Below are 1,098,180 nucleotides of genomic sequence, written 5' to 3' on the forward strand. Positions count from 1 at the left end.
TGTGGTTCGCTACATTCTATTAAAATTACACGGGCAAGGAAGCCACACCCATCTGTTTTTGCTACCATTCAATTGTGCATTGTTTAGGACGTTGCAATTTCTTAATGAAAAAAGTAAAAAAAAGCTACAATGGTTTAAAATGAGAATTAGTGAGTGGAGTACTGGAAGGCCTTTACTACATCAAGAATGTTCCTTTGGCAGTATTCTCTTAACAGGCTTTTTTTTCATAGACATGAGGACAATGTTGATGAAAATCGTGATACATGTAATAATTTCCAGCATGTTCTCAATAAAACAGTGCTCTTTCTCTGGAAAACCACTTCCTAGAACTCTGGAACTGCTTCATAGGAAATGAAAAAGGTAATGTAGCACCAAGACTCAATCAAATGGTGCCAAATCCTTCAATCTTTAATGTAAAAAAGTAACGAGGAGGCTTGCAATACAGATCATCTCGCTCTGCTTCAAAGAAGATAAAAGAGGTTTTATCCCCCCTTTCATCCATGTCAATTCACAGCAATTATTCTGCTAAAAACACACACTAAAGATCAGTGAGAAACACAGGCCCATACAGCACTTTTGACGCCACTGCAATGTCATAGCGCCATCACCTGGCCAGATCTCTGCAAACCTTAAGAGAGAAAAATACACCATTAAACTCATGAGATTCATAGAAGCATCGAATGATACAATACAGAAGGAAGCTATTAGGCCTATCGTGTCTGTTTTGACTCTAATTGGTCCCACTCCCCTACTCTTTCCCCGTAGACCATTAAACCTTTGCCCCTACAATTATCTGTCCAATTCCCTTGTGAGAGCTATTATTGAATCTCCTTCCACTACCTTTTAAGGCACTGTGTTCCAGATTATAATAACGCATGTTGCAAAAAAAAGTATTCCTATATTACCTCCGGGTATGTTGCCAATTGCCTTAGATCTTTATCCTCCGGTAACTAAGCATTTTAGCATCAAAAGCAGTTTCCCCTTATTTACTCTATCAAAACCCTTCTTGATTTTAACACCTCCAACAAACCCTTCCTTAAAATGTCTCTGATCTGAGGAGAAACATTAGTTTCTGTAGTCTTTCAGTGTAGCTGGTGTTCTCCATTTCTGGCATCATTCTCCTTAATGAACTCTATAAAGCCATGATGAAAGTGAGGAACCCACAACTGGCCACAATACTCCAACTGAGGCCTAACCACTATTTTATAAAAGTTTAACATAACTTCCTTACTATGCCTCTATTTATAAAGTCAAGGATCACAAATGCCTTTTTTAGCGAACATCTCAACTTGCTCCATCCCTTTCAAAGACTTGTAAGTACATACCCTAAGGAGATGTTATGTTGAGAGTGATGTTATGTTCCTGTTCTATGTCTTCTCAGCCTCCAGCACCCTGCGATGGTGTTGCCATGCATCTCTTGCTCTGCACCCCACAGCTCTTCCCTGACACTGACCTTCCCTTCCTGAATTCCTGCATTTAGATACGGGCAGCTGCTTTCCCAGCCACAATACTCACAGGAAGAGAACTGTGAGACTGATGAACAAACACTATCACTGGAGCTGGTCCTTGCAGCCACCAGCTCAGACACTGGAACTGCATATACCCTAGATGCTGGTAGAGTTGGGATCAGCATGTGGTACATCACCAGGATCCTCGTGTAACTAAGCTTTAGGGAAAGGAGGAAATAAAGCACTGGATAAACTTAGCAGGTCTGGCAGCGCAAGAGGAGAGAGAAACAGAGTTAAGGTTTTGCGTCCATATGACATCTTCAGAATTAAAGAAAGAGGGAAGAGATGGTTTGTTTGCCAGGGTGAGGTCACAGATAAATTCTGCTGCATGAATGGGGACTTCAATTGGGTGGCATGCAGAGGAGTGTACACATCGATACAATGACTGTCCTGTCAGATACAGATTCTTGATCAACAGGGGAGTCAGGGGTTACGGTGGGGAAAGCAGGCAAGGAAGTGGAGATAAGGCCACAATCAGATCAGCCATGATCTTATTGAATGGAGGAAGAGGCTCAATGGGCCAAATGGCCTATTCCTGCTGTAAATTCTGATATGATCTTATGGATTCAGAGGCAATTTCCTATCACAATCAAGGAGGATGAAAGACTCTGGCTGCAAGCTGGCAGAGGGCATCTCACAGAGTTTTTCCTCACCACAGTCTGTACTCTGTCTGCCTGTCATAGTGTAGAGCCAAAGGCAATTCCATTGCTGTCCCCTTACCTGTTGCAACCTTTGTGTGCACAGGATACCCACTCCTCTGCCCACTTCAGTGCTGTGGCACGATGGCCTAGTGGTTAGCACTGTTACCTCACAGCGCCAGGGACCCTGGTTCAATTCCAGTCTTGAATCACTGTCTGTGTGGAATTCGCACATTCTCTGTGTGGGTTTCCTCCGGGTGCTCCGGTTTCCTCTCACACTCCAAAGATGTGTGCATTAGGTTGACTGGCCATGCTAAATTGACCCTTCGAGTCAGGGAGATTAGCAGGGTAAATATATGGAGTCACAGGGGTCGAGCTTGGGTGGAATTGTTGTCAGTGCAGGCTTGATGAGCTGAATGGCCTCCTTCTGCACTGTAGAAATTCTATGATTTTCCCACCAACAAATCTAGAAATTCAACACAAGAGATTTCCAGAGATCATCCAGAAACACTGCATTAGAACAAAATTGCCAGAAATGACTGTGTCTACAATTTATGGTGCTTGGCCCTTTAAGGAAGCCAGTGCATGAGCTCAGCCTGCAGCCTCATGTTGGGATCTTTACAAAGTTGGTCAACACAAGGCCTGGATGAATGTTGCCAAAATTTGAGATCCTGGCATCGCACTAGCTGATTAGGCTATGGTCAGAGGTCGCACAACCCCAGAAAGCAGGGCAGGGCTTTCGCTTCCCCTGTGTTTCAAAACCAACTCAGGCCTTCCTTTGGCGCCTAGTTTGGGGGTGTTTAAGAGATCCGTGGATAGGTTTATGGATGGAAAGGGATTGGTTTAGGTTAGAGGGTCATTGCTTTTTTAATTGGTCAGCGCAACATCGTGGGCCGAAGGGCCTGTTCTGCTCTGTAATGTTCTATGTTCTATGTTCTAACTCAGTCTTGGAACATCAAACATCCATGACTTCTTAACTCTCATTGAAAACTTGGAATGCTAAAAAGGAATATGCATATATTTGGTGATTGAGCTTTGATTGCAATTGTTGACCATTCTGTATTACTGGTTTTGTGCGTTTTTATTCTGCTGATTATGGTTTATTTTTCAAAGCAGGCCTTCGTTTCTACAGACCTGAAGCCTCAATATAGTTGCTGGTAGCAGTTGCAAGCTTGAGTTCTATCCTGACATGCTGAGCATGCATATCCCATCAGGCCTTCCTTTGGTTGTGAGTGGTCTGGAGGAGTAAGGAGGAACTGAGATAGTGGGTAAAGGCCAGGTACTGTCCTCCTCAGCATCTGGAACCCATTTGGCATCACCCAAGAATCAAGCATTCAGACATACTTAGGTGTACCTGAAGAGACTTGCTTTCATCACTTTGGCTTCACAAGGTAGGCTGTATCAATATCCTAGTGGCCCAGGGTGTGGACGAAATATGTAATACCTTGTACTCACAGTTTCACTTTTTACTAACCCATTGATTGAGCATTTTGAGCCCAATTGGCCAATGTTCCTGAAATTTCAAGCTCATGCTGATTGACCTCTGACTTGGGCTCTGGGAACATTCAATCTCAGATGGTAAAGCAGAGAAAAAGGGTCAAAATCCTATAACATGGGTCTTCAAGTGCTTCATGTTGTTTTAGGATTTTCCTTTGTGCGTCTAGGGAGTGCTTGTGCTAAGCCACTTGGGACAGAGTAACATTACATCATCTGGAATATTAGCAGAGTTGATTGAAGCAAACCAGTAGATGTGGTTTATTTAGACTTTCAAAAGGTTCTCAACAAGGTCTCACATAACAGACTACTATGTAAAGTTAAAGCACATGGGATTGCAGAAAGTGTCTTGAGATGGATAGGAAGCTGGTTAATAAATAGGAAACAAAGAGTTGGCATAAATGAGTCTTTTTCTGATTGGTAATCAGAGACTAGTGGGGTTCTGAAGGGATCTGTGCTGGACTGCGATCGGGCTGACAGAGAGGGGCCACTGCGTACGCACAGAGTTCCGGAACTGTCAGACTTTGGTTTGAATAGATCCTGCCCTCCCAAACTTTTAATGATTTTCACAATTATTACCTCTGTGTGGGAGGTACGAGTCTGAATTCCCATTGAAAAAACAATCGTGAATTACTTCATTGTTCCCATGAATTCAGCACTTCAATAATAGCCTGAGCAGAATCTCAGTGAAATGTTTAAGTGGCTCACTCACCTCCTGGCAAATGGGTTTTGTGCTCACCATCCATCCTGTCTCAGATACAACTGTAAGTGTGGGTGGGTTTGAGACTTATTTGTAAAAGTTTAAAGTTTATTTATTAGTGTCACAAGTTGGCTTACATTCACACTACAATGAGGTTACTGTGAAAATTCCATAGTTGCCACACTCCGGCACCTGTTTGGGTTCACTGAGGGGCAATTTAGAATGGCCAATACACCTAACCAGCACATCCTTCAGACTGTGGGAGGAAACTGGAGCACCCAAAGGAAACTCAGGCAGATACAGGGAGAATGTGCTAATGGTCTAAGTTTGTGATTCTAAATGTTTTTTTTTATTTGCCTGTTCCAACTTTTGGGGAAATTAGAACTCCCTTCTTTGCCTTCCAGTTGTCATGTGCTCCTATGTATGAAATAGAAATCTGATTTACACATAGTAATGTGGCTCTCACCTGCTTCATGCAATCATCACTAATGTTCTTTAGGGAAGGAAATCTGCTGCCCTTACCTGGTCTGGCCAACATGTGACTGCAGACCCACAACAATGTGGTTGACTCTCAATTGTCCTCTGAAATGGCCTAGCAAGCCATTCAGTTCAAAGACAACTAGGGATGGGCAATAAATGCTGGCCAGCCAGCAACGCTCATGTTCCATAAATGAGTAAAGAATCTTCAGAGTTGCCCATCAGGAAGACTCAGTACATATGGCAGAGGAGAAACTAGAACAAACTTCACCATTGGTCCAAGTTAAAATTGGCCCTTAAGTCCCTAGGCTCCTCCATGAAGGTATGTTCCCATAAAGATACTGAAGATTAGCTGGTGCCCATGGAATTGTACTACAACAAGAGCATGAGAGAGAAAAGAAAATTATTCAAGACGGGAAAAAGAAGTGCTTCTCACTGACACTGTAGTTCTTCTAAATGCTGTGTCACATAGCCATCATTATAACTGTTGCCTATTGTGTCATTCTGATGTAGGTAAAGTGCTGTTGTCCTTGTTGTTCTTCCTATCTGGAATAAAAACTGCACTGTTTATAGTCCCTTAAACTGAGCTGTGCAATCCTCGAAAAGGCCACCTTCCTGCTGTTCTCTAAATCACCAGCAGTGGGTGCAACATCCCCAAGATATCTGAAAAGACACAATTGGAGAGGTAAACCTAATGGTTCAATTCATCAAAACAATCCCTATTTTAAATGAAAAATTTGCAGAATGAAGATTGTGTGAAATATTAGGATTGTACCCATTTTTTGAAATGTAATTAATTTTAGCAACACATATGTGTGAAATGAAAGCTGTTCAATACGTACATTTCAGCCTGTCCCGTGAAGATGAGGATCCCCACCCTCAAGGCTACCCAGTACTGGCATTTAATTTAACTCCTTATATCAGTCAAGAAGCTGGATATTCTCCTGAGGGTTCACAGTGATGTTCGAATACACAGCCTATTATTAGAAAGTTCTGTGGCAAAGGCACAGCTATTAAGCAATGTTATTATATTTATATAGACATCAGAACACTGCCAGCAATTATCATAAACAGTGCAACTCCAACACTATTGAAATAACTTGGCTAGACTGATGAAAACAGGCTCACGTTCTGCTCTCTTCTCCATTTGTTTTGCAGCAGAGTGTATTTCTGTCATATTGCATTGTACTCAGCACCAGGTAACTTTATAGATAGATCATTGACAGTAATGGAGCAGGGTTTTCCCACATGTTTCCAAGCACACACATGGTTATTCTCTCTCTCAAACACAAACAGACTCATACACACTACCAGCTCTCTCCCCACACACCCACCTCTCTCTCTCGCCATCATTCACACTTCTATCTCACTCCCTCACACACACTCCCACTATTCTCTCACACGCATACACCCATCTATCTCCCTCTCCATCATTCACGCACCTCTTTCATTCTCTCATGCACACACTCCCATCTCTTCTTTCACACACACCTACATCTCTCCCTCTCCATCATCCATATTTCTGTCTCACTCTCTCTTACACACACCCATCTCGGTCTCTCTCTCAATCATCCACACTCCTACCTCCCTCAAACACACACTCTGAACTCACACACACACACACACACACACACACACACACACACACACACACACACACACACACACACACACACACACACACACACACACACACACACACACACACACACACACACTCCAAGCTCTCTCTCATATATACACTCCCACCTCTCTCTCATACACACACATTCCCATCTCTCATTCACACACACACTCCCACCTCTCTGTCTCACACACACACACAGACACACACACACACTCCTACCTCTCTCTCACTCACACATACACTCCCACTTCTCTCTCTCACACACACACATTCCACCTTTCACTCACACAAACATTCCCACCTCTCTCTCTCACACACACACTCCCTCCTCTTGTTCTCTCACACACACTCCCACCTCTCCCTCTCACTGACACACTCCCATCTCTCACTCATTCACAGACATACTTCCACCTCTCTCGCTCTCACATACATATTCCCATCTCTCTCTCTCTCACACACACACTCCCAGCTCTCTCTCTCAAACACACACACTCCCACCTCTCTCTCTCATACACACACACTCCCACCTCTCTCTCTCATACACACACACTCCCACCTCTCTCTCTCATACACACACTCCCACCTCTCTCTCTCACGTACACACTCCTGCCTCTTTCTCTCTTACACGCACTCATGTCTCTCTCTCATTCACCCATTCATGGTCCACCTGTCTCACTCACATACTCACCCTCCTACCTCTCCCTCTCTTTCCCACCCACCCTTCCACCTCTCTCTCTCTTTCGCTCACTCACCCTCACACCTCTCCTTCTCTCTCCCATCCACCCTCACATGTCCCTCACCCTCCCTCTCATTCACCCACACACATCTCCCTTTCTCTCTCTCACTCACCCTCACACTTCTCCCTCTCTCTCCCACTCACACTCACACCCCTCCCTGTCTCTTTTACTCATTCTCACATCTCTCACTCTCTCTCCCACTGTCACACCCCTTCCTCTCTCTCTCACACACACACTTATCTTCACACCTCTCCTTCTATTGCCCACTCATCTTTATACCTCTCCTCTTTCTCTCACCTACCCTCACACCTCTCTCTCTCTGTCTCCGTCTCTCTCACCCCCCTCACACCTCTCCTTCTCTCTCACTCACGCTCACACCTCTCCCTCTCCCTCTCACCTACCGTGATACATCTCCCTCTCTCATACACATCCTCACACATTGTCCCTCAGTGCATTTGGTTCACAGTCTTTGAATTTTTCTCTAAATTCCTCCATGACCTTGGCCAACCATACATTTGCAATCTCACCCAGTCCTGTGTCCACTCCATTTTTTCTACTCTGGCCTTCAGTATATCCTCTTCCTGTCACACAAACATTAGCTGCCATGACCCTCATCTTTATATCCATCCTCAAAACCTCTTTTCCTCTTTATCTCTCTCTTAACATGCAGAACATCCACATGAATCATTTATTTTAACCATGATTTTGGTCATCCTTTCTTAGACCTCTCTTCTTTTGCTACCCATTTTCCTTATGCTTGGGCTTGCAAAATCCTACTAACTGTCCTGGATTGAGACAATTCATACCCCTTTAACCTGTGATTATTCCTCTCTCCACTTGTACTGTCTGTACCTATAGAAACTTAATTACCTGAAAAGACTTGCATTCCAACCATTATCTTGTAATTGTGTCTTTGTCGATATATGCCACGTAGTAAAAACTATCTCGCCACTCACCTGATGAAGGAGCAGCACTCCGAAACCTCATGATGCCAAACAAACCTGTTGAACTCTAACCCGGTGTTGTGAGACTTCCTACTGTGCCCAACCCAGTCTAATGTCAACTCCTCTACATCACATTTTCCTTATGGATTGATGTTAAGTTCTTTGAGACATTTCTTCACTTTGAAGATATTATATTAATGTAAGCTGTTGTTGCTGTTGGTAGCATTCTTCCCTTTAAATCACAAAATCTTGACTTTAAATCCAAATACAGAGTTAGTGAAAGGCTAACACTTTACTGCAGTGCTCAGTGGCTGCTGCATCATCAGGTCTGCCCTTTGTCAAGCAGTATGTTGAACTGGAGCCCAACCATTTGCTCTCAGGTGGATGGAAAATATCCCATGACATTATTTGAAGAAAAGCAGGAAGTTCCCCCAGTATCCTGGTCAACATTCCTCAACTAAAAGCAACTCAGTTATCACCTTGAAAGCAAAATCCTATAGATACTAGAGATCTGAAATAAAAACAGTAAGCACTGGCAAAACTCATCAAGTTGGGAGACATCGGTGGAGAGAGAAAGAGAGCTAATGGTTCGAGTCTAATATGACACTTCTTCAAAACTGGTGCCTGCAGCAGAAAGGAAGATTAATTGAGAGGAAGACTTGCCATTGGAGAATGGGTCCAATGAGCTGTTTTGTTAAAAACAATGTAAAAATCTTTCTGTTTTCTTACGCAGTGGCATAGGAGAGCTGAAGTATAAATGTGAGATATTAGCCTGTTTATATAGATAAAAGCTTTTCAGGATTATTAGTGAGTGCTGTAAGGAGAGTTGTTTCTTTTATTTGCTCAGACGATGTGGATATCACTGGTTGTTCCTCATTTATTGCCCATCTCTAATTGCCTTCGAACTGAATGGTTTGTCATGCCATTTAAGAGGGCAGTTAATATTAACCACTTTGGAGTCACATGTAGGCCAGACTGGGTAAGGACAGCAGATTTCCTTCCCTAAAGGACATTAGTGAACCAGATGGATTTTTTATTTAAACAATCAACAATGGTTTCATGATAATTCTAGATTTTTTCATTGAACTCAAATTTCACCATCTGCCATGGCAGGATTCGAACCTGGGTCCTCAGGACATTACCTGAGGGCTCTGGAATAGTAGTCCAGGGACAACACCACTATGCCATCATCTCCTCTACCAGACCAGAGTGCAAACACTTGAATTGCAACTTCACTCAACCAGAATACATGTGAAGGGACAATCATGTATGTGCTTCTTTAAGAGGATGAAGAGTGTGCTCAGGAAATGAAAAGGGCAGTGTCCAGTGGTTACCATGCCTGGCCTGGAGAGGTTGATAAATATCTTGCTGGTAATTGTTCCCACATGCTACATTCCCCATAAAGTATTGCATTTGTTTGGGAAACTCCCTGGCAAGGAATATGGTACCTAAAGGGTTAAATGTTTGATGAAGTAGCTGATGTTTGAACTATTCGAATGCTCAGACAAAAACAAACCATGACTGAAACAAATCTTGACAAGAAGCAACTGTAATCTGTTATGTTGGAATAAGAACATTGTTTGCTGTTTCAATGAGACTGGGAACATAGGAATGTTGTTCTTAGAAAGGATAATTGATCTATATTGGGTTACTATCTCATCAGATATATGGTTGTATTTTTTATACCTGTAGAGTATTTGCTATGGATTTTTAATATTTGAAATAAGAATGATGATTATTTTTGCCATACACTGAATTTAGCAACACAGAAACAGGCCACTCCATCCGCCAGCTCAATGTTCCAACAAACCTCCCCCCAACTTGCTTCATCTCACTCTATCAATACATCCTTCTTTCCTTTCTCCTTTACGTGCTTATCTAATGTCCCTTCAAGTCTATCTTTTATTTGCCTCAACCACTCCATGTGATAATGGGTTCTGTAATCCCATCATTCAAATAAAGAAGCTTGTTCTCAAATACTCACTGGATTTATTAGCAAATATCTGTATTTATAGCCCCCTAGTTTTGGACTCCCCACGGATGGAAAAATCTGCTCTAAAACCACCCTTTCAAACCCTGTCATAATTTTGAAACATCAATGAGGACGATGTAGAAATGGTTGAGAACTTCAGGTTTTTAGGTGTCCAGATCACCAACAACCTGTTCAGGTCCCCCCATGCTAATGCCATAGTTAATAAAGTCCACCTACCCCTCTACTTTCTCAGAAAACTAAGGAAATTTGGTATGTCCACAATGACTCTCACCAACTTTTACAGATGCACCATAGGAAGCATTCTTTATGATTCTCTCAGAGCTTGGACTTGTATTCCAGAGCCCCAGGCTAATGTCCTGAGGACCCAGGTTCGAATCCTGCCATGGCAGATGGTGAAATTTGAGTTCAATGAAAAAATCTGGAATCATCATAAAACCATTGTTGACTGTTTAAATAAAAAACCCATCTGGTTCATGAATGTCCTTTAGGGAAGGAAATCTGCTGTCTTGTCAGCTGTCCTGGCCAAGACCACAAGAAACTACAGAGTCATGAACGGAGTCCATCTCTCAAACCTATCCATTGACACTGTCTATACTTCCCGTATGGAGTATACTCGGAAAAGTAACCAGCATAATCAAGGACCCCATGTACCCTGGACATTCTGTCTTTCACCTTCTTCCATCGGGAAAAAGATACAAAAGTCTGAGGACACGTACCAATCGACTCAAGAACAGCTTCTTCCCTGTTGCCATCAGACTTTTGAATGGTCCTACCTCACATTAAGTTTATCTTTCTCTACACCCTAGGCATGACTGTAACACTACATTCTGCACTCTCTATTTTCCTTCTCTATGAACAGTATGCTTTGTCTGTATAGTGCACAAGAAAACAGTAATTTTCACTGTACATCAATAAATGTGACAATAATAAATCAAATCAATGACCTCTACTAGTCTTCTTGAGAGAAAAGAGCCCAAGTTTGTTCAGATTTTTCTGATAGTTGTATGATCTCAGTTATGGCATCGTCTATGTAAATATATTTCTGTGTTTTCACTGTGTTGAAGTATCCACCACTTTAAAGCACAAGGTTGCATTAAAATCAGAGGGCAGATTGTTGTAAGTGGAACAATTATTAGCACCTCTGGTCTTAATTTCTGCAAAGGCAACATTAGGCTGGTCCACTTACTGGATTCACCGTTCGACATTAGGAGCAGAAAACAGAAGTAAGGTAGACTTGCAATTATACAGCACTATTCACATTGGCAGGGCTTTCCAAAGCAATGAAGGGAGGTTGTAATGAAATAAACCCCTCAGCCAGTTTGGACTCAGCAATCTCCCACAAACAGCAATATGATAATGACCAGATAATCTGTTTGAGTAATGTTGATTGAGAGATTAACATTGACACTGTGAATAAGTCCATTCCTATTCTTTAAAGGAGTGCCATGGGATCTTTCACATTCACCTGAGAGAGCCTCAGTTTTATGCCTCTACTACTGGCACATCCAATAGCACAGCACTTCCTCTTTTGCCACTCATGTGCACTTACTTTTATAGCACGAATATAATGTTGTATTGCAGGAAATACAATGGGCATGGTCAACATACATGCAACACACTCCCACAAACAGCAATATGATAATAACCAGGTGATTTATTTTTTGTGATCTTGACTAACACTTTGGATAACTACCCTGCTCTTCATCAAAATAGTGCCATGGAATCTTTTACATCCACTCCACCAGACAGGTGGGGTCTCAGTTTAATTTCTCATGTGAAAGGCAGCACTCCCGACAGTACAGCACTCCCTCAGTGCTACAAAACTAACACAAATGGAGTATCAGCCTTCAGTTTTGTACTCACGTGGGACTTGAACCGAGAACATTGTGACTCAGGCAAGGAGCAATCGAGCCATAATTTTATTAGTTATAGAGAGAAAATAGGGTGCCACATTAACTAGATGATTGATTCGTGCACTAGTTCATGCCATAAACCAAATTTGGCATCCAACTTTCCTTATTTGAAAGGAAGTGCTGAGTTGCAGCAACCAAATGCATGTCCCAATTTATTTAACCAGTCGGGGCCAAGTTAGTTAGAAAAATTAAATTGCAAGGGATATGAGATTAAGTACTCGTATGGATTAAGGATTAGTTAACAGTTCAATTCCTGGTTTGGGCCATTGTCTGCGCAGAGTTTACATGTTCTCCCTTTATCTGTGTGAGTTTCCTCCAGTACTCTGGTATCCTCCCACAGTTCGAAAAACATGCTGGTTAGGTGCATTGGCCATGCTACATTCACCCTCAGTGTACCTGAACAGGTGCCAGAATGTGGCAACTTGGTGATTTTTCACAGTAACTTATTTGCAGTGTTAATGTAAGCCTACTTGTGACACCAATAAATTAACTGTAAGAAGCAAAGGATAACAATAAATGACCATTCTCACTTTGGCAGGTTGTAACTCGTGGAGCACTGCAATGATCAGGACTTGGACCCCAGCTATTTACAATATATCTATGATTTGGATGTGGGGACCAATTATAATATTTCCAAGTTTGTGTATGACACAAAGCTAAGTGACAATGTGTGTTGTGAGGAAGATGTAAAGCATCTTCAAGAGGATTTGGACAGAGTTGCTTAGTGCACAAGAACAAAGAAGATGGAATATGATGTGGAAAATATGAGGTTGGTGAGAGGAAAAGATGTGCAGGGTATTTTTTATATGGTGAGAGAATAGGAAATGTAGAATTGGAGATGTACAGAGGGACTTGGAGGTCTATGGGAGGGATTCTCTGGCCTCCCTGCCATATGTTTCTCATAGCGCAAGATGGTGCACCACTAGCTGGGGGCAGGATCTTCCTGCCCACCATTGTCAATGGGATTTCCCATTGATTCCACCCTAGGCCATCAGAAAACATATGATGGGGTGCACCATTAGCAGGCATGGAGGTTCCCCCACCAGTATTGAACACCAGCCTTTGTCAGTAAGTCGCTGAAAGCTAAATAAAGGTGCCGCAAGCAATTAGGAAGGTAATGCTTTGTTAGCCTTTATCACAAGAGGAATTGAGTACAGGAGCAGTGAGTTCTTGGTTCAGTTATATAGAATCTTGGTTAGACCACACCTGGTGTACTTTGTACAGTTTTGGCCCCCTTACTGAGATAGTGGGATTGTCTTATGAAGGGAGATTGGGCAAACTGGGCCTGTATTCTCTAGAGCTTTGAAGAATAAGAGATGATCTCATTGAATTCTACAAAATATTTGAACAGCAATAGACAGGGTGGATGCAGGTAAGGTGCACATATTGCATCCAATGACTGGGGAGACTAGAACCAAGGAACACAATTTCAAAATAATGGGAAGCTACTTAGGACTGAGATGAGGAGAAATCTTTTACTTGGAAGTTGTGGATCTTTGGAATTTTCTTACCCAGAAAACTGTGGGAGTTCAGTTATTGAGTTTATTTAAAATAGAGATGAACAGATTTCTAAATACCAATGACATAAAGGGATATGAGGATAATGTTGGAAAAAGGCATTGAAGTGGATGACCAGCCTTGATGGTATTGAATGGCAGAGCAGACTCATTGGACTGAGTGGCTTATTCTTGCTCCAATTTTCTTATTACCTTATGAGTTACAAACAGTTCTGAGACCAAGTTGGCCAAAAGGTAAGTCCTGGGATGGTTGTGAGAGTGGGGTTGGTGTAAGTGGAAGGCAGCAAGTCAGCAGGGCTCGAGTATTTTATAGATTTGAGAGGAGCACTCCTGGTCTTTTGATGATCTTGTTTAAGCAGTTGCTAGAGGTCCCTTGAAGTAAGCTCCACCCATTTGTACCTGAACTTTGCATCAGGGTCCTACAACTAGTGTAGCAGTTGAATATATATCAAGGAGCTTTGTGCCCATTTCAGTTGAGTGGCCTGCTTGAGCATTTACAGGCCTACAAGAATATAGCATCAATTAGGTGCCATGCCTGCACCCTGTATTGACCCCTCAAATACTCAATCTGTTTCTCAGGAACATAATAGGAAGTGATACGTTAACTTTCTTTCCCAAAGCGACTATTCTTAAAAGCTTATTAGTCTGTAAACTTTAACTCTGTAGTATCAGGTATTATGATGCTACGATTGCCACTTTGCTCCCAAAATGGCCTCTGTGGTGGGAACCATGATGGAAACCATTAGTATATGTAGTGGAAGGGTAATGCTTTTTTAATAGTGTCATTTTAGAGCTCAAGGCTTCACCTAATGTCAGCTTTCAAACGTACGACACAGTGGCACAGTGGTTAACACTGCTGCCTCACAGTGCCAGAGAGCCAGATTCAATCCCTGGCTGGGGTCACTGCCTGTGTGGAGTTTGCATGTTCTCCCTGTGCCTGCGTGGGTTTCCTCCCACAGTCCAGAGATGTGCGGTTTAGGTGTACTGGCCATGCTAAATTGCCCCTTAGTGTCAGGGGGACTAGCTATGGTAAATGCATGGGGTTATGGGATAGGGCCTGAGTGGGATTGTGGTCAGTACAGACTCAATGGGCCGAATAGCCTACTTCTGCACTTATCAGATGGTTATGTTTTAAACTGTCTTTTTAAATTTCAAGTAATCATACTGAAATCTGCCCAGAGACAAGCCCATGTGATTTTGTAGCCATGGGGACAGAGAACCTATAAAACTCATCAGATACGCTAGTGTTAGTGCTAGTTTTCACACCTTGAAACAAAAGAGGGACAGCTGGTCTTGTTGAACGCAACCTTGTAGTCTCAGTCAGACAAAAAGAATTGAAGAGGAAGATCAAAAGCAATGGCTGCTGTGTCAAACTTAGGGAGAGGCCATTTTTATGTTAATCATCAAGCACAATGCTGATGAGAATATGTTCCTTGTTGAAAGAGATGAGACCTGAGGAGATTTAAATATCCACGAATCACCAGAGAGTGCTTTGCTGTGGAAATCAATTTGATTATATTTAAGGGTATTGAGTGAAAGCACTATTAAAAGGATATCAGAAGACACTTCCCAGTGGGGCAGGCGGAATCGAGTCTGTTGAGTAATCTGGAAGAATTTGGGACTTTCACAGAAGGCTACATATCTGTTGAGAGTGTGATATAAAGTGTTAAGTGTAAATGTGGAATGGGGTTTCAGTTATGCTAATTAATGAGGAAAATACCTTGTCTGTATTTTAATATATTGGTTGCCTATCAAGTAATATTTAGTTCATGTTGACTTGAATTTGTTTGTTACAGTAAAAGTCTTAAAAGTTAGGAATTCTATCCACACTTTGGGAAACATATGAAGCATTGGAGAAAGGGCAGAAAAGATTCATGAAAATAGTTCCAGAGATGGAGAACATCAGTCACATAGATAGATTGGAAAAATTGAGAATTTTTTGAAGAAGAAAAGGTTGAGAGGAGATTTAATAGAGGTTTTCAAAATCACAAAGGGTCTGGACAGAGTAGATAGGGAGAAACTGTTCCCATTGTGGAAGAATTGAAAACATGAGGGCACAGATTTAAGATAATTGGCAAAAGAAGCAATGAAGGCATGAGGAAAAACATTCTCATGAGACAAGTAGTTGGGATGCGGCATGTACCTCCTGAGACAGTTGTGGAGACAAGTTCAATCAAGGCATTCAAAAGGCAATAATTGGATTATTATTTGAAAAGGAAGGCCAGTAGTGGCACTAGGTAAATTGCTCCTTCAGAGAGCCAGCACAGACACGATGGACCAAAAGATCTCCTGTGTGCTGTAACCAATCTGGATTCTATGAACTTGAAATCTTCTTATGTAATCCTTTGTGGTGGTCACCGCAAAATTCATATCTCTTTTTAAAAGTCATCTGTCTCTATGGCAATCATAACAAGGTAGCGAGACAGATGCTGACGGACTTTGTCCTGATTTGAAGTTCCCAGACTTGCATGCAGTACAAGACACCTACCTTGGACTACAGCATAAACACAGAGAATGGGCAGAAGTGAATACAGAGCAAAACAAGCAGAGGACTGAGGTGAGGAGAAATTTCTTCACCTAAAGATTGGTGAATGTGTGGCATTCACTACCACAGAAAGTAGTTAAGGCCAAAACACTGAGTGATTTCAAGAAGAAATTAGATACAGCTCTTGGGGCCATCAAGGGATTTTGGGGAAAGGGATATCAGAATATTGAATTTGATGATTTGCCATAATCAAAATGATTGATGGAGCAGATCGAAGGGCTGAATGACCTACTCTGCTTCTCGTTTCTCTGTTTAAAACCAACTTCACTCTCTAAATGGGCAGTGTGTATGTGACCACACACAGCTTATCATGCAGGTCAATGCCATATCCTGGTTACATTCTGCAGAAGCCAGCTGGATCACCTACATTTGAGCCACCAGCACAAACATGAGGGTGGCTGCCATTATAAACATCCATTCACTGACCTCAACCACTTGTGAGAGATCGTTGAATTTCTTGTGGCACTGCATCCAAGTTCTCGGGCTAAATACCTTGTATGGACTCTTGTGGCTATCTGAATTCACTGTATTCACCCAGTTTGTCTGGAGTATTTCTGCCTCTTGTGAATAGATGATTTTGTTCCTCCTTTCCAGCTCCAACACCAAGGCCTCTGGTGCAGCATTGGAAAATCTGGGAGCCTGATCTCTGCCCTCGTCGGCCATTCTTGTGCCTTTTCCAAGTCAGCATTATTTATAGAGTGGCTTCCAGCATCCACACACATCTAAGTGCACTTTAGGAGGTGCAAAGTGGCTTTAAGTACAGCAAGCTAATCTGCTGCCCTTTCACGGTGCAGCCTCTCAACAGTGCACTTAGCACTGACTGTACATTACACTCATTGAAATGAGCAGGCAGAACACAGTTGGCACTGCCAGACATGGGTTAATCACACATTACAATCTCTACACATATCACCTTGCACCACCATTTTTGGGGGTGATTGAGAATCGTGGCCTCAGTTTTTCCCCTACTTCTGTGCCTTAAGATATGAAAGGATCAATCACTAGATTTTTTGATGAGCTTTTCATTGAGTTCTGTCAGTAATAGTGCATACGTCAGAACTCAAACTGCTCCCACTCCCTGCCACTCCTGTATCCCACACTCTGCTTTTGGATTTGGTACACTATGGACTGGCATTATTCCAATCTGTTACTATGGGCAGGTTCTAGATACACTGCATAAATAAATTTCACTGCTGCAGGGTTCCAGCCCCTATTATTATACATTATGACAAATTTATTCCATTAAGCACACGCCCATGATAGCACTCAAACAGTCCACTCCTATAAAAACTTTCAAAGGCATTGACTCAAACAATCCAATGTGCTGTACTTTAAAAGCATAAAGAAAAGCAAGTAAAAGCAGAACGATCTTCAGTAGCTACATGAGTAAGTAAAACGGATTTTCTTTTTAGAAGACACTGTTATAAGAGGCTTATCTGTTGAAATCTTACTGAAGTAAAGACATCACTGAACTTCAGAAATCATTTGTTGTGTGAACTGTTTTGAGGTGAGAAGATGCTGAGCAATTATTCAATTACTGTGCTACATTATTGGATCATAAGAAAATCTTCAGTGATATGTACGACCCTGTGGTGGCCATATGCCAATATGCAAACAAATGCAAGCACTTTCCTGCAATGGAAGGGCAAGTGTGTCCTTGAGATTTGGGTAAGGGCATTTTATTGGGGGCAGGTTGTGCTCAAAGCCTACAGCACATTGGCACAGTGGTTAACACTGCTGTCTCGCAGGGCCAGGGATCCAGGATCAATTCATGTCTTGGGTGTCTGTACGCGCTTTCTAGTTCTCCCTGTATCTGTGTGTGTTTCCAAAGATGTGTAGTTTAGGTGGATTGGCCATGGTAAATATGTGGGGCTGTGGGGATAGAAGGGAGGGTCTAAATGGGATGCTGTTTCGGAGAGTCGGTGTAAACTCGATGGGTCAGGTGGTCCCCTTCTGTACTGTAGGCATTCTATGATGCTATGATAATGCCTGCAACAGAGAAATTTCATCCCCCAGTAGCTAAATCCATCACCTCAGTGAGCACAAAACCTCCAAGCACCAAGTGTCATCGCAAATCTTCAAAGCAGGACTTATGTGTGGTACCTAATGTGATCAGCCACACACACACTCAGTTCAGGTAATGTGCATTACTTTGTGATACCAGGTTTGGATAGCAGCCTGGCAGTGTTTACTTCGCTCCACAGGCAGTTAGCTGTTTGAGTGCTACAATGAGTCAGGATGTGGAAAAATCAACTTGCTCAATGACCCTCCGATATAAAATGTGTGATTTCAGGTGGGGTTTTCTGGCCGCACTCGCCCCAAAGGCCAAAAATCCTGACCGAGGTCAATGGACTTTACATGGCACCACCGCCCCCCCACCCCACCTACTATGATTCCTGTGGCAGACGGGAAAATTCACTCCTTAATATCAGAGGAGACAGCAATTGGAATACTGTAGGAAGGCTCACACTTTCCAAATTTTACTCCAGTAGTAAAGAAGGAAAATTTGGTGTGGGGTGGGGTGGTATGGAGGAGGAAGAAATAGAAATGGACAGAACAAAACCAAAGCACAGTAAAGATGGTTATAATTCTTTTGTAACTTTGTGATTATTGATAGTGAGTCTCCTTTAACAAACCACACAGTTTTGCTTTCTTGTCATAAAATTGAGAAAGGATTAATTTCGTAACAACAGCATGTGTCAGACACATCATATTAAAGCACCTGTAGATGACACCAATCTACCGAGAGCCCATCCTTCCCTTCTCTGTGACTCCCAAGGCTTCAGGTCCACCCTCCCAATAGGGAGCTATGATCTCAGCCCTGACAAAACGTTGTTGTCAGCAGATTCTCCTGTTGCAAAAGCTCTAACCTGCGATAAGGTAGGTGGTAAAGGCTGAGACCATTCAGCTAGCATCTGGTTTGAGGTGTGGAAACTCAACACTGAAATCATCACAGTATTAAAATAAAATGCTGCGGATGCTGGAATCTGAAACAAAAACAGAAAATGCTGGAAAATCTCAGCAGGTCTGACAGCATCTGTGGAGGGAGAACTGTAAAGTTAAAGTTTATTTATTATCACAAGTAGGCTTACATTAACACTGCAATGAAGTTACTGTGAAAATCCCCTAGTCGCCACACTGTTCGGTACACTGAGGGGAAATTTAGCACAGCCAATGCACCTAACTAGCACATCTTTGAACTGTGGAAGGAAACCGGAGCACCCAGAGGAAACCCACACAGACATGGGGAGAACATGCAGACTCCACACAGACAGTGACTCAAGCCGAGAATTGAACCCAGGTCCCTGGCACTGTGAGACAGCAATGCTAAAGCCAATGTTTCAAGTCTGGGTGACTCTTTGTCGCTCGGACTCAAAGGCTCTGATGAAGGGTCATCCAGACCAGCTGAGATTTTCCAGCATTTTCTGCTTTTGTGACTGAAACCATCCCTACAGTTGCCTGAGTTTCCCTGGATATCCTCACGGGACTGCTGTGACCACTTGGGCAGGACAAGTGCTGCTTCAGGTTTCTGAATACAGTAATTGCCACCAGAGTTGCAACCAATAGAGTCTTGGCTCCTCAATCCTGTTGTTACAGCTCCCAGTGAGTTAGTGCAGCTTAGTGCACCAGAGGAGACGGCTTTGCTTGATGTGGCTGCCAATAATGTTGTCATTGGGATTTCCAATCCTTGTGGATTGCCCTTGACCCTTCAGGAACCTTCTGCTGCATCCAGTGACAAAAATCTTAGAGGCAATAAATTATGCATTTTCCATTTGCACTGAATCCATTTATAAGTTGTGAACATATTAGACATCGAGAAAAGTTGTTTGGCTGACTGTCAAGGATCACATAGTAAAAAGTCTGACAACACCAGGTTTTAGTCCAACAACACATAGCCAAACAAGGATCACACAGCCAAACAATAAACGCTCTCTTCGCTTTCCAAATACTGTGGATAAGTACTGTGCAGTGAGGATGGATGTGTTCAGCACGTAATGGTATAAGCATGAGGGTGGGACAGTGGAAACTGAAGTTCATGTTCAGGCACTGATGAACAGAATAACTTAACCTGCTGAAACAGGCCTTGGAAGCAGTTTCAAACTTACTGCTCCTCAGATTTGTTCCTTCTATTCAAACCATCACTTAAAAGATCTGCACGCACATGTATAGTCATTGTTTTACATTAGAATCAATTTAGTGTATAAACCACTGCCCCAACATAAACAGGATGGCTCTTCATTAACCAATAGGTAGAGTGACAGAAGCCACTCGTGAAAGGGTTTTGCAGCATGATCACATGGACTTGACTGGAAAGTAATGTTTCATTCTTTAAATCTTTTGAAAATAAATCGTTGCTGTAAATCAACAATCTCATTCTGAATGCCTTGAACTTTAGGAAATTTGCAAATCTTGTGCTGCCTGAACTAGTCTGAAATTTGATTCCTTGCGTTTTGGAATTCATTCACAGAATATTGATATCCGTAGAAAGACCAGCATTTATTTTCCTTCCTTAATTTTCATTGAAAAACAGGTGAGCAACCTCTTAAATTGTTGCAGTCCATGAGACGTAGATATACCCACAGCGTTATCAGGGAAGAGGAACTTTGCAGCAACAATGAAGAAACAGTAATATACTTCCAAATCAATGATTTCAATGGCAACTTGATGGTCTTCACATGAACTTGCTGCCCTTGTTTTTCTCGGCGGTAGAGATTGCAGGTTTTGCAGATGCTATCAATAAATCATAGAATCCTCATAGTGCAGAAGGAGGCCATTCAGCCCATCGAGTCTGCACCAACCACAATCCCACCCAGGTCATATTCCCGTAACCCCATATATTTATCCTGCTAATCCCCCTGACACTAAGGGTCAATTGAGCATGACCAATTAACCTAACCCGCACATCTTTGGACTGTGGGAAGAAACCGGAACACACAGAGGAAACTCACGCAGACATGGAGAGAATGTGCAAACTCCACACAGACAGTGACCCAAAGTCGGACTTGAACCCGGGTCCCAGCCGCTGTGAGGCAGCAGTGCTAACCACTGTGCCACCATGCTGCCCAAGTAGCCTTGTTAAATTGTTGCAGAGCATCTTGTAGACGGTAAGCCAGAGATGGAGGGAGTGAATGTTTAAGCTGATGTTCAATCAACTGTGTTGCTTTGTTCTTAATATGTTGAATTCCTTTAGCATTCACCCAGGCAAATAGAAAATATTGCTGGTGACAATTCTGCAAGATTAACAGCATTTAATGAGTAGCAGATCAGCATACCTCCAAGTACATGTTCAAATGTCGTACTCAGTAAACCTCATAATGGGTGTAATCTCTCAAAATAATGCGATAACAAGTGTTAAAACCCAGGCCAGAAACTTCAAGGTGTTTTGTGACATTTTAAATTTGATTTTGACATTGGTGAGAATAAGGTGTTTCACTCCTGGTATGATTCAAGTGATCCACTAGGAAACTTTTATCAAACAAAGTTTCTTAAGAACACAGTTAGAATATAAGAAAAATAATTAGCATAATCTTTACCAATTACAAGACTTAAACATGACACAGTATAATTCTTAATGACTAGCTATCTCTGTTGTTCCAATTTAAAGCACTACATCAGAAATATAGCCTCCTTCAGAATTAGTTAGCACAAAAAAGATATGTTCATATGATGCTGGATTTTCAGGCTTTTTACATTTTTGGACAAAAATCCAGACAGTAGTGTACAGAGAAAAATATATCCTCAAAACAGCAAACATCAGAGGGGTAAACTTTGTCTCTGATAGCTTTAAATCTTAAAGATTAAGATTCCACTGCTTACACAGATCTAAGGATGTGCTATTAACAGTTTTTCAAAATTACAAAAGTTAGCTGTAGTGACACAAAAATCAAACAACATTTGCAAGAAGAGATGATCCTGAGACTAAAGATTTGGAAGCAGCACTTTGGCTGCAGTCAAGATTATAAACCCTACAGCCACCAACTTCAATTAAAAATAGAGGCACCCTCATACAAATATTGTTGAATGCATATTCCCCATGACCTGATGTATGCAATTCCATGCCTACCATTATCCTACACCAACGTCAGCTGAGTGTGTTCTTATACATTCATCTTTGGTATTGAAACCTATAGTGAAATTGAACTTTAAACTAGAAACACAATTCAAATTATTTATTACCCAAGCAATGGTTGATTAGCACCTCCTTCCCTCACTGCTCCCTGGATATGGCAACAGGCTGATGGGCTTCACCAAGTATTTCTTGGAGTGGGGGTGACTCTGTACCTCCTTATGTTGGGCTGCAATGTGGCCCTTCAACTGTTGACAACCATATTTGATACCAGTTTTTCTCAACTCATTTCCTGCTTCAGCCTTGCAGGGAGACACAGCCTTCTCTTCTGTGCCAGCTTCTGCTTCTGCTATAGTGGTGCCTGGCACTCCCTCAGCATTAGAACAGATCACAGCGTTGCAATGTGGTACTGTCTACCCAATCTCCAGCATGGTGAACTCAGACAGGACAGAATTCATTGACACTGGAGCCTATAAAATCAGTTCTGAATTTCTCAAGAAAACTCAAGAACTGTAATTTATTAGGAGAAACACTGCAGATGATTCTGGGTGAGCCATACTCACCAGGGTGGAATATCATTCTGCAATGCAATCAGATATCATTCTACAGGTATGCCGAGTGGATACCTTGTTGTAACCATATACACTGTTCTTTTGTATATTAGTCATTGATAATACTAATCCTAGAATTTAGCAATGGAAGGTGACCTTGAGTTGTCCTTCCAGGTTGTTGCTATACAGCTAATCCAATTAGTTTACCTTTATCATGCTTTGTGCTTCACCTAACACTCCCATTTAAAGTCTAAAACAGAATCCCTTGGAGTAGATGCTTGTGATGGTGGAATGAATGCCACTGTGTGCTGCAAAGAGTAGGATTCACACTCTCAGAAGTTGCAGCTGATGGCCCCTTGGAGCTGCTTGTAAACACATGAGGAACACAAATCCAACAACGCACTGCATTTAAGTTTAAATTTATTTGTTAGTGTCACAAGTAGGCTTGCATTAACACTGCAATGAAGTTACTGTGAAAATCCCTTAGTTGCCACACTTTGGTGCCTGTTCAGGTACATTAAGGGAGAATTTAGCATGGCCAATGTTTTGGCCTGTGGAAGGAAACCAGAGCATTCGGAGGAAACCCACACAGACAGGGGAAGAACGTACAGACTCCACACAGTAAGTGATCCAAGCTAGGAATCAAACCCGGGTCCTTGGTGCTGTGAGGCAGCAGTGCTAACAACTGTGCCACTGTACCACTGTACATTTATGAAATGCAGCTTGGCATGTTATTACATAGTAGCATGCCTTTATATCTTGACAATGTCATAGTGCCCAAGCATCTGAAAAATTAGGGATGAAAAGATTATATTGATGGATACTCACCCAGGGATTGACAAGTTGCCCTGATGATTCTCTCCAATTGGCTCTACCAATTCAGGGCAATTATTTGTATTTCCTTAAAGTTGGTGGAGCTTCAGATTGAGGGGGAGGGAGTACACCAAGTGTTGTCCTTTCTATCATGAGCTTCTTTTTCATCTAAGCATAAATGGATTGGGAAGTGACATGCAAGTGGTCACCAAGCATAGTAAAACATGTGAGTCGAAAAGCATGCATCTGGCAAGCGACTGATGATAGAAACATTTTTCATCCTAGATTTTCTAATAAGTCAGTCAAATCATTGGAAGGATTCCTTCAGCAGCTGTATGGTGCTCCAGAAGGTTTATTACGGGATGCCTTGTGATTGTGTGAGGGCAATTTTCCCAAAAGAATTCTAAGTGCCAAACAAGTTTCAGGCTAACTTCTTTATAATGTCTAAATTTTTTCCTCATTTGTGCAGATAGTCTGCACCACCTAGCAGGAAACACAAAGGAACACTATTACGTCCCAGTTACTCACCAGCTCTTCATTCTTGGACATATATCATTCTCGGACATACATCACCATTCTTTCATGTCCAATTCAGTATGGTGCATGAGTTGGAGATATACTACATATAAATTTGCCTAGGGTAGCAGGGTCATTAGGAAGCTCAAGGGGTGATCATCCCTGCACTTTTGTGAGGTGCCCCAGGCCCAGGTAAAAGTTCCAGGCTCGGGGTGATAGCCCATGGCCAACAGTAGGACCAATTAATTTTCAGTGGTGATGGCGGAAGTGCTAGAACCTCAAAGGTCAACAGCTGCTTACAGGCATATGGTCCTTTGGAAAGAATGGTTCCTTTAAGCATATATGAGAAAGACAACCACCTCATATATTCTTTGCCCTAATCGTATTGCTCACTGAAATTAAAAATGAGAAGCTTGTATGAGCAACACAAGAGGAAAACATGAGACCATGAGATATGGAGAAATGAGCAGGGGACCTGTCTTTTAGCAGATGATTACCACATAGGTATACTGCAGATATACACAAAATATATGCACACACATTTATAAGATTATACAGTGAGTGTATTGATATGCATACAGTGTCTATATGATATAAACCCAGCATATAGTAGTAGATAGTTAATTTAGATTTAAAATGATTTTGACTATTGATAAGGGGTGGTCACTAAAAGTCTCAATACCTGATTTTGGGTTAGATTTTGAGGTGATTGCCTACAAAGTACTAATGAGTTCTGAAACAAGAAATTGCCCTTCCTCAATTGAATCTTTTGTTAAGTAAATTCAACTTCAAGGCATCCAGCAGCTGTCATGTCATCAAACGGCTAATCACAGTCAAGTATTCTCACAGACAGCAAACAAGGAAATCACTGAATCCCTTCATTTTTCTTTATAAAAATTTTACAGATAGTGAAATAAATAATTGGGACATGCACATAGAATTAAGATAGATGTTACAATATTGTAATCAAACTTTAAAGATCTATTTTGTTTAAACAATTCATATAGTATAGCCTGTGGCCATCCTAGTCTGAAAAAGCCCAATCTCATCTGAACTCGGAAGCTAAGCAGACTCAGGCCTGGTTGGCACTTATATGAGCGGCACGGTGGCACAGTGGTTAGCACTGCTGCCTCACCATGCTAGAGACCTGAGTTCAATTCCTGGTTTGGGTCACTCTCTGTTTGGAGTTTGCACATTGTCCCTGTGTCTGCATGGGTTTCCTCCGGGTGCTCTGGTTTCCTCCCATTGTCTGAAAGACAAGCTGGTTAGGTGCATTGACCAGAACAGGTGCTGGAGTGTGGTGACTAGGGGAATTTCACAGTAACTTCATTGCTGTGTTTATGTTACTTGTGACTAATAAATAAAGTTTTTGTTTACTTTTAATATAGTAGAAAAACTTGATTGTCAACAAATATAAAATGACTCTTTCTGGGCCAGTGACAGCTATAATTATGAGTTGAATCTACCATTAAAAATCCAGTTACACCTCATTCAATAAAGGTGTAACTTTTTAGGGATTTTGACAGGAGACTCCAAAGTGTAAGTGAAGATGTTCTCACCTATTCAGTGATTTTGAATTGATTGTGTTTATTGGGCGAACCTCTAGAAAAACATAGAATTAGTGATAGCAACTTCTTGATCTATGTGTCTGGCTGTGCATTTGTGGCGTCAAGTGGAGGAATGACAGCAATGAATTTTCCTATCAGCACTGCTGCAAGTCAGAGTGGGTATCTTGAGTTCCTTTGTGTGAACTGCAACTTGCATTTCCAGGAGGAAAGGATGATGCCAGGACATGGGGTTCTTTCCCATGGTGACTCTCCAGACTCTTGTTCATCGCCCTTCAATGGGGTTGTACACAGCAGTGTTCCTGATTTATTTCCCATCACCCCAATCACTTTGTTCATTTATCCCATCAACACTGCTTGCTTTTAACATGGTTTTCTCAAGGAGCTGTCAAGAGCATTCTACTTCCCAGGTACAAATTGTAAAATCGGGGGGATCAGCTATGAGAGAACACTGATGAGCCTTCTGCTGTAGAATTCAGAGACATGTCAGGAATGAAACACATTGCTTTTCAAGCAGGTGATATTGGTTAGAACTCCACTGGTCAGTAGAGGAAGTCTGAAAGCAATTTATTTACTGAAGTAAAAAGGACAGTTTTAATTAAAATGCTTCCTTCCGTCTAAAACATTTACAGATTTAGTTTCGTGGTCTATCTTGTTACATGCTATTTCATTTGCTATCTGACAAATTAACTGTTTCTCAGCTCCGGCACACTTCATAAAACAATTATAAGATGCTTTATTTTCAGATGGCACAGCTGCTTTTTTTAACGACAAAGACAACGGTGCAATGCCATAAAAATTCTGTGTGATTTATTTTCCATTAGATGGTTGAATAGCTTCCCACTGAGCATGAAGCTTAGGCTGCAAGGGCATGAGTTCCCTTTGGCATGGAAAGCAGAAAGATGCAAAGCAGGCATTGTACAGCAAAAATGTAGGATTAGACGATATTTTGCAATTTAATTACTCGAATCAAAGGCTATGGGCTGAGGGGAATTCTTCAATAGCAGCTGGCTGCCTGATTCCACGGAATCAAGGCCAGTCTTCCAGCAGCGCTACCCAAATCGATTTTTTCCCTGTAGTCTTTGTTGGCCAGCCACAATCTCCATAACTGTCCCAGCCAGGATATCGCTGTGCTACTTGTATTCTATCCCAAACCAAACTCTATTCACCCACCTAAAGAAACAGGACTGAAAATTACTATATTTATATACTGTAGTACTGTAGATTGGCCAAAGTTTGCTTGAGAAATAACAGCATGTTAAGTGTTATTAAATTGCAAATTGTCCAGCAATATCATGGGATTAAGAGATATGCCATGAGTTACAAATCTCTAGATTTTACTGGCTGATCTCACCCCAAAGGGATCTCACCCTTAACCTGCCTGCTAATTTTTAAAACATGATGGATTTGAACATTAATTACCCATTAAACCTGCTGGAGAAAGCTAAGAATTAAGAGCATAAAGATCTTATAAAGATCTGATTATTGTTAATTGAATATTAATTAGCTTCACTAGTCAAGAAAGAGAATAGTTTAAACTGTGGCGAACCACCCAGCATGAAGTAAAGTCTTCTTAAGAGAATTTGAAAATCTAACATTTTTTTCTTACTTTTCCCTTCCATCTCTTTCTTGCTGTCTGAATTAAATCTTCCTTTCCGTTTAGGTATTTCCCTGTCTGTACCTGGTTTGTCTCATTGTATAATTCACCCACTCTCACTAACCCTCCTTCTCTGTTGTTCCTCTGCTTCTTTCTCAATCTCTTAAGTCTCATTGCTTAAGAAGATACACTGATGACCTTCATCAGCTCGCACCCCCAGCAAATTACAATGTACTAGAACATTCAGAAAAAGGTTGAATGGTGCCAAAATGTCTAACTCTGGCACATGCCACAAGATTCTCAGCTCCAGCCAGATTTGTCCAGTGAAGCTGTCGTGTTGTAAACACCTAGTAATGGAATTAGTCCAAAGCTATTCTGTAGTGAGGTATGTTGTACAATGATTTAAATACAAACTCACCATTTTGGGACACAAACTATAGAATAACAGCAATCCCAACTCAATCAGGATGGGGTAAACTTGAAGTTGTAGCAGGCCCATTATCAAAACATTCGAGGTCAAAATAAGAGAAAAAGCTAAAGGTTATTTATACAGATGAAAACAGGCTCTTTCAGTAAGGGACTGCCCAATTTCATTCACAAGTTTTCTCCTGGATAATTAGTTGTACTTATGTTTGTGAGCAATATTAAATACACTATTGAAATTCTTGGCCTTTTGCCTGAGATCAAGCATCAGATCAAGACCACGATCAGGTACAATGCCTTCTCTTGTCAACTAGGATCTTGCATGTCACTCTTGTGGAGATTCAATTTGAATTTGATTTTTGGTGCAGGCAAAGAGATGAATTTGGGCTTTCCCAGTCCACTCTGTGCATTACTTTGTAACTTTAAGAATGGAGTAAAAATAAAATGAAAAATGCTACTGAAATATGTCTTTTGAAGTAGCTATCATGCTTTGTAAGGTTAACAGGAATCACAGAAACTAATTTGCCTTTTTTTTTAACCATGAGCACAATGGCATTATTGGGGTTATAATAACAGAATCGTGGCACTCATTTTACAAAGTTTTTGAGACACTTATAAAATGTAGACTTTCGTATGGAAAAGTCCACTGGGTAAACAATTGTTATTAATTGATGTGCAGGTTAGGTTGATTAATCATGATAAATTGTCCTTTGGTGTCAGGGGGACTAGGAGGGTAAATGTGTGGGGTTATGGAGATAGAGCCTGGGTGGGATTATTGTTGGTGCAGGCTCAATGGGCCAGATGGCCTCATAAGAACATAAGAACATAAGAAATAGGAGCAGGAGTAGGCCATCCAGCCCTTCGAGCCTGCCCTGCCATTCAATAAGATCATGGCTGATCTGTCGTGGCTCAGTTCCACTTTCCCGCCCTCTCCCCATAACCCTTAATCCCCTCTCTTATCAAGAACCCATCAACCCGCTTCTTAAAAATATTTAGCGAGGCAGCCTCCACCACTTCAACGGGCAGAGAATTCCAGAGATTCACCACCCTTTGAGTGAAGAAGTTCCTCCTCAACTCCGTTCTAAACCGCCTCCCCTTTATCTTGAGGCTGTGCCCCCTAGTCCTACTGTCTTTTTTGAGCGGGAAGAGTCTCTCCACCTCTATCCTATCCATCCCATTCATCATCTTATACGTCTCAATGAGATCTCCCCTCATTCTTCTAAACTCTAACGAGTACAAGCCTAGTTTATTCAGCCTCTCCTCATAGCTCAACCCCCTCAACTCTGGTATCAGCCTAGTAAACCTCCTCTGCACTCCCTCCAAGGCCAAAATATCCTTGCGCAGGTGCGACGCCCAAAACTGCACACAGTACTCCAGCTGCGGCCTCACCAATGCCCTATACAGCTGCAGCAAGACCTCCCTACTTTTATATTCAATCCCCCTCGCTATGAAGGCCAGCATCCCATTCGCCTTCCTGACCACCTGCTGCACCTGCAAGCTGGGTTTTGCCTCCTCCTGCACTGTAGATTCTATGATAATTGTTATTGTAATTAAACGATTCGAGGATTTATTATTACACAATTTGTTGCTCAGAATAAATGCAATCAATGAAGCAGGAGGTAAGCATAATTGTAAAGCTCCACAAAAGACCACAAGATCAAATGCCACCATATGCCCAACACTACTGAAAAGGGTGATGGTAATACCTGAAACATCACCCAAGAGCCGAGATTCTGTATTCCTTAGTAGCTGACAGCTAATTGTGTCATTCATTTCCCACAGAGGATGACAAAATAAAGGTAACTGCCCACTTCTGCCATAAAAGGCAAAATAAAGATAGAATAGAGGAGAGTGTAAAAAAAAAGTTGTCTGTAAGAATACTAGAGTGGAAACAATAGCATTCCAAATTATTCCCAAAGCAATAAGAAAATAGAAATGATGGAAGATATAAACATACTACTATATCCTATCAAGATTATTCCAGTGATCATTCCAGTGTGAAAAATCAAAGTATAAAACGAAAGTGGCAGAGAGATATTCTCCGTAATGGAATTAAATCAATGACATTCCCCAAGTGTCCCCAGAGTAAAAAGACAATAGATATGATAAAAGTCAAACAAAAAAATCAGAGGCCAAACTATTCCAACAGAAAGAAGGCGAATAAGAGGGGGTCTTTTTTTCAGTGTATCTTCACACTCACACTTTGGAAATAGTGGGACAAGGATTATCAGCCCACTGAACCAATAAACTCCTTCCACGGTCAAGAAGTCCTGGTGATGGACTCGAAGCCAGAACTTCTGGTCCAGTGGTAGGGATACTACCATTCTGTCACAAGACCAAGAAAGGATCATAGGGCATCTTAGGATACTAAGAATAATGGAAGACACTAATCCAGAACATTTTTTTCAAATTAAACCAGAAGGATAAGCAATTATCGATACAAACTGGTAAATGGCAAGTTTAAGACTAATCTGAGAAGTGATTCTCCATATTGGAATAATCACTAGAATAATGTTTTTAGGATATAGTAGTAGGGAGGAAAATTCAAGATTCAAAAGGCAATTAGACTCTGTGATGGAAGATGGAGATTGTAGACTTATTTCCATGGAAGAATGAATTGGATGAGTAAATCTATACTGATCTTTCAGTTCAACACTAATTATCATTGCATGTTATGAGAGAACCTACAGAGTATTTGGTACAAATTAATCACAGTTCCATTGTTTGGTTAGAAGATCTTGCAATACTATCATCTCTCTTTTTCTTGTCTTTGATCATTTCTATTTTCTTGTTATTTTTGGTATTAATTTGGAATACCATCCTTTCCATCCTATTGTCCTCTCGACTGCATTTTCCTTTTGTACTTTATGGTAGAAGCCTGAATTTTGCCTTGTAACTTTGTCCTCTAATGATGAGGATCAGGGTCACCATCTTTCTCTGCACCAGTTCCAAGGCTTGGATATTTTCTTTGTGTCTTGACTACCAGAGTAAAACCTGTAATCTAAACAGAAATCTATAAACATACAAACATACAAATTCAGAGCAGGAATGGTCCATTCAGCCCCTTGAGCATGCTCCACCATTCGACAAGATCATGGCTGGTCTGATTGTGGCCTCAACAGCACTTTACTTCCAAACCTCGATACTCCAAGTAAGTGTACGATTTAGGGCTTTGACATTTCAGCTTCAGAAAAATTGAGCAATATATTCGGTATTCTATTTGTTCTGTTAACTTCTGTTCTGCTCTGCAATAATTTGAGATACTTTGCACTGATAAAAGACCATCATCACCTCTTTCCTCAAAAAACTATCCCTTGGCCCCACTGTCCTTGCAACTATTCCATCTTCAAACTCCCTTTTCTCTCCAAGTTCTTGAATATGTTGTCGCCTCCCAAATCTGATCTCATTTTTCCCACAATTCCATGTTTTATCCCTAAAATCAGGTTTTGGCCCATCAGCTCTTATTAAAGTCAAAAATAATATCCTATGTGGTCGTGACAAAACTGCTCATCTTCTTCATTTTTGACCTATTGGCCAGCCAGGGGCTGGGGCGGGGGGCACTGCTCCTGGGTGGGGTGCCTGCATTGCAGAGGCAGGGGGAGGGTCAGGGCTGCTGGTGAGGGAGGAGGGTGGAAACTGGGAGATTGGGACTCCCGGGGGGCCGGAGGGGTAGAGTTCAAGGCTGGTGGTGGGAACAGTGGCGGAGGGTTGGGGGGGCTGGCCGAGACATACAGGAGGCCAGTGATCAGGGTATGGGAGGGGAGGGGGGGTGGTCCATCAGAGGGGTCACGGGGCTGGCCAGCAGTTGGGAGGTCGGCAATGCAGAGTCAGTGCACATGCGCCAATCTCCACTCTGACAGATCGGTGCTTGCAGTTAACACTCAGCAGTGCTGCCGGATTCTCAAGTGGGAATCAGACCCAACCACTGATTTTTAGTGTGATTCAGTGCTCAGAGTGTGGGAGATTCATTTTGAATTTCACACTGAAAAAGAAACAGTTTTTATGCAAGTTGGTACTTAGAATTTTTTTGGGAGAATCCCGGACTAAATTTTTATACCAGTGTGAACATTGCAAATAAGGGCTTTGGTTTGAGGTGTGCGTGAAAGACGGTACCTTGAATCACTGAGTGCCGCACCAAGTGTCTAGATCATGTACTCAAATCCTGAAGTGGGACTTGAACTCAACCTCTGATTTGGAGGAGATAGTGCTGTCAACTGAGTGAAGTTGACAATTAGCAAAGGACAACTGTGGTTCTATTAGGGAGGGCACACAGCTCCACTCTCCTGCTGATCACAAAGTATAGAAAGAGGAGGCAATGGCTGAACAACCGCAGGGTTGAATTTACTGCTTGACCATCTCCAGTTCTCTCTCTGCCTAGTTCAACAACAATCTTTAAGTATATTCCCATTTGTATTCTTATTAATTTAAGATTTTGATTATAGGATACATGTTAAGACACAAGTGTATTGCACTATATGTTTTCTTTCCCAAGTCCTGACTTATGCATTTTGTTATCTCCAACAACCATTCATTCTTTCCAGCTGAAATTTAGCTGGTTTCGATGTACTGTAAGAAGTCTCACAACACCAGACTAAATTCCAACAGGTTTATTTGGTAGCACAAGCCACTAGCTTTCAGAGCGCTGCCCCTTCATCAGGTGAGTGGGAGTTCTGTTCACAAATAGGGCATACAAAGATACAAATTCAATTTACAAAATAATGAAAATATTGGCCAGTGCAGACCTGTGTTTCCCCAAAGTTCCATCTTGAGCTGGTCCTTAGCAACAGCACAATATCCCCTGATTCCACACTACAGTGCACACAGGTCTTTCAAGATGTGACTCCCAACATATGCCTGGTATTCACCTGGCAACTGTTCTTGTGCTTTATTCACTCATTTTACTGCACTTTCCAGAATGTTACCTTTTACCTCATGGTTCCCAATACTCACTTAATACCTTTTGTATCAATATCTCTTGTATCAGTTCTCACCTGACATATGGCCAGGTTAGCCACCCTCCACCTCCCCATCCTTACCTCATCTGCCTGTCAGTTTGGGTAAAGGCTCTTTTCATCAGTACAATCCCACCTCTCCATCTCACTGTCCTTTTGTCCTGATTGTTTATTCTTATTTTGTAAAATACTTGCTTTTTTTTACACTTCTTCACAGGGTTTGGGCTCTTAAAGAAAAAGAAAAGCTCGTATTTATAGAGCAACTTTCACAACCTTGGGACATTTCAAAGCACTTTACAGCCAACTCTACACCTGCAGTGTGGTCACTGCTTTTGTGTCCAATAATCTGCTTTAATGATAATGGCTGAAAGATATTTTTATTTTGCAAGAATATACTTTATTTGTTAAATATCTGAAAGAACATTACAAATGTTTTTGATAGACATTTTGATACTCAAGACATCAATGTTTTTGATAGAGATTTCTGATAGACAAGGGAATTAAGGGTTATGGGGAGCAGGCAGGAAAGTGGAACTGATCCACTTCAGATCAGCCATGATCTTATTGAATGGCGGGGCAGGCTCAAAGGGCTAGATGGCCTATTCTTGTTCCTATTTCTTATGTTCTTAAACATTTCAAAGTGGTCATCACACAAATTGCAATAATATTCAACATTTCTACATAGATCATGTTGCACCTTGAGGTGCTTCAGTGCAGTCAAATAAATATTAGAGATTTTTCCCAGGACTAAGCCACCATCAATCACCTCGAATGGGAGGACATCCAAGCTGGCTCTGATTGTGGCAAGAATTAGCTAAGGCTGACCATCATTAAATGCCAGTGATTTCCAAGTGCCAGCCTGTCATTGTTGGGAGGGTGGACCATATGCCTTTGCTCAATTCTGACCCGAACTATGTAAATGAAGAATAAGACACTTCTGCTCCCTTCCTTACTCAGGGGAAAAATGCTTTGCAGAAACATGATTATACAGGACAAAATTATTAATAAGCCACGAAAGAAGGTGTGTTCAAAATTAAAGTATATAAAATTAAACAAAATGTTGAGGATACGAACAGGACAAGAAGGAAAAAAAAAGAGCGCTGGAGTGAGGCGACTTCTTGCGAGTTGTCCCCAGCATATTGTCTAATTCCATTCTTTACTCTTGTTCTGTGCTCTCTTCACCCTACCTGTGACTGCAACACTATTGGCGAGATTCTCTGGCCTCCCAGTCGTGTGTTTGCCGTCAGCAGGAATGGCGTGTTGTTTGCTAGCTGCAGGATACTCCAGCCCTGCTGCTGTCAATAGGAATTCCCATTGACATTACCCCACGCAGGTGGGGGTGTGCTGCCGGTGGGATAGGAGAATCCTGCCAGTGTGAACAGATGGTTAGCACAGCTGCCTCACAGCGCTAGGGACCTGGATTCAATTCCCAGACTCAGATTACTGTCTGTGTGGAGTTTGCACATTCACCCCATGTCTGTGTGGGTTTCCCCCGGGTGCTCTGGTTCCCTCTCACACTCCAAACATGTGCAGGTTAGGTTGATTGGCTACGCTAAATTGACTCGTGTCAGGGGAATTAGCAGGGTAAATATTGGGGTTACGGGAATAGGACCTGAGTGGGATTGTGGTCAGGCAGACTCAATGGCCTCCTTGTGCACTGATTCTATAACAACCAGAGAACTCCAGTCTACAATCTGAACCCTCTCCTGTCCTTCACTCCTATGTACTCCATGCACGGTATGTATCGAGCGCATTAAACAAGACTTTTCACTGTGTCCCTATACATGTGACAATAATAAAGCAAATCAGAAAGAATGATTTTAGTCTGCTCCCCACTCACTCACTCCGGAAAGGCAACCAGCATAAGGGAATATCCCTAAATTTTGAACACCATTTTGTCATTTAATGCAATGGGAGCAGGAGAGAACCTGAATGTGAGAAAGCTGTATGCTGGAAAACCCTCTGTGGGTCAGTCAGAGAGAGAGAGCCAGGGAAAGATTGCCAGTGCCAGAGCAGCCACCTCGCGCTGTGTCTCCACCAGGAGGCTGACTCACCTGAGGGAAGGTGGTTGGGCGGGAAGGTGGGGCCGCGGTTTGGAGGGTGCGGCTCGACTCCAGCCCCTCTGGATTTCCTGCCGTCGGCTCCGCCTCGCCCACAAGCAGCTTTAAGGTGGCAAGGCAGCGGCGGGGATCACTTCAGTGCCCCTCAGTCCGTGGACTGATCTCTCACACATATTTATACATACACACTGAGAACACTCCGGACAGCTTCCTCGCCGAACAAGGAATTGTAAAGATGAACGTGACGCAGGAGAATTATTTCCTCAAGTCCGCCTTGCCCACGGACGCCCCGGTCTCCACCCTGGCCATGCCCTCGGACCTGGAGCTGGACCACAGGAAGGAGTACCAGCAGCGGGCACAGCACCAGAGCATGAGGGTACAGGAGCAGGTCCGCACCATGCTCCAGAGCGGCGGCAGCCGGGCCAGCGGCTCGGCGCGCGGGGATTCCCTCACTGCAGGTAAAACTAAAACTTATCTTAAATCAAACCCACATTATCTAGTGCGTGTGTGTCCCTAAACTTGTGTGGGGAATTTTCTCCGCCGTGAAGTACTCGTTTTCCAGCCACCTCTTTTCCACTTTAAAATCAGTCCAAAGGAAAGTCCTTCCAATATGATACCCTGTCTCCCAAGGTGTGTTATACAGGATTCTCCTTCCAATCTGTTTCAATCCTGAAGTAAAAAGTGGGTTCAATCGGCTCCTTTTTTTTTGAGTGCAGGAATTTGCTGGGACACACTTTGTTTGGAACCGTGGATAATGTGTGCAGTGTGACAGGACAACTTTGGGTGTGGTCTTGCTGTGTAAAAGTTAGGGGTTATGGGCTGATCCTATCTTGCATGTCAATAGCAGGTTACAGAGCCAGTCCTGAAACATTCTGGGCAGCCCAGATCCAGATTCTGTGGGGTAGTTTGGAGTTCCTATAGTGATGAAATTACATTTTCTTCCTTGCCTGAATTATCATCATCTGAACCATGTTTTGTGACCCTTACTTTACATACAAGCAACTGAAGAATATGAACATGAATATTAACTGAACATAAGGCACAAAAAGGCTATCCATATTTGTGTAGATCAGCCTCACTTGCCTACCTGTCTTCCTGTCACAGTGTACATACAACCACGTTCGAAACAAAATCTGTCCCAGCGATTTCCTGCAGTCAAAAGTGAAGCAGATATAATCCATTTTCTACCTGCAGTTCGGAAGGAGAATCTTGCTCAGCGCATGTATTACACACCAGGGAGAGAGAACTCCGTTCCTTCTGTTACAGAAATGTTTTTAGTTGCCTCTGCCAGACATTGATACACGTCAGTTCAATAGACTCGAATTTGCCTGGTTCATTTCTGTCGAGCCCCTTCATAATGGTGAAAATAACAGGTCACTTTGTAGTTACATCTCATCCAAAGATCAAATCCCCTCACCTTTGCTCACAATTTATAAAACTCAGTACAGACTGCAAAATACAAATCAGTTTACCTTTACAAAATCAAACAATCTTCCCATAAAATTTGTGGGAACTTTGAAAATGATATAGTGTGATTTTTGATCAAAGACATTGTGGAGTTCAGCTAAATTTCTTGCTTTTGAATTATGCTGTTCTATTTATGATGTCACCTGAAACTCTTTATGGTGTTTAAGACATTTGGGTATTTAAAGTATAGAAAATGGTTTTTCTCAAAATTCCTTTGGAATTCAACAAGTATGTCAAGCTTTTGATGCATTTCTTGCGTAACTGCATTCAGTAGTTCTTGTCTTTACACAATATCTTGTAATTTTCAGTATGAAACAGCTTTCTTGTCAATGTTGACAGGCCATTCTCATTAAATTACCCACATATCTCCATTACAGAAGAGGGTATTGTAAAAAAAAAGTCAAATTCCCTAAGCATCTGATGTATTAAGAGCTTCACATTGGATTTTCATAGGATATATTGTGTTCATATCTTTATCAGTTAACAGCAGGGTTGTTTGCACAAATATTTTCATTGCTATTACCAGATGTGGCATCTTTTCAGCAATGCAAGGTCAGTGGGGCTATGATGTTCAGAATGTAAACTTTAGATGGATGAGATTTCCAAAGTTACTTTTTGCAAGAATGTTTAGCTTCACTTTTTCCAATGATAAGACAGCCATATGTCCAATTTGTTAAAGTATGATCTAAAGCATGGCTGAGAAAAAAATCTTCCCTTTTTCAGCCTCTGCAAATTTGCTGCTTAGTTTATCCACTATCAAATTTAGTGCCACCTTTTATAGAAGTATTTGATGCTAAACTATAAGCTCTCACATTACTGCTCCTTTCAGTTTTACTTTCCATCATTAGAGCAAAAAGATCTCATTACACTTCATTAACAGTGAAGCTCCTGCACACTTTGAGAGCTGTATACTTCAAGAAACATTCCGAGCTTTATAGCTTTGTATTAATTCCCTAACTCATAACCCTGCTGGATTTTGAGTTCTCTCATTCAGATTTTTCTGCTGTGTAGAATTCCCAGTTTGGCTTCACTGCAAATATCCTGAGATCCGTAATAATTAGTGTTTTGAGATCTCTCGCATGTATGTCAGCAGTTGTTAATTGTCCTATCCTTATTATGTGAGGTTATATTTACTTTGTTTGCATTCTTTAAAAAAGCTTTAAAAAGTACTCTGGTCATTCATTATAAAAAAGGTTTGAACTGCAATTTTGAAGCAAAAGATAAATATTCTATCAGCAACAGAAGAATATTTGCCTTGGCCTAATATTTTGACTCATGACTAGTGACCAATTAACTTTTGAAGCAAGGTCCATGATCGCGAGTGTTGTTTTGTTTTTTCAGGATTGTTTAACATCACTAAAAAGCATTTTGCAATTTTGAAGCTCTACTATTATTCAGTTTCTATCAGTTAGTCAAAGTGTAAAAGGTTATTAACTCTGAGACAACATAAAATGGGATACAATTTCTTACTGTTTATAGGCAATGGAAAAAGCTCTGGGTTACCCACTTCAATTGTTCTTCATCAATGTAAAGCTCAAATTTGTCCTGAATATCAATAATGTTTTCTTATCTGGGGAAGCATCTGGGATCTCACTAGTATTCGTGAGTGGAAGATAGAAAGAAATCTTCTCAACTAATATTAGATCCATCTATCCAATTTAGCTTCCATTTACTCTGATGTCCAGTACAAGTGGAGATGTTTTTCCCGGCCCCCTCTTTCCTCCTTGGAGTGCAGTACATTAGGTTATATACCTTTTTCTTCACGCTAAGTCATTACCTTATTTAACTCGATCCTCTCCCCTTCCAATTCTAACACATTATTTTCTGGCAAATACAAACTGTTCTTATTTCCCTTTCTCCAATGATCTGCTTGCTTTGAAAAGCTAAGTGTGACATAATCTGATATTTCTATTTATCTAGTCTGATGTTTTTGGATTGCATGGTAACAGTGTCACATAATGTATGCATAGAATTTCTAATTTAGAGGGGTTAAATTCTCAGGACAAGTCTTTTATATGAGTAGATTAGCTCAAACTGTGGAATAGCAACCATATTTTTACACCTATTACTCCTACAACAACTCTTTTCATTTAAACTCAACAAGGATTGTTGTCAAGTGTAATCGTGAAATCACATACCCATTGCTATAAAGGAAATCTATTTGCTAGCTTGGATTTTCTTTCAAAATATGTAAGTTTTCTTGGGTTCCTCTTCCTCATTTGAATCACAATCATCCTTACTTCCTTGCTTATTTGCTTTTGCTTCAGATAGTTCTTGGAATCATTCCTGGCCCCTCATAAGACTTCTTGTTTATACAAATAGCAGGTAGTAAAATGTGAACAAATAAAACTATGATCTTTATATAGGAAAGTATAGTTAAGGAAAAGATGTCCCATGATGATAGCTTAGAAGGCAAATGAATTTTTGGTAAAGTTGACATACCAGCATCACGTGACTGTGTGTTGTACACAGTCATGCTATCACATTGTGTTTCCATAAATTGTTATGAATATTCAACATCATTTGGAACTAAGTACTAAAGATTTAGATTGGCCACAATTATTTAAGTGAAGATAAAATATTGAAGACTGATATGGCATTGTGAGCACTCAGCTAAAATACCTTGAGCGGAATTGTCCAGTACCATCAGTGGGAAGCTTGGCATATGGGGGACCTTAATTTGGTATGAAACCAGAAATCAGTTTTCCAATTGGGGGAGATAAACTTTAACAATTATGGTCCCAGGATTTTAAAGACAGGTAGAACTTCTGGACAAACAATGCGTGTTCGTTAAGAGTCCAGCTCACCTGAATTAAGTTTTCCCCTCCAAATTCCCCACCAGTGAGAAATTACCATGTTCACATTCACGGCTATCTATAAATAATGTGAGGGAGACTTCTTCTGTGATTAACTGGTGAGTTGCCTCTACATTGTTCTCTTAGGCTGGCACTTACAGATGCACCCCAATGTTTCAGACTGAGTGGTGACAGTGCAGGTTTTAAGGAAGTGAGGAAGGGTTTGTGGAGAAGGGTGGATCGGTGGCTGGGAAAAAGTGGAAGGGACAGTACAGATTGTCTGGATGCCCTTCAATTACGGCACTAGGCCTTCAACCGCATGACATAATGCTGGGATAGTGACTTTCTGCTCGCCCCACCATGATATTCACCATGCTCCTCCCATTGCATAGATAATGAGCTGAACTGTGCATGGCCAACTGTCTCTTGCACTCTTTTTCACCTCTCCACCCCACCCCCAGTGGATTCACTCCCATATCATCTGCCACCAAGCCTAGACTCCAGATATTTATTTTTATCAGCAGTATTTCCTTGGTCTTTGTCCATATGTCAGTGCAATGATCTCTGTTGTCCTTTGAATCATTTCTAATATTGCTACATCTTTTTGTAATTATGACAACCATAACTTGATGCCTGTACTTAACAAAAACTACAGATCACTTCCTTGGACTTAATTTTTACGGATCTGCATCCAATCCACATTGTGCTGTGCTAGTTTATCGTAGAATGCTACTGAATTCTTTAAATGGTTAATAATTCATTGTCTATAACTTTTTTGTTTCACTTTTTTTCTTTTAGTTTTTAGTGAGGGGTTGCAAGGAGGAATAGTTTACTCAGTAGCAAATGTTTTTAACCTCCTGAGATGGTATAGCACTGAGACTTACAGACAGGTAGATCTTGGCCTGTGCTGGAATAGTTAATGTCAGTCAGGTGAACTGCCCCTAGCGTGAGGAGAAAATGAGCGTGTGTTTCTGCTTCTGATTGCTGGTCTGACATTGCTGTTGCACAACATGTTGACATGGGTCACCAGTGGATTCTAACTGTCACGAAGCAATGTTTCTAGGATGGCCAACCTGGCAAGCTTTGTGGGAGCCTCTGATAGTCCTCATTACAGAATGGTTCATTGATGTTTAAACATTGAATTTCTACAAGGCTTTCACAATCTGCCATCATGTATTTACAGATAGAAAATCTTAGCAGGTCTGGAAGCATCAGTGGGGAGAGAGATGGAGTGAATGGATGGGATTTTTTGGCAGTGCCCACTGCCGGGACTGTCCAGTCCCGCTGAAAATCAATGGACGCTTGGTTGGGTTGTCAAATCTCTCGTGGTAGTTTCCACCATGATTGGGCCAACATTTCAAGTCCCATTCAGAATTGAGTTTTTCCAGCACTTCCTGTTTTTGTTTCAAATCTCATGCATTGGCAGTATTGTGCTTTTACTTTTGTTAATTTGCAGATGATCTGTGGCAACCTCAGAATAAGCAGCAATTTAGATCACTACTGCCAACGTTATGACAGGAGATTGGGACCATCACTCAAGATTACTGGCCTCAATGTCTAGTCTCCTTGTTGTCATATCAGTGAGGTATCAAAGGCCTTCCCTGGGTATTGTAACAAAAACCCAGGCAAAGTAAGCACATTTGGGCGAGGGGTAAGAAATTGGGAAATTTTCATGTTTCCAATTAATCTTTTGCCTTTTTTTATATTATAATTCAATCCTTAGGAATGATGAGATATCATACGTCAACCATGCCAAGCTTCAGCTCCAAGTCTCACACTTTTTTGGCAGATAAAAAGTACTCGGTGAGTATATATGGCCTTCTGTGATGTTTATTTTCTGATGTGGAGATACCGGCATTGGACTGGGGTAAACACAGTAAGAAATCTCACCGCACCAGGTTAAAATCCAATAGGTTTATTTGGTAGCAAAAGCCACTAGTTTTCAGAGCGCTGCCCCTTTGTCAGGTGAGTGGGAATTCTATTCACAAACGGGGCATATAAAGACACAAACTCAGTTTACAAAATACTGATTGAAATGTGAGTCTTTACAGGTAATCAAGTCTTAATGGTACAGACAATGTGACTGGAGAGAGTGTTAAGCACAGGTTAAAGAGATGTGTATTGTCTCCAGACAGGACAGTTAGTGAGATTTTGCAAGCCCAGGCAAGTCGTGGGGGTTACAGATAGTGTGACATGAACCCAAGATCCCGGTTGAGGCCGTCCTCGTGTGCGGAACTTGGCTATCAGTCTCCGCTCAGCGACTCTGCGCTGTCGTGTGTCGTGAAGGCCGCCTTGGAGAACGTTTACCCGAAGATCAGAGGCCGAATGCCCATGACCGCTGAAGTGTTCCCCAACGGGAAGAGAACACTCTTGCCTGGTGATAGTCGAGCGGTGTGTATTTTCTACCAGCCATGCCCTTACTTTCATGAGCAGATTCGCAGATCAAACTTAATCGTGATCGCAGCTGAGTTACCATTTGAATTCTGCGTTGCTTGATGAGGCAGAGGAGAAAGCAGCAGGCATACCTCCTGCTTTTCGGGATAGAATTTTATTTAGAGCAGCAGAATGTAACATATTGACTGTAAGGACGAAGGCCTTTGAGTAAAAGGGTTCTAAACACCGCCCGTCAAACATATGGAGACGAGAAACTGCTGTCCCTTCAGGGATTACAACATGTAAGTACAATGCCTTTTGGCTAAGATCAAGTGTAGTATCAACATGCTGCACTTGGTTGAAGTCATTAGGTTACATTTCAGCTTCATTTGAAGCAATTTTTTAAAGCGGCATCTCGGCCATTTGGCTAAGATGCAAATAAGATCAAGCCCTGGAGGAGGAGCTACACCTACTCCAGTCAGCTTGGATCATGTAGATCAAGCCCAAGACAGGAGGTGAGAGCCCTGTCTTGTCAGCTTGGATCGGGAATGTCCCAACTTGTTGGGACTCTGAATTGGGTTTAATTTGACTTGATTGGATTGGAATAAAGTTTAAAAAAAACATGCAAGTACAATGCAAATTCCTGCATACAACACATTTGCATATAATTTTATGTTTGTTATGCATGAAAGATGTTGAATTATTCAGCTATTTGAATTGAGCAGCTTTCAGCTCAGAAAAGCCAGTATCCCATTTCTATTACAGAAACTGTTTCATTGCAGAATATCGTAGCATTCTTAATGAATTTGATTTGCTTCATTCACATTGTAGGGTGGATTCCAGAAGCATGGAAAGAGGAGACCTGTGCAATTTTTCAGCAGTTGTAAATCTGACCGCACAGCTGACCTAGTCATATTGATGACTTTCCTAATCTGGAATTCTCTACCCGCAGTTGAGGCTAAAACATTGTATGTTCTTAAGAAAGAGTTAGATATACCTCTTGAGATAAAAGGGATCAAAGGATGTGGGGTGGGGGGAAAGAGGGATCAGGATATTCAGCTGGATGATCAACCATGATCATAATAAGTAGTGAAGCAGGCTTGAAGGGGCGAACGGCCTATTCCTCTTTCTAGACCATGAATGTTTCACAATGAAGTGGTCATGTTAAGGTTGTAGGCACTATTGCTGAAGATCTCTAATGTGATCCATGTTTATTAAGCTGACCTCAGTCAATGGAATAACTAGGTTTTTTGTAATTGTCCTTAGCACTCCTTAGTTGAGGAGGAGGAAAAGGCAAAAGCTAAAGTTCCCACTGCTTCAGACATAGGCTCCAATTGGAACACCTAACCTGTTTTCCCTGATCAGACTGGACTTTTCAAGACCAAGACATACATATAAGGGATAGGGAGCAAAGGAAAATGGAGTTGAGGTGTAGATCAACCATCTAATTGAAATGTGGAATGGGCTCAAGGAACTGAATGATTTGATCTTGTTCCTATGCTTCATAATTGGTCACTTGCAGCAAGGAGCAATGCCCTGAGTGGACAGATTGGGAAATCATGGGCTTGAAGTAACAAACTTTCTCCAAGAAGGCTTACCAGCCCAGTCTCCTGTTTCTTGATTAAAGGGGCAGTTCTAGGGATCAGCACTATGGTATGTGATTTTATCCACCCAAAACTGGAAGGATGTAAAAACAACAGGAAAAGTATAGTGAAAAATCACTGAACTTTTTCCAGGGATGAATGAAACTTAAAGTAACTAAGATTAAAAAGCAAATGACTGCAGATGCTGAAATCTGAAACTGAAACAGAAAACATTGGAAAATTTCAGCAGGTCTGACAGCATCTGTGGAGAGGGAACAAAGCTAATGTTTCAAGTCTGGATGATTCTTTTCTGAGCTATGATATTGTCTGACCTACTGAGATTTACCAGCATTTTCAGTTAATTTTCAAGCAATAAAAACAATCCTTTTTCATTAAAGCTAGGAAAACGAAAGAGTGATCTGGCACTTGTAGTAAAGATTAGTGATCTCACTGGTTGGCAAAGGTGACAGATTTATGACAAAGAATCTTGTACACATTTTGGGTAACAGATTTTGTTTGAACCATCCTCTGTAAATCTTCTGCAATGAGCTATTGATAAAAGGAAATGAAATCCATAGCTTGGGAAAGAGAAATATTAAAGAATATGGAGGACTAGCAGATCATAGGCCATAGAACTCCTACAATACAGGAGGAGGCCATTTGGTCCATTGAGTCTGTACAGACCACAATACCACCTGGGCCCTATTCCCATAATCCCACAAGTTTACCCTGCTAATCCCCCTGACACCAGGGTCAATTTAGCATGGCCAATCAACCTAACACGGGAGGAAACCGGAATACCTAGAGGAAACCCACACAAATACGGGAGAATGTGCAACCTCCACGCAGATAGTGGCCCAAGGCCAGAATTGAACCTGAGCCCCTGGTGCTATGAGGCAGCAGTGCTAATCACTGTGCAGTGAATGGGATGATGAATTGGATAATACTAGATGGTTTATGGAGAATCAATTAGCATAGATATAATTGGCAAAGGTGTGTGGCTGGAATTTTATGTTCCCATTTGCAGTGGGTGTCAATGGTCATGGGAGCACAAAATATTGCGTGAGGCCCAAATCACGTTTTATGCTGATGTGACTGTCCCTGCCCCCGTCTATGACATCATGTAAATCCCGACATTCGCCATTGGGAAACCCATTACAATAAATTTACATCCAATTATTGGGCCCCTATGCCTGAAAAACACCCCCACTATTAAATACAGCAGCTTCCATGTTTCCTCCCACTCTGTAAAAATTGGAAAATCCCCCCACACTGTTTCTGTGGCTATAGCAAATGATTTTTACTTGCTGTCCAATGTCCCATGCAGCCCTGAGTTAAGAACTGCGCAAAGCTGCTCTATGAAGTCCACCACAGTCAAATAGCCTGCCAATGTCACTGTCTGTGCTCACCCATGAGGAATCACTTCCTGGGCAAGATACTGTATAGTTCCCAACAACTGCAAAAACAAAGCCCAGCATAAGTCAGTACTTTTCAAGAGAGTGAAGTGGGAAAGTGAACTAATCACCAAACTATTATAAACTTGGGAGAATTTTATTGCTCTGATTTTGTTGTGCTGTGCTTAATAAGAGGTGTTTCAGAGTTATTATATTTTTCCACAGACTGTCCAGCCATTTGTATACAATCAGGGGAGCAAACAAAATTGGTCATCTCGCTCGGCTGTGGGGGATTACTCCTTTAAAGGGAAAACTGCAGCAAGTCAATATAGCAGACAGGGAGAGGAGGTTATGACTCAGTACAGGCCTGTTTCAGTATATCAGACTTCCTCCTCCAGACCTCTGTCTTTTCACCAGTCCACCAGTTACAGATATGTCAACCCAGCACCGATGGATCCGGAGGACGTCGATAACTTATCCCTACGCTCAATGCAGTTGCCTGGAAAATATGCTCAAAGCATGAGGAAAAAATCTTGGTCTGGAGGTCAAATGAATGGACAAGTCATGTACCAAAGAGCAGATGATGGTGAGATGAGCTTGACTTCGGATCAGGTTGATGATGGCTATTCTGGGGGTAATGGCTATAGCAGCAGCACTTACGGTAGGACCTACACGATTAGCCAATCCTCAGGCAAGCGACTGAATAGCACAAACATGGCAGGCTCCGTGAAAAGCCTGCCAAGGTCATTAAGTGGCACAATGGGCATAACTAGTTATGCAGTGGAAGGGGTAGAAGAGATGCCTGCACGTCGACAAATCAGACCCCCAGCCCAGCGCACACTGCAGAGAGTCCAGCAAACCAGCAAATTAACTCGAGGAAGAACAGTTTCAGGTTACGCAGTAGCACCTGACGTGGCGCAAATGTCACGCGCTCCATCCCTTCGGAGCTTGGGCAGAGCAGATGTTGGTGTCCAAGAATTGGGAGAGCTACATTCACAAGATTTTCAAGCAGGGAATCTTGACACGGTACAAATCACACAGTAAGTCTGAGATTGATCTTGTGATTGGAGATGTACAGGTACAGTGTCACAAAACCAGCAAGCTCGGGATTGAGTCCATTGGCAAAATCTGAAATCTGCCAGCTTTCAATTTAAAAAAAACCTTAATTCAATTAGTGGGAGACAAATGAAATTAAGTACATAAGTTTCTTTTTAGTAAAGTTTGAAAAACAAATATGAAGAAATAATGTTTGCAAAGAAAAGTACAATGTTAAGCAAGGCTGGCTTGCATTCTGTGCAGGATTCAAAGTACAGACATGAGAGTGAAGTCAGGTTGTGTGGGGTCAAGTGTTACTAGACCAGTTGGGAGCATGGGAACAGGCCAATGTGTGAAGCTGATGAGTAGTCCAGCTTACTGTCGCATAATTGCAGCACCTAGCTGAATTATCTCAGTCAGTTATTTCACTCAATACCAATTAAAGTTGACGCAGAGCTGCTTGTAAAAATGTCCGATAGCCAGATTTGAGGCACTGTACCTGTATTAGTAAGATGGTCAATTTACTGTTGGTGTCGAAAGAATGAATGAGGCATTTTTAACCTTTCCTTCCTAATGGCTTGTATTCCTGAAATAAATGCAAAATGCTGGAAAAACCTCAGCACTTCAAGCCAGCAGATGATATTTCATAAGAACAAATTTTCTTTTGACTGAATGGATTTATCATTTGCAAGTTAGGGACTGTGGGATGGGTGTCTATTATTTTGCATTCTCTCCAATTTTCTAAACATCTTTTCATTTGTATTGAAGCATTTGCATGGCATTTTGATCTTTAACCTGCCTTTAAAACAAACTTTCTTGTTTAACATTTGACACTGCCTCCATTGATATGTATCATTAGCCTGTAAAACTATTCCATTTATCACTGGTTCTCTTTGCCAGCAACAAGGACTATTCCGCATTTTAATATTCCAAGATTCTAAACATCAGTATAAGAGGAAAAAAAGAAGTAGCTTTTTTTTAATGGATCCTTTGTGGATTCTCTTTGAAAAGCTGGGTAATAACCTGCGCAGTTCTGTTTTCTAAATTTATTTATCCAGTCTGCCGATAAGCTTGAACAAGTCCATGGTTCTTAACAATAATTTGCTGCAAAGTGTCTGCCTCAACTGAAAAGAGATAACAAGATGGAAGAGATGCGTGGAAAGCATGTAGAAAATAGGAGCAGGAGGAGGCCCATTGAGTCCGCTCTTATATCGTGGCTGAACATCCAATTCAATAAGTTGATCCTGCCTTCCCCAATGTATAGTGTTGGATGCAACATCATGCTATATAATTCATTCAGTCTGTTCAGCATTCTCCAGGGTTTTATTTGCCAGATAGAGATTGCCTTTTCTCCCATTTTGTTTCCAAAGCCTGCCATCTTGTGATGCTATCCATTTCCTAGCCCAGCCTCTGTTACAGTATTGCTATTTTAGCATATGTGTATGCAGTGTCATAATGATTGAGAAGCCACTTGGCACTCTCAAACTGAACGTTAATGAAATAGCTTCATAGAAACCTAGCACTCCTGGCTTCAGATGATGGTCAATGCTGAGCTAAATGATCTCTTGTCCAGGGAGCTTTTGGAGACCTGCAAGCAGCCAAGGTGCCATAGTCAATGAACGGTCTGCCCCGGATCGTTGATAGGAACTGTATATTGGACGGCACGGTGGCACAATGGTTGGCACTGCTGCTTCACGGCTCCAGGATCCTGGGTTCGCTTCCCAGCTCGAGTTACTGTCTGTGTGGAGTTTGCACATTCTCCTCGTGGCTGCATGGGTTTCCTCTGGGTGCTCCGGTTTCCTCCCACAGTCCGAAGATGTGCGGGTTAGGTTGATTGGCCATGCTAAGAAATTGCCCCTTAGTGTCCAGGGATGCATACGTGAGAGGGATTAGTGGGTATAATAAGTCGGGATATGGGGGTAGGGCCTGGGTGGGATTGTGTTTGTGCAGGCTCGATGGGCCGAAGGGCCTCTTTCTACACTGTAGGATTCTATGATCTATAAAAAATACACTTGTGTGAATTTGCAAGGGGAACTGAATCTAGGTCCACTGTGATGTCCTCTACCATATAATAGCCTGGTAATTTGCTACTGCTTTGACTCACTCAAAGAATGGTCATTTGGTTACCAGCATCTGTGGAACCAAATATCAGCATTGTTTAGTGCCCTAGGTAAGGAATAACATTTGGGAAAACAAACCGATAAATAATTCTTTTGTACTCCTAGGGGCAGAATGTTATGGTTTCATCATGTGGGGGTGGGGTGAGCCTTGAAAATGTGGTGAGCCATGTAATAATCCTGGGGCTGGAAAATCCCACCTGTGGGAGGGGCTGGGGCTGGAAAATCCCACCTGTGGGAGGGGCTGCAAAGTTCCACCCTGGATGTGGCACTCTGAGTTTTGGGAATACACTCAACGCATCTTGCAGAACTACCCCGCCCACCCCATTAACTTTTAATGAACTGAAAATCTTCAAGTCCAATGATGCCCTATGGTCCACTCTGCATCCCTTGAGCACAGCTTCAGCAAATCTGGCCTAAGGTTTCCCCCTTTGAGAATAACATGCTTTTGCAGATACACCGAAGAATGTGAGCTCTTGATACTGTTCTCTCTCTCGCTAGGAATGATGAGTTGGACCTGCCAACAGCTGTCAGTCTTCTGAGCAACATTGACCCTAATATTCAAGTGATTGGAGCTGGGCACATTCAACATAAATGCTACCATGACGCGGATGCCAAAAAGCATGTAAGAGAATTGGGGAATATGAAGGGTGGATAGGAGAGACAGAAGTGATGAAATCATTCCACAATTTTCCTTAAGTTCACTGATTATCCTGATAGATTAGTTATCCAAGCATTTGTTTTAAATTCAAGTTTTGCTGGAGATGTTTGCTTGTATGTCACTGTAAGCCTACACTATATTCAGTGATAAAATGGTGTGACCCAGGGGGCACTTTTCCTAGCTAAATATTGGGAAGACTAATGACATGGGCTTTGGACCCCATCCCATACTCCCTTGCTCCTGACTCTGTGTGTCTCTCCCTGGCAAATGTTATATTTAATCTTGGAATGAGTTTCGGACCCAATATCCGACTATCACTACAACCGTTTCCATCTCTATAACACCACCTGACTCTACCCTGTCTCCACTCATCTGCTGCTGAATCCCTCACTCCTGCTTTTGTATTCCAACACACTCCAGTCCAGCCTCCAACCTTACCTTTTTACACCTTACGCTTGAAGCCACTCAGAACTCTGACGATGTCCTAACTTGCAATCACGTCTTTTTCACCCACAACCCCTGTACTTCCTGGCCTGCACTGGATCTCCGATCAGCAAAGCCTCTGTTTACACAACTCTCATCCTCATTTTCAGGTCTCTCCCATGACTTCACCCGTCCCTACCTCTGCAGTTGGCACAAGGCCTGCAATCTTCCAAGGTATTGGTACCCCTCTAATTCTGGCCCCTAGAATATCGCTGATAAGCCATGCCTGGCATTTCCTGCCTTAACCCTCATCATTTTTTACCACTCCTTAAAGACAGCCAAGCATTTGTTTTAAATTCAAGTTTTGCTGGAGATATTTGCTTGTACAACTGTGTTGAATTCCGACAGTGCAGAAGGAAGCCGTCTGGTCTGTTGAGCCTGCATTGACCACAATCCACTCAGGCCTGTTCTCGTAACCCCACATATTTTACCCTGCTAATCCCCTAAAAGTAGGGTCAATTCAGCATGCCCAATCAACCTAACCTGCGCATCTTTGGAGTGTGGGAGGAAACCGGAGCACCCAGAGGAAACTTACACAGACGCAGGGAGAATGCAAACACCACGTGGACATGACCCAAACTGGGAATCAAACCTGAATCCCTGGCGCTGTGATGCAGCAGTGCTGACCACTGTGCGGCTATGATATGGGTCCCTTGGAATATTTTGTTATACTAAAAGCACTAATTGTTGGGCGTAACAATCATATCCTCTCATTATTTGAAGTGGATGTTTGTGACTTCCACACAATACCTCGTCAAAGGTGTGTTAAAAGAAATCCAGAAACAAATTGTTACACTGCTTTATTCCACACCTAATGAACTAGCAGAGCAACAGTTCTGATTAAACTCAGTTAATTACAATAGTATAACAGCTTAGTCATAAAAAAGGAGTAATGACCACCATGTCATCAAATTTGTAGGAAATGGAATAACTCTTATCTCCTCTTCTGTTTGCTAAATTCCTGAGACTGGCCAACTAAACTTTTTTTTAAAGACCAAACTGACACTGTAACCTTTGCTAGTCTTGAGCGACTGTCTCTGCCTTTTGGTTTTAATCATAAGACCATAAGATATACGGGCAGAATTAAGCCATTTGGCCTGCCGAGTCTGCATCATCACTCAGTCATGGCTGATAAGTTTCTCAACCCCATTCTCTAACTTTTCCCATAACCTTTAATCGCTTTACCAATCAAGAACCTATCTATTTCTGTCTTAAATATGCTCAATGACTGAGCCTCTACAGCCTTCTACGGCAATGAATTCCACAAATTCACCACCCTCTGACTGAATAAATTCCTCCTTATCTCAGTTCTAAAGAGTCATCCCCTTTCTCTGAGGCCATATCCACAGATCCTAGTCTTCCCTGTAAACATCTTATGTCCAGAAAGGTGGGATGACCTACTGAGCATTCAGGACCAAATAATTCCCTGCACAAGTGTGATGTGCTTGATTGCAGAGATGGGTTAACAAATTGTTTAGTGTTGATAATCAACACCACTAAAGCTTACCTTGTCAGCATTTTAACTTTTTTTAAAAACTGTATGCGAATACCTTTTACTTTAAAGTTTAATTATTAGCACAACAAGTAAGCTTACTTTAATACTGAAAATCGCTTAGGCACCACACTCTGGCACCTGTTAGGATACACTGAGGAAGAATTTTGCTTGGCCAATGCACCTAACCCTCAGCATGTCTTTTGGACTGTGGGAGCACCCAGAGGAAACCCACACACAGGGAGAATTTGCAGACTCCGCACAGTCACCCAAGCTGGGAATCGAACCCAGGTCCCTGGCACTGAGGCAGCAGTGCTAACCACTATGCCACCGTGTTGCCCAATGTAAAACTGCTGTATACTTTCCCTATGCAAAAATGAAGGAGGTAACCTTGCACAATACTGAGCATAAATATTGCAGCCAATCCTGGAAATTTGTACCAAAAAAATGCTAGAAATACTCGACAGGTCAGGCACCAGCTGTGGAGAGAGAACAATGTTTGAATTTGATGACCTTTCACCAGACCCAAAAAACTGTGTTTTGGCGATATACTAGCTGGAATTCTGCTGTTGGAAGTTCTAGTCCAATTTACTGGGCAAAGCTTAAAATATGAAGAAAGCAAAGCTCCCCGTTGTGAAATGAATTTATAAAATGGGGCTTAATTCCAACAGGCTGTGAGCATGTAGTACTTGCTTACTGTACCAGTGACTCAGCATTTGTCATTTAATCTGAGGTGATTGAAATTGGGCAGAGCTGATGAAGATTTCATAAATGTTGTGTTTAATAGCCTTGAATTTTACAAAGTTGGGTGAGAGTTCTGATTACCGAGCTCCGTACTGCAGTTACTAAGATTAGAAATTTCCCTCCCATTAGGCCTATAAGTTGAAGGCCATCACCAAGCTCGTGAACCTCTTCAACCACGATTCCGTGGAAGTGCAGCGGAGTGCCACAGCAGCGATGCGTAACCTGATCTACAACAATACTTTAAACAAAGAGGAGCTGGTAAAGCAGAATGGGATCCCCAAGATGATGCAGGCAATCAAAAGCATTGACACAGAACTGAAGGGAAACATCACTGGTACGTTCAACTCTTTCCTAGCTTCTCCCGGACTAAAAGAGTAGTAACTTGTCAAAGGCATTGAAACAAGAATCAAAGTACAAATACATCTTGCAACTGAACCTGTTGACGGTCTGCATAAGCATGACTGGAATAACACCAAAGAAATTTTTAATTGCTGCTCTTTAGAATTACTGAACAAGCCCAAGGACTGAAAGGGGTTAAAAATCCTAGGATATTTCTTGTGTGTAATTGGTGTCCCTGGCTGTGGTGCAGCAACATTTATCACATTCCCATTCAAACAAATTAATGAGTAATTAATTTAACATATTATCTCGTGGTCCTTCTGTGCCAATTTTCATGCGCATTGACCAGCCTAATTTATTGCTGTTTATAGAATTACATTCCATATTTTATCTGGCTTCAAATAAAAGGATTGAAATGCTGAAACTGGAGCGAAATCTCCTTCTGTTAGATTGTTGTGAGCACTCGCTTCGCTTCAGTGAATGAAACTCACACTGTCTCCACCTTCTTGTCTCAAATGCGCAACCATGTCATCAGCAAGCCCCTCTGCCCTCTATAACTATACCACCACCAACCTTCCATCCTCTATAGTCCTGTAGCTGCATCTTTACCAACCCCTTTCTTTCCAGATTAGAACAATACTGCATCAGTGTTCCTCAGCTAGCATTAACTACATCACCTATCATCAACTTCACCCATCCCCTCTGTCTAGCCTATTTCCATAATGTGGAGACGCTGGCATTGGACTGTGGTAAGCACAGTTAGACGTCTCTCAACACCAGGTGCTCACCTGATAAGAAGCTTGAGGCTCCAAAAGCTAGTACTGCCAAATTAACCAGTTGGACTTTAACCTGGTGTTGTGAGACTTCTTACTAACCTATTTCCTTCAGCCCTTTATCCTCCATCCTCCTTTAGTCTATAATACATTCCACCAATCCCTCTCCTCTCTAACTGTAATGATACCTCCACAATTACCCCATCACTCTAGCCTTTAACTATGCCCATCAAATCTGACTACGCCCCTGCCAAATGTTTTCTTTCTTGTTTGTAACTATAGCCCACAATCTCCCCTTATCTCAAGCCTGTTACATCACTGTCAATCTCCTCACTAATATATAGCTACAGTCCAATTATCTCCTCTTCCCGTCAGCTTATGCAACACTTTAGCATTCTCTCTCTCTCTCATTTTCTTTATGTAACATGACCTGAATCACCTTAATTGTAATGATCGTAACAGCAGTATTCAGTATCATATTGTTAGAGGAGAACCTTTTACCAAAAGTAGATCACATTTCTCCAAAGGTGAAATAACCCTGCTCTATGCGTCTGACAAAATAACCTGGGTTCAATGGTAATTGTGCCTCAGGCAGGAGTTGTACAGGGTAGGATCTGAGCTTTCACTGGTCGGATTGCCTTTAGGAAATGGTCTCTCACCTCAGTGCTTTAGTGTTGTAGCTAGTCACATGAGTTATACTGCTGCTTCTGCATAGAGGCACATCAATGCCTCTTGAATTGTCCAGTCAGTCTGCTGGGATTTTTTTTGTGGACGTTGAGGAGGTAGATTCAAAGAAAACAGATGGAAGTAGCCAAGATTCCTGCTGCAAAACATTGCAGTCAGAACACAGCAACCCTTTCTCAAGGTCATGCAATATATTAGATAATGGATTGAGAGGGTGGGTGTATTTAGCTTCAGGCCAACCAATGCAGAAATACCTCGGATATGTTTTGGTTTCTAAAATTCGTGAATGAGTACGTTGCTGCAACTTGCAACAAGAATCCAGGATTAATTAACTTTGAAGGAGAACGTTAAAAGTCCCAGAATGTAATGTAAGAAATCCTCAGTTTGAATAGCAACGTTCCAGTCATTCTTCATTCACCCAAAGTTGTCAGTCATTTCATAAACTTGTTTATGAAATTAAGCTGTCCCAATGTACTTTAATTTTAAAAAAAGTACTGGGTTAGAACATTGGGTCAGAACAACTAATCTGAGTCTGAGTCTGGCAGAAGTTCGTATGTTACAATTGGTCAGTGTCTCACATGTAAGCAGGAGCAGTTTTTGGAGACGCAGACAGCGATAGCGTCTGCATCAGTTGCGCAGGACACTGCAAACTTGCAGCTGCTGAACCACTGGGGTCAGCCCCAAAGAAGACAATTCTGGAGCAGCAGCAGAAAATATGTGAGGTCCTGTTGTTGTTTCCAGAGGCACTTGGTGTGTCCTTAGATTGGGGGAGTCGATCTCAAACATTGAGTGCCTTGACATCTCAAGCCTTTCTGCTGATGGCCACCTCAGAGGAGACAAACGGATGAGTGCATGTTTGCCCTGAACCAGTGACCTGCACAAGATGGAGGAAAGTGTCATCATGGCTGTTTAGCACCTCGCTGAAATGCAGCAAAATGTTTTCCTCTTCTTGGTTGGCAAGGAACTGTCGATGGGCAATGAGTGGGAAGATGGAGAAAGGGCACTTGAAGGTGGGAACTCTGCTTAACAACCTTCTTGTTCCTATCCCCATGTGCAGCCCCCTGCCTCAGCGGCTGAGTCTGCCCTTTGTGTACTGTTTGGGGCCTCATGAGCTAAAAAACCCCAGAGGACGTCTGCCAGGGGCCTCACCGCTATCAAAGCAAGGGAATAAGCAGCCTGTCTCTAGCTGAAGTCAAAGAGGTAGCACCAAATAGAAAGAAAAGAGAGATTTTTTAGTTGCACTTGGATGATAAGATTATCACTGTATCAATGTACTGGGAAATGTAAATCAATTATGCACTATATTTCCAGTCCAGTCATGGCCATTACTGTCTTCCCTCTTCTATTGGGACAGGAGAAAAATGGCATAATCAGAGAGGAAGATGAGCAAAGGTTATAGATGGGATTATTGATTGCGGGCAGGTTCCTGACTATTTTTTTTAACGCAGTGGCATTTAGTTTATGGGGGTGGGGTACTGCTTAACCCCCCCCATTGTTTAAACTCAAACCTCCCCTTGCCCTTGCCAGTTAAAATTCTGCTTCTAGTGTCCTATCTTGTGTCTTAAATATGCCTTCTTGCTCAACTGACCAGTTGTTAGTCATATCGACCTGATGCAATGTCTAGGCCAGAGAGGGCACTGATAATAAAGCAATGCCTGGAGAAATTCAGATAAGCCAACTGTAGGAGTGAGATTCCAAAATATTGAATGCAATCAGGAATGTGTCTGTCATATTGAAAGTTGTAATAGTACATTTATCTTGTGTTCTTCAGTGCTTTAGATTTTGTTACAGCCAGGATGGGGGGGGTGAAATGGGGGGGATGGCGCTTTGAATTGTTCCATGAGAGCAAATCAATAGACTTTATACACGCAGCAGTGGAAGCTGCATTCAGTCCCTTAATCACTGGGTGGGGCGTGCGTTGAACATGAGTCAGGGAAATTGCTTTCAATCTCCTTTTTTTTATTACAGCTAGGTGAGTCAACATGGTAATCTCAGGCTGTACCTCAGAGAGATAAATGTGTGATTGTTTTGTCCTCGTTCTGAGATCCACACAGACTCAGTCTCGATCTCACTGTGCAAACTATAATGCCCATCTTCTTATTTTTATTGCTTTGAAAGCTAAAATGAGAAATTGTGTAAAGCAGAACAAGGCACCTTGAAGGCTCAGATTTCAAGAACACAATCTAATCTTAAGATTGAATTTTTTTTTGAAACTGCTAAAGTTTCCCTGTTCTGGTTTATGTCCTGGCTAACTTACATTACTGCTTTGTAATCGCTTCTCTTTTTAGGAGCCTGCCTCTGAAGCAGTTGGATCTTTTCACCCCCTATTCTTTCCGTAGCCACTGCTCCACATCCCTGGCCATCACCATCTATAGTTTTGCCTCAATAGGTTATAAATAGCAGCCCCACTGCTGATAAATTTTATTGTGAATTGGTATTCCAAAAAACACAAAGAATGCAGCTTAGAACTGGATGACTTGACCCTTCCTCTTATCTCTTCCCAGCTCAAAGTGTTTGCATCTTTTGACGGCTAGCATTCTGTTTGACCGACAGTTGGGTTCCACACACGCCAGTCACAGTACAATTTTTGTTGTCTTCGCCTTATTCTGAAATATAGGCTTTGTCTGTCTGCCGTAGCCACTCTGCTTTCTGCCGTAATGTCTCTTACCCTGTGCATAAAAGGAATTCTTCCCCTTCTTGTACTGATCAACATTGTAGGGCTGGTGTCTACGCCCCACTGCTAATAAAGGCTGACTCTACAACAGACCATGTATCAAAGTTGGGTCATTTACAGTGTGCTGGGTTTGTTGCCATCCTCTGTAGTCCTTGCTCACTGAGACATGACGAACACTTGTAGGTAGTCGCTTTCATTGTACGAATGAGGTGAAAGGTATGTTTTTATAAATCTTACATTGCAAAACCAATAAGAATGGCATGGCATCAGGTTTAATTATGGAGTCTGTAAATTGCCCGCCCCTTTTTTGGTGTTGGTCAAGCTGTTTTCATTCAAACATTAAGGTCCAAGTTTTCATGTCAAAGGTGGGAATTGGGAAGTGGGACTAAACACACTTCTATTATCAGGCTGCCTGGAAATGGGATTTTCCCAGTGGAAAGCTCACTTCATGCACAAGGTGGGTGTGCTATCTCAATCAGCCAAGCTGAGGTGGGAACTTGTGACATGAGTCTAGTGAAGAGCTTGCTTTGACCACCATTTGTTTGTGGGTTTTGATGAACTCCTCCAAGATGCCTGCCCAAAATTAGGCTCTTCAATGAAATTGTCCCCCTGCCTCTCTCCGCCTCCTCTACTAATCTACCTCATCCTCATTGGCTGCTTCCAATGTCACCTTAAAGCCCCTAAAAATCCCCTAGCTTACCTTTCAAAATGTTTCCTCTTAAATAGGAGACCCATTATTATTAAACGGTGTCCCCAGTTCTATTCTCTCCCACAAGGGGTAACATCCTTTCAGTATCCACCCTGACAAGTCTCCTCAGGATCTTCTACCACCTCTCAATTGTTTAAACTTCAATGGATGCAGGCCAAGCCTGTTTAACCTTTGCTGGTAAGATAGCCCTCTCCTCGTGTATCCCAGGATGGTGTATATCCTCCAAGCTGGGGATGGTTGATAATGGACACTGTGATGTTATGGTGCACAAGCATTCTGCCACATTAACAGTAGCTGTAATGTGATGATGCAAACATGGAGCTGCTACTCTAAAGTAGTATCTACTACCAAAGGAGATGGCTTTGTCCTAAACCTTCAAATCGAAATCTCTCTCAAGGATAGCAGGTGGTCTCGAGCTTCTGAAGCATTATGCTTACTTAGCATAGGCCACTGAAACAGCTCAGTCCCAGGAGATGGTAGCTATATGCAGCAGCATTTTACAAAATACTTGAAGTGCCGTAACCTGCAGGGAGATACAGACCAGTTGGAAAGTTGTGTTAGGCTAGTTAGCTCTTTTCCAGCCTGCACAGACACGATAGGAACAGCACAGTGGTTAGCACTGCTGCCTCACAGCTCCAGGAACCTGGGTTCAATTCCAGGCTTGGGTCACTGTCTGTGGAGTTTGCACATTCTCCCTGTATCTGTGTGCATTTCTTCTGGATACTCCAGTTTCCTCCCACAGTCCAAAAATGTGCTGGTTAGATTGATTGATTGGCCATGCTAAATTGCATTTCAGTGTCAGGGGACTAGCAGGGTAAAGATGTGAGGTTACGGGGCAAGGGCCTGGGTAGAATTGTTGTCCCGCCTGTGTCTGCACTGTAGGGATTCTGTCTTGGGCCAAATGAGCTGCTGTGTTATAAATGTTTCACATTTCAATGTTGCAGATTGATTTTGTGAGCTATGCAGACAAAACATACTGTTCATAAAGTAAATAGGAGAGAAATATAATATTGCAGATAGATAGGGTGAGGAGAAAGATCAGCTTAATATGAAGTTTATTGCAGAATTAATTGGTGTTAAGATCCACCCTGCAGTATAAGGGGCTGTTGAAATGTGCTGCACAGGTCTTCAATTTTCTATTAATTCTAGCATAAGTGTTGTTCAACGTTTCTCTGCCACATTGTGCTTGTGGATTTTCTTTGTGCTGTACAAATTCTGGGATACAGATACCAACATTGATCATCTACAATTAGACAGCAGATGCCAATGTTCTATCTGTTGATAGTTTTCTTATTCTTGTTGTGCTTGCAAATTGATCTAACTAGTTATAATGGTCCATTTGTGGATAGAATGGTATTTCAGGAGCCAATTAAAAATCTGTCTGAGCCACTTAACAGGTTGAGGTATAAATCAAATTGCTGTGTCTGTTACTCTGGAAAGGGAGCATGTGGTGTCCACTGATACAATTGAGTTTTTTGCAACAGGTGGATACCGGGAAGGGATTGGAGTGCAGAAATTACATTTTAATTTATAAACTTTTCTTTAAAAGTTTTTTGTTTTTGTTTAAATCCTATTTTGAGCAACCAATTAATTTTTATATTAAGGGACAAATTAAAACTGCAGCTCCTTAATTAGATACTGCATCAAACAGAACCAAATTGCAAAGGAACCTTAAAACATCAAAGCAAAAGGTAATTAAAGAGTTTTAGTTTCATTATGGAGTGGTGGTGTCCCATTCAAATGGGTGTAATTGGTTGCAAGTTACACAAAAGAACAGGAGCCTAGATATCTCAGTACAGGAATATCGGACTTTTAGTCATAGCACTCATGTTCAGGTGCTGCTTATAAAATTTGAATTCTCAATTCTCATGAAATTTATGCAATGACAAGAAACATGAGCAATTTATGCAAATCTCTATTCGATACTTTAAACAAAAGAGGTAATAACTGAACTGCCCATTAGAAAACAGAAGTTCTACTTGTATTGCACAGAAGAAAGATCTATGTTATTTAAACAAGAGAATCTTCCCATAAAATGACAAAGTTGCTCCATAATTGATTTAGATACCTTTAGATGAAACCACATTTAGTACATGTTCTTAAATCAGAAATGCTGTGCCATCCGTCTTAATTCACCTATCTCAAAAGACTTTGCAGCACCTTCCAGTGATCCTTAAATACGTCTGTGCGTTTGCATCCTTCTGCTGTATCGTTCTTTGATTCTATCTGAAATTTCTACACGCCCAATGTTGTATGAAGAATATCTGGATATTAGAACTTAATTTTGGGCTGGTGATCTTTCAGAAATGGGCATTTCTGAATTCCTCCCCAAACACAGTCCAGCCAAGTTGGAAGTTTTTATAGAATGGCCTGCAAATGATTGGAAAAGACTATTTGACTGGATGCAGCATTCATTGATGTTAGTTAAGCAAATGCTATGAAACTTTGCAGGACAGTAGATCATGAAGTGAAGAGTTGTAGACTTCAGGATGGAAAAATAGGTAGAAGCACGGCAGATGGAGTTCAATGTAGGCAAGTGTGAAATGAGGCATTTTGGAGGATTAACATGCCGAACTTAATATTTCTCTGTTTAGGAATCCTGTGGAATCTGTCTTCCAGTGAGAATCTGAAGAACACTCTAGCCTGCGATACATTAGAGGAAATTACAGAACAAATCCTTGCCCCCTCCTCAGGTTGGAGTAGTAGTGTGAATGACCTGGAGTCCAAGGGTGACGTTTTCTATAATACCACTGGCTACCTTCGGTACTGTTTCATGAGACTTGTATTCTTGTTTGAAATTATCTATAACTTAATTGCTGCTTTCACCAATACCATAAGCATTTTTATATGTAACTCGAGCACTTAAATTTGTACATTCTCACATCACTCACTGCAATTGAAATGAAAAATTTAAGTATTTCACAAAATTCTATGCCTCTTCAGATTTCCATCCAATTTCCCCACTCGTAAAGGAGAGGCAACAATCTCTTTGTTTCCTTTCCTAGCCGCAGCAGAATTTATTTCCTACTATCTACCTTCCTCTGAGGAAATGTATTCTGACTATTTAAGGTTACCTGACTATTGGAACCAAGTTTGATGATAGCAGACAGGAATCTGGAGGACATCAATCTCTTGACCGCCAACCCACTGCCAAAATTGTCGTTCAATTTTTTTTTAAATAAAATATATTTGCAGGAGTTTTCGTAGCTGAGCTAAACAATTTTTAGCCTGGTGGTGGACTGCAACACGTGATAGATTGTGGGCAAATAGTGAAATTAATCAGTGGATGAATTATAAACTTAAGGAACTAAACTTGAACAGGCTGGTCCTGTGGAATGTGCGGTTTGTCAATCAATGCTGGGAATACCGTTGACAACTGGCTAAAGAGAAATGGAAATTATAATTTGCCTGCCCCAATTAGACTCGCTGTTTTGAATGAAGTTTTTTGGATTGCAGTAAGGAAGATGAGTTACTGAGCGAACATGTGATACCTGGAAATACTGTGACAGTCATGTCCATCCGAGGGACAGTTATTTATTCAGTGCTCCCCTCTCAATATTTTCTGTTTCTCAGTCTTAGCTTCTGTGTGAACAATAATCCTTCCATATTTTGTACAGAAACCTGAGCTCGGCAAAAGAGGAAACGCGTCAGAAAATGCGAGATTGTAAAGGCTTAGTGGATTCGCTAGTTTACTTTATCCAACACTCTCTCGATAACAACAATGGAGCTGATAAGGTCAGGAGTCTCTATTATGTTAGCACAAAAATGCATTAACGGGGAGTACGATCCATCTTTGGGTTGTATCTGATTTGCAACTAAACTTCAAGGCACCCCCATGTGTCACCATAACCCCAGTCCATTTTTGTACTTTTAAGCGTTTCTATATTTCTCATGTCTGTGGTTTTTGTTTTATAAAGTATATGCATTTTTGAAGTTTTCAGTTTTGAAAATACTTTTTTTTTGTGCAGTAAACCACTTTGCCATTTAAACTTTGACTCCCTGCCATTGTTGTGTCAGACCCTTATTACTGCTGATTGCAGCAAATCTATGGACATCCCTTATATCCAGCATTGTTCTTTGCCTCATTTGATTGGGATCGTAGTTCATCAGCACCTTTTGTGATGCAAAAAAGGGATGGCTATAATGCTAGTCCTACAGTTACTAAGAGGTATTTTGGCTAAATACCATGCCTGGAAACAAAATGTAACAAGAAATTATAAGTACAATACATTCCAAGTGTTACAGTGCCTCCCCATTGACGAGGTGCATTACTTTTTTTCATTCTGTGATATATAACATGTAACACATTGCACTTGCGTGGATTTCTGTGTATTGCATTGAAGAATGTATATTTGTCATTCACTGGCATGATCTGTGGTATTCTCATTTCCACTGTGACCATCTAGAATCTAATGAACGCTATGTGATTGACAGCTAGTTGTTCTCGGGAATACATCCTTTGGCTAATTGGCCAGATAGAGGCAATCCCTAGGCCTAGTCTCCAATTTTTTTCATCAATCAGTAACCAGGTTATGGAATTTAAAAGATATGTTTTTAAAAATGTGCAAGCGTACAAGTCAGTTCTTATGAGCTAGGTTTTTTACTTGTAACGTTTGGTGAAATTTCTAGGATCTATTTGTAGCCATGAATTCTTCAGAAATATATCCCAAATCAATTAGCTGTGTAGGGCAAGGAGTAAAATGCTAGCTGTCAAATGTTATAAGCTCCAATTTATTTGAGAACTAAATAGCTGTATCCTTTAACCTTGGTGCATGATGGATCCTGTGTTGATCAGTTTTTTTCAAAATTGCAAACATTATCTTTGTCAGAAAGCTTTGTTTTAATCTGATTCGCAATGAAATTGTTTCTTCCAGTCTGGCAATGACACACTGGACAAAAAAATACAGAATGTTGGGAGATATCTGGGTTTGTCTTGAGGGTTTTAGTTTTAAAAAAATTAAATGGGTTTCATTCCTCCATATTGTACTTGAAACCACAGTTGGTAATGTTAACAGAGTTCCGCATATACCCACATCATGAGTGATGTCACGAGTTGTTTTTTTAAATCTATTGAAAGGAGAAATGATGCATTCTCTTATAATGAAGTTGAGGAAGTTGCTAGTGGAAGAATACCAATAAGAAGTGAGAATACAGTATGGGGGTGGCGCAGTGGTTAGCACTGCTGCCTCACAGCACCAAGGACCCAGGTTCGATTGCTGGCCTGGGTGCAGAACCTGCACATTCTCTCTGTGTCTTTGTGGGTTTCCTTCGGTGCTCCGGTTTCCTCCCACAGTCCAAAAGATGTGCTGGTTAGGTGCATTGACCATGCTAAGTTCCCCCTCAGTGTACCCAAACCGGTGCTGGAGGTGTGGCAACTAGGGGATTTTCATAGTAATTTAATTGCAGTGTTAACGTAAGACTGTGACATTAATAAATGAACTTTAAAACTTGAAAAAAACCTAAGTTTTAGCTTGGAGTGGAAGACATTTAGTTTCATTCCAGTTTATCTCGTGGGTGAGCCCATTCATTTGAAACCTGGCTGCTGATGTGGTGAGATTTTGTCATTTCTCTTGTTGAATTTTCATGCCGGAATCCTGAGATCTTACCCCATTTCGTGGAAGGTAACGATCACAAAGACATGCCTCGCTATGGGCGAGGCAGCTAATGGCTTGCTGACCTAGAATGTTTCGGTTATCTCTAGAAGACAGTGATTGTCTTCAGACAGGGAGCTAATAATGTTAGGGAAGACCTTTCCCTCCCATTTGTAAACATAGATAACCAGCTGAGGTACTGAGAAAAAACAGATGTTCACCGTACAACAGGCAGCATTGTTTCCGCCCCTTCAGAGTACGTTGTATTTGTCTGGAGGCACATTTCTTAAAGGTGTATCCCCTACAGACATCAGCTCAGTTTACTTAATTTTGTGTTCCTTCTTCTCCCATTTTGATAGAGCGTAGAGAATTCAGCCTGTATCCTGCGCAACTTGTCCTATCGCCTTTACGAAGAAATACCATTATATTATCAGAATCGATTGGAGGGCCCCGGCAGAAATGATAGAAGTATGAAGAAAGATGATGTTATGGGATGTTTCACTCCTCAGAGCAGGAAAGTTAAAGAGGTGAGGTGTTTCCAATATTCTGGAGGTCAACAGAAGCCATCCCTGTGTGTATAATCTTTTACGAAAGCTAATTCAATATGCTTTCCACAGAAATGTAACTGCTCCTGACAGGATGTAGTGATAGGGGAAGGCAGTGTTTTTTTTTCCCCCATTGGTGTCTGGTGTAAAAAAACATTAACAGGTCTATCAAAAATATTTTGTTACATATAACACGGCAAAAGAATCTTCGCCCATGAAGTTTTATATGAGCAGGGAGTTATCATCATTTGGTTTTATTTATAAACAGAAGCAGGTTTTTTCAATGTAATTCTTGCTAAGTTTTATTACTATGGTAAAAAATGTAATTAATTTCCTTCTGGCTAAGTATTAGATTAAACATGCACACTGTTACATGTGTACTATGTAATCTTGTTCTGTTAGATCAATACAGACTCAGCAATATTTTCAGAAGTGTCAAAGGATCCTAAAGGAATCGAGTGGCTGTGGAACCCAGCTATAGTGAAATTGTACAGCCGGCTCTTGGACAAGAGTGAGGCCAATCAGCAGACCACTGAAGCTGCCTTGGGGGCACTACAAAATATTACAGCAGGAGACTTCCGGGTAAGGTAGCACCCAGAGTGTTCTCCTTTGTTCCATTTAACAGCTAACTTTCAATTGTGAGATATGAGCATTACTGGCATGGCCAGCGTTTATTGCCTACTTCTCATTGTGCTATCTTCTTGAACTGCTTTAGTTTTCATGGTGTAGGCATACCCACAATGTTGGCAAAGGAGTCCCAGGTTCTTTGACCCAGTGACAGGGAAGGAACAGTGATTGTAGCTCCAAGTGAGGATGCTGTATGATTTGGAGGTGATGTGTTCTTGCACATCTTCTGCTCTTGCTCTTTGAGGTGGTAGAGACTGAGTTTGAAAGGTGCTGCCCAAAGAGCCTGAGCAAGTTGGTGCCATGCATTTTGTAAAATTATGCACTGATGGTGGAAGGAATGAATGTTTAAGGTAGTGGATTTCTGATCAAGCAGGGTACATTTGTCATGGATGGTGTGTTGTTGAAACTTCACTCACTCATCCAAGTGGAGAGATTTCCTTACAGTCCTGACTTGTGCCTTGTAGATGGTAATTAGAATTTGCAGAGTGAGAAAGTGAGATGTAAACTGCAAAATTGCCAGCCTCTGACCTACTTATAGAGCCACCTATTCCTATGGCTATTTCTCAATATCATGTGGAGTGATTCGAATTGGCTGAAGGCTGGAACCTCAAATGCTGAGAGCTTGGAAGATGAAATGGATCATCATCTCAGCACCTCTGGCTGAAGATGGTTGCAATTACTCCAACCTTGTCTTTTGCAATAATGTGCTAGGTTCCCATTAATGGGGATGAAGAATTTTGTGGAGCCTCTGCCTCTTCCAGTTAGTTTAAACTGTGTCCAGCACCATTCCTGTGGCAGGGCTCCAAAACTTTAATCTGATTTGCTGCATCTGGGATTGCTTAAATCTGCTGTAACATGTTGTAACTGCTGGTGGGCATACATGTAGTCCTGCATTTTAGCTTTATTAGAACCTCATACAATCATAGAAAGTTAAGGACATTGTTCGGCCCATCACGTCTATGTTGACTGATAAAGATCTACCCAGCCTAATCTCACCTTCCTGCACTTGGTCTGTAACTCTACAGGTCTCATCATTTCACACAGATATCCAAGTAACCATGGTTAGTATTCCCACCCTCACCATCCTTTGGAAATCTCTACCTCAGAAGGATAAAGATGGGCTGTTCTGATAGGCAGAAGAGTGGCAAATGGAATTCAAACCTGCAAAGTGTGAGATTATTTATTTTGGGAGGACTAACAAGGCAAGGGAATACACAATGAAGGGTAGGACATTAGGAAGTATAGAGGATCAAAAGGATCTTGGGATCTGCATCCCAAGATCCCTGAAGGCAGCAGGACAAGTAGATAGGTGGTTAAGAATTGGATAGTTGCCTTTAGAGTATAAGTGTAGGGACCTTTCATAAAACGCTCATTAGGCCACAGCAAGTGTATTGTGTACAGTTTTGGTCATCACACTATAGGAACGATGTGATTGCATTAGAAAGGGTGCAGGAGAGATTCCATAGAATCCCCTACAGTGTAAAAAGAGCCATCTGGCCCATCAAGTCTGTGTCTGCTCTCCAAAAGAGCATCTCTCCAATGTCCAAGCCCTCTCCGCCCTATCTCTGTAACCCTGCACATTTACCATGGCCACTCCACTGAGCCTGCACATCTTTGGACATTAAGGAGCAATTTAGCACGGCCAATCCAGCTAACCTGCACATCTTTATGATTGTGGGAGGAAACTGGAAAACACAAAGGAAACCTGTGCAGACACGGTGAGAACATGCAAACGCCACACAGTCACTCAAGGCCGGAATCAAACCTGGGTCCTTGGCTATTTGAGCAACAGTGGTAACCACTGTGCCACCCAGGATGTTGCCTGGGCTGAAGCATTTTGAGTATGAAGAGAGGCTTGTTAGGCTGGCATTGTTTTCCTTGGAGCAAAGAAGGCTGAGGTGGGGTGTGGGGGTGGGGGTGGGGGCGCGGGTAGTGAGGCAGAAAGAAGAACCTAATCAAGGTATACAGAATTAAGGGACATAGATAGGAAGGAACTTTCTCCTTTGTACAGAGGTCAATAACCCTGTCATTGGATTATAAATTTAAAGGGACATAGATTTAAGATAGAGAGCAGGAGATGAAGTGGATTTGAGGGAAAAACCTTTTTCATTCAGACAATGGTATGAACTTGGAACTCACTGCTTAAAAAGAATAGTAGAGATAAGAATTTTCACAACATTTCAGAAGCATTTAAATGAGCACTTGAAACACCATAGTATATAAGGCTATGGATCAAGTGCTGGAACATGGGATTAAAATTGATAGGTCCTGATGGCTGGCACAGACACAATGGGTTGAAGGGCCTCTTGACTCATAAGGCTTGGAAGCTCAGTCATTGAGCATGTTCAAGACCAAAATCAATAAATTTCTGCCTCCTAATAACATCACGAGTATGGGGGTAATGGGGGAAACATGGTGTAAGAGGTAGATTATAATCATGATGTGTTTGAATAGCAGAGTAGTCTCGATGGGCTGAATGGCCGATTCCTTCTGTTTCCTATGTTCCTTTCAGGCAGTGAGTTCCTGGTTCCTGGTCCCTAACACTGTATTGGTGACAAAAACATTACCTCATCTCTCCTCTAATGTTTCTACCAGTTAATTTACGGCACGGTAGCACGATGGTTAGCACTGCTGCTTCACAGCTCCAGAGTTCTGGGTTCGATTCCCAGCTCAAGTCACTGTCTGTGTGGAGTTTGCACGTTCTCCTCGTGTCTGTGTGGGTTTCCTCCCACAGTCCAAAGATGTGCAGGTTAGGTTGATTGGCCATACTAAGAAATTGCCCCTTAGTATCCAGGGATGCATAGGATAGAGGGATTAGTGGGTATCATTTGTAGGAATATGGGGGTAGGGCCTGGGTGGGATTGTGTTCGGTGCAGACTCGATGGGCTGAAGGGCCTCTTTCTACACTATGGGGTTCTATGATTCTATCTTTCTAAGTCACCCTTCAGTCTTCTGATTTCCAAGAAGAATCCAGTCTATCCAATTTCTCATAATCAGGTCAGATTTTCCAGAATGGCAACTTCCTTTTGTACACTCTCCAGTACACTTGCATCTTCCCCTTAGTATAGTGACCAGAAGTGTATGCAGTACTCGAGCTGTGTTTTACACGATTCTAGCATTACTTCCTGCTCTTGTATTCTATGCCTTGACTGATGAAGGGAAGCATGCCATGTGACTTCTTGATGACCTTCTCGACCTGTTGTCCTATCTTCAAGGAGCTGTAAATATATACTGTGAGGTCCCTCTGTCCCTCCATGGTACTCTACATCCTCTCTCTTTTTGTGTTTTCTTGTCTTGCTGCATATGCCAAAATGCAGTAGCTCACATTTTTCCAAATTGAATTCCATTTTCCATCTTTCTGCCCAGTTGACCAGGCCGCTTGTACCTTGCTGCAGTCCTGACCAGGCCGCCTGTACCTTGCTGCAGTTTGAAGCTTGTTTCTTCCCTGTCAATCATGTGACCAACTTTTGTACCATCCACAAGCTTCTTTATCATGCCCCCCTTTTTAATTATTAATAAAAACTACGAAGAACAGGTGACCAAGTAATGAGTCCTTTGGAATGCCGTTAGTATCAGCCTTTCAATTGCAAAAATCATTTTCAGTTATTACCCTTTGCTTCCTACCAATGAGTCCATTTTGGGTCCAATTTACCACTTTCCCTTGGATCCCAAGGGCTTTCACTTTTTATGATCAGACTGCCTAGAGGAACCTTGTCATAAACCTTTGCTAAAATCTATAGATGGCATCCACTTCCCTTACCAGCTACTGGATACATCTTCTAAAAAGATACAATCGTGTTTGTGTGACACAATCTGCCTTTAATCAAGGAAAGTCAGCTTTGATTTCTCAAATAAAGGGTTATGCAATCCTTTAGCAATGATTCACTAATTTGCTCGAAGCTGGAGCCAAGCTAACTGACCTGGAATTATTCAGATCATCTTTTCCTCCCTTCTTAAAGAATGGTATAACGTTGGCAGTCCTCCAATAATCTGGCACCACTCCTATAGTCAGGGAGGCTTGAAACACAATACATGAATATCATTTTTTTTGGCATGCCTGATGTTGCTCTTGTAAAACAACCTGCTGTTTGTGCTAGAGTCTTGGGTATCTAACAATTCTGTTTGTGTACAGTGTTATGGTTGGCTGTTGTATCTATTGGAGTCTAGCCGATGGGAATATTCCATTCTAAATGAATCATGACAATTGCCTGTGGTGCTCCATCAGGTGGGATTTTAGGCTGGGGACAGGGGGTGGCAACAGGGAAACGTGACGTTGAAGAGGTGGGATTCCCTCTGGATTCCCGCCTACCCTGACTGCACCGTGACTTTTTTTCATTTGTGAGAGGCAAAGCATCAGATGAAAAGCCCAACCTTGCCCCAATTAGGCCCTTAAGTGACCAGTTAATGGTGTGCCTCTCTCTCTCTCTCTGAAGTTGTGCTTATAAATGCACACTGCCGGACAAAGAATGTACGTAATCCCTTGGCCGAAAGCTTCCGTTCACATTCGGGGTTGGGATTCTCTGGTGCTGTTGAAAGTGAATGGAGTTTTGTCCAGAACACCAAATTCTCAGATCTCGCTTGCAGCAGGGGTGGGCTCAGACGAGATTGGAAAATCCCACCTCTTATGTTTTTGTTTAGTGCATGTGGCTACTTGTGTTTCTTTTGAAGAAACAAAAAAAATTGACATTTGTTGTGTGAAATGCAAGTTTTCTACAAAATGTAGTTTGAGAGAGAGAATATTTTCTCTGCTTTTACTCTAAAATAACTTTTTTTGTTCAACTAATACTAATTTGAGCATTCATGTATACCAGGTACAGATTTTACATAGCTTATAAGGCTCATTCATCCTTTATCTACTGTATTTTCTCAAGATGCAGAGCTCTATTTTCTTCTCTGTGATCCCTCTGCCTCCCCTCGGCTCCTGCATCCAGGCTAAGTCTAACGTATCACTGAAGGCTCACTTACTGCTAGGTCTTTGGGAGCCATCTGTGACTTTCCTTCTCTTTGTAGCTCTCTTTACTTCCTCCTCGTAGTTACACTGACAGCTTGTTTAAAAGTTTATTTATTAGTCACAAGTAAGGCTTACATTAACACTGCAAAGAAGTTACTATGACATTCCCTATGCCTTTACCATAAGTCTTAGCTATGTAATACAGGATCAGAAAGATTCCGCTCTGAGTCTGGAGATTCCTTTGTGCTTGATTCAAATGGATGTAGATCTCTGCTCTTAACCTCTGATTACATCTGTACTACTTTTTTTTAGTGGGCCTCTGTAATGAGTCGATTGACAATGGACCAAGACCGAACATGGTACACCCTCATGGGCTATCTAAAGAGCAATAATGATAATATACTAAAGTCGTTGACAGGCCTACTTCGAAATCTTACACTCCATGCAAGGAACAAGGAAGATGTTGGTAAGTAACCAGATAACCTTGATGGAAGCCATTGTTTGTCTGCATCAATAAGAGGATTTGATGATGTATCCAATAGCTCCAATTTTGCAATGCAAGGCATTGGCCTGAATTCCCAAGTTTGAACATTAGCAGGATGGTGAATGTTTGCTGAGATCAAATTGGAGGGTGCAGGAGAAGAGGGAGAAACCTATCACAGCTTCTCCAGGTACACGGAAGCCAGTCTGAAAGAAATCTGATGGATGTGTCCGCCAACTGAACCTCTTCCTGATTGGAGACACAATATGGTGGATCCCCATGTGGAAGATCCTATGCTAAGGAAACTTCTAAGAACGTTAAAGGTTAAATCCTATTGTGTTGTATTGTAATGCTGTCTCTCTAATCAGATGTTGTTCCGACTCAGTATTGCACAGGGAATTTTTTAACTGCTCAGTAATCCAAGTTACTGTATGAGTAAACAGTCCATTATGGCTAACTCTTCAGATATGTGGGCAAAACATCCCTTATTATTTATAGAACCAGCATAAGCAAATGCCTTCAGGAAAATAAATGAATGGAGAGGGAGAAAAGTGGAAAAAAAAGGAAAAGTGCGTGTGATCAGTTGTAAAGAGACTCTGAGACACAGTACTAGCAGCTAGTACTCTAGCTATAGGAAACAGTTATGAGGTAGTAATCTTCATATGAACCAGTGTGTTATCACTTAGTCATAAAAAAATTGTCTGTCATTAAATGACTCTTCATAGCAACTATTATCAAAAATCATTGCAAAATTGCTGACCTAGTTTTAATCTTTCTCTGCACTTTCAAAAAAAACGCAAATGAAGCACGCAAGCTCTCTGCCTCAATGTGTTTTAAATGTGATATATGCTTGCAGTAGAAGTACTATCTTGCGCTATACAAATGTGGTACATCATTGCAATTATAAATTAGTCTTAAGAAATAACTTGTAACAATGCCTTTTCCTCTCCATAGCAATCAAAGCCATTGGTCCCCTCTTGCAAAACTTACCAGCGGAGAGCAACTCCTGTTCACCATCGAATGAGGTGGCTGCCAACATCTGCTCGATACTTAACAATCTGGTCGTGGAGACCTGTGAAGCTCCCAGACAAATTGTAAATCATAATGGATTAAAAAAACTCATGAACGTTAAACACAGGAGGGATAGGTGAGTGGGTCAAGTATATTTGCAGTAATAGTGTGATGAATATATACAAATACAGGAATTATGATCGGAGTAGGCCATTTGGCCCCTTGAGCCTGCTCCACCATTCAGTATGATCATGGCTGACCTGATTGTGGCCTCCACTCCACTCCTCCACATTCTGTCTTCCTCCAACAACCTTTGAATACAAGATCATTCCTAATTGAGTGGAACAGAAGAGTAGTAAGGCCTGTGACAATTATATAGGGTATTGATGAGGCCATACCTGAAGTACAATTTTGCTCTGCTTACCCAAGGAAGGACATGCTTTCCTCAGAGGACATTTCTGGGAAGAGGGGATTGTCCTAGGTGTCGAGATTGAGTAGACTAGGCATACATTCCCTTCAGCTTAGAAGAATGGAAGGTGATCTGAAATTCTTAAGGCATTTGACAGGGTAGATGCTGAGAGACAATGCCCCCGGTTGGGGAGTCTAGACCATTGGGTCAAACTTTCTGAATAAGGGGTTGGCCATTTAAAACTGAGATGAGGAGAAATTTCTTCGCTTTTTTAATCTTTGGAATTCTGTATCCTAGAGTTGTGAACACTCAAGTCATTGAGTTTATTCAAGATTTGATTTTTGGGTGCTGAGGAACATGGTATGGGATAGTGTGGCAGGGTGAAGCTGAGGTAGAAGATCAGCCATGATGGTGTTGAATAGCGGAACAGTCTCAAGGGACCCCGAGTGGCCTACTCCAGCTCCTATTTCTCATGTTCTTGCAACCATTAAAAACACCAAATTCAGTACAATATTTTAATTTTTCTTACTGGTGAATCAACCTTGAAATCAGATCATCAAGATCTGTTGCAGCTCAAAAAATATGCAGCTTTAAGCTTCTGAATCCCATTTAAGCGGAGCCCAGTTATCTTTCCCTGAATTTCAAGGTGTTGAAATTTCCCATTATTTGCACTTGAATGACCCACAAAGATTTAAAAAACTTGGACACTACTTTTAGTTTAACGTGAAAGGAGTTTGTCTGCATGTACCAATACAGCTACTTGTTGACTTAATTTGGGTAGCCAGAATCACACTCTTGATTGACAAGTATAAACTGAAGTTTTGTTGATGCTGGATTCTGAGGTGAGATTTGATTGAAAGGATATTCTGTAATCAGCATTTTTGTTTGAGCGCTTGGCCAATATTAACTTTCATGATGGTAAAAGTGGTGTATTTTTCCAAAACAAGTCCGAGAATGAATAAAAGTGGGTTTTGTTTGGTGCTGCTCATGCCTGGTTGCTTTTTGTTTTCAGCGAAGCTGAGAAAGCTGTGAAAGCTGCCTCCAGTCTTTTGGGAAATATGTGGTATTACAAGTCCATGCATCGTGAGTACAGATCAGTAAGTATTCAGTGCAATTAAAGTAACAGGTACACCCAGACTGGTTTTACTAGTTTTGTCACTTCAGCATGTTGGCCAAAGTATTTGGTAACAGCAACAAATCAGCAAGTTAACAGCAGAGGCAGAGTTGCCCCAAAAGTTCTAAGTGTTGAATTCAGGTAAAAACTGCAGTAATTCACGCTGTTTATTTCAGTAAGAATTCAGAGAATAATCTCCCACACTTATGCAATGCCGAGGCCACCAGTGTGATTATCATCAAATTTCAAAGGGTGGGGGCTATTCCCGCTGGAGAGGCTCAAATACGCACTGAGCAGACTATGGCACATGTGTCGATTTTGTCAGTGCTGAGATCGGCACATGCGCAGTGGCCCTGCACCGATTTGTGGGCCAGCCCCCTGACCATTCCCAGGCTTAGCTCCCACCCCAGCCTGCTGCAATCTCCAGCTCCCCCAGCTGGCTGACTGCACCCATCTCTGTTATGTCCTGGGCATTGGCACTTTGGGCAGTGCCAGGGTCCCAGGCTGGCACTACCAAGGTGCCAGTGACCAGGGGGCACCAAATTCTTCCCTTCACTCCAGTGGGATCAGGCTGCTAGCTTCCCAAAAGTGAGGAGCAAGTGTAAACCCTGCTGGAGTGAAACACTCTGGCGAGGTGGAAGACACTAGCGGGCCTGGAGACTTCAATCCCGGGCCCACTAATGATATTGAAGTAATATTAAAATGACCGTTTAAATGGTCTATGCGTCCCCCTGCCATGGAGCAGAAATTGGGCATTAGGATATGCAAGCAGGACGCTAACGCTAACGCTCATGCAAATCCTGCGAACAGACCACTGCGAGATTCTCCTGGCCCATTGCCCTAAAAAATTAATGCAGCAGGATAGGAGAATCATGGCCTAGATCTTTGCTTTCTGCATTAGTGTCATATATTTTTGCACACTAGTGGGGAATTTTAATTTTCCATGACTCTTAAAGAGACTGATACAGTTTTTCACAGGTCCTGTTTCTATGTCTTTCAATAGTGTCTGATATCTTTGCCTGAATCTGGCCCCTCCTTCAACCCTCCAGGAACTCCTTGTTCCATCAGTCCTGGCCTTTTGTGCATTCTCCACTCCTTTACACTACTATTGGTCTTGTAACTGTCTGAGCTCTAACTACCTATCTAAACTTCTCCAACGTCTCTTTCCTTTTTTTTAAGAACCTCCTTAAAACTTCCCTCTTTGCTGAAGCTTATAGTAATTTCTCCTAATATTCCATTCCTTGCCTTGGTATCAATTTTTGTCTGATTCTTTCCTTGTGGAGTACTTGTGATATTTTACTGTTTAACTTGTACTCATACAGCAACTTTAAAAGTTTAATTATTTTCTCAGAGTTGCAAAGCCAATGCACAGAGTAGATGTAGCCCTTAATCCATCTCCTTAGTTACTCCCGAATCAATTCAAATTGAATTCAATTCATAGTCTCCACAAGAAAGACATACGAGGTCCAAACTGATAAGAACAGACATTACACCTGATCTGCTGCTTGACCTTTGCCAAAAGGCCGATTTAAACATTGTTTAGATGGTCATGCACTTTTCTTTAGAGCAGTGTTGGTTTTGAGACGACTGCTTTGTTTTCCAGGAAAGAGTCTTGAATTGCACCTTTTGGTTTTACAGTTCTGACTACATGAAGGAAGGCTTTGTTGTAACCAGAAGTACAAATTTAAGAGCCATTGCTTCCAACTAACCTGATAATGGTCTAGCACCAATGATCCTCTGAGCAAATTAAAATAAATGTGTGTATTAAATTTAAATGTTCAGCAGCCCTTTTGTAGCTCTCTGCTTTTCGAGGAAAGGTTTGCTGCATTGTATGCAACTTCTTGGGGATGCATCCTAAAAGATTTATTCTTTTTTATTGCTCATCTGTCCTGATGTAAATCTCTACACAATATACTCTTACTGGATAAGGGAGATGCTATTTCAAGTCTAGGAGCAAGGTTCATTCAGATATTAACTCTTTCCTCTGGATCTTGATATGGCTCAGTGAGGAAATGATGTAACACTGAAACATACACACTACTCAGGCCTCAGGGTTTTCTCATCGCTTCTGCTGTCTGTCATAAGATGATGAATGGGATGGATAGGATAGAGATGGAGAGACTCTTCCAGCTCAGAAAGGACAGTAGGACTAGGGGGCACAGCCTCAAGATAAAGGGGGGGGTGGTTTAGAACGGAGTTGAGGAGGAACTTCTTCACTCAAAGGGTGATGAATCTCTGGAATTCTCTGCCCGTTGAGGTGGTCGAGGCTGCCTCGCTAAATATTTTTAAGACGCGGGTTGATGGGTTTTTGATAAGCGAGGGGATTAAGGGTTATGGGGAGAGGGCGGGAATGTGGAACTGAGACACGACAGATCAGCCATGATCTTATTGAATGGCGGAGCAGGCTCGAAGGGCTAGATGGCCTACTCCTGCTCCTATTTCTTATGTTCTTAAAATGAATTATATTAGCTGCGGGGGCAGGTGGTGGGGGGGTGTTGTTGCTACGGATTGCCTTGATGGCAAGCCGGAAAGAGAAACTGAGCCGGAGTTCCGGATCTTGTTCTTGTTGGAAGCTTCTATGTTCAAGTGTCACGTATGTCAGGATGAGGCTTGAATTCTCAGGCCCTGGAGCTCAAAGAGCCGAATGACACTCACTGTTCAGCTACGGACATGGAAATAAGCAAAGCCTCAGGGTGGCAATTCATACTCCAGCACAACTCGTGAGAGGAATAAAGGAGAAAAGATTGATGGGGATGAGGGAAGAATAAATTTTGGTTCAAATGCTGTTTACTTACAGCAAAAAAGAGGAATAGCAGCAATATTTGTTTAAATAATTCAAGAGATATTATTAAATTATGAATCCACACGTTATCAAAATAACTGGCAAAGAGGGAGCATCTGAGAAATGCAGCAAGAAGTGTGCATTTCTCAGATGCTCATTTGGAATGGTGAACAATGTGATCTTCCCCCACAGAATGGGTGCTAGACAACACCACAAAGGCTGGGGAAGAAAAGGAGGAAGGTAAACCCTGTCATATCTCACTGTGGTGAGCTAGAGGTTGCCAGCCAATTCCATTAACCCAAGAAGACCTCATGCACAGTGTTTGAGTAGGGCATTTAAATATTTCTGAATGTGCAACCTTTTGATTTCAAAACTGAAGCCTACTTTTCTCTAATTAATTTCGAGATCTAAATTGCCTGCAGACTTGAAGTTCAGTTACTAAGGTTTGCAAATTTAAAAACTGAGAACTTTGGAATTCCAACCATGCTCCTGAATCCTATTGTGTCCTTAGACTGCCTCCTGAAGGTTTTTAGACTTGACGTAATGTAACTGCCCCACTCTCATTTGAGATGGAGATGTTAATTTTAAAAGCTTAGTATGAGTTTTCTCCATGCTCTAGAGGGTTTGAACAGTCTGTCACATCAATTGATCCACAGGCTGATATCCATATAATCAAGGTTATACAGCGAACAGCTACCAAAAAATGTCTTCCTTTTTTGTTTTGAACTCTCTTTACTGATACAAAATGAAAAAAGTCTGGGTCACTTAGCTTCCTCCACCTTCCCAGATATTTGGATTTTATCTGATGGATAAACAATCTCTTGCTTTTTGCCTGAAGGCATTTTTACTTCAGTGACGTTGAAGAGTCAGGGGAGTGGTTCTGTTATTTAAGCTTTTTGTCAACTACCTGAAAGGTGGCACAGTGGTTAGCACTGCTGCCTTACAACGCCAGGGACCCAAGTTCTATTCTGGTCTCGGGTCACTGTGTGGAGTTTGTGCATACTCCCCATGTCTGTGTGGCTTTCCTCCAACAGTCCAAAGATATGTGGGTTAGGTTGATTGGCTGTGCTACATTCACCCTAGTATCAGGGGATTAGCGGGGTAAGAATGAGGGGTTACGGGAATAAGGCCTCGGTTGGATTGTGGTTGGTGCAGACTCAGTGGGCTGAATGGCCTTCTGCACTGTAGGGATTCTAGTATAGGAGTGCTTATCAACATAAATACAAACATACAAATAAGGAGCAGGACCATTTGCCCCTCAAGCCTGCTGCACCATTCAGTATGATCGTGACTGATCTGACCATAGCCTCAATTCTACATTTTGCCTCCACAATAACCTTTTTTAATCCAAAATCCATCCACCTCTACAAACAAGTTACTGTTGTACTGAAGACCTACAATCAGGGATCCATTGCCCACTAGAGGTTCGTGAGAAGGGGTTTGCTTTTCCTATTGCTGTTGTTATGAAGATAGATAAAGTATGTTGTATAGTAATAATCTGCAACTTTAAAATAGGAAATACAGTAACTATATATGCCTGTCAAATATTCCTTCCCAATTAAATATTTAAATCCCTTTACTTTGATTGTCTCAGTGATTAAAGTAGGATCCCTTTTTTCAGATCTGAAAGCTTAAACCACCAAACCAGTTGTACAGGACATCTCAACATTCCTAAAGACGGCATATGAACAAATGTCTAGTTAAATGGTTGCGATATTTATTCATTGTGATATGAATGTTGACCAAGACACCAGAGGAACTTCAAAGCTTCAAACCCCCACCTCAAATAGTTCATTTTATTTTTGCACTGTCCTGAATAGTTATCAAATATTAATCTTGAACTCCCTCATCCTTGAGCAACATGATTTCTTCCTTAACCCAAACTAGATTATTTGGGTTGAGGGAAGAGTTAGAGTATTTTTTTTAAAAATATGAATCCTAATCCGAGCCAGTTCATTTTTGCTTTTAAAAATTTGGGGTATGCTGTCAATTGTCTCTCGGGCAACTTAAATATATTCTAAAGAAGATGCACACACCACACTTATCCAGTATTTCAAATTTAACTCCGGCCAGCTGTGTTTTCTGAGCTTCAGGAAACCTAGCAGCTAAAAGAAGGTGAAGACCATTGGGCATATTGCACCTGCCTTGCTAGCATCCTTCAACACAGCTGGCCTATTCCAATTTCCTGCAACAACCTCTCCAGTGTTCTCCACCTGACTGAAAGTCTTGGCTGTTTTGTTCTTCCCCGCTACTACCCCTCTGGAAGATAAATAGAATAGGACTTCATAGGATCTGTACAGTGGAAGGAGACCATTCAGCCCATTGAGTCTGTACTGACCACAATCTCACCCTGGCCCTATTCCCGTAACCCCATGCATTTACGCTGCTATTCCTCCTGACACTAAGGTCAATTTAGCATGGCCAATGCACCTAACCTGCACATCTTTGGACTATGGGAGGAAAGAAGGGCACCTGGAGGAAACCCATGCAGACATGGGGAGAAAGTGCAAACTCCACACAGAGACCTGAGGCTAGAATTGAACCTGGGATCCTGGCACTGTGAGGCAGTGGTGCTAACCACTCTGTCACCATGCCGCCCTGGGAATTTGAGAGTTGGCGAGGTCAGATCTCCCCCACTGAATCATTCTTATTCTTCCTTGCAATTTAGGAAAATTTAACATTTTATTTGTCTTTGCGTGAGCATGTAGAACATAGAACAGTACAGCACAGGAACAAGTCCTTTATCCCACAATGTTGAGCCAAACATGACACCAAATTAAACGAATCCCTTCTGCCAGCCATTGTTACAGATCTCTCTATTCCTTGCATATTCATGTGTTTATCTAAAAGCCCCTTAGATGCCTCTATCATATCTGCTCCCACCACCAAACCTGGCAGCACATTCCAGACACCTACCACTTTTTAAAAAAAAACTTGCCCCTCACATCTCCTTTTGAACTTTTCCCCTTTAGACTTCTACCAGGTCTCCCCTCAGCCTCTGCTACTCCAGAGAAAACAACACCCATTTGTCCAGCCTCTCCTTACAGCTCACACCCTCTAACAAGCCTGAACTTCTACCAGATTCTTTACTAACAGCAAAAAAAGGTTTGCTGCAAAACAAGTTTTTGCAACTTAGCTTAAAATTTGGCAGTATTTTGGTTGGAACGCCTCTTTTGAAAGAGTTTCACCTTCCTTAATGAGCTGATTTGGACTAGGGAAGAGAATAGAAATGCTCTGAAAAATCTGTTGAAATCCTGCATGTGAAAACTTGCTGTTTGAAATTTGGAAACGGTTAAACATTCTTGATATATGCAGTAGGGCGGCACAGCACAAAAGTATGTCATTTTGAACTACAAGTTGAACAGAGTGTGGTGAACAGTCCGCCATGGTCAGTTCAATTCAATTCAACTTTATTAGCCCGCAAATACAAAAACAATGAAAAGTGAACTTGCAGACTTTCAAGATACAAAGAAAAAAAGCAAATGCAAGTAATCATTATAAAATAGTGCCAATAGTCATCAAGTGTATACATACATATTGCACAATGCCCATTGCCTGGGAATATGTTAAAGGATGGAGTTCAGCTGGGTGACAGCTCTGGGGAAGAAGCTGTTCCCGTGCTTGGTCGTATGGGCTCAAATGCATCTATAGCATCTCTCAGATGGCAGGAAGGCGAACGGTCTATGGCTGGGATGTGTGGGATTTTAGTAATGGTGAGAGATCTCCACAGACAGTGTTTGTGATAAACGTCCTAGCTGGATGCCGATGATGTGTTGGGCAGTTTTGACTAACTGCTGCAGAGCTTTCCGGTTAGAAATGGAGCAACTGCCGTGCACACCGTAATGGAGTTTGACAAGATGCTGTCTGTGCACTGGTAGAAGTTTGAGAGAAGCTGGGGGGACAAGTTAGCTCTCTTTAGCATCCTCAGGAAGTATACGCATTGCTGAGCCTTCTTCAAAGACAAAGGAATAGGCCAAAGTCTCTAGTGCAGATTCTGGTCTTCTGGTCTTGAAATGTTAGCCCTCCCACCCTCTGCTTTCCCGTTAACTTTTGCTTCATCCAGAATCATACTGCCTACTTGCTTTCATGTAGCCAGTTGCTCTCAGCCATTACCCCCTTTGTTCATGGTGTCCCAGTGCCTCAGATTTTAATTTGCAACATCTTTTGTGTGTGTGTGTCTCTCTCTCTCTCTCTTCCTCCTCTGTGCCCAGAAATCTGCATTGCTCTCATGCTGCCTTCTTGTGCATCCACCCCACCATTGTCACGTTGTGAAATTCAATTATTAAAGCCCCCTCTGCTTTTCCTTTAAAGGCCCTCCTTTAAAATATGTCCTGTTTAGCCAGGTGTCCATTTTAATCCGATTATGCCATTGCAGAGTGCTTTGTGATGTTCCTAAAAGCTGTATTAATGCGAGTTGTTGTCATTGTTGTTTGTTTGTTTTGTTTTCAAAAATTCAAAGCGCTTCCTTCATAGATTCCAATCTGTCGATTTCAGTGTGATTTTCTTTTCTTTCTGCAGAAAGGTTACCAAAAATATGATTTTATATCCAACTGAGGTCTAATCTGATGCCACATGCTTCAATCAAAGCAGCAGAGAAGTAGATCCTACTGGATGCGCCTCCCCAAAAAGAGGATAAAGTAAAACAGAATCTATTTCCTTTTCCTTTGTAATTATTGCAAACTGCTCTCCTGTTAACAACAGAAACCTGCCCGCCGATGCCTGAATCTACCATAAGTACATTGGGACTGAACATCTCCACAAGCAGCATCGAGGTGCAGTGATGGTGTAAACTTGTATATATTTATCAAAATGTTTATGTATGTATGACAAGCCTATTCCTTTTTGGAGTATCTGAATAAGATTTGTCTGTGCTGACCTTCAAAACGTGTCAGCAAATTGAGGTTTTAACTTTAGTTCATTTTCAAAGTAGTAGTGCACCAAAAATGATTTTAATACTTTTTCGGTGAAATCTCAAAGTCCTGTTTTGATTGGTGGCAGTCAAACACTCAATCCAGCAAGCTGAGTTGGGTTAACGGGCACTAAAGCATTTTAAGTGATGGGTCAAGTTGTTTAGCAATCTAATTGAAATAAGTGCCATTTTTTGTGAAGAGGTATAAAATCTTCGTAGCTTCCAAGGTGCCCCAACTTATGTACGTTACACTGGTTATACAGTTGTCCACTTGACAATGCAATGTTTAAATCTTGCAAAAATATTTACTACGTTCTCTTCCTCACACCTATTAGATTTCTGATCTATCTTTTATCTCTGTAAGTAATTGAGTGGTACGGGTTGGCCCCTAATTAAATCGATAAACTAGGGTTACTGAGATGAAGCAGTATTAGAATGGCTAAAAAACCAGTTTTGGAAATGTCCATGTGTTAGTGTCATGAAGGCTTAAGGCAAATCCTTGGGGCAGTGTAAATACATTTATTACGTCAGGAGGGAGTATTCATTCCAGAGTGTGAGTTTAAGATATTGGGGGCTGAAACGGTACAACCACATGGAAGGACACAGAAGCAAAGATGTATGTTTAGGAACTCCCGGAAGGCCAGGACATTTGGTGGTGGTTGTCAGATTAGAATTGTACAGGTAATATTTAGAGATATAACATTTCGGGAAATGGGATTTTAAATATAATTGGATTTGTTATCCTTTTCAACTAAAATAAATCACTGAAAAGCTTTTTTAAACAAAAAGCTTTTCAGGAGTAAATTAAAGTGAGTGCTGTACTTTGCATGTATGTCCATACAATAATGTTTCCTCCCCATTGCCTCCTAAAATGTCCACGGTAAACTTGCTAGATTTTTCTTTGTATTTGACAAATTACAGCAGGAACTTGAATGACGTAATCCCAGAGTAACTATTTTAGTTTAACAGTATTTCAAACAGACCGACTGGATGGAGCAGATGAGAAACTGGGAAGTTGGCAGGCAGATGCCAAGAACAAATTTACATGCAAGAGTGGGTGAGAGTCTGGTCACACCAGAACCAAGTACCGAAGGGAATGGACATGAGTGGGGATTGAATCTGACTGGAAAACCAGAGAATGAGGATTTGACCAGTCGAGAGAAATGCTTACAGTTTAACTGGCCAGATATTGTCTGGCTGTGGAGTGGAAGAACAGAGTGTGCCTATTGTAATTGTGACCAGTCAAATGATTTGTAAGGACCAAGAAAAATTACCAGCAGAAAGCCTAATTGGTCATGTGCATCTCATTGGTCAGTGAGGTTGCTGGAAAATCTCAGTCTGAATGAGAGAAGGTTATGATCAGAAAACCGGGAATTTGAACATATTAACGTATTAATACTGTAGATAATTGGGTGAATAATTAGATTGTCTGTCTGTAAATGTGTGGATTTTTATAAGGAAACTTTGGCTGTCTGGATATAAACTGTAAAATGTTAGCTGCCTTTGCTTTTTATAAAGCTGTATTTTATGCTTGCATTATTACTTGCTCAAAAAAACTTAAATTAAAAAAAAAAGCTTTTTTTAAAATCTATCTGGAATTCCTCTTTTTATTTGTCCAGGGGGAAGTGGGTGTCGCTGGCCAAGCCAACCTATTATTGTCAAATAACATGTGGTGCAAGTACTCTCAAATTACTGTTTGAGAAAGAGTTCCAAGATTTGGACAGGGGGCCTGATTTTACCATTTTGATTCTAAGTGCTGAAACCAGGAGTGTTTCAGATCCAGCTGTTCTCAGGCTGCATATACGCTCTGCCTGAAAAAATATTAGCGATTCTGAATTGCACTGCAGAAGTCTGTGGGTGGGGCTTAATACACCCAAAACACTGCAGCTCCAATCAGAGCTTTCAACCGCGCATATGCAATTTAAAAAAAAGACAAATGCCCCCCTGCCATATCGCTCCTGGGCCCTGATAATGCCATCGGCCCCCACAGATATTGTCCCACCCCAACAACATAACTGACCCCCTTATCCCCCACCACCCAGAACGATCACACGCAGAGTGGCAGGCCCCCCCACCGATCGCACACAGAGTGGCAGCAGACCACCCCACCTCCCAGAGAGCCATCTGATATGCCTCCCACCTGCTGCCCCTTACCACCACCACCACCACGCCCCCCCCCCACCCATCCAAAACACCAATCTGAGTTAGAGAGCTGCCAGAACCTATGAACTTACCTCCTCAGAAGCTGGAGTGGCCGAATCGGACCTTTGAAGACCATGTCTGTTTCACGCCAAATCTGGACCAGCGAACACGGGGATAAAGGGGGAAGTGCTAGTAAGTTAAGGGTGCAGCCCATTAAGTATTATTGAGCAAATGCATTTAAATTGATGTCGCATCTGTTTTGGGCATGGTCCCGTCGGTGGCCATTTTAGGCCCCTGGTAAAGGAACAGACATAAAGTTGATCACGGATCATGCTACTTGCCTCATGCCTGACTTTACCAAGTTTTCACATCCAAAAATGGGTGCAATTTGATGGTAAAATCAAGCCCTGTGACACTGAAGGAACAGCGATAGAAGATTGAAATTTCAGAGTCTAAAAATGGTGGATAGGTCTGGATTCCAAGATCCCTAATCTTATTCCCAGACTATCTGATTTTCAGAAGTGCCTTAAAAGGGTGCCAGCTGCTTCATGTCATGTCCCGACCTAGCTTGCTCCAATGCACAGATGGGCATGTTGGCAATTTTCATGTCTGCTCAATGTTTTTAAAGAGTCTCCATCAAAGGAGTTGTGGACACTAGTCGACATGAAGTGACTGTTAAGTTTCAAGGTCCTCCTTATGGCATTTCATCCACCATACCCCCATCCCCATACTCACGCCAGGGATGCATCTCATTCAATAAAAGTTGTTTGGCTGAGAGTACAGGCACCCAGTATTCATAAAATCCCCACCGTACAGAAGGAAGCCATTTGGTCCATAGAGCCTGTACTGATCACAATCTCATCCAGGCCCTATTCCTGTAACCCACACTTACCCTGCTAATCCCTTGACACTGGGGTCAATTTAGCATAGCCAATCAACCTAATTCGCACATTTTTGTGTGAGGAAACCCACACAGACATGGAGAGAAAGTGCAAACTCCATAGAGGTAGTGACCAGAGACTGGAATTGAATGTGGGTCCCCGGCACTGAAAGCAGCAGTGCTAACCACTACACCACCAAGCTGTTGAGTCAGCTGAGCCTCAAAACATTTCTTTACTAAGAGCTTTTTAAAAATTCACTTAAGGGATGTGGGCAAGGTGAACGTTTATTGCTCATCCCCTGTTGCCCTTCAGTAGGTGGTGATGAGCTGCCTTCTTGAACCACTTCAGCCCCTGAGGTGTAGGTACACCCACAGTGCTGTAGGAAGGGAGCTCCAGGATTTTGACCCAGTGACAGTGAAGGAATGGCAATATATTTCCAAGTCAGGATGGTGAGTGGCTTGGAGGGGAACCTACACGTGGTGGTGTACCTGGAATCTGCTGTCCTTGTCCTTCTGGATGGTAGTGGCCATGTTCGGCAGGTGCTGCCTGAGGAACTTTGGTGAGTTTCTCCAGTGCATCTTGTAGATGATACACACTGCTGACGTTGTTCAATTAGCGCTCTGAAGTCTGTCTTCAATGTCCCAATGTTTGCTTACACAATGTTTAGTGGTTTCAAGGGCCTGTGAGTTTCTAATATTGATCCTTTAAATGATAACACTTGTATTGTCTATAGTGAAATGAGTTTAAAAGAGAAGAAAATAATAAATTAATGACTTTTTAAAATTGTTTTACCCATCCCACAGTCATCATCGGGCTTATTGGTTCTATACGTTGTATAGTAGTAGTTCAGCAGCCATGGAAATGCCATAATTTGGCACAAGGGGTATGAGAGGCCATGGAGATTGGGTGGAGGGGCATAGTGTGGCATGAAGCACCATGGGCATGTAGGTGATGTGCCATCACTTGGTATAGTGGACATAGCAACCATAGGGTGTGGGGAAGCATAGCCTGGCATAGCAACATGAAATGGCATGGATGAGACTTTGTGAGGGGTGAAGGCAGGAAGATCCCTAAGTTTTTATTTTAAGTGTGACAAAGTCCCACCAGGTGTGCCAGACTAGTTGGATTCCCTCTTGTTGGAGATGGTGATTGCCTGGCATTTGACCTGGGGCTGAGAGGATTGGCCTTCAACAACAACAACTATAGCTACCTTCCTTTGTGTTGAGTAAGAGCAGCATTGTCTTGCTTTTGTGGGTGAGGTACACCTGACCACTGTTCCACAGTGTCAGGTTGATGGCAGATGCTTTGCTGGAACAGTTGGCTAGGGGCATGGCTTGTTCTGGAGCTGCTAGCAGTCATAGCTGGGATGTTAGTGACATCCTGGTCTTTGATGTCCAACAGGTCCACCTTGATAGCACATGGAGTCCATATTGACTGAAGACTGGCATCTGTGATGCTGGGCACTTTGGGAGGAGACCAAGATGGATCATTCACTCCGCACTTCTGAATGAAGAAATTTTCAAGCATTTCAGACATAATTTGCACTGACAAGCTGGATTCTCCAAACATTGAGGATGGGGATGGAATTTCCTCACTTAGTCCTTCATTTGTCCACGATCCTTCATAACTGGATGGGCAGGGCTAAAGAGCTTTGATCTGATCCATTGCTTGTGGGATCACTTAGCTTTGACTTCAGCATGCCATTTCTGCTATTTAGAACATCTGTGTTGCAATTTCACCAGTTGGTAGTTTTGTTTTAGGTATGTTCTGTTTTAGGTAGGCATACCTAAAACAAAACTACCAACTGGTGAAATTGCTCCTAGTATGCTCTCCTATATTCATTGGCTTGAGGGTAATACTAGTGTGGAATATGCTGGTCTGTGATTCTCAAATACAATTCTACTGCATGAGGACTACAGCTCCTCATGTTTTGAGCTGCTAGATTTGTTCTGCATCTATTCCATTTAGCACAGCATGATGGGTGGTATCCTCAGTATGAAGATGAGACTTGATCAAAGCCAGGATAGTGTGTAACTTAGAGGCAATGTTGTTTTCATTCTGTCTTTGTCCTTGTAGATTGTGCATTTGGAGGATGCTGTTGAAGTTTAACAAGTAAAATGTTGACAATGTTTGTAATGGGATAATTATTTCTATTTTATCCGTGGGGCTTTCCAACATCTCCACTAGATTTATCATGTGGTAGGTAAATTCCAAATGTGGTAATAGTCTGCCAGACAATATGTTTCAATTTTAATGGTGCTACTACGGTTCTGCTTTATCTATTTGGTCTAGATCTAATTATGTTTCACTAAAGGAACACTATGAATGTGCTCCTATCTTTTAGCTCCCATGTCCTGGAAATTAATTATATCTAGTATCCTAACTTGCAGCAGGTCCCATTCACCATCACCACAATGCTTGCTGACCTTCAGTGTACCTGGGCTGGTTTCAATTTGCTTCAATTTTGAAATTGTCATTCTAGTTTTCAAATCCCTCTATGCCCCCACCTATTCCATGTCTCCTTTACCTCCTTCAGTTCTATAACTTGGAAGATCTCTGTGCTCCTTCAATTCATTGTTGGCTGGACTTTCAGCTGATTTGCAGTCTCTCTCTGCCCTGTGACAGTGACACGTAACACATGCCTGTAACAGATGCTGCAGTTGCACACATAGCAATGACTCAAGGGTGTGCATTGCCCATGTCTACACCCTGACCTGCATAATCTGTGCCAGCATTTGTCATGATGGGAATCTCACACAACCCTAATCGGGTCATGCATGGCACCATGGATTGTGTGGGGTTGCCAGCTTCCACAAGCCAGGATGCTGGCCCAAGTGAAGGATTGGGCTGGTGCTGGGTCTATGCAGCCAATGATAATAATCCCTCATTCAACGCTCTTTCCAAACCCCACTGTGCAGATGGATCACGATTTACTCAGTCTGGAGCTGGCCATTATGGTGGCAGCAGGGGCAGAGGAGGAGGAGAAGCAGGCAGCTCAGGAGGTGGTGGGCGTGGAGAGACCACTGCAGGAGCAGCCACCACCAGACCCTCAGGAAGGAGGGCAGGGGGCTGCTGCTGAAGGCCAGGAGGTGGGTGAGCAGGTTCCCGAGAGGGTGCACAGAAGGCAGAGGGTGCCGAGGGCAAAGTGGTACAGGCCCCACAATTCCTTCGAGGCCCTCTCGGAGAAGATGTGCCGTCGACGGCTGCGGCTCTCCAAGACCACAGTGGGCACCTTTGTGAGGTGCTCTCATACCTGGCACCTCAGGGGAGAGGCAGTTACCCGCTCACTCCTGTGGAAGTGAAGGTGACAGCTGCCCTGAATTTCTCTGCCTCCAGATCATTCCAGGCTCCCAGTGGCAACCAAGCTGGGATCTTCTAGGCCTTCGTGCATAGATGTGTGCGGCAGGTCACAGACGCACACTACTCTTGGCAGGGCAGTTCATTAATTTCGATGTGGGCCATGCACTGCAGGAGGCCTGGGCACTCAGCTTCGCTTCCATTGCCGAGATTTCCAATGTGCAGGGCGCAGTGGATGGCATGCATATCACCTTGCAGGCCCTCCTGTGCAGGGCCACAGCAAGTTTTAAACCGGAAGGGGTTCCACTCCCTGAATGTTCAAATCATCTGCAACCATCAAATGAAGATGATGCAGGTCACCTAGGGCGTGCCCAGTTCAGCTTTGTGCTCAGACAGTTGGACATCCCTGGGCTCTTTGAAGTCCAGCCCAAGCTCCTGGGTTGGCTACTGGGTGACAAAGGTTACCTGCTAAGGTTATGGCTGATGACAACTGTGCAGGAGCCCCAGACCAAGGCAGAGACCTGCAAGAACAAGGCCCATGCAGCCACCCACTCTGTCGTTGAGTGATGCATCAGCCTGCTGAAGATGTGGTTCTACTGCTTGGACCGCTTTTGTGGGGGAGGGGTCCTCCAGTATGACCTTGTTGTGCTTCACGCATCATCATCATCATTTGCTGCACTCTGCACAATATCGCCCAGCAGTGGGGAGACCAGCTGGAGCAGGAAAAGGAGGAGCGGCGGCGGGGGGCGGTGGTGGTGCGAGGGGGCACCCACCACATGGACAGCTGGTGAAAAGACAGCGGGTGGTTGTAGCAGGTGTCCGGCAGGGAAGGGCAGTGAGAGATGCCTTGATTGCAGCCTGCTTCACCGAGCTGGTTCTGTGCAGTGAGGGGGCTGCAACCAACACACATCCACCACACCCCAGGAGCAAGTGCAGCTGCTATCCCCCCTCCAAACTGACCTGGGCCCCTCAAACCACCACATCACCCTTCCCCTCCTCCTGTCAGCCCACCAATCTATCCCCAGAAACATCCAAACCTGTTAATGTGCCTGGGCTGGCAATGGTTGTGAGCCTTGTTTGAAGGCTGAAGGACGATGACGACTCGCTGTTGTGTACACTGGGATTCTGCCCCTGGTGCCACTCAAGTCTGACTCCTACCTGTACCCCAAATGTACACTGCCACCCTGGCCCATGTAACTGAAAGGGGACACATGTTTGTTGGTCGGGGGTTGGGGGGGGTTGTTGGTTGTGGGCACTTGCACCAAGGGTCTGGTGGATGTTGGGAAAGATAGGGTAGGCACTCTGTACCATGTGGCTGAATCTCCAAGGCACAACAGACAGCACCTCTATATCTGGGAGTTGGGAACACTGAACTGTGAAGGTTGGAGGGGGAGGAGAATCAGGGACACATTAGTCACAGCATGATGTGCAATTAACAGCTTATTGTGCTCTTAACATAACTGATTACCACACTCTGACTAATGATGACCTTCACCCGTGCCTTCTTAGTGAATTACAACTTTCTAACTTTGTGCTGTCTACTGCTTCTTTTAGGTGCTACCCCAGGATGTACATTGGAGGTGGAGGTGTCCAGCTGTGATGCACACCCCGTTGCCTGTGATGAGCTTGGCAAGCGTCCACTGGGTGACCGGGACCTGGAGGGCACCTGTTCATCTCGCTGACCCAGTGATGCCCCAATGTGAGGAAGGGGGAAATCAGAAGGTCTCTGGACATCCGGGATCTGCTGGGTAGAAGGCCCCGGCATGGGCTTGAGCCCTTCCTCCTCCCTTGGAGGCCAGAGCCCCCAGGGTCACTCCATAGGATGCCAGAATAGCTGGACTGATCTCCAGAAGCTCTGGTACCACTTGGCTCAGCCCAGATGCGCCTGCCCCATGATGCGTGATCCCTAAGCCCTGACTCTCTGAGACTGGGCCAAGCTCCAGATCCCCTCCGCTACAGCATTCTGTGAGCGAGCCAGGCTCTGGAGTCCCTCAGCAGTAGCCCTCTGACCCTGGACTAAATTGTCGAGGCTCACAGCCAAGGCCTGCAGTGTCTCCAGAATGCCGGCGAGAGCCCCAGCCATGGCCAGCAATGTCTCCTACATGCTCCCACTCACGGCCATTGAATGCTGTGCCTCCTGGATGCCAGAAACATATCCGCCTGTGGCCCATTGTGTCTTCATGAGGACAGATCCCTGAGCCAGACTTTCCATTGTGGTCACCACCCTTGCGGACACAGCATGAGGCCTGGGTCTCATGCTGTGTCCGCACAACCTCCTTCAACAGCACTCTGTTGGACTCCCCTAAACAGCCTTGCAGTCACAGGTTAGTTGCTGACAGCCCTTGCACAACTCCCCGGGTTTCCTGATGCATCTCCACCAGCCTTGGGAGGAACAAACCCAGAGGCCCAGCAGCTGACTTGGGGACAGCTGAATCCAGGCCTCCGGCAGACCTCCGTGGGTCTGAGTTCTCAGATATGCCCGCCTCCATCCGATGTGCATAAGCAGCTGTGATGCGCTCACCAGATTGTGACCCAGAGGCCTCAGCACTAAAGGTACCCACCATGTCTCTATGTTGATGGGTTGTGTGGTGCATGCTGTCGTCGCTTCTGTGGCGCTGCCCTCGCAGGATTCCTCAGCGCCTCCCTCCGAGGTGTCATCCAGGGGTCGTGGGCAGTTTGCTCCAGAGTGGCAGAGGTGACGGCAACACCCGAAGGGCCGGTTTCCTCAGGGTCCAAAGCCGGAAAAAAATAATACGCATTAGGGGGAGGGAGGCAAAACATTTCGTGCGGCATTGCACTTACTTAGAGGAGGACTAATGTTGAGGGTGCACTTCTCCTCACTTGCATGCCGTACCCTGACCTTGGGATTCCCATCAGCCCCTGCCAGCTCCATGGCTCCTCCATGCTGGCCAACCGGCTCAGGTCAGATACACCCCCACCGGTCTGTGTCGTTTCCCGTGCTTTTTGGATTTTCTTTTCCTGTGGGAATATAAGATGGATAGCAAGCATCCATATATTGCAGTGCGTGGTGCGCAATGCGTGCCTGTGTCTTGGGCATTGTGCTGACAGTTTCGGGGAAAGCGGTCACCACTGAAGGGTGCTCGTTGTTGGGGTGAGGGGAAGAGGTTAGATTCTGTTCCTGGCGGATGGGTCACTTGTTGCATGCCCTTCAGGCATCTAAGCAGGGTTTGAGATCCGTGCCAAGCTTGTACATATTCCAAAAGGGATGCTCACTCACCCTTTCTGCTGGAGAAGGTTGTTAATTTTTTTTGTGACACTGCCTGCCAGAGCATGGTGTCAGGCTCTTGGCATTCACCGCTTCTGCCACAATGCCATGGCAGATGCATCTTTTGGGTTGGGGCCCTGGCTGGGGAAGATCTGTTCACACCTCTCCTCCACGACATCCAACAGGTGCTCCTTGTCTGCGTCTGAAAACCTAGGAACCGGTTTACGAGCAGCCATCTTTGTGGCATGGCTGGCTGGACATCCATTCCTGCAGCTTATATACAGCTCTGGCTTATTAGGGGAGTGCCGGTGCAGTGAATGTGGCCAGACACGGGCCCGTTGGCAACAAATACTTGTGAGAAATTTTGAAGGCTGCATTCAGTTGAGTGTCATGCATCCCTTGGGGTTCTGATTGGCTGCCACTCAATAGGCTGCTGTGTCCAGGCGGGGTGCAATACTCAAGGGTCTCATGTTATGAGAGGGAATGATGGGGTTGTGCATGTCAGCACACCAGCACAATGTTAGTTGTGCTAGGACAGCAGTGAGGACTGTATGTTCAAGGGATGGAGGGATTGCATTCCCACATTATCTAGGTCCATGGGGGCATAAGATGAGCAGGCAGCCATGTCTGTGGGGGTGTTGTGAGGGCCAGCGATGTGTGTGGGGACACTGTGGGGGCCAGCGATGTGTGTGAGGGCATTGTGGGGGCCAGCGATGTGTGTGGGGGCCAGCGATGTGTGTGGGGGCATTGTGGGGGCCAGCGATGTGTGTGGGGGCATTATGGGGGCCAGCGATGTGTGTGAGGGCATTGTTGGGGCCAGCGATGTGTGTGGGGGCATTGTGGGGGCCAGCGATGTGTGTGAGGGCATTGTGGGGGCCAGCGATGTGTGTGAGGGCATTGTGGGGGCCAGCAATGTATGTGGGGGCATTGTGGGGGCCAGCGATGTATTTGGGGGCATTGTGGGGGCCAGTGATGTGTGTGAGGGCATTGTAGGGGCCAGTGATGTGTGTGGGGACATTGTGGGGGCCAGTGATGTGTGTGAGGGCATTGTGGGGGCCAGTGATGTGTGTGGGGGCATTGTGGGGGCCAGTGATGTGTGTGGGAGGGTTGGAGGGGCCAGCGATGAGTGTGGGGGGTTGTGGGGAGCAGCAATGAGGCCAGTGATGTGTGTTGGGCGGGTTGTGGGGCCCAGCAATGTGTATTGGGCAGGTTGTGGGGGTCAGCGATGAGGCCAGCGATGTCTGTGGGGGTTGTGGGGGTCAGTGATGAGGTCAGCGATGTCTGTGGCGGTTGGGTGGCAGTATTTGTGTGCTGGGAGGTCTTTTCCACGATCTCCCAATGATGTGTGCAGTGTGTGTTCCTGCTTATCATGCCAATTTCAGACTCTTTGGCCCCGCCCCTGGGTTTTAAATGATATTCAGGACTGGGTTCTCTGCAGTGCACAGAGTGTGGAGATTCAGGTGAGAAACTGAACTGAGAAAACAGTCGGAATTTAGAACAGTTTTCCCGCCAATTCAGCATTTTTGGGAGAATCGCCCCCAACATTTCAGATTGCTGGCAGGGTAGGGAGAACGAAATTAAAGTTTCTGTGATAAGGGTACCAGCAATTAAATGACTAGTTTTTCTCTTATAGAGGATAAAAGGAGCAGAGAAGCAAAAAATATGTCCAAGTGTGGAATGAATGGCTGCAGCAATTATCTGAATGCAGCATGAAGGAATGAAGAAAGAAATGAGACCAAACTGAACTGCGTAAAGAAAAGCAGCACAACACAAAGGCAGAGATTATAATCGAAAATTGGTGAGCTGAGTTGAGTCAACAATGAATTCAACAATTTTAGATCACAACCTCTGCCTCCATCTTGTTCTGTGCTTTTCTTCATCGGTTTGGTTTTGTTTAGTTTCTTCATGTTGCATTCAGATGGCGCCATTTGCACCTCATCTGGACACATCCTTTGTTTCTTTATCTGCCCCATAACCCCTCCCTTCAGCTTTTGCACCATATAACCTTCTAATCTCTCCCACCCTCCATCCTGTCACGGACACTCCCTTTTGTTCTCCCTGCCCCCTCTTCCCTGCCTGCTGCATTTCTATCCTTCCTCAGTCCTAATGAAGGATCATCGATCTGAAACAAAACTCATGTTTCTCTCCACTCATGATGCCCGACTTGCTGACTGTTTCCTGTTTTTATTTTGGGTTTGCAGCATCTGCAGTATGTACATAACTTCCCATTTTAGAGCAAGCAGACTGGGCCTGAAAGCCACTCATATTAGTGTTTTATTTCCAGTGATGACACATTGGTTAGCACTGCTGCATCACAGTACCAGGGGTTTGGGTCACTGTCTGTATGGAGTTTGCACATTCTCCTTGTGTCTGCAAGGGTTTCCTCCTGTTGGTCTGGTTTCCTCTCACAGTCCAAAAGATTTGCAGGTTAGGTTGATTGGCCATGCTATATTTGCCACTCAGTATTGGGGGACTAGCAGAGAAAATACGTGGAGTTATGGAGTTAGGGGCTAAGTGGGATTGTGGTCAGTGCAGACTTGCTGGGCCAAATGACCCCTTCCTGCACTGTTGGGATTCTATGATTCTGACTCTTGCAACAGTGGACAATTCCACAGGAGCAAGGTCACAAACCATAACTTTCATGATGTCATTCTTCCTGATGGGCCAAATGGCCTCCTTTTGCACTGTAGGGATTCTATGATTTTATAATCATATCCTGAGTTAGTATTGCCTCCTTGTTTTTTCTAGGTCTTGCATCAACTGTGCTTGTCTTGAAGGCAATTTTTTGACACCTTTACAGCATCGTACCTTTCCATTGAGTTTAATATTTCCAGCTCTGCAAATTTGTTTTTAATGTTTACACATTTATTCTTTCAGCCGAAGAATCTTTGGATCTTCCTATCTTCTAGTCTTTCGCCCTTATTCGCTGCACTGTATTTATTATTACCCCTCCTTCACCTCCATTTTTAAGCTCACAGCCACATCGTTATATAGTTTTGGTGCCAGAATATTAACCCTGGTTAAGTTCAGGTGGAGATTTGTTTTATTTAGGCTCACTTTATTCCAGGACTGGTGCCAACTTGTTACACATTTGAAACCACATATTCAACGACCTATTTCAGATCCTTAATCCTTCCATTCTTATCCAGTTTAGCATCTGGAATAGTTAATATTCCGGAGACTTTTTTTTAGTTGCCTTCTTAGCTCTTTCCCTTGTCCTGCCTGGATTGCTTGTTGCAACGTGAACTATTGCAACTGTATGTTCTCCCAGCGCCAAAAAAAACCTGTTGCACAGGTTGGACTCCAAGTTGCTGTCATAAACAGACCTGCCTAATCCTTGATTACATTGTCTCCCAGGACTACCGCTTACTTCTTTCCAATCTCTTGTGTGCAGAGCCATGGTTAACATTCTTGAACAATCTTCTCTCTTTCTTCAGTGGCAACCTCTACAGACTCCATATAATCCACCTAACCTCCACAGACTTCTACTCATTCACTTTGTTGCTAGAAAATTGTTGGCTAATTTCAACTACACTCTGACTGTTTGTCTCCTGGCTATATCTTCTGGCTTCCTTTCTTCTACCATTCACCTGTAAACGACTCCACCTTCAAACCAAAACATATTGTATCCTCTATCTACTTGTTTCCCAGTAGCATGATCTCCAATCAAATATACCAAGTCAATGACTGCATGACCCATAGGATCCCCACAGTGCAGAAGAAGGCCATTCGGCCCATCAATTCGGCACTGACTCTCCAAAAAAGCATTTTACCAACCAGTTACTCGACACATTTACCATGGCTAATCCACTTAATCTTTACATATTTGGATAATAAGGGACATTTTACATGGCCGATCCACCTAACCTACATGTCTTTGTTTATTTCATTATTATTGTCACAAGTCGGCTTACATTAACACTGCAATAAAGTTATCATGAAAATCCCCAAGTCGCCACACTCCAGCGCCTGTTCAGGTACACTGAGAGATAATTTAGCATGGTCAATGCACCTAACCAGCACATCTTCGGACTGATCATTATGTGTCCGGCTCATGTTTTCAATTAACACATTCTCAAGTCTTGCCATTGAAGATAAGATAGATTTTTTTTTCTGTTATCATTTTTGACTGAGTCATCATTGAATTTAAAGCTGTTTTGTTATACAAACTGAGGAACAGGGAGTGCTCAGGAGAATTCCCAACATAAAGCCAAGTCTCAAATCCAGATGTTGCACTGAGCCTTAGAATATTCTCACTGGTTGTACAATAGATCACTGCTTGTGAATTATCAACAACTTTTCTGTCAGACATTAAACCTCTCTGATCACCAACTGCGTGTGAGGTTGTGTCCATCTCTATATTCATCTCCCTTTCTCCCACAGATCCACACATTGCCTGATGAGTCTCAGACCTAAATGAAATGTAGATCTTCTGCATAATGAGCAGTTCTGAATTGGTAACAAGTGGACACATTCAAGAATACTATTGGAAGAATAAAGAGGACGATTAAGCACTAGATATGAAGACTGCAAAATGTGAAAACTCCCAAAAATACATGGGGATTGCAATGTGTAATGTTACTTCCTCTGTAGCTTCCAATGCAAGATCCATGCAAAGTTCATTCTTCTTGCTAATTTAAATGTTTGCGCAATGCAGCCAAAGTTAAACAAGCTGTTCTCTAGTGGCAAGCTTGATTAAACGATGCAAAGTTATGAAGCTAACATGAATCCAAGGTAACGTGTTTAAAGCCAGCACGTGTCTCTTGACTGTGAGAAGAGATAACCAGCTGTAGTTATCGAAGGAAATAAAGGAGAGTATTAAGTTAAAAGCTGATGCGTTCAGAGCGGCTAAAAATAGTGGGCGATTAGAAGATTGGGAAGGATTTAAAAAACAGCAAAGAATGACTTAGAAAGCGATAAAGAAAGGAAAGATAGAGTTTGAAGCTAAACTAGCTCTAAATATAAAAAATGATAGTAAAAGTTTTTATAAATACATAAAGAAGAAGAGACTGGCTAGAGTGAATGTTGGACCCTTGGAGGACGAGAGGGGGGATTTAGCGGTGGGTGATGAGGAAATGGCTGAGACTTTAAATAGGTTTTTTGTGTCGGTTTTCACAGAGGAGGGCACAAATAGCTTGCCGAATATTAAAGATAGAAGGATGGTAGGAGATGAGGTCCTTAATGCAATTACTGTCACTAGAGAAGTAGTGCTTGATAGACTAACGGGACTGAAGGTAGACAAGTCCCCGGGACCGGATGGAATGTATCCCAGGATTCTGAAAGAAATGGCAGAAGTGATAGCGGATGCATTAGTAATTATTTATCAAAATTCGCTGGACTCTGGGAAGCTAATGTTACGCCGCTGTTTAAGCAAGGTAGCAGACAAAAGGCAGGGAATTATAGGCCGGTTAGTTTAACGTCCGTAGTTGGAAAAATGCTAGAATCCGTCATCAAAGAAGAAATAGCGAGGCACCTAGAAAAGAATGGTTTGATCAAGCAGACGCAGCACGAATTCGTGAAGGGGAAGTCGTGTTTAACGAATTTATTGGATTTCTATGAGGATGTGACTACTGTGGTAGACAGAGGGGAACCGGTGGATGTGGTGTTTTTAGATTTCCAGAAGGCATTTGATAAGGTGCCTCACAAAAGGTTGCTGCAAAACGTTAGAGTGCACGGAGTTAGGGGTGAGGTGTTAGCGTGGATAGAGGATTGGTTGTCTAATAGGAGGCGGAGAGTTGGAATCAATAGGTGCTATTCTGGTTGGCAGTTGGTGACTAGTGGAGTGCCGCAGGGATCGGTGCTAGGGCCTCAACTGTTCACCATAGATGATCTGGAGGAGAGGGCTGAGTGTAGGGCAATGAAATTTGCTGATGACACAAAGATGAGTGGAAAAGCAAATTGCATGGAAGGCACGGAAAGTCTGCAGAGAGATCTGGATAGCCTGAGTGAGTGGGCGAGGACCTGGCAGATGGAGTATAATGTCAGCAAATGTGAGGTTATCCATTCTGGTAGAAATAATAGTAGGAAGGAATATTATTTAAAGGGTGAAAAGCTGCAGCATGCTACGGTGCAGAGGGACCTGGGGGTCCTTGTGCATGAATCGCAAAAACCCAGTCTGCAGGTGCAGCAGGTGATCAAGAAGGCAAATGGAATGCTGGCCTTTATAGCGAGGGGGATAGAATATAAAAGCAGGGAGGTCTTGCTGCAACTGTACAGGGCACTGGTGAGGCCGCAACTGGAGTACTGTGTGCAGTTTTGGTCACCGCATTTGCGAAAGGATATATTGGCCTTGGAGGGAGTGCAGAGAAGGTTCACTAGGCTGATACCGGAGATGGGGGGGCTAGCCTATGAGGAAAGATTGAATAGACTGGGTCTGTACTCGTTGGAGTTTAGAAGGCTGAGGGGGGATCTTATAGAGACATATAAGATAATGAAGGGGCTAGATAGGGTAGAGGTAGAGAGATTCTTCCCGCTTAGAAAGGATAGCAGAACTAGAGCACATAGCCTCAAAAAAAGGGGGGGCCAGATTAGATCGGGGTTGAGGAGGAACTTCATCACTCAAAGGGTGGTGAGTCTCTGGAATTCTCTGCCTATTGAAGTGGTGGAGGCTACCTCGCTAAATATATTTTAGACACGGGTAGATAGGTTTCTAGACAAGGGAATTAAGGGTAATGGGGAGCAGGCAGGAAAGTGGAACTGATCCACTTCAGATCAGCCATGATCTTGTTGAATGGCGGGGCAGGCTCGAAGGGCTAGATGGCCTACTCCTGATCCTATTTCTTATGTTCATATGTTCTTGAGGGGAAGTGTATTTCAACTGGCACAGGTACTGGATGTCATTTTAAGAGTGATTTTGACCTAAAGAATGACACACAGGGCAGACAGCCAGCTCCAAGATTTCCTGCATTGGAGGCCTCGGTAAAGGAGATGAAGATCAAGAGAGATGTCAACAAAACACAGGGAGGCAGTGCCACAAGAAGTTCAATGACCTTATGTATGTGCTCAAGGTCCATGAATGCTAAATGTTATATCCTACCAACTGCACCATTATCCAGGCGCACTATTCAGTGCACCACATCCTCGACGCTCACTGATCAACATTCTCCATAGAGAACCATAACTCAAGTATATAGCTTCACCTCACCATCATACATTTAGCATTGCTGCAAGCTATATCCCCACAATCTACAGATTGTTTACATACTGACAGCTAGTCAACTTGACAACCAGATTAATCAAGCCCATTGCACCACACCCTCTGAAACACATCCGTCTTTAGGTTATTGAGTTGGAAGATCATGATCGTAATGAATGCTGGACCAGGCTCAAAGGGCTAAATGACCTCCTCCTGCTCCTATCTTCTATGTTTCTATGCTTCTTACAGGACGTAACTGGAGGCAGCAACAGTTAAGGGACAGGGACAGTCACAGCCCATGTAGAAGCCACCCAACATCTAATAGAAGCTCAGACTAAAGACAATCAAGTTCATACAAGTTCACAGGCCACAAATTCAGCCTGATGTCACTCAACTCAAACTTCTCTCATACAATTTCTTACTGCAAGCATGGATACAGATACCAGTGTTCAAAAGGGCTTGTAATTGGTCTGGAAAAATGTCGTCCAGTATATTGTTAGGATTGTTGCATTGCTTATACTGTCCCCACTTGCAGCTCTCCTGCTTGTTTACTGTAACACAGTCAGCTCAGAACATTTGTCGAACGGTGTAAATCTTAAAAAGCAGTAAATCGATAATAATATACTTCTCATATTTTTTGCAACTGCTCATTTTATTAATTGTTAACCTTCTGCATGGTGGCGCAGCAGTTAGCACTGCTGCTTCACAGCGTCAGGGACTCGGATTCAGTTCTGGCCTCGGGTGACTGAATGTGCAGAGTTTGCACATATCCCCATGTCTGCATGGGTTTCCTCCAGATGCTATGGTTTCCTCTCACGCTCCAAAGATGTGCCAGTTAGGTTGCTTGGCCATGCTAAATTGGGGAGGGGGGGTGGATTAGCAGGGTTAATGTGTGGGGTAACGGGAATAGGACCTGGGTGGAATTGTTGTTGATACAGGCTCAGTAGGCCAAATGGCCTCTTTTGGCAATGTCAGGATTCTATGACTCTGCCTCATTGCAACAATGGACAATTCCACAGGAGCAAGGTCACAAACCATAACTTTCATGATGTCATTCTTGTTGACGTTGTTCACGTTTTGGAAAGAAGGTATTTTAAATGGAAACTTGCAAGTGTTATTTGAGCCAAACACAATTTGTTGTGGAAACAAGTTATGATACTTACACATAGTGATATATTTAAGAGGTGTGGCAGGATAGGCATATGTTTGATACAAGATTGATAAATGCATAAATAGAGTCACAGAGGTTTACAGCATGGAACAAGGCCCTTCGGTCCAACCTGTCCATGCCACCCTGTTTTTAACCACTAACCTAGTCCCATTTGCTTGCATTTGGCCCAAATCCTTCTATACCCATCTTATCCATGTAACCGTCTAAAAGCTTTTTAAAAGTCAAGATTGTACCTGTCTTTACTACTATCTCTGGCAACTTATTCCAGACATGCACCATTCTCTGAGTGAAAAAAATTGTCCCTCTGGACCCTTTTGTATCTCTCCCCTCGCACCTCAAACCTATCGCTTCTGGTTTTACACTCCCCTACTTTTGGGAAATGATGTTGGCTGTCCAACTGATCTATGCCTCTCATTATTTTGTAGCCCTCTGTAAGATCACCCCTAAGTCTCCTACGCTCAAGGGAAAAGAATCCCAATCCGTCCAGCTTCTCTTTATAACTCAAACAATCAAATCCTGGTAGCATCTTGGTAAATCTTTTTCTGCAATCTTTCTAGCTTAATAATATCCCTTCTATAATAGAGTGACCAGAACTGTACACACTACTCCAAGTGTGACCTCACCAATGTCTTGTCCAACTTCAACAAGACATCCCAACTCCTAATGAAACCAAGCATGCCGAATGCCTTCTTCACCATTCTGTCCACCTGTGACTCCACTTTCAACGAGCCATGAACATGTACCCTGACACGGTGGCACAGTGGTTAGCACTGCTGCCTCAAAGTGCCAAGGACCCACATTCAATTCTGGCCTTGGGCTTGTGTCTGTGTGGAGTTTGCACATACTCCCTATGTCTGCGTAGGTGTGGTCCGGTTTCCTCCCACAGTCTAAAGATGTACAAATTAGGTTGATTGGCCATGCTAAATTTTCCCTAGTGTCATGGGGGTTAGCAAGGTAAATATGTCGAGTTATGGGAATCGGACCTGGATTGGATTGTGGTTGGTGCAGACTCAATGAGCCGAATGGCCTCCTTCTGCACTAGTGGGATTCTATGATTCTAAATATGCCTGTGAAATTTCCCTTCTTTCCTTGCCATTTCCAAACTATGTGAAAAACTAAACATTTCTTACAAAAGACAGCCCAAAAACTAATAACAGTTCTTCATTTTCCAAGCTATGCTTCCACTGGGTTGATATTTTTAACTGGGCAACAGGTAGAAAAATGCACCCATTTACCATCCATGATTGTTAATTTTCCTGTGCACAAAGGCTTGGTAAGGCATGTTACATCTGGTAAAGCAAATTTAAACATTCTGCAACCATTGCTCTTTATAAATATCCAATGCAGACTTCCAAAGGCAACAGCATTCATCAGGGTCACTTGATCCTTATGTAACCTGGCTGTTTTCACTAAGAATTTAGGAGCAACTCCCTTTTTGCATTGCTGACCTTAAGCAAAGCAAACATTAAGCTGATGTCTGAGGCAACATATTAAGTTAACAGAAATCTCTTGTTCTGACTGTGTGCCAGCGTTCTGTCTCCATAGCTGCTTTCTTTGCTGTGTGGATTGCGGCTTTAAAGAATTGGTCTGAACTTAAGGATAAATATTATGTTTTTTATTGTGATGATTGCATTCCTCACTGTGCCCAGCCAAAGCTGAACTCTATGTATAAGTATTGACACGACCTTATATCTAATAGTGTGCAGGAAATCCATTTGACTTTCACAAGATGCATGCCAATGGATCATCAACTTATTTTTTCGTTCTGAAGTACCTTTTTCTGTTTAAGACCGCAAGATGTAGGCGCAGAGGTCTACTCCAGCATTCAGTGAGATCACGATTGAACTGAAAGGATCCTTAACTTCACTTTCCTGCTTCATCTCCATAACCCTTGATTCCCTTCCTGACTAACAATCTATTTATCTCAGCCTTGAACGTACTTAACGATGCAGTCTTAACAGCTCTCTGTGGTAAAGAATTCTGAGAGAAGAAATTCCTCCTCATCTCTGTCTTAAATAGGCATTCCTTTTACTCTGACACATTACCTTCTGCTCCTGGACTCTTCCACAAGGGGAAGCATCTACCCTGTGAAGCCCCCTGAGAATCTTATACATCCCAATAAGGTCGCCTCTTATCTATCTAAACTCCAATAAGTTCAGGGTCAACCTCTCCTTCATAGGAAAAGCCTTCCATACTTGGGATCAACCTAGTGAACCTTCTCAGACTGCCTCGCATGCCAGTTTGTCTTTCCTTAGATAAGGGGACCAAAACTGTTCACAGTATTCCAGCTGTGGTCTAACTAGTGCCTTGTACAGTTTTAGCAAGACTTCCCTCTTTTCATACTCCATTCCCAATTTTGGCCCCAGCATTGATTTCTGTGGTACTCAGCTAGTTAGAGATTGTCATACTGAAAATATCCCTCCTATCTCAAATCTGTTTTTTCTATCATTTAGCCAATCCTCTATCCATGCTAGTACAATACCCTCAACACCATGGGCCCTAATGTTATTAAGTAACCTTTTATGACGTATCTTATTGAATGCTTTTTGGAAATCCAAGTATATTACATCCATCGGTTGCCACATATCTATCCTGCTCATTACCACCTCAAAAGAATTCTGACGGATTTGGCAGGCGTGATTTTCCCTTTATGAAGCTTTGCTGACGTTGCTTGATCCTATTAAGTATTTCTAAACGCTCTACTATTACGTCCTTTATAGTTTCCCAATAACAGAAGTTGAGCCAACTGTTGTATAGTTACCTGTTTCTTGTCTCTCTCCCTTTTAGCATAAGAATGTTGCATTGACAGTTTTCCAATCCTCTGGGACTTTTTCATAATTTATGGATTCTTGGAAGATTACTACCAGTGTATCCACTATCTCTGAAGCTACTTCCCTTCCTTCCTGTCTGTCCTTATGAAAGGTCAAATATCCCTGAATGTTTAGGTCCCAACTTTGATCTCCTTGTAACCTCATTTCTGTAATGGCTGTAAGATCATATCCATTAATCTCGACTTGTGCCATTAACTGATTTATTTTGTGCTATTACTAGGTGTGTTTAAGTAAACAGCAATTCATTTTGCCTAGTCACCAGTTCCTCTTTTGACCATATTTGTTGATTTATTTTGTGTTTATACACTCTGTCCCTTCCTGTCGCACTCTGGGTATCGTTACCTAAATAGCTGCGTGGCAATGCTGCCACATCCTTTTGCATTGTAAGCCTACATATCCTCTCTCCAGAATCATTCCCCCCACCCTGTTTAGTTTAAAGTGCTCTCTGCTTCCCTAGTTAGGCAGTTTGCAAGAACACTGGTCCCAGCATGGTTCAGATGTCACACCAGCTTCAAAGGTCAGTGGTTGTCTTGAGTGGTATTTTTTACAGTGTTGTAATTTGAGATGCACTAGATCATTTGGAAACCATCAGATCATCCTTGTGACAAGCTAGTCATCTAATCCTCAGCAGAAAAAGCTTCTGGTTGATTGGAACGCCTTTCACCTCTAGTCTGGTCTGTGCAAAGAATATCAACTGTCTTCCTGCTCCCAACTCCCATGTAGCTGATATTAGGATTGGCAAGAAAATGAAATACAAATACAATCACGTGAAGTGCTCAAACATGGAATCAGCCCCTATATTTGAAGGTCAGCTTAATCCATAATTGAAAAAATTTCAGCTGTCCAGGGATTAAAAAGTGTTGCACCCAAACACAGCTGGAGAAACTAAAATGGGAAAGAAAATGGCTGAGGGCCAGTGTAAGGAGCTGCCGTGCAAAAAAATGAAATAATGTTACTTTATAAATTATGTTGGAATTATCCATAGTACTCTATTGTTCTTGGACAATGCAATAGTTCGATAATTCAATGTGTACTGGCTGCAATGATACTTCAGACTTTTTTCTTCATATCATGAAGCACATGTCTGAATTATAGTTTATGATGGTCTTCATTCATATATTCCTAGAGCAGTAAGTTTCTTATAAACCAAATGTAAATCTATATTATTACATGATTTTTAAAAAACCAACTTGTAATCCTTATTCTAAATCTTTGGATTTTTAAAAGCTTATCTCCTGCTCTATCTTGATTAATATTTAACTTTTTTTTAGTTGTTTGATAATACAGAACTTGAGTATTGCTGAAAAAAGAGACATGCTGTTGAAGCTTTTAGTCTTGCACTCATCAGACTCAATGGGCCTAACAGTCTCTTTCTATGTTCTAATATCAGCTGCAAAATGAACAACAATTCATACTGCATGAGAAGAGTGTTGGCAAGTGGCCTCTGATTGGCAGAAGTGGTGCCTTAGAGAATGTACCAGGCAACAATTAACTGACAAGCATTTGTTTAAATTCAAATCAGGCAAGCTGACTCTGATTGCTGAAGTTATTGGAGAATGAACCAAGGAAAGGCTGCCCCGAAAGCTTTTGTTTAATTGCAAAAGGAACATTGCATGGACATGCTCTTTCTGTTTGTAAAAGACAGGACCCTCTGTAGCCTTTAGCTTGTGTAAATTAGCCACATTGCGAGTCCAACTAATTGGTTGTCAGCATAATTTTTAAAATCAATTTTAAACATCTTACAAAAGGAGCAAGACTCTGAGTGGCAGATTTTCTGTCCATCAGCTCCCACAGTACACATCATCATGAGGAAACTCCAGCAAGCGAGAATAAGGACCAAGTCAGTGAGCCAAACTGCTTTCCCTTCCATTCCTAGAACTGAAAAGAAAATCAGGAAAGTTTCATTTCCTGCTTGCGATCTTCCCATCCACATTTCTACGTGTGGCTTTGCCCAGACGCCTGGAGGATCAAGAATGAAGTTTTCCCAGTTTAAACCTCTGTAAAGAGATTGCATGGTCTCTAAGAGGTTACATGGATCATTCTTAAGACAAAGATGATTGAAAGGCAGAAAACTCATGACTTCTTGTGCACGTTCTGTGTGGATCCCTCAAATGTGGGAACATTTTGGAAGGAATTCAAGACTCTACCTCAGAAATAACTGAGAAAACAAAACCTCCAAGCCCCTCCCACGTAATGATAGGCCATTCAGTGTGACACATCTTCCCTACATCTGGGCCAGCTGGTTTTTACTCTTTCTGTTTAACTCAAAGTACACTTCAGGCACTGGATAAAGTGATCCGCCTGCCTGCCCACTAGTAAGGAAAGTATTTCATTGACATAAAAGCATGTATTTGCAAAATAGTCAGAACTGTTGCATAATCATTTTTTATATATTAGTTCTTGTCACTGCTTAGGTCAGCAATTGAAGAACAAAGAACAAAGAAAATTACAGCACAGGAACAGGCCCTTCAGCTCGCCAAGCCTGCACCAACTCTGCTGTCTGTCTGAATTAAAACCCCCTACCCTTCCGGGGATCATATCTCTCTATTCTCATCATGTATTAAAAGTCACAATCGTATCTGCTTCCACTACCTCCCCCCGCAGTGAGTTCCAGACCTCCCGCCACTCTCTGCGTAAGAAAACTTGCCTCGTACATCTCCTAAAGAACAAAGAAAATTACAAAAATTACTTTGTTGTCCATCTGTTATGGGGGGGTAGTTTGTTTTCAGAGACTAGGTATTGCCAAAACTTCAGCTAATGCAAAGACTCGCAAAGTCAGAATCCTGGTTAAAGATGTATCTTTATTTGACCAACAATCGCTGGGAGAGATAGTATTGGTCAGTCCAACACCTCTCTGAAGGCCCTGGGCATTCCAATATCAGTCTGAAGTTACAATACATCAGACAGGACAATTATAAGTTCAAGGTTGTGAAGGTGAAAATCTACCCCAGAGAGAATCTACCACAAACAATGGATCAGATCTAAGCTCTGCAGTCCTATCATATCCAGTCGTGAATGGTGGTGGACAATTAAATAACTCCAAAACTATCCTTATCCTCAATGATGGAGGATCCCTGCACATCAGTGCAAAAAATAAGGCTGAATCATTCGCAACAATCTTCAGCCAGAAGTGCCGAGTGGATGATTCACCTCGGCCCCCTCTAGAGGTCCACTGCATTACAGATGTCAGTTTTCAGCCAATAGAATTCACTTAATATCACGACAAGAAGTGGCTGAAGGCATTGGATACTGCAAAGGTAATGGGCCTTGATAACATTCCGGCAACAGTACTGAAGACTTGTGCTCCAGAACTTGCTGAACCCCTAGCTAAACTGTTCCAATACTGGCATCTTCCCAGCAATGTGGAAATTTGTTGAGGTATGTCCTGTACACAAGAAACAGATAAATCCAACCAGCCAGTAATCACCCCATCAGTCAACTCACAGATGCTAAGTTTGCATTCTGCCAGAATCACTCAGCTCCTGACCTCATTATGGCCTTAGTTCGAACATGGACAAAAGAGTTGAATGCAGAGATGAGGTGAGAGTGACTGCTCTTGACATTAAGGCAGCATTTAACCTGGTATGGCAACAAGGAGCCCGAGCAAAACCAGAGTCAGTGGAAATCAGGGGAAAACCCTTCACTGGTTGGAATCATACCTGGAACAAAGGAGGGTCAATCATCTCAGCTCCAGGACACCTCTGCAGGAGTCCGTCAGGGTAGTGATATAGGGCCAACAATCTTCAGCTGCTTTATCAAAAATCTTCCCTCCATCGTAAGGTCAGAAATGGGGGATGTTCGCCGATGATTACACAAAGTTCAGCACCATTCGCGACTCCTCAGATACTGAAGTAGTCCATATCCAAATGCAACAAGACCCAGACAATATTGAAGTTTGGGCTTACAAGTAGAAAGTAACATTTGCGCTATACAAATGCCAGGCAATGACCATCTCTAACAAGATAGGCTCTAACAATTGCTCCTTGGCATTACTATTGCTGAATCCTCCACTATCAACATCCTGAGAGTTACTGTTGACAAGAAACTGAACTGAACTACCCTATAAATACTGCAGCTACCAGAACAGGTCAAAAGCTAGGAATCTTGTGGTGAGTATCTCAGTTCCTGACTCCCCAGACCTCCTCACTATCTACAGGACACTTGTCAGGAATGAAATAGAATACTCTCCACTTGCCTGGATAGGTGCAGTTCCAACAACACTCAAGAAGCTTGACACCATCTAGGACAAAGAAGCCTGTTTGATTCACAAACACTCAATCTCTCCACCACCAACAAACAGTGGCAGCAGTGTGTACTGTATACAAGATGCACTGCAGGAACTCACCAAGGTTCCTCAGACAGCACCTTCCAAATCCACAACCTCTACCATCTCAAGAAGTAGTGGCAATCTAGGCTAATGAGCGAGCCTCATAAAACAACTAAACATTGTGTAAGTAAACATTGACAAATAATTTCCAATCAGTGGTGGTGGAAAGCTATGGCCAGCCAGAAATAACTCTCCTGATGGGAGCAGCAGCCTTTGGCCTTCAGTGAAGCCATCTGCACAGGCTTCAGTGCAATGCAGGAGGACCCTAACCATGCCCCCTCATGACGCAGCCAGACTGGAAATGTCCATTGAGGTCCAGCTTGGGAATAGATGTTTTGCTTTGAAAACAGAGAAGGATTTCCCTGCTGTTACAAAAGGTATGTTGAAGCTTTTTAAAATCTTTTTTTTGCTATTTATCTTAAGTAGTTAATGCTATTGTTGTTGGTTCATTTAAAATGTAATTTCTTTTTTTATGATTGAAGATATGTATTATTTAACGCATATAGATTTATTATGTTCTAAATTTGTGGAACTTTGATTTAAATCTGTATATTATTATATATTTTTACATGTGACTTGCTTGTAAGTGTTTGTATGTTTTAATTTAGAACGTTAACTGAAAATGTGATTGGGAAGATGAGAGATCAGAACTTCGTGGACAATGATTTAGATAACTGCATGAAGTTGAGCAAAGAAGAGTTCACATTTGGGGCCGTGGAGAATCTAAACGTGTTTACCATTAGTACTCTTCTGCCTTGCTTACTTCATTACAATTCTCTTATTTATCTGTTCTGTATATTTCAATAAAGCATTTGTGTAGTATTATATTTAAATGTTTTGTTTTGTTTTGATAAAACATTTGTAGAATTTTGTAGATTATTAATACATTGATGTTATAAACTTAAAAATACAAAACCATGTCAACATTTAACTAAAAATTTTACTTCAGCAGCTGCGCTATATTTTGTTTAATTGCCACATCTTTTCAAATTTCTTACAAAATATATTTTTTCTCTAACACCAATCAATAAAATATTTTTATACAGCACCACAACAGCTCTGTTACTTCTAAACAGGAAGGTAAGGGATATGAGGAGGGCTAGGGAGCGGACGGGGAGGGAAGGACTGGGAACAATGTGAGGGAAGGGGATGGAGAGAAGGAATGGGGAAAGAGGAAGGGAAGGGGAAGGATGAAGGGGGGAGGGGAAAGGAAGGAGGTGGAAAGGGGGAGCAGGTTGGGATTTTACATGTAACTTCTGTGCCTATGACAAAGCCTCCAAAAAACTTCAGTCAACCTAAAAACATGATGTAAAGTTAAAGTTTATTTATTAGTCGCAGGTAAGGCTTACATTAACACTGCGATGAAGTTACTGTGAAATTCCCCAAGTTGCCACAGTCCGGCACCTGTTCGGGTCAATGAACCTAACCAGCACATTTCAGAATGTGGGAGGAAACCGGAGCATCCTGAGGAAACCCTCGCAGAAAACATGCAAATTCCATACAGACAGTGACCCAAGCTGGGAATCGAATTGTGCTACCATGCCACCCAGTACCCACTGATGTACCAGTCGTGGTGGACCATGATTCCAGATTTTCAATCTGCATTGGATTCTGCAATACCTATCAGACAGATAGTTCACATCAGCTTAAAGGAGACTTACATAAAGCATTTGAACTAGCCAAGTTACATAAGGATCAACATTGCATCAGGGAGATTCTTAAAATTGGAATAAATACTGCTTAAAATACATAACAAAATCCAAATGGACTTCAGCCGAAATTTCTTTCATCCACCTTTTATACATGAATCCACATTTTTACTGGAATTAGTTGTCACAAAAAAGTTGTAATTTAAAAAAAACTTTCATTTTCTGTGTATTACATGTATATTAAACATCTTTTTAAAACATTTACAAAAACAATTAACCCACCTAAAGAATGTCTACTGCCTCTACATGCTGTGGTTAGGCCAAAGATTAAGTGTGCAAATAAATAAGGGTAAAAACTCATTTATCATCAGCATAAGTAATGAAACTTAGGGCAAGATTACAGCTCAGCGCTTCAATATCAGCAACTTTCCAAACATGCGCCAGGACTTCCATGTTGTCCTGACATGCATGTGTGGGGCACAATCGTTTCAAGTCAATGTTCTTGAAGTTTTTGGTCATTCTAATGTTGACAGCAGAGATTAGAGAGCCAGGTGAACAAGGCAGCAGTGTACCATTTATAATGTTCACTGCAGGAGCACAGCAAGGTTCTTTAGGCAGCACCTTCCAAACCCATTATCACTATCATCTAGAAGAACAAAACAGCAGATACCTGCAAATACTAATACCTCGAAGTTCCCTTCCAAATCACTCAGCATCTTGTCTTGGAAATATATCGCTATTCCTTCACAGTCGCTGGATCAAAATCCTAGAATTCCCTCCCTAACAGTTCTGTGGGTTTACTTACACCTCAGAGACTGCAGCAGTTCAAGGAGGCAGCTCACCACTACTTTCTCAAAGGCAACTAGGGATGTGCAGTAAATGTTGGCCAAGTCACTAACGCACATATTCTTTAAATTAAGTTTTACCAAATAATAGAAAGACTTGCATTTTGATTGTTCCCTTCACAACCTCAGCATGTTCCAAAGAGCTTTCAGGATAATGAAGGATGTTGGAAAGTTAGTTATTGTTGTAATGTAATGTAGGAAATGCAGCAGCAAATTCACAAGAATCAATGTGATAATGATCAGATAATTAATTTTTAATTATGTTAGTTGAGGTATACATATTATCAGGATATCAGGAAAATGCCCCCTTGACAGGTTAGATGGGGCCTCAAACATTACATTGGACACTTTGCTCAGCATCCACATTCTGCAGAAAGTACACACATTCAGAAACAACAGAAGTAAATGTGCGAACCAATGTTTTATTAGCCAAGTTGGGCATTTTCAAAAGGCTGATTTGCTTTTTTAAGGAACACTACAATCATTTCTCTCAGAAAAAAAGCGGATTATAGCAATATTGGCCAATTTAGATATTAATTTGCACAGTGCCACACTTTATCAGTTGGAGCCTTGCTTTAACTTCTCGCCTGAAAGACAGCACCTCAGACAATGCAGCCTAAATAAGAACATAAGAACATAAGAAATAGGAGCAGGAGTAGGCCATCTAGCCCTTCGAGCCTGCCCCGCCATTCAATAAGATCATGGCTGATCTGTCGTGGCTCAGTTCCACTTTCCCGCTTTCTCCCCATAACCCTTAATCCCCTTGCCTATCAAAAACCTGTCTACCTGCGTCTTAAATATATTTAGCGAGGCAGCCTCCACCACTTCAACGGGCAGAGAATTCCAGAGATTCACCACCCTTTGAGTGAAGAAGTTCCTCCTCAACTCCTAAACACTGGAGAACCTATCTAGATTTTTGTACAAACGCATACAAAGTACTCTATTACTTTCAATCAATTTTACTCATCTTTATCATTAATTCAGCACCCAAAGAAACGTATTCACTGCAATTTCTGTTAAAGTGTGATATTGCATGAATTAATTATGGAACAGAAGATGCATTCACTGACCTTGACTTGACCTTGAGGTCATGAGATTTTTTGCAGCACTGAATCATAGAATCATAGAATCCCACAGTGCAGAAGGAGGCCATTTGGCCCATTGACTCTGCACCGAACGCAATCTCACCCAGGCCCTATCTCCATAATCCCATGTATTTGCCCTAACTAGTCACCCTGACACTAAGGGGCAATTTAGGTGCTGCCAGATTTTCAGGCCCACACTCCAGGATTTGACTTCCCTGGCCACTTACTCCCATTCCCTTCTGAGGATGTTGTTTGAAAACCTCTTGGTCCACCCCGGTATCTTTCCACCACTAAGGCCTCCAGAACCACATCCATGAACCTTGGAGTCTATTCTCTTCCCTGATGCTCCATATGTGCTCTTCCCACATTTAACCCATGTCAGAACATGCAGAAAGCAGCACCTTGCTACCACTGAATGCAGTTTCCCTTTCTGAGGTTTGAGTGCTTAGGCAGTCAGCAGACCATTCTCAGACCAATGCTACAAACAGGATGTGTACTATCTAGATCCATGGTAACGGGCACAAGCTGGTCATGAATTGTGATTCCTCTTCCTCCACCCCCCATTCCCTCCAAAACTGGCCCCTGTCCCCAATAAGACAGCACATATCAATCTTTAGCCCCTGACAGTGTGACCAGGATCATGTTAAGGTCACGCCTGGAGGATCAAGAATGAAGTTTTCCCAGTTTAAACATCTGTAAAGAGATTGCATGGTCTCTAAGAGATTACATGGGTCACTCTTAAGACAAAGATGTTTGAAAGGCAGAAAACTCATGAGTTCTTGTGCACGTTCTGTGTGGATCCCTCAAACGTGGGAACATTTTGGAAGGAATTCAAGACTCTACCTCAGAAATAACTGAGAAAACAAAACCTCCAAGCCCCTCCCACGTAATGATAGGCCATTCAGTGTGACACATCTTCCCTACATCTGGGCCAGCTGGTTTTTACTCTTTCTGTTTAACTCAAAGTACATTTCAGGCACTGGATAAAGTGATCCGCCTGCCTGCCCACTAGTAAGGAAAGTATTTCATTGACATAAAAGCATGTATTTGCAAAATAGTCAGAACTGTTGCATAATCATTTTTTATATATTAGTTCTTGTCACTGCTTAGGTCAGCAATTGAAGAACAAAGAACAAAGAAAATTACAGCACAGGAACAGGCCCTTCGGCTCGCCAAGCCTGCACCAACTCTGCTGTCTGTCTGAATTAAAACCCCCTACCCTTCCGGGGATCATATCTCTCTATTCTCATCATGTATTAAAAGTCACAATCGTATCTGCTTCCACTACCTCCCTCCGCAGCGAGTTCCAGGCCTCCCGCCACTCTCTGTGTAAGAAAACTTGCCTCGTACATCTCCTAAAGAACAAAGAAAATTACAAAAATTACTTTGTTGTCCATCTGTTATGGGGGGGTAGTTTGTTTTCAGAGACTAGGTATTGCCAAAACTTCAGCTAATGCAAAGACTCGCAAAGTCAGAATCCTGGTTAAAGATGTATCTTTATTTGACCAACAATCGCTGGGAGAGATAGTATTGGTCAGTCCAACACCTCTCTGAAGGCCCTGGGCATTCCAATATCAGTTTGAAGTTGCAATACATCAGACAGGACAATTATACATTTCTCAAGTTCGCTCTTCCCGCTTTCCTGTCAGTTATGAACCAGTCATCATTAGTACAAATTAATAATTGTTAAAGGTTGTCATATACCCTAGCCAATTACATTCTACCCTCTGACATCATGGGATTTCATTGGTTCATGGAATCTGGATGCTTTTTCGCCCTGTCACTTAGCAACCCCTGACACCTAGCAATAGAGTTCAAAGGTACTGTTCTCACTAACTCTCAGTTACGTCAATAGTCAAGTCAGACAGTTGAAATTCCCATGTCTAAGAAGCACTGTCTTATCAGCACAAATTGATACCATGCCTTTGGGAACCCATATTATCTGTAACTTATGCTGATAAGTATATACACATTCTATGGTTTCATTGTTCCAAAGAATGTGGTTCATCTCACACAGTCTTCATCCCATCATGCCCTTGGAACAGCCTGCCTTTGGCTAATGAGCATTGACCATTTTAGAAAGTACATCTGAAATACATTTTAAAATCCAAAATACTTGTTCAAATCTCTTTCTTGTTTAAATCTCTTACTGTGATTAAATCTCTTTCTTATTTAAATCTCTTACTGTGTCTTTATGCAGACAGTACCACTGCTAGTCTGTAAGTCTGACCTGAAGTCATTTCACTTAGTGTTGGTGGTTTTATTAGTGCCTTAAATCCCTGATTATTTGAAATTTCTCTAACACCATCTTGAAGAGTTCAATTAGGAAAGCAGTTCCAGGATTTTGATCCAGTGACAATGTAGGAATGGAAATCTAATTCCAAGTGAGGATAGTCCAGCTAGTTGATAAACAAAATGGTAATGTCTAGAATGTTGATGTTGGAAGATAAGTGATTGTGTGGCCATTGAAAGTGAGGGGGAGATGCTTAGGTTACCTCTTGTTTATCATTACCTGGCACCAGTATGATTGAATGTTATACATCACTTATCAGTTCCAGCATGCTGTATTCAGGACCAGAATGCTTCAGTATCTGAGGAACCACAAATGGTGCTGAACATTGTGTAACTATCAGCAAACATCCCCACTCCTGACCTTAAGATGGGGATGGTCATTGATGAAGCAGCTAAAGATGGTTGGGTCAAGGACAGTACCCTGAGAAACTCCTGCAGTGATGTTCTGGGCTGAGTAGATTGGTATCCGAAAACCACAACTGTCTTCCTTTGTACCAGGTATGACTCCAATCTTTTCCAAGTAAAATACTGTGGATGTTGGAATCTGAAACAAAACCAGAAAATGCTGGAAAATCTCAGCATCTGTGAAGAGAGAATACAGCCAAAGTTTCAAGTCTATATGACTTTGTCAGATCTAGGAGCAAAGTTGGGCCAAAGGGCCTGTTTCCATGCTGTAAAACTCTATGACTCTCGGAAAATCAGAAAGGATTTATACTTTGAGGGTGGGGGTGGGAGGTGGCAGGGGATTGGACAAAGGAAATGTAAATGACGATGAAGAAGGTTGAGAAAGGTGCTATAAGAGTCCATTAAGCGATCAGAATGTGTGAGTGGCAGAACAGAGGTACAGATCGTTAAGGGACTGCCTGAGGAATGTGGCAGTTGCCCCTGACAGGCTGGGGGGAGGGGGAAGGCGGTGGAAGGCAAGAAGGAGAGAGGGAATGGAGAAGTGGAAAAATGAAGAACCTTCACCCTGTTTCCATTTATTTTGTTTCATTTAGTTTCATCTCATTCATCCATTTTTATCACCTTTCACTCTCACTTCCATTTTTCCACTTTTCCATTCCCAATCTCCATTTTGCCCCCAAACTGGCATCCCCGCCTCGCCTCTCCACCCCACCCCCTTCCAGGGCAACTGCCACATTCCTCAGGCAGTCTTTTACACAACTAACAAAGGTCGCTTTTATTTTATTTTTAATTGGGATTATGGGACAGGTCTCTTCGTCAGTTTCCGATGATTGAATCTGATTCCTACACGCTCACAGCAGAAGCCTAGATCCATGACGATCTGGGTCTCTGATTCTGCCATTGACTTATGAGAGAGACAGCTAGTGGAATGCGGTCTGTTAGCTTCGGTAAATCTGGGATGAGATAGCACCAGGATAATGATAGGTTTATGTGTGGGTTTGAGGACAGCACAGGATCAGTGATCAGTCGAGCTAGGGAGGAGGTGTACTGCTTATTGAATTCTGTCCCCGGTAAGTGAACATACCATCGTCATATTTAGTTGGCCTGCTATTGAGTAATACAGTAAAGTCTAGTCTTTTGTACTTCAGCAGACTGTCCATCAGACATCCGCAGACTTGCTCATGCAGCTCTGTTTGAAGCTCATCTGCCACTCCCACAGCTACTAGAATAATCCATCTGTTTGTTATCACGCTGAAACTCCTTTTTGTTGCCATAGTCCCCACCCACATGCCCCTGAGGGATAAGATTCAACAAAATTCTTCAAGTTACAAATGAACAGAAGTAGGTGAACAGAACTTCTTCAGTCCCAATTCACTAGGTGGGGGGGGGGGAGGGCACCGGGGGGGGGCGGGGGGGGGGGGGGGATTTGATCTTTATATTAAAAGGATTATTTTGTGTTTTGCTCATTTCAGTCACATAGAAAAATGGAAAGGTAAACTAGCCAGCTGCTGGCGTCAATTATTCCTGTTTAACTTTACAACACACAGTTCTGAGGACGGGGTTGCAAATGCCTCTTTTTAGCATTGATTGTCCAGTGCAATTAAATTGTTTCCTGAGGAACAACCAATCCGGGCCATCGTCACATCTTTCCAGATCTGCCTTGTCAGTCTGCCCTGCCCTTTGAAATAGCAACATCACTGAAAGAAGGGAAGTTCACACAGGAACATCTGCTTCTATTTAAATAATTAACTACTATACAGGCACCACCCAATGAAAATGCAAGTGTCCTGAACTCTCTGTGGAGTGTTTGCTGCCTTTCCACTGGCTGCTGCGAGCTCACCATAGCAACCATTGCCAGCTTACAATTCAAATTCCACAGGTAAACTCCTGAACGCACACGTGGGTTGTTGCCAATGCTTTATGACATTTAAATACAGAGGGTGCTGCCATTACGCAATCGGTCATGTCCCAGCTGAACAATTTGAGGTGTAAATGCAAATTAATTATTGTCGGTTTTCAATGAAAATAGAGGAAACCACATAAAGGTGAGTCATACAGGCTTGCAACATTAACTCTATGCTCTCTCTGCACAGACCTGTAGAGTTTTCCCAGCATTCTTTTGTTTTTTTGAAAGGACACAGCTACAGGCTTGTAAAAGAACGTCTTGCTGCCCATTCTTTCCACAAATTCTTCCAATAGCCACGTATCAAACTTTTCAGGGCAGGATGTTCCCAACTGCTTCTGGAGGTAAGGTAAGTATGGAGACTTTTGAAGATGATGGCAGTCACTATACACTATAGCCCCACCACCTATCCAAGACGGAACTCTAAATTTCCCTTCCAGATCCATAGAGAATAAATAAATCTTTGTTTGGATTCATTTGTGGCATGTGGGTGTTGCTGGCTAGACCAGGATTTATTAAGAACATAAGAACATAAGAAGTAGGAGCAGGAGTAGGCTAACTAGCCCTTCGAGCCTGCCCCGCCATTCAATAAGATCATGGCTGATCTGTCGTGGCTCAGTTCCACATTCTCACCCTCTCCCCATAACCCTTAATCCCCTCTCTTATCAAAAACCCATCAACCCGCGTCGTAAAAATATTTAGCGAGGCAGCCTCCACCACTTCAACGGGCAGAGAATTCCAGAGATTCACCACCCTTTGAGTGAAGAAGTTCCTCCTCAACTCCGTTCTAAACCGTCCCCCTTTTATCTTGAGGCTGTGCCCCCTCGTCCTACTGTCCTTTCTGAGCGGGAAGAGCCTCTCCACCTCTATCCTATCCATCCCATTCATCATCTAATACGTCTCAATGAGATCTCCCCTCATTCTTCTAAACTCTAACGAGTACAAGCCTAATTTATTCAGCCTCTCCTCATAGCTCAACCCCCTCAACTCCGGCATCATCCTAGTAAATTATAAATTATAAATTAACGTATATTAGACATAGTCTAATATATGTTAATCCCAGCATAACACACCTGTTCAGTCTGATTTGCCAAAGGATTCAATATAATAGCACTCTTTTTTTTTCCAAATTACTACAGTTTAATCAATCAGTCTAATGAGATTGTGATAATAGTGCAATTAATATACTTACTTATTTTAAGTTTAAGATGAATGTTTTTAAACATTCAACTTTATGTTACAAGCAGTCGATATGTCTAATAGGAATGCAGCTCAGATTTTGGGAGAGAGTGCAGGATAATACTCATTTCAGCCTTGCAAGTATTTAAGTAGAGCTAATGGACTTCAGTTTACTTAAGTTCCCCAGGGATTTCCAATCAGAGCGACTGACAGTGCCACGTGATGTAAGTGCAGAGCTGGGTCTGTGGCAGAAAGCAAAAAGCTTTTGCAGGGAACAGTTAGTTCGAGCTGTCCATTCCCAGTTGCCCTTGAAAAGGTGATGAATATAAAATCATAGAACCTTTTCAGTGTAGAAGGAGACTATTTGGCTCATTGGGTCTACACTGACCACAATCCCACCAAGGCCCTATTCCCACATATTTTCCCTGCTAATCCCCATGACACTAGAATCAGTTTAATCCGGTCAATCAACCTAACCTGCACATCTTTTGATTGTGGGAGGAAACCAGAATAACCGGAGGAAACCCATGCAGATACAGGGACAATGTACAAACTTCACACAGTGACCTGAGGCCGGAATTGAACCCAGATCCATGGCACTGTGAGGCAGCAATGTTAACCACTGTGCCACCATGTAGGTGTACCTCTACCTCAGGGATTGCCTTCTTGAACAACTGAAGTCCCTGAGATGTAGGTATACCACATTGCTGTCAGGGACAGTAAGTAGTCTCATAACACCAGGTTAAAGTCCAACGGGTTTATATGGTAGCATGAGCTTTCAGAGCACTGCCCCTTCATCAAATAAACCTGTTGGACTTTAACCTGGCGTTATGAGACTACTCACCTGACCTGACCACCCACTCACTCATTCCCCATTCATCCACTTATTCACTCATCTACTTACCAATTCATCCATTCCTCACTCATCCACTCAGCTATCTATCCATTCCCACACTCATCCACAGATGAGTGTCTATGCAGAGCTCTGTGTAAAGGATGAGTGTCTATGGAGAGCTCTATGTAGAGGATGAGTGTCAGTGGTGGGCTCTGGGTAGAGAATTAGCGTCTATGGAAATCTCTGTGTACAGGATGTGTATCAACAGTTGGCTCTGTGTAAAGGATGAGTGTCTATGGGGAGCTGTGCATAGAGGGTGAGTGTCCATGGAGGGCACTGTGTAGAGGATGAGTGTCTACGGGGAGCTCTGTGTCGAGGACGAGTGTCCACGGGGAGCTCTGTGTCGAGGATGAGTGTCCACGGAGAGCTCTGTGTCGAGGATGAGTGTCCACGGGGGGCTCTGTGTCGAGGATGAGTGTCCACGGGGAGCTCTGTGTCGAGGATGAGTGTCCACGGGGAGCTCTGTGTCGAGGATGAGTGTCCACGGGGAGCTCTGTGTCGAGGATGAGTGTCCACGGGGAGCTCTGTGTCGAGGATGAGTGTCCACGGGGAGCTCTGTGTCGAGGATGAGTGTCCACGGGGAGCTCTGTGTCGAGGATGAGTGTCCACGGGGAGCTCTGTGTCGAGGATGAGTGTCCACGGGGAGCTCTGTGTCGAGGATGAGTGTCCACGGGGAGCTCTGTGTCGAGGATGAGTGTCCACGGGGAGCTCTGTGTCGAGGATGAGTGTCCACGGGGAGCTCTGTGTCGAGGATGAGTGTCTACGGGGAGCTCTGTGTAGAGCATGAGTGTCTACGGGGAGCTCTGTGTACAGCATGAGTGTCCACGGGGAGCTCTGTGTAGAGGATGAGTGTCTACGGGGAGCTCTGTGTAGAGGATGAGTGTCTACGGGGAGCTCTGTGTAGAGCATGAGTGTCTACGGGGAGCTCTGTGTACAGCATGAGTGTCTACGGGGAGCTCTGTGCAGAGCATGAGTGTCTACGGGGAGCTCTGTGCAGAGCATGAGTGTCTACGGGGAGCTCTGTGCAGAGCATGAGTGTCTACGGGGAGCTCTGTGCAGAGCATGAGTGTCTACGGGGAGCTCTGTGCAGAGCATGAGTGTCTACGGGGAGCTCTGTGTAGAGCATGAGTGTCTACGGGGAGCTCTGTGTAGAGCATGAGTGTCTACGGGGAGCTCTGTGTAGAGCATGAGTGTCTACGGGGAGCTCTGTGTAGAGCATGAATGTCTACGGGGAGCTCTGTGTGAAGGACGAACATAGAGCATTACAGCGCAGTATAAGCCCTTTGCCTTCGATGTTGCGTCAACCTGTGAAACCAATCTAAAGCCCATCTAACCTACACTATTCCAATATCATCCATGTTTATTCAATGACCATTTAAATGCCCTTAATGTTGGCGAGTCCACTAGTGTTACAAGCAAGGCATTCCAGGCACTTACTACTCTCTGAGTAAAGAACTACCTCTGACATCTGTCCTATATCTATCACCCCTCAATTTAAAGCTATGCCTCCTCATGCTAGCCATCTCCATCTGAGGAAAAAGGCTCTCACTGTCCATCCTATCTAATCCTCTGATCATCTTATATGGCTATATTAAGTCACCTCTTAACCTTCTTCTCTCTAATGAAAACAGCCTCAAATCCCTAGCCTTTCTTCATAAGACCTTCCCACCATAACAGGCAACATCCTGGTAAATCTCCTCTGCAGCCTTTCCAATGCTTCCACATTCTTCCTATAATGCGGTGACCAGAACTGTACGCAATACTCCAAATGCGGCCACACCAGAGGTTTGTACAGCTGCAACATGGTTCTGAAACTCAATCCCTCTACCAATAAAAGCTAACACACCGTATGCCTTCTTAACAACCCTATCAACCTGGGTGCTAACTTTCAGGAATCTATGCACATAGACATCAAGATCGCTTTGCTCTTCCACACTACCAAGTATCTTACCATTAGCCCAGTACTCTATTCCTGTTACCCCTTCCAAAGTGAATTTTTTTTGCATTAAACTCCATTTGATACCTCTCAGCCCAGCTCTGCAGCTTATCTATGTCCCTCTGCAACCTGCAACATCCTTCCGCACTGTCCACAACTCCACCAACTTTAGTGTCATCAGCAAATTTACTAACCCATTCTTCTATGCCCTCATCTAGGCCATTTATAAAAATGACAAACAGCAGTAACCCCAAAACAGATCCTTGCAGTACACCACTAGTAACTGAACTCCGGAATGAATACGTCCCATCAATCACCACCTTCTTTCTTCTTACAGCTAGCCAAATTCTGATCCATACTGCTAAATCACCCTCAATCCCATGCCACTGTATCTTCTGCAATAGCTTACCATGGGGAACCTGATCAACTCTTTGCTAAAATCCATATACACCACATCAACTTCTTTACCCTCATCTACCTCTTTGGTCACCTTCTCAAAGAACTCTCTAAGGTTTGTGAGGCATGACCTACTCTTCACAAAACCATGTTGACTATCCCTAATCAAATTATTCCTTTCTGGATGATTATAAATCCTATCACTTATAACCCTTTCCAAAACTTTGTCCACAACAAAAGTAAGGCTCACTGGTCTACAATTACCAGGGTTGTCTCTACTCCCCTTCTTGAACAAGGGGACAACATTTGCTATCCTCCAGTCTTCTGCACTATTCCTGTAGACAATGACGACCTAAAGATCAAAGGCTCTGCAATCTCCTCCCTAGCATCTCAGAGAATCGTAGGATAAATCCCATCCGGCCCAGGGGACTTATCTATTTTCATACTTTCTAGAATTGCAAATACCTCCTCCTTATGAACCTCAATCTTATCTAGTCTAATAGCCTGTATCTCAGTATTCTCCTCAACAATATTATCTTTTTCCTGTGTGAACGTTGACAAAAAATATTTATTTAGCCTCTCTCCTATCTCTTCGGACTCCATTCACAACTTCCCACTACCGTCCTTGACTGGCCCTGATCTTACGCTAGTCATTATTTTACTCCTGACATACCTATAGATGAGTGTCTATGGTGAGCTCTGTGTAGAGGATGTGTCTATGGGGAGCTCTGTGTAGAGGATGGGTGTCTCTGCAGGGTTCTATGTAGAGGATGAGTAGCTATGGAGAGCTCTGTGTAGAGGATGAGTGTGCATGGAGAGTTCCGTGTAGAGGATGAGTGTATATGGAGAGCTCTGTGTAGAGTATGAGTGTCTGTTTGGAGATGTGGCTGTGGAGGGCTCTGTGTTGAGGATGAGTGTCTATGGGGAGCTCTATGTAGAGAACGAGTGTGCATGGAGAGTTCCGTGTAGAGGATGAGTGTATATGGAGAGCTCTGTGTAGTGGATGAATGTCTATGGGGACATCTCTGTGGAGGAAGAGTCCATGGGGAGCTCTATATAGAGGATGAGTTTCCATGGGGAGCTCTGTGAGAGGATGAGTGTCTCTGAAGGGCTCTGTGAAAAGGATAAGTGTCTATGGGGAGTTCTGTATAGAGGATGAGTGTCTACAGAGGACTCTCTGTAGAGAATGAGTATCTATGCAGAGCTCTGTGTTGGGAATGAGTGTCTGTGGAGAGCTCTATTTAGTGGATGAGTATCTATGGGAAGCTCTGTGTAGAGAATGAGTGTTTATGTGGAAATCTGCGTAGAGATGAGTATCTACGTGGAGCTCTGTGTAGAGGATGTGTTTTTATGGGGAGCTCTGTGAGAGGATGAGTGTCTCTGGAGGGCTGTGTGTAGAGGATGAGTGTCTTTGGAGGGCTCTGTGTTGAGGATGAGTGTCTTTGGAGGGCTCTGTGTTGAGGATGAGTGTCTTTGGAGGGCTCTGTGTTGAGGATGAGTGTCTTTGGAGGGCTCTGTGTGGAGGATGAGTGTCAATAGGGAGCTCTGTGTAGAAGGTGAGTGCCTATGGAGAGCTCTGTATATAGGATGAGTGTCTGTGTAGTGGGTGAGTGTCTATGGAGAGCTGTGTGTGGATTAATTGTATCTGTGGGGAAATCCATGCACAGGATGAGTCTGGATGAAAATCTGAATGCGTAGCAAAGATCACTGAGTGGCAAAAGCCCACTGATACAATAGGAGGAGATTCTCAAGATGGAGAACCCAATGAGAGATTCATGATAGCGCGTTGACCTAATTAAGAAAAGCAGGATATAGAAGTGGTTTGGGTGGAGATGATAAATCATAATGGCAAAAAGTCAGATGTGAGGTTGGTGTACAGGCTCCAAAGAATATCCACATAGTAGGATGAGGTATAATGGAAGAAATAATGGGAGATTGTCAGAAAGGTATGACAATAAAAATTGGGGATTTCAATCTACACATAGGCTGGAAAAATCAGATGGGCAAAGACAAACTAGATATGGAATTCCTTCAACACTTTTGGGATGGTTACTCATAAAAGCTCATTCCGTTGCTAACCAGAGAGCATAGTATACTGGACCTGATATTGTATGATGAGATAAGATTAATTAATGGTGAAGACATCCTCAGGTAACAATAATGATAACGTAATTGAATTTTACATTCAGTTTGAGGGAGAGAAGTGTAGGCCTAAGGCTCATCTTCTAATTTGAAATTAGGGCAATTAAGTTTGTTACAATCTTTAACTGCAGATGGAATGTTTCAGTCTTATTGGAATGCATCTATTCGATGAAGTGGGCTGACTGAGGTTAAGGGTAGGCCAATGGAGGTTCAATGGCAGACATTTAAAAGAATATTGCAGAATACATAGAATAAACTTCCAGGAAGCATTTGATAAAATGCCACCTCAGAGATTATTTCAGAAAGTAAAAGCTCAGGGTATGGGGGCTATTGGCATGGATTAAAGAACAGTTGGCTAACAGGAAACAGAATAGGCATAAATGCATCATTTTCTGCTAATGAATGCTACGCCAAATAGGATTAGTGCTGGAGCCCCAACTTTTTGCAATTTATACAAATGACTAGGATGAAGGGAACAAAGGTATAGCTGCTAAATTTGCTGATGACACAAAGCATAATAAAATAAATTGTGAAAAGGATGTATGGAAACCAAAAAGGATATAGATCGTATAAATGAGTGAGCAAAGATTGCAAATGAAGTATACTGTGGGGAAAATATGTGATTGTCCATTTTGGTAGCCAGAACAAAAAAGAAGCATATTGTCTATATGGCGAGAAATTGCAGAGCTCTGAGGTACAGAGGGATCAGGGTGCCCAAGTGCATGAGTCACAAAAGGCTCAGATGCAGATACAGCAAGTAATTATGAAAGCTAACAATGTTATTGTTATAGGAGGAGAATTGAATATAAAGGAGAAGGGCTTTTGCCTTAGTTTACATGGCATTGGTGAGACAACATCTGAAATACTGCCACAGTATTTCAGATGTGGGTTTCCTTATTTAAGGAAGGATGTAAGTATGTTGGAAATAGTTCAGAGAAGGTTTATAAGAACATAAGAACATAAGAAAGAGGAGCAGGAGTAGGCCATCTAGCCCTTTGAGCCTGCCCCGCCATTCAATAAGATCTACCTGGAATAGGTGGTTTGTTTCATGAGGAGAGGTTAACAGGATGGGCTTGTGTTTAGAAGCATAACATTGATAATTTGATAAGATACAAGTCTTAAAAGAAGGTATTGAGGGGGTTTAACAATATAGCTGTGGAAAGGATGTCATCTCTTGTGGGAGAATTTAGAACCAGGGGTTTATAAACAAGGGGTTGCTCATTTAAGACACAAATGAGAAAACTTTTTTTTCTCTTAGAGCTTCATGAGTCTTTCTTTGGAATCTTCAAAATGAAGTGAAAGCAGAGTTTTTGAACTCTTTAAGGCAGAAGTAGTAGATCCTTGATAAATCCAAAGTTACCTGGGAGGGGGGGATGAGAATGTAGAGTTGACATTCCAATCAAGTCAACCGTGATCTTATTGAAAGGTGGAGCAGGCTTAAGGGGTCTATATGCCTATTTTGTTATGTTTGCGTGTTCGAATGAGCAAGTGAGTCAGGAGAGATAGTTCTGAAAGCAGCTGGCAGCAGAATAAAGCTAATCCCTGAGCAAGCATCTGAAAGCTCGGCAACCATCCCAGTGAAACCTGACTTTGGACATGAGCATGACTATAAACGCACAATAGAGTGAAAGAGAACTAGGTTCAAAGTTCTCAGTGCTATGTGTCTGACCTCAATGGCAAAGTCATTATTGTTTTACTTCGCAGAAATAAAAACTACTAAGCATAATGCTGTACTGCAAATAGTTTTTTAGAGTCTGAAGGGACAAAGTCCAGGTTAGAAATTAGGAGCTGAAGAATGATGTTTAAGTTGTAAGAAAATATGACAGTGTCTTTAATATATTACACTGTTGTAGATGTGAGCAGGAGCTTTAATTGTAAAGTGGACTAAGACAAAGCAGACTCACATATCTGTGAATAAAGTTTTGACTGGAACATTATTAATGTGTGGTTCCTCAGTAACTATGAGAGAATAAGGTTAAGGGTTTTGTTAACTCTAACTATCAAGTGTTGCAGTTCTGTTGCATTCTTTTCAAACATGTACTGGCATGAGTGGATTATACAACTAAGGATCTTTATCATACTTAATAGTTACACTGGCCATTTTGTCCAATGCTCTCCTTCACGCCAATGTAAAAGTGGTGTATGTGGCATTATTGTGTTGCTGCTGAGCACCATGTTATGAGTTTGTTAGTGGTATCTGATTCATGAGATCCTGAGACTTGTATGTTTAAACATGAATTATTTATTGCTGTCTCTGTGAAGGTTCCTTTCAAAGTGTTCTCTCTGAGTCTATTATCATGTGAAGCTTGTCATGGTTCATGTCAGAAACTCCAACGTATCTTATGAAGCCTGCCTGGGTCATACATCTTGCATCTTGAATTTGCCTACGATAAGCACAAGATATTTCATAGAATCATAGAACCCTACAGTGCAGAAAGAGGCCCTTCGGCCCATCGAGTCTGCACTGAACACAATCCCACCCAGACCCTACCCCCATATCCCACATATTATACCCACTAATCCCTCTAACCTACGTATCACTGGACACTAAGGGGCAATTTCTTAGCATGGCCAATCAACCTAACCTGCACGTCTTTGGACTGTGGGAGGAAACCAGAGTACCCGGAGGAAATCCACGCAGACACGAGGAGAATGTGCAAACTCCACGCAGACAGTGACCCAAGCCGGGAATCGAATCCAGGACCCTGGAGCTGTGAAGCAGCAGTGCTAACCACTATGCTAACGTGCCGCCCCGTGCAGCTTTTATCAAACCAAGATTATTTAAGAATATAGTTAATAAGAGATTAAAAAATTAGCAAGAACTTTTATCAATTACAAACAAAACAACCACTATAATATGGGAAATGAAGGGAAAAATAGAGTATGAAAGTATGCTAGCGGGGAACGTAAAACTGACTGTAAAATTTTCTATAGCTATGTAAAGAGAAAAAGATTGACAAAAACAAATGTAGGCATCTTACAGTCAGAAACAGGAGAATTTATAACAGGGAATAAAGAAATGGCTCAGGAATTAAATTTGTACTTTGCTTCAGTCTTCACAAAGGAAGACTTGAATGATGTGCCCGAAGTACCAAGCGAAACATGTTTTAGTGAGAAGCTGAAAAAAATCAGCGTTAGAGAAATTATTTTGCAGAAATTGATTAATTGAAGGTGGATAAATCTCCAAGTCCTGATAATCTTCATCCCAGAGTACTTAAGGAAGTGGCCCTGGAAATAGTAGATCCATTGGTGGTTATTTTCCAAAATTCTTTGGACTCTGGAATAGTTCCTACAGATTGGAGGATAGCTAATGTAAGCCCACTATTCAAAAAAGGAGGTAGAGAGGAAACAGAATTTAAGACCAGTGAGCCTAACGTTGGTACTGGAGCCATTTCTAAAATCTATTATCAAGGATTTCATAACTCGGCATTTGGAAGGCAATGGTAAAATCAAACAAAGTCAACAAGGGAAATCCTGCCTGATGAATCTATTGGAATTTTTTGAGGATGTAACTAGTAGAGTTGACAGAGGAGAACCAGTGGATGTGGTTTATTTGGACTTTTAGAAGGCTTTCAACAAGGTGTCATATAACAGACTACTACGTAAAGTTAAAACACATGGGATTGCATTAATGTCTTGAGATGGATAGAAAGCTAGTTGGCAGATAGGAAGCAAAGAGTTGTCATAAATTACTCTTTTTCTGATTGGCAGTCAGTGACTAGTGGGGTTTCATAGGGATCTGTGCTAGTATTCCCAATTGTTCACATTATATATTAAGGATTCAGAAGAGGGAACTGAATGTATTATCTCCAAATTTGCAGAAGGTACAAAGTTGGGTAGGAGAGTGAGCTGCGACCAAGATGCAGAGATGCTTCAACATGATTTGGACAGGCTGAGTGTGTAGGTATATGCATGGTAGATATAGTATAATGTGGATAAATATCAGGTTATCCACTTTGGTAGCAATAATAGGAACACTGATTGTTATTTGAATGGGTATAAATTGAGAATAGTGGATACTCAGCAAGATCTTGGAATCCTTGAGCATCAGTCACTGAAAGCATGCAGGTACAGAAGGCAGTAAAAAAGGCAAATGGTATATAGGCCTTCATAGCAAGAGGATTTGAGTATAAGGACAGGAGTGTTTTGCTACAATTATAATATCTGGAGTACTCTGTGCAGTTTTGGTGTCTTTATCTGAGGAAAGATGTCCTCGCTATAGAGGGACTACAGCGAAGGTTTCCTGGGATTGCAGGTCTGTCATATGAGGAAAAACTAAGTCAGTTAGGATTATATTCACTGGAGATTAAAAGAGTGAGGGGGATCTCATAGGAACTTATAAAATTCTAATGGGGTTAGACAGAGTAGATTCAGAAAGAATGTTCCCAATAGTGGTCATAGTTTGCGCATAAGGGATACACATTTTAAAACTGAGGTGAGGAGAAATTTCTTTACCCAGAGGATGGTGAATGTGTAGAATTCACTACCAGAATATAGTTGAGGCCAAAACGTTGACTGATTTCAAGAAGAAATTAGATATAGCATAGGGCCTAAAGAGATCAAGGGATGGGGGAAGGGAAAATCAGGATACTGAATTCGATGATCAGCCATGATCGAAATAAATGGCAAAGCAGCCTCGAATGGCCGAATGGTCTACTCTTGCTTCTAGTTTCTATGTTTCTATATCTAGAATGTTTCAATCAAAATCAATAGACAAAACTCATTAAATAAGTTCAATGCAGAAAAGACTAATGCTCCTGTGATACAGGAAATTGTATCCTTTGGTTGAAGTCTGCAGTCCATTGAATTCATTCAGAAAAAGTTGAAGTTAAAACAGCTTCTCAGAACCCCAGGGAGAGACTTCCTGGTCAAGCCACCAACTGCAGAATCATTACTGCAGGGAGTAAGTCCTTTCTTTCAGATAACTAACAGAGTTTCCAAAACAATAGAGAGAGAGGGAAAATACTTATTTTTAGCTTGCTGTGGCTTCCAAAAACTAAACCTCAGAACTGCAGCTCCAGATTGAAAATGAAAATAAACTCCTGTCACCTAACCTGCCAACCAATTTTTCTCTTAACAATGCAGTCATAAACATCCCAGTAAAAACAAACAAATCCCCATTTAGGCAGCAATAAAAAAGACTCTCATCGATAGCCCAGCAACAATGAGAAAAACAAACAGAAAATGTTTGCTTACAATTGCAGAGTACATGATTAAAAAATGCACTTCTTAAAGGTTCGCTTACGTCACAGTCTACATATCAGACTATGGGTGGAGCTATTCCAGTTCCACATCAACTGTTGCTCTGGTGTGCACCTTTTCGTTACAATGACAGACAGGTATATAATACAATATCTTTCTTAATTCTCAGTAGATAAATTTCTTTCCTTTCAACAAAAGTGGGTTTCCTCCAGGTGCTCTGGTTTTCTCTAAAGATACGCGAGTTAGGTTGATTGGCCATGCTAAATTGCCCCTTAGTCAGGGAGATTAAAAGGGTAAATATGTGGGGTTACGGGAATAGGGCTTGGATGAGATTGTGGTCAGTGCAGACTTGATGGGCTGAATGGCCTCCTTCTGTATTGTAGGGCTTCTGTGATTAAGTGTAACTAATGCAATACAAGCTTTGTTTGCTATCCTTTCACCCCATCCGAAGTCTTGGACTTCATTAATTCTGACGAGCTACAGTCTTGATAATTCTCCCACATATTGGTCTGTCACATGGAGGAATGGTAGCAGTACTCTGTGAGTTTCTGGTTCTTTGCTGTTGCCATTTGATTCACTTCTCACACTCCTTTGAGTTGTATTTCCCTTTATTAACATTTTGTCTGTGGACTTATGTTGTTCCTTCCTTGGAGAATGCACAATCCTAGAGTGGACTTGAATTTTCTTTTTCCATTGGGTTTACTATGTTCTTGCTGCACTTGTATGTTTCACAAATGGAATCTTTCTTTCTATTGTTTCACAGTTTTAGCCAAATATTTGTTTGCTGTTTTATTCTCACGTTATTTTGCAAGCTGATGGATCTTTTTGTTCAGCTCAGTGGTTTTCAGTGTGCCATAAGGCATCCAGGATTTTTCTCCTCCCAGTGTTCCAGGCTTAGATTTACAGTTTCCAATCTGTGACAGTCCCACTCCCCTCACATAAAATTAAAAATCAATATTGGTTTTACGGGTATTCATGTGATTTATATCTGTGGTCAGAGACCAGTTGCTCACTAAAAACGTTATAATGTTGGCAATAGGCATTTGGAGTCTGTATGCTTCCCATCCCAGAAAAATAGCATTTACTTTAGCAAAACCTGCTATCAAAATAACTACAGGGCTCTTTTATGCTATTGGCTGGTTTCCACAAAGGATTTGTCCTAGTGTAGAAGGCATCTATATCAGTCACCTGTTTGATGCATCCACATATTGTTGGTTTAGAGATTTGATAGTTATTCCCTCTTGCAAGGACCTAGTAGCATAAAAGTTCAAGCTAGTTGATCAGAATGAGAGTCACTGACAATGCTCCCAGTCTGGAACTTACGGTTTAACATGAAGAGAGTAGAAATTGGTCTTGCGTTCTAAAGCAAAATGGGAGCATTGTAGTGTCTGTCTTATACACCCCACCCAATAATTAGTTCCACTTTTTTAGCAACACTGAGTAACAAGTGGGGTGATTAACAGATGGCAATAATGATACTGCCCAAACCTTCCAACCAGATATTTCAACTACTTAATTCCTCTAAAGTCAATCTCCCCATACCCTAGATATGTCAAGGTAGGTGTGTCTACACATGGGTGTGTAAGGATGGGTGTGAAATGACTGCCTGAGGTATAAACACACCCCTCACCTCATCAAAGCTGGGAAATATAGTGATATACATCCAGGGGAATCTCCATGGCCATAAGTGGAACATCGCTGTATAAACCTGTGCTGGGGAAACAGCTCCAGATGATAAATAGAGGTTTAAGTAAACAGCAAAACATTGCTTTGATAGAAAGAATGGAAACAATAGATTAAAAAGTTATCATAAACTACCAATCTTTTTTCCCTTACCTATGCAAAACAATACCTTAAAATCCAAGTGCTGAACTAGCTGTAGAGCTGGCACAGCAAGATGCTGAAAGATAGTTGCATTCTCCCAGGATTATAAAAAGGATGTCCGATTTAAATATTCTTTGTGTGCTTGATGAAGGGGTGGCAGGCTGCCAGAACTCAGTTTCCTGTATTCCTTGTGTTGTCACTTCAGTTTAAAGAGTGTTCAGTGCCTCAGCAAGCAGTTGGATTAATAGTTTGTGCGACCAATGTTGCGGACTCGGCTTGTACAATCACACAGCCAGCTCTGCAACAATGCTCCAGAGAATTGGCCTGACTCAGAAATGCAAAGTATGGGCAGTTGGTTTCAATAATATCACAGTACATAGGATTTAACGCACAGATAGAGACCCCATGTCAATTGTGGTCTGCAGGAGCATCCTTCAACGATAATTTGTCCAGAGCTATCAGCATACCCTTCTATTTCTTTCTCCCCCATCTTCTTATCTACAGCTTCCCCTTAAATATATCTATGTTGTTGGAGTGAAATCAAAGTAAATGACACAAAATGGTTACCTGGCACACAAAATGGACTCTGGGAAGGGACATTAAGAGGCACTGACTTTGGGCACAGACATTACACAAAGAGTTAAAACCTGTAGTGTTTAAATTACTGCAGGAAACAGGTCAGACCTTGAGGCACCTTAAACTTGAGATAAAAGCAGACCCAGAACAATGAGTCTGATAACGAGATCAGCCACTGATCGGGGCATAAATGCATAAATGTATCTACTCTATGTACAATGATGTGATAACTGTCAATGTCCGTACTTGTCTGTATATAGCGATATGATAACTGTCGATGTCCGTACTGTCTACTCAACTTGTAATGATGCGCTAACGGCTAACGTCTGTACTATCTATTATCTAAAAAGTATAAAAGATGCTCAACTACCATTGTCTGTACTGCGGAATGCCAGCGCTTCTCCCAAAGCTTTGACCAAATAAAACTGTTTGTTGAACTTCCAAGTCTGACTCTGAAGTGGTGAATTTCCCACAACAAATTGGCGTAGTCGGGCAGGATCTCACTACTGGTGGTAAGTTCAATCGATTGGCCACAATCGGCAAACTGGGGTAGAGATAATTGAATCTGTGGGAGTCAGATGGAGTCAACAATACAGTTTAAAAGGGGTAAAAAATAAGGGGTATTATAGAGATAAGTACTGATTGTTGATGATATAGTAATAAGTATTGATTGACTGTCCACAAACCGGACAACTGGATTAACCCCTTATGAACTAATGACAGGAAGGCGATGCAATTACCAGAAAGCATCATAACAGGTGGGACTGATGTGGGTCCACTAAAAGATAAAATCAAAAGTTGGATTTTGGAACTAAGTGGCCAACCAAAAGGGATACGTAAATTAGTAAAAGATAATCAGGAAGAAAGAGACGCACAGAGAGAGAGCTTGAAATGCTCTTTGACATCCCAACAGCAGGAAGTCCTAGTAAAAGCATAACTTGAAAAACCAGGGTTTGCATCAAAATAGAATGGGCCATATGAAGTTATAATTAGTGGAGACACCTGTGCCTGTCTAGACATAAGAGGGAAAGGTGTATGGAAACATTGGATCCAGCTGAAATTACACAAAGAAATGAATTAATGAATTAAAGTGACCAGATTTCTTTCCCCAAAACAGATGATGATACAAGCAAGAGTAACTGACGTGTTCAGGTTGGCAATATAACTTTTGGAAAATTGTTAACTTAAAGTAATAAGATTGATACTTGCTTGTTGCGGACGTGTATAAGATTGCACATGTAATTGTATTACTTTGTGTTGTTGCGACTGTAAACTTGACTGGGCTAGAGGATAACCTATTCTACAAGGCTCATATACATTTACATGGGAATCAAACTGTATGTTACCCGTTAGCCCAATCTGTCGAAGCCCTATTTGTGGCCACCCCTGCAAGATACAAGGCCTTGAAGTTTAATGACTGGTCCCAAGGGAGATCCCTCATTTTGTCATGATTCCCGATGGGATATCCCCAAATCATTACACTCCCTGTGAGGAGGGATGAATTAACCCTCTTTTTTTTTATTCAATGTCCTTGGTTGGTCGCAGCAAGGTTAATTTAGAAAGGATCTCTTCCCTCGTGAATACAGTCCGAATGTATTTATGTTTAAGAGGAGCCAATTTAATCAGTCTTTCTAGAATTAAAGAAGGAATGAGTTTATTGGTTCCTAAAATATGAGAAAAATATTGAAAATTGATAAGCATACACACAGGTTAGAAATGAAAAGTCAATGCAAAAATAAGTTAGTAAAGATATATGAATCAATCTTTGGCTTGCTCATGAGGACTAGATGGTGAACTGTTGCAGCTGTGAAGTTGGTTGATTCCAGTAATGATGAGTTTGTAGTTGAGAATTTTGTTTGGAAATTTTTGGTTTTGCAGGTTAGTCAAAAAGGATTGTCCTGTTTCCTTTTGAACTGTGGCTTAGCTGACTTGATTCCAGCAGTAAGAAGTCTGACAACGCCAGGTTTAAGTCCAACCAATCTACTTGATAGTAAACTCACAAACTTTTGGGGTTTGCCCTTCATCAGGTGAATGGAGAGTTCTGGCCTCAGACAGAGCATATAACAGCACAGACAGTTTACAGATTACTGATTAGGATGTGAGTCTTTACAACTAACCTGCCATTCAAATTTAAAGATGCTGACAATGTGAGTGGAAAGAGCATTATGCATAGGTTAAAGAGATGTGTATTGTCTCCAGACAGTACAGTAAGTGAGGTTTTGCAAACCCAGGCAAGTCACGGGGGTTACAGATAGTGCGACATGAACCCAAGATCCCTGTTGAGACCGTCCTTATGTGTGCGGAACTTGGCTATCAGTCTCTGCTCAGCGACTCTGCGCTGTCGTGTGTCGTGAAGGCCGCCTTGGAGAACGCTTACCCGAAGGTCAGAAGCCCAATGCCCGTGACCGCTAAAGTGTGAAACTCTGTCACCGAAAGCTTGTGAATTTACTATCAATTAGATTGGTTGGACTTAAACCTGGTGTTGCCAGACTTCTTACTGTGTTTACCCCAGTCCAACGCCAGCAGCTCCACATCTTGATTCCAGCAATCAGAGAGAAAGAGACCAAGATATTTTACCTGTAAGCCAAATGGGTGTCCTTCAGTTCTGATCCTCATAGCACACACAGTGGAATGAGAACAGCAGACTAGCACACCGAGACTAGAGTTGCCATAAATTTTTAACCCCTTTTATTGTGTATTCCTGGAAGGGAAAAATACACAAAGATGTCTGGAATGTAACTCACAGGAGATGGTTTCAACTAAAATGGTAATCAGATTCCATTATCTCTACAGGAGATTATGGTTCAGTTTTGGCATTGCATTTTTTCATTTGAAATGCCTCCGTTTGAAAAAAGGTGTAATATTCCATTGTCTCTCTCAGGATTGGATGTAATCCACAAGTGGTTACTTTGCTGTCTCAGCCAGTTTTTGCTTGTATGTCATTTAAAAAAGCCTGATTTAAAATTTCAATATTCTTATACTCAATTTAGGTCTATGATCCATTGTCATGATACTTCTGAGAGCAACAAATGAAATGAGATTCATTTCCATTTCTTTATAAAAGGAGAAAAATAATGAAATATTAAACAGCAAGCACACTCATACACACATTCATTCTCCTAGCCTTAATCAATTCTATCTTTTTAATTCTAACCTGGTCTCTTCATGTCTATGATGGGGAGATGCTGGGATTGGACTGCGATGGGCACAGTAAGAAGTCTCACAACATCAGGTTAAAGTCAGATTTATTTGGAATCACGAGCTTTTGGAGTGACTCACCTGATGAAGGAGTAGTGCTCCGAAAGCTCGTGATTCCAAATAAAACCTGTTGGACTTTAGTCTGGCATTGTGAAACTTCTTACTGTCTTCATATCTAGAAAGGGCACTTGCAAACCCATTTGATTCCCCGGCAATGTGGGTGATTTTTAAGTGGTATGGTTAGAGAAACAAACTCCAACAGAATAACTACGCATTCTGTGTCCTAAACATTTCCACAAAATTTAACGGGTTGTGTTCAGTAGAGACTATGATCTTTCTGAATCAATTTCAGATATACATCTCAGTGTTTGAGAGACTGTAGTGAATTGAGGACTTCTTTTTCCACAGTGGAGTATCTTTTCTGATGCTTGTTTCATTTTTTGGCGAAGTACCCAATCGGATTCTCTATCCTGAAAGAGGACAAGGCAGTATGCTGCTATCACTTGCGTCGGTGGCTACTTCAAATTCTCGGCTAAGTTTGGAGCTGTAACCACGGACTGGCCTGTTAAAATACCCTACAACTTATTTGAAACTGTCTGGCATTTCAGTCCTTGTTACGTTTATTCTTTTCTGTAGTGGATCTGTCAGTGGGGCAGTTACTGTGCTGAGATTTGGGACTAACTTGATCCTCAAGAACCTTCTGATTTCCCATTTTGTTATGGGAATGGAGAACTGGGCCATAGCATGTCCCTTTGCAGCACTGGGCAGAACTTGTACTTGACCCACCATGTGTCTGAGATAGGTCACTTCAGCCTCAGCAAACTCACTCGTTGTGAGACTGACCATAAGGTCAGTTGACTTTATTTTCAGAAGGAGGGTTTCCAGTTGCTCTAAGTGCATTTCCCAGGTGTCACTATGTACTAGGATGTCATAATACAATTAGATAAACCTGCCAATATCTGCTTCATCAATCTTTGAAAAGTGGCTTTTGGAGTCCAAATAGCATGACTTAACAGCTGTCTAACCCATCCGGAGTTATAAAGGCAGAGGTTTCCTTCACACGGGCAGTCAAGGAAACCTGCCATTATCCATTAAGTTAATCTGTCTTTGTAATACCTGCTCTATTTATGCAGTTTTCCAGCTAGGATATCAGGTAGGTTTTGACTCTGTTCCCTGGGTTTTTTCTTTAACTTTTCAGTAATAAATGTTGAACCTCTGGAGCCTCCAACTTAGGCACAAGCACAAATGGGTGAGCTCTGTTTATTGCTGATAAGCTTTAATTTAAGCCTTGATCTGATTGTATCTCGATGGTCAGACCATACCTGGTAAAGGATTGGGTCAATTCCCTCACCACTGCTTTTAGAAATCATAGAAACAGAATCGTAGAAACCCTACAGCACAGAAAGAGGCCATTCGGCCCATCGAGTCTGCACCGACCACAATCCTACCCAGGCCCTACCCCCATATCCCTACATATTTACCCACTAATCCCTCTAACCTACGCATCTCAGGACACTAAGGGCAATTTTTTTAGCATGGCCAATCAACCTAACCCACACATCTTTGGACTGTGGGAAGAAACCAGAGCACCTGGAGGAAACCCATGCAGACATAAGGAGAATGTGCAAACTCCACACAGACAGTGACCAAGCCAGGAATCAAACCCAGGTCCCTGGAGCTGTGAAGCAGCAGTGCTAACCACTGTGCTACCCTGCCACCCCCTGATATGGTTTTACTGATATGGTTTTTGGGGAACAACCCCTGGGGAATGGGTATATCCATGCCACGATGGTAAGGATATATTCTCTAGTCCCCTTTTTGTTTTGGGCAGGGACCCTGCACGGTCCATTAACACCATGCTGAATGGTTCCCCAAAAGCTGGCATGTGAATTATAAGCGCAGTTTTATTGCAAATTGTGGTTTGCCCACAAACTGGCGGGTGTGGCAAGTTCTGCAAAACCATCCCCATGGAGGTAAAAATGCTGGCTAATGCAGGCTTGGGTTTTGCATATACCAAAATGTCTAGCCAACAGAATTTTGTGAACTAGCCGCAGTACTTCCCTACACTACCTTAGTGGTGCAACCACGTGGTGGATGACTGTCCACTTCTCATTATGTGGAGATGCCAGCGTTGGACTGGGGTAAACACAATAAGAAGTCTCTCAACACCCGGTTAGAGTCCAACAGGGTTATTTGGTAGCAAAAGCCACTAGTTTTCAGAGCGCTGCTCCTTCATCAGGTGAGTGGGATTTCAGTTCACAAACAGGGCATATAAAGACACAAACTCAATTTACAAAATAATGGTTGGAATGCGAGTCTTTATAAGCAATCAAGTCTTAAACATACAGACAATGTGAGTGGAGAGAGGGTTAAGCACAGGTTATAGAGATGTGTATTGTCTCCAGCCAGAACAGTTTGTGAGATTAGTGCACTTCTGATTGGCAGGTCTGCGCAGAGGTCACCTTTTCTTCATTTCAAGTCCTTTGACTCTTTGGCCAGAATTTTACCACCCCACCTGCCACAGAATCAGAGTGGGTGAGGGGCAGACAGTGGAGTTTTACAGTTTCAGGATGAGTGAGTCTATAAAATCCCACCCATAGTCAGAATTGAAGTTGGGGAGAATGTGATGGAACTAAATTCACTGATCATGTTCTGCTTTGTCAAGTAGTTTGCGGTTCTCTACAATATCTAATGTGCCTAAAAAGTAGATCTTCAGGAATGCACTATTGGTGTTTAATTTAGTCTACAGAGCATTCTGTGATACTGAAACATGCCTTTGTAACAAAAACTGCAAGATAGCAACTTCGCTCCATCTGAAGATAGCTCTGGCATATTGAGCTTCATGAAGATTATGGAGGAATGAAATGATGCCAATAATTCTTGGATTATAGGAACATAACGCTTGTCTGGAATAATTGCTTTGTTAATTACACTAAGGGTGTCACCTAAACTAGATAAAAGCAAATTACTGCAGATATTGGAATCTGAAACCAAAAGAGAAAATGCCTCTTTGACAAAGGATCATCTAGACTTTCGCTCTTTTCTCTCCTTACAGATGCTGCCAGACCTGCTGAGATTTTCCAGCATTTTCTCTTTTGGTGACAAATAAACTATTTGCTCAACAACTCTACCATTTCCTCATTCCCCATGGTAATTCGCTTGTCTCTGCCTCTAAGAAACAAAAGTTTATTTAGCTATACTTTTTTGTGCACTTGCTTTTACAATCCATTTTCATACTCCAGGATTGTTTGGTCTCCTCTGCTAGTTTGTCCCTTTTTATCAAACCTCTTGTGGTCTCTAAAATATTCTAATCCTCGAAGGTACTCAGTGTCTGGTCGAGAGATTCAACTTTGGGGAGACAGAGCTTGTTCAAAGGCAATGCTGCTACCCATTCTGTGGGCCCCAGTACCCCCCCTCCCCTGTGATCCCGTAATTCACATCCTGCTATCCTGCAGCCTCAGAGGGGAGCCATACTGGCAGCTGCTGGCTTCTGATTGGTCAGAAGCTCTCAGCGGGTGAAACTTTGACCCAGTATCCTTGATCCTGGGAAAGGCCCACTGCTGCTCAGGTGTCTGCCCCACAACAGTCACCAGCTAACACAAAAAGAATAAGGAACTCCTTGGGACCGAGCTACAATAAAGGCTGCAAGCCTATGGAGAACACAGTAAAAAGTCTGACAACACCAGGTTTTAGTCCAACCAGTTTATTTGATAATAGACTCACAAGATTTCGGGGTTAGTCCCTTCCCAAAAGCTTGTGAGTCTATTATCAAATAAATCGGTTGGACTAAAACCTGGTGTTGACAGACTTTTTACTGTGTTTACGCCAGTCCAACGCCCACATACCCACATCAAGCCTATGGAGAGCCAGGGAGGTTGGGGGCGGGCCTGGGGAAATCCAAATCACAATTTGTGGAGTTGACCTTTGGGGCTGCATATTTACACCACTGTGTAAATATTCAAATTTCTTATCTCCAGACTCTGTGGGAAGGCAACACAAACGATACTTTGCCTGGAATGTGTAATTTGATCCAGCCTGCAATGTGGAGTTCTGCACTATGTAATTTGATTCAGTCATTGTTGGGAAGGCTAGAGAGTTCAGAGATTCCAAAATGCTCCACAGTCCAGAGAAAACACAGGATTACCACGATCAAATTCAGAGATCTCACAGTGCTAACATGCTGGATTTGCGATGCAAAAATGTAAACATTTTGTTGTTCTGAAAACAAAGAGCACTCAAGCTCAGAGAATGCACAGTGCTGGAGTTCAGAATACACGCAGCACTAAAGCTACCGGGTTCAGAGTACACTGTGCTAACACTACTAAGTCCAGAAAACAACACTAGCAGCCTCAGATAAAACACAATACTAACAATATCTGATTCAGAGAATAGACAGCACTAACACAGAACACGATTCATCCATTTGCACTCTGCTGCTCATGGGAGCACTTAAAATGGGAGTTAGTAGCAGCTATGAGGTGGGATTCACCCACCTTAACCATTTGAATTTATGCAGAGGTGGAACATCCCGCCTACTCAGAGATCAGGTCGTCTTTCTTAAAGCCTCCCTGCTCTTATATTCTATTCCTTGACTAATAACTCACCTTATTACTTTTTAACTACCTTTGCTATCTGTGCAACCCTTGTACCTCGAGTTAAATGGGTTACTACTGATGTTAAAACAAAAGAATTGCAAAATCCCATTTATTGTTGAATAGAAACTCAGCACTTCCGTAAGATAGTGAATGATTTTTCAGGAGTGAATTTTGATGGAAGCTTTTTGGCATGTGAGTGTGTAAACTGTACACCTACAGAGAAAATGAAGCACAGAGGAACATATTCAAAACAGCAGGTTGCACAAAGAAGATATTTCTGGAATGATCTTGCCTGTTTAAGATCATCTAGTTTAAGTTCACACGTCTCCTGTAGCTGAATATCAAATTTGTGCGGATTAACAGATAAAGACCAGTGGATCCTTTGGTATAATTTTCCAACTGGCACAAAGGCCATGCTCCAATGACACAGAAGGAGGAGTGCGGGGCTGGGCTGATCTTCAAGCAGGAGGATTTATCATGTCTTGGCAAAATGCTCGTCACACATAAACTTATGTTTCCACTTTGCACCTGATTAGTTGGAATCATTTTTCAAGAGCAACAAATCGCTGCTAAATAGGAATTTTTCAAGTCAAATGTGAAGAGCAACACAGGCTAATGTAAGCAATCAATCAAACCTGAGTAGTCAGCAAAATCAACCAATCAATAGAAGAGAAAGGCAGCCAATAGAATGACTCCAAACGTGTTTATTGAAATTCTTTCAGTTGCCATGTTGGCTTGTCCATCTTGTTGGAGGTTTAATCAGTATAGATGGAGTGCGCAGCATTCTAAATACAAAAAAAGTCACAAAATTTACCAGGAATTTGTTACACTTATGGGTACAACAACATCTGCATTACAGGCAATGACCATTTCCAACAAGATGGGGCAGCATGATGGCACAGTGCTGCCTCACAGCACCAGGGGCCCGGGTTCAATTCCTGTCTTGAGGTGACTGTGTGTGTGGAGTTCTCCCCATGTCTGCATGAGTTTCCTCTGGATGCTCTGGTTTTGTCCCACAATCCAAAGGTATGCAGGTTAGGTGGATTGGCCATACTAAATTGCCCCTTATCCTGAGATACTGAGTAGATTTTTTTTTTCATCAGTCGATGCATTTATTTTACAGATGTTTGGTGTGTAAGAAGAACAAATTCATTTATACAAAAGCTGAAATAAAGACAGAAAATGCTGGAAATCCTCAGCGGATTAGACAGCATTAGGAGAGAGACAAAGTTATGTAGTGTAAAACAAAGTTTCTCTGTGTGAATAGTGACATGACATGCTGTGACGACATGAGAGGCATTCACAGGTTTTTATTTTCTCTTTCATGTTGGACTTCAATCTGGTAACTGCTCTTAAATAAATTTGCATTGAGTTGGTTCAAAACCCAGATTGTGGCACCTTTTCATCTTTTGTCTTGTTAGTACTACCAGTCAAAACATCTAATATATAACAGACAGAGTTGGCATTTCAAACTGTTGACTTTTTATCAAAGTTCTGATCACCAACTTGAAATTTTCCACATTTTCTGTGATTTATTTATTGCTGTCATCAGTGGAGCATTATGAGAAATTTTACTTGCTGTGGAATTGCCCAGGAATGAATCAGCACACTGATGGAACTGGAGGGATTACCTCAGTTTCATGATCCTTTGGCAGAATTCAAATGTTCAACTATCTCATTCAGAGCTGTCCCACAGGATGTATCTAGTTGAAGGTGAGAAACAAGCTCTGGTGTCAACTCACAGAAGAGAATTCCGTACAGTATTGAAGTGTGCTGTCACCTCCCTTGCCAAAATCAATGAACAGACTTCATGGCTTCTCCACATGCTTCTACCTCCAAAGTAATGAAGGCCAATCTTCTCCATCCATCAGGTGGTTGTCTGAATTTTAGCATGACAATGGGCAAGGAGCCCAAGCCCACTTGAATATAAGCAGCAAGCATACTGTACCTCCTGGGGAACATACCTCAGTTAAAGTTCATTGTTAGATATAGCGCTCACGTACTGTGTGCCAGGCTAAACTATGTTAAAGTTTAAGTTTATTTATTAGTTTCACAAGTAGGTTTACATTAATACTACATTAAGTTACTGTGAAAATCCCCTAGTTGCCACACTCCGGCACTCGGATACACTGAGGGAGAATTTTAGCATGGCCAATGCACCCAACCAGCGTGTCTTTTGGGTTGTGGGAGGAAACCCATACACCTGGGGGAAACCCACGCAGACACGGGGGGATATGCAAACTCCACACAGACAGTGACCCAAGATCGAACCCAAATCCCTGGTACTATGAGGCAGCAGAGCTAACCACTGTACCACCATGTTGCCCATATGTAAGCTGATCGATCCATTTCAGTACTGGCCAGAGGAACTGTTATATTATTCATGGTTCAATTCATGTTGTTTCTCTTTAATGTGCAATCTACTCTTTAAAAAAGAGACTTGATTTCAGTAATTCAAATACCAGCTTGATGCTGCTGAGCTAACTACATTTGGAAGTTCCTTTGATGACTTACCTGATCTCAACCAGAGAAGCATTGGAGATGCCACAAAGCTGCCTACAGAAGATTGCAACATGTTTTGTATCATATATAGTTCAATATTTAACGTTTGATTGCCGTTAGCTTACTTTCTGCAAATAAACCGCTCTGTGCTATAAAAGACCATTTCCGGAGCAACATTTCAAAGTAAAGCTTCCTTCACCACACCTTTCTCCTAACCCTGAAGTATATCAAATACAACATAAATGGGCGGTAGCCTCACTTCTGAAGCTGAGGGAACAATTTCTTTAAGAAATAAAGAATCTGCATTTATATGCCTCATTGCTTCAGGCATTCCAAAGAGTTTCACAACCATCAATTACCTTTGAAACTTAGTCTGTATGTTGTAAAGCACAGTACAAGCTGTGAATGAATGACCTGACAACAGGGCTTTGGTTGTGCTGTTTGAGGGAGACTGTCGACAGGACACTAGATAATTTTGCTGCTCTACTTTTGAATCATGCTGGAAGGTAGATTGTGGCCACGCGGAAAGGCAGATGCCCCTGGTTTAATGTCACCTCTGACAATGCAAGTCTCTCGGTGGTGCAGTGAAGTGCTGACCTAGTTAATGATCTCACTCCAGTTTTGCAACTTGTACCCCCTACATCCTGACTCAGCGAAGTGGACTTAGCTGACACAAGCTGATAAACTTGTTTCCACTCAGTTGAATGGAATGACTTGCTTCCACTGTGGAAAATATATTTCAACTATATACAGTAAAATGGGTGTTGCTGACTAATCAAAAATGCCAGTTAACAAAGAGTATATTACTTGTATCATGAACTAATATGCAATATGGGGGAGGCAGTGGTGTTTTGGCATTATTACTCTACTAGTAATCCAGAAACCCAGGGTCTGCTTTGGGGACCCAGGTTTGAATCCCACCATGACAAATGGTGAAATTTGAATTCAATAAAAAATCTGGAATTTAAAGTCTAATGATGACCATGAAACCATTGTTTTGGTTCACTAAAGCCCTTTAGGGGAGGAAATCTGCCATCCTTACCTGATCTGGCCTACATGTGACTCCAGACCTACAGCCATGTGATTGAACCTGAAAAAGCCACTCAGTTTGAGGGCAATTAGTGATGGGCAACAAATGCTGGCTTTGCCAGCAGTGCCCACATCCCAAGAGAATAAAGAAAGGAAATACTCAGGAATTATTTTGACCTCTAATCTTCAACAGCACATTAAAATAGAAATTGAAGTATGAAAGAGTTGTCACCACAGTCCCAGAGGACCATAGGCTGCTTTCCCCTTTGATAGAGAGTTAACTGGTGATAACTTAACCTGAAGATCACCACACCTCAAGCAAGGGGCAAGGTTAAGACAGCAACCTTCATGAATAACCTCAGCCGCTCCAGGAATTGAGCCTGCGCTGTTGGTGTTGCTCTGCATCACAAACCACCTATCCAACCAAGTAAGCCTCTGCCCCAGCTTTCATATTATTGCAAGAGTTAATATTCTCTAACTCCCTTTTAGGTTCTGAAAAGATTTGTAGAATGCTATATCATGTACTATTGCTTATTTTAAATTTAACAGACCTGTTCCGATGTTTATCGTCTAAATCATAGCTTAAGAGACTATTTCTTTTTTATAATTCTAATAACTAGGAGATTGTGAAAGGTCTCATGATACGTCCAATGGATATTATCTTGGGAAAATGATTCAGAGCAGATATTGTTGAATAGGGCAGCACCTTGTTTCATGACAAATCAGGGCTTATTTCAGGCATGACCCTTGCCAAGGAACACAAAAGAAGTTTCTAAGTAATGTTCAAAACCATGCAATAAGAAGTTCAGGTTGTTGATGCTAGAAACTGTCTCTTTTCTGGTGTGAAGACTTAGAGTGTCATGTGAAGGAAGTCCAGAAGCATAAGGACAACATGATCTTCTTGAATAAAGCTGATCTCTTGACACATGAGCAGCGAAAATCAGAGATTTCTGATCACCACCCACTGAACTAAGGTGGGGAAGTGTGTAGTGATGATGGAATCAATCTCGGTTGAGTTATTGTTACAAATGCTTGCTGCCAACATTTTTTTTTTGTGTCCATTCTCAACACAGCTTCCATAGGGTAGACTTTCATTACCTATGATATAAAACTTAACTATATACTTCACAACATATACCAGTGCAACGAGGATTTTTCAAGATAACAGTACAGGTTACCTAATGGATTCTCTTAATACTTTCACTAAGTGACTTGATGGCCCTTACGCACCATACATCATGATCTCCAGCGAGTTCTGACTGACTGCAGAGATGTAGAAGCATGTTTGAAACAAGAAAACTGACTCTAAAAGTTAAAAAGTTACATGAAGGACTGAAATAAAGATACCTGCCCTTGGCAAATTCTTACATTTCAGATCAAGAACGGACCTCATCACAATTGACAGAAGTATGGAGGAAATCTTAATAGAATAGAATAGAATCTCTACAGTGCAGAAGGAGGCCATTTGGCCCATCAAGACTGCACTGACAACAATCCCAGCCAGGCTGTATGCCCATATTGGGTGGCATAATGCTTAGCAGCGCTGACTCACAGTGCCAGGGTCCCAGGTTCGAATCCTGGCTTGGGTCACTGTCTGTGTGGGGTTTGCACATTCTCCCCGTGTCTGAGTGGGTTTCCTCCAGGTGCTCCGGTTTCCTCCCACAGTCAAAGATGTGTGGGCTAGGTGGATTGGCCATGCTAAATTGCCTCTTAGTGTTGGGGGGGCTAGCTAGGGTAAATGCATGGTGTTGTAGGGGTTGTGGTCAGTGCAGACTCGATGGGCCAAATGGCCTCCTTCTGCATGTAGGACTCTGAGTCTATAACCCCACATATTTACCCTATTAATCGCCAACATTAAGGGTCAAATTAGTATGGCCAATCATCATAACCTGCACGTCCTTAGACTGTGGGAGGAAACTGGAACTGGACACCCGGCGAAAACCCTCACAGACATGGAGAGAATGTGTAAACTCAGCACAGAACTGAACCCAGGTCCCTGGCACTGTGAGACAGCAATGCTAACCATCGTGCCACCAACATCCCAACAGTCAATATTAATCATTTATTTGGATGGGTGAGAAGTGCAAGACAAAGATTTCTCTCATCTTTTAGAGAGAATAGAAGAACAAAGCTGAAGCAACAAACTTGATGATGTTGGCATGTTTTATTAAAGGCAACCATACCATGAACAATCTTAGATTGGTGCTAATATTCTGGAAAATTAGTGCTCAGGGGAACTCACAAAAACTCAGAATATCAACCTCACATTTCCAATTGTCAGTTAGAAAAGGTAAAAGGCTGATGTTTAAATATCAGTCTACTAATAAAGCTGAAAAAGCGAACATTTAAAATCTCTTTCAAAACAGAAATGATACAAAGCAAGGGAGAGTATTGGAAAAATATTGGAGATATTAGAAATAAAGATACATGAGCAAATATAATACATAGACATATCTATTTTATAAATTATCTTTAAAATCCTATTTTACATTACTTGATTTGAATTAACTGTTTTCCTTCTCTATAGTTTTGTTCACTTTAAAACAGGGGCAAGTGAAATATTATAGATAACACCACTTAATTGATAGCCAAATTATTCTCTCTTTTCTTCAATCACAATAACAACTTTCCAAGGTACTTCATGGAAATGTGTTTAGACCAAAACTGACAGAACCAAGGAAGGAGATACTAGGGCAAGTGTAGGTCTTAATGAACGCCTTAAAAAGAGAAAGGGTGGGATTTTCCACCTTGTTCGCCCTGAAACTGGAAAATCCCACTCAAGGTCAACAGACGTTTCCATAGTCCGCTCTCTGCTCGCTCCAATTCCCGTGGCTAGTGGGATGGTAAAATTCCAGCCAAAGAGTCGGGAATATGGAGAATTTTAAGAATGTAACTTCAGACCTGAAGGTCTAGACAGCTGAAGGCACAGTCACTTATCACAGGCAATTGAAAATGTAAAAGAATTGGAGAAATGCAGAGTTTATATATGGACTTGTGTTCTTATCCATATATCCTGTCATCTCTGTGTCATCCTACAATTTAAAGATAAGATACTCTGCAATTGATAGTGTGCAGCAGGTCTGCTGTGCTTCTGTTACTATTGAGAGATAATATAAAAGGAGATGTGTAATATCCAATGCCTGATTGCTCTGAGGTCTCAAGGACAGCCAAGGGACAATGAAAAATGCAGAGCTTTTTTCTTCTCATGTTATACGCAACCGTGATAGCAACTACTGTGAATACATTGCTAAAAGCAAATATTTGATGACCCAAAATGTGCTCAGGGAGAGAGAGATACAGGGATGTAACCAACTGGGACTACAAGATATATGGATAAGAATGCAAGTTGCATATTGCTGGTCCCACAACAAATAAATCATAGTCTCAGGATGGTTAGGACATTCTTGAGACTTGAGCATCAGTAGCAAAGCCAGCATTTGTTGCCCTTTCCTCATTACTCTTTAAGGAGTGGTGATGCACCTTTTCTTGTACCCTGGGAGTCCCTTTGGTAAACTTATTCCTATAATGTGGTTAGGCAGAGAGTAAAGTGACTCAGTAACAGTGAAGGCATGGCAAAATGTGTCCAACTCGGAAGGGTGTGTACCTTGGAGGAGAACCAGGAGATGATACCGTTCCCATACACTTGCTGCCCATGTCCCTCTGAATGGTTGCGGTCAGGGATTTGGGAGATTTGTCCCACTTGTGTATTTTCTGACACTTTCGGCATCCATGAAAGGCAATTCAAATTTCAAACAGTTCCTTAAAGCTGGAGGGCTTTAGTGAATCAATCCACATAAATTCATTCCCGTGAAAGCCACACCTATAAACTGTCATGCAGGTCAGTTTCATACACACCCTGTGTAAAATGTGACATTGATATCTGTGTGTGTCATTGTTGAACCCACCCTTAGAGCCAATTGCTCACAACTAAGACCAATTTCTTGGCCAATTATGGCTTAAAATTAATCTTAGTTTCTGGTTAATCCTAGTACTTTTGAGGTTACAGAGGCAGGTAAAGGCTCAAACAAAGCTTGACTTGTGGTTACCAAGGCAGCTATGTTCATTCTGGCAACACTATTTGAGTAAATAATTAATTAGGGAGAAAAAACCAATTTTAATTTCTGTTCAACAATATGTAAGAATCATTCCAGACAAATGCTGAGAAAATAATGAAGAGGGAATGGACCAAAACCAGGATATTCATAGATGATCAGCAATAAAATGATTCTTTATTGTTTAGAACATGACTAGCATTCAAGAAAACAAGGAAAGGACTAATTCAAAACACAGAATAATTTACACAATTCAGGAATACCATTTTGGTGGCCCTTAATGGAAATTCCAGAGGGTGCAGGAGAAAATGTCTTTTGAGAAACAAGTGCAAATGGAAAATGTTTTACATCAAAAAAAGTAAAATATCAAGCACATAAAACATTTATTTAACAGCATAGGAATTTGAGTAGGGGCCACTTAGTTCCTCGAGACTGTTCCATTCAATAAAATCATGGCTGATTTTCTGACCACCACTTTTTATCTTAATGATTTAAAAACATTGGTCAAAATTCTCTGGCCATTCACGCCAGCAGGATTCCCCTGTCCCACTGCAGTGAATGGAGATTTGGCTGAACACCAAATTCTCTGTCCCTGCTTACAGTAGCGGCAGGGTGTGAACAGACGGAGACTGTATTGTGTATGTTTAAAGCAGAGATTGATAGATTACTAATGAACAATAACGTAAAAGGTTATGTGGGTAATGGATGTAAAAGGCACTGAAGTATCCGATCAGCCATGATCGTATTAAATGGTGGAGCAGTCTCAACAGACTGTGTGGACTATTCCTGTTCCTATATTTCTATGCACTTGCTCAGTTTACTGTGGACTGTCTCTGGGTGGAATATGTCCCAACAATTACTTATGCCGAAATGAGGCGGGTAGAATTAGGGACCTTGTGGTGAAGGATCCTCTTGGGGAGAGTGATCATTGTATGGTGGAGTTTCTGGTGCAGATGGAGGAGGAGAAAGTGGGTTCCCGGAAACGCGTCCTTTGTTTGAACAGAGGGGAGTACGGTAGGATGAGAGAAGAATTGGCGAATGTGGACTGGGGGAGCGCATTGGAAGGTAGGTCTGCTGAGGAGCAGTGGAGGATCTTTAAGGAGATCTTTCTTGGTGCTCAGCGGAAATTTATTCCGATGGTCAAAAAGGACAGTAGGAGGAGAGGTAATAAGCCGTGGATAACGAAGGAGATGAAGGAAAGTGTTAAATTAAAAGCGGAGGCGTTTAGAGTAGCTAAGAGTAGTGGGCGAGAAGAGGATTGGGAGAGGTTTAAATGTCAACAAAGATTGACAAAGAAGATGATAAAGAAGGGTAGGAGAAACTATGAAGCTGGGCTAGCGCTTAATATAAGAAAGGATAGCAAGAGTTTTTATAAATATATAAAAAGGAAGAGGCTGGCTAGGGTGAACGTTGGACCCTTAGAGGATGAGAGGGGGGACTTAATGGTAGGGGATGGGGAAATGGCTGAGGTCTTGAATAACTTTTTTGTTTCGGTCTTCACGGAGGAGGACGTGAATAATTTGCCGGGTGTTAGCGATGGAAAGATGGTAGGACTGGAGGGTCTCAATGACATTATTGTTACTAGAGAGGCGGTGCTCGACAGACTGGTGGGACTGGTTGTGGACAAGTCCCCAGGACCGGATGGAATGCATCCGAGGGTTCTGAAAGAAATGGCGGAGGTGATAGTGGATGCCTTGGTGGTTATTTTCCAGATGTCGCTGGATTCCGGGGAAGTGCCAGAAGATTGGAAAACGGCTAATGTTACGCCGTTGTTTAAGAAGGGTGGCAGGCAAAAGGCAGGGAATTATAAGCCGGTTAGTTTAACGTCTGTCATAGGTAAAATGTTAGAATCCGTCATCAAGGAGGAAATAGCGAGGCATCTTGAGGGGAATTGCTTGATAGAGCAGACGCAGCACAGTTTCGTTAAGGGGAAGTCGTGTCTGACAAATTTATTGGAGTTCTATGAGGATGTGTCTAGGGCGGTGGATAGAGGAGAGCTGGTGGATGTGGTCTTTCTTGATTTTCAGAAGGTGTTTGACAAGGTACCTCACAAGAGGTTATTGCAGAAGGTCAGGGGGCATGGAGTTGGGGGTAGGGTGTTAGCATGGATAGAGGATTGGTTGTCAAATAGGAGGCAGAGAGTGGGGGTTAATGGGTGCTATTCGGATTGGTGGTTGGTGACTAGTGGAGTGCCCCAGGGGTCGGTGCTGGGGCCTCATCTTTTTACCATTTATATAGATGATCTGGAGGAGGGAACCGAGTGTATGGTGTCGAAATTTGCTGTTGACACCAAGATTGGTGGAACGGCAAATTGCGCGAAGGGTATGGAGAGTCTGCGGAAGGATCTAGATAGGCTGGGCGAATGGGCCAGGAACTGGCAAATGGAATTTAATGTTGGCAAGTGCGAGGTGGTCCACTTTGGTAGGAATAATGGTAGGAAGGACTATTACTTACGTGGCGAAAAACTGCAGCAGGCGACAGTGCAGAGGGACCTCGGGGTCCTTGTGCATGAGTCGCAAAAACCCAGCTTGCAGGTGCAGCAGGTGGTCAGGAAGGCGAATGGGATGCTGGCCTTCATAGCGAGGGGGATTGAATATAAAAGTAGGGAGGTCTTGCTGCAGCTGTATAGGGCACTGGTGAGGCCGCAGCTGGAGTACTGTGTGCAGTTTTGGTCGCCGCACTTACGCAAGGATATTTTGGCCTTGGAGGGAGTGCAGAGGAGGTTTACTAGGCTGATGCCGGAGTTGAGGGGGTTGAGCTATGAGGAGAGGCTGAATAAACTAGGCTTGTACTCGTTAGAGTTTAGAAGAATGAGGGGAGATCTCATTGAGACATATAAGATGATGAAAGGGATGGATAGGATAGAGGTGGAGAGACTCTTCCCGCTCAGAAAGGACAGTAGGACTAGGGGGCACAGCCTCAAGGTAAAGGGGTTGCGGTTTAGAACGGAGTTGAGGAGGAACTTCTTCACTCAAAGGGTGGTGAATCTCTGGAATTCTCTGCCCGTTGAAGTGGTGGAGGCTGCCTCGCTAAATATTTTTAAGACGCGGGTTGATGGGTTTTTGTTAAGAGAGGGGATTAAGGGTTATGGGGAGAGGGCGGGAATGTGGAACTGAGCCACGACAGATCAGCCATGATCTTATTGAATGGCGGGGCAGGCTCGAAGGGCTAGATGGCCTACTCCTGCTCCTATTTCTTATGTTCTTATGTTTCAGCCATTCACACTGGCCCCACTTCAGTAAACAGAGATTTGGCTGAGCACCAAATTCCCCACCCTCGCTGGCAGTGGTGGTGAAGTGTGAACAGCTGGAAAGTTCTGACCAGCCTCTCATCCATTGACTCTGTCTACTCTTCCTGCTGCCTTGGCAAAGCAGCCAGCATAATTAAGGACCCCACGCACCCTAGATATTCTCTCTTCTACCTTCTTCTTTCGGGAAAAAGACACAAAAGTCTGAGGTCACATACCAACCAACTCAAGAACAGCTTCTTCCCTCCTGCCATTAGACTTTTGATTGGACCTACTTTGCACTAAGTCGATCTTTCTCTACGCCCTAGCTATGACTGTAACACTACATTCTGCACTCTCTCCTTTCCTTCTCTATGAATGGTATATTTTGTCTGTATAGTGCACAAGAAACAATACTTTTCATTGCACACTTATACATGTGACAATAATAAATCAAAAATTTGACTGTCATTTTGGGTGAAAAATCTAATGTGATTCACGTCAGCATGCCTGGTGTGAATCAGATCACGATTTTTACATACTTAGTCATTTTTTGGGAGTGAGGCGAATTTTGCATTGGTCCTGAGAAAGGCTGCCTAAACACACCGGCAAGCCCAGCTTCACAGAGATCAGGCACCATTTCATCACCCCATCGTGTCTCTTCCTCTTCAGGACCCCCTTCGTGACCCCTTCGGGTTCCACCCCATTGACATTGCCCCCAGCACCCTGGCTCTGCCCATCTGGCATCACAGCAGTACCCACTGGGCACTGCCAGAATGCCATTTGGCACTGACAGGTTGGCGTCATCATGATGCTAGGTGGTGCTGCCAGGTTGGCACTGCCTGATGGACACTGCCCAGCCATGTCCCTGACTGCTCATGGCCATCATTGCCTAGTCTCAGTTGGTAAAGGTTAACAGTAATTCTCGCTGGCTACGTTTGAAAGTCAGAGAGTCCCGGGAGAGGGAGAATCTGGCCTCAAACAGATGAGGCGTATTTACGTCTGGGAGAATTATATTGGTGCTGAATGTGTTAGACCCCTCAGCCATGATTCTTCAACCCTGCACCATCCCAATGCGGTCTGCACTGGAGGCAACACAGCCGGAAAATCACAACCTCTGTTTCATCTCATTAATTTCGCTCATACTAATATTTAAAATCTTACACAGCTTTTCTACTGTCCAAACTATTACATTGAACTTGATCATATTATGATCACTATTTTCTAAATGTTCATGCATGTTTTGGTTACTAATTAAATCTGGCTGATAACTCATTACTAAATCGAACATAGCTTGCTCCTGCACTGGGGCCTTTTGGTTCTTGGACATTTTGGTGCAGAGAGCTATCTTGGATACACTCAATAAATTTATTACTTGCTTGATATGTAAATGCACCCCTGCCAAATTACACTGTCTTTGCCATACACTTGTCTACATGTTTGTTGTGAACATCTCACAGCTTCTGCCAGAGGGTCTACATACAACTCCCACTGCAGTCTTAAATCCTTGTCTGTTTCTTAACTGTACCCACAAGGTCTCCATTGCCTGCTAACCTCTCTTTTTTCAATTTTTCTTTTGTTCTGTATTGTCTGAAGAACAATTTCAGACTGTTACCATTCCCTTTGCCTTTTTGGTTGTTTTAGGATTTATATATAGAATTCCATAAGTTTTCTATATTTTCATGAATGAAATGTAATGGGATTTTCAGATTTTAAAAATCCCATTTGATCAAAATAGATCAGGGTTTAGTGGTAGGGGATGATTCACCCCTACAAAAACTAAATGCCGAATGGGTGGGGAAATGAGAGATTTTCCCACTCATATTTTGGGTGTACTTAGTTGAATGAATCTCTGGCAGTTTGTGCATCACTGCAGGGGGATTCTTCCATTAGGGAGGGCAGCATCAGCACATTGAAGGGGTGAATATGTGCTGATTTGTCGTTATGGAGATCGGCACATAAGCACTGGCCACTCCATAGTTTGCCTCGCAATTGCCAGCCTCCATGACCCCCTCGCTCTCATGTCCAGCCCAACCCCCCCCGGTTACCAGCCCGACCCCCCCCGAAATTCCAGCCCTGATCACCCCCTTCCTTCCAACCCCACCAATTCCCACTGCTGTACCACCACCAATCAGCTCCGCTCCCCAATAGGGCCCATCCTTTCAGACCACGGCCCTTGGCACTACTGGTGGGCAATGCCAAAGTGCCAGGTTGGCACTACCACGGTACCAGGCTGGCAGTGCCAGGCATTGGAAACATTGGCAAGGCCAAGAATACTGTTCCTGGCTCACTAATCATATTGAAATAGTAATTTCAATGTGGTAATCAGCCTCGCACTGATTTCTGGCGCGAAACTGATTATATTAAAAAAAATGGTCTCAGAGATTCGCAATTGGCTGATGCTGGTTGCAAGTCCCACTACAGGTCCCAGATGATATCTTCCAGCCTGCTGCAAAACTCGAGCAGAGCAGCAGGCTGGGAGAATCACTCCCAACATTTTAAGAGCTTATTTTAATGAGTATTTTCTGAAGTAAAACTTAAAATAAAAATGCTTATGCAATTCTTAACAAAAATTAAGAGCAATTGAGGCTTCAGATTTTCGCTGATGTTCAAGGATCCCACAATGTTCACACAATGGCCTAGAAATTTATTGAATGGGGCAATGGTGTAAATTGGTTATTTTTCTCACCTGGAAATGTTAGCTAGTACTTATTATAATGTGGTGCTGTTTGCTGCCACTATATGTTGTATTATTGATTATTTAAGATGTCTCAATGAGGAGATCTTGGGGCACGTATTTATGAACTGCTTATTGGTAGTCTTTTATTTTCAAATCCAAAGTATTAAGGGTAATAATGGTACTAGATGACTTAGTGGTATTATCACTAGACTATTAATCCAGAAAATCAGATAATGTTCTGGGGACCCAGGTTTGAATCCCACTATGGAAGTTGGTGGAATTTGAATTCAATGAAAAATATCTGGAATTAAGAATATACTAATGACCATGAAATCATTGTTGGAAAAGCCCATCTCATTCACTAATGTCCTTTAAGGAAGGAAACCTGCTATCCTTACCTGGTCTGGCCTACATATGACCCTAGAGTCTGTGGAATATGGTGATTCAACTGCCTTCCAAGGGTAATTAGGAATGGGCAATAAATGTTGGCCAGCCAACGATAGACATATCCCACAAATGAAAAAAAGAAACTGTTCCATGCAGGAAGGGTGCTTGCTTATGAAGTTATGTTTCGAGATTGTCCCCTTCCTCCAAGTTTATTTTATCATGTGACTCTATACATCATACCATGGTTGCTGCTATTCTCCAGTTCCACATAACACTTGCTCTGCTGAATACCTTCACATTACATTGGCATGCATGTACACATCACAACAATTCCAGGGTCAGCACTCTCGAAGGGGCACCTGAGACCTCAAGTTTGCTGTGCCCAATAGCTTGTCTTCTTAAACAAATAAATTTAAGGAAACAGCAAGAAACACAATGAACATGGGGTGAATGTTAGAGATGGAAATAGGGTGAATTAGAGTCCAATTGGATACGGAAAAGTAAATAAGCACAACAAAAAAATATTGGATTCAGATAGGAAAAGTAAGAAAAAAATTAAGCAAAATTAATTAAATTAAAAATTTAAATCCTTTAGGATTAATTTATTGCCTTCAAGAATGATACTGAATACCATCAATTGTTCCCTTTCTAAGTTTCCAAGATTAAGTTTCGGATCAAGCTCATAAATCACATGAATTACCAGCCCTATACAGCTACCCTGAGATTAATTTAAATTAATGATGTAAACCTAGCTACTTCTTAATGCACAGGTAAGCTCATGAAAAGATGATGATGATTTTTTTTTGCCCATGTTGCAGAGGCCAACAGGAAATTAGCCATGCTTTGTGAATCAAAACTTTTGTCATATCTCTTCTTTGGCACAAATTGCTGAATGTACAGTAATATCAGCTGTGAACTCACATTTACTCTGCCAACAATTTCTGGGCCCTTGTGTTAGTGACACGGTCACAGATGCTGCAACATGACACGTGGATCAAAATGTGCATCAGGTGCAGCATCTAATTCATGAAAACGGTGGCAGGAATGTGATTCCCACACATTCTTGAAGTCTTCAGGGAGGAATTATTTTTCAGGAGGGAACAAAGAGCAAAGAACAACACAGCACGGGAAACAGGCCCTTCAGCCCAACGAGCCCGTGCCACCATTTTAACATTGTGAGTGCCCTCTTCTACCTATGACCTTTGTCTACGCCTATTGGGGAAGATTGAGGGAAGACTAATTTAGGGACAATTTGTTTCACCAATCAGCCTAAGAGCACATTTTTGGGGTGTGGGAGGAAACCAGAGCACCCAGAGAAAACCCATGCAATCACGGTGAGAATGTGCAAACTCCCGCAGACGCTGGTCCAAATCCATGTATCTGCACAGCAAACAGTGATAGTCACTGAGCTGTCATGTTCCCCATCAGATGGTCCAGTTTAAGCGTACACTAACGACGTGAAGCACTAGGCAACTCTCGAAGCAACATCCAAGAGCAGCCCTCGCACGACCCACCGCATGTATGCCCCTTGTTGGACAACAAGGCGGACCGAATCACCTGTGAAGTAAAAGAAAAGACATCAATAAACATGCAAAACTTAGACAGACATTTACGGAATCCCCAGAAGCTCAGAAGTAAGACATGAAATAAGTTGGAAGGTCCGTAGGGATCAATTGATTCCCAGGGATGCCCCAAAGCTCTTGATCTTTATTCAGAAAAGTCACCTATATCCCTCCATCTCTAGTCCGCACATGTGCCTGTCTAAATAAGCCTTAAACAACTCTAGCGTGCCTGCCTCCACCACCCTACTTGGCAGTGCATTCCAGGCCCACACCACCCTCTGTGTGAAAAACCTCCCTCTAACATCCGAATTATACTTCGCCCCCCTCACCCCAAGCCCGTGCCCCTCGTAATTTTTGTATCCAACCGAGGAAAAAGCTTACCTCTGTTCACTCTATTTATACCCTTCGTAATCTTATGCACCTCTATTAGATCTCCCCTCATTCTCTGTCTATCTAAGGAGAACAGCCCCAATTTGCCCAATCTCTCCTCATAACTCAGTCCTTCCATACCAGACAGCATCCTGGTAAACCTCCTCTGCACTCTCTCCAGGGTCTCCACGTCCTTCCGGTAGTAAGGCAACCAGAACTGGATGCAGGACTCCAAATGCGGGCGAACCAACGTTCTATACAACTGCAACATTAGCCGCCAGCTTTTATACTCTATACCCCTCCCTATAAAGGCAAGCATACCATAGGCCTTCTTTGCCACCTTCTCCACCTGTACTGCCACCTTCAAGGACTTGTGTACTTGCACCCCCAGGGTCCCTCTGCTTTTCTATACTCTTAATAGGCCTACCATTTATCATATAACTCCCCCCTACATTATTTCTTCCAACATGCATCACCTTGCATTTATCTGGATTAAATTCCATCTGCCATTTCTCTGCCCAATATACCAGCCTATCTATATCCTGCTGTATTGCCTGACGCTGCTCCTCACTATTAGCACGTTCAGCCATCTTTATGTCATCTGCAAACTTGCTGATCACACCACTTACTCCCTCTTCCAAGTCATTTATGTATATTACAAATAGCAAAGTGGTACGGCACACCACTAGTTACAGACCTCCAGCTAGAAAAGGACCCTTCCACTACTACTCGCTATCTCCTGTTACCAAGCCAGTTCTCAATCCATCTTGACACCTGTCCTTGTATCCCATGAGCCTTAACCTTTTCCACCAATCTACCATGAGGGACTTCGTCAAACGCCTTACTGAAATCCATCTTCGTCGGCCGTTTTTGTCACCTCCTCAAAAAATTCTACCAGATTTGTAAGGCACGACCTCCCCTTTACAAAGCCATGCCGCCTATCACTAATCAAATTGCCACACTCTAAATGCATATACATCCTATCCCGAAGAATCCTTTCCAACAACTTCCCTACCACTGACGTCAAACTCACTGGCCTATAATTACCCGGGCTATCCCTACTACCCTTTTTAAACAACGATACCACGGTCGCTATCCTCAAGTCCTCTGGGACCTCACCTGTGCCCAAAGAAGAGACAAAGATTTGCGTCAGAGGCCCAGCAATTTCATCTCTTGTCTCCCTAAGCAGCCTAGGATAAATGCCATCAGGCCCCGGAGATTTATCAGTTTTAATACTACCTAAAAACCCTAACACTTCCTCCCTCGTAATAGATATTTCCTCCAACGGGTCTACAACTCCCTCCAAGACAGTACTGGACAACAAGTCCCTCTCCTTCATGAATACTGACGCAAAGTATTCATTCAGGATCTCCCCCATTCCCTCGGACTCTAAGCATAGTTCCCCTCCTCTGTCCCTAAGAGGACCGATTTTTCCTCTAACCACCCTTTTGTTCCTAACATAGGAGTAAAATGCCTTTGCATTTTCCTTAATTAATGCCAAGACCATTTCATGTCCCCTTTTCGCCCTTCTAACTCCCTGTTTGAGCTCCCTCCTACTCTCTCTGTATTCCTCCAAGGCTCTCTCCGTTCCCAGTTGCTTAGACCTAACATACGCATCTCTTTTCTTCCTGACCAAGTCGTCAATCTCCCTAGCTTTCCACGGCTCTCTAATCCTACCTTTCCCATCCTTCCTCTTAACCGGCACATGTCTTTCCTGCAACCTTTTCAGTTGTCTCTTAAAAGACTCCCACACGCCGAACGTGGACTTACCCTCAAACAACCTCTCCCAATCAGTATCTATAAGTTCCTGCCTAATCCGGCTGTATCTAGCCTTCCCCCAATTTAGCATCCTCCCCTTCAGACAGCACTCATCTTTTTCCTTTAGTATCCTGAAGTAGACAGAATTGTGGTCACTGTTTGCCACATGTTCCCCTACTGCAACCTTGACCACCTGACCAGGCTCATTTCCCAGAACTAAATCCAGTATAGCCTCCTCTCTAGTGGGCTATCTACATACTGCTGCAAGGAACTTTCCAGTACACATTTTACAAATTCCTCTCCGTCCGGACCCCCAGTCCTAGGCACCTTCCAATTAGCCCCAGGGAGATTGAAGTCTCCCACTTCAACAACCCTATTTTTTCTACACCTATCCAGAATTTCTTCACATATACTGTCTTCCACTTCCCACTGGCTATTGGGTGGCCTATAGTATACTCCTAGCATAGTGATTGCTCCCTTCCTATTCCTGAACTCCACCCACAGCCACTCATTTCCCGACTCCTCTAAATTATCCTCCCTCTGCACCGCTGTAATATGCTCCCTAACTAACAATGCCACTCCCCCTCCTTTTTTTGACCCTCCTCTGTCACACCTGAAACACTTATACCCAGGAATTTTTAGCTGCCAGTCCTGTCCTTCTTTTAACCACGTCTCTGTCACTGCCACCACATCTAAATTCCTTGCAAACATTAAGGCCTTAAGTTCATCCGTTTTACCCGTTACGCTCCTCACATTAAAACAGATGCACTCCAGACCTCCAGGCCCACTTGGATCCTCCTTCTCCCAGGTGATTTTCCTCTCGTCTAATCTTACCCTGTCACCCAACTCGCTCCCAATCCCAGTGCCTACTGAGCTATCGGTTTCATCCCCACCTCCCCCCCCACATCAGTTTAAACCCTGCCGAAACACTCCAGCGAACCTCCCAGCTAAGATATTCGTGCCCTTCCCATTTAAGTGTTCCCCATCCCTCCTATACAGGTGCCCTTCTCTCATGAATAGTTCAGCCACGCATTCAGTTGAAGGATCTCAGTATTCCTAGCCCCACCGTCACCAGGCACTGGTAGCAGTCCAGAGAATGCCACCCTGGACGCCCTGCTCTTCAACCTAGCACCCAACTCCCTAAACTGCCTACGTATTTCCCCCCTGCTCTTCCTTCCTACGTCCTTTTCACCTATATGCACAATTATGTCAGCTTGGTTCCTTTTGCCCTTCAATATTCCTTCTACCCTTGCTGAAACATCCTGTACCCCTGCTCCAGGGAGGCAGACTACCATCCTGGAGTCTCGCTTTTGCCCACAGAACTGCTTATCTATTCCTTTAACCCTCCCATCCCCCACCACTATCTCAGTTCTAGTCCCCTTCCTTCCCTCTAAGGTGTTCCGGTCCTCCTGTCTTCCCTCTGGAAGATCACCTCTCCCATTTGTTGCCCTTCCCTTGATGTTTTGGGAGACTACCACTGGGGTAGCCTTTGGACCATGACTCTTCTTCTTTTTCCCCTTCCTAACGGTTACCCACCTGTCCCCTGCCTTAGGCCCTGGTATTCCCACTTGACTATGGTCCCTATCCATTATTGCTTCATTCCCCCTTACTAAAAATACATCCTCAAGCTGCAGCTCTATCTCCCTGACCCAGTCCCTCAGATGCTGCAGCACCCAACACTTAACGCAGATGTGGACTTTCGGGAGATGTGTTGTCTCCAGAAACTCCCACATATGACACTGAATGCAGTTAATTCATCTCCCAGTTGAATTTGCCATTTATCTGAGTACCTTTGGGGATCAAAACACAAAAAGGGAAAAGAGGAAAAACAACAACAGAAACACCCACCTTGCCTACGCCTGCTCTCGCCTAAGCCCAGTGAGCCAAAGCCCTTACAGCTCTCACTCTGCTCCCAGCTCACTCTGCTGTCAGCTCCCGACGCTGCCCGCTGTCTACTATTACCTTTTTATATTCCGCGCTACCTTGGATGTTCGTTGTGTTTCTTTCTGTTTCCTTAAATTTATTTATTTAAGAAGGTAAGCTATTGGACACAGTGATCTTGAGGTGTCAGATGCCCCTTCAAGAATGCCGACTCTAGTATTGTTATAATGCGTGCGTGCATGCCATTGTAATGTAAAGGCACTCGGCGGAGCAAGTGTTAATATGGAACTGGAGAATAGCAGCAAACACAGTAAGATGTATACAGTCACATGGTAAAATAAACTGGGGGGACAGTCTAGAAACAGGACTTCATAGGCAAGCATCTTACCTGCATGGATAGTTTCATGAATAGCTATACATTGGATCTGTAAATAGTTAAAGACTACCAATAAACGGTTCATGAATCCTGTATGTTTATCAATGACTTGGAAGAGGGGGCTGAAGGGTGGGTTAGTAAAATTGCTGATGACACCAGGATTGGTAGAGTAGTGGATAAGGTGGAGGGCTCTTGCAGGCTGCAAAGAGACATTGATAGAATGCAGAGCTGGGCCGTAAAATGGCAGATGGAATTTAACCCTGATAAGTGCGAGGTGTGATTCATTTTAGTAGGACAAACTTGAATGCGGATTACAGGGTCAATGGCAGGGTTCTGAGGAATGTGGAGGAGCAGAGAGATCTTGGGGTTCATATCCACAGATCTCTGAAGGTTGCCACTCAAGTGGATAGAGCCGTGAAGAAGGCTTATAGTGTGTTAGCATTTATTAACAGGGGGTTTGAGTTTAAGAGCCATGGGGTGATGCTGCAACTATACCGGACATTGGTGAGACCACATTTGGAATATTGTGTTCAGTTCCGGTCACCTCACTATAAGAAGGATGTGGAAGCATTGGAGAGAGTGCAGAGGCGATTTACCAGGATGCTGCCTGGTTTGGAGGGTAGGTCTTATGAAGAAAGGTTGAGGGAGCTGGGACTTTTCTCTTTGGAGTGGAGGAGGATGAGAGGTGACTTAATAGAGGTTTATAAGATGATGAAGGGGATTGATAGAGTGGACATGAAGTGACTATTTCTTCAGGTGGATGTAGCTGTTACTAGGGGGCATGACTATAAGGTTCATGGTGGGAGATATAGGAGGGATGTCCGAGGTAGATTCTTCACTCAGAGAGTGGTTGGGGTGTGGAATAGACTGCCTGTTGTGATAGTAGAGTCGGACACTTTAGGAACTTTCAAGCGGTTATTGGATAGGCATATGGAGCACACCAGAATTATAGGGAGTGGGATAGCTTAATCTTGGGATTAGACACAGCTCGGCACAACATTGAGGGCCGAAGGGCCTGTACTGTGCTGTTATATTCTATGTATGAGTTCCCTGGTTACTGGGACTGTAGTCTTTCCAGGGGTGCCTTTTTTTTGGGCTCGGCTTTTTTGCTAAGAATAACTGGAAAATGCTGCATGGATTAGGGCAAGAGGTAGCAGAGTGTAGACTGGAACACCTTTTGCACTGAGTAAAGTCAGAGCAGGCTACACAGATCAGGATTTGAAAACCTTCCCATCTGTTATGTTACAATGATGTAATACCTGGGGCTTATTTACTTTTTAAATTCTGTACAAGACAAAATGCACCAATTGCCCAAAGGAGATTGTGTAAACTTATTGTGGATACTATTACCAAGACTAGGTACATGAGAACAGATGAGCAGGTCTTGTGATATAATGAGTAATATCCCTGCCTCTGAGGCAGAAGTTCTGTGTTCAAGTCCCACCTTAGGACTGGATGGTCAAAGAAAGTGCATTCATAATGTGGCAGCAGGTTCAGTATCAATCTGCAAAATGCTTCCAACACACCAATGGCAGGCAGTAAGAACAGGAGAGACTCCTGGTCAGCTATGCTTGATATGAAGTTGGGCTTTTCAAGCTGTAAGTCTCTGACGACAGGCTTGTGACCCGATCTAGGAAAGTCCTTGCTATGAAAATCTACCTTGTGCACCACTAGGTACAGGAAGGGAAACAATGACATGAGAACAACCATACATAGGTAGAATCTTGATGACAGTTGAGCTGTCTGTATGTGCTCTGCTCGAAACAAAAGTAGAACTGAGACATAACACATGCTAGTGATGCTGACCCTTAAGATCATATTGTTCATCTCCAAGTATGCAGAAAAAAAACAGCTTAAACATGGGATGAATGCTGGAGATGGAAATAGGGCGAACTGAAGCTAACTTTGATTCAGGAGAGAAATAAATATATCAAAAGAAAGACTTGGTTGAGACAAAAAGAAAAAGTAAGAAAAAAATAGGAAATGTTGAATTTAAATTTCAAATCCCATTCTTTCATTCATTCAATGTTCATCCTATTTTTTCTGTATCATTGAGATAAGCATGTTACAACATGACTAAGAGACATCAGCATGACATGTGAAGTGTGAGTTTGGCAGTGTAAAATTTTGGGTTTGGGAGTCACAGAAACCTCAGATAGACAGTTGAGTAGTCATAAATAATTTTAAGGTTATTTATTAAGAAGTAAAATTTTAGGTCTGACGCATGAGCTAAATAGACGTGAAAAGTGTGTATGACCTGTGGCAATTAAGAATGGTTCATTGATCTCAGAGACCAGACAATTGGCACACAGGGCCCAATTTTACCATTTGGAGTCTAAGGACCGGATCCGGGCGTAATACAGATCTGCGCCTGGAATCCTCTTTGCAGCATGCCCATAAGCTTTTTGCCGGCTCTGGTCCCATTCACGCTGTGGGTGGGGCTTAGCGCTGCCAGAATGATCAGAGCTCTGAACTGCGCATGCGCAGTTAGAAAAAAATTGGAAAAAGCGCACCCGTGTCAGATCGCTCCTGAGCCGCAGAAAGTGGAGAAAGCAGCCCAGGAGTGACAAGCGGGAACGAGGGTGTATCTTGAGAAGGGGGAGATAATTGCTTCACTCAAGCTGCCTAATGGCCACATTTCCCTTAATCACTTAACATTTCCTTTCTTCAATTGTTTAGCCACAGTACAACAGTGATGGCACTTCAAAATTATTTAGTTTGATGTGAAATGAGATGTCTTGATGTTTGAAAAGCCATTACATAGGTGCCAGTTCAAATTTCCTCTTGAGTATGGGGATTGTCTACACATTTCAGCAACCATTAGTGCCAATGTATTCCATTGTAATATTCCTTTTATGTGAAGGAAATTCTTTTGATCTCCCACTTTGTGCTTCCGGAGCTAATGCAAAAACCTTGTTATCCATTTATTGACCAACGAAAATATTCTTTAAATCTTGCCATGACTAATCATAACTCTATCTTCTTACTCTGTATCAAAATTGGCATTATGGTAGCCAATTTTCCAGCTGCAAAGTTCCAAAGACAGCAATGTCCATATAATCAGCTTCTCGGTGACATTGATCGATGGATAAATATTGTCCAGGATTTCAAGGTGAACCCCTAATCTCTTCGAATAGTATCTGTGGTGTTAGTGTCTTTAAGGGCAATGCAGCAGAGTTAAGGGTCACCTGACCTGGTTGACCGGTCAGGACTCAGAGTGGGGAATCACTCCAGGGGAAGGAGTACTGCTCGGCCGAGCTATTTTCAAACTAGCTGCAAGCGTGCTTCTGCTTTTGGAGATCATTAAATAAATCCTTTTTTTCACAATTGAAAGGCAAAATTTCCTGATATTTCAGTTTTCATAGGGTACATCGTTCTGTGCAAGAATACATAACCCCCACATTGCTCCATGGGTACAGAGTACACCCCTTTCCCCCTCCAACACATGCACCAGGACACCACCGACCCCCTATCGTCTCCCCCCCCCCCCCCCCCCTTGGATAAAGGGAACACCCTACACAAGCAGCAGGGAACCCATCCCCACATAAGTGTGAGGACAAACCCCCACAAAAGCACCAGGGCAAACCTCCTCCCCTACATAAGCACCACAGCAATACCACCTTCAACAGCCCCACCATTCTCACTCTCCCCATTCCCCCACTCTTCCCATCACACACACACACAAGTACTGAGGCAATCCCTCCCTCACACACATAATTGGAACTGCCCCCCTCGTCCCCGCCCCCCCACCCCCCTCTCCAAAGGAGCTCCCCAAAAGGGCCCTGTCCAGGGTTGTCTCCCTCCCCCTGGGGGCTACACTTACCTGTGTAACCCTGGAGGGTTCCCTTCACAACCACTTCACATTTTTAAACACCTGTTGTAAACCTTGCCTATGTGGGGGAGGAGGGGTGGCAGGAGGAGACAATTGGTGGGGGACCTGCTAATCAAATTAAAATTTATTAAAATGTATCAAAATGACATTTCCAATGGGAACCTTGTTACATCTTGGTGAGGGGTGAGAAACTCCAGGAAACAAGATCCAGCTGGCAACAATTTAATTTTCCAATGCTCATGGGATTTTGCCATGTTGCCAGTTGTGTTCCTGGTGACACGGGCACAAAATCGCTCCTAAAATCTCTGAAAGTGCATCATTACAGTGTCATGGGATCTTTCACAGACAATAAAATGAAGCAAAGAATTGAAACACAGTGTGGAACTGAGGAGCCTCATGCACTTTAAGGCAGGTTAGTTCAGTGAAACATTACGTACTATTATACGAGGAATTGAAGATGCAAAGACATTTCCGACAGCAAAGTCTATAATGTATCCCGTTAAGTATAATACTTCACATCCATCACTGGCTGTACAGTCCTTTGGGAAGTCCCAAGTTTGTGAGAAGTGCTAAGTAAATGCAAGTCTTTCTTTTTCATTTGAAACATTCAAATATGCAAAATGTCAGCCTGGTTCAGTGGTCACACTCTCACCTCTGAATCTACAAGGTCATAAGTTCAAATCCCACTCTTGAGAACATATAGACTGGCAGTGTGTCCTGAAATTAAATGTTAGACTGCTGATTTAGTTCAAAGATCTAATGGCAGTATTTGAGGAGATTTGCTTTGGTGTCTTAGTTAATTTCTAATTCTCAAGGAACGCTGCCAAAACCATGAGTCATTTATCTCATTAATGATTTTGCTGAAATTGGCCTTCTCATTTGCCTGATAATAACAGTGACTCAAAGGCAGTGCATAAGGAGGCCATTCGGCCCAACAAGTCTACACTGACCACAATCTCACCCAGGCCCAATTCTTGTAACCCCACATATTTGCCTGGTATTAATCTGCTTGACACTAGGGGCAATTTATCATGGCCAATCAACCTAACCCGCATGTCTTTGGTCTGTGGAAGGAAACCGGAGCACCCAGAGGAAACCCATGTAGACACGGGGAGAATGTGCAAACTCCACACAGGCATGACCCAAGGCTGGAATTGAACGCAGGTTCCTGGTGCTGTGAGACAACAGTGCTAACCACTTGCCACCATGCCTAGTTGATAAACTTTTTCAGAAGTTCTAAGGATGTGTAAGATGCTACATGGGAACATACGGCAAGGAATAAGCAATTCAACTTCTCAAACCTTCCATCAAATCATGATGAGAGGTCACATGACACCAGGTTATAGTCCAACAGATTTAATTGAAATAACTTCAAATAAATCTGTTGGAATATAAGCTGGTGTTGTGTGACCTAACATTTTGTCCACCCCTGTCCAACACCATCTCCACGTCATGACCAGTATCAGAATGAATTCAGCTTACCCACCTTTGTTTGATATCCACAGATGCCATGATTCTAACAAAAAAAATCTATTGATCTCGGTGTTGAACATTTCAATTTTGGCAACATCTGACTTTTGGAGGAGAACATTTCAAATACCCACAGCCCTTTGAAATGACTCAGCTTTCGTTTTAAGATTATGCCCTCTTTTTCTGTACAAACTCCTCCTCAATACCACAGAAGAAATAGTTTCTCTCTCTCAAACTTATAGTGAATCCATTTGTCATTTTAAATACATTATTGCCAGCTCCCTCTTCCAGTGACCTCATTGAGAGACTCCGCAGGGTTGTGGGAAACTCAAGTTGGTATTAAATTTTAACAGGGAACATAAATAAACAGTCATGAGGCTTCAGAATGTCGACAGTTTGTGTAAAACACAGGTGGCTGACACCTATGCAGTTTGTTGTGTACAATTATCAAGGTTATTCATGTTATGCAAAGCACTTTGAGACATTCAAACAGAAAATAATAATAATTACAAGTCTTTTTTAGGTAACATCAAACTTCACAAAATCTCCAATCTGAGTGCACTTGTGAACTATTTGAGATCAATCTGAGTGCACTTGGGAGCTATCTGGTCAAATTATCTATCACCCAGTCACCACAGTGCTTACTCAGGAATAATTGCCACTTCTGTGAGTTACCAAAGGACCCAGCTCCCATGCCTCAACATGCCTCAACAGTCAATGCCAATAGGCAAGATAGGAGGAAATTGTCTGGGTCAAGGACCCAAAACCTTTGCTCAAAGAAAGGGAAAGGTAATTACCCCACATTATCCATAGCGTGTACCAATGGTGTCCTCCAACTAGACAGTAAGTAACTTATGTTCAATTGAGATGTGAGAGTCGTGCGAATTTTAACCCTTTTCCTGATTGCTTCTTCTTTGTCCAGCTTGCTAATTTGTTTGGAATTGGAAAACCTGCCCTCTAAGTGCTATCTCTGTGTGTATGATTCATCAGACTGCAATTTGAACTTACGATTGCCAGACTGTAAGATATTGCACAATGTATATTTTCCTATCTGTGTGTGTGCTGTGACATAAAGACACACCTGAATCGGGCTGCTCTTGCCACTATCACAATGAGTGAAAGTAACCTCCTGTAACATACAGCTTGCACAATCACTAGCTTGGTGAAAAAGAAAGAACAATACACAAGCAGGAAGGGACTTTCTTAGTCGATGTGAAGTATTCACAAGCTCTTTTCAGCTGCATTCCAATGAGTAGACTCATTGCGTTCATCCTGTCAGCACTGGTCTGTGCTCAGTACTGGGAACAAAAGCCTTAACTATCTGATGCTTACAGCTCTTCAGTCTCAGTTGTGTACCCCTCATGTAACTGAGGATCACACTGACTCTGAACATTCATGAACTCGCTCCTTTTTCTGTGTTACAATTCAACTCACAATACTTTCATCATGTTCACTAAAGGTTAGAAAGCTATTAGAAAGCAAAATCTCTTACAACCCAAAAGCCCTGTCCTTCTATGTATAATGAATTAATTTCCAAATAACAATTAACATTTCATTAAAGTAAATATAGCACCATGTCAAAGAACCATCAAGCTCTGGTAGTAACTCCAAAATGCCAACTTCTAGATCATTCCTTTAGGCTAAAACTAAAATGATTTACACTGAAGTTCATAGAATCCCTACAGTGCAGAACGAGGCCATTTGGCCCATCGAGTCTGCACCGACCGCAATCCCACCCAGGCCCTATACCCATAACCACACACCTACCCAACTAATCCCCATGACACTCTGGGGCAATTAAGTATGGCCAATCTTTGGAGTTAAGTTAAATAGATAAATAGAAGCAGCGAGACAAATTAGATTGCGATTGTGCAAATGTTTGTGAACAATGAATCCAGAAGAGCTCATATGATCTTTTTTAGACATATTCCTTCCACATTCTGATAATCAGAAGATTTTGGAGGAAATGGATTTTCATGACTTTCTAATCAATATTTGTTGAAAAGTAAGGAAATATTCCCCTCACACAGAATCAAGTCCCAGTTCTAAACGAGTTCCATCCTCCATCTCTATTGGCACAGTGAAAGAACTATTAATCACACTAGTTCCTTGCGTTTGATGTAAACTTTCTCCTTTTTGAAATTAAAAGCATTTCCTTTGAAATTGTTCTGAGAAAGAATTTAACATTGCAGTTAATAATGAGATGATGGATCAAGACAGTGGTTTCTGCCATTCTTACAAATGGACCAACCCATACACAGCAACTTATAAGTTGCTAAGATAGACTGGAGGGAGAAGGCCGGGAAGAAATTTGATAGAGGGATTCGAAATCATGAGGGGTCTAGACAGGGGAAATAGGGAGAAACTGTTCCCACTTGTGAAAGTATCAAGACCAATAGGGTGCAGATTTAAGGTAATTGGTGAAAGAAGCAATGGCAACCTCTCCCGCCATTGTGTTTGAGGATACCGCGATTGCAATGTTATCGCATGCCACATGATAAAGATCTGGAAAGCAGTGTCTGAGAGAGTGGAGGTAGGTTCAATTAATGTATTCAAATGGGAATTAGATTCCTATCCTAAAAGGAAGGCTGTGTGGGGATAAGGGGAGAAGATAGGGGAATGGCGGTAGGTGAATTCAGAGAGATGGTGCAGACAAGATGGGCCAAATGGCTTCCTTTTGTGTAAGAATCCTGTGATTCTGTGATGTCTATATACAGCCTTTCAAAATATTCCAAGGTTCTTCACAGAAGCATTATGTTTTAAGAAGTACTTCAAATGAGAGATGTGAGGTAGAGAAGCCAAGAGATGCAGGGAGAAGTTCCAAAGCTTTGGGCTGGAGCTTTTGAAAGCATGGTCAACATTGGATGGATGTGTGGTTAGAGGTCCATTAACTCACTCTTAGGTCTGCCTGTAACTTACAGGTTTTCCAGTAGAAAGAGTTGTCCTCAGCTAAGTGTTGCAGACTGGCACATTCCAAGGTTCAGGACTGAGGGATACACGAAAGGTTGGGGGAGCAGAGGCACAATGGGGAAAGGTCATTATCGAAGGACTTTCAGCCACTGTGAGGCTGGAACCTATGGGTCCTATTTTACCATTTTGATTCAAACTGGGTGGACTTGTTTTGTGGGAGTGTTTCAGATCCAACTTTTAGATCCATTCTCAGGTGCCCCCATATGTACTCTGCCTGAAAAAATAGCAGTGATTCTGAATCATGCTGTAGAAGCCTGTGGGCAGGACTTAACTCCTGTAGGTCTGATCGGCGCCTCCAACTGCACATGCACAGTAAGAAAAAATAGAGAAGCGCTCCCCTACCACATTGCCCCCGGGCTGGATAATGCCTCCCCCTGCCCCCTACAGACATTCCCTCATAGGCACAATATTAATGACTCCCTTATACCCCCACATCCCTGCTACCCAGACCAATCATGGCTCCGTGCCCTACTTCTCCCACACCGATCACACACTCAGTGGCTGATGACACCCCTGCCCACCCCCCCCCCCCACCGCCCACCACCTGTCCCTCCACCCACCCACCCCTGCTCCTCCCCCACTGATCTGTGTAGAACCATCTGACCTCCCCGCCCCCGACCCCACCACCAACCTGTGTGGAGCCATCTGACCCACCTCCCTCTACTACCGCCCCCCCCCCCCCCCCAATCCACCCACCCCCCAACTGCTCTGAGTGGAGCCATGTTGCCCATCTCCCTCCCTCCTCCTCAACCCTCCCCACCAATCTGAGTGGAGCCATCTGACCCACCTCCCTCACACCCACCACCCCCCCATCCCATCTCGCCCACCCCTCCCACCGATCTGAGTTCGAGAGTCACTGGAAGCTCTGAACTTGCCTGCTCAGAAGCTGGAGCGCCCGAATCAGACCTTTGCAGACCATGTCTGTTTTGTGCCAAATCTGGACGGGCAAACACAGTGGTAAAAGGGGAAATGCTGGTAAGTTTGGGTTTGCAGCCCATTCAGCCAATTTAAATGCATGCAAATGCATTTCGGGTGTGGTCCCAACAGCAGCCATTTTCGGCCCTTTGTAAAGGGGAGACCGGTGCGGAGGTGGTCACGGATCATGCTACTCGGCTCATGTCCAACTTTACCACAACTTGATGGTAAAATCCAGGCCTGTGTGCAGAACTCCTTAGGTTGTATGTCTGATATGGAATCTACATTGTGAATATAAAAACTATCAAGAGGATGTCTAGAAATGGAACATGGTGTATAAAAGAAAGTTGAGTTTTATTACACTTTCTGTAATAGTCAATTTGAAATATTTTGTCATGTGCTTTTAAAATTTTATGAACAATTTTGGAACAAAAAAGGAAAAAAGGATGATGTGCTCACCACAATGAGGATTGAGAAAAGAACCCAGTCAGATCTGAATACTCCACAGAAACATCAACGTGCAGTTTCAATCAATGGGAAGCGGAAATTTAGACAGGGTTGTTCTCACTCTGCAGTCCTGCTCATGTGAAGTATCTAACTTCTTGTGGAGTCCATCAGGATGGATGGGGCAGGCAGTGGAGACACTCATGGTTAAAGTCTCCCTGTACATGGGTGACATTATTGCCTCCTGCTTGGATTCGCTGTCAGTACACATACTAATGAATATCGGGGATTGGTTTGAACTGGCTTTGAGAGTCAAAGTAAATCATGACTAGAGTGCAGTCATGTTCTTTCGGGTCTGGGCCAACTGATCTTTACTCTCCCTCACCGTCAGGTCAGCTCCCTTGAAGATACTTTGGGAGGCTATTTCAGGGTGTGTACACTGGAAAGAACAAGTAGCACGGTAAAAGAAAAAATGGGCATATGGGAGTGACAGTTCCTCTCTATTGCCAGTAAGAACTTGGCCATTGGGTGTGAGGCACTCTTTGTGTTGTTCTGTGGGGCAGGGTTTGGCCCATACTGCCCTCCTGTCTCGTGGCAATCGCACAGGAAAACGTTTGCTTTGTCTAGAGACCCAAAATAGCCTGTGTCCTCAGGGGCATGAAGTACACATTTCCAGACAAGAGGGGGTGGTAGTGGGTTAGCACACCCAATATTGCCCTCATCTGATGGCCACCTTTGTGTGTAGCTGCTTCAATATTGTGCATTGACTTTAGGAATGAAATCAGCATGTGTCACGATATGTCCCTAGTGTTATGAGAGATGGATCTGGCTTCATTGCTGCAGAATATTTCAATAGTTGGATTTCGCTGTACCACCTGTCCTTAGTTTTTTATGCAGAAAAACACTTCTATAGTTTAAAATATATTTATTATTGTCACAAGTAGGCTTTCATTAACACTGCAGCAAAGTTACTGTGAAAATTCCCTAGTTACCACACTCTGGCGCCTGCTCGGGTACACTGAGGGAGCATTTAGTATGACCAATGCATCTAACCAGTAAGTCTTACAGACTGTGTGAGGAAACCGGAGCAATCGGAGGAAACCCACGCAAACACGAGGAGAAAGGACAAACTCCACAAGCCGGGAATCAAACCCAGGTCCCAGGCACCGTGAGGCAGCAGTGGCAGCAACCAAAGTTTTACCACAGTTTATCACATTTCATCAGGCACATAATATGCTTGAGGCCCTACAGGAGAAAGAGATGGTGGAGCCTAAGCAGAATGTCAAAGTTATTTGTCAGAACACCTTTTCACCAGAACTTTCAAACAAGCGCCAAGATATAACTTGGCCAGTGATGAGGTAGGAACACCTCATCAGATTCTTCTTTCACAGCCAGAGTCTCATCTGTCCACACATTGCCCTCAAGGATACTGCGATTGACAGGGGGCTGTCACTCACCTCTTTCTGGAAGGTACCTTTACAAAGAAAGTCTGGAAAGAGCTGCAGTAGTTTTGTTGAGGCTCATCCCAAGTGGCTCCATGAGGCAGGACTCTGGACTCTTTGGGCTGTACTTAGGAATGCACTCTGAGACAAACATTAACTACTGCTGGAGTGCCATCAACTCAGTGAAAGACACCCTTTGGTCTATCCAAAACCTATTTATTGATTTTACCATGCAAAGAATTGACTGAGTGTTGCAAGCTAGTGCATCCCAATATCCAGGACCATGTGCTGAGGGATGCACTAAAGCTTAGGGCAGTGGGGCAAGGACACTGTTGGAAGTCCTCCTGCCAGAGTATACTGAGGGACTGGAACTATGTAAGACCCCAATGCAATTGTATTGAGGCATCAATTGTATTGAATAAGGTGAGAGGGTCAAAGGAAGAGAATGTGTAGTGGTCAAGATATGATTTGATTTTCGTTCCATTTAATACACAACCTTTCGAAGAAAGTGAGCTAGTTATATTAAGTCAGGATAAACTATCTGGTGCCCAGTATGTTATTTTATGTAAAGGTTTTTATTAAGGGTTTTCCATTTTGCATTTTATCACAAGATGCAGCAAATCCCCCAAATCTGGTATAGCACATAGTGACCATTATTCCACATATATACACAGAAAGGACCAACAAATACTCATACAAATGGTTCAGATTATCAATTGCTATAGTGTGCACCTCCTTTCATATGGATAACAAAAGGATACCAGGAAGAGTGGGGGAATCTCAGGATAACAGGATAAAGCCATGGCACCATGGTGTACAACCTCCTCCATAGGATAACAAAGACACTACTACACAATATATTGGATCCGTTATGGGCTAAAACCAATCAGGACTTAACTCAGCATCCCAAGGCCTCCAAGCAATGACAGGATACCCTAGAAAAAGGGGAACATCAGGATTCCATCTTTGTTGTATTTAATGCCAGAAGGTTTCTCTTTTCTTGTTGTGAGGTGAATTCTATCTCTCCCTGAGATATCCCGTTGATGGGTTGACAATTTCTCTTCTCCTTGTCGGTAGGGTTTCCTTGGTGGAAGATGGTTGAAAGTTTCTATTGATGGTGGAACCTGAATGCTGTATCTGATATGGCTGGAGAGGAGTGAGGTCTGTTGTGTGTCGAGTCTTGGCGTGGTGTGTGAAACTTTTGCTTACTGGCTCCTGTATAAGAATACACTGCCACATCTTATGTGATGTGGTAGTGTTCAATGTAAGACCAGTATTGAGGTCTCTGACCAATCCCAAGCCTCGAAGGCCAGATATGACGTGCTCCATCAAAATCAATGCCCAGCCTTCAAACTGACATTGTGAAAACATGACAACCATTTCTCATTCGGTTGGGATTTAACCTCTGCTTCCCTCAGTAGACTGTGGGCACAGATACTCCTTCTCTGGCCCCATCTCCCCGAACCAAACAGGATGTTCAATATAACATTAGTAAGACTTCCAAGGACGGAAGGTGAGTCCCCATCAAGAAAATGCCTTCTTGACTGACTGGATTCTCTTCTCCAGTTCATCCATTCTCTTTAGGATATGAGTTCACCAATAATCTGTGCCAGGGATCATCTTCTACAACTTCTCTCACATTGCAAACCATCATCTCAATGCTTACGGCACTGCCGAAGTATAGACTGCTCACCAGCGAGACATCCACCGCCAACTCCGCCACCTTCAGCTGTCTCAATCAAACAACAATTTTCTTAAGGTAACATGGCTCCTGATTACCAAATCTTAGCCAGGCTCTTCCAGGAACACAGCATGAATTATACATATCAGGATCAATAATTTTGGGCCGTGCATCACGATTAAAACAAAGGTTTGAAAAACAAGTATCACCAGAGCTTGTGAAAACGCATTCGTTCCCGTGCTTACATCATGTGACCACCCCCAGTAAGCTAATTTAAGAATGAATAACCATGGTTTTCTCAATCCGTGACAGAATCAATGGATGAATGCACCCCAAAAGCTGACAGGAGAATTTGATTTGAAAAGTCTGTTTCTATCTCACAGCGTAATTATACAGGTGAAAAATCCACAAATCTGTCACTTTGTTGTCAGGCCAATGACAATAACATATACCACAAACACCCAGGCAATCAACAAGAGCTTGTTCCATTACGTCAAGTTTATCTTATAGGAAGGGTGGGACAGGATGTTTCAGTCAATATTTTTAAACGTAAATTTTCACTTGCACGTCAGAACCTCACAACTTTGATTAGTTCTTGCCTAAGGATCTGTCCTCCCTCCCAGCCACCCCAATGTTCAGTACTGCGAAACAACCACATTTGTAACCTATTGTCACTGGGGCATTCCCATCAATTTGCAGAGGCACTTGGGAGGGAGGGAGGCAATGGGGCAGAAAGGTGAGCAGAACAATGTGTTCAGTTTGTGCTCATTTTACAATGGGAGAACGTATCTCTGCAAGTTAATCAGTTAACAGAAAGATGGAAAAAACATGCACTTATAAAATATTTAATATTCTTCTTTATTGTCATAAAATGCTTTCGAATCAATCATTTACTCTTAAAAGTGTAGTCATGGCTATGATACAAGCAAACGGCATAGCACTCAACTTGCACACAGTAAAGCAAACTCATGACTATCCGTGCAATCAACCTTTACTGATATTGGCTGAGGGGCAATGCTGATCAGAAACAAAGAACTCCTTGTTCATCTTTGCATACTACAATGGGATATTTTGGGAATATGCTCCAAACAAATGAGGACGTGACTGAACATATCTCTGCAGCATTCTCTCAGCACTGCACTGACTTGTCAGTATAGTCCTTAAAGTTTTAAAGTTTATTAATTAGTGTCACAAGTAGACTTTTATTAACACTGTAATGGAGTTACTGTGAAAATCCTCAATTCACCACACTCCAGCGCCTGTTCGAGTACACTGAGAGAGAATTTAGCATGGGTAATGTACCTAACCAACACGTCTTTTGTGACTGTGGGAGGAAACCAGAGCACCCGGAGGAAACCCATACAGATATGAAGAGAATGTCCAGACTCCACACAGATAATCACCTAATCTGGGAATTGAACCTGGGTCCCTGGTGCTGTGAAGCAGCAGTGCTAACCACTGTGCTACAGTGTTGCCCATGATTATGTGCCTAAATATAGCTCCTCTGCCAGGTACCATGGACTTCCATCAGATTGATCTATTACGTTCAGCTAAGAACTGCAGTGGTTAACCATTTCCTTCTGCAGTCTGGCTGACCCGGGGAATCTCAAACTCGGTTATATTCATAGGATTTACAGGTTGATAGTAACCTATTTAGTCACAGCCATCACATCTTGAAGTGGGAATGTGAACCAGGAGCTTCTAGCCAAGAGATAAAGGACTTTACCACTGCGCTGTGAGACCTCTTGCTCAGACACACACTAGGGCATAACCACAGCCGAAGAGTCACAACTCAGTCACCTTGGCAGATACTATTTTTTATTAATTTGTGGGTGTCACCAGTTGGCAGCATTTATTGTCCATTCCTAGTTGCTCTCGGACTGCAGTTGAGAGTCAATCACATTGCTCTGGATCTGGAGTCACATGTAGGCCAGACTGAGTAAGAAAAGCAGATTTCCTTCCCTAAAGGATATTAATGACCAGATAGGTTTTTCCGACAATCTGTAATGGTTTCATGGTTATCAGTAGATTCTTTAATTCCAGATTTTTTTATATTGAATTCAAATTACACCGTCTGCTGTGGTGGGATTCGAACCTGTATCCTTAACACATTCGCTGAGTTTCCCGAATAATAGTTTAGTGATAATATCATGAGGCCGTCACCTCCTCTATGTTGGATTAGACTCACTGTCCTGTGGCTATCTCAGGTGGAACCATTGCCTCATTCCCCACTCACAATCCTGTCATTACCTCAGATTTAGAACGTAATTATTTCCAAGAATTCCATCACTCCCACAGATCCTAGAATACAATTACAATTTCATTAATCATTCACATACAGAGCCTAAGACACAACCTATCACCACCACAGATTCTAGATAATAATCAGGCCTGATACGTCCTCAAATACCAAGGCATAATTGTAACTCCATTATCCACACAGGCACTGGTCTATAGTTGTTTCATCATGTCAGTTATCAGATTACTGTGCCACTCCATGGCCATGTTATTGCCTCTCCAAGGTACTCCCGACCTGTAAGAGAACCATGGGTAGCATAGTGGAGGGAACAATGCCATGATTACTAATGGAGTACACTTGTGTCACTGTTGATTCCTCCGAATGTTACAACTTCAGTATTTTTTTTTAGATTTTATATCCTGACCAATATTTACCCCTCATTTGACATGTTAAAACACATTTGCTACTGTCATTATCACATTGCTGTTTGTGGGAGCTTGCTGTGAGCAAATTGGTTGCCACCCTGGCTACACTGTAACAGCAACTACACAACAAAACTGCTTCATCAGCAGTAAAGCACTTCCGGACATGCTGAGGTTGAGAAAGCTGCTCTGTAAATAGAAATCCATTTTTTAAAAATCTTACGTTGCTCAGATTTACGTGTGAATTTTGTCTGGCAATCAATCAGCTGCAGTTCCTGTTTAGGGAGAGTCCCCCTTTCATTCAGCAAGTTAGAATCCCTATGCTCATTTAGAATTGGCAGAGCATTATAAATTACATGCAACATCTGTTAATCTTTGGGTGCAAAGTTTAATTGTAAGATAGTTATGAGTCGTTGGAACTGTTGTATTAAAGATCTAAGCAGCTCAGTGGCACACCCTGCTGCTGCTTTAATGTAATGGCTTATGGAGCTCCCTTCCACTCCCATAAACCTCAACGAGGCCAGATCCTCCTCTGCATCCAAACCATGTGATGAAATGACATAGCATAGGAAAATGATGTTGTTGGGGGGGAGCGGGGAGGGGGCATGAGGAGAAGAGGGTGGGGCGAATGCAGGAAATCAAGGATATCAGTAGAACTCTGGATCCAAGTGGTTTTAAACAAATGTGCACGAACTGCATCGAGAAGGTGCTAGCAAGCTGCCTTCTGCCTTTGCAGCAATTACTTTGAAAAACAGCTGGCTTAGGGCATTAAGAGTCAACTATGTAATGTAGGATTAGTGTTACAAATGGACCAGGACGGGTAGGGGTAACAAGTTCCTATTCCCTAAGAACATGAATGAACCAACTTCAAATGACAAAAATTATTGCATTGACCTTGCTACATTTTTCATAACTTCAAGGGGCTGGCACAAAGGCACAGTGGTTAGCACAGTAAGAAGTCTCACAACACCAGCTTAAAGTCCAACAGGTGTTGTGAGACTTCTTACTGTGTTTACCCCAGTCCAACACCAGCATCTCCACATAGTGGTTAGCATCAGGGAGCCAGGTTCAATTTCAGCCTTAGGTGAAGGGTTTACACTTTCTCCCCGTTTCTGCGTGAGTTTCCTCCAGGTGCTCCGTATTCCTCCCACAGTCCAAAGATGTGCAGATTAGGTTGATTAGCCATGTTAAATTGACTCTTATTGTCAGGGGGATTACTACTTTAAATATGTGGGGTTACAGGGATAGGACCTTGGTGGGAATTTTGTTGGTGCAGGCTCGATGGGCCTCCTTCTGCCCTGTAGATTCTATGACACCAGCCCAGCACCATAGGCATTGCTTTATTATATTGTGCTGTTTGGTCTGTGGGCTGTGCCAATGCATTCTGAGAGTATGTGATCATTGGCAGTGTAGCTTGTACATCATGGAGCAATGCAACAAAATCATTGGAATTTTTATGATGTTGTAAATATTATTGGTATTTATATATCTTATTTATACTTCCCCTTCAAATCTGTTTCTACATTTTTCTTGTCCTTAGTCCTTCTTCCCTCGTCGAAAGAACATCCATGCAGTAGGAAGATTACCTCCTCAAAGTCCGCCCTTTCCTGTTAAATCAAGGCCATTCCTTTGGGTCACTATCCTGGATCTAACACCAAGGCAGCAGCACCATGTACACAAGGATAGCAGCAGGCCGAGGAGAAGGCCCATCATCACTTTTCCAGGGAACGTAGGGATAAGCAATATGCATGCTCCTGCCAGGATCACCCACATGCTAAAAACAAATTGTTACAAATGTTAGCATCAATTATTTAAGAGATTTGAATATTTACCCTCCATATGCTGATGGTGCTGAAGCCTTGATGCTCAAGAGCCCCACTCTCTGGTACATCATTCAACCAGTATAAGCAGCTGAGTTGGTTAGCTCAGTTGGTTGGGCATCTGGCTCATGATGCAGAGCAGTGCCGACAGCACAGATTCAATTCCCACATTCCCTGAGGTTATACCTTGCCTCCTTGCATGAGGTGTGGTGATTCTCAGGTTAAATCACCACCAGGACTTTACTCATAAGTGGCTGGGTTTACTCAATCTCAGGGCACATTGGTACTGAGGCGCACACTGGTCTCTCTCTCTATTTCAATTGGTGGAAGCAATCAAGCACTGAATTTTTCCTCTCCAGCTGGAGATACACTAGAGCCAATGGAAGTGCCAATTAATTCAACGCATTCAACTAAAGATGGAAGTTCCTATTCTGGGAGCAGGGTGGCACTGCCTGATCATGTCCTGACCACTCGGGATGGTATCCAAATCCCCTAGGGTGGCCATGGTGCCTAGTCTGCGCTAGTGGAGACCAGTAGTGATTTGCACTGGAGTGATGTTTTGCAGGGGAAGTAGGGAGCATCCAGGAGGGGGAAGCATGCATACCAAACTCCCTAATTGTGTGAAAATCCAGTCAATCTGAAACTAATAAGCTTCGCACCCTATCTGGGCACAAAGTGGTTCGCACCATAAAAAAGGGGCTGGGAAGTTAGCAAGCCACTTGGCTCTGGGCACGAATAGTATTTTTAATCTCCCACACTATTTTCAAATGACGGGCGCAGTGAGCTGGTAAAATCCCACCCATCATCATTCATTCATCTGTGCTATATCAAAATGCCGGAATTCTGTTCCCAACAGCACTGCAGGAATTCTGTCACCACATGGACTGTAGTGCTTCAGGGGGCACTTGCTTAAGGACAATTAAAAATGCATATAATTGATGCTGGGTTCACTAGCAACACCCACGCACCATAAATAAATCAAGCAAAAAATGTTGTCATTTAGTTATAATGGAGATTTAATGGAGGGTTCCAGTTTATGAAATGTTTTAACAAGTTGACTAAAGGGGACTATTTCCTTCAGCTGAAGAATCAGTGATGAGAAGTCATCAGTTTAACTCTATTACTATGTGAGCTGGAGAGAGAGAGGGAGCGATTCTTGCATTCAGAAAGCTCATTGAGCATGGAATAATTTACCACAGGGCATAATTAAGGCAGGGCCCATTATATCCTTTGTGCAGAAATTGGTTACATGTTTGAAGCAATGGTAGTTACAGATCCACAAGGAAAGAGCAAATTAACTTCGGATTATTTTACCAAAGTAAAATACAGCAATAGAAAGGTACAAGCAGTCACCATTTGTGCTCGAAACCTGTGATGGTTCACATCCATCATATGATTATTCTGAGAGGTTAATCCTGTCCTCAAGTGGAGGTTAAAGTATTGCCTTATACTCCTAACTTGTGCCTTGTAGGTGGTGGATGGGCTTTGGGGAGCCAAGAGATGAGTTCTGCAAGGTGTTGACATAAATGCTAGTCTTTCCCTATTAATGTTTAAATTTGCCTGGGTATGTTACTAAATGACAGCCAGCGTGGATTTGAGATAAGCAAGTCATGTATGACAGATTGAATGTCATTTTTGGAGTAGTAAGTGAATGGATAGATAAAGAGACTGTAAAATCTGTAGCATCTACACATTTCCAGATGACATTTAATGAAAATATCTTAGAAAATTTCAGTAATATGCTAGAAAATATAATATTCAGCAGATAGAAAATTGATTGATAGAGATAAGAAAGAGATAGGGCTCAAATTGGAAGAGATGTACCATGGTGGTCAGTGCTAGTTCCTTTTCTGTCCTTGGCACAAATTAACAAATTGGAGTTGGGAACAAAGAATATAATCTTAAAATCTGCTGCTGACATCTATAGTGTGTTAAACAGCAAGAAGGAGCGCAGAGGGCTTCAGGATATAGATGGATTATTGGAATGTACGGAAGCTGGGAGATTCAATTTCACACATGAAGTAACATACTTTGAGAGTAAACAAGCAGTGAGAATGTATACTTAATGGTAAGACACTGAAGGGAATGGATGAACAGGGAGGGATTCAAATCTAACTCTTTGAAATTGCACGCACAGGTAGCTCAAGCTAAAAAATAAGTCAATAACGTTTTTTAAATTTCTCAGTATGGATGCTGAGCACAAGAGTAAAGAAATTTGTACGAGGAATTGATTGGACCACAGCTGGAGTACTGTGCACAGTTTAGACAGCAGAGGGAAGAATAAGAGAGGATTTAATGCAGCTTTCAAATTTATGAAACATTCTAAAAGGTTGACTAGGGAGGCCTATTTCCTTCACTTGGAGAAACACTGATGAGAAATCATCAATTTAACTTTCTCACTATGTGAGCTGGAGGGAGAGTGGGAGAATTTTTTTCATTTGGAAGGCTCATTGAGCATGGAGTATTTTACTACAGGGGCCATTATATCCTTTGAGCAGGATCGATATATGTTTGAAGCAGTGGTAGTGCAGGTCCATGTGGAAAGGGCAAATTATTTTGGATTAGTCAAGAAAAACAAAATACAGCAGTAGACATACCGGGTCAAACAGTCACCGTTTGTGCTATTAACCTTTGATGGTTCATAATTGTTATATGATAATCTGCACTATTTCTATTATCTATTGAAACATAAATATACCAAAAGTAATGAGGGAATTGAGAAATCTTGTGGCACACATTTAAAATCTACAAGTACATCTATAAAAAGTCAGGCTGCAGATGTGAAAGGGCACATGGGATTTTGGGCTTTCTGTATGTGTGAACACAAGAACAAGGAGTGGATCAATCTGGGGCGCCAAGGTGGCTCACTGGTTAGCACTGCTGCCTCACAGTGCCAGGGACCCAGGTTCGATTCTCGACTTGGGTCACAGTCTGTGTGGAGTTTGTACATTCGCTTTGTGTCTGTGTGGGTTTCTCTGGGTGTTCCAGTTTCCTCCCATTGTCCAGAGATGTGTGGATTAGATTGATTGGCCCTGCTAAATTGCCCCTTAGTGTCAGTGGGACTGGCAGGGTAAATATGCAGTGTTACAGGGATACAGCTTGGGTGGGATTATTGTTGGCGCAGCCTCGATGGGCCTAATGGCCTCCATCTGCCCTGTAGGGATTCTATGATTCTACAAATCATTAGGACAGTAAAAGTATTGTGTGCACTTTGGGAGCTTTATTTGAAGAACAGATATTGAAGCAAGCAGCAACATGTACCTTTAGCATGGATAAATGGTTTCACAGGATGGATTAGGTACAATACCGAGCTACATAAGGAGCTATTAGGACAGTTGACTGAAAGATTGGTCAAAGAGATGGATCTCAACAAACACCTTGTAGGAGAGAGACATTGAAAGATGGAATTGTTTAGGAGGGATTTGCAGGATATACAGCTAGCCAGCTGAAGATACTGTTGGCAGTGGGCAGTAAAGTAAACGGGGCTGTGCAAATAAGCCAAAATTGGAGAAGTGCAGAGATCCCTGATGGTTGTCAGTCTGATGAAGGTTATCCAGGTAAAGGAGGTTTATTTATTAGCTCATAATAGGCTTACATTAACATTACAATTAGGTTATTTTAAAAATCCCCTCATTGCCACAGTCCAGCACCTATTCAGGTACACTGAGGGAGAAGTTGGAATGGCCAATGCACCTAACCAGCATGACTTTCTTACCGTGAGAGGAAATCGGAGCACCTGGAGGAACTCATGCAGACATGGGGAGAACATGCAGATTTTGTACAGACAATGACCCAAGCTGGAAATCAAACCCAGGTCCCTGGCGCTGTGAGGCAGCAGTGCTAACCACTGTGCCGCGGTGGGGGAATGGTGGGGGGGGGGGGGATGGGGATGGGAAGACAGGATTTGAGTTTTAAAATCAGACTTTTCTGGAGCAGGAGCCCATCCAGATCAGTGAGCAGGTGAACCAGACTTGGTGCAAATTAGGGTATAGGCAGCGGTGATTCATATAAGCATACAGAGAATGGGAGATGGGAGGCTAATGGAAGAGAAACGGGAGATGAGCTGAGGCAGGGGAGGAAACAGGGGATCGTGTTGAAATAAACATCCCAGCTGAGAATCTGTGGCATCATTTCAGAATTTCCAGATGATTTGAGAAATGTACTTTGTAACAATGAGAATGGTAAGGGAAATCAGGGAGACATCATGATGAGACTGGCATTCACATGGCAGATTAAAATTTCACACCAAGAACTGTGATGTGAAATGTTTTAGAACAAAGAAAATTACAGTGCAGGAACAGGCCCTTCAGCCCTCCAAGCCTGCACTGACCATGCTGCCTGACTTAACTAAAACCCCCTATCCTTAGGGGGACCATATCCCTCTATTCCCATCCTATTCATGTACGTGTCAAGACACCCTTCAAAAGTCACTACTATATCCGCTTCCACTACTTCCCCCAGCAATGAGTTCCAGCCCCCCACTACTCTCTGTGTAAAAAATCTGCCTCGTACAACTCCTTTAAACCTTGCTCCTCACACTTTAAACCTATGCCCCGAATCTAAATCTAATTTAAACCTAGTCTAAATAAATAATGCAAAATACAAGCTGACTGCGACAACTTTAAAGTGGGTGCAGTAACACCAGCGCCTGGGGCATGTGTACACAAAGTGGTAGAACAAGTTGAGAAGGCAGTTTAAAAACATAATGAATATTTGCCTTTAGTAATAGAGGAATGAGTAGTCTGGCCTGGATTTCCGATGCGGACCGGGAGGAACAATAGCAAGACCAAAAGTAACAGGAGCAACAGTAGCAGCTATCTACTCCTCAGCCATCTGCCACTCCACAGGGCGGAGGGAATGGATCATCACAGCACCAACATTCCCATAGTCAGAAATCCCTCGCTCTCATTCCCACCCTTTCTCCAGCTTCCACTTTGGCCATTCTCTGCAAGGACATTTGGAAGGCAGGAGGTAACAACAACCATGACTGAAGTAAGGGGACTTCTAGATGAAGTGCATGATTTATTTACTACCATCGATTGTTGTAAAAACCCATTCGGTTTACAAATGAAGGAAATCTGCCGTCCTTACCTGATCCGACCTACCCGTGACTCCAGGCCCACAGCAACGTGCTTAACTCTTAACTGCCCTCTAAAAAGGCAAAGCAAGCCAATCATTTCAAGGGCAATTAGGGATAGGCACATCTCATGAAAGAATAAAGAAATACTTTGACTTGGTGACATTTCTATATATCATTGGAAGATTCCTCTGTGCAAATGAAAAGTCTTTTGTTTCCTTTTCCTTATCCATGGTGCCATCACTTTGGCTTCGGCAGAGCTAGAGACAGGCTGTTGGTTTCCCTGCCCTGAGATCCTCTCTGTTTCGGGGCCTGGGAGCATCTTTGAGAAAGACCTGCACCCGTACAGGGGCAGACTCCCTCGTCGGGGCAGGGGGCAGCATATGAGCTCTGACTGATAGACAGGGGGACAATGGATGGGAGGTGGGACTGAATTTATACAGTACCCTTATAAATAAAGATTAAAAGTTTAATATTGTAGTTTAAAAATTGCACCTTAAACGATTCTATAAAACAAGGTCGCAATGCGACAGCATTCAGCCATTCAGTCGGTTAGCAGTAGTCCTCAAGTGGGAGCTATGATTGTCGGGAGCAGAGTTCCCTAATCCACGTGCACTATGTCCAGCTTCCCTCTCATGACCCACCCGTACATCCCTACCAGTCAAGAGCTGGGGAACATTTTCCTGCACTTCACTGGGGCATTGACTGGCCAAGGTGAGATTTCCCTCTATCCTGTTTAGAGTGGTCGACGAAATGGGCAAGCTGATGGTGAAGACCAGCATTCTATTGGTTAACTGATGAGTCTGCTGTCAGGTGGCCACTCTTTCCATGGAGGTGGCCACCAGCACAGCTATCAGTGACAGCACGGCAGCCCTGTTTGAGGCAGACTGTTCGAATCTCTTCTCCAACGCTGTGCAGACCTTAACCCTGACACAACCTCACACACTTTTGTTACTGCTTCAAAATTGTCCTCAATGTAGTTTCCCCTTCCCCCAGGTTTAGCATCTGCAATGAGATGAGCAGAGTTTGTAGAGTCCTGTACCCTCCGACAGGGACTATCCTCTGTGACCAATACCTGTTCCTGTTCGTTTGTGATGTGTGTTATTATTATTGTTCGCTGGTGAGAGTCTGCCAAGCGTCCAAAGGTGGCTGATGAGGCTGGTTCTAGATCCACAGACCATATGGCATGGACGGCATTGTTGTCCTGTGGGATGTCTGGTGAAGTTTTATCATTTTGGTCATGGTGTGTTCTTTCTGTTGCTTTCTTTTTCCCTCTTCAATATATCTTTGTTGGGTCTCAAACTGCTGGGATCCTTATCTGCGCTGGTGGGGGCTGCACAGGAGGTGTGTGACAGTGCTTCCTTAAGCACTTTGAGCACTCCTCAACTTCCTGCCACTCCAGCTCCTGTATCATGCTTGAGAGGAAAGACAAGATTTATAAATGACATGGGGAAAACATTTTTAAAAATCACCACAGTATCGATATTCACATTTTAATCAGCAGTGAGAGCAAATCAACATTAGTCATTGTTATGTGCCAGGTGGCAATGCAATTTCTCATTCTATACCAGGGCATCTGAGTGAGCCATCACCAGACAGAGTATCTCCACCACCAACAGCCAGGAACTCTGGCCAATCTCTAAATCCACACCTTTATAGCCAACTGGGGACTATGACAAGAGTGTTGACCCTGAATCCCTGTATTTCCCTGGAATTCTGCAATCCCTTCTTCCATAAGGAAAGAGAGCAGGGAGTTAGGAATGTGAAAATTGGATGTGTGGAGGGGATGTAATGACAATATTTGTGATAGCAGCTCAGACAGGAATGTGAGGAGAAGCCCTGAGAGAGAGAGGGAGAGAGGAATGAATAGAGCTACAAGGTGTGTAGGTCTGAGGAGTGCAATGCAGGAGAATGCTGGGGAAGTTAGGAATGTTGGGGTTGGGATCGGAAAGCGGGAAGGCGCTCATCACTCCCTGCGGCTGTGAACATCTTGGGGCTCGGAATCCAGGTTTGAGGGACCACATTCCTGCTGCTGATTGTGTTTGTCACTTTCATCCGTGTCAGTTTTGTCGGGAAACTTCTTTTTTCCTTCTGTCTGTGAGAAACACTTCTCTGTTTGATTTTGATTTGATCTGGTTTATTATTGTCAAATGTGTTAGTTTACTGTGAACAGTATTGTTTCTTGCGCACTATACAGCCAAAGCATACCATACATAAGGCCCGATTTAACCAACAATTTGCGCCCGTTTTCAGGCACAAAATCATGGTAAAATCGGGTGTGAGGCCTTTATCGCGATCTGCACCTGAATCTGAGCAGATCCCGACTTTACTGAGACCCGCGAATGGTGCGGATCCGTTCTGTGCCCAAATCGGGCGCAACAACAATTTAAGTGCATTTGAATGCATTTAAAATGGAATTAATGAACTGCCTGCCCAACTCTATCAGCATTTCCTCTTTACCGCCATGTTCGCCAATCCAGGACCGCGCTGTTACTGACCTGCAAAATAAAACTCTGAGTCGGGTGCTCCAGCCTCTGAAGAGCGCGTTGTGTTTGCAATGGCTCTCTGACTCAGATCAGTGGTGGGGGGGAGGAGGGAGATGGGTCAGATCATTCTCTGCTTGGAGCGGGGAGGAGGGGCGTGAGGTCAGATGGATCTCTGGTGGGAGGCGGGCGGGCGGGGGGGGGGGGGTTCTGCTGCCACTCTGCATGCGATCGGTGGGGGCGGGAGGGGGTCAGGAGTGGTGATCAGTCTGGGTAGTGGGGAGGTGGATGAAGGGGGCAGTGATGTGTGTGTGTGTGTGTGTGTGTGTGTGTGTCCGCCTTATCCTTTCCCCCCCACAACCCACACACATCACTGCCCCCCTTATCCACCCCCAGACCAATCACCACTCCTGCCTCCTTCCCCCCCACCGATCGCCCGCAGAGTAGCAGTAGACCCCCTTGCCCCCCCCCCACAAGAGATCCATCTGCCGCCCCCACCCACGATACATCTTAACTGCCTCCCCTCGCCTCCCCTCCCCCCCCCAACCCCCGAGATATACCCTCGCCCCCTCTTTTCGCTCCCAGGCTGCTTTCTCTGCTTTCTGCAGCTCGGGAGCAATCTGGCACGGGCACGCTTTTTCAAATTTTTTTCTAATTGAGCATGCGCAGTTCAGCACTCCAATCGTTCCCACAGCGCTAAGCCCCACCCACAGCACAAATTGGACTGCAGGTGGCTGACAGCGTATAGGGACGCCTGAAAGCGGATTTCTGAGTTGGATCTGTACTATGCCCAGAATTGGCACTTAGAATGAAAATGGTAAAATTGGGCCCATAAGTGTTAGATACAAGAATTAACTGACAGTTTGTGATAAATCGCAAGAGTTTATTAGTTCATTCAAGATGTACACCAGCTTTTCAGTATCACTCATCCGCTCTTTTTCTCTCTCTGTTCCACAAGATGTCTTCACTCTCTTTCTAGTCTCTGTTTTTTACTGTTCTTGCAGAGTATTATTATTTATTACTCCAGAAAATGCCCATTACATTTATTGGTTAATTAAACACATCTACAAAGGGTGGCTGACACTAATTGGTTCTGACCTCAGATCATGCATTGTGCACATGTTAAGGGTCTACTAAGGTCAGCTGATTCACACATGGTAAGTATGTGATGAGCAGCAATATTGTAACATGATCCTACACATGTTAGGGTCTATCCCATGTGAAAACCAAAGCGTCAATAGGGTTTTCCCCATGTGAAAATATTAATGCAAATACATTGTAGAAAATGTTATACAAATGTTAGACCTAAAAAAAGTAAAATAAAAGTGTGGCTTCCTACAATAGAGAAGGAAAGGAGAGGGTGCAGAATGCAGTGTTACAGTCATAGCTAGGGTGTAGAGAAAAATTAGCTTAATATATTGCAAGTCCATTCAAAAGTCATGATGGTAACAGGGAAGAAGCTATTCTTGAGGCGGTTGGTATGTGCCCTCAGACCTTTGTATCTTTTTCCCAACAGAGGAAGGTGGAAAAGAGTGTGGGGTCCTTAATTATGCTGGCCATTTTGCCGAGGCAGCGGGAAGTGTAGACAGAGTCAATGGATGAGAGTCTGATATGCGTGATGGACTGGGCTGTGTTCAAAACCCTTTGTAATTTCTTGCAGTCTTGGTCAGAGCAGGAGCCATACCAAGCTGTGATACGTTCAGGAAGGATGCTTTCTCTGGTGCATCTGTAAATGTTGGTGAGATTTGTAGTGGACTTGCTGAATTTCCTTAGCCTCCTGAGAAAGTAGAGGCCTTGATGCGCTTTCTTAATGATAGCCTTGGCATGGAGGGACCAGTACAGATTGTCACTTGACGCTCTTGACAATTTCCATGTCAGCCTCATCGACGTAGACAGGGGCACGCCATCCACTATGCTTCCTGAAGTTGATGACTATCTCCCTCATTTTGTTAACATTGAGGGACAGATGGTCATTGCACCATTCCTGTTCTGTACTCTGTCTCTTCATTGTTTGAGATCTGACCCACTACAATGGTGTCATCAGCAAACTTGAAAATCAAGTTAGAGGGGAACTTGGCCACACAGTCATAGGTGTACAATGAGTATAGTAAGGAGCTGAGGACACTGGTGGGGACCAGTGTTGAGGATGATTGTGGAGGAGGTGTTATTGCTTATCTTTACTGATTGTGGTCTGTGCATTAGGAAGTCTAGGATCCAGTTGCAGTGGGGGGGAGCTGAGCCCTTGGCCATAGCGTTTGGAGATGAGTTTTTTGGGCTCTTCAGACTCTGGCAGGACATGCAGGGAAGAACTTTCTTACATTGTGCATCCATTCTTTTGCTTCCTGAAGACCAAGGAATCAATCCGGAAGGCAGCCATTTTGATCTCTGCTGGGAGTCAGTATAAATCCTTCCAACCGAGGGGAATTTGACAGTAATTACATTAACACTTCATTGCAGTGTTAATGTAAGGCCTACTTGTGACTGATAAATAAATTTTAAACTTTAAATCACTGGCAAAAGTGGAGTGAAGTCCTGTCTGCATTCTGTGACAGGAAAAGATGGAAGTGAGATACTATTGATGCAAATGATGCTAAGTTAAAGAGCCAGGCGAAATCCTGTTGATCTAACAATGAGTTCCTGGTTTGCTGCTGGCTCGCCCCGCTCCCCGCCCCCCTGGCTGTGAACAGTTTGGTTTGGTAAAGATTGCAGCCTAGATTTCTGCAACATCACCATCTGGTGGACAAGCAAAGCAATTACATATACTTTTAACCATATCACAGAGCACAATATCAGAGCGGGCTGCAATTCCTGTGAAGGTAAAGAATTCCCCTCATGAAAAACTAGAGATTGTAAAATTGGAAGATGCATGTTTTCCTTGTAATAATTAAAGCTGGCTTCTTCAAAATCATACTTCAAACCTGTGCATTTCTGCAAGTTTATTTGTGGGCTGAAAAATATGAAGTAAGACACACACACGCTTCTCAGTTAAAGCAAAATGCCTCCCCTTTCAAAGTGTTCTTGTTGGAAGTACAGCTCCTGACAGTTCTCTAAGGAGGCAAAGGCAAAATTAAATAATTATAAGACAGTATTGTGGAATCCAGATCAACAATAAATATGCTCTTTGCTCTCACTGTTCAATGAGATTGTCTGTACTCTCACTAAATATCTGGTTGCTTATTAGTTTTGTTTTATTCATTCATGGAATGTGGGCTTCGTTCGCTGGGCCAGTGTTTATTTCCCATCATTGATTACTCTCGAGAAGGCGGTGGTGAGCTGCCTTCTTGAACCGCTGCAGTCCCTGAGGTGTAGAAATACCTCCTGTACTGTTAGGAAGCAAGTTCCAGGATTTTGACCCAGTAACAGTGAAGGAATGCTGAAATAGTTCCAAGTCACGATGGTGTGTGACTTGGAGGGGATCTTGCAGGTGATGGTATTCCCAAGCATCTGTCGCTTTTGTCCTTCTAGGTGCCAGAGGTTGTGGGTTTGGAGGGTGTTCTTGAAGAAGATTTGGTAAGCTCCTGCAGTGCGCCTTGTAGATTGTCCACACTGCAGCCACTGTGCATTGGTGGTGGAGGAAGTGAATGTTGAAGGTGGTGGATGGGAATGCTAATCAAGCAGGCTGCTTTGTCCTAGATAGTACCAAGTGACGTTGGAGCTGCACCCATCCAGGCAAGTGAAGAATATTCCATCACATCCTTTACTTGTGCCTTGTAAATGGTGGACAGGCTTTTAGGAAGTCAAGAAGTGACTTACCATCCACAGAATTCCAGTTTCTGACTTGCTGTTGCAGCCATGGTATTTATATAGATGAGCCTGTCAGTTTCTGGGGGTTACCATTGAGGTATCAAAGGCTTCCTTTTAAATCTATAAAATTTCCACTCATATACATCCTGTTTTAACTGGTTGTACAAAATGTCCCAGTGCTTCAACATAGATGATGCATAAACTTACAAATATAATGTCAGGTCTATCTTTTGGAATTACAAAGAAACCCCATAATAATGTCCTTTTAACTCTCTCAAGAATTTTGAGAATTTCTACTATTTTTATTGGATGGATAAGGGATGCCATGAATGCTATGGGCAACCTGAATATCAAAGATGAAGATAAATTTAGGCCCCTGCTCTAATGGAGCTTAGTCTCAATATTGAACGTCCTGAAGTAATCTGTGCCAGACCCTCAAGGAAAAAAGTTATCTTGTAATACGCTTTTGCATTGTTCTCCTATTACACAATAATGCATTCCCTTATTTATCAATACAAATAGTGTCACAAGTTGTTGAAATGTGATGGTTTGTGCATTTTGTGGAACACTTTGAGTTTACAATTTACATTATGGAACAATCTCAACACATAATACTGATGCAAAAACAGAAAATTCTGGAAAATCTCAGCAGGTTTGACAGCATTATGTAGACAGAATAGAATGAGCGTTTCAAGTCTCATTTTCTGTTTTAGATTCCAGAAACCCATGCAGACATGGGAAGAATGTGCAAACCCCACACAGTCTCCCGAGGCCAGAATTGAACCTGGGTCCCTAGTGCTATGAGGCAGCAGTGCTAACCACTGTGCCACCCACTGGCCACCTCCCAGCGGCCTGGTAAATATTTATTAGCTGCTGTGGTGTTCTATATTACAACAGAAGTTTCAAGAATACTTCACTGGCTGTGAAACACTTTGGGATGTCATGATAGTGTGAGGTGTTCATCAAGAAGATGATGATCTCATTGAGATGGAGATCTCATTGAGACGTATAAGATGATGAATGGGATGGATAGGATAGAGGTGGAGAGGCTCTTCCCGCTCAGAAAGGACAGTAGGTCTAGAGGGCACAGTCTCAAGATAAGGGGGGACGCAGTTTAGAACGGAGTTGAGGAGGAACTTCTTCACTCAAAGGGTGATGAATCTCTGGAATTCTCTGCCCGTTGAAGTGGTGGAGGCTGCCTCGCTAAACATTTTTAAGACGTGGGTAGATAGGTTTTTGATAGGCAAGGGGATTAAGGGTTATGGGGAGAAGGCGGGAAAGTGGAACTGAGCCATGACAGATCAGCCATGATCTTATTGAATGGCGGGGCAGGCTCGAAGGGCTAGATGGCCTACTCCTGCTCCTATTTCTTATGTTCTTATGTTCTTAAGAAACCCCCCCTTTCAATCTCCGCTGTTCGCAATGTCTGAGCAATGCTTTGGCAGCACTCAAAGCATTGGTGAAGAGGTTAAATATTTCCCTTTTACTCTTGGGAGTCTTTGGTTTGGGACTGACCGAAATGGAGAAGGTTCGTTTGGGAAGGCACTGAACACATCAAAAGCTTCATCGGGAACACACAGAGGCAAAATCGTGGTATCAAGGTAAGTCTAGAAATCTCCAAACACCTTGCCTGTCTGACCTTCTCAGCACCACCTGCCCCACATGTGACAGAATTGCACATAAGAACATAAAGAACATAAGAAACAGGAGCAGGAGTAGGCCATATAGCCCTTCGAGCCCGCCCCGCCATTCAATAAGATCATGGCTGATCTGAAGTGGCTCAGTTCCACTTTCCCGCCCTCTCCCCATAACCCTTAATCCCCTTGCCTACCAAAAGCCTATCTACCCGCATCTTAAATATATTTAGCAAGGTAGCCTCAACCACGGGCAGAGAATTCCAGAGATTCACCACCCTTTGAGTGAAGAAGTTCCTCCTCAACTCCGTTCTAAACTGCCCACCCCCTTGTCTTGAGGCTGTGCCCTCTAGTCCTGCTGCCCTTTCTGAGAGGGAAGAACCTCTCCACCTCTACCCTATCCATCCCTTTCATCATCTTATACGTCTCAATGAGATCTCCCCTCATCCTTCTAAACTCCAACGAGTACAAGCCCAGGCTATTCAGCCTCTCCTCATAGCTCAACCCCCTCAACTCCGGTATCAGCCTAGTGAACCTCCTCTGCACTCCCTCCAAGGCCAAAATATCCTTGCGCAGGTGCGGCGACCAAAACTGCACACAGTACTCCAGCTGCGGCTTCACCAGTGCCCTGTACAGTTGCAGCAAGACCCCCCTACTTTTATATTCAATCCCCCTCGCTATGAAGGCCAGCATCCCATTTGCCTTCCTGACCACCTGCTGCATCTGTAGGCTGGGTTTTTGCGACTCATGCACAAGGTCTCCCAGGTCCCTCTGCACTGTAGCATGCTGCAGCTTTTCGCCCTGTACGTAGTAGTCCTTCCTACCATTCTTCCTACCAAAGTGGACAACCTCACACTTGCCAACATTGTATTCCATCTGCCAGGTCCTCGCCCACTCACTCAGCCTATCTAGATCCCTCTGCAGACTTTTCACACCCTCCACACAATTTGCCGTTCCACCTATCTTTGTGTCATCAGCAAATTTCGACACCTTACACTCGGTTCCCTCCTCCAGATCATCTATATAAATGGTAAATAGCTGAGGCCCCAGCACCGATCCCTGGGGCACTCCACTAGTCACCAACCGCCAATCCGAATAGCACCCATTGACACCCACTCTCTGCCTCCTATTTGACAGCCAATCCCCTAACCACGCTAACACCCTACCCCCAACTCCATGCCCCCTAACCTTCTGTAACAACTTTTTGTGCGGCACCTTATCAAACGCCTTCTGAAAATCAAGAAACACTACATCCACCGGTTCCCCTCTATCCACCGCACTAGACACATCCTCATAGAATTCCAATAAATTCATCAGACACGACTTCCCCTTAACGAAACCGTGCTGCTTCTGCTCTATCAAACAATTCTTCTCAAGATGCCTCGCTATTTTCTCGTTGATTACGGATTCAAGCATTTTTCCTACAACAGACGTTAAACTAACCGGCCTATAATTTCCTGCCTTTTGCCTGCTACCCTTTTTAAACAGCGGCGTAACATTAGCTGTTTTCCAATTTTCAGGCACTTCCCCGGAATCCAGTGAGGTTTGGAAAATAATCACCAAGGCATCCACTATCACCTCCGCCATTTCCTTCAGAACCCTTGGATGCATTCCATCCGATCCTGGGGACTTGTCCACCATCAGTCCCTCTAGTCTGTCGAGCACTGCCTCTCTAGTAACAATGATCTCATTCAGGCCCTCCACTCCTACCATCTTTCCATCGTTAACACCCGGCAAACTATTCGCGTCCTCCTCCGTGAAGACCGAAGCAAAAAAGTTATTCAAGGCCTCAGCCATTTCCTCATCCCCCACCACTAAATCCCCCCTCTCATCCTCTAAGGGTCCAACATTCACCCTAGCCAGCCTTCTCCTTTTTATATATTTATAAAAACTCTTACTATCCTTTTTTATATTTAGCGCTAGCCTAGCTTCATAGTTTATCCTTCCTTTCTTTATCAACTTCTTCGTCATTCTTTGTTGATATTTAAACCTCTCCCAATCCTCTTCTCGCCCACTACTCTTAGCCACCCTAAACGCATCAGCTTTTAATTTAATACTCTCCTTTACCTCCTTCATTATCCACGGCTGATTATCTCTCCTCCTACGATCCTTTTTTACCATCGGAATAAATTTCTGCTGAGCACCAAGAAAGATCTCCTTAAAGATCCTCCACTGTTCCTCAGCAGACCTACCTCCCAATCTGCTCCCCCAATCAACATTCGCCAATTCCTCTCTCATCTTATCGTACTCCCCTCTGTTCAAACAAAGGACACACATCCGGGAACCCACTTTCTCCTCCTCCATCTGCATCAGAAACTCCACCATACAGTGATCACTCTTCCCAGGAGGATCCTTCACCACAAGGTCCCTAATTCTACTCGCCTCATTACATGACACCAGATCTAAGATAGCTCGCTCCCTTGTCGGCTCCAACACACAGTGTTCAAGGAAACTATCCCGGCAGAATTCCAAGAACTCTTCCTCAAGCCCACCGCATCCAACATGGGTCAACCAATCAATATGTAGATTGAAATTCCCCATAATTATCGCCGTTCCATTCCTGCACGCTGCATTTATTTAGGTGTTTATAGCCCACCCCACCTCCAGGTCATTATTTGGGGGCCTATAAACGACACCCACCAGCATCTTCCTCCCCTTGCTGTTCCTAATCTCCACCCACAACGATTCTACATTCTGCTCTTTGGCGCCCATATCTTCCCTTACTACCACCCTGATACTATCCTTAATCAGCAGAGCTACCACCCCCCCCCACTTTTTCCTCCCGCCTATCCTTCCTAAACACTTGATACCCCTGGACATTCAGCTCCCAGTCCCTGTCACCTTGCAACCACGTCTCTGTAATGGCAACCAGATCATATCCATTTGTGCTGATCTGTGCCACCAGCTCATTCACTTTGTTCCGAATGCTTCGTGCATTCAGATAAAGAATCTTCATCCCAGCCTTCACCTGGACCCTATTTGAAAGAACGCTACCAACCTTACTCATGGCCCCCTACTCCCTTTATTATTGGGACATCCTTGGCCTCTTCCTGTACCTGTACCCTCTCCTTCACCTTAGACCCGGTAATTTCACCTACCCTCGCACCCTCCCCCCCCCCTAATTAGTTTAAAGCCCTATCCACAGTCCTATTTACACGATTTGCCAGGACTCTGGACCCAGCACGGTTCAGACCAACACCATCCCACCTGAACAGATCCCACCTACCCCAATACTGATGCCAATGCCCCATAAGTTCAAACCCCATTCCTCCCACACCAATCCCTGAGCCACCCATTCATCTCTTTAATCCTATCTACCCTACGCCCATCTGCACACGGTTCAGGCAGTAATCCAGAGATAACCACCTTGTCGGTTCTGCTTTTTAATTCCATTCCCAGCTTTTCATACTCCCTCTCCAGATCCTCAGTTCACATTTTGCCTATGTCGTTGGCAACCACATGTACCACAACGACTGGATTCTCATCACCCGGTTGATGTATCAGGCGTCTCAGAACCCATTGAAACTGGAGTGGAAACAATTCGATTGTGAATGGCAGCCTAGGCAGAAGGAGGAAAGTTACTCTGGGAGTTAACCAGTAATGGAAAGCTTAAATTAGTATCAATCATTAGCATCCAAATTACACAGTCACCATTGTACCAGACCTCATTATCTGTTAGCTTAGTCAGGCTACCAGCCTTCCTCTGAGTCTTATCTGTGCTTGAGTGGCCCTGGTGAGGGAGCCCTTGGTGCCCCATGAAAACACTTGAGACCTTCTGTGACCAGTGAGCACTGCAGGGACTGGAGTGTGTCGTCACCGCCTGAAATAATATTATTTAATTTTCTATATTTCCTATGTTTTATAGTTCAGTTTCTTATTAGTCATACCCCTCTAAAAAGGAGTTACATTTGTCTGGTTTCAGTTGAGAAAAGAATTAGCTGTTATTGAACCAGGGCACGGGAAAGAAAAAAAACGCTGAACAACAACTGACTGGTTAATAATTAGAACCCACTGACGTTAGAGAGATTTAAATCTGATGAACATACAATTGTGTTTGTCTTGGCAGCTGCTGCTGTTCAGTCTGTACTCTTTACACTGCAGCTTCCTGAGCACTGGCACCAACACAAACAATGTAAAAGTCAGAACTGTGACTTGCAATTCCTCACCATTGGGGTTAAGATCAGCTCAGGCCAGCAGTGGGGTGGGGTGGCGGAGGGGGAGGGGGAAACCATTTTTATTTGGATTTAAATATTTAGACTTAGAATATTTGGATTTAGAATACTGTGTGCAGTTTTGGTCTCCTTTTCTGAGGAAGGATGTTCTTGCTCTTGGGGGAGTGCAGTGACGGTTTACCAGGCTGACCCTGGGGATGGTGGGACTGATGCATGAGGAAAGATTGATTAGGTTAGGATTGTTTTCACTGGAGTTCAGATGAATGAGTGGGGTAATCTCATAGCGACGTATAAAATTCTAACAGGACTAGACAGGGTAGATGCAGGGAGGATGTTCCCGATTGTGGGGGAGTCCAGAACCAGGGGTCACAGACTGAGGATTCGGGGTAGACCATTTAGGACAGAGGTAAGGAGACATTTCTTAACCCAAAGAGTGTGAGCCTATGGAATTCATTACCACAGGAAGTAGCTGATGCCATAATATTGAATGTTTTCAAGAAGTAGCTGATTATAGCACTTGGGGCAAATGGGATCAAAGGTTATGGGGAGAAAACCAGATTAAGCTATTGAGGTGGAAGAAAAGCCATGATCGTGATGAATGGTGGAACAGGCTCAAAGGGCCAAATGGACACCTCCTGCTCTATCTTCTATGTTTCTACATTTCTATATGTTTCTATGTTAAAGCAAGGTTTCAGTCCACCTCTGGAGTCTCTTGTAATGCCGGTAGCAGATAGTTTTAGACTAGCAAAAGTTATTTTGAATAATCTCCTCCCCTTACTCTGTTGAAGACTCTGACTCCCAGTGTTCTACCAGGCACCAGCAGGCCTCTGATAGTTAAAATGATCATTTGTTGCCTGAGAACCAAGACTGCTTCAGCATTGAGAGTTTCTTTATTCCTGCAGATAATACTGTAGTCTGACTCTCTCCTCACCCACTTTTCTAGCAGGGGTCACTGTTACATTCATCAGGAATACTATATCTCACCTATTTCCATCTCCATAACTGCAGTGCTGAGGCTGATTTTCCCACCAAGGCTGGGGCCAGGTGCTGAACCTGGAACCAATTAGTCTGTACATCTCGGCAGTGTGTGGATTGACCTTCAATTCCTGAAGAGATTGCCAGCCTTCCCATCCTACTGCCAACTGAGGACCTTTGGTGATGAATAATTAATTGCCTCAGCCTGATATTAATCCAGCTGCAGACAGGTCTGTCGACATGCAGCATACATGAAAGCTCTGGGGAGGGAGTCTCTCAGTCAAAAGCACTCAGTGGCTGATTGAGGGTCTAAATAGCGGGAAGGATTCCTTGAGAGCCCCTGTTCCCTGCCTCCCCTCCTTACCCCCTGCTGACATCCCTGCACCCCCTCCCCATATTACTTACTCATGGCCTGGATCACTCTGCCATCTGGGGACTCCGGTGCTTGTCCTTCCTGCAGCAACCACAGCCTTTCCTGTGGCGCTGATTGGCTGGTAGCTCTCAGCAGATGGGTCCCACATCCATCCTCTGGTGTGTGGACTCCATGGGAATGCCCATCACCAGCCTCACCACTGCCCGAGTATCACCGAGCTCAAGAAGGCTTCCCGAAAAGAGGCACCTTGTGGTTCTTGCTAGCTTTCCAGCCAGTGGGAAAGACTCCCAATGCCGCAACATCATTCTGTCTGACAATATAGTGTCTTTAAGAAACATACTTGAGTCATATATCTTGTGCAAGATTTTTTTTAAGAAGTCTCTTCCGACTCGTGCCACTGTGTCGATAACCCGAGAATCCTCTATTTGATTTGATTCATTATTGTCACATATATTGGCATACAGTGAAAAATATTGTTTCTTGCTTGCTGTACAGACAAAGCATACCATTCAGAGAGAAGGAAATGAGAGAGTGCAGAAAGTAGTGTTACAGTCATAACTAGGGTGTAGAGAAAGATCAACTTAATGTGAGGTATGTCCATTCAAAAGTCTGAAGGCAGCTGTTCTTGAGTCAGTTGGTATAATGACCTCTGATTTTTGTATCCTTTTCCTGACAGAAGAAGGTGAGAGAATGTCTAGGGTCCTTAATTATGCTGGCTGCTTTGCCAAGGCAGCTGAAAGTGTAGACAGAATCAATGGTTGGGAAGCTGGTTTACATGATGTATTGGGCTTTTTGTAGTTTCTTGTGGTCTTGGGCAGAGCAGGAGCCATACCAAGCTGTGATACAACCAGAAATAATGTTTTCTATAGTGCATCTGTAAAAGTTGGTGAGAGTCGTAGCTGACATGCCAAATTTCTCTAGTCTTCTGAGAAAATAGAGGCATTGGTAGGCTTTCCTATCTATAGTCTCAGCATGGGGGGGGTGGGGGGTGGTGGGGTGGTGTGTGTGGTTGGTGGGGGTAACCAGAACAGGTTATTGGTACTCTAGACACCTAAAACCTTGAAGCTCTCGACCCTTTCTACTTCTTCTCCGTCAATGTAGATGAGGCATGTTGTCTTCTATGCTTCCTGAAGTCGATGACCATCTCCTTCATTTTGTTGATATTGAGGGAGACATTATTGTTGCCACACCAGTTCACCAGATTCTCAATCTCATTCCTGTACTCAGTCTCATCATTGTTTGAGAGCCGACCCACTATGGTGGTGTTATCGGCAAGCTTCAAAATTAAATTGGAGGAGAATTTGGCTACACAGTCACAAGTGTATAAGGAGTATTGCAGGGCTCTGAGAACACAGCCATGTGGGACACCGGTGTTGAAGATGATCGTGTAGGAAGTGTTGTTGTCTATTCTTACTGATTGTAGTCTGTGAGTTAGGAAGTTCAGGATCCAATCACAGAGGGAGGAGCCGAGGCCCAGGCAGTGGAATTCGGAGATGAGCTTTGTGGGAATAATGGTGTTGAAGGCTGAGCTGTAGGCAATAAATAGTAGTGTGACATGGGTGTCTTTGTTATCTATTGTTACTACATCAGTACATTTGCTAGAATGTTTGTATTAACCTTGACTAATGTTGTTTTGGTGTTTTTTCAGTGTTGCCCTGGGATTTTGCAGAGTGGGGCTTGATTAGCTTGATTGACAGAAAAGCCATGTGACTGGGTGGAACTAGGCTTGCACAGAGAATTCAAGATTAGATGCTGTTTGGAGTTGTGAGACAGCAGTTCCCCTCTTTTCCCCATTCTGAAGTCTGGAGACTGGGAACTACTCTGAAGTTCTGTTGTTTGAGAACATATCCTTCTCTGGAAACTGCTGTCTGGATCTTTGTCCAGAAGTGTTAAAAGGCTGGAAATCTAGCAACAAGCGAGCATACTTGCTTTTTTGTGTGAACTAATTCTGAACAAGGGTGTATATCTTTGAGGATATTGCTTTAAATTGGAACAATAGCGATAGCTAACTATTAAGAATTATACTTTGTCATGTTTACGTATTTCAATTGGTAAAAGTTATGCCAATTCTTTTTGTTACATTCCAACTGTGTTTTTAAATAACGCTTATTTTGATAAAAGTTTCCGCAAGTGTTAATTGCATCATACTGGAGTGAAACACCTTGTGCTCACCCTAATGCCAAAATCAAATGCAAAAGCAGGGGCTCGGCCTAACTTCATAATATATTTTGAAATTTCTGGTTTGATCCCTCACATGTCCAATGTGTCTCACTGGTGTTTTACTAGCCCCTCCTCTGCACGGGGACTGGTAACATGTCACCTATTCAGTTGTTTTGCTGAATGGAAATTGACTTGAATGACCTTTGTGGACATTATTATTGACTGTGTATTCCTGGGATTAAGAACGGTGCAGGTTTAAAACAGCAAAGCACAACCCGGGGTTATTGAAGTTGTCCCAAAATCTCTGGCGTGAACTCAGAGTTCTGGTGCCACATGCTGGCCAGTTCAGGTATCTGCAACTTGTAAAGGAAGATCTGAAGTAATGCCTGGGAAGAGTAAAAGAATGCAAAGAACATAGGCAAAAATGTTTGTAACATCGGAGTATGGTCACAGTAGTGAAGATAGTGACAACACCATTGAACTAATAATTCAGAGAATGAGAGTTCAACTCCCACTACGGGCCGTTTGAGTATTTGAATTTGATTTAGAATTTAAAGCTTGATGTAATCAGGCAGTTGCCAAAGGGCAGTTGATTTCTTGTCCAGAAAATCATTCTATTGAAAAAGTTTTAAAACAAGACAGCTGGGATTAGTATCAGAATATCTCAGCTGGATTCTACAGAGGTGCTGGGAGTCTCATCCTGCCAGTCAGAACACAAGTAGGGAAACCCCCACTGCACAGTTCAGGTTGCCAGTGTTGCAATGCCACTGAGAGCTACAGGCTTACCAGCTACTTGTTGCTGCCAGTGCCAAGGGAGCAGTGATTGTGGCATTCACCAGAGGCCCAGGAATGGGTGAAGGGTGGAGTGATGGTGCAGGAATCATAGGATGTTTGGGGGGGGGGGGCAACAAGGAGTTAAAAGGCAAAGGATGACTTTCAGCAGATCATACTCATTCTTGGTGCTGGGTCCCCTGCTCAGATTCTCCCCCACATGAAGCAATTGGCAAACCTATTGTGAGGCAGCCTTGCAAGTGTGCAGGAAAGCTCCTTTTGAATCACTGAGGCCTCCAATGGCTGTCAATTGGCTTATTAATGAATCTGATTGATATCCTGCCATCAGTGATCAGTGAATCCAGTGCAAAAGGAGCCATTCGACCCATTGAGCCTGCACTGACCACAATCCCATCCAGGCCCTGTGACCACCCTAAGGGAAACTGTCGCGGGGCCTCTCCTGCATAACTTTAGTGGTTCCTGCTGTCAGAAGTGTCATTATATGCAGCACACTAAATCTGACACAGAGGGTAGATTTGGACTACAATTCTCCTCGAGAAATCTCCCCAGAAGTGGAAAAATCGGTGTGTTTCCCACTGACTCTGACATTGGAAATAAAACCCCATTCAGCATAATCGTAAAGAGCCAACTCACACCCCCTCCAATGGGAATCACGCTGGACTAATTCCATCCCCCTCCTCTATGTGATTGGGTGGGATTGGGCATCAGCTGAAGCACCATTTAAATGCTGCCTACAGCACCGGCCATCATGTCAGCCAAGAAGATGGCTGCTAGAAGAGCAGCACCATGTTTCCTTGACTTAGACATAGAATGGATGTTGTCACAGTGGAAGAGAGGAGGTCACTTTCTTCTCTACAGTTGGCAGAAGACCTCCTTCAGTGTCATGAATGCAGCTGGGGTACGGTTGCAGAGGCTGTCCTCCACTGCACCTTTATCCAGGTGACTTGTCTCATGTGAACATCTCATCTCCCATTGCCTTGTTATTTCAAATAAGAGAAATATGTGCCTTTGCTGGAAAACAGCCCAGATAAAAAGAGCATTTGTAGAAGAAAAAGTCACAGGATCTTTTTTGGTTTGGCAAGCAAGATAAACGTCATTGTGTTTAAAAAGCAGTATTAAAAAGCATTTTTACTTTCTAGGAAGGGTCAAAAAAAAACTATAGTGTTAAGAAAGTGGGATCAGACAAAACAGGTATAGTGAAGAGAAAGCATTTCAGGTTTAATGGAGCATGAACTGATCATATCAACAATGAACTCTTTGATCTGCCCTGGAGCTGTCAGTTAAAAAAGCGTCTAGCAGCTGATGGACCATCTATTCCAAGCAAACCTTGGCTTATCTCCTCTTTGAGCTGCTCTGGGACTGTCAATCAAAGCAGTTTGTGAGCAAAAGAAATGAATACTCTAGTGAGTGAAAACAGCTCTAAGAGGTTTCAGAGCAGCTGGGACTTATGAAACAAAACAAAAGGGTCTCCCTAGGTGATAACAGCTGTCAGAGAGGTCTGGTAACACCTGGGGCTTCTGAAAACAACCAAGAGTAATCCCTAGTTTCGAATGGAGTGCTGATGTGATTTTGAAGGCTTCCATGTGTTCAGACACGTGGATTTTAATGACACCAGGTCACTTCAGGTTTTACAGAACACAGACAATAATAAAGATTTTTCACCAGAAATGCACCTGAAATCAACATCCGAAGAGTGATCTCCATGTTTTCAGGGCAACAAGAAGTCCAGTCATGTGAATCCCATCCTGATAGAGACTCCCGAGGTTAACCACTTTCCCCCAGCCCAAGCCCACCCAACACCTAGGTCCCTTAAGTGTTCCCCCCTTCTGCAATAGCAGAAGAACCCAAGGGCACAGTTGCAAGAAGTACTTACTTTATTCCCACCCACTGGAATCCACAATGCCTGGTCTTAGTTTATCAGGATCAGGATTAATGGGCATTAATGGGACTTCCCACTGATGGGATGGGAGCGTCCCATGAGCCCATTGAATCAGGCTTCCAGCCCTCTAATTGTGTCCAAACGTTTTAATCGGCTTCTCATTGCTCTGGATGAGAACCTGACCTGGCCAGGCGCAGTGAAGCAAGAGACTCAATGGGTTTGATGCTCAGCAAGTATCCCAATTTAGCCCTCACTCCTGATTCAACATGCCATCGGGAATCCAGACTGGGGCTACTGGCTCAGACAAACGCCCCCAGGTTTGAATTTTCATTCATACCCATGTCATTTCAGATTGCTCTCAACCCGGGATGGTACGATGGCACAGTAATTATTACTGCTGCTTCACAGCGCCAGGGACCTGGATTTAATTCCAGTCTTGGGTAACTGTCTCTGTGGAGTTTGCACGGTCTCCCTGTGTCTGCGTGGGTTTCCTCCAGGTGCTCCAGTTTCCTCCCACAGTCCAAAGATGTGCTGGTTATGTTGACTGACCATGATAAATTGCCCCTTAGTAACAGGGTGGGGGGGTTGCGGCGAGGAGGGTAAATATGTGGAGTTATGGAGATGAGATCCGAGTGAGATTGTTGATGGTCAGGCTCGATGGACTAAATGGCCTCCTTCTGCATTATAGATTCTAAAGTTCTAATCCAAGATAATCATCTCTTAATTTCCCCAATAACAATGGTGAGTAACTTTACTTCTCCAAACTGAGAATTAAAATAGTGAATTCACCGCAGTATTGTAAACATGTTTACTCAACATAAAAAGGCAAGATGTTGGATAAGAGAGACACTAGCATGTCACCTCTAAATAAATTTTCAAGTCGGAAGATGAAATGGAGAGATAGTGTGGATGCAGAGTTGGAAAATTGGAGCTGAAATCTTGATATAGGACTGGGAGAGATTGCAGCGGGAGGAAGGAAGTAAGCCACTCACAGATTGGTGGGCAAGACATAACATGTTGAGGACAGAGAGAGAAAGCAGGCGAGCAACTGAGGCTTGGAGTCCGGATAAACAAGGATTTGTAACCTAGCTTACACGGCTGGATTCAGCCTAAATGAGCAAATGGAAGAGGAGGTGAATAGAATCGAGGTTTTCGTTATTTTGCGGTGAAAGAACAGGATAGTTTTGACTTTTAACCTCAGCAATGTTAAATTAAAGACAGTTCTGACTGATCCACAACTTGCCAGACAAGCACAGTGATAGCCGAGGAACCGACTATGGTGGCAGAGTTTGTGAGGAACTGGCTGTGGCGGAAGGGTTTGGGAATAGCTGAGGAACCGGTTATGGTGGCAGGGTTTGGGAGTAGCTGAGGAATAGTTGTGGTGGCAGAATTTGAGGTTGAATATCATCAGGATGCATGTGGAAGCTTAGACTATCCTGACTGATGATGTCACTAAAGGACAGCAGATTGATCTCAAAAACAACCCATGATGAGGGACAGGCCACATGGTCCTGAAGAGTCACCTCCACAATCCACAATTCTGAACCTCCTGGTCATGTGAGGAGAATTTTTTGGATTACCTGGAGGCTCCTCTTTGTCCACCGCAGAACCATTTGATCCGTTTTGTGTGGTGGTTAAGTCATGCCAGCTTTCCTGTTCAGAGCCCAGTTAAAATGCCATTGGATTTCTGACTGATACTGCCCAATTTGCAGAACATCAGGAGGCTGGTAAGGATCGCGTTCCAACGAGTATTAACCCACCTGTCTGGTTTCCGTCAGATAAATAGGGCTAAAGTCAACCTGTTTGGTATAGAGTCTGGCTTCACACCACCAGCTCAGTGTGCAGAACCTGGGTACAAGTTGGTAGTGTTAAACCCAAGGGACTGATTGCTATATGCCAGGGCATTCCTGTTATTTAACCCACTAGACAGCAGTTGACTACTATAGAGCTGCTTGACCAGGCAGAACCACCCCATCTGTAAAGGAGTCAGTTTTTGGGGTTAACTAGAGCCATGTGCAAAAATTAATTCCAGCTTCCTGTAAGAGGCTCCTCGCCAGCTTTCATAAGTTGGCTAGACTGGATAGCCAATTATCAACAATAACCTAGTGTATTGCAGGCCTGTGTAACCAGGTATCAGAATACCAAGTCTGGCATAGAACATTGTCTTGGTTCTGCATTGCATTTGCAGATGTGCCATCTCAAAGCCCTCTTGACTTCAAAGGGGAAAGGGGGGTGCTGGTAAGGAGGGGAAATGGTCACCAACTGATGTGCTGAATCAGAAGAAAGGCATAAACAGTGAGTTTGTAAAAGGAATGTTTGCTTTTCAATTTTATTCAAAACTAGTTCCACATACACAGACCACCCAATGAAAACCAATTTTAGTGTCCTACCAACGCTCGACTATAATCAGCACCTAGGAGCATCATAACCTGGTTGGTGCTCATCAACCAAGTGAATGGGGAAGCCCAATAATATTTCTTAGACTACCTGTCAGCCATTTTAAAACATAAAGACTAAAAGGGAAAGACTTTCTTTTCAGACATAACATGGGTTATGCAACCAGATCGCAGTTTATCACCGATTATTCACCAGTGACAGAAGACAATGTTTCAAATATTTTACCAATTCAATTGGAGAGCTGTCAACTGAATAAATAATGATTTTAAAAAGAATCTTCATTGAGAATACTTAATTAAAAAGCAAATGCTGCTTCTTGGAGTATTTTTTTGTAAACAATAAAGCCTCCTGATGATGATACCAAACAGCAACATTCCTAGCTAGCAGTGTGGATTAAAACTGAATTTGCATTTTATAAGCACATCATTCTAAGAACATCCTAAAAGGTTTCACCGATTCTCAAGACAACTAGAGTAACATTTAGACTCAATGGTTTCATTTTAAATATTAAGAATTAAAATTCAATTCCATAAATTAGTTCTGAAAAAACTCACCTTCCCTTCAGAACCACCATTCCCCCACTCAGGGGTTGAATTTAAGAAAAAAAAATAAGACAAAGTTGCTTTCTGTGAGCTCGATCATTGTCAAGTGAGGTGATGCTTCATGGAAGAAGCGACAATGCTGTCTTTAAAGTCACCAAGCAGAACTGATCCAGCTTTTGTCAAAAAGTCCTTGGTATCAGTCTTCATTTGAGTTTAGTCTTTCTTTGCATGTCACAACAGATGACAGCTCAATGGGTATGATTACCATTAGGTGCTTTCAGTGACATGAATCTGTGTCCTTTTTGGGGGGCTGAAAATTCAGTGTTGTTTCTAGGCTGCTGTTTTGTAATAACCAAAATGGTGATTTCTCTCCAGACCAGGCCCTCCCTCAGAATAAGGCTTCTTCAGGTTAGACTTGAAATCGCCAGCTTTACTGAGTTCATGCACTGTCTTTAAACTATAGTATCTGCATAAATCAATGGACAATGCATCTAAATTAGCCCCAGAAAGCTGGGCAGTTTGTGTCACTGTTCCATGAGGGAACATTTGCAGAAAGTTTGGTCCAGTAAGTAGAAACACGAGTGTGTATATGTGGTCTGTATGCGATGTGAGTGTGACGTTTGTGTGTGTCTGTATGTGAGGTTTGTGTATGCGTGTGTGTGTATGTGATGTGGATGTGACATTTGTGTACGTGTACGTACAAGATTTGTGTCTGCATATATACCTGTGTGTGTGTGTGTGTGTGTGTGTGTGTGCACGTGTGTTCTTTTTATTTGGTGAGCTTATACTCAAAGGCCAGTGTTGGTTTTTGGGCTGAAGAGGGACACCATATATGTAGAGAACTCCAGCTCATAAAATCTTAATCCAATACATTATTCACCAAAATAAAATCCTGGGCAGAAAAATTAATACTACAGAATGTACAAAACTTTGTGAGGGTTGCAACCAATCAGAAAAAAACAGCAGCAATTGACTGGGTCACGGAGCTTTAAGAAGATGGCTGCAAGCTCTTAGGAAGAGGGGCAACAAGATGTTAAAGAGGTGATTACTATTTCCTGAATGTCTCAATTGGTAAAAACTCCAATATATGGACTCAGGTCCTTGCTTTAAGCCTTCCTGGCTTCGGTCAAGTTCTTTTGTAGTTGAATACTAAACAGTAACAAAATCACAAGATTTCTGAAAATGCTGAGGAGAGAAAAACATGGATTTAGAGAAATTCCACTGTGGTTAGAATATGAGAAACATTTCTTCAAAAGGGACCCTTTCCCATGTGGCTCGATAATTGGCTAGATTGCCTATGGAGCATGCGTCTGCTGGTTTATGTTCTTTTCTTTAAAGTGCATAGAGAAAGTTTCAACCCTCATTCGGTTCTTTTGTTGTTTTCTTGACCTGAGAATCCCACATCCCTCGCTTGGAGTGAAAGTAATGGTAGAAGTTCCTGAGGCGCAATCGTTCTACCTCAAGGCCGCTCTGGAGAACCCTAGGAGATGAAAACAAAGCTTTACAAAATCTATTCAAAATGAATTCACAGCCAAATAAATACAACGTCTAATCTCAAAGCAATTACAATTCTTTTAAATCACACTGCTCCATAAAATGTCTTCTTCTCTGGGTCAATCCTGGCCCATACTCACTCTCTCTCTGGGTTTCAACACTGGCCCACACTTGCTCTCTCAGTCAAAGTTGGCCCACACTCTCTCTCTCTCTCTATCAATTCTAGCCCACACTCAGTTAATGCTGGTCCACACTCGCTCTCTTGGTCAACGCTGGTCCACAATCTCTCTCTCAGTCAATGCTGCTCCACACTCAGTCAATGTTGACCCACAGAGTCTCTCTCAGTCAACGCTGGTCCACACTCAGTCAATGCTGGCCCACAGTCACACTCTCAGTCAATGTTGGCCCACAGTCACCCTCTCGGTCAGCGCTGGCCCACACTCGCTCTCTCGGTCAGTGCTGGCCCACACTCGCTCTCTCGGTCAGTGCTGGCCCACACTCGCTCTCTCGGTCAGCGCTGGCCCACACTCGCTCTCTCAGTGCTGGCCCACACTCGCTCTCTCGGTCAACGCTTGCCCACACTCGCTCTCTTGGTCAATGCTGGCCCACACTCGCTCTCTTGGTCAACGCTGGCCCACACACTGTCAGTCAACGCTGGCCACACTCACTCTCTCAGTTAATGCTGGCCCACTCTAGCTCTCTCGGTTAACGCTAGTCTACACTCTCTCTCAGTCAGTGCTGGCCCACACTCGCGCTCTCTCTCGGTCAGTGCTAACCCACACTCTCTCGGTCAATGCAGGCCCTCTCTCGCTCTCTTGGTCAATATTGCCCAAGCTCACTCTCTCGGTCAATGCTGGCCCACTCGCTCAATATGGCCCACACTCACTCACTCGGTCAATGCTAGTCCGCATTCTCTCTTGGTCAAGGCTGGCCCACACTTGCTCTCTCGGTCAGTGCTGGCCCACACTCACTCTCTCGGTCAAGGCTGGCCCACACTCGCTCTCTCGGTCAGTGCTGGCCCACACTTGCTCTCTCTCGGTGAGTGCTAACCCAAACTCACTCTCTTGGTCAATGCAGGCCCTCTCTCGCTCTCTCGGTCAATATGGCCCACATTCACTCTCTCGGTCAATGCTGGCCCACTCGCTCTCTCGGTCAATATGGCCCACACTCACTCTCTTGGTCAATGCGAGCCCGCATTCTCTCTTGGTCAATGCTCGCCCACACACGCTCTCTCGGTCAATGCTGGCCCACACTCGCTCTCGGTCAATACTAGTCCACACTCAGTAAATGCTAGCCCACACACTCTCTCAGTCAATACTAGCCCACACTCGCTCTCTTGGTCAATACTAGCCCACACTCAGTAAATGCTAGCCCACACTCTCTCTCGATCAACGCTGGCCCACACAATCTCTCTAGGTCAATGCCGGCCCACACACACTCTCTCGGTCAATGTTGCCCACACTCTCTCTCTCAGTCAATGCTGCCCACACTGTCTCTCTAGGTCAACGCTAGCCCTCTCTCTCTTGGTCAATGCTAGCCCACACTCTCTCCCTCGGTCAACACTGGCCCATACTCTCTCTCTCTCAGTCAATGCTGGCCCACACTCATTCTCTCGGTCAATGCTGGCCAACACTCACACTGTCAGTCAATGCTAGCCCACACTTGCACTTTCGGTCAATGCTGGCCCACACTTGCGCTTTTGGTCAATGCTAGCCCACACTGTCTCTCTCTTGGTCAATGCCGGCCCACACTCGCTCTGTTGGTTAATGCTGGTCCACACTCAGTTTCTCGATCAATGCTAGCCCACACTCACTCAGTCAATGCTAGCCCACATTCGCTCTCTTGATCAATGCTGGCCCACACTCATTCGCAGTCAATACTAGCCAACACTCTTAGTCAATGCTAGCCCACACTCGCTCTCTCGGTCACTGCTGGTCCACACTTACTCGTGGTCAATGCTAGCCCTTACTCTCTTGGTCAATGCTAGCCCACACTTTCTTTCTCTCCGTCAATGCTGGCCACACTCTCTCTCTCTCTCGGTCAATACTAGCCCACACTCTGTTGGTCAATGCTAGCCCACACTCGCTCTCTCGGTCAATGCTAGCCCACACTCTCTCAGTCAACGCTGGATCACACATGCTCTCTCAATCAATGCTGGCCCACACTCTCTCTCAGTCAATGCTAGCCCACACTCTCTCTCAGTCAATGCTAGTCCACACTCTCTCTCAGTCAATGCTAGTCCACACTCTCTTGGGCAATGCTATTCCACACTCTCTTGGGCAATGCTAGCCCATACTCTCTTGGGCAATGCTAGCCCACACTCTCTCTTAGTCAATGCTAGCCCACACTCGCTCTCTCGGTCACTGCTGGTCCACACTTACTCGTGGTCAATACTAGCCCTTACTCTCTTGGTCAATGCTAGCCCACACTTTCTTTCTCTCCGTCAATGCTGGCTACACTCTCTCTCTCTCTCGGTCAATACTAGCCCACACTCTCTTGGTCAATGCTAGCCCACACTCGCTCTCTCGGTCAATGCTAGCCCACACTCTCTCAGTCAACGCTGGCTCACCCTCGCCCTCTTGGTCAATGCTGGCCCACACTCTCTCAGTCAACACTGGCTCACACTCGCTCTCTTGGTCAATGCTGGCCCACACTCTCTCAGTCAACGCTGGATCACACATGCTCTCTCGATCAATGCTGGCCCACACCTGTTCTCTTGATCAATGCTGGCTCGTTCTCTCAGTCAATGCTAGCCCACACTCTCTCTCATCAATGCTAGCCCACACTCTCAGTCAATGCTAGCCCACACTCTCTTGGTCAATGCTAGCCTATATTCTCTCTCTCAGTCAATGCTAGCTCACACTCCTCTCTCATCAATGCTAGCCCACACTCTCTCTCAGTCAATGCTAACCCACACTCAAAGAATGAAGAATAAAGAAAATTACAGCACATGAACAGGTCCTTCAGCCCTTCAAGTCTGCATTGACCATGCTACCCAACTTAACTAAAACCCCCTACGCTTCCGGGACCATATCCCTCTATTCCCATCCTATTCATGTACTTGTCAAGATGCCCCTTAAAGGTCAGTACTGTATCTGCTGCCAGTACCTCCCCCAGCAACAAGTTCCAGGCACCCACTACTCTCTGTGTAAAACATCTGCCTCATACATCTCCTTTAAACCTTGCCCCTTGCACCTTAAACTTATGCCCCCTAGTAATTGACTCTTCCACCCTAGGAAAAAGCTTCTGACTGTCCACTCTGTCCATGCCTCTCATAATCTTCTATCAGGTCTCCCCTCAATATTCGTTGCTCTAGTGAGAACAAACCAAGTTTCTCCAACCTCTCCTCATAGCTAATGCCCTCCATACCAGGCAACATCCTGGTAAATCTTTTCTTTAGCCTCTCCAAAGCCTCCACATCCTTCTAGTAGTGTGGTGCCCAGAATTGAACACTATATTCCAAGTGCGGCCTAAATAAAGTTCTATAAAGCTGCAACATGACTTGCCAATTTTTCAACTCAATACCCCGGCTGATGAAGGCAAACATGCTGTATGCCTTCTTGACTACCTTCTCCACTTGCATTGCCACTTTCAGTGACCTGTGTGCCTGCAACCCAGATCCCTTTGCTTGTCAATACTCTTAAGAGTTCTGCCATTTACTGTATATTTCCTATCTGCATTAGACCTTCCAAAATGCATTACGTCTCTTGGTCAATACTAGCCCGCACTCAGTCCCTCGGTCCATTCTAGCCCACACTCTCTTGGTCCATTCTAGCCCACACTCTCTTGGTCAATGCTTGTCCACACTGTCTTGGTCAATGCTAGCCCACACTCTCTCTCTCGGTCAATGCTGGCCCACACTCATTCTTTCAGAGTCACTGTTGTTCCTTCATCTCTCATAGTCCATCTTCTCCTTCCCTGTGGATGCTACTGGTTCCCTCCTCTCTCTCTGGGCACTATTATCTCAGTCCCCGCTTTCCCTCTCTAGACACCACTGACACAATCTCTCTCTGGGCACTATTTCCCCTCCCCACTAGATGCTGCTGCATCTAGATGCTGCACTAGATGCCCCACCCCTTTTGTCTCTCTCTCTTCCTTTTGACAGTGCTGACCTACCTTCCCCCCCCCCTCTTTCGGGACACTATTGGCTGAGTATCTCACTCCATTAGTCCACTGACTTTCTGGAGCTGCTTGCTCTCTGAACACTGCTGCCTCTCTTTCTCCCCCTCCCCCACCGCCCCCTTATCTATTTCTCTCACTCAAGACTGTTTTCCCATTCTTTCTCCCTGTCCTCTCTCATCACATCACCAAATAACAAGGTTAGCATCCCTGGTCTATTTGCAGTGATATAAAGATAACACCAGAGAAAACAAGAGCAAACAGTTTTTGCCTTCAAGCCTTCTCTAATGCCTTTACTGAGATTATGGCTGATCTGCGAGTTAACTCTATATACCTGCCTTTGCCTCATATTCCCTCATATTTTTGGTTAACAAAAGTCTATCCATCTCAAATTTTAAAATTAACAATTGCCTATCCCGCCACAGCATCAACTGCCATTTGCAGCAGCAAATCCAAACTTCTACCAGACTCTGCATGAGGAATCATTTCCTAATTTCACTCTTGGCTGAGTTGCCTCTAACTTTTGTGCAATGCGGCTTAATCTAAGAGCGGCTGACCATCGGAAATAGCCTCAATCTAATTTTATCACTATCTCCACAATATGGAGAAAACTTTGATCAGTTCACCTCATAGTTTTCCAATTTGAAGAAAATACAACCCTAGTTTGTTTAATCACTCCTCATAAGTTAGCCCTTGGAACCCATTTAGAGTTCTAGCAAATTCTAAGCTGCATTCCCTCCAATGGCAGTTGTTGTGTGCAGAACTAAATGTTGTACTCCAGGTTTAGGACTTTATATAACTGCAGCATAATTCCTACCTCCTTGTATTCTAATCCTCTCGTTGCAAAGGCCAGCATTCCATTAACCTTATTTTCTGTAGCTGTCCATGACATTTTAACAAGTTATGTAAATGTATTCCATTGTTTATTTAGATCTCTACTTTTACTAGTTCTTTGCCATTCAGGACCTACCCTTTCTATCCTTTTTAGGTCTGAAGTGTATGGCCTCATACTTACCTATACTGAAATCCTTTTGCCACATTTTGACCCATCATTCACTTAATTTATCAATATCTTTGCAATTTTATGCTTCCACATACACTGCTTACATTGCATGCATTTTTCTGTTGTTGGTAAACTTGGCTATGTAGCTTTATATCCCTTCATCTAATTAATTAACAAATACACTGAAAAGTTGAGCCTCTAACACAATCTTTGCGGGACACTGCTAAGGCACATCCTGCCAGTGAGATTGTCTACTTTTTCGAAACTCTATCTCCTGCCTTTCAGCCAGTTTCCTAACCAGGTCAGTAACTTTACAGAACCACAGGTCAGAATGTTTCAGTTCCGACTGCAGCAGAAATGGAAATTCCCACCTTAAGTCAATGGATCTTTGGCTCCAAATTTTCCAATCCCACCCATGCAGGAAAATACCAGCCACAGAATTGTTACAATGCAGAAGGAGATCATTTGGCCCATCATGTCTGCACCAGCTCTCCAAAGGAACAATTTACTGAGTGCCATTCTTCTGTCTTTTCACTATAATCCTATAATTTGTTCCTTTTCAAATAAATCTAATTTCCTTTCAAATGCCTTGATTGAACCTGTCTCCACCACACTGTCAGGCAGTGCTTTCCAGTCCCTAACCTTCCACTGTGTGTATAAATATCCCTCTGGTCACTTTTGCTTCTTTTACTAGTCATTTTAAATTCTTGTTCTTGATCTTTCATGAGGGGGAAGAGTTTCTCCATATCTATTCCATCCAGACCCCTCATGATTTTGAATACTTCTATCAAATCTCCTCTTAGCCTTCTTCTCTCTGAGGAAAACAATTCTAACCTCTCCAATCTATCTTAAGAACTGAAGTTCTTCGTCCCTGGAACCATTCTCGTGAATCTTTTCTGTGCTCTCTCTAATGCCTTCACATCCAGAACTGAACACAATACTCTTGCTGAGATTGAACTTGCAGGATACTGCAAGTAATATTCTTGCCACACAAGTGCCAGATAATAACCATCTCCAACAAGAGAGAATCTAACCATAGCCCTTGACATTCAATGGCATTACTATCGCTGAATCGCCCATTATCAACAACCTAAGAGTTACCATTGATTAGAAACTGAACTGGACTAGCCATATAAATATGGTAGCTACCAAAGTAGGTCAAAGGCTACAAATCATGTGGTGAGTAACTCATCTTCTGACCACCCAAAGCTTATACACCACCAACAAGGCTAAAGTCAGGAGTCAGCACTTGCTTGGATGCGTACAGCTCCAACAACACTCAAGAAGCTCTACACTATCCAGGACACTATATCTTTCAAAAACATTCAATCCCTCCATCACCAATGAATAGTGGCAATCATGTGTACCATCTACAAAATTCACTGCAGGAGTTCACCAAGAAAGCTCACTTTCTTTAGCAGCACCCTCCAAACCCACAACCATTACCGTGTAGAAGGACAAGAGCAGCAGTCACCTGGGAACACCACCACCTGGAGGTTCCCCTTCAAGTCCCTTACCATCCTGACTTTAAATATATCGTCATTCCTTCACTGTCAATGGTCAAAATCCTGAAATTCCTTCCCTAATAGCACTGTAGATGTACCTATATTTCAGGGACTGCAGTGGTTCAAGAAGGAAGCTCACCACCACCTTCTGAAGGACAACTAGAGATGGGCAATAAATGCTAGTCTAGCCAGCAATGTCCACATCCTGTGAATGAATTTTTAAAAACTGTATTCTCTTTAAACTGCTCTCTCAGCCTGTCCTACCTTCAATGGCTTATGCACATCTGCACCCAGGTCTCTCTGCTCCTGTACTCCCTTTAGAGTTGAACCTTTCATTTTATATTGTCTCTCCCTGTTCTTCCGACCAAAATGAATCACTTCAGATATCTCCATGTGGAACGTCATCTGCTACTTGTCTGTTTAGCCCATCAACTTGTTCCTGTCCTTTTGAAGTTCTACATTATCCTTCTCATAGCTCACAATGCTTTCATATCCTTGACAAATTTTGAAATTGTCTTATACATGGTCATTAATACATGTCAGGAAAAGCAACTGTCGCCAACATAGACCCCTGAGGAACTCCATAACAGAACTTCCTCCAGTCCAAAAAACAGCCGTTAACCACTGCTCTCTGTTTCCTGTCACTCACCCAATTTCATACTCATGTTGCTACTGTCCCTTTTATTCCATGAGCTATAACCTTGCTCACAAGTCTATTGTGTGGCAGGTATCAAATGCCTTTTAGAAGTCCATGTACACCACATCAACCATATTGCTCTCATCAACCCTCATTGTTACCTCTTCACAAAAGTTCTAGCAAGTTAGACATGATAATCTGCTGTCAAATCCATGAGCTTCAACTTGAATTAACAGTCTTTTATGAGGGACTTTATTGGCTGCCTTCTTGACATCCATTTAGAAATATATCCACAGACATTCTTCTGTTCATTACAGGCTGTGAAAAAACCTTTCATGATCAGTAATGTGGCTATTGAAGGTTATGCCTCAAACTCTTTGCTGTCTTTAGGGTTAATCCTTCAGAAAATTACATTTGTTCTTGTTTCATTCAAAATACAATGGCATAAATGAACCTAAACTGAAAAATGTCAAAGGAAAGTACAAAAATAGAAAGGAGGTAAACTCATTTTCTTTGCTGACATTACCTGTCTAGTAGCTCCCAATCCTCTCCACCCCATCGATCCCGGAATTCCTCAGTATTCATTCCTCCGATCTTGTCAAAATCGCTTTTAAAGATACCAAAAAGTCCAAACCCATTTACTTCCCAGTACCCTTGATTAGAAGAAGAAGAGAAATCAGTGCTTGGAACATTCACCTTTGTGTGCATGAACTGCTGAAAGAGAAACCATGGATTAATTATAACTGGCTTACAGATAGCACTATGCTTTAGGTGTGGCTGGTAATGGTCAGTGTCTAGCTGAACCAGATGGTCTGGCTGAAAGGAAAGTGCCACAAAGCCGTTATCCCTGGGTTTGGATGTGGTTCTTCCATTTTCTATTTTTTTTTCCCAGTTTTTTCTTTAAGGAGTTTATATCTCATTCTACATGTGCCATTAACCCTCTAACATGTCACTCAATTGGCCACTCCTCATGTGTGAGCTTCGGCACGAAGGATAAATGAACCCTGGCACAGTGGGAATGCCATTGGACTGGTAATTTAGAGGCCCACATTAATGTTCTTGAGGCTACGGTTCATATTCCACCAAGGCAGCTGGTGGAATTTAAATTCAATGAATAAAGCTGGAATCAAAAACCTAGGGGGCAATTCTCCCAAAAAAAATTCTAAGCGTTGAATTTGCATAAAAACTGGAATAAATCATGTTGCTTTTTTCAGTGGAAGTTAGAAAAAGAATCTCCCACACTCTGTGCACTGCAGAATGCCCAAGCATAAATCCTGTTGAAAAGCTATGGGCGAGACCTATTCCCGCTGGAGAAGCCGACAGCATAGTGCTGAGCAAGCAACTGCGCATGTGCCAATCTGTCAGCGTCAAGATTAGTGCATACGCAATGGCCCCTGTCTGCCTGCCTCCTGATTGCTGGCCAGCCCCATGATCCCTGCATCGCTGGCTATGCAATCCCCTCATGGCCTGACCGCTGGTCTCTCCTCGCAACTGGCAGTCCCAAATCATGGCCCTCGCCCCTGCAGGGCTGATCCCCTCCCCCACAGTCCTGACACCGCACCCCGCCCACCCCCCCCAGTCTCAGTAATGGCAACCACAAAACCATCATCAATTGTCACGATCTGCTTCACTAACATCCGGTATGAAAGAAAATTGGCCATCCTTGCCTAGTCTGGTCTATGTGTGACTCCAGACCCACAGCAATGTGGTTAACTCTTAACTGCCCTCTAAAGTGGTGTGGCAAGCTCTTGTGTTCAATGGCAAATAGAGATGGACAACAAGTGCTGGCCTCGTCACTGACATCCCTATCCCACGAAAGAATAAAAAAAGCGGAGTATGTCCTCAACTAGCATCCATATGAGCACCTTCAAACAAGGGTCATCAGATGGCCATTACCACAAATACTTTTTATCATTTCCTCCCCCATCACTAGCCTAGCAAATCAACCTGGAACCATCCAGTCTAACTTGCAACAAGGTACAAATGCTGGAAGATCCCAGCAGTTCTGACAGCATCTGTGGAGAGAGAACAGAACTAATGTTTCGAGTCTGGATGACCTTTCGTCAGAGCTGAAGACAAAGAATAAAGCTTGGATTCACATGGCTGGGTTTCACACTGGGCTTTTCACACTTAGTCATGGGATGGATGAGCAATCTCAAATCTCATTTCTAGTGAGTGTATTTCAAGCTTTGAAAATAAATTAACTGATACCATCCGCTCATATCTTTATTAGTTAGCAATAACATAAAGATTAGATGGCACCAAATTGAGAACAGGAAGTTGACAGCTTAATAAAATCACTCCATTTGCAGCAAGTACATTAACTGAAAAAGTAACTGGAGAAATTCTCCCCACCAATTGTATCTATTCTGTATCTAAGTTTGTGATAATGAAACAGCTTCAGAGAAATGGGTTTTTCACTTTCTCAGTGTATTCAGAAAACCTGCAATTACAACCACAAGGAGATTCCTTATCTGCCTGTCATGAAATTCTAGAGCCACAGGCTACAAGAGAAAAATGAGGAAGGTGCAGGACAATAAATCACTCGTCCTGTAAAACTGTTTCCTCGCTGTAATGTGTAATATTACGATTCTGCACCTGAAATAAACACGGAATTAGAAATTGGCAGGTTGAAGGCTCACCAATCCCCAAACAGCATTAGCTGTTGAGCAAGACTCCTGCTTTAGCAGAAAGAAAATCCAAATTTGAAACACCACTCAAATGCATCAATATAATACATGGGTTGGAGGCATCCTCGAGCTAGTTTGCAGCATTAACCCTCAACAGCTGATGTGCCCAGGAGACTTGGCCATCTCCATGCATTCTGCTTCTCTGCAGATAAGATCCTGAATTAATCCAGGAGTGCATACATTTTTTGTCTTGTTTACAAGGCAGCAGAAGAATTGTTACAAGGATTCTCCTGTAACCATCAGGCAAAGTCAGAAGCTGAGAAGACTTCCACCAGCAAGGGAGTAGCTGAAGGTCTTGATAGATAAGTTGGTTGACTGTGAGTGTGGCCACCACAATTAGTCCCAGTGTATTGCTGGGCTGGGATCTTACAATATAGGAAAGTAGACTCAAATAATGGCTGAACTAAAGTAAGCTTTGCCTTCCAGCCATGTGACGATAATCATGTACTCTGTGAAGATGGAAGTTGGGCTGCCAAAATCACTTACCATCAGGCTCACTAGGGGAACTGCCGCAGCCCAGTCTCATCACGATAGGGGCATATGCCAATTTCCCTTCTATACAATGCTTTCTTATATTATCTATGATGCTGATGGGGAAGTGGATGTGCAGGTCGCATAGGAATAAAATAGTGTGGCTGTCCTGAAAGAAAAGAGGCAGAAACAATGTCATGTTATTTATAATAAAAGAAACAAAAATCTCTTTTGATCTCAGTGGAGAAAGGGAATATCCTTGACTAGCACATAACTGAGGTTAAAAAGATAGGCTGGGGAAAGAAAAATTCACTCTACTCATTGAATCTGTTCCTTCCAACTGACCAAGTACTTAAGATTATGGAGTCTTCATCAGCTCTAAGCAGCCATTCACAACCATAGCACAACTGAGTTGACAAACTGATAGCTTCATCTTTCAGTAAGCGGATAAAGGAGTCAGCCAAGGCTCACTGATGGCACTCTCACCTCTAAGTTAAAAGCTTGTGGGTTCAACTCTCACTCCTGAGGATTCAACATAAAATCCAGGCTGATGTTTCTGTGCAGCGCTGAGGGAATGCTGTACAGTTAGAAGGTTTGCTCCCAATGTCCTCGCTGAAACAGGTGATCTGGTCATTAATCTTGTTGCTGTTTGCAGGAGCTTGCTATGCACAAATGGGCGGCTGTGTTCTCTACATTATTATACCTCAAAAATACTTCACTGGCTGTGAAGTGATTTGAGACATGCTGCAGTAATAAAGGGTTCTATATAAATGTGTGTCTCTCCTTTAAAGTAAAGAGAGAAGGTGGTGAAACTAGTTAGTTATAGTAGAGGTGAAACTGCATTAGGAAATAAATGATTTTCATAGCAGAATGAAATGATTGTGCCTCTTCCGCTGACTCAAAAAAATCCTCATTTGTTACCAACTCCTCCCTCATGGACATTCTACAGTTGTATATACTGGCCTTGAGGGTGCTGGGGCTGGTACCATAGGGTAATAACTTACACAAAAACAGAATGGCAGCACTCTTCACAGCTTCAGGGAACATCATGTAAAGATAGACCACATTCTCAGCAAATATCATGCACTCTCAATCAATCAGGGTCTCTAACGTTGTCAGAACTCAAACTGTTGTTGTTGTCCAACAAGAGGCATACATGCGATGGGTCATACGAGGGCTGCTCTTGGATGTTTCGAGAGTAGCCTAGTGCTTCATGTCATTAGTGTACACTTAAACTAGACTAGGTGCTGGGCAACATGACAGCTCAGTGACTATCACTGTTTGCTGTACAGATACATGGATTTGGGCCAGTATCTGTGGGAGTTTGCGCATTCTCCCCGTGGTTGCGTGGGTTTCCTCTGGATGCTCTGGTTTCCTCCCACACCCCAAACATGTGCTCTTAGGCTGCTTGGTGTAACAAATTGTCCCTAAATTAGTCTCCCCTCAATCTGGTTTCCAATGTGGAATGCCATAAACATAGACAAGGGTCATGGGTGGAGAGGGGACTCACAACATTGAAATGGTGGCACAGGCTCATTGGGCCGAAAGGACTGTTTCCCGTGCTGTGTTGTTCTTTGTTCTTTGATTTTTCTCCCCTCACGTGCCCAGGGTTGCAAACTCAATTTCAGTTAACTCATCACCAGCTCAGGAATTGAATCTTCAGGTTTATGATTTGATGACTGCACTGTGGTGGTGGTTTTATCCACCAAACATCTAAAGAGTTGAGGGTTGGGGTGATGGTGCTATATTTTTGGCTTTTACAGGTATTAAACCAATTCTACTGTACAGCAATCGATGGCGAAGGTAAAGCTTAATTATTAGTCATAAGTAAGGCTTACATTAATAAGATTTATGAAGTTATGTGAAATTCCCTTAGTTGCCACAGTATAGTGCCTGTTTGGGCCAATGCATCTAACCAAGATGTCTTTCAGAGTGTGGGAGGAAACCGGAGCACCCAAAGGAAATCCATGCAGACACAGAGAGAACGTGCAAATTCTACACAGACAGTGATCCAAGCTGGGAATTGAACCCAGGTCCCTGGCACGGTGGCAGCACTGCTAACACTGTGCCACCGTGCCACCCAACTGACAAATTCCAACTAATTAATCTAGAACTAACATACACTGCTGCCATTACAAATTGCAGCCTATCCATAACTTTTTCTTTGTCTCTGTTAACTTTTAAGTCCATTCCATATATTTTCTACGTGAGCAACTTCTTGATGTTTGCCTTTTGCCAGTTTGCACTTCCTGTCCTGGCTCAGTCTAAAAGAGCACTCTGAATTTTTTATGCGGCTCTACAAGATTATCTCCTTTCTAAACCAAAGTAAAAGGTAAACACAAAGTCCCAGACAAGCACAGAGGCTGCAGTATTACCGAAAGGAACTGGTTCCAGAAGGTGCAAATGTTAAAGGAATTTATCAAAGTAATCCAGTGCTGGCAGCCGCTTATTTTTCTACAGTGACACATTCTTCTCTTTGAGGGAAAGAGAGAGATTGAGAGAACGAGATACAAAGAGATATGGGCACACAATGAGTGAGATGTGATTAACGCATTTTAGTTCATTTCCTGAACCACTATGTTTGAAACACTCTTTGATGCCGTACTGCTTGTAAATGAGAAGACAGAAAGAAATGTTTAAATAAATGTACACCTTCCTTTGCAGTATTAATAGGTAGAGAAAAAATAGTAAATTTCCAGTGGTGACTAGAAGAGCAAATGGATTATTTCACAATGTAGGATAGTGTGTGCCCACCATTATTTGATAGAGACACCCGCTCTACAATGCAATTACGATTCATAACAAAAGAACCTAGTGAACAATAAGATCAGTTTATAATCAATGTTTTTAAGTTGAAATGTATCAAAAATATATGAAAATAATACTTAGATGGAGAGATTGACCTCAGAGTCAGTCCATGGATGGAGAGACTGACCGCAGAGTCAGTCTATGGATGGAGGGACTGACCACAGAGTCAGTACATGGATGGAGAGACTGACTGCAGAGTCAGTCCATGGATGGAGAGACTGACCACAGAGTCAGTCTATGGATGGACAGACTGACCGCAGAGTCAGTCTATGAATAGAGATATTGACTGCAGTCAGTCCATGGATGGAGAGACTGACCACAGAGTCAATCCATGGATAGCGTGATTGACCAGAGACTATCTGCAAATGTAGGGATATAGACCGCAGTGTAAACACCCATCAGTACGTACTGTAGTAGGGATATAGACAGCGGTGTAAACACCTGTCAGTACGCACTGTAATAGGGATAAACACTGCAGTGTACACACCCGTCAGTGTGCACTGTAATAGGGATAGAGACAGCGGTGTAAACACCCATCAGTATGCACTGTAATAGGGATATAGACCACAGTGTAAACTCCTGTCAGTGCGCACTGTGATAGGGATATAGACAGCGGTATAAACACCCATCAGTACGCAATGTAATAGGGATATAGACCACGGTGTAAACACCCATCAGTACGCACTGTAATAGGGATATAGACCACGGTGTAAACACCCATCAGTACGCACTGTAATAGGGATATAAATCGCAGTGTAAACACCTGTCGCTGAAGCTGACCACCAGAGATATTTTGACAGTGAAAAATAAAAGTGACTACTGTCTTGGATTGTGTTGGCTAGTGGTCGCAGAGCTGGGTCACAGACTCAGGTGAAGCAACTAGCTTCAGAGTTTTGACGAAAGCAATGTCATTAAAGTTTGCATTTAAATGACTTTCGTGGCTTTTTTGTTACAGGAAAGAGTCAGATGTCAGAAAGTGAACACACAAAATGGACACATCAAAGAGGGATCAACTAATGATTAGCACTGGCAATAAGAGCTGTTTTGTATGGAGTGACATTAACTGGTCTTTCTATCAGATTAAAACCATGGGATTTAATATTTCACCATTGTCCATTTATTGTTTAATCCAATGCACAGCAGATCTCCTCACTAAGTAGAAGAAATATGAGCCCCTCTTCTTTTGAGAAATGAATGTGAAGATATTCTATGTGTGGTAATGGATCTCAAATGAACCCTGAAGAGATTTATCATTAAGATTATAACGTGACTCCCTCTGCCTCCCAATAACCACACTGAATACTGAATTCACAAAGAGCTTTGCTGGAAGAGAAATAAATCTAAATGGAAATATATATCTTTTAGTGTTGTTTGATTTTTGCTCCCCAGCACCATTCATCAACCATGTAGAGAAACGTATTCCAGAACAATCTTCAATCAGAACAGAAAGGACTTGAGCCCATTATCCGGGACATTTCTTTCAATATTCAATGGATCATGTCAAAGAATATTTTACAGCACAGATGCAGGCCATTTGGCCCATCATGCTTGTGCTGGTTCTTTGAAAGAGCTATTCCACCCAGGATATGAGAGGGGCAGGTGAGGATAAATGAGCTCTCAATAGCTCACACAGCAGCCACCCAGCAGCCTTACTCAGTGATCCATGCAGAACCCAAGACGTTTCCCAATTTCATTCCTGAAAATTCCAGATCTATTTGTTGGATTATGCCCCTAATCCTACACTCCCCAAATAATGGGAATTGTTTCTCCTATCCTTTATATCTTGAAACCTTTGGTGAAAGCACCTTTTAACCTTTTAAATTCCCGAGAATACAACTTTAGAGTTTTTTCATTTTTCCTCACAATGTAACCCTTGGAATCCAGGCATAATCTAGGAACATTAGGCCACACTCTTTCAAGGTCAATATATTCCTCCTAAAGTGTGGCGACCAGAACCATGTACTTCAGGTGTGGTATAACTAGGGCTTTATGTTGCCAAAGCACAACTTCTGTTCTAGTCCCCCAGAGATAAAAGTCATTATTTCGTTTGAATTTTTTCTGTACCAGTTCATGACATTTTAATGATCTGTGTACCTGGACCCCAGGTTTCCTTGAACTCTCACCTCTTGGGTTTTGCAAGCAAAATGGAACATCTACTGCTCGATGGGATTCTGTGATTGGATAGAACTTGCTGGAGAATCCTGACTGTGCTAATAGCTACACCAACAGACAATTTAAGATAATCAGTCGAGCTTGTAACATGGTTCAATTATATTTGCGGAGGTGACAAACATTCATACACAGGAACCCATTCTCTACAAGTGAAAGGAATATGACCAAGCCTTGGACCTTTGTGGAGTACCCAGAAGCCTGGGGAGCTTATAATAAGTACCCTGTTGCTTTCTCCATGGCAACACCTTGACCAGAGTTGATTGGCCAACCAATCCTCACCCTTTTCACCTGTGGCATAAATCATTGTAACCTTTTGAAATTTGGCATTCTTGTAAGAAGAGTGCAATGTGAAAATCTTTAGAAACACATCTCTCTTTTCAACAATGGTTAATTTGCTGTGGCATCTGAGGATAACAAATAGTGAAAAAAATCATACCCCAGTGAGGATTCACACTCTGGGGAGGAAGGAAAAATCAGAAACTGGAAATGTATTTCTTAAGAATCACCCGAAATATTCCAACTCTCTTGACACCAAGTGGCACGGTGGCACAGTGGTTAGCACTGCTGCCTCACAGCGCCAGGGACCCAGGTTCAATTCCTAGCTAGGGTCCCTGTTTGTGCGGAGTCTGCACATTCTTCCCATGTCTGCATATGTTTTTTCCGGGTGCTCTGGTTTCCTCCCACAATCCAAAAGGTGTGCTGATTAGGTGCATTGGCATTGCTAAATTCTCTCTCAGTGTACCCAATCAGGTGTGACGACTAGGGGATTTTCATTGTAGTGTTAACGTAAGCCTACTTATGACAATAAATAAACCCTAAAAACACTATTGGATTGCCATACATCTGTATTCGGCAATATATTTTTAGATACCAGAAATTTGCAATAAGCTGACAGGTTTCTGACAGATAGTCATACCTCTACATTATTAATCATTTTGTTATCTTGGGTGAAGAAATGCCTGAAACATGGGCTAATAATAGAACCAAGTGTTGAACATGAAAACCCAGCATTTCTTTGTTCACCTTCTAAATAACAGCATGTCTGACCACATTCTTACTCCAAGTTCTTCCAGCACAATACTTGCAATGCCATATATCACCAGAGTTGAGAAATGGCTGGCGTTCCCACGCTAAAAGTTATTATTGCTGTTTCAGCTTCCCTGAACAGATATCACTAATGGAATGTGCTTCTTTACTGCACAACCAGGGTAGTGTTTTGCTCAGGCTGCTCATTCTTAACCCCATCTATTTAGATTTAGAAAATCATAACAAGGTTTCTTCACAAGAGTGATCTGCTGCAGACCACTGTTGAACATTTGACAAGAGGAATTGAGACAGAACATGGACAATTAATTTACTGATTTTCACCAAAGAATGATGCTCAGTGCAAAAGATTAGTAGAAGTGATATTAACAGGAGGCCATCTTCACAGAATAAAGTAGTTAGCAAGCCTTCAGGGTGTGGGCAGGTGAAGTGCGGTGTTCGAATGATACAATGAAAGCTATATCGTGACAGCCCCACTTTTAAAACTGAAAGAGACAGATCGGTCGAAGGGGCAGAAACAAAGAGTCTGTTTTATGGGTGACATCAAAAGTTGCAAGCTCTATTTTAAAATTTAGGAACCAATGTCAAGGGGCAAGACTTAAGAATGTCGGGTTTGAAAGCAGGACTAGCATCGTATCAGGGTAATGCAAAAAAAAAGGATAATGTCACACTGGATTTTAAAAGCCTTTAGATTCTAACTGAGGGAAGTAATGAGGCCCAGCGAGAATGAATTACAAAAGGAGGCTCCATCACTTTTTCCATTTAGACATTTCTTATTAAAGCTCAAATGGTTCACCAAATTTCTGATTAGTAAGTACATCTTTAGTTACTTTCCCCTCATTCATTTATGTTAACTTCTCAGGATTTTTTTTGGTTTAATAAACATTGCTAATCTCACTAGGAGCTCAAAATAGAGTCACTGAGCCCAAAGAACATGAATACGTTGAATCATTATCAGTAGCAATCTAGTCATTAACCCAGGAGTGCATCAGCAATTCAGCTGTGTACATGTTAACATTTGTTTCTCCGCACCATTAAGCTCAACATCCCTTCTGAATCAATTTAGTCAGTGGAACCAGCAATCTTTGTTCAAAGGAACACTGACTTCATGACAGCAGGCAAACCTTTAACCGTAGCCACCAGAAGTCTCCGATTTATTTTGTGACAACAATACTGCATACAAGTGATGAAACACTGCACCCAATGAAGGATGCATCACTCTAACTTTGCATTGGCAAAATGGAAATGGTGCATATATTCAGGAGCCACCAGGGGGAGCACTTTTCTATGATTCCATTCAAATGTTAACTGAGCTCTTAAAAGAGATTTTTAAAAAATTGAGCGGGCCATTTCCCTCCCCAGGTTAAAGCTGATTTGTATCTATTTGTAAGATTGAAATATGCATTGTAATGATCCATTTCACTGCCTTGTAGATGTTTGTACTCAAGGTTCTATGTTACCTTCTTTCAGTCTCATTCAATTTCATGCTCACTCTGCCTTTTTATTGAATCAAATTACTTTCTCCATTCTCTCAAGGCTAGAAAGAATTAGATTTATATTGGGTGATGGGGATTCATTTACCACTCGGCATTGGCAAGATGGCTGTACAAGGTTAAGACATATTCTAAAGCAAACTCATGTTACTAGCTGACTTTGAACTGAGTTTGTGACCCCTTAATCCTCTCCAATAACAAGACTGCTTACTCAACTCATCCATGCCTTTCATTATCTCTAGACATTATTATTTCAGTGCTGTCCTGGCATTGCATTCTCTGTAAACTTTCCAAACCGCTTTTAGCCTTGCTCGCACCAGGTCTTGTTCACCCACCATGCTTGTATTTGCTGACCTACACTGACTCCCAATCTAGCAACATCTCAACTTTAACTCCTTATCCTTTTCAAATCCCTCTGTGGCTTGATCCTCCCTAGCTCTCAAATAGGACGGAATTCTCCCAGCCAGCCTGCAGCAGTTTGAGGGTGGGCAAGAGCAGTGAAATTGGTTAGAGCCAAAAGGTCAGAAATGCGCCAGGGTAAACTGCAATTCTCCCAATGGTGGGTTGGTTCTCCTGCTGGCTGGTGGCGCAAATGGCATTTGCATTTGCATGTCTTTCAAAAATGCTCCTTAAAACAGCTACGCGCCAGAATCCATCAGGCCTTCTAATCTTGCATCACACAAGCGAGAAATCACATCAGTGTCAAACCCGATTGTGAAAGGGTAGCGTACAGTCCTCAGTTCAGTACAGACTTTCGAGTGAGTGCACCAACTTTCTGCCATAGTGCTGTGCTGCTCCTGATGTGCTCTCCAGCACACTGCTGAGGCTGACCGGTTCCTGCCTTCATCACCATGCTAAACTGATCTTCATGTACAGTATCATGCTGCTAGACTCATGGACTCTCCTGTGTCACCATCTCAGATCAGTACTGTGCTTGGGTTTAAGGAGTACAGGGTTCTCCTTGCTCCTGCCACCACACATCAGTGTCTGCCTGGACAGCACTATGCAGCAGGACTCACGCAGCCACCGCAACAAAGGTCAAAAGTTCGACCAGGGGCATTTTCCCTCTGGGCTGTTGACATGCTGCACAGTCTGGTGAAGACAGGCAGACTGGAGACAATGATACGAGTGTGCTGGACCACTGCTCAAATATAGTGCCATGACCTTCAAACCTTCAGCTGGCTACAGATGACAGGAGAGTCAGGGGAACATGCTTGTACATAATTAATAAGCTTCCATGTGCAGAATCTGGTGTGAGATCTTACTGTTGTGTCTGGTTGGCCGGACAGGTGCCGCCGGTGCCACCTACTACCACACTTCATCTCAAATCAGCAGAATTCCGCTCATAATTTCAATGTGGTGAGGTGGTGCCTTTTGATAGGCAAAATAAGCAGACTGCATCCTCCTTGGAAAACAAGGGCCTAAATGGGATGGAAGAGCTAAGATATTTCGAGGCATAAATCACTAAATGTGATGATACAAGTAAATAAAGCCAAATAAAGAGTGAACAAAGTATTGGAGCTCATTTCTAGAGGGACAGAATTGAAAAGCAGCAAAGTTATGGTAAGCATATATAAAACCTTGATTAGCTGATAGATAAGTCGAGTTTCCATATTGTAAAAGGCACTGGAGGAGGTGCAAGACAAAATTTACAAGAGTGATAGCAGAACTCTGAGGCTGCTCCTATCAGGAAACTTCATGCAGGCTGAAGATCTTTTCTCTAGAAAAGAGAAATATGAGGGGTGACCTAATAGAGATCTTTAACAATATGCAAGTGTTTAATAGAATATACGCATGAGAGAAACCAAAACTAGGCTCTTAGATATAACATAGTTACTATTAAATCCAACAAAATATTCAGGAGTGATTAGAATGTGTAACTTGCTGCCATTTTTGTTATGGTGAATAATACAAATGGGTGGCATGGTGTCACAGTGGTTAGCACTGCTGCTTCACAGTGCCAGGGACCCTGGCTCAATTCCCACTTGGGTCACTGTGCAGAGTCTACACGATCCCCCTGTTTTTCTCCAGGTGCTCTGGTTTCCTCACAGTCCAAAAGATGTGCTGGTTAGGTTCTATTGGCCGTGCTAAATTCTCCCTCAGTGTACCCAAACAGGCACCGGAGTGTGGCAAATAGGAGACTTTCACAGTAAGTTCATTGCAGTATTAATGTAAGCTTAACTGTGACATTCACAAATAGATATTAAAACTTTAAATGCATTTAAGGGAAGTTAGATAAACTCATAATTGAGAAAGGAATAGAAAGTTATGCTGAGAGATTAGATGAAGAGGGGTGTTTAGTAATAGATGACTAGCTCACAGCTAAGAATACATAATGAGGCTTGTCTGAGAGCCCAGATATCCATTAGCCAGTTGAAATGGCTGAGTTGCAATGAAAATATTTCTTCATTGCAGTTCTGGCTCAGTCAATTTCACAATATTTATATATAAAAGATAGAGGGTTCAAGTGCTTGCAGTTTCTGCTACTGATACTTTAAAGGGTCCGGATGAATATCACTTTTACTGGAAAAAAAGCTATCTTTATGAATGAATGGCTTTTTGAAAAAACTTTTTCTATTACACATCTTATTGTCACTATGGGATTCATTATTTCTACAGAGTATAAAATGAATGAATGGCATGGAGGTGCCACGGCTCAGCATGCAGGCATGAGAGTTGAATGGTGGCATGTTTTGGTGTGGAGGCATGAGCAGGACCTTTTGAACTTGCCTTTTGAATAGTTCCCTCATGCAGGCTATGGTTTATGACATCTCTAAGCTGCCATGAACCACAAGTCTTTGAAATGATTCCACAACTTCAGGGATATTGCAGAGGATTAGGATATGCCAGGGGAATTAGGTCTAGGCTGGGAAGACAGGGTTTGGGCTTTTGCCAGCTTGCACCCTTAGAAGGACTCCTGGGAATTGGAAATCCTAGGAATGGGGTCAGGAATCGGGACACACCTGCCATTTTAAAAGGGCTCCCAAGTCATCCTGACTGGGTGAAATATAGGTTGATGTAATTGTCTGTGTGAAGCACAGTGCATGGGGTCAGTGGCATCGTGTATATTGTATTGCACTCTGCACAGTGAGGTTTACTTAGTTCTTTCTTTATTCCACATTAAGAAGCAGAAGTAACCGTCAGGTAGTGTCAGAGCAGATAGTTTATTCCATTGCTCGCTGTCACTAGGTTTCCATTATTAGTGCAGAGCATCAGTAGAGCAGGGAATTGTAAATGTAACTTATTCAGCTTAGGAAATTACAGTTCACACAGGCTGGTCTTGGCATTGTTTTTGGTTAGGCAATTTGCAATGAGTTAGAGAAAACAGAATTCTCCAGTTCCGTTACAGTCCATTACCTTAGTTATTAGATTACACTGATTGTATCTTTTATCTGAGATGAATATAGAAATTGATTTTCATTCAAATGTAATCCAATACAACTTAATTTTGATGGAGTTTTTGGATGGTATACATTCATAAAACAAACATGTAAAGTTGCAGGCTAGTGGAGCAGTATGCTGGTAAAGTAATGGGTAGTGCCAATGATAGGCTATAGGTTAATCATGGTTAAAAACAGAATGTGCAGGTCTGGAAGCATCAGTGGAGAGAGAAATAGATTTAATATTTCACATCCAATATGAGTCTTCTTTGAATCTGGTGAACCGCTAACCTGGATCACATTATTACAGAAGCTCCAAAGAGAAAAATAAGCTACCTCCAGCAAAAAAGGAAGATGTTTTAGGTAATCCCATTCTTCTCAGCAGAAATTAAACTGTAAAGTAGCAAAGCCTAGAATTGGGGGACGGAAGGAAATAAGGCGGAAACCTAGATATAGACAAGGAGATTGTGAGTCAGACACTTGGTGATGTAGGGAAGATTTCTTAGCATCTTAATGTCAGATTGTCGCACACTGGTACTGAAACTGGGTCCTCAGCCCCCAGAGATGGGCAAAAGGACTCTGGTGGGATTCCACTGGCCATGACTGATTTAAGAATCAACCATCAGGGACCGCCATCCAAATCAAATTAAATAGAGCAGCCCGCTGTACAAGATGCTGACCAAATCAGAGGGCTGGCAGCTTGGCAGTCTTGGAAAAGTCACTGCTGCGGCTACAGGAGGAAGAGGGCACCTCCATGTTGAGGCACTCTCAAAAGCCATGTATATTTTTTTCACTGTGCTGAGGCTAGGCAGGCAGGACCCAGTGATCAAGAGGGTAAATCCTCCAGTGGTAGCGTCAGGGCTGTGATGGGGTGGGCATTGATGTTGGAGGTGCATGCAGGGATGGGGGGCAGAGAGACTCTTGATGGGCTATGAATTGGCCATTTAGGAATGGCGGACCTGGTAGTCTCCCAACGTAGCAGGGTCTGACCTGATGTCAATAAAATGCCAGCAGGGATAGGAAAATGCCCATGAATTGGCCATTCACTGATTTAATTGGCTGCCAGTCTCTGGTTTTCTCACTTCTCCAACACTGAGTACATGCTGTGCCTGCAGAAAGGGGACAAGCTCCCCACCAACATCATTTTACAAGGCCTTCCCACCCATCTCCAGGGGCTTGGTGAAATCCAGGCCGAAGAGGGATGGGGGAAGGGCATGGCTGAAGATGGAAGGGAAAGAATCAGGAAGATGCTTAGATATTGCAAGTATGAGAAAGAGACAAAGACCCAGAAAGGAGGGACGTATACAGAAAAGAAAATAAATTGTCAAGAACACATGACATATAAAAGTACGTGATCTAGAAAGTACAGGGAAAAGGACCAACAGCTGCAAACACATTTCCATTATTCCTTGACAGTTGAAATTTCCAGGCATTCCAGCTAGTAACTGGAATAAATCAAACAAAACAGCATGCGGAAGAAAGTGATCTGCATTCACTGAGTGCCTCATCTGGTTAGCTCTTTGCTCGAAGTTCCTTATTTTGCGATCTAGACCATTTATATATTAATAATAGCTGAGGAACTTTGATGCTAAACATAATACAACAATACCAGAACCAACAGACTGGAAATTTCCACATCTATCTGTACTGAAAGAGGACAGTGCTCTGCCAAGGAAGTGATTTGCTTCACCTTTGTGACAGTGGCTCACAGCTCTAAGGAAGCAGAGACAGCAGTGAGAGAATTGCCTTAAAGGGACACAGCCTTGATGAAAAAGAACTTGCCATATGCATGCGAGGGAGAAGGAGTAGGTGAACCGTACATCACTCTCATCACAAGAATGGCATTCACAAGTGATACAGTTGTGGATTGCAACGTTATTCGTGTCATGTGTTTATAGATGAAAGCCATTTTTTCAGATGAGGACAGAATATTTTGTGAATATAACGCTTCTTCAAAAGGGCACTTAACCCACACACCAACCGATGTCCTCTGGTGAGCAAGTTGTCCGGACTGCCTTTGTATTAAAATTTAGTTCAAAATGTAGAAAAGAGGGTGACTGGGCAAGTGAGCTATTTCCAGGTTTCTGCATCCAGGGTGCACTAAAAGCTACAAGTAAATATCCCTTCAATTTCCATTTGCTGTCTGGGAGGACTTGGCTGCCCAATTGCAACTAGTTCCAAGACTTAGCAGAGATCCAAGATGTGTGCTGCCTGAGCAACTGTATCCAGGAAACTATATCCTAATACTCCAAGATTCAATCAGTCAAAATGCTGACAACCAAGTCACTTTTCTGCCTTGATCATATTAATCACACAAACCAGTTAGGGTGTAACGTGAGACTTTGTAATGGATGTGTTGACAATCCATTAAAGCTCCCAGCTCAAGTATTCAACATGTTGTTTTGTTCTGTATTCAGTTTGTGAAAGAGTTGACATTAGATAAAGGAAAGCTTTCGTTTTTTTGTGTGGTGTCTGCAAAGAGATACAGTGCTGAAACTATGCCAATAGGATGGAACGTAGGAACTGGAGTAGGCTAATCAGCTTCTTGAACCTGCCCCACCATTCAACTAAATCATTACCTGTGTCTTAGCTCCAAAATCCCTGATACCAGGGAACAAATTAACTCTCTTTGAGGGCTCCTTTTTGAGATTTTCTCAACGGTCGCCTTTTTAAATTTCGGGCGGTGGGGGGGGCGGTCACCATTGGTGTTTAGGGGCCTCTTTGGGGGTAAAGCAAATCTAAAGATTTAAGTTAGAAACCAAACTGCTCTGTTGAAGCAGAGATTTGCAAACTCACTTCTTGCCTTCAGTAAAGTATATTTAAGAAACGAGAGACTTGGTGCTGGGCCAGCAGCCAGGAGTCCAACAAGAATTAAACAGTTTTCCTTCAGTCACATTCCTCCGTCACATCCACACCACCCCCATCCCACCCCACCTCTCCTGTGATCACCCCCATCCTGCAGTTGTTATTAAAGCAAATTCATGGCCTGAAAGATTGGGATCTTCTGAATTGATTGGGCTCCCAAACTTTTTCCACACATTAAAATTTTTTTGAAAAATAAAACATACACACGAGAGGCAAATTAAATTTGTATACAGTCAGACATGTCTACAGTGGAAGCCATTTCTATATTTCAAGTAAAATCTAAGGGGAGCAAGAAACAACCTGGATTTTCTGCACAATATTTTTTCTCCCTGTACCTCAGGTTTTTCTTCTTTAAACTTTAGTCACAAAATAATTTATTGGACAAATATGAAAAAGAAACAACTCCATTGAAAAGATGTAAGTTTTTCTTTCTTGTTTCTTTTGCATGTAAACTTAAAAGCCAGGCCCAGAAGGAGGGTTTTAGAAGTAAAGACTAAGTTTTTTTTAAAAAAAGTTGAGGAATTATATATACAAACAAAATAATTTATAAATATGAAAGTCAACAATGCTGCCTGCTTTCCATACTCTCTCCCTCTTGTATCGAGAGTCTTCTTTCTCTCCTCCCATCCTTCCCAACCCAATCCAATCTCTCCTTTCTCAGTGGTCAGAATTTCCCGACCCCTCTGAGGCAGGTTTTCTGGTGGTGGAGGCAACACCATTGCTCATTAGCAGGATCTTCCAGTCGGCATTTCTTGCTGGCTGCCGGGCAACCCAGCAGCCCGTGGCAACCCTCCTCTGCCCCTGTAAAATCTGCTGCAACAGGGGAGCAGAAAATCCCAGCCAATGCCTTTCTCTTCTTCCATTCTCTCTCTCTCCAGAGTCACATGTAGGCCAGGCCAGGTAAAGACGGCAGACTTATTTACCTAAAAGCTGTATTTTTACAACAACTGATATTAATTATCATAATTGCCATTAATGAGAGGGGCTTTCCTGATTCATTATTGCAATTCAAATTCCACCAGGTTTGAAGCCATGTCCCCAGACCACTAACCTGGTTCTCTGGATTACAATTCCAGTGACATTACTAATATGCTGTCATCTCCCCATTGGAGCTAAGAGTTCCCCACCTGTATTCCTCCTTTCATACAAAATTACTGCATTGTGCACACACTGCAGAAGGTAATTTCAGGTATACCATATATTTGACAGACATGTACCATTTTTGACCAGCTGACATATGCTTATTTTTACGACAATATGTTTTATAACATCTACCATAAACTACAGCATATCTAATGGGGAAAGAAACACAGACAACTAAAAGAGGTTTCCATTAATATATGCCATCATCAAAGCCTAGGATACCTGTTCAAAATAATGAGGTTGTCATGGAAAAATGCATCTGAAATTCCATTTCATTGAATCTCATTATCAGTTTAATATGCGCACTCACCTCTATAGCATCTGCTCCTGCCTGAAGCCCTGCCGAGCGCTCAAAATTCCCTGTTCGTTTCAAATATTGATATCTGAAAAGGAGTTGAGAAACCAAGGTTATAAGATAGTTCACACCAAGGAATCCTCTTCACTTGAAACCACTCTACAGCATGGGGTCCTATCTTTCAACTTTTGAAACTCACAAGTTAAATTTTGACTGCATTCTGGAGGGAAAAGGTGTGTTTTACCTGATCAGCAGCAGTAGCTAACTTCAGTTCAAATCAATAGATACAGATAAATTAATAAGAAGAGGAGCCTTTACATACCTGCCATTCTTTCTGCATTCTGCATTTACATCTAAAACTGGCCAGTTTGGTTGCTTGGTGCATATGCATGTACCTGCTTCACACCGTATGATATTGTAATAATTGGAACAACGTGCAAATGAGAAATTTAATGGCTTGGTAGAAAACATAATCCTCAGTTAGTAGGTCATGTCTTCCAGCCCTACTCCAGGACTGATGTGGAATGACGATGGATTCAAATTCAGTGCTAGCAGGCGTTATCTATGAAGGCCGCACATTCTCCATCTTCCCCTCGCCTGAGGTGCGCTGACCCTCAGGATTAAATCTGCTCATCATCATATCTATTGGCGCTCTCTCTCAAAGGGGAGAGCAGCCTATTGCAATGATACTGTGCCTTTAAGAAATGTATTTTAATATTTATTTCTATTTCATAGAAAATCCCAGCCAATGCCTTTCTCTTCTTCCATTCTCTCTCTCTCCAGAGTCACATGTAGGCCAGGCCAGGTAAGGATGGCAGACTTATTTACCTAAAAGCTGTGTTTTTACAACAACTGATATTAATTATCATAATTGCCATTAATGAGAAGGGCTTTCCTGATTCATTATTGCAATTCAAATTCCACCAGGTTTGAAGCCATGTCCCCAGACCACTAACCTGGTTCTCTGGATTACAATTCCAGTGACATTACTAATATGCTGTCATCTCCCCATTGGAGCTAACAGTTCCCCACCTGTATTCCTCCTTTCATACAAAATTACTGCATTGTGCACACACTGCAGAAGGTGCAGTGTGCATCTTTAGCTATCTAAAGATGTTTTAGGAACAATATAAATGCAAGTTATTTTCCTTTATTCCTTTTGAACCATTTTTAATCAGAATTTTGGATCGACTAAGAAATAGATAGATGTCGGCTCTGAAACGACAAAAACACTTCGTCTTAGACTGAAATGATGGTTCCATTTCCATTTCGGACAGCCCGGTTTCACCATATAACATACGAAGGAAATTTACACAGACAACATTGCAACTTGTACTATGGGGAGGGATGAACTTAAGGTTGCACCCCTTCCATGCCACTGTCAGGCGTGAATCCTTTCACTCTGTCCCAAACTTCAATCCTCTTCAGTAGTAACTGTGCTCCTATACATTCCTTAGGCACAGATAATGCAATGTTCTCACCAAACAGCTCTGCTTGAAGGATGGCAGAACTGACGTATAAGGAAAGATTGAGTTGGTTCGGATTATATTCGCTGCAGTTTAGAAGAATAAAGGCTAGACAGGGTAGATGCAGAAGGGATATTCCTGAGGGTGGGGGAAGCACAGTAAGAAATCTCATGCCACCAGGTTAAAGTCCAACAGGTTTATTTGGCAGCAAAAGCCACTAGCTTTTAGGGAATCCAGACCAGAGGGTCACCATCTAAAATTAAGGGGAAAACCTTCTGGGGCTGAGATGAGGGTAAATTCCCTCACCCAGAGTGGTGGGCCTGTGGAATTCTCCACCAGTGGAAAGCAGTTGAGGCCAAAACATTGTATGTTTTCAAGGAGGAATTATGTATAGCTCTTGGAGTTAAAGGGATTAAAAGATTGTGGGGGGGGAGGGGAGTGGGAACTGAGTTGGATGATCAGACATGATCATAATAAATGGCAGAGCAGGCTCAAAGGGCCGAATGGTCTACTACTCTTATTTTTTGTGTTTCCCTGACAGCTTTGCTGTTCTTTATTTTACCAAACAAAACGAGTGTCACTTTTCTGAACTTAGCTAAATAAACTCTTTATAGAATCCCCACAGTGCAGGAGGAAGCCATTCATCCCATAAAGCCCACACCAACAACAACTGCACCCAGGCCCTATCCCCATCACTCTGTGTATTTACTCTTCTAATTCCCCCTGATACTAAGGTGCAATTTAGCATGGCAAATCCACCTAACCTGCACATCTTTGGAGTGTGAGAGGAAACCTGAACACCTGGAGGAAACCCATGCAGACACGGGGAGACTGTGCAAACGCCACAGTGACCTGAGGCTGGAACTGAACCTGGATCCCTGCCACTGTGAGGCAGCAGTGCTAACTACTGTGCCACCGTGCTGCCCATATTTTTCAAATAAGGAAAATGACAGAGACCCCCCTGCTTGCAAAAAATGTGTTGTACAATCAACCAGAATGAAAGTTATTCCATCATGTAGCAATGAAACTGCAGACACAAGCTTCAATGCATTAAAAAGTAGCAACATGAACTATTCACATATTCTCCAAACAACAAGTGTCACATATACCCTTTTAGTGATTTAGTGCTGAGATCATGTGCAATTCAGCATTGAAAGAGGGGATACTGTATCCACTCCATTGGCGACAGACTGACAAGTCACCGTGAAGACCACAGTGGGCCAAGAACTATTAGCTTGCTAACTTGAGTGACCTTTGATTCAATATTTACACTCCATTGTAGAAAGATATAAGGGAACTTTTCTATCTGGCTCTGTCACTTCTGGTGTGTGATTTATTACTCCTTTTGAAGCTGAGAAGATATATCAGAACATATTCAGGCATTTTTGGGTTTAATTAGACTATTGGAGGAAGAGACATATGAAAAACAAAGGAAAAAATGACAATCAACAACCCACTTGCAAAAATGGACAACAGTTTCAGACAGTACCATCTATCTTCATCAGGAACTAGTACCAGCATTTTCCCACTGCTATTCTCACTCCATCCTCACCAAGTTGATTTCTTTATATTTATCAGATATTTTCTGATTCATCCCCACAGCTAGCCTCCTTATTCCCTCTCTAAATGATGTTAATTCTAGGAATCCAGCTGTTTGACAAACCATGGTTGATCCAGGGTGAGGTCTACTAATTGGGTAATTAGTAGGGTAAATATGTGCAGTAATGGGGATAGAGGCTGGCTGGGATTGTTGTTGGTGCAGGCTCACTGGGCCAAATGGCCTCTTTCTACACTGTAGGGATTCTATTAATTCTATTTTCATGCTAGTTTGATATCTTTCGCATTAATTCTATAGGTACATTTCAGTTTCCTGGATTTGGTTTTGCCTTTTGACTATTTCTTCCTGGGATTTTGAGACCAAGCGTTTGACAATTCTGAGAGGTAACTAGGATCATGTGCTCAAAAAATTCAGACAAGCAGACTGAAGTCAAAAACAGGGCACAGAACAACTTTAATAATATATTAATACATCCTGAAAGAATTTCTTTACCAATCACAAAACTCTCTTTTACAGCACACTGTACATCTATAAACTAAAAACCAAAAAAAGCTGGCCGTATTCTCTCTGTTTTCCTTATGTAAATACTCACTTGGCACTTGTAGAATATAATTTGTTTCACAGTAATTGACCCAATATTTACACATTCAGGTCATTGAATATAATATGCAGTACACAGACTGAATAATGAATCAGCTTTGTTTCCTTGTGGTAGTCTCAAGGAAAACTTAGCTCTAGTCTACAGGGCATGACTTATAACTCCTATCACAATGAATGATTTTGAAACAAGTCGCCACATGGAGGTTGAATGCAGTTCAAGTGCCCAAATAGGGTAATACAGCTCGCATGGGAGGCTTTATGGCACACAAGGTATAGTGACCCTTCCTCAGAGCCAGAAGCTCTGGATTCAAGCCCCACTCCAGGACGTGATGGCCAAAGAAGATGTGTTTATAACGTGGCCAGCAGTTTGAGTATCAAAACTGCAAGATCCTTCAACACACACCTATGGCTGGCAGTAAGAATGGGAGAGACTCCTGGCCAGCTATGCATGATGTGAAGTGGTGCTTCTCAAGCTGTCCCAGGAAAGACCTCGCAATGGGAGCAGATGAAAGTCTACTTTGCTCATTGTGGAGCTGTCAACTCTTATCAGACCCTGCCCTGCAGAAGGATAGCACAAAACACAACCCCTGCGTTGTTTCTGACAAAATGTCAGAAGATTTGGAATGAAAACCTGGCTGTGCTTCTGGGGAAAAACATGCTGATTTTCAGTCAGAATCTGACACTTTTTTTCTGTCAGATTCTGCCTGATATAAATGCTGTTCTGACACTTTGTCAAAAAAAATCAGGTGGCTGTGTTTTGCACTATCATTCTGGCAGGGCAGGGTCTGATAGACCCAACAAGATCAGCTTCACAATGAACCAAGTAGTCTTTCATCAGGGAAGAGAACAACAATGTGTGGGATCTTTTAAAAATCAACAAGAAAAATTCTGATTTGAGAGAGAGTGGAGAGATGCAGGTCCTTCTTGGATCAATGTTAACACTTTCTTTTGATGCTTCAACATGCTGCACCATATGTTTGAATTTACAATTTGTTACATGATTAATTCCTAACTGCAGCACATTGCCAATAAAGGCCAAGCAGTCTCCCACTGATTACACAGCAACACTCTCCCAGGGCTCAAAATCACTGAACCCTTTAACTCTCTCTGGTTTTCTTCCTCTGACATACCTTAAACATTTAAAAGCCCAGCTCTCTAATACCTGAATATTGCAGTTCAATGTAACCAATCTCTTATACTCCCTCTGACTTTATTGCACTATGCTCTTTCCCTAAGTTTACCAATTTAAACAAGCACCCTGACAGATACCTGGGACCAGGAGATCTTCCTGGCACCTTAATAGAAGAGTGGTGTGCAGAATGGGGAGACCTTGCCAAGGAGGGAAAAATTAGAAAACAAACTACACATTTATTTCTCCACTCTGCAGACCTCGCAGAATGAATAAAGTATTGGACTTAGTTCTGCCATCATACAAAGTTAAATAGGCTGCTGGCATTTATTATGTAGGCTCAGTCAAAAAGGACTGAATACTTCAGTGACTACTGGAATGGGTAGCTAGTGCTTAGGGAAGAGTATCTCAGCATAAGGCAACACCTTCATAAGAGAAGGGGAGGAAATTGGCAGTAAGGAGGAGGAAAGATGTGAGAAGAAACAATTGAAAACATAATGCATATACAATCACAGTCAACCCACAAATTACTTTAACCTTGTCAATGTTCCTATTCCGGCAATACATTTTTCTCCCTCTTTTTACTCCCAGTCATGCAGCAAATTGATACCCTCCCTCAGGCATGACTGGTGTTTTACATTCAATACTAATGAGTAAGTGATACTTAACACAGGGACACAGAGCAAAAAGATAGATTATGTCTAGTCTGGGCTTGAAGGCAGCAAAACCATCTTGGCAACTAAAATGTGTTTCTGTTGCTTTGTCTAGTACTGCAGTGCTGAGATGTGCAATCCAACAATCCATTGAGGTAACGTGCTCTGACAGTCATAGACAATGCAACATCAATTCCAAGTGAACAATAAATGATAGTCCCTGCATGTGCAAACATGTCGCAGTGATCTGTCTGATACCCTGACTGTCACTTTCAGTTTCAATCACATTTAAGATCACAAAGATAGTCATTGGCTGATGAATAGCATGAGAGAAATCGTTCCACACTGGAGTCCCGTCAATAGCATACAATCAAAAAAACCCATCAGCTTTGATGTTACTGCGGGGGAGAAGATTGGATTGCATTGATGGCGTTATAATTGGTTCAGGCTTTAATAAAAATCCTATAAGAATGACTGCACACTACATATCTTCAGAAATCAACCACACCTCAATCTGTACTGAAACTGACCAGCAAAAGCTATACCACATTTGAGAAGATTAAATCTGCACTAAGGAAGCCGTAACAATGTCAAGTTGATTTGGTAAGGGGGAAAGCAACAACAGCAATTATATCAGGCAGAATTTTACAAAAAAAAGTCAGGTTCTAACTGAAAACCTATGTGTTTCTCCTCAGAAACACAGCTAGGTTTTCACCCCAAATCTTCTGACACTGTCAAAAAAAAAGGAATGCTGCATGTTTTGCGCTGTCATTCTGACGGGGCAGGGCCTGATAGAGCTGACAAGACAAGCTCCATAATAATTGGATTGCCCTTTTTAAAGGATACCCTATCTCAAAGTCAAGTTAAAGGCTCCCTCCCATGGACATTTGTACACCTAGCAGACAAGGGGAACACCCCAACCCTCAAATGTAGAGAGCCAACTGCCTGCTGCCCTACAACTGAATTGTTGGGTCACCATATCCTGTAATCCCTGCCGGCAGGAGGGAACATCTGTCATGGCCTAAAGCAATGATGTAAAGCCATTTAATCATTTTAAATGTATTCTAATTTATGAAAATCAGGTTTATGCCCTTGCTGGAAGTGAACCTGATTACATCATTGGGGAGGGTCCGAGGACATCGCGCTTGGTAATCGCGCCTGTCAAACCCCATTATGGGCCTTCTCATGAGACTTAGTGGCCATAATGGGAATTGCGCACATGGCTAATTGACTCGTAATCACATCCATTGTGCAGAAAAGAAATCCCAAGATATTTGTTGAGGTATAATCAGAAAAAATTCAAAAATTGACAGGTGTTGCTAAATACATTTTTATAGAAATAAAGACAAGAATGTTATCTAGTAAATACCCAATTAAAAAGAGATGTTTTAAGAGCTACATTTCATCATTGGTGCTTAATTGGTAGAGTGCTCTTGTACTCTGCTTAGTACATTCATATTATTGCATCCCCCTGCATTTACATCAGAGACTTACATGTGTTCAAATATCAAGGCTACAGCCTTTGATGTTCAGAATTTATAACAACTATATCCCAAAAGAAACTTAATTAGTAACTGGATCATCATTGTATTTTTGTATAAGTGTTGTATTCTCCCTCTTTCTATCAACATAAATGTTAAGAATTTGATGTATGCCGCACAATTCTTACGTCACAATTTTTCAGTGAAGTTTTTATGTAAACATATGAAATAGGGAAATCCCATCTTAACATTTCTTTGCACATTATAACCACAAACCTCTGATCACTGAATACATTGTCCAGTTTGCATATCACTTTGTTTTTAAATCCAATTCTTCTATTTTTGTTTTGTCCATTTTCAGTTGTTTGCAAACCAATTTTATTTTAATTTCAGAATTCTCCCAACCCACCCAGAGCTGTTTGAATCTCATTTTGGAGCTTAAATTATATGGTCCCCATTTTCCATTTGCCCTATTTCCATCCCAGGGTGTTTGTCAGCTGGCTTTGTATTTAATCATCAGCCATACCCCCTTAATCAAATTCTGGCCAACAGATAGATTCGGCAATTGAGAATAGGTCTGGCAAAAAGAGAAAATTGTGGGAAAGGGAAGGTTGTCAATTTTGACAGGACAAATAAAAAAGCACATTATCTAAACAATGAGAAATTATAGAGCTCTGAAATGCAGAGGGATCTGGGTGTCCTAGAGTGTAAATTATTAAAAGTTGGTATGCAGGTGCGGCAAGAAAATAGCAAAGCTACTGGAATTTTATTGTTTATTGTGAGGGGAATTTAGTACAAGAGTAGAAAGGTTGTGCTTCAGTAATACAGAGTAAGAAGTCTCACAACACCAGGTTAAAGTCCAACAAGTGCCAACACTCACCTGATGAAGGGGCAGCGCTTTGAAAGCCCGTGCTACCAAATAAACCTGTTGGACTTTAACCTGTTGTGAGATTTCTTACTGTGCCCACTCCCGTCCAACACTGGCATCTCTACATCATTTAGTTATACTGGGTATTGGTGAGACCACATTCGGAGTCCTGTGTACAGTTTTGGTCTCCTTATTCAACAAAAGATGTAAATGTACTGGAAACAGTTCAGAGGAGATTTGCCAAATTAATACCTGTAAAGGCCAGGTTCTCTTAGGAGGAAAAATTAGAAAGGCTGTGTTTGTATCCGCTGGAATTTAGAAGAATAAGAGGTGACTTGATTGAAACATACAAAATCCTGAGAGGACTTGATCTAGGAGAAGTTGAAAGTATGTTCCTTTCTGTGGGAGAATCTAGAACTAGGGGCCAGCATTTAAAAATAAGGGGTTGTCCATTTAAGACAAAGATGAGGAAAATAATTTTCTCCCAGAAGGTTGACAGACTTTGGAATTGTTTCCCTCAAAAGGAGGTTGAAGTAGAATCTTTGAATATCTTTAAGGCAAAAGTAGATAGATTCTTGATAAAGCAAGGGGGTGAAAGGTTATTGGGAGTAGGCAGGAATATGAAGTTGAGGTTAAACTATTTCAGCCATGACCTTTATTGAATGGCGGAGTATGTTTGAGGAACCAAATGGCTCTCTGCTGTTCTTAATTTGTACATATATTCATTTATAGAGTGACACTGGGGCCAAACTTTACCTTCCCTCCAAATTGGGCCAGTACTTACTTACTCCAACAATGGAACCAACTGTTATAACCCCAGCATCTTGGTTTCATACTGTTATAATGGTGGCCAGACCTTAAGGTTACCACATCTGGTATCACACCACACAACATCATGATCCCCAACTTTCCTCGCCTCCCAACTTACTTGCAACCTGCCCTCATGCAGACTAAACCAGCACTGGACAATTCGCAAGCACTTAGTGATTGTACAATACAAGCGTATAGTTCAATTATTTTCCTGTCATAACAAAGTAAGCATCTGTTTTCACTTCAATTTCCCCTTTGCGCAGGATTCTCTGACCTCCCCGTGGCATGTTTCTCAGCAGTGGAAGGTGGCCCACTGTTGGCCGATGGTGGGATCTTTTGGGAAGTTTCCCATTGATTCCATCCATGCTGCTGTGAAACACGCGGTGGGGGTTTTGCTGTAGGCAGAACTAGAAGATCCCGCTGGCATGAGGAGCTGGAAAATCTCACCGTATGTTTCAGTATGGGTTCTACACGAAATCACAGGGGCTCATACCAAAAAACCACATACCCATCTTGTGTCTTTAATACAAGTGCATTACAGAAATGTAATTAAAAAATAGGACCGAAGATAAAGATTTTAGAAAAGGCGGGCAAAAAGCTTGGCCTAAAATGTGAGTTTTAAGGAAAGCTCCATGGAGGGGAAGGAGTTTGAGAGGTGGAGGTCTTTAAGGGGGATATTTCAGAGTATGTGTCCTATTACTGGAATCAAAGGTGGGAAGGATGCGCACATTGATAGAGGCAGAAAGATCAAAGAGTTGGGAAGAATTGTGGGGTTGTGGAATATTCAGAAATTGGGGTGAAGGGTCTGGAGATGGAATGAGAGACAGGGTAAGAAGTCAGGAATGGTGGCAAGAGTTGCAGGAAAAAAAGGATGTGAAGAATAACAGAACGAACAAGAAGAGACAAAGGCGTAGTGAGGGGAGGAAAAGAGGAGTAGAAAATAAGGAAAAGGATAAAAATGAGAAGGCAAATGGTACTGCAATGAGGGAATTCCATTGAAAAGGAAAGCACGAGAAGATGTGTGGTGTGCTATTAACTTACCATTCTTTGAGAGTAGAGGTTGGGGACTCCAAGTCATGACAGAGTTTCCATGCATGTACAGACAAAATGAGCTGCACATGCATAGTTCTGTACTTTTAAGCTCTTTGGGCCCAGTGCATAAAGGAAAATGCTGTGAAAATCAGTGCACCATTACAGAAAAGTCCCAAGCAGGAGACAGGGCAAGGAGACAGGGAAAGGTCCCTAAGGAAGTAGCAGGGAAAGGACAAAGACAGAGAACAGAAACAGGTCCCAGTTAAATTATGAAAAACAACAGGAGCAGAGGAACAGAATCCAAGTGGGAAAGTGGCTGTGGTTATTAGACTTTAAGATATGAGGGCTGAGGGGAAGCCATGGCAATTGAAGAGAGCAGCAGAAGTTGTTGCACCATAACTTCCTTGGAGTAACAATCAGAACTGGATTAACACTCCACACCCATGTACCTGCACTAAAATTCTTAAGCGCCTGTCTGACTGGACCTTCCCGACTCAGGCTGGGTGAGATTTGGGCAGCACAGTGGGTCCTCGGCTCAGTGTTGAAGTTTAACCGAAGCATAGCCCCTTGTTCATGACACTAGCTCCTATAAACCCATGAGTTTAAATGTTCCATTGAAATTACCAGGCCACAGAGCAGGTAGATGTCTAATTAAATGGAAGGGATGTGGGAGATGTGGGGGTTTGGATATGGGGGTTAGGGATTTGGAGATGGGGTGTTGGGGACTCAGGCATGTGGAGGGAGGGGGACTCAGCCTTCGGGTGCTGGTGCATAGGTTAGTCGTCTGGGGGAGATAGTTGAACGTTGGGGGTGGGTGGTTGGAAATTAGGGGTGGGGGATTTCAGATATGGTGGAGGATTGGATCAGGTTGGGGCTGAGATGGGATCAGGAGGGATGGGGTCAGGTCAGTTCAGGGCCATGGAGGTTGGGTCAGGTTAGATCGGGGCACGGAGGTCAGGTTGGGATGGGGGTTCGGTCGGGGAGGTCCCCTGGGAATTCAGGACAGTGGGGGAAGAAGAGTTGTCCTATGCAGGGCTTGGTCTGGGTGTTTAAATTAGTTACACTGAATTTAGAAGTGTTTTTATTTTTTCTAACTCCTTCAGAATAACAATTGGTGTCAAGCTAGCAGAACCATCCAAAGTTAGCACTTTAAATTGTTTTGTTAGATGGTTCTCAGCACGGCGCAGTTCCCCGGCTGAAGCTGGCACTTCTGGACAATTGCCACGTGAACCCTTACTTGGGAACTTCCAAGAGGGATTCTCTTGCGGGTATTCCTCAAAGTCAATGCTGGAGGGCCAGGAAGTTACTCGCTGGTGACTGCAGGCCACTGGGGTGAAGATATCCCTTTGGGGCAATAATGTTCTGCTCAGTACAGTTGAAGAGCTGAAGTTGGGCTTGTGAGTTAGTGCTTAAGTGCACACTCGGAATCCAGGGAACAAAATCTCGACTGAAACCCGACGAGCTGGGGCATCATTGATGTAATCTGGGTTGGAAGGACTTTTGGAGAGAATTCCCAGGTTAGATCTTTGAAGGTGAGGAATGGACTCCCTCATGAGAGACACAAAGTTTCAAAAGGACTGTTTGACTCAGTCTTTACTGACATCTGGGTGGGTTGTTGACAATTCTGTGTCCTTGTGTAATAAAATTCAATTTTGTTTGTTCAAAACCATTGAAACCTTGTGGCTTTATTCTCTTAGCAAATATCTTGAATCTCTCATAAATTTATTGGTCTCTAACCAGAGCTTACCAAAACCCTAAGGGGACTGGTCTAGGATCATAACAGGTGATGGGCAAGACGGAAAAGAAGAGGAAGGAAGGAAGGGAATAAAAGATGAGGAAAACAACTGATGCTGTACCACACTGCCCAACATGCCAAATAAAAGAGAAGCAGAAGAGGAGAGGAAAGAAAGGGAAAGAGAAACGTAATTAAATTAAGAAAGAAGCAACATGAACAACCAAGTAACAGATAGACCAAATGTTCTGAGCCAATGTAAGCAATGCCAAAGGAAATTCCCTACTTTATACCACAGCACTCTATTAACTATTTTTATCTAGCACCAGACCCCTACTTTACCTACATCATTCCCATATTTTTGTCCGTCAGATGCCTCTTATTTTCTTGTCTCAGTGTTAACAAGCTACTGTTGTTCTTCATTGTTGACAAATTTTTACTGAAGTCACTTTATAGAAGGAGAAGCATTGCAAAACAAAACACAAATGGTCACCTGGCATAATTCTTGTCTACAAACTTGCAGGCTGGTACAAGTTCAGCTTGTGAACTTATATATCCTTTCCGTCATTGTTCATATGCTTGCATTTGTATTAACTTGTACCAATTCTTGCTCCTCCATTTGCTAATCAACTTCCAGAGTTGCAAGATAAAATTCATATCCTCATATTTAAAACACTCAATGGCCTTCTTTTTGTCCATCCTCCAACTTAATAATCCTACAAGAGGTCTACATTTATCCTTCCTTCCACCATCAGCAACCATGCCTTGAATCACCCATGCCCTAAGCACTGGAATTTCCCCCTAAACCTCACCAACTCTTTGTCACTCCTTTTGGCATCTCCTCTTTTCACTTCAAGGTCAACCTTTGTCTATTTGTGCTTATGTAAACATCTTGGGAACTTTTTCTATGTTAACAGCGCAATCTAAATGCAAGCACGTGTTCCTATTTCAGCCTCAGGATGTATGTGTGTGTTAGATTGTAACACAATTCTGAACCACAAATAAAGGATTTGCTTATATTCTTCCTCGGAGAGGGACCTGCATGATCTCTTTCTATGAATGAACCAGGTTCGATCAATGCAGCTCTCAACAGAATAAAGGTTGGCTGATTGCATCCCACTGAGTCCTTTGTTGATTTTTCCCTCATCTTATTTTATATAGTATAATAATTTGATTGTGTATTTCAGATGCAGAAGGATTTAGGAATAATTGTGCTGAGATTATCTTCAATTAAATATGCTGACTGCCTACTGGTGTGAGTAAGATTAAACTTACTCCTTTGAGCAGAGAATAGAAAGGACTGGGGAACCCTCTGGTAAGGAACACATTTCAGGAAATCACAGGCATATTTTCCGTTCTCCATCTATTAAAAGTCCCATGATGTGAGAGCACATTGATAAAGTCAGACCTAAAAGTGTCAAACAAGGAATGTGCATGTTAACATTACATGGATTCACTGAAAGATTTTACTGTATTAGGGAAACTGTGCTCGGAACATTTGATAAGAGTTTTCCCTGGAAAAATAAATTACGCAGAATGTGCAGATTTTGCTCTACATTTAAGTTTCCTCAATCAGTGAGGATAAGATCAAATTATTTCCTGTAGTGGAGAGGCCCAGAACAAGCACCCAGAGATAGAAGCTTAAAAAGATTGAAAGATAAAGCAGCAGGAACTTAAACGAAAAGTTGTGTGACTGGATGTGGAATTTACTTCCAGAGTTAGTGATTGAGGCAGAAACTATAGCAATGTTCAATTAGATTGGATAGGTAGTTGAGGTGAAAGTGGATTGAAGATACATGGAGACAAGGTTGAAGAATGTGGAGGGCAAGCGCTGACACAATCTGGTTTTCCGAATGGCATATTGTAACGTCTTTGCATTTGTATGTATCAAGTATATTCCATAAAACTTCCAGCTGTCTCAATACTATTCATGAAAACAGTCTTAGCATATGTAATGTACAATGTAATGTTGCAACACTTCTCAAACATAAACCATTATCACCGAGAAAACAAAGGCAGCTGATGCATAGAACATCATCATCTTCAGGTTTCTTGCAACTCACCCACCATTTTGGCTTGCATATACATTGTCATTCTGACCTCTTGGTTGGGTTAAAATCCTGCATTTATGCAAATCCTGAAGATTAATTTTGAAATGTCATGTGACACAAGCTCACAAGCATGGTAGCACGGCAGTGCTTGGCATTAGCACCCTGAGCTAGCCTGTGCCTGGCCTGCAGTGATACTTAAATCCACAAGGCGGCCCTGGGTGTGCTGAAGGTTTTTCTGCAGAATGTAATCAGGGGTGTGGTCATTTATATCATGCAAGAGGGTGTCTCGTATCAATGAAGCTGCAATGTCACACTCTCTGTAGACTTGGTAGTCTAACAACTCAACCCTTTTTTAGAATGTACAAAACAAAGGTTCAAAAGAAATGGAGTTGCTGAGAATTGTGTTTGATAAGGCATTTGATGATATAGATTGAATTGGGGTCATCCACGGGTCCTCTGCCTCTGCACATATTAGTACTTCTTTGTCAAGAATGAGGAGATTACATATAAACCTGCAGGTTTTTGCTGATACAGGCTACTGTGGAACCAATAATGAACCCAGCAGGCATTTTAACTTCCTATTCAAGCCAACTCAGTTAGATCTGCCAACAATCACAACTCACAAGGATGAAATTAAAATGGATGTTATGTGCTACTGAAAGAAATTTAAGGGCTATGTTACGTCATCGCTGACATTCTTGTCCTAAGGCTGCAGCAATTATATAGTTAAATTGTTAAACCTTCAATGTGGAAGCTATCACACATTAATAAAGAAAGGTAGACTTGAGATAGAACTTCATCATTAATCATATTAAGTGACAATATAGGCTTGCAGGACAAACAGTCTATGCCTGCTCCTATTTCTTACATTTTTGGATTTTGTCTTATAACTTGAAGTAATTTCTATGAATTTTGAAACAAATGTAATTCATAAAATTAGAACATACATTTCATCACCTGGATGTATGCCCCTCCATATTGACAGTAGAATGGTCAGAAGGGAGAAGATGACAAGGCTGACCAAAGAAGACCTGGGGTGAAGTACATTAAAGGAGGACCCTCAAGTGCAAATCACTGCCTGGGCTGGAGTAAATGAGGTTGTAATGGACAGAGGGCAGTGGCAGAGTCTTACTGTGTATTGTCTCACATGGAACTAAAGGAACTAAATCTAAGTAAGAGAGAAGTCTCAGAGCTAAAGCTTCAAGGAGTTGTTACACAATTCACGGCCTTTCCCAAATTCTTGCCCAGAGTATTATTATTACACAATATCATAGTTGCTTTGCTAGCTATTTTGAGTCAGAAAAGTCAGGGCCTATATCCAAAATCACTGTAGCAACAAAACTGAATAAATTAAATAAATTACAGCAGAAAATAAATTAAAACCAACATGACATTATACACTCTTACAAACCCAGCAAGGCCTTACACTGGTAACATAACCTTAGCATTGCTTATACCAAAATGCACCTCATATTAATCTACGTTACTCATCCATCAAACTTAGTAAAGATAACAGACAAAGTCCAGTTTACGTCATAGCTGCCCATTACTGGTGACTGGTTTAAATAGTGCCAAAGCTCATTTCACTTTGGATACATTGTTATCTCATAAAATTCCACACATACCAATTTAAGATTTGTGCTATGACATAAACTGCATTTATAAAGAGCACTATCAAGCTATTTATCCAGGTTGCCATCAAGACTGCATCTCTTTCTCATTAATTAAATTAAATGCATAAACAAGAACCAAGACGGTCCCAGTTTAATTCACCAGTACAAATCTTAGTCTATAGCATTTACTGTACCTAGGCAGTTTGCTGTTCCTCAAGGTTTGCTCCACATCCATGTCACTACTGTCAAAGTCAATGATGATAATGTTGAAGTTTTCATCCTTTGTTGCTTTGTAGAGATCTTCCATATCTATAATGAACTGCTGCACCCATCGGGCCTGATTCTTAACTGTACAGTCAAAAACAAAGGTAGAGTATTATTGAAGTAACTTTACCATTTCTCACCAGTCTTCACTGGAGATCATAAGTCTAGAAAGAAACTGGCTCATCTGAGCTGATACTTCCCAAAAAGCATCTCTTTTGCTTGAGTGTTTTTACCTGTAACCATCCCAGCGTCTCATTCAATGTGCTGACCACTTCTTATGACCATTCTTATAAATATTCCTTTCGCTACTTAAACGCAAGCCCTCTATTACTCATCCCATGGTTGGATTTTAGGTAGTGTTAACGTTTCACCTTTCTTCATAATGTTTTATATTCTGCTAACATATCACTTCTTTCTAAGGCTATGAAGCACCAGATTCTCCAATTATTTCTCAATATTCAACTGACACTGGGACACATCTTAATGCTATTCTCTGCATCACCTCCATGAGTTCAATATCTCCTCTGATTCTTTCTCTGATGTGTAGCAGAGAATGATTAAACAGGGAGAGCTGAAGTGAGGAGACACGTTGCTTTGCATCCGACTCAAGCAATACCAGAAGCAGGAATACTTTATTCTAAGACAGGTAAAAAATGTGCCCTTAGCTTATGATAATGCAAAATATTAAAAACACGTTAATGGTTGTGATAACAGTTCCATATTGGTATGCAGTGGGTTTGTATAGCACTGGATATTTATACAGTGATTTAAAGCGCAGATCTTCCTGTGAGTGATGAAGTGGAGGGTGTACGCCACTCGCCACATCTGAAAGTGTGTTGTTACCTTTTAATGTTGGAGGAGGTAGGATTTTCTCTCCTTGTCCTAGTACAAAGGAATCATCAAAATAACACAGTATTGAGGCAAAGATACGGCAAAGATACCTGCTCTGAGGTCATTGGAGGAAGCATGCCACTTTAGGTCCAGCTGTGCTCCAGCGTTCTGGGAGGTGCTGTGTTTGAGTCTGGATTTTTATAGAGTTAGTCATGGAGACTGTTCGAGGACTTCAAAATACTCTGGGATTTAAAGCACTATAGACTATTAGATCAGAGTGGATTAGCTTAGGATAAGAATCACAGACTGTTTTATATGTTTTTTTTAGAGGTACTGTCCTTATAGGAACATATAAAACCACAGTTAGATAATTTAAACATATATTTCTGAAAAGTGTGTTAGTGAAGAAGCATAAAGCTTGTCTAATGGCACAGGGTTCTAAGGCATCATGGAAAATAGGCTGGTAAAGTGAACCAGATTCCTTATAACAATACACTTATATAAGCAGAGCCCTTATAAGCATGAGTACCAGACAGCTCAGTGGATGAGACATTCATTGAACAAGGACACTAGACAGCTAATGAATAGGCTAAGTAGACTAATAAATAAGAGTTTAGGGCAGGTGGCCATGAGTAATTCAGGCAGAAACCATTAGAATTTACTATTCCCATGCTGTCAGAGAATATCTGTAATTGGCCAAGGTATATGATATTTACTAATGATGACCGACTGGTACTAATGATGATTATGTTCATCTCCAACTGGGAGGAGCCAATGAGCCTGAAAGATGATTTTTGGAAACTGTATAATTATATTGCTGATGTGACTCTTCAGAGAAGAGTGGGATTGCCTAGTGCTTCTGTCCCAGCGTGTGTTAGCCAATAAAGAGTCGTCTTTCACCAGGATACTGTGTTGCGAGTCTTTCTATTAGCTAAAGTTAAGGTTAATACTTAGTCTCTGAAAAAACTCCTACAGGGACTCTGCACCTTACTCCAAACAATACCAGGACCCCCAGATCCAGAAGTCTTTCCCCAATTCCCCACAGGTCCTATTTTTGCTGGTGGGGGAAAATTGGCAGCATGTGATTCACACATGGGGGAATCATGAACTGAACGCATCAGGGCCCTTTCAACTCAATGCTGCGTGGACCATTTCCCACAGTGTATGATTAATTTTTTTAAGAGGAGATGTGAATGCTGATAAAAGGCAGATAGGACTTGTGAAGCTGTCAAACTATCAAGTTATTTAAATCCCCTGCCCATTAAATTGTGAAGCAAGCAAGGCTGCTGTGTTTATGAGTTAAACAAAAGGTTGCATCCAGTTTCAACAGTTATTTGTTGACATAACCACAGGTGCTATCACTATAGTATTATAACTACTTGACTGTTTCCACAACTATCATAATTGCAGCATAGAGGTGGGGATGAAGGCAGCATACATTTACTTTTTTTGACAGTCCCAAGAGTTTATTAAATGATTAGCTATCTTCGACGTGGGATTGTGAATACAAATGTTTGGTGTTTATAAGGGATTAAGTACTGGAGGGTGGGGGAGGCAGGGGGGACTTAAATGTATTCAATAGGTTATCAATGAAAGGAGTGAGGTCGATATACGGTATGATATAGTGAGGTCTGTATTAGGTATGTAGGGTAGAATTATAGAGCCCTGTGGTGACAGAGGCAGGGCTGTAAATGCGATGAGCTATTTAAAAGTCCATTGACTTTGGTGGAACCAGAAACTCCCACCGGCAGGAGGGGCCTAAAATTTCATCATTAGAACTTTATTTTGTTTAATCTCAGCATGACTCATGAGCTCTGTCCATGGTAGATACTGGGTGAGTTTGCATGGGGGTATATAAGGGAAAAGGGTGATTGGTTGGGGGGCATGTGTTAGCATTAAGTTGCCATGGGGGCCATAGGAATTATAGAGATATATAGTTATGGGGTATATAGGAGGGTCATAGGTTGGCATAAACTGGCTCTAAATAGGCTATGAGGGACTGTGGGGAGCATGTATAAGCAGAGGTGGTATGAGGTTGGCATAGCAACTGTAAGGGGCCATGGGGGATGAGTTGCTGCCAGAGAATGAGCAGATCCAAGGATGCTGGAATGCTTTGACACTCTTCCTGTATTAAAGTGCTAAGCTGCTGAACAAGCTCTCCATCTACAAGGAGCGGACCAAAATAAACCAGTGCCAATAACATGCTTGGTAGCAGGCAAATAGCCCAAGTGCACACACAAATGTAAACAGGCATCTAGGCAGGACCATTAACACGTTCTGGGTTTAGCATGATTTGTTCCCCACCTCTGCACCTTGTGGTTATGTTCAGCCCTCAATGGTGACAAGCACCTCTATGTTCAACCCAACTAGTGATAGAAGATACCACTGCAGCTGTAATATTGCAACAACATAAGAACATAAGAAATAGGAGCAGGAGTAGGCCATCCAGCCCTTCGAGCCTGCCCCGCCATTCAATAAGATCATGGCTGATCTGTCGCTGCTCAGTTCCACTTTCCCGCCCTCTCCCCATAACCCTTAATCCCCTCTCCTATCAAAAACCCATCAACCCGCGTCTTAAAAATATTTAGCAAGGCAGCCTCCACCACTTCAACGGGCAGAGAATTCCAGAGATTCACCACCCTTTGAGTGAAGAAGTTCCTCCTCAACTCCATTCTAAACCGCCCCCCCCCTTTATCTTGAGGCTGTGCCCCCTAGTCCTACTGTCTTTTTTGAGCGGGAAGAGTCTTTCCACCTCTATCCTATCCATCCCATTCATCATCTTATACGTCTCAATGAGATCTCCCCTCATTCTTCTGTACTCTAGCGAGTACAAGCCCAGTTTATTCAGCCTCTCCTCATAGTTCAACCCCCTCAACTCCGGTATCAGCCTAGTAAGCCTCCTCTGCACTCCCTCCAAGGCCAAAATATCCTTGCATAAGTGCGGCGACCAAAACTGCACACAGTACTCCAGCTGCGGCCTCACCAATGCCCTATACAGCCGCAGCAAGACCTCCCTACTTTTATATTCAATCCCCCTCACTATGAAGGCCAGCATCCCATTCGCCTTCCTGACCACCTGCTGCACCTGCAAGCTGGGTTTTTGCGACTCATGCACAAGGACCCCGAGGTCCCTCTATACCGTCGCCTGCTGCAGTTTTTCGCCACGTAAGAAATAGTCCTTCCTACCATTATTCCTACCAAAGTGGACCACCTCGCACTTGCCAACATTAAATTCCATTTGCCATTTCCTGGCCCATTCGCCCAGCCTATCTAGATCCTTCTGCAGACTCTCCACACCCTCCGCGCAATTTGCCGTTCCACCAATCTTGGTGTCATCAGCAAATTTCGACACCCTACACTCGGTTCCCTCCTCCAGATCATCTATATAAATGGTAAATAGCTGAGGCTCCAGCACCGACCCCTGGGGCACTCCACTAGTCACCAGCCGCCAATCCGAATAGCACCCATTAACCCCCACTCTCTGCGTCCTATTTGACAACCAGTCCTCTATCCACGCTAACACCCTACCCCCAACTCCATGCTCCCTTACCTTCTGCAATAACCTCTTGTGAGGTACCTTGTCAAACGCCTTCTGAAAATCAAGAAAAACCACATCCACCGGCTCTCCTCTATCCACCGCCCTAGACACATCCTCATAGAACTCCAACAAATTTGTCAGACACGACTTCCCCTTAACGAAACCATGCTGCGTCTGCTCTAACAAGCAATTCTCCTCAAGATGCCTCGCTATTTCCTCCTTGATGATGGATTCTAACATTTTACCTACAACAGACGTTAAACTAACCGGCCTATAATTCCCTGCCTTTTGCCTGGCACCCTTCTTAAACAACGGCGTAACATTAGCCGCTTTCCAATCTTCCGGCACTTCCCCGGAATCCAGCGACGTCTGGAAAATAACCACCAAGGCATCCGCTATCACCTCCGCCATTTCTTTTAGAACCCTCGGATGCATTCCATCCAGTCCTGGGGACTTGTCCACAATCAGTCCCTCCAGTCTGTCGAGCACCTCCTCTCTAGTGACAACAATGTCATTGAGACCCTCCAGTCCTACCACCTTTCCATCGCTAACACCTGGCAAATTATTCACGTCTTCCTCCGTGAAGACCGAAACAAAAAAGTTATTCAAGACCTCAGCCATTTCCCCATCCCCTACCACTAAGTCCCCCCTCTCATCCTCTAAGGGTCCAACGTTCACCCTAGCCAGCCTCTTCCTTTTTATATATTTATAAAAACTCTTGCTATCCTTTTTTATATTAAGCGCTAGCCCAGCTTCATAGTTTCTCCTACCCTTCTTTATCAACTTCTTTGTCAATATTTGTTGACATTTAAACCTCTCCCAATCCTCTTCTCGCCCACTACTCTTAGCTACTCTAAACGCCTCCGCTTTTAATTTAACACTTTCCTTCACCTCCTTCGTTATCCACGGCTTATTGCCTCCTCCTCCAATCCTTTTTAACCAAGGGAATAAATTTCTGCTGAGCACCAAGAAAGATCTCCTTAAAGATCCTCCACTGCTCCTCAGCAGACCTACCTTCCAATGCGCTCCCCCAGTCCACATTCGCCAATTCTTCCCTCATCCTACCGTACTCCCCTCTGTTCAAACAAAGTACGCGTGTCCGGGAACCCACTTTCTCCTCCTCCATCTGCACCAGAAACTCCACCATACAATGATCACTCTCCCCAAGAGGATCCTTCACCACAAGGTCCCTAATTCTACCCACCTCATTACATAACACCAGATCCAAGATAGCTCGCTCCCTTGTCAGCTCCAACACACACTGTTCAAGGAAACTATCCCAGCAGCATCCCAAGAACTCCTCCTCGAGCCCACCGCTTCCAACATGGGTCGACCAATCAATATGCAGATTGAAATCTCCCATAATTACGGCCGTTCCATTCCTGCACGCCGCACTTATTTGCGCGTTAACAGCCCGCCCCACCTCCAGATCATTATTCGGGGGCCTATAGACGACATGTTGCTGATAACTCAGCATTTTGTCCACTCAGAGCTTAAAGATGCTGGCAAGGAAATATTTTTTAATTAAGAACATAAGAAATAGGAGCAGAAGTAGGCCATCTAGCCCTTCGAGCCTGCCCCGCCATTCAATAAGATCATGGCTGATCTGTCGCTGCTCAGTTCCACTTTCCCCCCCTCTCCCCATAACCCTTAATCCCCTCTCTTATCAAAAACCCATCAACCCGCGTCTTAAAAATATTTAGCGAGGCAGCCTCCACCACTTCAACGGGCAGAGAATTCCAGAGATTCACCACCCTTTGAGTGAAGAAGTTCCTCCTCAACTCCATTCTAAACCGCCCCCCTTTTATCTTGAGGCTGTGCCCCCTAGTCCTACTGTCTTTTTTGAGCGGGAAGAGTCTCTCCACCTCTATCCTATCCATCCCATTCATCATCTTACACGTCTCAATGAGATCTCCCCTCATTCTTCTAAACTCTAACGAGTACAAGCCTAGTTTATTCAGCCTCTCCTCATAGCTCAACCCCCTCAACTCCGGAATCAGCCTAGTAAACCTCCTCTGCACTCCCTCCAAGGCCAAAATATCTTTGCGCAGGTGTGGCACCCAAAACTGCACACAGTACTCCAGCTGCGGCCTCATCAATGCCCTATACAGCTGCAGCAAGACCTCCCTACTTTTATATTCAATCCCCCTCGCTATGAAGGCCAGCATCCCATTCGCCTTCCTGACCACCTGCTGCATCTGCAAGCTGGGTTTTTGCGACTCATGCACAAGGACCCCGAGGTCCCTCTGCACCGTCGCCTGCTGCAGTTTTTCGCCCCGTAAGTAATAGTCCTTCCTACCATTCTTCCTACCAAAGTGGACCACCTCACACTTGCCAACATTAAATTCCATTTGCCATTTCCTGGCCCATTCGCCCAGCCTATCTAGATCCTTCTGCAGACTCTCCACACCCTCCGCACAATTTGCCGTTCCCCCAATCTTGGTGTCATCAGCAAATTTCGACACCCTACACTCGGTTCCCTCCTCCAAATCATCTATATAAATGGTAAAAAGCTGAGGCCCCAGCACCGACCCCTGGGGCATTCCACTAGTCACCATCCGCCAATCCGAATAGCACCCGTTGACCCCCACTCTCTGCCTACTATTTGACAACCAATCCTCTATCCACGCTAACACCCTACAATTAAAAATGCTCTGAATTGATTTCATTTATAGTGGAACACAAGACACGTTTAGGCTTTTTATCCAGAGCCCGAGGGAAAGGCTCCCAGCGAGGTTGAGTGCAGAATTCTGTATAACCAGAGAGATTAATGTGGAAGGCTGACAGACTGGAAGCTAGCTTCCTTAGAGGAATAGAAAGAGGAGCAGAGGTTGAAATTAAAAGTGAACACAGAAAGCAAATAAAAACAGACGGACAATAAAGAAAATAATTAATCTTTCCACTTGTGAGATTAAGGGAGATTTGTATGGCACCAAAGGCTGGGACAGGGAAAGTGAGCAGAATTTTTATGTGAGGCAGAGACATGTTTTGTGAGAGGCGCCAGTACGAGGTTGAAAGAGACTGGCATGCAAACTTAGCCACATGAGGCTAAGAGGTGAACGTGCAAGACTTTGGGCTTCATTGGAAAGCAACTGCGACATAGATCACAAACCCACTGCAAAGCAGAAAATTTAGCTCATAATTTTACATTATACAAATCTAGTAACTGAATTCAGAACAAATGACAGTTGTTCAACTTCCTCAACTGCGCATAAGTGCAGCTGTACATTCTATTTTTACAAAATTTCATACTATGGCATTATCATTGTTATGAATATAAGCTTGTTGTTTTCATGGTTAGATGGATGTTGCGAAACAGGGACTACAAATTAAAAGGTAAAAATAAATGTAAATGAGCTCCATTTGGTTCACTAATTAAGAATTGATTCCAATTCTTCTAAAAGTTGTTCACTGATAAAAATGATGTATTCCAATTACTTAACAGCACTCGCAAACCCTTCCACCTTTCTCAGATGGTATGCTATTTTAAAGGGATATGGTGCTTTATTGTGTAAAGCACACTGTGTGTGTGTTATTCTGATGTCAAAGTAGACCTATGATGCTTTACAGTCCCAATATCTGCATATTAAGTAAACTCAGCCACACGTCAATGAGAGATTACCTGCTGCAGGCAGACTGGATTCCAGGCTTCAAGTGAAGAGCTGGCTTTGCGTTTCATAAAGAGATTGCTTTGCAAGAAATGTTTTGTCAGCAGGGTGGAAGATGTGCGCTAAATGTAATTCTAATACATATAACACAGGGTTCTTCCATTTTTATTCTGGAAATTTTATGTGTTTTGGGAATTGAATTCTGCAGCTCTGTTCATTATTCTATGGAAGACGCATATAAATGGATTTGATGTTACATATATTCTGTGACCAATATGTGCTACGAGCTGAGAATACACAAAGAGATATGGAAGCTGTGTCAATTGGAGGTAGCTATTGGAATTTAGCAGCACTGGGGATGGATGGGGTTTGGGGTTTAGCTGCCCTTGGAGCGATGTGGTGATTTGATAGTTCCGTTTTCCCCAGTGGCATTAGCATACCCACAGAAAAGTAATTAGAGAAATTAGACATTGAAGATTATCTAAAGAAAATATTTTTAAAAACGGAGGTCGCAGAGAGCTGAGAAAGAAAGTTATTCCTGATTTGGATGTCTGAAGCCTGTTTACAGGCAAAAGCAAAATCATTGTTATAATGTTGCAAATGCAGCAGCCAATTTGTGCCCTGTAAACTCTCATAACAGCAATGTGATAATGACCAGGTCATTTGTTGTATCATGTTGACTGAGGGATAATATTTGGCAAGGATGCCAGGGATAATTCTTTTGCTCTTTTTCATCCCAGCTACAATAAAAAACAGGATGACCCTCCAACCACCAGCCTGCACACTTAATCACTACCGACTGCACACTCCTCATATCTCATCCACGCCACTTCATTTCCCCAACAACCCTCTATGGGCCCTCATGTCCCCATGCCACGCTGTGGTACTTCCATATCAATTCACCCTCAAAGGGGAGTTATTGAAAGGTAAGTTAAGAACATAAGAACATAAGAAATAGGAGCAGGAGTAGGCCATCTAGCCCTTCGAGCCTGCCCCGCCATTCAATAAGATCATGGCTGATCTGTCGCTGCTCAGTTCCACTTTCCCGCTTTCTCCCCATAACCCTTAATCCCCTCTCTTATCAAAAACCCATCAACCCGCGTCTTAAAAATATTTAGCGAGGCAGCCTCCACCACTTCAACGGGCAGAGAATTCCAGAGATTCACCACCCTTTGAATGAAGAAGTTCCTCCTCAACTCCGTTCTAAACCGCCCCCCTTTTATCTTGAGGCTGTGCCCCCTAGTCCTACTGTCTTTTTTGAGCGGGAAGAGTCTCTCCACCTCTATCCTATCCATCCCATTCATCATCTTACACGTCTCAATGAGATCTCCCCTCATTCTTCTAAACTCTAACGAGTACAAGCCCAGTTTATTCAGCCTCTCCTCATAGCTCAACCCCCTCAACTCCGGAATCAGCCTAGTAAACCTCCTCTGCACTCCCTCCAAGGCCAAAATATCTTTGCGCAGGTGTGGCACCCAAAACTGCACACAGTACTCCAGCTGCGGCCTCACCAATGCCCTATACAGCTGCAGCAAGACCTCCCTACTTTTATATTCAATCCCCCTCGCTATGAAGGCCAGCATCCCATTCGCCTTCCTGACCACCTGCTGTACCTGCAAGCTGGGTTTTTGCGACTCATGCACAAGGACCCCGAGGTCCCTCTGCACTGTCGCCTGCTGCAGTTTTTCGCCCCGTAAGTAATAGTCCTTCCTACCATTCTTCCTACCAAAGTGGACCACCTCACACTTGCCAACATTAAATTCCATTTGCCATTTCCTGGCCCATTCGCCCAGCCTATCTAGATCCTTCTTCAGACTCTCCACACCCTCCGCACAATTTGCCATTCCCCCAATCTTGGTGTCATCAGCAAATTTCGACACCATACACTCGGTTCCCTCCTCCAGATCATCTATATAAATGGTAAAAAGCTGAGGCCCCAGCACCGACCCCTGGGGCACTCTACTAGTCACCATCCGCCAATCCAAATAGCACCCGTTGACCCCCACTCTCTGCCTCCTATTTGACAACCAATCCTCTATCCACGCTAACACCCTACCCCCAACTCCATGTCCCTCGACCTTCTGCAATAAGCTCTTGTGAGGTACTTTGTCAAACGCCTTCTGAAAATCTAGAAAGACCACATCCACCGGCTCTCCTCTATCCACCGCCCTAGACACATCCTCATAGAACTCCAGTAAATTTGTCAGACACGACTTCCCTTTAATGAAACCGTGCTGCGTCTGCTCTATCAAGCAATTCTCCTCAAGATGCCTCGCAATTTCCTCCTTAATGACAGATTCTAACATTTTACCTACCACAGACGTTAAACTAACCGGCCTATAATTCCCCGCCTTTTGCCTGGCACCCTTCTTAAACAACGGCGTAACATTAGCCGTTTTCCAATCATCCGGCACTTCCCTGGAATCCAGCGACGTCTGGAAAATAACCACCAAGGCATCCACTATCACCTCCGCCATTTCTTTCAGAACCCTCGGATGCATTCCATCCGGTCCTGGGGACTTGTCCACAATCAGCCCTTCCAGTCTGTCGAGCACCGCCTCTCTAGTAACAGTAATGTCATTAAGACCCTCCAGTCCTACCACCTTTCCATTGCTAACACCCGGCAAATTATTCACGTTTTCCTCCGTGAAGACAGAAACAAAAAAGTTATTCAATACCTTAGTCATATCCCCATCCCCTACCACTAGGTCCCCTTTCTCATCCTCTAAAGGACCAACATTCACCCTAGCCAGTCTCTTCCTTTTTATATATTTATAAAAACTCTTGCTATCCTTTTTTATATTAAGCGCTAGCCCAGCTTCATAGTTTCTCCTACCCTTCTTTATCAACTTCTTTGTCAATATTTGTTGACATTTAAACCTCTCCCAATCCTCTTCTCGCCCACTACTCTTAGCTACTCTAAATTCCTCCGCTTTTAGTTTAACACTTTCCTTCACCTCCTTCGTTATCCACAGCTTATTACCTAGTTCAAAAGATCTTCCTCAGGCCAAGGCATGGATATGCCCCAAACCATCCCCTATACTCTATAAAGAACCCTATATGGTTGGTAGGATACAGCTCAGAAACCTGTTGGAGTGTTGAAATCCTGAGCTCTTTGCTATCAATTTCATGATATTTACCTATAGAAGAAGTGGTTTTGAATACTTGCAGTTTCAGCTGTTGAACATTTAAAGGATTGGGATGATTGACACTTTTATTGCCCTGTGGAAAATGGAAAGGGATCAAAGCTTTATTTTTACACAGCCTTCTGTCACTATAGGATTTATTGTTTCAACGTACTGTAAAATGAGTGAATGGGCATAGAAGTGGCATTGCTGGCATAGGGCATGAGGCACCATAGGAGATGTTTTGGGGCATTCTTTGGCATGGGATCCTCAGGAAGACTGTTTGAATTTATCTTTCAAAATCACCCCTCTGAGGTGCCGTGAACTATTGATAGCATAGCACAATTCCATGAACATTATGGAGGACTAGGACATTTTTAACTGCACAGTGGAGCTGGTCGGGTTGGGAATACAAGGTGCAGGCTTTTGACCCAAGCCAGCCTGGAAACTTTAAAAGGCATTCCCAAAAATCAGAAACCCGGAAATGGGGCTCAGAAACCCAGAATTGGGTACTGGTGGCCATTATAAAAGGGCTCCTGAGTCATCCAAACTTTGTGTAAATCCGGGCTCATGTTTGTGAACAGACCCACATTGGTGAGCTTGAACCTTGACAATGAGAACTGAGATGAAAATCGTTTCATCCTGAGTATGTGTGAAGAACACATGCATTATTCTACTGTGTAGCCATGGTTTTGGATTTCCAGGTCATTCCAGGTGACAAGATTTGTTTATATGACCAAAACTATCTTTAGATTATGAATTGTATTTAGGTCAAGACACAGGGAGAAATTCAGGCGACATTGATTACCAGCTACAGAACATCAACTGCGGAAAATCAGTAGACTCACATCTTTTTAAACTCAGAGACTGTAATATCTTAAAAAAAACCTCTCAGCTTGATTTCCATTTCAAATCCATCTGTGAAGAAACCTGATCTCTTGTTAAAATGAAACAATAAGTGATTCAATTCACAACCTGCTGATTTCCCAGAGGGAATCCAACAACCATTCCAGATATACAACTACATTGAAACCACCTCAACCATATTTTTGGAGTGAAAGTATTGTCTTTGCTGGGCCTGCAGAAACTGTGTGCCCTACGATAAGCCAAACACATGAACTATCATTTTGCTTACAACTTGCAGAAGTGCACTATTCTCTTGTACTGTATCTTTCTCATGATTGTGTGCATGATTGTTGAAGGCTGTAATTTTCTGCCTCTGCCGTGGCAGAACCCACTATGGAGAATGCAGTGGGCCAACTAAAGGTCCACTGACTTTCAGAAGGTCCAGAACATCCCGGTGGCGGGCAGGGCAAGAAAATCCGAGCCATAGATTTAGTCTCTCATGGTGGGAGGCTTGAATAAATAATCCTCTTTATTTAACTTCAGAAAACCCCACTGCTGTCAATTACATTGGCTGTACGCACTCTAAGGGCTAAGGAATGTACACACCTTCCCCTGCAAAGATCCTCTGACTATAGGCAGCAAGGAACAGGGTACAAATATTTCAGTTCTCTCCTGACCCTTCTGTAACAAAAGTTACATTGTATGATGATGCATCCAAACTCGCATTCACCTTCCAGTGGGTTTCCTCTGGGTGGGGATCTGGATAGGCTGAGCGAGTGGGTGAGGACCTGGCAGATGGAGTATAATGTTAGCAAGTGTGAGGTTATCCACTTTGGCAGAAATAATAGTAGGAGGGATTACTATTTAAAGGACGAAAAGCTGCATCATGCTACGGTGCAGAGGGACCTGGGGGTCCTTGTGCATGAGTCGCAAAAACCCAGCCTGCAGGTGCAGCAGGTGATCAAGAAGGCAAATGGAATGCTGGCCTTTATAGCGAGGGGGATTGAATATAAAAGCAGGGAGGTCTTGCTGCAACTGTACAGGGTACTGGTGAGGCCGCAGCTGGAGTACTGTGTGCACTTTTGGTCACCGCACTTGCGCAAGGCCTTGGAGGGAGTGCAGAGGGGGTTCACTAGGCTGATACCGGAGATGAGGGGGTTGGACTATGAAGAGAGACTAAATAGACTGGGTCTGTAGTCGTTGGAGTTTAGAAGGATGAGGGGGGATCTTATAGAGACATATAAGATAATGAAGGGGATGGATAGGGTAGAGGTAGAGAGATTTTTCCCACATAGAAAGGATAGCAGGACTAGAGGGCACAGCCTCAAGATAAGGGGGGGGGCGCAGTTTAGATCGGAGTTGAGGAGGAACTTCTTCACTCAAAGGGTAGTGAATCTCTGGAATTCTCTGCCCGATGAAGTGGTGGAGGCTATCTCGCTAAATATATTTAAGTCACGGGATATATTTAAGACAAGGGAATTAAGGGTTATGGGGAGAAAGCGGGAAAGTGGAACTGATCCACTTCAGATCAGCCATGATCTTATTGAATGGCGGAGCAGGCTCGAAGGGCTAGATGGCCTACTCCTGCTCCTATTTCTTATGTTCTTATGGGTGCTCTCGTTCCCTTCCACAGTCCAAAGATGAACAGGTAAGGTGGACTGGCCAAATTGTCCCTTAAAGATGTGTAAAAGGTAGGTGGATTTGCAATGGTAAAATGATGGGGTTACAGGGTTAGGAATGGGGTGGAGGGTGCAGGGCATGGGTTTGGATAAGACGTTCTTTTAGAGAGTCAGTGCAGAGTCAAATTGCCTCCTTTTGCACTGTCGGGATTCTATGGTTCCCATGACTTTACTGATTTCAACGCCGAAGATGTTTTATCTGCATTTTAGTTTGGACTGAAATTGGGAGCATAGGATTTTCTAAATCCTAAACAACTCAAATATGCATCAGACATTCATTTCAAAATCTTCAGTTTGCCCTACTATTAGATTAAAATCACAGACATTTAAGTTTTTCTGATTTTTAGTTGAGCATTGATTGGCTTATTCAGCTGGAAGAAAACTCAACACACTTTGTTTCTCGGGGCCTGTTTTCAGTTTCCCAGCAAAAAAAAACCAGAAAAGATTAGAGCCATTAAGAATGGGGAAATAACTGTCCCCAATGTTGTAAATGCTATGTTTACATATATCCAGCCCTTCCTCACCTGGAACCACAAAATGTACCATGACATCCGATCTGATATGCAACCCTACTGGTTGGCATAGGAGAGGCTTGGAATACGGAACGTTCATCTGAGTGGGTTCTTTATTTTGCAAATGTGTTGTTACTTCAATTCCATCATCTTGTTTGGTTCTGTGCAGCAAGAGGTAGATGTAATCTGTCAAACGGACCACCCTCCTTCCCTTCTCCATTAACTCCAGTTCAATGAGGTATCTGTTACCACGAGCAGAATCCCTCCGTTTCTCCACATTGATGATCCGCAGAAGAGTATAAATGCTGTTGAAAATGGCAAAAAAACATGGCATCAGATATAGAGAAAACATTTTCACTTGTAGGGGAATCCAAACTTGTGGTTCCAATTATGAAATGATCACTAATAATTCCGATAGGAGAAACTTGTTTCCTCAAAGTGATTGGAATGTTGAACTTGAAACTGCATGGAATAGTTGAAATGAACACCATAAATACATTTATAAGAGTGAGCTACATGAGTACATGACAGAGAAAAGAAAACCATGCTAATATGGTAAGAGGAAATAGAATGAAGGAGGTTTGGGTGGAGCATGAACACTCATATCAACCAGCTGGGCTGAATGGCTTGCTTCAGTAGTATAAATGCTATGTAATTCTATGTACAGTTTAAAATGGACTCTCCAAATGTATCAAAATATTACGTCCAATTGGCTAGTAATCAAAGTCCCTCAACAAGGGTGGACTAAACCAAAAAAAGCAGTGTTTTGTTTTTATTTTTCTAGTGTGTGTAGCAGGTAACTTCTTTAAATATGAAATCTAAGTAAAAGTTCAAGGTCTATAGTGTCAAGCACAAGCAAGGTAAAAAAATTGATTTGTCAAGAAGTAGCGCAAAATATACATGTTGAATGGAAGTAAAAAGGGGAATTTGAGGAAGATCAAATGCTGCACAGTTTTGAGGCTTTGTGAACAAATAGTATAGAGCTATTATTGATTGAATCAGCTGTCCATTTCACATCACTCTTCAGCTTCTTTCCATTGAAATCAATCCATCATGTATCATCTCCTCTGGAGCCACCACTTCCAAATCCCTTGCTGGGGTCAATATTGACCAGAAGATGAATGGGACTTGAGGGGTATAAACATTGTAGCTCCAATCGCAGGGAGGACTGAATATTCAACAACAAATAGTTCAACTAGAGAGAGAGAGAGACAGGGTGAGCAAAAGAGAGGGGGGAGAGAGAGGGGGAAGGACAGGGGGAGAGAGAGGGGGAGGGACAGGGGAAGAAAAAGGGGGAGGGACTAGTCCAAAGATATGCAGGTTACGTGGATTGGCTGTGCAAGATTGCACAAACATATGTGGATCTGGGTGTTTACAGGGATGGGACCTGAGTAAGCTCTACCAGAGAGTTGGTGCATGCTCCTTGGACTGAATGGCCCCCTTCAGCACAATTGGGATTCTATGATTTAAACTCTCTCTACTATCTACCAGGCTCAAGCAGGACTGTAATGAAAAGTACTCATCAGCTGCTTGGATGGGTGCAGCTACAACACTTAAGCTGAACAATATATAGGACAGGCTGCTTCATTGCTACTCCTGGGATCAATATTCACTCTCTCATCACTGGTGAACAGCATGTATGATTGAAATACTGCAACAAATCATTAAATGCTATATTAACAGTGTTATGAAGGTTTTATTAAATAATTATGTTTTAAACTGTCTCTGTTAATTCTAGGTAAAGTGGACTAGAAGATTTACTGACTTAGAAACCCTGAACAGGGAGAGAGTGAGAGAGAGGGAGTGAGCAAGAGAAGGGGGGAGAGAGGGGGCACAGAAGCAGGAAGGGAGGGAGGAGTGGAAGGGAGGAGTGGGAGGGAGATGGAGCGGGAGGACAGGCGAGGGGGAGGGAGAGGGAGAGAGAGGGAGAGAGGGGGAGGGGAAGAGAGGGGGGGAGAGGGGGGAGAGATGGAGGGGGGGGGAGAGAAGGGGAGGGGAGAGAAGGGGGAGCGATGCGGGAGGGATGGGGGGAGACATGGGGGGAGGATTTGGGGAAGAGATGGAGGAGAGAGGGAGAGAGGGGAAAGGGGTGAAAGAGGGAGGGAGAGTGGGGGAGAAAGGAGGGGAGGGGGGAAAGGAGGGAGGGAGGGGGAGAGACGGGGAGAGAGGGAGGGGGAAAGGGGGTTAGAGAGATGGGGGGGAGAGAGATGAAGGAGAGAGATGTGGGGAGAGAGATGGGGGAGAGAGGTGGGGAGATGGGGGAGACAGGGGAGAGAGGAGTGGGGGAGGGGTGAGAGGGAAAGAGGGAGGGGAAGGCCGGGGCGGGGAGGGAGGGGAAGGGGAGGAGGGGGGAGGAGGGCGGAGGGGGGACGGGGGGAGGGGGTCAGAAAGAGGGGGGAGAGAAAAGGGGGAGGGGGAGGGAGAGAGAGGAGGGAGGGGGAGAGGCAGAAGGGGGAGCGAGAGAGGGAGAGAGCGAGAGGGCAAGAGAGAGAGAGAGGGAGAGAGCGAAAGGGCGAGAGAGAGAGAGAGGGGGAGAGAGCGAGAGGGCAAGAGAGAGAGACAGAGGGAGAGAACGGGAGGGAGGGAGGGAGGGAGAGAGCGGGAGGGGGAGGGGGAGAGAGGGAGGGGGAGAGATGGGGGTAGAGAGGAGGGAGAGAGGGAGGAAAGAGGGGGGAGATAGAGGAGAGAGGGGGAAGGGGGAGGGAGGAGTGGGGGTAGAGAGATGGGGGAGAGAGATGAGGGAGAGAGATGTGGGGAGGGAGATGGGGGAGAGAGACAGGGGAGAGAGGAAAGGGGGAGGGGTGAGAGGGGAAGAGGGAGGAGGGAGGGGAGGGATGGGGCGGGGAAGGAAGGGAAGGGGAGGAGGGCAGGGGGGGACTGGGGAAGGGGGGAGGGGGAAGAGAAAGAGGGGAGAGAGGGGGAGAAAAAGGGGGGAGAGGGGGGAGGGAGACAGAGGGAGAGAGCGAGAGGGTGAGAGAGAGGGAGGGAGAGAGAGGGAGGGAGAGAGCAGGAGGGGGAGAGAGCAGGAGGGAGAGGGAGGGAGAGGGAGAGAAGGAGAGGGAGTGAAAGGGAGGAAAAGAGGGAGGGAAAGGGGAAGGGAAGAGGGAGGGAAAGAGGAAGGGAAAGAGGGAGGGAAAGAGAGGGAGGGAGAGAGGGAGGGTGGAGGGAGAGGGAGAGGAGAGGGAGGGAGAGAGGGGGAAGGCGAGAGAGTGGGGAGGGAGAGGGAAGGGGAGGGGAGGGATGAGAGGGGGAGATGGGGAGGAAGGGAGAGGGAGAGTGAGAGAGAGTGAGGGAGAAAGGGAGGGGGAGGGAGGAGGAGGAAGAAAAGGGGCAGGAGTGAGAAAGGGGGCAGGAGGAGAAAGGAGGTGGGAGGAAAAAGGGGACGGGAGAGAGAAAGGGGATGGGAGAGAGTAGATGGGAGGGAGAGAGTGGGCGGGAGGAGGAGGGAGAGTGGGGGAGAGTTAGTGAGTGAGAATGGGGGAGGGTGGGGGGGGGAGGTTGGGGGAGAATGATGGGGAGAGAGGGAGAGAGAGAAAGGGAGAGAGACAGAGAGAGAGAGCAGCTGTTGTGAATGGTAGAGGATGCTGGATGCTGATGGGAGGGCATTCCCTGGATGAAGCGACAGATTCTGTGGAGATTTAAGGATACTGGAAGATTTGTCCTGGCATGGCCGTGAGGAGGAGTTGTGGGGATGGGACTTTCTGCTGGAAGTCAGTTCAGAGATTCTCAGATGACTGAGGGAAATGATTTTTGACTGACACCAAACATCACAGTTCAGTGAAATGGGGAGAAATGAGCCTACTGGAACTTTGAACTGGTTCCTGTAAAGACTACAATTCTGTGGAGAGTGCAGTGCAATGCATAAACATGGGGTGTTCCGTCCTGTCAGGAAATCAGAGGGGATATCTTTTCTGAAGTTTAGTGCACTAGCTGCCTACTAAGTAATGTTTATTCAACATTGATTTTAGCTTTTTTTTGTTATGGCAGGAGTCTTAAAGTGTGATCTTTGAGTTAGTCAAATCAAATCAAAAGTTGAAAAGTTGTCAGGCTCTACAGGGATCGTCCTAAATTGGGGCTCATTTGGGATACAAATTCAGAGACTGAAATGAGTACACTAGAATTTGCCAATTGAGGCTATCTCATTGAATGATTTTAAGGCAAGGATAGATGAATTTTTGAACAGGAATTAAGGGTTATGGTGAGCGGGTGGCTAAGCAGATCTGAGTCCACAAAAAGATCAGCCATGATCTTATTGAATGGTAGAGCAGGCTCGAGGGGCCAGATGGCCTACTCCTGCTCCTAGTTCTTACGTTCTTAAATGAACAGGATTTCACATTTACTTTTGCTGTATTCATTGAAAAATCGGCATGGCCATTTCCATTGCTTAAACCTTTCTTGAAAGAGAAAACTTAACTGCAAATGTCTTGCAACAACCAACAAAGGTTAATTTGAAGGCAGCAGCCGAGGACCAAAAATAAGCAGAGATTACTGAAATTGGCTCAATGCCTGAACCTTGAGGAAGAAAAGCGTGATTCCAATAGCATTCAGGTCAAGTTAGCCAGCGTTCAACTGTAAATGAGAAAACCTCAGTTGGAAAGACAAGTGAAAAGATTAAAGGAGACAATTTAAAACATAACTGTTTTACAAAGTCTCACATTAATAATACTGTCAATATGATATTTGAGTTCCAAAAAGTATAAGAACAGGAAAACACAAATTTCAAAGACAGAAAGAGAAACTAGAATGAAAAAAAATTAGAATGAAAACTTGAACTCAGTAAAGAAAACTTAGGAAACCTGACCAGGGGGTCACAGGTAAACTTAATGAAGATTTAGATCTAACCACTGGCTTGATTTTTGATTTGATTTGATTATTGTCACATGTATTGGTGTACAGTGAAAAGTATTGTTTCTTGTATGCCACGTAGGCAAAGCATATCATACATAGGGAAGGAAAGGAGAGAATGCAGATGCAATGTCACAGTCATAGTTAGGGTATAGAGAAAGATCAACTTAATGTGAGGTAGGTCCATTCAAAAGTCTGATAGCAGCAGGGAAGAAGTTGTTTTTGAGTCAGTTTATAAGTGATCTCAGACTTTTGTATCTTTTTCCCGACAGAAGAAGGTAGAAGAGAATATGTCCAGGTTGCATGGAGTCCTTCATTATGCTGGTTGTTTTTCTGAGGCAGTGGGAAGTGTGGACAGAGTCAAAGGATGAGAAGCTGGTTTGAATGATGGATTGGGCTTTGTAGTTTCTTGTGGTCTTGGACAGAGCAGGACCAATACCAAGCTGTGATACAACCAGAAAGAACGCTTGCTATAGTGCATCTGTAGAAGTTGGTGAGAGTTGTAGTGGACATGTCAAATCTTGTCTCCTGAGAAAGTAGAGGCATTGATGGAATTTCTTAACTGTAGCATCTGCCTGGAGGGACCAGGACAGGTTGCTGGTAATCTGGACACCGAAAAACTTGGTAAGAAAAATTCACTTAGCACCAAAATTCAGTGTTGAAATACTGAGTCATTTGAGAAAACTGCTACAACATTGTCATGGTTGAAATTAAATGGCATAGTTTAATTGCAGAACATAATTTTGGAGAAGACGCTAGAAATGTGGTTTGTCTATCTTACAGTCTGCTGATTATGATACAGTAAAACTGCAGTCAGGGCCAGAGGTGTATAGACAAAAATTTAGAAATCAAGGAAGAAACAGAATCTGACATTTGTGGAATATTCCCGAGAAAAGGAAATTACATTTGATAAATAGTAACAGTCTATGAAGATTGAACAAGATTTTGAAAATTTTGGACAGGTGATGTTAATGGAATAATTTTAAAATAGTGTCGTTTTAAGAATAAGGTTTCACCTGGAAGGCCATAAAGTTTCTAAAATAAGAGCAGCTGTGCTAGGCTAACAATGTAAGAAGTCTCACACATCAGGTTAAAGTCCAACAAGTTTATTTATAGCAAACGCCATATATAACCTGTTGGACTTTAATCTGGTGTTGTGAGACTTCTTACTGTGTTTATTCCAGTCCAATACCGGCATCTCCACATCTAGCTAACAATCACAGATTGTCTCATGAGCATATGAGTAGCAATAAGTCTTTGTTTGCAAACCTACACAGAAACTGAAGAAATAAGTCTGATACTGAATATGTTACAATGAGAAAGACAGCATAGGGCAGCAGGTGTGAAAGTGAAATAGTTAAGTTGGAGGAGATGAGGAAGGATTGAGGCCCAAACACCCTGCTGTGTGTGACCTTCAGCCTTGCCAATGCAATGCTATCTGTCCTTTCTCTGCCAATGATTTTCACTGGTGGCTTCCTCCAGTGATATCAGAGTTTGTGGCCTGGCAGGATTTCTTTATGTTCTTGTACTTTTTCCTCTCTTTGTGCCAGCTTCTCCTGCCAGAATAGTGGCAATAGTCTTTGGGTTGTCCTACTGAAGGGCTTTAAAGATGTTTATGAGACAGCTCAGCATTGTGCATATGATGAGAAAGACAAGCCGTGGGTGTGGGGGACATTGCTTTGAGGGCAGTAGCCGGTGTTTAGTGTACAAGCAGATGGATTGTTGTGAAGTGTCCCATTGTTGTTGGAGGAGTGGCACTGGAATTGTCAGAATGGGAGGGTTGATACTGTTAGAATGAAAATGCTGTCAGGAATCACAGAATTGCTGCATTGTAGAAAGTGACTTTTTAGCCCATTGTGGCTACACCAGCTCTCCAGATGAGTGATTTTCTCAGAGTCCTCCTCACCTTCTCTCCATAACCCTGCACATTCTTCTTTTTCAGATAACAGTCTAATTCCCCTTTGAATGCTTTGATTGAACCTGCCTCCACTGCACAGGCAGTGCAATCCAGACCTGAAGTACTCGCTGTGTGAAAAAGCTTTTTCTCCTATCGCTTATGTCTGTCAATTATTTTAAATCTGTGTCCTCGTGTTCATGGTCCTTTCATGCATTACTCTCTATCTACTCTGTCCAGTCCACTTATGATTTTGAATATCTTGATCTGCCTTTATCTCTTCTCTGCCTTGTTTTCTCAAAGGAAACTGTCTTAGCTTCTGCAATCGATCTTCGTAGCTGAAATTCCTCAACCCTGGAACCATTCTTGTGAATCTATTCTGCACTCTTTCCAATGCCTTCACATCCTGCCTAAAGTGCAGTGCCCAGAACAGGGTGTAATACTCCAGCTGAGGCCAAACAAGTGTCTTATTCAAGTTCAACGTAACCTCATTGCTCTTGTACTCTTTGCCCTTATTAATAAAGTCTAGGATACTGTATGCTTTATGAACCACACCCTCAATCTTACCCCCTTCAATGAATTATGTATTGATACATTCAGGTCCCTCTGCTCTTGCACCCCCTTCAGAGTTATTCCCTAGAGTTTATATTTGGGGGGAATCTCCAGGCCCGTGAGCTAGTCAGGAATCCTGATGGCCCATTCATCAGGCACCAGGGCCAAATCTGGATTCCTGCTGGGCACCAAGCCTTTTGCCAGTCTCCCAGCTCGCCCCGTTGGCCCTGGTCAGGTTTCTGCCCTTATGTATGTTTATCAATTTGACTGCAATTAACAAGCTTGAAGCCTGATTCAAATCACTCCCGCAACTCACCCATCTCTGGAGTAAGGAGAAATATGAAGACATCAGGCAGATAATTGGACGAATAAACTGGAAGGAGGCATTCTTGGGGAAAAGTACAGAAGGAAGGTGGTGGATATTCAAGGAATGTTTGACTGGAGCTCTGCACGATAACGTTCCGATGAGACAAGGAGGTTTTGGCAGGGCGCGGGAACCGTGGTGCACGAAGGTTGTGGTGAACCTAGTCAGGAAGAAAGGGAAGGTGTATAAAAGGTTCAGGGAGCTAGGAGATGTTAAGGATCTAGAGGAGTATAAGGCTTGTAGGAAGGTGCTTAAAAAGGAAATTAGGAGAGGCAGAAGGGGTCATGAGAAGGCCTTGGCAGGTAAGATTAAGGAGAATCCCAAGGCCTTCTACAAATATGTGAAAAGTAAAAGGATGAGAAGAGAAGGGATAGGACCTATAAAAGGTGAAGGGGGAAAAGTCTGTGTGGAACCGGAAGAAATGGCAGAGGTGCTTAATGAGTACTTTGCCTCGGTATTCACGGTGGAAAGTGATCTGGGAGGTTGTACTACAGGTTTGTGGCAGTCTGAAAAGATTGAGTATGTGGATGTTAAGGAAGAGGAAGTGTTAGAACTTTTAAACTCTATCAAGATAGACAAGTCGCCGGGACCGGATGGGATGTACCCCAGGTTACTGTGGGAGGTGAGGGAAGTGATTGCAGAGCCCCTAGCGATGATCTTTGCATCATCGATGGAGACAGGAGAGGTTCTGGAGGATTGCGGATGTGGTTCCTATTTTCAAGAAAGGGAACAGGGATAGCCCGGGAAATTACCGACCGCTGACTCTGACCTCAGTGGTTGGTAAGTTGATGGAGAGGCTTCTGAGGGACAAGATTTATGAGCATTTGGAGAAGATTAGAATGATCAGAAATAGTCAACATGGTTTTGTCAAGGGCAGACCGTGCCTTACGAGCCTAGTTGAGTTCTTTGAGAATGTGACTGAGCACATTGACGAAGGAAGAACAGTAGACGTGGTTTACATGGACTTCAGCAAGGAGTTTGATAAGGTCCCCCATGCAAGACTTCTTGAGAAGGTGAGAGGGCATGGGATCCAGGGGGCTTTGGCCTTGTGGATCCAGAACTGGCTTGCCTGCAGAAGGCAGAGAGTGGTTGTGGGTGGGTCTTTTTCTGCTTGGAGGTCGGTCACCAGTGGAGTGCCCCAGGGATCTGTTCTAGGACCCTTGCTGTTTGTCATTTTCATAAATGACCTAGATGAGGAAGTGGAGGGATGGGTTAGTAAGTTCGTAGATGATACGAAGGTTGGTGATGTTGTGGATGGTCTGGAGGGATGTCAGAAGTTGCAGTGGGACACAGATAGGATGCAAGACTGGGCGGAGAAGTGGCAGATGGACTTCAACGCAGATAAATGTGTAGTGGTCCATTCTGGCAGGACCAGTGGGATGAAGGAATACAATATCAAGGGTAGGAGTCTTAGCTGTGTTGAAGAGCTGAGGGATCTTGGGGTCTGGGTCCATAGGACTCTTAAATTAGCCTCGCAGGTGGAGGATGTGGTCAAGAGGGTGTATGGGGTACTAGCCTTCATTAATCGAGGGATTGAGTTTAGGAGTCGGGAGGTAATGCTGCAACTTTATAAGACTCTTGTCAGGCCTCATTTGGAGTACTGTGCGCAGTTCTGGTCGCCTCACTACAGGAAGGATGTGGGAGCTATTGAAAGGGTGCAGAGGAGATTTACAAGGATGTTGCCTGGATTGGGAGGCATGCCTTATGAAGATAGGTTGAGGAAGCTGGGACTCTTCTCCCTGGAGAGACGAAGGTTGAGAGGCAACCTGATAGAAGTTTATAAGATGTTGAGAGGAATAGATAGGGTGGATTCTCAGAGGCTATTTCCCAAGGCTGAAATGGTCGCTACGAGAGGACACAGATTTAAGGTGCAGGGAAGCAAGTACAGAGGAGATGTTAAGGGTAAGTTTTTCACTCAGAGGGTGGTGAGTGAATGGAATCGGCTGCCGTCAGTGGTGGTGGAGGCAAACTCACTGGGGTCTTTTAAAAGACTTCTGGATGAGTATATGGGATCTAATGGGATTGGGGGTTATAGATAGGTCTATGGCTTAGTAGGTATAGAAGTGATCGGCGCAGCTAGTGGGCCGAAGGGCCTGTTTGTGCTGTAGTGTTCTATGTTCTATCTCGCCGGCAGGATCTGTACTGGGTGCAGGTCCAGACAATCTAGATCAACCTGGTGTTGGGGGGAGGAGGGGGGTGCAGTGCCCATGTGCCCTCTGCCGTTGCCAGGCTGTAGAGGGAGGCCACAAGGACCCTGGGGGCTGGGGGCAGGGGGCTTAGGCTGGGGACAAGGGGTTGACCTCAACAATGTCCCCTGAGATGAGGGTTTAGTGTCCAGACAGCCCCTTCCAGCCCTGGGAAACCTGGACATCATTCCTGGCATGGTGCTTTCAGGTATCCGTCTGATCAAAATTTTCATTCTGGTCTGTGTACTATGAAAACCTTTAATCTCCTGATCACTTTAATCTCCATGACCTGGACACCCAGTAGCTTCCAAATCCCAGCAGCACTCCATTCTGCAGAAGGGATTCTCCTTTCTCTAAGAAGCTACAATTTTGAGAAAATCACTTTCATGTTCACTGACTGACAGAAATTAGTCACTTTGAGGGAGGGGGGTGAGTCCCCTTTTCCACAGCTGCTCACTTAGCCCCAGACTTTTATATTTGGCAGATGCTGAAGGCAACTTCAAAGTAGCTAAGTGCTTTCCAGTTCCTTGCCTGTATAAAAATTACAGTTTGGAGCAATGGGGATGGGGGTGGGGGTGGCAGTAACATTTGAGATGCATTCAACCTTGAAGAGAAAGGTACACAAATAGACCTGACTGCATGCTGACCACTTAATGGACACTTTTAGCACCTCTCTCACCCTTCTTCATCCTCATCTACATTCTTTTCGTCCAATGACAGCTCCCCCCCCACCCCCACTCTCATAGTACAAATCTTTTCAGATTTTCTTTGTTCTTAGTTCAGATGAAAGGTCATCCACACTCAAAATGTTGGCTCTCTTCTCTCTCCATGGATGCTCTGTGAACTGCTGAGATTTTCAAGCATTTTCTGTTTTTGTTTCAGATCCCAGAACTGCAGTATTTTGCTTTTGCCTGACTTCCTGCCGTGTGACAGCTGGCAAGCTGGCAATCAAAGGCGAGTTTAAAGTACTCTGCTGAAATTAAGTGGAAACATGGCTTTTCAAAGAGTTTGAAGGTATTTCAAAGATGTTCAGCTTTCTATGAAGGCTCAGAAATTTGAAATAAATGCTGTGTTAAAAGAAAAAGGCTAAGTGAGCAGCAGTGAGAAAGAGAATTCCTCCCCTTCCCAGTGAAAGCGTCTGACTTCAGTCAGTCAGAGGGTTTGAAAGGTATCTTCTCAAACCTACAGCTTTTTAGAGAGAGAAAGGGGAATCCCTTCTACAGAATGGAATGTTGCTGGGATTTGGAAATCTGCAAAATGTCCTAGGAGCATGGAGATTAAAGTTTTCATAGCCCACAGAGCAGAATGAAGACTTTGACCAGTGGATTGCCAGGAGCAATGTTCATGAATCCCAGGGCTAGAAGGGGTTATCTAGGTATTAATCATCCACTTTGGGGGAGAGTGCCAAGATTAACCCACCTTCCCCTAGCCTGAGCTCACCCAATCCCCATACCCTTCAGGGGACCCTCCCTCTGCAGCCTGGTAGTGGCAGAAGGCACATGGGTACTGCAATTACCTCGTTGACCCTCAGTTTCAATTTCTAATTGTTTCTTACATGACAGGCCAGGGTGTCACTGCCAAGGTGGGGTGGACCCTCAGGTGTGCCTGGGAGGTTTGTTGGGTGGGAGTTGAGAGAGGGAGAGCCTGAAGGGGACGGGGGGGAGTCACCCTCATGGCTGCATGGTGTGGGGCAGGTGGGGTGTCCTCTTATTTGTGTTAGGTGGAGAATGCCCCTCTTTCCTGAGGGATTGGTGGTGCTTCCTTTGTCAGTCAGGGAGGTCACCATTCCCATGATGGGAGTAGGGGGCCTCTGTCAGAATGCAGAGATCAGGACACCCTTTAAAAAGGACTCCCCAATCTCAGTGAAGGGGGACTATGTCTCCTATTATGCATAGTTTTGCATTCAAAGATGGATGAATCCCACCTGGGAGATGCTTGTCAGTGCCAGCAGGAAACACTCCAGTTTTCCAACTGGTGTGGACACTTAGTTTTATTCAAGATAATATGGACATGTTCTTCCTACCACGTTAACCAGACATTTGAAAGAACAAAATGAGAGGAGATATGATTCTCCAAGCTTTTCATTGGGAAGGTGAGTATACAATGCAACAATTGCTGGTGGCATTATCACAGGGAGGTTGAGCAGAGCCAGTTCGAAAATGTTACACCATTTAGTGTGAGCTATCTGGACAAATATACACAGTTAACTTTGACACTGTCTCAAGCTAGTATTTTTATCATTGTTAATGTTTAAAGAAAGTGATCTAATATCATCGACACATTCCAGCTAAACTGCAGGTTAGCATCCATCTGCTATCAAATATTAGGGGGGCGATTTTCCCAAAAAAATTCGAAGTGCCGAATTTGCGGAAAAACTGGAGTAATTCATGCTGTTTTTATCAGTGGGAGTTCAGAAAAGAGTCTCCTACACTCTATGCAATGCAGAGGTTATCAGCGTGAATATTATTAGAATTTCAGGGGGCAGGGCCTATACACGCTGCACAGGCTGAAATCTGCAGGCTCTGTGCATGCACTCTGTCAGCTTGCAGATTGCTAGCCAGCTCGATCACTGGGCAGCCCGGGACCCCAGTATTGCTGCCCCCAACAACCCCCCATGGCCTGATTGTGGCCCCCAGTCCATTCATGGGCCAGCTCCAAACACCCCTGCCCCATCCCAGCCTGTCCTGATCTCCGGCGCCTCTCCAGCAGTGACGATTGCCCCCCACTCCCTGCAGGCAGATCTGCTCTGCCCCATCCCCCAGGAAGGCAGACCCCAGCCTGCCCCGATCACTGGCCTCTTTCCAACCCGACCAGATCCCAATGCAGAGTGGCAGTGGGAACTCCCATCCCCACCAATCCCCCCTAGGCACCGTCCCCTAGGCCCTTATCCCTTGGCACTGCCACACGCCTGGTGGGCAGTGCTAAGATGTTCTCTGGGCATGGACATTTTGCCCCTTGGGCAGTGCCAGGGGAACAGGCTGGCACTGCCAGGGACCCCATCCCCAGGGGGGCACCCCCCCACTGCCCAATACCCTGGGGGGCCCCGATTGCCCCCCTTCACTCCAGCAGGATAGTCCCAATAGTTCCCCGAAAGAGGAGAGCTATAGTAATCCCCGCTGGAGTGAACCACTCTGCCAGGGTAGGAGATACTAGCAGGCTTGGAGAATTCAGCCCTGAGCCAGCTAATAGTTCTGCCCCACTAGCTGATTTCTGGAAATTCGGGCCTGAGAGATACAAGCACAGTGAGAACACTTGTAGTTATCCCACGAATCAATTGATGCGCGATTCTCCTGGCCCACTGCGCTGAAGACTTGGCACAGTGGTATGGGAGAATCACATTCCCCCCACCTCCAAGAGTGTCCACAGGACTTTGTTTAAGATAAACATACTGATTTATTTTGTTGTTTGACGTGGGTTCCTACAAATGAAATGGCTTCCTGTGCAGAATCAGATTGCTACTCTTCTGTGTGGCCAGCTGACCTATCATCCCCGAGGCTGAAATGTACACCCAGTACACAACACACGAGAGTGCATTTCCTCAGGTCTTCTCCTGCTAATCACCAATAGATATGCTAACACACCATAAGAACTGTGGCAGCAGAGAAGAATCCTGGAAGGAACTTACCTCATGGGAAGAAGTTCTTCTCTTTCACCTCTCCATCCTGAATATCATTATACTCCTTTACTAGTGCTTTAGAATCAGGCTCATCTAGTGATCAGATAATGTATTACTTGGTGTTGCAGGCTGTTGGAAAAGAGCTGGGAAAGGGGCAGGCACTGATGGAAATGGTGGATTCGTAGATGGAAGCTCAGGTTCACTCCCCCTTACAACAACACTGGTAGAAGAGAAGGTCCTTTCCACTTCTGCACATAACACAAACAATCCAACAGGATTTGGAGTAAATTGACAATGTGCCCTTTCACCTCTCAGAGACTGTAAACAATATAAGACTGACACAGACATGATGGGCCAAAGGGTCTCCTTCTGTGCTGTAAAGGTCTATGACTCTGTGATATCTTATTCCCTATTCCTAGAGCATTTATCCATGGGTACACAATTGCCTCAACAGCTGGATCATTACACTGCTGTGTTTAGAGACCAGAGAAAGACTGGAAAATGAACATGACCAGGATTATTGTTCACTTTTAGCAACATCACCAGCTTAGCTCCAAATTAATTTGAAAATCTTAAAATGGGTTGATGCAAGGAGAAAGAAAGGCTCAGGCCAGGATTTACCAGTCCCACCATCGCGAAACCGACCACGGGAGATTCAGCAACCCCACCAAAAGTCAATGACTTTCGACACGCCCAGATGATCTGGGCAGGAGGCAGAGCTGGAAAATCCCATCCTTACTTTCTGAAACAAAATAATTACACAGGAATGTAGTCTGAAGGTATTTACCCTTGATTTTTCTCATTCAGCTTCTCCATGTACTGCGCTAGAATATCCACCACCTCATTCTCGCTCAGCTGCAGGTTTCCTGAAACATTACACCTGAGGTCATTCCAGTCCGACCGCAAGAGCTCAAAGTCCATGGAGCTGACACTGAATGTCCGTTGCCAGTTGATGGACTCTTCTATCCAACCTCTCTGCAGCTCAGTATCCTCGTAACTGTAATCGGACAGTCCATCATCAGTAACCTCAAACTGGTCCATGTAGGTTTGCTGGGATTCACTCAAATCATCCGTTTTCCAGTATGGCATCTCTTCGGCATCATTTCCAGCAGCAACACCTGTTGATTTAAAATCCTTTTCTTCTCTGTGCAGTGTGGCTTCCTCCTTACCCAAAATGGCCTCCCTCGTAAGGTGAACGTGAGGTGTTACAGTAATGGTATATCTGTTTTTGTCACCCCTATACTGGTCCAAATTTCTGTGCAGTGGCTTCCAATTCCTACTCGCCTTCTGAGAAGTCCTACGAAAAGCATCATCGTTGATCTCTTGCATTTCTCCCTCCTGTGAGGTGTTGTTATTTAACCAAAACATTTTATTTGTGAGGTACAGTGTTGTTGATTTCCCCTTTGTAATAGAAGCCATGTTCCTCTCTTCATTTTTTGGGCCCTGGTCTTGCAGTTCAGCATTCTTTGTGTTGCTATGGAGATACATTCCAGGGAACGAATCCTTGGCCTTCTCTACATGCAGTATTTTTTTCTTCTTTTCCTGGGGTCTTGTCACATAGATTTTGTTCTGCAGCTTCCTGGGCTCACTGAGTCTTTTTTTATGGATTCCAGCATGAGCAGAGTTACTTAAAAGTTGTTTGGTTTTGCTGGGAATTAGTGGAATAGAAATCTGTGGCTGCAAGTTGAACAAGCTGCTTCTACCAGGCTTGGACAGGGCTGTCTGGTTGGCTGGCTTTTTATTCGGCTCTTCTGGGGTGAACTTAGCCCAGGTAAGGGATCTGCTTTGCCTATTGTTCAGCTTGTGAAAGAGGTCAATTTCCTGATCCTCATAGGTAGCAGTTGATAGGGGCATATTATCTCCCTGAGGAATTGGATCTAAGGCCTTTCTTTGCGATTTCACAATGTGGTGCTTATCTGAAATGGACTTTCTCTTGTGGCTGAATGAATAGTCATCAAGGTCATTCTTGTTGTCCACCACTGATGGCTGAAGTCTCCTCTTTGCAGCTGCCAGGTCTTGGGTTAGGCTGTTATTTTCATGCTGTTTAACGTTGCTCTTGCTCCATGTCACCTGACTTTTGCTTAGTATGGATTCGGTGTCCACTCCTTCTGATTCTTCTGGGAAATCTGTACGGCCCAAAACATGGGAAGAAAAGTAAAGAATAACTGTTTGTAAGTCATAGAGCAATGAAGCAATAGAAAAGAGCTGGTCTAAAAATTCATGTGCATTTGTTTTCAGCCAAGGGAGATGTTATTTGCAATCATGCTGTTTCCTTATAGATGGCATATGGTCATGTTTCTGCAGGAAGCCAGGGATCCATGAAGGAACACCTTCAGGAGGGAATGGGAGCAAGTGGAAGTGAACCCCAGGAGTATGGGCCCGAGGATCAAGCTAGAAGTTTAATAATCTTACTAAGGTCAATTGTCAAAGGACATCTCAAATTTACCACACCTCCAACCTCTTAGGCTGCTTAACCTAGCACGCCCCCATCACTCACCCATCAGTTCCGGGATGAGCAAGGCCAAAAAATCCCACCCTATGACTATGACTTCCAATAATGCCAGCCTCACAAACACCTCTTGCTGTCTCCACATGCATCAGACAATGAGGTATGGCACCCAACTATCATGCTACACAATCATGACATTCCGTCCTCTCTCTAGCAGGGCTAGGTTCACAAAATGGGAGAAAACAAAGGTGGACTGACAAGCACCAGGCACACCTCCATCCCCTAAGCTTCTCTGCATCATAGGGTCAGCTATGCCAGAGCCCAAACTATCCAGCATCGGTGATAGTATTGATGATGGTGGCATGTGCCTGTCTTGCAGTATCACTCAACTCCCAACTCACCCCAATCCTGCTATCTTGCATGATTAGCAAGCTGCAGATCATGTGACCATGGATTTCATGCTTCACACTCCAATCCCACCTCCTTCACTCCAACTTATTTTCTACTTTCAGAATCACAAGAACGGTATCCTGCCCAGCCACAGGAGGAGGGTAGAGAACTACCTCACACAAGTGATGAAGGATCACTGTCACATGATCTATATCATTTGCAGTCCAGACCTTACTTCAGAGTTTAAACTTCAGAGTTTAAAAGTTATTATTTATTAGTCATAAGTAGGCTTACATTCACACTGTAATAAAATTACTGTGAAAAATCCCCTAAGTTAGCCTAGGGTCAGGATCTGCATATAGTGAGTCACCAGGTACACGTGGGCTGCAGTCTAGGGGGAAAGGATTATGCCCGTCAACCTGCCAGCGTAGATTGCTGTAGCATCACCGAGGCATCTGCAGTCTCCCCTGGTGAAAGTCAGCAGCCTTTCTCCAGTTGTGCTGCAGCCAATAGGCAACTCAAACATAGGCAAGGGCAGTCACAAAACAAGCACTAAGAGACCACGTAAATGTAAATAGATCATTTCTATTTTATTAATTCACATGTTTTGGGATAAAAATGTTGTAGAATGCTTGCCGTTGGTGACCTTTATTGTGGGATCTTGACCAAGAGGATGCTGTAATGGGGTATCCCAGTTGGATGGTGAGATGAGGATCAATGCCAAGCCATGGTGGTAAAGGACCCAAACTAGATGGCCACTCTCTCTTTAAAGTTTTAAATCCTAGAGAACTTTGCCATCCAATTGCATCTCAAAACACTGGGCTTTCAGGAACGCCATGTTAGGAGCAAATGGTGATCCCAAGCCCACCCCTGCTGGCAGTTAACCCAGTGTGGCATTCTCTTGGAGGCGCTGAAGGCAGCCTTTGCACTCGCCATTCTATTAAAAATGGTGACTGAATTCATAATGCTGCCCGTACCTGATCAAGAGGCCAGCCAGCTCTAGAGCCTCAGCAGCTCCACCAGTAGTGGTGGGCATTGCTGGGACAAATAGGAGATTTCAAGGGTGTCACAGAATGCAGGCACCCTTATTTATTCGTATTATTTTTTCTCACCTATTTCTTTTGTTGATTGTAAGGCAGAAAAGAAAAAAATCCTTTGAATCAGAGAACACTTTGAAATTCATTGTATTCTGTGAATATATTAAGCCATTACGGGCAGCATGGTGACAGAGTGGCTAGCACTGCTTCCTCACAGCGCCAGCGTTCAATTCCCAGCTTGGGTCACTGCCTGTGTGTAGTTTGCACATTTTCCCCATGTCTGCATGGGTTTCCTCTGGGTGCTCCGGTTTCCTCCTGTAGCCCAAAGATGTGCGGGTTAGGTGGATTGGCCATGTTAAATTGTCCCTTAGTGTCAGGGGGGCTAACTAGGGTAAATCAATAGGGTTATGGGGAGAGCCTGCATAGGATTGTGGTCGATGCAGACTTGATGGGCCGAATGGCCTCCTTCTACACTGTAGGATTCTATGATTCTATGACTATAATTTTGAAGGGCTGAGTTACAAGGATGTTGAGGATGCTTTTGTTTGTTCATAAATAGTGAGGCATTGCTAACAAATGTTGGTGAGAGTGTGGTATCACCATGATACCAATTTGTCATGAAACATTTGCTTTCAACGTTTGTTATTTATTTTCCCTTTGTGGTAGATTTTGGAGCTTTTACAAATGAGATTTTTTTTAAAGCTAATCATTAAATATTTTCCATTAAGTCACAGAATCATAAAATGGTTACAGCACAGGAGAAACTCACCCTGTCCCAGTTGTTCTATGGAACTTTACAATTGTTTCTCTTTAGGTGTTTATACAATTCCCCTTTGAAAGTCACAATTAAATCTGCCTTCCATCACACCTTCAGCTGGTGCATTCCAGACCTTAATTACTCACTGTGAAATGAAGAACTTCCTCATGATGCTATTACTAATTATGTTTTAATTGATGTCCTCTGGTTCTCTATCTTTCTACCAACGATCTCTCTGTATTTATTCTGTCAATATCCTTCATGAGTTGAACACTTCTATCAATCCCTGCTCAGCCTTCTCTTCTGTCAGGGGAACAGCCCCAGCTTCTCTACTCTACCCTTACAACGCAAGTCCCCTCGTTGCTGGAACCATTTCCGTAAACCTTTTCTGCACCCTCCCTACAGTGCGGTGCCCAGAATTGGGCACAGTCTTACAGCTGAAGCAGAACCAGAGTTTGATAAAGATTCAACATGACTTCCTTGCTTTTGCATTCTATGCCTCTATTTATAAAGCCCTGGATTCCATAAGCCTTTTCCAGCCACTTTCTCAACATGTCCTATCACTTGCAATTTAATTTTGAGATGCTTCACAAATGGTTGATGGGATTTGCAAATGTTTCTTTAGTGCAAGCACTTGGTCTTCAGACCTGAGGCACATTGTCGGGACATTGCAGAGGGCATTGTAGAGGGCCCTCTTTTCTGCATCTTTCTCATGCTGGACCTGGTTGGAACAGGCATGATGTTGATATAAGTTGCCAGCAAAAGAAATGAGTTTCCCTTGTCAATGTGTTAATAAACTCAAAATTTGTCTCTGCTCAGGGAGTAGACCAAAGAGGCATGTCTCGCATTCCTTGTTTTTATTTCTATATTAGCTAGATAAGCTAAAACAATGAGGGAGAAAGGAACAGTAGGATACGTGGATAGGGTGTGAAGAAGTGGGTTGGGAGGAAACTTGTGAGGCTCATAAACACCAGCATGTGCTTTTTGGGCTGAACGGCTCATTTCTTTTCTACTTTATTCTATATCACTGAATAAACTGATTGACTGACTAGCGTTCTTACCTTCTGGGTTATCGAACAAGAAGGGCTTGCTCTCCTCTTCATCCATCTTCATGTACTTGTAGAAGCCAAACCTGGTGGGACAGAAAGGACAGATATTTCAGTCAAAACTGTGGATGTGAGTTGAGTTATAAAGCTTTAGTGGTTTGTTACTGATATTCAATTAGGGAAAAAAAATATTCAAGGAACTGAAAGGTACTGAAAGAAGTGTTATTTGATGGATAAGTGTGAAGAATGTTTGATAAGAGGAGAGATATTCCATTTTACTCTCTCATCTCTCTCCTCCACAATATACCCACATAGCTTCATTTATTCCCAGAACCTGTCATTATGTTATATCAGAGCTATTACTATGTTGTTGAGAAAATTACACTCGGCGAATAGAACAAGTACAATTATAGCTGGGACACAAATTCATCCACCATGTTTCAAAAGTCTAATACTATCTAATTCTTTATCTTGACACTGCTGATTATTAATAAGACTGTAATGCTAATCATATACAGGTGAGAAAACGGGAGATATGCAAACATATTCACATCAATCTGAAAATCTCACACGTCTGTAAAATTTAATCTGCATGATCTTAATCTGCAGATTTTTAAAAACTTCAATCATGGGAATTGGGCATAGGCTGGCCAGCATTTATCCCTAGTAACTCTTGAAACTGAATGGCTTGCTAGGCCATTTCAGAGGGCATTTGAGTGTCAACATATTGCTATGGCTCTGGAGGCATATGGAGGCCAGACCAGGTAAGGATGGCAGATTTCCTCTCTAAAGGACATTAGTGAACCAGACGAGTTTTTCTGACAATTGACAATGGTTTCATGGTCATCAATTGATTCTTAATTTCAGATATTTTTTATTGAATTCAAATTGTACCATCTGCCATGGTGGGACTCAAACTTGGGACCCCAGACAATTAGTTGAGTTTCTGGAGTAATAGTCTAGCGAAAATACCATTAGGCCATTGCCTCCCTTCCAAGTTTAAATTATGTTCTGCGTCCTCGTCAAGACTCAATGTTTTTAGCTGCATGGTTTTAAGTAAAGGTGATACTTTGATGTCATGTTATTCAGAAAATTGTGTAACGTGAGCCCCTCAATATGCGTTATGCATTTGGTATGTATATGTTTACTATGTAGACCATAGGTAAACAGACCTGGCTGTCACTGTTTGCAAAGTCTGTTAGGGATAGGAACACTCAGAGCATTATTGCTTGCATTGAAAACCAACACTTGTACATCATAATACAAAGAAGTCACTGCAGGGAAAATATTGGTATTTAAAAACAGACAGATTTATAGGCCTTGGTTTTCTAACATGTCCTCCAAATCCCACCAACTTCTCATCAGATCCAGACAGGGAATAGATAGGAAACAGGGAATGTGCTCCACAGCAACCAAACCTTCCTGTTGTTTTCTTAGGATCAAATTTATTAGGAAAGAAAGTTATGTGTGCTAAATTCATGCAAATGAAGAAAACATGGATGCCACTGTACTTACTCTATTCTCACTGTTTGAACCAGGCAACCAGGGTTCTATGGTGAATGAAGGAAGGGGCATAACTAAAACATCACAATGCAGTCACAGTCTTCACAAACCGGTCAGGAGGGATATTTTTGTAGAGGAGGGAAGACACTCCTGGCGATATGCCCTATGGTGGGAGAGGTCAGGAGCTGGCCGAGGAGGTAGACGACTGTGAAGTTTATGTTACATTTTAAAATCTACTCACAGCTCAATTAGAAAACAAAGATCCCAAAGTGAATTTATAAAATCATTTTTTAAATTTATTCAAGGGTATCAAATTGGCAGGATTTGCAGTGCAGAAACAGTCCTGCTAAGATATTGCATACAAAATATATAAAGCGAGGCAGCTTGAAGTTACTATCAACATAAAGTCCAGTCCAGGCGATTAATCTTCAACTTTGTAACTAGTGGTATGCCACAGAATTCAGTCCTCAGGCCCAATTATTTGCAATCTATATTAATGGATTGAATGCAAGGATAGTATGTACCATAGCCAAATTTGCAGATGACACTAAAATTAGTGAGATAGTAAATGGATGGATATGGGTAAGTTAAGTAACTAGGACAAAATTTGGCAGATGTTGTTTAACATTGGTAAGTGTGAGGTTATACATTTTGGTAGGAAAAATACAAAGGCAAATTATCTAATTGGAGAGAAACTTTGGAATGATTCAGTACAGAGAGATCTGGGTGTTCTTGTGCATGAATCAAAGAAAATTAAGATGCAGGTACAGCACATAATAAGGAAGGCAAAAGGAATCTTGACATTTATTACCATAGGAGTGGAATAAAGAAGTAGTGAAGTGTAGCTGCTACTGTACAAGGCATCAGTGAGACTGCACTTAGAATACAATATATAGTTTTGGTCCCCTTACTTGAGGAGGGGTGTAATTGCATTAGAGGCGCTTCAAAGGGGGTTCACTAGATTGATTCCATAGATGAGAGATTTGTCTTACGAAGAGAGATTTGGCAGATTAGGCTTATTTTGAAGACACAGTTGATACGTACAAGATGATAAGGGGGGGTTGACAGAGTAGACCTAGAGCAGATATTCCTCTTATAAGACAAGCTAGAACAAGGAATCATAGTTTTAGGATAAGGGATGGCAGATTTAAAACAGAGATGAGGAGAAATTATTTCTCTCAAAGGGTCGTGAATCTGTGGAATTCAGTACCCCAGAGCAGGATTTTAATTAGTAATGGTTTAAAGGGCTAGTGAATGGACAGGAAAGAGGAGTTGAGGCCGAATTGAGATTAGCCATGATCGTGTTAAATTTTCACATAACTTCATTGCAGTGTTAAGGTAAGCCTACTTGTGACAACAATAAATAAACTTTGAACTTTAATAAACTACGCTTTAAATGGCAGAGCAGACCGGAGGGGATAAATTGCCTGCTCCTAGTTCTTATGATTCAATCTGTGGCCTATGATATTTTATTTTTAAACTCATGGATTCTTACTTTTCCAAATACAAAGGGCTCTCCCGGTAGAAACACTTATTTTCCGTTTCCATATGAGTGAGCCTGGTGAAGTCATTTGGGTAGACGAAGGACAAATAGACCTGTAAGAGCACACAAACAACATGGTAAGAAATATACTGACTCCGAGCTGGGATCAGTCCTGAAAGTGATTCCTTCAAATTACACACATTGTTAAAAGTGATGTTCTGCCTTTGAAAATGTGCTGGCTGTGAAAATCTGCATGGTCCTCCTGCAGTAATGCTGGTAGAGTCTTCCTTGATATTAGTAGTTGTTTTGGTTATATTAGGTCTCTGATGGTCTTTCACCATTCTTACAGTAAGACTAGAAGAACCTATGGGAAATTTCAGGGTTATTTTCTCTTCTGAGGACACGTATAATCAGTGTGCTCTTCTAATTGATGTCACTGTCAGAAATTAAAGATATTTTCCCTCAACTTTCTTGCCCCTTCCCTGTTCCCAAAGATCCACCTTAACATCAGCAATAGCAATGTCCCATTACATAGAGGAAAGGAGTGCAGTTCTGTCATACTTTTCACAACCTGATGATGTCCGAAAATAATGAAATCATAACCAAGTAATCTGTTCTTAATGATGTGGGTAAATATTGGCCAGGACACTGGAGAGAACATCCTTAATTTTCTTTGATTAGAGCTCTGGGATCTTTTACATTCATCAGTATACAGATAGTGCCTCAATTCTACATCATATTCAAAAAGCAGTACCTCTGACAGTGCTGCACTCCCTTGATATTGTATTGAAATGTCAGCCTAGATTACTTGCTTCAGAGTGGAACTTGAACCCGCAATTCTCTGATTTAGAGGCAAGAAATGTACTATTGCCACTTTTGAAATATTACGTTAAAGGGCTTCCCTTAATATTTCACACAAATTGACAATTTTGACTCTAGAATCTGAAGAGTTAGAGCTTCATTTCTCATCTCATTCACACTGACTGCCATGAATCTTCGCATGAAAGAGTCACTTGAGAATTTACGGCTATTCCTTTTCACTTGAATTGAAAGTTGAAGTCTTCAAGACCATGAAAGGTTACAATATAGATAAATAGTGATAGATTGCCTACGAAGTAGCAATAAGGAGCACAACTGAACACTATTACAAATTGGATTCAACAGAAAGATGGAAAATAAACAATTATATAGATGTTATTGTGTAAATTCCATAAATTATTTTAAAAAGGAATTAAATGCTTTCTTGAAAAAAGATAAATATTACAGGGCATGGAAGTGAATAGGAGGCTGGAAGTTAGGTCAAATGAAGTTGTGACATAATATTTTATGATTCTTACTCACAGACACATCCATTACAAAAGCAAGACCTAGATTTTTGCCATGATGGAAAGCTTATCTATCCTGGTGAAAAATCATGGAAAAGGCCAAACCCAGCATTTCCCACCTTTGCAGAGGCAGGACTAGAATTGGGCTGGGGTTTGCACATGTACAGTTTGTGGAGGCAGCTGGCAATTCAAATCACCTAACTGCCTCCACTGAAGTAGGATTTGGAGAGACAGGAGTGTGGAGTCTGTAGTGTGCAGTTTAGAAAAGTTAAGAAGAAGTCTGAACTTGGTGGTTGAACTTGGATAGCCAGGGTACTCCATTGAAAAGATAAGATAACCCTTTGGATAGGCTCACAAAACTCACTGGAACCATCTGTCTGTAAAGAAACTGTCCAACTGTCAAAACTGTCCAAGAAGCATCAATGCTGTTAAGGAATTGTGTCATGATACTAGGTAAGTTAGCATGGACGGGCTAAGGGCAAAAGGTGATAGATGGAGGCATATGTTGGCATGAGTCAGCACCAAGTTGGCATTAGGTTAAGGGGAAATGGGGTGGGTAGAGAGGCACATAATTGACATAAGGGGTATGGGAAATGGGGGTGGGTGGAGGGCAATGAGTTGAAATGATGGTATGAATGCCAAAAGGGGGGGATGGGAGGCGTGGGTTGGCATGCTTGGGCATAATTGAAGGAGTCATGGGGGGAAGGCCAGAAGAATGTTTTTTGTTTTTTTAAGGTTTAAACACAATATTGAAGCACAGAGGCAGGCCTAGCACTCAACCAGCCTTTGTGCCCAGCCAACCACTGTACCCAGCCAGCCTTGGTACTCATTCCAGGGTTGCCCGTCACCCTTCCCAACTGAAAATCTAACCTGAAGATGGGCATTTTTAAAGGCTGGGTTTGCTAAGCTGAGAAATCTCTGAACTCTGCGAACTTGACCTGGCGTGAAAATCTGGGCCCAACTCTGTTTCTGTCAAAATTTCTCATAATCTTACTTGGATCATTCTTTAATACCTATCAAACTCTGGACCAAAGGAAAAGAAGCACTTTTCAAATTATTATTTCTGTCTTGTTAGAGGAGTAATATATGGGGGCCACAGTTTTATGGTACCAGTTCAGATCTGCTTTAAGATATCCACTAGAGTTCAGTGTTATGGCAGCACGGTTCCATAGTGGTTAGCACTGCTGCCTCACAGCAACACGACCTGGGTTCAATTCTGGCCTTGGGTGACTGTCTGTGTCGAGTTTGCACATTCTCTCTGTCCCTCTGTGTTTCCTCCAGGTGCTCTGGTTTCCTCCCACAGACCAAAGATGTGCAGGTTCAATGGATTGGCCATGCTAAATTGCCCTTTAGTGTCCAAAGGTGCATAGGTTAGGTGGATTAGCTATGGTAAATGTGTGGGCTTATGGGGATAGGGTGCAGGGACAGACTGGATGAAATGTTCTTTCAGACTTGGGCAGACTCGAATGGCCATATGGCCTCCTTCTGCACTGTAGAGATTCGATGACTCTCTGGTTGTTTGTTGCTTCTTTAAATGATCCGGTTATCTGATTCTTCACAAGTTCCCTGTATCTGCCACTGTGGGGGTGAGACACAAGTGGGACAATGAAACTCCTTTGTAATTGGGACTGGGGCGTCACACCTTTAAGTTCTCTCAGACAAAATGAGTTAGTGCTAGATGAGGTCTCTAATTCACAGTTTGAGGGCTGAATTGCCAACATCTGTGCCGAAAATCTTCTACCTCATTCACGGCTGGGATTCTCCAGTGCCACTCAAAGTGAACTGAGTTTTGGCTGGAATGCCAAATTTTCCATTCTCACTAGAATGGGATATGCACAGCCAAAATCAAAAAAATCCCACTCTTGTTCTTGTGTACCTTCCTATGTTTCTAGAAGATAATATTAAGCTGATACAAGAACACGGTGTACCTTCCATCTGCAGCCGCCTTGAATCACTGGGCATCACCCCATCTGCCACCTCCTATTAAGGTCCAGTAAACACAGGAAATCCCTTTGCCCTAGCCTCACCAACACCCCAATCCCACACTGTCCACCACCTGTGGCACCCCCTTATCCTCTTCTCTGTGAGGGCCCCAAAACTTATCTTTTCCTGAAAATCTGGGACTGAATGTCTGAAGATGGTATACGATCCCAGTCTTGTCACTGCAGCTACTGGCACTGCACGGCCAATTAGATGATCCGGCAGCTCTCTGAGGCAGGAATTTCTTCCCACTGAGAGGTTTCACCTCCAGTTAATTAGTGTTCATTTTAGAATGACATCGTAATGGAACAAACAGTTCCAGCAGGGATGTGCTTCCCACCAATTATTCAGATGGTGGGAAGGGAAACTCCCACCACCCTAAAAATCCTGACCAATCAGCCCATTGAGTCTGCACCAAGTTTCTGCCAAGAGTATCTTACCCAGGCCTTTCCCCCTGCCCTATTCCCATAACCCCATATATTTACCATGGCTAATCAATCTAACCCACATGATGTAACAGGACATACTGGGAATGACGTTGAGTGCTTTTAAGAACTTTCCTTTCTTATTCCTAGTATGTGCCAGTACAGACTTTTCTTGCCTCTACAAATCCACTCTATTGAAACAAAAACCCATTGCACCATTTCCTTCTATTCTTTTCCAGGCCCTTGAGTGCCCTCAGTCTTTGTAGACAATCCCTCCAGATGGAGGACGACTTGCTTCCATTCCAGTCAGTGTGCTCTGAGATGACTGATAAATCGAATCTATGATCCACAGACTCTGCCACATGCAGGGCAGGTAGTGCCTGAAGAGTCAGACAGATGAACTGTTTGGAGACTTGTGCACTGCCTCCAACTTTACCTCTGCAAGCTCCTGATGAAGTCTCTTGATGTAGTTAATGCCTTCCTGAGTGAACCTTCTCCATTTTAAATCAGGCTCTAAAGTGAAAGCAAATTACTGCAGATGCTGGAATTTTCTGTTTTTGTTACAAGCAGAGACTCCCCTGATTTTCCAGGCATGTTTGATTTCTCCATCTCTAAATCCCTAAGAACATCCTTTCAAATCCCCCCTCCCTCTTACAAGGATTAATTGTTAAATAGTGCAACTGAACTATTAACTCCCTGTTTGGACTCTCTCTTTTACTATATTTTAACCTTGGTGGCATTAAGGGATGTCTATCTCAGACTGCTCAGGTCTCCACAGGAGCAGCTGCTGTTGTGCTATAATACGACTGCAATCACTGTAAGAATTCAGAACCCCAGGTCTGATTACTTTTAATGATTCAGCATTAAGCATTGCCATGATTTTGAAAAGGTTGCTTTAATTATGAGGGATCATTTGGCTTCATTACCCTTTTTAACAGTACACTAACAGAGTGGGGCAGTGATGAACTGTAACATGGAGAATTAATTGGTTGCGGCTTCAATGGTAATGAACACCTCACCAACTGCAGTGATTATTCCTCCCGGGCTTTGCAGCAAAACTCCAGCACTCCGTCACCGTTTAAAAGAAGATAAAATTATTAGTTAAATGGAAGTACTCAAAAATGTGAATACATTAGAAAACATTGAGTTGCTGCTGTTGTACCAGCTAGTTCCCACAAAGCTGCAGGGAGGAGAGGGACATAACACTTTCTTTTCAGCTTCATCTGCTTTTGCTATCTGATCTAAAAGGAACAGCATGATTGAATAAATTATGAGTGACACATCTCAATAAGGTTTGTTCAATTTATAGTGAACAGATTCAGGAAATTTCAGCACAAACCCCCTTTATGAAACAGTAAATGTTATGCATGCTGTGAGATATCATTTATCTATGGCACACAATTGTTCTTTAAAGGTGAATGTTCATTTCAGGAATAAAGATAAGAGCTCTATTGCTGGCCTGGTCTAAAACCTCACATATGGGGGAAAGCTAAATGCTATAAAATCACACATGCAAAAAACCCTAGTACACAAGTTTTAAACCACAGATATAAAAAAAAATGACATTCTCACAGTTCAAACTTCAGTGCAATACTGATGGAGTGCTGCACTGTCAGAGGTGCTGAAATCAGGGTGGACAAGGCTTACAGAACGGCATTTCCCGTTGGCCTCGTGTGCGATCTTACGAGCCTCGGGCAGCCGTGGCGGTAAAATCAGGGCCTGAGACTCTGGCCCCTCAGGTGGACATGAAGATCCAATAGAAGCATTTCAAAGTTGGGCAGGGGAATTCTTCCCCGTTTCTTGATCAGTCGCTATCCTCTATTATCTACGCCATTAAACCATCCGGTCATTACTGCTTATGGGATCATGCTATGCACAAATGCCATGTTTTATATAACAATGATGACAAAAATACTTAATGTAAAGGCTGTAAAGCTGTTTGGGCATGTTGAGGGCATGCAAGATGCTGTATAAATCCAAGTCCTTCTTGTTTAAGACTATGGACCATTGAGTGCCATTCAGTGGGTGTAATGTTGTGAAGTGAGTGGCTGCGTCTCTATTCCACACAGTGAGTTAAATAGGTTGTGAGAAAGCACTTACAGTGCCAAAAACTCTACACCAGGTATGTGCAGGCCATCGTATAGCTATCAAACTATGTCCTAACTGTAGTCACCGAGTGCTCACTCAAAACGGGCTTCTTGATAAACCCCTTCAGCCAAAAATGAACATTTCACAGATGTTAAATACATGAGATTGGAAAGTGATGGTGGCAGGCAGATCATTTCATGAGCCTCTTACAGCAGACACGGTCATGGGTACATTGCAACATTCATGTAAATGCCATAGTCTTTTTTGCTTAAACTATAATAATGAGCTGCGAAACCCCACAAAATTCACCCCAGCCCTCATCTACACATACAGTTACCGACTTATATAAACACAATAATATTTTATACAATAATGGTAATGTTGTGGTATTCAATCACAAAGCACAAGGAGTAGTCCCAGAATGATAGCTGATGTTAATAGATTTGATTATTATGTCACTATCAATCAGTAACTCTGATGTTATGCTCTATATTGCTTAAATGGCTGTTCGCTCTAAAGAAGACAATGGGTGAATTTCTCCAGCTTTTCCCACTGCCAGAATCTTCTGGTCCCACCAAAGTCAACCCCCACTCTGAGTTCCCAATGGCAGCCTGGGTGAAGAATGTAAATCGCCACCAATCTCAGAGGGACTCGAAGATCTCACCAGCAACCAAAATGAGCTGCCTCCACCATGGGAAATCTCACCATGGGGGAGAGGGGGTTCAGGGATTCTGTGTCACGATGATGGAGAAATATAACAGAATGTCTATGCATGTGCTTTATCATTTCACATATTTATTCGTTAATAAACCTGTCTTTAACTGAACAAAAACCTGGTTAAATTGGCTCATTTTAAATTGTAAATATTGGACTGGGCAAAGGTATCTGCAAAGGAAGGAATCTTTTTTTGCATTAACCTTTTTGCGACCAACCAAGGATGTTGACTAAAGCCAGTTCATCTTTCCCCTCACCTGGGGACAATACAATTTGGAGGCATCCCTACGCAAGTTAACAAATTGAGGATTAACTCACAACAAACACAATCTCCCTCACACACAGACACATACACAAACTCCCTCGCTCTCACACACACAAACACTCTCTCACACACACACACAAGCTCCCTCGCTCTCACACACAAGCTCCCTCGCTCTCACACACACAAACTCCCTCGCTCTCACACACACAAACTCCCTCGCTCTCACACACACACACAAACTCCCTCGCTCTCACACACACACACACAAACTCCCTCGCTCTCACACACACACACACACACACACACAAACTCCCTCGCTCTGACACACACAAACTCCCTCGCTCTGACACACACACACAAACTCCCTCGCTCTGACACACACACACAAACTCCCTCGCTCTGACACACACAAACTCCCTCGCTCTCACACACACACACAAACTCCCTCGCTCTCACACACACACACACACACACACACAAACTCCCTCGCTCTGACACACACAAACTCCCTCGCTCTGACACACACACACAAACTCCCTCGCTCTGACACACACACACAAACTCCCTCGCTCTGACACACACAAACTCCCTCGCTCTGACACACACACACAAACTCCCTCGCTCTGACACACACACACAAACTCCCTCGCTCTGACACACACAAACTCCCTCGCTCTGACACACACACACAAACTCCCTCGCTCTCACACACACACAAACTCCCTCGCTCTCACACACACACAAACTCCCTCGCTCTCACACACACACACACACACAAACTCCCTCACTCTGACACACACACACAAACTCCCTCGCTCTGACACACACAAACTCCCTCGCTCTGACACACACAAACTCCCTCGCTCTGACACACACAAACTCCCTCGCTCTGACACACACACACAAACTCCCTCGTTTTCACACACACACACACACAAACTCCCTCGCTTTCTCACACACACACACAAACTCCCTCGCTCTCACACACACACACACACACACAAACTCCCTCACTCTGACACACACACACAAACTCCCTCGCTCTGACACACACAAACTCCCTCGCTCTGACACACACAAACTCCCTCGCTCTGACACACACAAACTCCCTCGCTCTGACACACACACACAAACTCCCTCGTTTTCACACACACACACACACAAGCTCCCTCGCTTTCTCACACACACACACAAACTCCCTCGCTCTCACACACACACACAAACTCCGTCACTCTGACACACACACACACAAACTCCCTCGCTCTCACACACACACACAAACTCCCTCGCTCTTACACACACACACTCTCACTCACACACACTCTCGCTCTCACACGCAGACACAAACTCTCGCTCACACACACACTCACTCTCACATACTCTCACTCTCACATGCACACACACACTCGCGCTCTCACACACTCTTGCTCTCACACGCAAACACACTCTCGCTCTCACATGCACACACACACTCGCTCTTATGCTCTCACACACTGTTGCTCTCACACTCTTGCTCTCACACACACACACTCTCGCTCTCACACACACACTCACATACTGTCGCTCACACACACACTCACATACTCTCGCTCTCACATACCCTCGCGCTCACACACAAACTCTCTCGCTCACACACACAAACTCTCTCGCTCTCACACATTCTCGTTCTCACACACTCGCTCTCACATACAAACTCTCTCACTCACACACAAACTCTCACGCTCTCATACACTCTCAAACTCTCACTCTCACACACACAAACTCTCTCACTCTCTGCCACACACAAACTCTCTCATTCTCTCACATGCACACAAACCCTCTCACTCTCTCAAATGCACACAAACTCCCACACCCACACAATCTCACTCTCTCAAATGCACACAAACTCCCGCGCGCACACAATCTCACACTCTCACCCGCGCGCACACAATCTCACACTCTCACCCGCGCGCACACAATCTCACACTCTCACCCGCGCGCACACAATCTCACACTCTCACCCGCGCGCACACAATCTCACACTCTCACATGCGCGCACACAATCTCACTCTCTCACATGCGCGCACACAATCTCACTCTCTCACATGCGCGCACACAATCTCACTCTCTCGCCCGCGCGCACACAATCTCACTCTCTCGCCCGCGCGCACACAATCTCACTCTCTCGCCCGCGCGCACACAATCTCACTCTCTCGCCCGCGCGCACACAATCTCACTCTCTCGCCCGCGCGCACACAATCTCACTCTCTCGCCCGCGCGCACACAATCTCACTCTCGCCCGCACACACAATCTCACACTCTCACCCGCGCGCACACAATCTCACACTCTCACCCGCGCGCACACAATCTCACTCTCGCCCGCGCACACAATCTCACTCTTGCCCGTGCACACAATCTCACTCTCGCCCGCGCACACAATCTCACTCTCGCCCGCGCACACAATCTCACTCTCGCCCGCGCACACAATCTCACTCTCGCCCGCGCACACAATCTCACTCTCGCGCATGCGCACACAATCTCACTCTCTCCCGCGCACACAATCTCACTCTCTCACACGCATACAATCTCACTCTCGCCCGCGCACACAATCTCACTCTCTCACACGCATACAATCTCGCTCTCTCACCCGCACACACAATCTCACTCTCTCACACACATACAATCTTGCTCTCACCCGCACACACAATCTCACTCTCGCGCACACAATCTCACTCTCACATGCACGCAATCTCACTCTCACTCTCTTACAAATGCACAAAGTCTCTTACACATACAAATAAATTCTCTCCTAAACATCAAACCTGCTCTCTCTCTCACACACACACACATACACACACACAGATGTAATTATTCTGACATTAATTTTCAGCTGTCAGATTGGTTTCAAAGCCAGACCATTCATGCCAGCTTAAACTGAAAGCAACAGGCTGTTTTAGAAAGTCGGGATTTTCTGAGGAATAATAATTTACAGCTAATGTGTGAAAATGTACTATCAGATCCATGTTGCATAAACTAAAGCACACACTCTAGGTACATATTGTAACCAGTAATTTTTCAAAATAAGGCTTTAAATATCATTATTATGCACATGATCTTTCCATGTTTCCTTCATGGATAATTAAATAAAATGCAAGTTTTAATCAAAGCTGCAATTCTCATTTATTTCAAGGGTGGCACCTACAATATCAAATAAGTGATTTCTACCATCTGTTTAAGATGCAGCTGTTTGTAATGAAAACCAAGAAATATAAAGTTGAGGAAAAGATGGAATTAATTTGTATTTTTCTACCTTGCTTTGCCAATACTTCTGACATAGTACTTATTCTTTCCAAAATCTTCAATCCAACTAAATATATTCAAATTCTGCACACATATTCAGAACCCCATATCACTCTAAACTTGCATAATGCAACAGGGCTTCCAGAATGTTTCAAATTAGTATATTTGCTAAAGAAGAAAACTCTTCTTATGTGTAATCTTTTACATTGATTCTCTGCAAAGGCTGCCTCAAATAGTACACCCACTGTATTGTTTTGATGATGGGATACAAAACAAACTAAATTCAAATTGTCCTAAATGATTGCAAGTGGCTTTAACTGGAAGGCTTGAAGTGTGTTAAAGACATTGTAGACATCTTGAAAATGTTAAAAGAATTGATCATTGGGAAACTTGAGATGCAGACAAATTATTCTTACATATTAATGTCACCAGGTGTTTAAAGTTAACAGTGGTATATTAAACAGAGATTAACCCTAAAATTCTGAACCAATAGACCATCAAATGCGTGACTGTGCTTGGATAGTTAAGATGAACAAACTAAGATGAATACCCAAAATTGAACAACACCTTGGAAGTCGGTCCATGTGACTGGATTCTTCTGGCTGAGTTTTTCCAACAGTGTTGGGAACATTTCCAGATTCCAACTCCACTTGAGGTTATTGCACTACATCCAACAGAACCTAGCAGGACACACCTTTGAGATCACTGTGCGATAAGGGATCGTGGAGATGTTCAGAAGTTGGAAGGTTGACATGGTTGGTCCCATTTAGAGGGTAGCCATCAACGTGTCTGCAGAATGTATTGTGTATTGTTGCAGAATGTGCAACGGAGGAAGACAGCAACATGGCAGGCCATTGTGGAAGGGCAGCCCAACATTTCAACACCTCCCTAGAAGATCTAATTCAGTCTTTGAGAGGCCAGAGAAAAGTGTTATTTCCAGAGAGCGGCTGAAGGAGGCCTGCCAGTTACTCAGCAGGCATCGCTGGATGTCATACGAGAAGTTAGCGACTGCATTCTACTGAACAGGGCATAGATCAGTGCAGGAAGCATTTCAATAACTTTCTGAAGTCTGGCAAGATGAATAACATGCAATGCCTAGCTGGAAGACATAAAGTAAAAATATCCAGAGTCCATCTCTGAGCAGACATTTTCCAGGAAACTTAGAACGTGTGCACGACCAGGTCAATTCCTCACTTGAGGGAAGGTTCTGCAGGACTTTAACTCCTACAGGGTTTTGAGATAAACCCACAGAGAGTAAATTGCCATGATCCATACATGCAAATGTGTCTCAGGATGATCTGAGTGGAAGTAGCACAATCTTAACATTTTTGGTGTGCTGCCTGCAGGAATAACAAGCCCACATTGCTGGTGAGAGGAGTCATTCCGGGGGATGGGGTAGAATGGCCCACCTAGCAGGGCAGTATTGACAATGTTAGAGGAGAAGGCCCTTAATTGACAGATTGGCTACAGGAGGGGGCCACCATTGAGGACAAGATGGGAATCTGTTAGGGAGGGGATGAAAGCTTCTTGCCCTGTACATGCAACCGGCTAATTCGTGTTATCATACTCATCTGATTATGAAATTTATGGCTACCTGTCAGAGCTTTCTGAGACAGTGCGGACCATTAGCCAATGAAATGTAGGAGACCGTCCATGACATGAGCACTGCAATACAAGTGCAGGAACTCCTTCATTTAAAGACTGGACAACCCCATGGAGAATCATAAGTTGCAGTCCATGGCATGGTCCAAGAGCAGTGGACTGGCATGAACTGAATGTACAAAGCATTCTGCAGCATTGACTGCTATGTTATAGATGTGACATTAGGATGAAATGGTGATCCTTAGGACCCTTACATGTGTCATATTGGGACATAAGAATAGTCGCAGTATGTACTGCCTCTGTGAGAAAACCTGAATGGATAGGGCAATGTTTGGATGTTGGGGACATACTGAAAGAATTCTCCTAGGCACCTGGAAATTTCTATGTGGCTTTAGACTAGTGACAGAAAAAGTGCTGAGGGTAATATCGACATGAAACAAATTCATTTCAGCATCTACCAACTTCAGGAGAAGCATCCCTGGAACACAGCAGCATAGACATCCCTACCATCCTGGTCAATGTGATTCCCCCTCAAAATGTGGTTGCAATGCAGCCAAATAGTCCTCATCCGACCATGATGCGGCAGATGACTTTCAGACATGCTCCAATTTCAGTGGTTCTCCCTGCAGGGCTAAGTTGTGCAGACCATTGCAACATCACATTCTGGAGAGTCGAACTGACCAGTCACATCAGCAGGACCACATCTTTAGGTGCCTATTTAATGGTGCCTTTGTGGAAAGATAGCAGTGGTGAGGTTGTGTATTGCGGTCATCAGCCATCTCTTCAAAGGATGTCCTTTAATTGTCAGTCAAGGTCGATTCACGGAGGTGGCATGAACAGCTGGAGCATGTGCTGAGGAAGAATGAACCATGACAGTTGATCTATGTTCACATAAAGGAACTGTCTGTGATGTTCATACACCAGCCAAACATGAAGTAAATGGAATCCCTTCCTGTTGATAATAACACTGCACTTTAGGGGTACTGATGGCCACATGGATATGGTTTATCATGCCCTAAACCTGATAGAGTTCTACCATGAAGGCAACTTCTACTGATCTCTGTGCCTCACTGGTTGCACCTGAGATGAGGTTTGTTGACCTCTCATCAAAGCACTGGTCACTTGAATAATGGTGATATGGGTAGCCACTTGCACTATCCCACGCAGCTCTGTTGATAACTTTGCAAATAATCTTGATGCTAGAGAATTCAAGGCAACTGTTGCCTTGACAGTTATTGACAGTGATGTTGTCTACCATTCTTTGTAGTCTAAGGTTCTCATCCTGGAGGGCATAGAGGGCATACCTCTGTAGGCAACATTGCTGTTCAGGAAGTCGATTCTTTCTCATGAAGCTTTTTTCTCCCAACAACCCTGTGACCTGCACCTCTACTTTCTGGTGCACTGAGGGGCTACTTTGCTGCTCACCAATGTTCCAATCCAACTCTGAGTAAGTGTTCCGCATGTCCAGAGACACCCTTACTTCAAGTGCCAAATTTCCCTTGCACCTTTTTAGGGTGATCCACAATGAACTGTTCTCCAAAATCCACCCTATCAGCACTCCCAACATGAGAGCTCTGCTTTCATTACAACATGATGTGGAGACACCCACCTGATGAAGGAGCAGCGCTCCGAAAACTAGTGGCTTGTGCTACCAAATGTATCTATTGGACTTTAACCTGATGTTGTGAGACTTCTTATTTCCTTACAGCAGTCAGTGCTGTGCATGAGTTCTTCTTCACTAATTCCCTTTTTTATACAAAGGATCTCATGGCTGCCAAAGGTTTCCTGCTGTGCAGCCACCTCATCTATTTGGACAATGTAATTACTGCATGGGGCAATAATTGCACAGCGTGGGGCCTCGGCGTCTGTTAAAATTGCAGCACTGCGTCAAAAAACCTCTCAAGTGCCTGTATCATCACCCCCATCAGCTGTCTGCCATGACAATTGGGTGACCTTACTCCCCAGGAAGCCACCTTCAGAAAGTTGAGTAGAGGCAGCAACACTTTGGGCAATTGGCACACCATCCCCAACATTGCCAGCAATGCCAGCACCAAATCCTTGTCATCTCCCAAACAACATTCAACTCAAAGACTTAACTCAGAAAAACATCAAATTTTCTTACCATCTTCTTGGCAGTATTTAAGACAATGCTTGGCCTGTCAAAGTGGTTTAGAGATAGTGACTGGCTGCAATTAACAAAGTTAATGAAGTTGTAAAGAAGCAGGCCTTTTAAGAGCAGAGAAAACATTCAAATGGAAGTTGGAAGGCTAAGGAAGTTAAGTGCTTAATTTAATTATTATTACAAAATATCTTGCAGTTGATAGATCAATAGCTTGAGCACAGAGTGAGAGAGCACAGTATAACTGTATAGGGAAATAACATATTAGAAAGAATTTACATTTCCACAGCACCTTGTCATGCCTTCAGGCTCTCCCAAAGTGTATTACAACCAATTCATTGCGTTACAAAACGCAGTGACTCCCACAACAGAGGCAAACATATCAGACAATTTGGAGATAGCAAAGTTACACAAACAATAATAAAATCAGCAATCAGTTAGTCTGGTTTTGGTGATGTTGGTAAAGGGATTAAGAACATCAGTCAAGGCATGAGGAGGATCAGCGCCATGGGACCTTACAAATTTTATCTAGAGGGCAGATATGATCTCAGCTGAATACATCCAAAAGAACATGTTGGACTGTACCTGTACCTATCAGAATTTGCAATCCAGGTGGAGTTGTCATACTCCCAGATGACCATTGGCTGCTCTCCCCTTTGAGGGGAAGGGCTGACAATAGTGATTTAACCTGAAGATCACCACACCTCAGGAGGGGGTCAAAGTTGAGAAGACTTCATGAATAACCTCAGCCAGTATGGGAATTGAACCCGCACTGTTGGTGGCACTCTGTGCCATGAGCCAGCCATCCAGCCAGCTAAGCTAACAGATCCCCAAATCTGCAATAGGGTTCAGCCATATCTTTGCTTTCCCTCACTATGCTGACCCAAGTGCCTCAGAATCCCATTGCCCTGCCAAACCCCCTCTCATGTCACATTGCTGAAATCTTTTCACCAGAATTCTGGGAGGTTGCACTGCATGGACATTGATTTTTCTGCCCCAGTGACTCATCAGAAGGGCACCTCTGACACTACAGCACTCACTAGGCAAAAGTGTAAGCTTAAATTAAATGCTCAATTTCATAGTATGTCTTAAACCCAAAACAAGCTGACTAAGGGAGGCAGTTTGGGAGCTGGTGGGGAGGTATTCTAAGTTAGAATAAGATGAAAATGAAGACTGTAGGAGGTAGTGACTACTATGATTGGCACACTGCCCCAGAAATGAGGCCCACAAAACCCAGAAGAAGACAGGCCATCCAATATCACCTAGGTCAATCGACCATAATGAAAGAGGTTGTATATCTTGTGTGCATTTTGCAAGGCATCACCTCAATGAAAGAATATGTCAGTGCTGAACACAAGCTGTAAATTTCACTTGGCTACATTTGTCCTGTAATCTTAAGTCTGACATAGTGACTAACACTGAGCAACCCAATAATTTGCGATATTGTGATCTGGAACAGGATCATTTATGTTCCTCTGATCAATATTAAAGCCTGACTCTTCCCAGTGGCGTGATTCAAGCACCACCAATAGCCGAATTAAAATAAGTGGGTTAGTGCTGTCAATAAAACAATGCTGGGCAGAAAGCTCAGGCTTGAGTTTAACTTGCAGAAATCCTTACTACTTAATCTCAAGATAGTATTAATCGTATTATCATAGATAAAGTAGCGCTGGTTGATACACCTCTAGATTCAATTCCATTGAGTCTAGCAAGCAGAAGAAAAGTTTAATTTCAGTTAGTCCTGCTGTGATTAGTTTGGCTTGGTTACTTAGTGATATTGTTTATTTTGAGTATTGTAAACAGTCTAACGGTGAGTATATTCAGACATTAATCAAGAAAACACTAGACGTTATTGGTAGAGCCTAAACTAATCATCTGACATGTACTCACGTGCCAGCTGTGGCTCGGGTAATATTACTTAAGTGTCTGCGTCTCAATGTCCCAGATTCAAGCAAGGAGCATAATGATCAAGGCCGGCATTGAGTGGAGTATTGAGGAGTGCTGCATTGGTGGCGGTACTACCTTTCAGATGGGATGTTAAACTGAGACCTTGTCTGCCAGCTCGGTGGATGTAAATATCCCATTGCTCAGTGGGCAGGAGAATTATCCCCAGTGTTCTGGCCAATATTTATCTTCAAATCAACATCGCAAAAAAGTCGACAGATTACCTGGTCATTATCACATTGCTATTTTTGAGAGTTTGCTGTGTGCAAATTGGCTTTTTCCTATATTCCAACAGTGACTCCATTTCAGAAGTTCTTTTATTGGCTACAAAGTGCTTTGAGACATCTGGTGGTCATGAAAAGTGCTATATAATGCAAATGTGAATATTCACATATCAACGAAGATTCAATGGATGCATGGCCTGATACAGATTGCACGTTGGAATTGCAGACACAATGGAGGTGATTTTCTTTAAGGACGGCTCTCCACCTTGGGACAGAGCAGAAAAAAATAGTCCTCCATTGAATATAATTGCCACAGCATCCTTCTGTGGAATGGGCTACAGGTACAGGTCACAAAATCTCAGGACATCCATTTGTATTGCTCCCACCCACTTCCCCCAGAACATTGCTGAGGTCTAGCTCATTATTCTGCCTCTCAGTAACACTGCGTCAATCAGTAAGTAGCAGGGATGGATGAAGACCACCAATTCTGAAGTTCTAAATGACAGTGGCCCAGACTTTGCTGTCAAAGTAAGTGAGGCCTAGGCACCAAATTGTATCAGGTTACATGACACCTTATACTGTTTAGCACTGAGTGCAACTAACATGTCCAGGAAGGAAACAGAACCTTATTAAGGTCCAATTACCTTGTTATGTGGTGAGATAAATATTGACGAGACTGCAACAGAAATGAGACTGTTCCCAGCTGGGATGCCAGAGGAAGAATTCTCTTGGCTATATAACCTTAGTGACCGCACTAGTCTACCTGAAACAGACAATGGTGACATAGATGAGATGGTGGCGGATGCAATACAAGTCCCAATGAAGAGGAGAAACGAGATGGTGAAGATGTCAAGGCAATTCCGACTGACATTCACTTTGTAGTTCCCACGCTGCATGCAGCCTGCTGTGGTGCACCAATCCTAAATAAAACTAGACCGGGACATCCTCAAATAGGTCAACGTGGTTTGCTGCTCATACTGCCAATTCAGGCTCAGGTCCCAGAGTACTTTGGTGGAATTATCTAGGACAGCTGTCATGTAAGTTTCTGATCAATTACGTAATTTTTAATGCAGGACTAATCATTTTTTCCAACATTGAATATTATCTAATATATGTATTTGACATATTAACAAATGTGGTCTAAATTAAGCTAATTGCATTCTATACAATCTTGTTTACTTTATTCATTTGTGATTTGTTGCAGTCTTTTTCAATACTAATAGCACAACTCCTTTAGACTGCCTAATGTGTATAGCAAGCAGGTTATGGTGGCACCAACACATCTCCTAAAAGTGATGCCAGTCATATTGAGCATTCCACACAATTAATTATTCTTCAAAATGTTTTACTGGGGATGCACATCCCCATGGCTCACATCAAAACAGCATAAAAGATGAACTTAAATGTTTTATGAAGTAATTTTAGATATGAAGGGTTCTTTATAGATATAATTTATGTTTATTAATCTCTCTCCTTAATCATCAGGCACCTTATTCTTACTCACACTTCCACACCTCCTTTGGGGCAGCATGATGGCATGGTGGTTAGCATTGCTGCCTCTGCACCAGGGACCCCGTTCAATACCAGCCTTGTGTGGAGTTTGCGTGCTCTCCTTGTATCTACGAGGGTTTTCTCTGGGTGTTCCAGTTTCCTCTCACACTCCAAAGATGTGTGGGTTAGGTTGATTAGATATGCTAAATTGCCCCTTAGTTTCAGAGAGAATGGCAGGGTAAATATGGGGTTAAGGCCTAGGTGGGACTGTTGTCGGTGCAGGCTCGATGGGCTGAATGGCTTCCTTCTGCACTGTAGGGATTCTGTGATTCTACAAAAGTGCTTCACTCTACAGTTTTTCCAAAACACTGTCCTGCCCTACTGACAACCTGCTGACTATCGCTGCTGCCAAGACTGGCACCTTGAAATTAACATGATGCCTGGTGGCAGTATTTTCAGGATCACTGCCTCCATTTCTACTGCTGTGGGTTCCAAAAGTCAGCCTCAAGCTAACCTGGCCAAACTGGCTAATGCCAGTTCTGCTAACTATTCCTGATTAACCAGGCTGCTTCCTTCAAGGTCAGTTTGATAATACTTTGCTCTTTTCTACATCCTGAGGAGGAATATTTTGTCAATAGTTGTTGTAAATCCAGTATTGATTCTTCCGATCATTCATTCGCTGACTGTTCAATAAATAACTCCAGTGGTTAAACCTGATCCTCTGATAATGTTTATTCTTCAGCTTGTCATGTTCCTGTTCAGGATGAAGAGGAGATAAGTTCCTGCTTGATCCCTCAGCTCACCATAATTATCCAATATTGGTGCAAAGGTCTGTTCTGCTTCATAAAAGCTCTGTGATATTGAACCCAAGGAGCAAAGCTAGTGTAAAATCCCAAAGATAGTCAATAAAAATGAGTGAGAAATAGTACTGGGGTGAAAGAAGGTACGACAATCAAAGCCAACAGTTTACAGTGTTCTTGGATAAAATTGCAGCAATTGATCTCCAAAGCACAATAAAAAGAATTCACAATACAAGAAAAACAAAATTTGACTGAATAAATCACCATTAGTAAGTCACTCTGATAATAATGTGCATAAGATAGCATTCCTTCAGTAAAATGACATATCCCTGACTCATTACATGGATTTATTGTGGATGGTTTGAGAGAAAAGGATCTCCCAATTCATCATCAGCATTCCCTCAATTCGAGGATAGCATCTACTAACGTTTGACTTCCTGCTGTGGGTCTTTGCGTGACTGAACAGGGTAATTTTTGAGCTGCAGATCTTTGGGCATGTAGAGCAGAACATCCCACTAGGTGTGGGAATGTGGAGGACTTGCTTATTTTTCTTTCTTTCCCTGCTGTCACTCTGCCTCGTCAGTAAGGTGTTGGAACTCGAGGAATGATACAGTTTGATGGATATGTTTCCATCTGCATTCTGAGTAATTGGTAGCAAACTCTCCAAAAACAGCACCACCATCAGCATTTATGTCCCCACCTTTGACTCTGATGAAGATGTCAAGGATGAGTTCTACTCTGATCTCGATGAAGCCAAGAAGAAAAAAAAACTTTCTTCTGGGGGACTTCAAATTGTGATTTCAACCACCCATGAGGAATGGTGTGAACAGTAACATTTATCACAACTGAACGATGGGGTGTGTGCACCCAGCTCCAGCAATGTTTGTGGTGTGCCATTTATACAGAAAATAGTTCCAAAGTGCTTAATCGAAGCGTAATTAGGAAAATTCAACTCTGAGCCAAAGAAGGAAATATTAGGAGGGATGGCAAAAAGCTTGGGGGAATGTTAAAGGAGGAGAGAGAGCTGGAGAAGCAAAGAGATTTAAGGAGGAAATTCCAGAACACAGGGCTGAGGCAGCTGAAGGCACAGCCACCAATGACCAAGTGAAGGCAGTAGGGGTGATTATCCAGTCAGCGTCGGAGGAACAGGGTTCTCAGAGGATGGTATCTTGCATCAAAGAGGTATAAACAGAAAGGGCGAAACCTGACCATGTGTTACGCTGTGCCACTTTCTTGTATCTCTGGGTGCCCTGCTTAAGTTCTGGATCAGCAGAGGATTGGGTATGTATTCCCCACATAGAATACTTTTGCTTAAAAAGGATACTGAACAGGGCACAGTGTAATTATTACAAAGATTTCAAAGTCCACTCTGTCCCTCATATCCCAGAACCTAGCTAATTGTGTTGGTCCTTCCTTGATTACTGCATACCTTAGGAAGGGAGTGTAAAAGGTTGCTTCTAGTATTGAACAGCATTTTCTTGTGCATTTGAAGACAGCATTCTCTGTGAGTGGCAGATTGCTCTATATATCAAGCAAACTCTCGACTATTGTCTGGTCAGTCAATGAAATACAAGGAAATCAATTACATAAACAATTCATCAAATGACCCTGACTTTAAAGGCATGTCATGTTATATTGTATAAATATTTATTCATCAGAATAAAGTAAACTTCCTGATAACTCAGACCTCAATGGCTGATCGATGAATGGAGCAGGGAGGGAAGGCAACAGGTCCACTGATCAATGCAGTGAGTGCTATAAAGAGGAGTTGCAAAAGGACACTGATGTCTTAAGGCACAGTTAAACATGATGTAGGACCTGGATATTTAATCTGTTTTGCTCATGCCTGACCAAATTCAGTTGTTCATCAGTCATGAGTTGACAAAATACTTTCATTTACCATTGCTTAACAGCAGAATTAATCAAAGCAAATAGCTATTACACTACTTGAATGTGCCTTTCAAGTGCTGACATTGTCATCAGCATTCTAGTGCTCTCACGGTTATTAGCCTCTATCCATCATTAACTTCAACAGAAAACAGATGGATTTCAAATAAGTGTGTAAGAATGACTAAAACAGTATACATATAAATTCCCATCTTTGCTCTAATGACCTTTATTATTTCCATTAACAGCATTTCACACTCTGTACCTTCCATCCAGCTGGATGAAATGTAAGCTTACTCAAAGCCGATTTTTGCTTTTCAGAGATGAACTTTCTGAACCTTCATTCTCAATGCCGTGCATCACCAATGCCACAAGGTTTGGCAAGATAATAGATAGCAGCAATATAAGCCAAATGGATGTGTTGTTGTTTTTGTACCTTCGTACTCTTCCCTTGGGGAATAATGTGAAGCTGTAGAAGGATTCGTAGGTTGATTAACAGTCTGATGGACTGTGACATGACCATTCTTCTAGGAGAATTTGTAAGATAGATAAAATGTACTGAGTCATTCTTATCAACTGACAAACTATGATATGAGTCAAATGATGAACAACAGAAGTGATTTAATGACCACATACACATCTTCTGATTATCGCACAAATACCATCATCGAACCCTTTCATTGCATTGAAATACATCAATATGTGCCGATGATATAATTTGGTGTGGTGGTGTTGTGTTTATATCTTCACATTGGACAATAGAGAATAGTGTGAAGCAGTGAAAGAACTCACACTCTGATAGCACTCTTTTACTTAGGCTGGTGTGGTATGCTATCCCTCTGAGTTCTCACACATGAGACATGTGTAACATCATAACCTTAGCAATAAGGTTTATTGCCCCCAACATCTCTCATTGGGTATTGAGGAGGCTAACACTAATCAAATACCCAGGACACACATGGCTTGTCATAGGGGTTTACAATATGGAAACAGGTCCTTTGGCCCAACTTATTCATGTCACCCAGTTTTTACCACTAAGCTGGTCCGAATTGCTTGCATTTACCCATTTATGCTAAATGCTTTTTAAAAGACAAAATTGCACCTGCCTCTACTACTACCTCTGGCAGCTCATTCCAGACACTCACCACCCTCTGTGTGAAAACATTGCTGTTCTGGACCCTTTTGTATCTCTCCCCTCAAATAAGTAAGTAGTCATTTAACTTTACAACATCGTGTTAACAAATCAAAAAGATACTCCTACTGTGGCCATGACCATCTTTGTATCAACTATTAGGTTAGTTAACTGTTCTGAGAGATTTCCTCTTTGCCGATGACTGCGCCCTGTATGCTAGCTCAGAGCCAGAGATGCAAGTCAGTATGGACAAATTTTCCACGGCTTGTGACAACTTTGGACTCACCATCAACATTAAAAAGACAGAAGTCATGTACCTGCCTGCCCCTCATGCACTGTACACAGAACCCACAATCACAATCAAAGGGCAGAAACTACAGGCAGTGGATCAGTTCACTTATCTTGGCAGCACCCTCCCCAAAGCAGTGACTATAGATACAGAAGTTAATTGCAGAGCAGCAAAGACAAGATCTGCTTTCAGTAGACTGCGCTCCATTGTATGGGAATGTCGAGGAATCAGCCCAGCAACAAAACTGAAGGTCTACTGTGCCGTGGTACTCATTAGCCTCCTGTATACCTGTGAAATGTGGATTGTGTATCAAAGGCATGCAAGACAGCTCAATTATTTCCACATGACTTGTCTTCACAGAATATTACGCATCCGATGGCAAGACAAAGTACCAGGCACTGAAGTTCTCTCTAGAGCAAGTCTACCGTCAGTCCATACACTGCTGATGAGAGCAGCAGGTCATGTCATCCGTCAGTCCACACACTGCTGATGAGAGCAGCAGGTCATGTCATCCGTATATCTGACGAGTGCATACCCAAGCAGCTCCTTTTTGGGGAACTCTCTCTGGAAGACTGTCACTTGGAGGGCAGAAGAAACGTTTCAAAGACACACTGAAGGCCTCCCTGAAGTTGCTTGACATAGACATGACCACCTGGGAAACGCTGGCACAAAACCACCCTACCTGCCACTGCCTCATCCACAAAGGCTGTCAAGGTCACGAAGCAAAGTGTATTGCTAAAGCACAACTTAAGCGCGAGCTGCGCAAGTCCAGAGCCACCAGAGCAACAACTACAGTGTCTACACAAGTCTGGCCAATATGTGCCCGGACATTCCGTGCCCGTTTTGGTCTGATCAGTCATCTTCGGACACACTGCAATGGGCCTCAAAATGACTAATGGTGTCGAGGTCCTCATCGATGATGATGGACGAACAATAACAACAGAGGTTAGTTAGTTACGGGGTAGACAGAATGTGGAGTTCAAGCTATAATCATATTAGCTATGACCTGACTGAATAGCAGAGCACGCTTGAGGAACCAAGGCCTACTCCTGCTCCTAATATGTTTGCACGTTCATGGTGACAGGAGTTTGTTTTTGGCTCCCATGACTGAGGATGTGGCAACTAATGGATGTAAGTATCTTGCTGGATGTCATGCTGCCAGCATTCAATGCCAATGTTCCAGACATCAGGGGTATCTGGACAGGAGTTCAAGCCCTTCTCCTTCTGACTAAAACATGAATATTACCAACAAACCAAAGGGCTGTTCTAAGTCAGTAGTTATTTACCTTTCAGGACATGGCATAGGCAACATTCTGATGGATATACTGGTGAATAGATAATTGAAGCCACCAGCATAGTGCACATCAACAGCAGGGAGAGAGCAACTCAGACAGTTGGATGTGGAGCCGAACAATACAACACAAACCTCAGAAAGTGAGTCAAATTTGAACCATAATGTTGCTCTATCCTTGCTTACAGTACTGTGTATAATTCTGATCATTATGTCATAAAACATGGTGAGGATGCAGCAAAAGGTAACTGAACTGAAAGTCAGGATACGGGTAGAGCTATGGAAGCTGAAAATGTTTAGTTTGAAGGAGAAAAGATTTGAGATGATCTTCAGTGGGAGTAGTCCTAAAGGGTGTCAACAAGATAAATGTTAATATATTTAAAACAATTACAGATTTTACAATAAGTTGACATAGCTTTGAACTTAGGAACGAAATTAAATGGCCAGAATGTTACAACCGTACACATCAGCGGGACTTTCCCATCCCGCTGCAGTTTTGATAGGATACCAAATTCTCCCACCTTACTGCAGCCCAAGTGGGGTATGAACAGCCGGTAAGATCGCACCCAGTAACTTTAGATGGAAAATTATGAATAGATGGAATCAGAGGCTGTCGGGAAGGTGAACAGCGTTCTTGAAGAAGCCTTCAAAGTCTTCAGTAGGCTAACCGTAAGTCTTTATTAACAAGTAGAACTATTTACACATGGATAGTAAAGGGCACAGGCTAGAGCCTATCTCCATATTTAAGCCTTAAACAGTCTCTGCTCAAAATCACACTAATCCCTGGGTGTAGATCATTCCTCTTCTTACATAACTCTGTGGGCAGTACTGTACTCAGCCCCAGAATGTGCCAACTGAAGTAATTAAAAGAAGACAGTTGTTATAGAATCTGATTGTAATGTTATTGCAGAGATGTATAAATATCAGAATCAGACTGGTTACAGCAAGAAGGAAACCATTCAGCCCATTGTGTCTGCTCTCCAAATGAGCATTCTGACTTTGTATTATTCTCCTGCCTTTTCTCCATGACCCTGCATATTGTTTTTATTCAATCATCTAATGCCCTCTTGAATGTCTCGATTGAACCCGCCTTTACCATACCTCCAGGCAGTGCATTCCAGACCCGAACCATTCGCTGTGTGAAAAAGTTTTTTCTCATGTCACACTTGTTTCTTTTACAAATCATTTTAAATCTGTGCCCTCCCATTCTCGGTCCTTTTATGAGTGGAAATAGTTTCTTGCTACCTACTCTGTCCAGCTCCCTCATGATTTTGAACATCTCTATTAAATCTCCTCTCAGCCTTCTTCGCTCTAAGGAGAACAGTCCCAACCTCTCCAGTCTACCTTCACAACTGAAGTCTCTCATTCCTGGAACCATTTTTGTTAATCTCTTTCTGCAATCTCTATCTTAAAAACAGTCAATGACCTGGCCTCCACAGCCTTCTGCTGCAAAGAGTTCCACAGATTCACCATTCTTTGCCTCAAGAAATTCCTCCTCATCTCTGTTTTAAAGGGTTGTCCCTTTAGCCTGAGGTTGTGCCCTCTGGTTCCAGTTTTTCCTACTAGTGGAAACATCCCCTCCACATCCACTCTATCCAGGCCTCGCAGTATCCTCTAAGTTTCAATAAGATACCCACTCATCCTTCTAAACCCTAACAAGTACAGACCCAAGAGTCCTCAACTGTTACAAGAAAGACATGGATGGTCCATTGAAAATACTGAGAATCAATAAAAATGTTTTCAAATTGCCCATATGACATGGTGAATAGTTCCCAGCTCAATCTAAATGCTAGTTCTCTTATCTATGTTTATTTTATCTGTAACCCGAAGGCTTTATCTATTCTCTACAATATTCTTGTGGATACTGCATTTATTTTCTTTCTATTTTCCATTCCCAATGTAAATATTAATCCTCTCTAGATCCGCATAAAATTTTGGCATCATGGTCCCACGTGTGAACTTCAAACTAGGGTTGAGGAGTCTTGAATAAATCACAGAATCATAGAATGATACAGTGCAGATGGAAGGCTATTTAACCCATTTGAAATATCAGTTTAGCCCCATTGCTCCCCATGGCCATGTAAACTTTTCCACTTCAAATATTTATTCAATTCCATTCTGAAAATTAATTACTTTTGGGTGGTGCATGTCAGATCATAGAATAACTGCTGTCGTATGCTCAATAGGTTTTATGAAGAGGTTCTGCGTCTTGTATGGTTGAATATTAAGAACCGGATTCTCCGTTTTTGACACTAAGTGTGGAGGCTGGTGGTTCTGGTGGCGCCAGACTCTGTGCTGGGAAACTTTGTAGTTATTAGAATGCACAGGTACATTCTCCGAATGACCTGGCTAGCCAGCAACTACTCATTCACTCGCCATCAGCTGACAGATACAAAGGCCCCAGTGCCATATACAAATACCAGTCCAACATACTCATAGGGGCAGCATGGTGGCACAATGGTTAGTACTGCTGCCTCACAGTGCTAGGGATCCGAGTTCAATTCCCAGCTTGTATCACTGTCTGTGTGAAATGTGCATGTTCATCCTGTATCTCCATGGTTTCTTCCAGAACACCCTGGACTGTGGGTGTTCCAGTTTCCTCCCACAGTCCAAAAGACATGCTAGTTAGGAGCATTGGTCGTGCTAAATTCTCCCTCAGTGTACCTGAACAGGTGCCGGAGTGTGGCGACTAGGGGATTTTCACAGTAACTTCATTGCACTGTTAATGTAAGCCTATTTGTGACACTAATAAATAAACTCATATCACTCTTTCCAACCCACCCGTTTTCAGCGGACTTTGCAGGATGTCCAGAAGCCAGAAGCAAAAGTCGAGTAGCCTCAAGAAGCAGGACTAGCATTCACCACCCAGCCTCTTAGTGCTTATCAGAGGAGTCTGAGCCCACCAGGATGTACAGGAATGGCTCAAAGAGTCATACCAACCTCACTTCTCCATTCTGGGAGGCCATTTCCAGGAGATCAGTGTAGCTGCCACCCACTTGAGAAGTACCATCCAATACAGAAAGCAGATAAATGATCTCATCCACTTCGCCAGGATAAGCCCTTCTCAGCTTCCTTCACTATCAAACTCTCAGCATGGCAATATGCACTCAAATGGCTACTCTCATCAAGAATCTCACATATTCAGTCATAGGGGCACGTATCAACACTTACTCTCTCAACAAGGATACAGGAACCGTCTTCTCAATGATGGTACAACTATTCCCTCAGAAGTCATCAAGTGGCTTAGAGGGCTGGATGACATGTCTCCTGATGATTGGATTTCGTTTTATTCCTCCTGGAACCTTTCAGCTACGTGGGTATTAGGGTCATGCCTCCCACTTCTCCTCTCCTCCATGATATCAGCACATTCACGTTGTCCCTCAGCGTCCCCCAGGCTTCCTACATCTCCTCATTTTCACCTTCTGTAGATGACTTCACTTTATCCAGTTCACCCTCTGGCAGGCCTCACCTTTATCTACATAGCCAGACTGAAGGGTACAGCAAACTGTGACCATGCAGCAAAACCTTTCTGATGCATACTGCAGATATGAGCGCCCCAGGCATCTGAATCGCATCTTCAGAGATCCTATGATCTACTCTATTAGGGAGCATATGGTGGCGTGGGCAGCATTGCACTTTTTCTCATCTGGAGTTCGAGGGTGACACAGCTAGTTTTTAAGTGGGTTTGGAGGTTTATTCTCCATCAACCATACCTGCAGATCTTCTGACTGCTTGGAGATCCCAAGCACCTAGGGGTGTTTGAAGATGTAGGAGTCATGGCAACTCCCAGGGAACCACCCACAAATGTGAAGGACTTCCTTTTGATCACCAACTGCACATTGGTGAAATAGAAGCCCTCGTGGTTGATGAAAATCAAGGGCTGCCACCAGAGAGCCCAGAGAGCCATAAGAGTGCAGCCTATTGCTCTCTGCATGCTTAGGAAGCCAGAAATAGCTGTGCAGCTCAAGAATCTCTGAGTTTGGCTATTCTTGTCCAGAACAAAGGTTATGTAATGATGGGCCCTCCTACAAGGGGTATTGGTCATCTCTTGAAAGCAACAATGTGTTGCTGAATGAAAAATGCCACAGAGGTCCCCAGTTGCTCCCTGGAAATACCTAGAGACAAATAAATTGAATACTGCTATCACATTTAAGGCTGTTGGCAGGGGGAAGCCTCCAAACCACATGACATCAGGTCTTCTCAGAGCATGCGATATGTATGGCGGATCAGATCAGTGGACAATTGCAGCCTTGCCTTGCACTACCTCTCACTCATTTGTGGAAAGGAGACTTGTGGATATAGACCTTTGGCGTGGTATTTATGCTCAGGGTCCCCCTGGCAACCTTCCCTATGCAGTCCTCCTGCTGGAGCTGTGCACACCGACTCCTTTCCCTTCTTCGTTTCCTGCATCAAATGAGGATTCTGAGATAAGTTTCTTGGACCACTGGATCATTTAGAACTTTAACATCATCTTTGAAAAGATATACTGAAGACCGGAATGGTTAAAAGATGCTGAAATCTATGGGAGAGATTGGGCAGCTAAGCTTTGGCAGATTAGATTGCATGGTCCCTCATGCAATCTTATCCTTGGGACACACAGACACACACAGACAGGCACACACAGAGACACACTCACAGACACACACACAGGCACCCCCACAGAAAAACACAACACACAGCAACACACACACAGAAAGAGAGACATACACAGACAGACACACACAGAGAGACACACACAAACAGACACAGACAGACAGGTACACACAGACAGACACACGTGAGCAGCATTCCATTCCATAGATGTGACATCTGAAGTCGTATGGTGGTTGAGAACCTGCGAACCTCATCATTGAACCACTCTGGCTCTGACCTCCACTCTTTGACTTGGTATAACTATCATTTACTCACGGTGAATAAATGGAATCAGTTTGACCCCTGAGGAGTGGCATTAATTGTTAACCCGTGACTCCCCTTGGGATGGCAGAATTGATGTAGCTGTTCCCCCTTCACTATAGTATCGCTGTCCAAGGTTACATTTCTGTCTTCCATTATGTAGCTTTTCAAATTATATCGTGAGGCTATTGAGTTGTCTCTAACCCTTTAAAAGCACAAAATTAGAAATCTGGCTTGCTCTTGCTTCCTGGTTAACAGGGTCTGAGTCCTGTGTAACTGATTTGGATTTGATCCGATAGCAGAACCAACAGGTTAGTATGGATCCCAAGATGCAGCCCCACAGCCTAGCTTAGCTATCCTCCCACACTTAATCATACCCCTCCCACACATCACAAATATAGTTCTGATTTTGGAAGATCCCATTTTACCTGTGTTGAAATGATGATGAAGACTTTTATTATAGGACAAAGTTTGACCCTCCCTCTTGCACTGTCCACATGCCAACAATTTACCTGGAGCCTCACAATGTGCAGGTAGGCATGCCACCTATTTTTCTCCAACCTCCCCCACAAATACTAGATTCTGTCATTGTGTTAACATAAGAACATAGCATAAGAAATAGGAACAGGAGTAGGCCAACTAGCCCTTCGAGCCTGCCCCGCCATTCAATAAGATCATGGCTGATCTGTCGTGGCTTAGTTCCACATTCCCGCCCTCTCCCCATAGCCCTTAATCCCCTCTCTCATCAAAAACCCATCAACCTGCGTCTTAAAAATATTTAGCAAGGCAGCCTCCACCACTTCAACGGGCAGAGAATTCCAGAGATTCACCACCCTTTGAGTGAAGAAGTTCCTCCTCAACTCCGTTCTAAACCACCCCCCTTTATCTTGAGGCTGTGCCCCCTAGTCCTACTGTCCTTTCTGAGCGGGAAGAGTCTTTCCACCTCTATCCTATCCATCCCATTCATCATCTTATACGTCTCAATGAGATCTCCCCTCATTCTTCTAAACTCTAACGAGTACAAGCCTAGTTTATTCAGCCTCTCCTCATAGCTCAACCCCCTCAACTCCGGTATCAGCCTAGTAAACCTCCTCTGCACTCCCTCCAAGGCCAAAATATCCTTGCGTAAGTACGGCGCCCAAAACTGTTGGTGGACATTGTTGCACATCCCCTGAGCCTATCACCTGCCAATACCTCATGGGATATGTGCTCATCCCCTCTGGAGGCCTGTGCACGGTTACTTACCGGGGTTCCCTCCTCCCCCATGAGAGCTCCGCATACTGTATTATTCAATACTATTATTCTATATATTACGTGTTCCCTAACTACAAGCTGCACATGCCTTCTGTGACCATCATCATTTCCCCTGCAGCCTAAAACAGAGTCTTCAATCCCAGGGATGGCAACTGTAGAATAGCCCTGCACTTCAACGTGTGCATTTTTCCTGTGGAGCACACAGCTCTAACCCCTCCCTGCCACTGAGCTACACCATGCTTCCAATGATTGCTCTTGTCCATTGGCTGCTGCTCTTCTGCACCAGCTTGTCTCTCTGACTTCAGGTTGTGAGGTCTACCTAGCCTTGTCATCTGTGACTCCTTTCCGTTTCACAGCAGGAATATCTGCATCACTCACTCCTGTCTGCCAACCCTTAAACATAAACACGAGCCTTGAGATGGTTCCCATTTCCCATGAGCATTATGGACAACAGTGACCTTCAAAAGGCACTGCAGCCCCGACCTGTGTTTATGCAGCCCATCCCTAATACTAACAGACATCCACCTGTGGAGTCTGTGCAACACCTTCCTGCAATGCATGTGCTTGCCCTTAGACCCTCTTGTTTGTCTGTGTTTTATACAGCTTGTCAGTGTTCAGCTTCCCTCCTCTCAGTCTTCTCTCTGCTTTCTATTGTTTGTTCTTTTCATCAACCTCTTTGCTTATCTGCATGCAGTTGTGAACCCTCATTTCCCCCCCCTCCCCTTCTGGCATAGCCCTCCTTCCATATTGCCCCCCTTGCCTTTATCAGGCCACTCGTGCCCTCCTCACCAGCCTTACCTCACACCCTGCACCGAACCGATACAGTGACAGAGGATGGTCCATAAGTTCAGCAGCACGGTGCTGTCCATGAGGACCAACTCAGCATGGAGATGGAGGACAGAGTGGTGAACAGCACATCAGGAGCAGCATGATAAGCTTTGTTGCACTCAGGTTGAAGGCTCTGGTGAACTAAGGATTGCCTTGAGCATGCCACTCTTTATCAATCAGACTTTAGACCGATGTAATTTCATGCTGGTGTGACTCAAGGTTGGAAGACCTGATGGGATGCCGGCAGGCAGCTGTTTCAAAGAGCGTTCATGATTTGCAAATGAATGCCAATGGTGTCTATACAATCAACCAGCAGGAAGACTAACCTGCCACTAACCCACCATTGGGAGAATGGCAACCTAATTTTACATCAGCAATTTTCCACTTTTCTTGTTCCCATTAGATTCTCCACTCCCACCCAACACCAAACCTGCCGCAGGTGGGATTCCGCCTTAAGCGTTTATTGATAAAATATAACTATGTCATCTATATAGAGGATAGTCCAAGTTATCAGTTAACTCCATGCTTTCTTCTACACAGGTCTCTGTCCAATCCATAACTGACCCTAGTCTCAGATAGTAGGTGGGATTTTCTGGCTGTGTTTGGCCCAAACTCGGAAAATCCCACCCAACAGGCCTTTGCCTGGTTCACCCCGCCTCTTTGTCTGCTTTTGAAGTAGGTGGGATGGGAAATTTCTCCCCCCACCCCCCGCACCTTCCATGTGTCTCTTTACATCACATTGTGGGCGGTACTGTTTCTTAGCCCCACATTAACCCTTACTATGCCAGATACCCTTACACTACAATTGCTGCATTTTTCCCCTCATTTTGCCAATTCCCTTAATCTGTGCATTCTGAATGCAGACTCATCTGCCAAAGATAATAGTTTTCTCCTTATTTACCCAATCAAAATCCATCATAATTTTTGAACACCTCTGTTGAATAGTAAACCTTAACTTTCTCTGCAGTAAGAAGAATAATTCCAGTTTCTTTGATCTCTCCACCTCTTTTAACTAATTCATTCCATAAATTTCCAGCATCATCTAAAAGGTCCTGACACCCTTCTTGAAGTGTGCTGTCCACAATTGGCCACAATAGCGTAGCTGGGGCTTAACCGGATTTTATACCGGTTTAGCATAACTTCTTTACTTTTGTACTATTAATCTCAACCTGTCCTGTCATTTTCAAAGGCTTGCGTACATATATCCTCAAATCTCTCTGTTCCTGCATCACATTTAAAATGATAGTTTAGTTTAAATTTCCTTAAATCTCCTTACTCTTCCTACTAAAGTGAATTACTTCACAATTCTCTGCATTAAATTTCATTTTCCATGTATTTGCCAATTTCAATATTCTCCATAATACTGAAGTTTGTTACTTCACCTTTCAATGTTTACTACATTGCAGAGTTTTGTGTCATCTGCAAACATTGATATTGTGCCCTCTATTCCCAAGTTCAGGTTATTGATATATACCAAAAAGAGCAACTCCAACACCACTGTATGATTCTCTCCAGTATGAAAAATTAGCATTCACCAGTACAGTCTGCTTTCTGCCCCTCAGCCAATTTCATATCAAGGCAGCTAATGCCCCACAGGTTGACATTTTGTTAACAAGTCTATTATGTAGAAACCTATCAAACACCTTCTGCAGTGAGTTACACTTGAAAAGCATATGTTTGACAGATGTGATTTCAAATTTCCCAGGGCGAAGAGCATACACAGAAAATCTACTGATCTTTTTACTGGAAATCTTCTCTCTGTAAATAGCGTAATGCTTTGCGAACATTATGAATGCATGGTATTATTGAATGAGCTGGACTTCCCACTGCAATAAGAATGCAGCAGTGGTCTTACAAGATCTTCTGATATTTTTTATACCAGTCAATCACCCTAGAAATGTCCATCCTGTAGTTTTCCAATGACTTGGAAAGTTCATCCAGTGAATAGCTTAGCGGCACAGAGCAGAAAGACTTCATTCAGATGCTTAGCTGGATTGTTAACTGGACTAGGGGGCACTACAATGAGTTTCAATGTCCCTGGGTTAGATAGAGGTCAAATCAGTCAAAGATTTCCACTCCGGCCTGCTACCCACAATTCTCTGGTGCACTGCTGTGGACATTGGGAGAGGACAGAAGAAGATTGGCCTGGAAATTGCTCTATAGACTACAAAGACCTCAAAATGAAAAGCCAGAAGTGTACGTGCCTGTCTAGCAAAAAGCGTACAATCCATCTTCCTGAATTTCGGCCAACAAGCTGTTTTCTTTATGAAAGTTATTGCATATGACAATAAAGGCATTCAATTTGCAAACCAGTGACTGTGATACCCAACACCACCTAAAATAATGAACATATGAGTAATGGCCACTTGGGTGTTGTAGTGCAATATCAGAAATTGTGTTTTTTATATTTTAATTCATATGTCCATTCATATTTTATTTAATTTCAGTATAATACATGCAGGGCTACATAGAGCAAGCCCAGAGAGCTAGGCCTCACCAGAGGGAAGGAAAGATTAATGCAGACAGCTGGAGGCCTGCTCTGCCAACAGACAACGATTAACATACGCTATCAACTCCTGATTTGCAGGAGATTTCTCCGAATTATCACGATAAAGGGAGAACCAGCATTCAGATAGGCAGGCTCCATGTAGTCTAGGGAGGGCATAGCCTCCAATAAATACAATCATCTACCAGGGAGGAACAATGATTAACACATCAGTGCAAATTGGTTGGGCAAATACAACGCCTTTGACATTATAATTGGGTAAATGGAACTGCCCAAGAAACTGATTAACGAAGTTGTACTGAACAATGCAGTCTGCGTAACAAGATTAAAAGAACCATTTTTTATCCAACTTGAGGAATTAAAATTCTAATATAAACCTTTGTGACTCAAAACAGTAAATAACCTGTACCAATCTACCAGAGGCAGAGAGGACTCACAGGCAACCTAAGATTTCAGGCCCGTGTTAGCTCTCCTTCATGCACGTGGAATAAAAATTTTTCTCGAAGTCTGACACGGTGTCTAAGGCTTGACTCGTTTTATTTACCTCCTACATTGGGCAATCTGGAGCCATGGAACTGCACCCTATTAAGGAGTTAACGTGTTAGATCCTGGACCAGAACTCCAAGTTACATTAGGATGCTAGACTAGACCCCAACAATTTTTCTATTTTGGCATAAATTTGAGGAAAGGATACTTCCTTCTAGAAATGATTCCACTGGCAAAGTAGGGATCTTTTATAGTAAAACAAACTTTATTTAATAACACAATTTAACTGTAACAAATTAAGCAACTTAACTACTAAAGAATATTATGAAATGAAAAAGAGTTCTAACTTATAGAGTCTCTACAGTGCAAAAGCAGGCCATTTGGCCCATTAGGATCTGCACCTACTCTCTGACAGAGCATCTTACCCACACCCTTTCCTCTACTCTATCCCCAAATCACCATGATTAATCCTCCTAACCTACAAATCTTGGGACACTAAGGGGCAATTTAGCATGGTCAATCCACCTAACTTGCACAATCCTAAGTTACATCAAGGAAGAATCAACTTTCCGTGATCTTTAATGCTGATTCAAAAATCACTATCCTCAAATTCTATCCTGCCCACACTCCTATGTCAAAATACTTTGGATGGCAGCTTCCATTGATTGCATGTATTTAAGGAAGGCCATTCAAATTGAGCTGTGTTTACTATGTTTGCTGAGCTATGTTAGCTATGTGCAAAGGCACTCATTGGCAAGCAGGGTTTTAAAGACTTTACATACAAAAAAATGCTAAGAAACATGCTAAGAAACTTACTGGTGTACACCAACAGAACCATCAAGAGGTCGAATATAGCTGTTTTAAGTAATTTTCAGTGATTTTAAGTCAGGCCACTCACAAATGGAGAACCAAACACCAAATAAAAATGCTCATTCCCAAGATCAGCCCATTTTGACATGCAAAAATTAAACTGTATTAATTAAACTATCACTCTTAAATAAATCCAGGGCTATTCCAATGTTATGAAGAAATATTAAGGATAATGTTCTATTAAGCTGACCATTCATCTTGGCTTATGGTTGGTGACTATGGACATGATTTTGCGGAAACACTGAACTGTGATTGCACCAGAACAATTGTAAGCACAATTTTCTCCCAATTTAAAGCAGAATCTCTTCCCATTACTTATTCCTGCTGAACATTTTCTAATGTGACTGGGATGCAAGGTTGCGCCTGCAGTGCGATTCACCTCTGGAGTTTCATCCTACTTTTTCTAGTATGTTAGGATTGGCATTCACAATTTCAACCTGAATTGTTCCAACTCTAAATAACATGGGCAGTGAAGGTTCATTTCCTAAATATTCATTCTCACTTTTCTTTAAGAGAAAAAAAATTAAATTCCTTGAAACCAATGCTGGGAAGAAGCAATTGCAGCACGGCTACTTTTGGATGGATATAAAGGTAGAAGTGATAGATGTGAATATTTAGCTTTCTAGCACTAGAACAACATTTTAATATAGTATTGAGGGAGTGCTACCACGTGGAGATGCCATTACTCAGACAGTGTGGGTGAAATTTATCTTCAGAGGAATGCAAAATGGGAAACAGCGAACTGGAAGCATTTTATACTTCACAATAGAAAGAATATTATTAACCAAGCTGCAGACCATTGTCCATTATGCACTCCCATCCAAAACAAATTTCATTCCATTAAGCTGAGTAGGTGTCTGCCTGTTTTGGAGATATAAAACTTGTAAATATTGTAAATTGTGCAGAGGTTAGCGATGAACATTAAGAGGCGTAGGCTGGTGGAATTACCAGATACATGGTCAGCAAAGTAATGGCTTTTAAATAGAAATACAGGAGATAGGAGCAGGAGGAGACCAGTCTGCTCTTTGGGCCTGCTCTGCCATTCATCGCAATCATGGCTGATCATCCAACTCAATAGCCTAATCCTGCTTTCTCCCCATAACCCTTTAGCAGAAAGAATGAGGAGAGGCAATATAAACTAAGAGATACAATTCTAAGCAGGTGCAGGAACAGAGGGACTTGGGGATGTATACGCACAAATCGTTCAAGGTGACTGAACAGTTTGAGAGTGCGGTTAAAAATAAATCAGGATCTTGGGCTTTATAAATTGAGGCATAGAGTAGAAAAACAAGGTGGTTATAATAAACCTTTATAAAATACTGCTTTGATCTCAATTGGAGTATCATGTCCAATTCTGGCCACCACACTTCAGAAAGGATGTAAAGGCTTTGGCAAGTGCACAGTAAAGATTTTATGAGAATGGTTGTAGGGATGATTTCGGTCACAAGGGTGGATTGGAGAAACTGGGCTTAAGAGATGAGAAAATTGAGAGGAGAGTTGATTGAAGTGTTCAAAATCTGGAGGGGTCTTGACAGAGTAGCTAAAGACTAACTGTTCCTTTGGCAAGAACCAGAAGGCACTACTATTAGGTGATTGGCGAAACAACTAAATGTGGCATAAGAAAACTTGTATTTTCAGCAGACAGTGGTTAGGATCTGGAATGCACACCTGGTGAGTTGGCTAGCATTTCTCCCTCTCCAATACCAAAACAGGCTAATTGGTTCATTGCATTGTTACTTTCTGGAACTTCCTGTCTTAAAATGGCTGCTTCAAATCACCACCATAACAGCAAAATTCTAAATCAATGTTGTTGGAGAATCTGAAGAATTTATGAAGTACCTGATAAAGCTCTATATTAATGCAAGATTTTACTTTAGAAAATTGATCAGGAATAAATTTAAGACCAGGTATTTTCCACACTCAACCTCATTTTTTCTTTTTACCAGAAAATGCCAAGGACAGTTTTAGTAGAAAAAGAGCAGTGAAGGACGGGGTTAGGAAAGGTGGTTAGATAGCCAGTGTGGACTTTTGCAACGTACACAACACAGGAAATGAGCAAATCCTGCAGGCCTTATTCCAGTCTCATAAAAGGAGTTCAGCAGCTTTATTTAATCTTGCTTAACAACCTGCCACTCAAAGCAAGACCTGTATAACAGCAATAGGAGTGCAATCAGACAATCAATCATATTGATAAATAGCTTCCATAATCATCAATAGCTGTGTGCATACAGAAATATATTGGGGCGGGGGAAAGAAATTATGAATCTACATTCCACAGGAATTATTACAATTCCCTTCAAATGTGACAACAGGATTAGGTTTCAATCAGCAAAACAGGTTCTAGCAGATTTTCAAGTTCAATCTTTAAAACACTAGATTAATCTTTGCTTGAACTGGAACAAAAAAAACACAGAAAATGAACCAGAAACTTACAAACTGCAGTCCTTGGTAGCGAGCGATGGGAAAATCCTTCACTATGTAAGTTGGCGAGTACACACAGGATGGAAGAACGTGTTGCACCCGGGATGGATCTATTGGTGGAGCTAGAGAGGGAAAGAAAGCCCCACCTCTATTAGAAAGTACCATAAAGACCTGCAACGTCACTGGTAAAGATGGTATAGATCACTCCCCACCCCTCATTTGAACGTGCCATGCAAGTCAAATTAAGGGTTTAGTATCCTGCATCAACATTGCCCAATGTGGGTAACTGCATTTCCGATAAATCAAATTTAAGTACTAGACATTGCTGTCATGCATGATCTCAGTCCAAATGCTCATTAGACACTGCACATATACTTTAACTTATATCTAAGTTCATTGTTAAAAGGGTAAATGGGAAGCAGAGCATATGAATGTATATTGATCAGTGTGTGCGCTTTTTTACCTTGCTCACAGCTTATTGTTTATGGTGTGTAACACAGGTGATAATGTTGGGTATCCGCACCATAGAATCACCAGTAATCGTAAGAAAAGGGGAATTGTCAGCAGGATCTGTTCAACCAATTGGATATAATCACTCCAAAGCCAGCTGAGGAAAACAAACTGACAGTGATGGGTGGCTCCAACAGGCTACGTAAAGGCAAAGGGTAAGCAGTGTCCAGCTACATGTTGGATGGAGAGCAGTGACATTTTGGATATGACTTGTCTGAGCCAATATTCTCAGTGACCTGTTGGACAAAGTTGATAAGTACTGGACAGAAACCAAAAAGCTGCACTAGTGTTGTGCCATGTCCGGTGAATGTGTGTCAAGGTTCCAAAATTCAGTGAAAAAGAAAAACTGCAAGATACTGCACTAAATGTTGGGAGAAGTTAAGTGAACATCCAGATGAAGCACATTTACCTGTATTGTATGTACACTGGTTCCTAAGGCTTGAATCCTGCCATGGCAGATGGTGGAATTTGAATTCGATAAAAATATATCTGGAATTAAGAATCTATTGATGACTATGAAATCATTGTCGATTGTTGGAAAAACCCATCCAGTTCACTAATGTCCTTTAGGGAAGGAAATCTGCCATCCTTACCTGGTCTGGCCTACATGTGACTCCAGAGTCACAGCAATGTGGTTGTTCTTGGGAACTAGAGATGGCCATAAATGCTGGCCAGCCAGTGATGCCCTTATCCCATGAATGAATTAAAAAAAATTGAACTAGTGCATGTCACCATAACTACACCTTTGACTAATCTGCGATTTCTATTGAGGATCATGCCCTGAATAGACATTTCCCTCTACAGATAAAGTTTAACAAGAACATAATGTGTAAATTTGGAGTTGATTTCAACTCATTGTGTGCAGCAACAGCAGAAACAAATGAAAGTTGTCCTCTGGCAGTAATTTCCAATGAATCAATGAAGAGGTTTACAAGGAAAGATCAACCTTCCTGCACTTACATGTGCAGAATGCATATGAAGACAAAATCAATGTGATTCCAATCCTGATTCTCCAGATCCTCTTCAGGAATATTAACGCACATTTCTAGGGCACTGGAGCGTTACACATGCTATACCCTTGTTCAAAAAAAGGGGAAAGGGAACAGCGCAGTCACTTCAGTTTAGTGTCAGTGTGGAGGGCACTGTGGAGGTCGGAAACCACACTGTTAACTCACGGGGTCAGAAGTGTGAGACATACACAGGGACAGAGTGTATGCCATTGGACAGGCATACACTCCTGAAATCTAACATCATTCATCTGGCTGTGCAAGTGCCTGCTGCTTTTGAATAATGTCTCAGCACAAACAATGAGGGGCCCCAGGTTTCAGCAACTTCTCCCACCATTCAGTGCAGCACTTTGCAGCTTTTCCTTTTCACTACATTTTGGAACCTAATCACAAATTTTTCAGGCACGGCACAAATTTAGTGCAACTTTTCGGTTTCTGCCCAGTACTCATGAGCTTTGTCGAAAAGGTCTAACAGCACTCCCCTGCAGGTTCTTCCCCAGGTTGTGGGGAGATCCTGTTTCCCAGTGATGGCAGCAGGAGATCCCTCCCTGTTTCAGTTTCAGGAGAATCCATGTACAAGGGAGGGTAAATGAGCTGTCATTGCCCTGGATGCTCTTACAGGAGTTTGCTATGAATTGATGTGATCCTCAATCCTTCCGTCTACCTGCAAGACAAAAAACAGTGTGTTCTAAGACTGCTAATGGCCTCCCTGATCTCTGATTACTGATCTCTGCAGAGGATGAAGCAGTCAACCTGGTTGAGAACAGGGCAGATGCCCAGTTCTGGACAGTGAGGCTACAGAGTTGACATTACAGTGTAAGAATGTCTCCAATCTGATGTTGAGAACTGGGCATAAAGGTCACGTATGCTTCTGCACAGGGAAAAGTGATTGTGCATTAACTAGCTATTTCTCTCTGTGCTCCATGACAGGTCCTTGTAGTCAGAAGAGAACCTACAGTCAGGAGCATGTCAAAAAAATCACCTCTGAGGATGATGGCATGGAATACTCAAGAGGATGCATCATCACATCATTGTCCCGCATCCTCCACCAGCACAGAGACAGTGGGGATGCTTTCATAATTAGGCTCAGGGTCACAATGTGGTGAACACATCAGATGTGTCAGGGGGAAGAGGAGTAGCTGATGGGAGAACAGGACAGCCAAGGTCCCTGACAGTCAGAGAGCAGCTGGAGACCAGGCCTATTGCTGAGTGCTATGCTAATAACACATCTCTGGGAATGGCCATTAAAAACCTGATGAAGATGAAGAGACCGTCAGAGGCTTTGTGCAACCTTGAGCAAAAGGTGGAGGAATCCATCCAAGTCACGAATTCAGCCATAGCTCCACCTGATGAGTACATGGATTCCTCTGTGAAGAGCCAGGTGCAATAGAACACTGAGTTACTGTCAGATGTGGGGTTGGACTTGCATTTTGTTGCTCTGACCATGGAATCTATACACCTTTGGTTAGGTGAGGGGGGAATGAGGCCTCTTTTCCTTCTGGAGTTAAGTAGGTGCTATCATGTATCGACAGGGAAAAAGTGTCCCATAAATGCTCCTCATGGGGATTATGTCTGTGTGTTGCAAGAGTGAGCTACTTCTCCACCCCAATGCCAATGACCTGAGTACTCCAGTTGGATACACCTTCACCTGCACAGGAGACCCTCAGTAGGCTCTGGCCCCCTAGGCCTCGGATAACCAGAGCTGAGCTGCCAAGGTCACCTCAATCAATCGGCATAGTGCATAGCAGGTTACTTCCATCTCAGCTATGAATATTGAGGTCATATAGTGGTTGAGAAACTTTGTCATGGTGCAAGGTTGGTATCAGTGTCCAATCATTCTAAGAAATTGCAAATTTGTATGGAAATCGAGGCCCACAACTTCCTGGCTCCCCAGTGTCAGATCTGAGAAGTACCCTAAAGTTGTGTTGGGGAATCTCTCTCGGAGGTTACCAGGGAAGGCTTTGTGCAGCAACTGTCCGGAAGGGCCAACTTCCCCAGGACAATTGCCCTGTGCCGGAACCAAGCGACAAAGCAATTTAAATTGCAAACTTGGGATTAATCTGCCAGTTTTATACATATAGTTATTCTGAGAGAATCAGAAGGAATAAAAACACCTTGAGCTTCAGAGTAGCTATTTTAAAGATTCAGGCAGGACCCCCCACAAAACCCAAATGAAGCACCCCAACTCCATGGCATTCCACAGTCCCCTAACCCTACCTGTACAGGGAACCCCATAGCCTGAGGTCTGAACTCTCCACCCTCACATCCCTTCCACTTATCTTGGACACTTACCTGCTTCTGGCCTGCCTGTTATTTCCAATGGGACCTTTAAACCTGCGGCTTTACAGCAACTAACGCCATTAACAACGGGGCGTGTCCTCCTTCACTGTGCTTCATTTACACTTCGCCCCTGGAACCAGCGACCTGTTTCACTGTCTGAGTCTCATCCAGCCTGAGTCAGCAAAGTTGATCAAGACAGGTGCTTTAGAATTTACGTGCAAGTAAGTTGCAATGGAGTGGCAATCTGTTGCTGATTGCCGCTCTGAGGAAGTTAAGACACAAATAGTTTTGAGCATTTATTCATGTGTGTGTTGAATGGCCATATTGTTGGGATTTTGCAGCTGGATTGCTGTAAAGCTATACTGGAGGAGCACAGGCACTGGAACCTCATCTTCAGCAGTCCAATTGTTTGCTCTATTGTTGGCCTTCTTTGGACATGGGAGGCACTGTATCCCTCCTCTGCTGGGCACTGTGGATTCCACAGAAGTGTCATGAGACAGGTTTCCTGAGGATGCCCTCTAACACCCAGGAGTAGATGCCCAGCAGGAATAAACAGCTGTCACACCTGAAAATAAATGAGGATGTAAGAACCTTGAGAGCTCATTGGGAAATGAACACATGCCAACAGGATTCATTCTCAGTGGTCACAAACCAGTGCACACTAATGGAATTAAAACCTTTGCGGCTTATGAATGCTGCTGCCTATTACCAGAGAGCTCCCAGTGCCACATGTGGAAATCTACTGATGGAGCAGAATCCAGCAGCTCTTGCTGCATGGCCCTCAAGGTCGATGGTGAACTGCACAGAATTATCGGCCCTTTTGAACATGGCATTGATCACCTCCATTAAGCATCTGTGAGTAGCTAACTGACAATTTTAAAGGTGACTCAAGAAGAGAGAGATCTGAAGGTATTTGGGCACAATCTTTGAAAATGGGAGAACAGATTCATAATGCACATGGGATCCTATAATGCACATGGAAAAAACAAAGGACTAACTGGATTGTTCTTTGAAAGGACTAGCACAGACTCAATGGACCGAACGGTCCCTGCTATGCTATTCTATGAATCTATGAGCGCTAATGAATTCAATTGATTTATTATTGTCACATGTATTGGGATAGGGTGAAAAGTATTGGCTCTTGCGTGTTGTTACAGACAAACATACCAATCATAGAGTACACGGGCAGAAGGAAAGGACTGGATACAGATTACACAGAAACTTTAATATTTAATATTATATAACTAAAATATTTTTAAGAAGCGGGTTGATGGGTTCTTGATAAGAGAGGGGATTAAGGGTTATGGGGAGAGGGCGGGAAAGTGGAACTGAGCCACGACAGATCAGCCATGATCTTATTGAATGGCGGGGCAGGCTCGAAGGGCTAGATGGCCTACTCCTGCTCCTATTTCTTATGTTCTTATGTTCTTAAGATAAAGGACATTTTTGATTTGAAATCCCATTAGCCAGGATTTTACAGAAATGCCGTTTGATGTTGCTTCCCCGATAGAAGTAGTGAGCCATTTAAATCTCCATTTAGTTTGGTCGGACAGTAATATCCTGGCAGGAAGGTGGCTGAGTGGGTGGGTGATTGGAATGTTTTGTCTGTAACAGCTCATAAGAGACAATACTTTTCACTCTATCCCAATACATGTGACAATAATAAATCAAATGGTAAAAGTGCCCACTATATTTCAAACTCTATCAAGTTATCTTCTCCAACCTGCATTGCACTTGCGACTGAAATTAATCATGTGGGAGATATAAAAGTGTGTTATACTGAGCAGTGTAGGAGAAATGATAAAATATTTAAATGAGCAGTGTGGGAGATCTTAGAGTGTTACACTGAACAGAGTAGGACATATTGGTGCATATCAGAGTGAGTAGTCTGAGATATATTAGAGACTGTTACAATGGACATTAAGCTGCATATTATAAAGTTACAATGAGCAGTGTAAGGCAATAGAGGACACTACAGTAAGGAATACAAGATATGCTAAGAAGTGTTATAATGAGTAGTGTAGGATACTTTTTTTTCGCTCATTCTTGGAATGTGGGCTTTGTTCAACATGCCACCATTTATTACTCACTTCTAATTATCCTTGAGAAGATGGTGCTGAGCCACTTCTGAACCGTTGTAATCCCTGTGGTTATAGATGCAACTACAGTGCTATTAAGGACGGAGTTGCAAGTTTTTGAAACAGCAACATTTGAAGAATGGCAACAAAGGTTTCATTTCAACCAGTGGGGAGTTATCCCCCAGTTCCCATTGACTTCATTTTTACTAGGGCTTCTTGATGTCATAGTCAGTCAAATGTTGCCTTGATGTCAAGGACAGTCACTCTCATCTCACCTCTCGAGTTCAGCTATTTTTTTTCCAGGTTTGGACCAAGGCTGGAATGAGTTCTGGACCTGAGTAGCCCTGGCAGAACCAAATTTGAGCATTAGTGAACAGTTTTTTGTTGAATAAGTGCCGCTTGATAACACTATCAGTGACACTTTCCGTCACTTTGCTGCTGATTGAAAGTAAACTGATGGGCAGTAATTGTCAATATTAGATATGTCTTACCTTTTGTGGACAGAACATACCTAGGTAGAGTAGATGTATATGTACTGTGAAAGGCTTGGCTAGGCCGCAGGTAGTTCTGGAGCACAATTCTTCATTAGTAAAGCTAGGATGTCACCAGGACTGATTGCTTTTACTGCATCAAGTGCTTTCAGAAGGTTTCCTGGCATGATGAGGAGTGAATCGAATTGTCTAAAGTCTGGCATTTATGATGGAGGGGACTTCAGAATGAGGTTGAGATGGACCGTCCATTTGGCACTTCTGGCTGAAGATGGTTGCAAATGCCTCAGCCTTGTCTTTTACTTATTTGACTATTACTTACGGGGCGAAAAACTGCAGCAGGCGACGGTGCAGAGGGACCTCGGGGTCCTTGTGCATGAGTCGCAAAAACCCAGCTTGCAGGTGCAGCAGGTGATCAGGAAGGCGAATGGGATGCTGGCCTTCATAGCGAGGGGGATTGAATATAAAAGTAGGGAGGTCTTGCTGCAGCTGTATAGGGCATTGGTGAGGCCGCAACTGGAGTACTGTGTGCAGTTTTGGGCGCCGCACCTGCGCAAAGATATTTTGGCCTTGGAGGGAGTGCAGAGGAGGTTTACTAGGCTGATACCGGAGTTGAGGGGGTTGAGCTATGAGGAGAGGCTGAATAAACTGGGCTTGTACTCGTTAGAGTTTAGAAGAATGAGAGGAGATCTCATTGAGACGTATAAGATGATGAATGGGATGGATAGGATAGAGGTGGAAAGACTCTTCCCGCTCAAAAAAGACAATAGGACTAGGGGGCACAGCCTCAAGATAAAAGGGGGGCGGTTTAGAACGGAGTTGAGGAGGAACTTCTTCACTCAAAGGGTGGTGAATCTCTGGAATTCTCTGCCCGTTGAAGTGGTGGAGGCTGCCTCGCTAAATATTTTTAAGACGCGGGTTGATGGGTTTTTGATAGGAGAGGGGATTAAGGGTTATGGGGAGAGGGCGGGAAAGTGGAACTGAGCCACGACAGATCAGCCATGATCTTATTGAATGGCGGGGCAGGCTCGAAGGGCTGGATGGCCTACTCCTGCTCCTATTTCTTATGTTCTTTTGCACAGATGTGCTGGACTCCTCCAACATTGGTGAAGGGAATATTTGTGGAGCCTGTCCCTCTGCTAAGTTGCTTAATTGCCCCCATCATTCATGACTGGATGTGGCAGGATTGTAAACTTTTAGTGTGATCTATTGGTTTGCACATGAGTCATCCTACATTATAGTTCTTTCAGTTTGGTATGCTATTTTTTGTTTGTGTAGTGCTGCTCCTGGCATGCTTTCCTGCAATCCTCCTTGAAACATAGTTGATTCCCCTTGTTTGACAGTAGAGAGAAGGATATGCTGGTCATGAAGTTACAGATTGTGTTTAAAGCAATTCTACTCTGTTGCCCATGGCCCACAGAAGCTCATGGATGTCAGGTTTTGGGCTGTTCTGAACCTATTCAATTTAGCACAATGGCAATGCCACACAAAATGATAGAAAATATCTTTAGCATTAAGGTGGGGCTTTGTGTCCACAAACACTGTGTAGTGGTCACTCCTAACAGCACTGTCATGGACAGCTGCATCAATGACAGGTAGATTGGTGAGCACAAGATCAAGTAGGTTTCTCCTTCTTATTGATTCCCTCACCACTGATCCAGCAGATATGCCATTCAACAGACTGCCCACCTGTTAGGTAGTGATGCTACTGCACCACATTGAAGTCCTCCACCAGGAGTTCATTCGGTGCCCTAACCACCCTCAGTGCTTCTTGCCAATAATGTTCTTTATGAAGAAGTGACTTACTCACTGAGAGATCGCAGTAGGTGATGATCAGCAAGTTTCCTTACTTGTCTGATCCTACAAAACTTCATGGGGCCCAGGGCTACATCCTCTTGACTGTATATAACATTGTGCTTGGCACCTGTGGTGGGTTTGTTCTGCCAGTTAGACAAGACATACCCAGAAATGGTGATGGAGGAGTATTGGACATTGGCTGTAAGGTTTGAGTACAGCTACATCAGGCTGTTGTTGCTTGATGATGTGGGTATGCCGGCGTTGGACTGGCGTAAACACAGTGAAAAGTCTGACAACACCAGGTTTTAGTCCAACCTATTTATTTGATAATATACTCACAAGCTTTCGGGTTAGTCCCTTCGTCAGGTGAATGGAGAGTTCTGGCCTCAGACAGAGCATATAAAGCACAGACAGTTTAGAGATTACTGATTAGAATGCGAATCCTTACACCTAACCTGCTGTTCAAGACCTGAAGTGGCTGATAATGTGAGTGGAAGGAGCACTGATCACAGTTTAAAGAGATGTGTATTGTCTCCAGACAGTACAGTAAGTGAGGTTTTGCAAACCCAGGCAAGTCACGGGGGTTACAGATAGTGCGACATGAACCCAAGATCCCTGTTGAGTTCCGCACACGAGGACGGTCTCAACAGGGATCTTGGGTTCATGTCACACTATCTTGCCTGGGTTTGCAAAACCTCACTTACTGTACTGTCTGGAGACAATACACATCTCTTTAAACTGTGATCAGTGCTCCTTCCACTCACATTATCAGCCACTTCAGGTCTTGAACAGCAGGTTAGGTGTAAGGATTCGCATTCTAATCAGTAATCTCTAAACTGTCTGTGCTTTATATGCTCTGTCTGAGGCCAGAACTCTCCATTCACCTGACGAAGGGACTAACCCGAAAGCTTGTGAGTATATTATCAAATAAATAGGTTGGACTAAAACCTGGTGTTGTCAGACTTTTCACATTGCTTGATGAGCCAGTGGGACAGCTCTCCCAATTTTGGCACAAGTTCACATATGTTGGTGAGGAGGACTTTGCAGGGTTGACTGGACAGGGTGTGCCAGTGTTATTTCCAGTTCCTAGATTGATGCCATTTAGTCCATCCAGTTTTATTCATCTTTTGACTTCTCTACGGTGGTTTGGTAGAACTGAGTGTCATGATGGACCATTTCAGAGTCAACCACATTGCTTTGGACCAGGTTTCCTCCCCTGAATGATATTAGTGAACCAAGTGGGTTTTTACAACAATTGGGTAATTTCATGATAATTATTAAGAAGACCAGTCTTTCATTCAAGTTTTATTTTTTAATTTAAATTCACTCAGCCAAAGGGGTTTGAATATTACTTGTCTAGTAACATTACCACTACATTGCTGTTCCCATATGCCAGAGAATATTATGGTGAAGGCTGAGAATTAATCGTTATTACAGGTCAGGAATATAGGTTATGTCAGACACTATTGCAGTGATGGGGGTCAGGTATGTCAGACAGTGTTATAGTGAGCTGTGTGGAGTATGCCAGAGAGTGTTATAGTGACATGAGTAAAGGTATGTTGTAGTAAGCATGGTTGATCTGTCAGAGACTGCTGTTGGAAGCAGTGCAGGATATGTCAGGGTATGTGACGTTCAGAGAACTGAACAGGGTCAGCACATTCTGAAAGAAAACTCACTTTTTAGAAGTGTAGACTTCCTCATTCTATAGATTCAGTGGATTCTGTTTCCTTTAATATGATTCTTTTTGACAGACAAAATATCACTCTGATTATATATGAAATATTTACAGCCAGAGTATTTTGTAATCTAGTAATCTTATTAGGGCTATTTGTGGCTGTGCTGGTGTCATTATGTATAACATAAAACAAGTGTGGCCTTGCTAGCAGTTTAATTACCATAACATCTCCAGCAAGCTCATCTCTATCTGCTACATCTCATTAGAAAACTGAGGCAGTGTGCAGCTTTTTGACAGTTAACAGGTGTAAAGTTTGTGTGGTTTTGGTGGGTTTAAAGAGCGACAGAGCATTTGTCCATGCTCAACAATTACGTAGTCTTTTAAATGCACATTTTTCTCCACTTCAAACCACTTATAATGGGAGAATTTTTTTTTTAAATAACAAAAAATAACTGCATGGTTGTCCAAACCGAACATGGGGAATGCACGACTCTGTGTGGAAAAATCTCTCCTCTAAGTGCAGCATGTTAGTGCTGGGAAAATGAAGCAGTTTCTGCATTGGATGCCCAGGGTTAACGCAACGAGTCTTGTTTATTTAATGCTAGATATTCCCTCAGGTTCAGCTTTCGTATTCAAAGGGTCATCAGCTGATATTGAGGCAGTGCCAAGTCCCCTAATAAAACTTTCAAAAGATGCTAAGAGAAGGCAAAGAGGGAGGCTGTTGGCTTATTTAAGTGGGGTCAAGCCTGGGGCAGTGGCAAAAGAGTTGGCAATTTGAGGAGTGCTAAAGTGTTGGGATAGCAAATTGGGAAGGCAGAATATCTAAGATGGGACAAAATGAAAGGAGGCATAATGACGAGAGAGAAGGATTTAGGTGGAGAAAATTAATAAAAAAAAGAATAATATTAAAGTGGGAATGGATGTGTTGGTCTCAGGTCTGACTAGCAGCCAAAGTGTGCAAAGGATTAGTCACAGCGAAAGCTTATATTGGCCAATTTATTTGGCATTAATCAGCATCATAGAGTCATGGGACCAAGAGTTTTGGGCCCAGATGTTGGTTTATGTGGCCTGAGTTCTCAATACCTCATTGATTGGCTGTGAAATATCAACAACTTACAGCAATCAAGAAAGGAAGTTCAACAACTTTCATCTTTGCAGCGGTCCTCTCAAAGGGAGATGTTCCAAGCATGTTGGCACTCACCAAGCAGAAATGACTTCGCTGGCTTGGGCATGTTCACAGGATGTAAATCAGCCACATATCCAACAACACTCAAGAAGCTCAACACCATCCAGGACAAAGCAGTCACCTAATCATCCATCTTAAACCACTGATGCACAGTGGCAGCAATATGTATCATTCACAAAATGCACTGCAGCAACTCAACAATTCTCCTTCAACACAATTTTACAATCCTTGAGCTCTAACACCTAGAAGGACAAAGGCAGCAGACACAGGAACACCACCAACTGCAAGTTCTGCTCCATATCACAAACTTTACTAATGTGAAACTAATTTATTGTTCCTCCTCTGTCACCAAGTCAAAAACCTGGTGCTCCCTCTCTAACAGCTGGGTGTACTGGCACACATGGACTGCTGCAGTTCATGAAGGCAGCTCACCACCACTTTCTCAAGGGCAATTAAGGATGAAAAATAAATTCTGGCCTAGCCAGTGACGCTCACATCTATGAATGAATATTTTTTAAAAAGTCATCCTCCATGAGGATGGACAAATAGTGACACCTAACTGACAGCCAAAGCCAACGACACTGCTATGCTGCCAGCTCAAAGAAGCTAATCCTAGGCCTATAGATCCTGTGCACAAGGTAACACCTCCTTCTGCATGCAACCCCTTAACCATCTGCTCTGCTGCTTGCAGATGTTGTTGCCTGTGATGGATGATGCAGCTGCTGGTCCTCTGGTGGTTGATGCACCTGTCACTGTAAATAGCGAGTTGCAGAGCGCTGCAACTCCTCCTCAGTGGACCATGCCAGTTCAGAGTAGATGGTTTCTGTACAAGACCCAGTTTTGTTCAATGCCGCACTCTATCTCTTGAAATGGCATAAGTAAAATGGCACCAAAGCGCGCTCAGAATATCAAAACCCTCAAAATAATTGCTTCAATGAGGTACTCCTGTCAGCATTTGCCTTTACCCATGGCTGGCCTATTTACTCCCTTTATAGCTTGGGTCCTCTAGTTGCAATGAAGGCAGCTTGTTGTGTCAATGCCTTCTTGCTATGCACTCACCTTCCTTATCAGGCCAGATTGATGATACTTAATAGGGTGTGACCTCTATGCCTTTGAAAAAAACCACTGCATCTATAAAATGGATCTTTATTGGTGTTTTAATTGCTTCAGCAGACTGCACATTTCGCCCACAGTGCTTACGAACTAGCAACCCACCCTCGGTAAATCAAAGGAAGGCGGGAAGGTTTGGCTTACTGGCCAATGTCTATCTCCATGATTCTGTCAGCCTGCCAGACACTTGTCCCATCTCCAACTGCTTGGTGAAATTCCACCCACCCTTCCGAAGTAATCTGGATACTGATGGGTGATAATCGTTTGAGTAATTTTAAACAATGCATTGAGTCAGCAAAATGGGAGGGATATTATAATAATCAAAAACTTGTTATGAAGATCTATCAGAAGCAGAGAGCCGGAAGCAAATGCAGATTCCAATCTATATTTTCTGAGACTGAATGAAAATCTAAACAAAACTCACTCAGGAAGAAGGTGTCCCTGGGATCTGGTTTGAGCATGTCTGCAGCATGCAACTCTCTGCGTAACATTTTGTGACCTCCTGCATGACTTGCAAGGGTTTGTGGGATATGATCAACGTTGTTCATCTTCAGTGACGATTCTTCTACGGTTAAGACATAAATTTTCACACTCAATACCCAAAACAGGAAACATAATTTCTAAAGTAGGATTAAAGACACAGAAAGTGCATGTTATATGCCACCAGAGAGTGCAAGCTATTCAGTCATACTCTATTATGTGCATGCTCTTAGCTTGCCTATCACACAGACAGATACTGGGGACTTAGTTCTGTCCTTTGAGTACTTGCTACACCCAGAGAACTGACAAAGCTACTTGTTTTGTCTCTGTTTAACTTGCACATTAAGTTCTAACTGATGTATAATTCCTTCCCTTCTTGTCTCTTGAGCACAATGACAATGCAGTACAATTCCATAGGTCAAACAGCCTCTTTGTCATCTTGCGCATATAGCCAACAACATAGTGACTTTAGACATCGAGTGTTTACAAACATACTACTGCAGGAGGGTACTACAGCTACACTAGTCAATCAAAGTGAACTTTAGAGTCACTGGATAGTTATCAGATGAGGGAACTTGGACTAACATTTTGGATCCTGATACTGAACAAAATGGACGTTCAATGTGGTGACAGGTGAGTAGGAGAGGGAAGTTATGGATAGGAAATTGCAGGATGCTTTAAATACTTCTCCAGGTACTCTACCCAACAGCCAATCCAACTGACAGAAAGACATGGAAGAGGGAGCAATCCTGGTGGAAGCTAGAGTATGTTCAAAGAGGTCAATTGCTCTTAATTGCTGGATTTCCCAATTAAGGTTAACATCTGTGAGATAAATTTGCATGCTCACATGGAGAAACACAGTCTTCATAAAATCATTCACTGATCAGCCTGTCACTGCCTGAGAACAAATTAAATCTATTAAAACTGGAAATGGATAGGTTGAAGGCAGGTTGGGTTCTCATTTGAAGTTTAAACATCATTAATTTAAAGTTGAAGTTTTAAAGTTTATTTATTAGTGTCACAAGTAGGTTTACATTAACACTGCAATGAAGTTACTGTAAAAATCCCCTCGTCACTACACTCCGGCACCTGTTCAGGTACACCGAGGGAGAATTTAGCATGGCCGATGCAACTAACCCGCATGTCTTTCGGACTGTGGGGGAAAACCGAAGTGCCCGGAGGAAACTCAAGCAGACATGGGGAGAAAGTGCAAACTCCACAGAGATAGTGTCCAAAGCTGGGAATTGAACCCAGGTCCCTGGTGCTGTGAGGCAGCAGTGCTAACCACTCCGTCACTGTGCCACCTTACACAATTTCCCAACCCACACAAACCCATCGTTTTTTGGAGGTTAAAATTACCTTTCCTAACTTGGTAGCTCATAGTGTCCCCTACAGCCTGAAATCATTCACCTCAACATAGAGTGGAAATTGAACACTGAATCTCAGGGTCTCTATGGATGAATACCACACACTGTTTTTCTTTGCCGTATACCCTCAATAGAGTCTGACTGGCCTTTAGTGATAGCAAAAGGTGGGAACAGGCAGAAAAAAGTCCATCAAGACTTTTACAGCTGACAAAATTATTAACAGTTACAATGATGGATGGCATTTTAAATTTAATCTTTCAACGTCACTAAGACAGGGAAATATTACTTTTTTCTGCAGTCATATATATAACTGCATGTTGAAATGTCAGCTGAGCTATTGTGTGAGCTGCAGTCTGCAAGATGCAATTTGAAAGATTACATTCCCCAATTGGACAAGAACTAACTCATTTCTGAAATAAAAACCTTTCAGGAATAGTTCTAGTCAGCCCTCCAAACATACTTTCCTTGGATTTCCTGATTACCAGTGCTAAAGCCATCATTCAAGAAAGCATAATGTCATAATGTGTTATTACAAACATAACATAATACAATCCATGATTTAGACTGTACACCTGTACATATAGCATGATTTTAAAATATATGTGGAGTCAAAAAATCAAACATTAGAATTCTTGTTAATCTATGAATGAATTTGCAGTGAAAAATTATTAAAATCAATACTGACCCATTTTCTTGGGCACAAAATGCTAATTTGAAGAGATATTCCAAACTTACACAAGAAAGTACAAAAACAAATATACAATTAGTGTAAAGCACTCAGCTTAGTGTAATTTGTAAGTGAATTATAATCATGCCAAATCATGAACTGAGGCATAATGTTATATTCCAGAAAACCAGTCAGTGAAGCCTGAGTAATCTCAACATGCTTTTAAAAGCATTTATTTACAGAGATACACCTCCTAACTTAGCACCCACAATTTTGGTCTGTTTGTTTTCATAGGAATATAAGTAGACAATAATTAATATACAATTATCAAATTCCTTTCTCCAATTAAAAAATGTTTATATGTACCTACCAAATTTCAAAACAAATTAAATCATTGGTCTCTATATTCTGCGCAAGTCATTGCACTTTGAGATGCTTCTGTTCTTGGAGCCCTAGAAATTTCTTTCAGCATGCACTTCAATTTGTCAAACAATCTGAAGGTTGATGATTCGCATCAGCACATATAATATTTGAGATTTTCTTTCTCTCGAGCATTTGTCTCAAGTCAGGAAGGTCAATCTGTAACCTTTTCTTGTTCACAGATTTCATGCAGTGTACATTAGATTATGAAACCAACTGCATTAGAATACCCAACAGGAAGACTAATGTGAAGCATTGCTATAAATGACTAGCTTATACTTTAGGTCCATAAGGATAGTCACTTACGAATATGTTTATTCACATTTAACTTGCTTGATATTTAATTTTCCCTTAAAACATTCTCTATTTTAAGATGTTTCATCATAGTACTTAATTCCAACACATTAAAACTAGTACAAAAACAGAAAAATGTTGGAAAATCTCAGCAGTTCTGACAGCATCTGTGGAGAGAGCGTAGAGCCAATATTTTAAGTCTCGATAAGCCTTCGTCAGAGCATCTCTGACTCTCCATGTTTTCACCCATTTCATGGATCCCACCATCAACCTGACCATATGGAGTAATTTACACTTACCTGGAGCCTTTCCTGCACATCCCACAATTATCAAATCCCTCTGGAATACACGTTACCAGTCAACTCATTCTGAACAAATGGGAAGGGATTCTCCCAGCCCGCTTGAGTTGCGCAGTGGGCTGGGAGACATCAGCGGGGGACCGGTAGCAAAACTCGGGACCAATATCTGGCCAATCACGAGTCTCCCAAGCTATATTTAGACATAATCAGTCCCGTGCCTAAAATCAGAGTGAGGTTGATTACCAATTGACATTTCCATATGATTAGTGAGCATGAGACCGTAGTCTTCAGCCCACTCGTGTCTCCCCCCACTGCTGGGAGAAGTTCCCACCAGCGGGGATTACAACTGATCCCCATCAACAGGGGCCAGGCGTGCTCACCCTGCTGATGGGGACAGAGGCCACTGATGCTCTCCCGGGAGGTTGGGGGCACCGGGCATCGCCATTGTGCCCCTCGGGCAGCGCCAAGGGTCATTGCCTCTTACCCCTGACCTCCTGGGGAGCCTCCATGGCCTCCCTTCACTCCAGCGGGATTGGGCCAACAGCTCCCCATTAGTGAGGAGCTGCTGTAAACCCGCTGGAGTGAACCACTCCTGGCAGGGGTTGGGGGGTTGGCTGTGGAGAAAGACTAGCGGGCCCTGAGACTTAAGTCCTAGGCCTGCTGATAAGATCTGAATTAGAATTTTAATATTCAAATCAGTTCTGTGCCGATTTCCGGCGCAAAGCAGATGTCACTGGAAGTCCAGCAGCCAGAACGTGCAGAGGTAATAGCAGCCAGTGGATGCCCACAAAATGGCCTCTGACTGGGAGGTTCACCTCCGTTGAATTTGTTGCAGGTCAAAGGTTTCTTTGGAATGGAGAGTGTTTCAAAGATTTCAGCTTGCTAGGAAGCCTCAGTAACATCAAATTAAAGCTGTGCACATACACTGGGTCTGAGTGCACAGCTGGGCAGGACGGAAACCTCGCCCCAGGTGAAATTAACATTTTGGGCAGAATTTTATGAGCGGCTGTGGGTGGGGCTGAACTTGCTAGGCAGCCTGTAGAGGGAGGTATTGCACACATGCAGATCTCAGTTGCTGCACATGTACATTATCAGTAGCAGGGGTCTGACAGACAAAGCGAGCTGTCCGGCCCCTGCTACTATAGGCAGCTTCATTTAGCTCCCCACCCTGCAATTGCAGGGGCCCACAGCCCGGGATGCAGCCCCCACCGATCCCCCCTTCGCTCAAATCAATTGCTGCCTCGCCGCCCAGACAAATCGTACATCCTTCTCCCTCCCCCACTGATTGTGGCCCCTTCCCTCTCTCCCTCCCCCACTGATCGTAGCTCTTCCTCCCACCGGCACCCCCCCCCCCAAATGTGGCCTCTTCCCTCCACCTCCCACCAATCCCAGCCCCCTCCTTCCATCCCTCCCTCTCTCCCTCCCTCACCGATTGTAGCCCCCTCCCTCACTCTTTCCCTCCCACACCAATTGCGGCTCCCTCCCTCCCCCACTGCCGCAGTTCCCTCCCTCCACCAGAATGGCAGCGGGCCCCCCACAGGCCCTGCCCTCAATGACCCCTTCCCCGCAGTCTTCAACCCTATTGGCCTTGCCCGCTGGTGCTGTTCCCACCAGCTCTGCACCCCCATTGGCTCTAACCCCTGGCACTATCACCCACAGGCATCGCCCAATGGGCACTGCCCAGGTGCCAGTTTGCCACTGCCCAAGGGGCACCCACGCCTTGCACTTGGCAATTCCAAAGGCGAGGCCAACACGACTATTCCCCATTCATGGGGAGCAGGATTTTTTCCTCACTGGAGAAAACCTAGCCCGGCGAGGCTATAAAGGAAAGTGAGCCCAGGTGATTGAGCACCTGGCTCGCTAAACACAAGTTAAATAAATTTCAACAATTTAATGAGCTTCTCGCTGATTAATGCAAGAGGCTGGCCACGTGGATTCCGGATACGATAAAATCACACTAGCCACTTTACACCCGATTTTATGGCATTTTTTGCTACAAAATAGGCATAAAACGGCAGTAAAATTCCACCCCACCTCTCTGTCAGAGGACTCCAAAGGGCTTTGCTCTGACATGGAGAAAGGAAAATCTCTGCTGCAGAATGGAGTGCTGCAATGATTTAAAATCCCGCTAGGTGACCGGGGGGACATGAAGATTAATGTGACGTGACCATTTCAGAATATTCACAGCTGACAGGCAGGAATGCAAAAGTTGATCAGAGGGCTGCCTGAAGTCACCATGCCAGAGGAGATCTTCAGGTCTGCCAGGGCTAGAAGGGACAGCCCACCACAACGGTCCCATCCCAGCAGGAAGTGACAAAATCAACGCCTTGCCCCCAGCCTGAGCCCATCCAACCCCCAGAACCTCGAAGAGAACTTTCCTCTGCAGCCTGGCAGCAGCACAGGGGCAAATGCCCAGTGGACCTGCCTCTTCGAGCCTCCTCACAACTCAAGTGCCAGACTAGGGTGTCAGTGCCAGGAGATAGTGTATTGCTGGCACTGCCAAGGTGCGTGCCTGTAGGGAGGCTAAGTGGGGAGTCTGAGGGGGGCTCAGCGGTGGGATCGGTAAAGGAAGGGGGGTCTGTGTGGGAGTCCAAGGGGAAAGGGAGCTGAGGGGGGCCAAGTTACCCTCATGTCTGTGTGGTTTGAGGGGGGAGTGGGGGGAGGTGAGGTAGTCTATGAGTTGAGTGGTGCGGGGGCAGGAGGTTGCTCCTCTTTTCTGATGAGTTGCTGGTGCTCCCCTGTATCCTTGAGATCCAAATGTCATTTCCCTGTTTATTTATGAGTAGCAACTGCAAAGCCTGCCTGGTGCCGTTCCCACTGGCAAGTTGGGTGAATGGTGGGAGGTTGGTGAATTGGCTGTCAAACCTGCTAATGCCTTCAAATTAGCGGGTTTGCATAACTAATGGGTTGCTGCCTGCTCTGGTGGGAATCTGATCTGGGCTGGTGGGGCAGGTGAATCCCGAGAGCCATCATACCTGTTGGGAACCCGGATTTTTGGTCGACACCCCATTTCCGGGGTATCAGGATTCTCACCGGCTGTCTGAGGAGGTCAGAGAATCACCCCCATAGTCTCCACTCCTCTCTCCCTCAAACTGAATGTAAGTTATAGGTGCTGTTACCTAGAGGTGCCTTCACTATGAAACCGTTAATTAATCTTGTTGCACAATACAAGGTCTAGTATAGGCTGCTCTCTGGCTGACTCCAGAATGTGCTGTTCAAAGGAACTTTCCTGAAAACATTCAATAAACTCCTCAACAAGGCTACCTTTGCCCATCTGACTTTTCCAGTCTATGTGTGAATTAAAATCTTTTATGATTGTCACTTTCTGACAAGTTCTCATTATTTTTCCCTTTATGCTACCATGTGGTTATGATTAGGGGGCCTGTACATGACACTTGCCAGTGACTTGTTACCTTTACCATTTCTCATAGCTATCAAAAAGGAGGAGACATTGGGGGTCTTGAGAAACATTAAGGTAGACAAGTACCCAGAGCCTGATGGGATATACCCCAGAATACTGAGAGAGGAAAGGGAAGAAATTGCCGGGGCCTTGAGAGAAATCTTTGTATCCTCACTGGCTACATTGAAGAATAGCTAATGTTGTTCTTTTGTTTAAGAAGGGTGGCAAGGATAATCCAGGTAATTACAAGCCTGTGAGCCTTACGTCATAGGTAAGGAAATTATCGGTAAGGATTCTCCAAGACAGAGTATATTTCCACTTGGAAATAAACGGACGTATTAGTGAGAGGCAACATGCTTTGTGAAGGGGAGGTCATGTCTCACTAACTTGATCAAGTTTTTTGAGGAAGTGATGAAGGTGACTGATGAGGGTAGAGCAGTTGATGTTGTCTACATGGACTTCAGTAAGGCCTTTGACAAGGTCCCGCTTGGCACACTGGTACAGAAGATGAAGTTGCATTGGATCAGAGGTGAGCTGGCAAGATGGATACAGAACTGGCTTGGTCACAGAAGATAGACAGTAGCAGTGCAAGGGTGTGTTTCTGAATGGAGGGCTGTGACAAGGAGTGTTCCTCAGGGATCAGTGCTGGGACCTTCGCTCTTTGTAATATATATAAATGATTTAGAGGAAAATGTAACTGGTTTGATTAGTAAGCTTGCGGACAATACAAAGGTTGATGGATTTGCAGATAGTGATGAGGACTGTCAGAGGATACAGCAGGATATAGATCGGTTGAAGACTTGGGCAGAGTTTAATCAGGACAAATGTGAGATAATGCATTTTGGAAGGTCTAATAAAGACAGGAAATGTACAGTAAATAGCAGAACCCTGAAGGGTACTCACAGGGAGAGGGAGCTGGGTGTACAGGTACTCAGGTCACTGAAAGTGGCCATGCAGGTGGAGAAGGTGGTCAAGAAGGCATGCGGCATGCTTGCCTTCATCAGCCAGGGCAATGAGCTTAAAAATTGGCATGTCATGTTGCAGCTTTATAGAACCTTAGTTAGGCCGCACTGGAATATAATGTTCAATTCTGGTCGCCACACTAACAGAAGGATGTGGAGACTTTGGAGAGAGTACAGAAAAGATTTACCAGGATGTTGCCTGGTATGGAGAACATTAGCTATGAGGAGAGGTTGGAAAAATCTTGATTTGTTCTCACCTGAACGATAGAGGTTGAGGGGAGACCTGATAGAAGTCTACAAGATTATGGGAGGCATGGACAGGTTGGATAATCAGAAGCTTTTTCCCAGGGTGGAAGAATCAATTACTAGGGAGCATAAGTGAGGGGCAAGGTTTAAAGGAGATGCACGAGGCAAGTTCCTTTACACAGAGGATGGTAGGTACATGGAATGCACTGCCAGCGGAGATATTGGAAGCAGATATGATAGTGACTTTAAGGGGCATCTGGACAAATACACGAATAGGATGGGAATAGAGGGATATGGTTCCCGGAAAGGTAGTGGGTTTAGTTCAGTCAGGCAGTATGATCGGTGCAGGCTTGGAGGGCTGAAGGGCTTGTTCCTATCCTGTAATTTTCTTTGTTCTCTATCCAAATTGTTTCAACATCCTGATTTCCTGAACTTAGGACATTCCTCGCTATTGTGCTAATACCATAATTAACTAACAGAGCCACCCCGTCACCTTTTCGTCGCTTCCTGTCCTCCCTAAATATCCTGTACCCTTCAATATTCAGGCCACAATCCGTGTCCACCTGCAGCCATGTCCCTGTAACAGCTATCAAATCATATTTCTATGTGTTCTCTCTGTTCATCTGTTCTGTTTTGAATGCTGCACATGTTTAGGTAGAGTTTATAGTTTCATCCTTTCATTCTTGTCACAACCTTTAGTCTCATCTATAGAGTTACTGTTAGATTTGTACTCTATCCTTTCCTGTCATAGTCAGTTTTACATTTTCTGGAATAAAACCTCTCTCGTTTGTTTTGTCTCTCCTCTTTAATTTACAACATCTTCTCAAATTTGATCCCTTTCCCTCATTATTTAATTTCAAACCCTCTCCACTTCCCGAATTATGCAGCTCACAAGAACATCCATCCCTGCACAATTCAGGTGTAGACCGTCTCAATGGCACAGATTCTACTTTCCCTACTACTAGTGCTCCATGAACCAAAACCCACTTCTCCCATGTCAGTCTTTGAGCACGGCATTCATCTCTCCAGTCATATTTGTCCTGTGCCAATTTATGTGTGGCATGAGTAATAATCCACAGATGAATCTTTGAGACACTGATTCTTAATTTAGTGCCAAGCTCCTCATGCCGACTATGCAGAAGCTCCTGCTTTGTCCTGTCCATGTCATTGGTACCTACATGGACCATGAAGACTGGGTCCTCCCCATCCCACTGCACGTTCCTCTCCGACACAAGTAGATATCCCGAACCCTGGAACTAGGCAGGCAACAGCCTTCTGAACTCACATTCTCTGCTGCAGAAAGCAGTGTCAATCCCTCTGATCATATTATGCTCTACTAGCACCACATTCCTTTTTGCTTCCCCCATTTGAATAACTTCTTGTACTATGGTGCCATGGCCAATTAGTTCATTCATCCTGAGGTACCTACTCTCATTCAAACAAGCTGAAAAAAATCAAACCTGTTGAATAAAAGGCTGAGGTTCCTGCCCTCTGGGTACCCCTATTGCCTTACTCACGGTCACACTCTCCTGTCCCTGACTGCTGACCAAATCAGAAGACCCTATCCTAAGTAGTGTGGCTGCCTTCTGGTACAAAGAATCCAGATAACTTTCCTCTTCCTTGGTGCATCATAGTGTCTGCAGTTCAGCCTCTTATCTAAACTGAGAGGCTGGAATGCCAAACACTTGCTGCAGACATAATTTCCCTCAATCAAACTGCCATCTAGATGCTCCCACATGTTGCAAACATCACCTGTCCTGTCTTCCTTAATATATAATTAACTATTGCATTATTTTATTCAATTATATATTTCACTTTCATATATTTTATTACCTTTGTGACCAATTGCTAGACCACATTGAATCTTGGAATAGGCTAAACTTAGTCACTTAACAGACACTGTCCAAATAACTAGCCTACCTCATATTAAGTTGATTTTTCTCTGCACCCTAGCTATGACTGTAACACTACATTCTGCACTCTCTCCTTTCCTTCCCTAAGTACAGTATGGTTTGCCTGTATAGCACGCAAGAAACAATACTTTTCACTCTATACTAATATATGTGACAATAATAAATCAAATCAAATCTCCTGTAGCAGAGAAAGACCACTTCCTGAAGGCTCAGGAAGTTAGAAAACTGACAGCAATTTCTCCTCTTTCCCTTCCTTCCTTTGTAATTTTATTTACCCAACACCCAGCACTCTATTCTAAGTCACATGTCTTGCAGAAACCTGACCTGAAGTACCTTTTTCCCTTCTATGAACGAAATTCCAAATGTACTCACTCGGTCTCTGTCTCACTCAGGTTAAGGTCTCCTCCCTCACTGCTTGTGGGCCTCTTACAGATTGTGTACTTTTAAAAGTGCATGTTCTCATATAGATAAATGATGAATCACTCAATTAGCTTAGCTTCCTGCGATTGTAATCAACATCTATTCAGACAAAAGCTTTCTCCAGGTTAACAGTTAACTACCACCAAGACACCTGCCTGTTTAACAAGGCTATTTAACTCCTTAACGGCTGTTAAGTCATACGTTAGAATCTGACTCTTGTTCTAAAATTGAACTTAAAAAAGATTTGCAAATTGAATTTCTACTTTAAACATAAATTCCACATCAAATCCAAAATGCACCTGACGCAAACATATCCTGGTGTGATCATCCTTTAGTATATTGTTGGCAATAGGCCTCATGAGAACCTTGTATTGATAATGTTTGAGTTGGAAAATGCCATTTGAAACCTAGAAATGTTTACATATCCTACCTCAATTTTAAAATTCTCAACCTTCTTTTCAAATCCCTCTGTGGCCTTGCCCTTTCTTCTCTCTCATCTCCTACAAACTTCTGTGATCTCTGCACTCCTCCAATTTTAACCTTGTGAGCATACCTGATTTTAGTTATTCCATCATCCCTGATTATGCCTCCAGTGCCTAGGTCCGATACTCTGGATTTCATCCCTAAACCTCTCTGTCTCTCCCTCTCTCCCTCCCTTCTTCCTCTTTTAAGCTGTTTTAAACTGCTTTTTTTTTGGCCAGGACAGTGTCTAGTTGTCAACCTCTTGATTACTCCAATTGCCTCTGGCAATATTTTATTGTAGAAACGAAGGAAATAAAATGCCTACATGCAATATAAATAGCAGTTGGTGTTGTAACTCTGGTGGCTGCAGTGTTAAGATTTGCTGCCTCCTGCAAATTTGTTTGTGAGGGACACGGTGCATAGCTTGAGGTCACAATAATTGGTTTTATCTGATGATAAAAATTAATTGGAAACATAATCAGCTACTTCTTCCATAACGCAGGACATTGAATACACTTATATTTTAAAAATTGCAATCTAATAGTCCAGTTTAAGTTGCAATCGACTAGTGACAACCCTGTGATTTATTGACCAATGTAACCAATACTTAAGGCCACTAATGAATTTACATAAGAACTGTATAGAATTTTGGAAAACAAATATAGAATTCACTGGTGAAAATGCTACGTAAATAAAGCAGACTTAATTCATTCAGCTTTCTGGGTTCATTTTGATTCGGTAAAACTTTTACAATTGAATTCATATAAGATGCATGAACCAATGCACAGATCTAAATAAATAGGTATGATCAGATACTATTATAGACTACAAAGTGACCAGAGCTGGGAACTGAATATTCAAGAGATTTGACATGTGATGACCCATGTTATTTGTCATTTATTTTAATGATTTGGATGAGAATATAGGCGGCATGGTTAGTAAGTTTGCAGATGACACCAAGATTGGTGGCAAAGTGGACAGTGAAGAAAGTTATCTCCAATTGCAACAGGATCTTGATCAATTGGGCCAGTGGGCTGACGAATGGCAGATGGAATTTAATTTAGACAAATGCGAGATGATACATTTTGGTAGATTGAACCAGGGCAGGACTTAGTCAGTTAATGGTAGGGTATTGGGGAGAGTTACAGAACGAAGAGATCTAGGGGTGCATGTTCATAGCTTCTTGAAAGTGGAGTCACAGGTGGACAGAGTAATGAAGAAGGCATTTGGCATGCTTGGTTTCATTGATCAGAAAATTGAATACAGGTGTTGCAATGTCTTGAAGTTATACAAGGCCTTGGTAAGGCCACACTTGGAATACTGTGTGCAATTCTGGTCACCCTATTATAGAAAGTATTTTATTAAACTAGAAAGAGTGCAGAAAAGATTTACTAGGATGCTACCGGGACTTGATGGATTGAGTAATAAGGAGAGGCTGGAAAGACTGGGACTTTTTTCTCTGGAGTATAAGAGGCTTGGGGTGATCTTATAGAGGTCTACAAAATGATGAGGGGCACAGATCAGCTAGATAGTCAATATCTTCTCCCAAAGGTAGGCGAGTCTAAAACTAGAGGACATAGGTTTAAGGTGAGAGGGGAGAGGTACAAAAGTGTCCAAAAGAGCAATTTTTTTCACACAGAGGGTGGTGAGTGTCTGGAACAAACTGCCAGAGGTAGTGGTAGAAGCAGTTACAATTTTGTCCTTTAAAAGCATTTAGATTGTTACATGGATAAAATGGGTATAGAGGGATATGGGTCAAGTGCAGACAATTGGGATTAGCCTCGGAGTTTAAAAAAAAAGGCGACATGGACAAGTTGGGGCGAAGGGCCTGTTTCCATGCTGTAAACCTCTATGACTATGACTATATACTCAGTTGGTCTCTATCTTAGGCCAAAGTGTCCCCTCATTGCTCATCCACCTCTTACTGATCTGAAGAAGGGCTGTGTGTTTTGCGGGTCAGTGGCCTTGATTTTGTGGTTGGCTCTTGCGTTATCTGCACTGTGCAGGGAGCACGATTGACAAAACCTGCTGAAGTGCCCTTGCTTGTGACAGTGGAAATATTTAACAATCGTGACTGAACATTGGTCCTTCCTGTGGGTGTGTTTCACCCTGCAGCCCAGATACAGTCACTCAGCAGGATGGGTAAGGGTAGACTTGGACAGTCTCTACACTTTTGTGGCCGCATGTGATGGACCGAGATGTGGTTTCCACCTCATGCGGTGCTCTCACCATGAGGAACGGTGCGACTTTGGTCACTGACTAGTTGAATGGCCTTGTTAAGAGTGAGGTAATCCTTGGCTTGGAGGAGATGGAAGAGCATATTGTCCACAACATGAAGCATAATTCTGTCTCAGATGAGTTCTGATTTCAGATCTCTGCTTTTGCATTCTTGTATCATGCAGTAGAAGTTGTTGGTTAAGTATTCAACAGACTTCCCCAGCTGCTGCACCACCCTGTTAAATTTGGCAAGGTCCAAGATCTGGTTGGATTGCGGTTTGAAAAATGATCAAAAGATTTTAAAACAGTTCTAAACTTATCAGATGATTTGACTCATCTATGGCTTGTGTGGTAATGATATCATCTGCAATCGACCCAATTAAATAAAGTAATGTGCTAACTTGTTCTGCCTCTGACTTTTTGTTCAATCCTGCTACATATGAGGAAACATTTTTGCCAATAGCTCCAACTGTGGTGTTGGTGTGGGCCAGAGGTAAGGCACATTGGGGGTGGTACGAATTGTGATCCATGATTGAAAATTTTTAAAGTGTGGGTGTCCCTTTAAGAGAACGGAAGATTTCAAAATGGAACTGCCATTATTATTGAGGAGAGAATTTTCACACCTGTTTCGGACTTTTGACACAACTGTTAAAATGGTGATGACAGTCTTTGATGAGGAAGGATCCTCAAAATGCCACCATGTGACCATGGGCCATAGAATTGCATCACCGTCTTACCACAGATCAGGTCCAGGCTGGGAGAGGTCTTGCTGGCAAAAGGTGGTCTAAAATTTGAGGCACTTGGGCTTTTGATTAAATGGGGATTGCCCCATACTCAACAATTTTTGCTTTTATTGTTCCTTTGGTGTGCTTTGGACTCAGAGGGGCAGGGTGATGGGTTGGAGAACAGTGTGGGCAAATGGGGGTGGTGTTGAGCCTGACGTTGGGCTAGCGATGAAAATGGACCTACATTTTCTGCCTGGCTGATTTTGAAAGGAACTGTTCACAGGACTGGCTTTCCTGGAACTTTAAAAGAATTTGATCTCACCATGCAGGCTGCTGGCACTGCTGAGTAAAAACTGCTTCCATAAGGATTCATAGCAACCTTTAGCTTGAGCTTCACTTGCACCTTTAACTCTGCTGCCAGAATCTTGTCTGTGGGGTTCTTCAGGTGGGTTTTCTCAGCTTGCTTCTTGAGTGAGGAATTCATTGCTGGTGTACTTTTCTTGATTACTTTAATATTTTTACAGAGAATTTCTTGTTTTATCCCCATTACTCACTATGGTGTATTGGGTTGCCACTACCCATACAATGCACTGCTTATATACCATTAAGATGTGCTTATTAACATTAGCACTGAGGTGAGGAGACATTTCTTCACCCAGAGAGTGGTGAGCCACGGAGGTAGTTGATGCCAAAACATTGAATGTAGTCAAGAGGCAGCTGGATGTAGCACTTGGGGCAAATGGGATCAAAGGTTATGAGGAGAAAGCAGGATTAGGCTATTGAGTTGGGTGATCAGACATGATTGTAATAACTGGCAGAGCAGGCTTGAAGGGCCAAACAGCCTCCTCCTATCTTCTATATTTCTATTACTAAACTATGTGTATATTTACAGTAGAGGGCACAGGTATGGAGAGGACACCATGGCATGCCTTGTATGTTGCTACCTAGCCTCAGGTCCTGTACTCAAACCCAGATTAACCCTTAATGCACCAGACTCTTCCACTACGATGATCATGCACATTAAGGCTACCTTGTCCTTGATCCATCATATCCTGTTACTTAAAGCCTTCATTACATCAATATTTGAGGTACAAGATGCCTTGCTACTCCTATCAGCTGTTTGGAGTATGAGGTTTTGGGCAGTGCCAAGGTGCCCCCTAGACATTACCACTTTGCCCCTTGGGCAGTGCCGAGGGCCAGGCTGGCACTACCAAGCTGCCAATCCCCAGGGGGCACTCCCCTGACTCCTGAGGGGGCCTCTATTGGCCCTCATTTGAATCCAGCAGATTGGAGAGGGGGAGGATGCAAGAGGATGCATAGACTTCAGTCCCAAGCTCACTGATGATAGGAAAATACGCATTTAAATAATTTATTCAGCTCCATGTCGATTTCTGGTGGGGAGCTGATGATGCCAGAAATCCGGCTGCCGAGATGTGTGGAGGTCATGCTGCCCAACAGGAAGCCTGCTAAATGGCCTTTGCTTAAGGCTCCTGGCCTGCTGCACTTCTAGAGCTGTAAACTGAAAATACTTCTGTCTTTGTCCCATACCTTCAAATCAGTGACATCTAGCTCATTAAAATTACTGAAATGTTTGCTATTGAATGTAGAAGCATCCTCTAATTATCTTTTTTTAAACAGAACTCACAATTTTCACTTTCTCTTCCATTAGTCCCATCCACATTTCATCAATCATATTTGCATAGTTTATCAGGATTTTTAACCATTGACAAGCAGGGTAAACAAATTGTCTATGTAACTTTAAGATAGGTTAGTCTTTTTTCTTTTTTATTAACATTAAATGATGTCATAAACACTTGTCAAATACTCCACTGAGAAACATCAGACTTCGTTAAAAGGATAAACTGCAAATCAGGTCACTTTGCAAAAATTATCACATTATGCTTCAAGTCAGTATTACTTTGTGCATTTTTCATAGATTTACTTAACAGCATATGCACTTCATTAAATACTACATCAATATTTGACTTATTTTATATGGAATCAGAATCCTTTTCAGTGGCCCCAGTGTGTTGACATTACTAAATCTAAAAAGCATATATACTTATTCCTAACCTTGCATTGACCTTCACTACTTAATAAATCAAAATAACGTTTCAATCAATCTGTCCCATGTATTTTTGAAGTGCAAATACTATCGAATCCTGCACAATTAAAGGAGTCAGTAGCTAAAATATCCATAAAGGATAAAACTCCTTATGACAAGTACAATTAGTTTTCATTCACCATTATCTTCCTCACAATTTTCTTCATCATGTGGCATTTAGGGGTGGTGGAGAAGAGAGGGAAAAATCAGCAAAATTCCTCTCCAGCCCACCTCCTTAAGCGATTGAAACTAGTCCAAGACACCAACTTACAGGAACAGAGGAATACAGAAGCAAATGACTTAAGAGCAGGAGTAGGCCATTTAGCCCTTTGAGCCTGTTCAGTCATTCAAAAAGATCACTGCAGATCTCATTGTGGTCTCAGCTTCACTTTGCCACCTAACATCTGCCCCCACCACCCCCCATCCCCATAACACCGTACTCCCTTATCTATCAAAACTCTGTTTAGCTCTGCTTTGAGTAAATTTAATGGCCCAGCCTCCACTGCTTTCTGGGGAAGAGAATGTTATATACCAACAAACCTTTGAGAGAAAGAGTTCTCCTAATTTCTGACTCAATTGTTAGACCTCTTATTCTTAAGTTGTACCCCTGGTTCTAATCTCTCCCACAAGTGGAAACACACTCCCAGAATTCACCCTATCACATACTTTCAGAACCGTATGTGTTTCTATAAGATCACCTCTCAACCTTCCAAACTCCAACGGGGTATAGGCCCAATCTATTTAACCTCAATTCTCACAGGAATGAGATGAGTGAACTTTCTCTGAACTGCTTTAAATGCAATTGCACCCTTTTTCAAATATGGAGAGCAGAACTGTATTCCGTATTCTAGATGTGGTCTCACCAAGACCCTGTACAGCTGCAGTAAAACATCCCTATTTTATATCCCATTCCTCTTGCAATAAATGCCAACATTCCACTTGCCTTTGTAGAAGATGCCAATTAAAAGTTGTGTCAGGTCAAATTCCCACAGCTGACCCAACTTGAAAATCTGTGCACTCTTACTCAGAAACAATGGGTTACATATTAAGATGGTGCTATATATGAAATATTAACTGAATAATTGTAAATTAGATATTTACTTAAGTAAAAGAGCACTTCAATTATAAACATAAGGGTGTCAGCCTTGGTTTAGTGACAATATGTTCATTTTTGCGTCAGAAGGTTGCATGTTTAAGTCCCACTCAGAATCACAAACTTGTCATTATTATGAACGAGGCCATTCAGCCCACTGTGTCTGCACCAGCTCTCTGAAAGAGTATTTTATTTAGTGGTATTCTTCTGCCTTCTTCCTGTAACCTGCACGTTCTTCCTTTTCAAATAACCATCTAATTCTTTACTGAATGCTTCAATTAAATCTGCCTCTCTCACACTCTCAGGCGGTGCATTCTAGACCCTAACCACCTGCTGTGCAAAAAAATGTTTTCTCACATTGCCATTGTTTTTTTGCCAATAATTTTAAATCTGTGTCCCCTTGTCCTTGATCATTTCATAAGTTGGAACAGTTTCTCCACAATTACTCTATCTAGATCCCACATGATTATGAGCACTCCAGAGAGCTGAACACATAATGGGGGCTGATACTCCAATGCAGCACTGATGGATTGTTAGAGCTACATTCTGATGAGTGTTGGGATAAGATGTTTAACTGAGGTCCTCTCTATCCTCTGAATGTCAAAGGTCCCATGGCAGTCATAGAAATAAAGCAGGAGTGTCTCCTTCTGATGACCTGACCAATATTTACCTACAACAGAAAACCCGTTATCTTATCATTATTGCTGTTTCTGGTACCTTGCTTTCTGTGAATTGGCTACCACGTATTCTTATATCACGTGTGCCAAGAGAATTTTCAGATTAGTGGAAATGAAATTGCTACAAGGTAACATTTCAATAAAGAATCAGTGACTTGTGTAGATCCACAGCTTTGATGGATGACATACTTATTCATGAGGAACTCTTTCCCATGACAAATTATTGACTTCCTTTGATCTCTGTCCCATGGTAGTTTTGATGGTCAGAATAATGCAAACGATACGACTGAATCTCCCACCAGATGGCAGCAACATGCAAACCAGGCAACATTACAAATAATTGTTGAACTCATGCATGTCTAGTAATTGCTGTTTTTGCTGTGCTAAATTTGAGTTGATGTCTTTAGCAATACCTGTTTTTCCTCTTAGTTTGTATAGCAGAACTGGATTAGGCTGTTCTGTAGCCTATCCCTTGGATGCTTCTGTCCACCAAACTCTTTCATTTCAGATGTGCAGAACAACCAATGTATATCCATAAAGCATGAAATCACCATTATTGTGAAATTAAGCATATGTGATGTCAATGTTTGTACTGTAGGTGAGATTCGAGTACATTTAAGCAAGTGTGGCATCAAGGAATCTGAGAAAACTGCAGTTAATGGGAATCAGGGGGGAATATCTCTCTACTGGTTGGAGTCATATTTGGCACAAAGAATTATGATTGTGGTTGTTGGGGGTCAGTAATCTCTGCTCCAGGGTATCATTGTAGGAGCTTCTCTGGGTAATTTTCATGGCCCAACTATCTTCAGCTGCTTTATCAATGACCTTCTTTCCATCCTAAGGTCAGAAGTGGGGATGTTTGCTGATAACTGCACAATGTTCAACACCATTCACAACTTCTCTGATACTGAAGGAGACCATGTCAAAATGCAACAAGACCTGGACAATATCCAGGTTTGGGTTGACAAGTGGAAAGTAACATTTGCATTACATAAATGTCAGGCAATGGCCATCTCCAACAAGAGAGAATCTAACCATTGTCCTTTGACATTCAGTGGCACTATCATCACTGAATTCCCTCACTATCAACATTCTGGGGGTCACCATTGACCAGAAACTCGGCTGGACTTGTCATATAAATAGTGTGACAACACTAGCAGGTCAGAGGTGATGAATTCAGGAATGAGTAATCCACCTTCTGACTCCCTAAAGCCTGTCCTCAATCTACAAAGCCAGAAGTGTGATGGAACAGTCTTCTCTTGTCTGGATGAATACAGCTCCAACAACACTCAAGAAGCAGTCCACTTGACTAGTATCCCTTCCACAAACATTCACTCCCGCCACCATCAAGGCACAGTGGCAGCAGTGTATATAATCTACAACATGCACTGCAGGAACTCACCAAAGTTCCTTAGACAGCACCTTCCAAACCCAGAATCACTACCATCTGGATAAGGGCAGCAGAAACATGGAAATATCACCAGCTGGAAGGTCCCATCCAAGCCACTCACCACTAACCTGCCAGACCCCAGGAAACACTAAACCTGACCACCCAAACTGCTTCAACAGCTCACTAGAAAGGTAGACCTATGACTAGAAACATAGGTAGCCATACAAGCCAATGCTATAATTGACTATGGATTTAGCTTTGTTAGACTCCAGCAGCATCCCTGCTCACAATTGGAGGCCCCCTAAATCTTGATTCTATCACCCACAATGTTCTGGACTTACATAAACAATATGCGTCCCAGTGGAGGGTATTCCAAATGGATATTTGGAATCTACCTTTGCATATTTCTTAGTAGCTTGGTTTGTGACACTATTACCTGCAGTAATTGACAGTATAAGACACTACTAACTAAAAATAAGTCCCTGCATTCCAAACTCCCTTGTGAAAACCAGTATTGTTCACCAATTTTGACTTGATTTAGCTCGAAGCCCAATATTTTTTGAATACAAGCTGGTGAGTCACCAGTAATGAGCTGTTTTCTCAGTGCAGTTGAAGTTTGATGCGGCCTCAGTACCACAGTGGATTAGGGAACTTTGCTTTGATGACTGTGTTCTGATTTGAATCCAATCCAAACTGATGCAAAGAAAGCCAACTCTCTGTCACCTGTCAGAATTGTACTTGAAATGAGACATGGCCCAGTTTCGATGGTGCATGATTCTACAGCACAGAACTACCCATCATTTGGGCCATTACTGACAATCACACTCAGACAGGTGACAAAGATGGATGATGAAATGGATGAAAAAAATTACACTGACACTCTGCTGAGAATGTCGTGGACAATTCACTTTGCATCTGCACAAGTCCCTGTTAGCATCAATGGTAAGCTGGCTAAAGCATTCCAAAACACTAAAATCTCTTACATTGGTGGGTACTTTAAAAAAAAAGGGGTGGAAGCTCTACAAAATAATATGATGATTCAAAATATTGATGGAGGAAGGAAATATTATTCAGGTCATAGAACATAGAACATAGAACATAACAGCGCAGAACAGGCCCTTCGGCCCACGATGTTGCGCCGACCAATTAAAAAAGCAATGACCCTCTAACCTAAACCAATCCCTTTCCATCCATAAACCTATCCACGGATCTCTTAAACGCCCCCAAACTAGGCGCATCTACAACTGCAGCAGGCAGGGCATTCCAATCCCTCACCACCCTCTGGGTAAAGAACCTACCTCTGACATCCGTCCTATATCTACCACCCCTTAATTTAAAGCTATGCCCCCTCGTGCTAGCTTTCTCCATCCGAGGAAAAAGGCTATCACTGTCCACCCTATCTAAACCTCTAATCATCTTATATGTTTCAATAAGGTCCCCTCTTAGCTGCCTTCTTTCTAATGAAAACAACCCCAAATCCCTCAGTCTCTCCTCATAGGACCTTCCCTCCATACCAGGCAACATCCTGGTAAACCTCCTCTGCACCCTCTCCCATGCCTCCACATCCTTCCTATAATGTGGGGGCCAGAACTGCACACAATACTCCAAGTGCAGACGCACCAGAGTTTTGTACAGTTGCAACATGACGTTGCGGCTCCTAAATTCAATCCCCCTACCAATAAACGCCAAGACACCGTATGCCTTCCTAACTACCTTATCTACTTGATTCCCAATTTTCAGGGATCTATGTACACATACACCTAGATCCTCTGTTCATCAACACTATTCAGAGTCCTACCGTTAGCCCTATACTCTACACATCTCTTATTCCTGCCAAAGTGAATTACCTCACACTTTTCCGCATTAAACTCCATCCGCCACCTCTCGGCCCAGCTCTGCAACTTGTCCAAGTCTCTCTGTAAACTATGACACCCCTCTTCACTACCTACCACACCTCCGACTTTGGTGTCATCAGCAAATTTACTGATCCACCCAACTATACCCTCATCCAGATCATTTATAAAAATTACAAACAGCAGTGGCCCCAAAACAGATCCCTGAGGCACACCACTTGTAACGGAACTCCATGACGAATACTTTCCATCAACCACCACCCTCTGTCTCCTATCTGCTAGCCAATTCCTGATCCAATTAACTAAATCACCCCCAATCCCATACATCTGCATTTTCTGCAGAAGCCTTCCATGGTGAACCTTATCAAACGCCTTACTGAAGTCCATATATACCACATCAACTGCCTTACCCCCATCCACCTCTTCGGTCACTTTCTCAAAAAACTCAATAAGGTTAGTAAGGCACGACCTACCCTTCACAAAACCGTGCTGACTATCTCCAATCAATACATTACTCTCTAAATAACTATAAATCCTATCCCTAATAATTTTTTCTAAAACTTTGCCCGCAACAGAAGTAAGACGCACCAGTCTATAATTCCCAGGGAAGTCTCTGTTCCCCTTCTTAAACAATGGGACAACATTCGCTACTCCATATTAATATTTCTTCAGTAATATGTACTCGCTACACACGGGCAAAAGAAGTGATTTGACATGGCGGTGAGTTCTTAATACTGGAGGAAGGGGCCAATTCCAATTGGGCATTTTCCAGGAAATTTCACTGTATGACCTTTCATCTCCAAATGTCCTGCCCAATCAAGCAGCTTTTTGCCCATCTCCAATATTTTGCTGACCAGCAAACGAAAGGGATCAATGAAAAAAAAATTTTGCTTTTAATGTTCACTGAGATTTTTCCCCCATGTTTCTTTCAGCAGTATCCAATCTTTAAATCTTGCAGACTCCAGTTCAATCCTGGAGAACTGACGACTCTAAGAATCAAGCAGAGGATTTCCATATGGTGAAATACAGTGATCCACCGCCCACCCAATAGTTAGCTGGGCAGAAACAACTGCTCATTAATTTGAACTTAATTACCATTTGAATGAAAAGCCCAATCTATAATACTCACCTTTTATTGATATTCCAGACACTGACTGCATCTCTGATCATTTCTGTTTATTTCAGATTTTGAGCAATCACTGTTTTTTTTCCAAATCTAAAGGTTAATTACTTCTACTCATCGCCATGGCAACTGCTAACATGTGCGGTTGATTAAACACGCGCTTCTTGCACAATTCTCCAATAGTGCTCCCAGGCATGGGTGAAAGTTCATAAATGACTAGATTCAAGAATAGAATCCAATCATGAAAAATAATAAATGCGAGCCACTTTTAGTGTCGGGTGATAGCCACTGATGGGTAACTTGTGTGGAGTAAGCTTGGAAATGTTAAAGTCCTCAGTCCAAATAGAACAAGCACTTAGATAGTTACCACCAGGTAGCAAGTATTTTGTACTTAAATATGTCTCTGGTGTTATTAGTTACAGGCTCACTCTGGGATCAATATCTTGCCTACTACATTTCTAGCGACTGCATGTACTTTTCCAGCTCCTATCAATAATGGACTCTGACACAAGCAGAGGATTGTTAATTACAAACATCTTGTCTATTGAGCGCCGACCTGAGAACTCCAAGGAAAAACTATTAATCATAACACCATCAACTGCTGTGTTTAAATAATAGATCTATAGTATTAATTGAAGCCCACATTATTAGAGAAGGGCGACATGATAGACTGTCAGGATTCATAATTTAACACTAAGTAGATGAATCATCATAAATTATATTACCACATTACTCGGTAATATAAATGGCCAGTTCTCTCAGCAAGGGCTTCAGAGCATTAAAAATAGAGCTTACGTTTTAGAAGACTCTCAGCACAAACTCCCCCTGTGGCTTGGTGAGTAAATGCATTGCTCAATATGGAACCAGGTCAGATAGATCAGCAAGATCCTAGGTTCTGTGTCTAACCTGACTAAACTGACCTCAGCTGGTGTGGTATTAGAGGGAGTCCATGTGGGCTTATATGGCTGGATTTTGCCAAACTGGTGGCAAACCTGAGTTGGAAAATCTCTTGGCTTGGCAGACTCGTCCCCATGGAAAGAACCCGTGTAAGCATGATTTTTCTCTTCAGGGGGCATGAGCTTATCATTTCTAGAGGCAGTTCTGAAGTAGTTGTGTAGACAGGTGACTACTGATGCAGACTGGTTGGAAGGCCTGCCTTGGTTCTCTGAGAGTTTGGCATGGTTTTGCAAAAGGCTGCCTTTCTGCCCAACTCCTCACATGTCCTTTCACGTTCAGGTGCCTTCATGTCACCCCTGAAAGTCTCAGTGTATTCCCCATAAACTTCGATAGTGCTGACCAGTAGTGACTCGTGCCAGTGTGACATCCTGCTTGACAGGTGGGAAGCATCTTGGAGACGGGAAGTATGCGTGACCAGTGTGCTAATGAAATACAGTCAATCTCAGGCTAATGAGCTTGAAGTGGTTTGTATCGCCTGGAAGGAGCCAGGGAGATTGGATTTTGCCCCAGGTGCATATCGGTTTTTTAGCTCGCATATTATTTTCCCAGCTTGCTGCACTGATCATGGGTGCAGCCCGGTGGTAACATTGCACCCATTATATCAGCCTACAATGCTATATCTGTTGTCCATCACACCATCTAGCCAACATTCTTTACTCATGTCTGTGTTTTCCAATTCAGTAAAAAGTCTGACAACACCAGGTTTTAGTCCAACCAATTTATAAAACCTGGTGTTGTCAGACTTTTTACTGTGTTTACGCCAGTCCAACGCCGGCATACCCACATCATTTTTCAATTCATCCAGGGAACAACAACTAAAATAGCTTATCTTGTGGATCAAATCATTTTTTTCAAACTACATCATATTTTATGATAATCAGCAAAATTAATCTCCCTTATTCCTGGACATTTTCATGAAACAGTCCCTTGTCCTGTTGTACCCCTATTTAATAACAGTGACTTCTTCTAAAGTATTTTATTGGCTGCTGTGTTTTCAGGTGTCCTGAGAATTTGGAAGAAATGGGGAGAGAGATCTTACCAAAAAAATTCTAAGTGCCGAGCAAATGTGAAATTGGGAGAAAATTGCGCCCTTTTTCTGGGCAAACTCCCAGACGCAGTCAGACAGCACTTAGAATAAAAATGAGGCATAACTTGATTTGCAGCAATTAATGGAGTGGGTGGAGCCTACTCATGTCAGGGAGCTGTAGGGACGCTGCTGCACACGTACCTGATCTCCCAGTGCACTGTGTACAAGTGTAGACAGTGCATTGGGAGATCTGCACACCCTCCCCTACCTTCCCATATATCCAACCCCCTGCCCAGTCACCCTCTTCCCCCGCCCCACCCCCCACCCCCACCGACTGCTGACCACAATCAGCCTCCCAACACCCAGCTGATCAATGGTTCCACCGCTGCCAGCAGATCACTGCTCCAGCTAATTCCTGATTTCACCATCCCGTATCCCCGTCATGGCCCTGCCCCTCCCCTTAGGTCCTGCCCCCTTGACACTGCCTGGTGTCTGTTGAGCAATGTCAAAGAGTTGTGGACAGTACCAGGGTGCCAGGCTGGCACTGTCCAAGAGTCACTGCCCGGCCTTGTCCCTGACCACCTGGAGGGCTTCAATGTTCTCCAGTCTCCTTGGTGAGGTCATCATGTCAGGTCTCTGTTGGTGGAGAACAATATGTGATCCTCAGTTCCACTGTCAAAGTCATTAAGGCAAGTGAGGATCAATGAGATATCCTGCAGTATTTGAGTATTCCAGGTCAGAGAGATATCCCACAACTTAACAGTGTTCTGAATCAGAGTGATATCCTGCAATTTAACAGATCTGAATCAGAGAGATAGCCCACAATTTAACAGTGATATCCTGGAATTTAACAGTGTTCCAGATCAGTGAGATATCCTGCAATTTAACAGTATTCTGGATCAGAGATATCCTGCAATTTAGCAGTGTTCTGGATCAGAGAGATATCCTGCAATTTAGCAGTGTTCTGGATCAGAGCGATATCCTGCAATATAACACACTTTAGGATCAGTGGGATATCTTACAATACAGCACAGTTATAACTCACTGGTTAGGCCTCAGCTGCAATATGCTGGATAATTTTGGGCAACACACTTCAAGAATGATGTGCAGAGGAGTTTTACCAGAATGAGACAAGGGCTGATGGACTTCAGTTCTGAAGAGAGCTTTGAAAGTTAGAGCTGTTCTCTTTGGAACGCAGAAGGCCAAGAGATAGCCTGATAGAGATATTCAAGATAATGAGAGGTTTCGATCAGAGCAAATAGAAAAAAACTACTCCCCCTGGTCAGTGGGTCAAAAACCAAACATTAGAGAATTAAAGTTGGGGAAATGAAGAAGAATTATTTTAACTCAGACAGTAGTCAGAATCTGGAACTGTAAAGGTGGTGGAAGCTAAATTCATAAATAATTTTAAAAGGGTGTTTGACAGGTACTTGAGAGGGATGAATGTAGAAGTTTACAAACTAAATATGCAAATGTTGATCTAATCACCAGTAGTAGAACAGACACATTGGGCCCAATGGGCTCCTCTGTGCTGCAAATTTCTATAATTTGATGATTGTAGAATATGGCATCACTGGGACAGCTTTACACAAATTGGAATTACTCCAAAGCACCAAAAACATATAGAGTGGTAGAGGTTTACAGCATGAAAACAGGTCCTTCGGCCCAACCTGTCCATGCCACCTTGTTTTCAACCACTAAGCTAGTCGCAATTGCTCACATTTGGCCCATATCCCTCTATATCCATTTCATACATGGAATTATCTTTTTAAAAAACAAAATTGTACCCACCTTTACTACTGCCTCTGGCAGCTCGTTCGAGACATTTACCATCCCATGTGTGAAAAAAAACCCCTCTGACCCTTTTGTATCTCTCCCCTCTCACCTTAAACCTATCTATCTTGTCTATGGCCCTCATTATTTTATAGCCCTTTGTAAGATCACCCCTAAGCCTTCTATGCTCCAGGGAAAAAAGTCAAGTCTATTCAGCCTCTCCTTATAACTCAAACCAACAAATCCTGATAGCATCCTAGTAAATCTGTTCTGCACTCTTTCTAGTTTAATAATATCCTTTCTATAATAGGGTGACCAGAACTATACACAGTATTCCAAATGTGGTCATACCAATCTCTTGTACAACTTCAACAAGACATCCCAACTCTGATATTCAATGTTCTGGCCAATGAAACCAAGCATGCCAAATGCCTTCTTCACCACCTTGTCCACTTGCGACTCCACTTTCAAGGAACAATGAACCTGTACTTCTAGATCTCTTTGTTCTATAACTCTCCCCAGTGCCCTCCCATTAACTGAGTAAGTCCTGCCCAAGTTTGATCTATCAAAATGCATCATTTCATATTTATCTAAATTAAACTCCATCTGCCATTCAGCAGCCCACTAGTCCAATTGATCAAGATCCCATTGCAATCCTAGATAACATCCTTCACTGTCCACTATGCCATCAATCTTCGTGTGATCTGCAAACTTACTAACCATGCCTCCTAAATTTTCATTCAACTCATTAATATAAATGACAAAGCACCAATCCCTGAGGCACACCAGTGGTCACAGGCCTCCAGTTTGAAAAAAAAACCCTCTACAACCACTCTCTGTCCTTTGTCATCAAGCTAATTTTGTATCCAATTGGCTACCTCACCCTAGATCGTGTGAGATTTAACCTTGTGCAACAACCTACCATGCAGTACCTTGTCAAAGGGCTTGCTAAAGTTCACGTAGACAATGTCTTCTGTCCTGCCATCTACCTTTTTGGTTACCTCTTTAAAAAACTTAATCAAATTTGTGAGACATGATTTTCCATTCACAAAGCCATGCTGATTGTACATCAATTCTTGCCTCTCTAAATGTCTGTGCTTGCTGTCTCTCAAAATATGTTCCAACAATTTACCCATTCCAGATGTTAGGCTCACCGGCCTGTAGTTCCCAGGCTTTTCCCTGCAGCCCTTCTTAAACAAATGGACATTTGCCACCCTCCAACCTTCAGGCACCTCACCTGTGACTGTCGATGATACAAGATCTCTGCTAGAGAAACCGCAATTTCCCCTCTAGCCCCCCACAATGTCCTGGGATACACTTCATCAGGCCCCGAGGATGTATCTATCTTGATGCACCTTAAGACTTCCAGTTCCTCCTTCTCTGTAATATGTACACTCCTCAAGACATCACTATTTATTTTCCCAAATTCCCTAACGTCCATGCCTTTCTCAACAGGAAATACTTACTTCGGAAAAGAATATAAAACAGCCCTGATCCCTCGCAGAAAGAAATGCCATATCAGCTGAGGAGAGCCAGCTAACTCTCTGAACAGAGAAGCAAAGTCCAGGCAAGGAAATCTGACAGTAATTGAATAAAGTGCTGGTGAATAATTCAACAAGAGCAATGGTTTCACCCTTGGGTTTAATTGCCCTCCACCACACACACAACACACATCAGTCATTTGTGAGGCTCGCATTTGATTTTTCATTCTGAAACTGCCCACTGGCATTCAAATCAAATTCACCTGTACGTTATTAAACTGTGCAAAAAATGTATTTTCTCCTGGCAGAGAGGTGATCTGTGAAAATATTTGGTTTCCTTTATTAATTTCGTTCAGGTTCACACTTCTGAACAGGCGCCCTTGAGGCAGCAGTTAAATTCATTCAAAGAGGGTTCATAAAGAGATAGACCTAAGGGTTTACAAATTTACATTTCTCTCAAACCCTATAGAGTAATTTATCTTCTACATATTCAGGACCTTAAGGCTCCACATTAACAATTAGCTGAAGCACTGATGCATTAAGGAACAGTGATGGCCCCACTTCTTGAATGGACTGAAAGTTAAGACTTCTTCTGAAATACCAGTGAGTTTTTCTTCAGCAGCAGTGGTTTTTGAAATGTTTTCCATTCTTAAAGCCCTTTCAGATCAATGCTCTTTACTCTGAAATGAGTAAACAACTGCCCACCACTGCAATCCGTCTGACCAGAGATAATTTGCTCAGTAAACCTCAGGTGAAAGAAACTATATTTTAGACTTGTCAAATCTAGATGCAAAACTACAGTCAGTAGAAGGCTGGGAGGAAGGAGGACTATGGTGGGGTGGGTGGGTAGTGACACAATGGCTGAATGGCACAGATTAAAAGATAAAATAAATCCCAAATGAGTAGTTAGCTGACACCAAGTTGGATATTTTTAAAAATTAAAAAATATTGTAGAAGGAAGATAATAATATGAAAGTCGGCTGTGCCAACAATTTCATATCCTGGGCAAGATTGTGACTAAATTTTGATATCAATGCAGTGCGCAATTGTAGACAAGAAGCATGGAGATGAGGAGTCCGAAGATGTGCAGGTTAGGTTGATGGGCCATGATAAATTGCCCCTTGTGTCAGGGGATTAGCAGGGTAAATAGCTGGGGTTACGGGAATAGGACCTGGGTGGGACTGTAGTTGGTGCAGACTCTGTGGGTCGAATGGCCTTCTTTTGTATTGTAGGATTTCTATGATTTGAAACTTTGGAGTTAAGCTAGTTCAGGGGATGCAGTGATAAGATAAAGATAAGAAAGTTTGTAGCAAAGATAAAATATGTAAGGCAGCATTTCAGCGGAAGCAAAGAATATTTGGTTGACTTGCTTCCAGATATTGAAGGCTCCTTCTGGTTCTGTAAAGTCAGTTCATCCGTCAATCTCTGGTAACCAGGAATGCTGTTCCCAGTCCCAGTGCAGAAGCAGTGCGTGGCTTATAGGCTGTAAACCCTCACAGAAGTAGCATAGGACTGCACACACAGGATCATGTGGCTCAGGGGCCCATAGCATATCCAATCCCAGAATTTGGGAGCTATGAGAGAAGGGTCCGTCTAAAGAATTTTCTTAATACCTTGCAATAGTTTTCAACATTACAACACCTTTGGTAGGCTTGTGGAAGTTTAAGAATAGGGCATAGAGAAATTTGTATGGTCACAAGGGTCAGGCATGGTTAGAGAACCAAATTACATATTTTGTAAAAAGTGGTAATTAATGAGTGGAATATGTAATATTAGAACTCTTTTTGTATGACAATGGGGGTCTAGTAATGTGCTAATGGCATGGCTTGGATTAAGATGCAATGGTTAGCCGTGATAACTGTTTTTTCCTATTTGTTCAAGGATTGTGGGTGTCACCAGCATTTATTGAATTGAATCGTTTGGCCATTTCAGTGGGCATTCTTTTTAAAAAACAGTCAACCACATTGCTGTGAATTAGGAGTCACATATAGAACAGACTAAATAAGGGTGGCAGATTTCCTTCATTAAAGGACATTAATGTACAAGATGGGTTTTTAAGACCATCAATAATGGTTTCATGGTCATCATTGGGCTTTTAATTCTAGATTTTTATGGAATTCAATCTTCTCCACCTGCCATGACAGGATTCAAACCTGAGTCCCCAGAGTATTATCCTCGGTCTCTAGATTAGCAGTCCAGCAACAATACCACTACACCACGGCCTCCCCTACTTAGGAATGTCATCCCTATCTTCATACTCACCCATCACCCTCATTCCATCTGACCTGTCACCCCCATGTCCCCCCACACTGTCACCCCCCCCCCTCCCTACACTATCACCTTCATCTCTCCTGACCCCGTCACTCTGAGCTATCCCTCCACTCATCACCCTCAGATCATCACCCCATCACCCCCAGCTCCCTGGCCTCTAGCTCCCCCCCACCCAGTCACCCACAGCTCCCTCACCCCATCACCCCCACTTACCCTTCACCTCATCATCCATATTTCCCCTCCCCCTACGCGTCACCCCATGCCCTTGACCCTGTATCCCATCTCCCCCAGCTCCCGTCCATTCCAAGCATCCTGATCTCATCACTTCGAGCTCCCTGGTCTTGCTACCCCCTTCTCCCCCCACTCGTCATCCCCCTGCTCTCCCCATCCCCAGCTCCCTGCCACCCATCATCCCCATCTCCACAACCTTGTCACCTTCTAGTTTCCCCCTCAACCCATCACCCCCATTGCATACCCAACCCTTTCACCCCCATCTCTCCCACCTCAAGACCATCATCGTCCTACCACCGCCTTACCCCGAGCTCAGCTCCCACCCATACTCTCACACAAAGCTCCTGGCCCAAGCACTCATCCCAAGCTCCTCCCCCCATAAGGCAGGACTAAGGATGTGCTGAGAGGGAGGGTTTGGGGTGGGGAACAATGAGCACAGTGGGGGAAGGTAGGAGAGTCAGGGGTGTGGGGCGAAGGCTGCTGACTTCACCAGTGTGTTTTAACATTCCTGATGGTTCAAGGCTGCTGGGCTTCAGTTTAGGCTATAAGGCCACTGTGAGCAGACTGAAATATTGAAATAACTGCAAGGCAATCAGCCCAGGTTTTCACACTAACAATTCCCAGCAGTATTCTGGCACACCACAACCTCTGGATATGAGTATAAACAGGCTGCCCAGAAGTTGCTGTTACTGTGGCTCTCAATAGTGACATATTTTTCAATGTTCACCATGCCTGAGAACATAGGATCCGTATCATTATATCCTCCATCTTCATGTGTACCTCACAGTGGCATTCTGCTGCTGAACTGCTGAGCCTAAGAAATGGAAGTAGGGAATCTACCAATAAACAGAGCTGCCACCTTGACCCTTGGCTTTGATGTTGGAAGAAGTGGGACTAGCAAAGTAAGAGAGTGTCATGACAGCTCCCTGCATACATGACAGCATATGCAAGATGCTGAGTCTGTTGTGGCAAAGGCTTTAGGGAATGGCAGACCCCAGAACAAGGCTCCTGGGAAATACTATGGAAAGTACCTTGATGTGTAGGTTATGCTGGATAAATAGTGCCGAGGTTGTCTGGAGAATAACCAGGCTGCTCCTTCTGTTGTTTGTCTTCCTGCAGTGTACAGATCTGATAAGGTGAGATTCTCTTTGGGAAATCAATTCTGTAATCCTTAGGTTCCAATTCACTAACTGCCTAAAATGCTTTAAGAATAATGCAGAATACAAAGGGAAGATTTTTGAATGCAAGAGGAATACAGAATCTTTGGGATCTTTATTTCTAATGCGTTCGAATTATTGTGCTTGTAATTAACATTCCACTTCATGACAAAATAAATGCATTTTTTATGATCTGACAACAAGTACACAAAGTTTTGAAATTTATCTTTGATATTAACAATTATTAAAATGATATCTGGGACTGTACGTAAATAAACGATCCTCTCACTCTGAAAGCCTGTGTTCTAATCCAGCAGACTGATGACATCAAATTATTTTCCAGGGCAGAATATTACACTCTCCCCAAGGTGGGTGGGTTCTGAGGTGGCAGGGGAGGGGGTGGGAGGTGTAAAATTGAATGAACTGGATTTCATGCTGGGGCGAGCAGGGTCTTGGGTGGGAATCCCAACCTTTCACCTGTTAAGGTCCTCCAGTGGCAATTTCCCTGTGTCAATTTTTCGGCTGATGGGAACAGGTACGAGTAGAGTGGGAAACTAACAAATCTTTTCCCAATCTTAGGTGAGAAGCAGGGTGGCACCACATTCTGAAGAGCCCCTCAGAGTTGAGGTGCCTCCCTTCTCCAGCCTATACCCTGGACGCCATGAAAATATTCCCCCTTCCCCACCTCACAGGGCATCCCCTAACCTCCCACCCCCAGGGCTTACCTTTCCAATAGCCCAGGGACTTAGTTCCAGGCAGTACATTGCAATATCACTTCTGGCCATTCACAGCTGTGCTGAGTTGGAGAGTTGTCAGATGCCGATAGCTCTCATTGGTGGGGCCTCCTTCCAAGGACTGAGGGATGTCCCACCCACTGCAAATCAACACTCAAGTCAGCGTTTAACAGTAGTGGACTTGGAGAGTTGATAGTTGCGTATTCGGAACTAACCCTCGTGATGGCAAGTACCAATTGCTTTCCATCCTTAAAATTCTACCCCAGGTGTTCCTCTTAATTGGAGATACATGACAGAAAGGGGGGGAGAGAGAGAGAGAGACAGAGAGAGAGATAGAGGGAGATAGAGAGACCGAGAGAGAAAGAGAGAGCAGAGAGAGAGAGAAAGACAGAGAAAGAGAGACAGACAGAGAGACACAGAGAGAGGGAGAGAAAGGGACAGAGAGATCACAGGATAGATGGCATGGAGAAAAATGAAATAATTTTCAGGCATTAGGCAGATTAGAGGATTTGTCCCTCTGACCTGACAAATAAATCTAGATTACATGAGGGAATGTTATAGATGAAAGAGGCGGAGAGAATGATGGAAAGCTAGAGGGAAGAAAGAGCAGGGAGGACAATGTGACAGGTGTGGGTTAATTGTGTAATCTGTGATCTGCACGCCCATCTTTGGAGGTCAGCCCATTCCCCAATTCCCTGGCCTTCTCTGGCAGGACAGGAGGGTCTCAATGACATTATTGTTACTAGAGAGGCGGTGCTCGACAGACTGGGGGGAACTGATTGTGGGCAAGTCCCCAGGACCAGATGGAATGCATCCAAGGGTTCTGAAAGAAATGGCGGAGGTGATAGTGGATGCCTTGGTGGTTATTTTCCAAACGTCGTGGATTCTGGGAAGTGCTGGTAGATTGGAAAACAGCTAATGTTACACCGTTGTTTAAGAAGGGTGGCAGGCAAAAGGCAGGGAATTATAGGCCAGTTAGTTTCACGTCTGTTGTAGGTAAAATGTTAGAATCTGTCATCAAGGAGGAAATAGCGAGGCATCTTGAGGGGAATTGCTTGATAGAGCAGACGCAGCACGGTTTCGTTAAGGGGAAGTCGTGTCTGACAAATTTATTGGAGTTCTATGAGGATGTGTCTAGGGCGGTGGATAGAGGAGAGCCGGTGGATGTGGTCTTTCTTGATTTTCAGAAGGCGTTTGACAAGGTACCTCACAAGAGGTTATTGCAGAAGGTAAGGGGGCATGGAGTTCGGGGTAGGGTGTTAGCGTGGATAGAGGATTGGTTGTCAAATAGGAGGCAGAGAGTGGGGGTCAACGGGTGCTATTCGGATTGGCGGTTGGTGACGAGTGGAGTGCCTTAGGGGTCGGTGCTGGGGCCTCAGCTATTTACCATTTATATAGATGATCTGGAGGAGGGAACCGAGTGTATGGTGTCGACATTTGCTGATGACACCAAGATTGGTGGAACGGCAAATTGCACGGAGGGTGTGGAGAGTCTGCAGCAGGATCTAGATAGGCTGGGCGAATGGGCCAGGAAATGGCAAATGGAATTTAATGTTGGCAAGTGCGAGGTGGTCCGCTTTGGTAGGAATAATGGTAGGAAGGCCTATTACTTACGGGGCGAAAAACTGCAGCAGGCGACGGTGCAGAGGGACCTCGGAGTCCTTGTGCATGAGTCGCAAAAACCCAGCCTGCAGGTGCAGCAGGTGGTCAGGAAGGCGAATGGGATGCTGGCCTTCATAGCGAGGGAGATTGAATATAAAAGTAGGGAGGTCTTGCTGCAGCTGTATAGGGCACTGGTGAGGCCGCAGCTGGAGTACTGTGTGCAGTTTTGGTCGCCGCACTTACGCAAGGATATTTTGGCCTTAGAGGGAGTGCAGAGGAGGTTTACTAGGCTGATATCGGAGTTGAGGGGGTTGAGCTATGAGGAGAGGCTGAATAAACTAGGCTTGTACTCGTTAGAGTTTAGAAGAATGAGGGGAGATCTCATTGAGACATATAAGATTATGAATGGGATGAATAGGATAGAGGTGGAGAGACTCTTCCCGCTCAGAAAGGACAGTAGGACTAGGGGGCACAGCCTCGAGATAAAGAAGGGGCGGTTTAGAACGGAATTGAGGAGGAATTTCTTCACTCAAAGGGTGGTGAATCTCTGGAATTCTCTGCCCGTTGAAGTGGTGGAGGCTGCCTCGCTAAATATTTTTAAGAAGCGGGTTGATGGGTTCTTGATAAGAGAGGGGATTAAGGGTTATGGGGAGAGGGCGGGAAAGTGGAACTGAGCCACGACAGATCAGCCATGATCTTATTGAATGGTGGGGCAGGCTCGAAGGGCTAGATGGCCTACTCCTGCTCCTATTTCTTACGTTCTTATGTTCTCTAACCCATGAAGTGAATTCCACAGCCTCATAACTGAATGTGCAGGAGGTTCTCTTGTCATCTGTTGTAAATCTTACATTTAATTTGTGTCTCTTATCCTTCATTCTAGATTACTTTACAGGAAAGTCTGCTTCCAGCTATCTTGTCCTATAATTTTCCTAATTTAAGACGTTTTGAACATATTGCACTATAATTAGCAATGTTCCAGTGAACATAAATTCTTTACATTTTGTTTGTATTATCTCATACCAGGCAACCATCCATGTTGCATCCTTCCTAAAAACCTAATATTGCAGACAGTACTCTAACTGAAGCCTTATCAGAATGTCATACAATCTTATCATTACCTTGAGCCTTTAATACTCTTTGCCTTGAGATGAAACCTAGATGTTTAGCTTTTCTTACAACCTGACCTGCTGCATTTAATATCCAGTAAGCCTGCACCCACAAATGATCTTCTACATTACCCATCCTACTTCAATCCAGACAATAATTGCTGCATTATTTTTGCCAAAATGCACCACTTCCCACTTACCGAATTTTATCTGCGATTTTTTAAACACATTCCTCCATCTTATCAGTAATCCCTTCACAGTTTCTTTAGGTCTTCGAAATAATTAACTACTGCATATTTTGGTATCATCTGTACATATTGCCACCACCCCCTCTAGGCCTACATCCAAATCATTGATGTGCGTAATGAACAGAAGTGGCTCCAGAACCGTACCTGTATCCACTTCCAATCACCCTGGAAAACCTGCGTATGACACATCTGTTTCAATTTCTTCCTTCTATCCAATGTCTTAATTCTATTTGCTGTTCTCCTCTGCATTACCTTGAGCCTGAATGTTCATATAGACTGAAACATCTGATCATGATGTAGGGGTATTGCAACCATTACAGGCGTTTCAAATTCCCAATGAATACAAAGTGTTCAGAAAATCAATCATTAGGTTAGACTGGGACTTAAACAACAGACACAAAAAAATGTATAATCCTCCAATAGCAATAACCAGGGAAACTATCAGGCTGATTTTTTAAATGTACATGGGATAATAATTGTTTTCAGAGCATTAACTCCTATGTCACTAATCATGTGATTTATTGCCTGACTGGTGCATCTGGGGAGAGGATTTTAAGTTGGAAATTGGCCAAACGTGCTAATCTTTTTATGACTGCAATTATTACTGTTATGTCTATTTGTAATGCATTTCTATTCAGGAGGGGTGGTGGTGGGAAGGAAGCTACTAAACAACAATTCCGCAAACGGTTGAATACTAATTAAACTTAAAAGATATGCAGTGGAACATGGTGAATTGCTCCACTCCCTGTACTGACAGCACGCGCAACCTCTTAATCACTCAAAACTGTGCAGAGGAGAAATAAGATGCATCACATTAGTCGTGGCAGTACTTGATTAATTCATAGCAAACACCATGGTTGAAAGCAATAGTAATTTCATTTAAAAAATGCTTAGGATATATGACAGGGACACACACATACGAAAAGAAAGGTTTGACAAATACTTTTTTTCAAAGTCAGTGTGGTTAAATTTAACCCCTCAAAACAGATGGATTTGGGTCAAATGAGAAATAAAATTGTTAAAACTTTCAGATAAAATACAAATTTGCCTCAAACACATCTACTTCTATTTGTAATGGAGAAAGGACAAGGGCTGGTAACTATCCAACTCCCAGGGGCAGGTTGATCATTGAATTCTTTTAAAGAATTTGTATGTCTTCATTTTAACAGGGTTTCTATGATGAACATGCATTGGACAGATTTTGTGGGCCTCAGGAAACCCAGTGGGTAACAGAAGGAGATAAGGGTTGAATCATTAGTGTAACTGTCTTTATTGCACTATTTATGGTTCAAGAGGAGCAGGAGAGTTTCTTCCAGACTCAACAAGCTGATCCTATAAGCACACCATCTTATCTTTATGATCTGATCTCTCATTAGTGACCAATACCTAGAACTCTCATGAACCCTTAATCACTAACTGCCTGGATCTCCCACCGACAATCACCAAATCTCTACCCATGGCCTCCTCTTTAACATACCTCCATGACCTGTCAGCTTTCCTGATACACCCCCATGACCAATCTTGATTGCACTGCAATCTTTCCTCCCATCATCTCTGCTCCTTGCCTGCACCATTTTTCAAAGACTTCCTCACCCAACAGACTGCCGGGCTTGTTGGCTTTTGGGTGGGGAACCTAGGGGAAAACAATGACACTCATCCTAGAGTTAAAACTCTATGCATTCAGGGAAACCTACACTTTCTCAATCATAATCCCAGTCCATCCTGCTCGGAAATTCTGCCCCAATAAATATGATGGACAAAATCGCCTTTAAAAACAGAATAGAGATCAGCGTCAGAGGCGGATGACAAACAAGGTGAAGAAGAACGGGTGTTAGCACCATAGAGCTTGTGAGCAATAAATTCAGATGAACAGATGACAGTGGGCAGAGGTGAGTGGTAACTGAAAACACAGAGTAGGCAGAAGTAGTGACAGTGACAGATGCACAGAGTAAGCAGAAAGGGGGAACTGTAAGAAATACACAGCATTGCGCAAAGCAGAGACAAGTACACTGTATTAATATTTAATAGCCAGCCTATAAAAGGCTGTTAAATATGGCCAACACCATCCCCCCCTACCCCCTACCAATCCCAAAAGAGTGATTGCTGTTATCTTGAATAGCAAAGCTGTTTCTTACAATGGAAGAAGTAAGGATTCAGTCTTCATCTCATCCAATGCATTCCTCAGGAGAGGAAAAATATTTACAGCTATTTTTATTTTTAGATACCTATAATCATTTCAACTTACCTCCAGAACTAGAAGCTCAGTACCAGAGGTCCTAACTGTCCTTGAAGTCAATGTTTCAGTGAAAATAACATTTTGGTTTTGTGTACTTTCACTGAAACCAGAAAGTGCTGAAAATGTGCAACACTGAGACAGTTTGGATAGACACCACATGCAATATTATTTTTCTTTTTGATCTGGATGGACCTATTGTGCATTGCCATCATTTTCCGTGAAATTTACACCGTTCATATTGTTACCTTTCACCTTTTTTATTCTTTCACTGCACTTGCTATATACCAGAAAGGAAAATATAAGAGTAGTGTTCCAATAAATACCATGGGAAGGATCTGGAAGGCCTTTGAGTGGGACCATTGTTAGCAACTGGTAATGTTAGTGGTCATCAAAATCTACCCAAGCCTTAAACACAAAGAATCCATGTAAAAGAAATGGAATTGGGAAAAAGGAATTGGATATACTTACCTGTGTATAGAGAGATGTGTGGAGAATCGATTATTTCAAATTTCACTCCAGGGAGAAATGGCCGCCACTAGAAGAGAAACAAACAAACAGTGAACAGGTAGCTGTTGTGAGATATTCTCCATTGTGTCAATCACGAAGTTAGATTCCAGATGTTAACACAACTAATGATAGCAGATTAAGTCTCTCTGCAGAAGAAGTCAAGGAACCTTTTATTAAAAATTATTTTATCTTTCTTCAATGTTGATTTAGTACTCTGCAGTATAATTGGCATGTACTTTCTTCTCATGCAATGTTTCCCCTTTTGCCCCTTTCACCCAAACTCATTCTAGGGTTAGATAAGTTGCTGAAGCCCTCTGGGCATCTCATCCCAGTGGCCATTTTTCAGGTACGATCATAGGCTAGCTGCAATGTTAACCTGTGGAGAATCCCAGATCATCCCACCACTGTCCTGATCCTACGTTCAGCTACTCACACTTTCTAATAGGGGTTCAGAGGATAACCATCAGTATTTTGTTGCATGGTTGGCATCCTGATGATGATTTTGGGTATTGTCTATTCTTCTAAAGCATGGGGAGGCTGTAGTTTCTTAAAATCGTTACTCTTTACTTACAGAAAATATTTACACATTTGGATCTCTGCATGAGGTTGGAGCTTCTCCTCCTTCCTGATCCTTCTTACTTCAGTCATGTGATCTGGTATTATTATACATCAGCATAATGTACACACCAAATCTTTTCCCATGCCCAGGACTTTAGTCCTATCATGTTAACATCCTTCCACATCTTCCCCAAAGTCTCAAACTTCGCAGTCTGACCCAAGTTTCCGCTGGGGTCCTCTGGCTGTTTACAGCACAAGTAAAACAGTTAGGAATAATTTCTTCCAAAGAATGAGTAATACCAGGCCTCCAGACTGATTGTTGTGCGTTTATTCATTTTGTTATTCCTAGATGACCTTGGTGAAAACTTTGAAGATGATTAAGCCAAAGCACTCTCAATCTGATAGTGGCTCACTGAAGGCTAGGAAGTCTTCAATGATAGTGAGATGCTTGTGATGTTGAAAGTATTGTTGTAGTATCGGATTGGTGTGCATATTGCGTGGAATTTTCCCTTCAGAGACCAAGTCCCAAAGCAGATGGGAAAGGGGAATGTTTCCTGCCACAGAGGCCGTCAGGAATTCATGCTGTATCCCATCATACTGCCATCATTAATTCTGCAGTTGGAGATTTCCTGACATGTTTTGTGGTGGGTGGACTGGATGGTACACTCCCTGCCATCATATCCAGTCCTCATATTTAAAAGATGCCTAGAAAGCAACATACCCACTATGCTGATTGTGGAGATGATCAGGAGCTCTAATGCCCAAGTTCAGCAATGCCTCCCCAGGCATCCTCCTCGATCAAGTGAAGGCCAGGTGGGATGTCCTCTTTCCAACGAGTAGGAAGAGTAGGCTGCCAAGGAGACGAACCCTGCACCGGAGGAAGTCTCCATGGCAGTCAGTGCCCAGGGCCTCCAGCAAGGGACTGTGCTGCATAGCTAAAAAAGGATGAATTACCTCATCCACGCCACCAGGGTAAGTGAACCCTCAACTGCTCACACTCACCTCACTGAATGGTAGAGGGGGCATGGGCCTCAGTTGTACCATGAGAAAACGATGCCTCAAGGCCCCACTGCAGTCTATTTGGTCTGTAGGTGGCGAGGCCACTGTGGGTCCCTCATCCTTTCACACAAAGATTACATGTGTTGCCTGGGAGGTGGGGGTGGGGATGTGGGGGGAAGTAGGGAAAAGGGCTCAGGAGTTGAGGGCATGTGGTTTTCCTGGCTCCCTGAGGCTTTTCCTTATTTATGTGGAGGCTCACTGATCTGGAGGGTGCCGTCCCCAGGACCTTCTGACAACCAATCCAGTGAGTTATTTTCAAGTATGGAACCATGAGAAAGACACATATTAGTTCTCAATTCTATTTTCTGTCCTGGCACAAGAGAAGGAGAATATGAGAGGGGCTAGCCACAATTTCAAGAACTTTGAGGAGTTGACAGTATGCTTGGCATGGGTGGAATAGCATAGATCCATCAAAGACAGAGATTGGCTTGTGGTTACCATCCAGAGAGGATCCATGAATGTCACGGAAACCTCAGAGTCAAGGGTAATTCTAAGTTAGAGGCAGATCACGTAGTCACTCGATCTCTCCTCCCAAAGAGGGCTGAGGAGGAAGAATGTGCACCTGTGGAGACATCACCACAGACACCCGTTCCCTCCACCAGCTCAGAGACTCACAGAATAGTAGGTACTGGTTCTTGTTTAGAAAGGTCTCACATTCTGATGGTCATTGCTCAGACATGTGTTCACCACATGAGAAGCAAGCCCACCGGCACTTGGAGGTGTGCTGGGGAAGAGGCATCTGCAAAGAATGAGTCTGATGATGGGTCTCTTGAATCGGCTTTCCAAGAAATATTGGAAAGGCATCAAGAGATCAGGGAAAGTCAGGCAGAGATGTTGGAGGCCCTGAACAGATTGGCACGCAAGACAGAGAAGTCCATCCACCTGCTAGTTAATGAAGTGATGCCAACCTTTACGCATTTGGTGGTCTCCATGGGGAGGGTGGCAGGCATCATGGAGAACATAATCCAGCAGGTTCTGCCTGAGATGCACTTAATCTATTGCTGTAGCTATGCAGTGGCTATGTGAGAGGGATATGGGGCACCTCCATCTTCCTCCAGCTGCTCCTTCCCCTCCAGGTGTCAGGCAGGAGCCTTCTGGAACCTAAGGGAGGAGCAGCAGCAGTTGGACTACCCTGGGACTTCCAATCAGAATTCCCTGAGAGTGTCAGACCCTTCCAAATTTCCCTTTCAGCTCATCCTCTGTAAACTATTGAAGGAGCAGTTCCCCACAGCAGTTGAAATAAGCTGGGGCCTTCCAGGACTCAGGTCTCCAGGATATGGTCACAATGTGACCTCAGAAAGCAGAGCCAATGTGTCAGCAGGCTGCCTACATCTTTGTGTGGATGTTGGAAGATCACCTGGAAGTAATGCGAGGGAAGAAAAGTTAAGTTCACAAATGGTTGCATAGGCGAATTACGGCCGTAGGACTTATCACACTTTTGAAAATATAGTTCATTTGCACCCCATCATCTTCTGTGGGATATCTCATGTTCCTTAGAAATAGCTATGTGCAAAAAGGCAAAGTTCTTTGTCAGGGCCTTGACAGACATGTGCAAGAAGTCTCCCACACGCACTGAAACTTGGCACTTCTCATTCTCCTCTGACCCAAAACCCTAGCATGGGAATCACTACATGCTGGGGTTCCCCTTCAGTTGTCCAGTTGAGCTGGCCTGCATCTCCACCCAACTTCCATGCAACATCTCGAGGTCACCACCTCAAGGCCCTGGACAGTTGCAACCAGCCATGTGGTAGTAAAATTTTAGTAGTGTTTTAACCATTGACCCCTGCCCCCCCAGGAATCATCTCAAACTTCCCACTGTATCCCTGCAATTTCCCCCATTAGATTCCATCCCATGCAGGTAAATGTAGAAGTCTCTTAGTGCCTCTTCACCCGATATACTTTCACTCTCCCCACATTACTGACTCCCACTGCACCCTTTAACCATCACCATCCCATCCTACTTTCTGTACTCTTAGTATGCCCCCCCTCCAAATCCCCAGGAATCCACCACTGACCCCCACTTCTGAACACTCCTCATGCTTGTCTATACCTTTTCACAAGCCCCCCTTTCCCTTCACACCTGCACAAGCCACCCCCTCTCCCATGTGCAATCCTCCCATAGATACCAGCTTACAGGTTCCAACACTCCTGTTGATTCTCTCTCTTATCCTTTCTAGGCCTGCACACCTATCCCACCTCTTTATTCCTCTCCTCCCTGCCTTTCCTCTCCCCCAGTGCAGAACCTCATTGTCCCGCAATGCCTCCTATAGCCTTTCACCTGCAGCTTGATGATCTGATTCCTGGAAGAGGTTGCTGGTTGAAGACCCAATCCCTGGAACAGGTTGCTGGTTGAAGGCCCAATCCCTGGAAGAGGTTGCTGGTTGAAGGCCCAATCCCTGGAAGAGGTTGCTGGTTGAAGACCCAATCCCTGGAACAGGTTGCTGGTTGAAGGCCCAATCCCTGGAAGAGGTTGCTGGTTGAAGACTCAATCCCTGGAAGAGCTTGCTGGTTGAAGACCCAATCCCTGGAACAGGTTGCTGGTTGAAGACCCAATCCCTGGAACAGGTTGTTGGTTGAAGACTGAATCCCTGAAAAAGGTTGCTGGTTGAAGACCCAATCCCTGGAACAGGTTGCTGGTTGAAGGCTCAATCCCTGGAACAGGTTGCTGGTTGAAGACTCAATCCCTGGAAGAGGTTGCTGGTTGAAGACTCAATCCCTGGAAGAGCTTGCTGGTTGAAGACCCAATCCCTAGAACAGGTTGATGGTTGAAGACCCAATCCCTGGAAGAGGTTGCTGGTTGAAGACCCAATCCCTGGAAGAGGTTGCTGGTTGAAGACCCAATCCCTGGAAGAGGTTGCTGGTTGAAGGCTCAATCCCTGGAAGAGGTTGCTGGTTGAAGACCCAATCCCTGGAAGAGGTTGCTGGTTGAAGGCTCAATCCCTGAAAGAGGTTGCTGGTTGAAGACCCAATCCCTGGAAGAGGTTGCTGCACCAAGAACAACCATCCCCTTGATGTATGTGCAGAGAAGGTCCACATGGTAGATGCTCCACCCACCCAGTGCTGCATGTGGTGTTTCAGGGTCCAGTCTCTGGAGGCCTCCATCTTCTCACCTTTATGAGCTACACCGGGCTTTCTTGAGGTAACTGCCAATTTTCACACACCTCACAGTTCCAGACATGTTCTAGATTGGTGTGATTTCCCATTGGAGTAGTGTGGACAAGTGAGCAGGGGGGGCAGACGATTTCATTTGGGCCTTCATCTGCATCACATTAACATCGATGCAAATCGGTTTCACTCCTGCCTCTGGAACAGTATGTGCTCCAGAAATACACGACTCCATGAGAGAAGAGTATGACCACTGAGTCAGAGCGGTCCTCAGAGTCTTACAGGATGCAGACCTCACATCGAGTGAAAAATGTGAGTTTGCCAAACCTATGATCAAGTTTTTCAGGTACAGATGTCAAGCCACTGGAATCATAATACACATTACAACGCCAAATTACCAAGCGTAGTAGCAGCAGATGCATCATCAAAAAGATCTAGGAGCAGTTTTATTTAAAATGCAAAGGTACTGCAAGCATAAACCAGTCTACTGTGACCCTAGGTCACAAACACAAACAGATTAATGAAGCGCCACAATAGGAAAAGAAGTATTAGCTGTAAGGTGCAATAAAGTTTTGTATTATGGGATTGCACTTCAAAATCAAAACAGACCATAAGCCACGAGTCATCCTTCTGAAAATGAAAGAAATTGTGAAGATGTTGTCCTGAATCTAGGCTTTTAGATTGAGATCGATGAGATATGATTCCATCACACAATATACACAAGGGAAGCATCAAACAACGGCATACATGAATACCATTAGAAAGAACCAAATAAGAGGATTTACACTTCAGCGAAGGTGTTTAAGCATATACATCCTCCATTACTCAGCACTTAACAACTACTGCAAAATAAAGGAAAAAATAGAGCAAGCCTAGTAACCAGATGAAGAATGTCTCCAAATCCGAGAATATTGTCTGGAAAAGTGGGCCAGACAATGGGCAGAATTTCCAGTTTCCCTGTGGCGGGTTTAATGGTGGATTGGTGATGGTGATGGTGATGGTGGTGGGGGGGGGTGCAATGTGGAGGGAACTCAGACATTTGGTTTCCCACTGGCATAAAATGCCAACGGAATCTTCCACTCCCGTCCGCCGTGGTGGGTGTCATTTTCTGCCAGAGGCAGGAATGTCATTATAAATGTGATCAGCAATCTGGATTATTTGTGTAGAAGAACTGCCAAAATCCACTGCTCACAGCCAATTTGGTAAATAAAGTAATCTGGGCTAATTTGGCAAAGTCTCATCCACAAGGTCATTGGGTGAATTTCACTTTCCATTGATTTGTTTAACATCCACTGATTTGTTTTTTATTCATTCATTTAGGCTAGCATTTATTGCCCATCCCTAATTACCTTTGAACTGAGTGGCTTGCTTGGCCATTTCAGAGAACATTTTAAGAATCAACCACATAGCTGTGGGTTCACAGTCACAAAGAGGACCAGGTAAGAACAGCAGATTTCCTTTCCTAAAGGGACATTAGTGAACCAGATGGGTTTTTACAACAATCAACAATGGCTTCATGGTTATCATTAGACTTTTAATTCTAGATTGTTATTCAATTCAAATTTTACCACATACCGTGGTATCATTATACTGAGTCATTGGATTACTCATCCAGTGGCAATATCACTACACCATCATCTTGTTGAGTTAAATCCACACAGATTCTTATCGAGCCATTGGCTTTGGGATCATAACCATTCCTGAACATCATTTTGTTGCTATGGTTACTGCTTCAATAATCCCTTGCCGTTGCATCTTTTCAATTACACTCTAGACTTTGTCCAAGAGTCAGTGAGGGACTTTCCTTGATGTGAAGGGACAAATTGGTTTAGCGTCAGTTTGTAGGATGGTTTAATACTCCATCTTTAACTTCTCTGGGTCCGTAAACAACATTGGAAATTCATTCCAAAATGTACTGCTGTAGTTCTCATCTGCAACTTCATGCACTTTATAGATTCATTTCCATTTTAGACATGCCTTTCTGCTTAATGTAGAGCACTCTTCATTCTGAATAACATGGAGACATTTAAGGATTTCTTGGTCTTTCTGTTTCAGCTTTGCTATGCATTGGCCATTGACTCTTAAAGTTGTCCCACCAGAACTTTATAATTTAATAGATGACAATCGGTTGCAATATAAAATGTTTGAGCCATTTAGCTTTGTCTGATAGAAACTCTTTAGTCAGGACTTTTCGGTACCCTGTGATGGGAGTTTTCATGGTGGAAGTGGTTCACCATTGGCTGTTGGCAGGAGCAGGAAGAGCTGAAAAATCCCACTCTCTGGTTGCCTATCTACTTGTAGTTTAACACTCTAATATTTGTTTTCAGTATCATTTCCTTCCCCCAGGAAGGTTAATTGCTTTACCTTGTATGTGGCTATGTATTAAATTTCCCTCCTCTTTCCGTAGGTGTCGGTGGTTATAAGAAACTGACTGGTTTTGAAGTGGCCTATTTTTCCACAGTTATGTACTCTGCATCATTATCAGCAATTTTATGCTTTGGCAATTCCAATGTCAAGCTAATTGTGTTGTTAAAGACAGGGGTTGATCATTGGCTCAACCTCCAACCTCCCAAAGAGTATAAATGGATGCCGCTGGAACAATTGAGTGTGAGGGTATAGTAGGAGACTGTCATTATGCTGGTTCAGAACTTGCTAATGGTAGAAGGCAAGCTCCAAACATATTCCTTCACAACATGCTGTTATTGGAATTAGCACTCTGCCCCACCCTCCAGACCTGCTGGACATATTTCTTGATTGTGCAGTTTGTTGCAGCCACACCAAAATTGTGGTTGGTGTGCTTTTCCCTGGCTTTAGCTTTGGGGCACATTCCTTCTTATGGCCTACAAACTTAATGGTCTCACTCAATCTTCCCCATAGGGCCTCTCCTTCTCTATCAACAAATGCTGATTCTGTTTGCCCCACAATCTGCATTGCTTTTACTATGTTAAATCTCCTGTCTGTATAAGATCTGATGATGTTTTGTCTAGGACCGATTATGATTCTGTTGCAAATCAGCTCACTCTTTTACATTCCACAATTGCAATTCCCTAGCAGCCTACAAAGTTTGTTGATGAACAAATCCATGCTTTCACCTGGTCTTTCTTCTTTCTATTAAATTTTACCCTCAATAATTCAATTCCAAAGGATGCAGAAATAAAATCGAAAGCTTTCAGGATTAAGTTGAAGCCTCATCAATCCACTTGCCTTGCTACCACATTGTTAGTGATCATAGAATCCCAAGAGTGCAGAAGAAGTCCCGTTGGCCCATTGAGTCTGCACTGATTCTCTGATGAGCATCTTGCCTGTGTCCATCCCTACCTTATCCCTCTAACTCTGTATTTACTACAGCTAATTCACCTAACCAATATATATTTGGACACAAAGGGAGAATTTAGCATAGCCAATCCACCTAATCTGCACACCAATGGACTGTGGAAGGAAACTGGAGCACCCAGACGAACCCACACAGACATGGGGAGAACATGCAAACTTCACACAGACAGTCACCCAAGACTGGAATTGAATCTCGATCGCTGGTGCTGTGAGGCAGCATCCAACTGTATGAAATAGTGTACTAACTGGGCCTTTTTGACATTATTGTACCTTGTGAACATTTTTCTTGAATTGTTCTAGTTCTAAATCTGTTGTGAGCTTTCTGCAAGTGATCGTGCAGGTTCCACATCTTTGCTAAGCCCTGGAATTGTTCCTGCTTTCTGCGCTGCTGCTTTGCACCTGTGATCTCTGCTGTCCAATCTCTGGATCTGTCATTGTCCCCATGATCTTGATGAGTCTTTTTTGTCTTTCTTTTGAGTATCCCTTTGCCTGTCAGCCATTTCTTTTTTGGTGGGGGTAGGGGTGTCTTTTACTCACTGCCACTGGTTGGGGTTCAGATAGGTGTTTTAGGGATTCTCCCAATGCATGCCACTCGAGTCTGCAGTTCCTTAAACAGTGGCACAGTAGTCAGCACCGCTGCCTCACAGCACCAGGGAACTGGGTTGAAATCCAGCCTCAAGTCACTGTCTGTGTGGAGTTTGCACGTTCTCCCTGTGTCTACGTGGGTTTCTTCTGGGTTCTCTGGTTTCCTCCCACAATCCAAACATGTGCAAGTTAGGTTGATTGGCTATGCTAAATAAACCCTATTGTCAGGAGGATTAGCAGGGATTATAGGAATAGAACCTGGGTGGGATTGTGGTCGGTGCTAATTCGATGGGCCAAATGGCCTCCTTCTGCACAATAGGGATTCTATGATATTACTCTCGATTTACAGCAAGTATTTACACATTTGGACCTCTGCATTAGATTGGAGCTTCTCCTTCCAGATTTCCTTCTCTTCTGTCATGTGATCTGACATTATTATAACAGCAGCATTGTGTGATTCTGACTGTATGGGGACCCTGGCTAGGGCACAGGAGCCAATGTGGAAATGGGTGAGATTGCTAACTCTGTCCAAGATCAGAGATCAAAAGAGCAATCAAAACCCTCAACATATTAGTTCATTAATTTTACCTAATTAAAACATTCACTCTTAAGAGTGAAATATCAGCAGGTTTAAAAATCAGATCAGGTCTCATGTACATCACACTGACAAAATGACAAAACTAGCTGGTTATTTTGTTGAAGTAGAAAATCTGCAAGAATGATTACAATTTAAAGGGTTTACTTTGCAAGTACACTAAAAGAATCACAATTGGAATATAAATAATGATTAGATTTATGACATTTCATCATATTAAAATGTTTCAAGTGCTTAAAACTTGAAGAATTACTCTTGAAGTGTAGTTACTAGTGTTATGCCGACAACTGCAGCAATCAATATCCCACTAATAGCAATGAGATAAATTGATCATGTCAAATGAGGGAGGAATGTGGTCAGACCGCTGGGTGAACTGCGACCATAAGAAATGGGAACAGGAATAGGACGTTTGGCCCTTCAAGCCTGCTCCACCATTCTGACATTCTTCACTTCCACTTTCCTGTAAATCTCGATTCCCTGACTGATCAGAAATCTATCTATCCTAGCCTTAAATATATACAAGGATTCTGCCCCTCTGTGGTGAAGAGTTCCAAAGACTCTCAACCCTCACAAGAAGAAATTCCTCCTCATCTCAGTTTAAATTTCTGTCCCTTTATTCTGAGACTATGCCCTCTGGTCTTCCCATGAGGTGAAATATCTTCTCAGCATTCACCCTGTCAAACCCTTAAGAATCCTATATGATTCAATGAGATCACCTCTTATTCTTCTAAATTCAATGAGCAAAGTCCAACCTGTTCCACCTTTCCTAATAGGACTAACCCTGCTGGCAGGGTTAGTTGCAGATATCTTTAACCTCCCCTTACACTAATCTGAAGTCTCTAGATGCTTCAAGAAGACGACCATCATTCCTGCAGCAAAGAAAAATCAGGAAGGGTGCCTTAATGACCATCATTTGGTGGCTCTGCATCCATTATGAAGTGCTTCAAAAGGTTAGTCATGGCACAAATTAATTTCTGCCCCCCAGATTGCTGGACCCACTACAGTTCATCTATTGCCACAACAGTTCCACAGCAGACATCATCTCCCTGGCCCTACATTCAACCCTGGAAGACTGGATAACAAAGACACTAGTGTCAGACTCCTATTTATGGGCCACAGCTCAGCCTTCAACACCATTATTCCTACAAAACACATTTCCAATTCTGTAACCTGGGGCTTGCCTCCTCCCTCTGCAACTGGATCCTAGACTTCTTACCCACAGACCACAGTCAGTAAGGACAGACAACAACACCTCTTCCACAATCACCCTCAACGCCAGTATACTCCTTATACATCTATGACTGTGGGACCAAATTCTCCTCCAATCCAATTTTCAAGTTTGCTGACGACACCATCGTAGTGGGTTGGATCTCAAACAGTGATGACATGGAGTACAGGAAAGAGATAAGAATCTGATGAACTAGTGCGATGACAATAATCTCTCCGTCAATGTCAGTAAAATGAAGGACGTAGTCATTGGCTTCAGAAAGCATAGTGGAAAGCATGCCCCTGTCTATGTCAATGAGGATGAAGTGGAAATGGTTGTGAGCTTCAAGTTTCTAGGTGTTCAAATCACCAAGAACCTGTCCTGGTCCCTCCATGCTGACACTACAGGAAAGCCCACCAACACCTCTACTTTCTCAGAAGGCTAAGGAAATTTGCATGTCCACTACGACTCTCACCAACTTTTACTGATGCACCATAGAAAGCATTATTTCTGGTTGTATCGCAGCTTGGTATGGCTCCTGCTCTGTCCAAGACTGCAAAAAATTATAAAGGGTCGTGAATGAAGCCCAGTCCATCACACAAACCAGCCTCCCATCACTTGATACTGTCTACATTTCCCACTGCCTTGGAAAAATAGCCAGCATAATCAAGGGCCCCATGCACCATGGACATAATGTCTCTTCTATTTTCTTCCATCAAGAAAAAGATACAGAAGTCTGAGGTCACATACCAACCGATTGAAGAACAGCTTCTTCCCTGCTGCCATCAGACTTTTGAATGGAACGACCTCATGAAGTTGATCTTTCTCCACATCCTAGCTATGACTAACACTATTTCTTGCACCCTCTCCTTTCCTTCTCTATGTACAGTATGCTTTGTCTGTATGGCGTGCAAGAAACAATACTTTCCACTGTATCCCAATACATGTGACAATAATAAATCAAATCATTCTAGGTGAACCTTCTCAGAACTGCTCCCAATGAAATAATATATTTCCTTACATATGGGGACGAAAACTGTTCTCAGTACTCCAGATATGGTTTCACAACTACCTTGTACAGTAGCAGTAATCCCATTGAAATATGGTCAACATTCTATTAGCCTTCCTGATTATTGCTGCGCCTATGTGCAAGATTTCTGTGTTTCATGCAGATAGTCTCACTGTGTTGCAGTTTTGTGCAGTTTTACTCAATGTAAATACTTTGTTCTTTTGTTCTTCCAAAATGAACAACTTCACATTTTCCCACATAATACTCCATTCATCTGCAAATATGGCCGCAATACATTTGCTTCTTTCTTCCAAGTCACTAAGTCACATATTGTAAAAAGTTGTGGTCTCAGCATTGATCTCTGTGGGATCCCACTGGTTCCAAATTGCCAACCTGGAAAAGAACCCCTTATCCCCACTCGCTGTTTCCTGCCTATTAGGCAATTGTCTGTCGATGCCAATATACTACCTTCAACGCCAGGCTATCCTTTTGTGAGGCACCTTGTTAAATGCCTTCTGGAAATCCAAATAAAACACATCTACTGGTTCCCCTCTATCCACTCTGGTAGAGACATCCTTAAAAAACTCTAATAAATTAGTCAAAGAATAAATTCAAAGAACAACACAGCACGGGAAACAGACCCTTCGGCCCAATGAGCCCATGCCACCATTTCAACATTGTGAATCCCCTCTCCACCCATGACCCTTGTCATACAAGATTTCCCTTGCATGAAGCCATGTTGATTCTGTTTGATTAGATTATGATTTTCCAAATGTGCTGCTAATACTTCCTTAGTAATTGATTCCAACAGCTTTCCAATAATAGATGTTAGACTCATCATAGATGCAGTGGAATGTGAACTTAATGGGTAATTCTGAACTGAGAAGTAATGTTGACAATGTCACAGGTTCTCAGGCTAAACAGATCAGCGTACGAAAGCAAAATACAGCAGATGTTGAAAACCTGAAATAAAAATAATTGGCATGGTGACACAGTGGTTAGCACTGCTGCCTCACAGTTCCAGGGACCTGGGTTCGATACCCAGCTTGGATCACTTGCTGTCTGTGTGGAGTTTGCATATTCTCCCTACGTCTGCGTGGATTTCCTCCCACAGTCCAAAGATGTGCAGGTTAGGTGCACTGACCATGCTAAATTGCCCCTTAGTGTCCAAGGGTGTGTAGGTTAAAGGGATTAGCAGGGCAAATATGTGGGATTACAGGAATAGGGCCTGGGTGGGATTGTTGCTGGTGCAGACTCGATGAGCTAAATGGCCTCCTTCTGCACTGTAGGGTCTAAAGAAAACCAGGTAATGCTGGGAACTCCTCAGCAGGTCTGGCAGCACTTGTGTTTCAGATCAATGGCCTTTCATCAGAACTGGAGAAAATTAGCAATGTAATGGGTTTTAAGTCTGTCAAATGGGGGAAGGTGGACACAAACAAAAGGGAAGGTAGATGACAGGGCAGATAGTGGGAGACATTTAATGACAGAAGAGTTGGTGGAGCAGATTCAAAAGGGAGTAGAAATGAGACAATTGAAGAAACAAATAAAAAATGTAACCAGGGGAGGTGTAAATGGCAGGACAATGAACAGCTGCAGTCCAATAGCAAAGAACAAGGGAAAACAAGATTGAGGCTAGAACATGCAAAAAAATGGAGCAGATGTTACAGTTTGAAATTGCTGAGCTCAAATGTTGAGTTTGGAAGGCTGCATGAAGTGTCAAATGGAAAGATGAGGTGCTCATCCTCAAGCTTATAATGAGCTTCACTGGAAGAGTACAACAGGCTGAGGATACTAAGTAAGGTGGGGAATTAAAATGACAGATAACTGAAGTTCAGGGTCATGCTTGCAGACTGAAAGGAATGCTTCAACTAACCCCATTGTTTAGTTCTTTCATGCTTTCACATCAAAAGGACTTGGTTGTGAAGCTCTTAGAGATATTCATAAGGTTATGAGAGGCACTTAATAAATGCTAGTTCATTCATATACACCAGATTGTGGAGTGATGACCCACTTCTCAGCCTTCACTGATGTTGCTGGAAAACAGAAGGAGTTCCAATTCACCTTATGTCCCAGTGCCAACCACCTGATAGGGGACTGTCTGCCCTCTGCTTAATACTTGCCCACAATGATGGGACACCACAAGTTTGTGCCTATTGGCACCACCTTTCTTCAAACATCGTACGTGCTATTTACCTTGTTTGCAATCTGCCTTCAGATCGTACTCTTTATAGCCGTGAATACATTCAAAGAGCAACAGAGACCAAGTCCAACAGCAACACAAACATAGCGCCACACGTTCAACATCGTAGAAGTAACTCCCGTTTAAATGAAGTCTCCCTTTGAAAGACTACTCATACATTCCAAACAACTGTTTAGAAATTCTGAACCCCAGAAAGGCTTTCATTATGAAGAGAAAGAATTTTTGCAAACATTACAGTGCCAGACTTCCTATCAAGAGGGATTTCAATCAGATGTGTTGGGTACCAGGTTTCATTAGATTTAACTCTTTGCGTTCTGCTGTATTATTTAAACATAACAACTTTCTCAGTGTATAACAGCTTATCTGGAACTGATATCTCGATGAATTGTGCAGTCTCTGGTGGCATCAAGAATTCAATAGCAAACACTCTTTTTATAGCTGTGAAACAAACACCTTCTCAAATGTGCGCTTTGACTTGAGTTCTAATCAGAAAGCACAAACTATTTTTGAATTTGCCATGACCATAGTTGGGAGAAACCACAAATCCAGCAGAGAGGTAGAGCAGAACACTCCAAAAAGAATGAGAAGAGTGATGGCTAAAATTTAAATATCTTCATCTTTGAGAGAAAGAAAAACTGGCTGCATGCTATTTTTCCTAGGTTATATTTCAGCTCATTTTCACCAATATTTTTCATTGCTTTAAATAATACAGTTTGGACCATTTTGTATCTAAAAATGGCAAGCTCTGAGCGTACATTTTGGAATAAATTGTGAACGTTGCATGTGACGTTGCTGTCTCTTAGAGAAAGGTTTTTTTAAATCATGATTTCTACAGTTCTCAGTTTCAATGGTTTCTTAGCTCACAGCTTCAGTGATGTCATCTTTGCCAAATTGACTGAAATTGTCCTTTTTATTGCTTCTTAAGTGGCTTAAATGGAGTTGTTTGTGTTTACTTTTGGATTAGTTTTATGATCCTGCATTATTAAGAGAAAGGGTTATGTATTTTTCGACAGTTTCTTTCATTTTAGTTTTGAGAGTTCTAAGGCTGCAGTTTAGTTTTAGCAGGGACCTCAAGCAGGAAAGAAACTGAAATCTCTGTCTCCCAGTTCTATTTGGAAATTCTGCTGGTTATCAAGGCAATGTTTTGCTTTCCGGAAAGAAAGTGCAAGCTTTGAAAAGACACAATTCCAGTCAAGTGAGATTGTAATCTATGTTGTGTTAAGCCTGTGAAAAGGGTTTTGTGTATGATTGGTTTGTGTTTGGTTTGTTGTAACAGCTTTAATATTCAATTAAGGGTTAATACATTATTGCAGTTGTTTTCTTTGTTTTTTTGTTTGTAATTGATAAAAGGTATTGCTAATTTTCTTTCTATACGTGTTAACTGTACTCTTAAATAAACTTTGATTAAAAACTCTGTAATGGATTGTTGAATTTGTGAAGTGAAACACATCATGCTCATCCTGGCCAAATTCAAGTTGCAAAACTTACAGTTTGGGTGGTCTCCATAAAGTACTCGGGAGTTTCTAACCTGATCTATAACACCGTGCTAATTAGTCAGTGACGACAGTATTTTGTAATTTCATCCTTTGCCAAATTTATTAAAGGCACCACATATTCATCTAGATTACTATATATTGGTCCTGAGACTTGTAAAAGGGAACAAAACTTCACAATATCACTAAAGAATAACATCAATTCGATGGGCCTGACTTTAATGTCATGTAAGCGAATGGGTTTTGAGTGAATTAAAGGGTTTTAATTTGTGTGGAGTTCAAATGACTCCAGAGCCATTTAAAAAGGGTGGGCAGGACCCTGGGATTTCCAATGTCCCAACCTTCGCAGGTGCTATGTGGTTAATCCCCTTGTACTCCCAACTCCAGCCTGGCTCTGTTGTGGAGGTAGACATCTCCTTGCCCCCATCTCAATTTTTGTGGAGTGAAGCCAGCTTTTCTAAGGTTTGCAGTTTATGGTCCCTCAGAGGAGTCTTGAATGGTAGCCTGAAATCAGGAACTTTGAAAGGAAGGTTCAAAAGGCCTATGCCCCTTCCATGCCTTCTTGATTCCAACTCAGTGCCAACTCATGTCCACCACCCATCCCAATGACTCCTTATAGCTCCCATGCCAACTTATGCATCTTCCATGCTCATTCACTCAGTTTACACAATGTAAGGACAAATGGGCCCACAGTAATAGTAGCGTGTGTGAAGCTGCTTAGTAACACCAATTCATAAAACTTGCTTTGAAAAAACACCACTGTGCTTACAACCACATAAAAGTGTAATTCAGGCTGATTACTAAAGTATCAAATACAAAGACTTCAAATACCTCACACCACTTAATCTTGTGCAAATAAATACTGACAAAAGAGATCACAGAAAGAACAACATATTAATCCAAGCTGACAGTTCTCTCTAGTTGTCAAAAAAATTATGCAGCTAAGCTTGCATAATGAAGACCAAGTAAGAACTCCACCAGTAAAACTGGGTGGCAACTGTTTGGACAACTGGAGAGAACAGTGAGCATCAGCAGTGGTGGGATAGGCAGTTAAACGGTCATTAATTGTCTACTTTGCAAAATCTACGTATAAAAGATTTGTATTTGCCATTCTTCAGGCGCTAAAATTCAGACATTGTACTTCAATGACAGAGAGAAAAATCAGCCATTTCACGATGGTGTTTCTGATAAGGATTTGTAGCTACCTGTCCATCTGGAGAGAACCATGACCCTTCAGTTGACCTTGTCATGCCTGTATTCATAGAAATTGGACATTCTAGCCTGAAACAGTCTCCTATAGCAGTAGAATATATTCTCCAATATACAGTACAAAGCAATTTTTGCTGACTAACTGTGGATATTTGATAATTTATCTACCAATATTTCATCTGTGGGTAGCTTTGGGAATGGTCTTTTAAAAATGGTGAAAAATACTGAGAGAAGGAAACATATGAGCATCAGCATCTCTGCTTACACATAGATTGCAGCTACATCTGTATCCAGTCCTCAGTTATCTGTCAAGTTGTTTATCCAAAGTTCCCACCTGCACTGTTTACCCAACGACAAATGCTAGTTAAGTGCAACTGCTGATTTGGTTTAACAGAAGTTCTATTATCATACATCCATCAGCAAATACCCAGCCATTTGTAAACTCGTGGAAGCAATTAGATGATGAAAGAGGCAGATGTTTTATCAGGGGAGGGAGAAGGATAATTAAAAGCACGAGCTTAGGTTGAGATTTGTGTCAGAAAATTCAGGACTTGCAAATGTCATGTTTAGATTCAGAATTAGGGCCCCCAAATCAGATCCATTAAATCCACAATCCATTTCTCAAAATTAACCGTAAACTCTATCCAGAAAGCTTTCAGCTTTTGAAGCTTCTTCTATGTCATCTTAAGATTTTACTCCAGACTTTGGAAGTGGTAGAGCATCACATCAATCTCAAGTTTAAGTTTATTTAGTGTCACAAGTAGGCTTACATTAGCACTGCAATGAAGTTACTGTGAAAATCCCCTAGTCGCCATACTCAAGTGTCAGTTCGGGTACACTGTAGGAGAATTTAACATGGCCAATGCACCTAACCAGCTTGTCTTTGGACTGAGAGGAAACCGGAGCACCTGGAGGAAATCCATGCAGACACAGGGAGAGGCAATTGGTTCTCTCCAGTTGTCCACACTGATAGTGACCCAAGCCAGGAACAAAGAACAATACAGCACAGGAACAGGCCCTTCAGCCCTCCAAGCCTGCGTCGCTCATGCGCCCAACTAGACCATTCATTTGTATCCCTCTATTCCCAGTATGTTCATGTGGCTATCCAGATAAGTCTTAAACGATCCCAGCATGTCCGCCTCAACCACCTTGCTTGGCAGTGCATTCCAGGCCCCCACCACTCTCTGTGTAAAATACGTCTCCCTGGCATCTGTGTTGAACCTTGCCCCCCTCACCTTGAACTTGTGACCCTTGTGTTCATCACCTCCGACCTGGGAGAAAGCTTCCCACTGTTCACCCTGTCTATGCCCTTCATAATTTTATACACCTTTATTAGGTCGCTCCCCATCCTCCATCTTTCCAGGGAGAACAACCCCAGTTTACCCAATTTCTCCTCATAGCTAAGACCCTCCATATCAGGCAACATCCTGGTAAACCTTTTCTGCACTCTCTCTAATGCCTCCACGTCCTTCTGGTAGTGTGGTGACCAGAACTGGACGCAGTATTCCAAATGTGGTCAAACCAACGTTGTATATAGCTGCAACATCATATGCCAACTTTTATACTCTATGCCCCATCCAATAAAAGCAAGTATGCCATATGGCGGAGGTGATAGTGGATGCCTTGGTGGTTATTTTCCAGACGTTGCTGGATTCCGGGGAAGTGCCAGAAGATTGGAAAGCGGCTAATGTTACGCCGTTGTTTAAGAAGGGTGCCAGGCAAAAGGCAGGGAATTATAGGCCGGTTAGTTTAACGTCTGCTGTAGGTAAAATGTTAGAATCCGTCATCAAGGAGGAAATAGCGAGGCATCTTGAGGGGAATTGCTTGATAGAGCAGACGCAGCACGGTTTCGTTAAGGGGAAGTCGTGTCTGACAAATTTACTTGAGTTCTATGAGTATGTGTCTAGGGCGGTGGATAGAGGAGAGCCAGTGGATGTGGTCTTTCTTGATTTTCAGAAGGCGTTTGACAAGGTACCTCACAAGAGGTTATTGCAGAAGGTCAGGGGACATGGAGTTGGGGGTGGGGGGTTAGTGTGGATAGAGGATTGGTTGTCAAATAGGAGGCAGAGAGTGGGGGTCAATGGGTGCTATTCGGATTGGCGGTTGGTGACTAGTGGAGTGCCTCAGGGGTCGGTGCTGGGGCCTCAGCTATTTACCATTTATATAGATGATCTGGAGGAGGGAACCGAGTGTATGGTGTCGACATTTGCTGATGACACCAAGATTGGTGGAAAGGCAAATTGTACGGAGGGTGTGGAGAGTCTGCGGAAGGATCCAGATAGGCTGGGCGAATGGGCCAGGAACTGGCAAATGGAATTTAATGTTGGCAAGTGCGAGGTGGTACACTTTGGTAGGAATAATGGTAGGAAGGATTATTACTTACGTGGAGAAAAACTGCAGCAGGCGACGGTGCAGAGGGACCTCGGGGTCCTTGTGCATGAGTCACAAAAACCCAGCTTGCAGGTGCAGCAGGTGGTCAGGAAGGCGAATGGGATGCTGGCCTTCATAGCGAGGGGGATTGAATATAAAAGTAGGGAGGTCTTGCTGCGGCTGTATAGGGCATTGGTGAGGCCGCAGCTGGAGTACTGTGTGCAGTTTTGGGCGCCGTACTTACGCAAGGATATTTTGGCCTTAGAGGGAGTGCAGAGGAGGTTTACTAGGCTGATGCCGGAGTTGAGGGGGTTGAGCTATGAGGAGAGGCTGAATAAACTAGGCTTGTACTCATTAGAGTTTAGAAGAATGAGGGGAGATCTCATTGAGACGTATAAGATGATGAATGGGATGGATAGGATAGAGGTGGAGAGACTCTTCCCGCTCAGAAAGGACAGTAGGACTAGGGGGCACAGCCTCAAGATAAAGGGGGGGCGGTTTAGAACAGAGTTGAGGAAGAACTTCTTCACTCAAAGGGTGGTGAATCTCTGGAATTGTCTGCCCGTTGAAGTGGTGGAGGCTACCTCGCTAAATATTTTTAAGAAGCGGGTTGATGGGTTTTTGATAAGAGAGGGGATTAAGGGTTATGGGGAGAGGGCGGGAATGTGGAACTGAGCCACGACAGATCAGCCATGATCTTATTGAATGGCGGGGCAGGCTCGAAGGGCCAGATGGCCTACTCCTGCTCCTATTTCTTATGTTCTTATATGCCTTCTTCACCACCCTCTCCACCTGTGCTGCCAACTTTAAGGACCTGTGGACTTGCACACCCAGGTCCCTCTGTGTGTCTATACTCCTGATGGTTCTGCCATTGATTGTATAGCTTCCCCCTGCATTAAATCTACCAAAATGCATCACTTCACATTTATCTGGATTAAATCCCACCTGCCATTCCTCTGCCCGATTTTCCGGCCTATCTATATCCTGCTGTATTCTCTGACAACGTTCATCACTATCCGCAACTCCAGCAATCTTTGTGTCGTCCGCAAACTTACTAATCAGGCCAGCTATATCTTCTTCCAAATCATTTACATATATCACAAACAGCAGAGGCCCAGTACAGAGCCCTGCAGAACACCACTCATCACAAACCTCCAACCGGAAAAAGACCCCTCCACTCCACTTGGCCATAGAAGACAGACCCCTCCGTCTGTCTTCTATGGCCAAGCCAGTTCTGAATCCATCTAGCCAGTTCATCTTTGATCCATGAGATTCAACCTTTTGCATCAGTCTGCCACGAGGGACCTTGTCAAATGCTTTACTAAAATCCATGTAGACGACATCCACTGCCCTTCCCTCGTCAATCATTTTTGTCACCTCCTCAAAAACCTCAACCAAATTTGTGAGGCAGGACCTCCCTTGTACAAAACCATGTTGTCTATCGCTAATGAGAATATTCAGTTCTAAATGTGTATAGATCCTATCTCTAAGAATCTTCTCCAACAATTTCCCGACCACGCACGTCAAGCTCACTAGCCTATAATTACCCGGGTTATCCTTGCTACCCTCTTAAATAACTGGACCACGTTTGCTCTCCTCCAATTCTCTGGGACCTCACCTGTGTCCAGTGAAGAGACAAAGCTTTCTGTTAGAGGCCCAGCAAGGGGGAAAGCCACGGGGGTATTCTCTGGTACATGACCTTTACCCTTCCCAACCGTGACCCATGTGTCTTCCTCCCGTGGCCCCAGTGTGACTAGCTGCTTGTAACTTCTCTCTATTAATTCCTCATTCTCCCTGCCTAAACTATGGTCATTGAACTGCAGCTCCAGTTCCCTAACGCGGTCCCTCAGGAGCTGCAGTTCAACGCACCTGGTGCAGATATGGACTTCCGGGAGGCTAGGCGACTCTATGAACTCCCACATCCGACACCGAAAGCAGCAAACTGGCCTCTCACTCACAATTATCCCTTTCTTTAAATTACTGGAAGAACGAAGAACAGAACCTACCCTGCCTCTGCCTGTTTACGCTGAAGCCTGTTGAGCCAAAGCCCTTCAGCCTTCACTCTGCTCCCTCCCGCTCCGCGCCCGCTCTCAACACTGCCTGCTGTATAGAGTGGCCTGCTCTTTATAGCTCCCGTTCACCACTGGCTGGTGTCAGGTGCCTGCACAGTTTTCCCAGTAAAAAAACTTTTGCAAAGGGAAAAAGCCTGGGGAAAAACCTACAGATAAATAAATAAATAAATAACCAAACACTAGCTGCCTTACCTTCAGCACAAATCTCTCCCTCTCAATCTTGCTCTGGTCGCACAATGAGGTTGATTCCCCACGTAAGTAACTTTTATATTAAAATAAAAAACTCAAATTCCCAGAGTACCCCACAGTCCACTTCCGCTTTCCCAGTAAAAAAAGACTTCTGTAAAGGAAAAAAGCCCGCAAAAAAATTTAACGGATAAATAAATAAATAACTAAACACTAGCTGCCTTACCCTCAGCACAAATCTTTCCCTCTCAATCTTGCTCTGGTCGCATAATCGAACCTGTGACTCTAGAGCTGTGAGGCAGCAGTGCTAACCACTGTGCCACCCAAAACAATGAGTAAGCGCAAAATATCAGTGACAATATAATTGTATCTTCACAGTGGAATGTTCACAAACTAACTCATTCAGTTAATGCATTTCACTGTGCATCTCCGTATTTCCAGGAAGAACTTTATAGTACAGTTCATCCCAGGAGATGAACCACTGTTGCAGATTAGCTGCCATGCATTATTCAGTTGGGTGTGGATAAATGTCATATTTGGACAAACAGCATCTATTTCAATGCATCGCAACTCTGATGCACAGAGCAAACAGACTGCCAGAGATTAAATGTGTAACCCCTTCACCTCTGTGCAACTAATTCACCCGGCAACTAAAGCCACCCTCGGCGTAAGCACCATAATTTATTTAAAGGGCCAAGGTCAACGATAGGGGAGTCTCTGCAGAGTCCTTGAAATGTGTTTTTCAAGGAATGCAGCTTGCTTTGAATACTCTATTGCAACTTTGTCACATTGGATACAGTACCATTAACAATTTAATGTTGTCCAAGATTCGACATCTCTTGGAACACTGCTTCACTTGTCTGTGTCACTGGTGTATAGAATCATTCAGAAGCAAAGATGAAATGTGTTAAGTGAAGAAGTTAGATTGTGAACATTCTATTTGTGAAGGTATAGGACAAATCCAAAGGCTGAAAGCAAGTTCTAGGCAGGTTTACTGTTAATTTCCCAGACCAGTTACTGTAAGTTTCCCTAGATCTCGAGTCAAGGACAGACACTGCAGTCTCACCCATGAAAGTGAACTAAGAGAACCAAAGTGTTCTAGAATAAGGAAGATAGAAACACCCAAAACTTATCACATGGGCCACAAGCTTACTTCATTAAAAGTAAGAAATTATTTTTGGCCAAATGAACAACTTTTGAATACCACTGAAGGAGAGGAAAATTTTGCATTTATATAGGAACCCTGCATGTCTTCAGAATATCCAAAAATGATGTGCAGCCGAAGAATAATTTTTAAACTTTGGTTTAGTGGACAAATATGGAAACTATTTCACAAGGTCCTATGAGCAGCAAATAAATGCTCAATATTGATGATTTTGGTTGAGGGATGAACGCTGGTTGAGATATCCTGTGTACTCCGTGCTTGGAATCTTTTATAACAACATGAACACACAGATTGAGCCAGGGCTAAAGTGAGAAAAATATAGATTGCTTTACATAGTGCCATTCACATTCTGAAATTCTGAGTGCATTTATTTTCAAATGCTTTTACCATTGGCCTATAGACAAACAAGGTAGCTACGTTGTGCACAACAAACTCACACAAATAAGGAATGAGATTAACAACCAAAGAATCTGTTTTTCTAGAGGGATTGATATTGACCAGGAACTGGAGCTGCAGTTCAATGACCTTAGTTTAGGCAGGGAGAATGAGGAATTAATAGAGAGAAGTTACAGGCAGCTAGTCACACTGGGGCCACAGGAGGAAGACACATGGGTCACGGTTAGGAAGGGTAAAGGTCACGTACCAGAGAATACCCCGGTGGCTTTCCCCCTTGCTGGGCCCCTAACAGAAATCTTTGTCTCTTCACTGGAGAACTCCCTGCTCTTCTTCAGTGTCAAAGGTTCTTTTTTAAAAAATAATGTGTAGGGGCTGTGGGCATCACTGGCTGGGCCAGCATTTATTGCCCATCCCTAATTGCCCTTGAACTAAATGGATTAAGTGGATCGTTAGGCCATTTGAGAGGGTATTTACAAGTCAACCACATAGCTGTGATCTGGAGTCACATATAGGCCAGACCAGGCAAGGACAGCAAATTTCCCAGAAGGATTTTAAAGAACCAGATGGTTTTTATGACAATTGACAATGGTTTCATGATCATCATTAGACTTTGAATTTATTGAATTCAAATTTCACCATTTGCTATGGCAAACCTGATTCTCCAGAGCTTTACCCTGGGTCTTTGAATTACTAGTCCAGTGACAACACCATTATGCCAGTGCCTCCAGTTTTATAAGAAACTGAATAGGCAGGTGGCGCCTTAACAATGTCATCCAAAAGTGACCTCTGATAACAGTACTCACTCTTCTGCACTGAAAATCACTGGCTCAATTTTATTTAGGAAAATTAAATGCGAACATTTTAAATTGGATTCCTTCAACAAGTTTCTGATTAAAGTTCTGGGTTGTTTCAGGCACCAAGAGTTGTTTTTAAAAAAGTTTATACAAACACAACAATAATATTTTTAACAGTAATAGTTCACTTAACCTGCAGGGTTGATCCTGGATCTCAATAAGATTGAAGGTTAAGATAGATAGGCCCCAGTTAAACATAATTGGAGATGCCTGTTTTAGAAGGTCACTTCTTTACAAGTGTGAAGAACACAAGATTCTCCTGCTACTTAAATCTCTTAATGAGGGTAAATTCTCAACCTTAAAAAAAGTACTTTCAGTGAACCGTTTTCTGAAATATAGAACTTGATGTGAACAATCTTTTTTTCCTCAGAGACTAAATCAACTTCAAGTTTAACAATATGCTGGTAGGTTAATGGCATTTTGATATGAAGGTGATGGTGACACTGTGTGATAGCAACATCTACTGAGCCAATTAGTGGGCATGACAACACAAATGTTCCAAACTCTGCCAGGAAAACTTAACTGCAACTCAGTACTATATACAGTAACACACGCACACACACCCACTCACAAGACATACTCCCACACACACAATCCAGAGACAACTCAGGTAGTTACCTACATGACAGATTGTAGTGACAGACACAAGACAGAACAAATAAACTCAGAGCTAGACCTGCCTTGATATTGAGGTACATACAGGTTTTTACTGGACACGGTTGATAGCAAAGCACACTTCTGCACTGTAGGAGTGCTTTAGTCTATTAGCAGTACAGTCTAAAAAACATTAGTTCTCCAAATAGGCCACATTCTGAGCACTTCATAGGAAACAAAAATAAAAATCAGCTCTCTGATGATCAACAAGCCTGCTACAGAAAACTAAAATTGATACAATTTTCCACACTTTTGCTGAGGGCATTCTCTGTGTTTCTTTGAAGAATATCGCTCACATCTATCATGAACTGAAGATTTGTAAAGTATTAAATGTGTGTAGAAGTTGTCAGACAAAACAATGATGGCCTCACCCTTCTCATTTAGAAGGAAAACTGGAAAACAAAGCACTGGAGTGATCCCTTATGAATGTCAATAGTGGGACTGGCAAAGGTCTCAGGGCATATTTCCTGCTGGTTAAGTATATACTCCACGTTGTAGAGAGACTATGAAAAATATTATAACATTTTATCAAGTCTCACAACTTTTTAACTCTGATAAGTTTGGGTTATTCTTGCATTCACAATATGAGCCATTTTTCCTTTAAAATCCTCAATGACTTATCTTTGTAACTTCCACTGTCTTTTCCTTCTTGAAAACCTACCTTTAATAACCTCATCTATGACCATGTTTTTGGCCAATTCTGCTCATTGTAAATCAATTGGATGTTAATTGTAATCAGTTGATGGATATTAACTGGGGACTCATTGTGCTTTTATCTATTAGAACAGGCTAAAATGAGGGTTCTTTCTGTTAGACAAACATTAGTTTAATGTGTGTTACAGTAAATAAAAGCTTGTCGCTTAATAAAAACTAGGCTCCAGTATTCTATCCTTGACCACCTGACTATCCACATTTCATGATGTGGGTATGCCGGCGTTGGACTGGCGTAAACACAGTAAAAAGTCTGACAACACCAGGTTTTAGTCCAACCTATTTATTTGATAATATACTCACAAGCTTTCGGGGTTAGCCCCTTCGTCAGGTGAATGGAGAGTTCTGGCCTCAGACAGAGCATATAAAGCACAGACAGTTTAGAGATTACTGATTAGAATGCGAATCCTTACACCTAACCTGCTGTTCAAGACCTGAAGTGGCTGATAATGTGAGTGGAAGGAGCACTGATCACAGTTAAAAGAGATGTGTATTGTCTCCAGACAGTACAGTAAGTGAGGTTTTGCAAACCCAGGCAAGTCACGGGGGTTACAGATAGTGCGACATGAACCCAAGATCCCTGTTGAGACCGTCCTCGTGTGCGGAACTTGGCTATCAGTCTCTGTTCAGTGACTCTGCGCTGTCGTGTGCCGTGAAGGTCAGCCTCTGACCTTCGGGTAAGCATTCTCCAAGGCGGCCTTCACGACACACGACAGCGCAGAGTCACTGAACAGAGACTGATAGCCAAGTTCCGCACACGAGGACGGTCTCAACAGGGATCTTGGGTTCATGTCGCACTATCTGTAACCCCCGTGACTTGCCTGGGTTTGCAAAACCTCACTTACTGTACTGTCTGGAGACAATACACATCTCTTTAAACTGTGATCAGTGCTCCTTCCACTCACATTATCAGCCACTTCAGGTCTTGAACAGCAGGTTAGGTGTAAGGATTTGCATTCTAATCAGTAATCTCTAAACTGTCTGTGCTTTATATGCTCTGTCTGAGGCCAGAACTTTCCATTCACCTGACGAAGGGGCTAACCCCGAAAGCTTGTGAGTATATTATCAAATAAATAGGTTGGACTAAAACCTGGTGTTGTCAGACTTTTTACTGTGTATCCACATTTCAACAGCCCCTATTCAATTTCATTTTCTTTAGGTGGCCATTCATTTTCCTAATGCTTATGTAACTTCCTCTTGCCCTGGAATCTCTCAAACTATCCACTGTTCTGACTCCAGTTTCTTCAGTATTCTTCTCTCCATTCATTCTGCCACTGCTGTAGTACAAGGATATTTGGGTTGGTAAGGGTTAATTTGGGATTGGGGAAATAGTACCACCACATTATAATGTAGAAAGTCACATGAGGCTAAATTGTGTGGCGAGAGAATCTGAGAGAAGTTGACATCTTGTTAAGACTGTACTTTGATGATATGTATATAGTTACCTGTTTCTCACTGCTCATCTTCAACCACACAAGCCTTCAGACTGTTTGTAAGACACCAAACAGCCTTAGAACATGGTGAAAGACAGTGAAATATCCCCAAAATCCTCAGCAGCAGAAGGACATTGAAATCCCAAGGCATAAAGAAACAATTTTTGAAAATTGTAGTCTGACCTGAGTAAAGAGCATTTAAATCAAAAGCACAGCTGAAGTAATCTTAAAAAGGCTCCTTCATAGATTTAGAGGCAGAAGAAAAATCTACTGTACAGCAGAAAGGGACCTGATCAAACGCAGGGTCAAAGAACCTAGACAGATCACAAAAATAGTGAGCAAAATTCACTAAATGGCTGAACAAAATCTTTAGAAATGGTCAGGGCTAATCAGGCAGAGCATACCAATTTTTTAACCAGCACAACTAGAAGAACACTATGTTCGAGCCTGGAGTTGGCACAATACCACGTGGTGGCTAAGCCTGACAGAATGCGAAGAAAAATAAAACAGATGGTAAAACAAAAAGAAAAAATTGCATTCAAATTGATTTTCGAAGCTTAAAGAAGCAAAATGCTGGCTAAGGCTGTAATCCTTCAAGGAACCTTTTCAACTAACAAAGTGTTAAAGATGGCTCCAAGTTCCAAGGTAGTCTACCAAGGCCTGACAAGCAAGTGAAGAATAGAAAGAAAATGCTTACTGTGGTTTCATCTTGAAAAATAATTAAAGCTGCAACTGACCACTATGAAAAGCAGCCATCGATAGTAAACTAAAATCACCGGATGAATTTGTGCTCAAATAAATGCCAAGATACCAGATGCAAAGTGATGTCATGGAGAAGAAAATGTTTCGATTACAGGAGTATCTCAGGTTTAAGCAGGAAATCTGAGGAAGTACAAGATAATACATTCTTGTACTTACTTGGTGAAATTGCTGACAAGGTAATCATAAGACAAAGTACAGATAAATTCCAAGTCAACATAATGGAGTACGTGCGTCAAAGATTTTGTGTAGCAGCCGGAAGAGGCTGAGAGTCAGCTGTAAGGCTCAAAAATAGAGCTTTTTGAAAATGCTCGCAGTACCAAAATGGCAATAGTGTGGAGCAAGCAAGTGGTTGAGAACGAATGCAAGTTGTCTAATGTGATCCAAGAGCAACCAAACTTGCAAAGAGAAAATGAAGCTATTCCACAGGGAAACATTTGTATCAAAGCTGAGTAGCAAGCACTCAACCAGAAGTACAGCCAGACACAACAACAGGTACTCAAAGAAGTTGCTGCTCTGAAAGACGGTGAAGCATCCCTAAAGTCCCTACATATGTTGGCACTGAAATCCCAACATATGAGGAAGTAATTTTTAAAAACTGCACTCTGACCAGAGTAGAGAGCACCTAAATCAAAGGCACAGCTGAGATCATCTAGTGAGGTTCTTTAACTCTGCGTTTGATCAAGTCTTTTCAGCTACACAGAGGATTTTCTTCTCTGGCCTTCAGCCTCCAAATCTATAAAGGAGCTTTTGAAGGATCAAAACATCAAAGTTGCAATGGAACTATCAGCACTGACAAAGCAATGTCTGAAGCACAGAGTGAGATGACAAGAACTGGACAAGAAACTAAACAGCTGAAAGAAAAGCTAATTGTATTTAAGGGATCAAATAAAGAAAAAAGGAGTATATAACTCTTTAGTAACATGAAGAAATGAAATTTGTCTTGAACAATAGGGAGAACAGCAGGACAAAGTCAAGGAGACTCTGTTAAATTACAAGAAAACTCAAGGTAAAGCAATTGAACTTTGTAAAAAAGGGAAACCTGTTGAAGGATCTTCACTATAAAGATCCCTCAGGTCAAACTGTGCTCACCTGGAAGATTATGAAGAGAGGCAAAATTAACTTAATGTCACTCTGGAAGAACTGAAAAACCTATTGGCAGAGAAGACTTAGGAATGTTCAATATTCCAAGAAAGAGAGCACAAAGCTGAAAAATACTTAATTTTTCATGATACACAATGGTTGGACACTTGGAAAAAACTTGGAAAAACATTAACTTCCAAAGATACATACAAAAATTGGAAGGCAAGTTTGTTAATGTTATTTGTGAAAAGGACAACAGTGGAAAAAATGAAGTAGACAGAGGTTGAATTCATAGAATCTCTATAATGCAGAGGAGACCATTTGGCCCATCATGTCTCCATAACCTTTCTTACCTAGGCCTTCTCCCCTGCCTTTCCCCAAAATGAAAAGTTACAGCAGGAAAATGAAAATATGAAGAATTCTTGTGTACAGGAACAAAATAAAGTCAAAAACTTGCAGCTCCAATTCAAAGTTAGAGAAAGAGATATTTGTCATTTTTGCAATACATCCAATCGAAAGAAGATGAACATGGATATTGTTAGGCTGAAGAATCAGCTGAATGGAAAGGGGGAAGCCATAGAACGTTCCAAGCTGGAAGCAGATACTGATGAGTAGCTCAATTGCAAAAACTATAGTTCCTATGTTTGGGTGGCAGGATTGGAGATAAGGCACATTTCAGATGCAGGTGGGCTTTTAAATCATGAGCTGACTCCAGGTTTTGTTGGGCCAGGAGTGTGAAACTTGAACTATGTAGATTAGGTAAAAGCAGGCCTGTACTTTGTGTATTCGTTTGAACAGCCATGTCAAAGTATTACTGATCAAAGTATGGCAATTACCTCGTTAAGAGAATTGTCAGTAAAACCTGTGACACTGGGCCAGAAATAGAAACATTGCAACACTTTGCTGGTTGAGCTCCTTGTAGGCCAGCAGCTCTGACAAAGAGGCTTACCATAAAATAGCTTGAACCTTAAGGCCATTACCACTCACTGTAAGCAACAAGCCAGGGTATCACTTTGGAAAGGTGAGGTATCTCTTTCTATTTAGTCCTCGACCACTTTTGGGGTAGATCAGATGCCCTTTAGTTAAAAGTAGGTATAAATATTTGCAAAAAGTGCATAAACTCATTACTGTTAATCTCTCTGGAGCTGTCAATAGATTTGTCAAAATTATCAAAAGCACCTGTCAAAATCTACTGTCAAAACTGTCAGAAACACTTATCAAAACTGTTAGCAGCACCAGTTAAAGGGACCTATCAAAGGGAGCTGTCAAGGCTTTTAAAAGTTCTGCCATTCAAATGTTTGAAAAAGTCAGGAATGTTTAAAAAAATCATTAGATTGAAATAACAAGCATTGACATAAGTCTAAGTATTCCCATTACTGAATTAGTGCTGCATGACTGGTATCACAACCATGATTACAGTAAGGTGCCTGCCATTTCACATTTGATTGGCTGGTACAAGCGGTAATAGACTCTTTGATACAGAACAACAAATTGCTTGTTGTTATAAGGGATTGTGCACTTGAATTAAATGTTTGTTGATATAAGGTTCTATTTAGTTGAAGGAATGTAAATGCAGTAAATTGATTTTTAGTGTTTTCTTGAACATAGTGAAGCCTGCACTTGACACTTAGAACTTCATTTTTTTGAACTTTATTTTTTCTCAACATGGGTCCCAAGGTCTGTCCATGGTGGATACTAGGTGCAAGGACAAAGGATGGTTGGTGGGGGCACAGATTGGCTTAAGTTGGCATTGAGGCTACAAAGATCAATGGGGGCGGGTGGAGGGATACGAGTTGGCATGGAAGGTATGAGGGGCCTTGGGGGATGGATATTATGACATAGGTTAGCATGAACGATAAGTTGTGGAACATAGGTTGGCAAAAGGAAGATAATGAGGGGTATTCTTGGACAAGGAGGGTACAAGGAGATATGGGGGTGAAGTCTGAAGAGCTGTTTCATATTTTAATCTTTATTTTTACACTTCAGATATGGTGCCAAAGCCGTGGGACAAGCCTTCTGCCCAGGCCACCTCTATACTTGGCGCCCTCCTTAGTTCTTCCTAGGCAGCCCACATTTCTAATATAGCCCAATCGACAGCCAATTTTAAAGTTTGAGATCATGGAGTGAGGAAATCCCCTGTCTCTATGCACCCGACCTGACATTGAAAATCTGGGTCTGAATTTTTGGACCAATTGGCCACTTGTGGTTGTGCCTATGTATTGGTTGCTGGGAATGCATGTGTTGCAGCAGGAGTAAACCCCACTTTGGCTGAAAATTCTACAAATAGATTTTCATGAGCCGTATTACCTATCTTTACATATCTTATTCTCTGCCAAGGTATACATTGCAACCTCAAATATATCCACATACTGGATCATCAGTTAAAAGCAAGCCTTCTAAGGAAAATTAGAATTAGTCTATTGTCTTTTCTATCACAACCCTTCCCTTTTTAAAAACATCCAAATGCAGGACTCCATATCTGCTATGTCCCTCCTTTTGCAAAAACTGACCATATAGATCTTGCCTGTCCATGACAGGATGGGGAAAAGCTGGAAGAATTGCATTAGTAACTGAATATTTCAGCTGGATTGCTATGATTGCTCAGGTTCCCTTTGCCCAACTCACAGCTAAACCACAGAGAGATGGCACTGATCGGATATGTTGGAGAGTGGGTCTGAAATTGTAACAATGTGCAGCTCCCAGTGATATCAAATGCACACATTAAAACACTGTAAGGGGAGGCTTGGTGAGTGGGCTGCAACAATAAAACCAATTAATAAAGTTGTATGAGAAATAGTATGTTTGAAATAGCAAGAAGAGCTGATAGGGATCCAACATGAGATCCTGTTGTGCCTACGGATCTGCCTTAAGAACTTGAGCTTGTAAAGCACTTGAGGTAACGTATCTTTCCTTCGTGCAGTGGACTTGTAGCAAACAGGTTTGCTCGATCCTACCAGATATTAACACATTTTGCTAATTGTACTTGGAATTTTTAAAAAATGAATCAAAGACCTCAGCTAGGCGACAGTCTCAGTTACTGGCAGACAGGTCAACTAAGACATAACCAAAACAAACTTTTAATCGAAGTGACCATGGGGTAATATCTGGGATACACCGCCTATATCACTTGGAATGAATGGCTATCAGGATAATAGATGGGCTTCCCAGATTTATAATTCTTCACAGTTGAGTACTTTTCTTTGCAAACAATGTCTCATAGCTTTGGGAGGCTGTCTATGGCTTTCCTCTGGGTCCTCCAGTTTCCTCCCACAGTCCAAAGATGTGTAGCTTAGGTAGATTAGCCATGTAAATGCACAGGGTTATGGGGATAAGGCGACGGAAGGGCTTGGATAGGATGCTCTCTGAGGGTCAGTGCAGACTCAATGGGCCAAATGGCCTTTTTCTGCTCTGTAGGGATTCCATGGTTGGCCCCTTGAGATTTCTATATGTTACAGTTCTAATTATTTAATGATCTGTGGGGCAAAACAATATTGGAGGATGTATTATCAGAGGGGTGCGGACTCCCTTAAATGTCACTGCTTTCAACTCAGAGATTCCTGATGGACACTATGATTAATAACCTCTTTCAGCTGAGTGGAGCTTATACTTGTGTATTAGAAAATAATACAAACAATCTGCTAATCAGCCAACTGCTACATGCTGTGATTCTAACTATTTTTATTGTCATTGGCATTTAGTTTTCATTATGTATCCAGTAACTGTTCCACTTTAATGATTAGATGATAAATGTGCCAGTTGTTATTATTTATTAGGCTCTGGATAGAGAATATGGGAAGAAGTAAAGGCCAATTTTTCATCCCTTCATCTTGCTCCAGCTTCAGATCCAATCTAACCTCTATTTATTTTTTTTTGAACCTCCAACCCTTGTTGTGAATTCACCAACTGATGCTAATGATCTTTCATTATTTTGAGTTTTGAAAATCTTCTATGGGATTATCCCTTCACCCTGCTGGTTCTTGCAAAGGAAAACATCAAAGTCTTCCTGCATGACTAAAATCTATTAATCCTGATGTAACTCAAGTGAATCTTCATTGCAACTCCTCTATATCTTCATTGTCATTCCAGCAAAACTTTATTTTTTTTTTGTCAGGTATTTTCTGGAGTTCAGCATCACCAGCCACTCCTATGAGCAGACTCACGATGGGAATACACCTTTCGCCACTCACCATCTCATGAACCAACTGCAGGACCCAGAAGTGCAACAGAGAAACCTTGTCCTGTTTACCACCTATTGAAATCTCCCATTCTGTCATGGGATGAAGACACAGTTTTAACCAAAAACTGGTTAATTTTACCTCACATATGTGGATGAACTCTTGCTGATAACCTCCGACCTCAGTTATGACTGGATTCTCCGGTGCTGCTACAAGTGAATGGAGTTTTGGTTGGAACACCAACTTCTCCATCCTCAACTGCAGCAGAGCAGGCATGTATGAGATTGGAGAATCCATTCTACATATAAATTTCACAATCTAAACAATCAATTTTTTATATTCCTTATTTTTTAAACAACTAATAAAAATATCAGTCTGGTGTGTCTTTAGGAAAATGCCAATCTTATTTTAGAGAAGCTACTGCAAACATGAGAAGGCTTTGTGGCACAGTGGGTGGCACTGGGAGTCATGGCAGGTAAGCCCAGATAGTGCAGAGGCTGCCTGATTCAGAGGTGGGCTGTAGGGGGCACTATGTGGAAGCCTTTTTCAAAAAAACAGCCCTCACCCCTCAGAACTCTCATGTTGTCTCGGTGCACCCCCATTGTCCGCCATGCCAACCTATGTTATTATAATCATGGGCTTTTATAGCTCTATGCCAAACTCTTCCCTCCACATAGCCCCCATTGCTTTTATAGCCCATGTGCAGGTCAACTTATATGAACCCATGAGCTTCACCCAACACCCTTTGTCCATAAACCTCCCTCCACATGCCAACTCAATAGCCAGTCCTCAGGACCTGTATTGAGATAAAACAAATTTAGGGACCAAATATTCATTAAATAAACATTCCTTCAACTATATAATTTCTTATAACAAAAAAAATTCAAGTGCTTAATCACATATAAAAATAACACTGGAAATCAAAGAGCCTATAATCACTTGTAGCAGTCAATCAAACTACAAACTGACAGGCACAGTACTGTGACAATGGAGGTTTTGAAACCAGTCATTCAGCAACAATCCAGTAATGGTAAACTTCCGGCTGATTTCAAGGATAGAATGGAATTGGAATTGCAAACAATTATTAGTTTCAACATTCCAGTTTTTGCAAAGATTTAAAGAGGAGGACTTTTAAATACCTTGACAACTGGATACTTACTTTTGATAGAACCACTTGACAGTTCCTTTTGACAGCTCTCTTGAAAGTTCTTACGCATTTATGCACTTTCTACACACATCCATGTCCAGTTTGAACAATCCCAAAGGATAGCTTACCTTTCCCAAAGGACAAGTGACTTCCTCCGCAGGTGTTGCAGGAAAAAATATAAAGAGGTACTCTACCCCTCCACAAGGGTATCTCCCCTCTCCAAAGTTTAGACCTGCTCCTAAACGGTCTAATCTGCACATGCTGGACACAACTTTCCGGCCATGTCATGCCCAGCACAGATTGCGTTGGGGCAGTGAGGGGTCGGAGAAGTGGTCAAGTGCCAGTGCGTAAGTCGTCTAGTGCCAGTGCAAAATCCCACTGCAATCCTCCCAGCCACTACACCTAGACATAATCTGGTTCCTGCCCATTGAGGACAGAAACCAGATTAGCATAATTAAAAACTATTTTTAAGATGCCTTGTCTGTTTGAGGCCACATTCTCTGGCCTTCTGTCAGAGCAGAAACGTGGCAAAAATCACGCCTGGTTTCCACAAATGGAGACCATGCATGGTGGCCATGCTGGGAGCTCAGAGGCCATTGAAGCACCCAGATAGTCAGGGACATGTGTGGGCATCTGGAAATGCCAACCTAGTAGTGCCAACTAGCACCCAGCCAAGAGGGTGCTTGTGAAGAGGATGGGGTCTGAGGCATTGAAGGGTAGCAGGAGGAAGGTTATAAAGGTAACAGGGAGCATGAAAGAGGACCCACTGGGAAGGCTCAAATGCCCCAAAGTCAGCAATGTATGTTGGGGAGGGTGGGTGGGGAAACATGCCTCTAATGAAGGTGTGTGTCCTGATGTCCATGGGGGGAGAGCAGGAGTTCTGTATTTTCACTCTTGAGATCAGGGCACCATTTAAACTTGGTCTTGCCGGCATGTTTAGGCTCATTCCTCTTAGACCCAGTGCAAAACTCACTCCTTTCCCAAAAAATGACAAGTGTCAGAAAATTGGGATTTAATTTGCACCACACATGCTCACCCAAAATGACACTTCAGGCTGGATCCTCCAATCTTGTCCACAGCTGGGATTCTCTGGTCCCACTGCAGTGAATGGAGATTTGGCTGAGCGCCAATTTCTCCCTTCTGGGAGCTTTGGATCTTAGTCTCCTCTGCAATGATGGCGGAATGGGGGACTTGGCTTTCTTTCATGGGTTGTGGGCATCACTGACAAAGTCAGCATTTGCTGCCCATCCCTAATCACCCCCTGAACTGAGTGTCTCAATTTCAGAGGGCATTTAAGAATCAACCACATTACTGTGGGTCTGGAGTCCCATTTAGGCCAGACCGGGTAAGGATGGCAGATTTTCTTCCCTAAAAAGCATTAGTGAACCAGATGGGATTTTACGAGAGTTGACAATGGTTTCATGGTCATCGTTAGACTTTTAATTCCAGATTGTTTTATTGAATTCAAATTTCACCATCTGTCATGCCAGTATTTGAACCCAGGTACTCAGGGGATTATCCTAGGTCTCTGGAATACAAATCCAGTGATAATACCACAATGCCACCGCCTTCTTGCTGGAATGGGAGGGGGAAGGGGGGGGAATGGCTTAATGGCTTATCACAGCTCCATCTAAAGGTTTATCAAGTATTGCCGATAGACGTTGACACTTTGATAATGAGGTTTTCCAAAGAACCAGGTTGATATCAGAGTTTTGAAAGCATTTTGTAATGAAATGTTATGACCTACCTACTAGTAATACATAACACATGCGACAAGGTTTAGTTCTTTAATCTCTCTGCAGTTCATCAGTTTTGAGTACTTCATGCTCCATTACTGATTAATTTTTGCTTTTTTAATCCATTATTCTAATTGTCATTGCATTACAGCTCAAAACACTAATATGTCAAAAAGAAACTACACAGCGCATCTACTGACATAATAAATTGGCACTGAATAATGAGACATTGGAAAATCTAGCTCAGTTATTAAATCTGGTACAAACTCATTTTTCAACGCTCAGCTTTGCTTGATTTATAATATAAATTTAATTGGTGCAGTCATAGTAATTTGACTTGAAATAGAAGCTGCAGCTGAGATAATAAAATTTAAGATGTGATTAAATGTTCTTGGAGAGTTAGCCTAAAGTCTGTAATGCAATTCAAAGAGGAGGGACAGCTTAATTACATTGTGAACTTCAAGTGTGACTCACCACAAGTCAGAGATCCGAAACCAGCACCCTCAGTGCAAATATTAATTAATGTGAGGTTGTAGTTTCAGAACATTCAATCAAATAGAAGATATTTTACTTTACTCATGTCGCTTGAAGGGTATATATCATAGAATATGTAGTACCTTATTTTTCAATCACTAGCATCGAGGTACAATATCTGATTTTCACATTAAATACCAAACCAACTTTCCTCATATGTTTCAGAAGAGACATGGGTCTGGGTGCTATTGTCCTGCCACCTCTTTCAACTGACACCAAATATCTTCCTGATTGATGGGATGGAAGTCTCTTTCCAGTGACGGACAGGCTGCTGTGCCTGAACTGGGAGCCTCTGACACCAACAAAAGCTGTTCCATGCCCAACACAGACCTTTCTCACATTAATTAACTCAAGTTTCACCCAAAAACACTTATTAAAAAATAAACATACTCATGACACCACATTCTCAAAGAAAGGTACTGACTCTTAACAGAGAAATAGGTGACAACCAAACTTGAAAAAAATAATTTGCATGTAGTATGGATGGAGGCCTTTGTACATTTTTTACTGACAACGGTGAGACTACTAATGTCTGGTCTCTATTGTGTCTCACAGACCTTACAGACTGCTAGTCTGGTCATTGCTGTTCTTGATCTTTACTTCCTCACTCTTTATTTCCTCAGCCTTTATAGCCTTTCTTTCCTTCCAACTGTTGCAAAATCCTCCTTACAAAGTGAACAATTGGCTACTCTCATTGTTTGTGACAGGGGTTAACAACTTAATTATTAATACTTGATTGGAGTCTACTGGAAAATGGAAAGGGTGAGGTTCAGTTTGCCAGGCTGACATGGGCTCAAATTCAAGGTTAACTGCTGATTTCACTTCGATACAAAGCCAAAAGGATTCAAAATTCACGTCTCTCCCCAGTTTTTTCAGGTGGTGGTGGCAGTGGTAGTGGGTCCTTTTCTTGGACCACTGCAGTTCCTGTGTCCAGAACTTCTTCAATCAGTCTGACATGGAGTCAGAAAGTCTACATACGCAAGGCAGTTGGTTTTCCCTTTATTGTCATGTTTGAAATATTGCATGCAGGTTCAGTTAGTTTGAATCTGGACCCCCTGTCCCCATGGTAACCATCATGTGCCCTGTTGCAGACCAAGTTGGCAGGAAGTGACAAATCCTTTACCGTTATGTTATTTTATTTTGAATTTAAAGAGACAGTCCAAAATATAATTATCTCACAAGAACCTTGCATTCGTAAAACCTGCTGCCTCCCTGCTCCCCCCACCCCCACAATGATGAATAATTATTTCTGAAGTAACAATTTTGTACAACACTACCAAAGCATAATGTTGGAAACACCTCATCAACTAGTCTGCAACATACAGCATAAGTAATTTTCTTTCCCTTGTCAAATTTTATCATTAAACAGTCTGTCTTGGCAGTCTTATAAGACTTAACTCGTTACACTTGATCTCATGTGACAATCAGCTTTTAAAGTTCAGCTTGCACAAGTTCTTGGCATTCCAACTTTCTTCCACACGCAAGTCCATTTTACTTCTGGTGGATTTAGTAGCAAATCTCCTTCCTCACTTTTGTAGGTTTTGCAGCATTGCCATATCCTAGGTTACAAAATTGTAAACTTGGTTTGGTCTGGTTAACTTTGTCAACAACAACATTGCTGATTTCTATGATCCCTCAGCCTTCTGGTATTGGCAGGCATGAATCATAAACCCAGAAGATGCTTCTTACCCTCAGGGTTCAGCAATTCCTTTAGTTCTTCTTTAAAGCCAGATGCTACACTGTCACCAGAGTGTTGATCTTTTTAACAGGCTTAGAACCACCTGGTTGAGGTTTTAATTCCACATCTGAATTCTTTTTCACAGATGTAGGTTTTTCAATCTCCAAGTCTGTGAAAGCAGTCTTAGCTAGCCAGACAATTGAATTGCCCTCCTCTTGTTTAAATGGTGGATCTCTGTTCTCCTTAAGTTCATTCCCATGATTTAAACTTTGTGTATTCCTCCAGGAGATGGAGATTTGACACTGCCTCCTGCTATGCAAGCAATTCATTCTTTTGCTAAATAAAATCCTCCTTAGTTGCTTTAAGAACCTCATTGTCGTTATGTCAGGTAAGGGTGTTATATGTAGAAACAAACATGAACACCAGCCAATTTCCTACAACATGGCACAAAGGGTTACAAAGTCAAGCATAATCTGCAGGTGAAGTACGGTTAGAGGGTGCGAATAATTGCATCTAGGAGAACAAAAGTAAGTCACCCACAATTTTTTAACCAAATGTTGTGTTTTTAAATTTATATAATACATGGGTTGGTATTATTTAAAAATAAATGGGAAAAGGTATAGCAATTTGAAAAGCAGATTTATTTTCAGTATGGGATTTATCGTGCCTCCAAAACTGGCAGATGACAAACTGAGGCACTACACTGGCACCATTGGCAGAAGGCTATACTTACCATATTTACTTCATTTTGTTTACTCAGTTTTCATTACAAATTATACAGAAAATACAGTTTGCAAGAAATAAAAACAAAACACTGCTGAAAAAAGTGATGAAACATTAATGAGTAGCGTTCACTGCAGGGAGGTAGCTGACTTGGGGTAAAGTTTGCAGGTATGGCCCAACAAGTCCTCACAGCTGGTGAGAAAACCCCCCTTAGAACTACTGGTGTCACGTAGTCTTTTTCTATATTATCTTTATTTTAGGGTCAAAGAATCTCTGACGGACTCTTGTAAAGATGCAGAATGAGCACATATCCTGGGAAAAGGCATTATTGTGTATCAATGGAGCCCGTGGTGTAGCTAGAGATGGGGAAGTATGCTTTGGTGCGCAACTAAGCAAGGCTCGAGAATCTTTGGCGAAAGGGCCTTTTCTATATGTTACTGCTTGCATGATTACTTTAACAGCCAGTCACATGATTTGATGGTGATGTTATTTAGGTGTTTCACAGATCCTGCCTTAGTTTCATTTTCTACTCTGGTCAGTCAACAGCTCCGAAATAAACCTGTTGTTGTTATTTTGCATCTACATGTGCAAATGGCATCATTTTCTTTGTGTTTAAAACCCGCAATCCCTAACGTAGGACATTATGGACCCAATTTTGCCAAAACTTCGCGCTCATTTTCGGGCGCGAAATCACAGTAAATTTGGGCGTCGGGCCTGCAACGCGATCTGCACCCAAAATCGAGCAGATTGCGCCTTTACCGACATCCGATTTGGGCACGGACCTGGTCAGGCGGCCCGATGATTTAAATGCATTAACGTGCATTTAAATTGATTTAATGAACCGCGCGCCCAACTTTACCGCCAAACCCCATTTTACCGTCTTCAGATCTGTTCCGGATCCGTGCTGTTACCAACCTGCAAAATAAAAATCCGAAGCGGATTCCTATTCTGCAGGGGAACCTCCAAATCCCATCCTCCTCAAACACCCTTCACAGACCCCCTGCTGACCACCCTGGCAGACCCGCCCCTCCCATGATCCAAACCCTCTAGGAGGCAGACCACCCTGGCAAACCCCCACCCAGTGATTGGACCCTCCCCCGCGATCCAGCCCCCCTGGGAGGCAGACCTGTCCCCACCCCCCACTAAGTGATCCATCCCCCCTGGAAGGCAGGCCCCCCGGCAGACCCCCACCCCCACGGTCAGACCCCTCCGGGAGGCAGGTGGACCCCACCCCCCACCCCGGGGAAGCAGGCCACCCCCCTTGGCAGAGCACACTCCCTACCTACCTCGATTGCTGCTGTCCCTCCACCATCCTTCCGACCTGCACTCGTTGATGTGGAGTTGTTGGTGTTAGACTGGGGTGCACACAGTAAGAAGTCTCACAACACCAGGTTAAAGTCCTGTTGGAATTTAATCTGGTGTTGTGAGACTTCTTACTGCACTCGTTGGAGAGCCTGCAGCACCTTCCTGGCCTTCCGCTGGCGTCTGCCGGAGGAGGGGGTGGACTCAGATGGATCTCTGGTTGGGGGGTGGGGGGTGGTGGAGATGCTCCCAAGTTCATCCTCCCCCGTCCTCCACCAACGCCCCCCCCCCACCCCCAACGAACGCAGTAAGAAGTCTCACAACACCAGGTTAAAGTCCAAGAGGACTTTAACCTGGTGTTGTGAGATTTCTTACTGTGTTCATCCCAGACCAAAGCCGACATCTCTACATCATCGAGTGCAGGTCAGAAGGATGCTGGAGGGACAGCGGCAATCGAGGTAGGTTGGGGGTGTTCTCTGCCGAGGTGGGGTGCCTGCTTCCCAGGCAGGAGGGAGGGGGGAAGGTAGGTCTGATTGCGGGGGGCAGTGTCTGACAGTGGGGAGGGGGGTGTCTGCTGCGGGGGGCGAGGGGGGTGGATCACAGGTATGGGCTGCCTCCAGGGCTCGGGGGGGGGGAGGCATGCAAGTATATGGGCGTGCTGGAACGGGATTCTAGGCTCGGATCCGTTTTATGTCCGGATCCGGCCCTTAGCCTCCAACTGGTAAAATCTGGCCCCTTGTGTGTCAATATCCTACATTCCCCTGGATTGAATGTATACAGACAGTTATTACATTATAAATCCTGGAAATTATGTGGCATTGTCTCTGCCATCCTGTAAGTGATGGTGTGCACCATTATGCCAATGTACTCACGGCTTTATCGCATAATCCAGCTTTCCCCCAATCTCTGAAACAACCTTTCATTGTTTGTATATTTGGAGACACCATTTGTAGTGGTTAATGAATAATCTGGACTAATTGCATGCTCTCTTGTCTCTTTCTGTATGTATATGTGGAAAAATTACTTTGTTGTACTGTACCAATCTTTGAGGGTTTGTTACGTTGTTTGTAACATAAAAATATATTTAAAAAACTGGGATCATTTCCTATTGAATGAAGGTCACCTTTTAACTGCCTTCCCCAGCATCCTCCTGCCTCCGTTTCCAACTTCGGTCTTCTTACAGCAAGTAATTAAAAAGGCAAATGGAATTTGGCCTTTGTTGCAAGGAAATGGAATATAATAAACTGTACGAAGCTCACTCCTGGAGTAGTGTGTATGGTTTTGGTCTCCTTATGTCAGGAGGTATTGTAGAAGGTTAGAGAAGGTTCACTCGGCTGATTCCTGGAATGAAGGGATTGTCTTATGAGGAAAGGTTGGGCATGCACTGTACTAATTAGAGTTTATGAGCTGTAACCTAATTTGAACATATATAAATCTGAGTGGGCTTGATAGGGTAGTTGCTGAGAGGATGCTTCTCCTCATGAGGGAACCTAGAACTAGGGGCACAGATTAAAGATAAGGCTCACTTCATTCAGTTTAGTATCCTGTAGGTCCTGCTCACATTGTAGTATCCACTACACTGGGGAAACCTAATGTAGATTGGGTGACTGCTTTGTGGAGCACCTCCCTTCATTCCACAAGCAAGGCCCTAAACTTCTGAACACTGAGCCATTCCCATCTGATGTCTCTGTTTTTGGTCTCCTCCTGATGAGCTCCATCAGCGCTCACTGTAAGTTCTAGGTCCAGCACATCATCTTTCACTTAAACATTTTTACATGACCTTCTGCATTCAGAGCTGAGATCAAATGTTTCAGATTATAACATCTACCTCCATTTCTTTAGATAGCAACTTTTGACAATAAATCTGATATTTTCTATTTATATGTCCTGGAGGCCCAACTTTTGTTTTGATATTTTTCCAAGTACAATCTCCTTTTGTTTTGTCCCAGCATTCCTTTTATCATTTAATCTTTCTGTCTTCTACCCTATTTCGGACTTTCTCTTTTGTTCATAGACTCTGCACTTGTTTAAAACCTGTTGCAACAAAGGATCATCAATTCAAAATATTGCCTTGGTTTCTCTTTTCACTGAGGCTGCCTGAGCTGCTGGGCATTACCATAATCCTGTCCTTACAATTCATATTCCCAGCAACTGCAGTGCTTTATTATTTGCATCTTTTGAAATGGTGCTGGGACTTGGTATGTCCCTTTGTCGTGTCTCGTAGATGAGTGGCTTTCTCTGAGCTTCTCTCTCAGATTGGCCATCTGCAGATATATTCTAATGTCTATGGGGATTGGTTTCATTCAGACACCTCCAAGAATGGGAGTCCAAACTACTTTATATTCTTACAGTCACAGAAGGGGACTTTAGTTGATATATTTCCCACAGGTCCTTCCTGTGTAGGATGCTGGAATTTTGCCAAAAGGAAGTTTTCATTAGCAATGAAACCTGCAGGTTACAATTGCTCCATGATTCTTGAAAGCAACCCCTGTAAGCATGTGGCTGGATTACAATGATCATAGGGCTGGTAGTGGCCTTGTTGATATCTTGGATTGGGTCCCAAAATAACCGCATTTGCAAACATAACTCCATTCACACTACTGTTTTCTTTCTCTCTGTGTCTATTAATATTTCCTAACATTGAGGATGAAAACATCTCTACCAAATCCACACTCAATTCACTTTTGTGCTCAGTATTAACAGGGTACAACATGTTCACTGACATTGATTGGGCTCATCAATATAGAACTTGGGTCTGACAACTTGGTGACAGATTGTTCCCATAGCAATGCACAGAGCCAACTCACTTACAGACCTTTCTGTCAATGATTAGCTGGCAGGTCACACATGTAAAGTGGTTAATATATGAAGTGTGACACTCACACAACACAGAAAACTGGGCCATGTTAAGAGAGGCATAAATTGATGACAATTTCACCGCCAATCTTAGAATCATCGAAGCCCTACAGTGCAGAAGGAAGGCACTCAGCGCATTGGGTCTGCGCTGAAAACAATCACACCTAGGCCTTATCCTCACTGCCCCATTTACCCACTAATCCCTCTAACCTACACATCCCAGGACACAAAGGGGCAATTTTGCATTGCCAATCAACCTAACCTGCACATCTTTGGGCTATGGGAGGAAACCGGAGCACCCGGAGGGCAGAATCTACAAACTTCACACAGACAGTGACCCAGCCGGGAATCAAACCCAGGTCCTTGGAGCTGTGAGGCAGCAATGCCACTGGACTGCCCAATCGGTACTCAGTTTTAAGTCTTAAAACACTACTCATTAGAATGTTAATCGTTTACTTTAAATAGTAATCTTGGTAACCAAACACTTAATTGACAGAGCACTGAAATAATCTAGGCAGATGCAATTGATCAATTTGATACTGGCATGTTGGTGATTACCTTGCCAATGAGTTCCCATGCAAGAGAGTTACCATGTTAATATCACTTACCCCAACTTCTACGTGATCAGATCCCTTATCATCCTGCTTGTGAAGAACCTCAAAGTAGTATCTTCTTGCAGAAATAACACTGTGGAGAAAGGAAGAGCACCGATGACTTTTTTTTTAAAGTATGAGTCAGACCCTTTGCTACTGTGTTGGGTCGCTCAAGTCCAGAAATGTCCTGACTGGGCAGCCCAACTCGGTTTAAAGGATCCTGTCAGAACTAATTTTTGCTGCGAGGAGGCGGGGCCAGATAGCGTCAGGCACACTGACCCTGGAAGCAGATCATAGAAGTGGGCAAATGCCAAGGCTGGCTGGTTAGATAGCCTTCTTCGGTTCTCAGGGATCTGTCACAATTTGTTTTAGAAATTATTATGCCCTCTAGCCCTCACACCCCTCATGCACCCTTGTTCCCCATGGCATCACCTGATGATGACTTCATAATCACTGTTAGTAGACACAATGGGCAGATCTCAGGAGTCACATGGAGATGAAAAAATAAACTTCTAACTCCCTCATTCATCTCTCAATCACACACATACTTGATTGTGAAAATAACTCCCATTCATGAACCCCATTAAAAATTTTAAAATCTCACGTGGTTAATCTCTTATAAAAACAAACCTCCATTTTTACCCCACATGAAAGACAGTTAACCCATTAATCCCTCTTTAAACAGTCAATGAAACTGTTAACCTAGAAGCCCTGAAAATTGCATACTTTGAAACTTAGCCAAATACTCATAATGACATAAACATTGCCCTTTTGAAATGACAACAAAAGCCAATATTAAAACTTCTCAACCAGCAGATAACTTTTTTTTTAACCAACAAAAGATGGCCTATCCATCAAAACAGTCCAGCAGACAGTGTTTTTTAAATTCTCATTGACAGTTTCAGCATGTTCTTTTCATGCTTAAAGAACAGTGGATTTTTTAAAAACTTCAAATCATGAGACTTAAACAGTATCATGCCCTTCAAGAACATTTACATCTGCTTTAGCAATTTGTGAGTCCCACACTGTGGTTTATGGCACTTGGCAATTGCACTCAGGATAAATTCAGAACCTAGTTCAAATTGCCACTCGGGTGAGCTCAGGATTGTGCTTGATTTGACTCCTTTCTCAGTGGAGCAACCTGTCCAGAATCATACATGAAAATAATTGCCATTTCTTTGAGATATCACCTTTGGAACTGTGGTGGCACAGTGGTTAGCACTGCTGCCTCACAATGCCAGGGACCTAGGTTCAATTCTGGCTTCGGGTCACTGTCTGTATGGAGTTTGCATATTCTTCCCATGTCTGGGGGGGGATTCCTTTGGGTGCTCCAGTTTCCTCCCACTGTCCAAGAATGTGCAGGTTAGGTTGATTGGCCATGCTGAATTGGCCCTCGTGTTCGGGGGATTAGCAGGGTCACAGGGTAAATGAGGGTAACAGGAATAGTGTCTGAGGGGATTGCAGTCAGTAGAACTCTATGGGCCGAATGGCCTCTTCTGTACTGTAGGGATTCTAATCTGTGAGTACCCCAATAGGAGCTCTTACCTTTACTGAGAAGGTAATAAAATCAGTGGGGTGACACAGTGATTGGCACTGGTGCCTCACAGCACCAGAGATCCGGATTCAATTCTTGTCCTGGGTGACTGTCTGTATGGAGTTTGCATGTTCTCCCGTGTCTGTGTGGGTTTCCTCCGAGTGCTCTGGTTTCCTCCCACAGCCTAAAGATGTGCAGGTTAGGTTGATTAGCCATGTCCAAAAATGTGCAGGATTGGGGTTTTAGCAAGTTAAGTACATGGGGTTACAGGGATGGGGGTCTAACTTGGATGTTCTGTCAAAGAGTTGGTGCAAATGGGCTGAATGGCCCCGTTCTGAACTAGTGACTCTATGATTCTAGAGTGGTAGAGGATTGGGTGGTGAAAAGAGAGGATTTAAGAAATCAAAAAATTCCATAGTTTTTGAATCAGATTTAACAAAACATCACCCAGTTACCCCCAGAACAATATATGACCTAACTGTAGTTGGGTGGCAACTTTGAACATTTTATCTGGGTAATCTTAGGGATTGCACTGGGAAAATAACTTGAAATTTGAAAGCCATTGGGAATGTCATGTGAATATAACCATAACCTTTAAGAGCATGACATTTGAAACAAAATCGATTACAATTTGTATAACTGCAACACACGGCTGCACTGAAGAGTCTGTTGAGCTCTGATAGTATTGGGCTGGAGCTGCCAGCCAATCCATACTATTGCAAAGGCCAACCAGCATCAGGCTTTTAAACAAAAAGCCACTTTCAAAGCAGCAGTTTCTCGAAGACTATCAACACCAAAGCTGGTTACTGATTGAAGTTTGAAGCTTATGGTCAATAAATCTGTTCCTATTAGACATCTTTCTGGCAAAGGGACAAGGCTGATTTCTGCTGTGCTCGCGCTCTCACTCAGCTCTATGTTAGTGCGTGTGCCAGCTTCAGATTAAAATTGCTTATTATGTGCATCACTGCAATTGAATTTGAGCTATAGTACTGAAAACCATTTGACTGGGAACATCTCAAATTCCCTGGACACAGTTCTTTAACTCTGGACTTAATTGTGTTTGATGGCGAGAGAAATTAAAATGTAATAAACAGATGTAGCTTAATCAATGCGTAATGCCTTTTAAACTAGCCTTTCCATTAGAATGAAGCAAAATGTAAACTAATAAAGCCATTAAAGCTATGCTGCATATCTGTAGATGAACTGGTGGTGCGATGGGTTAACATTTGTCCCATTCTACTTCTACATTTTAGATTTGAATCAGGCCAGACTGATGGAATAAAAATATTTTTGACATCGGCTGTCATAAATGAAAAGGGCTTGAATGGTTGCAAAACATCAGCAGAACCAAAGCCAAAAATAACTACCTGCTGATCAACAATACAGTGATGTCCTTACACCATCAGAGGCTAGAAGGCAAAGGCAGGCGTGCAAAGTTGGCAAAAAAGTGCTTGTTCCCTGAGGTTTGGGTTGAAGCAGTTCGCTAGATCAAACAAAAGGGAGCTTCACTCTGTTCAATTCATAAAATACCTGACCTGGACTTGGAAATGATTTAAATTGTTACATTATGAGGATAGTTTGTGTAAGCATGGCTTATTTTCCCTTGAGCTCAGAAAATTGAGGCATGATTTGATTGGTAATTTTAAAATATTAGAAGGATTCAATGGGGAGATTCAGAGAAATTGGCTGAAATTCTCCAGTCTTGCACTTCCTACTAATGCTGCCCGTGAGAATGGAGAATTTAGTGCCCAGCCAAATCTCCATCCACTGCAGCAGGACTAGAGACAGTGTTGGAGAATTCCAGCCACTATTTCCTCTGGTGAGGGAGTCAAGAACAAGGGAACAATCTTAAAATTAAAGCTCCGCGAAAATCAGATGGCACTTTTTCAAGCAAAAAGCAGTAGAAATATGGAACTCTCTCCCCCAAAACGGCTGTAAATACTGGAACATCATACGGTGACACGGTGGTTAGCACTGCTACCTCACAGCGCCAAGGACCCAGGTTCAATTCCTGGTTTGGGTCATGTCTGTGTGGGGTCTGCGCATTCTCCCTGTGTCTGCTTGCATTTCCTCCCAGTGTTCCGGTTCCCTCCCACAGTCTGAAAGATGTACTGGAAAGGTGGATTGGCCATGTTAAATTCTCCCTCAGCATATCCAAACAGGTGCCGATGTCTGGCGACTTGGGGATTTTCACAGCAACTTCATTGCAATGTTAATGCAAGCCTAGCTGTGACACTAATAAATTTAAAACTTAAACTAATTTGGAGCTACACAGGCTGAGATTGACATAATTTTATTGGAAAATTGTTTGACATCAACATTCTCTTACTGTCCAAAAAGTATAATTGGATTCCTCATCATAACTGGCATAAAAATCTCACTAATCTCTCTCCTTAAAATTTATTGTATTGCGGTGCTCCCTTTAAAGACATTGTTTAAAATAACAGATGGTAACGTTCAGCAGGGTTCATTATATCTACAGCTTCTAAAACTGTGAAATAAAGGACACAGAGCGTTGAACATTTTCCTGTGATGCTGCTCATTGGGTATCCCAGGATTTAGAAGTGTTGTTTTCTGTATAGTAGAATCCCACAACATCTTAAACATGACAGTGACAGATTAATGGCTGTAATGCAGTAATATGCTGAGGTGATTTATTTTATCACTGACACAACGTAAAAATATTACAAAGGAAAAGGCCATACAGTTAACTTTTCCTGCCATTTTGAAACAGCTACTTCATGCATAAGTTGTTCTACCTGCTTTAAAATCACTTGGTCTCAAGTTAATAATATTTGTCAGTTGCTCTAAATTTACACACAGATTTAGCTCAAATATCAGGGATTTTTTTAATGGTGGGAAGGCAATGGGACAGAATTTTTCATCTGCTGCTAAAAAGCTATTGTAATCCTCATCTACTTTTCTGGATTGGATTCATTTGTCACATGGCGTGAGCTTTCCCAATACCAAAAAGGAGTGCACTGTTGTCAGGAAGGGAAACCCTGGTATTAATCCAATGGGTACAGCTGCATGGCAGAAAAGCCCAAAATGTCATGTAAATTTCTTTTCACTGAAGGCCTCAGTTGAGGTGGAGTCCCCCAGCAGGAGGTGGATCTGATTGTAATGGAAAGAGAAGAGGTTGTTAGGCCTTCACCTTCCATCACGTGCCTCACTATTGCTAGTCCAGGAACCACTTTTATGCCACACATGGTGATTGCAGAGGATGGGGCTGATCAGTGAGACGTGGAAACTTGGTTTCAGACTTTCAATTGTCCGCAGTGCCTGGATCAAGTGCGGGTGCATTTTAAATCTGACATTCCTCAAGGTCGTCTCAGGGTCTCAATGCTGCTGAGGTACATCATTATTTTCAAGTAGAGGGCTAAGTTTGTTTACCTACAATTAGCAGTCCATTAAGCTCCAAAGAAAGTTGTAAACCAGGCAGAGAGGGCGAGAAGGGATTTTCAAAGGTCAATTAGGCAAACCTAAAAAAGGCTGCTACATATAGCTGTCAGGTTCATTGTGGGCAGAAGTGAAAGCTTGTTATTAATAATTGAAGACTGACAGTTCTTGGGGCATCTGCATCAGATAGAGCAGATTATTGTCTGGTGGCTCTGACATCCATCATTATAAGTGCTTTGAAAGGTTAGTCATGGCATAAATCAATTCCAGCCTCTTGGATTGCCTGGATCCACTATAGTTTGCCTACCGCCGCAACAGGTTCACAGCAGGTGCCATCTCCTTGGCCCTGCACTCAACCTGGAACACCTAGATAACAAAGACAACTATGTCAGACACCTATTAATTGACAATAGCTCAGCCTTCAAATCCATTATTCCTCCAAAACTCACCTTTAAACTCCATGGCCTGGTCCTGTATGAAAGGTATGCTTTGTATGATACACAAGAAGCAATACTTTTCACTATATACTAATAAATGTGATAATAATAAATCAAATCAAATCAAAACATTACTTTTAAATTGACTGTATGGTAAGGCCACTTTTCCTTGCCTTAATGTTGCTGACCTTCTATTTGGCAAAGCATTGGCATGCCCTAACAGGGCTGATATCTGCTTTTGGGGCTGGTATCCTGCCAGCAGCTCCAGCATCTGGAGATGCCTGGCATCATAAATTGTATGCCAAGCTTGCATCTTGCTCCATTAGTGAATTTAGCATTTCAAAATAGTATCACTTAAGCGAGAGCCAGACTTCAGCTGGGCTTCAAGTTCCAAGACCCTCGGTTTTGCCTGTCTCATCAGCACTTTTATCCTGTGGTCAGGCAAGCAACAAGCTGGCAGGGTTAGGAAAAGGCAAATTGAGAAAAAAGGTCAAAATCAGACAGTGGTAGAGTGTTCACTGACTGATTTTATTCTGTTTTCCACTTTTGTTCAATATAAGGTAGGACACAAGAGAAAAAATGCAACCCAAGGACTTTATTTGCTTATTTATTTCCTTACTTTCCCAAAAATTTTCTTCTTTTCCTCAATTACTACATGAACAAAAATATCTCCTTCTTACTACCCCAGTAAAGATGTAATGCACCAAAATTTATTTGTCTTTGTGTTAGCAGTAGTTGATGAAGCTGTCTTCAGTTGCATCTCTCTTCTAATTCCATCATCAACAAAACAATTGACCCCACCATCCTTGCAAACCAGCACCTCAGCTCCAAGCTCCTTTTCCTCTTCAAGCTCCTTTTCCTCGCCAAAGTTCTTTAATGCGTCATTGCCTTCCAAATCCACGTCCAAGTTTTCCAGAACTCCATGGGCTGGATTTTATGTCCCCTGGGGGAAGGAAGGGGAAGGGGGGTATAAAATTGGGCAACATGGCAACACTGCCAGGCCCCATAGATATTCAATATGCAATATGGGGGGTGTTGGGCAGTTAGCATGCCCAAGAGTCAATTAGGCCTTTAACTGGCCAAATACTGGGACAAGGGGCGTCCACACAAGTGTCCTGGCCAGGCTGGGCAACTGTTCAGCTATCCAATGCCAAGTGGAAGCCTCCCCCTACAGAATACCTCTGTATGTATTCCTTTCCCCTTGGGCTTCCATTCTATCAACCCAAGCCTCGAGAGCCCTTCATTGAGGCCTGTCAGCCTGGCTTTGGCTAGATCCTGCTGACAGTTTGCCCTCCATCAGCATCTCCACTCGTCCTGGTGGCACTTCTGGGCCAAGACAGCTGCCACTTGGTTAGCTAGCAGCTCTTAGAGGTGGAGTGTCTCTCTGTTGGGGCTAGATGCCCCTTTGCAAGCCAGTTGAAGGCCTAACAAATGTTATTGCAGGGTGAGTTGCCAAGTAACTTTTGCAAGGGGCAGCAACACCACCCTCATACAAAACTCAGCCCCATGTTTGAATCCAACTATCAGCTTTCCATCCTTGCCAAGTGTTACCATAACAGGTCTTATCAAAGTCACAAATGAAATCCTATGCAATTGTGACAAAAGTAAACTATCCCTCTTCATGATTCTTGGCGTATCAACTTTGACACAATTGACCACACCATCCTCCGCCAATGTCTCTCCACTGTCGTTAGCCATGTGGGAATACGCTTAGCTCATTCTATTCTTGTCCCTGTAATCGTAGCCAGCAAGCACTTGCAATGGTTTCCCTTCCTGTATCTCTGATTTTCCCCTAAAGATCTATCCTTTTGATTTGATTTATTATTGTCATATGTATTGGGATACAGAGAAAAGTATTGTTCCTTGCGCACTATCCAGACAAAGCATACCGTACACAGAGAAGGAAAGGAGTGAGTGCAGAAAGTAATGTTACAGTCATAGCTAGGGTATTGAGAAAGATCAACTTAATATAAAGAAGGTCCACTCAAAAGTCTGATAGCAGCAGAGAAGAAGCTGCTCTTGAGTCGTTTGATACGTGTCCTCAGACTTTTGTATCTTTTCCTGACAGAACGTGGTGGAAGGGAGAATATCTTGGATGCATGGGGTCCTTGATTATTTTGGCTGCTTTTCTGAGGCAGTGTCAATGGATGGGAGGCTGGGCTTCGTTCATGACCCTTTGTAGTAACTTGCAGTCTTGGACAGAACAGGAGCCATATCAAGCTGTGATACAACCAGAAAGAATGCTTTCTATGGTGCATTTGCTGAGAGTCGTAGTGGACATGCCAAATTTCCTTAGCCTCCTGAGAAAGTAGAGGCATTGGTGGGCTTTCTTAACTATAGCGTCAGCATGGGGGGAAATAGAACAGGTTGTTGGTGATCTGGATACCTAGAAATTTGATGCTTTCAACTATTTCCACTTCGTCCCCATTGATGTAGACAGGAGCACGTCCTCCACTATGTTTCCTTAAGTCAATGGCTGTTTCCTTCCTTTTGTTGATATTGAGAGAGAGATTATTGTTTCCACAACAGTTCACTAGTTTCTCTATCTCTTTCCTGCACTCTGTTCATCACTGTTTGAGATCTACCCACTACGATGATGTCAACAGCAAACTTGAAAATCGCACTGGAGGGGACTTTGTCCGCAAGTCATAGGTGTATAAGGAGTATACACTAAGGGGCCTTAAATGGAATCATACCATGTTAAATTCCTTGCAAAAAGATTAAGTTTTGAGGTGGTGAGGCAAATAGGACTAGCAAGTTCAAGTAAAAACAAAAATTATATTCATTAAAAATGCAACTGAAAGGTTTAAGTCCCTGTTCATGAATAATAATATTAACAAGAACTTCTCAATGCAAATTTTGCTTGATGCTGCTCTGAGTCAAAATCACTATCTGTCTGCAAGTTCAAGGCTATACCAGCCAGCTGTAAATTGTGGAATTATTTCATATGATTCAGCAACTGACAGAGACACACAATGGTAAATTAGCATAAAATTAACACTGAATAGAACAGGATCCCTTAATAGCTGAACAATTATCAAACAGGGCAACAAGACATAATTTAGGCCTTAAACTCCTTTAAAACATGTCCCATCGTTCATGGAGGAGAACATTGAAAGGGCAAGGAGATTTATGGTTCTCGACATCTGTATTAAACTGTTGCACCATGTTATACTAAACGATGGTCTGGGAATAAAGGTTGGAAAACTGGGCTCTCAGAGTCATGTCCTAAACTGATTCAGGATCATTTCCCTGCAGTTCACTCCACATTTTGCGCTCTCCTTAATCTTTCAACTCTTCAAAAAATTATTCCCTTCTCTAAATAGTTTGACTTTAAAAATTGCAGAAGCAGCAGGTGACAACACTTAACTCCAGTCTGGGCTGTAATACAAGGGCAGATTCCAATCCAGGGATGAAACAATCCAGGGATAAAACTCTAAAATACCAAAGAAATATTGCGGATGCTGGAAATCTGAAATTAAAACAGAAAATGCTAGAAAACTGGGGGCAGAACCTGAAGCCCAGAGTGTGGGCTGTAGAAGCACGGGAGACCAGAAACCTGAGAGAGACAGAAAGAGAGAGAGAAACAGGAGAGCAGAGAAGCAGCAAGAAGCAGGAGCTGAAATCCAACTCTGTTGAGTCACAGCATCAAGGACGTCAATAGGGCAGCCCAAAGCCTCCGATGGTGGCAGTGGAGCAGGTGAACAGGTGTGGAACAACTAGGCTTAGCGCCTGGATACCATAAATAGAACAAAAATAGTGATGTTAGAAATCTGAAATAAAAATAGAAAATGCTGGATAGACCATAAGAAATTAGAGCAGAAGTAGGCCATTTGGCCTATCGAGTCTGCTCCACCATAAAGTGAGATCATGACTGATCTGATGTGATAATCCTCAACAATACTCTCCTGACACTTCATCCCCATATCCCTTGATTCCCTTACTGATTATATATTTGTACAAGATAAACATGGTAGGTCTGGCAGCATTTGTGTCATATGAGCTCAAAATGTTTTCTCGCTCTACAGATGTTGCCAGATCTGCTGAATTTATCCAACATTTTCTGTTTTTATTACACCTGGATGCTACCCCCGACTTCGAGAAGATACTAGAAATGGTGAAATCCCCTTCAAGTATGGGAGTCGAGGTAATCTGGGTAACGTGATCGTGGGAAGTTAGGAGTCGGAGCTCCTTCAACTGAACTCTACTACCCAATTGATTAGAGATCAGGAGTTAATCACTCGCCGTTATACTATTGGATTGAAGCACCAGCCATGAAAAGCCATTGTCAATAGTTGGTCCCTCCAAGTTAAGCTTTTCCATTAATGTCCACGAAGATTTGATGCCAGTGGAATAAGAACCCCTGTTAAAATCTTACAGCAGTTTGTGTGCTTGAATCTCATGTAATTGTGGGGTAATTACTGTTCTCCCCCAACCCGTTCTTGTACTTTTGAACCTTACAACATTTGAAATTGCCAACATCTTTTGCAGCTCCCACCACAAAGGTTGGCAGTCCTCTAGCTCACCGTGCAGACTCACAAAATAAGATCCATCAGGAATTCAGTATGATTTTCAGAATATGTAACGTGTTTTGAGAAAACATTGCAGTTCAGTTTTTTTCTCAAAGATTCACACCTCCGATCTAGTTCTGTCCCAGCCCTGCAAACTTCACTTAGTTCCTCCCCTGTATGGCCCCAGACTACATTCATGCACTCCATTTAATCCAACCTGCCCAATCTCAATGATACCCAATGGCTGACTGCACATAGCCCTGTGGCCCAGTGTTTAGCTTTCACTAAATCCTCTTTCTGTCCGTCGTTTGGAATTGAAGACATTTTTTGCATTCTCATTATAGCCCGTCCAAGAAATGTCGTTGTGATGAGCATGGGAAGTCTTGGTGCAAATTTATCTGTCCGAATGAGAAATCAATCTGGATGACATTTATGTGATAACACTTCCTGTCACTGTAGGATTCATTTGTCAATTTAGAGTGGTTGTTTTTATTGATAAACTAATGAATTCTGAAGAACAAGAAGTCTTTCTGATTGTATTTCAATATGTATAGAAATTAATCCCAGTAATATTAACTTAATGAAATATATCTGCATTAACTCAATTGCTTCCCAAACAATTCTATAGGTCATCCATTTAAAGGAACAGATAATTTCTTGTCAGGAGTTGTTGGCAGTAATCATAATTTATATGAAAAACTGTGCATAATTTTAAGTAACTTATGTTGCTGTCAAACTTTAAAGAATGACTATATCAGCCTTTCTCCTTGAGAGAAAGTCAAGGCCAACAGAAAACAGCAGTAAAGCTAACCGAATGTAAAAGCTATTGAGGGCGGTATAGGAGTTTAAGGACACAACCCAAAGGGATGGGTAACGTCAACAGCTACAACTTGCGTTTATTTAGTGCCTATAATGTAGTTAAATGTGTCAAGGTGCCAAATAGAAGTAAACAAAGTAAGCGTTGAGAAGAGCAACAAGTTCTTATTTCCTCCATCATCCTCAACATCCATACCCTTCTCATGACACCTTCCCATGTAATCACAGGTCGAGTAAACCTGCTCCTTTATCTCCTCCTTCCTCATTGGCCAAGGCCACAAACAGTCCTCTTGAGTAAAGCAGCGACTTACTGGCACTTCTTTTCATTTAGTTTAGATTCCCTACTTCCAATGCAGTCTTCCCTACATCGGGGAGGCCAAACATAGACTGGGTGACCACTTTGCAGAACGCCTTCCTTAAGTCCACAAGCATGATCCTGACCCTCTGGTTGCTTGCCATTTCAATTCACAATTTGTTCTTATTTCTGTCCTTGGCCTGCTGCTCCAATGAAGCCCAAAAAAGCTGCAGGAACAGCCTCTCATCTTCTGGACTCAACATTGAGTTCAACAATACTAACCACAGATTCTGTTCTCCATTTTGATTGCTTTTTTCCTAAGTGCCAATCTATATCTTTCAGACACTCTGAACATTGCAGAGTACCATAGCTCTGGTTAGTGGGCAAGGCGTATTCCCACCCAAAAGGCTGGTAGCATAGTATTGACTGGGGCACATGCAGCGATCCGTCAGTGCGGTGATCAGTGCACGTGCACTGCCTCCCACCCCCCTCCCCGTTCCTATCCAATGCCAGTCTCCTGATCGCTGGCCAGCCCTGCAACCCTCCTCCAATCACTGGCCAGCCCCATAACCCCCTGATCACTGGCCTTCCAATGCCCTACCCAATTGCTGGCATACCTGGCATTCCCAGGCCAGCCCTGATGTGTCACACCCGCCCCAGGCCTGACCCACCCCTTACCTCCATGGCCAGCACCAATCATCTCCTCCTCCACTGATCCCAATTGCAGAGTGGCAGTGTTCCCCCCCCCGCAACCAATTGCCCCCCCCCACCCCACAGTAAACCCATGTATGCCCCACCTCTCGGTGTTTGGTGGGCAGTGCCAAGGTGCCTTGTGGGTAGTGCCAGTGTGCCCTTGGGCACTACCATAGTGGCACTGCCCAAGAAGCACACTGCCCTTACCCCTGACCTGCCGGGGGACCTCAATGGCCCTTGTTCCCTCCAGCAGAGTGAGGACACCTGTTTTGCGTTGGTGGGGAGCAGTCATAAACCCCACTGGAGGGAACCACTACCAGTGGATGGGGAGACGGTAGCAGGCCCAGAGAATACTGTCCTGGGCTCGGTCAGCTCTGTGCCAATTTCCGGCGCAAAGCTGATTGCGCTATAAAAAGTGCTTGGGAAACTCGCGACTGGCATTACAACCTCGCAAAAGGGCCCCAGATGGTGTCTCCTACCTGCTGCACTGCTTAATCCTGACCATTATGTTTCTACTTCTCTCCCGTGCAAAGAAAGGTCATGTTGGACTCAAAAATGTTGACTCAGTTTCTCTCTCCACAGATGCTGCCAGATCAGCTGAATTTTCCAGCACTTACTGTTTTCATTTAAGTTCTTAATGACCACCGGTGGTGAGAATAAAACTGTTCAGTCATAGAAACATAAAATGAGGAGGGTTAGGCCATTTGGCCCTTCAAGCCTGCACCGCCATTCAATATACTTTCATGGCTAATCTTCCATTTCAATGCCACAGTCCTGTGCACTCCCCAAACCCCTTGACACCTCTCGAGTTTAGAAATCTATTTCCTTCTTACGTATACTCAGTGATGTGGCCTCCACAGCCATCTGAGGTATAGAATTCCACAGGTTTACCACTCTCTGAGTAAAGAAGTTACTTCTCATCTCAGTCCTAAATGGCCTTTCCATACCCTGAGACTGTGACCCTTTGTTCTAGGTTCCCCAGCCAGAGTAGACAACATCCCTGCATTCAGTCTGTCCAGCTCTGTTGGAATTTTACACATTTCAGTGAGACCCCCAGTGAATACAAGCCTAGTTGACCCAAATTCTCCTCAGATATCAATCCCTCCATCCCAGAAATCAATCTGGGTGAATCTTCCCTGACTCCCTGTAGGACAAGTAGACACTTTCTTAAATACGGATACCAAAGCTGCACACAATACTTCATGGGCCCGATTTTACCATTTTGATTCTTAGTGCTGAATCTGGGAGTGTTTCAGATCCGACTTTTAGCCCCATTCTCCAGCGCCTCCACACACACGCTGCCTGAAAAAAAGCAACAATTCCGAATCATGCTGTAGAAGTGTGTGGGCGGAGCTTATTGCGCCCAAAACCCTGCAGCTCCGATCAGACCCTTCAACTGCGCATATGCAGTAAAAAAAGTAGAAAAACGCTCCTCTGCCACAACACTTCTGGGCCCGATATTTCCTCCCCCTGGCCCCCAGAGACATTGCCCCCCCCACCATATAAGTGACCTCCTTATCCTACCCAACCCCCACTTGCCAGACCAATCGCAGCCCCCGCCCCCATCCCCAGCCCACCGATTGTACGCAGAGTGGCAGGGAATCCCCCTTCGCCGCCACCAATCGCCACAGAGTGGCAGTGGACCCCCACCAGACAGCTATCTGACCCACTTCCCTCACCCCCCCACCAGACAGCTATCTGACCCACTTCCCTCACCCCCCACCAGACAGCTATCTGACCCACTTCCCTCACCCCCCCACCAGACAGCTATCTGACCCACTTCCCTCAACCCCCCACCAGAAAGCCACTTGACCTGCCTTCCTCCTCTCCCCCGACCAAACAGCAATCTGACCCTCCTCCCTACCTCCTACCAGAGAGCCATCAGACCTGCCTCCCTCCTTCCCCCCACCAGAGAGCCTTCTGACCAGCCTCCCTCACCCCCTCCCCGCATTAGACAGACATCTGACCCACCTCTCTCCTTCCCCGCCCCACAACCCCACCGCCAATCTGAGTTAGAGAGCGGCTGGAACCTCTGAACTTACCTCCTCAGAAGCTGGAGCATCTGAATCAGACCTTTGCAAACCATGTCTGTTTCGCATCAAATCTGGTCTGGCGAACACAGTGGTAAAGGGGGAAATGCCAGTAAGTTTGGGTGTCCAGCCCATTAAGTCAATTTAAATGCATGCAAATACATTTAAATTGATGTTTTCGGTCATGGTGTCAACAGCAGCCATTTTAGGCCCTTGGTATAGCGAGAACGGGAGCGGAGGCAGTCGCAGATCGCGCTAGTCACTTCACGCCTGACTTTACCAAATTTTTACGCCCAAAAATGGGTGCAACTTGATGGTAAAATCGGGCCCAACGTGTGGTCTAACCAAGGCCCAGTAAGACATCCTTGCTTATGTATGCAAATCCTCTTGGGGAAAAAAGGCCAACAAACAATTTGCTTTCCTAACTGCTTGCTGCACCTATATGCTTGTTTTAGTGTTTAGTGTACTGGAATACCCAGATCCCTTTGTACGTCAACATTTCCCCTGAAAAGGATACCTGTAATTTTTGAGACCAACAACCACTGGCAACTGTATATCGTTAAGAAAATGTAGAACAGTGAGTCAGGTGCATTCTGTAGCACAATGGCTATTCAAAAGATTGAACAGAGACATGGGTTCAAATCCCACCACAGTAGCTGAGGAATTTAAATTCAATAATGGTGACTGGATTGTTTAAAAACCCATCTGGTTAATGAATATCACTCAGGGAAGGAAATCTGCTGTCCTGACCTGGTCCGAGCAAGGCTCACAACAATGTGATTAACTCTTCACTGGCCTCTGAATCAGCCCACTTAATGCACTCAGCATTAACCCAGGCACCGGACACATACTGTGGTTGTGCATGTAACACATTGACCGCTGGAATTCAATAATACAGTTCATCACCACCTTCTCAAAGGCAATTAGGGATGAGCAATAAATATTGGCTCACTTCCCATGAAGGAATGAAGCAAAAAGTGGATAGGATCATCCTGACCCATTTTATCCATCCTGGGGCAATGGATCGATGACTAAAGGAAAACTGCTCATATTCTGGCAGTCCTTCACTAGGAGCTAGACAGGAATGACTGGGCATGAATTGGAGCATAACCCCTCGAGTTAGGAAGCATCCAGTTCACTAGGAGTAGCTGACGAAGAGTGGGAGCATCAAGGCCTTGGGACTAACAGGAAAACCCTGCGAGTGTTGGTCAGGAAGGATAGGGAGGCCAATTGGCTAAAATATATTTTATTCAAGTAGAGGAAGCTTCACACTACATCTGCCTCTGAGCTCAGAGCGTTGCTCCAGAGTCCCAACTGCTCGAATAGTATCCAACCAGCTGGTTGATCAACATAAACATTCACCCAAAGGCACTTTGCACACACGTGTTGGACAAAACTCTTCTGCAGAGTAGAAAGGAAATGCAGTTCTGGTAAACATGTGATAAAATTTGAAGTTTTGTTGTCCTATAGTGTCTCAGTTGTACAGCTAAAGCTGGTGGCTACTCTCATCTTCAGTAAAGTGCCTCTTGAACTGCTTAATTTGAAGAAGTCCCTGTCCAAAACCTTCAATTGGAAGGAGAACGACTCGGGTAAAAGGCTAAAAGCAGAAGGAAAATGCTGGAGAAGTTCATGAAGACAATCAGTGGAACAGTTGCAGGCACTACACGCTGCATTATTCATATTGATAACTTCAGACCTTTGACAGCAGAAAGAAATGAAACTGCAAACCTTCTGATAACATCAATACGACAGCAGTTGCTGTAATACTCGGGTAAGGCAGCTGCTCCCAGGCACCGATAATGAAGTGAAGAATGCTACATGCCCTTTGCCTGTCCGACTGACAGCTGACATTAAAAGAAAGTTTTTTTTTTGACATTAACAGACAAGAGAGGACAGCTGCCACACCAGAAAAGCCACTTTGCTCAGCCCCAGTTCCGAATGCCAGAGGCGGACAGCCATCTGATGAATAAACAATCCATTGAGAAATGAACTTTTGTTTCATCAGAGAATGTTAGCCATTGCCAGGGGCAATAGACTCTTTGGGAGGGGAAAGACAAGGGTGAGGAAATAATCAACGCACAAACTAATTCCAAATTGCCTGAAAGAAGTAATTCAAACTTGTGAATAAAATAATACTGTGCAAAAGATACTTAGCAACATACAGAGCACAAAATACTTCCAAATTACAAGTCACCATTCCCTTGCCTTTGACCCCGTTATATTGGCAGGACTAACCGACCATCTCATCAGGACATGACTAACTGCCTCCCAACCCCACAACCAAACCTGATTATCCACAAACACAACCCAACTACTGGGTAAATGGGTGATCATGGGGATAGACAAATGATTTTGGACGTGCAGAGACTATTTCCTTGGGTGGATGTAGCTGTTACTAGGGGGCATAACTTTAAGGATCATGGTGGGAGATATAGGAGGGATGTCTGAGGTAGATTCTTTACTCAGAGAGTGGTTGGGGTGTGGAATGCACTGCCTGCTCTGATAATAGAGTTGGACACTTTAGGAACTTTCAAGCGGTTATTGGATAGGCCCTTGGAGCACACCAGAATGCTAGGGAGTGGGGTAGGTTGATCTTGGGTTTGGACATAGCTCGGCATAACATCGAGGGCCGAAGGGCCTGTACTGTGCTGTACTTTTCTATCTTTCTATGATATGACTGCCCTCCCCACCAACTCCCCCCCTGCCGCCCCACCAACTTCTTGGATAGAGTACCATCAATTACCACCCCCACCCCCAAACCCCCCTGTCAATTGGGTGTTCAGGAAGTCTTCAAGCAAATTGGGGGTGCAAGGTGGTGGAGGGGGACCATGAGGTACAGGGGTGTAGTCAGTTGGCAGAGGGGTTGTTGTAGCACCATGAGAGAGGGAAGTGGTCACTGATTGAGAGATTGGCTGTGGAGCTACCCAGGCGTTAGATGAAGTTTTAAACTAACATTTCCTGGACAATTATCCAGGTAAGTACCACAAATATGTCCTAGCTGTCCAACTGTAACTCGGAATTGGGGGCCTTACAAACAGATAAAAGAGAGTAGGCAGTTCTCAGAGGCATACGACTGTTCAGGATAAGAGTTAACTGCCTTTTAATAAAGTTAAAAGCCAACTGAATGAATAGTGGGCCTGCATTAGGTGCTGTGTGTGCCAGAGAAAGAGTTAGTTTTAAGGGATTTTATTTGTATGAGTAAACATTAGAAATAAAGTATAGGTTTAGGTAGGTTTAATTTAATGTTTCTGTGCTCAGTTTTCAGGCTGAACAAATATTTATCTGTGTAGGGATTTCATTTCAATATTCAGCTGAGACACTATCGTGCTTTAGAGTTTCGGAACGCAAACTGCTGAATTGCCTAGCAACTAGAGTTTGGAATGGAAGGAGCAAGTCGTTTCCTTTGTTCTGGAATCTGTAGCAAAAGCTAGTTAGTTCAGTTGAAGACTGGAAGAGACAAAGAATGAGTCTCTCAGGTCTGCATGAAGCTGTAACATTATAATGGAGTAATGGTTCAAACAGCCAGCTAGAGTTCCATGGGGAACAACTGGTAAGGAATTCGTGGAAGTCCAAAGATCCAGAGAGCTGTAACAAGAAGTTTCTGAACATCTGAAACTCAGTGACCAGAGACTATTGGAGATCAGACTTCTGTTTCAGAGAACCAGACAAAACTAAAAGAGATAAATATAAAATACTATTGATGCCGGAATCTGAAATAAAAACAGAAAATGCTGGAAAATCTCAGCAGGTCTGACAACTTCTGCGGAGAGAGAATAGAGCCAAAGTTTCGAGTCAGGGTGACCCTTTGGTAGAGCTAAAAGAGATTTGTTGATGAGAAATATTAGAAAAATGGTTTTCTACTGGGAATTCTGATGTTTGAAATGTTCTATTACTCTTTGTCATCAAGACCTAAAAGGTAGTGAAAAGTGTGATTTTATTAAGAATGTGGCAGGGGCAAAGATTTAGTTCAAAATCCTGGCAAGGATTCGCTGTTAAAGGTGGAGTGGAAGCCCTGATCAATTGGGTCTTCGGAAAACGTGCACTACATTTTGGAATGCAGATCGCTAAGTGAATGTTTTGCTACGAGAGAAAATTTTAAAGCCTATTTCTGGGAATGGAGGCGCTCTCGTATTACAATCATCTGTGGGGGCGGGGTGGGGGGGCGGGTCCGGTTGGATTCAAAGGAGAAATCCACAAATATTGACTTTGTGTGCTGATGTGACGATCATAGCTTCACATGTATTTGTCATCTGTATTTATCTTAAATCTATGTGCAAGTGTTAATCTAAAGGAGGAGTAGAGGTGTATTGTATTCCAATCCATTTCTAGTGTTTGATAATTTTATGTTGTTAATAATTAATTAGCGGTCCTGTGACTCAGTTTCCCCCACGCTTGATAAAAACAAAAAATTAAAGTAACTGTTATGATCTGAGCTATGGTTCCATTCTAGGATCATCCTGTCCAGTTACAACAACAACTGGGATCATAACATATTTGGAATTGAATTCAGTAATTACTGATGAGGGATGGTTGGTGTCCTTTGTCAAATGTAGGCCTCTACCCATAATAAGCAGGGACAGAGTAAGTGGTGGGAACTGTACTGGAACTAATTTTCCCCTTGAATTGAATCAGATGTTCAAAGTTGAGATATTCTAAACCAACATGCCATTATACCAGGCTAATTAGCCCTCTCATTGCCTCTGGCTGTGTTAGAACCAAAGCGCAAAAGATACACAGTGCACCATTAAACCCATTATTTTTTAACCTCTTTACTTAATTAATTTTTAATATGAGGCATAAATGGAGTTCATTATAAAGAACCATGGGGACTAATTTATATCCAATCCATAGCAATATCTCACATAATACAGAGGTGTCAAGTCAGGCCACTCTCGAGACTAAATATAAGTCCATTGATCTTTATAATGGGTGGGCTATTAATTTCCTTCCAATTTTATTTTATAATGTTAAGTCATTTCCTCATGACAACCTCCTGTGTATTAGGCATTTGTGGGAACTAAGAGATTGCATAATGTGGGGAGGTAACTCTATGGGTGAAGAGCTTTACAGTTAAATCTTTAATTACAACATTACTCATTAACTGAAATTCTGCTTATATCTTAGACCATTTTTGTTCGTGGTGTTTATTATTACAGTCCAGAACAGTGACAGTGACATAGGAACAGAAGGATTGGCTCTTGGAGTAAAGCGCATGAGCCCTTGAGTCTGCTCAAACATTTAATAAAGATGATCCTCAATCACAACTCAACTTCCCCGCCTGAACACCATATCCTTGATTCTTCCAAAATCCAAAAGTCTAATGATCGTAACCTTGAACAACTGAGCATCCATAGCCCTCTGGCATAGTGAATTTCAAAGGTTCACAACTGTCTGAGTGTAGACATTTCTCCACATCTCATTTAAATGACTCCTAGTTTCAGATTCTCCAATCAGGTTGTGGTGATTGCTTCTTTAAGGCCAACACCAGCCATTTGACTCTTATTCTGCTCTGTTGACCTTAAAGGGACAATCATCACTGATTGGGCCTTTAAGGCTAACATAGGTGAAACAGCCTCTCAGCATTTATCTTGTCAAGATCTCTCAAAATCATATGTTTCAATGAACTCATCCCTCATTTTCCTAAACTACAGAGTAAATGCCTATTTCTGCTCAGTCTCTCAGTGGAGAAATTGTATTTGTGAACCTCTGTTGTCCCTCTCTAAGCTGAGTATATCATTCTGCCAGTACTGCTACCAAAACTATGAAGGGGCTTCCCTTCACGCAATCCGAAGAGTCAGCAGGGACACATCCTCACAGACTCCGAGTCTCAGTAACTATTTCACGCTTGAACGCACATCAGTTGGCTGCAGGAGGGATTTCCACCCTTCATTCAGGAGGAAGTCTTACCTTACTGAACTGCCAGCCAATCTGATTGGTCAACAGCTCTCCAGTCCCTATAGTGACAAAGAGCTAGTGTGGACTGAACAGAAAGTATATCAACATACCAGAGCCTAAGTTCCGTGACTGGAGGGCAAGGTAAGTTTAAGGGGTCCCAGGGTGCAGTGCAGGGAGAGCACAAAAGATCTGCAGGGCAATTGGAATGTTAGGAGAGAGGCTTGGACGGAGATGGAAGCGAAGTCCAACATCCACTGGACCTTAAGGAGGGGGGAAATGGGGGGATACTACAGTCAGAAGGCAGCTTCTGATGGAAGCACCCCCTCCCCACCACCTTTCTGCCTGAGACTTAAGCCCATTCCTGTTTGAGCTTTCCCTGCAATAGGCAAACCCTCCTGCTAGCTTAAAAATTGAGACTGGATGAGAAACTGTCTTGGCCTTTAAGATCCATACCTACTGGGGTATGGGTTCCACGCACAGGGACTCTCACTGGGGTACGGGTTCATAAAATCATGCAACCACTACAGAGCAGAACGAGACCTTTCAGTCCATTGAATCTGCAACAATTCTCCAAGAGATAATGTTACACAGGCCCAAGCCCCCTGGCCCTATCCCCATAACCCTACACATTTACCATCCACCTAACCTATACATCTTTGGACTATGGGGGGAAGCCGGAGCACTGTGACTGGCATGTAATGAGAAAGCTGGGTAGAGTTTTGACCAGTTAGTTACAGGGTTGTCCCGGTTCAGTTCAAAAATCAGGGACACATCTATAGGCAACTTTCCCTTATTCACAGATATGGGCTCTCAGAATCCTGGAGTCAGGGATATGCACTTCACCTTGCTCTGCCTGTCTGTAGGTGTGTAAAAGATGCCAGGTGCACAGGGAATTTTTTTTTTCATTTTATATTCAATTCAATCCAATCAAGTCCAATTCAAAGTCTCAGCAAGTGAGACATTACTGATCCAAGCTGACAGGCCAGCCTCTTCCTGTCCTGGGCTTGATCTACATGATCCAAGCTGATTGGAGCAGGCATTGCACCACCATCAAGGCTTGATCACATCTGCATCTTAGCCAAATGTGCAGGATGCACTTGGTCTTAACCAAAAGGCCAAGATGCAACAGGATTTTTTTTTGTTTATATCCAATTCAATCCAAAGTCTAATTCAAAGTCTCAGCAAGTGAGACATTCCCGATCCAAGCTGACAAGACAGGCTGGCCACTCCTGTCCTGGGCCTGATCTATATGCTCCAAGCTGATTGGAGCAGGCATTGCACCTCCTCCAAGACTTGATCTCATTTGCATCTTAGCCAAAACACCGAGATGCCACTTTAAAAAATTGTTTCAAATGAAGCCTCATTGTAACCTTATGACTTCAACCAAGTGTAGCACAGCAAAACTACACTTGACCTTAACCAAAAGGTCAAGAAGTGACAGGGATTTTTTTTCAAAAATATACTTTATTCATATACTCTGAAACAAACCATTATGGAAACAACATTTCCAATCATTACAACCAGTGCAAAACACAATCATATTTACAATTTCCTTAACTTGAACATTTTACAGTGCTTAGTTCCAAGACATTGCATGCATTACAGTTCAGCTTTTCAGCAAACTATATACATTCCTCACATATCACTGCTTGCTGTTTTTACAGAGTCGCACACAGATACATAGTCCAAGGGTTTGAAGCGACAGGGAATTTTTTTTGCATATACATCCAATTCAATCCAATCAAAGTCCAATTCAATCCAAAGTCTAATTCACAGTCTCAACAAGTGAGACATTCCCGATCCAAGCTGATGAGACAGGCCAGCCGCTTCCTATCTTGGGTTTGATTTACAAGATCCAAGCTGATTGGAGCAGGCACTGCGCCACCTCCAAGACTTGATCCCCATTTGCATCTTAGCCAAAAGGCCAAGATGCCACTATTAAAAATTGCTTCAAATGAAGCCTCAGTGTGACCTCATGACTTTTTTTTAAACTTTATTCCAATCCAATCAAGTCAAATTAAACCCAATTCAGAGTCCCAACAAGTTGGGACATTCCCGATCCAAGCTGACAAGACAGGGCTCTCACCTCCTGTCTTGGGCTTGATCTACATGATCCAAGCTGACTGGAGTAGGTGTAGCTCCTCCTCCAGGGCTTGATCTTATTTGCATCTTAGCCAAATGGCCGAGATGCCACTTTAAAAAATTGCTTCAAATGAAGCTGAAATGTAACCCAATGACTTCAACCAAGTGTAGCATGTCGATACTACACTTGATCTTAGCCAAAAGGCCGTGTGACCTCATGACTGCTGCAGTCAAAGGTTTCCCCAATGACTGTGGAATTAACACAATTCAGTGGTGAGCATGCTGCTGGTGGGGAAATGTACTGCCCATTTTTATGGCTCTGACTGACGCAATTTTCAAAATTGCCCAGAAACCTCCCTGTTATTCAGCACTTTGCCAAACAAACTGCCTGAAAACAGCAATCATGCTGAGAAGCAAATTGCTTGTTAAGCCATCAATCCTGATCTAAAAATGACACTTCACTTTAAAAGTATGGCACAGTCAAATCATGCACTGGAAAGGAAAAGATCCAGAGAGCGATGCCTTGCATATGTGGCAAGGAACAGTAAATGTCACAGCAAATAAAATCACTGCCGTGCCTTTCAACATGTGAAATGAGTATTTACAGTTTAAAACTGAAGCAATATTAATTGTGCCTGAAACCATGATAGTAGCACCACCAGACGAAAGCAGAGAACTTCAGGATTTAAAAAGTACACAAAAGAGAATAATTCTGCAATCACAGAACAGGAGCTGACAGTTATATTACCTGCAACAGTGAGTCAATTTTTAAACTTTTAACAGTTAATTTCATCCAATGTAGTTTCAACCTGAAACACGGTTTCTCATCTCGCTGTGATGTTAAAAGATATGTTCGAGAGGGCAGCAAAGGCTAGGCCAGAGCACACTGCAACATCAAAACAAAAACAGGGAAGAGAAACAAACGCAAGTGTCTTATCACATTTCCTACCATATATCCACCTGCTCAGATACACAGCTAATTGAAGCCGTCCGGCTCCCAGCATCTTGCTTTCTGCTACACAGTACACCTCGGGGAGGTTTTAGATAGCTGGTGCTTTCCAATATTAACCCACTATCCAAATAGAGTATTGTACAATTAATCTCAGGAATCTCTTGCTTCATAGAACAAAGAAAATTACAGCACAAGAACAGGCCCTTTGGCCCTCCAAGCCTGCATTGACCATGCTGCCCAACTTAACTAAAACCCCTACTCTTCCAGGGACCATATCCCGTTGTTCCCATCCTGTTCATGTACTTGTCAAGATGCCCCTTAAAAGTCACTAATGTATCCGCTGCCAGTACCTCCCCTGACAACGAGTTCCAGGCACCCACTACTCTCTGTGTAAAAAATCTGCCTCGTACACCTTCTTTAAACCTTGTCCCTCACACCTTAAACCTCTGCCTCCTAATAACTGATTCTTCCACCCTGGGAAAAAGCTTCTGACTATCCACTCTGTCCATGCCTCTCATAATCTCATAGACTTCTATCAGGACTCCCCTCAATCACCGTTGCTCCAGTGAGAACAAACCAAGTTTCTCCAACCTCTCCTCATAGCTAATGCTCTCCATACCAGGCAACATCCTGATAATTTTTTTTTGTACCATCTTCAAAGCCTCCACATCCTTCTGGTCGTGTGGCAACCAGAATTGAACATTATATAATGTGGCCTAACTACGGTTCTATAATGCTGCAACATGACTTGCCCATTTTTAAACTCAATGCCCCGGCCAATGAAAGCAAGCATGCCATATGCCTTCTTGACTACGTTCTCCACCTGCATTGCCACTTTCAGTGACCTGTGTACCTGTACACCCAGATCCCTTTGCCTATCAATACTCAGAAGGGCTCTGCCATTTACTATATTTCTTATGTGTATTAGACCTTCCAAAATGCATTATCTCACATATTAAACTCCATCTACCATCTCTCTGCCCAGTCTCCATCTGATCTAAATCCTGCTGTATCCTCTGATGGCCCTCATTGCAATTCACAAATCCAGCAACCTTTGTGTCATCTGCAAACTTACTAATCAACCCAGTTACATTTTCCTCCAAATCATTTATATATATTACAAACAGCAAAGGTCCCTGAGGAACACCACTTGTCATAGCCCTCCATTAGAAACGCAACCTTCCACTGCTACCCTCTGTCTTCTTTGACCGAGTCAGTTTTGTATCCATCTTGCCAGCTCACCTCTGATCCCATGCGACTTCCTTCACCTTCTGCACCAGTCTGCCATGAGAGACCTTATCAAAGGCCTTACTGAAGTCCACGTAGGCAACATCCACTGCCCTAGCCTCATCAATCATCTTCGTCACTCCCTTGAAAAGTTCGATCAAGTTCATGAGACATGACCTCCCCTTCACAAAACCATTTTGCTTCTCACCAATACGTCCACTTATTTCCAAGTTTCATTGGGAAATTAAGTCTAAGGATATCACAGAACAACTTATAGGGGCAAAAGGAACAAATAGCTATGCCCAATGGCAGAAATTATAGGAATTATGTATTAAAACAAAAACACATTCAAAGAGGTGGCCATTTAAGAAGTAATCCAATGTGTTTGTTTGTTGATTGGCACATACATAGGATCACAATACCAACTACATTGAGGCAAAAATATCAAACTTTAATGCAACCATGGAACATCAGCACAACACAATGAGATAAGATGGCAACACCAACAAGGGAACGCTAGACTTCCAGCTACCAGAAGCCATATCCATAGTAGTGTGACCGCTTTAGAGTCATAGATCACAGAAACAGGCCCTTCGGTTCACCATGTTGGCCATCAAATATCAACCTATACTAATTCCTCTTAAACTTCCTTTCTCACCTGTGCAGCTCGTATACATATTGTGATAACAAAGTCCCAAAAGAAAATGAGATTAACACGAGTAAACAATGTGCTTGATCAAAATTACAAGTGAACATTTATGGCCAGAGAATGCAACATTGTAAACTTAAGATCTAAAACGTCTTTGTAAAGAGCAGTCCACATACGGCCATAGGAATTCCAACAAATTATGTGCATACTGGGCACACTCAGGGGTGGGCTTTTTTCAGCACTCGAATACCAGCATCAATCTAGAAGTATGAAATCTACTAAATAGTTTGAGGGGAGCGAAGGCATCTCTGATGAGTGAAGCTTCTTAAAGCAGGCGCCAATGAAACAGAGCTGGTGGCAGCTATAAATGGCTGGTTAGGAATGCTAAAAGGCAGTGCTATGGGATCAAGAGCCTGAACTGGCTGTGTAGGCATTAAGGCTGTGGCCTGCATCAGATATCAGTGTGTAAACATCAGAGTGGCAGCTCAGTGATTCACCCTTGAGGCAGTGATTTAGACAGGACTGTGGTATCTATCATAGGGGTTTATGTGGTTGACCCAAGAGTGGAACTCCTTTATTCTTACAGTCTCTGTTGGAGCATGGAAAAACAAATTGCCGATCCTGAGAGTCATGTTAATTGTTGCAGTGATCTTGTAGTTCAGCAAGTCCATTTTAAGAAAAGCAAAATGATGTAATGGACCAAAGGATCTTCTTCTGCGCTGTAGACTTCTACGTCTCTCTCTCTATAAATCTAATGATGTTTTGATAGATACAGGTTTGACTTCTTTTCATGTCTTTTTGACATAAGAGTCTTGAGGAGTTTACCACAATGTCATCAACGAATGTTCGGTGAACAGTGGAAGCTGAGGTCAGGGGTATGAGGAACAGACTTAGCACATGGAGTCCTCACAATCATGTGCACAGCAGCTTGCAAAACCCAAAGAGGTGTTCTCAGATGGTCTGACATGGGCATTGTGTCGACTGACCGAGTGAAGATAGGTAGTGACACAGGAACTGGTAGAATCTTCTCCACTGCATAACTTCTCGGAGGCCAATGCAGAAGGTTTGTTGTATGTGAGGGCACAAAGATGGTGGCTGGATTGCACATATGTGACTTGATGATTACGCCATTTGCCACTGAAAACAAAAGCTGGAAAGTTTGAGTCTGTTGCCACAGGTTACATACAGGATGGATGTGACGTCATGTTTCTTAATAGTGCCATCTGTGGCAACCCATAGCTGATCATTAGAAAGGGGAAGAGTAACAGTTTTAGTGGATGGAAGTGTGGACTGAGTCAAGTGAAAGCCACTGCAGTCCACTGATCTTTTCAATGGACTGTTAATGATAGTAATAGAATCTAAGAGGTAAGGAAAGACTTTTGAAAGCATCCTGTAGGCATCAACAAGCAATCTTGTGCAAGAAATTTTCTCTGGTGGAGAGTAGGTTGAGATGCTGGAGACACAATGTGGACTAACTTGAAATGTGTCAGCCAAAGCCATCCTAGAATGGTCGATTCTTACAGCAGATGATAGTTTTAAAGGCAGAGAGACATGGATCACATCGTGAACGAGCATGTAGTACATGTTGCCAGTTTTGAGAAGTTCTTCAGGATCCGTACCACCACAGTAGAAGATCACCTGCAGGTTTAACCTCCATTAACAGATCACCTAGTACTCAGCATGTCAATTCCTTAAAAGGTGGTTTCAGATTCAGGCATGCCCATGTCAGATTGCGTGTATATGCCAACACCTTTGTAGGGTGTGACAACTCCACAGTGTGTCATGGACATTCATGCTAATGGCTTCCGATAAAAGGCATTGGTTAGCTCTGTTGATATGATCTGTTTCAACTGGACAAGTTGCATAAGGTTTAAACAACGTCTGATATGAATGAAGTTTGTGACTTACATCAGCATCCAACATCAGCAGATGCTCTGACAAGTCATAAATCTGTATTGACCACTTCACAAGAAATGATAGATTAAGGTATCCTACAGTGATCTCCACATCTTCAGGCCAACAGCAGACTCCAAGATTTTCAAGTTTATCAAATCTTTGTTGTTAGTCAACAAGTTTGTCTCTGGCATACTTGGGGAGGCACCCAGGTTGTACAGGTCTCATGCTGACATTAGCTTTGAAATATCCAGTCTTGCCACTGTAACCTGGAAATGCTGGATTGAAGACATCAGCATAATCCTGGAGGAATGTAGGGAATGTGTGTGCTGAGGCAAGGTGTGATCTAGATCCACCAGAACGGATTCTGAAAACAACTGATGAAGCTTGAATTTTGCATTGCTTGGTAAGCAACTGTGCCACATTGTCCTGAGAAGGCAGAGAACCTTGGTTGCTGGGGTTGAAGACACGTCGTATCCAAGCAAAATTCTCATTGTAAGACAGGACCTGAGGTTTAATGGAGAGGTTCAAGGTGGGAATTTTGTCAGCAATCAGCAAAAAGTATGCAATAGAGGCCATTTGTTGTGTGGCTTGCTGCACTTCGGTCCTGAAGGAAGAGGGGACAATGCAGTGGCAAATTTTGTGAAGTCTGCAAGATCGTAGGCTTATCTTGATGAAAGCTGCTGGCAGATTGTTGTTGATCTTGAGGGAGTGTGAAGTACATGTTCAAGAAGAAGCAAGGAGTTGTGGTGCGCACATATAGGTAGTGGAGTCTACTAGCACTAGATACTTCATCAGTTGAATTGGCATCATTAGTTTGCATAATGGGGTGCCTGCAAGTATCTCAACATCAAGATTCTCCATCACTAGGCCTTCAAAGATAAGATTGTGATGATCACTGGACAGGGAGAAATGTGTTTCATCAACAACATGTTAAAGTGATGAACCATCAGTCTGGTGAGCAGATTCGGATGCCCCTTTGGGACACCAAGTTTCATAGCTGTGGATACACAGACCATTGGCTCCACTGTCAATGATTACTCAAATAGCATAGTGCTCCAAGATTGTGTCTTATTAAGGTGATTAACAGATCTGTACACCGAATGCAGCAGATTCCAACAAGACGTTAAGTTCCTCATCTCCTTTGTCTAAACAAGCATCCACCATACTATCATTAAGACTGGCATCCAAGACGGCAGCGATCTTATGAGTTTTATTGGCAGTCTTGATCTGACGGAAAATTACATTTGCTGAGAAAGTATTTACCTGGTTGTTTACATAATAGAAGGACACTTGTCACGTACATGAAGGAGTTTAGATTTATCAAGTGAAGTTGAAATGATCCAATACTCTTGGAAGGAAGAAGCAGCAGTGCAAAGAGCCTTAGCATTAACAGACATTCAAATCTCATCTAGCAGTGAACCTAGTGCTTGGGAGATCTTTAGTTTGATAGAAGCAAAGGTGCACGTCCAGAGCTCGCTGCCATACCTCTGCTTCGCTAAACATGGTTGGCTAGCGTGAATGCACTGAAGCCAACATAGACCAATGTTCTCCAGTGAGGGCAATGATTCCTTATCATCATCAGGAGGTTGGCCATGATGATAGAAACCATCTTTTTGCAAGAGGTTATTCTTCAAAAAGACTGGCAGATTTCAGGACAGGTCCTCATGCCTCTCATCTGATTAAAATATGAAATCAGCCAATATAAGAGATGGTTCTGTAGTCTGGAAGCCATAATATAGATGAATAGTCTGCCATATCAAAGAGAATGATACAGATCTGTTAGCTATGAAGATGCATGACATAACAAAGCAGTAATTTGCTGTCTTCTCCAGCATCAGATTTAATACCTACATTTTTTGTTGAGTCCTAAAGCAGTTCTATAACTTTATGTGTCTCTGTGATTCACAAGGATAGGTTTGCTCCTCTTCTCTCACATGAAACCGTTACCGAGGAAAAGGGCAAAGTTAGAATCAAATGTAAATTAGGTTCGGATACCAATGCTTAAATGAATTGACTGTCTTGATCCTTCCTAATCTCCACTGTTTCAGTGCCCAATGCCTGGCTGCCAGTTTCCACTATTACGGAACAGTAATATTTTAGGCTAAATTGAGGTCAAAATCTGTGGAACAGTGCCATATAAACTCATCAATGTACTTTGAAGAGGGGCATTAAAATGTTTTGACACTGCCAGCATGCTGGTAGGTTGTGTTTGCTTGCGGATTGGTACATATTCAGGATCACAATACCAACTATATTGAGGTGAAAACATTGAACTTTAATGGAGCCATGAAACAACGAGACAAGACAGACCCAAGGAAACCTGGGCTCCAAGCCATCAAAGGACAATGACCTAAAGTAGCACAAAGCAAAAGGGATTAGGAATAGTAGCAGTGTATATGTTCTCCACCTTAAGTCATGCTTCTACATCGCCTCCCTCCCAGTTGGAGAAGGTACAGGGGCTGAGAAATAAACAAGTGTCAGAGAAGCAGAGGATACACGGGCAGATACCTTGCTAATGAAGAAAGTTGAGGTAAGATGGACTAAGACTAAGAGATATATACAGATTACACTCACATTTGAAATGACACATGCATATTGCAGGGTAAAGATGTATTGCATATTCCTGCTGTTGCAATCAAAACAGTAAATGTTTCCAACCTTTCATTTATTGCAAGAGAGATGTGATTTGTCAGTAACATTAAGTCCCTCTCATGATCTCAGTTTCCTAGGGGAACACATTTTCTATTTGTACAAATAAGAATAATCGCTTTTGGGTCAGAGAATTCCTGGGAAATATTTATTTAACGTATGGAGGCACCACTTTAAATTGATAATTTGGGAACCATGTTAAAGCTATCCCACGAATTGATCGCGGGAGGGAAGTAGGGCGGGGGATGGACAGAAGATGCTTTGTTCTGAGGGAGCAGTGGTCACTCTTTTTGGGAGATGGAGATTGAGAAAAACTACAACAAATGGATGACTGGGGTCTGTTATGCCAGCATAAAGTGAAAGGTTATGGATAATGAGTGTTTGCTGGAAGAGAGCAGTAGTTCATGAAGCATGCGCTCTGGGAGTAGCAATAATTTGTAGAGTTATTTATTAGGATTATGCTCAGCTTTAGCCCAGTATAGTTGTAACATTGCAGAACTAACCATTTCAATATCCTCTAAAGTGGGAGAGTTTGTGGACTTTAATGCTGGAATAATCTAATTTTACAGTACATCAGACAACAGCCTAAGACTGCTATACACATTCCAGTAGCAAATTTTATCTTTTTATATAGCTTTCTATTACTAAGATAGTTTGTATTGATAGAAATGGAACACCACTTATAATATTTTTATGTAATGCACAGTCTGGAGACTCAGAGGGTGGAACCTTGTGACAGTAACAGAAGCCTTGGCTGCTGGCTGGAGAGCTGGCAAGATCCCTGCATTGTTACTTTTCAAGTGGCCCACTGCCACTCAGGCCAAAAATCAAGGACTCTGGTGACTGACGTCCCATCCACCAAGAGCCACCATCCAATCAGATGTCAGCACCATTTTGTAATTGGCAGTGCCACTATGGAGGACGTGGTTGCTGCTGGCACAACTGAGTGATGATGGAAAGGGCATCCCAGGGAGGGGTTTGTGGGGGAGGGAGAGAGGTGCATCGGCAGCAAGGACAGGAGGGTGGCTTTCAGCACGCTTCATTCTCCTTTCAACCCCCCATCAGGCACTACTGAGTGCTTTTGAATGAAAGACACCCTAGGAGTCGGCAAGCAAATGTTCACTGCATGGGACCTTCCGCCACTGACTTAATTGTAGTGGAGGTGGTGTCCTCTAGCCTGATTAAATGCCCTCATGGCACCAAACTCACCAGGGACAGGGCACAAAATACCACCCAATAACCCTGAAGATTGAGCTTGCCTTGAGTCTTGTCATCAGGTCTCCATATGTGGTGCTTTGCTTTTCTCACAACAGGAGAAATGCTGTTTGGTCTTCACTGAGAGCCTTGTTCTTTCTTTTCTCTTTATGTTAACAATTAACTAAGGATCGCTCCTTAAGCTAGAAGAAGTTAGGTTTTATTCCAGCTTTAAAATAGAAGTCTACAGCCCCTCTGTGAGAAGCTGCAGCTAGTTAGCTTAAACTGGTTTTAAGAAGCTTTAGGCGGTTGTTTTTCAGAAAGCGTGGATTTCAGCAAGGCCTTTGACAAGGTCCCCCATGGGACGTTAGTTCAGTCACTAGGTATACATGGGGAGGTTGTAAATTGGATTAGACACTGGCTTAATGGAAGAAGCCAGAGAGTGGTTGTGGAAGATTGCTTCTCTGAGTGGAGGCCTGTGACTAGTGGAGTGCCGCAGGGATCGGTGTTGGGTCCATCGCTGTTTGTCATCTATATCAATGATCTGGATGATAATATGGTAAATTGGATCAGCAAATTTGCTGATGATACAAAGATGGGAGGTGCAGTGGACAGTGAGGAAGGTTTTCAAAGCTTGCAGAGGGATTTGGACCAACTAGAAAAATGGGCTGAAAAATGGCAAATGGAATTTAACACAGACATGTGTGAGGTATTGCACTTTGGAAGGACAAACCAAAGTAGACCGTACAGGCTAAATGGTTGGACTCTGAAGAGTGCAGTTGAACAGAGGGATCTGGAATACAAGTACAGAATTCCCTAAAGGTGATGTCACAGGTGGATAGAGTCGTAAAGAATGCTTTTGGTACAGTGGCCTTTATAAATCGGAGTATCGAATATAAAAGTTGGAGTGTTATGGTAAGGTTATATAAGGCATTGGTGAGGCCGAATTTAGAGTATTGTGTACAGTTTTGGTCACCTAGTTACAGAAAGGATGTAACTAAGGTTGAAAGAGTGCAGAGAAGGTTCACAAGGATGTTGCCAGGACTTGAGAAGCTGAGTTACAGAGAGAGATTGAAGAGGTTAGGACTTTATTCTCTGGAGCATAGAAGAATGAGGGGAGATTTGATAGAGGTGTATAAGTTTTTGATGGGTACCGAAGAGTAAATGCAAGCAGGCTTTTTCCACTGAGGCTAGGGGAGAAAAAATCCAGAGGGCATGGGTTAAGGGTGAAAGGAGAAAAGTTTAAAGGGAATATTAGGGGGGGCTCCTTCATGCAGACAGTGGTGGGAGTGTGGAATGAGCTGCCAGATAAAGTGGTAAATGCGGGGTCACTTTTAACATTTAAGAAAAACTTGGACGGGTTCATGGATGAGAGGGATATGGAGGAATATGGTTCAAGTGCAGGTCAGTGGGACTAGGCAAAAAATGGTTTGGCACAGACAAGAAGGGCCAAAGGTCTGTTTCTGAGCTGTAATTTTCTGCGGTTCTATGAATACAGGCTTTCCTTGGTGTTGCTTTGAAATCATGGATTGTAAAATTGGAGTTTGGTGAAGAGGGGAAATAGCCGGCTTTCATTTTGCTACGGGGGAAGAAGCTGATTGGTGAGTAACTGTAAAGGATAATTTATCTTATGAAAGCACTTTCAGGGAAGAGTGACCATAATAAGATGGAATTCTATACGATGTTTAAAAATGAGGTAATTCAATCTGAAGCCAGAGTGTTAAATTTGAACAAAGGAAATTATGAAGGTGTGAGGCATTAATGGAAGAATACATTAAAAGCTCTGACAATGGATTATCTTTAAAGGATTCCTTCAAAGCACAAAAACCCAAAAAGAAAAGTCATTCAACTGTGGCTGACACAAGAAGTCAAAGATTGTGTAAGATTAAAAGGAAACATTAAGTTGCTAGAAATAATAGTAAACCTGAGGATTGGGAGGACTTTGAATACAGCAAAGAAGGATAAAGAGAGGGAGAATAGGATGAATGTAAGCTAGCAAAGAAACATGAAACGGACCATAAACCTTCTATAGAGATATAAAAAGGAAATGTTTGGCTGCAGCAAATGTGTGTTCATTACAGGTAGAAACAGGCGAATTTCTAATACGGAACAGAGAAATGGCAGAGAGGCGAAACTATTCGTCTACCTTCACTGAGGAAGATAAAAAAAACTCCCATAATTAGAGATTCAAAGGACGAGGGAAAATGAGGAATTGAAGGAAATTAATATTAGTAAGAAGGTTATATTGGAGAAATTAGTAGGACTGAAGGTTAATATGTCTCCTGCACCTGATCTTCTACATCCTAGAGTGTTAAAGATAAAGATAGTGATTATCTTCCAAAATTCCGTCAATTTTGAAATGGTTCCTGCAGATTGAAAGAAAGCTAATGTCATCTCACTATTTAAAAGGGGAAAGAGAAGACGAAGATCTACAGACCTGTTAGCCTTATATCAACGTACGGAAAATGCTAGAATCTGTTCCAAAGAATGTGATAAATAGACACATAGGGGAGGCAGTCACCTCCATTATGGTATCGTTACTGGACTAATAATCCAGGATAATGCTCCAGGGACCTGGGTTCAAATCTAACCATGGCAGATGGTGAAATTTGAATTCAATAAAAATCTGGAATTAAAAGTCAAACCTTGACTATGACACCATTGTCAACTGTCGTAAAACCTATCCGGTTCACTAATGTCCTTTAGGGAAGGAAATCTGCCTATCAAACCCCATCTGGCCTACATGTGACTCCTGATCCACAGCAATGTGGATGACTCTCAAATGCCCTTGGAAATGGAGAGCAGTTAGGGATGGGCAATATATGTCGACCCAGCCAGCAATGCCCATATCCCATGAAAGATTTTTTTAAAAACTTGGCTAATAATGATCTGATTGGGCATAATCAACATGGATTTACAAATGGTTTGATGAATCTGTTGGGAGATTTTTGAGGATGTTACTAATAGAATGATGAAGGGGAGTTGTTGAATGTGGTATACTTGGATTTTCAGAAAGCTTATGATAAAGTCCTCCACAGGGAGATTGGTTTGCAAAATTAAAGCACATGGGATAGAAGGTAATATACTGGCATTAATTCAAGATTGGTTAACAGGCAGAAGAAACATATGGGTCATTCTCATGTTGGCAGGGGTACTGCTAGGGTCAGTACTTGTGGCCTTAGCTGTTCACAATATATATCAATGATTTAGGTGTGGGGACCAAATTTAAAATGTCCAAGTGTGCAGGTGAAAAAATTAGGTGGGAATATGTGCAGTGAGGAAGGTGCAAAGCAGCTTCAGACTTATTTCCAGGATGGCAGGGCTGTGCATGAAGAGAGATTGAAGGGACTGGCCCTGTACTCTCTCAAGTTTTAAAAATGAGAGAGTACTTATTCAAACTTAGAAAATACTTAAAGGGATAGATAGGGTAAATGCAGGAAAATGTTTCCCATGGTCAGTGAGTGTGGAACAATTTATCACAATTTCAAAATCAGGAGGAAGTCACTTAGGATGGGTGGCTTGAGAAGAGAATTTGTCTTTACTCACTGTTGTATCTTTGGAATTCTCTACCCCCGATTGAACGTGTTTAAAGCAGAGATTGACAGATTTCTAAATATCAGTGACATAAAGAGATAAAGGGATTATGGAGATAGTGTGGGGGGGGGGGGGGGAAGGAGGCATTAAAATGGATGATCATCCATGATTATATTGAATGGTGGAGCAGGCCCCATGGGCTGGATGGCTTTCTCCATTCCTGTATTTACACTGAAAAATGTACTGTATCTCAGCAATAGAATCATGGGTTCACAACAGAGTAAGGAAAACAGTTTATGCATCGTTCCTCTAGTTTCTCATTGCTTAGAGGTCAGTCTCCAATGACCAAAACTGCAGAACTAACAAATATAAAGGCATAGACTCTATTCCATCCCTTAAAGGAATTTTAATTGCCTTAATTTGGAATGGAAGCAGGAAGAAAAATGAAATGGTAAAGGGGTTTGCACGGAGATTTTTGAGCACCACTCTCTCCAGGTCTGTTTTATATTTGGAAGTAAACTTCATGTGATTTGGTAGAGATTAAATAAACACTAATGAGGTTTATAAACTAACTGCTGATCTACATTGGTTTATTTTTGAGAAAAACAGCAGCTTGTGATTTTATATGAATCTCTCAATTTTTATGTTTCCTGATTTGAGATGGCTGGGTTGGTTTTACTCAGTGTCATTCAATGCACAGCCATTGGCAATGATTGAGTACTTGAGCAGCTTAATACATCGGAAAATTAATCCTACACAACATACTGACCAGACCAGGGCAGTCCACCTCCAAATGTACAATGATGGACGGGAGATGGTTCAGAGAAATTAATTGCAAGCCATGAGGATGGGCTGATAGAATTGAACTTGTCCTTGATGTGGAAAATAACTTTCGGAGATTGCTCTTAAAATGCTGAAATGTCACAGATGACATAGCCCAGCTGGGTATTTGATTAAAACACATTTTGAGCTGTAGAAGCATGTAGTAAGAAATTAACAAGACCAAAATGAAACTAGAAATGAGAAAATTACCCTTCACCATGTCGCAGATATTTGAAAGAGATTCCCAGCAGAGGCAACTCTGTATTCCAAATAGACAGAAGCCTTTTGTATAGATGTGAACAAAATGTTCAGCAGTCACCCCACATACAGGTTTGAGAATTGCTCACCATTAGCAGACTGCTTGAAAAGACCATTTATCTCTAGTTGAATAACTGCAAACTTCTTTTTGTTGAACAATGATTTAAAGATCTTTCTTACAACTATATAACAATGAGTTACATAACCATACATAAATTGTCACTGCTTCCATATGCCTACTTTCTCGTCCTTGAATCAAAGGTTGTTCTTAACGATGGAACTGCTTACCATTCCTCATCCCTTTACGCCTAGATGTAGCTAAGGACTTGTAAATGACAATCACCATCTTCCACTTCTAGACATAAAATAGTATATAAAATACACTTGTCACAAACTGTGGTTGCTTCTCCAAGAAATAAACTCAATACCAGACAATACTTGCCTGAGTGGCATTTGTTCACCTATCATCTGTACTATCCTTTCAACTGGTTTGAAATCCACTGATGCCAAAGTGCATTTTAAAATGCGGTTAAAATTAAAAACTGACCCAAAGGCTGCCTGCGCACCCTCATCTGACCTGTCCCAAGGCGGTTTTCCCACAGTGCATGTGACAAGTAACTGGCTGCCAGAGGAATCTTCCAGTCTTGCCAATGTCTGTCTAGAGGCATTTGCATGGCTCGCCCACCCTGCTGCTGGGAAGCACACTGCGAGGGGCCAATGCTGGTGGGACCGGAAGGACCAGAAAATACCGCCCAAAGTACGTTACTGCATCTGGGACATAACTGAATGGTGACTCAGCTGGCAGGGAAAGTTGGTAACTTTTATGGCTCAGCCTAATTAACATATCAATCGCTGACTTTGCGACAAAAATGAGCTCTCCAATTGTTACAGTTAGGCGACTCGGGATCACAAAGTTCCAGGCTGAAATCCCTCTCCAGGACTTGAGCATAAAAATTAAAGTTATTTGATGCTTTATTTAAACCTCACAGCACGGTGGCACAGTGGTTAGCATTCCCGCTTGGGTCACTGTCTGTATGGAGTTTGTACATTCTTCCCGTGTTTGCATGGGGCGAATGTACAAACTCCTCCTGGTGCTCCGGTTTCCTCCCACAGTCCAAAGATGAACTGGTTAGGTAGATTGGCCATGCTAAATTGCTGCTTAGTGTCAGAGAGATTAGCAGGGTAAAACATGTAAGGTTGCAGGGATAGGACTTGGGCGGGATTTTTGTCGGTATATATGCAATGTGCTAAGTGGCCTTTTTCTACACTATAGGGATTCTATGATGCAGTAGTACTTAGGGAGTGCTGCACTGTCAGAGGTGCAATATCTTTCAAATGATAGAGAACCCTGTTAATTGTAGAAATTAAGGTCAAATGGATAAAGGTGGAGGGAGCAGTCATTGGATAGTGACTATAAAGACATACTTATTGACTGGTTAGGGGTGTAGAGTAAGGAGCTTGTAATGTCCCACTTTGTGAAAAAATCAAGAATGAGTAAAGATTAAGGAACATCCTGTTGTTACCAGGCCACAAGGAAACCTGTCACAAATGTAAAATGCACACTTACCTGGATGCATTTGTGCCCTGAATGTGGATCCTGAGTGTCTGATATTGATATATCAAAATGAAAACTGTATGACATGTAAAAACAGCATTCAAGTCCAGATGGTGAGACTAAAGCTAATTTAAGAAGGCCCACCTTGCTTGGAGCAGGGTACCTCACCACCTGCAGTCTAAAACTGCCCTAGGCCCAATTGGGAAGAAGTAGCCTTGCACTGGCCTTCACCCCATTTCAGCGCATTCTGCCCAGTTTCTGATAGGTGGACAAAAATGCTGTCCTGACAGATGGAACTTTTCTTTTCTCCCTAAACACACTTTTTTTTTTCTAATTTTAATAAATCCTAATTAATTTTACAGGAACACAAGAATAAGACATTCTCGGGGCTACAAAGTTCTATCGGTAAAATCAGAAAATAGGGGTTTGTTGGGGGAGTAAGCAGAAGGATTGCATCTTCCATTTTCCTTCCACTTAATCTTCTCAGCTGAAGACACAGCATAAACAATCATTCCCATCAGTCATCTGCTCTTTGTCCCTTTGAATGTGGCTTCCTCAGTGTATTAATAACATATTTTTTTAAATATACTAACATAGATTCTTTACACACGGTTGCCTAGAACCACACAAACTCCATAAGTCACAGCCAAGCAGCCTCCTTGGGCTGAGGTTTGTGATTTCATTTTCTGATGTAGCAAAAAAAACTGCCTCCAGCAATCCATTATCACACATTTATGTCAGGAGCACAGTTAATACACAAGTCTGGTGTTTACAATAAACTCTTTTCCTGTGGAAGATTGATTGCCTATCAACAGGGAGATGAAGTGCTGAGAAAGTATTCAATACTGGCAGGTAATGTTTCATCTGCTCAAACACAAGAACTTGATGTATCTCTTATATTGCTGAACCAAATTATTTTCTCTTATACCACAGACTGCTGTTTTAGAATGCTTCCATTACTTGTAACAATATACTTCACAGAGTAAAGAGAATACTGTGTAGATTTCAAAGTCATTGTAATCTCTAACCGTCATTGTAGTCAAACATCTTTAACAGAATTTTTTTAAAAATAGGAGACATGTATTTATATCTCTCAAGCACACAGCATGCATTGAATTATTTTGAAATTTAATAACTGTACTTTAGGGTTAAAAAGAGCTATTTGGAACATAGCAAGATCCCATAAACTCAAATGAGATGAATGACCCATTAAACTACTGTTTGGTGTTATTTGAATGTTGACTGATGCACTGGGAGCATTTCTGTACTTGTGATGCATCTTATGATCTTTGACATCCATTTCCCAAGTCATTGGAAAGAGCAAGGAGAAATTTAGCTTCACAGCTCATTGGAAGGAATGCGCTTCAAACAATGGAGCACTTTCACAGTATTGCACTGAAATGTCAGGTGCTTAAGTGGGGTTGCAGGGATGGGGGGGGGTCACACGAGTTCTGAGACTACTCATTTTTTAATCTTTTTTTAAATCACAGCACAAAATAATTAATTTTGGGAAGTACACTTCCATGCTACATTCCTGGAAGATTCTGTCTAAATTTTTGGTGAATGGACTTGGGCAAAGTCAAGAACTTGGGCAAAATTGAAAAAATCCTCATTTGATCAGGGCTGTCGAAGACAGCCAGATGAGACCTTGCTTGCAATTTCTCAGTGTTGTTGGCATTGCGATGAAGGCTGCCATTGTGAGCAAAGTTGTGGAGAAGGATAACCTCAGCTCCCTGGCATAGATCATTGGTGCCCACATTAATGAATTGCAAAATACCCAAGAGAAAATGGATGAAGCGAATAAAAAACCTGTTGAGAGGGCAGTTTCCATGAAGGAAGCTCACATTCGGTCCTTGGATATGCTATTGCATGGTATGTCGAACATCCTGGTTTAATTTGGAGATGGGGCCAGAGATTGAAGCTCTGTACACCTGGTCTCCCGAGAGTAGCTATGGATGAATTCTTGGCTTAATATGAGAACTGGCTGCCCAGCTTTTTCAGGCACGTTGCAGCCGTTCTTCAAGGCCTGGGATCGATCAAAGACCCCATTGTTGATCTCATGTTTTGTTTTGACCTTGACATTTGTCAAGGGCTGTTGGCGCCAGACGTGACAAAACCTCACCACCTGCCGGGTCTAGGTCTCTCTCTACTGGAACTTCTGGGCAATGACACAGCGGAGGTGCAGAGGCTTTGGTGAACTTCTGGATGGATCCTTGATATTGCTTGACAATCCTCTTGTGGCTTTGGCCTTTTCGTGCTCCATGGATGGCTGTATTATCCTGCTGTTTATCATTAATCCTAAACTTATATTCCTTGTGATTGTACTCTTGATTTTATGATGTTGCCTTTTATCCTGACAACAATGTGTAACATATGAGCACTGAGCACTGAGGCATACATCACCTGTTATCCTGTGAAAATCAGGAACGTTCATTTATTTATGATGGAATTTATTGACTAGTATGCTCTGGTGATGGAGCAAGAGAAATCTTAATTTAGAGCATGATATCTTTTGTATTCAATTTTGGTCTGGATATGTGGTATTAGGGGTTCAGATTGGGTAAGGGAATCTGCCCATCTTGCTTCTGACCCAATGTCAAATTCAAATCCTTGGGACTGAATGTTTGCAATCCAGAGATATTTTCATGTTTATGGCCTGATAATGGGTCTGCTCCGTTCTACTGGGGAGCGTGCTGGTTGTATAACATTACCTTCGCATGATATTTAGTCACTTTTTTTCTAGTGCTGTAATCCTTGCAATTGCAATGAAGGAGTCATTCTGGGTAACCTTTACTTCTTTATGGGTAAGATGAGTAGAGCCACAGCAGGGTGGTGGGCAGGTGGTAGGAGTCCTCATTCATAATGGGTGAATATTCCTATTCTATCTGTCTTTTTATCATGCCATTTAGTTTAGTTAGGTAAATTAGGATTACTATGATTATCCAGGTTAGGTGGACAATATACTGGTCAATAGAGTAGATTGCTGTCCCCTTTTGGGACAGGAATGAAGGGTTTGTCATATGAGGAGCGGTGAGGCGTCTCGGCCTATACTTAATGGAGTTTAGAAGGATGAGGGGGGATCTAATTGAAACTTACAAAATACTCAGAGGCCTAGGTAGGATGAACATGGAGAGGATGTTTCCATTAGTGGGAGAGACTAGAACTTGAATGCATAACCTCAGAGTGAAGGGATGTTTCTTTAAAACCTTTAGAGGGTGGCGAATCTGTGGGAATTCATTGCCACAGAGGGCTGTGGAGGCCAGGTCATTGAGTATCTTTAAGACAGAGATAGATGGGTTCTTGATCAATAAGGGATCAAGGGTTAAGGAGAGAAGGCAGGAGAATGGGGATGAGAATCATATCAGACATAATTGAATGGTGAAGCAGACTCAATGGACTAAATGGCTTAATGCTGCTCCTGTATCGTATGGTCTTCTGCACAATTCTCGTCGCTGAGGCTCAGGTTGCCCTGGAAGGGGGTGTCTGTGGTGACCGAGTGTGAGAAGGACACCGTTTCCCATCTAGAGGTTTTGATGCTCTGTTCATGATATCTTGCCTGTGAGGATATACACTGTTAATCTCGCGTCTGAGTCTATCCTGGTGTTTTATTTTCTCTCCAGGATTTCTTCTCTATCTGGATAAGTAGGGTGCTGATATAGATTCTAACCTAGTATAATTAAGATCTTTCCCCAAGATATTCTTTAAGTGGATGTCCTGATGATTCTTTCTCTCCCTGTTGATAGGATCTCCTTGGTAGGAAAACGGATTAAATTCTTCCAGCTGATGGTGAGGTTTGAACAACAGCTCTGCCATGGCTGGAGATGAGTGAGATTTGTTGTTTTGTGAGCTCAAGCGTGGTGAGAGAATCCTTAGTTTATTGGCTCTTCCTTTGTCTGTGTTAACAGTCCTTGCTGTCTTTCGGTGTCAGTAGGGGCAACAGCTAATTTTGAAAATTCATACTTGGGAGGTGTGGAGACTATATTACATTGGAAAGGGAATCGTCTGTCCACCCCTGGAGACCCTGCTTTCTGGAGGACATCTGGTCAGGTACTCTTCCTGAGGTTTAGTGGAAATTATCCTGTTTTCTGTAAGATCTGGGGGTGAGAGAGGCAACGTAGCTCTGCTCCACTTATCCTGTATACAAGATTGTACACTATCAAGCCATGTTTTGTGCCTATGGTTGTATCTTGATATTCCCCCTTTTTCTAGGGTATCCTTTTACAGTTCAGAGGTCTTAAGGTGCTGATTTATGTTTTGTTTGCTTGTATCTGACTCCGTAAGGGATCATGTATGTTATAGAGATCTGGCTTTGTTAACCTGTGGGTGAATATATGCATCACTGGCCCATGTGCTTGTGGCTTTAACCAGTTTTCCTGGTATCTTTGTAATATCCATTCAATATTCGTGTGAAAGGAGTTGGCAATTACAATGAATTGTGATTTATAATTTGAACAATTGTATCAGTATTTGCTGGTCTTTATAAGTATAAATGGAATGATAATTAATGCATTGTCTTGAAATCAACACTTCTATATGCGATGGAGGTTTCAAAAATACAGTCCAGGCAGTCACTTATAGACCATTGTGTCTCTGCTGGTCCTTGAAAGAATCTTGCATTTTGTCCCACAATCCCTTTCATTGTCCTTCAAACCTTTCCTTTTCAAGGTCTTCTATTCGCTTGAAAAATTAACTCTTAATCTGCTTCCACCAATTTTGTCAATGCATTCTAGATCATAGTAACTCGAGGTGTAACATTAATGTTTTCCTCATTTGGTTCTGCGACTTCTGGTTACCAACTTATCCACCAGTATCTCCTTCCTTGTTCTATCAAAACCTCTTATTACGTTGAACATCTTTTATTAAGTCAGAGATGGTTTGGGGCACAAATGGGCTCAGTGATGGCGAGCACTTGCCTGATCCATGCAGCTGTCCTCTGTTCCCTTAAACTGCTGAGATTAAAGATGGAAGAATGATAAAACATGAGGAATACAACCTCATTTAAACATTTAAATAACCAGTCTCCTGGGCTTTTGTTAAAACTGGAAGTGGATTGAATTTTAGTTGGATGTTTAAAAGACATTGGCATTCACCAAACCCCAACCCACACCATTTTCTTAGTTATAGAATAGAATCATTGAAACCCTACAGTGCAGAAAGACGCCATTTGGCCCATCGAATCTGCACTGACCACAATCCCACCCAGGCCCTATCCCCATATCGCTACACATTTACCCGCTAATCCCTCTTACATATGCATCTTAGGACACTGAGGGGCAATTTTTAGCATGGCCAATCAATCTAACCTGCACATCTTTGGACTGTGGGAGGAAACCAAAGCACCTGGCGGAAACCCACATAGACATGAGGAGAATGTGCATACTCAACACAGACAGTGATCCGAGGAATCGAACCCAGATCCCTGGGGCTGTGAAGCAGCAGTGCTAACCACCGTGCTACCATGCCGCCCACTAGAATAAGTTAGAATAAATCCTGGGTAAATTTCAACATAATCAAGATCTGGGAAGTAGGTTGTGCAGAGAGCTGCTCAAATTTACTGCTCCTTTTTTATTTCAATGAGGCTGCATCTTTCCAAAACAGTATGGAATCTGGCAACATTCAAAGAGATGCTTTGCTGCAAAACTAGTATCCACACTGGATTCGCTTCCAAATGAAATGATCCATGCAAATAAAACAAAGGGAAGCTGTTAATGAGAGAAGCATGACAGCTCCTCTATCATACACAAGTGCATTTACCTCGCAGCAGTTGACACATCAATCTAGGTTGTCCCTCTGCATCTCTGCAAATGGTTAGTATGATCCTACTGTCACAGTAGCTATGGAAACAACACTGATTTGGTGCCTCCCAAGGTTTCAGTGTTGCTTTGCAGTTTTAGGGTCTTATTGAAGATCCAAGTTATTTAATCAGTATTTGAATTCCAAATAGCTCTTCTAAAGACAAAGTAAGCAAAAGTACAAAAGGCTTTGCCATTTTTAAAAAAACCTTAAAGTGACCTACTATGCAATCATCGGTTAATACCAGACAATGGTGAGAGGTAATTTTGTTAGAATATTGGCAATATCCTGAGACATGTATGATTAGTCATGGTTCATTCTGAGGACAAGCAATAGGCTATCCCAAGATCCTCTGCTGCTATACCAGAATTATCCCATCTTATTACAGGAACACCACTCCATCTTGAGAACAATGTATTCCATTTTCTGCCAGATTAATTTTACTTACTGGAGAAAGCCACATTCTTACTAACAGTCAGTAAAAGGAGAAGACATGTTAATTTTTGTTATGATCATGTAGCGACCAATAACATCCCAAAAAACATTTGAATTTCTAGTGATTGACTGGAAGGATCACATGACAAGATAAAGGCTCCAAGACTTTTACTGTAATAAACAAACTAAAAGCGACATTGTCTAAACTATATTTTGGAGGTAACATACACAACTGCAGAAAAGATTCCCCATTTAACATTTAAAACAACCAAAACTCACCCTCCATGGTTGTACTTTAGGTGGACACTTAATTATCCAGGAACCAATTTAAAGTCATTCTCAGCTCTGACTGCTTGTTTCCCTTTTCCAGCTATATAATCCCTGAATTGACTTTTACAGTGAGGATTACTGAAATGTTTTGACATTTATAAACAACAAAGAATACAAACATCTGCTTCTGAACTCAGTTCCCCTTGAAAAACCAAGAAGTCCCTTTCATTCCTTTCAAAATAAGAATACCATCCGGCACTATTTATTGGCTTTATTTTTTAATAGCACTTACTTTTAACTTAAATGTTATTTTAGGAAAGTATGTAAACTGCAGGCACAAACATCACAGTTATCCTGAGGATTCCTCCCTCCAGCCAAAGCTTGGTGCATTTTCCAGCTTTGTTTAAATCCACTCGACTTTGGTCTCTTCAAGCCAAGTTTGAATTCCCATTGTATTCTGTTGGTGAACAATAGAGACTGGCTGCCTCTATCTGTCTCTGATTCTTGCAAACTGAACCTGGACTGAAAGAAAGGTTCAGGGATTTCTTAAGAAAATCTGAAGTATCATACCACAATGCTTTCCTGAGTACTTTTGCCCTCCCAAAGCTCATCTCTAGGGCAACAAAATTACACGGGCCTTTATACAGACAGAAGTACTAATTAACCACCTTCTAAAATCTTAACTCCATTCTATCTCAGAATTAAAAAGGCAGTTTAAAATATATAAAGCTAACACCTCCCTGTGAGACCAATGGCTGGGTTTTTGCACAACTAGGAAGATTTTGCTGACCATAAAATTCACAGATCAAGCTTCGCCAGTGGGGGGAAGAAGGTAAATTGGGAATCTCACAAGTGAGAAATACGAAGGGTCATTTAAACTGAGTGCAGAAATCAAACAGACCCCTTTTTGGCTGTTGTCTTGCAATGCAGGATTCGATGCAAACGCTCATGAAAGGCATATAAGGTCTGTACAAGTGTCATGGTCTAGGTTTTTACAATTACTCACTCTTTAAACTTTATAAACACAGGCTGCTACCACTACTGTCAGTGAGGGCTAAATAAAACCCTCACCTGAACTGCTTTGATTGTAAGGCTATCTGGTGCAAGTTAGAAAAAAAAGCACCAATTTGTGCAGTTTCATTAGTTTGTTGACATTTCCCCGATACTTATTTCAGTGTAAATGTTTGACAGAGTTCTAAAACCAACAATTATCTTAGCAGGGGGTTCCAAATTCCATTAAATCAACAGTTTAAATAAGCTATTAAAGGATTAGCTGTCTTTAATTTGGGGTCTGACTAAAGGTTTCTTTTATAAGAGATTAACCACTTTGAGAGATTGAGAAGCCAAGAGTGTATTTCATGAATGAAAGCTTCTTTACTATCAAGTGGGAGCAGTATTAGGTTTTTATATTTTTTTCCATCCACAAGTTTCCTGAGGTCTGCAAGCAATGAATACTGCATGATTGGATATGAAGATGTCATGGAGGACATGAAAGGGGTGAGTGGGGGACATGAGTTGGCATTAAGATAGTCATTCTCAAAACATAAACTTACAATTGAAATTGTTACAAATACAAAATTTACAAGGCCAACTTTTGGCGGATGGGGAATGGTAGGAGTTAGAAATTAACTTGCTGCTCAAAAGCGGAGACCTGGGGTATTCACTACTTGGCTCCATTCCAATATCATTGGTCAATTTTATGAAAGATGTCAGGTAAGTGGTGGAATTGGCTTCACTTAATTATGGTCACTGCAATCAGATGAAATAAGGGATGTGGGGAATGATCCAAGTACTGCTTCACAAGGAAAGTTGAGAAAATTATAAAAATACCCTTTTGGGCCTTCTTTGGCTTCACTCTTCACTTCCAGCCACTTGGCAGGAAACTGACTGGTGCAGATGGTGATGATGTCCTTGAGGCAAAATATTTCCATGTTAAATAAGATCCTGCTGCCTTTGGGCCAGTATCACTTCCGCCTTCTCAAAAAAATCAGGTAGAATTCCAAATAAGTCAGCTCCCTGCAGTTCCAGGGTGCATAAGTAACTTGGGTGACTTTAACTGCCCATCTGCCAAGTCTCTGCCAGTTGGGTGAGGATATATTCGTACCCACCATTTCAAAGATCTTAAATTCGATATCTTTATAAAAGAACATTTGCTTAGAGGCACATGATCAGTTCATCAGATATTTAGAACAACAGGGCACCAGACAAACAATTTTCTCCCTAAATTTGAAAGAAGTATCTTTGATTTAAGTCAGTGATGCTTTAAGATTCTGGTATAATAGCTTTCTGCTTTGTCTGTGCAGTACCTTTGCATAGACAGAGTTGTCATTACCATTAATCCATGCAGATTACTTAACATATGTGCACACAAACCCACTGATGAAGCAGCATCTGGTGTTAGCATGAAATAACCACAGACAGACCTTTATGCTCCAAGCTATCTTCTGCCAGGAACTACCAACAAGAACCAAATGAATAGGCCCAGGTCTTGAATTCACTCATTAAAGGTTTTGTGCGTGACAACACACATCCACTCGCATGTATCCAGTGCCTGATCACACAACTCCATAATGGAAATACCATAGGGACTTGCAAGCATTCCCAAGCCAAAGAGCAACTATCTTGAATTTCAGTCAGGGCATTTATCATGTCATATGGTCTACTGGATAAACAAGGTGAAGAACAAGGTAGATTCAAACAATGAATTTAGCAAAAATTTGGTAGAGGAATTGAAGCTGATTCAAAGAACAGCTACCAGGAGGATTGTTTTCATTTGATTGCATGTTAGAACTCATTAAGAAGACAGTCAGACATTTTGGTGAATAGCACTTTACCTAATGCTCTCTCCCAATAGTGAGCAGCTGATTAGGAGTAAACTAGTTATTGTTGAGGATTTTGAACAGTGCTTGAAGTTCGACTTTTACTTTTCACTTTCTGCTGGAGATTTGAACAGGACTTTTGAGACACTTCAGAAGATTTTCTAGGATATTTTATCAGGACTTAACCAACTAGATGGCCATTCATCAGTCTTATATAGGACAACAGTCAAGTCACTGTCTGGCATCAGATGGTTTTATGTCTAGTATTTGTGCCTTAGAGTGCTAAGTGCTCATTCCTTTCCCTGTTTACAACAGTCTCAAAGTGACTGGGCACAGAAAACTGAAGTTAGTTTTCATATTTTCCTGTCATCTCTCTCTCACTGACAATTGGACTTTCTCCATTTTGAACTGTGATGGATTTTCACACACGGTGACATCCTCCCATTGCAAGATAATGCCTAGAGTTTTCTGGAGATGACAAAACTCAATGGACTTGTGATTGGTTCTCCAGATTTTCTGTTCCCAATCTCGATGGGTTCCACCCATGTCATCACCATTTGTTATAATATATTAGTGGCTTCTGGCATTAGCTGCAATATGATCAACATTTATTCTGGAAATTCTCTGAGGACTTCACTTAAAAAAAGTAGGTATAAAGGTACTGCACCTTACAGAAGCCACCAGGGAAAAGGGAGTGATTAGTCAGGAGCAGGGTTCCCTGCTTTGTCTATAGGAGGAGGCCAAAAAGGGCAGAACCAACAGCTGCAGAAGAGGGGGACAGTAGGACAAGTAACCAAATTTTAGACTGCAAACAGCACATCCCTTCAATTCACATCTCACACCACCAGCAGCTCATGTGCCATGTGCAAGAACTCTCTCTTAATCCATGAGCTTTCCTAAAACCGCCAATCATGTGTCAGTTGACCCACTCCACAGCTTTAGTGGAAGTGGATGTGAGGAGCCCTACATGGTGCTCCACGAAATTTGGATCCAAATCAGCATTTGTGTGCTGAACCTGCAAGTAGCTATTTTAGCAACCACACCCCAGGCAACAAAAACTACAGTAATCAGCATTTAGATCCAAAACTGAGGGTTAAAACCAGACTTTCAAATGACTGGTATTATTAACATAGCATTCATTTAGTGCCTTAGTTTTCACTGCACGTTACATGACTCCACCGTCAAGCTCAGAATTATATGGAATTTACAAAAAAGGCCATTCGGCTCAACTGGCCTATGCTAATGTTTATGCTCCACATGAGCCTTCCACCACCTTATACTATTTATCTAAATCTCTCTGCATTTCCTTCTATTCCTTTCTCCCTCATGTACCTATCAAGCTTCCCTTCAATGCTGCTCAACTCAACTTCTCCCTATGATGATGAGTTCCACATTCAAATTCTCCTGAATTTGTTTTTTTGATGCCTTTTGGAGGGTTTGGGGCTGAAGGGAACAGAAAGAAAGGGATAAGTAGAGTACAGCCTACGTGAGCCAGATTGTCTGTCGTCTGAGAGTGCAAGCTGGGATGATTGTGTTCCATGACTTGTGTTAAAATATTCAAAACCTTCAGTACTAACATCTTTTAAGACTCCAAAAAACAAATTCCATTCATTGGAGTTCTGTTGACACCATCTGTCTTTGAAAACTCTATCCTTTAAATACGTATAAAAGTGGGATATAAATTGAGTCTTGACCTCCTCTGCAAGTGAATCACTTAACAATTGAACCTGACCAGAAGCTTTTCCGTAAATACTTAAGTGAGGTCATGGGGTGAGATCTATAACTTCCCCGCAGTGTGATTCTTGTGACAGAAGGTGACGCATCATTCCTGGGATTTTCCATTGAATTCACTTTACACCAGCGGGAAACCTGAAGATCCCACCAGTGTGAATAGCCAGTGAGTTTCAGCCATCAAGTTCAAATGTGAATCACTGCTGTACATAGCTAACCCTCCAAGGCTTAGCATTACTTAATCAGTGTGTCCACCATCTATACAAATGCTTGATTAGGATACCAAGGCATTGTGCAAGATCTGCACTCAGTGCCACATTCCTCCTACACCTTGTTGCAGCAACTTGTTTGTATAGTGCACACTCTGGACACTTTGGTTCTTGCCTACTGAACAGCACCTCCAAGTATATCTAGGTGTATCTTCAGCATGTCGATGTTTGATCACACAGTTGGTCGTATTGCATTCGTTGTAGAGCTGTTGGATATTATTAGTCTGCTACATTTGTGAGTATTCCTCATCTCCCAGTAACCACCCCTTACTGCAATTTATATCCAAAGACAACAAAGAGGTTGGACTGCCAAAGGGTGAAAGCCTGTCTCCTGAAAGGATGATACAAAAGTCAATTGCAATATTGCTTCAATTGAGCAATTAGCAACATGAAAGTAGATGGCCTGTCTCTCCAGAAAGGGTTACTAACAAGTAGCCCAATGCACTCAGTTAAATGCAGAAGTTAGTGGGTGAGAGCTGGCTTCCCAACATACACTCATTTTTCACTGTTTTCACCCCATGTTGAGCAGCACTTGGAGGAAACACTGAAGGTGGCAAGTGCACAGAATGTATTCTGGGTGGGGTGTTCAATGTCTATCACCAAAAGCGACTTAGCAGAACCATCACAGACCAAGCTGGACTGAGCCCACGGCAGGTGGTAAGGGAACTGACATAACTGACCTAATCCTCATCAACCTGCCTGGCGCAGATGCATCTACTCGTGTCAGTATTGGTGGGAGTGACCATCACACAGTGATTGAGAAACAAAGTGCCACCTTCACAATAAAGATACCCTCCATTATGTTGTGTGGTTCTATTACCATGCTAAATAGGATAGACTTCAAACAGATCTAGCAACTCAAGACTGGGCACCTATGTGGCCATCAGCAGCAGTGGAACTCAACCTCAATCTATAACCTTATGGCACTACATATTGTCATTCTACCATTACCAGTAAGCCAAGGCAGCAATCCTGGTTCAATTAAAAGTGCAGGACGGCATGCTAGGAGCAACACCAGGCATACTTAAAAATGAGATTTCTGGTGAAGCTACAACACAAGGCTACCTACGTGCCAAGCAGCAAGTAGAAACTTAGAATCCTTACAGTGCAGAAGGAGGCCATTCAACCCATTGAACTTACAACAACAACAATCCCACCCAGGCCCTAACCCAGAACCCCCACGTATTTACCCTCTAATCTCCCTGACATTAATGGGCAATTTAGCATGGACAATCCACTTAACCTGCACATCTTTGGACTGTGGGAGGAAACCGGAGCACCAGAGGAAACCCACAAAGACAGGGGGAGAATCTGCAAACTCCACAGTGATCGAGGCTGGAATTGAACCCAGGTTCCTGTCGCTGGATTTAGACATGGATTGCTTCAGTATCTGAGAAGTCATGAATGGTGCTGAACATTGTGCAGTCATCAGTGAACATCCCCTCTTCTGACCTTATAATGGAAGGAATGTCATTGATGAAGCAGCTGAAGATGGTTGGGTCTAGCAGTGCTGTCCAGTAATAGACAGATAAGCAATTCCACATGCAACAAATCAGACCCAAGCTCGGCAGTCCTGCCACATCCAGCAATTTAACAACACACTGGAGGAGGAAGCTCCACAAATATTCCCATCCTCAATGATGGAAGAGCCCAGCACCTCAGTGCAAAAGATAAGGCTGAAGCATTCACAACAATCTTCAGCCAGAAATTTCAAGTGGATGATTTTCCTCTGCCTCCCCTGGGGGCCCCTAGCATCACAGATATCAGCCTTCATCCAATTGGATTCATCCCACATGATATCAAGAAATGGTTGAAGGCTCTGGATTCTGCAAAGGCTGTGGGCCCTGACAATAATCCAGCAGCAGTCCTGAAGACTTGAGCCCCAGAACTTACTGCATCCCGAGCTAAGCTGTTCTAGTATAGCTACAACACTGGCAACTACCCGGCAATGTGGAAAATTTCCTAGGTATGTTAAGTACATCAGAAACAGGACAAATCCAACCAGGTCAATTACCACCCCATCAGTCTACTCTCAATCATCAGTAAAGTGATGGAAGGGGTTATTAACAGTGCTATTAAGTGGCACCTACTCAGCAATAACCTCGTCATGGACATTCAGCTTGGGTCCTATCAGGGTCACTCAGTGCCTGACCTCATTACAGCCTTGGATAAAAGAGCTGACTTCCAGAGGTGATGTGAAAGTGACTTCCCTTGACATCAAGGCAGCATTTGCCTGAATATGGCATGAAGGATTTTGAGTAAAACTCGAGTCAATGGGAATCAGGAGGAAAGTTAGTCATACCTGGCACAAAGGAAGATGGTTGTGGTTGTTGGAGGTCAATCATCTCAGTTCCATCACTGCAGGAGCTCCTTAGGTTGGTGTCATAGACCCAACCATCTTCAGCTGCTTCATCAATGACATTCCTTCCATCGTAAGGTCAGAAGTGGGGATGCTCATTGATGAATGTTCAGCACCATTCATGACTCCTCAGATACTGAAGCAGTTCATGTCTAAATCCAGCAAGACCTGAACAATATCCAGGCTTGGACTGACAGGCGGCAAGTAACATCTGCACCACACAATGCCAGAGAATGATGATCTCTAACTAGAGAGGATCTAACCATCACACCTTGACATTCAATTCCATTACCACTGCTGAATCCTTCACTATCAACAGCCTGGGGGTTACTATTGACCAGAAACTGAACTGGACCAGCCATATAAATACAGTGGCTACAAGAGCAGGTCAGAGACTAAGAATCCTGTAATGAGTAACATGCCTCCTGGCCCCAAAGCCGACCCATCATCTACAAGGCACAAGTCAGGAGCGTGATGGAAATCTCTCCACTTGCCTGGATGAGTGCAGCTCCAACAACATTCAAGAGGCTCAACAACACCCAGAACAAAGCAGCTGGCTTGATTGGTACCCCAATCATGAACATTCAATCCCCCATCACCAACGAACAGTGGCAGCTGTGTGTACCATCTACACAATACACTGCAGGAACTTACCCAGGTTCCTTAAGCAGCACCTTCCAAACCTGTGACTGCCACCATCTAGAAGGGCAAGAGTAGCAGATACCTAGGAACACCGCCAGCTGGAACTTCGTCTTCATTCACCACCCTGATTTTGAAATATATCGCCATTGCTTCACTGTTGTTGGGTCAAAATCCTGGAACTACCTCTCTAACAGCACTGTGGGTGTAACTACACTTTGGGGATTGCAGTATTCCAAGAAGGCAGCTCACAACCACCTTCTCAAGTGCAACTAGGAATGAGCACTAAATGCTGGCCCATCCAGTGATACCCACATCCCAAAAATGAATTAAAAAAGAACCCCTACCTGTGGGGGTCCTGTGTCCTGTGATCCGATCCTTAATCATAAATCTAGTTTCTGAACTGTGTTTTGCTGAATAGAATGAAAGACACGCATTTCTGTAGTGTCTTTCACAACAGCATTCATAACATCAATGAAAGGGAAGTGTAATCACTGTTGTTGGAGATGTGGCAGCTAATATGCAACTAGCCAGACCCCACAAGCAAACGTGTGATGATCAAATTTCTGTTTTATTGGGTTTGGTTGAGGGATAGATTTTAGTCAGGACACTTCTGTAATGTTATCTAGGTGGAGAGAATACTTACTGACAGATAAAATGCCTATAAAGTCAATCAGGGTGATTTTTAGCTATAGCACACTGAAGCTTTGCTATTATTGACTGAAGTAACAAACTGTAAGGTTCACAAATGCTCACAACAGTCCTCAGTTGCTGACAATAGCACACAGACAAAATCATTTGTAGGGATTTAGTTAGCAGGCCAAATTCAACAAAATCTAAGAGAGACTCTGACTGAGACAGACAGACATACATTGGAAAAATGGATACAGACAGAAATGAAAAAGAAAGCAGACAAATCAGTTAAGAAATAAAAGTGATGGAAAAGAAGCCAAGACAGTAAAGAGGGAGAACAACAGAAATGAGCATTGTTGAAGAACGATAGAGAGATCAAGAGAAAAAGAGAATGGAAAAAAAATTGGGCCAAAAGGGGGCTTATGAGGCCAAGGAAAGCTGTAGACTCAAGGTAGAAAGAACATTTAACAGAGAAATTGGGACGGATTTTGGGATAGAATGAAAAATAGCAAAAGAGATGGATGATTGAATGAAGCAAGGATTTTTTGTGTTTAGGAGTGTGCAGAAGAAAGAATGCACTCTATAGAATACAGTCAAAGTTGATGGATAGGGTCAGAGATTATTTAGGGCTGGAAGAAATATTCCTGAGCAAATTTTAGCTGCTAACAAACTGTTTTAGACTTTTCTACAGCACTCAGAAAGAAAGGGGGGGGTGTCAAAAATTCCTCATTCTAAGTACAAAGCCAAGCCAATCTGGTGTACTGATTCAATGAGAATCAGTACACCAGATGTCTGATGGCTAAAGGGGCATTATTTCCATGAAAAGATCTTTAACAAATCTTTTTTGTTTGGTGAATCATTCAATAGGACGTATTCATTTTTAATTCCCTAGTATCATTTGTATTGGCTATTTCTTCTCTAATCTTGTGGATTATTGCCCTGGCAAGTAGGTCCACTGCATACTCATTTTTGTCTAAATTATTATGTTTACAATCTGTCTTTACCTGTCAGTTTGGTTAAATAAAGCAAGTGCTGTGGAGTTAATTAGTTTGAAGTCCAAGAGGCTTGAAGAGTCTGAAGCCTCCGCCCTCAGCTATCAATATGTACAGAAAAGTTCAATTTTAAAAAAAAGTTTCCCCTTGTATTTTTCAGGGAGAATATTAGTGGCTTAAAATATTGTTCCCAAAATATTAGGATGCTAATGGAAGAGAAAGTAAAATATCATCTTGAGGCTTAAAGGTTTTAAATAGCTCACATATTCTAACTGCCATTGTAATTGTTTTTTGGGTTTAATTAATCTATTTTCCCCTGGCAATTTGAAGGAAAATCTTCAGCCCACGTAGACCATAATCATTTTATTAATGCCCTTGACTCCTTGACTGTCATATAATTTTTTAGCTGATGACAGTAATGCATCTCAAACAGGCTATGTTGTCATATAAAAAGAATGCAAATCTTTCTTCAATGTAGGCTAAAGTATAAATATATACATATACATATTTCTAAACCTAATATACTCTCTCATTTTCTTACAGTCTCATTGTTTACAAAGAAAATCACAATCCTCTCTGAAGCAAATTAATGTACTCGTTGGCATATGAAAATACAGAGGGAAGAAGATTCTAATTGACTCAAAATCCATTCACTTGCACAGATTTAAGATTGTGCCCATAAAGTAGGTTACAAACACGCCACTTGCTTTATCAAAATTCACAGGCACACACAAAGATGAATAGAAATGATTACGTTCATGCTTCAGTGTCTACAATGGGATGAACTCTCTTATATGACGCTTAACTCCCCACTTAGGGCTGTACTTTATCTGCCTCTACTGGGCATGTTTTTGGCAGCGGGGGGACCACATAAAAAACCCATTTCATCACCTGTTCACCCACTGACTTCCATTTTCAAACAGGTAATCAAGGATCAATTACCAAGCCACTTGACTCTGATAATACACTGCCAATGTACAAAATGTGACGGGATGGCAGTGGTCAGCCTGATTTTCCAACTGCAATGCATTAAGATCAAAACCCCACTTTCTTCCCTACCCTCTCCCAAACCCTTAAACACATTACACTCCCTTGCCTCTCAGACTTATTGGCCTTGGAGATCCATGAGCCTTCTTATTCTTGTTGTCCCAGCAGCAGCAAATAATACACGCAGGGTGCTTGGCACTGCCAGGACTGATAGAGTGCTGGTAAACCTAATTGGATGGCAGTCCCAGAGGGTGAGATTTCCTCCCCAGTGAGGGACAGAAATCCTACACTAATCGAGTTAAGCCCACATGCAGCACATTATGGCTGCAGGGTGGGCAGAATGGAGTGGGTTGACTCCATACCAACTTTACTTCCAGCAAATGTTGGGGGGAGAGGGTGGGGGGGGTAGTGTCTAAGTTACTGAACTAGAAACCCAGCACATGAGCTTAAGTTTCACCGCAGCAGCTGGGGGAATTTAAATTGAAGTAATGAATAAATCTGGAAGAAGCAACTAATTTCAGTAATAATGATTATAGAACTACTGGATTGTTTTAAAACTCCATCTGATTCACTACTGTATTTCAGGGAAGGAAATCTGTAGCCGGTCTGGCCTACACTTGAGTCCAGCTCAACAATGTATTTAAAGTGTAACTGTCCTCTGAAATGGTCTACCAAGCTACTCAGTTGCTTCAAACTGTTATAGGATGGCTGAATTAGAATAAAAGTGATGAACTGCCTGGCTTTGACCTAGGCACTCCAAATGACAAAGGCATACCTCCTCCTGTAGACTCTGAAGTCACTATCAGGCAGGACTAATATCAAAATTAGGACATTTGTCAAACAAACTGGTCAAGCAACCATAACAGTCTCACATATTCATAGCCACCAAATCATACCCATAGTCAATGTCCAAACCTTTTTTGTTACAATCCCTGCATATGTCCTGTTCTTCAGACACCCTCCATCATGTTGTATGACGCTATGACCATACTAAATAAGATAGCTTCAGAACAGATCTAGCAACTCTGAAATGGATATACACGAGGTACTGTGGGCCATCAGTGGCAACAGAGTTGCACCCAATCACAACATGTAACCTCTTGCCTGACATATTTCTCACTCTGACATTACCATCAAGCCAAGTGAATAACCCTGGTTCAATGGAAAGTGCAGGAGGGCAAGCCAGGAGCAGCACTACGCAAATCTAAAATGAAGTGGCGACATGATGAAGCTGCGATAAGACAGAGCTAAAGTGATCCCATAAGGTTTATTTATTAGCGTCACAAGTAGGCTTACATTAACATTGCAATGAAGTTATGTGAAAATCCTCTCGTTGCCACACTGCAGCACCTGTTCAGGGACATTGGGGGAGAATTTAACATGGCCAATGCACCTAACCAGCATGTCTTTCAGACTGTGGGAGGAAACCGGAGCATCCGAAGGAAACCCACGCAGACATCTCTGGGCTACTGCCTGAACCGAGTGCAGACGGGCGTAGGGTTGACAGGATTAAGGAAGTGAATGGGTGGCTCAGGGATTGGTGTGGGAGGAATGGGTTTGAATTTATGGGGCATTGGCACCAGTATTGGGGTAGGTGGGACCTGTTCGGGCGGGATGGGGTTGGTCTGAACCGTGCTGGGACCAGAGTGCTGGCGCATCGAGTAAAGAGGACTGTAGGCAGGGCTTTAAACTAATTAGTGGGGGGGAGGGTGCGAGGGTAGGTGATGTTACGAGGTCTAAAGTTAAGGAGAGGGTACAGGTAAGGGAAGAGGCCGAGGATGTCCCAATAATAGAGGGAGTAGGGGGCGTGAGTATGGTTGGTGGCGTTACGGCAAATAGGGTCCAGGTGAAGGCTGGGATGAAAGCGCTTTATCTGAATGCACGAAGCATTCGGAATAAAGTGGATGAGCTGGTGGTGCAGATCGACACAAATGGATATGATCTGGTGGCCATTACAGAGACGTGGCTGCAGGGTGACAGGGACTGGGAGCCGAATGTACAGGGCTATCAAGTGTTTAGGAAGGATAGGCAGGAGGGAAAAGGAGGGGGGCGTAGCTCTGCTGATTAAGGATAGCATCACAGTGGTAGCAAGGGATGATATTGGAGCCAAGGAGCAGAACGTGGAATCGTTGTGGGTAGAGATTAGGAACAGCAAAGGGAGGAAGACGCTGGTGGGTGTCGTCTATAGGCCCCCAAATAATGATCTGGAGGTGGGGCGGGCTGTTAACGCGCAAATAAGTGCGGCGTGCAGGAATGGGACGGCTGTCGTTATGGGGGATTTCAATCTGCATATTGATTGGTCGACCCATGTTGGACGCGGTGGGCTTGAGGAGGAGTTCTTGGAATGCTGCCGGGATAGTTTCCTGGAACAGTGTGTGTTGGAGCCGACGAGGGAGCGAGCTATCTTGGATCTGGTGCTATGTAATGAGGTGGGTAGAATTAGGGACCTTGCGGTGAAGGATCCTCTTGGGGAGAGTGATCATTGTATGGTGGAGTTTCTGGTGCAGATGGAGGAGGAGAAAGTGGGTTCCCGGACACGCGTACTTTGTTTGAACAGAGGGGAGTACGGTAGGATGAGAGAAGAATTGGCGAATGTGGACTGGGGGAGCGCGTTGGAGGGAGGGTCTGCTGAGGAGCAGTGGAGGATCTTTAGGAGATCTTTCTTGGTGCTCAGCGGAAATTTATTCCGATGGTCAAAAAGGACCGTAGGAGGAGAGGTAATAAGCCGTGGATAACGAAGGAGGTGAAGGAAAGTGTTAAATTAAAAGTGGAGAAATTTAGAGTAGCTAAGAGTAGTGGGCGAGAAGAGGATTGGGAGAGGTTTAAATGTCAACAAAGATTGACAAAGAAGTTGATAAAGAAGGGTAGGAGAAACTATGAAGCTGGGCTAGCGCTTAATATAAAAAAGGATAGCAAGAGTTTTTATAAATATATAAAAAGGAAGAGGCTGGCTAGGGTGAACGTTGGTCCTTTAGAGGATGAGAAAGGGGACCGAGTGGTAGGGGATGGGGATATGGCTAAGGTATTGAATAACGTTTTTGTTTCTGTCTTCACGGAGGAGGACGTGAATAATTTGCCGGGTGTTAGCGATGGAAAGGTGGTAGGACTGGAGGGTCTTAATGACATTACTGTTACTAGAGAGGCGGTGCTCGACAGACTGGAGGGGCTGATTGTGGACAAGTCCCCAGGACCGGATGGAATGCATCCGAGGGTTCTGAAAGAAATGGCGGAGGTGATAGTGGATGCCTTGGTGGTTATTTTCCAGACATCGCTGGATTCTGGGGAAGTGCCGGATGATTGGAAAACGGCTAATGTTACGCCGTTGTTTAAGAAGGGTGCCAGGCAAAAGGCGGGGAATTATAGGCCGGTTAGTTTAACGTCTGTGGTAGGTAAAATGTTAGAATCCGTCATTAAGGAGGAAATTGCGAGGCATCTTGAAGGGAGTTGCTTGATAGAGCAGACGCAGCACGGTTTCATTAAAGGGAAGTCGTGTCTGACAAATTTACTGGAGTTCTATGAGGATGTGTCTAGGGCAGTGGATAGAGGAGAGCCGGTGGATGTGGTCTTTCTAGATTTTCAGAAGGCGTTTGACAAAGTACCTCACAAGAGGTTATTGCAGAAGGTAAGGGGGCATGGAGTTGGGGGTAGGGTGTTAGCGTGGATAGAGGACTGGTTGTCAAATAGGAGGCAGAGAGTGGGGGTCAACGGGTGCTATTCGGATTGGCGGATGGTGACTAGTGGAATGCCCCAGGGGTCGGTGCTGGGGCCTCAGCTTTTTACCATTTATATAGATGATCTGGAGGAGGGAACCGAGTGTAGGGTGTCGAAATTTGCTGATGACACCAAGATTGGGGGAACGGCAAATTGTGCGGAGGGTGTGGAAAGTCTGCAGAGGGATCTAGATAGGCTGGGCGAATGGGCCAGGAAATGGCAAATGGAATTTAATGTTGGCAAGTGTGAGGTGGTCCACTTTGGTAGGAATAATGGTAGGAAGGATTATTACTTACGGGGCGAAAAACTGCAGCAGGCGACGGTGCAGAGGGACCTAGGGGTCCTTGTGCATGAGTCGCAAAAACCCAGCTTGCAGGTGCAGCAGGTGGTCAGGAAGGCGAATGGGATGCTGGCCTTCATAGCGAGGGGATTGAATATAAAAGTAGGGAGATCTTGCTGCGGCTGTATAGGGCATTGGTGAGGCCGCAGCTGGAGTACTGTGTGCATTTTTGGGCGCCGCACCTGCGCAAAGATATTTTGGCCTTGGAGGGAGTGCAGAGGAGGTTTACTAGGCTGATACCGGAGTTGAGGGGGTTGAGCTATGAGGAGAGGCTGAATAAACTAGGCTTGTACTCGTTAGAGTTTAGAAGAATGAGGGGAGATCTCATTGAGACGTATAAGATGATGAATGGGATGGATACGATAGAGGTGGAGAGACTCTTCCCGCTCAGAAAGGACAGTAGGACTAGGGGGCACAGCCTCAAGATAAAAGGGGGGCAGTTTAGAACGGAGTTGAGGAGGAACTTCTTCACTCAAAGGGTGGTGAATCTCTGGAATTCTCTGCCCGTTGAAGTGGTGGAGGCTGCCTCGCTAAATATTTTTAAGACGCGGGTTGATGGGTTTTTGATAAGAGAGGGGATTAAGGGTTATGGGGAGAGGGCAGGAAAGTGGAACTGAGCCAAGACAGATCAGCCATGATCTTATTGAATGGCGGGGCAGGCTCGAAGGGCTGGATGGCCTACTCCTGCTCCTATTTCTTATATTCTTATGTTCTTATGGAGAGAATATGTAGACTCCGCACAGACATTGACCCAAGCTGGGAATCGAACCCGGTCCCTGGATCTATGAGGCAGCAGTGCTAATCATTATGCCACCGTGCTGCCTCGATGAATCAAATCAAAGCTCTGCAGTCCTGCCATATCCACTTGTGAAAGATGGTGGACAATTAAACAGTTGACTGGAGGTGGAGGTTCGCCAAGTATCCCCATTATCGATGAATGGGGTAACCCACACATCAGCGTAAAAGATAAGGCTGAAGTATTAACAGCCAGCTTTAGCCGGATTGGGAGTCAATTTCAGTTGATGAGCCAACTTGGATTCCTCCTGAGACCTGCAGCAACACAGATGTCAGGATGTTTTGCCTATTTTAAACAGCTGAAAGTTTGTGTGTATATTTTATATATATTATAAATATTCACTTATAAACAAAAGGGATAAGGCCAGACATTGCATCTTCTTTGAACTAAACCAAAGTAGGGGAACAATAGGTCCCTGGTACATTCATCATGACAATGCCTCGACCACTCAGAGCCGACTTGTCAATCTGAAATAAAACTAGCCCATAATCAAACTACTTGTTGCAGATGCGTGGCCATATTGTGCAGTGGTCGCTACCAATCGTTTTGCATACTGGAAACAACATTCACACTGAGGACAACCTTCGCTCTATTGTGTGACAGACACTACCACTGTGCGAAATGGCATTAATTCAGAACAGATGCAGCTGCTCAAAATTGGGCAACAATGAGATATTGCCAGCCACCAGTTGCAGCAGAATCAACTCCAATTTGAAACCTCATGGGCTGGCACATTCCCCCCTCTACCATTACCACCAAGCCAAGGCCCTATTCTAGTTCAATGAGGAATATAGGAGGGCATGCCAGGAACAGCCTAAGTCATACCTAAAAATTATACTAACCTGGTGAGGCTACAACACAGGTCTACAAATTTGCTAAACAGTAGACAGAGCATGCTGCAGACAGAGCAACAGCCAACAGATCAGATCAAAGCTCTGCAGTCCTGATGGATCCAATTGTGACTGTTGGTATCAATTAAACGACTAATAAGAGGAGGTTTCATGAATATCCCCATCTTAAGTGATCGCTATGCTAAGCACACCAGTGCAAAAGACGTGGAAACTATAAAATGGCTGGTACTAACCTGAACTGCAGTTGTACTTAAGGTATTCAAGATCATAAAAAGTATGGACCAGTGTCACTCATCTCCCCAGTTTTATTTATTTTTGCTTCTGGGCCTGCTGCAGATTTTCAGCATTTTGTTTCTTATTTCGGATTATCAAAGCCGTGATTCAGGGACCACATAATGCTAAATCTGCCAACCATTAGCACAGGTTTAAAACCCCCAGGTAATGCTGCTATCTACTGACATTTCATAACCCGATTACAGTGCAAGCATTCTTCTTGCATGTCTCTGCCAGAGAGAATTGGATCAGCTGGATGACACTGTCACCATATAAAGCCTGCTGAGATGCAGGTTTTAACCTTGCTCAGAGACAGAAGTCAAGGTCGGATGGGACTGAGCTGATCTGGATTAATTCACTTCACATAAGCTCTTCTTGCATTAATGACGCACTAGCTCAATAAAAGTCACGAGTTCAACTTCAAAGTACTGTGTGAACATGAATGTTTATGAAGGGAAATAGTATTTCTTTAAAAAACAGCAGCGGTAAATATGTAAACTTCAGAGATGTGGATTGTACAGATCCAGTAGGTGGGGAGTAGACCATGATGAGAGAGTAAGAAACACGCTGAGAGTAAACTTCAAAACTAGTTATCGACAGGCAAAGCTGACAGTATATATACCTCATGCTGACTGGTAGAAAAATGTCACTATTAATATAATTATGTTGCTATTACTTTCAAAATTAACTTGCATAGAACTTAGTTTTGCCATGGTTCTCACCATGAAATTAATAGTTAACAATAGCCTTTGACAAGGTACTGCATGGTAGGTTGTTGCATAAACTTGTTGCATAAAGTTAAATCTCATGGGATCCAGGGTGAGGTATCTAAATGGATGCAAAATTGACTTCTTGACAGAAGCCAGAGGGTGTTTTTTTCCAACTGGAGGTCTGTGACCAGCGGTGTGCCTCAGAGATCGGTGCTGGGCCCACTGTTATTTGTCATTTACATCAATGATTTGGATGAGAATATAGGGGACATGGTTAGTAACTTTGCACATGACACCAAGATTGGTGGCGTAGTGGACAATGAAGAAAGTTATCTCCAATTGCAATGGGATCTTGATCAGTTGGGCCAATGGGCTGACGAATGGCAGATGGAGTTTAATTTAGACAACTGCAAGGTGATGCATTTTGGTAGATTGAACCAGGATGTGGATGTGCCGGCGTTGGACTGGGGTAAACACAGTAAAAAGTCTGACAACACCAGGTTTTAGTCCAACCGATTTATTTGATAGTAAATGCACAAGCTTTCGAGGTTTCCCTCTTCGTCAGGTGAATGGAGAGTTCTGGCCTCAGACAGAGCATATAAAGCACAGACAGTTTAAAGATTACTGATTAGAATGCGAATCTTTACACCTAACCTGCTGTTCAAGTCCTAAAGTGGCCGACAATGTGAGTGGAAGGAGCACTGATCACAGGTTAAAGAGATGTGTATTGTCCCCAGACAGCACAGTGAGTGAGGTTTTGCAAACCCAGGCAAGTCACGGGGGTTACAGATAGTGCGACATGAACCCAAGATCCCTGTTGAGACCGTCCTCATGTGTGTGGAACTTGGCTATCAGTCTCTGCTCAGCGACTCTGCGCTGTCGTGTGTCGTGAAGGCCGCCTTGGAGAACGCTTACCCGAAGGTCAGAGGCTGAATGCCCGTGACCACTGAAGTGTTCGCCAACAGGAAGGGAACAGTCTTGCCTGGTGATTGTCGAGCGATGTTCATTCATCCGTTGTCGTAGCGTCTGCATGGTCTCCCCAATGTACCATGCTTCAGGACATCCTTTCTTGCAACGTATCAGGTAGACAATGTTGGCTGAGTTGCAAGAGTATTTACCATGTACCTGGTGGATGGTATTCTCACGTGTGATGATGGTATCCACGTCGATGATCCGGCATGTCTTGCAGAGGTTGCTGTGGCAAGGTTGTGTGGTGTTGTGGTCACTGTTCTCCTGAAGACTGGGTAGTTTGCTGCGAACAATGGTCTGTTTGAGGTTGTGTGGTTGTCTGAAGGCAAGAAGTGGGGGTGTGGGGATGGCCCTGGCGAGATGTTTGTCTTCATCAATGATATGTTGAAGACTCCGGAGAAGATGTCGTAGCTTCTCCGCTCCAGGGAAGTACTGGACGGCGAAGGGTACTCTGTCCACTGTGTCCCGTGTTTGTCTTCTGAGAAGATAGGTGCGGTTTTTCGCTGTGGCACATCAGAACTGTCGATCTCGACTCATAGAAGACGAGGCACTTTGAATTACCTGTTTGATCTCAGATCCAAACATTCTTTCCTCACCGTCATTCTGCAAGGGCTAATGCCAGAATAGGTGAGAGCTATCCTATCTAGAAAGTGAAAGTTGAAAGACAGACTCAGTGACAGAAGAAAGAAGCAAATGAGGAGTGAACTGAACTATACGGCAGCATAGTGGCTACGTCACTGTGTTAGGAATCCAGAGGTCTGGATTAATGCTCTGGAGTGGTAGTTGGGGATTTTAATTTCAGTTCAATTATGCATCCTAGAATAAAAAGTTAGTTTTAGCAATGGTGGTCATGAAATGAAAAATCCATCCATTTCATTAATGTCCTTTCGGGAAGGATGTCTGCCATAAAACAGACTGGTTAAGGAAGGCAATATTGTTGACTCTCAATTGCCCTCTGAAATGACTTACAAGCCATTGTATCAAATTGTTATGACAAAGAAGAATGAAGCTGGACAGACAACCAGATATTGGCCCAGGCACTAGTCATACCAAAGGGTCAATTAGCTCTGTCTACATTGAAAGATTCCTCCTCACTAACATCTGGGGACTTACTCCAAAATGAAGGAGAGATGTTCCACAGACTTATCAACAACCAACCTGACATAATGGCCAGAACTCTACCACCTTGCCCGCCACAGAATCAGCAGGGGCGAGGTCCAACAATGGAAATCTCTGTTGATCGTGTGTGGGAATTTTTGGTCTCACCTGCGAGAGACTGTAAAATCCCACCATTCAGGCTCTCAGACTCATACATTTCAGCCAACCACCTAGACTCCTCCATCACCATCCCTACTTATATCCTGTCCAACAACAGGACAGACTCTCCAGAGGATCAGTAGAATACAAATTAGAGGATGTGGTGCTAGAAATCCTTACTTTTGGCCCCAGGCCCCTTGAGATCTCATAATATCCATCACCAAGAGTGGCTAGTAGTAACATCACTATTGATCAAGCTGGCTGAGTCCTTAAGGATATAACTACCAGTTTGGATCAATGGCAAGATGAGGGACAAACCTACTTGATCTCATCCTCACCAATCCACCTGTTGCAGATGCATCAAAGTTCTATCTTCACAATGAGGACATCCTCAATATTACTGCACTAAATGTTATTTAAAAAAACACTAATCACATTGGATGCAGCAAAGACTATAGCACTCATAGCATCTCAGCTGTAGTGCTAAAAACAAATGCTGTAGAACTAGCAGGTTCCAAATGAAGCTGTTCCAGGAGACTGCAACATTGGTAGAATACATAGACTCCCTACATAGGGTGCAGAAAGAAGCCATTCAGCCTATCAAGGCTGCATCAACAACAGTCCCACCCAGGCTCTATCCCCATAGCCCCATGTATTTACCTTGCAAATCTGCCTAACACTAACAGGCAATTTAGCATGGCCAATCAAACTAACCCGCACATCCTTGGATTGTGGGAGGAAACTGCCTGGAGGAAACCCACACAGACACAGGGAGAACATGCAAACTTGACACAGTCACCCAATGCCAGAACTGAACCTAGGTTCCTGATACTGTGAGGCAGCAATGCTTACCAGAATCTACCCAACAAAATGGAAAATTGTCGATGTACATGTCATGTACATAAAAAATAGGACAGATGCAATTCAGTCAAATATTGCCACTTTAACCTGTTCCATCTGCCAAATTGATGGAAGGTGTCATCAACAGTGCTAACTGCTTGCTAAAGCTCAGTCTGCGTGCCCCCAGGATTACATGGCTCCATGTCTTGGTTTAAACATGGAAAGAAGAGCTGAATTCCAGAGCTGACTTGTAATGGGAGTGATTGTCTGACATCAAGAACTATAGAAAGGTTACGACACAGCAAGAAGCCATGCAGCCCATTGTGTCTGCGCCCGCTGAGAAGAAAACTAGTCACTCAGTCTGAGCCTACCTTCCAGCACCTGATCCATCACCTTGCACGTTACAGACGCAGGGCCAGGAACCTTTTCAATGAGTTGAGCATTTCAGCCTCCGCCACCAATTTGGGTACTGATTTCCAGATACCTACCACCTTCCTAATATCCTTTTTAATCCTTCTATCATTCATCTTAACTCTGTGCTCCTGGTAACTGACCTTTCATTAGTGGAAACAGGTCTTTCCTGTCTACTCAGTATAGGCCCCTCATAATTGTGTGCACCTGAGTCAAGTCATGCCTCAGCTTCGTCTGTTCTAAGAAAAACAACCTTAACCTATCCAATCATCCCTCAGACCTGCATTTTTGCAGCCCATCAGCATGTTTGTAAATCTCTTCCGTACTTTCTCCAGAGCAATTATATACTTCCTATTATGTGGTGACCAGAACTGTACAAAAAACTTCAGCTGTGGCCCAACCAGCATATTATGCAGTTCCAGGATTACATCCTCACTTCCTTTACTACTTTCAATATCATCCTGTTTATTTGTAATTCCTTTGACTTATTTACCCTTCCACAATGCATTATCTCATACTTTTCCAGATTGAACTCTATTTGCCACTTTTCTGTTCACCCAACTAAACCATTGATACAATTCTAGAGTCCACAGCTATCCTCTTTACTATCAACTACATAGCCAATGTTTGTATCGTCTTCAAATTTTCCAATCATGACTCCCACGTTTAAGTCCAAATTATTAATATATATCACAAATATAAGGTGACCTAACATTGAGCCTTATGGAACAGCACTGGAAACCACTTTCAATTTCTGAAACATCTATTGATCACTACACTTTATTTCCTGTCACTGAGCCAATTTTACATCCAACCCGTCACATTTCCTTGTATTCCACGGGCTATTACTTTTCTCACTAGTGTGCCATGTGGGCCCTTGTCAGACGCCTTATTAAAAACCCATGCACATCTACCCTGATGTTCCTCAAAAACTCAATATTTTGTAAGGCACAACTTTCCCTTTACAAAAACATGCTGACTGTTCCTGATTAATACTTGTCTTCTGAGGTGACAGTTTCTCCTGGCTCTCAGAATATATTGCAATAATCTGTCCACCACTGCAGTCAAACCAACTGCCTATACTTTTCTGACCAATTCCTCGCACCCTTTTTAAACAATGCTACAACATTCACAGGTACCTCACTTATATCTAGAAAAGATTGAAACATGATCCTTAGACCATCTACTACTTCCTACATGGCTTCCTTTATCTGCCTGGAATACAATTCATCCGGCCCTGGTGATTTATCCACCTTTGAGGCTGTCAGTCCCTCTGGTACTTATTTGACTCAGTGATGCTTCAAGGAGCCCTAGTAAAACTTTAGTCAATCGGAATCAGGGGGAGCATTCTCCACTGATTGAAGTCATACCTAGCACAAAGTTAGATGGTTATGATTGTCAAGCTCAATTATCTCAACTCCAGCACAATGCTGTAGGAGAGTCCTACCATAGTGTCCTTGGCCCAGCTGTCTTCAGCTACTTTCTCAATGATCTTTCCTCTGACATATGGCCAGAAGTGGGGATGTTCACTGATGTTCAGTGTACTGTGTTACATTCACAATCCTTTAGATACTGAAGCAAACCTGGGCAAGGTCCAGATTTATGAAAAGTGGAAAGTAACATTCATGTTATGCTAATACCAGGCAATGATCACCTTCAGTAAGAGACAGTATAACTGCCTCCCTTTGATTTTCAACAAGATTGTTATCTTTGAATTTCTTCATCATCATAACTGATCAGAAACTAAACTGGACCAGCCACATAAGTGGTATGGCTATCAGAACGGGGCAGAAGCTAGGTTCTGTGGAATGTACTTCACCTCCTGACTCTTCAAAATCTTTTTTACTATCTACATTTAAGTTATGAAAAGAGGTTGAGTAGGCTTTAGTTATTTTCATTGCTGCTGAGGGATAATCTGATTGAGGTGTACAAGATTATGAAGGACATGGCCAGAGTGGATAAGGAAGGGTCAGTCATGAGGGGATATGGGTTCAAGTTGAGGGGCAGGAGATGTGAGGGAAAAACACTCACATGCCTCCTAAATGGCAATGGTCTAGAATGCACTGTTAGGGAGGGTGGTAGAAGTGGGTTGCCTCACATTGTTTAAAGAGTACCTGATGAGCATTTGGCAAGTCACAACATTCAGGGCTATGGGCCAAATGTTGACAGATGGGATTTCAGGTGTTTCTATTGTGTCAGTGCAGACTTGATGGGTCGACAGGCCTCTTTTGCGTGATGATTTTAAGGCACAAAATAGGGTGTATGATGGAATATTCTCTACTTGCGTAGAGGAATGCAGCTCCAACACTCAAGAAACTCTACACTAACCAAGGCAAAGGAGCCCATTTGATTGGCACTTCACCCAGCGCCTTAAAACATTTATTCTCTCAACACCAGCGCACAGTGGCAGCAGGTCTGCAGCAATTCTCCAAGGCTTCTTAGACAGCACCTTTGAAATTTGAGCAGTCTACCACCTAGAAAGACAGTGCCATAAATACATGAGAATAGCATGATTTGAAAGTTGCCTCCAAATCATGCATCATCTTAATTTGAAAATATTCCTTCCTGGGCAAAAACCTTGGAACTGTTTGGATGGAATTATAACAAATAAAAATACCATCTGCCATTAGGTTATGAGTTAATTAAATATAGAGACATAAAAAATGCTGTTCAAGTTGCAAATAACAAAGACTGCACGTTGAAGTTCACAAGATATAAGAAGCTAGTATAATGCGCCAAGATTTTATAACAGTTGTTCTTGGATGGAACCTGATCTTATTAACAATGCTGGCTTATTGCTTTACCAAGAAAATATTCTGGAATAACGTAATTTCAACTCATCCTGGTGAAATAACTTTTAATTATGCTGTTTAAAATTAATTGTCCCTTAAGCAGATATTTAGCTACAACAAACGAATAATACTCCCTCCACAAGACTGCCACACAACCACAAGGAACATTACTCCAGGCAATACTCCCTAATAAAGCCTCAGACTTTATAAAAAATAGATATACAGATTCTTTATTTTTGACTCCACACAACAGCAGAATGTGGTATAGAAAATTCTGTTCCCCCAGGGCAGATAACTTAGAATTGAAAATGTTCCTGCAACTCAATCCAGATCAAAAATTGTCATTGAAAAAGTAGTGTCTTATCTCTGGACTAACTCCAGGGTTGAGTGAACAACTTTACTCCAAATATACAGCAGAGAAACAAACCATCTTTGCACAAAACATTTTGAATTTTGTTTAATTTATGGTGCCAAGTGCTGTGACAGGATCAGACTCTACAATATGAATGGGACTGTACACACATCAATGACAATACAAACAGCTGCCTTATTAATGTTGCTGTTTGGGCAGGAAGAGTTCTGAAAACCAATTCAGTTTCATGAGAGCTAGATGAAAACTTGCTTCCATGTATGGATTCTCTCATTGATGTTACAGTGGAATAAAGAAGCTTCTATTTTTTGACATTTTTTTTCAGCAGGTTAACAGTACCATTAATAGAATGTTATTTTACAGTGAGGAAGTGGGTATCTACTTGCTTATCAAGTATGGTCTTCATCGTGATTAGATTCCATCCTTCCAGGTCTCAACGGTTTTCTCTTCTCTTTGCAAAATTTGCCTTTCAAGAGGCAAAAGTTAACTCCTGTTCACTGTATCCCCCTTTTCTATTAGTGATTTTTTCAATCCACGTCAGACGTTCTTCACTGACGTGCATAAGGGATCCATTTCTTGCTGTTCAAAAAACAATTTCTGAATGGGATGCTTCTCACAGGCATTTGACCTTGCTTTGCTTGTGGGAAGGAAAGTGTATTTGTATCTGGGTTCAAGTCATATTTACCCCTGAGCAATTCTTTAGAGTGTTTGAATCAAACAATAGACTTGCAAGTGATACTGTCAAGATTTTGCTGTGTCAATGATGGCAAAAAGGTCAGTGTTTTCCTTCCATAATTACTCTACCAACACTGACAGCAACTTTGAAAGTTGGAACATGTACAAAATATCGCATCCAGGCAGTCAATGCTCCACTATAGGGTGCACGGCAGAGGTCCCCACATATTGCTATTTCCCTTTCGTGAACGAATATGAGTTTTCACTCAACACAGTCTCGCTGCAAACAACTTGGAAAATGTTACACATTGGTGAATGGTGTGTAACTGAATTTTGACTGCATAATTACTGCTAAACACCCTTAATAGTCCTGAAAAGCTAAACTTATATTTATGTAATGTTAAATTTCTCAACAATGATTAAAAATTCCATATTCTTTATTTAAGCTCTGTTTATCTATATTCTGGCTTCTATTTTAATATTATTGTATTTTGCTGCCTGATGGCCTACTCCTGCTCCTATTTCTTATGTTCTTACATATTAAAAATGCATCTGATTTCTCGCTTTGCTGTATGTGTGTACTCCAATTGATTGGTTGTCAAGCCATCCCCTTAATTTCAACCAAGATTTAAACTTCTGTGGGGAAAGAAATATTCTTGCCGCAGAGATCACTAGATGTTTACAGTTATCTTTAAGAAAGGGTGACATAGTAGCACAGTGGTTAGCATTGCTGTCTCAGAGTACCAGGGATCTGGGTTTGATTCCCAGCTTGAGTCACTATCTGTGTGGAGTTTGCACAATCTCCACGTACCTGTGTGGGTTTCCTTTGAGTGCCCCAGTTTCCTCCCACACTCTAAAGATGTGTGGGTTAGGTGGATTAGTCATGTTAAATTGCCCCTTAATATCAGGGGCACTGGCAAGGGTAAATGCATGGGATTATGGAGCTGGGGCCTGGGTAGGGTTGTGGTCATAAGAACATAAGAAATAGGAGCAGGAGTAGGCCATCTAGCCCTTCGAGCCTACCCCGCCATTCAATAAGATCATGGCTGATCTGAAGTGGATCAGTTCCACTTTCCTGCCTTCTCCACATAACCCTTAATTCCCTTGTCTATCAGAAATCTATCTATCCATGACTTAAATATATTCAACGGGGTAGCCTCCACCACTTCAATGGGCAGAGAATTCCAGAAATTCACCACCCTTTCAATGAAGAAGTTCCTCCTCAACTCTGTTCTAAACTGCAGCGCCCCCCCCTTATTTTGAGGCTGTGCCCTCTAGTTCTGGTTTCCTTTCTAAGCGGAAAGAATCTCTCTACCTCTACCCTATCTAGCCCCTTCATTATCTTGTAAGTCTCTATAAGGTCCCCCCTCAGCCTTATAAACTGCAACGAGTACAGGCCCAGTCTATTCAATCTCTAACCCCTTCATCTCCAGTATCAGCCTGGTGAACCTTCTCTGTACTCCCTCCAAGGCTAATATATCCTTTCGCAAATAACGGGACCAAAACTGCACACAGTACTCCAGCTGCAGCCTCACCAGTGCCTTGTACAGTTGCAACAAGACCTCCCTGCTTTTATATTCTATCCCCCTCACGATGAAGGCCAACATCCCATTCGCCTTCTTGATCACCTGCTGTACCTGCAGACTGAGTTTTTGCAATTCATGCACAAGGACCCCCAGGTCCCACTGCACAGTAGCATGCTGCAACTTTTCACCCTTTAAATAATATTCCTTCCTACTATTATTTCTACCAAAGTGGATAACCTCACATTTGCTAACGTTATACTCCATCTGCCAGGCCCTTGCTCACTCACTCAGCCTATCCAGATCTCTCTGCAGACTTTCCAAGTCCTCCACGCAATTCGCTTTTCCACTCTTCTTCGTGTCAGCAGCAAATTTTGTTACACTACACTCAGCCCCCTCCTCCAGATCGTTGCAGACTCGATGGGCTCAATAGCCTCCTTCTGCATTGTAGGATTCTATGATTCTATCTATGGCCGATGAGGACCTTTGCTATGCTGCAAAATGCAAAATCCAGATCGTAGATTCTATAACTGGTATTAACTAACACAAAACTAAGATCTACTCAAATTTATCATAAAATAAAAGCAAAATAATTACATATATAGTAACATTTTTCTACCAACATGCACTGTCAGATATGACTATCTGCCTGAAGTGTAATTGTGGCTGGGTCAAAATCGTGGAACTCCCTAATAGCACTGTGGTGGCACCTATCCCACATGGACTGCAACAATTCAAGGAGGTCGCTGACTACCAACTTCTCTCGTGCAATAAATGTAAGCCTAGTCGATGATGCCCACACCTCTTCAAGAGTAAAAAAAGCTGATATGCTCAGTTGCAGAAATTTTTGTTAAAACACACTGGGGGAAAACTGTTTGCGCAGCCTTACATTGTAAAGGCTTGCCACATCTCTCTGCTGACTCTTAGCTGAACACAAATAGGACACATGAGAACTTAAAGGCAAGACACTTTAACTTTAGCTGGCTGAGGGAATATTTCCTCAAGTCAGTTAGCTGATGATCTTCTGTGTCTTAGGCTGCATTATCAGCCAACAAGGTTTGCTCAAAAACAATAAGCATTGCTAAAGTTGTATGTTTGCTGCCCACGATAAGAAAAAAGTACACAAGCTTAAAATGGATTGGATGTTTCTTTGTAGCGTGCTAGTGTTTGAGACTGGAGGGTGCATTTGCTTGATAGATGGACTGTCAGTCCCTATCTCAGGCATTCCTACTTTTGAGGCTCGTTAATAATAGTGGACAGATTCTCAGTGTCACGTAACCATGAATGTGCGTGTATATATAAAAGAAATATGAAGTTCAGTAGTCTGGGCCACATTTAAATTGACTTGCAAAGGAACCAGAGGTGAGATTGAAACAACTAGCTATTACGATCTGAGATACACTGCCTCCTCCTGTACGCTGTAAGATTCCATAACTCTATGATCTATCTTTGTGAAGCTGCCTTGCATCCACATCCAATATAACTCAAACTTCAAGGCAAGGTCAGATGGCTGACAGATAGATGTTAAAAAAGGAATGAATGTGGTGTGTTTTGACTGCAGCATGCTAAGAAAGGTCTATACTAGATTGCGCTGTCTAGCTGGCACTACCAAGGAAGTGGCACAGGACAAAATTCATCCCCTGCTATTTGGAAAATTATAGCTAAGAATGGTGTGTCTCCAAACCAAATTGTGCCTTTTCCTAGGGTTGCAGCCATTCTGCAGCTCAGGTTTTAAAATCTAAACAGAATCATCATTGAATTGTTGCTACACATGTCCTGGCACAAAATGAAATAATTTGCTGTCAATGAGTGAGCCACACACAAAGGTAAATGTAAAAAATAAGATAATTTACTCCAAAACTTTAGGATTTTGCACCATTATATGTCCACCCACAAATATCTAGAAGACAGAGGGTAGCAGTGGAAGGATGCATTTCTGAACAGAGGGCTGTGACAAATGGTGTTGCTCAGGGATCAGTGCTGGGACCTTTGCTGTTTGTAATATATAAATGATTTGGAGGAAAATGTAACTGGATTGATTAGTAAGTTTGTGGACGATACAATGGTTGGTGGACTTGCGGTTAGCGATGAGGACCATCAGAGGATACAGCAGTATATGGATCAGTTGGAGACTTGGGTGGAGAGATGGCAGATGGAGTTTAATCCGGACATATGTGAAGGAATGCATTTGGAAGGTCTAATATAGATAGGGAATAATACAGATAGTAAATGGCAGAATCCTTAGGAGTGCTGATAGGCAAAGGGATCTGGGTGTACAGGTATACAGGTCACCGAAAGTGGCAATGCAGATGGAGAAGGTAGTCAAGAAAGCATAGGGCATGCTTGTCTTCATCACCTAAGGTATTGAGTTTAAAAATTGGCAAGTCATATTGATGCTTATAGAACCTTAGTGAGGCCATATTTGGAATATGGTGTTCAATTCTGGTTGCCACACTACCAGAAGGATGTGGAGGCTTTGGAGAGGGCACAGAAATGAATTACCAGGATGTTGCCTGGTATGAAGGGCATTAGCTATGAGGAGAGGTTGGAGAAATGGTTTGTTCTCATGGAGTGATGGAGGTTGAGGGGAGACCTGATAGAAGCCTGCAAGTTTATGAGAGGCATGGATAGACTGGATAGTCAGAAGCTTTTTCCCAGGGTGGAAGAGTTAATAACTAGGGGGCGTAGATTTAAGGTGCAAGGGGCAAGTTTTAAAAGAGATGTATGAGGCAGATTTTTTACACAGAGAGTGGATTCTCTATTAAAAACCAATGTTGCAATTACCATCAAAAGTGTTTGGTTCGTCAGTAAACCTTTCTATAATTTTTAAAATATGTGGTCTCTTGTTGAGGAGAGGTGCCCATCTCTTACAATATCGGGGTTTTTATAATCTAGCTGAAATGTGTTGGAAAAGCTATCTGGAGGATGGTAATATTCTCTGGTGGTTCCTTTCCTGCATGGAGAGTTAGATCAGTTCTTCAGACTCATTTAATTATCTGTGAGGCCCACCTTGGGACTCGTTGCCGGGGGAGGTAGTGGAAGCGGATACGTAATGACTTTTAAGGGGCTCTTGACAAGTACATGAATGAGATGGGAATAAAGGGATATGGTCCCTGGAAGCGTAGGGGGTTTTAGTTAAGTCAGGCAGCATGGTTGGTACAGGCTTGGAGGGCTGAAGGGCCTGTTACTATGTTGTAATTTTCTTTTGTTGTTCTTTTGTTGTTTCATTCATGCATCTGCTGAATCAACACAGTTCTGACATCAGTTTCAATGTCATACTCAAATTATCCCTTTATTAATAGGAAAACACTTCCATTCTGCATATTCCCATTGAATGACATTAATACCTTCTGTAAATCCACTCCATCCACTAGCAATGATGAATGGGTACAGTGCCAGCAGTAATCAACTCCCTAAATTAATTGCCTCATCAACAATACCCAACAAGAAAATTATAAATATCTAAATTACTTAAATGGTTCGAGTTTGCCTCAAACACCCAATGATATGTCTCATAAAAATACAATTGACCACGAATTCATGTTAGGAATCAACAGAAATTAACCATGAAATATAAGTGTTTCAGTCTGATTTCATTACCATAGTTATCCCAAATTATGAATGAAATAATGTGCTTACTGGACTGGATTGGAAGCTTGAGATCGGAACTTAGTGAACTCGCCCGGAGCAGCCCATTCTGTTCCCAGCTGAAATATAATCATGAGAAGGATTAATTACTTTACTGACTTGGACTAGCTGTGAAGGTGAGTATGGAGTAGAAATGGTAAGAAAAAAAACAGATGCTTTTCAGAAGTTCTTCTATTCGATTTTAACCATTGCAGTTGGCCAAAAAAATCTTTTGGAAATGGAGACAGTGGGTGGAATTCTCCCATGGCCCCTCCAGGATATTCTGTGGCAGGTTTTGGGTGGGGGAGGGGTGGATTTGGTGGGGGAGTACAGGAATCGGTTTCATGCTAACATGCATTTCCCCACAGTATCTACCACTGCTGCCCACCTTGGCGGACTGGAAACCCACTGGAGGCTGGTGTAAAATTGATTTGCGTCCTACTAATGAGATGCAAATGAAGGCCTGACTGGAATCTTCCACCCAGGCCTGATTCTCCAAGATGCCAGCAGGGAAACATGCCAGTCCAGAACACATCTGGAACAACATGGCATGCAGATTTCGACACTCACCTGAACAATGTCAGGGGCTGCCTCCGGAGTTTGGAATGGGTGCCATCAACAACCCTGGATCCCTGAGCACCAGAGCAGTAGGCGGAGAGAGCATCTACATGTGGATCTTCCAGATTCAATGTCATCCAGCCTCATAGTGTTCCCAGAGTTCCACTTTCATTTTCAGGAGGCCCATCTTCTATCTTCAACGGTGGGTCAGTGACATTGCCCACTTCTTCATTATGGCACTCAACTATGACAGTGGAGTAGGCAACATCAGGCTTGGCCCGCTATGGGTAGGGTGCATAATTAATGAAGTCCAGGCCAGAATATATCATCATTGATGTAGTTTTGTGCCAAGACATGTATAGCAGCAACTCAATGATGATTCTGGTTATATTTTAAAACCTGGGTTGAGAATATATGGTTTCCTGTCTTCATAGCAGGAAACACTCCATGTCTCCACCAAGGGAATTAGCCCCCAAATGGCAGAATTTCACCCAGAATTTTAAACACAGCTTTCTAACAAAATTATTTTCCTATTTTCCCCCTCTTCACATTTGAAGAAGGCAATGCATGTTGAGCGGTTTGCATTCCACAGGCACTAGTCAGCACTCAGAACCCAGGGAATGGCAGCATTGTGCTGATGTCACTGGACAGGTAACCCGAAGGCCAGACTAATGATTCAGAAAGATTAGCTCAAGTCCTTTCACGACATGTGGGTGGAATTTACAGTCATTTAATTAATAAATCTGGCATAAAGTAATGGTGACCTCAATGAGCAGATTGCTAAATGTCCATCTGGTTCACTAATGTCCTTCATGGAAGGAAATCTGCTGTCCTTACTCAGTCTGGCCGATGGTTGACATGGTGATGGAAGACATACAGCAATATGGTCATAGCTGCTTTCTTAAATGTCTTAGCAAGCCACTCAATTATATAAAACTGCCACAGAAAAGTCAATTAAGAAGAAAATTGGATATTGGAGATGGTGTGCCTAAGCCCTCCATTCTAACATCTGTGCCTTGTGCCAAAATTGTTAGAGCAGTATCACAGACTTGAGCAACACCCTGACAAGGTCATATGCACTGAATCATACTTTCAGTCCCAGACTTTTTCATCAACACACAGAACATGTCCTGTCCCACCAGCAGGACAGACTCATCAGAGTGTGGTGGCACAGTAGTATACAGGATAGATTTGCCAATCTGAGCTTCTAATAATTGGTGAGGGAATGAACCACAGGAAATAAATTCTATTTCACCTTGCCCTCACCAACCTACTATCACAGATGCATCTATCCATGACAGATGAAATTGAAAATTTGTGTTTCAGAACTAATTGCAGCTCTCACCAAGCTGTTCTACTATAGTTACAAAAGTGGCATATAGAGCCTTAGAATCGTAGAACTCTAGCGCGCTGGCCATCAACAATCTATGCATTCTAATCTCATTTTACAGCACTTGGTCCATGGCTTTGTATGCTATGGCATTTCAAGTGCTCATCTAAATACGTCTTAAATGTTGTGAGGGTTCTCGCCTCTACCACTCTTTCATGCATTGAGTTCCAGATTCCCATCACCCTCAGGATGAAAATGTTTTCAAGCACAACCTGTTCCTGTCCTCAGCCTGATATCTGCACAACAGAATTGATATTTGCTGTCTTTTCCTGGGATGGTCAAAACACCAACAGTGTGACAGGTTCCATTTTGAAGGGCACCTATTGCCAACTGTCCAAAGCATCACCTGTTTCAGAAAATTGGCCCCTTTTCAACATAGAAGTCAGGATCCTATGATGTAAGAAGTATCCAGATTGCCAGTCAATTGTCCAGGTGTCAAATTAAATTCCATACATTTTCTAGAAGGCTGGCAATTAGAAATAATCGCATTGGTTGAAATCTCTCCTCCTCAGGCTTAAACCTCTGAGGCCATGCATTCTCCCAGCTGCTGTCTTGCCTAGGTACATTAAATGTACACACTGTCAGTTGTTCAATACAGACAACTGATACTAATGATTTTTAACATTATATTAGAAGGTTAACAAGATACATTAATACATGACAGGATTTTTCTCCTGAGAGAAATATAATTTGTCAAATATTTTAAAAGGAACATTACTTGCTTTATAAGATATGGCTTCAGTACAAAGGCATTCTGGTGCTGAGTTCTGATTTTATCTCTTGATTTCTATGCCGACTTCATGCTCACACGCAGACAGCGCCCATCAATAAAAAAAATCAGCCAGATTCCCCGACGACATTTCAATGCAGCGAGTATGAAAAGCCTCGAATGGCTGTCAAACAAGATAAGTGAGACTCAGCTAACATTCTGTACCTTGCCTACATGCATCAGCAGTCTGGCGTTTGCAGGACTTTCATCAGAACTGAGCCAAAACTCGGAATTATCATCTGACGCAATCGCAAACTGGAAATCACCTGGGAAAATAGAAACAAGAATCAATAAAGCTGGAAATATTGTTACGATCTGGTTAGGGAAGCTTAACACTTAAAGAATAAATCTGAATTCCATCAATTAGCCAAAAGAACTATGTTACAAGATTTCCCATTTTTAAACAAAAACAAACTTGGATGTATATCAAAAAGAATTAAGTGAAGTAAGCTCTATTACTTTAATACTAGAGCTTATAAAGATATTCGTTATAAACTCAGTTCTTTTTACTTTCCTGCCCAGAGTTCCCTTACCTTACAAAATCTTAAAATTTAGTTCATTTTTCTAGCACCAAACTAAAGGTATGTCACCACTCTCCAGAGCTCACTCTAATTTCTCTTCAGTGTTAAAAGTATTCACTACTGGGGGTCCTTCCATTGGCTTTGGATAAGTCACCCTCAATTTCTTTTCCAGTTTCTTGACTGGATTTCACAGCTCAAAAATGAGCCTCTCTGTGACTCTTGCAGAGTAACTTAAAACATCAGAAAACACGCTTGAGGCAGGATTTGCAACGGTGGAGACAGCCCGCCATTGCCCAGCAGTAGGATCTTCTGGTCCTGCCATTGTCAAGGGGATTTCCCATTGAATGCAACCCTCACCACCAGCAAACGCACAGCATCGGTGGCCTTTTGACAGGACCTGAAGATCCCACTGGCTTGAACATCAGAAAATTCTGGCCTTGCTCATTGCTATGGTTTCATACTACAACCTATCTAATTCCACAACTTCAATGCCTTCAAGATTAATTGCCTTTTAGGCAGTTAAAGAGGAAACCTTAACTTACAGCTAAACAGATTTTCCAGTTTATTTTCTCCTTTCCAACTTTGTCTCAATCTGAATACCAGTTTCCAATCACAGACTGCATCATGGATGACAGGTCGAGTATTTACCCTACTTCAGGTGTAAGTCTGGCTTTCTTTCCTGACTTCTGTGGAGCTACAAGCTACATAAGACCAAAAGCTAACACAGTCTCTTAGCTGCTTTTCCAAACATTAACCAGTCTTGCCTGCTGAGCTATGCCCTAACTGAATTCATAGGGAAAAAATTCAACAGCAAAGAATCTCAATAAGCTCCATGCATCTCCATGACAGTGTGACACATACAGCTTGTTCCCAGGCAGGAATGCAAATTAAGTACCTTTTCATTCCAAAGCTTTCCTTAAATCACATAAATAATGGAACAGCAAACATCATATCTCCAGTTCTTTAGCTAAGTAAGCCCAACTTCTGATTTACGATCTTACCTTTCTAGCTGTTAATCTCTTAAAGTCAACATGGTTCCAACCTTTTTAAGTATAACACACTTTCAAACTTGTTTGAATTGCATTTACTTCTGGGTTGCTTTCAACCAACTTCTCAACCAGAGTTAAAACTTGAATTCTTAAAGTTATATTATAAAATATATGAACAAAACATATACATATTGATAATCATCTCAGGGGCCACTATGCCTGTAGATAGAACACAGCGGAATTGCATGAGAGCCTGGGCAAAGGAAAAGCAAATTTTGAGGTGCTTTCACATTCATCGAACTATAATTTGCTGTCAAAATAATGACAAGGCTTATGGTACTAAGTTGTTTACCTGTTAATCCTACAACTTCATACAAGGGCACTTGGAAAATATGGAAATCCAAAAGTTGCTGTCTGAGATTGTTACTCTGCTATTAGTTTCCTGAAAATGTAATCTCCCTACCTAGTTCACCATCAAAAGTCATTGAACTTCATGAAACTGCTGTATTTAAATGTTAAATATGAATTAAACTCACCATAGAAACTCAAATCAAGTCTTTTCAGTCAACTTACTCTTTTATCAACATGATAAATTTAAGTTACTGCCAAATAACCACAATGGCACTGAAAATTAACAATTACAAATGTTGAACCACATTCCTTCAGGCTTCAGTTGTTGTTGGAGATTTCAAGAGTGTAAAAATAAAATGTTTAAAAATCATTTTATTTGTTCTCTTTGATCTCCCTCTTAATCTTGGGGTAAATTTTCAAGTCCCACCCACTACAAGAATTGTCACAGGAAGGACAGACAATTTGACTTGACCATTTAAAGATGCGTTGATCTTGGGTGGGAACATCTGATCTTGTGATGGCCCTAATCCTTCTTCTCGTGCCGGAATTTTCTGATCTCACATGCGGATGGGATTCTCCAGTCCCGCTACAGTGAATAGAGTTTTGACTGAGTACCAAATTCTCTGTTCCTGCTAGCAGCAGTGATGGGGTGTACGACATTGGAGAATCACGCCTTTATTTCTCTTTCTGTACCTGATGTGTGATTGAATACACCCACTTTAACCTAAATTTTCTATCCTAGCTATATTAAATTCACAATCCTTAAATCTGATTGATTAAAGCGATATGCAGTTGATTCTCCAATTCACTCTGGTCTCAGATGTCTGCTTTCCTTCACTTTGCCATTGTCAATTTGCCACTATTGTGCCAGGCAATCTTCTTTAACAGTTGCTTTAAGTTTTTTGCACAGTAACTTGAAGGGCCCGTTGTTTGACCAAAATGATGACCAAGAGTTTCCTGGATAAGCAGCATCAAGGAATGTGCAAACCTGAGTTACCAGGAGCTAGTGAGGACAGCTTACAGTACAAATAAGTGGCGCTACATTGCACCCAACTCTTGCAAAAGGGGTTAAAAAAAAACTTAAAGGGGCTGATTTATGTTTGACCTGACTGGGAAATTCTAGATGCTACACAGCTATGCAGCTAAGAGGCAACATTTCTTGCTGCAGAAAAAAATACAACCTAAAGGTGCAAAGGCAAGTCTACCTAATGGCAGACAGCATTAGATTCACTCCTGCAGTAAATTATAATTCATCATGTTGAACTACAAGGTCCCCTTCAAATGCTTGCTGAAGCACATAACTTTTACAACATCTGAGAGAAAAGTGATGAATGATAAAAAAAAATAATTTGTCCTGTATTTCATAGCTAGTGGAAGAATTTTAACATGGCATACTCAAAGTTGGATCAAACATAAATTAGGACAAAATCTCTTATTCGTCATTTTATCCTCAACAATGTTATAATGGGAATATCAATGTCCTATGAAGTGATCAAGCAAGCTATTCAATTGTGAGGGGAATTAGAGTCGGACAATATATACAGCCTCTTCAATCTCCTGAATGAATTCAAATGAAGAAGCATAGTCATTATCCTTGATACACTCTGTAACTTGTCAGTCATTAGAATGCATATCCATCTGGCTTTCACAGAGAGTGGAAGATGATCTTGGAGGCAAATGAGATTGAGCAGTCAGAATTAAAGAAAGGGTTTCATGATGCAAATCCTTAGGTTAAAGTGCATCCTAATTATAGGTGAAATGTTGATAATGCATGGAAACAATCAGTAATGCTAAATCTGAAGAAATATGTCTTGCAAAGTCTAAGGACTGTAACATAAATGTATATTGGGTCAGGCTAGATGGCAGGTTTCCTCTTCTGAAGGACACTGATAACAACACAGTAATCTGGTAATTCATAGATTTAACAAACTAAATTCACAACTTACCACCACTGAATTTCCACTTACAACTTCAGATTTGCTAGTTCAGTTCCAGAACCAGTACGCAGGTATATCAGCAAAACAAGATGCACAAGATCTGTGTAAACTAAAACTGCAATATTTACAGAGATGACCTTTATGGACACTAAAATTACTTCCTGACATGATTCAACACATCACTGACAAAGTTATCAGAAAGGATTGATGACTGGGCAATTTTGCCTCACATGTGTACTCGATCTCTCAAAAGAGAGGAGATTTACTGAACACTACACTGACTGAGGATCCACATGAGCTTCCAGCTTCGTTTTGACGGCTACATGAGACACCAGATTGAAAGCATCACAAAAATCAATGACATACATTGTAACTGTATTCCCCCGCGTCTGACAATCCAGAACAATCTTGTACAAAGTCACAACTACACCACATACTTCTCACAAAAGCAAACTTCAGCCTGTTCCGTTTGTTCTATCTGCTTCCAAAGTATCCAATATTTACCCTGCAATATCCTGACAAAGGATTTTCATTTCCCACTAATCTGCAGAAATATACAATTGTGGACTAATTCATTCTTCATCATTTAATAGATTCCTAAAACCGGAGAGTCCATACATCAAAGCATTCACTTCATTTATTCTTGCTTCAAAATATTAATCATTTTACATAACACACAGGATAGTATATATCTAATACCGTAACTAAAAACATCTGCACAGGGGACTTCTTGGGTTATCTAAACCTAACGATGTACTTGGCCTTGTCAGAAAAACAACATTCATAGTGAATCAAATGCTGAATTTTTTTTTATGCCATTTTCTGCTCCCTGCTGGATATTATCCTGTTATGTGCTTTGTGCACATCCTTCCCCCCACCACCACATTGTCAGATAGTGATGAGAGACCTCATGTCTTTTCATGCCATTTTGTTTCTTCCCTATTATTGCTTTTCCTGAGCCATAATTTTATCCTATAAAACCTTTGACGTATTCTCTCGGGTGACATTGCCACTTTATATTATAGCAATCTCTGTTTCTACTCGCCCCTTCTGTGGTCTATGTTTTAATCCTGAAAACTTTAGTCCACATTATCTAACTAACTTCTTTATTTTATATTCTACATTTGCATATCCTTACAGTACAATTTATTCAGCCTGAAATTCATCCTTCTCAATGTTATTATGGTATAGGGCTGACCAAGCTCTCCAATAGCACAATGTTTCTGAAGCTCAATGTTAACTGTAGCTTCTGGCAACTTCCACTAGACAAGAAGTTCAGATTGCTGACTACTTTTGACAGATTCTGTTTCAACCGCTTGCCCTTCGACATTACCTTGGCAACTGAGATTTTTCAACTCACAATGCCTGCCACCTTACAGGGCCTGGAGGGAATGATCTGTCATCTGGATGATGTTTTGGTGCCTGATTCGACCACTAAGGAACATGAGAGGTGTTTCATGGCTACTTTACAGCACTTGCAGTGTTGACACTGAATGGGAAATGTGAATTCTCCAAGACCTCTATTCTGTTCTTAAGATATATCGTGAGTAGCTGAAGCATTATGGTAGACCAATACAAAATGAAGACTATCAGTAAATTCCCAACCCATCATCTATTTCAGACAAAGAACAAAGAAAATTACAGCACAGGAACAGGCCCTTCGGCCCTCAAAGCCTGCATCAACCATGCTGCCCAAATTAACTAAAACCCCCTCTGCTTCTGGGGACCATATCCCTCTATTTCCATCTCATTCATGTACTTGTCAAGGTGCCCCTTAGAAATCACTACTGTATCCGCTTCCACACCACGCCCCCCCCCCCCCCCCCCCCCCCCCCCCCGGCAACGAGTTTCAGGCACCCACCACTTCATTGACCAATGAAACTGATGTCAGAACTGTGTTAATTCAGCAGATGCATGAATGAAACAAAAGAACAAACAAAGAAAATTACAACACAGTAACAGGCCCTTCAGCCCTCCAAGCCTGTACCAACCATGCTGCTTGACTTAACTAAACCCTCCCACGCTTACAGAGACCATATCCCTTTATTCCCATCTCATTCATGTACTTGTCAAGGCACCCCTTAAAAGTCATTACGTATGCTCTTCCACTACCTCCCCCAGCAACAAGTTCCAGGCAACCACCACTCTTTCTGTAAAAAATCTGCCTCTTACATCTCTTTTAAAACTTGCCCCTCACACCTTAAACCTATGCCCCCTAGTTATTGACTCTTCCACCCTGGGAAAAAGCTTCTGACTATCCACTATGTCCATGCCTCTCATAATCTTGCAGATTTCTATCAGGTCTCCCCTCAACCTCGTTGCTCCAGTGAGAACAAACCAAGTTTCTCCAACCTGTCCTCGTAGCTAATGCTCTCCATACCAGGCAACATCCTGGTAAATCTTTTCTGTACCCTCTCCAAAGCCTCCACATTCTTCTGGTAGTGTGCGACCAGAATTGAACACTATATTCCAAGTGCAGCCTCACTAAGGTTATATAAGCATCAACATGACTTGCCAATTTTTAAACTCAATATCCTGGCCGATGAAGGCAAGCACATTGTATGCCTTCTTGACTACCTTCTCCACCTGTATTGCCACTTTCAGTGACCTGTGTACCTGTACTCCCAGATCCCTTTGCCTATCAATACTCCTAAGAGTTCTGCCGTTTACTGCACATTTCCTAAAAATATTAGACTTCCAAAATGCGTTACTTCACATTTGTCCAGATTAAACTCCATTTGCCATCTCTCCACCCAAGTCTCCAACTGATCTATATCCTGTTGTATCCTCTGATGGTCCTCATCACTATCCGCAAATCCACCAACTTTTGTGTCGTCCGCAAACTTATTAATCAATCCAGTTACATTTTCCTCCAAATCATTTATATATATTACAAACAGCAAAGTTCCCAGCACTGATCGCTGAGGAACACCGCTTGTCACAGCCTTCCATTCAGAAATGCACCCTTCCACTGCTATCCTCTGTCTTCTTTTTACCGAGCCACTTTTGTACCCACCTTGCCAGCTCACCTCTGATCCCATGCGACTTCACCTTCTGCACCAGTCTGCCATGAGGGACCTTGTCAAAGGCCTTACTGAACTCCATGTAGACAACATCCACTGCCCTCCAAAGATTCTTAACCACAGTGAACCAGTGGCAAAATTTCTGCCCAACCTGGTGCAGGTCACAAAGTCCCTTCTCAAAAAGGGGCCAGGTGTGGTGCTGAGGTGCACACTAATAACAAGCATACTGTCACATAAAATACATTCTGCTCCCTCCTGAAATTCTGACTCACTACAACCCATTCCTGCCTACTACAATAATTGCAGATGCCTTTTCCACAGGCTTAGGGGCAGTTTTATTCCTGGAGTAACGAGATGGATGTTGCTGACCAGTATATTACACATATAGAGGATTGTCAAAGCACAGTATGCTGTTACCGAAGCTCTCTCAGTTATGTGGGCTTGCAGAAGTTCTCCAACTACGTATAAACCTGAAATGTACCATCGGTGTTCCATTGTTTGCTGGAGCAGATGAGTGAGGGAGCAGAGAGACAGATAAGAAATTACCAGTTAAAAACCTGTTTAAATAAGTTTAAAGCACTTTTGTAGTAAGAACTTACCTTGCAGAACTGTTTAAATCATTTAAAAGCATTTTTGTGGGCTTTTTATATTTACCGCTTTAAGAATTCTAAGGGGGTGGATAGCAGGGAGTTGTGGGGGAGCAGGCTTTAAAACAGCGCCAGGTTTAAAAGGAGGCCTGGTATAGACAGCTGGCAGCGTCGGAGCGGGCAGCAGAGTGAGTGGGAAGCAGAGTGAGCTACTAGGGCTTAAGATCAACAGGGCTTGAGAGAAAAAGGGCCAGGTAAGTTTGTGTGGAAATTTTCAATATTACTACAGTGAATAATGGAGGGGCATGTGATGTGTTGTTTCTGTATGATGTGGGAACTGGTGGACCCCAGGGTCCTTCCCAGTGACCATGTCTGCAGTAAATGCAGGTTGCTGGAGGAGCTCCAGCTCAAGGTAGATGAGCTGGCCTCTGAGCTACAGACACTGAGGCTCATCAGGGGGAGAGAGGGTGCCACTGTCAATGGGGTGCAAGTGACATCCAACCCCCCTAGACTGGCTAACTCTAAGGGTCAGGAACAAGAGGGGGCTGTTGAGCGGAGGAAGGGGGGTGGGGAGCGGAGGAAGGGGGGATGGGGAGCGGATGCCTCAGCCTCTCAATCTGCATGACAGGTTTGAGGTTCTTGCTTCCAGTCTGGACGAGAACGAGGGAGGTGAGGTTGGTGAGCAAACTGCACACGGTACAGTGATGCAGCAGGACATAGGCAAAGAGAAGGTGAAAAGGAACGTAGTAGTAATTGGGGATAGTGGGGTTAAGGACACTGTCCTTTGTCACAATGACAAAGTGCACAGAAGGGTGTGTTGTCTGCCTGGTGCTCGGGTCCAGGATGTCGCATCTGGGCTGCAGAGGAACCTGGAATGGGAGGGTGAGAATCCGGTCGTTGTGGTACATGTGGGTGCCAACGACGTAGGCAAAATGCGAACTGAGGATCTGGGGAGGGAGTATGAAAACCTGGGAATGGAATTAAAAAGTAGAACCGACAAGGTGGTTATCTCTGGACTACTGCCTGAACCGAGTGCAGACGGGCGTAAGGTTGATAAGATTAGGGAAGTGAATGGGTGGCTCAGGGATTGGTGTGGGAGGAATGGGTTTGAATTTATGGGGCATTGGCATCAGTATTGGAGTAGGTGGGACCTGTTCGGGCGGGATGGGGTTGGTCTGAACCGTGCTGGGATCAGAGTCCTGGCAAATCGTGTAAATAGAACTGTAGATAGGGCTTTAAACTAATTAGTGGGGGGGGTGCGTGCGAGGGTAGGTGACATTACGGGGGCTAAAGTTAAGGAGAGGGTACAGGTAAGGGAAGAGGCCGAGAATGTCCCAATAATAAAGGGAGTAGGGGGCGTGAGTATGGTTGGTGGCGTTAAAGCAAATAGGGTCCAGGTGAAGGCTGGGATGAAGGCACTTTATCTGAATGCACGAAGCATTCGGAATAAAGTGGATGAGCTGGTGGCGCAGATCAGCACAAATGGATATGATCTGGTGGCCATTACAGAGACGTGGCTGCAAGGTGACAGGGACTGGGAGATGAATGTCCAGGGGTATCAAGTGTTTAGGAAGGATAGGCGGGAGGAAAAAGTGCGGGGGGGGGTGCATAGCTCTGCTGATTAAGGATAGCATCAGGGTGGTAGCAAGGGATGATATAGGAACCAAAGAGCAGAACGTGGAATCGTTGTGGGTGGAGATTAGGAACAGCAAAGGGAGGAAGACGCTGGTGGGTGTCGTCTATAGGCCCCCGAATAATGATCTGGAGGTGGGGCGGGCTGTTAACATGCAAATAAGTGTGGCGTGCAGGAATGGGACGGCCGTAATTATGGGAGATTTCAATCTGCATATTGATTGGTCGACCCATGTTGGACGCGGTGGGCTCGATGGGTTCTTGGAATGCTGCCGGGATAGTTTTCTTGAACAGTGTGTGTTGGAGCCGACGAGGGAGCGAGCTATCTTGGATCTGGTGTTATGTAATGAGGCGAGTAGAATTAGGGACCTTGTGGTGAAGGATCCCCTTGGGGAGAGTGATCATTGTATGATGGAGTTTCTGGTGCAGATGGAGGAGGAGAAAGTGGGTTCCCGGACACGCGTCCTTTGTTTGAACAGAGGGGAGTACGGTAGGATGAGAGAAGAATTGGCGAATGTGGACTGGGGGAGCGCGTTGGAAGGTAGGTCTGCTGAGGAGCAGTGGATGATCTTTAAGGAGATCTTTCTTGGCGCTCAGCAGAAATTTATTCCGATGGTTAAAAAGGACCATAGGAGGAGAGGTAATAAGCCGTGGATAACGAAGGAGGTGAAGCAAAGTGTTAAATTAAAAGCGGAGGCGTTTAGAGTAGCTAAGAGTAGTGGGCGAGAAGAGGATTGGGAGAGGTTTAAATGTCAACAGAGATTGACAAAGAAGTCGATAAAGAAGGGTAGGAGAAACTATGAAGCTGGGCTAGCACTTAATATAAAAAAGGATAGCAAGAGTTTTTATAAATATATAAAAAGAGGTTGGCTAGGGTGAACGTTGGACCCTTAGAGGATGAGAGGGGGGACTTAGTGGTAGGGGATGGGGAAATGGCTGAGGTCTTGAATAACTTTTTTATTTCGGTCTTCACGGAGGAAGACGTGAATAATTTGCCGGGTGTTAGCGATGGAAAGGTGGTAGGACTGAAGGGTATCGATGACATTATTGTTACTAGAGAGGCGGTGCTCAACAGACTGGAGGGACTGATTGTGGACAAGTCACCAGGACCGGATGGAATGCATCCGAGGGTTCTGAAAGAAATGGCGGAGGTGATAGCGGATGCCTTGGTGGTTATTTTCCAGATGTCGCTGGATTCCGGGGAAGTGCCAGAAGATTGGAAAGCGGCTAATGTTACGCCGTTGTTTAAGGAGGGTGGCAGGCAAAAGGCAGGGAGTTATAGGCCGGTTAGTTTAACGTCTGTTGTAGGTAAAATGTTAGAATCCGTCATCAAGGAGGAAATAGCGAGGCATCTTGAGGGGAATTGCTTGATAGAGCAGACGCAGCACGGTTTCGTTAAGGGGAAGTCGTGTCTGACAAATTTATTGGAGTTCTATGAGGATGTGTCTAGGGCGGTGGATAGAGGAGAGCCGGCGGATGTGGTCTTTCTTGATTTTCAGAAGGCGTTTGACAAGGTACCTCACAAGAGGTTATTGCAGAAGGTAAGGGGGCATGGAGTTGGGGGTAGGGTGTTAGCGTGGATAGAGGATTGGTTGTCAAATAGGAGGCAGAGAGTGGAGGTTAATGGGTGCTATTCGGATTGGCGGTTGGTGACTAGTGGAGTGCCCCAGGGGTCGGTGCTGGGGTCTCAGCTATTTACCATTTATATAGATGATCTGGAGGAGGGAACCGAGTGTATGGTGTCGAAATTTGCTGATGACACCAAGATTGGTGGAACGGCAAATTGTGCGGAGGGTGTGGAGAGTCTGCAGAAGGATCTAGATAGGCTGGGCGAATGGGCCAGGAAATGGCAAATGGAATTTAATGTTGGCAAGTGTGAGGTGGTCCACTTTGGTAGGAATAATGGTAGGAAGGATTATTACTTACGTGGTGAAAAACTGCAGCAGGCGAAGGTGCAGAGGGACCTCGGGGTCCTTGTGCATGAGTCGCAAAAACCCAGCCTGCAGGTGCAGCAGGTGGTCAGGAAGGCTAATGGGATGCTGGCCTTCATAGCGAGGGGGATTGAATATAAAAGTAGGGAGGTCTTGCTGCAGCTGTATAGGGCATTGGTGAGGCCGCAGCTGGAGTACTGTGTGCAGTTTTGGGCGCCGTACTTGCGCAAGGATATTTTGGCCTTGGAGGGAGTGCAGAGGAGGTTTACTAGGCTGATACCAGAGTTGATGGGGTTGAGCAATGAGGAGAGGCAGAATAAACTAGGCTTGTACTCGTTAGAGTTTAGAAGAATGAGGGGAGATCTCATTGAGACGTATAAAATGATGAATGGGATGGATAGGATAGAGGTGGAGAGACTCTTCCCGCTCAGAAAGGACAGTAGGACTAGGGGGCACAGCCTCAAGATAAAGGGGGGGCGGTTTAGAACGGAGTTGAGGAGGAACTTCTTCACTCAAAGGGTGGTGAATCTCTGGAATTCTCTGCCCGTTGAGGTGGTGGAGGCTGCCTCGCTAAATATTTTTAAGACGCGGATTGATGGGTTTTTGATAAGCGAGGGGATTAAGGGTTATGGGGAGAGGGCGGGAATGTGGAACTGAGCCACGACAGATCAGCCATGATCTTATTGAATGGCGGGGCAGGCTCGAAGGGCTGGATGGCCTACTCCTGCTCCTATTTCTTATGTTCTTATGTTATGTTAGTACAGATCGTAAACCATTCTGTTAGAATGAGAAGGAACTTGCAAAGATGCCCCTCAGAATTTAAAGGTTCCGCTTGCATCTCATGTGCTTCATATATGAAATGGTATATGTTCAAGGGAAACATCAAATGGCTGCAGACACACACAATGCAGGCCACAGTTGACCTTCCTGCGACACATTATGTCAATTTGGTCAATGAGCTCAAATTGTATTCCCAATTGCTGATAGAACAACTGCTGGCTATTTCAGGGAAGCTTCAGCAATTATACCAGGAACAGCTGCAAGGTGTAGTGTCCATATCTATCATTACTGTCAGCAAGACCACAGCAGAAGCCAGGTGACAACATCATAATAATTTCCTTTGGACACAGAAACACTTCACTGTGATAGATGGTCTGATGTTACATAACAAGCAGTTGATTATTCCAGACTCCCTTTGGTTGAAGATGCTCCACCAAATCCACCAAGGGCACTTGGGTCGTTACAATGTGCAGAGCGCAGGTCTAATCTGCAGTGTGGTGGCCAGGGGTATTGAGGGCATTTGAAGAAATGATCTCAATCTGCCAAGTACATACACTGCACAAACATGTGCAGAGGGAGCCCCTTATGCCTACATGTGGTCGTGGAAATAGCTGGGGATGGATCGCTTCACATTTAATGGCAGAACCTCCCTCATTGTAGTTGATTACTTCTCCTGATGGGTCAAAGTGAAGCAATTATGCATGACGACCAGAGAGCTGTCGTTCAGTTTTGATGGAAATGTTTGTGAGCCATGGCATCCTGGGCCAGGTGGTGTCCAATAACAGCTCACAATTCACATTAGATGCTTCGCTCAATGTGCCATCAGATACAGCTTTCAGTAGCACATCCGCAAGGTAACTACAATCAGGAAGAGGCAAGTCCCATCATTAAAACCCATTTGAGAAGAAACAAAGACTTCCCAACAGTGCTTTCAAAATATAGGGCTCAATTCTGCAGCCCCATGCACAAATCATGCTCGGGCTGGAGAATTGCCGGGGGGTGGGGGTAGGGGGGCGGCTGGTGGTGGTGGTGGGTTAGTCTCGGTGACATCTGCTTTTGGAATTTTGGAATTTTCTCAACCCCTTGCCTCAATGTAATCTGGTTCATGCCCAGTGAAGGATGAATTTGTACTGTAACACAGGAGTTGTTTTGGGCAATGCGATACAGGCAGGAGTGAGGTTATGTAATCTGATTCAGGCAGGGGGGAGGTTGTGTAATGTAATATGGTCAGGGAGAGATTGTGTAATTCAATATAGACTGGGGAGAGGTTGTGTAATGTGATATTTACAGGGGAGAGGTTGTGTAATGCGGTAAAGGCAGATACAGGTCACACAACGGTGTAGAGCTAGAAGCCGGTCATTGAACCCTGTTAATGGTAGACCATCTAATCCAGGCCTCTTTATACAGTGCATGTCATGTCTTCTGATGCAGGAGCTGATCAAATCATCTACAGAGGCAAAGACAAGTAATACAGTCCTCATAACTCTGATGAAGGCAGAAGATTCCATTGACCAGCTACATAGCATAGAGAAGGTCCTTTTCTTTAAAAAAAACAAAGCAAACAGTCTGTCAATACTACAGCTTTATCTTTGGAGACCAAGACAACACAATTAATCAAAGTAACCTGAAATAGACAAGAGTCATTTATCTATTCTATTCATCTAGACAAGACAGGATGTGCACCAAGCTTCAGAAATAGCCCACCCACCTAGCCCTCGAGCATCAAACTATCCCCCAATCACCCCCACCTTGACTTGACTACCTGTCACCTCAACATAACCTAGCTACCCGAAGATGACATGGCCAGCCCCACAACCACCCAACTACACACCCCTCTCAACCTCTCCAACCGTCTGACATCTAACTCCCTAGTCGTTCCTAACTACCTCCAAAAACTTGGCTACCTCCCCCAACGTGCCTACCTCTTCACCAGACAAACTACCCCCACCTTCCAACTACTCACCCACCTAACTACTCACCTCACCCATTCACCCACCTACTCCATGCACCCATTCACTCACTGGAAGGCTTGGACCTTTAAAAACATCCCTGAACACAGTGGCTACTGTCCTGAAAAGATGCCAAGTCCTCCCTTCTTCCATCTCTTTTTGCACTTGACCATCTTCCCCCAGCACAATTGAAAATTTGTGCATCTATGTGTTGTAAGGCTGTGACAAAGTTTGTAAAGGTGGATTGAGTCATTCTAGGGCATTGAAACCTGCTCAGATAGTGTGAATGACGTTGGGGAGGACTTTATCCCTGGCTTCAGGACATTGTTCTCATGCTCAAACGGAATAAGAAGCTCAAGAGCATCTGTGATTTCCCTCTCGTTGATCAATTAGTGACCATACGGCAGGATCTCAAAGCTAGAAGGCCAATTAGAGGCCAATTAAGACTGAAACAGCAGCAGGATAACTTTGCATGTAACCAAGGGAAAGTGTTCCCTGTAAGTGAAAAATTGAACGATGAGAGGCATACACCAGATAGTCAGAGGTTTTTTCCCAAGGTGGAAGTCTCAATTACAAGATAAGAGGGAGAAAGTTTAAGGGAGATGTGCAGGGGAAGCTTTCCACACAGGGAGTGATGGATGCCTAGAATGCGCTGCCAGGGGAGATGGCAGACGCAGGCATATTAGAAACATTTAAGAGGCATCTGGATGGGTACGTGAAGATAGAGGAAATAGAGGAGTAGTGTCTGAGTAAGGGCAGAAGGTCTTTTTTTAGTTTCATTAGGTCTTCATGATCGGCATGGGCTTAGAGAAATAAGGGCCAGTTCCTGTGCTTTCCTTTGTTCTTTGTGTGGTTTCCTTCAAGTTCAGGTGATGCCAGGAGCCCGTCTCTGAGGTGAAAGTTCAGCCCACACACTTCACTAACTGAGCCAAAATTTATCATGCACACATAATCCTCTAAAATAACCAAAAAAAGTGTGTATATAACTTCGTCATTTAAGGTTAGAAATATTTGCACCTAATTTCAGGCCATGGTTCTGACTGGTGCACTGGGCTTCAGTTGGAAATATCAGGAACACCCTGGAGCATTTTCAACTTTAGACATGTGAGTGCATGCAATGAATCATAATGGCAGCTGCACTTTTTCATCTTGCTCCTGTGGAAAATACATCCAGCAAATGTGTGTGTGTCTGAGTGTGTGCCTGTCCATGTAAGCGCTATGGGAAAACTCCCAAACTAACATCCGACTAAGTGTCAGCCAAGCAGAAAAGATCTATTAATAATATTTCTATGGTTGAAAAAGATTTGATACAGTAAGAGTGCAGTGCGGTGGCACAGTGGTTAGTACTGCTGCCTCACAATGCCAGGGACCCGGGTTCAATTCCAGCCTCAGTCACTGTCTGTGCGGAGTTTGCACATTCTCCCAATGTCTGCATGGGTTTCTTCAGGGAGTTCCGGTTTCCTCCCACGTTCCAAAGATGTGCCAGGTTAGGTGGATTGGTCATACTAAATTGTCCCTTGGTATCCACAGATGTGTGAGTACAGAGATTTTCCTGTGGCAGATCCATCAAGAATAAAGGGGCTCGAACTTCAGGTTAGAGCTGGGCATTTTGGAATGAATTCAGCAAGCAAAAAAAAATCTGGAATTCTTTCTCCCTGAAAGATTGTGGATTTCGGATCATTGATGGTTCCAAGACAGGTTGTTAGACTTTTGTTCGGAAAGAGAGTCACTGACTATGGATGGAAGGTGAGTAAATGAAAGATAGATCAGTCATCATCAAATTGAACAAATCAGGAAGCTTGACGGACTGAATGGCTGACTCCTTTTCCTCCTAAGTTCCTTTGCCTCTTTTATCAGCAACACAGAGCATGATTACTTACCCACAGCCAATGTCACCTTCCAGTTTGAAAGCTTCATAAGTATGCTTTTGTCCAAAAGAATTCTGAATCAATCAATAAACATTTAGCGTAAATCAGCATCCATTTTACTTTTGTTTGCTGTTTGCTTTTATGCAGCTTTACTTTGAAGGTGGCTGTCATGTGTGATGGTGCATGAAAGTGGTTATATACCAACACACAGAAATTAAATCAAGTATTACAAGATCATAAGAACATAAGAAATAGGAGCAGGTGTAGGCCATCTAGCCCCTCGAGCCTGCCCCGCCATTCAATAAGATCATGGCTGATCTGTTGTGGCTCAGTTCCACATTCCCGCCCTCTCCCCATAACCCTTAATCCCCTCACTTATCAAAAACCCATCGACCCGCGTCTTAAAAATATTTAGTGAGGCAGCCTCCACCACCTCAACGGGCAGAGAATTCCAGAGATTCACCACCCTTTGAGTGAAGAAGTTCCTCCTCAACTCCGTTCTAAACCGCACCCCCCTTTATCTTGAGGCTGTGCCCCCTAGTCCTACTGTCCTTTCTGAGCGGGAAGAGTCTCTCCACCTCTATCCTATCCATCCCATTCATCATTTTATATGTCTCAATGAGATCTCCCCTCATTCTTCTAAACTCTAACGAGTACAAGCCTAGTTTATTCAGCCTCTCCTCATAGCTCAACCTCCTCAACTCCGGTATCAGCCTAGTAAACCTCCTCTGCACTCCCTCCAAGGCCAAAATATCCTTGCGTAAGTACGGCGACCAAAACTGCACACAGTAGTCCAGCTGCGGCCTCACCAATGCCCTATACAGCTGCAGCAAGACCTCCCTACTTTTATATTCAATCCCCCTTGCTATGAAGGCCAGCATCCCATTAGCCTTCCTGACCACCTGCTGCACCTGCAGGCTGGGTTTTTGCAACTCATGCACAAGGACCCCGAAGTCCCTCTGCACCGTCGCCTGCTGCAGTTTTTCACCACGTAAGTAATAGTCCTTCCTACCATTATTCCTACCAAAGTGGACCACCTCGCACTTGCCAACATTAAATTCCATTTGCCATTTCCTGGCCCATTCGCCCAGCCTATCTAGATCCTTCTGCAGACTCTCCACACCCTCCGCGCAATTTGCCGTTCCACCAATCTTGGTGTCATCAGCAAATTTCGACACCATACACTCGGTTCCCTCCTCCAGATCATCTATATAAATGGTAAATAGCTGAGACCCCAGCACCGACCCCTGGGGCACTCCACTAGTCACCAACCGCCAATCCGAATAGCACCCATTAACCCCCACTCTCTGCCTCCTATTTGACAACCAATCCTCTATCCACACTAACACCCTACCCCCAACTCCATGCCCCCTTACCTTCTGCAATAACCTCTTGTGAGGTACCTTGTCAAACACCTTCTGAAAATCAAGAAAGACCACATCCACCGGCTCTCCTCTATCCACCGCCCTAGACACATCCTCATAGAACTCCAATAAATTCGTCAGACATGACCTCCCCTTAACGAAACCGTGCTGCGTCTGCTCTATCAAGCAATTCCCCTCAAGATGCCTCGCTATTTCCTCCTTGATGACGGATTCTAACATTTTACCTACAACAGACGTTAAACTAACCGGCCTATAACTCCCTGCCTTTTGCCTGCCACCCTTCTTAAACAATGGCGTAACATTAGCCGCTTTCCAATCTTCCGGCACTTCCCCGGAATCCAGCGACGTTTGGAAAATAACCACCAAGGCATCCACTATCACCTCCGCCATTTCTTTCAGAACCCTCGGATGCATTCCATCCGGTCCTGGTGACTTGTCCACAATCAGTCCCTCCAGTCTGTTGAGCACCGCCTCTCTAGTAACAATAATGTCATCGATACCCTCCAGTCCTACCACCTTTCCATCGCTAACACCTGGCAAATTATTCACGTCTTCCTCCGTGAAGACCGAAATAAAAAAGTTATTCAAGACCTCAGCCATTTCCCCATCCCCTACCACTAAGTCCCCCCTCTCATCCTCTAAGGGTCCAACGTTCACCCTAGCCAGCCTCTTCCTTTTTATATATTTATAAAAACTCTTGCTATCTTTTTATATTAAGCGCTAGCCCAGCTTCATAGTTTCTCCTACCCTTCTTTATCAACTTCTTTGTCAATCTCTGTTGACATTTAAACCTCTCCCAATCCTCTTCTCGCCCACAACTCTTAGCTACTCTTAACGCCTCCACTTTTAATTTAACACTTTCCTTATACCACACTGGGGGGTGGGAAAGCTGTCAGCTCACTTACGTGATTCAGTAACTTATCTAGAAGTAATGCTGATGTGATGAACTTCAGCCTCATCAGTTCCATCTTCCTGAATCATTCAATGGTTTATTTTCCTTATTCCTCCTGCCTGTTTTGCGAAGAGTTCTCAATTGTGTGGAACCAAAAAAACTGAAGTCAATGTCATTAACTTAGGTCTAAAGTGTTCCAGTAGGACAGATTGCATCAGAACAAATTATTATCTGCACTCCCTGGGCATGAATCATCACCTAGACAGATGTTCAGTGAGGAAAGTATTGGAGCCAATTGACCATAGTGGAGCTCACTAATAGTGCTCTTCTGTTGAAACGATAGGAGGGAAGGTTGGAGATTGAACTGAGAAACAAAGGAATGACAGCATATTAACATCAGGCATTCTTACAAGTTGCCAGGCACATTCATTTCGGAAAATAGGGACAAAAGGAGGCCCTTCATTCCAGAAAACCTGTTCTGCTGCTTAATGGCAGATCAGTACCACAACCTCATTTTCCTAACTGCTTCCAATCACGTGAACCCCCACCTCCTATTAACAAACATAAATCTCATTGAACTCAGCTCTGAGGACTTCAATTGAAGCATCATCTGTAGCTTTGTTAGGGGTTGAGTTCCAGATATTTTGTCATTCTTTGTGTGAATAATTGCTTCTTGATTTCATTCCTCAATTCAATTAAAATGAGAGAAAATCGAATGTATCTTTTACAGTTCTTTCTGCCTGATCGTGCATTTAGTAGAATGACATGCAGTTACAAACAGAAGCCTACTTTGAGTGTGTCTGCCACAGCATTCAGAGAAGAGGGGGAAACATAAACTGGTTGTAATCTATGATGGTACCAATTGAACCTTTCAGATTTCTTCTAAATATCAATGTTTATTCCTAGGTGTGGTGCCATTTCTAAGTTAAAGTTTATTTATTAGTGTCACAAGTAGGCTTACGTTAAGTTACTGTGAAAATCCCCTCGTCAGCACACTCCGGTGCCTGTTCAGGTACACTGTGGGAGAATTTAGCATGATCAATACACCTAACCAGCATGTCTTTCAGACTGTGGGAAGAAACTGGAGCACAGCACAGGACTAGTCCTGTGCACCTGCTGGAAAACCAGTGAGCTGCAGCCAGTTTTTGAAGCCCCAACCAGATTAAATGTCAATTAGTCAGTTAACTGTCTGGTCTTGGGGCTTTGTTCTTTTAAAGGCATAGAATTTAAATACCCTAATTGGGTTTTTGCACTCAATTCACAGTGCCCAGCATTACCAGGGGGTGGGAGCTTCCTGCACAATGTAAGAGGCAAAGGCAGACAGCAGTCACGATGGTTCTGCCATAGCCTCACACAAGAGAGCAGGCAGTGCCTCGAAAGGTGCACAGCCTCACCCAAGTGACCAAACCACCAAATACAAAGTCATAGAGATTTACAGCATGGAAACAGGCCCTTCAGCCCAACTTGTCCATCCTGCCCTTTTTCTTAAACCACTAAGCTAGTTCCAGTTGCCCACGTTTGGCCCACATCCCTCTACACCCATCCTACCCATGTAACTGTCCATGTAACTGACTATGTAACAACATGGTAAAGCACATGATCCAGCATAAATTCCCTGAAATGTTTCAACATTAATAAAGATTAACCTCTGCACACCCCGACCCAACAGGGTCAACAGGTTTCAAGCTGTTTGGGTTCAGTCATTTTAGCGTTGAAAATTGCACTCTCACCCTCTCTGGCCTGTTAATCAGCTCTTCAAATAATTTAATGTTAACTAGAGGCAATTGGATTTCCTCTCTTTAAAGATTATGTTGTGATCTGGAGGTGCCAGAATCCAGTGCTGCCCAGTGGGAGTGCGGTTTTCACATCCTGCACCAGAAATTGAAAATCCCAACCTTAATGACCTTGTTAATCTCAGTAGTTTATTTTCAACCTGCCTTTGCAAGTTCATTGGTGATAGAATTGCAATATCAAAGAGGAGCAACAAAGAGAAATAAACAAATGCAGTCTCTTCAGCCTACTGGATGCACTCTGAGTATCTCCATCCATCCTTACCATCTTTGTAGGGGTGTATGTAGCCGAATAACCTTAGCCCGTAATTCTTCCATTTTGGAGAAACTGCAATCTTGTTTACTGAGGTACGTGTCTGAAACAAAAAGACAACTTTTCATTCCTCATGCTCATCCACTGGTCACTAGAGACTTATGTATTGGCTACAACATACTGCAGAAGCTGAACATCTCAAATTAAAACAACAAAATGCTAGAAATACTCAGCAGATCAGGCAGCATCTGTGGAGAATGTTAACATTTGGGTCAATGACCAATTACCCTCAGAAATGTTTCTGACATTTCCTGTTTTTTTATCATTATCTAGAAAACATTGCCCTCAACAAATTTGCCCATTCTTGTGATATTTCAGAGGCAAGGATTTTTCTGTCTCCATAATGGTCACTAATCAACTATTGTTGGATGGAGGGAGCTGACTTTATAGAAATGGCATGGTGGCACAGTGGTCAGCACAGCTGCCTCACAGCACCAGGGACCCGGATTCAATTCTGGCCTCGGGTGACTGTTCGTGTGGACTTTGCATGTCCTCCCCATATCTGTGTGGGTTTCCTCCGAGTGCTCTGGTTTCCTCCCACAGTCCAAAGATGTGTGGGTTAGATTAATTGGCCATACTAAATTGACCCTTAGTGTCCCAAGATGTGTAGGTTAGGGAGATTAGCAGGGTAAATATATGGGGTTACAGGGATAGGGGCTGGATGGGATTGTTGTCAATGTAGGCTCAGTGGGCCAAATGGCCTTCTTCTGCACTGTAGGGATTCTATGATTCTATCTCTTGTTTACTCCAGTAAACCGCAGGCCTATACCCAGCCTCACAAAAAGTGCAGCTGTTTCACCTCCAGTCACTCCTGAAGGTTTTCCGAGTGAGGTAATAAGTTCTGTGGTATTTCTCCTAAAATGTGGTGAGAGCAGCAGCTGGTTCTAAGACTACATCACACAAGCAGAAACACCCATATCAGCCCTTCCTCAATGCACCTTCCAGATGTAGAAGAAGTATAACAAACAATAGATTATAATACCTACTCCCTGATGGAGCTAATGCAGATTAACATGTGGCTGCAGGGATGGTGTTGGAGAAAGGTTTCATTTACTTGGATAATTGGAGCACATTCTGGGGAAGGTGGGACCTGTACAAACAGGACGGTTTGCACCTGAACCAGAGGGGCACTAATATCCTGGGAAGGAAATTTGCATTTGCTCTTTGGTGGGGCTTAAACTAATTTGTCAGGGGGATGGGAAAATGAGATGTAGTCCAAAAGCCAGTGTTGAGGTTCGCGAGGTACTGAGGAAGAACATAAGAACATAAGAACATAAGAAATAGGAGCAGGAGTAGGCCATCTGGCCCTTCGAGCCTGCCCCGCCATTCAATAAGATCATGGCTGATCTGTCGTGGCTCAGTTCCACTTTCCCGCCCTCTCCCCATAACCCTTAATCCCCTCTCTTATCAAAAACCCATCAACCCGCTTCTTAAAAATATTTAGCGAGGCAGCCTCCACCACTTCAACGGGCAGAGAATTCCAGAGATTCACCACCCTTTGAGTGAAGAAGTTCCTCCTCAACTCCGTTCTGAACCGCCCCCCCTTTATCTTGAGGCTGTGCCCCCTAGTCCTACTGTCTTTTTTGAGCGGGAAGAGTCTTTCCACCTCTATCCTATCCATCCCATTCATCATCTTATACGTCTCAATGAGATCTCCCCTCATTCTTCTAAACTCTAACGAGTACAAGCCTAGTTTATTCAGCCTCTCCTCATAGCTCAACCCCCTCAACTCCGGTATCAGCCTAGTAAACCTCCTCTGCACTCCCTCCAAGGCCAAAATATCCTTGCGCAGGTGCGGCGCCCAAAACTGCACACAGTACTCCAGCTGCGGCCTCACCAATGCCCTATACAGCTGCAGCAAGACCTCCCTACTTTTATATTCAATCCCCCTCGCTATGAAGGCCAGCATCCCATTCGCCTTCCTGACCACCTGCTGCACCTGCAGGCTGGGTTTTTGCGACTCATGCACAAGGACCCCGAGGTCCCTCTGCACCGTCGCCTGCTGCAGTTTTTCGCCACGTAAGTAATAGTCCTTCCTACCATTCTTCCTACCAAAGTGGACCACCTCACACTTGCCAACATTAAATTCCATTTGCCATTTCCTGGCCCATTCGCCCAGCCTATCTAGATCCTTCTGCAGACTCTCCACACCCTCCACACAATTTGCCTTTCCCCCAATCTTGGTGTCATCAGCAAATTTCGACACCCTACACTCGGTTCCCTCCTCCAGATCATCTATATAAATGGTAAATAGCTGAGGCCCCAGCACCGACCCCTGGGGCACCCCACTAGTCACCAACCGCCAATCCGAATAGCACCCATTGACCCCCACTCTCTGCCTCCTATTTGACAACCAATCCTCTATCCACGCTAACACCCTACCCCCAACTCCATGTCCTCTGACCTTCTGCAGTAACCTCTTGTGAGGTACCTTATCAAACGCCTTCTGAAAATCCAGAAAGACCACATCCACCGGCTCTCCTCTATCCACCGCCCTAGACACATCCTCATAGAACTCCAGTAAATTTGTCAGACACGACTTCCCTTTAATGAAACCGTGTTGCGTCTGCCCTATCAAGCAATTCCCTTCAAGATGCCTCGCAATTTCCTCCTTAATGACGGATTCTAACATTTTACCTACCACAGACGTTAAACTAACCGGCCTGTAATTCCCCGCCTTTTGCCTGGCACCCATCTTAAACAACGGCGTAACATTAGCCGTTTTCCAATCCTCCGGCACTTCCCCGGAATCCAGCGACATCTGGGTACCAAGGTTGCAGGAGTGTACAGGCAGACAGGATGATGGGTTGAAGTGTATCAACTTCAATGCGAGAGCATCAGGAATAAGGTAAGTGAACTTGGAGCATGGATTGGTACTTGGGACTATGATGTTGTGGCCATTACGGAGACATGTTTAGAACAGGGACAAGAATGGTTGTTCCGGGGTATAGATGTTTCAGCAAGAGTAGGGAAGATGGTAAAAGAGGTGGGGGAGTAGCATTGTTAATCAAGGATAATTTAACAGCCACTGAAAGGCATTTCGAGGGCAATCTGCCTACTGAGGTAATATGGGCTGAAGTTGAAATAGGAAAGGATTGATCACGTGGTTAGGAGTTTTCTATAGGCCCCCAAATAGTAATAGAGATGTGGAGGAGGAAATGGCAAAGCAGATTATGGATAGGTGTGGAGGTCACAGAGTAGTTATCATGGGTGGCTTTAACTTTCCAAATATTGATTGGAACCTTTATAAGTCAAATAGTTTGGGTGGGACATTTTTTGTACAGTGTGTGCAGGAGAATTTCCTGACACAATATGTGAATAAGCCAACAAGAGGTGGGGCCACATTGGACTTGGTAATGGGTAATGAACCGGGCCAAGTGTTAGATTTGTTTGTGGGAGAGCACTTTGGAGACAGTGACCACAATTTGGTGTCCTTCATTATTGCAATGGAGAGAGATAGGGTCACACAACAGGGCAAGGTTTATAATTGGGGCAGGGGTAATTATGATGCGATTAGGCAAGAATTAGAGAGCATAGGATGGGAACAGAAACTATCAGGTATGGGCACAAATGAAAAGTGGAGCTTTTTCAAGGAACAAATACCGTGTGCCCTTGAAAGGTATGTCCCTGGCAGGCAGGGAGGAAATGGCCAAGTGAGGGAGCCATGGTTCACAATGGAGGTTGAATGTCCTGTTAAGAGGAAAAAGGAAGTGTCCGTAAGGATGAAAAAGCAAGGTTCAGTTGGGTCACTTGAGTGTTACAAGGTAGCTAGGAATGAGTTAAAGAAACGGCTTAGGAGAGCTAGGAGGGGGCATGAGAAGTTCTTGGTGGGTCGGATAAAAGAAAACCCCAAGGCTTTTTACTCTTGTGAGAAATAAAAGAATGACCAGGGTGAGGTTACGGCCAGTCAAGGATAGTAGTGGGAACTCGTGCATGGAGTCAGAAGAGATAGGTGAGTTGTTGAATGAATACTTTTCTTCAGTGTTCCCTGAGGAGAGGGTCCATGTTTTTGAGGATAAGAGTGTGATACAGGCTGATAGGATGGAGGAGGTAGATGTTCTGAGGGAAGATGTAGCAGCAATGTTGAAAAACCTGAGGATGGATAAGTCCTCGGGCCAAATGGGATACATCCTAGGATACTTTGGGAGGCAAGGGATGAGATTGCGGAGCCTTTAGCTTTGATCTTTGGGTTCTCACTGTCAATGGGGATAGTGCCAGAGGATTGGAGAGTGGCGAATGTTGTTTCTCTCTTCAAGAAAGGAAATAGGAATGACCCTGGTAATTATAGGCCAGTTAGTCATACTTCGGTGGTCGGTAAGTTAATGGAAACAGTCCTAAGAGATAGGATTTATGACCATTTGGAAAGATGCAGTTTAATCCGGGATAGTCAGCACGGTTTCAAAGAACAACACAACACAGCACGGGAAACAGGCCCTTCGGCCCAATGAGCCCACGCCACCATCTTAACAATGGATTTTTCCTACACCTCCCTTGATCCGTGTCTATGCTTATGGTACCCCCATTGGAAACCAGATTCAGGGGAGAATAATTTAGGGACAATTTGTTACACCAATCAGCCTAAGAGCACATCTTTGGGGTGTGGGAGGAAACCGGGGCACCCGGAGGAAACCCACACAACCACAGGGAGAATGCGCAAACTCCCACAGACACAGGCCCAAATCCATGTATCTGCACAGCTAGCAGTGATAGTCACTGAGCTGTTGTGGTGCCCATCTGCTGGTCCAGTTTTAAGCATACACAAACGACAAGAAGTACTAGGCCACTCTCGAAACATCCGAGAGCAGCCCACGCACGACCCACCGTGTGCATGCCCCTCGTTAGACAACAAGGTGGACCGACGCACCTGCAAAGTAAAAGAGACAAAACATCAACACATGTAGCATTAGATTTCCAGGAACGTCCCGAGGCTCTGACCCTTATTTAAAACCGTCTCCTATAACCCTCCATCCCTATTTCGCTCACGTGTCTATCTAAGTAAACCTTAAACAAGTCCAACGTGCCTGCCTCCACCACCTTACTTGGTAGTGCATTCCATACCCCCACGACCCTCTGTGTGAAAAACCTCCCTCTAGCATCCAAATTATACTTCTCCCCCCTCACCCTAAGCTCGTGGCCCCTCGTGATATTTGTCTCCAATCTAGGATAAAGCTTGCCACTGTTTACTCTATCTATACCCTTCATTATTTTATACACCTCTATCAGATCCCCCCTTAATCTCCATCTTCCTAAGGAAAAGAGCCTCAATTTACCCAATCTTTCCTCATAACCCAGTCCTTCCATACCAGGCAACATCCTGGTAAACCTCCTCTGCACTCTCTCCAGGGTCTCCACGTCCTTCTGGTAGTGAGGTGACCAGAACTGGACGCAGTACTCCAAATGCGGTCTAACCAACGTTCTGTACAACTGTAGCATTAGACGCTTTCATGAGGGGTATTCCTGCCTCACAAATTTGATTTAATTCTTTGAGGAGGTAACTAAGTGTATGGATGAAGGTAGAGCAGTTGATGTATACATGGATTTTAGTAAGGTGATTGATAAGGTTCCCCATGGGAGACTCATGAAGTAGATAAGTATGTGTGGGATAGAAGGAAATTTGGCTGATTGGATAAGTAACTGGCTGTCTCATAGAAGACAGAGGATGGTGGTGGAAGGAAAATTTTCAGACGGGAGGCCAGTTACCAGTGGTGTACCACAGGGGTCAGTGCTGGGTCCTCTGCTATTTGTGATTTTTATCAATGACTTGGAAGAGGGGGCTGAAGGGTGGGTTAGTAAATTTGCTGATGACACCAAGATTGGTGGAGTAGTGGATGAGGTGGAGGGCTCTTGTAGGCTGCAAAGAGACATTGATAGGATGCAGAGCTGGACTGAAAAGTGGCAGATGGAGTTTAACCCTAATAAGTGCAAGGTGATTCATTTTAGTAGGACAAACTTGAATGCGGATTACAAGGTCAATGGCAGGGTTCTAAGGAATGTGGAGAAACAGAGAGATCTTGGGGTTCATATCCATAGATCTCTGAAGGTTGTCACTCAAGTGGATAAAGCCGTGAAGAAGGCTTATAGTGTGTTAGCGTTTATTAACATGGGGTTTGAGTTTAACAGCCATGCGGTTATGCTGCAACTATACCGGACATTGGTGAGACCACATTTGGAATATTGTGTTCAGTTCTGGTCACCTCACTATAAGAAGGATGTGGAAGCATTGGAGAGAGTGCAGAGGAGATTTACCAGGATGCTGCCTGGTTTGGAGGGTAGGTCTTATGAGGAAAGGTTGAGGGAGCTGGGGCTTTTCTCTTTGGAGTGGAGGAAGCTGAGAGGCGACTTAATAGAGGTTTATAAGATGATGAGGGGGATTGACAGAGTGGATGTGCAGAGGCTATTTCCTCGGGTGGATGTAGCTGTTGCTTGGGGACATAACTATAAGATTCATGGTGGGAGATGTCGAGGTAGATTCTCTCACTCAGAGGATGGTTGGTGTGTGGACTACACTGCCTGCTGTGATAGTGGAGTCGGACATGTTAGGAACTTTCAAGCAGTTATTGGATAGGCACATGGAGTATACCAGAATGATAGGGAGTGGGATAGCTTGATCTTGGGATTGGACATAGCTCGGCACAACATTGAGGGCCGAAGGGCCTGTGCTGTGCTGTAATGTGCTATCTATCTTGTTTGTTATAGCATATGTATCTGAGGTACATTTTATCTGATATATTAGTAGTTGTTTAATTAACAAAAGTCATGTGGTTGGTTTCTATGCTCCCCAGTGGGTTTGAAAAGGCTGTATTAAAATTCAGGGAGTGGCCTTTTGGCTGCTGATATGCTCACTCTGGACCCCTGTCTGAAATTTTACAGGGGATCAGGGAAGCATTGGCTGGCTGATCCACCACTGGGGCACACCTGCCCTAATGAGATCCTATAAATAGTTAAGTTTTGGTCACTTAAGAGCCTCATCCCATTGCCGCTCGTATCTTATTTGGAGGTTGGAGGGTCATGTCATGCGTGAACTCCGGCAGCTTTAGGTGCCAGGCTAATGTCCAGCAAGGTGGGAGGGGGAAACCTCCTTTAGGGCAGGCTTTTTCAAGGTGGGGGGGGGGGGTGGGGTCACAACACAGGATGTTGAAAACCGTAAATTCTCATTGCCCTATAAACTGATCCTGTTCAAAAACACACAAGGTATTCTGTGATCCTGCTAAAATATGCAGGATGTTCTGTGATCCCCTATTCAAATAAAGCACGGGATGTTCTGTTTATGACGCACATTTTGTAGAAGGTGGAATGCCGATGAGGACCTCTCAGATAATGACATAACCAACACGAGGGCTTTTAATGTGGAGGAAAAGTTTAGTATTGCCTGATGCAACGCAAGTTACATGCACATGCGAGGAAAAGATAAGAATTAGGAGAGGGCTGTATTTTGAAATGTACAGTAAATCTCATTTAGATTGCCACTGTCGCATCACTACAGCAATTGCCTGAGTCCCGAATTTCCCACCTTGAAGGCAGGCTGTAACTTTAGAGGTTGACGAGTATCGCATAATCCAACTCATTAATTTTCCCATGTGCATAAAAATATTTTGCTGTTGAATCAATTTCAAAATGAGATGAAGGCTGAGAAACAGGAAAACCACTGAGACATTTTATATTTTAGTCACAGCTGTATGTGAGAAAGGATAATCAACACATTACCCACAGACTTCATTAGAAGCAGCAAAATTTAATTATTGATGTGACATATCCCACCTACCAGGGAGGTTTATTGATGGGAATGGTAACAGATAGAGATAATTGGCAACAGTCCTGTTAAGGTTCCACTTAAAAGCAGCACGTTGATCTGGTGAGCTCTGCAACCCAAAGGTACATCTTAAAGGGGGCATGATGGCACAGTGGTTAGCACTGCTGCCTCACAGTGCCAGGGACCTGGATTCAATCCTGGCATCAGGTGACTGTCTGTGTGGACTTTGCATGTTCTCCCCATGTCTGTGTGGGTTTCCTCCAAGAATGTGCAGGTTAGGTTGATTGGTCACGCTAAATTACTCCTTAGTGTGAGGGGGATTAACATGTGAGGTTATGGGGAAAAGGCCTGTTGTTGGTGTAGGCTTAAGAACATAAGAACATAAGAAATAGAAGCAGGAGTAGGCCATCTAGCCCTTCGAGCCTGCCCCGCCATTCAATAAGATCATGGCTGATCTGTCGTGGCTCAGTTCCACTTTCCCGCCCTCTCCCCATAACCCTTAATCCCCTCTCTTATCAAGAACCCATCAACCCGCTTCTTAAAAATATTTAGCGAGGCAGCCTCCACCACTTCAACGGACAGAGAATTCCAGAGATTCACCACCCTTTGAGTGAAGAAGTTCCTCCTCAACTCCGTTCTGAACCGCCTCCCCTTTATCTTGAGGCTGTGCCCCCTAGTCCTACTGTCTTTCCTGAGCGGGAAGAGTCTCTCCACCTCTATCCTATCCATCCCATTCATCATCTTATACGTCTCAATGAGATCTCCCCTCATTCTTCTAAACTCTAACGAGTACAAGCCTAGTTTATTCAGCCTCTCCTCATAGCTCAATCCCCTCAACTCCGGTATCAGCCTAGTAAACCTCCTCTGCACTCCCTCCAGGGCCAAAATATCCTTGCGCAGGTGCGGCGCCCAAAATTGCACACAGTACTCCAGCTGCGGCCTCACCAATGCCCTATACAGCTGCAGTAAGACCTCCCTACTTTTATATTCAATCCCCCTCGCTATGAAGGCCAGCATCCCATTCGCCTTCCTGACCACCTGCTGCACCTGCAAGCTGGGTTTTTGCGACTCATGCACAAGGACCCCGAGGTCCCTCTGCACCGTCGCCTGCTGCTTGATGGGCCAAATGGCCTCCTTCTTCACTATAGGGATTCTATGATTCTCTGATAAATGAGAAATCTGTCACATGTAAAAGGCAGTCAATTTTCTATGGATGGCTGACACACAGTAAATGAGTGTATTGTTTAATTTCAGACATTTATTTTGAATGTATGCACTGACAATAGTTTTCCACACAATGACACCAATTTCGTTCCCTTTGCACCAGAATATGTCCAGAATGATTTGTAAAATGGATCTGAAACACAGCCCTGATATTTAATATAATGTTAGTACATTACACATCTCATGTGACGTGGGTCACGAGGAATAGCCATTTGGTAAAAGTGGGTCGCCAGAAAAAATGTCTGTAAAGCACTGATATGGGCAATGCCCATGAGAGGCATCAAAGTAATTCTCCCACTTTAACCTTCACCCTTTTCCCCACCACTGGCCTGTTACACCTGGCCCTCCAGCTCCTCACCGAGGACAAATTGGCAAGCGTCAGTGAGACTTGATTCGGGATTTACCTGGGCTGCTTGGCATGGTGGAACTGCCTGTAGTCCTAGCTGAGGCAAAAATACCCAAAGGTGCTGCTGAGGCTACAGAACTGCCTGCATCTAGTTTGCCAGCTGTTCTCCAAGGCATAACCTTTGGCAGATAAGGCAAAGGAATATCCAAAGAGCTTCTATAAACACATAAAGGACAAAAGAGGAACTAGGGAAAACATAGAATCTCTTAAGGATCAACAAGGTTATCTATGTGCAGATCCACGAAAGAATGGTGAGAGCCTAAATGAACATTTCTCATCAGTATTTACTGTTGAGAAAGGGATAGATGTTAGGGAACCTGGAGATATAAATAGTGATATGTTGAGGAGTGTACATATTACAGAGGAGGTGGTACTGGAAGTCTTAAAGTGCAACAAGGTACATAAATCCCCAGGACTGGATAATATGTATCCCAGAACGTTGTGGGAGGAAATTGCATGTCCCCTGGCAGTGATGTTTGAATCATCAATAGTTGCCGATGAGGCGCCTGAAGATTGGAGGGTGGCAAATGTTGTGCCTTTGTTTAGGAAAGGGAGCAGGGAAAAGCCTGGGAACTACAGTCTGATGAGCCTGAAAACTGTAGTGGTAAGTTGTTAGAAGATATTCTGAGAGACTAGATCTACAGGCGTTTAAAGTAAAGACTGATTAGGGACAGTCCGCATGACTTTGAGAGAGGAAAATCATGTCTCGCAAATTTGATTGAGTTTTTTGAAGGGGTAACCAAGAAGGCAGTGCAGTCAGCGTTGTCTACATTAAATCTCACGGGATCCAGGATGAGGTAGCTAATTGGATATAAAACCGGCTTGATGACAGAAGACAGAGAGTGGTTGTAGAGGGTTGTTTTTCAAACTGGAGACCTGTGATCAGCGGTGTGCCTCAGGGATCACTGCTAGGTCTACTATGATTTGTTATTTATATTAATGATTTGGATGAGAATGTAGAAGGCATGGTTGGTAAGTTGTAGTTGACACCACACTCTTGGTACACTGGACGATGAAGAAGGTTACCTCAGATTGCAATGAGATCTTGATCAATTGGGCAAGTGGGCTGATGAATGACAGATGGAGTTTAATTTAGATAAATGCGAGGTGATGCTTTTTTTAGATTGAACCAGGACAGGGCTTACTCAGTTAATGGGAGGGCGTTGGGGGAGAGTTATAGAACAAAGATCTAGGGTACAGGTACATTGCTTCTTGAAAGTGGGGACACAGATGGACAGGGTGGTGATGAAAGCATTCAGCATTCTTGGTTTTATTGATCAGAACATTGGATACAGAAGTTGGGATGTCTTGTTGAAGTTGTACAAGACATTGGTAAGGCCACACTTGGAATACTATGTTCAGTTCTTGTCACCCTATTATGGAAAGGATATTATTAAATTAGAAAAAGTGCAGAAATCATTTACTAGGATGCAACCGGGACTTGATGGTTTGCGTTATAAGGAGAGGCTGGAAAGGCTGGGACTTTTTTTCCTAGAGTGTAGGAGGCTTAGGGATGATCTTATAAAAGTTTATAAAATAATGAGGGGCATAGATCAGCTAGATAGTCAACATCTCTTTCCAAAAGGTACGGGAGTCTAAAACTAGAAGGCATAGGTTTAAGCTGAGAGGGGAGAGATACAAAAGGGTACACAGGGCAATTATTTCACACAGAGGTTGGTGAGTGTCTGGAACTAATTGCCAGAGGTAGTAGTAGAGGCAGATATCATTTTGACTTCTAAAAAGTATTTAGACAGTTACATGGGTAAGATGGGCAAAGAGGGAAATGGGCCAAATACAGACAATTGGGACTAACTTAATGGTAAAAACTGAGTGGCATGTACAAGATGGACAAGTTGGGCCAAAGGGCCTGTTTCAGTGCTATAGACCTCAATGACTCTGTAACCTCCAACCAAGAAAGAGGCAGAAGTCTTACCTTAAAGCTTCCCCAGTGTTCAATTCCTATAGGGCAGCCATCGGGATTGTGGGTGGGCTTTTCAGCCAGGGTTGGGTTAGGGGGTAGGGTGGGGGAGAAACTTTGTGGGTGGGGTAGGACCACGGTGCACTATAAGATCCAGCTCTGAGAAAAATAGGAATACAGAGCAACAAAGTAGGCCACAATTAATCTGTTATACCAATCTCTAAAGAAATATCCATTTATTCCTCCTGGATGCTGTTCAAACCTTTTTAACCTCACACACAGCAATGCATTAAATGATCAAACATTATGGCTGAAATTATACCCTCCCACCGTCCATGGAATCAGAGCGTGCAAGGGGCAGACAACAGAACTGTCCATTGACCTTGGGCAGGGTTATACAGTTTCAGGATGAGCAACGTCATAAAATCCTGCCTCATGCTTTCATTTAATGATGTTGGCTGAGGGATAAATATTGACTCACCTGTTTTTCTCCAAACTAGTGCCATGGGGATTTTCTAAGTCCACCTCTGAGGGTAGACTGCAGTTCTGTTTACCATCTCTCCCAAAAGTCAACACACCTGACAGTACAGCGTTTTCTTAGTACTGCACTGGAATGTCAACCTAGATGCTACGCTCTAGAGTGAGTTTCTGGATTCAGAGATGAAGTGTCACACCCACTACCAGTAAAGTTAAAAGTAAGGTTTATTTATTAATCACAAGTAGGCTTACATTAAAACTGCAATGAAGTTACTATGAAAATCCCCTAGTTGCCACACTCTGGTGTATGTTCTGGTACACTGAGGAAGAAATTAGCATGGCCAATACGCCTAACTAGCACGTCTTTTGGGTTGAGAGGGGAAACTGGAGCAGCCAAAGGAAACCCACACAGACATGGGGAGAACATGCAGACTCCACACAGACAGTGACCCAAGTTGGGAATTGTACCTGGGTCCCTGGCACTATAAAGCAGCAGTGCTAACCACTGTGCTGCCATGCCAACCCAGTAGAACATGCAGAAAAAGGTACTTCCTCCATGAAGTGGAGGGAAAGCATAAAAGGGAGTTACCCAGAGTTAACCCCATGCACCTTCTGGCACACTACTGACAGAGACTTAGCAGCAAATTATGAATGGGGAATTGTTCACAATGCAGGAGACTTTACAAAAGGGCAAAACAATAACATGGCAAATGTAAAAGTGGCATCAAAAGTCATTTGGAGATCTTTAGTGATGCCTCCTCATGTCATTATCTTTGAAGTTTCATGCTTTGAAACCAAAAAAGGATGGTCTAAACTGCAGTTTTACTTACATGTGGATAAAGTGGAAAATGAATATTCTTCCGCAGCTGATAAATTGAAGAGCCACACCAATCCTCAAAAACATGAAGGTTCACTTTGCCTTTGTACTGTAAAAGGAAAAGAAATCAAGCATTTATCATAATATCCTAGTCTTGTTGATCAAATGTATATATAAAACAGCAGTGCAATTCCTTGTGGAATCAGTGACTATTTAAGGATTCATAGCAATGGTCTCCCTAATTTCTCTTCACTGTGCGTACTGAGTTTCTACCATGCACTGTGTGATTCCACATCTTAAAGGGAACATTGCTGCGTTTGTCCTCTGTGTAGCACATGACCATTTACATTGATCCATGGCAGGGTACCGAAGCCGTAAAATCCTGCCTATTAATGGCTCTGCTTTATCACTTCAATTCACCCCACCTGATATCAGGACTATCGCTTGTAGAAATGTTGGGCAGTAATACTTAGTGAGAAATAACTTTATGCTACTTACATATAACCCTGAACTGGTTTACATTACCATGTTTGCTCTCAGGTTAGATGAATGGTGGAAGTTGAAGAGTGTAGATTGAATTACTGTTCATACAAATTGATTTAATGCAGGAAAAGGTTAAACTTATCATTGATCTGATACAGTAATATGTGGCAATTCTGACAAATCAGTCCATGGTAAAGGAAGTAGGCCCACATACCCACCTGCCTAACTAGAGGACTCAATCTTCTTGCTTTTGCACCAAGTCATCAAAATGAAAAATGTCAACCCAGGCCCACTCTAACTCACTGTCTCCTTGGGTGAAATACTGACAAGCTAATACTGCACTGAGATACTTCTTGTCAAAAAACTTCTAAGATACACCCTGTTTGAAGCAGCAAGAGCAATAAAATAGAAGAACTGTCATTAAAGGTCACTCAGCTCAGAAGAAATGCTTGACTTGTCTGGAACAGTGAAAAAAGCACTGACATTTCCACTATGCTCATGAAAGCCATGTAAGCAATATAAGTGCTGCAAAATCAGCTGCAATTTACAGTTCTTTCTGTTGAGGAGAGGTAGGAGAATCTTCTTGGTGTCAAACTTGTTCCAAGGTCACATGGCTGGTAAACTAAAAGCAGAAGTCTGCAGACTTGACAATCTTCTATTTAAGTCAGATTGGCCTATGGTATGTCACAGCCAGTCCAGTTAGCCTGGGTCCAGTTAGCCTATAATGAAGAAGGAGGTCATTCAGCCCATCGAGTCTGCATTGACTCTGATAGAGGATCAGACTATCCAGACCCTATCCCCATAACCCCCCATCATATTTATCCTGCTAATTCCCTTAAGCTACATATCTTTGGACACTAAGGAGCAATTTAACATGGCTAATCAAGCTAACCCGCACACCTTTGGACTGTGGGAGGAAACTGAAGGAAACCTATGTACACAGGGAGACTGTGTGCAAACTCCACACAGTCACCCAAGGCCGGAACTGAACCCAGGTCCCTGGTGCTGTGAGGCAGTAGTGCTAACTACTGTGCGACCGTGCCACCCATGATCTGCAGAAGGATAATTTAGACCCAAAACGTTAATTCTGTTCTCTGCCAGACTTGCTGAATCTATCCAGCATTTTCTGTTTATATCTCAGATTTCCAGCATCTGCAGTATTGTGCTTTGAAAAGAAAATTAGTTGTTATCTTTGGCTCATTGGTAGCACTCTTGCTTGTGAGTCAGAAATTTATAGCTTCAAGACCCACTCCAGCACTTGAACACATTGTGTAGACTAATACTCCAGTGAATTAATGAAAAAGTGCTGGATAGATGCAAAAGGTCCCAACAGCACTATTCAAAAAAAAACAATGGAGTTCTCGGTGGTGACTTGGTCAATATTTATCCCCCTGCCAAAGTCACTAAGAAAATCAAATAACCAAGGTATTCATTTCATTGCCATTTGTGGTGCCTTGGTGCAAATTGGCTGCAGTTCCAAAGTACTTAATTGCTGCGAGATGCTTTGGAATATCTAATATTAAATGATACAATATAATTGCAGATTCTCTCTTTCCGAAGCTACTACTAACTGTAACTTTATATAAGTTTGGTTCATAAGTATTGTTACAATTGTCACAGTTAATACAGATTGCTGAAGGTTTCACTCAGACATATTTTAAACTGCTACTAAAACATCAGGCCAAATGCAATAAAATCAGTGGAAAATTGAGCTACCAAATAATACCTGAAGGGGCAGCAGAGTGGCAACATTCAATAAAGAGAAGTGGGTGAACAGTGGGTTACATTAGATGGCATGCCAAGCTCACCACTGTATGGGCAGAGGGCTGGCTAATGAATTACCAAGCACTGCAAATAGTGCAAGTCTCAAACAGAAGCTCCACAGCATGTGCCAATAATCTGAAGGCAACAGTAGAAGCGTGAGCACAGCAGAGTGTTGCACAGAGTGGGGTAATTACTGCTAAAGCTCCAACTGACATTTCAGCAGTTATAATGCTTGCACACAGAACTGAGTGCTGATTAAAGCACAGATGTGCACAGTTTTATTTAGATGAGCCAGCAGGATGTGGTTCGCAATTAGTGTATCTGCTCTCAGATTTTATACTGGACATACATATATTTTTTCTGGTGAATGTTCAAGTTTCTTTTTGAAATATTGCATGACCGCAACTTGTGAAGTTATTTCAATGGAGCCTAGAAAACCTAACACTCTTCACACCAAGGCATAACATATGGATACATATATTCAGTTTACACCATCTCTTACAGGTCAGCCAGATGCCTGAACTATGCCATCAAATTCTCCAAAATCGTCAACATCTATTTGCCTGATACAAAGCACACTTCTATTGGAACACATCCGGCTGATCTGAGTCTGGAGAATGTAACTGACAGATGCAAGGCTTAAGTACCAACTTGTGTTCAAAGAATAATACTGGAATTAGCTAGATAAAATAATGCAGCCTCCCAGCACAGAACAGCTGAACACTGGTAAGATTTAGTTGTAAAAACAGAAAATGCTGGAAATATTCAGCAGGTCTGGTAGTATCTGCAAAGAGCAAAATACTGTTAATATTTCAGGTCGATAAGTTTTCATCAACATGGTACTTAAAAATATAAAACGTTTAAAGTAAATGAGGCGGGAAAAAGAACAAAATGGGTTGGGTGTAATTAAAAGCAGAACTTGCTGAAAATACTCGGCAGGTCTGGCAGCATCGATGAAGACAGAAACAGAATTAACGGGTACGAAGGGAATATAAACTTGCTGTAGAAAAGTGTAATAGAGGCTCAGTTTCGGAGCCATGAGGTCATGTTGTAGCTGTAAAAAACTCTGGGGCGGCCGCACTTGGAGTATTGCATACAGTTCTGGTCACCGCATTATAGGAAGGATGTGGAAGCATTGGAAAGGGTGCAGAGGAGATTTACCAGGATGTTGCCTGGTCTGGTGGGAAGGTCTTATGAGGAGACGCTGAGGGACCTGAGGCTGTTTTCGTTAGAGAGAAGAGGTTAAGAGGTGACTTAATAAAGGCATATAAGATGATCATAGGATCAGATAGGGTGGACAGTGTGATCCTTTTTCCTCAGGTGGAGATGGCTAGCACGAGGGGACATAGCTTTAAATTGAGAAGTGATAAATATAGGACAGATGTCAGAGGTAAGTTCTTTACTCAGAGAGTAAATACCCTGCCTACAACAGTGGTGGACTCGCCAACATTAAGGGTATTTAAATGGTCATTGGATAAACATATGGATGATATTGGAATAGTGTAGGTTAGATGGGCTTTAGATTGGTTTCACAGGTTGGTGCAACATCGAGGGCCGAAGGGCCTGTACTGCACTGCAATGTTCTATGTTCTATACGATTTTCCCATCCTGATGCGCATGTTTATTGGCATGTCGGGTTGGGAGATGAACATGCCGGTCATTTTGCAGAATTCGCGCATGCGTTCCCGATGCATGCACATCTCCCAGAGCTGGAGAGCAGGTGCAGATGGGACTGTGCTGGAAACTGGTAGGAGGACAAGGTAAGTGATTTAAATTTAATTTTAATCTATTTTAAAAGTCATTATTGGGCTCGGGACTGAATTCTTTGGGCCCGACTGTATCTTCACTCCGGCAGGGTTTAGTGTAGCTCCCCACTTGCAGGGAACTACTGGGAGATCCCGCTAGAGTAAAGGGGTGGCGATTGGGCAGCACCCCCCCCCCCCCCCACCCGGGGGTTGGGCGGTGGGGGGGTGGTGCCTCTTGGACATGGGCACCTTGGCAGTGCCAGCCTGTGACCCCTGGCACTGCTTCAAAGAGTAAAGTGCCCATGCTCAGGGCAAACATTGAGCAATGCCAAGGGGGTGGGGCCTAGGGGACTATCGGTGAGGATGGGGGGGTCCCACTGCCATTCTGCAGGTAGGATCGGATGGGACTGGAGGGGACCAGTGATTGGGGTACCCGGGGTCAATGAAATTACCCTTCTTCAGAAGAGGTAGTCTTGCATCAGGAATTCACTGGGTTGATTATTGGGGTGAACCGATTGTCTTATGAGGAAACATTAAACAGCTTGGGTATATATACGCATTAAAATTCATGAGAACGAGAGGTGGCTTTATTGAAACATAAAATTCTGAGGACCGTTGAAAGAGTAGATTGCGAGAGTCCGATTTCCCTTGTTGGGGAGCCTAGAAATAGGAGGCATGGTTTAAAAGCAAGGGGTTCCATGATGAGGAGGATTTTTTTTCGCTCAGTGAGTTGTTAAGTCTTTGGGATTTCCTAGCCCAGCAAGTAGTGGAAGTTGAGTCATTGAATATGTCCAAGTTAGATAGATTTTTTTTGCAAAAGTCCATCAAAGGCGCAATCCAATTATTCAAACGTAAGAGCGTGAGACACTTGTTCTGGTATTCGGTATCACAAGGTTCAACGTGTACCTACATGTGAAAGAATTCATTGTTGAAACTGTCCACAAACCAGTGGAAATGATTTGGCGCAAGCCATCAACAATTGCTGCACCCAGACTACAACACCTTTTGATAAAAATACAGGACTAAGCCTGTTGGGTCATTTCATCAGTTACACCAGGGACACATGGAAAACAAACAATGTGTTCAGGTTCCCAGTAGATTTTTACAAATAGGAAATTGGCAAAGAGAACACACCAGGGGTGCACAGGTAAGTACAGCCCACAATGGGGAGATTAAGTTTGGGAAGTACCTGGGCACTGTCCCTGGTATTGCTCCTTAGCACTGCTGGGGTGGGGGAAGGTCCTGTGTCTATGGGGGGGCAGGGAATATCCTTTCGTTATTTTTACTTTTTCAGATCGGGGAGCCCTTGGCAGCCATCAGCATGAAATCATGGCACCTGCCTCTGGGATATTTTTTCACAACATGTCTAAAAATATAGCGCAAAAAGCCGGCAGTGCAACCAATGGGCTACACATCACTTTTCTCGCCTGACTTGACACTTTGACAAAGAGAAAATTCCACCCAATAGCTTTGTTTCTCCTTCCACAGAGGCTTTTTATTCAGATATGGTTGACTGATTAACTGTTCACTACCACTGACCTTGAGTTTTAAAGCAAAGTAAGTTAACTTCCAAAGATTGATAAAAGCACACATCTATACGCACTTTTTACCACTCTCATCTAATTCCAGTTGCCATTCTGTATGTAAGCCAATCTAATTAGTAGATCATCCCAGCTCTGTGCATAGAGGTCAGTTCAAAATCTTTGGAAAAATAAATGCAAGCAATCCAAGTGAGTTTCCCTTGGGCTTTACAGCATTCCAAAATTTCTTATAAATAAATTATATCAGTTCTACACACTTCTCATAAGAGTCAAATACAGTGTGTTCCATTTTGGCATTAAAAAACATCAAATGTGTGCCACTGAGCCCGCATAGCCTAATAAGCCCTCCTATTCCTAAATCTGCATAAATACACCTTATCTGATTATAAACAATAGTTCAACCACTGGTTCCCTGCCACCCACTTTACCAAATAACCACCTAAATAGTGTATTGAGAGATTATGTACAAGCCTAACAACACTACCACTCACAGATATATTTGTTCAAGACCTAGACCTCAATCTATGTATTGCTTTATGCTTTATATAGCTTATTTCTGATTTTTCATTCTGCAACAAAACATCATAACTTTGAGGTATTTGGTCAACATCTGCAAATTTTATTGCTTGCTCGTGAATGTAGCTGATCATATACCACTGTTTCTCAACCCATCCATTCTGAATATATCTGCCTATCTTGTTGAAAAAATAACTCAATTTGCTAGACTAATTGATCTATCTGTAGGCTTGGATTATTGAGCATCTGACTGATCATAATCTTCCTCTATTAAATAAATTAAATGAATCGTCGTTTTCACCAATCAGCATTCACCTTGATGTCAGTTTCTTGAATGCTCTCACTTTATATTATTGGTATCCAAGTATTTGTACTGATGGACTAAGTCTTAAGTTCCCTGTTCTTTACTACCTTTATTCAAAGTTTTAATCGCTTTCTGTTATTTCCTGCTGTTCCTCTTTCCACCCTGCCTCAACACTTCGACATCATTTGTCACCAATAGCCATCAGTTGCACTCCACAGCATTTGCTTACACTCATTCAACACCAATTTGCTCAAAGACATTTAGCTGTCATTTGACATTGATTGCACTCAAAAGTAATCATTTAGCTATTATTTATCAAATATCATCATTTATTTTAAGTATTGCAAGTAATATAACAAACATCAACATCATCAGCTGTCCCAGTGCTCAATAATTTGCAGTTAGCAACTTCACTGAAGCATTCAACAATACAAATGGTCAGAGTTTACTTCCACATTTTTGAATTTCCATAGCTTCAAGCATCCTAAAACCCAGGGGCCTATTTTACAATTTTGATTGTAAGTGTTGGGCGGACTTGAAACTGGGAGTGTTTCAGATCCAACTTCCAGACCCGTTCTCAGGCCCCCACCACCATTCCCACCCCCCCATATGCAACCTGCTTGAAAAAATATCAGCAATTCCGAATCGCACTGCAGAAGCCTGTGGGCGGAGCTTAACACACCCAAAATCCTGCAGCTCCAATTGACACCTCCAACCGTGCATGCGCAGAAAAAATATGATAGAATGCGGCTCCTCTGCCACATCACTCCTAGGTCGGATAATGCCTCCCCCTGCCCCCACAGACATTGCCACACCCCCCCACAACATTACTGACCCCGTTAAACCCCCCACCTACTCCCGACACCCAGACCAATCACAGGCCCCAAAGCGGCAGCAGACCCAGGACTGAGACCGGTGTCCTAGGGAGAGTGTTTGCTAGAGCGGTTGTAGAGGGTTTAAACTAATATATTAGGAGGATGGGAACCTATGTAAGAAGTCTGAGAAGTAGGGTGCAAGGACAAAATGTGGGGAGAATGTTCCAACTACATCAAAAATCAGGAAAAAAGTTAAAAAGGAAGAACAACTCAGAAGATGTTATTAATGGAAGTGTTAAAATTCAAAAAGAAGGTACAAAAACTAGCATAAGGGCACTTTATTTGAATGCTCATAGCATTCGAAACAATGTAAATGAGTTGACGGCATAAATCATTGGGAACGAATATGATATAGTAGCCATTAGAGACATGGTTGCAGGATGATCAAGACTGGAGTTAAATATCCAGGGGTATCAGACCATCAAATAATGACATCATGACGGGGTGAGAAATAAACAAAGAAATAACTGGTGCATGTAAAAATGGTACAGCAATTATCATGGGGGATTTGAATTTACATATCAATTGGACAAATCAGGTCAACAAGGCAGCCTTGAGGAGGAGTTCATAGAATGTATCCGCGATAGCTACCTTGAACAGTATGTAATGGAGCCTACGAGGGAGCAAGCTATCCCAGATCTGGTCCTGTGTAATCAGACAGGAATAATTAATGATCTTGCAGTTATCGATCCTCTTGGAAGAAGTGATCGTAATATGGTTGAATTTAAAATACAGATGAAGCATGAGAAGGTAAAATCCGAAAGCACTGTCTTCTGTTTAAACAAAGGAGACTACAAAGGGATGAGGGACGTGTTGGCTAAGGTAGACTGGGAGCAAAAGCTTTAAGGTGGGACAACTGAGGAACAGTGGAGGACTTTCAAAACTATCTTTTACAGTACTCAGCAAACTTGTATACCAGTGATAAAGAAGGATCGTAGAAAAAGAGATAATCAGCCATGGATATCTATGAAAGTAAAGGAGGGTATCAAGGTGAAAGAAAATGCATACGAAGTGGCAAAGATTGGTGGGAACCTAGAGGAACATTGGAACCTAGAGGACTGGGGAATCTTTAAAGGTCAACAGAAAGCCACAAAAAAAGCTACAAAGAAAAGTAAGATGGATTATGAGAGTAAACTAGCTCAAAATATAAAAACAGATAGCAAAAGTTTCTATAAATATATAACATGAAAAAGAGTGGCTAAAGTAAACATTGGTCCTTTAGTGGATGAGAAGGGGGATGTAATAACTGGAAATGAGAAAATGGCTGAGGCATCAAACAGGTATTTTGTGTCAGTCTTCACCGCAGAAGTCACGAATAACATGCCAAAAATTGATGACAGGAAGGCTATAGCAGGTGAGGACCTAGAAACTATCATTGTCATGAAAGAGGTAGTGTTGGGCAAGTTAATGGGGCCAAAGGTAGACAAGTCTCCCAGTCCTGATGGAATGCATCCCAGGGTACTAAAAGAGAAAGGGAGAAATAGTAAATGCGCTAGTGGTAATTTACCAAAATTCACAAGACCCGCAGACCAGTAAATAGCAAATGTGACGCCGCTGTTTAAAAATGGAGGTAGACAAAAGGCGCATAACTAAAGGCCGGTTAGCTTAACTTCTGTAGTAGGGAAAATGCTTGAATCTATAATCAAGGAAGAAAAGCAAGACATAGAATCCCTACATTACACAAAGAGGCCATTCGGCCAATCGAGTCTGCACCGACCACAATCCCACCCATGCCATACCCACATATTTACCCACTAATCCCTCTAACCTATGCATCTCAGGACACTAAGGGCAATTTTAGCATGGCCAATCAACCTAACCCGCACATCTTTGGACTGTGGGAAGAACCCAGAGCACCTGGAGGAAACACACACAGACACGAGGAGAATGTGCAAACTCTACACAGACAGTGACCGAAGCCAGGAATCAAACCCAGGTCCCTGGAGCTGTGAAGCAGCAGTGCTAACCACTGTGCTATCATGCTGCCTGGCACGAAATATAAAATATTCCATTGGTAAGACACAGAATGGGTTCATGAAGGGGAGGTTATGTTTGACTGGCTTGTTGGAATTCTTTGAGAACATTATATGTGCAGTGGATAATGGGGAACCTCTGGATGTGGTGTGTCTGGATTTCCAGAAGGTATTTGACAAGGTGCCGCACCAAAGATTGCTACATAAGGTTAACATGCATGGTGTTACAGTTAATGTATTAGCATGGATAGAGAATTGGTTAACTAACAGAAATCCTTCCATTGTTTGCTGGAGCAGACGAGTGAAGGAGCAGAGAGACAGCTAAGATTTTACCTGTTAAAAACCAGTTTAAAATAAGTTTAAAGCACTTTGTTCTTTGTAGAACTTTTTAAAGCATTTATTTATTGTATTTACTGCTTTAAGAATTCTGAGGGAGTGGTTAGCAGGCAGTTGTGGTTCATCAGATTTAAATCAGCGCCAGGTTTAAAAGGAGGCCTGGTGTAGACAGCGGGCAGCGTCTGAGCGGGCAGCGGAGTGAGAGGGAAGCAGAGTGAGCTACTAGGGCTTAATATCAAAAAGGGCTGGAAGGAAAAAAGGCCAGGTGAGTTGGTTTGAAAAACAAAAAAAAACAAAAAAAAACAAAAAAAAACAAAAAAACAAAAAAAAAAATTTTTTTCAAAACTACAACAGTAAATAATGGAGGGGCATGTGATGTGTGGTTTCTGTATGATGTGGGAACTGGTGGACCCTAGGGTTCATACCAGTGACCATGTCTGCAGTAAGTGCAGGTTGCTGGAGGAGCTCCAGCTCAGGGTAAATGAGCTGGCGTCTGAGCTACAGACACTGAGGCTCATCAAGGGGAGAGAGGGTGCCATTGTCAATGGGGTGCAAGTGACATCCACCCCCCCTAGACTGGCTAACTCTAAGGGTCAGGGACAAGAGGGGGCTACTGGGAAGAGGAAGGGGGGTGAGGAGCGGAGGCCTCAGCCTCTTAATCTGCATAACAGGTTTGAGGTTCTTGCTTCCAAGTTGGACGAGAACGAGGCAGGTGAGGTTGGTGAGCAAGCTGCACACGGTACAGTGCTGCAGCAGGACATAGGCAAAGAGAAAAGGAAAAGGAACGTAGTAGTGATTGGGGATAGTGGGGTGAAGGGCATTGACACTGTCCTTTGTCACAATGACAAAGTGCACAGAAGGGTGTGTTGTCTGCCTGGTGCTCGGGTACGGGATGTCGCAGCTGGGCTGCAAAGGAACCTGGAGTGGGAGGGTGAGAATCCGGTCGTTGTGGTACATGTGGGTGCCGGCGACGTAAGCAAAATGCAGACTGAGGATCTGGGGAGGGAGTATGAAAAGCTTGGAATGGAATTAAAAAGTAGAACCGACAAGGTGGTTATCTCTGGACTACTGCCTGAACCGAGTGTAGATGGGCGTAGGGTTGACATGATTAAGGAAGTGAATGGGTGGCTCAGGGATTGGTGTGGGAGGAATGGGTTTGAATTTATGGGGCATTGGCACCAGTATTGGGGTAGGTGGGACCTGTTCGGGAGGGATGGGGTTGGTCTGAACCGTGCTGGGACCAGAGTGCTGGCGAATCGAGTAAAGAGGACTGTAGACAGGGCTTTAAACTAATTAGGGGGGGGGAGGGTGTGAGGGTAGGTGACCTTACGAGGTCTAAAGTTAAGGAGAGTGTACATGTAAGGGAAGAGGCCGAGGATGTCCCAATAATAGAGGGAGTAGGGGGCGTGAGTATAGTTGGTGGCGTTGCGGCAAATAGGGTCCAGGTGAAGGCTGGGATGAAAGCATTTTATCTGAATGCACGAAGCATTCGGAATAAAGTGGATGAGCTGATGGCGCAGATCGACACAAATGGATACGATCTGGTGGCCATTACAGAGACGTGGCTGCAGGGTGACAGGGACTGGGAGCCGAATGTACAGGGCTATCAAGTGTTTAGGAAGGATAGACAGGAGGGAAAAGGGGGGGGCGTAGCTCTGCTGATTAAGGATAGCATCACGGTGGTAGCAAGGGATGATATTGGAGCCAAGGAGCAGAGGGTGGAATCGTTGTGGGTGGAGATTAGGAACAGCAAAGGGAGGAAGACGCTGGTGGGTGTCGTCTATAGGCCCCCAAATAATGATCTGGAGGTGGGGCGGGCTGTTAACGCGCAAATAAGTGTGGCGTGCAGGAATGGGACGGCCGTAGTTATGGGGGATTTCAATCTGCATATTGATTGGTCGACCCATGTTGGACATGGGGGGCTCGAGGAAGAGTTCTTGGAATGCTGCCGGGATAGTTTCCTCGAACAGTGTGTGTTGGAGCCGACGAGGGAGCGAGCTATCTTGGATCTGGTGCTATGTAATGAAGCGGGTAGAATTAGGGACCTTGTGGTGAAGGATCCTCTTGGGGAGAGTGATCATTGTATGGTGGAGTTTCTGGTGCAGATGGAGGAGGAGAAAGTGGGTTCCCGGACACGCGTCCTTTGTTTGAATAGAGGGAAATACGGTAGGATGAGAGAAGAATTGGCGAATGTGGACTGGGAGAGCGCGTTGGAGGGAGGGTCTGTTGAGGAGCAGTGGAGGATCTTTAAGGAGATCTTTCTTGGTGCTCAACGGAAATTTATTCCGATGGTCAAAAAGGATAGTAAGAGGAGAGGTAATAAGCCGTGGATAACGAAGGAGGTGAAGGAAAGTGTTAAACTAAAAGCGGAGGAATTTAGAGTAGCTAAGAGTAGTGGGCGAGAAGAGGATTGGGAGAGGTTTAAATGTCAACAAAGATTGACAAAGAAGTTGATAAGGAAGGGTAGGAGAAACTATGAAGCTGGGCTAGCGCTTAATATAAAAAAGGATAGCAAGAGTTTTTATAAATATATAAAAAGGAAGAGGCTGGCTAGGGTGAATGTTGGTCCTTTAGAGGATGAGAAAGGGGACCTAGTGGTAGGGGATGGGGATATGGCTAAGGTATTGAATAACTTTTTTGTTTCTGTCTTCACGGAGGAGGACGTGAATAATTTGCCGGGTGTTAGCGATAGAAAGGTGGTAGGACTGGAGGGTCTTAATGACATTACTGTTACTAGAAAGGCGGTGCTCGACAGACTGGAGGGGCTGATTGTGGACAAGTCCCCAGGACCGGATGGAATGCATCCGAGGGTTCTGAAAGAAATGGCGGAGGTGATAGTGGATGCCTTGGTGGTTATTTTCCAAACATCGCTGGATTCCGGGGAAGTGCCGGATGATTGGAAAACGGCTAATGTTACGCCGTTGTTTAAGAAGGGTGCCAGGCAAAAGGCGGGGAATTATAGGCCGGTTAGTTTAACATCTGTGGTAGGTAAAATGTTAGAATCTGTCATTAAGGAGGAAATTGCGAGGCATCTTGAAGGGAATTGCTTGATAGAGCAGACGCAGCACGGTTTCATTAAAGGGAAGTCGTGTCTGACAAATTTACTGGAGTTCTATGAGGATGTGTCTAGGGCGGTGGATAGAGGAGAGCCAGTGGATGTGGTCTTTCTAGATTTTCAGAAAGCGTTTGACAAAGTGCCTCACAAGAGGTTATTGCAGAAGGTCGAGGGACATGGAGTTGGGGGTAGGGTGTTAGCGTGGATAGAGGATTGGTTGTCAAATAGGAGGCAGAGAGTGGGGGTCAACGGGTGCTATTCGGATTGGCGGATGGTGACTAGTGGAGTGCCCCAGGGGTCGGTGCTGGGACCTCAGCTTTTTACCATTTATATAGATGATCTGGAGGAGGGAACCGAGTGTAGGGTGTCGAAATTTGCTGATGACACCAAGATTGGGGGAACGGCAAATTGTGCGGAGGGTGTGGAGAGTCTGCAGAAGGATCTAGATAGGCTGGGCGAATGGGCCAGGAAATGGCAAATGGAATTTAATGTTGGCAAGTGTGAGGTGGTCCACTTTGGTAGGAAAAATGGTAGGAAGGACTATTACTTACGAGGCGAAAAACTGCAGCAGGCGACGGTGCAGAGGGACCTCGGGGTCCTTGTGCATGAGTCGCAAAAACCCAGCTTGCAGGTGCAGCAGGTGGTCAGGAAGGCGAATGGGATGCTGGCCTTCATAGCGAAGGGGATTGAATATAAAAGTAGGGAGGTCTTGCTGCAGCTGTATAGGGCATTGGTGAGGCCGCAACTGGAGTACTGTGTGCATTTTTGGGCGCCGCACCTGCGCAAAGATATTTTGGCCTTGGAGGGAGTGCAGAGGAGGTTTACTAGGCTGATACCGGAGTTGAGGGGGTTGAGCTATGAGGAGAGGCTGAATAAACTGGGCTTGTACTCGTTAGAGTTTAGAAGAATGAGAGGAGATCTCATTGAGACGTATAAGATGATGAATGGGATGGATAGGATAGAGGTGGAGAGACTCTTCCCGCTCAGAAAGGACAGTAGGACTAGGGGGCACAGCCTCAAGATAAAAGGGGGGCGGTTTAGAACGGAGTTGAGGAGGAACTTCTTCACTCAAAGGGTGGTGAATCTCTGGAATTCTCTGCCCATTGAAGTGGTGGAGGCTGCCTCGCTAAATATTTTTAAGACGCGGGTTGATGGGTTTTTGATAGGAGAGGGGATTAAGGGTTATGGGGAGAGGGCGGGAAAGTGGAACTGAGCAGCGACAGATTAGCCATGATCTTATTGAATGGCGGGGCAGGCTCGAAGGGCTGGATGGCCTACTCCTGCTCCTATTTCCTATTTCTTATGTTCATAGAGTGGGGGCAAATGGTTGTTTTCCTGGTTGGCGATCAGTGACTAATTGTGTGCCTCAGGGATCAGTATTGGGACTGCAATTGTTTACGATTTACGTAGATGATTTGGAGATGGGAACTAAGTGTAGTGTGTCAAAATTCGCAGATGACACTAAAATGAGTGGCAGAGCAAAGCGTGCAGAGGATGCTGCACATCTGCAAAGGGATATAGATAGTCTAAGTGAGTGGGCGAGGGTCTGGCAGATGGAGTACAATGTTGGTAAATGTGAGGTCATCCATTTTGGTAGGAATAACAGCAAAATGGACTATTATTTAAATGGTAAAAAATTACAGCATGCTGCTGTGCAGTGGGACCTTGTGCATGAATCACAAGAAGTTGGTTTGCAGGTGCAGGAGGTAATTAAGAAGGCCAATGGAATTTTGTCCTTCATTGCTAGAGATGGAGTTTAAAAAGGGCAAGGTTTGTTGCAGCTGTATAAGGTGCTGGTAAGGCCACACCTGGAGTACTGTGTACAGTTTCGATCTCCTTATTTGAGAAAGGAAACTGGCACTGAAGGAGGTGCAGAGGAGATTCACTAGGTTGCTTCCGGAGTTGAGAGGGTTGGTTTAGGAAGAGACACCGAATAGACTACACCTCTATTCACTGGAATTCAGAAGAACAAGGGGAGATCTTATAGGAACATATAAGATTATGAAGGAAATAGATAAGATAGAAGCAGGGAAGTTGTTTCCACTGGCAGGTGAAGCTAGAACTAGGGGGCATGGTCTCAAAATAGTAAGAAGCAGATTTAGGACTGAGTTGAGGAGGAACTTCTTCACACAAAAGGTTGTGAATCTGTGGAATTTCCTGCCCAGTGAAGCAGTTGAGGCTTCCTCATTGAATATTTTTAAGGCAAGGATAGATAAATTTGTGAACAGTAGAGGAATTAAGGGTTATGGTGAGCGGGCGGGTAAGTGGAACTGAGTCTAAGAAGAGATCAGCCATGATCTTATTGAATGGCGGAACAGGCTCAAGAGGCCAGATACCTACTCCTGCTCCGAGTTCCTATGTTCCCCCTCACTGATCTCAGGCAGAGTGGTAGATATCATCCCTTTTCCTCAACCGATCTCAGTCAGAGTGGCAGTGGACCCCGCTTCCCGCTCCCCCTCACTGATCTCAAGCAAAGAGCCATCAGACGCTCGGCACTTACCGCCTCACTAACTGGAGGACCCGAATCAGACTTCTGTGCATCATGTCTGTTTCACACTAATTCTGGATGGGTGAATGCGGTGGTAAAAGGGGAAGTGCCAATAAGGTTGGGCGTGCAGCCCATTAAGTCAATTTAAATGCATGCAAATACATTTAAATGGCTGTCATACCCATTTCAGGCATGTCCCGATGGTGGCCATTTTCAGGCCCTGGTACGGGGCGGGGGACCAGCGCAGAGGGAAGTGCGGATTGCACTACTCACCTCAACGCACAACTTTACCTAGTTTTTGTGCCTGAAAACATTTGCAATTTGATGGTAAAATCAAGATCCTAGTTAACTTTAGAAAAAAGACTCTGTTTTGACCTGTTTTGATAAAGTAAATTTGTTTTTCTTTGTAATCTATTAATCACTCTTTCCACACCCTGCCCATACTGGAGCTCAGTTTGCAGGTCTAACCAGAACCAGAAGTGTTGGTGAGGCTGGTCCTGGCACAGCTTTTTAGCCACTGTGGAAGCAGCAATAGTGCTGGCAGTGAGATGATTATTCAGGGAGGGAGTGGTGGAGTCATATGGGTGAGCATTCAGCAAGGCGGGGAGTGGGGGGACAGATGTTGGTAGTGGTGGATTAGACCCTGAGACTGAGGAACATGAGAAAGAAATAAAAGCTTACGTACCTTATGTTGTAGGGTGTAACATATTGGCATGGACAAAAGATTGGCCGGTTAACAGGAAACATAGGCTAGGCATAAGAGAGTCTTTTTTTGGTTGGCAAGATATAACGAATGCTGTGCCACAGGGGTCAGTGCTGGGGCCTCAATTTTGTACAAATGATATAAATGACTTGGATGAAGGGACCAAAGGTATGGTTGTTAAACTTACTATTGACTTGATGATAGGTTTGAAAATAAGATGTAAAGAGGACACAAGGAGGGTACAAAGGGATATAGGTTGGTTAAGTGAGTGGGCAAAGAAAAGGAAAAATGGATTATAATATGGGAAAATGCAAAATTTTCCAATTTTGCAGGAAAAATAAAAAATGTATGTTATCTAAATGGTAGAGGTTGCAAAGCTCTGAGATGCACATTGGTCTGGGTATCTTAGAGTACAAATTGCAAAAGGTTAGTTTGCACATTTAGCAAGTAATTAGGCAAGCTAATAGAATGTTATCTTGTTCATTATAAGCGAAATTGAATCCAAAATTCAGGGAGATTATGCTATGCTCCAGTTATGTAGGGCATTGGTGAGACCATATTTGGAGGACTGTATACAGTATTGATCTCCTTATTTAAGGAAATATGTAAATGCATTGGAAGCAGTTCAAAGAAGATTTACTACACGAATACCCGGAACAGGCAGGATGGCTTATTAAGAAGGTTAGACAGGCTAGGCCTATATCCACTGGCGTTTACAAGACTAAGAGATGATTTGATTGAAACATACGAGATCCTAGGTGATCATGACAAAGTGGATGCGAAGAGGAAGTCTCCTCTTGAAAGAAGATCTAAAACTACGGTCATATTTAAAATTAAGGAGTCACCCATTTAAGACCAAGATGAGGAAAATGTTTTTTTCTCTGAGCATCGTGAGTCTTTGGAACTCTCAAAAAGTGGTGGAAGCAGAGTCTTTGAATATTTTTAAGGCAGAGGTAGATAGATTCCTGATGAACAAGGGACTGAAAGGTACAGGGGTAAGTGGGACTTGAGTTGAGGTTAGAATCAGATTAGCCATGGATTCGTTAGATGGCAGAGCAGAATTGAATGGCCGAGAGGCCTACTCCTGCTGTTAATTCATATGAACTTAGGGGCGTGGGGTGGAATTTAAACCCTGAGATTGGATGTTGGGGGAGAGAAACAGAGAGAGAGTTTAGACCTAGAGGCTCTGGGTGGGGAGGGGAGATTGGAGGCAAGATTTTAGACCCTAAGACTTGCGGAGTAGTTAAGTGGAAAGTGCAGACTTCGAGATTAAAATTAATTAAGAATTGATGGAGTCTGATAGGTGCTCTTAAGCATACTGTATGGCGGAATGATATTTTGATCTAAATGAAAATGACTGAATAAATTCAGATATTATTTAAGTAATAAATTTGCTTCTATTTTTCAATGCAGGTTGCTGAGCACATTGGATCGTGTTGAGCGTACTTGACAGCTTTGAATACACTCAAAGTCTTCAAATGCCTTTTGCCATTTCCATATATATGATGCCCAAGATGGCAAAGCACAGTTGATCTACCATCAAACTCATTCCAAATTAGTTTGATGTGAAATGATCATTGATAGTATTTGAGCACACTGAAGGCAAAAGTGACATCAATATTTTTGGGTAGGGCAATTACAACTCAATGCTTCCTGCTGGATTTGGGCTCTTTGTTGATAAAGAAATGACTCTTCATTCGTGCCAATCTTGTAATCAATATCATTTCTTTCTATCTTTTCACCTTTGATGGATCAGCTCCATTGGGATTGATCCTTTAAAGGTGAATAACAGAGACAATTACTTCATCACTGAAAGAAGCTGTCAGTAGATTCTGGCCCACTGTCGACCAATCCTTTGATCCAGGAAATCTCCAGTTCCGCTACCAAACTCAAATCCTCAGACTGATCATTGAACCTGAACACTTATTTGATTAACTTTCCTCACTGTCTGTTAAAACTGCACTCAGCGTTCACTCTATCCATCAATGCCACTCATGTCTTTCTATCTTATTACTCTCCAGCTGCCATAACCCCTGTGCAATGTGGCCCTAAACCATTCATCAGCTGTATCAGCATGTTAACTCAATGAATTCCTTGCCCAACCAAGCTGCACCAAACCTACTCTTACCTCCACGTTATCCCTGGGAATATTCCATGGGTAACCACGGGCTTCAGCTTATCCTGCCAATTTCCTCTTTCCATTCCTGATTTCTTTCCCATCAGCACTTGACAGGTTTAGTTTATTATTTTTCACCTGCAATTGTTACTGATTACAGATTTTTATTTGGGAATAAATATCTTTCAGGTGGGAACTCATTTCTTCACCATTAAGATTAAAGGAATTGAGGTATCCCATTTTTCCACATATCTGACACTTAAGGCTGGCTTTTTGTAGAGTCGTGTTGACTCTGGCGGCCTTTAAAAGTGTTGCGAAGGGCCTGATTCTGGGATTTTGACCCCTGTTCCCGGTATAGCAATTATCGGCAGTCTGATTAAGGAAGAGAGGAATGACCCCGTCCCCTGAACTCTTAACCTGGCCTGTTCCATTGTGGCTGCACACACACACACATGTATGCTTGCACACACGCGTGCACACACCCTCTTCATGCCTATGCACTATAGAACCAAGAAGCCATGTAACAATTGTAAATTTTTTAAATGCACTGAGAAAAAAAATTCAAAAATCTGCCTGAAGAAAACTGCTGCTCTTACAATCCTATAAAGCTGTACCTCACTTCACACCTCTTAACCGTGCCCAAGTAAAAATACATTGACATAAATGGTTCAAAAAAATAATAATTTATCATAAACTCATAGTGATGTTAATAAATCAACTCAAACTTTCCACCTCCACCTGTGAAAACAGACCCCTACCTAGCCAGTCATTAGTGTTCAGTCAAAAATTCATAATGAGGCAGTGAACTGAATCAACAGGAACAGATTGTTACAGTATTTTTTGACTCTTAGATCTATAGTGCCTACTGCATAAATAGGGATGCAGAATGTGGGGGCGGCGGGGGTGGGGGGGGGGCGGTGTTGCGGTGTGGTAAAGGAGGGATACGGGAAGTGGTGGAGTTGAGAGAATGTGAAGGTTAGAGGGACTAACAACCTTTCATGTAAGTGGGACCAGGTTGAGCGAACACAGGCAAGCATACTCACCGACATTCCTCTATGGCCACATCCAAACTGTTTCCAGGTTTGGCAGGTCCAATTTGAACCTTTCCCCGCCTCCCTGGAGTGAATATAGTGGGTGCAGTGGCTATTTGTATAGAGATGGTTCTACTAAGACTGAAAATTTCCTTACTCTAGTTTTCTGCCTTAAAGGTAAAAATCTAGCCCTTAGTTGTGAAGGCAGCTCTTATTGTTCATCACATTGAAAACTAATTTAGTTTTTTTTATATAACAATGGATCTCTGGAATTGTAGGATACTGACTGTGGTACTGGACTAGTTATCCAGAAACCATAGGCAGGATTTTATTGATGGCTTAATTCCCAAGATCAGCACAAAATTTGTGGGCCGTCTCTTAATTGGCATCCGCCAAGTCTGCCATCCAATTAAACAAGATTACCTCTCTACACTGCGAGCCCAGAGAGTCCACAGCTTCAGCATTGCCAGTGCAAGGTTACTGCTCCTAAGGTTACAGGAATAATGACAGTGCACCTCCATTTTCCAAAAAAACATTTCTGTGGAAGCAAAGAAGTAATCTGGTGATTAGAGGACTGAACCTTCCATCAGTTGCCCTCAGGGTTGTGGTACCATTCAGGGTACCCACCTTGGACAACAGAACCTCCAAATGCGAAGGCAGAAAGCCCCTTGTACCAGGAAACTGCTGGAATATTGTCTCCAATGCAGTGTCCTCCCCACATGGTGAGGGGTGATCCCGGCACCAGCAAAATGCCATTCAGCTCCAAAAAGGTGGTAACAGTACAAGTGTTGAATTGTTGTGAAACAAGAACTGATTTTACCTTTTGGTGACTCCGTTCACATACCAATGGGGCTCACTCTGAAATGGTCCAGTAAACGCTTCACGTGTATTGTAGCAACCACCTCGAATGGTTCAAGAAGGTAGTTCAAAATCACCTTTCCTTGGCAAATAAGGGGCAATAATTGCCTTGACAGCAATATCCACTATCTGAAATTTGTTTTTTTAAATATACAAAACAGAACATGTATCAGAAATAACTTCATTAGGATGAAGCAGTCATTCGTTGCTATTCTTCACAATGTTGTTTGCAACATGAGCCACAGTGTAGAAGCTTCATCCAAGTTACTATAAAATTTTACAAGTGAGCTGATATGCCAGGCCCAGGCAAGTAGCAATTAATGAAATGATTCCACGATCTGGACGCATCATTCTTTCTTTGAACTATCACTGCTGAAGCCCTTCAGATGAGAAATATATATGGCAAAGCTGTTCTTCAAGACGTAGCTTCAGTTCAATATGACGGACTATTTGAACCAGCACATAGACTCTGTGATTGAGCTTTTCTTCTTCAATACCTGAGCATAAAAGCCTCTCCCACTGGGAGCACCAAGCCTTTAAAATTAATGATGGAGAATTGTGCGCACTTTGTCTCTGCGTTTGTCGCAGGTGCTCCCTTCAGATACCTAGGCATTGAAGACAAAAACCTGGCCTTAAAGGTTAATTAAAGATCATCAATCATGCATCAGGAAGTCTATAAATAGACTGTTTACACCAGTATTGCAGATTGTTGAACTGCCTGAGAAGAATCTTCTGGAAAATATATTGTTACGAAAGATGGACTTCAGTTGGTTATGTTTTTACATCAAGGTTTAATTCAAGGTAAATGGAGTAGTTTGGAGAGAGAGATGTGACCGCTCTGCTAAATCTGGCAAACCCACATTACCTGCTGTTATAGATCCAGGAACTCAAGTCAAAACTCATTAAAAGTAGGGTGTAAGTTTTAACACCTGGATAGGAAGGAGGAAGCAGCTGGTCTTGATAAATTCAGACTCAGGCTTTCGGAGTCGGTCAGACAAAGAAATGTTAGGAAAATAGCCTACAACAGGTGCTGCCAGGCCAAGCAGAGCGCTGCTGAAGACAGATAACCTATTGGAAGAAATAAGGTTTATGGAAGACAAAGGAGTCACCAGAAGATGTTTTGCGACTGGAAGTCCATTTTATTATGCTGAAAACATTCAGTTTGTTTTAAAACACTGAACAATACACTTTGGTGGAGTAGTAAGAAGGTTGAGATTTTATACACACGGCAACCGATGGAATCTTCTGCTCTCAAATGTGGCAAGCTTGCACGTGGAAAAAGCATTAACTTGGGCAGGGTGATGGTGTGCCTCAACCCTACCAGCTTCCCGCCTCCAGGACAGGAAGGCCTATGGTCAATGCTCCCACCCTGTTGCCAGTAGAAGACTTAAAATGGCCATTTAATTGCTACTTAAGAGCTTCATCCTGCCACTGCTGCGATTAACCCAATTGCAAGTGGGCCAGTCATCATACAGAATACACGACTAGTGAACCTGTACAGGTCATGGCGAGGTTCCCTGGTCAAAGAAAATCAGTACCTGATGGAGCGAATGGATATTGAAAAGAGGACAGACTGCTGAAAGCCACATCACTACCTTTAATTCTGACCCTCCTGCACCACTCTCCTTGTGCCGCCCCCCACCCACTCACCGCCCACCCTCACCCCCCTCCTCACACACTCAGTGAAATACATCCCTCCCTGCAACATTACTAACCTGTATCCTGGGTCCTACATGGTCCTGGCACTCTGGTGCCAGATCTTCTTGCAGCTGCCACAGCCACCTCAGTGGCACTGCTGAGCACAAGAGCTGCCAGCTTCTGATTAGCTGGCTGCTCTCGCTGGGTGGGACATCTTCCCCTGGGGTCTTGAATCCAAGGGAAGGCCCACAAGTAGCCTTATCATTGCCTGATTGGTGTGTCGTTCAGTAGGCCTTCCTGAATTAGCTTTTTCCTATTTGGTCAGATTTAGTGAATATTTGTTCCAAATCAGCTACTGACATTGTTTTCTATATTTCATTTATCAGCTCCTGAACACATTGGAAGAATGCCAGTGACTTGCTTTTTTTTTGTGCTCCATAGCATTATAGAGCAGCATCTGCCATAAAAGGTAGATTGTAAGTGTAGAAATTACAAATTAATATCAATTTCCAAGAAAAAACTACTTTGAATTTATTTGATAATTCTTTGGCTCCACAGATTAGAGGGAACAACATTGGGGAGCATGTCTTATTTCAATTAAAAATCTGTCTGCTGAAGATACTGAACTAGTTTTATGTGCTTTTCCTCTCTGATCCTCACCTCTGGTTTCCAGGGCAAACTGATTCGAGTCAAGTTCAAAGGCTGTCTGGATCCTCTTTGATAATCATCCAGCTCACCTTGTGAAGGTCTACCATATTTGCTTGGGATGTCCAACTGTCAAATAAAACAGAAGATTAGAACAAACTTGCAACAAGTCCAGAGTTATGTTTTGTTTTAAAAAAAGATAAAAGTTGGGATGACACGGTGGCAATCATGTTATGCCATTTGTCAGATCATCACCATGAAAAGAGCACAACTTTCCTCAATGCGTTTGTCAAACATTTTTGTTTGTGAAAGACCAATCAACCACCATTCAAATCCCTAATATAGAAAACATCAAAAGATGCTTCACAAACATCTGGAGAAAGGGAGAAATATTAGCAGAGATCACCCAAAGGCTCACTTAAAAAAGGGCATGCTTTAGGGAGGATCGTGAAGGAAGAAATGTTGGGAAGAGGGTTACAATTCAAGGAAATAGAGCCCAGGAATGAAGGCAGAACCTCCGAAGGGGTGGCTTTGGGGAGGTAGTGAAGTGAGATGAAACATGAGAGTCTGGGCAGGTGGATGGGGATTGTAGGGCTGAAGGATGTTACAAGGGTATAGAGGGGTGCTGCCAGCGAGGAACTTCAACACAAGGAGTTCTTCCATTATCAGAGCCGAAAGCCAATAATGAGTCCTCATTAATGGATGGTAAGGCCCTGGGCGAGATATTACTGGTGACGATCAATTAAGAGGCCGTGGCCAGATCTGCCATCTAATTGAGGATGGAGGCCTGTCTCTCAGAACTGTCTGCAGATTTTAAATTATGTCAACAAGAAGGATGGATTCTTGAGTGACCTCAATGTCACAAATACATCACATCACTTAGAGACTTCAGACAAAATGTCCATGGCATTCTATTTTTTCATACTTTATGGCTGAACACTTTTCATATTCTCAGTTGCAAGGTTATCACTGCCAATCAAGCTGAAAGGAGAGGGGTTTGTGAGGCTCAGACAATGGGTAACATTGAAATAAGGTAACTTGAAGGATAAAGTCATTGTAGTCGTGTGAAAAAACACTGAATATTTGAAAGCGCGTTTCGTCAAGGCTTTGGATTCCTGCTGTTAACATGCCCAAAGGCTTTATAAAAGTGGAGTGCAGAAAAAGGACTCTTCTCTGAATGGGTTGTTGCGGGGAGAGAGAAAAGGAAACAATTCACAGCTGTCTGATTATATGTTATGAGTTACAGATATTGCTGGAGTTAGGGAGTATGTGGATGAGTATATGGGGTTTTATGGGATTGGGGGTTATAGATAGGTGTTGATGTGATCGGCGCAACTCGTGGGCCGAAGGGCCTGTTTGTGCTGTAGTGTTCTATGTTCTATGTTCTATGTATAATTAATACTTTAACAATTACTGAAAGGACCAAGTGATCACAACATACAAAATTGAGGGCATCAGTTAATGAGGCAGTTTTTTAAAAAAAACCTGCGGCTCAGCTGCCCTTAGACTGGGCTACGACTCCAGCCAAGGCAACAAGCAACATTTCTGTCTTGGCCAATGTTATAATTCATTGCTCATGCACTGAGAAAAGGGAAAATCTAGAGCCAATCCTTCCTTATTATTAGATTTAATCACAAAACTCTTAGAACATGAGAACAAAATGCCTTTTTCGCACCCCCACCAAGGTGAAAAGCAGCTCTTATATACATTTAAGAATAATACCCTAATGTTTCTCCAACTAGTAACAGCTACTCTCACTTCTACCTAGAGCACACACTTCATCGTGACAAGATTGCAACGTTAACATCCAATCATGAGGCTAGCCCTCAGTAAGATACACCCAAGCTCAGCAGCTCACTCTGTGAATTTCAGCAGTGTTGTATTGTAAATCTTTAAGCCAAATGCATAAATGTGTATAGCAGTATTGCAAGAAATTCATTTAATCCTCAAAGTACTCTCAGCACCTTTATAGATATTAGGCGGAATTTAATCCAGGTGATGGGGTTCTTATAATGGACCTGGAAGTTGGCAGGATTTCCAAGTGGGTGAGAAGTGGCTAGCCAAACGTGATCATGCAGTGGCTATCCAATTAAAAGTGGCACGCAGGGCCTATCCAATTTCATTGCGGGGTGAACCTTTTTGCTGTTCTTGTCTCTGTTAAAGATATCTCTGGTGCCTGCAGACAGAATTACTGCTCTGCTACTCAGGCTTTCAACAGAAAAGGTGCAATGAGCGGGCTTGCTTGATAGTACACAACTTGAATATTGCTCAAAAAAGCTTCTTGTCTTCCACTCATTAGGACAAGCGCAAGAGTGTCAAATTCTCTGTGGTGATGCCTCAGCCAATCAGAATTAACTTTAGTATAAATTGTTGTAATCATTTGAAATTTGACATTCTTACATTTGTCCTGATGAGTACAAGATGAAAAGCTTCAGCTATCCATTATTTTTGTAGGTGTATCAACCATGGCCAAGTTGATTATTTTAACCTAATTTTCCATGGACAAGGAGCACTATTTTTTGATTTTGATCCCCACCTGCTCCTTTGAGCTCTCGAGCCCTGCAACACATTTGTAGCACAGTGCTCGAGTTAATTAATTGTGAAGCATTTTGGATTCATCCACATCATCTCACAATGGTTTTGCCTTGGGGTTTCAGATATTAAACAGGAAAGACCTCACAGAATGAAGGTGCTCAAAGGCATATTTCCTTCCCAAGAGAAAGGCACTGGAAAAAATGCACAAGGTACAACCGCTGGTTGGTGGAAACTTGTATTGTAGGTATTGGTCTGATTCAGGTCTTTTCCACGATGCAGAAGTTCAACTTCACCAGTTCTGAAAAATGGGTATTACCATATCATCACCTGCCCAATATGTGGTTTCAGTAACATCTACCGAACTGAATAAAGGATGGAGTATGTAAAATCACATTCCATGTGATTTTGCCCACATTGCACTACTGTTCAGGAGAATTTCTACTCCCATTTGTGTTCACAGCAAGGTGCAGCTACCCAGGCTTATACCATCACTGATCAGAGACTTACATGTTCAGGTAAACTGTGAATAGGAATAGTATGCCAGAATTAACATTCACCCGAACCATGGAAATAGGCAGCTGCAAAGTACTGACTGTGCAGATCTCCCTCAGTACTGATCTAGGATATCTGTCTAGTTCAGATGCTCACCCACTTGAAAAGTGTACTGAGCCAAATTGATACTTCAAATATATTTGTATCACATCATATTCTTAAACATGAAATTAACTCGGTAGTAAATTTTCTAAAAAGTCATCATTCAACTTATAATTTAGGATAACCTTAGGGTCAGACAATCATACAGCATAGAAGGAAATGTTTGATAAGGAAACACACTAAAGGCTACTTAATAAGATACAAACTCATGCTGTTAGGCATAGTATATTAACATGGACACAGGATGGGCTAAATAATAAAAGGAATAGAATGGGCATTTTCAGGTTGGAAACTTGTAACTAGAGGAGTGTCATAGGGATCAGTGGGGGTCACAATTATTTACAATATATATTTATGACTTGGATGAGGGAAGTAATTGTACTATTGCCAAGTTAGTGGATGACACAAAAATAGGTGGGAAGGCAAGTAGTGAGGACAATACAAAGAGTAAACAGGTTAGGTGAGTGGGCAAAAACTTAGCAGATGGAATACAATATAGGAAAATGTGAAGTTATGTACTTTGGTAGGAAGAATAAAGGTACTGAGTATTACTTAAATGATGAAAGACTGCAGAAAGCTGCAGTACGAAATGATTTGGGGTCCTCGTGCATAAATCACAAAAAGATGGCATGCAAGTTCAGCAGGTAATTGGGAAGTAAAAATGGAATGTTGGCTTTTGTTTCAAAGAAAATGGAGTATAAAAATAGAGGGATCTTGCTAAAGCTGGACAAGCACTAGTTAGACCACACCTGGAATACTGTGAACAAGTTTGGCCTCTTATCTAAGGAAAGGTGTACTGCATTAGAAGCAATCCAGAGAAGGTTCGCTAGGTTGATCTCAGGTACGGAGAGATTTCTTTATGAGAAGTTGAGTAGGTTGAGTCTGTATTCATTGGAGTTCAGAAGAATGGGAGGCAATTTTATCAAGATATATAGGAATCTCAGGGCCTTGACACGGTAGATTCTGAGAACTTGCTTCCTCTTGTGGGAGAGTCTAGGACAAGAGGGTATTATCTCAGAGTAAGGAGCCACTCATTTAAGACAGGAATGAGGAGGAACGTCTTCTCTCAGAGGCTAGTAAATCTGTGGAATTCTTTACTGCAAAGAGTTGTGGAGACTGGATTGTTAGGTATATTAAAGGCTGAGGTAGATAGATTTTTAATCAGTCAGGGAATGAAGAGTTCTGGAGATAAGGTGGGAAAGTAGATTGAGGATTATGTCAAATCAGTCATGATTACATTAAATGGCAGGGCAGACTCAATAGGCCGAACGGCCTACTTCTACTCCACGTCTTATAGTTTTTCAGCCCTGGCCCCTTTTAAAATATGTAAAATCCCTTAAACTCTCAAACGCTAGCACAATTCAACAGCCTTTTAATACCTTCTCCTAAAGTTATTATAAATATTGCAACATAAATACTTCCTGTATTACTGCAAGATAAAACAATATATCATTTCATTGAAATACACTGATCTGAATTTGCACAAGAACAAAGCTCACAATGCTAACGCAATCACAGGGGAAATGCTGAGAGTCACTGACGTGTCCTTTTCACAGATAAATAGATGGAATCACAGAATATGATCTCCAGAACATTGGTAACATTACCAGATTTCCGCATAATGGAAACAAAAATGACATATAAATTACAGCAACGAGACAAATCATTCTTCCTGATCAGTCTACGTTGGTGTTAATGCTCCACATGAATCTCCTTCCACCCACATTCATTTAACCCTAGCATCTTATCCTTCTATTCCTTTCTCCCTCACTTACCTATCTAGTTTACCCCAAAATGCGTCAATGCTGGTCTTCTCAATCATTCCATGTGGTAGTAAATTCCACATTCCTACCAGTGTCTGGCTAAAGAAGATTCTCCTGAGATCCTTCCTAATTGAAATGGGCCTTTGAAGATGGCGAGTAGGGAAGAGATGGTGGTGTAAAGCTAATATCACTGGCCTGGTAATCCAAAATCCCAGCCAAATATTCTGGGTTCAAATCCCACCATTGCAGCTGGTAGAATTTAAGTTTAATTAATAAATTTGGAATATAAAGCTTCTCATAGTAAAGGTGACCAGAAACTACCATCCATTGCTGTAAAAACTGGTTCACTAATGTACTCCAGAGGAGGAAAATCTGCCATCCTTGCCTGGTTCTGGCCTACATGACTCCAGAGCCACAGCAATGTGCTTGACTTTTAACTGCTCTGTGAAATGGCCTAACGAGTCACTCAATTTAAGGGTTGGGCAACAGATGCTGGCCTTACCAATGACATCCACATCCCATGAAAGAACGATCAAAAAAATGAGGATGGCTTATATGTTACAAGTGGCATTAGACAGTTTTTTGATGAATACAATAGCAAAGGGAGAAGCTGGGCAAAAAACAGCATTGAACATGATGGAAATATCTCACAGCACTAAATATTGCAGGGAGAAAGCTAAAAAGGCACATCATGGCAAAGCCAGTCAGCATATGAAATATGAATGGACATCTGGCATAAAGAAGCAGAAAAAACCCAATGGACAAATGAATTATAAAAGGAAACTATTTAATAAAACAACCTTATGAAAATTTGCAATATGAAAGTATTTTTATATTTCTCAGTGTGCTGCTTTCATAGAAACAAATATCCACAATGGGTATGTTTATTTAGCGAAATAAAAGATATATTTCATACACACATATATAATCGTTCTTGAAATATATTAATCTCATTAGGGCGTGACTGTGCTTCAAGATTCCCAGACTTGCCAAGTGACAGTACATCTAGTTTTGATCTTTAAAATTCACATTCAAAATCAATCTTTTTAACATTTTTACTGCAATCGCCTTTTATTTAAATTCATTCATGAGACATGGGGTGTTGCCAGCATGTATTGCCCATCCCTAGTTGCTCAAGGGTAGTTGAGAGTCAACCACATTGTTGTGGTTACATGTGGGCCAGGTAAGGACAGCAGATTTCCATCACTAAAGGACATTAGTGAATCAGACGGGTTTTTCGACAATCGACAACAGTTTCATTGTCATTATTAGGTTCTTAATTCCAGATATTTTTATTGAATTCAAATTCCACCATTTGCTATGTCGGGATTCAAACATTAGCTGAGTTTCTGGATTAATACTTCAGCGGTAATACCACTAGGCCATCGCCTACTTGCTATTCAACTACAGAATTCACAACACTTGATTTCCAATTTTGGAAGGTCCTGTCACAGGATACCCCAGATCTCACACTTTGGATCTGGTGGCATGTTAACCAAAATGAAACACAACCTTGCTCCAAAGGTACAATAAAGGACTGACATTTCAGAGGCTTCAAACAGACTTTGAACAACAATGTCCAAAAACCGCCCACTAAGCAGTCACTTGCTTAGGTAACAAATAGCAGATAACCTTTAAAGAACCATTTTAAATCTCTTCAGGATGGTTGAAGTTGAGTGTTAATACAAAAGTACCCTATCACTATTTAAGAATTGCGCTTGGTGGTCATTAGTTTGATAGATTTTGGCTGAGGGAAAAACTATTTGGGATTTTGTTTTGTGTAATTACAGGTCTTTGGCAATATTTAAACATGAGAGAATGACTGCTGCGCTATTTCTTCAAATAAACAAACCAATTCTGCTTATTAATTCTCTGTCATCTTCTTTTGATCTGATGATGTGTTCTATCTTTACAGTAACTCTTGCCTGCCCTAAAGGCTTCATGAAGCACTTCCTCTCTTTCACTGAACAGTTCTTTTTTGATTCACTGCTACCTTAATAGAAATTGCTTAACATTAGTTTCAGTGCATTTCCATCAGAAAACTGATCAATTTCAGAAAGCTGACACCTTAACCAACGGCCTAATTAAAAACTGAAGATGCAGTTACCAGCTTTTGTAACTTAAGCTGCAGGTGTTCTCAATACTCCTATGTTTGTGTTGAAGGAAAAAAAAGTCAGGGAAAATGCAAAATAATGTGGATTTCTGGAGGATAGTCTGAGGACATGATCATCAGGAGAATTTTGAGTGTTTATCTTACAATGATGTAATATAGTTAACTGCAGATACTTTTATACTTCAGAATTCATTTTAATCCATAATTTGATTTCAAAAGGCCATCATGACTGCCGTGCTCCTCAGACTTTTACTCCACTTCAGATCCTTCACAGAAATGTTGAACCTCATTCAATTCTCCACCTTTTCACGGAGCCTCTCTCTGTCCACCAATTCTCCCAGTTCCTATTGGCACTCTTATCCCTATCCCTGCCACCTTTCTGTGTTCAGTCTAAACCAATTCTCTTCCTCAGTTCCAATCCTCAGTTCATACTGCCATTCTTTTGGCTGTTAACCAACCCTGTTCAATCCTTTATTCTTTCTTCTTGTAATAATTTCAAAGATGACTTGTTATGGCTTCGAGTTACAATGGGTTTATTAGCATAAAAACACAAACAAGGGTCTGTCAGAACTGCATCCGCGTCTACTCTTCACTCCTCTCTTGCTCCAACTGAAGTTCCTCCCGGACAAGGAAATGGGCTCTTGCACTCGATAGGCTCCACTTCCAGTGACACCTCTCCAAAGGGTCTGGCCGATTACGTGGCCCTCAGGAATTGCCCCCTTAAAGGGGCCATGCTACTACATTCCAGTCATGCTTCCTGACTCAACTTCCCACTCTACCAATTTCGAAGTGGATTGAGGAAGAAAGTGAGCCAGTGCTATCTTCTTTCTGTGAATATAAATATGTGGATCAAACACCCAAAATGCTGAGCATATATGAACTTCAGTTTATTTTTAAGTTTGAGCACCAATGGAATTAAATTGTAGTTAACCAGCAAGTCACTCATCAACATTCACAAAGACCTGATCAGGTTACCATTGTTAAAGTAATGTGGCTGAACAGCTTAGTAAAAAGTCTGACAACACCAGGTTTTATGATGAACAGCTTAGCACAGTCACCCGTAGCATGGAGGCTATCAGCCACTCTCACCTGGCAGTATCGCTTGTTGCAAGGCCAGCATCTAGCCCAAGACAAGCAAGAGCCAGTACTAACGTTTATAGGAATGTCAAATAATAGAACTAGAAGGTAAAAACTATTATAATTTATTCAGACAGCATGTTCAATTACAGTACTGTTCAGAACCTCATGATGCTCTCACTTGAATGGGTGAACCTACCTAGGTGATCACTCGAGGGAATTGAACCACCTTCAGAGTACCAGCCTGGTATATTCCTTACAAGAAGCAATGTAAACATTCAAAAAGAGAGCTGAGGAGCTAAGGAGTAATTTGTCTGAAACCACATTAACTCCCCTTCACAATGCTGAAAATTCCAATTGTACCAGTACTGCCAGTGAATTAAAGTGCCAGGTATATTGCCCTTCTGAAATTGCAATGATATTGTAGGCACTGATTGGTGATATTCTATAACAGGCGACACGAATGAATCTGTTCCATTAATTCGTGCCATGAAAATTATCAGGGGACTCAGTCATATTTACAGAAGCTGAACTGTAAATTATTACTCCTACTTCAATCTTTTTATCAAACCTTCAGTCATGTCCCAATTATCTTTTCCATCAGAATGATGCACGACTTTATCTAGGGTCCCTATAATTTGCCTGGCTAAGACTTGAGCCCACTCAACAACAGCATTTTTCTGCAATAGTAAAGATCTAAGCAGAATGTAACTGAAATTATAAATCTTTAGAGAACTATCAGACCAACAATTACAGTACTTGTATCTATATATACCACTTTGCATGCCGAATGCCTAACAGATTGGAGAATCAAATGCACAAGGAGCAGCAGAGAAAGAAAATCAATAGAATGGAAAAAAATGATTTGCATTTATATAGTGTCTTTCATGACCTCAGGATGTTCCAAGTGCATTACAGTCAATGAAGTACTTTTGAAGTGTAGTCGCTGTCGTATAGTATAGGAAACACAGCAGACAATTTGAGCAGAGCAAGGTCCCATTAACAGCAATGAGATAATGGCTGGATCATCTGTTATTTTAATGATGTTGGTTGTGGGATAAATATTGACCAAGGCACTCGGTGTAACCTGAGAAGTTAACAGTCAAAGTCAAATGAAGAATTGGAGGACTGTGCAATTTCAGCTGCAGTGCTGAAACTTTGTTTCAACCTCACTGGCCAGGAAATGAAGAGAGAGAAAATATCCGATAAGATTTCTCCTCCTGACCACAATCCAGCAACACTGTGTATGGATATAGGGTAAAAATGGTGCAGGGTGTGGCACAGAGTCCATAAAGAGATAGGATGAGAATGGCACAGGGTGTGTATAGATATAGGGTAAGAATGACACAGGGTATGTATAGATATAGGATGAGAATGGCACAGGTATGTATGGATATAGGATGAAAATGGCACAGTGTGTCTATATGGATATAGGATGAGAATGGCACGTGTGTGTATGGATATAGGATGAGAATGGCATAGTGTGTATATAGATAAAGGATGAGAATAGCACAGAATGAGGCTGAATTCACCTGTTATGCAAAACATGACCAAATTGTATTCTGATAATCACTGCCTAGTTCACATTTGAAGGATATTCATTAGGTTCATAGAATCATAGAAATCCTACAGTGCAGAAAGAGGTCATCTGGCCCATCGAGTCTGTACCAACCACAATCCCACCCAGGCACTACCCCCATATCCCAACATATTTACCTGCTAATCCCCCTAACCTACGCATCTCAGGACATAGGAAAACTACACCACAAAGAGGCCCTTTGGCTCACAAGTTGCGCCAATAATGTCCCTACCTACTACGCTTACCTGTAACCCTCTATCTTACTAAGCTCCATGTACTTATCCAAAAGTCTTTTAAAAGACCCTATTGAATCTGCCTCCACCACCACTGCCGGCAGCCAATTCCACGCACCCACCACACTCTGAGTGAAAAACTTACCCCTGACATCTCCTCTGTACCTACTCCCAGCACCCTAAACCTGTGTCCTCTTGTGGCAACCATTTCAGCCCTGGGAAAAAGCCTCTGAGAATCCACTCGATCAATACCTCTCAACATCTTATACGCTTCTATCAGGTCACCCCTCATCCTTCATCTCTCCAAGGAGAAAAGAGCGAGCTCTCTCAACCTATCCTCATAAGGCATGCCACCCAATCCAGGCAACATCCTTGTAAATCTCCTCTGCACCCTTTCTAAGGCTTCCACATCCTTTCTGTAATGAGGCGAACAGAACTGAGCACAGTACTCCAAGTGCGGTCTGACCAGGGTCTTATACAGCTGCAGCATTATCTCCCGACTCCTAAACTCGATTCCTCGACTGATGAATGCCAGTACACCATACGCCTTCTTAACCACAGCCTCTACCTGCGAAGCTGCTTTGAGAGTCCTATGAACCCGGACCACAAGATCCTTCTGATCTTACACACTGCCAAGAGTCTTACCCTTAGTATTTTATTCTGTCATCCTATTTGACCTGCCAAAGTGAATCACCACACACTTATCTGGGTTGAAATCCATCTGCCACTTCTCCGCCCAGTCTTGCAACCTATCAATGTCTCGTTGCAACTTCTGACATCCCTCCACACTATCCACAACACCTCCAACCTTTGTGTCATCAGCAAACGTACCAACCCATTCCTCCACTTCCTCATCCAGGTCATTTATAAAAATCACAAAGAGCAAGGGTCCCAGAACAGATCCCTGGGGCACTCCACTGGTGACTGACCTCCATGCAGAAAAAGACCCATCAGCAACCACTCTTTGCCTTCTGTGGGTTCTGAATCCACAAAGCAATGTCCCCTTGGATCCCATGTCCCCTCACTTTCTCAAGGCATTTGAGGGCACCTTATCAAATGCCTTGCTGAAGTCCATATAAACTACAACTACTGCTCTTCCTTCGTCAATGTGTTTAGACACATTCTCAAAAAATTCAACCAGGCTCGTAAGGCATGGTCATACTATACCTCTCCAAATGTTCATAAATCCTACCTCTCAGGATCTTCTCCAACAATTTACCAACCACTGATGTTAGACTCACTGGTCTATAATTTACTGGGCTATCTCTTCTCCCTTTCTTGAATAAAGGAACCACATCCGCAATCCTCCAATCCTCTGGAACCTCTCCTGTCTCCATTGATGATGCAAAGATCATCGCCAGAGGCTCAGCAATCTCTTCCCTCGCCTCCCACAGTAACCTGGGGTACGTCCCATCCAGTCCCAGTGAATTATCTAACTTGATGTTTTTCAAAAGCTCGAACACATCCTCTTTCTTAATGCCTACATGCTCAAACTTTTTAGCCCGCTGCAACAACCACCGAGATCCTTTTCCACTGTGAATGCTGAAGTATCCATTGAGTACCTCTGCTATTTCTACTGGTTCTATACCAACTTTCCCACCGTCACACTTTATAGGTCCTATTCCTTCACGTATAATCCTCTTGCTCTTCATATACTTGTAGAATGCCTTGGGGATTTCCTTAATCTTACCTGCCAAGGCCTTCTCATGACCCCTTCTGGCTCTCCTAATTTCGTTCTCAAGTTCCTTCGTACTAGCTGTATACTCTTCTACATCTCTAACACTGCCTAGCTCCCTGAACTTTTGTAAACTTTTCTTCTTGACTAAATTCATTACAGCTTTCGTGCACCACGGTTCCTGTAACCTACCATAACTTCCCTGTCTCAATGGAACATTGCTGTGCAGAACTCCAGACAAATATTCCTTGAAAATTTGCCACATTTCTTCTGTACATTTCCCTGAGAAAACCTCTTTCCAATTTATGCCTTTAATTTCCTGCTGATAGCCTCATAATTCCCCTTACTCCAAATAAACACTTTCCTTGCTTGTCTGATCCTATCTCTCTCCAAAGCTAATGTAAAGGAGATAGAATTATGATCACTATCCCCAAAATGCTCTCCCACTGACAGATCTGACATCTGTCCACATTCATTTCCCAATACCAAGTCAAGTACAGCCACTCCTCCTCTGTATGGCTTATCCACATACGGTGTCAGGAAACCCTCCTGAACACACCTAACAAACTCCTCCCCATCTAAACCCCTTACCCTAGGGAGATTCCAATCGATATTTGGGAAATTAACATCTCCCATCGTGACAACTCCGTTATTATTACATCTTTCCAGGATCTGCTTCCCTATCTGCTCCTCAGCATCCCTGTTACTGTTGGGTGGCCTATAGAAAACACCCAGTAAAGTTAATGACCCCCTTCCTGTTCTGAACCTCCACCCACAGAGACTCCGTAGATCCCTCTATGGCGTCCATCTTTTCTACAGCAATGACACTATCTCTGATCAACACTCCCCCACCTCTTTTGCCTCCCTCCCTGTCCCTTCTGAAACAATTGAAATCTGGCACTTGAAGTATCCACTCCTGTCCTTGAATCATCCAAGTCTCTGTACTGGCCACCACATCACGTTTCCAAGTCATAACCCACGCTCCAAGCTCATCCACTTTGTTCACAACACTCCTTGTGTTAAAATAGACACATCTCAAGCCTTCGGTCTGAGCGCTCCCCTTCTCCATCACCTGCCGATCCTCCCTCTCACACTATTGACAAGCTCTCTCTATTTGTGAGCTAACCTCCTCTCTCCCAGTCACTTCATTTTGATTCCCACCCCCCAACCATTCTAGTTTAAACTCTCCCCAGTAGCCTTAGCAAACCTCTCCCTGGGATTCAAAAGCAACCCGCCTTTTTTGTACAGGTCACACTTGCCCCTAAAGAGGTCCCAATGATCCAAGAACCTGAATCCCTGCCCCCTGCTCCAATCCCTCAGCCATGCATTTATCCTCCACCTCATTCGATTCCTACTCTCACTGTCTCGTGGCACAGGCAGCAATCCCGAGACTACTACCTTTGCGGTCCTTCTTCTCAACTCTCTACCTAACTCCCTATATCCTCTTTTCATGACCCCTTCCCTTTTCCTACCTATGTCAGCGGTATCAGTATGTACCACAACCTCTGGCTCCTCTCCCTCCCACTTCAGGATATCTTGGATGCGACCAGAAACATCCCAGATCCTGGCACCAGGGAGGCAAACTACCATCCGAGTTTCTCGACTGCCTCCACAAAATTGCCTGTCCGACCTCTCTCACTGTAGAGTCCCCTATCACTACTGCTTTCCTCCTCCTTTCCTTACCCTTCTGAGCTACAGGGCCGGACTCCGCGCCAGAGGCACGGCCACTGCTGCTTTCACCAGGTAGGCTGTCTGCCCCCCCCCAAAAGTACTCAAACAGGAGTACTTATTGTTAAAGGGCACATCCACTGGGATACGCTGTAGCACCTGACCTTTCCCCTTCCTAACTGTGACCCACTTGCCTGCCTCCCGTGGCCCCGGTGTGACCACCTGCCTGTAACTCCTATCTATCACGTCCTTGTTCTCCCCGACCAGACGAAGGTCATTGAGCTGCAGCTCCAGTTTCCGAACGCGGTCCCTTAGGAGCCGCAGCTCGACGCACCCGGCGCAGATATGGATGTCTGGGAGGCTAGGAGCCTCCAGGACCCCCCACATCCGACACTGAGAACAACAAACTGGCCTCACCCTCATAATTCCCCTTTTCTTCAAATTCCACAGGAAAAGAAACTAAGAATTAAACCTACCCTGCCTCACCCGTTTTTGCCTAAGTCCACTGAGCCAAAGCCTTTCAGCTCTCATTCTGCTACCTGCTCACTCCACTGCCCGCTACCGACACTGCCCGCTGTATAGTGCAGCCTGCTTCTTAAACCTCACGCGCTAACAAACCCTTCCCAGGTCACCCCGCGGCTACTTCTGCTTCAACGTTAAAAAACTTGAGAAAAAAGAGAAACCCCACGAAAAACTAAGAAAAAAAGTCAATCGCTTACCCTTCACACTCCCGCCACAAATTGCTCCTCTCGAACAATGACATTAAGGGGCAATTTTAGCATGGCCAATCAACCTAACCCGCATATCTTTGGACTGTGGGAGGAAACTAGAGCACCCTGAGGAAACCTATGCAGACACAAGGAGAATGTATAAATTTCATACTGACAGTGACCCAAGCTAGGAATCGAACCCAGATCCCTGGAGCTGTGAAGCAGCAGTGCTAACCACAGTGCTACTGTGCCGCCCATCAGGTTAAATAGCAGAGAGCAGCTGGTGCCAAACAGAGCTGCGACACACAAAGAGTCAGCATCTGACCAGGAGGCAGGGGAAATGTACACAAAGAATTCAACTGAGCTGTATCCTTTCAAATCTAATGGAGCAGTGGTTTCTCACTGCAGTTAAAGTTACTAACAGCCCTTATTAAATAGTATCTTTTATGACTTTTAGACTCCCAAAGGTAGGGGAGTCTAAAACTAGATGACATAGTTTAAGGTGAGAGGGGCGAGATACAAAAGTGTCCGGACAGGCAATTTTTCACACAGAGGGTGGTGAGTGTCTGGAACAAGCTGCCAGAGGTTGCAGTAGAGGCAGGTACAATTTTATCTTTTAAAAAGCATTCAGATAGTTCCATGGATAAGATGAGTATAGCGGGATATGGGCCAAATGCCGATGTTTGGGATTAGATAAGAGGTTTTTAAAAAAAGGGCAGCATGGACAAGTTGTGCTGAAGGGCTTGTTTCCATGCTGTAAACCTCTATGACCTCTATGACACTATGATCAAAAGAGTCCCAAACTGCATTCCAGCCAATTAAATGGTTTGGAAGTGTAGTCACTGTTGCACTGTAGGTGTGATAGCAAACCTGCACATAGCAGGTTACACAAACAGCAGGCAGAATTCTCCCATTTTGAGACTCAGTGCAGTGGTGGATGGATCCGGCAATGTCTATCCCACGGACCAGAATGATGGAAATCCACACAAAACTCTGCATTTGGAAACTCATTAATTATGCACAAACAAGCCTTCCTTCAACTCTGCTGGTGGACCAACAACTGGTTAGTCTGCCCACGCTCAGCTGACAGGTTCAAAGGTCCCAGCAACATATGTAAACACCAATCCAGCACGGGCTTATCACACTCTCCAGCCTACCTGTCTTCACCAGACCGGGCAGGGTGTCAGTAGTCCAGAGGGAAAAACCTCAAGAGGAAGCTGACTCCGCGATGGGTCCAGCAGAATAGTGCTGTCAATGAAAATCAGCTCAGCATGGAGATGGAGGCAGGAATGTAATGCTGTACAGAGCATCAGGAGCAGCACAATGCTATGGCAGAAAGGCTTTGTTGCAATCATCTCAAAGTCTCTGGCAAACTAAGGACTGTCTTGTGCATACCACTCTAGCAATCATGTTTGACACCAGTGTGATTTCCTGCTGGCATGACACAAGATTGACAGTCTTTGACAGGACACCAACGGGCAACTGTTTTATTAAGCATTCACGAGATCCAAATGAATACAAATTGTATTCATGCCACCAGCCAGCAGGATGACCAACCTGCCATTAATTCACCATTGGGAGAATTGCAATGTAATTTTTAAGCCAGTGGGTGTCTGACTTTTTGGCTTTCTCCAGTTTCTCTGTGATCACCCACCAAATCCACCACGGGTGAGTTGGGAGAATTCCATCCAGCAATCTGATAATCTGTTTTTCTGATGTTAATTACTAGGTATACTAGATTGATACCAGGAATGAGCAGATTGTCTTGTGAGGAAAGGTTAGACAGGTTGGAGTTTCGAAGAGTAAAAGGTGATTGAAGTGTACAAGATCCTGAACGGCCTTGACAAGGTGGATGTGAAAAGAATGTTTCCTCTTGTGGATGAATCCAAAACCAGGGGGCATGGTTTTAAAATTAGGGGTTGCTCTTTTCGGACAGAGATGAGAATTAATTTTTTCCAGAGGGTTGTGTGATTTCGGCAATCTCTGTCTCAGTAGGTGGTGGAAGCAGGGTCACTGAATATTTTTTATGGCAAAGGTAGATAGATTCTTGTTGGGCAAGGGAATCAAAGGTTATCAGAGTAGATGGCAATAAGGAACAGGAAACAGAAGATCAGCCATGTTCTTGTTGAATGGCGAAGCACGCCCAGTGGGCTAGGTGGTTGGCTCCTGCTCCTATTTCTCATGTTCTTAACTGAAAGATGAATATTGGCCAATATATCAAGGACATCTCACCTGCTTTTCTTCAGGTTAATGTCATGGGATGTTTTACACTCACCTGGGAGATGACAGTGGGCTTTAGTTTTATGGCCCATCTCCAACTCTCTTAATACTACGCTGGGATATCAACCTTTATTCTTGTGCGTAAATCTCTGGAGTAAGACTTGAATCCACAACCTTCTATCTAAGTCATAGGAAAAGGTCCCACCAATTTAGCCACAACTAACACTGCCAAACTAATCCACTGCCTTCTACTGTTTCCAAATAACCTATATAACAGTCACATGAAAAATTCACACTGAAATTAAATATGACAAGAAAATTACTCAAATTATCATTTAAAAAAACATTTTTCCACTCCACAAATACTCCAACTCCAATAGCAAGTAGATGATTTCTCAAACTAACCATAAATCAATGAAAAGGAATACAGCCTCAGATCATTTACCATTCCTAAACCAAAATACTTGCTTCTTGCACATTGCCATATAGCTGGAACTGGGAAGCAGCCTTTTATGGAATTCTAAACACACGTGTTGAATTCAGAAAAAATGTAATCCCACTATGATTATCAGGATTGCCCCATCGAAAATAGCACACCTTCATTTCAACCCTGGGTGAATGGGTGGTGAGGTGAGTTGGGAACTAGCTTTCTGCTAAAGAAATCAGGCCTGGGCTATTTTAACTCCCAGATCTCATATACATTTTGCTGGCCCAAGTAAACTATAAAATGTTGGATGGCCCAGTCATAGCCCAAAGTAGGTGATAGGATTGCGGTTTCAGAGAGTCTGCCTGAAAGGCATGGGGAAACAGTCTAAGCCAGAGGAGGTCTAAGCTTTGTTATCTTTCTTCGAAGTAGATCCTAACGCAATCTGCTTCATTCTGGCAGATTCCTGGCTCAGCTTTAAGTTCAAATTGCAGTTGGTCTCAATAATGTCGTCAAACCTAACACAGAGATGTAGAGGAGAACTCGTGATGTCCGGTCATGAGAGTTGGTTAAAATCCTAAAAGGTGGGGGAAGTAACTTGATGATTTTATCTGCTCATCCATCAATTTCTGTGGGTGGTAAGGTTAAAATTTTTGATCACTTAGCATTCCAATATGACCTGGCAGACTGATCAGAATCTCTGGACTTATCTGAAGACCAGCATTCATAACACCTTTCCTCAGGGGAATGATGTGCGGATTAGGTTGTTTGGCCATGTTAAATTGCACGTTGTGTGAGGGAGATTTGCACGCTAATTATATAGGAATATTGGGGTAGGGCCTGGGTGGGATTATTGATGATGTAGGCTTAATGGGCTAAATGGTCTCCTATTTTACTGTAGGGATCCTAAGAATCATTTTCTGAATGCTTGTAGTTCTAGCAGTTGCCACTACTCAATCCTGGTGCTGCTGGGACTACAGAGCTGACGTTCAATCAGATTGACTGGAAGCTCTCTAGGTAAGACTTCTTTCCAGATTGGGGCTGGAAGTTCCACTCCAAAGCTGTTCCCAGAGCAGTAAGTTTGGTTTTGTTGTGCAGAATGCCCACAGGTTTCTGCAAGGCATGGTGCAGATGAGTCTACTCAACCTAGGGAAGCAGTTAATCCTCCCCCCAATAAATCCAGTGCCAAGGTAAAAGGCCACTGTCCAACACATTCACTCCCTTTCACCTGTTGCACTGAAGAAAAGTTCGAATATGTTGATTACATATTTACTCACAAGCAAATCCATCATTACTTTTACATTAAGTGACATGTCTCCCCACTACCTACATGTCAGAGTAAGCAGGTCATGGACACGTATCATTACATTCAAAAATGATGTAAATTTCACATGATGGAATTTAGAAATATATACATTCTTAGGATATGAATGTCACTTTGAAAGCCTACATTCATTGCCCATCCTTAATTCCCCTTGAGAAGGTACTTCTCGGGAGTAAGTCTGAAGGAAATATGATGGGTAAAGAATCAGCAAACTTACTTAACAAGAGTGACAGCAGTAAGGGCAATACCCCATCATCAGGTAACTTATCTCAAATTAGACCATCCCATCCCACCCAGCTCATAATAAGTAAAATATATTGGGAGAGATGGATATAGCAGTTAAATGTTTCTGAATGTGTAACCAGGAGTTGAGTTTCAATCATAGTAGCAAATGAAGAAGCTCTGTTTTGCAGTCAAATGAGCCGTGAGAAGTACAGGAAGTGAAAGTACTGATACAGAAGATAATAGTGCACAAGTGAGATTGGCTGGCATTTTTGTCTACTGCAGTTAATTACCAGGGATGGTGGAAAAAGAAGTGGATAGATCCCATCAGGCTGCAATAATGTGTAAAACAACAAAATAATGAATGCTAGAAATCTAAAACAAAACCTCACGTTAGGACCACGCAAGTCAGTAAACATCTGGAAGAGGTTAATGCTTCAGATGTAATACTTCATCAAAGCTTAATATTTAAAACATTAAGCTATCATTCATTTTCAGACACTGACTGGCTTGCAACTTCAATGGATAAACACCACTTTTGAACATGGAAGTACTCAACACCTGTGCAAAATTAGATGTATGTTGTGGTGAGACCTATTAATCAGTGCAACTTCAGCATTACTGATCACTTCAAGTTAATGATACCAGCCATGTACACACCACAGCTCTGGGAAAATACCCTCAGAAGTGGTGCAACCATTAGTTGGAAGAGGGCATCACTCCTAGAATTTGGCATGAAGACTGGAGAAGAACACAACTTGCACTAACAAATAAATTTGGGACAGATAGAAGACATGTTTCCTCATCGCTGCACTGTTTCACTTATTAGTATCAGATCTTCATTGTTACATTCAATATGGGCGTCATGAACAAGTTGTCACACATCTCCACACTATTATGCACCAAGCTAATGAGGACAAAATCCTACCCTATCAAATGAAAAATGCCAAAGTAATAAGTCACACAGAAATATAACAAAAAAGTCCTTGAAAAAATGTCCGTCTCTCCCAGCTGTTTTACAACCAGGCACTCCATCTCTGCCATTTCTTCTACACATTTGTATCTCTACTGTACAGCTATGAATGTGTTTTTTTTCCTACATTTCAGCACTATGTTAATCTGCTTTCCACTCTATTCAGTTCCCATGGTTAGTCTTCATCTTCTCAGAGGTCAAAGCAAATGCAACTCAAGGCTTGAAGCAAACTTTTCTTGAGCCACTGGAGTGCTCCTCAGACAAAAATATTATACTTCATCTTTCTTGAGAAAAAAGCTAGCTCATTAATCAGAAGCTACTGCACGAACACACTTTATAAACCCTTACATGATGTCTCAAATTTACAATAAGTGAACTGTAGCTCTTGGGCATTATACAAATTGTGTCATGGTGTTAGGAATTTGGAAGTTAATGAGGTTAAAAGCGAACTTGAGGTGAAAATAAAAATAAACAAGAAACAAGATTAGCAGGTATCGAAAGGAATACTGAGATATGATTTGCCCAGTATCAAGATTAACAGGCGTCTAGAGAAATTGAGGTGCGAATTGACATGTCAGAAAAACTGTTTACCAGAGATCAGTGTGGGTACACAAAAGGATAACTTCTTAAGACAAGAAATTTGAGAGCTAGACAGCCAAATCCACAGGGTGCGACACTAAGGACGCTAAGGAGGAGGCTAGTTTTCTATCCAACAGCAAGATAGGCCAAACTCTTCAGAGAGGCCAGTTTCATCTCTGAGCAGAGCTATGGGGGCCTGTTGAATTTACCATTGGTGCAGATTGCAGATATTCTCCTCTAAAAGATGCAGTTTCATATCTTTACAAATATATCTACAAATATATACACACCAGTAAAACCAGTGTTTTAAGTTATCTTTTGGCGTTTTGAGACATTCTTACAAGTAATATCAGTGGAACTCTTAAAAATAGCTATATAAATCCAGCACCTTTCTGTAAATCATACTACAGTTTCAGTATATCCCATATCAACCATAGCGTATAATAGCGAAGGTAGTCAGAGACTGGATAACAAGATTAACAACTAGAGTAGATTTATTCAATTGGGAAGAAAGAATCAGTGATGGAGAGTAGGATCCAATTTGCTGTATCATGGAATGACTTGGCTTGGGTATTTGATCCCCAAATTGCCAACAACAGAGACACCTTACAAGTGTCAGCAATAGCAACAGAACAATTCCTTTCTCAAAGAGATACTGAAAAAACAACAGTCGACATAAAACACTGCAGAGCACATTCAAAAACAACTCAAAATATTTCCATCTAATTGGGAACAAGTCACTGTCTTGGCCTCTCATCCAGAAAATAACCACAGTGTTGCAAAAGATAATGCAACAGAACAGAAAATGAAAATAGATTTATGATCAAATCATATTGAAAGTATTTTTATTAGTTGTTGCATGGGCACTACAGGAGGAAAAATGAAGACACTAAGAGATTTGGTGCACAGAGTCTGTAATTTAGGTGAGCAAAACTGAATAAGGTGCCTGCTGAGGATGTCAACAGAGATAGGGGAATTGACTGCAAACACAATAGCTGGAGAAGGTATGCAAAAGGAGTTAAACATCTGCAATGTGATATACACTGTAAAGATGATAATAACAAGAATGAAGCCAGACAGGTGGTTGAGGTAGTAGTGAGGGACCATTTTTGTGATAGTAACCACAGCATTAAGCTTGTTATAGACAAAAAAAAAGACAGGTTACAAAAAAAACTTTGGATTGGGGGACAGTGGATTTTAGTAAAATAAGGCACAATCTGGCCAAAGTAGCCTGCGAACAGCTACTTGTGGAGAAATCTACAGAAGAGTAGTGGGGGGTGTTCAAAAAGGAAATGGGGTAGGTGGAAACCCTACATGAGATTTTCACAGTAACTTCACTGCAGTGTTAATGTAAGCCTACTTGTGACATTAAGAAATTAACTTTAAACATGTTCCCTCTCTATGATAGGAAGGAGTAAAAAGCCTGGAGAACCATGGATGACCAGAGATATTCAGGATATGATAAAAAGGAAAAGAGGATTTTAGCAGGTACAAGGGGAGCAAATGAGCAGAGGCACTAGTGGAGCACAGAAAATGCAGGGTGGGGCTTAAGGTGGCAATTAGGAGAGCAAAGAAGGGAAGTGAGAAAGCTCTGGTTGGTAAAAGTAGGGAAAATCCCAAAATATTCTACAAGTATATCAATGGAAAGAGGTAACCAGGGAAAGAGTAGGGTCTAGTTGGGACCATGGTGGTGATCTATGGGAGGAGCCAGAGGACATCACAGAAATTAGAAGCAGGACTCGGCCATTCGGTTCTTCGTGCCTACTCCACCATTCATTTTGATCATGGCTGATCATCAAATTCAATATCCTGATTCCCCCATATCCCTTGATCCCTTTAGCCCTGAGAACGATATCTATTTCTTCTTGAAGTCAGACAAAGTTTGTCCTCAACCACATTCTGTGGTAGTGAATTTCACACATTCACCATCCTCTTGGTGAAGAAATTTTTCCTCACTCAGTTTTAAAAGGCTTATCCTTTATCCTCAAACTACGGCCCCTAGTTCTGAACACCCCATCATTCAGAACATTCTTTTTGAATCTACCCTGTCTAATCTTGTTAGAATTTTATAAATTTCTATAAGGTCCCCTCTCACTTCTAAACTCCAGTGAATATAATCCTAACTGACTTAGCCTCCCCTCATATGACAGACATGCCATTCCAGGAATCAACCTGGTAAACCTTCACTGTACTCCCTCTCTAGCAAGAACATCTTTCCTCAGGTAAGGACACCAAAACTGCACACAATACTCCACAATGGCCTATACAATCGTAGCAAAATATTCCTATCCCTATACTCAAATCTTTTCGCTTTGAACACCAACATATCATTTGCCTTCTTCACTGCCTGCTCTACCTGCGCATTTACTTTCAGCGACTGATGCATGAGGATACCAAGATTTCAGTGAGTATCCACTTCTTTCAATTTACACCCATTCAAGAAATAATCAGGCTTCCTAATATTGCTACCAAAGTGGGTAACCTCACATTTATCCACATTATACTGCATCTCGGCCATTTCTTTATTCCCCGTTATGAATTCTCCCGTTTCTGACTGTAAGGGACCTATTATTGGTTTTTGCCAATTTTTCCCTCTTTACATATCTATAGAAACTTTTACAGTCAGTTTTTATGTTCCCTGCCTGCTTACTTTCATAATCTATTTTTCCTATCTTAATCAATTTCTTGGTCTTCCTTTGCTGAATTTTAAACTGCTCCTAATCCTCAGGCATATTGCTTTTTCTTGACAATTTGTTTGCTCCTTCCTTGAATTTGATACTATCTTTAATTTCCCTTGTAAGCCATGGTTTCGCCACAATTCCCTACCATTCTTGCACCAAACAGGAATAAACAACTTCCGGAGTTTACCTATTCGCTCTTTAAATGCCTGCCATTGCTTGTCCACTGTCTTTTTTTTCAGTAAAGTTACCCAGTTTGTCATGGCCAATTCATGCCTCATACCATCATAGTTACCTTTATTGAGATCAGAACCCTAGTCTCAGAATCAACTGCATCATTATCCACCTTGACAAAGAATTCTACCATATTATGGTTACTTGTCCCCAAGGGTTCTCTCACAGACACTAGATTGCCAACTAATCCTTTCTCATTGCACAACACCCAGTCCAAGATGGCTTGCTCTCTTGTTGGTTCCTCAACGTGTTGCCCCAGAAAAGCATCCCGTATGCACTCCAGGAATTCCTCCTCTATTGTATGGTGACTAATTTGACTCTCCCAATCTACATGCAGATTAATGTTGCCCAAAATCACAGATCTTCCTTTAAAACATGCATCTTTGATTTCCTGCATAATATTTTTCTCAACATTACCAGTACAGTTTGGTGGTCTGTATACCACCCCCACCAATGTTTTTTGCCCCTTATTGTTTCTTAATTCAACCCATACAGATTCCATATCATCTATGCTAATATCTTTCTTCAATATCGTATCAATACCATCTTTACTCAACAATGCAACCCCACCACCTTTTCCTTTCTATCTGTCCTTCCGAAACACTGAATAGTCCTCAATGTTTAGTTCCCATCCTTCCTCACCTTGGAGCCATGTCTTCGTAATGCCAACTGTATCATACCCCTTTACATCTATCCGTGCAACTAATTCACACCCATTTTGCTTTGAATACTCTGAGCAATCAAATACAAAACCTTAAGGTGGGCACTTTTAACATTTCTTTTCCCTTTCCTACTATTTTTATATGGTCCTTAGCTGACTTTGGGCCTTGATTTCTCTGCTTTTTACTTACCTGATTCTCCTCACTGTCTTTTCCTCGTATTCTTAATTCCTCCTGCTTGGAATCTTGCAAAGGTTCCCATCCGCTACCATATTAGTTGAAAACCCTCCCTAACCAGCCGAGCAAGTATCCCCCCAGGACATTAGTACAGGTCCAGTTTGTACAGGTCCACCTCCCCCTAGAAAGGCCCTACGAGTCTCAAACTGTCCTCCTCACACCATCTTTTCAGCCATGTATTCATTCTATGTATCTTGCTTTTTCTGCTCTGACTGGCACATGGCACAGGTAGTAATCCTGAGATCACTATCTTTGAGGTCCTAATTTTCGGTTTGCTTCCTAACTCCCCATATTGTACTTTTAGAACCCCATTCCTTTTTTTAACCTATGTCGTTTGTACCAACATGTACCATGACCACTGTCTATTCGCCCTCCTTCTTCAGAATGTCCAGCAGCCACTCCAAGACATCCTTGACCCTAGCATCAGGGAGGCAACACATCCCACAGTCTCATTTGCGACCACAGAAATGCCTATCTATTCAACTTACAATTGAACCCCCTAACTATTGCTCCTTAACACCAGTTCTTTCCTCGACCCACTATACAGTACGAGTGACTATGGTGACAGCTCCCAGAACGCTCCTTGGTGAAGTCTCTCTGCCACTTCAGTTGGGTGTTCTTCTCCTGTTTGTGCCTGGAGGGGTTCTTCCTCACTATATAGACATTAGTAGAGTGTTGAACGAATATTTTACATATGTCATCATCCAAGAGAATGAACATGACGGTATGGAACTCAGGGAGAGAGACTGTGAGTTTCTCGAACAAACCGACGAGGTACTGAAGGCATTGGCAGACTAAAAGTGGCAAATCTCCAGGTCAGGATGAATTATGTCCCAGGCTGCTGTGGGAAGCAAGGGATTGCAGGGGCTCTGACCCAAATTTTTAAATCCTCTCTGGCCATGGAGGAGGTGCTAGAGCACTGGAAAGCAGCTCATGAAGTTCCACTATTTAAGAAGGGTTGTAGAGATAAGCCAGTCAGTCTCACATCAGTGGACGTAAAACTATTGGAGAAAATTCTGAAGGAGAGAATCTATCTCCACCTGGAAAGGCAAGGTTTGATCAGGGATAGTCAGCTTAGGCTTTGTCAGAGGTCATGCCTGACAAATTTGATTGAATTTTTTGAAGTGGGTGACCAGGTGTGCAGATGACGATAATACAGTTGATGTAGTTTATATGGATTTCAACAATGCCTTTGACAAGGTCCCACGTGGGAGACTTATAAGGGAGGCAAATGCACATGGGATACTGGGTAATTTGATAAAGAGGATTCAAAATTGGCTTAGTTGTAGGTGACAGAGGGTAATGATAGAAGGTTCTCCCCCCTTCTCTTCTGAGGCACAGGGATGGACTCAATGCTGGAGATCCGGTCATCCTGGCTTACCACTGGTAGGTCACCCCCCCTCAACAGTATCCAACGTGGTATACTTGTTACCGAGGGGAACAACCACAGGGGATCCCTGCACTGGATGCTTCCTCCCAGCCCCTCTCACCATCACCCATCTATTTTCATTCTTTGGAGTATTCAAATCCCTGAAGCTTTATCTATGATCACCTCTGCCTCCTGAATGAAGAATCTACCATGGGCATCCATCCTATATCTCCCACCATGAACCTTAAATTCTAAGTGGATAAAAGATGTTAAATTAATGCAAGTATTTCTTATCTCAGTTTGTAGGTTTTGCTAATAAAATATGTTTGATAAAGGATGCTGAATCTTTGAGCATACTATTCATAGAGCTGGCCCTGACAATCCATCACCCAGGCTTATCATAATGATGGCTTGTGGAGGAAATGGAAAACTCAATCTTGTACATTAAGGCGTGTTACCTTGAAGTTGGATAGAAAGTAAATTGCTGAATGGAAGGAGCTTGCCATGGGTTCAAGTACCACCAGACAAGACTTAAGCACAAAAATCTAGGACGATAGATATTGAAGGAGTGCTGCAGTGTCTGCAGTGCCACCTTTCTGATGAGACATGAAACTGAGTCCCCAGTTGCACTCTCAGATGAATATAAGAACATAAGAACATAAGAAATAGGAGCAGGAGTAGGCCATCTAGCCCTTCGAGCCTGCCCCGCCATTCAATAAGATCATGGCTGATCTGTCGTGGCTCAGTTCCACTTTCCCGCCCTCTCCCCATAACCCTTAATCCCCTCTCTTATCAAAAACCCATCAACCCGCGTCTTAAAAATATTTAGCGAGGCAGCCTCCACCACTTCAACGGGCAGAGAATTCCAGAGATTCACCACCCTTTGAGTGAAGAAGTTCCTCCTCAACTCCGTTCTAAACCGCCCCCCCTTTATCTTGAGGCTGTGCCCCCTAGTCTTACTGTCTTTTTTGAGCGGGAAGAGTCTCTCCACCTCTATCCTATCCATCCCATTCATCATCTTATATGTCTCAATGAGATCTCCCCTCATTCTTCTAAACTCTAACGAGTACAAGCCTAGTTTATTCAGCCTCTCCTCATAGCTCAACCCCCTCAACTCCGGTATCAGCCTAGTAAACCTCCTCTGCACTCCCTCCAAGGCCAAAATATCTTTGCGCAGGTGCGGCGCCCAAAACTGCACACAGTACTCCAGCTGCGGCCTCACCAATGCCCTATACAGCTGCAGCAAGACCTCCCTACTTTTATATTCAATCCCCCTCGCTATGAAGGCCAGCATCCCATTTGCCTTCCTGACCACATGCTGCACCTGCAAGCTGGGTTTTTGCGACTCATGCACAAGGACCCCGAGGTCCCTCTGCACCGTCGCCTGCTGCAGTTTTTCGCCCCGTAAGTAATAGTCCTTCCTACCATTATTCCTACCAAAGTGGACCACCTCGCACTTGCCAACATTAAATTCCATTTGCCATTTCCTGGCCCATTCGCCCAGCCTATCTAGATCCTTCTGCAGACTCTCCACACCCTCCGCACAATTTGCCGTTCCCCCAATCTTGGTGTCATCAGCAAATTTTGACACCATACACTCGGTTCCCTCCTCCAGATCATCTATATAAATGGTAAAAAGCTGAGGCCCCAGCACCAACCCCTGGGGCACTCCACTAGTCACCACCCGCCAATCCGAATAGCACCCGTTGACCCCCACTCTCTGCCTCCTATTTGACAACCAATCCTCTATCCACGCTAACACCCTACCCCCAACTCCATGTCCCTCGACCTTCTGCAATAACCTCTTGTGAGGTACTTTGTCAAACGCCTTCTGAAAATCTAGAAAGACCACATCCACTGGCTCTCCTCTATCCACCGCCCTAGACACATCCTCATAGAACTCCAGTAAATTTGTCAGACACGACTTCCCTTTAATGAAACCGTGCTGCGTCTGCTCTATCAAGCAATTCCCTTCAAGATGCCTCGCAATTTCCTCCTTAATGACGGACTCTAACATTTTACCTACCACAGACGTTAAACTAACCAGCCTATAATTCCCCGCCTTTTGCCTGGCACCCTTCTTAAACAACGGCGTAACATTAGCCGTTTTCCAATCCTCCGGCACTTCCCCGGAATCCAGCGACGTCTGGAAAATAACCACCAAGGCATCCACTATCACCTCCGCCATTTCTTTCAGAACCCTCGGAATATGAAAGAACCCAGGGCACTATTCTGATTAAGAAGAGGGGCAATTATCCTCAGTATCTTGATCAGTTTTTTTCCCTCTGTCAGCATCACACAAAATAGAAAAAGATAATCTACTCATTATCACATTGCTATTTGTGGGTGCTTGTCATGTGGAGATGATTGCCACATTTCCTACATTACAACAAGTGACCACACTTCAAGAAGACCTCACTGGCTGTGAAGTACTTTGTGATCATGAAAACCACTATATTATGATATGACCACGAGGAAAGGTAAGAATTGACTCCCCTAATTTACCACTTTCAGACTGACTGCGACAGGGTTTAGTTGTGAATTTCTGCAGGAGTCCCATTAAATATGCTTTCAGATGGTAAAAAAAAGACAGATTTTCTGCATTTAACTGAAAGGTAAGTTTATTGAAGTTACTTCCCAATTAAAGAAAAAAATTGGGCGTGCTACTGCGTGGTTGTCAGGAATTATGACAATAATTTCAACTCTTTATTATAGAAATCTTCAACTGCTCTTATATGCCACTCCTATAGCCATGTAGGAGTAACTTCCTGTGCCCACCCATATTGCATATCCATACCAGTGCATAGATCATATGTCAATATGTGAACAGATACACATTCCATAATATCTCCATTTTAAGTTAGGACCATCTTTAACTCCATGCAAATTATTCGATTGTGGATAAAGGAGGCTACTTGTAACATGTTCAAAGTCATTGAACTCCCTGCACACAGACTGCCTTCCACTGTCCACCATTAGCCACTGTAGAATTCCATGCATGGCAAAATGTCTCTTCAGCATCTGGATAACTGCAGTGGCCCTCACATCAGGTATGTAATAAAATTCATACCATACTGAGAATGAAGCTTTGAGTTAATCAGTTCTTCATGATAACAGCATTTGAATTGTCATAATGTCAATGTCCACCTCACACTCAGCATGCTCAGTGGTGAGTAGGTGAGCCCTGGGAAACAAAATCTCTTTACCGCACTTGTAGATCACACTGAGGTTGTATCGTTGGAGTTTGGACATCATTCACTGCTGTGGTGATGCAGCATGGAGGGGCTTTTTGAGAATGGTGATCAGTTTGAACATTGACAGAGTGGCCATCAATCAGTTTATGAAATTTCTGACAGGCAAAGATCAGGGTGAAGAATTCTTTATGATCTGATTCTCCAGTTTGCTGAATGCATCATTGTAACTCTCCTGCCGGGACCATTGCACATCCTGATGGATAAGTTAATGGAGACATGCAATCATTTCACTGGAATAAGGAGTGAATTTTAATAGGTAATTAAAGTTAAAATTCAATTAATGGTCACATGTAGGCTTACATTAACACAGCAATAAAGTTACTGTGAAAATTTGTTATGCTAAGTGAATACTTGTTTGTCACCAGGACTGGACTGTATAGCCTTTGTCTGAAACAACTATATGATGATATCAACAAATTCCACCCCACCATCAGACTCACCATGGACTATTCCCCAGAATCAGTTGCATTCTTGGACACACGCATCTCCATTAAGGACGGTCACCTCAGCACCTCACTGTACCGCAAGCCCACAGACTTCTCCAGTTTCCACCCTAAACATGTTAAAGAAGTCATTCCCTATGGACAAGCCCTCCGTATACACAGGATTTGCTCAGATGAGGAGGATCGTGACAGACACCTCCAGACCCTGAAAGATGCCCTCATAAGAACAGGATATGGTGCTCGACACATAGATCGACAGTTCCGATGCGCCACAGCAAAAAACCGCACCTATCTCCTCAGAAGGCAAACACGGGACACAGTGGACAGAGTACCCTTCGTCGTCCAGTACTTCCCCGGAGTGGAGAAGCTACGACATCTTCTCAGGAGTCTTCAACATATCATTGATGAAGACGAACATCTCGCCAGGGCTATCCCCACACCCCCACTTCTTGCCTTCAGACAACCACACAACCTCAAACAGACCATTGTTCGCAGCAAACTACCCAGCCTTCAGGAGAACAGTGACCACAATACCACACAACCCTGCCACAGCAACCTCTGCAAGACATGCCGGATCATCGACATGGATACCATCATCACACGTGAGAATACCATCCACCAGGTACATGGTAAATACTCTTGCAACTCGGCCAACATTGTCTACCTGATACGTTGCAAGAAAGGATGTCCCGAAGCATGGTACATTGGGGAGACCATGCAGACGCTACGACAACGGATGAATGAACATCGCTCAACAATCACCAGGCAAGACTGTTCCCTTCCTGTTGGCGAACACTTCAGTGATCACGGGCATTCCGCCTCTGACCTTCGAGTAAGCATTCTCCAAGGCGGCCTTCACGACACACGACAGCGCAGAGTCGCTGAACAGAGACTGATAGCCAAGTTCCGCACACATGAGGACAGTCTCAACAGGGATCTTGGGTTCATGTCGCACTATCTGTAACCCCCGTGACTTGCCTGGGTTTGCAAAACCTCACTTACTGTACTGTCTGGAGACAATACACATCTCTGTAACCTGTGATCAGTGCTCCTTCCACTCACATTGTCAGCCACTTCAGGTCTTGAGCAGTAGGTTAGGTGCAAGGATTCGCATTCTAATCAGTAATCTCTAAACTGTCTGTGCTTTATATGCTCTGTCTGAGGCCAGAACTCTCCATTCACCTGACGAAGGGGCTAACCCCGAAAGCTTGTGAGTCTATTATCAAATAAATCGGTTGGACTAAAACCTGGTGTTGTCAGACTTTTTACTGTGTTTACGCCAGTCCAATGTCGGCATACCCACATCATAGCCTTTGTCTTGCCAGAGTCTGTCTTCATAACATCGGCGGTAAATACAGGACCCATGTAGGGGATCTCATTGACTCTGAATTTACATTTGGCATAACTGAGCTTCAAAAGTATGGTCCTAATTCTGTCGAGAATCAAACACAGATGTTCATCATGCTTCTACTTTGTATGCCCCCAAATTAGGATGTCATCAACAATGATTCACAAGGTTGTTCTGAAAAAGTCTGTTCTATGGACCTTTGGAAGATCTCGCTACCAATGGAAATACCATAGGGCATGCATTAGAATCTGTTTCTGCCTACCGCAGACGTGAACACTGTAAGCTTTGAAGACCCTTCATCAAGTGGGATTTGCCAAAAATTGTATTTTGCATTCATGATGCTGAAGACCACGGCATTAGGTATGTCTGTTCAGCTATCTTCATGGGATTGTGAGGTCTCAGAGGTGCTTTGTTGAGGTGAACTGGGTTGACACAGGTTCTGACTGTGCCTTCTTTCTTCATTGTAGCTACCAATGTGGAGGCCCATTCCATGACTTCATCTATGGGGGCTATAAGATCCAGCCTTGTCACTGTCCTCCTAGTTCATCTAACTTTTTGTTTCATGGCAATGGGTATTCTTCTTGGAGCACAGTGTGTGGCACTGAATCATCCAGCCTCAATTAAGATATAGTAGGTACCTTCCAAATTTCAAACTCAAACAGGTCTTTGTATTCCAGCATCTCTGGTGCTTGTTGCTGTAACGTATGCACATCCAGACCTAGTGCACTGCTGTCATTGAGACCCAGTAGTGGTTTAACGTCCTGGTCAACAACATGAAATTCAAACTCGCCTTGTGTGCAGTCCAAGGTGACTGTGCTGCTCATGCGCATCTGCAACAAAGTTTACTTTGTTGGTGGAATCCAATACAGCACAGGGCTCGATTTTCTTTAGAAGCATCTTCAACAAAACATTGCACTTTTCCCCAGTATCAATTTTGACTTTCAGTTTGGCATCGTTGTGAGTAATGTTGAGCATTGTGAGTGTGACTTGCCTGGTCTTGTAAAATCTCACTTACTGTCCTGTCTGGAGACAATACACATCTCTTTAACCTATGCTCATGCTATCTCCACTCATGTTGCCTGCAACTTTAAGACTTGAATAGCAGGTTAGCTGCAAAGACTTGCATTCTAATCAGTATTCTGTAAACTGTGTGTGACTTTATATGCCTTTCTTTGATCAGAACCTTCCACACACTTGACAAAGGAACACCGTTTCCGAAAGCTTGTGGGATTACTATCAAATAAACTGGTTGGACTTAAACCTGGTGTTGTGAGACTTCTTACTGTGTTTACCCCAGTCCAAAGTCGGCATCTCTACATTATGGCTTTCAAAAGAGCCAGCGGACAGTGCTGGGGGCAGAATACTGGGCATGACCCTCTTCTCCCTGGTGGCTGTACTGACCTGTGCACCTCCGATGGGTTCAGTGTACATCACTGAGGACCTATTATGCTTCACATCAGTGTGCCCTCATGCTGACATGAATGGATTATTTTACATGGTGGAACTATCAAGCATAATAGTCCTGATCTGCATAGTTAAATATATGTATATTGGGAACTCATCTTTTAAAGTCAGGAATTATGTCAGTGGCTTGGGGTGGTGGGGGGGGGGCGTGATAAATAGTGTTTGGGGAGAGGGGTGAACGACAATTGACTGGTGAAATCTCAGAAAAACCCATTTTGGGAGCCTTATTCGATTCTCCATACCCTCCCCTGTTTCTACCCCTTTGAAGATGGGAGTGGACAATTCTGCGCCATTGGGTTGTAGAACAATTAATTACATTTGATGTCTCATCTCAAAAATGTTTGAGAAGTACTCCTGTAATAGGAGATGAGGGACTTCCATGCTCCCCAGAAAAGGGAGAGAAGTAGAGGTTGAGAGGTTGAAGTGGGGTTTTTACCCCACTTGGAGATGGAATGCAAGTTGTACATTTGGCTGGCTGGCAGTCTTTCCATTGTCATAATGGGATTACAGTATACTAAAAATCCAGCCAGAAGAAAAAGACACTAGAAATTGTATTGTACTCTTTTAAAAAAAAGCACATCCTTGTAACATTAAATGGAAGTCTTTCTTTCTTTGGCTTATTCTTATCCATGCTATATCGGAGAAATGCTGACATTTAAAATACAAATTGCACTCCATTCCTTTACACTAAAGGGTAGCAAAAATTCACCAAACACTCAAAATCAGCATCCCAACAAAAGTGACATCAGTTCTAGCTATTACATTCAAGCAATGTATGCAGTAGCATGATGTACTATATGGTGAGGTCAACCATACATGGTACTCAGGCACAGGATGGAATCCACTTAAACCATGCCAACATGTGTACACAAACTTGAATTTATTAAATTTGCGGCATTGGCACATTGCTTGTTTGATGACTGTGTTTGTGAAGTAGATTGTTAGCCAGTGTGAAGGATGTGGAAATGGGGGGCGGTAGATTAACTTCCACACTTCAGGGTAGAAATTCATTTTAAACAGGGAGAAGGCAATTTTAACAACTGGCACTGAAAACCTTTTAGCAGGCAGGAGTCACAAAGTATGATAACTGGATATTTGGTCGACCCGACTCGTTTCTTACTGAGGCTTACTACCCGCTCCATAGAAATGACAAAAGAGTGTCTGACAATGAAAATTGATAGTCAGGAGGATAACAGCCTATGAAAATTAGTGGTAAGAAAGAGAAAAGAAGAGTATTCATTTAAATAGCACCTTTCATAGCCTCAGAGCATCCTAAGCTGCTCAGCCAATGGATTTCCTTTGAAGTGCTGTCACTGTTGATTTTGTAAGCAGCAATTAGGAAGAAATAAAAGAAACACTGCATTCAACTGAGTCAACAAGAAAATACAAGCATTAGTACTGACAGGGGCCAATTGAGGTTGAGATGTTCTTAATGTGATTTAACCGTCAGCAATTATCATGGGTATTTAATATTATGTTGAAAGTAGGGTAAGTGTTTGGCACTGATGAATTCCCTCTGCTACCTGCATTAGTGCATAACTATCACCAAGTGACTGACAAATTAATAGTACAAATTGGTTCTTTAATTTAACTATATGGTAATTGGGAACTTCCCTCCCATTTCCATAATTGAGAAGCCCAGGTGACAAGTCAAGATTCAGTCTCCAAAGCTGAAAGAGCTAAAAAAAAAGACAACGTAAATAAGAAAATAATGCGGCTGACACAAAGATTGATTTTAAAACACTATAGACTAGGAGGAAGGAAGTAGTTTAAAAAAATGAATTAGATGAAGATATATGATGGAGATTATGACGCTGATATATTTGGGACTGGGATGAGAAAGGAGAAGTTGTTCAGATTGGTACTGACCACAAAAGTATAAAAGCATCAAGAGAGACAGCTCTCCATTGGCTGAACTGTTTAACACAGTAAGAAGAAGTCTCACAACACCAGGTTAAAGTCCAACAGGTTTATTTGATAGTAAAAGCCAACAGCTTCCGCAGCCCACTCATCTGATGAAGGAGCAGCGAGCGCTCCAAAAGCCAAAAGTGGCTTTTGCTACTAAATAAACCTGTTGGACTTTAACCTGGTGTTGTGAGACTTCTTACTGTGTTTACCCCAGCCCAACGCCGGCATCTCCATATCATGAACTGCTTAAAACGTTGAGAGGTCGAACCACTGGGGAACTATCCAAGGGCTCAGTTTCAATTCCTGTGCTGACCTTAGCTGGGGTGCAGCAGAGATGCCACAAATAATCTTGCTTGAGCAGGGAGAAGGAAAAGCACATAGGAGGTGGAATCTTCCTCTCAGGGCAAGAAAGCCAATGTGTAGTTGTCCAGTTGCACAACCAAGTTTTTGCTCCAGTGACTGTATTGACCATTTAAAACATTCAATTGTCATATTTCTAGCTGATATTTTTCAGGGGGTATAAACCCATTTAGAATAAGCAGCAATATGATTGTCTCCACTCCTCCCATCAAACTAATAAAAGCAAAATACTGCCATTGCTGGAAATCTCAAATACAAACAGATAATGCCGGATAAACTCATTTTTTAAAAAACTTTATTCCAATCCAATCAAATTAAATCCAATTCAGAGTCCCAACAAGTTGAGACATTCCCGATCCAAGCTGACAAGACAGGGCTCTCACCTCCTGTCTTGGGCTTGACCTACATAATCCAAGCTGATTGGAGTAGGTATAGTTCCTCCTCCAAGCCTTGATCTCATTTGCATCTTAGCCAAAAGGCCGAGATGCCGCTTTAAAAAATTGCTTCAAATGAAGCTGAAATATAACCTGATGACTTAAACCAAGTGCAGCATGTCGATACTACACTAGATCTTACCCAAAAGGCCGAGAATGCTGGATAAACTCATTAGGTAACAAAAGCAGGGAAGTCATGTTGGAGTTGTACAGAATTTTGATGAGGCCACAGCTAGAGTTCTGGTTGCCACATTATAGGGAGGATGTGATTGCACTGGAGAGGCTGCAGAGGAGATCCACCACGGTCCTGTCTGAGATGGAACATTTAAGCTATGAAGAGGAGGTTGCAAAGACTTGGGTTGTTTTAGTTGGAGCAGAGAAGACTGAGCAGCGATTTGATCGAGGTATACAAGATTGAGAGAAATAGACAGAGTGGATAAGAAGCAGCTGTTCCCCTTAGTTAAAGGGTCAGTCACAAGGGAACATAGCTTCAGGGTGAGGGGCAGGAGGTTTGGGAGGGATGTGAGGAAAAACTTTTTTACCTGGAGGGTTCTGATGCTTGGAATGCATTGCCTTTAAAAACTATCTGGATGAGCACTTGGCACATCATAACATTCAGGGCTATGGGCAAACTGCTGGCAGATGGGATTGGGGGGAGTTCAGGTGTTTCTAATGTGTCCGTGAGGACTTGATGGGCTGAAGGACCTCTTCTATATGATTCAATGAAACTCAGCTGAAGAGTTCCATAGAAGGGTCATAAGGACTTGAAACATTAAATCTTGTTTCTCTCTCCATGGATGCTGCCAGACCTGCAAAGCTTTTCCAGCATTTACTGTTTTTATTCCATTCAAACCAACCTAATTGGTTAACAACATTTAATACCAGTGAAAAAACTGATTCTTGCTCAAAACTTGCATATGGGTTGAAGTGCTGTCAGTGAAAAAAAGGCCATTCCACTTCTGATCATGATGGGTCAGATGACCTCCGTCTGCATATCTTGAGACTATATTTAGAGACTAAATAGACTAGGTCTGTATTCGTTGGAGTTTAGAAGGATGAGGGGGGATCTTATAGAGACGTATAAGATCATGAAGGGGGTGGATAGGGCAGAGGTAGAGAGATTCTTCCCGCTTAGAAAGGATAGCAGGACTAGAGGGCACAGCCTCAAGATTTGAGGGGGGGGGGTGCAGTTTAGATCGGAGTTGAGGAGGGACTTCTTCACTCAAAGTGTGGTGAGTCTCTGGAATTCTCTGCCCATTGAAGTGGTAGAGGCTACCTCGCTAAATATATTTAAGTCATGGGTAGATAGGTTTTTGATAGACAGGGGAATTAAGGGTTATGGGGAGAAAGCGGGAAAGTGGAACTGATCCACTTCAGATCAGCCATGATTTTATTGAATGGCGGGGCAGGCTCGAAGGGCTAGATGGCCTACTCCTGCTCCTACTTCTTATGTTCTTATGTTCTTGTGAATTGCACAATGGTTGGCATTGCTGCCTCACAGTGCCAGGGATCCAGGTTCAATTTTTGGCTTCGGTCATTGCCTGTGTGGAGTTTGCACATTCTCCCTTGTCTGCATGGGTTTTCTCTGGGTGCTCCGGTTTTCTCCCACAGTCTGAAAGATGTGCAAGTTAGGTACCTGGCTGAGATTATCCAGCATTTTTTCTTTTGGTTTCCGATTCCAGCAACTGCATTAATTTGCTTTTATCCAAAGTAATAATCGTCAACACTGCAGCTGATATTACGGTTAGTCTGGGAGGAATATCAACTTTAATCCAAGGCCCATGTTAATAATATCTGGATTCCAGTTCTGATTACTTGTCCAAAACTAGGGCCATAAATATAAGATAGGCATGAATAGATCAGGAAGCACTCTGTCTCACACAGGGTAGTTGAAACCTAAAATTCCAGAACCCAAAAAAGCTGTAGATGCTGAGTGATTGAAGCTTTAAAGACTAAATGATGTATTGTGTTTCTATGCAGGGGTATGTTTGTGAAAAGTGGGAAACTGGGGTTGACTTACAATTTAATCACGATGTAATTGAATGATCTACTCCTGTTTCCATGTTGGTGTTTTTCTGGGAAAGCTTGCAGATTGGAGTAACTTTGAAATTTCTGGCGTTAAGTTTGAATCACAATCAACTGATTCCCTTTTTTTGAAACCTTGATCCAATACACATTTCCACTCAACCCCATGTATGCAACTCCTGCCAGTTGTGACTCCAGGAATGCCTGTGCTTTGGTCCTACAAAAGCAACATTCCAAAGTGTACTGCACCCTGATCTTTCTCTCAACTTCACCATCTTCAACTGCCTGATAACAGAATACTGACCTAACTCCATTTCTACTTCAACTCGTCCTATCCTATCTCAGCTCTTGCTCTTGGTGTTTCGCTCCCCGATTCAATGTTATGCTGTATTTAATTTGCTTTGTTCTCTTCCCCATGGTCTATTCTCAAGCCTGACAAATCCACTTTCCATCCTGTCACTGATATCTTAATGTAATACGATCATATAAAAATGCTTCTGTACCATCCAATTTCTTCGTCGTCTCACTATAGCTCTCACAATTAGTCTGCCATATCCATTGATTGAGTAGACACATTATCTAAGAATTATCGACATACTAATTCCTTTTGTGTCACACCATGTAGTATCATGACCAGGGAAGATGAAAGAAAAGCAAATCACAGGAACCAACCCCAGGAATTGGTGGGGTTCTCGTTTTGCCTGGCAATCACACAATGACAAATGGTCCTGTATGAATGACAAACAAAGCCAACCACACTTGCACTATTGAAAGCTACAGAACAAACAACACACCACACTGCATATCCCATAATTTACTGTCTACACTGTCACATGCTGATTTCCATTTACTGACAAAGAAATGTGAACTATAATGCCTGAGGTAAGCACTGATCACCAAGGCTTTCTCATTTAATCCTCAACTCACTTGGCAGTAGAGCCCTTGCTCTGCTACCTGCACTTGGTGCCTGATTGTGCTTATCCAGGGATGGGTCACACTCAAAAGTGTTCAGTTGAGCAGTTTTTAAACCATGGCCAGAATTTTACATTGATTTTTGATTTGATTTATTATCACATGTATTGGGATAAAGGGCAAAGTATTGTTTTTTGAATGCTATACAGACAAAGCATATCATTCATAGAGGGGAGGAAAGGAGACGGTGCAGAACGTAGTGTTACAGTTGTAGCTAAGGTGTAGGGAAAGATAAGCTTAATATAAGTAGGTCCATTCAAAAGTCTGATGGCAGCAGGGAAGCTGTTGTTCTTGAGTCAGTTAGTACGTGACCTCAGACTTTTGGATCTTTTTCCCAATGGAAGAAGATGGAAGAGAGTATGTCCAAGATCTGTGGGGTTCTTGAGTATGCTGGCTGCTTTTCCGAGGCAGCAGGAAATATTGACAAAGTCAATGGATGGGAGGCTGGTTTGCATGATGGACTGGACAATGTTCACAACCCTTTGTAGTTTCTTGTGGTCTTGGTCAGACCAGGAGCCATACCAAGCTGCGTTACATCTGGAAAGGATGCTTTCTATGGTGCATCTGTAAATCCTGTAAAGTCCCCCTCCTCACTGACATCTTGGGGCTTGATCCAAAATTGGGAAAGTTGTTGTCCCACAGACTAGTCAAGCAACAGTTTGACATAGTTGTACTCATCTGAACATGCGTTACACGCCAGTGTTCCAGACTCCTGTGTCACCATCCCTGCCCCATCAACAGGGCACATGGACCACAGGTGACAGGGCAGTGGTACTGAGCGGATTTGATTTGATTTATTATTGTCGCATGTATTAGAATACAGTGAAAAGTATTGTTTCTTGCATGCTATAGAAACAAAGATACCGTTCATAGAGAAGGAAAGGAGGGAGTGCAGAATGTAATTTTGCAGTCATAGCTAGAGTGCAGAGAAAAATCAACTAGGTAGGTCCATTCAAAACTCTGACGGTAGCAGGGAAGAAGCTGTTCTTGAGTCGGTTGGTACATGACCTCAGACTTTTGTATCATTTTCTTAACAAAGAAGTGGAAGACAAAATGTCCAGGATACATGGGGTCCTTAATTATGCTCGTTGCTTTTCTGAGGCAGCGGCAAGTGTAGCCACAGCGGGTAAACCCTTGACTGGAAAGCGTATGAAATCATGTGAGAAAACATCAGACACAAATCCCAAAACCAATGCATGACATTTCATTTAGCAGGCGCGCCCAAGAGTTGAAAGCACGCCCGCTGACAATTAAGCAGGTAATTACGCTGATTGGGAGTCAAATAAAATCAATTTTACATGGTCTGTCCACTTTTACGGTTGGCAGGCAGGTCAATCAAGCAACAGGTCTTTACCATTTTTCCTCAACCTCGATCCAGGGCAGGAAGAATGTCTGGGCTGCAATTTAATTAAAAAAAATGCCTGGGGACTGAATACTGTTGTCAGGTGTTTGACTCTGCTGCACTGACAGTTTGCTGCATTATTTTCATCACTTAATTTGTAAAGGTCTGCAGCTTTCTGAGACAGCTCTGCAGCAGCTGTCTGCCTTCAGTGAACCCAATAGAAGTGCCAGCCCACAGCCCCCATTTACTTGCTGCCTGCCCTCCCTGGCAACACTAAGCCTTTCTCAGCAGGTGGTTCACATTAATCGGTTCACCCATTAATTGGTCAACCAACGTGAAATTGTATTCTGGACCAATCGCTGCCGGAAGCCCATTTCACGTCTGCTTCTGGGCCCACCGACTGTGCACACCAAACAGGGATAAAATTCAGCCTGATAAGTTAATGGGTCAGATTTTACTGTGGAAGTAACAGTGGAGCATCTCATATACTTAAAATCCCTACAGTGCAGAGGCAGCCCATTTGGCCTATCGAACCTACACCAACTCTCCAACATAGCAGCCTATCCAGACCCTATCCCTGTAGCTCCACAAATTTACCCTGGTAATCTCCTTATCTTGGGACACTATGGGACAATTTATCATGGTCAATCAACCTAACCAGGAGATCATTTGGACTGTAGGAGGAAACTGAAGCACCTGAAGGAAACCCACTCAGACATGGGGAGGATGTGCAAACTCAACACGCAGTCACCACAGGCCAGAAATGAAAACAGGTTCCTGGCACTGTGAGGCAGCAGCGCTAACCACTGTGTTACCTTGCTTTGCTTCTTAGCTAATAATTCACCAATTAACATAATAAGAAAATGTTCATTTCAATGAAAGTAATTTATCAGTGTGATAAGACTTGATTACTGCCAAACCTTACACTGAAAATTAAGTTTTACATTGTAGATCATAATTCCTTTGGGTTTAAATTGTTGCTGAAGATTTAAAAGAAACAATTATTTAATTTTTATTAAATATTCTTTTTAGAATTAAATATTCTAACTTGCAATTTCTGCACTGTTGATTGATGATTATTCAAACTGATCAGTTCAGGAAAAGTGACCACAATTCGGTTACGTTAACTTTAGCGACGGAAAGGGATAGGTTTATACCACAGGGCAAGAGTTATAGCTGGGGGAAAGGGAAGTATGATGTGATTAGGCGAGATTTAGGATGCATAGCATGTGGAAGGAAACTGCAAGAGATGGGCACAATTGAAATGTGGAGCTTGTTCAAGGAACAGCTACTGCGTGTTCTTGATATGTATGTACCTGTCAGGCAGGGAGGAAGTGGTCGAGCGAGGGAAACGTGGTTTACTAAAGAAGTTGAAACGCTTGTAAAGAGGAAGAAGGAGACTGATGTCAAGATGAGACATGAAGGCTCAGTTAGGGTGCTCAAGAGTTACAAGTTAGCCAGGAAGGACCTAAAGAGAGACCTAAGAAGAGCCAGGAGGAGACATGAGAAGTCTTTGGCAGGTAGGATCAAGGACAACCCTAAAGCTTTCTATAGCTATGTCAGGAAAAAAAGAATGACTAGGGTAAGATTAGGGCCAGTGAAGACAGTAGTGGGAAGTTGCATTTGGAGTCCGAAGAGATCAGAGAGGCACTAAATGAATATTTTTCATCAGTATTCACACAGGAAAAAGACAATATTGTCGCAGAGAATACTGAGATGCAGGTTATTAGACTAGATGGGATTAAGGTTAATAAGGAGGAGGTATTAACAATTCTAGAAAGTGTGAAAATAGATAAGTCCCCTGGGCCGGATGGGATTTATCCTATGGTTCTCTGGGAGGCTAGGGAGGAGATTGCAGAGCCTTTGGCTTTGATCTTTAAATCATCATTGTCAACAGGAATAGTGCCAGAAGACTGGAGGATAGCAAATGTTGTCTCCTCATTCAAAAAGGGGAGTAGAGACAGCCCTGATATTTAATTGACCAGTGAGCCTTATTTATGTTGTGGGCAAAGTTTTGGAAAAGATTATAAGAGATCGGATTTATAATCATATAGAAAGGAATAATTTGATTAGGGATAGTCAACACGGTTTTGTGAAGGGTAGGTCGTGCCTCACAAACCTTATTGAGTTCTTTGAGAAGGTGACCAAAGAGGTGGATGAGTGCAAAGCAGTTGATGTGGTGTATATGGATTTTACTGAAGTGTTTGATAAGGTTCCCCACAGTAAGCTATTGCAGAAGATACGGAGGCATGGGACTGAGGGTGATTTAGCAGTTTGGATCAGAAATTGGCTAGCTGCAAGAAGACAGAGGGTGGTGGTTGATGGGAAATGTTCATCCTGGAGTTTAGTTACTAGTGGTGTAGTGCAAGAATCTGTTTTGGGGCCACTGCTGTTTGTCATTTTTATAAATGACCTGGATGAAGGCGTAGAAGGATGCGTTAATAAATTTGCAGATGACGCTAAAGTCAGTGGAGTCGTTGACAGTGCGGAAGGATGTTGCATGTTACAGAGGGACATAGATAAGCTGCAGAGCTGGGCTGAGAAGTGGCAAATGGAATTTAATGCAGAAAGTGTGAAGTGATTCTCTCTGGAAGGGGTAACAGGAATACAGAGTACTGGGCTAATAGTAAGATACTTGATAGTGTGGATGAGCAGAGAGATCTTGATGTCCATGTGCATAGATCCCTGAAAGTTAGCACCCAGGTTGATAGAGTTGTTAAGAAGGCATATGGTGTGTTAGCTTTTATTGGTAGAGGGATTGAGTTTCGGAGCCATGAGGTCATGTTGCAGCTGTACAAAACTCTGGTGTGGCCATGCTTGGAGTATTGCATACAGTTCTGGTTGCCACATTACAGGAAGGATGTGGAAGCATTGGAAAGGGTGCAGAGGAGATTTACCAGTTGTTGCCTGGTATAGTGGGAATGTCTTATGAGGAAAGGCTGAGAGACTTGAGGCTGTTTTCGTTAGAGAGAAGAAGGTTAAGAGGTGACTTAATAGAGGCATATAAGATGATCAAAGGATTAGATAGGGTGGACAGTGTGAACCTTCTTCCTCAGATGGAGATGGCTAGCACGAGGGAACATAGCTTTAAATTGAAGGGTGATAGATATAGGACAGATGTCAGAGGTCGGTTCTTTACTCAAAGAGTAGTACGAGCATGGAATGCCCTGCCTGCAACAGTACAGGATTCGCCAATGTTAAGGGCATTTAAATGGTCATTGGATAAACATATGGATGATATTGGAATAGTGTAGGTTAGATGGGCTTTAGATTGGTTTCACAGGTTGACGCAACATCGAGGGCTGAAGGGCCTGTCCTGCACCGTAATGTTCTATGTTTTATGTTCTATGCTCTATTAAATACATGGAAACTTCCCTGTTCACAGATTGTAGATTCTCTATCAAGGATGTAATATAATTGGTTCATTCAATATGTAATATAATTGCTCATTAGATACTGTGTACGTTGTCACAGAAAAAGACGCAACATCATAAGCTTCTTTCATGAGCCTCCTGTATGAAGTGGCCAGAACAGTAAAATGTCTCAATAAAGCTCCTGTTCTACATAACTCTGGTGACTCAGTAAATATTTTGTATTAATCAAAGAATGCAAAAAATTATGAAAGAATTGTATGGAGAAGTCTGTACCATTCCTGGAACGCTTCAAAACATTCATAGGCCCCCACCAAGCAGAAACATTGCTGAACTGACGTCAGATATTTGCTAGATATCGAATCATGTCATGCCTCACTGTGAGGCTGAGCAGTGAGCAGGTCAGTACACTGTTCTATGTGATGGTGACAATGCAGACAATATTCCTACCAGGTTGGGTATTGATGAGGAGAAAGTCATGTACAATCAAATAATCAAACCAGAGGATGCACATTTCAATAAGAGGAAGAATACCTGTGTTCAGCAGACTAAATTTAACATGCAACATCATGAGGAAAGTTTTAATATATTCATAAATGACCTGTATAGACTTATAGAGGACTGCATATGGTACTTGAAAGGTGCACTGATCAGTGACGGTATTGTCATGGAAGTGTTGGATGATGCTTTGTCTGACCACTTATAGTCAAGAGATGATCTAACTTTATCAAAGGCAATCAACTGAGCACACAAGCTGAGATCAGAAAGCAGAATGAATCTATTAACTGAGGTGACATGGACAACACAATCTCAAAAGCATCTAATCAGTAGAATATGTCAAATTTAAACATAAGAGAGGCTATCATTTCAAAGCAGTAGCAACACAAAGAGCATCCATTAACAGCCAAAACTAACTGTAACTGGTGTGACAGCGAAAAACATAGGTGGGCAAACTGTCCTGACAAAGAGACCATTTTAACAGAAGACGAGCCATTTGCAGGTCATGTGCACTAGCAAGAAATGTGTAGAGAATATGCATAAAGGAAAGCTTTTGAAAGGTGCCAAGATCCGTGAAGTTGTAGATACCGATGATATTGAGGTGCCTTCCCTTGGAAAGATCTAGGAATGGAAGCTACTGCAGCACTGATATCCTCGTAGAGAGAAAGAATACAGCACAGACACAGATGTAGTAGTTTCAGTTCTTTCTGCAAAAAACTACATGGACTGGGAGGGGGAAAGCTCCAAATCAGAGGAGAATAGAAGACAAGATAAATTGAGAGAAGGAAATCATAGAAATATTGCTTTCTTTTGAACAGAAGAGTCTAGTAATGACTTGCATCTGATTTGCAGAGTAGAGGACTGGGGAGTCGGTAAAAACTTCAGAGCCGAATTCTCATACCTGTTTGCAGGATGAGGAAAGCTGAAGACGGTATACCAGATAACTCTACCTCCAGAAACAAAGCCATTGTGCCTATGTACATCCAGGAAATTTCCTCAGCCACTATTACCAAAAGTAACAAAGGAAACTGATGTTTTGCTGAAGCAAATGGATATTTTCGCCTGTGACTCAACCAATGGGTACTCAGGTCCTTGTGCCAAAACCCAGTGATCTATCAAAATTTGCATAAATCTTACCCAACAGAAAAAGGCTGTTGAATGCAATTTTCACCCATTGTCATCTGGGGAAGATAGCTTACCAAAATAAGGAACGAGTTTGTCTTCATGAAGCTAGGAGTAAAGTGGTTTTTGGCACTTACCCCCTGATGAAGAGTCTATGCTGCTCACAACTTTCCTGACTTCATCTGGAACGTTTTGTTTCAACACCATAGCAGCATAAAATCTTCCAGAGGACAATGTCAAGTATCCTAGAAGAACTGGATGGTGCTGTATGTCACGTGGATGAAGTCCTGATCTACAGATCCACTCAGGCAGAACATGTCACTAGAGTGTGAGCTGTGCTGTGACACCTAAAGGAAGCAGAACTTACACTCAACAACAAATGCTAATTCTCACAGCCAACTGTCAAGTTCCTTGGGCATATTGTAGATGCATCTGGTGTTAGATTTGATTCGCACAAGACAAGGGCAATCAAAGCATTTCCAGTCCTCAGAACCTGACTGAACTCCAGAGATTTATGAGTGTGGCAAACCAGTCGGAAAGTTCCTGCCCAAACAAGTAATCGTCAATCAGCTGTTGTGACAGGGTAATGCATAGTGCTGGAAGGAAGCACAACAGAGGCCTTTTGAGAAAATCAAAACAACACTAGTATCAGCTAATAGTTTAACTCACTATGACCCAGAAATATCCATTGTTATTGCTGCAGATGCATTGCCTATACAACTGGGAGCTGTATTCTGATACGGACAGCTGAAAAGTGTACACTAGTTTACTAAGCATCCCACTCACTGACAAAGCCTGATCAGTGGTATACAATGATAGAGAAAGAAACATTATAACATGGGCTTGTAAGAAGTTCACAGATTACGTTCTGGGTCTCCATTTCCAGATAGAAACAGACTATGAGCTCTTAGTGACACACTTAAATTCTAAGAAGTTAGTAAAAATGCCTCCACAAGTAGAATAATTTAGACTAAGGATGGTGCAATTTGGTGCAAAGGCAGAGTATGTTCTGGAAAAGCAGCAATATACAATGAATGCATTGTCACATATCCTAGTGATAAGGCCCAAACAAGACAATGTTGCCCTTGTTGAGGAGGTAGAAACCTTTGCATTGACAACAATCATAACTCAACCAGCAACATCTCAGTGACTGAATGAAATCAGAGCTGCACAGAGATCTGTGCTCATGTCAGAGAGTACTGCGTCAAAGGATGGCCAGCATACATGACACACAGGCATGTCAGCACAGCGATTGGCACTCAGGGCATGGTGACATACACAGTGGCATAGTGGTATGCGCTGCTGCTTCACAATGTCAGGAACCCAGGTTCAATTCTGGCCTTGGGTGACAGTGTAAAGTTTACGCATTCTCCCCATGTTTGTTCGGGTTTCCTCTGGGTGCTCTAGTTTCATCCCAAAGTCCAAAGATATGCAGGTTAGGTGGATTGACCATGTTAAATTGCCCCATCATGTCCCAAGATCTGTAGATTAGGGAGTTTAGCTGTGATAAATGCACTGGGTTATGGAGATAGGTCAGAGGGGAGGGCCTGGGTGGGATGCTCTTTCAGAGGACTGGTGCAGATACAGCAGGCCTAATGGCCTCTATCTGCACTGTAGGGATTCAATGGTTTTCCATCCCATTCTCAGACAGTGCCAGAAACAGAGAAGACATGGTGTAATTAATGATTCACTCATCTATGACAATAGACTAAAGTAGTCATTCCAAGAGTTCTGAAACTTAACATAATACAACGATTGCACCAAGGACATTTGGATATCAGAAAATGACGAGCCAGAGCATTATATTCTATTTCGTGGCCAACTGTCTGAAAGTCACTGGCAGATATGAGCTATATTAACTGTGCCATTCATCATTAGGAGACAAAGGAATATTGATGACATCTTCCTTTACATCATAACCATATGAAATACTCATGGGAAGAAGACTGAGAACTCAACTCTTCCAACTAGATGTGGAAACTATGTCATAAGGAATGCAATCTGCCAGGCTTCCAAATGAGAGAGTCAGTTTGGATTCAAGACAAGTGGTTGAATGGACACTGCATGCAGTGTCCTACTCTTTGAGACAAATGCAAAGTTATAATGAGACGGAACAGACATGCATGTGTTTTTATACAGAAGTCTGCTACCCTATGGAATCAGTTATTTATCCAGGATTGCTATTGTTTGGAAGAATATTCAAGAAGGATGTGCTTCTAAGACCATAAGACAAAGGAGAGAATTAGGCCATTTGGCCCATCGAGTCTTCTCTGCCATTCAATCATGGCTGTTTCTTTTTAAGCTCTGCTGCAAAGCGTCAGTCAACATCACAGGTTAACCCCAGGGCAGCTTTTACTTTTGCACAGCAGTGTTGACTTGTATACCTCTAATTAGTGATTCCACAGCTACCAATCACACATTCATTTTCTTTGCAATGAAACATGACAAAGAATCTTACAGGAAGCTTTACCAGCAACTCTGTAGGCACAGATTGATTCACATTGATAAGTATGCACTTAAATTGGTTGCAGACTTGCAATTATCAGGTACCTCAGCAAGCTCGATCTTCTCCTTCAGCCTCTTAGGCAGTCTCTCAGGGTTAAGGATAACCAGCTTCCACTCCAATTCAATGGATCCCAAGACAGCTGGTAAGTCCAAGTGTGCAATTTGCAGATGCTGTCACATGTGGGTTAGATGGTACTTGGAGGGTGAGCTAGATTGTTGTTGAGAGGTTTCTTTGCTCTCTCCAAATTGACTTAGCCTCTGTTTGATCCTAATAAAGTCTCTCAATGTGTTTTGTGCCTCCCCAAATGAGAATTCTCTAGTCACAAGCCAGGGTATCCCACGACTCAGTTGGAATGTTTGATGACTTCAGGGATACATTGAGCATATATATTTGCCCTTTAATATGGCACATAGTGCAAAGTTGCAACATTCAATGACAAATATTCACCACGTGTCTCAATTACTCTCACCAAACTGCATTTCGGCTAGCCATTAAAATCAGGTGGAAAGAAATCCAATTAGCAATGAGGCTTCCACTTCAATCAGTAGATCTTTCTTACAGATCAGTTTTACAGCTCTAGATCTCAAAGTTATTCAAGATATCAATAACACAGACCTGACATTTTAACAATAAAGCTGATAAACTCATTGTTCTTCAAATTCCTTCTCTGGGCACCAATATACAATATTTTAAGTACCATTATTCAGCATAGAAAGCCATTAAAATAGCTCCTTAAAATCAATATTTTTTGCTAAAGGTCTCCTCAGCAAAATTTCAGCTTCAAACATGCTGCCAGTCAGCTTAAATTCAAAGACGACTAATGCAAATTGAGAAAAACTATCAAGATGTCAGGATACTTCATCACTTACATAAACTTAAAGCAAAAACACCTTTCTTGCAGTAGTATTAGCACATAAATAGCCTCAAATCCTCTTAATCATCACTTCCATTTTGCTATTAAAGTAATTAAAATATACAAGGGTAAACAGACACACTTGTCAGCTAATGTCAGTTCATGGCCCAAACCATGAGTCTGTAAATGGCCAAATACCTGGCAAAAAGTACCTTATCCGCGCTCCTAAAAGCACTGATTGTCATTGGGTCATGATGTTGCAACTCTTTGTGTGTAGACATAGGCCTGTAAACAGAGGACTGGGGTCACAGCAGAGCAATATTAGCATACATGCATGTGCACACACATTGATGTGGAGAGGACTTTTCCTTTAGAATCTAAAATTCGGTATCACTGTTTAAAAGGGGTTGCAAGATGTAATAAGTTAGGAGGCAGAGGTCCCTTCACCAAAATCCTTTTGTTTACAATTCCAACAGCAGTACACAGAGTGCTATCAGTCAGCAGTCTATTTTAGGAGTGCCAGAGGAACTAACACACCCGGGTAAATACAAGGAAAAGACTCTCTGATTGGCCCATCAATTGACTCCTTAATCAGGGAGTTCTAATAGGCCAACCTCGATGGCCTGATTGAAGTCATTACAGAAGGCAGTGGAAGCAGAGTCTTTGAATATTGTAAGGCTGAGCGAGATAAATTATTAGTTAACAAGGACGGGGGCGGCGGGGGGGGAAACGTGTGAAAGATTTTCAGGGCAGGCAGGGATGTAGGTTGAAGTTACAATCAGATCAACTCTGAGCTTGCTAAATGGCGGAGCAGGCTCAAAGATCTGTGTGGCCTGCTCCTGCTCCGTATGCTTGTATCTTACAATATCACAATTTCCCAAAGAGATTTTTATCCAATTAAATACCTTTTGTAGAGTAGTCACCATGCATTGTAGGAAATCCAGTGGTAAATTTGTGCACTGCAGGGTCTTACACACAGCACTGAGACAATGGCCTGATAACATATTTTATTAATGTTGGTTGAAGGATAAATTTTGGACAGAACAGGAGAGGATAACTAGCTGACATTTCAAAGACACTGAGGCCAACTATAGTGCCCTGTGACTGCCCTCACTGAAAACAACTAATTTGCATAAAGATCAAGAAAATGTTTTCAACAGCAAAACATGTACGAGTGTAATTAAAATAGACCAAAAAGAGAATGCTGCTTTTTTTTAGATGTTTAACATCATTATTCTTACACTCACAAGAAGCATTGTCTTAAATGAACAACATATGACAGAAAAGACAAATGTGGACATAATTTTTAAAATGTACTTAGATGACATGGCATGTCAACTAAGTTTGAAATGGAAATCCAATATTGGGATTCAACTAATATTAATAAAGCACTCACACATTGCGATTGCAGTATATTATTTCATTGGGGATACTTCTGATTAAATGACTGGCTAAAAGTTGACTGCCAGCCATTTTTTACCTGTGCTTTATGACAATTTCACAGGTGACCACCATTAAAGATTCTGTTCCAGAGCTAAATGGCTTCAGAAATTTAGGGAAATTAAGGACAATCTTAGGCATTTGCCACTTGTTACTGGTTGGCAGCAGAAATGGGGTTTTACCTGATAGTTTAATAAAGAACATTGCTTTTGAGTCAAATGTCTGTTATTCAGATCTTAAAAGAAATGGGTAATAGGAACCCAGAAGCAGAAATTCAAATGCAAGGGAATCAATTATCTGGGGATTGCTCTGATGTGTGTTGGCTCAGGTTGGGCATGCATTATTCAGTTGAAAGTTAAGGTTTTTACATCTGTGATTCAGAGCTCTTCGAACCTAAAGTATGGCACAGAAAAATGTATTTTAAGGACAACTTAAAGGGCTACGGTCTTCATCAAAAAGTGCCTGCCATCAATATTCTTTTACAAAGACTTCAGTCCCTTTAACTCTAATAATCAGCAGAATGTGAAGCCAAGTAGAAAGCGCAAAGAAATGGTTGCCAGAGTCCAACTGCACCATTAACGATAATTCTCTAGTAGCAATTCAGCACTCTCTTCAGGGAATGCACCAAACTCATCACATTGGAGCATGGCCCAACCATTTCCCTATCTGAAGTTATGGCTGCCAGTTGAAGACATAGAAAGAACAAAGCTAAATAGCAAAGTCTGAATTCCCCACAAACAGCCATGGAAAAGAAACCCTCTTTGGGAGCCAGGATCAATTATACAAACTGATGCACAACAGGACAGTGTTTGATATTTTCTATTACTATGAAAGACAAAACTATGAAATTACAGAGCACCGTATTTAAGAGATCATTCACACAGAGAATACAAGTTACCTTTCAGGATGGGCAAGACAGGTATATCATTTCAAAGACTGGAATAACAAACAGTATTGGAACAGTGTCTCTTGGATAAAGTAAGTACCAGTAGGTCGTTTCTCAAAATTAAGGAAAAAAGTGAAAATAGAATTATTGCAAAATAGGAAATTGTGATGCTCAGATGTCACAGGAAAAAAAATGCCTTTATTGGATCTAATTCTTAGCTTATTGATTACAATGGTTCTCAGAATCATTGAAGTATTTAAATCTATACACCCTCCCTGAGTTCTTTTGGATTGGAGAAATGAGGGACAAATTGGACAAAGTGGAATAAATTTCAGAATTGTTATGGCACACGAGGCGGCCATTTGGCCCATCGTGTCTGCATCAGCTCTGCAAATGAGCATCATGGTTTAGTGTCATTCCCTGCCTTTTCCCTGTAACCTGGCACGTTATGAAAAAAAATCACCTCACACCCTCTGTCCACACTTCCAGGACAGAGTAGAGAAAAAGTAAAACCTCATTTCTCTGGGTAAGAGCAGTAAAGCTTTAACTATGCAATGTTGATTTGAAGTTTCTTTAAAAAATAAGCGCACTTTGTGACATTTTGCTTTCTTTCTACATAAACAAAATCTTTTCTAAGACACCTTAATTATTCATTAAGCCAGGAACATTTGTACGCCCCATCAGACACTGCAATGCAAATTTGAATTTTCTACATCTAATAACAGAAGCATTCAGAGAGTTGAACGGAACCAGCCTTATTTACCAAACTAGAACAACCCTAAGTAATTTTAAAGTGCTAATATTGGAGGCTACATAGAAACATAGAAAATAGAAGCAAGCATAGACCATTCAGCCATTAGGGCCTACTCCGCCATTTATTATGATCATGGCTGATCATCTAACTCAATAGCCTGATCCCTCATTCCCTCCATATATTTTGATTCCCTTTGCATCAAGGACTATAACCAACTCCTTTTTGAAAACATACAATGTTTGGCTTCAACTGTATATTAAGGTTGGTGGGATGGGGAAAAACTGCAACACAGATCCAGGATTCTTAGAATCCCATACAGCAGAGACCAAAATGAACAGCGTTAGGGCAGTGGACAATCAACCACACCAAGACAGAACAGGAAGCATGGAACTTGTGAAGAACACTGGGGCAAGTTATTAATTATTTAAGGTTAGGGGAAGGGTAGTGGAGAAGATGGTTGCCTGAGGAAGTCAATCAGGATGGGGTGTTTGCCGTTAAATTGGTACAAAGAGTATTTCAGATAGAAATACCCAAATGAACTAAAAATGCAGACTGAAAGCAAGAAGTGGAGATAAATCAGCATCAAGGTCTATAATTAAATACTGGCAGATGGATGCTTGTTGTAGCATTAGAACACTATAATAGGAGTATTGGAAACATGGTTAACCTTAGGACATGGTACATAGAAATCAACACTAAAAATAAGAAAACTAACCAAGGCCTCAATTTTTACCATGGTGGAGAGCCTCTCGCGTGTTAAAATCCTGGAAATGGCCGAACAATTCTAAGTCCCAGCACTCCAACATGGCATATTCCATTTTGAGAGGGCAGGAGTGGGATTGGGCTGGAATTTGCACATGTGGGGTTTATGGAGGCAGTTGGCCATTTAAATCACCAGTTGCCTCCACTGAACTGGAATTTTGGTAGGCCATGAGTGTGAAATGGGGATTGCGCAGATTAGACTGGATAGAAGTAGGTCTGAACTTGGTAAATTCAATTTGATAACCAAATTACCCCTTTGGAGAGGTAAGGAACCCCTTTGGCTCTGGTCCTGGGACACTTTTGGGAGAGGTAGGAAACCAATAAGAAAGGTATGGCACTCCTTGGGAAAATAAGGGAAATGGATGAGGGGGAGGAGCCTGAAAATGATTATTAAAAGTAAACATGATTGTGGCTAAGAAAAGCATAAACTCATTGGATCTGTCAAGCTGTCAAGGAACTGCAGTGCTGTCAAAAATCTGTCAATTCTTCAATGAGCTATCAAAGAACTGTCAATGTATTTCAAAGAACTATTAAGCTTCAAGAAATTGTCAAACTATCAAGGAACAGCCAAAGGATACCAGGTGGGTTGGCATGGAGAGAATAAGGGGGGGGCAAAATGTTATTTTGGGGGGGGACTTGAGTTGTTACAAGTTGATGCTAACTTAGCATGGGGCTGCAAAACACCAAGGGATTGTTGAATGTATGCAGGATGTGAGGAGTATGGAGGAGTGGGTGGGGGAATGAGATAGCATAAGTTGATATGGATGGGAGATGAGAGTGTGTGGGGGTTGGGGTGAGGGTTGTTTGTTTTATTCTATTTTTTATTTAATCCAACACAATGCCAGAGCACGGAGGTAGGCTTGCTGTCCAGCCAACCTCAACGCCCAACATCCTCTACACTTCTTTCAAGGAGGGGGGCCCCTGACTATTTACCCAGCCCATACTGAAATGAAAGTCTGTTTCTTTTATGTGTCCCTCCTAAAGATAAAAACCTAGGCATTTTGATGGTCTCCTGCCATCTAGATGAACACATAAAATGGTTTGAGATGTCAACTGGTTATGGGCTCAAACCTTACTCCAGAGAACACAATCTAGGCTGTCACATTTCAATATTGTACTGAAAATCCAGCCTTTGGGTTCACAGAGCTTGGAATTCTCCTGTCTTTCCATACCTGACACAAGGCCAAAAATCTAGGCCCGACAGTTAAAAGAGCAAGATTCCACAAATAGCAAGTTGATAAATGATCAGGTAATCTGTTTTAGTGGTGTTGCTTGAGGGATAACAGTCAAGACACAGGGAGAACATCCCAATTGTTCAAACAGTATTTTACACACATCAGAGAGAAAAGAGAAGGCCTTTTGGTTTACCATCTCATCCAAACAATTGTAGTTCTGACAGTACAGCATTCTCTCAGTACAGCATTGAAATGTAACAGCCTAGATTTAGTCCTCAAATCTTTGGTATAAGGATTGGGCCAGTCTCCAAGTGAATTCATGACAGGAGACCATCAAAATGCCAAAGGCCTTACCTTCAGAAAGGACACATTAAAGAAATAGGCTGCAGGCTGATAGGCACAAAAAGGTAGTAGTGATGAAGTTGATTTAGACAGAACATATTGATCATGCCAAGATATATCTATTGATTTAACTAATTGTGTTGTCAGTGATTAATGCGCCACTTTCCTTGGTTGCATTCTACCATCAAGCATTTCATTTTTTCTGTCTGCTTCTCCATCTTCAGGCTATCCATTTCCTGCTGAATTTCAAATTCCAGGTTCAGATTTTCATTCCCGGGTCTGGTTTAGAAGTTGGGACAGGTGACCCAGAAAAAAGTGAGGAGGACCCTAGGTGCAGAAACTGGCCAGGCAAAAGATCTGGCTCCAATGCTGTGCCCAAGATAAATATTAGAACAGGATCCATGCCTTTAAACATCCCCTCTCACCCACTTCAGTACAATATGTGCCCAATTTACACCGAAGCTACTTCATGCCCTTCCATCACCTCTCATGGCCCTTTACAATCCCTATGCCAACCTATGCTCCCTTCACTCATGGCCCATGGCATTTATAACCCCTGTGTAAACTTAGCGCCAAATCATTTCAACTCACAATCCCCATTAACCATACTCTGTCCTTACAACTACAACGTCAACCAACCTAGCATCCACCATTGATATCAGAAGCCATGCAGAAAGGAGATAAAATAAAGTTCTATCAACTAAAGTTCTACATGTCTACTGTAGCCATCACTTCCTTGGAAAAAAACACTCATTCATTAAAACCTATTTATTGTATTTACATTCCATCAATTAAATAAAGCCTTATAACAAAAACATTTAATTCAAGTGCGCACTCCCTTATAACAACAAATATTAACATTCGTAGTTTCACATCAAAGAGTCTATAACCACTTGTAACTGTGAATTGAACTGTGAAATAACAGGCACTCTCATGTGATAATGGAAGGTTATGAAATCAGCCAAACAGCACTAATGTAGCATTGGAAACCCTCAGGCTTAGCTCAACAGATAGAGTGAAATAGTAAGCAATCTTTATTTAAACACACACTGGACATTCAGTTCAATGTAGCACTGTTTAGAGATTGCTACACGTTGAGTGTCTTCACTAATGTCTTCGTGAATGCCTGAATGGAAGATAATGCCAAGCAAAAGAGTGCACTTCTCAATTGGGTAATGGTAAATCACCAAGGTCACAAAAGCTTTGAAGAATACTGCTGCCGGAATAAGGAGGTTTGTCATGACCTAGGGCTCAACCTAAGACTGAAAGCCAGTACTCCACTAATTCATAGGAGTGGGTGGCAAATTGATTACAGAACATTATGTAAAGGTGCTTCTGATGAGCATGGAACTGAGAGCCTTGGACACATTAGTCATCAAGGTGATAAAATGTCCGATCATTCTTGCAGCACCAAGCAACAAATCAAATAGAATGTCCAGGGTTCACTTTCAACACTCTGTCCATTGGGTCTCAGAGGAATTGGTGTGGACAACCGCCAGAAGACTAGTCACTACCATGAGAGGGTTGAATTCTGAGAAAGACTGGAACATTTTGCATTATTCAGCGTGGAAAGGTAACAAAACAAGAAATGACTTGGTCGAGGTGTATATGATATTGATGAGTTCTGAAAGTATTAGTCTGCAATACCACTTCAAACTAACCATGACAGTAAGGACAGAGATTCAGGCTGCAACTAGTGGGAGATATGTATGACACACTCTTCGCACAGAGTGCCTAAAAGATGGATCGTATTCATGTGTACTTAAAAAATGAACAAAATCAACAAAAAAACAACTCCCCTCCAAAAATTAGGGCATTAGTTCAAATAAGCTGAAAGTAGCCCTGAAAATCAGCCTCTGACATGTTAAATTTGCATTTAAGCCATGATAGAACACAGGCTTGTATCACAAGCTGTAAGCATTCCTTTATATAAACTGGAGTCAGGAAAATACACAACGCTGGCATTTCCCTTCCTTAGGATAATGAAGAGTACCAACATGGACTGAACAAAGTCGACAACTGAGTGCTGGTGTAAACCAGGGATGGAGGGAAAACCAAGAACTTGGATTTCTGTAGTGTCTTTCATGACCACAGGATTCCTCAAAACACTTCAGAGCCAATGAGGGTACCTTTGAAGTGCTGCCATGTAGGAAATCCAGCAGCCAATTTGCACACAGCAAGATTCCACTTCCTACTAGCAATTAATCTGACTGGCTAATCTGATTCTCTGATGTTGATTGAGGGATAACTATTGGCCAGCCAACTCCCCTGCTCTTTTTCAAAATATCACAATGGGATCTTTTACACCCACCTGAGGAGGCAGACAGGGCCTAACTTTAGATTTCCTTCTGAAAGGCGGCACTTCTGAGAGTGCAGCACTCCCCCAGGACTGCACTAGAGTGTCAGCCTAGAGTAGAGATTTGTACTTCAGTGCTAGGGTGGGAATTTAACGCAGCACCTCCTCACTCAGGGATGAGAGTGCTACCAACTCAGCCACAGTCATCAGGACTGCAGGGGACAAACAGAAGCGTGAAGCAGAGAGGAATAACAGGAGGAGGAGTAAACTTCACCGAGGAAGATACATGTCAGAGTGAACTGAGCAGGTAAAGATGGCAAAACAAATCTGGATAAGGAAAATGTAGTGCAATAAACAGAATGAAAAAGTGGAGAAGAGAAAGAATGTCACAGTGATGACCATAGAAACAATTCACCCATTATTTAAGATTAGGGTTATTAACAGAGGTCCACAATCAATGGCCAGCAGTTTTCTTCAAAAAATGAGGGAATATCCTTAATTATTTTGTTGCAATCTTCTGTTGTATAAATAATTACACCCGGGGTTGATTTCTGCTTTCAGTTTTAGTTTTAAAGTTCAGAGAATCATAGAATCCTTACAGTGCAGAAGAAGGCCATTTGGCCCATTCAGTCTGTACCAACTCTCCAAAAGAGCACCTTACCCAAACCCACCCCCTCTCACCCTATCCTTGCAATCCTACACATTTACCATGGCAAGTCCACCTAATCTGCACATCTTCAGATTGCGGGAGGAAACCATAGCACCTGGAAGAAACCCACGCAGACACTGAGTGTGCAAACTCCACACAGACAGTAGCGCGAGGCTGGAATTGAATTTGCATCCTTAGTGCTGTGAGGCAGCAGTGCTAATCCCTGTGCCACTGTGCTGTAATCTTGGGTGAGCATTTGAGGACGAAGTTACATCAACACTTTCTCTCCCTCCCCACCCACCTGTTGTATCTCATCTCAGTTACTCTGCAAATCCTATTTCAGGAGAAATCAAGTATCCCCCTAACTACCAATGCAAAGACGTGGAACTCAAGTGAAAAAGAGGGAGTAATAAAGAGAGAGCCAGAAAAATAAATGAAGTAAAAGCTTGAGTTCTCAAATAGTATGAATAATACAAAACACATTGCCACCAGGTACAACACCTAGTTCCATTTTGAAGGCTTTGTGTTTCACACAGTTACTAACACAAAAAATGTTATTGACTGGCTGGTTACATATCTTTTATTTTCCTCTTCAGATGCACAAAAATCCCAAATCTTTTTATGTCAGTCTTGAAAATTCCGACTGAAGACTTAATTAATGGGGAAAGCACAACAAGGCGGCAATGAAAATTTACAAAAATGATTCACTTAAATGAGATGAAATTGCAATGCAACCTCTCCACTGAGACCAATTCTCAGTTTTTGCACTGTGTTCTGTGCTGATAAACATGTTCCAATCTTCGGGAAAGCTGCACACAGGAGGTGTGATGAATATAAATTTTAACAGCCTGCTTCATGTAAGGAAATTTAAATAAAAACTGCATTATTATTTAAACAACATTATCAGGACAATAATTGCAATTAAATCAACAGCTTTAAAAGTTAACCAGTTCACAGTGAACAGTCAGAATTTTTAATTGCTGAAGTATTAGCCAATTGATTTTTCCCACACACAATACAGCTTCTTTGCAAGAATATCTGAAATGTCTCAGTGACGTTACATTGGCAGAATGGACACTTGTGAATAAACAACCAGTAGTCTGGACCAGTTTATTGTTTTGAAGCTTCATAATCTTGAAGTCAGGAATGGATAAGAAGTAACAGGAGTGAAGCTTGCTTTCCTTACAACTACTGTCCTCAGAAAGGTCAATTTACAATATTTCCCCAGTGCCGAAAATACAGTCATTCTGGAGTGGAGATCACCTCAGACAAGAGATGTCATCAAATCAAGGCCAATAGCATCTTCTGGGCTAGTTCTGATTGCTGCAGGGGTTAGAGAACAACTTCTAGTTTATATCCCCCTAACTGGCCTATTTCTTTTGCCTCTCTGAGGAAGTCACATGGGTCTGTATGGGGAAGGTATTGCAGAGTGCATACAACTTGGTACACAAACATCATTAATGTATGGGACAAGCTGGATAGGTTTGATCATTTGAAACTGTTAATGATACATGCTTCCACCAATTTATGGTATGTTCATACATGAGACCGAACCATATACATCAGGAAGAACCCCATGTTCAATTTCTTTGTCCGTGCTGAGTTAGCGAATTTCTGAGGCAATAGCAATGCTATGATTGGACCCATTTCCACAGGCTGTGGAAGGATCATAAGTAAACCATATAGTGAGTATGAGAGACTTGGGAACATGGCAGGACCAACATTGGCTTTGATGTTCCATCTCTGCCCTACATTGCAGCATACCTCCTTTAATGGGATGAACTTATTGCTGGCAAGGCCATCATTGCTTCTTGACCCTAACAGCTCTTAAGAAGTTGGTGGTGAGCTGCCTTCTTAAACCACTAAGTCCACCTAGTGCAAGTATACACAAAATGCCACTTAGAAGGTAGTTCCAGGATTTTGATCCTGCAATGAAGGAACAGCGATATTGTTCCAAGTCAGGACATAACGTGTGGCTTGAAGGGAAACTTGTAGATAATGTTGTTCCAATGCATCTGCTGCATTTGTCCTTCTAGGAGATAGGGGTCAGAGGTGTCAAAGGTGCTGTCAAGGGAATCTTGTTGAGTTGCTGCAGTGCATCTTGTATAATCCACACTGCTGCCATTCTGTGTCAATGGTGGACAAGGTGAATGTTTAAGATGATAAATGGGGTGCTTATCAAGTGGGCTACTTTGTCCTGGGTGGTATTGAGCTTCTTGAGTGTTGTTGGAGCTGCGCTCATCTAGGCAAGTGGAGAGTATTCCATCACACTCTTGACTTGTGTCTTGTAGATGGTAGATAGGCTTTAAAGAGTCAGGAGGTGAGTTACTCACCTCAGGCTTCTGAGCCTCTGATTTGTTCTTGTAGCCACAGTATTTATACGGCTAGTCCAGTTTAGTTTGTAGTCATGGTAATTCCCAGGATGTTGATGGCGGAGATTCAGTGATGGTAATGTCACTGAGTGTCAAGGGGGGATGGCTACATTCTCTGTTGCTGAAGATGATCGTTGTGTGGCACCTAATGTGGCTTGAACATTACCTGCCACTTATCAGCCCAAACATGAACGTATTCCACCTTTTGCTGAAAAACGCTATTGAATTAAGTTGGAAAGTTACCAGTGGCCCTAGAAACATAATCCAGGATAAGTAAACATGCTCAGGAAAAAATAAGTGAATTGAAGAGGAAAATTAACTATAATATCTTCTCCCTGGCAGTTTGTGCTCTTATTAAAAGGTAGCTTGCCTGAGACCTTGGTTTATAACGGATCAGTGCTATCTATTCCTTTTTTATCCTCTTATTGTGATTATATTTTTAGCTGCCTTGTCCATGACTATTTCTACATTTTACAACAGATGTGTTTTTTTCAAATCAGTCTCCTGACCACTCCTACCCATCTCCCTATATCATTAATAGTTTGAAATGATCTGCACGGTGAATAGATTGAACTAGTTTGATAATGATAGGATGAAGGATTGACCAGTGGCTGCCGATGGCGAAGATTGAGAGATAAAAGTGGGGTAGAGCCTTAAAGCAGTGAATTAAAAATAAAAGGGTAAAGGTCCATGAAAAACAATGATGGTTTGAACTGTCAGACTCTGCAATCATGAAACATATCTGCCCCTGCTCTCACTTCTCATTATTCTGGAGGAATTGTTCCCTCTGCAACACCCTGCTCCACTCCTCAAAAACCCTTCCCTTTCCTACACCTCCTCATGTGAGTGCAGAAAATGCAGCACTCACCCTTTTACCTAACCCTTCTCACTATCTAAATACTGCTTCCAGAAATTCACATACTTATTTCTATTTAATTTGCTGTATTTATTACTCACAAAACAATCTCCTCTGCAGTGGGGATACTAAACGCAGGTTGGATGACTGTTTCGTGGAACATGCAAACATGTGACTAGATCGCTTAGCCTCCTGAACCTGCTTCACCATTCCAATAAGATCATGGCTGATCTGATTGTAACCTCAACCCCACACTCCTGTTTATCCCAGAACCTTTCACACCCTTGTTAATCCAGAATCTATCTAGCTCTGCTTTAAAGATATTCAAAGACTCTGCTTCGACCTCTGTCCAACCTGAAAGCTTCCTGGCACTTTCCAATTCTCCACATTGAAACATTGCAGCAGGCCAGGAACAAAAAAGCCAGAGTGGAAACAATGAAGTTCAACGCAAGCTCAAGGAACAGCAACTTATCTTGTGACTTGGCACTCTACAACCTTCTGGAATCAACACTGAATTCGACAATTTAAAATCGTAACTTTTGCCTCCATTTTGTTTCTTTTCTTGGCAGGTTCATTTTTTTCCCACATCTTTTTCTTTGCTCCTTCATTGCGCACCAACATCAGCAGACTAGCCTCCAAATTTAAACAAATAATTAAGCACCAATTGAACCTGCTAACAAACTAACTGGCCCTGATAATTGGCTGTCCACTGGTTGACATGGGCAGTTCAGCAGGAGGCTGTTTTTTTCAAAAAACACTTTCTAAAAGTGGGAAGTAAATGGTTGGGGCGTGGGGGTGGGTACGGGATTCAACCTTCAGGCTGGGGACTTTGCACATTGGGGGCTGCCCCCTAAGGTAGTACCCAGCCTTTCTTTCTATCCACGTTCTATAAATAACATCATAGTGTCCCCAACCTCCTGTACCCAAACTCTCATTGCCTGTCTGGCTTCAGGGTCCATCAGCATTTTTCTTGCAGTACCCATTAATGCACCCACTGTTGGTGCTGCCAGGATTGCTAGAACTCCAAGTAGCTCCTGACGGGTGGGGGATTCCTCCCCAGTGAGGGGCGGGGGATTCCTCCCCAGCAAGGGGCGGGGGATTCCTCCCCAGCGAGGGGCGGGGGATTCCTCCCCAGTGAGGGGTGGAAGATGCACATTGCCCCAATTCAGCCACCCACTTTGCTTTAGGGCTTTGAGGGAGAAGGGGTGGGCAAGCTGTTCAGCCACTCGTACTATCATTTAATCTCTCCTGCCCTCTACCCTATTATAGGTTTTCCCTTTTGTTCTCCATGTGCCATCTTTTTCACTTGCTTTAAACCTGCTACCATATTTGGATGTACTATAGTCACAAACTGCCAATTTGACTACCTAGCTATTCTTATTCTCTGTCTCCTCGGCTCTGCCAATTTCTAAAAGGCAGAGAGGTTTAGTGAGGGAATTCCAGAGCTTCAGAGTCTGGATGCTAATGTGTGGAACAATTTAAATCAGGGTTGCTCAAGAGATGATGGAGCAGATATTTTCTTGAATTAATGGGCTGGAGGAGAGTACTGAGATAGGGAGAGCCATGGAAGGTTTGGAAACAAGGGTGAGCATTTTAAAATCGGGGCCATGTTTAACTGGGAGCCAGGATGATTGGCAAATAGCATTTGCTTTAGTTAAGACTTGGCCAGCAGAATCTTGGGGTCTTAAAATTTACAGAGGGTAAAGTGTGGGAGGTCAGCCAGGAGCATTTTGGAATTATCAGACTGAGGTAACAGTGGCATGGATGGAGGTTTCAACAGCAGATGAGCTGAGATAAGCACAAAGTGGGGCACTGCTGTGGAAGGTAGAAATAGGCAGTCTTAATGATGACACGGGTCATCATTAACAAACACTCAGCTCAGGGTCAAGAATGGCACTGAGTTTGCAAACAGTCTGGTTGAGCCTCAAGCAGTTGCCAGAGAGAGCAGTGGAGTGGCTAAGGAACAAGAAATTGGAGCAGGCACCAAAGATAATTGCTCTGATCCTCCCAATATTTAATACGAGAAAATAGCTGTTTGTTCACTACTTGCTGTCAGAAAAGCAGTCTGATAAATTGCAGATAGTGGAAGAGTCGTGGAAGATGGTAGGGAGGTAGGCCTGGGTGTCGTCAGTGTACACGTGAAAGCTGACATTGTGTTCTTGGATGATGTTGCTGAGGGCAGGTCTTTGATGAGGCAAACAAAGGTTCCAAAAGCCAGGAGATCCTTAAAAGACATAAAAAAGCCAGGAGATATTGGCAAAGAATGTCTGAGCAGTCAAAGCAGAGATTTGAACAGCCTGTTTCTTCCTCTGCTGAAGCAGTTGCCTAGGAGTGACAGGAAAAGAAAGCCTAAAGATATTTAGTTGCACAAGTGTATGCTGCTTAACAAAACGTTACTTGTATTCTTTGTATAATCACAAAAAATATTACTTTGCTCCAATTTCCTGTGTTTCCCCATTCATGATTGCTGGAAGGCATCATGCCTTTTCAGTTGCTAGCTAATGAATTGGATAACATGAATTGATGGAGATCAGTGGGAGGCTGTGCAAGGAGTGGCTGCTTGGTCACAGTACTGCTCCATGTCAATGTGACTGATGTGGGTGCATGGTGGGAGGGGGAGTTGTGGAGAGTGGTGGGTGCTTGTGGGGGGGCGGGGGGGAGAGTGCAGAGGTGTGGAGAGTGGTGGGCACGCAGTGGGGGAGAGAGTGGTGGGAGCGTGGGGGGAGAGATAGAGAGGAGATTGGTGAATGCATCTGTGTGATTGATGAGTGTGTGATAGGTGTGTGTGTGTGTGTGTGTGTGTGTGTGTCATACATTATAGAAAGGGACAGATTAGTTATGGACATATAAAAAGACTTATAAGAGCAGAGATTAATTAACTGGATCCATTTATATAAAAATGTGACTTGGGTAAAAACGGCTTGAATCCTTTTACATGCGATTTTCCTGATAATCAATCTTAAAAACCTCAATTCAGATGCACATATACTAAGATACATCAAGGTTTTCAGAAAGGAATACTTAAACACTGTTAGTAATATCTATTGTGGCTTTTAATGCCAACTATTTCAAATTCAATAAAGCATCAATAGGTTAAGGGACACTTTTGGTTCAATAAAGGAGACTGCAGGTTTCCATTTCTGAGAGCAGGTAAATGGCATCCAATTTCAGCTGACACGCTTGGAAAGGATAAAAATGATTTATGTGCCAGAGCTCCCTTACCTTGTTAGGATGCAACAGCAAAGCCAGTGAAAGCTCCATGACATTGTTTGCTAAATATATTTGGGCTAATAAACCATCCAGATTAAACCACAGCTCACTCCAGTTGTCAAGATATCCTGGAGATCTGCGCTCTCCTCACGTTCGCTCACAACTTCCACATTTCAGGATTGGCGAGTTCTGTTTAATCAAGGGAATCATCAGAGGGGCTCTCCCTACTCCAGTGACCTTTTATTCAATTCATAACAAATTTAGAGTTCCTTGCTTTTCATTATCCCTGGAGAGTTTCACAAATAAACAATGGGTCTGACCTTTCTGCAACTTTTAACTCTTAACGATTTTTGTGCAGTAACTTGGAGGAAGTTCAGGCATAGTTAACACCATTATTTTTTCCTACAAGATATATACTCTTGATACATTCCATCATTAGTACCCTGTGCCTGACAACATGCTTTCATCTGACTTGAAGCTTACCCTTTTGAGAAAACTTCAATAAAGTATGAATAATATAACATCTTTCATGATCACAGGTTGTCTCAAAATGCTTTACAACCAATAAAATAATTCTTAAAAGTGTAGTTACAGTTATATTGATGGGAAACGCAGTAGATAAATTGTGCACAGTGGGGTCTCACAAGCAGTAACGTAATAATGGCCAGGTAGCCAGGTAATCTGTTTTTTGGCAATTAGTTAAGGGATAAATGATGCCTCATTTTGGCCTCAAAATAGTATTATGTAGGTTCAAGTACAGGCAGGCCCTTTAATCCTTTTTTTGTTTCATGGATGTTGCTGGCAATGACAGCACTTGTTAGCCATTTCCAATTGTCCATCAAAATTTTGCCACAATTCTTTGATGCCATACTTGATCAAATGCTGCCTTGATGTCAAGAGTAGTCAGTGCACCTCAATTCTGACATTCAGCTCTTTTGTCCATGTTTGAACCAAGGATGTAATGAGCTCGGGAGCCTCAGTGTTGAAACCCAAACTGAGTGCCAATGTGCAGGTTATTGCAATGTAGGTGCTGCTTTATGACACAGTAAAAGATGGTATTGTCCGATGTTACTGGACTGGTAAGCCAGAGGCCCAGACTAATGCCCAGGAAACATGTGTTGGTTCAAATCCCACATTAAATTTCAGTTCAATTAACTACATTCAATTATTAATAAAATTCAATTACTTAATTTTTAAAAATCTGAATTTAGAGCTCCCAGTGCCTTTTGTTGTAAAAACCCATCTAGTTCACAAGTATCCTTTAGAGAAGGAAATCTATCATCTTTACCTGATCCTGGTCCACAGCAATGGGATTGACTCTGAACCTCTGAAATGATCTATCTCCATCCACTCAATTGTACCAAATGGCTGTAGAAAACCCTTCTCTGAGAAACAGCAACTCTAACAGTGCAGCACTCTCTCAGTACTATATTGAAGTGTCAGCCTAGATTCAAGACTCAGCAATGAAACATGTTCCACAGAAATAGGTGACATCAAATACGTTATCCTGCAAGGAAGGGTAAGGTGACCTTTTTTTTTATTCATAGCTCCTCATAGTACTCCTCACATATGTAATTACTTCAGCAGCTTTTGCCGTGACGCTTCCTTCCAAATTCATCCAAACCACACAAAGTGATTTAACAGTCTTAGTAGACATGCTGTCCAGAGAATTCTCTTCATCCTTCCATCTACATTTCCTAATTAGTTTTTGAGCTCTCAGACAGGTATGCAGCTGCAGTTTTCAGTAAATTCAATCAGAGAGAGAAGGTCTTTTTATTTGTTTTGGGGATGAGTGGTAAGGCCAGCATATATAGTCCACCCCTAAAAGCTCTTGAAAATGTACTGAGCTGCCCACAACTGAGTATTAGATGGCTGTTCAGAGTTAACCATATTTGGGTGGATTTGTTTGGGTGCAGGGGTGCAGGGGGTTGGTGGGGTGGGCGGGGTGTGGTTACGTGTAGTCCAGACCGAGTAAGGACAACAGGTTTTCTTTTCTGCAGGACGTTAATGAATCAATTGGGTTTATAATGAAAATACAATATTTTTGTGACCTTTGTTAGTGACACGAGCATTTTATTTCAAATGTATTAATTAAAATTAAAATTTGACCAGCTACTGTGATGGGATTTGATCTCTTAATTCTAAATGACTAAGTCCAACTTCTGGATTTCTACTCCACTAGCATTACTCTATTGTTGTATGGTCGTCACCCTTGGTGGTGACAAAACTTAGCAGTCTTGTGATTACCAAGAAGCTATTATTAGCATTATTAAACCATGTACAGTAGAGAGCACAGGTATGGAAAGGACACCATGGCATGTCCTTACATGTTGCCACTTAGCTCTACACTGCTGACCCAAACCTAGGTTAGACGCCTTCTTACATCCCAGTTTAACTCTTAATGTACTGGATTTTTCTATATACCTCCCTCAAGTCTTTAATCCCTGGCTATAAATTGGCATTAGTTACTTACAATTCGATTCAAGTCTTGTGTTATAAAGTCATAGAGGTTTACGGCATGGAAACAACTTTGACCCAACTTGTCCATGCCGTCCCTTTTCTAAATCATTAAGTTAGGCCCAATTGCCCGCATTTGGCCCATATCCCTCTATACCCATCTTACCCATGTAACTGGCTAAATGCTTTTTAAAATACAAAATTGTACCACCTCTATTACTACCTCTGGCAGCTTGTTCCAGACACTCATCCCCTCTATGTGAAAACATAGCCCCTATGGACCTTTTTGTATCTCTCCCCTCTCAGCTTAAACCTGTGGCCTGTTGTCATAAGACTTGTGTACTTTACTTCAATGTTGCAACGATAATTACGATTTCATAATTAAGGTTAAAACATCAACAGTATGTGTAACAGAGTTCATGTACTTTATCTACCCCGCTTTTGAGTCTTTGAAATCAGTGTTTGAGGTGGCTACATTTTATCTGCCACCGGTTGAACAAGCGGTAGGATCAAGCAGTGTTGGTCTTGGTGGTGGACAGTTGGTTGTAGCTGGGTGTAGACATGGCTTCATGTGCTTTTTCCATGGGGGGTGGGTTTTGTGCCACTGGTCAGTCAGTTGCTGTGGCGGTGGTTTGGTACCACGAGCGGTGGTTGTTTCATCATGGGTGGATAGAAGTGGTGGCTGAATAGCTGTCGGTTCTGTCCCTTCTTCTTCCACCTGTTCCAGCATCTTCTGTGTGTCAAGATGATGTCGCCCTACACATAGGAAAATGTAGATATGGCTCACGTTGTGTCGGGCAGCTACCTGCTCCAGTGGACTCCGTAGTTTCATCCGTGGTTGTCATGTCCATAGGCTGCACTGTGGACACTTATGGGAGATGAGGCTCTTCTGGGAGTTGTTCTGACTCTGGTATTACCTCCGCTGGGGTAACCTGCTGCATTGCAGGTTGGTCTGCCCCTTGGTTTAGTTTGGGAATCTGAAAAGGAGAAGAACAGCCCTGTTCCACAAACAGGGAAGAGATCTTATGAACCAAGTCAATATTGTGGTTGCTGTTTTACAGTTGGGTTTTCAGTCGGATGGTTTCTGGATGAAGAAGGTCAAAAGCTATTTATGTGTCATTACTAGGGAAGTGGAAATGGGCTAATTTCCCAGCATCAGTGATCTGTGTCGCCGGACCTTAATGGCTGTTGAATCATTCCAATGACTTGGAATTGGACTCCCCCTGCACGGTAGAGTGGGATGTCCATTGTTTGTACCCAGCAGTCTTGCATTGTTTCTCTGTTTGATAAGATGGTCAATCCAATGCTGGAATCTAACTTGAAATTGATAGAATGGCCAAAGATCAAAATGTCCATGTTTCAGAAGGAGGAATTTTATTATCTGATTTCAACCAAGAAAAGCTGTTCTGGGTTGGTAGTCTGAACTTCATGGGTGGGTCTTGGATTGTCTCCAGATAGTGTATGGAGCATGACTTATATAGCCGACTGAAGTCTCTTTGTTTGCAACAGTGGAAATATTTGGCAGATCTGGCCAGACACTGGTCCTCCCTCTGGGTGCACTCCATAGACATGGTCGTTCAACAGGGTGGTTAAGGATTGGTTTACTTTGGCTTTGAAAGTCTCTACATCTCTGTCACTGGATGTGGTGGGCTAGGTTGTGGCTTCTGCCCATTAAGTGCTCTCAATTCTACAAAATGCAGGTGTGGGTCTCACAGTTCAGACAGCCTGATTAACTGGACAGCCTTGTCGAAAGTGAAGTCATCCTTAGCATGGAGAAGGTGAGACAGCATATTGTCCATGACACCCAGCATGGATGCGTCTCAGATGAGTTCAGATTTTAGATCTCTGTTTTCGCATCCTTCTGCCATGCAGTAGAGATCATTGAAAGAGGAATCAAAGAACTCCCTGGGCTATTGGACTATTCTGTTAATTTTGGGATGTTCCAAGATCTTGGTGGATCCAGGTTGAAAAACAGATAGAGAGATTTTTAAGCATCTTCAAATTTATCAGACGATTCATCTGTGGCTTTCCTGGCAATGATATTGTCTGCAATTAGGCCAATTAAATAAAGTCACATGCTAGCATGTTCTGCGTCCAACTTCCTAATTAATCCTGCAGTTGTGCTACAGTGGAGGCACCTTTTACTCCAATTGTGAACTTGGTCAGAGCCATAGGAAAGGCACATTGGAGATAGTAATGAAGAATTGCAAAGCATTATTACAAAATTTTAAATATGGCTGTCTCTTTAAGAGAATGGAGGATTTCAAAATGGCGATGCTGGTTTAACTGAGGAGAGAAGTTTCAGTTTTGGCACGACCTTTAAAATGATGATGGGCCAGGAGGAGGAAGAAGCTGTAAAGAGGCCATAGAATGAGTCATGGCTGTGGATCAATTGAATGGTGGTGGCCTGCCGCATGTTGGGTCCAGGTCAGGAAGACAGAGGTTTTGCTAGTCAGGAGGCTGAGAATTTAAAAAGCACTCGGGCTTTAGTTTAAATCAGGGTTTTTCCATGTTCAATCATTTCACTTTCTTCTGTTATGGTAATCCAGACTCATGGATGGGGAGTGGTGTGACACATGGGGAGGGCACTGAGGCTGGGCTGACGATGAATATGCAACTAAGATTCCTGTCTGACCTCTTAGTCTTGCCTGGAACTTTAAAAAGGGTTTTTATCTCACCATGTAGGATGCAGGCTGCTGGCTCTGCCTTGTTGAAACTGCTTCCACATGAGTTCAGTGGAGACTTTAGCTTGAAATTAACTTCTGCCATTTCCTTTTTCTGTTGTCAGGATCTTCTGTCTCTGGAGCAATTCAGGCAAGTTTTCTCAGCTTTCTGCATAAGGTTTTTTCCAAGAACAGGAATGTGTTGCTGGTCTCTTTTGTCTTGATTTTTTCAGCCTTTTTAGAGAGAAGGTGGATTTCAATCTCCCACTGTCACCACGCTTCTCATGGTGGATACACCAATGCCATCTTCGTTTTGTTGGAATGCCGCTACCCATCATGAGCACAGCTTAAATACCATTAGCAGCCTTGTACAAGTTACTAATAAATCTTTATGAACATTACTGAACTATGTACATATTTACAGTGGAGAACACAGATATGAAGATGACTCCACGGCATGTCCTTATACGTTACTACCTAGCTCTACGCTGCCCTAAACTCTAGGTAGGAACCTTTTTTAATCAGCAGTAGGCGGTACTGCACCCAGTCCCAGTTTAACATTTAATATACCAGATCCTATAACAACCATTACACAATGCTTAGCCACTCCTTCTTCATATTGTCTGTGTTAATTCAGGATAAAGTGTGAAAACCAGCTGGAAAAATAAACTCAACTTCAATCTGTTCATTGCTAGCAATAATCTTTGTTCAACCAGTGTTGATTAGTACCACCACAATGGTATTTATTTCAAGTGTGACATGGACCAGATTACAGTTGTGACATGACTGGGAACCACCATCGTCATACTTGCAGATCTTGCTGTTTCTGCTTCAACCAAGCAACCTGAAATTTCTGTTATGCTCTCCCAAGGATATGTAGAAAACAACTGGATTTAAATGTACTCATGAGTTCGAGGTGAGGATTTCTTCAAAACAAAATCCTTGAAAATTTTCCCTTACTTCCTAAATCATTGACTCATAACAGAGTACATTTCCCACACTGGGCTTCAGTTATGTGATTGTCATGGCCAGACTTCATAATTCTCAATACTGAAGTAGTTATTAGCAGTCAATTTAACTGAGAATCACCTCAAGCAGATTCCTTCTCATCCAACATCTCCCCACATCTACTTTCTAGGGACAGGGGCTTCAGAATGGATCAAGAGTAGGAATCCCATCTGTTTTATTCCTCTCCTTAGCCTAGAGATGTTCACATCCATCTACCAATCCAAGTGTCGTCTACGCCCACCCTGGCTGTGGTCAGATCAGCCTGAAGTTCACAGGAAGGTCAACATGCCCTGTGTGTGTATATGTGTGATAGATTAGGAGATGGTCTTTATAGGGAACATACTGAACAATCTTTGAGAGGGGAAGCTTCGATCCCTCGGGTTTTATCTCTTCCTACAACAGGGAAATGTATAATTTTCTAATGCACACATGCAAAAAGTATTTACATGTATCCATTATCTGAAATTTCAATGACTGATCATGACTTGTGCACCATGGAAGCTAGAATTTCAACATGTGAAAGCATGAAGCCAATAACCAGGTCCCTAAACTGTCAGTGAATGTTATTCTTCAGAACATCTCTAAATCAAAAGCTAGATCTGTTTTTTATCCTTAATTCGACACATGACTTGGAACATCAATACTAGGGATTGGACAGTGGATATCACTTTTGCCAACAGTTAAATGTAAAGGAAAGCTACCTTCGATCCCTGATCCCAATGCTCAATAACCAAATACAAGCTCAAATGTGAAACGATATCAGGGTGAATGTTTATCTTCAGTGGCTCCAGCAGACTGGTTCCTGCCAGGAGCACATATCAAAGATTTGAACAGTTTAATAGGTGAAGATCTTGTCCATATTTCCAATATGCATCTGACACAGACACTGCATTGTACACGACTGACAAAGTCTGCACAATTGTTTGAAGTGTCAGTTCAGAAATAAATAGTCAAAGAAAAGATGCGTGAAATTGAATGCTGGGTGGCAGGATGCTAAAGAAAATTACTAACCTCAGAGTGTTAACCCTGCAATACTACTACACTGTGCTAGTAGCTGTTCCTTGATAAAACTAGTATTAAATTTGAAGCCATACTAACAAAAAACAGCTTAAGTAAGGGAGAGAGTAGAGCAGGTGTCACATCAGGTCTTTGAAGTGAACCCAAACAGCTACTGAAATAGAAGCAATGCTCCCAAAATAGAATCTTGCCCATTCTTTGAAGCCACATGCATTGGTCATTTAATCCTTTCCATTATTCTTTGCACAAGAATTTGCATTCTTCAGAAATAACTGTTCAACATTAAATGCTGTATTTATTTCTGAATTAAAATCAATCTTGAATACTCTTGAACTTATCATCACTCCAAAGTTCCTTTGAACCTTCTAAGCCAGATTCATGATTGATGTAAAATCCTTTCTCCCTTCTCTTTTTAAGCAAAATCTTTTTTAATTCCCTTGCACTCAAATCTATATCCTAGGGTGATTGAGAAACTTCAACTTCTCAGTACTCTGATTTTCATTGTTTCCATATTTCCTTGCTGGTGGACTCTAATCCTTTGAAAAGAATGATAAACGGCTCCCATGCTTCTTCTTTCACTCTATCATCTTGACAATTACCCAGTGCCTCACCTGAAACCAGTGTGACCAAGCACACTGGGTTATTCCAGTTTCTACTCTGCACGACTATCATTCACACATACATATGAATGTTGAATTGCTGAACAATTTCAGAGTGGAAAATCATCTGGGTCAATCAGGAGGCCAGAGATCAGCCTAAAAATATGTCCCTGTCTTCATTCAAAATTCCTGAGCCAGCTGCTTGTGCTTGTAACACCTCCACAGGCAGCTGATGCATTCTTACAGAAGCCACCAGCCCATTTGTCTCAATACTAGTAACAAGAAGGTAAATATGTGGAGAAAGCAAGATGGGAGCGGAGGTTATGATGGTGATTATGAAGCCAATGAAGAGCCCCGAAAAGGACAGGTTCTTTGCTTCCCCAGCTCAATAATATATTTTCTTTATTACCTCTCCTTTGAAGTGCCTTGGAACATTTTAAATATTACCTATGCTATATTAATGCTCATTGTTACTATTGAGGTCAATACTGAAATTTGGTCTCTCACTTACAGGATGCCGGACCTTCATTTCCAAAAATTGACAGTGGCACTCATTTAATACCTATAAAATGGGTGTAGTGAGGTTAGATTTCTCCCAAATAAACAATTGAGGCTAATTTATATCTCATGGTAATTTACACTTAACAACATATAAAAACATAACAAATAGGAGCAGGTATGGACCAGGTAGGGCCTTGAGCCTACTTCGCCATTCCATATTGGAGTAACCTTGGGAAGGCCAGTCTGCTAGTACAACACTCACCAAGGCTAGTCCTCTGGTACATCACTGCCTCATTATAACAAAGGAAAGGTTACATCCATGGCCTACAACAAATTAAGGCCTGTGCTCTGGACTCATGTAATCCGCAGTCCAGGGTATGAGTGCAGGTTTAAAATCCCTTCGTTTGTTTCTCATTGGGTGAGCTCCCTCTTGCTCATCGGGAAATTTGCTTACAAATTATAGTGGCCCTATGTCCTTTGTGGCCAACATGATCATGGCTGATCTTCTACTTCAACTCAGTACGGGGTCCTCCATCCCATAATTCCCTCAGTGTCAACAACTCAGCATCCTCTGCATTGTCATTTTCCCTACCTGGAACCTTTGATATATATCATTAGGAAAAATAAAATACTGCCATAAAAAAAGGTCAAATAAAAATTAGATTGTATTTATTCTTAGCATTCATTTAGACTTGCCTCAAGATAGGATTTGATCTGGTTTATCAGAAGAGAAAACATGATTTAGAATTAGCTAACTTGGTTATATTGTTGGGTTCAGATTAGATTATAAATAATGTACAGCTGAGAATTGTGTAAATGACAAATGAAATCATATCCCATTAGCAGTCCTTTATTTTTTCTAAGTGTACATCAAAAGTTCCAGGTGTAAATACATGGAAAATTACAAACCTCTCCAAAAACTAAATCTAATAATCAAACGATTCTTGTTGTCAGTGAAGAAATTCTCGTCTCAGTTCTAAATGGACCACCCTTGTCTTTAGACTATTCCCCCGGTTCTAGACTCTCCAGCCAGGGAAAGAGTCTCTCAGCATCATTTCAGTCAAGCACCCTCAGAACTTGATATGCTTCATTTTGAACTCCAGATAACATAGGATATTCTACTCAATCATCCCTTACTCAATACCTCTCTCATCACAACAAAAAGCTAACGAATCTTTGTTGCACCTCCTTTAAGGCAACATATCTTTTTTTAGGTAATGAAGCCAAAACTCGCAGTACTCCAGGTATGGTCTTGATGAAGCCCCATATAATGTAGCAAGACCTCCTTACTCCAAGTATCATTGTAATAAAGGCTCATTTGCCTTCCTATTAGCTTAATGCACAGACTCTCTCATTTGCATAGAAATGGCTAATGTTTTTTCTCTCTATCTTCAAACACTAACATGGCCATTGTCATTTCCAAATTCCAAAAAAAAATGCATTTTCATTGCAAGTACAGCAACTAAAATAATAAGCCTGATTCACCATTGAGGTAAGAAGCTCAAATTGGGAAAATCACCTAACATGGCAGATCGGTCTCCACGAATAATCATTCTCTAGTCGCTCAGTAACTACTACCGCCAAAGTTCAGAAACCAAGTGGAGGTAGAAAAAAAAACTCCTAACATTCTAAGAGGGCTCTCACTCATACATACTTGATGCTGAAAAAACTCTTATTCATGAAACTCATTCAAATATTTATAATCCCCATAAGTTGTCAATCTGTTACAAAAACAAACTTCTATCCACTAACCAAGTTAATGACAGCTAGTCCTTTAATAGCCTCTTTAAACTGTAAGTTAAATGTTAATTAAGGCCTCTTGCTGAAGTAAATGATTTTTGTGCTATTGGAACTCTTCCAAGCATTTATATTGGGCTCAGCTGTAATAAAAGCCCTTGAAAAATGTCAATAATGAGGTCTATTGAAACTACAAGTACAAGTGTCTTTTTTTTCTGAGCTACACTAGATGCTCCGTCAATCAATGGACACCTGATGTCTTTTGTTACACTAACTGACAGCAGCAGACTACTTTCTTTACACTTTTAAAAATCTGGGGTTTAAAATATTTTCAGTGACACTTAAATAGTTTGAGAGTATTTACATATTTCCCATTAATTCATGACACACACTACAGGTTAAGGCCCTTGGTAGAGCAGAAATGGGATTTATTTGAATACAGCACCACTGGGCCTGTCAAGCTCGGGTTTCCTGCCTGTGAGATTTATACCCTTTTCCGTGCCATTGAAAACAGAATCTGCTAAAAATAGGTTTCTGCATCTGGGTTATGCCTGCCATTTTTAAAGGCCTTCAGAGTTGGCCCAACTGAGTGAAAAACTGGCCCAATGAGTGGAAAGACATATTTGACAAAGCCGATTTTACACACATCCAGCATAGGCCCTGCCTTGTACACAAACAAATTGGAACTTAAGTAGCTGCAAATTTTGATTCAGGAAGAAAATGGCAACATATTGATTCAGGAGAGAAAACATAAGTATTTAAATGATCTTATCTCTCTTTGAAATGGTAAGTTCAGATGTCACCTCTCCAAATTTCGTTGCATAGTAATCAGAACCTAGTGGGATATGATTTCCATTTGTCATTTACATATTGTTCAACATGTGTGTTATTTATAATCTAACCTGAAGCCGACAATATAACCAAGTTAGCTAGTTCTAAATCATGTATTCTCTTCTGATAAGCCAAATTAAATCTTCATTCGAGACTATCTTCAGCCAAGTCTAAATGAAAGCTAAGAATTAATACAAATTAATTTTTATTTGTCCTTTTTTATGCAGCCTTTTAGTTTTCCTAATAAAGTAATGGGTAGCAACAAGTTGCAAGTTTCAATATAGGCAAAATGACAAATATACCCACATTTGTTACTTTCAGATCAGCTGCCATAGGATCTGGTGTCAACCTTAACATGGCAAAATAATAGGATGAACACAATGCAACTGTACAATACTCCCGATGCTTGTCTTTTTAACAGAGGCATTTAGCTATTTATTTCAGAAGTAGGGACATTTCTGTTTAAGCACAATGTTATAGCACAATACATTATTTAATTTGGCAAATCATTGTACAGAACTGGGAACATATGATGCTGACACATCATTACTTTATATTCCAGGCACCAACACTAATATTTCTAATAATAAAAACAGGCTAATGGAAAAACGCAGCACGTCTGCAGCATCTGTGGAGAGAGAAACAGAGTTAACTTTCCGAGTCTTGAGTGACTCTTTTTCAGAATATGTTCTAAACAATATATAATCTGGATCATCCTCTATCATCCTGCCACCTCCAGTATGATGTCACCACCAAAGACATCTTACTTTTCCCTCCTCTTTCAGCATTCTGAAGGGACTGCTCCCTCCATGACACCCTCGTCCACTCCTCAATCACCTCCACCCCCCATTCCCTTCCTATGGCACTTTTCCATGCAAGAACAGGAGATGAAAAAACATCCTTTTACCTCCTCTTTTCTCACTGTCTTAAGTTCTCAAATCTTTCCTTTCCAGGCAAACCAGTGATCTTTAAACATTTTCCAATTCAGTATACTATATTCACTGCTCACAATGAAGTCTTCTGCATATGAGGACTAAATGCCAATTGAGTGACCATTTTTGGAATGCCTCCATTCAGTACTTAAGCTCTGGTCACCTCTGATTTTAATTCTCCACCTTGCTCTCACACTGGTCTCTTGCAATCTCCAATGAAACGCAGCATAAGCACAAGGAACAACTTTATTAAGTACTTTGTAACCTTCAAATCTCAAGATCAATTTGAACAATTTTAGACCATAATTCCTGATACCATTTTATTTTCTTTGGTTTTACTCTCATTTTCTCTTCTTGTTGCTTTATGTTGGCAGTTGTTCATCATTGTCATTCCCACCTCCTCTGGACACATTTTTTGTTTCTTTACTTGCCTGCCCCAATACCATGACCTTTGATCTTGCATCACAATCCTTTCAGCATTTACTCTCTCCTGTCTTCCTCCAGTCACATACTTTCCCTTCTGAGATTTTTCCAATCCCCCTTCCCCCTTTCCCTTGCTTGAAACTTCTTTTAACTCTAACTTTTCCACTTCTGATGGAAGGGCATTGCCTTGGAATATGAACTCTGCTCCTCTCTCCTCAGAGGCTGCCTGAATTGAGTATTTCCAGCGTTATCTGTTTTTCAGTTCAGATTTCCAATATTTGCAGTATTTTGCTTTTATATTAATATTTCTCTCCTTGATCAGCACAAATTTCAAACTCAAAAAAACCAGAAGAAAATGAATATATAGGCGGCATGCAATCTGTATGACAACACCTGGTATCCCTGGCCTATCCTCCAATGTGTATCCTATGTTGCAAACATTTATCTTTGCTCTATGGCTGCGAACTACAGGGTGCCTCCATTCTAAACAGGTACTTTTTTCTTTACATGGTTTACATTTTGCACTGCTCACTAATGAAATGTCAGCACATTTTCCCATTTTGTATTTGTGCTTCTTCATTGACATTAGCAAATCGAAGCAAATAAAATCTTTACTCCAAAGAAAAGATCACAAGGGAAATCAAGTTAACTGCAAAAATACTGATTGATCAATAATGCCAAATCCCTCAAGATATTGACTCTAAAAGTTAGTGTTAATAAATCGTGATTCAAACTGCATTTAAAAGCATCCATTTTACTATGTAAAATAAAACACTACATGTGTCCATTGCACACATCCTTCAGTTGGACAACATATACATTTTTGATGAGACATTGATCACAAGCAATACATCTGCTTTTCATTCATAACAGAGACGTCAACTCAGTTAGTCAGATTTCTCAGCTAACAGGAAGGCAAGTTCAAAAATGTTCCTGATCATTTTGGTGACTCAGACATTTTTTGAGAGAGATAATGAACACATTGGTAATCTCATATTCTTCGATATCCATCAACAATGTAAACTATATCCTGCTGATTGGAATCAACAAGGTTGTAGATTCTATTATACTTCACAAGATCAATAATTGGTTAGCTACAGTTCAGAGTCCAGACACTGACAGTCCTCAGGTTGCCACAGAGAAGCTAAGGGCATAAAGGCTCAGATTTGACTATTGTGTCCTCCACAGCTGAATCTACTGAATTAAATCATTGTTAAGATTTCTACGTGTCATGTGATCATTTGATTGCGATAACACTGAGTGACTGGCATTTACTGAACCAAATCCCACTGTGTCAACATCTCGGGGGTTGGGGGCGGGGGGGGGAGATGGTATAAAATCAACACAAGTAAAATTAAGTGAGACCCAGAACAACCAATGTTAAGGCGACTCAGCTCAGTTCTAAATATCTACTCAGCAGTACATCAGGAATGATGGAATTCGACATAACAAATGCAATAACCCACTCATTTCACCCTGAATAACTTGATTTAAATGTGGTGGGAGTTACTATAGAGTCTAGTGACAAGAACACCTACTTAATATTCATGTCTATACTGAAAGCATCTCCAACAAAATTGAGAATATGTTTGGAGATTGGCTCATTTTTCTATTACTATTACTGTATTCCAGTACTGAGTCTCATTACAATATCAGTTAAATGTTGATTCTAATTTACTTCTCACAATGATTCTGACCACATGTCTCTCTCTCAAGATAATCTGTCCCTCATCATTACTTCAGCTTTGTAAGATTTCTAACAGAAGAGCAAGTAGGCTAGCTGAAGCTACCCTTTGACATTGAGCTGTTTCACAAATGATCATTCTGAAAAATGTGATTTTTTTTTTAATTTTCATGTTACATTGTGATCAAATTGAAGCTACAAGGTTATTTTTCAAAGCAAGAGCTACACAGTGTAACTATATGGACTTCCTGTTTATTCAGTACGGTACACTATAATTACATTCTATCCGTTTCCTAGAGTGCTCAGCAACCTTCTTAACACAAGAGCTATTTGTTTCAAATACAATTGATGAGATTTTCTAGTCCTGGAATTCCAGCCCAAAGTCAACTGGTCCTTTAAATTTTCCATTCTACTCGTATTAATTCCCACATTGGGTGGGACCAGAAAATCCATCCAATGTCTTAAAAGCTACATTGCTGTTATTGAAATGCTGAGAGAGGACAGAATTCTTACCAAAATTTGTCAGTGTCAAGTTCAGACTGAAAACGGATGTGTATGTCTCCAGTTGCACAGCTTTCAGTTCAGATTTTCCGGCACTCAGTGCAGAGAGAATCTGGGAGCACAGTTTGTGGGGCATCACTCCAGAGGGGTGAAGCCTGATAAAACTGGTAAGACCAGCTCCACAGGGCTCCATCGTTCTCTCCCAAGGACATGGAAAGCCCCACATAAGCATCGAGGCAAACCCCCATTCCTCACCTCTCCGTGCCCCACAGACCACAGAAGTATGAGGGGCAATCTCTCCTCCACCATCACTATGGAAGTACCAGGGAACCCCTCCTTCCCCCCACCATTCCCCCAACACACAAATAAGGGGAGGCGGTGGCGCAGAGGCATTGTCACTGGACCAGTAATTCAGAGATCCAGGATAATCCTCTGAGGACCTGGGTTCGTAACACGACAGACGGTGAAATTTGAATTTAGTGATAACTGTGAAACTATTGTTGATTGTCGTTAAAATCCATCAGGCTTAATGTCCTTAAGGGAAAGAAATCTGCTATCAAGGCCTGGTCGGGCCTACATGTGACTCCAAAGCAATTTGGTGGACTCTTAATTGCCCTCTGAAATGAAGCACAAATAGGGAAGGGCAACAAATTAAATACTTAGATCCGATGACCTAACAATAAGGGGAGCCCCCTGCCCCCAAGAGGCTCCTCAGAGGGCCCATCCCAGCAATGCTCCCAGGACAGATTGGCACTGTCAGGTTAACATTGACAAGGAGGTGCCAACCTGTGCCAGAGGCAGTGCCAGGTGTAAGTGTCAGAGCATGTCCCTCTTTCCTTAGAGGGTATATCACCTTGATGCCCTGACAGGCTTTCCTCGAGTTATTCCCATGTCAGCAAGGTATAAATATTCAGCAAGGATGGGATTTTTGTAGCTGGAAAGCCTTTAATAATATTGAAATGTAGTAAAATATATCGAAGTTCCTACTCTTTCTGGGTGTGAACATCATTACGTCACCAGCAGACAGCATCTCCCTGGCCCTGCACTCAACCCTGGAACACCTAGATAACAAAGGCACCTATGTCAGACTCGTAATTATTGACAACGACTCAGCCTTCAACACCATTATTATTCTGAAACTCATCTCCAAACTCCATGGCCTGGGCCTTGGCTCCTTTCATTGCGAATGAAACCTGAACTTCCTAACTCACAGGCCATAATCAGTAAGGATAGGCAACAACACCTCCTCCACGATCATCCTCAACATCAGTGCCCCATAGAGCTGTGTTCTCAGCCTCCTACTATAGTCCTTATACACCTATGACTGTGTGACCAAATTCCCTTCCAATTCGATCCTGAAGTTTGCTTATGGCACCATCGGAGTGGGCCGGATCTCCAACAATGACGAGACAGAGAACAGAAATGAGATAGAGAATCTGGTGAACTGGTGCGATGACAATAATCTCTCCCTCAATGTCAACAAAATGAAGGAGATTGTCACTGACTTCAAAAAGTGCAGTGCAGAACATATCCCTGTCTACATCAACGGGGATGAAATAGAAATGGTCAAAAGCTTCAAATTTTTAGATGTCCAGATCACCAACAACCGGTCCTGGTCCCCCCATACCAACACTATATTTAAGAAAGCCTACCAATGCCTCTAATTTCTCAGAAGACTAAGGAAATTTGGCATGTCTGTTACGATTCTCACCAACTTTTACAGATGCACCATAGAAAGCATTTTTTCTGGATGTATCACAGCTTGATACGGCTCCTGCTCTACCCAAGACCGCAAGAAACAATAAAAGGTCATGAATGTAGCCCAATCCATCGTGCAAACCAGTCTCCCATCCATTGACTCTGTCTCACTTCCCACTGCCTCGGCAAAGCAGCTAGCATAATTAAGGATCCCACGCACCCTGGACATTCTCTCTTCCACTTTCTTCCATCGGGAAAAAAATACAAAAGTCTGAGATCACATACCAACCTACTCAAGAGCAGCTTCTTCTCTGCTGCCATCAGATTTTTGAATGGATCTACCTTGCATTAAGCTGATCTTTCTCTACTCCCTAGCTATGACTGTAACACTATATTCTGTAACTGTAACATTCTGTACTCTCTCGCTTCATTCTCAATGAATGGTATGCTTTGTCTCTATAGTGTGCAAGAAATAATACTTTTCACCATATACCAAAACACGTGACAATAATAAAACAAAATCACATCGAATCAGGGGCAGGAAAAATTGGAAAACAAGGTCTCATTGATTACACTGACTGAAAACATGGGTTCAAAATTGCCATGATGTGGATGTGTCGGCGTTGGACTGGGGTAAACACAGTAAAAAGTCTGACAACACCAGGTTTTAGTCCAACCAATTTATTTGATAGTAAACTCACAAGCTTTCGAGGGGACTCCCTCTTCGCCAGGTGAATGGAGAGTTCTGGCCTCGGACAGAGCATATAAAGCACAGACAGTTTAGAGATTACTGATTAGAATGCGAATCTTTACACCTAACCTGCTGTTCAAGTCCTAAAGTGGCTGACAATGTGTGTGGAAGGAGCACTGATCACAGATTAAAGAGATGTGTATTGTCTCCAGACAGCACAGTGAGTGAGGTTTTGCAAACCCAGGCAAGTCACGGGGGTTACAGATAGTGTGACATGAACCCAAGATCCCTGTTGAGACCGTCCTCATGTGTGTGGAACTTGGCTATCAGTCTCTGCTCAGCGACTCTGCGCTGTCGTGTGTCGTGAAGGCCGCCTTGGAGAACGCTTACCCGAAGGTCAGAGGCTGAATGCCCGTGACTACTGAAGTGTTCGCCAACAGGAAGGGAACAGTCACGACACACGACAGTGCAGAGTCGCTGAGCAGAGACTGATAGCCAAGTTCCACACACGAGGACGGTCTCAACAGGGATCTTGGGTTCATGTCGCACTATCTGTAACCCCCGTGACTTGCCTGGGTTTGCAAAACCTCACTCACTGTGCTGTCTGGAGACAATACACATCTCTTTAACCTGTGATCAGTGCTCCTTCCACACACATTGTCAGCCACTTTAGGACTTGATCAGCAGGTTAGGTGTAAAGATTCGCATTCTAATCAGTAATCTCTAAACTGTCTGTGCTTTATATGCTCTGTCTGAGGCCAGAGCTTCAAAATTGCCCCCAGAGACATATTTGTTTCTTTATAGCCACTTCAACCTCTCTAACTATGTGGAAGTTTCAAATTAAATTCATAAGCTCATCAGGTTAATAAAAATGTTTGTTCTTAATATTGCACAGTACTACCGAATCTTTGTCACAAATCTTTGTCCTCTGTAATACGGTGAAAATGTTGGAACAAAACAGCCTTAAAACAAAGAGCATCATTAGTTGCTTTATTAATATACACGTTTCCACAGGCAGTGACTTATATGAATGCTAGCACGCCACCAGTAAGGCATTAAATGTATTGGTGCATGACATCATTTGCTTGTCAAAAGAATTCACTATAATTTGTTCTAAGCAAACTCCTGATAAAAATTCATATTTTTGTGATTTCATAAGTTAATCTCACAAGATATCCATCACTAAGGTGATTTTTTTTTAGACATCTTTTAGAAACTCAAGTAGATAACAATTTTCTAAAAAATTGATCATGAGAAAAAAGGGCTGATCGATCAAGGTCAGGAGCCTTACGAATCCTTAATGAGTTGCACAGTGCTAATCCCTGTCCTGGAGTACACTGACGCAGAAACCATTCCTAATAGGAGCTGAGAGTTCTCCAGCACACGGAATGCTGAATTTGTACTATTCAACATTCCCCTCACAAAAAGACATTTCTGCAGCATGCCACTTTGTACCTTCCTGTGCATGCAGTGAGACATCAGTGGCTGTTGGGAGAAACAAAGAGAAAATGGACTGGGTGATGCAACTTATTGTGAATAACATGTGCCCTGCTGTCTATTTTTGTATCACCTTCAAACCAGGAAATTTTACTTAAAATATCTTTGACAATTCATCAATATATTTTTAAACAAAGGATCTTAACTTACAAGGAATTCGCTGGATTCCAGGGAAGTGCCGGAAGATTAGAAAACGGTTAATGTTACGCCGCTGTTTAAAAAAGGTAGCAGGCAAAAGGCAGGGAATTATAGGCCGGTTAGTTTAACGTCTGTAGTTGGAAAAATGCTTGAATCCGTCATCAAAGAAGAAATAGCGAGGCACCTAGAAAAGAATTGTTTGATAGAGCAGACGCAGCACGGATTCGTTAAGGGGAAGTCGTATTTGACGAATTTATTGGAATTCTATGAGGATGTGACTAGTGCGGTAGACAGAGGGGAACGGGTGGATGTGGTGTTTCTCGATTTTCAAAAGGCCGCACAAAAGATTGCTTCAGAAGGTCAGTGGGCACGGAGCTGGGGATAAGGTGTTAGCGTGGATAGAGGATTGGCTGAATAATAGGAGGCAGAGAGTTGGTATCACTTTGGGTGCTATTCTGATTGGCGGTTGGTGACTAGTGGAGGGCCGCAGGGATCGGTGCTGGGGCCTCAGCTATTTACCATTTATATAGGTGATCTGGAGGAGGGGGCTGAGTGTAGGGTAACGGAATGTGCTGATGACACAAAGATGAGTGGAAAAGCAAATTGTGTGGAGGGTGTGGAAAGTCTGCAGAGGGATCTGGATAGGCTGAGCGAGTGGGCGAGGACCTGGCAGATGGAGTACAATGTTAGCAAGTGTGAGGTTATCCACTTTGGCAGAAATAATAGTAGGAGGGATTACTATTTAAAGGGCGAAAAGCTGTAACATTCTACGGTGCAGAGGGACCTGGGGTCCTTGTGCACGAGTCGCAAAAACCCAGTCTGCAGGTGCAGCAGGTGATCAAGAAGGCAAATGGGATGCTGGCCTTTAGAGTGAGGGGGATAGAATATAAAAGCAGGGAGGTCTTGCTGCAACTGTACAGGGCACTGGTGAGGCCGCAGCTGGAGTACTGTGTGCAGTTTTGGTCACCGCACTTGCGGAAGGATATTTTGGCCTTGGGGGGAGTGCAGAGGAGGTTCACTAGGCTGATACCGGAGATGAGGGGGTTAGACTATGAAGAGAGACTAAATAGACTGGGTCTGTACTCATTGGAGTTTAGAAGGATGAGGGGGGATCTTATAGAGACGTGTAAGATAATGAAAGGGATGGATAGGGTAGAGGTAGAGAGATTCTTCCCGCTCAGAAAGGATAGCAGGACTAGAGGGCACAGCCTCAAGATAAGAGGGGGCAGTTTAGAACGAGTTGAGGAGGAACTTCTTCACTCAAAAGGTGGTGAATCTCTGGAATTCTCTGCCTGTTGAAGTGGTGGAGGCTACCTCGCTAAAGATATTTAAGTCACGGGTAGGTAGGTTTTTGACAGACAAGGGAATTAAGGGTTATGGGGAGAAAGCGGGAAAGTGGAACTGATCCACTTCAGATCAGCCACGATTTTATTGAATGACGGGGCAGGCGCAAAGGGCTAGATGGCCTACTCCTGCTCCTATTTCTTATGTTCTTATGTTCTTACACTATACCAAGCATAATTTTCAAGTTTACATAGTTTTTTTTCACAACTGCCCACTATTTAGTTTTTTCAGCCAATTTTCTATCCCAAACTTCACTTCTTAACCCATCAATCAATGAGTTAGCCATTAAACACTCCTAGTGGAATCTAGTCAAAAGGCTCCTGAAGGTACAAGTACATAAATTTAAACCTGTTATGTAGGTGGGATTGACAAGGTGCCGCTGTTAAATAAGTTAAGTCCATGGTGTTAAAGGTAAGATCCTGGCATGGATACAGGATTGGCTGACTGGCAGAAGGCAGAAAATGGGGATAAAGGGCTCTTTCTCAGGATGGCAGCTGGTGTCTAGTGGTGTGCCTCAGGGATCAGTGCTGGAACCATAACTTTTCACGATATACATTAACGATTTGGAGGAAGGAACTGAAGCACTGCTGTTAAGTTTGCAGATGATACAAAGATATGCAGAGGGACAAGTAGTATTGAGAAAGCGGGGTGGGAGGCGGGGCTTCAGAAGGACTTGGACAAGTTAGGAGAGTGGGCAAAGAAGTGGCAGATGGAATACAATATGGAAAAGGGTGAGGTTATGCACTTTGGAAGGAGGAATGGAAGCATAGCCTATTTTCTAAATGGGAAAATACTGAGGAAATCAGGAACACAAAGGAGCTTGAGAGTCAAGATTCTCTTAAGGTTGACATACAGATTTAGTTAGGCAGGCAAATGCAATGTTAGCATTCATGTTGAGAGGGCTAGAATACAAGAGCAGGCTTGTAGTTCTGAGGTTGTATAATACTCTGGTCAGACTCCATTTGGAGTATTGTGAGAGGTTTTGGACCCCATATCTAAGGAAGGATGTGCTGACCTTGGAAAGGGTCCAGACAAGGTTCAGAAGAACGATTCCTAGAATGAAGAGCTTGTCATATGAGGAACGGTTAAGGATTCTGGGTTTATATTCGTTGAGTTTAGATGGAGCGGGAATCTTACTGAAACTTACAGGATACTGCGAAGCCTGGATAGTGTGGACGTGGAGTGGATGTTTCCACTAGTAGGAAAAACTAAAACCAGACTGCACAACCTCAGGTTAAAGGGACGATCCTTTAGAACAGAGATGAGGAGGAATTTCTTCAGCCAGAGAGTGGTGAATCTGTGGAACACTTTGCCGCAGAAGGCTGTGGAAGCCAGATCATTCAGTGTCTTTAAGACTGAGATAGATAGGTTCTTGATTAATAAGGGGATCAGGGGTTTAGGGGGAAAGGCAGGAGAAGAATGGGGATCAGAAACTATCAGCCATGATTGAATGGCAGAGCAGAGTCAATGAGCTACGTGGCCTAATTCTGCTCCTACATCTTATGGTCTTATGGATGCAATATGGTGAGTGGATTTTTAAACACAGACACATGTTGGGCAATGCACACAGGAGCAAACAATAGTAAACAAGATGAAAGAGACTTTGTTGGGAAAGGCCAAAAAGAAAGAGAATTTGAAAGTGATCATTAATCACACACTGAAAGTATCTGGTCATTGTTTGACAGTTATTAATATGTCATATCAGGTACCAGGGTGAATCCACAGAGTGTTGAACTACAAATTATTCCAACACTGTGCAGATCAATAGTGAGGCCAGTTCTCGAATGTAGTGTGCTATTTTGGCTATCTTCCAACAAAGAACACAGATTATTAGAAAGGATTCAGAAAAATTACTACGTAATTGTAGAGAATGATTAAAGTCACTTATTTTCATTGAAGAAGACATGGGACACAGAATTAGAAGTGCAGAAAGAGCAAAGTAAGTCAACAATTTATCTCCGAGGGCAGAATAACAAAATTTACAAAATATAAGTTTAAAAGTAACATTTCCCCACAGGACAATGCACATGTGGAACAAACTCACAAAGAATGCAGCTGAGTTGTGATAAAATGGCACCAATAAAAAGGAGCTAAAAAGATATTGATTCAAGAGTAAGTTTCAGGATTAGACTCATAGAAGTTTACAGCAGGCAAAAAGACCCTTCAGCCCAACTTGTCCATGCCGCCTCTTTAACCACTAAGCTAACCCCAATTGCCCGCATTTGGCCCACATCCCTATATACCCATAGAACTTTCCAAATGTTTTTTAAAAGACAAAATTGTACCCGTCTCTACTATTACCTCTGGCAGCTTGTTCCAGACACTCACTATCCTCTGTGTGAAAAAAATTATCCCTCTGGACCCCTGTGTATCTCTTCACTCTCACCTTAAACCTATGCCCTCTAATTTTAGAGTCCCCCACCTTTGGGAAAAGATGTTGACTATCCACCTCATCTATGCCCCTCATTATTTTATAGACCTCTATAAGATTACTCCTAAGTCTCCTACACTCCAGGGAAAAGAGTCCCAGTCTCTCCAACCTCTCCTTATAACTCAAACCATCAAGTTCCAGTCACAAATCTTTTCTGCACTCTTTCTAGTTTAGTAATATCCTTTCTATAATAGTGTGACTACACAGCATTCCAAGTCTGGCCTTACCAATGTCTTGTACAACTTCAACAAGACGTCCCAACTCTTGTATTCAATGTTCTGACCAATGAAACCATGCTGAATGTCTTCTTCACCACCCTGTCCACCAGTGACTCCATTTTCAAGGAACTATGAACCTATACTCCTCGATCTCTTTGTTCTATAACTCTTCCCAACACCCTTCCATTAACTGAGTAAGTCCTGCCCTGGTTCGATCTACCAAAATGCATCAACTCGCATTTATCTAATTTGACATTCCATCTGCCATTTGTCAGCCAAATGGCCCAACTGATCAGGATCCTATTGCAATCCTAGATAACCTTCTTCACTATCCACTATGCCACCAATCTAGGTGTCATCTGCAAACTTACTAACCATGCCTCCTAAATTCTCATCCAAATCATTAATATAAATGACAAATAACAGTAGACCCAGCATTGATCCCTGAGGCACACCACTGGTCACAGGCATCCTGTGGAGATGGTTCTCAGCACTTTTTATTTTCTTCTACGTGTGGTGAGAAATGTAAATTAACATTCCCTAAAGGGGTCAGTAGCTGATGAGAGATAAATATCTATGATAGGATAATCATGCATTGGCTTTGATGGAACCAACTTATTGGGCTGAATGGACACAACATACTGAAAAGTGAGCAGCTGGTGAGTCTCCATATTTTTCAGATATTAAGTTTTAATATCTAACTGATAGACGAATGTCAAAGCAGGTCCCAACCTGAAGTGCACATCCTGTTCCATGTGGGAGCTCCAAGGTATTTCCTATGTCCTGAATAACTATACGTGCAAGAAATGTTGTCAGTTGTAGCAGCCTGAGCGCCAGGTTTCAAAGCTTGAGCAGGAGCTGGTGTTACTGCAGCGTAACAGTGAGGTTGAGAGTTTTGTTGTTAGCACATGTCACGATGTGGTCACTATGCAGCTGTAGAGTATGCAGGGAGAGTGGCAATGTGTGATTAGCGGGCAATGAAGAAGAAACAGGCAAGTGATGCAGGGTGACTGCCTTTCCCTTGTCAATCAGTAGTCGGCTCTGAATACTGATGAAAGTGATGGTTCACCTGAGGAGTGCGTCCAGAGCTAATCTCAGGCACCAAGTTTGGATCAGCTATACAGAGGAACATGAAAAAGTCTGGAAGAACCTTCATGATCGGAGATTCAATAGATAGGTGAACAGACAGGCATTTCGACAACCAAAGACGTAAATCCAGGGGGGGTATGTTGCCTCCCTGATGCCAGGGACAAGGATATCAATGAATGGCTTCAGAGCATCCAGGTTGAACAGCCAGCAATCATGGTCCACATTGATACCACTGACATAGGTAGAAAGAAATATGTGGTCCTGATGTCAAAATTTAGGGGCAGGCAGGAAATTAGCAAGGAGAACCCCGAATGCAGTCATCTGGATTATTCCCAGTACCATGGGCAAATGAGCATATAGAAATAGGAAGATAGAGCAATTGAACTCATGGCTGAAGAGGTGATGCAGGTCAGGGGGTGAGGGGGCTGGATGCTTTAGATTCTTTGGACATTGGGATCAGTTGTTGGGAGATGGGACCTGTACAAGTCAGACAGGTTGTACCTAAACAGAACTGGGTCAAATTTCCTTGCAGGATGGTTGTTAATATTATTGGAGAGGGTGTGGGGACCAAGCAGTAATATGAGAGAGAAATACCAAGGTACAAATAATATTGTGAGATAAGATCGTACTAGAGTACAAAATATTAAGGTATTAGGTAAGTTCAGCATAAAAGGACAATGCACTGATGTGAATATGTGGAGTGTGATGAATAAAACTGGTGAATTGAAGACACAGGCAGCCATATGAAAATGTGATGTTGTGGCAATAACAGAGACCTCGTTCAGAGACGGACAGCATTGGGTATCAAATACTGCTCAAAACAAATTGTTCAGGAAAGATTAAAAAAGAGAGGAAGGTGGAGGGCTGGTAGTATTGATTGTGAACATTTCAGTGCTGGAGAGAAAGGATATCTTCGAAGAATCAAGGACAGAATCCTTTTGGCTACAGCCAGTGAACAAAAAATACGTAATTCTATTTCTCAGTATAGTCCATGAGCTAACAACTAATGGAAAAGATGTAGAGGAACAAATTTATAAAGGAAATTACAGAGAAATGTAGAATTATATTTATAATTGGTGATTTTAATTATCCAAAATTAGACTGGGATATTAGTAGTGTAAAGGGCAGAGAGGAGAAAGATTTCTTTGAGCATGTTCAGTTGAATTTTTTTAAAAACAGAAATATGTTTTGAGTCCAACAAAAACAAAGGAAGCAATACTGAACCCAGTTCATTGGAATGGGGTGGGCCAAGTGGATCAAGTATCAATACGGAAACATTAAGGGATGGTGATCATTGTAACATAAGGTTTAGGTTGCTTATGGAAAAGGATGAGGAGCAATCTAGAAGAATAATAATTAGCCAACTTCAGTGTGGTAAGAATGAATTTATCTCAGATCAACTGGAATAAAAAAATTAGCAGGAAAATCTATAATAATGGGCAAGCTTTAATGAAGAGAAAATTTGAGTACAGTCAGGGTATATTTCCACAAAGGGGAAGTTAGGGAAAACAATTGTGAGCTCTCCTGGATGATGAAAGCATTGGAGGTCAAGATGAGCAGTAAACATGTGCTATGAAAGATGTCAGGAGGATACTACAATTGAGAACCAGGCCAAAGATAGAAAGTTCAGTGGGAAATTGAAAAACAAAACAACTAAGAGAAGCAAAGAGAGAGTATGAGACGAGATTGGCAGCTAACACAAAAGCCTTCTATAGGCACATAAACAGTAAAATGATAGGAAAGGAGGAGCGAAGATGATTAGGGACCAAAAGTGGATATATGCATGGAGAGATGGCATACCTCAGGTACACTTTGCATTTGGCTTTACCACAAAAGAATATGCTGCCCATGTCATGGTAAACCAGGAAGCAGTTCAGACACATGAAGGGTTTAAATTTGATAATGCAGAGGTATTGGATGTCTACAGTTAAAACTGATAAGGGATGAGGCCCAGATGAGATGCACCAAAGAATACTAAGGAAAATTAGAGTGGAAATTGGGGAGGCCCTGGCCAAAACTTTCTAATCTTCCTTAGAAGACAGGAGAATTCCAAATGTTACAATCTTTTAAAAGTGGGTGTAAAGATAAACCCAGCAACTCGAGACCAGTTAGTATAACTTCAGTGATGAAAAGCTTCTAGTAGCAATAACTTAGGAAAAAATTAATCATCACTTGGGAAAATATGGGTTCAAGATATCCAGCATGGATTTATTAAGGATAAATCATGTTTAACTAACTTGCTTGAAGTTTCTGATGAAGTATGAGAGAGAATAATGCTGTTGATGTAGTATACATGGATTTCCAAAAGGCATTTAATACGGCTTCACACAACTTGCCAGCAAAGTTAGAGCTTGTGGAATAATAGGGACAGGAGTAACATGGATACTAAATTGGCTGAGAGACAAGAAATAAAGAATAGTAGTGGTGAACTGTTGTTTTGCAGGTTGGTGGAACATTTACAGTAGAGTTCTCCGGCGGTTGCATTAGGATCTTTGCTCTTCCTCATAAAAACAAATCCCCTAGAATTTGGTGCACAGGACACAATTTTAAAATCTGCAGATATTTAAATCCTGGAAGTTTTGTGAACTATAAGTTGCACAATGGACAAATAATTGACAGATGAAATTTAATGCAAAGGAGTGTGAAGTGATTCATTTAGTAGGAAGAATGCAGACAGGCTAATAAAGGGTCTAAAGAGGGCGCAAAAGCAGAGGGATCTGGGTGGATATGTGCATAAATTATTGACTATGGCAGGAAAGGTTGAGGGTATTGTTGATAAATCATATAATACTTAAGAGTTTATCAACAGGGACATAGAATATAAATGGAAGGAAGTTATGTTAAACTTGTTTAAAACAATGGGCGAGATTCTCTGGCCTTCTCTTTGCATTTTTTTCAGTAGCAGGAGGGTTGCGCACTATTCACTGGCAGCCAAATCCTCTAGTCTCGCCACTGTCAATGAGAATTCCCACTGAAGCCACAGCACATGGCCAGGAAACCTGCGGAAGAGGGTATACCGCCAGCAGGACCACAGAACCCACTGGCATGAACAGCCAGAAAATTCCAGTCACTGATTCTGCCTCAATTGGACTCAGTGCTGGGCTTCACACTTTAGGAAGGATGTGAAGGCATACGGGAGGGTGCAGAGAAGATTCATGTAAATAATTCCATAGATGAGGAACTTCAATTCTGTGGAACTGTTCTCCTTGGAGAAAAGAAGGTTGAAAGGAGGTTTGATAGAATTATTTTAAATCATGAAAGGCCAGGACAGAACAGGTCAGAAGAAACTGGTGGGAGGATAGGGTAAGAAGTCTCACAACACCAGGTTTAAGTCCAACCAGTTTGGTTGTGTTTACCCCAGTCCAACACCAGCATCTCTACATCGGGAGGATAGGGAACCAGTGGGCATAGATATAAGGTATTTGGCAAGAGAATCAATGGTGACAGGAAAGAAAACGTTTTGAAACAGTGAATGGCTAGGATCTGGAATGCACTGTCTGAGACTGTGGTGCAGGTAGGCCTCAAACGACGCTTTCCAGAAGGATTTGGATTATCTGAAAAGGAAAAATTTGTAGCTCTATGCAAAAGACATGGGAGAGGCGCTAAGTGAATTGTTCTTTCAGAGAGGCCAACACAGATATTATAGGCTGATAGGCCTCCACCTCGCTATAACCACTCATTGATTCACAAGGGAACATGTAAGGAGAGCATCATCAAAGACATTTAAGGTGCCTGGGAAGATTATCAGAGATGATTCTGGAGAGCATGCACTAAACCAGCACCGTAATTGAAGAATAATGATAATTCTAAAGCTCACAAATTGCATCCTCGTTTATACTTCAAAACACTTAACTGTTTGAAGATATGTTTAAGTAAAGACCATTTTAAATAATTCAAACTGGAAAACTGAACTTAAGAGTACCATTTCAAAAATAGAAATCCCAATGTTACTGCATCTAAATTGATTTGTTGCTGGTGTCCTTGGTGCAGCAGCTCTGACGGAATATAGATACTCATTATCTGCTAAAGCTTGGTTACAATGGAAAAGGTTCTAACTTTGTGAAACACACAATTAAAATGGCAAAAAACTGCTGGATGTCAATCAGCAGCAGTAGTCTCTTAAAGTAAGTGCCAGTATTGATTATTTGCTAAATATAATCTTAGATTCCTCAAAGAAAATGTCATGTAGACAGGATATTGTAAGTGGGAGAAGGAAATAAATGATGAATATATCAATCTGCAGTGGATGCCATCAGTTTAAGATCTTTATAATGCCACACAGCAGGTGGAGCTTAAGGTGTTAAGAAAGGAATTAGCCAGCATTAGGATAAAGAGGGAGTTTGGCAGTGAGGAACATTTCTGGAGATATCCTGCATTCTTTTTTCTGCACAACACCATATTGAGCTACTGCAGGTTCAAAATGTTAACCCAGCATTTCCTCAGAGTGGTTATAACTCTGGAGTTGTGGTAGAAACCCACAATTCCTACACATAAACAGGCCTCTAAGCAAAGTCGCAATGTCACAGCAGCAGCAGTAGCTCAGAGGAGATTTGCGGCTTGTGTTGTTTAAGTGTCAAAACTATTTTACTTTGCCCACAAATTTTCACTGCAGGTTTTCTTCATGTTATTTGATATGAGGCAAAAAAATCTCCACAAGGCCCAGAGGCTGCGATACATAACTAACCTGTGCCTGTGGAGAGTAATGCAGTCAGATAACAAATGTTGAGTTGCACATTTTTTTTCCCAATAAACAAGCAGCCGGCGTTAAACCAGCAACTTCACTCAGGAGGGTGCCCAGGTTCATGCAACTCTAAACAACCCTTTTAGCTAGCCTATACTCCTTTAAACCAGCCTGCATCCCTGAAAGGGGAGGAACTTCCTGCTAGAGTAGCTCATTTGACTTGATAGGCAACATGTTAGGAGGAAGCATAAATGTAAATCATGAGCAGCAGATCAGAGAGAGGTTATTAGATGCAGTGTTTAAGGCTTTAATATAGGAGGTTGAAAGGAGGAGAAAGGTGTTGTATTCACAGGTGGCCTCCAGTAAATCTCCATGAAGTCAATGGGAAATGATAGTCACAGAGGACAATGACAGGGGTCTGGCCCCAAAGGCCTGGATACCATGGCAGAAATTCAATGACCGCATACATAAGCAGTCAGGTCAGTGAATGCATTTTCAAATGTCATTTCCCTGTAACTGCACCACAAACTTTGCAAACTGAATCACAGAATGGTTGCAGAGCTGGTGCAGAAGGAGGCCATATGGTCCATTATGTCAGCCTCAGCTCTTCAAACGAGCATTATTGCTGAGTGCCATTTGCTTGTCTTTTCCCTGTTCCCTTGCATATTGTTTCAATTTAAATAATCTAATGCCCTCTTGAATCCTTCGATTGACCCTGCCTCCATCACGCTTCCAGATAGTGCATTCCAGACCCAAACCACTGGCTGTGTGAAAAAAATTCTCAAGTTACATTTGCTTTTTTGCAAATCACCTTAAATCTATGCCCTCTTGTTCTCGATTCTTTTACAAGTTTCCCCTTATCAACTCTGTTCCAGCTCCCTCATTATTTTGAACATACCTATTAAATCTCCTTTCAACTGCCTTCTCTCAAAGACGAACAGTCTCAACCTCTCCAGTCTATCCTCATAACTGAGGTTTCTACCATTCCTGCGACCATTCTTATAAACCTTTTCTACACTCTCTCCTATACATTCATATACTTTCCATAGCATGGCATCCAGAACCATACGCAATATGCCAGCTGAGGTCTAATTGCTCAATGTACAACATCTTCAGCTTTCACACACCAAGAATGTGCAATGATCAGGATTCAAGCACAAAATTAATTTGCTCCACCTTGAGCATGTTGCAAGCCTCACACCCATATCTCACGGCTTCCACATGATTTCAGTTATAACTACATCCAAGCACATTACACCACACTTCTCTCTCACTTGCAGGACAGCAGCAAACTGACAGGCAGCAGGCAAGCTACACAGCTGTAGGATCTGCGCATAGTGAATGACTAGGCACAAGTAATCTACAAACAGGGCAAGTGAAAAGACAAAGTATGTGCTCGATCATTGCAGGTCTGTCAGAGAGCCTGAGGTCACTGTCATGGGGGAATCTGGCTCCAACTAAGCTTAAGTAGAGCTTAATGCCCATCATTTCCAATGTGAAAATGAAGGCCAACTCCATTAGAAAACATGGTGGATTTTCTGCTGGGTGATGTCTCAGCTTCCAATGCAGGATAGGCAAACTCCACCCAATATTTCAGTGCTACAGTAGGAACTCGGATTCATGTCATGAGATCTCAACTTGTTGCTGTGCAAGCTGAAACTGACGCCATCAAGATTGTGAATATCAGTGTTCAGAGGAAATTGCAAAGTGTTCCAGTTGGTGATGTACCAATGGATTGCCAGGGGTTTTGTGGTGCACGAATCTGCTGTCCTCTCCCAGAATGACAATATCCATAGCACTGCCATTCCACCAGGATCCTTCTTGTTGCTTATTGGCCAGCCCAGGGTTCCGCTGCCCATACTGAGCTGGTGAGTCTGAAGCCAGGCTCTCAAGTGCTAGAGCTGCTGGAGGGAACCTGGAAAAACCAACTTCAGTCTTGCACATTGATGCAAGGTTACTGACAGACAATCATTCTGATGCTGCAGATCCATGAGTCAGTGCAACGTGTAACCACCTTCTTGGTGAAGTGCAGTCAATAATAACACTGCTCCTGGCTGAGGTGCAGGGGATTTTCACAGTAACCTCATTGGAGTGTTAATGTAAACCTTCTGTGACGAACAAACAAACTTTCAAAGGTGGGAGAGATGCTTCCTGAGGACCCCAGTGGTGCTACCTGCTGAGAGCCCTTATCCCACCCCGCCCACACCCCCGCACCCCCCCCCCCCCCACCCCCCCACACACCCCTGTGAGCAGCTTTTCATTTCTGCTGCCTCTGCTCCACTACCCTCTGAATCTGCAGTTCAAGGGGAAACTTCAATCACATTCCCCATGACTGGGACTAATTGTTGAACTCAGATGCCTTTCAGAAGCCCATAACTCATTTCAAAACACTCAGCACCACTCGCCTACTGTGTTAACTTAACACAATTCCTAAATCCACAAAAGCAGGTAGCTAGTTAAAAGCACCTCACCTGCCAACTGGATAATGATATCTTTGAATAGCATTAGTGGTGGTCCCTCTTGCAGCTGTTCAAATATGTGTGCATGTAAGGGATGACATTAACCATAATGGCAAGGCCCAGAATGACAGATTGGACACCAAATCGGCCTACAGACCCTGACAGACATAACAATCTATCCACTCTCTTATACTTGTGATGCATAAATGGGGATCCCACGCTATTGTCTTCCACATCGTAGCAGTAAGTGCAGGAAGTGGTTGGCAGCCACTAGTTTCTTTTTAATCAACAGGCTCCCACAATGCAGAAACTACGAGTGTTATGGAGCCAAATCTTTCTAAAATCAAAACGGTGATAGGGGAATGACACAGGTCAGTGGGCCACCTTAATTTCCTGCTCAGCACACTCTTAACCTTAACCATGCCGTCATAAAATATGTCAGCCAGAGATTGGATGAACACATTTGGGGCATATTTCCCCCAAGTTGTCTTTTTGCCTAAATGGTAGAATTAGAAACAGGTATCCAAACTACCTTCTTATGAACACGTTATTGGCTCAAGGAGACATAAAATGAATCTATAAGTTTCTCAATTCTAATTCAATTGTCTTGTATAACTCAAGTATAATATCCTTCCTTTTATGTTCAATTTCTCACATAAGGATAGCATTCCATTCGCCTTTTTAATTACTTGATGATCAAAACTGTACTAAATATTGCTTATCACTTTTCTGAGCTACTTCAAATTTGAATCAATTTTCCATTTAAACCATTCAAAAAACTCCCCACCTTAAACTTTGCAAATCAAGGCTTTCACAAAGGTTGCACCAGGATCCAAACCCAGTGTAAAAATATGGCTGTGTTATATCCACAAGAAAGGTGTTATAATCCTAGCTGATGTTATAACTGAACAGGAAGACCCTAGAATGGAACCGTGGCTCGAAAGACCGTAACTTTTTTTATTAAATGTGAAGGAACAAAGTTACAGGATGCTGATTAGTTTCAACGACAAGGCAAAAAGATTTATGAAACATAAAATGTTGGATTATTCGATAATACTCCTTTACTTCCCCCTTATCTTAACAAATATACACAGAATTTAAGATTAACATAGATTACAAAGTATATCTTAAACTACAATAGTCCCATTAACACAAAGTCCTTTTTAAGCACACAGATTGGCTGTGGTCAAATTCACACCCCATTCTGAACCTACGTTAGTTTATCTATGGTTTTCTGCTCAGAATCCATCATGATTGTCACAACAGTTTTCACACTCCACTCCCAAAGCATGCTTCATAATCTTCCTTCATAATAATGCTTTGCCTTGGCAGTTTGCATTCTGAAATCTAGTCCATGACTCTTTTAAACAAAGCTTTCTTTCTATTTTTAACAGTGTATCCTGTCTAGGTTTTATGGCAATCCCTTTAGGATTTCCTTCTCTTAACTGGTGTACAGATGGTTCCGAATTGCTTTACCTCAAAAGTCTGCTTTCCCACTTTAAATCTGGCTACTGCAATTGTCTATTCAACTCAGACTCCTTTGATAAGATGTCCTTGAATTCTTCGGAACAATACTTTGGTCTATGTTCTCTTAACTCCAGTTGTCTTAAACATTCTTTCTGTCCCAATTCCCTAGTTATCTGGATTGTATCTTATTTGTTAGGGAACCCACATCTTTGCAATTCCCTGGTCTCATCCAGCTTCTCCTGGCAGAATTGAGAGCTGTTCAAACTCTGGTCTCCTGTCTCCAAATACTCTTACTTCCAGTTAAAACTAACAAAGAAAAATTATCTCCTGTTGCTAAGTAATGACTTACTTTTATTTACTCTTCACACTGTAGCCCCCTCCAAGCATAACAGAATCACAGTTGGAATTGAAACCATCCCCCATACATACAAAAACCTTTATCCAGCATGAACCTAATCAGAGGTTTACCCTTTCAGGCACAGAGATATTAAATTAACCCCACTTAAAACTCTACATTATTTCCAAAGTTTACCAATACAGATATAAATCCCTTAAAACTACCATTGTTTTCCTAACAAAGGACTATTCGGATTTTCTTTCCAAAAGCACAAAGGTGTTAAACAAAGTGTACCCATTATTTTACTTTGCCAACTTTTGGGCCGTACAAATACGAAGGACTTGGGCCGTACAAGTACGGAAGGGAAAAGATCAAATCAATAGTCACATTCCTACTATTTCACAGTGCATCTGCCAGAGCTGTGATTGTTCTTTGGAAATTTTCCACAGGAACCTGATAAGTCCGTCTGTGCCCCATACGATAAGCTAAATTGCAAGAAGGCACCTCTATTTATCTCATTCCTAATTGAAACGCATAGACAGGAAGAATGGGCAGCAGAGAAAAGTCTGGCGGAATTCAAATTATTTGTTCACATCCCTACTTTCATTTCGTCACAACCCAACATATCAACTTGCATAATTAAAAGGGATTTAAAAATGTATCTATACAGCATCAGATATTGAATTACTCAAGACAGAAAGGAAAGATAATGGAAATTGAAAAGCCTTCTGTGTTCCGTCAAGCCACTTATTCTGTCTTCTTCAGTAGTCTCTTCAGGATAGATAGATTACCTGATTACTAAAGAGCAATTAAATGAAGTTTAAAATTAGACACATTTTATTGGCTTCTTCGGGTGGAATTCTCAGGTCTTTTTGCAGAGTGATGTGGCAGGCGTGCAGAAGCTATTGGCCCTAAGGGTGGCCTTTTCTGTATTTTAGGCATGTAATAAAAAAAGGGGCAGGTTCCACAATGTCACGCCAGTGGGGTGGGCTCTGGGTACTGCCTAACCCTCTCCTCAATGGGGGCTGTACACATGTGCCAGCGGTGAGTTCTACTTGCCAGGTGCATGTCACTGGAGGACCTGTCATGACTCACGTCATTATGTCCTCATGCCAACATGAATGGACAATTTAATGTTGGGGGTGGGGGTGGGGAGAGAACTTGTTTGAATATTTTCAAATGGGGATTCCGATGTACAACATCAGGGTTACACAATCACAACAAGAAACTCTATCAGCGTAAAATCCTGGGAGATTACTCACCCCCTCCCAAACAACAGGAAGGAGCAGAGAAGCCACCCACCCGCTTCAGATTTTGTATATTTTATCCATGTATAGGTGTCTCTGACAAGAACAGGAAAAGTTGCCCATATCTAATTGCCCTGAGAAGGGGGTAGCAGAGGTACACCCACAATGAAGTTGGATAGGGAAATCCAGGTTTTGACAGTAGAGATTAAAACCTCGGGGTCCTTGTGCATGAGTCGCAAAAACCCAGCTTGCAGGTGCAGCAGGTGGTCAGGAAGGCGAATGGGATGCTGGCCTTCATAGCGAGGGGGATTGAATATAAAAGTAGGGAGGTCTTGCTGCAGCTGTATAGGGCATTGGTGAGGCCGCAGCTGGAGTACTGTGTGCAGTTTTGGGCGCCGCACCTGCGCAAGGATATTTTGGCCCTGGAGGGAGTGCAGAGGAGGTTTACTAGGCTGATACCGGAGTTGAGGGGATTGAGCTATGAGGAGAGGCTGAATAAACTAGGCTTGTACTCGTTAGAGTTTAGAAGAATGAGGGGAGATCTCATTGAGACGTATAAGATGATGAATGGGATGGATAGGATAGAGGTGGAGAGACTCTTCCCGCTAAAAAAAGACAGTAGGACTAGGGGGCACAGCCTCAAGATAAAGGGGAGGCGGTTTAGAACGGAGTTGAGGAGGAACTTCTTCACTCAAAGGGTGGTGAATCTCTGGAATTCTCTGCCCGTTGAAGTGGTGGAGGCTGCCTCGCTAAATATTTTTAAGAAGCGGGTTGATGGGTTCTTGATAAGAGAGGGGATTAAGGGTTATGGGGAGAGGGCGGGAAAGTGGAACTGAGCCACGACAGATCAGCCATGATCTTATTGAATGGCGGGGCAGGCTCGAAGGGCTAGATGGCCTACTCCTGCTCCTATTTCTTATGTTCTTATGTTCTTAAGGCTGAGTTAGATAGATTTTTGATTGACAATGAGAGTCAAAGGTTCTGGGTACAGGGAAGAAAGAGCTGTTCAGACGACATGATCTTATTGAGTGGTGTAGTAGGCTCATTGGGCCAAATCACCGACTCCTATTTCTTATGATCAAATGGGTATTATTCAGTGATCCCTGCTACAAATGCAAAGAGATTACCTGGTGAGCATTGAGTCTGGCTTAGTTCTGTGTCACTCTGCAGTTGAATAACTTCTCCAATGTTTATTATCCAGGTTACATGTGACCAATAGCCGTCATGGAAAAAATCAGCATATATGAACCAATTACATTGATGTCACACCTTCAGGAGGAAAATAAAGGGTATAGGTAGGCAGAAGGGGGTGAGAAACTAAAGACTCCACATCCAACTGGTGTTTACTTGACTTGGAAGGAATTGGTTTGAACAATAATGGAGAAGGTGGAAAAGCATTCCAATAGATCAGCTACAAGAGATTTGAAGTGTGTGAATGGTTAATTCATGGGAAAGGAATCTCAGGCAGCGCATTAATTGTGATACTTCACATAAGAGCCTGTAATCTGTTAATTGTGCCAAGTGGTATAATTGCTAGCTGATGGAAAGGCAAGCAAAACTCAGTACATTGGCACCAAGCTACCTCAGTGCCTGCTTAAGATGACACCTCTCCTGCATCCCCAACACGTGGAACCATAATGAGGTACTTTGGAAAAAGAGTGAGGGAAATGCAAATCACCGACTGGTTGTTCTAGCTAAGTCTGATTGCCGCATTGCATGACATACTGGTGCCTTGTGAGAAAGTACATCAGGCTTGCACTGCACATCCTGTCCCTCCTCTCTTTGTTCTTAACCTAGAAATGGTCAACTCCAACTTTTTGGAAGTTGAATATTTTTGTGTTTAAAGGTGATCATGTTCCCAGGAATATGTGTAGAAGTGGGAATGAATTTTTTATACATTGTACTAAGAGAAAAGAAAACCGTTAGATCTTAATAATGTACCATCACGTTGAATATCTGACAGTAAAATTGTCCAAAATGTAAAGAACTACAATCACTCATTTATCCAATTGTTTGAGTGGCACAGTGGTTAATACTGCTGCCTCACAGTGCCTGAGAGCCGGTTGTTTGCAACCGACGGTAACTATCAAATCAAAACAAATCAAATCAAAACAAATCAAATCAAATCTGCGTGCAGTTTGCACTGTGTGGGTTGTCTCTGGGTGCTCCAGTTTCCTCCCACAGTCCAAAGATGTGCTGGTTAGGTGGATTGACTATACTAAATTGTCTCTCTGTGTCCAAAGATGTGTAGGTTAGATGTATTAGCTATGGTAAATGTGTGGGGGTTACATGGACAGAGCAGGGTACAGGGCCTGGGCAAGACAATTCGATGGGTTGCATGGCCTCCTTCTGCACCATAGGGATTCTATGGCCCAGAGCACAAACCAAACAAAAATCTAGGGACCGGATTTTCCAACCTCACTCACCTGAAAACCAGAAAATCCCACCTGAGGCCAACAGAACTTTCCACAATCCACCCTTTGCCTGCTCCAATTCCCATGGTGAGCAAGACGGTAAAATTCCTGCCTAGGCGTTAAATTTAAATAACTGATTATCAGATAAGAACCACAGCTTCTGAGTGTGCACAAAGTCAGCTCACAACATACTAAAGGAACAGCATTGCTGCTCCTTCATGTCGTGCATTTGGGAACATCTTCCAAAGCATGGTTAATGGAAAGCTTCCTCTGGTTGGCAGATTGTGAAATCAAGATTTGATGTATAATGGAATCCCAAAGCTAGTGGTTCCCAACCTTTTCAATAACAAAGCACACTTCAATGAGGCAAAAGATTCCAGGGTACATCCACTCCTTCAGCTGAATCGATTGTTCATGAACGTCATATTTACTGTGGTTATGTTCTTACTCAAGAAGTTTGCAGCACATAGTTGAAGTTCAGTGGATCAGTGCAAAGCGCAAAGTTGAGTAAACAGCTATTTACCAGGTTAGTGGGAAAAATGGGGCTGCTGGTGTGCACAGACCCTTTGGAGCCAAGGAGGAATTGATATGAGGGCCACTCACAAATTTCACTCCACTGACGAGTGCTCCCTCCTGTTGTTTTTCACTATGTCACTGTTGAAAATGCTAGTCTACAGAGGGCACAGTCAACCTGGCTCCATCATTTGTTCTGTTCAAAGCAGTGACCAATCCAGAGGTGCACAAATGTCAATCATGGTCAACGGGCAACCTGTTGAACTGCAATCTTTGATCACTCCTTTAGGGCATTAAATAAATTTATCAAGATCATGTTACTGCACCTTTGCAGCAAAGACTGGGCTCAGTGGCCCAAATAACATTTTCTTGTTCCAGGTTGTCTCAAAGTTCTGGAAGGAAGCAATGATTTGTTCAAGTGCTATCAGTGGTAAGCACTAGCCATGAAAAAAAATTCCCTGACATTAAGTTTCTAAAATATGTGTTCCCACACAACTTTAAGGTCCAACAATCTGCATGGCTGGCCATGGGGTGAGAAGAGATATGTATCCTGATACCAGAACTCATGACTCCCCAGAGAATGGTTCAGCCACCAGATGAGCACTCACACGAGTCATTCAAACATCAGTAATATTATTGAACAGAGACAATGGAACACCCAATGCATAGTGAAATAGCAAAATAACCAATCCTCCTTTACATTGAAACTGGGTAAGTTGTGACATTTGCACTTCTTATAAGAGTGGAAAGCATCTGAAGAGCAGTTGTACTGATCACGGGGACTCAGAAACTGCTCCTCAGCCACAGCTGCAGCACAGCTGTTAAAAACCACTGAGATATATTGTCAGAATACAGTGCATCTTCCACTTTTCCTGCCATGTCCTTCATGCATTCCCAGGTCAATTTCCAGTACAGTTGCTCTATGTCTTCCTCAGGTCACTTGGTATGCAGCACGGGCCAGGCCGTGGCCAAATGCATGACAGCGTCTCGTTCATCCTCCAGCCAGACACATCGATGTGGCAGAGGCCCTCCAGCCGGCCTTGGATCTCCCCTCCACTTTTGCAGAACTCCCAAGGAGATCTCATTGAGACGTATAAGATGATGAATGGGATGGATAGGATAGAGGTGGAGAGACTCTTCCCGCTCAAAAAAGACAGTAGGACTAGGGGGCACAGCCTCAAGATAAAAGGGGGGCGGTTTAGAACGGAGTTGAGGAGGAACTTCTTCACTCAAAGGGTGGTGAATCTCTGGAATTCTCTGCCCGTTGAAGTGGTGGAGGCTGCCTCGCTAAATATTTTTAAGACGCGGGTTGATGGGTTTTTGATAAGAGAGGGGATTAAGGGTTATGGGGAGAAAGCGGGAAAGTGGAACTGAGCAGCGACAGATCAGCCATGATCTTATTGAATGGCGGGGCAGGCTCGAAGGGCTAGATGGCCAACTTCTGCTCCTATTTCTTATGTTCTATCCCAGTAACTGAGCAATCTCCCACTTCACTATAAACCATTGTGGCCAGATAGCGTTGGAACAGCAGCTCCATCATAGCACACCCCAGCACCCAAGACACTTTCTAGCCAGGGGTTTGAATAAAGGGCTCTTCCTGACTCTGGCACCTGGGGGGGAGTTCCCCTGAAACTAAAGTGGCTGATTCAGAAAATTGGCAAAGCTGAGCCTTAGGAAATCGATAGAGAAGAAAAATAAAGTCCCATGGCTGAGGCACACCACGGCGCAGCGGTAGGAACCACTGCTCTAAGCTACTGATACCAGCAAGTTGGAGGAAAGCTGCACCAAGGGTAGTTATGGCAGCTGTGCCCCAGGCTCAAACTAAACACTTCATGCACCTAGACGTGGTATAGAAAAAAGCCAGCAGGACAGAGAATTGAGAAGGGCAGCTGCCACATTACACTCAGAATGTCTGAACATAAGAGAGAGAGAGAAACATAGCACATGTTTTACTGAAGATGCCCACACTCTCCCCACCAGAACTGAGAGGCAGAGGTTTTCTCGCTCCGCATATGTAAAGAAAAAGATCTGATGAAGACTGGGGCTGCACCTCTGTAGAATTGGGAAACACAATACAGAAAGATGACATTCCAGGAAAGCTATTAAACAAGGGATACGCATTTTCTTTTTCACGTTAGCGGTACTTTGGAATTATTCAGAAGAGTCTTTTGCAGTGAGGTCTTCAGGCAAGGAAAAGATTAAAGAAAATAAATAAAAGGGCTACATTATTAATGCTCCCAGCTGAACTTGATTCTCCATTTTTTATAATAATTTTTTAGGGTTTGATCACAAATTTTCTCTCTATGCAGCTCCAAAGAAGCTTTTAAAATCTTACTGGGTCATTACATTCCTAATATAGTCTGTAATTGCATGGCCTAAAGTATGAATAATCCTCCAAATTTCAAAAAGAAATGTCAGCTTGCCCCATTCACTCACCAATATCCTCAAAGCTTGTGTATATTAAAGATTATCTTTACTTGCTCATTAGCTTTCTCATATTGTAAAATTCTTATTCACAATTTAGGGAAAAACAACAAGTTTATTTAAAGAAATTTGCACCCTCATGACTGCATTCAGCACCTGAGAAGATTCTGGAACAAAACCCCCACTGATCCCACCACCTTGGTTCCCTAGGTCATGTGATTCTTACTCTACATTATTATCCTTAAAGTGACAACTATCACAGTTATGATACTAAATAAAAAGTTTACTATTTGCCGTGGAAATTATTTACAACATTTTATTATCCAAATTTCCAAGTAGATCTCTACATTTGCTAAATAATGAAATAAAAACAAACACTTTCCTTTTACATGACAAGTATTTGGGGTTATATTGGGTGATTCTCGACAATGGTTGCAAGGATCATGGTATGCAATTAACCCATGCTAGTTAATTACAATGCATTTATGGCTGCCTGATCACTTTCATTCCTCAATGCATTTAGAGCTCCCTGAGCTGTGTATTGGCTTCACACATCAAAAGAGGGCCCAATATGGTTAGTATCATCATACCTTAAACTAGCCTGTGCTACTAATAGGCAATGTATTGCAGTTTCTGGTGGGGCAGATTATTTGGAATATTGTGCTTTGGAACATTCAACGATGGCTGACTATGGGAGAGAGAAGTGCACCAAGGTTTTTGTATCTCACATTGAAGGTCTTGGTGATATAGGTGGAAAAGCGGAAATGTCCTGTACCCTCAGGAGTTCTGGAGGCCCTTCAGCCATAGACTCAGAACACAATACTAAGAGATATTGATGAATGATAATGCCAGGAGTGTAACCCCCAGGACTTGGATGGAGGTTAATGATCTCACATGAATTGTCATGATCTAGATGCACAATCAAATGGCATTTCCAATTAATTGTACCACTCCCCTCATCCATAGCTCAGTTCATTGCACCCCATCACTTACTGACAGCAATCTCTATCAATCAGGACTCAATCTTTCATTTCATGTGATTTCCTTACTCTCAAATACTTAGTACTATTGCAAAAATGAGAGCACTGTCAGCTGTGCAACCATGACATCCATATCAGCCAAACATGTTGCACAACACTTCCTTCTTTTTTGGCAGGAGAAGGTCACGTGCAACAGGAATTAACTGAAGGGGGAGAGGTACATCTACATTTTAAGATCCCCATGAAGAAGAGAGCACTGATAAATTTGTGAAAGGCCATTGCTGAGAGCCCTGCTTCACCTCCTCCCTCATCTAACAGCTTGTACAGCTCTCCCTAACCTCTGCTTTCTCTCCCAGTGAAAAACAACAAAAAATTCTGCTAATCAGCCAGGTTTGGAACTGATTTCTGCGTCAGCCTTTAAGTTACAAAAAAAAACGCACTTCAGGACCAGGCAGATCACTGCCTGTAACTGTTCAAAATTTTAAAAACAAGTATGGATAAACATCCAAAATTTATATAACTGTAGCAGCCAGAAGAAATAATCTAGCAATTTATAATTTAGATGTAGTTAATGATGCCTATAAATAAGATGAGTGGGAATGTCCTCCATGTCACTGCGTAAATGAGCAGCTGTGTGAGATTAAGAAAGGGCATAGGCTGCAGCATAGATCTCCAGAGTGGTACAGCTGGTATCAAATCTGCTCAGTATTACGATCTGCCTACTCTGTATACTATGAACGATCATTAGGTGTGTGCAGGCATTGCTTCTCAGACAAGATGGCCAAACACTTTCGATCAGAGTATCACATAATGACCAAAGTTTAAGAGGCCCTTAGTATCCAATTGAGCACAGCAGAGCCTAATTTCACTGACTTCATGCTTCTGCTGTTGGAACAGTCCTGCTTTACAATATTGATTGCCAGTGCTGGACTCATCCACTTTTTAATTTAACAATATTGTTCATCTCTCGGTGTGTCAATCCCACCAGACACTTCAAGTGCTAAAAATTGGCCAACATCCATTTCTGGGTTCAGGGATTGAAATTTGCAATCCTCCTTCAACTTATTCCATTGAGGCAGGCAGCGAACAAATTTTGTGCTGCCCCTCATTTGCCTGAATGCAGAGTGCAATGCTGCTGATTGGCTGCACATTGCAGAGGGGGCCGGCGCCTCATAAAGGCAGTTTGTCCCCCCGAAAGCTGGTAGACAGAAGAAGATCATAACATAAAGGAGTAAGACATTTGGTCCATTGAGCCTACTCCACCAGTCAATAAAATCATGGCTGATCTGTTTGTAGCCTGAACTCCATTTTCCTGCCTTTTCTCCATAAGCCTCGTCCATCAGAAATGTATCTAACTCAGTCTTGAATACATCCAACCACCCAGCCTTCACTGCTCTCTGGATTGCAGAATTCCAAAGATTAATGACCCTCTGATAAAACAAATTCTTCCTCATCTCTATCTTAACTGGAAGACTCCTTATTTTTAAACTGTACTCTCCTGATTCTCAATTCCCACATGAGAGGAATCATCCTCCCAGCATCCGCCTTGTCAAAACCTTCAGAATCATATGTGTTTCAATAAGATCACCTCTCATTTTCCCTTTCCTCATAAGAAAACCCCTTGATGTCAGGAATCAACCTAGTGAACTTTCTCTCAACTGCTTTCAACGCAAGTGTATCTGGCTTTAACTAGGGAGATGAAAATTGGACACAGTATTCGGGGCAAGATTTTTCAGATGGCATTCACAGAGTTGGCACAGCAGCACCACAGCTATTTACTTGGAGGATGGTTAATTGGCTGGAGGTGACACTTTGGCCCTTCACTCGGATAGAAGTCCCACCTCAGAGTACAGCTGGCCAATATGATTGGCTGGCAGCTCTGTGGTCCCAGCAGTGCCAGTAGCAACAGTAGCCAGAGCCGGGAGTGTGAAAGTGTGGTAAATAATATGCTCAAAACAGAAACAGGTGCTGGATGTAAGTGACAACCAAGCATCAGTGCACAGAATTATAGAATGAAACAGCATTGGAAGAGGCCATACTTCGAAATAAACCCCACAAGTTTTTAGTTAATTTTAGGGATGGTAATATAGCTTTAAGAATCCAATTTTAACAGTCCGGATAAGTGAATTAGAGGGAAATGCTAGTGTGGAGCTTGCACAAAGGGCTGTTTGCTAACCAGCAATAGTCTCCTTTCACTTCAGTCCTTTTTGCCCATAAGTAATCATTGTGCTTTTCAACATAAGCTCACATCCCCGCCCTTGACATTTTCCCAAGATTTGATTTCTCTCCCCGGAATCCTATGTCAGAAGCAAAACCTCCAAATCCCAGGAACTCAGTGTTCAATTCTTTATAAGTTCCGGAGATTGACTGCGTTTCCATCCAGCTAATACACGTTTGTTGTCTTTCACTGAAAACTGGGACCCTCAGTGACAGTGATGAAATGCGGCAGCTAATGTTTAACTCAACACCCAAAAAAGGTGATTATTTATTAGGTCCATTGCTATTTACAAACCCAACTGTGCCCTACCTCAAGCTGATCAGCTCCATCTCCTGACTTTCTGATGTTTTCATTCATGTGAATGCAGAATGTGAGCTTTTGATGTATTGTCCAAAGTAATCACAGACAGTTTTCTCATTACAGGTCATATCTCAAGTACAACTTGCAGCTTTTTGTAATTTCCAGTATGGTAATGCAATCTGTCATCATGCATCATACCACAATGTTAAGCAAAGTCAGAGAAATAAGAAGGCAAATAACACAACCCTGTCCCAATTCCTTTACACAATCTGACCTATTCCTTTAGCCCCACCACACAATATAATATGCTGCAGGTCCTCTTAACCCTTTCGCACCCAATTGCACTGCCATCCAAGATCTCTTTTCCGACATAGCTCTTTCGCATACCCCAAAGCTCCTACCCCTAATTCGTATGGATCACCCCTCAATCCTTCCAAGAACGAAGTGCTATTACTGCAGCAGAACTTTATGATGAGGTTATTACATATATGACATGACAGTCATGGCTCACTGATAGCACTCTCAGCTCTTAGAAGCTGTGGAATCAAATATCCATTTCACAGACTCCAGAAATTTGAGGCTTACACTCTCATGCAGTAATGAGCGAGAGCTGCACTGTTGGAAGTGATGTCTCTTTGGCTGAGATGTTATATCAAGGCCCCACCAGTCCGTCAAATTCCCATGGCAATATTTTGAGGAATGCCAGGAATCCTGACCAATATTTATCCCTCATACAACACTTCTAAAAAATGAAACTCAACGTGAGTGTGGCACGGTTGCATAGTGGCTAACATTGCTGCCTCACAGCTTCAGGAACCTGGGCTCAATTCTAGCCTTGGTTGACTGTCCATGTGGAATTTGCACATTCTCCCCATGTCTGTGTGGGTTTCCTCCAGGTGCTCCAGTTTCATCCCACAGTCTAAAGATGTGCAGGTTAGGTAGACCATGCTAGATTGCCTCTTAGTGTCCCAAGATGCGTAGGTTAGGAAAATTAATGGGAAAAATATGTGGGTTGTGGGGATAGGGTGTGGCTAAGATGCTCAAGCGGTGACTGGGTGTGGATTTGATGGGTTGAATGGCCCCTTTCTGGTAGGGATTCTATGCTTCTGTGGTAAGCTGAGGAACTTACAGCACTGTTCCAGTGAAGCTCAGTGTAAGATTCAGGAACAGAATCTCATCATTTAATTCAGCATTTTACAATCTTCTGGGCTCAGCACTGAGTTCAACAACTTCAGACAATAATCTCTATTCAATCTTGTTCTTTTTTTCAGTTGGTTCATTATATTTCTCTTTCAGAAAGCAGCGGACCCACTCAAGGCACATTTTTGTTTTTTTATTTCTATTCTTGCTCCATTCCCATTCACTTTGACACTAAAGAACAAACTCTTCCAACATTCGTTCAGTGCCAGCACAGTGCCAAGCTGCAGAGTCGGGGGACAGAGCCAGGGGCAGTGCTGGGGAGCCAGAACCAGGGTGGAGGAGGCGGGGGCCAGTGCCAAGGATGCCTCTCTGGGAAGCTCTACTGGGAGGCACCCCTTATCTATGGGCAAGGGGACTTTCTGATTCCATGGGGGGGAAGGGTGCTATGTATATGAGGGAGGGTTTGCCCATGTATATGTGAGATGCTTCCATGTGTGTAGGACAAGTGAAGGTATGGGGTGCTTTTTAAAAGCTGAGATCAGAGCACCCTTAAAAAAGGATACCATGAGATTCTCGGCATTGCTGGCTTTTTCCAGCCCCACCTGCCAGAGTGATGGTGTGGACCACACCTCCATTTTCTTTGCACAGAGTGCTGCACAAGGTGGTGAGAGAAGGCAGCTATGCAGCCAGTGCACTGTGTAAAAAAAGAAAATTCTGCCTGTTAACTCTGTTTCTCTTCACTGATGCTGCTGATTATTTCCAGGTCGTCACACTGTTATTTGTACGCCCTTAACCTGGTTAAATTAGTTGTCACAATTCTTCTGCTACAACAACGATTAAGAGGGAGAAAACATGGCAGCCAAGCCCACTTAACTGCGGGAGCAGTCATGCGTCAGTCTCCAAGTGGTGGGAAAACCTCTCGTGATTAAGCCAGAAGTTGGAGTGAGTTCATGCAGGAAACTTGCCCACTCATGATGGGATGTCATAGAATCCCTATAGTACAGAAGGAGGCCATTTGGCCCAACATGCCTGTACCAACCATGTCCCACCCAGGCCCACACATTTACCCTGCTAATCTCCCTGACACTAAGGAGCAATTCATTACGGCCAGTCAACCTAACCCGTACATCTGTGGACTGTGGGAGGAAAGCAGGGCACCCGGAGGAAACCCGTGCAGACAAGGGGAGAACATACAAACTATAAACAGACAGTCCCCAAGGCTGGAATTGAATCCGGATCCCTGGGAGCAATGCTAATCACAGTACCACCGTGCCACATCCTGGGGCAAAGTAAATGTGACTTCAATCATCAAGGAATGACTGAGGTATTTTGGTTTTATGCTAATTCCATCAGAATTTAGTGGCTAGTCAACAATCAAATGAGCCTTCCAAAACCCACCTACCAAACCCTGTCAGGTTTGCCAGTGGCCAAAAGGGAGACCCTTCATTGTCTGGTACTCAGTGCCCGATTTGGGGAAGTGATTCTAACAGAAGAATAGGCCTATCCCCTTTTCCCAAAGAGATTTTTCTATACCTCTGAAAGCCCAATGTACAAAGCTACTAACAAAGCGTAGAAGCAGATCACTTACTCAACTTCCTGAGGAAGGTTACTGTAAGTGGTAATCTAGCTTGTTTACTTCCTACATTTCTGGACACAAGATAAAAGAAACAAGATTGAGGATGTAGTTGTTGGGCTAAATTGATATAAATATTCCAGAAAAATTCAGCTGTCTGTCTTTGTTTTAATCAGATAGAAAATGGCAATTTACCTCAAATATGAGGAGCTAAATATTGTGCAGCAGTGAACACAATGGGAGCTTAAAAGAATAGGGTAGCAATATGCACATTCCACATACACAGCTTTAGGTGACAATTGAAAATGAGTCCCAGACTCAGGCATGTCAAATTGAAAATGACTGCACTGCGTGAATGAAGTTACAAATAAGAGATGGACCATTATATTCATTTCATTTATCTGTTGATAACACACACTAGACAGGCACCATTTCACCTGATTTAAATCTGCTCACACCTCTTAAAAAAAACTTTCAACTCTCAGCTGTCTGATCAACAAATTCTGCATTCAATTTTTTTGTGACAGTTTACTCCATAACTTCATAATTTTGAGCTGAAAAGGTTACACTTTAAATCCCTAAGCTTATACCCATCTGATGGTTCTCACCTTTCTTGAATCCAGTCCAAAAAATGATCCAATATTCAATGTGTGACAGGTCCACAGTGGAAAAGCTGTTCAATCAGATTTGCCATCAGTCTCCTTTTTTTTGCTATGAAACTTAACTTGGATGCTCTGAACTTCGTCCCCTGAAATTTTATTTCTTATTCTTTCCTTTGCCTCGTACATTTTGTGGGTACATTGATCACAGTTGGATGCAGTAACCCAAGCACAGACTCAGTGATTCTCTGTATATCAGTCTCTCTTTCACAGGATTCACAGACTTTACCCCTAGTGGGTGATGAATCACTTTGGATGATCACTCTCTTTCAGAATAAATCAATTCCCCACAATTTGTCTGTTTGTAATAATGCTAATTTGTTTACAATTCCCTGGTCATTAACATATGGCAAACAGCAGATGCCCCAAGGACCAATCCTCTAAGACTTCACTAGTCACTGATGTCCAGCTCGAGTAATTATCATTCATAGCTGCCTCATGTTTGCTCTATTAAACAAGCTCCCAACTGAACCAAGAATTTCACTCTTCCAATCCCCTTGAGTTTTTACTCCAGTGTCAAGTCTTCTGTGAAGAATCTTGTCTCATATTTCCTAAAAGATACGAGGCTCAAACTCTCCTTCACCTTCCAAATGCATCGACACAACAGCAGTGAATTTGTTAAGCTTAACATTTTTTTTCTGAAAGCTATGTTTACATTTGTATTAACATTCAGTCCTTTATGAGCGGGAACTTCATAATAACTGCAAGTAGATCTTGTTTCCTCCCCCACCCCCTCCTCCACTTCATGATGTAATGTTGGTTGGCCTAGAATTTCTATAGCAACATTTGAAGATTGAAAATGAATTAATTATTTCCTGCCTTTTGACATTAGGCTCATCTCCAAATGTCTTCAGTGTTGCAGACAAACTCCACCCATACCTCCCAATTATCATCATCAGTCTCTTCCAATTCTATTCCAGCTGGATTAAACAATGTGAAACCTCTAATTGGTTGTGATTTTTAACAGAAACTTACTTGTTAAGCTTGTTTATACTATATAGTTGTATCCCCCAGTGACATGGTCACAGGATGAGGAAAATAAATCTATTACAATCTATTGTTGCGAGTAATGAAAAATATACATGGTCTCTGGTATCATTTTTGTTTATTGCACCATCCCACTCACAGCAATCATTTCGGACTGGATTTGACCTTTAATGCTTATCTGAAGAAAATACCAAGTGAACTATCAGATTACCCTGATAGCCCAGATGAGTCTATCTCTCCACTGTTCTCTTTTAATTCTTAACAGTCTACTTATTAACTCTTAATTTAAATTTTGATTCTTTTTAAAAACCGTCACCTTCAAGGATCCTTGAAGCAACTAAAGCAGTGATGAGCAATATGCAGCCTGTGGGCAGCTCATCAGGGTACTGAATGTGGCCCATGAGGCATTTTGTTGAATGTTGACCACATGCAAGGTTGACAGATTCCATTGGTTTTCACCAACATAGTCTTTTTCCAACCTGCAGGACTAAAGTGATAAGCGTGCAAAGCAAGGGCATATGAAGTGTTGTGCATGCTGATTGCACACAACATTGACTGAGAGCTGTGTGTCACTTCTGTGTCCAAAGTGTAAATTATTTTGTTTTTGCCATTTGAAGTTGATGAGAGTTCATACAGTGCCTATAGTGCTGAAGAAGGCCATTCAGACCATCACGTCTGCACTGGCAACAATCCCACCCAGGCCCTATACCCGAAATACCACATATTTACCCTGCTAATCCCTCTAACATACGCACCCCATGACACTAAGGGACAATTTAGCATGGCCAATCAACCTAACCTGCACATCTTTGGACTGTGGAAGGAAACTGGAGCACCCAGAGGAAACCCACGCAGATACAGGAAGAATGTTCAAACTCCACATAGACAGTGACCCAAACCAGGAATTGAACCCAGGTCCCTGGAGCTGTGAGGCAGCAGCGCTAAGCACTGTGCCACTGTGCAACTAATATATAAATTATTATGCATTTTCTATAACTAGTTATGAAATATTTGCCATGTATTAATTATATTTAATCTGATTGCAATCTTGCAGCCCACTGAGATGAAGGAGGACCACTCATGTGGCCCACTCACCAGCCTACGTTGCCTGTCACTAAAACCAGAATGGCCGGTAAGCATATGGGCTGTGCCCATTTTATCACTTTCAAAATCTGTTGTCGCAGTACAAGTTCAGGCTAGAAGAACTGATTTTCTGTTGCAAGAGATCTTGCCTGACTCCATCCTGACAGTGTTGTATCGCTCAATGAGAAAGCTCCCTTCCATCTGCTGTGGACAATAATTCCTGTGGGCATTTGGAACTCTGCAACTCCTGGAGGGAGTCCATTCTCAGAAAGGAGGAATAGCACCAGGGAGGAGTGTATGTGCTGGCAGAAAGTGAAAGGGGAAGAGTGCTGCTGTGAAGCAGAGGATGGGCTGAAGAATTATTTTATTATTGGATAGGACGTCTTGGGGTGCAATGTTAGCATCCCTACCTTGAGTTGAAGCTCTGGATTTCAGACTCTGCCAGGAATGTTGTGGCTTTGGAAAAAGCATATATGACATGGCTGATATGAGCTGATAATCAATATGTGTGTGTGTGTGTGTGTGTGTGTGTGTGTGTGTGTGTGTGTGTGTGTGTGTGTGTGTGTGTGTGTGTGTGTGTGTGTGTGTATGAGAAGTTAGAGATTTAGTGAGTTTGTGATAGTCATCGACTTCAGGAAGCGTGAAGGAAAACATGCCCCTGTCTACATCAATGGGGACGAAGTAGAAAGTGTCGAGCGCTTCAAGTTTTTAGGTGTCCAGACCATCAACAACCTGTCGTGGTCCACCCATGGTGGCACTATAGTTAAGAAAGCCCACCAATGCCTCTACTTTCTCAGAAAACTGAAGAAATTTGACATGTCAACTACGACTCTCATCAACTTTTACAGATGCACCATAGAAAGCATTCTTTCTAGTTGTATCACAGCTTCGTAAGGGCCCTGCTCTGCCCAAGACTGCAAGGAACTACAAAAGGTCTTGAATGTAGCTCAATCCATCATGCAAACCAGCCTCCCATCCACTGACTCTGTCGACACTTCCCGCCGCCTGAGCAAAGCAGCCAGCAATAATTAAGGACACCACGCATCCCAGGTATTCTCTCTTCCACCTTCTTCCTTCAGGGAAAAGGTACAAAAGTCTGAGGTCACATACCAATTGACTCAAGAACAACTTCTTCCCTGCTGCTGTCAGATTTTTGAATGGACTTACCTTGCATTAAATTGATTTTTCTCTATACCCTACCTATGACTGTAACACTACATTCTGCATTCTCTCAGTTCCTTCTCTATGGATGGTATGTTTGTCTGTATAGCACACAAGAAAACACTACTTTTCACTGTACGTTAATACATGTGACAATCATAAATCAAGTCAAATCAGATTGATTTTACAAAACAGTTACAATATAGTTGACTCTCAATGCCTTCTGAAATTGAGAGGCCATTTTAGAGGTTGTTAAATGCAAGTTGCAGTGTTGCTGCTGGACGTTACGTCCAGACTAGTCCTGGTAGATCATCAGCTCTGAGGAATAGTTGTGAACGTGATGGGATTTTACAGTAATGCATCGATTTTTCTGGGAATTTTTGTCCTCTTTCAGAATAGGAATTACAAAATTTAATAAACCCAATTTTAACTCACACTGGCGTAATTTAAAATCTCACTAGTGAATTTCAACTCTCAAAAATAGGAGTGTTAGTGTCCAGTGAGATGTAATTTTTTTTTAAATCTCAAGCCTGTCTCTTTAACCCATTCATAGCTTGGTTTAACCTATTTGATAGGTGAATATCCATTTACCAAATTAGGCAGCAGGAGACATTCTGTTATTCACAACTGTTTATTGTGATACTGTAGTTTAATGCAAATATATTTGTTCCCATTGTTTCCTTCTGGATTCTCTCCCTGTCCAGAGGGAATTCACCAACTAGGCAAATATCTTCAATGAGCATCATCTGTTCTTGATTCACTCAAAGCACAACCTTCTTTACTCTCAAAGGGAGCTGCATTCCTAAAATTATTGTAATGGAGGTAGAACAGGAGGCAAGTAACCAACTCATTCCAAGAGGTGGATTGTCCATCATCATAATAAGGCTGGGGAGCTTCACATTTATATCTCCTGACAAGTTTGACACCATGTGGAGATGCTGGCATTGGACTGGGGTAAACACAGTAAGAAGTCTCACAATACCAGGTTAAAGTCCAACCAGTTTATTTGATAGTAAACCCACAAGTTTTCGGAAATGCTGTTCCTTCGTCAGGTGTATTGAAGGTTCTGATCAGAGAAGGGCATAAAAAGGCACACCCAGTTTACAGAATACTGATTAGAATGGAGTCTTTAGCAGGTTAGCTGTAAAGACTCGCACTCTAATCAGTATTCTGTAAACAGTATGCGCCTTTATATGCCCTTCTCTGATCAGAATCTTCCACACACCTGAGGAAGGAACACTGTTTCCGAAAGCTTGTGGGTTTACTATCAAATAAACTGGTTGGACTTTAACCTGGTGTTATGAGACTTCTTACCAAGTTTAACACCAGCCAGGGAGGGTTAGTAGGCTTTGGAAAACTTGGCAGCTCTGGGAAGTGGGGAAGGATGATGGTAGCTTCAAGGGGACGAGGGTAAGTGCAGAAATAATCTGTAAGTAACTTCCAGCAGCAACACAACAACTCGCATTTAACATCCTCTGAAATGGCCTCACAACTTCAGAAGGCACTGCTAGTCAACCACATAGCAATTGTTTTGTTAAAATTAATCACTCAGAAGGTCTTCCACTACCTTCCCAGTCCACTGCTTATGGACGAGGGAGAGCAACAATCTTTCCCCTGCCCTCCAAAAAGCATTCCTTTTCCTTGACATCTGACTCTTCCTCAGGATCAATCCTTCCCCCAAGAGCAGACCCCTTTCAGAGTCAAGGATTGACCCTTTCCCACCATCAATTGTAAACCCCAAACCTGCAGCTGCAACCTGCTCAGGAAGTCAACCCTGCTTGAGTCTGTTACTCAGCTGGACATGCAGGAGAGGATCCTGACAAAAATATTGATGAATGCTATCGAATGAGAACGCTATAGCAACCTGGGAAACCCGCATTTTATGGTTTCTTGTCTGGGATGCAGCGCCACCCACTCACTACCCCGTCACCTTGCTCTGATAACCCACCTATCAATATTGAGGTCTTAATCTTTAGCAATCCTAGTCTAGGATCATAAACACTCCAGTATTCTACAAAGACACTTCCAATGAAGGAAAAGGAAGAGAAGCAAAATTCAGTTAGGTGACTGGTTTGTTGCACATTCCATTTGGCCTGCAAATGCAACCACAAGTTATGTGTGGATCACCACGTTAAAGGCTCCTCCCATTCACTTTCTGATTCGGGTACTGGATTCTATGCAAAATATTACACCTTTTCATTAGGCACTCTGCTACCCTCAGGTTTTTTTTTGACCACCGACTTCAGAGCACTGACTTCAGTAACTTCTTATTCCACATATTCCATTATTCCAATTCCCTAACATTACTCCAGGTGTCCCAAATCCTTTGTTTCTCTAACAATGCTTCTCGACTGAGATAATATTAACATATATGATTCTGAACACAAGTAATGAAATGGGGTGTGTGTAGTGTGGATGGTGGGGATATGGACTGTGGGACTGGTTTTATATTGGGAAGTGGTATGCATGAGGCACTCTTGGAAGATCTATGCTTTAAGTGCTCTGGCCCGAGTGATGACACAGCTCATGTGCAGAGTAACAGGGGATTGTTTGTGAATACTATCCGTTCAGATGGCTCTGCTGGCAGAACAACTTTCAGGTTCAACTCACTTTGCAACTGCCCAGTTTCATGAGTCATGTCTGTAGGATGAAACCTTTGAACCCATTAGTTTGCCTATGAACTGGTAGCATGGCTGGGATAAAAGCAGTATAGAAGACAAGCGCATGATAACTTTTTTTTACAAAAAACACTTGCATTTCTACAGCATTTTTCACAACTTCAGGAAAGTATGTAGTGCTTTACAGCCAATGACCTATTGCAGGATAATCACTGTTGTAATGTAGGAAACACATCAGCCAATTTACAAATCGCAAGGCCTCACAACAGTGCTGTAGTAATGTTGGTTGGCTGGAAAGTATTGGCCAGGTTACCAGGAAAAATGTCTTTGCTTTTCTTGAAGATGCTAAAATAGGATCTCTACATGAGAGAACAGACTGAGATTGACTTTAATGTCCTAACCAAAAAGCAGCATCTTTTACTAACCTTACTGTATAAAAACCAGACACTGGCCAGCAAATAAAAGAGAGAAAAATTAATATATCCTCAATTCTTTCATCTGTTGGTGAGGGAAAGGGCCAATTATGCAGGGCAACAATAATCATGAACTCTGCATTTAATGGGCAAACCTGCCATTTTACCACTTGTCCCTTTCCTATGTTAGATCAATGTAGTGTTGCTCAGCTACTCTGAACCTTTACTTCTCATACCTTTCTTTTTTAATAACTATACTTTGTCTCACTCTAGCTTTCAACAGACAGACAGTGGATCTAAAGCCTGGGAATTTCATTGTGTTCTGTTAGCTTGTTCTGACAGTCAGGTCATTGCAAGGTTGATCGCAGCTGACTGCTGTGCCAGTTAATTAGGCTGGCTATAAATGCACTCAAACCACGCGAGTGCTGCCTGACAAGCCCCGTTATAATCAGAACTCTCAAACGACCCACACAACAGGAGAGTGCATCATCCATATATCTGAGAAAGCTGCAAGTGTTGAGGTTCAGTTAGCTCTTGGTCTGGTGCTGTACATCCTCCAAGCTACAAACACTTACCAACGAAGAGGTTATGAAGAGTTCAAGCATTTGTCAAATTTCTCTAAGGAACAAACCAAGCACCTGGAACATGACAAGTTATACTGTACAACAGTTAATGCCTCTGAAATGTTATATTTCAGGATAGGATTTCCTTAATTTAAATTTTACAAAGCTAAAAGGTAAGTTTGATTGCCCTCATCCCCTCACAGAAGACATTTTAATGTTTTCCTGACAAATTTAGAAATATCATGTAAAGCGATTTGGGCAGCATTCACTCAACTTTGCTGCTCCCACCAGTCTGAGTCATGATCTGTGCCAGAAATGATTGGGCCCTGTCACTGGCTGCCTGGGAAACGGGGTTAAAGTTCAGGTGTTGATGAGTAGCAATGTGTTGAAGTGCCTCCTACCATCCACTTACAGGAAGAAAGCATCCCTGCTGGGATACCCTAAGGCCATGTATTCTGCATTTAATTATAAAGGCTATCATATATCATCGCCTGAAGATATTAATTAGGTTCTCTCAAAAACTAAAAAGTTGCAATACATATCGTTTGAATGTCTATGCTGTATCCGGTACGTTGTGCTCTCTCAACTATAACCTACTTAAGTGGTTATTGTAGGAACACCAATCAACATTTCCCCTTTGTCAATGTGTTCTTCAAAGCACGAAGAAATCATTAACAACCAAACCTTGTCCATGAATTTCTGAACTTCGCATATCCTTTCAGTAACGCATTGATGTTACTGCTGTGTGAACATGCACTGCTTAATGCTTTTCAATAGAAGATTCCCTAATGCTCTAGTTGTGTAGGTATTGAAAGATAAAAGTACTTCCCACCTTGCCAAAGGACACTAAAGAAAAAATTGCATTTATATAGCATCTGTCATGATCTTAGGATGTCCCAAAGTGCTTCATGCCCAGGGAAGTATTATCGCAGTATAGTCACTATAATGATGTGGGGAAGTACAGCAGATAATTTGTGCACTGCAAGACTCTACAAACAACAACATCCTAATAATGGGGTAATCTATTGTAATATGTTGAGTGAGGGGTAAATATTAGGTCATTAAGGAGAGTTTTTAAAATAGTTGCACGGAATATTTTACATTTATCTAAGAAGACAGGTGGACCATGAGAGCTCAACATCGCATCTGAACCTTGACACCTCCTCCTGAGTCTAGACTGTTAATCTGGATAATGGGCTCAAGTCTCTAGTACAAGACTTGAATCTGCAACCTTCTGACTCAGAGATCAAGCGCTACCAAATAAGACTTGCTGCTACGCTTTGTGCAATTACATAGTAACATCAAGAAATATGTAGGACAAATAAAGTGATTCCTCGGCACCAGGCTGCTTATATTGGTTGCTCTGTTGGCAACCCGTGTGATCCATAGGATTCTTAAATTATTTCACCTCCAGCTCTTTTTAACACTGTAAGTTTATCCTAGCAACTGACAAAGCAGTTGCATTTGAGAAGGACATCGACAATTCACTCCAAAGAAGCGGAGCACGAGCTCTCTGGGGCGGACTGGCAACCTGGAAAATAGGAAAGTTTCCCAACCGGTAAGAGATTTCAAAAATGGTTTTAAAAAAGACTTGCATTTATCTTGTCATAACCTTAAGAGGGCCCAAAACTTTTTATAACAAATTAAGTGCTTTGGAATCATTTCATTAGTAACATTCACCCCTTTTTTTCTTGAGAATCCGCAGCCAATGAGAATCCACAGCCAATCCTCCCCAGCTGCACTCACAATTGGATATGAACTTTGAATACATTAGTTGGAATCTTAACATAGCAGACACACACGCAGTAGGAAGCGGTGGTGAGAAGGAAATCCATTTCCAATTGAACCATTTTTGCAATCAATCTTTAACTATAATGAACATAGTATTTCGCTGCCAATCAAAGAAGGCGGACAGGGTTACATCGATCAAAGGAAAAATTTCTAGTTAAAGGGACCCCTGTTGGGGTCAGACTGGCTGAACCGCAGGAATGGAGAGGAGAACTGGGAAGGCTGGCCCTCTGGCTCACTGACTGTTACCTGGAAATCCTGATGCAGGATTCGAGGAGCTGCAGAAAGGTGATCTGTCTCAAGGACAGGAGGAAGATAGTTGGAAGAGGCTGATTAAATTGGAATACAATGCCAAAAGGCTCAATGACCTCAGAAGAGTGAGAAAGAGTGACATTATACATTCCGATGCCAAACTCCATTGTCTGAAGTGTCGAGTATTCCCCTTCACAACACCACTCAAAGCTTCACTCATCCCTCTCTCCCTGTGAACCTCCTTATATCCCCATCTGTTATTAAACAAGTCAGAAACTTCAAAGCGTTTTATAAAGCCCACCTAGATCATAAGTTTTGCACATTGCACATGGCTAGGCTAAGCATGATATGTTTCACTTCAGGTATGATTCAAATGACCCACTAGAGAGCTTTTATCAAACACAGTTTATTTAAAAATGTAGTTAACATGTATGGAAAGAATATTAGCAATGACTTTTATCAATTACAAACAAATCAAAACAACCAAGATAATGTATAACCCTCAACAAATATATCTAAAATGTTCCAATCAAACAAAAAATTCCCATAGACAAAAACTCTTTCCACAGATTTAACACAGCAAAGACTAATGCTCTCATGATACCGGAGCCGAGTCCTTTGAATGAATGCTGCAGTTCTCTTGAGGCACACACGGACAAGCTTGGAGTCAGAACAGCTTTCCGGAACACCAGGGAGGGACTCTGGTTGAGCCACCAACAGCAGATTCTGTACTCCACAAAGTCAAGAAGCCTTGCTTTCAGCTAACTATCAGAATTTCCAAAACCAGGGAGACAGAGAAACACCTCTTTTCAGTCTGCTATCCCTTCTAAACTAACACTGCTGCCAAACAGAAAATGAACTCTCGAATTCACTAGGAAGAAAAGAAACTCTCCAAAACACATGACCTTCCTCTTAACAATGCAGGGTCATAAAAAATCCCAATTAAACCACTGAAGGAGCAATAAAAAAAAGACTTCTAGCAGATAGCCCAGCATCAATGAACCCAAAACTTCTGACAGCTGCACAGAACATAACTTTTAAAAGACACTTCTTAAAGATACACTAACGTCACACATGTCAACAGTCAACACTGGCACTTACTGTAATCATTGTGCTGTCCCACAGCTCACAGTTGTCCTCCACAAGTGTTGTCCTTCTTTCTGCACACAATCCATTTATCACACGCTCTGATTTCTCTCCTCACAGAGTAAAGTGCAGAACTCCAGAGAGAGAGAGAGAGAGAGACGGGGTGGAATTTTTCAAACACAAAACTAATCCTATGACCTTGTTCCACCCAACTTTCAGTGAGGTGAAGTGGTAAGATCAGGTTCATGCCTGGTATTTAATCCCCACAACACCACCTCCCCCCCCCACCCCACATCCCCACTCCCCCGATCGCACCGGCACTGTTTTGCCGACAAAATTGATTTCAACAGCACAAAGCCAAATTAAATATTAATGACATGATTTACATTGAAACCCCCGGGTAGATGCGGGCAGAGCCGGGCAGTGCTCATGGGGCACTGCTAGTCTGGCAATGCCCACCTGGCATCCTGGCAGTGCCCAGTGTGAGCCCTGGCACTGCCCAATGGGCACCATAACCGTGCGATGGCACTGCCATGGGGGTGGAGCCAAAGTGGGGGCAGAGTCAGATTGGGGTGGTGCTATGACAGGTGGGAGGGAATGGGAACTCCACACAGGAGGACGAGAGGGAGGGAACTCTGCCTGGATGGGAGGGAAGGGGAAAAATTTGGCAGGATGGGAGGGAAGGGCAGAACTCTGCCAAGGGGGAAGAAAAGGGAACTCTGCAGGGGGAATGATCAACAGGAGATCGTAACTCTGCCAGAGGGTGATCAGTGGCAGGGTGGGAGGGAATGGAACTGTGCTGACAGGGCAATCGGCGATGGGGTGGGAAGGAACTCTGCAGTGGGTCAGCGACTGGGGAGAGAACTCTGCAGGGTGAGCGGAGGGAAATCAGTGAGAAGGTAGGGTGGTGATGTCCATTGGGGCAGTCTCAATGTCCATGAAGGGGAGTGGGGGGGAGGGGGGTCGAATGGCAGGAGATCTCCCAGTACACTGGGAGATCAGGGTACCTGCACAATGGCGCCCCTAGAGCTCAACAAGATCGAGTCCTGGCCCCCAATGAGAATTGCATCCTGGCACTTTTTTTGTACTAAGTGCCATAAAATCACATTTTCAAATTCTTCCTAAAAGCCAGTCTGAAACTCTCCTGTTTTCTAACTCATTCAGCACTTAGAAATTTTTTCGTAAAATTCCGACCTAATGTCATAATGGCGAGAACAACAAGTGCTCCATGGTCTGTCAGGCATAGTCCAAACCACATTACGTCCCACACTTACTCATTTTTTGGGAGAGTTGAGTTTCGGGAACCTCCCCTCTGTTTGGCAGCACCTCCCTACTCCCTCTCCAACATGGATTGCTGGCATCATAGCCCTCTCAATGGGTCCCTCTTCATAAGAACATAAGAACATAAGAAACAGGAGCAGGAGTAGGCCATCTAGCCCTTCGCGCCTGCCCCGCCATTCAATAAGATCATGGCTGATCTGAAGTGGATCAGTTCCACTTTCCCGCTTTCTCCCCATAACCCTTAATTCCCCTGCCTATCACAAACCTATCTATCTGTGACTTAAATATATTCAGCTAGGTAGCCTCCACCCCTTCAACGGGCAGAGAATTCCAGAGATTCACCACCCTTTGAGTGAAGAAGTTCCTCCTCAACTCTGATCTAAACTGCCACCCCCCCCTCCTTATCTTGAGGCTGTGCCCTCTAGTCCTGCTATCCTTTCTAAGCGGGAAGAATCTCTCTACTTCTACCCTATCTATCCCCTTCATTATCTTACACGTCTCTATAAGATCCCCCCTCATCCTTCTAAACTCCAACGAGTACAGACCCAGTCTATTTAGTCTCTTCATAGGCTAACCCCGTCATCTCCGGTATCAGCCTAGTGAACCTTCTCTGCACTCCCTCCAAGGCCAATACATCCTTCCGCAAGTGCAGTGACCAAAACTGCACACAGTACTCCAGCTGCAGCCTCACCAGTACCCTGTACAGTTGCAGCAAGACCTCCCTGCTTTTATATTCTATCCCCCTCGCTATAAAGGCCAACATTCCATTTGCCTTCTTGATCACCTGCTGCACCTGTAGACAGGGTTTTTGCGATTCGTGCACAAGGATCCTCAGATCCCTCTGCACCGGAGCATGCTGCAGCTTTTCATCTTTTAAATAATAATCCCTCCTACTATTATTTTTACCAAAGTGGATAACCTCGCACTTGCTACCATTATACTCCATCTGCCAGGTCCTCGCTCACTCACTCAGCCTATCCAGATCTCTCTACAGACTTTCCACACCCTCCACGCAATTTGCTTTTCCACTCATCTTCGTGTCATCAGCAAATTTCGTCACCCTACACTCACCCCCCTCCTCCAGATCATGTATGTCTATTCATGATTATCTCTTCATTATCTATTCATGATCCCCAACATGCCCCCTCATCATGATCCCTGACATGCCCCCTTCTTGTTCCACTTCTGTACGACCCCCACTGCATGATCCCCCTGTCAAAACCCCCCAACATAGCCTCCCCATCATAGCTCCCATTCAAGCCCCACCCCACTCAGGCCCCATCCACTTGGCACTGCCCCAACACACTGTCAGCATGCAAGGTGGGCACTGCTACAATGTTCGATGGGCACTGCCTGATGGGCACTGCCCAGTCATGTTCCCACCACCGGGGGCTTCAGTGGCCTCCTAACCCACAGTGTGACCATTGCACCAAGTGTCCTCTGGTGGAGACAGTAGTGATTCCTACCAGTCCCACACTGTGCCTGAAGGTCAGAAGGTCCCGGGAAGTGGGAAAATCTGGCATTGAACAGGCTATGCACGTGTAAATGCTACTTTAAATATGCTAATTGGTGATAATGGTTTGTGCCATTAGAAAGAGACCAAGACAATTGGAAACTCTTTGGTGCCAGGCACAAAACCAAATTTTAGGCTGACACAGTATTTTCTAGGATCGGTGTAACTTGTGCCAAGTGCAGTGAGGTCAGTGTGATACAGGAGATTGTCCCTCCAGTGATAATGATGTGGGTATGCTGGCGTTGGACTGGCGTAAACACAGTAAAAAGTCTGACAACACCAGGTTTTAGTCCAACCTATTTATTTGATAATAGACTCACAAGCTTTCGGGGTTAGCCCCTTCGTCAGGTGAATGGAGAGTTCTGGCCTCAGACAGAGCATATATTAATCTCTAAACTGTCTGTGCTTTATATGCTCTGTCTGAGGCCAGAACTCTCCGTTCACCTGACGAAAGGGCTAACCCCGAAAGCTTGTGAGTCTATTATCAAATAAATAGGTTGGACTAAAACCTGGTGTTGTAAGACTTTTTACCTCCAGTGATAACCAGCTTAATGACCACTGCCAATATCTGCCCACCTGATCCATTGAGAAGGAGGTCTTAGTCGAGGAGGCTATCATTATCAGCACCTCAGACTCTCGCACTTCCTGTGCTACGGGATGCTAGGCTAATCAGCCTGTAATTCTGCTTTCTCTCTCCTTCCTTTTCAATAGTAGGGTTACATTTTTCACCCTCAAATCTACTAAGACAGTTTCAGGATTTACAGAATTTTGGAAGGTTACAAATAATACACTCACTATTTACATGGCAAACTTCTTTATTACCCTGGGATGTAAACCATTAGGCCTTGGGGAGTTAACAGCTTGCAGTCCCATTAATTTCACCAGCACAACTTTTTAAAAAATATTAATTTTCTTCAATTCCTCATTTTCACTAGTCCCTTAGTGTCTTAGCATTTCTGGGAAGTTATTTGTGACTCCCTCCGTGAAGTCAGAACTAAAGTAGCATAATTGCCCTGCCATTTCCTTGTTCTCTGTTATAAATTCTCCTGTTTCAGACTGTCCATTGCCCATTCCCACTGCCACTGCCCATTCCCACTACCGCTACCCATCCTCACAGTCCATTGCCCATTTCCACTGTCCACTGCCCATTCCCACTGTCCATTCCCATTGTCCAATGCCTGCTCTATCCTGCTCTCGTCACTGCCCTCTACCTCTTGCTTTCTTTGCCACCACCCCCTCCTGCTGTCCACTGCCCATTCCCATTGTCCACTGCTATTTCTCACTGCGCTCTGCCCATTCTCACTGTCGATTCCCCATTCCCTCTCACCAGCAGCTCGTTTCACTGCCCATTCACCAGGATGTTGCCAGGGATGAAGTGTTTCAGCTAAGAGCAGCTGGTTAGGTTGAGATTGTTTTCCTTAGAGCAGAGTAGTCTGAGGGAAAACCTGGCTGAAGTGTAAAAATTATGACAGGCACAGATAGGATAGGTAGAAAGAAACATTTCCCCTTTGTAGAAGGGCCAATAACCAGGAGGCATAAATTTAAGGTAAGGGGCAAGAGATTTAGAGTTGATTTGAGGAAAAACCTTTTCAATCAGAGGATGGTAGGAATCTGGAACTCACTGCCTGGAAGAGTGGTTGAGGCAGGAACCCTCACAGCATTTAAGATGTATTTAGATGTGTGATGCTACTGTGTCTTTAAGAGAAAGGTATTTTAAGCATGTTCTCTACTGTTATAAGTAGCTCTGTTTTTTTTCATTGTGGCACCGAGTTGCCTGAGTAGATGTATGTTTATTGCTGTTAAAATGATATAATAGACCTTTTGTTTATTTTTAATCTAGGCGTAATGCAACGTTCTGAAATTTTACAATCCTTTTGTTGGGGGGAGGTTGATTGACAGATCGAGGTCAGGTGGTACTTTGGGGAAGTAAAAATGACTGGTCACAGGCATTCAGCCTTTGATCTTCGGGTAAGCATTCTCCAAGGCAGCCTTCACGATACACGACAGAGCAGAGTCGCTGAGCACAGACTGATAGCCTCAACCTGGACCTTGGGTTCATGTCACACTATCTGTAACCCCCACGACTTGCTTGGGCTTGCAAATCTCACTAACTACCCTTGCTGGAGACAATACACATCTCTTTAACCTGTACTTAACCCTCTCTCCACTCACATTGTCTGTACCTTTAAGACTTGATTACCTGTAAAGACTCGCATTCCAACCATTATTTTGTAAATTGAGTTTGTGTTTTTCTATGCCCTGTTTTGTGAACAGAACTCCCACTGACCTGATGACGGGACAGTGCTCCAAAAGCTAGTGGCTTGTGCTACCAAATAAACCTGTTGATCTTTAACGTGGTGCTGTGAGACTTCTTACTGTATTTAGAGTCATTACAGTAAAAAGTCTGACAACACCAGGTTTTAGTCCAACCTATTTATTTGATAATATACTATAGTATATTAATATAATATAGTATAGTATATAATATAATATAGTATAATATAGTATATTAATATAATATAGTATATTATCAAATAAATAGGTTGGACTAAAACCTGGTGTTGTCAGACTTTTTACTGTGTTTACGCCAGTCCAACGCCGGCATACCCACATTTAGAGTCATTAGTCAGGGGACATCTTATTTACATCCTCCCTGTTAGACCCTGTAAAAATTTCATAAATTTTAATGAGGCCATCCTCCAATCTTCAAAATTCTAGAGAATATATACCACTGGAAACCTCTGACCTCAACCACTGCTGAAATTCTCTGATGCTGCTGCAGTTAATGGAGATTTGGCTGAGTGCCAGATTCTCTGTTCTCGCTGGTAGCAGAGACAGGGTGAATGAGATCGGACAATCCCGCCCCCAATTTCTCCTTTTAAGACGATCTTGCCATCCCAGAGATTAATCTGGTGAACCTCTGTTGCGCTCCCTCCATTGCAGTATATATCTCCTTTGATAAGGGGACCAAAACTGTACACCATACTCCAGGTGAGGTCTCACCGAAGTTCTATATAACTGCAGCAAGACATCTTTACTCCTGTAAGCAAATTCCTGGTGATGAAGATCAACATACTATTCACCTGCTTGCTACAAATGCACGCTAGCTTTTAGTGACTCATGAACAAAGACACCATAGTTCTTTTAGACACTCGCCCTTCCTAACTTCTCACCAGTTAAGAAATATTTTGCCTTTCTGTTTTTTCTACCAAAGTGAATAACTTCACCAAAGTAAATAACTTCACAATATTGATATTATATTCTATCTGCCATGTTCTAGCCCATTCATTTAGTCATCTTGAAGCTCCCTTCCATCCTCCACACAATTTATATTGCCACTCAGTTTGGTCCTTCTGGCAAATTTGGCTAATGTCCTATGTTAGGAGTTGTGGGTTTTAAATACAAAGAAAAATGCATGACTTGAACGCATAAATTCAAAGTGACAAAGAACAGGTTTGTTGAAAGAGATGTTCTCTGTGCAGAACAAAAACTAAACATAGAACCCCTACAGTGCAGAAAGAGGCCACATCGAGTCTGCCAACTCTCCAAAAGAGCATCCCACCCAGATCCTCCCCTCTGCCCTATCCCAGTAGCTTGCACATTTACTGGGAAACTAGAAGGCAATTAGCCTAACATCTGTCATAGGTAAGTTGCTAGATTCCATTATTAAGCAGGATACTTAGAAAATCATTTCTAACTAATTTATTCGAGCTCTTTGAGGAAATAATGAGTAAGGTGGATGAAGGAGAACCTGTAATAGTGTGGTGTACTTGGATTTCCAGAAGTTTTTTGATAAGGTGCCACATAAAAGGTTAGTACATATGATAAGAGAACATGATGTGGTGGGAACATTTTGGAATTGGTTGGCTTGCAGGATGCAGAGAGTAGGGATAACTGGGTATTTTTCAGATTGACAAGTGGAGTGCCATAAGGATCAATGGAATTTCAGCTATTTATTATCTACACCAATGACTTGGACGATGCGACAGAATGCATAATAGCTAAATGTGCCAATCGCACGAAGATATGTACGAAAGTAAATTGACAAGAGGAGGTAGAGAGGCTACAAAGGTTGGTAGTTGCAGTATAATGGGAAAATAATGGATTTCTCCACTTTGATAGGAACAATAGAAAAACTGTATATATTATCTAAATGGACAGAGGTTGCAAAACTCTGAGGTACAGAGGAATCTTGGTGTCCTGATACATGAATCTCAAAAAGTTGGTTTGTAGGTATAGCAAGTGATTAGGAGGGCACATGGAATGTTGGCCTTTAGTGGGAGGAGAATGGAACATAAAATTTAGGAAGCTTTACTCTATCTGTACAGAACCATGGTGAAACCACATAAGGAGTACTGTGTACAATTTTGGTCTCCTTAGCTGAAAAAGGATGTAATTGGATAAGAGATGGTTTAGAAAAAATTCACATGATTTATTACTGGGATAAAGGGCTTATCTCATGAAGCAAGGTTAGAGAGGTTGGGCCTATATCCATTGGAGTTTGGAAGAACGAGAAATGATCTTATTGAAGTACACAAAATCCTGACAGGACTTAACTGGGTAGATACTGAGAGGATGTTTCCATTTGTGGGAAAAGACTAGAACTAAAGGATGCATTTTAAGAATGAGAGGACTCTGTTTTAAGATGAAGAGAATCTTCCTCTTTCACAGGGTTGTTAGTATGTGACATTCTCTTGCTAGAATGCATGGAGATTGGGTCATTGAATTTATTCAAGGCAAAGTTAAACAGAGTTTCAATACACAAGGGAGTTGAGCGTTATGGGGCACAGACAGTAAAGTGAAGTTGAGACTACAACCAAATCAGCTATGATCTTATTGAATGGTGGGAAGCTCAAAGGGCCAAATGGTCTACTCCAGCTCCAATATTTTTAAATCAAATTCAAGCACTTAAACCAATCCAATTTGTTCAAGTTGGATTAATCAACCTTATTACTTGAGTTAAGAAATGATATAGAGGCAATTTATTACAACATTATAGTCAGAATACAGTGAGCATCTACATTACACAAAACAACTGCATACTGCATTGTGAATTCCTGATCAAACAGTATAAGTGTCTCATACAGACTGGACAGTAAACAGTGGAAATTACGCATTTAATAAAAACGATTGTCCTATTCAGTGATCTAGGCTGCTGAGAATGCTACTGCCAGTCAGGCCTTTTCCCCTCTAACTCAATATCAATGGTTAATAATAGTGCCATGGTTGTTTGTTTGTAACATACCAATCTTCACCACAGAGATAGATTTAATGAATATTAATAATGTTGAATTAGTCCGAACAGCATTTATCTTTTATTTGCTTTCAGTAGTGTAAAAAGTCAGCTTTATGCATCTAATAAGATATTAATTGTTCCATCAAAGCAACATTCACCCTATCCTAGCAGCATTTCTCCAGAAAGCCATTCAGAAAATCTCCAATAAATGCCAAAATTGTGAAAGGGGTTTACATGCTGTATCTCAAGCAATTTCATAATTTACTAAAGACTACTGAGGAGCAATTTAGAGTCAAGGGTATTAAAAGATGCTTACATTAGGAGTCGCTTCTTGCTTGTTTACCTCTTCTACTCAAATGTGAACTCCTTGATCAAGATATTACCTCATCAAACTTGCTTTTACTACACTGCACTTCTTTCATTCTCAACCAACTAATTGCTGGGAAGTTTCAGAAAAACCAAAACTCTTTGATTCTGAAGGAAGAAAAAATAAACTCACTGGTCTACTTGATTTATGCCTTTTGGCTATGAAATATAGTTGAGAACTAAATGCAGCTGCAGGGTCATTTCAAAGATAAACCAACTTTGCACATTGCACAGTTACTTTTGGCTGTTTGAAACAAATTTATAAGACACGCTTTATTTAAATCACATCACAATGTATAGTTAAGTTCAATTCCCAAATGGCTCCTAAATGCTTGCAACAAAGAAACTCACAGAAATCTGCCAGGAACATTTTTCAAAAGAGCGAGTTGGGGAAAAGATCTGCTCCAATTTACCAGATAGGTGTTGAACAAACTTTCAAACCATATACAGGTAAGCACTCTGTGAATGAAATATCCAAAGTAGATTTTCGAAATTGGCTAGAAGGGAGAAAAGTGGGTACCCAAAAATGAATGAAAGGGACCTCAGGAGTGATTTACAAGCACATAACCTCTGACAGCGCAGCACTCGCTCAATACTAGACTAGAAGGTGGCCTAGATCTGAGGTGTGATATTTGAGATTAATTCTCCATTTCCAATCATCATCTCAACTCCAAAGTTAAATTAATTTTTCCTATGATTTTTATTAAATGTATAGCTTATTTCCATTTTGTATTGGCAAACCGGGATTGATCCTTCTTTCAGTCATGGTTCTAATTCTGGTCAGCATGTTGGATCGTGATACAATATTTTGTTATGGTGCTTACACCATTGCTAGACTTAATCTCAAGAGCCATGGTTTTACTTTATTTGGTGAACCAAGACAACTGGGCTTCAAGGGAGAAATGACCTTAACCCATTGAAGAGGGATAATAAGAACAAAGACTTAGATTTTCATAATGGCGGAGAGCCTCTCCAAGGTTGAGAAATTGGCTGAAGAGGCGGAATTCAAAAGTTCTGCTAATGATCATGGCACCTACCATTTTTGCGGTGATGGGAATGGGTCCCATTTCATACATGCGCATTTTGGGGAGGCAGCTGCCCATATAAATCAGCAGCTACCTTCACTGATGTCTAATTTTGGTGTCACTGGTATGTGAAACATGACATTCACAGGTTAAACCTGGTAGGAGCAGTTCTGAACTTTGTGAAGCCCTTCAGAGAGGTGGGATACTCTTATGAAGAGGATGATATCTCATTGGTTAAGGTCCAGATCATCTTTAGGGAAGGTCACATGTCCTTGGGAAAAGCCAGATGCCCCGTAAAATTAGGCATGAATGCGTGTAAAAATGGAATAAACACATTAGCTGTCAAGCTAATTGGAACTATCAAAAGTGCCAAAATAAACTGTTAAATGCTGTCAAATAGTCAAAGTATTTAAAAGTCCTTCCCTTTAAATCTTTAAAAACATACCTGGAGTGTTTAGAAAAATAATTTCTTGTTACAGTCAGACCTTGCTTAATGTTGTTTCACCTTAACATCAGTATGGTATTGGCGCCTGTAATCTCATTGAATATCGCAGGGTTTGTTTTAACATAATTTCCTGCTTGCTGTCACTTTTAAAAAATTATTTATCTTTTAAACTGATTGTCAAAGCTGCTGCTACCTTGATGATTTTCCCCTGAACCATTTACGACAAATACATCCCTTCAGCTAGGTAATTCCTTACAAAAACAAACATTTAATCCAAGTGTATAATCCCTTAGAAAAATCATTATGATCCTTACCTGACCCTGGGTTATAGGGGAGATCTGGTTAGGGATGAGACAAAGTTTGGAGATTCAAGCCATTTACTAAATGACTAAAGTCACCAAGTTCCAGGGTGTGAAGCAAACAAAAGTAAACTACTACACAAGTTCAGGAAGATAAAATAATTTACAGGGGTGCAAAGTTTGGATGGAAGATGTGAGAAGCCATGGGGCTAGGTGGGAGGCATGGATAGCATGGATGGGACACGGAGAATGTGTTTTTAAACTTCAACAAACAGCTAGCTGTCCAGCCCACCTCTGCACTTGGCAGCCTTACCCTCACTCCAGGTTGTCTCAGCCCAACTTGCAGAGAACCTTGTCATTTCAGAATGAAAATCCAAACTTCTGAGACACTTTCTTCCAGATCAGGTTTGAGAAGTGGAAGTGTTCTTACTCTGCACTCCCGACATCAGAACGCAATTTCAGGCCAGGTTATCACTAAACCGCATCTTGTATAATTTAATTTGGTGTTCTTAAGCCAGCCAAAAAAAGCAAACAAGCACTGTGTAACATCATGAAAAAGTATCAGCAGGTATAATTGTCTGTTGTGATATTGTATGCATGCCATTGTAATGTAAAGTTGCTTGGCAGAGTAGCGGTTAAGGTGAATTAGAAAATAGCACAACCCATAATATGATGTATAGAGTCCCATGGTAATAGATTCAGAGAGAAGATTCTGGAAGCTACCTGCATGATGACCGACACCATGCATGACAGTTAACTGAGATCTTTAAATAGTTAAAGATTAACAATAAATGGCCTGGGTTTAAATATACAAGTTTCAAGATCTCATCACTGGGATATCTAAAGAACCTAAATTACAACATTGGAATACATGATTGTCATTTATACTGGTGCACAAAACAGGGATTCTTTCTACTTGCGCTGGGGCAGTGAGCATCACTGGCAAGGTCAGCATTTATTGCCCATCCCTAATGAGAAGGTGGTGGCAAGCTACCTTCTTAAAGTGCTGCAGTCCATGTGTCAGTATACCCTAAGTGCTGTGAGTGTATTAGAAATTGTGGGAAATCCACAACAATTTGACCACTGTCTAAGAGAAAATAAGCCAATGTTTTGGGTTTGATCTTCCATTCAAATTCCCCTACTCTCATTCCTTTCACATTCCAACATTTTCTGTTTTTAATTTCAAGACTTTTGTTTTTAGTATGTTTTTCTCATTATTCCCCAAGTGGCAGGGTTTATTTAATGAATAAGACAGAGCAGCCTAATAGACAAATAGACCAAGGTCCTCGTGGAAATGAAGGCCTTCTGTTCATCATCATTCATATCTGGTGAATCAGCCTGTTTAATACGTAAAACATGGCCATGATGAGGGTAAGATAAGTACCAACAAGTGGCTCTTCATGATTTATTATACATTAAACAGTTGAGATATGTATCAACTGGAGGAATTAGATGGATGGAAGCCAATTTCTCATTGTCCTACATTACACTTCCTGTTCCCACCTACTGGTTACAGTAAGCAGTTATGCACCACAGAACAAAGGAAGCCATCATTCTTCCATTATTATTGGATACGCTTTCAATCGCACAGTGCTCAAAATGCACTATGAAAACTAGGACAAACAACAAGGGATTAATCAGAAGAAAAGCAACTACGCCAACACCAGAACCTTCAAATAAATGAAAAATCAAATTAATAGTTTTGATTTATTTTTCAGGCTAAGGAGCCCATAAAAATAAGTTATAAAAACGATAAATTTACAGTGGGACCATCAAGACCTTAAACATGCTGTTTATGAACTGAAATCATCAATCACACCAGCTCAGTAGTTAAAGTAGACTTAACTTACTTTACATTGGATTTTCAAATGCATGGTAAAAGACAACTCAGATTCAAGCCAGTCGCAAATAATAATGCGTGAATAGGCCTTTGGATCTTTTTGATGAATTCACTAAAAGAATCTCATCAGGTGTGTGCAAAATTTGGATCAGAGCTCAAAGAAGTTCTGTAATCAGACAACTTGAGCTTTGATCATTAAAATGGTACAAATACATAGTTGCTCACTGGTCACATTTTGCATAAGTGAAATGGGGATAGCATGTTTCTGGAGGTGGTCGCCCTTCTACCTCAGAGTGCTCAGGAAAAGAGGGAATTGGTGGCTTCCAGATGCAAGGGGCAGATAAGTGGTGCAGGAGTCCAACTTGTTCTCCAACTGGTCTGATAAAGGTGGTTCTTCCAGGCAGTACATCCAGAGCCAAATCTGCAGCTTCATGGGTGGCTAAGTCATACTGGGGAGGCAGAAGAAAGTCTAGGAAAGTAGAAGTGCAGGACACTCTTTAGTTAAGGGAATAGCCAGGCATTTCTGTCTCTGTAAATTTGATTCCAGGGTAGCATTTTGCCTCCATGGTGACAGGGTCGAAGATGCCACTGAGTGGCTGTACGACAACAGTCAGAGGTCGTGGTTGATATCGGTGCTAGCTAAATAGAGTCAGGGAGATGTCCCTGCATACAGATTTTAAAAGACTAAAAAAGGAGACTACCAAGCAGGACCTTAAAGGTGGTCGGCTCCAGGTTACTCCCAGTGCCACATAGTGGTGAGTATAAATATAGAAGAATAAAGCAGATGAATGCATAGTTAGAGAGATGATAAAGAAGGGAGGGCCTTAGGTTCCTGAGGCACAGGCCAGTCCTGAGTAAGACTGGGCATGTGCTGGCTGGAAAGTTGCACTTAAACTGAGCTGGAAGCAATGACCAAGTGAACAAGTGTTGTGGAGTTTTAGCCTAACTTGGCAGAAGGGTGGGAACGAGAATGTAGCATTAGGAAGAAAAATCAAAATGCACAAAGGATTGTGAGAGACAGATAGCATTAAAGCAAGAAATAGTAACATTAAAGTTTTTAAAAGTTTATTTATTAGTGTTGAAAGTTAGCTTACTTTAACACAGCAATGAAGTTACTGCAAAAATCCCCTCGTCACCATACTCTGGTGCCTGTTCAGGTACACTGAGAGAGACTTTAGCATGGCAATGCACCTAACCAGCACATCTTTTGGACTATGGCAGGAAACCAGAGCACCCGGAGAAAACTCAGAGAGAGACAATGAGAATCATAGAACCCTGCAGTACAGAAAGAGGCCCTTTGAGTCTGCACTGACCACAATCCCACCTGGGCCCTACCCCCATATCCCCACATATTTTATCTGCTAATCCCTCTAACCTAAGCATCCTAGTACACTAAGGGGCAATTTTACACAGCCAATCAACCTAACCCACACATCTTTGGACTGTGGGAGGAAACCAGAGCACCCGGAGGAAACCCACGCAGACACGAGGAGAACATGCAAACTCCACACAGACAGTGACCCGAGCCAGGAATCGAACCTATGCCCTGATGTTGTTAGACAGCAGTGCTAACCACTGAGCCACTGTGCTACCCAGGTATTAGATCGTGTCAGATTAGGAGGGAATGCAGTGTACTGCACACTGCCAAAGGCATAGTGAAAGCACAGACAGTTCAGCCACTGATGGGCTAAAAAATTATAAAGAGATGGTTTGAGAAAGTATGACTTTGAGCGTAATGATAATAAGTCACCAGGATAAGATGAAATGCATCTGAGGATGCAGAAGGAAGAAAAGGTGTAATTTACAGGGGTACTGATCATAATCTTCCAATCTTCCTTAGAGAAAGGGATAGTACCAGAGAACTGGAGAACTATAAATGTTACACCCTTGGTCAAAAAGGGGTGTAAAAACAAACCCAGCAATAACAGATCAGTCAGTTTAAACTTGGTGTTAGGAAAGGTTTTAGAAACAGTAATCCAGGATAAAATTTGAGGTCAATTGGGCAAATAGGAGCGATAAAAGAAAGCCAACATGGATTTGTTCAGGGCAAACTGTATTTAACTAAATTCATTCTGCTTTTTTGATGAGATGACAGAGAATGTTGATGAGGATAATGCAATTGATACATAATTGTGCATGGACTTCCAAAAGATAAAGTGCCATGGAATAGGACTGCCAGCAAAGCTGAAGTCCACAGAATAGGAAGAGGCAGTAGCAGTTTGGATTTGAAGTTGGCCGAGTGACAGAAAGCTAAGAGTGAATGGCTGTTTTTCAGACTGGAGGTAGATATAAATAAAGTAGGCTTTCCTAGGGTTCCATTTTAGTACAACTGATTGATATATATGAATGACCTAGGCTTGAGTGTAGAGGACATAAAAAAAACATGCAGCTGACAGAAAACTTGGAAGTGTTGTGAACTGCGAGGTAAATAGTGACAGATTACAGAGGACACTGACAGGCTGATGGAATGGGTGGACAGGTGCCAGGTGAAACTTAGTAAGGTGTGAGGTGATACATTTTCATAGGAAAAACAAGGAGTGGCAATATGAAATAAAGGATACAATTCTAAAAGAGGTGTACTAACAGAGACCTGGGGGCTATCTGTATGTGCATAAATCATTGAAGGTGACAGGGCAGGTTGAGAAAGTGTTGAAGAAGGCATCTAGGATTTGGGCTTTATGAATAGAGGTATAGAGTACAAAAGCTAGGCAGTTATGTTGAAACTTTATAAAGCACTTCTTTGTCCTTAACTGAATTGTGTGTCCAATTTGGGTGCCCCACTTTAAGAAAGTTGTGCAAACTTTAGATACGATTCAGAAAAGATTTATAGGAAAGGGATTTCAGTTGTGTGACTAAATTGAAGAAGCTAGGGCTATGCTACTCCCGGAAGAGAAACTGGAGTTGAAAATTAATAAGCATATTCAAAATCATGAAGGGGGTTGAGACAGACTGGATAGAGAAATTGTTCCCATTGGTGGAAGCATCAGGAACTAGAGGCCATCGATTTAGGGTGAATGGCAAAAGAATGAAAGGACACACGAGGGAAACCTTTATCTGCAACAAGTGGTTTGGATCAGAAATCCTTTGCCTGGGAATGTGGTGGAGGCACAACTCAACTCAAGCATGACTTTCAAAAGGGAATTGAAGAAGCAATGGAAGAGAAAACAATTGCAGGGCTGCAGGGAAATGACAGGGAGTAGGATTAGCTTGCAGACTGCAGGCATGGATGGACACAGCGACCTTAATGACCTCCTTCTGTGTTATAGCCATTCTCTAATTCTATCATTCAATCACTTTTAGTGTCCCTCTGTCCTACTGATAACTTCAGCATCTGAGACCCCAACCCAATCTATTAATTAGATTTAACTTTGCAGAAATATTCAGTATGGGAGAATCATTATCACAACCACCCTACATACTCAGTGATATAGGGTCTGCAATTGAAAGGAGTGGGGATCCAACTATAGTAATAAAATGTGTAGAAATCCACAAAATTGAACTTCAAAAATAAACTAACTGCGGTGTGACATTAAAGTAGCCACAAACTCCTTCAAACAGTATAATTAGGTCTAAATAGTTGTACAATAACACCACTGTAAAATCAAGCTGCAGTGCAGCACAACAACAATGTCATAAAACTGCAAAATAAAAAAAAACATTATTTTTACCAAAGAAATAGTTCTAAAAATCCAACAGCAATGTTGTAAGATATAATATAAAATGCATCAATGCCATTATGGTGGAATAAAATACCAATACTACAACATTGCAGCAATGCCACAAAACTGTTATAAAAGCTAAAAGTAAAATCTAACACCAATGCCACAAATTGTGCTGTAAAACCAGCACTGGCATAAAAGGGGACTGTAATGCCTAACTGAATACATACCAACTGTTGGCATTTCACGCTGACAGTATTTCTGTGGTACCTTCATGTGCCAACATCTTCTGATGAAGACCCATATTTTTAATATCTTATGCAAGTTACACTGAGGCACTCCAAAATACCCCAAAGGTATTTTGTGTGCAAGCACATTAGACAGTATTCAGTCATGATCAAAACTGTGACTTAATTCCAGTGTCTTTTCCTATACAACTGAGTACAATATTGAGTATGCTTGCAGCTTGATTCAGGCAAGTTCATGTCTCACTGCACTTGCATTGTAACTACTTCAGATCACACATGAGACTTCAGTTTTTGCAAGACGAACAAGCTGAATTACAATCCCCAGATGCCAAAATGAATATTGAAATCCAATGTAATAAAAATAAATTAACTTATTACATAATCTTGATGCAATATTGATTTTCAGTTGTTTGTTTGTCAGCTTTTCTGGGCCCATCTCAGCTTTCTGAGAGCAGTTTCCTAGGATTTCTCAGTTTTGTAGGTTTTGTGATGAATGTTTTGTTGCTGTGCCCTAGATTCAATGCAATGCTCAAACTACCTTTTCAAAGTACAACATTAAGCACAGTTAATGTGCATCTTTATGTGTTTCCTTTTCACAGCTTCTCTCTGGAATATGTGCCTGGTATTTTAAGAATGACCAAAATTACAAGGAAAGAATGAAGAGCTCCTTGCACTAGCCTAGAACTCAGCTGCATACATCATAGCATTGTACATCACCATTTCTTAATTTCAGTAGTATAACTTTGATTTGAGATTTCAAGGTTCTGGGTAATTACTGAACTCAATGATGGCTGAAGGAGGAAAAAAGAGTGCATGGGTAAATGGATGCTTCTTGAATCTAGAAATCATAGAAGCCCTACAGTACAGAAAGAGGCCATTCGGCCCATCGAGTCTGCACCAACCACAAACCCACCCAGGCCCTACCCCCATACCCCTACATATTTACCCACTAATCTCTCTAACCTATGCATCTACGGTCAATGTAGCATGGCCAATCAACCTAACCCACACATCTTTGGACTGTGGGAGGAAACCAGAGCACCTGGAGGAAACCCACGCAGACACGAGGAGAATGTGCAAACTCCACACAGACAGTGACCCAAGCTGGGAATCGAACTCAGGTAGCTGGAGCTGTGAAGCAGCAGTGCTAACCACTGTGCTACCATGCTGCCCACAGTAGCACAGTGGTTAGCACTGTGCTACCATGGGTGGTACGGTAGCACAGTGAATCTAGCTAATGGTGTTCTACATATGCATAAATGATTGGCAACAGACATCAGAATTTTTCACCAATATCAAATTAGGAAGCAAGTAAACTGTGAGGCAACCTATAGGAGGAAAAGAGGAGGATAGGCATGTAGCAATGCCAATCTGATGTGTAAAAATGCAAAGTAATATAGAAAAGATCACAGAAATAGATGGCAAAATTGCTAATGGGACATTCTAAATGAACTGTACAAGACATTGGTTAGACCATTGTAGAAAGGATGTTAGAGCTGTAGAAAGGTGCCAAATAGATTTAATAGCAGGTTTGAGAGGATAGAGTTATAATCAGAGATTTGAAAAACTGGAGCATCATTGTTTGGAGTACAGAAGGTCATCTCAAAGAACTGTTCAAAACTTTGAAAGTTTTGGAGGCAAATGGTGAAAGTTGTTTTTGCACTATTCTGATATAAGCTAGTAATTAGTTCTACCACAGTGTTCCTGGGAACCACAATAGCTTGCAGTAGGTAGCTATTGAAGGGGAGTCAACAACTGAGCCATCACAATAAGCAAATAGTCGCTATGCCGAAATATTCACAATCTATGATAAATTTGAGCATCACAAATTTTAACCAACAATGTACAATTATTGGATAATGGACAAAGCTTTTCAATATTACAGAAAATAACAAAAGGAAGTTTTAACTCAAAGATATTTTCTCCATTTTCAGTGGTAGGTGGATGGATGACAGGGGAACTTTGTAAGCAACCTAACTTAACAAACAGTAAGTGAACATCTTGGACACGATTTTACTTGCTCACTGCGCCAGTCAATCAGCATGGCGAGCTGGGAAGATAGCTTGCGAGGGGAAATATCTGAGTTATGCCAGGCATGGATCAGTTTACTATTCACCCAGCCCTGTTTATCCAGCGAAATTATAAAAAGGACATGATTTAAAAGCACTTGCCTGGTTCTACAGAGCTGCTTCCACCCTTACGGCTGCTTCCACCCTCACCGACGAGAATCCTGACTGCTCTGCAGTGGCTGGGACAAGATACCATGGCCACGCCAGTCAGAGGCATGGCCAGGTAGTGCCCATTGGGCAATGCTAGCCTGGCAGTGCCCACCTAGCCAGTGCACAGTTGGCACATCAGCAGTGCCCAGTTGGACACCATTAGTGTGCCAGTGCAATGCCAAGGTGGTGGGGCTTGAGTGGGTGTGGGGCCTGAGTTGGGGTGGGGCTATGATGAGGGGGTACAATGACGGGGAGGGCTTACACAGGGGAGAGCTCTGCAAGGGCTGGGGTTTGATCAGCAGGGTGGAGCTTTTAAACGGATGTGGTTGGGGGAGGGTGTACAGAGGGTTATCTGTGCAAGGAGGGGTCATGCTGGGTAGGGATGGCTATGCAACAGGGCGGTTGTGCAAGGGTTGCCGTGCAGGCTGCAGAATCAGTCGCGACAGGGGTAGGCATGTCGACAGTACGTTAGGGGACTCATTCGAAAGGTCCTAATGCCCTGAAGCTGGTGACAGTGTTTGTGTTGGGGGGGCGTAGCAATACTGCCAATGCGGGTCCAATATTAGTGGGGGGTGAGGGTGTGGGAAAAGGTCTCCCAGTTCAGTCAGACATCGGGCGCCCTGTGCAATGGTGCCAGAGCACCTTGAAGCCAAATTCCCCGGCGTACTTAGGCTTCTCCCTCCCCCTCCACCCGACCGACATAAATCTCCCAACTGTCAGAAAAACCGAGTGTCGGAAGATTGCAGTGCCGGACTCGCCCAAAAGTCCGGAACACTCCAGTTTACATATTCCTATGACACTTGGGATGCAATCTTATGAAAAAAATTCTAAGTGCTGAACGAGCAAGAAGACGGAAAGTGAATGGCACCAATTTTTGGGGCGACCTGTGAGTCGCAATCTCACTCGGTGCAAAGTAGTACCAGGAGGTGACTCTCACCAGCGGTTGGCAGGGGAGGGGGACTACGGAGCCTGAGCTCACCAAGGAAGCCAGCTGCTGAGCTCTTTAGAGCACCAGTGCATCGGTGTTCCAATCCCCTTCCGTCGATCTCCCCTGTCTGCAGAGTTCCCCCCTCCCCCACCAGCTCCCTCATCTGCAGAGTTCCTTCCCACCCTCCCTACCCAAATGCCACTGCTGTGGGTAGAGTGCAAAAATGACAAAAAACTTTTCCCATCTTGGGCAGGAAGGACAGGGAGGCACCTCACTCTGAAGGTACCCTCAGACTTGGGATGCACTTCCCTCTGGGATGTTGGAACTCCCGTCTCCCCCTGGTCTACTTCCAGATGCTGTGATCCCCCACCCCACTTCCAATCCTGCAGGGCATCCCCAACCTTTCGGTCCCCAGGACCCCTAAGGCTTACCTTTTCAATAGACCCAGGACTTCGTCCAGGGCAGAGTGCTGCAATACCGCTTCTGGCCACTACAGTGCTGTGCCTGGCTGCACGGCGAGCTGTCAGCCAACTTGGTTGGCCGACAGCTCTGATAAGTAGGATTTCTTCGAAGGCGGGGCAGAAATCCCACCCACTGCAATCAGTGCTCAAGTGAGCATTAAATGGCAGTAGGAGTTTGAAAGTTGGTGGGTGTGCATTACACACCAACTGTTAGGATGGTGAACACTGATCACTTGCCATCCTTAAGATCCGATCCTAAGTATTTACTGCTGGTGAAATGTTTGCGGTGATTATCCACTATTAATCATTAGATAAACCACAATAAGAATATTGGAGGCGATTCTCCCAGCTCACTGAAAGCAGCGCAACGGGCTGGGAGAGTCAAGTGGAGGTTTTTTAATGGGCTCCCCACTGGGTGCCACGTCCTCTGCAAGTCTCTGGGCGCCAGATTTCCAGCGCCATCAGCTCAGTGCCAGAAATCCTCGTGGAGCTTCATAATATATTCAGATTAGAATTTGCCTATCATTAGTGGGCCTGGGTGTGAAATCGTCAGGCCCGTTACAGTCTCTGCCCCACTTGGAGTGCTTCACTCCATCAGGGTTTAACAACAGTTCCCCACTTGCGGAGAGCTAGAGGCATGACCGTGTGGGAGTGGTGGGAGGCCATGGAGGATGCCCAGGAAGTTAGGGTGAGGAGAATGCTCCCTAGGCATTGCCAGCTTAACAGTGTCATCCTGGCCCATGGCCCTCTGACACTGCCCAGGGGGCAAAGTGGCAATGCCCAGGGGTCTCTTGGTACTTGCCCACCAGGCATCGGACACTGCCAAATGGGGGCCTAATGCGGGCAATTGGTGAGGGTGGGGGTCCTGCTGCCACTCTGCATCAGGGATTGGTGGCAGAGAGTGGGAGACCAGCCATTAGGGCTAGCCGTCAGGGTGGGAGGGATGGGGGGTTGGTCAGCCTGTCAAAGCTGACAGGGGGGTTGGAGGCTGGAGGAGTGTGGGTGTGGCCACTGGTTGAGGGGAGCGGTCGGGGAATCGGAACTGCAGGGGGCGGGGGTCGAAGCTGGTCCGGACACGTCCGGGGGACCAGCAATCGAAACATGGGGGGATCTGTGTGCCAGCAATGCGTGGTCATGAGGCTGGCCAGCAATCGAGCTGATCAGCCATCGGGAGTCCAGCAGTGCGGGGCTACTACACATGCGCCGATTTTGATGCTGACAGATCGGCGCACACGCAGTGGCCCGCTCAGTGCTGTGCTGTCAGCCTTTCCAGCAGGAATAGGCCTTGCCCCTTGATTTTTATTGATATTCATGCCAGTACACTCTGCAGTGCACAGTGCGGGAGATTAATTTTGAAAATTCCGCTGAACAAACATCAGGATTTATTCCAGTTTTCCCGCAAATGTGACACTTTGAGTTTTTTGGGGCGAACCCCAATGTGTATCCAGTTTTTGGCACCCTACTTTGGGCAAGACACCAAGGTCCATGGAAAATGTACAAAAAAAATTACTAAGTTGAAACCAGAAGAAAAGATTTAGTTATGAGGAGAAACTGGGACATAGGAGTTTATGAAGAGTTTTACAGCGTAAATTGGGAATATTATTTAGACTGATTGATGATTGGGTATTTGGGGAGATATAAATTTATGATTGTCAAAGTGACAAAGGGGGAAGTTAAACTTTTTTTTACATAGAACATGAAATGACCTACCAGAAACAATGAAGAGTGAGCTGTTAATAACTTTTGAAACAGGAATATATAAGAAGGCAGGTCATCATCACCTTCTCAAGAGCTAGTAGCAATGGGCAATGAATGCTGGCCTAATCTGTGAAGTCATATCCTTTGAATGGACAAAAAAATACTGAAACATAAATAGATTAATAGGGAATGGGCAAGGAAATTGAGTCAGGTGGACAGTGCCTTTAGAGAACCTACACAAGTACACTGAACGAAGTCTTCTTCTTTTATGCTGTATGATAAAAACAATAGGCCTGATAAACTGTAAATTCAATGCTTTGGTCTTAACCTGGAAGAATGCCTACTGTTACGCTAAGTGATGATTTTATTTCCAATTGAATCCTAAATTTTGATTTCAGCCGAGACCCATAAAGCCAAGACAGCTTTTCATTCCACTGACCTCAACTTTGATTTAATCTCACACTGCACACAGTTGAAAGGCAGTGTTCCAATACACTGCACCACACAATCCCCGATTTTGACATATCCACAAGTATGGAAGGTTCGTTGAGACAGGAGATTGAATTTTCCTCGACAGAGATTTGGAATTTATGAAGAACATCATGGCTGGGCCTTTAAATGATTTATAAATTATCACTGACGCCATCGGATTTGAAACTTTAAAGATGGGATCATCCATATTTTATGAAGCAAGAGAATACAGGAGCATTGCATATATTCATTGCAGCATGAGGTTTATTGTGCAAATTTCATCACTGCAATGCATATTATATTGATGCATCATGTTGTTAAAAAAAAAACAAAGGAAGAAAAACTACAATTTTTCAGAAGCAGTACCACTTCAGATACATTTCATTTGTGCTGTCGTAGCAGTGGGTAGCAATGGTTTTGGGAAGGTTTGTTTCAGAGTTGATGTGAAGGAATGTCTCGAGAGGTGCTACAATCACTTTTAATTTAGGTCAATTGTTTCTCAAGGCTTATTTTTGCCCAAGCAATCCCAATACAGCAAGCCTGCATAAAATCTTTCAGACACATTTTGGTGTCTGCCTCTTGCTGTGTTCACTCTGCTTATTGCAGGTTGTTTAACAGAATGCTGATGAATTAATTTCAGTATACTAAAAAAAAAGCAAAAAATTAGCCTGCAACTCTCTGAAGAAGAAGTTGGCAAGCCAATCTCAGAATCCACCAAGATCCCTTGGTAACCATGACACTGGCACAGACCTCTAGGCTTTCTTTCAAAACATTTCTATTCATTTTGTATTGCAATGAGCACAAACAAAAATGGATAAATTTAACTGTGTCTCTGCTTGTCTCTCACCCACTGGTTCTTTCTGCCACCATCTTTTGTGCTCTCCCTGTTTTGAAATGTCTCCCATGCAACCACAATAACTTATAATTATTTCAATACTTCAAACACAAAGAAACATTCCAAGTACACAGCAGATGTATAAGGACATTGACCTAAAGGAGACATTAGAAAGGGTGACGTATTTTAACAGAGGTCTTAAATGAGAGGAAATTAAAGAGATTAGAAAACTTATGTTTCCCTTCTTCGCTTTTGAGGGAAGAAGTTCCAAAGAGTAGGAGGCTGAAAGTACGGCCAGGATTGGCTGTGCAAAAGAAAAGGGGGTTGCATAAGAAATGGAAAGTTTGGATGACAATTGTAGTCCTGGAAGATGTTTGATATACACAGAGTACTGAGTCTACAAAATAATTTAAACACAAGGATGAAAATTTTAAGTTTGAGGCATTAGGTGACAAATACAAAGTGGATCAGTAACCATGGGGTGGAGGAGAATGGAGGCATGTTCTTTTGGGGGCAGGGGGATGATTGGCTATGGTGAAGGGAATGAATGCTTGAGGTGATGGATGGAGTGCAATCAAGCAGACTGTTTTGATGTGGCTGACATTGAGCTTCTTGAGTGTTGTGGAGCTGCACTTATCCAAGCATGAAGTGTGTTCCAACACATTCTTGACTTGTGCCTGGTAGACCTTGGGGGTCAGGAAGTGATGGAATACCTGCCATGGAGTATCTAGCCTCTGATTTGTTCTTGTAATCACATAATTTATGTGGCAGATACAGCTGAGCTCTGGATCAATGGTAACACCCAGTCTGTTGAGGTGCAGGGTTCAACAATAGTAATCCCAATTAAAGTCAAGAGAAGATAGTTAAATTCTCACTTGTTGGAGATGTCATTGCCTGACAACTGTTGGCTTAAATATTACTTGTCACTTGTCAGCCTGAGGTTGAATGATGTCCACTTTTTATTTTTTAAGGCTGCTTCAGTATATTAGAAGTTGCAAATGGAACGGAACATTGTGCAACCATCAGCACACATCCTCAATTCTGATCTTGTGATGGAAGAACGAGCATTGATGAAGCAGCTGAAGATGGTTGGAGCTAGAACGTTATGCTGGGGAATTCCTATGGTGATCATCTGAGGATGAGATGTTGACCTCTTTCACAGCTGGAGACATAGAACCATAGAATCATAGATCCCTACAGTGCAGAAAGAGGCCCTTTGGCCCATCGAATCTGCACCGAACACAATCCCACCCAGGCCTTACCCCCATATACTACACCCACTAATCCCTCTAACCTACGCACCCCTAGACACTAAGGGGCAATTTCTTAGCATGGCCAATCAACCTAACACGCACATCTTTGGACATGGCCAGCTCTGCAGCACAAGTCTTCAGTATTACAACTGGAATGATGTGCCTGTGTCCAGCATAATCAGCTATTTCTTGATATCGGATGGAGTGAATGCGATGAGCTGAATTCTGACATCCATGTTGCTGGACTCCTCAGGGAGAGGCTGAGATAGATCATCCAATTGACAATCCTGGCTGAAGGTGGTTGCAAACATTTCAACTTTGTTCTTTGCATGGACGTGCTGGGCTCTCCCACTATTAAGTTTTGGGACTTAGTGGTTTAATTATTCACGAACATTAACAAATGGATCTGGCTGGTGTGAATTTGGTTGCAGGAGCATTTAGCTCTCTCTACAGAAAGCTGCTTCCGCTGTTTAAGATGCATGCAGTCTTTATGTGAAATAAATAGATTTACATATGAAGCAGGAAGGCTTACAAACAGCAAAACATTTCCAGGTCCAATAAGCTTGTCTGCTTTATTTAAAAATATAGGTCAATTTCACTGCACCACATTGTCAGCTCATTCCTCATTTCCTTTGACAGATTTTTGCAACATTTAAATAACTAGCTGTAACTGAGAAAGACTGAATAAAAGTTGCAAATGTTTAGTGGCTTAATCTGAAATATTACTGTCCAAAGAAATGAAATTATGTCAGGAGAACACAACATGTAAAAATATGTATTTGAGTAAGGGAAGAAAAGAGAAATCTTCACTTTTAAACATACGAATATCGGAGTGTTGGTGGGGGACAGAATCTGCTATTTTAGATATTCTAATGAGGAAAGAGACTTCCCTTTTGATAATGCTAATACAGGAGAGGAAGCGATCAATGTTCTTGTTTAATTCACTCATAATTGAGTCAAGGGCTGATAAATTTCCCCCTTGCGATCTCCTGTCAGTAGCTAATGGGACTACCTGTCTGGTAGCAGGATAACTGATGCGATTCCACCATCATACTAATGAAATATGAGGCGTGAAACTGACTGTGAATCTTTGAGAGGACTGGGAGAGACCAGTAGACTCCTGGCACAGCGCACAAAAAAACCCAGAGCAACAGCAACTTCAGGAGCTGTAGGGGGTATCAAAGAGCATCAACCTTTAATGAGGAAAGACGGAAGGTCACTTCATCTAAAACAACAAGGAATTTGTTTTAAATATAATTGAGACTACGTCTCATCAAAGAAAAGTGCCACCATGTTAGACACTAGCAGGAAGGAGAAACGGTTGTTACAAAGCCTGTGACAAAATTTCAGTAAGAAAGTAACAATTCTTGGCCAAGAGAGTGCTGTCTTACGTTAATATATTTGTCTTTATAGATGTCACAGAAATGGTAAGGCAAGACAATGATTCCTGATATAGTCAATACATTGCTGCCAGGGACACCACTAATTCATATATTCACAAGATACCAAGGAATATCAAAGATTGATTTGATTTATTATTGTCACATGTACATAACATACAGTGAAAAGTATTGTTTCATGCGTGCTATACAGACAAAGCATACTATTCGTAGAGAAGGAGACGAGAGAGGGTGCAAAATATAGTTACAGTCACAGCTAGGGTGTAGAGAACAATCAACTTAATGGAAGGTAAGTTCATTGTGAAGTCTGACAGCAGCAGGGAAGAAGCTGTTTGTGAGTCAGTTAGTACGTGACCTCAGACTTTTGTATCATTTTCCCAACAGAAGAAGGTAGAAGAGAGAATGTCTGGGGCCCTTAATTATACTGGCTTCTTTGCCAAGGCAACAGGAAGTGTAGACAGAATCAATGATGGGAGGTTGGTTTGCGTGATGGATTGGGCTACATTCACGACCTTTTGTAGTTCCTTGCAGTCTTGGCAGAGCAGGAGACATACCAAGTTGCGACACAACCAAAAAGAATGCTTTCTATGATGCATCTGTAGAAGTTGGTGAGAGTTGTAACTGACGTGCCAAATTTCCTTAGTCTTATGAGAAAGTAGAGGCCTTGGTAGGCTTTCTTAACTATGATATCATCGTGGGGGGACCAGGACAGGTTGTTGGTGATCTGGATAGTTAAAAACCTGAAACTCTCACCCCTTTCTAATTCATCCTCATTGATGTAGTCAGGGGCAGGTTCTCCTTTATGCTTCCTGAAATCAGTGACAATCTCCTTTGTTTTGTTGACGTTGAGGGAGAGATTATTGTTGCCGCATTAGTTCACCTGATTCTCTATCTCATTCCTGTATTCTGTCTCGTCATTGTTTGAGATCCGACCCACTGCGGTGGTGTTGTCAGCAAACTTGAAAATAAAATTGGAGGGAATTTGGCCACACAGTCATAGGTATTTAAGGAGTTTAGTAGGGGGCTGAGGATGTAGCCTTGTGGGGCATCGGTGTTGAGGATGATCGTGGAGGAGGTGTTATTGCTTATCCCTGAGTTAGGAAGTTCAGGATCCAGTCACAGAGGGAGTTGCAGAGTTGGAATGAACAGAATAAACTGTTGTTTCTTGATACATAGGAGAGATGGAAATTCTAGCAAATTTTTTATTGGTTCGTTATTACTTGTCAAAATCACAGGCTATATCCTCTTTGAAATAGCTAACATTGGTTGTAGACCCTGCCCTATGTCATTCTGACTTCAGAAGCAGTACATACAATTTGCTCAGAATGGGCTATCAATGCTCAATGTTTTTAAGTGTGCCTGGAGATGTGGTTCAACTAATTAAAATTATGAGTGACAGAACTTTACAAAAACACTGAAGTACATATTGTATGCGGTTCAACTTCTAACTGAACTTGGCTGATGATTTTGACAGCTGTTGTGTGTGGCTGGATCAGCCTGTACTGCCAGTGTAGCATGAGCCATGTGTAGTCAACCTAGAACCAATAGGTCTTATAGGTTCAGAGTAATGACCAGTCACACAAGTTATGACTGCACATGTGCTAAAACTGTCTAGAATACCAAGATGTTAATGTTGATATTAAACTGTCTATTTGATGCTGATGGAATCTATGTATGTTTCCAGTATCATAGGGAGTAAGAAAAAGTCCAAGGGACAAACCCACCATCCGTGATTAACCAGAAAGATAAAAGATTGTGTCAGGTTTTTTAAAAAAAGCATGAAATTGTACAAAGACAGGTGACAGGTCCAAAGATTGGAGGGAATATAAGGAACAAAAAAAGGATGACAAAAAGTTTGATACAGAGGGGAAAATTAAAGAGAAAGCGAGCCACAAATATAAACAGAGAGCAAGAATTTTAAAAGGAAAAGTTAACAAAGTGAGCATAAAGTGGCTTGGAAATTTGATCATGGGAAAGCAAGGAGGTGGCAGATGAATTGAACAGTTTTCATTAGAGGATACAGGATCAGTTCTAAACCAGGGAATGAAAGATTGGAACTCAGGAAAATTACATTCACCAACTAAGTGATACTGAGTAAATCATTTGATCTGTAGGCTGACAACAGCCCGGATACTGATAAACTTCACCCTAAGGTTTTAAAAAGTGTCAAGTCAGATAGTTGATACGCTGGTTTTAATTTTCCAAAACTCTCTAGGTTTGGGAAGGTCCCATTAGATTAAAAGATAGCAAATATAACTCCATTATTCAGAAAGAGAGGGAGACAGAAAGCAGGAATCTACAGGCCTCTTAGCTTAACATCTGTCATATGGAAAATGTTAAAAGTTGCAACAAAAGTTACAGCAGGGCACTTGGATAAGTTCAAGGTAATCAGGCAGAGTCAATGTGGTTTTGTGAAAGGGAAGCTATGCTTAACAAAATTATTGAATTTTACAGAGGAAGTAACATGTGCTGTGGATGAACTGGAACAGGTGGATCGACTATACTTGGGTTTCCAAAAGGCATTGATAGAGTGCCACATTAAGGTTTATTGTGGAAAATAAAAGCTCATATTAAAGGGATAACATACTGACCAGGATAGAAAATTGACTGGCTAACAGAAAGCAGAGATCAGGCATAAGTGGGTCTCTTACAGGAAGGCAAGATGTAAAGAGTTCCACATCTAACACTACTGGGAAATCAACTGTTAACAAATCAAATATAAATTACTTGGATGAAGGGATTGAAGGGGTGATTGACACAAAGATAGCTACGAAAGTAAGTTGTGAAGAGTACATAGAAAATAAGTTGTGAAGAGGACCTATGCAGGCTACAGAAAGATATAGCCTCCTTGCGTCATATTTCTCATGGCAGAAGGCAATGCACCATTTCCCGGTGACAGCGTCTTCTGGTCCCACCACTATCAATGGGGTTTCCTGTTGACTCCACCCCACACTGCTGGGAAACCTGAACAAGGTGCACCATTGGCAGCAGCAGAAGATCCTGCCGGCATGAACAGTATAATTTGGCAAAATGTGAAATGGCCCATTTTGGCAGGAAAAATTTTAAAAAGCATACTATATAAATGGTAATAGATTGCAGGGCTCTGAGGGGTGGCAGGATCTGGATGTCCTAGTCCATGAACCACAAAAGGCTAACATGCAGGTATAGCAACTAATTAGGAAAACTAATAGAATGTTATCATTTATTGCAAGGAGAAGTGAATAGAATAGGCTGTGCTTCAGTTGTACAGGGCATTAGTGAAACTAAATTTGGAGTTCTGCATACAGTGTTGGTCACCATATTTAAGGAAGATGCAAGTTTACTGAAGATTTACCTAATATCTGGAATGGGTGGGTTGTCTTATAAGGAAAAGAAAGACAGGCTAGGCTTGTATTCACTGGAGGTTTGAAGAGTATGAGGCAATTTGACTGAAACATATAAGACCCTGAGGGGTTTTGACAGGGTGGATGTAGACAGGATGTTTCCTCTTGTTGGAAAATCTTGAACTAGGGGTCAGTGTTTAAAAATAAGGTGCCACCTGTTCGAATGTAACCAGTGACAACTTGGTATTGAATGTAATGTGACCAATGGAAACAAGAGGTAAGGGTCAGCTGACTCAGTAAACCATGGAACCAATTACAGAGTGATATACTAGTCAGCTGACCAGCTGATTCACTATAAATAAGGAACAGTGTAGCATTGTAGAGAACATGGAGTGGCCCAGGCTGAGGTTCCAAGATTGGAGTCATGATGATCTGTTCCTTTCCTTTCCTTTCCTTTATTTTCATTAGCTACATTTTGAGGAGTTCCTTCTGAAGAAACACAACCCATTTAAAAGGAGATGAGACAGAGGTGATTTGCAGTTGGGGACCAAGTGTTGTGTGTCAAAATTTGCAGATGACACTAAGATGAATGGTAGAGCAAAGTGTGCAGAGGACACAGTGGGCCTGATTTTACCATTGTGTTGTGCCTGTTTTAGGTGAGAAAGCTTGGTAAAATTGGGCATGAGGCAAGTAGCATAATCCACTAATGAATGCATTTGCATGCATTTAAATTGTCTTAATAGACTGCATACCTAACTTTACTGGCATTTCCCTCTTTACCATAGCATTTGCCCATCCAGAATTGGTGCAAAACAGACATGTTCCACAAAAGCCCAATTTGAGTGCTCCAGTTAGTGAGGAGGTTAGTACTGAGCATCCAACAGCTCTCTGAGATTGGGATTGGGGGCAGAGGGTGGGGTAGGTGAATCCTAGGGCTCTCTGCCTGACATCAGTGGCAGGGGAGGTTCTGCTGCCACTCTGCCTGACATCAGTGGAGGGAAGGGGACATCTGCTACCACACTGCCTGAGATCAGTGAGGGGGAAGAGGGGATCTGCTGCCACTCTCACTGAGATCAGTGAGGGGGGAAAGGGGGAGCAGCCTGTGATCAGTTTGTGTGGTGGGGGGATAAGTGGGTCATTAATGTCGGGTTTGGAATGTCTGTGGGGCCAGGATGAGGCATTATCTGGCCCAAGAGGGATGTGGCTGGGGAGCTGCATTCTACCTTTTTTCTTTGTATGTGCAGTTGGAGGTGCCAATGAGTTGCAGGATTTTGGAATTGCTGATATTTTTGCAGGCAGAGTGTGTATGGGGGTACCTGAGAATGAGTCTAAAAATCAGATCTAAACACTCCCAGTTTCATGTCCACCCAGTAATTAGAATCAAAATGGCAAAATAGGGCCCTGAAAGTCTGAAAAGGGATACACATAGTCCAAGTGAGTGGGCAAGGGTCTGGCAGATGGAGTACAATGTTGGTAAATGTGAGATCGTCCATTTTGGGAGGAATAACAGCAAAACGGACTATTATTTAAATGGTAAAAAATGGCAACACACTGCCATGCAGAGAGGCCTGTGTATGAATCTCAAGGAGTTGGTTTGTAGGTACAGCCAGTAACTAAGAAGGCAAATGGAATTTTCCCTTTCATTGCTAGAATTTAAAAACAGGGAGGTTATTTTGCAGCTGTATAAGGTGCTAGTGAGGGTACACCTGGAGTACTGAGTACACCTTTGGTCTCCTTACTTGAGAAAGGATATACTGGCATTGGAAGGGGTACAGAGAAGATTCATTAGGTTGAGTCCAGAGTTAAGACAGTTGGCTTATGAAGAGAGATTGAATACACTGGGACTGTACTCATTGGAAGTCAGAAGAATAAGGGGAGATCTTACAGAAACATAAGATTATGAAGGGAATCGATAAGATTCCTTGCTCGATGCAAGACTGGAAAATCTGACCTGCAGTCAATGGACCTTCCTATTGTCCACACCTTGCACACTCCTATTCCCATGGCAGTTGGAGCATTAGAATTCTGAAGTCTAAATATTTTTAAGACAGATGTGGGTAGATTATGGGTAAACAAGGGGGCAATTGGTTTTTGGAGGTGGGCAGGATGCAGATTTGGGGTTACTATCAGATTGGGTGGCATGGTGGCACCATTGTTCTAGACACCATTTTTAACGCCCCCCCCCCCCCCCAGTCACTTGTTTTCCTATTGCAATGCTAATTCGCAAAGCAAAAACAACTTAATAGGTGCACCCTTACTGTTCCCCTTTTATTCAATTTTTTAACTTTATTTTATCCCAATTTAATTTTTAATCTTTGTTTTACTCCAATGGTTAGTGGTTAGCACTGCTGCTCACAGCTCCAGGGACCTGGGTTTGATTCCTGGCTTGGGTCACTGTCTGTGTGGAGTTTGCACATTTTCCTCATGTCTGCATGGGTTTCCTCCAGGTGGTCTGGTTTCCTCCCACAGCCCAAAGATAAGCAGGTTAGGTTGATTGGCTATGCTTAAAAAAATGCCCCTTATTGTCATATGTTAGAGGGATTTGTGGGTAAAATATGTAGGGATGTAGAGGTAGAGCCGGGGTGGGATTGTGCTTGGTGCAGACATGATGGGCCAAATGAACTCTTTCTGTACTGTAGGGATTCCAATCTATGAACAAACATGGTCTTATTAAATGGTGGAGCAGGCTTGAGGGGCTGAATGGCCTACTCCTTCAGATTCCAACATCCACAGTAATTTGCTTTTATTCCTTCTCCTTGTTATGTTCATATTTTTATTTCGGGTATCCAGTATTCAGTTTTTTAATTAGTCAAATGAGAGACAATTTTAAAACAGGATTTGAGCAACTTATAAGCTGACAAGAAACTTAAATGTAAAGTCTGAAAGCTTAGCCAGTTCAAAATGGCTTTATCCACAATGTCAGCCACAAAGACCACCAACAATAAACTAATGTTGTTTAAATAAAATGTTTGTGAATTAACTCCATAATGCAACAGAGACACTCCACTCTCCAGGCATCTTTATCCACATTGCCCTGGTAGTTCAGGTTGTAATTCAGAATTGCGGCTGCATCTAAGCTATCAATTGATTTTCCTCTATGCCCACTCGGCATAGCACTGCACTCCAGGAAAGACAGCATTTTCCTCTGCGAGGTTATTTGCCAGAAAGCAACAGCCAGGAGGCCTGCAGGTCTTTGTATCATCCTGGAATGCGGATTGTCAGGAACTGAAACTGGGCCAGCTTGTTAGGACACTGAGCTTGTATCCATGACAGAAGACCTACTGGAATCACTAAAAAAAATCATCATGGAAACAGACACTTGACATGATCTCTGCTGTGTCCCTTATGTCATTTTACTGGAGTAAAAGGAAGATTAAAAACTAAATTGGGATAAAATAAAGTAAAAATTGGATAAAAGGGGAACGGTAAGGGTGCACCTGTTTGAAGTTGTGTTGATATGCAAATTAGCATAGCAGTAGGAAAACAAGTGTTTACCTAAATGAGCAGGGAGTGAACAATGGTGCCTAGAAATAAGTGTTGGAACTGTAGAAGAGGTGAGTTCAAAGCGAAGAGATAATTTTGATTTATTATCATTACATGTATTGGGTATTATAGTGAAAAGTATTGTTTCTTGCTCACTATACAGAAAAAGAAACATACTGTTCATATATTACATAGAGGAGAAGGAAAAGAGAGGGTGCAACATATACTGTTAAGTCACTTTTGCTATTTTGCAGAAGGTTCCCACTCTGATGAATGACAGGAAAGTTGTTAGTCGTAGCAAGGGTGTAGAGAAAGATCAGCTTAATACTGGTAAGGCCATTCAAAAGTCTGATGACAGCAGAGAAGACGCTGTTCTTGAATGGGTTGATACTTTACCTCAGACATTGTATCTTTTTCCCAGCGGAACAGTTTATGCCTGGGGTGCATGGGGTCCTTGATTAAGCTGGCTGCTTTTCCAAAGCAGTGGTAAGTGTACATAGAATCAATGGATGGGAGGGTGGTTTGCATAATGGACTGGGCTACATTTACAACCCTTTGTAGTTTCTGGCGGTCTCTGTTAGAACAGGAGCCATAACAAACTGTGATACATCTGGAAAGGATGCTTTCTATAGTGCATCTGTAAAGGTTGGTGCAGGTCACTGTGGACATTCCAAATCACCTTCGCCTCCTGAAAAAGTAAAGATGTTGGTGGGCTTTCTTAATTATAGCATCAGCTTGGCAGGGTTACAAAAGGAAATAATTTGCATCTATATGTCAAAAGCCTGGTCCACGTGTTTTCTAGATAGGATGATATCAAAGGACAGAATCAAAAATCCACAGATATACAGAACAGAGGGAGGGGAGAAGCCATGCCCAGCTGGAAAATGTAGGCTCTCCCCAAAACAAGTTGGTATTGAAAGTTGCTGATTTAAAAACTCTCAAGGAGAAGAAACACAACACTGAACTGAAGAAACGTTCTCCCAAACTGAGAGAACTTATGGGTGTTAAGTACATGCTGGATTCAGCTTTTGGAGTTATATAATATTGGATGCTATTCGGAAAAGGGGCTTTTCTGAAGGTTCAGGACTGTAGATAGTCAGGAACATGGGTTAACTGCATGAGGTAGTGTGTGTATCGGCATCATTGTAGTTTAGAATACTGTTGTGGTGTATTGTAGTCTGTCTTGTGTGTTTTTGTTAATAAATATTCTTTATTAATTGATTACAAGGAGACCTGACTGTTTCCCACTGGTTTGCATATCTCTCCTCATTATTCCAAATTGAAAGTACGCACCACTGAGAACTGGTGTTCCAAGTTGACCTTCTAGGTTTTGGGACACCTTTGCATTTAACATCTGCAGGGCTCTTAACATTTACCTCTTTACAGCTCTGGTGAACACTGATTCCCCCAGGCATGGCAAAGTGGAAAATTCTCCCTTAATACCTGCAGCATGGTGCTCAGCTAAAACCACTTCACCTCAATGTTAGCTTTGTAGGATAAGTGCATCATTAGGATAGGATTGCCAACTTTGGTTACTGGAACTTTCATCATGTGCATTCATCTGCCCTGGCCCCACAGTCCCACCATTCACTCAATATAGGCATTCTTACAATGAACAGCCTTCCCTTTTCAATCAGAAAGCTGACTGACATGGTTCTTACCATCAGTCAAAACAATCTATTTTCCCATCTTCAGTGTTTTTAAAGCTGTTCAGAAAAAATGAAAGAAACATTTTTTAGTACCCCAATCCATTTTCTCCTGAGTCACTCACAGCAGTATCCTGGAGATTAATCATGAATTCCTGGAAAAAAAAACAGGTCAAGATTTAACAACCCCATCTTAGGAGTGCACTTACTTCAAAAGGAAGATCAATGTCACAACAGTTACACAAGTGTGATTTGGCAAGACTTTTTCCTGTATTGACTGCACCATGAAACCAGTAGCTGGCAGCAATAACTGCCTGGAAAGACATGACTAGATTTTCACAAGGGTGAGTAAGAAACAGCTTCATTAAAAAGGCTATGTTAGTCTCCAGTAAGTAAAGACAGTGAATAACTGAGCAACATGGATCAGAAGACTGTAGGTTCTTGCCACAGTCCATGCTGAGCCAATTTATTTCAGCAGGGATAGCTTTCATTTGAAGATCAGGTCTGGTAGTTAATAAATAGTTGAATACTGGCCACTTAGGTCAAGTATTGGAGTTAATTCTTAGGCAGCGAATTGTGTTGAAATACTTGCCCAAAAAATTGGAAGTAGTAGTCTCTTTCAAAAGGGAATTGAATAAATACTTGAAGGTAAAATTCACAGCACTGTGAGGAAAAGGCAGGGATTGGGACTAGCAATATTTAAGAGTCATTACAGACTCAGTCAAATGACTTCCTGTGATCCATCATTCTCTTACTCTAAGATAATCTGTTTTAACAAGAATTTGTTCCTGTAGCTTCAGTTCAGTAATGACATATTTCAATATTTTAATTATAGGGAGTACCATTCTTTTCAAACTATTGATAATTAATTCAATAAAGTTACATGCAGTTAGAATTAAAGACAGTCTCATTAATGAAGCACCTCAGAATGCATCATAATCTTTGGAGAAAATGTAAATGTCATTGCACTTTACTATTATAACAATTTGAAATGTTTTGTATGTCTTTCACATTTTAAATGAATAAAGTATACTTTTGCAAAAAAAAAGTCTGTTCCTGTGAGCATTGCATGGCAAATTTCTAGTATCAGCCATGCCCTTCTCAAGAGGTGCTAGAAACCAAGTACTCTTAATAGGCAGGGAAGATTCCAATTCCATTCCTTGCCCAATAGCCCATAGCCTGGTTCCTAAGCTCACTTCTGACTAGAAATGGTAGACTGTGTAAAGGTATATAAGCTTGAATGCAAACATTTGGAGATGTTCCCTTTTTGCTGTTACATTGCCAGATAAAGTTCAACAAAGATATGAGGTGACATGTTTTGACAGGGAAGAATACAGAGGATACTTATATGAACATGCAAGCCTAGGTAGGGTAAAGGAACTCAGTTCTCAGAGTACAAACACACATCACCTGAAGTGTGTGTTGCAAGTTAGTGAGGCCATTTTAAAAAAATGCAAACAAACACTAGGGTATTATTTCTAGAGGTATATGGCTGAAAAATAGGGTAATTATGGTAACCCTAACTAAACATTAGTTCAACCACACTAAATTCTGGTCGTCATATTATATAAAGGCATTGCAGAAGATGATATACAAGGAAGCTGCTATTAGAAATGTGTTGGTATACAAAGCAGGAAAAGATTGATAGGTTGTGTCTCTATTCCTTTGATAAAAGGAATCTGAGGTGAAATAATCAAGGTCTTTAAGATGGTGAAAGGTTTTGACAGAGTGGACACGCAATGTTTCCTTTTGTGGGAAGAAGGGATAACTAGAGGCTATCAATATAAGATAGTCTTCAAGAAATCTAATATGATAATTCAGAAAACTGTTTTAACACAGATTGAGAATGCAGAACTTGCATCACACAGTGATTGAAATGAATATTATAGATTCTCTTAAGGGAAAGTTGAGCAAACATATGAGGGAAAAGGGAATAGAGGGTTACAATAAATTTAAATTAGGAAAGATACAAGGAGAAAGAAGTGGAAGATAAATGTTGACATAAACAAGCCATTTGGCCCATCCAGTCATGTGTTGCATATTCAATATAATCCTCTGTTTACTATAACAAGGATGAATTAGAGGAGAAAAGAAGAAAAATAATAAATGCAAAAGTGTTGGGAAAAATAATAAAAAGGTTGTCCAATTACACTAAAATAGACTAAGAAAAGTAAAAAACCAAGATTAGAGAAGAATTCCTATAATGTATATAGAAAATCATTTTTGGTCAGAACATTGAGATCAATGAGGAAGGAAACAGTAATGGATTTAAAGTTCTACAAAATGAAGTAGATTAAGCAGAGTAGATATGAGTTAAATATAATTAAAAGAACTGAGAAAAATCAAAGCCAGCTGGAAGAAAAACTTCTTCAGTGATTTGAAAGGGGATTGACCACAGGTGAACTGCAAAGAGGGACAGGAAAACAGTGACTGAGCAATAGAAGACCATAAAAAGAGATCATTTGGTACAAACCAAGCATAATTCCTCAAGGATGCAAGATGGGCATCCAAAGCCTGTTTGACAAAGGAAACAGAGGTTAAATAAAATAGATAATGGAAGGTTATGACAATTGTCGGTTATAATGTACAGTCAAAAGCCAGGCAAAATACATAGAGGATAAGGGCAATTGGAAAAGGAAAGAGGGAGTATGAGAGAAGATCAACAAATAATATAAGGGCAAACTCAGAAGTCTTTTTTAAGCATGTAAGAAGTGAAAAAAAGACAATTTCAAACGGTGGGGTTAATTAGGGACAAGAAGGAAATCTTGTGGAGGCAAAGACATGACTGAAGTACTTAATGAGTGTTTTGCCTCCCTCTTCAAAAACTAAAAGAATGAAGTTAATAATACAGTTAAGGAAGAGACATTGGGTTGAATAAAAATGTGTAGAAATGAGGGACTAAATAAGTTGGCATCACTCAAAGTTAAAAAGTCACCCTAGATATAACCCGGGTTGCTGAGGTAACCTAGGGTGGATAAAACAGAAGTTTTGATACCAATCGTTCAATCCTCCTTGGGCATGAGAATGGTAAGAGCTGGAAGACTGAGAATGTTGCACCCCTGTTCATAAAAAGGAAGCAGGTTAAACCTGATAATTGTAGGCTATTGTCAGTGGTGGGAAAACTGTTAGAGACCATTATCAATGACAAAATTACTTCTCCCTTGGTAAAGCTGGGGCAATAAGAGGCAATCAGCATGGACTTGTTGAAGGCGATCGGTGGCTGATTCACCTGATTTGAGTTCTTCACTAAAGCAACAGAGAGGATTGATTAAGACCACACATAAAGATGCTTTATAAAATTGGATTTTCAAAAGGCATTTGATAAAGTATCACTTCATAGACTTCTTTGGAAAGTAGAAGCATGTGGTATTGAAGGGATAGTGGTAACTTGGGCATATAATTAGCCAAGGCTTAGGAAACAGAGTGGTGACAACTGAATGTTTGCCTGACTGCAGTAGGATCCTTCAGGATCTACATTGTGAATCATTGCTTTTCTTATAAAATATCAATGACCTGGCCTTGGGTATACAGAGTACAATTTCAAAGTTTGCTGATGGCACAAAGTTTGTAAAAAGTCTGACAACACCAGGTTTAAGTCCAACCGATTTATTTGATAGTAAACTCAGAAGCTTTCGGGGTTTGTCCCTGAAAGCTTGTGAGTTTATTATCAAATAAATTGGTTGGACTTAAACCTGGTGTTGTCAGACTTTTTACTGTGTTTACCCAAGTCCAACGCCGTCATATCCACATCATGGCACAAAGTTTGACAACATAGTGATTGGTGAGCAGTATAATAACACACTTTTGGAGGGCACAAACAGATAGAAAGAGCAGGGACATAGCAGATGCCATTTAATGCAGCAAAATTCATTTCAGGACAAACAGCCTGGAAAGGAAATACAATCTAACTTATACTATTTTGAGGGGGGTAAAGGAACAGAGGAAGCCTTGGGGTACAAATTCATAAATCTTGAAGCTGGCAGGGAAAGCTGATAAAGTAGTAAAGAAAGCATATGAAATGCTTGGCAGAGGGTGACTGAATACAAACAACAAAGTCTAAACATTTACATATCATTGGTTAAGGCTTCAGATGGGATTCTGTATAAATGTCTGCTGTGGCTCAGTTCTTGCCTCCATGTCAGACGGTTATGGGTTTAAGTCCCACTCCAGGATTTGAGAACAAAAATCAACACTGACACCCCAGTGCAATACAAAGGGAGTGCTGCTGTGTTGGAAGTCCTAACGTTTTTCTCCTCTTAGAGATTCCAATGAAGAACAGGGATGTTATGCCCAGTGTCCTAGTCAATATTTCCCTCAATATTGTCACATCGTTGTTAGCAGGAGCTTATGTACAAATTGATACATTTTCCACGTTACAACAGTAACTACACGTCAAAAGTATTTCATTGGCTACAAAGCACTGTGGATCATCCTGTAGTCAGAAAGTCACTATATAAATGCAAGCCTTTCTTTTTCAAGTCATCACTTTTTTTTAAACTTTGGGGAATCACAAGTAGATTCCATTAGTATTTCTAAAAAAATAAACTGGATATGTAATTGAAGGGAACTAACTTGCAGATGTGGAGAGAATGATGTAGGCAGAGACCCTCGTGTGATTTAAGAAATATTTAGATGTGCCCCCTTGCTATGCCATAGCTATAAGGCTATGGACCAAGAGCTGGAAAAAGGGATTAGAATAGTTAGGTAGTTTGTCTTTGACCGGCACAGTTGCGATTGGCTGAAGGGCCTTTTTTTGTGCTGTTTTTCTCAATGACTTTATGAAATGAGATGTGGAATTAAATTAGGCAATTCTTTCAAGAAACCAACAAAAGGCACAAATGGGCTGAATGACCCTCTTCTGTGCTGTAAAACTTATCACCGAAAATCCGCCTCTTTGTTCATGACTGAGATTCTCCAGTGCTGCTGAAAGTCAATGGAGTTGTGGCTGGAATATCAAATTCTCTGTTCTCACTTACAGTGGGGCTGCTATGCACGAGATTAGAGAATCTGCCCATGAATATATGAATGCCCTTATGTCGTGATTCATATCATTTCTAATTGTGAAATACATGTTAGTCTAGCAGGCAACAACTACAATATCATTAGCTTGACTCAGTTTAACAGGTATGGAGTTTTCATTTTAAACAATCTCCCAACCCATCTGTATACTGATAAGTTTCCTATCTAGCATGCCTTTACCACATTTCCAACTATTAAACATGCAAAGTGCATATTCCTGCCATGCCTAATTGACTCAATGTCACAGTCATCACAAAGCCAAAATAAAATCACTGTTAACTGAACATCAGTAATTGCCAGAAACATTAATAATTGGGGGCAAAATCTACGACCAATTTAAGGAGCAGCAATCAACCACAACAAACAATCAGCAACGTAGGAAAACCAAAAAAAATCAATGTATTGTTTTCTAGGGGGCTACCAATTTCCTCCTTCAGTCAGATCTGTATGGGCAACTAAAACATTTAGAACAACAAAGAAACACACAATTCTGAAAAAAAATCACTAAACATAATTTATTCCTTTAGAAAAAGTAACTTCAAATGGCATCCCAGCCCACAAGGACCCAACCTGACCTCTTAGTGCTTTCACCACAACTCCTGTTCAGAATTAGAGTTTGGCTTCTCATTTACTCTGAGTATGGATCATTTCATTATGGGTCTTGGCTGCTATTTCCAGCTGTAATGGTAGAATTATGCCTGTTTGAGATGCATTGTGAGGGTCATAGAGAAAACATCTCTAAGGTTTATAGGAGTTGGGGTGGGGGGGAAGACAGAGCAGAAGAATTGGGGAAAAAATGGATTGGTATCCTGAAATGTTTCCATTCCCTTCCATCTTTCCCAGAACTGGTTGGTGGAGAACCACCCCCGCAACCCCCTCCCCCCCCCCACCCCCCAGTGAAACTGATAAATTATAATTGTGCAGGTTGCAAGGCTGCAGAGTGCTCCTTCTGTCAGAGAGTGCTATCGCTGTATGACAGATGATTGTCAAGTACCTGAAGACATTTTACCTGATGACCACTTAACCCACTCTCAGCTGCACTGACCGCCGCCAGTCCTTAGAGCTGTGGGGGAACAGCTTTTGCAGCACCACCTGCTGTGGGTCTTGGGCAGGGGGCCATCATTAGAGCACCTTCTTAAAAATCACATGCCACTCCATAGGGTGGGGAAGATGGGCACTGAGATATAAATGGGAAGAGACGAGACCCTCTATGGAGGGTACACAGGCAGATGACCAAACATTCTGACATCAGTAAACACCAGTGCCTCAGGCGGGTCAGGTACTCATGGTACATCACATCCTCATGGATGGCCTTCCCAGCTGACCAGATGGGCAGACATTGCCACTAACTGGCAAGCCACACCCCCTTACCTTCCACAACCCTATAACTCTGACTCTTGTCAAGTTGTGTAATTTTTCTCTTGCAGACGAAGTGCAGGAAGATGGCAGCACACATAATGGCTGGTATTTGAGAGGATCGAAGGGAAACAGTTGGTATGGTACTGGGGGGACATAGTTGGGAGAGTGCATTAGGGCAAGGTCAATGTGGGTGTTGGTTGTTTTGTTGGGGATGTGAGGTGCTTACAGATAGGAGTGCGTGGACGTACAACAGGTGTTGACCTAAGGCATGGTGTTATGTTAAGAATGTTATGCAAGTCAGAGTGTGGGCATGGCAGCTGACAGCCAACAGCGCCTGCCACTCACCTGACATGTTCTCTGTATGTGCTGAATCCACTTCATACACGGTCACTAGGTTAGAGGGGTCACCCTGTTGCTGCCCATCTTCTCAGCAACTTCCATCCTCTCCTGCTTGGTTGAAGAAAGACCTCTTTTCCCTGCCCCTGGGAGATCTTGCATAACAGCAGTCCCAAAATTCCCTCAAGTTGACTTTCAGGTAAAAGGGGACATCCGGGGGTGGCCTTCCCAAGCGTCTTCACAATTCCTCTGTATGTTAGCCTAAAATATCTGGGGCAAGATTCTCCAGTCTCTTCCATGGCGGGACCCGTTACGAGCAAGAATGTAAAATTTAGCCTTCAAGCCAAAAATGCCTTTTACTTTCAGCGGCACTGGAAAATCCAAGTCATGAACAAGGGTGGAAAATTTGGCCTGAGTCCTGTTAAAGCTTCTCAGAAACATGCTGAAATCCTTCATCTCACCAAATGACCCCATCATCTTGTCCCTTCCCCACTCTGGTTGAGAAGCTCAGACCCTGGCTCTGAATTGGTTCTGGTAAAGAGTGATCTAAAGGCTTGCTAATCTGACAACCAGCTTCATAACCTGAAAATGGTTGCAATGTTTGTAAAATAAACTAAGGTGGTAAAAATCTGCCCATAGATGATATAATGTCAGCTCAAATTTCACGATAATCATAAAAAACAAGATTAATGGGGCCAGACAGGATGGTTTTTTTTGTGTGGAGATGGTTGGATTATTTGTGAGACAGTGATGTATGTTTTCATGCTGCTCTTGCAGAACGAAAATATGACTACTGCAAAGCATAAGTTTTATCTCAATTTTCTGAGTGAACAATAGCCTTTGCAAATGCAATATTAAAAATTAGTGCTACCTACCATTTTTGTCCTTCCTTCCCAACGTCCTCATACTTGCATTCTAATATTTGCTCCATGGTGAATTTATAGCATTCATTAAAGATGGATTAAATACTTATTAGTGATGTTCAAGCAACTATAGGATGAAGTGGCATCAAATCAAATATCAGAACCTACTGTGAGCATTGTCACTGGAGGTCAGCCAGAATATTAACTAGCAACCAGCCAGGGGTTTAACATTGTTCTTTCAGCATGGGAATACCTACAGTTTTACTCAGTTCAAACCAGTGTGTCCTTCGCATGGTGGCAACAACATTTGGTGGATTTGCTCACATAAACATTTGGGCCGGAATTTTATTGCCCCGTCTGCCACAGGAATCTGGGCAGGCAAGGAGCGGAACATGGAAAGGTCCATTGACCTGAGCTGGGATTTGATAGTTTTGGGACAAGCCTGGCCAGAAAATTCTGCCTTTTATGTTTTCTTAGAAATGGATACCAAAATGTGGCCAGTTTTTTGAACAAATCTCACAATGTCAACAAACTAAGACTATAATATGAATATGGGTATGATCTGTATTTAACTAAACAAATATACATGATAAATAAAGAGACTTTGGACATTTAGATTTGGCAGGGGTGTGAGAAAGATTGGGGTGTATTTTAACTCCCAAAACAGGTATGGTTTGGGTGAAAGATTAAACAGTTTAAAAATCTGAAACAAGAACACAAATTTCTTCAAACCTGCCCACCTCTTCTTCAAAGAAGTTGGGATAGGGAGAGGGTAACCAATTTGCTCTTGGAAAATAGATTAATTATCAAAACCGTCAAAGAAGACAATGTGGCTTCAAACCTTGGAAACATGGCAAGTAAAAAGAGGCAATGAGTTGCATCCATACACTAACTGTCTTTACAGTGTTGATTGTGGGCCAGGAGCAGCAGTGCTCCCTTCTGGCCCAATAAGTGCGCCTGTTGACATCCCCCCTACCTCACTGATCTCTCCCTAACAAGCTCCCATTTTTGATCCTCAGTGATTCTAACATGCCCCATAGCAATCACAGCCTTCCCTTTGATCACCAAACTATTCAAATTCTAATCCTCTATTAACAATTTCTGACCCTCTCCCAACTGCTCCCAGCTTTACATGGGCTCCAATCCCCTCTTCTCAACCTTCCCATAATTTTCAAGTTGCCCGCAATCACTTGGCCTTCCCAAACATGCTCTACCCATGTCCTGTCAACCAACTACAACAAAACCTATGTATTCCTGGACTGCTGGATTCTTTGCAGCATAGGATTTTCCAGCCCAACATAGTAGACAAACTCATCAATCAGGCTGGCTTCCGGGTGGGGAACCTTTTTAAGAATAAAACATGCACATTGTCTTGGCCACAATTCCCCTCTCCTGCTCAATAACACCATTCCTGTGAATAACAGGGCTAATGTTACTGAACATTTGACCTACTGTAGCCACCACAAGAAACATTCATCTATGGACTAAAAGAAGGTAAGCAGTAGTAAAAGGAGCTATTTAACCTAACTCAACCACTGGAAAAAACACGCCATCCAATCAACACTTCCATTGAAGTCAATGCAAAGTAAAACTAAGTAATGTTTAAAGCTGCTGGCCAATCCAAACATGTCAGTTCTCCACTGGCAAGGCTAGGTTAAAATTACCTCACAGAGGAATTAAATCTTCTTCAGATGCAAGGTCAAAATAGAAGATTAACCCAACAGGCAATGAATGGATCAGTTTTTGCTCTGGTGAAATAAGCTCAACCCTCACTGCAGTGACATGGGTCATCGCTGTTGACAGAAATGGAGGTCAGCCTAGTGGTCTGCAACACAAATCTACAAAGAAAGAGTTCAAATAATTCAGTATAACTTGTCAGCTTCACTCACAGAAACTGGAAGGATGCTGTTGTAGGAAATGTCACAATAGTGCAGTCAAGGGCAGGTGTGTTGTAGCAGAGTACAAAGAGCTTTACCAAGCATATAGCATTGCTTATTAGTATCACAAGTAGGCTTACATTAAGACTGCAATAAAGTTACTGTGAAAATCTCCTAGTTGCCTGTTTGGGTACACAGGGAGAATTTAGCATGGCCAATGCACATAATTAGCACGCCTTTCGGACTGTGGGAGGAAACCGGAACACCAAGAGGAAACCCACACAGACACAAGGAGAACATGCAGGCTCCACACAGACAATGACCCAAGCCAGGAATTGAACCCGGGTTCCTGACACAATGAGACAGCAGTGCTAATCACTGTGCCACCCTGCATGACCCATATTATATCTAAACTGGAACTGCTCAATGCTGCCAAGTGAAAAATGGGCTGTTGTCCCAGCCTTGACTCCACAAACACAATGTTTATAGAAAGAAAATCAAAGTCAGCTCATCATGTTTAAAAAAATTCTTGGTTATACCAAGAGTTTCTTTCACAGATGCGGTCATATGCCACATTTATATTAACTGCACTAACAGCACTATATTTTACCCCAGGTCCGAACTCAACAATTGTGAATCAATCTCCGCTGTGTGAACTAGGATTGGTGTAACAATGAATGCCACTGAGAAAAAGAGCTTTGTTATTACGGAGCACAGTGTCATCCACGGCAGACTGATTATGTGTCGCTGCAGCCTTCCTACAAACACTTGCTAGCACTACGATGCTACAACCCTCCAAGAAGGTCACCAACATTAAACTGTCTACAGAAGAGCATTACAGAAGGAAGTAAAAAGTCAATAAGGATATAGTAACCCCAGCTAATTAAAGTGAGGTGAGTTATCTCTCCACTTACTATAGCTCAGCAACAATAGGTTTGCTTTACTCACTTTTTTTTAGTAATTATTGATACTAATAAACATCTAAGTTTGTTAAAATTAATATACCATTTCTGCTTGATGGACCATGCAGGTGCTTTCAACTTGTGTTTCCACCTCATTTCTCACACTACCCCACGATAATACCTGAAAAGTACTCAATTGGCTGTAATGCTCTTTAGAACATACTGAGGTTCAATTTAAATGCACACTCTTCCTTTCCTTTCAAAGAAGCGTCTTGGAACTGGCAGTATAAATACACCTCAATAATATGGGTTGTGAAACCCAATTGCAGGCGAGCCTTCACTTCACATTTATAAATGCAAGTTCTTTCTTAATGCTTCCTCTATGCTTTGACACAGATAATCGCAAAACCAAGATCCTTTGAGGAGTGCAGGAGAGTCCTTATAACAATAAACAAGGACAAGATTACAATTCAATATTGTTCAGAGAGCACAGTAAGACTAAAAGATCAATGTCTCACTTTGTTTCCAGATTGGCCTCTCACCTTGAGGTTATTGTGCCTGGTTGTCTACTTTATCATCATTAACCACCCGCCCTGGAGGTTATTACATTTGCTTGACTACCTCCCTTTTCCCTCCACCTGTACCGAGGTTTCCTACCTCGAGGTGACAACTCTAACCGTAGCAATCACTTCCACTCAGGCTGAAGATGAACCAATTACACTTCAGGCAGGAAGCAGCGATTACTGTTAAAGACACTGCAATTTTATGTTTAAAAATACCAACAAGGCTGAGACTAAACTTTTTCAACTCTTTAAGCATCTATAACAATGAATGCAGCGTACATGTGGTTTTAGCTTTTGGTGAGAGCAGAGATATAGCATTGTTGAAGCACCTCTTCTTCTCCATAAAACAGTGGGCCCGATTTTACCAAACATTCATGCCTGTTTTCGTTTTCTTTGGATCTGTTTCGGATCTGCGCTGTTACCAACCTGCAGGATAAAAATCCCCGAAGTGGATCCCTATTCTGCAGGAGAACCTGGGGGGCGGGGTGGGGTGGTGGAGATTCTCCCAAGTCCATCCTCGCCGCCCCACCCCCAACCAGAGATCCATCTGAGCCTGCCTTCCCCCCCCACCACCTCCTCCGGCAGACGCCAGCAGAAGGCCAGGAAGGTGCTGCAGGGTCTCCAACGCGTGCAGTAAGAAGTCTCACAACACCAGATTAAACTCCAACAGGACTTTAACCTGGTGTTGTGAGACTTCTTACTGCGTTTACCCCAATCCAATGCCGGCAACTCCACATCATCAAATGCAGGTCAGAAGGATGGTGGAGGGACAGCAGCAATCCAGGTAGGTTGGTGGTGTGCTCTGCTTTGGGAGGGGGGGGTCTGCCCCCCGATGGGGATCTGATTGCTGAGGGGTGGGGGGGTTCTGAGAGTCTGATCAGAGGGCATCTGCCGGGGGCGAGGGGGGGGTTCATATCGTGGCTCATTTTCCCCCCCTTCCCCCCACTCCAGCTTTCTCTCTCTGTTTTGTCTTTCGCGCCCAGGCGCGCTGTTTCAGGTTTTTTTCGAACTGCGCATACGCAGTTAACAGCTCCAATCATTCCAGCAGCGCTAAGCCCCGCCCCACAGTGCAGACCGGACCTGAGCCGGCAAAAAGCGTATGGGCGCACTGGAACAAGGATTCTGCGCTCAGATCCGTTTTACATCCGGATCCAGCACTTCGCCTCCAATTGGTAAAATCTGGCCCAGTGTGTAGAATTTAAAGGGCAAGTTTCCAGTTACAGCTTTGTTAACCTATTCTGCAATACTATTTCCTTGAGCAACCCGCTGGTGACTGACAACAGTCAAATTGCAGTTAAAATATCAAAGCTTACACACCACACCGTACAAATATAATCTTACTTGTCCTTCGCTATTTTATCAGTACAACTTTGACATAAGCCCCTTTTAACTTTATTCTTAGCTTCCTGTCCAATCTCTACCTCTTCATTATACACTGTTCTTCCATATTGCACCTTCTCTACTTTACAATCAGCCATCGTCATGTATTCCTTCACCCTGATTCTTTCCCAAAGCATTACAACTGTGCAACTACTTGGCTTGAAATTCTGTACTAATGCATAGGCTCTCCATCTTGGTGAAAATGGTGTCGGAGGTCAAATGCAGAGATCCCACCCTGAATTCAGCCCCTATCATTTTTGTGGGTGTTGGGTTGGGGAGACAGAAATGAACTGCACATCAGCAGGTTCACAGAGACAGCTGCATAAGTTAAAGTGCAACTGCCTTCAGGGAGATCCATTTTTGGCTACTGGGGTGTCTGAAACCCAACCTGCGCACATTTAGACCTATCAGGATACAGGAATCCTTTGGGGAGGTAGCGTACCTTTAGGAGAGGTGTGTTGCCTTTTGGGATTGTTAAATATCGACATGAATGTGCGTAAAAACTGACTAAGCTGAGTTTCATTGAGCTTGATCATTCCTCTATCAGGGTACCTATCAAGAGAGCTGTTAAACTCTCAAACAAACAGCCAATCAAGCTGTAAAAGTGTCATGGTAACTGGCAAAGTTCATTGGAATTGTCAAGCTGTCAAGGGATTTAAATCTCCAGCTTTCATCTTTTAAAAAAAGTCTGTAAGTTAAAAAAAAGTGTATACTATTTCATTGCATTTGTTTACATTAAGGTTGGCATGTGGCACAATGGTAGCACATCTGATTCCAGATTAGTTCAAATCACGTCTGGGTCACAGAGTTTTTATGTTTCTATATGTGGGGTGAAGGGGAGGTCAGGATATTGAATTTGATGATCAGCCATGAATTGTGGAGCAGGCTCAAAGAGCTGAATGGCCTTCTCCTACTTCTAGTTTCTATTTTCTATAAGCCTAGTTTGTGCTGCATAGATTATTTCACAATCTATCATTACCACAGTGGGGTTTCTGTCAAGTTATAATTTGATTAACAGGTCCAAGCACTTATAAAGTTTTTGTATGGGGGCTGTGAATACATATGCTTTTTCATTATAAACAATTAAGTGGTTAAAGGAACTTAAATGTAGTAAATTAGTTTTTATGAATGAGTTTTTTTAGACATAAACAATTTTATTTCCTCTTAGCATGGGTACTGAGATGCGTCCATGTTGGATACCAGGTAAATTGCAGTAGTGCGAAAGAAAAAGATTGATGGGATATGGGTTGGTATAAGTTGGCTTCGGAGTTATAAAGGGCAATGGGGGAGGCATACGTTGTCAAGGAGGGAATGAGGGGTAAGGGCTATGGGTGGCGGAGCATAGGTTGGTATGGAGAGTATGATGGGCTATGGGAATGTGGGTATAGGAGGATATGGATATAGAGGGTATGAGGGGCCATTAGGGTTGGGTGGGGGCATAGGTTAGCATGGAGGGTCATGGTGGGTGGACAGGCAGCATAGTTTGGCATGAAGAGCATGAGGGGGCATGGGTGACATGGGTTGGCATGGGAAGTGTGTGGAGGATGAGATGGTGATGGGGTGAGGACTGGAGCCCTACTTTTTGTTTTATTGATTTTTTTGCAGCTGGAATAGCAGATCATAAGGCTGACCTTACTCACAAGCTGCCTCTGCATCCAGCAATCCTGTGCTGTTTCCAACCTGTTTCTGGGATCAGCAGGCCCATCTCCCGTTACAAACACTGTCCCTCCCCACCACCCCAAAATGAAAATTGGAACTTCTCGGGCTCATCAACTTTCACAGATGCACCATAGAAAGCACTCTTTCTGGTTGTATCAAAGCTTGTATGGTTCCTGCTCTGCCTAAGACCACAAGGAACTACAAAATGTCGTGAATGCAGACCAATCCATCATGCAAACCAGCCGGCAAAGCAGCAGCATAATTAAGGACCCCTCGCACCCCATACATTCCCTTTTCCACTTCCTGTCGGGAAAAAGATATAAAAGTCAGAGGTCACGTACCAACCGACTAAAGAACTGCTTCTTCCCTACTGCTGTCAGACTTTAATGGATCTACCTTGCACTAAGTTGATCTTTCTCTACACCCTAGCTATGACTGTAGCACTACATTCTGCACTACATTCTACAACCGTAGAATTCTACAACATTCTATATTCTACAACACGCAAGAAACAATACTTTTCACTGTATGTTAATACATGTGACAATAATAAATCAAATCAAAAATAGGATTCAAGGAACCAGAAAATCTCCCAACTCTGCGTTCCTAAATCAATTTCCATTTTGTCCTACAAATTACAGGAGGGTAAAACTGTTTTCAGATATGGCGATCATGTTGCAAAATTACTCTGTGCCCTTTCCCACTGAGGCAGACAGCAAGCAAACTTCAGGCTCTCTCCTCATCTAAATGATTTCAGCATACAGCCCAACATGAACCGCACTGTTGACTAGCTGCACACTTAACAGGAGGCTGAACAGTACTCATGATTAGTGCAGACTATAGCTAGCCTGAATCTTTATAAGGCTACCTGTCCCTCTTAGGGAAGAGCTGTGCACATGCCACAGGAGGACAGGCAGAGAGAAAGAGGGCCCCCAACTTTTTTGAAGTAGTGTTGGTGGCATTAGTGATGGAAGTATAAAAGATGAAAGATATTCCCACAGGAGAAAAAGCGGCCTTCAAGACTGTGAAGTGTATATGGGACGATGGTAGTGTTGTGGTAATGTCACTGGACTAATAACCCAGAGGCCCAGGTTAATGATCTATGGCCATATTTCAAATCCCACCACGGCAACTCATGAAATTTAAATTCAATTAATTAAATCTGGAATTAGGAGCTAGTCTCATGACCATGAAACATCCATCGATTGTTGTAAAAACTCGTCTGGTTTACCCATGTTCTTTAGGAAAGGAAATCTACTGGCCTTATCTGGTCTGGCCTACAATATGACTCCAGACCCAAAGCAATGTGCTTGGCTCTTAATGGCCCTCTGAAATGATGTGCCAGAGTTTGAGGGTGTGGTAGCAAGCCCCTTTAAGGGACGAGTGTCCAGAAGGTCATGTGACCTGATCACCCAATGGGGTGGGAGCACACTAATCCCAGGGCTGAACGCAAGCTTGTACCGTTAGAATCAATCCTAGAACTGAATGGAGAAGAAGCATATTAAAGCGCTCTGTAGTTTGACTTAGTTAATAATTGTAGTAGTTGTTAACATAGTGATCGCCAATCATTAGAATTATTACAAACGGCAATTAAAGATTAGCAACAATGCTCACCTTGGCTGCGACACTATAACCCATGAAAGAATAATAAAAATGAAAAGTGGCCGAGGATGTCAATTCTCATATTCTGGCCCCAAAGATCTGGCTATAGTGTTGCAAAAGATTCAATTAACTCATATGGAACATCTTAAATGGATAGCTCCTCTCCACTGCTCCACCAACATCTCAGACTGCCTCATACACCACAGCCCTATCACTCATTCATCAGCAATAATGTCATCCTCTAAAAAAGCTGCTAGCTTGTGCTTCCACATACCTCCAGCTAGTCAGATACATTGCAACACATTCACTAACATTCTTCCTTCTCTCTGGCAGGACCAGATGGCACATAACCTGAGGAACAGCAAAGTACTGGTACGGGACAGATACGCCTGAATTAACTGAGCCATCTGGAGAAGATGATATCCCAAATAATAAGGCTGACTGTTACTGAAAACAGTTGCGTCAAGCGTCACTGAGAACTTTGAAGATGATTTTCTGTTTCTGTCTTGTACCCCTTCTCAAATCTCACATCACTCCAATTCTGTTCCAAGGCATGAAGTGAGACCTGCAGATGGTGTGGCTGTGGATCTTTCACCCAGCTTCTTTCATTTATTTCAATCCTCCACTTCTGCATTTCTGTTTTCAGACAGTTAAAAGCTGCCACCTCGCCAGCCACTTAAGCTTAGATAAAAAATCACCAGCGCGTGAGCTGATGCTGAAAGCTCAGATACGACAACTAGGAAAGCTTTTGTATAGTGTTGGAATCAGCATGTGGTGAGTCATCAAGCACACATCAAGCAGCAGCCAGGGCAGGGTGGGGAGGATAAAATTGTGTCAGCTCCTTGCAAAAAGAGTTCACAGCTGAGTTCTGCTGCAGAAGACTCAGGTGAGGAATTCAATGGAGAACACAGATGGCTATGTACATTAAGATGCTAGGTGCACTGGCAGCCATGTTGTAGAGGAATGAGTCAAGGAGCACAAAAGAGCCCAGCTCCAACTTAATACAGGGGGCGGGATTTTATGGCCTTTCTCGTCCTGAAACTGTAAAATCCCATCCTAAGTCCACGGACCTTCCCAATGTCCACCCCTCGTCTGCTCTAATTTCTGAGGCGGGCGGGGTGGTAAAATTCCAGTGATGGTTTCACACAGAGCTTAGAGCCTATCCTCTCCAATGTGGAAGTAGTGGTCAACTGTGTGACAGCACTTGTAGACCCAGTTGCAATGCAGCATCTAGTGCTCACTGTCCTGGCTTCCAGTGCTACAAAGGCAGAAGCCAGCCAACACCCCAATGCTGTACTCTTACTCAGGTGGAGGTTGTGTGAATCATAGTTAGTACCATGCTGGTTCAACTGCTGCCATCATGGCTGTGGATGCCAGTGCTTAAAGGAAGATGCATGCTCTCATAGCAGTCCAACAGATTGCTAGGATTAAAATAAAAACAAATTATTGTAGATGCTGGAATCGGAAACAAAAACAGAAAATGCTGAAAATTTTAGCAGGACTGACAACATCTGTGGAGAGAGAACAAAGCAAACATTTTGAGTCTGGATGACTCTTCATCAAAGCTGTTGCAGATTGTTAGAATTGTTGAGGCACCACCCAGGACAGACTTTCATGCTCCCACCGCTGCCACTTTGTCAGTAACTTGTTGCTGCCTTTCAGTGAGCTAGCGTAAATGTCTGTTGCCCATGCAGAGATGGTTGGTCTGAAGTTCGAACTCAACACCCAGAACTATAATAACCACTGGAAGCACCATCCTTGCCCTGCTGTCAGGTTGCAGGTCAAAAAAGTTTATTTATTAGTCACAAGCAGGCTTACATTAACACTGCAATGAAGTTACTTTGAAAATCTTGTAGTCGCCACACTCCGACGCCTGTTCAGGTACACTGAGGGGCAATTTAGCATAGCCAATGCACCTAACCTGCACATCTTTGGACTGTGGGAGGAAACCAGAGCACTCAGAGAAAACCTGTGCAAGCACAGGGAGAATGTACAAACTCCACACAGACAGTGACCCAAGCTGGGAATCGAATCAGGGTCCTTGGTGCTGTGAGACAACAGTGCTAACCACTGTGCCTCACGTTGTAGGACGTGGCACAGTTCAGTGGCCACCTCATTGCAGAAGCACAGGCACCTCACGAACTGATGCTGGCTGAGCTGGAGGTAAAAGTGCTCCTTGAAGACAGTTTATGGATATAGCCTTCTGTTTAAAGTTTATTTATCTATCAGTGTCACAAGTAGGCTTGAGCCTCCTTGTCCTCACTCTACGCACAGCTTCCTTTCACTTCTGCCTCTGCTTCTTTCCAAATCACATTCAGTAACCGCAGCTATATACTGAAGCAGTCTATTTCCTGACAGACAACAAACCCTCTCACCCCCTTGTCAAGATTCAGCACTACTCCTTGGAAAATCCAAAGGATTTGTAAAGCTCCATCAATAAGACAAAACACTTTCACTAACTCTGCACCAGTAAAAGTAAGCCAAGAGTACCTGGAAATTGCATGGTTAGCTCTTTTATTAGTGCCACCAGGGTACATCCTGAGTGAAGATTTCATATTGGAGTGATTAAGAGAGGATGTTAAACAAACCTGCACCATCCAGAATTACTGATTTTGCATATCTAGGTATTAAAGTCTGTTTGGTACCACAGTATGCCCATGCTCCATGTTTCCAGCATTTGGGTGGCATACCAGTGCACAGGCCCTGGCAGACAGGAAGTGTCCTTGGCACCATTTTTTGAATTCAGGGTTACCATTGTGTGGTGCCAAAGAATCTATGCAGCCCAATTTTGTAGCCACAGACATTTGAAATCATTATTTCTGAATGTGCCTCATCTTTCTACCTGGCCTTTACAGCGTTACTGGGGTCCTGCAAAATGGACCTTAGACCTTCTCCCCAGTAATGTAACAGATAGAAAGAATGTTACAGATGCAGGATGCCATCTAGAGAGATATTGTTGCGTCCTGCCTGAATGCTGAAAACTGTTACAAATGAACAGCCTTTCCACTTGTTAAAGCAGATGGCGACGACAATCTACAGCTAGTCTGCTTGGATTGTTCCTTCAGTTGACTGACCACAAAGCATTCCTTGTGAAATACAGAAGCTGTGATTATTTCTATCAGCAGAGCTTATTGGGAGGAATTTCAGGGAACAAGACATAAAATTAATGAGTCATAAAAGATTTCTGTAATGCAAACAGAAAAGAAATAATAAAATGTGAACTTAATTTAAGGGGGACAAAGTTATTGGGCAGGATTTTTCTCCCTCTCCACGATGTACTTGGTGGCGAAGGTGGCAGGCCACTTGCTAGCGGCAGGATCTTATGGTTCTGCCATTGTCAACCGGAGTTTCCATTGAATGCATCCTTCGCCACTCGGAGACTGTGGTGGGGGTGCGTTGTCAGTGGGACTATAAAATCCCACCAGCGTGAATGGCAGCAAGATTCTGGCCATTAGCTTTGCAAACGTGTCATTGCGACAACAGCAATAATTTGTCCTTATATAATGTCATTCAATGAATAATATGTCCCAAGACTCTTCACATGATTGTTATAATGCAAAATTAGACACTGAGTCATATAAGGAGATAATAGAGCAGATGACCAAAAGCTTTTAAGAAATATCATAAAGGAAGAAAGTGAACTGGAGAGGTTTGGGAAGGGAATTCCAGATTCTGAGGTCGCTGAAGGCATGCCCACTAGTTGTGTAGCAATTAAAATCAAGGCTGCAATTTGATAAGTGCAAATATCTCAGTGTTGTGGAGCAAGAATGTCACAGAGATTGATTGGGGTGAGGCCTTAGAGGGATTTGAGAGCAAAGGTGATAAAAACTTTAAAACCACGACTCTGAATTTTACAATTTTTTTTTAGCAATTTTGATTTGGTTCCATTTTCGGCTATAACTAGGTACCTGTGAAGCACAATATTTCGCTGTTAAGTTAATGCACTACTGTTGGTCTTGCCTGTGAAACACTGTTTTGATATCAGCAGGTATTTGATAGAACCATCTGAAGTCATTATTCCAAGATTTAAAAAATCTCTCAAAAACATTATAATGCATTTCTCAAAAATGAAAAATTTTGAAATTCAGTAGCTTGCTATGGAAGCAGCCTATTAGCATATGGCAGATTCCTACAAAATGGTAACTGGATTGATAATTACTTAGTTCACTTTAATAGTATTGAATAAATGAAATAATAGACAAAATGTGTCATTCTTCAGATTGTTCCCTGAGAACTTTATAGCCACCACAGAAACAGAACTCAGTTTTAAAATTTCATCCAAGTTAGACACCTTTCTGCACTTTAATCCTGGAGTGAGATCTGAATTAACAACCTTCTGACTCAGAGCTGAGAGCATTGGCTTAGCTCAGTAGCATTCGCTAAAGAGTTTTATAATAGGCTTCTAGCATGAAAGCTGTGGAAATGAGCTAAGTATAACTCGCTGGCTGCTGCATTTCACCAACTCTTACAATTATGTATGTGCTTGACTTTAGAAATGGCATCTCCACTATAACATGAAACTTGCATCAATTGCCTCAGGAAAACTACATAAACACCAGAGAACTCACTCGATAAATGTGCTTTTCACAATTCAATTATAGGAATGAACTTGAACACCTTAATGTGATACAAGATTGCATGTGCTAGTTTGATATTATCATCAGTGTGAACCTTGGACCAGCTAGAACCAATAAGGAGTGAGTTCACCCTGTAAACTACATAGAGTCATAGAGGTTTACAGCATGGAAACAGGCCCTTCAAACCAACTTGTCCATGCCGCCCTTCTTTTTTTAAACCCCTCAGCTAATCCCAATTGCTCCGCATTTGGCCCATAGCCCTTCATACCCATCTTATCCATGTATCTATCTAAATGCTTTTTAAAAGACAAAATTGTACCCGCCACTATCATTACCTCTGGTGGCTTGTTCCAGACACTCACCACCCTCTACATGAAAAAAATACCTGTCTGAACACTTTTGTATCTCTCCCGTCTCACCTTAAACTTAGGTCCTCTAATTTTAGACTCCTCATATTGATTACCCACTTAGACATATTGAGCAAAACTTCTAATTATTTTATCAAAATCAAGATGCTTGACAAAAATAGCATCGTAACCCTAAGCCAACCCAACTCCCATTAAAGACTTACCAAAATCTTGCTATGGGAACACAGGAATAGGAGTGTACTATTCTGGCCTTTGAACCAATGATGTGGATATGCCGGCGTTGGGGTAAACACAGTAAAAAGTCTGACAACACCAGGTTTAAGTCCAACCGATTTATTTGATAATAAACTCACAAGCTTTCGTGGTTAAGCTCTTCTTCAGGTGAATGGAGAGTTCTGGCCTCAGACAGATCATATACGCACTACTGCTCTGTCTGAGGCCAGAACTCTCCATTCACCTGAAGAACAGCTTAACCTCGAAAGCTTGTGAGTTTACTATAAATAAATCGGTTGGACTTATACCTGGTGTTGTCAGACTTTTTACTTTGAACCAATTCCATTGTTCAGTTAGATCATGGTTAATCTGAAGCTTAACTCCACCTATCTGCAAGGTTTTAACTCTAAATATTCTTGCCAAACAAAAATCTATCAATCTCCCACCCCTCTTATTGCACTGCCAACTCTTGTTCCCCTGCTTTCTCACACCTCATTCAACATCTACCTCATCTCAGCTCTTGATATTCTCAATGCAGTCAAATCAGGCATATCTAACTCTTCTCCTGCTACTGAAACTACCAACATATTAATTCAGCAGGCTCCAAGTGCCCCAAATGTACCAATATTCTCGAGCTGCCAGCTAGTCTTCCTTTGTTTTTCCCTTTCCTGATAGGGATAGTTGACCTCGATATCTATCTGTCTGTGACATTGATATCATTGGCTCAGCTCCATATTGCTGGTTTCTGTGGCTCATGGAGCAACTGTATCTGAGAAACCCAGAGACCAACCGCTCAAACACCACTGTGGCTCTGATCAATCACTAAGAGCTTATAAGAACATTCCAGTGGGAAGAACCACTCCCCATTAACAGATGCCTAACGTTTCCAAAGCAGCAAGGCTGAGGTTATGAACTCAACAGCATAATGCAGCACTTCCATGGATAGCGCTATCTCCAGAGCAGCAAGGCTGAGATCATAAACTCAGTTGCATAATGCTGCATTCCTTTGAAAATTTGAACAGCAGTAAGGTCAGGTAACATGCAGCATGTATCTAGCACCCCATTTGTATAAGAGGTGAAGAAAAGAAGGGAAACAAATGGGAACAGATTTGATTGCTGGACTGATCGTCCTGCCAGTGCCTACAGCTTTTTGGGTGGCTCACCAGTCCCGCTGCCAGGAAACCTGCTGTGGAGGTGGGTTACATTCGGATGGACTGGAAGATCCCACTGGTGGGAAGGGCCCAAACATCCTGCCGTTAGACTAACAACCTAGGCATTATGAATTCAAAATTCCACAATAGCAAGGTGTGAAATGGAAATAAATAATTGTTGCATAATTGCAACTGGCTCACAGATGTCACACAAGGAAGAGAAATTACCATCCCCCCAATCTGGTGTGGTCTATGTGTGATTCCAATTCCACTTTAAGTGGCTAATGGTTACTGCCTTCAGGTCAGCTGGGGATAGACAATAAATACCACGTAGTCCATAAGTATAACTTCATCTCTCAACACAAAATAAGAGAAACTAAGCTCATTAAAATGTTTTACAGCCTCTTGCTGCAATTGTTATTAAAATTTTAATCACAAAGATCAATTCCAGTTGCATAGTTTACATTCCTGTGCCACAAGCTGTTTTTCATTTCATTCCTTCTTTTCATGCTCTCAACTTAATTGGAACCCAGGAGGGTAGAGCACACTCACCTGTAATTGAACTCTGCTGTGGAAAGTTCAATATCACTGTGATGAATGGGAATGGGAAGGTTCTGCTTTAGAAACCGGCTGTCTTTCTCCACTTCCTACATATGCATCTGGGGGCTTGGAAAGGCAATTTGCTTTACAATGGATGGGGAAACTATTTTGTAATGACTCTGGGCCACTGCAACTTTAGACACAGAGATAAAGAAATGTGGCACAGGCTTGATGTTTTTCCTCTAAAGAAACTGTTCAAAAGTCATTTACCATCTGTTCATCCTCCTGACTGTCACTGGAGTCGTCAATCTTCTTTTTGTTGGACGCAGCATGGATCGAGCCAGCTCTCCTGCCAGTATCAGTAGCTTCACTCAGCTTCTCTGCATCTGCAAGGAAATCAACAATGGAGATAATTAGCAGCTGAGAAGAGTAGACTGATTTAGGTGTAAAATAAGGGCTCCATTGATTTTTGGACTTCAGTATGATTAATTCTTCTATTGACTCAGTTAAAAAAAAATCAAGAGCTTTTATTCCAAAGCTCATCTTGCAAATTAATATATCAAGACAGCATTCAGCCCATCAATGCTTACTCTAACCATCAAGTCGTGCAATCTGATGTATCATTTGCTCCAATCACTAGGGGAAGCAAGTATGATTTCAGGAAAATGTTTTGCCCACCTTGCTAAGGAATCATTAAACATTTGCACCATTACAAATGATGCAACCCTAGGTACACTTAACTTTCTCCACCTCTTGATGCACCAGTGTCTTTGGGAATCTATGATGGAACAAGACCAGAAAGACCATTACAATTCATCAGTCCCATATGTCACAAAATTTCATACTATTTAGCTGCTTTTGCAAGTCTTGAATAGCATAGTCTGCAAACTATATAGCCATCAGTTTCCTGAAATTCATAACATTCTCTGCTGCTGACCCTTTGTGTGAAACCGGGGTCAACTTTTTTTCTTTACAGGGCTTTTCACGGATTTTCTTGAAGGCTACTTTTTGATTTTAAGGGGCTACCTTATGATTTTCAGGGGGTCCCTTTTCATTCACGCTGATTTGTTAGCTAATGCAGTCACATAGCAAGATTACCTTCTATATTTCTTTTCCTTTTTTAGGGTTTCCTTCTTCAGACAGATAGGGTAGCACAAATATCAAATGCTGTTGGGGGGCGGAATTTTCCCAAAAAAATTCTAAGTGCGGAATTCGCATCAAAACTGGAGTAATTCCCACTGATTTTTCAGCGCAATTTCCAAAATGAATCTCCGACACTGAGCATTGCAGAGTGCCCTAGCGAGATTCACTCTGAAAATCTGTGGGTGGAGCCTAGTCTCACCCAAGAGGCAGGGAGCAGAGCACTGAGTGGGCCACTGCATATGCGCGAATCTGTCAACGCAGATCACTGGCCTCCAATCTCTGGCCAGCCCCATGGCCTCCCATCGCTGCCCCTCCAAGCCCCCAGCCCCGATGTCTCTGCTCTCCCCCCAACCAGCACCAACTCCCCCAGCAGCCCCAACTACCCCCATTCCACCTGGATGGCCAGCCCCAATCACCCCTCCCCTCCCTCTCCTACCAATGTTCTGGCTGAGTGGCAGCAGGACCCCCTACTGATCAGCACCCCCCAATAGGCCCCCTTCCCCCTTAATAGGCCCCATCCTCCCCCAGCCCCCACCCCCTTGGCACTGCCAGATGCCTCTTAGGTGCACACCTCCCCTTTACTCCTTACCTCCTGGGAGGGGGCCTAACTGACCTCTATTCCCACCAGTGGTGTCAGACTGCCTGTTCCCCATTAATGGAGAGAAGTTATAAATCCCACTGAAGGGAAGCACCCCTGGAGGGGTGGGTGGGGCGGGGGGGAGGTGAGAGCCAGCAGGCCCAGAAACTTCAGTCCAGCTAATTAAATGGAAATTTAAATTTAAATATTTAAATCAGCTCTACGGAGAGCTGATTACACCAAAAATCTCAGGAGCCTGCTAAACCGCTGATGTTTCCCGACCTGTTATGCTAGAGCAGTCATGATGTGGATGTGCCGGCGTTGGACTGGGGTAAACACAGTAAAAAGTCTGACAACACCAGGTTTTAGTCCAACCGACTTATTCAAGTTCAGCGTCAGGCTGTCGACAGACCCGGGTTAATTGTGACCGTTAGTTGTGTGCACATTCTGCCCTTGAGACATGTCTGGAACAAAGCTGAGGAGCTGGTCTGAAAGAGAGAATACTCTGCAGCCCTGGGCAAGTTAAAACCACAAAAAACATCCATGGCCATTAAATCCCTTGCCAATCTCGGAGCATTTCTGTCTCGCACAGAACACAAGGAACAGATTCAGTCCACCTACCCCAACATCAAAAACTCTACCCTAATTTATCTAGGTTGTCTGAGCATAACAGCAGAAACCATTTCTTACCTCCCTCCCTGTTGAAATGACTTGTGATGAGGGCAATGGGACCAGCCAGACTACCTGCTCTGGATCAACAGCAAGGGCAGCAGAGAGGGAATATGTGATTCCGTAGGAATAGGAAACATGAGACAGGATACGTGATCGAAGTAGCAACTCCTCATAGATCCTATCTCTCCTATTTATAGGATGTCTTTTCTCTTTTTGTCACCTTGTCATTGAAGTTTCACAGACTTTTTGGTGATTTTAAAGGCAAATTCATCCACTGTTCCCTGTACATTTTGAATGCTGGCATCAAGAAGTTATATCTTAACTGTCTTCACCTTATCTCGTTCATATCCTTTGATTCTTGAGTTTGGTTTAATATTAAACATTGGAATTAAATTGATATTTTTCTTTTTGATTCTTGAAATCCACTATGACAATCTCTTCTAAGCAGGCTTTCATCAGCTATTAACATCCCTATTTTTTAATCATTTCTCACAACTCAGGTGCTCAATTCCATTTATCAACTTAGTTGGTCCCCCATGTACTCCAGCCAAATGTTCTTCCACGTCAAGGCTTAGACTTTTGATTTTACTCCTTCATGTGCCTATCGTTACCTGACCAAGGACGTGGAACAGTTGTTCCTGGGCCTCTTGATAATGTTGTTTAATCTACATGTACAAGAGAAACCTCAACTGACCTGCCTGCCAATAATCACACAAAGAATAGGCCAGTATTTGCTTTGGTGCCTTTCCTGGTGGTACAGCTGAGCACAGTAAGAAGTCTCACAGCACCAGGTTAAAGTCCAACAGGTTTATTTGGTAGCAAAAGCTTTTGGAGTGTCACTCCTTTTTCAGGTGGCTGAGGAGTTGTGTTCACAAACAGGGCATATGGCATACAGCTGAGGTCATACATCAACAGTGATAAAGTGCAAATGGTCAAGAGCTTCAAGTTTCTAAGTGTCCAGATCACCAACAACCATGCTGACACTATAGTTAAGGAAGCTCACCAATGCCTCAACTTTCTCAGTAGGCTAAGGAAATTCAGCATTTCAACTGTGTCTCTCATCAATTTTTACAGATGCACCATGGAAAGCATCCTTTCCAGATGTTTCACAGCTTGCTTTGGCTCTTGCTCTGACAAAGACTGCAAGAACAAAAAAGGGTTGTATATGTAGCCCAGTCTACCACAGAAACTCACCACCCATTCATTGACATTGCCTACATTTCCCATTAACTCAAAAGCAGCCAGCATAATCAAAGATGCCAAACAAACCGGGCATACTCTCTTCCACCCTCTTCCGTCAGAAAAAAGATACAGAAGTCTGAGAATTCATACCAACTGACTCAAGAATTGCACAGTGGTTAGCACTGCTGCCTCACAGCTGCAGGGACCCAAGTTCAATTCCGGCCTCGGGCCACTATCTATGTGGAGTTTGCACATTCTCCCTGTGTCTACATGGGTTTTCTCCAGGTGCTCCAGTTTCCTCCCACAGTCCAAAGTTTGTGAGTTAGATTGATTGGCCACGATAAACTATCCATTAATGTCGGGGGATTAGCAGGGTAAATAAATGGGGTTGCAAAAATAGGGCTTGGGTGGGATCACTGTTGGTGCAGACTTGATGGGCCAAATGGTCTCCTTCTGCACAGTAGGGAATCTATTGTGAAGAACAGTTTGTTCCTTGCTGCCATCAGACCTTTGAACGGACCCACCATATATTAAGCTGATCTTTCTTTACATCGTATTGGTAACTGCAACACTATATTCTGCACCCCCTCCTTTCTTTCTCCCCATGTGTTGTATGAATGGTATGTTTTGTCTATATAGCGCACAAGAAACGATACTTTTCACTGTATCCCAATACATGTGACAATAATAAACCAAATCAGATTGGAAGTGCAACCCATTTCTGACCTCACTAATGTGTAGAACTGTTGAGAATACCAACATAGTGCAGTTCTGTTTTTGATATTTCTTAATAAACCCAAATCCTTTCAATCAGATGTGAAATAATTATTATTCTGCATAACTGCATTATTAAAATATGTTGGAGAATAACGTGAGGTTCAAAAAAGGAATTAATACATTTTTCAAAATTAAAGAAATGATGTCAACTTGAAAATCCAATTATGCAAGATTAATCCTTTGCCTTAAACAGTATATTCACAATGTTGTTTATTATCTCAACATTTTCTATTAAGAACCCTTGCTGAAGACTCACAGTCAATGGCGTTGGCCACAACTAAGCTTAAAAACAACAGCAAAAAAGAAAAAAAAATCGGAAAAAGTGATTAGTTGATTTGGATTTTATAAACTTCTAGATTAGAGGAAGAAAGACTGATGGAAGCCAGGAGTCTCAAAGATTTGAGATCCTAAGAGACATAATTCTTTTAAGTTATTTTAGGAACCTGTCAAAAGGATGTAATTAAAGGCCTATTTGAGCTAATGAGCCTAGTTCTTCCACATACTATATATAACTAATGGTCTTCCTCCCAATTTGGTCTCCATCAGATTAGATGATCTGAGAAAACCTCCTAGAACAGAAGTCTCTGAATTTTGCTCCTCATCCTTTAAAGTAACTGACTGACATTCTCTGCAACCAATTTAGCTAGTTGAATTGCATAGGTAACAATTCATTGGTCCCAACATGATTAAAACCATAATGTCACATGGGATATTTTATCTTCATGTCTGTACTTATCCGTACAATGTTTCAAATTATTATCTAGTTAACCAATCTGCTTTAACGGTGCTAAATCAGCAAAATATAATTTATTTTTGATGGCTTCCAATTATTGACTACTCCATCATGGAAAGATAATCTTCCTTCTTGCTTAAAGCCTGACTGCTTTGTATTCCTGCCATCTAATTTTGAGGTCACAGCTTGGGTGAAATAACCTGTGTATCAAACTATAGAATCATGGAATGGTTCCAGCACAGAAAGAGGCAATCCAGTCCATCCTGTCTGTGCTGGCTCACCGAAAGAGCAATTCACCTAGTGCCATTCCCCTGCCTTCTCCCTGTAGCCCAGCACATTCTTCCTTTTCATATAATAATCCAATTCTTTTTTGAATGCCTTGACTGAACCTGCCTCCAGCACACTCTCAAGCAGGAGCACTTCAATTCCTTACCACCCTCGGCATGAAAAGGCTTTTCCTTATGTCTTTATTGTTTCTTTTGTCAATTCCCAGCACAATGGCACAGTATTTCTACATGGTTCGTTTGGAACGATTTCCTCTATTATTAAAATTAATCCTTGGTAAAACCATCAGTTGCAAAAGATAGTGCAGTCACACAACTTATCTACAAAAGGCAGTAATGGTAATGAAAAGCTTCCACACACCCTTGTCAGCCCACAACACCTGATCAATGGTAAGCATGGCAAGTATAAAGTATTAAAAGAAAAAAATGCACTTTTCACCACCATCAGACATCCCAACATGTTTGACAGCTAATAAAGTGCTATTGAAGTGTAGTCTTTGCCACAATATTGGAAAAAAGCTGCTGAATGGCTTTTGCCTTGATTCGATGGTTTCTGAGATAACTGAAAAGTCCAAAGCATAATCTGCAGACTCTGCCAGTTGAGGGACATGTGTTGTTTGATGGGTCAGATAGATGATTTGCTTACAGCTTTGGACACTCTGTCCGACATCTAAACTTCACCTCTGCACACTCCTGGTGAAGCCTTTCACCGTGTTTGATGCCTTCTCAAATAAATCTTCCCCGTTTTGATTGATAACAATCCAGAGTCAGTGAGGATGTTTTCAGGGATACTTTAAGGACAACCCTAAAGCACGTCCTCCTGGGAACCTCCTGCTGCAAATGAGACCTGAGTAGAACAGTTTCTCTGGAGTCTGGTGTCAGGCACACGTACAATCTGTCCCACCTAGTGGAGCTGGTTTTGGCAGATTAGCAGCTTGATGGTGGGCACATCCGTTTGGGAGAGGACACTGCTGTTATACAGCCTTTTGGGCCACTAGACTTGTAGAATCTTGCAAAGGCATCATTCCAGTATTTTGACTGTATGTTGTCCAAGTGTCCAAAAGCACATTGGAGCACAGAGCACAGATCTACCTAGTAAATCATGACATTGGATTCAGGTTTGAGAGCTTGATTTTCAAACGTTGTTTTTCTCACATGGCCAACAGCTGAGCCGGCACATTGGGGGTGATGATGAATTTCATTGATGATGAAATTCATCATCAATGTCTGCCTTAGTCAAGAGCAGATTCTTAAGATACAGAAAATAGTGACATTTCCAGGATCTCACCATTGATCTCAATTGATGAGGAAGGTGTTGTGCTGTGGAACATGGTTGGAAGAGGACCTTGCATTATTCAGGTACTTCATGAAAGGCTCATTTTCTCCTGTGCTTCACAATGGGAGTTGACAATGACCCTGGAGCTCAATTTCTGAGTTAGTATGCACCCAAGAGTTATCTTCATATTGAACTTCAATGACTGATGTTAGAGTGCTAAGAATGAGCATGGCTAACTAAAAGTACTTCATTCGCTTAATTAGCCTGCAAGTTTCTCTTACGCTATTAAAGTCCTGAGTTAGAATGTAACTATTAATCTAAATTACACCTTGAGAAACACTTACTTGAGAGATCCCACTTGCACCGACTTAATATTTGGTTCACAAAGCATTTATCCTCAGTTCACTCAATGAATTCTCTAGATATTGTAGCTTTTATTGCAAGGCAGTTAGAGTACAAGATTAAGGATGTCCAGCTGCAAATATATAAGACTTTAGTGAGACCACACCTGGAATACTGTGTATAGTTTTAGTCTCTTTAGCTAAGGAAATACATACATGGCCTTGGAGACATTAAACCAAGCTTTACTGGATTGATTCTTGGGATGAGTGAGTTGTCTTATGAAAAGAGATTGAGTTGAATGAACCTATATTCTCTGGGGTTTACAGAGATATTTTAGGTGATCTCATTTAACCATATAAAATTCTTAGAAGACTTAATGGGGTAATGCTAAGAGGTTATTTCCCTAGTTGCAGAATGTAGAGTCAGGGGTCAGTCTCAGGATAAGATGATGCCGATTCAGGACTGAAATGAACAGTAATTTCTTCAGAGAGTTGTGAATCTTTGGAAATCTCTAACCCAGAAGTCTGTGGATGCTCAACTGTTGAGTATATTCAAGAATGTGACTAATAGATTTTTAGACACGCAGGTTTCAGGGAATCTTCCTGGTCTACTCCTGAACCCATCACTAATATTCTTATAAAGTCTATTCACAATTTATTTAAATCAGTCTCTACCAACTGCAACAAACAACTCATGTATAAAGCAGTAACTGACAGAGAAATTACCCAATCATCTCTTTTATTGCTGGGGCTGGTTGGAAGACCCTAAACTTCCTCTATTTTGATTGGATAGGACAAGCCTCAGCAACATGGGAAAAGAAAACAAAGGCCCCAGACTGTTTTCATAACATTTATTGTTTTGTTTCTCACATTATAGCTATCCACCAGACAGAGTAATCTTCTGATACAAATTGCAAGTTAGTTTAATACGATTTGCCTTAAACAAATGTTTCTTAGCTTTCCTTAATGTAGCTGCACTTTGAGCAAAGTGTCTGTTCATGTTGTTCTCATTTCTAAAAGGTTCTCCATCACTGAGATTAAAGTAACCAGCCTGTATTCGCGGAGCTTATTGCACCCTTCTTGAACAAGCCCCACGCCAGGGGCACTTGCATTTACAATTCTACAGTCCACTGGCACCACTGCTGCATGTGAGGAGAACTGAAAAATTATGGCCAGTCCTCGATTTCCACTCTTACTTCCCTCAGTATCCTTGGATGACTCTCACCCAATCCTGATGACTTATCAACTTTAAATACAGCCAACCTTTCTATTACCTCTTCTTTATCAAATTTTAACTCATTAAGTGTTTCAATTTGTTCCCCCTTCTTCATGATTTTCTTTCTTGGTGAAGACAGATACAACGTATTCACTTAATACTTGAGCCAGATTTCCCATCGCCATCTATCAATTCCCTTTTAAGTCTCTAATCAATGTCATTCCTCCTTTTACCACCCTTTTATAATTAATATACTAACGAAAAACTTTTATATGGCCTTTGTTAGTTGCCAGTCTCTCCACAGACTCTCTCTTTGCCTCTCTTGTTTGTTATTTTTTCCAATTCCTTACTGAACCTTCTAAATTCAGCTTAATTATATTATCTGCCTGACATATATCATATGCACCCTTTTTCTGCTTCATACTAATTTCTATCTTTTTCATGATCCATACAGCCAAGGATTTGTTTGCCCTACCTTTTCCTCTCATAGAACTGTACTTTGACTGTGACTGTCCTCAAACTATCTCCTCTTTAAAGGCAGCCCAGTGTTCAGTAGCAGTTTTTCCAGCCAATCTTTGATTCCAATTTACCTGGGCCTGATCAGTTCTTGCCCTACTGAAGTTGTCCACCCAACCACCATTCTAACCCCCTGCACCCCACCACCGCCACCCACACCCCCTCCCAAATAAATAATTATTCTTGTTCTGGATTGTGCCTTGTCCTTTTCCATAGGCAACCTAAATCTTATGATGCAATCACCACTGGCAGTTAATATCAGCAATGGCGGGATGAGGCCCTTTAGTAAACAATTAAGTGAAGCACACTTAAGGGCCTCAATTAATAATGGAATGGGAAGAACGTTCACAGAACTTCCCACCATAGACTCAATCGGGGTAGAGGGAGGAAAATGGCAACGTCCCCACTACCAAACTCGCCACAGTGGAGGGCACAAAATTCTGCCTAGATGTAGCACTTTGAGAAGGTTGAATATGATTACAATTACATGTAATATTTACAATATATATTCCTTGACGAAGATATCATCTGAGGGGTCTTACAAAGCTGTGTATGTTATGGCAGGAGGACCTTAGACAGTGGCCTTTCCCCATTGAGCCCTTGCAATGGTTACATCCAACTATACTTAGTCCTGGACCTTGAAATGTAACACTCAGTCATGAACAACTCTTTTCACTGGAAGATCAACAAGTTTTAGGCCAACCAAAGAGTTCATGGTCCTCCAACATGAAAAGCACTGAGTCCTGTGTCCTGTATCCTAAGACTTCTCAGGCTGAACCTCGATGAAAACCACTTCATCTCTCTCTAGACATTCTTTGCAAAGGTACACTCCAGAAAAAGGTAGATGCCAGCCTCTTCCCCACTACAGCATACTTAAGAGCAGCATTTGGAGGGGTGAGACGCCAGCCAAGCAGGAAAGATCCAATAGGGTGAGCCTTTCTCATGACTAGCCAAGTTATACTTTGGTGCTTGTTTGAAAGCCCTACCAATGAGCCATTCTGCAAAATAATTTTGATGGTCTGCTCATGGATCATTTGACAGACACTACCATATTCCTTCCCCACAGGACAGCACGGTGGCACAGTGGTTAGCACTGCTGCTTCACAGCACCAGGGAAACAGGTTTGATTCTGGCTTAGGTCATTGTCAGTGCTAAATTCTCCCTCAGTATACCTGAACAGGCACCAGAGTGTGGCAGCTAGGGGATTTTCACAGTAACTTAATTGCAGTGTTAATGTAAACCTACTTGTGACATGAATAAATAAACTTTAAACATTGGGCTCTAATAACATTATATGCAGACCACTGATTGATGGGCTTTTGTTCTGATATTTTTCCATGAAACCTTCTCTACTGGGGATAGTTGAAATGGCATGGTTTACTGGGCTGGAGTGTATGCAACAACGTGGTCAGACCCATCACTCGCAGATGAGAAATAGCCAAGATAAGAACTTATTTCTGCCTCTTGACAGAATTACACTGTTCTAAGTCAAGCCAGCCTGGCACATCAGATTTTAGTCAGGGACAGCTCCTCTATACAAATACAAAACCAAAAAATGACACACTTTTCGCCATTTCACAGGAAGTCTTAATCTTTGTACTGCAAGTGGGTTGCATAATATTCAAGATCTAAATGTTGTTCATGGGCATTGCCATTTTGAAGTCATTCAATTTATTCCATGTGTTTTTTTTTAATTAGCTGAGAAACAGTTCAGGGGAGACCCTGTGTTTGATTTTGTAAAGCAAGATCTTTCTGAAGTTTTCACACACACCAACTAGCATCTGCTCCCCAAGGGGTTTCAAAGCCTTTGAATGGTCTTTTATTTTTCCTGCAGGCTAAGCAAACATAAAACAGCAACCCCTGGACTAGAGCCAGGTCCACTTCTCTCCTTTCTTCTTTCATATTCCCACATACTCCCAACGATTGTAGTGACCTGTCTGCGCCAAACCTTTTTAGACATCATTTAATTGTAGGATTGAAATATATTAGAACAGAGAGAAAGAGAGAACCCCATTTTCTAATATATTGCAACAAAACCACTGACTTGTCACTCTGGTTTATCAGTGAACACGATGAACAGTATACTTTTCATTCAACTAAATAAACCAGGGCAGCTCAGAAAGGTTCTCAGGGTCTCGGGTGATTTAACATGATTGGAAAGTAAAGCAAACCTATTTCACTTTTCACTGAAGGTAGATTTCATAGCAGGAACTGAATTCTTCAATGTTATTCCACTGAGAGTTCACTGAAAAAAAAAGAGTCCGTCCACCTTCACTTACTCAACAGACTTCTTCATTGTCAGATCTTAAATTTGGGAGTGGTTCTGGACTCCAACCTAATGGCTGGCATTGTTGGTAAGGGTCCCTGCCCCGTGCCAGGAAATTGCTTGGAGTTGCTCTTGCTGTGCTAGCCAACATGGTGGGAACAGCTGTGAGAAATGAGTGTTAACCGGACAGAACCCGATTTTAATCATGTGGAAACCTGGCATAATGGCAATTAAAAGTAGTGCAAGTAATTTATCTCAATTGATTCCACTTTCTTTCTGTGGTGTCCCCATAGTAACCTACTCTTTTGAAATGGTGGGCTTGGGTCCCAGGGGTTGACATCTGTGCTTCCTACAATAAACTCTGTATCCATCTGGCCAGGAGTTGGGAACGACTCCAGGTGCTTTTATTCACAAGTGCCCTTACTTTTCAGATCAGTGGTGCTTGCATGTCCAGCACTGGGTTCACTGTATTCTATCCCATAAAGAACAGCGTGAGACAATTCAATATCTGATGCTTGCAGAAAGGGAGCAGGGAAAACCTGAAGCCAACTTACCTTCACATATCTTCTAGTAAACGATGCAAGACTTCCTTGGACATAGACTTGGAGCAGGCCAAGTCACTGCCCTTTCAGCAGAGAAATGGCAATGATCAGTGAGACCCAAGGAGACAGGAAACTAGCTTTTGATGCAGAGAAGTATTGTTATTCATACACTTTAGATTCTGAACCCAGTTTGAGGACAAAGAATTTCCTCTGGATAAACTGGAGCAGACACCTCCTAAACATGTATTTACTTATTTTATCCTTTTTGCTCCTGTTCTATCTGTATTGACTCCTTACATAGAAACATAGAAACTAGAAGCAGTAGGCCATTCTGCCTTATGAGCCTTTCTGCCATTCATTATGAATATGGCTGATCATCAAATTCAATATCCTGATTCCCCTTTCCTCCCATATAAAGGACAGTATAGCACAGGAATAAGCCCTTCGGCCCACCAAGCCTGCACTGATCACGTTGTCCTATCTAGACCAACCACCTGTATCTGCCTGTATCCCTCTATTCCCCATCCGTTCATGTGTCTATCCAAATAAGTCCTAAATGTCACGAATGTATCTACCTCAATCACCTCATTTGGCAGTGCATTCCAGGCCCCCACCACCCTCTGTGTAAAAAACCTCCCCTGCACATCTCTACTAAATTTTCCCCCCTTACCTTGAACTTGTGCCCCCTTATAATTGTCATTTCTGCCGTGAGAAAATGCTTTCACTGTTCACCTTATCTGTGCCCCTCATAATTTTATAAACTTCTATCAGATGGTCCCTCAGCTCTTAATCCCTTTAGCCCCAAGAGATATATCTAGTTTCTTCTTGAAATCATACAACAACCTTGTCCTTGTGCATCAATCATTGAAAGTAAGCATGCAGGTACAGCGGGCAGTACAGGAGGAAAATGGTACATTGGCCTTCATAGTGAGGGGATTTGAATATAGGAATAGAGATGTATAGGGCATTGGTGAGGTCACACTTGGCGGATCGTGTACAGCTTTGGTCTCCTCATCTGAAGAAAGATGTCCTTGCTATAGAGGGAGTACAGCGAAGGTTTACCAGGCTGATTCGTGGGATGGGATGTCTGTCACATGAGGAGAGACTAAGCCAGTTAGGATTGTATTAATTGGAGTCAGAAGAGTGAAAGGGGATCTCATAGAAACTTATAAAATTCTAACAGGGTTAGACAGGATAGATTCAGAAAGAATGTTCCTAATGATGAGGGAGTCCAGAACTAAGGGTCATAGTTTGAGGATAAGAGTAAACATTTTAGAACTAAGGTGAGGAGAAATTTCTTCACCCAAAGATTAGGGCTCCTTGCGGCTTAGAGTCCCACCAGCAACCATGAGCATCTATTACTTTGTTCAAATGGCTCTTACTCATGTGTGAATCTCAAAGGCTTGTACCAGCAGGAAGCTTCCCCTTGTGTGACATCACACTGGGATCCAGTCCTATCTCCTTTAACGATCGCAGGTAGGTGTTCTCACTGGACATTAGCAAATTATGAGCAGCAGCAGGAAAGACTGAATTTGCTCTCCCTATTATCTGGGTTCAATAGCAGTACTCGATTTGATTTATTATTGTCAAATATATAGTGAAAAGTACTCTACAGACAAAGTATATCATACATAGAGAAGGAAAGGAAAGAGTGCAGAATGTAGTGTTACAGTCACAGCTAGGGTGTAGAGAAAGATCAACTTAATACAAGGTAGGTCCATTCAAAAGTCTGATGGCAGCAAGGAAGAAGCTGCTCTTGAATCGGTTCATATGTGATCTCAGACTTCTGTAAATTTTCCTGACAGGAAGAAGCTGGAAGAAAGTATGTCCAGGGTATGTGGGGTCCTTAATTATACTGGCAGCTTTTCCAAAGCAGATAATATAGACTCAGCAAAAAAAAACAGTCTTTTGCATTGCAAGCTAGAATATAGGGTCCATGTGTCCTGGTCTTACCAATGACCAATTACTGCAGGTTGATGACACATGCAAGAAAGCTGTGATTAACGAAGAACTTACAAGACTCAATGAAGGCATTACTGTGCTGCAAGAAACTAGGCTGACTCAAAGTGGATCTCTTAAAGAGAAAGACTGTGGGTTTTTAGAGCAGGGCAAAATTCAAGAGGCAATGAACGTGGTTTCACTATAAAAAACCTTCTGTTTGCAATGATTAAACTCCCCACACAAGGCACAGAGAGACTTCTTGCACTTTGCACATGCAGGTCCAGTTAAATGCATAGAGAACTATACCCTGTATCCCAATGCTCACCTCCAGTCCTGATGTCAAGGATCAATTCAGTAAGGCTCTTTCTCAGATTTCCCATCACTGAGGGACTGTACCATCCAGGGGACTTCAATGCAAGATGAGTGCTGGCAACACAGCTTGACCAATGTGCACAGGACACCAGCGAATCAGCAAGATGAACAAAATAGACAGAGGTTGCTGGAGCTACATTGTTACCATGGACTCTTTGTGAGAAGTAGCTACTTCCAAACCAAGCTGTACCATACCCGAGATCAAGCCACTGGGATCAGCTAGATCTCATCATAACCAGACATGCCAAGCTCAACACTGTCCTCATCTCTTGTAGCTATCGCATGACTGACTGTGACACTGACCACTTGCTGGTTGCAGCAAGATCAAACTAACAAACTAAACCTAGAAGTAAGATTGCCCTCAGACCAACACTTGCCATACCAGTAACTCAGAAAGGACCCAGACAGTCCTCAATAGCTTTGAGCAGGCTCTTTTGAACAAAAACATCCAAGGCCAGAGTGGGATGTGAAAATGGGATCACCTGCACGTACAGAAAAGAGATCAGACGTGGGGCGGCACAGTGGTTAGCACTGCTGCCTCACAGCGCCAGGAACCCGGGTACGATTCCGGCCTCGGATCAGTGTCTGTGTGGAGTTTGCACTTTCTCCCTATGTGTGTATGGGTTTCCTTCGGGTGCTCCGGTTTGCTACCACAGTCCAAAGATGTGTGGGTTAGGTTGATTGGCAATGTTGAACTGACCCTAGTGTCAGGGAATTAGCAGAGTAAATATGTGGAGTTATGGGAATAGGGCCTGGGTGGCATTGTGGTCAGTGCAGACTTGATGGGCCGAATGGCTTCCTTCAGCACTGAAGGGATTCTGTGATTCTATGAATGCTGACTGGCTTGAACATTATTAAATTGAAGTAAAGCTAATTCTGCAACCAAGGGATTCAGTGATGAATTACAAGCAAGTCCCAGCACACAAAATCTTGACGCTCTCAGAGCCTCCAGAATCAAGTCTCAACAGACTGCAAGACACTGCACCAATTAATATTGGTTGAAAATCTGCAACAACATACAATATACTGCTGAATCTGAGGATGCTAGAGGGGTGTATGAAGGAAGCAAGAAAGCAACAAACTAAATAAGCCTGCTTGGAAACAAAGGCAGGGATGATCATCACTGAACCTGACAAGCAGATGGAAAAGTGGGCACAGCACTATCTTGAGCTTGACACAGTGGAGAACTTTGTCACTCAAGAAGCTCTCAGTGTCATTCCAAATTTTCCTGTCATGGGCGAGCTGGATAGTGAGCTCACCCCAGTCAAGGCCTACAAGGTCATTGACCATTCTGACAGCAGTGAAGCCCCAAGAAATAATGTTATTCCACTGGAATCATCATATGCAGAAAATTGGCACTGCTGCTGCATCTCCTTCAACTTTTCTGTCTCTGCTGGAAAGAAAGATTTGTGCCTCAAGATAAACATGATGCCAAATTACTCACCCACTACAAAAACATAGGGATTGCACTGGCTGCACAACTACCAAGGCATCTCCTTGCTAAAGTCTTTTCTTGGGTTTCACTGACTAGAAAGCAGACACTAGCTTTAAGTATCTACCATGCGTCTCATAGCTGGCAGGTGGATAGTGGATATGACCTTCACACTTCAAGAGTTACAGGAGAAGGATCACAAACTGTGCCGACCACTCTACATTACCTTCATGGCCATCATTAAGGCATTCAACCTTGTTAGCAGAGACACTTTAAGCCACTGCAGAAAATAGTCTGCCTGTCAGGATTCCTGAGTGTCATTTCTTCTTTCCACCAGAGTAGGCACTGTTTCATCAGTTACAATGGAGCACTCATGGAAGCTTTCAAGGTCAGTTACGGGCTAAAGCAGGGCTGTGTTCTGACACCAAATCCTGCCAACTTCACACACAAGTGTGAAATTCAAGCCATGAACAACTTATGCAAGCCAAGAAAAGTGGCTGAACAACTTCAACCCCCACTGCCTCAGATAAATACTAGCCAACTCCTGGCAGGACTACCTGAGTGTTGACTATGTAAATGCACCAGCATGCAGAGATCCCCAGCATGCTTGCCATTTTGATTCAGAGGGAACTCTGTTGGCTGGGTGTGGCTGAATGGATTTACAGTCACATCCCAAAGATATGCTCTTTGGTGAGCTTGCTGTTGGCATGAAACCAACAGTCGCAGTTCTGTGATAGATTTGCAAACAAGACCTCAAGTTGATTGGGTTAAAGTCAATGCACGGAAAATCTAACTGGAGTACTTGAAAAACATCAGTTGACCTTGGGTGAAGTCTATTCATCTGTGCCAGCTGCAAAAGGTACTGGCATCTGCAGCCACATTAGTGTTCAATCCAGAAGTGACCTGCACCATCTCTTAAGACTGATGGGTGCCAAGATGTTTCCTGTATCTTCTTTCTGTTTTCTTTCTATTATCTCTTGAGGGTGACCCCAAGGCAATGCAATTTATTAATGATAGAATAGAGGGTTGATTTGTTCCTTATCTTCTTCAAAAGATGCAGTTGACAAGAAGGAATAGCCTGGCATTACTCGCTACATAATGCGCAGGACACAAATGTCATATGGTCTACCCTGTAGTGGGAAGAAAAACTTGTGTTTATATAACATTTCCATGACTTCAGGACACCCCAGACACTTCGCAATCAATGATATACTTATGAAGAATAGTCACAGTTGCAATGTTAAAATGCTCCATATTTCAATAATTGGGTTATCATACTTCACTACTCAAATTTAAATAAATAATTGTTAAATGAATAAAACAATTACAAGAACAAAATTTCTTGGCACAAATTACTTTGATGTCTTTTCTAGTAATAGCATGAGTTCTTAAATGAATAAAATGGCAATGTAAATTGCATTTTGGATTTATTAAGTGTTGTCCAGACTCACCAAAGCAAATATGTTAAGTCGTTTTTGCCAATTAATATGTTGTGCTTTTTTTTCACAAGTATTTTGTCTCGATGTTAAAATGGACCAGTAAGCAATTCAGTGATATTTCAGAGGCTTTTTCACCTCATCAGGTGCTCAAGCACTTTAGATAATTAATGTGAGAAGTATTTTTATTTAAGTGCGAAAACCACTGCATCAGGTGCTAATGCTCAAGCTTTGTAAACTTTATGGGGCGATCTTCCCAAAAGAATTCACAGTGCCACCATATGTGATCATCGCCAGTAAGGACCTCCACCGGGAAGGTCGCTAAGGCAAGTCAACCCAGACAACTGCATCCTGAGCTCACTAATAATATTAAAATTAGCAAATGAATATTTAAATAAGCATCACGCCAGGCTAACTGCACAGGCAGAATGCGGCCAGTAATATCACCAGTAACATTTGGTAGAAATAATAGTAGGAGGAATTATTATTTAAAGGGCGAAAAGCTGCAGCATTCTACGGTGCAGAGGGACCTGGAGGTCCTTGTGCACGAATCTCAAAAACCCAGTCTGCAGGTGCAGCAGGTGATCAAGAAAGTGAATGGAATGTTGGCCTTTATAGCGAGGGGGATAGAATATAAAAGCAGGGAGGTCTTGCTGCAACTGTACAGGGCACTGGTGAGGCCGCAGCGGGAGTACTGTGTGCAGTTTTGGTCACCGCACTTGCGGAAGGATATATTGGCTTGGAGGGAGTACAGAGGAGGTTCACTAGGCTGATACCAGAGATGAGGCGGTTGGACTATGAAGAGAGACTGAATAGACTGGGTCTGTACTTATCGGAGTTTAGAAGGCTGAGGGGGGAATCTTATAGAGACATATAAGATAATGAAGGGGATAGGCAGGGTAAAGGTAGAGAGATTCTTCCCGCTTAGAAAAGATAGCAGGACTAGGGGGCACAGCCTCAAGATAAGGCGGGGAGCAGTTTAGATCGGAGTTGAGGGGGAACTTCTTCACTCAAAGGGTGGTGAATCTCTGGAATTCTCTGCCCATTGAAGTGGTGGAGGCTACCTCGCTGAATATAATTAAGTCACGGTTAGATAGGTTTCTGATAGGCAGGGGAATTAAGGGTTATGGGGAGAAAGCAGGAGAGTGGAACTTTCAGACCAGCCATGACCTTATTGAATGGTAGGGCAGCCTCGAAGGGCTAGATGGCCTACTCCTGCTCCTATTTCTTATGTTCTTATGCAAGAGCTGTGACGAGCTGGTAAGACCACCCCCTACGTATGCCAGGATATCTGGCTTCAGAGCACTCAAGCATCATTGCACAAGGCACCCCAATCTCCCAATGGACTCAGAGACATCCTCCAAAACCACTTCCCCCATCGCCTCCTCCCCTTGCATAGCACCCCCCATAGTCCTCCTGCTGACCACCCCCCAATGCAGCCCTTCCCACTGCCAACCAACCCCCTTGCAGAGGTCCCACCTACATTACTCACCCCTCCCTATCATAGCCCACACACACTCAGACCGCACTCCCTTGTCCATGCCCCAGGCATACTTATATAGCCACTGGGCATGCCAGGCTGGCACTGCCTGATGGGCATTGTCCGGTCATGCCCCAAACCACCCAGGGATCTTAGTGGCCTCCAATCCCTCCAGTATGGCCATGGCACCTGGTCTCCGCTGGTGGAGACCAGCAGTGATTCTCGCCAGGCGTTCATGCCCCACTGCCATTGCCTGCAAGAACAAAGAATTTGGTGCTCAGTCAAATCTCCGTTCACAGCAACGGGACTGGAGAATCCCAGATGCAGATGAGGTCAGAGAATCCGGTCCATGTTTTAAACTCAGAGTTTATTTTAGTTTAATTAGGCATGGATAAAACTTAGGAAGTTGGGAAGGGCAAGGTCATGAAGGGGTCTGAACATGAGGATAAGAATTTTAGAAGAACCTTTGTAAACTGAGAGCCAATGTATGTTAGCAGCACAAGAACAATGGGCAAACAGGTTTCAGCATGAATTAGGATAGGGACAACAGTGTTTGATGAGATAAAGTTTATGGTGGGGGGGGAAGATGAGAAGCCAGCCAAGAAGACATTAGAACAGTTTAATCTGGAGGTAAAGGCAACAGATAAGCTGAGGCAGGAGTGGAGACAGGCATATCATAGAGGTGGAACAAGTTGGTTATTGTAATAGACTTCAACTCAGGAATTAGGTTCTAAATTGTCTGCCAAAAGAGAAGCTGTGGAGAACTTGAGAGACATGGTATAGAGGTTGTGGTAGATGGCATCATTGTACAACTGGAACCCACATTATGGCCTGAATTTTCACTGTTGGGTCAGGAGAACAAAGTTGGGAAATTTCTCGACTCCACAAACCCAACCAAGGAGAATGTGCCCCGGGAAGTGCCCTGGAACAAGGAGGATGTTGAGCACAGTGATGAGTTGGGCAGAAAGCCTGCATTGTAACACTGGTACTTTGCCAAAGATGTATTAAAACAGCCTTCCAGCCCTCACCCCCCCACACAATCTCCATAAACCCTCCTATTCTCCATGCCAACCAGTACCCCTGTACACAACCCTCATAATCCCTCATACTCTCCATGCCAATCTATAGCTCCCAAGGCCCTTTATAACCCCTGTGACAGTTAATGTCAACTTAGTGCCAACCCATGCCTCTACTCACCGCTTGCCCTTGCACATTCACAATAACCTCATCATTTACATTCTTTCAATTATACAATCCTTCGTAAGAGCAAACATTTAAATGCCTACCCCGTATTTTAAAAAATAGAATTCATAGCCCCGTTTCAAAGAATCTATAATAATAATAGGCAACCTAGGCTGCTAAGTGGGCCACCTGAGTTGCCCTCTTTCATCTCACTGGGCTCCAAGATTGAAATCAGTTATGTTCATTAACCATGATCTTCTGAATAAGATTAAAGTATACAAAATGCACCAAGTATTTCATAATGAGTTATAGAAAATATCTATATCAACTTCAAACAGTAAAAACAAAATAAATATTTATGCTTGATTGGACACAGAGGGAGAACACAGGTTTCGCAGTGGACATTGTGTGCAGTTGGCAGGCACCACACTTTATGCAACCTTGCCTTACAGGTGTATCACTTCAGTTATACTGGGAGGAAAAAAACTATCTGAATGGAAACCAGTGGAATGTGCCAATCCACTGCATTAGCAAAGATCAATAGAATGTCTTGTGGGCTGCACTCAACCCTGATGGGCTGCACATGGCCCCCAGGCCACAGGTTTACCACCACTGGTCAATAATCATTTGAAGCTGTCAATTAAAATGTGAAATGGAAGGCACCCCATTATGATAATAGAAAGTAGTGAAATCAATCAAGCAGCACAAATCCAAAAATGATAACCCTCATACCTACAGAGTGAAATTGCAAACAATTCTGTAATACTCCATTTGTTTTTCAAAGATTTAAAAGGCAGATTTTTTAAATATCAAGATAGCTTGACAGTACCTTTTGATAGTTCTTCTGGACTGTTTATCTTGACAGCTCTCTTGGCAGTTCCAATGAATTTACATACTTATTCACATTCATGTCCACATTTAGCAATCCTAAAGGATACCTTCACTCTCTGAAAGAGCAGCTCACTTCTCCCAGAGTTGTCCCAGGACCATATTCCTCTTTGAAGACTTTGCCCAAAAGTCTAAATCTGGTTCTAATAGGTCAAATCTGCACATGTTATATGTTCTATTCGTGGCTGACAAAAATCATTTCTGACTGTGGGCAGCTTCCTGCATGAAACACACATGCACAAATCCTTAACCTGGGACCATTCCAGCTTCACAAAATGCAGGACTTCCATACATTAGTCTCTTCTAGCATTATTGTAATGACAGAGATGTTCTCTGTTATTGCAAAAAATCAGGCCGATGTCTTTGTGTGATGTCACCAAGGGGGACAAGGAATAGAAAGGTACCAAGGATTGATCCTTTTGGAACTCTACGGTAATGATGCCAAGGGCAACGACAGAAGTCATTGTGGGAGATTCTTTATGCAACTTGAGCCATGAAGGAACAGGAAAGGCAGAAAGCAAGTGTGGGCAGTTCCAGTCAGCTGGACCCTGGAGGAAAGGTGATGGACAGTGTGATCAACTATATCAAAGATCAAACAGGTTGAGAAGACTAAGGAGCCATCATTTATCACATGTTACACTCATAGAAGATGCAATTCAAATTTGCAGGTCTCTTTCAGTGCTATACAAACAAGTTCTTGCAATTCCCTGTGTTTAAAAATTGTACTATTGAGTCAACATTAATCAAAATATTTTGATCAGCAGAGTTACAGAACGCAATGACCAAAACCAACAAGTTAAAAAAAACTCTAAATCCTTTGATTGACAAAGGGGCAAGCAGGAGGATGGAGTTAAGGCCACAATCAAATCAACTCTGATCTTATTGAATGGCAGAGCAAGTTCAATGAATGGCCTATGCCTACTTCTATTTTGCATGATCTCTTGATCTTACTGGTTCAGTTGGGTCTAAATCGCAGATGTGCTGGTGATGAGTTTTGGGAGGATGCCCAGCTGGCAGAATAGAAATTGACAACCTGGGCAAAGAGACCTTGAAACTCAGAGAAACCTTCGCCTCCAAAACGAAGGCCCTGAACTTGCGAAGTAACACGTATCCATTGAAAACAATAGGCAAGACCAAACTGTTTTCATTAGATACACTGAACAGCACAAGTTATTTGTTTTTTTATTCCCAGTGCTATATAATTCATAAAACTAATAAATAAAAACAGCACATAAAAGCATTACATTCTATCTCAGTGGTATTTTGCTGTAGTGACGCGCTTTTCAAATCTCAGCCTTATCTCTGTTGAAGAAATGGCAAGAAATCTTTTAAATTTGCATCGAAATTAATGAATAATGCAGTCTCAACTGTGACAAAAAGTCAACACATGCCTGGCTGCGATAACATTAATAAACCGCTTGTTCCACTCCTCAATCTCTCAATGTGCTATTGTCTTCTAACAGTGTGGAATGTGCCTTATCCAACAGAGGGAGCAGTCAGTGAATTTCAGTGTCACCTCAACACCTCGAGGTGTTGTCACCTTGCCAAATAGGATATGTGCACATGACTGGGAATAGATGGATACAAAATAGAGGGATGGTCTAGTTCGGAATACATGATCGGTGCAGGCTTGGAGGGCCGAAGGGCCTGTTCCTCTGCTGCATTGTTCTTTGCTTACTATTACTGTTGTTATTTTATTGAAAAATTGGTTCTGTTTTTTGTAAATCTGTCTCCTGTACGTTGACCCCATCACTGTTTGGCATAAATTCAAAGTTATGAAACAACAGGCTTCCATCAAACAACTTCCATCAGGAGTCTTCTTGGTTCATCCTGCGGACCTGACTCTCCTGGCCACCAAATGTTCTTTAAACAGTGATGGAGTCAAATAAGTGAAGAAAGCAAAGTCATATAAAATGTATTGTAAGCTTAGATATTTATACACAAATCAACATGTCATTGACTAAAGCAAACAATACTGAGAATATAAAGGCATCTCTTCCAATTATAAATAAGCCTTCTCCAACTCCAAGACTATTGTGGGGAACAGTCTCAGGTTGGGTTTATACCAGTACTTTTTACATTCCGCTTACCATGCCTTCGTAACTGTTGACATTACCTCAGAATGCTGTCTTCCAATCTCCCTCCTGCAAGCTGATTTTGTGACCTGGTATTATGCCAGAGATGGTGACTTCCACCGTGCAGATCACGTGCTAATTCTGATTAAACTGAATTTTCCAACTTCCAAAGGGCTATCAGCAACAGAGAATCACTTTCTCCTCTCTGCCCAATCTGCTGCCTCTTCCAGTATTAAATGTGACGAAGAGTATCGATCTGTTACAGAAGCCTGTAGAGCCTGACTATTGTTACGCAAGGATATTTTGGCCTTGGAGGGAGTGCAGAGGAGGTTTACTAGGCTGATGCCGGAGTTGAGGGGGTTGAGCTATGAGGAGAGGCTGAATAAACTAGGCTTGTACTCGTTAGAGTTTAGAAGAATGAGGGGAGATCTCATTGAGACATATAAGATGATGAATGGGATGGATAGGATAGAGGTGGAGAGACTCCTCCCGCTCAGAAAGGATAGTAGGACTAGGGGGCACAGCCTCAAGATAAAGGGGGGGCAGTTTAGAACGGAGTTGAGGAGGAACTTCGTCACTCAAAGGGTGGTGAATCTCTGGAATTCTCTGCCCGTTGAAGTGGTGGAGGCTACCTCGCTAAATATTTTTAAGACGCGGGTTGATGGGTTTTTGATAAGAGAGGGGATTAAGGGTTATGGAGAGAGGGTGGGAATGTGGAACTGAGCCACGACAGATCAGCCATGATCTTATTGAATGGCGGGGCAGGCTCAAAGGGCTAGATGGCCTACTCCTGCTCCTATTTCTTATGTTCTTATGTAATGTTCTCATGATCAGCCTCCAATCTTTCACCCTTTATAAATCTGTGATCAACCAAAACACTGCTGCTCATCCCTTAACTCACACCAAGTCCCATCCACTCATCAACACTCTTTTGCTCACTGACCTAAATTAGCTTCAAGACCATCAATGCCTTATGTTCAAATCTTTTTATAGCCTCACCTCTCACTATCTATGCAATGTCCACCAACCCTAACAACTCATCAAAAATTCTGCTGTCCTCAAGCTCTGGACTTTTATGTGTCAGCCGCTTCCTTCGCCCGACCTTTGATAGCTTGGCTTTTAGATGTCTAGTATCTACGCACAGGAATTCTCCCACCTTATGAGTCTTGAAGTCAACTTCGTCTGATAATGTTCTTGGAAGCTACTTGGAATATTTCACTACATTAAAAGCACTATATAGAGGCAAGTTGAAGTTGATGCGGCACATTATGAATAGTATCTTGACACACTGGACCAGTGTGCTGTCAGGCCCAACAGTGAATGTTACATATATATATTAGATGGATAATAATTATCCTTTTCCTCTGCTGCAGTGCAGGCTGACTCAGAGAGCTGGGAAACCATCAGGGACTTTTTTAAATTGGGTTCATTGAAGAGTGGATGTGAAAGATAATAGAAACAAGGGACAGGTGCAAGACTGCCAATCATTTGGCTTCATTCTATCAACCAAAGTGCCAACACAAAATAACTGAAAGCAACACAGATCACACATCAGAGTGTCATGTATGTGCCACAAACTTTGCTTGTGTATTACCACAATATGTTGCGAAAGGAAGGCATTTGGATATGACTAGGCCATCCCCATGACCTGCTGTGTTTTTATTAGCTTGGCAATAGATAGCGCAAGTGTCATTTCCAGGAAAATGGTTATATTTTTTCCTCCCCTTTCCCTCCCTTTTTGACAGCAACGATCAGGCAGTTTCCATCCCTTAACCTACTTTCAGGCATAAAAAGAAAGCAAGCATCTATCTTGATACAATATCTGTGGCAAAGACAAGCAGAGTTCCCAGGTGATTAATTAATACTGTCAAATTGTGGCATTGCTGGCTTGCTGCCCACCAGCAAGTAGAACTCCTCTACTGAAAATGCCAATTGTTCCTCTTGCACTATCGTAGAGAACTCAATTGGAAAGTATCTTTGCAGAGACTAGAGTGGTAGCCTGGCCATTATTTTCACCATTAATACTCTTCTGTCTCTCTCCCTTCAAACCCCACTTTTTCATTTTTTATTACAAACAGTATAAATAGCCAGTTATGTTGCAAGCATTTCATGAAAGCTGGACTGCTCCTTTCCTCATCCCTACCCTCCTCCTAGCCATTTCAGGTCAGGTTTGAGGTTTCACTGAATCGAGTCATCTTTCACATCAGCTTGGCGTGACAGGCAGAGATGGGCTTTCGAGGACGATGCAATGTGACTGGACCACCCATGGGGAAAGAAATTACAGGCACATCATTAGATCCAATGAAACCTTCATTTTTAATGTCAGCAGTCACTGAGGCATGGTAATAGCCAGCTCTTTGTAAAAGTAACCAGGTCATAAAACATTTTACTTAACAGCGTGCAGAACCTCCTACTCATAATGCACAAATCTGACCTTTTATTTTATCCAGAATTACACTCCAGCATGCAATACTACCAGGAAGGCAGTCATTTCTCCTGACCCACATCACACTCACCCCATCCAAATACTTATTTGTATTGCAGTTTGAGTAACTGGAATTCATCTGCTGAATTACTTACACATGAAATTACATGCTCATATAGAACGCAAGGCAGGTGTCAGCAGAGTTTCACTGGTAGCACTTCTGGTCCCACATGAGAGATTTTCAGGACCTAATCAAGAATGACAATGCAATGCAACATCAAGGAAGTATTGTTATTCAGAAGTGCCCTCTTTCAGTTGAGATGTCACTATTTGTAAATAAGCAATGGATCTCTTCTCGAGGTCCTGATTAATAATTATCCCTCAACCATCACTAAAACATATTGTTAGTTATATTTGTTTTTGGGTCCTCTTCTGCGCAAATCCTAAATTACAATATTGACTAAACTTCAAACATCCTCAATTGGCTGCAAAATATTTTGGAATGTCCTGAAATATTAAAGGTGCTATATAAACAAAACTTATTTCTTAAACAAACTTAGGACAGACTGGCCAAACTGCACAAGTTAAAAAATGTGAATGGGCAGAACAATAGCAGGTGAAACTTAATGCAGACAAGTGTGAAGTGCAAAAACCAATCAGCACGTGTGCTCCACGAAGGTACTGAATAGCAATTGAAGTTTAAAAAAACCTAATCTAAAAAATCTAATGGACTCACTGTTCAATATGCTCAACCAATATAGAGCAGTGGTTAGTAAGGTCAGTTGAAGGTTGAACTACATATCCAGAAGCTTGGATACAAGTCACACAAAGTTGTGTTCAAGCTGGACCATGCATCAATCAGACCTCGTCATCCATACTGGTGAAATTTGGACTTGTCAATCTGGAGAGGAGTGGCTGCAAGGTGACCTTGGGAATATATAGCAGGGAATTTTGATAACTTTTAGAGTGCAAGAGTATGAAAGTGGACACAGGTTCAAGCTAATTAAGACTAATATTTAGAAGTTCTTCATTGAACCAGGAGTGATCAACACATGGATTGGGCATCCAGATATAGCCTTGGAATCATTTCAGAACCAATTAGTTGCTGAATGTGGAAAATGTAATGTCTCTCTGGATAGCTGAACTAAGATGCGCCAAACAGTCTTCCTCATTTGAGTGACCATCTGGAACAATAGATACTGACCTCAAAAATCTGACAGCCTCTCGGCAAGTTTTTGGATTCACAGTTTCTACTAGTATGCTCTGTGTTGATTTCCTTTAGCTTCTGATATAGGTAATGGAAAAATCAAGACCAGGACGAATACTAAACTATAAGGCTTGATTTTTTTCTGATACAGAAGTAGGGTTTTGAGGGACATCATTAATAAAAAATATCCCTCTGACACATCATGCAAACAAACAAAAGTAGAGAAAACTACTTGCTGCACTGTAGTGTTAAACTCTCCAAGTTAGATACCATAAGGAGAGATTCAAGTAATATCACAGTACAAAGGAATCATTGCAGACAAACAAACAGTTGTATCTAAGCCAAGGCAGCGGTGGGTTGAAAAAGAAACACCATTTATGATAGATTCACCCTTCAATAAGTTGACAAGACTGCATCAGAAGGCAGCCAAGCCTTGTGTCAGCTACCCAACCAATTAGCTTTGAACAAAATAAAGGCTGTCTTGCATATACATGCAATCACTTTTGCCCCATATAAAATCGCAGGCTCCTGAGATTTTGCTTGCCCTATTCTCTGCCCGCAACCTCAGTGGGAAAGTGGCAGCAACAGCAAAGGAGTTGGCCAAATGGATGAAAAGCACAGTTTATGGTATTTTTCTGGAGGTTCAATTTGTGTCTGTGGAATTAAGACCAAAGAGCCATGTGTTTATCACATCACAAACTTGTCAACATCTCCATATGTCATGTATTCCTTGCAATTTTGTATCTCTCATTATCATACAGTAAGCAAAAAGAGAATAATTTGTAATTGATGCTTTTACTGGCAAGCAAAGAATCATATCGTACTATCCCAGCGATCAAAATCTGCCAGTCATTAACAGCGAAAACTTGCATTTATGTGGCATCTTTAACATAGCAAGTGTCCCAAAGTGCTACATAAAGGGTTTGTCAATCAAAAGCAAACAACAAGACACAGAGGCAGTATCAGAACTGATGCCAAAAGCTTGGTCAAAAAGGTAGATTTTAAGCAGCATCTCAAAGGAGGAGGGATGTTAAGGAGCTGAGACATTTAGAGAGAGGGAAATCCAAAGCTTAGGGCCAAGACAGTTTAAGACACAGCCATCATAGTGAAGTGAGTAAAACTGAGAATGCATAAGATTGCAGAATTGGAAGAGCACAAGGACCTGGGTTCGATTCCAGGCTTCAATCACTATCTGCGGATCTGCACATTCTCCCTGTGTCTGCATGGGTTTCCTCCAGGTACTCCAGTTTCCTCGCAGTCTTAAAGACGTACAGGTTAGATGCATTAGCCAAGCTAAATTCTTGTTTGGTGTACCCAAACAGGCACCTGACTGTGGCAACTAGGAGATTTTCACAGCAATTTCATTGCAATGTTAATGTAAGCCAACTTGTGACATGACTAAAAACTTAAACTTCAAAAAGACTTATGGTTACAGTATAGGGATGGACAAGGTCATGGAGGAATTTGAAAACAAGGGTGAAGATTTTACTATTGATGCATTATCAGAAAAGAAGCCAATGTAGGTCAGGAAGTACAGGGCGAACGGAACTTGCGTGTGTTAAGATATAAGCAGCAAAGCTTTGTATGAACAAAGTCAAAGACAATTATCAACATACTTGCCACTCGTACACAGCAGAATTTTATGTTTGTAAGGACTGATATTGTTGACATGTAATATGACCATAATATTGAAAGTAGATTAATTCCAACATGCACGTGCTGAGTGGAATTAACTCCCTTCACTGTCTGTCTGATGTGTAATGAGCTGCACTAAGCAATAATATTAATGTAACGTGCCATGTGTGTGGGAGGCCAGAGCAGGGAGCATCATCATTGTTGGACATAGACTATTTAGAAATGGATTGGATTTAATGGTGGCGACACTGGGGTCACACACTGACTAGAGAGCAAAAGTTATCTCATTTATGGAAGGTCATCTGTTTTAAGTGTCACTTAACTTTTTTAAAATTAATTTTTACATGATGTGGGTATGGCTGGCAAGGGCAGCATTTACTGCCCATCCCTAACTGCTCTGTATTTCAGAGGGCATTTGAGAGTCAGCCACATTGCTGTGGATCTGGAGTCACAAGTAGGCCAGACTAGGTAAGGATGGCAGGTTTCCTTCTCCAAAGGACATTAGTTAGCCAGATGGGTTTTTACAACAATTGACAATGGTTCCATGGCCATCATTAGACGTTTGATTCCAGATTTTTTACTGAATTCAAATTTCACCATCTGCCATGGTGGGATTCAAACCCAGGTCCTCAAAGCATTACCCTGGATTGCGAGTCCACTGATAATTTCACTGTGCCATTGCTTCCCCTATAGAGACATTAGCAGGTGGTCAGCTTCAAGGTTGGGAAAGGACTCTATGTCAATGGGTTTTCTCCTTGCCATTGCCAAGTCCCTTGATCGGACATTGAGTTCCTAAGAACAAGGCTCCTCCTGGTACCTTTCACCTCAAAGCCCAAGACCTGTAAGCAACTTTGCGCAGATTTGCTAATCATGCACTCTATATGGCGAATCCTCTGCCTTGCTTTGGGTTAATATCAGTGGCAGCATGATGTGATCCTTAATTGGTCATTACTTGTCCACTTAAGAACATTACAGCGCAGTACAGGCCCTTTGGTCCTTGATGTTGCGCCGACCCTTGGAACCAATCTAATGACCCTCTAACCTAAACTATTCCAATGTTATCCATATGCCTATCCACTGACCATTTGAACGTCCTTAAAGTTGGCGAGTCCACAACTGCGGCAGGCAGGGCATTCCACAACCTTACTACCCTCTGAGAAAAGAACCTACCTCTGACATCCATCCTATAATTACCACCCCTTAATTTAAAGCTATGTCCCCTTGTGTTAGCCATCACTATCCAAGGTAAAAGGCTCTCACTGTCCACCCTATCCAATCCTTTGACTATCTTGTATGCCTCAATCAGGTCACCTCGTCACTTAAGGGCCACAATTGGTAGTGGGATGGGGAGGCAATTCTTGGAGATTCCTGCTGTGAACTGAATCAGAGTGGAGATGGGGAGGTGGTAGGTTCTGACCAGAACCCTCTTGCCTGACTAAATGCCCCTCATCATTAAACTCGCCAAGAGAAAGGACATTAAACTCTGGTAATATTCTTTCATGGCTGCCCTTTAAATCTGGCCATTTTATAACAAAATGCCTGCAGTTCAGATCTCTTTACTGAGAAATGATGATGCATACGTTGCAAGATTAGTCAGACTGGGCTTTTGAACTGCAGACTTCAGGGGAGAAACTAGGCTATCTTTGAACATAACAATCACTGAGATCAGCTCAGTAAAACTCATGACGGCCAATTATTTTGAACCCAACTGTCAGTGAAAAATCCAAGTAAGCCACAGCAACTAGTAAATGGGTAATCAAATAGCTAATCTGTTCATTAAGTCAAGTTATCAGAAGATAGGAAAACTTATTTTTGAATTCACTCTTGCGATGTGGCTTTCACTGGCAACACTAGGATTTATTGTTCATCGCTAGTTGCAATGTGAAAATGGCGATGACCCTTCATTGTGGTGATGGTCCTCCCAATTTGCAGTAAGTAGGAAATTGCATGATATTGAAAAAAAATGGAAACACCCTTATTCAAGAAAGGAGGGAGACTGATAGCAAGAAACTCTAGGCTAGTAAACCTGACATCAGTCATTGGGAAATGCTTGAATCCATTATTAAGGAAGCATTAGCAGGATATTTAGAAAATCATTATACCAGCAAAGGAAAATTGTGCTTGACGATGTATTAGATTTACATCCTGTAAGGACTCCGTCCCTTTCTCTCAGCTCCTTCACCTCTGTCGCATTTGTTCCGATAATGCCACTTTCCAAAGTGGTGCTTCTAATATGTGCTCCTTCTTCTTCAACTGTGGATTCCCACCTACAGTTGCTGACAGTGCCTTCAACAACATGGACCTACCTCCCGCGCCATGACCCTCACCCCCTCCCTTTCCTCCCAGAACAAGGATAGAGGCCCCCTTATTCTCTCATTTCATCCCACCAGCCTCCGCATGGAAAGAATAATCCTCTGCCATTTTCGCCAACTCCAGCATGATGCCACCACCAAACACATCTTCCCTTCACTCCCACTGTTAGCATTCCACAGAGGCCATTCCCTCTGGGACAACCTGGTCCACTACTTTACTACAGCCAACACCTCTCCCGTGACCCATGGCACCTTCTCATGCAATTGCAGAAGGTGTAACACCTGCTCCTTTACCTCTTCCACGCTTACTATCCAAGGTCCAAAACACTCATTCCAGGTTAAGCAGCATTTCATTCGCACTTCTTTCAATTTGGACTATTCATCTGTCACAGCTTACCTTCTGATTTCAGCTTCTCTGCTGTTTGGACTGTCGTTAGTAGCCTTTCCCATTGGTTTTGTGGCTATGACTCATCTTTATTTCCCTTGTCCCACAGTATAAATATCTCTCATTTTCTATGCCTTTTAGCTTTGACACGTGGACTCAAAACATCAGCCATTTTACAGATGCTGCAAGACTGGCTGAGATTTTCCAGCACTTTCTCTTTTAGTTTCAGGTTCCAGCATCCACAGTAATTTGCTTTTATTAGATTTATTTGAGGATATAACAGCAGGGTGGATAAAAGTGAACCAGTGGATGTGGTGTATTTTGTTTTCCAAAAAAAATCAATAAGGTGTCACCTAAAAGTTTATGGCACAAAGTCAGGGCTCAGTGCTGGGGGAAATATATTTTCCTGAACAGGGGATTGGCTATCTAACAGGAAACAGAGAATCAGGGTGAATAGGTTTCCAGGTTGAAAAATTATGGAATATCACAGGGGCCAGTGCTGCAAACTCAACTATTTACAATCTACATTAATGACTCAGATGAAGTGAAAAAGTATAATGTAGCCACATTTGCTGGCGATATAAAAGTGAGTGAAGAAACAAGTTATGAGAAGGTAACAAAGGCTGCAAATTGGGATGAAATGGTCTTGCTAGCAGGAAATCTGAATAGTTCCCTGCTGGTATTTACAGTATCTATCAGGTGGGATTCTCCCACCTGATAGATGCTAATTCATTCATAGCGAACAACCCTCAGGCCAGCCCCATTGTTCTAAAACCAAGCCACTATTTTTAAATGGTGTCCCAATCTACGTGGTCACAAAAACATAAAAGGTAGCCCCCACACTGACCAGGAAAGCACCATCAACCTTTTACCAAAGACGGGAACTCTCACTCTTCTGCCACTACTCCTCCCTACCACCATCCACACCATGCAGGCATGAGGGTGACCTGACCAATGCTCTCCCCTCCATGACCACTCGCCCTCCACCCCCCACCCTCATGCAGATTCCCTTTTCCTGTCAGAAAAGTGGAGTTAAAGCTACAATCAGATTGCCATCGTCTTAATGAATGATGGGGCAGGTTTGAGGGATGAAATGGCTTACTCCAGCTCCTATTTCTTCTGCTCTGCTGGGGATGCATGCTCAATTAAGGTGATTTGAGATTTGAGGGTGATGGACTTCCCATGCACCTGCTGACCATTTCCATCTAGATGGTGTAGGTCATAAGTTTGGAAGGTTCTGCAAGACGCCTTGGCATGTTTTTGTCGTGTATTCTGGAGACGCTATATACTGCAGCCAATTGCAAACCTTACAGGAACAGATTAAGTAGGCCATTTAACTCTCTTGGTTAAATATGACTACAACTAAATAAAGGGATTTTTTTAATAAGTAAATAAAGAGGTTTTAGTAATAATATTCTATTATTATATGAAACAATAATTTTGTATTACATTTTGATTCTTATAGCTTTATCTATTTGAAGAGATTGATACAAAGAGTTTCTAATGTAATTATATAACATTATATCAAATAGGAGTCACTGTTCAATTTTCTGCACACATTATCAAGAACTTACCCAGATCCCGACACAAAAAACTGTCACATTCATAAGCATAGAAAGGGTCAAAATAATCTAGAGCAAGAAAGTTTAAAACGGCCAAAAACTAAACAGTTATCAGCAAACCATGAGATTATACAAGTTGGATGTGGTGTCAGCCAATGAGTCCCTCCTTGAGGAATCAATTCTAATAATCATTTGGAGTGTTTAGAGGGATGTTAGTCAGTGCACCAGTGCTGGAAGTTGCAAGGATAAAGTGTATAGGGAAGGGGGAGAGGAACGTGCAATGACTGGGGAAATAATGTGTCATCATCAATTAGATACAACAAGCTGCAGAACGTGTTACTGTCAGTGAGCATTCTCAGAGAGCTGTTTTGGTATTAGTTAACGCAGAGACAAAAATGGGCAAATATCAGTTGTTGAAAACTTATGAAAGATCATATGGGAGAGACATGAACGTCAATGGTAAACAGTAGAAAACACCATTTTGCTAGATTGATTAACAAGAATGGGCATTTTATTGCCCTTTGCCTCAAAAGGTTAATTCAACTTTCACTGTGAAGTAACACTTATAACTCATTAATACCACCAGAGAAAAAGGGCAAGATTCTGACGTGACAATTTTGACTATGATGATTCTCAATAAATCTTTTGTTCTTAATTTTTATGGAATATGATTCATTGTTAAATGGCCAACAGCCTGAACATCTAGGCCTGATGTAGAATTGTTCAATCTAAATAAAACAGCAGTCAACAGTCTCTGCAGCTAGGCCTAATGGGAATTCACACAGGCCAAATTTAAATGCAAACACAAGTGAGAGGCAAGCAAGGGCAAGCCTGGACTTGTCTTGGAGGTGCTCAGTCCTGCCTAAATAAGGACAATATTTGTGTATTCCCCAGTTTTGGCCAGACTGTCTGGTGCCTCAGATTCCCACCCTTACCAAATATGGAAGGGGGGGCGCTACATGCACCCCATGCCACTTGAGGATGGGTACCTGGGGGTCCTGGCATCATTCATATATGGAATATGCAATTCCATTGGGTGTTGTGAACACCTGCCCGGTAATCTCACTGGCTGGAAGTAAGAGATCTTTCCAGAAGGGTACGAAGAGGTGGATAAGAAGAGACACCTAGAGACCACCCTCATTGAAGACTAGACCCAATGACAATGGAAGAGGATGTGCAAGACCAATCTTTGCGAAGAAGACCCTGAGTTCAACAGACGACAGAACTCAGAGAGCCGGACCATGCAGCTCAGACATATAGCATAAAGTATGAGAGTTGTTTTCAGATCAAGTCTGTATGACAAGGATTTGTTAATAAAATTGGATTAAACTGTGAATCGACTCTTGTGCTTTGTTCACCTCATGAGTAAGTCCACCTGGGCAAACAAGTTTTAGTGCAAACTGGTCAAAGTGTCTAATTTCCAGACAGTAGACCCATATTGCAACAGACTTGTATGATCTGGATTTTACAATCTTTTACGACTGAGCCCATTTTCTTCACATTAGAAAGTACCCACACTGGAGTAACTCACCATTCTACCACCTTCTTTCATATTAAAGGAGGGAGACCAAACACAGCAAAATGATCAAGTGTTATTGAGAGTGTGAATCAAATGCCATTTTACTGCAGTGAATCGCATCTTCATATATGTGGTAAGGACACAAGAGACTATACCAGCAAAACAGCACTGGTGAAATCTTCAATAAGGGGAACATTCACAATTGTTCAGTTTTCCTTGTTCTTAAATGCATTTTTGTAACATTGTAACTTAAGTGTTCTTTTTACATAGGGGGTTGGAAACAAATTGACAAAAGCTTTTATACCACATTAGTTGGTTTCAGGAGCAGTGCAGTAGAATAATTTGTTTCTAAGGTTAAGTCACAAGATGGTGTTACTCAGTGAGGCTCCTGAATATTTTATGGGGTGGCAAGGATCCAATATTCTACCATTGGCCAACACAAGGCTTTGTGAAGCGCTAATATAGCTTTTTGTCTCAGATCAAAGTATTACACAAGGACAGAGGGCCACAGGGTAGTGTAGAATTTGAATATTGCTGAAAAGATAGACATTGATGAAGCTCTTCATCTTGCACTCATCTGGACAAACACAAGAATATCAAATTTCAGACAATCTCAACAATTTATACTACAGGAATAAAGGGCGTTGATTAATTGGCCAGTCAATTCTCATCAGAGTTATCTTGCCAGGGTGATTCTCTTTGAATGATTAATTTAATGTTAAACTAAGTACAGGAAGTGAAATAAAGGGAGGAAAAGAGAGGTATAAAAGAGTGCCAGAAAGAAAACATTTTTTAAAAATCTCCAATATAATAAAAATGTGAAAGCATGAGTCCCCACACCACTGAAACTTAATTTTCAGTACCTGAGGGATTACTCACCAGTAATTAAACTTTTCATGCTATTAAAAATTTACTTACACTTAAATATGGTATCTAGTGAGCAAGTACAGCCTTTCTGTGTTATTGGGAGAGAAATTGGCCAGAATTCACCATCCTCACCTGTGACTGGAATTTGAACACTGAGCACCAAATTCTTCATTTTTGCTGGCAGTGGTGGCGGAGAGTACAAGCTCCAAAAGTTCTGGCCACTTTTATGGTGAGATTTATGGAGTGCAGGACAACTTGGACAGCAATTTCCTGATTTTCACTTTTACCTGTGCATTGCTGTCCAATCTACACCTTAATAACAGTGAGTACTGATTGCTTCGTCATTCTTTCTGTCACAAAATCAGAGGTGATATGCAAGTGGAATTTTCCCATATTATTTCAAAGTTTCAGGCTCTAACTGAAAAGTATTGGGTAGCTCTCCAGAACTTGAGCCTCTCTGAGAAAATAAAATGAGAAGGTGGGATTTTTGCCAACACTCTGGCAAGGTAGGTAGAGCTAGCAAGGCTGGGTCTACAGGGATTGGGGCACCATCTTTAAAGGATGCCCTGATGAGCACAGAAACTCCATGGCCCCCAGCCCTTCAAATACCACATCCATGTTACGACCACCCTCACAAGCAACTGGGCACCTACCCCCAATCACTATCATCAGGGTAACCTCCTCTCCCTGCAACTCTCCCTTGCAGACATTGGAAAACCAACCCCCCACCACTCCCAACTTCAGTCTCAGGGGCAATCTCCTCCACAGGCATCAGCCCTCACCAACATACAAATGGGGAACCCCTCCCGTGGAGCTGCGCAGTGGAGCTGCCCCAGAACTGCCCTGGCACAGGTTTGTACAGGTAGTGCCAACCTTGTGCCATCGCAAAGTGCCAGGCCATGACTCTTTCCTCATTTTTAAAAACTTGTAAACCTCACCAGCATGACGCAAGGTCAGCAAAGTTTGAATTTTCAGCAAGGAGACGGGGATATCATATAGCAGGATGGGGCTGCAAAGTGTGCAAAACTATTACACTGAAACTTAGAAACTATAAACAGTTTTGGCCCTTCGAGCCTGCTCCATCATTCATTTTGATCATGGCTGATCTTCGAATTCAACATCCTGATCCCCCCTTCCTCTCATATCCCTTGATCCCTTAAGCCCTCACAGCTATATCTAATTTACTCTTGAAATCAGATAATGTTTTGGCCTCAACTATTTTCTGTGGTAGTGAATTCCGCAATCACCATGCTCTGGGTGAAGAAATTTCTCCTCACCACAGTTCTCAAAGGTTTACCCCATATCTTCAAACTAGTCAAACTATGACCCCCAGATCTGGACTCCCCCACCATTGGGAACATTTTTTCTAAATCTACCTTGTCTAATCCTGTTAGAATTTCATAAGTTTCTATGGAATCTGCTCTCACTCTTCTAAATTTCAGTGAATATAACCCTAACTGAATTAGTCTATCTTCATGAGACAGACCTGCCATCTCAGGAATCAGCCTGGTAAACGTTGGTTGTACACCCTCTATAGCAAGGACATCCTTCCTCAGATAGGGACACCATACTGCACACAGTACTCCAGATGTGGCTGCGCCAATGCCTAATAGAACTGCAGCAAAACATCCCTTTCCATATACTCACATCCTCTCGTTATGAAGACCAACACACCATTTGCTTTATTTACTGCCTGCTTACTTTCAGTGACTGATGCACAAGGACACCAAGATCTTGTTCAGTAACCACCTGAATACTGAAAATGAGGTTTGCACACTTTATGGGCCTGAACCTCATGTCGTCACCAGTGAGAGGTGCAGAAAATTGGGAAAGCGTATCACATCGGCAAGAACCACATGTCCCAATTCCCCCCTAATTTTCCACCCACGTCAGTGATCATGGTCAAAACCACCCTCCTTATATATGCTTCCCACCGCACCCCAAAACACATGATTTCCGAGGAGAGGCAAAAAAAAATTAAACCCAGGTCCTGATTTTACTTTCTTCTCTTTTATGAGATGTTCAATTCTCACTGCTAAGCAAGCCTCACACCATGACAACAATTTTGTATGTATTTCACACCGTTTTGAAATAACTAGAATTAAAATAGAAGCTGTTTTCCCTTGGGCAATTTTGTAATGAAGACTGACAGATGAGCTGTCTAAAGAATCAGGCCAGGTTGATTGATCTTGAAATTAGGGATGATACTCAGGCTTTGTTATAGCTGCTAATTAAATTATGCACGGACAAGGCATTAACGGGTACTCAGAACCAAGACTGCGTATAAGCACCTACTTATTAACGTTCTATGCCATAATTGCTAAGAATGTCTTTAATCATAGAAGATTGACAGCTCTGATTTCCAAGTCCTTGGAATTAGGTAAGTGGGGCTGAAGTCTCTTTAGTCTTTAGTTCTGCAGATGAGAAAGACAGACTGATCTGCATTTACGTGTATCTTGTTACATTTCTCAAATTCTCACAAGAAGAAGAAGAATTTGGAACAGAAGTAAGTCGTCTATCCATTCATGCCAGCTCTGCCACTCAGTAAGATCAAGGTTAATCTGATTGTGGCCTCAACTCCACTATCCGGCCTGCACCTCATAACCCTTAACTCCCGTGTCAATCAAACATTTATCTAACCGAGCCTTGAATATATCTAATGACCCAGCCTCCAGTGCATTCTGTAGAAGAGAATTAATAACAATGTTTTCTCTGAGATGGAGCTTAATGGTTACCTGGGCTCTCAGCCAAGCTTCATTATGTATGCTTAGCCAGTAGCCTGGACAATCATAAGAATACTAAACTACCTGAGCCCAGAAAAAAAAACATTGTTTGATTGACAGGTCAAGCTCTTTGAACTCCGCTGACAATTTCACAATGTTTGTCCCCACCATATTAAGTGGTTTCCAGCATTGGTCATTTTTGGTATTTAAAGGAATGTCCAACTGGAGCCCATGGATAGCACTGTTGTCCATGAAGCCCTTCAAAGCCATTATTCAAAAGTCAATAAGACAGGCTGGTATGTTCAAATTACAGGGAAGCATAACTGAAGATTTTGCAAGGGGTTGCTTTCCTATGTTTGCTTATAATGATCTCACTAATGATGGAGAAACAGTCTCTGATTGGAGGAGCAGTCAAAAGCATGGTGGTGAGCGTGCTGAATGAATATGGAATATGAAGTCGCAGCGGATGTGGGGAGAGCGATGTAGCAACAGGCCAGGAGTTGTGCCTGGTTGTGTGGGGAGTCGGGGGGCGGTGGTTTGTGTGTGTGTGTGTGTGTGTGTGTGTGTGTGTGTGTGTGTGTGTGTGTGTGTGTGTGTGTGTGTGTGTGTGTGTGTGAAGGGCAAAGTTGCAGCAGCTCAGGGAGGGGGCAAGGTTGTGTTCAACCTCTGAGTATGTGTGTATCCGGGAGTGAGCGAGAGAGTGAATATATGTTTCAGGGGACTCAGTGGGAAGTGAGTGTTTGTGTGTGTGTGGAAGTGAGAGAATATGTGTGAGTGGGAATGACTGAATAAGTGTGTTTGTGAGTTTGTGTGTGTGAATGAGCGAATGCGAGAGTATGGGCGTGTGTGAATGAGAGAGTGTGACAGTATGTATGCAGTGTGAGTGATTGAGTTAGAGAGAAAAAGAGTGACAGTGTTGTGTGTTTTTGTGTGTATACTCTTCCAAATTACACATCCTCCTGTTCCTGACCACAGATTAAATTCAAAGTACCAAGCTCTAAGATGCGTGACTGCCAACTGGAACAAAGTGTCCAAGTTCTCAAAGCATTTCACATATGACTAAGAGGAAGTCATATGTCTCTACTCAAAATTGTTTGGAATTCCATGAGATTTGCATTGTCTCACCTACAGTATACCAATGACCAAATCCAACCATTTCATCCAAAATCCCACTTAGGCATTCTACAGAACTGTTCAGTTTTCTTGTAGACTGATTCTAATTATTTTTATATTATTTGCTTTCTTTGGGGTGGCACAGTGGTTAGCACTGTTGCTTCACAGCACCAGAGACCTAGGTTCGATTCCTGGCTTGGATCACTGTCTGTGTGGAGTTTGCACATTCTCCCTGTGCCTGCGTGGGTTTCCTCCAGGCTCTCCGGTTTCCTTTCACAGTCTAAAGGTATGCTGGTTAGGTGAATTGGCCATGCTAAATTTTCCCCCAGTGTACCCAAACAGGCACCGGAGTGTAGCGACTAGGGGATTTGCACAGTAACTTCATTGCAGTATTAATGTAAGCCTTACTTGTGACTAATACATAAACTTTTTACTTCTTTTGTATTAATCAACCTATAAATAAATCTCATTAATACCTCCATCCTGATCCAACACTATGTGAGTTAGCACATTTGGAGACAGACAAAAGAGTATGTTGAGCATCCCACATGACCTCCAATAAATCATATCCCAACACTATATGAACTATATGAACAGATTAATTAAGAAATGGGAGTTTGAATCATTGTATAATCTCTCTGCTTATTGGGATTTCCTTATGTAACGAACAATGAAGGTTTGCAAAGTGGAGGTGGGGGTGGGGGCACAGTGGGTGGAGTCTGAATAACATGCGGCCTTCCACTGGTTACAACTGAGGACTTTACCCTTCACCTTCCAGCTTATATTAAAGACGGGAATCCCAATAGCACATCACTTTTGTAGTCTACAAAAACTGCAACTACCAGCAGCTACAATAAAGAGTGTTAACCAGCAACCATGTATCAAACAAGCTCTCATAAGAAGGCCATAAATTGCAAACAACAGTAGGTTTATTTTCCTGAGTGTACTGTAAAAGTGTCATCATAAACCCGTGGCTGGCACATTGCAAAGATGCTTAATACAGCCAAATTAAATGTGACATCTTTTTGCCTTTTTCAATTTATCTACGCTACTGTACATTAAACCCGCTCCAGTATATTACACTTAATTAGGAGACAGATTTTCAAACATAACACTAGTTGATTGGTGAATCTGGGGACTAATCCCCAGCATAGTCCTACAACCCGAAAACTTCATCTTTCTTCCAGAAAAAGCGGTAAAGGGTTCTATGCAAATTCTTAGAGTGAATGTGTCAAATGGCTGGTGGCTGTTTAGAAAATATAACCCTGCAACATAGTTATATAATTTTCCTAGTCCACACTTCATTCTTTAACTGAAAAAAAAGCACAATGCCATGAATGCTGGCAATTGAAAGTAAAACTAGAAAATACAAGAATCAAGACATTAATCAGGTCAGGCAATGTCTTTGAAGAAGAAACAGAGTTGAAGGCCAGAATTTTACCTCCTCACCCACCCCAGAATTGAGACAGGCAAGGCTTGCAGAACAGCATTGTTCATTGGTCTTGGGTGGAATCTTACAAGCTTTGGGCAGACGAGGTGGTAAAATTCAGCAGATATTTCAGGTTAGAGACCTTTCATTGCAACTGGAAAATGTTATGAGTATAACAGTTTTTAAGCACGCAGAGGTAAGGGAAGGGGTTGGAGAAGGAAGGAAAGATCAGAGATAGGACAAAAAGCAAGAATGATCAAATAATAAAAATGATGGCAATAATGCAAGAGAAAACAAAGAGGGTGGTAGCAGTTCAGCAAGAAACAAACCATTGAACAAAGGGTGGTGTAAATACTGATAAGACTTCCCCAACCTAAACAATAGCTTACATCTCATCATGAATGTCAGATGAAGAGCCCAAACTGCCAGCAACTTAGTTTATAATCTCCAATGTGGTGTTAATGGTCCCGCAATTACCTGATGTAAAACAGAGTTGGTTTCATCCACGGGCCTCATTAATCAAAAAACTCAATCTGAAATTACAGCATGGAAACAAGCCCTTTCGCCCAATTTGTTCATGCCACCCTTTCTTTTTTAAAACTCCTAAGCTAATCCTGCTGCATTTGGCCCATATCCCTCTATACCCATCGTACCCATGTAACTATCTAAATGCTTTTTAAAAGACAAAATTGTCCCTGCCTCTACTACAACCACTGGCAGCTTGTTCCAGACACTCACCACCCTTCGTGAAAAAATTGCCCTCTGGACACTTTTGTATCTCTCCCCTCCCACCTTAAACCTATGCCCTCTAGTTTTAGATTCCCCTACCTTTGGGAAAAGATATTGACTATCTACCTTGTCTATGCCCCTCACTATTTTATAGACCTCTATAAGATCACCCCTCAGCCTCCTACGCTCCAAAGAAAAAAGTCCCAATCTATCCAGCCTCTCCTCATAACTCAATCCATCAAGTCCCGGTAGCATCTGAGGAAATCTTTTCTGCACTCTTTCTAGTTTAATAATATCCTTTCTATAATAGGTGACCAGAATTGCTCACAGTATTCCAACTGTGGCCTTACCAATGTCTTGTATAACTTCAACAAGACATTCCAACTCCTATATTCAATGTTCTGACCGATGAAACCAAGAATGCCGAATGCCTTCTTCACCACTCTGTCAACCTGTGACTCCACTTTCAAGGAAATATGAAGATGTACCCCTAGATCCCTTTGTTCTGTAACTCTTCCTAACACCCTACCATTAACCGAGTAAGTCCTGCCCTGGTTCAATCTACCAAAATGCATCATCTTGCTTTTGTCTAAATTAAACTCCATCTGCCATTCATCAGTTGCAATTGGAGATAGCTTTTTCACTGTCCATAGCACCACCAATCTTAGTGTCATTTGCAAACTTACAAACCATGCCTCCTATATTCTCATCCAAATCATTAATGTAAATGACATATAAATCTAGTGAAAATACACTGTCTTTAAGAAATGTATTTGTGTCATGCTTCTTGTGCAGGATTCGTTTTAGCAGTCAGTTCTATTATCAGTGCCACTTTGTCTCTAACCGGCAGCCCATGTTATTGCTGCAGCAGCATAATTGACCTTAATTACTGGAATGTTTGTTTTATTCTGGATTAATGCAGGGTTGTTATTTTAGTGTTTTCCCCAGGATTTTCTGAGAGGGGCTTGATTATGTTGACTGACAAGTAAGGTCATGTTACTGGGCAGGGCTAGGTTTATAGAGAGAAACCCAGTGCAGTTGCTGTCTGTGAGCTGTAAAGAGAAAAAATAACTCTCTTTCTTCTGGTGACTGGAGATGGGAATCTGCCAGAAAATAGTCTTCTTTTTCTGAAGTTCTGCTGCTTGAAGGTAGATCTTTCCCTATGAACTGCTGTATGGGAGTTAGACGACAGGTATATTTCTATATCTGTCCAGAGGTGTTAAAAGGCTGGAAACCTTGCATTCACATGAGCATTTCTATTTTTGGTGCTAACTGGTTCTGAAATAGGATTTATGTCTATGGGGATATTGTTTAAATTGGAACTATAGAGCTAGATAGCTGTTAAGAATTATAATTTGTCAGGTTGAAGTATGCTAATCCCTTTAGTTATATTCTGTGTTCTTAAATAAAGTTTGTTTTAGTAAAGACAATCTAGTGGGTCAATAGAATCACACCTGAAACAAAACACCTTAGGCTTGCACTAATGCCAAAATCAAATAAAGTTGGACTCTAAGTTAATTTCATAACGTACCTTGGAGTTTCTGGTCTGGTGCCTAACAATCTTTAGTCATTGTCTGACCTCAGAAGGGAAGCAGGACTCCAGGCAAGCAGGCTGTCATTGTCTACCATTTACCATCTAAGAGGAACAGAAAGTGCACTGTCCAGGTTTAAAATTCCCTGGCCCTCTCTATAAACCGTTGGAATATTGGAACTTCTGTATTTGAGCCTTCAAGACTAACTCTAAATGCCTTCTCCAATCGAGGAAATCCTCACTTCTGGAAAAATGGAACACCCTGCAACAGTCAGCCTGCTACTCTTTGAAGGAATATGGCATTGGACTTTTGATTCTAGACTCAAGTGAAAACATAACTCTTTTTACTGTGGTCTTGACTTAACAAAGTACAGAGAAAATTACAGCACAGGAACAGGTCCTTCAGCCCTCCAAGACTGCACCGACCATGCTGCCTGACTTAACTAAAGCCCCCTAGTACTTTTTTCTTTCCCTTACCCTCTTTTATTGTATGAATGCAAGAGGGACAAATATTGTTAAACTCCTTTCCCATGTTTTTTGTGTGTGTAAAGTAAACAGTCCACTTATTTTACCTCATCTCAAATTTGCTGTGGGGTTATTAGAAGATATTGGATCAATCGAAATTTAAGAGTGGTAAACTACGTTGCCAGGTAGGAGGAAATTAGAAATCTAAACCACCTTTCTGTTTATAGGCAGGTAGTGAGAGGAGAAATCACGGCTCTTTAAGTTACTTCACCTCCCTTCCATAACAGAAATATACCAAGAAACAGACATATACCAATGTTGCCAGCCTCATAACCACCTCTCACTGCCGCTAATATAACATATACACAGAAAAGGCTGGAAATACTCAGGAGGTCTCTCTGCTGCTTCGTATCTTCAGCTATTTGGTTCTGACAGGCACATCACCCAAACACCCTGATACACAACCAGTGACATTCACTTTTGCAGTAAAAGGTGGCACACCACAGATGGCAGCTGAACAGAGCTGATGGGGACAACACTCATGTATCTCTTCAGTGCTTCACTGAGGGGTCAGAAGTGACAAGGTCAGTAGAAACCAACATCTTTGAGAACATGGAGAATGACGATGTGTTCTTGCCTAATGCCCCTTCTCAAAATTCAGCTCACCCACATTCTGCTACCTGAACTGATGAACAAACTGCATGTTGTGTCACCATGGAAATCTTGCTTCCCAAACCATCTCAATTCGCTCACCTCAACCTTCCTCTTCTGACTGTTCTGCTTTCAGACACCAAGAACTATGGTGGATCCAGCCTTAAATAATGCTACTTCTGGGGCCATCTTACTGTTGCTTACTTCTGTTTTCAGGAGTGAACAGCACAGGCTCTACTAGGGCCTGCACTGTCCAAATTTGGCAACCCGATGTCACATCAGCTTGTTTGGCTGATTTAATGGAAGTTTTTCAATTATGCGTCACCACCATCGCTTATCTGATATCCTGAGGCACAATAGTCCCTAGTTGAACATAAGTGAAATGAAGCAATCATCTTTGGTCCTTTACAGTTGTCAGTTCTGTTGCCTCTGAGACAGAGCGAGAAATTCATGGATGCAAGCACCTTTCCAGAGTCCTGAATATGTAATCTAGGCTGACAACTCAGTGCAATACATCAGGAGTGCTGCATTGTCTGAGGTACTAGCTTTTGAATGAGATCGTAAACCTAGTCTCCTCTTCATGTAAGAGAGAAAGGTAGCAGGATAGAACTCACCTGTGAGGACTAGTGGCGGGTGGAAAATGGGATAAATCATGATTTTTTTTCAAGTTTTGGGAGCCAACGGTTTGCTCAGAGGAGGGGGAAACAATCAAAATATCACTCAGTAGCAGATGGAGACAGTGGTCCAAATTCTAATAAGCAGCAATGTGTCTCTTACATTGGGCTGGATTTTAGCTGATATGACTAATTACATAAATTGGAAAATTTTCTGACATGCCAGACTCGCCTTGGTAAAAAAAAAGTACTGAAAATGTGCCATTTTTATTCGAGCTGGTGCAGCATAGGCAGCCCATGGGGGGCAGGTAAGTACCAAGATAGACCAGTTAGAAAGCTGACCTTGGTTCTTTGGGACATTGTCACAATTCATTTGAAGTCTTTTTGCACCTGCCTGTCACATCATCTGAACTGCCACCCACCACCCTCCATGGCCCCTTATCCCCTCTTTGCCAATTTATGCTCCCCACCCAGCCCAATGGTTCCTCACATGCTCCATCCCAATTCATGACACCCCCCCGCAACCCACCCATCATATCCTCTATGCCAACTCTGTAGCCACTCACCCAGTTCTCACCATGGGCAGACCTCACATGCCATGTGGAGAGGGAAGAAATAAACTCCTATCTAATGCGGATTTCACTCAAGAACACTTGGCAGTGAGAGAAAAAAATCTCTCATTGCATGATCTCACATTTAGACCCCACAGCAAAGACAGGTGATTGTTTAATAGACCGTTTAAACTGTCAATCGCAACACTAGTGGGAGCACTTCCTGCATACATGCAGATGCAGTCAGTAACGTCATAGCCGGTTAGTCACAGGCTCGGACTGCACTTTCAGACAGTTAGAAGGTTAAGAAATGATTCATTTGATATTCTCAACAAAATGGGTCATGGAGTAAAACTATTTTCAGAAGTAGGGGTACAGTCTAAAAATTAGAATCAGACCTTTTGGGAGAGTTAGTGGGAACATACAAATGGTGGAAGGATTTTTGAGCCCTTGTTCGTAAAAGATTGTAAATTCTAAATCTGAGAGTTTTGTTAGCCAAAGATATTAAGAGACATGTTTAGTCAAAAGGAAAAAGGAAGCATACAATAAGTGTAGACATCTACAAACTGACGAAGCTCTTATATACTGAAAGTAGGAAGGAGCATAAACAATGAATTAGGAGGGCTAAAAAGGGCCATGAGATGTTTTTAGCAAACAGGGTCAAGGAGAATCCCAAGGCTTTTTATGCATATATTAGGAGGGAGAGAAAGTGTAGGCCCACTTAAGGACAATGAAGGGAAGTTATGTATGGAGCCCAGGAAGTTGGTGAGATCCTTAATGAGTACTTTGTATCGGTATTCAACAAGGAGAAGGACATGATGAAAGTTGAGGTCAGGGATAGGTGTGTGAACGCTGTAGAGAATGTCACTATGTCGAAGGACGAAGTGTTGGATATTCTAAATTGCATTAAGGTAGACATGTCCCCAGAGCCTGATGGGGTCTATCCCAGGTTACTCAGGAAGGCAAGGGAAGAAATAGCTGGGGCTTTGACAGATATTTTCACACTCTCTTTGACCATAGCCAAGGTTGCAGAGGACTGGAGAAAAGCCAATGTTGTTCCTTTGTTTAAGAAAGCAAACTGGAATAATCCAGGAAATTATAAGATGGTGAGCCTGATGTCAATGGTGGGGAAGTTTTTGGAAAAGATACTGCGGGACAAGATATGCACATTTGTAAGAAAATGGACTAGTTAGTGACAGGCAGCATGGTTTGTACAGGGAATGTCATGTCTCACCAACTTGACTGAGTTTTTGGAGAAGTGACAAAGATAATTGATAAGGGAAAGGCTGTGGATGTAGTTTATATGGACTCCAGTAAGGCATTTGACAAGGTGCCACTTGGAAGACTGATGCAAAAATCACATGGGATTCAGGGTGGGCTGGCTAGATGGATATAGAACTGGCTTGGTTATAAAAGACAGAGAGTAGAGGTGGAAGGGTGTTTTTCAGAATGGAGATCTGTAGCTAGTGGTGTCCTGCAGGGATCAGTGCTGGGACATCTGTTGTTTGTGTGCATATATACATATATTATATATATAATGTGATTACTAAGTTTGTGAATGACACAAAGTTTGATGGAGTTGCTGATAGTGCCAGAGATTGTCAGAAGATACAACAGGATATAGATAGATTAGAAACTTGGGCACAGAAATGGCAGATGGACTTTAGTCTGGGCAAATGTGAGGTGATGCATTTTGGAGATTAAATTTTGGTGTGAGTTATACTGTAAGTGTCAGAACCCTTAGGAACATTAACATACTGAGTAATCTGGGCATGCAGGTCCACAATTATCTAAAAGTGGCAACACAGGTGGCCAAAGTGATTAAGAAAGCATGTGACATGCTTGTGTTCATCAGCCGGGACACTGAGTATAAGAATTGGGATATCATGCTGCAGCTATATAAAATCTTGGTTAGGCTGCATTTGGAATATTGCGTGCAGTTCTGATCATCACACTACCAGAAGGACATGGAAGCTTAGGACAGAGTGCAAAGAATGTTCATCAGGATATTGCCTAGTCTCGATGATGTTGGCTATGAAGAGAGGGTGAATAAACTAGGGTTGTTTTCACTGGAAAGGTGAAGACTAAGAGGAGACCTAATAGAGGTCTACAAAATTATGGAAGGCATAGACAGGGTGGATGGTAAGAGGCTTTTTCCAAGGGTGGAAATGTCAAAGGTGAGAGCGGGCAAATTTAAGGGAGATGTGCAGGTGAAGTTTTTCACACAGAGGGTGGTGGGTGCCTGGAACATGCTGCCAGAGAAGGTGGTGGAAGTAGGCACATTAGCATCATTTAAGAGGCATCTTTATGGACACATGAATCTGGAGGGAATAGAGAGAAACGGACCGAGGAAGGGCAGAAAGGTTTGGGCATCATGATCGGCACAAGCTTGGAGTGCTGAAGGGCCTGTTCCTGTGCTGTACTTTTCTTTGTTCTTTATATGCTGCAAAGATGGGTACTGTAAATGGAGTTCAGCCATAGATCAGTCATGATCTCATTGAACAGTAGAACAGACTGAGGGGTCTACTCCTTCCTAAATTCCAACAGTCTAATGATCAGTTGTAGACCTGCAGCAATGAAAGCTCTTTAAAAATCATTGTAACAAATATCAGATCAGAGATTGAGTGCCAGCAATGCTATTGCAACACTCGTTTAGACCATGCAAAAATTATATTGGAAATTACAACATATATTTGTCAAACGCACAAGTACTTTTTCAAAAAATTGATAATTCTTAAATTGCGATGTAGTGTGCCAGCTTAGGATTAAGTTGTTTTTTTAGGGGATGATCCAAGATCACCACAAATCCACATAATGGTTGCAAACTCAGTTTATGTGCTGGACCATCAGTGCTGGGTTGCACTGGAAGGATCACTGAACTCTGGTAAAGTGATAGCATTGTGACTTCGATGGAGGGTCAAATGTTGACTTTCTAATCTAGTCCCAATGAATAATCACCACCTGTACCTCACAAAACAAAAGTGACTGACTTATCTAAGACAATACACAATCCTAGGACACCTTGTCAATATTCGATCAAGTCAATTTCTCTTTGACCTACCCCTGTAATTTTCATAGATTAATATATGTGGAGAAGTTGAGTTCATAGCATCCCTATAGTGCAGGAGGCAGCCATTTGGCCCATTAAGTCTGCACCAACCACAATTCCAACCTGACCCAATCCTCATAACCCCATGTATTTATTCTGCTAATCTCCTTGGCACTATGGACAATTTACAATGGCCACTGAATGTAACCCGCCCATCTGTGGACAGTTCAGTAGCTCTAGATTGTGGCTTTTCTCCTCCATCTTAAACCCCCTTTTTAAAATATCCCATACATGTATTACCTTAATGCAAACTCTTCTCACTCTCCCACATCAGGCCACCTGCTTTTTGTTCTTAAAGTTGCAACATTTTGTTGTAATCTCTCACAGTTACACTTTAAAATCTAATACATTCTCCCTCACTTCAATTCTGAAGAGCCAAAAGGATTCAAAACATTAATTTTGCTTTCTCTCCTTATAGATGCTGCCAGACTTGCTCACCAGAATTCAATCTCACTCAAGCGAGACCGTAAGATCCCATCCTGAGCTTTTCCAGCATTCTCTATTTTTGTTTCAGATTCCAGCATCCACATATTTTGCTCATCTTATTAGAGAAGTCATGTACTTGTTCCAAAGATTAACAATGATTAGGTATAAGCAGGGTGGGGCAAGGGGGTGCGGGTGCTGGGGGGTGGTGTTCTGGGGAAAGATATCCCTTGTCTTTTGAACGTTTCTACTTTTTAACAAAAGCAATTGAGGATAAAAGTCAAGCATACCTTATATTTAATTGAAGACGCATGAAAACACCACCATCTGCAAGTTCCCCTTAAAGCTACACACCATACTGGCTTGGAATTATATTGCCATTTCTTCACTGTCACTGGATCAAAAATCTGGAACTCTCCCCAATAGCACAGTGGTTCCTACACCAGATGGACAGCAGTGTTCAAAAAGGCAGTTCACTGCCACCTTCTCATGGGCAATTAGAAACAAATACTGGCCTCGCCAAGAACTGGCTGATTGCCAACCCTGCTGCCATGCCTCACCAACCATGCCCTCCCCCATCACCACCAACCTAAACCGTTTTAGATTATCTCTTCCTCTCTACATTGATCTCATTAGCCTATGTTTCAACTATAACCAAAAGGCAGGTAGGGTAACATGCCACTATTCTTTGTTGCTGTTGGTCTTGACAGAGCCACTAAAAAGCATACAAGATTAGTTTAGTATTGATCAAATTGTACATCATGAATCCCAGGCAAAAATGAGAAAGTCGCAACTGAGATAACGCTTGTGCTTTAAGGAAAAGTGAAATTGGGCAGAATTCTGGAAATGTGGCAGGTATGGTTGGTGGTAATTACATTTCTTAGCCAACTTCAAAGAAGTTGATGGAAAGTCTGTCAAAGAGGCATCCAGGCATGAAATGTTGGCTCTGTTCTCTCCACAGATGCTGTCAGACCTGCTGAGATTTTCCAGCATTTTCTTTTTTTATTTCAGATCCAGCATCCACAGTAATTTGCTTTTATAAAATAAGTTCAAATTTGGTTGAGATTCCTATGGCGAAGAAAATCTTTTAAAAAAGGGCTCATTAAACCTTGATTAGTATGGTGTCAGGTTAAAGCCTGTTCTGCTGTAGTTAGCTTAGTTGCAGAATACACTGAGACGAATCTTCATGTGCTTTCAGTTTTCTGCTGGAAGGACCCAAGAAGGCAAAGTTACAAGGAGCTGTACTTGTGTAAATCAGTTAAAAAGGACAGGAAGCTAAAGACGTGGAGAGCAGGAGTTGTGAACTGGACAAGTCTACTGCTGTTGCTTTTGCCAAAGCCAAGAAGATAATTTAAACGGGTCAGATGAAGGTGTCTCTGGAGGAATCTGTGCCACTGAGGATGCCCCTAATGAAGTTCTCTGAAACTGTATGTGTTAAGGGGATCAACTCACATATTCCAGCTTGTTGAGACAGACTTTGACCTCTATTTCATATCTCTGCATCTTGCACACATGCAATGCAGAGACTGCACCATGCTACCAGTGTCCCATTCCCTAGCTGAGCAACAGTACAGCACCAAACACCACCCATTATCCCAGTCGTACAGTCCCCAGACTAACTAGGAGTGTTTGTCACTGTGGTATCTGGGGAACTCAGGTGGAATATGGTTGGCAGTGAACATCACTTGAGGACTGAATTGATTGAGTGGGAAAATGAGAGATGCTGGATACTGGAGACTGAGTTAGAGAACTTTGGATCTACACGTGGTTTCATGAATGAAGCGGTGCCTGTGGTCTTGTGTATTTTTATTGTATCTTTATGTGAAGTGAAATGTACTTATTTATTTGAAGTTTGACTTCCTTGTTAATTAATGTTTGAAATAGGTTGATTTTGGTTTGAATGTTACAGTAGAAGTTTTAAAAATTGAAATCTTGTCCATCTGCTTTCGTTCTATTGGCAAGGGGATGAATTTCTTTTAAGAGTTTTCAGTCTTTGTGGGGATCATAACACAACCTTCATTTAGACTTTGCTAATATCATTTTGCTACTTGCCACCAGTAGTGGATGCAGCTCAAGATCACACCCTCAGATTCCTATGTTAAAAAACATAAAGTTGAAGGAAAAATGTGTTGCTAGGAGAGATCAATACTGAGTTACTTAACTCCTCTTCCATCAAATCTATCCGCTCTAGAGGCTGCTAAGGGGTGATATTCTGGGTCAGTAATTTACTTAAGTGTTGGCCCATTTTTGTTGCTTACCATGTTTGCTTTCTTGTCATGTCAGCCAATGGAATTGGGGGGAGAGCATTGCATATTAATCTCCTTTAAGGCAGCCCTGTTTACTTCTTTAAACATCTGTGCATAAGTAACTTTGTGTTATGAGCCAGCCTTGTGAGGGGCCAGCCTTATCACACAACTTGCAGCACTTAACCTTTTTGTATTCCTTTGTCTGGTGACTTCACTGTGGCTGTCTGACATGCACTAAATAACCTTGGCTTCCTCCAATGATGAAACTGGAGGTAGAGTAATTCCCTTGATAACCTCCCTCCTTCAAGGTCACCTGTCCTGCCTCTTGCTGGTTCAAATCCCAAAAAAGGTCACTGACATCATTGCTGTTTCCAGCCATCTCATTATACCTGGTGAAGAACCATAAGCACTTATGATATGGATTCCGAGTTTATTTATACAGAAAGCAGTATTTTGTGAAAGCAGTGGTTTGACAATGATGATCAAAAACGGGGTCTTTTCTCCATGAAAATCTGCAAGACCTTCCTACCACATTTTTGAATGTAGTGTCAGAACATCTGCTGGGGAAATCTTGCAGCCAGATGTCCACAGCTTGTAATACACAACAGTAAAATGGAATTCTCTTGCAAAGCTTCTTCTATCTTATCTGTCACCCTGACAGCAATGCTACATCTTGGCTTCAAGTTTGGGTGTTGATTATGGTCCGAGTAGAAACATTGAGTCTGTGCTGGAGTTAGGCCCAAGTAGGCATCAGCGATCCACAGGAAAGCCTGAAGTCACTGGAGCATCATTCTGAAGCCAGCATCGAAGTCACCCAAAAACATAAGAAAAACTAAAAGACACACAACTCAAGAATGAATAGGTGCCACACTTGATCAAGACTAAGGACCAATGAGGTATTGTTTTCATGTTAAAAAACTCAGCAAACTAAACAGCCTCTCTGCTCTTTCCTTTTCATTGATTATTTGTTGGGATATGGGCATTGCTGGTGCGGCCAGCATTTGTTGCCTGTCCCTATTTGCCATTGAAATGAATTTCAGGGAGCATTTAAGAGTCACTGCTGTGGGTTTAGAGTGACATGTTGGCCAGACCAGGTAATGATGGCAGATTTCCTCCCCTCAAGGCCATTGGTGAACTAGATGAGTTTTTACAACAATCAATGATACTTTCATAGTCACCATTACTGAGATTAGATTTTATTAAATGAACTTTAATTTCACTGGCTGCCATGGTGGGATTTGAACCCGTGACTCCAGAACACGGGTTTCCAGAATACTACACAGCGATGTTACCACCACCTTCAGCAATAGTAGCTATTTGAAAAAGCAAAAGAAAAGTCTTGAAAGGTGGGGCATTCAAACAAGTATTGAAATAGTATAGGCTGTGTGAAGACAGTATCACATATCTCTTCAATTAGGAACAAAAAGGATGGCTTTGATGTAAAAATATTAGATGACAAACAATTGCCTGAGCTCTTGAGATCAACATCAATTACCACTGCTACTGAAACTCCAGCAACAAAAGGTTATTATGACATTGATCCATTTATATTCAAACACTGCTGAATTCATCCTCTTTTTATTTTCCCACCTAATGAAATTATCCTTGTGATGCTAAAACTTTGTGAATGAAAAAGTGTCATGAGAGACAACTAAATAAAAGGCAACCCATTCCAAACAACAAAAATATCCATTAAAGTTCAGACATGACTTCTATTCTTCTGTTTATTCACTCTCGCACTTAATATTAAAAAATACCTAATCTAAATCTCACCAATAACTGAGCAAGCTTATACAATGGACAGATGCACTTGGCTGAACCAATGAAATGGGTAATGTAATAAGTGTGACGTTACCCATTTTGGCAGAAAAATAGAAAGGCAAATTATTACCTAAATGGAAAGCAGATTCAAAATGCATCTGGGCAGCAGGATCTGGAGTACAAAAGTAAAGAAATGTTGTGGCAATTGTATTAGGTGTTGATGAGACCTCATCTGGAGTATTGTGTCCAGTTGTGGTCTCCTTATTTGAGGAAGGATGTGATGGCATTACAGGCAGTTCAGAGGATGTTCCCCAGATTGATTCTGGCTGTGAAGGAGTTGACATAAGAAGACAGATTCGACAGTTTGGGCTGGTACTCGCTGGAGTTTAGAAAGATGAGAGGGGATCTGATCGAGGTATATAAAATTTTAAAAGGGTTTGATAAGGTAAATGTGGACCAAATGTTTCCTCTTGAGAGGCAATCTAGAACAAGAGATCACAATATTGGTTGTGAGGTGATAGATCTAAAACTGAGATGAGGAGGAACTACATCTCGCAGAGTGGTGTATTTGTGGAATTCTCTGCCCCACAGCACAGTGGAGTCTGAATTGTTGAATGGTTTCAAGAGGGAAATAAGACATATTTCTAATAAAAAAAAGGGAAAGAGGGATATGGGGAGCAGGTGGGAGGTGGATTTGAGACCAGGAAGAGATCAGCCATAATCTGAATGGCAGAGCAGGTTCAAAGGGCTGAACTTGCCTACTTCTACTCCTAATTCCTATCTTTCTATGTTCCTATGGTTGACCTCAGTGCCTAAGTTAAGGAAGAGGAAAAAAAAATGTGGTCCTCCATTTCTGTTCTGAGTTCATGAACCCAGTGGCCATATAAGAGTATCGGAGTAGAGCCCCATTACTGAATTCTCATCGTCAAAGGATGGTATGGTGATACCTCACAGCACCAGGGACCAGGCTTGGGTCACTGTCTGTATTGAGTTTGCATGTTCTTCCCCTGACTGGTGGGTTTCCTCTGTGTGCCCCAGTTTCCTCTCACAGTCCGAGAAACATGCTGGTTAGGGTGCATTGACCTGAAAAAGTGTCGACGTGTGGCAACTAGGAGAATTTCACAGTAACTTCATTGCAGTGTTAATGCAGTGTTAGTATTAATGTAAGCCTCACTTCGGACTTAAGAATAAACTTTAAGTAGCTTCCCGATGGCTTGGTGGCGAGGTTTAAACTGGAGAGTAATTACTTTGGAGAGGTACAGGATCCATTTGAAGAACAAAAGAAGTCTGATAACAGATGTGCGAATAAATAAACTATGCAGAAGTGTGGATGTAGTGGTATTGTCACTGGGCTAGTAATCCAGTGAACCAGGGTAATGCTCTGGAGATCCGGGATCGAATGCTACCACGGCAGATGGTGAAGTTAGATGGTGCAATTAAGTTCAATGAAGACTATGAAACCATTATCGTAAAAACCCATCTGCAGCTGGTTACAATGACCCCTCTGCCTGAGTTTGTCACAAAAACCTGAGAATGCTCATCGACTTCTTCTCGGACACAGACTGCACTGGATTGCTGCTGAGGTTCTGAGACCTCATTGTCATCAAAGACATGCTGTTCAGGAATCCGCACCTCCACCAATACCATCTCGAATGGCTAGCGGAGAAAAGGGCTGTGGCCGCTGGGGTGACCGGAATCAGGAACATGCTAGAGATGAAGAAATGGACTGGATGATGTCCCAGCAATTGGTACATCGTGCATCGGTGGACATCTAGCTCACAGGCAATGTTATCATGACCTTAGACGGCCATGCTTGGGCTGAAGGCACACAGTCTCGTGGTGGGGCAGGTGGGAGGTGTACTCCCCTCCTGAATGCACCCCTGTTCAGAAAAAATTTTGCATTGGCTCTGAGTCCCAAACGTTCTCTTGGAAGCCAGAGCCCCTCAGTTTGAGCTGCCTCATGGAAATGCCCTTTATACCCTTTAGCACTATGTGGGAGCGGTGTGTTTCTGTATGGGCTGCTGCTGGACATCTTCATTTCCTTGCCCTCACCCTTCCTGGTGGAGGTCTTCCTCTGGAGGAGCACTCTCCCTTTCCGACAGGGACTTGGGGAAGGATGTTATATATAGCAGTCCCAAGAAACCATAGGGTACGTTGGTTTACAGGCTTCTAAGATGCCTGAGTTTTTTGCAGCTTTGTGGAGTCCATGGACCACTTGTGTTGTAATAGAAAGCATCCACATTTCAGTTATTTGAAAAACCTTTTGTTATAGTTTTGTTTGCACACCAGTCCCATGTTTCTGATTTTGGGCACCTGGTGCGAAGAGGGGTGAGGGAAAAAGGAGCATCTCCTCCTGAATCTGGCCAAATTTGACACCAATGGTCCAGGCAGTGGGCAATTGAGGGCGTCATCCACCCCAATTGTCTGCCCCTCTACCACAACTATATATGCAGTCAGGTGTCCGTGGAGAGAAGTACACGCTGCACAAGAGAGATCAATTGGCTCTTATGGGGTTAGGTAGAACTGTCTCCAGCATATATCTGGAACATGACATACAGTTTTTGGATGACAATGCCGAAGGCAGCATGAAAGAGAGAATCCAGATTCAAAATTGCAGTTCCACACTCTGGGAATTCTCCAAAGATCTCCCGGAATAGAAGGTCAGTCTTCAAGGGATTGTTTCCAGCAACCCACTGAAAGAAGAGACCATACTTTTTAAACATAGTTTGTGACAGTGTATTTCCTTCATACGCTCACTGATGCCTCCCTGTTATTAAAACTTTGGGCACAAATGCAGGAAAAAAAAGGTTTTACCAAAAAAAAGGATTACCAAAGGCTCACTCATTAAGAAGTAAGTGCAATGACAATTGCAAGCTATGGTTGAGGGTCATGTGATTCAATCTCACATGATCAAATGCCACACAATCAACTATCATATGGTGAAACCTCCAGCAAGCAGGGTTGGCAACCATGTTCAAAATGCATCAGCTGTCCAACACGTTGCATCTGCTCTGAGCACACATCTCTTTTCCCTCCCATAGGAAACAATGAACATATTAGAACAGCAGAAAGCACAATATCCCTAGCATTACAGTGCAGCCACCAATCATGATGATTGCTGATGTCAATCATCAGCAAATCAACCAAAAGAAGCAGAACAATGACTTTCACTCCATCACAAAGGACAATCCTGCCAGTGCAGCTCCTCAAGCCATAAGGCTGTCTTGTTAATAAAACTGAAATACTGTGATACTAGAAGGATATGTGGGAAATGAAATTAGTCTCCTTCAGGATTCAAGCTGAAGGTAATTGTTTTTCAAAGGCAAAGTATTAAAATTTAGCATATTACATTGATATATTTATGTTTCTTTTCTCTCCTGACTATATTGATTCACATCATGTACAGCTCTTGACCTCAGCCAACACCTGCAGACAACTTATGGCAGAAGCCATATTCAGGATTAGGAATCTCATCAGGAATTCCCCTTAGCAGGTGTTGCATTTGTAGCATCATTCCCATGCAGAACAATTAACTCAGCACAGGTTAGGGGTTGAATCCGAGTTTCCTTGGTGGTTTTGGATCATCATCACATCATGTGACATACAGACTAAATTGCTCTTCCCACCCCCTTCGCCCTCAAAGTGCTATTAAATGCAAAATCTTTATCACATAAGGGAAATAAAGAGCAACAATCATGGCAAGCCACTTCGCAAGCACAGAAGTTAAAAATGGGTGCTGTGCCGAAGAGGAGGTGTGACCATATGCTTGGTTTAAGAGGTTGCTTTTTAGAAAGGTGGTAAGAGAAGAAAAGAAAGTGAAAAGGCATTTTAAGAGTATTATAGACCCTAGCAACAAAAGGCACAGCAGCCAACAGTTGTGCATTCCCTTTTTTTTGCTCAAGTGTTAGAGGAAAAGAAAAAAATTTGCATTTCTATAGTACATTTAAGATCCGAAAAGGCTGCAAGATGCTTCAAATTCATTGAAGTACTTGAAATGTAGACATTGTTGCAATAAGAACTAGGAGTAGGAATAGGCCATCTGACCCCTCGAGCCTTCTCCGCCATTCAATGAGATCATGGCTGATATTTACGTGGACTCAGCTCCAGTTACCCACCTGCTCACCATAATCCTTAATTTCTTTACTATTCAAAAATCTATCTTTGTCTTCAAAACATTGAACGAGGTAGCCTCAATTGCTTCACTGGGCAGGGAATTCCACAGATTCACAACTCTTTGGGTGAAGAAGTTTCTCTTCAACTTAGTCCTAAATCTGCTCCCCCTTATTTAGAGGCTGTGCCCCCTACTCGTGGTTTCACCCACCAGTGGAAGCAACTTCCCTGCTTTCTATCATATCTATTCCTTTCATAAGCTTACATGTTTCGATACAATTCCCCCTTCATTCATCTGAATTCGAATGAGTATAGTCCCAGTCTACTCAGTCTCTCCTCATAAGCCAATCTTCTCAACTCTGGAATCAACTTGGTGAATCTCCACTGCACCCCTCTAGTGCCAGCGTATCCTTTCTCGAGTAAGCAGACCAAAACTGTATACAATATTCCAGGTGTGGCCTGGCCAGCAGGTTATACAGCTGCAACATAACCTCCCTGTTTTTAAACTCCATCCCTCTAGCAATGAAGGACAAAATTCCATTTGCCTTCTTAATTATCTGTTGCACTTGCAAACCAACTTTTTGCAATTCATGCACAAGGACACCCAGCCCCCTCTGCACAGCAGCATGCTGCAATTTTTTACCATTTAAATAATAGAGAATTTTGTTGTTATTTCTACCAAAATGGATGACCTCACATTTGCCAATGTACTCCATCTGCCAGACCCTTGCCCACTCACTTAAACTATCTATATCCCTTTGCAGACTTTCATTATCCTCTGTACACTTTACTCTACCACTCATCTTAGTGTCATCTGCGAATTTTGACACACTATACTTAGTCCAAATCATCCATGTAAATTGTAAACAATTGTCATCCCAACACTAATCCCTGAGGCACACCGCTAGTCACTGATCACCAACCAGAAAAACACCCATTTATTCCCACTCTTTGCTTTCTGTTAGTTAACCAATTCTCTATCCACGCTAATACATTACCTGTAACACTGTGCACCTTTATCTTATACAGCAGCCTTTTGTGTGGCACCTTGTTGAATGCCCTCTGGAAATCTAGATGCACCACATCCACCGGTTCCCCATTGTGATCCGCCCTTGTAATGTTCTCAAAGAATTCCTGTAAATTAGTTACCTGAAAAAATGCCTTTCATGACCCCATACTGCATCTTCCCAATGGGACAACTTATATCCTGATGTCTCGCTATTTCTTCCTTGATGATAGATTCAAGCATTTTCCCTACTACAGAAGCTAGGCTAACAAGCCTATAGTTACCCGCCTTTTGTCTACCTCCTTTTTTAAAAATGACGTCACTTTTGCTGTTTTCCAATCTGCCTGAACCACCCCAGAGCCCACAAATTTTGGCAAGTTACCACTAGTGCATTTGCTATTTCCTCCATCATCTCTTTCAGTACCCTGGGATGCATTCCATCAGGGCCAGGAGCTTGTCTACCTTTAGCACCATTAGCTTGCCCAACACTATAGCTGGAACTCTACCACCCTGCCTGCCATGAAAATGGAGTGGGCGAAGGTCTAACAAAGGAAATCTCCATTGACTTTGGGCACGAATTTCCAGTTTTGCCCAAGTGAGGCCATAAAGTCCCATCTTATCTCTTTAGTTTCTAGGTCCTCACCTGCCATAGCTTTCTTGTCATGAATTTTTGGCATGTTATTTGTGTCTTCCACTGTGAAGACCGGCACAAAATGCCTCTTCAATTCCTCAGCTATTTCCTCATTTCCAGTTATTATATCCTCCTTCTCATCCACTAAAGGACCAATGTTTACCTTTGTCACTCTTTCATTTTATATATTTGTAGAAACTTTTGCTATCTGTCTATATATTCTGAACTAGTTTACTCTCATAATCTTACTTTTCTTTATAGCTTTTTTTGTGGCTTTCAGTTGACCTTTAAAGATTTCCCAATCCTCTCATTTCTCACTAATCTTTGCCACTTTCTATGCATTTTCTTTCAATTTGATACCATCTATTTCCTTAGATATCTATGGCTGATTTATCCTTTTTTCTGCAGTCCTTCCTTATTACTGATGTTTATGTTTCCTGAGCACTGTGAAAAATCACTTTGAAAATCCTTCACTGCTCCTCAATTGTCCCATCATAAAGTTTTTGCTCCCAGTCTACCTTAGCCAACTTCTCCCTCATCCCTTTGTAGTCTCCTTTGTTTAAGCACAAGACACTGATATTGGATTTTACCTTCTCACACTCCATCTGTATTTTAAATTCAACCATACTGTGATTGCTCCTTCCGAAAGGATCCGTAACTGGGATCATTAATTATTCCTGTCTCATTCACAGTCCCAGATCTAGGATAGCTTGCTCCCTTATATGTTTCATTACATACTGTTCAAGGAAACTATCGCAAATACATTCTCTGAACCCCTCCTCAAGGCTGCCTTGATCGACCTGGTTTGACCATTTGACATGTAGATTAAAATCCCCCATGATAACTGCCAAACCATTTTTACATGCATCAGTTATTTCTTTGTTTATTGCTTGCCCCGTCATTATTTGGCGACCTCTGGACTATGCCTACCAGTGACTTTTTCTCCTTAATATTTCTAATTTCCACCCAAATGGATTCAACAGTTTTCTCCATAGAACCGATGTCATCTCTTACTACTGCCCTGATGTCATCTTTAAATATCAGAGCTACACACCTCCTTTACCTTCTTGTCTGTCCTTCCGATACCCTTGAATATTTAACTCCTGGTCATGACCAACCTGCAACCATGCCTTTGTAATGGCCACTAAATCATACTCATTCGTGATGATTTGTGCCGTAAACTCATTTATCTTGTTTCAAATGCTACAAGCATTTAGATACAGTGTCCTTATGTTAATTTTGATGCTTTCTTTTTGAATTCTAACACCTCCATTAATTACATCTGAGTTCTCCTTCTTTTAAATTTTTAAATTATTTTCCATGTAGTTGAAACCTTCTCCCCCATATGCTAACCTGCTGCTTTGCTTCCTATTAACCATTATACTCCCCATAGTTTTACTCTTCCTTCCCCCTCCACTTGCAAGTTTACTACCCTTGTTATCCTTTCTGCTAGAACACTAGTCCTAGATCGGTTCAGGTGAAGATCATCCCAACGTTACAGATCCCTCCAGTTCCAATACTGATGCCAATGCTCCATGATATGGAGCCCCGCTTTTCCGCACCACTCCTTTAGCCATGTGTTTACTTCCCTCATTTTTCTCATCCCTATGCTAATTCACACATATAGTACTGGAGTGATTATAACCCTTGAGGACCTGTTCTTTGATTTAGCTCCTGGTGCCTGATAATCCCCAAACTGGTCCTCTTTCCTAATCTTGCCTATGTTGTTTGTCCCAATTGGACCACAACAACAGAACCCTACCCCTCCCACTCCAATATCCTTTCAAGCCAGTCAGAGACGTCCCTCATCCTGGCACCCGGCAGGCAACATACCACAGCAAGGTTAATTAAACTGCAACATGATAATAGCCTGATAATCTATTTTCAATAGGAACACAGGACTTAGGATCGGGGCAGACCTTTCAGCTCTTTGAACCTGCTCCACCATTCAGTAAGATCAAAGCTGATCTGGTTATGGTCTCCACCCTACTTTGCACCTGCCCCCCCCCCAACCCCACCCATCTCCACACATACCCTCACCCCACCCCCCCCTTAACATTTGATTCCCTTATCTATCAAACATCTGTCTAACTCTGTCTTGAATAAATTCAAAAATATCTCAGCTTTTCTTTCAAAATGGTATCTTTCATCTCCACCTTAAAACACTAGACTAGGCTTCAGTTTAACATCATACTGAAAGACAATACAGTGCTCCCTCAGTATTGCACAGAACAGCCAATCAAGATTTTGTGCTTAGGTCTCTGGAGTGGGTCTTGAACTGATGACCTCTGAACTCCGGGGTGAGATGCCTCTCATTGAGTTATGACTGGAACATAGGTAGTGTAAGGCTAAGCAAAGGGATACACAACACTATGAAATTATTTAAAGCAGGCATGGGAACTTTAAATTAGAGGCATTGAAGGACGTGGAGTTGCTGCAGGTGTATGATAACACAAGTGAAGGATAAAGGTGACTTGGCCCAGGATGAGATATGGGCTGAAGCAGTTTTAGATCATTAGAATAATTTGGTGTGGAGGTGCCAAAGGCATGGATATAGGTTTCGACTGTAGAGCAGATGATATTATGTAAATAGAAATGGATGGTCTTTGTAATGCAAGGAAAATGGCTTTGCAAACTGTTATAATCCAGGTCAGAAACTCCCAGGTATTAATGAAGTCAGCCAAGATCATAGGTTTTGCACTTTGACTTGGCTAGGATAAGCATGAGCTGTTTCACCTCAGGATTCAAATGACCCATGAGGGAGCTTTTATCAAGCAAAGCTTATTTAAGAATACAGTTAACACATGAAAAGAAAATTAGCAATAACATTTATCAATTACAGATGAGATAAAACAACCATGAAATTCTATAAACCTTAATAACTAAATGCACTGTTCCAGTACAACAAATTTCCTTATAAACATACACTTTCCCCAGGTTTAGCACAGCAACACCTGCCGTGAATTAGTCCTTTGGATAAAATTGAAACTCTGACTTCCTAGCTTTGTAACTTCCAGCAGTCCTTGAGGTAGAATAAAGCACTACAGGCCTCTAGCTTTTAGCCAGTAAACCACTTACAGCAAAGTTTTAATTTCAGGAAGAAAAGAAAAACTGCTTCCAACAGCAGAATTTTGAATAACAAGAGGAGAAACAACCACACTGCCTTCAACCAGGAGTCCACACATCTTCTAACTAAAGAACAGCCAGGAGCCAGAAATTGAAAGTGAAAGAACTCTTGTCACCTAACCTGTCAATCATTTTTACCTCTAACAAGTTGTAGACTTGTAACACAACAGGGCATCACATTAGGTCCAGATTAAAAATAAACAAAACCCCATTTAAACCATTTAAGCAGCAATAAAAGGACATCTAATCAGACAGCTCAATGCCAATAACAAAAACAAAAGGCTTGCTTACGAACTAAAGAGAACGTGTTTAAATAAATACATCTCTTAAAGACACAGTAGAATCACAAAACTCACTCAAGATTGGATAAAAATGTCAAGTTTTTGAACAGTCTGAGACAAAGGGCTGAATTTGGATTTAGAAATGAGACCAAAAGCAAAATTAGAAAATTTTGAGTGTGAGATGGTGCAATCTGCCTCCAAACAATCTTGCTGGGGATGGGATGTGACCGTAACCAGCTACCTGCCTGGCAATAGTGGATTAGGATTTATTAAGTGCTCAGTTGGTGGCAAATTGAGTTGCCACTGGGATCCTCCCACGGTGGATGGGTCTTTCTCCGAGGCCGAAGCCTGTCAGTTGCCTGGAAGCAGCTTTCTACTGGCAGACAGCAGGTGCAATTGACAGCTCCAATAAATCCCCTCTGCCTTCCAGAGCCACAGGTTCCAGAGGGCCATGGTCACAGCGGTAGTCATTCTGTGAAGAGGCTCCCTCCACATGATGATGTTGTGACAGCTGTGGCCATTCTTTTTGTTTTACAATTTTAGGTCTCCCACCTACATTGGCAGTGGTCACCATTCTTGGTCAGGTTGCTGGCTGGACATTGCTGTGAGCCCTCTGATTGGGTCTGAGTTGGTTCTTCAGAACTTCCATTGTTTTTAACTGGACAGGATTCCCAGAAGCGGCTTCTTACTTCAGTAAGGCCTTTGACAAGGTCCCTCAGAGCAGACTGGTGCAGAAGGTGAAGTTGCATGGGATCAGAGGTGAGCTGACAAGATGGATATAGAACTGGCTCAGTCATAGAATACAGAGGGTAGCAGTGGAAGGGTATATTTTTGAATGGAGGGCTGTGACAAGTGGCATTCCTCAGGGATCAGTGCTGGGACCTTTGTTGTTTGTAATATATATAAATGATTTGGAGTAAAAAGTAACTGGTTTGATTAGTAAGTTTGCGGATAACACAAAGGTTGGTGGATTTACGGATAGTGATAAGGACCATCAGAGGATACAGCAGGATATAGATAGGTTGGAGACTTGGGCAGGTGGAGTTTAATCCGGATAAATGTGAGGTAATGCATCTTGGAAGGTCTAATACAGAGAGGAAATATACAATAAATGGCAGAACTCTTCAGAATACTGATAGGCAGAGAGATCTGGGTGTATAGGTGCACAGGTCACTGAAAGTGGCAACGTAGGTGGAAAGGTAGCTAAGAAGGCATACAGCATGCTTGCCTTCATTGGCTGGGGCACTGAGTTTAAAAATTGGCAAGTCATTTTGCATCTTTATAGAATCTTAGTTAGGCCTCACTTGGAATATAGTGTTCAATTCTGGTTGTCACACAACCAGAAAGATGTGGAGGCTTTGGAGAGGGTAGAGAAAAGATTTACTAGGATGTTGCCTGGTATGGAGGGCATTAGCTATGAGGAGAGGTTGGAGAAACTTGGTTTGTTCTCACTGGAATGACGGAGGTTGAAGGGAGACCTGATAGAAGTCTACAAGATTATGAGGGGCATGGACAGACTGGATAGTCAGAAGCTGTTTCCCAGGGTGGAAGAGTCAATTAGTAGAGGCATGGCTTTAAGGTGAGCGAGGCAAGGTTTAAAGGAGATGTACGAGGCAAGTTTTTGATACAGAGGGTGGTGGGTGCCTAGAACTTGCTGCCGGGGAGGTAGTGAAAGCAGATATGATACTGAGTTTTAAGGGGCATCTGGACAAATACATAAATAGGTTGGGAATAGAGGGAAATAGTCTCCGGAAGGGTAAGGGGTTTTAGTTCAGTCCGGCAGCATGGTTGGTGCAGACTTGGAAGGCCAAAGGGCCAGTTCCTGTGCTGTAATTTTCTTTGTTCATAATTGGCTGCCTCTGTGAAGACTGCAACCAACATCCCACCATAGCCACTTCCGGATTCCTGACCCAGAATCAAGGCTGACATTAGGATCACGAACGAACTGCCAATTACAGAGTCTGGCATGGCGGTTGGGGATAGGGTTGTGGGGGAGTACAAGGCAGAAGATAATGTTTCAATTTTAGTGATGGTTGCCTGGAAGAAAAGTGAACTCACCCAAGATTAAAAACAGTTAAATCTTTTCTAGCATTTTAAGTGATTTCATAGTACATCTTCCTCGACTTTCTCAACTTCCCTAACCCACTGCAAAATCAAAATATTGAGAATGCTGGCAATCTGGAAAAAAGTACAAAAATGTTGAAAACTTAAGTCAGGCTGGCAGTATCTATGGTTGGAGGAACAGAATGAACATTTTTAGGCCAATAGCATTTTGTCAGGCCTGTAACTATCAACAGTACTGATTGCTTCAACTCTTGTTACCCGTACTGTAAGTTTATATAGCAGTCTTTCATGGGGAACTTTATACATCAGGGAACTTTTCAATATCCAGTTTCTAAAAACAATACCTGGTCAATTAAATTTATTTTTTTTAAGCCTATTTATTTATGACACAAGTAGGCTTTCATTAGCACTGCAATGAAGTTACTGTGAAAATCCCCTAGTCGCCACACTCTGGCACCTTTTTGGATACACTGAGGGAGAATTTAGCATGGCCAATGCATATAGGTGACAAAGAATTTGGCAATATTGTGAATTACAAGGACTTCAGGGAGACATAAACTAACTGATGGAATGAGAGGGCACATGGCAAATAAAGTTTAAATCAGAGAAACGTGAAGTGACAGACTTGGCAGGAAGAATGAGGAGAGGCAATATAAAATCAATGACAGTTCTAAAGGAGAGTAAGAAGTCTGACAACACCAGATTTTGTCAGACTTCTTACTGTGTTTACCCCAGTCCAACATCGGCATCTCCACATCAGTTCTAAAGGAGACACAGGAGCAAAGGGACCTGAAGATATGTGCGCACAAATTATTGAAGGTGGCAGGACTGGTTGAGAAACAGGTTAATAAGGCATCCAGGATCCTGGATAAGGCATTAAGTACAGAAGTTAGGAAGGTATGGTAAACCTTCATAAAACACTGGTTTGGCATCAATTGGAGTATTGTGTTCAATTCTGGGCACTGCATTTTAAGAATAAAAAGAGAGGGTGCAGAAAAAAATTATGAAAATTATTCCACAGACAAGAGACTTCAAGGACAAATTGACAATACCAGGGTTGTTCTCTTTAGAAAAGGGAATATTGCAAGGCGATTATGAGAAATGTGTCCAAAATCAGGAGTAATATGGGCAGTGTAGTTAGGGAGAAACTGTTCCCATTGGCAGAAGGAACAAGGATGATAAGAAACTAATTGAAGGTGATTGTAGATGAAGCAATGGCAACATGAGAAAAATGCCTTTTTACACAGTGAGTGGATTTGATCTGAAAAGATCTGTCTGAGACTTCCTTAAAGTGTTTCTTTACAATGCAAGATGTCTAAATCTCTACCCAGAAATAGTTTAAGTTTATTTATTATTGTCACAATTAGCTTACATGAACACTGCAATGAAGTTACTGTGAAAATCCCCCAGTTGCCACACTCCGGCATCTGTTCGGATACACTGAGGGAGAATTTAGCATGGCCAATGCACCTGAACAGTACGTCTTTCGGACTGTGGGCGGAAAGTGGAGTATCCAGAGGAAACCCATGCAGAAACGGGGAGAACATGCATGTAGACAGTGACCCAAGCTGGGAATTGAACCCAGGTCCCTGGTACTGTGAGGCAGCAGTGCTGACCACTGTGCCACTGTGCTGGCCACAGGCATTTGTAATAATGTTTGCAAATCACCAACTCTCACCGATTATGTGGGTTGAAAGAAATTTGGTGAGGTTGGTTATACCGCACAAATTGAATAATCTGTCAACACTTAACATCAGGTTTAGAATCGCAAACTCTGAAAGCATAGAAAAAGGCCATTCAGCCCATTGTGCCAAGACTGCCTCTTCGAAAGTGCTATCCAATATGATCCATTCCTCTTCCCTATTAATACAATAACTTTTCCTTTTCAAATAGATAGCCAATTACTTTTGAAAGGATTAATATAATCTGTTTCCTCATCCTTTTAGGCATGGCATTGTATTATAACAAAGTATTGCACAACAAAGATTCACATCTCCTGCTTGGTTTTATTACCAATTATCTGTACAGATACAATCTTATGGCTACTGGAAACAGATACAACCTTCTGGCTAGTGGAAAAAGCTTTTCCTTATTAATCTTCCAACAACCCTTCAAACATCTCTGCTCTAAGGAAAACAATCTGTTTCTCTTGTCTCTCCACGCAGCTGAAATCGCCACTTTGAAAATAAAGTTTGGTCCGGAGAGGGGAAACGATCTCAAGAAGTAATCTCTTCAGCAGATACTATGAGGAACAGGGAAATTTAACATCAGCTGGAAAAAAGAAAGGGAAAGCAATTAAACAAAATAAATAAGTCCATCAATTACCTATTGCTGGGGACTGGTTTTGTTGGCTAGACAGCTGGTTCATGATCAGAGCAATGCCAACAGTGTGGTTTCAATTCTTGTATTGTCTGAGGTTATTCATGAAAGCCCGCCTTCTCAACTTTGCCCCTTGCCTGAGGTGTGATGGTTCTCAGATTAAACCACGGCCAGTCATTCTAAAGCCAGCTGGGACTTTGGTGAATATACCTTTAATATACACAAACAGTTTCTTTCTCCAACCACCAGGCTGTCAGTGAAAGGAAGCACTGAGCAGCAGTTTATGCTAAGCAGAAATCCAAAGCTGGTACAACTTAAACTCTTCAGTCTTCGAAAGAGATATTTAAAACATTCCAAGACAGAACAATAGTACATTTTGGAACTGAATGGTTGCTAGTATCCGTTTTTGATATTTCAACACAGAATTGAAGACAACATTTCAAATCATTGTGGGAGAATTTTAAAAATGGTTTCAAAAGGTTGCCAGTACCAGCACATCCAAAGAAGTGTTTTTTTTTACACAGAAAGAAGTTTAAATCAGCTAACCTTATAAAAGTGCACAGTTTACCTGGCAGCTCTGAACTAAGATTTTCAAACAGTTCATTACCTGATCTCAACATTGCACAAGTTTGATCTGTTAGCACCCAATACTGTTAGAAACAAAATCAGGTTTTAAAAATGGAGAAATCAGCTAATGATGTCAGACAGACTGGCTTTCCTGTTTATCTAAGGATGGGTTAGCAGCAATGGAGAGAAATAGTAGTTAACGGAGCTTCATAGTGACTGAGATGGAATCAGTTTGCAGAAGGATATCAGTGGGTGCAAACACCAAACTGCATTCAAGCTAAAATGACAGGATTCTGCAGGATCTCACATTTAACTCCATTAATTCACATTTCCCATTTTGTTTGAAGCAATAAATGGCAATTGCCAAAAAATGAACATCAATTACTGACAAGAATGCCCTTTATTACAAGGCACCACTAAAACAATTGGCTCATACATGTTTAAAATATTATTGTGTTTTGACAATAATTATGCCCAGCAGTAACCACGTTTTAAAAGAGATTGTTTTTGTGCAATGAGCGATTTTGTGCACTTTCTAAACCTTCTGTGTCCTTGGCTCATTGTCCAGCAATGCCTTAATGTTAAAATTCCCATTTTGTTTATCAAATCCCTCCATGGCTTTATTTTAATTTATTCAAGATGCTTTATGATTGAAAATTGTTACACCATTACTATCTACATCCCCTAAAAATAAGCTTCCTTTTGTTACATTGAAAGTTTTGTACATAATTAACAATGAATTAAATTAATTGGGAAGTAATATTTTAGAAGTCACACATACAATGGTTACTAGAATACTCAGAGCATTCAACAACGTGGCTGCAAGACTGTTTCAACGTTTCAAGCAGATGCTAACTGCTGACTCATCTATCAGAAATGCAATCCAAAGCTGAATATGCTTAAAACTGCCTTCACAGATGTGATCTCCAAGCCAATAAATGATTTCACTAATTTAAAGGTGGTGGAGTTGCATTGTTGATTCAAAATGATATTGATACAACATTGAGGAAAGATATTAGCATAGATGATGTGGAATCTGTATGGATCAAGTTAAGAAGCAACCAAGGGGCAAAAAACATTGGTTGAGATGGTAAGCAGACCACCAAGTTGCAGCAGTGAGGTTGGGAAAAGCATTAGACAGGAAATCAAAGATGCATGTGTTAAAGGAACATCCTTGATGACCAGCGACTTTAATCTGCATATAGATTGGGAGAGTCAAATTAGTCACAGTACACGAGAGGAGGAATGTCTGGAGTGCATATGAGATGGTTTTCTGGAGCAATACGTTGAGGAACCATGAAGGGAACAGGCCATATTGGACTGCGTATTGTGCAATGAGAAAGGATTAGTTGGCAATCTAGTTGTGAGTTGGGGATGACTGACCATATTGTGGTCACTCAAATTCTTTCTCAAGGTGGATAATGATGAAGTTGATTCTGAGAGCAGGACCCTGAATCTCAATAAAGGTAATAATGATGGCATGGGACATGAATTGGCCATGATGGACTAGGAATATTACTGAAAGGAAAGACCATAGATAGGCAATGGCAGGCATTTAAAGAATGAATAGGTGAACTCCAGAAATTGTTTATTCCAGTTTGGCGCAAGAGTGGTAAGGGAATTGTGGCGAAACCATGGCTCACAAGGGAAATTAGAGATAGTATCAGATTCAAGGAAGAAGTATACAAATTGGCAAGAAAATGCAATAGGCTTGAGGATTGGGAGCAGTTTAAAATTCAGCAAAGGAGGACCAAGGGATTGATTAAGAAGGGAAAAATAGAGTATGAAAGTAAGCTGGCACAGAACATAAAAACTGACTGTAAAAGCTTCTATAGGTATGGAAAAAGAAAAAGATTGACAAAAACCAATATAGGCCTCTCACAGTCAGAAACAGGAGAATTCATAATGGGGAATAAAGAAATGGCTGAGGAATTAGATTTGTACTTTGCTTCAGTCTTCACAAAGGAAGACTTGAATGATGTATCAGAAGTGCTGAGGTAAACATGTTTTAGTGAAGAGCTGAAGAAAATCAGCATTAGCAGAGAAATGGTTGTGAGGAACTTGTTGGGAACAAAGGTGGATAAATCCCCAGATCCTGATAATCTTCGTCGCACAGTACATAAGGAAGTGTACTTTATCCCAGACTAGTTTAGGGAGTGGCCGTAAAAATAATAGATCCATTGGTGGTTATTGTCCAAAATTCTTTGGACTCCTATAGATTGGAGGGTAGCTAATGTAAACCCACTATTCAAAAAGGGAGGTAGAGAGAAAACTGGGAACTAAAGACCAGTGAGCCTAATGTCAGTACTGGAGAAGTTGCTAGAGTCTATCATCAAGGATTTCATAACTCGGTATTTGGAAGGCAATGGTATAATCAAAGTCAGCAACGATTTAAGAACATAAGAAATAGGAGCAGGAGTAGGCCATCTAGCCCTTCGAGCCTGCCCCGCCATTCAATAAGATCATGGCTGATCTGAAGTGGATCAGTTCCACTTTCCCGCTTTCTCCCCATAACCCTTAATTCCCTTGTCTATCAGAAACCTATCTACCCATGACTTAAATATATTCAGCGAGGTAGCCTCCAACTGGCAGAGAATTCCAGAGATTCACCACCCTTTGGGTGAAGAAGTTCCTCCTCAACTCTGATCTAAAGTCCTGCTATCCTTTCTAAGCGGGAAGAATCTCTCTACCTCTACCCTATCTATCCCCTTTATTATCTCATACGTCTCTATAAGATCCCCCCCATCCTTCCAAACTCCGAGTACAGACCTAGTCTATTTAGTCTCTCTTCATAGTCCAGCCCCCTCATCTCCGGTATCAGCCTAGTGAACCGCCTCTGCACTCCCTCCAAGGCCAAAATATCCTTGCGCAAGTGCAGCGACCAAAACTGCACACAGTACTCCAGCTGCGCCCTCACCAGTACCCTGTACAGTTGTAGAAAGACCTCCCTACTTTTATATTCTATCCCCCTCGCTATAAAGGCCAACATTCCATTCGCCTTCTTGATCACCTGCTGCACCTGCAGACTGGGTTTTTGCGACTCGTGCACAAGGACCCCCAGGTCCCTCTGCACCATAGCATGCAGCAGCTTTTCGCCTTTTAAATAATAATCCCTCCTACTATTATTTCTGCCAAACCTCACACTTGATAACCTCACACTTACTAACATTATACTCCATCTGCCAGGTCCCCGCCCACTCGCTCAGCCTATCCAGGTCTCTCTGCAGACTTTCCACACCCACCTCGCAATTTGCTTTTCCACTCATCTTCGTATCATCCAGCAAATTTCGTCACCCTACACTCAGCCCCCTCCTCCAGATCATCTATATAAATGGTAAATAGTTGAGGCCCCAGCACTGATTCCTGCGGCACTCCACTAGTCACCAAAGGGATATTGTGCTTGAAGAATCTACTGGAATTTTTTGAGGATGTAACGAGTAGAGTTGACAGAGGAGAACCAGTGAATGTGGTTTATTCAGATTTTCAGAAAGCTTTTGACAAAGTCTCACATAACGGACTACTATGTAAAGTTAAAACACATTGGATTGCAGGTAATGTCTTGAGATGGTGAGAAAGCTGGTTAATAGATAGAAAGCAAAGAGTTGGCATAAATGGATCTTTTCCTGATTGGTAGTCAGTGACTAGTGGGGTTTCGTAGGGATCTGTGCTCGGACCCCAAATGTTCGCATTATATATTAATGATTTGGAAGAGGGAACTGAATATATTATCTCAAAATTTGCAGATGGTACAAAGTTGGGTAGGAGAGTGAGCTGTGAGGAGGTTGCAAAGATACTTCAGCATGATTTGGACAGGCTGAATGTGAGGGCATCTGCATGGCAGATGCAGTATAATATGGATAAATTTGAGGTTCTCCATTTTGGTAGCAATAATAGGAAGACTGATTATTACTTGAATGGATGTAAATTGAGAGAGGTGGATGCTCAATGAAACCTTGGAGTCTTTGTGCATCAGTCGCTGTAAGTAAACGCATAGGTACAGCAGGCAGTAAAGAAGGCAAATGGTGTGTTGGCCTTCACGGTGAGAGTATTTGAGTATAGGGATAGGGATGTTTTGCTGCAGTTGTGCAGGGCGTTGGTGAGGCCACATCTTGTGTACAGTTTTGGTGTCCTTATCTGAGGAAGGATGTCCTTACTATAGAGGGAGTACAGCAAAACTTTACCAGGCTAATTCCTCTGTTGGCAGGTCTGTCTCATGAAGAGAGACTAAGTCGGTTAGGATTATATTCACTGGAGTTTAGAAGAGTTAGAAGGGATCTCATAGAAACTTATAAAATTCTAACAGGATTAGACAGGGTAGATTCAGAAAGTATGTTCCCAATTATGGGGGAGTCCAGAACGTGGGGTCATAGTTTGAGGATAAGGGGTAAATCATTTAGAACGAAGGTGAGGAGAAATTTCTTCATTCAGAGGATGGTGAATGTGCAGAATTTGCTACCACAGAATGTAGTTGAGGCCAAACATTGTCTGATTTCAAGAAGAAATTAGATTTAGCTGAAGGGACTAAAGAGATCAAGGGATATAGCGGGGAGGGGGGGGGATCAGGACATTGAATGCAATGATCAGCCATGATCAAAATGAATGGTGGAACAGGTTCAAAAGGCTGAATGGCCTACTCCTGCTTCTAGTTTCTATGTTTCTATGTAAGCACAACTGTGAAGGACAATTCAAATCTAAAATTTTGACATTAAAAAGTCTTTCCATTGTGGGCCTATGAACCATGATAAGTATATCCATTACCCCTCGCTGTTGGGAATTATTAGGAATGATCCTCTCAGACAAAGTGGAAAGATGCAGGTGTCACTTGCATTTAGATATCCAGTCTTTCCAATCTCTCTACTGATAAGAAGCATTGCAGATCCACTTAAAATGTCCTGGATATTTGAACCACACAGATTAGGAGGGTCCCAGTTTTTATGAATCACGTCATGAAAGCAAGGGAATTTTGAACTACGTGGTGAAGGCACTCTGACATGCCATTCGGTAGGGATTTCCAGGAGGTTTTCAAGAACTTGCTTCATCACTACTTTGTTAAGGACAACTGGGGATGGGTAATAAATATTGCCAGTAATGCAAAACAAATAAAAATAAGTGCCAATGATATCAGGTAAGGAAAGGATTCAGCTCAGCTGTGATTTCTTCCCCCAGCAAGCTTCTCACCGCAATAATCTTTTGTCATTTGATTGTAAAGCTTCCTTCACTACAACTGCTAAATAATATTTCATCAGGCAAGGAGAGAAAGTTGTCAGACAGATGATGCACTACTTAAAAGCCTCAATACACGCATATATATATATTTAAATCTTTGCTCATGTTTAATTCAGCAAAACAAAATGCATTCCTGTGCAACATCTCAATCCTTGCAGAATGATAATATTTGCTCAGGAGGAAGGTGGGGGAAGTGGGGGCATGGTAGAGGGAGAGGTGACAAAATGTACTGGACACAAGAACTTGGACATCTTTGGAATAAATTATTTTTATACGTGTTTGCTTCACTATTTTAGTCTAAAATGGGAAGTGCCCTGATACTCTGCATCATTTGCTTAACCATTTAGGTCATTTTCATTATCTCCATTGGAAAAAAAACTGTCTGAAAATTAGCACCAACTTGGTCAGCTGAGAAAAGTGCAAAATATTCATCAGACGAAATAAAGAACATGCACCAAGGATATTCAGAACTACTTCATGAGAATGCCCAATGGTTAGATAATTTGCAGACCAATCCTAGTTGTAACACAGGAGGAGGAAATTGGAGTGATTTCTTTAGTCCCACTTGGGTCACGAATTACATTCTACAAATTTTTGAAGTGTCTAGGAAGATGTTTATGATGAGCTACATAATTTTATTGGATAAATAAACTCTCTTGCAAAAGTTAAATAGTTCTAATGAACCTGAATCCAGTAATTTCATCCCTTCCCTGTGTTGAATGTGTTTTGCATTGGGCTGATTTAAAGGCACAAAGTTATTCCATATCATTCTAAAAGTTATGGCCAGAGCATGTACAAAGTATGTTCTATTTAATTCACTGTAAAAGGTTGAGTATATTCAATTAATCATTTGCTTAGTGCACTGAGATTCTGCAATACTGAAACATTACAGATTCTTTAACCATGTTGTTGGTTATAAGAATGTCAACAATGTAATCAATCTATTCATGCTCTGTAATACACTAACAAAAGATAAAAAAATTCAGTGCATTTACTTGCTGAATTGCTGTCTGCAAGAATACTTCAATATGATTGGCTGTTTACCCCGCTTAGAGTCAAAGTCACAGAGGTTTACAGCATGGAAACAGGCTCTTCGGCTCAACTTGTCCATGCCACCCTTTCTTTTTGAAAACCCCTAAGCTAATTCCAATTGCCCGCATTTGGCCCATATCCCTCTTATACCCATTGTATCCATGTAACTATCTAAATGCTTTTTAAAAGACAAAATTGTACCAGCCTCTACTGCTGCCTCAGGCAGCTTGTTCCATACACTCACCACCCTCTGTGTGAAAAAATTGCCCCTCTAGACACCTTTGTATCTCTCCCCTCTTACCTTAAACCTATGCCGTCTAGTTTTAGACTCCCCTATCGTTGGGAAAAGATATTGACAATCTAGCTGATCTGTGCCCCTCATTATTTTATAGATCTTTATAAGATCACCCCTCGGCCTCCTACACTCCAGAGAAAGAAGTCCCAATCTATCCAGCCTCTCCTCATAACTCAACCCATCAAGTCCCAGTAGATTCTATTCTGCACTCTTTCTAGTTTAATAATATCCTTTCTATAATAGGGTGACCAGAATTGCACACAGTATTCCAAGTGTGGCCTTACCAATGCCTTGTACAACTTCTACAAGACATTCCACCTACTGTATTCAATGTTCTGACCGATGAAACCAAGCATGCCGAATGCCTTCTTCACCACTCTGTCTACCTGTGACTCCACTTCCAAGGAGCTATGTGCATGTACCCCTAGATCTTTTTGTTCTGTAACTCCCCCTAACGCCCTACCATTAGCTAAGTCCTGCCCTGGTTTAATCTACTTGATGACATCACTGCCAGATGAAGCTAAGGGATCCCCTGGACTAGGCTCCAGAATCAAACTCATGTTGGGAAAAGGGAAACCCAGGCCAAAGTGATCGCTAGGTCTTGGCAGTTAGCTTTCTTTGACACCATCACATCGCCAATTGATGTTGAAATTCAGAGCACTACCTCATTAGTTGAAGCCACATTTCAAGAACAATTAAATCCAAGGCCTGGATTCGCTTTCTTAACATGTTATTACAATGATTCAAGTTACCGCAATGATTTCTGCTCAACTTAGTTATATATTTTTAACATATATGCTGATAGATTTGCATGGGCCAAAGAATTTGCTTTCCTAACACTGAAAATGTAACAAGAGGTAAATGAACTCATGCTAATGATATCCGCTGAGAGACCTCACTTCGTTCACTAGGTGCAAAGTTTAAATTTCCTGGTCATTCCTCTGTAGGTAAGTTTATAAATTAATAGGAGAGCTGGCTGCTACATCATCAAATATAAATAAAACTGAAGAGAACCCTTCAGCATCGACAGCCACCAGAAGTGCAAATTGCTTAAACTTTAAGACATCTTCATGTTCCCCTGCTGTGACAGACCAGTTCTTATTTCTAAACTTTCACCATTTGAAAAAACACATACAGTGGAATCTCACAAGGTGCCCTTGACCAGAGAGAAAACTCAGGGATTATTCAATTCGTATAAATATAGATACCAAGACAATTTCCTGGCATGTATATTCAGCACATCAATGCATTCTTCCAGGGAACGAACACAGACCGATAAGGAAGAGAGTTAAAACTGGGCTCCTGCTGAAAAATTCTGCCAACATTCTTGCACAGCTGAATTGTCAAACAAGATCTGGAAATTCTGGAGCAGATAGATCTCACGTGCTTTGCATAAAGGCTTTCTCTGGGGAACACAGAGCATGACTGGGAGAGACTTGTTTTTGTTTTGCAAATTAACTCCTTCATCCCTCTCCCTTGAGCTTTGCAATTCCCTCCTTCAACTTCTCTTTCTTTCTCTTCACCTTTAAGGTGTCCCATAAAACCTAACCAAGATTTTGGCCACTTATCCAAACATCTCCTTTGAGTTGGCTGATTACATTTCCGTTTTGCATTAAAAGAGTTATACAACACAAGCTGTTGTTATGGCACTGTACAGACTGAGTGGAAAGATTAATTTTCCTCCAAACAGCTCTGGGATGGGACTGGCAAAACCAGGACATCCACTGTATGGATGAGATCAGGTTTATTTCTGACGGGTGTCAATACTAATTTGCTCACCTTATCCTTTTAAGAGTATTGTTAAGGGAAATCTTGGCCAGTTAAATCAAATTTGACAATGCATTAAGCAGACCAGAGAAATGGTCACAGAGAGAGATTGTTCTCCATACTTGGACAGGACATCCAAAAGGCTCAGCAGGGTTCATGTCTCTCACACTGACTACCAAGAACAGAGCAGTGATATCTTCTTGGCATCACAAATATCACAACACAAACTCAACACACACCCAACATCGGAATATGTGTTCGAAGGAATTCCTGGAGGTTTCATCACATGGCCTTCAAATGTCCAATCAAGCTAAACAAACGTTGTTGCATAGTCAATATTTTTAAAACCAAAAAGCAGGGTGAGAGAAACACATCACCCAAAATTTTATGCAGTGAAATCGGACATGCATCTGACCTGATCTAGCGCAAAAAGGTGTGGGCGGAAGTCAGAAGCGTGCTCACCAACATTTAGTTTCACTTAAGCCGATAAAGGCCCAATCAATCAACTGGGATTTTTAGTTGCCTGCATGGTTTAACGCTTCGTGCATGGGCTAAATGACCAGATGGCCTTCACATTTTTGCACTGTTCTTAATCCAGGGTGGGATTAAATTCCTAAAGATGTCTGAAGATTGAGGAGATAGGAATATTGCTGTCAGTTGTTTGTCATTGCATCAGAGATAGTTTGTGGCAAATATCCATTAACAATGCTGCAGCTCCCTGAGACATCTCCACAGTGGTTGTCAACATTCAAGGAAGTTGTGTGAAAGCCCCTATCCAGACTTTTCTCCCCGCTCTCCACATCCCCCTACAGGCCACTTGCTGATCAGCCAGCCATCATGAAATCACTAAGAGAAGCCAATGGAGAGCAATTTCACATTCACTTCTGGTCTCACCAATCACACTCACCCAACAAAAAGTAAAAATTCAGGTCAATTTCTTCACATATCCCTTATGATTTTTCTCCTAGGTCACTTGCAGGAGCATCCAGAAGATCAATCTTTAATTCTTGGAAAATCCAGCACAATCAAGGAATGTTGGCCACCTTACCTAGTGCTTTCTGGGAAGTTTATTGATGGCAAGGCCAAAAGGAATCTTAAACTATTGTGGGCCAATTGCAAACAGACTCATTTACATATAGATTAGTTACAATTTAATACAACTTCTGGCTCTGACTCAAGATATTGTGGGTGGAAGTGAGCATTCACTCCTGGCAAACAGGAATGCTCAAGGGGAAATCAAACCAAATAAATAGTCGCTCATTTTTCAGCAGGATTCTTCCATAAAGGACAACATTAATCATTATAAGACTAACCCAATTGTCTCTTCTCCTGCTGCTTTTATCCATTGTAATCATTTCCATATTTGCCTACACTGTGGGCTTCAAGACTTAATTAACGAAAAAATTTTTTTTGCAGGATTGCATTGATGAATACATCTGAGAATCACACAAGGGGTACTGCATTTCCCTAAAGTAGTACACAGAATATAGAAACATAGAAAATAGGAGCAGTAGGCCATTCAACCCAGTGAGCCTGGTCTGCCATTCAATGTGATCATGACTAATCCTCTACCTCAATGTCATTATCCCCCCCACGTCTCTTGACATTTTTAGTGTCTAGCAATCGATTTCTTTCTTAAATAGATTCAGTGTTTTGGCCTCCACTGCTTTCCATGGTAGAGATTTCCAAAGGTTCACCACCCTCTGAGTGAAGAGGTTTCTCCTCATCTCAGTCCTAAATGGCTTACCCCATACCCTGAGACCACAACTGCTTGTTCTAGACATGCAGCCAAGGAAAATATCCCTGCAAAAGGTGTGTCCAGCTCTGTCAGAATTTTATATTTTTCAATGAAATACCCTCTCATTCTTCTAAGCTCCAGTGAATACAGCTCTTCCTGGCCCATCTTTCCTTATATGACAATCCAGCAGTGTGTGATCCTCCATTTCCAATACAAACAGCAAACATGGGATATGGATATGCAAAGCCATTCACCTGACATACTCAGACCAACATGGGAGGGATTCTTTGATATTAATTAATTGGTTTAGTTCAAATTTTGGCTGGGGAAGGTAATTGAAGGCTAGAAGATAGCTGGCTTTCCCACCATGGATCTTCATATGCCAAACAATCAACACTCAATAGGTGTGGAATGTCATGCACTGATATGTGAAAAGACTCCATTTGTCGTCCAGCCAAGGAACTAAATACTAGTACGTAAGTGATTTATACAACATTAACTTTCACTGAAAATGCAACTCCAATCACCTCCTACCCTAACTGTGCTAAGACTTCTCTGGAAACAAAAGACTGATGAAAACCCTTCCCATGTATACTTAATCTGTCATAGAATGACCGTGGGTGTACAGCACTGGAGAATTCACGGTTTAAAATATTGTTCTCCACTTCACACATGTGCATGCATACTCCAATGGAATCATCTCAGTGCCCATGGCTACATACAAAATCAAGTCAACGACACATATTGGAATCCAAAATAACTGAACCATCACCTATTTCAATGCATTATTTCCAGGACCTCAAACCATGGTGCGCTTTACTTTATTCAGACTGCCCTCCCACCGACAAATCATAGTTTTATAAAGCTCAAGTTTGCTGCCATCTAATCATTTAATTCATGTTCTTTCATTCTTCCCTAGCCTTTTCAATTTGGATGGCATCACTGAAGCTTACAATATAGTTTGGCCCTTCACAGGATTTTCCCCAATTTAAATAGGACTTCTGTCTCATTTTTGATACAATTGCATGCTTGGCAAAGAGGAAGAAATCTGCAGCATGCCCTGTGTCACCAGACTGACATTACATGGTACAAATCACTTGGCTGTGATTTGTAACCTGGTTGTCTGACAGTGTAGCCCAAAGAAAACAAGAAAGTATCTGAGTAGCATAGAAAGTCAAATAATAATTTTACCTTAGGGATTTAAAAAAATGAAATTTTAATCTCTGTCTTTTTTTCAGTTTCTTTTCGATCAAGCAGAGTAAATAATAGAGCTTACACACAGCCATAAAATTAACTTCTCAAATGAATAACTAATTCAACTTCCTGTGGGAAAAATCCCCTTGTGTATTCTGCATTCAGATCTCATGTCATGTATGTAACAACCCAATTACCACGCACAAAGCTCACAGTTTATCACTGGTAATAAGAATGGAGAGACAAGGTTAAAATAAACCAGCCGCATAATGAACTCTTACTGGCTGTTACTGAGTGAGAACAACATTTGCAAACCCTTCGAATGCATTTAACTCTCTCAAGGGTTGCGGCATCAAAATATTTATCTAAACAAGTACTGCTTAGTGATTATTCTTTCAAATATGGTCACACTTGCTAAGTTTAACATAAGTCAGTCATGATTACCCACCACATAACTTCCACTAGGTGCAAAATGGTTGGCTTGTCATTAGGGAGAAAGTAGTAAGTCAAAGCAAGGAAGCAGCACATCAGGAGTAACTTGAGCATCCTGCAGCTATTGGGTGAATGAAAAGTTTCACTGATACGTGATCCAACAAGGTCTTTAGATGTAAAGTAAGCGGAATCTGTCAATAAATAAGTGAAAATGGGCATCAAGGTTTTAGCATTTCAATGCAATCATGTACAACTTGTCCCAGTTTACTCACTGAATGGAGCAATTCAGTGCCATTATCCAATCCCCTCAGCCTTTAGTATGCCGAGACACAGACCTTGTTCCATCTACTTTCAAAAGGTTACACATTCAGCAGCTATTCCAAGCAATGTCCAATCCATTTCCTGCCTAGGGAGTCACTCACTGCCTTTTGTTAATAGTATTTCAGAGCAGAACTGTTCCAAGAAACACAATGTCACCCAACTCAAATGCCAAGTTCCATCCTCAGACAACAAACTCTCCTCTCTTCTCCCAGAAATTAATAGGCATGAGCAAAACAGGAATAAATGTTTGGTGGTGAAAAGGAGAAGTTTAAATTCAAATCATTCTGAATCTGGGAATTTTAGGTCGTATAATTTTGAAACTGACATCAGTTAGCCATTACTGCTTCCACAGAGCGAGTGGTTAAGATTAATATAAGAGCAATGACAGAGCAACAAATGTTGTCATGATAACTGAAAGAAAAATTATAGCATTATTGACAAGCTCTGAAATTCCTTAAACAACTCCCCTCTCTCCTCCCTAAGTCGCTCCTTAAAACCTGTCTTTTTGACTAAGCAAATATATATCTAATATATCTTTATGTTGCTGGATGCAAATTCTGCTTGATAATCACTCTTGTAGAAAACCTCAGGACATTTTGCTATAATAATAACACCATAAAATGCAAGCATGTGGTGGAGACACCAAGGTAATAGCAGGGTGTTAAGATTAGCATGCTCTTCTGGTTTCATGACCTGAATGAAAAACACACGCCATTACCATCGTCAGTGCCAATTTTCTCTCTGTTATCCTTCCTGGTACCATACTATGCTACCAGTTTTTGACATAGTATCATAACTATTTATTTGCCTACACCACATTGAGTGTTACCTCAGCTTCACCGTGGAGTGATATTCAGTTGAATGCTGAGACATTGTTTCATTGTGAGGAGCTTCAGCAAAGCTGTCAAACTCCTACTTTCAACACACATAATGTGACAGTTACAAGCTGAAGTTCCTTCGAACAACTGAGCAGCCTCTGGAGTCTATGAATTAGGTGGTAATGGTTAAACAACAGATTTCACACTGTCCATCGCCAAGTTAGAAGAGAAGATAAATACATAAGTAAAAGAATAAAAGACAAGGAGAAACAGAAATGCATAAATCGTTATATATAAAGACAGAGGAGAGAGAATTAATGAGTATTTATATAAGACAGCAAATGAGAAAAAGAGAGGAGTGGCACAGTGGCAAGCAATACTGCCTCACTGTGCCAGGGACCCGGGTTCAAATCTGGCCTTGGGTGACTGTGTGGAGGTTGCTCGTTCTCCCTGTTTCTATGTGGGCTTTCTCCAGTAGGTAGTACTATGGTCAGAATCTCCCCGTGCCTGGGTGGGTTTCGTCTGGCTGCTCTGATTTACTCCTGCAATCCAAAAATGTGCAGGTTAGGCGGGTTGGCCAAGCTGGATTGTCCCTTAGCGTCCAAAGTTAGGTGCATTAGCCTTGGTAATGTGTGGGCTTATAGGAATAGGGAGGAAGCATGGCAGGTGAGGTTGACACTGCTTTCCCACTCCAGCTTTGAAAAATGGAAAACTGGCAAATTAAACCCACCGGGGGAGAGGGTGGGGGGTTAAGTATAGCTCCAGGGAGTACAGAGTTATGCTGAGGGAGGATCCTTTAATCATTTATTATTGATCGGGGTGCCATTTTTATAATCTGTTGCCGAGGTTGCTGGCGGAGTGGGCTCATTCAGAGCCTGCTCTATCTACCAGTGACATTGTGGGACCTCCTCTTCACTTTTTTATTCAAAGTGTTTATAAATATGGTGGGAAAAACAGATAAGGCAACTGCAGGCTGCCTTCTGCTTAACACTTTGAAAAAAAGGAAATATTTCAGCTTTTGTGACACGTAGCCAACAAGATGGTAGAAAATGAACTGGACGAGCCTTGGCCTTCTTATGCCTGGTAATCCTATGGTCTAATTTCAGAGAAACACTGCTAATTTGTCCTCGGCTGGGATTTTCTGGCCCTTCCCATGACGAGATCTGTCAGGCCCACTAAAGGTGAAACTCTTCCGCCAACGGTGGGCTTCTCAGCAGCAGGACAGGCAAGTCACACATAAAATATCATAAACATCAGCAAGATCAGATGCCAGCTGCCAGTGACAAGCCATCTCCACTGACAGAAAACATACAGCGGGGAGGGGGAAAAAGTCCTGCTACTTGTGTGGCAATCATGTAAAGTTCTACAATATAATGGTAAGCCAGTAACTCTTTTCCTTTTTATCTGAAATGTCTCCTCCTCACAGAAACTAATCTAGCTCCCATTTGAAAGGCTGCAGGGAATCCACAGTTCTCACATGTTTGAACTATCAATCCCAGAAGACAATGCCTCCCTGACATCTAAAAAATGCCTAAATTCTAACCTAACCTAAATGTTTTGCATGTTTGCAAGTTCTTGCACACTTTAAATAACCTACACAACTAATTAGAATCTAATTCTTCAAACAAGTTGTCTCTAACATCAGCTTGTTTTAAATTCAACCTTTGGATGTGAGATCACGGGCAATTGCCCTCGAGAAGATAATAATGAGCCACCTTCTTAAATTGTTGTAGTGAATTTGCTGTTGGTTCACACAGAATGCTATTGAGTTGGGGGGGTGGTGGATGGTGGTATTTTTGGTGGTGGTGGTGGTCCTTCAAGTTGATAGGAGTTACAAGTTTGGAAGGCGCCATCAAAGAAGCCTTGTCGAGTGCAACCCACAGTCCATGTGCTGTGGGTTGACTTACAATGCCATTAGGAAGGGATTCCAGGATTTTGACCCATGACTGTGAAGGAATGGCAATGTATTTCCAAATTAGGAAGGTGAGTGGCTTGGAGGCCAACTTGCAGATGATGGTGTTTTCATGTATCTGCTGCTCTTGTCCTTCTAGATGGAAGTGGTCATGGGTCAGGAAGCTGCTGTCTAAGGATCTTTAGTGAATTGTTGCAGTGCATCTTGTAGATAGTATGCACTGCTGAGACTGACCGTTAGTTGCAGAGGGATTGAATGTTTGTAGCTGTGGTGCCAATCAAGCGAGCTGCTTTGTCCCAAATGTCTTCAGTGTTGTTGGAGCTGCATCAATCCAGGCAACTGGGGAGTATTCCATCACACTCCTGACTTGTGCTTGTAGATGGTGTATAGGCTTTGAGGAGTCAGGAGGTGACTTACTCACTGCGGTATTCCTCGCCTCTGACTTGCTCTTGTAGCCACTGTGTTTATGTGGTGAGTCCAGTGGAGTTTCTGGTCAATGGTAACCCCAAGGATGTTGACGGGGGGGATTCAGTGATGGTAACACCACTGAATGTCAAGGGGCAGTGGTTAGAGTATCTCTTATTGGTGATGGTCACTGCCTGGCATCTGTGTGGCGCAAATGTTACTTGCCACTTGTCAGCCCAAGTCTGGATATTGTCCAGATCTTGTTGCACTTGAACATGGACTGCTTCAGTATCTGAGGAGTCACAAATGGTGCTGAACATTGTGCAATCATCAGCGAACATGTTACTCATGGCACTGACATCCAGTCACTCTTCCAAGCCCATCATGATTCACTATTCAAAAAGATCAGAATAAGTGTTGGTGGTAAAGGATAGAGTCAAACAAATTAATATTGTGGTTAATTTATTCATTTTAAGCTTGCTGAAGTTCAAGGGTTTGATTTCTGCTAATAAACAAACATTTGAGAGGACCAAGTCTGATATAAAAGCTGAGACCACAGCTACCTGAAAGGTATATATTTTGGAGTGTATGTGGCAAGCATTCATTTTCAGCCAAGCTATATTACCGGCAACACCACCAGGCATTCTCTATCATTTTGCTAACAGTGCAGTTCTCCAAGAATTCCAGGGTTACATTCAGCCTCTCACAACCACAGACCTCAATTCCACTCACTGCTACAGTTTTCAATTTGATGTTATCAATGCAATATCCTGCTCTCCTTTCGTAACAGCAATCATTAAACCACAGCTCAGGATGGCTTGTGAAAAAATTATTAAACTGCCTCAAGGTTACCAACTAATGAAGTGTAATATCTAGAAGAGGACAAGAGACCAACCTCAGATAGTGCTCAATCACAGTGAATGCAGTTGATCAATAGTAGTGCTTATCTGTTGTGCCAAATTTCCAACTCACAATATTAACCATAATGCAATGGGCTATAAAATATTAGTTTTTGTTAGTTCATATTCCCCAACCAGCTGATAAAAATATTTATTTTTAATGATTTCAGGTGACTATAAAGAAGAATTAAATCTAAAACAGTAATCATTTCACAATTGTTGCCTATACATTAGACAATAGGATGGTATCATCACAGTAAAGTGCTTGAAAGAGTCATGAGTCCATGTTTGCACAATGGCTTGAGACAGTATTGCTGGATCACCAATTACAGACAACATTACTGACCACTTCAAATCTCCAGCTAAAACTACGTTGAAAAGGCTTCTCAGTGCAGCAGATGTTTTGTGCACTTTAGCATCAACTTGCACAGCAGGAACACTGCAGGAGTTTACACAGTAGGTCGTCTTTCATTGTTTCAGGAACTAAACCTGTCTGAAAGTGTCTCATTATTTTGACACTGTGTGAGCACTAAATCCAAATTGTTCACTCTTCTTTCTATACAATTAATGGAATTATTTCTTATTACCTTCTAATCATATGTTTTCAGCAGGCTGTAGTCAATTACTTATCTTGCCAAAATGTGTAGTCAAGCAGCATTATTGTTTTGATGTGAATCTACCTTGATCCTTTTCAACTTTTTCCTCCATTATAAGAGGCATTATCAACTCCCTCTTTAGGTTCCCCTTCTATGAAACAGATCATTCCTTGGATAAAAGGTGGCTAATTAGCTCCTTGACAAGTACTTACTTTTTTACTTCAACATATGGCAAGCTTGTTTTTCATCCACCGCTCAATGCCATGACTCGGATTGGTCACTTCACACAAACATTGGGCTGTCTTCTATATGCGTATTAAAACTGCTTGTCAGAATTTGTGCTGCTGTGTATAATATCACCATATTAAGAAGTCTCACAACACCAGGTTAAAGGTTTATTTGGTAGCAAATGCCACAAGCTTTCGGACCGCTGCTCATTCATCAGGTGAGTGGGAGTTCTGTTCATAAACAGGGCATACAAAAACACAAACTCAATTTACAAAATAATGGTTGGATGCAAGTCTTTACAGGTAATCAAGTCTTAAAGGTGCAGACAATAGGCCCGATTTTACTAAAAATTCGCGAAATCGTGGTAAATTCGGGCACCGGGCCTTTAACGCAATCTGCACCCGAAACTGAGCAGATCGCGCCTTTATTGACACTTGATTTGGGCGCAGATCCGGTCTGCACCCCAATTGGGCGGCCCAATGATTCAACTGACTTACTGAACCCCAATCTCTGGTTTGGCGGGGCCGGGGGGGGGGGGGCGGGTGGGGTGCGGTAGTGGTCTTGGGAGAATTTCCACCACATCCCCCCCCAACCAGGGATCTATCTGAGCCCGCCCGCCTCCTCCAGCAGACGCCAGCGGAAGGCCAGGAAGGTGCTGCAGGCTGTCCAACGAGTGCAGTAAGAAATCTCACAACACCAGGTTAAACTCCAACAGGATGTTAACCTGGTGTTGTGAGACTTCTTACTGTGTGCACCCCAGCCCAACGCTGGCATCTCCACATCAAAGAGTGCAGGTCAGAAGAATGGTGGAGGGAGAGCAGCAATCCAGGTAGGTTGGGGTGTGCTCTGCCGAGGCGGGAGGGGGGTCAGATATGGGGGGAGGGGAAGGGACTGCCTCCTGGGGGCGGGGTCTGACTGTGGGGTGAAGGGCCTACCTCCCAGGGGGGTCTGATCGCCAGGGGGGTGGGGGGCTACCTCTGTGGGGGGGGGGGGGGGGGGGGTCCTGATCGGGGGCCATAAGCCAGGGGGGCCTGCCTCCCAGAGGGGTCCGATCTCAGCTCATTTCACACCACCCCCCCACCCCCTGCAATCTCCCGGCTCTGTCCGTTTTGTCTTTCGCGCCCAGGCATGCTGTTTCAGATTTTTTTTCAAACTGTGCATGTGCAGTTCAGAGCTCTGATCATTCCAGCAGCGTTAAGCCCCACCACAGCGCAGGCTGGACCGGAGCCGGCAAAAAAGCGTATGGGCGCACTGGAGCGAGGATTCCGCGCTCGGATCCGTTTTACATCCGGATCCAGCCCTTAGCCTCCAATTGTTAAAATCAGGCCCAATGTGAGTGGAGAGAGGGTTAAGCACAGGTTAAAGAGACATGTGTTGTCTTCAACCAGGGTAGTTAGTGAGATTTTCAAAGTCCAGGCAAGTCGTGGGGGTTACAGATGGTGTGACATGAACATAAGATTCCGGTTGAGGCCGTCCTCATGTGTGTGCAACTTGGCTATCAGTCTCTGCTCAGTGACTCTGCTTTGTCATGGGTTGTGAAGGCCGCCTTAGAGAACGCTTACCTGAAGATCAGAGGCCGAGTGCCCGCGACCACTAAAATGTTCCCCAACAGGAAGAGAACACTCTTGCCTGGTGATTGTCAAGCGGTCTTCATTCGTCCGTTGTCACAGCATCTGCATGGTCTCCCCAATGTACCATGCCTCAGGACATCCTTTCCTGCAGCATATCAGGTAGACAACATTGGCCCTGTTGCAAGAGTGTGTACCACATACCTGGTTAATGATGTTCTCACATGAGGTGATGGCACCATGTGGATGATCTGGCATGTCTTGCAGCAGTTGCTGTGGCAGGGTTGTATGGTGTTGTGGTCACTGTTCTCCTGAAGGCTGGGTAGTTTACTGCATACAATGGTCTGTTTAAGGTTGTGCAGTGTTTGAAGGCAAAAAGTGGGGATGTGGGGATGGCCTTGGCAAGATGTTCGTCTTCATTGATGGCATGTTGAAGGTTCCGGACAGCACTGGACGAAGAAGGGTACTCTGTCTGCTGTGTCCCGTGTTTGTCTTCTGAAGAGGTGCGGTTTTTCACTGTGAGGCATCAGAACTGTCGATTGATGAGTCGAGCGCCATATCCTGTTCTTCTGAGGTCATCTTTCAGCAGCTGAAGGTGTCTGTTGCAATCCTCCTCATCTGAGCAGATCCTGGGTATACAGAGGGCTTGTCCATAGAAGATGGCTTCTTTAACATGTTTGGAGTGGAAGTTGAAGAAGTGGAGCATCATGAGGTTACCGTGGGCTTGCAGTACAGTGAAGTGCTGAGATGACCATCCTTGATGGAGATGCGTGTGTCCAAGAATGCAGCCGAAGAAGCTATATACACCTGTAACTCAGCCAACATTGTCTACCTGATACGCTGCAGGAAAGGATGTCCTGAGGCATGGTACACTGGGGAGGCCATGCAGAGGCTATGACAACGGATGAATGAACACTAAGAGAAATGGGCTAAGAGTAGTGGGCGAGAAGAGGATTGGGAGAGGTTTAAATGTCAACAAAGATTGACAAAGAAGTTGATAAAGAAGGGTAGGAGAAACTATGAAGCTGGGCTAGCGCTTAATATAAAAAAGGATAGCAAGAGTTTTTATAAATATATAAAAAGGAAGAGGCTGGCTAGGGTGAATGTTGGTCCTTTAGAGGATGAGAAAGGGGACCTAGTGGTAGGGGATGAGGATATGGCTAAGGTATTGAATAACTTTTTTGTTTCTGTCTTCACGGAGGAGGACGTGAATAATTTGCCGGGTGTTAGCGATGGAAAGGTGGTAGGACTGGAGGGTCTTAATGACATTACTGTTACTAGAGAGGCGGTGCTCGACAGACTGGAGGGGCTGATTGTGGACAAGTCCCCAGGACCGGATGGAATGCATCCGAGGGTTCTGAAAGAAATGGCGGAGGTGATAGTGGATGCCTTGGTGGTTATTTTCCAGACGTCGCTGGATTCCGGGGAAGTGCCGGATGATTGGAAAACGGCTAATGTTACGCCGTTGTTTAAGAAGGGTGCCAGGCAAAAGGCGGGGAATTATAGGCCGGTTAGTTTAACGTCTGTGGTAGGTAAAATGTTAGAATCTGTCATTAAGGAGGAAATTGCGAGGCATCTTGAAGGGAATTGCTTGACAGAGCAGACGCAGCACGGTTTCATTAAAGGGAAGTCGTGTCTGACAAATTTACTGGAGTTCTATGAGGATGTGTCTAGGGCGGTGGATAGAGGAGAGCCGGTGGATGTGGTCTTTCTAGATTTTCAGAAGGCGTTTGACAAAGTACCTCACAAGAGGTTATTGCAGAAGGTCGAGGGACATGGAGTTGGGGGTAGGGTGTTAGCGTGAATAGAGGATTGGTTGTCAAATAGGAGGCAGAGAGTGGGGGTCAACGGGTGCTATTCGGATTGGCGGATGGTGACTAGTGGAGTGCCCCAGGGGTCGGTGCTGGGGCCTCAGCTATTTACCATTTATATAGATGATCTGGAGGAGGGAACCGAGTGTAGGGTGTCGAAATTTGCTGATGACACCAAGATTGGGGGAATGGCAAATTGTGCGGAGGGTGTGGTGAGTCTGCAGAAGGATCTAGATAGGCTGGGCGAATGGGCCAGGAAATGGCAAATGGAATTTAATGTTGGCAAGTGTGAGGTGGTCCACTTTGGTAGGAAGAATGGTAGGAAGGACTATTACTTACGGGGCGAAAAACTGCAGCAGGCGACGGTGCAGAGGGACCTCGGGGTCCTTGTGCATGAGTCGCAAAAACCCAGCTTGCAGGTGCAGCAGGTGGTCAGGAAGGCGAATGGGATGCTGGCCTTCATAGCGAGGGGGATTGAATATAAAAGTAGGGAGGTCTTGCTGCAGCTGTATAGGGCATTGGTGAGGCCGCAGCTGGAGTACTGTGTGCAGTTTTGGGTGCCGCACCTGCGCAAAGATATTTTGGCCTTGGAGGGAGTGCAGAGGAGGTTTACTAGGCTGATACCGGAGTTGAGGGGGTTGAGCTATGAGGAGAGGCTGAATAAACTGGGCTTGTACTCGTTAGAGTTTAGAAGAATGAGGGGAGATCTCATTGAGACGTATAAGATGATGAATGGGATGGATAGGATAGAGGTGGAGAGAGTCTTCCCGCTCAAAAAAGACAGTAGGACTAGGGGGCACAGCCTCAAGATAAAAGGGGGGCGGTTTAGAACAGAGTTGAGGAGGAACTTCTTCACTCAAAGGGTGGTGAATCTCTGGAATTCTCTGCCCACTGAAGTGGTGGAGGCTGCCTCGCTAAATATTTTTAAGACGCGGGTTGATGGGTTTTTGATAAGAGAGGGGATTAAGGGTTATGGGGAGAGGGCGGGAAAGTGGAACTGAGCAGCGACAGATCAGCCATGATCTTATTGAATGGCGGGGCAGGCTCGAAGGGCTAGATGGCCTACTCCTGCTCCTATTTCTTATGTTCTTATGTTATTAACGCTGCTCCACAATAACCAGGCAAGTCTGTTCTCTTCCTGTTGGGGAACACTGCAACGGTCATGGGCATTCAGCCTCTGATCTTCCAGTAAGTGTTCTCCAAGGCAACCTTCATGACACATGACAACACAGAGTCGCTGAGCAGGGACTGATAGCCAAGTTCACACACATGACAACAGCCTCAGCCGGGATCTTGGGTTCATGTCACATTATCTGCAACCCCCACAACTTGCCTGGGCTTGCAAAATCTCACTAACTGTCCTGTCTGGAAACAATACACATCTCTTTAACCTGTGCTTAACCCTCTCTCCACTCACATTGTCAGTACCTTTAAGACTTGATTACCCTTAAAGACTCATTATTTTGTAAATTGAGTTTGTCTTTATATGCCCTGTTTGAGAACAAAGCTCCCACTTACCTGATGAAGGAGCAGCACTCCAAAAGCTAGTGGCTTGTGCTACCAAATAAACGTGTTGGACTTTAACCTGGTGCTGTGAGATTCCTTACTGTGTTTATCCCAGCCCAATGCCAGCACCTCCACACAGTGTCACCATGTCTCTGCAAGTTTGTGTCCAGCAAACCAGGAGATCTGCATTTGATGTCATATGATAACAGGAGTTAAAGTGGAAGTTTATTTCCTCACCCAGTTTCTAGACGGAAGCCTGAAGATGAATTGACTATAATGAAATTATAAGTTAGTTGACTCACTAAGTCCTGAGTGCTAATCAAATTATAATAATTAAAGCAGCAAACAATACAAGAGACTTGGACATTGCAAGCACATCTCTGGCCTGCAAAGCAATGCATATGCTGCATTTTCTTCTATTCTTTCATGTTATTTGGGTATCATTGGTTAGGTCAGCTTTTAATACCTATCCCTAATTGATCCTGAGAAAGGTAGTGGTGAGCCACTTTCTTGAACCATTGCAGTTGACATGATGTAGGTACAGCCATGGTGCTCTTAGGAAAGGGGTCCCAAAATTTGGAACAAGTAATAGTGAAGGAACAACAATATAATTCTAAGTCAGGATAACAAGAAGCTTAGAGGAGAACCTGCAGATTCCATGCAACAGTTGTCTTTGACCTTTTAGGTGGCAGGGGTCATGGCATTAGAAAATGCTGCTGGATGAACCTTGTGGAACTGCTGCAGTGCATCTTATAGATGGTACATACTGCTGCCACTTCGCATTGGTGGTGGACGGAGTGAATGTTTAAGGTGGTGGATTGGAGGCCAATCAAGTGGGATGCTTTGCTTCAGATGGTGTTTAGTTCTTGAGTGTTGTTGCAACTGCACACATCCAGGCAAGTGGAAAATATTCAGTTACACTCCGGATTTGTGCCTTGTAGGTAGTGGACAGGATATGGAGAGATAAAGACAATGACTCTCCGTTAAAAAAAACCAGAGGGGGTCGATCTTATCAAAAAAAAATCTAAGTGCTGAGCAGCTGTGAAAATAGGAGTGAATTGCACCTTTTTGTGGTGAGTTAAAATTCAATCTTATCACATTCTGAGAAGAAAATGAAGCAAGATCTGTTTCCCACCATCAGAGGGCAGGGTAGGGCCTAAGCATGCTGAAAGCTGGCTGTCTGCAGCAGAAGGTGCTATTGCACATGCACAGAGATCTGTCACTGCCTTGCCCCAGCTACAGCTGGTCTCCATGGTCAATCACCTTCTCTTCCCCCCCCAACTTTCCCGGTTGTGCTCTGCAGCCACTACTCTCCACCCCACTTGCATCAATCATTCCCTCCCCACCCTCCTGCATAGACCGGCCTGATTAACCATCCACTCCCCAGCCTCCTGATCCCTGTTGCAGATATGTAGCACTTATTCCTCCCCCTTAATCCCAGTTGTAGAGTGTGCATCATTCCCTGCCTGTCTCCACCTTAGGCCCTGCTTCTTCAGGCCCTAAGTCTCCAAGTACAGCCTGGCCTCTCTAGCCCTGCCCCCTTGACACTGCCCGGTGCTCAGTGGGCACTGCCCAAGGAGCACCCCCTCCCTTGCCCTTGACCTTCCGGGGGTGCATCAATAGCCTCCAGTTCTACCAGCGAAGCCATCATGACAGGTCTCCGTAGATGGGAACCATATATGATACTCACCGATGAGAATCTTTTCCAGCGAGGCCGCTAAGCCAAGTGAGCCTGGACAACTGCATCTTACGCTCACTTGTAATATTTAAATTCTGGATATCTGGTGTCAGTAAGATCGCAGGAGGCAGGGAATCAGGCACAAATCCGTTTTTCAACTCTCTCACGTTCTTACTGGCTTGCCCCATCCATCGATGTCCAGGATGAGAGAGTAAGTTCATCCCTGGAGTGTTTCCCTTGGTGTTAGCAATGCTTCCCCACCCCTAACCACATTTAGGGGGAAAGAAAATCCCCTATGGGAAACACACCAGCCAGCCTGGCCTCCTGGAGATCCGGGTACACCTCTTAAAGGCCATCCCGCTCTCAGCATTCCCCACTAGACTCACCTTCCCCCCACAACAGACTTAGCAAATACGGACTGATAAGGGGAGCATGCACAACAGCTCAGCAGAGAGGGCCATCCTCTTCCCTAGGCCACTAAAGAAACAGTTCATCCTTTTGCCCTCCCCCCGAACACTGCCCCCCACCCACTATACCATGCAAGCATGAGGATGACCTGACACCACCCCCCTTCAAGTAAGAGGCCTCACCCCCCCCACCCCTCCACAAGACACTTAATATGGAGTCTCTTCAGATCCGATTCCTTTTTATGCTACCCCCCTCCCCCATGGTAATGCCATCCTTGCACTATCTCCTGTGGTTAAGAACAAACATGTTTATAAACATAGGTTAGAAAAGAGGAAGTGGAAGCTCCTGCATGCTGTGAAATAACCTGGACTTGTCAATCAGAAAAGGCTTGTTTATAAACACTGTGGTTAGAAAAAAGGAAGTATTCTAGATATATTCAACCACGAAGGGAAACAAAAATAAACAAAGCTCCTACTGCTGTGTAATAGCTTGAACCTGTCAATCAAGAGGCTGAATAAAGATACTAGATTGTTAAATTTAATGTAACCAAAGCTTTTCAAAACATTTGAGCTTTCTACGAAGGTTCAGAGATAGAAGAAAAGTGCAGTGTTCAAAAATGGGGCCAAGTGAGCAGCTGTAGTGAAAAGAGGAAATACTAGCAGCTTACTGGATTGTATCAACAATGAACTGTTCGATCAACTCTGCAGATCCAATCAGAGCAGTTGCAAGTGCTGCAGCTTCAGTTCATACAGGCTAGAAAAAGGGAATCTCCTGAGTAAAACTGACATCTCCTATAGGTCAGTGGGCAAAGGGGTCTGTTCACATTTGGAGCTTCTGAGAGAGGGTATCAGAACCTCTTCTGTAGAATGGAGTGCTGCGGTGGTCCATTGGCTTTCAGGTGCCCAGAGCGCATGGATATTAAAGTGACCAGCCCACATTGAAGGTTTCGCAGTACATAGATAAGAATGAAGATTTTTACAGAAAGTTGCCTGAGATTACCATGCTAAGAGCAATGTCCACTTTTCCCATGGCTAGAAGGGACAGTCCGGATTCATCCCCTGTGAGAATCCCAAGGTCAACCCCTTCCCCTCAGCTCGAGCTCACCCAACTCCCAAGTCCCATGGGGGACCCTCCCTCTGCAGCCTAGTAGCAGTTGAGGGCTGCATGGGCACAGAACCTACCTCCACCTCAGAGCCCAAGATACCACATCCAGTCAGGACCTGTACTGTTTGGTATCTGTTGGGCTTTCCACTGGGTGGGGAAAGGGTGGCAGCATACCAGGAGGCCAGAGGATCTGGCCTCAAACCTGGTAATAAGATGTTAATTTGATTTTAAGTGTACTCAGGGCGGGTGGGAACTTGATCAGGGCCATGAGGCAGGCTGGTAGAATCGCTTGACACTTGGCGTGATTCCCATTTTGGCCTTCATGCCAGGACTGATCCCGCCTGCAGCTAGCAGGAGCGAACAATCGGCCCCAGAAAGTGAGTTGTTTCGCCACAGAATTCCCAGCCTTTGACTTGGTCTTGTAGCCACAGTATTTATAAGACTGGTCCAGATCAGTTTCTGGTCAACGATAATCTCCAGGCGGTAACAACGAATATCCAAAGGGTGAGAAACAGAAAGCAGTACACAACTCATATTTATTGCTAAAACAACAATTCCCTAAAGAAAGGTTATAATTCCACAACAGATGGCACCAATAGGAATGTTAAAATGATCAGCAAAGAAATTTCAAATCCACAATTATTTTCTCTGAAATATCCTGTTCTCTTTAAAAAATACAGATTTATTTATAAATATCAGGGTAAGAGATGAACAACAAGGGAACCTGTTCAACATTCAGTTGATATGCAGCTGGGGCTGTCAGAGTCCAAGACAACAAACTGAAATCACAACGTGGAGAAGCAACATGCTGAGTAATGCATTTGGAGGGTGTGCAGAACTCAGGTTCAGTAGCATTACACATTGGGTGCTTTGGCTTATGGGCAGCCCAATGACATTAGAAAGTACATTGTGCACCATCTGGACATGGTCTTTGTGCGCAACACAATTAAGAGCTTAACATTCTTGCACGTCTGCAATGTTTGTCACAGGCAGCTGAGCCTTTTTGGTCTGGAAACTTCCATAAAATATGACTACAACAGCCAAATAGAGAACGTTGTCTCTCTAGGCCAAACAAAACTAAAGGGAAGACTTCCATTTATGTGGGGACTTTGACAATCCCAGGACATTTCCGAATGGCTTTCCAGCCAATTAAGTGGGGTTTTTTTTGAAGGATGGTGGATAATGTTGAACATGAACTTGGCAATTTTTGCACATCAAGGTCTCGCAAACAGCAATGGGACACTAACCAGAACAGACCCCTGTCTACATCAAGGGAACAAAGTAGAAATAGTTGAGAGCTTTCATGTTTTTAGGTGTCCAGATTACCAACAACCTGTCCTGGTCCCCCCATGCTGACACTACAATTAAGAAATTCCACCAATACTTCCACTTCCTCAGAAAACTAAGGAAATTCAGAAAACTAAGGAAATACAACTCTAGCCAACTTTTACAAGTTCACCATAGAAAGCATTCTTTCTGGTTGTATCACAGCTTAATGTGGCTCTCGCTCTGCCCAAGACTGCAAGGAGCTACAAAAGGTTGTCAATGTAGCAGAATCCATTGACTGTCTACACTTCCCGCTGCCTCAGCAAAGCTGCCAGCATAATTAAGGGCCCCACGCACCCCAGACATACTTTCTTCCACCTCCTTCCATCAGGAAAAAGATACAAAAGTCTGAGCTCACATATCAATCGACTCAAGAACAGCTTCTTCCCTGCAGCCATCAGACTATTGAATGGATCTACCTCGCACTAAATTGATCTTTCTCTACACTCAAACTATGACTGGAACACTTCATTCTGCACCCTCTCCTTTCCTTCTCTATGAACGGTATGCTTTGTCTGCATAATGCACAAAAAACAATAATTTTCACTGTAAATACACGTGACAATAATAAATCAAATCAGTTCTTAACTAAGTACAAATGGTTTGGCAGTGCAATTAATGATGCTGTCAAACATGTAAATCTCTCTGATTATGTACTGTCTAAAAGTGAAGAGCTTGTTCTTGTGCTTGGTTTCAATTTTGGTGTGCCTTTGTCCCACATTAAACAGGAAGAGTTCAATCTGTTATGCTCCCAGCTATCCCACCACAGACTACTGAAGACACTGAATCCTTGAAAGCCTATCTAGCTGGTATAGTGCACATTGCAGAATAATGATCAACTTGGCTGAGCTTCATATGCAATGCAAATTGTGGACAAAGGTCTTGTCCAGTGGTGCACAGTGTTCTTTTGAATGATCAGATATACACAACAGATTCTCAGTTAATATATTGTCCCAATTTCCTCATTGTATTAAATATGGATTGCATTTCTTTTGCAGTTAAAAAAGGAGCAGCCTTTTCCATGGAAATATGTCTCACACAGAGGCAAATTATTCTGTCTGATGTTCAGTACAGTATTTTATGCTGAGCCGCATGTTCTAAAATGTAATCTATCAGTAGTTGGAAGTGAAATAATTATTGACCTCCTTTTATCTACTACATGATAGAACACCACAGTAGCCATTCTTTTCCAAGCTTATTTTGTATTAAAATGTGAATAAACCACAATGTTTACATCCATCCACGTGAAGTCTTATTTTAGCAATGCCCGGTGCATGGGGCCAGATTTAAGTGCGCTCGTGTACAAATGGATTCAATAAGCAACTGAACAATGGCAGAAGTTACATTAGCTCTGGCTGTCACATCAAATTAGATGCAATATCGAGCAAAAAGAAAAGCCAACAATGGGTTTTAAAATTAGGCAGCACTTAGTTATATCCCTAGTTCACTGAAAGCCCAGAGTACATGGTGCTCTATTGTTAGTCTTTGCTTCCAACTTTTTACTGACTGATTAGCACACTCCCTGTCTATACCAGCGGCACTTCCTGGAGCTATTTCAGCACTAAATGAATATTGCATACTGTTCATTAAATGTCCTTTCGTATTCTGACAGTGCCATCTGAACTCAAGGCAACCATAACAAAGACACAGTGAACGTCAGAGCACAATGAAAAACTCTCCAAGTGCAAAATTCACAAAAAAAATTCAACAATTGCACTACAATTGTTTGTTTCATTACACATCCCTGAGATGGGGAGACAAGAAGAAATGTTTTTTATACAGCAAGTTGTTGCAGTGCTGACTGAAAGGGCAGTATAAGCAAATTCAACAATAACTTCCAAAAGAGATCTGGTTAATACCTGAAGGGGAAACCTGTAAGTCAAAGGGATAGAAAGAAAGTCAAAAAGACAGAAAGGGATAGAAAGACTTGCACTTTTCTAGTGCACTTCATGACATCAAGCACATCAGTACACCTTTTGAACTGCAAAGTACTGCTGAAGTGCAATCAATGTTGTGGCTGTAGGAAACTCAGCAGCCATTTTGCATACAGCAAGATGTCACAAACAGCAATGTGATCATGATCAGTTAACCTCATTTATGTGGTGCTGATTGAGGGATAAATATTGGCCAGGACACTGAGGATAACTCCCCTCCTTTTCTTCAAAATAGTGCCATGGAACATTTTATGTCTATCTGGAAGCCCAACAGGAAGTGGAATCTTTCACCCTCCATGGAAAGTTTGGTGGCAGGGGGACATTAAATTTGGTAGTGGGTAGGGACCACCAGTGGCCTATCAAGAGCCTGATTGGCATCTCTCTGCAGCACAGGATTCCACCTAGGGTCTTGTTTGCATGGCTCACCTGAAAAATGGCACCTCCAACAGTGCTGCACTTGCACTGATGTGTCAGCCTGGATTTTCCTTTTGTGCCCAAGTCCCATCATGACCCTCACATTCAGAGGCAAGAGTGCAACTAAGTGACCTATGAGTAACACGGAGCTGATAGAATGAATGGCCTCTGCACTATATGATTGCACTATATGATTGCACAATTTTATGTATCTACAATCTGTCACTTAAAAAACACATAGGCAGCATCAGCAATAAACAGGGAACTTAATTTATTTAAAAACTGAAACAAAACAGGTTGTTAAAAAGGCAAAAAAATTAGCAATCAAATCTTTTTTCTCATGAACATAAGTTGCATTATCAAAACCACTATAAACATAACATCATTTTCACGTGATGTCACTGCAGCCATACTCAGCACAGGTGTTGCATTCACAGTTATTACCTTTCCCCTGTTTAACATCCAGTTTCCTTCAAGCTGCAGTCTTTGAAGCCATGAGCCATCGACATGAGATATGCTGAAATGCACGCTGTTGTACAGATTGCAAGTTCAGCTTAATTAGATTTTCTGAAAGAATAGCTCAATATGACCAGCCATGCTACACTATAACATTACTTAAGATACATTTTATTTCCTCACATTAATATTTAATGCCATTAATCTGGCAATAGGTCTCTCCTGTGCTACCCTCTTCATCCTTTTTTAAAATGGAGTTAAAATCCTCTGACTTAAATCATGAACATTTAAACATCTAAATGCAATTCAGTTGTTTGATGTCCCTCTCTTGGTGATAATGAAGGAGGTTTGACTACCTTTAGTTTTATTGTTCTACCTTTCCATTCTCTATGGATTCCCTCATTAATGATGTTGCAGGTGGCATCTCAGCAATGCTCCCTGTTTGATTCCCTTTCAACCCACAAAATCACCCTGGCAAGCAGCATCTTTGGAAGCATCATCATTTTGCACTTGCATGGGAAGTGCACGTTCACAGTTTCACATGCTGGGGTTTAGAGAGCGCTTATTTGCTGCCTGGATTTTTAAAAAAATGTGCTGCTAGCTTGGGGAAATGTATTTTAATTTGAAAACTAATTAGCCACTAATACATATCATGTTGCTATTGCTGCAAAGTGAATGGAAGCAGAATGGGCTGGAAATCTCTTCTCTCAGTTGGATTTACAGGTCTTGATTCAAACATCTGAAACAAGCCTAAACCTGGTCCTTGCTTCCCAGAATCAAATGCACCCATAATCTGGCATTGTTTGACAGTAAACTGACTGTGTCGATATTGCACAGATGACAGAAACAAAGAGGTAAACATCATGGGTTAATTTTACAGGGGAACATATTGCACAGTCCAATGTAATGTAGCAATGGAATGAGATCCTTAAGTGACCACCAATTGTCCACTTAAGGGCTTCAATAGGCCTTTGGGTGGGACGAACCTCACCCAAAAACACGTGAAAACGCGCGAGATTATGTCAGGCGTGCATCCTGATGTCAGTGCACAATGAACATAAGAACATAAGAAATAGGAGCAGGAGTAGGCCATCTAGCCCCTCGAGCCTGCCCCGCCATTCAATAAGATCATGGCTGATCTGTCGCGGCTCAGTTCCACATTCCCGCCCTCTCCCCATAACCCTTAATCCCCTTGCCTATCAAAAACCTATCAACCCACGTCTTAAAAATATTGAGCGAGGCAGCCTCCACCACTTCAACGGGCAGAGAATTCCAGAGATTCACCACCCTTTGAGTGAAGAAGTTCCTCCTCAACTCCGTTCTAAACCGCCCCCCCCTTTATCCTGAGGCTGTGCCCTCTAGTCCTACTGTCCTTTCTGAGCAGGAAGAGCCTCTCCACCTCTATCCTATCCATCCCATTCAACATCTTATACATCTCAATGAGATCTCCCCTCATTCTTCCAAACTCTAACGAGTACAAGCCTAGTTTATTCAGCCTCTCCTCATAGTTCAACCCCCTCAACTCCGGAATCAGCCTAGTAATGGTTGGTGAGTGCACAAGAGTTGGAAGCCCACCAACAATTAAGCAGGAGATTTAGAAATTTAGCAGATTATGGAGACAATTGGAAGAAATTCTACATTGCCTGTCTGCTTTGGTGTTTGGGCTAACTGGCCAGGTGGTCTTTACATTTTAGCCGCAATCTTTATCCATGGTGGGATGGAATGTCAGGACTGAAATAAATTTGAAACAGTTGTCTGGGGACCAAAGTATGTGCCTTGACACTCAATGCATAATTTTCCATCGCAGTTTATTTTCCACAGGTCTGTGGATACCTGAGCCAGCTGTGCAGCGGCTGCCTCCCAAGCATTTTGGAAGCGTCAGCCCACAGCCTATTTAATCCTTTTTGCAAACTCATGCACTGGATCACAGAAATTCAAGTTGCATTGAACATAACTTGTGTTGAAAATTCTGTGATCTTCTGTGCCTGTTAAGCCAATATCGGGAGATCTGTGTCAAAAAAACACAATTTTGAAAATGCTTTTGACAATTTTTGAAAAATGCAGAGGTTGCAACAAGTTCTGAAATCATAGGCCGGTGGGTTATTTAAAATTGATCAGGATAATGGAACTGAACATTATATTAGAATCAAGGCACTAGTGTTTCTTATAGAGAATTATTGCCCTCAGCAATAATTGCCCTCAGAACTGCTGAAGCATTTGATGTATAGAATTCTGTGAGTAGGCTATCTCAGTGTCATGCAACCTGCTGGATTTCCATAGGGGTCATGTTTTTCTGCCTCTTCCGGTACAAAGCATGTTTAAAGGATGGTTGAGTAGTGGATGAGGCAAGTTTATTCTCTTTTTCATTTGTCCCATGTCCCAAGGGGACAAGGCACATAATAAAAACAATCTGGGCCATTCCACAACAATACACTTCCTTTCAATCATGAGTTGATCCTACCCATTTAATCACATGTGGAAAAGTTCCACAATAATGCCCCTTAATCCCCAGAGATATTCAAGCAAACTGCACAACATCCCACAGGTTTATTATTTAAGCCTACAGAGAATAGTTCTTAATCATTCTCTCTGCCCAATCAAAGGAGCCATCATAATCCATGGAGCACTTGATCGTGTCAGCCTATACTTATCCATGTAACCTTCAATACATTTCCCAACCAGACAGATATCCAAATATTTACAGCAGTTAAATTAATGTAACATTAACTGCTTTTGCTGGGAACCTTTTCCTGATACTCACTGATAACAAAGAACAAAGAGCAACACAGCACAGGAAACAGGCCCTTTGGCCCAACGAGCCCACGCCGCCATCTCAACAATGTATTTTTCCTATACCTCCCTTGACCCATGTCTATCCTTATGGTACCCCCATTGGAAACCAGAATCAGGGGAGAATAATTTAGGGACAATACGTTTCACCAATCAGCCTAAGAGCACATCTTTGGGGTGTGGGAGGAAACCAGAGCACCCGGAGGAAACCCACACAATCACAGGGAGAATACGCAAACTCCCACAGACACTGGCCCAAATCCATGTATCTGCACAGCTAGCAGTGATAGTCACTGAGCTGTTGTGGTGCCCATCTGCTGGTCCAGTTTTAAGCATACACAAATGACACAAAGTACTAGCCACTCTCGAAACATCCAAGAGCAGCCCACGCATGACCCACCGTGTGCATGCCCCTGATCTGTGGCGATGAACAATCTTCCAATTACTTAAAGCTTCTTGATTTTCAATTTCTATCCTCTGTTCTGCACCCATAGTCAAAGTACAATTGCTCTTATATTGATGCCTCTCAACATTTTAAAGTACAGCGCAGTATAGGCCCTTTGGCCCTCAATGTTGCGCCGAGCTATGTTTGAACCCAAGATCAAGCTATCCCACTCCCTATCGTTCTGGTTTGGAGCATACTTCCCCATGGCTTCCATCTCCAAAGCTGTCGTTACATCCAGTTATTGCTTACATTCTCTTATGTATATCTTTTTAAAGGTAGAGCGACTAAAATGTATGCACATCGGTAAATTTTCAGCCTGTGAATATGGCCTAATCAGTGATCTACATCTATGATGGCTTGTTTGATTGCAAAGCAGGCAATGCTCTAGAAGTATTGAATTTCCTTGTCTGATCACCTGCTTAGCCAGTACTTCTGGCCAACCTAGCCCCCAACATCCTTCCCAACCTCAGCAAGCTCTCAAAGGAGTGTACAGTGCCAGGAGCCTGCTAAGCATATGGGAACACAGGAATTCAGAGCACAAATATGCAATTCAGCCCATCAAGCCTGCTCCATCATTCAGTCAACTCATGGCTGAATTAAAATGAAGTTGACAGAAGTAAATTGGACAGAATAATCAGGGGAGCTATCTTGCCATGTTTCTGTCAAAAAACCTGCCACAGAGGAAGATCTAAGCCCAAATCTCTCAAAAGTTGCCCAGTTATTCTCATCCTACTTATTTACACTGATCATCCTCATCTGAAATTTGAAACAATTTATAGCATCCAGCAAAATAAATACTTTTTTAAATTCTTTTAGCCAGCATTTATTGCCCATCCCTATTTGCCCTTGAGGGGATATTTAACAGTCAATGACATTGCTTTGGATCTGGAGTCACAGAGTCAATAACACTACACCACTGCTTTCCCGTAATAGCTCAATGAAGCCTACTTGCTCTGACAGTAGATTACAAGTTCAAGCATCAGTGCAGACTTGAGCACACAATCTAGGCTGATGCTACAGTGCAACACTGAAAGAATGCTAAACTATTGAAGGTGCTTTACAATAAGATGCTAAATGAAGCATCATCGGCAGACGACTACCGAGACCAGCACACAGATAAAGGCCAATATCTGCTTGGGTACTTGCCGGTCACGCAAAGTTAAGTCAAGATCTTGTATTGGATTTGAATTCTAGTATTTTCTGTAAGATAACTTATTGTTGGTCGGATGGGTGATTATTGATTGTGCGGGTTTAAATAAATATTGGTTGTACTAACAAGACGTCTACTCGTAGTTATTTGTCCACCGTATAAGGGTTAAAACAGACTGTGCGGCAGGCAACAGTATGCTATGCAAAGTGTAATTAGTTGGTTTCAGCCTAGGAAGAAGTTACCGCTGTAGAGAATGTTAGTACCACAAGGTAAGAATTTAAAACTTATTCTAATAAAGTAGACTTTCTAGACAGAAGGCTAATGTGGATACATTAGTATGAAATTACTTGAGCAGAGGAAAGATTAATAATTATATAAAATCCATCACTACCATTTTTAGAAAGCATTTTTCCCAAAACTTCACCTAGTAAGAAAAAAAAGTGATCAAAAGGTCTCTGATAAGAAAATGGCATTTGATTTCCCTCTGACGATAGTGAAAGTTGGGATTATGGAATAGTCATTTATCCTTTATATTCATAAGAGTTCAGCGATAAGGAAGTATAGAGACATCTAATTAATAACCTTTGTAATCAAAGCATTGATATAACTCATTATATTGGTAACAGGCTCATTAAGCATCAATAAGTGTAATATGCTGCTGAGGGAGCCTCAGGGAGTTGCTGCAGTGTGTCTTCTATATGTTACACAGTGATGGAGGGAGTAAATGTTGAAGCTGTGGATGGGATATCAATCAAGCAAATTGTGTTGCCTTGGATTGTGCAAGACTCTTCAGTGTTATTGTAGCTGCACTCATCCAAGTAAATGGAAAGTATTCCATCAAGCCCCTGACTTGTGCCTTGTAAATAGTGGACAGTACTTAGGATGTTAGAAGGTGAGTTATCCTCCACAGAATTCCCAGTCTCTGATCTTTTCCTGTGGCTAGAGTATATACATATACTGGTCCAATTAAGTTTCTGGTCAATAGTATCCACAGGCTATTAATAATGGGGGATTCAGCGATAATCATACTGTTGAACATCAAGGGGATATGATCAGATTCTGTCCTGTTGGATATCATTGTTGCCTGGCACTTGTGTGGCACAAATGTTGCTTGCCACTGAATAGTCCAAGTCTGAATATTGGCCAGGTCTTGTTTACATGTTGACATGACTGCTTCAGTTTCTGAGAAGTCACAAATGGGGTTGAATACTGTTCCAATTATCCACAAAAATCGAGGGAACATCAATGATGAAGCAGCTGAAGATGGTTGAAACTAGGACATTATGCTAACAAACTCCTACAGTGATGTCCTGAGACTGAGATGCTTAACTTTCAAAATTCACAACCATTTTTCTTTGTGTGAGATATGATTCCAACCAGAGGAAGTCTTTTACCTGATTCCTATTGACTTCAATTTTGCCAGAGCTTCTTGATGTCACACTTGGTTAAACGCTGCCTTGATGTCAGTCGCAGTCATTCTCACTTCACCTCTGGGATTCAGTACTGTAATCTAAGTTTGGGCCAAGGTTGTTATGAGGTCTGAAGCCAGATGACTCTGGCAGAATGCAAACTGAGCATCAGTGAGTAGGGTAAATACCACACTTTCCATCACTTCATTGATGATCAGGTGTAGATTGATGGGCCAGTAAATGGTCAGATTGTCCTTGCCTGCGTTTTGTGAACAGGACGTACCAGAGGAATTTCTACATGCTCTGGTAGATGCCAGTGTTGTAGTTACGTTGGAACAGCCTGCCCAGCGGCACTGCTCGTTCCAGAGCATAAATCTTCAGTACTACAGATGTGATGTTGTCAGGCCTTTTACAGTATCCAATGCCTTCAGCCATTCATTGATATCACATGCAGTGAATTGAATTGACTACAAACTGACATTTATGGTGCTAGGGCACCAAGAGGAGACTGAGACAGATCATCTACTTGGCACCTCTGGGTGAAAATAGCTATAAACTATTCAGTCTTGTTTTGTGCAGTGATGTGCTAAGCTCCCCCATCGTTGAAGATGAGATGTTTGTACAGCCTTCTTTCATTAGAAGTTGAATTTTGCACCACAATTGTGCACAACTGAATAGCTTTCACGTGTTCTGTTGAATGTGGGAATTGCTTAGCCCTGTCTTTCACTTTCACTTGTACTTCTTCCAAATAGTGTTCAACATGGAGATATTCATTAATTGGGAGATGGCAGAAGGTTGTAACGAGTAGGTTTTCTCTTCCAAGTTTGAACCGCTGTCATCAGATTTTATGCTTTAGGGAGTCAATGTTGAGAACTCCCAGAGCCACCCTTTCCTGACTGCATATGACTGCCCAACCTACAGGACATACCCAGGGATGGTGACGAAGGAGTCTTGGGCATTAATTGTAAAGTATGATTTAGTGTAGACTATGTCAGTGATAGCCCACCCTCCCAATTTTGGCACAATTCACCAGATATTAGTGAGGTGGACATTGCAGGAACATCTGGGCAGAGCGTGTTTTTGTTGCCTAGACCAATGTTGGGTGGCGTACCTGTTTTTATTTTTATTCAACTTCCTGTACAGGTTCAATACAACTGAGTGGCTTGCTAAGCCATTTTAGTGGACAGTTAATAGTCAACCACATTGCATTAGATCTGGAAGTCACACATAGGCTAGATGGGATAAGGATGGCAGATTTCTTACTCTGACAGACTGAGTGAACTAAATGAGTTTTTATGACAATCTACTGAAAGTAATTTTTAATTCCAAATTTATCAATTAATTGAATTTAAATGCTCTCAGCGCCAAGGTGGGATTTGAAGTCATGTTTTTGGAACAGTAATCTGGGCCTCTAGATTGCTAGTTCAGTAATATAACCACAGAGTTCCCATTCCTGTAGTTTCTAGAAGAATAATAATAGCGGACACATAAAAGAACCACCATCAATAAGTTCCTGTCCAAGTCGCACACCATCCTGACTTAGAAATATACCACCACTCTTTCACTATCACAGGGTTAAAATCCTGAAACTCTCTGCCTAATAGCACTGCGGATGTACCTACACCAGATGATATGCAGTGGTTCAAACAAGTGGTTTCCCACCACCTTATCAAGGACAGTTAGGGATGGGCAATAAATGCTGGCCTTGTCAGCGATACGCAAGTCCCATGAATGGAAAAAAGGTATCACCTTTACTGCTGAAGTTCCAAAGAGCCTTTATAGGGTTAATTAATATGGCTAATATCCCTAATACTGCATAATCATCAACAATATATGTGTGATTAGTACATGGCTAAGTTAGCCTGATACATCAGCAGCAATGTAACGATACTGCCCCATTCTCTCTACAGGCATGCCCATGGTTGTTTGACAGGCTCTTTATTTACCCATCTCTTGCTATTTATTACCAAGGTAGCTATTCATTACTCGCAATCTCCTTTTACATCCTGATTAGGTTGCACTATTCCTATTCATTAAAATTCCTCAGATATCTTCACACTTGGTTGGCAAAGCTCTGTACATTGTTGTGCATGATGTAGATATTCAGAGTACTTGCCATGCAAAAAAGTTTGTTAGGTATATCAGCCAAATAGCCCAATAAAGCCTGGAGAAAATGGTCAAGGAAATGGTGGTGGAACGAGGAATGTAGAATACTCCTCATTGAGTTTGCAGATTCTTTCTGCACATTTATCACAAGACAGGCATAAAGCAAAAACTGGGGGATACAGTGATCCCATCACTTCATGCAGCACTAGGAAGAAAAGCATATTCAATAGTCCAGCTTTGATGTACTTCATAATTGTGACAGCAGAAGTCTGCATATCTGGCAGTTCTTTTGGAAACACTTTTGTAGCTAGCACCTTCCTTTGTGTAAAATTGTGATGCCAAATCGCAGCATGTTGCAACAGCCTAGAAGTGTCCTAGAAGTTTGCCATCCATAATCTGTCCACGCAAATACTGATACTAATATTCCACTCCATGTTTTTATTTGTAATGTACCACTCCTCAGCAGTAGTGCTCATTGAGGCGGAACAGCAAAAGGTAAACTTCTTTTGGATCTCAAATCAACTTACCTATTGAACAAAAAACGTTATGTGTGCTGCAATTGCAGAGACAGCACTTTGACCATCAATTTGTAATGCAAGAATAATTCTCCAACTCTATAGCTTGAAGTAGCTACACCTCAAAGTCTCCTGCCATACCAGAAATCTTGCTGCAAACCATATTAGCAGATACTGGGATGAGACTTCACTGCTCAGCAATTTCCCTTCCATGCACTATTGATGCCATTTCATCTGCCTCTAGCATGCAGTACAAGATTTTCACCAATCATTAAGTTTTTCCACTTCTTGCTATTTCTTATGGGTCAGTATGCGATGCTTTAAGTGCTTTGGCAAGGGTAGCACTACATACTTTGATCACTCACCCTTGTCTTTTCAGTTGAAAGAGTCTTCAATAAAAAAGAACACCTTGTGATCCACCTTGGAGGAAAGATTGATTTGTCTCCAAATGTCAATTTATTTCCCAGTTTCAAGTCATCCTGAACAAGAATCTTAGGACAAACAATACATTGTGATCAAAGTAGGAAGGATATTACTTCTTTTGCCTGCCTCTATTTGTTCCTTGCATGGGGTCAACATCATGAACAAAATACACCCTATTCTTTTAATATCATCTAATACTAAACTTCATGCTCATGTCCATTATACAGAAGAAGTCTCACAACATCAGGTTAAAGTCCAAAAGGTTTACTGGATAGCACAAGCCACTAGCTTTCAGAGCACTGCTCCTTCATCAGGTAAGTAGGAGTTCTGTTCACAAACAGGGCACATAAAGACACAAACTCAATTTACAAAATAATGGTTGGAATGAGAGTCTTTATGGGTAATCAAGTCTTAAAAGTACAGACGATGTGAATGGAGAGAGGGTTAAGCACAGTTTAAAGAGATGTATATTGTCTTCAGTTAGGACAGTTAGTGAGATTTTGCAAGCCCAGACAAGTCACTGAGGTTACACATATTGTGACATGAACCCAAGATCCCTGTTGAGGCCGTCCTCATGTGTGCAGAACTTGGCTATCAGTCCCTGCCCAGCGACTCTGCATTATCATGTACCATGAAGGCCACCTTGGAGAATGCTTACCCGAAGATCAGAGGCTGAATGCCCGTGACCACTGAAGTGTTCCCCAACAGGAAGAGAACACTCTTGCCTGGTGATTATCGAGCGATGTTCATTCATCAGTTACCATAGCGTCTGCATGGTCTCCCCAATTTACCATGCCTTGGGACATCTTTTCCAGCAGCGTACCAAGTAGACAATGTTGGCCGAGTTGCAAGAGTATGTACCGTGAACCTGGTGGATGGTATTCTCACGTGAGATGATGGCATCCGTGTCGGTGATCCAGCTTTCTTGCAGAGATTGCTGTGGCAGGGTTGTGCGATGTTGTGGTCACTGTTCTCCTGAAGGCTGGGTAGTTTGCTGCAGACAATGATCTGTTTGAGGTTGTGCGGCTGTTTGAAGGCAAAAAGTGGGGGTGTGGGGATTGTCTTGGCGAGATGTTCGTCTTCATCAATGACATGTTGAAGGCTCCGGAGAAGATGTCATAGCTTCTCTGCTCCAGGAAGGTACCAGCCGATGAAGGGTATTCTGTCTGCTGTGTCCCATATTTGTCTTTTGAGGAAGTCGGTGCGGTTTTTCGCTGTGGCGCATCAGAACTGTCGATCGATGAGTCGAGCGCCATATCCTGTTCTTATGAGGGCATCTTTCAGTTTCTTGAGGTGTCTGTTGCGAAGCTCCTCATCTGAGCAGATATTGTGTATATGGAGAGCTTGTCTGTAGGGGATGGCTTCTCTAACATGTTTAGGGTGGAAGCTAGAGAAATGGTGCATTGTGAGGTTATCCATGGGCTTGCGGTACAGTGAAGTGCTGAAGTGACTGTCCTTGATGGAGATGCGTGTGTCCAAGAAGATTCCTGAGAATAGTCCATGTGAGTCTGATGGTGGGATAGAACCTGTTTGTGTCATCATATAGTTGTTTCAGTGATTGTTCACCATGAGTCCAAAGGAAGAAAATATCATCAATGTATCTAGTGTATAACATCGGTTGAAGGTCCTGTGTGGTGAAGAGGTCTTGTTCGAACCTGTGCATGAAGATGTGCGTTGAGATGCACCTCCTGATGGCTTGGGCATACATGTCAAGTCGAGGCAGTGGCTGTCTGGAGGAGTCCAATTCAATTCTTTCCTCTTCAGTTGCTGCACCACGGATCTCTCTGTCGGCTGTAGTGGTTCATTGGCTGTCTCATTGCGTTCATTGTTGGCCTCTTGGGGTTTCTGGAAGAACTCCCGCAGCCTCATCCCACGGAATTCATTCTGATGAATTCCTCTGTGTCTGCTGCAAGACTGATGGGGTCTATTTTGGTGGTGGGGCAGAAATTGTGCCCTCGACTGAGAACTTCAATTTCATCTGGTTAAAGTGTGTAGTCTTACAAGTTGACAATGGACTTCCCTGAAGAGGTACTGTTTTCTATTGTGGTACCAGAGGAGGCTTTGTTGCTGCTGGTGGTGATGCCGAGTTTCTCAAGTTTCCTGTTCTTGGTGTGCATGTAGATGGCATAGTTCCTTTGTCTCGTCTGCTTGGCAGAGTTTCGCAGCTGGTCTGCGTCCTGAGCGCAAGTTGAGAATATAGACACTTTCTTGGTTTCCAGGATGCGACATTTGGTATATGAGGTGGTTGAGGAGTGGTGCAACGGCAAAGTTTCTCAGGTAGTCTGTGTTATAGGTTGACCTAAGTGGGTTCGTGATCTGTAGTCCTTTCAGTATTTTGTCTGTTTTCTTGCATCTTTGTAGAAACTTGATGTCTGTGTCGAAATGCGCTATCTTCTTGGAGATCCTCTCCATTTGGAGCCAACGGTTTGCGGTGTCAATGGTAGCCATGTCAATGGTGCCACATCATGGCATCTCCACATCATTATACAGGAGCCAGGGACAGTTTCAGAACAGATTAACTTGAATTGACAGATCAATTCAGATATTGTATATTCCAAATGCAGATATCAAATCAGGCAAGGGACATCAGTATTGATAGTAAACTATGATATTGTCAAAATACACTGTTTATCTGATGTACGGCCCCACCCGCAAACAATGAAGCTTTATCTGAACTTCCTGCCTTCTCACTGTTTGGAATTCTCTACCTTTTCAAGAAACTGAGCAACCATAAGTTTAACTTTAAAAAAAAAGTACGATGCTGCAGCCTCCCATAGGATGATCTCAATACAGCTGATAGAATTCACACTAATTTCCAGAAACCCACATACAGACTTTCTGCATCATGAAACTTGACAGAACCTGACAGAAATTGGAAAAATCCCAAATGGTTTGGAATCAACACTGACTGATATTCTGCCTGCATTTTGACTTGGTGCATCAAGGAGGTCACACACTGAAATACTCACCTTGATCTGGAATTTATCAACAACCCAGAACATGCAAAAGAAATAGAAGATGCAGCATCCAAAGGGAGAGCAATCACAGAGTGATCAACACAGAATGGTGTTTTAAAAAGCTCTAAGTGTAGGAAAAACAGTTCTCCTGAGAAGTGTTTTTTGAAGTTGGGGAGAAGTCCTAAGTGGAGGCTGTGCTAGGAATAAATCCCTGGGTGTTAATTTGCAAAAAACATGGATTTAGTCAGAGCTCATTTTCCTTCTTGGCTGGCTTGAATTAAACCTCTGAACATGGTATCAGGAAGCCCTTGGGCTTTCTCAGATATTCCAGGCTCCTGGTTTCATTTCCTTGTTATTTCCAGTGTTGTCCCTGTTTATATACTTGCCTGCCTATCTTTTGTGAGCCACTGGTACACTTTCTCTCAAACTCCTACCTCACTTACCCCAAAGTCTCAGCATTTAGTGATCTTCTAGTTCTTATTGTGATGCCTCATAAATTGACCTGAAAGGTACTTCCTAAACAAAATAATTTTCTTATTGACTTGCAAGAACCTACCTTTTGCGATGGTACGCCAGTTGATACTGAATTTAAATACCAATGTTGCTTTGTGTGTCTCTGTGAATTGGAAGAGCAAATTTGACTCTCAGCCTGCAGTATCCTTTTATGAAGAACAAAGGATTTATTTAGTTAGTCAATACAGGTCAGCCTAATTATTTATTCCTTGTGTATATACATGTAAGAAAGCAATCTCAGTTCCTTGGAGGTGGGCTAAGAGACAGGGAGCAAGCAAAAAGAAATCCCAAGGTTGACTCATGTGGCAAATGAAAGAGTCATATTAGGGCTGTTGGATGTATGTTCAACATGAAAGCACTGCTGGAACAATGCTGAGTAAGCTTACTCGAATACTACTAGTCTATGTTCGATGGTGACTGTTGATACCCAAAACACAAAGTGCTCTATTCTCCTGCTGTGACATATTTCATCTAATGAGGCGAAAATTTAGAAAAAATTATTTCATGATTAAATCCTGGAGTGGCACAAATGGGAACAGTCTGAATTTCTGAGCAATTGATTCTATGTCATGAAGGGATCGCTCATTAGTGAGAGCCTGGATATCTCACTGTGTTTAAGATAAATGTTTGTCACATGGAGGAACAGTTGCTTAGTAACTGATGTTATGTACAGCAGTATTGGTGCTGGTTTTATTTGAATTGTGCAACTGAGATGTTTTTAATGTACAAACATCATCATTGAAGAACTAATCCAGTCATCTATCTCCCACAGTCATGGTGCAAGTTGAAAGATGCCTAACACTACCTCCTCGCTCCAAAAGCAGCAAGGAAGTACAATTGAAGTAGGAAGCTCATTGTCCATTGACTTTCAGTCCTTGCATTCTAGCAGCATTCCCAGCAACAAGTAACACCAAAAGATCTCTATCACATACCATGATTCTCTGCTCTTGATTCAGAAGACATGCCATGTATGCAGAAGATATACTATTTTGATATCCAACTCAATGGGCATAACCATTTTCTTCACTGGACTTGTAAAGTGTCTCTTATTCAGTTGATTGTGGTGGTTGGTTTTCTTGAGTCCTTCCACTCTGGAAAGGATATTGTTTACAAATATATGTAAATTTTACCTTTTTTGTGTATTCTGTTCTTCAAATTAACTTGATTTTTAGAAGTAACCTGGTGCCAAAATTTGGGTGCCACCAGCAAGGTTAATATTAATGTTCATCCATAGTTGCCCTTGGAAAGGTGGTGGTGAGCAACCTGCTTGAATCAATCCATGAGATAACAGTGTTCCCAAAATGCTTTTAGGTAGGGAGTTCCAGGAATTTTTACCCTGTGTCAATGAAGAACTTTATCAATACTGTCCTTGGAAAAGGGAATATCAAATTCAGTCCATCATGTGAGCCAGAGGGGAAGGCTAGTGAATAATTCACAGTGCTCCAGACCAACAGCTGGATTAGAATGGATAGGTGCTTTATGGCAGATACAGACACAATGGGTCAAAGGATCTCTTTCTGTGTTGTAAAACTGTACGGCTCTACAACACACCACTCTCTGTCCAGGCAGTATAAACTCTATCCAACAGTTTCTGGCTCTTGTTAATACAACAGAAGTCTCTTGCAAACTCCTGACCTGTGAATTGTAGATGGTGGATAAGCTTTGGAAAGTCAGGAGGTGAGTTACTTGCTAGTTCAAGTCTCATTGCAAGATTGGAGTACGCAACCTGACACTTCAGTGCAGTACTGAGGAAGTACTGCACTTCAGTGCAATATGGGGTAAGTGCTGCACCGTTGGAGACGCAGATTTTTGGATAAGACATTAAACCACTGGCCTGTTTTCTCTTTCCCACATTACTATTTAAGTAAGAATAAAAGGTGTAGTCCCTGTTTCCCGATCGATATATATATCCTTAACCGACATAACTAAAACAAATGACCTTGTCATTTATCTCATTATTGTAAGTAAACTGCCTGCAAACTATCTATGTAACAACAGTGAGTACATCTAACTAGCTTTGAACAACTTTGAGACATCCTGAAGTTGCAAAAAGTGCAACAGAAGTGCAAGTTACTGGCAATTATTTCTCCTTGCTGTACTTCTAACACCTGGGGGTCAATTAGTGAGATGGCTTGAATGTGATGCAGAATGCTGCCAATGGTGTAGGTTCAATCCCTGTGCCAGTTGTAGTATTTCATCAAGGTCACCAAAACTACGAAGAGGAGCAGGTCATTTGGCCCATTAAGCCTGCTCTGCCAATCATTATGATCCAGCAACTCAGTAAGCTATTCCTGCTTTCCCCCCATATTCTTTCATCCCTTTAGCTCCAAGAGCTATATCTTACACCTTCTTGAAAACATACAATGTTTCAGTCTCAACTGATTTCCATGGTAGCGAATTCCACAAGCTCACCACTCTCAGGGTGAAGAAAATTAGGGTTAGGGTTCATCCTGAACTGCCTGCAAATAATCTCGGTCCTTATTTGATTTACCCCATTTTTCTTGAAGAACCATGCTTAATGCTACTAGAATCACTTGCAAAAATTAAACATTACAAATTAATTATTTATGATGTAAATTTAGTCAGTTGTAACCAATAATATATTTTCCCAGCCCAATCTTCCACGCAATCCCAGCCACAATTCCAATCTCTTCATCCTCCGTGGCCCCAGCCCAGGATGGCTCCCCGGCCATCAGTTTCTCACTGAAGCTTAATAATGGGTTAACAATATTATGTGTGGGATGGGGATTTTGATGGAACCTAATTAAAATGGAAAGCCTTCTTTTGAAACATTGCCTTGTGCAGAAAGTAAAAGGAAAACAGTTGGCAACGTGATGGTAATTGGGCGCATTGGCTAATCAGATACAAATTGTGACAGTTTGAATGCAGATATTACTTGGATTTATAGGTATGCCAACTGGTGCAGTCACAGAGGTAATGATTAATTCATCACATTTATACACAAATTGAGAGCTGGATCTTGATCTTTAAAAAACTCAGTGGAGGAAGTACAGTCATTTCTTTCAGACATTTCTCCACTAATTTGGCTATATTACACTCAGGTATATAAATATTGAATCTAATTGATCTGCTGCAAGCCTCTACATGGCAACATTTTTCATTCCATATAAATTGTTTACAATATTGCACAATGTAAAATGAATTTTCCTTCAACATTCTTTGGTGGCTCAGTGTACAGCAATTCAAGTAAGATTAAGGGAATGTCATTCGACATATAACATTGTGATTTTGTAGCTTGATGCAGGATAGATTCGACACAAAATGCGTGGGATGCAATATTGGTCTGAATTTGAAACCAAGCTCCAAGTGTAGAGTGAAACGACTAGCGGTTTGGAGTATTCAGGTGGGAGACACATTCCATTTTCCCAGTCATTGTTCAATTGCATGTGGTGTGGAAGCTGCTAGCACCAACCAATATTATCATTAAAGTCTTGACTGATAAAGAAGCAAGAAATTGGGCATTGCCTAGCCATCTAGATGGGTATCAATGTCAAGCTGACTAGGGAAAGGATAGAAAAAATTTCTTAATTTTTGAAAAACAGAAGCAATTGGTATCTCAACAACATGATAATTATAGCTCAGTAACTATGAAGCAGATTGCTATCAAAGAAAAAGTTTATCTATTGTCATTGCATGCAAAGAACTCAAGCATTTTGGCATACCTTTAGCTTATTTAAATAATTATATGTTTAATCTCTCTAACGTCTATCATTTTCTATGCATTCCATCCCAGGTAAAAACATTAGAGAAGCATTTTTCCCCATCATGGTTATAGTACCCTGAAACCAGGTGTGTACAAATGCTCAGAGTGGTTAGCTCCTAGGTTTGTGTTTCCTTCCTCTACAAACTATAACATTAAAACCATGGCTTGTAGCAAAGGAACTCAAGACACAGAGGTGTTTAGATGGAGGGAGAGAGAGAGAGACTCAACAGTCAGTAGATTCTGCTGCTTGCAAGTTTGTCTAACAAGAAAAAGCCTGCTGAAAATCAAATAGTGGCTCTTTATCAAAGTGAAAACTGGACACTAAGAAACAAATTTCCAAAGTCTTTGAGGGTGCAAAAAGAGCATATGAGTTCTCTACACCATGTAGAAGAGCAATGAATGGATACCTGAACAACTGTGAAAATGGTGGTCCTTAGGATAAAGGAAGTGTCACACTTTGGATAAAGAGACAGAGGGAGAGGTGATCACCTACCATGACAATCATGCTGTGAGAAATAAAAGAACAAAGGTTAAAAGGAAAAGCAAGATCCAAAATGGTTGCAAAACAGAAGGATTGATACAGATTAAAAACATCAGATTGGCAACAGCACATAATGAGTATATGATTTTGAAGGATGGTCACCTTAGACATGAAGGTGACAGGAATATGGATGCGTTCCTCATTTTGCTCAGCATTCTTGCGATTATCAGTGTCAGGGAAAAATATTATGTGCTACCTTTTTGTTGCCTGTGATCAATATGTTTGAATATGATGTGTTTATTTTCTTACAGTGATTTACTTATTTTTATAATCTAGTAGCATGTTTTTGTGGGTTTAAACTGGGGAAGATTATTTTATTTCTTAAACACGTACTGCGGAGGTTAAATGGCTAACCCGAAAACTTAAAGCTGTTTAAAGAAAAACTGCCTTAAAAAAAACAAAAAAAGGCACTGACCAAAAATAGTTGCCACAGTCACTTGATGACTGATGTTATAAATTGACCACTTCTCTGGAAAGTTCCTATATGGATTGCACTGCAGACTTGCTCTAACATGCCACATGGAATGTGACAGCTGGGGAGAAGATGGGGTGGAAGGGTTAGTTCAAGGTCCAATCCAGAAAGGATATCTTGAAAATAATGCATTAGAAATGCAAAGTGCTGGACATTAATCCTCTATAATTCTATCAACTCAATGGGAACTGCTAACTAGTTAAAAATCCAACAGACATTCAAAATCTCATGTAGGGGACAAAATAACCCCATTTCCGGTTGGTTTCTAAAACTTTAAAATCTGTCAAAAGTTTTTGAGAAGATTAAAAATCTGATCATTTGTTCGACATGTTAATCAAATTCCTCTTGGAATATACAGGCAAGAGGTTTGATAATTAGTTTATCCAAGCCGAAAGCAGGGAGAAAAATAAAAATCATCTGGAAATGCTACTAAAGGGATCTCTCTCTCTCTCTCAATGAAGCTAAAATTCATTCCTGCAAATGCAGTTATCTAAAGCTCAATTCAACTTCAAGACTGTAAAGGAAACCAGCTGACTTCAAACGGTCGCAATGTTCAACAATCTACTTCTCAAAGACAAGAAAGAGGCTCAATCATATATTATTTCAACTTTTAGTTGGACTCTAAATTTTCCTACTTTTGTGATCTATGTGTACCATTGCACCTATTCTTTTTCCTAAGGTTGTGTAATTAAGAAACTTACCCCTTTTTTGACTCAAGGGAACCTGGTTTGATTGGCTCCTTATGTGGCTTGGAAAATACAATAATAAGGAAAATAAATATCAAAAAACACCTTTGTTGTGACCAATGAGGGGAACAAATGGTATAGTTGTATTGTCACTGGACTTGTAATTTAGATGCTTGCAGTAATGCTCCAAGAACCAGAGTTCGAACCTCACCATGGCGAAATTTGAATTCAATAAATACTCAGCTCAGTGAACGTGATTACTGTCATCAATTGTCATATAAAACTTGTTTTGGTTCACTAATGACCTTTAGGATGCCAATCTGCTCTCTGTGCCTGGATTGGCCTACATGTGATTCCTAATGCACAGTAATGTTGTTGACTCTTAACTGCCCTCTGAAATGGCAGAGCAGAGCGTTGCCAGCAAACAAGCATTTAAAAATTGATGATGAAGTTTTTTTTTGGATGATGTTGCCAAAAGCAGCATGTAGATGAGAAATATGGTATGACCAAGGATACATTGCAGGGGATGTCAGGGGTAATGGTGTAGCCATGGGAAGAGAAGCCACTGAGGTGATTCTCCATCTATGAATGGATAGATAAGAACGCAACTTCACTTAGGTTGATGATAGTGGGGAGGTATTGGAGGAGCATGGTCAGTCAATGGTATTAAAGGTTACAGTCAGGTCAAGAAGGATTGCTTATCTCTATCACAGCATCTCATTTTTGATTTCAGCAAGAGCTGCTCCAACACTGTAACCAGGACAGAAATCTGACTGGAGGGATTCAAACATGGTGGCCTGAAAAAGATGGAGGCATTTTTGAGAACATGTTCAGTGAGAAAAAACATCAGAGATAGATTTCTTCATGACTATCTTATATTGATGGCCTGTAGTTACCCTCTTTCTGCACGAGATGAAAAATTCTTGGGGAGGGGGGAAAGGGAGGGGGGGGCAAATCTCCCAGCCCGCTGCACTGCTTCAGTCCTGCATCTGATAGGGTGTCTCCCTACTGGGCAGTGCCAAGGGGCAGGGCCTATTCAGGGACCTATTAGGGGCTGTCTGTAGGAGTTGGAAGTCCTGCTACCACTCTGCATTTGGAATCAGTGGCAGAAGCTTGGAAGGAGGTGATCGGGTTAGCCACCTGGGTGGGGGGGAGGGAGGGACAGGGCTAGCGTAGAGAGGTCTAACAATCAAGAGTGGTAATTCAGAGGGGCAGCGATATTGGGCCGCAGGGCCGGCTAGTGATTGGACTGGGCAGCGCTTAGGAGGATGAAAGTGCAGGGCCACTGCACATGCACTGATCTTGGTGCATATGCAGTGGCCCACTCAGTGCTGTGCTGCTGACCTCTCCAGCGGAAATAGGCCTGTCCCCAGATTTTCAGTGTGAATTTCGCTCAGGCACTCTGCAGTGCTCAGAGTGAGGGGGATTCATTCTGAAACTCCTACTTAAAAATTGGTGGGAATTACACCAGTTTTCATGTGAATTCCGCATTTGGAATTTTTAGGAGAATCACCTCCTCTCCCTGTATCCACAGTATCAAAACATTTCATAATTTTAAACATCTCTATCAGGTCACCTTCCCAGCCTTTTTTTTAAAAGAGGCAAGATACTCAGCTTGTCAATCCTTTCCTGATATGTAAACCCATGTAATCCTGGTATCATCTTCTCTGCACCCTCATCAGTTCCTACCAAATGTACTATCTCATATTTATCTGTGTCGAACTTCATGCATCAATTATTTACTCATTCCCAAAGTTTAATAATGTTGTCCTGTAATTTGTTGCAGTCCTCCTAAGTATTGACAACCTCTCCAAATTTGGAGTGATCAGAAATTAGAAACTGTGGCTGGGATTCTTCCAAAGCTGAACTAAGCGTTTGGGTGTACTTATAAGAACACAAGAACATAAGAAATAGGAGCAGGAGTAGGCCATCTAGCCCTTCGAGCCTGCCCCACCTTCAATAAGATCATGGCTGATCTGTCGTGGCTCAGTTCCACATTCCTGCCCTCTCCCCATAACCCTTAATCCCCTCTCTTATCAAAAACCCATCAACCCGCGTCTTAAAAATATTTAGCGAGGTAGCCTCCACCACTTCAACGGGCAGAGAATTCCAGAGATTCACCACCCTTTGACTGAAGAAGTTCCTCCTCAACTCCGTTCTAAACCACCCCCCCTTTATCTTGAGGCTGTGCCCCCTAGTCCTACTATTCTTTCTGAGCGGGAAGAGTCTCTCCACCTCTATCCTATCCATCCCATTCATCATCTTATACGTCTCAATGAGATCTCCCCTCATTCTTCTAAACTCTAACGAGTACAAGCCTAATTTATTCAGCCTCTCCTCATAGGTCAACCCCCTCAACTCCGGTATCAGCCTAGTAAACCTCCTCTGCACTCCCTCCAAGGCCAAAATATCCTTGCGTAAGTACGGCGCCCAAAACTGCACACAGTACTCCAGCTGCGGCCTCACCAATGCCTTATACAGCCGCAGCAAGACCTCCCTACTTTTATATTCAATCCCCCTCGCTATGAAGGCCAGCATCCCATTTGCCTTCCTGACCACCTGCTGCACCTGCAAGCTGGGTTTTTGCGACTCATGCACCAGGACCCCGAGGTCCCTCTGCACCGTCGCCTGCTGCAGTTTTTCGCCACGTAAGTAATAATCCTTCCTACCATTATTCCTACCAAAGTGGACCACCTCACACTTGCCAACATTAAATTCCATTTGCCATTTCCTGGCCCATTCGCCCAGCCTATCTAGATCCTTCTGTAGACTCTCCACACCCTCCGCACAATTTGCCGTTCCACCAATCTTGGTGTCATCAGCAAATTTCGACACCCTACACTCGGTTCCCTCCTCCAGATCATCTATATAAATGGTAAATAGCTGAGGCCCCAGCACCGACCCCTGGGGCACTCCACTAGTCACCATCCGCCAATCCGAATAGCACCCATTGACCCCCACTCTCTGCCTCCTATTTGACAGCCAATCCTCTATCCACGCTAACACCCTACCCCCAACTCCATGTCCCCTGACCTTCTGCAATAACCTCTTGTGAGGTACCTTGTCAAACGCCTTCTGAAAATCAAGAAAGACCACATCCACCGGCTCTCCTCTATCCACCGCCCTAGACACATCCTCATAGAACTCCAGTAAATTTGTCAGACACGACTTCCCTTTAACGAAACCGTGCTGCGTCTGCTCTATCACACAATTCCTCTCAAGATGCCTCGCTATTTCCTCCTTGATGACGGATTCTAACATTTTACCTACAACTTATCTGAACAAATCTCCGATACTCTGAGCAAGGCAGAGTGCCTCAGTATGATTCACTCTGAATCATACCATTTCTGATGGGTGGGACCTCTACCCATCCGAGACGCTGGCAGCATAGTGTTGAGTGGGTCACAGCGCATGCGCCAATCTGTCAGTGCAGGAAATAGCACATCCACACTGGCACCCCCTTCCCATCGTTGGCGTCCCGATTGCTGGCTTTCCCCAGGCTGTGGAGATGCTGCCGTTGGACTGGGGTAAACACAGTAAGAAGTCTGACAACACCAGGTTTAAGTCCAACTGATTTATTTGATAGTAAACTCACAAGCTTTCGGGGTTTGTCCCTTCGTCAGGTGAATGGAGAGTTCTGGCCTCAGACAGAGCATATAAAGCACAGACAGTTTACAGATTACTGATTAGAATGTGAGTCTTTACAACTAACCTGCTATTCAAATTTAAAGATGCTGACAATGTGAGTGGAAAGAGCATTATGCATAGGTTAAAGAGATGTGTACTGTCTCCAGACAGTACAGTAAGTGAGGTTTTGCAAACCCAGGCAAATCATGGGGGTTATAGATAGTGCGACATGAACCCCAGATCCCGGTTGAGACCGTCCTCATGTGTGCGGAACTTGGCTATCAGTCTCTGCTCAGCGACTCTGCGCTGTCGTGTGTCATGAAGGCCGCCTTGGAGAACGCATACCCGAAGGTCAAAGGTCGAATGCCCATGACAATCAACATATCATTGATGAAGACAAACATCTCGCCAGGGCCATCCCCACACCCCCACTTCTTGCCTTCAGACAACCACACAACCTCAAACAGACCATTGTTCGCAGCAAACTACCCAGCCTTCAGGAGAACAGTGACCACAATGCCACACAACCCTGCCACAGCAACCTCTGCAAGACATGCCAGATCATCGACACGGATGACATCATCACATGTGAGAATACCATCCACCAGGTACACAGTACATACTCTTGTAACTCGGCCAACGTTGTCTACCTAATACGCTGCAGGAAAGGATGTCCCGAAGCATGGTACAGTGGGGAGATGATGCAGACGCTACGACAACGGATGAATGAACATCACTCAACAATCGCTGGGCAAGACTGTTCCCTTCCTGTTGGCGAACACTTCAGCGGTCACAGGCATTTGGCCTTTGACCTTCGGGTAAGCATTCTCCAAGGCGGCCTTCACGACACACAACAGCGCAGAGTCGCTGAGCAGAGACTGATAGCCAAGTTCCGCACACGTGAGGACGGTCTCAACAGGGATCTTGGGTTCATGTCACTCTACCTGTAACCCCTGTGACTTGCCTGGTGTGCAAAACCTCACTTACTGTACTGTCTGGAGACAATACACATCTCTTTAACCTGTGCTTAATGCTCTTTCCACTCACATTGCTGACCTCTTTAAGACTTGAATAGCAGGTTAGTTGTAAAGACTCACATTCTAATCAGTAATCTGTAAACTGTCTGTGCTGTTATATGCTCTGTCTGAGGCCAGAACTCTCCATTCACCTGACGAAGGGGCAAACCCCGAAAGGTTGTGAGTTTACTATCAAATAAATCGGTTGGATTTAAACCTGGCGTTGTCGGACTTCTTACTGTGTTTTCCCCAGGACCCCCCGATAGCTGGCATTCCTGAACGCTCCTGCAATCTCTGGTCTACCGTAATCCCTGACGACCCCTGATTTACCATGTATAAAACATATAGAGAGGTCTGGTGACCTTGAGAATATATGGATTGTAGTTAAGTGCCTGTCAAACAAGTATTAATTAACCAATGTTATAATTTAATGTGTTTCCAAATATGTTACTTCCCTTTTTTGAAATTCTCCTTTTCATTAAGATTCAATGGCAACATTCAGTTAGCTTTTCAGAATGTTCCAAAAATTAAGGCAGACCAAACTTTCAGGTCCAACAGAAGTCATCTGTTCATAGAATCTTACAGTGCAGAAGGAGGCATTCGGCCCATCGAGTCTGCACCAACCACAATCCCATCCCGGCCCTATTCCCGTAACCCCATATATTTACCCTGCTAATCCCTGACACTAGGGTCAATTTAGCATGGTCAATCAACTTAACCTGCACACCTTTGAACTGTGGGAGGAAACCCACGCAGACACAAGGAGAATGAGCAAACTCCACACAAACAATGACCCAAGGCCAGAATTGAACCCAGGTCCATGGCACTGTGAAGCAGCAGTGCCACTGTGCTGCCCCAAGTTCTCAGCTTGTCATGAATCCTGTTTATCAAAGAATGTGCAGCTTATTTCCCACAAATAGATGTAGAGAACTAGTTGACGAAATGCATACTTCAGAAAGTGATTGAAAACAAAAAGTTCTTGATTTGGGTTACAGAGGGAAAAAAAGACAAAGTGGCCAGACTTTTACTTTTGTGATGGGAATCAGGAAATTTTCCAACATCATACTTCATTTACAGAACTGCCCACCAATGCTTTTGGATCTAGTGGAGACAGTGATGGCCTATATTTGAGACTGAGGTGGCCCAAGGCAGCCAGTTAAAAGGCCTGCCTCCATTCACTGAGATTTTAGCTCAGTTCTGGAGATGAGAATGAGGTACTAATGTTCACCTCTCATAAACCCTCTAACATCCTCGCAATACCTATTCACTTCAATACCCCCACACCTCAATCCATTCACCCAGTGTACACAGTGAACTAGGATTGTGTATAATAACATTTTGAAGTCTTTGAAAAGCTCAATGATCGGTCAGAATAAACAAACGTTAATTGATATCTATTTCAGAAACAATTACCTTTTAATAGTTCATAAAGCTGTCAAAATGAACAAAGCTTACATTACCCTTAACAGCTGTGTCAACAACCTCTATTGAACAGAATACATTAGTGGTTTGGAAGAGGGCTAAGCATTCATAATAACATTCTCCTAAACATGTGTATAAGCATCCCCTGAACAGAATCCACAAGTGGTTTTAAAGTTAACCAAGCATTCACAATGATATTCTATTGAAGGGCTATGTCAACTGAACCTTATAAACATAATCCATTAGAGTCCTTGAATATAAATAAAAGCTCAGCCATCTAACAAAACTCTGAAACAGCCATAGGTGGCTGAGTGGAGTTCAAAGATTTAGTGAAAGCTCAGTCATCTGTCAAAACTTTGAAACAGCCAAACAGATAGCTGAGTTGAACTTCAAGGATAAAAAGCGCTGGGGATATTTCACACAGTGAGATCAAGTGTACAAAGTAGGACAGCATGTTTTCCAGTTAATTATGTATTCTAATACATCTAAAAACTTTTCCACTTTCATAATGTTGTTCTTTATCTTGACAACTTGCCAGTTTCAGAAATGACTTATCTTTTCAAAACAAAGCGCTATGATCACTCACTGTATTAAAAAGATATATAAACTATGGTAAAGCTTTTTCATTATAACATGTGAAGAAAGCAATATCTTTTGTATTTACTTCTCATATGGTTCTCACTTCCAAACCATAGTTTACCCATAGTTCATGACATCTCAGTGCTGGTGTGATTCAGGTTGCCTGCCAACATGCCAGCCCAACTCTATCAAAATTACGGAAAGTACAAAATCCCAGTTCTACAATTGTACCAACAACATTGGATGAGCAGCCCGTGGAGTCCCAATCCACCCTCTTAACCCACTCTGGTGAAAACTGTTGGTGCTGAGATGGGGTGGGAATCATGGATTTAAGTCCCACACACCATTTTTGCTTTAATTTCAACAACATTACTTCTGGATATCTGTTGCAAAAACAATAAGCCCAGTCCTTGTTCTTGCCACAGCTCCAATTAAATATCAGGGCCAGTGCAAATAGAGCTTCAATCAAAATTCAGTTAGTATTAGGCTACTAAATTGACATCAATGTGGTGGAATGGAAAGTTTCCATCTTTGTCAGTCTCACTCCTGCCATTCCTAATCTCTCCCACATCCCTACTTTTGTTCTTATCTCTGCATCCCTCCATTCTTCCCCATCTCTTATTCTTTCTTCCAGTCATTCCTCTGTTCTCTCTGGCTGTGAGGTTAATAAGGGATGTGAACAATTGCAATGACCAAGTAAATTATTAATACATCACTCACAGCTATTTAAATACATTTTTCAGAATTCAGAGATAATGACAATATTAAATATTCAGCAAAAAATGTTGAACACTTAATATCAATACAAATTTGGGTTTCAAAAGATACTTTTCAGTCCTTCAATTATACTTTCATCCTAGCTTTTTGATGTGAGCGATCACAATTTCACTTTGAACTGAATGCACACTGCAGAATAATCCAATGCAAATAACCACATTGGTTAGTACCAGATAGCACCATCTCATGTATATGTTTCTTGTTTCTTTAAAGTGCAAAACAAAACAAATGTATTGTTCAACTTTGGGTGTCTTCTAGTTTCCATCACCACAAACCCTGAGCTAACTCCTACACTACCAGCGAGTAGGGTGGCAGGGTGGCATAGTAGTTAGCACTGCGAGCTCACAGCACCAGGGACCTGGGTTTGATTCCCAATTTGGGTCACTGTCTGCATGTGCAGAGTCTCCATGTTCTCCTCGTGTCTGTGTGGGTTGCATCCAGGTGCTGTGGTTTCCTCCTGCAGGGTCTTTGTCCAGGGTGACAGTTTGATTAGCACCCTGGTTGATTACTATCCAGTACATGACTGACACCTTCATATCCTGCAAAGCAGAGGAGGAAAATGGTTTGCAGCTGCTTTCTATAGCAAGCACACTCATGTTGGACACCATCCTCTCCTGTTTCTGGAGGGGGAATCATAACTGCTCTCAATATTATTCAAGGAACTGTTTAATTTTCCAAGGGTAAAGACTGCAATTTTAAAAATAGTTACAGGAAAATAGCTTAACCCAGAGAATAGAAATCCTTCCACGACTTCCTCAAATATAGCTAGACGAAGTTACATGAGAACTTATTGATTCGCTGCACTAAGAAAGACAAAATCTTGATCAGCTAGTTATTAATAGCTATGAAAATGCACAAGAAGTAGGAGAGGTTTGTGCCAACAGAACGATAAAATTTAAGATGACCTAGATCAAAACTATTCAAGACTAGGAGCTGAATGGGAAAGTTTATTGAACATCATTTCAGTCAGAGAAAATGGAACTTAAAAGGTATAATAATGGAAATGCAAGACAAATAAATTCCCAAAAGCAACAAAATCAGACTGAACAAGCATAACCCAAAAATGATTCATCAAAAATTGAAAATGAGATAAGTTCAAACCCTACATGCTCAGCTGGAGGAATGCAGATTTAATTAAGAAATCTGCACTAAAAAGCTGCTCACAATAATGATAAACGAATCATCACTAAAACCAATCTGGTTCATTAATTACTTCCGGGAAGGAAATCTGCTGTACCTACTTGGTCTGACTTGCGTGTGACTCCAGAACCCCAGTAATGAGGGTGGCTCTTAGCTGCTCTCGTTAAGAGCATTCAGTTGCATCAAACTGACACAAAAAAAGTTGAATAAGAATAAAGCAGAACAGAGCAGCCACCAGAAATGACAAAGGAAACCCTGACCAGTTAACCCTGCAAAGTCCTCCTCACTCTAATACCTGGGGACTTGTGCCAAGATTTGAAGAGCTACCCTGTAGACTGGGAAGGAATATAGTTATAAATGCAGAATTATAAGAGAATTCAGCTTTAAATCAGGAGTTGATGATGGTATCTTGTTAGACCTAATAGCTTTCGACTCCTTAAAGTAATACTACCGTAAATATTGCTGGATTTCTTAAATATGTCTCTAATAAACTTGGATTGTCTGTTAGAAGCAAGATTATACTTTGTATAGAATTATCAATGCCTGTGATTACCATCAAAAAGTAAATTGCACATTTGGTTCTTTAATAAACTTATATATAACTTAGAAAGTATATTGTCTAATATAATTTTCTGTATCTTAAATCAAAAATCCATCTCCATAAACTGTTCAGCAGAGGGGCAGATAGTTGCTGAGGGATGCCTCAGCCCTTATAATATCTGGGTTGTTTCAATCTAGCTAAAACTTGTTAGAAAGGTTATCTTGAGGAGGGTAATATTCTCCACTGGTTCCTTTCCTTTGGAAAGATTTGGATCAGTTCTTCAAACACAAATGTTTATTAATATTATTTATTATTAATTATAATTGTCACAAGTAGGCCTACATCAACTTTGCAATGAAATTACAGTGAAATTCCCCTAGTTGCCACATTCCAGTGCCTGTTCAGGTACACAGAGGGAGAATTTTAGCATGGCCAATGCATCTATCCAGCTCATCTTTCAGATTGTGGGAGGAAACCAGAGCATGCAGACTCTACACAGACCGTGACCCAAGCCAGGAATCAAACCCAGGTCCCTGGCACTGTGAGGCAGCAGTGCTAACCACAGTGCCACTGTGCACACTGAAAAAACCAGCGAGATTTACTCCAGTTTTTGTGCAGGTTCAACACTTAGAGTTTTTTTGGAAGAATCCCACCTAACATTACTGGGGGGATTCAGAGGACAGCCCACAGGTGAAATGAAACACTACTGGATGAAGAAAGACAAACTCAGTGTTGAGGGTGGCATCATCCTCTGGAGTTCCTGTGGAGTTGTCCCTCGCCCAGGGCAACATCCAAAACTTATGGAACTATGTCATGGCCACTTTGAGATTTCAAAGATGAAAATGCCAGCCAGGAACTACATATGATGGCCCATTCTTGACGCAGACAGTACCAACTTGGTCAGACAGTGTGAGTCGTGCCAAGAGAATGAAGCTTCCCTCCATCTATGGGAGAGATCTGGTAGATCCTGGGTGAGGGTGCATGTTGTTTTCACCTTTTGTAGGTCCCATGTTCTTAATTATGGTCAACGAGCAACCAAATGCTGAACCAGTCGCTGAAGATAGCATGCAGGTGCAGCAGGCAGTAAAGAAGGCAAATGGCATGTTGGCCTTCATTGCAAGAGGTTTCGAGTACAGGAGCAGGGATGTGTTGTTGCAATTATACAGGACCTTGATGAGGCCACACCTAGAGTACGGTGTGCAGTTTTGGTCTCCTTTGCTGAGGAAGAATGTTCCTGCTCTTGAGGGAGTGAAGGTTTATCAGGCTGATTCTGGGAATGGTGGGACTGATGTATGAGGAGAGACTGACTAGGTTAGGATTGTTTTCACTGGAGTTCAGACAAATGAGGGGGGATCTCATTGAGATTTATAATTTAATAAGTTTCTAATAGGACTAGTAAGGGTAGAGGCAGGGAGGATATTCCTGATGGTAGGGGAGTCCAGAACCAAGAGTCACAGCCTAAGGATTCAGGGTAGACCATTTAAGATGGAGGTGAGGAGACATTTCTTCACCCAAAGAGTGGTGAATCTGTGGAATTCGTTACCACAGGAAGTAGTTGATACCAAAACATTGAATGCATTCAAGAGACAGCTAGAGACGGCACCTGGGGCGAATGGGATCAGAGGTTTTGGGGAAAATGCAGCCATGGATTATCAGCCATGATCGTAATGAATGGTGAAGCAAGCTCAAGGGTTCAAATGGTCTCCTCGTGCTCCTAACTTCCATGTTTCTATGTTTCTATGAGAATGGTTAAAGATACATCACATGGGTTCCATGACCAGTTCCCATGTAGAAACTATGATAAAGTTTTTGCACACATGGAATATCTGAAGTCCTGGACTCTGACAACGGCACTGTCTTTACCAGCACCAAGTGCCAAACCTTCATGCTTTCCAGTAGAACTAAGCACATTAGGACAGCAGCCTTTCACCCATCATCGAATGGGCTGGCTGAAAGAGCGGTCCAGACTTTTAAGCTTGGCATAAAGAAGCAACTTCCAACTTCCACAGAGACCAAATTGACACAATTTTTATTCAACTATCAGGACTACCCTTATAAAATGACAGGAATTGCCCCAGCAGAATTGTTAAAAGGATGGAGACGTCAGGCAAGATTGATTCTGCAAGTATGATTCTGCAAGAACAGAAAGAACATTCAAATCTGGCAACCCAGTCCATGTGAGGAACTTTGGGGACAGATCATAATGGAAAAAACTGGCCCACGTCTTATAAAGTCCAAACACAAGGCAAAATTATCAGAGAACACCTGGACCATCTCAGGAGTAAGGAGCCCATGCCAGTGCAGGTCTCATTGCCAGGCATGAAGACAACCACTGTCAGTGTTGAGCCACAACTGAAAGTCAATCCCATGCCTACCCCTCTGGCGGATGTGGACACGGATCCCAAGATAGAAGTGGAAGACATGGACGAAACTGTAGGAAAAACCAGTATTGATGGCTTTACGGTGCTTACTTTGGAAGGGAAGGTCTCTAATCTGCTTCACATCTCCTGACCCAGTGCTGCCTCGGCTCGACCCCCAGCTGATTGCTAAAGAGCGTAAAAGGTCCCCCCCATGGCAGAGGTGCTGGGGAAGAAACAGACTTGAGAAAGGAGGGATGTTATGATAGCCATGGAGGATTGTCAATATATCTCCCTCTGTGCCTCATGGAGTATGAGCTCCCCGATTAGAAAATTGGAAGCTCACCCAAAGGGAAGGGACAGCAGGCAGTTTGAAACCAGCTGGCTGCACTTAGGCTGGCAGTCCAAAGACTCAAGACCTGCACTCTATAGCCACTGAATGGCATTGCAAACACAATGTAAATAAAGGGTGATTGGTAACGGAAGACTGGTTTTGGTAAGATTATAACACTTAGCTAGGTAATGGAAACTTACTTCCAGTCTGTGACTAGATCCTGAACTTCCTAACTCACAGACCACAATCAGTAAGGATACACAACAACACCTCCTCCATGATCGTTCTCAACACCGGTGCCCCACAAGGCTGTGTTCTCAGCCTACTATTATACTCCTTATGCACCTATAACTGTGCGGCCAAATTTCCCTCCAATTCGATTTTCAAGTTTGCTGATGACATCGCCATAGTGGGTCAGATCTCAAACCATGACGAGACAGAGTACAGGAATGAGATAAAGAATCTAGTGAACTGGGACAACAATAATTTCTACGTCAATGTCAACAAAACGAAGGAGATTGTCATCGACTTCAGGAAGTATAAAGGAGAATATGCCCCTGTCTACATCAACGGGGATAAAGTAGAAAGGGTTGAGAGCTCCAAGTTTTTAGGTGTCCAGATCACCAACAACCTGTCCTGGTCCCCCCATGTTGACGCTATAGTTAAGAAAGCCCATCAATGCCTCTACATTCTCAGGAGACTAAGGAAATTTGTTTTGTCTGTTACGACTCTCACCAACTTTTACAGATGCACTATAGAAAGCATTCTTTCTGATCGTATTACAGCTTGGTACGGCTCCTGCTCTGCCCAAGAGTGCCCAAGGTCTTGCTTGTAGCCCAATCCATCACGCAAACCAGCCTCCCATCTACTGACTCTGTCCATACTTCCCGCTGCCTCGGCAAAGCAGCCAGCATAATTAAGGATCCCACACAACCCTGGACATTCTCTCTTCCACCTTCTTCCTTGGGGAAAAATACACAAAAGTCTGAGGTCAGGTAACAACTGACTCAAGAACAGCTTCTTCCCTGATGCTGTCAGACTTTTGAATGGACTTACCTTGCATTAAGTTGATCTTTCCCTACACCCTAGCTATGACTGTAATAGTACGTTCTACACTCTCTTGTTTCCTTCTTTATGAATGGTATGTTTTGTCCGTATAGCACGCAAGAAACAATACTTTTCACTGTATGTTAATGCATGTGATAATAATAAATCAAACCAAAAGTTCTTTGACAGCACTATCAAGCAGCATTTACACAGCACAATGTATTCAGTAGTCCACAGTTTGAATTCTGCCAATGCCAAAACTCCTGACCTCAATACTATATTCAGGTCAGAAACTCCAATGTATTTTATGAAGCCCACCTGGATCATAAGTTTTACACTTTGAATGTGGCTCAGATAAAAATGATAGGTTTCATCTCATGTATGATTCAACTGACCCACTAGGGTTCTTTTATCAACAAAGTTTATTAAAGAATATAGTTATTAAAGAATATAGTTAGCAATAACTTCTATTAATTACAAACAAAACAACCACGATAATTCATAACCCTTAACAAATGTATCTAAAATGTTCTAATCAAACAAAACTTCCTATAGACAAAAAAAACCCTTTCCACAGGTTTAACACAGCAAGGACTAATGCTCACGTAATTCTGGGACTGGGTCTTTTGAATAAAAGCTGCAGTTCTCTTGAGGCACACATAGACAAGCTTGGAGTCAAGATCAGCTTCTCAGAATACTACAGACTCTGGTTGAGCCACCACCAGCAGATTCTCTACTCCAGGAAGGCAAGAAGCTTTGATTTCAGCTAACCATCAGAATTTCCAAAACCAAGGAGAGAGGGGAATAATTCTTTTCAACTTAAAATTAAATTTATTAAATATATTTGTGTCACAAGTAGGCTTACATTAACACTGCAATGAAGTTACTGTGAAAATCCCCAAATCACCACACTCCAACGCCTGTTTGAGTACACCAAGGGAGAATTTAGCCTGGCTAATGCACCTAACCAACACGTCTTTCAGACTGTGGGAAGAAATTGGAGCATCTGGAGGAAACCCACGCAAACATGTGGAGAATGTGCAGACTCTGCACAGACAGTGACCCAAAGTGGGGATTGAACCTGGATCCCTGATGCTGTGAGGCAGCAGTGCTAACCACTGTGTCACTGTGCCGCCCTAATGTCCTTTTTAAACAAAAACTGCAGCCAGCAAAACAGAAAATGGAACATTAAATTCACTAGGAAGGAAAGAAACTGTCCAAAACACATGCCCTTCGTCCTAACAATGAAGGGTCATAAAAGATCCCAGATAAACCCCATTTAAGTAGCAATAAAAGTACTTCTACAGACAACTTGGCAACAATGAAATAAGCTAAGGTTGTGAAAGCTGCAGAGAACATGATGTAAAAAAAACTCTTTAAAGTATACTAAGGTCACAATATAGCCAAACATAGACAAAAAAAGGCTCAATTCAAGAGGTATGGTGAGAGCGATGGTCCTTGACATCAAGGCTATGTCTGGCATCAAAAAACCCGGGTAAAATTGAAGTTAGTGGAAATCAATGGGAAAATTCTCCACTGATTGGAGTCATATTTGGCACAAAGAAAGATGGCTATGATTATTGGAGGTCACCCTACGTAGCCCCAGGACATCACTACAGATGCTCCTCAGGATGGTGTCCTAGGCCTAATCATCTACAGGTGCTTCATCAATGGCCACTTCCAATCTAAGGTCAGAATGGGGATGTTCACAGATCATTGCAGCGTTCAGTACCATGAACAACTCCTCCAATTCTAAAGCAATCTGTACTTGAAGTACAATCAGATTTTGGCTAATAACTTACAGACAACATCTGTGCCAAACAAGTGCCAAGCAACGGCCATCTCCAACAAGAGAGAAGCTAACCATCTCATCTTTGTGTGAAACAGCATTATTGTCATTGAACTCCCTACCATCAACATTCTGAAAGTTTCCACTGACCAGAAAATTAACTGAACCATCATGGCTACAACGACAGATCAGAGGTTGGGAATTCTGTGGCAGGTAAGTTGCCTCCTGACTCCCCAGATCCTGTCCACCATCTACAAGGCACAAGTCAGGAGTATGATGGAATATGCAGAGTTTGCCTGGATAAGCATAGCCCCTACCACGCTCAAAAATCACAGAATACTACAGTGCAGATGAAGCCCTTCAGCCCACCGAGTCTGCACTGATGCATGAAAGGTCCTAACTTGCTCACCTAATCTCACTTGTCAGCATTTGGCCCATAGCCTTGAATGTTATGGAGTGCCAAGTACTCATCCAACTACTGTTTAAAGGATCTGAGGCATCCTGCCTCTACCACCCTCCCAAGCAGTGCATTCCAAACATAACATATATATTTGCTACCAACATATAACCTTAATAAAGAAGCTTCCAATTCACAGCAAACAACTTGGCAACTACCTGGTAACCATATTCAAGTTTTTTCCAATTTACAGTAAATAACTTGGCAAATTACCACCCTCTGGATGGAACAGTTTTTCCTCAAATCCCCCCTAAACTTCCCATCTCTCACTTTTAACATGTCCCCTCATAACTGACCCTTCAACTAAGGGGAACAGCTGGTCCCTATCTACCCTGTCCATGCCTCCCATAATCTTGAACACCTCAATCAGGTCATCCCTCGGTCTTCTTTGCTCTGGAGAAAACAATCCAACCTCCCTTTATAATTTAAATGTTCCATCCCAGGAAGCACCCTGGTGAATTTCCTCTGCACCCTTTCCAATGCATTCACACCCTTCCTATAATGTGGTGACCAGAACTGCACACAGTACTCCAGCTATGGCCTCACTAAAGTTCTATACAACTCCCAACTCCATCATGACCTCTCTGCTTTTGTAATCTATACCCCAACTGATAAAGACGAGTATGCCATATGTCTTTTTCACCACCCTATTAACCTGCCTTTGTGCCTTCAGAGATCTATGGACAAACATGCCAAGTTCTCTTTGTTTTTCTGAACTTCCCAGGGTCAGATCCTTCATAGTATACTTCCTTTTTGAATTACTCCTTCCAAAATACATCATCTCACACTTTTCAGGGTTAAATTCCATCTGCCACTTATCTGCCCATCTCATCTATATCCTCCTGTAACCCAAGACACCCAACCTCACTGTTAACCACCCAGTCAATCTTTGTGTTATCGGCAAACTTACTGATCCTACCCTGCACATAGTCATCTGTCATTTATATAAATGACAAACAGTAGGGAGTCCAGCACAGATCCCTGTGGTACAGCACTGGTCACTGGCCTCCAGACATTAAAGCAGACATCTATCACCATCCTTTGTCTCCTACTGCTAAACCAATTATGAATCCATCTTATCAGATCACTCTGTATCCTATGTGCCTTCTTAATAAGTCTTCCATATGGGGCTTTGTCAAAAGCTTTGCTGAAATCCATGTAAAGTACATCAACCACACTACCCTCATCCACACACTTGGATACATGCTCAAAAAATTCAATCAAATTTGTTAGGCATGACCTCCATTTGACAAAACCATGCTGACTATCTCTGATCAAACCTTGCCTCTCCAAATGGAGACAGACTTTCTCCTTCAGAATCTTCCCCAGTAGTTTCCCAACCATAGACATGAAATTCACTGGTCTGTAGGTCCCTGGTTTGTCTCTACAACCTTTCATAAATAGTGGGATTGCATTAGCTGTTCTCCAGTCCTCAGGCACCTCCCTGGTGGCCAGGGAGGAATTAAAAATTTGGGTCAGGGGCCCTGAAATTTCCTCCCTTGCCTCCCACAATAGCCTGGGACACAATTCATTCAGCTTGGAGATTTGTCCATTTTTAAGCCCGCCAATACCTCCAATACCTTGTTACTCCCTATGATAATTTTCTCTAGAACCTCACAGTTTCTCTCCCCAGTTCTATAACTACCTCCTCATTATCACGGTGAAGACAGATGTGAAATATTCATCTAACAAATCTTGAGACTATCCAGGGCAAAGCAGCCCACTTGATCGGCACCTGATCCATCAACTTAAACATTCATTCCTACTATCGCCAGCATAAAGCAACAATAGAGTGTACAATCTACAAGATACACTGCAGCAACACATCAAGGCTCCTTTGGCAGCACCTTCCAAACCAACAACCTCTATCACATTGTAGAACAAGGGCAGCAGACACATGGGAACACCACAACCTGCAAGTTCCCCTCCTAGCCTCACACCATTCGGACTTAGGAAAATATCGTCATTCATGCACTGTTGCTGGGTCAAAAGCTTGGACTTCCCTCCTAACAATACTCTGGGTGTACCATACCATATGGACTTCAATGGTTCTAGAAAGTGCCCACACCATCTCATTCACAAGGACAAATAGGTATGGCCAATAATCTAATTTTTTAAAAAAGGAAAATTTGTGTGTACAACTCCAGCAGAGAGAAAGTAAAGGCCCATCAGAAAATCCTGAAACATATCAAAATAGTGATCAGATGGGCAAAGAGAAGCTTGCAAGACTGTCAGTCATATTCAAACGTAACGGTAAAAGAAGTTGTTCTGTACTGCAACAGCAAGAGGACAATTAGATAAGAAGCCAGAAATGCAAATAGGCTTCAACCTGAGGGTAAGCACAAAGCAATAAATATTCTGAATTACTACTCGCTTCAAGAATGGAACACACAATTGGGGCTTCAAACTTGAGATGGAAATCCTAAGTAGACTGATCAGCCTTAAAACAAAACAAATCATGAAATCAATTATTAAGGGTAAGCTCACTTGTACAATAACCTAGTTAATAGCAACCTGCACGGATACACAAAGATCTTAACTGGCTGATCTCCTTGTTTATAATATAGTGAGAATCGACCTGGGTTGAGAAAAGCTTTACATTCTGATGTACCTTAACTTCCAAAAGGTTTTGATACACTCCATATGAAGGCTTGTTAATTAAACTCAAAGCTGTGGGGAACTCAGGTACATCCTGGAAACAGACATGCAACTGGCTGAAGGGTAGGAAACAAAGAGTCCTAACTGGGAGGGTTATGCCAGAGAGGGAAAGAGAGGACTACAGAGTGAGATACTTCCACGTTCAGTGCTAGGACTACTGCTGTTTCTAATTATTTAACAAACCTGGACTGAGAAACATGATGCAAAATTTCTAAATTTGCAAATGAAACCCAAATTATACATTGCAATCAAAAAATTTCACACAAAAATCAAAGAATGGTCAACAACGAAATTACAATGAATTCTAATGTAAACCAATATTAAATGCTACACGTAATACACAAGCTGTGTTAATGGCCCTGAAATAGTTGAGGAATGAGAGATATGCCAAGCTAAAAGAGACGTAGGAGTCTTGGTGATAAACATATCCAACCCCTGCAAAGCAGCAGTTAACAGGATCTGTCAAACTACATAGTGAAACAGTAGAATGCAAGTCCAAACATTTTCTGATCAAACTGCACACTGTTTTGGTCAGATTGCATTTTGAATCCTGTGCCTACCTCACCAAGAAACAAGAGATGCATTCAGGTCCTGGAGACATTTGGCAAAAGAGCCAACGTGCTAATTCTTAGTATCTAGAATATGTGTCATAAGAGAAACATTTGCTTTTAAGGCTAGAAAGGAGGTGTCTGTGAGGTGGTCTTATAAATTTGTTATGCTATAAACAAAATGCTAACTCAGAAGAACGCTAACTCCTTTTATTGAACTTGAGAAATATGGCTATTGGTGATGGATGGGAATTTGGAAGTTGAGACTACAATCAGATCAGCCATGATCTTATTGAATGGCTCGAAGGCCCAAGTGGCCTACTCCTGCTCCTAATTCGAATGCTTATATGTAATTACCAAAGTAGAATCAAGGAACATGGCTGCAGATTAGTTAAAGTAATTTTAGGACAGGAATCAACAAGAAATGGGTGGCATGGTGGCACAGTGGTTAGCACTGTTGCCTCATTGTGCCAGGGACCTGGGTTCAATTCCAGCCTCAGGTGACTGCCTTCATGGAGTCTGCATGTTCTCCTCGTGTCTGCGTGTGTTTCCTCCGGGTGCTCCGGTCTCCTCCCAGTCCAAAAATGTGCAGCTCAGGTTGATTGGCTGTGGTAAATTACCCCATAGTGTCAGAGGGAATAGCAGGGTAAATACATAGGGGTTAAAGGGATAGGGCCTGGGTGGGAGATTGTGGTCGGTGCAGAATTGATGGGCCGAATGGATTCTATGATGAAATGCTTCACCTCATGAACAGTGACGAATGCATGGAATGAACTGACAGAGTACTGTCACTGAAAACCTATTATTATTTATGAAAGAATTGAATATACAAAATAAGGTGAGCATGTGGAGGATTGAAAAAAACAGAAGTACGCCTTTCGGATCCTCTCTCCTTTGAATTAAGAATGGCCTTTCTTGCCCCATAATTGTTGTGACCTTGTGGAAGTTCAGAGTTTTTGCCTTCATGTTTCAAGCCTTCCCCCAGAAAAAGAAATCTCCTTTGCTGGGCTGGTTATTTGCAGGATGATTCATGTCCTGAGGCATAAAACACACACAGATTGACAGTGGTGGAACTTTAAATGACAGCTTTCTCACTCCAATCAGAAATTAATTGCAGCAACAATACTGGGTTAAATTAACATGTGGAAAGGCAAAGTCAAAAATTTGTCCTCAAGGTTTGGTGAAGTTGAGGAAACTTTAATTGATGGAGCCGCTACATCTATACACCTACACAGGCAGAGAGGAAATGGGTAACCGCCAGGCAGTCTCAGAACCAGGCTGTAGGAGTCTCCGGATCAATTTTGCTTACTAACTGTTTTTCCAATTTGGGTATTGGTGAAGGTGGTGGTTCCTCAGCAGAGTGCAGCAAGAACCATGAGTGGCTCAGCTGCACAGAAGCTGAGAAAGAAGAGTGGAAGAGCAATAGAGATAGGGGATTCAGTGTTAGCGGAACAGGTAGGTGATGCTGTGGCCATAAATGAGACCCAGGATGGTATGTTTTCTCTCTGGCGCCAATGATATCATAGAGCGGCTGCAGGACATTCTTCTGTTGAGGGTGAAGAGCCAGAGGCTGTGATCCACATTGGTACCCATGGCATTGATACAAAGAGGAATGTGGTCCTGAAAGTAGATTTAGGAGTTAGGAAAGAAATTAAACAACCGGATCTGACAAGCAGTGATCTCAGGATTACTCTCAGTGTCACATGCTAATGACCATAGGAATAGAAGGACCAAGTAATTGAACATATGGTTAGAGAATTGGTGTTGTGGGCAGCGCATCAGATTTGTAAGGCATTGGGGCTGGTTCTGGGCAAGTTAAGGCCTGTACAAGATGGGCAGGTTGCACCTTAGCAGGCGGGGAGATTTACTCGTGATGCTGGGAAGGGTTTAAACTAGATTGGCAGAGGAATGGGAAGCTCTGATTGGAAGGAAGCAAAACTGGTTGCAGGAAGTCGAAAAGTTGTAAGCAAAATTTGAAGGCAGACGAAGCAAAGGCAAATATCAAATAGGGTCAGAATGCAGAGAAAAGTTAAAAAGGAAAAGTTATGGGCAGTCTATCTGAATGCAAGCAGCATTCATAACAAGGTAGATCATTTTGATTCACAAATAAAGGTAAATGAGTATGATTGAATTGCAGTTATAGGGACATTGTTACATGGTGACTGAGACTAGGAACTGAATATTCAAGGATATTTGCCATTTCAGAAAGACAGGAAAAAAGGAAAGGACGATGCTGTTAATAAGGAATGAGATCAGTACATTAGTGAGAGAAGATCCTAGGTCAAAGGATCGAGTTACAGAATCAACTTGGCTGGAGTTAAGAAACAACATGGATCAGCAAACATTGGTGGGAGCTATTTATAGATCACTGTTGCAGGATGTTTTTCAGAGACTGAGTATTTGCCAAAACTTCAGCTAATGCAAAGTCTCGCGAAGTCAGTATTCTGGTTAAAGATGTATCTTCATTTGACCAACGATCGCTGGGACAGATAGCATTGGTCTGAAAAGAAGGACCTGATCATTCCACTATCATTCTGAAGTTAAAATACATCAGACAGGACAACTGTACATTTTCAGGTTTGTTTTTCCCGCTTTCCCGTCAGTTATGAACCAGTCATCATTAGTACAAATCAATCACTGTTAACGGTTGTCATAGACCTTAGCCAATTACATTCTACCCTCTGACATCATGGGATTTCATTGGTCTGTAGAATCCGATGCTTTTTCATCCTGTCACTGAGCAACCCCTGACACCTAGCTATAGAGTTCAACGGTACTGTTCGCACTAACTCTCAATTACGTCAATAGTTGAGTCAGACAGTTGATATTCCCATGTCAGAGAGATACTGTCTTATTAGTACAAATTGATACTATGGCTTGATACTGTAACTTATGCTGAAAATTATATACACATTCTGTGGTTTCACTGTTCCATAGAATGTCATTCATCTCACACGATCTTCATCCCATTGTGCTCTGGAGCAGCCTGCTTTTGGCTAAAGTTTACATATTACTTTAAAAATACATTTTAAAATCCAAAATACATGTTTAAATCAGAAATACTTGCTCAAATCTCTTACTTGTTTAAATCTCTGTGATTATATGTTTCTTTATGCAGACAGTGCCAGTGTTAGTCTGTAAGTATGACCTGGAGTCATTTCACTCAGTGCTGATAGTTTTATTAGTGTCTTAAATCCCTGATTATTTGAAATTTGTCTAACGATCACCAAACTGTCTCGTCATGTTGAGCATAGTATAAATCAGGAAATTAGAGCTGCATATAATGTGGAAAATACAGTAATAATGGGCAATTTCAAATTCTATATCTGCTGGATAAACCTAATTAGCACTAATACAGTGGAGGATGAATTACTTGAGGAGACATCGTCAAAAAACTTCAACAGGTTTGTCAAATATGATTGCCCTTTTATAAATCAATGGCGACTGCCAGTGTCCAGTGTCCAGTTATCACATCTTTTAGTTTAGATTCCAACATTTTACCTACTACTGATATCACACTAACAAGTCGGTAGTTCGTAATTTTCTCTCTCCTTTCTTAAATAGTGGGGTTACATTTGCTTCTTTCCAGTCTGCAGGAACCTTTCCAGAATCTATAGCATTTTGAAACAACCACCAATGCATCCATTGTCATATCTCTATAGCCAAGTCTTTCAACACTGGGATATAGCTTATAAGGTACAAGGGATTTATCAATCTTCAATCCAAATAATTATTTTGAGCACCACCTCTTTATTAATAAACAAGGACATCTGGATGTCCTTATTCATGAGTTACTAAAAGCTAGCATGTGGGCACAACAAGCAATTAGGAAGGCAAATGGTATGTTGGCCTTCATCACAAGGTGATTTGAGTACACGAGTAAAGATGTCTTGTTGCAATTAGATAGAGCTTTGGTGTGACACATCTTGAGTAGAGTGTACTATTTTGGTCTTGTTATCCAAGGTGGATAACTTGCCATAGAATGATTGCAATGGTAGATCACCAGGCTAATCCCTGGAATGGCAGGATTGTTTAATGGGGAGTGTTTAAGAAAACAGGACCTGTATTCTCTAGACTTTCAAAGAATGAAAGGTGACCTCACTGAAACTTTCAAAATTCAGTAAGGTAGATGTAGAAAGGATGTTTTCCATGAGTCTAAAACCAGGGGACACAGTTTCAAAAAAAGGGGCGGGTCATGTAGGATTGAGATGAGAGGGAATTTCACCCAGAAGATGGTGAATCTTTGTAATTCTTTACCCCAAAGGGCTGTCGAAGCTCAATCATTGAACATGTTCAAGACACAAATCGATAGATCTCTTGATCCTAGTGACATCAAGAGGTATGGGATAGTGCAGAAAAATGGTGTTGAGAAAGATGATCAGACATGATCTAATTGAATGGCAGAGCAGGCTTAATGGGCTGAATAACCGCTACCTGTTCCTATGTATGAATGATATGCATATTATCATAGAGATATAACTGGAAACCTTTCCGTCCAGAGGTGCTAGCAAATGAGTATTAAAGCAAGAATGAACTGAGAACAACTACATTTAATTGTAGGGAACACATTTTAAACTAGCATCTTTCTAGAGCTGTTTTGAAGAAATAATCCAATCTGGAGTTAAAATAATTAAAGATATACATGATACCAAATGGGGTGGAATAAAGTGGATCTCAGCTTTGTTCATGGCTTCAGAAGTTAACACTGTTTAGAAGAAAGATAACAAGTTTACAAGGAAGGAATGTTATACCGTGAATTACTCTGCTACCAAGCCATATCTGTTCCAATTTAAATTCAGGTGTAATCATCACGATTGATTTAAACTCAACACAGGGCTGATCAAATGGTGCAAAACAATCGTCGTTTTGAATTAATACATAAATGAGAACAAAGTAAAGTAGATTTTAATCTAGATGTAAACTTTCATTCAAAAAGGGTCACTTAAACATTAACCAGAGTATCTAAAAGTTTAATAGGCAGAGACAAAACCAATGGTGTATAGGCCAAATGCAACAAAAGCACAACAGCTAAAGGGTCAAGTGAAGCATGAAATAAGAGTTAGTGTTGAAAGAAAAATGAGATGGATGTTATTTTAAGCTGATTGAGCTGTTTTGTCTTTCACTTTAAAGCCTCATTTAAAAGGTCCAGATAGTGTAAATTAATACTTATCCCTCAAACAACATAATTAAAACAGATTATCTAGTAACTTATCTTATTTCTGTTTGTGGGACTCTGATGTGCGCAAATTAGCTGCCACATCTCCTATATTACAACATGTTGAACATAAATGAATCAGATTTATGTAAATAAGAAATAGGAAACAATCAAGGACAGATGAGGGGTCTCCAGAGTAATATGCAGAGATGGGTATCTAAGACTGGAAGCCGATGACTGCAGTTCCAACCAGCTAGACAACAGTGGAGCTCGATGGTGTGTTCAAACCTGCCATGTGGAGGTGGATGAGAAAGGACAATTTACCACGGTTACCATCCCAAGGGATGTCACTTTGATAAGCGTTGTTTCATGGGGACATGGACAGAAGCTCAGTTGAAAAGATTCAAACATGGAGCTGCAAGAAAGGATTTGGGAGGCAATAGCATTTTCAAGAAATTTGGAGAGGAAAGGAACACTCGAGATGGACTGGTAGTTTGTCAGTGCAAAGGGGCCAAGGGTTGTCTGTAGATTTCAAGAGGAAGGGGCAGTACTCAAGATGAGGAAACAGTTAATATTATCATCTGAAATGAGATCAAAAAGGGAAGATGGGTGGTCGGATAGGCAGCATTTGGTAAGTTTAGTAAGTAGGAGTTGGATCTATGGAGAAAAAGGAGCTTGTGAGTTGGGGGGGAGATGTATTGGATACGAGAAACAAATATCCTTCAAGGACAGGGCAGGAGGAAACTGTAGGGCAAGTCTGGCCTACTGGGCTAGTGCAAAGAAGGAATCCAGCAGAGGCAGCTATAGGAATAATCTCAATGTTAATTAAATAAAGCAGAAAATGCTGAAATCATTCAGGTAACATTGGCAGGGAGAAATAGAATTAAGGTCTTTGACTTTCCATCAGAATATGATCATCTCTGATCATTTCCTTCCATCAGTCTCCATCCTTGGCTAGAGACAGTTTGAGTTACAATAAGTACCTTGATAAACCCTTTCAAGGATGCCAAAAATAGCCTAAAAGGAGTCGAGCCTGAGATGCTGATAGGAGTATCGGAAGGCCTGAAGTGCTGAAAGTTTGGGGTAACAATTTGGAGAGCAGATCATCCAAAAAGGGAGAAATGATAAGAAGCTCAAAGGACAGAAGAGTCAGGGTCTATAAAGGTAAAAGAAGGGAAATTAGAAGTGATTGGTCTGTGTTTGGAGCAGCAGCCAAAGTGAACACACAAATTGTCACATGGAAACTAACGTTACCTAAGTATGTTTACGTGGCAAGATTAGGGTAGATATGTCTAGTTAAGTGCACATCCTTGACTATAAACTGCTTTCAGATGCAAAGTGGCATCTTCTTTCTTGATATTGTTGGACATACAAGCCTCATCCCAGAGGACTTCAGTGGTACACTGCCAACCACAGTACTGTGTACAGACAATACTTTTGACGTCTGTTCAGTGGTGCACTTGTTTTGGTCAAATTTGAAGCTTCGATTTATTCATTTAATATTATGACTGAACCAATGGATAAAATTCTGCGTTGCTTCTGAGTTATATTTATCTAATATTTTACAAGAAGTAAAGTGGGTGACATTGGTTTTCAACAGTAGCACAAAAAGAAAATAGGGGGAGGTGTTTAAGAGTAGCCAATTTGACATTACTCACAGAAGACCAGAATCATCTCCTGGAATTCCTGATTTATCAGGAAATGTCTAGGGCAGTTGTGTGTTTTTTTTGATTAAGAGGACATTCTCTTGGCGAAAAGTGTTCATAAGCCTCCTTCTTTCTAAATATCCAACATCATTACATCCGACATTCCATATCTCATTGTGGCTCATGAATCTGACTGCCTTCCTCTGCAGATAAAAAGAAAATGTTCCATCAAAGCAGCACCTTTTCAAAGAAAAGCAAAAGATAGTTTGACTGAGAAAAGGGTTAGTGCAGCTTATAAAGGCCCATTATTTTACAGTCTGGATGTGGTCCTGTGGTCATACACTTCCAGTGGATGATGCTCTCCCAAGCAGTTTGGGTTGGACATTCGGAGTTATCATATTGCAGCTGATCTGTGACTCACAATCTCTGCATGCTCAGTAATAACACTATAGGTGGCAGCTGTATGTGGCTCAACATTAAACACTCTCATCTCTGAAGCAGAAGATTGTGGATTCATGCTGCACCCCAGAGACTGAAGCACAAATTCTAGGGCTGACATTTCTGATCAGTTCAAAAGGAGTGCTGCATTGTCAGAGGTGCTGTCTGTCTGTCAGACACGACATTAGATCAAAGGCCCCATCTGCCTTCAAGTGGACATAAAAGATCTCATGATACTCTTAAAGAAGAACAAGGGAGTTCTCCTCGGGCAAATTTAACCCTCAATCGAAATCACAAAAACAGATTATTTTGTCATCATATCGCTGTTTGTGGGATCTCAGTTGGCTATCGTGGTTTCTGCTGACTATACTTCAAGAAGCACTTCACTGGATGTAAAAGTGATTTTGGGCATACTGAGGTTGGGAAAGGCATTAAGAAGTTTTGAAAACCCTAACCTTGTACCCTATGTTTTCAATGTAATCTAGTTGCTTTCCTACTTGGCCTGGTAATTATGTAGCGCCATGTTCCAAACAATATTTGATTGTCTCTCGGTTGCCATTTCCTGCAATTTATCAAACTTAAAAAAAAGTATTCAGTGGTGGACCAGTAACTGGTGCTGCCTTCCTTAAGACAAAGCAAGATGTTTAAAAGTAGATTTGCATGTCAGCAGGAAGGAGGATTAATTACAGAAAAACTCTTTTAGTCAGACTAAAAGTCCACCCATTCATTGTCAACAGGCAGAAAATCTATCCCAAGTTTCAACATCATCTAGCTCAGTAATTCCTCATTGGGCCATTCGATGCCATTTGTTGTTTCAGAAATAGAAATGAACAGAATTCAACACGAATGATGTGGAGCTGATTTGGAATTCTTCACAAGCCACCTCGAAGAATGCTGCTGACAGGGAGACTCCCTTTTTAAATCAAGTAAGAAAACAACAATTAATGATAAAACATTCCTGGAGGCATGGAATGAATGAAGGTTATGAGAAAGTAAAAGTGAAACAGGCATTGCAGTACCTTTCCTGTACTTACAAAAATTACTTTGCACCTTTTATGTGCATCTAACATAAAGGAATGCTCTAAAGATGCTTCAGGGAAGTGTTTCCAGTATTTACTGCCAGATCAAGTGACTGCAGTGTACAGGTTGGGTTAATATGCCCACTTCCTGTATCACTATGTTAACTCATTCCATGGGTTTAGTAGAGAGACTTGGTCCATAAAGCTTCCTAATGATGTGATGTCATTCTTGTCAGAGACCTAAAGAGCTCAGATTTGTTTGACCGCTTGTGAAATTATGAATTATTCTTCACTTTGGCATCAAATGCCAACGATTGAATGCAAAACGCAGTCAGTAATCTGGTGAGACTCTAATAGAGTAAGAAGTCTCACAACACCAGGTTAAAGTCCAACAGGTTTATTGGGTAACAAACACCACTAGCTTTTGGAGCTCTGCCCCTTCATCAGGTGAGTGGGGAGTACTGATCACAAACAGGGCATATAAAGACACAAACTCAGATTACAGAATACTGATTAGAATGTGAGTCTTTAAGCTAATCAAGTCTTAAAGGTGCAGACAATGTGAGTGGAGATAGCATAGGTATCCCATTCACATCTCCACTATCTCCAGTGCTATCTCCACTCATATTGTCTGCACCTTTCAGACTTGATTAGCTGTAAAAGCTCACATTCTAATCAGTATTCTGTAAACTGAGTGTGTGTCTTTATATGCCCTGTTTGTGATCAAAACTCCCCACTCACCTGACGAAGGGCAGAGCTCCGAAAGCTAGTGGTGTTTGCTACCAAATAAACCTGTTGGACTTTAACCTGATGTTGTGAGACTTCTTACTGTGTTTACCCCAGTCCAATGCCAGCATCTCCACATTGAGACTCTAATAGATCAGAGAGCTGCTTAACACCAACTCAGCTTCACCAAAACACATTCGGGTTCCAATGGAAAAATCTCTCAATGACCAGACAGCTCAGCTGGGTACCATGACCAAAGTTGAGGCAGCTTTTAAACAAAAATCAGGCAAAAGTTTTAAAAGCTTTCTCAACTTACTGGAAGAGATTCTTTTTTAATAATCCATTATTTTTAATGGTTATCAAAATTATGGTGCTGGGGTTAGAAATTGTTTAATTCACTGCAGTCAATGAGTGCTCCAGCATCCACTCCCAGATCAGGTAAAGGAAAGTGGGTTGCAGTTTAATGATTCTTCCACTCTACCCCAACAATGTGCCAATATCCTTATTCTTTATGAGATCACAAACAGCTGGAAACAAATATTGGTTGGCCAACTTTGTGTGTCCATTCTACATGGGTCTAAGCCATTTCTCACATTTTCATCAAAAATGCAAAGAAAAGGTTTCAGCTAATTTTGGCAGGTAAGATTTTCAATTGCTATTTTTTGGGAAATGTGCTCTTTCAAGTGCTCTTTTCAGCAATGCTAGTCTGTGTGGGAATGTTTCACAAATCATAAACCCTGTGCCCTCGAGTTCACTTTGCACTTATGCCTTCACGTAGGAGTGCTATCCAGCATACGCATGCACATTTGTAAAATCTGAATGCATTTTTAATGATTTACAGATCATTTACTTTCAACAGGCAATTAGTCAGTTTATCAACCACTGTGCTTATTTTTTCGGACAGCAGCTGTTCACAATGATTTTACTGATACAATACAATGCCTCTAGATCAATGTAATCCAATTATATTACATTACATGTATGCTGATCAGTTCACCATATTTGCTACATGATATAAAATATATGCAACATTAATAAAACAAATGTGCAATCTTTTGAAAGTAGACTTGAATTTTTAAGCTTGGGGTTAGGTTTAGGATTTTGATCCACTCATTAGGGGATCAAAGGCAACAGCTTCAAAACATATTATGCGGTCTCAAAGGATGGTGACATTCTGTTAACTGAAATCTTGCGGGGCAATCTTACTGGTTCATCACACAGTTGATCAGCATGGCCAGCAGGTAAGATTGTGAGAGAGGCAAAAAAAAGGGCTCATGCCCCGTTTCACACCTGTCATGATATTAGCGGCCTTATTAAGCTGATGTGATCAGATTCGCACCCTGATTTAAATATTTATAATTTCATTTCAATATGATTAGTGAGCCCAGGATGTAATTGTCTGGGCTCAACTGCCTTAAACGCCTTGTTATTGCAGGTCCTCACAAATGGAGACCACATGTGATGGGCTTGCTGGTGAGACCAGAGGCCATTGAGGTCCCCCGGGTGGTCAGGAACAGAGGCAGTGCCCCTTGGGCAGTGTCAGCATGGCACAGCCAGACTGGGACCCTGGTACTACCAGCCTGGAAGTCTGGGAGCACCCACCAGGCACCCTGACACTGCCCAGTAGGCACAAGGCCTAAGGGGAAGGGCAGGGCCCGAAGGGGAGGCAACAAATGGGGGTATGCACTCTGCAATTGGGAATCTCTGGGGCAGCAAATGGCTGGGAGGGGATATTCTGGGGCAGCGATCAGTGGGAAGGGGGGATTTGGGGGCAATGATTAGCTGGGGGTGAAAATTGGGGGCGGCAATCAACTGACAGCTGTGTCACACTTGGGGAGGGGGATGGGAGAGGCAATATCTGGGGGAGTAGGGGACTAATAATCTCCCAATGCACTATGTACTCTTGTAGTCAGCAGCTGGCTTCCTAATGTGAATAGACACCATCCACTCTGCCTGCTGGCGAGAATCACACGTTGACTTTTTTTTCTAAGTATGATGACATTTGATTTTTTTCTCTCGCTGAAAAAATGGACATAATTCTCAAGAGTAAACTACCTCTATTTTATCAGAATTGACACATTGGGAGACTATGACCAGGATTCTACCAAAAAAATTCTAAGTGCCAAATTTTTGCAAAAACTGGAGTAAGTCCCACTGGTTATTTTAGCAGGATTTTCAAACTGAATCTCCTACACTCTGAGCACTGCAGAGTGCCCGAGCATGAATCACAATAAAAATCAGTGGGCAGGGCCTATTCCAACTGAAGAGACCAGCAACATGACGCTGAGTGCACTGGCAATGCACAGGGGCCAACCCCCCAGACCCCTGATCTCCTGGGAGGCCTCCATGGCCCCCGTTCACTCCAGAGGGGTCAGGCTGCCAGCTTCCCGTTAGTGGGGAGCTGTTGTAAACCCTGCTGGAGTGAAGCACCACTCCTGATCGGGACGGAGGGGTGGAGGCTAGCGGACCTGGGGACTTGAGTCCCGGGCCCCGTTATGACATTCAAATAATGATTTTAATATTTAAAGCAGCTCTGTGCTGGATGCCGCTGGAAATCTGAGGCCGGGAGATGTGCAGAGGCCATGGCACCCAGTGGGAAGCTCGTTAAATGGCTTCTGCTTATGTTTCCTGGCCCACTGTGCTGCTAGAGCAGTGCAATGGGATAGAAGAATTACCCCCAATGTACTGGCTTCTGCATTCCAATATTTGCCTCGCTAATGCTCCATCACCTGCCATTTCCTAACATAGGGTCAGGACATTTAATAAGCCCTTGGCTCATGAGCAGCCTCCTGTAATTTCTCTTTCTAGGCCAATAATACCTTTTTATTATCAGTTACTTGTTTCAACAGATCTCGAACAGACTAGAAATTGAACCCGACCAGCCAAATAAATACTGTGGCTACAAGAGAAACTCAGTGGCTGGCATTCTGTAGAGAATAACTACTCTCCTGACTTCTCAAAGCATATCCTCCATCCATAGAGCACAAGTGTGATGGAATACCCCAGTTGCCTGGATGAATGCAGCTAAAACAAGACTTAAGAGGCTGAACACCACTCAGAACAAAGCAGCCTGCTTGACTGGCACCCCATCCCCACCACCTTCAACATTCACTCCCTCTATTACCAACATGTAATGGTAGCAGTGTGCACCATCTACAGGATGCACTGAAGCAACTCACATAGGCTCTTTCAACTGTACCTTCCAAATATGCAATCTCTACCACCTCAGTGGACAAGACAAAATTGTTTCCCTTCATGGAAAATTCTAGAATCAGGGATTAGAGATTCAAGGTAAGTGACAGTAAGTGACATGAGGAAGAATTCTTTCATGCAAAGAGTGGTGGGTGTCTGGAATTTGCTATCTCAGTTGGTGGTGGAGACTCTTTTTTAAAACATCTGGATCAGCACTTTAAATCCTGTAAGCTACAGGACTGTGGGTCAGGTGCAGGAAAGTGGGATTAGGAAGGGCACCTGGGTATCCTCAAGCTGGCATGTACTAGATGGGTCAAATGGAATCCTTCTGTGCCGTAACCTTCCTATAGTTCAAAGGACAAGGGCAACAGATGCATAGGAACATCACCATCTGCAAATTCCATATACCTATGTCCCATACTCCTACACCACCCACAAGCCATACACTATCCTGACTTGAACTATATTGCTGTTCCTTCATTGTTGCCGGGTCAAAATCCTGGAACTTCCTTCCTAACAGCACTATGGGTGTACCTACACCACAGAGTGCAATGGTTCAAGGCAGCAGCTTATTACCACCTTCCCAAGGGCAATTAGAGGTAGGCAATGAATGCTAACCTAGACAACAATGCCCACATTCTGTGAAAGAACAAGAAAGTCTCATAAAATAAAGTCTGAAGACTTGCTGCACCACTTCACCTTACCAAAATTACAAGTTTCAACCCTCATTGCAGCCATACAGATCTGTATGTCATTCATGCGCCTTGGCGTTTTTGCAAAAGCTACCATCTTCCAGCTGAACAAAACCAAGTTTTCTGTTAGCATCCTCTGTCATGTGGCACAATGGTTCGCACTGCTACTTCAGAGTGCCAGAGGCCTGAGTTTGTTTCTGGTCTGGGGTGACTGGCTGTGTGATGTTTGCGCATTCTCCCTATGTCTGCGTGGGTTTCCTTTGGGTGCTCCGGCTTCGTCCCACAGTCCAAAGGTGCAGGTTAAGTGGATTGGCCACGCTAAATTTACTCTTTGTGTCTGACGATGTATAGATTCGATGGATCAGCCACGGTAAATGCACAGGGTTACAGGGATCGGGCTAGGAAGGATGCACTTTCAGAGAGCTGGTGCGGACTCGATGGGCCAAATGACTTTCTTCTGCACTGTAGTGATTCTATGGCCTATAATCACCTTAGAAAATTTCTGGAGCAATTAAATCACAGTCCTCCTGAAGCCCGTTCTGGCATTCACAATGTTCATAATGTTTTGTCATTTAGAGAAAACAGTGGGGGTAACAAACAACCAACTACTTTTCTTCTTTCATTAAGCAAGTGGTTCTGCAGGTGACTAGAAACCTGATGACTGAACTGTATTCTAAAAGACAGTCATGATCTGACCAATATGTGCCTTCTATCTATTAGCAATATGGTTGACTCTTCCTTGTTCAATTGAGGACAGGTGACCAACAGTAGTCTGGTGAGTAACACCCAGACACAACAATACAACTTTAACACAATTCAGCATTGTGTTGCTCTAAAAATTGGACCGCATCAATTCATTACGTCTCCATGGCCCATTCACCATGGTGAGCGGCGAGAATCACACAACACTGCTTTTGACTCATCTTTTGTTTCCTTACTTGTCCCACCACCAGCCCTTTTGTCTTGCACCATCATCCTTGTTATCGATTAATCTCTCCTGCCTTCCATCCTATCCCAAACTTTCTCTTCTCTCCTTCCCAATCCCATTTTCCTGCCTCTGTACTTGCTTACAACCTCTTATAGATCATAACTTTTTCTAGTTCTGATGAATGGTCACCAACCTTACAGAATCACAGAATTGTTACGGCACAGAAGGAGGCATTTGGCCCATCGTGTCTGCACCAGCACTCCAAAAGAGCAAATCACCTACCATTCTCCTGCATTCTCCCCAAAATCCTGCACATCTTCATTTTCTATTAACAGTCTAATTCCCTTTTGAATGCTTCATTTGAACCTGCCTCCACCTCACTCTCAGGCAATGCATTTCAAATCCTAATCATTTGCTGCATTAAAAGATTTTTCCTCATACCACTTTTGCATCCATTACTAACTACTTTTAATCTGTGCCCTTTCATTCTTGATCTGTTCTCAACCTGAAATGTGAACTTGGTTTCTCTCTCCACATATACTACTTGACCTTTAAAGTATTTTCTGTTTTTCTATTAGGTGAGCGCTGTTCGCTTTTCTATTCGCGCTGTCCGCTTTTCTATTCGCGCTGTCATCACTGCAACAATCAGAACTGAAACTGAGAGCTATTGAAATGTCATTAGTTTCATAAAAAAGAAATATTGAATACTTCATTGAAATTGTATTGGGTTTTCTCTGAACAACAACAGCTGTGGAACAGCGAATTATTGTGAGGGTCACTATGAACAACTACAGAATATGTTTTGCAACAATGAATAACTCAATGACCAATGCACATGTTCACAGGCTCAGCAAGCACACTAAACTCCCTATAAACCAAGACAGAAAATGCTGAAAATACCCAGCAAGCTTGGCAGCATCTGTGAAGATCAAGTCTGTGATCTTTTATCAGAACTCAGTCCGAAGGCCGCAGATCTACACTGGATTTTAACAACAGCATCGTGAACCTGACATTGGCACCACTTCCAAATCATTCCATGACATCTGCCTGGCAATTACCATCCAATCAGGCATGGCGGGAACATACAGGAGATGGGAGCTTGCCGTGGAGGCCCCTATTTAAAGGACACTTGACAGCCTTCAGTGTGTCTCCAGGCAGAGTGTGGGAGACTAGAGAGCAGCAACATGGCAGGCTAACATGGAAGGACAGCCCCACAATTCAGCAACAACCCTCTGGAGATTCTTGTGGATTTGAAGGATTCAGAGGGATGTATTATTTATGGAGAGGACAGACATAGCTGGAAAACACTTGAGAGGTCAGTAGCCTCGATGTAGTGACAGGACATGAGTCCAGTGCAGGGAGCACTGCAATGACCTTCTCACTGGAAGTGTTACAGACTTTTTTGACCTTCACTTTACAGGAAAAACAAGCATACAACTTTTGCAGGGAAGTGTCAGTCCCAAGGGTACATTGGTCTATCTGGCAATAGTGAAGCTGATGGAGGAGAAAGTTCTTAACATTGCCAGGGTAGCAGCAGGAGAAGCAGTAGGCGAGGGCAAGAAGGGTGTCTGATAGACTAGGAGTGAAAGCCTGTCCATGCAATTGGCTTGATTTCCCCTGAATCCCACTAATTTCAAACATGTTAGGATTCCTTCATGTGACAACTGGTCAAATGTTGCCTTGATGCCAAGGACAGTCACTCTCACCCCTGGAATTCAGCTCTTTTGTCCACGTTCAGAATAAAGCTGTAATGCTGTCTAGAGACGTCTTATGTTTTTGGATAAGTATGTGGATGATATTGGAATAGTGTAGGTTAGATGGGCTTTAGACTCACAGGCCGGCACAACATCGAGGGCCGAAGGGCCTGTACTGCACTGTAATGTTCTATGTTCTATGTTCTACGAGATAAATGGTCCTAGTGGAACCCAAACTGAGCATCAGTGCAGGCTATTGTAAGTAAATGCTGGTGATAACACCAGATGCTACACCCTCCGTCACTTTGTTCTTGGCTGGAGAAGACTGATGGGACAGAAATTTTGCAGCATTGGGTTTTCCTACATTTAATGCAGTAAACATAGAAACGTAGAAACATAGAAGATAGGAGCAGGAGGAAGTGTTTTGGGCCTTTGAGCCTGTTTTGCCATTCATAACAATCATGGTTGATGTCCAACTCAGTAGCCTAACCCTGCTTACTCTCCATAAGCTTTGATCCCTCAGACTGTCACTCCTGGTTCTGGACTCCCCCCCATCAGGAACATCCTCCCTGTGTCTACCCTGTCTAGTCCTGTTAGAATTTTTAAATCTCTAAGAAATCCCCCTCATTTGTCTGAACTCCAGCGACAACAATTTTAACCTACCCAATCTCTCCTCATAAATCAGTCCCGCCATCCCTGGAACCAGCCTGATAAATCTTTGCTACACTCCCTCAAGAGCAAGAACATCCTTCCTCAGAAAAGGAGACCAAAACTGCACACAATATCCTAGATTGTGGCCTCACCAAGATCCTGTATATTACAATATCTCTGCTCCTGACTTCAAAATCTCTTGCAATTAAGGTCAACACACCATTTGCCATCTTTACCCCTGCCACACCTGCATGCTTACCTTCTGTGACTGTGTACTAGGACACCCAGGTCCCACTGCACACTCCCCTCTCTCAATTTACAGCCATTCAGATAGAATGGCTTCTTGCTTTTGCCTCCAAAGTGAATAACCTCACATTTATCCAAATTACGTTGCATCTGCCACTGATTTGCCCACTCACCCAATCTGTCCAGATCATGCTGAAGGATCTCTGCATCCTCATCACAGTTCACCCTTCCACCCAACTTGGATCATCTGCAAACCTTGAGATGTTAAATTTTGTTCCCTCATCTAAATCATTAATACATATTGTGAATAGCTGGGGTCCCAGCACCGATCTCTGTGGTACCCCACTGACTACAGCCAGCCAATTTGAAAAGGACCCATTAATTCCTATTCTTTGTTTCTTCTCTGTCAACCAGTTTTTTATATCTCAATACATTTCCCCCAATCCTAAGTGCTTTAATCTTGCACGATAATCTCTTATGCAGAACTTTATTAAACGCTTTCTTAAATATACCACATTGACTGGTTCCCCCTTATGAACTTTACTAATTACATCTTCAAAGAATTCCAACAGATTTGTCAAGCATGATTTCCCCTTCATAAATCCATGCTGACTCTGTCTGATCCTGCCACTGCTTTCCAAATGCTCTGCTATAAAATCCTTGATAATGGATTCAAGAATTTTTCCTACTACCGATGATAAGCTTACTGGTCAATAATTTCCTGTTTTCTCTCTGTCTCGCTGTTTGAATATTGGAGTAATATTAACTACCCTCCAATCTGCAAGGAATATTTCTGAGTGTATAGAATCCTGGAAGATGACCACCAAAGCATCCACTATTTCTAGAGCCACTTCCTAAGTACTCTGGGATGTAAATTATCAGCCCTGGGGATTTACCCACTTTCAATCCCATCAATTTTCCCAGTACCATTTCTGTACTGATGTTGATCTCACTCATTTCTTCCGTCTCACTAAACCTTGCTTTCTCTATCATTTCTGGGGTCTAACTTGTGTCGTCTTTTGTGAAGACAGAACCAAAGTATGTATTCTGTTGTTCAGCTTTTTCTTTGTTCAGCTATTATACATATCCCCACTTCAGTCTGTAGGGATCCTACATCTATCTTCACCAACCTCTTTCTCTTTACGTATCTATAGAAGACATGCATTATGCCCGTTTTCGGGTATGAAAATGTGGTAAAGTCAGGCATGAGACTATTATCACAATCCGTGCCCGCGTCTGCACAGATGCCCACTTTACCAAGGCCCAAAAATGGCTGCGATCTGAATCACGCCCAAAATGGGTGCAATAGCAATCTAAATGCATTTGCATGCATTTAAATTGAATTCATGAACTGTCTGCCCAACTTTATCAGCATTTCTCCCTTTACTATCGCGTTCACACGTCCAGATTTGGCATGAAACAGACATGCTCGGCAAAAGTCTGTTTTGGCGCTCCAGCTGCTGAAGAGGTAAGTTCAGAGCTTCCAGTGGCTCACTGACTCAGGTCGGTGGCTGGGGGGAGGGAGGCAGGCCAGATCATTCCCCGGTGGATGGGGGTGAGGGAGGAGGGAGGCCCAATCATTGTCTGGTTGGGCGGGAGGGAGGAGAAAGGAGGGCAGATTTTTGTCTGGTGAGGCGGGGAGAGGGGAGGTGGGCCTGATCATTCTCTGATGGAGGAGAGGGAGGAGGAGACGGGTCAGATGTATCTGTGGTGGGGGAGGGAGGCCAGATCGTTGTCTGGTGAGGCGGGGGGGGCGCGGGGGGCGAGTTTTCTCTAGATGGCAGAGGGAGGGCTAGATAGTAGATAGATCTCTGGTGGGCGGGGGGCAGGGGCCAGGGGAGGGGGTCTGTGGGGGCAAGGGGTGATGGCTGTGAGGGCCATCGCTCTTGCTTTTTACTCCAGGCCAGTTTATGTGGCTCAGGAGCAACGTGAAAGCGGCGCGATTTTCAAATTTTTTTCTAAATGCATATTCAGTGCTGAGCCCCGCGCAAGGTGTGATTCAGACCCGTGATTTTTTTTTTCAGGCTAAGTGTGTATGAGGGCACCTGAAAGCAGATCTGAATTGCGCCCAGACTCAGCACTTAGAACGAAAATGGTAAAATCGGGCCCTTCGTGTCAGCCTTTATGTCCCCTGCAAACTTACTTTCATACTGTAGTTTCCCTTTTTAATCAATTCCTTGGTCTTTTGCTGAATTCTAAACTGCTCCCAATCCTTAGACCTATTATTTTCCTTAGCCAATCTGTATGCTTGTCCTTTGGATCAGACACTTTCTCTAATTTTTTTGTAAGCCACAGATTGGCATTCATACCCATTTTACTTTCATGCCAGAAAGGAGTAAACAGTTGCTGCAGTTCCCTCATATATTGCTTGAATGTTTGCCATTGTTTATCCACTGTCGTCCCTTGAAGTAACTCTCCCCAATCTACCAAGTAGATACCAATATTGTAACTGAATTAAAACAGTTTGGCTAGGGCTAGAGTGTAACATTACAGCCAGGTTGTAGCCCACAAACTTTGCTGTATCCAAGATACTTAATCCTTTTTTGATACCACATACAGCAAACCAAATTGGCTAAATTGTGATGACTTCAGGAAGAAGCCGAGAGGGACCATCCATTCAGCACTGGCTGAAAATGCTTATAAATGCTTCAGCCTTGTATTTTTTCATTCATGTTCTGGGCTTCCCCAGTATTGAGGATGATAAAGTTTGTGAAACCTCCTCCTTTCGTTCACTGTTTACTCTCAACCTTCATTCATCAGTGGATGCGGCAGGACTGCAGAGCTTAGATTTAATCAGTTGGATGTGGGATTTCTTAGCTCTGTTTATAACATGCTGTTTCTGCTTTTTAGCATGCAAGTAGCCAGTCTTGTGTTTTAGCTTCACCAGTTCGGCATTTCATTTTTAAGTAAGCCTGAGACTGCTCCTAGTTTGCTGTTCTACACTACTCTCTGTTCTCTCATGTCACCTACCTCCACAGACCTTTCTTTTTATCTCTCAACTCTTTAACCTCATTGGTTAAGGGAATACATTGTTTGTGCTATTGTTCACCACAGTCCCAGGTATCTTATTACCTTCACTATGCTCCTATCAGCTTGCACTTCCAGAAACTTTGAAGACAACATTTTTAAAACCTAAAGGAGGTCAAACTAGTCTAGCGAATGAGGCAGCTGTGAGTTGTCCTGTTCCAATGAAATTTGACCCAATGAATGCATGCAGACATCATTCAGCTTCCACATCACAACCACAAGCCAAGATCAGCAGAACACAACACTTCTTTACTCCGTTTGGCTTCTCAATTTAAAGGCACAAGTACAAGAGTAACTATAGGAGAGCTATGCAACCTTCGAGCTTACTCCACATTCAATTAGGTCATGACTGATCTGTACCTCACCTCCAAATCCTACCTTAGCTTCATATGTCTTGAAACACTTAATTAACTAAATTCTTAATTGTATAAATTCTTATTTATCTCAGTCTTGAAAATTCCACTATCCCAGCACTAACATTCTCACTAAACTGTCAGGGTATGCATCCAAGAGTATTGCAAAAGCCACCACAAAGATGTTTCCTTTAAAACACCATGCATGCGTGGCTGTGCAAAAATAAATAAGGTATTGCACATCCAACAGAGCAGGACATGGACAACAAAAACATTGACAGAGGACTTTTCCTGGCATCCTTGGAATGGTTGGGGAGTGTTTCAGATTTTGACAACCGTGTGTGCAAAATGTCAGAAGACATGTCATCTTGCACGCCATTTTTAACAAGATAATCTACCATTAAAACATGCTCTGAAAGATCAACTTAGGGCTCAAGGTCAAGTAGTCAGACATTGCTTAACACCAATAATGAAAAATATGCTAAAATATAAAAGCATGCATAAAAATAACATTTAGGGAAAATGAAGGTATTCATGGAGCAAAATTACAATTACAGTGCACTATGGAAAGATACATTATGTAATTTTATTTGCTAAAAGCTTTAGTCTGGAAATGTTATTTCCATAGAGAGGTCTACACTCTGCTGCCTAGCAGTTAATGAATCAATCATCATAATTAGCTGGTGCCAATAGTAATTTTGTTCTGTGATTAGATTTACTGTATCTTTTAGCTCCCACATTTCTAAAACAGTTATGTAAAGGGCAAGAATAAACTGTACACTAACTTTGTTCGTGATACAAATAACTCAGAAACACTTGAAATATTACAATTCTAAAAAAAATTATGTGCATTAGTCAGAGTGAAAGAAAATTATTTTCTGCCCTTCTCTACTCCTACCCTTGGGACAGTGCCGTAGGCTTGATACTGGCTGTTGTCAAGATATGCCAGCTATGTTGCACTTTTGACCCTGAAGTAGGGTTATCAACCCACATGCATTGCCTCCTACCCTCTGGAATGGCATAGCACTATTGGTGAAGTCCCGAAGCTAATGAAGGAAGTGACCACAGAGTGTGGAATACAAAGGGCATCTTGCAGTGGGGAGTAGGTTTAATCTATGAATTTGTTTAATGTGCAAAAGCTCAGTGTAGATGAGTATTGCCAAAAGACATTACAAGAAAGCAATTCCAGAATTAAGTGACTTATTAACAGACATAATAACAATTTAACTAGAATCCACAAGGATCACGGAAATGTTCTATTGAGCATTTCTACTGGCAATCCACAGGAGAATTACCTTATATGTGTAGATAATAGAACTTTGTGCCTGATCCATCCTGACTTCCAAATCCTGTTCCCATCTCTGCCTGCTCGAGGAGCCTACCTGGCTGTCTTCACCATTCCCCAATTGCTAGAAACGCTATTGTAGCAATCCCATCATGTATATCCCGCCAAGTGACTGCAAGGAGAGGGATGAACTACCAGGAATTCCATATTGGTTGCTTCAGCTCAGTGCTATGGCAATCTATAGGGTCACAAAGAGTTATTTGTGGCACAGAAGGAGGCCATTCATCCAATCAAGTCCATGTTAGCTCTCCATGGAGCAAACCAGTCAATCACATTCCCCCTCTCTATCTATAATCCTACAAGTTTATTTCCTTCACAAGCCCATTCAAAATTATTGATTGTCTCTACTTCCACCACCCTTGTGGGCAACAAGTGCCAGGTCATTACTGCTCACTGAATAAAAATGTTCTCATATTCCCCTCCATCTCTACCTCAAAATCTTAAATCTCTATCCCAACTTAATGTACCATTAGCTAAGGGAAATAGTTTTATCTTGCCTGCTTTATCCAAAACTCTCCTTATCTTGTAGAATTCTATCAAATCTCCCCTCCATCTCCTTTTAATACCCCATTTTAGCAATCTAACTTTGTACCTAAACTCCCCATCCTTAATAAATCACTTCTGCGCCCTCACAAAGAAACTCATAGTTCCTAATTGTGGCCTAACCAGAACTTTTTAAAGGTTCAGCATAACTGTCCTGTTTTTGTATTCAATGCCTACATTAATGAAGCCCAAGATCTTGATGTTTTGCTGACTATTCTTTCAATATGTGTTCTGTCATCTTGAAAGATTGATGCACATGCACCACCCCATCCCCAATATTCCTCTGTCTCTGCACATTCTTCAGAACTGTGCCATTAAGTCTATTTTGCTTCTTTATATCAGTTCTGCCAAAATGCATCACGTCACACCTTTCTGTATTAAAATGTATCTGCTACTTGTCTGCTCATTCTGCTATCCTATCTACATCCTGTTGCAGTCAGTTAGTATCACCTTCACTGTTTGCCACTCCTACAAGTTTGTTATTGGCAAATTTTGAAATTTTACTCAGTATTCTAATCATTTATAGCAAAAAAAAGCAGTGACCCTAGCACTGGTCCTTGGCAAACACCACTTTCTACCATTCTCCAGTTTGAAAAAAAACACCACCATAACTCACTGTTTTCTGTCCTTAAGCCAATTTTTAATCTATTCACAAGCCTCAATTTTGTTAACCAGCCTTTTATGTAGTATTTTGTCAAACATTTTCTTAAAATCTATGTTAACTTTATACACTGCATTTCCTTCATAACCTTCTCTGTTATTTTATCAAATAATTCAATGAGGTTGGTCAAGTATGATCTGCCTTTTACAAATCTGTGTTAGTTATCGTTCATTAATTCAAACCTCTTCAGGTGTGTGTTGATGTTTTTCTTTGATTATTGTTTCTAAAACCTTGGCCAGAGTTTTCCAGCCCTTCACACCGGGGTAGGGTTTTCTGACCCCACCAATGCACCCCCACCCCACCCCACTGCATGGGAGGTTCCCTGGTAATGGAGAATGTAAGCCACAGAAAAGGCCATAGAAATCAGTGGCACCAGAAGACCCCACTGCCAATAATGGACCACCTCTGATGCAACAAAATGCACCAGGGGCTGGGGCGAAAATCCCACCCCTTGTTTACCACATCTTGCAGTGGGGAGTAGGTTTAATCTATGGATTTGTTTAATGTGCAAAAGCTCAGTGTAGATGAGTTAAATGTTAAACTTAACGGTAGCAGAAGTAACCAACCAAATAACTAAGTTCATGACAGCATCTATCCAATGGACAAACCCAAAAGTTACAAATGGAAACCACAAATACAAAGTGGATGCAAGAACAAAATCATATTAATCAGTAGTCAGAGTCTACTGGCAATGCATAATTCATCAATGTAGGTACACTAGCTAACACTGGCAATGCGGGTGGAGCAGCCTCATGCATGCAGCAGGGAACGTCCAGCTTTTAATACTTTATGTAAGACATGTAACATCAGAGGGCGCTGGAGGTGCCAGTGCAGAAAGCAAAGACCAAAACAAGTGGTTTAACATCATGAGAAGCTACAACAGAAAGCGAGATAGGTACAGGATTCAAACAAACCAAGAGCACATACCATATACATGAAAACACGGTCCACAAAATGTCTAGTCAATGACGATCTCATGATGAGGATGAACAGAGCATTGACATATACAATAAGCCGACATTCAGTGCAGTAAATATCAAAGAATATAAAGGCATAATGATACCAATAGAAAACTTTTCCACTGTCCAGATTATATATCCAAAGATGCAGGATCAGCATAACCAATATGCAAATATGGATACTGCTGTAGGCACAAACATCCTTCCACTTTGTACACTGAAATACATGTACCCACAAAAGTGACAAGTGATGATTCAATCAATACCAAACTCACCGCCTACAATGGCTCAGTGATTCCAGCCCTGGGATCCATTACACTCAAGTGTTGCTATAAAAACTCACCCTAGTCACCCAGGATATTTTATTTTGAGGACATCACAGGTCCAGTGATCACAGGCCTACCGGTATGCGAGGACCTATCCTTGGTCACAATCCATGGTAAAATCAAGATCATGCTGAAGACTAGAGACTACAAGGGGCACCATCAGAATCCCTGTGTTTACACTGGGAGGAAATCACCTGGCCCTGCAATGCTTCCATCAACAGCTACACAACACTGATTGAACCAAATACGTATACCTATTCCAAACTTGCAAATTTCATACTACAGAACCAACAGACCAGTTGATAAGTGCAGATAAACTTCTCATGCCATCACTCATTGATATTCCCATGAGTATATAATGCATTTGTCAAAAAACAGGGAAAGAGGAAATATGCCCATGACCAGCATGTGGGTAACAAATTACCCAATCTGAACATTAGGCAGAAAATTTGAGTCCAACATCCAGCTAATGGCTCATTGAATTTAGTAGATAATTTCAGCATATGTCCCTGGAACCAAAATCGTATCAAGTGTGGACTCCAAATGGCATGTTGGTGTGACAAAACAGATGCCACATTAGAACAATACCATAACCAGCAACATCAAATAACCCTACTGCAACTTGAACACAGTCTAAGATGCAACATATACAAAACACTTCTAACCAACATTCTTAAAACATACAGCAGCCTTCAGCAAAGATCGCTGTTACCAAGCCCAGATAAATAAGTAATACATTTCAGAAACTTGTAAATATATTGCTCTATATTAAAGTACATTCAGACACAATGGACCGGATTCTCTGATCTCTCCCATAGCTGGGATTTTCCAGTCCCACTGCAATGAATGGAGTTTCGGCTGAGCGCCAATTTTCTGCTCTCGCTGGCAGTGGCAGCGGAAGGGAGTGAACGGTCGGATGATTCCAAAAAATGTTACTTTGCTTTGCTGTCATGTAAGTAGTTTGATTCTTTAAGAGTAAACCTTTAGTTCAGAAAAATGGGGGATGTTATGATAAATGCATCATGATGACCTGCATCATTAAGAGGACATTTCTTAATAGGCTGTCATAGAATTGTAGAATCCCTACGGTGCAGAAGGAGGCTATTCAAAGTATCGAGTCTGTACCAACCACAATCCCACCCAGGTCCTATTTCTGTAATCCCACATATTTACCCTGCTCATCCCCTAACACTAAGGTCAATTTAGCATGGCCAATCAACCTAGCCTGCACATCTTTGGACTGTGGGAAGAAAGCGGAGTACCTGGAGGAAACCCATGCAGGCATGGGGAGAATGTGCAAACTCCACACAGGCAGGGACCTGAGGCCGCAATTGAACCTGGGTCCCCAGTGCTGTGAGGCAGCAGAGCTGACCACGGTGCTGCCACACCATTCCATTACATCATTACATACATTGACAGGCCATAATCATTACATACTTTGACAGGTTATGATGTATTAGTCCCATGATTTACTGGTAGTCAGCAAGCGACCGGGTAGAGTACTTTAATAGATTGCGAGTGAATCTATCTTCAAATAAAGAACCTACATGGTTGTTTCACCATGTTGGTATGTTTACATTAAAAAGAAGAGGAGCATACCAGCTAATGGCAGCACTGCACCCATTTAAGGTGCAGCATCATAGTTGGACACCAGGTCACAAGTGAGTGCAGGTGAGATCCAGGGGGTGAGAGAAAAAGGGAGACCCATGCGGCTTCTAGTTAATCCCTAAATTCTAGCAAGCTTAAGAATAATGGGTGTCTATTGACTCATTAATAAGTTAAATTGATATCCTGTCACTGGAGCCAGCAATCCTACATCAGTCCCTTCCAACCTCCAATTTATTTGGAGGAAGATTTACCTGCTGCCAGAAGACTAGCATGGACCTCTCCTACGACTAAGTGGGAGAGCTACCATGGTTCCTGCCAATCACGAAGTTCAGCCATGCTTCAGTTCTATTACTTTTCATCAGAACTCTGCCTGATCTGCAGAATATTTATAGCATTCTCTGACTTTATTCCAGATTTCCAACATCCAGAGTATGTTACTTTAGTATTGTGCTGCGTTTTTGGTTTTGTTTTTTAATTTTATACACCTGATTTTTCACCTCTCGCAATCTTACCGGCACCAGATATCCAGCACGATTAACCTTGTGCCCATTTCCGGAATAAAGCTGAATAAATTATTTAAATATATTAAACTTTTATTTTACATTGATTTAATGAGCCCGGGACGATATCATCTGGACTCACTTGCCACTGTCGCCTCGTCAGGAGGGGTTTTCCCAGCAATGGGGACCAGTCATGATGGCCTTGCTGGTAGAACTGGAGGCTGTTGAGGTCCCCTGGGAAGGTCAGGGGCAAGAGGAGGGTGTACCTTGGGCAATGCCAACCTGGCATCCTGATCAATTGTGGGAGGCAAAATGGGGGGAAGTCAGGCGGCTGACTGGGAAGAGCTCGGGCCATCAATTGCCGGGGAGAGGTCTTTTGATTGCGGAGGGGTTGGGCAGCCGATCACAGAGCAGAGGGGGAGGACGGTCCATTGCATAGGGGGGCTGGGCAGCTGCCTGCTTGGGGGCGGGGGGGGGGGGGGCTAGTGATCCAGGCAGGTGTATGGGGAGGGCTGCTATAGGCCGCAGACCCCTGCAATAGCTGGGGGAGGGGGTGGGGTGGGTGAGGGAGGTGGGCTTGTTCTGCTTTAGTCTGAGAGCACAGTAGGAAGTCTCACAACACCAGGTTAAAGTCCAACAGGTTTATTTGGTAGTAAATGCCACTAGCTTTCGGAACACTGTTCCTTCGTCAGGTGAGTGGAACAGTTCAGTGACTTCTCTCACTGAAAGCTACTGGCGTTTACCACCAAATAAATCTGTTGGACTTTAACCTGGTGTCGTGAGACTTCTTATTGTGATTACTCCAGTCCAACGCCAGCATCTCCACATCATAGTCTGAGAGCAGCAGAGGCTAAGTGGCAGGTTTCTGCTGCTACAGACCTGTACACATGCAATGACGTTCTCAGCCAGTGTTCTGGTGATTTAAGCCTCGCTTCCCCTCCCCCTGCAGGTGAGAAACCATTTCTGCTGTTTTTGCGTATACTGAGTGCATACAATAGCCAATCTGAACTTACCCAGAAAAACAGATCTAAAATTCTCCCATTTTCCATCCATCCTGGACTTAGAATTTTTTTGATAAGATTGTCCCCCCGCCACCACCCCCCATGGTATTTCACATGGCGTCAATACTGCAGAAACATCATATAGCTAGTTTTTATTAAAATATTTCTTATCCTTAAATCTTTCCACTTCTTTTGCTCTTGCTTTGATTTATGTGACATTGTAATTCAACTCACTGAAATCTCTGGATTCTCCACAACAAGAAAACAAATGTTTTATTCAACACTTGGTGATGTATAGACATCTAACTAGTACAACCCAAGATAACAAGTAAGGTACCAAAGGTACATGATCAGTCCTCCAGGAATATGTCCAATCAGAGCTAGCAACCCTAGCTGAAGCTCCCTCTAGAGTTTTGAGCATATCAGTTAGATTGACACCTCAGTGAGGTAGTGAGGGAGCGTTGCAATGTTGGAGGTGCCAACTTTCAGATGAGATGTTAAATCTATGTTCTGTTTGCTCTCTCAAGTGGAATGATGTAAATGATGCCAACGGACTATTTAAAGAGGAGCACGGGGGATCTCCCTGGGTTCCTGGCCAACCTTTATCCCTCAAACAACATCAGTAAAAACAAATGATCTGGTCATTAATCTAATTGACGTTCATTTGACCTTAATGTGTATAAGCAGCCTGCCATAACTGCATAAATTACATGAGTGGCTACACTTCAGACATACTTAATTATCTGTAAAGCACTTTGCGACATCCTGTGGAAATGAAGGACACTGTATTAATGTAAGTCATTTATACGAATTTGAGAGCATCACAGCCAAACCAAGGTCCCCACACCCAGCCGGGGTCATCAGGTGTCAATAAGGAGCAAGAAGCCATGCTTCTTGAACTTACATTGCTTGGTCCAGAGACAAGTAAAATGAACATAGGAACATAGGAATTAGGAGCGAGAGTAGGCAATTCAGCCCTTCGTGCCTCCTCCGCCATTCTATATGATCAAGGCTGATCCTCATCTCATCCTAACTCCACTTCCCTGCCTTTTCTCCATAGCCCTTTATCCTGCTTTTGATCAAATATTTATCTATCTCTTTCTTGATTGATTCTGCATCCACTGCACTGTGGGACAGTGAGTTCCATAGATTCACAACTCTCTATGAGGAGTAGATTCTCCTTATCTCGATCTTGAACCTCCCCTTCTTACTCTACAACTATGACCTTTTGGCCTAGACTGTTCCTGAAGTGGGGGGGGGTCATTTGGTTAACATTTACTTTATCAATCTCATTGCGTATTTTGTATATCTCAATCAAATCCACCCCCCACCCCCGCCACCATTCTTCTGTACTCCAGCGAGTACAAGCCAAGGCTATTCAACCGCTCCTCTTATGACAGCCCCTTCAAACCTGGAATCAATGTAGTGAACCTCTTCAGAACCATCTCCAGTGCCACCACATCCTTCCTCAAAGAACAGAATGTTCCAGGTGTCGTCTCGCCAATGCCTTATACAATTGTAACAACTTTTCTACTCGACACCTTTTGCACTAAATGCCGAGGTTCCATTTGTCTTCCTTATAACATTCTGCACCTGAATACCCGCTTTCTGAGACTCATGCACAAGGGCACCCTGATCCCTCTAGCTAGGGTAAATGCATGTGGTTATGGGGATAGACGCCTTTTGAATCTGTTTCCCATTTAAGTAGTAATTTGCCTTTTTATTTTTCCAGCCAAAATGGATAACCTCACGTTTATCTACATAAAATTCCATCTGCCAGATTCCAGCCCATTCCCCTGGCCTGTCAATACCATTTGTAAACCTTTATCTCTTCATCACAGCCTGCTTTCCCACCTATTTTCATGTCGTCAGCAAATATTGCTATGTTACACTCTGTCCCTGCTTGTAGATCATTGATATAGATTGCAAATAGTTGTAGTTGAGAACTGAATCCTGCGGGACCCCACTAGTTACAGACCACCAACTGGAAAAGGGCCCATTTATCCAAACCTCATGTTTTCTATTAGTCAGCCAATCCTCAATCCAAGCCATAACTCTCTCCCCAACACCTTGGGATCTTCTGAATCAGTCTCCAGTGTGGCACCTTATCAAATGCCTCCTGGAAGTCTAGATAGATCCCGTCTACAGGATCTCCATTATTTACCTTACTGGTTGCATCCTCAAAGAACTTTAACAAGTTTGTCAAACAGTGGTTAGCACTGCTGCCTCACACTACCAGGGACCCAGGTTCGATTCCCAGCTTGGTTCACTGTCTGTGTGGAGTTTGACGTTCTCCCTGTGTCTACGTGGGTTTCCTCCAGGTGCTCCGGTTTCCTTCCACAATCCAAAGATGTGCAAGTTAGGTTGATTTGCCTAAATTGCCCCTTAGTCTCAGAGGGACCAACTAGGGTAAATGGCCTCCTTCTGCACTGTAGGATTCTATGATTCTATGAAGACTTGCCCTTCACAAAACCGTGCTGACGCTGGTGAATTGAGCTTTGCTTTTCCAGATGCTCAGTCACCTCCTCCTTAATGATGAACTGCAGCAATTTTCCCACAATCGAGGTCAAGCTGACTGGTCTATAGTTTCCCTCTTTTTGTCTCTCTCCCTTCTTGGATAAAGGTGTCACGTTAGCACGCTTCCAGTCCATCGGTAACTTTCCGGAATCCAGGAGATATCATAATCAATGCATCTACTATCTCTGTTGTCAGCTTCTTTAACACCCTAGGGCAGCGGTCTCCAAACTCCGATCCAGATGCGGCCTTCTATAGGCTGGATGTGGCTGTAGTTTGGGGACCTCTGCCCTATGCTGTAGACCATCAGGTCCCAAGAACTTATCTACTTTTAAACCCTTCAATTTACTGAGTACCTTCTCCTGGTAGTTATTGAAGGCAACATGTCTAAGGATACCAGCTAGGATAACCCCAAACCCTAGGAATCACTTAATGCTATGTAAACAAATTGTGAAACTGTCAGCTGAGATCAGAAAGCCTGAGCTGTCAATCAAACAATGCTTTCTCTGAGATGCAGGTGTTTTTGTATTCTAATGGCTCTCTGGGCTCTTAGCCAAACAGCGATAATGTGCCTTTGCAGGCATTTTCTCCGAAGACCGGCCTGCCAAACCGGGGATTTCCTAACTCCTGCCTCAAGGATAAAAATCCAAGCCTATGTGTACTGAATCTTGGAAGAACATACATATGCTAGTGCTGATGGGCATGTGTGGAATATTCAACTCATCATATACAATCAATGCATTAAAGAAATAGATTTCAAAAAGGTGCAAAACATTACACTGAACAGAAGATTACATGTCACAGTGTGCTCAGTTTGGAACTTGATGATTGTCAGAGATGTCCTCAACTTTTCATCACAGTTTATTATCTCTGGTGGAGTGCATTAACTGCCCATTATAGGACCTGTTTGACATTCTACTGAAATCAGTGATGAAGAAAATCTACTCCAACAGACCTATTCTTGCACCAATATGTTTCTTTCAGCCTTGCCAATTAATGTCTCAGAAAATGACAACACCTTTCTTGATCCTTTTCCAGCTGCAACAATGTTTATTGATATATCATGACTTGCATATTTATTAGGTCAGGTATCAAATCCATTAGTGCAGTTTGATAGCACATACCATCTGCTTCATTGTTAAGTATCTGCAGATCTCTTAGGATTACATTCCTCTCAGAACATCCAACTCAAACCCAGTCAGATACTGTACTGATAACACATTCAAATTATTCATAAACATTGCAGACTGCAGTGATCCCAGAACTGATCCTAGGGAATTCTGTCTTTGACAGCTATCCAATTAGCAGCATTGCCATTTATAACTATCCTCCCATAACTATTGTGCAACCACAGTAATTAACAATCTGATTTACCACTTTACATTGGAACCCAAGAGATTCCATTTCAGATATAAATCTTTTGTGAATATGATCCATGCACTCTGAAACGAAAGGCATACGTAGTTCCACAAGTTAGGTCAACGAGCTAATGATTAAATTCTGAGTCAGATCGGTTATCATGATGTATAAGTCACAGTGTGCAAGGCTCTCCACCAATTTACATCTGTAAAACTAATTTAATTAGGTCATCTGAAAAACATTCCCACTTTTCTCAGCATATAATACACAACATAAATTAAACCACAACTCAGCACTAATTAGCACAATTTGCAGTCTCAGTCAGAGAGATCATAAGGATCAGTGGTGTGAGAAATAGAAGAGTCATACTCGCACAGTAGGGGATGCTGCACTTAGGTCGGTATTAAAGAACACTTGTAACAGAGTAGAAAGGGCTGTATACTGCATCTGCATGTACTGGAGTACTTGATATTGAAACTAGGTTGAAAATTAGAAAGATATTCTTCCTCCAGTGAAGTATGGTGATCACATCTCACTGCTTCTTTCTCTCAATATAAAAAGCATAGAAACCCACAACATTGCAAGTGTATGTTTGCTCTATCGCAATTTCCAGGTCACAGCACATGCTAACACAATTAACCCTCCAATTAGAGAAAATTCACATTGAGGCCATAGGTCAAAAGCACATAACTGAGTCTACTCATCAATACCTGTATTTTCCTTCTCATCCAACTGTCTCCTTCTTCTCTATCGGGCAGAGACTTTTACTGGGACACAGTGCCAATTCTATGCAATCTTGCTCAGTCAGACATTTTACATGCTGAACCAAGACAGCTAGTGCCTGCAGACCAGTACATCATTTGAAGCAGCCTAGCCCAAGCTAGGTTCAGATTTCATTTGGCACTCAATGTGGCACAACTCACTGGACGGCAATCAGGAGTCAAAGCTCTTTCCTGATACCAAGGCACTGAGGAGACCAAGTCTACTGACTCTATGGTTACCACAGCTGACGTAGGCTATGTTTGGAGATCAAACTTGGCATCTCTTATCCTGGATGGGTGGTGTATTTACCCATTGAACAATGGGGAGGGGCGGAGGTGAACACAATTCCTTTTTTAATATTAAGTGCAACTCTCAAGTAAACAAACCTTGTTCTTCCATTGAGATCGCTGTTCTAACTTGAGCCTCTTGGGACTCTAGAGTCAGTTAGCACATCAAGTAAGCAATGAATAAAAGAACGCAGCAGCTGTTCTGTTCTCAAATTAATCTCGAATCTTTGTATGTATAATGTGTCTCTATGATGGCCTGAATCCTCTTAGAATTCAGATTATACAGAAAACAAAGCAAAAAATGAAATTCAGTAGCATACAATTTATAAACTGTAATGAAAGAGACAGCTATTACTGTAGAAAAACCTGATGTGAGGTCCATTTCGTGAATACAATTACTTTTGTGCACAGAATTGAAATGCTATTAAAAAATAATAATCCATTTTTATGCCTCTCTTATAACACTTCCATCAAGTTAGAACAGGACTGAAGTGCTTTTCATTATAATCATTTGGTATCGCAAATCACAGGCTGCTGCCCAAGGCTAATTCACTAGCACATGGAACAAAATTCAGTGGTAAACACCATAGCTAACAGTATAAAGTATTAATGGAGAGAGGTTAAAACAACAGTCAAGGTAAATACATGCGACAGAACAGAAAGATTGAAAGGAGCAGCCTCGATTATAGTCTGTGTTATGGTTTCAAGATTGTTTTAAAAGCAATATCTCTTCTCACAAATATCTGAGATAGGTATCCTTAAGTGAACATTTGGACAGCACGGTGGCACAGTAGATTAGTACTGCTGCCTCACAGCACCAGGGACCTGGATTCGATTTCATTCTCTGCATGACTGCATGGGTTTCCTCCAGGTGTTCCAGTTTCCTCCTACACACCAAAGATGTGCAGTTTAGGTTGACTGGCCATGCTAAATTGCCCCTTAGTGTCAAGGGTACCAGCAGGGTAAAAATGGGGTTACGGGGATAGGGCCTGGGTGGGATTGTTGTCAGTGCAGACTCAATGGGCCTAATGGCCTCCTACTGTACTATAGGGATTCTATGATTTGTCATCTGTAAGGTCTAAAGCTTTCCCCTGGCAAAACTCAACTTTTGAATGAGGTAACCAAATTTGTTTCACAGCGACCAAAGGTTTACAGACAAATGTTGCAGATTATCTAAATCTACCAACAAATGGTAATATGAGAGCGAATAAGTGACAAATGCAAAAATATACATTACAAACACAATGACCAGCAAAGAATGGCTGCCCTTCCACCATTAAAGAGGCAGTTGGCTGTTATGAAACTGAGGTGGGATTTATTTCCATCAGGGGCAGGAATACCTGCCTGCAAGAGCTGCTGGCCAATCAGAGGCCGACAATTCTCCAGTATAAGAAGTGCCAACTGGAGCAGCAGCCACTACCGGTACTGTACTCAGGTGATGAGGAGGTGAGCTGTGCTATTTTTAAATGAGAATCTTGCAGCCAACAAAGCTTTCTAGTATAGATTCAAATCCAGGTCTAAGACAGGATAAAATGACAGGCCCCCAGTATAGTCCCCAATTTCTGACACTGAAGTATATACTATGCACATACATGGTAGATTTATAGTGGAGTCTTTTAGCACATGGAGAGAACAGTTGAAATTACAGAGACAAACTGAGGCCTGGAGATGGGGCTTCATATAAAGATAGCTGTGTTGGTGTCATGTGTGAGACAGAACTGCTCAGCTAGCCATTTGTAACACATGAGGGAATATATTCAGAACAAAACCCTAATTGCTACAGCAGTACTTCATTATATCAGGAGATTCACTCTATCATTAGCCAGGTAATGTAGTGTTAGGTTTGACAAATTGATAAAACAGAGAATTATATTCTTGAAAACTGTTTTAGAACCATAGTTAAACCTTAAGTAATTTCCAATATCTTATTCTCTCCTCCTTCTAATAATGACCTGAAATGGACTAAAGCTCTCACAGAAAATAGTTCACCATAAGAAAGAGCAGTGAATCACAAAGTACATAGCAATATAGCAGTTATAATTGAAATGCAAGACTAGTTCAAAAGTATTCTGCAAAAATTAGCTTGACAAAATAATACATTTTGGTTGCTTCATATGAAACAAATTGTTATTTCCTTTGCCCCAACAATAAATCTGAGCCTTATTCTATAGTGCACCTGTTTAAAGTAAGTTGATCATAATTACTTGGAGATAGATTTCTCCAACTGAACTCCAGCTAATTTTTCTTTTTTTGATAGGTTCTATAAAATAATTAAAGAAATGCTACCCAATCAGAAGATCAGCTGAGAGGTGTCTATGATATCTCAAAAGCTAGATCAAGCACTATTCAATGGGGTATATCAACAAATTTATGGTCATGTGGTTTTGAATTGCGAGTGGCCTGTGATTACATCAAAGCAGTTAATAACTTAGGAGGCAGTACAGCGATGCACCAGATTGCAAAGTTAATGGATGATGCGATGGCATGATCAAATGATTATTCACTTGCAGCAATGCCTGCCTCATGACTTCCTGACTTTATGTAGTATCTTCAAAAGTGAGGTATCAAGGTTAAGCCAGAAATCCTACAAGAAGCAGCTGTCAAGCCTATCCCATTGCGTTGGCAGAGTATGTAGCCAGGAATATTATGAAAAGTAAAAAGGGGAAAATTAGAAATAACCTACAAAACCAGTGAGATCATGAAGGATGCTATTTAAACAGAGAATGTGCTGTTCTCAGTGTTGCCTCCTGCTTATCATCTTTAACAGAGACACACAAGAGGCTAGCAAAAGGCAGTGGAATGTTCTGAGCAGAGGAGGAATGAAATATAAATGGATTAGGTGAATAATACATCAATACAGAAAGGCAGATAATGGAGTTGGGTTTTAATCATTGGAGCTAGTTCAATTTAATAAGGCGACAGATCTTTTTCGTACCACAACATGACAAATAACAAAATGTCAGGTCTTCTGCAAGGTGTAAGGTGTCTACCACAAGGTTAATCAAGGTCTTGAGCTGCCTGTCTTCAGTTTGAGAAAACAAGAACAAAAAATCTTAAGACCGCTAGCTAAACCCCAATTTCTCAGAGATCAGAACCACAAGATACACAGACAAATGAAATATCAATTTATAGAACACGGACTGTCAGACTTTTCTGTGAGAAACGTTCACCACAAATATTAACAAATTCCCTGGAAACCTGTTATTACTCATGATAATCTGAAAGTAGAAGAACCGTATCACTGCAAAAACCATTTCTGAAGCTTAAATGTAACATGCTAGCAAGTTAATGAACCCAAAAATCTTGTGACCTTGTTTCGCTGACTATGCTTAAATATAATCAGGAGTTGTTAATGCCTAAATCAGCGCAATGCTCACCAATTGGGGATTGGAGAGGTATAAGGGAGGCTGGTGCCTGCTCCAGTGGCAAAGAAGTATTAAAGAATTGTGATAGTGGGGCCCCTTTAAGGAATTATCATTTGTGGATCGCAAGACCCTCTCAGGACCTATTGGAAAGGAGCGTGCAAACCTCAGCCTATCTGATGTTAGAGTGCAGATCCAGTTAGGTGGAACATGCGGTGTGTGACTGGGAGTTGGTGGAACTAGATCTGCATTTATACTGAGCTTGTTTGTATGTAGTTATAAATCTCGTTCAATAAATCACCATTGTGATTTAAAGAAGCGGGGGGCGGTGGGGGCGGGGTGGAGAGGGTCATGTCCAGACACTGCCCAGACACTGTTCAACACCACTCTTCCCAACTGCTGAGTCACTCTGCCAAATAAAGAGAACATTCTGCTCAAAGTAGTTGAAGGAATGAAAATATACTGAAATGAGTTATGCATGAAGTTTTAGAATAATCAAGTCTGCAATAGACACATGAAATGTTAATCTCAATATGGCTCCTGATGTTGGCCCATAGTAAGTACTGAATGAAATGATACAATAGGTGTATGGAAAAGGATGGTTGGTGGAGGGGTATGAGTTGACACCTTGGTATAGGGGCCAGAAAGTGCCATGGTGGTGAGTAGAGGGGTGTGGTTTGAAATGGACCCTATTAGGGGTCATGGGGGTGGACACAGGGGCAGAGGTTGGAAGGAAGACTATGAAGGGCCATGGGATGGGCTAATTAGCATGAGATGGCATGGATCAGCATGGATGGGCCACAGGGTTTGTTGAGAGGGGTCAGGGCTGGAGAGTTATTATAATTTTTTCTATTGTGTCTTGGAACTTCGATACATTGTCGGAGCATGGAGACAGTCAAGCCCCCAGCAGACCTTCGCTCATTCCAGAGTGGCCCGACCCACCTGCCAGGGAACCCTACCATGATTATCCAATATACTGGGCCACTTCCTCCCACATTGGATTTGCGGAGCCAGGAAATGTCCCACAGTGTGCTCCCAACCCAGGAGTAAAACTCCAGGTCTCAGTGAACAGGGAGGTATGGTTAGAGTAATTTGTATTACTTATGAATCCTTCATCACAGAGCTCAGACCAAAGGCACTATCTATGTCGTGGTCTGTCTTCCTCTCCCTCAACTTCTTTACTGTCATTCCTCCTCATCCAACTCATCTTCTAGCCTTTTGCATGATGGCATGGACTGTTCCCTCCTTTCATGAAGTGTGCATTATGCAGCATGACATATATTTTATCTGTCTCAATGCAATGTTGAGATGATACCAGTTCTTTGCTTGCTATAGATTTTATTCACAATGCTTTAAAATGTCTATTCTACCCGTACACTTCTGGCTTCCCGCTCAGTTTCTAAGTAGCTCTTGTGTGTCTGTTCACTTATCGCTGAGTAAATACCCAGGCTAAACCAATCAATAAGTGAGCATGGATCAGTTACCAGACTATGATAATCAAGCACAGAACAAAAGAACCATTGATCATTAAACAACATACTACCACCAAACTTGATACCCACTCAATTAAGTACTATTTTGATTTGATTCATTATTGTCACATTTATTAGCATACAGTGAAAAGTATTGTTTCTTGCGCACTACACAGACAAAGCATATCATTCATACAGAAGGAAACGAGGGACTGCAGAATGTTGTGTCACGGTCATAGCTAGGGTGTAGCAAAAGATCAACTTAACGCAAGGTAGGTCCTTTCAAAAGTCTCATGGCAGCAGAGAAGAAGCTGTTCTTGAGATGGGTGGTACATGACCTCAGACTTTTGTATTTTTTCTGATGGAAGAAGGTGGAAGAGAGAAAGTCCAGGATGTGTGGGGTCCTTAATTATGCTGGCTGGCTTTCCAAGGCAACGGGAAGTGTAGACAGAGTCAATGGATGGGAGGATTGTTTATGGGATGGATTGGGCTACATTCACGACCTTTTGTAGTTTCTTGCAGTCTTGGGCACAGCAGGAGCCATACCAAGCTGTGATACAACCAGAAAGAATGCTTTCTATGATGCATCTGTAAAAGTTGGTGAGAGTCATAACTGACTTGCCAAACTCCCCTCGTCTTTAAGAAAGTAGAGGTATTGGTGGGCTTTCTTAACTATAGTGTCAGCATGGAGGGACCAGGACAGGTTGTTGATGATCTGGACACCTAAAAACTTGAAGCTCTTGACCCTTTCTACTTTATAGGGCTTCTCCGGAGTGATCTGACAGGAGTATTGCTTGAGAACACTGATGATGTCCTCTGTCACAGTGAAACATTAAACATTTGTAGAAAAAGTATCAAAAATGTGTGCAATTGCACCAGCAGCTAGAAGAAATAATCCAGCAGTTAAACTCTAAATAATTCAAGATCACTTTCAGTAGCACAGGTGGAGGAGTGGGGGATCATGTTCAACTATGTAAGGATAAAGCAGGATATAGACTGGACTGTGGAGTTCAGAATTGGCTGTGCTGTCATTCAATCAGCATTGCACACTGGTATCATAATTTGCCTGCATGCTACCAGTGTTTGTTAGTTGTTTTTCACACAAACCCCTTTGTCAAAACAGCACCTGGCACACTTCCTGTGCAAGTGTCTTTGCACATCTCAGATGACATTTTTTAATTATTAGGCAGCCAACTGGTGGCTAACAAAATGTATGCCAGAGCAACCACTTACTCCTCCTAAATACTTTGCTGCTTAGCTATTTCAAGCTTCAGAGAGCATGCATTATAGGCTAACAGTGAGGTACTTCTGGCTTCAGGGGTGACAAGAGAATATGGCAAGAATCCTACATATTGTCTAACAACCGAATTGCTGCAAATTAAAGTTAATTATTAGACAAGGACGACACAAAACCAAAGACATAGGTCTGCTGCTAGAAGCTGGCACATGGGAAATAGTATCAAGCTCTAAATGCAACACAAGGATGCTTGAAAAAAAAGCTTGTAATTGCATCCTCTTCTCTTTACGTCAGGTGACACACCCTATACTTTTACAGGTTTTAGGGCGGTTTTACCTGGGGCACACTGAGCTTTTTTATTCCCAGGTTAACTCAATACAATACTATGACTACTTACTGTGATGCTGCAAGTGACTTTGCCATATTTGTACACAAGCAGGCATTTGAAATAATTATGTTACTTTGTTATCCATCACATTTGGCACTGCAGATTATCATCAGTTTACAAAAGAACAAATACCAATTTTTAAGAAAATAATTATGTGGGAATGCAACCGATCTGATGGGCTGACAATTTCACAAAAATAGTGATTTAAACTCCTCAAGATAAGACACTGCCCCTTTAATGCTTCACTTTCTCCTAACCCTAAGTAGTTCCCCATTCTTCTTCCTGCAAGTTGCACTTCATACTTTGTCAGGTTGATTTCAATTCAATATCTAATCCTCTGAAAACCCAGAACAAGACCAGAGCTAATTAATCTTTGACTCAAAAAAGCTGAAATCTTCTCATCAGAGCAAATTTAACAATTTGTGACAATATTGTGTTCTTGTTCGTTTTGCATTTTTCAAAGTCTTTCACTTATGTGGGCACATAGAGGGAGATGTATTTGGCTGATGGTGATGGCTCAACATCCTAAAAAGAGTTCACATGTCTTTGTAAATATTTTGCAGGGTCATGGTAATATTTCCTTCTGAAATGTTAGCATGTCTCGAAGACGTTAACTTTGTTGTCAAGCTGGAACTTTGTCATTTGATGTCAATTTATGTGAACTGACACCAATAGGAAAACTAAGGTTAAAACCTAGGAATGAAGACAGCACGAACTTGTCTGAAAACAAGACCTTCACATCAAGAAGTCTGGACTGCCAAGTGGCAGGTAACATTTATGCTATACAATTGCTAATACCTGTTCACAAACAGAATTTAGTTATAAACTGTGAAAGATTACAAGGACTACCTAATCTGCCCTAATCTTGGGAAGACATTTTGTCCTAATTCAAAGTGAGGAGCAGATGTGACAACCTTTTACCTCAGACAGAGTGCTATGGATCTTGCTGCTTTCTGGAATGCAAGCCTAGATCCCGATGTCACTGTGTATCATGGTGACAGTTTATATATGCACTTAAAATGTAGATTGTCCAAAATTAGTCAAAATAGGATTTACCCCCATCCAATGCTTAAGTAAACAATACACCTTTGAAATGTTTAGGCACAAATACAATTTTACAAATGGTGCTTATATAGTACATTGTTTGTATAATTATCTTCCTTCTTTGTTGGTAGATAATATGGGAAGCTATTTCATATAGTTTTGACATTTCATATTTCAGAACCAGTTTAAGAGCTGGTGTAAGACCATAAATGACACATAGAATTACACACTGCATCAATCAGCCATGAGATAAAAGATTGGTCTTGGATCAACAAGTCCCAGCACTACAGTGTAAAGGATGTGCTCTTGATGCATCTGCATTCTTTTATTTGAAACCCAAAGGTGGCTGACACTTGTTTTGTTCTTCAAATGGATTGCAGCAATTGCCCATTCCTGACAAGCCTTTAAGGTTTTCACATTTATTATTTACTTTTCTTGTACTGCAGAAAGGCATAAAGCTCTGTAGCAGTCATGCCATGTCACAAAAGAACAACCACAGCATTGGTGTTTATACACCTTTATAAAGTGAATATATACACCTTTAAATTTATAAAATATGGTAAAATCCCAAGGTTCTTTGCAGGTGCATAATCAAACAACATTCGACACTGAATCACATAAGGAGACATAAGGTGACCAAGACTTTCATCAAAGATAGGAACATAGCAGCAGGAATAGACCGTTCAGCCCCTTGAGTCTGCTCCGCCATTCAACTAGGTCATGGCATCTAGCTTAAGATCTTTTTCCTGTACTTTCCCAACATCCGTTGATGTCTTTAGTATCCAAAAACCTATGAGTCTCTGCCTTAAACAAACACAAGGACTGAGCTTCCATAGCCCGAGAATTCCAAAGATTCACCACCCTCAGTCTGAAGAAATTCGTCATCATCTCAGTCCCAAATGGGTTGTCTCTTTTTCTGATATTGTGTTCCCTAATTCCAGAATCCCCCTGCCTTCCCACCAGCCTAGATACATCCTTTCTGCATCAACCCTGTCTAGCTCTTTAAGACTTTTAAAAGTTTCAATGAAGTCACCTCTCATTCTTCCAAACTCAAGAGCATACAGGCAGAGACTTATCAATTTCTTCTCATTGGACAGATCCGTCAATAAAGGAATTAGTCTGGTGAACCTCCATTGCACTTCACTGCACTCCCTCTATGGCAAGAAAATCCTTCCTTTGCTAAGGTGTGGTCTCACCAAGGTGCCATATAATTAAAGCAAGGCATCTTTATTCTTGTCCTCGAATTCTCTTGCAATAAAGGCCAACATGCTATTTACTTTCCTGATTGCATGCTGCATTGCATGTTAGCTTTCAGTAACATATGAACAAGGACAGTGCAGCAGGGCAGAAAGATTGTGTCTGCAGCTATTATGACTTGAAAAGGAGACACAGAGAAAATATGGAGTTGGATCACGGGTATAGGCAATGTCGAGTTTTAAAAAATATATGACTAAAACAAAAAGCTCCAGCAAACTTCCAGCTGATAAATGGCCATGGTTAATATGGTGAGGCTGATATCTGAGCAACAAGGTTACAGGTGGTTACATGCAAAAATAAATAAATAGAAAGCTGGGTGTCAAATTAGCTTCTTATTAAGTCATTTTGCTACAATGTTTAAATAAATAATTTACATTCAATTGGTGGAGGGCGATGAGGTTGGGTAAGGAAAGGAACAGATGATGGAGTCAACCAGGTTCAAATCAAGTGCAACTGACTTACTGTCTATCATATTCTTCATAGATTCTACACTGAATGCCTTACATAGTGATTGTGCACTTATAAGTAATGTAATTAAAAACATAAAGGGCCCTACTTTACCATTTTGATTCGAAGTGCTGGGCAGACTTGAATCTGGGAGTGTTTCAGATCCAACTTTTAGACCTGTTCTCCGGCGTCCCCATATGCTCACTGCCTGAAAAACAACAGCAATTCTGAATCGCACTGCAGAAGTCTGCTGGCGGAGCTTAACGCACCCGAAAAACTGCAGCTCAGATCAGAGTCTTCAACTGTGCATGCGCAGAGAAAAAACAGAAAAACACTCCTCTGCCACATCACTCGCAGGCCAGATAACGCCTCCCCTCTGGCCCTCACAGACATTTCCCCACACCCATAACATAACAGATCCCCTTATCATCCCACCCCACCCCCCGCTACCCAGACGAATTGCAGCACCCTGCCCCCTTCTCCCCCACCAATCGCATGCAGAGTGGCAATGGACCCCCTTTTTGCCCCCACCGATCGCACACAGAATGGCAGTGGACCCCCTTCCCCCCACTTGAGAGCCATCTGACCCGCCTCCCTCACCCCACCACCGCCAGAAAGCCATCTAACCCACGCCTTCTCTCCTCACCAGACAGCCAACTGACCTGCCTCCTTCCTCCTCCCCACCAGACAGCCATCTGACCCTCCTCCCTCCCCCCCACCAGAGAACCACCTGACTCGTCTCCCTCCCCCGCAAACCCCCCCCCACCACCAGAGAGCCATCTTACCCATCTCCCCCCCTCCCCACCACCATTGCCATCGCACCAGTTTTGGGCGTGGTCCCAATCACGGCCATTTTCAGGCATTGGTAAAGGGGGAACGGCTGTGGAGGGAGTCGCAGATTGCGCTACTCGCCTTATGCTTGACTTTACCAGATTTTTGCACCCAGAAACGGGCTCAACTTGGTGATAAAATTGTGACCAAAGCTTCTACGCAAATACCAAAAATGAAGAGAAAGTTTAATTTTTTCAAAATCCTTCTGCAGCTCAAGCAAAAGAATTGAGCTTACAACATGTTTTTTTTTCTTGTATCAGTGGAATTGAGTGGAATTGCTGTTTGCAACAATGCCAGAAGAGGACATGCCTTTTAATGTTGCCTCAGACATTGCACTTGGTGAATGAGCTAGGCATTGAAACTCAATGTATGCAAGTCCCTGGAGCAAGGCCACAGCAATAACCAGCATCAGTAAAGACTATGAATTCACTCTAGGGACTAATTTAGAGAAAAATGTTTCTTTTATAATCATGTAATAAACTGAGAGGACAGGTTTCAAAGATGAAATGAATTATGAAAAAACTGTATATATTTTATAAATATCTGGAGTATGCAGTAAATGGCAAGCAAATAATAGCAACAGCTCATGGTTGTTGGGAACTGAAATAGCATGGTACTCCCTACATGGAATATGTCAGGGCATATAACTGGGTACCTCCTTAAACCATCAGGTTATATAATACTTATTTAGGTTTGCAGAATCTCAGCCAGGAAGTGTTGGTTCGAATATTTATTTCAGTACAGCATCATGTACAGAAGGCAAAATAAACAGAAAGAAAGATAGGATTAAGAGAGTTAGAGAAAGGAATAATATGAAAAAAGAGAGTAAAATAAAAAGATTTTTCAAATTAATATTTATTTTTTAAAATCTCAACAATAATTAAAATAAGATAAGATGGATGAAACCCTAAACTTATAAAAAGTAGATTTCCACTGCAAGAGAGATTGATTGACAATTTTAAAGGCATATTGTGTTTTTAAACACCCACTTAAATTTGAATAGCTAACCACAACATTTTCTGATATATTTAGTGGATATCTAGTACGTAAGTACCATAATCTCATGCCTTTTCACTTTTGTGATACCCAGTCTTTCGGAAAAATACTGCTATAAAGAAGCTTCTAAAAAATCAGAGCAAATGGGTGGCAATCTCCTAATTTCTGTGTCTAATATGATACCTGTGTGAGGTGGTCCACTTTGGTAGGAAGAATGGTAGGAAGGACTATTACTTACGGGGCGAAAAACTGCAGCAGGCGACAGTGCAGAGGGGCCTCGGGGTCCTTGTGCATGAGTCATAAAAACCCAGCCTGCAGGTGCAGCAGGTGGTCAGGAAGGCGAATGGGATGCTGGCCTTCATAGCGAGGGGGATTGAATATAAAAGTAGGGAGGTCTTGCTGCAGCTGTATAGGGCATTGGTGAGGCCGCAGCTGGAGTACTGTGTGCAGTTTTGGGCGCCGCACCTGCGCAAAGATATTTTGGCCTTGGAGGGAGTGCAGAGGAGGTTTACTAGGCTGATACCGGAGTTGAGGGGGTTGAGCTATGAGGAGAGGCTGAATAAACTGGGCTTGTACTCGTTAGAGTTTAGAAGAATGAGGGGAGATCTCATTGAGACGTATAAGATAATGAATGGGATGGATAGGATAGAGGTGGAAAGACTCTTCCCGCTGAAAAAAGACAGTAGGACTAGGGGGCACAGCCTCAAGATAAAAGGGGGGCGGTTTAGAACGGAGTTGAGGAGGAACTTCTTCACTCAAAGGGTGGTGAATCTCTGGAATTCTCTGCCCGTTGAAGTGGTGGAGGCTGCCTCGCTAAATATTTTTAAGACGCGGGTTGATGGGTTTTTGATAAGAGAGGGGATTAAGGGTTATGGGGAGAGGGCGGGAAAGTGGAACTGAGCAGCGACAGATCAGCCATGATCTTATTGAATGGCGGGGCAGGCTCGAAGGGCTAGATGGCCTACTCCTGCTCCTATTTCTTATGTTCTTATGATTTATTCAATAACAATGGTGAATTCTAGTAGCCTCACTGTTATTCCTACCACAAAACTTGAACCAACATAAGCAATTACCAAACTTCTTACGAAGGAATGAACAAAGCCATTTGTTCATTAAGCACATGCTTTAAGTGGTAGGTATGAGTATTATATTTGACATTCCTGTACCTTCCTGTATCTATAAGGGGTGTAATATTTTTAACCTTGTGTCAGGCATATTGGGAAGGACTTTTCCTTTGCAAATGGAACCAGTGCAATGGAGAAGAATACTAGAGAAGACAGTGATCTGAGGCTCAATCCAAATTGGACCTCAGACTCATTGTCATTCTCACTGACATTGTGGAATTCAGACATCCCAAACCAGCTCGCAGTTACATTTAGATAAGGTACAACCTAAGTGTTCAGAGTGGGCAGGTGAATAAGAGGGGTACGGTAGGCCACCATAGAGCCAATGACATAATTTCCAGTGCATGCTTTCAGAAACTCTGGCATGCTTAAATACCTGTCCAGTGCGCACAAATTTATGAATGAATACCATTGTCAAGTTTTAACATTTTCCAAGTTAATAAAACTTCAGATTGAAACACAGCCTCTGATTACAATATAATTTGAAAAATAGCATGCAATGCTACTTTTTTCCTGCCTTGTTTGTTTCAGACCACCAACTGATTGTTTCCTATGAGCTATCCCCTAACTCTTTTACTCTTCACAGTAGCCAGCACCATGTCCTCCCCTTCCCAAATCTACCTCATGTGTGCCTCCCACTCTGAACCAGAACTATCAGGAAAGTTATAGAAAGGATGGGCAGGTCCAGGCTCAGAACCTGACTTTGACATTTTGTGCTTTTCTTTTATCATCAGTGGATCAAACGCTTGGAATGCATTACCTGCATGAGGAAGGTTTCCCAACACCTTTGCAAGGCCAATCAGCATTAATTACTGGCTTTGCCAATGACAGCCCTGTACCAAGAATGTATTCTGAAAAACATTATATTTCTTGATAAAACACAGAAAAAGACGTGTTCTCATTCCCTCCGCCCTCTTCCCCCCTTCCTACCCCCCGGCACTGCCTCCCGCCGCTCCCCGCCCCCCAACACACACACACACACACACACACACACACACACACACACACACACACACACACACACACACACACACACACACACACACACACACACACACACACACAATCCCTCCCTCACCTCGTTAGTATGGCATAAATTGGAACCCATATCCCCGGTTCATCAGATAATATCTCAATCCCTACACCACCTTAAAAAAAGTCATTTTTGTGACCATCTTGCATTTGTGAGGAACATTTTGAAACTAATGGGATAATCCATACCGAGATGCTTGTACATGAAGCGCCTATAATAGAACATAGCAATAGACTTGTTTCATCATAGACAATAGACACACACAGTGTAAATATAAATGACTACTCTGTTTATTAACTAATCAATGGTATTTTGATGCTGTTTCAAGATATCATTCAACCTTTTGTGGTTTATCTTCCATATAAATCACAGATCCGTAACCAAGTTCAACAATTCTATACATTCCAGCTAACCTATGTTGGTTATTACTATCCTTGGAATTGCAATTCACAATTTTTCTGAAGGAGATTCTTTAATCTCTTATCCTTCAGCATGTTCCAGGATTTTCATTTCCCAGCTGATTTGTACTGAAATCGATTGAGTAAAGCGTGTAACTCCAGCTGTATAAGGCGCATCTCCACATTTCTTTAATGCCACATATAAAAAAGTGACATTTTTTAATGCCATAAGTGTGAATAAAAAATTACATGCCACACACAACTGTAATCCCAATAAAATCATGGCAAATCCTATTAGCCATCAACTTTAGTTCTGTGTGTTTAATTGAGAATCAGCAGTTCAAAAGTTATCAGGCAGAGAATAGCTGCTCTACTCAAGAATTATAAGGAATATTGGGATGACTTTAACCTAAAAAGTCCAGTGAGATGCTGACAGGATCAAGCCAATCATCTATGCCACGTTACTCTCCATTAAAGTCGATCGCAAGTAAAATCAAGTGGGTGCAAAGTCAATAGGCCAATTTGAACTCATCAGTTCCCTGTCGGATGGGCTAAGTTAAAATGGGCCTTGTTTCACCTTCACCTGTTGCTTGGAAGAAAAGCAAGGTTAGGAAACATAACTAAATGGGATTTTGGACACCTTATGAATTTAAAAATCAGAAGTTGAGATTCCAATCCAAATAAAATATGGTTTTGCCTGAAGTTGAAGTCTAATTCTCCATAATTTGATATGGAGTTGCTGATGTTGGACTGGGGTAGGCACAGTAAGTAGTCTCACAACAGCAGGTTAAAGTCCTGGTATTATGAGATTACTTACGCTCCATAATCTGTCACTTCCCCAAAAGTAAAGTTTGGGTCATAAAAAATTGACAATAATAGGTTCTAATTGTTCCAAGCTGAAGTTCTGAAAGTTCATTTCTATTTTGGTTAAAGCAGACAGGCAATGAGGAGAAAGTGGCTGGGAATTAGACTGTAACGATGTCAAGGGTAAGGGGAGAGTGCAGGAGTATGGTATTGAGATACACGATTAGCCCTGATCATATTGAATGGTGGAGCAAGCTTGAAGGACCAAATGACCTACTCTTGCTCCTATTTTCTACAAATTCTGCAATTCTGTAACTCACCTCCTGACTCCCCAAAGCCTGCCCAAAAAGGCACAAATCAGGAGTGTGATGGAATACTCTACGCTTGCCTGAATGAGTGCAGCTCCAACAACACTCAATAAGAGCCACACCATCGAGGAAAAAGCAGTCTGCTTGATTGGCACCCTATCCATCACTTTAAACATTTACTCATACCACTACCATACAGTGGCAGCAAAGTGCACAATATACAAGATGCACTGCATCCACTCATCAAGGCTTCTTCGACAGTACCTTCCAAACCCTTGACTTCTACCACCTAGAAGGACAAAGGCAGCAGGTGAATGGGTATACCATCTCCGAGCCACACATCACCCTAGAACTATATCACTGTTCCTTCACTGTTGCTGGATCAAAATCCCAGAACACCCTTTCTAACGATGCTGTGATATATCTACACCACATATAGTGCAGCAATTCAAGAAGACAACTAGAGATGAGCAACAAATGCTGGTCGAGTGAGCGATTCCCACATCCTGTTAATAAATAAGAACATAAGAAATAGGAGCAGGAATAGGTCATCTAGCCCTTCAAGCCTGCCCCACCATTCAATAAGATCATGGCTGATCTGCAGTGGATCAGTTCCACTTTTACGTTTTCTCCCCATAACCCTTAATTCCCTTGTCTGTCAGAAATCTATCTAACCCTGACTTAAATATATTCAATGAGGTAGCCTCCACCACTTCAATGGGCACAGAACTCCAGAGATTCAACACCCTTTGAGTGAAGAAGTTCCTCCTCAATTCTGTTCCAAACTGCTCCCCCCACCTTAGTTTGAGGCTGTGCCCTCTAGTTCCATTTTCTTTTCTAAGCAGAAAGAATCTCTCTACCTCTACCCTATCTAGCCCCTTCATTATCTTGTAAGTCTCTATAAGATTCCCCCTCAGCCTTCTAAACTCCAATGAGTACAGGCCCAATCTATTTAATCTCTCCTCATAAGCTAACCCCCTCATCTCCAGTATCAGCCTAGTGAACCTTCCAACCTCTGCACTCCCTCCAAGGCCAATATATCCTTACGCAAATAAGGGGACCAAAACTGCACACAGTACTTCAGTTGCGGCCTCACCAGTGCCTTGTACAGTTGCAGCAAGACCTCCCTGCTTTTATATTCTATCCCCCTTGTGGTAAAGGCCAACATTCCATTCGTCTTCTTGATCACCTGCTGTACCTGCAGACTGAGTTTTTGCGATTCGTGCACAAGGATACCCAGGTCCCTCTGCACAGTAGCAAGCTGCAGCTTTTCACCCTTTAAATAATATTCCTTCCTACTATTATTTCTATCAAAGTGGATAACCTAACATTTGCTAACGTTATACTCCATCTGCCAGGTCCTTGCCCACTCACTCAGCCATATATAAATATAAATAAAAACCAAGGGGAGTGTGGGGAAAGCAGAATTCTCATCAGGGCACCCTTTGCCATTGAATTATAGATTAGTTACAGCACAAAATGAGGCCATTAGTCTGCCAATATCCCTGCCAGCACTCCACTAGAGCAATACGGCTTGTCCCATTCCCCCATTCTTCATCAATAACCCTGCAAATTCTTTCTTTTTAGGGGCTTATCCAATTCCCTTTTGAAAGCCACAATTGAATCTGCCTTCTCACATTTCAAATTGTAAACACTTGCTGCATAATTTTTTGCTTCCTCAGGTTACCTGTAGTTCTTTTGCCATTCATATTATATCAATATCTTCAGCCTCCTATCCCTTTCACCAATGGGAACAGTTTATCTATAACTATTTTCTCTAGGCTCCGAGTGACTTTGAACACCCACTATGAGTTCTTTTTTCAATCTTCTCTTCACTAAGTTAGTTTAAAGCCCTTGTCAACAGGACAAGTAACCCATCTTGCAAGGACATTAGTTATCTCTCTGTTGAGGTACAACCTGTCCACCTATATCTCATCTCCCCAGAAGCAGTCCCAATGTCTCCAAAATCTAAAGTCTTCCTTCCTGCACCATCTCTGACAGACATTCATCTGAATACCTTCCTATATTTAAAGTCAACAGTATGTAATTTGGAGATTACTAACTTTAAGGTCTTGCATGCTTATTTCCTTCCTTTTTCCCCAAGATCTGCCTACAGTACTTCATCTCTCTCTCTACCTATGTTGATGTACCAACATGGACCACAACCTCTGTCTGCTCATCCTCTCTGCTTCAGAGTTACTTTCAGTTACATCCTGAATTTGGCCCAGGGAGGCAACATACCACCGAGGACTCACATCTACAGTCATGAAAAGTCAGCTTTCTTTTCTGTCTACCCCATCTCCATCTTCACCAACCTTAAGAACATAATTCAAAATTGTTTGGTTACTTGAATCAATGTTATATTGTGATGGGTGATTGTGGCATCTTTCTGCAAGGATGAGTTAGAATTGACCAACCAGCCTTTCACTTTTTAACCATTTTGTGATCCTGGCAAATGTTTTGTTGCTTTTCCTACCTGCTCCCATTTCTCTTTTCAAAATGGTAATATTTACATTTAAACAGTGCATATTGATGCTATAAGCACTAAATGGCCCTCCACATATATAGGTTCCATAATGGAGGGTACCAGCTGCAATCGCACAAGTATTTCCAGATAGAGATCAAATAATGCATTGAAATAAAATTGCATAACGATTGAGCTTGATTTTGACCCATTCATAACCAACATTTTATCAGCAAGTACCTATCTGCTTTTAAATTGATCCATTCTGTTCAGTATGCAAGGGCTCTGCAGCAGCAGAGGGCAAGAACAGTGAAAAGTCATAATATTTTGAAGAAATACTGAGGGAAGTTTAGAAAGAATTGCAAATGGCACCAAAGAAAAATCCAATCTGAAAGCTGGAATTTCTACAGTGGAGCCATCACAACAGCTACCATTTGAGAAACAGCATCGAGCATTAGTCCAGCATTAGTACAGGCGCGTGGTAATGTGAATTCAAAAGGAGCACTGGCAGTTTATGGAGCAAGAAATGAGAATCTCAGGTGTCTAATGTCGAATTAAAGGTGATGTAAAATTAACGTTCTATGCGCTTCTAATGAAATTTGGGACCATGGGATGTTCTTTAACAGCTCTGCCATCTACCCAGGAATGGTGGACAGAATCAGCCATTTAAAGAAGCACATTGTTTGCCATTCATTAATTACGTTTGTGAGGGGTAGACTCAAAATGAATTAGGCATGAAGAAGGCTTCCTACTTCACTTTTTCACTAAAATTAGCAAATAGAAATTTAAAGCGAAATTGAATCTCACCATGTGTTAAACCTCAATTTCTAAATTATGCAAGATTATTCAACCATCACGGTTTGAGGACTGTAGCAATTAATATTGAACAATTTATAATTCCATAATGTAGCCTAAAAAAGAGACCACCACTGCCAGAGAAAGTCCCTGAGATGATAGAAATGTTGCTGTTGATGCAAGCTGTCAACTGAAGGTTCAAAGGAATTGAGCTGAGTCCGTTCTTTATCAGAAAAAAAATTCCTGTCTATAAGAGGCAGAGTCGGCAGTCAAATACTACTCATCTCGGGGATTCAGACTTTCAGAATCATGAACTGTTAGATAATCTAAGACCCTGAGACATGGGATTACATTCTAACAGACACATTTCTGAGCATATTGTGGTCAGGATTGCTTTCAGGTGGAATTGAAACAGAATCTTCCACTCTACTACAGAGAATAGACACCACAAATCCATCTCCTGCCCCTCTCATCCATCCTCTGCCCTACAGAACAGATCTTGCCCTTTCACTCCCTCTCCCACAGTACAGACATTGCACGTTTACCCCCTGCTCCAGGATACTGAACCCACATACCCCCCTGCCCCATACATCTACCGCCAGCCCCAGGGTACAGACTCCATACAGCCACCCCTGCCCTAGGGTACAGAACCCACACATCTAACCCTCTGCTCAAGAGTACAGCCAAACATCTACAGGATACAGACTCACATTACTTTCATGTGCATACTCTGGCCTAGATTACGATTTTCAAATAGCCGAGCGTACGAACAACACTTTGCATCAAAATAATCAAGGTTATTTTTTGGAAAGCCAGGAGAATGCCAGACACATCTAGGATTCCATTAACCCTTCATTGAGATAACTATTGCATCCTTACTTTATTTATTGGATTTGATTTGATTTATTATTGTCACATGTATTAGCAAACAATGAAAAGTATTGTTTCTTATGCACTATACAAGTCAAAGCATACCGTACACAGAGAAGGAAAGGAGAGAGTACAAAATGTAGTGTTACAGTCATTGCTAGAGTGTAGAGAAAGATCAACTTAATGTGAAGTAGGTCCATTCAAAAGTCTGATGGCAGCAGGGAAGAAGCAGTTCTTGAGTCGGTTTGTACGTGTTCTCAGACTTTTGTATCTTTTTCCCGATGGGTGGAAGAGAATATGCCAGGGGTGTGTGAGATCCTTAATTATATTGGCTGTTTTTCTGAGGCAGTGGGAAGTGTATACAGTATCAATGGGTGAGAGGCTGGTTTGAGTGATGAACTGGCCTTTGTTCATGATCCTTTGTAGTGTTTCTTGCAGTCTTGGACAGTGCAAGAGCCATGCCAAGCTGTGAAACAACCAGAAAAATGCTCTCTGTGGTGCATCTGTAAAAGTTGGTGAGAGTCATAGCGAACCTGCCAAATTTATGCAGCACTCTGAAATGTGAATTAGGTTGTGATTAAGGAGAAGATGGATTTGCTTATCTGAAGTGTTATGCATTAACTTGGTTCATGCCCTGCAGGTGGTATCTTATTTTGTTTAACTATGTTGCATGTGTTGGGGGTAAATGGGGCACCAGGGGCAGCTCTTGCAATGATCAGTTTCTACCATCTTAGCCTTACTTCATATTCCTTGAAAGAAGAGCTGTGCATTCCTCAAAAACGCACCAAAAGCAAAAGTAGCAAATGCAATGCTGGGCATCATCCACTGTCTGTAACACCCAATGGAATAACAAAATGTGAAATATGGTGCTAGTGCTACTTCAGCTGGAAATAATTCTGCCCTGGGAGATTCAACCCAAGGTAGAATTTTCCCAACCATGTGAAAGCAAAAACAATGCAAAAATATAAGACTTGGAGTTGAAATCTGAATAGACAATTCAGATAAGAGAGCATTTCTTATTGGAGAAGAAATTGAGTCAGTTCTTGATGGAAGAATAAGAACATTGGCCTGCTGCAGATTTTATTGAGCAAGGAAATGGGGTAAAGACACACAAACTAAACTATAATGAGCAAAATTCTTCAGGTAATTCTGATTTCCTCCTATTGTATGAAGGACCTAATGAGTGTTAAAGAAATGGAAGAAATTATTTCAGAAACAAAGCACATTTATTTTATGAAACAACTTACGCTTTTATTGCTTCAGTGCATCTGGACTGGATACCTCAAAGCAGTGTAAAGCGCAGGATTCTGTCTAACCCTGAACAAGCAGAGCACTGAAAGATGACAAAGATTTGACTGTTCTTGTATTTCATGACACCTCAGTATTTCACTGTGAAGGCCATAGTGCCAAAGTTGATATGACACATTATACAAAGCTATTGAGGCATGCTTGCATTGTGCAGCCAGGCTTAGAAGATACAGCTGAATAAGTACACCATCTCTCCCTTCCCTGTTCTGATTAGTGCTTAAAAACTAACCTTCTACTACTTGGATTAATGGTGCTGTTTGAGGTAAATAAACGGCTTTAGGCTTTGATGTACATTATCCATCAGTGCAGTGAACTGATTTAAGTTAAATGTAGGATTCCACACTGTACAGCAGAGTTTAGTGATTTATAAACAACAGACTGTGGCATCTACAAGGTGTCAGCATTGATGGGTAGTTCCAAGAGAGATAATTGAAAATCAAAGCCTGTGTTGAATTGCCAAAGTCATGTTTTATCGATGCTTCTGTATCTGAAGGCTCAGTAGCGGAGTGAACAGTGCATTCACACCCCACAATTATTCATACAACACTTTTCTGATAGCTTGTGAGGGTGGGAAGGTGCTGAGCAATGGCTCACTCAAAGAAGTTGAAAAATAAAGGAGAAATATGAAATGCTAACCAATCTTTGAACCTCTTTAGTCATTTCCCCAGCAATGGCGTTTTCCATTTAGCTTTGATACCAACAATAATGTACACTACATTGAACTGGAAAACCTACAAAAGCTAAGAAATATTTCAAGGATGGTACTGGTAATGAGAAAGTTGATAGGAATCATCCAGAAAAATTGCCAGGTCGCATACTTACTTTGTGCTGTCTTCAGTGGAGCTTCAAGCCTTGCAGGAGGTTTGGGCCTGCAGTGAGAGTCAGGCCTGGCTTTGTGGATAAAATTCCTGCCTTTGACACAGAAGGCATTGAGGCAGGTCACATTCTAAAGACTTGAGCACATAGTCCACGCTGATACTCCTGCATAGTACTGAGGGAATGCTGCTCTGTCAGAGGTTTTGGCTTTTGGGTGAAATGATAAGCTGATGTTGCCTCGGGTGGACATAAGACATATTCTAAGAAGGGTAGGGAAAATATTTATATTTATCCCTCAATATTTACTGTGCAACCAACAACATTGAAACAATATTTGGTTATTTATCTCATTGCTGTGGTTGGCTGCTTGCTGTGCATAAGTTAGCTGCCACATTTTCCAACATTATAGTACAACAATAGCTGCACTTCAAACATACTTAATTGGCTATAATGTGCTTTAGATCATGAAAGGCACTATATAAATGCAAGTCAAGTTTTTACAGACCAAGAACATCCAATCTGCTTTCCTAGAGCAACATCTAAATCCTGATGAACCACAGCATCAAGCTCACACTTTCTGTATTTATGTCTTTTTTACTGGTTTAACCTGTTTTCATTTTGTGGACCTGGAGGTTTAGATTTGTGGTGATGTCTTGTTCATGGATAAGTCATAAGATAGGATATAATTGTTTTAACTTCACAATGAGGAATATACATGCAAATTAGTGGGAATGTTGAGTTAAACTTTATGCACAGTCCCTGAGGCTCCAATATGTATATCTACATCTTAAAATGCTAAGATTTAAAACTGCTCTCTAGTAGAACAGCAGAGGCCAACATTCTATTTGGGTTTGAAAGGTGAACACAAGAATTTTTAAAAAGATCCTGGGACACATTTTCTCTGGTTAATTTCAATCCCCCATCGTGAGCAACAATAGTTTTCTTTTAACTTAGTGTTGAAATGTGGTTGTTGCAGCTAGGCTAACATTTATTGCCTATCTCTAATCACCTTTGAGAAGGTGGGACTAAGTGGTCTTCTTGAACCGCTGTAGTTGATGCAGTAAAGGTATAGGAAGGGAATCAAATTAGTTAAAAAAAGACAGATTGGCATCTGGGGTCATCAGGGGAAGGCTAAGATTGATCACCAACCTGGCACCTCTAGCTGAAAATGATTGCAAATGCCTTGGTTTTTTGCACTGATGGTGTGCTTTGTGCTGCACCTCATTCCTCATTGAAGCAATGTTGGTCCCCAGTCTTGATGATAATGGTAGAATAAGGGATATGTTGGACTATGAAGTTGCTGGTTCTGATTGAATATGATTCTGTTCATGATAATGGCTCAGATAGCAAGATGGACACCCAGATTGGATGTGCTACAACTGCCCAACATCCATCCCATTTAGAATGCTGATTTCATCACACAACATAATGGAAGCATCTTCAACGGGAAGACAGAGCTTTGTCTCCCCAAGGATCTTTTCAAGGGTAATTAAAAATGGGCAATAAATGCTGGCCTGGTGAGTGATGTCCACTTCCCATCAAATAATGTTTTAAAAATCTACTGCTACTCATGATAAGGCACTTAAAATGAACCAGAGAAAGTATATGCAAGGATCTTTTTTAAATTCTCCCGTGTTCTCCTTTTTATCCCAAACAAAAAGTTGGCCTCTGCTGTTCCATTACAGAACTATTTTAAATTTTATCATTTAAGATATAGGGTGGAATTTTACGAGATCAATTCTAAGTGTCCAGCTAGACTGAAAATTGGAGAATTCCTGATCCATCTTTTGGGCGAGTTTTCTTGCCCAATCTTATGCACTTCATCATTGAAAATATGGGCTAGACTGTTTCTAGCTGCTGCAGATAGTGGACTGGGCTTAGTACACCAGCATGCAGAGGGAGCTACTGCACACGCGCAGACCTCTGTACCTACACATGCACAATAGCAATTGCAGAGGGAGCTCTCAGGCAGCCTCAACACAGCCACCCCACCTCCACATTCGTGGGACCCACTGCCGATCGTGACCCCCACACTGCCCGAGATGAGCATCGGGCTCACTAAACACAAGTAAATGAAGATTTTAATAAATTTGAACAAGTTACTCAGCCTCTCACCCATTTCTGGCAAGAAGCTGACATCGCTGGAAAATCTGGCTCTCATAAAATCAGGACAGACAAGGAATTGAGTGAGATCCTGATTTCTCAACTCTCGTGCGATTTTACAAGTTCGCTCCACCCATGGATGGCCAGGGCAAACCAGTACAATTCCACCCATAGACCCTTGCTATTAATCTCATGAATAAATGCATCTCTGACAGACTGCGGAAGGCAAGGCCAAAGTAGGTTTTCCCTCTTGCTAGTTCACTCACTATCTGGTGCAGGCCCATTCAACCAGCTCAGTCAGTAGGGCAGAATCCAAGCCACTCTGAGACAGTGTGGTATTCAACTTAACAGGAATACAGGTTCATCAGTTGAAAGAGGGCTGGGGACAATCGGCTGGAGGTTTCCTTGCTCATGAGACTGAGTCAATGTTGAGGACTCCCAGGGCCACTCCTTCCAGATTGCATGCTAACATCTCTGGTGGGTCAATCCTGCCAATGTGACAGCACATGGCCAGGGCTGGTGATGGAGGAATGTGAGACATTAATGTAAACTAAGATTTGGCGAATATGTCAAGCTATTGGGACAGCTTTCCCAGTGTTACCTCAAGTCCGCAGCTATTATTGAGGAAGATTTTGCAGGATCAGCTGATCAGAATGTATCTTTGTCATTTCCAGTGTCTCAACTAGATCCAGAGATCTATCCAGTTTTATTCTATTTTTACTTTTCTACAGCAGTTTGATGTAACCCATTTCAGAGGACAGTTTAGTGTCAACTATATTCCGGTGGGTTTTGGATCACAGACTGGACAAGGATGATAGATTTCCAACCAGAGGGACACTGGTAAACTAGATAATTTTTTTATGACAATCCAATAGTTTCATGGGAACAAGATTTTTATTCTGGTTGTATTAATTGATTAATTGAATTTAAATTCTCCCAGCTGCCTTGATGAGATTTGAATTCAAGGACAGGATTTTCCTTTGGGGATGGTGGCCCTAAAATCAGGAGCAAAATCCAAGTCCTAACTCCACATTGTGTCAGCAACGATAATATGATTTTGGCAGGACTGGACAATTAATGGTTGAAGGGCATGCTTGCCATCCAATTAGGGATGGTGTGAGGGCTCTTGAGGCTGAATGGCCAGAAGTGACCCTACAGCAGTAGGGGGAATTGCAGCCTACTCTTGCAGGTAAGAGAGTTGTCCCACATGTGGAGCTCTGGCTCTGCCACGGTGTGCCACCAGGAAGCCATCACCAAACATCGGTTGGGTCTAAATCTGGTAGGGTGGAGCCACAAGCCAAATGGAAAATCCACTGGGCCTCTGATTAATAGTCCTAATTGACATCTTAATTGAGTTAACAAGCTACCTGCCACTTGCAAGCAGATAGCCAATAAATTCCTGATCTGACCTCTGGGAAAAGATCAGGTGCTGTGATGAGGGACAGAACCGAAATGCTAGCTGGCATTGGGAAATTGCACACCTGTCCAACATCCCTTCCGGTCACCCATATTGGCACCAAATTCCTGCCCATGTCTCTGGAGTGTTAGTCTGGATGTTTGGATTATTAGTCCAATTACTTTACCACAATGCTAATTTTTCCAAGAATTAATAAAGCACATCAAAGTTCAAAGATATGCATGTTAGATGGATTGACCACGATAAATTGCCCCTTAGTCAGGGAGATTAGCAGGGTGGGGTTATAGGGATAGGGCCTGGGTGGGATTATTGTCGGTGCAGGATCAATGGGCCAAATGCTTCCTTCTGCACTGTAGGGATTCTATGATTCTATGATCACCTGCTAAATTTCTGCAAGGTAAGTTGGTTTCAGTTTTATCCTCATATTCACATTTGGACACACTAATGATGTCAGTGATATTGGCACCGCTTGCAAAATTGGCCAATACGCAGAAAGCGTGCATCTGATTGATTTCAAATTTATCAACTTAACAAATTGACCATCACGCTGAGTGATTCATCAATTCCAAAGTAATGTTTATTGAACTCCAGGTGAAGCCCTTCGGAAGTTCACCACTGCAGTAGTTGTGAAACTGTGTGCTGTTCCTGTTCAATTAGCAGACAGAGGATGAATGTGAAGTGTGTCCAGTTTTCTGTCGTCTGAATCTGGGAAATATTGACTTCCTTTCCACCGGCTGTAAATGTATTTGTGAAGATTTTGTTCCAAACATGAGAAGCTTCCTTGCCAGCTGTGTGTGTGAATGTCCACTAGGACAATCCCAAATTTCATTCATTGTTCTTTCAGCTGACTGTATCAAGGATCCGAGTATCCCTGAGCTAGGGCAGAGACTAAAAATAAAGCAAAATGTATTCAGTAGTCCTATTCCCTTACTCCTAAAAATGTGTGCAACTTCAAGTGAGGGTGCAACAATAAAAAATAAAGGCTGCCAGGATCCATGTTTCTGAACACTCAGGTAACCTCAGAGAGAAGGTGATAGCATGGATCTCAGAGAATGGATTGAGGTACAATGCTGTCCACATTGAATAGCTTGCAGTATTCAACATTTAGGCCAAAGGATGAAGAATTTACTGAGATGCCAGGCATCTACTCACTCCGCACCCTGCATCCCCCCACCACCCCCCCCCCCCACCACACCCCCCTCCACCCTAACTAGGTCACTCCATGATTCCTCAAATCATATTGAATCCAACAGGATAAAAAATGGAGAAAGCAGCCTGTGGAGCAGAGGAGGGAAAGCCTCCAGCATTCAAGATTAATTAAATCAGATTCAGTAAGAATCTTTTTTCACAATCTGCACAGTAGCATTTAGCTATTTAGTGAGGATTAGCAGATGATTTAACATTGTATTATTTAATTAAGAAATATAAAATGTTGACCTGATTTCAATAGACACAATCAGACAGAATCTTCTTACCATCTCTTCAACTGGTTTAATGAGTATCCAATTACACACCTCAACTGAGAAAAGCAATAAGAGCAAGTCCGGAAATACACTTCACAGTAGATTATATGCAGATACCATTATGCTTTCTGCTCTCTTGCTCCAGTAACTCACTCACTGTTCCAAGTGAGACATTGCATAAAGATCAGCCACTGCAATTAGGGATCCACTCAAAACTATAAGATATTCATATAGCCACGGAGTGAGAAAATATTTGTGGGGGCAGAATAATCTTCTGAACACCTGGAATATTGTGTGCAGTTTTGGTCTTCTTATCTGAGGAAAGATGTTTTTGCTGTAGAGTGAGTGCATTGAAGGTTTACCAGACTGATTCCTGGGATGGTGAGACTGACATATAAGGAGAGATTGAGTCAGTTAGGATTATGTTTGCTGGAGTTCAGAAGAGTAGCAGGGGAGGGAGAATCTCATAGAAACCTATATGATTCAAACAGAACTAAACAGGGTAGATGAAGGAAGGATATTCCCAATGGCGGAGGAGTTCAGAACCAGGGGTCACAGTTTTAGAATATAGAGCTGAACTATTTAGGACTGATGAGGAGAAATGTCTTCACCCAGTGTGTGATGAATCTGTGGAATTCACTCCCTTAGAAAGTAGTTGACGCCAAAACATTGTCAGGGCGATTCTCCCATCCCACTGCGCTGCTTTTGTATCACAGCAGGTCAGAAGACTCGAGCTGAGGCTGTTTCGCGGACTCCCCGCTCAACAACACAACCTAGCGCGACTCTAGCAGCTGGATTTCCAGTGCTGTCAGCTCTGCACCAGAAATCAGCACGGAGCTGCATAACGTACTCAAATTCTAATTTAAATACAATTGAAGTATCATTAGCTGGCCCAGGACTGAAATCCCCAGGCCCACTAGCCGCTACCCCTGGCAGGACCATTTCACTCCAGTGGGGTTTAGTATAGTTCCCCACTTGCAGGGACCTGGTGGCCTGACCCCGCTGGAGTGAAGGAGTGGGGCAATTGAGGCCCCCCAGAGGGTCAAGCACTCGGATGGTGTCCCTGGGCATTGCCATCTTGGCAGTGCCACCCTGGGTGCCCTGGCATTATCCAAGGGGCAAAGTGCCAAAGCCCAGAGGGTGCTTTGGCATTGTCTAACGGACATTGACAGTGTCAAGTGGGCGGGACCTAAAGGTGGGTCAGGACCTTTGGGGGGAGTGATCAGTGAAGGGTCCCGCTGCCGGCAGACAGTGGCCACTGCGCATGTGCTGACCTTGGTGCTGACAGGTCAGCACATGCACAGTGTCCTGCTCAGCGCTGTGCTGCTGGCCTCTCCATCAGGAATAGGCCCTGCCCACTGATTTTTCAGTGTGATTCACACTAAGGCTCTCTGTGATGCACAGAATATGGGAGATTTATTTTGAAACTCCTGACTAACCAAGTGGGATTTACTCCAATTTTTATGCAAGTTCGACACTTTGAATTTTTTGGGGAGAATCGCCCTCTGTATGGTTTCAAGAAGGAATTAGTTACAGCTCTTGGGGTTAATGGGATCACATGATATGGGGGAAAACGGGAACAGCTTGTTGATTTGGATGGTCATATGAAATGGCAGAGCAGGCTCAAAGGGATGAATGGGCTACTCCTATTTTCTATGTTTCTACCTTTTCCTCCTTCCACTAAAAACTATTGCCATCAACACAAGAGATTTACAGATTTCCACATCATATTGTTCTTTGCCACAGTACATAAAAACAAGATATGTATTCACACCTTACCATTCTACAATACACAACATAGAGCATTACAAATGCCCACACATTATCATTCTGTAGTACAATATACAGGGCATACAATACCCTTATTTGGTGATGTTATTTGATTTTAGCCAATACAACTATTTGTGCTAGACAGATATTCTGCAGAGTTTAACACTTCCAGACACTCCTTTGTCTAATGTGTTTTCTTCTCATGTGAAAAGCCATCACTATGTTTCACCTCTCATTCAAGTTGCAAGAAATCTGTTCCAAATAATATACATACAGGTTGGTAATTCAAAGTAGACATGAGAGTGACCAAAGAGATAGGTTCCCTACTGATTCATTAATTGTAAAGTGGAACAGACTTGTGCTGATGGTGTGTTAAAAATCACAAAAAGAGTCTGAGCTGCTGTGGCAACATGCATTTTTTCATACATGCTGTTGTCTGGAGCTATGGTTAGTGATGTTAGAGGCTACAACACATGGTTGACCAGGAATCTCTCTCGCTCTTATAGCCTGCCATTGGTGTGTTTTGGATGTGTTTGTAGGTTGACAATCAGCCACCTTACAAACAGATCTTCCTTGGTCATCAAGTCCTGAGGTGAGACTCAAAGGTGGAGCTTCTATCTCAGAGGCAGGGACACTACCCACTGCACCACAAGGCCCTCTCAACAGTTTTACAGACTGAAGGGTTTGCTTGCTTCCATTGAGGAAAATTGTTAATACTCATTCAACTGAAGACAAAATGCTGGTTAGTTATTGGTTTCAGTAAATGAATATTCGAGTTAAGATGTTACAAGTATATAATTAAAAACTTTGACTGTAATTATTTGTGACACAGAGAACAAAAATGACTTATTATCTATGGACCAATCATAGACTTGAACTGTTCATACCTGTAATGTCAGTGACAAAATGGAATATGTTCAAAATTATTTATGGATTTTCTTTCTTGTGCTTCTTTCCTTAATAATAGACTCTGGAAACTGCATGCTGGGGGAATTACATCTATTCTTTGGGCTCTGCATGAAGTATTTTTAAGAAGCTATTCAAGACAATACCATTGATTAATGACAGATCTACGCATAGGGACGTAGGAGTAGGTCATTTAACCCCTTGAGCCTGTTCTCTCATCCAGTGAAGTCACAGCTGACTTTTGATTTCTTATATCTGTCTTTGCCTAGTATCCCTTACTTAATACCTTTGGTTAACAATAATCCCAGATTTAAAATGAAAAATTGATTAACACTTATTCCTTTTGTAGAAGGGAATTCTAAACTTCTCCTATATTTTTATGTTTCCTGAAGTGTTCCCTACAATCACTCCTGAAAAATATTGCTCCAGATTTACACCATAATGCCAATACCTAAATTCTAAACCAGTGGAAATGCTTTCTCTCTACCAATCTATCTGTTCCCTTAGTATCTTGAAAAGTTTGATTAAATCACTGTTCAGAGTGTCTTGTGGCTCAAGTAGATAGCACCCCTGCCTTGCCAGGACTTGTTGGTCATGGAAGAAATATTCATGATTCAAAGGGTTGATAATCAGCCAACACCTTCCTAGCATTCCCCAAAGGGGAAAAAGTGTGCGTAGATATGAAATTAAAAATTACCTCTCAACCTTCCAAATTCCAGGTAATACAACCCTAGCTTGTGTAATCCCTCCCAGACACCTTGGTTCAATGAATACTTCAACAGACTAAACTATTAAACAGCTTTATTCACAGAGCATGTTAGAAAAGCAAACTGTGACAAATTAGGTAGTAGCTTTGAACCATTTCATGACAAAGTTAATCATACAAACTTGACAGTTGAGCTGCAACTTGGAATTTGCTTTTCATATGTTGTACTAAAGTATCTAGAGATGATATGAGGGAAGACAAGTGAAAAAAGTGAGTTCAAGGCTCATTCAGAGAGAGATTTGCAGCAGCACAGTGGTTAACACTGCTGCCTCACAGTGCCAGGGACTTGGGTTCGATTCCCGGCTTGGGTCACTGTCTGTGTGGAGTTTGCATGTTTTCTCTGTGTCTGCTTGGGTTTCCTCCGGGTGCTCCAGTTTCCTCCCACAGTCTAAAAAGATGAGCTGGTTAGGTGAATTGATCCGAACAGGCGTCGGAATGTGGTGACTAGGGAAATTTCACAGTGATTTCATTGCGATGTTAATGTAAACGTTACCTGTAACTAATAAATAAACTTCAACTTTATTTAAAGAAATTTTGGTCAGGTGGATAAGTGGAAAGGGGCAACACAGAGAAGGGAGCGAATCAGATGATTTCAATCTTGAGACAAAGAAGTCCATGAGCTCTTCCCACTTGTTATTGTGGTGAGGGTGGAAGAACAGGAAAAGGATTTAAGAAGATGGTTTGCAGTACTGAAAAGCAACCTTAGGTTAGCCTTGCATCCCAGGATAATCCTGATCAGTTTTAGTAGATGAGAACAAGGCCTGGAAGCATTCTAAGCGGTCCAGCTAGATCTGGAGGAGAGTAGTTAAACCAATTGTCTATTCAAGTCTATATCCCTTGGACTTAAGGGAGAGAAAATAAGGACTGTAACAGCAGAATGGCCAGGCTTAGAGAGAGAAAACATTTTATTGTGGACCAGAACATCAAGGATAGAGTTGCAGAAATGTTGTTGCAAACCAACAGCCAAAGGCTAGACAATTTAGATTTTGAAAGCGCAGTTGTAATTAAATTTGGGGGATTGTTTTTTTCCAGGACAGATACAGGGGGAGAGGGATTTGGAGTGTGGAAAGGGGCAGTGAAGGGTGAGTGATCAGAGATGGCTCATTTGAAATTGATGTGATGGGATTAGCAAATCCATGTGAGCCTGTAAAGTCAAGGGGCTGGCCTGAGTTGGCGAGTTTACAAGGATAGAGAGATTTAGGGAGGACAAGGGGGAATGAACTCACAGGAAAGAAAACATGATTGGGGCAATTCTCCCAGCACACTGCGCTGCTGAGAGATTCAAATGGAGGCTGTGTAGTGGGCTTCCTGCTAGGCACCATGGCCTCTGTGCATTTCCAGTCACCAGATTTCCAGTTTCATCAACTCCGCACCAGAGCTAAATACATTATGTTAATGGAAATTTACGTTTCATTAGTTGGCCCAGGACTGAAGTCTCCAGGCCTGCGAGTGAGTGTTTCACTCCAGCAGAGTTTACAATAACTCCCCACTAATGGGGAGCTAGCTGGTGGCCTGACTGGGGGGGGGGTCATGGAGGCCCCAGCGGGTCAGGTTAAGGGGGAAATGCCTCCTGGGCATTGCCAGCTTGACAGTGCCAGCCTGGTCTCTTGCACTGCCCAAGGGGCAAAGTGCCAGTGTCCAGTGGCATGGACATCGAGGTGGGAGGTAGTCAGCTTGTCAGTGCGGTTGGGGCTGTGAAGTGGGGGAGGGGGTCAGGTCTGCAGAGGCAGGGGAAGATTGGGACTGCACAATTTCATCAATCAGCGATCAGGAAGCTGGCAGTGCAGGGCTACTGCGCATGTGCCGATCCCGGCGCTGAGAAATCAGCACGTGCGCAGTGGCTCGTTAGCGTTATGCTGCCGGCCTCTCCAGCAGGAATGGGCCCCACCCACTGATTTCTAACTGGATTCACTCTAAGGCCCTTTGTGATGCACAGAAAATGGGAGATTCATTTTGAAAATCCTACTGAAAAAACCAGAAGGATTTACTCATTTTTACACAAATTCGGCATTTAGAATTTTTTCGGAAGAATACCATCTGATAAGTTGAGATAGAATTTGAAATCACCAAGAATGGGTAGTTGTTCGATGCAAAAGTTGAGGAGGAATGTAGCGAATGCAGTGAAGATATCTCAGTAAGAAACCTGTTATTGTACTTGGGAGAACAATAGAGAACAATAATTTTGAAAGTGAGGCAAGGGGGTGGAACTAGCTAAGAAACTCAAAGATGAAGAAAGTACAAGAGGAGTAGGAGTCAGGCCAAAGTGCCCTGCCATCGCTGGAGCCTTAACAACAGAAGAGAGTCTAGTATGGGCAGAGAGAAAGCAAGCTAAACAGAAAGAACATACGTGGAAATAGAATGATGGCTCTGGCGTAGCAATGAAAAAGCGCCACAAGTGGACACATCACCAAGATCACATATTTCTACCATCACAACATGTTGACGGAATTCTCCCAAAAAAAAATTCAAAGTGTTGAATTTGCGGGAAAACTAGAGTAAATCACGCTGGTTTTCCCAGTGGGAGTTCACACTAGAATCTCCCACACTGTGCACTGCAAAGGCCACCGGCGTGAATATCATTAAATTTCAGAGAACGGGGCCTAGTCCCACCCAGCAGCGGATCTCCGCACACGCGCAGTGGCCCTGAACTGTCAACCTCCCAAATACATGCCAGCCCAGGACCCCCACAATGATGCCCCCCATCCCCACACGGCCCGAATGCAACCCTGACTATTCTTGGCTCCCGGACTGTCCGGATCACCCCAATCTCCAGCCTCTCCACCTCGTAGTGCCAACCCCTCCCGCCCACAGTGCAGGCCCCTGCAAGGAGACCCCTCTCCCAGCTCACCCTGATTGCTGGCCTCCCTCCTACCCTCATCAATCCCTAGGCAGGACCTAGGCTGCAGGACCCCCACCCCCATCAATTACCCCTTAGGGCCCCACCTCATTAGCCCCACTCCCAGCCCCCAAAAGGCCCTGATACCCAATGGGCAGTGCCAAGTGCATTTGTCCCTTGGGCAGTGTTGGGGAACAGGCCGGCACTGCCAGGGTGCCCATGCCCGGTGGCACCCTCCCACCACCCGACTCAATGGAGGGCCCCGTTTGCCCCCCCCACTTCACTCCAGTGGGATCACTCCACTAGATCCCCGAAAGTGGGCAGTTACTCTAAACCCCGCTGGAGTGAAACACTCTGGTGGGTTGAGAGAGGCTAGCAAGCCCAGAGATTTCAGTCCTGGGTCCATTAATAACATTTAAATGATAGGTAAAATATCATTTAAATATTAACCTTGCTTCCCTGCCAATTTCCGGCGCCATCTTCTCCACACCGGAAATCCAGCAATGGGAGATGCTAGCGGAGCGTGAACGCTCACGAGAATCCCACAAATTGCTCCCCCAACCGTGTAATTCTCCTGCTCCGCTGCGCTAAAAAATTAGCACAGTGAGATGGGAGAACTACCCCCAGTGTGTGTCCGCACCTACCACAGCCCTTTGCTATTAAAACCTTTAATCATCTTTTTTCTCCTCTTTGACTGGATCATTATAATGCTCCCCTTGCCAATCTCCCACTCTCCATATATTCAAACTCATTCTTCCAAATCCTGTTCCAAATAAAACCCACCCACCCACCACTACCAAATCAGCTAACTTACATTAAGTTTAAAATAATCACCTTCAAATCCCCCCATGATTTATCTTAGCACTCCACTCTTATATCCCTCCCTGCGTCCTTCAGGCCTCTGCTTCTAGCCCATTAGATATACCTCCATCTCTTGTTTCCACCAAATGGTGATGGACCGCTATCCAAAACTCCCTTTCAAAACCCTCTCTACCTCTCTCCAGCTTTTGAACCTTAATCAAAATATATCTTTTCAACCACACCTTTCCCTACTTCAACCCCCATTGCTTTGCATCTATGATCCCATTTATTTCCATTGTTAAGTGCCTTGGAATATGTCTTATGCTGAAGACATAGCATAAGTGCAAGATGTTGTTGAGAGGCACAGCAGGGACATTTTTTTACACAATCTTCTCTCACACTGAGGTTGTCGCAGTTTATGAGAGCATGGATCTTTTAAAAGAATGGGTTTGTTGGGACTTTCTCCCCCATGATTTTTCATGTCTGTGCATTTCATTATAATTTGCCAAAAGGTAATAAACAAATGTTAGATTTACATTAAGTTTGCTGCAAATATTAGTCAGAGTGAAAGATATACAACCAAATGAAAGGCAGCTAGAAGAACTCAACTCATTAGCTAAGAACCTTTTCAAATCTGTCTTCAAAACTTTTCAATTGTATTCAGTTCAGTTTAAAATGAGATGTTCCAGAATCATTATTTTCTGGTTATTCCAACTTTCATATTTCTTGCATTTGTTGACCCAGCATCAAAACACATTGTGAATTTCTTTTATTATTATCAAGTACAATGCAGTGCTCATTATTTCAATGTCTTAAAGCGCAGCTCTCAGGCACAGCTGGCAATTGAGTTGTCACTATTTATTCATGCCACCCAGCATGGAAATCAATGAAAGGCTGATTTATTGAGCAGCCCTTTTGGAAATTTCAAACTCAATTCGCACACACACCTTTTCAACATTATCTCCCAGTAATAATGTCCTCAAAAATTGACAGGTTAATGGACAATGATTAACAAGGCTCCAAATGAACTATGGAAATTATTTGAACTTCACAAAACGATGTTCTTGGAAACAAATTAATACATTCCTGGATATTAAGGAAAATTGAATTAATTCAGCACAAAAATATATTTGAAACTTAAAAATCTTATGATCAAGAAAGTATGCAATCTTTCTATCACTGCACGTCATGTCCTATCACAGTTATATATAAATGAAGATTGTAATGGAAAAAAAAGTCTCAAGTTTAAAGTTCAGTTACTAAATGTCACTTCAATCTTAGGAAATTAATCATATCAGGAGGTTTGTTCCATCAAAGTAAAGGTGACTCACTTAAGCTACAGTTTGTATCAATATGAAGCAGTTTCATCAAATTTTGTTGGATCACATGCTTGCCCAGCTCAATTCCACATATTTGGGCAGAATTGAAACCAATGAAGGATAGCAGTCTCATACCCCTTCTGTGTGCACTGGCAATATAATTGCAATTAGCACAAGTTGCTGAATTGGCTGCACTCTCAAATCTGAAGCAGAAGGTTGTTGCACCTAGCTCAACTCCAGGAAATTGAGCACAAGATAAAGCTAGCACCTCACTGCAGTACAATCAAAGGTACTGTTTAATTTTTTAAATTACTTTCATTTCTAATATTCTATCCGTTAACCACATCACTGAAAAACATTATACAGTCGTTAACATACATCAAGATCTTTTAAAGGGTGCAGAGAAGATTCACCAGAATGGTACCAAGGATGGGGAGTTTTGGTTTTCTGGAGGGAGGTTAGGAAACTGGGATTATTCTCCTTAGACCAGAGAAGGTTAAGGGGGTATTTAATAGAGGTGTTCAAAATTAGGAGGTGTTTTAGACAGAGTATATTCAGTAAAATTACTGCCACTGGCAAATGGCAGAGCAATCAATGGATACATATGTAAAATAATCAGCAAAAAGACTGGGGTGAATAAATGAATGTTGTTTCTATTAAATGGATTGTATGATCTTGAAGGTGGAAACTAATTCAATAGCAACTTTCATAAGGGAATTGAATTTCTATTTAGAAAGGAAACATTAGCAGTGCTGTAAGAAAAGAGCAGGATGATGAAATTAATTGGTAACTTTTTCAGTGAGTTGACACCGACATAATGGTCCAAATGGCCTCCTACTGTGTTACTATTCTATGAAGATTACTCTTCAAAAGTACTTCATTAGCTCTACGGCAGTCTCAGTTGTCCTGAGGTAATGAAAGGTGCTATATAAATGCAAGCCTTCCTTTCTTCTCTTTATTTATGTTGTAAAAGAAATGGAAGGTTGTAAAACACGAAAGAAAATTGATTGGACACTTTCCAAACACACTATATCATGACTTCTGGCAGGCTGAGCCTTCAGCAGGTCATTCCTTGATGTGGGTGAAATTAGAAGGATTTATTTCAAATGTTATAGTTTCTCACAATGAATGACAATGATGCTGAGCAATATCAATGGAAAATGAAAACGGTGGGTTCCTTATTACTGTTGTATAATTATTGTATAATTAATTAACTTTCCATTTTCATAAATTGTGTCAATGTCCTTCCCCAGTATAAAATATTCCCTAATTATCCATTTTTGATACTCAGCACAGCACAGTCAAATCCACTTCTTTGCACTTTGAGACTGGAATTTTAAATTTTAAAATTTAAGTTCTTTCATGTATCAATTCAGTGCTGAATCAATTTATTATCCAGCATTTTTATTGTTTAAATTGAATTGCTAATTAAGCCAGCTGCAAGGCAAAATTACTACAAATTGGCTATTTTTCCCCAGTTTATGGAAATGTCAATCCAAGCACCATGTGAATTCACATAGAACAGTCCTCTGCAAGCTGCTGAATGTGTCCATCGTGACTCAGGAACAACTGAACTTTCTGAAGGGCAGAACCTAGCAAGTCATTATGGAATAATAATGATTCTGCATAAGAACATAAGAACATAAGAAATAGGAGCAGGAGTAGGCCATCTAGCCCTTCGAGCCTGCCCCGCCATTCAATAAGATCATGGCTGATCTGTCGCTGCTCAGTTCCACTTTCCCACTTTCTCCCCATAACCCTTAATCCCCTCTCTTATCAAAAACCCATCAACCCGCGTCTTAAAAATATTTAGCGAGGCAGCCTCCACCACTTCAACGGGCAGAGAATTCCAGAGATTCACCACCCTTTGAGTGAAGAAGTTCCTCCTCAACTCCGTTCTAAACCGCCCCCCTTTTATCTTGAGGCTGTGCCCCCTAGTCCTACTGTCTTTTTTCAGCAGGAAGAGTCTCTCCACCTCTATCCTATCCATCCCATTCATCATCTTATAAGTCTCAATGAGATCTCCCCTCATTCTTCTAAACTCTAACGAGTACAAGCCCAGTTTATTCAGCCTCTCCTCATAGCTCAACCCCCTCAACTCCGGTATCAGCCTAGTAAACCTCCTCTGCACTCCCTCCAAGGCCAAAATATCTTTGCGCAAGTGCGGTGCCCAAAACTGCACACAGTACTCCAGCTGCGGCCTCACCAATGCCCTATACAGCTGCAGCAAGACCTCCCTACTTTTATATTCAATCCCCCTCGCTATGAAGGCCAGCATCCCATTTGCCTTCCTGACCACCTGCTGCACCTGCAAGCTGGGTTTTTGCGACTCATGCACAAGGACCCCGAGGTCCAGAGTTTAAACTTTGTTTTCCAAGCAGTTTAGAAACAGCAGACGGCAGGGTAAAATGAATACCATTTAATTTTGTTTCCTGTCTTCTGAACTAAAGGTTAGAGTAAAATTTGTGAAGATCAAATGACTAGAAATAATTATGGACAAAGTGATTTTTCCCTGGCCAGATCCTGATGAATTGTAATGAATTTTTCATCACCTGTATCAATCAAAATATCAATGATGTTTAGAAAAAATCATTTTGAATCAATTTAAATATCAAATGCCCACCCAACTGGCGGGTATTAATTTAACTGAAGCCATGTTGGCCGTTCCCAGTTCATTTTTTGCAATGATAATTTTTTTTTGCAACCATTACGACATATTGCATTAATATTGTGTTTTTCGTGCGCATGGAAAAATCCCAATGTGCTTTGCAGGAGCATAATCAGATCAAAATTGACACCAAACTAATTAACAAAACATTAGGACAGGCAACCAAACAAAAAACTTGATTAAATCTGTAGATTTCAAAAAAGGATCTTAAAGGAAGAGAGAGAGGGAGAGATTTAAGGAGGAAATTTCAGAGCTCAGGGTCCAGAAAGCCCTAAATGTTAGGACGAGGGAAATAGATAAGAGGCCAGATTTAGAGAGAAGCTAGAGGTTTCTGAGAGTTGTAGAGCAGAAGGGTAACAGAGCAGCAGTAATATGCAGAGGACCTGGGTGTTGTATTGAAAGAAATTATATGACTGTACCAGATCAGGCAAGATAGACAAATGACACTTCATATCTTAACAGTACACTGAATAGGATTATTGTGATTGCTAATATCCTCCTGGCTGTCCACTTATCACTTTCTCTTCACTTTCCCATGGGTTTTTACAAGATGTCACGTGTGCACTTGCCACCATCTCTTTGTATATCATCAGTTCTTTCTGCCCAGAACAACACACACAGACAACTCCAGTGTCAGATATAATTGATTGGTGAGAAACCTCCACTCACTGAATGCAAACATTCCTCATTTAATCAGATTTAATCTGATGCCTTTTAACTGGCTCTAATGTTAGTTAATACTGGATCTTACTTTACTGTGCTTATTGACAAAAAAAGGTCAGTGCTGAGATAGAAGCAGTTTTTCTACTTGTGGCTTTCAGTACCACTTGAAATTCAGGTACAGATGAAAATTCCCTCAATACCCTCAGCAGTGTGTTTTCTTTTAACAAAAAGGAAGCATCCTCAGGATATCCCAAACATAGCTAATTAAGTGCTTTTGAAGTTTAGTCACTGCTATAATTGTAGACAAATGCAAACTTAGAAGACTAATCTTCACTACATGGGATATTTCCATTTCCCATGCCAGCCATTTTTATGATAATACCAAACTGCCAATTAATGCTGAATTATGAGTAACTCATGCTGTGGAACCACAGTAACTGGGACTGGGCTAAGTTAGTTCAAAATCATTTAATATAGAAACCTTACAGCCTGCTGAGACTTTCATCCCATCAAGGAGCTAAACTCATGAGGTCCCAAAGATGAAACTTTAGTCCTCACTAAAAATCAGTCCTACATCCATATTCGTTGACATTAAAAAACTGCAAGTCACAATTAAAATGACAAAATATTCCCACAATGTCAAACAACAGAAACACTCTTATGTGAACTCTTGGCTTTTAATGTTAATAATGTTCTTCATATCTATTACTGCAGTCTAACACCATCCATTCTAAGGACGAGATTTTAATTAAGGCTTCAGTCACTTCTGTTGTAGCTAATTCATCATCAAAGACTCCCTTGGACTCATTGTGGTTTCTTAATTAATACAGCACACTGCCTAGCTAGCATTGTGTTCTTATATTAACATTCTGGTTTAGATTTAATAACTATCCTATTTGCACACTGACGGAGTGAGTCACACACGTGCTGAAAGCTTTACAACTCATTAATTGGGCTTTTACCTTCCTTCTAGTGGAGGGAAGGCTGGAAAGGCAGCAAAATATTCCGAAGTTAACAGTTCCGGTAGAGACTATCACATTGCCAGTGATGATTGCATAGCTCCAGAGCAGAGGTGTAACGTACCATACCTCCATCTGTCTTCCTTCCCTCCTTAGTCAGCCGTCTTTGAAAATTTAAGTTTAACAACTAGTGGCTGAATAGTGTCAATGTATCTCATTTTCAGTTTGATTCCTTTTGACTTTGGTGATGTCTTGTGTGATGGGCCTTTTTCACTTTCTGTTGCCCGGGGTTCAATACAGTAAGGACAACAAATCTCACATACTTATTAACAATCCAGTGTGGGGTGGAGGGGCAAGGTGGGTGGTAATGTTTCACAGTGGAGTAATGGGAAGGACCCTGAAGAACCTGTAAACAAATTAAAAAGCCAACAGAGAATATGGAGCCCATAGAATTCACTGGGGGGAAAGCAGCACTGATTGCAAGATAGGCTGAAAGTTAAAAGTTTTGGATGAATTGAAGTTTGTGCTATGTGTAGCTTATAAAGTTATTGGAAGAAAGTTATTGGTATGACAAAAGTGTGGATAAAGATTTCAGCTACAGTGCAGTGCCTTGGGAAGGGAGGCAGGTGATACTGAACAAGTAAAAATAGGCAGCACTGACATCAAGTAGGAAATGCAGTTTGAAACTCAGCTCAGTTTCAAACCAATGTTCCTTGCCATCCAGTTCAGCTTGGGAGAACATAAGAACATAAGAACTAGGAGCAGGAGTAGGCCATCTGGCCCCTCGAGCTTGTTCCACCATTCAATAAGATCATGGCTGATTTTTTTGTGGATTCAGCTCCACCTACCTGCCCGCTCACCATAACCCTTAATTTCTTAACTGTTCAAAATTTTTTCTATCCTTGTCTTAAAAACATTCAGCGAGGTAGCCCCAATTGCTTCAACAGGCAGGGAATTCCAGAGATTCACAACCCTTTGTGTGAAGAAGTTCCTCCTCAACTCAGTCCTAGATCTGCTTCCCCTTATTTTGAGGTTATGCCCCCTAGTTCTAGTCTTGCCCGCCAGTGGAAACAACTTCCCTGCTTCTATCTTACCTATTCCCTTCATAATCTTGTACGTTTCTATAACATCTCCCCTCATTCTTCTGAATTCCAATGAGTATAGCCCCAGTCTACTCAGTCTCTCCGCATAAGCCAACCCTCTCAACTCTGGAATCAGCCTAGTGGATCTCCTCTGCACCTCCTCCAGTGTGAGTATATCCTTTCTCAAATAAGGAGACCAAAACTGTACACAGTACTCCAGGTGTGGCCTCACCTGAATCTTATTTTGCTGCAATATAACCTCGCTATTTTTAAACTCCATCCCTCTAGCAATGAAGCACAAAATTCCAATTGCCTTCTTAATTACCTGCTGCACCTGCAAACTAACTCCTTGAGATTCCTGCACAAGGACAAGATGGAGGGATACAAAAGAATGTTCTAACAAGGGGCATACACGTGGTGGGTCGTGCGAGGGTTGCTCTTGGATGTTGCTTCGAGAATTGCCTAGTGCTTCACATCTTAGTGTACACTTAAACTGGACCAATTGACAGGCAACACGACAGCTCAGTGACTATTACTGTCTGCTGTGCAGTTACAGGGACCTGGGTCGGATCTCCGGCTTGGATCAACGTCTGTGGGAGTTTGCATATTCTCCCTGTGCTTGCGTGGGTTTTTTCCGGGTGCTCCGGTTTTTTCCCACATCCCAATAATGTGCTTTTTAGGCTGATTGGTGTCAATAAATTGTCCCTGAATTAGCTCTCCCTTAATCTGGCGCACATATAATTCCCTAAATTTGCACCCCCTTTATTGTGGAGTCCACTAGAGGTCAACAAAAACGTCAATGATCGATGAAAGGCTTGAATAAGGCACTCACTGAGTGTTAAAATGGGCGGCACGGGCTTGTAGGGCCAAAGGGCCTGTTTCCTGTGCTGTGCTGTTCTTTGTTCTTTGACACCCAGGTCCCTCTGCACAGCAGCATGCTGCAATTTTTTACTATTTAAATAATAGTCCATTTTGCTGTTATTCCTACCAAAATGGATGACCTCACATTTACCAACATTGTACTCCATCGCCCACTTACTTAGATCAGCTATATCCCTTTGCAGACATTCAGCGTCCTCTGCACACTTTGGTCTTCCACCCATCTTAGTGTCATTTGCGAATTTTGACACACTACAATCAACTGGTCAACGGGTTGGGAGTCGAGCAGTCTAGTTTCAATCTTCTCAATGTTTCATCATAATTTGGTGTTGAGTATCCAATCTGACAACAAAGAGGCAGTGATGGAAAAATGGAATGGAACAGAAAATGCTGGAAATAATCAGCAAGTCTGGTAGCACTCACACGGAGTACATTCTGATGAAAAGTCATCAACTTCCAATATTAATTATATTTCTCCATACACACATGCTGCCAGAATTGTCAAGTGCTTCCAGCATTTTCTACTTTTTTTTAATTTCAGGCTTCTAACATCTGCAGTACTTTGTTCTTCTGTGGAAAAGTGAAGTTGGGTTCAAATGAAAGCTGACTCCATGTCGACAGACAATTGTTGAGGGCTACCATTCAAATGAGGATAAGGAGAGAAACAAAGAGGGCATTCTGGATACTGCATGATCCAAAGGATGAGAAGAGAAGCCATTCCAGAGATGTGCTGATCGCCTTGGCACAGGTGTGAATTAAACCAAGTGGAGCAGTATCGCAGGGTGGAGAAGAGACAGAGAGGAATGAATGGTCCAATACATTTGGAAACCGAAGGACAGCAAAGAAGGAAAACAATCACATGGTTATAATCACAAAGAGTATTATTGGTAACTTTCTTCATGATGGTCTCAGTATTATGAGCAGAATGGAACAGAAATTATAATGTAGATATCTGAATCGAATCACAGGAATCAGGTGGGCTAATGTGTGGGTTCACAAATTCAACTACAAAAGCAACATTTTACATTCCTACAGTCTCCATGGCCTCCCCTCTTCTATCTCTGTAACCTTGATGCTGGATAGAATGCAAGATTTGAAATTCAGCTTGGGATCAAAGAAAAGGCAATGGTTTTGGTTAGCATGAACAAGTGGATTGGAAGGATGATAGATTAAATGGCAAGGGGGTAGATTTTAGATGGAGATCCTAAATTAGAAAAAAAAGTTAAATTTTGGGAAGATATTGGAGAGTATGGAAGGGCTAGGCTAAGCTTTTTGAAAAGGAAATTGTTGGTGGCAGTTATAAATGGAAAGACACTGATACCCAAGCAAAGGATACACTAACAACATCAGTGAGCACTAGGACAGAACAATAATGACTGGTCAGGAAATAAAATTGGAAAGGATTCATCAAAATAGATGAAAGCACAGGATTATATAGTATGCACAATCTGCTAAGCATAAAGATTAAAATGAATCAAACCGGATCAATGTTTATATCTCCTTTATTTTGTTGCAGTGACCAGGATACAAAAACAAGTGAGTCTTGCTACAGTTGTACAGGGCTTTGGTGAAATCTGGAGTGCTGTGCACAGGTTTGGCCTCTTAGGAAGGATACATTTGCTTTGAAGGCAGTTCAGCAAAGATTTGTTGGCCTAGTTCTTCAGATGAGACAACTGTCCTCTGATGAGCATCTGAGTAAATTCAACATGTACTCTCAGGGGTTTAGAAGAATCAAAGGTGATCTCATTGAGACATACAAAATTGTGGTGGGACTGACAGGGTAGACACCAGATTTTCAGTATTGAGGTGGGAATCAAGAGTTCGGAGATTTGCTAATGTAACAATCCCAACTACAACCTGGGAGTACTTACCAGTGCAATTTAATCTAGCAGATATGTGGTCAATCTGGAATCCAAACACTGAGACTGAAGCAGGTGTGTGTCAAAGGGGCCAGACTAAAACCTCCTGTCTCCAATTGCTCACTCCTACTTCTTGAAATCAGTGTGAGGTTTCTCCTAAACCTCACACTCCCATCTTTACCAATCCCCTCATGCCTTACTCCTTTCAATCATTCATGCTCCGATACACCTCCTCAACCCCAATACACCCCCAAAACCCCTAACCCACTCACCATGTATCCACTATTAGTGGAACTTACAAGTTTTATAACAACATTTAGAAGTCTTTGAAAAACTCATAAATCTGTCAATATAAACAAACATTATTTGAATAGCCACATGGAAACCCACAATCCTCCTTGAAAAGTTCAAAAGTTTGTTAGACTTAAGAAGCATTATTTGAATTGCCATTTAAAAAAATACTCCTCTTTGAACCACTCATAAATCTGTGAAAATAAATACATTCCCCTGGATGGTTGTCAATAATCCCTGCTGAATTCATTGGTAGTTTGAAAGGCAGTCAAGCATTCATAATGACTGAATAACTTTGTCAACATATCATCCTGGACAGATTCCAATACAACCTTTGAACACAGCTAAGAGGTCAACCATCTGTCAAAGTTTTGAGACTACCAAATAGATGGCTGAGCAGAAATTCAAAAATTTCCCCAAAGGAAAATAAGTTTTTAATTATTGTACAGCATTTCATAATGATTAATTGTAACGTCCCTTGAAGTTGAGTACTCTAGCAAGGAGAAATAGTTACAGTGCAATGCATTTACACAGCTAGTTACCATTATAAATGTGAACTGATCACTTTATTCTGGAAATACTAATTTACTCTTAAAAATATAAAAACAAAGACAGAATATATGCCTTTAAAAATGGAAACTGAAATGGAGATTATGTTTGCATATCTTGATGTAATCACTCATCACCTCCTCCAATACTCTAGCCTAATTTATCAGAAGACAATAACATAACTGATAGCAATGCCACAAGGAATTAACTGTGTACATGCACATTCATTCACTCACTCTCTAGCTTAGTTGGCAAGACTTTCTTTGGGACTCATCAATGACATTAGCAAATTAAATGGTTTAATGTAGGTGCCAAGTGCTGCCTTTTTGAGAAATAACTTGCATGGAAATGCCATGCATACATTGTGTCCATAATAGGTCCCATCTTCTCACCTAATGTATTGGAATCAAACTGACCAGATGAAATCACCACCTTGAAATCATATCCCCAGCAATGAGAGTGCAGAAAGCAGTCAGGAGAAACTAATGTGTGATTATTCAGAGCGCAATACTTCTGCCAAGTCTGATTTATTGGTTGTACACATGGCAAATACCACCCAACATTCTGTGACTCAAAGTATTCTTAATCGGTAATCCTTGTTCAGTTTTTTTATTATCAAATCTAGGTTATTCCATAAATCAAGTTCTGCTGCCTGCAAATCCTTTTGAAAAAAAATTGTTGCACTGTATTTCACTTAGTTTTACAATGATATTAACAGGAGGGAATAGATAGCCCAACTCCCAAGCCCCACCACCTCCTTCCAGTTGTGACAAAGCACAGACATCTGTAAATCCCAGGTAGAACATTCCAAAGCAGGGGAACAAGATTGGACTATCGGGAGTACCAAGAGAGTTAAAGAATTTTTAAAGTTCAATGATGTCAGTCAACAAGGGCCAAAGAGCCACAAAATAAAACGTCAGTTAAAGTTGGGCAAAAACAAAAGATGTATCAATAATTGTATTGGGGGAAGCAGGATTAAAAAGAAAAGACAGATGAAAGCAAAAGTAATTAAACATTAGGTCACCCGTAAAAATCAGACGGAATGAGAAGACTGCCAAATAGAAAATCTGCATAACAATAAAGTCCAGGACGGGAACTAAGCAGCGAGAGCTCAGACAGGAAGAATACTTAAAGGGAAATCATTATGGAACAGGTAGCAGAATACACTGGTAATGTTTACTAACAACTGAAAAAGCAGAGAGAGGTTAAGTGAGGCTGAGGACCCAGACTTGGTGGGAAATGTTTCAATAATACAAGCTGATAGCATATTTAGGAAAGCGTGTGAAAAATCATATGGCAGCGATAAAAACAAGTGGATGCAAAATAGACAGAAGGGAGTTTAATAAAGCTGCGTGTTCGGGAACAAAATTGCAATCTGTAGGAAGTGGAGGAAATGTTGCTATAAATGCAATACTGAAACAAAGCTGACAGCAAAGTAACCAGTTACTCTGAAAGGTTGGGGGGAGGGGAAGGTTAAAACCTAAAAATAACAGGTTGCCATCTGTAAAGATGACCAAGAAGCTCCTGGATTTTTGTAAAACTCCAGCTGGAATTTTTTTAAATCAATAGTTTCAAGTCTGAGCTAGACGTGTGACCTGAATTCCACAATAGTCTGATTAACACCCCGCATTCCCTTGAAGTGGCCTGGCAAGCCACTCAGCTCAAGGCAATAAATGTTGGCCTTTCCTGTAACACCCATATCCCATAGTTGAATAAAATTTTTAGCAAACGATGCAGAGAAGCATGACACATAACTAAATCAGAAATTATTGAGTTCTTTAATACGATCAGTGCAACAGTAGAAATTTTAGGAGAGAGGTTCATTAGCCAAAAAGCTTGGGAAGACTAAGACACCCAACCGTCAGGAACTGGACTGAGAGTATTCAAACGAGTTTCATTCTGGATTATAGCAGATAATGGAAAGAGGTTGTTCCCACCAGCCTGGGCTGAATTCTCAGCCAGAGGTCAGGTCAAAAGACAATGCTCCGACTCACAGGGCCACCGAGCCTTCCCAATGTTTAAAATGTTCTAACTCTTTAGTGTCCACGCACAACTATGCATTGTCATAAAATGCGACCGAATGCTGAAAAGTGAAATGTGGGAAAAAAAGTGAAAAATATTTTCAGTTTGCCAACTGCCATGTATCAAATATACTCTGTATGGCCCACAGCTCGGCATTTGGGGCGCCACACGACTGGGTGGCACATCGCCGTTCCTGCAAATACAGACGTCTGCCAGCAGTTGGAGCTTCAGGAGTTGCAGCTGTAGGATGTATACTCAGCATCGTGAGTGCACCCTGTGGCAAATTTATTTTGTGAAGTCGGCTAATGGACACTGCCACAAAACATCTTCCAAATAAACTTAAAAGGTTGAAGGACACTCACTGGCTGGTAAATGTATTTGGGGGATGCAGTTGAATCTTTTAGAACATCCCAGGTTGGATCCATGGTTTGTGCTGTTTGCTGATTCCAGCTTCAGCAGGCACTATGTTTGACTTCAGTGCCGGGGGTGGGAGGAGAATTAATCAGGGATCCTACTGCTTGTCAATATCGAGTAACTTCTGCTGAAAATAGATAGGTTGACAGTGAGGAAATAGCTTGGGTTCGGTGCCATATCTACTTCCACCGTGGCAACCACAGTAGAATATTGTGTCGAGTTTCATGCAAGGAGAATAACTTATTTTTTAAAGGCGATATTAACTGGAGGGCTGTCAGTACCTGTGGAACAATCGGTCCTCTAAATTCATGAAATGATATCTGACACGAGCCGCCCATTTAGGCTGCAGAGGGCTTTCAGACTAATCAAAAACATTGAAAGACGGACAACAAAAAAACCTGCAGCATATTACATAATGCTGTGAAGATCGCTGACTCCAACAGACATAAAGATGTTACAATATTATTCTTAGACACGTATGACTTCCACACACCCACTGACACACAGTCAGCATTAATAAATGTTTTCACTTCTTCCTATCTCTCCAGCCTGACATCCATAAAGTCAAATGTATAAGTTTCACATCAAGAGAGATTTAGCCACAAAATCTTAGAATCCCTATAGTGCATATAGTGGAAAGTATTCCGTATTCCAATTTAATTCCCACCCACCCACCCAGCCTCACGCGCTCCCCTTCTGAAGAACTTAAAAACTGTGAAGGAGCCAGGGTACATTTCTCGGTGTTAATTCGTCACCTTCCAAACACTGCTAACAGAGCTACTGTTGTGTTGTTTCTGTTGGTCTCCAGTAACAGTCAATACCACAGTTTGGACGCGATCTTCTCCGACACGTCAAATCAACATATAAATATATTGGTGTGACACTGCACTTGATAATGTTAGTCAGAACAAATTTCACCATCTCCTCCCATAAAACGCGCACAACACGGACAGAAAACTTGCACATCCCCGATGTGAAGTCGCATCTGAACGAGTGTCTAAATGTCAAGCTCCAGCAGATTCAGTAGCTTCCAAAGTTTTAAAAAAGGGAAACTTCAAAAAACTTCGCTCGCAATGCAATCAACATATAGTGTCAGCTCTGAGCAATGTCCTGAAAAGGTTTTTACGCTTATAACTTACAAGTATAATTACAAATACTAGCAGGGCTTTGAGCTAGATTGCCTCAATCCATTTGGTATATTTCAGACTAACTAAACAAACAACTACGAATTTTCTTTTCACTCGCAGCTGTCACGCTGAAGTTCTACTTCCAGCCAGTACTAGTTCAAGGTTTCAGTACAGTAGCCTAGTGTGCGGCTTGTTATTATTAGTTTGTTTATTTATTTAGTCAATGTATTTTACAATCGGGGAGCTCACCGCGTCCGTAGGCGAGGTGCAGCTTCAGCGCTCGGCCACTCTTGAGCACCGCGATGTGCAGGTATGTGAACCAGATGCCGAAGGTGAGCAGGACCAGCAGCAGCAGCAGTTTGAACTGTTTGCGGATCTTCTTGAGGGGGAAGCGCCACATCCTTTCAGTGTGGGAGCAGCCGCCGCCGAGAGCCCATCTCCCTCTGCACTGCCAGTGGGGAGGACGAGACAGAGACACACACACACACACACAAAGAGGCAGACACCGCCAACAGCACCGACAGATCTGCCCCCCCTACCCCACCCACCCCCCCTCTGCTCACCCCCCACCCACCCCTCACAGCTGCCGCCACATCTTCAAAGCGATGCCCGCCCCGTTCATTCACAACCACAAGGCAAATGGACTAGTCATTGAAGGAGCCGGGTTGCATGTTTTCCCCTCCTCTGGCTGTGCGGGCCACTCGCCAGCCCCGGCTGCTTGCCTGTCGGGGTGTCAGCCGCACGCTGAAGGAGCGCCTTTCAGCAGTTCCACAGTCTGTCTCTGTCTCCCTCTCTGTCTCTCTCTCGCCCCCTGCTCGCCCGCCCGCCCGCACGGCCCGGCCAGCGGCGGACTCCCCGCCCACCGCGCAACCAAACACGCCGGCCCGCCGCCCCGATCACAGCCAGTCAGACCGCCGGCACTCCAGATTGGCAGCCGATTGCACCAATAGGAGAGGATGGAGGGCGGGGACTGAGGTCGTCAGCAGGATAGGCTGCAGCCGGCTCGCTCTCCCTTTCAGCACCTAGCAGATTGTACCACTGCACCGCAGAGGGGGAGGCAGCCCTCAGATATTTACTCAATTACCTTGGCATAGGAGAGTAAAAGGTTCATTTTTTTTAAAAAAAAGCTTTCATCATCAATCTATTATTTTTCTGACGCTGTGAATGCTCTCAAAGTGCTCATGCAGTTGGAAATTTCTCGTGCTCTCACTAAGCAGACTCCCCAGTTGAAAGTACTAGGGTAAGTCCTAGGACAATGCAGCATTCATCAGGCAGGTTACTGCCAGAGAAACTTCGCTTCTTGCAAATAAACCAAGGCACCACCACAGTATGAACCTTCTCAAGTTGAATGAAATAAAACTCTACGAGTTTTTTCCATGCAGCACCATTTGCATCTTTAGAAAATACGAAAATGCATTTCACTTTTTAACCCGGGGATAGAATCTTTAAAAAAAAATCGCATTGGCGCCTTTGAGGATCGCAGGATACTCCAAGACCAACGGAGAACTTTTTGAAGTTCAGAACCCCTTGTGATGTGGCAAAAACAAGAGCCAACGTTGCACACAGCAAACTCCCGCAAAGAGTAAGGTAAATAACGAATCTCTTCGTGTGATGTAGAATGAGATAAATGGAGGGAAAATATTCTATGGCATTATTTTGAAGAGGCTACCTCTACTTGAGAGAGATAATGGAACCTCAGTCTCATTTGACAGAAGGCACTACTGATAAAGTAGCATTTCCTCGGCATCGCATTGGAGTATCAGCCTCACAAACTTTTGACTCAAAAACGAGAATTCTATACACTGAGCCATGGTTGACATTACAAAAAAACCTTTTGAAATGGCAACCAGGAAAGGGTGGGTAGTTGGTTTATTTATTAGTAGGCTAACATTAAGACTGCAATGAAGTTACTGTGAAAATCCCCTAGTTGCCACACTCCATCGCCTGCTGAGGTGCACTGAGGGAGAATTTAGCATGGCCAATGCACCTAACCAGCACGTCTTTCAGACTGTGGGGGGAAACCGGAGCACCCACAGGAAACCCACGCAGACACAAGGAGAACGTGCAAACTCCACACAAACAGTAACCCAAGCCAGGAATTGAACCCTGGTCCCTGGCGCTGTGAAGCAGCAGTGCTAACCATTGTGCCACCATGCCGCCCCATGGTGAGGGGAGGGGTGTAGCTGGTATCATCTTTAGATTTAATTGAGTGCAATGGTGAAATACTTTCTCTTAAGTTTTCAACCACCAAAACCGTAGAGGGTTCGTCCTTGGCGTTTCAGGGCGTACACAACATCATTTATGGCAGTAACACTCTTGAGTCCCGAATGATGTCCTCCAAGAAAACCTTCAGGACTCCGCGGGTTTCTTCGTAGATGAGGCCTGAAATGTGCTTACCACACGCACCTTCCCCCACCGGCCCCCAACGCCGAGCGAGCAGACCGATAGCAGGTTTAGTTATTCCATGGATATTGTCACGGAGAACTTTCCGGTGCCGTTTAGCACCGCCCTTCCTAAAACCTTTCCCACCTTTACCTCTACCAGACATCCCACCTTCACAGCGAAGATAGCAAAAAATCCTGGACAGCTGGAGATCATTTCTGCCACAAGGGAGAACTCATTGCAACGGATACCAAGGTGCTTATGCGCAAAGTTCGGTCCATGTAATGTGCATATATTTTTTAAAGCACTACCATCATTTAGTAAGTAGCATCCTACTCTTAACGACCAGCGGCTCTGCATTGTGAAAAGTAGCCCAGTAACGGCCATAACTGCAGCCGGGACAATCGGTTCTGCATGCAAAACATTTTTTAAACTTTAAATTTATATATAAACCCCTTCCTTCAGAAAACCTGCCAAGATCAGCAGGAACTCATAATGTTAAAACCCAAAATATTTATGTTCTGCTTAAGGACTCAGAGCACAACTCAGCACCTCTCCGCAATCCAGCTTTAATACACCGAGTAGATGAACCGTGAGACTTTTTTTATGGGGAATGTTAATGAAATAAATTTGTTTCATTAGTGCCTCTCTTTTCAGTTCTTGTGCTCACAACAAAGGGCACAAAATACAATGGTTTTATTATTGCAATATTGGAGGGTTGCAAACACACATTTAGCTTTTAAAAGCGTACTGAGAAGTTACTGGCAGTTTTGCTTTCACGGCTGCCACAGGGATGCAGCAAACTTGTTTTGACCCTCTCTGAGAAACACTCGCTCATGCTAGAGCAGATCTGAGGTAAGAAACCGGCCGTGTGCCTCAATGGGGACAGGTGCCGCTGACCTGTGGCCGGCGTGTTGATGACTCTGAATAGGTGGCTAGAGATCAACAATTTGTCTGCACCGCGGGGAAATGTATTGCTTTCTTGTTAGATTGTCAATATCTCCGGCCTATATGAATGAACGACACAATGAGGATCCGAAGTCTTTGCCTAAAGCAAGGTCAACAAAGTGTGGTTTCAATATTTAGGGCAGTCCCAACTGTGCAGTCCCAGGTCCTGAAATCAGTTTCTCTCGTCATGAATGAGGGGGATACCCACAGCTCGTATTTACCGGGGCACTGAGCTCTCTATTGCACTCTCAAACTTAGCACCTAACTACAAAGAGGTCCTTCTGCCGTACTGGACTGCAGCAGATGGCATGCTTGCGTTATAAAGCACCTCTTCTTTCCATCCATGCGATTCTTTCAAACGAGCGCAACAGACAAGAGAGAACTGAAGCTGCCGAAGCTGCAGTTGATGTTGCTGTCAAGGTTTGTGTGACACCTGCCGGTACCGGCAAGGGATGCTGCTCTGGAGCCACGCGAAGCTCAGTCCTCTCCCAGCTTCAGCCGTTATACTTATGTTGCTGTTCTACAAGCACCAGCTCATTAACAAGTTTTACAAGTTTGGTTTGCTTCAGATCTGGGCAGGGTTCCCAAGTGTAGCCCGACCACATCTCTCAATGCAAAAAAAAACACACGCACGCAGCTAACGAACAGAACATACCAAGGTTCCCGGTGAATTGAGATTTGTCTGCAATGAGAGTAATCACAGTAAGGTCACCTGACCAAGGAACAGCGTTCCGAAAGCTAGTGGCTTGTGCTACCAAATAAACCTGTTGGACTCTAACCAGGTGTTGTGAGACTTCTTAGTGTGTTTACCCCAGTCCAACGCCTGGCATCTCCATATCATTAGAATAATCAGCAGGGTGAATGAATGAAACTTTTGAGTGGGTTTGTCAGATTGGTATGATTCCTGGACATCAATAGCCGGTGCAGATCAGAAATGGGTCTGACTTAATTTCACAAGCATATTAACTGAGTTGGGTGGTTCATAATATCCTTTCATTCATCCAATGGAACTTTCTCTTTGCTCCATTTTGCATGCTTCCACACCCTGCACACACATCCTTTCTTCTAACCACTTACATCCATGGACTCTTTTTTTTAACATTTGCCTCATTGCCAGCCCCCTTCTGCATCACAGTCATTTATCACTGGGGAGGCCAGTCATTCCATGGAGTCCACAGCAGCTCTCCGCCGTGCCGTTATACCTATGTTGCTGTTCTATAAGCGCCAGCTCATTAACAAGTTTTACAAGTTTGGTTTGCTTTCATTCTGAGCAGGGTTCCCAAGTGTAGCCTGCCCACATCTCTCAGTGAAAAAAGTCCCATTAGCCCACTCCATCCCAGTAGCCTTGTTATGAATGTCATGTGCATTCCGATAAATAACATTTAATTCTTTTTTTTACAACTTGTCCTTCCTTCCACCCTATTTTCTGGTAGAAACTTACGTTTGTACGCTCAGTTCCTTCCTGTCACACTCTGATTATCATTACCTATATCACTACTCTGAACTATTCCTTTCTTGTTAACTTTCGAAATTTCTCTTCATCTGAAATCTACCTCTCATCCCCTATCACTGTATAGCCAAATATCATCTCATAAGCTCTAGTTATTCAATTTGCTAGGACTTTGCAGTGAGGATCAAATGAAGCCCATTCTAAAGGTAGAGCTCCCACTTTCCCCTGTGACCAATGAATTGAAACCCGTTTCTCCCACACCAATCTTTGAGCCACACATTCAACACTCTCACCGTATGTCTTGCAGCATCATTATTTTAGGCATTTAATTGCTCCTGCCATCCACTAAATCACAACAGCCACTTCTTTTCACTCCTTCTGCAATTCCTTATAACTTGTTCCTTCTCCAACCTCTTCCAATCTGGTGGTAAGGTCATCAACCTGAAATGTTATTTCTGCTGTTCTCTCCACGGACTCTGCCTGGCTTCATGAGGTTCAAATTAGATCAGCCATTCAATGGCTGAATAGCCTTGAAGAGCAGAATGAAGGCCATCTCCTGCTCCTGAGAGACCTTTCCCGCTCAGAAAGGACAGTAGGACTAGGGGGCACAGCCTCAAGATAAAGGGGGGGCTGTTTAGAACGGAGTTGAGGAGGAACTTCTTCACTCAAAGGGTGGTGAATCTCTGGAATTCTCTGCCCGTTGAAGTGGTGGAGGCTGCCTCGCTTAATATTTTTAAGACGCGGGTTGATGGATTTTTGATAAGCGAGGGGATTAAGGGTTATGGGGAGAGGGCAGGAATGTGGAACTGAGCCACGACAGATCAGCCATGATCTTATTGAATGGCGGGGCAGGCTCGAAGGGCTAGATGGCCTACTCCTGCTCCTATTTCTTATGTTCTTATGCTGAGTGTTTCCAGCATTTTCTGTTTGGATTTACGGATTCCTGAATCCTTGTCTCAAATCCATGTTCATGGTGCTGTTTAAGCCAAAGAACTCTTCTTCATTTTTCAAGACACTCTCTGAACAAGCCCCCTGCCCCCTTGACAATCTACATAGACAATCCGAACTATTCTCAACATCTCCAAGATCTTTGGAAGAAAAATAACTTTCCCTCAGGCACTGGTTACTTGACACAATGTACAATATGTCCTTTAAACCCCATATTAAATGATTTAGAGGCTTGTGTGGCTCTTAAATTATATGATATTCTGCATGTAGGCTTTTGTACAATTTAATCTACAAAATAAGGATCATATAAATGCTGCTATACCCCTGACACAAGAGATAGACATGATATGGAGATGCTGGCATTGGATTGGGGTAATCTTACCTGATGAAGGAGCAGCACTCCGAAAGCTTGTGCCACCAAATAAACCTGTTGGACTTTAACCTGGTGTTGTGAGACTTCTTACAAGAAATAGACTACATAGCAGGTTAGGAGTTGATCTGAGCTTATACAAAGGTAGCTGAGTACTTCTCCCATTTCCAATATTTTACAGGCTTCTAAAGCATAAATAATGTATTACGTATTGCCTGGTGAGAGACAGTTTACAAACCTTACACTGCAAATTCTGAAGAGGGTATTTTGCTGCCATGATAATTTTGATTGAAAAGATGATGAGCTGCATATTCTGTGCCAGGTAATTATGAAGAAAAATATAGTCCACAGTGTATATAAATTCAAAGCAAAAGTGGGCAGCACAGTGGCACAGTGGTTAGCACTGCTGCCTCATAGCACCAGTATCCCAGATTCAATTCCGGCCTCGAATCATTGTCTGTGTGGTGTTTGCACATTCTCCCTGTGTCTGCGTGGTTTTCCTCCGGGTGCTCCGGTTTCCTCCAACTCTCTAAAGATGTGAGGGTTAGGTTGATTGGCCATGCTAAATTGAACTTAGTGTCAGGGGGCTAGCTAGGGTAAATGCATGGGGTTAAGGGAATAGGGCCTGGGTTGGATTGTGGTCGGTGCAAATGGCCTCCTTCTGCACTGTAGGGATTCTATGACTTCAAATAAGCAGTGAAAATCTGAACAATCTACTTGTTTTAGTTAATAATAAGAATGGTTATAGGAAAGGCTCCAGCAATTTATAAGGATGCGGTTAAAAGGCTGCAGGTGCAACAATCTCAGCTGTTGAGATGTTTCACACCACAAGTCTTTAGCATACTAGCAGTCTTCTAAGTTATATTAGTCCTGCCACATTATATACACACTAAAAATTGCATACGAAGGTGCAAGTGTGATGTTCCCTGAATCTATGCAAGATCTACACAGCTGGATTAATGAATAATAAATTATTCTTTACTATGGATATGGGTTGTGGCCAATTTGGACAATCTGAAGAGATAATATTGATTAATACAAAATAAAGAATTTTTATATCACCTTTCACAATGTCATTGATGTTTTGACTGTGGCTAGATGTAAGAAATGCTCACACCCATCTCATGTAAGCAGCATAGTGGTTTTGCATGGCTGTTACAACAAAATCATATTGAACTCTGGTCGTGCACCATAGGTTGTCAGATTTCTTCTCATCACATGGTGAATTAACAGATCCGCCTGTATTAACAATGAAGGCATATGTGCTTCTCTCTCAAGGACCAGGCGAAAATGAAAGCATAACTCCCACCATTGACCAGAAATTTAACTGAACCAGACGTATGAATACTACGGCTACACGAGCAAATCACAGGCTGGGAATTCTGCAGTGAGCAACTCACCTCCTGACTCCCCAAATCCAGTCCACTACTTACAAGGCACAAGTCAGGAGTGTGATGGAATACTTTCCACTTGCCTGGATGGGTGCAACAATACCCAAGAAGCTTGACACCATTTAAGACAAAGCAGCCTGCTTGATTGACACTCCATCCACCACCTTTGACATTCACTCTGTCCACGGGGCAACAGTTGTATCATCTATAAGATGCACTGCACAACTCACCAAGGCTCCTTCAACAACAAATAAGAAAAGGGAGTGATGCAAGTAGAAGCACCTGACAACTTATCTGTTCACTTTATATCACATCCACTGCCTCCTACCATTATACATATCCTTGAAGGTATGCTTCACGTACGCAGAGTGAGGTATTCTTAATGTTGGACAGAATATAAATTGGATTCCAAACATTTCCTGCATTGCCACAGTGACTACATGTCAAAAAAACTACAATGGCTGTAAAGTGCTTTGAGATACTTGGTGGAGGATTCTCCCAGCCCTTTGCACTGCTTTTCTAGTGCAGTGTGCCAGGAAACTCTAGTGGAGGCCATTTCACGGGCTCCGTGCTGGGCACGACGGCCTCTGTGCGTCTCCAGCAGCCGGATTTCTGGCATTGTCAGCTCTGCGCCAGAAATTGGCGTGGAGCTGCATGATGTATGCAGGCCCTCATTTACATGCCACTTGTGGTCCCAGGACTGAAATCTCTCTGCCTGCTAGCCTCTCCCCCCTGTCAGGAGTATTTCACACTAGTGGGGTTTAGTATAGCTCCCACTTGTGGGGAGCTGGTGGCCCAACCGCACTGAAGTGAAGGTGGGACAATTGAGGCCTACCAGAGGGTCAGGCGGTGGGAAGGAGGGGGTTGCCCCATGCGCATTGCCACCTTGGCAGTGCCAGCCTGAGCTCTTGGTACTACCCAAGGGGCAAAATTCTAATGTCCAGGGGGCATTGTGGTACTGCCCATCAGGCATCAAACACTACCAAGGAAGTGGAGCCTAATTGAAAATAAATTAAACTACAGCCTGAAAATATGCATAATAACTCCTCTAAGAAATATTAACTTTCAGTCAGGACTATGCTTCGAATAGACATTCAGTAAATTGAGGAAATAAACAGCCAGATGATAAAAGTTGCAGAAAGGTCACATATATACAGTATTTCAAAGATCATTTAAAGAGATGCTGAATTTAAAATTTCTCTTTTCCCACTGAAATTTTCCATCATCAACAGACTCATCTAATTATGTTTAGTGCCCTTATTCTAGTGCCCTTATTTTAACCGGTCTTTCAACTATAAGTTATGTGTTCTTATTTTCTAGCCCAAGTCTCTACATTTGTTGGATCATCTGTTGTGATCTTCAACATGATCCCAACACACCTTCACTTCTTATTATCAGCTTTCTGAAAGAGCCATTACTTCTACAAATGTTCCATCCCCATTCTATCACTCTTCCTATCAGTTGCTCTATTCTAATAATGTTCTCAACTGTTCATTCAATTGTTATTGTCTGGGCCTTCAAAAGATTTTTTTCCAGGTAATACAGCAATTTAAATTTACTCTTTTTAATCGAGCGCACTCATGATGATGTCTTTTCAGTGTTGTAAAAAGTCTGACAACACCAGGTTTTACAGGAATACAAACTGGCTGATCACGTTTCTGAACATCTCTTTTCACTTTCTCGAAACCACTTCAATTTCCCCTCCTGCTTTCACTCCAGACTTTCCATATTTTGCCAACTGAACAGCTCTAGTCAAGCTCAATGCAAACTTCAGCAATGGAATCTAATCTTCCTTACAGGCACATTCAAGCACTCCAGACGAAACAGATTTTAGCAACTTTACAGCATTCTCAATTTTCCTGCCAGATCCTCCCACTCACCTGCCACCATGTTTTCTTCCATTTTAGAATTATATCTTGTACTATTTATTTTCTTTAATCATTTTTTGTTCACAAATTTCTGTCCTTTCCTGAAGAAGTTGGCACCTTGCTGGGCTTGGGAACCAACTGGTCATTACTGAGCAGCGACAGATCATTCATGATCTTATTGAATGGCGGGGCAGGCTCGAAGGGCTGGATGGCCTACTCCTGCTCCTATTTCTTATGTTCTTATGCAAGTATTGGCAGACACTCTGCCAAAACTCACATATGAGTAATGATCAACTGCAGAGTGGATTTAGTTTTATGTTTTAATTATAGTCGCACAGTTGTTGATTTTGGCTGTCATATTTTAGTTTAGAAAAGTCCAGTTTTCACTTTACCTTTCATTAACCAAATTGGAATTTAGTTTCTAATTTCTGACTTTCCCTCTCTTTCTGCCATTCTATCACTCTCACTGTTTCTTTTTCATTATTCCTATGTCAGCTCTCTCACTCTCTCTTGCTTTCTCCATCTGTCTCTTTCCCTGACTCTATTTCCTGTTTAATACATTATAAAGTCAAGTATGCTACTGAGTTGAATTTTTTCTCATTGCACTTTCCATTTTTATTATATTACTAAGACCTGAGAAGTGATATTAATCAGTCTCCACCCACTACCATAGGCTTCGATTAGGATTTGGGTGCAAGCTACCTTCAAGCCCAGATTCAGTACGATGACAAACACACTGATGCCCCGACTGCTCGTATTGCTGTTACCCCATTACCTGACCTGATTCCGTAGCAATGTTCAATTTCAATAAATACTACCAATGACTGACACTTCCATAGTTTCCTTACTTCCTGGCACAGAAACCCATCAGCAACAACTTCTGAAACCAATCACTACGAACCTACTGCTATCTCACACCAACATAACATGTCATTTTGTTATGTGCACCATTTAGTTTTCACGTCCTCTCTTTCATTTCTCTTAATTTTCCTCCATTTTTTCTCCAATCATTAGTTTACAACAAAGCATTTTATAACGTTAATCTTCATTTTCAATCTTGCCCTCAGGCACTACCTACACGTGGCTACTTTCAGCAAGTTGCTTTTAGTCAGCAGCAAGGGGCCTTGGGAGTCCTTAAAATGGTCTCCAGATCCTAGGAAGTTCCTTGGAATCATGTCAAAACGTGGCAAACCTCCCAGCTGATTACCACTACCACTTTCCCTTGGATAAATCAGGATTTTTCCACGTTGAACTCCACTTGCAAGAAGCAAAGGCAGCAACAAGGGCATGGAAAGTGCTATCGATAGGGGACTTTAATGTCCATCAATACTAGTGACTCAGTAGCACCACTACTGAACAAGATGGTCACGTCCTGAAGACATCACTGCCGGACATGACCTGTGGCAGCTGATGAAGGAACCAACAAGACAAAAAAAAACAACTCTTGACCTCATCCTCTAAATCAAGATGTACCTGTCAACAGCAATATTGACTGGAGTTTCAAATAACCAATTTGAGTGACAGGCACACAGGCCTTCAGAGACACATTCTCATCTTCATTTTCAGCATCATATTGTGTCACATTACCATAAGGAGATGTTGTGGGTCATCCTCAACAACAGAATTGTATTTTGCTAGAATCTGGCATCTCACAACTTGGCATGTCCTTCATTCTACATTACTATCATGGCAGTGGACAAACCCTTTTACAATGAGAGTGTAGGAGAGCATGCCAGGAGCAGCACCAAGCATAATTAAATATGAGGTGCCAACCTGGTGAACCTGGTGCCAACACTGGCCTATGTAGATTCCAAACAGCAGAAACAGCATGCTACAGATAATGTGATGGTAATTGTGTTTTGGTAGGGGTGGGGGAACTAAATTTTATATTAAGTCCCTTTAAGGACTAGGTTTCTCAAGCAGTTGATTTCTGGTAAAGCACCTGGCTTCTACTCACAGTAACTTCATTGCAGTGTTCAGCCGACTTGCAACTAATAAATAAATTTTTACTTAGTAACCATGTGACGAAGTAGCCTGGGAGACAAGCAATACAATAGCAAAGGGTCAACAGAAATTAAATATTGGGGTGAGTAAACAACCTAGGTGTAGAGTAAGGAAGATCTCTTTCCAGCAGAATTCATTTGAAATTCTATGTGCTGGGTAAAAGAGTTTAAACCTTTTGTTAACAGTTGGACCCCTAACAGTGACTTGGAATTCTGAGACAGCCAAGCTGAGAAGCGAGTGATAGAGAAAGAGAGTTCTAGATTTTTAAAAAATACGGAATTAAAGAATATTAGAATCAAGAGCAGTCTAATCTGCAACCATGAGAAAATTGGGGAATATTTGAAGAGAAAAAATTCCCAGAAGTAAACAAGAGGCTTAAGAAATTCCAGATCTTATATAAATCTTTGAAGCAGAACTCAGACCAAGTAGTTTAACTTCCAAATTTTGAGATGTATCTTACTTGAGTTTTAGTATGCAAGTTATAAGATGGAGTTCAGAATTATCTGGGACTAAATGACTAACAGGTCAGGGAAGATTAAATCAGAATGAATACAGTCAAAAGAAAAAAATGCCTGGAATATAGTTTACAAAGGTACAGTTTGTATAGAGACACATATAATCGCTGTTAGAGAATTTATACATGTACTTTTGAAAATATATATTCTGTATTAAAAGCATACATCTTGGCCAATAACACACTGCTCTAAGGCATGATGAAATATAGTCAAATATTAAGAACCACATTCCTTGGAACAATACGGCTACTGAGTGAAGGAAGAAAGCAACTCTCATCAATGTGGACTCCAGACAGTGCTAGACATCTCAGGCAGTTAATGAATAGAACATACATTTCACCAAATAAAAAAGTACCAAGTGACTGTGAGAAAGAGTTTCAAAGTCTGCAAACTCACAAAGCCCCATGCTGTCGGAGGGTAAATACAATTGGCCAAAATAATTAATCCATACTAATAATGATTGGCTCATACCTGGCTGTGATGTGCAGAAGTGCGGGAAAATGACTTTTGAAAATTGTATAATTGTAATACTGAGAGTAATGTAATTTCAGAGTGATTTGGAACTGCCTCAAATCTCTCTCCTTTATACATTAAGCAGGCCTGGAAAATAAAGATATGTCTTTAACCAGAATACTATCTCCATGAGTCTTTGTGTTAGTTAAGCCATAATTAAGTGAAAGCCAGCTTAATACTAAGCCTCTGAAGAAAGCTCCAATACAAGTCAAATGGGTATAAAAGGAAATCTGAATGAAGAAGTTCTGATTAGAAAATAAGCAATAGTGTTCATTGCACTTTTAATATCTTTACATAAAATAACTGACCATTTAAGATAAAGTATAGTTAGGAATATTCATGTTCCCTGATATCGTTTAGCAAATTTGTCTTGGTTTAAACCATGAATCTGTGACTTAATTACTTTAGTAAATACCTGTATTTCGGATTTTAAATAAAATAAATCAACATTGAAATGTTACTGAGATCATAACAACAGAATTAACCAATAGGTCAGATCAAATATCTGCATTTCTGCCACATCCAGTAGTAAATAGGAGTGGACAAATAAACAGCCATTAAGATGAGGATGTGCCATGAACATTCTTAACCTCAGAAACTTAGATGGACCAGCCACATAAATACTGCAGCTACAAGAGAAGGTCAGATATTGAGAATTTTGCAGAATTACTCACCTCCTATGACCTCAAAACCATTCCACCATCTACCGGCGCACTGGTGAAGCTACAACATGAGCCTACGTAGATGCCAAACAGCCTTCGATAGTGTGGTAACACAAATGCTTTTTGTTGGGGCAGGCATCTATATTTTATATTGGGTCCCTTTAAGAACTAGGTTTCTCTCAGACTCGATTACTATTAAATCACCTGACTTTGAGTTAATAATCACATAATCAAGTTGCCTAGGAGATAAACAATACAATAGCAAAGGGTAAACAAAAAAATAAGTGTAGGGGTGAGTAGATTGGGGGTGTGACCATGGTCTCAAACAAGGTTTTTAGCTTTAGAACAACCTGCAACCTGGCTGCACAGTAAGGAACATCTCTTTCTAGCAGAGTTTATTTGAAATTCTGTTCATTTGTCTGAATGAGTGCAGCTCTGGCAACAACAGGAAGCACAACACCATGGAGACAAAGCAGCCCTCTTGATCCGCACACCATCCATTACACTAAATATTCACTCCTTCCATCACCGATTCAGCATGGCAAGTGTGCTTACTATATACAATAATGCACTTCAACAACTTTCCAAGGCTTCTTTGACAGTACCTCCCAAACCCATGACATCTACTGCTAAGCAGGACAAGAGTAGCAGGCATGTGGGAACTGTGATGAATTCAACGGGGTCCATGAGGTTGGCCTCTTGGAGTACGAGGTTCCAATTAAGGTCATAATTGCCTACCCAATCAAGGAACGTCACCTGTATTTAAATATGGAAATATCAGGTCTACTGCCACTCTGGATTCTAACCTTGTACCTGAAGCACTCTTAAGAGTGGAATTAAGTTTGTAAATAAAAGGAATCTGGTAAAGGAACACCAGTCCCTGAGGAGTTATTTTAGGAACATAAGAATTAGGAGTAACAGTAGACAATTTAGCCCCTCGAGCATGCTCCTTCATTTAATATAATCATGATTGATCTAATCTTGGCCTCAACTCTACTTTCCTGCACATTCACTATAGCCGTTCAAACACTTACTAATTAAAAATCTGTTGATTTCTTCCTTAAAGTTACTCAATGTCCCAGCATCCACTATACTTTGGAGTTGTGAATTCCACAGACTCACGACCCTTTGAGAGAAGTATTTTCTCCTTATCTCCACATACACATTCACTCCAAGTTACACACAATTCCGACTTCAAAACATAGCACTGTTCCTTCATTGCCCTGGGTCAAAATCCTAGAACTCTCTCTCCCTAGTAGGAGTTAGCTTCAGCAAAGGGGTTGCAGAGATTTAAGTAGGTCGCTCACTACCATTTTTGCAAGGATAATTAGGCATGGGCAATAATTTTTCATCTTGCCAGTGATGCCCTTTTCCTGTGAATGAATAACGTGTCATGCCATGAAGGCAGAATGAAAATATGATTGGTATCATTCTGTCACTTTATAATTCTTTTTAGGGAATATAATGGACCAAGGCTTTACACTGATTGAAACCATGCCAGGGGACAACTCACACAGAAGGAGTTTCTAGACTTCAGAAAACCATAGCAATCTTGTTATCTCTAAAGGTGAGTCTGTGAGTGCAGAAATCAAATTCCAAAGAAATGCACAAAGACCCCTTTACATTTCTGAGACAAAGCCCTGGCCAATGGAAGTGATCTATCTCTGATGACAAAAGACACTGAAACCTCTGGTAAACCGATAAATTGAGGAAACATTAACCATCTCAAGAACCCAGTCCGTAAATATGCATCCTTTGTCCAAACCAAAGGGAAAAAGTGGGCGTTATGTCACATGACCCTTCCCCCACTTGACTAGAACTTGTAATATTGCCCTATGAAGCTGAAGTCTGCAGTTTGCCATCTTTTATCAGCAAAGCAATAGCAGAACCAGTCCTCTCTGCAGGTTTAAATTGCCTAACCCACATCTACAATATTTCTACTGGAACATCTGAACTTTTGCACTAGTGCCTACTTCAAGACTAATTTGTCTCTTTGCCTTCTCCCATCATGGAGGTCAGTGGTATTGGAAAAAGAATTACCCTGCATCAGTTTCAGCCTGCTAACCTCTCCAAAGGAACACACCATTGGAATTTTGACTCTGGGCTCAAGTGAAGCTATAAACCAAAGTTTGTCTATGGTTTTTACTAGCTACCTCTTGCTTTCCCTTATCCCTCTTTTATTGTCTGAATGCAAAAAGGGTGGGAACATTGTGAACATTCTTCCTGCATTTTGGGTGTATGAAAATAAACTTACCTTCTGATTTTACCCTATCTCAAATTTGCTGTGGGGTTATTGAGAGATGATCAGATCACTCCAAAACTAAGGGATTGGGAAGGATATGCCACCCAGAGGAAATCAAAACTCCAAAAATGCACCTTTCTGTTTACAGACTAGTGGTGAGGGGAAAAATCAGGGCTGTCTAAGTTAATAACCCTCCTGTCTACAAATGCGTTAATTAAACCTTCTTAGTACCAATTTCAACTACTGTCCCTGTTTAGAGGGATGAAGTCTTAAAACTCATCAACCTATCACTTATCTGTTCACATAATTAACATCTAAGAAGTCATCAACTACCACAGGAAAAGAACGTATAAAATGCAACACCTTTTAGCTCCTCTGTACCAAATTCCCAAGTTAGCACCCATTCCTTGTCACACTAAATCCAAATAATCTCCACTCTGTCTGTCCAATCTGTGCAGTCACAAAGTCTGTTATTATAGAGAGTTGGTGACGTACACCTGAGTTGCAATTGCCAAGGCAGCTTCCTGTTCCAATAATTAACAATTATTCAGGCAGCCACTGAAAATTGGTTGACAGATGCCTGCCATTGTCAGGTGATTGCTGTTAAACTAAAGCCCAGATTTTCATTACGACGAAGCAAAAATCCTAAAAGAAATAAATCACCCCAAACATGGCAGATTCCATTTTCACCAGGGCAGGAATGGAACTGGGCCAGGTTTCAGGTATTCACTGATTATGGAGGCAGCTAACCATTTAAATCACCAGCTCCCACGACTGAAGTGGAATTTTGGGATGCCAATATTGTGAAACCCAGAGTGTGTGGATTAGACCAGGTAATAGCCAATCCAAATTTGGCGAATTTGTTGGATAGCCAGAATACCCTTTGGGGAGGCAGGGTACACTTTTGGATGTGGTCTCAGGACACCTTTGGGCGAGGTAAGACACCCTTTAGGGGACATAAGTCATTCTCTGTGTTAATTGTAAATATGATTGTGTGTAAGAGGTGCATAAACTCACTGGAAGTGCTAAGCTGTCAAAGAACTTCAAGGAACTACCAAACTATCCAAGGTGAATTGGCATGGAATGGGTAAGGGCAAAGGGTGGGGCTGGGGTACATGTTTTGGCACTGTTGGCACGGGGCTACAAAGGACTGGAGGCTTTACACAGATATGAGGAACTATGGAGGTTGGGTGGAGGGGAATGGGTTGGCATAGGATGTATGTGGGGGACGGTTAAGGAAGTGTTTGAGAGGTGTAAAGGGAGTTGAAGAGTGAGGACTGCAGAGCTGGTTATTTTATTCTTTAAAAAAAATCTAATTCAACACAGTTCCCTACACATGGTGACTCTCCATTCTTTCTGTGGGTGGTAGGCCTGACTTCACATCCAGCCCAACCTCCCCTCAATGAAAATTCAACCCATGGGCAGCAATTTTTAAATTTTTAAATGTTGAGTTTGCAGAGCCCAGAATTCTCCTGACCCAGGAGTGAAAACCTGGGTCAGGATTTTCAACAGACTTGTAGTTCTAATGTTCTAAATCTGTTTGACTGTTCATCTATAATATAGTTGATTAAAAAAATCTTTCCAGAGATATCCCACCTTCATCAAATCCTCAACTTAGCACTCATTCATCAGCATATGAAGTCTTCATTGTCTTAAATCTGCACTCCCACTCTGTGGTGCTTTCATGAGGTGCTCCTGCAGTATCTGAGATAGCGATTGTCATTAATCATATCAACAGAGGCCTAAGAAGCTAGCAATAGGTTACATCAACATCTGCTAATGTAGTCCAGATGCTTTCTGGACCATGGTTGGATAGGACACAAGGGAATGGAAATGTTGATTATCATTCATTCACAAATATAATTTATTCCCACTACTAGCCTGAAACTGCCACTAAGCTTGGCTTTAACATATCCAAATCCACATGAATCCCCAACTTGTCCATGATGGAAGAGTTGGTTTGGTTCTGAGCCTAGCTGAGAGAAGATATTGGTCTGCGATCACAGGCCCTGCTATTGGTGGTGAGTGGGTGGAGGATAGGGAATGTTTGTGAAAAGGGAGATGTGCTGAGTTGCAATTGACACTTGAGCAACCACATGCTTGTGGTAAAATAGGGAGTTAAATGCTCTTCATTGGAATGCCACAGATTCCGCCATACTGTCCAATATGGTGAATTCTCCTCATTAGATAATACAATGCCACCAATAATTTCTTTCATTCAGAAAATATTCTACTTCAAAACTGTGCAATATTAAGTCCTGTCTTCCAGCAAAGCGGGGATGATAACTGGTAAATCTTTCCAACATGAAGAGTGGAAGGCAATAAATAATTTGCAAAAGAGCTACTAGTTTTCACCATCAATCTGACCGATAAGCTTAGTGTCGTTCTTGAACATAGCTGTAGATACTTTAGTGAAGCAAATATTTTAGGGCGGCACAGTAGCACAGTGCTTAGCAGTGCCAGAGACCCGGGCTCGATTCCAGCTTGGGTCACTGCCGTATAGAGTTTGCACACTGTCTCCGTGTCTGCATGGGTTTGCTCCAGTTTCCTCCCACATTCTGAAAGACGTGCTGGTTAGGTGCATTGACCCAAACAGGCGCCAGATTGTGGTGACTCAGGGAATTTCACAGTAACTTTATTGCAGTGTTAAAGTAAGCCTTACTTGTGACTAATAATACAACTTTTAACTTTTTTTAAGTGTGTGCAGTTGCAGGAAGAAGTATTAAACTCAGGGGATGAGAGGCATTTTGAAGGGGGGCAGATTTTCATGGGAAAGCAGAAAAGAGTTTGAACAAAGTTGACCCTGTTAAATGAAGGACAACCAAGGGAAACAAGCAAAGAAGTAATGGACCTGAGAGAGGTGTAAGACATGTGAGAGTGTTTCCTATCTTTGCATACCTGCTGCAATTATTGAATTTCTAATTGCAGTCAGGTCATGGTGTACACACCACTGACATTAACATGCCCTCAGATTCCTTGCGCTATACATTACCCAACTCATCTGGAAATTGACTTGCTGAGCTGAAGGGATAGAGTGGAAGAATATTTGACTGGATTGCTCTATGGAGAGCCGATGTGGATTTGATGGGTCAAGTGGCTCCTTTTGTGCACTGTAATGACTCTATGCGACTAACTAGTCCTACATGTTCTCTAAAATATCTACAGCTGTGTCCACGAGCCAAGTCACTCGATCTCTCCATTCCCACCAGATTTATTTTTGAATCTTCTGACACTTGTTCCTGCCACTTCTGGTTAAACAACTAAATAGTCCCTTAAGTTTCTGCAACCCATTAAGACCTGTAACAACAACGCGCAAGGTCCCACCATCCCCACACCCCCATAGAGTGAGTTCTCTGTCTTAAACAATTGTCACACTGCCACCTCACCCACAAAATGGAAATGGGGATGAATTCAGAAGGCTGGTCATGTTCACTTTTGAGTTAGGCAGAAAGATGTGAAACTTACTCCAAGCACTTTACACCACTTTTACAACTGAAGACTAAAATCAGCCCCTCAAAGGCCATCGCTTTTTTAAAACCCTTCTGCCTTCAACTATGAGGTTTGAGACATAATCCTATCTTCTCTTTCCAAAGCCAGCAGGTTGCTCTGTTTTCTCACATTTTCTGATTTTTATTATAGTTTGCCAGTTCTTTATAAATTGCTCAACGCAAGAATATATTTAACACAAAAGCACTTTTATCTTCAAGTGCTAATTGCCAGTAGTTTTACTGCATATAATGTATCAAGCTTTAAAACCTGCAGAACTGAAATCATTTAATGTGAAAGTCATGATTCTGTAATTAAGGCTATGCTTTGATAATCAGTTTTATATAATAGCAATATATGGAAAGCAGTTCACGCCATTGCACTGTCATACAATGAGACTGAATAGAAGTGTTTGGTTTTTTGTAATCCTATGTTATGGGTATGCATAGAAAGAGGTCCATTCTATTGGAATTCTATACAACGCAAGTGAATGGAAAAAGAACGGCATTAATATTCTGTGCAATGGAATGCATGGAAAGAAGTTGCAATTGGGGTTATTTGCTGAATGTCATTTAAAAGTAAAGTACTATACTTTTCAATAGACATGTAAACAATTAGAATTTCATTTTATGGAAATGATGTTGACATGCAAATTCATCAAAAAATCTTTTTGATTGCTTCTTTGTCAAATAAGAAATTGGCCTTTGTTCAAAATGCTAGAAAATGGCCCTAATGAAATTAATTGCAAGTTTATTTGCTAGTGTTGACTAACATCTCTCCTCATTTGACAGACCTGCCATCCCAGCAATCAGCCTGGTAACCATTCACTGAATTTCCTCTATAGCAAGGACATTCTTCCTCAGATAAGGACACCAGAACTGCATACAATACTCCAGCTATGGGCAATGCCTGCCCATCACAAAAAGACTTATTTATGCCAACACTTTGCTTCTTATCTGCTACCAGTTTTCTATCCTTCTCAAGACTAACTGCAGTCTCTTGCGCTTTAACTTTACATAGTAGTCTGCTATGTGAGATCTCGTCAAAACCCTTCTGAAAGTCTAATTAAACCACATCCATTGGTTCTCCTCTGTCAACTCTACCAGTTACATCCTCAAAGAATTTCAGTATGCTCACCAAACGTGATTTCCCCTTTGTAAATCCATGCTGACTTTGTCTCTAATTGTCATCTAATCATGATATAAACATTAAATTTACTGTACATTATTGGACAAGTACTTTATTATGACATGTTATTTTCTTACATCTCAGCATTGATTGCATTTCAAAATAATTTCAATAGCTGCAGGGGAATTGGCGGATGACAGAGGTGGAATTTAAATTCATCTAAATAAACACAATGAAACTATTGTCAATTTTCATGAAAAAAAATGTTTCACTAATGCCCTTTAGGGAAGGAAACCTGCCATCCTTACCTGGCTATATGTGACTCAATTCAAACCCATAACCCCACAGCAATGTGACTCTTAAATGCCCTCTGAAGGGGCTTCCAACTGCCACGAAGAAAACAAAAAGGAATGAAATTGGACTGACCACCTTGCATCAACCTGGGCATTGAAAACAACAATCACAAACTCAAGTCTGCAAGATCTTCAAACACCTGGGGGCTTGCGCCAAAATTGAGAGAGCTGTCTCACAGACCAGTCAAGTAACAGTCTGATATTGTCATACATTATAGATAATGCCTCACTATCACCATTCCTGGTTACATCATGTCCCATCAGCAGGGGTGTCACACAGTGGTATACAGTATGGAATTTAAGTTTAAGTTTATTTATTAGTGCCACAAATAGGCTTACAGTAATACTGCAATGAAGTTACAGTGAAAATCTCTGAGTCGCCACACTCTGGCACCTGTTCAGGTACACTGAGGGAGAATTTAGCTTGGCCAATGCAACTAACAAGCATTTCTTTCAGTCTGTGTAAGGAAACTGGAACACCTGGAGGAAATCCACACAGACATGTGCAGACTCTGGACAGACAGTGACCCAAGCCGGGAATCGAACTCAGGTTCCTGGCACTGTAAGGCAGCAATGCTGATCACTGTGCTACCGCATCACCTGGAGGGAGTTGCCTTGAGAGTCTTCAGCATCAACTCTGAACCCATAAAATCTCACAGCACTAAGTCAAACTTGGTGAGGGTTATTGTGGACATGCTGAATTTCTTTAGTATTCTGAGAACATAGAGGCTTTCTTAACCATAGTGCAGGCATGGAGAGATCAGGACAGATAGTGATCTGAATACCTAGAAACTTGAAACTCTAGACCATCTCCACTTCATCACCGTTGATGTAGACAGGGGCATGTCCTCCACTATATTTCCTGAAGCTGATCATTAGCTCCTTCATTTTACTGCTATTGAGGAAGAGATTATTGTCATTGCACCATTTCACTCGGGTCTCTATCTTTTTCCTGTGCTCTGGTTTATTGTTGTTTGGTTGGAGATCAATCATCTCAGCTTTAAGACATCATTGCAGGAGTTCCTCAGGGTAGTGTCTTAGGCTCAATTACCTTCAGCTGCTTTATCAATAACCTTCCTTCCATCATAAGATCAGATGTGGAGATGTCTACACAATATTCAGTACCATTCACAATCCTCAGATACTGAAGCAGTCCATGCTATTATACACCTGAACAATATACAGGCTTGGGCTTACAAGCGGCAAGTAACATTCACACCATACAAGTGCCAGGTAATGACCATCTTCAGCAAAAGAGTGTCTAACCATTGCCCCTTGGCATTCAATGGCATTATTATCGCTGAATCCCCTGCTATCAACATCCTGGGGGTTATCACTGATCAGAAGCTGAACTACAGACATATAAATACTGTGGCTATAAGACCATATCAAAAGCTAGGAATCCTGCAGTGAGTAACTCACCTTCTAACTGCTCAAAGACTGTCCATCATCTACAAGGCATAAGTCAGGAGCATCATGGAATACTCCCCACTTGCCTGGATGAGTTCGGTTCCAACAACAACCAAGAAACTCGACACCAGGACAAAGCAGCCTGCTTGATTGCTATCCCTTCCACAAGCATTCAATCCCTCCACCACTGATGGACAATAGCAGCAGGATATACCATCTACAAGATGCATTGCAGCAACTCACCAAGGTTCATTAGGCAGCATCTTTCAAACCCACGAACACTTGAATGATACCTGGGAACATCAACGCCAAGATGTTCCCCTCCAACTCATTCACCATCCTGACTTGGAAATATATCATCACTCCTTCACTGTCATGGGTCAAAATCCTGGAATTCCCTCTTTAACAGCACTGTGGGTGTAACCGAACCTCAGGTGCTGCAGTGGTTCAAGAAGGCAGCTCACAACCATCTTCTCAAGGACAACTTGGGATGGTCTACCCACTGTCACCCACATTCTGTAACTGAATAAAACATTTTTAAAATGCACTTGTGGAATATTCTGAGGCTATGAAGCATATAAGCAAATCTTTTTCTTTTTCAGTGTTAATATTAAAACCACAAATTGCATTTATATAGCACCAACATGCTACATAAAGCCCCAAGACAGTTCAAGCATTATCAAAACAAAATTTGACACCTAGCCATTAAGAAAATCTTAGGATAGGTGATCAAAAGCTTGGTCAAAGAGATAGGTTTTAAGGTGTATCTTAAATGAGTTGAGAGGTGGAGGACCTTCAGAAACCCTTCAGATATAGAAATAGATTTTAATCTTCTTTGACTAATCTGGTCATGATTTTAAACAACTCAATGTCCTCTTCACCCAAAACGTCTTCATCCCTGGGACTATTCTAATAAATTTTATTTGTAACCTGTCCAAAGCTTTATATTCTTCCTGAAGTGTGGTGGCCAGAAGTGGAAACTGAAGATGTAAATCAGAGTTGCAGTCCAAAAAACGGAACAACTTGAAGACAAAATGATTTGTAGTGGAGCAAATTAAAGCAGGGATTTGCAGTTTCTGTTTAGCATAACCTTCTGGCAGCTGTACCCTTTACTTCCTCAAGCCCAGGATCTCAAATGCTTTGTTAACTGTTTTGTTAACCTGTCCTTCCACCTTCATTGATGCAAACATCCCCCAGGTCTCTCTGTTCTTACATCCTCATTAAAATTGTACAATTTCGCTTTTTTTCTCTCTGATCATTCCTCCTCTCAAAATGTATCACGTCACTTTTCAGTGTTGATTATCATCTGCCAGGTGGCTGCCCATTGTATCAGGTTGTCTTCGTTCTCTTGAAGTCTCTTACTATCTCTGTCATTGCTTATTGCACGTGAAAGTTTCAGGTCATCTGGAAATTTTGAAGTTGTGCTTCGCACCCCCAAAATACAGTATAGCAAAAAGAGCTATGGTCCTAAACTTCAACCTTGGAGAGAATATCATTGTATAGCCCCCCTCCTGTCGAAAATCAACCATTCACCAAATCCCTCTGTTTTCCACCTCCTTGCAACAAGTTATCTTTGCCATCCTTCCCTATTATCCCATAGGCTTCAATTTTCCTAATAAACCTAAAATGTGGTACTTTACCCAACTTTAAAAAATTCGTAAGCATAACAGTTACTGCACTGCCCTCATCTACCGTCTCAGCGAACTGATAAAAATAGTCAATCAGATTAGTCAGGTACAATTTTTGTTTATTCATTTATGGGATGTTGCCCATCCCTAGTTGCCCTTCAGAAGGTGATGGTGAGCTGCCTTCTTAATCCGCTGTAGTCCCTGAGTTGCCCTAAGATATCAAAACTGGTTCTCCTTTATTAGCTGTACTTTTCCAAGTGGCTACTAATTTTCATCCAAATTATTCGATCTAGAGATTTCTCCATCCTTGGCATAAAACTGACTGTTCTATACTTGCCACATCTTTCCTTGTCCTTTTCTATGAAGGAGGGTGTGCAATTTGCAATTCCGTAGTTCTCTTGCACCATACCATATCTAAGCAGGATCAGAAGATTTGGTCAGCAAACCTGCAATTTGTATTCTTACCATCACCCACTTTTACCTACCTAGGATGGAGTCTGGACCGGGTCAATTATTCACTTTAAGTACTGCCAACCTGACTAATACCTCCATTTTATCTATTTTTGACCTGACCACTTCTTAGTTTACCAGAGTACTTCCATTTCCTTGCTAAATACCAATACAAAGTACTATTTAGTGGTGTGATTGCTATCAACTGCTTCAGCCACCTCAAAATAAATCTTCCAGATTTATGTGTTGATTGATCTTTGGTTTTGCCATAGACAACATCAGATGTACAAGTTGAGAACCAGTCATTTGAGCACTGCACTAGCTGCAACTGTTAGCAGCTAGACTCAGTTACAGGATTGTAGTGCAAACAAGTTGGTACTGTGTAAGTATGTTGATTTGTTAATTTAATGGTAATTTTAGCCATTACATAAAGGTCTGGTCCAAATAGTCAGGGATCAAGATTTAGAAACAAAGCCTTTAAGAGTGTTTTATCTCCTACAATTACAATCTAGTGAGCAAAATACAGTAGAATAATTGTTCCTTAGTTCCATTAATAGAGTCTGGCATTTGCAAAGGTGGTGGAACAGATTACTTGCCTGCCCTTTCAACTAGATGGTGTCCTGCAGGCAAACCTACAAAAGAAGAAGAAGAAAAAAATATTGTGAAAGGCTATTTCTCTCATGAGATGACTTTTTGCTTAAATATTCAGCCAGTTTTTTATTGAAAAAACTGTACAGCACAAAAGAAGGCCATGCAACCCATTATGCCTGTGCCAGCCCTTTGAAATGACTACCCGTTTAGTCTCAATTCACTGCCCATTCTTGATAACACTGAAAATGTTTCACCTTTCAATTATTTACTAAATTCCCTTTTTAATGTCACTATTGAATTTTCTTTCATCAGTCTTTCAAGCAGTGCATTTCAGATCATAAAAGAAAACTCATCCCGCGTCTGGTTTTCTGCTACTTGCATTAACGTTGCGTCCTCTGGTCATCTTCCTGACAATGGAGACAATTTCTCACTACTTCCTTTATCAAAAGTTCTCATAATTTTGAGTATTTCTACTAACTGCCCTCTTAACCTTATTTGTTCCAGCTTCTCCAATCCCTCCTTGTAACTGAAGTCTCTCATCCCTGGAGCAGTTTCCCGTTTACTCTGTCCAGGCCCCGCATGATTTTGAACACATGCTCTCAACCTTTACTTCTGTTAGGTGAAGAATCCCAACTTTTCCAACCTAGTCATCTCATCCCTGAAACCATTCTCTTAGAAGTTTTTACCCCCCTCCCCCCTAAGATTCTTCAAATAGTTAAAGTGACTTTCTTTATTCATATCAGAGAGTCAGGAGTTTAAGATCGTATATGAGTTCCTATCTTTCAAAAGAGTCCTTGAACTGATAGCATGACTTCCCATTGTATTATTCAATGAAGAACCAGAAGGTTCTCCCCGTTGTTCTGACCAACGTTTATCCCTCAACCAACATTATACTGAAATTTGATCCACCATGTATGAGGCTTTGTCCTCTGCAATTGTGTGCTGCATTTCCTTACATTACAACAATGACTATTCTTCAATAATATTTGATTGGCTCTGAACTGCTTTGGAACTTTCTGAGGATACAAGGCACGATGCAGATGTAAGTTTCTTATCACAGCTCCACTAGATGCAACAGGTTGCATGCTAAGATCTAGTTGTGCCTGATTTACATTATCCGATCCAAATTTTTAAATATTTTTGAAATCCTCGCCTGGTTGTGACAAGAATCTCCCAGGGCAGTGGTACAGTGGTTTAGCACTGCTGCCTCACAGCGCCAGGGACCCAGGTTCACATTCCAGCCTTGGGTCACTGTCTGTGCGGAGTTTGCACATTCTCCCCGTATCTCTGTGGGTTTCCTTGGGTGCTCTGTTTTCCTCCCAGAGTCCAAAGATGTGCGGGTTAGGTTGATTGACTATACTAAATTGACCCTAATGTTAGGGAGATTAGCAACGTAAATGGGGTTACAGGAAGGAATAGGGTGGTTGTGATCGGTACAGACACAATGGGCTGAATGACCTCCTTCTGTACTGTAGGGATTCTATGAACCTTCCATGAAAATCCAAGTGTTTTAAAATTGCAGTCATGCAACCAAACTGAAAGGACAATCTGAAGGGCTTCTCCAACCTGTGGAGTTCTGTGTCTAATTCAATTCCCATCACAGCCTACTGTCATCGGGCACGAGCCATTAAATTTAATCCTTTTCTCACAAAGGCAGAGCACCTTCAAGAACAATGCTCCCTTATAGAGAGGTGAATTGTGATATATAAGGCCAAGAGGAAATACTTTCCTAGATTGATTAAAGTGTAATAATACACAGCAAACCTATATCTTTAAAATGAAGACACTGATAACCCTTTGTTGATCCATATTGAGGCCACTATAAAGAAAGACACATTAATGTTAGGATAAAACTCAGTAGATCAGTGCATTGTCTTTAACTGGAGAAAAGTTTTGCTATGTGAAAATTTCCACGGGGATTCCCCCAGTGACGAAGCTGGTGATAAAGTTAGGGCATGGTATGCAATTCCACTTGGAAATACGATTCCCATTTTATGTGTTTTAGTAGGAATTGTGACAAGGATCCCTGGAATTGTGGCTACTGGTCACATGAAACAGAAAATTTATAATGTAATAATGTTCTGATGCAATGCACTGATACTGTTGCTTATTCATTTTGGCTCTTTGGTGTTCTGGAACTACTGAGGCACAAGATGAGCACGGAATGCAACTCGTAATGCTGAGGTTATTGTATGTGTGTCAAAGTCGCTGATGGCCACTCTGGAACTTTCTTGTCAGGAACAAAAAATGATTTTCTCTTACATATGATGAATGAAGTGGAATAGTTGGAAGTTGATGCAATGAAAATTTAAATTATATTTTGTCAAGGACATAGAAACATAGAAAAAACATAGCAGAGAAGGAGGCCATTCATCCTAGGATTTGTGCTTGTCAAAAAAGAGCCATCCATATAATCCTACTTTCTAGTTCTTGTAACCCTACAGATAATAGCGTTTCAAATCTATATCCAAATACCTTTTCAATGAGGGTTTCTTCCTCTACCACCATTAGGCATTAACCATCCTCTGACTGAAATGGAATTCTCAACTCCCCTCTAATCCTTTTACCAATTACTTGAAATCCATGTCCTCTGTTTAATGATTTCTCTGCTATGGAAAATAGGTCCTTCCTGTAGACCAAGTGTCACATAATGATGTGATGATGCAGTTACTTAAGAGATCACATAACAGAAACGTGGCAATTTTCCCCGAAGCATGGGCAGAGTACAAGCATGTGTAGCTGCCCAGATTAGATTTAGTAAATAAACCATTGTTTATTATAAATCCCTGGCCACCAATCTTTGGGAATCCCAGCATTTCTACATGGTGTCAGGAGTTGGCAGTATGGGACAAGAATGTGGCCACATCGACCACCTTGTATTCTATGAAAATATTGCAGACACTGGGCCAAATTGAAAAGGAGTGGTACGTATTGTGGCACTGGATTATCAGATAAATCAGAAAAGGCACAAGCTTAGCTCTTACTAAATCTAGCGGGCCTGAGGCATTGAGAAGTTTCAAATGGAGGAGGAGAAACAGAACCTCAAAATAATTCTCAAGAAGTTTGAAGACATTTGCCTACAAGTGAAGAACATCATATTTGACAGGCAAACATTTAGCCCTACAAACCAAAGATGTGATGAATCGATACACTCCAAACGGCAACTTTGCAAACTTCAGAGAAAAAAACGTGCATTTGTGCACTGATGAGTTAGTCAGGGATCAAATGATCTGTGGGGTCCATAGCAACTAATCCACAGGTAGCTGCTGCGAGAGAAAGAGTTGACACTACTAAAAGCTGTTAGCCTCTGCAGGCTAAACGGACAACCTGAAAAAAGGCAACGAGGAGTTAAGGCGGTAAACAGAAATTTTCGCATTACAGGGCATTTCCTGCCCAAACTGTAGCTGTCATCATCCTCAGAACAGAGCAGCATGTTTGCCATATGGTAAACGCTGCAACAAAAATTGAATCATTTTTCAAAATGCTACCGATTGAAATTACAGGAATTTTATGCTGACAAGAACCACATTGCAAATTGCAGCTGGTCAGTGTTTCATGGTTAGGAGCACCAGCAAAGGGAATGAACTGGAGCTCAGCTGGAGCAGCTAAAACCACTGAACCTTAACAGCACTCTACTATGAGAGTGTCAACACCATTACAGAAAAGGGTGAGGTCTTCACCAGCCTGACCATGACCTGCAACAATGTAAAACTGAAAGTAAAGATTGCCAGCGGAGCAAAGTTCAGAGATACATTCTCTGCAACACCAGACTCCAGAAATGATAGAATACAAAGACCTCTTTAACTGTGATGTCATTGATAAGCTACCAGTAATAAATCACATGAGACTAGATTGCTCAGGACCCACCAACTGTTTGTGGTCCAGGAACAGTACCAATAGCCATGAAAGTAATCATGAGCTGCTTTGGATGACAAAACTATAATTCTCATAGACAATTTCACAGAATGAGTTTCAGCAAAGGTGGTGGCAATAAAGAAAGATGGAACGGTCAGGATAAGTGTTGACCCAGTGCACTTAAACAAGGTGCTGTTCAGACCTCAATACCCTATGAAGACAGTGGAATAGGTAAAAGGAGACATGCCAAACGCTAAGGTGCTTGGCATTCTCAATGCCAAGTTCATTTATTAGCGTCACAAGTAAGCTTACATTAATACTGCAATTAAGTCACAGGGAAAGATTCCCTAGCCGGCACATTCTGGGCCTTTTTGGGTACGCTGAGGGAGAATTTAGCATGGCCAATACACCTAACTAGCGGGTCTTTCGGACTGTGGGAGGAAATGGAGCATCTGGAGGAAACCTACTTGGGGAGAATATGCAGACTCCACACAGACAATAATCTAAGCCGGGCATCGAGCCTGGGTCCCTGATGCTGTGAGGCAGCAGTGCTAACCACTGTGCCATCGTGCCGCCCACATGCAGGTTCTGGCTGATCCCATTAGATGAGGAATCTTTGAAACTCCATTCATATCTCCAGTAGACAGGATGCCATTTTCTTCATATCATAGAATTATAGAATCCTTACAGTGCAGAAGGAGGCCATTCGACTCATTGAGCCTGCACCAACAACAATCTCCCAGGCCTTATCCCTGTAACCCCACCTATTTACCCTGCTAATCCCCCTTAAATTAACAGGCAATGTAACATGGCCAATCCGCCTAACCTGCAGATCTTTGCAGTGTGGGAAGAAACTGGAGCACCCGGAGGAAAACCACACAGACACGGGGATAATGTGCAAACTCTACACAGACAGTCACTTGAGGCCATAACTGAACCTGTGTCCCTGATGCTGTGAGGCAGCAGTGCTAACCACTGTACCACCATATGCTGTATGAGGTCTCCACTTCCATTGGGCATGGAACAACTCTTTGCAGGCCAATCCTGCAAAATCATTGTTGATGACACCCTGGTCTGGAATTGTATTTTTCAAGAATATGGTGTATATCCCTGTCTAGTCTGTAACAGAAATAGGACCGTACAACTGAAGCTTAAACCTGTTGAATGTAGATTCATGATGAACCAAGTTCCCTATGTGGATCACTTACAGCCAATGATGTGAAGCCAGTTCCAGACAATGGCTACACGATAGATGGCGATCTCTTTGGACAAGCATGCTTTGCAGCTTTGCCTTGGTGTGACAAATTATCTTTCTAAGTTCATTCCTAGGAAAGTCACTGGGCCTCTTTGTCAGCTCCTCAACCAAGATTGGGGTTGCAGTGTCGGCTGCTGTTGGCAAAAGCACCACAAATGGTGTTCAACATACTTAAACAGGCACTCTCACCAGTACTCCAATAGTTTGCTGTTCGAGGAGCTGTACTCATATCAGCCTCCCAGGATGGACAGTGCCGTCTTCACCCAGAATGGCAGACTGATAGTGTTTGCATCAAGGGTCCTGATTGACACTGAGATTTGAAATGCCCAATTGAAAGGAACTTGTTGTCCATCTTCACCTGTCAAAAATGTCATCATTTCATATGTGAGTCATCCTGCAACTGTTGAAACTGATCATCAGCCACTAAGCACTATTTTAAAAAAGTTTCTTCACACTGCATCTGCAATCTCAGTATCATTGTACAGATGTTGTAAGCAGCTGTACTTGGCTGACACCTTTTTGAGAGCCTTCCTATCCGACTCGTCAGATGATGAGGAAAACACAGGCAACATGACAATAGAGGCACCATCCTCTCTTTGAACTCAGCGACTCAAAGATATCTTGCAGGCAGACATTACATGCAGAATACTGCATGGTATCATTATGAAGTGCTGGCTTACATTGTCAAAAGAGCACTCCATGAGTTCCACACCTTCTTCGCCATCAGAGATGAACTAACTGTACAGGACAGACTGACATTTTATCACGAGTGATTCATCATTCCTAGTTCTCTTAATAGATATTACAACCAGCAACTTCACCAGGAGTACCCTGCATGGAGCCAAGGTATCACTATACTGGCCCTCCATGTACATGACATGGAGAGCGAAGTCTCCACATGAACACCATGCAATGCACTCACACCGCTGCACCAACATGAAGTCCTGGAACCCATAGTCATTCATGGCAGCTGACATTTTTGAATGGAATGGTAAACAATATTTAGTCTTGGTTAACTCACATTCTGTATGGTTTGAACTTGACTATCTGCCAAATAACACAGTCATCATCAAGATCAAGATACACTTTGCCACACATATCCCACAGCCACTCAAGACAGACGATGCTCAGCAATTGGTCTCCACAGAATTTATAAACTTTGCACACACATGGAGGTGGGGGGGAGGTTGCAGTGTGCTACACACCAACTGAAACTGCTTAATCCATGTTTTATCCTGTGTAAATAGTTATATGTTTTTCACCTGTTCAATCTGTACATTATGAAATGATTTTCAATTAATGTTCGTGCACACTGTTACATCTCAGTATCACCAGTTGTCCCAACTTAAACAGGGAAGATATAGACCAAACAGTCACATGATGACTCAGTTACTTGAGAAGTCACATGATGGAGGCATGGGAGTTTTCCCTGGAGCATGGACAGAGTACAAGCATATAATAGCTGCTCAGACAGTGAATAAACTATTGCTTGTTATCAATCTTTGCTCGCCAATGTTTGGAAACACAGCACTTCTAATTTCCACATTTCCTATCCACTGTATATAGACCCTTCAACTAAATTCACCACTACCCCTCCCACCCCACCAACCTTCTATGTTCCAAAGAAAATAACCTAAAGAAAACAGAGCTGAGGAACAAATGTTCCTTTGTAAAATCAATATAAGATGAATGTCACATGATGCAACAGGGTATGTGATTTCCTTAAAATGAAGAACAAGATTATCCTTGATTATTAATAATTGTTTATTGATTCAATTACTGATATGATATTATATCATATAATTTTGTCTTTGATAATCTGAATACATATTAATGGTGCTTAAACATTTTAGGGGTACTGTGAATTCTAAAGTGGAGCAGACTTTCCTGCTAAAACAGGATTCGGTCTTAAGGAAAGCGCCACTGATTGAGGACTGAACTCGTGAGCAACATTGTAAATTGCTATTGATTGTATGACATAGAAACATAGAAAGAAACTAGAAGGAGATGTATTGATAAATGTAAAGAAATATGGCCACAATAAAGCTTTGTAAGAGTAAAAGAGTTATTTTTCTACAAATAAGAATTTAAAATATTAAATAGGGTTCATTTGTGTAAAATGATAAATACAGTTTACAGTGCCTTGCAACTAGAACGGTGTAGGCACAGTCTTGTGTCTTCTTACAGCAGTAAGAAAATGCTTCATAGGTGAAACACACATCAAAAATTACAGAGTAACACTTTCTTATTGTGCAATGTCAGAAAAGACAGCACAATATAGGATTTGATAAATTCTGGACCATACACTACTGGAATTTGTACAACCTGGTACCATGTTATAATCCTGAAATGCAGGCTTCCGACTGACGAAAATGAGAACAGGTAGGCATGGCTTGTCAAGCAAGTCAACAAGTGCCAGCCCTTGCATAGCATTTATTAATGATTATATTACCGTTTTAGAAATCAAGGAGGGCTGTACTTATTTAGATATTAACACTGAGCAAATCCATATTTGGCACATTAAAAGGCTGAAATTACAATCAAGAGACCAACACATGAGAAACTGGTTACGCAGCCCAAGATACACTATAAATGTTGAGAGCATACATCGGATTTTTAAGGGTGGAATTTTTCCCCAAAAAGACCAAGGTAGTGACCGATGTGATGAGCCACTAAGATTGCATTGAAGCCAACAATCTGGTTTGTGCCAGGAACAAACTAGTTGGTGTCGTATGCAATGTTCCCAGTCCAGTTTTGCCTTATATTTCATTCCCACTCGTATGTCTGGGATGGCTGTTTCTGGTCTTCCAGACACTTACCCCCTCATGACAGCAAGAAACACTACAGGTCTCCACCAACAGAGACCAGATGTGATGGCCATGCCGGTGGGGGGGATTGGAGGCCAATGAAGCCCCCAGGTGGTTGGGAACATGACCAGACAGTGGCCATGGGGCAGTGCCCACCTGGCAACATGGCAGTGTCCACCTGGCAACATGGCTGTGCTTGGTTGGACACCATATGTGGGCCAGGGCAGTGCCAGGGACGGTGTCAGGGGTGTGTGGCCTAAATGGGGGTGGGGCCTGAGTGAATGTAGCTAGAAAAGAACCATTTCACCAAGTCTGTAGTATTCATTTTGGGAATAAAGGTAAATTAAGCTTTAATATCTGATGGATAGACTGCTTAAAATATTTTATTGTAACAATAACTAAAATTTAAAACTGGATTTTCTGCTACAAGATTGCATTCTCTCTCTTTTCATGGAGCCAACTGAACATTGTGATCGATTGTTTCCATTTGACTTTGAATTGCATGTTCGATTCTTTCATCGGCATGTTGAGGCCCTGCCTCTCCTGCATGATGGTGGTGCATAACACGCTCCATTGATTTTTTTTGGCAGTGTCTCAAGATCTGAAGAGAAAATTGGCTTGTTTCTTTGTGCTGGTTTTCTTACCAGGAACAACACACTGCCATGCTTTGGTATGATTCCCCTTTTCGGGTGAGAAATTTCTCACACTTGGTCATTTTTTGGGAGGGCAGTGTGTTTTGCACTGGTTCTGAGAGGTGATTAGCCTAAACGCAGTAAAAAGTCTGACAACACCAGGTTTAAGTCCAACCGATTTATTTGATAGTAGACTCACTAGCTTTCGGGTTAGCCCCTTCGTCAGGTGAATGGAGAGTTCTGGCCTCAGACAGAGCATATAAAGCACAGACAGTTTACAGATTACTGATTAGAATGCGAATCTTTACACCTAACCTGCTGTTCAAGTCTTAAAGTGGCTGACAATGTGAGTGGAAGGAGCACTGATCACAGGTTAAAGAGATGTGTATTGTCTCCAGACAGTACAGTAAGTGAGGTTTTGCAAACCCAGGCAAGTCACGGGGGTTACAGATAGTGCAACATGAACCCAAGATCCTTGTTGAGACCGTCCTCATGTGTGCAGAACTTGGCTATCAGTCTCTGCTCAGCGACTCTGCGCTGTCGTGTGTCGTGAAGGCCGCCTTGGAGAATGGTTACCCGAAGGTCAGAGGCTGAATGCCCGTGACCACTGAAGTGTTCGCCAACAGGAAGGGAACAGTCTTGTCTGGTGATTGTCGAGCGATGTTCATTCATCCGTTGTCGTAGCGTCTGCATGGTCTCCCCAAAGTACCATGCTTCGGGGCATCCTTTCTTGCAACGTATCAGGTAGACAACGTTGGCCGAGTTGCAAGAGTATTTACCATGTACCTGGTGGATGGTATTCTCACGTGTGATGATGGTATCCATGTCGATGATCCGGCATGTCCTGCAGACGTTGCTGTGGCAGGGTTGTGTGGTGTTGTGGTCACTGTTCTCCTGAAGGCTGGGTAGTTTGCTGCGAACAATGGTCTGTTTGAGGTTGAGTGGTTGTCTGAAAGCAAGAAGTGGGGGTGTGGGGATGGCCCTGGCGAGATGTTCGTCTTCATCAATGATATGTTGAAGACTCCGGAGAAGATGTCGTAGCTTCTCCGCTCCGGGGAAGTACTGGATGATGAAGGGCATTCACCTGACGAAGGGGCTAACCCGAAAGCTAGTGAGTTTACTATCAAATAAATCAGTTGGACTTAAACCTGGTGTTGTCAGACTTTTTACTGTGTTTACCCCAGTCCAACGCTGGCACATCCACATCATAGCCTAAACACACCAGCAAGCCCAGCTTCCATCAGGCACTGCTTTTAAAAGGCACCCTGATCTCAAAGTGAAATTGAAGACCTCACTCCTTCCCCCGCCACGGACGTTGGGGACCGTTCTCCCCTCATTGAAGGCATGTTTCCTCACCCCTTACTCCAACAAAGATCACCAGCATCATCGACCCAATGGGTCCTATTTTAAGAGCCCCTTCATGATCTTCTTCATTCCACCCTTCATGATCCCCTTAATGCCCCACCCCCACTAAGGCCCAACCCCTTCAAGCCCACCCCGTCTCAGTCTCCACCCCCTTGTCATCACTCTTGATACCCTGGCAATGCCCATCTGGCAGTATCGATCTGACATTGCAAGGATACCCGACCAGCACTGCCAGACCGGCACCACCAAATGGGCACTGCCCAGCCATGTCCCTAACCACTCAGCGGCTTCAATAGCCTCTGAGCCCCCTGGCATGGCCATCCTTTTGTGAAGACCAGTAGTGATTCTCATCAGGCTTCCACTGCACTCAAGGCTCAGAGAATCCCAGGAGCAGGGAGAATCCAGCCTCAAATGGACTCAGCATATTTACATTCTTATCTAAACATGCTAATCTGGTTCTTGTGGGAACAAGATTACATCTGGGATTGGGGCCCGGGAAGATTGCAATGGGGTTTCATGCCAACGCTCAATGTGCTAGGCCCCTCATCTGTGTTCCTCTGACCCCACCGCAAGTTGCGCCAGGCACAAAGCAGCCATAAAATCTTGGTCATTATATCTCAAGTGCTGGAGTGGGAATTGAACCCGTGATCTTCTAATTCCAAAATTGGACAATCCTAATTGAGTGACAAAATGGGTGAACACTACAGCCTCTTCCACCGATGGGATTTTTCAATCTTGCCAAAGTCAATAGACTTCTGAATGGCTCGCTGCATTCTCTGGCCCTGAGCCTGCCATTGTGGGCTAATAAAATTCTACCCCTCGTTTGAATTGTCACTAGTGTTACAATTTAGGAAATTAAACTATTTCAAAGGAACATATAATTATGGATTTACGCATCTTGCAAATCATGTGGCAATGCTTGTCGCTGCACTGATATAACAAGTTCTTGGCCACAATTTAACAGCTCTATTGATTGTGGATGCAAATCCCATAATGGCCACTAAACCTTGTCAACAGCCAAGAATGGAATTTGCACCCAGTTTGAGATCTTTCCAGATACCCCCACACTGGTAATCTGATCAGGCTGATGCCCAGAAAGGCCCCAATACATTAGCATCCATTTCCCAGTCTTGATGCTGTAGAGTCTGCTGCCCCGCCTTATTCTATCCTGACATTACGCCAGCACGAATGGCTTTCAAAAATGAAAACCAGATGCGATGACCACGCCCGGAACGTAGAGGCAGTACAACCACTGGACGGTGAGGGACATGGTCAGGCAATGCCATGGCATTGCCACCTGGCACTGTGCCCCAGCACTGTCAATCTGACAATGCCAACTGGGGAGGAGTGAGGGAGAGCCTGATGTCTGTGAGAGGGTGGGTGCCCTGATATTAGCATTGTGGTGACCCAATGTTGGCGTTGTACTGGGGGGGGGTCCCAATGTCCATGGCAGTAGGAAAGCCTTTTAGAGTTCAAGTAAAGTAAAATTTATTAGTCATAAGTAGGCTTACATTAACAGGCCAATGAAGTTACTGTGAAAACGCCCTAGTCGCCACACTCTGGCACCTGTTTGGTACACTGAAGGAGAACTTAGAATGGCCAATCCACCTAACCTGCATTTCTTTGGACTGTGGGAGGAAATTGGAGCACCCGGAGGAAACCCATGAAGACAAGGGGAGAATGTGCAGACTCCACACAGACAGTGATCTGAGCCAGGAATTGAACCCGGGTCCCTGGTGCTGTGAGGCAGCAGCAGTAAGCACTGTGCCACCATGCCGCCCTTTTATTTAAGATGGGATTTAAGGCCCATTAAAAATTGCGCCCTGATCTCAGGATTCCAGGCCTTGCCAGTGCCTTTAGGCTGTACCCCTCCAGCTGATGGCACGATTCTCACCTCCCTTTTTAAAATGCTCAGTGTTGTTCAATTTGGACAGAAAGGCCAGCTGTGAAGCCTGTAAACTTCACACCAGTTTTCTAGCCTGAAACAAGACTATTTGCATTTTTAGCAAGATTTCACCCCGTGTCCATGGTTGGAGATGTAAGGCTGGGTAGGCAGAGGAGAAAGACAAGGGAAGAGGATAGCAATTTTGTTGGATTTGTGTTGCAAGGCAGGAAATAATTATTTTCTAATTATACTGTGGCACAGTGCCACAGTGGCTAGCACTGCTGCCTCACAGCACTAGGGACTCAGGTTCGATTCCAGCCTCAGGTCTGCATGGACTCTACACATTCTCACCGTATATGTGTGGGTTTCCTCCAGATGCTTTGGTTTCCTCCACAGTCCGAAAGACGCACTGGTTAGATGCATTAGCCATGCTAAATTTTCCCTCAGTGCTCCCAAGCTGGTGCCAGAGTGTGGCAACTAAAGGATTTTCACAGTAACTTCATTGTGGTGTTATATCCATACTTTCACTTCTTCAAATATTACTTCTGTTTTTTAAGCAAATTCACGACTCAGATAGCAAACAGAGGAAAGACTCTTCCAGCTCAGTAAAATTTAATTGGAGGGGAGAAACAGAAGTAGGTAAATGATTGGTTTAAACATATGTTTAACTAGTTGTGCTGCAGACAATGTTATGTTGTCACCTCTCTTCCCTAAACACAACCTGTCCGACAGTGTAGATCCTCTGGAGCATTAACAGTAAGAGTGATCCAGGGCCTTTGTTTTGAATAGTCCAGATACTTTTTAGAACACCACCAGCTCGAGTGAATCTGCTCCAATGTATCACTGTTTTGAAATTAAGATTATGAAAATTAAAAATGACTGCAGATAATTATATTTACATAGTGCCTTTAGTGCAGTAAAACATCGTAAGGAACTTCACAGGAATAAAACATAATACGACACTTGGCAAATGAAGAGATAATAGGTCAGGTGACCAAAGGCTTGGTCCAAGAGGTGGCTTTAAGGAATGTCTTAAAGAAGGAAAATGAGGTAGAGAAGAGATGTAAGGAAAGAATTCCTGAGCTTGGGATCTGGGCGACTGAAGACAGAGCTGCCAATGATAGAGTGTTTAAAATTAGGAATACTCAAGAGGCAAGAATTAGATGAATACAGATATCTCAGAGGGTTATGGGGCTGGAGGAGATTGCAGAGTTCGAGAGGAGTCTGGCCACAGAGGGGTTTAAAACAAAGGATGTAAATTTTGAAATCCCTCTGAGTGCCGGTTCCCTGGAATGTTCCTGCCCCTGCCTGCTGTAGATTGTCAGCTATGAAATGCTCACCACTGAGTGATTCAGAAACCTGTCTCCTTACTGAACCCACCGAGGTGAGAGCATCTGTGCTGGTGCCGGGTGTGGGAGGCAGCTGTGATGCATTTTCCATGATGGGATTGAGAAGTCCCTCTTTGCATTGTTGCAGTCTGGTGGTTCCAAGGGGCATGTGGGTGGCCTGACCTGTTCTGGTGGTCAGCCTGCAAGCGAAGGCACATACCACCAGTGCATTGACTGGGACATGGAGGCAATATTATTTACTCACTTGAGACTTGAGGAATGGCAGCATATGTATTGAGGATTCACAAGTTTCTCTGCTGCCCACACATCGCCAGCAGCGTAAGCAAGTTCTTTCTCCTCCGCAGCTGGCTAAAGGGTCTACGCCTCGAAGCGTGAGGATTCGCATCTCAGGCAGGACTCCGGTTGGCTGCAGGTGAATGTAGGTGGTAATGTGGATATTTAAAATGATGATGAGGTGTGGGTAGGAACTGGAGTGTGCAGAGCATGTCAGTTACTGGGAGAACTAGTGATTTGGGAGGGAGAGTACTTGGTGTTGGCAGAGGGCAAGATTGCTGAGTGAGATAAAGGGTTGTGGGTGCAAGGGAGTCTAGTGGGAGAATGGGAATGGTTCACTTAGCCTGGCTGAATGAGGAAGTTCATTCTTCTTCTTCCAACAGTGCTGCCCCAACCTCAGGATTAGACGAGGGTAAATTCAGAACGAACATTCCTGATTGTGGGTACAGAATCAGGTGCCATAGTTTGAGGATAAGGGATAAACCTTTTAGGACTGAGGTGAGAAGAAATTTTTCACTGAAAGACCAGTAAATCTATGGAGTTCACTGCCACAGAAAATACTTGAGGCCAAAATGTTGTCTGATTTCAAGAAGAAATTAGGTATAGTTTTTGGGGCTAAAGGGATCAAGGGATACGGGGACAAGCTAATCAGGATACTGATTTTGATAATCAGTCATGATCAAAATGAATGTCGGAGCAGACTCGAAGGGCCGAATGGCCTCTTCCTGCTTCTATTTTCTATGTTTCTATGACTGAAACATTTGGCTCTAGGTTAATTCCAATGCAGTCAGTGCAGAAACAAGGATTTGATATTCGGATAACATGCAAATAGTTAAACTGACTGCTATAGAAATGGAAATGCTAATCTGTTTCAAAATAATGGATTAATGTGTCCATTAAAATAGACAATGATGGAATTTCATACAAATGTATTAAGCAAGCACAAGCTGTTTTGATTGAAGTCAGTAAGTGCAATCAGTTGTCCTGTAGGTTCACCCTGCTATAAAATAAAGCAGTTTAATAATTAATCTCCAGCTTTCCATTGTCAAATGTTCACTCGGTCCACATTCAGATTGACCAAATGCATTTGCAAAAGGCATGAAAATCAATCTGATCCTAGTTATATATCATTATAAGCCAGGTATCATGCTATTGTATTAGCAAATGTAGAGCAGAGTTAGTCAACTTTCATAAAGGAAGCTGTTCAGATCGCTTATAGGTGTGTAGAAAATAGTACTGAACTCTAGAAGATACCTACAGTAGACTGTAAAAAGTAGCTCAACTCTTCCAAGGTTTTCTTTCTTAAATTAATTCTGGCATCTGGTATCTTTCTTTTTTATGCTTTTTCCCTTTCTGGCTTAGCCAATGTTGTACAGAAATGAAAGAGCTTAAACCTGCCCAATTACTTTTGTTATTCATTCACAGGATGGGGTGTTGCTGTCTGGGCCAATGTTTATTTCCCGTCCTTAATTGAGAAAGTGATGGTGAGCTGCCTTCTTGAACTGTTGCAGTCTCTGTGGCGTAGGTACACCCACACTGTAATTAGGAAGGGAGTTCCAGAATTTTGACCCAGTGACAGTAAAAGAACAGTGGTGTATTTTCAAGTCAGGATGATAAGTGGCTTGGAAGGGAACCTGCAGGTGGTGTTAGTGTTTCCATGTATCTGCTGCTCTTCTCCTAAATGGTAGTGGTTGTGGGTTTGGAAGTTGCTGCCAAAGGAGCCTTAATACGTTCCTGTAGTGCATCTTGTAGATGTCACTGTCGGTAGTGGAGAGAGTGAATGTTTGTGAATCAAGCAGGCTGCTTTGAACTGGATGGTGTCAAACTTGTAGTAAATTGAGGGAAGCTTGATGTGGCTCAGAGTATTGCCAAGGATAAATAAATTATGTGACTGTACAACACTCCTCCCTGGCTCCAACTGAGAATCCTCCCTGACCCAGGAAATGCACCCTTTGACTCAATTGGCTCAGCTTCCTGTCTCAACACTCCATCAGGTGATGATGGTGCCTGTTTGTTGGGCTTAGGGAATGTCCTCTTCTTCAGTATTATTGGAACTGCACTCATCCAAGCAAATGAGAGCATTCTATCACGCTTCTGACTTGTGCCTTGTAGGAGCTTTGGGAAGTCAGAAGATGAGTTCTTCAGCACAGGATTCCAAGCTGCTGACCTTATCTCAGTCATAAAATATTATAAACAAGCTAATGACAATTTTTTCATTCCAAAGTTTCAATTGTCATACCTTTCCTGCAGCATCTCCTGGAGTAGCACCTCCAAGACCTTGAAAGGAGCAATGTTGCAAGTCAAGGTTGGCATAAAACAGCAGGCTTTTAAGATCTGCTGAGTCATGAAATATCTCTACCTATTGCCATGGCACACTTCCTATACCTCAAAACAATCTGTGCTGATCTTAAAAAATCCGGTCTATGTGTTGCTTATATGCACAATATGTAGTGGCCCAACTCCCCATTACAATGACAATGTTACATCAAAATGTAAATGTAGCCACAACCCCCGAGGACGATAGGCTGCTCTCCTGTTTTGAGAGAGGGCTGACTGGTGATGATTTGACCTGAAGGTCACCACATCTCAGACAGGGAAAGGTTGAGAAGGCGGGGCCTTCATGAATAACCTCAGCTGGCACAAGAATTGAACACACACCATTAGTGTTGCTCCACAACACAAACCAATCATCCAGCTAACTGAGCTGACCAACCCCCAAATGTTACATCAGCTCCCATATGAAGGAACTACTTGAAGGTAAAACTTGTCTGTGTTGTGCAATAATAATAATAATAACTATTCACTAGTTCACCAAATGTCATCACTTTGTAACAAATTATCTGGATTTCATCATTTGGTTAGTCTTGTCACATTTACTAAAGTAAAATCAGCATTACTTTTCTTCGTAATGGTTCCAATTTAAAAAGCACTATTAGAAAAGCTAATTTGTCCTATATTTAGTCTCAGTATCTGATAATTAACCATCTTTTTATACGAATCCTGCAGGAAATCAATGAATTGAATCATTATCTTGTTAGAAAGAACTCGTTCTGCAGCACTTGAAATAAGAGGATTTCCAGGGATTTCTGGTTCTGCTCCAACAACTCCATTCTTCAAATAGATAATGTTGATTATGCTGTACTGACAGGATCCCAGTGACTGCAGTTTTCTAATATTTATACACTCCATCACTCTGGAAGAGCTGAACAGGTCAATATTGCTTGTTTTGGAAGGCAGTAGAATACAGCAAGGTGGAATCATGCCAGATCAAATGAATACCTTTGCTAGTGAGCTCGGTATATACTCACCTCATGTGCACCAGTTTTCTATTTTCCATCTCTCATTCTTATTTCAAGGATCTCCCTTTACACTCTCTTGCCCAATGCACACACTTAAGTCCCACTTCAGGACGTGAGCACAAACATTTAGGCTGAGGAATGTTGCACTGTCATAAGTACCATCTTTAAGATAAGGCATTAAGTCGAGACCCTGTCTGACCTCGGAGGTGGATGTAAGAAATTCCACAACACTGTTTAGAAGAATAGCAGGAGAGAGCTATTCCCACTGTTCATTGATTCCAGAACCAATGTCACTAATGAATAGATTATCTGGTCATTATCATATTGCTGATTATGGAAGCTTGCTGTGCACAAATTGGCTGCCATGTTTCCTACAATTCCTACAGCAGTGACTACACTTCAAAGATATTTAACTGGCTATAAGACAGTCTTGAAAAATGCTGCATAAATGCAAGTCTTTCTTTCTTCTTTACTTGGGTTTTTCTCTTTCTCATCTTATTTTTATTCATTTGTGTATCTGTTTCCATTCCAATCATTTATGCTTGATTCTTCTGTTCCCTTCATACTTAATTAATGTGTTTCCATCTTTCCAGCCATTTTTATGTGTCTCTCTTCTTCTCTCATGTTGTGTTTGTATTTGTAGGTATGCAAATAGTTTTGTTGCACCTTCTTATACCAAAGAACAAGAAGATATGTGTGGACTAGCTTTGTTGGTTGTCTCTTTTTGCAGCTGCTTCAGCGGTTTTGGTACCATGGCTTGCTGCTTTAATTGGTAAATGATATTTGTACTCTGCAGCTGTGGTGCACCTTTTTCAGTGTTTTCTATGGCCAGCACTGTCTCCACTGCTTGTTTAAAATGTACGTCAATCTCTGCAAGAAATCTGCATTGAATAGTACCATTGTTCATGCCACAGATTAACCTGTATTGTAACATATAATTTTTAGGGGACAGACCAGAAACTCCAAGGTACATTGTGCAGTTAGCCGAGATCCCAACATTCGTATTGGTTTTGACATTAGGGTGAGCATAAAGTTGTGTTTTGCTCCAGGTATGATGCAATTGACACACTAGGAAGCTTTCTTCAAAACAAACTTTATTTAAGAACACAGTTAGAATGCAACAAAAATAATTGTCATAACTTTTACCAACTAAAAAGCTTAAACTTGACAAAAAATAATTCTTAACAGCTAGCAATCTCTATAGTTCCAATTTAAAGCAATTTCCCCACAGACATATACCCTTCTTCAAAATTAGTTAGCACAAAAAATAAGTATGCTTATGTGGTGCTAAACCTTCAACCTTTTAACACTTCTGGACAGAGATCCAGATAGTAGTTTCTAGAGAAGGATATATCCTCAAAACAGCAACTCTCAGAGAAAGAAACACTCTTACACAGCAGAATCTCAGAGAAAGAGACTCATTTCCTAGAAAATTCCAATGTCTAACTTCAGAGAGGGGAAAAGAGAGGCACTACTCTCTCTCAACTCTAAGTGTCATCAAAACAGCAACTAAACATGAATTCTCTGTGTAAGGCTAGCTCCATCCAGTCATATGACCTTACCTGTCAATCAAACTAATCAAGTCCTACTCTGCAAAACCCCAGAGGAAATCTCAAAAATAATAAAAATAATCATTAGTCCAGATTAAAAAAAACATTGTAGCAGTTAAGATCAATTATGGTACTGTGGTAACAATACAAAATGCTAGTCACATTCAAAACAGCATTGATAATAATGAAAACAGATGCTGCATAAGAAACATGACTAAATTACATTTCTTAAAAGCACAATATCATCACATCATTTAAGATCACTCCAAGATCACAATACTATGATAATTTCTTCAGTTTGCCAGTGTGAGCCACAAACGAATCATCCTCAAATTAAATTTATACCTCTGGAGCATGATCGATGGTTGAGATTGTAATCCACGAGCTCACTAAATAGTTTGGAGTCACACATCTTGGGCCTGTAAGACAACAGGTAAGGTTATAGGTCTCCGCTATTTTATTTGCTTAGAAATAATACGAAGGCGCTCGACGTACTGTGTTCAATTCTTCATGGAGGTGTCAAATGGTTTATTCACCCAAAAAGAGGCATTCAAGTGAGTATACCATAGAATTCTACAGTGCAGAAAGAGGCCCTTCGGCCCTTCAAGTCTGCACCGATCACAATCCCACCCAGACCCTACCCCAATATCCCTACATATTTTACCTGCTAATCCCTCTAACCTACACATCTCAGGACACTAAGGGGCAAGTTTAGCAATGCCAATCAGCCTAACCCGTGCATCTTTGGACTGTGGGAGGAAACCGGAGCACACGGAGGAAACCCACGCAGAAACGAGGAGAATGTGCAAACTCCACACAGTGACCCAAGCCGGGAATCGAACCCAGGTCCCTGGAGCTGTGAAGCAGCAGTGCTAACCACTGTGCTACCACGCCGCCCATATATATTTTTCTTTTTCTGAGATTTTTATTAAAACAGGTTGCTCGCAGGTGTCAGACCAGAGGCAGCATCAGAATAATTTATCCTGATATCCAGATGTAATGATACACTTTCAGAGACTTCTTAGTGAACAGAAATGGATTCATTTGGTGATCCTCAATAGCCACAGCATTATGTTTGCAGCTAGCTCAAAAATACCTCTGCCTAGGACAGCTCCTCCTCTTGGGGTGATTCCCCACTCTGAGTGCAGAATCACCCTAAGGTGGTCACCAGGCCAGGTGACTCTTACTATGCTGTGTTGCTCTTAAAGAGACAATCACCAAATTAACATTCATCCTTCAATACCATCACCAATTTAGATCGACTATTTATCCCATTACTGTTTGAGGTACATTGCTATAAGCGTGCTTACCCATGAAAAACAGTGATCATACCTCAAAAGCAATTTGTTTCACTGTGAGCTGCTTTGGAATACTATGAGGATGAAAATATTGTATGAATAATTCTAAAACAGGGAGGAGAATAAACTTTCAAAGCTCTTTAAAATCTCACAGGAAACTACTGTCAGTTTTTTTTTCAGAAAATAAATCTGGGTCAAAGATAAAGAAGAAAGAGAGACAAAAACAAAGAATGTGATTTGAAGACCAGCAACTTCACTTTATTTACATTCAACATTCAAAAATTAATTTGAAACAAAATAAAGACATCACAATTTGACCTACTTCACAACAGCATGCCGACACTTACCTCTAAAGTTGCCTTTTGTTCAATATTTCATTAACTGGGGTCACTGCCTATCTGAGTTCAGGTTGGTGTTGGTAGTTAGTTAAAGAGATGAGCATGTCTGCAATTTTTATAGATGGTATGACCTGGAGTCATGTAATGTGACGAGTCCAGTTTACATCTGCATGATTCTCAGCTAATCTGTGCAATTATTCAGGATATATTTTTCCTCAGACTATAAATATCACAATGAATTGGTTTTCCCAGATGATTTGCAAACAGATTGAAGAATCATCTTTTAGAACATTTTTGAGATAAGTTTTGACAGGAGTACTATTTTCAAGTGTTTATTTTTATTTCAAAAAAGTCAGAAGGGACTGGCTGAAAAAGAGGAACAGATGATGGATGAAAGAGGCACACACAGTAACAGACACTAATGGATGGAAAGAGATACAGAGAGACATATTAAATGATTATGGCACCTGTTTACTACCAATTAATAAGGCAAATTATTATTCGTGGAATACATGTCTAATATATCTGTGGCATCTATTTATTTGAACTCTTGTGGCACAGTGAGTAGTATTCTTTCCTCTGAGCCAGAAGCTCTGGGTTCAAGTCCTGGGCCAAGGAAGGTGCGTTCATGGAGCGATCAAACAGGTTGAGTGTGTCAACCTGTAAATCCTTCCAAACATGCCAATGGCTGGCAGTAAGAGTGGGGGAGACTCGTGGTCAGCCACGCTTGATATGGAATGGCACTGCTCAAGCCATTAGCCCAGCGACAGACTAGCAACCTGTTCCGGGAATACTAACAATGGAAACAGATAAAAGTCTGCTTTAGTGCACCACTAGTGGAGGGAAGAGAATTGAAGTTACTACTAATTAAGAAGACAAATTATTGTTCACAGAATACATGTATTATATATGTGTAGTTATTTATTTATCGTACCCTATCTTCAAGGCATAAATCAAGAGTGTGAAGGAATATGTCCCACATGCTCCAAAAACACTCTAGAAATTTGATACTATCCAGGCTGAAACAGCCAGCTTGATTGTGAATCCCAACTGGCACCCAGTGACAGCATTTTGTAACATTTACAAAATGCATCACAACAACTTGCCAACATTCCTTCAACAACATCTTTCAAACCCTTGACCTCTACCACCTAGAAGAACAAGGGCAGCCACATATGAGAACATCATTACTTACAGGTTCCCCTCCACTTCATACACCATCCTGTTTAGAACAATATCACTGTCATGAGGTTAAAATCTTGAAACTCCCCAACAGCACAGTTGATGCATCTACACAACACAGGCTGTTGCATTATAAGAGCCATCACCTGCTCAATGAAAATTAAAGATGGGTATAAATTCTGGCCTTGCCACTGAGACCCACATCTCATGGATTAATAAAATACTTGGCTCTGGCTGTATGGAAAACATATATTTCTTTTCCAAGAACGCAAGCAAAAAGAAACATTTGTTTCATTGATTTCTGTGCAGACCTTTTGCAAGATTTGTTCCAAATTCTTCCACTCAACATGTAGATTCCTCCCCAACTTCAATCTGCCCGCCACCCCCAGAACTGAAAGAATAATCTCAGACGCACAAGCATTTCCACAGAGGATCAGCTGGTATATTTTTAAAGTATTGGAGAATTGGCAAACATTTATTCATTTTTTTCAGCCAGCTTTTGAAAAGAGCGATAAATGATTTCAGAAAAAAAAGCAAGAAGTAAAATTAAGATACAGCATGAATATTTAAATCCGAGCTGGGAAACGATTAAGTAAATTAGTATTTGTCATCTGCACTAACACATATGAAACCATTGGAAGAAGAAAAGGCCAAAAAGCCACCAAGCCATTTTTTTTCGTGAATTCTAATCCTAACATATAAACGATTAAGATAATTTTCACAGAAATATTGCAAAAATATCATGAAATTTCAGAGAACCATCAACCTCCCCAGATTTCATTCTGTGCATGCTTATCCTCTGTACAGAATCATTAGGATCTTGCCTTCAACCCAAACATCCCAGTCCCCAGTGCTGGTCCAGCAGTAAAGGGACCATTGAGACCTGTGGAATATTCAAACATCCCAGTCTATGTTTATTCCTCTCGTCTTCAACTCTATTTCCATTCCAAAGCAAATACATTCAATCAGTGCTGCTCTCCCTATTTACTGCTATTTCAGAATTTCTAATATATAGTGTAACTTTTTTGCTTGCTAACTTTGGAACTATGTCTATCAGAAGGTCCTAGATGTGTTTCCTGAAATATTTTGAATGAGTCTGAAATAACTCATCAGAGGCTGGTTTCCCTTCACTGGATTTCCTTTATTTACACACGCAATCCCACTCCTAAGAGTGCTTCAGGTACAAAGTCAAAATCCGGGGTAACAGTAGCACTGACGCTCCTAAATATATACAGGTGAGTTTCCCAATTGAGCAGGCAGTCACTACTTCAATCAGGGAGCTCATACTCCAACAGGCCAACCTTCTGGGCCTTGTTAAGGTTATTTCAGAGTCTATCTCAGCAGGGCAGTATTTAGGCAACAATGCATTTGCCTCCAGTTAAGCTTTGGGGCTTGAGGGAAATTTCCCACCCTGATTGACACTCAGGTTGGAAAGTTAGCACTTGGACTATGAGTGAGAACAGGACTGTCAGTAATGCCTACTGGGATTAAGTAACTTCTCAACTCTCACATTCTAGGGACATGTGTGAAGATCCGCCCGTTCATTTCAGAAAAATACTTAAATGTTGCCAGAACCTGTGCAGCCACTCCCCAACAAGTGTCAATCCCTTCTGGAGAAGAGGGAAAAACAAATCAGAAGAAAAAATTTGTCTGTTCTAATTAAAATCAAATTATTTCACTCTTTCCTCATCATCCAGGCCTCTCAGTACTTTGAAGATTTTGATTCAGGTAAGGTTGCTCCTTAGTCTCATTTTCTGAAAATTACTGTTATTAGTGATTCCTTATTCACATCTTAAATCTTTAAGATTTGAAATTATTATTGCCACATTTTTAAAACTCTTTTTGAGATATTAAAATAAAAATGTACACAACATTCCAAATGTGATCTCACCAATGATTTATGCCAAATTAATATGACTTGTTTGGGCTTGTTACCAATTCCCCTTGAAACAGAGCTGAGTACCTGTACAATACCCAGGTACATTCCACAACTAGTCAATATAATCACAGAAGTCCTCTTCTCTAACAAAACATACTCATTGAGTAAAGAAGAAATAAAAAGCTTCTATTTATTTTGTACCTTTCATGAATTGAGGACTACGCAAAGTTCTTTACAACCAGTGAAGTACATTTGGTGGCAGTCCATTTGGGAAGCACAACACAACAACCAATTTTGCACATAGCAAGGACCCATAAGCACCAATGAAATAAAATGTTTTAGCTGTAAGTTGAGGGATAAATGTTGGCTGGCAATCAGGGAAAAATCTCCATCATTTCTTCAACAGATTCCACTGGATCTCTTCCATCCAGCTGAGAGGGTAACTAGGGTTTAATATCACATTTAAATGACAGTGGAGACAATTTTGCACCTGTATTTGCTGTGAGCATAAATGGTGATGTGGCACAAAATCTCATGAGAATTGGAAAACGAGATTCTCACTGGCAAGATCTTGTTTTCTAATTCCTCGCTCCTCACAGGTGACATAACCATTTGATGTATTTTTTAAAAATTGAAAAAATATACTATTGAAGACATTCCCTGCCATATGTTGTTCCCGTGTAAAAAAATTGTCACATTGGCAAAGTTTACAACAGGTATTTAAAGATGTGAAGCAATCATGGGGTACCCACCAGTGGCGCAAAAGAAAGTATAGCCCCGGGGGAAGAGGGACATGCCAGGGCATGTTGATTTGTCAGGTGCCACTAACAGAGACGGATTCTCTGTGGGGTTTGGGGGGACGCAATTTAGAACAGAGGAGGAACTTCTTCTCTCAGTGGGTAGTGAATCTCTGGAATTCTCTGCCCATTGAAGCGGTGGAGGCTACCTCATTGAATATGTTTAGGTCACGGATCGATAGATTTCTGATCGATAAGGGAATTATGGCAATATGGGGAGCAGGCAGGTAAGTGGAATTGATCCACTTCAGATCAGCCATGATCTTATTGAATGGCAGGGAAGGCTTGAGGGGCTAGATGGCCTACTCCTGCTCCTATTTCTTATGTTCTTATGGAAACTTCATTAGGAGGGGAGTTCCCTATATGTGTGGGGGAGTTTGCCCCAGTGCTTGTGAGACACTTGCCCTGGTGCTTGTTGGAGTTTTAGTCTGGTGCTTGTAGGAGGGGAGTTGCCCCAGTTCTTGTGGATGGGTTGTCCTGGTACTTGTAGAGAGGGATGGGGAAGGTTACGCCAGTGAGGGAGTGTCCATATCTGATTGGAGGTTGGCTGAGTATTCTTTCAGCACACATGGGGGAACCCTTTAAAAACAGCATCCCGATCTTTGTGGAGCCAGGGTTGCTGCTCTATTATGCCCCACCCTGCCAGCATGACAGCAAAAACCATGCCCCCAGATTTTCTGTGTATCGAGAGCCAGAGAATCTGGAGAGAAAACTTGGTTGTGCAGCTGGAAAGCTACTCACCAGCTTTTTCCCCCTAGCAAACACTCTGTGCAGCATCTCTGACCATGTAGCACCCCTCAGAACTATACTGAAGTATCACCCTAGGTTGTGTGCTCAATTCTCTAGTGTGTGTCTTGAACCCAGGATCTTCTGAATCAATCTTCTGAAGAGCTATTGAGGCAACATTAAAGGCTTGGACACATTTTATGTTTCTTATTCCAATGTACTCATTGTTGCTCCAATGTTGCTCATTGTTCCCTGGAGCAAGTTGAGTGGAGGAGCAATTTGTGACTGGTGCAGTAAGGTAAGCGATTGAGTCTACTTTTATTTTCCCACGGGTTTTTTCTTTTCACGAGTAGTTTAAATTTAAAGCAGAAGTGAGCTGCGGGGTGAGCTGGGAAGGGTTTTTGTAGTTTAAGTAAACTACTCACCCACAGATCCCCCTCATTGTTCCCTGGAGCAAGTTGAGTGGAGTAGTGATTTGTAACTGGTACAGTAAGGTAAGCAATTGAGTCTATTTTTATTCCGCGGGTTTTTTCTTTTCGTGAGTAGTTTAAATTTAAAGTGGAAGTGAGTCGCGGGGTGAGCTGGGAAGGTTGTGTGAGATATAAAAGGAAGGCTGCACTGTACCCCAGGCAGCATCGGGAGCAGGCAGCAGAGTGAGAGGGAGCAGAGTGAAGGCTGAAAGGGCTTTGGCTCAACGAGCTTTGGCAAAAACAGGCAGAGGCAGGGCAGGTTGTGTTTTTGGTTCTTCCAAAACTACAAAGGAACAAGTAAGTATGAGTGAGAGGCCAGTTTGCTGCTTTTGATGTCGGATGTGGGAGTTCCTGGAGATGCCTAGCCTCCCGGAAGTCCACATCTGTGCCAGGTGCGTGGAACTGCAGCTCCTGAAGGACCATGTTAGGGAGCTGGAGTTGCAGCTTGATGACCTTAGTTTAGTCAGGGAGAATAAGAAATTAATAGATAAAAGTTATAGGCAGTTAGTCACACCGGGGCCTCGAGAGGAAGACAAGTGGGTCACTGTTAGGAAGGGTAAAAGTCAGAAAGGAGGCATACCAGAGAACACCCCAGTGGCTGTTTCCCATAATAGTAAGGGCTGGGCGACAGATGGGAGAGGGGAGGGGAGCGAGCAGTCAGTGGAGGGATCCCCTGTGATCGTCCCCCTCCAAAATAAGTATATTGTCTTGGATACGGTGGAAGGGGATGACCCTCCAGGGGTAAGCCACAATGACCAGATCACTGGCACAGAGTCAGGCTCTGTGGCCCAGAGGGGAAAGAGAAGGATTAAGAGAGCAATAGTGGTGGGGGACGCGATGGTTAGAGGCATGGACAGGCATTTCTGTGGGCGCGAACGAGACTCCAGGATGGTAGTCTGCCTCCCTGGTGCCGGGGTACTGGATGTCTCTGAGTGGGTAGGAAGCATATTGAAAAGGGAAGGTAATCAAATAGATGTCATTGTACATATTGGTGAAAATGACGTAGGTAGAAAGAGCAAGGGGATCCTGCAAGAGCAATTCAGGGAGTTGGGTGCTAGGCTAAAAAGTAGGGCCTCTAGGGCAGCAATCTCTGGATTGCTCCCAGTACCTAATGCTAGTGAGGCTAGGAACAGGGAGATTGTACAATTGAACGCGTGGCTAAAGGACTGGTGCAGTCGGAAGGGTTTCAAATTCATGGATCACTGGGAAGTCTTCAAGAGAGGATGGTACCTGTACAAGAAGGACGGGTTAGACCCAAACTGGAAGGGCACCAATGTTCTGGCTGGGAGTTTTGATAGACTGTTTCGGGAGGGTTTAAACTAATGTGACGGGGAGTGGGGATCAAAACAGTAGGTCCGAAAGCACAGAGGCTGGGGATGAGCTTGGGGCCAGAACAAGGCTAGCTAAGAAGAAGAGCATTCTGGAGGAGGATGACCTCAGTGGGCCTGGAGGTCTGGTGTGCATCTGCTTCAATGCGAGGAGTGTAACATTTAAGACAGACGAACTTAGGGCCTTAACGCTTACGCAAAATTTAGATGTGGTTGCAGTGACGGAGACTTGGTTAAAAGAAGGACAGGACTGGCAGCTGAATATTCCGGGGTATAAACGTTTTAGGCGAGACAGAGCAGGGGCTAAAAAAGGCAGGGGAGTAGCAATATTAGTTAGGGAGCATATTACAGCAGTGCAGAGGGTGGACAGTTTAGAGGGGGCATGTAACAAATGACTGTGGGTGGAGCTCTGAAATAGGAAGGGCGCAGTCACTATGCTGGGGGTATATTACAGGCCACAGGAAGTGGAGAAACGGATATGTAAGGAGATAGTGGATAGGTACAGAAAAAATAGGGTTGTTGTAGTGGGAGACTTTAATTTCCCTGGTATACACTGGAAAGTGCCTAGGGCTGGGGGTCTAGATGGTGAGGAACTTGTAAAATGCATACAGGAAGGCTCTTTGGAACAATATGTAGATAGCCCAACTAGAGAGGGGGCTATACTGGAGCTAGTACTGGATAGTGAGCCCGGTCAGTGGTCAAAGTTTCAGTAGGGGAACATGTGGCAAATAGTGAGCACAATTCTGTTAACTTTAGGATAGTAATGGAAAAGGATGAGTGTTGTCCTATAGGTAGGGTGCTGAATTGGGGGAAGGCTAACTATAGCCGCATTAGGCAAGAATTGGTGGCCGTTGACTGGGAGAGACTGTTTAAGGGTAAATCCACATCTGGCATGTGGGAGTATATTAAGGAGCAATTGATAAGACTGCAGGACAGGCATGTGCCTGGAAAAAGGAGGGATAGGGAAGGTAGGATTCGAGAGCCTTGGATAACCAGGGAAATTGAGGATCTGATCAAAGAGAAAAGCAAAGCGTACATTAGGTCCAGGCAACTAAAAACAGACAGAGCACTAGAGGAATACAGAGAAAGTAGGAAAGAACTCAAATGGGGAGTTAGAAGGCAAAAAGGGGCCATGAAATGTTCTTGGCAGATAGGATTAAGGAGAATCCTAAGGCATTTTATTCATACATTACAAACAAAAGAGTTGTCAGGGAAAAAATCGGACCTCTCAGAGACAAAGGAGGGGAATTATGCTTAGAACCCAAGGAGGTAGGGGAGATCCTAAATGAATACTTCGCATCAGTATTCACAAAGGAGAGGGATGTGTTGACTGGAAGTGTCTCAGAGGGAAGTGTTGACCCATTAGAGAAAATCTCCATTACAAGGGAGGAAGTGTTAGGTTTTTTAGGGAACATTAAAACTGACAAATCCCCAGGTCCTGATGGCATCTATCCTAGACTGCTCAGGGAGACAAGAGATGAAATTGCTGGGCCTCTGACAGAGATCTTTGTCTCTTCATTGGACATAGGTGAGGTCCCAGAGGATTGGAGGATAGCGAATGTGGTACCGTTATTTAAGAAGGGTAGGAAGGATAACTCGGGTAATTATAGGCCAGTGAGCTTAACGTCTGTGGTAGAGAAATTGGAGAGGATTCTTAGAGATAGGATGTATGCACATTTAGAACGGAATAATCTCATTAGTGATAGACAGCATGGTTTTGTAAGAGGGAGGTCATGCCTCACAAATTTCGTGGAGTTCTTTGAGGAGGTGATAAAAACAGTTGACGAGGGTAGAGCTATGGATGTCATCTATATGGATTTTAGTAAAGAGTTTGACAAAGTCCCTCATGGCAGGTTGGTACAAAAGATTAATCACATGGGATGAAAGGAGAGGTAGCTAGATGGGTAGAGAACTGGCTTGGCCACAGGAGACAGAGGGTAGTAGTGGAAGAGTCTTTTTCCGGCTGGAGGTCTGTGACCAGTGGTGTTCCGCAGGGCTCTGTACTGGGACCTCTGCTATTTGTGGTACATATAAATGATTTGGAAAAAGGTGTAGCCGGTGTGATCAGTAAGTTTGCAGATGACACGAAGATGGCTGGATTTGTGGATAGCGATGAACATTGTCGGAGAATACAGCAGAATATAGATAGGCTGGAAAATTGGGTGGAGAAATGGCAGATGGAATTTAATCCAGATAAATGCGAAGTGATGCATTTTGGTAGGACTAATGTAAGGGGGAGTTATACAGTAAATGGCAGAACCATCAAAAGTATAGACACACAGAGAGATCTGGGTGTTCAAGTCCATAGATCCTTGAAGGTGGCAGCACAGGTGGAGAAGGTGGTGAAGAAGGCATATGGTATGCTTGCCTTTATAGGACGGGGCATAGAGTATAAAAATTGGCGTCTGATGTTACAACTGTATAGAACGTTGGTTAGGCCACATTTGGAGTACTGCATCCAGTTCTGGTCGCTGCACTTCCAGAAGGATGTGAAGGTTTTGGAGACAGTGTAGAGAAGGTTTACCAGGATGTTGCCTGATATGGTGGGTCTTAGCAATGAGGAGAGATTGGGTAAACTGGGGTTGTTCTCCCTGGAAAGACGAAGAATGAGGGGACACCTAATAGAGGTTTATTATGAGGGGTATGGATAGGGTGAACAGTGGGAAGCATTTTCCCCAGGTCGGAGGTGACAAACACGGGGGGTCACAGGTTCAAGGTTGGGGGGTGGTGGGGGCGAGGTTTAACTCAGATATCAGAGGGATGTATTTTACACAGAAGGTGGTGGAGGCCTGGAATGCACTGCCAAGCAGGGTTGTGGAGGTGGGCACGCTGGGATCGGTTAAGACTTATCTGGATAGTCACATGAGCAGACTGGGAATGAAGGGATACAGAAGAATGGTCTAGTTGGACCAATGAGCGGCGCAGGCTTGGAGGGCCGAAGGGCTTTTTTCCTATGCTGTATTGTTCTTTGTTCTTTGTACATAGCCATGCCTTTATATCTATGATAAAACACATCTGCAGTTTCACAGTCCATGCAGTTAATTGATCCAAATCCTTCAAATGCTATTAGTCTCTCTTCCATTTAACACCTGCTGACATAACTTAACAATCTTTACAATCCTAATGGATGTCCTGTAGCATTACTGACAGTTAATCCAAGCTGCTTTGCAATGTAGGTCACCAAACCTCAGCTGTTCTCAATGACATCACGGAGAAGTGAGGCTAGCACTGTTAATAAACAGTGGCTACATCTCAGCTGCTGCAGAGTGAATTGGATAGTCCTGCTGCTACTTCTCTGATGTTGACAGGGATCAGTGTGAGACATCAGGAGTGAGCTTTAGCTGGCATGTGTTCTATGTTTTGGAACTAACTTTTTTAGTGAGATGTAATTGAACAAAGCTTAAACAAAAAGGAAGAAAAAGGCATAAATGTCAACTTGCTGCCTAAGTGGCTGGGCAGGAAGGGAAAGAAAAGAATATGGTGGCTGTATTTGCTATTGTTGGTATTGTCCTTTGAAAATGGGTTAGGGAGAGGGCAGCAGCAGGGAGTTAATCCAAAGGAAATTCCTGATCTGTTCAACCTAGGTCTGCTAAAAACTCAGTGTAACCTGCAGAAATGTAGACTAAAGTTTGAGTTATGTGTCTTTCTCACACACTCTCTCAAGTAGATTTGGTGTTATGTTTATGAAAAAACACAACAAATCACGGGGGCAATTCTCCCAGCCCACTGCGCTGCTCAAGCTGGGGAACCTGTAGCAGAACTCATTTGGCTGATCACAAATCTCCCAGGCCATGCTCTTCAACGTAATCAGCGTCATGTTGGAAATCAGTGTAAAGCAGATTGCCATATTGATATCATAATTTGAAAATAATTATTGAACCTGGGATGGGATTCTCCGGGCTCATTAGTGTCTCCCGCTCTCTGCTAGGAGAGGATCCTACCAGTGGGATTAAAGCTGGTCCCCATCAAAGGGATCAGGCGTGATCACCCTGCTGGTGGGGACAGAGCCATTGAGGCCTCCTTGGAGGTCAGGGGCAGGAGGGGTGCACTTTGGGCAGTGCCAGTCCGGCACTGCCTCCCTGCCACACTGGCAGTGTCTTCTTGGCATCCTGGCACTGTCCACCAAGCACCATGGCACTGTCCACTGGGTACTACTGTGGGGGGTAGGGGGGGTGCTATTGGGGGAGGGGCTGCTGATAACTGCAATGGGATCATTGGGAAAGGGAGGAGGGAGTTGATCGGGACTATCCTGGTGGGAGTTGGGGAGTGGTTGGGAAGCCAGTGATCAGCAGAGAGGCCTGAAAAAGAAATCAGGGGACCGATAAAGTGGGCGGGGGGGGCAGCGTGCATGCACCATCAATCCCCCCACTGAGTCTCTCCGGGAGGTTTGCTTGCCAGGTGCACACCTTGGAAGACCAGTTGGGTTTCATGCCACTCTGCCCTAACACCAACATGAATGGACTTTCTTACAGGATTCAGGTGTAAGGCTTGATAGTGAAATGACAATATATTCAACCCCATGTTCCTGAAATTCAATGATGGGAAACATGCCACATCATTGATGGGGAGAAGGGACAATAGTGTTGGAATGCGACACAAGACTTTCTACTTGCATCACCAAAACCGTCCAAAGCAGTCAGGAGTGGAATATCCCAGTCAATGGCTCTGATTTTGCAGTAAAAAAATGGTGAGGCTACAATTGCTATGATTAATGAGTAAATCAGTCAGAAACTTCCAGCAAATGCCCAGACAAATGTGGACTCAACAAGTCTGAGTTGCCCTTCTCCTCCAGAAGGTGCACTATATTGGTATCTAACAAGGGGCTGGCCAGTGAAACTTAGGATGGAATTAAAGACTTCCTCTGAAACAGATGGGGAGATTGGGGGGGTGTGGGCGGGGGGGGGGTTGTGGGGAGGTGGGCTGGAATGTTTGTGATAGAGAGCCCATTTCCTTTCTGACTTCACCAGTGCCACACCCCTCCCCTCAGCACTTATGTCCGAGGCAGGAAGGATCCTTCCAGAAGCCAATTGAGGCCCTTTAGTGGCAGCAGCAAGATACCCACAAAACACTAGGAAAGAATATGACTTGTCTATTCAAGCGTAAGCGACACAAAGGAAAAATGAGACTGAGAAAATGCAACAATTCTCCAATCCCGGCCCACTAATTTTTTGGTGGGTCGGGCTGGGAGGATCGTGGGATTTGGGCATTCATTCCTGACACATGTGCATCACCCAGCAATGTATCCGGCGCAGAACAGCAGATAAGTTATTTCAATCTTAATTGAATGTAATTTAAATATTATTATCAGGCCCGGGACTGAAATCTCTGGGCCCAATAGCATCTCCCATCCTGCCTGTACAATTTCACTCTGAAGTGGTTTAAAGGAGCTCCCTACGTTCGGGGAATTAGTGGGAGACCCTCCTGGAGCGAAGGAGGAGCAATCAGGCCTCCCCAGGAGGTCACGCAGCAGCAAGAGTGATACTCCCTGGGCATGGGCACCTTGGTAGTATCAGCCTCTGCCCCTTGGCATTGCCCAAGGGGCAAAGTGCCCATGCCCAGGGGACATATTGGCACTGCCCACCAGGCATTGGGCAGTGCCAAGGGGGTGGAGTCTAGGGGTAGGGCCTAGGGCCAGTTGGTGGGGGTGGGGGGGGGGGCTGCTGTCACTCTGCATGAGGATCTGTCAAGACTGGAGGGATGCCAGCGATCAGGGTGAGCTGGCGGGGGCGTGTCCCTGGGGAGGGGGTTCTGCCTCCCATGGGTGGGGATGTGGGACCATCGTTGCTGGAGATCGGAGCACTCCTGGAGATGGGTGGGGGGTTTGGGGCTGGTCCAGGAATGCTTGTAGGCCCTGCAATCGGGTCCTGGGGTTGGGGAGGGGGGGGGGATGGCAGAAGGGCAGCATTGTGAGGATCCTGACCTGGCCAGCGATGGAGCTGGCCAACAAACTGCAGGCTGACAACTTGGGGCCTCTGCGCATGCGCAGAAGCCCAGAACTGTCAGACCCTGGCATGAATAGGTCCATCCTCCAAGATTTTAATGATATTTACAATTGTGACTCTGCATGTACAGAGCGTGGGAGATTCAAGTCTGAACTCCCACTGGAAAAGCAATCGTGATTTACACCAGTTTTCCTGTGAATTCAGCATTTACAACTTCTTTGGGAGAATCACCCTGAATTTTCATTTGTCTCAAGCCATCTCATTCACACTTTTGGAATTGCTGAGGATTATTCTTCAGATCTTATTTACAACTGAAGATTTTGAAACTGTACAAAATCTAACTGTTTGGCTGAGCAAAGAGACATGCTGTTGAAGTTTCTCACACTTCACTCGTCAGGACAGATGCAAGAATACCAAATTTCAAAGGGAGCAATAATTTATACTATATGAGAAAAGGATGCTAATTGGTTGGTAACTTGAGACTCATGGATGGAGGCATTGCCATGGCAAATGCACCAGGGCATTATTGTCTCCCACGCTTTTGGTTAATTCAAAAAGCTGTAATGCCTGGACATGTTCCTTTTGTCTGCAAAGGTTGGGTTCCTGCATGTGAATATATGTAGCTTCTAGTGAGCCACGTTGCAAACCCATGTGATAATCTTAAATTGGTTGTCATTATAATTCTTAGCACACTCAGGATTGTTCAGCAAGTGCTGTGTAATAATGCAATCACATCAAACATTCAACATTATGCTCTGAATTTTGCAAGCACAGGCTAGTTGAGTATATGATGTGGAGATGCCAGCATTAGACTGTGGTAAACACAGTAAGTATCTTGGATTCATGTCACACTATCTGTAACCGCGACTTGCCTGGGCTTGCAAAATCTCATTAACTGTCCTGTCTGGAGACAATACACATCTCTTTAACCTGTGCTTAATGCTCTCTCCACTCACATTGTCCGTACTTTTAAGACTTGATTAGCTGTAAAGACTCGCATTCCAATCATTATGCTGTAAATTGAGTTTGTGTCCTTATATGCTCTGTTTGTGAACAGATTTCCTACTCACCTGACGAAGGAGCAGCAATCCGAAAGGTAGTGGTGTTTGCTACCAAAGAAACCTGTTGCACTTTAACCTGGTGTTGTGAAACTTCTTACTGTAGTTGAGTATAATTAGTTCTCTGCCTATTAAAAACAGTCATAGGGATATGTTGTTTGATTTGATCTGTGCCAGTCATTGGAATGTATGGCCTATGTATCTGACATCACACCAAGACTGAAATTCATATACCACATTGCTATTTGTGTGCTAGCAGAATATGTTTCTGGCTTGAGAATTGTTTTGCAGTAGCAACCCAAGTAGTATCTTCCATTCACAAGATGCTAACAGAGTGTTTCAAAAAGGTGGTTCTCCTTCTCAAGGGCAATTAGAGATGAGCAACAAATGCTGGCCTTGCCAGCAATGCCCATATTTCACAAAAAAAATCAATCTTTGCTTTCATCGCATAGGCAAAATTATAAAACTTAAAATACTATGGGAAAGTAGAGGCCAACTGATCTCTAATTTAATAAATTTTTTGTGCTTTACAGCCTGAAGTTTCTCTATCACTGGAAAATACTGACAAATAGGCACTGGAACAATATAAATCATGATAGACTATTCTATTATCGAGACAGATATTCCAACATTCACTGTAATAGGAGTTCCAATTATCTTAGCAAATCTGCATCTACCATATGACTTCTAGAGAATGCACTCGTAAGAACAGACTGTCATTGTGATCTTCACTTGCAATAGATATCCATTAGACAATGCCAAGTAAACAGTTCTGTCTCTTTGACATACACATTATAAAGGATCAGCCTGTTGATTGTGAATCTACTTTAGACCAACAAGGGGCATTACAGTCTTGTTTCTTGCCCTACCATATTTTTCTTTGACTCTTGAAGTCCACCATGTGGTAATGTGGCCTCTTTAAGGGGCAATCCTTTGCAGACCTCATGATCGGACAGAATGAATTCTGTCGGAATGAATTCTATCGGACCCTTATTTTATATATAATTATATTTAATAAACCCTTTGCCAGATTGAGTCACTTCCAATTATTACATTCTAGTACATCATTTCCTGGATAGGAATGCAGACAAGGAAGATGCTCCTTCATTCCTAATAGACACTCAAGAGCAGGCAATGATGATATGTAATGATTTCCTGACCCTTTCCACTTGAATGCAAGTGCCCTGATCCATTTTTTCCAATGATGAGTAAAGTACATGGACATGTATCTGTACATGTAACAGTTGGATACACTAATGCAAAGTGCTACTGTCTCTTAATCCACCACTTTACAAGCCACATAAGACAGGAATATTAATCCTGTTGAAGTTTGACTCAAATGTATTATATGTAAGCAACAGTCACACACACGCAAGCTTTGGTGAGGTGATGAGCTGGATCCTTCTTATGCTAAACCTGCATTGGCAGGTCACACCAATGCACACTGGTACTACTGGGACTGCTTGCAGCTTCCGTTGGTTTGCTGTCCTCCTTTATAACAAGATTTAGCTGTGTTATTCAACAGCAGAGTCCGCCATTCTACATTCACCATTGAGAACACAATGGGAAACAAAATCCTAAGTTCTACTGGATTTCCCAGGGTCCAGGCAATCGTTGATTGCATTCATCTTGTCATTCAGATCAATGTGCTATAACCCACCAGAACTGAAAAAGTTTTTCTTTTTCTCAAGACCCAGGCAGTACAAAAGGGGAAAAAAAGACTTGCATTTATATAGTATATTTAGTGACTTACCTTCGGGCTGCGGAGAGCACCAAAGCTGCGAGGAACATTCTTCTGAGAGTAGGGGGTAAAGGGAGTGCAAGGCTTGGGGTCCTCACTTACGTTCAGGGAGTGGAGAGCACCAGACCTACGACGGACACTCTTCTGGGAGCAGAAAAATAGGGAGCGCGAGACTCAGAACCCTCACTTGCCTTCAGCAAGTGGAGAACACTGGACCTGTGAGGGACACTCTTCTCAGAACAGAAGATAAAGGAAGAACGAGGCTTGGGGCCCTCACATACCTTCGGAAAGCGGAGAGCTCCAGACCTGCAAGGAACATTTTTCTGAGAGCAGATTTCAGAAAGTAACATGGGAACAACCAAAACATATGATGGATGGGTAAATCCTGGTGATTTTTCAATCTATTAAATAGTTCATTGTTTAATACTGAGGCAAGGACCTAAAAAAAGAGTATAGCATACCACTGAGCAATTATGATAGAAGTGTTTGATAAGAAATAAAGTTCCTTGCTGAGGTAAATAAAGCTCCTAGCGAACATTTTTTTTTGAAGGGAGCAACTAGCTTAACTGAAAGGGACATCATGGCAAGAGACCTGAGATCCGTGATATGCTCCTCCCACATAATGTGAGAAATGACTATGAGTGCGGAAGGTGTGTCCAAATGCAGCTTCAAGTTAACTGGATTTTGGAGCTCAAACTGCGGGTAGTCTCACTGTGGAGCATCCGCGATACTGAGCAAGTCATGGATAGCCCAATTGGTTACAATGCAGGTGAGGATTGCATAGATAGAAAGGGACTGGGTGACCATCAGGCACAGTAAAAAACTCAGGAAGGTAGTGCAGGAATCCCCTCTGGTCATCTGCCCTTCAAACAGCTTTAGATACTGTTGGGAGGGTGAGGGCGGGTGAGTGACCTTTCAGGGGAATCAGCAGCAGCCAAGTTTACCGCATCTTGTGTGGCTCTGTTGCTCAAAGGGATGAGAGGAAAACGAGTGTCAGAGTTATAGTGATAGGGGAGTCAATAGTTAGGGGCAGAGGCGGACACTTCTGTGGCCACAAACATGAATCAAAGATGGTATGTTGCCTCAAAAACAGAAAATGCTGGAAAATCTCAGTAGGTCTGACAGCATTGGTGGGGAGAGAATAGAGCCAATATCTTGAGTCTAGATGACTCTTCATCAAAGCCCAGAGTGTCAGCTTTGATGAAGGGTCATCTAGACTCAAAACATTGGCTTTATTCTCTCCCCACAAATGCTGTCAAACCTGCTGAGATTCTCCTGCATTTCTATTTTTGTTTCAGATTCCAGCATCTGCAGTATTTTGTTTTGATATTATGGCATGTTGTCTCCCTGGTGATTGGGGTATTGAAGTGCTTTTCACTGTGAAAGAAACTGAAAATAAAAACAGGTGGCTGGAGAGTGTCAGAAAACCATTGAGCTAGCTGATGAATCTTTTACGAGGTACTGCATGATGAATTTGTTACAGCTAAAAGGATTTAAGTACAATGAAGACGGTTTCAAAGATTTCAGCATGCTAGGAAGACTCAGAAACTTCAAATCAAGTCTGTGTGCATACATTGGGGCTGTCAGATGTCTTCAGGAGGGTCTGTTCACACCTACAGTTTCTGACAGTCTTCCTAAAATCACCATGATCTTCTTGTCTGCAGGGCTAGAAGGGGCAGTCTAGCCACGACACCTGCATTCCGGAGGAGAGTGGCGAGGTCACTCCCTTGCCCCCAGCCTGAGACCACCCAACTTCGAGGACACTTGAGGGGCCGCTCCTCTGCAGCCTGGTAGCAGCAGAGGGGCAAATGGCAACTGGACCTGCTTCCTTGAGTTCCTTCATGGTGTCAATGCCAAGATGCTGGGGGCTATTGGCAGTGCCAAGGTTTCTGGCCTGAAGGGAGGTTGAGTGGGTGGGAAGGGGTGGGGGTCTGTGAGGAAAGGGGGATGGCTGAGTGCAGGAGTCTGTGAAGAAGGGAGTGAATGGAGGGTCTGAAGGGAAAGGGGGAGCTAAATGATGGATCTGGGGGGAAAAGAGGCCTGAGTGGAGTGTCTGGGAGGAGGATGGCTCAGGTTAGGTCACCTTCATGCCTGTGTGGTGTGGGGGGAAGGGATTATTTTTCGGTGGAGGGGAGGATGCCTTTCTTTTGTGAGAGGTTGGTTGTGCTCTCCTGGTCAATGTGGGTGCCTCCATTTATTTGTTGTGGGAGGGGGGCATTCTCCAAGCATGGGGATCAGGATGCCATTTAAAAATGGTGGTTCGATCTCAGAACAGCTAGATTAGCCAGTAGGTTGCTCGAAATGAGCTTATTGGCATCTTTCAGGTTTGCGAATCCCACCTGAAAGATGTTGGCAGCACCAGTAGGAAACACTTTTGTTTTCCTACCAGCGTAAGCACTTAGTCCCAATTCAGGAGAATCACAGCCATCATTGAGATTTTTGGCCAGATTCTCTGACCTCGCTTGCAGCTGGGATACTCTGATCCCACATCAGTGAACGGAAATTTGGCAGTGCACCAAATTCTCTATTTCCGCTGGCAGCGGTGGCAGAATGTGAATGAACATAAGAACATAAGAAATAGAAGCAGGAGTAGGCCATCTAGCCCTTCGAGCCTGCCCCGCCATTCAATAAGATCATGGCTGATCTGTCGTGGCTCAGTTCCACATTCCCGCCCTCTCCCCATAACCCTTAATCCCCTCTCTTATCAAAAACCCATCAACCCGCGTCTTAAAAATATTTAGCGAGGCAGCCTCCACCACTTCAACGGGCAGAGAATTCCAGAGATTCACCACCCTTTGAGTGAAGAAGTTCCTCCTCAGCTCCGTTCTGAACTGCCCCCCCTTTATCTTGAGGCTGTGCCCCCTAGTCCTACTGTCCTTTCTGAGCGGGAAGAGTCTCTCCACCTCTATCCTATCCATCCCATTCATCATCTTATACGTCTCAATGAGATCTCCCCTCATTCTTCTAAACTCTAACGAGTACAAGCCTAGTTTATTCAGCCTCTCCTCATAGCTCAACCCCCTCAACTCCGGTTGGAGAATGGCTGGAGAATTGTGGGCCTCGAATTAGTTTTTTCTGACAAATGCCACATTTTTTAAAGCTGTGAATCAGTATCTGCAAAGGAATTGTGCCCAAGCCACTTTCTTCTCACTTTCCTATACAGTTTCTCAAGGACCATCTGTTCTTTGTCAGCCTTCTTCTTCAGTCCAACCAGCGAAATCATGAAATTCTAATTGATTGCTCTGTATTTTCTGCATCCATCATTGGTGCTTCAGTGTTTTCCTTCGTGCTGATGTTTCTTGTAAGTATGTGAAACTTTACTTCAAAGCAATTCTCTTGTCGATTAAATGTACTGTGTCATTGCAGGGTTTTGCTGACAATCTGCCTGGACTTTGAAGGCCCTAGATCATCTTGTTATGCCCATTGCAAGGAGCCCCCTGCATGTGGGTCACTACATCTAGTTGTGTGGTAGCCCTTTGCCCTGCAATCTCAGAACAGCTACGCTAGCTGGCGGGTTGCTCAAAATGAGCTTATTGGCATCTTTCAAGCTGGTGAATCTGACCTGAAAGATGCTGCCAGCACCAGTGGGAAACATTTTTGTTTTGCTATCAGTGTGGGCACTTAGTCCCAATTCAGGAGAGTTGCAGCCATCACTGAGATCTTTGGCACCGCAATGATCACTTGCACAATGGAGCATTCATGGCTCTGCTACTCCTGTTCCAGGAGTTTCCATGCAGAGTTTGATATCATTGGAAAATATTGAAATTTTACTCTGTATTCCATAATCCATATCATGTATGTATAACAAGAAGAGTAGTGGCCCTATCACTGACCCTTGGGGGACACCAGTGTCTACCAATCTCCAGTCCGAATATACCATGACTCGCTGCTTCCTGTCCTTGAGTCAATATTTTATCCAATTGGACACTGACCTTCCTATTCCATAAGCTCCAGCTTTGCTAATTAGATTTTTATGTGGATCTTGCCAAGTACTTCCTTAAAATTCATGTGAACAATATCCATCATGTTTGCTTCATCAACGTTCTCTGTTCTTGTCATCAAAAATTAGATTAGTCAAGGATGATCTGTCTTTTACAAACCTATGCTGACTCTCTAACTCCAATATCTCCAAATACCCGTAAATATCTTCCTCTGATTATGAATTCCAAAATCTTACTCACAATTGATCCAAACTAACAAATCTGTTGTTGCTAGGGTATTCCTCTCGTGAATAAGGGTGTCACATTTGATGCTCTCCAATCCTCAGGCATCTCCTCCATATTTAGGCAAGACTGGAAAACTATGGCATTTCTATCTGCCACCTCCACTCCCATTCCCTTCAGCAACCTAGGATGCAAATCATCCAGAATAGGTGACATATTTACCCCCAACATAGCCAGCATTTCCAGTACATCCTCCTTTTCAATTTTCATACTATCCATTGCTTCCACTATCTCTGCTTCTAATGATTAATAAGTTTAGTTTTAGGCCATTTCTTTTATGGGTCTCCTTGCTACAAATAAAAGACAGAAAACCCAGTACAGAAAAGTGCAGGCTCCCAAAACGCTTTTGGTATGCTTCAAAAAATTTCAGAGAAGATTGTTGGATATTCTTAATCTTTCCATGCAGCGAGACCTGAAAAGTTTCAAAGGACTAAATGCAACACTTCAGCTGTTCAAAAATTTCAACTCCTGTAAAATGTGAATTTTTCAAGTTGGCAACATCTTCACAGTTGACCATAATCCTTTCTTCTTCTTCTTTTGCTCATTTACTGCAATCTCCACTCTGACCTTGGCATTTTGGCCCCACCTTGTCCAATGATATCTCCATTGTATTTGCCATAGTCAACCCTCAGTCTTCCTCTATTTTCTTTTCCCCATGTGTTATTCCACTCCTCCTTTTACATAAATAGCATTTTTTTAGTCCTGAACCTCTGAGGTGCCCTAAGGATCCAGTTTTTGCTCCTCTTTTTCTCACTTGCACACTGCCCTTTGGAGATACCAACCAAAGCTATGAAGATCAGCTTCCACCTAATACTGATGAAAACCAACTCTCCTCTTCTCTTGAGTGCATCTCCCCTGGATGAGTCACAGCTTATTTCAACTGAACTGAACTGAATTTTAGGCTTATGTCATCAACCCTGCTCATCTGCCACTAACTCCACTTTGGTGGAGTTTTTTCATTCATTCAAGGAATGTGGGCATGGCTGGTGAGGCCAGCATTCAATGCCCATTCCTAAATGTCCTTGAGAAGGTGCTGGTGAGCTGCCTCCTTGAACCAGAGCGGTCCCCATAGTGTAAGTACATCCACAGTCAGGGCTGTTAGGGAGGGAGTTCTATGATTTTGACCTAGTGACAATGAAGGAAAAGCAATGTATTTTCAAACCAGGATGGTGAATAGCTTGGAGGGAACTTACAGATGGTGGTGTTTCCATGTGTTTGCTGCCTTTGCCCTTCTAGTTGGTGGTGGTCATGGATTTGGTAGGTGTGAACCAAGGAGGCTTAATGAGTTGCTGCAGTTCATCTTGTAAATGGTACACACAGTTGTCATTATGCAACAGTGGTGGGGGGAGTGAATGTTTATGGATTGGGTGCCAATCAAGTGGGCTGCTTTGTCCTGGATGGTGTCAAGCTTGGAGCTTCCTTCATCCAGACAAGTGTAGAGTATTCCATTACACTCCTGACATGTGCCTTGCAGATGATGGGCAATTTTTGAGTGAGATAGTGAGTTACTCACTGCAGGATTCTCATTGACTTTAGTTTTGCTGGGGCTCATTGATGGCACATTCACTCAAATGGAGCCTTGATATCAAAGGCAATCACTCTTACCTCACCTCTGGAGTTCAGCTCTTTCGGACATGTTTGAACCAAGGTTGAATGGCCCTGGTAGAACCCAAACTCAGTGTCAATTAGGAGGTTATCGCTAAACAAATGCCACTTTACTGATGATTGAGAATCCAGCACTTTACTGATGATTGAGAATAGACTGATGGGGCGGTAATTGACTGAGCTGATTTGTCCTACTTTTTGTATCCAGGGAATACCTGGGTAATGTTCAACATTGCCAGATAGATGCCACAATTTTGGTGGTATGGAATAACCTGGGTAGGTGCACAGCAAGTTCCAGAGCATATGTCTTCAGTATTATTGCCAGAATATCGTCAGGGCCCATTGCCTTTGCAGCATCCAGTGCCTTCAGCCATTTCTTGATATCACATGGAGTGAATGGAATTAGCTGAAGACAGGCATTTGTGATGCTTGGGTTGTCCAGAGGAGGCTGAGATGGAGCATCTATTTTAAACGTCTGGCTGAAGATTGTAGCAAACAGAATTATAAAATTATAAAGGCCTCAGCTTTATCTTTTGCCATGACAGGGCAGCATGGTGGTACAATGGTTAGCGCCTGCTGCCTCACAGTGCCAGGGACCTGGGTTTGATTCCTGACTTAGGTCACTGTGTGGAGTTTGCATGCTCTCCCCATGTTGTGCGTGGGTTTCCTCTGGGTTCTCTGGTTTCCTCCTGCAGTCCAAAAGATGTGCTCGTTTGGTGCATTAGCCATACTAAATTCTCATTCAGTGCAACTGAACAGGCACTTGAGTGTGGCCACTAGGGGATTTTCACAGAAACTTCATTGCAGTGTTAAGCCTACTTGTGACACCAATAACAAACCGATGCACTGGGCTCCCCCATCTTTTTTTCTATTCATTCATGGGATGTGAGCATCACTTGCTAAGCCAGTATTTGTTTCCCATCCCTAATAGCTCTTTAACTGAGTTACTTGTTAAGCCATTTTGGAGAGCAGTTAAAGGTCAACCACATTGCTGTGGGTCTGGAGCCAGACCACGTAAGGATGGTAGATTTCCTTCCCTAAAGGACATTACTTAACTGGAAGGGTTTTTATGACAATCAGCAGTGGTTTCATGGTTATCATTAGACATTTAATTCCATGTTGTTAATGAATCCAAATTTCACCATCTGCCAGAAGATTCTGATTGGGCCTTCATCTGCATCCCATTAGCGGGATGCAAATCAGTGTCATGTTGGCCTTCCCAACCTGCCATGACTTACACCAGTGGAAGATCCCATGGGAAATTCACACTAGCATAAAACAGATTTTTGAACTTAGCCGAATGCTCTCCGTCCACCACACCACTCCCATTGAACCCAAGGGCGGGGCATGGGAGAATTCTGCCCTTGAATTCTGTGAATCAAGTACTCTAGTCTAATAAAGGTTTGTCATTTTTTCAAAGCTCCCCACCTAACCAGATTTTAAATGGTGGGTGCAAATCGAACAGGTTCCACACCAATACCTGGATATACCCAAGCAGAAATCAGACTTTTTCTCTAATTCTAGAATTTATGGTAAAGACTCTCCTGCCAGTGCAAATATTATCAATCTTTTAATGTAAGCAGTGACCAGCTAAATAAAAACTTATAAGAAGAAAAAAGAACATTAAATGAAAGGAACAAATTGTTTCCTGAACAACAGTTAGTCTCTGCATTATTTTTAAATGACTGTATAATAAATCAGTGTACATTTGTTTAATGAAAGATTCTGTCTTGCTGTTTACATTTTTTTTTACATTGCATATGCAGTTGGCACAGTATAAAAGTTGACACTCCACATATCAGATGTAAATTAATGGGAAATATTGGTACTTGTATGAGAGAAATATATCATTCAAAATCGTATATAAATAAAGATCTGGCATCAATTCAGCATATGGTGCTATTAGCTACTTAATCACTGACACAATATAACCTACACTCAAATGTACACCCTTCTCCATAATACTAATGAAAATGAAGATGAATTAGAAGCATAAAGATTTACAGCACATAATAAGGCTGGAGATCTCAGTTTCCTTGCTCATCTAGGTTGGGTAAGACATACCAAGTTTTAGATGTGCAGGCGTAGGTCCCATCCATTGAAGGGGGGTGGGTGTAGGTCAGGACAGTAATTTGGCCTGAGAAAAGAATTGCAATTTATTTTTGAAATTGTGAAAGGAGCCAATTTGTAGTTCAGGCAGTGACTTCTCCCTCCAGCCACCATCCTACGCCACCTACCTGCAAACCCCTGTCTACATTGCAGCTAGCTGCTGATGTTCCAGTTGGGTGACACAGTTAAGGATTGGAGATAAAGCACAATGGCATTTGGACCTTACTGCCCTATACAAAATTTGCTAGCGTCCCACTGAATCCACATACCCCAGTGGGTCAAAGTTGGAGAGAACCAGCAGGTTTAAACTGTGAATAGTCAATGGGATCATGTCCTAGTGCCCTGAGGATGAAACTATATAGTCGAAACAAGGGGCCAAATCTGGGAAGAAGTGGTTAACCAAAGAGTAAAGATAAGGCAAGAGGGAAAGGCATTAGTATGGGAAATGATAAACAGAACATGGTAGGAAAGTATAAAGAGTACAACTCTAAGAGTAAACAGCAGTCAAAGCTAAAAGTTATAAAATTAGTAAAAATAATAAAAATAGTAAATAGTAAAACTAAAGACAAAACTAAAGACTCTGTATATGAATGCGCATAGCATTCAAAACAAAACAAGTAAACTGATAGCTCAAACAAAAATAAATAAGCACAATCTAATAGCCAATGCAGAGTCATGGCTGTAGGATGACATAGATTAAGCCCTGAATGTTAAAGGGTACGTGACCTTTAGCAAGAAAAGGAGACTAGGAAAAGGTAAAGAGGTGGTTCTGCTAATTAATGTTGGCATAAGTGCAATACTGAGGGATGGCCTAAGTTCATGGGACGGCACGGTGGCACAGTGGTTAGCACTGTTGCCTCACAGTGCCAGAGACCCGGGTTCGATTCCGGCCTCAGTCACTGTCTGTATGGAGTTGGCATATTCTTCCCATGTCTGCATGGGTTTCCTCTGGATGCTCCAGTTTCCTCCCACAGTCCAAAGATGCGCGGGTTAGGTTAATTCACCACGCTAAATTGACCCTTATGTCAAGGTATTAGCTGAGTAAAAATGTGGGATTGAGAGTAGTGCCTGGGTGGAATAGTGGTCCATGAAGACTGGACATGCTGAGTGGGCTGTGCAGACTGGATGGGCTGAATGGTCTCCTTCTGTACTGTAGGTATTCTGTGAAGTTCAGGAAACTAGGATGTAAAGACAATGTAGGATGAGAAGAGAAATGATAAACCAAAAATAAGTCTCTTGTGGTGTACAACCCCCCCAGTTGACACCACGGTAGAACAGAGTATAAAGAGACTGGAAAAATCAAGTGGGCATAGGTAGACTAGATGAGGAGTTAATGGAATGTTTTTAGATCAAGTTCTTAGTTTAACACATTCTGGAGCCAACCAGAGAGCAGGTTATACTAGACATTGTATTGTACAATGAGATAGGATTAATTGATAACCTCATTTTGAAGGCACCCCTAGATAGTCATGATCATATTATGATTGATTTGATTTGATTTATTATTGTCACATGCATTAACATACAGTGAAAAGTTGTTTCATGCGCGCTGTACAGACAAAGCATACTGTTCATTGAGAAGGAAATGAGAGGCGCAGAATGTAGTGTTATAGAGATAGCTAGGGTGTGGAGAGAGATCAACTTAATGCAAGGGAAGTCCATTCAAAAGTCTAACAGCAGCAGGGAAGAAGCTGTTCTTGAGTCGGTTGGTACGTGACCTCAGACTATGTATTTTTTTCCTGACAGAAGAAGGTGGAAGAGAGAATGTCCAGGATGTGTGGGGTCCTTCATTATGCTGGCTGCTTTGTGGGAAGTGAGGACAGAATCAATGGATGGGAGGCTGGTTTGCGTGATGGATTGAGCTACATTCATGATCTTTTGTAGTTCCTTGCGGCCTTGGGCAGAGCAGGAGCTATACCATTGAACTTTACATTCAATTTGGAGAAGAGAAGAATGGGTACAAGACCAATATTTTAAACTTAAGTAGGGGCACTAATGTGGGAATGAAAGCAGAGCTGTTATAAATAAACTGGGAAATTAGGTTAAGGGATGTGTCAATCAAGATGCAGTGGTAGACATTGAAAGGGATATTCCAATAAGAACGAAAAATTCCAAGGGAAGGACCCACCACCCGTTGTTAACAAAAAAAAGCATCAAACTTAAAGAAAAAACATATATGCAAAGACAGGTGGCAGGTCAGAAGATGGAACAGAATATTAAGGACAGCAAAGAATGGCAAAAAGATTAATAAGAAGGAGAAAATTAATGTATGAAAGAAAGCTAACTAGAAATATAAAGTAAGAGTTTCTACTATACTAGCATAGTAGAATAATAGTATACTATTCTACTATACTAGTAGAATAGTAAACTATCCTATACTATTATATAGGACAGTACTATCCTATATAAGCATTTGGAACCCCAATGTTATCTAGTTACAAATTAATCAGCATTAATGGTTAATAACTAGGAGCCAAGTTACAACCTTAAACCCATCAAAGCCCTGCTTCAATGTAGAAATAGAAGTCTAGCCCTTCCTGCACTTTGTCAACATTTCCAATCGAAAACACTACCCCAATTTGTGCAATTTAAAGTGGGCTTGACATTCGATTCAAAGCTGCAGAAAAAGCTTATGAAAGGAGTTAACAAAATGAGCATTGATCCCACAGAAAGTGAGGTTGGGGAGTTAATAATGGAAAGTTATGAGATTGCAAAAGAATTGACCAGGTATTTTTAATCTTCACTATAGAGGATACAAATAAAACCCAGAAAGAGCTAGGTAAATCAGAAAATGGAAGGAAGGGAGGAACTCAGGAAAATTACCATGACTAGGGAAGTGGTGCTTAGCAAATTGTTGGGTCTACAGGCTGACAAATTCTTGGTCCTGATGTTCTTCATCCTAGACCCTTAAAAGAAGTGGCTAGAGAGATAGTTGATATGTTGGTTTTAATTTTCCAAAGTTCCCTGGATTCAGCAAAAGATTCAGGAAAACAGTACCGCTGCAGGGGATTCCATTGTCAACTTGTCAGACTACACGCTTCAACGAGGTAAGATTGAAGTTCTCAACCGAGGGCTCAATTTCTGCCCCACTACCAAAATAGGCCCAATCAGTCTTGCAGCAGACACAGAGGAATTCATCAGGTGAATGAGGCTGCGAGAGTTCTTCCACAAACCCCAAGAGACCAACAGCAAACACACTGAGACAGCTAATGAACTGGAACAGCCAACAGAGAGATCTGCAATGCAGCAACCAAAGAGAAAAGAGTCGAATTGGACTCCTCTGCTTCCCTTAACTTGACATATATGCCCAAGACATCAGAAGGGGCATCAACACCAGATTCATCAGCTGCACTCACAAGACAGCCCCGAACATCAGCCAAGCACAACGCCATGCCATCCGCGCTCTCAAGACCAAATGCAACATTGTCATCAAATCAGCAGACAAAGGAGAGGCCATTGTCATACTGAACAGATTGGATTACTGCAAAGAAATATACTGGTACGGTAGCACAGTGGTTAGCACTGCTGCTTCACAGCTCCAGGGTTCGATTCTTGGCTCAGGTCACTGCCTGTGTAGAGCTTGCACATTCTCCTCGTGTCTGTGTGGGTTTCCTCCGGGTGCTCTGGTTTCCTCCCACAGTCCAAAGATGTGCGGGTTAGGTTTGACTGGCCATGCTAAAATTGCCCCTTAGTGTCCTGAGATGCCTAGGTTAGAGGGATTAATAAGTAAATATGTAGGGATATGGGGATAGGGTCTGGGTGGGATTGTGGTCGATGCAGACTTGATGGGTTGAATGGCCTTCTGCACTGTAGGGTTTCTATGATTCTAGTGTAATTTTGATTTCAAGAAGGCATTTGATAAGGTGCCACATCGAAGATTATTGTGGAAAGTAAAAACTGATGGTGTCAGGGGTAATATCTTGGCATGGATCAAAGATTGGCTAGCTAACAGGAAACTGAGGGTAGCCATAAATGGGTCTTTTGTCTGGTTGGCAGGATGTAATGAGTGGTGTGCTACAGGGATCAGTGCCGAGCCCTCAACTTTTTTACGTTTTATAGAAATGACTTGGATGAAGGGTTTGTAGGTAACAAAACGATGTTGATCCTGCCTGATTGCCTTGAATTTTTCCAAGTGCCCTGCTATAACATCTTTAATAACAGATTCTAATATTTTCCCTGTGATGGATATTTAGCTAACTGGTCTGTAATGTCCTACTTTCTGTCTCCTTTTTTTTGAGTAAAGGAGCCAAATCTCCATTCACAGCAACAGGACCAGAAATCCTAGCCAAAGACAAGGATTTCAGAAAATCCTGCCCATTATCATTTATTGCGAGGGAAAATGAATACAAAAGTAGGGAGATTGTGCTTCAGTTTTACAAGATACACATGGAGTCCTTCATGCAGTGTTGATCTCCTTATTTAAGGAGGGGTGAAAATGTGTTGGCAGCAGGTCAGAGAAGGTTTTGTCAGCTTATATCTAGAATGAGCAGGTTACCTTATGAAGAAAGATTGTACAGGTTTAGTTGTTTAGAAGAATAAGATGCAATATGATTGAAACATGTAACATACTAAGGGTTCAATTTGGAGAGAATGTTTCCTTTTGTGGGACAATCTGGAGCGAGGGGCCACTGTTTAAAAATATGGGGGGTCACCCATATGACAATAAATTGTTTCTCTCAGAGGACAGAGAGTCTTTGGAACTCCACTCCTTGAAAGCCAGTGGAAGCAGAGTCTTTGAATGTTTCAAGGCAGAGGCATATACAATACCATTTTTAGTTTGTGCATGAGGATGTAGAAAATCAAAAGGCACATAAAAATTACAGAGTGAAATCAGATATTTAAAAAATCTTCAATTTCAGCCTCCATTGCAAAAGAGCAGCGTTCTGATGAGCGGAAGGGCCTCCACTTGCCCTTGTATGAACAATAAGTAGGGTTTTAACACCAAGGGCTTCTAGAGATCTATGCCAATGCCTGGAGAAGGTTTGAGAATTGAAGAGGCTAGTGGAAAGCAATGACTGAAAATTAGTGTGCATAAACTTGCATGCACAAAGGTTGAAAGGTCATTCTAGTTGCTGTAAAAGACCCTGCAACATAAATTGGTGGATTGGGAAGGATGCCCAATACTTGAACCAGTTTTCCATTCTACATGAGCTCCATGGCTCACTGTGATCATGGTAACTTCTGTTAGAAACACAACAATAATGATAATCACACATGAAACAACCAGGAAAGGGCTCACAAACGACATAAATAGCTCAGAGAAGATGGAAATCTAAAAGGAGCTTTGTTTGAACAACTTTCCATAATTAAATACTACCCCAGTAAAGAGAAGTGGATAAGGGATGCAGTGTTCCAGTTTGGAAGAGTAATATGCATGCACCAATCTTTGGTGTTTAGACTGGCATGCTGGTCTTTACTTTTATACAGAGCCCAAATGGCAGCAAACACACAGGGCCAGTTCTCCATACTTACATTGCTAAAATCAAATTCTTTATCCTAACTATAGATTCATAGAGCCATCTTGATGTGTATTTGTGCTTTTCTTGGAATAAGGGAGTTGGGCTTATTCACACTAGTGATGAGACTATCACACAGAGGGCATGGCTAAAATAGTTTAAAGGTTTTCCTAGTTTACTGAATTAAAAATGGTTGAGGATGAATTTGCGAAATGTCAATGTGCAGTTTATGGGGGTGCTCCTCCAGGCTCACTGTGCTACTCGAGTAGTGCAGTAGGCAGGGAGATATCAGCAGGGGCCTGCAGCGGGAATCATGACAGGCGTCCTTTTTTTAATGTAACTTTTAAATGTTTTTCATGCTGGAAATCAGCGTGAGACTGATTACCATATTGAAATTCATATTTCAACATCGTTAGCAAGCCCAGGGCGGTATTTTCTGGACTCATTAATGTCTCCCACCCTGCTGGGAGAGGTTCCCGCCAGTGGGGATCAAAGCTGGTCCCCATCAATGGGGACTAGGTGTGATCACCCAGCTGATGGGGACAGAGGCCATTGAGGCTTCCCTGGGAGGTAGGGGACAGGGGGGTGGGGGGGGGGGGGGTGGAATGTGGTTGGGGGGGTGGTCCTTGAGCAGTGCCAGCCTGGTACCCTGGCAGTGTCCATCAGACAGCTGGCATTGCCCACCAGGCATGGGCAGTGCCAAGGGGGTGGGGCTTGATGGGGAGGCAGTCTGATCAGTGGTGGTGGTGGGGAGGGTGGGGGGAACCCACCGCAAACTCTGCATTAGGGATTGATGGTGTTGGGAGGGAGAGGCAAGCGGGGCGAGGAGTTGGGTAACAGGAGCCAGCAATCAATGGGTTGGAGGGCCACGAAGATCGGCAATCGGGAGGGGTTTCGGGGAAGCAATTTGGAAGCCAATGATTAGGAGGCTGGCAATGAAGGGGGAAGGGGACAGTGTGCATGTGCTGCTCTCCGCATTGACAGATCGGTGCATGAGCATTGGCCTACTCAGCACGCTAGCGGGTTCAGGCACAAGGCTCCCCCTCACCCTACCCCCATTGACATAAATTGCCTTACGGATTGTGTGATGCAGAGTCCCAGAGATTCACTCCATTTAGCTCGCCCAAAAAACATGCAAGACCAGCTCCCATATTCCTGCCATTGAGCAGTTAGTTTTTTGGGGACAGAATTGCCCCCATATATGTTTGTTATCACAAAACCGCACCAACAACAAATGCAGAAACAGCTGCATGAACCTGTTGGACCAATTGGCCTGTTTTTGTACTGTAGATTCTGTGTAATTCAATGCAATGATTCATTTGATAAATGCATTTCCACATGGAAACCTGAACATACAAATTGGTCTGAGATTTGAACTCAAGAGTGTGTACTTAGCAAATATCAAGCAAATCAACAACTGGAGGGCCACAAAAGGAATCAGAATAGGTGAACTACAGAGGGGATCCCCTATTTCTTTTTGGATTTGGAAGATATGTCCATGGAGGTTTTGGTGAGCTCCTGTAGTGCATCTTGTAGATGATAACACTGCTGGCCCTGTGCACCAGCAGTGGAAGGAGTGATTGATTGCTATGGGGTAGCAATCAAGTGGGCTGCTTTGTCCTGGATGGTGTTAAGCTTCTTGAATGTTGTTAGAGGAGCACTTATCCAGGTAAGTGGAAAGTATTCCATGACTTGTGCTTTGTGGACAGGCTTTCAGGAGTCAGTTGGTTGGTCATAGGATTCCTAGTCTCTGACTTGCTTTTGTAGCCACAGTACTTATATGGTTAGTTCAGTTAAGTATCTCGTCAATGGTGTGGCAATATTATGCCTTTGAAAAATGTATTTTACTCATGTTTCTGTTCTGAATGTGTTTAACTAGTCCCTTCCGTTTTATCAGAGCCATTTTGTCTGGATCCAGAAATTTTGTATTGTTACTGCAGCAAAATAATTGATCTTAATCAATGCAGTGTTTGTTCTGATCTGAATTAATTTAGCATTCTATTGTTTTCTGTTTTCCTCTGGGATATTGCGGAGTGGGTCTTAATTAGTTTGATTGGCAGGTAAGGTTATATGACTGAGTACAGCGAGGATTTCACAGAGAACTCAATGCAGTCTAGTTTTGGGATTTTTAGAGAGAGGCTGCTTTCTTTGTATCCCTTGCTCTCTTTGAAGTGAAACCTGGAATCTGCCAAGAAATGAGCCTTTTTTTCTGATATTCTACTGGTTGAGGGTGGAACTCTCTCTGGAAGTTACTGCATGAAAATTAGAAGATGTGTCTATCTGGATCACTCTCCAGAAGAGTCAAAAGGCTGGAAATCTAGTACCTATATAAGCATCTTTGATTTCTGTGCCAACTGGTTCTAAAGAAGAGAATTATGTATATGGGTGATACTGCTAAATTGGAACAAGAAAGATAGCCAGCTGTTAAGAATTATATTTTATCATGTTTTAAGTATTGGTAAATGTTATGCTCATTCCTTTTGTTACATTTTAACTATGTTATAGAACATAGAACCCTACAGTGCAGAAAGAGGCCCTTCGGCCCATCGAGTCTGCACCGAACACAATCCCACCCAGGCCCTACCCCCATATCCCTACATATTATACCCATTAATCCCTCTAACCTACACATTCCAGGACACTAAGGGGCAATTTCTTAGCATGGCCAATCAACCTAACCCGCACATCTTTGGACTGTGGGAGGAAACCAGCAGACCCGGAGGAAACCCACTCAGATACAGGGACAATGTGCAAAATCCATATAGATAGTGACCCGAGCTGGGAATCGAACCCAGGTCCCTGGAGCTGTGAAGCAGCAGTGCTAACCACTGTGCTATCGTGCCGCCCATAAAAGAACATAAATGTTCTTAAAGGGCCCGATTTTACCAATTGGAGGCTAAGAGCAGGATCCAGACGTAAAACGGATCCGAGCCCGGAATCCCCGTTCCAGTGCGCCCATATGCTTTTTGCCGGCTCTGGTCCAGTTCGCGATGTGGGCGGGGCTTAATGCTGACGGAATGATCGGAGCTCTGAACTGCGCATGCGCAGTTCGAAAAAAATCTGAAACAGTGTGCATGGGAGCGAAAGACAAAACAGAGAGAGCTGGGGGGATCCCGGGATCAGACTCCACCTCCAGGAGGCAACCCCCCAGTCAGATACCCTCTGGCAGACCGCCCCATGATCAGACCACTCCTCGGAGGCAGCCCCCCTCCATGGTCAGACACCCCCAGGAGGCAGGCCCCCCTCGGCAGAGCACACCCCCAACCTACCTCAATTGCTGCTCTCCCTTCTGACCTGCACTCGCTGATGTGGAGATGTCGGTGTTGAACAGGGGTGAACACAGTAAGAAGTCTCACAACACCAGATTAAAGCCCTGTTGGAGTTTAACCTGGTGTTGTGAGACTTCTTACTGCATTCGTTGGACAGCCTATAGCACCTTCCTCACCTTCCGCTGGCGTCTGTTGGAGGAGGGGAGTCTGACCGTGGGGGAGGCTCTGCCATGGGGGCCTGCCTTCCAGGGGGGTGGATCGCAGGGGGGCTGCCTCCCAGGGGGGATGGACCACGGGGGGAGGGGTCTGCCATGGGGGACTTCCTCCCAAGGGGTTCAGAACAGGTGGAGGTGGCGGGTCTGCCGGGGTGGTTAGAGGGGGGTCTGCGAAGGGTTTTCGAGGTGGATGGGCTTCGGAGGTTGCTCTGCAGAATAGGAATCCGCTTCAGGGATTTTAATAACAGTGCGGATCCAGAATGGATCCAAAGACGGTAAAGTGGGATTTGGTGGTAGAGTTGGGCGTACGGTTCATTAAGTCAATTTAAATGCACGTTAATGCATTTAAATCATCAGGCCACCAGACTGGGGCGCAGACCGGACCCATGCCAAAATTGGGTGTCGGTAAAAGCACGATCTGCTCGGATTTGGGCGCAGATCGCGTTACAGGCCCGACACCCTAATTTACCGCATTTTTGGTAAAATCGGGCCCAAAGTTTGTTTCAATTAATGGGTCACTTGAATCATATCTAGAATGAAATAGCTTATCATTAGCCTAATGCCAAAGTCAAATGTAAAAGTTAGAGTCTAGGCTAATTTCATAAAATACTTTGGAGTTTCTGATCTGGCTCTTAACAATGGTAACCCCACAATGTTAATAGGATCCTGGTCACTAACCAGTGGTAGAAAATGTGCATATGGGCAAGACAGAATCAGGCTTGGGAGTCATGCACCCCACTCTCAAACAACCCTGTCAGTGGTCATTGTTTTAAGGTCACATACAACAAATGCAATTTTAGGTACTTTTCCAGTGTCGAACTGTATCTCAGGCAAGCATTGGAATCTTCCAAAAAGGAGGAAAATGCTGCAGTGCCTGACACAGCTTGGGTAGCTTAATTCTAGATGTGCATTCCCAGCTGGCAAAGCACTGTGCCAGGATTGCAAATTCCTAAAACATGAATGGAAGGTCTATAGAAGCATTACGAACAATGTAGAAATTTTCTCAACCAGACAGCATCAGACATGCACCAAAGACTCCTTAATTGTTTGGGGCATTTCCATCGGAGAGTTTGGCTGTTATCAACCTTTTGTTTGGATCATGCAATTCAGTCCTAGGGTAGTTGGCTGAACAGTTTGGTTAACATGGTGGGACTGGTGGTTGGGTGGGGAGGATGCAGCCAGAAGAGTGGATCAAATGCAATACATGAAATGTAGGTTGATGCTGTGTTGTAGCGCATGATCAATTTACCAATGGGAGATAAAATGAAATCTCAGCAGTTTAACTGGAAAATTACATCTCCTGAGGTTTACCACACCCAAGCATTTTGAGTCAAGGTCTTTTAGCAAAATGATTACATTTGGTGTACTGAAGAATAGCATGACTCAATTTATCAGTAATCTGAATTTAATCATGGTGGACAATTAGAAACCGTAGTAACATAACCATTCAAAGGTCATGCACTCTCTTTCAGATTGCCATTCATGTCACAGCGCTCTTGTTTACTACTGCCTTAGACCATGCGTCGAAGCAAGCAGATTTCAAAACCCTAAGCCGAAGGGGAGCCTTATTAATTTTCTGACTCTTAGCAACTGTGAAACTGACATTTGGCAATCATTCAGGAAACAAGGCCTTTCTTGCTAATTGTTGCCAGGTAACTAGAGAGCTGCTCAACTCCCTGTCAAGATTTTACTCTAAATTCTACACATGCACCATTCTAGCATTGCTCCACTGTCTGTAAATCTTATGTCATTAAATCTGATTATTGCCTCATTTTCTGTTTGTGGGATCTTCCTATAAGCTAATTGGTTGCTGTGTTTTTTTTAATTTTTACAACAGTGGTTGCATTTCAGAAGAACTTACAGAAACAGGCTTTTCAGCCCAACTAATCCAGGCTGCCCTTCCTTTTTTAACCACTAAGCTAGTCCCAATTGCCCGAGTTTGGCCCATATCCCTGTATACCCATCTTACCCATGTTATTGTCTAAATGTTTTTTAAAAGACAAAATTGTACCTGCCTTTACTACTACCTCTGGCAGCTTTTTCCAGACACTCACCACCCTCTGTGTAAAAAAAAGTTACTACACTCTGGAACCTTTTATACCTCTCCCTTCTCATCTTAAAACTATGCTCTCTAGTTTTACCTCTATAAGATCACACCTAAGCCTTCTGCGCTCCAGGGAAAAAGTCCCAGTATATCCAGCTTTTCCTGTGAAATTTAACTTTACGCAACAACCGACCATATCTTGTCAAAAGTCTTGCTAATGTCCATGTAGGCAATGTCGACTGCACTGCCCTCGTTTACCTTATTGGTTACCTCTTCAAAAACTCAATCAAATTTGTGACATGATTTTCCACTCACAAAGCCATGCTGACTATCCCTAATCCGCCTTGCCTTTCTAAATTCCTGCAGATCCTGTCTCTCAGAACACCTTCTAACAGTTTAATTGGCTTAAAACATTTTGAGATATCCTGAGGTTGTGAAAGATGCTAAATTAATGCAGATTCTTTATATTTTTCTTCTTCCGCATTACAATAACAGTTCATTATAAGAAGCTGTTAGCTTGCTTCACTGCATGTCTTCCTAATTTTCACCCTCCTCTCTTTCAAAGGTGCCAACTTATGGCAAGATATAGGTCAGCAGTTGTCACCTCCCTAGTACTAAACCCAAATGACCCATTGTCTTTTTGAAGAATGAATGGCACAAATACTCAATCATGGAGTCCTTCCCTCACCCAATGCCTGCAAGCAGCAGCAGAAAATTTGGCAGATCTGATATTCCTGCACCAGAGTTACTTTGATCAAATTGGTGGCCCAACTCCTCCCCTCATTCACTTCCAAGGCTATAGTTAGCTGTGTTGCCCTTTAGAAGACAATCAGTTACAATAACACAAACAGCAAACAGAGCTGGGAACAGCCTGATCTGGATGGTTTAATCCCAGCGGAACCACTGAAAGGATCAGTTCAGCTCATTGCTTCACATCTTGCGTGATTGCAATCTCTGTTGATGTTCAAAAATCTCTGTCAGGTGGTGAATTAATTGGAGCACACACACACACACACACACACACACACACACACACACACACACACACACACACACACACACACACACACACACACACACACACACACACCAAGCGCTTAAGGATTCCATGTGGTAAGATGGTAAGGTCTCTCTGTATGAGCTGCCTGACTTGCTGAATTTTTTGTTCTATTCTTTTAAGATTTCCATGTTTTGTATTTTGTTCAGAGAATGATAAACTCCAACTTCAATGAAGGCAAACACATCCTTTCTCTGAAACAACAATAATAAATTCTTCAATGCTATCACATTACTCACTGCTAACATCAAGAATAATTAATGCTGTTTGAGAATCCCTTTGTGGCAATCTATTCCCTCCTGGCATGTTGGCATGAAGTGAAGGTTACCCCTTTATTTAAGCTCATTTTGGTAATAAGAACAGATCCTGACAATGGAAAGCATAAACAGATACTTAAAAGCCAAAGGAAAGCCTGCAAGTCTGAACATTGTAGGAGGATGTCATATCACTGGAATCTTCCAGTCTGGAATTGGCAGATAATCTGAAGCCCCAGAAACTGTAAGTGAGTGCATTTGGTTACTCCTATTCCCTTATTCAATTCTCGTTTGGTCACTCTGTATCTTAAATTGATACTTGATGGAGTGGGGAGGGGGTTGCGCTGGGAGGATTGAGGGGTGAATGGGTTTCCATGTCATTTGAGTCCAGGTTTTGAGGTAAGCGGGGGCGGGGGTGTAGTGGGAGGGGGGAGGTGTAGAAAGATTAGAGAAATGATGTGAGCCAGTATCCCAACCTCTTCCTCCCTCTATCCATTTCCCCAGGGGATGGTTATACGCTTCATTAGTAAGACAAACAGTAGTGGCGGGAAGCCAGTTAATGTTTTCCAGAGGCTAATTAGAAGTAATTTTCCCAAGGTAATGGCTTTTGACCTGTAGTACAAGGGATATAAAGCATCTGAAATGCAGCAAGATAGAGGAGGTGAGTATATAGTGGGAAGTCAGTGAGGTCTAAAATTAACATGCACTTAGAACCATAAAGGGGAAAGCATTAAGCCTGACATCAGTCAGAGGTTGCCATTACAAGAGTAGTTCATTGAAACATAGAAACCCTAGACTGCTGCTACTGATAAAGTTCAGGCTAAAGGAATTGTTGAATTCCAAAGTATCATTTATAGAATAATAGAATGGTTAAAGCATAGAAGGAGGCTATTCAGCTCAACATCACAGGTTCCAATCTTCAGACAATTCAATTCACTCTATATTATTTGAAGAAACAGCCAAAGGCACTAGATCAGTAAAGTCTATCAGTCCTGCAAAAATCCCAGCATGATTGAAAACTTGTGCTCATAAACTGGCCATGAACATAAGAACATAAGAAATAGGAGCAGGAGTAGGCCATCCAGCCCGTCGAGCCTGCCCCGCCATTCAATAAGATCATGGCTGATCTGTCGCTGCTCAGTTCCACTTTCCCACCCTCTCCCCATAACCCTTAATCCCCTCTCTTATCAAAAACCCATCAACCCGCGTCTTAAAAATATTTAGCGAGGCAGCCTCCACCACTTCAACGGACAGAGAATTCCAGAGATTCACCACCCTTTGAGTGAAGAAGTTCCTCCTCAACTCCGTTCTAAACCGCCCCCCTTTTATCTTGAGGCTGTGCCCCCTAGTCCTACTGTCTTTTTTGAGCGGGAAGAGTCTCTCCACCTCTATCCTATCCATCCCATTCATCATCTTATACGTCTCAATGAGATCTCCCCTCATTCTTCTAAACTCTAACGGGTACAAGCCTAGTTTATTCAGCCTCTCCTCATAGCTCAACCCCCTCAACTCCGGTATCAGCCTAGTAAACCTCCTCTGCACTCCCTCCAAGGCCAAAATATCTTTGCGCAGGTGCGGCGCCCAAAACTGCACACAGTACTCCAGCTGCAGCCTCACCAATGCCCTATACAGCTGCAGCAAGACCTCCCTACTTTTATATTCAATCCCCCTCGCTATGAAGGCCAGCATCCCATTCGCCTTCCTGACCACCTGCTGCACCTGCATGCCCCCAGCCAAGCTGTTCAAATGGAGCTAGAAAACTGACATCTACCTCACAATGTGGAAACTTGTCCTGGTATGTCCTATCTCCAAAAAGCAGGACAAATCCAATCCAATAAATTATTGTCTCCTCAATCTATTTTTGATCATCAGCAAAGTGATGGAAGATGCCATCGACAGTGTCATCAAGTAGCACCTAAACAGCAATAACTTCCTCTCTGATGCTCACTTTGGGTTCTGCCAGGGCCACTTGGCTCCTGACCTCAATGGACAAGAGAGCTGAATGCAAAAGTGAAGTGAGAGTGAATACCCTTGTAATTTGTGTCAGCTTTAATGTCCCTTAATTTCAAAACCAGCATATAAAAAAAATCTGCTTGAGCCAGAAACACCAGAGAAGGACTCATAAACAGTGAATTCTCTGTTACTCGCCTCTTATCATTGAATCTTACTCTGGCCAAAAGCTAACTTCCTACAGTATGACTTATAATTTTGTGCCTTTGTGTGGTATGTGTGCATGCGCTGCGAAGATCAGGACAAGGGCTTACCTTTTTATCTTTCCACATTCAGCTGCATGGGTTTTTTGCACAATAATAACTAATTCCTTTGTTTGTAAACTCAACAAAACTAGTTGTACTGAGTTATTTGCAATCAGCACATAAATGTTGAGTACAGACACTGAATTAATGCCTTTATCCTCATGAATTACAAAAACCCTATTACAATTACAATTGTGGACCAGGTCCTGACTCATGTCCTTGCTGCTTGTAACAACGTTGATATGCAGTAATACCTGGATAACATTCAAGCTTGGGCTAATAAGTGGCAAGAAAGATTTGTACCACACAACTTCCAGACATTGACCTTCTCCAACAAGTGATTATCTGATTATCTCCTCTTGACATTCAATGGCATTATCATTTCTGACTCTCCCTCTATCGACATCAAATTTACAATTGATCAGAAACTGAACTGGACCAACTATACAAGTACTGGGGACCACAAAAGCAGGTCAGAGATTGAGAATTCTACTGCAAGTAACTCATCTCCTGACTCCCCAAAGCATGTCCAACAACTAAAAGGCACAAGACAGGAGTGTGATAAAATGCTGTCCAGTAGTCTGGATGCATGTGGCTCAATTCAACACTCAAGAAGTTAGACACAATTCAGGACAAAGCAGCTAGCTTGAATGACATCTTATCCTTCTCTTTAAACATTTATTCCCTCCATCTCTGGTGCACAGAAGCAACAGTGTGTACCATCTACAGCAACTGACCAGCCTTTTGATAGCACCTCCCAAACCTACAACCTCTACCATCAAGCAGGAGAATTGGGAACACCACCATTTAAGAACATAAGAACATAAGAAATAGGAGCAGGAGCAAGCCATCTAGCCCTTCGAACCTGCCCCGCCATTCAATAAGATCATGGCTGATCTGAAGTGGATCAGTTCCACTTTCCCGCTCTCTCCCCATAACCCTTAATTCCCTTGTCTATCAAAAACCTATCTACCCGTGACTTAAATATATTTAGCAAGGTAGCCTCCACCACTTCAACGGGCAGAGAATTCCAGAGATTCACCACCCTTTGAGTGAAGAAGTTCCTCCTCAACTCCGATCTAAACTGCCCCCCCCTTATCTTGAGGCTGTGCCCTCTAGTCCTGCTCTCCTTTCTGAGCGGGAAGAATCTCTCTACCTCTACCGTATCCATCCCTTTCATTATCTTATACGTCTCTATAAGATCCCCCCTCATCCTTCTGAACTCCAAAGAGTACAGACCCAGTCTATTTAGTCTCACTTCATAGTCCAACCCCCTCATCTCCAAAGCTTGCAAAGCTTTCCTCTGACCCACACACAATTCTGAGTTGGACTTGTACTGCTGTGCCTTTACTGTTGTTGAGTCAAAAATCTAGAACTTCCTTCCCACCAGCTCTGTGGGTGTACCTACATCACATGGACTTCAGAGGTTCAAGAAGATGACTCACCACCTCAAGGACAATTAGAACATAGAACATAGAACATTACAGCGCAGTACAGGCCCTTCGGCCCTCAATGTTGCGCCGATCAGTGGAACCAATCTAATGACCCTCTAATCTAAACTATTCCAAATTGTTAGTTTCGTTACCGGCCGTTTCCGCCAGATACCCGCTAGCGTGGCAGCCACCAGACAACTCTTGGTTTCGTTGACACCGTTAGGTTTCCACCAGTCGAGTTCGGAGCGCCAGGGGCAAATTCCCCAGCCGGTAGCCCTCCCGATATATTCCCCTTTTCTCCCGATCCCGATTGTAGACTTAGACGACCACGGGCTGTCTCGTTCGATCACAGTTTATTATACAATACAATCTTGCAAGATCGGGTGGGCTGGTGCGCACACCTTACATAGATTTACAGCACATTTTATACTGTTTTTTTTACACATTGTGATGGCTCATATTGTGTTATTCCCCCTTATTTGGCAGTTAACCTTGTTAACTTTAATCACTGTAATGGCTGGCATTGTGTTATTCCCCCTTATTTGGCTGTTAACCTTGTTAACTTTAAACACTGTAATGGCTTGTATTGTGTTATTCCCCCTTATCTGGCTTTAAACACTGTAAATGGCTTGTATTGTGTTATTCCCCCTTATCTGGCTTTAAACACTGTAAATGGCTTGTACTGTGTCATTCCTTCAATTAACACTCTCTCAATCTCCCATTCTGCGCTTAATCTCATCACTGTCCCGAACTCAGTCAACTGTCTGTCATGTGCCTCCCCCTTTCTGTATGTTGCTGAACTCGTTACTGTTAGCTCTTGCAGCCTTAAAAATTACATTACTTCTCACAATCCCCCCTTTTCTTTTTACTGTCTGTAATTTTTTATTTATATATTTTTTTTTTTAACTAGCATCCCTTTTTCCAGATCTAGTTCAGATATGTACGAGTAGGTTGTTCCAGTTTGGCTAACATACTATCCACTTGCTCGTCCCAATCTTCATCATCGGGAGACCTATCTAGGAGGGTCTCTCTTTCCTCCCTTTCCAAGTGGATTCCCACCACCCTTCCATCAGTGACATCCCGTTTCATAAGAGCCGTTTCTATCAGTCTCTGCGTTAATCCCCGAATGCAGGGAATAACGCAGCATCCTAAGGCCGCCAGGATCCCTGATACCACCATGAAGGATACTAACATTGATACTACCACCCCTTTCCATCTCCCGAACCATTCGTCCAGCCACCCGGTCCAGTCGGTGTTTGCCCCCGAATGCTCTGCCAACTCGTCGGCTAGAGTTGTCAAGCCCCTCAGAGCCCGGGTGATTGATCCGTCGGGAGCGGTATTGTTGGGGATGAAAGTACAGCATTGAGTCCCGATCATAACACAGACTCCCCCTTTCTCGGCCAGAATCATATCCAGAGCTAGTCGGTTCTCCCAAGCCATTCGGGACGTAGCATCTAACTGTTCCGTTATCCCTTTTATAGCATCCCGGGTATAGTTTATGAACCTCTGTTGGTTATAATATATGTAGTTTATCCAATCTACATTTTTGTTGATAGTGACCCACCAGAACAGAGATTCGAACCCTGCCGCTATTTGATTCCTGGCTTTATATTCGTCCGGGACCCCTCTGGGTACCCCGATGGAATCTAGGTAAATCCTGTCATCAAACGAAGTGGGGATATTGCGGCGCTTCCGGGTTGTCCGGGGAGTAACCTTTGTTCCCTTTCGTTCAAAGGCTAGGGTGAATGGTATGGCTAGTTGTACTATGGCACACGTCCCAGTCCATTTCCGGGGTAAGGTGGCTCGTAGTTCTGCACCCCCGCAGTACCACCAAAGGTCGGCCCGGGGGACCTGTATCTGGGAATAATTTCCACCATCCTTAGTAGTGTCTACTTGGATGACCTGCTGACACAGAGTCAGGCTCCCAACGTTCTGATCCCACTCTTTCCCCGTCCTCTGTATGCAGGTTTGATGGACACCCGATGCCCCGGAAAAGGAGGGCGCCTGGGAATACCGGTTGTGCTGGACCGGTGGGAACGTTAAGCCCAGAGACTGACATGTGGGATCTTCCCAGGCGGTTCGGTGTTGGTACAGTTTCACCAAACACTCAATTCCACCTTCTTTTAGTTTAGGGAGTGGAACCACCTGCGGACTCGGTCTACTACCCGCACACGCATAACAGTTGTCTTTTCCAAGACTCTGGACAGTATACCGAACCCACTCCAACCATGCGTTAATTTCCCTGAACCCTGTCTCTATCTCTACGGTCTCCCTTAAATCTTTTATCTGTATCACTTTAACCTTTTCGGAGTTTCCAGGAGTCAGGGCAGTTACACGGAGTATGGACGAGTTTGTGGCTGTTGCCTCCTGGAGGGTAATTCTTACACAGCACAGCCGCTCCTCCTGAACCCGTACTCCAAGTACCTGACCCTCTAGCCCAGTGTGCAGATTTTTCTTGACCACCCAGTTGGTTTGTTTTATGGTCAGATAAAGGGGGTTGCACTGATCTATTCCACAGTCTCTCGGGTAGATCGCTTTCGGCACCAATGTTATTCTTTCCCGTACCCCAAGAGCTTGATCCTCTCCCAATCCCGTCCCCAGAAATAGTAGCTCCATCGATTTTCCCTGATATTTCTTTTGTCTCGCCAGGCTGTTTTTAGGGTCATTTAGTTCCCCCGCTGTCCCACATGGTACCATCTGGCATAAATCTATCTCTAATACCTGTGTCTGGGTTGCTTTTTGTACAGTAAGACTGTATTGCTGACCAGTATTTTTCCCTTCCTCAGCGTACCACCTATCTACCGCGTCCCCTTTCCATCCCCCTCCCACCAAAGTTACAGTGTACACCAGCAAGAGTACAAGCCACATTTTTGAGTTCTCGTGCCGGCCAAAGTGTCCGTTCAGTTGTCTTCTGCTGGATTGCTTCTGTCCGGGGTTGAGATGATGTTCTCGTCCGGTGCCGGTACGGGCCCCTTTGCTCGGGTGTAGTGAGTCCAGCCTCGTTCTGCTGTTCGGACAGCTGTTTCAGTTGTTAGTAACACCAGGAAAGGGCCGTCCCAGACCGGGTCTAGGGTCTTCGGTTTCCAGGTCTTGATGAGAACCCAGTGTCCGGGCTTGATCGAGTGAACCGCGAAAGCCAAGGGCGGTGTCTGGGCTATGAGTCCCTGTTGGCGCAAATGAGAAAGAGCAGATACCAATGCTTCAACATATTTTTTTACAAAGACATCCCTGGTTTCAAAAATAGGCAGCTCACCTCGAGGTCCCACAAAGGGAAGACCACGGACGAGCCCCCAAATTGTTAGTTTCGTTACCGGCCGTTTCCGCCAGATACCCGCTAGCGTGGCAGCCACCAGACAACTCTTGGTTTCGTTGACACCGTTAGGTTTCCACCAGTCGAGTTCGGAGCGCCAGGGGCAAATTCCCCAGCCGGTAGCCCTCCCGATATATTCCCCTTTCCTCCCGATCCCGATTGTAGACTTAGACGACCACGGGCTGTCTCGTTCGATCACAGTTTATTATACAATACAATCTTGCAAGATCGGGTGGGCTGGTGCGCACCCCTTACATAGATTTACAGCACATTTTATACTGTTTTTTTTATCCTTGTGCATGAGTCGCAAAAACCCAGCCTGCAGGTGCAGCAGGTGGTCAGGAAGGCGAATGGGATGCTGGCCTTCATAGCGAGGGGGATTGAATATAAAAGTAGGGAGGTCTTGCTGCAGCTGTATAGGGCACTGGTGAGGCTGCAGCTGGAGTACTGTGTGCAGTTTTGGGCGCCGCACCTGCGCAAGGATATTTTGGCCTTGGAGGGAGTGCAGAGGAGGTCTACTAGGCTGATACCGGAGTTGAGGGGGTTGAGCTATGAGGAGAGGCTGAATAAACTAGGCTTGTACTCGTTAGAGTTTAGAAGAATGAGGGGAGATCTCATTGAGACGTATAAGATGATGAATGGGATGGATAGGATAGAGGTGGAAAGACTCTTCCCGCTCAAAAAAGACAGTAGGACTAGGGGGCACAGCCTCAAGATAAAGGGGGGGCGGTTCAGAACGGAGTTGAGGAGGAACTTCTTCACTCAAAGGGTGGTGAATCTCTGGAATTCTCTGCCCGTTGAAGTGGTGGAGGCTGCCTCGCTAAATATTTTTAAGAAGCGGGTTGATGGGTTTTTGATAAGAGAGGGGATTAAGGGTTATGGGGAGAGGGCGGGAAAGTGGAACTGAGCCACGACAGATCAGCCATGATCTTATTGAATGGCGGGGCAGGCTCGAAGGGCCAGATGGCCTACTCCTGCTCCTATTTCTTATGTTCTTATGTTCTTATGTTCTTATATGCCTATCCACTGACCATTTGAATGCCCTTAAAGTTGACAAGGCCACAACTGCTGCAGGCAGGGCATTCCATGCTCTTACTACCCTCTGAGTAAAGAATTAGAGATGAGCAACAAATGTTGGCCTATCCAGCAATGCTTACATCACGTAAAATTTTTTAAAAGTGCAATTCAGCTGGTTCCATCCCCCCACTCAATTCCACCCCCTGTTCTCCACTCCTTCCACTGCCCCCACACCCCACTTCTCCACTCCTTCCACTGCCCCCACACCCCACTTCTCCACTCTTCCACCGCCTCCACCCGCCTCCGTTCTCCACTCCTTCCACTGCCCCCACACCCCACTTCTCCACTCTTCCACCGCCTCCACCTGCCTCCGTTCTCCACTCCTTCCACTGCCCCCACACCACACTTCTCTACTCTTCCACCATCTCCACCCGCCTCTGTTCCCCACTCCTTCCACTGCCCCCACACCACACTTCTCTACTCTTCCACCATCTCCACCCGCCTCTGTTCCCCACTCCTTCCACTGCCCCCACACCACACTTCTCTACTCTTCCACCATCTCCACCCGCCTCTGTTCCCCACTCCTTCCACTGCCCCCACACCACACTTCTCCACTCTTCCACCATCTCCACCCGCCTCTGTTCCCCACTCCTTCCACTGCCCCCACACCACACTTCTCTACTCTTCCACCATCTCCACCCGCCTCTGTTCCCCACTCCTTCCACTGCCCCCACACCACACTTCTCCACTCTTCCACCATCTCCACCCGCCTCTGTTCCCCACTCCTTCCACTGCCCCCACACCACACTTCTCCACTCTTCCACCGCCTCCACCCGCCTCCGTTCTCCACTCCTTCCACTACCCCCACACCCCACTTCTCCACTCTTCCACCGCCTCCACCCGCCTCTGTTCCCCACTCCTTCCACTGCCCCCACACCCCACATCTTCACTCTTTCACCACCTCCACCCGCCCCCGTTCCCCACTCCTTCCACTGCCACCCTTCCACTTGTTCCCCAGTCTTTCCACTGCCCCGTCTCCCCAGCAACCTTTCCAGGTGCTTAGCAATTTCCTTTCAAAAGTCAGAACTGAATCTGTCAGTACCTTTGATCTATTTGCTAATTATATTAAATTTGTGTCCACTAGTTTTTGATCACTCTATCAAAGGGAACAATTTCTCTCCATTGACTCTATCTAAGTACCTCATAATTTTGAACAGCTCTGTCAAATTTCTGCTCAACAAGCCTAAAGACTCTTGGGACTTTGAACTTAGAACATGGGGTCCATCTATTCTGAGGTTGGGTAGACCACTGCGAAGGAGCTACAGTGTCACCCAACTCAGCAGCCACAGGGGCAGTTCCAGCAACTGAAAGAGCAGCAGGAGCTGCAATTTGCAATGTAGTCACATACAGCTAGTTGCAGAAGAGTGGTAGGCCAAAAGAAGATAGAAGAAGCATAGGCTCTACAACAGGGAAAGGATCAGATTTTTGGACATGCAGCAGTATGTCTGAGGCTTAAAGCTTTTGTGGCAAATGAGTGCAGAGCTCTGTGCCATATTAAAGGAGGATCTGTGCGCAGAAGGAGTAGGTGAGTGCCCATTGCTTGTAGCAATGCCATTAAATATTTTTTCTGTCTGCATCATTCCCTTTATGGGGCCGATTTTTCCAAAAAAAAGTTCTAGGTGCTGAATCCTTGGGAAAACTGGTGTAAATCACCATTGGTTTTTCAGTGTGAGTTCAGACTGAAATCTCCCAAACTCTGTGCACTGCAGAGGTCACAATGGTGAATATCATTAAAAGCTCATGGGGCGGAGCCGATCCACACCAGACAGTACCGGGCCTCATGGGAGGCAGACCCCTCCCCCACCAAACAGAAGGCAGAACCCCCCCCACCGGCAGACTCCTCCCCAGCTCACCCTGACCACTGGCCTCCCTCCGGTCCCGATTGATCCAAATGACAAGAGGCAACCACCCCCACTAATCGCCCCTAAGCCCCACTCCCAAGGCCTCATCCCCAGCAAGCCCACCCCTAAGCCCTGTCCAAATAGGCTGCTCCCCTTTGGCATTATCCAAAGCCTGGTGGGCAATGCCAAGGTGCCCCCTTGGGCACTCCCATGCCCAGTGGGTACCACTTCCCATCTGACGTCCGGTTCCCCCCTTCACTCCAGCAGGGTCTCCTACTAGTTCCCCAAAGTGGGAAACTACTTTAAACCCTGCCAGAGTGAATTTGTACTGACATTCAAATAATATTAAAAATAGATTAAAATTACTTACCTGGCCTTCCCACCGGTTTCGTCTGTGGTCCCAACTGCGCCAGATTTCAAGTGGGAGATCCGGTGGGAGACAGCATTGCGAATGAATGCACAAATCCCACAAATGGGCACACACATGCATCTCCCGACTCGACCCGCCAAAAATTAGCAGATTGGAATGGGAGAATAGCCCCTTATTTCTTTATTCTTTCATGAGATGTGATCATTGCTGGCAGGATCAGCATTTGTTAATTAATTGTCCTTGAACTGAGGACAGCTAAGAGCCCTGTAGGCCAGAGCAAGTAAGGATGGCAGGCTTCCTTCCCTAAAGGGCTTTAGTGAACCAGATGGCTCTTTATGACAATTGACAATGGTTTCATGGTCACCATGGCTAGCTTTTAATTCCAGATTTATTACTCAAATTCAAATTCCACCAACTGCCATGTCAAGATTTGAACCTACATCCTCAGACCATTAGGTTGAGCTTCTGGATGGTTAGTCTAGTGACATTATCACAACTCCACCATCTCCTCCTGCCATTCACAGGATCTCACAATCTGCTGCCCATAACTGCATCATTCAAATGATGGATGTCTTCATGGCAGGATTTCACTTCTTCAGTGTACAGCTGATATTCAATCATTGCAAACCAGCAAAGTTCCTGGGTAGATAACATGACACCTTCTTACTGAAGCAATATTAGATGCCTCAACTCTTCAGCTCACCATACAGCCTCCATGGAGGGCTTCTGTGTGGCAAAGGGCATCTGCTAAAGACATGGCTGATGATACCAATACAGGACACTACCAAAGAGGCACACAAGATGTATATTTGGTAAGCAGGGCAACCATTAAGCAGGCCATTGACTTGCTGAAAATGTAACTCCAATGCATTGACATTAAAACAGACCTTCAATGGTTCCACATTGTGGTGCACAATTTGATGTTGCAGAGCAGAGTGGGTGACACTAAGCACCCAGAGGAAAAGGAAGATAATGATTGGCTGACAGACCATCCCCATTCAGTGGTCCTGTCTGTGCCTTTGCCATTGGTCTGCATTCTTTATGTTCATTCTTTCATGGGATGCAGGTATCTCACTTGTTGCCCATCCCTCATCACACTTGAGCTGAATAGTTTGCTAGGGTATTTCAGAGGGTAATTAAGGATCAACCACTTTGCAGTGGGTCTGGTGTCACATGTAAACCAGATCAGATAAGCATGGCAGATTTTGTTCTCTAAAAGATGTTAGTGATGAGAATTTCTGACAATCAATAATAGTTTAATGGTTACCATGGCGGAGACGAGCTTTAAATTCCAGACTTATAATGCCAAGTAGGTGACTTTCATCCAGGTAAAATTTATATGAACAATGGCAGATATAGCATTTAACCATTTTCGTCCCTGTCCCGTCCTAACGTATAGATCTCCTTGTCTCAATTGACCCCTAAGCCTCATCAGCTTTTGGATGAGAGAGTTCCAGATTTTCACAACCCTTTGAGTGAAATTGTTTCCCGATATCATCCTTCAACAACCTACCTCCAATTTGAAGATTATGCCTCTTGTTCTGGACCCTACATAGAGGAAATTATTTTTCTCTATTCACCCTATCAGCTTAATTATATTAAATAACTCAATTAGATCACCCCTTAACCTTTTAAGGGAACCTAGTCTTTGCAACCTGACCTCATAATTAACCATTTTTTTACCTAAGCTCTCCTTTTCAGGGAACAGTAGTCTTCGTATTCTTAAGTTTTCTGCCTGAAGGCAGGTCCGACCCACAACACTGAAACTCCACCACAGGCAGGACAAGGACGCAGATTCCAAATCCACCCCACCAAGGGATCAAACCCCATGCTGTTGGTGCCATTTGATCCACACTGGCCATCGAGCAACTGAGCCGATTAGCTCCCCCAAGGAGTCCAAATTACTGTGGCAACATATATGTTTACATGCATGTTGTAGCCTGGAGCAATGGATAGCAATGGTAGAGGTTCCAATTTTTATTTGCATCACATAGTTGACCAGGAATCACTCCTGCTCTTACTATCGACTACTGGTGCATGTTGGGAGGGTTTACAAGTTGATACCTGCTTGGCTGCATTACAAATACACCTTCCTTGGCCATCAAGTCCTGAAGTTGGACCTGAACCTGGAGCTTCTCAGAGGCAGGGCCACTACTGATTGTTTCACAAGGCCTCCCATTTCAGTCTTATGAGGGGACTATTGCAATGTTAGTGTAGAATAGTTGGGTTTTGTATTGACTGTGAAGTACAGTGCAACTGCAGCCTAAATCTGGCATCACGGTCTGAACTGATGTTGGTTAGTTTAGGACAGAGGCTATTTGGATAAGGAATCTCACTGCTCTGCTTTAGGATTAGGTTCAGCCTGGGTATCCAATTTCCAGTCAAGATTAGCATCAATGCCAGCTTTATAATATGCATGAAGCTTTAAGCTCATTCTATTTTTGACTCCATCAAACAGCTCTTTCCTGCACACCACTATATGCCTTTGATAAATCAGTATTTCAGTGCTGTAAAGAATTAGTTCTTCCTCATTTCCCACTGATCACAGAATATCTAATTGCCATTGAACCATAACAATTTAAGAATGATTTGTGAGGACATTAGCTTGTAGTTGGGTTTTTGCTGTTGTGGTTCCAATCATTTGCACAGCTATCCATCCAGCATAGCACTTGAAATTATTTATTGAAATACTGAGCTCTAAATGCTTGTAGTTTCTAGGGCAGTGATCCAACTCCCACAATGGAATAAATTATGCAAAGGAGGGGACAACATAAATTTGCTGCCTGAAAGCTCTTGCAGAACACGGTTGATCGGTATCAATAGCATTGTCAACAATGGACTTGTGGCTTTCAAAAGTGACTGACTGCGCTTTTAATGACAGAAGTGACTGAGCAAGCAGGGTTGCTTTTGAAACCCAAGGGCCAACTGCTCTATGTCCTGAAATCAGTCAGACTTTAGCCTATGGAGGCCACATTTATTTTGAAACAAAATGAAGATCAGTCTAGCAGGAGTAGGGAACAGTCTGCCAATAGGTTGTCAGCAGCTATTAGTGATGGAATGGAGAATGATGAAAAAGGGAAGGAGAGTGCATTCCAAAATTAAACTGCACTTTCTAAAATAAGCTCACTTTGGTTTGATAAAAGAAGGAAGTTTCGAACAAGGCCAACACTGCAGTTCCAGCCATAAACATCACCATCCAGAGAAGTTGCTACAGATAGAGCCTAGAGCTGTAAATGGCACTCAATGGACTCCAGGTGCTTGTCTCTTGGAAGTTTCTGCCTTTAGTGGACAAGGATGTGACAAGAGAAAATAGAGTTAATGGCTAGAATTTTACCGCCCCACCCGTCACGGGAATTGGAGCGGGTGAGGGGCTGCCCTCAGGTGTGATTTTAAGGTTTTGGGACAAGTGAGGCTGTAAAATCCTACCCATCATCTCGAGTTGGAATGACTCTTCTTCAGAGCACTGAAATAGATTCAAAACGTTCACTATTTTCTCTCTCCAGAGAGACTGCCAGCCCTGTTCAGTTTTACCAGCATTTTCTGTTTTTGTTTGAGATTCCAACCTCCATAGTATTTTGCTTTTATTATAAGGATTTGACCAGCATTTGTTATCAGTTGAAAGGGGCATATAGCCTCTCAAGATTACTGATACAATGCAATGGCATAATGCCAAAACCATATATAGTGCATGGAATTTCTAACTTACATACTGTTGCTGACATTCCTTTTTTTAAAATTTCCATTTATATAGCACCTTTCATGATCTCAGACATCCCAAAGTATTTGATAGCCAGTAAAGAACTTTTTAAACGTAATCACTGTTGTGTTGTAGGAAAGATGGTAGACATTTAGCACACAGCAAGGTTCCCCAAACAACAACATGCTAAGCTATTTTTGGTAATGTTAGTGGAGGGATATATAGGCCAGAACACTAGGGAAACCTCTCCTGCTTGCTTTTGAAATAGTACTTTGGAGCCTTTTATGTCCAGCCAAGGGGGCAGAGAGGGCCTCCTAGGGCTGCCAACCCTCCAGGATTGGCCTGGAGTCTCCAAGAATTGAAGACCAATCTCCAGCATGCTGCTGTGTGCAACCCTAGGGGAAAAGCATTGGGACATTAAAGAAATTTTTTTTGTTTATTTTCTTTGAGCATTTCTCTGTACCAGATATAACATGATTGAAATTGGGAGAAAAGGGTGACAGTTGCACATCCTCCAACTGGGCAGTGAGTTTTTTGCTTTCCAATTGGCGTAGGAAGGCAGTATGTTTCTCAAAGGGATGTATGTGTTGGCCAACTAATAAGAAGAGCATGGCGACAAGTCATGTTTGAAATCTCCAGGAATACACTTAATCACAGTCGGTAACCCTGAGCCTCAATTTAACATCTGACTAATTGAGCTAGTTAGGTTAGACAGCACCAGGGACCATGAGCATACATCGTGAAATTAGGTTACATATCATAAGGCAATTCTTTTTGTAGAATCTCTAGATATGTTGCTGAGTGGTGCAGTGGATACAGATTTGTTGTAAGCAGATAAAGGAGTATTGGGCAAGTTCCTGAGGGTGATAATCTGCATATAGAAAGAGAGTTATCATTGGGAAGGATTGTTTCACCCCCACCATGGTTGTTTGGAACTTATTCAACACAGATAAATATGAGCTAGTACATTTTGGTAGGAGGAATAGGGAGGTCACTTATTACTTGGAAAGTACAAGTCCACTTGAGTAGAGGAACAAAGGATCTCAGATTAGTGACACACCAGTCACTAAGTATTGCACGACAGGTTAGGAAGGCCATGAAAATAACCTAACTCAGAACTAGACTTGTTTCAAGAAGGATAGAACTGAAAGGCAGAGAAGGTGTGCTGAACCTGAATCGAATCTTGGTTAACTCATACCCGCAGCACTGAGTGCAGTTCTCATTATATTATACAAAAGATATGGAGGCACCGGAGAGGGTGCAGAGATTTACAAGGATGATACCAGGAATGTGTAGGTATACATACCAGGAAAGAATTAACAGCCTGGGCCTCTTCTCACTTAAAAATAAAAAGGGAAGGGGTGACATAGCAGTCTTTAAAATGATGTAAGTACTTGATAGAGTGGATACAGGGAGAATGCTTCCTGTTCTGGACAACAGCATAACTAGAGGCCATCACTATAAGGTAGGGATCAAGAAATATGATAGAGGTTTTAGAAGAAGTGGTTTCAGCCAAAAGAATAGTGAGAATGTGAATCCTGCAACCACAGGAAATTGTTGAAGCGAAAAGTAGAAATGCATTTAAGTGGAATATAAACGAGCATATGAGGAAAAAGGGAATAGAAGATAAGGATTACTGATTTAGATCAGAAAGTTATGAGGAGGCTCAAGTAGAACATAAGTGGACTGGTTGGGCCAAATAAAGTGGTTTTTTAAAATTCATTTCTAGGATGTGGGCTTCGTTGGCCAGGCAAGTATTTATTGCTAACCCCTAATTACCCTTGAGGAGTGGATGCTGAGCTGACATTGTGTGCAGTTTTGATGTTCTTATCTGAGTAAGGAAGTTCTTGCTCTAAGAGAGAGTGCTGAGAGATTTACCACACTGATTCCTGGGATAGCACGACTGACTTATGAGGAGAGATTGAGCCGGTTAGGATTATATTTTCTGGAATTCAGAAGAATGAGGGGGATCTCATAGATTCATGGTGGGAGATATAGGAGGGATGTCCGAGGTAGATTATTTACTCAGAGAGTGGCTGGGCTGTGGCATGCACTGCCTGCTGTGACAGTGGAGTCGGACAGTTAGGAACTTTCAAGAGGTTATTGGATAGGCACATGGAACACACCAGAATGATAGGGAGTTGGATAGCATGATCTTGAGTTCAGACATAGCTTGGCACAACATCGAGGGCCAAAGGGCCTGTACTGTGCTGTACTGTTCTATGTTCTATATTGACCCATTGCAATTCATGTGTTGTAGGTACACCCACAGTGCAGCTAGGGAGAGACAGTGAAGGAATGGTGATTTATTTCTAAGTTAGAATGGCGAGCGGCTTGGAAGGGAATTTTCAGAGAATGATGTTCCTATGTGTCTGCTGTCCTCCGAGGTACTTAAGGCCATGGGTTTGCGAGGTACTGTCTAAGGAGCTTTGGTGAGTTCCTGTAGTGTATCTTGTAGATGGTACACATTGCTGCCCGTAAGTGGTGGTGCAGGGAGTGAATGTTTGTAGAAGGGATGCCAATTATCCTGGATGGTGTCAAGCTTCTCACATGTTAGAGCTGCACTCATACACATTTCCATGCTGTATATTTTCTCTGTAATCCTACGTAAAACTTCAGGAGTTGGAGGGGAATTCCCAGCATCTGTTTCCTGCATTGGACAAGAGTATTTTCATTTGTATCTGCCTCTCCCAGGGATTGCGTGGTTGAGTGAACTGAGGAGTTGTATTGATAACATGCAGAATTTATCCCTTTGCCAGGAGTGGACAGACTCAATAGATCAACTGATTTTTTTTGCTCCACTGGCCTATGTGTTTGACAACAAAATTAGTCTGTGATCATCATATCATAACATTCTTTACCACAGCCATTTCAGTGGGATTTCCCTTGGAAAACCCAAGTACACCTTGTGACGTTAGTGTATCTTTAAGAGATTTTTTTTTAATCATGATCTCTGCAGCTCTCTCTCAGTTAATGTTTCTCAGCTCACAGCCTTAGCTGATGTCATTATGGCATGGGATGGCTACCAGATGTCTTTTTATTTCTCCTTAAGTGGCTTGGATGGGAGTTGTTTGTTTTACTTTGGGATTTTTTATAACTCTGCATTGTTAGGAAGAGAAAAAACTGGTTGGCAAGTCAAGTGCCAACTTCGGTCCTGAGCTACAATTTAGGTTTTTTGAAGGACAGCAAGGTTAAAAGAAGTGCTCTCGCTCCTTCTTTTGGAAATTCTGCTGGTTCTCTGAAAGCAAGGTCTTGCAATCCTCCGGTAAAGATTCTATGGCTGGTAACTTGACCGGACAGTCTCTCCCAAGGGCTCTGAAAAGTTGTTTTATTTTCAAATCGTTCAGAGTGAATTCAGGGAACTGCAGACTTCAACCAAAGGTGTCAATTTCCAGTAATCATGTGAGTTTTAGACTTTGCTATGTTGAACTTGTTTAAAGTGTTTTGTTGATGGAAGGTTTGGATTTTGATTGGAACATCTTAGATATATTTATTAAAGGTTATACATTATAGTGGTTATTTTCTTTCTTGTTTGTAATTGATGAAGGTCTTGCTAATTTTCTTACTATACATGTTACTTATATTCTTAAATAAACTTTGTTTGAGGAAAGTTCCCTAGTGGGTCATTTGAATCATACCTAAAGTGAAACCTATCATGCGTATCCTAGCCAAATTCAAAATGCAAAACTTATGATTCAGGCAAGCTCCCACAACACTTTGGAGTTTCTGGGCCCGATTTTATCAACAAGTTTGAAAAAGTCGGGTGTGAGGCAAGTAGCGCAATCCACAACTGCCTCCACACCCAATCTCCTTTTGCTAAGCAACTAAAATGGCCACAATTGGGATCCCACCTGAAATGGGCACGACAGCAATTTAAATGCATTTGCATGTGGGTTAGATTATTCTCTGGTGAGTGGGGAGGGAGGTAGGTCAGTTGGCTCTCTGGTGGGGGACGGAGGTGGGTCAGATGGCTCTCTCAGTGGGAAGGGGGAGAGGGAGGCAAGTCAAATGGCTGTCTGGTGGGGGGGAGGTAGGCGGGTCAGATCGCCCTCTGGGGGAGGGAGAAGAAGGAGGTGGGTCAGAAAGCTCTCCGGTGGAGGAGTCAGGGGGTTCTGCTGCCACACTGCGTGCGATCAGTGGGGAGGAAGGAAGCAGGGGGCCACGATCAGTCTGGGTAATGGGGGGGTGGGGAGATGAGAGGGACAGTAATGTTATGGGGTTGGGGCAACGTCTGTAGGGGCTGGGGGGGTGGGGGGTGCGGGGAGGTGGAGGCACTATTGGGCCTGGGAGCAATGTGGCAAGGGAGCATTTTTCTATTTTTGTTTACTGCGCAAGCGCAGTTGAAGGCTCTGATCAAAGCAGCAGTGTTTCGGGCGTGATAAGCCCTGCCCACAGGCTTCGGCAGTGCAATTCAGAATCGCTGTTTTTTTTCAGGCAGAGTGCTTATGTGGGTACCAGAGAACAGGTCTAAAAACCAGATCTGAAAGACTCTGAAATTTAGCCTTTAGAATCTAAATGCTAAAATTGAGCTCGCTGATCTGAACCATAACAATCTTGAAAGTGATCTTCTAGTAGTAAGATGGTGTGACATGACCCCTCTGGGCCTATCTTGGAATGAAACTGGACCACATATCCATCTTTCATGGCCACCTTAAGATATAATGCAGACAAGAGGCACCTTAGTCACCAATTAGGAAGCATAAATTGAGGAGCATCAGCATGCAAGCTTTGTACATCAGTGATGCTCCTTGTGCAATCTGTAGCAAAATACTGCATAACAGTCACTGTGTAGTGAGTGGCTGGTTAGCTTAGATGGTTAGAGTGTGGTGCTACTAGCATCAAAGTTGTCTGATTATCTGATTCTCATACTAGCCTGTGAGCTTTCTCACTCTCAAGACTTGCTCATGTGCAGCTGCCCTTTTGTTGGAATTCAGGAATTGTTACATAACTGGGCTTTCTGCCCTCCTAGCGGAAAGGCAAAGATGTACTGGTATTGTCACTGAACTAGTAATTCAGAGATCCAGGGTGACACTCTGGGACCTTGGTTTTGAATCCCACCATTGCAAATGGTGGAAGTTGAATTTAATAAAAATTTGGAATTAAAAATCTAATGTTGAACATGAAATCACTGGCAATTGTTGTAAAAATCCATCTGGCTCACTGATGTCCTTAGTAAAGGAAATCTGCTATCCTTACCTGGTCTGGCCTACATGTGACTTCAGATCCACAGCAAAGTTAATTAATTTATTAGTCACAAGTAGGCTTACATTACACTGCAATGAAATTATTGTGAAAATTATTGTGAAATTATTGTGAAAGTCGCTACACTCTGGTGCCCGTTCGGGTACTCTGAGGGAGAATTTAGCATGGCCAATGCACCTAACCAACATGGCTTTCAGATTGTGGGAAGCAACTGGAGCACCAGGTGGAAACGCACACAGACATGGGGGAGAATGTACAAACTTCACACAGACAGTGACCCAAGCTGTGAATTAAACCTGGGTCCCTGGCGCTGTGAGGCAGCAGTGCTAACCACTGTGCCGCCCTGTAGTCAACTCTTAACTGCCCTCTGAAATGGCCTAATAAGCTATTCGGTTTAGGGGCTACTAGCCTTGAGCAATAAATGCCCACATGCTGTGAATGAATTGAAAAATAATGAGTTTGAACTGGTGGAGGTCTTGTGGTGCAGTGGGTAGTACTCCTGCCCGAGTCAGAAGCCACAAGCTCTAGCCCCATCCCAGGAATTGATGGTCAAGGAAGGTACATCCATAACAAGGTCAATGGCTGGCCAGTAAGAGAGGAACTCCTGGTCAGCCAAACTTGATGTAGAGTAATGCCGCTCAAGCTATAAGCCCCTGGTGTCAAACTAGTGATCTATTCCAGAAATAATTCACTCTGGAAACAGTTGAAAGTCTGCCTTAGTGCACCATTAGGTGTGGGAAGAGAATTGGAATGAACTGGAAGACTGTCTTAACCATCTGAAATTAAAATTATAGGTGTTGTTTTTCATTTACATAGAGAAAGAGAGAAAGACGGAAGTGTGAAGGAATCTGCACCATACAGATACTGTTGATCACAAAATTGGTTTTAAGTTACAGGGAGTTCCTCTTGGGAACAAGTTGGGTGCAAAATGCTAACACCTGTTTTGCGACAATGCTCAAAAGCAACTAAGGTCTTTTTAGCCAGAGATTATGAAGGACTCATTTTATTTAAAAGATGAACGTACTTCAGTTCCAATTAATGATGTAAGTTTAAATCAGTGCTGATGACAGCTGGGGAGGACTCCTGTCTGTGTTTGGAAATTTTGCCTCAAGCCTTGAACCAAAATCTATGCATTTTAATTGTCTTCAATTCAGCAGTGTAAAATTAAAATACTTGCGTCTACATAATACCCTTCACAACCTCAGGACATCCCTGCATATTTCACAGTCAATAAAGCACTTCTAAATGTAGTCAGTGCTGCGATTTGAAAAAGGAGAATTCTTCTCCAGAACCAAGGCACTGCATCTTTCATTGCCACCTCAGTGTAGATACAGCCTTAGTTAAAAAAGTTGTCAGGAAGATGGTTCCTCCAACAATATAGCATTTGCTCAGAACTGCACTGAAGAGTCAGCCTAGATTTTGTGGTCAAGTCTGAGTCAGAGAGCAAAAGGGCAACTGATCCGTAGCTGCTAATGCTTTTGGCAATGGAGTTGGTGGCTGGAGCAGGGTGGTGGGAGTTGTTGGATGTGGAAATCTTTCCCTACATTCTGTGGTACTCCTATTATTTGCAGTTCCCAGGTCACATTTCCACATGTATTTTAAGTGACAAGACTCCAGGCAGGAAGAGCAATGGCCATCAATTCAGTTAACACTGTCAACTGCTGGACAGTAAAGAATAGCTTATTAGTTCTTTGCTTCATAATTTGCTAAACATTATGAGTCTGTGCGGCCTACTGGAACACTGCTCGTTTTGCTGATACCAGGGTTCTTCATACAGAGTAACTAATTCTGTATCTGAAAGATGGGATGGGAATGAATCGCTGCAGGATGATAGAATAGAATTGTATAATAAACTGGCAAGATATGGACAGCTTAAAGATCAAGTCAACAATCCTGCTGGGAAAAAGTCCAATAGAACTAGAATGAAAATTTGTGACACAGGAACAGGCTACTTAGCCCAAATAATCCACATTGCTGTTTCTCCATCATGTGAGCAGTAATTTTCATTTTGTGTTCATTCAATCTTCTTGAATCACTTTACTTTCTTTCCCTTCAACCACCCAATGTCACCCTCTCACTTTTTCTTTGGGGTAACTTTTTTTTGCTTATCAAGGTAAAGGATGAGATCACTGGGGAATGGAACATTCCTTCCAGTTTAGCTAACCAGTCTGATTATTGTCTCTGACCCAGCTGTGCATAGAGTTAAATGCAATGCACTTCAGCCCCCTCATCAGGGTAACATCACCCAGTTTGAGATTTTCTAACTTCTGAACCAATCATCCTGTCATATCTTTGAACAACTTTATCAATTTAGTGCCAATTAGTCCCACAGTCAATGGGGCACTTCATACTGTGGTCCTATACTCACTGGTTTTAATAAATAGCACCCAAATGACATTGCCAACTTTAGTTGGAGAGATTCTTAGAGGAGTGTGGGGTTCATGAAGTAGCATTTTGTTGCTCGTTTCAGTAGCTCCTCAGGTGTACATAAGTGGGGGCTGTGACCTGGGACCTTCTGACTGCGCTGTGTAGGTGTCATTGATTTGCTTTTCAGGAGATTAAAAACAAAAGTTGACTTTTAACATTGGCAAGCCAAGTGAATCAGAACAGAAAGGGATGGATGAAGATGCAAACTTCTACTACAAATTAAGTGTAGAAAATTCTGTTAGATTGATGGCATTGCTACTAACTCCAAGTTCAATCGTTTCAGTCTGCAAGCTTTCTTCTTAGGAGAGTTGTTAGTTTAACTTGGACAATGCTTACTAAATAAGTGGTCCATGAAGGTGCTTATTATTAGGTGTACTTTTTTGAATTATAGATCTATATATCACTTGGCAAATGAAATTGGGCATAGATAAATGTGAGGTATGAAGTCTCATACTACTTGGAAGTTAAGAATCTAAAAGGGTTGGAGGAGCAAAGGAATCTAAACGGTACAAATACAGAAACACTAAAAATAGCGATGCAGGTTCATAAGGCATTGAAAAAAGCAAACTAAGCACTACAGTTTATTTCCAAAGGATTAGAACTGAAGAGGAGAGGTTATGCTCACTTATACAGATTTTGGCATTCGATGCACAGTTCCGTTCATCATAGAACATAGAACATTACAGCGCAGTACAGGCCCTTCAGCCCTCGATGTTGCACTGACCAGTGGAACCAATCTAATGACCCTCTAACCTAAACTATTCCAATGTTATCCATATGCCTATCCACTGACCATTTGAACACCCTTAAAGTTGGCGAGTCCACAACTGCTGCAGGCAGGGCATTCCACGACCTTACTACTTTCTGAGTAAAGAACCTACCTCTGACATCCATCCTATAATTACCACCCCTTCATTTAAAGCTATGTCCCCTTGTGTTAGCCATCACCATCCGAGGTAACTGTGTGCAGTTTTGGGCGCCGCACCTGCGCAAGGATATTTTGGCCTTGGAGGGAGTGCAGAGGAGGTTTACTAGGCTGATACCGGAGTTGAGGGGGTTGAGCTATGAGGAGAGGCTGAATAAACTAGGCTTGTACTCGTTAGAGTTTAGAAGAATGAGGGGAGATCTCATTGAGACGTATAAGATGATGAATGGGATGGATAGGATAGAGGTGGAAAGACTCTTCCCACTCAAAAAAGACAGTAGGACTAGGGGGCACAGCCTCAAGATAAAGGGGGGGCAGTTCAGAACGGAGTTGAGGAGGAACTTCTTCACTCAAAGGGTGGTGAATCTCTGGAATTCTCTGCCCGTTGAAGTGGTGGAGGCTGCCTCGCTAAATATTTTTAAGAAGCGGGTTGATGGGTTTTTGATAAGAGAGGGGATTAAGGGTTATGGGGAGAGGGCGGGAAAGTGGAACTGAGCCACGACAGATCAGCCATGATCTTATTGAATGGCGGGGCAGGCTCGAAGGGCCAGATGGCCTACTCCTGCTCCTATTTCTTATGTTCTTATGTTCTTAAAAGGCTCTCACTGTCCACCCTATCCAATCCTTTGATCATCTTGTATGCCTCAATCAGGTCACCTCATAACCTTCTTCTCTCCAATGAAAATAACCTCAAGTCCCTCAGCCTTTCCTCATAAGACCTTCTCACTTTACCAGGCAATATCCTGGTAAACCTCCTCCGCACCCTTTCCAATGCCTCCACGTCTTTCTTATAATGCGGCGACCAGAACTGTACGCAATACTCCAAGTGCGGCCGCACCAGAGTTTTGTACAGTTGTAACATGACCTCACGGCTCCGAAATTCAATCCCTCTACCAATAAAAGCTAACACACCGCACACCTTCTTAACAACCTTATCAACCTGGGTGCCAACTTTCAGGGATCTATGCACATGTACCCCGAGATCTCTGTGCTCGTCAACACTGCCAAGAGTCCTTCCATTAGCCCTATATTCTGTACTCCTGTTACTCTTACCAAAGTGAATCACCTCACACTTTTCTGTATTGAACTCCATCTGCCACCTCTCAGCCCAGCTCTGCAGCTTATATATGTCCCTCTGCAAACTGTAACATCCATCCTCACTGTCTAAAACTCCTCCGACTTTGGTGTCGTCAGCAAATTTACTAATCCATCCTTCTACACCCTCATCTAGGTCATTTATAAAAATGACAAACAGCAGTGGCCCCAAAACAGATCCTTGAGGTACACCACTTGTAACTGAATTCCAGGTTGAATATGTCCCATCAACCACCACCCTCTGTCTTCTATCAGCTAGCCAATTCCTGATCCAAACTGCTAAATCACCCTCAATCCCATGCATCTGCATTTTCTGCAATAGCCCACCATGGGGAACCTTATCAAATGCTTTGCTAAAATCCATATGCCCCACGTCAACTGCCTTACCCTTATCCACCTCTTTGGTCACCTTTTCAAAAAACTCAATATGGTTTGTGAGGCACGACCTACCCTTCACAAAACCGTGTTACTATCCCTAATCAATTTATTTCCCTCTAGATGATTATAAATCCTATCCCTTGTAATTCTTTCCAAAACTTTGCCCACAACAGAAGTAAGGCTCACTGGTCTATAATTCCCAGGATGGTCTCTACTCCCCTTCTTGAACAAGGGGACAACATTTGCTATCCTCCAGTCTTCCGGCACCATACCTGAAGCCAATGATGACATGAAGATCAAAGCCAAAGTAGAAAAAGGATATAGAGGCACTGGGAGAGGGTGCAGAGAATAAAGATTTACAAAGATGATACCAGAAATGCAACGTTATACCTATCAGAGAAAAGTGTAGGGGGAATATGGTGAAGCAAGTGCTGATAGGCAATTGGGGCATCATGCAATCCAGAATGAGTTGAAAATTTGCTTCGGATAGAGTTGTGGAGAGCTGTGAGTAGAGAACAGGAGAGTTCAGGCCTGGAAATTATGAAAATATGGATGAACACTTCAGTGGTGCTGGGTATAAGACAGGAACTAAAATAGTGATGGTATGGAGGTAGCAACTGGTATTCTTCTGGTGATGCATATTATGTGGGATCTAAATCTCAGTTTAGGATCAAACCGAATATGAGGGAACACACCATCTCATTTAGCCTCACTGAAACGAAAGCCAAAGATGTGCATCAGAAAGAGAAACAAAACTGGCCGGATCTGACGAAGTGTTAGGTCTCATGATACGTGGATTAACATTTCTGTTAAAATTGAAGAGGAAGGAATTTCACACACATGTATTAAAGATTCATATCTGGTATCACATGGCTAAAGTTCGAAGTCTAGATTGTTGTTCCACAACAATTCACATGACAAGAATCCTGTTAAACTTGATCCTATTTTGACCCAATTATTGTCTTTTAACGTCAAACTTAAAAAAGACACCCACTGAAATTAAACTTCCCTGTTATGATGAATACTTAACCACTTGAAACATAATAGATCCATTCTTTAAATTTGTACATGATACAAATATCACATGGAACACATTAATACTAATCTTTAATTTATGCAATGTTTCCTATTCCCAAACAGTGTAACTGATTGAACAGCTCTTTCATTAAGTTCCCAAATCTGTTACCTCACCCAATGGAACAGTTCGTATATGTAGACTGGATTGTCAGGTGACTACATGATGATGCAGTCTCATGGACTGCCATGGGAGTGGAGTATAACAGGAATACCTGGGACTTCAGGCAGAGTAGGTTTACTAATAAGACTTTGTATGTTTGGTGAATAAATCTCCAATTTGTTGAAAGTCCCTTGTGCAGTTGTTGATTTAGCGACCATGCAGAACTATTTGGTATCAGAGTTTGCAGTATGGCAAACATGACGCATTTGTTTTTGATGAGAATGTGGCGGACAATTGGGACTGATTTCTGCAGGAATGGATCATACTCTGTGGTGCAGCGCTGTCTGAAAAAGACAAAAAGGTACAATCCTATTGTCTGCTGAATTTAGCAGATACCACACTGGGTGCAAAGTTTAGATTGTTTAAATTTGACTCAGAAGAACATGAAGAGGACCCCGCAATTATCCTGCAGAAATTCAAACAAGTATGTTTCCTGCTTAAAAAAGTATAGCTTCAGACTGCCACATATTCCAATCTACCAATTAGGAACCATTCATAAGAACATAAGAACATAAGAAATAGGAGCAGGAGTAGGCCATCCAGCCCTTCGAGCCTGCCCCGCCATTCAATAAGATCATGGCTGATCTGTCGCTGCTCAGTTCCACTTTCCCGCTTTCTCCCCATAACCCTTAATCCCCTCTCTTATCAAAAACCCATCAACCCGCGTCTTAAAAATATTTAGCGAGGCAGCCTCCACCACTTCAACGGGCAGAGAATTCCAGAGATTCACCACCCTTTGAGTGAAGAAGTTCCTCCTCAACTCCGTTCTAAACCGCCCCCCTTTTATCTTGAGGCTGTGCCCCCTAGTCCTACTGTCTTTTTTGAGCGGGAAGAGTCTCTCCACCTCTATCCTATCCATCCCATTCATCATCTTATACGTCTCAATAAGATCTCCCCTCATTCTTCTAAACTCTAACGAGTACAAGCCTAGTTTATTCAGCCTCTCCTCATAGCTCAACCCCCTCAACTCCAGTATCAGCCTAGTAAACCTCCTCTGCACTAAATCAATCCAATCCTATGTGGACGTACTAAATGTCTTAGCAGAAAAATGTGCATTTGGAACTTCTGCTAACGAATTCATTGAAAGATCAGTTGTGAGGGGGCATAGAAAATAACCTATCACCTCGGCTTTAGAAGCCATCTAAGCTCAACAAAGGCTGCAGATATCCCTGTCTCCGTAACTGGCATGCTGGAATCTGCAGCAGGACACATCTAATGGTCCCCTGGATCAGGCCCAGCTCTCCCCCTCCAATGATCCACATGTTTTTTCACACAACAACATTGTAATCCCAACATGAATGAAACTGGCCTGGTTCTCTCTACAATCTTTCCTGACACACAAGCCTGTCCATAACCAAAGTTTCTCAGCATGATAGGTCATCAAGCTTGAACACTTTGTTCCCTTTCTTCAAGTCATGGTGTTCTTTTTTGGAGGGGTGCTAGCCTCCACCCTCCCCAACAAATCTGGAAATACCAAACCCAAGTGGGTTCGCAAGCATTGCCCCGTTAGTTATTCAGCTGGTGTACCCCGGTGGTAACATTCAGTGTAGAATTATGTGATAACAAGAAACTTGCCAAATGCAAAATCAGTGGCCTGTGAGCTTATTTTTTTCAAAAAAGCTTTAAATGTTCATATGATTCGCTGTGTCAAGTCTTTCGAGACTGGATGATAAATGACTGAACAGAAGTGGTATATCCGACATGACTCGACAAATTGGTAGAACTCCTCAGCTGAAAGTGCTGTGCATGAATGATAAAGAGATACCGCAGCCTGTCACTGGTGGCAGTGGCCATTGTAGACTTAATTAGCTGGATTTCTAGCCATTTTGAATGTGCATCAACCAGGATGAGGAACATATTTCCAATGAACGGTCCAGCAAAGTCTATGTGCAAACGTGACCATGGCTGGCCTGGCCACTCCTATGGATGAATATTTGCTGGTGGCGGCAATGACAGCTAGGTTTGACAATGCGGGGCACTGGCTAACCATCCTTTGTTGATGCCACCCACCAGATAGCTTCAGGCCAGTGCCTTCAAACTACTTTGCCCAAGGTGTGCATCATGCAATTTCCCTAGTAAAAGCCATTGCCTCTGGATGGCACTGTAACATAAGACTCCACAATAACACGCCATCCTCACGTTATCTCTATTCTGTGCTATAGGTAGGGTTTGACCTGCCCTGACTTGTCATAGTGCCAGCTTTGTAACACCATATTCTTAGCTTTGGAGAGCAATGGATCTGTCCAGGATTTTAAATGGACAGCTGAGATCAGAATTATGTCTAGGAGGTCCTAAATCCTTGCAATAGAATACTGATCTATCCAGGTTTCTCAGTTCACTATTAACTTATACTCACCACAGATTCGCACAGTGCAACCTGGCTTTAAAGCAAGGACTATGAGTGCAGCACATTCAGAAAACTGAACTGGTTTTATGATACCCAAGTCTTCCAATCTTTTTAATTCCATTTCCACTTTATGATGAAGCGCATAAGGCACTGGACGGGCTCGAAACAATTCTTGCGTATCCTCGAGATTCAAATAAATTTTGGCTTAAGCCTCTTTTATTCAGTCCAGTTCCTTTTGATAGCCTTCTGAATAACTGCTCAGGGGCTCTTGAAAACCTCAATCCTGAACATTCGATTTATTCAGCCAGTCTAATTTTCTCTGTTTCAACCAATCTCGACCCATGAGAAAGGTCTGTGATCCTCAATCACTAGAAAGATGACTATGCATCTGGTTCCTATAGCATACCATTACTGCAACTGACCTGACTGTCTTCAACATCTCTCATGTATAGGTTGGTAAAATGGATTCTGAATGACTAAACCTCAAGGGTTGCAAACCTTTATGGAGGCATCTGAATATTTGTTCACTTACGAACATGGCTGTGGCTCCAGTGTCAATTTCTATCTTTAGAGATCTGCCAACAGGACTATCTCAATAAGTGATATATTGTTGAGTTGGACCTGGTTTAAAATATAAGTTTCAGATCCCTTGTTGTGTTCCTCAGCCAGTTGGTTTAATGGTGTTTCCATGACTACAATTTTTTGTACATTTTGTCCTGCCTGCTTTACTTTGTACAAAGCCTGCAAATGACCCTTCGTCTTGCACTGAAAATTATATACTTTCTGTACTGGCACATTTCCTGGGAGTGCCTTTCCCCACAATGAAAATGTGCTTCCACCTCTGTTGCTACACCGCCAAACTCAGGCACTGCTGAGCCCTTACTTGGGCTGTTCCTCACAGCAGTCATTTTCTTCCACAAACAATTCACCTTATTGGGCACGTCTTGTAATTCACTTATGCCTTGCACAGTGCATTCAGTCACCTGAGCCATCTCTACCACTTTCTGCTGAGAGATTCTTTTGTGTTGTGACACTGTTGGTCGCACAAGCCAAATGGTCTCTTGACATCTCCCCAAATCTGAGCCAAATTTGCAGTATTCTGCTAAATGTTGCAGTCTGGCCTTGAGCTCAGAGACCATTTCCCCTGGTTCACTCACAGCAGGATTAAACTTATACCTCAACATGATGATTGAAGGTCAGGGGTTAAAATGGACTTTGACCAGCCCCACTGTTTGATTGAAAGACTATGGGTGGGATTTTACGGTCTCACTTGTCCCGAAATCCCTTCCGAGATCAACAGACTTTCTATGGCCCGTCCCTTGCCCACCCTGATTCCCATGGCAGGAAGAATGGTAAAATTCCAGCCTTTGTGTCTGGAGTGTCAAGTGATGTTGGACTTCTCACGAGACCATACGTTTGTGGGCCACAGACTTTGAGCAGTCTGTCTTTTTGTCTTTCCCCTACAATGATCTCATTAACCATGAAGAAATAGCATACCCTTTTAATATATTGCCGCCAGCTCTTAACATCTGGGTCAATTGACTCTTTATTCCCGATTAAAGGCACTTTAAGGTCATCTTCTTCGGTGATCACCTTCCTTCCTCTCGAATTGCACACTGCAATCTACTGACATGTGACATAGTTTTTCCTCATGGTCAGTGTAGTAATTGGAGGTGACTCGATGTGGCTCCAAAACAAAGGCTTTATTAAACTAATACAATCATATACAATATCTGACAGACCGCATGCACAGGTCTCTGGTGCTCTGCGCCTTAACTCCAACTAAAGGTCCTTCCAATCCCAGGACACACTCTATCACTCCAGATTATCCCAGTTTCCCACGCGGCCACTTCACAGAGTCTGGCCTAATCACATGGTCGGCAGAGGATCGCCATGTTATCACAAGATAGCTTTTGCCTCAAAGGCACTCCCTGACACACAAACTCAGCATGCACAAATTGATAACAAACCGTGCAGAACTACAACATGTACAAAAAAGGTGCTGCAACTCTGTAATGAAATGTGAAGGCCCTGAACTTACAGGAGCTTCTTTTGATCTGCCCCTGTTGATTTGGCAGAAGAATTAGTGGAAACACTGGGGGAAATGACATAAAACAAAAAACATTTTCATCCATGGATGCCACTTCTCCAAGGTTTTGCTGCATGTCTACAAATGCTCCAGGAGAACTCATGTAGACATCTCAGGCAAAAAGGTTGATGATTGCAAAATGTTAAGTTTTGTTTTTGCATGTTACCATTTTAATATCTCTTTTGATGGTTCAGTGATAACAGAGTTGCCTCTGAATTGGGAGACAATATGTTCAAGCCTCATGCTGGGAAATTTGAGCTCAGAGCCTAGGATTGATGTGCTGAAGAAATTGAAGAACTGAAGAAACATTGCCCTGTTAGATAAGTTAAACTGAGGTACCATCTACCTATTCAGGTGGATGTAAAAGTTGCAAATTTTCAAACAAAAAGGGATGGGACAGGGGGATCTCCTGATGTCCTGGCTAACAATATTTCATCCATCGACCTGAAAATCGATTAACCATAGCAAGAACTTGTTATGCAGAAATTGCTGACTATGTGTGTCTAAAAAGCAACATTTAAAACATTCCTCTGGCCATGAATCATTTTGGGGTATCCTGCAAAGCTGAAAGGTTCTTAGATCCTCCAAATTCTTGCCCAATTCATTCCCAGATTGTGGCCTGCTTAGGGTCACTCCACTACCCTTGCTGCCAAACCCACACACACCACCCCCAGTCATTTGCAATTACCTTCTCGCCATCACTGGGATTCATCAACGATCCTGAGCCGTGGGTGGGTGACGTATCAGCAACAGCCACGACCTCCCAGTGGCGCTGCCATTCAGTAGATTGTCTAGTAGCTGTCTGCGGGTGGGACTTCTGTCCTCAATGTTCTTGATTCCAGTGTGAGCCTGAGCATCACGTAACACAGTGGTGTTTCCAGAAAAGAGACGACACGAGGCTCAACCAGTAGGGGAGAGGCCTGTCACTTTCATTAACTTTGCCAGCTGTTTCTCCGGTGCAGCTGAGTTGATATCAGGAATACTTTACATTGCAAACATCAGACAAAACCCGCTGTAGAAAGCTGATATGTCCATGCATCGAGTTACCTGGCAGCTGCTGAAGCCTGACTTTCACTAGAGACCAGTCAACTATCTAACCCAAAATATTAAAAGTCACCAAAAAGCAAGATAGCAACCTGTTTAAACGTCCATCTTGATGGTGAACATCATATGCTTATTAACTTAAAAGATTATTTTTTGCACACACACCAGATGGAATTGATTATCCTCCCCATGGCAGTTTTGGTAGTGGGGTGGGGATGGGGGGGGAGGGGGGCATTTAGTTGTATGACACAGTGGCAGGTGGGCCCCTGCCCCCTTCCTGTCTCCACTCCAATTCAATTCATGGCAGCAAGGCTTGCAGGCAACCTTTCCAGCCACCAATTGAGGCCTTTGCCAATTAAAGCCCAAGTCAGGGCCTCATCCTGTCATCATTGGTATTAAGCCAATGATGGGCAGGAAGCTTGCATTGTGAGGAGCACAACAAACAAGCTCATGCATGCTCACATATATGGGGGAGGGAAAGGAGATGTCCCGGGTTCAAAAGCCCTCAGTTGCTGATTGAGGGGTAAAGCATCAGGGAGGGAGAGCCCTCTCACAGCCACCTCCTCCACCCATGCTGAGGCCCCTCCTCCGTGAACCTTACCCTGCAACATCTCTCATGCTATCTCACATCAAAGGCTTGAGATCCAGCAATAATAAAGGGCCATTAGCAGCTTGCGCCTTCCCAATGGCACTGCCATTCAATAGAACTGCCATTTTCTGACTGGCAGGCAGATCTCAGTGGTGGGAATTCTGCATCAAACTTCTTCATCCTAGGTGCATCACAGTTCAGTTAAGTACCTAATGTGGCTGCCTTTCCTAAAAGAGGTGATATGGGCCTCTCACTGATTCTCCAACTGGCAGCTGAGGCTCCTGTCACCAGCATTAAATAAACCATGATTTTGATTGTGCCTGCCACTCACGCCATCGTACCCAGAAAGGTCAGTGTCTCATTGACAGTCAAATGTTGGGAAGTCTGAAAGCATTACTCAGACCCCAATGCCATTTTAAGAGGGAGCAGAAAAGTCAAAACCTAGCCTCAGCTAAAGGAAATCCTTAGATGTCAATGTTTGTAAGTGTTTCCTTGGCTGCCAGCAAGAGGAGCCATCGTCCTCTGAGCCCAACAATGAATCCTTGGCTCTCCAGTGCCAGAGCCTTTCTCCCATCTCATTTGTTCCTTCACCATTTTGCCAGGGTCCTTTCCCATACTTTCCCAGATGTGGATTCTTGCTTTACTCATCTGACTTCCACATGTTGGCATGGCTTTGTTGATGTCGAGATGAGTGTCAGATCTGGTCGACTTAAAAGTTTAAAGTTTATTTATTAGTCACAAGTAGGCTTACGTTAACACTGTAATGAAGTTACTGTGAAAAACCCCTCGTTGCCACAATCCGATGCCTGTTCAAGGACACTAAAGGAGAATTTAGATGGCCACATAGACATAGAACCATAGAACACTACAGCACAGAAACACATTTTTTGACCCTTCTTGGCTGTGCCAAACCATTTTTCTGCCTAGTCCCATTGACCTGCACTTGAACCATATTCTTCCACACCCCTCTCATCCATGTTCCTGTCCAAGTTTTTCTTAAATGTTAAAAGTGAGCCTGCTTTCACCACTTCATCTGGCAGCTCATTCCACACTCCCAGCACTCTCTGTGTGAAGAAACCACCCCCCAATATTCCCTTTAAACTTTTCCCCCTTCACCTTAACCCACGGCTTCTAGTTTTTTTCTCCCCTAGCCTCAGTGGAAAAAGCCTCCTTCCATTCACTCTTCAGTACCCATCATAATTTTATACACCTCTATCAAATCTCCCCTCATTCTTCTACGCTCCAGGGAATAAAGTCCTAACCAATTCAACCTTTCTCTGTAACTCAGTTTCTCAAGTCCCGGCAACATCCTTGTAAACCTTCTCTGCACTCTTTCAACCTTATTAATATCCTTCCTGTAATTAGCTGATCAAAACTGCACACAATGCTCTAAATTCGGCCTCAACAAAGTCTTATAAAACCTCACCATAACATTCCAACTATTATACTCAGTACTTTGATTTATAAGGGCCAATGTACCAAAAGCATTCTTTATGACCCTATCTACTTGTGACACCACTTTTAGGGAATTATGTATCTGTATTCCCAGATCCCTCTGTTCTACTGCACTCTTTAGTGTCCTACCATTTACCTTGTATGTTCTACCTTGGTTTGTCCTTCCAAAGTGCAATACATCACACTTGTCTGCATTAAACCCCATTTGCCATTTTTCAGCCCAATTTTATAGCTGGTCCAAATCCCTCTGCAAGCTTTGAAAACCTTCCTCACTGTCCACTACACAATCTTTGCACCATCAGCAAATTTGCTGATCCAATTTACCATATTATCATCCAAATCATTAATATAGAAGGCAAACAACAAAGGACCCAGCACTGATCCCTGCAGCACACCACTGGTCACAGGCCTCCACTCAGAGAAGCAATCCTCCACTACCACTCTCTGGCTTCTTCCATTGAGCCAATGTCTAATCCAATTTACTACTTCTCCATGTATACCTAGCAACTGAACCTTCCTAACTAACCTCCCATGCGGGACTTTGTCAAAGGCCTTACTGAAGTCCATGTAGACAACATCCACTGCCTTCCCTTCATCCACTTTCCTGGTAACCTCCTCGAAATGGTATGGTGAGAACATGTAGACTCCACACAGATAGTGACCCAAATTGAGAATCAAATGGGGTCCCTGGTGCTGTGAGGCAGCAGTGCCAACTGCTGTACCTCCATGCCACCCAAAGCAATCTTTGAAGTAAAACTGCCAAAACCTCACATCATATGTAAGTAATGGTGAGTTTACCACTTGCCCCATCAGCCCAACGCCTTCCCCACCAGCCCAATGATAGCCCCATGCTCCTCCTGAAAATCAGGATTGTCATGTTGCAGGGGAAGCAGCAAATTCATTTAATGTAATGTTCTGACATCTAGTGGTTAGTTTTGTCTTTACAGCATTATCTCACAGCAGCTGCAGCTGCCACATACTAGTCAGGTAACAACATTACAGAACACCACAAACAAAAACTTATGATGTTGATAATTTATAAAGTGAAATTTTCACCAACACAAATTTCTTAAAAGTGCTCTTTACTTCAAACAATAGGATTGCAGGCTTGTGATATTTAGCACTTTTAGAATTCTTCTGGAAAGCAGAAATTTTGCCTAAAAATGTAAAATCTTTATGGAATAGAACTAGGCGGGATTTTACTGGGCCTCGCTCATCCTAAAACCATGAAAACCTGTTCGAGGTCAATGAACCTTTCTCTGGTCTGCCTCTCACCTGCTCCAACTCCCATGGTGGGTGGGACGGTAAAGTTCTGGCCTATATAACTGCTCAGGGAAATGAAAAACAAAACCTTGACAAAACAAGGTATTGTGATCGCTAGAAACCTGAATTATGGACAGAAAATGCTAAAAATACTCCACAGGTCAAGCAATATCTGTGGAATGAGAAACAAAGTTAAAAGTCCTTTTTTTTTAATTCCACGCATGGGTATTGAGAGATCAGGAAATCCTAATTCTTTTCTCTATTGTTTCCTGTCTACAGTCAGTCTGATTAACAGCCTAGAGACCTGTCAGGTGAGTAGGCTTTTCAATGTAAGGATGACCAAGAGCAGCAGGTAGGAACAGGGAGAATCCTGGGTTGGGGCAGGATCCCAATCGATGGACAAGTTCCGACTGTGGTTGAGGGACTTGGCAGTTGGGGGATGGAGGTAAACAATTTATGAGTAGCTGATAGGCCTGGAGAAAATATTCCTGCTTCTCCTAACACACAAGCAGTGCTGTAAAGGCATTTTGTTCATGTTTCAAATGTTTTAAACATTACCTTACATTTGTCAGGTTTCCTGAGGCTTGGAAAACCCGGGCCAAAGTGAATTAAAAGTAGAACAACTGTTAAAGTAAAAGCATGCAGCCTCATTTCAATATTTAAATTGACAATCTGCCTCCTGCGGTAGATTGATTGACGACCCTCATCTCACTTCTATTAAAACTTGAAACTGAGGGTGGTGGGACTTTCAAGGTGAGTTGCATTCCTGCTTCAGGTTTTTGAATTTTGATCTCTGGCCTTACAAAAACCCACCCATTTTTGGAAGTTAAGATTCAGCCTGACATTATGCGTCAATGATCTTTCGTTAAAAGTGGAAATGTGTTGAAGTGGAAATTTTCCTGATTCTTGACTGTGGTAGAAAGGCTCAACAAAGTTTGTTTCAACAAAATAACTTGTCTTTATTTCTGAAAGACTGCATGCAATATTGGCAAAAACTTCAGTTCAGAGAGCCATTGTTACGACTTGCTAATTCCTCCTCAAGTCCGCACTTACATAAAGAATCAATTCAGTATTTATACATAATCATTATCAGTTTGTATGATCAGAGCTTATTCAGAAATTTGATCAATAGTAACATCATAAGCGATGTCATAAACAATGGTGCAACTTGCTGATCTCCTTAAACTCTTTGCCTCATCAGTCATATCTTTATCTTGTCCTTTGATAGAACAGAAGAAGGTCGGTGACTCCTTCATCCCTGATCTTATCTTGTCTTACTCGTACAGCCCTATGTTATGCGGAGTCAGCCTTATCAGGTCTTGACCTTCTCTAGTCTTATTCATGTCTTAGGTTATGCGGAGTCAATTTTATTAAGTCTTACAAGGGTCAGGCATTTTGGAATAACTTGATCAGCTTTCCTTATTTTGTACCAAATACTTGACCAATTTTCCCATCATGCCACTACTTCATTCATACAACTTCACAAATGGTTAGAGATGTAACAAGTTATAAGCAAATATGTCAGCAGGGAATAGGAGGAAAGAAGAACAAAAAATAAGGTCTGTGATAGGATGGAAGATAGGAGAGGTTGACAGAAGGGATGATGGTGTAAATCAAAAGGAGACAGAAATGGGACAATAAAGAGACCAAAGATGAGGGTGCAAATGTGAGAAGCAGAGTCACCAACAGCTGCTGATCTCATCTTTTGATTGGACACTTTACAGCCTTTTGGACTCAATGGGTATGATCTCAAATTGTTCCGCACAGTGCCAAATCCAAAAGGCTGTAAAGTGTCCAATCAAAAGATAAGGTTCAGTATCCCACCCCCCCAGCCTCTATTGAGCTCCTGTGCCTTTGCTTTGCTACCCTCACTGCTTCTTCCAAGATGTGTTCAACAATAGATGAATAACCATTAATTAATTGAGCAAGAACAGAAGATGGTAATCAGCAGGCATTTCCCTTGTCCATGGTATCACCTGATGTCACTAAAACTCATGTGCTCCAGAGTCAATGTTGAGGAGTTCAAGGGCAAATCCTTTCCAACTGTATATCACTGTGCCGCCACCTCTAGGGAGCCAATGGGAAAAGGCGTAACCGGGCATGGTGATGGAGAGTCTATGACATTGTATGAAAGTTAAGATTCAGTGAATGTCTGTTAAGGAAGTCACCAAAATAGTAGCAGATAATTGTCCTTTCGATGTTACACATCATCATCTTCAAAATGCATTTGATTATGTGCCTTGTAAATGCTAAAGTTGGAAAAGAATGGAAAGACAGATATTCTGCTCAATAGAAAATTGGGTGGAATCCCTCCAAGGGGGAACCAAGTTAGGGAGAAACCTTCATAAGGGCGGATTCACATTTTCATTAATAATTTGGATGAAGACAAATACATCATTTGTATATTGGCAGATCACCTGAAATTCACGAGTCTTAGTAATTTAGACTAAATCAATAAATTGCAAGCCAACTATTTTTATTCATTTGTGGGTCATGGGCATCACTGGCTGGCCAGCATTTATTGCCCATCCCAAGCTGCCCTTGGAGGGCAGTTGAGAGTTAACCACATTGCTGTGGCTCTGGAGTCACATGTGCAGGTTACTAAAGTGCCCAAGGTACCAGATTTCCTCCCCTAAAAGACATTAGTGAACCAGCTGGGTTTTTCCAACAATTGACAATGGTTTCAGGGTATTCAGTAGATTCTTAATTCCAGGTATTTTTAAAAATGCCTTCAAATTCCACCAATTGCCATGGTGGGATTTGCACCTGGGTCCCCAGAACATTAGCTGAGTTTCTGGATTAATAGTCTAGGGATAATACCACTAGGCCATCGCCTCCCCAGTTTACATGTACATATTCTTGCAGACAGAAATAACTCACAGAATGAAGTATGTAGTCCTCATATTTACTTTATTCTGTAATAGGCCCTCATGTGACAAGTGGCCTTCAGTGTGAATAATTGTATTGTCATGCGTTTGGTTTTGAGAAATTATGGGCATGTTAATTAACCTGAAGATAAAGATCAAGAAGAGAATTGTACCAGATAATTGCTCATTATTTACTAAGGTGCCCAAGCAATGTGAAGTGGCTGTAGGGAAGGCAAATAGAATTTTAACAGTATTGCTAGGAGCATCAAGAATGAAATGAATAGCACTCTGCTTCAGCTCTGGTACATCTGTGCTTGAAATATCATATGCAGTGTTGTCTTTGCACAGAGCAAAGGACACAGAAGTTCTGAGGAAAGTACAAAAGACAACTGAACTCAAGGGCTCTGTTACCGTGATAGGCTCCGAGTATGAAGACTATTTACTTTATTCTGTAAGTTATTACAGTCTGCAAGAACATGTACACACATTGTGACTGTTTCAGCAAAAAACTGATAGCCATTCACTGGGCAATTCCTTGACAAATCAAAGTTAAGTTGCCTGGTGTAAATTTGAAACAATGCTTGGCAGTTAACTGTTAGTCACCATCAATTGGTGCATTTTCTGTGGCAATGTCTCTACCAGAGTCAATGTGCCAATCAATCAGCACTCTCCTACAGTATGTTGCTTGCCCTGACATTGGTATTCTTGCAAGCTGATGAGTGCAAGACAAAAACTTTGACAAAATGTCTTTTTCAGCAATACTCAAGTTCTCTACTACCAAATGCCTACACATTTTGAAGAAACATAAACTTAGATTGTAGATCACGTCTATTAACTCGACAGGCAGAACTGATCCGCTTAGATGCTAGAAATATTCTTCTTTTGCAGGGAGTTACTACCTTTTGAGGCAGACTTCCAAACACCCGTTATGGATTCAGATTCACTACCATCTTTTATAAGTGAGATTGACAAGGTGTTTAAGCAAAGGGGATATTTTCAGTAGTAGAGAGATTAATTGAGATTGTGAGGACTTGTGTGTTATTCTCAGCATCTTGCATGCTTGCCCAGAAGAGTTAGTGAAAATTTTCCCAGAATTTGTCTCTTCCAGCACATGTTCAGAGGACAGGTCAGTATTGTACATGATGGCACCACAATAGCCTGGCACTCTTTTCATCTTCATATGGTGCGCTCCTATGACATTTGCGCTACATCTGTAATATGTGAACTTCAAAATGTGTACATTCTGAACATGAAAGCTTTAAATGGCTGTACAGAATGCGTGGGCCAAACAAAATCCTGAGAAATGTACATAATCAATGAAACTGTGGGTCACATTTTGGCAATTCTGAAAATCAAGAGCTGTACACAATAGTTGGAGGAGTATGAACAGTAATATTTAAAATCAACAGATTATAGTCTTGCTTCAACCTCCAAGTAACTTCTTCCAGCCCAACAATTCCTCCCTCCCCATATCACCCCACAAGAGCTCTTTATTCCTGTAGCTATTGTGCGTCTACTTTCCTTACACCCCACTGTTGGTAGTACAAGAATCTGATATATAAAGGGCTAATGTGGGACTGAGCACATACAGCAATAAAAGGGGAACATGACCCACATAGGGTAGCACAGTGGCACAGTGGTTAGCACTGCTGCCTCACAGTGCCAGGAACCAGAGTTCAATTCCCAGCTTGGGTCACTGCCTATGTGGAGTTTGCATGTTCTCTCCGTGTCTGCATGAATTTCCTCCGGGTGTTCCGGCTTCCTTCCACAGTCCAAAAAAATGTGCTGGTTTGGTGGATTCTCCCTCAGTGTACCCCAACAAATGCCAGAGTGTGGCAACTAGAGGATCTTCACAGTAACTTCACTGAACTTCACTTCAGTGTTAATATAAGCCTACTTGTGACTAATAAAAATAAACTTTAAATTCAAACCCAGGATCAGTCAAGAATTGAACAGAATCATGTGTACTAGCAAGCATGGAGTCAGCTCTTTGCTTCTATCCTGTACTGTATACATTTAAATGGTTCTAAGCGTCAATAACCTGTGTGAAGAGGGATGGTAGCCATACTAATATGGTCACTGAAAGGGTTAATGAATTTGGTTTAGCTGAATGTCACACAAGCTGTGGACTGTGAGCAAGGACCAAGGGTATGACTCTATGACACAAACTGCAACCTATTAATTAAGTCTCAGAAATTGTAAAAGCAATGTGAGATTGATCTACCATTTGCTATGACAAATGCTCCAAAAGATAATGTAGGGAGGCAATACTATCTTTGAACCTCCATAGCTTGGAGAATTCATTAAGAACAGACAGGGAGGACAATTGATATCCACAAGTCAGACACAAGTTACATTAAGAACAAATTGTAGCTAGTGATAAATCAGGCTACATAGCATGTATGAATCTGTACACTGATTGGATATTATCATGAAGTAGGTGTGCACATGCTGTGATTGGTTAGTTGTATTCACACTTTATGCATGATCTAAACATAATCAATAGTTCAGAGTGGATAAAGATAATGACTATGCAAATGTACATCTGATTAATATTTGCTACTTACTTGTAATTAAATCTGGAAGTATCTGTCCATGTGATGCTGTATTCAGTGCTCTGGACTGTGACACCAGCTGGCATACTGTAGCTCTAGCTCGGAATAAAGGCCCATTTTAAAACTCCAAATCTCTTTGTTCTGGTCACTTGAAGCGAGCAAAGTTTGTAAGCAACTATACAGCTAAATTTTGTCCACAACACTACATATGACTACAAAGGCTTTTTCAGCCCTACCAAACTGTATCCAACATGGTGGCAGTTTGTGTAATAATACAAAACCTTACTGAAAATGTGGAGAGAAACTAAATTACTGGAAGACTGAAAAAAATTCTGACCTGAAAAGAGGCTCCAGGAGCACAGGCACAGAGAAAAAAAATTGCCAAGAGAATGTTCCAAAGAAAGGCTCAGAAGCTGAAGATATTTAAAATTCCTTTCTGTAGCAGAAGACTCAGATGCATATTCTTTGGAAGTCCAACTTAAAATCCCAAATCATAGAGCCAGCAGACCTTGCAAGCGTGATCTAAACCTTTTAAAATTCCAGTTTACAGCAAATCCTGAGCAATTTAAAAAAAATTCAGTGTCAGAAGTGCAGTTAAAAAAAGCCATCCCTAAAAACCTGAATCCCAAGTCAATGTCTTAGCATGTGACATCTAAGCTCCCCTCCAAGAAAATTTATAAATAATCAATAGAACATTCCAAGAAAATCATGAATTTTTGAACCCAGCTAAAGGAAAGCAAAAGCTAGGATTTGACGAATGTGCAATTGGAGACATGAATGCTAAGCAAGAGAATTCTGCAGGCAGCCACTCTAGGCAGCCATTGTAGAGGAATTATTCTTCAAGTTGAGCATGCCCACCATTGTCGCAGAGCTCAACAAAACTGGCAAGCACAGGAAATCCCTTTGTCTCGAAATTCAGAAATCTGCAGCAATAGTCACCACCATAACATGTGGTGGCTCAGCTTGACTGAATGAAAAAATGTTTTAAAACTTTTGCTGGAGCTTAAGACTCACTTTCCAGTACATTTTCTCTGATTTAGAAATCAATTAGATGGCCCAGGCTTCTTGTTTTAAAGGTTTCCTGCAGAGTGAATATATTTTTTTTAATGACCCCTTCAACACAACAGGGGCCCGGTGCTGGGGCCTCAGCTATTTACCATTTATATAGATGATCTGGAGGAGGGAACCGAGTGCAGGGTGTCGAAATTTGCTGATGACACCAAGATTGGGGGAAAGGCAAATTGTGCGGAGGGTGTGGAGAGTCTGCAGAAGGATCTAGATAGGCTGGGCGAATGGGCCAGGAAATGGCAAATGGAATTTAATGTTGGCAAGTGTGAGGTGGTCCACTTTGGTAGGAAGAATGGTAGGAAGGACTATTACTTACGTGGCGAAAAACTGCAGCAGGCGACGGTGCAGAGGGACCTCGGGGTCCTTGTGCATGAGTCGCAAAAACCCAGCTTGCAGGTGCAGCAGGTGGTCAGGAAGGCGAATGGGATGCTGGCCTTCATAGCGAGGGGGATTGAATATAAAAGTAGGGAGGTCTTGCTGCAGCTGTATAGGGCATTGGTGAGGCCGCAGCTGGAGTACTGTGTGCAGTTTTGGGCGCCGTACTTACGCAAGGATATTTTGGCCCTGGAGGGAGTGCAAAGGAGGTTTACTAGGCTGATACCGGAGTTGAGGGGATTGAGCTATGAGGAGAGGCTGAATAAACTAGGCTTGTACTCGTTAGAGTTTAGAAGAATGAGGGGAGATCTCATTGAGACGTATAAGATGATGAATGGGATGGATAGGATAGAGGTGGAGAGACTCTTCCCGCTCAAAAAAGACAGTAGGACTAGGGGGCACAGCCTCAAGATAAAGGGGAGGCGGTTTAGAACGGAGTTGAGGAGGAACTTCTTCACTCAAAGGGTGGTGAATCTCTGGAATTCTCTGCCCGTTGAAGTGGTGGAGGCTGCCTCACTAAATATTTTTAAGAAGCAGGTTGATGGGTTCTTGATAAGAGAGGGGATTAAGGGTTATGGGGAGAGGGCGGGAAAGTGGAACTGAGCCACGACAGATCAGCCATGATCTTATTGAATGGCGGGGCAGGCTCGAAGGGCTAGATGGCCTACTCCTGCTCCTATTTCTTATGTTCTTATGAAACCCAACTAGCATGATAAAAAAATGAAGAAAAGAAAACAGCTACTGTGGGGCCATGTTTTAAAAAAAAGTTAAATAGGTACTCAATCAACCGTTATGAAAAACAGTCATGGATATGAAATAAAATTAGCGGACCAATTTAAGCTTATCCAAGGGTCAAACCTAATTGGAAATTTGACATCTGTGAGAACAGCATTTCTGAACTATCAGAATACATTAGGTCTTAGTGCAAATTCAGAATAAGTCCAAATTAACATTTTTTCTATTGGTTTGGTGAATTTGCAGAGGAAGTAAGCTAAAGCATTGATGAATCCTCAACTAGCTTCAATTAAATATTAAAAGCTTTTGATTAATATTTTATCTTTAGCTGAAATGCATGCAGCATTTTAAAAAAATGAGGAATGGAAAACCCACAGTAAAGCTATGAAAGAGAAAAAGGCATTACTCAAACAAATCACGTGGGCACCAGAGAGGCCAAGAACTTGTCGGGGATCTCAGGAAAATATATTTTTGGGAAGCCCTACACATTACCCAAATTGCAATAGCAGGTGCAATGTGGATTGAGTAGCTGACTGTGAAAGAAGAAGGAGAGCCATCTGATGAAATCCAAAATAGATAGACCCTGCAAAAGGAAAATGAAATAAGGTTGGAATGCATTTGCATCAAAGTTGAATTGGTAGGTTCGAAACACAAAATTCAAGCTGAGTATATACATTTGAAAAAGCACAAAAATATAGTTTTCAATTAAACAAAGTTTGAGATATGAGCAAAAAAATTTGTGAGGAGTCACAAAGGGGGAATAACAGCTCTGAATTCCATTGTTGGCCAGTCGAAGTGGGAGTTAAGAATGCCCAATCAGAAGTACAAAAAACAGCAGGTAGGAAATGCACTCAGAAGGTGCAACCTTGCAAGACACTTTGAGGGACCAATACATGCTCCTAGGATAAAATGAGGAGTCAAAATATTTCTTCAAAAAAATTTGCATTGAAACTATCAATATTAAAAAGCAATGCCCCTGAAGCACAGAATGAGAATGGCTGAAGAAAATAAATAGTTGAAAGAACTAACTGTCTTTCAAGATGTAATTCAAAAACAGCACATGCCTCTAGTAGCATGAAGAAATGAAAATTACCTTGAACAACAAAATGGAGGAACAGCAGAAAAAGCTCAACAAGACTCTTAAATTATAACCAAACTCAAGATGAAGCACTTGAACTTCACAAATAAAAGGAAACCATGCTAAAGAGCATTCACACACTACAAGGATCCCTCCTGTCAAAGTTTGTTCCTGTGGAAATGTGGAAATATCAAAGTGAAGCAAAATTAATTTAATGTCACTCTGAAGAAAGTTGGAAAAGAATAATCTGGAATGTTGTATATTCCAGGAGGTACAAGAAAGACACTGCAGAGCTGAAGAAAATGGTTGGACATTTGGAAGAAAACTTGGGAAAACATGACATTTCCAAAGATCTGCTCTGGGACCCTGGCTCTTTGTGATTTTTAAAAATGACCTGGATGAGGAAGTGGAGGAATGGGTTGGTAAGTTTGCCGATGACACAAAGGTTGGAGGTGTTGTGGATAGTTTGGAGGGATGTCAGAAGTTGCAACGGGACATAGATAGGATGCAAGACTGGGCGGAGAAGTGGCAGATGGACTTCAACCCAGATAAGTGTGTGGTGGTTCATTTTGGCAGGTCAAATGGGATGAAGGAATATAATATTAAGGGTAAGACTCTTAGCAGTGTGGAAGATCAGAAGGATCTTGGGGTCTGGGTTCATAGGACTCTCAAATCAACTTCACAGGTAGAGGCTGTGATTAAGAAGGTGTATGGTGTACTGGCCTTCATCAATCAAGGAACTGAGTTTAGGAGTCGGGATATAATACTGCAGCTGTATAAGACCCTGGTCAGACCCCACTTGGAATACTATGCTCAGTTCTGGTCACCTCATTATGGGAAGGATGTGGAAGCCATTGAAAGAGTGCAGAGGAGATTTACAAGAATGTTGCCTGGATTAGGTGACATGCCTTATGAGGATAGGTTGAGAGAGCTCGGTCTTTTCTCCTTAGAGAGACGAAGGATGAGAGGTGACCTGATAGAGGTGTATACGATGTTGACAGGTATTGATCGAGTGGATTTCCAGAGGCTTTTTCCTAGGGCTGAAATGGCTGCCACAAGACGACACAGGTTTAAGGTGCTGGGGAGTAGGTACAGAGGAGATGTCAGGGGTAAGTTTTTCACTCAGAGTGTGGTGGGTGGAATCAGCTGCTGGCGGTGGTGGTGGGGGCAGATTCGATAGGGTCTTTTAAAAGACTTTTGGATGAGTCCATGGGACCTAGTAAGATAGTGGATTATAGGTAAGCCTAGTAAGTAGGGGTATATTCGGCGCAACTTATGGGCCGAAGGGCCTGTTTGTGCTATAGTTTTTCTATGTTCTATGTTCTATGTAACTTGTTAAATTCTGGGAAGATACCAGAAGATTGGAAAACAACAATGTGATGCCCTTGTTCAAAAAGGGAGTAGGCAGGGAACTATTTAGTTTAACATCTACTATTGGCTGGATGCAGGAATCAAGAATCAAAAAGGAAATAGCTAATAATTTGGGAAAACAAAATATAATCAAAACTAGTCAACATGGTTTTATGAAAGGTAAATCATGTTCAACAAATTTTCTCAAATTCTTTGATGATGTAACAGGGAGAATAGATGAGGGGAACCTGTAGATGTAGCGCATTTAGATTTCCAAAAGGCATTTGATAAAGTGCCGCACAAGAAGCTGGTGCACAAAGTAAAAGCACATAGAATTAGAGGAAGTGTGTTTGCATGGATTGAAAACTGGATGTCACCTGGAAAACAAAGAATTGAAATAAATGGGTCCTTTTCAGAGTGGAAAGATGTAACTAGTAGAGTACCACAGGGATCTTAGCCCATATTTGTTCACTCTTTACATTGATGACCTGGAGGAAGGAACAGAATGTAACTTTTCCAAATTTGCTGATGGTACAAAGATAGGTGAAAGGGCACATTGTAATGAGGATATTGTGATTCTACAGTGGGATATAATAGATTGAATGACCGGGCGAAAACCTGGCAAATAGAGTTTAATGTGGGAAAGTGCAATGTCATGCACTTTGGTTGAAGGAATCAAAAGACAGATTATTATCTAAATGGAAACAGACTACAGGTGAGTGAAGTGTTGTAGATCTAGGTGTTCTTGTGCATGAATCACAAAAAGCTAGTAGGCAGGTCCGACAAGTAGTTAAGAAGGCAAGCAGTATGTTGGTCTATATTGCAAAGGGGTTGGAGTTTAAAGATAGGGAGGTTTTGTTGCGATTGTATAGGGTGTTGATGAAGCCTCACCTGAAATACTGCATATAGTTTTGGTCTCCTGACCTAAAGAAGAATATAGTAGCATTAGAGGGAGTCCAAAGGATATTCACCAGGCTAATTTCTGGAATGAGAAGGTGAAATAGTCTGTATTCCTTGGAGTTTAGAAGAGTGAGGGTAGATCTTATTCAAATGTATAAAACCCTGAGGGGTTGTGACAGGGTAGATGGTGAGATATTTTCACTAGTGGGAGAGTCTTGAACAAGGGGACATAGCTACAGGATAAAAGGCCAGTCATTTAAAACTGAGATGCTTAGACATTTTTTCTAGCAGAGGATGGTGAATCTCTGGAACCCTCTGCTCTAAACGATGGTAGAAGCTGGATCATTAGGAATACTTAAAGTGGAGGTACATAAATATTTGATAGATCAAGCAATAAATTGCTATGGAGATATGGCATAGAGCAGGAGTTGAAGCTGGCATAGATCAGCTATGATCCTATTGAGTGGCAGGCAGGTTTGGAAGGGCTTAGTGGCATACTCTTGCTTCTATTTCTTGTGGGACCCCTGTGTACACCACTGTATGTTTAACATTGCAGCTATGACCTACTGTCTAACCCATGACTCACTGCAACAAAAATTCCTGAATAGTACATTGCAATCAGGATTCCTGTGTAATCTACTGTACTTGGGACCCCTGTATACTCACTGTATCTACAATCCCTCTGCATACCTCACTGTAAAGATACACAAGTATCATCTATAGTGTGTCATCTATAGTTATTGGCAAAACTGTTTTTAATAATTTTTTTTAAAGTAGTCTTTCTAGATAGTTCCACTAAGAGGAGCTCCCAGCTAAGGTCAGAGAAATAAAAGAGAGTCAACTGCCTCAGATAAAGAATAATAGCACACAGAGCTCCAGTCAGAACCCAGTACCTCAGACATTTATCTCAGTTTCCTCGGCTCATTGTGATGGGAATTTTGATGACAAGAGGAAAACAAAATTAGGCTTTGAAAGTCGAGGATAGTGACTGGATGGAAAGGTTCCTTGAGCTTGGTATTTCTTTGGCATTCAGCAAGTATACTGGATATAGGCAAATGCGTCGGGAATCTACCGCCTTGTCAGCTACAGAATTGGTGCGGGCAAGGGGCAGACAACAGAAATGTCCGTTGACTTCAGATGGGAATTTCCAGGCTCGCTCAAGCGTGGCCGTAAAATCCCACCCATGATGTGGAATCTGAGGATTGTGGGAATAAGGCAGTGGGCACAGACCAGAAGACAATCTTCAATATTACGAACATAAAGACTGGAACATGTAGAAAGAAAGAACTTGCATTTACATGGCCCTTTTCACAACTTCATCCCAAAGCAGTTTCAACCATTTAAATACTTGTGGGGGCAGCATTTTACACTCCCTCGATAGGCTGGTTGGTAGGCAGGAGGCAGCATGGAATTGGCTGCAATATCATGTGTGCTGTTCCCAGCACCTATCCAGCTGCACCCCAATACCCAGCACAGTTGTGGGGAAGGCATTGGGCAGCCACCCACCTTTGAACAATTGAGGTCCTTAATTGACCAATTACGAGCCTCTTCCGTCTCACCACAAGTTTTGTCATGATGGGCAGAGACTGGAGACAAATTTGATGACTGCCAAGTATCACTACTGTTACTTTGAAAAAGGTTCTTCTGAATTCCCATGTTGGATTTCTTGGTGACTATCTTGTCTTGATGGCCTCTGGTTATCCTCTTCCTCACCAGAGGAAACATTCTCTCTGAATCCTCCCTATCAAAATCTTTCAGAATTTTAAAGATCTTGATTCGTTCACCCCTCAGGAAACAATAATATTCCAGAAGTCTTATACATTTAAGAGTTTCAGGTCGCTTTACAAGCTGATTGAATGATTTGATGGTGGCGTCATTAGGATGTTTGCAGAGGCTGCTGTTTTATATAAGAGCATAGAATTCCTACACTGCAGATGGAGGCCATTCAGCCAATCAAGTCTGCACCAAATCTCTGTAACCCCACCCATTTACCCTACCAATCAACCCATGCATCTTGTGACATTAAGGGACAATGGCCAAACCACCTAACCTGCACATCTTTGGGCTGTAGGAGGAAACTGGAGCACCCAGAGGAAACCCATGCAGACATGGGGAGAATGTACAAAGTCCATACAGGCAGTCACCAAGGCCAGAATCAAAGCTGGGTCTCTGAAAGACATGCTAGCCATACTAAATTATCCATCAGCATACCCAAACAAGTGCCAGAGTGTGGTGAATAGGAGATTTTCACAGTAACTTCATTGCAGTGTTAATGTAAGCCTATTTGTGACGCTAATTAATAAACTTTAAAACTGGTGCTGAGCGGCAGCATTGCTAGTCACTGGGCCACTATAGTTTGAATTCTGTGCAGTGCGGATAATATCTCTTTCAATAAAAACCAGTTGTGTGTTAGTTTGAATCTGTGTGTGCAAACCACAGGTGCCGGAGTGTGGCACCTGTTTTATTTAAAACATCGTCACGAACATTCTTAGATCCTTAGAAAGAAATTTTCAATGACTTGGGATTTTGTTTCATTAAGAAAAATCCTAAGTAGAAGAGAAAGACATTCTGGGTCCTCACACTTCAAACATTGAAGTGCCAGTGAAGGAAGACCAAGTATGTAAAAAAGCTCTCTGTTGGTTTTAAATGAGGAGTTTTTCTAATCAGAGAAGGGTGAAATTCCAGGTAGCACCTGGCATATTTGAAAAAAGTGGATGCTCTGCTGTACGGCTGGGTCATTTAGAGTCATAGAGGTTACAGCATGGGAACAGGCCCTTGGGCTCAACTTATCCATGTCGCCCTTTTTGTTTTTAACTCCTAAATTAATCCCAATTGCCCGTATCTCTCTATACCCATAGTACCCATGTAACTATCTAAATGCTATTTAAAAGACAAAATTGTACCAGCCTCTACTACTACCTCTGGCAACTTGTTCCAGACACTCACCACTTATGTGTGAAAAAAATTGCCCCTTTGGATACTTTTGTATTTCTCCCCTCTCACCTTAAACCTGCCTTGTAGTTTTAGACTCCCTACCTTTGGGAAAAAATATTGACTATCTAGCTGATCTGTGCCCCTCATTATTTTACAGACCGCTATAAGATCACCCCTCAGCCTCCTGCGCTCCAGAAAAAAAAGTCCCAGTCTCTCCAGCCTCTCCTTATAACTCAATCCATCAAGTCCTGATAGCACCCTAGTGAATCTTTTCTGCACTTTTTCTAGTTTTATAATATCCTTTCTATAATAGGGTGACCAGAATTATGCACAGTATTCCAAGTGTGTCCTTACCAATGTCTTGCATAACTCTAACAAGACGTCCCAATTCCTGTATTCAATATTCTGACCGATGAAACTAAGCATGCCGAATGCCTTCTTCACCACTCTGTCCACTTGTGACTCTGCTTTCAAGGAGCTATGAACATGTACCCCTAGATCTCTTTGTTCTGTAACTCTCCCCAGTACCCTACCATTAATTGAGTAAGTCCTGCCCTGGTTCAATCCACCAAAATGCATCACCTTGCATTTGTCTAAATTAAACTCCGTCTGCCATTGTCAGCCCACTGGCCCAATTGATCAAGATCCCATTGCAGTTGGAGATAACTTTCTTCACTGTCCTCTATGCCACCAATCTTACTGTCATCTGCAAACTTACTAACCATGCCCCCTATATTTCTATCCAAATCATTAGTATAACATTGGGCCCAGCACTGAACCATGAGGCACACCATTGGTCACAGGCCTCCAGTTTGAAAAACAACTCTCTACCACCACCCACTGGCTTCTGTCAAGAAGTCAATTTTGTATCCATTTAGATATCTCACTCTGGATCCCATGATATTTAACTTTATGCAACAACCTACCATGCGGTAGCTTGTCAAAGGCCTTGCTAAAAGTCCATATAGACAACATCAACTGCACTGCCCTCATCTACCTTCTTGCTTACCCCTTCAAAGAACTCAATTAAATTTGTGAGACATGATTTTCCACTCACAAAGCCACGCTGACTGTCTGTAATCAGTCCTTGCATTTCTAAATGCATGTAGATCCTGTCTCTCAAAATACCTTCCAACAATTTACCCACCACAAATGTGAGACTCACTGGTCTGTAGTTCCCAGGCTTTTCCCTGCAGCCCTTTTTAAACAAAGGCACAACATATGCCATTCTTCAACCTTCAGGCACCTCACTCGTGACTATTCATGATTCTGATATTTCGGCTAGGGGGCCCGCAATTTCTTCCCTAGCCTTCCACAACATCTTGCCTTACACTTCATCTATCTTGATGCACTTTAAGACTTCCAGCACCTCCTTCGAAAAACAAAATACATCAAGTTAATAGTAAAAACAGGAGGAATGGGAAGACAGTAAAAATAATACTGAGCAGTCTCAAGTTGCTAGTGCCTGCAAGAGAAATGACAAGTCAGTTAGGATCCATGTGTTCTTTCAATGAAGAAAATGAATCATGGAGTTCCTACGTAAAACATTTTCAGTATTACTTACAAGCAAACAAAACTGCAAACAAGTTGTATGTACCAGTTTTTTCTCAGTACACTAGAGTTCATCTAGCAAAGTTAAGGACCGAGGCTTTTGGGATCAAATGGAAGATGAGAGCATTGTTCATTTTGTGGCAACTTTACAAAGGCTAACACAACATTGTGAGTTCAGTGATTCATTGGAAGATTCTCTTTGAGATCATCTAAGTTTGTAGTCTCCAAAACATGGCTATCCAAAGAAGATTGCTTATTGAACTTGCTTTAATTTTAACGACAGCAGTAGTAATCATAGTGTTGATTGAACTGGCTGCTAAAGAGGCTTCACAATTTGGTGCAGGAATAAAAATCCACAAGTTGGGAACTGCCCATAAGAAGTCAAACCTGCAACAAGCATGTCACAGATGTGCCAAAATGGATCACTCAACAAGTGAATGCTGGAGCAAGGATAGTCAATTCAAGATTTGTGGCAAAATGGGTCACACTGCAAGCTGGTCTAGGCCAGCTTTCCCTGAGGAAATTATTCTGAAGAAAAATCTGGGTACCTTCAAGAAAAGGGACAAGTTGCATTCTACAAAAATAATTTACAACATGGAAGAAAAGAAATATAACTCTGAGGAAGAGAATGTCTAGAAATATGATGAAGAGCTCCAATTGAATGTCTTATCCATATAACTTAGATTCTGGATTCAATAGTTAAGTGGTCAACCTATTAGGATAGAGATTGATACTGGTGTTGCTGTATTGTTAATTCTTGAGACTACATACCAACAAAAGCTGAAGCAGCTTCCTTTACAACCAGCTGATGTGATTTTAAGGACATACATGAAGAGATTGCGTCATTAAAAGGTTACTTCATGGCCAACACAAAGTTGAGTGGACAAACAGTGGAACTGCCTCTCCATGTAGCCCATGGTAATTTTACAGTTCTAATTGGGAGTTTGTGGTTGGAGAAGATAAAGCTGAACAGGAATGCTGTCAACAAATGCAAAATGCCAAAACAGACTTACCCTTTGGATATATACAAGAGTCTATTTGAAGAGACATTAGGCCCAATGAGGAGAATTCAAGTGAAACTCAAGATAAAACCTAATAGTCAACCAAAAGTCTCAAAGTCAAGTGCGGTGACATATGCAATTCATCCCAAGGTCGAAAAGGAATGAGTATGATTTAACACTAGCATGTTAGAGCCAGTTAAATGAGTGATCAGGCTATCCCCATTGTACCTGTCATAAAACCAGATGGTTCAGTTCATATTTGTGATGATTTTTAAACAACATAAATCCGGTGTTGTGTGCCATTCAATACTTGCTTCCTTTAATAGAAGATTTGTTTGCTGCGTTATCAGATGGACAGAAATACAGCAAGTTTCATTTTTTATAAGCATATTTACAGATGAATGTAGCCACTGAACCTCAACCATTGCTTACCATCTTTACTCAAATAATAAAAAAGTACAGGAACAGGCCCTTTGGTCTGCCAAACCTGCACCAATACGTAATTTCTACCTGCTGTTTGCCTCCCATTCATGCATCTATCATGATGTGCCTTGAAACTCAAAGATCTTTTTAGTTATAAAAGATTGCCTTTTGGATTAACATCCATACCAGCCCTATTCAAAAGATCGAGTTTGCATATTCTTCCTCTGTCTACGTGGGTTTCTTCCAGTTGCTCTAGTTTCCTCCCACAGTCCAAAGATGTGCTGGTTAGGTGGGTTGGCCATTCTAAATTGCCCCTTAGTATCCAAAGATGTGTAGTTTAGGTGGATCAGCCATGGTAAATGTGCCAGGTTATGGGGATAGAGCCAGTGGGAGGGCATGGGTGTGATGCTCTTTTGGAGAGTGGATGGGCCAAATGGCCTCTTTCTGCACTCTAGGGATTCTATGGGTCAGATTTTAAGTGGTCTCTCTGGCATACAATGTTACCCGATATTGTAATTACAGGGTCTAGTGAACAAGAGTACTTAAATAATTTAGAAGCAACATTGGAACATCTTCAAGCACGTGATTTGTGTATTAAGAAAGAAAAGTGTGCCTTTTTCCTGTCATCAATCCAGTATTTGTGCCATGTAATTGATAGTAATGAGATGGTCTCTATTTTAGCAGCACCACGTCTACTGAAAGTGATCCAATTGAGGCAGTTTCAAGGATTAGTTCCTAAGTAAGCTACATCATTAAAGCCATTGCATAATTTACTATGTGTGAAACAGTCATGGGACTGGACAACAAAATGTGAGAATGCATACAAGGATGTCAAACATGCTTTGCAGAAGTCTGAAGTATTGGTTCATTTTAATCCGAAGCTACCATTACTGCTTGCTTGCAACATTTCAGCTTATGGAGTTAGAGCAGCAGTTTTACATATTATGCCTTTGGAGAATAACAACCAATAATTTTTGCTTTATGCATTCTGACTAGTGCTGAATCTAACTATGCTCAGAAAAAGAAACATTGAGTATAATTTTTGGCTTACAAAGGTTGTTTCATCATTATTTATATAGATATCAGTTCACATTATTGACTGATCATCAGCTCTCAACCACTATTGTTGGGCCATATAAAGGCATACTGTTGTTAGATGATCGCTAATTGCAAAGATCGTCACTGATCTTATCTGCAAATTCTTACAATATAAATATCATCAATCAGTATGCCATGCTAATGCTGGTGTATTATCATGTTTACTTTTACCTATTGAGCAGTTGCTACCAACTAGTTTTGCTAATATTTTTTATTTGCTTGTGACAACTCTCAAGTTCAGATACATACCGAAATGATCCTGTAATGGGGAAGGTGATGGATATGGTATTAAAAGGAACGAGCTGGAATATATTATATGTATATGTGAGGACAGCTTGAGTTCGCCATCAAAAGTGGGTGCCTATTGAGTGATCATTCCTCCTAGTCGCTGTGGTAGAGGTAGAGTTTTTGCACAACTACACAAATAACATCCTGATATAGTCTGGTTGAAGGAATTAGCACATAGTTATTTCTGGTGGCCTGGGCTGGATTCTTAGATTGAAAAAAGTGGTACAGTGTCAATCAATCTTGTGCACAAATAAGAAACACACCACTACTGTCCCCTTTGCACACTTGAGAGTGGCATAAAATGCCATGGCAATAATGGCATGTGGATTTTGCTAATGTGCTTGAAGGTTACATGTTCTCAGTCTTAATTGATGCACACTCAGAGTAATCAGAAGTTATCATGAGATCTACTACATCTGAACAAACCACTGAAAAATTGCAAGATTTGGGAAACCAGAACTAGGTTGTTAACAATAACGGTCCGCAGTTAACTTCATAAGGGTTTGAGGATTATCTCAAAATAAATGGCATTCAGCATATAAAATCCACACCTTCAACCATCAACCAATGGGTTAACTGAAAGACTTGTACATTACTGGAGTCATTCTTTAAAAGCTCCAAAAGAGTAAGGTTTGGTATCACTTCATGTGAATAGCTTTTGGTATCCTGTAGAAACACTACCCATGCGACTAGCCAAAGTTCACCTGTGTTACTACTCTTAAAAAGAAAGTTGAGAATCACATTTGACTGTTATTACCTCCTGAAACTTCAAAGATAGTAGAGCATCAACAACAATCTCAAGTTGCCAGATGAGAAGCAGCAATTTCAGCAAGGAAATCAAGTGTTAGTACTTATTTATGCCATGAATGAGAAGTGGATACCAGCCTTAGTTTTAGCATAAACAGGTCCACTTTCTTACATGGTCCAAACCAAAGATGAACTAGTGTGGTGATGCTATGCTGACCAATTGTTGTCATCTTGGAATGATTTTTCAGAATCATCTCCAGATGTACCAACATCGATAGTTTCTAGTGTTGTGAATACTATTATGGAAAACATAATTGAATCAGAGTCACCTGATGGAATCTTTGTTATTATACTGACTGAGAATGATGCAGAATTGATTCCGAGTGAAGAAGTGTCTACTGCAGTTCCAAATCATACTCCGAGGGTCAAGGACAGCCAAATTCCAGAACATCATGTATAACCAAAGAGGAATAGAGGTCTGCCTGATCAACTTTCTGATTGACTATGTACAATGACTACCAATGCATGGTGCGACATAGTAGCACAGTAGTTAGCACTGCTGCCTGGCAACACCAGGGATCTGAGTTCAATTCCCAGTTTGGGGTCACTATCTGTGCAGAGTCTGTACATCTCCCTCCAGGTGCCCCTGTTTCCTCCCACAGTCCAAAAAATGTGCTGGCTTGGTGCATTGGCTATGCTAAATTCTCCCTCAGTGTACCTGAACACCTGAGTATGGCGACTGAGCAATTTTCATAGTAATTTCATTGCAGTGTTAATGTAAGCCTACCTGTGACACTAATAAATAAACTTTAGTACTGTGTATTATTGACCACATATATAACATCGCAGTAATTTGTTTTCATGATCACAGAAGTAAAGGGGGAGGGGATGCTATATGGTTAAAGGGGTTTCAGGCTGATTCAAGAGATAATCACATGATGTGATGGTGATGTCATTAGGGTGTTTGCAGAGGCTGCTGTTTTATTTTTGTGCAGTGCAGAGAGCATCTCTTTCAATAATGTTGCTTGTTTGCAAAACGTGTGCAAGCCATAGCTTTTCTTTTTGTTTAAAGCCCAAAACCCTTAATATAGTTAGGACTTTACAAGTAGTTTCATAGTCACTATTACTAAAATTAGATTTTTAGCCAAGGTTTATTCATTCAATTTTCCATCCGCTGCCAAGGTGGAATTTGAACACATGCCTCAATATTTAACCTAGGCCACAAATCCAGTAACATAACCAATATGTGACAGCAACCAGACTTCCACACCTGCAACCTGTACCACAGAGAAGGGCAGCAGTTGCATTGGAACAACACTGTCTGCTAGTTCCCCTGCGAGATACCAACATCCTGGCTTGAAAATGTATCACTGTTCCTTCACTATCGCTAGGTCAAAATTCTGGAGCTCCATTCCTAACAGCATTGTGGGTGTATCTGCATCACACGGTTGGCAGCGATTCATGTAGGCAGCTGAACACCATTTTCTGAAGGGCAATTAGGGATGGGCAATAAATTATTGCATAGCCAGTGACAGTCATATTCCACAAAATGAATAAAAACGAATGTAGTAAGGGGCAATTCGTGTTTGTTGAGAGGTTGGGGTTCTCAGTAGACAAAGGAGGGAAATAAACTAATAGCAGTGAGGCAAACATTAGTCCTCATTCCGTTATCTCACACCAGCCACTGGATTTCCTGCAAACTGTGGTGTCATTTCACCTGGGTTTCAGGCAGATAGCAGAGAAACGTTCAGCCCTTACTAAGAAATTAGGAGCCATTTCTCATGCTCCTAAATTGATACTCACACACTATGCTTTACCTATCCCACCGCACCCCCACCCCCACCCGTAACAACAACATTTGTAATGAGATATCTTAAAAATATTCAACTATAGTAGAAGTAAGCATTGATCGCGGACAAATGCACTACCTGAGTGAAATATTCAGAGCTACTTACCAGGAGACCTGATCTGGTTCACCTCAGCTTCAAGTGGTGGATTGCTACTACAGTCATTATGGATGTCACATGTTAGGGATGAGAAGCAGGGTGAGGGAATGAGTAGCAGTGTCTGTGAGGAGGGTTCAGGACTCACGGTTGTGGTCCTGATTGAAATTCATAACAGCTGTGAGTGATCAGACTCTAATCACCACCTGACACTGACTGTACGGGTTTGCTGAAGGACAGGAGGGCTGCAGGTGTCCATGGTAACAGAAGGCCCCCAAAACATAGAATATTTGGTTTGAGGGCGGTTGGGGAGGAGATTTTAAAAATGTTCTCATTCCTATCACCTGCCTCTGGGAGATTGTGTGGTTTGCAGCCAGCCTCACTTAAATGTCATTAGCATGTAATTATAATATTCCCCACCTCAATCACCAAGAGCACAAGAGAGAGAAAGAGAGAGAATCGTCTCAGTGACGAAAGCCCATCCTGAAGTTAAAGTCAATTAAACTGGAGCACCATTCACTTCAACGGTGCGAAATGAAGCTGTCATCTCCCATTGTGTCTTGTGAAATACTTCTTTTTTGTATACTCACCAATGTCCTCCACTCTGCCTCTTTCCTCATCTTCTCGCCTGCCCTTTTCAGTCTTCTCTCTTTCCTCGCTCTTTCTTCATCTCCTCCCCCCACCCCCATTTTCTGCTCATGGTGATGAAAGTGGGAGGGGATGGGGGTGTTGAGCAAAAGGTTTGAGTCAAGGTTAGAGAATGTGGAGGAGATCTGACACCCTTTGAGTGAATAAGTTCCTCCTCAACTCCGTTCTAAACCGCCCTCCCTTTATCTTGAGGCTGTGCCCTCTAGTCCTACTGTCCTTTCTGAGCGTGAAGAGCCTCTCCACCTCTATCCTATCCATCCCATTCATCATCTTATATGTCTCAATGAGATCTCCCCTCATTCTTCTAAACTCTAACGAGTACAAGCCTAGTTTATTCAGCCTCTCCTCATAGCTCAACCCCCTCAACTCCGGTATCAGCCTAATAAACCTCCTCTGCACTCCCTCCAAGGCCAAAATATCCTTGCGTAAGTACGGCACCCAAAACTGCACACAGTACTCCAGCTGCGGCCTCACCAATGCCCTATACAGCTGCAGCAAGACCTCCCTACTTTTATATTCAATGCCCCTCGCTATGAAGGCCAGCATCCCATTTGCCTTCCTGACCACCTGCTGCACCTGCAGGCTGGGTTTTTGCGACTCATGCACAAGGACCCCGAGGTCCCTCTGCACCGTCGCCTGCTGCAGTTTTTCGCCCCATAAGTAATAGTCCTTCCTACCATTATTCCTGCCAAAGTGGACCACCTCACACCTGCCAACATTAAATTCCATTTGCCATTTCCTGGCCCATTCGCCCAGCCTATCTAGATCCTTCTGCAGACTCTCCACACCCTCCGCGCAATTTGCCGTTCCACCAATCTTGGTGTCATCAGCAAATTTCGACACCATACACTCGGTTCCCTCCTCCAGATCATCTATATAAATGGTAAATAGCTGAGGCCCCAGCACCAATCCCTGGGGCACTCCACTAGTCACCAACCGCCAATCCAAATAGCACCCATTAACCCCCACTCTCTGTCTCCTATTTGACAGCCAATCCTCTATCCACGCTAACACCCTACCCCCAACTCCATGCCCCCTTACCTTCTGCAATAACCTCTTATGAGGTACCTTGTCAAACGCCCTCTGAAAATCAAGAAAGACCACATCCACCGGCTCTCCTCTACCCACCGCCCTAGACACATCCTCATGGAACTCCAATAAATTTGTCAGACACGACTTCCCCTCAACGAAACCATGCTGCATCTGCTCTATCAAGCAATTCCCCTCAAGATAACTGAGGTTGAGTAGCTCTAGTTTTTGACTGGAATTGTCTAAGATTAAATAGTTTTGATAAATAAGCTGCACTCCAGCAGAGAACTTGTCTCTAGAGTCAGATGGAACATGGAAGATCAAAAACAGTTGGGGCAATGATGCAATCTATTTTTCTTCCTGTCTTAATATCAAAAGGATCTGATGGGTCTGTTGCTAAAGGATCATTGCCCATATATCAACATGAAGCAGGGGAAGGATGGTAAATAAATTTTGGAAGACACCCATACTTCAGGAGAATATTCCAGAGTGCCTCGCAATTTACAGAGTCAAAGGATGCTCAGATGTTGTTTACAACCTGGTATGCTATAAAAATCATGTCAGCTGTGTCCCTTTATTGTCTAAACCCACATTGAGACATGGGGGTAGCTCTTCAGCAAGTGTAATAAATTAATTCAGTAGGGTTATTTTATTTATTGTTTCATCAGATGTGGATATTCCTGGCAAGACCCATCCCCAATTGCCCTTTCAGAGGGCAGTTAAGAGTCAGCTACATTGTGTGTGTTTGGAATCACATGTAGACCAGACCAGATAAGCGTGACAGATATCCTTCCCTAAAGAAGGGTCTGTGAACCAGATGGGTTTTGTTTCAACAATCTATGATGTTAGACTAGTTTTCAAATTCAGATTTTATCATTGAATTTAAATTCCGCCAACAGCCATGATGGTATCAAACCCAACCCATCCCACCCCCCCACCCGCACACACACACACAGCATTAGCCTTGATCTCTGAATTATTAGTCCAGTGACATTACCATTATGCCACCATATCCCATCTCCCTTTTGTAATCTTTCCTGTAATGGAAAGCTGTATAAATTCCAAAGTTATGTTCATCACAATCATGGTGACCTTGAAATAGTTGCAGACTTCCTTTCATTCCAGATCTGTAGGATAAGGACATGAAACAATAATTGTTAGTTCCTCTCCTTGATTTCAGTAGGGATTCCATAGCTACCGCCTGCTTTGTTGTTCTTCATCTTCTGTGATGGCTTCATCACCTCCATATGCATTGGCTGATCACCAACTTTTTCATTTAATTATGTCCATCAAACTGGCTCCCAAATGATGGATGAACCAGAAGAGATGTCCACAAAAGATCAACATCAAAGCTCTGAAGAATCCACTCAAGAAATTGATTCCAACAAAATCTTAGGGAAAAAACTGAATCAAGGACAGAAGACATGTCCACAGTACTTGGGATGTCCTTAAGTCTAATATCATCATTGTCTGCATCTTTGATTTTGTATCAGAAAACATCAGGATCGGTTTGATGAAAATGGTCAGAATATCAAAGAACAAAGAACAAAGAACAACACAGCACGGGAAACAGGCCCTTCGGCCCAACGAGCCCGCGCCGCCGTCCCATTGTCTCAGTGACCTATTCATGATTTTAGTCTACGCCTAATGTGCGAGGATCAGGGAGGTCCAATATAGGGACAATTTGTTACCCAATCAATCAGCCTAAAAGCGCATCTTTGGGATGTGGGAGGAAACCGGAGCACCCGGAGGAAACCCACGCAACCACGGGGAGAACGCGCAAACTCCCACAGACACAGGCCCAAATCCATGTGTCCGTACAGCAACAGAGATAGTCTCTGAGCTGTCATGTTGCCCTCGAGATGGTCCAGTTTAAGCACACTAACGACATGAAGCAATAGGCAACTCCCGAAGCAACATCCAAGAGCAGCCCACTACAACCTGCCACATGCATGCCCCTTGCTGGTCAACAAGGTGGACTTAAATGCCTGTGGACATTCAAAATTTGCCTGTGGAGACAAAAAATTCATTATTAAACAGGCAAAGACTGTAACATCCCTGAGGCAAAAACGGAATCCCAAGCCTACAATGTTTAGTAAGGCCTGCTATATCCCCCTACATGTAGACCGCTCATGTGGCTGTCTAAGTGACTCTTAAACAACCCTAGCGTGCCTGCTTCCACCACCTTACTCGGCAGTGCATTCCACACCCCCACTACCCTTTGCGTGAAAAACTGCCCTCTAATATTTGTCTTATACCTAGCCCCCCTCACCCTAAGCCCGTGACCCCTCGTTCTATCCATTTCTAATAGCGGAAAAAGCTTACCACCATTTACTCTATCTATCCCCTTCATAATCTTATAAACCTCTATTAGATCCCCCCTCAGCCGACGTCTCTCAAGGGAAAACAGCCCAAGTTCGTTCAATCTATCCTCGTAAGACAGCCCTTCCATACCAGGCAGCATCCTGGTAAATCTCCTCTGCACTCTCTCCAGGATCTCTACATCCTTCCGGTAGTACGGCGACCAGAACTGGACGCAGTACTCCAAGTGAGGCCTAACCAACGTTCTATACAACTGCAACATCAGACTCCTACTCTTATATTCTATACCCCTTCCTATGAAGGCTAACATACCATACGCTTTCCTCATCACATTCTGCACCTGCACCGACACCTTCAGGGACTTGTGCACTTGCACCCCCAGGTCTCTCTGCGTATCTATACTCCGGATAGTTCTACCTTTTATCGTATAACTCCCCTCCACATTATTCCGGCCAAAGTGCATCACCTTGCATTTCTCCGGATTAAATTCCATTTGCCATCTATCTGCCCAATCTACCAGCCTGTCTATGTCCTGTTGCATTGCCAGGCACTGCTCCTCAGTACCCGCCAATCCAACCATCTTAGTGTCATCAGCAAATTTGCTGATCACACCACCTACCCCCTCTTCCAAGTCATTAATATATACTACAAATATACTACAAATCAATGAACTGATCACAAACGCAAGACTTTCTGTACCTGGTGCAATTACTTGAACTCAAAGCAAAAGAGACTAGCTTGCCAACCAGGAAAAGTGGAGGAACAAAGATGCCCCCCATGACGTGAAAAACATGTGGTGAGCAGGCCAAATATTTGGCAAGACTTGCTTCTTTTACAATGAGTCAAGAGTTGCTGCAGAATTATTTTTGAGGAAGGTTGATGAAGGCAATTTTGAAAGGATGAGGAACAGGAACAATTTACAATATCAGTTAGCATGGGATCCCGATCCAAGAAAGGAAGTTAGTTCATCAGGAATTTAGTGAGAATGGGATCAAAGGAGCAGGTGGTAGGTCTCATGGTCAAGGCATACTTGGGGACATCAACATTGGTTGCCAACCGTGATTAAATGTATCCCTGGTAGAGGTTTCATCACATGACCTCCACCAATGTTCTAGCCCTTTGTCAGTCAACATGTCCCTCCTTGTAATATGCTGCCTTGCCATGGTAATTGGAAAGTGAAAAGGCTCATTACCCAACTGAGTGATGCTTGGTCATCAGCCTTTTTCCAATTTTCAATATTTTAGTACCTGGTAAAAAGAAATGTTCAAATGAAATGACAGAAAAAACAACCTTTGTTAATGTTCTGATTGCTTTTCTCCAGGGTTGCACACAGCATTGTCCTGGAAATTGATCTTCAGTCCCTGGAGACTCCAAGTCAATCCTGATGGGTTGTCAATCCTACAATTGTGAGGAAAAATAAGAGGGAAAGACAAGGCTTAGAGCTAAAGTATGTTGAGGTTGGCAGAAGGCTTGGGTTAGTGGAAGACAATGAGTAGCTAAATGGGTGGTGTTTATATTTGTTACTAGTCCTTTCTAGAGGTGAAGGCGGAGGGATTAGTGAATAAGCAGGCAGCTGGTAGAAGCAAAAAGAAGACAAGAGTTATCTTTGCTTTCTAGGATGATCCTGAAGCAGTGATAGTCTTGGCAATGGAGAGTGAGGCCAAGTTGAACTTTTATCTGGACAAGTAAGATCTGATGATTAAACATACACATAACAACTCCATGAAATGTGTGCATCAAACCCTGAGCCAGCTTTCAGCATCAGTCTCAGCATTGCATGGCATTGGGGTGGAGCAGGGAGTGTGCCCAACACCTCCCCAACTCATGAACCCCATCACTTGGAAGGACTAGGGTGATCAATGCATTGGAATACCACCATTTTCAAGTTCTCCTTCGAGTCACACACCATCCAGATGTGGATATGTATTGCTATTCCCTCATACTACTAGGTCCAAATCCTGTGATTTCCCACTGAGCAGCAGTGTGGGAGTACATTTCCCACCTGTACTCTTGCAGTTTGATAAGGTGGCTCATCATCATCTTCTTAAGGGGTCAACAGTAAATGTTTGCTTTGCCAGTAAAATTCATATTGTAAAGAATTAATCTTAAAAACTATCATGATCATTCTGAGGATGAGTACGAATTCAGTATTAGCAAATGTTTTGTCTGACACTGATCAAAGTTCCTTTACGTTTTTAAAGCTAAATTGCTAACAATTCTTTTCTTCTTACCTCTCAAAGATATGTAGGCAGAAAGAAAAAATGAGTTCTCAGGGCCACCTGGTTTGTAACTTATCGCGTTTCACCACCTTTTTACTCCCAAACGCTGTCTACTTCGCATATTGGAGTATCAGGGTGCTGATCAAAGAGTGGAGGCCCCAGGGAGGAGAGTGGAGGCACCAACATTACATCACCTCTTACATGACTTCATACTAATCTCAGTAATAGAACTCAAATCAGGAGCACAGACGCCAAGAGGAGGCCCAAGGTAGCAAAGTGAGCTATAATTACACAAAGGACAGACAGATTGCAAACCCATTTAAAACATTTCCGGAGTACTTTGTTAATTTTCAAGTGAGATGTATTGAAACAGGTCATTTTTTTAAAAAAACATTTTTTATGACTGATGTATGTGCAATTCCTTCTGAAAGAGAGACTGACTTGACAGGTTTCCAACAGGGAAATGGGGGTCACCCTGAGGTTAAGTAATCTCAGGTGGACATTCAGTCTAGTCTCTAGGGAAGGGCCTCTGTTAGAACCATTTTGTTCAATTATCAATGGAGAAAGTAAGCTTACTTCAATGTGTGCTGTCACCAGAAGCCTAAGCGATTGAAAGCCCTTAGGTTCAAGGTTCAACTCTTTATTAAAAAAAGAACAGATGTGTTATAGTATCTAAAAGAGTTTTACAGAATGATTTGATTCTATAACAGCAAAATACTGGGGAGAAAATTAATAGCAAAGAGCACATAGGATTAGGTTTAGAAGAATTGTTAAAATCAGTGGAACTGTAACCCCACAATCCCCTCCTCTGGATAAGTAGCATTTAAAGGAGGTAATTTGAACAAGATTTTTATTGAGATTTAAATTTGCCATGACATGTAAGAGTTTTCCAAGCTTCCTGACACTGTTGAAACAAAGGTGAGGAGACTAAATAGCAATTCATAAGGTTCATTAAAAGTTAGGCATTAACGTCAATAAATATTTACTGCTCACAGCTTTTTCCTTAACTCTCACTGGGAAAGATTTTGTTAAGAGTTGTGTGCCACAGGGATTAGTGCTGGTGCCTTAACTTATTACAGTTTATACAAATGACTTGGTTGAAGGGAGTGAAGGTATGGTTGTAAAATTTGCAGAAGATACAAAGGTAGGTAGAAATGTAAATTGCAAAGTGGACATAAGGAGACTACAAAGAACATAGGTTAAGTGAGTGAGCAGAAATCTGGCAAATGGAATAAAATGTGCCAAATGAGAGAGTATCCATTTTAGCAGGAAGAATAAAAAAGAAGCTTATTATCTAAATGGTAAGAGATTGCAGAGCTCTGAGGTGCGGAGGGTTTGGGAGCCCCCAGGGTGCAAGTAGCCCCTTTCTGTATAAGTTAATGGTAGGAATCTGAGGTGCCAGAGAGTCTGGCTAGAGTTGGGGAATACACAAATACCCGTCCTTATTTGGTCAGGGCTGAGCACTTCTGGTTCTAGCCTCTCGCCTCTGACCTTTGTCTGTATTCAAACTTGGCCGTCTGATTCCCAAAAGGCCTGGCTGTGGAAGTGTTAATTGCTGTTTAACTTAGACTATCCTATTTGTGTTGGGCCTAGTTGCTCAGGCCATAGCCATTTGGCCACTCTAGTATACAGGTTTAGCAGGCATTTAGGAAAACTAATAGAATGTTATTCTTTATTGCAGGGGGAATTGATTACAAAAGTAGGGAGATTACGCTTCAGGACATTGGTGCGAGCACATCTGGACTATTGTGTACAGTGTTGGGGCAATTAGATGTGGGCGACAAATGCTGACCTTGCCAGTGGTGCCCACATTCCATCAAAGAATAAAAAAAGACAGCCAAAATGGAAAGGGAAAGTAAGTTAAAATGTACAACAGTAGAGAAGCAATATCAAACCTTCAAACAAATGTTTCGTAACTTCCAAATATTCCATTGAGAAAGGAAGTCTCTGACATGGATACTAGCCTTGTACTCATTGGAGTTTAGAAGAATGAGGGGAGATCTCATTGAGACATATAAGATGATGAATGGGATGGATAGGATAGAGGTGGAGAGACTCTTCCCACTCAGAAAGGACAGTAGGACTAGAGGGCACAGCCTCAAGATAAAGGGGGGGCAGTTTAGAACGGAGTTGAGAAGGAACTTCTTCACTCAAAGGGTGGTGAATCTCTGGAATTCTCTGCCCATTGAAGTGGTGGAGGCTGCCTCGCTAAATATATTTAAGACGTGGGTTGATAGGTTTTTGATAGGCAAGGGGATTAAGGGTTATGGGGAGAGGGCGGGAAAGTGGAACTGAGCCACAACAGATCAGCCATGATCTTATTGAATGGCGGAGCAGGCTCGAAGGGCTAGATGGCCTACTCCTGCTCCTATTTCTTATGTTCTTATGGATACACCATCTGAGGCTAAATAAGGAAGTAAAAGATGGCATCAAATTGAACAAAAGGTATGTACAATGCTGCAAAGATTAGTGGTAGGAAGTAACAAGCAAAATGGATAAAGGAGAACTAGGAGATGTGGTATGCTTCAACATGGACATCTCCTCTCACCAACCTTTTAAGAGGTTTAGCAGCCACACCACCATAATAGAGGGAAAATCCCTTTTTAACTGTTCGGGCACACAAACAAGTAGGGCCTTTCTGCATACTGGTAAATACTAGCCAAGGAATTACACTGCCCTAAATTGTGTTCAGAGAATAGAAAGTCTACCTCCTTTTAACAAGGCTTTTATAATTCTGATTGGCTGTTTATCTCATGGTGATGGATAGCCATATTGGCACCGAATCTACCTGAGCTAAATTGCGGGTGCCATTAACAGGATTGAAATACAGGTACCGACATGCTGGTTGGCACCAGTATTTTTGGGTTGCTTTTGCCTCTGCTCCCAGCCTCAGTGGGGCCTGAAAATCCTGCAGCGAAATAGTGAAGCAATTGGCTCAATGTCTGAGGCCATGTGCTGTCCGTTTCTCTTTAAATATAATTTCTTGTTAATTTAAAGCCAGATTCTCAGTCTAATAGAAAATATATTCAACCAGCTTTTCGAGGAGAATTGCATGGCAGCACAGAGTATATTCCAGTCATTGATGTATAGAGTAAAGATACTTTGGGTCTCATTTTGATTTACCTGGATTTTGACGATCATGGGATACCGAGGGCTAATAGTAAGTGATGATGAACCTGAGAATATAGCCTGTGTGGAAAAACCAAATGTGTGACAGTGACCAACACATAGAATGGGCCCCAGATAGGGTAGTGTAGGCTAAACCCTGGAATCACTTAACAAGCAATTGCATGATGTAATGGGAAGACTGGAGGGTCTTTCTGAATGAATGATTTACCTCGGGTCAGATGGCCTTCCTCATCTGTATTTACTTTGTGCAATCATTTCACATTCCAGCTTTTATTTATAGCCTCCCTAAATTACCCAATTTTTGGTCAAACATTTTGGTGAAAGCACGTTTACTGTGAACATGGATGAATTGCTTTAACTCCTATTCCCTTAACGCAGTAGAAAGTGGAATTGGTCATTCAATCAGTACAACAACCAAGACCTATGTGTCAACCACAATCCAACACAAGAGTGTTGTAATTCACCATTGGCTTCATCTCTCCTATGTTATGGACATTCAGAAATGTTTATAAAAATAGAAATCATAGTTTCTAATTAACCAGCTTTTATGAAATAAAGTTTATTTATTAGTGACAAGTAGGCTTACATTACATTACAGCAATGAAATTACTGTGAAAATCCCCCAGATGCCACATTCCGGCACCTGTTCGGGTAGCACTGAGGGAGAATTTAGCATTGCCAATCCACCTAATCAGCATGTCTTTCGGATTGTGGGAGAAAACCAGAGCACCCAGAAGAAACCCACATGGGGAGAACATGCAGACTCTGCACTGACAATGACCTGAGCTGGGAATCAAGCCTGGGTACCTGGCACTGTGAGGCAGCAATGCTAACCACTGTGCTGCCCTCATAATATCCACACTGGAGTTCATTAATTCAACTCGTGCTCCCTGGAGCCAACACTGGGTACTATCTGTAACCTTACTGAAATCTTACAGCTACACACAAACAGCAAATGGTTCATCATTCACCCAGTAATTCATAGACGGGTACACATCTTGTGATAGAATTTGCAAAGAATGCAATATAAGTTACACAAACAGAACTAAAGACATTCACTCTAAAAAAGAAAATACCAGCAGAATGTTTTGGAAAGTTTGGGAGATTTGTAATTGGACATGAAAAGCTGATTCAAAGTGTTACAAAGTGTTACAAAATATTGAGTGATTTCAAATGTGTGCATGTGACTACACATAAATAAATTTGTTTGAATATATATGTCTATACCAGGGACTGGTTAGCTCAGTTGGCTAATTGATTGAGATGGATTGAAGTAATCCAAGAACATTCTGGATGAATCTGTATGGGAAATGCTGATTCACATCCTTGTCACATCGATGTCACATTCTTGATTTGGAATGGAAATCATTACAGCAAAAAAATTGATTAACCACGTTCTGTAAAATATGGAATGGATGGTGGGAATTGATAGAAAGTCCCTACAGCAACAACAAAACATGAGGTAATAATCCACACAAACTACAAAGGCGATAGTGGCGATACTCCCAATCTGCTGCACTGCTTTGGCAGCACAATGGGCCAGGAGACTCAAGTGGAGGCCATTTAACAGGCTTCCCACTGGACGTCATGGCCTCCACAAGTCTCCGGGTGCCAGATTTCCAGCATCATCATCTCGCACTAGAAATCGGCACCATGCTGTCTAATTTACTTAAATTATGATTTGCATCCTATTAGCAGGCCCAGGATTGAAATCTCCAAACCCACTAGCATCCCCACCCGCCCCAGAAGTATTTCACTCCACCAGAGTTCACAACAACTTCCCATTAACTGGGAGTTGGTAGCCTGACCCCACTGGAATGGAAGGAAGCCATCGAGGCCACCCCAGGAGGTCGGGGGATGAGGGGTTGTCCCTGGGCATTGCCAGTATGGCAGTGCCAGCCTCGATCCCTGGCACTGCCCAAGGGGTGAAGTGGCAATGCCCAAGGAAGCCAGGCATCGAGCAGTGCTAAGGGAATGGGGCCTCTGGTAGCGAAATGGTGGGAGGGTGGTTGGAAAGGAAATCAGGACTACCGAGGGGGGACAGATACATCCAGGGGGCATTGGGGGTTGGGGGTGTCGGAGGGGTAGCAATGCTGGGTCGCAGAGCCAGTCAGCAATTGGGTGGTCAATTGTGCAGGGCCACTGCCCATCCATCAATCTCAGTGCTGACAGATCGGCACATGCGCAGTGGCCCACCCAGCACTATGCTACCGGCCTCTCAAGGGGAATAGACCCCACTCACATATTTTCAGTGTGATTCTCACTAAGACATTCTGTGATGCACAGAGTATGGAAGATTAATTTTGAAAGTTCTTTTTGGAGGATTCCACCCCATTTGTTCCAAGACATTGTATCAAGTATTTTTCTTCCCAAGGACAATCCCACAACGGAGCAAGCTGCCAAAGGAAATAGTCACAGTCCCATCTCTTAAAATCTTCGAAACCCATCTTTAGATTATTTCCATTTAAAAGTTTTCATTATCAGGACTATCTTCTCAGCAGGTCATGCTTGTTCTATCTAGCAATACCTATATAAACCATTGGTGGATCACAGATATTTGTCTGTGACACCGACACAATGAAAAGCTGAAACTACAGAAGAGGCAGGCACATAGTTCAGAGTCACATGAACAGTATGGGCTCAATTCCCGTTTTGGTCGAGATAGACTTGCTTCTTTGACCTGCACCTGAGAGTGCAAGGCTATGGCAAACTACCACTGACAAAAACTAAATGTGAAACACACACATTTTCATTAATTCATATTTTCATACACTCATATTCCTTCGTACTGTTCCTCGTCGATGTGGGCAAATATTGTGGTGTCCACTTTCCTGATTAAGGAGATATATTAAAGGGCAGAATCGTATATGCATGATCAGATTTAACATAAAACAGCAAGTAGACGTCACAGGGGAATTTTCATCTGCTGATGTGCCAGGAGAAGACAGTCTTGGATATTTGGTGTTGCTGCATGCTAGCAATTTTAACCACATATGTATTTTGGCCCAGGCTGGAAGTCAGCCTCATTGACGGGTTTAGGTTCCAATTGGGCAAGCCTTAAGACCAGCTGAACCAAATGAATATAGTTAGCATATATACATTTATATTGGGGGCCAGTTAGTTCAGTTGGCTAATGATTGAGATAGTCCAATTCCAAACCCAGAAGTGGGAATGACAGTGAGGTGTCCAATCATCCAGCCCCTTGGGGTTGAAAGGTGTGTGTGGGGGGCCTGGGGGTGGGGGTATCTGACTCCCATTGAGGGAAATCTGGTTCCTGACCCATGTAAATCTGCTACTGAACACAGTCTGATCCCTGACTCCAAGGGCCACTATGTTATGTGTTCTTTGGTCACTGGGGAGGAATGACACCTGGAAGTTGTGCTTCTACTCCTCTGGCCCACAAGCAGTACTGCAAAGACACGTTTTACTCATGAGACTGTCCTCACCTCTGTGGGATTTCTCCAGGACAAGATTACCCAGCAAGTCATGGTTAAAACTACAAAGTTGGTTATATCTGAGCCTTCCTGTTTTGTTAATGTATTTAAAATACATTGTCTTGTCACTCCTAGTTCTGCTCAATGAGCCTGGAAGTCAGAAGGTTGGAGCTAGCTTCTGAACACACTCAAGAATTTTGCCCATTTGAAACTCCCCCTCCCAAGCTACACCAAAGCACAAGTGTTGCATAATGAATGTTGGTAGTTATTGGTCAGGAGGAAGGCCTGACACTGCCCTCATCCAAATCGTCTGCATGTCTACTTCAAGCTAGGGCTGTTGGATAATGATAAAAAGTGCAACTGTTTGCTTGCCAGCCCAGAGCACTGAAATCAACTGAGGCAGACACTCATCAATCCAGCTTTTAGCTCATTTTTCTGCTCGCCTTTTTAAAGAAAAATTGCTTGAATATTTCCTGCTACTTGTTTCCCAGGGGCTTTGCTGGAGACACGACCTTAGTCACATAACCTTCATTTAGTGACTGAGGTGTTCAAGCCTGGTGCCATGCTGTCTGGCTACCTCATTTTAACCACTGTCTGAATGACTGAAGCGAGTGTTTGGAATATTGTGATGCACAGTAACTGCAGCCCAATATTTCGACAGGAGTGGAAGGAGTTTATCTAGCTCCAGTACTCTGCAAGTCACATTATTAGTTTAAATGTTTAATTTACTCACCAAAATGGTCAATTATGTATTTTCACTACTGTTAGACTCAGAATAAAAGAGACTTTAACCAGGCTTCTTTCAATAAACTGAAAATGATTGATTTATTATAAAACAAATTTTAAAACAATTTGCAAAAACTGGTTAGCACACAATTGTAAACTGGAAGTATAATTACCTGTCCCTTTTAAAATGCCCCAGCACACATATATAAACACACACCAATGACAAACAGTAGGGGTCTCTGCATATAATGGCAGTTAAAGAGTAGACTTTGAAAAAAAAGTATAACGGTTGCAGGGTTTTAGCACTGTCGATCTGGAGTTCCCTTGTGTACAAACAAATTGTTAGTCCCAGTAGAGGCCTGAAGGTTCTCCCCAGTGGAACTTTCGCATGGAGGAGAATAGAGCTGGATCAATCCTTCTTCTCTCAGCCTCTCTGGTTTCCCTGTGACAGACAAGTCCCAATGAGATGAAGGTTCCTCACTGTTAATCTCTCTATTTTAGGCAAGGAGAATATGAGGTGGGCAGAGTCAGTTCAATCCCAACTGAATTCAAAAGGCAAGTTCAAAACATAAAAGCTCATCTCTATCATATGATTTCCAGTAACTCATTGGCCTTTCTCTTTTAACCAGTTTTTTTCCTCCATCAATTAAAATAATTGTTGTGCAAACAAGCAAATAAGTCTCCCCCTCTCATCAAGTGTCATGCTGGTCAACTGATTTCTTGGAACAGTCTCCAGTTCCAAAAGTGAACTTATGACTTTTTTGAAAAATAAACAAGTGACCGAATGATGCAACATCCTTCCAAATTTTAAAACAAAAATACAGTTTGTGAAGATATGGTTTCCTTAATGCAGCTACATTAATAAACAATATATCAGGACTATTTTATATCATACGGACTAGTGGAATAATAGTCAATGTGGCAAAGAATATCAAAAAGGATTTTTATTTCAATGACAAATGGTAAGCTATGCTAAGTGGTTAATTCAGAAGCCTTCAGGCAGCCCTATAAAGAAATATGAGCTAAGAAACAAGTTAGTAATTTTGCAATTAATTTTACAGTACTTTAAAATGAATCACCACGTTTTTCTTCATCTTTCCTGAAGCAGCAGATGGTAACTAGCATAGAAGTCCAAAAGGGCCAGTATTCTTCCCAGCTGTGGGATAAACAGTGAGCATTAACCCACCATTCAGTTATATAGAACATTACAGCCAGCCCAGTCTTTGCCTGATAATCACTTAAGCTAACACAAGCAGCAGTTCATTGGCCAGAATTTTACACTCCTCTACTAACCTGGTATTTAGACAACGGGGAGAGCTGGGGAATATGGAATTGGAGGGACAGGATTCTTGCTGGTTCCAGCCTGCCCCAACCATACAACAATCTTACATTGGGACAGACAAGACCTTGGATGGAAAACTCGCTCTCACCCCAACTGAGGCCCATAAGTCTCCATTTATTGACCACTTAAGGGCCTTTTCCTGCCCAGCCTCAATTTTTATGTTGGCGTTGAACTCAAGTTACCCAACAGTGAAGTTTGAAATCTGCCAATATTAAGCAGACTTGGATCCCAGGCAGGAAACCTCCATTAGAAGACCCTCTTAAGGTCCAGTAGCTTCTAGACATTCCTCCCCCCAGTGCCCATCACCCTGACCTCTCACTTGTGACCTAAATCACCTCCAGGCCTTCCCTATGTCCTTGCTCTGGGGCTTCTTGAACATACCTGGACCTGCAGTGCCCAGACTTTGCCTCAGGTGTCCTCTTCCATTTCTTCTTCTACTCATTGCAGCATTCTCATTACAGGGACTGGGAGACTGTCGGCTAATCAGATTGGCTGGCAGCTTTCTAAGGTGGGACTTCCTCCCTAGGGAAAGGCAGAAGTCCTGCTTGGAACCACTTAACACTCATTTGAACATGAAATGGCTGCTGGGCAGTCGGAGTCACCAGGGGTATGTTTCCCGTCAACTCTTTGGATGGCAGGCAGTGAGACCCTGTCATGCAAAAGATTCAAGCCACAGAATGGTGTTCAGGGGTAGCCATGCTGGATGAATTTCCTCCTAAGCCAAGGGGATACTGAGACTAGTTGTAGTCATTGACTGAGTTCAGTTACCTTAATACAAGAACTCAGTCCAGCTCAAAGTTAAAAGGGAACATTAGAAACAGTATCTTAGACAAGAGGCATTGGCCATTGGTAAAGGTAAAGTTGCCAGAGTCCCAGATGACCATAGGCTGCTTTTCCCTTTGAGGGGGAGATCTGACTGGTGGTGATTTAAGCTGAGGGTCACCACACTTCAGGCAAGGGGTAAGGTTGAGAAGATGGGCCTTGATGAATAACCTCAGCAGGTACGATAATTGAAACCACAAATTTGGCATTGTTCTGTATCACTAACCAGCTGTCCAGCCAATTGAGCTAAACCAACAAAAAAAATTTTAAAAAGAATAAATCTTTTGAAGAGAAGAATACACAAGGGTGTGTGTGGGAAGGGAATAAAAATTATATTAGTCCTAAAAGTCATGCTGGAGAATGGGGAGAGATTCTTTCAATATTACTATCAACAATTTTAGAAAATGCAACGTGTCTATAAAAGATTTAAATAAACTTACTGACTCAAAGCAATAACTAAAGCTTTGTAAATTTGAATAACTTCCTCTTCATTTGAAAAAGATCATAGAACTTATAGAACCCTACAGTGCAGGTAGTCATTCAGCTCATCGCATCTACACTGCCTGTCAGAGACAGTCTTCCCCTGCCCCCGCTTCACTGAAGGTGACCTTGGAAGGCTGCTGAATGCAGCAGAGGCGAGGTGGGATACCCTCTTCCCCACCAGCATGACACAGATGCAGGCAATGTGGCCTGGGAGACAGTTGTCGCTTCGGACAGTGCCATGGCTGTGGTCCCCAGAACAAGGAACCAGTGCCACAAAATGGTCAGTGACCTCATTCAGGCAGCAAAGATGAGTGATTAACCCCATCTAGCTCTGTCAGAGAATTCCACCCACGCCCGAACACTGTAACCCCAAGTAATCTCCCTAATCTACACATCTTGGGACACTAAGGCTGCTATTTTACTATTTTTAGTCTAAGCACTAGGCAGACTTGCAACTGGGAGTGTTTCAGATCCACACACACTCTGCCTGCAAAAATATCAGCAATTCTGAATCTTGCTGCAGAAGCCTGTGGGTGGGGCTTAATGCGCCCAAAACCCTGCAGCTCCGATCGGCACCTCCAACTCTGCATGCGCAGAAAAAAAGCAATAGAATTCTGCTCTCCTGCCAGATCCCTCTCAGGCAGGATAATGCCTCCCCCTGGCCCCAAAGGACATTGCCACCCTCCGTTCACCCAGACCAATCGCAGTCCCCTCCCCCACCAATCACAGGCAGAGCGGCAGCGCCCTCCCCCCCAACCGATCGCAGCTGGAGTGATCCTGCCGCTCCCCCCACCCATCTCAGGCAGTGTGATGCACTCCCCCCCCCCCACTTTCCCTCACCCATCTCAGGCAGAGAGATTCCCCCTGCCACCTATCTCAGGCAGTGATCCCTCACCCCCTCACCCAGGACCCACCTGCACAAGGCCCCTATCTCCCTCCGGCTCCAATGGCTGTGTGACACCTCCCTCTCCACCCCCCGTCCCCAATCATCATAGAGGTATTGATTCGTAACCCCCCCCTCCCCCGCCCCCGCTTCACTGAAGGTGACCTTGGAAGGCTGCTGAATGCAGCAGAGGCGAGGTGGGATACCCTCTTCCCCACCAGCATGACACAGATGCAGGCAATGTGGCCTGGGAGGCAGTTGTCGCTTCGGACAGTGCCATGGCTGTGGTCCCCAGAACAAGGAACCAGTGCCACAAAATGGTCAGTGACCTCATCCAGGCAGCAAAGGTGAGTGATTAACCCCATCTAGCGTATTCCTTCAAATCATTCCCAGCACCTGACCCCCAAGCACCTCATTCCCCATCAAGAGTAGCACTGCGCTTGCCCACTGAGGGCCACCCCCTGATACTCTGCAGGAGTCACGCCATCATTTCATTCCTGGCTCCTTCTGTCCCCACAGGAGAAAGTCAACCGTAACACCAGAGAGAGGGCAAAGATGGGGTGGTGAGCTAGACCTCCAGGTCCTCACTCTCTTTGAAGAGCGGGCGCTGGAGCTGTCCAGGAAAGGGGGCATCCAGGCTGTCAGCGAAGGCATGATTGGGCTGGAGTCAAGTAGTGAGTACCTGTCAATCCTCCACACTCAATTTGGGGCGATTTCTGGGAGCATGGGTTTTGGGTGTGAGGGGCAGGGTTTAAAAAAGGTGTGTGAGGCATGTTTATTTACATGGGTGATGGGTGCCTGGAACACGCTGTCGGGAGAGATAGGTATGATAGTGACCTTTAAGGAGCGTCTTTGCAGATATGTGAATGGGATGGGAATATGGTCCCCGGAAGAGTAAAAGGTTCCAATTCAGATGGGCAGCCTGGTTGCTGAAGGTTTGGAGGGCCCAAGGGCCTGTTCTTAGTCACGTAATATTCTTTGTGGAGGAGGATGAGGAGGCTGACCGGCCGGGCGTCGCTGGGGAGGAAGGCACCCAGCAGGAGGAGGAGGAAGACCATGCCGACCCAAACAACCCAGGCACTGGACGGCTGGCAGCTCAAAAGAGGCAAATGAGGGCGAGTATCTGTGCACATGGGTCCCATTTCCATCCCTAGAAGACTGCTGCATGCACTAGAATCCAGCAGTATCCACAAGACCCAAGGTCAGTTTTGGATACCCAGTGTCCGTGCTGCGAATCAGACATTGGACACCCTGCTGAGTAACAGCCCCCCACTCCCCCACACACTTGCAGAGCTTCCCCGACCTGAGAAACAATATGGCCACCACAAAAGAACTCCGTAAGCAGCACGGAGCTGTCCGATGATAGACACTTCCCTCCTCATTAACCCTCACTTTTGGGGTGCCCGAATCAGACTTTTATGGAGCAATTCTGTTCCAGGCAGATTCCGGATTGGCGAATGCAGTGGTAAAGGCAGATGTGCCAGTAAAGTGGGGCATGCAGCTTGTTAAGTGTACAGAAATTGATGCAAATATATTTAAATGCACCCATTTTGGGCATGTTCCTGATTGCGGCCATTTTCGGGCCTTGGTAAATTGGAAACCAGCATGGAGGCAGATCATTCTACTCACCTCATGTCCAACTTTACCAAATTTTCACGCCCAAAAATGGGCACAACTCGATGGTTAAAATCACCCCCTAAAGGTCAGTTTAGCATAGACAATCAACCTAATCTGCGCATCTTTTGACAGTGGCAGGAAACTGAAACATCTGGAAGAAACCCACACAGACAACAAGGCGAACACGCAAACTCCACATCATAAGGCCAAAACCTCATTGACAATTGCAGTGTTCTGTTCTATTTTTAACTCTCACAATAGTGATCAGTCTGTGTCCGCATACAGCAAGACCTGGACAACATTCATGCTTGGTCTGATAATTGGCAAATAACATTTGTGCCACATAAGTATCAGGTAATGACCATATCAAAAATTTTGATTTGATTTCTTATTGTCATATGCATTAATATACAGTGAAAAATATTGCTTCTTTCACGCTATACAAACAAAGCGAACTATACATAGAGAAGGAAAGGAGAGAGTGCAGAATGTAGCATTAGTCATAACTGGGCTGAAAAGAAAGATCAACTCAATATGAGGTAGGTCCATTCAAGAGTCTGATGGCAGCAGGGAAGAAGCTGTTCTTGAGTCGACTGGTACATGACCTCAGACTTTGTATCTTTTTCCCAGCAGAAGAAGGTGGAAGAGTGGATGCCCGGGGTGTGTGGGATCTTCGAATATGTTGGCTGTTTTTCTGAGGCAGCAGGGAGTGTCAAGTTACAGAGTCAATCGATGGGAAGGTAGTTTGCATGATGGACTAGCTTTGTTTAGGAAATAAAACCACCTTTCCTTGGCATATTACCAATTCTCCCACCATCAACATGCTGGGGGGTCAGCATTGATCAGAAGCTTAACTGGGCCAGTTACATATAAGCTGTGGCTATAATAGTGGATTAGAGATTGGGAATTATCCAGTTCTATCATCTACAAGATGAATGTCTGGAGTATGATCAAACAATCCCCACTTATCTGGATAAATATACATCTTGCAACACTCAAGAAAATTGATACCAGCCAAAACAACTCATGCATCCTTTAAACATTAATTCCCTCCAACACCAGCACAGTGTACCATTTACATCTACAAGATGCACTGCAGCAACTCACCAAGGCTCCTTTGATAGGAGATTTCAAATCCATGTTCTACTGTCTAAAAAAGTAAGGGCAGCAGATGAATTGGAGCAATTTCCTCTCCAAGTCACAAACCATCCTGACTTGGAAATGTATTACTGTTCTTTTATCCTTGCTCAGTCAAAATCCTGAAATACCCTGGGCAGCATGGTGGCACAGTGGTTAATATTGTTGCCTCACAGCACTAGAGACCCTGGTTCAATTCCTGGTTTGAATCTCTGCCTGTGCAGAGTCTGCATGTTTTTCCCATGCCCGCATGGGTTTCCTCCAGGTACTCCAGTCTCCTCCCACCGTCTGCAAGACATGCTGGTTAGGTGCATTAACCATGCTAAGTTCTCCTTCAGAGTAACCAAACAGGCATAGGAGTGTGGCAACTAGGGGAATTTCACAATAACTTCATTGCAGTGTTAATGTAAGCCTACTTGTGACAGTAATAAACAAACTAAACTAACCGTGGATATGCACACACCGCCTGTGTTAATTGTATATTAATTGTGTTTAACTGTAGCAAGTTGAAGGGCATTAGCTGAGGACCTGTATGCCCCCATAAATAAATATTGGTGGAAACTTTAGTGTTTGCATGAGAAGATGCCTGCCAGTAATGTCTTAACCATGTAAACAATTGTTTATGTAACTGTGTAAAGATTAGCTCCTGTTACTTCCTTCACCAATTGGATTTCTAGAATGTCACATGGTAGAGGATGATTACCCAAATGAGAAGTTTGAAATCTGCCAAAATAATTTTCTAACAGAAAATGACTAGCCTAGTTGTTATTGTGGAAAACGGAAGAAAACAAGTACAAGTAGTCAGGGTCTGATAATTCTCTAATACTCTTGAAGTTTGAACAATGTTACAAATGAAAATGGAAATGTGGACATAGGTTATGCCCACACTTGAAAGGAACCACAGTCCAGCCTTGGTGTTTTCGCTTCCCAAAAGAAGCAAAAATCAGAAGTGAAGTATTTTTTGATCTGGATGCCCATCATTAGCATATGTTACAGTTTTGGACATTCTATTATTGTTGTTAGTTGAAATTTACAAGAAGCATGATCTATTAAGTGCATATATGAAGCAATTCAGACTTTGATAGATTTTTGGAAAACAAAGGTCATTCCAAGGAAGAATGTTTCATGGTCTTTAGTGGGTCATGTAAAAAATTGACAAAAATCAATTAGGGGATCCTTGGATTGGTATTGATGTTTAAATTACTGGATTATGCTCAGGTGTCTCATATTGATAGGCTACTAACTAAGTAGTTTTTCGTTCTTAGAGACATGCCTTCCAACAGGGCCTCCTTCACTCAGAAAATTTCTGATGAAACGATTACTTCCTTCAACCATTGTGGAACAAATGAGACATTCTGTAATGATACAGAGAATAAAGAATTCCGTGACTTCCATATTTCAAAATGATCCAGACAATGAACAAGGGCAGCAATAAAATGGAAAGATCAATGATAGGGAGAATGAGGAGTAAAGTACCTTTACAGATCTTCTATTACAGAAGGAGACAGAATTAGAACAAGACTTCTCCAAGAATGAATCCAGGAATGCCCAAGGATCAGGTGGGACTTGAAGTGCCATTATGTGACCAAGTACCTAGAATTGAGATGCAGAGTCCTCAAAATCTGAAGAAAAGGATACATGTAATGAAGAATTGAAATAAATTGAACTAGCTCTAGTCCTCTGATGAATGAGTTAATCAAGGATTCTTTTAACCATGCAGTGCTGGATGGTGCTTACTTTTCAATAGCATATGGAACTGATTGGTTAAACTGTTACCTCAGTTTACTGAGTAGTGAGGGTGGGATAAGGATAAGGAATATAAAAGCTGGAAGCTACACCCCTTATCAATTAATCAGTGGGTGAAATTCCAAATTATTTTCTATGTTTTGTGATAGTCCTCCCACTCTAGAAAGTGTTACAATTAGTGCCATTTTTCTGAACATTTGAATGCTTTACATGTAGCTAGACAGGCTTTTATCAAGGCCAAGGTCTTGGAGAAAATTTGAAGAGCTTTGCAGCATCATGTAAGATGATCTGAGACAGCACTTAATTCAGGAGATTTGGTGTATTATAAGAGAGTGGATCATAGTGAATGGAAAGGTTCTTGTTAGATAATAGATCAAATGGTGAGGCAGCGCTTATTAAATATAACAATCAAACTGTTGAGGTGTGTTCCTCTTGAATAATCAGAATGGATAACAAAAATCTAAAAACCTAAGCAACCAGGAGAAGCTAACATGGCACCCCAACTGCTTATGTGTTTTGTGATGAAGCTACTAGGGAACAGAACATAGTAAACCAAAGGCTGAATATTGGTAATGTGAGAAATAATGACAAAGCTATTATATCCAAAGGCTAATTGCCCAATATATTCCAGAAGGGCCTAGTAAAATGAAAGGATGAAACAATCATGGAACATGCATGAAAATCTATTGGCAAATTTATATTTTGGTTGAATGTTCAGGATGTTGGCCAAGAAGTAAGGTCTATTAATTGGCAGAATGGGGTGACAGTGTGGAGAGTCTAAAAGGTATGCAAGTATGAATAATGGATCTAGAAGTGATTCTTGTATCAGAAAATTATCGTGTACTGAAGAAAGAGTCTTCAATGGTGCAAGGGAAATATCTTACAGAAATAGTCAAATTGACGCAAGAATGCAAGTAAAAGCCTAAATAGACTGAACAATTAAACAAAGCCTAGAGAACCATCCCAAAACTGTAGTGAAAGCAGAGGCCTCAATACTTGTGACATTTTGATGCCAATAAACTTGAGGATATACTGATGAGAAACAAAACAAAAAGAAATTAGATGATGGAAAGAGTTTGGAATTTATTCTGATACATAATATAAGAGACAAACAGATCTGACACTTTTTAAAACTCTTTCATGGGATGTGGTATCACCAGTGAGACCTGCATTTATAGCCCATCACTTGAGGAAGTGGTGGTAAACTGCACTCTTGATCCATTGTGGTCCTTGTGGTGCAGGTTCACCCCCAGGTCTACCACCAGATTCTTGTTAGAGGGGGATCCAGCAATGGGAATGTTAAGGGAGATGATTCGGAGAAAAGTTACAGGATTTTGATCCAGTGACAATGAAGATACACAATATATTTCCATGTCAGGATGATGTGGAGCTCACAGATTGTGATATTCCCATGCATCTGCTGCCCTTGTCCTTCTAGGCAATAGATATTGTGATAGAAAGTGCTTTCAAAGGTGAATTGCTGCAGTGCATTTTATGCACAATATACACTACTGCCACTGTAGTGTCTAATATACAATGCGTCGGTGGTGAAGGAAGTGAGTGAATGTTTAATTGTTGGATGGGATGCAGATCAAGAGGGCTATTTGTCCTAGATGGTGCTGAGCTTCTTGACTGTTGTTGGAGTTGCACTCATCCAGACAAGTAGAGAGTATTCTATCATGCTCCTGAATTGTGCCTTATAGATTGTGGACAGGCTTCAAGGAGTCCTGCGCAAAGATATTTTGGCCTTGGAGGGAGTGCAGAGGAGGTTTACTAGGCTGATACCAGAGTTGAGGGGGTTGAGCTATGAGGAGAGGCTGAATAAACTGGGCTTGTACTCGTTAGAGTTTAGAAGAATGAGGGGAGATCTCATTGAGACTTATAAGATGATGAATGGGATGGATAGGATAGAGGTGGAGAGACTCTTCCCGCTCAAAAAAGACAGTAGGACTAGGGGGCACAGCCTCAAGATAAAGGGGGGGGCGGTTTAGAACGGAGTTGAGGAGGAACTTCTTCACTCAAAGGGTGGTGAATCTCTGGAATTCTCTGCCCGTTGAAGTGGTGGAGGCTGCCTCGCTAAATATTTTTAAGACGCAGGTTGATGGGTTTTTGATAAGAGAGGGGATTAAGGGTTATGGGGAGAGGGCGGGAAAGTGGAACTGAGCAGCGACAGATCAGCCATGATCTTATTGAATGGCGGGGCAGGCTCGAAGGGCTGGATGGCCTACTCCTGCTCCTATTTCTTGTGTTCTTATGAGTCAGGATGTGAGGTACACAATTCAGAATTCATAATCTCTGACCTGTTGTTGTAGCCATACTATTTGTATGGCTAGTCCAGTTCACTGCCTGGTCAATGGTAACCACCAGATTCTTGTTAGAAGGGGATTCAGCAATGGGAATGTTAAGGGGAGATGATTAGATTCTCTCTTGCTGGGAGTGGTTATTGCCTGACACTTGTATGACACAAATGTACTTTCCACTTATCAACTCAAGCCAGAATGTTGTTCAGCTCTTGTTGCATATGAGCTTAGACTGTTCCAGTATCTGGGAAGTTGCAAGTGGGACTGAACATTGTGCAATCATCAGCAAACATCTTCACTTCTAACCTTATGATGGGGGGAATGTCATTGGTGGAAGTTGGGCCTAAGTCACTACCATGAGGAACTCCTGCAGTGATGGCTTTGGATTGAGATGATTGCCTCAATCACAATTATATTTGTGCTAAGTAGAACTCCAATTAGTGCAGCGTTGGCCCGTCAAATCCCATTGACTTCAGTTTTGCTAGGGCACCTGGAGGTCACACTTGGTCAAATGCTGCCTTGATATCAAGGACAGTCACTCTCAGCTGAACACCTTTTGTGTTCAGCTCTTATGTCCAGGTTTAAACCAAGGTTGTCATGAGGTCAAGAGCCAAGTGGCTCTGGCAGAATTCAATGTAACATCAGTGAGCAGGTTATTGCTGAGGAAACAATGCTTTATAACATTGTTGATGACATCTTTCATCACTTTGCTGATGATTGAGAGTAGGCTGACGGGACAGTAATTGGCCATGTTGGATTTGTCCTGCTCTTTGTGGACAGAACCTAGGCAATTTTCCACATTGTCAAGTTAATGCAGGTGCTGTAGCTGTACTGGAAAAGCCTGACTAGGGGTACGGCTGGTTCTAGAGCAAAAGTTATTAGTACTATTGCAAGGGTGTTGTCAGGCCCAGTGCCTTTGCAGTATCCAGGGCATTCAGCCATTTCTTGATAGTATGTGGCGTAATGTGGGTGCACAGCGGTTGGCACTGTTGCCTCATAGCACCAGGGACCCAAGTTCGAATGCTGGCTTGGTTAACTATCTGTGTGGACATTCTCCTCATGTCTACATGTGAGTTAGGTTGATTGGCCATGCTAAATTGACCCTTAATGTCAGGGGACTAACAGGGTAAATAAGTGGGGCCACGGGGATAGGGACTAGGTGGGATTCTGGGCGATACAGACTCAATGGGCCATATGGCCTCCTTCTGTACTGAAGGGTGTCTATGTTTCTAAATCAAATTGGCTGAAGATTGGGCTTGGTTACATTTGTTCAGCCTTATTTTTTGTACTGATGTTCTGGGATATAAGTGGAACATCCTCCAACTCCTGTTTATTGTTTAATCATTCATTACAATTCACAACTGGATATGACAGGACTGCAGAGCTTTGGCCTGATCCATTGGTTCTGTGGGATTGCTTAGCTTTATCAGTTGCTGTTTCTGTTGTTGTATTGCAGTTTCACCAGGCTGTCACCTCATTTTCAGGTATGCCTCAGCTATTCCAGGCATGCCCTCCTGCACTCTGAACTAGGGTTGATCCCTATCCCTTGGCTTGACAGTAATGGTTGAGGATTGGAAACAGCTGGCTAAGGATTTACTGATTATGGTTGAATGCAATTCTCCTGCTGCTGATGCTCCATGGCACCTCAAGGATACCAAGTTCTGAGTTCCGAGATCTTTCTGAATCTATTCCATTTAGCATGGTAGTGATCATTCAATATTCCCTGGATTCTGGAAAAGTCCCGGCAGGTTGAAAAATAGCTCATGTGACACTTCTGTTCCAGAACAGAGCAAGACAAAAACAGGAAACTATAAGCTAATTAGCCTAATTTCTGTTAGAGGAAAAATGCTAGAATCCATTAATAGGAAGGTTATAACAGGAAATTTAGAAAATCAATACAATTAAGTAGAGTGAATATGGTTTTCTGAAAGAGAAATTGTATTTGACTTATCTAGTGTAGAGCTCTTTGAGGAAATAACAAGCAGCCTGGATAAAGGGGAACCTGTAGATGTGGTCTACTTGGATTTCCAAAAGGTATTCAAATAAAGTGATGCATCAAAAGTTACTACACAAGGTAAGAGCTATTAGTGGGTGTGGGGAGCGGGGTAGGGGGGGTGCATACTAACGTGGTTAGATGTTTGGTTAGCTAACAGGAAGCAGAGAGTAAGAATAGATGGATTATTTTTGGATTAGCAGGATGCAACTAATAGAGTATTATAGGAACCAGTGTTGGGGTTTCAAATACTGAAAATCTACATCAATGACTTGAATGAGGGGTCTAAATGTATGGTAACTAAATTTGCTGATAATACAAAGGCAGGTAGGAAAGTAAGTCGTCAAGAAGACATAACCTATCTATGTCCTCTGTAGACATGTCAACGTAGTGGGAAAAAAATTGCAGCATCCCCTGGAAGGAAGTTTAGGTAGATTTATGCAGAAAAAGTCATTGCAAATGCGACTTATAAAGCCTAAGTGAGGTTAGTTGCTCGAGCTTTTGAAGAGCGACGATATGATACAGATGTTTGAGTGGGCTCACCCACAACTGGGAAAGCAATCTTGAAAATCTTTTTAGCACTTTTGGCTGTATATTCATGAGAGTATAAATCAATCAACATGGAAGCTGTTTTTCTGCAGGGTGACAGTTTGCAGAGTGAAGTATTTCGGAAGCTGCCTAAAGAGGCAGCAAATGCAGAAGGAAAACTATGGAAACAAAACAAATGCAACTATGTCCCGAATGATGCCTCCAACTTATGGCATTTTTCAGTGAGATCTGCTTTGCTGAAAATAGATTGTGTTCAAATAAATCCTGCATTATTTTATTGCATCCTAAAGGAAAATTTTCAGGCATCTTCATAATGCATGTTGATTTTTTACAGTGTTACAAAATTGGACAAATGTGTTATTAATCAGATTGGAGTCAAAATTAATTTTGAGAGTCAAGTCTACAAGGCTTTTAAATATATCAGTTTCAATGTTAGAATAGGTCAAGAATACTTTAATTCAGCAATCGCATTTAGTGACTGTTATTCCTAAGCTGATAAAAATGACTAGATCATTAGGGGTTGATTGGGCTTAGTTGGCGGGACAGCTGGTTAGTGACGCAGAGTGATGCCAATAGCACAGTTCAATTCCATTACTGGCTGTTATTCATGAAGGCCCTGTATTCTCAACCTTTACCCTTTGTCTGAGGTATGGTGATCCTCAGGTTAAATGGTTATCTTTCATTCTTTAAGACTTTGGCAACTTTACCATTTTAGGTCATCACAGAAAGATGATGTAATTTCTCAAGAAAAGATAGAGTAATTACAAAACTTGACTAGCCTGTTGAATTGGTTGGGCCAATTTCTCCCAGCCCTCCATCTTATCACATCCCACCTCTACAGCTTGCACCAACTTTCAACCCAATCTGATTCTGGCCTCAACCTTCCCAATACTCCAGCATCAGCCCTCTCAGCTCTTTCATTCAATTTTGTACAATATGCATATATAATGTAGATATACAATGCCATTTGGAGTGTTAGAATAGAGGGACATGACATGAGTGTGCAATACCGAATCTTTACATTTTTTTCTCCGGACCCATAATGACATTTCACCGTAATGAATAGGAAAATAAAAATAACAAAATGCCATGTTTGAATAAGGCTAGAGTTTCCACAGTGTCTGTATAACATATCAACAAAACAGCTCACTGTATGCCAGCAACAGTATATGGTTTGCTGCAGTAATTCTCCTAAGAGGGGGACTGTTAATCAGAGACCTAGCACTCTCACTGAATAATCTGTATTTCTGTTGTCACTGAGTTATTTTCTATTTCCCAATATCCTGGGGTAAACATACTGTTAAGTAAATGGAATGTGAATGGGCGTTTGATGCAGACCAAAGCCAGGCCAGGTTGAGCCCCTGGAGAGTTTTCAGGATGATTTCTTCCCCTGGCATTTGTTCAAAGTGTACACTTCATGGAGAATGATATATTACCCAATGAAAAGCAGTACTAAACTGTGCAACAAATGTGGAGTGCCTTAGTGAATTCTCAGAGTCTGAGTGCTCCACTCCTGAGATCAGATCTTCCGCCCCCTGCTCACCTCCCTTTTTCTTGTTGATGAAATGCCATTCTCCTGAGAACATGGATCTCCATATTGCAGTGTTGCTGCCTTAGTCTCTTGGCTTAACTTATTTTTCTGTTTTACTTTCTTTGGAGATCAAGTTTTTGATGCTGTTTCTAACTCAAAAACACGCCGAAAGGAGGAATTTATTCCTATCCCCCAATCATCCCTTATCAGTGGATACTCAGCCATTCAGGGTGGGGAAAAGCTTTGTCATGTTCTTGGACACCTGTCAAAAGCTACAGAGCCAAGTCATTCTCTAGCTTTATTATGAAACTTCAGTTAGCTGATAACTTCAGGGACACTGTGAAAGATTCTTTGACTATACAGTCATGTCTGCCAGTTGTATCTACATTTTGCATCAGGACTTCAACAAAATTGGAAAGATGACTGCTCTTTAAAAACAGTAATAATTGATTGTCCCCACTGGGCATTTTCATGCGTTCTACATTTTTGTTATTCTAAGGACAGAAAATAAGTTTTTAAAAAAGATGGATCCCATAATGGGGTGAATGACATATCAGCACAGTGCATTCTGTAATCAGCTTTGACCCAAAAGTGATACAGTAAGGAAAATTTATAATATCAGAAGGGCCTGTGGAACCTGCAATTTGTTTTTAAGAATGTTTGAAGAAGACCTTTAAGAGTTTATTAGAATTGTAAAAGAATCAATTGCAATTTTCTTGGATGATAAGAAATACTAGTCCATGTGACTTGACCTGGAAACAATACCAACAGGAAAAAAGTTAAGAAAGAAACTGTGTGTTTGGCTGACACAAAGGAGAGTTGCAGGCATAAATGAGAGCTACAAGCAGAAGAGCTGGAAGGTGAAGATGATTAATGTACAGATGCAGACACAAAGAGAAAGTGGGCAGAGGCAGAAAGAGGAATATAGATAATTCTGTGCAAAGAAGCAAATAACTCCCAGGAAGAGGTCAATTTTTCTGTTTGGCTTATATTTGTCATTAGTTTGGCCTCAGCAGGAATATTGCTCCAGTTCTGGACACCACATTTTAGGAAAGATCAGAGAGAGTGCAGAAAAGATTGATGAGAATGGTTTATGGGATGAAAAATTTCAGTTATGAAGATAGATTGGAGAAGTTTCTCTTCAGGAAAAAAAGGCTGAGACAAAATTTGACAGAGGTATTCAAAATCTATATGGAGCAATTGTTTCCACTTGTAAAAGGATCAAGAACAAAAGGGCACAGATTTAAAGTAATTAGGAAAAAGGAACAATAGTGATGTGAGGAAAAGATTTTTCATGCAGCAAGTGGATAGGATCTATAAAGCTGTATCGTGAAGTATGGTGGAGGCAAGATCAATTGAAGCATTCAAAGGGAATTCAGACTGTTACTTGAAAAGAAAGAATGTGCAGGATTACAGTGGAGAAGGCAAAAGAACAGAACTAGATGTGTTGCTTATCGAAGAGTGGTGCAGAAATGTTGGGCCAAATTGCCTCCTTCTGCCATAATGATTCTGTGAAAAGGAGACAGAGATATTGGAGGCACTGTGCAAGCTGGCTAAAATGGTCTAAAACCTGGAATGCTGGGTGAATAACTCAGAAACACTGAAGAGCTGGGTGTTTTCCCAGAAGTGACCAAACTAAATCAGGGTGTTATTGTTTGGTCATTTGAAAAGTAACTCTGGAAAATTACACCATCAGGACTGTCATAACCCAGAGGAGAGAGGGCTTATAGCAGTGTGCTTTGCTAATGGTGATTATACTCATGAAACAAGAAGATGTAAGTTGTTGTCAGAGTTGACCTCCTCTATCTGAATAAAGAACACCATATTGTTGAACCTTGTATTTACAAAGTGCCGTATTAATGCTGGGAGTGATGTGAGTGTTTGTCATACAAGATATATTTTTGTTCTATCCAATACTTAAAGAGAAATTTATTTTTTATTTGAAGCATCCTTTTTTGTTTGTTCATGTTTAATTTGCTTTTTGCTAATGATTTATGTTAAAGTAAATGCTACAAGTGCTGGAAGATTGTCAGTTATTTTTTCTCTGGGGGTAAATTTGTTATTTTGGTTCAGGTGGAATATCACTGCACAGCAACACAGGCATAGGTTCAAACCTGATAAGGACATTGAACTGTGACAGGAAAGTTTTTTTACCTCTTCATTCAGCAGTTATTACCCACCCGTAACTTTATAAGTCTACCACATTGCTGGAATCACATGTAGGCCAGGCCAGGTAAGGATGACAAATTTCCTTCCCTATAGGGCATTAATGAACCAGATGGGTTCTTGTAACAATTGGCAATGGTTTCATGGTCATCATGAGGCTTTTTATTGCATCTGAATTTCACTATCTGCTCAGGTGGGATTTTAACCCAGGTCGCCAGAGTATCAGCCTGCATCTCTGGATTACGCATCCAGCAACAATACCACTATGACACCACTTTCCATTTCAGAGATCAGAGGAAGAGTCATTCTTGTACATTCTTCTCTGTACATATTATTTCTGGTAGTTATTAGAAAAAAACTAGTGTTTTCATTATTCCTTTATTCAGACAGCTGCCATCTAACCATTCGCACCTCATCTAAACATAATTTTAATTTCCACACCCTTTGATGTTAGCACCATAAAACCTATTGTAATTTTATCTGTCCTACCTTTTACCCACTCACAGCCCTTCCCTTCAGTTATTGCTCCCCCATCCTTTCACTTGCACAAAACCTATTACAATTCTATCTTTCCTTGGTTCTAATGCAGGGTCACTGACCTGAAAATTTAACTTTGTTCCTCTCCACAGATGTTGCCTGCTGATTGAGTATAGCTGGCATTTTCCTATAGGATTTCAAATTGCCCGTATCTGTTGCTAAATAGAGAAAGGGCTTGCATTTATACGACACTTTCATTGACCTCGGGATGTTCCAAAGCACTTTCCTATCAGCATAGTTACCACTGGTATACAGGAATCACAGCAATCAATTTGCACACAACAAGCTCCCACACAATAGCAATTTAAAAATTCAACAAATTATCTGTTTGAGTCAATGCTTGTTGAGGGACAAAGTGTTGACCAGGACTCAGAACATCACCTGCTGTTACTCAGATGAATGCTGTAGGATTTTTTACATCCCTCTGAAAAGGTACACACAGAATTTATGAACAAAACAGTTGCCTCTTCATCCCTGTCGTTTTCCCAGGCTGTTGCCTACAAATGAGAAAAAAACATGCTGTGGGTGATATGAGTGGTTTGGGAGTTTTAGAAAACATGCACACAAATGGAACTGACAGTTTCTTACAAGTGGACTGTAATATATATAATACAAGAGAGGAATTCAAAGAAAAGAGGTCATAAACCATGGGAACAAAATGTTCTATGTATATTACAGGAATTTTGAATCCTAAGTGCCTGGGTATCTTTCTCCATAGAGTGTTATGATGATACAGTGATTAGTACTCTGCTTGGTAGCACAAAAGATTCCAAATGTGACTCCAAATCACACAGTGGCTGTAATGTGTTTTTCTGTAACATTTTGAAATACAGTAATTGAGTAAATTGAGACAAATGCAAATCTTTCTTTAATCTGCAGGATCTATGATCTAGATTCCAAAATGGTGCTGGGAACCCAGGTCTGGAAGACCCACTATCCTTTTCAGACAGATGCTATTTTCGCCAGTAGGGGAAAAGGGGCAGGATGAACCTCTCACATAAGGAAGTACTGAAATCAGCAAGGCCATTTGAACTTGGTTTTGAGGTCAAGCAGACTCCATTATCATTGGAGCATGGGCCTTATCTAGCAGAGTGTAAGCTATGAACTTTCAGAGTGGATGTAAATGCTCCCCTAGGGCAGATAAGACCTGTGGAACTGCCAATCTGTTATATTAATTGCCTAACCTTTAAAATCTACACACAAAAAGCCTGCCTGCACCTGCATGTTCAAAAACAGCAATTTCAATAGCTATTTGTTGACATAACCATAAGTGCAATCATTGTATTATTAACGCTTGACTATTTTCTACAACCTATTGTTCTCATGGTGGGGAGCGGCAAGTTCACAGCTTGTTAGCTCCAAGAAGCTATTAAAGGCTTGGTGTCATTGATGTGAGGTTATGAACATAAATGTTTTTTTGTTGAAATGATCACATACTTGGGAGGATTTTAATGCATTAAATGGACTTGCTTTATATAGTGGGGTCTGGAACTGACTGAAAATTTTATTCTTGCCAACAAAGCTCCTATGGTCCATCCATGACAGATGCTGGGTGATTAGACATGAGTGGTTTAAAGGCAAAGGATAATGAATAGGGGACATGGGTCAGCATGAGTAGGCATAGGCACAATAAAGGGCTGTGACATGGAATGTTGGTGGAAACCTAAAGGGATGAGGACTGTAAGGTCTAATATTTAACTAAACAACTGGGACAAATTCCCAAAGAATTGAGGCAAGCCTTATAACCAGGGTGCCTCACCACTCAGCAGTCCCCTGTGACCCCCCCCTCTGATCTGCATCTGGGGATGGGGGGTGGGAAGGCAGGCCCAAATCCATGTAGGCTTCATCCCCACCAGCTGCAATCCCATGCACCCCACCCTGGAATGAAGATCCCATCATTTGGGGCACTCTTTCCTGAGAAGAGTCCAGTGATTCTTTGCCCCCACCTCGGGAGTGAAAATCCATATCCATGTGACTGATGTTTGATTCAATTCCCCTATTGAAAAGTGAAACAAATGGGTGGCTTACTGAAACACACACATTTTAAAATTGTCAGCAATAGTGTGAGTATATGGTTAACGTGTGTGTTAAAATACTAGACTGAGGAATGTCACACTGAAAACACTAGTGGACCACAAGGTCCGACTAGCATCTAAAAGAGATGGCCCAAAGGAACTTCTGGAAATGAATACATGTTAACTGCCCTCAAAAATTACACTGAAACTTCCGACCAATAGAGCTGCTTGGGACCTACATTGAAAGACTCTTTGCAGGCCCCAGTGTAGACAACCTCCAGCAGATTCAAGGAGGCCACACCCCATTTTCTACTACATTGACTGCTGTAAAGGAGTGCGCCATGTTCTGCAGCCCCTCAGCATCTGCCCTCTGAGACTGGCCATGCCCTCGAGGTCCTCAGCGATTCAGCCGTGCCTTGACGCTGCACCCATGGCTACCATTTCCTATCCCAGGCTTTCCACTGTGGTTGCCACCCCTTGAAGTGTTGGCCTGGGCACCACGCAATGCCAGCATGATCTCCTGCAACTGGAGGTTGTTGGACTCCTCCAAACAGCTTTGCGGTCACTGCAGTGTTGCTGATAGAACTTTCTGCAATTCCCAGCTCAGCTGCTGCATCTCCAGCAGCCTTGGGCCCAGCAGCCTGGCACCTGGCTGGGGGCCAATTAATTTCTTGACTCTGGGAGACCTCTGCATGCCCAAGGCCTCAGACGTTCCCGCCTCCACCTGATATACATCAATGTCTGTGTGGTGCTCACCAGAAAGTGCCTCAGACGCCTCACTACAAACATGTCACACTCAGGTGACTGTATCTGCAGTGGTGCATGGTACACATGATGCCTGTGTCGACTGTTAGGTGGTTTCTTTGGAGATGTCCTCAGAGGTTCCTTGGAGTCTGCTCCGTGGTGTCAACAAGGATCTCAGCGGGGCAGTGGGGGGTACCAACTCCTGAGGGCCTGACTTCATTGGGGTTGTCTCCTATGAAATAAGACATGTGTGTAAGTGCAAGGGAGCGGCAGGTATCTGGACAGATTGCAACTTACTGGAGATAGGTTACATGAATGAAGGCTTTGTGGCTCTTCACTTTGGTGGTGCACCCCAACCTGGTTGTTTGTCACAGCTCTATTCTCGGACTCCCCTGACAGTTCCGTGGCTCACTACTCAAAGGCAATGAGGATACACAGTTCAGGATCGCACTTCCTGTCTTCGCCGGCTCCCTGTGATTATGGGCCACATTCTCCTGTGGGAATAGAATGCCTGATGGCTGGAAGGCTGTGGGATGTCAGGGAGTGGATCAATGTGGACATTCCAGGTGCAACAGACTGAACCGATGCCAGGATGGGGATAAACACCACTCTTGCTGTCTGAATGAGGTTGTTAATTCTCTTTTTGCAGGCCTTACTGCTAGTGCATGGACACTCAGCTTCCCAGGCTGCATTGCTGACCCTAGCCCGGGCCACCGACCATCTCTGGGGAAGAAGATGGCCCTTCTCTCCTCCCCTGCATCCATTAGCTGTCACAGCGCTCCCTCCCCTCCATAAATCATGGAACAGCTCTACAAGATGTCACCTACGTGGTGTGACTGTGTGTATGTATTGTTAGTGTTTCAATGTGTCCTCTCTCTTCACCCCCACCACCCCCACCACCCTTAATGGTGCAGAGCTGTGGTCACTTTGGGTGAGTCATGCACCTGGAGCCTCCATGATGGCATGAATCTCATGGAGGCTCTTTCATTGAACTAAGTGTCGGAAGATTGAGACATGCGCAGAAAAGACCAGCGTGAAAAACTCCTATTTTCTCATCAGTACGACATTAGAAATTTGGGGGGATTTTCCCGCCCAGCATTTTATTAGTAGTAGCGAACGATTATGCCTGAAACATTAAATATTCTTCTTACAGCTACTAACTGTCCAGCTGAGAGTTTCCAGCCATTTCTCTTTTTGTTTTCGATCACAGTGGAAATGGGTGCAGTGCATTCTTCTTCCACCTAGTGGTGCTGCTGGGTATATTTTTATAATCACTCTGTGGCACCATCTATACCTATCCAATGGGCATTGTACCTTCAATAAATAGGAACAGGAAGAAGCCATTTAGCCCCTCGAGCCTGGCCCATCATTCACCATCGTCACGGGGCTGGCCCGTGGCCCAATTCCATAGATTTACCTTTGTTCCATATCCCTTAATACCTTTGGCTAATAGAAATCTATTCATCTCAAATTTAAAACCAATAACTGACACAGCATCAACTGTTATTTGCAGAAGAGAGTTCTGAATTTCTCACACCCTTTGAATGTAAGAGAGTTTCTTCACATCAACGAAAAGCCCAGCTAAATTTATAGGCAAAGTCCCCCATCCTAGATTTACCAACCAGTAGAAACGGTTTCTCTCCATCTACTATACCATTATCCTTGCTATCTTGAAAACTTTGACCAAATTACCCTTTAATCTTCATATTCCTTTCACACGTCTTAATACTTTCTTTGTATCATTCTGTCATTGTTTCATAGCTCTCTCAGTCCACTGGATTTCCACTTTTCTTTGTCTTTTGTAAACCTGTATATTTGTGTGGTACAGCTTATTATTTCATTGTTGATGCTCGTTGCTTAACTACACAAGTGGAACCTTTTGATATATGAAGACAAGAAGTTCGACTCAAAGGTCAGCAGCACACGAGACTGTCATAACTTAAGCTACAGATATAGCCTTGTGACGTTAATCATTTCTATTGCAGTTCACAGCTTACAACAAAAGCTGTAGGCTTAATTGCAGGCCATTGCTAATTCTGCTCTGAAGCTCACAAGGAGACACACGAGAGCCCTAACTTTCCCTCCAACCTCATCGATCTCCACAGTGAAAGAGCAACTTTTGAATGCCTCTGAATAACCATCCAGCGAATTCCAGATGCTAACCTGTAGCCCATTGTGATTTACATTTTCAGGAGTTCAGTGCCAGTGCTCCAGTTCAGTGAGACTGCAATAAAATACTCCACAGGCAGGTTTCCTCAGAAGCATGTCCACCCCTTTGCCAAACTTTAGCTCCTGCATCTGTAAGTCTATAAAATCATGTTCTAAATCAGAAATCAGGCATGACTACCCATATTTTACTCATTGACAAGTGCTGCAGCTTTTTGGAAATTACTGGAAGAGGGATGTGAGGGGTAAGTCATGGGATGCATTTTCAGGAGAAGAGTCTGAGAGCATTGCCAGCCAAAAATATGAATGTTGGTAATGATTTGTGAATGATTGTGTAAATTCTAGCAGTTTCACGTCCATCATTATTCTCAGTTTAAATTTCCAAATAATTTCATTTTGTGTCCAAATCTTGGCTCAGACATGGCCAATAATAGGTTGCAATGATGCAGGTTAAGTCTTGTATCAATCAGCATCATTAGGAAAAAGGCAAAAGTTCAGGGGATGATGTTTTGTACCATGGAGTGTGAGGGCATAAGTTTACACAATTGAGATGCCAGCTATCAATAGGGACAGTGCTAATCTGTGTTCAAATACTTTTGCAATGTGAAATGGTGATAAAATTAAAGAGAGGTGGTTGTTTTCAGCTGCCCTAAGACACCTTCTCAGTGCTGAACAGGTCAAGCCCTAGGGAAAGGTGCAGGGAACACTGCATGCATAACTACCAGAAGGAAAGGGGGAGAACACAAAAATAATTAACAACTAGGAAAAAAACTCTGCTCTTCAGAAAGTTAATGTTAAAGTTACACTTTGGAAGAATTTTGGTGAGCGTAAAGATTATTAGGATAACTAAGAACAGAGGACACCGGAAAAATTCAGCAGGTCTGGTAGCATCTACTAGGAGATGAAAACAGAGTTAATGTTTTGAGTCCTTTGACACTTCATCAGAACTGAACGGAGGAAAAAGGTGTTAAAGCTGTTCGAGATTGCAACTAAAAATAGCAGATTTAAGAACAAAAGACAGATGGCCTGGTGTATGTGTATTGTGGGAGTGGGGGTGGGTGGGGAGCAGGGGATGCAGTTTGCATTGGGGCAATACATGTGTGGGATATTTTTAAAATAAGATTTAAGATGGAGAAGAAATTTTCCGAATGTTGAGTCCCAATGAGATGCTGCTCCTCCAACTTGCGTTGGGCTTCAAATTTCGAACTCTCTTCCTCAAATGATCATTGATGCAGCATCAGTTGTTGGTTTTAAATCTGAGATGGATAGATTTTAATGAACCAGTGATATTAAGGGATATGGGATAAATGTAAATATGGCATTGAGCCATAAACTTCATCTTCCGGTTGGCACATTGTAGTCCTCGGGACTCAACGTTGAGTTCGGCAGATTTATATTGTGACCTTTCCTTCCACCTTTTTCCAAATATCCCATAAATGTATTGCCTCAATGCAACCCCCCCCACCTCCTCCCTCACCCATCCTCTCCTGCCTACATAAGGTCTGACAGCAGCTGTGGAGAAAGAATAGAGCAAATATTTTGAGTCTGAGGTCAGCTCTATTCTCTCTCCACAGGTGCTGTCAGGCCTGCTGAGATTTTCCAGCATTTTCTGTTTTTGTTTCCGACTCCAGCATCCACACTGTTTTGCTTTCAAATGAGAGTTGGTCTTATACAAAGTGAGTCGGAAGAATTGATAATGGAAAACAACGAGGTGGCAGATTAATTGAACCAGTATTTTGCATCAGCCTGAACTATCACATCACAGAAGCTCTATAGACCAGGAAATTGAAAGGAAGGAGGAACTCAGGAAAATTACAATCACCAGAGAAGTGCTGCTGTGTCAAGTGTTGGAGCTGTGGGCTGAGAAGAGCCTGGGTCCTGATGGAGTACTGTGTACAGTATAGGTCACCTTATTTAAGGAAGGATGTGAGTGTGTCAGATAGAAGCAGTTCAGAGAACACCTGGAATGGATTGGTTCTCTTATGATTAAAAGTTAGACAGGCTATGTTTGTATCCACTGGAGTTTAGAAGAATAAGAGATGACTTGATCCTGGGGGATCTGGACAGGATGGATGTAGAGAAGATGATCCACTTGTGGGGTCACTGTTAAAAAAAATGGGGTCACCAATTAAAAGGAAGATGAGGCTAAATTGTTTCTCAAAGGATCATGAGTCTTTTTAAAGCTATTCCTGAAAAGGTGCTGGAAGCCAAGTCATTGAATATTTTTAAAATGGACAGATTATTGGTAAGAAGGGAGTGGTAGATTATTGGGGGTGTTGGGGGGTGGGGTCAAGGGGACGTAGATTTGAGGTTATAATCAAATCAGCCGTGATCTTATTGTTACGTATTTAAGTCGTTACATGATTGCATTAAGAGTTGGTCACATGATTTGATGGTGCTGTCATTTGTGTGTTTCACAGGCTCCTGCCTTAGTTTCATTTTTTATTCTGTACAAGCAGCACTCCTACAATAAATCTGTTGTTCTTTTGAATCCACATGCAAACCACATCTTTTCCTTTTTATTTAAAACCCACAACCTCTGACATAGTTAGGACATTACTTATTAAATAGTGGAGCAGGCTCATGGGGCTGAATGGTCTACTCCTACAACTTGTTCATATGTTCTTACCAAGTAGTGGTCCCCTTTCCTCTACCCTACATAAATTTATGTTCATTCTAAATGTTGCATCAACTCCTATGCATCCAATCCCCTTTGCTCACAGGCTCTGGCTTCAGCAACATCCCAATTTTTAAATGATTTCACCCAATTTTTAAATGATTTAAACCACAGTCTTCCCATCGCTGGTACCGCCCCTCCCTGCCATCCTACAGCCTTCTGAGACCATGGGCGGCACAATGGTTAATACTGCTGCCTCACAGCAGCAGGGACCTGGCTTAGATCTGGCTTTGGGTGATTGAGTGGAGTTTGCATGTTGTGTCCGTGTCTGCATGGATTTCCTTGGGGTGCTCCAGTTTCCTCCTACATTCCAAAGATGTGTGGGTTAGGTAGATTGGTCATGCTAAATTGTCCCTTAGTGTCCCGGGATGTGTAAATTAGGAAGATTAGCAATGTAAGTACCTGGGTTAGGGGGATAGGAGCTGGGTGGGATTGCTGTTAGTGCAGGCTCGATAGGTTGAATTGTCTCTTTCTGCACTGTAGGAATTCTATAATTCTATGACCTCAGTGTTCCCCTAACTCTGACCTTTTGTGCATTCCCCATTTTCTTCAATCTCCCCTCCCTTATTGGAAACCTAGGGCAGGATTTTCCAGCTGCACTTGCCCCAAGACCAGAAAATCCCACCCGAGGCCAATGGACATTTGCATGGTCTTGTCCCACCTGCTATAATTTCTGTGGCGAAAATTCTGTCTCACGTCTCTAGACCCTAAGCTCTTTAATTCCCTCCTTAATGCTCTTTACTTTTCCGCTTCACACCTTCTTTATGAAGATCATTAAAATACATCTCTTTGCCCAAGCATTTGTTCATTGAATGCCTTTCTTTGGTTCAGTATCAGTATATTTTGTTTAATTATGCTTCTGCAAATTGCTTCAAAGCCACTATTATTTGAAATTGTTGTTCCACTCTTGGAGTACCAGGTTGTGGAACACTCCTTCATGATTTCCATTGCTTTATCATCCCTCAAGACAATTACATCTTAGTCATGCTCTTCCTTTTGTAATCTGACTATAGCTGGGATTTTGTTATAGAAGTTACTACCTTTTATAATAGGCTCAATTTTATTTTCCTTTAAGACTATGAAGTAAACCAATTGAATGTCAGCTAGATTGAAGTTGGTCACTCTTGAATCCTTGGTGTCCATTTATATTCCAGTGCAATATTGGGACAGAGCTGCATTATTCTTCAGTTAAGACATTAAACTAAGGACACATATTCTTGTTCAAGCAGCCATTAGAGATCCCATGGCATTAAATGAACATTTACTTCTGTGTTTTCTATCAAATAGTTTCCAACTTTCAAATTTTTTGTCACATTCAATCACTTAAAATATTTTTCTGGATGTGAAAGTATGCAAATAAAATTCACAGGAATGGTTCCAGGGATACCAGACCTTGGTAATGTGTGTAAATTGGAGAAGCTAGGGTAAGTTCGTCAGAGAAAAGAAGGTTGAGACAGAAGATTTGATGGAGATGTTCGAAATCCTGAGGGGTCTGGACAGAGTAGATGGAGAGAAACTGTCCCCATTGGTGGAAGGGTGAAGTACCAGAGGATGGTAAATTAAGGAACTTGGCAAAAAAAAGAGGTAACATTATGGAATGGGTGATTAGGATCTGGAATGCATTTTGTGAGACTGGGGTGGGGGGGAGGGCAGCTTCAATTGTCAAAGGGAATGGATATTTAGCTAAAGAAAATAATCTTAGATCACTGTAGCTGGTGCTGTATCTTAGATAGTCCTTGAATCCCTACAGTGTAGAAGGAGGCCAGTTGGCCCATCAGTTCTGCACCGACAATCCCACTCATGCCCTATACCCATAATTACCCTGCTAGTCCCCCTGGCACGAAGGGTTGATTTATCATGGCCCATCCACCTAACCTAAAAATTCTAGGGCTACAGAGAAAAGGCGAGGGTGTGCATTTAGTTCAGGGTTTTTCAAAGTGGGGTTCGTGACCCGCGCATGGGTCGCAGGGATGTTGAAAATGGGTCGCTGGGTATCCTGTTTGAAAAAAAGCATGAGATGTTCTGTTGTCCTTTTCAAAACATGGCGAAATCTGTTCAAAACATTGCAAGGTGTTCTGTGATCCTATTCAAAAGAAAAAGGGGATGTTCTCTTTACAGCATGTATTTTGTAAATGGCAGTATAACAATGAGAACAGAGTCAAGAACTTCAAGTTTTTAGGTGTCCAGATAACCAACAACCTATCTTGGTCCCCCTATGCTGACACTATAGTTAAAAAAGCCCATCAACACCTCTACTTTCTCAGAAGACTATGGAAATTTGGTATCTTAGCTACAACTCCCACCAACTTTTACATTTGCACCATAGAAAGCATTCTTTCCGGTTGTATCACAGCTTGGTATGGATCCTGCTCTGCCCAAGATCGCAAGAAACTACAGAGGGTCGTGAACAAAGCCCAGTCCATCACTCAAACCAGCCTCCCACCCATTGACACTGCCTACACTTCCTGCTGCTTCAGAAAAGCAGCCAGCATAGTTAAGGACCCCACGCACCCTGGATGGACTCTCTTCTACCTTCTTCCATCTGGAAAAAGATATAAAGTCTGAGGACTCGTACCAATCGACTCAAGAACAGCTTCTTTCCTGCTGCCATCAGACTTTGGAATGGACCTACCTCGCATTTAGTTGATCTTTCTCTACACCCTAGCTATGACTGTAACACTATATTCTGCACTCTCTCCTTTCCTTATCTATGAACAGTATGCTTTGTCTGAATAGTGCGCAAGAAATAATACTTTTCACTGTATGTTAATACATGTGACAATAATAAATTAAATCAAATGAAAAATCTCTCAACTCAGCATGAGCTAGCGTAACCAGCACGAAGGGGAAAAGTTTAGTATTGCCCGGTACAATTCAAGTTATGTGCACTTAATGAAAGGAAAAGGTGAGATGGTGTATTTTAAATGTACAGCAAATCCCATCAAATTGCGACTGTAGCAACAGTACTACAGCTTGCCTGATCAGTGGATTATGAGGGGTGGCCATTTTGTAAAAGTGGGTCACTGGAAAAAAGTTTGAAAACCATTGGTGTAGTTGAATAGCTTACAGGGAGTTGACAAGACACAACATGCTGAATGACCTCCTTCTGTCTTGTTACCTTTCTATGTTTCTATGATTTTAAGATGCTTTATATATGCAACTTAAAGGAAAAATAGATGTTTATTGATTTCTTTTTGCTCAAAACACTTTAATACAGTATCAGTATGTAAGTTTTCATGGTCTCCTCCAACATCTGTATCCTTCTTAAAAAATGCTTCAACATTCTCCATTTTGCTGGTATAATTTCCCCCTCCCTCCCCCTCCCCCAATCCATCATCTCCCTGCTTTTCTCCTATGCTTTGAGCTCCCCGCTGTTTAAATCTGCTAATCCACTTATTTCCCTCTGCTCTGGCTTGTTTCATGGAGGTCAGGTTTAATGGCATTTTGATGACTGGTGCACAAAAGGTTTCCCATGTCCACCATCACACACTCACTACCCAAATGTTTAGGCATTAGCCCAAATGCTTCCTGGTCCCTTTACAAAAGAGGCAGTCGGCTGCTAAACCCTGAATTGTTCCTTTCAAAAAATCTTCTCTGTCATTTTCATTTAATTTCTGGGTAATTAAAATCACCCATAATTAGTGCGTTCGTTTTCTCCTCGACTTGATTAATTCCACATCAGTTTCTTCCTTTGTGCCTAGTGGGAGCGCAGCAATTCCCAGTCATTAATATTGTACCCGTGCTGTCACAAATTTCCATCCAGATGGATTGTAGCCCTCTTCTCATTTGAGATTTAATTGTCTCTTTTGATTATCATCAGATCCTCTCTGAGAAGCAACCTGATCTACTTTTCCATAGGTGTATAGTATTTAAAATTCTGCAATACAAAATCACAGGTAAATAGCCCAAACCAGATGCTATTTGCACCTGGCCAGTTCATATGCAAGAGCCAAGCAGAGGTACCCTGTTTGACTTATCCTCTCTCTAAGACAAAAATGCTTGCATTTATGTAGCAAACTTAACACAGTGAAATGTCCCAAAGTGCTTCACAGAAATCTAATTAGGGAATTGACATGAAAGCTATAGGAGGTGACTTGAGAATAGTTAATCAAAAGCTTGGTCAATGAGGTAGGAGGATAAAGAAGTAGAGAGGTTTAAGAAAGGAAATCCTGGGACTTAGAGCCTAAACGACTGAAGCCAATGGGCCAACTTTGGGGCAATGGAAGACGGGAATGAATAGGAATCTATGGATGCGGGTTGCAGAGTTCTTGGAGGAATGTCAAAAATCATCATGGATCAGAGGAAGGTATTCATCATACGTGTGAAAATGCCCATCATAGTTGGAAAAAGTTCACCACACGTGAAGAAATTTCTATGGTCAATGGGAAAACATCCATTAAAAATGGGGAAATGTTCACTGCATAAGTGGAATTCTCCATCAACAATGAGGTCGGTCCCCATTTAACATGGAAAATTCTCTGTCACAGATGTGGCAGAAGAGGACAGCAATACCTGGACAAGGAGTTAAAACTCAGTTCAAATTAATAACGTTCTAGTTCAGCCTGAGAGACTGGGTCTGAAAGGGGAAAGGAATCATTGACAAAGGAGCTGAGTTCATGATGTGCTCAACCATGATGGCTTCAGTGTTTCCACACTGAGTTGGTGAAAATTGTTAAATCACTCAGGACTCGACATTTGGTAAGCAGTGTGACAGCATGGAGACAATCAATGGGTTCAAGAGAAATGATGTAAATACTTGGATAGATATCATCACATGGAAGTTGACCAATACTTCCAACTGATGTCACTGAGGGATAGTATTTAGATTAGGGTGAGGCGAGGCCCTTGGTTGATGACTGTATAGGAGAGGAAGGTAAAGCCATTACTAGCGGGCACAGTGGCACAGTGGTTAGTATTGCTGCCTCACAGTGCCAGGGACCCAGGTTCAATTCCCTGCTTTGATCACTGTGTGCGCGGAGTCTGCATGTTCTCCCTCTGTCTGCATACATTTCCTCTGGGTGCTCTGATTTCCTCTCACAGTCCAAAAGACATGCTAGTTAGGTGCATTGGCCATGATAAATTGGCCTCAAGGTACCCAAACAGGCGTTGAAGTGTGGTGACTATGGGATTTTCACAGGAACTTAATTGTAGTGTTAATGTAAGCCTACTTATGACAGTAATAAATAAACTTTATAGATGAGCATTCAGAAAGTTGGGAATAAGACCCTGCTTGGGCAATCCCACGGAACTGTACAATGGAGAATAATGTGTGGTCAACTGCTTTAAATTATGCAGAAAGGTCAAGGAAGGTTGAGCGGAATAGAGTATAGTGATCACAGTTATAAAGGATACCATATGTGACTTTTGGCTATAAACCATAATTAGAGTTGAAATCAAAATGACAACCGCAACTGGAATTAAAGCTAATTATTGCAGGGCAATAATATAAATGATTGGTGGCTATGGGACAAAATTAAAACATTCAGTAAATGCAAAATGGAAATGGAATGTGTATTGCATAAGCAGAATAGTAACTAAATTTAAAAATAATATTTGAATTTAAAGGAATGCAACTAGATCTAGATCTAGATCTGGCATGATAAATTTATGTTTTTTTCTAAAAGAGGTCCATTCTAGAATAACCACTAAGATTCATTCTGCTGCAAATTCCAATGCATCCAAATCCCACCCTCATTACATTCAGCTAAGAGCTCTGTACACCCCAAGAACTGCCAAACCATCAATTACTGTTTCCAGACGACCATCAAGTCCTCACACTCCAGCCCAACCATTCCCTCAAATAATACCAGACTCACCTTCTCCAATGGTGCTCTCGATCCCCAGCCCATCCTACTGCTTCCAAGTTCCACTGTGGACACTATCCCACCTAACTATCCCAGAACCCAGCCTCTGTCAGTTCCTACATCTCCTGAATTTGAACTCCTTTTACCAACCTCATCCACTCTTTCCCATGCCTTACACCCTCTGTTATCTATCTCCTTCATACCATTGCCTCAGGCTCCAATTCCCTACAGCCCCAAACACTCACTCCTCAATCATTCCCCTCAGTCTGCAGGCCCTCCAGTTTCTCTCTCGCCTGTAGGGTTATTCTAGCTGTACCCAGAGAGCCTCTTCCCATCTGATCTCGATGCCTCCCTCAGATCATGCTGAATGTCATTTATCTTGTAACAGTTCTTAAAAAATATTCATGATAGAAAATTGAATAAGTCTTTAAACGAGCATGAGTGACAGTGTGATACAGAGAATAAGAGACAAAGGAAGAGGAGACAGAGATATTTACACAGAGTGGAAGAAAAGAAATCTAAACTATACAGAGATGAGTGGAAAACAAACAGGGTGAACACAAAGAGAATTGGTGTGGGAAAGAACAACAAACTGTTGCAGGAAGAAAGATTTACTGTTCTCCATGAGATTTAAAAATTTAAAACATTTCTCGCCTTCAAAGCTTTACTTCCTTCTGTCACCTTTTTGTGTCAAAATTTGCCATCGTAAACAGGTGATTACACCCTCCTGCCAGTAGAGGTGCCACCTCCTCAGTCTTTGATCTCTCAGCTCCTCAACGGTACAAAAGAGAAGAACATTTGCTTGAACTAATTCTTTTCTCTGAAATTGCAGCAAGTTTTGCTCTTAGCTACAACACAACAGCAACTTCACATCATAAAATATTTAATTGTGAAGCACTTTGGGATATCCTATGGATGTGAAAGGTGCTATATAAATATGAATTATTTCCTTCTTTCTTGACCACAGATCATAATATAAAATCAAGCTACAAAATAAGGATGCAATGACGTAGAATGGAGAATGAATGTGCATTTTATATTATGTACCTTATTAAGGCCTTATGTCTGCTTCTGGTCCAATTAAGTTACTTCATCCAATTCTATTTCATCTCAATATCAGACTTCGTCTTGACTCCCCATAGCAACACAGTGATAAATTACCAATGCTTTACAATAACAGTTTGTGCATTAAAAGCACTGACATAAAATCAACAACTACACTTCAGCAGGTCGTTCACTAGATGGGAAATGTTTGGGGCTTCCTAAGAAGTGTGATAATGTGGAGCATAAATACAAGTTCTTCCATCTTCATACATGGTTTCTATCACTGAAGAACAGGCTGAATGAGTCACAGGAAGTGCACTTATATAAATAGTGATTCGAAAACCACCAAAGATGCTTTATGTTTTACAGGCTTCCTCCTAGAGATCTAAGGATGATGCACTCTGGTGCCATAAACCAAGGTGATCCCCCAAAAGGCATTTATGTTCAATTGGTTACCATCTCTGCAGGCTGACTGGGACAGGGTTGCAGTTCAGTCAGAGAATATGACATGGAACCGAGCTAAAATCACTATGCTTTTTTTTACATGGAACATAGGACTTAGGTGCAGTTTAAACATGCTGTGTTCTTTGTTTGGAATCAGGACATCCAGCAATTAAGCAACATCTTGGTCATGAAGTGACGGAAATGAATTCATGAGAATGAACAAGGAAGATTTATCCCTGAGGAAAACCTCAATTTTTTTTTCCTTAGGCAAGTATGTGGTAAAATGAGGAAATGACATTTTAAAAATGTGGAACAATAAAATGTGTAAGCATACTTGCCCCCTAAAACCTATATATCATTGGCACTTCAAAAATCCTCTGCAAATATCCATTTGTAAATTTGTAAGTTACTGCTGTCCTTATTAAAATAGCTGATACATTTAACAAGCAACACTCAAGAAGCCTGATACCATCCAGAACAAAGCAACCTATTTGATTGGCACCCCTTCCACAAACATTCACATCCTCCACCATCAGCACACAGAAGCAGCTTTGTATACCATCCCCAAGATGGACTGCAGGAAGTCAGCAAGGTTCCTTAGAGAGCACCTTCCACACTCAGGACTGCTACCATTTAGAAGGACAAGGGCAGCAGATACATGGTTAAACCACCACTTGGAAGTTCCCCTCCAAGACACTGACTTATCATCCTTACTTTAAAGTTACTTATTAAAGTTTATTTATTAGTGTCACAAGTAGGCTTACATTAACACTGCAATGAAGTTACTGTGAAAATCCGCTAGTCACCATACTCCAGCGCCTGTTCAGTACAGTGAGGGAGAATTTAGAATGGCCAATACTCCTAGCCAGCATGCCTTTCGGACTGGGAGGAGACCAGAGCACCTGGAGGAAACCCATGCAGACACGAGAGACCATGCAGATTCTGAACATACTGTGATCCAAGCCAGGAATCAAACCTGGGGCCCTGACGCTGTAAGGCAGCAGCGCTAACCATTCTGCTGATCTTAGAAATACATCACTGTTCCTTCACTGTCAATGGGTCAAAATCCTGGATGCCTTCTCTAATAACACTATGGATGCACCTACACCACATGGACTGCAGTGGGTTCAAGAAGGCAGCTCACCACCACCTTCTTAAGGGCAATTAGGGATGGGCAATGAATGCTGGCCTAGCCAGTGGGACCCACATCCCTTGAATAAAAAATAGTTCCTTTTAAACTTGGGATTTTCACATAACAATAGGAAATATGATAACATGATTACATTTATTTTGCCTTTCTAATCAAAATGATATGATTAGGTTAGACTTATTTGCTTGACATAAAGCACAAGAATGGCAACAGCCTTGCCAATTGTGTATCCTGCATGGCATCCTTCAAGCAGATTAATGAGAACACAGCCACCTACAAGACATGTATACCTTTAAATATCAAAAAAGTTAAGGTTTTAATAGGGCTGAGTTATGATGCTCCCCCCCCCCCCCCCCCCCCGCCAGTTGTCCAATAGCTCCTTGATAGCAGATAAGAATAACTATTTGGGCAAGGGGTGAGACCATGATCAAGCGGGGAACGTGGTTAGCCCACTGCACTTGGGATGTGCTGATGCCTGCAATCGTGGGTTTCCCTGGGTAGGGTATAGCCAATGAGGCTAAACAGGCTTTACCTGATGCAATTTTTCAAAGCTATTT

General features: G+C 42.6%; 2 protein-coding genes and 1 long non-coding RNA gene across 4 annotated transcripts; 1 reads left to right on the forward strand and 2 right to left on the reverse strand.

The window, feature by feature from the left end:
- The first annotated feature begins 17,401 nt into the window (after window positions 1-17,401).
- LOC145343930 (plakophilin-3-like) lies at window positions 17,402-78,926 on the forward strand. Of its 2 annotated transcripts, none has more exons than XM_080190472.1 (13): window positions 17,402-17,479; window positions 40,623-40,702; window positions 44,475-45,289; window positions 47,903-48,026; window positions 50,911-51,115; window positions 58,555-58,723; window positions 59,578-59,695; window positions 61,911-62,078; window positions 62,499-62,678; window positions 67,987-68,140; window positions 69,110-69,302; window positions 70,588-70,672; window positions 77,990-78,926. In XM_080190472.1, the coding sequence occupies exons 1-13, from the start codon at window positions 17,476-17,478 to the stop codon at window positions 78,023-78,025; spliced, it is 2,331 nt and encodes a 776-aa protein (XP_080046598.1). In that variant the 5' UTR covers window positions 17,402-17,475; the 3' UTR covers window positions 78,026-78,926. The 2 variants fall into 2 exon arrangements, with proteins under 2 accessions (XP_080046598.1, XP_080046597.1); XM_080190471.1 differs by lacking the exon at window positions 17,402-17,479 and adding an exon at window positions 34,714-35,095.
- Window positions 78,927-169,850: 90,924 nt separating this feature from the next.
- On the reverse strand, window positions 169,851-178,259 carry LOC145344471 (uncharacterized). The gene is made up of 3 exons (XR_013886875.1): window positions 178,145-178,259; window positions 176,689-177,061; window positions 169,851-170,523 (listed from the first exon to the last, which is right to left on the reverse strand). It is a non-coding gene; the product is annotated as an uncharacterized LOC145344471 (long non-coding RNA).
- A 17,921-nt stretch (window positions 178,260-196,180) lies between these two features.
- Window positions 196,181-916,931, reverse strand: LOC145343931 (N-acetyl-beta-glucosaminyl-glycoprotein 4-beta-N-acetylgalactosaminyltransferase 1-like). The gene is made up of 20 exons (XM_080190473.1): window positions 916,669-916,931; window positions 707,427-707,542; window positions 533,744-533,857; window positions 511,671-511,766; window positions 499,018-499,108; window positions 479,283-479,383; window positions 476,413-476,480; window positions 403,916-403,994; window positions 361,082-361,148; window positions 324,103-324,243; window positions 311,560-311,669; window positions 275,447-275,547; window positions 272,464-272,534; window positions 267,557-268,895; window positions 253,325-253,617; window positions 239,104-239,257; window positions 223,932-224,004; window positions 208,732-208,885; window positions 206,082-206,208; window positions 196,181-198,277 (listed from the first exon to the last, which is right to left on the reverse strand). Exons 1-20 carry the CDS (start codon window positions 916,817-916,819, stop codon window positions 198,151-198,153), a joined length of 3,573 nt encoding a protein of 1,190 aa, XP_080046599.1. The 5' UTR covers window positions 916,820-916,931; the 3' UTR covers window positions 196,181-198,150.
- Between the last annotated feature and the right edge of the window lie 181,249 nt (window positions 916,932-1,098,180).

This window comes from Carcharhinus amblyrhynchos, chromosome 6 (genome assembly GCF_965287045.1).
Source record: "Carcharhinus amblyrhynchos chromosome 6, sCarAmb.v2.hapA, whole genome shotgun sequence".
Lineage (NCBI taxonomy): Eukaryota > Metazoa > Chordata > Chondrichthyes > Carcharhiniformes > Carcharhinidae > Carcharhinus > Carcharhinus amblyrhynchos.

Excerpts from the sequence above, each read along its gene's own strand:
- LOC145343931 (XM_080190473.1), bottom strand. The coding sequence starts at position 916,819 with ATGTGGCGCTTCCCCCTCAAGAAGATCCGCAAACAGTTCAAACTGCTG. Across the intron at positions 479,384-499,017 it reads CATACACCCCTACAAAGATG|GTGATTTCCAGTTTGCGATT; the intron begins GTAAGGATGGAT and ends CTATTTTCCCAG. Across the intron at positions 268,896-272,463 it reads CTTGTTCGATAACCCAGAAG|ATTTCCCAGAAGAATCAGAA; the intron begins GTAAGAACGCTA and ends TGGGCCGTACAG.
- LOC145343930 (XM_080190471.1), top strand. The coding sequence starts at position 34,873 with ATGAACGTGACGCAGGAGAATTATTTCCTCAAGTCCGCCTTGCCCACG. Across the intron at positions 35,096-40,622 it reads CGGGGATTCCCTCACTGCAG|GAATGATGAGATATCATACG; the intron begins GTAAAACTAAAA and ends TTCAATCCTTAG. Across the intron at positions 58,724-59,577 it reads AATACCACTGGCTACCTTCG|AAACCTGAGCTCGGCAAAAG; the intron begins GTACTGTTTCAT and ends TATTTTGTACAG.